This window comes from Pleurodeles waltl, chromosome 5, assembly GCF_031143425.1.
Source record: "Pleurodeles waltl isolate 20211129_DDA chromosome 5, aPleWal1.hap1.20221129, whole genome shotgun sequence".
NCBI lineage: Eukaryota > Metazoa > Chordata > Amphibia > Caudata > Salamandridae > Pleurodeles > Pleurodeles waltl.
Genome location: NC_090444.1, coordinates 707,684,734 through 708,838,166, shown reverse-complemented (window position 1 = coordinate 708,838,166; position 1,153,433 = coordinate 707,684,734). Strand labels below are relative to the sequence as shown.

Here is a 1,153,433-nt window from a genome sequence, read left to right as displayed (position 1 = left end):
AATCAAGACCAGATATATGGGCACCATATCTCAACCTTATCTGCAATGCTATTGCAGCAGGGGCCCCCGCTCCACCCACCTGGAAAGGGGCCGAAATAGTACCCATTTTTAAAAAAGGAAATCCGAACATCCCTGCCAATTATCGTCCGATTAGTCTCCTTGATAACTCCCAAAAAATCTATGCAAAGCATCTTTTGCTCCATCTTGAGGAATGGATTATGGAGTCCGTAGCTCTTTCTGACCTACAAGCAGGATTTAGACCTGCAGTGAGTACAGTTGACCAAGCCCTAAGATTCATGTCAATAAAATGGAAGAATGTTGACCTGGGGAGGGGTAATCTCTATGTGGTCTTCATAGACCTCAGAGCCGCATTTGATTTGATCCCCAGGAACCTGCTGTGGTCAACATTATCAAACATGGGAGTGCCATCTGGTCTCCTGAAACTCATTGCTCAACTGCATGAAAATACTTTAGCTCAAATTAGATGTGGCCAGGGGGGCGAGTTGACTGACCCCGTAGCTATTAAAAAAGGAGTTAGACAGGGATGTGTTCTGGCACCCACTCTTTTTTTGCTACATATCAATAATTGCATCCACTACTTAGAGAACTGTATAAATGATTCACCTAAATTGGTTGGGAAAAAAATCCTGTGTCTGCTATATGCAGATGACACAATTTTGATAACTAAATCGCCAATGGGAATCCAAAACCTGATCAACCAATTCTGTGTTTTTTGTAGTGACTATGGTCTGGACGTAAACATTAAGAAAACAAAACTCATGATATATAGTACCTCCAAGAAACGCTCGCGCGTTAGCATAGAAATGAACTCGATTCCATTGGAGAAAGTAGAAGAGTTCGACTACTTGGGTTTCAGACTATCGACCACAGGAAAATGGATGGCAGCCATTGACAAAGGGGCTCTCATTATAAGCCAGAGAGGTGGGGCCCTTGTCCGTAGATCGAGAAAGGCTCTGAGTCCCCCCCTTGAACATACTTGCAGAGATTTACAATGTCCAAATCAGAGCAGCGGCCCTCTATGGAGCGGAACTTTGGGGGTCCCACAAAAACCTTGATACTCTGCAAACCAAGGAAAACCATTTCCTTAGACAGATTGCCCGGCTAGGTATGGGCTCACCAATGACCCCTTTAAGGCTAGACCTAGGTCTAAACAGTATCAAAACCACAGCAGCCCTAAGGCCTCTCTCCTATTGGATTCGCTTATGGAAATCTGTTGAACTCGAACCATATAGGCTGGCTATAAGAGAGCTCATAGCCACCCACCAGGCACTGGAGAAAATCCCATGGCTGAAGGAAATGAAATCTGCCTGGGTCAAAATAGGTTTTCCTTCCTACTGGAAATATCCGGATCAAATCCCCGATAATGCAAAGAAACTTGTCACAAAAAGATATTGGGAGAAAGTTAATGAAGACTCCTTGCACCAAAAAGGGGCAGGCAGGCTAACAATGGAATTTCTCCAACTCAAGCACGAGCCCTGGCCTGAGAACTTCTTGAACCTTCCCATGCCTCCGTACGCCCGTGCTTTATATCTCCAACTAAGATATGGTACACTGCCTATAAATGGTTTTACGGCTCACTGGTCATCTAACACCGCTTCAAATGATAGATGTATCTCTTGCCAAAATTGTAAAGAAACAACAGAGCATATACTATTTTTCTGCCCTCTGTATAAAAGTCCCAGAGGGAGGTGGATCATTCCCCTCTGCAAAAATATGTCATTACATGATAGAGCAAACGCCACTAGAATCTGTACATACGACTCATCCTCCGTGGTAGCCATTACAGTTACCAAATTTTTAGCGGAGGCCTGGTACATCCGGCGTAGGCTTATTGTTTCAAAGGGCATGTGAGCCATCCTGACATTAGTCGACAGAAGGAGTCTCAACTGTTATTTTTTTGCCTCTATACGAGGATTGACGAGGGCCAGGTCTTACGGGAAAACAATTGCACACATTGGTATGTTAGACAGAATTTTATATCTTAGCTTTTATCTTTTTTATTCTTAACATTTTAGCCATGTCTTATTTATTGTACTTTTTATCTACAATCAAATACTTAGGCGGTCATTCTGACCGCGGCGGTCGGCGGTCGCCGCCCGCCAAGCGGTTCCCGCCGAAAGACCGCACCGCGGTCACAAGACCGCGGCGGTCATTCCGGCTTTCCCGCTGGGCCGGCGGGCGACCGCCAGAAGACCGCCGGCTGGCCCAGCGGGACGGCCCCTTCAACAATGAAGCCGGCTCGGAATGGAGCCGGCGGAGTTGAAGGGGTGCGACGGGTGCAGTGGCACCTGTCGCGATTTTCACTGTCTGCTAAGCAGACAGTGAAGATCTTTGTGGGGCCCTGTTAGGGGGCCCCTGCACTGCCCATGCCAGTAGCATGGGCAGTGCAGGGGCCCCCAGGGGCCCCACGGCACCCGTTCCCGCCATCCTGGTTCCGGCGGTGGACACCACCAGAAACAGGCTGGCGGTAAGGGGGTCGGAATCCCCATGGCGGTGCTGCAAGCAGCGCCGCCATGGCGGGTTCCCTGGGCCAGCGGGAAACCGGCGGGAAACCGCCGGCTCCCCTTTTCCGACCGCAGCTTTACCGCCGCAGTCAGAATCGCCAAGGAAGCACCGCCAGCCTGTTGGCGGTGCTTCCGCCGCACTCCGCCATGGCGGTCATGGACCTCCAAGGTCAGAATGACCCCCTATGTTTCTAGTGAAACAGAAGAAGGATTTCAAAGGAATGGCAATTGCTTTGAGTAAAAGCCCTTTGAAAGGAAATTCCATATTTGAAGACAAGGTCAGCTAATGGTTATTATTATATTGACCAAACAGTAATATCGTAAGGGAGTGGATAAGAACAATTTGGTATATAGAAAAAAGAGTTGTGATAGTAAACATTTAAAAAGGCTTGCTATGGGTTAATATGCATGTACTTAAAATTGGACATCTATTAAGAGCACATTATTGGAGTAAAATGCAAATCAAAGTGGCATTGATGGGCGTGTCACAGTTCATGGGGTGACACTGCTTGCTTTTGTGGTTGGTCAAGGTTGGCAAACACACGGTGTAGATAAGGGTAAACAGGGCTGTTCGCAGCCCTGGTGGTAATGATTGTCACATGATGTTGAGTAGTAGTAATATGTTGTAAATTCGTATATATAGACACTGGTTTTGATGTCCTGAGGAGGCCAGAAGTCGAAAGGCCGAAACGCGTCAACCACACTTTTGAGGAATGTTCTTGAAATTATGGAATAATGAAACAATGAAAATAAGATGGTATCGTGTATAAGTATTAGGAACAAAGAACCTCAGAAAAGACGATACTAAATACCATTACCTCAAGTTACAAGACTGTTTGCCGAAAAAAGGTTCAGCAGCTTATTCAAGGAAAGATTTCAGTGCTAAAAAATTATTTCTTCTTTTGAATATTGTTTTGGAATTTTGTTTGCTAATTGTTATATGTTTATTTGTGTAATGTTTGAAAAGTAGTCATGTGTATAGTGTTGTCAAGTTTAAATTGTATTTCATTTATAAGAGTAAGACAAAGAGAGACAAAAAACTAATAAATATTTAGAATGAGAAAGACAATGATTTTCCCCAGTGATCAATTGATTTTTTCACATAGGATATATATTTATATACATATATCTTTCCCCTCTGTATATTCATAAGTTGTATTGATATTTGGCCCAGATACAGCGGGGTTACAAGGGCCCCCCCTAAATGGTGTAGATATCCTTCACTTCCCTAGGCTGATGCTGCAAATACAATGAGAAATAGGATCATCACATGTCCATGATCACACTTGAACAACAGCTCTGATTAGCAAACATTACCATGATGTCAAGTAGGTCCCAGTTACAAACTTCACCTAAGTGGCCCATACATGTGCCATAACATATGCATGCATGCCATCTGAACTGTCAACAGTTGCTCACAGAAAAATCAGTATCAAAGACAACTTTAATTGCATGGCTGAAGTTGTGTAATCACAGAAACCATTGAACTAGTAGGAGACCTCATCACCCTCAATGCTTTGCCACATGGAGCATATCTCAGTTACCTGTTGTCATACAATAGTATGCCACTGCCCACTGCATTGAACAATGAAGCCGGCTCGGAATGGAGCCGGCGAAGTTGAAGGGGTGCGACGGGTGCAGTGGCACCTGTCGCGATTTTCACTGTCTGCTAAGCAGACAGTGAAGATCTTTGTGGGGCCCTGTTAGGGGGCCCCTGCACTGCCCATGCCAGTGCCCCACGGCACCCGTTCCCGCCATCCTGGTTCCGGCGGTGGACACCGCCAGAAACAGGCTGGCGGTAAGGGGGTCGGAATCCCCATGGCGGTGCTGCAAGCAGCGCCGCCATGGCGGGTTCCCTGGGCCAGCGGGAAACCGGCGGGAAACCGCCAGCTCCCCTTTTCCGACCGCGGCTTTACCGCCGCGGTCAGAATCGCCAAGGAAGCACCGCCAGCCTGTTGGCGGTGCTTCCGCCGCACTCCGCCATGGCGGTCATGGACCGCCAAGGTCAGAATGACCCCCTTAGTCTTGTTGATCTTATTGTTATACTGTCCTGATTATTACTGTTTTTATATTGTTATCTTGTCTTTTTTAACAAATACTATTTTATCATGTATGATTGTTATCTTTGTTACTCAAAATGGCCTAGATCTCTAGACCGAATGAACTCAAATAAATAAATAAATTAGGACGTAAGGACTTAAATGTAAGGGGTAAGAAGTAAACGGTAAGGCAGAAAGAATACATGTCCACTCATTCGCTCTAAAAAGACTAAGCCACCAAATGAAGCTGTACATACAGTGGAAGGTTGTTCCTGAGAGGAAAGGGGGAATGAGAAAAGAGAATACATAATTCACCTGGGTGGTCTAGATGGTTATATTACAACTCAATAAAACACTGTTAATGTGTCAGTCAAAATGCGCTAAGCCTTTTATCACGACAATGATATTGAGTTTTGTAAGCAGTTTTGTAATCTTGAAATGCTATCATGATTAGCTCCCTAAGAAAGAGGCAGATGTAACAATCTCTGTTGTCCTAGAAACTCTTGGTCCTAATTACATATGTCACATAAGTGTACCAGCCTAGCGTTATTGCTGTTTCTGAGTTTTTAGTGCTTACTTCCTTTCTTTTGAAATCTTGCTAAGTTAAATACTTTTGTCTTCTGTTTGATTTACCATTGTGTTTTTTTGTTTACTCCTGATTACTGATAATACTTTTACGTCACAGGTCACAGGTCATGGCAATTTACTTGTATTATATTTAGCTTTGAGTACCTTAACTCCTGTTGCATCACATATTATCATTCTTTACTCTTTCTTTTTAATGTCTTTAGATTCAAGCATGTTACTGCTGTTGCATCACAGGTTATTATTCTTTGTTCCTTACATACTACCACATTGATTTGGGTTATCTATAGCGATTTATCTGTTTCTAATCTTCCAAAATTACTTCAGTTCATCTAGCAACCTAACCGTGATTCAGTAGTGAGAGTCTACCTGCTATAATGACTCCTTCACTGAGATCACATTTATATTCAATGTCGCAGTTCACTGTTACTCACCATGTTTCCTTTAGTTTGTAGTTCAGTCAACAGCTCACTGCCAGCTATTGATGCCACCAGGTAAGTGTCCAAGCATTCATCAAAATATGATTTCTTCCAACTGCTTGTTTGCCTAGCAAGGGCAATTAAGGTTTAAATACGAAAACCATCCAAGATGGCCACTAAGACAAGCTCTTCCTGCAAAATCTTGGTACTTTAAGTCATGAGGGAACAAGAACTCTCAGCCTCAGTTCGTCAGTGCTGTTGAAGGTTTGCTGCCCATAGTTCTGTTTGAGGCCAGCAATGACACATGACAAACTCGAAACTCAATTGTCACACCCATATTTAAGCCTCCCACCGATACCTGTTCTGATTGAATCCCTGGGAGTGGTCTTACGCTGTATCATTGGGCTATACGGGATGGTTGTGACAGTTGCTTATAGAGGTGAGATAAAGTTGACCCGATAGGGGAGGGAGACTTCCACAAATATTCTCAACTTCCTAGGAGGGGCCAGTTACCCAGTTGGTGAAAAATACATATCTAGCCATCGAGAAGGATGTCACTAGGCCTTGCAATGCAGTGGGTGTTACCACCCATAGGGCCTGATTACAACTTTGGAGGAGGTGTTAATCCGTCCCAAATGTGACGGATATACCACCAGCCGTATTACGAGTTCCATAGGATATAATGGACTCGTAATACGGCTGGTGGTATATCCGTCACTTTACCATCACTTTTGGGACGGATTAACACCTCCTCCAAAGTTGTAATCAGGCCCATAGTGTTGTAAGAGCTCGGAGGACTTCCAACACTGTATTTAGATCAAGGCCCAGAACACAGTTGGAAGGCACACCCAGCCCCACACCAGGCAACTCCAGCTGAACCACTGCAGAGGAAGGTCTTGCCGACCACCTAGCTGGACCTCCATTGCCAGCCACGCTGCAGTCCATACCTGTTAAGCCCATGGCTTGTCGTCTATGTCAGGACTCTTCCTTGGAACACTAACGCACCCTTCTCCAGTCAAATGTTTTAGGAATTCTAGGCAGGTATATGTAGGCAGTAGGCCATCTTGCAGAGCACCAAGCAACATTGTCACTGCACTAAAGTTCCTGCAGAATGCCCAGGCAGTTCAGTTCACAAAATGACCTTCTTACTCTCCTCTTGGACTTCCGTCCTGTCTTCCCTGTCAAACCCACTCTTCCTCACTGTCTTTGCTAGCCCCTGTTATAGCCACTGCCCCTTCCACTCAGCCAGTGTGTCTCAAAACTCAGGGGGGTTTGGGTCCTGCCGCATCAACCACTATGCTAGCAGCCTTTGAGATGATAGAGCAGTGAACTTCTCTGACAGACAGGATGGCTAAGCGATCAAGCCTCAAACTCATGAAACAGATGACAAAACCCTGTTTAGGTTGGGGAATTTACTTTATATTTAATTTAAACATTTTTGGACTTTCGTGTTACAATGACTTCAAATACATTTTAGGAGGTTTTACTTGTACTTTTGTTTCCATACTATTCCTCTTTGGTCATTGAATATAGACTTTTACCCTACGTCTCAATGATTACCTTGTTTTTCCCACCCCTCCAAGTTTATTTGTATTACTTGGACTAAGGAACTTTTTTTGTCATTTATCCCTCTTTATGGACTGTTTTCTTCCAAATAATACCACCTGATCCTGGATCCCATGTCTTTAGATTAAATGTTTTTAAATTTCATATATGTCTTCTCCTAAAGCTAACTTGAGTCTGTTTTCCCTGTGTTCAAACTTTGAAAGTTACCTATTGAGGAATGTGAGTGTGATTACCTGAGGAAGCATACCAGTTGACCAAGATTGGTCCATACGTTACATTACAGATGTGATCTGCGCCCATCCTTAGACATAGGTTGAGGAGCAGGTATCACAGTACCTGGTAAAGAGAAAATTACTCGATATGGATGACTGTATTTGAGGCCTATTCACTGACATGTTCCCTGTGTGGTGAGGACATTGTCTCTGCTCTGCATATGCAGCCAAAATATATTTATGATAGCGTTAAACTATAGCAATATAAGTTGCACACTTTTTAGGTGTGTGGCTGTGACACTTACAGCAGTGAGGCATAGATAACCTGGGCAATAGGAGTGTTTGGTGATACCAGTTCGTTCTGGTTGGGGCCCTGTCACAGAATGATGTGGTCCTGCTGCTTGCAATGCAGCAGTGATGGGAATGATACAAATAAAGGTAGAAGGAGTCAAAATTAGTATATTCAATCTTCACCCTATGGGGTGTGGCAGGAAGCTTGTAAGAGACGTGTGTGGAATTGTGTCTTTGTGTGAAGAGGGAGATCTCTGCTGTTTGCACACAATGTGAACTAACTTTAGAGTGAGGAGCTTATTGAGACATAGAGGTGTGTGGGTCTTGCCTAGCCTGACATTGGGATTCCCTGGAATAAGCATGGCATATAGAAGGTCTCTGTGCATGGTAGAGATGATACTCTCATGGAAGGGATGAAGACGGTGAGGGGACCTGAGACTGCCACCAGGAAGAACCTTTGCTACCTCTATCCTGGCAGACATGTTGTTCTTCACCCACCTCATCTGATCCTCCCATTTCTATTTGAAGTTCCAACACAATGTGTACCTTCACTCTAGCCCCACTGATTCACACAGTTAGTGACCTCCTATGAAATGGTTGTGCTCGCTGCTTCACTGATGGTGCATGGGTTTAGGCCATGCAGTTCCCTGTTATGATTTACTATAAAATTCACTATAAGTTAATTTGTGTTTCCTCCTCAGAAAAGGTCTTCTTCCTACTGAGCAGGATGGTCAAGACCATGATGGCTACAGATGATGTCTGGCTCCACTTCTCCTATAAGCACAAAGGAAAGAGGGGAGAGACCAATGTGTGAGCAGCAGTTATGCATTTCCATTGTATTGTTTGTCAGGCGTATGATTTTTATCAAGGGATGGCTGGTTTCCTATTGTTTCAAATTCGTATTCTCAGCCTACCCGACAAAGAACTATGTTTAGGTCAAGTATGCTCACAAATATGCAAAGTTACTAGTAACAACTTTACAGTGATTATTTTGAGTCATACATGTACCCACTCCCTCACTAAAAGAGGTGGGGAAACTGACTCCTACTTCTGGGCATAAATGTACTCCAAGAGTTGCTGAACCTCATTTAGGTAGAGATTTACACTGATTCATGGAAATCTACATGCACATAAATCTCTCCATGTAGTTTTCTCTCTGTAAATTTCCAACTGAAGAACCACACAACAACCACTCTAATGGAAACAAAACATGTAATAATGGGAGCCAAAAACACCGTATTTGAATATTATAATGGCAAAGTCCCCGTTTGATGTCCATTTGTGATCCTCCAATGAGAGCATGTCTGAAACCTTTCAAATGGAGTCAACTATGTTAAGATGCAAACATTGAGAAAGGTTAGTAGCCGAAACGGGTTTGTTTGCTTTGATCTATTAAATGCAATGAATTCAGAACCCGGCAGTACTTTAGTGTTTGTGCCCCAGGGAGGTTGTGGCCCCCAGAGCTGCAAGTGGGGTGGGGGACGACCCTCTGCATTACTTTAGAGTTTGTGCCCTGGGGAGGTGGCGGTCCACAGGGCTGCGGGCAGGCCAGGTGCCCCTGCATTACTTTAGTGTTGGTGCCCCATGGGGGTGGTGGCCCCTGGGGCTGTGGGGTTCATCACTGCACCCCTGCATTACTTTAGTGTTTGTTCCCCCGGAGACGTGACGGTCCCCAGGGGTGCAGGGGCAGCCTCCTCTGCATTACTTTAGTGTTTGTTCCCAGGGGAAGGTGCAGTCCTCGGGACTGCGGGGGCAGCCCCCCCTGCATTACTTTAGTGTTTATGCTCCAGGGAGGTGGCAGTCTCCGGGGCTGCAGGGGGGCTGGGTGCCCCCCCCCACATTCAAATATTAAATGCCCCAGGACTTGTCCAACCCGGGGGCTTAAAAATTAATAAGGGCGGAAGCCCGTGCTTGTTTTTTTTAAATGTTTTCACTGGATCTGCGGTGAATCGAGGCAAAAAAAAATAAAAAATGCTTTTTAGCTTGGGTGGGGTCCCTCTGGGACCCCAGCACTAGAACGAAGGGGTCCCCTTTTCTTTTTTTCACATTTTCTTCTGGGAATCGCTGAAGCTGAGTCCCAAGAGGGCTACCAACACTTCCTGGTTTGAAGTGTTGACAGCCAATCAGAGCTGTGCATTTGCCATGCACGAGCTCTTAATCTTCGTGAAGTTGTCACGGCCAGAGCTATACAAATTTGTTTTCCCCTAAACATCTCAAAAATTACTGAACCCATTTAAACCAAAAAAGCAAAAGCACAATCTGTATACTGAAAGCTAGCCTTCTGCTAAACTTGGTGTAATTCCATCCAGTGATTCGAGCTGTAGTCGTGTTCGAAGGTCCAATAAGATATAACATGGGAAACACAACTTTTTTGACCACCACCCTCCACCCCCGTTTTTCATAGCCCTCACTTGACAGATCGCCCAGAAACTTTCTGTGCTCAACAAGAATCACCAGGGCTCCTTGTTTTGGAAAATTTCGTGAAGATTCGTCAAACAGTGCCAAATAAATAGGCAAGTCAAAAAATGACTACTTAGTGGCGACCACCACTAGGTAATAGATAGATAGATAGATAGATAGACAGATAGATAGATAGATAGATAGATAGATAGATAGATAGATAGATGAATGCTTTTTCACTGACAAACAAAGGATAAATCAAAGTTGAAAATTTAAGTGGCAATTTAATGTTTTAAACTTGGAAAACCCAGAAAACCACTGAAATTCAACAGCTATAGTTATCTCAAGTAACTATAAATCATGCGCTAAGGTAACTATAACTCACACCCCCTCCACCCACAGTCTTGTCATCAATGATGTTATCTCAGATGTTGCAGTCTTGTTTTTAATGATGTCGTATATAATGTCTGGAGTGATGTAATATGTGGGGTACTTAGCAGTGATGGCGAGAGCACAAGCTATAGTTACTTTAGGGCATAATTTCGAATTACTTTTTCAATACCTTTATTTGTCATTTTAGAAATGAAATAACCACATACATCTTTGGAGCACTGTTATCAAGAATGACAGTATAATAGAAGCGGCATCGGGCAAGAGTGACATCATGACGTGGATACCGTAACATAAGACAACAAGAGGGGGCCTGCATTATATGTTAGGAGAGGAAAATGAAAAACAACAATATCAAAACCTTGGCCAATACAGGACAACCTTCCATCCACTACCCATGGCATCATCCTCTATGTCATCTCCCCCTGTTTACAATAAGGTGCTTCACAGCCCAATCAACGTTGAAAACGGACCACAGAATATATATAAAGAACTGTGACGTTAAGATTCGGGTACATAAGGATTGCAGGTTCAGCTCCCTTTGCGGTAATATTTAGCCCACTAGGGCAAGAACTAAATGTGGAGGCATGCCATTTGAATTGTCATCTTTATTATGAAGTTGCCAAAATAGCCATTCAAAGATGGCCGCAATTGTTTTTGTCCCTGCTTCGATAACAATGTTCTGTGGTCTGTTTTCAACTATGCATTCTGATTTGCTGGCTGCAACCTGGATAGCCATCTTAGGACTCTGGGATTCGGTCCCCGTATCTTTAAAAAATAAAATAAAACTGGTTCACAGGGGCAGTGTAGAGGTATCCCCACTCCCTGGATGAGTTGGGGGGTCGCAGTGGGAGCTCCCTGAGGTTGAAATGGTTTAAGGACATTTTTGGGGGGCTTTCGTCAGATCCACATATCCATTGCTGTGCTCAGCGTAGCCCCTGAGGCTTGGCAATGGATTTGCAGATCCACACCAGTTTTTAACAAAATAATACACACACACACACACAGAAATACACACATAGTGAGTAACACACGCCACTTCTCACACACCAACACACACCACACCTAAACATACTTCACACACATGCCCTCCCTCACACTCAAGGTCTCACACACTGCACACACACACACATGCTTATCCACATCAATACATACACACACAACTACTCCCAGAAAAACACCCACATACACTCAGGGCCTCATTACGAATTTGGCGATCCGTGAACCACCATGGCAGCATTGGCTGTCCAACCAACGTTGAGTTGGTGGTCAGACAGTCATATTACGAGACATGCGGGCCTATGGAGCACAAACTTCAACGGTCCTGCCGGCACCGCAGTCATGAGGCTGCACAAACAGGTCGGCAGAGCCTGTGTTTCCACCAGACACATTATGAGGTTGCACACCACCAATGTGACTGTAGCGGTCCAACCACTTTGTCTCAGCAGGTGGAAACGGGGAATGTAAAAGGAGACTCTCACCTGCAGGCAGCCTTTCATGTCTGGTGCCACCATGAGTCCATGATGGGGACGTCCTGCCGCTGCTGGTGATTATCGAAGGTGCACAAAATCCACACTGACGTGGATACAACCAAACGTAAGAACACTTACGAACCTGTATCATTACGCTCAACAATAGATCATCCCGCCGTCAGCTACATTACATAGGGGTCATACTACGGGCACCAAGTACCCTTGTGATTGTGTCTTGGGTCAGAGTCAGACACAAATAAGGATACATTCCTAGTCACAATACGCCCCCTTTGGACAGGTCACTCAAACTGCACCGCAACACCACACAAAAACACACATCTATTCATCTCAGGCACGGGGACAGCAAAGTACACAACACTGTCTGACACAACACCAACAACACAGCAACATCACAGCTACAAATACAACTCACCCGCTCACAATGCACACATGCCATGGACTGTTGTCACATTCAACACACATATGTATGGATGTGGCATGGACACACAAACACCACTCCCATTAAACATTACTGCAATGGAGCCACACATCACCCACATTGCCACACAAATGAAGAACAACTGAATACACAATCGACAGAGAGACAAATATACAAAGCTCACTATGCAAACAATACTTACACAGTAGTGATGGGGGCATCAGGAACTCTCAGGGAAGGAGGCTGTACTGGGACTAATATCACTATAGCCTTTATCAATGCCCCTTAAACAATATTTGCACAGGAATGTGCCCTACATGTATCTCATGGACAAACAATCCTAGACTCAAATGGCATGCCTATCTGCACAATGTGGAAGTTGAAGTCAACAAAGCACATACAACTCCAACTGCATGGGACATACATCTACAGGAAGTAGCTGCAAGGTATACATAGCTAAATGGACACATGCACAGTCAAATGCAAACAAATGTAACACGATTGAACATACTCCATGTCTGCACAAACAAAACTCTAGCTGCTACAAATTATATGAATCCATATCAGAGGGCAAGTCTAACGCCATACATGCTCACATTGGACAACACAAGTTGAAATATGCACCATACCAAAAAGTACACAATGCTGTGACACCACCATTGCATTTTACACCCACATATCCATACAGTCAACATATAAATGCACAGTCAATATATCAACAACAGCAAATGGTTCAGCAAGCAGGCTGAAACACACACAACTCTAGGTAGACAACACAAATCACTCAGGAACAACATAAAGGTAGAAAAGGAATTGCAGGATAAATGTGTACCCAAAAAAACAACTGTTTGGGTTTATTGATATCCAAACTAGATAAGTCCAAGGCTGTTGGCCAGTCCGTTTTGAAATGTACTGGCACATAACTGTGCTGTGACCTGACTCCTAACTGCCAGGGAACCTCCACAAGAAAGGGCATTGAGTGGGCAGGCAAGCCCCTCAGGGATCATCTTTGGTGGAGCAGATTTGGGATGAGTGGGTTAGGAAGGGGTGGGCTTCTTCTTCGGGAGAGGGGTATGTGTGCTTGCGGGGTAGCAGGTGTGACTGGGTAGGACCTGGAGGTGGAAGGGATGGGTTGGGAGGTGGGATGGGACCTCTTGGGTTTGGGACGGGTTGGAGGGAACAGGGGAAAGGGCAAACTCAAACCAAAAATCAGACTTAGGAGCACAGGGACAGTCAGCAGAAAGGGGTGGGTTTCAGAGGTTGAGGTAGTGGTTGTCTGCTGAGTCAGTGTGGGTGTCTTGAGTGTGTGCCTGTGGGAGGTATGCTTGTGTTTGGGTGGTGTCTGTTGCATGGGTGAGTGTGGGCATTTGCGTGTCTTGGAGGACTGGAAGGTAGAGGTTCTGGGTGATGTGGGAGCAGTGGATGTGTGTGTCTATTGGTGTGGTATCTGCGGGTATGTTGGTAATGGTGAATGTCTGTGTGTCTATTGGGGTGGTGTCTGCGGGTATTCTGGATGTGGTAGATGTCTGTGTGTCTGTTTGGGTGGTGTCTGCGGGTATGGTGGTTGTGGTGGATGTCTCTGGGTCTGTTGTGGTGGTGTCAGTGGGTATGGTGGGTGAGGTGGGTGTGTCACTGACTGTTGTGGTGGTACATGTGGGTATGCTTGATGTTGTGTGTGATAATACGGTGGGGTTGGTGGGGGTGTCAGGGAAAGTGATGACTGATGTTGTATGTGTGGGTGTCTGTTGTTTTCTTGTGTGCAGGTGTATTTTGTGGTGCTTATGTCTATGTGTGCTGCTCTTGTTTGTTGAGGTGAGTGCTTGTGGATTGGACTATATGCTAAGGGTAGGTATGGGAATGGGGAATTTGGATTGGGAAGGGGAAGGTGGAGGGGGATGGAAGGTGGGGGGTGACTGGCTGCTGTCATTGTGGAGGCCAGAGCCTGAAAAGATCTCTGTAGGCCAGACATTGCACCATGAATGACTTCCATGAATGCATTGGTCTGCTGCAGTTGGGTTGCCAATCCCTGGATGGCATTCACAATGGCTGTTTGAACCACAGAGCAACTCCTCAGGAGGTCAATTTCCTCCTCACTGACGGCAGCAGGGGTAACAGGGGCTGAGGCAGAGGTGCCTGCAGCAAAGGACACACCCACCCTCTTGGGCGAGCAGGCACAGACAACTGTATGGGGAGCAAGAGAGAGGGTGGTGATAGAATGGGGGGAGGTGTACAAAGATGATACAGAGGTACGCCCCAATGGGTCCGGCACTACTATGGAGTGTCCACTGGAGGAAGGATCTGATGATGAAGATGATGTTGTTCTAGCCCCCCCCGTGGCACTTCCCTCATCCTTTGGGCCACTTCTGTGTCAGTGGTGTCTTGACCCAAGGTCCTGTGGCCAGATGCATCCCCTCTGCACTGTGCCCTGTCTCCTTCACTTCCCTAAAGGTGTAGCCATGGGCTGTGGCTTTGCTCCTGAAATTGCGAATTTGGTGATGGATTATTTTGAAAATAAGTGGATATACGGCAACAACAATCCCTTTCGAAGACAAGTAAAACGATGGTTACGATATATAGACGATTTCTTTATGATATGGGAAGGTAACTCAGAGTCTTTATTAGCCTTCCACGAATGGATTAACCATTTTACTCCTGATTTAAAATTCACAATGTCATCAATTCTAGACACATACATTTTTTGGACTTGTGGATCGAGTCACAAGAGGGCCAAATTGTAGTGAATTTGTGTAAAAAACCTACAGATAGAAACACCTTACTACATTTTTCTAGCAACCATCCACGTAATTTGAAGGAAAATTTGCTTTATGGTCAATTTCTGCGAATTGGCAGAAACTGTACCAACAAAGAAGTCTATTTTGAAAATGCAGAAAATCTGGTATCTAGATTGGTAGATAGAGGATACCCTAGAAAAATAGTGAAGAGGACATGTAAACGTGCTTGGTACACTCCTAGGGAGTACTTACTAACCCCAAGAGAAAAGAAAAAATAAGTTCCCTTGACATGTGTCTTAACCTATAATCCAAAAGCTAAGCGAATTAGGTCCATCATTGAAAAAAACTGGAAAATACGACATCCATTAGGGATAAAGAAGCCACTCTTCTCTTTTAAAAGGGGGTGTAATATACGCAATACACTAGTACATGCCTCATTTTCTGCACATAATAAGAAAAAGAAAGATTTGAGGGGAATGTTAGACTTACCCCCTCTAATTGGCCATTTTAAATGCAAGAATTGCATGGCATGCAAATATACAGAGAACACTAAGAGCATTGAAGTGAATTGTAAAAGTCATCAACAACTTTGTTTCTCAAATTGCAATACAAGAAATGTAGTTTATTGCATTAAATATCCGTGCATGCTGACATATATAGGACAGACTACACAATCAGTAAAATTGCGTATTCTGCAACATATGTCTAGGACTAGATGCGAAGTACGAAGTGCACCACTGGTTGACCATTATATAGAAAAGGGCCACAAGGATGAAGACATAAGATGGTCAGTTCTATATGTGGCAAAAAAACACAAACAGCTAATGATTGTACCTCCACCTTACATCGAATGGAGGCAAGATTAATTAACAAATACAGCACAGCTAGAAGAGGTTTGAATGTCCTTAATGAGATGTGGGCATTAATTAAGGATTAACAACAAAGGAAAGCTAGGAGATGCCCTTTTTCCAGTCTAGTCTCCCTCAATTAGGTCTTGTCTGCTTCTTTTTTGGTCGTTTGTATTATTCACATCTAGGAAACAGGCAATATGACCAAATTGAATAACTAACTAACCAATTTAGGAATAAATATAAGGAAGCACTGTGGCTTGTTTTCATTTTGGTTAATTTAAACTTATTTGGGTGTTTTCTGACTCATAAAGGTCCCCTTTTTATTATTTCCATTAGGTTTTGTATTTGCTTTCACCATTTTGCATACAGGGGTTAGAGGCAAAAAGATAAGATCAGAGCGCAGATGCGCTTAATCTTGGGAAACAACACGCTAAGATGGCTGCCACGGGGATGCAAATGTGGCTGGCTCATGACAGTAAGCGCTTTGTCCTTTCTCGCTCTCTTTCTTCCGCTTCGCGCCTGGATAGAATCAGCTCAGAGAGCATTGTTTTTAAACATACGCGCGGAGACGAAAGTAAGCGGCTCGTAAGGTCCTGAAAGCCCCAGCTAAAAGGCAGTGCTTTACACACACTTGATGCCCGTTTCCAAAGGAATACTGAGTACCACCTGTAAGTAGAGCAACAAGCTTTAAAGTTCGTACAACTATAGTAAGAATGGAGTTGTGAGAACAATTATTTAGAATATTGCAACTAAGGCGGTCATTCTGACCGCGGCGGTCGGCGGTCGCCGCCCGCCAAGCGGTTCCCGCCGAAAGACCGTACCGCGGTCACAAGACCGCGGCGGTCATTCCGGCTTTCCTGCTGGGCCGGCAGGCGACCGCCAGAAGACCAGCGGGACGGCCCCTTCAACAATGAAGCCGGCTCGGAATGGAGCCGGCGGAGTTGAAGGGGTGCGACGGGTGCAGTGGCACCCGTCGCGATTTTCACTGTCTGCTAAGCAGACAGTGAAGATCTTTGTGGGGCCCTGTTAGGGGGCCCCTGCACTGCCCATGCGAGTGGCATGGGCAGTGCAGGGGCCCCCAGGGGCCCCACGGCACCCGTTCCCGCCATCCTGGTTCCGGCGGTGGACACCACCAGAAACAGGCTGGCGGTAAGGGGGTCGGAATCCCCATGGCGGTCCTGCAAGCAGCGCCGCCATGGCGGGTTCCCTGGGCCAGCGGGAAACCGGCGGGAAACCGCCGGCTCCCCTTTTCCGACCGCGGCTTTACCGCCACGGTCAGAATCGCCAAGGAAGCACCGCCAGCCTGTTGGCGGTGCTTCCGCCGCACTCCGCCATGGCGGTCATGGTCCGCCAAGGTCAGAATGACCCCCTATGTTTCTAGTGAATCAGAAGAAGGATTTCAAAGGAATGGCAATTGCTTTGAGTAAAAGCCCTTTGAAAGGAAATTCCATATTTGAAGACAAGGGGGATTATTCTAACTTTGGAGGAGTGTTAATCCGTCCCAAAAGTGACGGTAAAGTGACGGATATACCACCAGCCGTATTACGAGTTCCATAGGATATAATGGACTCGTAATACGGCTGGTGGTAAATCAGTCACTTTTCCGTCACTTTTGGGACGGATTAACACCTCCTCCAAAGTTAGAATAACCCCCAAGGTCAGCTAATGGTTATTATTATATTGACCAAACAGTAATATCGTAAGGGAGTGGATAAGAACAATTTGGTATATAGAAAAAAGAGTTGTGATAGTAAACATTTAAAAAGGCTTGCTATGGGTTAATATGCATGTACTTAAAATTGGACATCTATTAAGAGCACATTATTGGAGTAAAATGCAAATCAAAGTGGCATTGATGGGCGTGTCACAGTTCATGGGGTGACACTGCTTGCTTTTGTGGTTGGTCAAGGTTGGCAAACACACGGTGTAGATAAGGGTGAACAGGGCTGTTCGCAGCCCTGGTGGTAATGATTGTCATATGATGTTGAGTAGTAGTAATATGTTGTAAATTCGTATATATAGACACTGGTTTTGATGTCCTGAGGAGGCCAGAAGTCGAAAGGCCGAAACGCGTCAACCACACTTTTGAGGAATGTTCTTGAAATTATGGAATAATGAAACAATGAAAATAAGATGGTATTGTGTATAAGTATTAGGAACAAAGAACCACAGAAAAGACAATGCTAAATACCATTACCTCAAGTTACAAGACTGTTTGCCGAAAAAAGGTTCAGCAGCTTATTCAAGGAAAGATTTCAGTGCTAAAAAATTATTTCTTCTTTTGAATATTGTTTTGGAATTTTGTTTGCTAATTGTTATATGTTTATTTGTGTAATGTTTGAAAAGTAGTCATGTGTATGGTGTTGTCAAGTTTAAATTGTATTTCATTTATAAGAGTAAGACAAAGAGAGACAAAAAACTAATAAATATTTAGAATGAGAAAGACAATGATTTTCCCCAGTGATCAATTGATTTTTTCACATAGGATATATATTTATATACATATATCTTTCCCCTCTGTATATTCATAAGTTGTATTGATATTTGGCCCAGATACAGCGGGGTTACAAGGGCCCCCCCTAAATGGTGTAGATATCCTTCACTTCCCTAGGCTGATGCTGCAAATACAATGAGAAATAGGATCATCACATGTCCATGATCACACTTGAACAACAGCTCTGATTAGCAAACATTACCATGATGTCAAGTAGGTCCCAGTTACAAACTTCACCTAAGTGGCCCATACATGTGCCATAACATATGCATGCATGCCATCTGAACTGTCAACAGTTGCTCACAGAAAAATCAGTATCAAAGACAACTTTAATTGCATGGCTGAAGTTGTGTAATCACAGAAACCATTGAACTAGTAGGAGACCTCATCACCCTCAATGCTTTGCCACATGGAGCATATCTCAGTTACCTGTTGTCATACAATAGTATGCCAATGCCCACTGCATTCCCACAGATCTCACACAAGGTCATGCACAAATCTATTTGTCACATAAATATTTACCCAACAATAAGAAATGATGCTCCCAAATTCCTGCCATGTTGCCGACAAAAGTACAATAGCCTTGAGAAGGTAACATGGAAATACTTATGTCACACTGGAAGCATTTCCACAATGCACACTTCACCAAGTCATATTTGTCCTAATGGGGTCATATAAGTAGTACTAATGTTGCTCAGATAGGGTACACGACATGGAAATGAACACTGTAGACATCATGTGCAAATTGACAGTAAGAAATGTCTCTAAACTTCACAGCACAATGAGTCAGCAAGCCACAGGGAAATCACCACTAATGTCTGACACCCTTTATAATGACATATTCTGAGGGTATCAGTAGACGCCATTAGTACCTTGGATGTTGGAGAAGCCCAGAGGTTTGTACTTTTTGAAGGCCCTCATCATGTTGCCCAATTGGAAGCTACATCAATGTCTCCATTATGCTCATGCAAACCCAGATGTCTGTGGATGTATACTTGTACCCAAACGCATGTGATTTCAAAATAACTGCAAATCTCTCCATGATACATGCCAACAGTTATGTTACAAACATGCTATGACACATAAAGGTATGTGTCAGCCAGTAAACAATCGTGACACCCACCAGTATGTGGCACAACATGAAATGTACCCCCATTGTAAATGTCTTATTCCATACACAGGTTACCATGCACATAGATGTGGGGGAATACATACATCATCCCATCAACACAGTTACACTATGCATGACACAGCAACTTACAAATGTTTTGCCAAAGAGAAAGGGACACATGCTGACATGTAGGCACAAGGAATGCTGGCAAGAGTGATGGCACATAAATCATGTCAATGGACATTCCCCACTTATCAAGGGAAAGTCTTGATCTGTAGCTGCACCCAAAGAACAATGTATGCTCTGTCACATGTATGATGGCCATCTTCACATTACGTACTGTAGTGATGCACCAGCACCCGCCGTACACTGAAGACAACTAGCCTCTGGATGGCAGATGCCAAAATACTAATTTAACTATACACATGGCTGAGGACAATGATCCATCACTTTCTTACCTTTGGACTGTAACACTGAGTAGTAGTGGTCTGCTGCAAAGAATTTCTACCCACTACAACAACAAACAGTACTTGATTGACCAATGTACACAGCCATATGTTGTCCCTGGAGAGCAAGTTGTTTGTGGATTGTACACAGTTGTGTCCCATGTCCCTTGGCCAATAGGCAAGGCACATCAGTATACAACATATGACACATCTACACAAACAATCACTCATCTACTGTGTTACACATGGCTCATCACTAATCGTCAGAAGAAGCTGTCAGAACCTTACACATTTACTTGGCAATGTGACAGGCAGGAATATGCCCTGTACTCACCCACTTGTGGCTGCTGTGCTGCCCACAAACACCCAACAGCATCTAGGTAGGTCACCGCCAAAATGCAGGCCATTAGGGGCGTCATGGTCCTATGAGTACCCCACCCACATTAGGAGGACATTCCTAGCTGGCCCTCCTGCAATCTTCCATGCCCAGCATCTTAGGTCCTCTCACCTCTTCCAACAGTGGGCGCTCCACCAGCTGTAGACCCCCACAGTCCGCACCTTCTTGGCGATGGCTCTCCATACTTCCTTTTTCTAATGTGTGTTGGCCTGCTTGGATCCAAAAGACAAATAAAGAAACTACAATCACCAGTTTTATCACAAATGGTTGAGTCACATACATGTCAGTAACACCGAGCTAGGACCTTTCTATTTGTTAATACTCCCCAAGTGTGAAATACACAAGCCAATAAGAACCGGGAACTGACTACAGACATATGATTTGCATCTGCAGACTAACCCACTACAGTGCTAATGGCCTACAATGGCTAAACAAGCTTACTGACATCAAGTAGCCCATGCTCTAGCAACCTGCACTGTCATGTGAGCCACAATGAAACATTACAAACCTATGTGGTTTCTGATGGATAAACTCCTTAGGCATGAATGGACTAACACAACCACACTCTGTGAGAATAACACACTGCATACAGTCCATACGGGCAACTGCCAGAGTATAAACGTCAACATTAAACATGAGTAACAATCAAGGGGCTGCCAATGTGGGTATGGAAAGTGTCTTCCTTGTCCATGTGTGGACATGTGGAGTACCAAATGCAGACTCATGCCACTTCAGGGGGTGGGGTTCTGGGGTATGCACCTGTACCACAGAACACTCCCTTGGCCATATGTATCTGCCGATGATCATTTTGGCAGTCAGGATATACAGTCACATTTTAAGGGGCAATTGTGTGGCTCATCTTTGAGTTCGGTCCATATCCATGTTGTGGACATGTGTTGAAAACCATGGGGAGCACATGTGACCCATGTGTTCTTTACAGCGGCGATGTGTAGTGGGTGCCATGTCTATCCAGTCAGAAATGCCTTGTCACATGATATCATTGACATGCATCATGTATGTTGCTGTGGACACACTGACTAATGTTAGAAATCTTGGCCCTCATCACGACTTTGGTGGTAACTGTACCGCTACGCTACCGGCGGCGGTCGTACCACCTCCAGTCTGGCGGGGCAGACTGCCAAATAATGACCCTGGCAGTGATGCCACCGCAACACAGCCAGTAGCCAATCAGTACCGCCAATACAATATGACTGCCAACGGCGGCAGTAGCCATCACCGGGCCAGCGGAAAGCACATTAGCACTAACCCTATAACAAGTCAGCAGACCGCCACGATTTCTAGGGCAGTACGAACTCCACAAAAAGCTGGCGGACATTAACTGAAAGAATGAGACACTCACCTCCAGGGATGCAGAGGAGTCAGCGGATGCCATGGAACATGTGCTGCAAGTCTTCCCAACGCTATTCTATGCCATCCTCCTACAGGACCAGCAATGCCGACAAAGAAGCAATCAGTAAGTACAACCACCTAGCACTCAATGGAGGGAAGGGGAGAGTCACGCACGCACACGCCACACACATGCCACACACACACCCGGCATGGACTGCAATGCTCACACATGAAAAACAACACCTGTACCGATATACACACACACACACATTCACAGAGGCACACATAGGCACAACTAACACACACACACCACGCCCAATACACACTTCACACACACAAACCCAGGTGAAAAATATCACAACGGAACCACACATACATCCACCCATAGCAATCCAACTCAATAGGCCACAAAACGTAACATAGGCATCCTAATCCTGTAACAGACAGGGCCAGCGAGCAAAACAAAATGTCAACACAACCTGCATGGAATGAAAAACATACAACACAACCAATTCTGAACGTACAGACATCCATGCAGAGGGAACATATGCACATCATGGACAATCAATCAATCAATCAAAACACTTGGTAAGCGCGCTACTCACCCGTTAGGGTCTCAAGGAGCTAGGGGGAGGGAGAGGAGGAGGGGAGGGTTGCTACTGCTCTAATAGCCAGGTTTTGAGTCGTTTCCTGAAGGTCAGGAGGTTCTGGGTCATTCGTAGGTTGACGGGGAGGGAGTTCCAGGTTTTGGCGGCAAGGTGAGCGAAAGATCTGCCGCCGGCTGTGGTACGATGGATGCGTGGGATGGTGGCAAGGGTGAGGTTGGTGGAGCGGAGCTGGCGGTGGGTGCTTGGAAGCTGAGACGCTCATTGAGGTAGGCAGGGCCTGTGTCGTGGAGAGCTTTGTGGGCGTGGGAGAGGAGTTTGAAGGTGATCCTCTTGTAACCAGTGTAAGTCTCTGAGGTGGGCTGAGATGTGTTCGTGGCGCAGGATGTGAGGATGAGGCGTGCGGAGCTGTTCTGAATACATTGAAGTTTTCTCTGGAGCTTGGCCGTTGTTCCCGCGTAGAGTGCGTTGCCGTAGTCTAGTCTGCTGCTGGCGAGGGCGTGGGTGACCGTTCTTCTGGTTTCAATGGGAAGCCATCTGAAGGTCTTGTGAAGCATGCGGAGGGTGTTGAAACAGGAAGATGAGACGGCGTTGACTTGCTGGGTCATAGTGAACGATGAGTCTAGGATGAAGCCAAGGTTGGGTGCGTGGGTGGTGGGAGTTGGTGCGGTTCCTAGGGTGGCTGGCCACCAGGAGTCGTCCAATGTGGAACGGTTGGAGCCGAGGATGAGGATCTCGGTCTTGTCCGAGTTCAGTTTGAGGCGGCTCATCTCCATCCAGTTGGAGTCCGTTGTGGAGATTGATCTTAGCAATGGCGGGGTCCTTGATGAGTGAGAGGATCAGCTGGGTATTGTCTGCGTAGAAGACGATGTTGAGGCCTTGAGATCGGATGATGTTGGTGAGCGGCCCCATGTAGATGTTAAAAAGGGTTGGGCTGAGAGAGGATCCTTGGGGGACGCCGCAGATGGTCTTGGTGGCTTTAGACAGGAATGGAGGGAGACGGACTCTCTGAGTTCTACAGGAGAGGAAGGATGTGATCCAGTCAAGGGCCTTTTGGTGGATCCCGACGTCGTAGAGGTGTGTGAGGAGGGTGTGGTGACAGATGGTGTCGAAGGCTGCCGAGAGGTCAAGAAGGATGAAGGTCACACAACACACTCACACCTCCACACACACATCAGAAAACAACTACACAAATACCACTACCAAGCATACACAAATATACCAATCCCTATCCATAACAATACTTACACTGCCCAAGTCATGTATCCAGCCAATGCCGCCATACAGACACAATGCACAGATATGATAACAAACCAGCATCCAAATACATTTATACATCAACCATGTACTGAGAAAGGCACGACAAATGTGTAAAATTGACACTAACGTGGTCAGTTGTAATTGGAAAGGACACTGCCTAAACTATTTACAAAAGGAGGCCATAGGCCAGTCCAAATTGTCCAGAGGCACACAGGGCCAGGCAATTGCCCCAACTTGGCTCCCGACAGCCTCATGGCCTCCACAGGCTAGGGACATCAATGGGACAGGCAGGCACCTTAGGGGTCAGTGGGGGGGGTTGGTGGCAGAGGCTTAGGTTTGGGATGGCGGTCCTTTGTAGAGGGAGCAATGGACAGTTACGAAGATGGGGACGAGGATGATGATGTCACAAGAAATCAGCTCATCCAGCAATACTTCAAGTGACATTCAGGTAGGTTTATTTCTCAGTATACCACATATCATTCTGAACTACAGTATGGGTGTTAATTGTAACCTATATGTGATGTGGGCAGTGTCATGTCTGAGTTAGATACAGCGGTACACTGTACCTGATAGGTAGGTATTAATGGGCTAAAGTACTATTGCCATTGCTATTGTCAGTCTGTGTGAACTGATATCACTGACTATCCAAATCCCATATGTGCTCAATGTTATATGAATAAGTTGGCTGTGATAATGGAATGTACCTTCTTCACAGCTGTCCTCAGAGATCACCTCATGGTACAGTTTAGCCAAATATTTATTCACAATTTTGTCATACTATCAGTGGAGGTTAGCACACTGATAACAGGTTTTCACATATGTATTGTATCTCCAAGACAGGAATAGTGTGATGTGAACTGTATTGTTAAAAAAAAATCTTCTTTGTGTTGTTGTACATTGGTATGTTAGTTGACAATTGCTAATGCAGGTGCATATTGTATTGCTTTGATATGGTGATCTATCATAATTGTTTGTTTGTTGACACCTTTACACAGGAGTACTGTCGTGGGATGCTGTGTTCTCTTTCTTCTCTGCTACCTGTGGACCCAGAGATATGTTAACATTCACACTGTGCATCTGGCAACGAGCTAAATCGAAAATGGCTTTTCAGATGTAACTTTTCACAAAACACTTGAACACTACACAACATCATTCTTTGTTCATTGTCACTTATTGAACACACTAAACCAATTGTTGTGTAAATGTATGTTTATTGTGATTACAATATGATGGGTTGGTGCTAATGAGTGGTGCAATGTTGTGAGTCTAAGCATTCGGTAGCACAGCTCCAGTTTCTATGAGTGATGGGTAATGGGGATAAGGCAGTAGTCAGACTCCAAGGTGTCTCTGTGTCACACAAGGGAGACAGTTCCGGAGGAGCTCATTTTCTGGCAGTGGGGTTGGTCTTGGTTCCAGTCCCTGCAGGATGTCTGGGTCTGTGTCCACGTTTGCATGGGATTTCCTCACCTACCGGGGGAGGGTCACCTGTGGCTTGTGAGTCCTCATGCAGGGCCACCATCCCAGTAGCTGCAGCAGATCTAGAGAGCTGCTCAGGACTGTGGGTACTGGTAGGAGCCTGGTGGTGGATGGAGGCCTCACACAGGACGGATATTAATTCTGGCATGAAGCCTTTGATGGAGGCCATAGTGGCATTGTGTTCCTGCTACTGCTGCAGGCATCCTGGTGGTACTAGGTTTGCAGCCTTTGGCCCCCCATTAGCCCTATCCTCCTGTGCCTGTGTCCCCACACAATGTGCCCACTTTCACTCATCATCTTGAGTGGTGGGTGCTGACTCAGGCCCCTGTACAGTTGGGCACACTATTGATTGATGTGACCTGGGGACACTGGTTTGGGGGCGTTGGGTGACTGCTATTGTGGCTACTACAGTAGTGTGGGGGGGCTCTATCGTTGCCTGGGTGAGGCTAGTAGAGGGAGACTGCCCAGAGGTGCCGGATGGGCCAGAAAGGTCATTTAGTCCCAGAAATCCTGTGTTGTTGACATCACTGGGGTCTTCCTCTGGTGGGGGACTGGGTGTTCGGGCACCTGCTGATGGGTGACATTTTCAGTGGTACCTGTGGATGACAGGGATTGTTATTGACATCTACCACATCTGTTTGACATAGTCTGCTAGGTGAGTGCTATTTGGCATGCTGCAGTCCTCAGGTTACCAAGGTGAGGGGGTGCATTGTCAGGTTTATAGTGTGTGATGCCGTGTGGGATTCATAGTGCTTCGTGCTGAACATACATTTGGTGCATTTGTGGGTGCAGATATTTGGATTAGGGTTGGTGGGGTTGGGTGGGCACGCAGGGGATGGGGATGCATGCGATACAGCTATACTGACTACAAGATAGTTGTAGGCGATTTACCAGTCTCCAGTCCTCTGGGGATTCCACTGAGACACTCAGGATGCAGGATTGCCAAGACCTTCTCCTCCCATGATGTCAGCTCAAGGGGAGGAGGTGGGGGCCCACCGCCAGGCTTCATAATCGCAACTTGGTGCCTGAATGCCAATGCTCTGACCTTCCTCCTCAGGTCGTTCCACCACTTCTGTATGTCATCCCTCGTGCGCGGATGTCTTCCCACTGAGCTCACCATGTGAATGATCCGCTGCCACATCTCCATTTTCCTGGCTACAGATGTCTGCTGGATCCGTACACCAAATAGCTGTGGCTCTACCCTGATGATGTTGTCCACCATTGTCCGCAACTCGTCTTCTGTGAAACGGGGGTGCCTTTGCGGGGACATGGTGATGGTGAGGTGTGTGTTTGTGTGTAAATGTGCAATGTGCAGTGTGATGCGTGAGGGTGTACAGATGGCTGTGTTGTGTGTGTGCTGTGCATACAACTCAGTGGCCGTCATATGTCTCTTAATTGTTTGTTGTAGCAAAAGGTTGTGGGTTGTGTGGGTGTGTGTTTTATGGTGGTGTCCTGGGGGGTGGTGTTTGTATGTGTATCAGGTGTGGGGTATTCGAATTGGCCAATGTGGTATGGTGTTGTTGTGGAGGTTCCTTTTTGACTGCGGCGGTCCGCACCGCCATTGGCTTACCGCCGCGCTTCGACCGCTGTGATGATTTGTGGATCATATTATGGTTGGTGGTCTGTTTTTGGCATGGCGGTGTGGCTGGTGCTACCGCCTGTCTCCCACCATCGTTCAGCCTGGAGGTGTGGAATTTGTGGCTGTATTCTGGCGATTTTGTTTTTGTGAGTTGTATTAGGGCAGGCGGATAACCGCCCCTGCTGCATTATTGTGGTGGCCGCCGGCATGGCTGTATTCGGAAAATACCACCAAAGTCGTGATGAGGGCCCTTGTCTTGTCATACATAGGTACCCAAGGAGAGGGAAGATGCAACAACTTTCTGTCTACCGTCCAATGCCAGACCTTCTGACCATTGAATAAAGGCAAATAATAACATTACCACCTGCATAGGCAAACAGTAGTGGACTTATGTCATCAGTTGGAACCAGATCTGATGCCAGCTATTAGTTATCCAACCAGCATACCACTCATTGTACAAGTCATGTCAGTATTGCACTTCCTAGTCACAGGGTCCTTCCAATATACAGTGGCCCTATCTGCTGGTATGTCCCGACCTATGGTCAGTTTAATGTCGAAGGTTGACTTTTATGATTTTGCATGCATCCCACATGTGGTGGGGGCCATTGATGGCATACATGTTGGGCTGGTCCCACCACAGATCATTGAAAAAGTTTATCGCAACAGAAAAAACTTCCATTCCATCAACCTGCAAGTGCTCGGTTTGGCACATCTTTACATTTCACATGTGTGTGCCCGTTATCTGGGTTCAGTCCATGTTTCCTTAATAATGCAGAACAGCACCATACCCCGGCTGATGTCATAACTGTACCCAGAGATGGCCTGGCTGGTTTGTAAGTCACATTGGTCCTATTCATGTGTGTGCAATCTCAGGTGCTACCATGATGAAGTGAGTGACTCAGTGACTCATATGCCCCATTCCTTAACAGAAGACTCTGGATATCCAAACTGTCCTTGGTTGTTGGTGCCACTAAATAATCCAGCTATGCTAGGGGAAGTCTGCTTCAATGAGGCCCATGGAAGAAAACGGCGGATAGTGGAGAGGGCTTTTGGGCTCCTGAAGGCAGATTTAGGTGCCTGGACAGGACTGGTGGAGCCCTCTACTCACCCGGAAAAGTGTGTCAGATCACTGTAGCATGCTGCATGCTTTACAACATTGCCCTGCAGAAGAACATCACGTATGCTCCAGACGAGGGGGAGCCTGCAGTGCCACCGGGATTAGAATCCTGAAATGCCAAGTGAGGATGACAGTGGTGAAGAGGAAGGAGCTGACTTGTGTAAAGATCCCATCAACAGCTACTTTTCATGAGTGTAAGTATGTCATGTGATGTAATGACTTTGACTGTACGATGAGCTGCAGTTGTGAGAATTTGTGGAGTTGAGTGTTTTAGCAACAACTAGGGAGCTGATACTCTGCAATACTCAGCCAAAAGCTGCTCAAAGAGTTGCCCTTTGACATATCTCCTCTTTGATGCTGCTGCTTTGTTTGTGTCAGTTTCCTTGCAATTTAATTACAGTTACAGTTGCTTGCTATGTGATTTGTGTAATAGGTATGTTTTCATGCCTATACTTCTTGTTTTGTCTTTCTACAGGTACCTTCACCATGACATCCTCATGTGGGCATTTCAGAGTTGTGACATTGGTAGGTATCTGATCATGTTCTGACATACAAAGTGGACATGGAGTGTTTCAGGTAATGTAGGTCACAGATTTGGGGTGTATAAGATCTGTGCCAAGGCAGTTTGCACAGTATTTGGGTGGAAGATCGGAAGTGCACAGTAGACTTGTTTTGTGTGCTGTGTTGGGTCAATGGCATCATGTGTGTCATCACGTGGGCATTAAATATGTAGTCACAGATTTTGACCAAGTCCTTCACCCTTCACATTGGCTAAACAGTCTTCTTGTAGCTGTAGATGTGTTTCATCATTGCACGCCACAGTGCCTGTGCCACAACACTGACATATGTTTATGTCAGACCACCAAATGCCTGGTCATTGGATTATGATGGGCCTGTGATCAGGGACTGCCATCTGTCTGTATCTTTGATTCTGTACTATTGGATTACTTTGGTGTGGTATGTGATAAGGATCAAGCTGCTGACATCATCCACTTTAATGTTTGCCTATTCTACAGGACAATGTCTGACAAATCTCCTCTTTCCATGCCTGGGGGATGTATCTTAGAATATGTACTTTGACTCAGTATGAGTCACACATTCTTGTGTCAAAAAGGGCCAGACATTTGGACAGTATATGTGCTGTCCACTGGAATACAATGTTTGGTGTGGCCAGACACATGCACATATGTGCTTGTGTGTAACAGTTGTAATCCTGAGAAGGGCAATGTGTACTTGTAACATATCCCTCCTTGCACAAGTAAGTTATGTCTTAATCGTATGGTTCACATGGTCTTACATTACTACATAGCAAAATGTTGAAATTCAGCAAACAGACAATGAGTTTGTGATGGGTGAATTTCTTACAATGCTGATGCAGTAAATAAAATTTGGACATAAAAAACTAAAAAAATAAAGTGAAGGTCTCAGTCATGGTGAATGAAATCATTGGAGTAGACACTACACCATTGGAAGTCCAAGCTCCAGACTACTCTTCCCATTGGAACTGGTAGGTGGTTCAGGATCAGTCAACAGAGTGAATGTGTGGCCACAAAGGAGGTCCTTTAGGAAGTGGTCACTTGCTGGCAGTGGTGGGTGTCTTGCCATCCGCACCTCCTGAATTCTTTGCTGGATATTCCCCCTTGCGTAGTGGGGGGATCTACTGCTACAGAGGTAGGGGTGTGTGGGGCAGGTTCTTCCACTGGCAGGGTCCCCATTCCACTGGATGGCACCGAAGTAGATGTGCCTGCTATTGAAGATCCAAAGAAAGGGAAACATTGGTTTTGATAAGCCCTACTCAGGGCTGTGTGAATGTCCCTCATCACCCCTGTTAGGGAGGCCATGTTGATAGTGTGGGCCTCCATCTGTTCTTGCGTTTTCTCATGCATGTCCCTCTGTAGCTGCTTGATTTCACAGAGTTCAGCCAAGACGGTGTCCTGGCCCAGAGCAGCCCCAGTGGCCTCACCTCGCTGGCCCACAGCATCCCTTCCACACACTCTACCCCCAAGGGTCTGTGTCCCTGCGACAGGGTGCCTCACCCACCGGTTCCTAGACCTTCAACGCTGCAACTCAAGATCCAGGACTGGGTACACAAGATGGTAGATACTGTGGTTGGTATACAGGTTGGGGGACAAATGGTTGCCTATGATGTTGAGGCAGCCAGACTGGGAGGTGTTGATGTGGCCCCAGTGAGAGTCACTGTTAGTGTCTGACCAGGTTACCCAGATGGGCCAGAATGGTCCTCCATGTCCAGACATCCAGGATTGTCTTCTTCACTGAGGACTTCATCCAGGGGGTAGTGGCAGTCTCCTATGTGGCCTCTGTGTACCCAGTGGCAGCTCAACCTGTTGATGTGAAATATAGAATGTTACAGGTTGTATTGTGACATAGACCTCCAACAATTTATTGTTACATTAAGCATAGACCTTGTGCAAAGGTAATTTGCAGTTAATCCTATTGTAGCAAGTATCCATGGTATTTGTGGTATGGACATGACATTTGTAAAGCTTGCCAATTCCATTAACGTCAAGCAGCTGCTGAAATGTGCAGATCATTGGCACTTGGGAGGATGACCTGAGAATGACATCTTGCCACTAGCGCAGGAAAAACAGTGGCTATGCAAGATATGTCTTTGACCATTTTGAGGCCTAGTTGATTGTGATTCAATCAAACCCGCGTTTGTTGTATATGTGACTGGAGTCATCATGTGGTCACATTGTGAATGTGTCTGCTGCCAATACCATTCTGGTTATGCATCTTGAGTCCTTGGGGATCATTGTTTTGCACAATGGGTAAGCTGCCCTTCCTGTCCTCAATAGTTTCATCTTGGGTTAGCAAGTCAAGATGGAGCTAGGTAGCCAGACACATCTCAGAGGTGATCATGAGCTGTATCTTGGTCTCTCCCAGGTGAGTAAACTTCAATTGAAAATTAGCAGGCAAGGGTATCTGAACAAGTGACCACTGGTGTTTGGAGTTACTGAAACAGTGCCTCCTGGGAGTTGCAGTCAAGTCACTCTCCATACTACACACACATGACAAATGTTATCTTCCCAGGTGAGTAAACTTCAATTGAGAATTCATAAATAGATGGATTTGTGCAAGTGTATATTGTTTTTGTGGTTGGAGTTAGAGACACATGGCCAATTGGTCTTTGCATTCCAGTCACCCCCTCTACTTCTCTCCACCATACAAATGGTACCTCCCAGATGAGTAAACTTCAGTTGAGAGTTAGGACACAGGGGTATTTCGGTATGAGAACACTGGGCTTGTGTTTGGAGCTAGAGAGACAGAGCCTCCTGGCCTTAGCAGTCATGTTACTCCCTCTACTTCATACACTTGATAAATGGCACCCCCACAGGTGAGTACACTTCATTTGCGAGTTTCCAAAGATAGGTATTTGGAGAACTGAACACTGGACTGGTGTTTGTAGTTAGTGAAACAATGCCCCTTGGGAACTGCAGTCATGTAACTCCCTGTACTACACACACTATTCATATGGTATCCTCCCAGCTGAGTACACTCCAATTGAGAGTTAAGACACAGGGGTCTTTAGGCAAGAGTACACTGGACTGGTGTTGGGAGGTACAGAAATAGGGCCTGCTGGGAGTTGTAGTCAGGTCACTCTTGCTAGTACACACACTATACACACGTCATCACCCCCAGGTGAGTATACCTCATTTGGGAGTTACCAAACAGGAGTCTTTGGAGTTGAGGACACAGAGCTAGTGAGTGAATTTACAGTGACGGACCCTCCTGGCCTCAACAGTCATGTCAGTCCCTCTACTACACACACTCTACAAATGGTATTCTCCCAGCTGAGTTAGCTTCCATTGAGAGTTGCCAAACAGGGGTCTTTCAACAAATTAACACCTTTCTGATGTTTAGAGTCATAGAAACATTGCCTCCTGTGAGTTGCAATTACTCTATTCCATCTAGTTCACACACTTTTCCAATGTTATCCCCCCAGGTGAGTATACTTCATTTGGGAGTTGACACAGAGGGATATACGGGCAAGTGATGACTGTGATGGTCTTTGGAGGTACAGAAACAGGACCTGTTGGGAGTAGCAGTCAGGTCACTCTCTCTAGTTCACACACTATACAAATATTATCCCCCCAGGTAAGTATACTTCAATTGAGAGTTACCAAACAATGGTATTTGGAGAAGAGAACACAGGGCTGTTGAGTAGAGTAACAGTAATAAAGCCTCCTGGCCTTAGCAGTCATGTCAGTCCCTGTGCTACACACACTATACACATGTTATCCTCCTAGGTGAGTACACTTCAATTAAGAGATAACAAACAGGAGTATTAGGTGTAGAGAACACAGGTCTGGTGTTTGGAGTTATGGTAACAGTGCCTCCTGAGAGTTGAAGTCTTATCAGTCTCTGTAGTGCACACACCATACAAATGTTATCTCCCCAGGTGAGTTCATTTCAATTGGGAGCTGCCAAACAGGGGACTTTGGACAAGTGAACACTGGGCTGGTGAGTGGAGTAACAGTAAAAGTGGCAACATGTGAGCTGTCAACATGCAAGTCATTGCATTTTGGTGACATTGTTAGTGTTCTGACTTAACAGACTCCAACACCCCAGTATTAATGTCAAGCCCTCAGGATACAGGCTCACTAGGAACTTATCCTCCCAGGGAAAGAGATGTAATGGGGCACGGGGAGGGCCACCACCAGTCTTCTTGGCCTGCAGCTGGTGCCCGGAGACCAAGGAAAGGACCTTGCCCCTGAGGCTGTTCCACCTCTTCCAAATGTCCTCCTTTGTGTGCTGGGTGGTACCTACAGCAGTCACTCTGTCGACTATCCTGTACCACATTTCCAATTTCCTAAAATAGATGACCATGGCTTACTTGATAGGAGAAGTGTAATAGGATGTGAATAGACAAAAGTGTGTGCAGGGTGTTCAATGAGATGTTGAAAAAATTGGTGCCTAATCTGTGTAATAGTCGATATGTGCTGGTCGTGTTACAACTCTGCCGTCCGATCTCTAGGGGGCGCTGTTAACAGACTCTCTGTAGCCTGGGAATCATCATTAGCACTCACCCAGGGTCCTTTTCTGACTTTTGTTTGCTTCCCTTTTCGACATGGCATGCTATAGAAGACCTACATCCCATGGACTTCAAGTCCCATAATGTACTGCCTGCTACTCGGTAAGACCTTTAATCTGCTGTCCATTGTTTCCTATGGGAAAAGTCCGGTTGCCCCTTTGTACTGGACTCTCTCTTCCAGGACTTGTGAGAGTCTGAAACTACACACACCTGTGACCTCTCTTGTGCAGCCTAGCCATGTGACTCCACCCTGGGTTTGCTGCTGCCTGGAACTGCTTAGAAGCAGCCATTTCCTGAAGCTCCTCATCATGCACTGGAGTTTGATTCCTTTGTGTACCAGACCCCTTGTTGGATTGTGTTCCAGTCCTGTTCCTGTTCTGCTTCAGCCTAAACCTGCTCTCTGTTTCTCAGCCCTGTTCCTTCTTGTTTCAGCCAGAGTCTGCTCCCTGTTTCCCAGCCCTTTTCCTGCTTGTTTCAGCCAGAACCTGCTCCCTGTTTTCCAGTCCTGTTCCTGCCTAGTTTCAGCCAGAACCTACTCTCTTTTCCCAGTCCTATTCCTGCTTGTTCCAGCTCCCTGTATTCCAGTCCTGTTCTTGCTTGTTCCAGCCAGTGCCTGCCCTCTGTTTCCCAGTCCTGTTCCTGCTTGTTCCAGCCAGTGCCTGTTCCCTGTTTTTCCAGTCCTGTTCCTGCCTTTGCTTCCGCCTGAGCCTGTTCGCTGTTCCTGCCTTTGCCTCCTAGTTTGATCCTTCTGTTTCTATTTCCTCTTGGGTTATCATGTCTGGTAAGTGTACTATCTGTCCTCACCTATGTATAAGTGTTTTCCTTTGTACTTTGATTGGCTCCTAGTTTCCAGCAGGCAATTCCAGCCCCCATCCTTTGTCTAGTGTTGTATGTAGTCTTTAGTGCCTAACAATGACGGTGTGCTATTGCTGTTTTCCAGGAATTGCCACTGTGTTTCCAGCTGGACCCACAAAGGCTAGTCTCATGTATATAAGTACAATCCTTGTTTGTGCCCTAAGGGTCCAGAGACATAATCACTTCTGCTGCCTCCTTTATATGGGGCTTGCAGGGTGACTATCTGTAAGAGTAATCTGCACAAAGGCATTGACGTTCCCTGTTGCTGTGGGAAGTTCTGAGCCCTACCATGTGTACAACCTTAGTGATAACCCCAGCGTGTTTGTCAATTACTGATCCGTTCTTTGTTTGTTCACACTAAGGTTGCTTTGCCTTCACTTTCCTGTTTTCTGTGCCTTACCATAGCTGTCCTTTCCCTGTGTATGCCTTTAGCTGCTCTTCTGCTTAGGTACACTACCTCCTTGGGAGATATTCTGTGAACTCAAGGGGTGCCCCTACCAGAGTCCTGACAAGACCCGCCCGAAAACCGTGACAGGTTGTGGTGCTTTGGCTCAGAGTGTAAATGCAAAGGATTGCGGTCTGTAAAGGGGTGTGTTTTATAGTGTTCTTTGCAGATGTGCCCAGTGTAGCAATGTGTGTCAGCTGTGTTGTTTTCAAATTCATCCCATCTGCTGTTGTGTATTACTGCTGACCGCAGACCACTGTGGTTCGGATTGCCATGGGGGTCCGCCATGGTGGCTGTGTGCTTGTAATAAGATCAGTGGTTGGTTGTAGTGCTGATGGCACTGGAGGTCGCACTGCCTATTTCTAGGCCTCTGCGCTGCTGGCGGTCTACCTTTTTTGGGTGGCGGTCAGCGGTCCTGCCAATGTAACTTGTAACAGGGTGGTCTGGAAGACCGCCAACATGCCATTCTCTTTTTGACCGCCAACATGGCAGTCTGGCAGTCAGACTGCCAAACTCATAATGAGGTCCTCAGTCAGTCACACACACACTCACTCACTCTCTCTCATTCTCTCTAAGAAATTGGATAATGTTTGGGGGGGGAGCCCCAGTGATGGCAAGAACCACAATCCTTGACAGTATAAAGCACAAAAGTTGTTTAATTAACCTGTGCTTAGTTTGACACAAAGCAGTCATATCAAACTAATTAAATCCAATCAGTAAACCCATAATAGAACAAAGCTGCAATCATGGCTATCTAGTCGTGCAAGATGGGGCAAAGTCAAAAGTTAAGGCCTACTGTGGTGGAGCGTGGGTAGGACACATGAGGTGGATTGGACCCAGTTTCTGCTTCCTTCAGACTTTCAAGAAATTTTAAATAAAAGTTCCTGAAAAAGTAAAGTTCAGTGGGGCAAGGCAACCGTGGGGTCCAAAGAGGAGGTGTCATTGGGGAGTCGCAGAACGGAGTCACTGTGAATATTTCCAGCTTCGGACTTTGTCCGTTTTTTGGAAGTCGAAAATATCCAACAGGTTACCACAGTATTGACTAAACTATGTACCCTCACAGAATAGACGTCTACACACCTGCCAACAGATACAGAATAGCTGAAAAAGTTAAAGTTTTTCTCTGGCCACAAGAGTGATTCATAATCTAAACCACCAGCTCTTTGCATTTACCCATATCTGAGGTCACTTTGTACTCAAAGATCCAAGTAACAGCTCCTAGATTCATGAATATCTCTATCTCACTGGGGTTCTCTTTGATACCACTACTAATTGATGCCACTAGTACCTATTACATTTACTACAGCCCTGTTACTGCCTTTGTTGCTGATCAAATTAGCACTTTTTTACCCTTTTGGGTATTAGCTGTCTCTGCTTCTTACCAATTTAACCACATTTGTCACTTATTGTCTAGCATGCCAGATCATGCCCCTTTGTACTGAGCTCCCCAGCCTTCCCACTCACAAACTCCCCTTTAGCCTCACCTCCACCTTTATCACTCATCCTCAACCCCCCTCCTCTGTGTCTAGCCCTGTTTTGCTTGTACCACATTTCTATGTCTGCATCTGATTTTCTGTCACATGTTTTTATTTAATTTGATAATAATTTAAACCTGGTCCTTGAGAAAACTGCTTTGTTGTCAAACTAATAAAATAAAACAATAGTTTTAAGGAAGAGGGGAATATGTACACATGGGCATAGTCTCCATACATGAGTATGAACAATGACAGTATAAGGTTTTACTTAAAGGGAAAAGTATGCCAGAATAAGGGGTATGTGGATTCAGTTCAAGCCTAGCCGCAAAATGGAAATACAATGTGGGTAATGTAAGATTATGATTAGGATTCAGAGTATTTTTATAATTGTTATTATTATAGTTATGTACATGGCTATTATTATTATTATTACTAACAATAATAATAATAATAAGAAGAATGAGAATAGTAATAATGCAGGTGCATTAACTACACACATAAAACACCAACCTAAATATCAATAAATATATATATAAAAATAAGTTAATGTTCAAAAATATCAATCTATATACTGTAAATCAAAAATTAAGCCTAAATTAGTGCTAACCATAGGAGGACTCAACACACACAAAAAATCAATCTATACTAAACCAACCAATAAAATAAAACTATGAACAATGTTAACCAATAAAATAAATCAAACTATTAAATCAACAATAAAAAACACACAATAGTTTAAACAACTAAATACTGCAAACATGACAGACACTGCAAGAAGTAGAAACTCTGCCAGATTCTCTCAACAAACCATTAAAGAATAAATATTTACATCCCAACACCTACAAAACTAAGTAAGTAATACTTATAGTTAAACTAAAATGTAACTGTCATTAAACTTAAAAATGTAAAATAGCAAATAAATAATAACAGAGTCACCAACGTTTATCTTTTTACATAGTCTTCCTAAAAGAAAAAAATCTACAACTTGAAAACCGATAAACTGCCAGAAAATAACAACCATCACAAACCAGCAAAAATAAATAAGAAAGTAAGTATACCTCAATAAATAACAAATCATGAACTCATCCAAGTAGCGAGTAAAAAGAAACCTAATGACACTTATCTTTTTCATTCAGTTAACAGAAAAAAAACATCAGCTCCACATTAGAACACCCCCAATGGAAAAGCTGCACAACCATGAGAAACATCTCAAAAGAACACACAAGTATACAAAATAGAAGTTCCTGTATTTTTCAACATGTTAATAACAAACATGCAAAAGTTAAAATATAATATATATTTATACTATTGCACTATTTTTATTTGAGTTCATTCGGTCTAGAGATCTAGGCCATTTTGAGTAACAAAGATAACAATCAAACATGATAAAATAGTATTTGTTAAAAAAACAAGATAATAAAAAAACAGTAATAATCAGGACAGTATAACAATAAGATCAACAGGACTAAGTATTTGATTATAGATAAAAAGTACAATAAATAAGACATGGCTAAAATATTAAGAATAAAAAAGATAAAAGATAAAATATAAAATTCTGTCTGACAAACCAATGTGTGCAATTGTTTCCCCGTAAGACCTGGCCCTCGTCAAAAATAAAATAACAGTTGAGACTCCTTCTGTCGACTAATGACAGGATGGCTCACATGCCCTTTGAAACAATAAGCCTACGCCGGATGTACCAGGCCTCCGCTAAAAATTTGGTAACTGTAATAGCTACCACGGTGGATGAGTCGTATGTACAGATTCTGGTGGCATTTGCTCTATCATGTAATGACATATTTTTGCAGAGGGGAATGATCCACCTCCCTCTGGGATTTTTATACAGAGGGCAGAAAAATAGTATATGCTCTATTGTTTCTTTGCAGTTTTGGCAAGAGATACATCTATCATTTGAAGCGATGTTAGATGACCAGTGAGCCGTAAAACCATTAATAGGCAGTGTACCATATCTTAGTTGGAGATATAAAGCACGGGCGTACGGAGGCATGGGAAGGTTCAAGAAGTTCTCAGGCCAGGGCTCGTGCTTGAATTGGAGAAATTCCATTGTTAGCCTGCCCGCCCCTTTTTGGTGCAAGGAGTCTTTGTTAACTTTCTCCCAATATCTTTTTGTGACAAGTTTCTTTGCATTATCGGGGATTTGATCTGGATAGTTCCAGTAGGAAGGAAAACCTATTTTGACCCAGGCAGATTTCATTTCCTTCAGCCATGGGATTTTCTCCAGTGCCTGGGGGGTGGCTATGAGCTCTCTTATAGCCAGCCTATATGGTTCGAGTTCAACAGATTTCCATAAGCGGATCCAATAGGAGAGAGGCCTTAGGGCTGCTGTGGTTTTGATACTGTTTAGACCTAGGTCTAGCCTTAGAGGGGTCATTGGTGAGCCCATACCTAGCCGGGCAATCTGTCTAAGGAAATGGTTTTCCTTGGTTTGCAGAGTATCAAGGTTTTTGTGGGACCCCCAAAGTTCTGCTCCATACAGGGCCGCTGCTCTGATTTGGACATTGTAGATCTCTGCAAGTATGTTCAAGGGGGGACTCGGAGCCTTTCTCGATCTACGGACAAGGGCCCCACCTCTCTGGCTTATAATGAGAGCCCCTTTGTCAATGGCTGCCATCCATTTGCCTGTGGTCGATAGTCTGAAACCCAAGTAGTCGAACTCTTCTACTTTCTCCAGTGGGATCGAGTTCATTTCTATGCTAACGTGCGAGCGTTTCTTGGAGGTACTATACATCATGAGTTTTGTTTTCTTAATGTTTACATCCAGACTATAGTCACTACAAAAAACACAGAATTGGTTGATCAGGTTTTGGATTCCCATTGGCGATTTAGATATCAAAATTGTGTCATCTGCATATAGCAGACACGGGATTTTTTTCCCAACCAATTTAGGTGAATCATTTATACAGTTCTCTAAGTAGTGGATGCAATTATTGATATATAGCAAAAAAAGAGTGGGTGCCAGAACACATCCCTGTCTAACTCCTTTTTTAATAGCTACGGGGTCAGTCAACTCACCCCCCTGGCCACATCTAATTTGAGCGAAAGTATTTTCATGCAGTTGAGCAATGAGTTTCAGGAGACCAGATGGCACTCCCATGTTTGATAATGTTGACCACAGCAGGTTCCGGGGGATCAAATCAAATGCGGCTCTGAGATCTATGAAGACCACATAGAGATTACCCCTCCCCAGGTCAACATTCTTCCATTTTATTGACATGAATCTTAGGGCTTGGTCAACTGTACACACTGCAGGTCTAAAGCCTGCTTGTAGGTCAGAAAGAGCTTCGGACTCCATAATCCATTCCTCAAGATGGAGCAAAAGATGCTTTGCATAGATTTTTTGGGAGTTATCAAGGAGACTAATCGGACGATAATTGGCAGGGATGTTCGGATTTCCTTTTTTAAAAATGGGTACTATTTCGTCCCCTTTCCAAGTGGGAGGAGCGGGGGCCCCTGCTGCAATAGCATTGCAGATAAGGTTGAGATATGGTGCCCATATATCTGGTCTTGATTTGTATAGATCGCCTGGGATCTTGTCTGGGCCAGGGGCTTTTCCCCATTTCAATGAGTCTATTGCTGCTCTTGTTTCGGATAGAGAGAATGTGATCGGGGTAGTCTCATGGTTTATTGGGGCATCAGGGGCCCACAAAGATGCTTCAGAAGGCCCTTCATATAGTTGCCCAAAGTGCTCTACCCATGATGCTGAGAGGATTGATGAGCCAGGTGCGGCAGGGGAGTTGCTACAGTCATCAGTTATTAGTTTCCAGAACCTAGATGTGTCATTAGATTTATCAGTCTCCAAAATAATAACCCATCTGGCCTCTTCCCAACTTCTGCGTGCCTTAGAACATTCCTTCTTATAAACTTTTCTGGCTGTTCTTAACAGCCCAACATGGCCATCTTTTATTGCTTCCAGGAGAGATAGTTGTGCTTCTCTGCAACAGTTGTCAAACCAAGGAGCGCAGTGCTTTTTGTTAGATTTATTGAGAAACTTTTTTGTGAAAAGATGCTTTAAAGATTGGAACAAGTCAGTGTGGGCTGCTAAGACTCTGTCACCCTCCCCGTTCTCATTTAGGCGGATCATACACTCCATCTGGTTGGCAAGCAGGTTGTAAATGGATGCCAGGTGTTTAGGGGAAGAATTAACAGATTCCCATTTTAGGTTGCGTCTGTTATTTGTTAGAGCCAGCTGGGAGGCATGGCTCTTGGAGTAGGGCACAGTAAACGAAGGAAAAAGTCCTCTGGTTGATAAAATCAACGGGTCATGATCACTCTCAATTTGCTTTTGAACCCTCATATCAAACATGTGGCTCCACAGTCGGATGTCAAGAAGTATATAATCAATACGACTGCTGAGCCCTCCGCGCCTAAAGGTAGCTTGTAGATTTACATCCGAGCGTGAGCGACCGTTGCAGGCTCGGAGGCCATGGGCTAGTGTGATGTCGGCCAGTAAGCGCGCGGATTTATTCAGCCTTGGTCTTTTGTTGGAGACTAGCTGAGGGATGCCCCAATGGGCATCCTCTTCTTTACATATTCCTTGGACTAGAGGATTAGGTTCAAAAGTGACATTAAAATCCCCTCCAATCAAAACAAAGAAGGAAGGATTGTTTTTAAGAAAACTGTCCAAAATGGACAGGACATCAGAATCGGTGTGGGAGCTCACATTCCTGTTATAGATATTAATTAAAAGTAACGGTCTCTCTTCAGAAATCATTATTAATAGGACTTGCAAGTCAGGGCAACCCGTATCTATTTCTTCTATCTTGCACCTAAGAGAAGTGTTGATCCACGCAAGCAGCCCTCCCGATGGTCTCCCAGAAGAGGACTTGCGTGCTGGAACCCAATAGCTTTTAAAGCCTAGTCTATATTTGGGTTCTAATGCCCACGTTTCTTGGAAGAGGCAGATCAGGTGATCATCAATAAGACTGCCCCATCCTGGACTTTGTAATTTGCTTTCCAACCCTGCTATGTTCCAGCTGAGTACCTTATCGAGATCCTCTGTTTTTATGGACCCTGCTTTATTCTGAGGATATTTCCTACAGGGGGAGGAACTGCTAGGAACCATACTAATTCCCTCGGGTATATTAGGACCAGTGGCTTTCTCGCTATGTGCCATGTGAACCTCGCTGGATGTGGCCCCAGCTATATATGAATTAGGTACTATTGCACTACTTACAGATACAACAAAGACTGCCAAGTTCATCACTTCACAGAGAAAAAAGCAGTTACTAAATCACATGACCTACACCTACACTTGGGTTGTCAGACTGCATCACTCTGGACACAGACGCCAACTCAAATTCCAAATATCATGGTGGAATGTTAATGACAGAACCTTTACACAGGAAGCCCAAACAAACAAGGCAGTGGAAGGATGGCACAATCCATACTAAGAGGAACTCAACCTACGCTATACAAATTTATGTTAGCATTACAAAAAGAACAAAGCTACCAAGACCTTTGAATGAAGAAATCTGATAGTCAAATTGGTCCTGAACTTAGCAAACAAACCAGAAGACTGTACGATATGCTACAATTCAAGCCAAACTCTTTATAAATAACACAGAAGCACATATCTTAGAACTCATAGCCAAAAGCATGTGATAACATAAATGTTAACCTACCAAAGTCCTCAAAAACGATGGCAAACTCCAAACCAACATAGCAATTTAAAAAAATAGATGTAATATTTAATTAAATAAGTCACATAATTATTTAAAAATTGCAAAGTTAATATGGATGGATATAATAAAAATATATATAAATTATCTTAAAAACATGTCACCATCACCAACCAAAACAGTCAAAAGCAAATTCAATCCATCACATAAAATAATTACAACACAAATACAACCAATCCCACTTAACAATCACATGAATTTGGCAAAAACAATATAATATCACATTTTCCACCCAAAATAAATGGAAGAAATAAAATTGACTGTCCTGCATCTGCAGATCTTTCTGTGTCTCCACATAATAAAAAATAGTAATCCACCAAAAATTATGTAAATGAGTCGGAAAATTCCCCCACAAATGCAAAGCTATAATGAATCCAATCGAAATCCTTTTAAGCAATCCAAAGTATCAAGGTTCCATTAAAAAAAACATAAAACGTGTTTTAAAAAAGAACCTCCCTTGGAAACCCAAGAAAAGGAAATCAAAGTAAAAACCATTGGTTTATTATGAACCAAAACTGATTTCCTTAAAACAAAAAAAACATAGGGGCCAATTACGGGTTTGGCGGATGGAACGACCTGTCTGCCAAACTTCCGATGGGAAGGTTGCGGCCTTAATGGCTACCCCCCCCTCGCAGGCCCCATTATGACTTTCCCACTGGGCTGATGGGCGGAAAACTTGTTTCAGCCCAGCGGTAAAGTGGCGGCAGCAGCAATGCTGCCACCTGTTGGGGGCACCAGCACCCTCATAATGCGCACTGTCTGCCATGCCATGGGCAGTTTACGGGCTCCCGATGTGGCACCCTGCACCTGTTCTCCACCAGCCTTTTCATGGTGAAATAGGCTGGCAGAGAACCAGATTGTAAACAGTAGGGTGGAGATGAGTTCAGCTGTGCCCTGGCTGATTCCAACCCGTACCTGCCGTCAGCCTGTCAGGAACATTGTTCCCGGTGGGGACGGTGGTCGTCTGGCAGTCTGACCTCCAAATTCTTAGTTTGGCGGTCAGACCGCCAAACCAGCGGCCTCTAAATGAAACAAAAAAAAGACTATCTCCAGATAGAAATGAATGGGAAATATTGTAAAAATGTTGAATAAATGTTAAAAAATATGTAAAAAATTATTAAACATGTAGACAATATCAAACAAAATGATAGAAATTATGAAAAAAATAAGTATAATTTAAATAATAATATAAAGTATATAACATTATTTAATATATACTAATAAAACATGTTAAAATGATGTTGAAAATATGTACATAAAAAGTGAAGAATTGTTACAAAACGGTTAACAATTAAAAATAAGAGTTGAAAATGTACAGCATACAAATGCATATGAATACTTTTTACCTGACGTTTTATGAAAAAATATTTAAAAAATGTTTTATTGACTTTTTTATATTTTTTATTTTTACTTGAAAAATACATGATTCAAAATGTAAAATTAGAAAATAATGTAGATTTTCCAAGTAATTTATGATGGAAAGTCTTAATTTTATTAAAGACACAGAGGCGAGTATTGTGCTTTCTTTTACTGCTTTATTTTCAGTAGCAGCTGCAGCCAAGAAAAAACACCAACCCCAAAAGGTTTGCAGAACAAGCAACCAATGGGAAAACAAAGAGGAATCTAACCAATCAGAACCCTATACACATTAAGATATACCAATCCTGACTGCAAGCAGCCCTCTTTTCAACTGCGAGATAGTCAAGAGAATGATTTAAACAAAGGTAAAATACAACAAATTATACATATGGCTAGAATAAACGCAAGCAAGTCCTGAATTCTGTTCAGAGTAGGAGAGGAGGAGAACTTGATGGGGTGGTTAGAACAGGTATCCGGTTTCAGTGATGAGTGGAACGAAAGAAGACTTTGAGCAGTAGCGGAATCCGGTCCTTCACCCCGAAGTAGACGCTGGAGCGTTGGTAGCAACTAAAAGGGTGGGTAAAATAGAAGAACGTTAGTAAAATAAGTGGTGGGATAATACTCGCCTCCGTGTCTTTAATAAAATTAAGACTTTCCATCATAAATTACTTGGAAAATCTACATTTTATGACAAGACCGGAGGCTCCTATTATGCTTGTTTAAAGCATATTAATTACTAAAAAAGTTGCAGTATTAACGGGTTTACAATAAAATGTACAAAAAATAAAATCATTTGAGCAATCTGCCGATCTAAGAATATCTTCCAAACGAGATCCAGCCCAGAAAGCTTTGGACGCCATAGCCCCTCTAGCAGAATGGGCTCCGAATTTTGAGGTGTCGATGCCTGCCAGCGACATTACCCATATAACCCAACGGGCCAAGGTAGGAGAAGAGACAGGTTTCTAGGATTTCCTGAAGGAAATTAACAGTTGGGAGACTGAAGATGTTCTAAGATCGGCAGTCTTTTGTTCATAAACCTTTAAACAGTTTCCCACACATAATTTTGAATAATTGGGAAAAAACGTATAGAAAACAGAAGTAATATTGGTTTTAGTACGACGAGAGACATTGAAAAGTACACCTGTAGGAGTAAAATTATGAGCCAAGATATCCAAGGCTTTGACATCAGAAAGACATTTGATAGAGACTAAACAGAGTAACATGGTTAGTTTAGTGGAAATCATGTTCAAAGACAAGAAGTTATTATCCTACCAGGATAAAAACATTTGTAAAACGAGGCTGACATCCCATAGAGCGGTATATTTGGGAAGGGGAGGGTTGGAGAATTTTACTCCTTTTAAAAGGCGACAGATGATAGAATGTTCCCCTACAGGTTTTCCATTTATGAAAGGATGGTGGAGGGAAATGGCTGACCTATATAAGTTGATGGTCCTGTAAGATTTGCCTGCGCTAGCTTGAGAAGCAAGGAAATTAGCTATCAGACTTAGATCTGCTGAAAAGGGATCACAAGCTTTTCCCAGACACCAGCTAGACCAGATAGACCAGGCTGATTTGTAAGCCTTGGATGTGCCTGGAGCCCAGGAGTTGTTGATGTAAGTTGAAGCTTCGAGTGAAATTCCTGGATAAGATGAGGAAGACCTGATACTTTCCAGGCAGATAGAAGAAGGGATTTGTTGAGTATGAGATCGTGAGGGAGACCTTGGGGATTGAGAAGGAGTGATGGGAAGGAGGGAAGAAGGACTGGGAAGTCGATCGATAATTCGAGAAGAGGAGGATACCACACTTGGGATTGCCAGAACGGGACGATTAGAACTACAGTGGCTTTCTGACATCGAAGATGAGCAAGAACTCTGTTTATCATGATGAAAGGAGGGAAGACGTAATTTATCGAATGGGACCACTGTTAAAGAAAAGCATCAGTCGCTAGAGCTTGAGGATCTGGTTCCCAGCTTAAGAAATGAGGAAGTTGAGAGTTGAGTCGGGATGCGAAGCGGTCTATTTGGAAGGGACCCCATTTGCGATGTAATAATTTGAAAACTGAAGCGTGAAGTTTCCAGTCGCTGGAGTCGGAATGATGACGTGAATACCAATCTGCCACTGAATTGAGCGAACCTGGCAAGTATTCTGCTCAAACTGAAATTTTTTGGTGGAGGCAGAATTCCCAGAAATTTTTGGCTAATTCGGCTAGAGGTTTGGATTTGGTACCGCCGAGATGATTGATGTATTTGACTGCAGATAGATTGTCCATACGTAGGAGTACTGAACAGTGGACAAGACAAGATCTGGGGCTGATGCAAAGATGGTCCTGCCTTTCCAGGATTCTAGATGGTCTAGCCACCATTGAAGTTCTGTACTGGATTCGAGATCGAGAGGGATGGTATCTGAATAGGCAAGACCCTTGAACAGATGCCGAATCTTTAATCTCTGAAGAGCCCGATAGTGGAGAGGACCTGGAAAGATTGCTTGAATCGAGGAAGAAAGAAGACCTACAATTCTTGCAAGAGACTTTAGGGAGAGAAAAGTCTGCTGTAAAGAGAGGGTTATCTCTGATTTGATGAATTTTATTTTTGATTCCGGGAGTTGGAGGAGACCTTGAGTAGAGTTGACTAGAAAACCTAGGAACTCCATGGTTTGTGACGGAATAAAGACCGATTTCTCGTTGTTGCTTATGAAACCTAGGGCAAAATGTACGAACACTTTTTCCCATAGACACAGAATGGGTAAAAACCTTTTCTACATCTGGCCCCTAGTTCTGAAAGGAGAGAGATAGTGTAGGACAGTTGAGAACGAAGAATAGAGACGTCTTGATGCATGAGGAGAATATCGTCTAGGTAAATTATCATTCTGAAACCGTGAGATCGGAGAAGAGCTACAATAGGTTTCATTAACTTGGTGAAGCACCAAGGGGCCGATGAACGACCGAAGGGCAGGCAAGTGAACTGATAGGTTTGATGTTGCCATTGAAACTGAAGAAACTTTCTGTGAGAGTAATGAATGGGAACTGTTAAATAGGCATCCTGAAGGTCCAGACGGACCATCCAGTCGTTCAGAAGAAGCGAGTCCCTGAGATGAAGTATTGTTTCCATCTTGAAATGATGATAAATTACGAATTGATTGAATTGCTTGAGCGCGCTGAATAGCATGTTTTCAAAGGAGATCTTGAATCTCGGATGAGATTAGATTTGACATTTCTTCTGAGATATTGAGAGGGGAAAGGGGAGACCTTTGAAAGGGTGTATCGTAAAACTCTATTAAGTAGCCTTTGACGGTGTTGAGGACCCAAGGATCTGAGGTAATCTCTTTCCACTTGCGAATAATTTTTTTTAGACGACCCCCTATAGAAAGATGGCCAGAAAATTGGCTTACCTGAGGTGTTGTAAGACTTGGGATTGCGTTGATTTCTGCCTCTGAACCCTCTGGAGCATTGGGGGTGGAATTGCGGCCGAAATTCTTGCTGTTGATAGTTATAGAAGCCTCTGAAGCCTTGGTTTCTGAAGGACCGGCCGGTAAAGCGGCCTCTTCCTCTACCGGCCCTGGCAAAAACCCGTGCGTTGAATACTTTCTTAAGGGACTGCTGCGCTTTGTCCAGTGAGGCAAAGGTGGTGACATATTTACTCAACTCTTTGATGAAAGAGTCCCCAAAGAGCAGACCATCAGCTTTTGATCCTGGATCCATAGCTGCCAGATTTGCCAGCTTCGGATCTAACTCAAGCAAAAGACCTTTGAGACGTTCATGCGTCATGGCAGAGTTTGCATTGCCAAGTAAGCAGAAGGCTCGTTGAATCCAGAGAGACAATTCCTCAGGATCTATAGGTTCATCATTGATCCTTGCGGATTCCGCTAAGTCAAAAATGCGGGCTAGGGGACCAACCATGTCAAGTACTTTGTCCTGGCAGAGGAACCAAGCTCTGTCCACCCATTTGCGGGGATCTTTCCCGAACTTAGAGAAAAAGGTAATCATTGACGGATCAATAGAAGGAGTGGCAGTAATGTGCAGGGGAAGAGAGGGCCTGGGACACTCAGAACGTAATTTGCCACGTACTTGCTTATCTAGAGGAATTCGTAATTTGGCCAAGATATAATTAGCCACGTGCTTGGAGGGTAAGCACTCAGTAGAGTTGGGGTGATGAATTAAACTAGGGTCAAACATGGGGTTGCCATCGGAGTCCAGAAGGGGTGAATGTGGTTGACCAGCTGACGCTGATTTTGTCTTTTTGGGTTAAGGCCCAAACCAAAAATCAGAGATGTTAATATAATCATTATCTGTATTGGACCCAATATCGTCCATATCGTCATCTGTGTCTCTAAGATTCTAAATCACAATCTTATGGGTCTTGGAAATATGTTTTGTTTTGGATTTACTTTTTGTACCCATAGAATTATTCCCCTCCGCAATAGGAGGCCTGTGAGGAGCTTCGCCCTCTATCCTGTATGAGTTTAACTCACTGTCCGTCAGCGCAGAAGAGGCGTTTGGTTTATTAGATATAGAAGCCTCCGAAGCTTTGCGCTTTCTGCTTTCCCGCGCAGAATGGGCCAAATGTGATTGGGAGAAACAGGAAGACACAGTATTCTGACTCTGCTTAGAAATTTTAACCATAGAAGCAGAAACTGCCTTATTCACTGAAGACTGAATAAAATTATTTAGGTTGTTAGAAAATGCCTCTTCAGAATCATCATTTGTGGAGAAAAAGTCTGAAAAATCCATTGTACTGTAGAGAAAAAGAGAAACTGGTAAATAAAGGGTTAAAAATCTGAGGGTAAGGGCCTTGGAGTAAAGGCTGTGACTCACCGATAGTCTGCCAACCAAGAGGCAGAAGCGATGAAGCCACGCCTAACAAGGAAGTGGCTGAATAAAGAAGATCCGTGTAGAATGCAGGAGGCTGCGAAGTGAAGCTTCTGGGGAAGATCAGAGACGCAGTAAGGCCACACGAGGGTTGAAATCTGCTGAAGAGCGTTGCAGAAGTGCTGGGCTCCGAAGGGGAAAGACTTGAAATGAAGGGCAGGCCGTTGACGTTGACGCGATGAATCCTACGCGTGTAAAGGAAAATGCTGAATCTCAGCGCGCGGGGAGAGGAAGCTTAAAACAAGCTCAGAATGGATCGAATGAAAGCGCAAACATTCGCTCTACCTTAATAAATGCTAAACATTAAATTAGTTAGTAAACACAGAATAAATAAACTAGCACCATGAAAGTATTTAGAACACCAAAGAGATATACTTATCTTGACTGCGAGCAGCAAGAAAAGAGGGCTGCTTGCAGTCAGGATTGGTATATCTTAATGTGTATAGGGTTCTGATTGGTTAGATTCCTCTTTGTTTTCCCATTGGTTGCTTGTTCTGCAAACCTTTTGGGATTGGTGTTTTTTCTTGGCTGCAGCTGCTATTGAAAATAAAGCAGGAAAAGAAAGCATAAAAGAAGCCTTCGGTCTTGTCATAAAATAAAAAATGTTAAACAAATAGAAATAGAAACATGTGTGACATGTCTTTTTTATTATACAACATTTGGGGAAGGTGTTGGACACTAAAGGGGTGACATTTGCGATACAAACTCCAATCTAACCATACTGGGGAAGGTGTTGGTGACTAAAGTGGTGAAATTTACTATTCCCAATCCAATCTAATCCAATTTGGGGAAGGTGTTGGACACTAAAAGGGTGACATTTCCAATCCAGTCTAAACCAATTTGAGAAAGGTTTTGGACACTAAAGAGTCACATTTACTATTCCAACTCCAATCTAGTCCAATTTGGGGAAAGGTGTTGGACCGTAAAGGGGTGACATTTACTATTCCCACTCCAATGTAACCATAGTGGGGGAAGGCATTGGACACTAAAAATGTGACAGTTAATGTTTTCACTCAAATCTAATCTTAATTGGGAAGGTGTTGGACCCTAAAAGGGGGACATCTATCATTCTCACTCAGAACTAAACAAATTTAGGGAAGGTGTTGGGCACTAAAGGGGTTACATTTACTATCTCCACTCTAAACCACTTTGGGCACAGTTTTGGACACTAAAGGGGTGGAATTTTCTATTCACGCTCCAGTCTAAACACATTTGGGGAAGGTGCAAGACACTAAAGGAGTGGATTTACTATTCCCACTCCAATCTGAACCAACCTGGGGGAAGGTGTTGCACACTAAAGGGGTGACATTTACTATTCCAACTCCATTCTAAACCAATTTGGGGGAAGGTGTTGGACACTAAAGGATGAGATTTACTATTCTCACTCCAATCCAAATCAATTTAGTGGAAAGTCTTGGACAGTAAAGAGGTGACATATACTATTCCCACTCCAATCTTACCATAATTGGGTAAGGTGTTGAACAATAAAAGGGTGACATTTACTATTCCCACTCAATTCTAAACCAATTTGGGCAAGGTGTTGGTCACTAAAGGGGTGACATTTACTATTCCTAATTTGAGGTAATAAATAAATTTGGGACGGTGTTGGACACTAAAGTGGTGACATTTACTGTTTCCACTCCAATTTAAACCAATTTGGGGAAGCTGTAGGACACTAAAAGGGTGACATTTACTATTCCCGCTCCAATCTAACCATATTGGGGGGAAGAGGTAGACACAAAAGAGTTTAAATTTACAATATCTACTTCCAAATAAAACATCTTACAAAACATATTGCAAAATAAAAATATGACATACACAATCAATACAAAATTGTTTTCTAAAAACACACTAAACTACAAACCTTCATAAACATATTTATATTTAATATTATAAAATTAATATTAAATTACTATTAAAAAATAATATATTGTTGAGAGTATTTACTACATTCATAAACTTAAAACAATAAGACAAAAATAAATCCATAAAATAAACTTTACGGTCATAAATTTGAAGAATATTTATATACATTTTATATTTTAAAAATGTTTAAAAATTAACTTAAAATTATGTCATTTTTTAGAATATAAATAACATTTTGTATACACTTGTAAATGTTTTAAAAACCTTATTGCCATTTTTTAATTTTAACATAAACTGTTCCTAAATACTCTAATTTATTAAAATGTATATATGCTTTTAATATTGTAAATTTATTTTTTCTTATTTAAAGAACTTATATAATACCATCAATGTACATCCTAATTAACATCAAATTAAATTATATTATAAATATGGAGATACTAAAATGCATTTAAAAATCTAAACTTATAAATTGCATATCTTTAAAGTTATTACCTCAACATTTAAATTTAAAACATGTTTTTTTTTTAAATCCCTCCACCCTTGTCCCCCAAAATCCTGTTCCTAAAAATAATTTTGGAAAATTCAACAAATAATTAGATACATTAATATAACTAAAAATAAAAATCTCATAAGTGAAAAAATGCTTACAAAAACACAAATAAAAATTATAAACACATACAAACAAGCACACTACAGTGAATTACATACTAATTAATACTTACAAATTAAATTACAAATAATAATATGTAATATATTGATGTTTATTGCAACAATATTAAATACAACACTAACAATGATATTTTCACCTTCAATATTCCTCTCCACAATATTTTTATTAATTTATCCCTTCTAGTCAAACATATAGTTTGACTCCTAAAATTTTGAAATTTTTTGCAAGACAAGATTGTATCTATCATTATTGCGACGCTGCCAAATAAAAGCCTCCCATCATCTGAAAAGGTCTAGTGGGGCATATCTGATAAAGTTACTAACTCAGTCACCATAAGTCTAATTTAATTTAAATTAAACCACTAGTATTTACACTCTACATTTGCACTCAAAGCCTCCAGATGAATCTTTAGAAAGTATTTTATGGCAATGTATGAGGATGCCTGTAATTTTCCTGTCATTGTTCACTTATGGTGTTGTTTTCTATACCCCAGCTTTTGGGAAGGTTAGATTTTTAACACTCACAGCAGTCAGTTTCTAGACAATGAGTGCGATATTCAGCTACACTTGTTTATAAGGTATGTGTTATATTAGCTAATCATTCTCTAACAAATGTCTGTATCTCCACAGGTGCCCTTTGGAACCCAATAATACAAACCGAGTTCAGGGAGTTTGTGGACTAATGTGCCAATAGACTCAAAGGGGATGCATATCGGGCTATTTTGGTATTTGCATACCTCCCTGGGGTTGGGATACTTTTGTCTCCGAAGACCCAGGGAATGGGGGCACTGGGAACCAACCTCATGTTCCTGGGGTGGTGTCTAACATGCATGGTGGCCATCTTGCATGCAGTGGTAGAATGCCTTGCCTATGACCACTCATAGGCAGCGGCCATCTTGGAGGACAGTTCATTATACTCAAAGGCTTATGTGCTACACAGACTATTAGTGTTTCCTGTCTTTATTCGCATTTCCAGGGGAATTAAAACATAATAGTTTTTAAGGCCATCAGGCTTACAGTCACTTGACCTGACAACACTGCAAATTGGTGGGTTCCATCCACTGTCACCCACGTTTGCATCCTGTCTCCCTCTTTCAGCAGTTTGTTTTCTCTTTCCTGCAGGTCCCACAGTAGTGTGGAATGCTCATTCTCCTTTACCCACCCTCTTTTTGTTTTCTTATACTGCAGCTATCCTGGAATAAGTATTGGAAGTTGAGAGCACCACTGAAGGTCCAGAATCCACTCTTTGGCTGTGAAGAGTGAATTAGTTTTACTCTTCTCTCATTTCAGCCTGTGAGATATAACATTGTCCACGCAACATCCTATACCATTGCAGCGTCTCAGGAAATGTGACTGGTGGTGATAGCAACAACCACCTCAATTTCTTCCCTTGTTCTATTTACTTGTTTTCCTGTTTCTCAGAGTTCAGCACTGAACCCTCATTGTTGAGCATTAAGGAATCTTGGAGGCTGCAGATCTTGCAGTGATCCCTTCCTAACATATATGCTTTCATTGACACTGTTCTAACAGTTTGCAGGGACTACCTGGGGTGCATGAATTGTTTTGTCTTCAGAACTTCTACCTGTATTAGCACAGCTAATGTTGGCTGTTAATAAAGGACTTTGGGAATCCTTTCAGAAAGAACCCCTCTATTTGACAGGGCTACTATCTACAAAGCAGGATTGCTCCACCTACTCATCTGTAACCTCTCCTGTAGGGCTCCTGCACACATCCTAAGATAGAGCTAAGATTTTTACTGTCACCTTCTCTTATACTTCCTCAGTGACAACATCTAGAGTTATGGCACCTCACAAAACACATTGCAGATCCCAAGTTGCTTCAACTTTTTTGGCACAATGCCAGTTGCATTTTAAGCAAGAACCCTAAGAGTTTGTTACAGACCTGTCTAAAGTCACATTCATGCTGTCTTTCGGACCAAAGATGCTCCAGCCTGGGCAGCACCTCTTAAATTAAAAAAAACCTTTACTCACTGTTTAAAATCAGTTTTTTTTAATAATGTTGCTATGGGTTTGATAGACATCATTCTGTTCAAGCAGCACATATAATTCTTCTCACCTTGTGACTTGGTTACTTGGATTGCCCATATCGAACAGTTATTGGTAAAATAATTGGACCGATAAAATAGTGGCTGATGCTTTGTAGGTCAAAGTCCATACGACAGTGCAGCTGTCTGGTTTGCTAAGGACATCTTTGGGACATTCTGAAAGCTTCCCTTGGAATGCATTCTGCCCATTGCTTACTATTGACTTTGTGGTGTGTAACTCACATTTGCTTTCTTTCTATTTGCTGGCTTTACTTTTTTTAGACTGTCCAGCTTGATTTCATTGCTCATCTTTCCCAAACATTATTTACTGTATTTTTCCACTGGCCTTTAAATCTTGTTCTTATTATGTCATATTTGATGTGCAGTCAAAGACAGAGGTCAACTGTCAGGCCCTGTCTTCTAGGGAGCTTGGTGTTTACTTGTCTTTCTGTGGCTTTAAAATGAGAGGGTTTATATGACAATCATGCTGGCTAATGAGGGTGTGCTGGTTGGAAGACGGTACGATGTCATTTGTTTTCTAGCACCCAACAAAGTTTAAATACCTGTAAATGAATAGTGCAGATAATTCAGAATATATTAGAATTAGGACTGCACAAATGAAGAACAATTTTGGGGAAAACTGAAGTGTAGTGGAAACAAATATTTTAATACAATCAAAACAAATCAATATACTAGGTGATTGCGTTTCTACACATTATTGTTTGTGCACTGTATACTTTCACCAGTAAAACTGTTTGGCTGTGCAAAGGTAATGGTCATTTCAATTGAAGATGTGTTGTCTGTAATGGTAGTATGTAACTGAACTATGCACACTTCACTTTACCCTACTCCAAATGCAACAGAACCATGCATACCCCACTTTACCATACTCCACTCTACGCTGCAGAGCTCCAAGCCACTGCACTATACTCTGTACCATTCCAAACTACACTGCTCCAAACAGTATCACAGCACTCTACTCTGCACGACTCCACTCTATGACTCTCTACTCTATATCACTCTACTCTCTGCCAATGCACTGTACTCTACACTACTCTACTATGTACCACTGCACTCTACACCACTCTAATCTACTCTGCACCACTGCTCTCTACTTTATGCCACTGTACTCTACCATGTACCACTCTGCTCTACTCAGAAACAATCTACTCTATACCACTGCACTTAGCACCACTGCCCTCAGTGCCATGGCACTCTACACCATGGCACCCTACTCTACATCACTCTACTCTATGCCACTCTACTCTACTCTGCAACACTCTACATCGTCGCTCTCTAAGCCAGCTGCACTCGACACCATTGTACTCTGTGCCACTGTTGTCTATGCCACTATACTCTGCACCTCTACTCTGCGTCACTGCACTCCATGCCAATGCACTATACGCCACTCTACTATACCCCACTACACTCTACAATAGTCGGTTCTGCAACACTGCACTCTGCCACCAAACTCCATGCCGCTGCACACTAGGCCACTGTACTCTATGCTACTGCACTCTACTCTGCCCCCACTCTATGCTACACCACTGTACACCAATGCATTCTATGCACTACACTCTAGGCCACTCTACTGTGCATCATTCTACTCTATACCACTGCACTCTACCCTGCACCATCCCAGTCTACTCCGCACCACTTCATTCTACACCACTCTACTGTACTCTGCAACGCTGAAGCTCTGTAACACTGAACTCTATGCCACTCTACTCTGCACCACTGCACTCTATGCCACTAGACTCTACTCTGCACCACTTTACTCCATACAACTCTACTGCACTTATGTCAATGCACTGTATGCCACTACATTCTACATGTCTCCACTCTGCACCACTGCACTCTACAACACTGCACTCTACAATACCCTACTCTATGCCACTGCACTCTAAGCCACTCTATTCCACTCTAATCTGCTCCACTGCAATCCACCCTGCACCACTCCACTCTACTCCATACAACAGCCCTCTATGCAAATGCACTTTACACCACTTTAGTCAAAACTAATGCACTCTGCTCCACTGCACTCTACACTAATCTAGCACTATACTCTATGCCACTGCATTCTACTCCAATGCACTATACACCACATTACCCTACACTACTGCACTCTACAACATTCTACACTGCAACACTGTACTCTCTGCCATTGAACTCTACACCAGTCTAATCTGCACCACTCCACTCTGCACCACTGCACTCTATGCCACCTCACTCTACTCTGCCCCATTCTACGTCACTCTCCTGCACTCTACACCAATGCACTCTACCACCAATGCCACAATGCAATGTCACTATAGCCACAAACTTCATGCCAATCCACTCTATGCCACTGTAATCTACTGTGCACCGCTGCATTTTATAACACTGAACTTTATGCTTCTCTGCTCTACTCTGCACCACTCTACTCAGTGCCAGCGCACTCTACCCAACTCTATTATGCACCACTGTCCTCTTCACCAGTTCACTCTACACCGCTCCAGTCTAGCTCACTCCACTCTACTCTGCACAACTCCACTCTACGCTACTCCACTCTACGCCACTCCACTCTATGTCACTATAACCTGCAAAACTGCACTCAGTGCCATTGTACTCTATGCCAATTGTCTGTAACCACTACTCTATGCCACTGCACTCTACCCTGCACCACTTCACTCTACCCTACTTCACTCTACTCTGAAACAATATATTGTATGCCACTGCACTCTACTCCACTCTGCGTCCCTTCAGTCTAGGCCACTGCACTCTGCGCTATTGCACTCTACACCACTTTACTCAAAACCAGTGCACTCTATGCCACTTCACTCAATGCCGATTACACTGCACCACTGCACTCTGCTCTACTATGCTTCACTCTCCATCACTCTATGTCACTGCACTCTCCACCACTGCACGCTACGCCACTGCATGCTGTGCCACCCTACACCATTGCATTCTATGTCACTGCACTTTACACCACTTTACTATGCACCAGTCTACTCTGCACCACTGCTCTCTACACTATTCTACTCTGCACCACTATACTCTGCACCACTTTACTCTGCACCACTCTATGCCAATGCACTTTAACACCAATTCACTGTAATCCAACACACTCTACAATACTCTATGCCACCACACTCTACACTGCCCTACTACATTCTGACACTCTACTTGACTCTAGACCACTCAACTCTACTCTGTGTTCCACTCTACGACATTCTACTCCCTCCAAAACACACCACAGCACTCTATACTACTCCATTCTATGCCACTACATGACACTCCACTTCACTCAACTCTACTCTTTGCAAACCATGCCACTCCGCGTCTCTCTATGTCACTCAATAACACTCCACTCTACTCTACACGCCACTCTCCTCTCCTTTACCCCACTAACGTTTAGCCGTGCTGACCAGCAGCCATGCTGTTGTGCAAAAAGGCTAAAACAAATTTGCAAAGCCAATTGCAAAGGCATTACCTTATCCTGTGACCACTGTGCCTCTTGTAGAACTTTTCCTGCAGATCGACCAGCTATAGTCAGGAAGCCAGAAAGAAAGACGTCAGGACAGGCTGCACTCATACACCTTATTGATTTTTGTAGCAGGAACAGCATCCTCTTCCATTGTACTTGAAAAATAAATTGAATTAGGCAGCATGAGAAAGAAGCAAACTTTTAAAGAGTGGGAACAACATTGTGGGACAATCATTATTTACTCTGTGTCTCTAGGGGGATATTCTAAAGCAATGTGCACCCTTTTGGGAAACTCTGAGCTTGATTCTGAACAACAGTCAGACACTACAGGTGTACAAAATTGAAAACTGGGAATTAGTAAATTGCAATTCTTGTTGTAAGAAACCTCAGAAAGTTTAATTGGAAATTCCTAGTGGGTCGCAAATTGACTTATCTCATAAAAATTAATGAGATGAGTCAAAGTTTTTGACTCATTAGGAATGATTACCACTACAGAGACGGTGGCCTGCTGGGGTCAGCAGACCACCATGACTGTGATTGATTTTTAATAAAGCATTTTTTTAATGCAGCTCGTTTTCCTTAAAGGAAAATAGAATGTGTTTCAAAAACAAAAAATTTAACGTTTAATTAAACGTAGGCAGAAAAGGGGACCCCCTTTCATTTGCGGCTCATTACCACTACCTTTCAGTAATCAGTAAAAGTGAATGTATTGTGACTGTAATTCTGTCACAAAACATTAATACATACCACCGCGATTCGATATTTGGAAGGAACGCCCTAAACACACCATTTCAAAACACTGAATTGAAAGATACTTGAATCCCAATTTGGGCTTTGCGTCCAGTAAGTGATACAGAGACCTGATAAGACTTTAGGCAGCACACCCAAATGGCTTGTTGCTCTCTACTGAAGAAGGAATGAATCCAGAAACATGTGCCTAAGGTTACACAGCACAGTGTCCAAGACACAATTACCACTACATCCAGCAGTCATGTTTCTCTTTTCTAAATTTGTTTTTCACTACTGTGAGTCCTACCTCTCCCATAATATTCCATTGGGTTGCCTTATTAAATTTAATAAGTGCTAACTTTTGATTGTGAACAGGTATAGATTCCGTGTTTGGTGTCTAAGTAAATGTAATTTAAAATCCTTTTAAATGGTAAAGTTGGATTTTAAGTTACAATTTTTAAAATGCCTTTTTTAAGAAAGTTGGCTTTTTCCTGCCTTTTTTATGGGCGAGTGCAAAGCGCTCTATCCCATGCTGTAATCTCTGGGCTTCTAACCATGCCCATGTCACATCAGTCACTTTCTTTGGTTCATGGGCTTGCCTTTTAAAATCCACTTGCTTTCATTTGTGAAAGGCATGGATACGTCATGCCTTTTTGGATCTTTAGCCCACCTACACAGCACCGGTAAACTACGGAAACCATTTGAGGCTCGATGTTTTCAGCACGGTTTCCGGACTACTTTATCTTTTGATTTTCCACAGTGCGATCGCGCTGGGGATTACAATGCGCAATTGTGCTAGTTTTTTCAGTTTTCAGTTTCAGTGCTATCGTGCTGCATTTTACATAGCACGATTTTGCTGTGTTTTTTTTCTTGTAATTTGTGTGGCAAGAAAAGTCTGGTTAGGAGTTTACAACACAAATAGCTCTAACTCAGGCAAATGCGAGACCCGGTGCATTGCAAATGCTTGTTGGTACATGCAGTCTGTCCCGTGTCACATGATTGGATGTAGTTGTCAGTTGGACTCCATTTATTCCTTCCAGGTAGCCACATGCTAGGTGTGCCTGGATGGGCCCTCACTGGCAGGATGAGGGGGAGGAGCCGGGGACAGACCCACCTGCAACTGAATAAGCTCTAACCTGCATTCACTCAAAGGACTTATCACCACTGCATTGTTCATGCAGCTAGCCTGGAGCCAGGGTAGGGGAGGCAGGAAACCTCAAACACTTCAAAGGAAATTCTTTAGGAATTTCTCCTACTTCAACTAGTGCACCACATATAAAAATAGGACCATCAGACCCACACTTCAGTTCACTTTCTGGACCTGTGGAAGGACTCTCAGGTGACTGCCTGCTGTTGTGGCCTGCTGTGTACTTCAGAGGGCTGCTTTGCTGCATCTGGAAGGACTGCCTTGAACCCTCAGAGGCCTGCTTTATATTTAAGTCGTGTTCCACTGCTGAACCTAGGACTACCAGAATGATTCTAAGGGCTCGTGGGATGGCCTTCTGATCAAAGCCTCAAGAACAGAAAAGTCTCCATTCATCTGGAAACCACACCTGGACTCAGCCTGAGTGAGTCCTAAACCCCCAAGTGGTGCCCCTTCAGTCCTGGATCCTAGGTGATGGTGTTAAATGTGCAGACAGTCAAAATCCAGAACTTGGGACTTAGACATCTCTGAGAACCAAGAGGCTACCAGGTCCAATCTGCTCGTCTATCCGGCATAGGTACACCACCAGTCAGCATGACCTTGGAGCAGCTCCTGCTACATTTTTCCCCACAGCAGCAAATTCTGTTCAGCGGTCCTTCATCCAGCCTTGTGAAACTCTTGTTGGCTACAGCCTCCAGCTTCATCCTGATGTAGACTTTCGAATTCGGAGAAAGAGTCTAAGTCCAAACATATAAATTTTCATTGCAACATCATCCAGTGGCTCCCCAACAGCAATGCCTACTCCTTGAACACTGCCTGCAGCCTTGCCACCTGAACTTTACCTTCTTAGACAACTTTTTGCTGAAATATCTTCTAAGTTCGAAGGTAATTGTCAATCAGGCTCTATCTACGCTTCGTATCCGACACATGCACAATTACGGTCGGCCCTAGATATTTACTTTGACCCAGTCTTGTACACGGTTGGCGGGTTGACGTTTTATGTGCTAGTTTTTACCTTAAGATTTAAAAATCAATAACTCTGGTTCTACTACATTTTGGTGTCAAATTATGTATTAAAAACAACTCTATTTTTCTAAATTGACTTGGGATTTTTCTTGTGGCGTGTTTTCAATTTAATACTGTTTGTGTGCTGCATAAATACTTTCCATATTTCCTCTAAATGAAGACTGATTAGTTCTATGCCAAGCTACCAGAGAGTTAATAAAGCATAGGTTAATTATGTGACTTTTGTGATTTACCCTGAAAGGGATTGTGGCTGTTGTTTGAGCACAGATAACATTCCCACTCAATCAATAAAGCAATTTCTCACAAAGTGGAAAAAGGCCTCCACAAACAGATGTGTGACTGCGAACACCTTAACAAAGGGTGATCACTCTTGATGAACAACACATCCTGATTCAACAAAAATGTGAGGACTTAGAGAACCGTTCAAGAAGAAATAATATCCAAGGATGAGGTACACCAACAGTGTTCCGTAACAAAGAACCAGCAAAATATTTCCAATACATATTTGGATGCCTCTTAGACCAGCGTGACTTGGGCCTGATCAAACTGGAGAGAACCTAGAGAATGGCTCCGCCGCTAAGCGCAAAGGCAAAACTGCTGGATGTTCTAACATTAATCTATTCATTCGAGGAGGAAGGAGCCATCATGAACTAAGCAAGTGAAGATGGCTCAATCTTCTTCAATGGCGGATCGATACAGCTGTTCCAAAACCTCCCATCCATCACATTTTGAAACAGTAGGCTATTTCAACCAGTCATAGAATTTTTGAGGTATCATTCCCAGATTATTTTTAGTCGGTGGAAATCCAAAATAGCCTGGCCGCAGTGGCCCAGACATGTATATTTCTGGGTATAAACCACTAACAAACATCCTCGGCTGCAATGGATGAAATAGAAATGAAGACTACATGAGAGATATGGGTAACGTTTGTGAGTAAATGGGCTGAGAGACTGAAACCGGACAAAGTCAAAATAGCGTCAAGTAGAGAATGTATACTCTTGCATCTGAAGCAGGTCTCCAGTGATTATCTGAACATCGAGAAGAACTCCCTGCTGATTCTGCTGTTGGCTGGCTGTACCTAGCGATGACCTGTAGAAGTAGCAAGTCGCTGGGGAGTGGGAGAATGGGCACAGGTACCTGTCTTAGGACACTCATAAACAGGGCTGCAATTTTCATTTTAGCGTACACATGGTAGGTAGGAAGGTAGTTGGAAGTCTCACTGGCTTTTCACCATGTAGGCTGCATTTGAGCCCACTTCAACACAGCAACATGCACCCTCACATGCTCAGACTGATTATGCTGTTACGTAGTTACATGTTTAATTCAGTTCCGTACCAAGGGGGCAGGTAACATAGTGACTCCACCAGAGTTCATCATAGGCTTAGCTGGATCAACATCTCACAACCAATGACTGCCATATCCTCTGTCACAAGCAGCTGTTTATAGCCGCTCAATACTTGTTCCACCCCAGTTGAAAATCTATACCACACGTTATGTGCATGGGTTATATAACCCCATAAAGAGCACGAGCATTGTGGGATAACTAAAGAAATTAGGTGCAGACATCTACCTCCCTCAGAAGACATCTCTTAAAGGTAGACTTACACAAATTGCGATCCAGATCTTTCCCCCGCACTGTTAATTACATCTGCCTCCACTAGGAAGGTGGCAGTGGTCATTCTTCTCCAAAACAAGCTTAAGTGTATAAGATGGAAAATTTAATCAGAAAAAGAGGGGGCTTATAGTAAGAGCCACCCCTCTAACGATTGCTACGGTACATGCTCCCAACACGGGGCAAGAAATGTTTTTAATTGTCAATATTCCCAGCACAGATGCCTGGCAATCCCATCATAATTGGTGGGGATATTAACTATATAACCCACTGCATGAAAGACAAGTCTCAGCAGCACATTGGCGGGTGGCACCAATGTTCTTGCAGTAGGTGAAACCCCACTCATGGAACTGGGTCTAATTGATGCGTGATGTCTTAGACACTCACCCCAACTAGACTATTCATACTTCTCAAATGCACATTAACACTGTATTGTTGGACCAAAGATTGGTGCAGCAGATATACAAATGCAGAGCAAGGACCCCAAACAATTTATTACTTTGGCTGAAACATCTCGTACTCGAGTGGCTGGAAAAAGGGGAACACAAGAAGGGTGGTAGCTGGAACCTGAATAATTCCTTTTTACAAAACTCTGTGCCACTTCATCAGATCAGCAAAGTAATACTGGAATACATCACTCTGAATTACACTGGAGAATTGTACTTGACGGAGTAGTGGGATGTCCGAAAAACAGTGGTGAGGGGTGCTCATCTAAAAGGTTTCCCAACTGCGTTGCATGAGGAGAGTGGAGCTCAAACACTTCTGTGAGGAGCTACAAACTTTAAAGCATGCAAATAAAGCACAACCTACCAAAAAGGTGGGGAACTAATTAACCGCTGTTAGGGGCCAGACCACACCACACAATTGAATACAACAAAGCTACATCCTTTGTAGGTTAGGGGTGTACTTTCACGAGGGAGGAAGCAAGGTGAGAGCCTTACTCATCGATAAATTCCAAGCTAGAAGAGCACAGGTCTTTATCCGGGAAGTTAAGAATTTATTTAGTTTTAGGGTGATACAAAGAGGCATAAGGCTGGGGTGTGTGCTCTCTCTAATGTTCTTTGCTCTGTACCTAGAACCCTTGCTACAAAAAACATAAGAGACCGCCTTCACATTCTTGGCCCTGGTTTCCATTAAGACACATTTAAGATTGCATCCTTTGCAGGTGATACATTGTTTTCCCTTACCATGCTCCGTCAGTTCTTTATACATTTATACAATTATTAGAGGAGTATCCAGTCCTTGGGTGAATGTTTGCATTGTTCAGCATTCCGTCCATCATCTGTTCTTTTTTCTTTTGGCTTTCAAGTCAACCTACATACATCAGTAGGGCTTGTATTAATAGGGGGAGGGAGTGCTGGCTACTTCACTTCAAGGTGAGACTCCCTTCAGATGGTCACTAAACGAAGTGACATAGCTAGGGATATATTTGGCTTCAAAATGTTATGACTGCCACTGCGCCGGACTCCACACTGGCACTGTATTATGGCTGTTTCATTGTCACACTCAAAATGTCAGTGCTGCCAAAAATCCTCCATAGCTTCCAAGCATTGAACAGAGGGGAACTCTGCTACAGGAGCTGTGCAGCAATTTCGTCTGGGTGGAGAAAATTCCACACATGCACAACTGCACAGGCATGTTACACACTACAAAGTTAGTCTTGAGGGTTCCTGTCTCGTCGCAATACTATGAGGTTGCCGAGGTGCTCTACATCATAGAATGGCGGAGCAGCGAAACAGACAAAACCTGTCTCTGTATAGATCAGAATTTCACAGCTTGTCCACTAGAGGAGGCGCTCTGGATCCTTGAAAAATATTTTTGTTCGAATCTTTATGCCTCACTTACAACTAGGGTTACAAAGGACACCAGTGATAGTCTAGTAAGGTTACAAAACTGATGACATGCCTATCTCTCTTGAAATCTGTCATCGGGAACGAGGACATCACACCAGGGTTGGAATGGGCCTAAAAAGGCATTGGAAGCCCCAGTGCTGTTTCTGGTTGCGAGCTTTCTTTCACTAGGGGGAACCGCACATTTGAAACATCAGGGCAATTTATGCCATCCCAAAGGGAAATAGATTTCACTGTCTCCAAACATGGCACTGGATTCTGCAGCCCCACGTTAGAGAAGGTGCAACAAGATCACTCAAACGCCTTGAGAAATTCCTCCAAACACTAACGGCCATATCTTTGACCATCTTGCCCAAGTGTGAGAAGCAGTGTATAAAATTGTGTATATGTGGCAGTTTACCTCAGCATACATACATGCGATGCATGGAACTCAATCGGCAGATTGTTGGAGGCAGTGTGGGAGGAGGGTACAATACTACATATATTATTGACATATTCAAAGCTCAAAGAATTCCGGGGTGCTGTATTGCACACTAAATCGCACGTTGAGGGAGAAGCAGTGGAAAATGACCCAGCATCGATAATCCATCCAGGCAGAGAAAGTTTGCCTAATACATTCCGTCAAAGGGAAGCACATTTCTCTCATTCTTCCTGCAGCTCAACAATCGATACTGGGTTTACGGGTAAACCCTGGCTCCATCACCTCAAGCACCTTCTCTCACATGGATGGGTGACATTCAAGCTAAAAGGAGAAGCACCTTCTTTAAATAAAATCTAAACGAGGATAACAGAGGCCTTTACTGCTCAACTAGATTATGAGCTTTGGGTTCATTAGGTGTTGAACATTAGGCGCCATTACCGAGGTTGCGACACCGGAGAAAGAGGATGGGGTGGAACATGGTCTGACATTGCTTATGTGTTAAATGACTGTCACTGGAGGGGGAGGGGTAAGAGGGCAGGTGGTTAGAGTGGGAGGGGGCTTGAAGGATATGAGTTAAGATGGGAAAGACTGACATTTCGTATTTACCTTTCAAAACGTAATATAAAGTACTGAATCCTAAAATACAGTGCTGTGACAATGCAGTAAATGTCATTTTGCTGATGTAATCTGTTTCTGAAGGATTATGCCATCTAAAAAAAACTGTCCTTTCTGCAAGTGGTTAATGAGACGGACACTCCTAAAGTGCACAAAAGCATTTTAGAAACTAATCATATGTAGCATAAGTATGTCTTGCCAGATTTTGATTTGCTGTATTATATGTGACATGGATTATTTCCCTGATCACAGCTTCCGCCTGCAATTTGTATAAGAGATCCCGGTACATACTAAGAGAATGAAGATATTACCATACAAAATGCTTCGGACCTTCATGTATAACAATTTATCTATTTCCGATTTTTTCATCATAGTCATAGAAGTGTAATATCAGATTTGGAGAGAAGTAAATGTTGGCCATGGTCTAGGAATATACAGAATTTGCATTAACTTGGTTTGAAAACAATTTAATAAGCAAAAAACAAACGATTTGCCTGAGAGACATTTTAGCAGATAGGATACTTCTGAGATAAGATGGAAAAACAGACATACAGCATTTTCAATCAGTCTAAAAATATTTGTACTTCGTGTTGTGCAAAAAATATAGGCCGGATTTATAATTTGGTGGTGGATTGGTTACTCCTTCATCAGTGTGGCAGATATTCCCTGTTCCTTATTAGAAATGCACTATATTTTATGCCACTGGCAATAAGGAAGGCAGGACATATGCCATGTTTGTCGTGGAGTAACCAGTCAGCCAGACTCAATATCAGTCCCAGGGACAAATTAGTCTCTGTTTTATAGTCTGACCTACATATTGCTCTGTACAAAATGTGGGGGATATCCTGTCCGCCTTAGGACAAGTGTTAGATAATATAATACACTTGGAATAAGACAGATAGAATATCCTTGACAAATGCAAATGAGAAAGTAGTAAATCCAAATCACAATCTGGCCATTTCTAGTTTCATTTTGTGTGCCCTTTTTGGAGATTAGTATAGTCAAATATGTTCTGTTTGGCCCTATTTGGTGTATGTACCTTTTGCTTTTGACATCTGTAGTATGTAACTGATGTGTGCATGTGTATGCTTTCAGCTTACTCTGGAGCTAGCAAGGGAGACATTGACCAGAGTTCATGGGAGTTGTAGGAAAGTCACTGTGGGTTGGAAGGTAGAACCACTGACAGAGAGGGAATCAGTCACTGGGGGTGATAGGGCTTGTCAAGAGACACAACTAAATCTTACTTAGAGGTCTCCAACTCAGGCCAGCCCGTGGTGACGGATGAACTTACACAGGATGTGCCATCAGTTACTGTGTCTGCAAACACCACTGCAACCAGAAGCACACTCACTCCTGAAACCCCGAAAAGAGCCAACACCCAGTCCAGAAACAGGCTAGGGTCCCCTTTACCAGATGCATCTCTCTCCATGACCCCATTCAGATAGCATTGGTGTTGGAGGAAGCCCTGAAAGTTCCAAAGAACCTCATTGTGGAGCAGACAGCATTGTTGCATGCTGACAGGGTGTGAGCCAACAACTCATTAAAGTAATAGACGTCCTGGATGGTGTGAGCCCTGCCTGTCTGCCTCATAGAGTGTTTCACTGTCTCCTGGTGCCTCAGCTGACACTATTTAACCTCCTGGCCCTATTTCCCCAGACCATTCACCCCCTATATCCAATGCCTTGGACCAGTTCCACTTCCCACCCCAATTTCATCTTCTGACACCATCTCCACCTGTTTTAAACACACCCGAAATCCATAAAATTACCTATGCTCACAAATATTCTCATACCCCGAAACCTCACCAGTATAGTCATTCTCCCTTCCCAGTACCATCCAATCTTGCCCCTCCTAAAAGAAAAACCAGAAAACCCACTGCCTCATGAGGAGCAGGTGCCTGAAGTGACCTCCGCTCCAAAAAGATGGCAAGCCTCTGGAGAAGGATATTGCTACACATGGTGGGACAGCAAGCCTCATGCCTGGAGGCATTTTTGAAAATATTGACTGTAACAGGACACTACTTGTTTCGATCCCAACCCCGAAATTTGAATTTCTTTCTTTTTTTGTAAATTTATGTTTCCTCCAGAGGTGGAAGATATTGGTAGCCTCTTTTTCATTCATTTATTATAAAAATATCATGTCCTAAAATTGTATCTGTTGTTTACTTGAGGATATATTCTGTTTTAAAATGTCAAAAATTGCTATATTTGATTGCTTCGATTACTTACTGCTAATTGCATTACTCCTAGTCTATCTCTCGCTTTGATCAATTGCATGCTGAGGCCCTCATGCCTCTCAGACACAAAGTAACCCCTCACACACACACACACACACACATCCTGCTCATTTCAACAAGCCCATGCCAATGTATTTGGAGAGGTTGAACAAATAATTAAGCAACATTTTATTGTATGTTTAATGAATGACTGTGTCTGCATTTTTGTGTATTTTGTGTGGTTTAAATCATCAAAATTGCTTAGGTTGAGGTTCCTGGGTTGCAGTAATGACTCAATGGGGGTCCCCAGATTCCAATACTGATTCAGTGGGGGTCCCCAGAAACCAGTAGTAATTAAGTGGGGGTCCACAGAAGTCAAAATGTGAAGAACCACTTCTCTAAAGAATGAGGGTTTGCAACCTAATAGGGGTTTGAGAACCTAACTCACACTCACTTCAGGCTGACGTGATAGTCACTAGCAAAAAAACCTTTAAAGTAAGGATCTTGGGCCAGATGTAGCAAAGGGTTTTTCCCATTCTGTGTCAATGGGAAAATGTGTTCGTACATATGGCCCCTTGTTGTCAATTGAGAAAAGAGGACGAAATGGTAGAAGTTGTAAAGCCTGCAAAACCAATGAGATATTCAAGACTGGACAAGACAGAGAAAGACCTGTATGATATTACCAAACCCCTTGAATATACTTTGCACTAACTAGTCCATGATCTTCTCCTAGATTACCCTGAGGTGATTTAAAGGCTTTGATTGTGACCCATTGGATTCTGAGGGTAGTTGAACTGAGACCCAAGGAACACCTACCCTGGAGAAAATCCAGAATCTGAGAAAGAGCATCAGAAAGAAGAAACTGTCTATCTGCATAGCATCTCCTAAAAGACATCCAATGCCCGAGATAGAAGATTGTGTTGATGGTCTTCTAGAGACCTGAATTTAAGGAGCGATAGAATCAGAAATGCCCCCACATCCTAACCCTACCCTTCCAACTTCCAGGTTGTCAATTTGATTTTATTAGAGTCGGTCTGGAGAATGGGAAAGACCAGAGGGAATGGCACTGTTGGTCTATCTTCATTGGTATCAGCAGATGAAACCAAGATGAGCGGGGCAAAGCTGGAACAATCAAAATGAGCCCCCTCCTTCCTCACCCTGATCATTAATTGCTGGATTAAAGGAAAAGGAAGAACAGTACAAAGAACTTCTTCGGACAAGGGCAGAACAGAGCATCTATACCCCTGGAGGTGATATCCCTCCCTCTTGAACAAAACTGAGAAAGCCTGGAACTGTGAGTGGTCGCAAACAAATCCACTGTTGAACACCCCAAACTCTGAATTTGAAGGAACAACTAGGAAAAAATACAGAAACCATGGGAGGAGGACATTTCCCTGCTTAGCCTGTCTACTTGAACATTGAAAGCCCCCAGCATGTATATCGTCTTCAGGAAACTGATGTTATTTTGTGCCCAGTATAAAATTTGGTCTGAAGTTGCTGAAAGCAAGGGAACCCTCATCTCCCCTAACAATTTATATAAGATTTGGACGTTATGTTGAGAGTTCTGACTATAACCACTTTGTGTAACAGCAGGTGAGAGAATGACAAAAAAGCCAGCCTCCGGTGCCCTCCAATTAGAGGACCTGCTCCCCTAAAGATGGGACCACATACCCTGGATCTGATGTGATCCAGTCCATGCCCCCTAGCCCTTTTTGCTTGCATCTGTAGTTATGACTATTGGATCCCAAGGGCAAAAGGAGACCTCCTTCAATAGATTTGCTGGATCCAACCATTGTGAAAGTTCCAATTCCATCTCCTTCGTTATCAGACTCATCAGTGACATATCCTGTGAGACATGAGACCAATGAAGAGAAATGTCCCACATTAGTTTGTTTAAGTGGAAAATTGACCAAGGAATTGAAAACGAAGTCACTGCCAAATTCCCCTGAACCCTCAACCACTCTGCAACCTTCGGACAAGCAGTTTTTATCAGGTCTGACACCTGGGCTGAATCTTTTGACCATCTAATCAGGAAGGGCTGCCACACTCCGGTCCACCAGGAACCTGGCCTCTATGAAGGTCTAATCTTTATCTGGTACCAGCTGGAACTTTTTTGTGGTTTATATGGAATCCCTGAGTGGTCAGCATGTCCAAAACCTTGTACACATGGGCAGTAGCTAACTGCAGAGATGAAAAGAGGACAATGTAATCTTCCAAATACAGTTGAAAACATATCCCCATTGATGAAGTAAAGCCATTAGAGGGCCAGCACTTTTGTAAACATGCGAGGGTCTGACTTCATTCTGAATGGGAGAACCCTGAAATGACAATGTGAGACTTCCACTGCCCAGTGTAGGTATTTGTAATGAGTTGGATGGACGGACACACGTAAGCAGCCATCATGTAAATCTATGGTGGTTAGTAAGTTCTTGTTTGAGATCAGAGCAATAACCTGTTGAAACATGACCAACTGAAAGTGAATAGATCCTACTCATGAGTTGGTCCTCTATATATCTAAAACAGGTCTCAACTTCCCCACAACCTTTGCAACAGAAAGAGGATAGAATAAGCCCCTCGAGCTCTCTCTTCCAGGGGTACAGGACGATTGCCTTTTCAACACAAATGCAGAAAAACCTGCCCAAAAGGTATCCTTTGTCAGTAGATTTCTGTGGATAGGGATAGGGATGCATCCTGAGCCGGGATTCATGGAGTCAAGCTCTATAATATAACTTTTCTTGATCAGATTCAAAACTCAGAGATCCGAAATTGTATTGAGCCATGCATTGGGAAAGTCCATGATTCTCCCTCTGACCTGATCTGATGCAGAAAGATGGGGAAGATATTCAGAAGTGATGCTGGGATGACCCCTCCCAGCCCTCTGAACCCTGGGCTTTGCCTGACTTCTTTGCTGAAACTTTTTTTACATGGCTTAGGAGGTTTTGCAGAAGAAGCCTTTTTATCCTTAAAGGGCTTCTTTATTATTTCATCAAGTTGATCCGTGAAGAGCTTCTTCCCCTCAAAGAGGATCTTTAGGAAAGAAATCTTCTTCAAAAGGTCAACTTTTCAGTCATTGAGTCACTGGATTCTTCTGGCTAGAATTGTTGACCCTAGAGCAACTGCAGCAGTTTTCATTATATCAGATGACACATCTGCAAGATGCTGGCTTGTTGTTCCATCCTAACCAGTATCTCATAAACATCTGTACTTTCCCCACTGGCCTCAGCCAAAGACTCAAAGTCTTTAACCAAACATTGTAAGGTGTATGCCGAGTAGGTAACTGCTCTTAACATACAGTAGATGATCCAAAACATTTCTTCAGTCTGTGGTCTACTTTACAATCCAATTCGTCAGTACGAGAACAGTCATCAAGATTCAGGCAGAATCTGCTGATTCATGGTGCCAAGATGAAATCCACCTTGATTGATTGTGGAAGAATTTTTTCATCTTTCACCAGAGTGTAGGATTTCTGCAGTGACCTGGAAACTTGAGCTTGATCCGGTTCTCTCCAATTCCTGAAGATCTGATCCTCATTCTTTGAGCGAATCGGGACAGGCAATGCTGAAAGCTCAGAGTATTGGGGCATTATCCCTTTAGTTTCTTCCTCATCTGAGGAGGACCAAACTCAGCGTTCTCTCTAATGTGAAGTAGAAGTTGAGAAACATCTTCTCTGGTGATGTAATTGCCCCCAGAAGTAGTAGGCTTCTCTGGAGCAGAATCTTCAAATGAGTCCGTGACCACAGATTTCTCCTTATGCTTTCCTGTCCTCTTCTCCTTCCTTGGCTTGGGCACCATAGCTTTAGCCCTGGCTTCATCAATGATAGCCTGTAATTGTGCTGCTAACACCCTGCCTAAACTAACAGGAGAACAGGATCTTTGTCACTTACATCTGGGCCCCACTAGATTGCCCCCTTCATCCCTGGCATCAGGAGAAGGAGAATCAGCCCTTTATTTCTATATTAATTTCAGAAATAAATGTAGGAATAACTTGGAATAATGTGGTTCACATATATGGCCCATGTCATAGATTATGTATACCTGCACCTAGGTTAAGCATATGAGTGCAATGCCTGATGTGATTGTGTCCAGCTTTTAATATAATGTGGTTGACTTTTACACAGAACATGACTGATATATGGTTGAATCATATGATTTTAGAGTATGTGGTTAGTGAGTAATGTAGGATGAAGACTAGGCTCCCAAAAGGTTTGTTTTCTGAAAACCCTTCAGATGTAAAATAGTATTAGCATGAACTTTTTGAAAAACACACAAGTTAGTTATAGAGAGTTAAAATTATATGTGAATATCAATGTGTACAATTGTAAACCAATGTGCAGTCACATACTAAATTGAGCTGTGGAGGGGTTGTAAAATCGTATTAGGTGAGTATTAAATCTTTGCATGTAGTGTGGACAGGCAGCCAGAGAGAAAAACTGGGTAACTTGCAGTTAGATATGGTTTGGTGTTCATAACGTTACATTTAATTGCACTGCTAGTTAAAAATGTGATTTCAAATTACTTTTAAAAAGTTGTATTTAGTTTCTATTTTGTTGTGGATTTTATTGTTGTTATCCAGTACTGCCAGATAGAGCCCAAGGCTTGCAGTAGCAGGTATATGTTGCTTGAGTAGGCTTTGGGGTTTTGTAAACAGGGCTAGGCTATTTATGCTCTGTTTCCTCCAACAAATGTGTGGAAGATGAACAAACATGTTTCCATCAACAGAAAACATATTCTAAATATAGTGGACAGAGTAGTGGGTTTCTGTTGTCATGTTTGGAGTCTTACTCCGTCGGCGTAGACAGGAAAATGCAGCAGAGGCAGTTGACAGACTTTTGCCTTTACTCACACCATACTCTAAATCAGAGAAATGGATGGACCTCCATGGCATCAGACCTGTAATCAGACATTTTTGATGGGCCGTAAGCATCTGCAAAATCTAAATCAGGACTAAGGTATATAATTCAAATATATTACTTAAGTACACTTCGGTTCAAGTGTTCATTCAATCCCTCTTTTGCTGCATGTTGGGAAAATGTTGTTCTTTCACCAGTAGTACATGTTCTTCAATTGTTCCTATGCTATTTGTGCAGCATTTCCCTGTGGTAGTTTGAGCATGGGCATGTGGAATGTGGAATGTTGGTGAGGAATGTGGATGAGAGAAAGTTGGACACATTGAATGTAGGGTTTTGAAAAGCAGTTGGAACCAGGCTGATCGGCTTTTGGTATGTGTAATCTGTTGATCTTGCTAGTAACCATCTCAAAACACCCCTACAATACATATGTGGATTTTGTTTATTTCATCATAGAATGGTGAGAAGTATGGGATTAAAAGTGTCATGGAGTGATTCCAGTTTTATTTTATGTGACAAAGGTCCGGAGAACGCAATAAGGAATATGCTGTGGACCTCATGTCACATTGTGAGTTTGCAAAGATCAACTGTGATCAGGTCTTGCGGGACCAAACCAGTGGCTGGTGAGATTTGAAAGTGGCGGGGCGTAAAAGTTCATCATTAGTGATGTGTTGCGAGCGAGCCCGACTGTCATAAAGAGGGTTCAGGGGGGTTTCCCCACCCAGAAAATTTTGAAAAAAGAGCGGGCAAGAGGTGCATTTTAAAGTAAATCTGAGAATGCAAGAAGGTTAAAAAGACAAATGTGAAATGTAGTTCTGTCATCAACAGAGAGATTTCATATGATCATGATGTAAGTAGCTGCTCATTCACTATAACCAAACCACAGAACTTCATAACAGAAGTTCAGATAACAATGCTGAGTGCCACACAGATTTCCTTATGTATTGTTATATCTTTTCTTTACAGCAAAATCTACTGAGGAAATACAAGTTACTGTGATTTGTCAGACTGGACAAAATGAGACAAGGAATAAACATTGATATTCAGTAGGGCACCTTACAAGGCCCTGTACATCTAATTTGGGGCGGGGGGTGAAGAAATATGATCACATCTCCCCTGTCCTGATGCTGGAACTACGTTAGCCCATCTTGCTTGTCTACCACATCATCAAAAACAGCTGCACCACTTACAAACATTGGAAATGATGCAGCTATTGTTCATGAAGTAGTGGTGGTGGCCCAGCAAAGCCATCATGACCTGCTGCAGTTGACAGGCAGAACAAAGTTATCAAAAATTAAGCTGTGCTTTATACGCAATAGCAATTGAAATGAAGGCTGTATGAACGAACACAACTTAATGAGCGTGGTGCAGCTAAAACATAAAATGTAAATGTTAGACAGATTGAAGTTGCTAACGCGTCCGTCTATGTTAATTTATACACATAGGACTCGTTTTAGGCCAATGAATCTTTGGGCCCAGTGGTGAGACACCGTAGGACGAGATAACTGATCAAAATATCAATCAATATGTCAATAACATTGTCAACATTTAACACCAAAATATATCTTGCTTTAGGCATTAATAAACATTCGGCGCAACCATGACCTTTCAGTCATGAATAACCACACCCTAATGAAGTTTTATGAGTTTTATTCCCTATTGATTACAATCTAATAGCAAATGCATCAATCTCAAAACCAAGAAGCATATAAGCATAGTCACAAGATGACAGCCATAATAATCTTTCAATAATGCAAAGATCAGTAACATAGACAATCAGATGGATATAAGCAAATCGTAATACATCAATCTTTCTAAAGATACTAGTTCAGCATAGCATCACGTCAGTCACGTCAGTTTGTCAGTCAAAATGAATACCTCGTCTAACCTCTAATTAGCATTAGCATGTTGGGCTTCATGCAAAACAATTTTGAACACCAATTTGGAAAACATCTAACTAAGGTCTCTAATCAAAAACATACAGCAGTTGGTACCTAGAAAGAAAAGCAAGTAAGTAGATTTCATTAGCAACATTTATCATTACCCTCCTCAAGATAGGTCAGCATACAGTCTTCGTCTTCAGGACATCAGTTAGATCACCGTCAGTCTATCTAAGTTTAAGGCAAGGGACACCCTCCTCATAAGGAGAAAAGTATAAAGGGGCAGTCTATGGGCAAGAATGGTTTTTGTCTAAGTCTCAAGTCACAAAATAAAGTGACAGAGTTTTGGGATGCAATCGATATCATTCCCTACCTAATGTCGTTTGTCTCCTATGTCATGGGTTTTTATTCCTTTTTCGTAATACATTCCCCCAAAATTCTATTGGTCAGTCAATACACCCCACCATTGGTAACCTATCAAATTATACATTAAGTAATGCATTTTGTCATTTCTTGATACTCTCCTAATTTCTAATTGGTCTTCATAATTGACGTATTTTCGTAGGTGGCTCATCCGGGATTACTTCATCGACTTTGCACGTATCAGGTCAAAAGTTCTCTTCTTCTCGCTTCCTTGTCCTTGGAAGTGTCCATTAATGTTTCAAAGTATATATCTGTTATGCTAGAAGCTACTAACATGCGGATGGGAGAATCGGGGGATGTTGCAAACTAGTGAAGAAAAGAACAATCGCTGGGTCATGGTCTTTTGCAAGTCAGTACACTGAAGAGACAGAAAAATACGCTTTAATATGAGAGCTACACAGCTTTGCTTAACTCACGCTAATTTAAGATATATGATTCTAACGAATGCAGTCTTTATGCTTTTTAATGTGCACAGCTTTGGCAATCTATGAACGATTACTTCTTACAGTTGACATTAGTTTACACACATGAAAATCCTTTACGTTAATGAATATGTTTCAATGAATATTTTATTTAATGCAGCATTGTTAATCATAAGCATTTCACGTCTATAATATGTAATATCAAAATACGCTCTCTCAGTCCCTCCTCTGATGACGCTCGTCATCACAAAATCTTTTGATCTTAATTTTTCACCTTGCGCATAATACGCATTTCAACATCCTGCCCTTTATGTGAGCTTTCCCATATTTCATTGAACATTTTTTCTCTTTCACTTTCTTAGTTTCTTTTGGTTCTTTTGGTCCAATTTCTTTTTACTTTATCATTAATTTTGCATATTCCCCATAATCCCAATAAACAAATCAGAACAATTAATAAACCCATCATAATTTTTGCAAGAACCCCATTCCAAATGTTGGTAAACCAGCTTCCCACTCGGGCAATTCCTTTCCCAAATTTCTCCCAAACACCAGGCTCTTTTAGATCCTTCAAATCTGTACTATCTCTAGTAAGGTTAGTAAGCATGCTTCTAATTTTCTTACTGTTATCAGGTATGAATGAATAGCAATGACGTTCATTAAGCATTTTGCACACACTTCCACTCTTTGCTAAAAGAATGTCTAAAGCAAGCCGGTTTTGAAGAGTCATAGCTCTTTCTGCAGCAAGTTCAGTATCCATCAGAAGTATAGCTCCTGTAAAATTTGTCAGCATGTTATCCACAATAGTAGACAACTTTTGAATTTTCATAGAATTTAGGATAACCCCTACTGAAGGGATTATAACTCCAAATATGTCACCAATGACAGCCGCCACTGATTCTCGTTTTTGTCTGGTATGTTGTAATTCAGACGCTTTAGGTATTTGTTTTAAGTCATCAATCTGGTAAATCTTTGGGAATACTATTCCCAAATAACATGTCCCATACCATCCCTGAGGGAGACGGTAATATGCATTCAACCCACAGATGTAATATATTCCAGGAATCGCTGGGTCTTGTCCATTTAACATAAAGGTCCATTTGCTCTGAAACAGAAACACATGTCTACATTCACTCGTTCCCACAAACAAATTATCTTGATCAGATTTCGGTCTATATACACAAAGTCTACCTACATGTAATGCATCTATAGCTAATTTGCCTTGTGTTTTAATTGCAGTATAAGCGTAATCATTTGCATAAGTGCGCTTTTCTAAACCTTTTTCTAATCTTTCTTTTAGTGCTTTGCGTCCATCATCTGTGTGATCTAAAAAACTTTTCTCTACAGGAGATAGTAAGCAGGTCAAATTATTGCGATGTGCATAAGCAGTTCCAAATGTGAGTGTTGGCTCAAAGAATCCTCTAACTATTTTAATATCATGCTCTTTAGCTAACTTATTTAAGAATTCAATAACAGGCACAAAAGAAAACACAACATCTAAATTTAAATAAAAGTATTGCACATGCTCTTGATCATAAAATCTTGTTAATAGCAAGCTACAGCTTATTCCATACGTAAGAGGGAGGCTATGATAAGTAACTCCCTCCTGCACAGATGAAGGAATTTTAGTACATACATAACAGTCTTTCGCATCCATAGTTTCCACATACTCATTTAGTAAGCGATAGAAAACATTTGTAGAAAGTTCCCCTTTTGCATTAGTTCCCTCATGCAGATGTCTTGCGTCTTGCTCGAATTTCTCCCATAGTGATAGTTTATTAGTTGTAGTAGTAGTCTCAGTTTTTGAAGTTGCATTAATAGTTTCACTCTCTCTCCATGGCATTCCTACAATCACTCCCACAATCATTATTGCACATACAACACCTATCATAAGTCCTAACCAACCACGCACTTTACTTCCTTTGCTACTATAAGCCATGTTTGTATAGAATCAGAATAGCAGATCAACAATCAACTCTGAGAAGCCAAACTCTTTCTGCGTATTTTACAGCGTCTTCACTCAGTCCAGGACCCTTTTTCGTCAATTCAGGTTAGCAGCTTGTCGTAATCAGGTTTCTATAAGTCAAATTCAGGTTTAATGTCACTTTCCGGTAGTTTTCTTAAGACTCTTTATTATTATTTTTTCAGCTTTCGCAATTCCAATTTTTATCTCAGTTTCCCTGTTGTATATTTTTCAGGTACCGTAGTATTGGCCTGGTATTTCTCGATCAAAACAGAATGCTAAGAATTCTTGTTGCCATTCAGAGGTTGTAGCATATGCCCATTCAGGACCTGTATATCTTCTGTTTGCTATTCTCTTTCTTTTTAATCTTCGTTCTCCTTGTTGTTCTCCTTCACTCAGATCGTCTGCTTGTGAGGTGTCGCTTTCCTCTATTATTGTCTCGTTTGCTATTTCTCTTATTCTAAGGTGTGATTTGTCTGGCCAATTGTCACCTCTGTGTGTCTTGCTTCGGCGTTTCCCTTCGGTACCTTAGACAGCACCCTCCTCTTGTGATATGGTGTTTTCTCCTGATAGGCTTGCAACTTGTTCAGGAGACTCTGATTCGTTTCGATTTGAATTTACCACTTCTCCGTCTCTGTCGTCTTCCGGTTCGATACTGTATTCAGGCTCTGAATTGTATTCGTCTGCTTCTGGGAGAACCTCTCCTTGCCTTTGTTCTCCTGCTGCCTCCACTGAGATTGGCACTCCGTCGCCTCTCTCGAACTCACTGATAGTTTGAGGGACAAGGCTGTTCTCAGCGGGCTCTCCTGTAGTCTCAGATCTTTCTTGACTGATCTCTGACTCTGAGACTTCTCCTCCTGAAGTTGCTGTACCAGAATTTTCAGGTTCCTCTTCAACAGGACACGTTACCCTTTTTGTATGGCTGGCATGTATCCAGTTGGGAACCCCGGCACACTTCACAGCAGTAGTGGTTGTTAATATCACTTGATATGGCCCCTTCCAACGCGGCTCAAGACACGATTTCCTCACATGCTTCTTGACAACCACCCAATCTCCAGCTTGCAGAGAGTGTCCTGGTTCGCCGATTGGTGGTAACGTGTTAGCTTCCACCTGGTGAGAGAAAGAGCGAATCACGTCAGCCAAACTTTTGCAGTAATCCAACACCATATCATCTGTAATATTCACTAGTGCATTTGCAGGTACCGCCGGTAACCTCATTGCTCTGCCCATGAGGATTTCATGGGGGGACAGTCCCATTTTCTTATCTGGCGTGTTTCTCATAGACACCAGCACTAGAGGTAATGCATCTGGCCATTTCATGTTTGTTGCTGCACACATTTTTGCTATTCTTGATTTTAAAGTACCATTCATCTGTTCGACTAGTCCTGATGCTTCAGGGCGATAGCTACAATGCAGCTTTTGTTCAATGTTGAGTGCGGCACACAGAAGTTTAATCACCTCATTGTCGAAGTGTCTTCCCCTATCTGATTCTATAGAAACCGGAAACCCGAACCTTGGTATTAATTCTCTGAGTAGTAGTTTTGCAACTGTAAGACTGTCATTCCTACGAGTAGGATATGCCTCAATCCAATGACTGAAAACACACACAATCACTAACACGTACTTCAAACCTCCACAAACAGGCGTTTCAATTAAATCCATTTGTATTTTATTAAATGGACCTCCAGCTCTCCCAATGTGGCTCAAAGTTACCACGGTTCCTTTTCCAGCGTTCATCTGTTGACAGATGACGCACCTGTGACAAGTAATTTCTGCGGCATGTCTGAATTTTGGATTAAACCAATCAATCTTAAAAGATCTAATCATGGCATCTCTTCCTAAATGTGCCTGCCCATGGTATAATCGGGCAAATTGTGACAGAAGACTGTTTGGCAAAACCAGTTTTCCCTCTTCTGAAACCCATATATCATCTGCTCTTTGTACACACTGCATTTTCTGCCAGGAACGTTTTTCTTCTTTACTAGCGTGGATTTGTAATGTCTTTAATTCATCTAAGGTATCAACCACTCGTAATGCTAGGCTTAAGGTTGTGTCATTCTCAGGTTGTGGTAACAGTTCCCACTGCTCTTTAAATGATATACAGTTTAATGCACAAAATCTGGCAACTTGGTCTGCATAACCATTCCCCATTGACACAAAGTCTTGTGATCTGGTGTGAGCATTGCACTTCACCACGGCAATTTCAAGAGGCAACTGAATCGCATGTAACAAATCTCTTATTTGTTCTCCATTTTTCACTGGTGAACCAGAGGATGTCATGAAACCCCTCTGTGACCAGAGTTGACCAAAATCATGTACAATTCCAAATCCGTATCTGCTGTCAGTATAGATTGTGACTTTCAAATTTACAGCAGCATGGCAGGCTTTTGTGAGAGCTATTAATTCTGCCACCTGTGCAGAAAACACTTTCTCGAGCCAGGAGGCCTCGACAATGTCAGATATGGTACATACTGCATAACCAGCTCTCAATGTTCCTGTTGAATCTCTTAGACAGGACCCATCAACGAACATAATGCAATCGTTTTCCTTTAACTGGGTATCCTGTATATCTGGACGAGGTTTGGTACAGAGCTCAGTCACCTCCAGACAATCATGCTCAAATTCTTCCCCATCTTTGATTTCTGTATTCTCATTGGGAAGTAGAGTTGCCGGGTTCAGCACAGTGCATCTTTTCAATATAACATTGGGTGACCCCAGAATAATCGTCTCATATTTGGTAAGTCGTGCATTTGTCATGTGTTGTGTCTTAGTTCGTGTCAACAGAATTTCAACAGAATGTGGAACCAATACTGTCAAAGGGTATCCCATGACTATGCCCTCACATTGTGAAAGGCTTTGACCAACTGCTGCAACTGCTCGCAAACAACCCGGTAAGGCTGCTGCGACAGGGTCCAAAGTAGCTGAAAAATATGCTACAGGGCGATTTGCATCTCCGTGGACCTGTGTTAAAACAGACAAAGAACAAGCATCACGTTCATGACAGAACAACAGAAACGGTTTCTCATAATCAGGCATTCCTAATGCTGGAGCCCTGCACATGCACTCTTTCAGCTCTAAAAATGACTCAAGCTCTTCTTTTGTCAAAGTGATTGTGTATGGTTCATCCTTAACTTCTTTTCCTGTCAGTTTTATTAAGGGCTTTGAAATGATCGAAAAGTTGGGTATCCACTGGCGACAGTAGCCCACCATTCCCAAGAACATCCTGACATCTCTCTTTGTTGTTGGGGGATTCATTTGTAAAACAGCTGTTATTCTCTCTTTTGATATTCTTCGGGACCCTTTCTCAATCAGATGCCCCAAATATTTCACTTCTTTTTGACAGTACTGCAGCTTTTTAGGTGACACCTTATGTCCGTTCTTCCCTAAATGATTCAACAATGCAATGGTATCATATTTACAACTGTCTCTGGTTTTGTATGCAATCAACAAATCATCAATGTACTGCACAAGAGTCGAATTGAAAGGCAGCACAAGAGGTTCCAAATCCTTCTTCAATATCTGATTGAAGATGGATGGTGACTCAGAAAACCCCTGAGGAATTCTGCACCAACTGTACACCTTATCCAGGAATTTGAAACTGAACAAAAACTGGCTGTCTTCGTGAAGTGGTATCGAGAAAAATGCTTGTGATAGGTCTACTACAGTAAACCATTCAGCATCACAAGGAACCTGGAACATTATTACCGCTGGGTTGGGAACCACAGGGCAGCATTTTATCACAATTTCGTTTATTTTTCTCAAGTCCTGCACAATTCGAACCTTTCCACAGGGCTTCCTCAAACCCATAATAGGAGAGTTACACGGACTGCTCAGGACTTCTTTCAAAACTCCCTGTCTGAGAAAATCTGCAATTATCTGTGTCACTTCAATAAGGACATCCTGAGTCATGTGGTATTGTGGCACTTGTGGGAACACTGCATTTGGCTTTATCTGCACCTTGACTGGACCTACTCCCTTGATTAATCCGACCTCTTTTCCAGTCAAATCCCACACCTTCTCTGTTACGGATCCTTGTAGGTCAGCAGGTAGATCGATCAAGGTAAACACTGGGAATAGAGTAATTAGAGGGTAATCTTCATTCATCTCTCCTCCTTCTTCTATGAGTTTACCCTCATCTCCCTCATCATCACTGTTTGTCTGTACCTCTATTCCACCATTGGAACAGGTAATCGAACATTTGGTTTTGCATAATAAGTCTCTTCCTAATAAAGATACTGGGCTTGAGTCGCATACAACAAATCTATGCAGGCCCTGAAAATTTCCGATTTCAACCTGCACTGGGTCAGTGATTGGATTAGTCAGGTACTGGTTAGCCACACCGACCACTCGTATGGTGCGCCCCGAGAGAGGTAATCTCGGTACTTCTGCACTGCGAACCGTAGAGCGTGTAGCTCCTGTGTCGACTAAAAATGAAACTTTGTAGCCCATTACCTTTCCCTCCACATATGGGCCTCTCTGGTCTACCTCTAGAGATGCTGCAAGTCTGCACTCTTCACTGTCTGAGCTGTCATCTGACCAATCGTCATTCATATAATTTTCACCTCTTAATGGGAATTGTTGTACAGTGTTGTTTTGGTTTGTTACCTGGCCTGTGACCTGCTGAGGAAGCGTCACCTGTTGCTGTCCCATCGGAGCTAGGGGTAACTGCATTTGCTGTCTAGGCACCATAGGGATCTGCTGTTGTATTGGTTGTACTGGCACTGTTTGGAAACGCAGCATTTGTATTTGCTGCATGGGTTGCACCCCTGACATTTGCACCAAATTATTTTGATAATTCTGATTCTGGTGTCTCATTCTTGGACCTCGTGAATTTTGTTGTGTACCGGCATTAATACTCTGCTGAACCGTACCATCCTGCATCATATTCGGACAATCCCGTTTCCAATGCCCCACGCCCCCGCACGCATGACATGGTGACATCTTTTTCACTCCTTGACCATCATTTTGAATAACGACATTATTCATGTCTGAACCACGGTTCACAAACCCTCGACCTCTACCTCTCGGCTGTGCCTGAAACACACCATTCAATTGCGGTTGTTGCTGTATCATTTGCTGAACACCATTTCCCTGTATTCCAGCCTGTGCAGCCCTTATCTGCATCACCATCACTTTCTCCTTCAACTTTTTCTGCTTCAACTCAATTTCGTCACTACAATATTTTGCATACTGTAATACTTCATCAATCGGTTTAGCTTGTTTGGCTGACCTCCGGTCTCAGCCCTTTGACGAATCTGAACACAATATGATTCATGTCCTTCGGTTCAATTGTTTCAGTACCACTGTAATGTTTGAATGCCTTCAACAACCTTTCATAATATGCATGTATTGACTCTTTAACCTCCTGAGAGGTCCGGTCGATTTTCTGCCAATCAGTCACCTTCGGCGACACCTTTTGTTTCAAGAACTCAATTACTTTATGATAATATTTCATCACCTCTTCAGAAGGTGCTCCAGTCACTTTATCCCTTGCCGGTTCCTTTGTGGGCCAATCTACCCCTCTCTTGCACTCGAGCCACAAATCTGGCGGAACAATAATCTCAAACAAGGTATTCAAGTCTTCCCAGAGACATTTCGCAAGCTTCACGAATCTATCTGTCTGTTGATACCACTCAATCGGTTTTTCTCTTAACCTGGGATAATCATTCGTAAAGGACAAAGGGGGTCATTCTGACCCCGGCGGTCAGAGACCGCCGGGGCCAGGGTCGTCGGGAGCACCGCCGACAGGCCGGCGGTGCCCCGCAGGGCATTCTGACCGCGGCGGTTCGGCCGCGGTCAGAAGCGGAAAACCGGCGGTCTCCCGCCGGTTTTCCGCTGCCCTTGTGAATCCTCCATGGCGGCGGAGCGCGCTCCGCCGCCATGGGGATTCTGACACCCCCTACCGCCATCCTGTTCCTGGCGGGTCTCCCGCCAGGAACAGGATGGCGGTAGGGGGTGCCGCGGGGCCCCCATAAGAGTGCCCCACTTTGTATTTCAGTGTCTGCTATGCAGACACTGAAATACGCGACGGATGCCACTGCACCCGTCGCACCTTCCCACTCCGCCGGCTCAATTCTGAGCCGGCGTCCTAGTGGGATGGCCGTTTTGCACTGGGCTGGCGGGCGGCCTTTTGGCGGTCACCCGCCAGCCCAGTGCAAAACCCAAAATACCCTCAGCGGTCTTGCGACCGCGGAGCGGTATTTTGGAGGGGGGAACTCTGGCGGGCGGCCTCCGCCGCCCGCCAGGGTGAGAATCACCCCCAAAATGTCTCCCCTGGACCAAGGCACATGCACCAAGACACCACCAGCTGTTTCTCTCATAGGTAGGATTTTCACCGTGTCTAAATTAGGTGTGACTGTTGTTTCATTAGATCCTGGGCTATCTCTTTTTCCCTTATCTCTTTTCTTTGCCCACCGGCCTTCCCATTTCTCTAGTGCTCCCCAAATTTGTGCGCTTTGCAGCAACTCTTTCAAGTGTGTCTTCATGCCTGCAGATCTCATGTGTTCAAAATCTTTCGTGTCAAAATCTAATCTGTAGCTCCGTTTCAAATGTTTCGTGTTTCCAATGTCGATATTGTATTTGTCTGCCAAATTCGTTAATTTCTGGTGTACTTTGCCTACCTCTTTGGTAATCTTAGGGCATAAGTACCTTAATTCTGCCTCAGTGTAAGATTCCAACCTATTTACTCCCATTGTTCCATCCACTAATTCAGCAGCTTCTGCTCCTAGTCGTACTAGATTCAGGTATTCATCTTGTTTTTCTTTTTCAGGTTCGACTGTAGTCACTGTAGTCTTTTGTGAAGTGCAAGTTTTCTCTAACCACTCATTCAACTGTTGTACTGTAAAACCCTGCAGTGAAATGTTCCCTGCATGTATCATTGGAGTGTATGAGGTATTTGTACTCATGGTTTGGGGAGTCAGGACTCCCAACCCTGCTTGTCGCATTGCCTCAAGAGGTGCCCCTATTGGACTGAGGTCCATTAAGGGTCTTGATTGTTCGCAAACCTGTCCTCCCTGGGCCATTATTTGTGGAGTTCTAATAGGCCCTCCTCTTATCGCTTCATGAGTCATAACCCCTTGTTCGCATGTCCCTGTTTTCTCCTGTGCATATAATGGTACTGGGGGACCAACAGTAATAGGTAGCGATATAGCGGCAGGTGTCTGGCCTGATCCCAAGCTTCTTGGAGCGGCGACACCATAGGTCTGCTCTAATGTCCCTGGTGCAGGTTCTTTCAAAGGACCCGCTACGGGGTTATACCCAGGTATCAGTTGTGGCGGTTGTGACACTAACTGTGGAGTTGACTCAATCTGTATTAACCTAGGCTTTGTATATATCGGGTCCGGTGGCACCACCAAGTTCGTAGTAGTCTCGAGTACTGGGACATCGGGGTAAATTCTTTTTATCTGCGGTGGAGGCTGCAACTGTATCGGCGAGTCTGGTGCAGTGGGTACACTGACACCATTCTGTATCAAAGCTGTATCGCTAGTCTGCACTGTATCAGTAACGCCCTTCTCCTTCGTCTGGTTCCCAGGATCCAAGCTAGTACTTGGAGCACTGTCGTTCACCGCATATGGTGGCGGACGATCATGTAACAATCTATCCATAAACGCCTCATCATCTGAATCATCCTCTTCTTCCCAGGGCCTTTTGTTCTCTTTGAATTTGCCTGGATCTTTGTCAGTTTTGCAAGAAGCTTTCTTTCCCTGTGTCTCCTCTCCCTGTGTTATTGCCGGAAACAGCTTTAACCCATCCACTATTCCTCGTCTCCACATTTTGTTCTCATTATCCCACCTAGCCTCTGCATAGGACTTTTCTGCCCTTGTCAATCTTCTGTGAAATCTTTCTTGTCTATGTTTAAGAGCCATCAGGTCCCAAATCGCCAAAGCCTCATATTGTGCCGGTCTTGGAGGTGGTTTCTGCGTACTTAACATCCACCTCAAATTTTCTAACACTTTTAGATTAAATGTTCCATGTTCCGGAAACGCTAGACACCCCTCTTTCTCTGTTAATTTGCGCCATTGTTTTATCCATAAACATGGTGCAACACCCTTTTCCTCCATAACCGTATAAGCTGGTGTACCCTCAGGTGGTGTAGGTTCCCCATCAGTTGCAACAATATACACATCTCCTTTCAAAGCGCTTTTGAATGCCTTAACAAAATTCATTTTATTTTGTATTTAATCAGGAAAACGGCTTAGTTCCCAGGACACTCTTCACCTACCCTTTGCTCAACCTATTGCCTCTCACGGACGGCAGCCAATCCGTGCGCAACCCCTCTCGGCATCTGACCTATCTCAGCGCGGCACCACTGATGTCACACACACTGCAGCTGACAAAGTCTTGCGGCTTGTCCACACCTCACTAACTCCTTACAACTCATACAAACTAATGCGAATTATTGCCAGCACTTAAATGACAACACAAATCTGCCGGTTTACTACAGGAAGGGTAACACATTCGCTTCAGAACTTTACAGAGATTTCACTTGAAGCCTCAGCCGCTACTCTCTCCTTCTCAGTTCTCTCATACGCAAGCAGAATTCGACCTGCAAATCCTACTCTCGACTTGTCAATGACTCCTTCTAGTGCACTTTAGAACTTGTCAAATCTCCATCGAAGGTTTCACACATGCATCATAACTCGAAACTTGACTTTCCTACCACGCCCGATTGACCTACTAAACCGCACAGATTACAACATAAACCATATTTAACATCATACTCCGGAGTCTTAGACCTCAATAGGCCCGTATCAACAACCAACCACGTGGATAATTTTGAGCAATAAACGCTGTATTCACATGAAGTACGCCGACTTCCCTACTCTCATACTGTGGAGTATGCCCACCCCTTCTAAACAACACTTAATTTGGCCTAATCGCACTCAAATATTCACAACCACCGGCAGAATGCATAAAGATTTAATAAGCGACCCTAACCACACATACTATGGCGCCGATAATATTCCCAACTCATTTAGGCAGGCTCCGAGATCCCGGGAAAGCCATGGCGAATCTAGCAACTCATCATCTCTCCAAATTGCATTATCACAGAAAAACAAATTAAACAATGAAACTCCGTCCTAGGGCCCCCAAGGGCCAAACTGTACTCTGCTACCAGAACTGCTAACGCGTCCGTCTATGTTAATTTATACACATCAGGACTCGTTTTAGGCCAATGAATCTTTGGGCCCAGTGGTGAGACACCGTAGGACGAGATAACTGATCAAAATATCAATCAATATGTCAATAACATTGTCAACATTTAACACCAAAATATATCTTGCTTTAAGCATTAATAAACATTCGGCGCAACCATGACCTTTCAGTCATGAATAACCACACCCTAATGAAGTTTTATGAGTTTTATTCCCTATTGATTACAATCTAATAGCAAATGCATCAATCTCAAAACCAAGAAGCATATAAGCATAGTCACAAGATGACAGCCATAATAAGCTTTCAATAAAGCAAAGATCAGTAACATAGACAATCAGATGGATATAAGCAAATCGTAATACATCAATCTTTCTAAAGATACTAGTTCAGCATAGCATCACGTCAGTCACGTCAGTTTGTCAGTCAAAATGAATACCTCGTCTAACCTCTAATTAGCATTAGCATGTTGGGCTTCATGCAAAACAATTTTGAACACCAATTTGGAAAACATCTAACTAAGGTCTCTAATCAAAAACATACAGCAGTTGGTACCTAGAAAGAAAAGCAAGTAAGTAGATTTCATTAGCAACATTTATCATTACCCTCCTCAAGATAGGTCAGCATACAGGATCAGTCTTCGTCTTCAGGACATCAGTTAGATCACCGTCAGTCTATCTAAGTTTAAGGCAAGGGACACCCTCCTCATAAGGAGAAAAGTGTAAGGGAGCAGTCTATGGGCAAGAATGGTTTTTGTCTAAGTCTCAAGTCACAAAATAAAGTGACAGAGTTTCGGGATGCAATCGATATCATTCCCTACCTAATGTCGTTTGTCTCCTGTGTCATGGGTTTTTATTCCTTTTTCGTAATACATTCCCCCAAAATTCTATTGGTCAGTCAATACACCCCACCATTGGTAACCTATCAAATTATACATTAAGTAATGCATTTTGTCATTTCTTGATACTCTCCTAATTTCTAATTGGTCTTCATAATTGACGTATTTTCGTAGGTGGCTCATCCGGGATTACTTCATCGGCTTTGCAAGTATCAGGTAAAAAGTTCTCTTCTTCTCGCTTCATTGTCCTTGGAAGTGTCCATTAATGTTTCAAAGTATATATCTTTTATGCTAGAAGCTACTAACATGCGGATGGGAGAATCGGGGGATGTTGCAAACTAGTGAAGAAAACAACAATCGCTGGGTCATGGTCTTTTGCAAGTCAGTACACTGAAGAGACAGAAAAATACGCTTTAATATGAGAGCTACACAGCTTTGCTTAACTCACGCTAATTTAAGATATATGATTCTAACGAATGCAGTCTTTATGCGTTTTAATGTGCACAGCTTTGGCAATCTATGAACGATTACTTCTTACAGTTGACATTAGTTTACAAACATGAAAATCCTTTACGTTAATGAATATGTTTCAATGAATATTTTATTTAATGCAGCATTGTTAATCATAAGCATTTCACGTCTATAATATGTAATATCAAACTACGCTCTCTCAAAGTCAAGCATAGACCAGTGATTACAACTTCCAATATGTTAATATTGGTTAGTCAGTTCCATGCCTCAAATTGATACTGATGTGACCTCACCCATCATATAGACCACTGCACATAGATGGCACTTATCTACCATGTACAAATAATATAGCATCAGTTTCCTTACGTTAAACTGTACGTTGTGTGGCAGCAAAGGTGGATGGGTTATGTACCCCCTTGTTCTTTGCCCACAAATTAGGTAAAAATTGTCAGGGTTTTACCAGATGCTGTAAAGACAAATATTAAATAATTAACACATACATTATATGCCAAAGCCAAGCACAGCCTGTGAAAATCATGTTAGATGAAAAGGGGTTCCTTGTGTCCTAGTGCTCACCTCAGTGGCAGTACTCAACTACGCTGAAGCCCAATGTCTCTACTCCCAACTGTTTGCATAGACGTCTAATGTCAGGGTTTACCCAGGCATTTTCCTCCTGCCTGAGGGACAGGAGAGTTGCCCACTGGCAGCTCCAGACGGGCCAGTCTCAGTTGACAGAGTTTGTGGGCCGGTTTTGTGGCTATGTGGGAGCTAGTGTTGTAAACCTCTTCAAAGACCAAACTGCAGAAGCCAAGAGCACTGTGCAGGCTGTGAATTCTGTGAGCTCCTCACATGCAGAGTGGATGGATGAACAAATCGCACTTTATTTCATCTCACCAGAAGGAGGTTGAATTACAAAAATACGGTACCTTCAATCAAGCGCACAGTGTGAAAATAGTGGAGCCAGCAGTACAAAGAGAGAAAGGAGCAACGAGAACACCACTTTCATATCCTACACAACAAACTATGAAAATCTGGGGATCGACAAAAGGTAGAATCTCAATTGGGATTCACTGCTGAGCTGTTCTTGGAGAAAACATATTTTGAAAACAATGTAAATGGTTGTTTTTAAAACAGCAAGGTGTGCATCATTCTCCTATAATATGGATCACGACATGTGCTGCGACTAGTAGGGTACATTGCCACCACTTACAAATGGTTTAAAATACAAATGAAATGCCTCTTTCCAGATTACTAATGACAATCACAAAAGTGTGTTGGCATGGCCACTTGTACCCACCCCATCGCTGTCACATTGAAATCACACAGCAGTTCCTCCAGCTGCGCTTCTGTGTAATTGTTCAGCTCACAATAATTTATCTCCAGGTTCCCCAGTGCTATGCAGACACATCTCCTTCCTGTATCTTCACTACAAATAAGTATTTATAGGGTCTGTTGCATAGATTTCTTAGAGCACTCGGGACATTCGAGATGCCCTTTTCATAGTGAAGCCTGAAAGATTTAATTGGCTCCCTAGGATGCAAGTCCAGGTCGTGCTCTGCCAAAAACAACAGCCAATGGATGTAAAGAACCACCAACCACAGTCTTATCCTCTCCACCCACCCTCAACATATACACAGCCCTTCATGCATCACTTTCATAGGGCCAGGCCTCTTAGTGCTTCAAAACTATAAAATTACTTATTGATGCCTTTGTCAGGTGTCTTCTTAAAATGCTTAAACTATGAACCCAAGGCACAGTTTGAGGTGCCCAGATCGGCCTTTGAAGTCAGCCCCCAGGTCAAGGGTCCGTGAACACAGGTAAGGAGTCGTTCTTGGATCTCCTGTGAGGGTTTGCAGACAAATTAATGAAAAAGAGGGTCTTGCCATAGTCAGCACTTTATGGATAGTATTTCTTCACTATTTTGGCTAGGTAAATAATTCACCTCATTAATACCAGCAACTAAATACAGAAATAAGCAACTGAAAGATGACGAGTTAACATTTGCAAAGGGCCTTCCACAGCGCGAAGAACATGTTGGCACTTTTTTATTAACTTTTGATCTGTCTGAGCTACAAACTTTTTTTAATTAAAAACTGCAGCAGATGATGGATTGGCAAATGCAGTACCACCATATGACTCATAGGTTTTTCCTAACCTGCATGAAATTTTGCGCAGGACGAGCATAAAATCAGGGAACAACATCCCAGGTCAGCACTAAGACCCAGCGCATGTGAGTGGAGAAAAAGGAAAACATACAGTAAGCAAATAAAGTACTTTAGTGTCAAGCCACGGCCAACATATGATCAAATGGGAAACCTCGCCAGTTGCCACCCCACACATCATCACATGTTCATTAATAATGAAGGAGACATAGGCCTGAAATATGCATTGTTATTTCAAGCGAAGTTTGCATATTTCAAGCCTATGTCTCATCATAGTGCATCAGACTACACACAGGCTTGAAATATGCATTGTTATTTCAAGCGAAGTTGCTGAAGGACAAACAAACAAACACAATTCTTTTCCGATCCAGCTGCGGCCTGGAAACATAATGAATGATGACCCACTCAGACAGTCACACACCCACTCACAGACCCACTGATACCCTCATGAACCCACTCACAGACCCGGACACACACTAACGGACCCACTAAAACACTAAAGTACGCACCCTTGCACCTAGACAGACACTCTCACCCCCAGATACACCCTCTGCCCTGGGCACCCAGAAAGGCCGTGGCCACCTCCCGCTGCGCACGGAAAAAGGGCCATGTGCAGCGTGGGGTTGGGTGGTTAGGGGGGTTGGCTGCAGGGTGTGGCTGCAGGCCAGGTCTTGCGGGGAACCTCTGATGCGCATGGGTGAAGGCTGTGTATGGTGCAAAGTTGGGTGCTTATAGGGGGATGGCGTCAGGGCCTAGCAACCGCCACCGCACAAATTATGGTAATGAAATTTACTATACGTTAAAAAACCATTGAAATTCACCAAAAAAACAAAGGTGACAGGGATGTTATAGTTAGGTTCCGGATTAACTCGTACAAAACCATAGACATTCAGCAGTTATAGTTAGAGTTCTTTTTCGTGCCCTAAGGTGACTATAACTCGTGCCCCAGCCATGCACAGTTTTTCTTCAATAATTTGACTGCTAATGTTTCCTTTGTATTTTTAATGGCATTATAGAAGTTGTCATGAATACTATAATATATGGGGTAATTAGCAGTGATTGGCAAGGGCGCTAGTTATAGTTACCTTAGGGCACGAGTTATAGTTACTTAAAAGAACTCTCACTATAAATGCTGAATTTCTATGGTTTTGTACAAGTAAATTCAGAAACTAACTATAACGTCCCTGTAACTTTTGTTTTTCCAGTAAATATATATATATATATATATATATATATATATATATATATATATATATATATAATTAGGGTAAGGGCTTTTTAAGGGTCATGCAGTGGTTAAGGGTATTCGGTTGTAAGGGTATCTTATGGGTGGGTAAGGGTATTGGGTGGCAAGGATATTTTTAGGGTTTAAGGGTAGGTAGAGGTATTTGGGTGGCAATGGTATTTTTAGGGTGGTAAGGGTATTTGACGGTAAGGGTAATTTTAGGCTATAGTATGGGTGAGGGTATCTGAGCACAAGGGTATTTTTAGGGTTTAGGGTGGGTGAGATTATTTGGGTGGCAAGGATATCTTTTTAATGGTTTTGGGTGGTTGAGGGTATTTATGTGACAAGGGTGTTCTTAGGGTATAGGATGGGTGAGGTTATTTGGGTAGCAAGGATATATTTAGGGTTTAGGAGTGGTTCAGTTTAGGGGTTGAGGTTGATAAAGTTATATATATATATATATATATATATATATATATATATATATATACACCTTTTTTACCCACCCCCACCCTTTTTCTCTGCCTCCCGCTTGATGGATCACCCTAAAACTTTCCAGACAGCAGCTGACATGACTGTCAAATTTTTTGGGAGAAACTTTTGTGATGATTCGTAAATATGGGCAAGTCAAAAAATGCTTTTGCTATAGAAACTAAGGCCCTCATTACGAGTTTGGCAGTCTTCGGGCAAGACGGCCATGCAAAATCCTGTAACCATCCCACCAGTATTGGCGGTACAGTGTCCACCGTATTACGAGTCACAAACACCAAGCCGACGAAACACAGCCAGAAATCCAACACCGCCAGTGCCATAGACAGCGAAAAAGCGACTGTCTGTCCGCCAGGCCCGCCACGCCGACACCATTCCAGCTGCCACATTATGAGTTACAAATCAGCACAGCGGAACATGCATGGCAGTAAACCATTGGCGGTGCTCACCGCGGTGGGCTAGAAAATCACCACCAATAGAAGGCAACACCAGATTGGACAGCCTGAATACTCCACACATGTAACATGTACACACAATACACACACCTGTTCACCACATTATAATACACACACCCTCATACCCCCTCAAACCCTTGTGAATATCACCACGAGCCAGAGATATATGACCCACAAACCACTGCACATAGAGCAATAATTCAAATGTTTCACGGACCCCCACAACAATTTTACGCCCACAATGCACCTCGCAGGCATAGCACGCACCCCCACAACATGTCACGCCACAAGCACCCACGCTTCACCGACAATGAGTTGCGGGTCATGGTGAACAAGATCGTCAGACTAGAGCCACAACTGATGGGAGCACAAGTCCAGCAAACATCAATCACCAGGAAAACCGAGCTATGGCAGAGGATCTTCGACAGGGTGAGCGCAGTCGGCAGCTACCCACGCACAACGGAGGACATCAGAAAGAGGTGGAACGACCTCCGGGGGAAGGTCCGTTCCATAGCGTCCAAGCACATCGCCCTCAACAAGACTGCCGGTGGAGCCCCACCTCCTCCCCTTGACCTGACAACCTGGGAGGAGAAGGTCTTGGACATCATGCATCCTGAGGGCCTGACATGAATCATTGGAGGGACTGATACTGGTAACAAACCTACAACCCCCCGAGCACTAACCACTCCAGTCCTGCATGCCTCCCAAGCACCTACCACTCCCCATCATATCACAAACCACAAGAATGCACCCCCCACTAACATCCCACCTTCCAATCTGCATGCCACATCTCCCCTCTCCCACCATCCACACACCCACTCCGCACAATGCACGCTAAACCTTCACTATCTCCTCAACTTCCACTCACACTATCCATCACCAGGCATGCCGGATCTGAGTCACACTCACACTTCACAATGGTGCACCTGCATGGAGAGTCATCCCACAGCCTCCCAGACTGCTAGCCAACACTACCTCATTACCAATGCCAATTACAGCAATGTCAAACAGCAAACCCACAACTACAATTGCTATTACAGGCATAGCCCTGAGGCCATTCACCATGCAGTGTCAGCAGTGCTGCAAATGTCATTGTCATCCCTGGGTAACGATTCTACCCAGTGCAAGTGGCACACCATGACATTACGACATTTCCACGTAATAACTCTCACCCTTTCCATTCATAGCGAACTCTGCTACTGCTATCCAGCCGCGGATGCCCGGGTCAGACAGCCCTCCTCAGGATGAAGGTCCCAGTGGATGTCTGGAGGACAACAAAATGCCTAGGCCATCTGGAGCGACTGGCCAGTGCAACTCCAGCAGCCCAACCCAGACACCCCGGACACACTGGCCCAGATCCTCACCACCCTGCAGGAGATTCAGAGGCTACAGAGGGAGAACCATCAGGAGGCCATGCAGGAGTGGCAGACCCACAATTCCACCATGGCCACCACAGCAAGGGCGCTGACGGAACTTGCCACCATCCAGCATCAGTCCACCTCACACCAGCAGGCCCCTACCATAATCCAGATCGCATCTGAGCCCTGCATGTCAGCCACAACCAGTGGAATGGAGGCCCTGCCACAGGACGCACAGGACACCAGCCCCCTTTCCCCTGTAGCTGAGGAGCCCCCATGCAAGTGAAGACGTCCAACCAGACATCCACCCTCCACTGATGCCAAGAACAAGACCACCGCCAGGAAGTGAGCCACTTCAGAACATACCCCCTTGTGTGCCACAGCGACACCCTGTTGACTGTCTACTGTCATAACACCTTTTTCACATGCAAGACGTGCTCCAAAGAATGGAGAGGGTCCAAGGCACTAACTTCCTGTATGACTGTCTAATTTATATAAACGAATAGTTCGAAGGGACTTAGCCGGAGGACATGGACCCTAGTCCTCCTAAGGTACAAATGTAGAACATTAAATTGTGGGAAAGTCCCTTTAAAATAAAGTCTTTACAGAGGAAGTCCAAATACTTGAAATTTGATGAAAAGTATAGTAAACACGATTACTTCATGATTGATCCACAAGTTCCTTATTTATTAATATAGGTAGAACAGATAGTTTCCAACGTAGATAACATCAGTAGTGAATCCTGAACAACAACATATGAAACTCAGCCAACACGTGTTTCGCCACAAGGGCACGTAAGCCAGGGCTTTCTCAAGGCATTCAGGTAAAGTAAAACAATACAAAACACTCTGTGATGTGTAATCATGCGGTCTGTTCTTAATCTGAAATTACAGACCAAATATATATTCACCCACACCCTTTCAGGAGGGGAACTCCACTGGAGGCATCTGCTAATACTGTGCCCTTGTGCTCATGACGCTCCTGGAATACAAAATCGAAGATGGAATGAAATGCAGCTCGAGGACACAGCAGATGAACTTGTTACCAAATGATAAGAAGAAATGTTTTCAAGACCTTGAATATTTTGTGCAACTTCAGTTCCAGCTCGCCACAAACATGTTTTCCCTTCAAAAAGCGTTCTTAAGACTGGTACAGTCCTTTGTGCTGCATATGTATTCTAAACTTCAAAAACAGGTTGCAACGAACGGCAACACGAGCTGCATTCCTGGACTACCCGCACAGGCCCTCACATGGCCATCATACTGGACAACGACTCCCCACAGGTAGGCTAAGTACTCTGTGTAGGAAAGTACCATCTTGCCTGGCATGTTACCCCCATATTTCACTGTATATATGTTGTTTTAGTGTATGTGTCACTGGGACCCTGCCAGCCAGGGCCCCAGTGCTCATAAGTGTGCCCTGTATGTGTTCCCTGTGTGATGACTAACTGTCTCACTGAGGCTCTGCTAACCAGAACCTCAGTGGTTATGCTCTCTCTGCTTTCCAAATTGTCACTAACAGGCTAGTGACCAATTTCACCAATTCACATTGGCATACTGGAACACCCTTATAATTCCCTAGTATATGGTACTGAGGTACCCAGGGTATTGGGGTTCCAGGAGATCCCTATGGGCTGCAGCATTTCTTTTGCCACCCATAGGGAGATCTGACAATTCTTACACAGGCCTGCCAGTGCAGCCTGAGTGAAACAACGTCTACGTTATTTCACAGCCATTTACCACTGCACTTAAGTAACTTATAAGTCACCTATATGTCTAACCTTCACCTGGTGAAGGTTGGGTGCAAAGTTACTTAGTGTGAGGGCACCCTGGCACTAGCCAAGGTGCCCCCACATCATTCAGGGCAAATTCCCCAGACTTTGTGAGTGCAGGGACACCATTACACGCGTGCACTGTACATAGGTCTCTACCCATGTAGAGCGTCACAATGGTAACGCCGAACATGGCCATGTAATATGTCTAGGATCATGGAATTGTCACCCCAATGCCATTCTGGCATTGGGGGGACAATCCCCCGGGTCTCTAGCACAGAACCCGGGTACTGCCAAACTGCCTTTCCCGGGGTTTCACTGCAGCTGCTGCTGCTGCCAACCCCTCAGACAGGTTTCTGCCCTCCTGGGGTCCAGCCAGGCCTGGCCCAGGAAGGCAGAACAAAGGACTTCCTCAGAGAGAGGGTGTTACACCCTCTCCCTTTGGAAATAGGTGTCAGGGCTGGGGAGGAGTAGCCTCCCCCAGCCTCTGGAAATGCTTTGATGGGCACAGATGGTGCCCATCTCTGCATAAGCCAGTCTACACCGGTTCAGGGATCCCCCAGCCCTGCTATGGTGCGTAACTGGACAAAGGAAAGGGGAGTGACCACTCCCCTGACCTGCACCTCCCAGGGGAGGTGCCCAGAGCTCCTCCAGCGTGCCCCAGACCTCTGCCATCTTGGATTCAGAGGTGTGCTGGCACACTGGACTGCTCTGTGTTGCCAGGGGCAGCAGGTGACGTCAAAGACTCCTTCTGATAGGCTCTTACCTTTCTTACTAGCCTATCCTCCTTCCTAGGTAGCCAAACCTCCTTTTCTAGCTATTTAGGGTCTCTGCTTTGGGGAATTCTTCAGATACCGAATGCAAGAGCTCATCAGAGTTCCTCTGCATCTCCCTCTTCACCTTCTTCCAAAGGATCGACCGCTGACTGCTCAGGACGCCTGCAAAACTGCAACAAATTAGCAAAGACGACTACTGCAACCTTGTATCGCTTCATCCTGCTGGCTTTCTCGACTGTTTCCTGGTGGTGCATGCTCTGGGGGTAGCCTGCCTCCTTTCTGCACCAGGAGCTCTGAAGAAATCTCCAGTGGGTCAACGGAATCTTCCCCCTGCAACCGCAGGCAACAAAAGACTGCATCACCGGTCCTCTGGGTCCCCTCTCAGCACAACGAGTGTGGTCCCTGGAACTCAGCAACTCTGTCCAAGTGACTCCCACAGTCCAGTGACTCTTCAGTCCAAGATTGGTGGAGGTAAGTCCTTGCCTCCCCACGCTAGACTGCATTGCTGGGTACTGCGTGATTTGCAGCTGCTCCAGCTCCTGTGCACTTTTCCAGGATTTCCTTCGTGCACAGCCAAGCCTGGGTCCCCGATACTCTAACCTGCAGTGCACAACCTTCTGAGTTGTCCTCCGGCATCGTGGGACTCCCTTTTCTGACTTCGGGTGGACTCCGGTTCACTCCTCTTCTAAGTGCCTGTTCTGGTACTTCTGCGGGTGCTGCCTGCTTCTGTGAGGGCTCCCTGACTTGCTGGGCGCCCTCTCTGTCTCCTCATCCAAGTGGCAACATCCTGGTCCCTCCTGGGCCACAGCAGTACCCAAAAACCCTAACTGCGACCTTTGCAGCTAGCAAGGCTTGTTGGTGGTCTTTCTGCATGGGAACACCTCTGCAAGCTTCTTCACGACGTGGGACATCCATCCTCCAAAGGGGAAGCTCCTAGTCCTCTTCGTTCTTGCAAAACACCAAGCTTCTTCCATCCAGTGGCAGCTCCTTTGCACCCTCAGCTGGCATTTCCTGGGCATCTGCCCACTCTCGACACTGTCGCGACTCTTGGACTTGGTCCCCTTGTCTTACAGGTACTCAGGTCCAGAAATCCACTGTTGTTGCTTTGCTGGTGTTGGTTTTCCTTGCAGAACCCCCCATCACGACTTCTGTGCTCTCTGGGGGTTGTAGGTGCACTTTACACCTACCTTACAGGGTCTTGGGGTGGGCTACTTTTCTAACCCTCACTGTTTTCTTACAGTCCCAGCGACCCTCTACAAGCTCACATAGGTTTGGGGTCCATTCGTGGTTCGCATTCCACTTTTGGAGTATATGGTTTGTGTTGCCCCTAAACCTATGTGCTCCTATTGCAATCTATTGTAACTTTACACTGCTTGCATTACTTCCTTTTGCTATTACTGCATATTTTTGGTATTGTGTACATATATCTTGTGTATATTTGTCATCCTCATACTGAGGGTACTCACTGAGATACTTTTGGCATATTGTCATAAAAATAAAGTACCTTTATTTTTAGTAAATCTGTGTATTGTGTTTTCTTATGATATTGTGAATATGACACCAGTGGTATAGTAGGAGCTTTGCATGTCTCCTAGTTCAGCCTAAGCTGCTCTGCTATAGCTACCTTCTATCAGCCTAAGCTGCTAGAAACACCTCTTCTACACTAATAAGGGATAACTGGACCTGGTACAGAGTGTAAGTACCCCTTGGTACCCACTACAAGCCAGGCCAGCCTCCTACACTCTGATGATCCCACTCGCCATGACCCCGCTCATCAGCCCTTGCACTTGTATTATAAAATAAACATCTTTGAGCACAGTTTCTGCCTACGTCTTTATCTACCATGAGTACATTATGTACAGCCATTGCATATGTAACATCAAGACCATTGACCTACCAATTTATGTGACAGTGCCAGAAGGGGGAGCAATCAACTGCAAGTTCTGTAATACACTTAACAGCACCACATCTAAAGTAATGTGTACCCACTACAACCACATTGAATTCACAACCCTGTAGCAACCCTGCACACAGCGGACATTGCAACTGGTTACATCGCATGACTCTGACACATACCTGTATGTCAGTGGAAGTATTGTTGTATCAGCTCTGCTCTGGAATCAGCTGCACCCTCCTCAGCATCCAGTAATGGGATCTGGCGTCTGATAGCCAAATTGTGTGACATGCAGCACACCACAATGATCTGGCACACCTTGCTGTTCTGTACAGTAGGGCCCCTCCATTGAGGTGCAGGCACCTGAATCTGGCTTCCAGCACTCCAGAGGTGCATTCGATTACCCATCGGGTCCTACCATGGGCCTCATTGAAATGGTTTTCTGCTGCTGTGTTCGAATGCCTAAGAGGTGTCAGTAGCCATGGCAGGCTGGGATAACCAGAGTCACCTGTGTGCACAGAGGTAATTGGCATATTGAAAACTGTAGGCAAATCTGGAAGGAGTGTGCAGAATACAGAGGCACACATATGACACAATACATGCCAATGAGCCAGGCACGATCCCTTTGCATTGGTGCCATCAGGTGTGGGATACTGCAGTTCCACAGTATGTAGGCATCATGCACTGACCCTGGGAACCGGGCAGTCACTTGAGTGATGTAGAGGTCTGCGAGACATAACACCTGAACATTGGTTAAGTCGAAGGTTTTTCGGTTCCTAAACACCTGTTCACTCCTGGGTGGCACCAGGGCACTGTGGGTACCATCAATAGCCCCAATCACATGTGGCACATGTGTCACAGATTAAAAGGCTGCTTTCACAGAGGGCAGATCATCACTTTGGGGTAACCTGATATAGCTGCCAATATGTTTGAGAGGAACACATAGGACATTCTTCAAGACGTTACTGAACATGGGCTGGGACATTCCGGCAGCCCAGCCCCCTGTTATTTGGAAGGACCCTGAGGCAAGGAAGTGGAGGCCTGCCAACACCTGTACTGTGGGTGTGATGACATTGGGATGACGAAGACTAGGCCGCAGATCCAGCTCCAACAGCCTCACGAGATCCATGATGGTCTGACGGTTGAGCTGATAGCACTGGATGACGTGCCTCTCTTCAAGGGTGGCAAGATCGACCAGGGGCCTGTAGACAGGAGCATTCCTCACCATCATTCTTCCACCGTACCTGGGAATAGGAGGGAGTGGCAATCATTATGTGCATAAAGGACTGTGTTGACGCAGCAGAGCTGTGCACAGATCACTATTAAACACCCATGACGCACATCATAAACCCCCTCTTTACACATTGTAAAAGTAAAATGGCAGCCGCCTGTCCTGCATGCATAGGACAGATGGAAGTGAGTGAATTCCGCTGGCTTAAGACGTCATGGCGGTAGGTGGTTGCAACCGCCGTGCAACTCCTCATTGGTTAACTTAGTTGCCTATGGGAGACATGAGCCAATGACGATCACCGACGGCGGTGATGGTGATATCCACGGCGGCCGTGACCGCCATTTCATGTGCTCATGTTCACTTGACTCCTGGCACTCGTGCTGAGAATACCTCCACTGCGTGTGCTGCTGTGTTCTGCCACTGGTAGCCAAGATCCCATGTGGATAGGGCCCCAGTCTTCTCACAGGAGGAACTTGAGAAGCTTGTGGAGGGTGTCCTACCCCTGTATGCCCAGTTGTAAGGGGCACCAGGGCAGCAGGTGAGTGCACTATAATTGTACTGTCTGTGAGTGGTACGAATGTTGATGGGGGCCTTGGGACGAGGATTAGTGACTTGTGGAAGGACCTGGCTGAGGGCTGTGAAGACAACTAGAAGGTTGAAATGTGCGTATGTTCAGGGGATGTGTTGTGTCCAATGCAGTCCCTAAGATGCCACGCCACATGACTGCCTCCTTTTCCCCGTGTTATACATGCAGCTGATGGCCCATCAAAATAAGGTGTATCTGGCGTGCTATCGCCAAGCAGGTGCGGACCCTGGGGGTCCATGCCCAGCGGAGCACCCACTGCAGGAAGCGGTGGGAGGACCTGCAATGTTGGGTGAGGAAGGCTGATGAGGCCCAGCTGGGGACGTCCTTCCAACGAGGAAGGGGTGCCCGTCAGACCCTGATCCCCCTTACGTCTCGCATTTTGGCGGAGGCGTACCCTGAGGTGGATGGGCGCTTGAGGGCAGCACAGCAGCCACAAGGGGTTGAGTTTACATTCATACTTAGGTCATGTGGTGAGTGATAGGTGCAACATGTGCAGTGTGTGAAGGCTGTGGAATGTGTGCTAGGTAGCTACTGTATGATTAGGCTTGGGACACATTGATGCCGATGTGCTACAAACATGTGGTCAAAATGTCATGCAGAATGTGAGTTGGGGTTGACTTTACTGCTAAGTTGCATCAATGACAGGGCAACTGTGTAGTCCATGAGCAGAGTATTAGATGTGGACAGGGTTCCTGCTTCTGGAGTTCACACATATTGTACTTCCAACTATCCAATCAGTGTTGCTGGGCCCACATCCCTATCTGCTGGCATGTGGTGTATGTGTAGTCTGCAAAGTCTGAGGTTTGACATCATGCAGCTATATGTGCTTGGGTTATGTGGCTGTGAAAGTATGCCTCCAAACGCCCGTAGAGTATAAAGTTTGGGTCTAGTGATTGTATAGAGCCATAAGCTCATGAGGTGGGTCAGACATGTGTTGAGGGTATGTGTGACCGGGTGTTCCCGGCACCGAGTGCTTCTAATGACGTATCGGAGGGCTCCGATACGTCATTTCCGCGTTTTCCCGTTGTCGGAGAAACGCAACACGAACGAGGCCGCCGCGCAGCCGTTGCCAGGGAAACCAGTGTGGTTTCCCGGCACAGGGAGGTTGAAAAGGAGGACGCGCTGCAACAGAGGAGGAGAGCGAGATCGGAGGAGGAGACGGAGAGGCCCAAGGACGAAGAGAACAGACCCGTGGAGAGAGAGGAGAGACGCCAGGAGGAGGAATACCTCAAGGAAGGACCACCGAGGACGACAGGACGAGGAGATCCAGGAGATAAAGAGGAATCCATACTGGACACCCCGGGAAGAGGTGATCGGCCGGAGGAACGCCATAACGCCAGCCACGGCCCTGGAGGGTCGTGGCTAAGCAAGGTACGGTCCTTTTGGACTCTAGAAAGGGGCACTAAGCTCAAAGGGGACTGGGAAGGGGATATAAAGGAGGGGAAAAAGGAGGGATAGGAAAGAGGTCACGGTGATCACTGCATGTGAGACACCTTTTCCCCTCACTAATTGTGGACTCTGGTCAAGTCGTTCCTCAACCTCTCACCGACACCCACCCCATCCTTTTGGTTTTTTCCCTTTTCCCCAGTCAGAGAGAGAGAGAGAGAGAGAGAGAGAGAGTGGAAACCGGTTATAAAAATCCATACTTACCCCAGTGTTTTCTATCCTTCTGTTGCCGGTACTGTTCTGGATCCCCCTGAGCGAACAACCAGGATTCCATCCGAAAGAGAAACAAAGAAACAGAGGACATTAACAAACCTGGACTAACCGACCAAGGACATAGTTTGAGAGAGAGAAAATCAACTGTACCTTAGTATAGACATTTTGTGTACTTCACCATTTCCTTTTAATAAACCACTTAAATAAGCACTATCACCACCTCTCCATTGTGTTTATACTGTTCGGCCTGTCACAGTGGTGCCAGAAGTGGGATCTATTGGTTTTGACCCCTCCCAGACACCCAAACAGTATACATAATGAGTGATACTCCCTCGTTGGAAGATATGATAAAACAACTGGCCGAGGGCCAGCAACATCTGCAGTTGGTATGGGAGGCACACCAAAGAGAAGCAAAGGAGGACAAGGAAGCATTACAGTCGGCTTTGAAAAGTCAGCCAACAATCCTCGCCAATAATCAACTGGTACACGAGACGGCCATGAAGAAACTAACCGAAACTATTGCTGTCAGTAAAGTTCACCCCAATGTACCCAGTTCTGTGTTACAGAAATATCAAGAAGGTGAAGACCCTGAATCCTTTTTTACTAACTTTGAGAGAGTGGCTTCGTCAGCTCAATGGCCTGAGGATAGATGGGGTCAGTATGTCGCACCACTTCTTACAGGGATATTACAAGCAGCATATCAAGCAGCAAACCCGGGAGGAACCACCCCATACCAAGAGATAAAGACTAGTATATTAGAACGTGTAGGACATGACACCGAATATTATAGGGTCAAATTCCGGAAAATCAAATGGGGACCAAATGAGGACCCCCGAACCTTTTATTATCGTGTAAAAGATTTAGCTTTGAAATGGTTGGGTCCTTCCGGGAATAGCAGAGAGGAAGTGATCCAGACGATCGTTCTTGAGCAATATTTAGATAACTTGCCCACAGCTACAAAACACTGGATTCGCCAACATCCCAAAGTAGATACTGACATGGCGATCGACTTAGCATGTGCCTATCATCGCTCAGTGGATATAAGGAGTGTGCCATCCCGACCCAGCATAAAACCGGGGCTATCTAACCCTAGAAGTACTCCCAGAGCCCCTCCTGACGAGCCTATTTCACGCAGACTAATCGACCATCCTCAGGTATCAGGGCCCCAATGTTACAACTTTGGGGAATGGGGACACATCGCCCGCATGTGTCCCAGAAAACAAGATCCTGGTGAGCCAATGGAGATAGGAGTAACTCGGAGAAGGGTACTGCGTACAGGACGAGGTAACCTGAAGTTTAAACAGATCCTAAACATCAATGGACAGTCAGTATGGGCTCTTATTGATTCAGGGTGTAGCCAGTCCGTAGTGAGGAAAGAGATAGTAAACCTGTCAGACGAGGAAGTAGACCGATGGGTAAATATTTGTTGTATTCATGGGGACAAAGAGCAATACCCCTTATATAAGCTAACAGTAGAGTGGGGAAATTACCGAGATGTCCTACCTATGGGAGTAATGACCGAGCTGATTGAGGAATGTATTATCGGGACTGATTATGAACATTTTCAAGAGATCTTAGATCATGTTAGAACCCCCAAGGGGACACAGGACTGGTGGAGAGAAGCTCCCTTTTCTAACAGTGTTATTGAATGCCCTGTAACCCGTCGAACATTATCACGTAGAGAAAAACGGGCAGCAAAAGCGAATCACCGGGGAGAAGAGATACAAGGACAAAAGCCTGGCCTTATAGCCGAAACCCATGAGGCGCCTGTCAGTTTCCCTCAGCAACAGAGAGAAGATCCTTCTCTCACACAAGCTTGGAAGTCCGCAAAATCGGAAGAGACCGAGGAGGTGGGTCCCTACTTCCTAATTAAGAAAAATCTCTTATACAGAATAACTACCACTCGTACAGGGGAACATAAACAACAACTATTGGTACCCGAACATTATAGAGATCACGTCCTGACTTTGGCTCATAGTCAACCAGGTGGGGGTCATTATGGGAGAGAAAAAACCGAAGAGTATCTCCTTAGGCGGTTTTATTGGGCAGGGGTTTTCGCCCACATACGCAAATATTGTGCCCAGTGTCCCAGGTGTCAACTTACTGAACCGGGTAGACCTAAGAAAGCCCCTCTAATGCCCTTACCCATCATAGACATCCCTTTTAGTAGGATGGGGATGGATCTGATTGGACCCCTAGTGCCCTCAACGAAAGGTCACATATATATCTTGGTTATGGTTGATTATGCCACCCGATACCCCGAGGCCGTTCCTCTCAAAAGCATGACAACCAAAACCGTTTCCCAAGCAATGATAAACGTTTTCTCTCGAGTGGGGTTTCCGCATGAAATACTCACAGACCAGGGAACCCCCTTTATGTCTACTCTTATGAAGCATGTGTGTAAGACATTGGGTATTTCCCAAATTCGAACTTCGGTGTACCATCCACAGACAGATGGATTGGTGGAACGGTACAACCGAACAATAAAAACCCTATTGAGGAAAGTGGTACAGGACTCAGGAAGAGACTGGGATCAGAAATTACTCTTAGTACTATACGCCATACGAACCCATGAACAGGCCTCAACAGGCCATAGCCCGTTTGAGCTCGTGTTTGGAAGACAACCTCGGTCTCTTTTAGATATGGCCATTGAGACATGGGAAGAAGAGGCAGAAGAGGGTGGAAGACGTTTATTAGAATATGCTCACAACTTACGATCCCAACTACAAAGTTTATGGGAAACAGTTAGAGTAAATATGGAACAAGCTCAACAAACCCAAAAACAGTATTATGACCGAGGAAGTAAGTTAAGGGTTCTACAACCAGGAGATCAGGTTCTAATAATGCGTCCCACATCTGAACACAAACTGATTGCAAAATGGCAGGGTCCATATAGGGTTATACGAGCCATTTCTCCTGTTACCTATCTGATTGAAATCACAAACAATCCTCAGAAAACCCAGATTTATCATATAAATCTCTTTAAAAAATGGGAAGAACCGGACCATCCCGATACTTCCGGAGAAATAGTCCGATTCCTCTGTCCTAGCAAAAACTTGCATATTGAGTTTTGTCCAACCGAAAACAATGTTGGGGAAGGGCTACCCGAAGTAAATGCATCATTAACAATACCAGAGAAGGAACAGGTGTATAGCCTACTAGAATACTTCCGAAAGTTTTTTTCAGTAGTGCCAGGTAAAACCCCCTTAATAACCCATAAAATAAGGACTACACCGGGTAAAATTGTTAGGTTACGGCCGTATCGGATTCCCGAGGCAAGAAAACAGATTATGGAGAATGAAGTACAAAAGATGTTAGAACTAGGAGTGGTAGAGCCTTCGACTAGTCCCTGGTGCTCCCCAGTCGTTCTGGTGCCGAAACCTGACGGTACGATCAGATTTTGTATTGATTTCCGGAAGCTTAATGAACATTCAATGTTTGACACCTATCCCATTCCTAGAGTGGATGACGTCTTGGAGAAACTGGGAAAAGCAAAATATATGTCCACCTTAGATTTGACCAAAGGGTATTGGCAGATTCCCTTAGCACCAGAGGATAAAGAGAAAATGGCTTTTGCTACTCAGTCCGGGCTTTATCATTTCACCGTGCTACCATTCGGACTGCATGGCGCACCCGCTACGTTCCAACGGTTAATGGATAGACTTTTAAAACCATTTCAATCTTTCGCAGCAGCTTACCTAGATGACGTAGTTATCTTTAGTGAAACCTGGGATGATCATCTCCTCTATCTACAACAGATATGCCATACTCTCGAAAACGCTGGTTTAACTGCCAACCCTAAAAAGTGCGTTATAGGAAATCCCAATATATCCTACTTAGGATACGAAATCGGTGAAGGGACTCTGCAACCACAAAATAAGAAAGTAGTCGCCATTCTAAATGCACCTAACCCTAAAACAAAAAAAGATTTACGCTCGTTCCTAGGATTAGTAGGCTACTATCGTAGATTCATTCCCGACTATTCCACACTTGCAGCCCCTCTCACAGATCTTTTGTCTAAATCCCATCCTAATCGATTAGCTCCATTTTCGGATCACCAGATGGCTAGCTTTGAGCAATTGAAGTCCTATCTGACTCGAGATCCCATTCTAAAATGCCCAGATTTCTCTAAACCCTTCCATCTATACACCGATGCCTCTGATGTAGGGTTGGGGGGAGTACTGGCACAACCCGACGGGGAAGGCAGGGATCATCCGATAGTATATATCAGTAGGAAGCTATTTCCCCGGGAACGTCACTATCCTACCATTGAAAGAGAATGTTTGGCTATTAAATGGGCCGTGGACACTTTACAATATTACCTGTTAGGTCGACCTTTTATTCTTTTTACGGATCATGCTCCCCTCACATGGTTGTCCGCTCATAAAGATACAAATTCCCGGATTTTGAGGTGGTTCCTTGAACTCCAACCGTTTTCCTTTCAGGTCCGTCACATACCAGGACCCCAACAGACCCCAGCTGATTATTTGTCACGGTTCCCAGACTCTACTACGGTCCTCGAACAGGACCGTTCATGGGGAGAGGTGTGTGACCGGGTGTTCCCGGCACCGAGTGCTTCTAATGACGTATCGGAGGGCTCCGATACGTCATTTCCGCGTTTCCCCATTGTCGGGGAAACGCAACACGAACGAGGCCGCCGCGCATCCGTTGCCAGGGAAACCAGTGTGGTTTCCCGGCACAGGGAGGTTGAAAAGGAGGACGCGCTGCAACGGAGGAGGAGAGCGAGATCGGAGGAGGAGACGGAGAAGCCCAAGGACGAAGAGAACAGACCCGTGCAGAGAGAGGAGAGACGCCAGGAGGAGGAATACCTCAAGGAAGGACCACCGAGGACGACAGGACGAGGAGATCCAGGAGATAAAGAGGAATCCATACTGGACACCCCGGGAAGAGGTGATCGACCGGAGGAACGCCATAACGCCAGCCACGGCCCTGGAGGGTCGTGGCTAAGCAAGGTACGGTCCTTTTGGACTCTAGAAAGGGGCACTAAGCTAAAAGGGGACTGGGAAGGGGATATAAAGGAGGGGGAAAAGGAGGGATAGGAAAGAGGTCACGGTGATCACTGCATGTGAGACACTTTTTCCCCTCACTAATTGTGGACTCTGGTCAAGTCGTTCCTCAACCTCTCACCGACACCCACCCCATCCTTTTGGTTTTTTCCCTTTTCCCCAGTCAGAGAGAGAGAGAGAGAGAGAGAGAGAGTGGAAACCGGTTATAAAAATCCATACTTACCCCAGTGTTTTCTATCCTTCTGTTGCCGGTACTGTTCTGGATCCCCCTGAGCGAACAACCAGGATTCCATCTGAAAGAGAAACAAAGAAACAGAGGACATTAACAAACCTGGACTAACCGACCAAGGACATAGTTTGAGAGAGAGAAAATCAACTGTACCTTAGTATAGACATTTTGTGTACTTCACCATTTCCTTTTAATAAACCACTTAAATAAGCACTATCACCACCTCTCCATTGTGTTTATACTGTTCGGCCTGTCACAGTATGGCTTTCATCCTGTACAGGATTGAATGTGTGTCAGCATGTGTGAAACTCATGTGTATGACTGAGGTGGCACTCATGGGCTCTCATTGGAGTGGCATGCAAGTGTGAAGGCATGGCATATAATGACATGGCACTGGAGTATGTTGTAGTGACTTTTATGTGGCTGTTGTTCTGGCATTGACCATTTGCTCCCTGTTTCTCTTTCTCCCACCCTGTCTCTCACTGTCCCACCCTCCTTTCCTCTGCTCCTCTTTCTTTGTATGCAACAGCATCATCTGGTGAAGGAGAAGGGACACCAGCAATTGGGGAAGCTGCATCCCGGTGGACCCAGGAGGCTGATACCAGCGGAGCCGAGGGGACCAGTGGGATGGAGGGCGAGTGGAGCACCATGGGGGAGACAGGAACATCTACAGCATCGTCTGATTCTTTCTCTGATGATGACTTTCTGGTGGTGAAACCTTTAGGCCCTCTGCCTGCACCATCCTTGTCCGCCAACCCCTTACCAGCACCACCCTCCCTGTAGCTCCCCACCCAGTTGCCCCTACCCGCTCACCCAGGAGGGTGGGCTTCTCCTTCATCGCGGGCACCTCTACTCCTGCCCCAGTCAGCCCTGCTGCCCTCAATGACCTCCTGAGGTCCATCTCTGTTGGGAAGACAACCATTGTGAATACATCCAGGGACTGGCATCCCAGATGCAACAGTCAAATGTGTTCCTGGAAGGCATTCACAGTGCCCTGTCTGCCCTTCAGAGATCGTTTCAAGCTCTGGCCTCCTCATTGACGGCAGCCAGTGTGCCTTCTTCTTCCGTCCCCCCTCCAACTACCTGTTCCCACTCCCAAATCCCTCTCCCATTTCCCATCCAAAGCCCACTTTCATACCAGCATGCATCCCCACCAACAGACCCAGAGCACAAGGCTGCCGCCGCCATGCACACACCCATAATTCAGGCACACACACACCAACATCCACTACCTACCCTGACTCCCCCACCTGCTCCCCTTCATAGTCACATCGCCACTCACACATGCAGACACCACATCATCAGTCCCCGGTCCAGACACGTGCCCTGTCACTGCCACAGTCACCACAACAGCTGACCTCCGTGCATGCACCCCAAACACTACATCCGAACGCACCACAACAGTCAACACAACCACATGCAGTGCATCCACCCTACCTGCACACACCACCCCAACATTCACTCACACATCCCCCCTGCCATCTCTCTGTGTCTCCTCCACTCCTCCTCCCAGTACACCTTTACGCCCACACTTATCCACCCAACACACACCCAGCACACACATTTCATACATCCACGAACCAGCACCCAAACCATATCCACGTACACACCTGTCAATCATCCCCTCTTTCTCCACTCCCAAACGCCTAGCACATGACCTACTTGCTGCCCTAAAAAGAGATTCCTGCATGAGTTTTCCCTGTTCCCGTCTCCTGGTCCAGGCCCTTTTCCCCCCAAACTCCCTGCTACCCTTCCCAGAGTCCTGCCTTCCACCTCCCTGTCCTCCTCTGGGCTGAGCCATGCCCGCAGTCAGCAGTCTGCAGTGCTGCCACAACAGGCACAACTGCCCCTCACACCTCCAGCCCTGGTAGCACTCCATCTGGGTCCCCTGCTGTGGTGGCCTCCACCACCGTCCCACCTAAGAAGGCAGGAAAGAGGGGCAAGGCTCTGCGTCCCCCGAAAGCAGGACAGTAAGGGGGGAAGCCTGCTAAGAAGAGGAAGGACCCCCATCCAAACCCTGATCACACCCCCTCCACTCCCCCCATCCCTGTGGTGCCTGCATGCCCCATTGATGCCTCTGCCCTGTGGAGGTCTGCACATTGCAGTCAGGGGTCAAGTTGGGCACTCCTCACATGCCCATTGTGCCCGGGACATTTGGACTGTGATGCACTGGCCCTTGTGGCATTTTGTAAATAGTTAATATCATGACATTTTTTACATTTCCAATAACATTGACCTACAACTGCACCGTTGGGGTCGATGCTACACAGCTTGTCCTGGCTTTCCTTGTGCATGTAAGCATGGTGACTGTGCGTTTGTGCGTGTGTGTGAGTACTAATGTCCTTCCCTTCAGTGTGTGCTAGGATGGGGAACTCACGGCTGGTGTCTATGTCGGCGTCGCTGGTCCTGAATGCCAATGGCCAGCAGGAGCATTAGAAGGACTTGCAATTCGCATGCCATGGCGCCTACGGACATGCCTGTGTTCCAGAAGGTGGGTGCTTCCTTTTATGTTGTTCGTTTCCACCATGGTTTTTGTGGTGGTTAGACCCTCCCAGAAGTCCTGGCAGTGTGCAACCATGTAATACGGTGCAGGCGGAAACTGTCTGCCCCCCCAGCCTGAAGAGGCTTTCCACCGGCAACAGCGGTCCGTCCACATTAGCGGTTCAGAGGGAAACTTCTGCAGGTGCCTTCCCAGTACTCGGAATATGGCACTCTATACCGCCATCTCCACCGCAGCGGTGCACTGACCGCCAAACTCTTATTGAGGGCTTAAGTCCTAACTATAACTACCTAGTGGTGACCGCCAGTAGGAAACATATATATACATGTATATATACACACACACACATATATACATACTCACCCGCGACCAAGTGGATGTGTGAGTGGCTTCGTGGGTCTGTGAGTGGGTGCATGAGTGTGTGAGTGGGTCTGTGAGTGGGTGCATGAGTGTCTGAGTGGGTTTGTGAGTGCGTGCATGACTGAGTGTTCAACCTTTTTTATTTTCTTCGCTGATATTTGTGAATTAGTCGTGATGTATTCATGAATATCACATGTGGTGAAAAAAATATTTTTCTTCATTTTAAACTCATAATATGACCCTTAACACCCCTATATCTCATCCATGGGGTCAGGGTAGCTCCACCATGACCCCTTATACCACTTTTCTTGCTTCTTTTCAGTGCCAGGGATTATGTCCCGTTACATAAAATGGCAGCTGCAACTTTTTGCTCAGGTTGCAGCTAGCCAATCATGCCATTCCTGTTGGTGCGTGCACTCACAGTTCATTACGAATTTGTTGTGAATTAGTCGCAACCCTAGAAATACAAACTTGGATTTTCTTTAATTTCTCTAAAACTACTAAACAGATTTACACCAAATAACAAATAGCAGCGTGCTTTCTGGACCAAACACTACCTTTCTGCCAAATTTGCTGTCATTTCATCCAGTGGTTCAGGTTGTAGTCATGTCTAAAATCTCTATGGGAATTAGCACACTTTTTTTGACCCCCCCCCTTTTCTAGCCCCACCTGATGGGTCAAATTAAAATGTCTGTATACAACAAGACCCTGGAGTGCTCTCTTTTGGAAAATTTTGGGAAGATTCGTCAAATGGTGCCAAAGATATAGGCAAGTCAAACAATGCTTTTTCTATGGAAATTAGGTCCTAACTATATCTACCTACTGGCAAGTGCTAGTAGGTTTTATATATATAAATATACACGCATATACATATAAAGATATATGTGCATGTGTGAGTGTGTGTGTATATATATATATCTCTCTCCCAGGTTTCTTTGTTGCACTAAAATAAATAAATGAAACTGAGGAATTCCACCTTAACGGAGAGCGCTGCTACTATACTTTGGTATATATATATATATAAATATATATATATGCCTACATATATATGAAAAACAAAGGGGTTTTCACTTACCTGCAATATATTTACATTTTTGTTGTAAAGGCATGCGTGGTAAAGGCATATGCGTGGTAATGGGCGTGTGGTAGAGTCATGCATGGAAATGGAATGCGAGATTCCATCATACAACTCAACCAGATACTCACAGTTAGAGGTTTCTGCTTCTTGGTGCTACTTTTATATACACCTTTAACATTGCATATCTCTGGATCTACTGACTGGATTTGTGTTGTTTTGGTCTCATTATATTCATTAATTGTACTCTGTTTCACTAAATTGGTATGGGATATTGCTTGAGTTGTGTTTTCACTTCATTACTATTTGTGTGCTGAATAACCTCCCCTAATCCAAAACCCAATTACTTACATTGGGATTCAGGGTGGCATTCAGTACTGTGTTTGTGCAGTGCCAATTAGTGATATTGTGTAACACTAAAATTCCATATAAATAACTTAGAACCAGGTTCAACCTTTTTTCAATTTTCCCTGACTGTCTTCTCTTGACCTTTCCAAATTCACTTACATTCTACATGTGGACCTGTGACTCTTCCTGCTGCACGCATTGAGTTTGAACTCAACAACCTGAAGAGCTACACTGTGGATGAGCTCAAAGGATTCTGCAGGGAGAGACGGCTTTCAGCAAACAGGAACTCCAAGAAGCTGGAGCATTAGAAGATGCTCACAGCCTGGTAGGGGCCTCCCAGTTACAGTTTCCAGCATAGGAGGATGAGGAGGTGGACTTGGAGGAGCAGCAGGGGGAGGAAATGGAAGGGGAGGAGGGCAATCACCTGATTGTGACCCCAGAGAAGAGAGGAGGAGCCACAGGACTGAGATCTGCTGCCAGATCAAGAGCAGGGAGCAGTATCTCCTCTTGCAACCTGTCCCCAGAGAAGCAGAGGGCAGCTGCAGTCACAAAAGGTAATTCAAGGAGTTATGCTGCTATCAACAAATACTTAAATAAGTGTATGAGGATTTCCAAAAAGAAAAAGGGAGCACACTGCCTTGCATTCTAGCAGAAAATAGCCCCAAGGCATCATGGTCAATGTAGTCATTTAAACATAAATAGCGAGAATTTTTCAAAAAATTATTCACCCTAAGTAGGTGCAGCAAGTGCCGTATCGATGTAGAAAGTCTTTCACCTAAGGTAGGTACAGCGAGTGCCGTATCTCTAGACACGTGTTTCTGGCTTTCGGCTGTCATCAGCAGAGAGCGTATGTAACGGAAGGGGTCGCTTGAAATGCCGCCAAACATCTTCACAGGTTTTTGTACCACTCAGTAGGCGCACAGGTGCATCGCCAGTGCTCGTCAGCAAGAGGCTCACAGGAGCCGTCATTTAGACATCCAAAAAGAAAAAGGGAGCACACTGCCTTGCATTCAAGTGGAAAATAGCCCGAAGGCATCATGGTAAATGCAGTCATTTAAATAGAAATAGCAAAAAAAAAATCAAAAAATTATTCACCCTAAGTAGGTGCAGCAAGTGCCATATCGCTGTAGAAAGTCTTTCACCTAAAGTAGGTGCAGTGAGTGCAGTATCTCTGGACACATGTTTCTGGCTTTTGGCTGTCATCAGCAGAGAGCGTATGATACTGAAGGGGTCGCTTGAAATGCAGCCAAATGTCTTCACAGGTTTTTGTACCACTCAGTAGGCGCACAGGTGCATCACCAGTTCTCGTCAGCAAGAGGCTCACGGGAGCCATCATTTAGACATCCAAAAAGAAAAAGGGAGCACACTGCCTTATATTCAAGCGGAAAATAGCCCCAAGGGATCAGGGGCTATTTTCCGCTTGAATGCAAGGCAGTGTGCTCCCTTTTTCTTTTTGGAAGTGTATGAGTCACTTTGAAAGAGTGTGCAAAGATGGGAAGTTCAGCATAGTTTCAGAGGGAACTTAAACAAAATATTGAATTGCAAATATTGTAATACATTAACACTATCCCAAGAATATTGTTAAACAATAATATAGCATACCTACGTGGTAGAAAATCACTGAGATGTGAAGTAAACTGCTATGAGCACACATGTAGGGTGGAAAGAGAGAATATATCTACACTGGAAACACCTATTAGCTGCAGGTCCTGTGGAATGAGTTAAACACATGTTTTGCAACAGAAATAACTCATTGTGGTCATCGACTGCTAAGTGTTCCTTGCTTTGTTCTTATTACAGTGATACAAAATCAATAAAGAAATATCCAAACACATATATACCTATTTATTTTTTATGTGACATTAGTAATTAATAATGTTGTAGTTGCTTGTTGGGTTTGTAGAGTAATAGGGTGGGAACTAAATAAAATGTTAATGAATTAAATTTTATTGTTAATTTTGTACATATTTTATGGCGTTTTTGAGGGCATCCACATGCTGCATACACTAGTTCCTCCATTTCTGAATATCAACCCATAGCATTCTGCCATGCGTGTAGGTCAGAACCCTCTTTGATATCCAGTTCCAGCCAATTTCACATTTTCCCAACAAGGTCCCCAACTCCCACCAAATATCTCTCAAATCGCCTGCCCTCAGCTCCTGCAGCAAACCCAGAACTGCAATCTGGGGAGAATACTCTATCGGCCTCCTCAAAACAGCCGATAAAACCCCCAGAAGGTGGGACCACTTTCGTTGTATGACAGATCACATAATAGAAATTAGCGGTAGAAGCATCACAGCAATGATATGTGGGCGATGGAAGTTTACCAGCTCCCCACAGCTGTTCTGGAATCAAAGAGGTCATATGAAGAAAATTAATTTGAATCAGACGAAGCTGGGAGGAGATGGCCAGTTCCTGAGGTGCCATAAGAGCTTCCCTCCAATCCCCATCTTCCATGGCCCCCAACCAAGCCTCCCACAGAGTATGGTGAGGCTGAAATAACTCTGGGGACTTAGTGACCAGGGACGATAAATTTGGGAGACCACCTTAAGGCTCAGGGGTGACACAAGGACCTTAACAACCATAGGGCTGTACTCGGGGACTACCCCCAAATCGATTTGTGATAAGAGAGGGCATGATCGATCTGCGAAAAAACTGAAAAACTGCATATGATGTAAATGAAAGCAAGCCTGCAATTTGAATAAAGGGCCCATAGTAGAGAATTTACATATATTACCAAGCTGGGCGATGCCAATAAGGTCCCAATGTCCAAACCCCGGCAGGCCTATATCATGATTGAGAGGAGTGCCCCTCTAAAGAGAGGTCTCTAGCATGACCCTCCCCACAACCAGTCCACTTCATAGCCTCCAACCAGATTTTTAAAACCACCCCTGTGAAATCTGGTAAAGCTGGGGGAGTTGGGGGACCCATTTAAACAATCTGTAATCATCTCCCAGGACATAAGTGAAAGTTTTTCATAATACGCTGGGTCTACGCGCCCCAGCGGAGCCAGTCATTCAGGACTACCAAGTGGGATGCCCAGTAATAAAGTGGCAGATCGGCCACAGCCAGAGCCCCATCAAGGGTGGATTGCATACATTTACAGAAGGCTGTGCACGGAATCCTGTGGTACCACAAAAAAGGACAATAAAGATTCACATATAAGAACCTGGACTGAGGAGAACCACGCCAATGGAATACTGTAGGAGAAGATCTGTAGAACGTACAAGAACTCAGATAAGACCATCATTTTTAAAAGCACAATTCTGCTCAAGCGGTTTAGGAATAAGAATGCCTATCATGAAAGATCTTTCCTCATACATGCCACCAAAGGTGTAATATTCAGCTACCACATCATGGAGGGGACCAATGAGATATATGTGCCAAGGTGAAGAAAGCTCGGCCGACAAAGGAATATGGAGCCGCATTAGCCATGATCTTGCAGTGGACCAGTCAAGGGAATCAGCATGGACTCAAAATGGTTACCCACGAGCCCAAACTCCTGGCCATAGAAGTTGAATATGTCTAAAATCTGAAGACCCGACAACAAGGGGTCGTGGAGGCAAAGTACCATGTCATTGGCATAGAGCATGATGCGGTCGTGCAGCACAGCATCTCCCCACCAGAATCCCTGCATCTGCGCATCACAGTGGACCCATGTCACCAAGGGCTCGATCCCAAGAGCAAACAGGAGAGAAGACAGGGGGAAACTCTCTCCAGTGCCCAGTGAAATCAGGGATGCCAGAGAGAGAAAGCACCATTTGGATGGATCAACACTGAAGCACCAGTATATAAGGTCTGCACGGGTCTGATGAATCAGGTACCAAAACCCGTTAGAGCCAATAGGTCCCATAGGAAATCCAAGACAACAGAGTCAAATGCCTTCTTGAAATTAAGAAGGAGGAAGGCGTTGGAGCTGGGCATGAGGTAGCAGTATGCCATGGCTGCTTGTACCCACTGGATGCAGTGGCAAGTCCCACGATGAGGCATGAAGCAGCATTGATCCAAATGGATCAATGTGGGGATTACACAAAGGAAGCAAATAGCAAGTATTGTTGCATAAAGTTTGAGTTCAGTATTGATGAGGGAAATTGGCCAATACAACTCACAGGGCTCAGCTGGGCACCCCAGCTTGTGAAGGACCACAATCATGGTCTCATTCAGGTCCACTGGAATCCAGCCATTGTAGATGGCCTTGTCGTATTGCGTAAGCAAATAGGGTAGCAACAGGGTCCAAAGCTGCTTGTAACATTCAGCAGGGAACCCATACGGGCCCGTTGTCTTGCCCGAATTGAAGTCAGAGAGGGAAGACTCAACCTCTGCAAGGTAAAGGGCTCATCCAGTGTGGCTGCCTCAATGGGTGCAAGTGAACAGAGAGATAGGTCCACAATCAGGGGAGAAGAAAACTCATGCTGGGGTTGGGTGCAGCAGGCATTCAGCTCACCACAGTGGTCTTCAAAGAAAGCCACTCTAGCACTAGTGGCTGTAAGCAAGTCACCCTCAGGGACCTGGATGAGGGGCATACCTGTTGGTAAGACAGCAAGAGGCCAACCAATATAAATGTTTGCTGGATTTATCACCTCACCCATACACGCTTCATGGGAGGCAATCCAGCATCGTCGACCCCCATCAAGGTTCAAATGATACAGCAAGAGCCAGTCCAGGGCAAATTGGAGAGGGTCAAGGGTATCTGCCACCAAAGCTTCCTCTTCTTGAGTAATACGGAGTTCTTGCCCTTCAGCCTGCAACAACCACTGCCACTCTATATCGCGAAAATTAGTGCACACCACACCTCTCACATATACATGCCTTACTGGAAGCCCAGAGAGTCCCAGGAGATTCCACAGACCCAACACTGAATCACAGGAAGATAAATAGCTTCTGGGACACATATTTGCCCACAGTTTTGTCCACAAGGGTGCCAAGCACTGAGGCACCAAATAGGACGATCGCCCTGGGCCTCATGACCCAGCTGGACAGTGACAGGTGCGTGATAAAAAGTGCTGTGCAACAGAATCTTTGCACCAACAATGAAGGGCACATATGCAGCTGGCATAAAGACACAATCAATGCATGAGGTAGATTTGTGTGCAGTGGAAAGTGTGTAGGTGCGAGAGTGAGGGTGCGAGGTGCGCCAAATATCACAGAGATTGAGGCAAGATCTCTAATCCATAATCTGAGTGAATAGGAGGTGTGGGGTCAATCGGGGCCTTAAAGCTATCCCAGACCAGAGACATTAGCATATTAAAATCACCACCAACAATAGTATTTCCCTAGGAGCTCCCAAACAACACCATCCATATAGCATAAAGCGTGGGGCCAAGAATTTAGGGGATACATAAACACTTAGCAGGTGGTAGGGCTGAGAATCAGTCATCCCTTCAACCGTGATAAATCAATCCTGGGGATCGGAGGTGTTATTTGATTGACATGGGCAAGCGCCTGTTAATGAGGATGGGCACACTCCGGGAGTCCCTTGTTTAGCCAGCGTGATACACAGTATCGTACCCATAGTGGGCCAAGAAAGGGCATCAAATGCCAAGGAGATGGGTCTCTTGCAAGAGGAGAATATCAGGTGTGTGGGGTTTCACAAACCCCAGGACAGCACTATGTTTAAAATGGTCATTAAGACCATTGACATTCCATTGCATTATCTTAAGAACCAGCATGGGAACGAACATTGGCAGATGCCTGGGCATGAGCTGAGCAAGTATCTACGAGGAACAGATTCAACAGGTCTGTGTTATTGCTAGGATGTCATAAGGCAACTCTAATGTGTGAGGACATGCTCAATAACCACAGCTTTAACCACTGTGGAGTGCAGACTTGATGATTCCCGCATCCCTCATCCTCCCAACACTGCCTGTGCTGCTTCTGGTTATAAGTTTAATTTACAGCCACATGGTGAAGCAGCGCTGAGCGGTTAAGCAGAGGAGCTCACAGCCTGCTATTCGCCATCTGCCCCCCAGCAGATCCCAGCATCTATACCACTCCTGGTCCCCCACCGTCAAGGAAGTCAGGAGAGGTCGCGAGGAGAGAAAAGGGAGAGGAGAGAGAGTTGAGGTGAACGGGGTGAGGGGTGGCCGCAAGGTGATTGCTAGGTGGTCACAGCAGTGTGGGATTGCAGTGTGCAGGGGGCTGGGCTGAGGCGGGCTATGTGGGTGGGTGGTGTGGCTGCGGTAGGCCTCCAGGGGACAGAAGACAGGGGACACAGGGCTGGCAGGGCAGGCAGGGGGCGCACTTGTGGGCTGAGGGCCCACTCTCACTCGTCTGGATTGCCCTCTCTGTTGCCACTGTTGCCACCTGCCTCCTCCCTTGCACCCCTGGCCCCTTCCTGCTCGGCTTCCTGCTTCCCTCTGTTCCCCTCGCTCCCCCTTGTCTCTGCGGCTGGTGGCCTTGCTCCTCCTTGCTTCGCACCTCGCGCCTCGCTCCTCCCACACTCGAGCTCCTGAGCCCCTGAGTTCCTAAGTCCCTGTGCCTCCCTGCCCCAGCCAAGTACCTCTTGGAGGGGACAAGCAGAGGGGACAAGCAGAGGGGAGGGGGTGGCGGAAGGAGACAGGGCTGGTGGAGGCAGGTGGTGGAGTGGGAGGTCTCTCTCCCGCCCTGCCCTGCACTTGATCACCCCCACTGCCTGCCTTCCCCCCTAGCGCTCCCGCATTTCAACAGGCCCATTGGTCCTTCGCATTCGGATGTCTTGGCACCACCTGATCTGGAAGCCATAATTCTGAGCAATTGCAACGTGTTCTTCAGCTCCAGGGGACAATCTGTGGAGCAATTAGACCCAAGCTTTAGTGCGCAGATGATAGGCGAGCGTGGTGACTGTACTCAGCCACCACCAAGGGTGTACCCCAGCATCTGTGGAAGAAGCCCACTTAGGGAGGGTGCCACTTGTGGAGGTCTGGTGAGCCTTACTTGCCAAGCCAGCAGCACTAGTAGCACCAGCATTGTACTAATGGTGCACTTTTCAATCCACATCTGCCTCTGATCCAGTGGAATCCAGCATGACCTTGTGTGACAGACACAACAGCCGACCATCAATTCCTCTGCGCCACTATTCCTACTATCCCCTACTATCTCCAACACCTCGTCAGCTCAAGCCTATAGGGCTCGCAGGAGGCAAAAGAAGGGAAGAAAGGGAAGAAAGGGGAACACATGACAAATGGTCAGGCAAAACAAAAATGTCCACCCCAAACAAAACAGCACTGCGAAAAAGGAAGAGGAGACCTCAAGCTCCGGACAGCCATCTCGCGGCACAGTATGTACCACCTCTCATTGAGATCGAGTCAGAGCCAGACCAGGAAGGGGAGCTACCCACTTCTAGACTTCACGCTGGGCACAGCCCGGAACCGATAAATAGCCTAGAACAACCTAAAAAATGTTGCACCATAGATTGCCAACCAAAAATGTACACCAAGTTCTCCTTTTTAAAAAACGGCGGGCCTGCCCTCCTGTCAAACAGCAATGACACACAGGGGCTACAGCCACCACTAATTCCTTCAATCCTCACAAAAACAGCAGAAAGTTGCCCACCTCTGCACGACACTGCCACAACGGGGGCTGCATGAAGTCTAAGCCCCACTCAGCCTCCCAAAACCAGTCTAACCTCGCCATCCACAGGGCAACACGCTCAATCTTTCAGGGCAGAGCTCCATGAGGAGCCCAGGCAGGCTCCAGATAATCCATAGTGGGCTTCCCTTAATCAGAGTGCGACCTGCCAAATCCACCTAGCGCTCCGTGGACTGAAAGCGGCTCAGCCTGCCTTCATCAAAAAGGAAGGCCAGCTGCCCATAGACATTCCGGCCACGACTCCGGCTCCAGACCCTGCTTGTCAGGGAACTGCAACGAACGAAGGCTCTCAGCCCCCTTGCCTATCATCTCATCCACCAACTATGAAAACAGAAGGTCTCAGTACAGGAGCGGAAAAAGAAACCCTATCATATTTAAACATGCAAGAGTGGGAGGACATGCTTGTTGCTTACTCCCAAGATTCCCCTTCAGCTACTCGATTTACTTTAGATTTCAGTCAGCAGTCTCCCAATGACGGTGTAAGGATCAATGCGACCATTGATATAAGCACTCCATTTCCCAGTCAGCTGTCTCCCAAGGATCAGAGCAAGTACAGATACAAGTGCTGCATCAACAACTGATCAGGATCGTGTCACAAACCTACGTAATCCACACACGGATGGCGCCTGGGCCTCCTTGCTCAAAACTATGCCACTTCTAGTCAAAGCACTCATTATCAATCAGACAAAATGGATGTTCAGCTAACTCTGCTCAACACCTTGGCAGTATTCACAGCTGGAATAGATGGGAAACTAGGTGATCTCAAATTCCTCCTCACACAGTCACAAGAACACCCCAAGAGCAGTTTCACAAGCTGCTCATGTGAGCCAATAATAGACAAACTATCTACACTACCCTCCATGCTCTCCAACCTCTGTGCATCTCTAAAAGTGGGAGCCTCCAGTATTGTCACACACTCCCACCACAAATCTGACACTTTAGCACACAACTTGGAAAAGATCCACTTGGATCCACGCAAGACTACAACCAACAGCTCGAGAACAAGAAGTGAGGACAGGAAAAATGGTTACAACCATGCATCTCCTGCAATAGCAACCCTACCCATCTTGACTCGAACAGTAACTACCCCCCAACTTCTAAGGAACCAGCAACCAACTGGCAGTTCTGTGGATGGCAACGTCATTGTGAAACCCAATGCCAAGCAGAGACGCACCCAGCGGAGGAAAGGTCGAAAGAAGGCACTTGCAGGGAACGGAGAAAACCTGGCAGCTGAGCCCAAACTAACAACATCCGCCATTTGGTCCCCAATGAAGACATGTCTCCCGGGTCACCTGCTCCGGTGACAATCTCAGAGGACCCATCCTCAAATTTGACTATCAATCAGAGGAACGCGGCCATAAATGATCCCCCTGGCCAGCTGAGGGGGTAGGCAATGCTGGGGCACTGCAATTCTAGCGGCTTTAACACTCAGAAGTTATAGTCAACCTATACAATCAACTTCCTCCATCCCTTCCTTTGCCCATATAATGGACCCTCTTCTACAGGAACAGGGAGCGATCATCACACCACCTAGCTCTACACATCACGTACAAGTGGGGAATTCTACAATCAACAGGTCCAACAACTGCTGGAATCAGGGAGGGGTCCCCAGCCAGGCCAACCTTTGGAGAAATTAGAAACCCTACCAGAGCCCACAACCACCAATACAGTAATTGTTCATCGTCACTACAAATCCAGGGGAACTGGCGACATACTGAACACGGGGAATATTCTCCGGCTTCTATCATACATTCCCTCCACATGCGGCCTGAGCACAACTGATCTCCTAGCAGTAGAATTTGTCCACCAAACCATTGCAACTGCCCTTGAAGCAACCAAGGCCACATGGAGGGCAAGATTAATTGCCCACACAATTCTAGGGGAAAGCGCAACTTTTGAACGCTGGGGCATCAGCATCACCAAGCACTGTGAGATTGGCTACCGACCCCTTTACTAACACCTGGTCCTGCCTCTAAATCAGACCCTTGGAACAGGAAAGCACGCTTCATACTTAGGAGCGCTCGGGCTGTTCTCCTGCGACCTCAAGTTCCTTCATTACTGCCATGGGTGAATACCAGCGCCAAAAGTTGCTTACTTCAACCGATTTCTCTCAAAATAACGACTTAAGGTGGTTTTCAAAAACGATTAACAACTGCAATAGGCCAGGGTGGCAAACTCCAGACAAAAAGCATGGCCCCATATCATCAAAGGAGGCGCTCTGCCTGTGTTCTGGCTATTTACGTCCCTTCAGCAGTATTAGTCAGAGACACACCTTTGGTCTCCACCTGCTCCTTTATCAACATTGTGACAATTGCCACCCTTACGAGCATGCCCACAGCAGAGATAGTCCTCATAAATACCTACCGCCACCCTAAACTTAAATTCAGTGACGCTAACAAACTAATGGTACAACTCGAGAACTAAATAAGCAACGGTGACATAGCCGATAAGGTCGATATCATCGTCTCAAGTGACTTTAATTTGCATTTACTAGGAACCTCCACAGATGAAACCACAATTGCTCTCTCTAGCACCTGGGATCTTCCTACACAGGGGGCCAACAAACACGGCCGTCCCACAAAGACCAGCAAGTCATTGCTCAATGCCTTAGAACAGTTACAGTTAAGAGCCCTAAATGGCAGATTTATAGAGGACTCGCCACCTGGGGCATCATATTTTTCAACCACAGCCTCTACCACAATCGACTACACATTTGTCACTCTCCCACTGTTCAAACAAGTAGCTATCTACCACCTAGGCAACAGGAGTGAGGGCGACCACTGCCCATAGGAACTAGCCATCAACCTGGGGATTACCAAAATGAAAAAAGCAAGTATCGCACACATTACCACCTTTGCTGCAAACAGGTCAAATGTGGGCAATCAATATAGATCTTGTCACCGAAGCAGCAATGGATCTGGCACTTGAATTAGAAACAGATGACAACAGTGAAGTGCTGAAATGGGAACAACTAACAACCAGGCTAAGTATAAATGTTGCTCAGTCAATCACCAACAGGCGACTGCCACCCCCCAAAGCATCAATTGACGCAGGACTACAGGTCAGCATTACGAGACGCAAAGAGGAAAGTTAACTTCAGCATAAGGCATTTCCATGGCAGTCCTGGGAATCCAGACTTGCTTGCTACTCTAAGGCACCATAAACAGTCACTGAAAAAGCTGAAATGGGCAATTAACAGGAATCACAGTGAAGACCTGTGGGCCAAGCTACACTCAGACGCAAGGAGCGACAACAGCGCATGCTTCTGGTGCACAATATGCAACCTCATACGCTCTTACCACGGCGACATCACATTGCATATATCAGAAGCTGTCCGGGCCCATCACCATGGTGTCCACTTCAATGGTCAGACGTCACTCAGCACACAAAGCACAACATCTCCATGATTCCATCTCCCACACAGGCCCCCGGAGAAGACCCCACTCACACTACTCACTGATTCTGTTACAATAAAAGACCAGATAGCCAAGGGCAGGAGAGAAGGTGCCCCAGGCCCCAACGGACTTCCGCCTGCAGATTTTAAGCACAACAGGCCCTTCTGGGAAAAGATTTCGAACCTCTCTACTTGGAAAAAGGCCTGACAGGAATAATCCCACAGTCCTGGAAGGGGTCCATAATCTCTCCTATTTTTAAAACCGGGAACAGGTTGCTCCCTAATAGCTATTGTCTGATTACCTTAATTGAAAATGATGCAAAGTACTTTGCAGGTCTGCTACTGGATCATCTGCTTGCATGGACTTCTGAAAAGGGAATAATCCCCACGATTCAAACAGGATTTTCTAAACAAACTGGCACTATCACGAACATCATGGCCATTGCCCTCTTAATCAACAAAGCTATAACATTGAAACATCAACTTTGTCTATGTTTTGTTGATTTCCAGGCCACATTTGATCACATGGATAGGAATCTGTTGTGGAAGAAGCTTGAAAACTGTGGACTTCCATACTCACTCTTACGCCTGATGATATCCCTGCATACGGACACATGGGTCCAGATAAAATTGGGTACAGGCACCCATCTCTCAAGGGATATACCCACTACCAAAGGCTTAAAACAGGGCTGTGTTTTGGCCCCCACACTGTTCAGTCTATACTTAGCAGACCAGGTGGGCTCACTCCCATCCCCACAAACTCATACCCCCCAAAAATCAGTGATCTGGAACTACCGTGCGTCATGTACGAGGATAACCTCATATTGATCAGTCATACGGAAATAGGCCTTCAGAGACTATCAAGCGCTACTCAACATTACTCAGCCACCAACACCTTGATGGCAAACTTTGGAAAAACATTCACATTGTCAATCAGAACTAAGGCACCTCCATGAGCGTGGTTTTGGGGCAAGACACGACTTGCCCAAACAATCAGGTATAGATATCTTGGAGTCTTCATTGATAAATAAGGGAACTTTGTGCATCAACGAAAGTGCATATTGGGAAAAAGCCTAGCTTTAGCACTATCCTTAAAAAGACTAAAAACTCACCTGAATGGTCCTTCATACACCCCTCCTAAAAGTACTAAAAGCCGAGCTCCTGCCCACAATAACATATGGAAGCGAAGTACAAATAGGCAGGGACAGAGATATCTTAAACCACACACTGAGCAAAGTTTACCGGATGATCTTCAACATCCCCAGATTTACCTCTCCCTCCCAACTGAGACTGGAGTTTGGCCTACTGGATCAATCTCTGGCACAATGCGGCACATATATAAAGGTCTGGAGCAAAGCCTGTGGTGCCACTCCGGACTCTCTCAATTACCATATGTGGCAAGAGCTCGAATGTAAAAACACCTCCCCATTCAGGATCACTTAAAATGACTGGGCTCACCGACCGCTGGAGGATCTCAATCCTGCACAACCCCTTCAAGGAAGCAGATGGGAAATCAATCAGGTTTCAGTCACTACTGGAGGGCAAAGCAGCCTTCTTATGGAGGTCTCACGCATGGATGACTCTGTACACCTACACGTCTCTGGCACCACAGTCATATCTAGGTCAGGGATTCTCAAGACGAACAAAAGAGCAATTCTTAAAGTATTGTCTTGGTCTCTTACCACTTGCTTTAAAGTCAGCCCCCTGGCTGAGGGTTGTAACCCACCCTACCTGCTGCCTATGTGGTGAGGACATAGAAGATCTTTTACATGTTCTCTGCTCATGCAACCACCTTGCACCAGAACGAAAAGCCTTACTAAAGAACAAATTCAATGGAAGAGGCATATGGACAAGGAGGCAAGCGGTGCTGGCGTGTTTTGCACCTGGGGATCTGCAGCTTAGTTGTGCCTTAGTGAAATTTCTATTGCTGGTGACCCAAAAGCAGCATTTAAGAAATCAGCCCGCCCTCCTTCAGACTCACAAAAGGACAATTCACAGCCTAACGCATGAGATTGGTTTCTAACGCTATCAAGAGACGCTCTATCCACAATGGAGCGAGCAAGGTTTTAAGTAGTAATTGACTCATTATGTTTTCAAATGTGTTTTACATGCTTAAACGGAGCACATATCCAAGTAACTAGAGAATGTGCAAATCTATTAGATGGTTAATGATGATTTAGTAATACCACGAATGTATCTTAAAGTTTTTTTTTCATTTTGTTATGGTTTTAAGTAACTAAAAAATAAACCCTTACCTACCTATTAGGAACAGAAGGACAGGGGACAGGAGCTTGCCTAAAACTAAAACCAAACTTATAGGGCCACATGGGTACAACTACCTGGAACAATCCCCTCAACCACCCTCCCCATTCCATACTTCCACTGAGAAGCATCTGTCACCTACCAAACAAAACTACAAAACACAAAACTCCACGCTAGTGTGCACACACATTCACACACACAATGTCCCACTTCCGGAGGAGACCAGATGAAGAGGGATACATTGCTGCTAGCTCAGGATATACACAAGGCTAAATGGACAGTAGATGGGTCCATAAAAGGGCCAAGCCTCAGCACTTCCTCGTGTGTCCTGGGAAGAAGGTACAGGGCCTCAGACGACACCAGCTTAGCCATTCTATTAGCAGCTGCCACCTCTACAAGGGGGTCTCAAAAAGGACTAGGAGTTTCTGGACTGGAGTAGATAGCGGACCACAGGGCCAGCTTGCCCCCTGGGCAGGCCCACCCCCACCCCCACCCCTCCTGATCCGGCCATGCTGTCGGGTCCTGGCAGCAGCACCTCCATCAGAAGAGTGATCCTCCCAGAGGGGCAGCGGGTTAGCGACTAAATGCCTAGTCTTGGTAGCCCATTCTCATACTTCGTTGGGTGTCTCAAAGAAGTAGGATTTGGAGGCATGGATAAGATTGATATGGACAGGGAACAGGAGCATATACCTGAGGTTTCATTTTTTTCTTCACTGCTTCAAAAAGCGGCGATGGCACTGAACAAGGCGAGTATAGTCTGTGAAAATTATAATCCAGGAAGACTGGAAGAACATGGGGGGCAGCTCACAGGCAAAGCACAGGATAACATCTCTGTCTTTGTAGTTCAGGACCTTCGCAATCACCGGCCATGGGGGGACCATGGTGTAGGCTTCCCCATCAGGAACCTATGGGTCCACTACAAAGTAGGATACAAAGTGTCCCTCAGGGACCCACAACAGGATCCATTTCTCCAAAAAGTCCACATGAGACTTCCCCTCACCCCCTTTAGGGAACCCCACAAACCAGAGGTTATTGTGCCGGGCTTGGTTTTCGGCATCTGGTTAGAGTTCCATGTTATGGGACGCCGTTGTGAGGCGAGTCCCCTCCGCCTGGAAAGTGGATACAGAGTCTTTGAGGCCTGAGATGCCCCCCTCAGCGCTGGCCATGCGGTTGGCCACATTACACAGATTCTGGCGTAGGAGTGCCACCTCAGCAGCAACCTCCCTGATCTTAGATTCCAGCATGGATCGTGAGGCTTGGATGGACAGGAGAATGTAATCTGCATTTGGTAAGCCTTCTGGCATAGAGGCAAGGGAGCCTTGGACACACTACACTGAGAGACCAGGGGCGGGACAGTTGTAAACGTATACATTTTAGATTGATTGGATGATGTGAGGGACCCTCCTTCTCCATGATGTCCAGAGAAGCAATGTAGCATGAGCAGTCAGAATCCCCACAGGCAATGACTGAGACTCCTCAGATACAAAAGGTTTGCAGGCAGTAGACCTCAGAGGAAAGGGGAAGGTTTGAGTTTTTCTGTTTTTTTAACCATAGTATAGCCAACTCCAGCAACATCAGGTCAAACACTGCCCACAGGTTTGTCCCAGAAGCAGGCAACCGCTACCAGTAGAAGGTGTGGATAGGGGGTGACCAGCCAGGTCTATGAAGGGCAAAAGAGGGGGTGTGTCCTCCTGTTCAGGGACCCCTAAGTACAAGAAATAAGCTGTCCAGGCAGCACAATCATGAACAAGAGAGGTGGCCCCCTGCCAGCACCAGTGCTAAAGTCATAATGCTTCGCATAGGCCGGAAAGCACTTTGGGTGTTGTAACATCAAGGACCCCGCAAGCACCAGGTGATCTGTGTCGGATGCCAATACCAACAACGGGCCTGGGTAGAGTCGAAGGAGCCGCTGCATACTACCGCAGTGCTCCATTCACCCAAATGCAGCCCGCTGCACAACACCCAGGCAGTCTGCAGGCAGTGCGGCGATCAGGGTAGGACACACCTGTCGCCAGGTCCATTGAACAGTCCAAAAAGAAACAATCTAGCCCGCTATGCCAGTGGACCACAGCTGGGGAGGTCTCATCAGGCCACCGACCCTCGCCAAGCTCAATTCCACCATGACTCGAGGCTAGCACCAAGGCCAGATAACCTCCCTGCCAACAGCAGCAGACGTGTAGGCCCGCTGCACCTTGTGGGCCAGCAAGCTCCTCTGGTGTCTAGGTGGCCTCAGGCTGCAAAGAAGGCTATCCACAGAGTCAGGGGAGAGTGAGTGGCCCCTCTGGAGTTAAGAGCAGCAGTGCCAGCAGGAAGACTGTCACGGAGTCACCTCTGGGGAGGCAGAGCTCATGGAGGGATGTCTTCCATCTTGGCCAGTCAGCATAAGTTCATTTTTCTAATGTATATTGAAATTTTTACATTTTTGGTAATTGTTTTGTTTTAGTAGCAGGTTGTTTGATTTGTAAGGAACAGAGTGGGTTGTTCATTTAAATGTAATATTTTTATATTAAAGTTGACTATTTTTTACTTGCTAATTAACTATGCAATTCGGAATGAATTATGTAATTTTTTACTTTTCTAACTGTTTTAATTATTTATTTTTAATAGTATATCTATAGTTTGATGTTTTTTAACTAATTGATATTTCAGTAGTTGCTTCTCTGTTTTATTTAGGGATATAGGCTGGGAAGTTTTACATTTTAAATATTCACTTCATTACTTGTTATTAATATTTAATTGAATTATTGTTAGTTTTATAAGTTTTTTTCATGTGGGAGATATTATGTTCCTAATTCTTGGTTTTTGAATTTTGCATTAATCTTCGATTAAGTGTATTTGAATTTGAAATGTATTTTAATACACATTATTAAAGAAATAATTTATTTTGTATTTATTTTCTAAAACATATTTGTACTTAGGTTCTAATGGTAGGTAAGATTTTCAGGTGTTTACTGTTTTTCTTTAGGTAGGGAGCTAAGCTATATTTCAGTTGTTTGTTTTTTATAAGTTGTGACTTTATTATTCATTTATTCAAAAATATATATATACTATCCAAGCAGGCAGAAATGGGACCAAGGCTCTTTCACATGTTAGACACTTAAGGAGAGGCCTCCACATCACAAGCTAAACACTTCGGGAGAGGCCTCCCGATTGCAGGTCAACTTGATTAAATCCCTATTAGTACTGTTGCAGGGAGACAGTCAGTATGAAAGTTGTCACCCCCAAGTATATTGGAATTTATATCCCCTGGAAACCTGGCCTCACCTGTAGCCTTAATATTGCTCCACTGATGCAGCAAATTAATGCAGCAATGACAAGATGGGATGAACTTCCCCTTAATCTTCTGAGTAGGATAGCCCTTTTTAAGGCGATGATCCTCCCGGGACTATTATATGTCCTCCAAGATTATCTGTGACATATCCAGGGACATAGTTTTCCACCTTGGTGACAATGGGGTCCAGATTTCCATGGGTCAATAAGTCCCTGATGGTAGCATTGGGTAAGTGCATCAGATCGGGTTATGGTGGAGGCCTCGCCATGGCAGATGTCCGCTTTGAGCATTGGGCAGCCCAGCTGGTGCCTCTCAATGAATGGATGCATGAGGGATGGAGGGACCCAGCATATCAGGGTGAATTGTAAAAAGTGACAGCGGTTCTTTATGGCGCCCCCATCTGAACCTCCCTGTGGGAGGCGACCCAAATGGTGCTCTATACGTGGGGAGCAGCTCTGCGCTGGACCGTCTGAGACTGCATGCTCACATGCAAGACACCCCCTCCCCCCATTTGAAAGGTAGATGGCTGATGCATGTAGTGAACCCACAAGGCTTGAGGGATTGGCACTCCCCTGTGATCTTGAAGCTGGGGGACATTTGGAAATGAGATTACATCCAAGCATTTCAGGATTTGTGAGCCAAGTTTCAGATGCCTGCCTCCCAGTTCTTTAGGTACCTCCAGCTCCATCATGCTCTTTATGAATATCATGGGGAACTGGATGGAGTACCTGATTATAGCCCACTTTAGGGGTGCCTACTTAATGGCCACGTTGGGAAGGGTGGGATCTTGCAGATCTACAGCACTCCTGTGGTAAACTCACCTGATTGGGTGAGCCCTCGGAAAGAGAGATGGGAGATGAGCGTGGGGGAGCTGGATGAGGCAGCTTTGCCCAATGCATATATGGCACTACGAGTTCTGCCAATTTTGGCAAGTCTCCGATTGGTGCAGTTGTACTATCTGCACAAAGTTACCTTACACCTCTATGGTTGTGGAAAGCTGGGATTTGGGATAGCCCAGAGTGCCCCAGGTGCTGTGACCTGAGGGGAGGTTGCTATGGTCTGGTCCTGTCCAGTCATACACACATTCTGGACTGTTGTAGGTAATGTTCTTTCCCAAGTGGTGAGGACCCATATTGTGGCAAACCCTAGAATTGCACTTTTTAGCATAATGGATGATGTGAGAGTGCCCAGAGGGGACAAGACATGGTGGAGTTGGGAACTGTGGTGGCTAAGTGAGATATTGCTAGAATGTGGACTTCTCCAACTGCTTCCACATTAACAACATGGATTAAGGGCATGGACTGGTGTGGCAAATTGGAAGAACCAAACTACATTGCAAGGGGCTGTCCTCAAACGTTTGAGACCAGATGGAGGAAATAGTGGACATACCATGGCCTACAGAGTTAGAGCTGGCCTTGACATTATCCACTCACTGATGTGCAAAGGGAGGTAGCTGGCTTAGTAATGAGAACAGATTGATGTTCTGTATGCAAATTATGTATGTGCATGAGCAACTGTTTTTCTTAGAAATGTTTATTCACAAAAGGAAAAAAAAAAAATTGTTTCAATAATAAAAAATATATACTATCCGATTTATAAAGTGGATTTCATTTTTATATAGCTATTGATACGTTATTTTGGAAAATGATTAGGCATAATAATTGTATTTGTAGTTCCTTCAGAGTTCAACATTTTCCCTACTGTTGTGTAGACTGGAGTCGGAACAGCAAATGCAACCGCTTTGGAGTCAAACTCTCTCCATTCTGTTGCTTAGATTAGAGTGGGAATAGTAAATCGAACCTCTCTGATCCCAATTCTGTTCCTAATGTTTTAAACGATTGAGTGAGCATAGTAAATTGAGATATTTCAAGGTCATACTTTGTCTAATGTTTGTAAACTATTATTAGGTCTCCCGGTTTTACGGTATTTACTTTTTCAAAGGTTTTTGCCTGTATTCATCCATATTTATTTTTTGGCCATCTAATTGGTATTAATGCATATTTTTTTGTTTTTTTGAGAATAAATGTAGTTGTAAAATTGAATATTTCCATATTCATTTAATTCTTAGAGGCACACTCATAAGTAGATCCCTGTTGCATTTTAGCAAATTAAGCAGTCACATATAGCAAAACACTACACCCCCAGATGCATATTAGCGTTGTACTACAAATGTATGTTAAAAAATGCCTTTATTTAAGGAATTCCCATCCTGGTTTTTAAGTTCCCATGCTGTCTATCTGTGGAGCTTTGGCAGGAATTCATGAAAGACAGCATCAGGAGTCTTGCTCAAGAAGCACAATTTTCAATATTTTTCCACTTTTAAAAATAAATACGGCTAGGAAACACATTGTTGTCTGCCTGTATTTATCTGTGAAAATCAGTAAAAACAGAAAACTGGGAGCCTTAATTATCATTTATATTAATTTGTGAAAGTACTGTTAGTTTTATTCTATGTTTTTATTTACTTACTTTTTCCATTATTTATTTTAAGAAGAATCATTTAAATTTAATTTATTTATAATTATTGTATTTATAATTGTTATATTGTTTTTAACATTGTGTTTGTGGTTGACAGTTTTCAGAATAGTTTTAAATTGTATATTTGTTGATGTTTTATATATATGTACGTTTGTGTGTTTAGATATATTAAAAAGTATTGTTTATTTTATATATTTTATGTGAACTGTGTAAAAGTATTTAATGTTTTAGATTTCATTTGTTTTTCACTCAACTGTTTTATATACATATACAACCACATGAACTGAACAAAATTCGAAAATCTTGGAGCAAGTGATCTTATGGGTGAGATACATGGACAACCTGTTTTTAATTTGGGAATGAAACAAGACTGATCTTGAGGATTTTATCAAATCATTGGATAAAAACCCACAGAAGCTGAAGTTGACTGATGAAATCAGTGCAACTGAAATTAATTATTTGGGCATAGGGATTCATAACCAGAATGAAACGTTATGCACTAGAATTCACAGAAAACCAACAAGCTGCAATAGCATATTACATGCAAACAGTGGGCCCCCTGGCACTCAAGTGGAGTGTGCTATATGGGGAGTTCCTCAGAGCAAGTTGTAATTGCTCTAACGCTATAGAATTTAAACAGAAGGCCAAGGATATGCATACAAGATGTATGAATAGAGGTTACCCAGGAACGGTGTTGGGTGATGCTTTAAAAAGAGCCAGAAAGAGAAAAAGAGAAGATTTGTTGATATCAAAAAAGACAACTTTGAGAAATGAAGAGGAGTCAAATGAAAAAAGACACATAATTGATTTTAATGTTACAAATCATGAATTGAAAGAACTTTTAAAAGAAAATTGATAACTGCTAAAAATGGATGACACTTTAAAAAGATGTTGCTCGATCATTTAAAAGTTACATATAAAAAGACAGCATCATTAGGTGATCGTGTAACAAAGAGTTTTATGACTAGTAACAAATCTGACATGTCAAATTGTCTTACAATAAGAAAGAAGGGTTTTTGTAGATGCCTTAAGTATAAAGTCTGCTGGTATGGTCAAAATACAAAAGCATTTGAACTTCAACATAGAAGAACCATAGAAATCAAAGAAAGGATTAGCTGAGAGACAACGCATGTTATTATGTGCTTGAGTGTGGAAGTGGAAAAAAATACATAGGGAGTACTGTGAACAAATTGAAACTATGCATTCTACAGCATCTGCTTGGCATCACGAACAAGAATTTCACATATGCAATGGCGTGATGCTTTGGCAGCGCTTCTTAGGAATTAGTTGCACACTAATTAGGGATTGCACTTTTCATATTTATTCTTATCAAGATATTTCAACATATACATCAGATGAAGATTAATGCTTGTTCTTTTTCATCTCCCTTCTAGGTTCCAAGGGGGAGGTCCATACGCCGTTACTTCGAGAGAAGCACAGTAAGTATTAATGAGTATTTGATTCTCCTTCTTAGTTTGATGCCATCACCGTAAACACCATGAATGTGCACTTAATCTCAAAGGGGTGGAATGGGTGAAAAGAAAGGTTTCTTTCCCTTTTTGTTATAAGAGGATAAAGAAGAATATAAAGAAATGTATATGTTGCCCCAATAAGGTGGTAGGGCTCATACTCCGCCCCTTTCCTGACATGCAAGACAGAGCACCCCTCCCGCCACCTCATGATTCCTTTTTGTTAGAACTACTGAGATGGTCAGATAGCCGCAAGAGTCTTTCCCAGTCTGCACACCCGGCCACACATCTGGTGGAGCCACACTCCTCCTGAAGCATGGTGGAAAGATGCAGCTCCACAGCAAATGGCCTCCAGAGTCGTCTCCTTGTCTGCTTCAGGTTTCTTCCTTTTCGTCGTCTCCTGCTCTGGGTCACAGCGAAGGGGGCAGTTTCCCACTGTCTTCTTCAACTCCAGTCGACCCGTGAAGATGTCCGAGCCTCTGTTCTTCTTCTGGTCGCTCTGCACTGTTCTCTCCTGGCTCCACCTCCAGTTGCCACTGCGAAGACACCATCTCCAAGTCTGGCCCCTCTTTTCTTCCTGACGCCAAGGTCAGTACCCAGAAGTTATCCTCTAGCTGCTCCTCCTCTTTGGAAGGTAAACATCGCTTAAAGGGATGGTATTCGTCCTGCAGGAGAGAAGAGGGATGTATTGAGATCTTGTTCTCCCAGTGATTGGGCAGTCACTGACAAATGGCTAATCACATTTGGGAAAATTACAATGGAAACAAGAAGGATCTATGTGTTTACAGTATACAACATGTGCCAAAAAAACAAGAGGTGGTGATTTAGAATTGTTCCTCAGGAGATCAGAATCAAGGTGGATAATCCTGATGAGAACTGAAACACCATGGGGACTCAATGCAGATGCCGAATTACATGTCCATCTTTAGATTTTGGGCCTGATTTAGAAGTTAGCGGTAACAATCCCGCTGTCGACTTTTTGTTGGGAAATCTGCCCGTCTCCATGGCGGTCTGACTGCAGTATTTAGATGTCAGTAGGAGCATATGCAAAGAATCTTCACCTGCGTTGACAGCGCCATAGGCAAAAATGACTGGTGGTGGGATCAAAGCTCCTTTTATCACCAAACCAATTACGATGAGCAGTCCCGCTGACACAACTGTGGCGGCAAAACCTCCACACATGAGTTGGCGGTTTTGGAGCAATATAAACACAAGACTCACCTTTTTAATGCTTACTGTGTATCCTGCCGCCATGAATCAGCTGCTTCCAGTCCCCTTGTTGCTGCTGGGCCAGGTCCAAGATGGAAATCAACCCCATCATCACCGGAACAGAAGGTAAGTCACAGGCCTTCCTGTTACCATCAGAGTTTGAGCTTCACAGTAATACTGGACATGTGCATGGCTGATTAATTTGTGTAAACACCACCTTAATGTTGTGCAATGCTGATGTGTGTAATGTTGTAGTCAGAAAATGTATCAGAACAGACTTTGAGATATAAGTAGCACCCACTAATCTGGTACTGACTGCCTTCATGTCAATGGACACCTACACAAACAGTCTCAACAATCACAAATAGAAATGTGTCTGAAAAGGTATGTGCAATAATGTTCCCAAAATATCAAAAGTATCAAATTAAACAGGATCCCCAATTTGAACGAAACAATCCCATGATAATGTAGCAATTACACTACAAGATGCTACAGGTAGGTGTACACAGAATGTAACACACTTTTTACTGGTGAACTACAAACATAGCAGAGATGCATGAAGGTCACATGTCCCCTTGGTGTGTGCAATATGTCACAAACATAAGATCCCATTCAACTGTACTGTGCCAGGTTATCGGTGTAATGCATAGTTGCATAATATTGACACATCATGTCAAAATAAACACACATGCATTCTCCATTCACAAAAAAACAGAAACACTTGTAATTTTGGTGTAAGTGTTAAGTAACAACATGCTTGTACCAAAACTAATATGCCCATCACTAATGTACAACACTGATGTATGCATTAAAAAAAACAACTAACATATACAACCTGTGTTTGCCACTATCACAAATGAGAGTTAGTGCATGGCGCACATATCAGCAGAAAGAACATCATCAGCAAACAATTAGTAACAATAAAAAAATAAGGCCAGGACTAAGGTATTCTCAAAATAAAATATCTTTATATAAGGACGAGATAAGTCTCTCAATGTGAAATAAGAAAAGCCCATCTGGACAAATGGAAAGATATATATATATATATATATATATATATATATATATATATATATATATATATATATATATATATATATATACAAAGCTGTTAGCCCATGTGGCTCATAATGGCTGTCAGACCCATCACTTACCTCCTAATTTCACTGCCAGAATAAACCTCCGCTGGAAGGGCCATCTATGGGGCAGAGAGAAGAAATCTCAGTGATCTTAGTGAGGTTGGGTGCCTGGGTTTGGAAAGGGAGGGGAGGGTTTGGTTTTAGACAGGGAGGGTTTGGGAGTGGTGGGTTTGGTTTCGGGTGCGGATAGTTTGGTAGGGGTAATTTGGGATTTGGAAGGGGAGGATTTATGTTTCGTGGGGTTGGGGTCAGAGAAAAAAGTAGGCTCTCCTTAGAAAAATGGAAAGGGTGTTCAGGAGGGAGTTGGGTGTGGGTGGTAGAGGGAGTGACTGTGTCTTTTGTGCATGTGTGTGTTGAAGGTGTGGGTGTTTGAGGGTCTGGTGTATGTGCTGCAATTTCAGATTTGTGTCTTTTAGAGATTGTCTATTGGACGGGTAAATGTGGGCGCTTGTGTCTAGTATGTTTTGTGTGTGTGTGTGTGCATGTGTGTGTAGTAGATGTGGTATGTGTTAGTGTGATATCTGTGGCTATGCTTGTGCATGCAGGTGTTGGTGGGTGTGGTGACTGGGTGTGTGCTTGTGGTGTGTGGGTGTAGCTATAGTGATGGGTGTTGTTGTAGTAGTGAGTGTTGTGTCTGTAGGTGTGGTGGTAGGGGGTGTGGATCTGTCATGGTGGGTGCACTGACTGGTGGTGTGCTTGTGGTGGTGTGTGTGGTGTCTACATGTGTATGTCTCTGCTTGTGTTTTTTACTGTGTTGGTATGTGCTGCTTGTGGGTATGTGTATATGTTTGCATGTGCTTTGGACAGTGCTGGGTTGATGGATTTGGGATTTGGGGTGGGGAATGGGTGGGAGTCTTGGCATGAGATTGGGGTGTGGTGGAGACTATGGCCAATGAGAAGGCCAGACCCTGGAATGACCACTGTAGGCCAGAAAGGGCACCATGTATGCCATCCAGGTAAGCCAGCATCTGGGTGTTCTGGCCAGCCAGCTCCTGGATGGGATTCAATAGTGAGGTCTAGCCTTAAGCGATTGTTCTTAAAAGATCAACAGTCTCCTCAGTTAGACAATCACTAAAAGACACAAATCTGAAATTACAGCACATACACCAGACCCTCAAGCACCCACACCTTCAACACACACATGGACAACAACACAGTCATTCCCTCTACCACCCACACCCAACTCCCTCCTGAACACCCTTTCCATTTTCCTAAGTGACTGCAGCCCGGGACACCGGGACAGGGGAAGAGGTGTCTGCAGCAGAGGTGACACTGTCCCTTTTAGGAAGCAAGAAGGAAGGAGGATTAAGACGCAGGTGTCACAGTTTCTCCAGGGTCCGCCCCCACTAGGGGCTGGTCTTTTTTGGAAGCCTCCGAGGAAGATGTAGAGTCACTGGTGACCTCTGTGCCAGTCCCCTCACCCTCTATGCCACTGGGTCCCTCAGTGTCGTGGTGTCCACACCCCATTCTCAATGGCTAACTTCATCCCTGCTGATGTGGCTACTGTCACCTTTGCCTTGCCTAGTTGATGTTGAAAACACAGATACAACAGTTATAGCATGTCTGTGAGAATACAATTGGACATCAATGTATATCACACAACATTCACAAGTTCTGTAATCCCCCAATTCAGCTCTCATATCATGTATGCCTTTAACACTTAAATACTTGTAGTTCACTTCATAACAAAGGGTTTCCACAGCAAGAGAAAACACATAGGCCTGGCTACATCTCTGAACCGCTGTAGTATAAATCAAAAATGTATTTATTCCTCCCAAAGGGTAAAATTTGTTTATGGAAATAGACTGCTCAGGATGGGACACCACAACATCTCTGTGATGTAACCTTCCATAAATAAATGGTCCTTTCAATATTGCAGTGCTCTCCATCATCAACTTCTCCTCTGGGCAGGACTAAGGACACCAAAATGTTGCCTGTGTGATGAGCAACTCAATATGGACACATTCCTGTCTGTTGCAAACAATACAGTTCGGCATAGAAATTCATGCTGGCAATCATAGACTGGCTTACATGCACATTTGTGAAGGGCTAAGGACTCAGACCCACCTGCTACTGTCCAAATTAACTTACTAGAGGTTTGCTGGACAAACAGCTTTCAAACATGTGTCAGTTAAGGAATGATGCCACTGTACACAGAATACCAATACCTTTGGTGGAGATGCACATTCTGTTATTGTCATAGCACCAACGTACCAATGTCAATTCTGATATATCAGCTGCATCATAATTGTGCAGTTTGCCACAGTTATCAGTAAAGAAGCCTACATTCACTACACACATATTTGATGTACCATCACACCTGACCCAACCATGACATACAGCATGTTTTGTGAAACTGTCCCTCATGTTGTTGTGAAAGGCTGGCTATCCCTTTGTTTGCTTGTAGCCATGTGTCTGCCCACAACAGTACTTGCCTTGTGAGGAGGAATCATTATCCAAGATTTGTGTCAGCAGTTAGAGCCTGATCTCCTGCCTCTCAATATGAATCCAATAGCAATAACGCCAATAGCAAAATGCATGGCAGTATTGTATTTTGTAGCCACTGGCACCTTTCAATACAATGTGGCAGTATCTGGGAGCATGTCCCAGCCAATTTTCAGTGGTGTGCTACAAGAAGTCCTGGATTCCTTGTTAAAAAGCATCAATAGCTACATCCAATTCCCCCACATCCACTGGATTTGGCTAACATGAAGGGAGTATTTTATGCTTTGGGTGAAATGCCACATGTGGTTGGAGCAATAGTTGGCATGCAAATTGCCTTGGTGCCACCACAGCATGGGAACAGGTCTACCTCAATCGGGAGAACTTCCATTCCATCAGTGTGCAAGTTGTCTGCTTACCAGACTTATACATCTCAAGCGAGTGTGCCCTTTTCCCTGGGTCAACACACGATTCATACATATGATGGAACCTCAATATGCCCATGCAGAACACAACTTAGATCAGAGAGGGCCAGGCTTGTTGGTAAGTGCAATATGACTTGTTGATCTTTTGTCTGAATCCTAGTTTAGAAAGGGACAATGGCTTGATATGTGAGTAATCTGTTGATGTGTTGCTTTGGTGTAGGAGACTCAGTGTATACTAACCTACAGTTGTTATTGGCACCTCTGAGGAATCCAACAAAACCAAGGGGATTCTGCTTCATTGAGGCCCATGGAAGAACACAGAGGCCAGTGGAGCAGGCTTTTGGGCACCTGAAGGCTAGGTTTAGGTGCTTGGACAAGACTAGTGGAGTCTTCCTCTACTCACCCAATAAGGTGTGCCATGTCACGGTTGCATGCTGCCTTGTCCATAACATTGCCCTCCGGAGAAACATCCCTATAATTGCAGAGGAGAGAGATCGTGATGAGCCCCCAGGAGAGGATGTTGAAATGCTCATTGAAGATGACAGTGGTGAAGAAGAAGGAGTTGACGTACGTCAAAATCTAATTGAACACTTCTTCGTCTGAGTGTAAGTTTACCTTTACAAATTTTAACCTCTAATGTCAGTACTACTTGAGACCTAGGGAACATATCTGCTACGGTAATTTGTTAGGAATGGTTAGTGCAGGAAAGTTCCAAGCCAAGATGTTATTGGATCAGAGTTTCCCTACATTGGGTAATGTGGTCATTGACATAGATGAAATGTGCTTTTGCTAAGCATGTGTGCCCTCATGGCTTGTCAGTTGAGTTCAATTTAATAAGTGCTAAATGTATTTTCCCTTGTTATTCTGTTTCAGGGTCCTTCACCATGTTATCTTCATTTGGACATTTCAAAGTTGTGACATTTGCAGTGACATGTTACTGTTTGGAAGTGCAAAGTGAACATGTGTTGATACTTGAAGAGACACCCACTTGGAATGGACAAATCTTTTCCAGAGACAACTTGCAGTCCGATAGCATGGAAATTCAGAAGATTGTATCTGACCTTTTTTCTGTGTGATGCTGCCATCAAGGCAATATGTGCCACTTGGGTTGCTCAGACCACATTTGTATGTAAAGCCAAAGCATACTGTTCTTCCTTCACATTGGCTAAACCTTCAGTTTATGGACAGTGGAGTTAACTGTCCATGTGTTTCATCATACATGATTGAACTTTTTGTTAGCACACCACTGAACGTTGAATGTGTCATTGCACCAGATACTGCAATAGTGTCATGTACTGATCATGTGGCTACAAATGTTGTTACTGCCCTCATGTAGACTACTGGTGTTATTGATCAAGGATTTCTATTGATAGTGCAGGATATATGGCTCCAACTGAGGTCATGCCTCAGTGATAGTTTGCCTATTTAATTTGTTCCCATTACATATTCCCTGTCTTCCATGGTTTCAAGGATGAAACCCATCATATAACCCAGAATGACTGAGAGTACGGGGGTTAGAACTGATTTTTGTAACCCGGATTCCATTCCTATAAGGACCTGTTGCCAACATCTGTATGTTCCAAATACATTCTGAGTTGAGTTTGTTTTCTTTGAATGAATGGATTCAAACTTTAACTCTTTAATTGTAACATTTTTTTCTCAACTGAATGTTCAAAGCATTTGGCAACATGATGGTGGAAGACAGACATGACAAAGGAAATGCCACAAATAATCAAACAAGAGTCTTATACTCTGCATCCATAACATTTTTACAAAAATATTTTTATTAGAAATACAACAAGTGTGTGCTGCAGTCTTAGCCATCATGTTGGTCAAAATACAATTAGTCACCACCACTGCCCATCCTCCCGACCTCCCAAAGCCCTCCCTCAAATTCTCTCCCTTCCCATACCCCCAAAAGTCTCCCCACCCAATATTTACTGTGTGCGGTATTCCTCGGGTTCCTCCGCTGACGCTACTGCAAACATCCCTCCTCTGTGGGAGTTCCATTTCCCCCAGACCTTGTGCCATTTTTTAGGGCAGCCCCTGCCTTCATAAATCACTTTCTCTGCCAACATACACCAGTCTACATCACCTTTCCAGTCCTCTACTTCAGGTGGGTTGGGGGCCCTACACGCTGTGCTATATTACGCTTTGCCACTATTAAGCCTAACTTCATCCATATGTGATCCATGCTGGCAAGGTCCACATCACCCTTAATATTTAGAACTCACCACTTGGACTGAGGCTCTATGGTGCTTCCATATACTACGTTTTGACAGGATACTAATGCGGACCAAAATCTCTGTATCAGTGGGCAGTCCCATAACATATGATAGATTGACCCTCGCTGGCCACAGTTTTGGGAACACAAAGGCGAGCCTCCCTTGCCCATTTTGGCCAGTGTTGTGCAGGCATAATAACTCCTTTGAAGTACTCTCAGCTGCACTAATCTGAACCTTGCTCGCATGTATCCATAACATTTATTATCTTTTTTTTTAATAAAGATCTTTATTTGGTTTTTACAAAACTAGTGAACACAGAATGCAAAACAGGTCACCTCCCGTACCCCCAAACAAGTTTCGGTATAGCGCCATACATCAAAGGTAGTTAACACAGACACATTTTCAATTACCAGTATCATCTGCCATAACTTGTCACTCCACAACAGGTCGTTCATGGCCCCTGCGCCGACCTCGCACCCCAGGTGGCTTCCCACCCTCCCCACAATCTCTTGTACTTGTTTGGGCAGCTTCTAGCTTTATATACGAGTTTCTCTCGCTGCGCACACAAGTCCACTCCATGGCGCCATTTGGCCAGCGTCAGCGCCACCTTCGCTTTCCAGTCAGCCACAATGTCTCTTTTGGCCACTAGAAATGCCACACCCAGGAAGATTTGATCAGCTCTTTTTGACCCCACCCCCTCCAGGACCCCCAATAAGAGCGGCAATGGGGCCTCGACCACCTCCTCCCGCAGGACCCCAGAAATCTCCGTCACCACCCTTCTCCAGTAAGAAACAATGATCGGACAGGACCACACCATATGATGGAAATCGGCATTTGGGCAGGAACAATGGGGACTGAAACCCGCCCTACGTAATCTAACAGGTGTGAGGTAGGCTGTGTGTAAATAGTATGTCTGCAACACCCGAAAGCGGGTGGCCATGGTCAGGGCCCTAGGGGCCATCAATCCCTCCCTCCAATCCTCGTCATCCATTGGGCCAGCCACTCCTCCCACCTCCAATGGAGTTTATCCAGAGGTTGAGTGGTGTTAATAACTAGGGAGCTGTAAATCCGTGACACTGCCCTCCCGACACAGGCCCCCCATCAGCACCTTCACCTCCATGGGACTGAACTCAGGAAGGCTCTCCCCCGCCCGAACGTGTACGTGTAGCGCATGTCGGAGTTGCAAGTATCTATGAAACTGAGTCTTATTAAGTGAAAAGTGTTGTTGAAGCTCCTCAAAGGAGCGCATGTGCAACCCCTCCCAGACATCACCCAGTAGGGAGATTCCTATAAGGTCCCATCTTTGAAAACCCTCCAAGGCTGAAACCTCTGCCAACCATCCCCCGTGCCACAGTGGGGTCTGCTGGGTGAGACGGCCCCACCACCCTGACCTCTTCTGGGCCTCACGCCAGCCCATTAAGACCACCCTTGTCACATCCGGAATTGCACAGGGGACGGGGTGGCCATAGAGCGCCTCAAGCACCTCAGTGTAACCCATCGTCTGGAGTTCCAGTTGATATGCCGGGTCTGACCAGCCCCCTCCCATCCAGTCATTTATCACCAACAGGTGCATTGCAAGATAATAGTAATAGATGTTAGACATCCCCAGTCCGCCCTCATAGACATCCCTCTGGCAGGTGCCAAGAGCCAGCCTGGGTTGAGTACCACACCACAAAAAATGACGCGCTACTGCTTCCATGTCTCTGAATCATTTCCGAGGTATTTGGTAGGGGAAGTTCTGCCGCAGATAAAGGAACCCTGGGAGGATCATCATTTTATAGAGTGCCATTCTACCCAGTAGGTTAAGGGGCAGGGTCTGCCAGGCTGGAGATCCTCCTTAACTCGCCGGGCAAGCGGGGAGACATTAAGCGCCCAGGCCAATTCTGGCAGCAAGGCCACCTGGACACCCAGATATTTGAAACTGTTGCGCCTGATAGGATGTCCCGCTGCCAGGCCACACAATCTCTGGATGGGTGCAGAGGCACCAGCAGGGACTTGCTGGGATTGAGAGTCAAACCGGAGGCCTCGGAGAACAGGCCCAGGATCTGCAGTGTCCGGGGACTGCTGCGTCCGGGGTTAGCCAGAAAAAGCAGCACGTCGTCCGCGGAGAGCGCCACCCGGTCCTCTCGCCCCGTGGGCCAAGTCCATCCCTCTATCAGGGGATCTTCTTGGAGTATCTTCGCCAAGGGCTCAATCGCCAATGCGAAGAGAAGCGGAGATAAAGGACACCCCTGGCGAGTGCCCCGACATATGGGGAATGGGTCTGAGGTTACTCCGTTCACCTGCACTCGCGCAGTTGGGTTGGAATAAAGAAGTTTCACAAGGCCGCAAAACCTGGGCCCGAGCCCATAACATTTATCATCTTAACATAAAAACAAGAGTGAGGTGTATTAACCTCTTCGCTGCCAGACTTTTTCCCCCTCAGGGGCCAAGTCTATTTTTGGCTGTTTGGGGCAGTTCTCGCTTAGGCCTTCATAACTTCTTGTCAAAATAAGCTACCCATGCCATATTTGCATCCTTTTTTTCCAACATACGAAGGATTCTAGAGGTACCCAGACTTTGTGGGTTCCTCTGAAGGAGACCAAGAAAGTAGCCAAAATACAATGAATTTTTTTTTTTTTTTAAACAAATGGGGAAAAAAGGGCTGCAGAAGAAGGCTTGTGTTTTTTTTCTCTGAAAATAGCATCAACAAAGGGTTTGTGGTGCTAAAATCACCATCTTGCCAGCTTTCAGGAACAGGCAGACTTAAATCAAAAAACTCAATTTTTCAAGACAATTTTGGCATTTTAGTGGGACATACCCCATTTTCACTTTTTTTTTGTGCTTTCAGCCTCCTTCCAATTAGTGACAGAAATGGGTGTGAACCCAATGCTGGATCCCAGAAAACTAAACATTTCTAAAAGGTAGACCAAATTCTGAATTCAGCAAGGGGTAATTTGCGTAGATCCTACAAGGGTTTCCTACAGAAAATAACAGCTGAAATAAAATAAAATTTAAATTGAGGTAAAAAACAGCCATTTTTCTCCAAGTTTTACTCTGTAACTTTTTCCTGCGATGTCAAATTTTTGAATGCAATATCTCGTTCCATCTGCCGGACTCTTTTGGTTGTGGGTATATATAGGGCCTGTAGGTTCATCTAGAACCCTAGGTACCAAGAGCCAATAAATGAGCTGCACCTTGCAGTGGGTTTTCATTCTATACCGGGTATACAGCAATTTCTTTGGTGAAATATAAAGAGTGAAAAATAAGTATCAAGAAAACCTTTGTATTTCCATAATGGGCACAAGATAAGGTGTTGAGAAGAAGTGGTTATTTGCACATCTCTGAATTCCAGGGTGCCCATACTAGCATGTGAATTACAGGGCCTTTCTCAAATAGACGTCTTTTTTACACACTGTCTTACATTTGGAAGGATAAAATGCAGAGAAAGACAAGGGGCAATAACACTTGTTTTGCTATTCTGTGTTCCCCCAAGCCTCCCGATAAAAATGGTACCTCACTTGCGTGGGTAGGTCTAATGCTCGCCACAGGAAATGCAACATGGACACATCACATTTTTACATTGAAAGTTTTTTGCAAAGTGCCTAGCTGTAGATTTTGGCCTCTAGCTCACCCGGCACCTTGGGAAACCTACCCTACCAAACCTGCACATTTTTTAAAACTAGACACCTAGGGGAATCCAAGATGGGGCGACTTGTGGGGCTCTCACCAGGTTCTGTTACCCAGAATCCTTTGCAAACCTCAGCATTTGGCCAAAAAAACACTTTTTCCTCACATTTCGGTGACAGAAAGTTCTGGAATCTGAGAGGAGCCACAAATTTCCTTTCACCCAATGGTAACCACTTGTGCAGGTGGGCCAAGTGACTGTGACAGGGAAGAGCCAAAAACATGTCGAAAGTAAGGGGGAACCAAAGCAGGTCCAAAAGGGCAGTTTGTAAAAAATAATTTTTAGGCTGACATGTGCAGCAGAATTTTTATCGGTATAGATGAGACAATGTTGAGTGGTATGAATTTTGTGGATTCCTGCAGATTCCGGAAGGTTCCATCACAAAAATGTGGGAATAATGTGTGATTTCCAACAAAGTTGGAGGTTTGCAGGGCATTGTGGGTAAGAAAATGGTGCGGGGTGCATGTGAAGAACACCACCCTGGAATCAACCATATGTTTAGTTTTCAGATGTGTCTAGGTCTTGTGGATTTTTCTACATGGCAGCATCCCAAAGTCCAAAAAGTGCAGCCCCCACCATTCCAAGTGGGACGATTTTGAGAGTTACCAATCTCTCATGGCCCAAATGTAAAACCAAAACCCAAAATAATCAAATGTCCTCTTGCTTGCTGTGGGATAAGATGTTTTAGTGTGCGGGGGGAGAGCTGAAAGACTGTTACCCCCTTCAGTTGGGGTGGGAACATAACCAGGCCCATACTGGTTGGTAGCCACCACCTCACTATTTTATGTTTTTATTTTATTCCCTGGCACCTAGTAGACTTTCTGCCCCCTCCCCCCTGGGTATGGATCAACTTTGGCCCCATTTATTAGGGGTAGGGGTATGGCCATACCCCCACCCTCTTATTTTGAAAAAATAATCTTCCCTGGTTTCTGATGGGCTTTCTGCCCCCCTTGGGGGCAGATAGGCCTTTCAAAAACAAAAACAGTAACAGTAATGTGCCCCCATGGGGAGTGACCCTTGCCCAAGGGGCCGCTTCCCTTATGTGTAAGTATAAAAAAAGAATAAAAATCCCTGCTCTCTAATGGTTTCTGACCCCCTGGGGGAAATAGCCTAAAAATAATTTGGCACTCTGCAGGGGTCGCTTCCCACACATAAAAGAAAACAACATTTTTTTTTATCCCTGGTGTCTAGGGGTTTTCTGCATCCCCCCTCCCCGGGAGCAGAAATGGCCTAAAAATAATTTGGCCCCCGCTCCCCTTATGTCCATTACACAAACAATAAAATTCCCTGGTGTCTAGTGGGCATTTCTGCTGCCCGATCGCATTGCGACCGGGCAGCAGAAATGTTTGCAGAGACATGAAAGGAAAGGAAAGGCCTTTCCTTTCCTTTCATGCCTCTGCCGGACAACTCCTCCCAAGCGGAAAAGAAATGCTTTTGCATTTCTCTTCCGCATTCCAGCGCGATGGGAGGTGACCTCTGATGAGGTCAGCACGCGATCACGTGCTGACGTCATCAGACATCACTGGGGGTCAGGGGGGTCGGGGTGGAAGTGGAAGCGATTCCCCTTCCAGCCCTGACCTGGGGAGGGGGTGGCCCTCGAGGGGAGCGCTCGCGCTTCCCCAAGCGCCCATACACAGACATAATGGTTACATCCGTGGCGCCTGAGAGGAACAGCCACGGACGTGGCCATAATGTCCGTGGCGAACAAGGGGTTAAAAAAATTAAATAAACAAAAAAGAGTCTATCTTAGTGGATGGAAATATGGTGGTACAGCCAAAAACAATTTGAAGTCAAATGTCCAAAGTACAACTGTACTCTGAAAAGGTAAATGTGTCCATGAAATAGTCCACAGACTGAATAGTAGACACACAAGGAGTGATTAGATTCTGCGTCTCTTGGAGGTGGTGGTGTTGGTCTTGCCACCCTCTCCTGTTGATCTGAGTGACCTTACCCTCCGGGGAGGAGGGGGCACAGGTGCAGGGACTAGGGTGGTGGGAGCAGACTTCTTATGTGGCAGGGCCTCCCTGTTTGTGGCTGGCAGTAGTATACTTTGCCCAGATTTTGAGGGATCACAGACAGGGGCAGATCATACAGGAAAAGCCCAGCACACATGTTGGTAAATGTCAAATAGCATCCCAGTCAGAAAGCTAATTTTGTATTGTGTTTCTGTAATCCCAAGATGTGCTCCCTCTGCACCTCCTTAATTTCCCCAATGTAGGCTCTGTATATACTATCTCATATAGTGTGCACGGAGTCCAAGGGTTCCCCTTAGAGGTTAGATAGTGGCAAAATTAGATAATACTAATGCTCTATTTTGTGATAGTGTGGTCGAGCAGTAGGCTTATCAGAGGGTAGTGTTAAGCATTTGTTGTACACACAAAGGCAATACATGAGGAACACACACTCAAAGACAGTTTCTGGGGGAGGTAAGTATTGGTTAGTTTTTCAGGTAAGTAAGACACTTACAAGTTCACTCTCCTGGGCATAGGCCGCCCGCCGTTGGGGGTTCAAGGCAACCCCAAAGTCACTGCACCAGCAACACAGGGTAGGTCAGGTGCAGAGGTCAAAGGAGGGCCCAAAACACATGGGCGCCTATGGAGAATAGGGGTGCTCCAGTACCAGTCTGCCAACAGGTACCCGCGTCTTCGGAGGTTTTTTTTTAGAGCACTGGGGGGACACAAGTAGGCACACAAAACACACCCGCAGCGGCACAGGGGCGGCTGGGTGCAGTGTGCTTAGCAGGCGTAGAGTTTTCAGTAGAAGTCAATGGAGGGTCCCGGGGGTCACTCTAGTGGTGCAGGCAGAGCACAGGCCGGCTTCTCGGACCAGCCACCAACTGGGCTAGGCAGAGGGTCACCTGATGGTCACTCCTGCACCGGAGTTTGGTTCCTTTTGGTCCTGGGGGCTGCAGGTGCAGTGCTTGGTCCAGGCGTTGGGTTCTTTGTTCCAGGCAGTCGCGGTCAGGGGGAGCCTCTGGATCCTCTCTGTATGCGTCAGTGTGGAGTGCAGGGGGGGTCGTCTCAGGTTACTCACATAGTTGCAGTCGCATGGGAGTCCTCTCTGAGATGTTGGTTCTCTGGAGCTCGAGCCGGGGGTGTCGGGTGCAGCGTGTGAAGTCTCACGCTTCGGGCGGGGAGAGTGAGTTCTTTGGAAGTTGCTAAAAAGATGCAAAGTTGTTGCTGTTTTTGAACAGTGCCACTGTTCTCTGGAGTTTCTTGGTCCTTATGTTTCAGGGCAGTCCTCTGAGGCTTCAGAGATCGCTGGTTCCTGTCAGATGCATCGCTGTGCAGGTTCTTTGAGTCTGGAGACAGGCCAGTAGGGCTGGGGCCAAAACAGTTGTCGTCTCCGTCGTCTCTGCAGGGCTTTCAGGTCAGCAGTCCTTCTTCTTGTTGTAGGTTGCAGGAATCTGATTTCCTGGGTTCTGGGACGCCCCTAAATACTGAATTGAGGGGTGTGTTTACGTCAGGTGGCAGTAGCTAATGGCTACTGTCCTGGAGGGTGGCTACACCCGCTTTGTGCCTCCTCCCTGAGTCGAGGGGGGCACATCCCTAATCCTATTGGGGGAATCCTCCAATCTCAAGATGGAGAATTTCTAAAGGCAGGGGTCACCTCAGCTGAGGACACCTTAGGGGCTGTCCTGACTGGTGGGTGACTCCTCCTTGTTTTCCTCATTATGTCCTCCAGCCTTGCTGCCAAAAGTGGGGGCAATGGCCAGAGAGGTGGGCATCTCCACTAGCTGAGATGCCCTGGGGTGCTGTAACAAAAGGCATGAGCCTTGGAGGCTCACTGCCAGGTGTTACCGTTCCTGCAGGGGGGGGTAAGAATCACTTCCACCTAGTACAGGCTTTTGTTTCTGTCCTCAGAGAGCACAAAGGCTCTCACCCCAGGGGGGCAGAAACTCATCTCAGGCAGGCTGGCACAGAACAGTCAGTCCTGCACTGAAGGTTTGGGTAAAATACAGGGGGCATCTTCTAAGATGCTCTCTGTGTGCATTTTGTAATAAATCCAACACTGGCATCAGTGTGGGTTTATTATTCTGAGAAGTTTGATACCAAACTTCCCAGTATTCAGTGTAGCCATTAAGGAGCTGTGGAGTTTGTTTTGACAAACTCCCAGACCATACAGTTAATATGGCCACACTGTACTTACAATGTCTAAGAATAGACTTAGACACTGCAGGGGCATATTGCTCATGCAGCTATGCCCTCACCTGTGGTATAGTGCACCCTGCCTTAGGGCTGTAAGGCCTGATAGAGGGGTGACTTACCTATGTCACAGGCAGCATTTTGTGTGCATGGCATCCTGTGGGGGATGCCATGTCGACTTTGCCTTTTTCTCCCCACCAACACACACAATCTACAATGGCAGTGTGAATGTGCTAGGTGAGGGGTTCCTTAAGGTGGCACAACATGTGCTGCAGCCCTTAGGGACCTTCCTTGGTCACAGGGCCCTTGGTACCACTGGTACCTTTTGCAAGGGAATTATCTGTGTGCCAGGGATGTGCCAATTGTGGAACAATGGTACATTTTTAAGTGAAAGAACACTGGTGCTGGGGCCTGGTAGCAGGGTCCCAGCACACTTCTCAGTCAAGTCATCATCAATATCAGGCAAAAAGCGGGGGGTAACTGCAACAGGGAGCCATTTTCCTACACCCGATCTCAGTTATAACCTGGCCCATCATGTCTTGGGACTGTTGAATGGTTCCCAAGACTTGGTCAATGGTGGTCTGGCTAACAAAACCCCCAGTGGCCTCCCTTGGCTGCCCCTCTAAGAGCCCTACCCCCACTATTCTGTGCTCTTGAGGAAGTGTGCCCCAACCCACTGGGTCCTGGCAGAGCTGGAAGCTGTGTTGTTGGTGTCTCAACAAGAGCCAGGACTGGAGGGCACAGGATTGGTGTTTAGGTCCTCGGTGCACAGGAAATGGTGATGTTCTCACGCTGAGATGTTGTTGCAACTGCAGCGGAAGGTGTAGGTGTGGACCGAGTTTGATTCACTAGTGGTGTCTTGCCAGACAGGCCAGATGGACCAGCTGGCTTGTGGTCCTCCTGACTTGCAGCATTGGAATCCTCACTGAAGGCTTGCTCCTGGGCTGAAGTGGAAGTGTTTTGGCAGGCAGACGGTGATGCACCGGGCTAGGTATTTGGACCTGTGATGGTTACAGAGGATATGAAATTAAAATATAGTTTGTGCATTCCTGTGTCTTTGTCTACCAAAGAGCCAATCTAAAGACTAGAAAGAGAGTGATAGACTAATTAGGCCTTTGCGTTATTTTTATTACTTTACACATGGAACCTGATTTACACAGATGAAAACTTCAGTATTGACCTTGTAGAGATGTCCTGAAATGCAAAAGTGTTATTTCAGTTATGTAGGTTACATGTGACAGAAATTCAACCCAACACAGTGGTGAGTAGATTGGAGTACTGGATCATTCCTAGGCCTAGCAGGCTGCAATACATTGGGTAAAAAATGGTTCATAATGCACATAAAACTGTAATTGATCATCATATTGACAGTGAAATTTGACTTGTGTGTGGCTAAAAATTCTATTCAGCATGCCACAACACATTTTTTGATATCCTAGTGTAGTGTGGTTAGTTTTACGTGTTTATTGCGCTTTAGCTTCAGGCTTTAGGCCTTTGTGCACTTTGCCCTGAATGTATTTTATTCCTTTGCTGACAGCTTGGAGCCTCTGTGCACTTTGCTCTACATGCTTTTTATTAGGCTTCGTACTGTTATTTTTCAAATAGCCAGTTCTACGGTGTTGTTTTTTTATTCATATCACACTGTTTTGCCTACTTCAGCACTAGAGTTCTCCATAACATATTTACTCTGTGCTTCAGTCAAGGATACAGTCTGGTACATTGCCGATAGACGTGGTAAGAGTTTAGACTTGGCATTCCTGCGTAGGGACATTTTGGGGGTCATTCTGACCCTGGCGGCCGGTGGCCGCCAGGGCCACCGACCACGGGAGCACCACCAACAGGCTGGCGGTGCTCCCACGAGCATTCTGACCGCGGCGGTTCAGCCGCGGTCAGAAGCGGCAAGTCGGCGGGCTCCCGCCGACTTACCGCTGCTCGGGGGAATCCTTCATGGCGGCGGAGCGCGCTCCGCCGCCATGAGGATTCTGACCCCCCCTACCGCCATCCTGTTCATGGCGGGAAAACCGCCATGAACAGGATGGCGGTAGGGGGGGTCGCGGGGCCCCTGGGGGCCCCTGCCGTGCCCATGCCAATGGCATGGGCACGGCAGGGGCCCCCGTAAGAGGGCCCCGCAAAGTATTTCAGTGTCTGCCTTGCAGACACTGAAATACGCGACGGGTGCCACTGTACCCGTCGCACCTTCCCACTCCGCCGGCTCGATTACGAGCCGGCATCCTCGTGGGAAGGGAGATTTTCCCTGGGCTGGCGGGCGGTCTTTTGGAGACCGCCCGCCAGCCCAGGGAAAAACTCATAATACCCTCCGCGGTCTTCTGACCGCGGAGCGGTATAATGGGGGCGGAATTCTGGCGGGCGGCCTCCGCCGCCCGCCAGAATCAGAATCCCCCCCTTTGTGATCACGATGACATGTTAGTTATAAAATCACTTCCTTGTCCCAATACACGCAAGAGGGAGATTCCGACCAGGGAACCACAACTTGACGCTGACTGCCTCGTTGCAGATGCTGACCGAAGATCACAGGTCTTTGCTCAGGTATGAGGGCTGATGTCTCCACAGTGATTCTAATAGGCAAGCTAGAACTTAACATGCTGTGCTCTAGATAGAACAAGCAGAAGGAGAGTAGAAACTGTTTGACAATATGATAGCTTTGTTTTTATGTTTTACTCTCCTGGTAACTATTACAATCCTACTGTGTTGTATCGTTCTGGTTATTGCGGCTCATGCCTTAATATCTAAAATACAGTCGTTTTATTAAAACATTATATAAAACTTATACTGTCTTTGTCATTTGTATATGAGATCATATTGGATATAAGAGAGTTGGTTTGGATCTGAGTAACCACGACTTCCCTGAGAAGTTCCAAAGATGTCATGCGCTCGGCTGCCAAATCATTCCTTCCACATGGGAGAAATGAGGCACTGCTAGTTAGCCGGAGCAAAAACCGGATTTAGGGTGACAGAGTTCTTTACACGTGGGTCAGACTCAGTCCCCCACACCGTTATAGATCCTGCTACCTAGAAATCCAGTAGTCTCATTTAGAATAATGAGAGTCCACGCGACATGGCGCCGCCAACGTTTGGTCTGGCTCTAATGATTAGGTCCGACTGACTCTCTTGGTCTCATATATATTTTGACTCCTCGGTTCCGTTTACGGAGACGTCCGTGGGGCTGAGGATTTCCGCCGCCACGGCATAGGTGCTTCCTGTTGCTTAGTGGTTGGTTGTTCAAGCTTGAACTTTGAAAGGAAAAAACCCCGATATTGGTGTGCCTTCTCTGACCTGAAGCAGTTTTTTATAAAATGGCGAATCCTAATGTAGTGAACGTAGCGATTAATATGCGACATCCGCTCACGGGACATCTATTGACACATGGACTGACAGTCCAGGGGGGTCCAGTCACTTTTGTGGTGGACGCCCATGCAGCCTATAGAACTGAACTTTTTTATTCTTGGGTCGCATTTCCAGCAGTGGATGGGGGAACAAATACTTTTCACGAATACACAGTTGCGAATGTCCCTGGACAATACAGGGCTTACGCTTATTTAGAAATACCTCTATCTTATCAAGAACACCATAATTGGCTTGATGGCGCCCTCCCACACTCAATAGCACAAGTAAGGTTAGGTCCACTGAGTAATGATGGTCCTACCTGGCCTTTATTGGCTACATATACACCACATCCTGCGGTTGCTCAATTGGCAGTGGTTGAAGTTCGTCGTTTGTATACAGAATTAACGGCTACATATAGACGATTAGTTCAGTTTGTCATGCAGACATTAAATACGAATGCAGCGCGTGCTGCTCCAGCGCACCCACAGGCTGTGGTTCCGGGTATTAATCCGGCCACTGTACACTCAGTTATGGGTAAAGTACCGGTTAAACGAGAGGAGACTCCGTTTTGGCTGACGCAAAAAATGAATACGCTGGAAGCAGTATTTCCCCATATGGGACCTCAGGATAAACATAGAATTTTGACGATGTGTTTGCCGTACGGGATGGTTCCTCCGGTGGACCTTTGTAATACCTGGGGCACAGTGTTTGCCGCGCTCTACACTACGGCACACGGTACACCGACATTAGCTAACTTACCGGACGTACTTAAACAGATTCAGGATGAATATGGGGCTGCCCCTGCCTTGGATTTGGGCATGCAGTTGCTGGGCAATTTTGCCACAGTTTCTTCTATTATTTTGAGTAATCTCAAGGGAGAGGCAGTAGCACTAGCAGTGCGAATGCGTCTTCGGGATGTTCCGCTGCTTAATCAGGAGCGAGAACTTCAGAGAATAATAGCGGAAACATATTCTAGTATTGGTCGTGATAGCCTGGGGGCTAGGCCACAAAAACCCCAGTTACAGGGTAAAAATAATAAAGATAATGCTAAACAGCAACAACCTGAGGGTTCAAAAAAGCGCTGGGAAAAGAAACAGCAAACACCTAAGAAAGATGGTGGACAGTCTCCGCAACCGGAGACACCACAGAATAAGTATAATCTCAGGAATAGGGATACTTTGAAGACGCCTGATAGATATCAATATACTGATACACGCCAATCTCGTTCCTTTCAGGACTCCTCGGAAAAGAGAAGTGAGAGAGGTGGGCGGTCAGAGCGGAGGACGGAGTACGTGAAACCGAGACAGGATTCACAACGCTCAGCGGAGGTTTCTATTAAACAAGAAGAGAAACCGCTGCAACAGAAACAGCAATTTAAAAAGAAGAAAGTGGCAGCAGTCTCGGTTAGACATGCCGCTCAAGAAGAGAGTTCTCTTGACGAACAAGACATGGGCGTTAGCTCTGTTAGACAGCGCGGCAGAGGTCACAATAGTTCGGAGTCTTCTAGAGCATCTGGAGGTGAAAGCAACTGATGACTTCATACAAGTCGAAACGGCGGATATGCGAGTCTCTGATCCAGATAGAGTATATGAAGTGACTCTGCGATTGGAAGGGGACATTGACCGTATTATAAACGCCATTTTTTGGGACCATGTGGTGAAATCATATGATGTTCTGCTGGCCGAACAAGATTGGCCACCTGACTTTGTTCGCGACTGTCCGGTTGGGGAGGAGGTTATTACACCTTCCTTCTCACCACTTGTTCCGAAAGAACTAGCGGAGTCCTATAGTAAATCATGGGCTCTAGCACAGGCTCCAGCCTTGTATAGAAATAACGTGGGGTGGGACAGACAATCACCTTATCATGTAATTCCGATAAAGGGCGAACCTCAGCCACAACCGCAGTATCCTATCAAATTTGAAGCAAGGGCATCGGTTAGGAAAATTCTTACACAATTGGAGTATCAGGGTGTAATTGAGCCCTGTGTCTCGCCGATGAATAATCCCTTGTTTCCAGTTGCTAAACCGGACCATTCATATAGGATAGTGGTGGATTACCGACATTTGAATAGTCATACACGCACATATGCAATACAGAATTCACATAGCGCAGCGCTTATGAATAATATAGTGCGTAAAAAATACAAAACAACATTGGATATCTCGAATGGATTTTTTTTGCCAGAATATAGCGCCCGAGAGTCGGGACTATACCTGTTTCAGTGCGTTTGGCTCTCAGAATTTTTTTTGTCATTTGCCTCAGGGGTATAAGAATAGCCCAGGACTGTTTTCGGCTCGTGTAACTGAAATGCTGCATGAGTTCGACCCTGAAGCATTATCATATGTTGATGACATATATCTGACAGATGATGAGATTCTGCAACATCTAAGGCGTGTATCGCGCATTGTTGTGGGGTTTGCTGACATTGGCTATAAGTTTAATTTTAAGAAATCAAAGATTGCCTTCCTCAGCGTCATTTTCCTGGGATATGAGTTGTCGAGTGAGGGCAAGAGCCTAGCGCCACATTTTTTGGAGAAATGTGCTTTATTGCAGCCTCCTAATACGGTTCGGAAGCTCCAGTCATTGTTGGGGTTTCTGAATTTTGGCAGAACTTACATTCCTGATTATGCAACGCGTATAAAACCTTTATACGAGTTGATTCGCCCTAATTTTTCGAGTACATTTTGGACGATTGAACATACACACATACTGCGAGAATTACAGAGTGATCTCTTAGCAGTTAAACACTTACACACACGGGACAATAAGACACATTTAGTGATCAGGGTGATACCTGGGGCTGTTGGGTTTACTTATGTCACCTTTAATGAAGGGGAGACAGTCCCGATTGCATACAAGTCTCACTTGTATTCTGCTGCAGAGCAACGTTTTGCACAAACTGAGAAAATTCTCACTGCAGTACAGATGGCTGTTATTAAAGAAAGACCGCTGGCCCAGGGTAAACGCATAGTTGTTGTTTCCCCGGTTCCGGCCTTAGAGGCTGTTACAAAAGCGAGTGTTCCTAATTCGAAGGCTTTACACCCGCGATGGATACAATGGGCTACGTCTTTAACAGCCACTGATGTAGATTATGTATTTGACCCTAAACTGCAGACTCAAGAATTTCTTCAATACGAAATAGAATACCCTGTTCCTACTGGTACGTTGCCTATTGACCAATATGAAGTGGTCATGTATACTGATGGCTCTGCGCAACCAGCGGTTGGGACTAAACAACAGTATTCTGCTGCATGTGCGGTGGTGAGCGGCACTATGGAGGGGGAAGTGTTCTGCCCCCGACATACTTATACTAAAACCTTGGGAGATTGCACGGCACAGCTGGCTGAGCTCAAAGCTCTATTGTTAGCGTTGGAGCACGCGGATCCGGCACTTTTAACCTTGCTGGTCTGTGACTCCTACTACTGTGTGCAGTCTTTCAATGAATATCTACACTATTGGAAGATGAATGGGTTTAGAGATTCTAAAGGCAACACCATTAAGCATAAAATGTTGTGGGGTAAGGTTGCGGATCTGAAGGAAACGCTTCCTAAGGTCCATGTTGTGCATACACTTGGACACCAGCGTGTTGGAATACACGTTGCTGGGAATACTTTGGCTGATGAAGCCGCGAAATCGGCAGTGGCTGTCGCCACTGTGGCCGCAGTGACTCGTTCGAGTTCCAAACCCGACACAGAAATTTCGGCTGCCATAAAGGCAACGGCTGATGGCACGCCCTTTCCTAAAGGATTTCCTTCAAAATATAGTTACTGCTTGAATGGTGCGCTAAATGCTACTGTTACAATTCCAGGCATTGGTGTACGTGAAATTCCCAATAAAATTGAGAGACCTCGATTGATTTCTGCAGCACATGAGGGGGTGGCTTCTGCACATGCTGGGGTGGCTGCCACAATTTCACTTTTACAGGCTCGTTACTGGTGGCCTGGTCTCTATAAAGAGACGAAGCAATATGTCCTTTGTTGTGACGTTTGTCAACAAATTAAAGCATCGTCGGCTAGACGCCCGCAGCAGACCCCCCTTCTGATTTCAAATAAACCATTACAGTGTGTGTACTTGGATCATTGTGGTCCGCTGACACCAGATAGTGCATACAAATATATATTGGTTGCTGTAGATTCGTGCTCCAGATTTGTATGGGTATGGCCACAACGCTCGGCTGACGCTCGAACTGTTATTAAAGATTTGCGCATCTTTGTCGATATATTTGCAGTTGCGGCTTTTCATTCGGACCAGGGCCCTGCTTTTGCCTCTAAGGCATTCAGGGACACCATGGCTTCATTGGGGGTCCAACTCCAATTCTCGTCTCCATTTCATCCCGAGGGAAATTCTGTCGTGGAGCGTTTAAATCGTGATTTAAAGCAGTCCTTAACGGCCAGAGTTATAGGTACGGGTCGTGGTTGGCTAGCCCACCTATATGGAGTACAGAGAGCACTTAATAACTTGCCTAGAAGGTCACTGGGGGGTCGTACTTCATATGACTGCCTGTTTGGAACACGAATGTATGTTCCTGATCTAGATGGTCCTGGTGTGGAGGCGGCAGATACGCCCTTTGACATAAATGATCGTGTCACTGTTTTGCAGGATTTACAACAATTCCGTGAAGATAACTCTTCTGCCAGTGCTGCCTCCTCAGGAATTAAGGATGAACCAGTATCACCTACTGGTTGGATACCCAGGATTGGGGATCTAGTGCGTGAAAAGGTCGCAGTTAAAAAATAATTTGGTCCTTCGTATCGAGAACCTGTCCCTGTGTTGGGGGTGAGCGGCACGAGAACTGTGATTTTACCGCCGCTGCGAGGGGCCAAAGGAAATCGCTTTGTTTCCATTGATAATGTCAAGTTACAACATGTGGCCGATTCTGCACAGCAGACCAAGAGGGACACCCAGTAGTTCCGGAATCCCTCTCACTACTGGGGAGGAAGTCCCGCTGCAGGTGATTTTCACCGACACTATTTCCTCTCTGAGCTTGGGGAGGGTGGATGATGATCTTGCGATTGTTCCACCGACGGCGATTAATATGGAATCTTGTGATCAAATTGCTGTACGTTCTACTGAAGTTTCTGAACATGTGGTTTATAGCGTGCCACGGCGAGAGCCTCCATCTGCTTCTTCGTTCACAGTTGCACCTTTTGCTAGAACTGCTTCTGGCTGCTTCAACGACGCTGATAATGATGGGTCCGGCTCCTCGTCCTCGATGTCTTCTGTCCACGGTCCACGACGGCTGCTGGGTTGGCTTAAACGCACATATTTTGTGTTTCCTTGGAACTATTTTTGGCTGTTTTTGGCCGTGATGACTATTTTATTATGGTTGGGATTTGTGGTTACTTTTTTTCTGATCATGCATGGTCATTTTCTTCCTGATCGATCTGACATTGAGCACGTGGAGACTGTGTTAAAACCGCATTTTTCGTCTCATATGGTTCGAAGAGACTTGTCCACAGTAAACATTTCTGCTATACCAGTTCCGGATGGAATTGTGTGGGATAAAGTAATGTTTGATATATATGGTCCCACTGAATTGATTCAAATACCGTATGTCCTCAAATTATCAATGAATGATATTGTTATACCTGGCATTGTTTCTGATGATTGGGATGTGAAGACAGTAGATTCTATGCTAACGGATTTGCAATATTATACTGTCTATGACGATGAAGATGCTTACCAGTTTAGAGATAATCATGGTGACATGTTTTGTTACAACTATTATGGACACCACTTTATTCATAAAGCTAGTAGCCCTAAGCCCATGTTTAACCTCTTAGGTGCGGGCGTCGGCCACTGGCCGACGCCCACACACCCTCCCTGGTGCGGGTCACGACCAGTGGCCGACACCAGGAAGGGCATTAATAAATCGAGGATTTTTTTTTATTTTTTTTTTACTCCCCCCGGGAGACACGGAAGCTACCGTGTCTCCCCCCGCCCCCCACCCGCCCCTTTGTGACGTCAGCGCGCCGCGAGGCGCGCCTTGCGGCCGCTTCCTGCTTTCATGGGGAAAACGGCCTTTTACACGTTCGGGAAGGCCTCGTAAGAAAGGGGAGAGTCTCCCCTTTCTTACAAGGCCTTCCTGAAAGTGTTTCCTGGCCCCCGATCGCAGCACAGCTGCGATCGGGGGCCAGGAAAAACTTTCAGGAAGGCCTCGTAAGAAAGGGGATACACTCCCCTTTCTTACGAGGCCTTCCTGAAAGTGTTTCCTGGCCCCCGGTCGCAGCTGTGCTGCGATCGGGGGCCAGGAAACACTTTCAGGTTTCCTGGCTCCCCCGATCGCAGCACAGCTGCGATCGGGGGGGCCAGGAAACATTTTGAAAAGGCCTCGTAAGAAAGGGGAGACTCTCCCCTTTCTTACGAGGCCTTCTGAAACTGTTTCTGGCCCCCGATCGGGGGCCAGGAAACCCCACTAGACACCAGGGATTTCACTTTTGGGGGGCGGCCCCCCCCGGAAAACGGGCCGCCCCCCGCATAATTTTTTTTAATAAAAAAAAAGGTAGGTGCCCCCTGGTGGGGGGGGGGGATTTGTTTTTTTCCCAAAAAAAAAAAAATAATGAAATGACAGGGGGTCGCCCCTGGGCAGGGTGACCCCCTGTGGGGGCAATTTTTTTTTTAGATGTTGTAGGGTTTCCCTGGGGGCCATTTTGGCCCCCAAGGAAACCATACAACAACTAAAAAAAAATATATGTATATATCTATATATATATATCGATGTAGATAGATATATCTAGGTACATGGATATATCTATAGATATATCTATGTAGATATATATATATATATATATATATATATATTTATATATATATATATATAGGTAGATCTGTATCAAAGAGATTTATAAAGCGCGCTACTCACCTGTGAGGGTCTCAAGGCGCTGGGGGGGGGGGGACGGGGGAAGGGAAAGGGGCTAGGAGGTTCACTGTTCAAAAAGCCAGGTTTTGAGGCCCTTCCTGAAAAGAAGTAGGTTTTGGGTCTTGCGAATGTGGGTTGTGAGTGCGTTCCAGGTTTTGGGTGCAATGTAGGAGAAGGATCTGCCCCCGGTGGTGGTGTGTTTGATGCGGGGGACAGAGGCGAGAGAGAGGTCAGCTGAGCGGACGTTTCGTGTGGGGGTGTGGAAGGTGACTCTCGTTGAGGTAGGCAGGGCCTGTGTTGTGGAGTGATTTGTGTGCGAGGATGAGGATCTTGAAGGTGATCCTTTTGTCAATGGGGAGCCAGTGGAGGGATTTGAGGTGTGGAGAGATGTGTTCGTGTCGGCGGAGGTCGAGGATGAGTCGTGCTGCTGAGTTCTGGATGCGTGTAGTTTGCACTTGAGTTTTAGAGTGGTGCCGGCGTAGAGGGCGTTTCTGTAATCAAGCCTGCTGCTGATGAGTGCGTGAGTGACAGTTTTTCTGGTCTCTGTGGGGATCCATTTGAATGTTTTTCAGTATACGGAGTTTGTTGAAGCATGAGGAGGTAAGAGCGTTGATTTGTTGGGTCATAGAGAGGGAGGAGTCTAGGATGATGCTGAGGTTGCGTGCGTAGTTGGCAGGGGTGGGTGCAGGGCCTAGCGTGGTGGGCCACCATGGGGGGCCCCAGGTGTTTTTGTGTGGGCCAAAGAGGATTATTTCGGTTTTGCTTGAGTTGAGTTTCAGGTGGTTGGCTGTCATATATACATCACTTTTGTCAATATGTGTGTGGTTTCCCTGGGGGGAAAAGGGTCCGACTTGTCTAGTGGCAGTTTTAGTGCCATAAAGAAGCGCAGAAGGTTTATATGCCTACAGCAAAGAGCACTTCTGTATTTTATGTAAATAGCTGAGTACATTAGTAAAGTCTATGGAGAGATGAAGGGCACTTTTGCTGGGTGGTAATGAGGGAATCCGAGGAGGAGGGAGTGGGAGCACCAATAATGATTGTTGGACTGGGCGCAGGAGGTGCTAAAGACTGTGACGAATGGTATGTGACAAGGTGTTTTTTGAGTGTCTTGAAAGTACGTGCTGATTGAGGGAAGAAGCGCAGGTAAGGTGGCCTCTACTGTTGCACGTATCTCACACACACCATCGATTTTGTGACTGTCTACGTAGGCTAGTGTTTTAGAGCAACAGTTTAGCCAATAGCAGAGATGGCATCTTGATGGATGACTGCTGCCTGCACTCGGGTTATAGAGGACCGCTCTGACATAGGATCAGAGACTGAGACATCAGATACTGAGACAGTATCTGAGGGATAGGACAATGGCGCAGACTCTGGGAGTGATTTTTCAGTCAGAGGAGTCCCATTCGAAAACTCCTCTTCCAGTACATTATGAGGGAGGTGATGAGGACAGTCCTGCTGTCCCTTCGCAAGCTGTTCGTGCAACTGGGTAATAGTGGGTTAGGCCAACCCAGAGAGCAGGTGAATGCGGCGGCAAGCAGAGAGAGAGTGCTCTCTTGGGAGCTCACCAATTTAGTTCAGCCCCAAATTCCACCACCCAAATCATATTGTGGAGACATCAAAATTGTCTATGGCAAAACAAACTGGTTTTGTAAGGCAGGCACCTGTGTTTTTGGTCCTGGATTCGGCGGCCATATAGAGAAACACACTAAACCCAAACATTTCTGGAAACTAGACATTCGGGGGAGTCCACAGAGGTGTGACTTGTGTGGATTCCCCAAAGTTTTCTTACCCAGAATACCCTGCAAAGCTGAAATGTTGAAAAAAAACTCTATTTTTCTCGCATTTCTGTCACACAAACTACAGGAATATGCTGGGATCCACAACATTCCTACCACCCAGTGACTCCTCACCTGTCCTGATAAAAACACTACCCCACTTGAGTGCCTACACCTAGTGCCTGTGTCAGGAATGGATCACCCCAGGGTCAACAGCTGCCTCACGTAAGGACCAACATTGACCGTTGTGTGATCTATTCCTGTCGCAGGCACCAGGCCTAACCACACAAGTGAGGTATCATATTTATCGGGAGACTTGGGGGAACACTGGGTGGAAGGAAATTTGTGGCTCTTCTCAGATTCCAGAACTTTCTGTCACCGAAATGTGAGGAAAACGTGGTATTTTAGCCACATTTTGAGGTTTGCAAAGGATTCTGGGTAACAGAACCTGGTCCGAGCCCCACAAGTCACCTCATCTTGGATTCCCTTGGGTTTCTAGTTTTCAAAAATGTGCTGGTTTGCTAGGTTTCCCCAGGTGCCGGCTGAGCTAGAGGCCAAAATCCACAGGTAGGCACTGTTTTCTATGAAAAAATGTGATGTGTTCACGTTCTGTTTTGGGGCATTTCCTGTCGCGGGCGCTAGGCCTACCCACACAAGTGAGGTATCATTTTTATCGGGAGACTTAGGGGAACGCCGGATGGAAGGAAATTTGTGACTCCTCTCAGATTCCAGAACTTTCTGTCACCGAAATGTGAGGAAAACTTGTTTTTTTAGCCACTTTTTGAGGTTTGCAAAGGATTCTGGGTAACAGAACCTGGTCCGAGCCCCGCAAGTCACCCCTACTTGGATTCCCCAAGGTCTTTAGTTTTCAGAAATGCACAGGTTTGGTAGGTTTCCCTAGGTGCCGGCTGAGCTAGAGGCCAAAATCTACAGGTAGGCACTTCTCAAAAAACACCTCTGTTTTCTTCCAAAAATGTGGATGTGTCCACGTTGCGCTTTGGGGCGTTTCCTGTCGCGGGCGCTAGGCCTACCCACACAAGTGAGGTATCATTTTTATCGGGAGACTTGGGGGAACACCGGGTGGAAGGAAATTTGTGGCTCCTCTCAGATTCCAGGGACTTTCTGTCACCGAAATGTGAGGAAAACTTGTTTTTTTAGCCACTTTTTGAGGTTTGCAAAGGATTCTGGGTAACAGAACCTGGTCCGAGCCCCGCAAGTCACCCCTCCTTGGATTCCCCTAGGTCTCTAGTTTTCAGAAATGCACAGGTTTGGTAGGTTTCCCTATGTGCCGGCTGAGCTAGAGGCCAAAATCTACAGGTAGGCACTTCTCAAAAAACACCTCTGTTTTCTTCCAAAAATTTGGATGTGTCCACGTTGCGCTTTGGGGCGTTTCCTGTCGCGGGCACTAGGCCTACCCACACAAGTGAGGTATCATTTTTATCGGGAGACTTAGGGGAACGCCGGGTGGAAGGAAATTTGTGGCTCCTCTCAGATTCCAGAACTTTCTGTCACCGAAATGTGAGGAAAACTTGTTTTTTTAGCCACTTTTTGAGGTTTGCAAAGGATTCTGGGTAACAGAACCTGGTCCGAGCCCCGCGAGTCACCCCTCCTTGGATTCCCCTAGGTCTCTAGTTTTCAGAAATGCACAGGTTTGGTAGGTTTCACTAGGTGCCGGCTGAGCTAGAGGCCAAAATCTACAGGTAGGCACTTCTCAAAAAACACCTCTGTTTTCTTCCAAAAATTTGGATGTGTCCACGTTGCGCTTTGGAGCGTTTCCTGTCGCGGGCGCTAGGCCTACCCACACAAGTGAGGTATCATTTTTATCGGGAGACTTGGGGGAACGCCGGGTGGAAGAAAATTTGTGGCTCCTCTCAGATTCCAGAACTTTCTGTCACCGAAATGTGAGGAAAACTTGTTTTTTTAGCCACTTTTTGAGGTTTGCAAAGGATTCTGGGTAACAGAACCTGGTCCGAGCCCCGCAAGTCACCCCTCCTTGGATTCCCCTAGGTCTCTAGTTTTCAGAAATGCACAGGTTTGGTAGGTTTCCCTAGGTGCCGGCTGAGCTAGAGGCCAAAATCTACAGGTAGGCACTTCTCAAAAAACACCTCTGTTTTCTTCCAAAAATTTGGATGTGTCCACGTTGCGCTTTGGGGCGTTTCCTGTCGCGGGTGCTAGGCCTACCCACACAAGTGAGGTATCATTTTTATCGGGAGACTTGGGGGAACGCCGGGTGGAAGGAAATTTGTGGCTCCTCTCAGATTCCAGAACTTTCTGTCACCGAAATGTGAGGAAAACTTGTTTTTTTAGCCACTTTTTGAGGTTTGCAAAGGATTCTGGGTAACAGAACCTGGTCCGAGCCCCGCAAGTCACCCCTCCTTGGATTCCCCTAGGTCTCTAGTTTTCAGAAATGCACAGGTTTGGTAGGTTTCCCTATGTGCCGGCTGAGCTAGAGGCCAAAATCTACAGGTAGGCACTTTGGAAAAAACAGCTGTGTTTTCTATAAAAAAAATAGGATGTGTCCATGTTGTGTTTTGGGGCATTTCCTGTCGCGGGCACTAGGCCTACCCACACAAGTGAGGTATAATTTTTATCGGGAGACTTGGGGGAACACAGAATAGCAAAACAAGTGTTATTGCCCCTTATCTTTCTCTACAGTTTTTCCTTCCAAATATAAGAGAGTGTGTAAAAAAGACGTCTATTTGAGAAATGCCCTGCAATTCACATGCTAGTATGGGCACCTCGGAATTCAGCGATGTGCAAATAACCACTGCTCCTCAAAACCTTATCTTGATCCCATTTTGGAAATGCAAAGGTTTTCTTGATACCTCTTTTTCACTCTTCATATTTCAGCAAATGAATTGCTGTATACCCAGTATAGAATGAAAACCAACTGCAGGGTGCAGCTCATTTATTGGCTCTGGGTACCTAGGGTTCTTGATGAACCTACAAGCCCTTTATATCCCCGCAACCAGAAGAGTCCAGCAGACAAAACGGTATATTGCTTTCAGAAATCTGACATCGCAGGAAAAAGTTACAGAGTAAAACATAAAGAAAAATGGCTGTTGTTTTCAGCTCAATTTCAATATTTTTTTATTTCAGCTGTTATTTTCTGTAGGAAAACCTTGTAGGATCTACACAAATGACCCCTTTCTGAATTCAGAATTTTGTCTAGTTTTCAGAAATGTTTAGCATTCCGGGATCCAGCATTGGTTTCACACCCATTCCTGTCACTAACTGGAAGGAGGCTGAAAGCACCAAATATAGTAGAAATGGGGTATGTCCCAGTAAAATGCCAAATTTGTGTTGAAAAATTTGGTTTTCTGATTCAAGTCTGCCCGTTCCTGAAAGGTGGGAAGATAGTGATTTCAGCACCAGAAACCCTTTGTTGATGGCATTTTCAGGGAAAAAACCACAAGCCTTCTTCGGCAGCCCTTTTTTTCCCATTTTTTTGGAAAAAACTAAATTTTCACTGTATTTTGGCTATTTTCTTGGTCTCCTCCAGGGGAAACCACCAACTCTGGGTACCATTAGAATCCCTAGGATGTTGGAAAAAAAGGACGCAAATTTGGCGTGGTTACCGTATGTGGACAAAAAGTTATGAAGCCCTAAGCGCGAACTACCCCAAATAGCCAAAAAAGGGCTCAGCACTGGGGGGGGAAAAGGCCCAGCAGCTAAGGGGTTAATTATGTGCAATGGGAACATTGCTCGACTCCTCCACAAGGGAGTTCGAAAACGTATTATAATAAATTTGCATATTTTTCTGGGCATGATCAACGAAATGCTAAGTCCTACTATTTTAAAGTTGCACCGTATTCTAATAAGCAAATGTTATTGACCGATACTAAATTACTGTATTCCAATTTGTTTGTATCTAAACTTTCGGTCGAGGGATATGAATACTGGTTTAAAACTGTTGACTTGAAAAGTGTTTGGGGTTCGAAAAATTGGCACATGCAAGGCAGGGACACGCTATTTAGAGCATGCATTATCCCTGTGCAGATGATTTTCCTCAATGACACAGTACAACAGACTAGCTGTTTGGGCTTAGCGACAATTAGGGAGATGACTTTGCCTGGTATACCTGTCCCTTCTAAATTAAGAAATTGGCAGCGCTATGTGAATGCTACTTTTAGTGACTTTACACATTGGGTCCAGAATGGTACGCTTAACACTTCATCGTTACATCCAGGCGGGTGGTTGTTATGGCCTGTGGACACTAATATGTGTCATCAACGTTTTGTCACCTCTTCAGGGGGGTTCAGGACTAGTAGGGCAGACCCTCGTTACGTTTCACCAGAACATGCTGATTTTATAACTACATACAGTGTGGGGAAGCTTTGTCAGCAATGGTTGAAGTCATCCACGCTGCATGCAGTTAAGTCACATCTCACGTTACTGTCTAATGATACTGATTTACAAGATTTTTTGTCAGGTCCCGAAGTACCACGAAAGAAAAGGTTCTTATACGAGGTTTATAATGAGATTTGGAAGCTTTCACAACAGGAGGATGCAGCCCGGTTGCGGCAGATTGATCAAGAAAATCTGATGCAGACTTTGTCTGTTGTTGATAATGGCATGCATACCCTTTCTGACCATGTTTACACGATTGACAGCATTGTTTCCTCTGCCATTGACATTATTAAATCGGACATGTCTTCTTTATATCATGGGCAGAGTCAGACGCAGTCCATCATGCAGCTGGGTTGGACTCTTCAGACCTTGAAGGCGGGTCGCGTTCCATGGCAGCACGTTCGTGCCAGAGAGATCTTTATCTCTTTTAATTTGACTCGTCAACAACAACTGATGGCTAAAAAGGAAGCGACATATGTTATGTTAAATATTGAGAAATTAGAGAAACTGCCTTTCACGGTAGCTGAGATTCCGTCAGCTGAATGGTTGATTCATGGGGTTATTAATTTGCCTATCTCTACTTTGCAATTTATTTCGTGTTTGAAACACATTCCGGTGGGAAGATATGAGCTATTGGGAGACAGTTACATACACGAGGTGTGGGACCTTCCCTTTCAGTACAGATGTGTTAATGGTTTGAAGGAGGTTTTTCTTAGCGGCAGCGAATGCAAAGCTTCTGTCAGCCATTCAATGGTTTGTAAACAGCTGTCCTTGCACGGGGCGTGTAACGCTTCGATTGCTAACTCAGCTTGTTATCTGAAGGGAGTTCCAGTCCCGGTTATTAAAAACACTTTCCAGGGGCTTTCTAACGGCAGTTACATTGTCCTTAACAGCGAACGCTGCTGTGGCATGCGTGCCGGAATAGTTTACATCGTCGTTGTCAACAAGGCCGTTACGTGCTGCGGGAATGTGTTGTTTCCCCCCAATCAAATTAGGGAGGTAGCGGACATCTGGCCTCATATTGCTACTTCCAAGGTTGATTTTGACAAATTGAGTCGGCTAAAAGCTTTATTGTTTCAAAAGCATGTCGCCCTTACATCTGCTAGCGAGACCTACGCACTTCAGGTGGCAAGGTCATCGGCGGAGATACAGTCCCTTTTGAATACTAACTTTCCGAATCACTTCGGTGAACTTGTGGAACGTATATTTAATGCATCCAGCACTGCTGGTATTGCACATTTTTTCAAAGTCGTTGGTGTTGGTTTCGCTCACACCTTCTCTTCCATATTCGGTTTGATACCTTCGGGTATACATTCTATTTTCGGAAGCATTTTTGGGGGTTTCCCGATTACTTTGGCTTTATTGGCTGGAGTCTTGCTGTTGTTGCTATTTTTTCGCAATGGCTGTCCCGTCACAACGAGATCCTGTATTGCTGCTCCCGTCAGCGCAGCTGTGTCGTGAACGCATGATGCAGCATTTTGGAGCGACACTCCTGGGACATTTGGAGTGTGACTGGTCTCTGTCATTCAGACCGGTTTTGGATTGTGTGCAACCCGTGTTTCGGTGCCTTTGGTGCTCGTTTGAACATGCACTGGCTCTCTGTCTCTCATTGCAGCGCCCTCCAATGGTCGATAATGATCTGTTGATGTTCCCGATTAGGGCTCATTCCCAGACTTGTGCACTACGGATGCGCTTGCTTCGTGAGGCAGTTTATGAGATTCCCTTCCTGGAGGAAGAAGGTATTGTCTCTTTCATAGGCCCTGCACGGGGTGCCGCCCTGAATGGTTTTGGGGCTTTGGATCACACCTGCTCCATGGTGCTTTGTGGCGTGGATCTTCCGATATTGACATATATCGAAGTGGAGGAACTCCTGCGTTCTATTGCTTCTATCTGACCATTGGATTTTTACGAAATTGACACTATATTGAATTTGGCTTTATGGTCACGTGTTACCTAAATTTATGACTTTGTTGTCTTCTCTCTTTGTCGAAATAATTGTTTTAGGTATTGTTTATATTTGGGGCATCCTTTTATATTATTGGAACCACTTGCTACCGACAAGGGGAGGGTGTAGTGTGGTTAGTTTTACGTATTCATTGCGCTTTAGCTTCAGGCTTTAGGCCTTTGTGCACTTTGCCCTGAATGTATTTTATTCCTTTGCTGACAGCTTGGAGCCTCTGTGCACTTTGCTCTACATGCTTTTTATTAGGCTTCGTACTGTTATTTTTCAAATAGCCAGTTCTACGGTGTTGTTTTTTTATTCATATCACACAGTTTTGCCTACTTCAGCACTAGAGTTCTCCATAACATATTTACTCTGTGCTTCAGTCAAGGATACAGTCTGGAACATTGCCGATAGACGTGGTAAGAGTTTAGACTTGGCATTCCTGCGTAGGGACATTTTGTGATCACGATGACATGTTAGTTATAAAATCACTTCCTTGTCCCAATACACGCAAGAGGGAGATTCCGACCAGGGAACCACAACTTGACGCTGACTGCCTCGTTGCAGATGCTGACCCAAGATCACAGGTCTTTGCTCAGGTATGAGGGCTGATGTCTCCACAGTGATTCTAATAGGCAAGCTAGAAGCTTAACATGCTGTGCTCTAGATAGAACAAGCAGAGGGAGAGTAGAAACTGTTTGACAATATGATAGCTTTGTTTTTATGTTTTACTCTCCTGGTAACTATTACAATCCTACTGTGTTGTATCGTTCTGGTTATTGCGGCTCATGCCTTAATATCTAAAATACAGTTGTTTTATTAAAACATTATATAAAACTTATACTGTCTTTGTCATTTGTATATGAGATCATATTGGATATAAGAGAGTTGGTTTGGATCTGAGTAACCACGACTTCCCTAAGAAGTTCCAAAGATGTCATGCGCTCGGCTGCCAAATCATTCCTTCCACATGGGAGAAATGAGGCACTGCTAGTTAGCCGGAGCAAAAAACGGATTTAGGGTGACAGAGTTCTTTACACGTGGGTCAGACTCAGTCCCCCACACCGTTATAGATCCTGCTACCTAGAAATCCAGTAGTCTCATTTAGAATAATGAGAGCCCACGCGACACTAGATTCAAAAGACAATAAATAATGTAAGCATTTTCATCAATACAATGTAACTGGACATATGGAAGTAAAGTACGGTGGAACAACATTATATTCCACTGCGGTTTTTCAGATCCAAAACAGAGCATCATGGCAGTTGAAGTCATTTGTTGACATCATAAACAATACTTGTTTGAAAAGTAAGTTACACATATCACTTTCAATTGCTGTGTTAGAGGTAAACACACATTTGTAACTTGTACACACACATGGGGATGATGTAACTAGAAGAATATACCACTTAGAAACACTATACTTTACTGTGAACATGAATGTAGTTTTGAACCTGTTTTTGGAAGCACAACAACATACATTGATGTAATGAGCAGAGCCCATGCAAGAGATAGTCCATTGTGAAGTACACACACTCTGACAATACGTATTGCATTATGTTAGAAGGAGAGCTACAACCATACTGCTAGTAATGTTTTGTATGAGACAACATATTTTGTTTAGTCAAAATTAGCTATATCTGTGTTGCTAAGGTTGTTGCAGCATTCTAAACATTTAACTTAAGGGCAGGACTCCATTAGTGATTACAGAATCATACATAGGTCTAACTTACCAGTCTGCACTCCACCGAGGACTCCAGTCAAGCCTTCAGGATGGAGGATTTGCAAGACCTTCTCCTCCCAGGGAAAGAGTTGCAATTGGGGGAGAGGAGGACCACCACCAGTCTTCTGGCCTCCAGGTGACGCTTGGAGGCCAGTGAACAAACTTTCCCTGCAGGTCATTCTACCTTTTCCTAATCTCCTCATGTGCGCACAGCTTGTTAGCTACAGCATTCACTCTGTCAACTATTATGGCCAACATTTGCCTTTCCTGGGAAATGGTAGTATTTTGGACTTGTGCTCCAAACAATTGTGGTTCTACTCTAACGATTTCCTCTACCATGACAGATAATTCTCCCTCTGTAAAACAGGGATTTCTCTTCCCTGCCATTGTGAATTTTTGCTAAACAAATCTAGTGCTCAAAAAATGAAGAGTACTGAAACAAGGTCAATTTAACAAGAAACACAGAGGGAGAGGAAAAAAAAAAAACTGCCTCCTGTTTTGAGAAATCTGATGCCTGTCTGCTGCAGTGTGATGGCAAAACATCATGGTCTGAAACGGAGTGCGTTTAATAGTTTGTTTTGCATGTGTTTACAATTGTCCAGGTGTGGGCTACTAGCAACCGAGCAATGGCCACAGCTATAGTATTATATTGAATGGGTCACGCGGGGGACTCCCATCGTCATAGGCCTGCAGCTGACACACCGACAGCACAACAGTGTGATCTAAAGAGGCTTGGTGGGTTGTCGCCATCAAGACAATGACAGAGTGCTAATCGTCGGTATTGGAGTCCACCGTTTCCGCAGCAGGATGAAGCTGACATGACAGAGTACACTCCCTGGTGGCGCTCTTTGGCTTAGCTTCAATACATCTAAATAGGACGGGCGGGAGACCGCAGACATGATGGTCTTTTCGGGCCCATCTCCATTGCGGCCTGGTGGTAATACCACAAAGATCTAAATCGGAGTCATTATCTGATGTACACAAAATAATAAGTGGGAGATGCCCAAGTCCTGTTTCATATATGTTGCATTGAAAAATTACTGGAGCAGACTGTATCTACGAGGAAAGAATTTATGCGATATTGGTTTACATCAGATGTAATTAGATCAGAAATAGTTACAATGAGTCCTACTGTGAATTATCAGTTTCATGTCCAAGCTAAAACAGAAAGGGAGGAGGCATGTTAGGAATACTCACAGAGTTATTAGATACCTTGGACAAGTCAGGCATGTTAGAAATATACATACTTGTTTAATCAGAATAATGCATATTAAAACAGTTGTAAGGATTGTATTTGATGTAAATTCATTGCTTGGGAATGATAACTCTCTAACACATATTTGCAAGTGGCTTTGTTGGACTGAAGGGAAAACTCAATAGACAATACACCTTAGATAACTTTGGAGGAAATATTTGAAGAACTTACCCTTACATGTGATGCATGTTGCACTTTATAGATATAGGGAATCCAGTAAAGAAAGGTATGATAAGTGGAAAGGGAAAAAGGGAGAGAAAGATGGCAGGGCAAGATGAGATCTTGTTTTAGAACAATTGCATATTTGCATTTTATGGAAAAATATTGTGAAGAACTGCCCATTATACATATGCACATGATGCTTTGGAGATACATCAATGATCCATTAACTAGGGTACTCTTGAGACTGTTGAAAGAGGAATCGTTAATTAACTTTCCATGCACATGATTATAAATCAAGGGGGCCTCCACGAAAGATAGAATAAGAAGAGTAAGAAATCTGTACTGGTGAAGAAGGAGTCAGATACATACACTTTAGGTATGTATTGAGAAAAGCGCATGACACTTTAGATATATATGGATGATCCATTAGATGGGGTCTATTGAGACTGTTGGATATTGGAATCATTAAACAACTTTGCCCTGCACATAATGCACATAGCACTTTATAAATCAAGTGGACCTCCAAGAAAGATAGAATACATAAGCACATGACACTTTAGAGATACATGGATGATCCATCAAGTAGGGTACTTCTGAAATGGTGTAAGGAGGAATCAATAAACAACTTCCCCCTGCACATGATGCACATTGCACTTCATAAATCAAGGGGGCCACCAAGAAAGATAGAATATAAATACACATGACACTTTGAAGACACATGGATGATCCATCAGATATGGTACTCTTTTTTGGTATACTTTTATTGGTTTGTGCATTTGAACAAATACAGCAACATATAAATCACCACAGTCACCCACCTTGTTTCGTCTCAAGATCTGTAAACCACACAGATATGGTACTCTTGAGACTGTTGGAAGAGGAATTGTTAAACAACTTTCTAGAAGAAGACACAGATTTGAATAATGTGTACTTTACAGAGATTTATTGAATGTGATAGATTACTATGCACACTGCACTTTATTGTGATAAATGGATAGACTTAGCATGAAAGGTAATAGTATGTTAATCTAGGCACTTTAAAGTTCTATATTGATGCTATTTTAACATTTGAGAGATGTGGCAATACGGAAAGCTAAGAGATCATGCAAAAGTTGAGTAAGAGAATGGTATCAATGAGATTATGTTAAGGTATATCATTTGAAATGAGTAGCAGTCCAAAGAGCATGTTGTAGCCAGTAAAATCAAGTATCAGTCATGCAGAGAGATAATAGCATTGAATTTTTTTGAATTATAATTGCAGGAACGAGATCATAGTTACATGGAAATTACATGAAACCGTAAGAAAGAAGGAAAAAAACATTGTCAGGACAAATGAGGTATAATCAAATGTGTTTGGTATAGATGGTCACCTTTGAAAGGTTAGGCACTTTACCAGTGAAAAGTTTATATTTTTTTAAAGTTTTTATGCAATTTACTCTTTTTTTGATTTCCGCCTTAAAGACAATACCAATATCGCGGAAGGGAAGGGAGTGCATACAGATAAATATTTAGCAGTCTAGTTATTAGAATTTTAACAGATGGTGGGAATCAGGTTTGTCCCTTTAAAAATGGCACTCTACAATGTGAAACTCTATAGTCAAGTGGAAGGCTCTGGCCGAAACGTGTCACCATGATGACACTATTACACTTTTCGGGTATAAAAGAAATTAAAAGATTCTGAGAACTTACTTTGCTGAGCTGCCTACTTCTTTGGCCAATTTGCGTGACACAAATGGCTGCCCATATGAGTGTTGGCGTGAAGTAGTGCTCGATGCATATAAAGAAATATATATATATATATGTATGTATATATATATATATATATATATATATATTTGTGGTGGCTCTCACCGCGCAGAAGGGGTGGGGCACTGCGTGGGGGGATAGGGAAATAAAAATGAAATTAATAAAAAAAAATAAACACTTACCTTCTCGCTGCCGCGCCGCTCCTCTCTTCTGCTGGCTGCAGGCAGGTACAGGCTCCCAGCCTGCCTTGCGGCCAATCCCGCGGCTGCTCAAAGCAGCATCAGGATTGGCTGGGAGTGCCCAGCTAGGGCGCTACCAGGCAGACTGGGAGCCTGTGCAGGCTCTCTCCAGCCTGACAACTGTGTTTCTGGGCTGGAGAGAGCCCTGTGCCCATATATGTTTGGCCGGCCCGAGAAGGCCGGCCAAACACACATGTGCTCTGACGGGGCCCCCTCACTGCTTGTCACCCCGGTGGCCCCATCCCTTTTACAAAAAAATGATGATAAACATAGTTCATTAATGTTTTTTAGCCAAATGTTTGCAGCTGCCGCTGCTGGAGGAGCCACCTCTGATATATATATATAAATATATTTTACACTGATAAAACAAAGGTTAAAGTAATGTTATAGTTAAGCGAATATATGTCAGATATCTTAGTGACAAAATTACCAACCAGGCTCTGAGTCCAACACCCCACAAGCAGCCACTCGGAGGCAGCCAACGCACCACCTTTGCTTGTGCGTTGCCTGGGGCCTGTGATGCAGCCACATGGCCCACCTTCCTAACCATGAAAGTGCCTGGGGACTCCATCCCTCAGGGCTGCATTTTTTTTTAAAAGGGAGGGGGGGGCACGTCGCCCTCCTGGCTCAGCCTCATTAAACACCATCACCCAGGTACGTATTTCTTTTAAAGAAGAGGGGGCCACTTGGCCCTCTCCATGAGCTTCATTAGGCTCTGGGAACCCAATCTCCCCAGAGCTGTATTTAATTTCATAGGGGGAGTTGAAACATTCACCCCTCCCCAACCCTCATTAGGCCTTTGAGACCCCATCCCCCAAGGCCTTGTGTATTTTGAACGGGAGAGGGCTGCGTGGTCACCCTTTCCAAGTCTCATTAGGACCTGGAGGACTTGTATATTTTTAAGGGAGAGCAGGCCACGTGGCCCCCCTCCCTGAGACTCATTAGGTCCTGGAGATCCCATCCCTAAGGCCTCATCTATTTTAAATGGGAGAGGGGCCACATCGCCCCCCTTCTCAAGTCTATTCCTATCCCTGGGGCCTGCTTTTTCAAATAAATGGATGCCCGGAGCCCACCAAGAGCACCCACCATGCACAAGTTGGAGGCCACAGGGCGAGCCCCAGGGCCCCCAAAGCCCCAGCCGGCTCCACGCATGTTGCAAGAACCGGCATTGTCCTCACCCGTGGGAAGCAACTTCTTATGCTGCTCCCTCCAGGCGGGAGCAATATCTTGATCTGTGCGAGGAGGGAAAGAGATCACAACTCTGCTCCCATTTTGCAGGAAATTCAATAATGTCCTGCCAGAAGGGAGCAAACACATATTTCCTTGCCTGCATCTGTGTTGTGCCCCAGAGGTGTACTCCCCGGGACATAGCACGGGAGCTGGTCCCAGGGGGATGACAGCCCTGGGGGATGTGGTTCCCAGGGCCTTTGAAAGGCTAGTGGAGAGGTGCTGCAGGCCCCCCTCCCCTTACAAAATACATTGGGCCCCAGGAGATGGGGTCGTGGGGACCGAACCAAGCTCAGTGGTGGCAGAGCGCTCCCTCCCCACATTAAAAACATTGGGGCCTGGGGGGTGGAGTTCCTGGGGCTGAATCCAGTTCAGGAATAGGTGCTATGTACCCCCCTCTCCTTAAGTAAACAAAGCAGCCCTGGGTCGCCATTTAGTTTTCTTAACTGCAGTCCTGTGGGAGTCCAGCAGGATTGCTGCAACAATTTCAGATTTCTTTCTTTTTATTTTGGCTCAGGGGAGGCCTCTCAGGATCCCTTTGAGGGGCAGTGTACCCCTACCCTGCACCCTTAAATATTCTGTTTAAAGTCCAGGACAGGGGACAAAATTCCCAAGGCCTGTAATGGCTATCAGCAAAAAAATTTCCTTGTTGCTGGCAGCCCATTAGAGAACTCGCTCCCATGGAAGCCAGACGTCTGTGGGAGCCAGATGGCGCAAGGGAACAAAAGCTCCCTGGGCCAATCAGAACACTCTATATTTTAAAATTGTCTTCCAGGGACTTTTCCAAGAGTCCCTCGAAACCAACCATCCAGATATACAAATATAGTTGAACCTTAATTTTTCAAAAACTATGGAACTAATTTACTCCAAATCACAAAAAGCACAACCTCAAGACAAAGATCTAGCTTTCTGAAAATTTGGTGTAATTTCATTCAGCAATATTTACTTTAGTGTTTCTGAAAGTAGTCTATGGAAAATGCATTGAGATTTTGTGTTTTGGGAAACTCCTTTTTCTTTGCCCCCCCCCCCTTGACGGATCGCCTCGAAACTTTCCATCCACAAACTAGTCAAAAACTAGAACCTTTTTACAAAGTTTTGTGGAGAGTCATTAAATGGGCCGTAAGTTATTAGCAACACAAAAAAAACACACTTCCTGTGTAAACACCAACCTAACTATAACTACCCAGTGGAAAGCGCCACAGTGTATTATACACACACTCATATATAAATATATGAAATATATATATATATATATATATATATGAAAAACAAACATTACAGGGACATAACTACTATAGAAAGTCACTAAGAAAACCAGTCACTAAGAAAACCAAAGGCCAAAGGTTACAGGAACATTATAGTTAGGTTGACATTTCACTCATAAAAAAACATAAAAAATTAGCAGTTATATTTATACTTATGGTAGAAACTATAACTTGTGGCCTAAAGTTATTGAATGGCAGTAGTTGTAGTTTCTTCAGTTTCTTTTGTAAAAATGCTGGTATTTTTATTGCTCCAAACTATTTCCCTTTTCAAGTATCTATTACATTGATCGCCAAGCACAGTTCTCCCTTAATATATTTCAAAATATTTTTGAGTCTTGGCCTCTCACCATATATGTGTTGGCGCGGGGTACCCCAAACTTTTACACCCCTAAAGACATCTCAACACCACACACACAGGTGGGCAGATTGGGACGGTTTTAAGAATCAATTTCATACGGCAATGTGTTGCAGAATAAGTTGCAAATCAGGACATCAAAATTATAATCAGTTAGGGAAAGATTAACCCAATAAGTGAGTCCTGGAGTAGAGTGAAGAATTCAAACCGATTTTTCACAAAACTTCAAAGGGTACAATATAGGATAATTAAAATGCAGGTTTATATAAAATGGTTGCCATAAAAGTTGTCAGCAATAAGACAATAAAGAATAATATGCAACATTTTTAAAAAATCCCTAAAAGTCCCAAGTGAGCAGCAAAATCACTACGAAATTGGCTAGCATCCTTAATAGCATGGGAAGTCTCTGGCTTATCCCGGGAGTTAAGGATTAATAGAGGAAATCTTCTCATAGACTACTATTGAAAATGCAAATTCATCATGGTGTGAGCAAAAAAATATCATTTTAGCAAATCATACCAAATAAATAATAAGCACTAATCAGGCTTACCACCTAAGAAATAACCCACTATATAACTATTAGCTCAGCCCCCTCTGACTTAATATCATCGGAGATTTCAGAACAAACTAGTTACAAAAACAATAGTGAACCATTATGAATGAATGCAGTACAATGTGCAAGTGGAAGAACCCTGAAGAAAGGTACAAAACTGAGCCTGTGCTATAGAGCTTTCTTTGAAAACAATCAAGAGGAAACAATTTTAGGCATCCATTTTTAACAAGATGGTGTCAAAGCCTAGCTGAGGACTAGTGAGCATAAGCTAAGAAATCCACTTTAACAGATAACATCAGAATTGATTTAAAGGTAATAGCATCATATCAATGTAAATGTGGATTTGTGTGTAAGTCCATGTTCTGCACGTTGTTCATAATTCGCAGATATAAAGTTCACAAAAACATCAACAAACCCTTCTCCTGATTATTTTATAACCATTAAACCCACAACTATTTACAATACAGTCTGCATTACTTTCTGCTTCTTCCATTTCGGTTCTTCCAACATCTTCAAATGAGTATAAACTCGATATCTGGCATGTTCCAGTTCAAGTTACTCCACATTTTATAAATATTATTTCAGAAACATTAAACAAGAGGAATAGAAAAATGGTATAAATTGATTAAAAAATCACATGTTAGCGTAGCTCTAAACATACCCCCTTCCACACTATCAAATCACTCATCGACCTTATTAAAATCCTTTCCAATTTCAGTTACCCAAGAACCTATGCCTTCCCACAAACCATATTCTTCAAAAGTTTTGACTTCACAAGAAATATTGGTTAAATTAGCAACATATGCCCCTATTTACTTACTGTTATTCAGTAAGGTTGAGTACTCTCTAACCTGTAAAACCTTGCAAATTCCACCTTCCTTCACAAGAAGGACTAGGGCTAAGTGGTTTAGTATAATCAACACGCACATAGCATTTCATTCATTTTTTGAGGGGCAATACACTAGCAGAATTAGAAGCAAACTGATCAACAAGCATAAATAATAGCCCCTAAAGCATCTAGCACAGTTTACCCATAGCCACGTTTTACTCTCTTCAAAACAACAACAGCACTCATGTCATTCACATGGTAAACCCTTGAGAATACCGAAGCGAGATACCAAGAACATACTCAATTACAGGGTGGTTTGAAATAAACAGTCTTAGCACACACATAATAAATTCCTCTAATTATTGGTTCCTTTCCAACCAGAAGCTCAACATTAACACCATAATTTCTTTCACACTCATTCTTACCCACAAACTTTATTCGCCTAACTCCTGTAGGTTCATGACACACCACATACAACTCACCCTTTCTCTCATGCTCCTTTCTCAATCTTAGATGCAAATTCGAAGTCCTAAATTCCTCCTCAGCCTTAATCTGTTCTCTAGTTTGTGTAACTGTGTTCAAATATTTACTATAAGTTACTAAAGTCCCAGTATGTTCGGAAACAGGAAGGTCTTCCAGTGAAGTGTTTAAGTCCAACAGATAAGGCAACTGAAACTCTTGCTTATTAAATAAACTAAAAAAAACATTACTTGAAGACTATATGAAATCAGCATTCCCACCTTCACCTGCAGAAGAAGACAGAAAAGTACACACCAAACAATTTCTAACTCCCATTAATGTCTACATATTGCTCTAATACTTTTAAAGAGATATTATCTTTAAAACTACTAATTAATCTTTTCATATGTGTCAGTGTGTTGGGTGGGGGGGTCCAACCGCAGAACATGGCAGACGTGTTTGTCTAGGGCTCTCACCGACTGGCCAGGAAGCCGGCATCATCCCTCATTTCTCCTGCTTCCCACACCCTCATGATTATACAGAGAGGCCCTGAATCCCTGATACTGCACCTGGAGCTCTCCGGTGGCGGCACTGCTGTGCTCGGTGCGTACCCGCATGCATGCTGCAAACTGCACTCCTGTTTTGCTTTTCACTAATGACCGAGCTGAAATACTCATACACTGACAAAAATCTCTGGAATGCTCTTCTTAGTCCAAAGAAGACATTTATTATTTTACTACGCAAGGATCCTAAAAGGAGATTAGTATGTTGAAAGCACACGTTTAAAAATAGTTGCGCCAATGAAATGAAAACATACATGACTGATTCTCCACTGCAATATGCACAGCAAATATATGTATCTATATTATCATGCAAAGCAAACAATTAATAAAAAATGATTCACGCTAGGACCTGTCAGGTGCTTCATCTTTCTCCTGCCAGCAAGCCGATGACCCTGTTCGACTGCGAAAGAGAAAGAGAGATCTCTACCCTCTCGGGAAATCTAACCAGGCATCTGATGTCTGAATCCTGATTGAGGTCTCTGAATCTTCTACTGTCGAACTGGGTCTGTTTTATATCTTAAAAAACCAAAGAAGAAGCTTTATGGAAAAAAAACTTAAGTTGTGCAAGAAGTATTCAAACATGCTGGCTAGTTTAGGTATGCTTTGAAAATAACACATTGGGATTTGGCCACAATCCCAAGATGTCAAGTCAGAACAAGGACTTTCCCTGCTGTCTGAGTACATTCTTATGAACCAAAGCCCTTGGTGAGAAAAAAGCACGAAAACAGACAGACAACGTGGAAAATCAGGCTTTATCTTGCCAGTTTCTAATGCTACGATAAAGTCAATAGGCAGAATGATGCTAAGGCTAAACTGAATACAAAATGGAGTCTGTAATTGGTGAACACTGGACAGCTAAGCCAGGTGCACATTTCACTACAACCCCGGATGGTGAAGCCTGATGGAGAGAGTGGAGGACTGCGTGGCTGGTGCTGATCTGGCCGAGCTCAGCCGAGCAGTGACAGCCTTGAGTGGAGCCATGGAGCCCTGCTGGGACATACAGAACAGCCACCTGCCTCCCGCTGCACGTTCCACAATGACTGGCACGAGAGAATATGGCCTGAGGAAACCCTGTCCGTGAATGATGAGACTTGCAGGTGGCCAAACAAGCAGCGCTGTGCTTGGCCGGAATGTGTTGGGTGCGGGATTGGCATTTTCAAACCATTTGAGGCCCCAACACGAACAGGGAAAATGGGGCAGAAGTAGAACATAGACCAGAGGCTGCATACTATCACAGACACACAGATAGTGAGCTCAATCCACCCACATCTAAGCTGAACTTAGTGGTGATACCCTGGGGACCATCGTGAAGCTGTGCATGGCCCTGGGAGAGCAGGCACAAAAGCAAGTTGGGGTACAGATGTTATGCTTAATGGCCCTGTTTGAGTAGGCTCACATTGTTGGCTGACACCTTAATTGATCCTAGGAACTATGGGGCATATTTATACTCTGGTTGCGCCGGAATTGCGTCGTTTTTTTTTACGCAAATCCGACGCAAAACTAACTCCATATTTATACTTTGGCGTTAGACCCGTCTAGCGCCAAAGATCTTGGAGTTTGCGTCATTTTTTAGCGTGGACACCTTCCTTGCGTTAATGATATGCAAGGTAGGCGTTCCCTTCTAAAAAATGACTCCGAGGCATGTGCGCCGTATTTATACTCCCGGGCAAAAATGACGCCCGGGAGTGGGCGGGTAAAAAAAAATGACGTCCAGCCGCTTTAGCGTCATTTTTTAGCGCCTGGTCAGGGCAGGCATTAAGGGACCTGTGGGCTCGGAAGGAGACCAGAGGTGCCCTCCCATGCCCCCAGGGACACCCCCTGCCACCCTTGCCCACCCCAGGAGGACACCCAAGGACGGAGGGACCCATCCCAGGGAACTTAAGGTAAGTTCAGGTAAGTATTTTTTTTTTTTTTTTTTTGTGGCATAGGGGGGCCTGATTTGTCCCCCCTACATGCCACTATGCCCAATGACCATGCCCAGGGGACAGAAGTCCCCTGGGCATGGTCATTGGGCAAGGGGGCATGACTCCTGTCTTTGCTAAGACAGGAGTCATGTCAATGGAGGGTGGGAGTCACAAAAAAATGGCGCAACTCGGGTTGAGGCAGATTTTTTGCCTCAGACCGACTTGCCCCATTTTTTGACGCCCAAGCTCCATTTTCCCCTACGCCGGCGCTGCCTGGTGTAAGTCATTTTTTTTTACGCACACCAGGCAGCTCCGCCGGCTAACGTCATTCCATAAATAAGGCGCCCGAATGGTGCTTTGGAATGGCGTTAGCCGGCGTTAAATTTTTTTACGCACAACTGCGTTGGCGCAGTTGTGCGCCAAAAAGTATAAATACGGCCCTATGTGCTTGATGCCACGTGCAACTTGAAGTAGGGTGACTAGAACACCTCTTGGAAACAGTGATGCGCTAGAACTGGTGCTTGCCGGTACATGTCTGGCACGTTACTAAAGGAGCGCTAATCCGATGAATTGTAATTGTGAATGTAGACTTTGCCACATCTTCATACATTCTTTACCAGGCCATGGTTGCACAAATTCACATTGGGTGGATGAGACAGGGGGTATGTGCTTGGCCTAGAGACCTCTGCGTAGGCAAGACAGAGCCGAGAGCTGGCACTGGCGACAGCACCCTCACCTCAGCAAGCTTTGGAGGGCAGACCTGCGGTAATTGTGACAGTGACATCCATGGGAGCATAGAAATACAGGTCCTCGTCAAGCTCCTCCAGAACAGCACATTCAGACTCAGACTGGAATGCCAGTATGACGCTCTTCCCTACTGTCAAGCGGCACATTGCAGATACATTGACCTGATCAACCCTAGTGCCACAGTTATAAGCACTTGCTGGAGCATACTGCTGTAGGCCCCCAGTGTTGCTGCCTGGCTTTGATGTTTTTCTTTTTCAAACTGCTGTTCTTTTTCCTTATCTTTGCCCTTTGCTCCTGTTTCTCTTCTGTGGAGCTGAGCTTTCATATAGTTCTTGGCTCAACAATCTTATGCCATGGGTTGATTTATGTCTATAGCCCTTGCTAGAAATGTGTACACTCTAAGGGGGCATACTCATGGGAGATGGGACTTTGGGCTCCCGGAAGCTTGGTGAACACTGTACTAGTCGAGTTGGTCCCAGACTCTGTAAGACTGACCCATGGACGGCAAATTAAATGGTACTATTGCTCCCCTCTTTTAGCGGTAGCTCACAGTTTTGCAAGTTGGTTGTTACTGTTTGGTAGACCAGAATTTTTCTGTTAGACCTAGAATTGGAAAACTGATTTTACTCACACCAAATATGTATTTGTGCTCATCAAGTAAATTGTTATGTGAACTATGCCTCCCTAGCTAGGATGTCCACCACAGCAATGATATGGCTTCCATGTTACAACGCTATACTTTACTGACATGGAACGTCAGGGGCTAGGGTTCTCCTCATAAAAGACATAGGGGGTCATTCCGACCCCGGCGGTCAAGGACCGCCGGGGCCGGGGATGCGGGAGCACCCCGCAGGGCATTCTGACCGCAGCGGTTTGGCCGCGGTCAGAACAGGAAAACCGGCGGTCTCCCGCCGGTTTTCCGATGCCCTGAGGAATCCTCCATGGCGGCGCAGCTTTCTGCGCCGCCATGGGGATTCCGACACCCCATACTGCCATCCTGTTCCTGGTGGTTCGCCCGCCAGGAACAGGATGGCGGTATGGGGTGTTGTGGGGCCCCTGTGGGCCCCTGCAGTGCCCATGCCAATGGCATGGGCACTGCAGAGGCCCCCGTAAGAGGGCCCCACAAAGAATTTCAGTGTCTGCTCAGCAGACACTGAAATTCGTGACGGGTGCAACTGCACCCGTCGCACCTTCCCACTCCGCCGGCTCCATTCGGAGCCGGCTTCCTCGTGGGGAGGGGTTTCCCGCTGGGCTGGCGGGCGGCCTTCTGGCGGTCGCCCGCCAGCCCAGCGGGAAAGCCAGAATGGCCTCCGCGGTCGGAAGACCGCGGAGCGGCCATATGGCGGCTCCCTCCAGGCGGGCGGCTCCCGCCGCCCGCCGGGGTCAGAATGACCCCCATAGGGTCTTGGCACAGCTACACCGCTGGAAGGCATCGATAATACACTTACAGGAGACCCACATCTCTACCCCCAAAGCACTTAAGCTGTGAGGGAAATGGAGGGGGCAGCTAATTGCCACAACATACTTGGATGTGCCCAGGGGGTGGCCATTTGGCTGAGGGCTGGGGTTCCCTTCAAGCCACAGGCCACCAAAATCAACACACATGACTGTTATGTGTTCTTCCAGGACCACTTAGATGGGATCGTAAAGGTACTAGGAATTGTGTATGCCCCTAATACTGAAAAAGATATATTCCTGCAACGGATATCTGGGGTCCTAGCTGAATGGTCACACATCCTCTGGTTTACAGTTGGGGACTTCAATGCAGTATTAGATGTCTAACTGGACAGGATCCACCCCCCATTGCCCACAATAATTGGGTTAGGCAGGCTCAGGCCCTTCCAAATTGGATAGCACACCGGTTCCTGGCGGATATTTGGAGAGTACACAGCGTAGGTTTATAAAAATATTCCTTTTTCTCCCCGCCTCATGGCCTACATTCCCGATTGGATTGTATACTATACCGAACACACCTAACAAAGCTCTTCTCTGATATGACATACCAAGGTAAGGAATTCTCTGACTATTACCCTTTGGAGATAGTTCTGGAGTTGGGCCAAGCCCCCTCACCTGTCCCAACATGGCAAATGCAGCCGTACCTGCTGGAGGACACAGCATTTTGAGAAGCACTAGGCAAAACCATAGACAATTACTTCACTATTAATGAGGGCATGTCCTTAACACCACTGATAGAGTGGGAGGCCTTCAAGGTGGTGATTAGAGGGGTGTCCCTGGTGGCAGCGGCAGGGACCTGACATAAAGTACTGGCAAATTTACTCCTCATCAAAAAGCACATCGAGGTCCTAGAACGGGAAAGGGCTGCAGATTCCACGCGCTCAACAGAACTGCAAGAAGCTGGAATACAATACGTGCAACACTAGAGCAGTTTAGGGTGCTTGAACACACAAATGACAATAACAGATGACACACAGAAGGTGATGGAGCCCGTAACTTATTGGTCTGCAAGATCGAGACCCCAAGATCCCCCACCCAATACTAAGTGTTATTTCACCCACAGGAACACACTTCACTACACAGTTAGAAACAATAATGCTTTTCAAGCATACTATACTAATCTATACCAGGCGGGCCCAGCGCCCTCTCCAACAGTGTAGAAAAGGAGATGGCAAGCAAGAAGACCCCATGAGTAGATGGGCTGCCCATACAATTTTATTCTACATTTGCCACACATTTAGTCCTGCGACTAGAGGACAGGTATCTGGCTGCACAGGATACAGGAAGGCTACCTTCCATGTTGAGCCAGGCCCTTGTCGCCTCCCTGTTGAAACCGGGCAGGAACCCTAAAGACTTATCTTCTTACAATCTGCTGTCCCTCTTAACCACAGATTATAAAATTCTCACCAAGGTGCTTCTGAGGCTAATAAATATTGATCAAGTGGATCCATCCCCTGCAGGAGTACCTCACTGAACATTAGGTGCCTTTATCAGATCATGAAGGTCGGCAACAATCCCTTCTCCAAGGCAGGCTGTATATATCGTTAGACTTACAACGGTGTTCCACTCCCTAGAGTGGCATTACCTCTTTCCACTGTTACAAAAATGTAATTTCCCACCGCCTTTATAAATTGGGTCAAGATTCTTCAAGCACACCCAATGGCCAGAGTTAGAACAAGGACATACATTCTTCTTAATATCAAATATCCTGGGGCACACAACAGGGTTGTCCATTGTCTCCACTGCTATCTGTCAGTTATGAAATGGCTACCTGCACTCACTGTTGTTACCAGGAAAGGTATGTCATCCCCAAATGTTACCATAGATACTGCATAAAGCCCTGGTGTACTGGTGTTCTGCACTTCGTCTAACACAAGCCACAACCCCGCCTGCCCCTAATATTCTGCTATGTGGTCTGCCAATAACTACAGGTGTTTTGTCGGTGGCAGGTCCTGGCAGCAGGAAGTGCAAGGTGTATTAACAGTGGGGACTTATTTGAGGAGGCACTGCTAATTACACATCCAGAATTCATACAAGCACATGCTTTACCTGGGACTCTCTCCCTCACGCTTGCTGTTATATTGGGATTTATGAGAACACACTGGACGCAGACGGGAACGAACCACAAACACACACATTAGTACGAGCAATTCATGAAATGGGTACAGGTAGGCACTTAGGGCCAGATGTAGCAACAAAGCAAATTGCGACTTGCAATTTGCGAGTCCGTGCGACTTGCGAATTGCAAGTCGCAATTTGCTATGCAGAAAGGTGTCTCAGACACCTTCTGCAACTCGCAATGGGGTCGCAAAGACCCACCTCATTAATATTAATGAGGTGGGTCGCAGTTTGCGACCCCATTGCGAGTATGGGCACTCACGGGGATGGTGGTCTGCTGGAGTCAGCAGACCACCATGTCCGTGACTGCTTTTTAATAAAGCAGTTTTTTTTTTCCATCTGCAGCCCGTTTTCCTTAAAGGAAAACGAGCTGCACTTGGAAAAAAAAAACGAAACCTTTAGTTTCGGTTTTATTCAGGGCAGGCAGTGGTCCATTTGACCACTGCCTGCTCTGAAAAAATATTTTTTTTTCCAGTCACAAATGGGTAGGGGTCCCATGGGGACCCCTTCCCGTTTGAGACTGGGTTACCATCCACTTCAAATGGATCGTAACTGCGATTTCATTAAAGCGGTCGCAAATGAAATTGAATAGCATTGCGAGTCGCAAATAGGAAGGGAACACCCCTTCCTATTTGCGAGTCGGAAGTGCATTTTGCGAGTCGGATCCGACTCGCAAAATGCATTTCTGCATAGCAGAGGGGCTTTTGCACCTCGCAAACGGCGTTTTTCGCCGTTTGCGACTCGCAAACCCTTTGCTTCATATGGCCCTAAGTCAGGTGGCTCTATAAAGGCCTACGCCCTCACATCCAGTTGTATCTGTCCCTATTACACGGCAAATGGGAAACAGAGATTGCTCGTCGGCTTCATGACAAGGAGTGGTGGTTCCTCTTAGAATGTGCCACCCACATACCCCGTAAAACATGGATAAAGGTTATTCTATTCATGATTTTTCATAGGGATTACCTGATGCCCTCAAAGGTCCTTGCGATCCTCCTCTCAGCCACATCCACTGGTCCCCGATGCCACATGGAGGATGCAAATTTGATACACATGATATGGGCATGTCGCCAACTGTCGCCCTACTGGAAAGGAGTTGGAGACTCACTTAGATCACTAATGGATCATTGCATACTTGGGCTACACCATAGATCAAACAGTGCCCGCACCGAGGCTTGCTTCTTAGACCTGGCATTATAACTGGCTAAGCGACAGATAACACGTTGGAAATCAATAGTCCCCCTCTTGGTGTTGCAGTAGAGGGAGGAGGTGTGCCAGTGGGGAGCTGCAGAAGGTACGGCACTGTGATGTTGGAACAGTTCTGACTGCAAACAACGCAAGTTGATTGATAAGTGCAGATCTCCTTGAGTACCAAGAAATGTAACTAGTGGACATTTCTAGTTCCTTCCCACCTGATGTTCCATAAGTGAATTTGAATTTCGAGCATACCCTGCCATGCACATGACTTACCTCTTTTTTATTGAGTAATGCACATTTACGGATCCTGACTGTCTTGATGTTTCAGTTCAGAGGGGGGTGGCAGGAGTTACTTGTTAAAGATGAAAGAAGGTGACATATTCTGAGCAGGGACTGTGAATACAGGAGATACAGACAATATCTGTTTTGATGTGTTCCAGATTTTGTAAATGTGAATAACGACCCTGCTGTCCGTGCATACCAAATGTCAACTATGTAAAAGTATGTCACTGCTGATGCCCTTCATTATGGTTTGCAAGAAAATCAATAAAATACGTTTTTTTTTAAGAGAAATGTGCCAGTGTGTTATGTTCAACTTCATTATGTACTGTAGTCAATTCAACCTGTGGGGAATTGTATACAACCAGAGAAAATAACCACAGTGGTAGGACAATTAAAGCTGTTAGTGTCACTATTAAGGAAATCATGCTAATATTTTTGCATCATATGCTGTACACCATTAGATCAAAAGGAAAAAAAATAAAAGAAATTAGAACTCAGATATAAGTATTCAGGAAAACTCTTTCCTTTTTATCAAACACTATTATCTACTTTTCTTTTTTAAACAATAATTTAAAAAAAATCAGATTTCAAAGTTTTTTAAAAAAATGTTGTTCAGTTCGTAATCTCAAGACTCTTTCTTCATCTGGATACTTAGCAAGGCTCAAAATTATATTTTCTAACATTTTGTGAAAAAATTAAAGGTGGTTCTTCTACTAGATCATTTTCAAAGTTGAATTGGCAACAGTTTATTGGACTGTAGACTTTTTTTATTTAGCTCTTAAGACATGGATGCCTGATAGGCCCATTTGTATACTTTCTGTTTGGGACTCTCTTTCTCATTAGTCTTTGGCATCAGGCAATTCGCTGTCACTTCTCTCTGAATCATTTTCAATTATTTCAGGGTCCTTTCTGATTGCCTCTGATATTTCAAGCACTCGGTGTCTTTTCTTGCAAGTTCTCTTTACTGCCTTAGGCCTCTTGTCTTCTTGATATGCTCTCTGTACTCTTATTGCTTCTCTTGTGACCACTGCTGTGCTTCCACACTCACAGTCAAAATTGTACTTTGATCAGCATCTCGATTCACTGTGTTTTGCTTGTCTCCCTTGGAGGTTCTCGAGGCTCAAATCATCAGCTGGAGCTTTTCATGAGCAAGATTAGACTACTTCTTGCTGCAGATCATGACAGTATTTCTTGACTCTGATTCTCAAATTGAAACTGGCTTCTGGTGCATTTACCACGCTATTCACCTTCACTTTCTCTGGCATCAATTTCAGTTTCACCAACGTCAACATATATCCTCTCTGGATCTACTGTGCGAACTTGAGCGTGACTCTGTAAATCAGTAGTTGTTGCCTTCACATATTTTTCTGCGGTCTCCACTCTTCTTGTGTGAGCTGCATGGATCTATGGCGGGATTTCAGCACACTTTAAATCAGTGTCAATCACAAGCACAGCTTGATGTGGCCCTTTCGCTGGTTTCAAGGCAACGTTTGCAGGCACGCTTCTTAACCAGAGTCTAGTCTCCTGGTTGTAGCGGATAGCACTGGGCTTCCTTTGTCAGCAATTTTGCCATATTTACCTGAGTAGAGACAGAGTTCACAACATCAGCCAGACCTTTGCAGTAATACAATACAATGACATCAGTTATTGACACAAATTTTGTGTAAGGGAAATAAGCATTCCTCATAACTCTGCCATCAAAACTTCTTAGTTGGGGAGACCTGTCTTTTCTCTGAAGTAATTTCTTTAGCAATCATGAGAAAGATAGGAACAGCATTAGGCCACTTGAGATTTGTGGAAGCACATACTTTGCAAGCTTACTTTTGATAGTACCATTTATTTTCTCTAGAATTCCAGATGATTGACTGTGATAATTACATTGAAACTTCTGCTTAATCTAAAGAGAAATATATAGTAGTTTCAGTAACTAATTTTTGAAATGGGTTACCAAATTTGTCTAAATAGAGGTCGCTAGGTCAAATTTCTGAACTAACTCTCTCAACAAGAATTTGGCAACTGTCACACTGTCACATTGACGGATTGCATAAGCTTTCATTCATTTTGTGATAAGCAGACAACTATGAGCATATTCTTGAGCCCATTACAAACTAACATTTCTCCAAAGTCAGCTTGACAAACTGTCTGATTGCCTATGAGACTCATGCCACACATGTGTTCTTTCACTGACTGTATCTTAGGCAAGTGGCACACCTCTGACACAGGTTTACTGTCTCACTTCTGAATTTTGTATTATACCAGTATTTTCTGAAAACACTGGTCATGCCATTTCTGCCCCCCAAGTATGCCCTTGCAAACGGTGGCCCATTGAATTCAATATAAAGTCTAGACGTACATACTGATGGTTAGGATTTTAAAGTGTTTCTTACAACCTGTCAACTTACATTTATTCTTCTTGTCCTCTGGTACTTCATCCTAGACTCAATGTGATCTGGATTTAACAATAAACAATTTGCTCTGGTTCCTGCACTATGATATGCACTGCACTGTGACCTGCTCATTCCATTGCACAGCTGCATTCTCAAGGGTACAGTTTTCCCGCCACTTGGAAAGTGTGCTTATTACCCTTCATGACTATGTCATCTCCAGCCTTATGGGCTATGCGTTTGACTACTGTTATCTCTCTAGGTTGTTGTATTGCTTCCAAGAGAGCAAGAATATAGGAAGCATTCCTGATGGAAGTACCAGAAAATGTCATAAAACCCCTTTAGGATTATAGCTGCTAAAATTGTGTACCATTCCAAATCCACATTGGCTGTCTGTGCAAGTTGTCATCTGAATTTATCTGCTAGGCAGCACGCTCTTGTTAGAGCAATGAACTTTGCCACTTGTGCTGAAGTTATGAAGTTAAGTCACACAAGTCTTATGCTTCAATAATTCTAGAAACAGGAGTAAGTGCATAAGCAGTTTTTAGTTCTCATTGATGGTCTCTTTGATATCTGTTTTTGTCACCTCTATACAATCTGTCACCTCTATACAATCTAAATCTGGTTCCTCGTTGGATCTTCATTGTTGTCTGAAACAGGTAGCAGTGTTGAAGGGTTGAGGGAATTGCACCTAATAATCAAGATGTATTCAGATGCCAATATTGTCAGTTCATATCTTATGAGTCAGTTGTTTGCCATATGCTGGGATCTACTGTGAGTCAACAACATTTCAAATGAATGAGAGACAAATGCAATAAGTATATCATCCATGATAATTCCTTCACTTTGCTCAACTGCAAGACAAACAGTTGCAGCCGCCTTCAGACAAACAGTAAGACCTACAGCTACTGAGTCAAACACAGCAAAAATATAAGCAAGAGGCCTCATCAGCCCTCTATGTTTTTGGGTGAGTACTGAAATTGAACACCCAGTCTTCTCATGAGAAAAAAATGAACTTTTTTCTTAATACTCATAAGGTCTTCATGCCCTCATCATTAAATGGTACCAGATCCTTGATATCACTGTGAGTTTGCCTTATTAAAGGATCCACAGTCAAACAAAAGTTTGGAATCCACTGACGAAAGTAGCCAACTATCCCCTGAAACATCCTCCCCTCACCCTGGGTGGATGGAGGATTCATCTTCAGGATTGCAGAAACACATTGTTTAAAGACTTCCTTGCCCTTTTTCTATGTGATGACCAAGCTAAATCACCTCTTTTTTACAGTACTGCATGTTTGTGGAAGAGCTTTTATAACCATTGGCAGTAAGATGATTCAGGAGTGCAATTGTATGATACCACTAACAGGTCATCAATGTATTAGACTAAGACTGAGTTACAAAGTAGCTGCAAATATTTCTTTAGGATCAGACTAAAAATTAAAGGACTTTCAGTAAAGCCCTGTAGGATTCAACACCAACAAGAATTGTATTTTGGAACCAAAATGTAAAAATATATTGACTATCCTCATGCAGAGAAATGGAAAATAATGCTTGGCATAGGTCAAAAACGGTATACTATTCGGCACAAGTCTGAAACAATACTACTGCAAGATTCGGTAGCACCGGATAACATTGGGTCACAATTTAGTTTATCTTCCAATGGTCCTGAACTATCCTGAACTTACCACTCTGTTTTAATGCCCAGCATAGCAGAATTGCAAGCTCTAGTAAAAACATCCCATAGAATACTTTCTTCTATCATTTTTGCTATGATGGGCATCATTCCTTCTCCTGCTTCTTTCAGAAGTTTATACTGCCTAAATCTGATAAACAGCATTGGGTTTGTCCTCAATTCTAACTGGTGTTGTACTTTTTATCAAACCCATTTCTTTACATGTAAAATCCTCTACCTCTTCTTTGACAGTAGATCTTAATCTTTAGCAAGACCTGGGAACCGCTGAACACCTGAGTCTTGTAATTGTATTATAAAAACTGAATCTTCATCTTGTGTTTTAATTGCAACTCCATTTGATGCGCAGTATATCACACAGTTCATCATACAAAGCAGGCCCTTGCTAAGTCAATTAATAGGACTCAGGTCACATAATATGAACTGGGGGCTATTTCCCATTGATCCTATTTTAACTGTGAGCCTTGTGTAACCTGGTTAACAGTCTGCTATTTGCTAATGCCTACAATTTGGTCCCCTTTTCTTGAGATGTTTGGGAGCTCTACAGAACAAACTGTAGAGTGGGTAGCACCAGTATCGATAAAGCACCATTAATGTAAATTTGTCTCTGATGACAACTGGGGAAAATCACTGCTCAGAATCACTGGATTCAGTTGATACCCTGGATTGTATGTCATTTTGTTTCTCAAGTTGCGCTGTAACACTGGAGCTGTGGGCATATTCCTAGGGCACTTACCTTGATTTTGCACATTTTGGGTAGGAGTTGGGTAGGCTGGGGCAACAAACTGTATTTGCACCCGACCTGCATTTTGTTGCATCTGGGAAACAAAAACGTTCTGGGCCGGATCTGGATTTTGTGCTTCCAGTGTCCAATTTTACCACAAAGGTGACAATTAGTGCTCCTTTTCAGCAAATTAATATTTGCATTCACTATAGAACTGTTCACATTTGCTCTGTCTTGACCTTAGTCTTGTTAAAGAGCAAACATTATTAATAAAAATGTGACACTAAAACATAGGGCCTGATTCTGGCCCTGGCGGTAAAAACCACCAGGGCCGTGGTCCGCGGGAGCACCGCCAACAGGCTGGCGGTGCTCCTTTGGGCATTCTGACCGCGGCGATACAGCCGCGGCCAGAAACGGAAAGTCGGCGGTGTACCGCCGACTTTCCGCTGCCCAGGGGAATCCTCCATGGCGGCGCAGCTTGCTGCGCCGCCATGGGGATTCCGACCCCCATACCGCCATCCTGTTCCTGGCGGTTTCGGCCGCCAGGAACAGGATGGCGGTATGGGGTGTCGTGGGGCCCCTGGGGGCCCCTGCAGTGCCCATGCCAATGGCATGGGCACTGCAGGGGCCCCCGTAAGAGGGCCCCACTTAGAATTTCAGTGTCTGCTTAGCAGACACTGAAATTCGCGACGGGTGCTACTGCATCCGTCGCACCCCTTCCACTCCGCTGGCTCCATTCGGAGCCGGCATCCTCGTGGAAGGATGTTTCCCGCTGGGCTGGCGGGCGGCCTTTTGGCCGCGGTACGGTCCCCCATAGTGTGATATAACGTATATTTAAAGGCCTAACTGAAAGCCCTGTGCTAGGGAAAATAAACATGTGGTAGAAATGTGATTGCCCTCCTGTCTACCACAATTAGGTTAATAAATCCCAATGAAAATGTATTTTGTTTAATCATAATTACATGTGCTGACAAAAGATGATTATGAATATGTACTAAACATTAATGGTTTCAAATGTTATGGAATGTTTTATTTTTCATGTTTAGCACTAGTGTAAAGGCCCATGTTTTAGTAATTTTCCAGAAACACGATATTTGAATGTTGTGCTAACTTTGCAAAATAATGTTTCTTCAAACATCTTGAGTGCCTTTCACAGTGGAAAAAAGTCTGTTGTGCTCATGTTTCAATTTTTAATAGTTGTTACATCTAACAATGGGCTTTAGTTTTTGGTAGGAAGCAACATGATATGTTTCTGGGTAGAGTAAAATGTATTTATTCACGGAAGCTACTCACCAGAGATGAGAGAGGAGTGACAGCGTAAACCAATCCGAGATATGCTGGGAGAAGAAGAGATACATCTGAAGCGCAAATGATGTTTTATTGGCTGCACACTAACCCACCTCGTAGTCCTGTCTAAAAATGGCTTAGCTAGTAACGTTCTGGGACTTTAATATAGCAAAGCTTTAGGTGATGTAAGTCAGATTCCATTTAGCATCAGTACTGTTTAGGTGTGTTTCTGTTTTTGCCTTTGATTCCATCAGTTCAGTTATACTATGCCCAAACTTTCCTGAACTGTTTCACTTTCATGTCCTGATGTTGATTAATGAAGACCTGATGTTCCTGCGCTCTACTGATGAAGGTGCTGCAGGCTGCTGAACCATTTAGGAGAGGTATAATCAATGTGCATTTGTTTATCATGCAGGTTTTTCTCACTTAGAAAATCCAACCACATGTTTTTGGTTAGCGCCATAGTTAGATGTTTTCCAAATTAATTTTTGTCTTACTTTTCTTTTTGCATCAAGTCCACATATGCTTTTCAAATTAGAGTAATAGTTAGTGATGTCTGACCCAATGTTTACATTTGACTGTTTATTAAATGATTGTAGTGAATTCAACTGCACAAACTAAAAGTATGCTGTTTTTATTTGATGTTGTTGTTATTCTGCATTGTTCTTTTGGAGTGTGTAATGATAAATGCGTTGGCTAGATTGGGATTCTTTAAACGCCTTGGGCAGCCTGTGATGTTTCTGTATTTCTATCATTTGGTTTTACATATGATTTAAGTGATTTTAGCATTATTAATTTGAGGGCATTGAATATTTAAACTTTACTAAGCTGGTGTGGTGATTCATGGCCACATAGGTTATGGTGTGTATAAATTACGTACTCTAAATGTAATAATTTTATTATTGATTATATATTTGATGTTTATTGGCTCAGATTGATTCATTGGATGTTCTCTCACTCCTGTTTGAGACTAAAGATGCGAGTTGACCTCTGAGGATAACAGATATTTTTATCCTTTACGGGTCACCTTATCATAATTATATAAAAAAGAATTAGACATGAAAATTAGAATGCTGTCTACTATTGTGGATAAAATGCAAACAGATTTCTCTGGAGAAATTATATGAATGGATACTGAAATGGTTGTGGTACGTTCAATGGTTCTTCAGAACCGTCATGCATTAGACATCCTTTTAGCAAAAGTGGGTGGAGTCTGCTGGATGCTTAAAGCGAAACATTGTTGCACTTTTATCTCTGATAACAGTAAAGAAATTAGGAGCTTCATTAAGAATGTGACGGATCTAAATTCTGACCAAAAAGATCTGACAGAGTCAGGTGTATGGAAAAATATAGGCAAAAGTTTTACTGAAGTGAAAAATTTGTTGGGAAACCTTGGTCAAGGTGTTGTGGGAATGATACTGCAACAATTATTAATAGTAGTTATATGGCTCATTTGCATAATCAGATTTTACAAATTGTATAGATTCATACAAACACAAAGAATGAAAAATTAACAGAGGAGGGGATAAATAAAAGTGGAAAAGACGAGAAGCAAATATTTTCATGATTTGAGAAATTCTGAAGGATGCAGAAAACTGAAAAAGTCTAATTAGATATACTAAACAAACAAACTAAGTTTTGAATCGTCTCACTAGTATTAAAATACATTATTTTGTGATAACACATATAGGGGGTCATTACAACCCTGGCGGACAGTGTTAAAGGTGCGGTAATACCGTAAACAGGCCGGCGGACAAAAAAAGGGAATCATGACCCTGGCGGAAACCGCCAACAAAGACAGCCACTTTAACACACCGCCCGCCACGGCGGTACAGACAAGCAGCGCGGCGGTCACCGCCAACAGACAGGTGGAACACAATGTACCGCCCATAGTGTCACAACCCGCCAATCCACCACCTTTTCCGAGGCGTTATCACTGTGGATAAAAACACGGTGGAAACAGTTTCTGCAATGGGAAAACGCTCACCTGAACACATCCCACGAGGAAGGAGGACTCCATGGATCCGGAATTACAAATCCTACCGGCCCTTGTATTCCTACTCATCTACGAAGAGCAACACCGGCGCCGGCGAAGACAACGGTGAGTACTGCACCTACGACATAGGGGAGGGGGGAGGCAAAAGTCAGGGGGACACACACGCAACACCCCCACCCCCACCCTCGCATATTACAACACACACACCAATGCATTCACAAACATCACAGTAACAACCCACAACCCCCCCGGAAGAATGCAAAGACAAAACGAAATCAGTTCAAACATTGTAATGTTTCAATATACATGTCTCAAATTATATACAGATATATTATAAAATCATTCAAAAGTATATACATTATGAGAAGTAGTGCAGATATGCACATATCAATGTCCGTGCACCACTAGTCCAAAAATGCATGGGCGAGGCCCACACAAGATACCTGTCCACAAACGGAGAGAACACTGCCGGGGCATCAGAGAGAAATACAACAGGCACCTCAGGGGGAAGGGAAGGGGGGCACCTGAGTGCAAAGCCAGATCCACGACGGGGCTCCATGCCCATTGATGTATCCTGGGGGGTGCAAAGCCACAGTCTCTCAAGTCTCTACAGTGGGTGGGTTGCCCACTGTACAATCCTGGGGAGTGCAAAGCCACAGTCTCTCAAGTCTCTACAGTGGGCGGGATGCCCACTGTACCATCCTGGGGAGTGCAAATCCACAGTCTCTCAAGTAGATAACAGCCACCACTGGTTCTGGAGGGGGACTGGTGCCCAGACTGGATTAGTCTCCCCGTGACAGTTCCTGTCCCGTCACTGTCCCAGCTGCACATGGGATAACGATGCTTGATGTGGCGGTATTTTACTTCTTCAGCGGTGCATGCCCTGTTCAGCGGTGCTTTGCCATGGCGGTGTCTGGACTGTTCAGCTGTGCTTTGCCATGGCGGTTCTGGACTGTTCAGCGGTGCTTTGCCATGGCGGTGTCTGGACTGTTCAGCGGTGCTTTGCCATGGCGGTTCTGGACTGTTCAGCGGTGCTTTGCCATGGCGGTGTCTGGACTGTTCAGCAGTGCTTTGCCATGGCGGTTCTGGACTGTTCAGCGGTGCTTTGCCATGGCGGTGTCTGGACTGTTCAGCGGTGCTTTGCTATAGCGGTGTCTGGACTGTTCAGCGGTGCTTTGCCATGGCGGTTCTGGACTGTTCAGTTGTGGTTTGCCATGGCGGTCTCTGGACTGTTCAGCGGTGCTTTGCCATGGCGGTCTCTGGACTGTTCAGCGGTGCTTTGCCATGGCGGTTCTGGACTGTTCAGCGGTGCTTTGCCATGGCGGTCTCTGGACTGTTCAGCAGTGCTTTGCCATGGCGGTCTCTGGACTGTTCACCGGTGCTTTGCCATGGCGGTTCTGGACTGTTCACCGGTGCTTTGCCATGGCGGTCTCTGGACTGTTCAGTGGTGCTTTGCCATGGCGGTCTCTGGACTGTTCAGCGGTGCTTTGCCATGGCGGTTCTGGACTGTTCAGCGGTGCTTTGCCATGGCGGTTCTGGACTGTTCCCCGGTGCTTTGCCATGGCGGTCTCTGGACTGTTCAGTGGTGCTTTGCCATGGCGGTCTCTGGACTGTTCAGCGGTGCTTTGCCATGGCGGTTCTGGACTGTTCAGCGGTGCTTTGCCATGGCAGTTCTGGACTGTTCAGCAGTGCTTTGCCATGGCGGTTCTGGACTGTTCAGCGGTGCTTTGCCATGGCGGTCTCTGGACTGTTCAGCAGTGCTTTGCCATGGCGGTCTCTGGACTGGGCATTGGTGTGTGGCATGACGTTCTCTGGACTGGGCATTGGTGTGTGGCATGACGTTCTCTGGACTGGGCATTGGTGTGTGGCATGACGGTCCCTCATTGCCCAGCGGGGCTGTGGCTGCCGGGGCCCTCCTGGGCAATGACTCTGGCGGTGGTCTCCTGACCAGTGACGATACTTGGGCCCTCCTGGGCACTGACTCTGGCGGTGGTCTCCTGACCAGTGACGATACTTGGGCCCTCCTGGGCACTGACTCCGGCGGTGGCGGTGGTCTCCTGACCAGTGACGATACTTGGGCCCTCCTGGGCACTGACTCCGGCGGTGGTCTCCTGACCAGTGACGATACTTGGGCCCTCCTGGGCACTGACTCCGGCGGTGGCGGTGGTCTCCTGACCAGTGACGATACTTCGGCCCTCCTGGGCACTGACTCTGGCGGTGGCGGTGGTCTCCTGACCAGTGACGATACTTGGGCCCTCCTGGGCAATGACTCTGGCGGTGGCGGTGGTCTCCTTACCAGTGACGATACTAGGGCCCTCCTGGGCAATGACTCCGGCGGTGGTCTCCTGAGCAGTGACGATACTTGGGCCCTCCTGGGCAATGACTTTGGCGGTGGTCTCCGGACCAGTGACGACAGTGCTGGCGGTGGCGTCCCGGCCGCCGGGAAGGATGCCACCCTTCTCCGCCGTGATGCTCACACCAGGCTGTGCAGACTTCTTCTGGCCCTTCCCCACCTTTTGAGGAGTCACAGCTGACTCTGCAATCCCCCTGGGACACCTGTGAGTTGTTTTGCCTCCAGGAGACTTCACACGGTCCCGTCGGCCACTTTCCAACTTCAGAGCCTTTACAGGGGGTGGACTGCCAGTGCCTTGGCACCGTGTCACACTGCCTGCCCTGGTGGCCGGTGCACTCCACACACCTTGAACACGCACCACTGGTACTGGAGGCTTTTTGGCTGAGGCGCTACGACGGGACTGATGAATTGGAGGGGGGGGTGGGGGCAAAAAGGTCAACTTTGCAGAGGGACAGTTTCTGACGAACACTGGGATGGGTAGTTGGAGGGGGTCTGGGAGTGGAGGAAGAGGAGGTGGCTGTAGGAGGTGTCACTTTAGGTGTTTTGGGTGCAGGTGCAGGTACTGGAGGCTGTCGTGAGGTGGATGGATGTTGGGTGTGTGGGTGCCGTGTTCGTGTACTTTGGGAGGGGGCGTCACAGACACACTGGGAGAGGACACAGTGGACGTGTAAATGGGAGTGGAGGTGGTGAGTGCAGGTGAGCAGGGTGTGGTGCTGGGTGTTCTGGTGCGAGTCCTGGTGCCTGTAGATGTAGTGCATGCAGGTGAGAGTGTAGACGAGACTGGGAGGGAGGAGGGAGACGACGAGGAGGGGGACACAGTGGAGGCAGTGGATGTTGCTGTGTCTGCATGTGGGTGATGCTTGTGTGTGTGCCTGTGGGTTCTGTGGTGCCTATGTTTGCCTGAGCTACTTTTGTGTGTTGAGGTGTGTGCATGCTGGTCTGATGGTGTGCTTGGGATAGGCTGGAGTACAGGGGATTGGGTCTGGGTGGAGGAGGTTGGAGGGGGGAGGCTAGACACAGGGACAATGGCTGCCATCAGTGCTGAAGCCAGAGATTGCAGGGTTCGCTGAAGGACAGTCTGACCAGAATGAATGCCCTCCAGGAATGCATTACCGTGTTGCAACTCCCTTTCTACACCCTGGATGGCATTCACAATGGTAGACTGCCCAACAGTGAGTGACCTGAGGAGGTCAAAGGCCTCCTCACTGAGGGCAGCAGGGGTGACTGGGGCAGGGCCTGAGGTGCCTGGGGTGAAGGTGATGCCCACCCTCCTGGGTGAGCGGGCACGGGCCGAACGCTGAGGGGCTGCTGGGAGGGCGGTGCTGGTAGGGGAGGTGGCGGCTGTACCTGTAGAAGTGGGGCGCACAGATGGTGCCGCCACCACAAGGGAGCTCCCATCTGCGGACGAGTCCGTGTCGCTGGTTGGTGATCCGGTGGCCGACGTGAAGCTCTCCTCGCCCTCCGTCCCACTGGTGCATTCTGAGTCCGTGGTGTGGCCCTCCATGGCCATGTGGGATGCAGATCCCTCGTGCTCCGGTGCCACTGTACCTCCGCCTGATGATGCTGATGCACAAAAGAACAGGGAGAGCACAAAAAGGGGGGGGAGACAGAAGAAAGACAGGTTGAGTGCATGGCATACCGCTACCGTTGGCGGACAATACAGACACAGCAGCCATTTGCACTACGCCGTGCTCCTGGCCTCTACAGATGCAATTTCTGGGATCTGGCCTACATGGCTATGGTGGACTTCTGCACACATGGATGCCACAGGGGCATGTATACCTGTACTTGGCACTCTACTGCGGTGGGGTAGAGTGCCACATGGGCTGCATTACGGAGGGGCCTAGCCTACGTATTTCTGCCTGGCCTAGGTACACCCACAGGCCTCCTCCCCCACCCAGACCCCTCCACTGTGCGCAAAGTCCGCAGAATGAGAGTGTACTCACCCCCTTGTGTCTGCTGTGATGCCCTCAAGCGCCCATCCAACTCAGGGTAGGCCACCACCAGGATCCGGAACATCAGGGGGGTCATGGTGCGACGTGCACCCCTCCCACGTTGGGAGGCCATCCCCAGCTTAGCCTCCGCCTTCTTCTTGCTCCAGCGGCGAATGTCCTCCCATCTTTTCCGGCAGTGGGTGCCCCGTCTCTGGTGGACCCCCAGGGTCCGGACGTCCTTGGCGATGGCACGCCAAATGTCCTTCTTCTGGTGGGCACTGACCTACATGAAATGCCAAGGGAAGAAGAGAAGTCATTACCAACTGCACTGTCGATGTGAGTGTCCCCCCTCCCTACCCTAGCCATGTGGCACATTCATTCACATGCATTAATGTTCCCTGAACTCTGCCCCCTTCCCTCTTACAACCAGCCCTTTCCACCCATGCCTAGCCCATACAACGTGCTACCTGTGTACTAACCTGTTGGTCTGGTGGACCGTAGATTAGCGTGTACTGGGGGAGGACCCTGTCTACTAGTTTCTCCAACTCCTGAGCAGTGAAGGCAGGGGCCCTTTCCCCAGACGCCGCAGCCATCGTCGCTTCCAGACCGAGGTCTCAGCTGCACTTGCAGTGTAGGTCCTCTCCTGTCAAAGATCAGGTATCTAGTGATTGAACAGATAGAAAATAGCGGTGACGTCCGCGGCGGTGACGTCCGCGGCGGTGCGTATCATCACCGGCGGCGCACTTGTTCATTGGCTCCTGGGACCCATGGGCTCCAATGTTAACCAATGCAGCATTGCGCCGCGGTCTACGACCGCCTACCGCGACGGTGTGCAACGGCAAAGCAGTTACCCCACAATCCCATTGTCCCAGTTTAGAGGTCAGGCAGCCGCCATTTCAAGGGCCCACATGGCTTCATTTACTTCTGCGTCACACATAGCTAGGCCTACACTCAACACACATACAGGAAGGGTTTTGTGTTTGGTGTCTTGTTGTGTGTAACTGTGGGTACATACCTGGAAAAAAGTTGACTCTGTGGTCGCTGTTGTCCTTCCTAGGCACCGTAATTTGGGACAATTGAGAAGATGGCGGAATCCTCCGGTGTACCGACCGCTGGTGGACCTGTTGACAATGGAGGAGCGACATTTAATCGTCACCTACAGGTTTGACCGTGCCACTATCCAGGAACTATGTACCCAGTTGGAGCCAGACATGATGTCACCAATCCGCCATCCCACTGGAATCCCCCCTGACGTGCAGGTGCTGTCAGTGCTCCATTTCCTTGCAAGTGGCTCTTTTCAGACAACAGTAGCCATGGCATCAGGGATGTCCAAGCCCATGTTTTCCAACGTGCTGTCCAGAGTGTTGTCTGCCCTGCTGAAACACGTAAGGAGATACATAATTTTCCCTGAGGTGGAAGATTTGGCTACAGTGAAAGGTGACTTCTCTGCCCTTGGACATATCCCCAACATCATAGGTGCTATTGATGGCACCCATGTAGCTCTGCCCCCCCCCACAGGAGTGAACAGGTGTACAGGAACCAGAAGAGTTATCATTCTATGAATGTACAGATGGTATGTTTGGCAGACCAGTACATCTCCTAGGTTAATGCTATGTTCCCTGACTCAGTGCAGGACGCCTACATCCTGTGGAATAGCAGCATCCCTGATATGATGGGTCACCTCCAGAGGCACCGTGTGTGGCTATTAGGAGACTCTGGTTACCCCAACCTGTCCTGGCTATTGACCCCAGTGAGCAATCCCAGGACCAGGGCAGAGGAACGCTACAATGAGGCCCATGGGTGGACTAGGAGGGTGATCGAACGCACCTTCGGCCTCCTGAAGGCCAGGTTCAGGTGCCTCCATATGACAGGTGGTTCCCTATTCTACTCACCGAAGAAGGTGTGCCAGATCATCATCGCCTGCTCGATGCTTCACAATCTTGCTTTGCGACGCCAGGTGCCTTTTCTGCAGGAGGATGGTCCAGATGACAGTGTTATGGTAGCTGTGGAGCCTGTGGACAGTGATGAGGAGGAAGCTGAGGAAGAAGACAACAACAACAGGGAGTCAGTCATACAGCAATATTTCCAGTGACACACAGGTGAGAACATTTTCATTTTTACCATTACATTCACTGTCACACATCTTCCTCTATCCTGTGTGTAATTTCATAGGATTATTTGGTAACTGAGTTGTTTCTTTACATTACGGTTTCACAGGTGTGCTTACCAACGTGTGTCATCTGCATGCATCCTTCAAGAACTTGTGATGTGTGACATAGGAATGTTGCCTTTACAACTAGAAACGCATTTTGACACTGTCATTGATAATACATTTTAGCAAATCATAGAGTGACTCAACATTGTTTTGTGGTTCAAGGGTGTTTATTTAAGTGCTCAAAAATGGAGGGGGGTTGTAAAATGGTGATGGGTGATGGTGGAGGAATGTCCATAGCAGAGTCCAGTCTATTAGTCTCACAGGTGCACTGCCCATATGGGCATAGGAAGTGGAGCTGGGGCAGTTTAAGTATGGACAGGGTAACAAAGTGGGACAGTGGGGTGACAATCAGGTTGGTCTCATTTTCTGGCGGGGGTCTTGCCATCTTGCTCTGTCCTGTTCCTGGATCTCAGGGACCGCTTGGGTGGTGGTTGTCCGTCTGCAGGGGGTGGGGTGCTGGTGTGGTGGTCCTGTGGCAGGGCGTCCTGTCCACTAGCGCCCGCGGAGGTGGTGGGCAGTTCATTGTCCATGCTAGTGTCAGGGGCCCCTTGGAGTGCCACGGTGTCCCTCATGGTCTGCTGTATGTCCTTCAGCACCCCTACGATGGTGCCCAAGGCGGAGCTGATGGTCCTGAGCTCCTCCCTGAACCCCAAATACTGGTCCTCCTGCAGGCGCTGGGTCTCCTGAAACTTGACCAGGACCGTCGCCATCGTCTCCTGGGAGTGGTGGTATGCTCCCATGATGGAGGAGAGGGCCTTGTGGAGAGTGGGTTCCCTTGGCCTGTCCGCCCCCTGTCGCACAGCAGCCCTCCCAGTTCCCCTGTGTTCCTGTGCCTCCGTCCCCTGGACCGTGTGCCCACTACCACTGCCCCCAGGTCCCTGTTGTTGTTGGGATGGTGGGTTATCCTGGGTTCCCTGTAGTGGTGGACACACAGCTGATTGACCTGTCCTGGGTACGGAGGTTTGGGCCCGCTGGGTGGGTGCTCTGCTGGTGTTACCAGAGGGTGGAAGGTCAGTGTTGGGCTGTGCCTGTGCAAGGGGAACCGACTGTCCCGAGGCCCACAATGGTCCGGGCTGGTCATCAGGATCCAGTAGGGCAGAGCTGCTATTGTCACTGTGGGCCTCTTCTGTGGGTGGAGTGGAGTTGTCTGGACCCTCCAGTGTGGTGACGGTCCTTCGTGATCCTGCAGGGGCATAAGAGCATGATTATTGCATGTGTGTGTGTCATGGTGTGCAATGGGTGGGTGTGCGTGTACCCCAGTGCAAGCATTCCTGTGTGGGGGCTTGTGTGATGATGGTTAGGGGTTGTTATGGGTATGTGCAGTGAGCATGCTTTCGTGATGGGTGTCCATGCTTAGTTGTGTCATGCAGGGCTTGTTGTTGGGATGTGTGGTTTGTGTTCTTAGTACATTAGTGAGGAGTTTGGGTGATAGGGGAGGGTGTGAGGGTGGCGGTGTGTGATAGCATGCAGGTAGGGTGGGGGATATGATAGTTAAGATTTGACTTACCAGTGTCCATTCCTCCACCGACTCCTCCGAGGCCCTCTGGATGCATGATGGTCAATACTTGCTCCTCCCATGTTGTAAGTTGTGGGGGAGGAGGTGTGGGTCCGCCGCCAGTCCGCTGAACCGCGATGTTGTGCCTGGAGACCGCTGAACGCACCTTCCCCCATAGGTCGTTCCACCTCTTCCTGATGTCCTCCCGATTTCTTGGATGCTGTCCCACAGCGTTGACCCTGTCGACTATTCTGCGCCATAGCTCCATCTTCCTGGCTATGGGTGTGTGCTGCACCTGTGAGCCAAATAGCTGTGGCTCTACCCGTAGGATTTCCTCCACAATGACCCGGAGCTCCTCCTCGGAAAAGCGGGGGTGTCTTTGGCTTGACATGGGGTGGTGTGTGTGATGTGTGGGGCGGTGTGAGTGTTGATGTGTGTGGTGATGTGTAGTGGTGTGTGGTGTTTTGTGCGTGGATGTTGTGTGGGTGATGGTGTTGTGTGCCTCTGTGTGGTGGGATTGTCTATTCTGTGCTATCTCTCTTTCACCTTTGTGACAAATTTTTGGTCGTGGGGGTTTGTGGGTGATGTGGGTGTGTGTTTTATATTGTGTTGGGTGTGTGGGAGTGGTGTGTGTATGTGTATCAGGTGTTTGTATTTGGAATTGTCCAATGTGTCGGTGTTTTGGAGATGTGTGTGTATTTTGAGTGCGGCGGTGTGTACCGCCAATGGAATACCGCGGTTGAAAGACCGCCGCGTGGATTCGTGGGTCGTAATAGCATGGGCGTGTTTCTGTTGGCGTGGAGGTGGAGGTTTTGTTTTCGCCAGTTTAACACTGACCTTTGGTGTGGCGGACTTGTGTGGGTGACTGAATTTCGGCAGATTCAGAGATGTGGGTCATAATAGCTGTGGCGGAATTCCGCGGCCGCGGCGGTGTATTGGCGGTCTTCTGCACGGCGGTAAGCGGCTTTTACCGCCAATGTTGTAATGACCCCCATAGTCATTAGAGGAGGGATTGTTAGAGAGCAAACATTATTAATAAAAATGTGACACTAAAACGTTGTATATTGTTTATTTAAATGCATATTTAAAAGCTTAACTGAAAACCATGTGCTAGAAAAATAAATGTGTGTTAGAAATGTGATTGCCCTGGTGTCTTCCACAATGAAGTTACTAAATGCTAATGAAAATCTATTTTGTTTAATCACAATTACATGTGCTGACAAAAGATGATTATTAATATGTACTAAAAGTTAATGGTTTAAAAATTATTAATTTTTTTATTCTCCATGTTTAGCACTAGTTTAAAGGCCCACATTTTAGTAATTTTCCAGAAACGTGATGTTTGAATGATGTGCTAACTTTGCAAAACAATATTTCTTCAAACATCCTGTGTGGAAAATTCTGTTGTGCTCATGTTTCATATTTTGTACTTTTCTGGAGTTAGTAGTTGTTACATCTAACAATGGGCTTTAGTTTTTGGTAGGAAGCAACATGTCATGCTTCTGTGTAGAGTGCAATGTATTTAATCACAAAAGCTGCTGACCGGAGACAAGAGAGGAGTGACAGCGTAAACCAATCTGACATATGCTGGGAGAAGAAGAGATACATCTGAAGCGCAGATGATGTTTTATTGACTGCACATTAAACCACCTCATAGCCTTGTCCAATAGAGGCTTAGCTAGTACCTTTTTGGGACTTTAATATAGCAAAGCTTTAGGTGATGTAAGTCAGATTCCATTTAGCTTCAGTTCTGTTTAGATATATTTCTGTCTTTCCCTATGATCCTGTCGCGTAGGCTCTCATTATTCTAATGAGACTACTGGATTTTGAGCAGCAAGATCAGTGTGGGGGACTGAGTCTGACCCACGGTGGGTGACACCTGTCGCTCCAAATCCGGGTTTTGCTCCGGCTAACTAGCAGTGCCTCATCTCTCGCAAATGGTAGGGATTATTGGGCAGCCGAGTGCATGGCATATTGTACTTCTCAGGGAAGTTGTGGTCCCTCAGGTCACATCCGGTTCTCTCATTCACAATTCGGTCTCATATATAAATGACAATAAAAGCAGTATACGTTTTAAAGATTGGTTTAACAAAACGACTGCATTTTGGATAGCAAAGCGTGAGCTTCAATAACCGGAACAACACAACACAACAATATTAAAATGGTGACGATGAGAGTGAAGCATAAGAATAATGCTATCATATTGCCACTAGAATCGATGGACTATTTCCTATCTAAATCATATTTTAAGCATGGCATGTTAAGCTCTAATCCTGCCTTTCAGGTTCCCTTGGGAGGACATCAACCCTCATACCTGAGCAAAGGCCTGTAACCTGCATCAGCATCTGCAGTGAAGCATTCAGCATCCTGTTGTGGTTCCCTGGCTGGAATCTCCCTCTTGATGTGTAATGGGACTAGAAAGTGTTTTTATAATCGCCACAGCAGATGTTCTAGGAAAATGTCCCTACGTAAGGATGTGTATTTTCTACGAATGTTGGAGACTAAACTTCTACCACGTTTACCGGCAATGTACCAGACTGTAGCCTTGACTGAAACACAGAGTGATCAAGAATCTGTTGTTTGAGAACACAATGCTGAACTAAGCAAAACAGTTAGATAGAAGAAATTAAAACAAGACCGCAAAACTGGTTATTGTAAAAATAACAATGCAGAGCCGAATAAAATATATAGGTGCACAGCGGCCTAGTGTATTAAACTAACGTGCATGGAGCTATAACTAAATGGCTACACAACACCCTCCCCTTGTCGGTAGAAAGTGGTTCAAGCCAAAACTAAAATATCTCAACCTAAGATATACCTAAAACCCTACTCAATTTTGACAAGTTAAAAGGACACACAAGCATACTACTTGGCAATTTAAAAAATGAGCATGTGGCTTAGAACCAAATTCAATGAAAATGCCAATTCAGAATAGTTCCAAATCAAGCACGAGTCATGGAAAGCAGGAGATTTTCCACTTCGGCAGATGACAAAACCGCAAAGTCCGCGCCAAAAATGATTGAGGAGCAGGTGTGTTCCATAGCCCCAGTATCAACCAAGGCGACATCCCGTGCAGTGCCCATTGATGAGTTGATGGCAACTTCCTTCAGGAAGGGTAACTCATAATTAGCTTCACGTAGCAAACGCAGCCTTAGTGCGCATGACTGGTGATGAACCCTCAACGAGAACATCAACAGATCAGCATCTATTGCTGGGGGGCGCTGCTGTGAAAGACAAACTTCCAGTGCATGTTCAAAAGAGCACCAAAGGCTCTGAAACACAGGCTGCACACAATACAAAACCGGTCGGAATGACAAAGACCAGTCACACTCCAAATGTTCCAGTGTCACTCCGAAATGCTGCATCATACGTTCACGACACAGCTGCGCTGATGAGAACGCTGTCATTTGTTCTTGTTGCGGCGGGACAGCCATTGCGCATAAACAACAGCAACAGCAGGATGCCGGCTAATAAAGCCAAAGTTATCGGAAATCCCCCAAAAATACTACTGAAAATTGAGTGGATAGCTGAAGGTATCAAACCGAATATGGAGGAGAAGGTGTGAACAAAACCAGAACCGACAGCTTTGAAAAAATGTGCTAATCCAGTCGTGCTGGACGCATTAAATATTTGCCCCACGAGTTCACCAAGGTGTCTCGGAAAGTTCGTATTTAACAGGGACTGGATTTCTGCTGATGACCTTGCCACTTGAAGTGCGTAGGTCTCGCGTGCAGATGTAAGGGCCACATGCTTTTGAAACAATAAAACCTTGAGTCTACTTAACTTGTCAAAATTCACGTTTGAAGTAGCAATGCGAGCCCAGATATCCGCTACCTCCTTCAGTTTAGTGGGGTGAAACAGTACGTTACCGCAGCATGTAACGACCTTAGAGACCGACACAACATAAACTATTCCGGCTCGCATGCCACAACACTATTGAGAAGGATGTAGCTGCCATTTGAATGCACCTGGAACGTAGGTCTAATCAAGGGGACTGGAACTCCCTTAAGATAAGAAGCCAAATTTGCAGCCGAGGCGTTACACGCCCCGTGCAAGGACAGCTGTTTACAAATCATCGAATGGCTGACAGAAGTCTTGCATTCACTACCGCTAAGAAAGACCTCTTTCATGCCATTGAAGCATTTGTACGAGAAGGGAAGCTCCCACACCTCATGGATGTAACTATCTCCCAGCTTTTCATATCTGCCTACTGGAATGTGTTTCAAACTGGAGGTGAATTGTAAAGTTGAAATAGGCAGATTAATAACCCCCTCTATTACCCACTCTGCCGATGGTATTTCGGCCACAGTGAAAGGCAACCTTTCTATTTTCTCGATGTTAAGCATGACATAAGTCACTTCTTTGTTAGCCATTAGCTGTTGTTGCCGCGTTAGATTGAAGGAAAAAAATATTTCCCTTGCACTGACGTGCTGCCACGGAACGCGACTCACCTTCAACGTTTGAAGCGTCCAACCCAACTGCATAATGGACCTGGTCTGACTCTGTCCATGGTATAAAGAAGACATATCAGATCGTATAATGTCTATAGCAGAAGATACAATGTTGTTTATTGTATATATCCTGTCGGACAAGGTGTTGAACCCATTATCTACAACAGCTAATGCCTTTTTCAGATTTTCCTTATCTATTTGCCTTAACCGGGCTGCAGCATCTTGTTGGGAAAGTTTCCATATTTCATTGTATACTGCATATAAGAAACGCTCGCTATGTGGTATTCTGGGGCCTGACAAGAAATCTTGTAAGTCAGTGGTGTTAGACAAGAGATTGAGGTGTGCTTTAACCACGTTTAGTGAGGATGATTTTAGCCACTGTTGGCACAATTTTCCTACACTATGGGGGGCATTCTGACCCTGGCGGTCGGCGGTGAAGCGGCGGTAAGACCGCCAACAGGCTGGCGGTCTTTTTTCATGTATTCTGACCATGGCGCTTACCGCCATGGTCAGCCGCCGCTTCACTGTTCCGACCGCCACGGCGGTAACGACCGATGGGCTGGAGACCTGGGTCTCCAGCCCGGCGGTCGTCACATACCGCCGGCGGTATTCCAACCCGCCTGACCCCGGCTTACCGCCATGGATTTCATGCGGTTGGGGACCGCCATTCAATCCATGGCGGTAAGCACTATCAGTGCCAGGGAATCCCTTCCCTGGCACTGATAGGGGTCTCCTTCACCCCCAACCCCCACCCCGACTCCCTCCCCTACCCCCCCCACCACCCCTGCCACCCCCAAAAGGTTGCAGGACCCCCGTCCCCCACCCCGATCCCCAACATATACACACACATACACACATACAGGCATGCATTCATGCACATACACACACACCCCCGCATTCATGCACGCATTCATGCACATACACACACACCCCCGCATTCATGCACGCATTCATCATGCACATACACACACACCCCCGCATTCATGCACACATTCATGCACATACACACACCCCCCGCATTCATGCACGCATTCACACGCCCCCTCAATATACACACACGCACACCCCCATGCACGCACACAACTCACAACACACCCCCACCCCCCTTCCCTAGCGGACGATCACCTTACCTGTTCCTGGTGATCCTCCGGGAGGGAACGGGCAGCTCCGCTGACACCGCGACGCCAACAGAACACCGCCACAGCGAATCACAGGTCGTGATTCGCTGGGCGGTGTTCTGTTGGCGTGGCGGTGGAGGTGGAGCTACCTCCACTTCCCCGCCTGCCGCCAGTATGGCTGTTGGCGGCTCTTCGTCCTGAAACGGGCGGAGCGCTGCCAACAGTCAGAATGGCCCATGCGGAAGACCGCCAGCACTGGCGGTCTTCCGTACGGCGGTCCCTCGGCGGTCTATTGAAAAGACCGCCGAGGTCGGAATGACCCCCTATATGTTGTAATGATATCTGCATGTTCTGGTAATATATAGCGTGGGTCTGGCCTACTCGTCCTAAAACCCCCTGAGGAGTTAATAAAACGTTGATGACACCCGTTGGTATCTATGGGCCACAATAACCATCCGCCTTGACGTGTCCGTGAAGCATTAAACGTACCATTCTGGACCCACTCATTGAGCTCATCTTTAGTTGCATTCGTGTACTTTTGCCATGTTTAATTCTCTGATTGTTGCTAAGCCTAAACAACTTGTTTGTTGCACTGTTTCATTTAAAAAGATCATTTGAACAGGGATGAGACATGCTCTAAACAATGTTTCCTTTCCCTTGATCTGCCAATTTATCGTTCCCCAAACACTTTTCAAATCAATGGATTTGGACCAATATTCATAACCTTCTATTGATAACCGGGAAACAAAATATTCAGAATATTTGAATTTCGTATTGGTCAATAACATGTGTATATCCTTAGTGGAAGTTACTTTAAAATAATTTGACTCAGCATTCTTTTGATTATGCCCAGAAAAATATGTAAACTTTTCAGTATAAGTTTTAGAACTCCCTTGCGGTGGGGTTGGACAATGCTCCCATTGCGTGTAATTAAATATTGTTTTGGGACTACTCTCTCTATGTATGAAGTGGTGCCCATAATAATTATAGCAAAACATATCACCGTAATTTTCTTTGAAATGGTAAACATCTTCATTTTCAAAGACAGTATAATATTGCAATTCTGTCATCATAGAATCAACTGTTTTCACATCCCAATCATCAGATACAATGCCTTGTATGACTATATCATTCATTGATAATTTGAACACATACGGTATTTGAATAATTTCCGTGGGACCATATATATTGAACATTACTTTGTCCCAAACAATCCCATCAGGAATTGGCACTGCGGAAATGTCCACAAAAGATAAGTCTCTTCAGACCTTATGTGATGAAAAATGTGGTTTTAAAACCTCCTCCACCTGTTCAACCGCTGATCTTTCGGGAAGAAAATGACCATGTATTAATAAGAAAAAGGTCATAACAAAACCAATCCAAAGTAGAAAGGCTAGGACAGTCAAAGAAAGCCATACATAGTTCCATGGAAAAATGAAGTATGCTTCTTTAAGCCAGTGTGTTAGCTTACGTGCACTTGACAAATCAGATGTCGAAGAGGCGAATGAGTCTGATAAACCGTTGTTGAAATCGTCAAAATAACCAGGGGAAGTTCGTGCAAATGGTGTAGCCGTTGTCAGTGGTGGAGTTGGTGTTTCCTGTGGTGGCACACTAGAGACAGCACCATCCGTTTGGCTTGTAGTCGAGTTGACTTGGTCAAATGTTTCTAAATTATTTGATGTTAGTGAAACTAATGCAAGATCATCATCCACCCTCCCCAAGCTCGGAGAGGTATCAGTGTTGGTATAAACAACTTGTAGTGGAACTTCTTCGCCAGTAGTGAGAGGGATTCGGGAACTACTGGATGTTCCTTTTGGTCGGCTGTGCAGGATCGGCCACATGGTGTAATTTGACATTGTCAATTGAAACAAAATGATTTTCTTTGGCACCTGCCAACGGTGGTAGAATAACAGTTCTGGTACCGTGTATCTCCAGTACAGGGACTGGTGCTCGATAAGAAGGGCCAAATTCCCTTTTCACTGTGACTTTTTCACGTACAAGAACCCCAACTCTGGGAATCCAGCCGGTAGATGTTACTGGCACATCCTTAATTCCTGTGGAGGCAGCACTTTTGGAAGAATTATCATCACAGAACTGTTGTAATTCCTGTAAAACAGTGACACGGTCATTTATGTCAAAAGGTGTTTCTGCTGCCTCCACGCCAGGACCATCAAGATCCGGAACAAACATATGAGTTCCGAACAGGCACTCATATGCAGTATGACCCCCCAGGGACCTTCTAGGCAGGTTATTTAGTGCTCTCTGGACTCCATGCAGGTGATTAAGCCAACTACGACCTGTACCTAAGACTCTGGCTGTTAAGGATTGCTTTAAATCACGCTTTAATCACTCCAAGGCACTATTTCCCTCGGGATGAGATGGAGACGAGTACTGCAGTTGGACCCCCAACGAAGCCACGGTGTCCCTGAATGCCCTTGAGGCGAAAGCAGGGCTCTGGTCGCAAATCTTTAATATCAGTCCGAGCGTCAGCTGAGCGTTGTGGCCACACCCATACAAATCTGGAGCATGAATCAACAGCGACTAATATGTATTTGTATGCACTGTCAGGTGTTAATGGACTTCAGTGGTCCAAGTACACACACTGTAACGGTTTGTTAGAAATTAAGAGGGGTGTCTGCGGTGGGCGCTTGGCCGTGGAAACTTTAATTTGCTGACAGATGTCACAACAAAGGACATACTGCTTAGTCTCTTTATAGAGACCTGGCCACCAATAACGGGCCTGTAAGATTGAAATTGTAGCCGCCACACCAGCATGTGCAGATGCCACCCCCTCATGCACTGCTTTGATCAACTGTGGTCTTATATCTTTGTTAGGGACGTCTCGTACGCCTACGCCTGGTATCTTAACTTCTGCGTTCAGTATACTTCCCATATGGTATTGATATTTGTTTGGAAATCCTTTAGGATGGGGCATACCATCAGCCGTAGCTTTTACAGCATCCCAAATGTCTGTGTCTGGTTTGGAACTCGAGCGAGTCACTGCAGCTACAGTGGCTACTGCCACTGCTGACTTTGCGGCTTCATCAGCCAATGTATTTCCAGCAACGTGTATTCCAACGCGCTGGTGTCCAAGTGTATGCACAGCATGGACATTCGGTAGCGTCTCTTTCAGATCCGCTACTTTCCCCCACCGTAGTCTGTGTTTAATGGTGTTGCCTTTGGAGTCTCTGAACCCATTCTGGCGCCAATAATGCAGGTATTCATTAAAGGACTGGACACAATAATATGAATCACAAACAATCAGCGTAGGCTATGCTGGATCCGTATGTTCTAGTGCCATCAGCAGAGCTTTTAGCTCCGCCAATTGTGCTGTACAATCCCCTAGGGTCTGTGTAAAGGTATGTAGAGGACAATATTTATCCCCTTCCATATAGCCACTTACGACTGCGCAAGCAGCAGAATATTGATGTTTAGTTCCAGTTGCAGGTTGTGCAGAGCCATCGGTGTACATGACTCTATGATACTGATCAATAGGCAAGGTATTTGCTGGAACTGGATATTCTACTTCATATTGCAGGAATTCCTGAGTTTGTAACTTTGGGTCAAAAATGTAGTCTACATCAGTGGCTGTTTAAGACGTAGCCCATTGTATCCAACGTGGATGTAGTGCTTTTGAGTCTGGAACGCTAGCTTTTGTAACAGCCTCTAGGGCTGGGATTGGAGAAACTACAATAATGCATTTCCCCTAGGCAAGAGGTCTTTCTTTAATAACAGCCATCTGCACAGCAGTGAGAATTTTCTCTGTGGGAGCAAAGCGTTTTTCAGCTGCTGAATACAAATGTGATTTGTATGCAATCGGGACTGTCTCACCTTCATTAAATGTCACATAGGTGAAACCGATGGCCCCAGCTATTACCCAAATGTGTTTTGTTGTCCCTTGTGTGTAAATGTTGTGCTGCAAGCATGTCTGTCTGCAATTCTCTAAGAAGTTCAGTTGTCCAGAATTTACTTGAAAAATCGGGACGTTTTAATTCATAGAAAGGTTTAATGCGTGTAGCATAATCTGGAATCTAAGTTCTGCCAAAGTTCAAAAAGCCCAATAATGATTGGAGTTTTTTAATCATATTCGGTGGTTGTAACTGTGTGCATTTTTCAAAAAATTGTGGCGCTAGGCTCTTCCCTTCACTTGACAGCTCATATCCTAGAAACAGGACGCTGAGGAAGGCAGTTTTTGTTTTTTGAAGTTAAATTTGTAGCCAAATTCGGCAAACCCTACAACAATGCGGGCTACCCGTTTTAAATGTTGTAGTAACTCATCATCCGTGAGATATATATCATCTACATAGGACAATGCTTCAGGGTCAATCTCGTGTAAAATGGCAGTAACACAAGCCGCGAACAGTCCTGGGCTGTTCTTATACTCTTGAGGTAAACAAACAGAATTTTTCCTGAGAGCCTAGTGTGCTAAAGCTTGTTAAGTCCCTGCTTTCAGGCGCTATATTCTGGCAGAAAAACCCATTCGAAATGTCTAATGTTGTTTTATATTTTTTACGCACTATGTTGCTCATTAGTGCAGTGCTATGTGAATTTTGTATAGCATAGGTGTGTGTATGACTGTTTAAATGTCTGTAGTCTAAGACTATTCTGTATGAATGGTCTGGTTTAGCTACAGGAAATAAAGGGTTATTGATCGGCGAGACACAGGGTTCAATTACACCCTGGTACTCTAATTGCATGAGTATTTCTCTCACTGGTGCTCTTGCTTCATGTTTTATAGGATACTGCGGTTGTGGCTGAGGTTCACTTTTAATGGGAGTTACATGGTAGGGGGAGTCTTTATCCCACTCTACGTGATTTCTATATAATGCAGGTGCTTGTGCTAGAGCCCATTCAATGGAATAGGATTCAGCAAGTTCCTCTGGAACAAAGGGCGAGAAAGAAGGCTTAATGACATCTTCTCCATATGGGCAGCTACGGACAAAGTCAGGCAGCCAATCTTGTTCGGCCAACAAAACATCATACACTTTTACTATGCAGTCCCAAAATATTGCGTTTATTGTGCGTTCAATGTCTCCTTCTAATTGCAGCTTTACTTTGTACACCATATCAGGCTTGGAGACACGCATGTCCGTTGTTTCTATTTGTATAAAGTCATCAGTTGCTTTCACCTCCAAATGCTCTAGAAGATTCTGGCGAACTATTGTGACCTCGGCCACGCTGTCTAGCAATGCTAGAGCCCAGTTCTTGTTCTTCAAGAGGACCCTCTTCCTGTGTGGCATGTCGAACTGCGACTGCTGCCACCTTTTTCTTTTGAAATTGTTGTTTTTGTTGGGCAGGTTTCTCTTCCTTTTTAACAGAAACCTCCGAAGAGCATTGTGATTCCTGTCTCAGTTTCACGTACTGTGTTCTTCGCTCTGATCGCCCACATCTCCCATTTCTCTTTTCCAATGAGTCCTGAAAGGAACGAGATTGGCGTGTATCAGTATATTGATATCTATCAGGCATTTTGATATTATCTCTATTTCCGAGATTATACCTATTCTGTGGGGTCTCCGTACATGGAGATTCTCCCCTTTCTTTTTTAGGCGTCTGTTGCTTTTTATCCCAGCATTTCTTATTACCCTCAGGTTGTTGTTTGGAGTTATCTTTATTTGATTTACCCTGAAATTTAGGTTTTTGTGGTCTGGCCCCTAGGCTATCTCGACCAATACTTGAATATGTTTCCGCTATTATTTTAGGCAGCTCTCGTTCTTGGTCTTGTTGCGTAACGTCACGGAGCCGCATGCGCACTGCAAGTGCGACTGCTTCCCCTTTGAGGATACTGTGGCAAAGTTGCCCATCAGTTGCATCCCCAAATCTAGGACTGGGGCAGCCCCATATTCATCTTGAATTTGTTTCAGCACTTCCGGTAAATTGGCTAGTGTCGGTGTACCGTGTGCGGTTGTATAGAGCGCGGCAAATACCGTACCCCAAGTATTACAGTTTTCTACTGTAGGGACCATCCCAAAGGGCAAGCACATCGTTAATTTTCTATGTTTATCCTGAGGTCCCGTATGGGGAAATACTGCCTCCAGCGTATTTATTTTTTGTGCTAACCAAAACGGAGTTTCTTCTCGTTTGGCGGGTACTTTACCCATAATCAAATGTACAGTCGCAGGATTTATACCTGGCGTTACTGCATGTGGGTGTGCTGGAGCAGCACGTGCTGGGTTTGTATTCAATGTTTGCATCACGAATTGTTCTAATCGTCTGTATATTGCTATTAATTCAATGTATAAGCGACGAACCTCAGCTACTGCTAAATTCCCAACCAAAGGATGTGGTGTATAAGTGGCTAATAAAGGCCAGGTAGGACCGTCATTACTTAGTGGACCTAACCTAACTGGTAATATTGTATGGGTAGGGTGCCATCAAGCCAATTATTATGTTCTTGATAAGATAGACGTATCTCTAAATATGCGTACGCTCTGTATTGTCCAGGCGCGTTCGCAACTGTATATTGGTGAAATGTATTTGTGTTCCCATCAACTGCTGGAAATGTGACCCAAGAGTAAAAAAGTTCTGCTTTATAAGCTGCATGGGCATCCACCACGAACGTGACTGGACCTCCATGGGCCGTTAGGCCATTTGCTAATAAGTGTGCTGTGAGAGGTTGTCTCATGTTAACAGCTATTTGTACATTTTGGGGATTCACCATGATAGTAACACTATGAGTTCAGAGAAGGAACACCAAAATGGGGTTTCCTTTTAAAGTTCAAGCTTGAACAACCGCCAGTTGTAGTAGGATCACCTACACAGCTGTGGTGGAAATCCTCAGTACCACAGACGTCTCCGCATACAGTATTGAGGTGTCATTATATATAATGAGACAGAGATACTCCGGACGACCCGAAAATTAGAGCCTGACCAAACGTTGGCAGCGCCATGTTGCGCAGGCACTCATTATTCTAATGAGACTACTGGATTTTGAGCAGCAAGATCATCCACGTGTGGGGGACTGAGTCTGACCCACACTGGGTAACACCTGTCAGTCCAAATCCGGGTTTTGCTCCTGCTAACTAGCAGTGCCTCATCTCTCCCGAATGGTAGGGATGATTGGGCATCCGAGCGCATGACATATCATACTTCTAAGGGAAGTCGTGGTCACTCAGGTCGCATCCGGTTCTCTCATTCACAATTCGGTCTCATATATCTCATATATAAATGACAATAAAAGCAGTATAAGTTTTAAAGATTGGTTTAATAAAACAACTGCATTTTGGATAGCAAAGCGTGAGCTGCAATAACCAGAATGTAACAACACAATATTAAAATGGTGACGATGAGAGTGAAGCATAAGAATAATGCTATCATATTGCCACTAGAATCGATGGACTATTTCCTATCTAAATCATATTATGAGCACGGCATGTTGAGCACTAATCATGCCTTTCAGGTTCCCTTGGGAGGACATCAACCCTCATACCTGAGCAAAGGCCTGTAATCTGCATCAGCATCTGCAGTGAAGCATTCAGCATACTGTTGTGGATCCCTGGCTGGAATCTCCCTCTTGATGTGTAATGGGACTAGAAAGTGTTTTTATAATTGACACAGCAGATGTTCAAAGAAAATGTCCCTATGTAAGGATGTGTATTTTCTACGAATGTTGGAGACTAAACTTCTACCACGTTTACCGGCAATGTACCAGACTGTAGCCTTGACTGAAGCACAGTGTGATCAAGAATCTGTTGTTTGAGAACACAATGCTGAACTAAGCAAAACAGTTAGATAGAAGAAATTAAAACAAGACCGTAAAACTGGTTATTGTAAAAATAACAATGCAAAGCTGAATAAAATATATCTAGGTCAAGGTGCACAGCGGCCTAGTGTATTAAACTAACGTGCATGGAGCTATAACTAAAATGGCTACACAACAATCCTGTCAGTTCAGTTGTACCAGGCCCAACTTTCACTGAACTGTTTCCCTTTCATGTCCTGATGCTGATTAATGAAGACCTGATGTTCCTGCACTTTGTTGATGAAGGTTCTACAGGCTGCTGACCAATTTAGGAGAGGTATAATAAATGTGTATTTGTTTTTCATGGAGGGTTTTCTCCCTTAGAAAATCCAACTGCGTGTCTTTGGTTAACTCCATAGTTAAATGTTTTCCAAATTATATTTTCTCTTATTTTTTTTGTTTGCATGAAGTCCAGACGTGTATTTCAAACTAGAGTAATGGTTAGGGATGCCTGACCAAATGTTTAAATTTGACTGATTATTAAATGATTGTAATTAATTCAACTGCACAAACTAAATGCATGCTGTTTCTAATTTTCATTTGATTCTGTTGTTATTCTGCATTGTTCTTTTTGGGTGTCTAATGACAAATGCTTTGGCTAGATTAAGATTCTTTAAATGCCTTGGACAGCCTTTGATGTGTCTGTATATCTATTGTTTGGTTTGGAGTATGATTTATGTGATTTTTAGCATTGTTAATTTGAGGGCAATAAATGTTTAAACTTTACTAAACTGGTGTGGTGATTCATGGCCACATGGGTCATGGTGTCTATAAATTACTGACTCTAAATTGAATAATTTGATTATTGATTACATATTTGATGTTTATTGGCTCATATTGTCTGACTGGATGTTCTCTCACTCCAGTCTGAGCCCAAAGATCCGAGACGAGCTCTGAGGGTTATAGATGTTTTTAACCTTTACGTGTCACCTTATCATAATACTATTAAATAACATAAGGTCTGACACACACACAGTCTTCACTATTTCATTTCCCATTCTGACACCTTGCATTCCTGTTTACTACTCATTCCAGGATTTCCAGGCTGTGCAAAATCTGAATCAGAACTCACCATTTGACTTCCGTTGTATCACTGAATCTGCTCAGTCACCAGCTTCTCTTTAATCTTTTTCTGTTTTGTGTCAAACCAGTCATTGCAATATTTGGCATATTTAAAAATATCATAAATTCTCTTAGCCTGAAAACATATCACGCTCTGCTAAATATGAGATCTAAGCTCTGGACATAAACCCAAAATGAAAGCATATATGAATCAACTGACACCTTCTTTCTAAAGCTCCTCAACTTCAATGTATCTGCTATAAATCTGCATAAGCCTTTCACAGTAAGCATGCACTGGCTCTTTCGGTTCTTGTGTAGCTCTCATTATCTCTCCTTAGTCCACTTCCTTCTCTGGGGTTTCTTTTTCAGATGTCCTATCACTGCTCTGTATTTCTTAGCAATGGCCTTAGCTAGGGCATTACTAGGTGGAACCCAAGATAGTTCATTGGTCGGCCAAGCAACAGCAGCTTTGCACTCCATCCACAAATCACTAGGGACATCAATTTCAAATAATGTGTACAAATCAATCCAAATGATCTTCAAAATTGTCAGTAATATATGAACCTCTTTGCACTGTCTGTCAGGTTCCTCTATCAGTTTTGAAAAATCACCATAAAGGTATAGGGATCACCCCTTGACCAAGAAACATGTCAATAATTTCCTTTGTGCACTTCCCATAAAGGAAACTCTGCCGCTGTTTCTGCTTTTGAATCAATCACAATCATCTTCATTTCTTTCCTGATTCAACATTTTTCTTTTTTAGTGGTAACTTCCTTTTATCCATTACTCTGTTTATTTCATAAATCTCTTCAATCTCTAGTATGTTCCACTAATTGTTTAGTGTGAGCTTATAATGCCACCAGACCGACTGCTTTTATTTCTGCTTCACTCAAATACATTTTGTAATTCCTGGATAATTTCTTGTCCTACTTATATCCACCTCATATTTCTCAGTTAGTTCCTCGAGTTTATTATATGCTTCATTCACACACCTTGTTTCTTCTCTAAACAGGTATATGATTTAATCTATGTTGTATGGCATTAGTCTATTTAAGCCAATTGTTCCATGTAATATTTCTCCAAATTCAATATTTAAGAGTACAATATTAACATCTCTCCCCTTTGGAAATGTGGTAGACACCTTAAAAGCATCAGTAGACACAACAGAAGACATAGACCCAGAGACAGCAGTAAGAGCAGTATCAAAGGCAACAGCAGAGATATCACTACTAGTACTAGGATAGCTTGGCCTAGTTATCAATGTACTCTCCCACAGAGCACTTGCACTCACAGTTGTGCCAGTTATATTTGTTTCTGTTACTGCAAGTGCCCTCAGTGCCTGTGCATTCATACTCGGTTCACCTGCCTCCCCCATGTAAGGTCTATGTGTTTGTCTCTAAATACTATTTGTGTATGGATGAGGTCTAGAATTCAAAAGGTCATTTGAAAAGTTATCTTCATCTGAATCATTTTCTTTGTCTTGCTTCTTTCTGCCACTCTCATTAGCTTTCTTTGTGTCTGCTGTCTCATTGACTACAGCAGTAAAAACTCTCACTCCTTCTAGAATATTGTCTATCCAACCTCTCTCCTGATTATACCACTTGGTTTTAACCACTGTCTAAATTAACTTTTTACCTGTTTCTTCATTTTCTCTTTCTCTGAGGCAACTGAACCTCATTTATTCAATGCTGTGATTTGTGTAGGTATAGGTAGTGGCTTCTGTTAACTTGTTATTTGCCACTAGAAAAACAGCTTCTTAATATTGAAGGTACACTCCAAAGGAAATTACAAGTACTTGTCACCATAGGTATACTCATGCCAAGCTCAAATCCAGGTACCTATATGAAGCCCAACATCTGCCATCATTTCATACACAAGCAGCCCTCTGGAGGAATCTTTTGACCCTCCTTCGCAAACATGTTAGACGTTTTAGACTTTTTAACACAGCGCCCATTATTCTCACTCAAAGTAATTTAAAAAACACACAAAATGAGTAAACGAACAGCAAATAATCCCAGGACAGCTATACCATGGGTCAAATAATGACTGCGACTACAGTAGTAAACAACAATTGACAAAGCGAGTCTGTAGGGGCATCGCACCAATCGCGGAGCGGCTCCTTGGCTTAGTAACCTATTGACTTTTATGTGAATGGAAAAACAATACAAAGCCATTTATTTGTCCATCTAACATACACAATTAAAGAAAATAAACATTGTCTGCTCAACCTAAATAGGAGAAAATCAGCAAGTTAAATGAAAAAATCCTACAAACAATAGAAACAAGGCTAGTACCTCCGCACCACTTGTTAAACAAAATTCACATTAAAACTGACTCCCGTCTAGCAACAATCCTCCTCTTGCTAGTATACTTACTCCTGGGCACCGAACAGCAAAAGACACCAACCTATTACTAATTTGGGCTAGCACACAACACCTGAAAGAAACCGGCTTATTAGGAAGAATACCTATCTGTGTGAATGCGTGACCTTTCAAATCACACTACCTTTGAAGACAAGTTCAATAACAATATCTCAAGATCTTGGATTATGACAGATCCTATTACCTAATTGTTGTGGATGGTAAGTGGGTAGAGTATTAGGATGATCCTTTGTCTCTTTGTGGATACCATAGTTTAGTCTGTATGGAAGTCTACAAAGCAGAGTCTGGGATATGACAGCTGGAATGGGTACCCCAAGGGTGGTGCTGTGTTGTGGGGCTGCAATAAATATGTTCTCTTCTACTTCAATTCCAGTGAGTCTATGCTGCTTTACAACATAAGATTTAGTGACAAGCAGCCCTGCAACCATCTCTGTGTCATGCCACAATACTTTTCCAGGTGATACTTTCATACAAAACAATTCCTGTTTTCCTGGAACTCAATATACAACTTCCCTATAGTGGTGAGCATTAAGATGTTTATTTCTCTTTAAGATGCTTTTTGCTTTTGGCTCGCTGTACTTTTACCTTTGTGAATTGGCATGCATGGCACCAACAACAGTATGCAACCTTGTGATCCATTTTAATCTGGGAAACTACCATTACAGAATACTGCATAGTTCTACGTTAGGCATGCACACCCATTATTGTAAGGGAAAGTCTTTAGCTTCAGTATTTTCATACAGCTGTGATACACATGCATTACCTTTGTATTATTTATGCCTACATATGCAACATTTCAGTAACTAGACCCTTATATCGCAGTTATTTCTTTGACATTCTACAGCTGTTATTTGTTTTTTAGTAGTGTATAAAAACCCACTTACTTAGAATTGCTTGATGGCACCTGACATTTCTACCACTACAATGATGTATGTGTTTTATCTGTATCATGACTACTGTCAATCTTTTACACTTGTCTCCTACTCATCCACTTCTTACTGCTGGTGTGGAACCTAGTAAGAAATGGGAAGAATGGAGGGAATATTTCAACAATTACATTTCTATATTTGAAGATGAAGACGTATCACCAGAACGGAAAAATAAACTTTTTCTACACTGTCTGGGTCCAGGTGACATAAAAATCTATGACAGCATAGACAAGAAATCTAGACAAGATAATGTTGGTAATGTGTATACTTACGATTTAGTGGATTATAGTAACACATTTGTTTCCTACGGTTTGTGTTGCTATTGATAGATTAACATTTTTTCATTGCTTACAAGAACCTAATGAAAAAATGAAAACTATGGGCCTGATTATGACATAGACGGTTTCACCACTGGACCGTCAATGCTGCTAGGAGGATGCCACCTTCATGCCTGTGGCATCCCCCCCAGTCATATTACAATGTTCCCGGCGGGCTGACCGGCGGGACAAGTGCTACGGTAGCCTCTTCTCCCTTAAGTGAGCCGAGGACAATATTGTAGGACCCACCCTCCCAAAGCAGACAGTGTGCATTCCGAGGGTGCTGAGCAAGGGGGGCCCCTGCACGGCCCATACCATGGGCCCCCCTATGGCCCCTGGCACTGGTTTTCCACCAGTTTTTCCATGGTGGGGAGACCCCCATGGAAAGGCTGGCGGAAAGCTGAGTTGTAATCAGCACAGTGGCACTGAGTTCAGTATAACTCAGATCCCCATCGGGAACCATGTTCCTGGTGGTGACGGCAGTCCCCTGGCTGGTTTGCTTGCCAGGGTTGTAATGTGTCGCCACGAGTTTCAGACCTCCACACTCATAATAAGGCCCTATGTTTCTTTTTTAAAGACATTAGCTTTATCATGCCATTTGGGCAATTTGCATAATAAGTAAATCAGGGACCAAATTATAAGACATTCCAACAATCCTAATGATCAAGACAGGCTATGGAACAATGGTGATCAAAATTAAAACAAGTTATTGCCATTCTAAAAAAAAACAGAATTAAGAAATTGTCAAAGAACACAAAGATGTTGTAGGCAACACTAAACAAGGGAAGTATACCATAGTGAACAAATCTACTTCGGAAGGAGACAATAAGGAAAACAAATGCATGATAAATACATTTGACTCAAGTGTTAAGTCACTTAGGGGGTGATTCTGAGCTTGCGGGCGGCGGTAGCCGCCCGCCAAGCGGGAACCGCCAGAAGACCGTACCGCGGTCAAAAGACCGCGGCGGTCATTCTGGGTTTCCCACTGGGCTGGCGGGCGACCGCCGAAAGTCCGCCCGCCAGCCCAGCGGGAAACACCCTTCCCACGAGGACGCCGGCTCAGAATTGAGCCGGCGGAGTGGGAAGGTGCAACGGGTGCAGTTGCACCCGTCGCGAATTTCAGTGCTATTACTTTTGCATCTGATGAAGATGAATGTTTGTCAGGTGAGAGAGATAAAGATGATTGTGTTTTGAGTGTGGATGTTTTGAATGTTGAAGGTTCAAAGAATGCTGAAGGTGCAAAGAGGAGGAAATCTGTTTGTGATCTAATTATAGGTGGTATTGATATCAGTATTGTGGCTGATTCAGGGTCACCTTACACATTTCTTAATAAAAAATGTATGGGAAAATTGTTGTGATACTGGGAAGAAGTCTGGAGAAGTCACGTATCAGGCCAAAAAGTTTAAATGGGGAGCCCATTGACATTTTGGGATTTCATGAGTTGGTGTTCCAATTCAAAGATAAAGAAGTGCTTTGCAAGATATACTATTCTATGAAAGGTCTTTAAGTTTTGGGGTGGGAGAATCAGGGTAATTTAGGAATTAAATTAGAACCCAAGAATCCAGAGTCTGAGATAGCTGTTAAGGAAGATGTGGGGGCAAAGATGTTAGGTTTGTTTACCGGAGTATTTTCAGGAAACATTGGGGAGTAGAAAGAATTCAAAAAGAGGATTTTCCTTACAAATAACACTATTCCTTATGTATACAAATTCAGACAGATTCCCATATCTATTAGAGGTGAAGTATTATTAGAATAGGAAAAACTTCAAGAGGCTGGTGTGGTTGAACCAATAGAAAGTTCTGAATGAGTGGCTCCTTTGTTTGTTGCTTACTGTGCCAATGGAAAGGTAAGGCTTTGTGTGCACTACAGCGACGTTAACAAGAGTGTTTTTATTAACCTATTTCCTCTATCTTGGATAAGTTAACTTCTGGATGTTACAAAGTATATTAAGGTGGTCATTACAACCCTGGCGGACGGTGTTAAAGCGGAGGTAAGACCGCCAACAGGCCGGCGGAAAACATTTTGGAATTACGACCGTGGCGGAAACCGCCAACAAAGACAGCCACTTTAACACTCCGACCGCCACGGCGGTACAAACAAACAGCTCGGCGGTCATCGGCAACAGACAGGCAGAAGACAATGTACCGCCCACACTATTATGACAGGCCAATCCGCCACATTTTCTGGGGCGGATTCACCGCGGATAAAAACACAACGGAAACAGGCATTTCGAAGGAAAAACGCTCACCTCTACACACTCCACGAGGAACGACGACACCATGGAGCCGGAACTCCATATTCTTCCTGCGCTAGTCTTCCTGCTCCTGTACCAGGAGCACCAACGCTGGCGGCGAAAACCACGGTGAGTACTGCACCTACGACATAGGGGAGGCAAAAAACAGGGACACACACACGCAACACAGTGCTTGACTTGGCGGTCCTTGCCCTGTTCAGCGGTGCTTGACTTGGCGGTCGTTGCCCTGTTCAGCGGTGCTTGACTTGGCGGTCCTTGCCCTGTTCAGAGGTGCTTGACTTGGCGGTTGTTACCCTGTTCAGCGGTGCTTGACTTGGCGGTCCTTGCCCTGTTCAGAGGTGCTTGACTTGGCGGTCGTTGCCCTGTTCAGTGGTGCTTGACTTGGCGGTCCTTGCCCTGTTCAGCGGTGCTTGCCCTGTTCAGCGGTGCTTGACTTGGCAGTCGTTGCCCTGTTCAGCGGTGCTTGACTTGGCGGTCCTTGCCCTGTTCAGCGGTGCTTGACTTGGCGGTCCTTGCCCTGTTCAGCGGTGCTTGACTTGGCGGTTGTTACCCTGTTCAGCGGTGCTTGACTTGGCGGTCCTTGCCCTGTTCAGAGGTGCTTGACTTGGCGGTCCTTGCCCTGATCAGTGGTGCTTGACTTGGCGGTCCTTGCCCTGTTCAGCGGTGCTTGCCCTGTTCAGCGGTGCTTGACTTGGCGGTCGTTGCCCTGTTCAGCAGTGCTTGACTTGGCGGTCCTTGCCCTGTTCAGCGGTGCTTGACTTGGCGGTCCTTGCCCTGTTCAGCGGTGCTTGACTTGGTGGTCCTTCATTGCCCAGCTGGGCTGGGGCTGGCGGTCCTTCATTGGTCAGCTGGGCTGTGGCTGTCGGGGCCCTCCTGGGCAGCGGGGCTGTGGCTGGCGGGCCCTCCTGGGCAGCTGGGCTGTGGCTGGCGGGGCCCTCCTGGACAGCGATGATGGGGCTGGCGGTGGCGTCCTGGGCAGCGACGATGGGGCTGGCGGTGGCCTCCTGGGCACCGAAGATGGGGCTGGCGGTGGCCTCCTGGCCAGCGGGGATGATGGCGGTCTTCTCCCCCATGCTGCTCCTCCCAGTGAGCAGCTTGGCTGGCTGGAGTCTTACCCCTCTCCCGCCGGGCACTGGCCAACTTCTGGTGCTTCACGGGGGGATTGGCTGTGCTCTGGCTCCGTGATACACTGGCTGGCCTGGTGGCCGGTGCACTCCACATACCTCTGACAACAGGCACCACTGGTCCCGGTGATTTTGTGGCTGAGGTGCTAGTACGGGCCCTATGAGTTGGACGGGGGTGGTGGGAAATAGGTTAAGGGTGGACAGGAAAAGTTGTTTGGAGACACTGGGACGGGTAGCTGGAGGGGGTTTGGGAATGGAGGAAGAGGTGGTGGCTGTAGGAGGTGTAACTTTTGTGGCTTTGGGTGCAGGTGCATGCGCTGGAGGCTGTCGTGAGGTGGATGTATGTTGGGTGGGTGTGTGCCTGCGTTTGTGTATCTTGGGAAGGGGCGTCACAGACACACTGGGAGAGGACACAGGGGACGTGTGAATGGTAGTGGGGTGGTCAGTGCACGTGAGCAGGGTGTGGTGGTGGGTGTGCTGGTGCGGGACGTAGTGGATATAGAGGTAGTGCATGCAGGTGAGAGTGTAGACGAGACTGGGAGGGAGGAAGGAGACGAGGAGGAGGGGGACACAGTGGAGGCAGTGGATGTTGGTATGTCTGTATGTGTGTGATGCTTGCGTGACTGCCTGTGGGATGTGTGGTGCTTATGTTTGCCTGAGCTTCCCTTGTGTGGTGAGGTGTGTGCAGGCTGGTCTGATGGTGTGCTTGGGATAGGCAGAGGTACAGGGGATTGGGTCTGGGTGGAGGAAGTTGGAGGGGGAGGCTAGAGACAGGGACAATGGCTGCCATCAGTGCTGAGGCCAGAGTTTGAATTGTTCGATGAAGGGCAGCCTGACCAGAATGAATGGCCTCCAGGAATGCATTAGTTTGTTGCAACTCCCTATCTAGACCCTGGATGGCATTCAAAATGGTAGACTGCCCAACAGTGAGGGACCGAAGAGGTCAATGGCCTCCTCACTGAGGGCAGCTGAGGTGACAGGGGCAGGGGCTGAGGTGCGTGGGGCGAAGGTGAGCCCACCCTCCTGGGTGAGCGGGCACCGGGCACACGCTGAGGGGCTGCTGGGAGGGCGGTGCTGGTAGGGGGGGTGGCGGCTGTACCTGTAGTAGTGGGGGGCACAGATGTTGCCGCCACCACAAGGGAGCTCCCATCGGAGGACGAGTCCGTGTCGCTGGTTTCAGCACCTGTCACTGCTGTGGTGCTCCCCTCGCCCTCCGTCCCACTGGTGTATTCAGAGTCCGTAGTGTGGCCCTCCATGGCCATGTGGGACGCAGCTCCCTCGTGCTCCGGTGCCACTGCTCCTCCGCCTGATGATGCTAATGCACACAAGAACAGGGAGACTGCAAAAAAGGGGGGGGGAAACAGAAGAAAGACAGGTTGAGTGCATGGCTTACCGCTACCACTGGCGGACAAGACAGACACAGCAGCCCCCTGCACTACGTCGCGCTGTTGGGCTCTACAGTGCAATTCCTGGGAAATGGCCTACAAGGCTATGGACGACATCTGCACACACAGATGACACAGGTGCATGAATACCTGTACGTGGCACTCTACAGAGGTGGGGTGGGGGGCCACAGGGCCATGCCTTACGAAGGGGCCTAGCCTACGGAACTCGCCCTGGCCTAGGGAAACCCAGAGCCCTCCTCCCCCACCCAGACCCCTCCACTGCACGCAAAGTCAGCTGAATGAGAGTGTACTCACCCCCTTGTGTCTGCTGTGATGCCCTCAAGCGCCCATCCAACTCCGGGTAGGACACCGCCAGGATCCGGAACATCAGGGGGGTCATGGTTCGATGGGCACCCCTCCCACGTTGGGAGGCCATCCCCAGCTGAGCCTCCACCGTCTTTTTGCTCCAGCGGCGAATGTCCTCCCATCTCTTCTGGCAGTGGGTGCTCCGTCTGTGGTGGACCCCCAGGGTCCGGACGTCCTTGGCGATGGCATGCCAAATATCCTTCTTCTGGTGGGCGCTGACCTACATGAAATGTACAGGGGAAGAAGAGAAGTCATTACCAACTGCGCCGTCAAAGTGAGTGGCCCCCATCCCTACCCTTGTCATGTGGCACATGCATTCATCGTCGTTTCATGCACGCCTCAATCTCCCCCCCGCCATCTTTCATCCACCCCACTCCACACAGGCATAGCCCATACAACATGCCCCCTGTGTACTTACCTGTTGGTCTGGAGGACCGTAGAGTAGCGTGTACTGGGGGAGGACCCCCTCGACGAGCTTCTCCAACTCCTCCGATGTGAAGGCAGGGGCCCTTTCCCCAGATGCACGAGCCATTGTCTCTTCCAGACCGAGGTCACAGCAGCACTTGCAGTGTAGGTCATCTCCTGTTGAAGATCAGGTATTGAGTGATTCAACAGCTAGAAAATGGCGGTCACGTCCGCGGCGGTGCGTACCATCACCGCCGGCATACATCGTCATTAGCTCCTGGGACCCATAGGGACCAATGTTAACCAATGCAGCATTGCGCCGTGGTCTTCGACCGCCTACCGCAACGGTGTACAACGCCAGCGCAGTTACCTCACATCCCATTGTCCCACTTTACAGGTCAGGTAGCCGCCATTTGAGGCACCCACATGGCCTAATTACCAACTGCGTCACACATACCTAGGCCTACTCTCAACACACATACAGGCCAGATTTTGTGTATGAATCGTGTTCTGTGTAGACTGAGGGTACATACCTCTGACTTGTTTGACTCTCTGGTCGCTGTTGTCTTTCATAGGCACCGTCCGCTGGGACATGTGAGGAGATGGCGGAATCCTCTGGTGTACCGACCGCTGGTGGACTTGTTGACAATGGAGGAAAGAAATCTGATAATCACTTACAGGTTTGACCATGCCACAATCCAGGAACTGTGTACCCAGTTGGAGCTAGACCTGATGTCAGCAATCCGCCATCCCACAGGAATCCCCCAAGTGCAGGTGCTATCAGTGCTCCATTTCCTTGCAAGTGGGGGGTCTTTTCAAACAACTGTGGCCATGGCATCAGGGATGTCCCAGCCTATGTTTTCCAACGTATTGTCCAGAGTGTTGTCTGCCCTGCTGAAACACATGCGGAGCTACATCGTTTCCCTCAGGTGGAGGACTTGCCTACAGTGAAAGCTGACTTCTATGCCCTTGGACATATCCCCAACATCATAGGTGCCATTGATGGGACCCATGTGGCTTTGGTCCCCCCCCCACAGGAGTGAACAGGTGTACAGGAACCGGAAGAGTTATCATTCCATGAATGTACAGATGGTATGTTTGGCAGACCAGTACATCTCCCATGTGAATGCCATGTTCCCTGGCTCAGTGCATGATGCCTACATCATGCAGAATAGCAGCACCCCTTATGTGATGGGTCAACTCCAGAGGCACCGTGTGTGGCTATTAGGTGACTCTGGTTACCCCAACCTGTCATGGCTACTGACCCCAGTGAGGAATCCCAGGACAAGGGCAGAGGAACGCTACAATGAAGCCCATGGGCGTACTAGGAGGGTGATCGAGCGGACATTCGGCGTCCTGAAGGCCAAGTTCCGGTGCCTCCATATGACAGGTGGATCCCTATTCTACTCACCAAAGAAGGTGTGCCAGATCATCGTGGCCAGCTGTATGCTTCATAACTTGGCTTTGTGACAACAGGTGCCTTTTCTGCAGGAGGATGGTCCAGATGGCGGTGTTGTGGCAGCTGTGGAGCCTGTGGACAGTGATGAGGAGGAAGCAGAGGAAGAAGACATTGACAACAGGGACTCAGTCATCCAGCAATATTTCCAGTGAAACACAGGTGAGAATACATTCCTGCCTACTACAAGTACTTTTACACTTCTACCTCTATCCTGTCTGTCGATTTCACCCAGTGTATGGTTACTGAGTTGTCACTTTCCCTTACGGTTTCACAGGTGTGGGTCCCAACGTGTGTCATCTGCTTAGATTCCTCATGGACTAGAGCTGTGTGACATAGGTATGTTGACATTACTATTTCAAGAGCATTTTGTCACTGTAATTGCAAATACACTATTTCAAAATCACAGACCGACTCCAGATCTTTTGGTGCTTTAGGTGTGTTTATTTACATACAAAATATTGGAGGGGGAAGTTAAATGGTGAGGGGTGATGGCAGAGGAGTGTCCATGGCAGAGTCCAGTCTATTAGTCTCATAGGTGCATTGCCCATATGGGCATAGGAAGTGGAGCTGGCGCAGTTTCAATATGGACAGGGTGACAAAGTGGGACAGTGGGTTGACAATCAGGGTGGTCTCATTTCTTGGTGGGGGTCTTGGCATCGTGCTCTGTCTTGTTCCTGGATCTCAGGGACCGTTTGTGGGGTGGTTCTCTGTCTGCAGGGGGTAGGGTGCTGGTGTGGTGGTCCTGTGGCGGTGCCTCCTGTCCACTAGCGCCGGCGGAGGTGGTGGGCAGTTCATCGTCCATGCTAGTGTCAGGGGCCCCTTGTAGTGCCACAGTGTCCCTCCTGGTGTTGAGTATTTCCTTCAGCACCCCTATGATGGTGCCCAGGGCGGAGCTGATGGTTCTGAGTTCCTCCCTGAAGCCCAAATACTGTTCCTCCTGCATGCGCTGGGTCTCCTGAAACTTGGCCAGACCGTTGCCATCGTCTCCTGGGAGTGGTGGTATGCTCCCATGATGTTGGAGAGGGCCTCGTGAAGAGTGGGTTCCCTTGGCCTGTCCGCCCCCTGTCGCACAGCAGCCCTCCCAGTTCCCCTGTGTTCCTGGGCCTCCGTCCCCTGGACCATGTGCCCACTACCACTGTCCCTGTTGTTGTTGGGGTGGTGGGTTATCCTGGGTTCCCTGTAGTGGTGGACACACAGCTGATTGGCGTGTCCTGGGGACGGAGGTATGGGCCCGCTGGGTGGGTGCTGTGCTGGTGTTACCAGAGGGGGGAAGGTCTGTGGTGTCCTGTGCCTGTGTGAGGGGAACCGACTGTCCCGAGGCCCACAATGGTCTGGGCTGGTCATCTAGATCCAGTTGGACAGAGCTGCTGTCATCACTGTGAGCCTCTTCTGTGGGTGGGGTGTCTGGACCCTCCTGTCTGGTGACGTTGGGTAGTGGTCCTGCAGGGGTGTAAAAGCATGATTATTGCATCTGTGTGTGTCATGTGTGCAATGGTGGGTGAGCGTGTACCCCAGTGCTGGCATTCCTGTGTGGGGGCTTGTGTGATGATGGTTTAGGGGGGTGTATGGGTATGTGCAGTGGGCATGCTTTAGTGATGGGTGTCCATGCGTTGTTGTTGCATGCAGGGCTTGGTGTTGGGGTGTGTGGTTTGTGATATTGGTACATTTGTGAGGAGTTGGAGTGATAGGGGTGGGGCGATGGTGGGGGTATGTGATAGCATGCAGGTAGGGTGGGGGATATGGTAGTTAAAGGTTTGACTTACTGGAGTCCATTCCTCCACCGACTCCTGCGAGGCCCTCAGGATGCAGAATCGCCAAGACCTGCTCCTCCCATGTTGTTAGTTGTGGGTGAGGAGGTGGGGGTCCGCCGCCAGTCCGCTGGACCGCCTGGTGGTGTCTTGAGACCACGGAACACACCTTCCCCCGTAGGTCGTTCCACCTCTTCCTGATGTCGTTCCGATTTCTTGGGTGTTGTCCCACTGCGTTGACCCTGTTGACTATTCTTCTCCATAGCTCCATCTTCCTTGCAATTGAGGTGTGCTGCACCTGTGCTCCAAATAGCTGTGGCTCTACCCGGACGATTTCCTCCACCATGACCCTGAGCTCATCCTCCGAGAACCTGGGGTGTCTTTGCCGTGCCACGGGGTGGGGTGGGTGATGAGTGGGGTGGTGTGTGGGGTGATATGTGTGCTGATATGTAGTGGTGTGTGGTGTTTTGTGCGTGGAAGTTGTGTGGGTAATGATGTTGTGTGTCTGTGGCTGCTAGTTTGTGGATGGTGGTGTCTCTCTCTGGCCTTCTTTCTGAATTTTTTGTCGTGGGGGTTTGTGGGTGATATGGGTGTGTGTTTTATATAGTATTGGGTGTGTGGGAGTGGTGTGGGTATGTTTATCAGGTGTGTGTATTTTGAATTGTCCAATGTGGCGGTTTGTAGAAGTGTGTGTATTTTGAGAGCGGCGGTGTGTACCGCCAATGGAATACCGCGGTTGAAAGACCGCTGCGTGGATTCGTGTGTCGTGATAGTGTGGGCGTATTTCTGTTGGCGTGACGGTGTCGGTTTTGTTTTCGCCAGTTTATCACTGACCTTTGGTGTGGCGGACTTGTGTGGGTGTCTGAATTTTGTCGGATTTCCAGATGTGGGTCATAATAGCTGTGGCGGAATTCTGCGGCCGCGGCACGGCGATAAGCGCCTTTTACCGCCAATGTTGTAATGACCCCCTAAGTGTCTTTCTACCATCAACTCAACTACAGCATACTATCAAGTGTCATTACAGCCAGAAAGTAGAATCTTAACCACTTTTGTTCCTCTTGTGGGGTGTTTTCATCTCAGGGGGTTCCTTTCAGGTTGGGGTCTGCTGCTGTTATGTTTCAGAGTATAAGGCACTAAGCCCCTCATTAAGAGTTTGGCAGGCGGAAAAGGCTGCCCGCCAAACTCCTGTGGTCAGGTCACCACCAGTGCAGTGACCTTCCCGCTGACCCTATTATGAGTTTCCCTCTGGGTCAGTGGGTGCTGGCCACCGGGGAACAGCCCACAACATTGATGCCGGCTCGTGATCGAGCCGGCAGCAATGTTGCGGTGCATAGTGTGCAACAGGGCTGTCCATGGGGTCCCCTGCACCTTTTTTCTGCCAGCTGTAACATGGTGGTTGGACTGCCATACAAAAGCTGACAGAGAGGGGACTCATAATGCATGCAGCGCTGCCCTGGCAGATAAGGAACGCCAGTACCGCCAGCCCGTCCTGTGGAGGAAAACTGGCGGTGCCGGCAGTCCGACTGTGGTGCTTTCGCCATGGTCACAATGTGCCAGTCTTACCGCCACCACAAGTCTGGCGCTCCTAGGACCACCAGACTTGTAATGAAGGCCTGAATCTTTAAAAGAATAGAGAATGTGTTTTTTTCCAGGACGATAGCCACATAAAGGGGAAAACAAAAAAGACCTTGATGACAAACTTAAATAATTTTTTGCCATTTTACAACAAAAAAAGCTGACAGCTAAATATAAGGACTGTATTAATAAGTTAGTTGCATATGGTGAGCCGCCTTGGAGTTTCTGGCTTGCTGGCTGGGGGGACCTCTGTATTGCGGTTGTTGAAGAGAGGAACGTGTTGGGGGGACTTCTCCTACTTTGATAACTGTTTTGACACCACTGTATTGGACATTGTGCGCTTACTGTTCTCTATAATGTTTACTCTGCCATCATGGTGCAGGATGCTCCAATTGTTTGTTTATTATATGTTGTTTATTCAGAAAATGCAAATAAAATATTTCTAATAGAATATTAGAAATGTAAATTTGCACAAGACAAAGTAACTTATTTGGGACATGAAATTAGTGTAAGAGATATACAGCCAAATGAAGAAGCTTTACCTGAAGCCTCCAACTGCAGAACAAGGATGATGTTAGATCGTTTTTGAGTCTTGAAGAATATTATGCAAAACTGAAGAGAAAAATTCTGTAAAAGAAAAGGAGGCTTTAGCTTGTATTTGGAGATTAGATTACTTTATGCAATTATTTTGATGTAAGAATATAATTGTGAGTTGAGATCACAAGCCCCTTGCTAAAGTGTTAACTTCCAAAGGTCTCAGCAATACTTGACCACGGTTTGGATACAATTCTTCAAGACTGATAGAATACAATTATGAACCGTTAAATGTTACTGAGGAGTTGAAGGATTATTGTGCGGCTACTTTGTTAGATAGGGAATATTCTGGAATTAGTCAGAAGGTATAGAGAGAAGTTAATGACATTGTACTATAAAACGTTTTTGATTATTTCAGAACTGGATGGCCACTCAAAAAGAATTTGGTCAAGGAGCCTACATGTTTTTTTGGAAATTTGAGATGAAAAATACATGGAGAAAAACATGCTGTTTAGAAATGGTAGGATTATTCTGCCTGCTACTGTTAGGAAATAAAAAAAATGATATTTGCCATGAGGGGCATACTGGAATTTTGAAAATGAAGAGTAGATTGTGAGAGATATATTGGTAGCCAGGGCTGAATTAATGTGTGAAGAATTGTGTTAAACATTGTATTGAATGTAGTAATTCAGACAAGTCACAGTCTACTTTCAAACCTTTGCATCCTATTGGAAGTCCTAATGTGAGTTGCTAAAGAATTGGCATTGATGTGATCACACCTAATTATATGACACAACACTACCTCTCTATATGATCCCAAAGGAAATGGTTGTGTAGAAGGATTTATTACAGTTCTAAATGGTATTGCTTTATTTTATGATAACAACAATCTTGACTGGAAGAAGGAAAGGAATAAAACGGCCTGGTGTAATAGACTGACTCCCAGTGAAATCACCAGGTTCATTCCTTTTGTGTTGAGAGGCAGGGTGCCTTTATCAAAAGACAATCTTCAGTGGTTGTCTAGTGCCAAAATCGTAGAGTGGTTTTCAGAATTTGTGAGAGAAAGGATAGTAGAAGCCCAATCTGTGTACATATCCTGATATGATGGTTATCACAATGTTAAGAATGCAGAACTTAAACCTTGAGATTGAGTTAAAGTCAAGAAGAATGGTTAAATTCCTAAAGCAGAGTTTAAATATACTGATCCTTTATGTGTCAAGGAGTTGAAATGCAATGCAATCTTATTGAGTAATGAAAGGTTCTGGCATTTCTCTAAGTTGTCCAAATGTAATGGTAATGCGTTGGAAAAAACATAAACACAAGTTTGATTTGTTAGACGTTAATAAACTTCCGTCTCATGATGTTATCAATGATAAGACACAGTAATATTGAAATTTGTCAAGAGTCTTCAAATGTGCTGAAATGTGACACAATTTTAAGAGAGACAGGTTAATTGATCTATTATCAAACACATGAAATTCCATGATTTTCTATTGTATGTCAATAAATAAATTTACTTTCTGTCCTTTTATCTTTAGGTATAAAATGTTTCTGTGTTAAATGTATTGATGTTTTGTGTTAAGATTCATTAAATATCTCTGTAATGAAAATGCTATATTTTATTATTAAAAACAAACCACACGCTCAACTATACGTCCCACAATGCATCACTAGCATACCAAACGCTCTCACTCTGAGTAATCATTCCACCCTAGTAATACTCAGAATCCTGTTTGCACAGGAACACCAACTGCAAAGCTGTCAGAAAGTCAGCAAATATTTAAAAGGAGTGGACTCAGGAATGTAGACAGAAAACCAATCTAGGGATAGGGCAAACGTGAATTATCTGAATGCACTCCTATCTCAAAACCATCCTCTGCTCCAAAGTTTTGTGGGTGCAGGGCACCCCTAAAATCCTACACACCTTAAGACAGTTTAACAGCATGGTTGGATGGGGTGGTGTTAAACCTCAATTTAATGAGGCAACCAAGTCCCAAGATAAGGTGCAAACCAGCATATTAAAAATACAAACAGTTACGAAAAGACTGACCAAATAGTGAGTTCTAGGCAAAAGGATGTATTAAAAAAAATAATCAAAGGGTACAATAAGGTTAATTAGAATGCATGTGTTTACAATCATGGCCATAAAGGCTCTCAGAAATAAGACAATACAGAATAATATGCTAAATCAAAAATATTTTAAGTTCCAAATGAGCAGCAAAATCAGTAAGAAATCAGACTGCATCCCAACTAGCGTGGGAAAGTCTCTGACTCACCCCCAAATTAGATCTCTTATCTACGAAATCTTCTCATAGACTAGTATTGATAGTACAACTTCATTATGGTGCGAGCAAAAGAATACAATTTCAGTAAATCAAAACACGTGAATGAGAAACATCATATAGGCTTACCACCTAAGTGCTAATCCACTACATGAATATTAGTTCATCCACCTCTGACGTGATGTCATCCGGAGAGGTCAGAACAAACTGGTTACAAACACAACATGATGGCATTGAGGCCTAGCTCATGCCTAGTTAGATTGGCACTTTAAAAAGTCACATCAAAATTATTTTAAGGGTAATAGCATCCTATCAGTGTACATGTGAATGAGTGTAGATGTATATTCTGCCCGTTGTTAATAATGCACAAATAATATAAAATGCACTAATACTTCTACACATGCAACCAGTGCTTTAAATGGACAAGTACTCTATGGTACTTAGTACCTTCACTTCTTTAATTTGAAAAAGAGAGTACCTGCACTTTTCAGCAGGGTAACAATACATTTAATGGAACAGTACCCGGCACTTGCAACCACTAGTGCAATGCGGTCATGAATAACTCCACTTTTATGCAACACCTTCTAAATAAGCAGACGTCTGTTTCCCAACAATATTGATACTGTTTCTCCCTGCTTAACTTTCTCTCTCCTAACATATCACTCTCTTCAGTGCAAGTGAAAAGACATATTGAAATTTCCCTCTTGCTATTTGGAATCCTGTTGAGTGTATCAAAGTGCTGGCATGCATGTTATCCTCTAATCCTCGGCTAACTGTTGCTTCGCCTCCTCAATCTCATCCTCTTTCTCTTTGCGCCCATTTGCCCTCCTCCAGACTTCTTTGTTTCTGTGCCCCATTGTCTGTAAAAGCCATGTCCTTCCTGCCTGGGCTTCCATGTCTGGGAGCCTCTCTGTCTGTCAGACTTTAGCCTCTGCATGTCTCCTTGTCTGGACGCCTCCATGTGTGCGTGGCTGAAAGGGTCAACGATGGCTTATTGACTGTGTGATGTTATGACGCTTTTAGATCTCCTCTTCAGACAGCTCCTGATTGGAGGCAGCCTTCCTATGAGGCACAATGAAATGATTGCACGTTTGGCAGCAAGGCTTTAGAAGTACTAGCAACACATAATCAATGTAGGTGCCTAAAGATCGTTTACTTAGTCGTAATAATAAATTACTGTAACACAGTCTGCTAATTTTAAAAACGGGGATGCTAGTTCTGTTTTTTGTTGACTTCTTTTTCCCTGTCAATTGCAATTTGCAAAAGTTTGTTGTGAAAAAAACAGGCTTCATCCAACACAAGAGAAACTGCTCTGTCTCTGTTTCAAAAGAGAAATTATTTTCTTACGAAACAGTGTTCTGTTGTATGCTTGTTGTTGACGGGAAAGCGCTCTGCAAAAAGGGGAGCCTGCATCAGCAAGCATAGCGTGATTGCCGAGCTTCATTAGCAGAAGTGCCCTGTGATCAGATTTGCAAGGCGCGCCCCATGCAGTAATCCTCCTACAGAGCTTGCGTGCGTGTCTCGATGAGTGTGCACGGCTAGCCTGCGCTCGCTCGCCCTCTTCCTCTCGCTCGCTGCTCGCACAGCTCGTGCGAGCTGCCTGGCTGGCTCGGGAAGGAGGGACTAAAGGAGAAGGAGGAGGAGTGTGGTGGTGGGGGTAGGGAACGAATCCAGTCCGGATTTTCCAGCCGACCGAGTCCTCAGAAAGAAGTGGATAATAGTTGCTGGAAGCTCGTCTCTTGTGCCATGCTGGGCCAGATAGGCTTCGCCAGACGCGTATCTTGCCCATATCCGGGTTAGAGAGGGGAAGGAGAAGAAGGAGGAAAGCGTTTCATTGAAACCCGAACAAAAACTTCTGAGCATGAGACCAGAAAGGAGCGGCGGAGACAGGCACCGGCAGTAAGGGCACATTACCATTGTCTTGTCACAGACCGGGAGGCTTAGCTTCCTCCTCTCTGGCCCCTGTTGTGATGAGCAGGGCAGGGGTTCTTGGGGAATAAGCGTGTCCGGTGTGCTCTCCCACTGGCCTGGTCCCCCGCTGTCGGCTCCGGGGCTCTGGGCTGTGTTTTCGTTTTTCTGCTGACTGGGTTTGACTTTGCAATGTTGGAGTGATCATGGCCGCGCAAGTGGTAACGGCGGCGGCGGTGGCTGCGGCGGCAGCCCAGACGAACAATAAGGGGAAGAACCCTGGTCTGTCACCCAGCATAAGCCCGGAGCGGGGCCCTGGGAAGGCAGGCATCACAATGCCCGCAGGAGAGCATGGAACTAGCGGCAGCGGCGGAGTTAGCGGCAGCATTAATAACAACAACAATAATGGGGAACACCACCATCACCTCCAGCTCCACCATCACCACCTCCAACATCACCACGAGCAGCTCAGCATGGCCAATGCGAGATCTGCTTCCCCTTCCAGGGACCCCAGCTCCACTAGCAACAGTAGCAGCATTGGCTCATCGGATGCCATGGAAGGAGGTAGTTCTGCTTTGTCTTCTCCTAGTGCTGGCTTGGAGACTAGTGTCCTACCCAACCACAAGCTGAAGAGTGGTCGAGGAGGAAACGATGATGGAGACCAGCACCCTGCCCACCACCAGCTTCACCACCACCCAGTCCAGCACCTTCACCACCACAGTCACCTTCACCATCCACATCCCCAACAACTCCACCAGCAACACCACCACCATTTGCAGTCCCTCCACCGACAGCAGCAACACCCCTACCAACAAGGTGGTGGGCAGCAGGCACCTGACATGGACCCCCATCCTCATGGAGCAGGCCGCACTAAAGAGTGTGCCACAACGGGTCATCTGGAGCAGCGTACCAAGCCACCGACTGTTATCCGGGGCCCTTTGGTTAAGGAGGAAGAGGAGGACCCACTGGGGGAGCTGGGTAGTGGTGGCGGCCCCTACTCTGAACAGCAGCAGCCGGTCTTGACACCTGTGTCTGGAACAGGTGGGCCGCACAGCAACAACAATGGTACTGGCCACCAGCACCACCAAGGTGGCAGTGGCCGCGCTTCCTCGCACAGCTCTGGCTCCTCTTCATCATCCTCCTCGGACTACAATAACCACTACTATGGTGGTGGCGGCTGCAGTCCTGCCCCTGTTACTGGAAGTAGAGCTGTTGGGCCTTCCTTTGATCAACATGTTGGACAACAAAGCCCTGGAGTAGGGCTGATGCAGCACCCAGAGTCTGGGTCACACAACTCTACCAATAACACCAACTCTCATGAGGCCTACTCTAACCACAGTGGCCCGGCTTACAACCACTACCCAGGAAGCTACCCAGTGCGGCCCAGCCGTGGAGGAGGTGGGGCTGCTCCCATGGAAAGTAGGGCAGGAAGTTATGGTGGCTATGGGGTGGTGGGATCCCCTCGACATCAGCAAGGCAGCAGCACTTCTGGTGGGACTCCCAGCAGCCTAAATAAGGCTGGAGGCTTCCAAAGGTTTGCAGGGCAGCAGAGCCAGCACCCATCCGGGGCCACTCCTACTTTGAACCAGCTGTTGACCTCCCCTAGTCCCATGATGAGGAGTTGTGGCAGTGGCTACCCTGACTACAGCAGCAGCAGTCCTCATGCCCCCCAGCAGCAGCCGCCAGCAGGCATGGGGAAGGACATGGGCTCACCACAATATGGCAACACCGGCAACCAAGTCTGGGGAGGACCACAGAGGAGCCACCCTGCCATGAGCCCAGGAAGCTCAGTACACAGTCATGGCAGAGCACAGGTAAATTACCAGCTTTGACCCTTGCATATCCCTCGGGCCCTACCTCACCATTTTCATTTATTTTATGCAATTATCGGCGAACTGTTGAGTGTTACATTATGCCAGTCGGCTTCCTCAGAGTGCCAAAGGCCATCCGGCCATCAGGCATGCATAACATAAGATAGGGACTGACAATACAATAGTAAGAGCTGTGTAAAATAGCACTCCAAATATTGTAACTAACAGTCCCTATGTCATAGCCTTTCTTTATGTGGAAGGGTGGTCATAGTTCTTGAACGGATCCTATAAATAATTAATCAAACAGCTCTCTGAACACCACATTGCGTTTTCATGGGTGGGGCATTAACTAATATTGAATAAAATAAAAAAAACTATTTTTAGGTATTTCTGCATGCTTGGCCTTACGTTCCCTGTAGAGAACACAACCTGGAAGCAGGCGTTGTCCTGAGCATTCCCGATGCTACAGTTACCCAGTTATGTGTTGAGGTGGAGTTACGGGCTTACCATTATGTGGGGACCTGACACTGCAGTTAGAGGTAAATGTCACTGTAAAAAAACATTCGTAGGCAGAGAACACATATCTTCTTTCCTCTTTGCCACATTCACCATTTCACCTCAAGTAATGTAAAAAGTATTGTGGTATTTTTCCTTGCCTGTAAAGGATATCTGTAGTTTCCGCACGCATTTGTGTAGAGCAAACGTTCATAAATATTCAGTAAAACAAGTCCGAGCCTAAATAACATTCAAGTTGTGTTTTTAAAACCCAAGTTTTAGTGGTTGTATGATGACCACGACGAGTGGTAGGACTGTCGGTTCTTTTATGTGGTTGTACTATGGCAATAACAGCCTAGTCCTTGGTGTGAGCCTCGATGGAAAGAACAACATCCAGAAAAGGCAGGATATATAGTACTTGTAGTGCAGCTAATCTAAGTATTTCTGAACTCACGAAAAGCCAATTAATGTGTTATTAATCTATTAGATCACGTTATTTTACTGATCGAATCCATGTATATTGCTTTATTCCGGCCCGTCGTCAAGGCAGTCGAGTAGAAGGCCTCGCGCTATGTCTAATGCTTTTTGCCTCGTAGCCTGAGCCGAAACAGTGACTTGATCTCCTTTGCAAGGTTTGGAATTTGAATTGTGGAGGTAAAGTGGCTGTAATAGTCTCCAGACAGCTGCCTCGGAGTTGACATCTAATCTGCCATCTGATTGGCTCGACTCTCACCATTGGGCATTTAGCACTGCTGATGTAAATAGAAGTGCTGAGCAGCACACAGAGAAGACAGCCATCCTGCCTACACATAATAACAAAGCAATCGCTCCCCTCAGCAGGTGAAAGATCCCCCAGGAAAGGAAGATTTAAAACAAAAGTACATCTGCAGATTACACTACAAATACGCCGGTCACCTAGAAATGCATTCCATTATTGATGAAGGAAACACTCGGGATGCTGATTTGCATGCATGTTTATATTATTTCATCTGTTTGAACAGGGTGACAGGCAGAGCTATGGTAAATGTTAATTTTTTTAAAGCAGTGCCCTCTATCAAAATATGTTTAGCTGTCGGTGAGAATATGCCTAAGCCTCAATAAGTTATATTTTACATTGTGTGTATGTTTTTCGTGCCGAACACAAAAATGTTTTTGTGTCGAACCTTTTTATTTTCCATTTTTTTGTTTTTATTGCAGTGGGTGTTCTGTGCACGACTATTAATTCTCGTCCTAAACGCAGAGCTAAAATCCAACATTTTTCCGCATTTTAGCCTTCCTCCCCTTCTGTTCTAGCAGAATGGGCTGCCATGATTCTTTGGAAATGTACTACCGATTTGTCCAGTTTGCTAATTTATCTGATTGCTGTTTTTAACATTTGGCAAGTGTTGTATCTCATATCCTATTTTCAAAATATTTATTTTTTACAAATATTTGTATGCACCAATGTTCATATTTTGTGCACTAATTGCCTGCATGTTTTGTGTTGGAAGGTTAGTTCTAAAAAAATTTAGGGGACGTTGGGGAAATATATTGTTGGGCATTGCCACTTTCCTTATGCAGGAATTAAACGTTAGGGATTAAACGTTTAACACATGTATCCACATTTTAGCTACAAAAATGTACTTCGTGCTCGATATACGACTGTAAGTCTTTAAACATTTATCCTTTGTGCTTTCTTTTATTTATTGTATTTCAATAGCAGGAATCTAACTGTAATGATTACAGCAAATATTTTATCGAATGTGCGAATATTTATTTTGAAGGCTGAAAATGTTTCCAAGGTTAGTTTTCTTTCTTTTTAAGTCTGGTTTTGTCCACTGCTATGAATAGTATATTTTGAGGAAAGGCAAAACAGCATTTCTTTTTAAACGGGGTTTAAACAGCAGACACAGTATCAAATAAAATGTAAATTGAAACGGTTCGTAATACGATCGCTTTTTTTTGTATTGTTTTGGGATATTTCTCAGATTGTTCATAAAGACATTCTTCGTTAATTACTCAGCTATTAGTTGAATATCCCCTACCTTGGCTTGAACATAGAAACAAACGTGATGAATGAATACACTGTAACTTGATGCTTCCTTTCATAAATTGCGTGAAGTATATTTTATGGGGGTGTACCTTAACCATGGATTTAGCATGTATGCCACTGGGAATGCTAATATGTTGGATCTGCTCTTTCTTATAGCCACGCATTTCCATTTGATTGTAGAGTGTATGAATTCTTTTATTTGGTATTCTATGGGTAACGTAGACTGTCTTTTGCATCTGTCTCTACACGGTGTGTTTCAGGGTGCTGAGAAAAATATTATTGGGCATTGAGATGATGATGCTCATATTATTTTGTTAGCTTCTTGGGGTTGATCTATTTTTGTTGGGAAAATGTTCACTACACTTTATCTGAACATGAAAAATATTTACTGTGTCTAGCGTGCATCCATCTAGCTAGTTCTAAGTATGTCCAGTGTACTCTCCATTTCAACTCGTCAGAAAGACCTTAGGTTTGTTTCTCTTAAGTTACTGGTTGTCGTTAATATACCATAAGTAAAATACGCGTTTGCAAGTGTGATGGCTATAACTTTGATACCTCTCATTGATTGGCCCTTTAGATTGAGCTGACGTGACTGGCTAGGTGTTCATTACTCCTCCACCCCTTTGGCATCCACCTTTGAAGATATACTCATGAAATTGCTATGTTTAAACGGGTGTTACATAGTCTTTAGCATGCCAAAGGTGCCCCATTAGTCCACCGAGAGAAAAAGCCCCCCTCCCCCCCCCCAAAAAAAAACATATATCGAACGTGCATGAGACTGGTGAGTATTTTATTTGAATCACGGTGTGAATTGTAGTTTGTTGGTTGCTGCGAACGATGGCTATTAAACATGTATATTATCCTCCCTGTGCTCCGTCAACCTCGGCATAGTAGAAGAGTGAACTTGAGACTTTGGAGCTTTATTACACATCTGTTACGTTATTAAGAAGGTGTTTTGGCAGATAGACTTAGAAGGCCCACGGTTTGAGGTTTCACTCTGATTTTCTTAGTTGTCAGAGAGACCATTTTTCTGTAAGAACATAAAAAACGTTGAATCACTCTGATGATTTCCAATTTAAAAAAACAACTTGAGGGGGGTAAATACCCCTTATTGGTGTTATTCAGAGAGTAGTTCCTTGTCTCCCGCAGTCACTATATTGTGATAGGAAAAAGTCCAGCATGTTGGAAGACGCTCAGCTCTTCCTTGGGTCAAAGAAATAAAAAGTGGACTAGCGTTTAAGAACAAAGTGACACTGGTGACGGCGTTAAGGAAATACGGTGGCCATTTTGGAATGTATAATTTTAAGTTTGCAAACAGTTGAAAACATTATATGCGTTACATCTATTGTGCTCCTCTGATAATTTTTTTATCGTCTCATGAGTGCAGTGGATTAAACGGCTAACCTCCTAAATGACGTTTCATTTTCCGTAACCGTGTTCTCTTATTTATAAAATCATGAAACAGCAGTGCGTACTACTCTGGAAGGCATCGTGCGGTGCAGTGGAATACCGCAATTGCGGTGTTTTACATTCCTACTCTGTTTGTAGCTATTGAAATCTAGCGATTACCGCAAGAATACCTTATTTCCTTATATTTTAGCGGAGGTTCGCATTTCACATTGCGCAAGCTCGTTATTTCGCTCGAACCCAGCTACATTAGTAGGAATGGGAGTTGAAATGATTTTGTTTGATCATTAGGCAGGAGGAGTATCGGGGGGTCAGGCAGCAAAGACTATTGCTTCTTCCGTCTACACCAAGGCGAGTAACAGTGCTGAGAAAAAGGCCTTTGGTAGAGTGGGGTTAATGTTCCGTGTGTTCAGGCAGCTGCCATTGGGGAAGCTACTTCTCAGTTGAATTAATTTCCACTCGGGTCATGCAAGGGCATGTGTACCGTGTAAGTTCTCTTAAACGTGAAACCGCCAATCCGTTTGAAATGCGACATTTTCCCCTAAAGTGTAGTTGCTGTAACGTGAAGGCAGCGTAGTTGTTGGAGATGAGGAGCGCTTAGAAATACGCCCCAAACATGGCAAGTATTTGTAAACACTTTGGCATTTGACTTTTGAAAAGTTGTCTTCTGGGTCACTGACTGTCAGTACATTGCACTACACCATTTTGTGAGACCAAAGGCAGGCTGCCCAGATTCCCCTTACAAGGAAGGCGAGAAGAGCCTAATAATGATACATATCACGAATTAAATCTAATCTCCAAACATGCACGCTTTCTCCAGAGACGCCTCGCATAAAATAAACTGTGAAATGTGATACGGATAATAAGTAAGGTACTAAACATCCTAAGCAGTGATCTTCCAGACTTGGGCTCTGTAATCAAACTTCTAGGGTTAGAGTGTTGTTTGTTCGTGTGACCCAGTGAGTTTATGCAACAGTCTGGCATAAGCTGCTTACTGGTACTGTTACAGGAAATAAATATTGGACAACGATCAATTTTACTATTCTATCAGTGGATGTGTATGGTAAAAATGATGGTCATTGACTAGGGTTGCATGCAAGATAATGAATCGTTGTGCAAACCCAAAGTGATGGTCAGTGTGGATCAACCATTGTATGTATCAGCCAGCACTGTGAGTGAAAGCTTGTTATGTATCTATGAAAATGTAATTGTTTTATCAAGTTTGAATGTCAGCCGATTAGGCTATTACTAGATTTAGTTAGCGTATTCCATTGTGTTTATATTATGTTTTTGCTGCACCAAAACAAGTTAAAACATCACTCACCTAGAAGAAACTGTTTATGAAAACCATCAGTATAATTATTGAGAAGAGACAGGTGAAAGGAGATCATCTTTTAGAAGGGAGTAGAAAGTGTGGCATGTGCTATTAACATGAACAGAAGTAGAAGAGCATCCTAGCGTTTGAAGGGTAGAGGAGAGGGTAAGTAGTGAAAATAGAGTGAGTACGGGGAGAATGAGGAGATGCTATAAAAAATTCAGAAGCTGAAGGTTGCTTGAGGGAGTATTTAAAAAAAAAAAAAAGACTGCGAGTAAAACGGACACCAGCATGGAGAAATTGGTGTGGAAGGTGGCACAGTAGCTGGAGAACATAGACTAAATAAAAGTCCGATTGAATGGTTTTAAATTGAGCCGCAAGTGTCAAAGAAGTAGGCAGGAAGAGCAGTAATCAAAAGTAAAAAGAGAAGAGATCAGAATTTTGATAGCCTAGAAAGTAAGAAAGGGATGGATTTGCCTCACATTATAGACTTGAAAACAGCAGAAGGAGTCCGTGATGGAGATGCTACCAAACAAGTAGGGAGTGAGAATCAAAGTAAGATAAGGAAAGGTTTCAGAATCCCTAGCCTAGAAGTGTAAGAAAAAGCTGAAAGAACAGCTCAAGGAAACAAGATTGGTAATGTAGATATAGAAAAGGAAGGGAATAAATATGGAGCCCTCTGTAAAACCATACCACTGAGAATAGGAACCTGTTATGCCTTGTGTCAGACAGAAGATATGAGAAAAGAAGCAAACCATTGAAGTGTTGCACTTGAGAGGCACATTATAGAAAGAAGGGATTTGGAAACTATGGTCAGCAATAGGAAGAGGCGCAAAGATCAAGAGAGAGATGTGAAGATATTGTTGTGTGCCAGGTCGAGGTCAAGGTATTGGCAACATAAAGAGGAGACGTTTTTGGTAGAGTGAGTAGAACAAAACACTGTTTGAAGGAAGAGAGTTGAGATTTACCTAAAAGTATACATTACATTTTAGCAATCGGGACAGTTAAAAATAAAGTTTGTGAAACTAGTTTATTGGGACAAATGAGGTCTCTTCACTTTTGTTTGCATAATGGCAGCCTTATACCAGTGAACAGTACAGTACTGCATTATTGTTGTATGATAAATGTAGGTAGTCATAGGCAGCCTCGGATGAGGCATCACGCCCTTCTCCCAACTTTGACTATAAATTACATGTTCCACCTTAAATGGTGTGTACTCGGTGCCGACTGTGTACATTAACATGGCACAGAGCATATATATATTTATGAACACGTTACACATCCTTACATGCCATACATCATATTTCAGAATCTGTCAAAAATGTGAGAATCTTCTGATCTTTAAGTGTATTGACTAAATCCCTTCTGAATAACGTCAATTTATCACAACGTGTAATGGTATTTCTATTATAGACCTAAGCACAACAGTGTGCTTAATTGTAAGATTCTCTGAAACATTTTGTTATTTTTTAGGGCTAGAAGAAACGTTTGTTTAAAAAAAAAAATGATTAGTGATTTTAGAATGAAACGGACATGGCACTTAGTCACATGACAGGAAGTTATGGCACCATTTGACCAATCCGAAAGTCCACTGAGAACGTACATATTAACACATGCACTTAACAAATTATGTAAATAGTAATAATAAAAAAGGTATGAAGATCAGCCCGGTTCATTAACTAAGTTAATGTTAGTTCTTAAATTAATTGTGTCCCTAGCTTAGGAATGTTTCTTTCTGGTCTGTGAGGATTATGTGTGGTCACTGGTAATGTCACCTTATATACATAACTTTGTATATTCAAGCTGTGAAACCACAAAATGAGACTAATCCTGGTATTGTCGGTTAATGCAATTACAATACTTACAGAGTTGCACGACTTCTGTGTTCTTACTGCATAGGTCATGGTATATAGAGAGGCCAAATTATGTAAACAAAAAAAAAATTACAGTTGATGGACCACTAAAGCCTTTGGTTTACGTTTAGTGTTCATATTTATTCTGAGTTTTGAAAGCATTGCTGTCATTTTATTTACTAGTAAAAAAAAAAAGCATAATGGTAGTTTTATTTTTGAACTCATTTGTGTCCTGCGGCTAGATGTATATTCATAACTATCCTCCCAATACTTTGGAAATTTCACATTTCATCACAGAATTCAAAATCAAGCAAGCCCTCCGCTTTTCAGAATTTCGTACTTTGTGGTGGTCATGTATTCTGTGCTAGGACTCATTCCTCATTTTAATATACCAATGATGTAGTGAGGAATCTTGGTACGGGTAACTTGTACACAGTAATAAAATGTGGGGGTAAGAGAGCTCAATTGGTTAATGTATCTGCTGCTACCTTAGAGGTTACAGGTTTCTTTTTTTATCTAATGGCAAATAAGAACTGATCTATTATTCCTTATTAATAATAAAACATAGCTCCCAACATTTTGATTCTCCAAGGAGGTTGAGATTTAGATTTTCCAGAGTGTTTTCAACTTTAAATCAAGGGAGGTGACACTTTTTTTGAGGGGGGAGAAGGTTTTCTATGATGGTGATCCCATTGCAGTTTAGGAGAAGCATTTTGTTTGGTAAATGGGTGAAGATGAGTTCAAAGAGTGTGATGCCCTCTTTCAGGAGCACAAATTGCCACCTACGTTTATATCTGTTAATACATCACTTTGCATTTTGGGTGATAGGCCATGGTGTTAGACATTTGTTTTTATCATAATAGTTGATTTCAATATTTAAATTGGTTTTGGCATATCTGGCGAGGTACATTTTGGATGGTGTATCACTGTGTGGCTTTGTTGTCTGCGTTGACTTATTGACGGGTACGCCATGAGCATCTTCAGGGAAACTGGAGCTTGCTGAAGGAATGTATTTGAGCCCCCTGAGCAGTATGGATGACCTCCTTTATTCTGTCATTGTGAATCGACAGCTAGACACGTGGTTCTGAAGGAGAGAGTTAGGATGAAGCAAGGAACAGCTTACTTGCTAAAACCGTCCTATGTCCATGTTAATACTGGAAGATGTGGAGATTAGTGTCCATTGGGAGGAGAGTGTAAGATGAAGTTCTTCGTTTCCTTTCCCTCCTCCATAATTTATATTTCGATCATTTCATTAGGATTTTGAAAATCTACCAATTAATAAAACAAATTAAGGGATAGTGAAAACAACACAAAAAACAGAGTACCATTCATTACAAGGAGTTAAGAAATGACCTTAAGGCATACGCACTAGTAAAATAATGGTATATGAACAGAAAGAGATACTGAGTTCTTAAGTATAATAGAGTGCATTGGGAACATGGGTGGGAGGGGTGCATTTTACATGCTGGGCAGCCCCCATGATACAAAAAAAAAAAAAAAAGTAATTCTTTATGTCCAGTTGGCTGTTACCCCTCCCCTCTCCACTGAAACCTCTTGAGTCTGCCTGTGTGCTTGGGGGCTGAGGTAGCCCCCTGAGCACCTAGCCAATGAAAGTGAAATAAGTACTTTCTCAAAAATGATAAATAGTAATATGCCTAAAGAGAAGTAACACAAGGAAAATATCTTATGATTTTTGAATAGCACTAGCTAGGTACCCCTTACTTTGAGACAATTGCATGGGAGCAATAGGCAGTGAACATTGATGTAAGACGTTTAGTTGAGGAGTTTGTATTTTCTGAAGGTAGTGATCGATCTCGTCTCACATAGGACAAGTGATGCATTGGTATGTTATCAGCACACCTACTCTAACACAACTATGCTCCCAAGTTTGCACTGCAAGCTTGTTTTCAGGTTTCCAATTGCACTAGAGTGTGTTAATGCCTACCATTAGCTTGTAATCAAGTAAGTGAGGTTGATACATCAGATGCATTCTCAATAAAAGTGCCTTGTGGGCCGATTGTTAGAAAACTGAGAGAGTTTTATTTGAAAAATATTATCACGGTAGGAAGCAATATCGCTCCAAAATTCTTAAGGACAGATTTATACAACATTTGCCCACCTCGTCATGACACATTCAACAGGTATCAAAGGGGGATAAGGTAAAGTTTGTGTAATCAATGGGGCGCCCTGTACCCCGGAAATAGCTTACAGTTTATGCCAAATCTAGATTGGCCTTGACCTTAAAGAGTAACTTCCAAATCAAAAGCCAGCTCTCTCCAGCGCACGAAATTTACCTCTGTAATTTAATGGAGATGGACAGTTTGCTTGTATTCTTAAATGTAGATGAATACCATTTTATAGAGACTAATTTGGTTATGGCATGTCAGAAAAGGTAAATGTTGCACTCAGTGCTTGAAATGGAAAAAATAGAAGTGCAGGTACTTTGGATCAGATTACCTGCTTGCTTCTGAGAAGTGCCAGTCGTCTCCAATGAAAAGTATTACATTTTTCTTGAGTAGTGCAGGTACTCTCCCTCTCAGAAAAAAAAAAAGAAGTGCCAGTTCTCCGTCCTGGACAGTACCGACCAATTTCAAGCACTTGTTGCACTCAAAATTAGGGAAACCTGTTCTGTTTACACCAGTGACTCACTGGGACACAAACAATGGCCTTTGTAAAGACGGTCGTTTGAAGTTCACTTTTCACCACTATGGGGGCAGTTGCAGTCTGACCAGCTCTTCCACACAAGCATTTCTGCTTATCATTAATAAGGAGAAAACTGACATTCTTAGACAAAGATTTAATTGTTCTGAAAATGTGAGGGATCCAAAGAGTGAGGAATTCTTTGTAAACCTGTATGTCACTCATAAACACAAATTTACTATGTTAACTCATTTGGTGCTGAGGACGGAACGGTTCCGTCCTCATGACACGCGCTCCAAATTCCTCTGCAATTTGCAACAGAGGTATTTGGTTTTTCTAAAAAAAATAAAAAAAAAGAGCATTCCCAGCTCCAAAGGCTGTTTTTGGTTTTCAGTGGAATGACTAGCAGCACACATGGCGCGCTGATGTCATTTCACTGAAAATGAGACAATTGGCTTATTTCACTTTCACTGCCTCGTGCTCAGGAGGCTACCTCAGCCCCTGAGCACATAGGTAGACTGGAGAGGTGTCAGTGGAAAGGGAAGGGGTAAAAGCCCACTGGGCACCTACAATTATTTTTCGTAGAGGCTGCCCAGCATGTTCATGCATGCCCCTCCCCTCCTCTGACCCTCTACCCACCCACTCATAAACGGAAAAGGTCTTTCTGCCTCCCTGGGGACAGATGGAGCAATTACCGAGGATTACTTTTATTTGTAGGGGTAAGGGCTGCCCCTACCCCTTCAAAAATGGGTTAACAGTCTTTCTGCTCCTCTGTGGACTAAAACATTTCTCCCTAATGGCAAGTAAGACAATGTTTGATTTTGTTGGGAGTTGTTTTTACAGATTAGGTCAGGAGAGTTTGGCTAATTCCCAGTATCATCCCCCTTGCAATGGTGAGCAGCTTCACTTTTTGGGCTTTGGGTAGGCTGCCACCTGAAAAAACATACCAGACCCATACAGTTTTGAAAACTAGACATCCGTGGGAGTCCAGGGTAGTGAGCTTCACATCCATGCCACACCATTTTCTTACCAACAATGCCCTGCAAACTTCAAATGTTGACTAAAAAATATAAAAAAATGTTCCTCATATTTCTGTGATGGAAACTTACGGAATCTGCAGGAATCCACAAAATACCTACCACCCAGCATTGTCTTACTCCGATAAAAATGCTGTGACACTTGTGTGATTGAGCCTAGTGCCAGTGACGTGAACGGATTCAACCAATGTCAGCAGGAGTCCCCACGGCAAGGGCTCCCATTGCGCTTGGTTTGATAAATGCCTGCCACTGGCACTAGGCCCAGCACACAAGTGGTGTAGCATTTTTATCGGCAAAAGTGGGCCACTGCTGGGTTGTAGGAATTTTGTCGGGCCCAAAAACCACAGCTTCATACTTTGCAAAAATCGGGTCAGTGTGGAAATATTTGATGCATCTATGGTGTGTTTTGGGCCATTTCCTGTTGCGAGCACCAGGCCTACTCTGACAAGTGAGGTACAGTTTTTTCTTGGGAGCCTTAAGGGAACACAGAATGGTAGAACAAGTGTTATTGCCAGTTGTATTTCTCTGTATTTGCACTTTCCAAATGTAAGACAATGTGTAAGAAAGTAGCACATTTTGAGAAATAGCCTCTAATTCATATGCTAATATGGATGCCCACAAATTCAGAGATGTGCAATTTAACCCCTGTTTCTAAACTCCATATCTTGTGCCCATTTTGGAAATTCATTGGTTTCCTTGATACCTACTTTTCACTATTTATATTTTACCATAAGAATTGTTGTATACCAGGTGCACAATAAAAATAAAAATAAAAGAAACATTGCAAGGTGCTGCTCAATTATTGGCTCTGGGTACCTCGGGTTCTTGGTAAACCTACAAACCCTATATATCTCTGCAACTAGAAGGGTCCAGCGAACGTAATGGTATATTGCTTTTGAAAATATGCCACAGAAAAAGTTACAGACAATGCCATTTGCAGGGGGGTGGGGGGGTAGTAGACACTTTCTTCTGCAGCACTTTTTTTCCCAAAAAACTTAAAATGTACCTATATTTTGTCCATTTTCTTGGTCCCCTGCAGGGGAATCCACAACTCCTGGGTACCTTTAGAATCTCCAAGATGTTGAGGGGAAAAAGGACACACATTTGTGGACAAAAAGTTATGGGGGCCTAGGAGTGAACCACCCCAAATAGCCCCCAAAAACAGGCTTAGTATGGTGGGGGCAGGGCCTAGCAGCGAAGGGGTTAAACTAGGTGCCGCTGCTGGCGATATGCTGCCTTACATTTATTTCAAGGACAGAATAAAGCAGAAGACGCTATTCACAGTCTCTTGCTTCTTCACAACTGAATCTCCATTCTACAGATGAGCAGACGGGCCCACACAAATTTAATGTTTTGACAACATTTGGATACTTCGGTTTATCTGCTATTTGTGTACCCCTTTTTTGCCTATTTGAATTAGCAATAAGATTAGCTTTTACTGATTTACATTTTACTGGTAACACTCTGCAGTCACTTGTGCCCGTCCATATATGAGATTCCTTTTTTCGTAGTTCTTTTGTGTGTTGTGGACAGGCCATTCAACTTGGCTCTGAACCCCATTGCAAGGAGTAAGCTTCTGGCCTGATCTGGGGATATGTTTCCCTAAGTTGGTCAGAAATGTTTGTTGCTACCTGTATTTCACTACAATGTTTTGTGACGAAGTTGTATAATGGATAGTAAATTGCTACATCAACTTGAGAGCAATGCAAGTAATCTGATATCCGTGCAATATTGTTACTTTTTATATAGTGGCTCTTGGTGCCAATGGATACTGTGTTAAGGTAAAGCGTGGCCACGCTGCATCATTGTAGAACAACATTGTGGGAACATGGGAAGTTGTCTTATTTAATTCTCTGTATGACCTGAAGGTCACAGGCTCCAATCAAGTTTTGTGGAGTATTGTTGGTGAAGTCCCTGTGTTTTATGATCAGTCCCTTGTAGTTGGTAATTTTAAATACTTGAGTATCTCTTAACTTTCTAATTAAATGTTAACTTTGGGCTGCTTTTAATTGTGTAATTCAGTTTTTAAACCTATAATGCCCTTTTTTCACCATTTCATGATAAATAGCTCACTTTTCAAGTGAGTGATTCTCTATTCTCTCCCAAAATGAGCATCATAAATGTTGTCTGAAGCTGGACGCTTATTATCACGCTTGGCATGTGTCAGAGTGCACTACATGTTGCATTCAATTAATCCAGCATTGAGTAAATAATATAGCATATCGTTTAAAATAATCAACGTTTAGAGAAAGCAAATTGTCTCCTCTGTCTTATCCACTGCTTTTGAAAACAACCTGTACATCTTATTGGGGAGAATCACTGTATTATTTGTCTTGTCGCTTATGATGAACATGCCTTCATATGCACAGGCTAGTTCATCCCCCCACATGTGTGTTTTCTAATTATGAGCGCTTTTCCCCCTTTTCTGCTTTCTTATTTCTTGTACATTTTAGGAATACTGCTCTGCTCAACAAAAGGTGTCAGTAGTAGACACCCAAGATGGGTGCACAGTTGTTAAGTGTCCAAATGTTTTGTTTTTGATGTTTATTTTTATTTAGTATTTGAGTGAGTGCGATCTGCGTGCCGAAATGCACCTGAAGACTAATTTTTACACGATACAGAGCAAAAGTGTAATAAAATCATGTTCTTTTCGAACAACAGACGAACCGAGCACTGACAACAAGGAACTCGGTTGGAGGCTTATCAGGGCTTCCTCGCCTCCTTCTTCGGCTACTGGATGAACATACTTTCAACTTGCCAGATCCAGCACATTCCTTCAACCTACCTACATACCATTTTACGGTCGTACTTTCCTTGGCCGGACTGGCCCAGCCTTGATAAAGTCACTTGTGTGACGAAACACGTGTTGGCTGTTTCTCTGCAAAAACGAAAACTCACCTATGACAAACGCTGTCTAAGAATTAAAGACTTTGATCAACACCAACTTGGAATCAGTGCTTTCTTCTCCGCTTCTGGACCTACGTTACCAGGGATACATTTTCCCATTGATCTTACTGGACTGTACTCCTCTGAGTGCCTGGTCAATTTGTAGTAATAAAATCATGTATTTGGTGGAAACTCCGGTTACAGCATACAACCAGGGTTTATGTAATTTACTAAATGCTTAATAGGAAGTGGTGGTAAATCTCAATATGAAGGGGAACTGGTTGTATGAAAACAAAGCACATCCTGAGAGTTTTCGACTTTTACTTTGCTACATTGTAAAACTTATATTCATTGTAGGCGCTATTCTTTGCGGGGCTCTGGACGCACCCGATTTCTCGGCACTGGTGTGACCATGTATATTTTTAGCTGATGTGAAGCACGGCTGCAGTAATCGCTGCCTCCCTGGTCAGCAAGAATAGCAGTTGGGATAGCAGACCACCATGAACCTCACTGGTTTGCTGATGTTTTCATGAAGATCTGTGGTTTGCTTGCAAGCCGATCTAAAATCTAGTTGTTTAGCAGAGCTGGTGAGCATGACAGTCCCACCATTCAATGCTGACCAGTTTTCCCAATTTTGGACAGCTTTAGGTTGCACCCCTCCTGTGTTCCCTACCTACCGCTCTGTCACAGTTGGTTGTCCCCCATTCCATGCAGTATAGCTGTGAAGCACTGTCATGACATGCAAATGCGTACCTTCAATGAGTGGCCAATAGAATTTGTTTATCGGTGTTGTGCAGAATGGAGACCACAGGAATAAACATGGAGGAATGCGTAGTGTCTGTTCATTTCATTGCCCGGAGCTTATTGAAACTGAAAGTCTTTGGCTGAAAACAATCTCATTGGCACATTGCTTTCCCACTTGATGTTGACATTGTTCAGCTAGTGAAAAACTGATTAGCTCTGTAGCATTCGTGTGGACATTTGGTTAATTCTTCAATGCCAAACCTGACTTGAGTCTTTTTTTTTTTTTTTTTTTTTCATTGAAGCACAGAAAGTGAAATTAACTTCTCAGCCCCGAGTCCAAGATTCTAGACTGACTGCCTTCATTCTTTGTAAGGGATTGGGAACCATACTTGCTTCTGGCAGAATCCCAAAACTGTCTCCTTTAAATGCTTCCTGCTGCTCTAATCATTGCCCTGTGTTCTCTATGGCTGGTCCAAGAATGCCTAGAAGTCTACCACTCCTTGTTGTATACCTTCATTTAGCCTGCATTGACCCTGCCATGGGACAGATACATTTGTGTGCAATCTACAGTTTTAGTTAAGTCACCATAAGCACATTCATGAAGTAAACGGAAACCCTCTCATGGACGTGTGAAATGGTAGGGTATTGCTTCCCTATTCCACAGCCTATGGAGCAAAACCCTAGGTGCATTGTTGTATATTTCTATAGAATTCGGCGCAAGAAGACTTGTTTTTTCAAATTAGTGTTTAAAAAGCACATCTATGTATTTCTTGAATTGAATTGATGGCAGTCACAGTAAACGAAAGGATGCAATTGATCTCGCTGAATATTGATGTGATACATCTGCTCTCGAATCCGACCAGAAATCCTGCAATTTGACTAAGCGCCTTGATATTCCACAAATATTTTTCAGAAATTTGATTTAAAACGAGCAGTGCAGAAGGTGCTATCGCCTGAAGCCCTGCTGCAAACTTAAAACAGCTGCTGCCTTGAAGGGGTGTGTTTGTAGTTGAAGTTCAATTCTCTTCTGTTGGGTGTGTGAATGAAATCTAAAAATAGCCCTTGGTGTCTGAGGTATATTTATAGACCTCTGCCAACTGAAGAAACGAGTAAAGCCGCTGAAATGAATGCAGCCTGATGTTTAGGTAACAGTTGCGCGGCGTGTTAGTTTGGCAGTCGAGTGCTTGCCGAGTTCCGGAGATGTTTCCGGTTAAAATTTGTACAAATAAATACATGAACATTGAGTGACTTAAAGGAATTAATTCGTGGCGGTGTTTCTTTTCTAACATGTAATACACGGTGAGGTCGTTAATGGAAAATAATTCAACGTAGCACCCGACTGTCTTACAGTTCGGTAGCATGGTCATCTTGGAGCAAATTGGGTGTCACTTTTTGAAGACCCCCGAGTATTGCCCCCTCCTTTAAAGCTGCGAGTAGCAATATTTCTCTAGGGAATGTACAGGTCCCACATTATTTGCATTTATTTCAAGAGGATATTAGCTCCTTCCGCGCAAAACAACGCAGCGTTTTAATGTACTTAGGCCCATATTTATACTTTTTTTGCGCCACATTTGCGTCCTTTTTTTGACGCAAATGCGGCGCCAAAAAGTATAAATATGTGCCATAGTATTTTCTTTCACCTTCACTTGCATCGAAGAAAAACACGTTGATCGTAACATTTCTCACCAAAAGTTGGTAGTGTGCTGAAAGTCTGCTAAATTGGGATAGAATGGCTTCATGCAAGCCCTACACAAACTCTTTTTTGCTATGGCCCAGACTTGTGACTGCTTGGCACTATCCAGGGGTTGTCCGGCGTTAGATTCAGGGCTGTGGCTGTGGTTGGTTGGGGTGGGACACGTCTGTAGTGTTCATGTATTCATGGGACCCAGTTTGTGGTATACTTGATTCCAAGGAAAATGTGAAGGTGCTACTGTTTGGCTTGTGATCAGTGGGTTTGTGTTGTTTACTCTCATAGGACCATAGTTCATCCAGTAAAGGCTACTCTTATCCACTATTTTTTTTTTTTTTTGAAGTGGCTGAAATTGTATTGATTAGGAAGTGTGAATATGGATAGGCGAAGACTAAAGGCCTCACTGTGGTTAGAACTTAAGCTCATTTGTTCAGGAAAGTTATTTGCAGTTGCACTTGCATTATTCCTGATTCTCCAAGTCTACTAGCAGATTGTTAGGAAGCTGGGTTGCCAGTTATCATGGTGGATTTTACATTGTACATAGTCTGCAGTTAGTGTGGGAAAGGAAGGTGGAGGTTGACCATGGAAAATGAATCAACTAGACACTAACTCCTAGGTGTTTAGGTTTTCAAAAACTGTTGGGCTGCGCTTTGCTCCTTGAACACTCACTTATCCCTACTGCTAATAAAAAAAGCAGGAGTTAGTTCCACAGTGAACATTTCCTCTGTGGAGAGGAAAAAACGTGTTCTTTTTAAAATTCTAGAATCTGCTACACTTACTCATGCGGATTGCCTGCTGTGTGAACAACTATCCTCCAAAGAAAGTTCAGTTAAGCTGGAGTATGCGTTATAATGTACGATTTGTATAGATGTCTGTGCTTAGTCCTCACATTTTTGTGAATATCTACAAAGTCAAAAATGCTCACGAACAATAGGCATGAAGCTATGATTCCTATATTTTTCAGCTTTCAACTTTTTATAAATTCAGCATTATAAGGGGGATGCACTAGAGCAGGGGTCTTAACCTGTGGTTCGAGGCCCCCTGGTGGTCTTCAAAGCCTACTTAAGGGGTCCAAGACTGCTTAGAAAATTAAATCATGTCAACAGATTAATAAAGTATATATGAATAAAGAAGCAAGATGTAAAGAAGAAAATGTGAAAACGTTCTGTAAACATAAATTTGAAATTGGAGGCAAAATTTTAATTTAGCATCCTATAACAGTTACTCATTCTACCATAGGCAACAAGTGGCCTAAACTGAATTTAGAAAACCGCCAACCTTCAGATTAGAACTAAAATTGTGATTTCTTTTTTTATTTTTTTTATTTGTGCATTAAATAAAATGTTTAGTTATTTATGTATTTGACAAATGCTTTTTTCAGTAATTTTGTGTATTGTTTTGCGGTTCAAATCATTGCATATGCTTAGGCCGGGGTCACTGGCTCCCAGTAATAACTTGGTGGGGATCCCAATATTGATTAATTTGGGGTCCACAGATTTGAAACGCTCAAACACTAAAGAATTTGCTGATCTATTTACAGCAGTTTTGTTGGCTACCCTGGGAGTGCAATTCATGATCCGAATGGCCTTTTGGAAAGATGTAGTTTGTAGCATATACCCTACGGTCCAGAAAGAATAAGTAGCAAAAACTCTAGTGTGCCTTTTTTACTTGGATCATAGATTGTTTCTTCTGATAATTTAGGTTGGGAATCTTTGCTTACTCCGAACTCGCTAATACTGATGCACAATACTGTTTGTTTACTGTACTCCTCAGAAAGGCATCTTTGGAAATTATGTCTAACCCTGTAAGGCTGCTTTGAGTTGTGAGCTAATGACAACTCTGCAGCCAGTCTATAATATCTGTAAATAAAATATTGCAAGAGGGCTGGTCTTGAGCACCTAGAATAACTGGGATTCCAAGGCATATTGCTCTCTTCTGCTGTGACTTAGGCTGAGAATTCCTACAGAAATTCTGTTTCACAACACTGCCTGACCTCGCGCATGTATGGTAAAGTGCCTTGAACATTCTTGGAGTGACCAAGAAACTACCAGAGGAGATCCAGGCTTCTAGATCCCTCTGCTAGCTAAAGCAGAGGTGTTGATAAAGGAGTTAAGCACCCAATTATAAAAGTGCCACTTTGGATTCTGGCCCTTGCAGGTGTCTGCACGAGATGTATAGTATGGTGGATCTTTCTCATGTTTATGCTTCAAAAAAGTGCCATATTTCAGCACTGCTTATTATCTCACTCACATGTTAACCACGTTTCTAAGTGTAAACTCATCACAGATGATCGACACAGGATGCTGAAGCACTTTGCTCAGAATAGGTGTAGTGGGTGAACCAGATTGCAGGTCTAATATGTTAAATATGTGTAAGCTCTACTTTCAGTAAGGTTACTGGAAGCCCTCCATGCTCTTACTACCACATTCGATTTTAGAGCAACACACTAACTAACACTGGGTAAAGATTATCCTTTGTGGATTCCGATCGTCTGCGCTTGTTGCAGGCCTTATGATTATATGCCCTTAGTCTTCCTAGCTTCTCTGCTTCATCCATCGATGTTTATTTAATTGCACTGAAGCATTGAGGGCAAAATGGCTACTTTCCTATGCTGCATCTTGGTGTGCACCATTTGGCTTGTCTTTTGTGTTTGTGTCGATTGCATTTCAGTCACTAACAGCAAAGTAGGATAACGTGAGACGTGGATGCTTGTATACTAGGGATATACTTAAAAAACAAACAGATCTAATAGACCTGAAGGTTTGGGTTTTAACTAAATGATTGGCACTCTCCCAAACACCTCTCAGTAGTATTTTTCGCACGATTCCTGTGTTTTTTTTTTTTTTTTTTTTCCTGTGCCCTCATGGTATGTTGTTTCTTCGGAAATCGATCCTGACGCAATCAACTGAATCCTTTATTACCTAGATGACTTGCTCATTACCTTTTCAGGCCTGTGCCATGGTTAGAATGTTGAATGGTAAAAGTTTATATAATAATCTTTTTTTCTTGCCACCACCACCCGACACACTTTATGGTAGTTTACCCGTGCTCCGTAGACAAATTATCTGTCATTGTTGTGAGCCTTAATTGTCGGTGGATGAAGCCGAGCAGATTTGCACCAGACCTCAAAACCTATGAGCCAGATGAGAATTGGAAGTGAGCAAGCAACGTGCAGCCTCAACGCTGCGGCGTTGGTCTCTCTTGAACTGGCAGACTAGCTTCCACTGTTGTGCTCGCCCACACACTGCCTGCAGCCTGGGGCCACGTGTTCACAGACTCAACTGACGAGCCAGTAAGTTGGTGGTGTGGTGAGTGTTGAGAGAGGTTGTTGCTCTGTTTGCAGCGACGCACCGCAGTTGGCAGGTTTTATCTTACTTGCAAGTTTCTCAGGACATATTTAAACTGGTATCACCTCATGTTGGTATTGGTAACTTGTTTACACATAAACTGAGAATTCAGACGTGTGACGTATACCTCCAGTCCTATTCACCAGAAATGTAAAGATTAAAAAGTGCTTCTAAAAGCTTGCATAGATGTGTGTGTGTACACACACACACACACTTAACAGTTTCACTCTGTTTGCCAGGTACCCACAATGGTATTAGCAGCTAACTTGTTTTCTGGAGGCGGACGTCTTCTTTGGAACACTTTTAAAATTCCAAAGACCTACATAATTCAGAGCTTAGAGTGTCGGTGCCCTCTTTGCAGTGGCCATAAATCTCAAATATTTAAAAAAAATATCAGCCCATCATGTTGAACTTTGCTCTGAAATATATTCAACTTGCTGAAGGTTTGCGAATGTCATTGCATGGAAGTGGCCAGTGTTGTGACAAAAATGAGTTACTTTTGAGTAGCACTCCCTCAAATGATGGCCGCTAACAAGCTACCAGGTCACAGGCAATAAGCACTGTCCTCCCCATAGAGACAACGCGCTGCATGATTTCAGTAGTTGTGTCTTTTGTCACTTCAGGAGACGTTTCACGCTTCCAGCATGTTTATTTAGTGCGTTTGTGTGCGACCGCACGCTCAAATTATTTTCCCCGCCGCTGCAGTCACCAGCTATATTTTGCTTTTCAGCAATCATTCTGTCTGCGTGGGCACCGTGCCAAGATGCCGGGAACTGCCCCTTCCCTCCTGTGAGCTGCTCCCGCCTTCACCCCTCTGACTGGAGGGCCGCGACCTTCACATATGTACATTAGCCATGTGCGCTGTGAATTGAAACTTGCTGCCTCAGGAAGAAAGGCTGTTTTTTTCTTTTTTTTTTTTTTTTTCTTTTTATTCCTCCGGGAATCTGACAGCCATTCATCCCTGACCTGGGCAGAGGTAATGCAAGGAAATTGGATTCAAATGGAATGCGCAGTCATAGATAAAGCACACAGGCAGCAGCAGCGTGCAGACAAGCCTCGCTCCCTGCTATGCGAGAAGGCGAGAGCTCTCAGGCAAAGTGGCGTTGTTGTAAGCAATGAGTTTCTTTTTTTTTTTTTCTTCAGTGGGGCGAATATTCTATGGTCTAGACCTCATTTGCTTTTTTTCCCATTGTTTTAATCGGCTACAAATCTGATGAGTCGCAAAACGTACTGCATTGGATATCATTTAATTTGTTTTTATAGGACCAACACTTAGTTTTTGTGTTTTTAGGCACTGTAAGTAACCAGAATGTAACATCGTGTTGTTGTATATGGAACTTTTTGTTTAAAACATGTTATGAACTGTAATATTTAGTTTCCGTCACTTGGAAGAGTTTCTTGTTCCAAAAATCTATCCCCATTAGTTTAAATTTGGGACTCCGAAGTTTAGGACACAAAGTTATTTAGCTGTGTTTTCATTTTATCCTCTGTTTCAGTTACCCGATCTCATTCGGGGATATCCCTGGTTTACTTGTTCAATTTTAGTTTTATTGTTTTTCAGTATGATGATTGTAAATTGCCATTTACTTGGAAGAGGCACATTTTCTGGTTAGAAAAACTTGACTCTGTGTGGCATTTGATAAGTTTAGGTTCTGTGCTCATCTTGCCGTCCGTTTGATTCTGATCTGATTTCAATAATGTACAGGTTTTTTGTTTAGGGCCTCAGCTCCGCTGGCTGGTGGCTGTCACAATATTGCGAAGATTATGGTGGTCCACAGACGGGTGTCTTGAAATTCGTCCTGCATTATTGCTTGGTTTTATACGTCCTGGAGCACAGACTGATTTGTCTGTTGGTTTGTACTTACCTAATGGAGACTTTAGGCAGCTGCTCGCAGGCTGCTTCAAACCCACAAGAGAGGAGAGGGGGTGGACCACTGAACACGAACGCAGAACGCACTTGGAAGTATAACGCTTAGCATTGCGACATACGTGTATTTCCTCTGCTCAAGAGGGGCCACTTCTCACTTAGTGTTTCAAACGCGCGAAGAGGAGTTTGTAGACTTTTTCTGACCATTACATTCCCTTGTTGAAGTCAAGTTCTGTTGACACTGCAATGAAAGTTATTGTTAACCAACTCAACGGCAGATGGGAAGCAGTGTTAGATCTATAAGTGAGGCACTATATAAAGTTCTGTGTCTGGTTTCATGCTCTTTCTGTCAGTTAAGTTAGAACACACTTTTTTTGTTCAGTCTTCCATGAACAACCATTAAAGGTGGTGGAAATAACCTGCATCAGCTATACCGTTTCACAGTGCATCGTAGCACTGTTTAAAAAAAGGTTTTCAAGTAAAAATAGTGCCATAGTGGGAGATGATCATTCCCACATCTCAGTGGATATGCTCTCTTAGTAATTATTAATCAAGAAGTGTAATTATTACCAAGAATTACAAATGAATTCACTGTATTTATCAACAGTGTAGCCGATTGGTTCGCATGTCTGGTAACCCGATCAATGGGGATCTTCACTGCTTCGAATCCTGAGAGAACCACTCTTCTAAACCTGAAGTTTTTCATTTTTGATTTTTGTTGACTGTAACTCAAGTGACCGCTGCAAAGGCTTTTTTGTTTTATTTTAATGTTACATGTATGTTATTGGTCTGCCAAACCAAACATAACTTTCAGCACTAGCAAGTCCCACAGCAGCCTGCATCTTTAAGCCAGGTTGAAGGCTCCATGTCTAACATTCCAGCTCCTCGTCTTTTCTACTTATTATTCCACTGGTCACACTTCTGGCTGTAAGCCAGAACATATTACACACATGATTTTACCACCTGGAGATGTAGTAATTGTACAACAAGATAAACCTATAGAACTGTAAATTGACTGATTGGCAGCCCTTTGCTTTGAGGCATTCACAGTTGTGGATAATTGTGAAGCCATAAAAAATGTGTTTTAGTAATCTCTCCTGACACTTCGAACTACAAAAAATAATGATTTCCAATAGTAACATAATTCAAGATAAGCGCATTGCTTCTTTTGCTTTGAATATATTTGCCTATCATTGCCTGACCCATTTACTTCGTGAAGAGTACATATTTAAAAGCGAAGACAAGTGGTGGTAGAGTTAAAAGTTGGTTGGTTTTGAAATAAGGGGACTTAACATCAGTTATTTATTGAATCGTGAGATTTCTTGGAAACCAATGCACTAGAGATTGTCAGGTAGGGACACTGCGATTCAGGAATGTAAAACGTCCCTGTATTAAAAAAAAAAAAAAATCTTTCAACTGAGCCTTCAGTGTAGTCGTGTGCTTTCTTTTTGTTCAGAGTAGCCTTGTGTTAGTATTGAAGACGTCAGAAATTTGCTGCCCATGCAGTGGCATTTGGTGCAAAGGCTCTTCCAATCCAATACCGGTATTATGATTACATTTTTAGAGTTATTTCTCAATGACATTATTTCTACTACTGTAATGCTTCAGATTTATAATGCTGTATCTTGGTTGCAGTTACTGGCAAATGTGGTTCAACAGTAGTAACTAGACCTCTGTAACGTGAAGGATGGGGGAGGAGGGACGCAAGGATCTCAATTCTAAAGATAAAACCTAGGGGTCAAGGGGATAGGCGATGTATGCACAGATATCAAAGTAGGGGCGGTCGCAGTTCAGTGCGAGACATCTCCTATGTGTGGGCAGCCTTCAGCAATTTCGGCAAAAAGGGTGATGGGAGGGTAAAAGGGTGAACAAATGGGGGGGTGGGCTCCATGATAAGATACTGTTCATTCACTGGCTAGGGGTGCCAATCAGCAAAAGTTCCTTATCTGCAGAGGGCGCCAAGTGTTCAGGGCAGGTGTATGTCAACCCTAACTAGTTTCTGAAAGGTCGTAAGTGGTGCGTCCCACCCTTTTGCAAAGGAATATTTTCACAGACCTCTGGTCTCCTGCAACAGTGCGGTGTACTCGGCTCTAACCCAGACTACCAATCGATGTCAGGCGGTGATCAGGGGCAGTGCTAACGACTTCCAGTGTTTCGTCACTAGCGCTTCACTAAAATAAAAGCAAGGCCTAAGGATCTGGACTTGAGTCTGTGTTTCTGGGGTTGACGGAAGACCCCTAACACGCAGGCCTCACAGCTGTGTAGTGCAGTAGTACCTATGAGGTGGCTAAGGAGAGATGTGACCACATGGCAATAAGGCGCAAGAAAGGTACAGGACCAATTGATGTGGGGCATGTCAACCCCATGTATGTGGCACAAGGGCTGCAAAATTGTGCATCTGGGAAGTAGTTGTTTAGTTTAGAAGAGGTAAGGTAGGGGCTATGGAGGAAAATTGAATAAGTTTGAATCAAGCGTTTCTAGTTACTTTAGCAGGGTATGCCAAGATCCATTGACATTCTTTGCATGTGACCCCCCCCTGCAAAAATCCATCTCAAACCAATTTTTTGAGTCCGTGAGGGATATCCAGGTGTTTTTCTGAGGCCTCTGGCGAGCCACTGGACTTGATGTCTACCCTGCCCTAGCACATGGAGATATTAAATGACAATGTGTTCCTCCACAGCGATTTCCCCAGTTTCATCGAAGTACACATGTTAGAGCAGGACCAGTTGGGTTATCACAATGTTCTATGAGTTCAGAAAATGGTAGAGAGTCCCGTCATGGAAGAGATCCCAGAGGGACGCAGGCCTGCAGCAGTCCTTTGACACAGAAGGGGTGCCTCTATTTCAGTGCTTTTACACGACAGAGCAAGAAGAAGAATGGCTGATGCATAAGCAGCTTTCGAGGCTGTACGTGTGAGGCTCCTTCTAAAGTGTGCATGTGCTACACAGAGTAGTCGGGATCGAGGCGGGCAAGCCTTTTCGTGGGGTGATAAAACGCCCTGCTTCGCTACCATGTATAATGAGGGAGTTGTGGTTGACTTTGCCAAAGAGCTCGGTGAGCCAATGGAAACTCCATTGCAGCTGAGATGCTAGTAATAATGTTCAAATGTTGGGGCTCCTAGAACTCCCTGATGTGGTTGCCCCATAGCTTTGCTAAGGCCCCTTGGTGGCAGCCTTTGCAACAAAAAGGTAGCTCTGCAACCCATGCAGAGTGCAAAAAATGAACAAGGGAGGAGCAGGGGCAAGTTAGTGAAGATACATTTGAGTCGCAGCAGCATGACCATTTTTTAAAGTGTTTTTCTGCCAGTGACTTGTTCTGAAGAGTCTTCCAGAGGGTCACCAGGCCTTTAAACCCAGTGACTGCTATAATGATGTTTCTGTCTTGTAGGTCACGCGCTATTTGATAGATCTTTACCCCCAAGTAGTGAAGCATAACATCCTACCAGGGGAGGGGCCTCATAGGCAATTCAGCATGGATTCAGATTGTTGCAGTCAAAGTAGGAACACACAGTACTTTTGTCAGTTGATTTTCAGTCTGGAGGTTAAAGGAAGCTCCCTGAGGGACAGGGATATGCCTGCATGGACAGTGAGGGCATCCTGAATATAAAGCAGCATGTTGTCTACATAGAGAGAAACTGCATGCATGCTGTGTCTGCCAGGGAGATACTCCAGGCTTCTCTGCCATGGTGCAGTCAAATGGCCATTGGCTCCATTGCTAAGGAAAAAAGGGGGAGCATAAGGGCCAACCCTGTCTTGTACTTCATTGGATACCTATAAGGGTAGATATGAGGTGTCCTGTCCAGTCTCTTGCTAGGTAGTTAGTATAAAGGGCCCAGATTAAACACAGCATGCAGTCTCCCAAGAAAAACATTTCAGAGCACTGTGAACATGTACGACCAGTCAGTAGAGTGAAAGGCTTTTTCAAGGTCTAAGACCAGCCAGGCCGCTTGTGGATATAGTTGGAGTGCAAACTCCAACACCCGATAGTCTGTGAAGGTTAAGGGAAGTGCTCCTGTCTGTCACAAACCCATTCTGGTCTGGATGGATTATTCACCTTGTTACATATTAATGATCCAATTGAATGTTGAAATTGGTTGCATTCATACATGTGCATTCCTGCTAGTGATGTAGATCTTGTTTTCTTCCTAGACCTACCCATAGTGGATAGGAGGTTAGTCACTGCATCTGTAATTGTGTCCCGGATGCTTGTGCACTTACAAGGGGAACAATGAGTCTTGCAGGATGCATTACTATTCAGAGTCAAGGATTATGTTACGCATAGTCTATGTGCTATCTCTAAAAAACAATAAAGTTAATTTAAAATTCACGGATGCTCAGCATCCTCTCTGCACATGATCAGTCCTAGTACGTTTCAGATGTTGAAGGCTGGAAACATGTTGGCAGAAAGTAGAGATGCTCTGCTCCAATTTTCAAAGACCAAAATCAAGTTGCATTTGGAAACGAATCTCGTTTTTAAGACTTCCAGTTCCATATTCATGAAATTATTTTACTTCCAGTCTTGAAGTATGTAAACGTATGTCATGTATATTCAAGTTTAATTTTACAAAACACCTGACATGTTTGTGACATTGAAAACCAAAGTTGGACATCGTGTTGCAGACGGCCAATGTTTCATCATGAGTTGAATCATTTTAATGTCAAGTGTTGGGTAACACCAGCCAAAAGTGGACATATACTTTCGGCCCGCTTATTCTGTTCAAACTATGAACTATAATAATTCTTTTGTAAGTTGAAGGTGGAGCCAGAAGATGATTTGCTTTAAAAAGTACAAACAAAATGACAGCAGACGAGGCATCATCCCAACATATGGCACCTTACACAGGACCAGGTCAAGTAAGGGCAACCATCACCACTACTACCCTCCCCACTCAGTTCTTACCCCCTCGGGCCATATGATGCAGCTACTGATTAGGGGGTAGTCCTCCACGATGTCAGGGGTCGCAGTATTCAGCATTGATGCCATGTCTTGCTAGGGAGATATTCTGTGATTTCTTCCCACTGTCCTGTATCTATCAATAGTGTTGTCTCCAGCTTCCCATACTCGGTCAAGCTTTTGGGATCAGTCTCTTGCTGCATATACCACTCTCTTGGCGTCCATGCAGTGGGTCATCCAGGTGTCCCACATTTCTTTGGTGCAGGTCCACACTTGTGAATGGTGTACTGGCCGGTGCCCGGCATCTCAAACAATTAAGGGATGGGGCTTTACTCATTTTGTGGAACCTTGTTCTTTTATAGTACAGCCTGTGAATTATTTTCAACTGAATAAGCTTAGACTCGCAGTGATTCCCTGCTCCCAAGGGTACACTAATGCTGTCTCCCAGTCTGCATCCTCCATGTCTCATATCCTGTTCCTATTTTTAGGGGCGAACGCAAAGCGCTCCGTCCCTCTTTTAATCTCTCTTTAGGGGGATTTTAACCACGCCTATGCTACGTCAGTCACTTCCATCGGTTTGTGAGCTTGCCTTTTTAAAATCCGCTTGTTTTAATTCGTGAAAGGCATGCATACATCATGCCTTTTCCGGTGTTTAGCCCTCCTCGAGAGCACCGGTAAACTACTGGAAACATACAAGGCTCCATGTTTTCCGTATGGACCATCTTTATTTTGCAGCGAAATCGTGCTGTGTTTTACATAGCACAATCGCACTCATTTTTTTTTTTTTTTCCATTTAATGTGGCAAGAAAAGTCAGGTTAGGAGTTTACAACGCTAATAGCTCTACTCAACGTAATGCAAGACCCCTTGCTTTGCAAATGCTTGTTTTCCCCAGGGATTGTAAGGTGTCAGGTCTGATATTTATAAGCGGCCCGTACATTAAAGAGATCACCTTTGCAGTCATTTCGTCCCCCAGTATCCTGTTCTCTAAGGGGTTTATTCCACACACATCCTTGGAAACTATTGATTCTGCCTGTAGGGCATGTTATCATAGTTGGTGTTAGTGGAACCCTTGGGAGGGGTCAAGGCAGTATTCCTCCTGTAGCCTCCTGAAGGGATATAGTCCTTCTGCTCCCTCCACATCAGCAAGAGTGTTTTTAAGAGATACCTCAATCTATGCTGTCCTGATTGCCAGCCCAGGGCCGGCCCCTTTCACCTGGCAAAAAGTGTTGAAAACTGTGCTCCTTGTGCCTTTGTTTTGCTTATAGTACACTACTGTGCCATTTCTGATTCCATGAATAAATACTTAAATGCTCCACATTTGTTTGGGGGAGAGGGTTATTATTTGATAGCCTACTTTGTGTATTTTAAATGCAGCAGTGTTTGGAAGTAAAGACTTATAACCAGGACCACTGGAATTATGTGATTGTGTGGCGATGTTTGCATAATTATGGATTTTCCCCATTTGCCACATCCATCATCTTCAGCATAATCTGCAGATTTGAACAAAAAAAACAAAAAAAAAAGGTTTCTAGCTCGAAAGGTTCAAAAGTTACAAAAAAATGCAGCCCTAAGGTTTTGCAGTGGGATCGAAGGCCCTTTTCGAAACGGGACTGGTCACCTTTCTGATGCTTATTACTATATTTGGGTGTTCATCTGTCCAGACAGTGTTACCAAGTTTGAAAATTTAGAAATAATGAAGGAATATTATTATAAAATGTGCTGCATTCCTCCCTCATACTTTTCTCAACCCTACCGCATAATTTGGCCCTCTTCTGCTGCATAATTCCAGTAGCCCTGAATCCTGACGCTTGGCTGAATAGTAACCCGGTGTCCTTGAGAACAATGTCCAAAGGTCTCAGTGTGTTTTCCCCTCATAAGCGCAGTATGCACTTACTTGTTCTGTTTCATCGTAGAAAGAGTGGGGTTTGTTTGAGCTTTCTTGCCGAGTCTGAATGTTTTGGTCTTCATTATTTCTAATCTGGCATGGGTACCGTTTCCCGACATTGAAAGGGTTACTAAGAAGCCACGTTCGGGGGAGCTCTTGGTAGCTTGTGCTTGGCTCTCTTTTGAGTTAAATTTGAAAAAAACATCAGTGTGTCTCGCTCTTCCAGATGCTATTCAAGTTTGTGTTTCCGTGGGCTTCGGGAGCTGAAAGTGCTTTGCAGTGTTACCTGGGTAATGGTGAAGAGTCCATGGTGTAGGTATTGGCTTCATTTGTATCCTGTCTTCAGTATGTCACCACCACACTATTTGGAAATCTTTGGTCCCTGGTGTCTTTTGACTCTCGGAACGTGTCCTACTGAGTGGAGAGAAGGCAGAGCGTGAAAGGGTCATGCCACCTCCGTCCAATTGTATACCCCATGCCGTGTCTCACAGGTGTGACTATTTTCTTGCTTCCTATTGGGTTATACCCGTTGACTAAACTGGTTTGTGGTTTTGCACATAAGTTGCCTTTACATATGGATAATGTTACATTTTTTTACCTGTAGTTTCCTCGAAACCTTTCAGGACCGGATGAAATTGAGTGAGTAACTGGGGTTAAAAAAGAGAAATATTTACCAAAGTGTCCTTGTGGTTGAAGCCTCTTATTTGCCGTGCACCTTACTTATTTTTCTGCAGAACGATCATACTACATTGATCATATTAGGTCTTTTTAACCCCTTTCAGTTCAATCTTCAGAAAAGCCCGGGTGAAATGTATAAACTACTCTGTCAGACCAAAGGTGACCAAGGTTGTCTCCGGTTTGCCCGTGCATTAATGTAACTATAACCATTGCTCACCTGAAATCTAGTGAAGTGCCTTCAATGTATTCTCACCAAGGCATAAACTTTTTAATCCTAAAATTTGTGAATTGGTCAATGGCACATATATACAAAGTGGCAAAGAAAGCAATACCTAGCAGCTGTCTAGACTCATGAGCCACAGAGCAGTGCCTGACCTGCAAGTGTGTAATGCAGACTGGTAAAGCATCTAGAGCATGCTGGAACGAGGACACCTCAGCGGCATAACACATTACCCTACGGACTTGTCTTACCTGAACAGAATGTTCCCATAAAACATAACAGGATTAGACTCTTTAGGACTCTAGGGCCATTTTGCATGAAGCCCGCATATTATTAACGTGAAGCCAGAACAATGCTGTCAGATCGGACAGGAAACACTAGGCCTGAAATTCAGGTGCTGAAATCCAGTTTGCCGCTACAATTGACAACACCCTTGGAAATATAACATTTCTTAACAAACTTGAATGGCATCTGTAAATATACCTAGCTCGCCATTTGAAACTGATAGCGCTGACCAAATAGGTGAAGCTTTCTACTTTGACTAAAAACACAATGACAAACTAGGAGTTTGATACTTTTCCTTCAAACTTGTGATTCACTGTACAAAAGATCTACAAAAAAGCCATTGAGACATTCTGAAATGCAATGTGTCCCACTAACATATACACCCGATCCAACTTGACCTGTTACTGTAATCTGTTGTCTGGCCGAGGTTTTGTGATTTACCTCTCTCCCTCTGTTATTCTATTGGCCTCACAAAGTTCTGCAATGGCATCTCTTTCTAATCTTAAGAAAACATGATTGCTAGATTTATTGTGCTCTCCCGTGACCAGGGAACACTCGTATATTTCAACATAACAAAATCACTCAAAGCATCTTTACACTCCATCTTCATAATCCTGCCAAGTCTACTCCAGGACCAAAACATGACCAAAATAGTGAATAGCTTGTCAAAACCAGGATATCTGGGCCTTGTTAGCATTCTGAAATCACCCTGTCGGATCTGCAGTAAATTAAACACCAAGGCTGTTGGATTTTGATAAATAGCGCACTGCAACGTGACGTTGGTTTCTCTGTCTCCCAGTCAAGGGAGGTATAATTCAGTAACTTGGATCAGTAGTATCAGTCACCAATGACCAGTTCTGTCAAGACAAATTGTGAATAACATGACTGTTCTAATCAAACAAAAGTTGTCTAGTTTGGGAAAGGTGGCTGCTTAGGTGGACCCGCAACCATTCCAAATGCTGTTTTTCAGTCTTTTTCTTGTCTCCCTCTGGATTGTATATTCAGGATGATTCATTTTTGAACCGTAATCTCTACTTAATATGTATTGAATGGTGAATCTGACGGCCATCCTTGATCCCCAAATGTAGCCTATGCATTGCCCTTGCACGTGGAAAAAGTGCCATTGCAACAAAAATAATTAAAGGTGGGGCGGGGGGGCACCTCAAATGATGCCCAGATCGACTCCATATATTTGGGAATTCTTAACACTTTTAAATTCTTGAAAAGGGGAAGATTGCACTTATGCTTTATTGTACACACAGTCGCTATGTGAGTACTTTTTCAACAAAATGTGTGTTTAGAAAGTGTACATTCACCCAAATAGTATTTGCGTGTTGAATAAGAGCTGTTTACTGTTGTTTAACTCATTAGAACGTATTTTACTTATTTCCGAAGGATTGAAGTCCAAAGGAACTACTGGGATCAAGCGGAGATCCTGGAAGTGAATGCTTTAGTTCACTGAGCGATCATGAATATTATTCAGTTCAGAGCCCTACCTGTACTCGTTTTCTGCTTTGGAATCCTTATAATTACTGATATTTGCTAAAACTTTAGCGGCTTAAAAAATAAAATAAAAAAAAAGGTGCACAGCCTCGAACTGGGTCCTAACCTGCAAACTGGGATTCATGTGACCCAGTGATCAAAAGACAGTCTCATGTACAGCATTTGACACAGTTGCCGATTGCTTAGAAGCGTGCGTGGCATACAGTCCTGGAGAAGTGGATGTCGGCTCCCTATACTTTGGACAGGCATCCTAAAAGGCACAAAAGAAGGCAACATTGAAGGTCTATAGAGGGTGTTGCTGTGGCAGACTGAAAATCCTTTATTTAGGCCTTCAGTCCCCTGGGGTGCTGTCATTATCTCCACAGGGGCCACACCATCACCCATGCATTTGGATGGTATCCAGGCACATATTATATGCCAGCGCAGGACCTGACCATCTCTAGGACTAAGTTTCTCATGAAAGGGAACCAAGTTTAAGGCTGGGAGTGGGAGGGGGTTGCTAAATGTCGAATGGTTCATGAGTGGTGCACATTTCATTCCCCCACGTGGGGGCTTTTTTGGCCAGGCGCATATTTCATTATTGTGAAGTCTGTCCCCAGGCAGTGGGACTCCCCTCATTTGCAAGGGGCTGTGTCGTCCTACAAATGCGTGAAGGACCTCTTCTGCAAATAAGAGAGCATGCTTTATGTATTCAGACGCCTTCTGTAATACCAGGTTGCTCTCCCTGTATCGCAATTGTTCAAGAGGGCAGTGTTTAAAGAAATAGTCTGGGCCTTACTGTCTGCCGTCCCAGTGTTTTCATGGCAGGCAAAGGCATAGTTGGACAATGTGTCTGGCATCACTAAACACAGGGGACCCTGGACTTTCAGTTCCAGGCCCCTCTCTTGTATGTGGCACACTTATAGGCCCCAAAAAGAACTACAATTCCCTCTTTTGCATTTCTCCAAATTTAGATTATCAAACGTTAGCAGCCCTATTTTCATTGATTGCTCCAGACCAATCGGTGAAGTAAGTAGAAAGGCCTGAGACCAACTTGTGGGTTCAGAACATAAATAGTTTGACTGTTTGATAACCAGCTGTGTTATTCTCCAAAGAAGGGATGCTTCACCTTAGCTAAATTTGTAGGGGGTGAAAATCAGAGTTGCATGAAAGCTCTGCAAGATTATGCAGAATTCCTCGAACGGGCAGAATTCGGCATGTTGCGCTGCCTGTGCTAATTTTTAGCACCAGGACCTCATTCCTCACTGCAAAATCAGCGCAAATGGCACCACACGCCGTGCCAGAGGGCACGGCCTCTCGAGTTAATTTTGCTGCCGCTGGAGTAGATTTCCTCATTGCTAACGGTCGTGACCACCTGCATTGGTGAAATCTCACCAAGTGCCCCTCTAGCGACTGAAAATCCTGCTAGGGGATGCCAAATCTTGCTTTTACTTAATGCATTAGAATAAACTTTACCACACAGCGCTTGGTGGGATTTGGCCAGAATTCTGCATTACAAGAGTAATGTGGAGTGGCCAGCGTTCGACAGTGGAACCAAATTTATCTCGCACACCTACTATTTTGTAGGATAAAAAACCAATGTCATGCGCTTTCTTGGCTTTCACCCTGGTAAACGTAGTCTAAGCCTCTACAGGTCCCACTAATTGGTTTTTGTGAGGGCTCTGAAGGAAATGTGCAGTATTGCAACATTTGACCTGGCTAGCTTACCAAAGTGAGCAGTGTCAATCAATCAATCAATCACTGCATTTGTAGAGCGCGCTACATACCCGCGAGGGTCTCAAGGCGCTGGGGAGGGGGGGTGCTACTGGTCGAAGAGCCAGGTCTTGAGGAGTCTTCTGAAGGCCAGCAGGTCCTGGGTCTGTCGTAGGATGGTGGGGAGAGTGTTCCAGGTCTTGGCGGCGAGGTAGGAGAAGGATCTGCCGCCGGCGGTGGTTTTTCGGATGCGGGGGACTGTGGCGAGGGCGAGGTTGGCTTAGCGGAGGCTTCGGGTTGGGGTGTGGAAGCTGAGTTGGTTGTTGAGGTAGGTGGGTCCGGTGTTGTGCAGTGGTTTGTGTGCGTGGATCAGGAGCTTGAAGGTGATCCTTTTGTTGACGGGGAGCCAGTGCAGGCCTCTCAGGTGGAGTGTGATGTGGCTGCGGCGGGGGACATCGAGGATGAGTCGGCCCGAGGCGTTCTGGATGCGTTGGAGTCGTCTCAGGAGCTTGTTTGTAATTCCTGAGTAGAGGGCGTTCCCGTAGTCGAGTCTGTTGGTGATGAGGGCCTGGGTAACAGTTTTTCTCGTGTCGAGGGGGATCCATTTGAAGATCCTATGTAGCATACAGAGGGTGTTGAAGCAGGACGCGGAGACGGCGTTGACTTGCCTGGTCATGCAGAGAGTGGAGTTGAGGATGACCCCCAGGTTGCGTGCGTGGTCCGTGGGTTCCGGGGCTGTGCCTAGTGACGTGGGCCACCAAGAGTCGTCCCAGGCTGATGGGGGTGGGTCCGAGAATGAGGACCTCCGTCTTGTCTGAGTTCAGCTTCAGTCTGCTGTCCTTCATCCAGTCCGCTACGGCCTTCATTCCTCGGTGGAGGTTAGCTTTGGCGGTGTGGGGATCTTCGGTGAGGGATATGATCAGCTGGGTGTCGTCGGCGTAGGAGATGATGTTGAGGTTGTGTTGTCGTGCGACGTGGGCGAGGGGGGGCGGCCATGTAGATATTGAACAGTGTCGGGCTGAGGGAGGATCCCTGTGGGACGCCGCAGATGATCTCGGTGGTTTGAGAGCGGAAGGGTGGGAGGCGGACGCTCTGGGTTCTGCCGGAGAGGAAGGATGTGGTCCAGGCCAGGGCCTTCTCTTGGATACCGGCGTCATGGAGGCGTGGTGATAGGGTGCGGTGGCAGACCGTGTCAAAGGCTGCTGATAGGTCCAGGAGGATGAGGGCGGCTGTTTCTCCTTTGTCCATCAGGGTCCGGATGTCATCAGTCGCGGCGATGAGGGCGGTCTCGGTGCTGTGGTTACTGCGAAAACCGGATTGGGAAGGGTCCAGGATGTTGTTGACTTCGAGGTAGCGGGTCAGCTGTTTGTTGACAATCTTCTCGGTCACTTTTGCCGGGAAAGGGAGCAGGGAGATGGGCCGGAAGTTCTTGGGGTCCGCCTTAGGCTTCTTCAGAAGGGCGTTGATCTCGGCGTGCTTCCAGCTTTCTGGGAAGGTTGCTGTCTCGAAGGAACAGTTGATTGTTTTCCGGAGGTGGGGCGCGATGGCTGCGCTGGCTTTGTTGAAGACGTGGTGAGGGCAGGGGTCCGATGGGGATCCGGAGTGGATGGAGTTCATGGTTTTTCTGGTGTCTTTGTCGCTGACGCTGGACCAGACGGTCAGGCGACTGGTGCGAGTGGTAGTAGCAGGGGTGGTGGACTCGGTGGTGGGTGCGGGGGGTCGGGTTGAAGCTGTCATGGATGTCGGTGATCTTGCGGTGGAAGAAGGTGGCCAGGGAGTCGCACAGGTCTTGAGATGGCGGGATGTCGTTGGTGATGGAGCTGGGGTTGGAGAGTTCTTTCACGATGCTGAAGAGCTCTTTGGTGTTGTGTGCATTGTTGTCTAGGCGGTCTTCTTGGCAGTCCTGATGAGTTGGTGATGTCTGCGGATGGCGCTCTTGAGGGCTGTGTGGTTGTCTGGTGTTCGGTCGTGGAGCCATTTCTTCTCCAGCTTCTGACAGGTGTGCTTGGAGATCCGGAGGTCCTCGGTGAACCAAGCGGCTTTCTTGTTGCTGTGGTTGGTTGTAAAGGTCTTGAGAGGGGCGAGGGTGTTGGCGCAGTCGTTGATCCACTGTGTGAGGTTGATCGCAGCGGTGTCTGGGTCGGTGGGTGGTCTCAGGGCGAGGGCGGTAGTCAGCTGGTCCTCGGTGACCTTGCCCCAGCAGCGGCGTGGTAGCTGTTGGGTGCAGTGGTGTGTTTTCTGAAGGTGAAGTGGACGCATCTGTGGTCGGTCCAGTGTGGTTCGGTGGTGTGGTTGAAGGAGACGTGGGGGCTTGCGGAGAAGATTGGGTCGAGCGTGTGTTCAGCGGCGTGAGTGGGTGTCGTTACGAGCTGTTTGAGTCCGAGGTTGGCAAGGTTGTCGATCAGGGCGGTGGAGTTGGCCTCGTTGTTGTTCTCGAGGTGGAAGTTCAGGTCCCCGAGGAGGATGTAGTCCGTGAAAGCGAGGGCGTGGGTGCTGATGAGGTCGGCGATGGTGTCTCTGAACTGTGGGCGGGGTCCGGGAGGTCTGTAGATGAGAGTTCCTCTGAGGGTGGTGTTTGGGTCGGTGTGGATCTGGAAGTGCATGTGCTCGGCGGTGGTGAGGGTGTCATCGGTGTTCATTGAGATTTTGATGGAGTCTTTGTGGATGATGGCGATTCCTCCTCCCACTCCGTTGGTGCGGTCTCTGCGGGAGATCTTGTAGCCCTGTGGGATGGCTATGGCGATGTCTGGTGCTGAGGTGGCGTTCAGCCAGGTCTCCGTCAAGAAGGGACGTCGGGGTGGTGGAGTCTAGGAGGTCCCAAAGTTCGATGGCGTGCTTGCGAGCGGAGCGGATGTTGAGGAGGATGCAGCGGAGGTGGTTGGGTTCTCTGGCTGGTGGTGTCTGGGTTGGATGCTGGTGAATCTGCAGTTCCGGCTTGCCTTAGGCACGCAAGCGGCGCGCCCGCTTCGCGGCCTCCATATGAGGGCAGAGGGAGGGAGGAGCAGCTGGGAGGTGGGAGCGGGGCGGCCAATGGGAGTGAAGGGGGCGGGGCAGCAGGGGATCAGCAGCAAGGAAAAACTCTGGGGGGGGGGGGGGAAACCCGGGGAAAAACGGTGGGAAAAGTCGGCGGGAGAGGGACAACCGAGCACAGGGGTACAGAAAGCAAAACACAGGGGCACAGAATGAAAAAACGAAGTGGCACAGAAGCCAAGCGCAGGGGTACAGAAAAAAGGGAGCGAGTAGTCAGGCGACAAAAGCGGCAACGGAGATTCAACCCACAGGGGGCTGCGTGGCAGATGGGGGGAGCGACCTGCCTGGTGACCGGGTCAAAGGTCACTCTCTACCACCGCTTCACGGCCTCCATATGAGGGCAGAGGGAGGGAGGAGCAGCTGGGAGGTGGGAGCGGGGCGGCCAATGGGAGTGAAGGGGGCGGGGCAGCAGGGGCTCAGCAGCAAGGGAAAAACCCAGGGGAAAATCCGGGGGAAAAACGGCGGGAAAAGACGGCGGGAGAGGGACAACAGAGCACAGGGGTACAGAAACCAAAACACAGGGGCACAGAATGAAAAAATGAAGTGGCACAGAAGCCAAGCGCAGGGGTACAGAAAAAAGGGAGCGAGTAGTCAGGCGGCAAAAGCGGCAACGGAGGTTCAACCCACAGGGGGCTGCGTGGCAGATGGGGGGAGCGACCTGCCTGGTGACAGGGTCAAAGGTCGCTCTTTGACCCTGTGCATCCAAGATTGCTTAAGCTTTGCAGAATCACAAAATATACACAGTTCTGCTGGATTTGGGTCTAAATGTGGCTCTTTGTGATAACTGTGAATGCATCATAGCCATAATTAGAAAAGAGTAATGGCATCATGGTAGCTTTTGGTGTTTACAGTGTATAGCAACAGCAGCAGAACAGTGGGAAAATATATTTGAAAAATTCATAAATGTTATTAAAATCAAGTGAATTTTGGATGGATGCTCTAGCTACCTGAAAACCTACATGTTAGAAGGGAGATATGGGACAGTAACATCCTTGAGATATATATATATATATATATATATATATATATATATATATATATATACATACATATATTATTTTTTTTATAGATTTATTTTTGCCTCTGTGAGAGATGCAAATTCAAATTTGTACAATAAGTGACCAAGGGGGGCATAATATATATAGGCCCATGTTTATGGACTGTTAGCATCACCTTAGCGTCATTTATTTTACGCTAAAATGGCACCGACTTAAATCCATATTTATATTTTTACGCTAGACCCGTCTAGCGTCAAATTATTAAAGTTAGTGCCATTTCTAGGAAGCGACAACCCACCTTGCGTCAATGAACTGCAAGGTAGGCGTTCCCTTCCTAAAAATTATGCTAGCCCTCCAGCTCTATATTTAACACCAGACTCAGAAACGACTTGCAACTAGTAGGCAGGCCTAAATAATGGTGTTAAGCCCAATTAGCATCCTTATTTAACGCCTGGTCAGACCAGGCGTTTAAGTGCTGGTAGGCCCATTTCCATGGGGTAACACCATGGAATAGGCACAAAGATGTTAACCCCCTAGCATCACCACCACCTGCACTAAAAGGACACTACAGGAGGAGGGAGCCCATCCCAGGTAAGGTGCAGATAAGTGTATGTGTGTGGTGTGCCACTGGGGTCCCCTTACATGGGCCCCCTGGCTGGCACTGAGTATGTTGGGCTTGTCCTGAAGACACTGGTCCCCTGTGATGGGCACTGGGGTAGCGGTAATGACTCCTATCTATTCCTAGACAGGAGTCATTTTGTGGCTGCTTGTGTGTCAAAAAATGACAGTAGGCTGACTAGCAGCAGATATTTTGCCGCTAATCAGCCTACTGTCATTTTTTGTCCCATTAGCACCATTTCCCCTAACACCATCTGTCACTGGCTAGCGTCTTTTTTTGAGACACTAACCCTTCTTTAGCGCCATCATGCGTCATTTTATAAATATGCCTCACGGATGGCGTTAGAGAATAGTGTTAGCTCGTGTTAAAATGATGCAAAACTGTAGTAGCGCAGTTGTGCACCATTTTTCATAAATGTGGGCCGTAGTTCTATACCTTCAAAGTATTTGTTTCTCCTTTGGAGATTTTTTAAGAATTCGTTAGACACGTTTTACTTATGATCATTTTTACGATTGAAGTAGATGGCTCTTCTGCCATTCATGGTGAACATATTGTATACTACACTTATTTTTTTATGGCCTTTGGGTCAGCCTCCACAGCTTTTGGACCTTGGCTTTAGACATTGTAGTAGCCTACAGCAGTAGATTAGCCACACCATTTTTAGATTTCGTCTGAGACAGGGAGCATGCACCTTTGACGTAATCTTTTATTTAAAAAAAAGAAAAAGCATAACACGGGCTTTTAAGGGGATGCATTAGTTTTTGTTGGTTGGCTTCCACATCACTCTAGTTTCCGTGCTTCTTATTGGTCACGCTTCCTCCTTCCTTGCCTCTTCCTGCTTTCCCCAGGGCTTCTGTCTCTGCTGTGGAGCATGAGCCAAGCACTGCTTCCTGTTTGCAGCTTGTGTCCTTCCACGTGCCTTGTACTCCTCCCTTTATTTTATTATTATTTTTTTTACTTTCTGTCACACACTGTAGATGAGTGCATGGCACTGTATGGTCTCCCCACCGGCCCTCCTCCCACTGTCTGTTGTTGCTTCTTTCTTCCCTGTACCCATGACTCCTAGTGTTGCCCCCCACATGCTCTCCTCCTGCTATCTTTTGCTTCTCCTGTATACCTCCCTGGTGGTTCCCATGTCTTGTTTGTTGCTTTTATTCCCTCCCTCCTTCCTGTTGAGTTGGATTTAGTACTGAAATTAGTTGAGGGACCCAGCAATACTAGAGAGTGAGATCTGACAAAAACAACCGGAAAATGGATGCTACAGAAAGTAAAGTTACCCTTTTTAAGTCGTAGCCTACCAGACAGTGCAGCTGTCCGGTTTGCCAAGGATGTCTTCGGCACATTCAGAAAGCTGACCTAGGAATGAATTCTGCCCATTGCTTGCCATTGGTTTTGTGGTTTGTAACTCATTTTCTTACTTTCCATTTGCTTACCTTATTTGTTTTAGGCTGTCCAGCTTGAGTTCGTACATTCTCTTGCCCACACCTTATTCACAGTCTCCTTCCGAGTGCTCCCTTTCTGTAAATAGGCCTGTATATCTTGTTCTTTTGTTGTCACATTTGCAGTGCACTGAAAGCAGGAGTCAAATGTCTTCCAAGGGCACCTGTTTACTTTTTCTTTCTCTGACTTCAAAGACTTAGAATTTATTTGACAATCTTGCTGGATACTGGGAGTAGGAAAGAGCTTTTTTCTAGCACACAGCAACATTTAAATGAACTTTGTAAGTATTTGAGAAAACACCAGAATTAGGAAAACAAATGAAGCACAATTTATTTTATTTCTGAAGTGTTGGAAACAAATACTTTATGATCAAAACAAATCATTTATTAGGTGATGCAATTTCCACACATTTTCGTCTGTGCACTTTATATTTTTATTAGTAAAAGTGTATGTCTGTTCAAATGTATTAGTCATTCAATTAAAAATATGATCTCTGTAATGGCAGTGAGCTATCACACCATGAATGCTCCACTCTACTCTGCACCACTCCACTCTATGCCACTGCACTCTACTCCTTACTACTCTACCCTATACCACTCTACTCTATGCTAATGCACATTTCGCCACTCTACTCCATTTGCCCTCTTCGCCACTGCACTGTACACCGCTCCAATCTAGGCCACACCAGTCTACTCTGCACAGCTCCACTCTACGCCACTGTACTGTATGCTTTCTGCAACACTGCACTCTACTCCACTGAACTCTAGGCCAGTATTCTCTACGCCAATGCTTTTTACTCTGTAATACTCAGTTCTATGCCCCTCCACTTTACGTCAGTCCACTGTACACCACTCTAATCTACTCTCTGCCACTGCACTCTTCACCCCCCTACTTTATGCCATCACACTATATGCCACTCAATGCAACTGAACTCTGCCCTGCACCACTCCACTGTGCACTCTGCCACTCAACTCTACTCTGAGCTACTGGTCTGTGCATCACTCCCCTCTGCGCTGCTCCACTTTGCACCACTGCACTCTGCTCTCTGCCACTGCATTCTGAACCACTGCACTTTATGATGCACCACTGTAATCTACGCCATTGCATTCTACGATGCTCCATTGTACATCGCTGAAAATGTCACAGTACTCAATGCCAATGGACTCAACACCACTATACTCTGCAACACTCTACGCTAATGAACTCTACACCAGTCCACTCTACTCTATGCCACTCCAATGTATGTCACTCTATGGGACTCCACACTATGCAACTCCAATACACTCCATCTCTGCAGCTCTACTCTACAACACTCTATTCCACTCTTTGCCATTCCACTCTACAACACTCCATGCCACTCTTCTCTATGCCACTAACTTGTATCCATGCTGAACAGCAGCCACGCTAGTGAACAACATGGCTAAAGCACATTTACAAAGGCAATAGCTCTTGCATCAGTGAAACATTTTGGCTTTGCCAGTGCTTGTTTTCATTAGGATCCATTTTCAAAATGTTTTTGTGTGTGCGTTAGTACAATAGATCTATCATTTGTATGGCGTGCGCATGCTCAATCCTCTCACCATACAAATTTCAAAGATATTGGCTGTGCCATTGCTGTTATATTTATGTACCCAACTCTAAGGCTTATTAGATGAAGCAATGGCCTGCTTGACTTCTGGTTTTTAGAACCCTCTACTTTCAGTGCTTGAAAATTGCATTGTTTAAGCTCATTAAAAACACTGTACATGAATAAAGCCTTGAAATGTCTTGACTTCCCTGCATCTTTAGGGTTGAAACCTATGTTCTATGTGGGTTGCACTGCTGGAAGGCTTTTGATGTGCCATTTCACACAGTTGAAAGATTACGAGAGGAAAAGCTTTTGCTTTTGGAAAACTCAAACGCCTTGTAACTGAGACTTTATTTAAAAAAGCAGAAACAAAAAAAATACGTTGGGGAGGCGTGTAAAGGATGAGCAAATCTTTAGCAACTGTGCAGGCTCTGCATCTTATATCCTTTTAAAGTCTTACGCTGATTCCACTGGTATTTGTATTTAATTGCTTGCCCAACTTTTGTTTTCTCCCGCTCGTCATCGATTTTTAAGGTATCTTTTGCTCTGTTGCTCTAGTGTATATGAGGCGCTCTGTTGTTCTTGTGGCTTCATTGGCTTTACTCAAATATTGTTAATAAATATATTAATTGGGTATTATTTTTGACATTGTCAGCAGAGAGCAACAGTGACCTACATGGAACACGTAATATTGTAAATTCTGACCATCATTCTGCAGATCGCTGAAGAGTGGCTACGCAGTGTAGTTTACTTTCCATGCTTCACCAGGTGTTCTGTGTGGCGACACTCCTTGAGAGATCTTGGTCTGTGAAGTGCTTTATTTAAATACCGCCCTTGATGTCTCAACCTGTGACACTGAATTAAAAAAACGATCTGCTTTTACTTTTGCTTCCTCTGATACGATTAGTCAAATTAAGGGGGAGCTTAAAATACTGTTTACATAAACATGCACGGCAAACTAACAGCAAACACTGAAAAGGTGATGGGAGTATTCCTTGACATAAGTCTAACCACTGGCCATTGCCCCGGGTAGCAAACCATTCCATTGTTCTTTAGCCTACCATGCCACCTCAGATTTTACCCAGCCATATGCAATCCTCTCTCAATAGGAACACAAGCACCCCAAGTCCTGCTTTGCCCTGGTAGGGATGCTCCAGTGGGGAGTAGCTTGATTCCTGTGTTGCAGTGAGCAAGGAGCCCACGTCTGAGTATACACTTGCCACTTAGGGCATTACATCAAACACTCATAAGGTGATGGGAAGGATTCTTGAAATAAGTCTAACCACTGGCAATCCTCAGGTAGTATGCCAATCCATTTTTCTTTTTCCTACAATGCCTCCTCAGATTAGACCCAGCCATATGCAAATTAGTCTTGGTTCTGCTCCATTAAGAACAGTCCAACCGAAACTGCCAAGCCAGGTCCTCTCTGAATAGGAACACAAGCAATCCAAGACTGTTTTGCTTTACGTTGGGCACTTCAATCTGGTGTAGCTTACTTCCAGAGGCACAGTGAGCAAGGGGCCCACGTCTGAGAACAATCTTGCCACTTGGGGCTTTACATCAAAAACACAATAGGTGATGGGAGGAATGCTTGCAATAAATCTAACCACTGGCAACTGTTTGAGGTTGCATGCCCAGCTTCTGTTTTAGTTATGAGGAAAACATTTTAAAAAGCCTGCTCCAGTGGACATACAAAACAAAATAGATTACTTTCTGTATACAATGCATCTGTGGAATAATTAATTTAATGTAGGGTGATTTAGAGTACTTTTTGAATGTTAAAATGGTTACTCATGTATTGCAGTCCAAGTGTGACACAGGAAGTGGAAACGAAACACCTAATGGGCAGTTGCATGTGATAAGAGACAAATGCTCCTCTGTGCGTAGCCAAAGAACACTATTTGTATTGTGAAGAATTGGTACCCATAGGTCAGGAGCTACTGCTCTGTTAGCCAGACCCAAAAAGAGATACTCTCAGAGAAGTAGAGTTGTGGGGCTCCTGAACTACCTTCCTGTATTTTTTCATTTAAATAAACAGATCTCAGATTAAAAATGTCACTGCTTTAACTTTCTTAAGAATAGCAGCAGCTCTGCTCATACTGAGGCGAAAAGCATAGTTTGAGTCAGTAATTCGACATTTGGTATGGGGTAATGCTTAAAGTCGAATGACATTTCCGCTTGGTGGCTGTGCAGGTTAGTGCTGTGCTAAGTTGGTAGAGAGAGATTTAAGTGAAGTGAGAAGAATTTGAGATAAAATTGGAACTGAAGGATCAAAACTTTGCACACCATACTACTGACGTTCACTGCAACTTTGAGAACAAATTGTGGTTTAGTGGAAAGAGAAAATAAATTCATTGGCACTCTTGTATTTTGGGCTTACCTACAGATTGCTTTTAGCTGTGCACTGTTGAAGACCTGTTGTAGACAATGTCAATACTTACAGTGGGGTTTGGAATAGTCCATTGCTAAAAATTGGTTGGCTTTCTAGTCACTTTGATTTGCTTCCTACTTACCCAATGGCGTTCCTTCCTCTTCTTATGTTTGTGTCTCCCTGGAGCAAAGCTTCTTAACCACCTTCGTGATAGGATATACTTGTACTTGTCTGCTGTTTTCAGAGAACTGATTGTTAGGTCTCACCTGAGACAACGTAAGATCTACTGTTCTTCAACAAACAAACAAAATCTAAAAAGGGCTTAGAGCCCACTCATCACTTACCTTTGGTCGTCTTCCTTGTCACGCTCATTTCTTTATTTTAATTCTACATGCTTTGGGAAGATTTTGGCTTCACCTTTTTAGATTTAATTTATACATGCAGGGACAGCAGTGGAAAGCCTACACATATGCTTGTGCACTCTTTTCTAGACTTCAAAGCCAGTAGTTCAGTAAAGAGCCAATTAAATTGGTTGGTGTACCGCTGTTTCATTGGCAAATCTTGATCTGTTCTTTTCTTGTGCCTGCCCCTAACCTTAAAATCACCCTTACCTCTCTTCACCTATACCAACCCCAAACCCTAAAGTCCAATTAATGTCCCTTTATCTCTACCCACCCCTGAACCCCCAAGTTACCTCAATTTACCTCTACCCACCCCTGAGCTCTCAAGTCTCCCTCCCCTCCCTTTTTCTCTATCCACCCCTGAGCCCTCAGTCACCCTCACTCCCCTTTACCTCTTTGCACCGCTGAACCCTCAAGTCACCCTCACCTCTTTTTACCTACTGCTGATCACTCACATCACCCGCCCTTAACCATCCCTAAACCCTGAAATCGTTCATTTTATATAAAATAATAAAATGTTATTTGCCTTTATATTTACCCATTCCTAAACTCTGAAATCACTTTTTGAAAACCATAAAATGTTTTGTTTTTAAAAACAAAACATGCCTGTGTGATAAATTACTGTGTGATAAAGGTGAAAATACTTACTTGTGTAATACTTACCTACATGGGGGATTCTGGGTGGAAAGGTCATTCCTGGTAAAGGCTGATTTCCCTCAAGCAGGTCACATCACCGCCCCTTCCTTAAACATTCCCCTGCTTTTTACCTTGCCTCCCCTATATGTTTGGGGGGTATTGTCATGTGTCTCATATTTTATGCCCGTCAGTATGTTTGGTGGGTACTTTCACCTCTTTTAAAGTTTTTCCTCTCCGGCGCACTCCCTATACTTTAGGGCTCTCTTGAGACAGCGCATGCATTGTTGCTTGAAAGACATTTGTTTACTTACAGGGGTCTTTCCACCTCCCCATTGGCTGGCTGCATCATCGCTCATTTCCTTGCTTTATTTTGATCCACGAGTGCTGGCTTCACTTCTTTTTCATGTAGTAGTCCATACCCTGAAGCATGGGCCAAGTACTGCTTCCCTTGCCCAGTGTCCTTACAGTTCTCTCTGTTTTCAGAAGTATTTTGTTTCCTTTTACTTGCACCCCTTCCTCTCTTCCTCCTCCAGCATTGTTGCTTACTTTCCCCCTCCTGCATTGTTGCTTATCTAGTCCACCTCCGCCCTCCTCATTTTGCTTGCCCCTTCCATCACCCACTCCTTCCTCCTTTGTTTCTTGCCCTATCCTTGCTGCCGAAAAAACACCCAAAACAATAATTCACAGGTTTCTAGAAACTACACAGATGCAAATGGTGCTGCGCTCCTTGCTCTGCATGACCTTTCTGGTGCTGCCTTAATATGGGGCCAACACTGCGAACTTACAATCCAGTGTAAGATAATTAACCAGTTTTTAACTAGATCATTGGCCCTTGCTGATGGGGCTGGTCACGGCAAGTCTTTTTTTCCCTTTAACTTTCAGCTGCACAGCTGTACAAAATAGGTTAAAAAAAATGGCAAAGCCGGTGTTGACCTCCTTCCCCTTTCTTTTGCCTTGATGATGATGATGATGATGATGTTGGTGTGTTTGTTTTTTTAAATTTAATTTCGTTTTCTTTTTTTGGAGAGCCAGGCAACTGCAATTTTCTACAAGGGGTGTGTGTGTGTGTGTGTGTGTGTGTGTGTGTATATATATATATATATATATATAAAATAATATGTGACACTGGCCCACATATGTTATCAGGTTGCAGCAGCCTCTCTTGTTTTTGTCGTTGTTGTGCATTGAGTAAGAGACGATTTTTAAAATATTTTTCTTTCGGATGCAGGACAGCATTGGCAAAAAGCATTAGCTACGCCATTAGATTGGGTAATGTCTTTGAATGGCAAGACCGAATGGTTTTGCCAGTGCTTCTGTTTTGGTTTCGGGGGGTTGGATGATGCTGTTCATTTGAGGCATGCCTTTTGCTGAATGTTCCCATGACTTGTATGCATTTCTGTATATTTATCTTTATTATACCTGATCAGTGACACCCCTCGTTATACAATGTTCTGGCTGCATGAGGTTTGAGCGTTGAGTTTATTCTGGTTCTTGGAGGTTCAGTCTCTTGAAAGATGTGAAAGGACTGTTTTCTTGTTCTTTAAAGCCTTAGGCACAAGTGTATTTTCGCAGATTCATATTTTGTAAGGCAGATGGCAGAGCTGCCCAGAAACCCCAAGTCTACCATGCAGCTGCCTAAGGCAGAACACGCATACAAAGGATCTTGAGACAGAGTTCCTGAGACACTCGGAGAGCGAGACACTGTTGCTTTGTTTGTTCTCGAGTGCATACAATTATCTGCGTGATGGAGCACAGATTACCCTGCTGGGAGAGAGGCTGAGGACAGACGAGCTCTACTGAGGGGGTCACCCCCACACTGGAGCCTTGTGAACACTACAGTCGCGTTCCCCCGTTTTCAAAACCGTGATCTCTTTACCATCTATGCAATGGCTCCCTGGCAGCGCCTTTATGTAAAGGGTTGAGGTTATGTGTCCTGGTCAGCATCAAAATGTCTATGAAAAATATTTTTGTGGCGACGGTCCGTTCTAAGAAATAGTGATTTGGTGGAGGGGATGAGGAGCACAGGTTTTACCATTTTTAGGTCGAGCATAGCAGCGCGCAAGCGCTGCTTTTCAGACGTGTTAACACCTATGTGGGCTTTTTAACCACACCTAGCTCACTCCTATCACTTTAACTCTTTTGTGGGCTTGCCTTTCAAAAATCGTTTGATTTAATTGGTAATGCTTTACGTTTGACCGGCCATTTGGCGGTTTTGTTATCGCCTTGGGGATCGACCCTGTTACATGGATAATTGCACTTTGGGCGATATGTTTGACTGCGAGCAAACTTGTTTTTTCTTTTTGTGTCTCTCTTTCTCACGCTCATGCTCATGGCGACTGTGGTTCTTTAAATTGATTTGCTTATGTCAACTGTTTTACTTTTCATTTTCAGTTTATGTGGCAAGAAAAGTCCAATTGGGAATTTACAACACTGATAGCTCTAACTCGAGCAAACACGAGACGCATTCCATTGCAAATGCTTATTTGTAGGTCTGGCAATCTCTCCAAAATCAAATAATGAAACCAATTCAGAAATAAATAAAATACATAGTGTCATCGAGTCAGCCGTTGCCAGCATTCAAATTCCACCCTACTCTTCCCCCCCCCCCCCCCCCCCCCTCCCGCAATAGGGAACACATTTCAACCGCTTCCAATCTTCACTGAGTGACTGCTTTTCACATGACCATCCTTCTAAAACGAACTGCATTTCAGCGCCAGGGCTAATAGGTGAATATTTTACGTCACCAATGCTTTTTTTCTTTCCACCCTTCGTTGTTTTATTATTTTTTTAAAGTTATCTTTGTGCGTTTAAACTATGTTTTCAAGTGACAGTAACTCAATCCAGTGGTTTGTTTTCTTTATGCCAATAAGACACCTATTTTCCTATAACTAAGAAGGGTTTCAACACCTGTTTGAAGCGCACCTGTATGCTCCCTTTAAAACTATGCAATGGTTAATTTATATTATCTTCCATTTTTTTATTGCAAGCATATGGCAACCATGCTTTGGTGGTGGTATCTTATTTTTTTTTTATTATGATTTTTGGGACGTATGCTTGTGCAAAAAAAAAAAAAAAGAAATCCCCATTTCGCCAGCTTGCCAAAGGCTGATATTTGGCTTTGCCAAGGATTACTTTAGTAGGGTGGTATACCTTACTCCTTCAGCCCAAATGACAGCGGTAGCACACGGTCTATGTAAGTCTCTGCTCTTCAGCATGCATGAGAATATCAAGCACTGTCAAGTTGAATGACTGGAGCCAATTGAGACCCTGAGGCAAAACTAAGGATCTTTATTTTGCAAAAAAAACATGCAGCAAACATTAATATTGCTTTTCTAGGGCCCCGGTTGTTATGTTTCATTTCTTAGTGATGATACTTCTTTCTTGCACTTCCTTACGTCCCTGATTTCAGCTACATCCTCTCAAGGTGTATCTCCTTCCTGGGTAGCTGTCCCTGGGCTCTTGCCGTATCTCTGTGGTTGATTTGCCTTCCTCCAATTTTTTTGCAGTTGGTGAAAGTCACTCCTAATGGCGTGCTTCCTAAACCACTCGCACTCATCCCGTTTGAGCATTCCAGTTGTAGTTCAGACAGATTAGGTGTGAAAGAGGGGGCAGAGTGCAAGAAGGAACAACCTAAAGTGAAAATGAAACTTAAAGACAGAATCTGATTGGAGATGGAGATTGCTGCCAAGTTCATCCCACCCATTTTCTGCCTGCTCTTTCCTCCAACCCCCGTTCTCCGGCTACTTCTCCGGCGACTGCATGTAATTTAAGGTGAAACATGGCAGGTTCAAAGGGTCGCTCGTGTGAGTCACGGGGTGTGGTTATTTCTTCATGCCCCACAATCCTCTTACTGTCTCGTCATACATTCCTGAAACTACACATTTCACAACATTGTGTTACCCTACTCAATCTGTTTATCCTCTGTACAGTCCGGTCACTTTCGTGGCACGCAGCTTATAGCCAGGGTCCCTGGAATTCTGCAGTTGTGCCGCAGTGGCGATTTTTGCATAGTTAGAAATTTGCCACATAATTCACCACCTGCCGCATAATATGTAGATATAAACAAAAAAAATGTTTCCAGCTCTAATGATTCAAAAGTTACTAAAAATGCAGTGTCACTTGTTGTTGCTTGGTGAAAGGCCGTTCACAAAGCTAGACTGGTCACCTTTCTGTTTCTTCTTGTTATATTTGGGCATTAAATTGGTACTAATGTAGTGCAACCAAGGACCAGACAGTGTTACTAATGTTTAAAATGATCAAATAATGAAGTAATACTATATCAAAATATGCTGCATAATTTGCCTTTTCTTGCCGCATAATTTAACAAGCCTGCTTCATAATTTGGCCCTCTTCTGCAGCATAATTCCACTGACACTGCTTATAACTGGTCCTGTCCTGTCCTGTCCTCGCACCTTAAATAGCCTATTCTGGCAGAATGACGGGACGAAGTAGTGGGTCTAAGCTTACTCGGCCAGTTGTAATTACCTTTGCCATAATGACTGCTTTCAAGTTGCCCCCAAATATTAATCTTCTGCAGGCACACTGATATATATTGACGTATTGCAGTGAATCAGCTGATTTTTAAATCATTCCTTCAATCAAGAGCAGGCAAGTGGGACAGAAGCTACTTTAATTTGGTGATTGTTATTTTACCTTTTATTATATACAAACTATGTTCTGAATTTGTATAAAATGCATCCAATTGTAAGGTCATGTTAGTTTGTGCTTTTAACACCAATGACAGTTTGTATAAGCATAGGGAAATGTGGCATAGTTCTATAATCCTAGAATTGCCCCTGGATGGAAAAACATATTTTGCCACTTTCGTGGAGCATTTTTTGTGTTGTATAACTTCCCAAACCAGTTGATGCATCAATAATTTGGTTAAGAGTCTTTTCTGTTTACTTTCCATAGAGCCCCATCACTTTTAACCTGTTATTTGCCATGTGTCAGCTATTTCCCATATGAGACATTTGAAACCTTGAGTAACTGCTACATGTGTGCCTTGCATGGTTTGTGAGGGCGGTGAAGTGGCACGTCTCTGGGTCGGGGATAAGAAACAAGCCATTCTCTGGAATGACCGCGCATCACAATTTAAATTATGCTGGTATGGTCAGTGCTTATTTAAAAAAAAAAAAAAAAAAAAGCATTTGCACTGCAATAGGTCTAGCTTTTACTTGAGTAGGAGCTACTGGCATTGTAAATGCATTACTGGACTTTTTTTGACACACAAGTTGATCATCCCTGCCATCCCTGCACATATTTTGGTCCTTTCTGCCACATAACCAGAGGTCCTGCATATAACTAAAGGGCTAGCAGGCCTACTGGAATATTTTTTTTTTCAAACAAGGCCCTTAAAATACAACCTATTTCCAGCTGCAAAACAAAAGTTTCAGACATAAGAGCTTAAAAATACACTGATTGGTGGGATGGGTTATTATTTTGGGGTCCCCACTGACCTAGTGTGGGGGTCCAGAGATGATATAGACAGAGCACGTTGTGGTGAACATTATGAAGGTGGTCCCATTGCCCTAGAACCACAACAGGCTGAGTTATGAGGAAAAAGTGTTTTGTAAAAAGAATACCCTGCAAAGCATCCATGGGGCAAGTCCAGAGTGCCTTGAAAATTGTAGTATGTTAACTGTAATGCACAGAACAGAACCTGGAGGCCACCACAATAAAAATAGCATTTGTAAGAAACATGGTCATCTAACCATCTAGTTCGCCTTTAGAGGGCATAACACACGAAAACAGAATGGCAGAAAATAATGCAGTGCAACCATATATTTAGCCCCTAGAGGGCATAGTGCATTACACATTTTCACGGCTAGAAGGCTTACTGCTTATAATTACAAACAAGACCCTTAAACACAAACTACACTTAGCTGCAAAACAAATGTTCCAGTGCATTACACATTTTCAGGGCTAGAAGGCCTACTGCAGTGATATTACAAACAAGACCCTTAAACCACAAACTATTCTCAGCTGTAAAACAGTAGTTCCAGCCAGGAGAAAGCTTAAAAAAAACAGAATGCTGAGAGAGGTTATTATTTTGGGTCCCCACTAACCTAGTGTAGAGACCCAGAGATGATCAAACCAGTGGTTCCCAGCCTTTTGACTCCTGAGGACCCCCACTGAATCATTACTGGAAGCTGGGGATCCCCAAGCAATTTGTACAATATAAATTTCAAACATTAAAACAGAAATTCACAAAAAATACACGAGTCCACTCTAAGCAAATACTCAGATTAGTAAAGATATAAATATTTTATATTGAAAAGGTATGCAAAAAATTTAAAAATGTTAATGGGAAGGTTGATGCTGCATCTTGGTGACTGAGTTTATAACGTTTTGTTTTATTTAGGAAATTTGAATCCTCAGGTCAGATTCTACATTTTCCAAGCAATTTCTGTTTTTGTTTTTTTAGGTACATAAGATCTGAGAAAGATTTCTGACATAAATATGTGGTGGGGAAAGGAAGTAAAACCATAAGGGCCTCTCATTTCTCCCTAGCCTCTCTGTAATATGCAATTAATTTGTTTTATAGCACCTCTCATACCAATGTAGTGTGTCTGAGCACTTTACAGTGTTCTACAAGGTGTAGGATTCACATGTTCTCCACACTGGTAGGCTTGGTGTGGAGAAGCACAAACTCAGGATTCAGAACACAACACAATGGTTAGCATTGACTTTAATAATAAGAAAGTATTTCTACGCAAGCAAACGTTTTAAGCAGCATAAGGAAAATGAAAGACTGGGGAAAAATTACTTTCTAATTTCGCCGTGCAGTTTGCATGCAGCTCTTTAATGGCAGTTCATAGCTCACTGTGCTAAATTACGATTGTAACTTATGAACTGAACAGTAACAAAAGAAACTCTGTGACAAGAGCAGTAACCCACTGTGCTATGTACATTAAATACTGTTCTTTGCATGATACACTTTCATTGCAGCAGGCATTTTAACCATCTGCGCTACCTGTGAGTCAAAACTGCCACTGCACAAAACTCCTATCTCTCTCCAGCAGCTTCTTTAATCAGTAGAGTTATCTTCACGGTTTTAGTTATGTCCTAAAGCTGCTCAATGTACAAGGAATGTTGCAGTGCTTTTAAAACTGCAGAACAAAGGAAGTAATAAATATAAAAAACACACGTTTGTCAAAGGCCCCAGCTGGAGAAGTGCCTTCCTGCCGGCCCAGGCCTGTGGACCCCTGGGAATGTATCACGGAACCCTGGGGGTCCGCGGACATCAGATGGGGAAAAACGGATCTAGACAGAGCATGTTGTGGTGAACATTTTGAAGGTGGTCCCATTGTCCTAGGACCACCACAAACTGAATTATGAGCAAACATATTTTGAAAAAGGAATGCCCTGCCAAGCATTATGGGGTGAGTTTCTGAGTGCTGCGAATATTGTAGTATGTTGACTGTAATGCTCAGACACCCCCTAGAGGACACCACAATAAAAATAGCATTTGTAAGAAACATGGTCATGTAACCATGCAGTTAGCCCCTAAGGGGGCATAACCACATGGAAGCAGAATGGCAGAAGGTAATGTAGTGTAACCACAAATATAGCCCCTTGAGAGTGTAATGCATTGCACATTCTGAGAGCTAGCAGGTTTACAACAATGATATTGCAAATAAGGCCCTTAAAGTACAACCTACTATCAGCTGCAAAACAAAAGCTCCTGCATTGAAAGAGCTTAAAAAGACACTGAACGGTGATAGGGGTTATTATTTTGGGGTCCACACTAACCTAATCTGGAGACCCAAAGATGCCCCAGACCAGAGCATGTTGTGGTGAACCTTTTGGAGGTGGTCTCGTTGTGCTAGGACCACCACCAGCTGAGTTATGACCAAAAATATTTTGTTACATGAATGCCCTGCAAAGCATTATGGGGTGAGTTTCCTAGTGCTGCAAATATTGTAGTATGTGACTGCAATACTCTGAACAGCCCCGTGAGGACACCACAATAAAAAAAGCATTCATAACAAACATGGTCATATAACCATATAGGTAGCCCCTGGAGGGCATAACCACATAAAAACAAAATGGCAGAAAGTAATGCAGTGCAGCCACATATTTAACCCCTAGAGGGCGCAGTGCATTACATATTTTCAGGGCTAGGAGGCCCTGATAATACAATCAAGGCCCTTAAAACACTAACTACTCAGCTGTAAAACAAAAGTTCCAGCCATGAGAGATCTTAAAAAGACCTTGAATTGTGGGAGTGGGTATTATTTTACGGTCCCCACTAATCTACACGGAAAGAGTGTATTGTGGTGAACGTTTTGGTGGTGATCCATTGTCCTGGGACCACCACAGGCTGAGTTATGAGCAAAAATGTTTTTAAAAAGAAATGCCTGCAAAGCACTATGGGGCGTAGTGAATATTGTAGTATCGGCTCTCCGGCTCTGCAGGGAAAGCCACTTTCCCTGCAGAGCTGGACATGATTAATGTGTTTTTATTCAGGCAAAGCATTTAACAATTACAAGGGTTTTTTAAAAGCCATTGAGCACAAAGGGGAGAGACAAAAGCAAAATTGTGAACAATGTGTGGAGCGCTCAAGTGTGCACCATTCAGCCTTAAAGCAGCATGGCTGCCATGGAGCGTGAAGGGGAGAGACAAAATGAAAAAAAAGTTGTTTGCCCACCCAAAAGTATATCGGCAATCGTGCAGTAATCCATGTAATAATAAGGTCAGTCTGCAAGGTGTAACAAAAGAACCTCATGGTAGGACAAACGTAAAGCATTTGCCAGTGACATCAAGGGATTGTTGAAAGGCAAGCCCAGGAACGACTGAAATTGAGGGATGTGAGATGGGCATGGTTAAAGCCAACACAATAGATTATAACAGGTCAAAAAGCAGTGCATGCGTTCAGCTATGCTCGATGTAAAAAAAAATATATATATATATAAACTGCGCAGGTCCATCATTTTTCTTTGGAACTTGCTACCAGTACTTCCGAACATCGAATTTGCCAAATACCAGGGATTCTGAGTTTTGATTCCACCTCATGGCTCTTTCTTCCACCGCCCGACACGTTCCATCTCTCTGTCTTCCTGTAGTATGTTCTTTTTAGTCCCTGATTTTTCATTTTGTTACTTTTTCTTCTCTTTATCTAACTTCGTTCATTCCTGACTTTCTCTTGCTTACTGTGGGTCAAAGCCTGATGATGAACAGTAAGTCTTGGTTCCTGAGAATGAGTGCCAGTGTCCACCACCTGCCCAAATTAAGCAGCTGGGGTGGTGTTCCACATTTGGGAGAGCAAAGGAGGAACCTGCTCTCAGTGTGCATTCACAATCCTTCCAATTGTATACAGTATATCTTTTGTATACATTAAAGTCCTAACTGTGGTTTGAGCTGAATTTTGAATCTACTTTAAAAAACACACACGTTTAATTTCGGTAGAAGGTTATGTACATTTTTTTTAGCCACTTAACGCCCTCGCCCCGTTGTGTTTGCATTTATTCCTACCCCAAGTTAACTCCTAAAGTGTTTGTAGTTTCACTTCAACTCGTGACATGCAGCCTGTGTAGTTCTGCTAATGCTACAGTGGGTAGATTGACTAAGACCTTCCTATAAGAATTTGATGTAGCGCTCACTGCTGCCCACCAAGAACTGCAAGTGTAGCGCACTGAAAACTCAATATCGGAACTTCGGAAGTGCACAAAAGAAAAACAAGCATACGGTGGACTCTCAAGGGTGTATGGGTAGGGAGGGCTGTTAGGTCAGGGTAATGCATCGCTCTGCATAATCACGGCTTTCTATGAGATGCCGTACAGTTTAGACTGTTTAACATTTTGGACATAGATGACCGTATGTACCTTTACTTATTGCATTTTGCTCAAATGGAGATATGAGGTTAAGGTAGAAAGTCTCTTATAAGCTGTAAGATGCATTGGAAAATAAGGGTGCACAATTTTCCAAAGGGAAAAATTTTTAATAGTTTAACTTTACATTTACAAAAGAAGCATGCTACTATTAGTTAAGGTTTCCTAAGACAGTAACACAATAAGTTAAATGCAACTATTTAAGTTAACCACGCAGCCTTACCTCCGCCGTTTTATTGCTGATGGCGTTAAATGTGACTTGAAAACACAACAAGCAGGTTCCGGGAAGATTTTGAGACCAGCGACTATTCACGCCCAAATCATAAATACGAGACACAACAAAATAACCTGGTGTGTAGCCCAGTAGAAAACTAAAAACCTAAAATGTCCAAGACGTATTCCCTTAATAGGACTAAATCTCTCACCCACCAAAGGTGGCATGCTTCATCATGGGGATTCTCCTCACACTGTGATAGCAAGTCAAGATGCGGGCTACGACTCCCTTTCTAATCGGGAGGAGGTTTTCAGATGTTTTTACTGTATTGTAGTAATCCTTATTGAGTCAATTGGGTGGTGGCGCTAGAAGAGTGTCAAAACATGCTGTGGTGTAAACAAAAGAGTAACGTGGTTAAAACTAACTTAAAATCAGATGGTAAGTTTTATTGTTGTCTGTCTGGGTCAGGATTAAAATAAGTGAATAAGCGAGGCAGCGTTTAGTTAACTCTGCCTGTTGATCTCATGGTCCTCAGAGGGTGTGTGGTCATTCCTCAGGACCTTGATGAAAATGCACTTCTGCTTACGAAAAGAAAAAACTAAGTAGTGCATAATTTGAATAAGAAAAATACAAAACCTAAAAAGTGGTCATCGGTAGCTCGTCATGGGTTTCCATTTTCAATAACCCGCAAAAGTCGGGTGTTGCTTCCCAGCTTGAAGTGCCCCTGCGATAGGCTCAGGGTGCCTTCTTATAATGGCACCTTAGAGTCCTCAACCCTAGCATATTTTAAGAAACTCACAACAGGCATAGGAATGGCACCTAAAGAATGCCTAAGATTTGATGAGTAAATCAGATCCTTTCACCTACAGGATTCCATCAAAGTGGGGCAAAGCCTCCATGTTTCAGTTAGTTGCAGATCTACCAGCACAATTAGCTTAGCAAGCTCTAATCCGCATAGGGTAGGAAGCTCTGAATTTCCAATGCTTGTTAGTTGGTATAGTGGTATGTTGTGTAGTAGACAGCCTATTTATCACATTATTTATGCAGAAACGCTGAATCTTTGGTTTCTGCTCAGAGTAAAAAGCACAGGAATTCTCCAGAATGAAGACCTCAATTAAAAAACTCAAATAGATCTATGAATGTGTTCTGAGTCCTAATAAGAATTTCATCTTAGCTAGGCTTTACCCACAGGGTTGAAACTACAGCCGCTCTCGTACCTTGTCGCCTGAATTAGTGGCACAAATTGACCTTAAAAAACAAACTCCATTTAAAGCAGTGGCATCATTTCCAAAACTGCTGGGATACTCCAACATATTAAACTCTGGAACTACAGGCCAGATATACGAAGCCTGTTTGCATTTCTTAATGGTCCAAATCGCTATTTCGGGCTGTTAAGAAATGTAAACTGGGCTTTACCTATCTACAAAGCCCTTTCAGGATTCGCTAATTGCGATTTCTACCCTTCAGAAATCACCATTTGCGATTCCCAGAATGGGAAATCGCAAATAGGGATTTCCTGCTTGTGATTCATATTCTGATGTACCATGCATTTTCTAAATGCGACTTGGGCATTTAGGAGAAGCAATTACCACTGATTGTAGCCAACTGCATTTTAAAAAAAAAGCACCCGAAAGTGCTTTTTAGGGTCGAGCGCTCAAAGTTCTCTGTCCCTGTTCTAATCTCTCTATAGGCTTTAAACCACACCCATCAGTTTGGTTGGTTCTTGGGCTTGCCGTTTAAAGTTTGCTTGATTTCATTAGTAATAGGCATGTACAAGTCCTGCCTTTTCCGGTGTTCAGCCCTCCTCAAAAGTACCGGTAAACTACTGAAAACATACGAGGCTCTGTGTTTTCTGAATGGTTTCTGGACTACTTTTTCTCTTTATTTTCTACACAGAGCGATCTTGCTGGGCAGTAATCGAGCGCTTTGCAGGACATCGACCCCCTTACATGGATAATTGCACTTTTTCAGATATGTTTCACTGCAAGTGAACTTCTGTTTCCTTTTGTGTGTCTGCTTTGCGCTCATGGCGGCCATCCACTCGCTTATGTGAAACTCTTTTACTTTTCAGTTTATGTGACAAGAAAAGTCTGGTTAGGAGTTTAAAACGCAAATAGCTCTAACTCGAGCAAACGCAAGACCCGTTGCATTGCAAAGGCTTGTTTTTAATTGAAATAGAACACATACAAGCTCCTTGGGCATATGTGTGCTCTACAGGTGCAACCCTAATTTTGGGGTGCACCACGGAGGTCCTTTTGCCCACTGCCATCCTTTGTTTTGCAGTTCCTAAATAGCAATTTTTCTAGTAAGAAATCGCTATTTTAGAAATGCATAACCAGTTCATTTACTCAAATGCAATGACATTTCTTAATAGTGATTTCCTAATAGCGATTCCTACTTTGTAGGAATCGCATTTTCGTACATCTGGTCCCACATTACCTATCTGTCTTGACCCTGCACAAGCTTTTACTTTCTCACAAAACTGTATATAAGGCACTGTACTCAACATACTGAGCACTCTGAGTAAGCAGGCCAATTTTCCTCCATCTAAAGTGTCAAACCTACCACCCTGCACAATGCTGTGTTTTTTTAGCACCTGATTTGGGGTCAATTGCTTCTTAGTTCAAGAAAAACATACTCTAGAGCTCCCCCTCCACATAATGAAAATACCATAAAACATGACTTCAAGCATCATACCCTCTTTAAGTGGTCCTTTATCACTGTGTAAGACAACACCAAAAGTATCAACCCATAAACACAACAACTTTATGCACAAAAAATCCTCTTGATGTCCACAGCTGATTACAGAGAAGAAGCTCCAACGGAGTCTCATAGGAGAAGCTATCCTTACCTCCAATAGAAACAGCATAATATACCCAACATGCACTGCTTCATCCATCACATTTCTTAAGTGCTGCATGACGTGCCTCTCTACTTTCTTACATACCTTATGAACATGGGAATGAAAAACTGCAGCGATAAGTTTGCCGCATCAAGACCAGACACCATATCAGAACCTCAAAGTCTAGTAGTAGGGTTAACATCTTCTTAGTGATGTATTCACATATTTTTAGATTTGAGGAACCAGGAAATGACGCTCCCAGTCATTCTGATATTGTTGGCACTTTAGGATTAGCTAATTAGGTTGTGCTGTCACTGTACATACATGGTTACAAGCGAGCTCTTGGCTTTAAGACCCCCGCTCTTGGTCTATTCTTAGGAAAAGTTTTCAGTGTTATGACTACCAGGCAGGGTCAATTCACCTGGCTAGTGCTCAATCAATAGGCACATTAATTTACACTAACAGGGACTGTTTTTACTGCTTTTTTGTAAATGTATGTTTTAATCACTAACTGGAGAGCATGCGAGCGTTTATTAGCCCGACAATGTGATGAGTTTTAAAATTGGCGTTGGTTTTAATTTACTATGCTAGTAACATTTACTTACTTACATATATCAGGACCTCGCAGCACAACACTGAACTCCTCCTACATAGGGCATACAATCGCTGTTGATTGTCCAACCAAACTTAGAGATATGTCTGTTTCGCACAGAGTGATGTAATGCCACACTAATTGCATGTGCTTCATTCAAATCCTAGATAAATAGTCCAGGAAAGGATCTCAAAGACAGACCAGTGTGGGTAGATAGCAATCTAGATACAGTTGCATTCTCTCTTACCAAACAGGAAGGCCTAATATGAACAGTAGGATAATAGAGCTCTGTCTTTCCGCAGAAGGATTGTGCAGACAGATTTTTCTGGGTATCTTTGTAAGAGAGCATCACCACAGTTGGTTGTCCTACACTTGTACTGCATTCGGTTCAGATGATGTAGTCTTGACTGATACAGGCATGTTTTGAGGGAGTTGACTAAAAAGTTGTCTTTCCCTTTTATCTCTTCCTCTTTTTGTAATTAGCTACAAGCTAGATCATCTTCCCACCGCCTCAGACGCACTTTTTTTAGAGCAATACATTTCATGCTGTCAGAATTCTATGTTGTGACACCCTTACTCAGAAATTATGACAGCCACAGCCTCTGGAGAATCAATCAAGCAATTAATTTTGTAAATGAAATGCTGATTATACAACGCTTCACTTGAGAAGCCCAGTGACAAAAAATCAATTTAACAAATTGTTTCAGGTGGGACTTGATTAATAATTTGCCGTAGGAGACTATATGACCAGCATATGTATGTATTTTGAACAACTTGTGTGTGCATCGTGATGTTTCTTCCCATTAGTTATATTAGTCAAATCTGCTGGAAGGGGAAATGCTTTTTCAAGCACAATTGCACTCTGCTGAGATTGCCTGTTATTCCGACAATCAACATCAATTCTGTGTTTTATGACTTTGGTTGATCTCTCTTCGGGAGTGGGAGTATTTGGCACCTAAAGCCGTCTTCTCTCGTTAATAATGAGCTGACTCTGGACTAGTAGTACCTTTCCTAACTTTATAACCAAATACTGTGGTGCATTTGGTCTGTGTCCAAGAAGGAATGGAAGATGAGATTCATTTTCACAGTTCTGCTGTGAGACTTTCATCCGTATTATTCAGATTATCAGGCAGGGGAAGTAGTGAAGCCTCGAGCGGGGCTTTCTGCCACTCAGCTGCATATCAATCCAAGGGTCGTGAGTTTAGCGCTAGAAAAGTGTTTGTGACTGTTAATTTCCTTCACATTTGAAATTAGTGTGAATACAAATGCAGAGCTGGTGTTTAGTGCGTGCTCCGTTATGTTGTTGGTAATGGAGAGCTTTTCTTCTCATGAATCTTGCGGCCATTGTCCTGCGACACAGCACTCCATCATTTTGGAGTTGGCATGAAGTTCGTCCGCCTGCTCATGGTGTGTTTTGAACGTATTCTTGGGTCAGTTGTACTTTAGTAAAATGTCCCTCTCTGGTTGTTTCCTTGCTCTTCTGTGAGGTTCAGGGACGTTAGGCTGTTTCATATGTTCTGTAAGGATTGTTTCGCTTAAGGTCTGAAGAAAACCCAGGACGTATTTGGGGACTTGTCCTGCCCGAACTATTTGTCCATTCATGAGTTTGTGAAATAATCTGCACTTGGGTTTGATTTCTTTAGGAAATGTGCCGCTTTGTTTCATTCCTAACCTTTGTACTTTAACCCATTACCACATAAAGGATCCAGCTCCAGCTTCCACTCTCGATGTTAAACCAACAGCTTGTCAGCCTTGGACTTGCAAACAGTATTGTTAACGCTTCTGTTCCTGGTCTCTCGGTTAAACATTTTTGGCTTCTCGCTATGCCGAGTGCACAACTATTCTTAGTAGTTTTGTTTTTCCCTCGTTTGACTGCAGCACCAGTAGCATAGCAGTAGCAGGCTATTTAAGATACTGGTGGACAGTGCAGCCCATCGGGTTTCTCTGAATTGATGTGTCGCTGGTGAAGCAGGCTTTAGAGAATCTGCCAGAAAGTAATCCATAATTGGGACAGCAATCGCACGACAACTAGATATACCATTTCCTTCTCTATAGGTCATTTAACTCTTGTCTTGCGTGTGTGTATTTGTTTTGACTGCTCACTGTACCAAATTAATTTCAAATTTAAACTCTCAAGTGCCCGTTTTATTTACTGCCTAAGTTGAAAATAGAAGTCTTAAACGCTTTCCGGTTTCCATTTCAGGCTCACTCAGTTCGTATGTTGGCAGTATTCTTTTCTTTCATATGGAAATAGTTTACCTTATACACAATTCTGCGCCCCCCACACACAACTCCTACATCTTGACTTGTATTGCCCGAGGTGAAACCTGTTTATGGTAGGTTTGTGTTTCTTGCAGATGGCTTGCCCAATACGTTTATGTGGATTAATCTTAGAAATGCAAGATTGTGATGCAAGTGGGGTTTGTAATGTCAGTTGGGTTGGTGAAGTCTTTGTTTTTTAACATGTGTATGTACGAGGAGTTAGAGAAGTATTCATCATAAGGGAGCCTACTAGGAAAAACAAATTAAATAGGGATGCTGTACATGATTGTGTGGACTACACTATTTTGTTGGTTGGGTTTAATTTGCCTTCAGGTGATGTCGAACCATACAGGGTTGGGTAAATGGTTTCAGACTGTGTGGGGATAGATGAATCACTCCTTTGTTGGAATTAATGAATGAATGAATGAGTGAATGACTGGCATGGCCGTGCCAGTTGACATTTTGTTATTGTTCTTTTGTAAGAAGAAATTGAATTCTCCTCTTCCCCTTCATAATGATGGCTTGTTTGGGATGTGCAATTTGATGATTTAGTGCTAACAGGGAATGGTTTATTTTGGCATTTGCCAGATCGGTGAATTAAGTCTTGAGATAACACTTTTAGTTTTAACAGTGGTTAGGCGTACGTTTGACTGCTAGGGAATTAGGCTTATCATGTGACTCTTCCAAAACCTTTCCAAAACGGGGAGTCTGCATTTATGAACGTTCCAGACCTATTTGATGGTTTTGTAGAGGGGGCGTCTAAACGATGAAGTGTGAAAAGCACAAGGAAGTGATAAGAATATTTTGCAGTATACTGGGTTAAGCAGTGAGTGTTAAATTGTGCAGCTCAGTTTTAGTATCACTGTGGTGTGGACTATTGTTTTTGGCCAGGCGACACCAAAGCTTTCTCCCGACCTTACGTAATCTTCCTTTAAAAAAAGAAAGAAAAAAAAACTTTTTGGAATTGATAGATAGGAGTACGTGCTTTGATTGGACGTAAGTTGTGTGCTTCCCCTCCACAGAGCTGTGATTATTTTGTTAATAAAGCTGCCTGAGCCAGCAGCAATATGGCTTCCTTGACCTTTACAAGGCACACACAGCACTTTAATGTTGTTTAAGTGTCTCATGTAAGAATATAATTTACATTGTTTGTGTTTCTCTGGCAGCAGTATAGGTGGGAAGAGTGACAACATGAAGGAGGTATTGCTGTGCTCCATTGCCAGCGCACCCCTTCCATCTTTATCTTTAGACTTCAGAGTGCACTTGTGTGTTAGAGTGCAGTATGGGATTTCCAGAACTACACTAAGCTATGGGAAGCGTAGCTGTCACCTGACCTTATGTGATCAACAAAAAAGAGCTTTCAAAGTACTTCTGAGGAAAGGGCTCAGGCTCCATTCGCATGTTTGTTTACCTGAGAACATGAAGGCAGGATTTGAATGGGACGACTGTGTATGCTTATATTAAAAGAGTGCCTATATTGATTTTTTTTTCTTTTTTGGGCAAAGCTTATACTCAACACAGCAAGACTGAGTTGGTTAAAGTGGCATGCCAAAGCTCATGATGTGTTTATTTGAAAATGCTATCTTGAAGGCAGTAGGGCTGTCATGTTTATTGTGAAAAGCAGATGTTAAATTCAGTAAGCGTTTAAGGATGGATTGGTATTACTCTTTATTAAAGCCTACGTATAGATATTTTAGTACACAAAATCTCATAGATGACCACAGTGGCCACAGGCTTAAATGGTTGTTACCCCCTTAAAAACTGTGGTTATAGAAAATTTACTCTGTGAGAATTCTCGTGAGGCCACCTTAGGAGAGAGAATATTTTGTTTAGTCAACTAATTTTGCATACCTGAGTCTAATTGTATGACTGTTTGCTTGATGATTGCCTTGTGGAAAAGCTTATAGTTGGAGCAGTAGGCCTGAGTTGGTTATGATGACAAGCTACAGGCCTGATTGCTGCACTGGTAAATGCTATGTCCGATGTCATAGGTCTGGCCTGCTTGTTATGAACAAGACAAATGCAGTTGGTATAGCTTGCTTATTGCAAGAAAAGCTTTTAGTAGTTGTTTGTCATCACATTGTGTTACAGGCTATAAGGAGGCATTTATTTGCATGTAATCTCACAGATAACCTTAATAGGCAAGGGTTCTTTCATTGGCCACCCACTCTGAAAAAAACTAAAGTTTTCCACTGTGATTATTCCTGTTAGGCTTCTTTGATTGTGACTGTATATTGTTTTCCAAACTGTAGTTTTTCTGCATATTTCGAATTTTTCTATCTGTGTGCATGATGGGTACCAGCTAAAAGAGATGCACTGCGATAATCCTATTAGGCTGATTTAGGAGAGAGTGTTCTGCTTTTCCAAATGTAATTTTGGATATATGTAATTTTATAAATGTACAGCTGATGGGTTCCCTTTGGGAAAGATTACGCTTCTCACAGTAGGCCCTGAGTTGGCTGTGGTCACAGGCCAAATGATAGCTGCAGGCCTGATTTAGTGCACAGGGAAAAGTTATGTCAGAAGCCATAGGTCTGGTGTGTTTATTATTAAAAGATATTAAAAAGGCAGTAAGCCTGGCTTTGATTGTAAACACGTTTATAGGCCCCCTAACTGTGCATTGTTATCCCACTATGTTACAGGCTGTGGGAGAGGTATGTTGTTACATGTAATCTCACATATTACTGCAGTAGGCAAGTATGTTAGTGATGGTCAGCCACTCTTGCCAACCCTAGAGTAGAAGATTTTCATTGTGATGATTCTTGTTAGGCCTTATTGAGAGGAGTTGTATTTGGTTTTCCGAACTGTCATTTGTGCACAGCCCCTACCTGCATATTCTGGGACTTCAGAGAAGTCATCTCTGCCCGTTCAGGTCAGCCTTTTGTTTGCTCCTTGGAGGCATTCCACAACTATTCAAGGCTAATTGCTGGCTGAGCAAAGCTGGAAACCCAAATGCAACTGACTCCCAGAAAATTCAGGTACATTTCTAAAAGTTACTTTCCCTTATTATTTGTTGAAAATCTGACATTGAATTCGATTTTTAATAACTATAAAAAAATAGTTGTTTAGAAATGCAGCTTCTTCATGTAGACACAGCCTGACTTCCCCAAATTTCGATTGCTCAGAGTGACCTTTTGGGCACCCCAATCACAAAGGATGAAGTTAAAGCAGCAATCAAAACTGTACAGCTCGGTAAGACTCCTGGACAAATGAGTTAACAGGGGACTTTTATAAAACGTTTGCCTACCTCCAGGTTCCCTACCTTAAAAAGCTTTCAAATGCATTCACACATATTTACTGGAGTCGCTCCATCAGTGTCAGGGTGTATTGTCACGGTGGTCCCTAAAACCGGAAAGGATCCCAAGCTGTTCACCTTATATTGCCCTATAGCCCTGCTCATCATAGATGTTAAGCTCTATGCTAAAATTCTATTGATGTAACTTGAGCCTGCCCTAGCAGGCCTCATTCATTCAATTAATCCAACTTCAAGGATAACTTTAAATGGCACATTCTCCCTTTATTTTCGATTGAGCTGGGGAAAAGAGGTGTCCATTGTTTCCTCTTTAATTTGCTTTGACCATGGAACTGTTGACCCTGCAAATTAGAGGGGATAGCGATGTAAGGGGCCGAGGTTTGGCCATGATATTCATAAGATCCTGCTTTTGCAGACGGTGTTTTATTTTCTTGAACTTACCTTGAAACCTCTCTCCCCAAATTGCAACACTTTTTGAAAAAATCTGAATTTACCTTGGCCTTCAAAGATAATGTCTAAAGGTGCAGTCCTCAATCTAAAGTCCACCCTGAACTGCCAAGAAATTCCTCAGTTTAAAGAGATTTTGTGTTTTTCTTGGGCCCAGATTCAATAAGATACTTTGGAGTCACCATTGGCCCGGAAGTCGAAGACCTTTATAAAGCTAATGTTCCTCTACTCCTTGCTTCATTGAAAAGTGACCTCCACAGAAGGCAAACTAAACAGCTCTCTTGGTTAGGCAGAATTAATGCTAATAAAATTACCTTGCTCCCTAAAAGGCTTTATTTATTCCAATCCCTGCCTATCAGTGTCCTGGATTCATGTTTTGCTGAGACCAAAAAGGCAGTTCTTAAATTCTTCTGGGCATCTGTTTGACCGCAAGTCTTGTATGCTTTCAAGTGCCAACCAGGAGTGAAAGGAGGACTGTGTCCCCCAGACCTTAAACTTTATCACAGAGCAGCAGAGCTCAGGGTGCTGGCTAAATGGAGTACTAGGGAGTCTCACGGGCATTGGTTGCATATGAACAGGAGCATTGCACACACAACACCATCAGATTTGATTTGGAAGCCCAAGGCAGATTGTCCACTGAACACATACCTCAGTTCACAGACAGCAGCTCTTGTCTGAGATTTAATAAATAAGTAAACACACTTAACTACTTAAGTATCCCGCATAAACTGATCCATTTCAACCTCCCATTTACAACGGGTCTCTTCGTAGGACCCTTCACAGCATTGTGCACTGGAGATTGCATCATTATCTCTGATCTATTTCATAACAGCACTATTACATCTTTTAATGAATGCAAAGCTAGTTTCCGCATTGATGAGATTGAGAGATTTCATTGCTTACATTTGAAACACTGGGTTGTGCAGCCAGGCTTTTTAAAGAGGCAGCAACTAGAGACCTGGCTCACCTTTTAAACATGGATTTGACGGGCTACAGGGCCCAAAGGCATATTTAACAACCATGCATACTCTTCATGAATGTTTCCCCTTTTGACCGTACTTAACTGTGGCGAAGGCGGCAGGAACTTGCTAGTATTCACTGTCGGCCTCAGTGTCCAAAGGTTTGGAGGGCACTCCACCACTCTCTACACAGTAAAGCTGGCAGGGGGGCTCACTATAAAATCATTCTACATTGGTACTCTTATCCAGCTACACTTAACGTGTTGTTGGAGAAGATGCACTGCCATTACAAAATATATTTGGTGAAACTGCCCCCAGGTTTCCCAATTCTGGATTTAAATCATTGAAGCGCTCAGGAACATTATGGGATGCTGAGTACCCTATAATATACCCCTAGTCTTAGTGGCATTCAGACTTGCAACTTTACAATACCAAACCAAAGCTGACAGGGTAACCTTGTGGAGCTGCCTGGGGACTGCCAAAACTAGAATTGCTTCCTATTAGAAACAACTCCAGCCTCCATCCTTAACATACTGGTAGGCATGTTTATGGTCTATCCTAACGATGGTGAAATTAATTGATGATAAACTTATTAGACAGAAAGGTTGACTTTGAAGCGGTCTGGGTTCCAATTCTGACATCTCTCTAAGTATGTCCCTTCCTTATATTTGTCATCCGACTAAATGCCTTGAATCTGCTAACATTATAGGAGGCGACTAGAGGCCGTGAAAGCAGCACTGTACTGGGGCTATTACATCAAGGGACTGCTTATAATGGATTATCAAGGAATGCATGTGGAGAATACAAGTTAGAATTTCTGTGAATTGAAAACACGGGTAGGAGGATGGGGTCGTTGTTCTAGATGGATATTATTGATACACTGGTTATTTTCCTTTTCTTTCATTGTCCAGACCCCATTGTTTTATGAATATGAAAAAATGCACACTTATTGTAAATCTATGATAGTGCATATGGTTGTAATAATCTGACATAGGTGCATAGATTATTGAATAGCTTTAGTGTCAGTTGTTATAATTATAATTATATATTTTGTTTATAAAATGATAATTGTTTATGCAAAAAATAGCTGTTTAGTTACTTTTCTAGGTATTCCCATTCTCAAGATACAGAATTATTATTTTAATTTGAACTCTGGTTTACTACACAACCTCTAGGCCTGCAGCAGTGAGAAAATCATTTGGGTGCAATTCACCGTAAGGACATGTTAACATAACATTTCTGCATGCCCTGCTTTTAAATATCATGCACCCTTCCTTGTGGGCTACAAGGCCTAGATAGGGGTGAATTATTCATATTTAAAAGGGAGGTTCTTGCCTGTCAACAGGGTTTAGTCCGACAGGCCAATATACAATATTTACTCTGCTACAGTCAGTCTCCAGTGTTTGACTTGACAACATTTTTGCACTGCCACTGTACTGGATGGCACAGGAAGTGCTGCAGCCCGCTAATAGCATTTAATTTCAATGCCCTGGGCTCATTTTTTCTACTAGTTAGGAGTAAACTAATTCAACCATGTTTAAAGGTTGAGCACATGTAATTTACTACTGGTTAGAAAGGGAAAAGTGCACAGGGTTCTAAAGGTAGCAGACCTAAAGGGTCCAACAAAATGTGAAAAGCATATAGTGGCCATGCAGGAAAGACTGATTTCCTACAGTATTGCTTTGCAACTGTAGTTTTGTACATACTTGAATTAATAATATTGTAAAGCTGATGGTTGTCTTGTGAGAAAGCTTGTGCCCAACGCAGAAGGTCCGTGTTGGTTATGATGTCAAGTCAATGATAAATGAAACCGGACCGATTTGTTTACTATGAAAAGGTGCGATGAAGGCAGTAGACCTGACCTATTGATTGTGGAAATCATATGTTAAAGTCAAAAGGTGTTTAAGGCAGGATTTGTATTACTCAGAATTTTAGCCTACTGATAGGTTTTTGTGATACATGGAATCTCAGAGATTACTGTAGTAGTCAAGAGTTTGGTGTTTGTTCGCCCCTCTAACAAACCATGGGTATAGATGTTTTGCAGTCTGAGTATCCTTATTAAGCCTTCTTAGGGGACTTAGTACTTTGCTTTGCCAACTTGAATTTTGTATACATCTCTAATTATTTGGCTGTATGTCTGATGAATGGCTTGTGGAAAAGCTTCCAGTCAGTACAGTAGACTTAGGCTGGTTATGGTGACAGGCTTGATTGGTGTGCAGGGAAATGTTATGCCAGGTGTGCAGGTCTGGTCTGTATACTATTAAAAGTCACAATAAAGGCAGTAGACCGGGCATACTGATTGTGAAAAGCATATGTTAAAGTCAATAGACATTTAAGGATGTACTGTTATTTCTTGTGTTTTAGTCTGCACATAGGTGTTTTGTTTCATGAAATGTCCTAGATTACCTGCTGACAAACCCAAACCCTAGGGTCAAAAGATTTGCAAAGTAATTATTCTTTCTAGAATGTCATCTGGAGGCCTGACATGCTTAGTTGTCTCTCAGGATCTTGTAAAAAAGAAAAATAATGAAATCATATACATCCATATACATAATTACATATTTATTTAGATATATAAAGAGACTGTGAGCTCTCTTCTGCTCTTGGTCTGTAATTTACATTCTGATCTCATCCATGAAAGAGTGCTGCAATGACTAATGGTTCAGTCCACATCAGTCACTGATTCTTTGGCCCTGTCAATGATTGCATTTTTTTCACATTTGCACAGCCACCTGAAAACAAGCGTGTTTCAGTGTTGGAGGTTGGCTAGTCCTTTACTTTTCAATATCTTGTTTTTATAGTTCCTCCTTTATTTCTTTGCTTCTCTTCGTACTGTTTTATTTTTGCTTAAGAGGATAATAGCAGTGCTAATGGATCACTTGCTTGCCACCTGTTTCATCTGCAGTGAGCTCTAGTCCATGCGACCATTTCCGCTATATCAGGAGACGCTATGGAATGTTGTTGTTCATAGTGTACCATTGTTTACCATTCTGTGGTGGACAACTTGGAACTAAATGTTTAAAGCAGTGCTAACTTAATGCAGTACCTCTCCCAAACTGACCCCTGCTGCTGTATTTAGTGTTCTTGCCAGCATCTGCCCGCAGTGTTTAAACGTTTTTCCTGCTAGTATTCTTTAAATGTATCTATTCGATGTTGTTGAGTTTGCGTTCTGTTGGGGTTGCATTAAAGGGTGAATGCAAGAATGAGTCAGTAGATGGATGAATGGATGTATGTGTTCAAAGATTAGACAGGGTGCATCTATGATGACATATTGAGTAACTAAGCATATCCGTCACAGAAAAGGCACTATAATTCATAAGCCAAACCTGTTGCCAATTCTTGTTGGCAACATGGAATCCTCTTGCCTCAGTATCACCTGATATTTCAAAAGGACATTTTTGTGAAAGGTAGGCTGGGTGTTTTGCTGGACGTTCTATTATTTTCACAGTGGATTTTGACAGTTAACTCATGCAAAGAAGCCACTGTTAAAACAATGCCCCACGTCATGTTGTTTCCTCCGTACATCTCTTGTTTAATCATTCACGACAAGCTGTTCAATAAGCTATAAATGGTTAGTATGATATGCTTTGTAGAGATTTTGTGATGTAAGCCGAGCGTTTCTAATTCCTTATGACGTTTATGCATAAATATGATCAAAAGTGAAACACTTTTGTGGCATGTATTAATGTCATGGCCACATACCTCAAAGGTTAGGAGAAGGGACCTAGACATGTTTGCCCAAAGTCTTTCCAAAGTTGAGAATAACCTCGGTTGCTTAGAGCTGTTGAGTCACTGCATTACATCAGCTATTGTTCTGGCTTTCCACATATTTTCATGTCAATGTATTTTCTAAACTGTAAAAATCCCAGAAATCTCCTGGGGCTCACTGGGGGAGATGATTTAATTCCACATTTTTTGGGAAGCATAATGCGGGCACCCTAACCCCGATTAAGTAGTAAATGCTCCTTTGAGGGGAAAACGTATTCTAGGTCGTAAATAGTACAAATATGAGCCTTCAAGGACCATTTAGTGCTGGATTTTACTCCACAATAAAAAAATCATACAGAGGATGACCATCTTCGTCCGAAGAAGGTCCGCTTTTTTCTCTTCAAGGATGACAAGCGAACATACTAATCCCTCGATGTCAAGGTGGTCGTTTATTCGGAATGGAATGCTGTAAAGCCTATTACATACATCTGTCAAAGACGATTATTAGTCGCAGACGCCTTTCGCCTGTTCTGGGTTTTTCACTGCGCTCGACCTGACCAGCGTTGATGGTCACCAGCACGTTGCCTTCCAGTGTTTAAAGTAACTGCTAAGAACCATCTACGCAGCGCACGCTCCCTTATCGTTGTATTTCACCTCAGAAATGGGGTCACGGTGTAGTAAGGCAGCCGAGTCGAGCGCTGAAGAAGCCTTGTTGATAATAAAACATTCTGCCTGAAACCCAACACCAATACATGCACAGAATGCAAACATCCCCCCTGCGCAGTGACATTTCACAGTGCAGAAGCGCTTTTTGCCTCATCACGATTTACCTCCTCCCAGTTTTCTTTGGCCATAAGAACCAGCACACTGGCATCTCTGACAAAGCCCAACATTTTTAAAGATCGAGTTACGTTTTCAGGCCTGTGTGTGTTTGGTTATAACCCCTCCCCAGCACAGCACTCGGAATGCACATAAAGGTCTGTTTTCTTGTTAGAATCGGGAAGAAATACCAGGACGGTGACTCACGCAAAGTCGGTCTCTCTTCATCGTAGTAATCCGTGCTTTCGGTCCGAGTAGTTTTTACAAACAAAGACATAGATGAAGGACTGGTATAGTGGACCCGTCTCGCTCATCGACTATATAGAGTAATGTGACTGTGCCCCAAAACGTGCATGCGTAGAATGGGTGAGGCGAGGGAAATGGGCAGTATGAACCTAACAGTCATGATATACCGTCGCAAAAAACACATACCTCCCGATTATAAGTTGAGTAGGTTTAGGTATGCAGACCATGATTCTTGCCTAATCAACACAAACGCATTCGTTTTCGTGTTTATATCTTTGACAACTTGTTAAGTTGATGTAACTTGTGTATACTAATCCATCACTAATTCTTGTTGAGTTCCGGAGTAGCGTGCTACTCGCCGAAAAGCGCTTCAACGCCTCATCAGGGGTAGTAAGCGCTATATAAATACTACTACAATACAGTACAATACAATATTAATGTTCCAGGCCACTTTAAAATCCCCATCTGTTTTTTCCCCAATTGAACCTTGTGTTGTGTCTTTTCCAAAGCAGACTTGTTATTGTCCTCATATGCTTAATATGCCTTACCTTTATAAATAAATAACTTCCATGCTGATAAGCTTAACAGACAAGATTTTGGAACTGTGCGACTTTGGAAATTGTTCTAGAGAGTGCATCTTCAAAGGGGCTTACAGAGCGAGTGAAGGTTGGGGGTAGAGGGGTTTGTTAAAGGAAAAGATGAAGGAGTGAATTGGCATATAAACAGGTGAAGTAGCTTATCCTTCAGAAAGGAATTACTTGGAAAATGTTGGTGCACCAACAAAATTCATTGTTTCACACTCCTCCTGCAGCAAAGTTGATTGCTGTTAGAAATTGGGTCTGTAGTTGCAGAGGTTTGCACCCTGTCCAAGTAGGGATCACAATCCTAGTCAGGGTAAATCAGACACACATCCCAAATTAGCCTTTACTCACCCTCTGGTAGCTTGGCACAGAGCAGTCAGGCCTACCTCAAGAGGCAATGTGTAAAGTGTTTGTGCAACACTTAATTACAACAAAGAGAAAGGCACCACAAGACCAAAACAACAAAAATCCAATAAGTAGAAGTCGAGATATGATTTTTAAAGATTAAAGTCGCAGTGGTCAAAAGGTTACTTGAGTTCACTAGGGTCTGATGCAAATACAAAGTTCAGGCTGACTGTAATGAGAGCAGGCTGGCTACAGAACCCACACAGGGTCTGCTGAACCAGTACCTTTGATGGAGCAAAGCGTCACTGGCAAGATGCCTTGGTTCCTATCAGCGCAGTACGCGTAGATACGTCGCCGTCAAGCCTTGCAGTCAAACTTCTTTGAAGTGAACGCAATGCATCTTTGTCGAGCTGTGCAGAGCATTGTCGTCGGGCCGTGCAGGCTGTAAATCCAATGTCATCGAACAGCTGCTGCTTCGAAGGAGCGATGCACCGATTTTTCACCTAAAGTCTGGTCAGTGCATCGTTTTTTGCAGAAAACAGTTGCAGAACCCAATTCTGAGGCCCAGGACTGGAGGGGGCAGCTCAGGCAAGGGTATGACACCTAGATGGCAGAGTCCAGCAGCACCAGGAGAGTTGCATGCAGTCTTTGATGTCTCTGAGACTGCAGGCGAACAGAGGGAAAGCCACCAAGCCCTTGGAGAATTTTGGGTTCAAGGATGTAGAGTACGGGTCGAGTCCTTCTCACTCCAGGCAAGAAGCAGCAGGCAGCACGCAAACACAGCAAAGCAAGTAGCAAAGTGGCAGTCTCTCCTACAGCAAGCAGTAGGCAAAAACAGCAGTGCAGTTGCAGAGTGGCAGTCCTTTCTGGCAGCACAGCAAACCTTCTTCCTGGCAGAATGTCCTTGGATCCAGTAGAGTTTTGATTTGGTAGGGTTTGGATTCCAGTACGTATACCCAAATGTAAAAATAATAAGCAGAGGTCCCTTAACACAAAAATATGAGAGCAGCCAACCAGGGTAAATAATACAGGGAGAAACCAAGCACAGAAGCTGCCTCACCAAGATACAAAATCAGGATAATTCCCTGCCTAATTTTTCATAATATGAACTGTGGTGCTATAACAATATACAAGGCAGTGAAATATACAAAAATATTTTATTACTTGTAAATCCTTTCATTTACTTAATCTTCACATTTCTTCTCCACAGAAAATATACAAACAAGAATCAAAATATAAGAGTCACACCATATATTTCGGGTCACATCACATATTCTTTCAACATTCTTAAAAACACCATCCGTGCCAATTATACCGCCATACTAATCATACACCAGCACATAAAAATACATTCAGAATTCCTATAAACATGAAAAAAAACAAAGAAACTTAATGGGGTCAGTGCTACATGACAGGAGATTATAAACATTGCTTCCTCTGAAGAGACCCCTATATATACATTTCAATAAGCTTCATGATCATACAATTTACTATTGGATCCAATTAGCTCTTGCTGGTACATTAAAAAAATGTCCTAATAGTGGGGCAATCCTTGTTAATAAATGTTGAAAGGTCTCTAACATATGTATACTCCAGATAGAAAATGATCCTCCTAGTGTCCAACAAAGTGCCGTCTCTCGTTTCGGTGGAACTGCGGAGTGGGAGCCACCTTCTTCAGGGCGCAGAAATACAGCATAAAAGCCTAGAGGAGAGCGCTGCAACCCAGGAGTGATCTCTATATCACATTCTAATATATAAAGGCTTTCAAGATTCCATAGTTCATAGTCAAAGGTCTCTGGGTTGAGTATGCCTGACAAGTCGCACAAAGCAAAAGGAAAATAGTGCCTACATAAACTAGTGATTTCGGCCTGAACTACGATGATCCAAAACTTTTGTCGGGACAAGCGCATGGTTCTAGCAAGTCCAAAATTCTGTGTTTGTCGAAGAAGCCCACATGTTAAACACCAGCATAAACGCTGCCCCTGGAATGAAACAGACTCAGTCTTGTCAGACTTGACAGTCGTACTCAACCCGGTGACCTTTGACTTGTATTCAGAGACAGGCAGAGGCACAGAATGGTTCAAGTAAGAAAATATCAACTTTCTAAAAGTGGTATTTTTAGACTTTCAGTTTAAAATCCAACTTCACCATGAGTTGTGATTTTAAATTGTGAGTCCAGAGACACCAAACTCCACAGTTCTATCTTTTCCCAAGTAGAAGTTGCACTTCAAGGTTGCTTCAAGGTAACTCCAATGTTAACCTATGAGAGAGATAGGCCTTGAAATAGTGAAACAAATATTTTAATAGTTTTTAACTACCTGGAATTGTTAAACTTTAAAGTACATGTCTAACATTTTAAATACACTGTACCCTGCTCTTGCAACTGATCAGGACCCATCTTAAAGGGTGACTTGTGTGTAACAAAAAGGAAGGTTTGGGCCTAGCGAGTGGGTGGTCTTGTCATGTTGAACTGTCATTTTGAAACTGCGCACACAGGCTCTGCAGTGGCAAGCCTGAGACATGTTTAAAGGGCTACTGAAGTGGGTGGCGCAGCCAGTGCTGCAGGCCCACTAGTAGCATTTAATTTACAGTCCCTGAGCAAATATAGCGCATTTTACGAGGAACTTACAAGTAAATTAAATATGCCAGTTATAGATAAGCCAGTGTTACCATGTTTAGAGTACAGAACAACTGCATTTTAGCACTGTTCAGCAGTGGTTATGTGCCCAAAATCCTAAAGCCAGCAAAAATGAAGTCTGAAAAACGGGAGGTCAGAAGGCAAAAAGTCAGGGAAAACCACAGCAAGGATGCCAGGTCTAACAATTGCTGATGAAAGCACCCACTCTTTTAACCTGCCTGACAACTCTTAAAACTATTCTGTTGTTTATGTCTATGTTGAAAGTGCAGTTTAAGAACAGATTGCATGTGGCCTGGACCTGATACACCATGGACACTATCTAACTGTGCCAGTCGGCCTCCCAGGAATAGGCTTTGAAAACACTGCCTTTGTCATTAGTTGTGCAAGGTTCAGAGCACATTGGTTAAATGTATGTGCTTGTATGCAAACACCTGGTATTCAGTTGTTGAATGTGTGTAACACAGAAAAGCACACAAGGTGTTTTGAGTGATCTTGTACAAGCACTTAACCTCACTTTTCAGTCTAATTATACCAACAGTGCAAAGCTAACCTTTAAAAGAAGGGTGAAAGAGGAGATTAGATCTCTGCCAAGTAACTTGAAAATAATTAATTTAGATGGTGGAATTGTTTTGATAGTCCCCATTGTTTCCTGGCCGTTACTATGAATTTTTCTTTAATTTCATTATATGCTACCTTTTGTTATAACTTGTTTGTGTTGCTGCACTATATGCATCTTTAAAGGGCTGCTTGAGAGCATGGGTGAATTGATTAGAACATTGTTTTATCAGATTATTTTATTTGCTAGCCAAAAGCCTTTTTCCTCCACATATAGCAACTTTATGTCTCCCAGAGTGTCAATAGATTGTTGCACCACACTGTCCCTTGAGCAGGGAATGTTACTCAGCATGATCTTTTTGTTAAGTTATGTTATGTTATGTTATACACATTAGTTGAGCACACCATCACCCCAGAAGATATCCTGGCACTGAGCAGGGGCGAGCCTAACAAATACCTAGGGCCTAGTGAGGCTATTCGAAAAGCCAGGTATTGAACTTCTTGCAGAATTCAGGAAGTGAGAAGGAGTCTGTTAGGTTAGCAGCAGGTTATTCATCATCTTAAGAGCAATGTCGGAGAAGGTTCGACCGCTGGATCTGGTTTTCTGTGTGTTTTGGATGTGTGCAAGTAAGAGATTTGATGAGCAGAGATGTCTAGAAGGCTTGTGAAAGTAGATACAATTCTTGAGCTATGCCGGGCCAGTATTATGTAATCCCTTGAAAATACGGGTGAGGAATTAAAATTGTGCTCATTTGTGTATGGGGAGCCAGTGAAACTCCTTTAGGTGTAGTGTGAAGTGAGTGTAGCGTAGGAGGATGAGTGATTCTGGTCACCATGTTCTAATGGTCTGCAGCCTTCTGCTGACTTTTTTGTTGATCCTGGCATAGAGGGTGTTCCAGTTGTAGATTGGGAGCCATTTGAAAATCTTCCTTTGCATATTGACGGTATGGCAGCATGACATGGTGATGGCCTTGAGCTAGTCATCATATCAAGTTTGCTGTCAATGACTATCATTCTTGGTGGTGGGGTGGATGTTGGTCACCAGATAGAGTCCCACAGTGCAGCGATGTGACTGATGATTACAATTTCAGTTTTTTTGTCAGTGTTCAGCTTCAGACGGTTGTCCAGTGGTTATTTTAGTCATGCAGGCGTTGATCTTGATCATGGCACTGGGCATCTTGTCTGTTTCTGTCTGGTGAGGGAGAGAATGAGTTGTGTGTTGTCTGCGTAGGAGAGAACGTTATTGTTGTGAGAGTGGATGATGCTGGCTAGAGCGATGGTGTAAGCGTTGGAGATGTAGGTGCTTCATAAATTTACTTGGCCTGTATAAAAATCCACTTGTCCAATTTGATGTCAAGGAGTGAGGTGACAAATTATGCCAGCATTTTCATATCTGAGTTCTGTTAGTATCTTTTCAGATTACGCCGGGCTCGTGTTATGTCTAGCATCGCTTTGATTGTGCTGTATTTCTGATTATTCAGAAGTCTGAACATACCAGGGTTCCAGATCTGTCAACTGTTTGAATATGCACAGGCTCAGTAGAGATTTGAATATTCTAGAGTTTTTGTTATTTGAAGTTCTTGCAGAGTTTAGCTTTCATAATTGTTCTAACTCTACAGTTGCCTTCTTTTTTTAGTTCAGTTTCTGAGGAAATGTCTTGTGAAATGCTTTGGCTAGTTTACTTTTAAGCATTCACTCGATTTCATAAATGTTACTTTAAGTCAACCGAGATTACATTTGTGGTCCAGAACCTAGGTCGTTAATTTAGGAGCAGCGAGACCATTCAGTCTGATCTTCTGCACTTCAGCACAACGTGTAATTCTTAGGCAAATCATTTCATCTCACTTGGCCTCAGTCCTTCTGTTTGCCATAATAATGAGCATGTCCCAAGCACTAGATTAATTGCTGGTTTATATTCTAAACTGATGGGATTGGAAGGTATGAAATTTAACTGTACACTAAGATTAGGATCTTAAGTCATGAGATGATGGCATATGCTAGTACAGTGAAAAATCAGAGTGTGGTAAGTATGAGTTTCTGCACTCTGCTGAGATGCTTTTTGTGTACCGAGGGAAGGCAGCTGCATTGCTAACTGCCATAGTTCCCTTAAAATGCTATCCTCTGCTCTTCGCCCACCTTTTGTGTTGTAGCCAATTTCCTGCTTGGAGGTGGGATGGAGTTAGGTGGGGTTCTCCATCCTTGGAGGAAGGGTGTGGAGAGAGTTATATGGGAGCAAGATTGAGTTAGTAGAATATGTATGACATGATGAGTCAGCGAGACTGACAGACCAAGATTAGGGAGGGAAGAGAGTGAGAGTCTAAACTACTAATCGGCGAGAATGAAAGCTAGGGTCGAGGAGCAGTAAGAGTGAAATTAAAGGAACAAGAGAAGACGGCTTTCCAAACAAGGTCAGGGTCGAAAGAAGGGTCTGACACTGTAACCAGAGAGGAATTAAAGTGTGGGTGACATAGTGATTACCCTAGAAAGAAAGTTTGGGAGGTGGGATGGTTAAGCCAGGCCTGTTTAGCCTGCAGGACTGAAGACCAATAGCTCAATTTCCTGAACTGTTATTACTCAGTCCTTTTTTTGGACTTGTAAAAGAGCATTGTGCCACCTCCCTGGTTAGTGCTATTTATTAGTACTGGATTACCAAAGATAAGGTGTGTAGTTTTTGGGGTTTCTTTGTTACTTATTTCAGTCCTGTCAACCTGTTCGCATAAGTATTCTTGGTATGATTACCTGCTAATTAATGCCTTTTAAATTTTTCAATGTTCTTTATTTCAGGGCAGTCCAATGGATCCAATGGTTATGAAGAGGCCGCATTATGGGATGGGCACCAACCCGTATTCCCCGGCACCGACACAGCAGAATAATCCGTACTCTGGCCAGGCATATGCACCTTCAGTTCCACAGAGATATCCTGTTGTAATGCCAGGAAGACCAGGTGCAATAGGAGGAATGCAGTATCCCCCGCAACAGGTATGTTTTTACAAAAACATTAATTCAGCTTTATACTACCGTAAAATATAATTTTATTTTTCGTTTCAATTGTATTGCGTATTCTTTTTTTGAAGTAAAGAAATGACCCTCGTTTGTGTTGAGTAGTGCGGTAGATTATTTAGTTTACTCATGCTTTCACACACTTCCCCCTCTCGCACTCAGTCTCACTCTCACACTAGCACGCACCCCACACCACACCCCCACATCAAACACACACGCATTGATTAAAGCGCTCTAAAGAAATGCTTTTACAGTACATTTGTGAAGACCATCTTCATTTTATTTATTCGTGATTTGGTAATTTATGTGAAAGAACGTCTTTCAATTTGTCCGGTGCATATAACACAAGATTACATCAGTAGCTGACTGCGCACGACTTGTTTTTATGTGCAGTATGTGAATAAATTCATAAGTATTAGGAAAAATAGCACCAGTATCTCTTAGGCATCAGTGGCACTTCAGCAACGTGTTTCATGGGGTGGAACCTCGGGCTATCCTGTGGCCACAGAATACAGAGAATGTTCAGAGGTGAATATATGTATTAAAGTAAAAATAAAACACGCCTAAAATTAGACACCTTTTGAGAAATAAACAGAGATTATAAATTGAAACAAAGGCAAAATAAAAAAGTACGACATGAAAGTGCTCCGGTGGTAGTTAGTGTAAAAATTATTTTGTGTAGTAAACATCTTTCTTGTGGGACAGTTTGAGAACCTCTGTACCATATGCCTTTCTGGAGGTTTGCACATCCCTATTGCAGAAACTCTATTGGAAGCTTACCTTAAAATATGTGCCCATTGGCTGTTACGGAGATACATATACACACTTACCTCATTATGCCATAGAAGAAATGGACTTTGAGAAAAAAACTGTAAAATTAAAAGCACTACTAAACATAGTGAAGTGATGTAAATGTAATACCAGGGTGAAAGAAGTCTGAGTGAGATGGGTGTGATGGGCTAGGTGGGCATGGTGATAACACGTGGTCTGTTGGTTTAGTGAAAGATTAGTTGTTACCTTCTTGCCAGTGCTGTTGGAGTGCCTCCTCTGGGATCACTAATGTGCTTACAGATGTGGATTCTCACCTCAGGTTATCAGTGTACTGAATCACTTCTCCCCGCCTCCCCCACTACAAACCCATTTCTGCCAGTTTCACTAGTTTTCATTGAAAGTGGTGTGTTTACCAAAAATATGATGTGATCTTTCCCCTTGGCCTTTGTGGCACTTGAGTATTATGTGCATGTGTCAAGACCAACTGCATACTCCTTTTTATGATGTACATATATTAATTAGGCTAAGAGGAACCTGAAGAATGAACAGTACTAAACACAGTGAAGTGATGCAAGTGCCACACCACTGCAGAGGCAGTCCAAATGAGTGACAAGATGCCTCTTTTTGGTGTTTTGGCCTCTTTAGGATGTGTACTGTCTGACTGGGTGTGATGACATCACAAGGTGTGGTGTGTTGGTTTAGTAAAGCAATAGTTGCTAACCTTTTGCAGGTGCTGTTTTTGTGCCCTTCACAGGAGCACTTCTCCCTGCACCCCACCACCACAAGCCCATTTCTGCTTTTTTTAAGCATTTTGCATTGAAAGTGGTGTGTTTCCCAAAAAGGTACTATGTTTATGGGAAGCGGGGTCAGAGGAAAAGTACTTTGGAAGATTGATCTTGGAGCTTGAGGCTCGTGCCCCGTTTGAGGATGCTTAACCAGGCCATGGCCATAATACTGTACGAATGTATATATGTTCTGATATTTTACTAACACAGGTTGATATTTCCTAAATGTGCCAAGCAGCCCTTCGAATGTCTTTTTTTTATCTAGTTCTTCAGTTTCGCTCAAGCATTGCTTTTCTTGAATAATGATGTTGGTCTTCTCTTACGTTAACGCATATTGCGATCACCAGTACTCCATCCTGTGCAGGCTGATCTGTGATGTAAGCTAGTTCACCCAAGTCTGGCATCCACCACAGCTGGATCCACGAAGTGCTGGATGCCTTTAAGAACAGTCATCCTCGCAATTTACGCTGCTATCTCCCAGTTGACATTTTAATCTGGAGTTGCCACCGCGATCTGTTGTTTCGTGATCTCTTGTTTCCTTGCCATCTTAAATAAGTATACCTGCCAGAAGTTCTTTTGCAATATTCTTAATCTCTACCCCTTCTCCTTCCATAAAGAGTAGTACATCCGCAGGGACTTATAGGAATTAGCAGAACTAGCCACAAGATAAGGACCCAATGTTTGATATTGCTGGCTATTTCGTCTTAAATATTTTAATATTTGTTTAATTTGTTCCCATTCACCCCAAATAAATAAGTGTCTATTGAGTAGCCTGTTATTTATTGTGAATATAACCAAATGCTGACATATTGTACAGAACCGTTGGTTGTAATAAGGTGTTGTACTGCATCTCTAGCAAAAACAGTGACTTACAAAGGACCTACATGAAAGTGATCACTGCGCGTCAGGAATAGGCTGGTGCTTTTTGGCCACTGTCCTACTCTGTATTAGCCTGTGAGTTTCTTCCCTTTATTTGGAATAGTATGCTCTTTGGACTGCTGTGTAATGCGCCAAAATTATTAAATCATTTCTGTTTTTTTAGGGTGAGAAGGAGGGGACAGTGCTCTAGTATGATGACTGTGTCGGATTGATCACTCCATTTGCTAATTGATGGATAATTGAAAACTGGCAATGGCCTGGTGCAGTGATTGTCTGACGGCCCTATCTGTGTTTCTTTGAGACATTAATATAATTGGCACAGCACTGTAGTTATGACTACTAATACTTGTCAGGGGAAAAGTGAATAGCTAAATGTGACACTGAAGGTCTTTATTGAACAGGCGTGCTGCGTAGGCTTGATTTGTCTTTGGACAAGCTCCAAGGCTGTGTACGTTGGTTCGTGAAGCAGCGCACTGACCCCTTTTTAGCTGCTTCTACATCTTTAGCTTTCAAGATGGAGGTTGGTGTAAGTTCACCAAGAGTTCACATGGGGGTTGTCCACTTCACCAGTGAGATGGTAGCCCGACTTGCCTCCACCTTTGTGTGGAGCACCTTTCTTTTTTTTTTTTTAAACCCTTTGGCTTTGGATTGGGATTTTGTGTACTTTTTTCATGTATATCAGTTTTAAGTCGTGTTCCACGTTGTATCATTATATTCTGCTCTACATTTGGTAGGTGTTAGAAATGGGATCTCTAGTTGGCAGAGGTTTAGACCTTTGTCCAAATAGGGAGCACAATCCTAGTCAGGGTGAGTCACATCCAATCCAAATTATCCTGTGCCCACCCTCTGGTAGCTTGGCACTCTGCAGTCAGGCTTAGTTTACAAGGCAATGTGTAAAGTATTTTTGCAATAAATCATACAGTAACACAGTGAAAACACCACAAGAATACACCACACTGGTCCAGAAAAATATAGGATATTTATCTGGTTAAATTAATGTAAAAACGATAAAGATTCAAGAAACACAAGTTGAGATATCACTTTTGCAATATTAAAAAAGTGTCTTAAATCTTAGAAATCAACAGTTGTCTCTTGTTTGCACAAAGTACCTGGTTTGCGTCAAAATTACCACGCATGGAAACTGCAGAGGAGGAGATGCGTGGAAAAATAAGGTGTGAGTCGGACTTTCCACTTGGTACAGATGATGGTTTGTTTCTTTCCACACTGTAAGGGGCTTAGCGTCGAATTCTGGCACACATTCTTGGTTCCTCACTGCAGTGCGAGGATCTTTGGTTGCCCAGCGACAATGTGGGAAAAATGCTGGCCGTGCGGGAAGAAGTCGGAGGCGTTGCTTCAATCTGGTAGGCGCTGTGTAGAATTTTCTGTTGCACGGCAGACACTGCATCAATTCTTCACTAAGGAAGTCTGGCTGCGGTGAACCGGTAGGGCTGTGCATCAAATTTCCGGTCGCAATGCAGGCGCTGTCGATCTTCGCTCTGGAAGGCTGTGCAGTGATTTTCGGCACACAAGGAGTTCCCTCGACAAGATGAAGTCTTTTTAGCACTGAGACAGCAGAAAACAGGAGGCAAGCTCAATCCAAGCCCTTGGAGTGCACTTCTCAGCAAAGTCAGAGGGCAACAGGTCAACAGAAGGGCAGCAGACCTTCACAGCAAAGCAGTCTAGATGAGTCCTTTGGGCCACCAGGTGGTTCCTTTTGACAGGTTGCAGGTTCAGAAGTGTCTGAGTTGGTGGGGTCAGAGACCCAGTTGATATACTCCAAAATGCCTTTGAAGTGCTGGAGACTTCAAAGAGTGGTTTTGAAGTGTACAAGTTCCCCTTTCAGTACAGGTTTGTCTGCCAGGTCCCAGTTAGGGGGTTTGGCAGTCCATTGTGTGGGGCCATGCCGCTAGCCTTTGAAATATGTCAGGCCCTCCACCCTTCCAGCCCAGGAAGCCCCAATTAGTATGCAGATGAGTGCAGGAGTGACTGAGTGTCCTGTGTTTGTAGTTGCTGGATGAAATGCACAAGGGAGCCGTTAACCAGCCCAGCCAGATGTGGACTGGAGACAGTCTGTAAGGCACAGATTGATTGTAAGTGCAGAGAAATGCTCACTTTCTAAAAGTGGCATTTCTAGAATAGTAATATAAAATCCAACCTCACCAATAAGTAGGATTTTTCCATTACCATTCTGGCTATACTAAATATGACCTGGTTACTCCTTTCTGATCATAATCTACCACTCCAATAGCCCCAGTACTTAATTTTTAAATAAAAACGTGCTGGTGCCGAAAGCTCTCCTCTTGAACACCCAGCTGCTGCAATTAAATGTGCGAGCGCGGAGTCAGCGTAATCCTGAATTCACTTCGGGCCTCTTTAATCCATTTACAGTAACACCCTGCCCCTTCAGCTCACTCTTGCAGCTTCCTGCTTTCTCCCATTGCGATGCTTTCTCGGTTTTTCCCTTCCTCCGCCTTTCCCATATATGTATTTTGCTCTCAGTAAACGCTTGAGACAGAAAAATAAGCGCCAGCCCTGAAAAGAAGGGGCCGGTGCTCTGCACCGGAATCAACAAGCACAAATTAAGCACGACAGGAGCATGCCTCACAGTAGTGGAAACCGAATTAAGGGGTTTTCTGCTACCAGGACATAGAAAACACACAGGTACATGTCCTGCCTTTTACCTACATAGCACCCTGCCCCATGGGATACCTAAGGCCCACCTTAAGGGTGACTTAAATGTAGAAAAAGGTGAGTTTAAGGCTTGGCAAGTACTTTTAAATGCCAAGTCGAAGTGGCAGTGAAACTGCACACACAGGACTTGCAATGGCAAGCCTAACACATGGTTAAGGGGCTACATATGTGGATGGCACAGACAGTGCTGCAGGCCCACTAGTACCATTCAATTTGCAGGCCCTGGGCACATGTAGTACACTTTATTAGGGACTTACAAGTAAACTAAATATGCCAATTGGGTATGAACCAATGTTACCATGTTCAAGGTAGAGAGCATATGCAGAGTCCTAAAACCAGCCAAAACAGTGTCAGAATAGTGTAGGGAGGCATGCACAAAGTTGGGGGATGACCACCCTAAGGCTGCCAGGTCTAACAGTAGGCTTCTCACGGCTTTTTCTTTTCCTGATTTGGAATTCGGAAAATGCACAGCTAAGCCAATCTCACGAAATAGGCAAATTCCGGTTCCATGCAACTTTCGAAGCTTGTAAGCAAAGGACAGTACTCCCTCCAAACACATATAGAGGTTTCTGAGCATATCACAGCGCTCTGTTTTCTTGAGACCACTTTGTGAGGCACAGTATCTTTACCATGTACAAATTGTCTTGAAGTTCTGTCACAGCACTTTTATGAATATAAAGCTTTGTAAGTTTGACACAGGACCCTGTCCATTCATGAAGGTTTGTGAGCGTGGCACATTGTATTCCAGGGGGGAAGAGGGGTTATAAGTATAGTACAGTACCCTCTTTGTGTAAATGGGGGTGTTTGTGTGCTTTCTTTAGTCATGGAATTGCTTGCAGTTATGTGACAACACTCTGTGCACCTCAAAGCTTCATAAGGTGATTGGAGGACATATACATTCATGGAGATTTAGAAGCATTGCATAGTATATTTTAGGTCCACACAAAGATTGTAAGCTTTTCATCATAACATCGCTGTGTACGTGGAGGTGCTTGAGCTTGGAACAGTACTCTGTGCACTGAATGCACTGTACTCATGGCACTAACATCTGCACTGTGGAGGCTTGTAACAGTATTCTCTTAAGATGTGATAAGTACGTTTTCAGAGTTCATGAGGAAGGTTGTAAACAACATATATTAACCTCTGAGTACACCAGAGAAGTTTAGAAGCATTGCACAGTACTCTATTAATATACAATATCCTCTGAATAGAGAGGACTGTTATCAGCAGATCACATCATGCATCTCTTAAACCGGAAATGGACCAAGGAGTATTTGAAATATAGACATTTACACATAACATTTCTCAATGTTCCCTGATGAGTATTAGGACCCTGCAGTCCTGAATACTTTAGCATTACGGCGACTAGTGATCGTCAGTTTTCTGCTGCTGACTGAGCCAGTTCTAGGTTTTCCTGGCTGACTTGATTTAGCGAAAAAAGGGTAAGACAACTTTTGTGTCCTTATCCAAGTTGTGTAATTAATAGTGACAGAACAAGAAATATGTAGAATTTTGTCATTAGCAACATCACTCGTAGAAGGTTTCTGCATCAAAATGTTGTTGATTGAAGGATATACCTTGATCAAGAGGAAGCAATAACTGCTACTGTGTGGCTAGAAAAAAAATATTTCAATGAGAAATGTTGTATTCTAATAGTCAACCTCTGTGACTATTTTGACCATCACAATGTTACCACAGCTAGTCTCTTTATTAACTTTTAGATAACATTTCCTGTAATGCACAGTGTTACTTGTATCAATTACACCTGGTGATTGTTCATATTTTCTCAGATTGTATTGGATAGTTATTTCCTAACCTCATTCACCACAAACACCAAACAAGACCCTAGTCTAATCAGTTTTCACTACACCTTTCCAGGTAGCCATATCCATCTCAAGTCCCAAAAATTGTTTCTTTGGTTTGACAAAATGCTGTTGCCATTTTGGTGTATACACTTCCTGTTATCGAAATACTCAAACATACCAGGGAAGAGTACTTCCTATTTAAACCCATACTACATCTTTCTGCCTCAGGATATTGACATAGTTAATTCATTGCCCATCAAATACCCCCTTTTAAGAGTGTACGTTTAACTCCCATCTTCATAAAAATCTTTATCAATTTTCCAAGATCTGTTGTGGTTTTGTGGACATCCACAGTCTTCATAGACCGCTTCTTGATTTCTGTATCAAGACCAGCTTTCCTCTTTACTGTACAGGGTGTGTTTAAAGCTGCCCAAGTCTGTGCTGTATCTCTTATGGCAACTGTCAGGCTTACAACATTGGAAAATGTAGTGCACCTGTTTGTATGTCAATCGTTTAGTATATTCAACTGCACCAGTCATGGAGAAATTGCAGTTTTGTATTGTGAGACCACCACTAAATTGTATATCTATACCACTATCAGTGCAACTCACAATATCCCCACATTGAGGGGCTGATTATGACCTTGGCATATTCAAATGTTGGCACACGCATTGCAGGCCTCTAAAAATCATGAAAATGTTACTAGACCTCAGAGGTCTAGTAACATGTATAATGTACTTGACCTAACTGTAATTTACTTGACCAGTAAACTGGTATCAAATTGTTTGATCCCAGGCAAATATTTTTGCTTTATGGAGCTGCCTTTTCCATCATTATCTGATACGAGAGCACCTTCAAATATGCAAGCTCACCGTTTCTGCGCTATAAGAAAACTTTAAATTTTTGTTTTACTATACTAAACACTTTCTTTATGTATAATAAGATCGAGCCCACATATATGGTAGACATGACCCCTGGCTTGCCTCTTAGTTCACTAATAGCATTGTCATCAGGGTAGAGGCAGGATATTTCCTAGTTCATGCTTAAAACCTCACTATTAATAAATATATATAGCTAAAGCTTGATGTGGTAGTGCACTTTCATTTACAAACAGCACATTTTTTATTTAAATGGCTACAAAGGTTTCCATTACCATGCTGTTTTACAGATAAAACTATATAGCGCATAAACAATGTTTGGAAATTGTGTTTCAGCAAACATATTTAACATTTGCACATCACCTAGTAAAGTGTTCTGATTTGTTTTGACCCTATAAAGATATTTCTTTTTCACCACACAGAATTACAAAAAGGTGCCTTCTTAACTACTGAAATATGTTTAGTAATGTTTATACAGTTAACTTATCAATTTCAATGTTGTGGTGTTAGGAAAAAAGCATGAAATCGTACAACCTTTTATTCCACACACTGCACAGCACGATTGCCACACAGTTCACTTTACAAAATCCTCTAACTTCACAGTCGGAGAAACAAATGTACATGTATGAAGACAAACAGACTTTGACCGCTTTCTTAAAATACCCCCATTCGCTTTCTGAGTGAATAGAACACCTGGTATTTGTCAACTCGCCCGAACAGGCGAGAAGGCCCTAAAAAAGCTCATACTAAGTAAATCTGACTCCCCATAGTGAATGGGCGAATACATTTCCCGAGGACTGCATTGGGTCTGTAGTCTTTGTAATCAATGTTAAACTGGTTGCCCCATAAAATATTTAGATCAGGCTTCGAAAAATCCACTTGCCCATTCACTATGGCGAGTCATATTTTATTAGGTGGAGCTATTTTTCCCACTGACTGCAGAGTTCCAGGATTTTATAAGGTGAATTATGTGACCTGCTGTACAAAGTATGTGAAATGAAAGGCTGTAGGGTGTCTGGTTTTTCATAACACACAACATTTAATAATTCGGTCAATGTACAAGCATTTCAGAATATCTCAGCTGCGAAAGCCATTTTTTTTTTTTTTTTGTATTTCCATGTGATGAAAAACATATTATAATAGAACGAAAACAAATCAGAACACTTTATTTGGTGAAGTGAAATGATAAATATGTTTTCTGAAACCTAATGTTCACAGATTGTTGTTAATACACAATATAGTTTAATCAGTAAAGCTGCAAGTTAGTAGGAAGGCCCAGCACCGTTTTCCTGTTGGTATTTATAAAAATAGGTATAAAAAAAATATATGCAGCAGATCCTTTGAATGTTGCTTTATGTTGTCAGTCACGAGTGCTGGATCAAAAGTTGTGCATATTAAACATTTTAAGATCGGAAAAAAATGGATGAGATTTACCAGTGTAACTTAATTAGTGGCCATTTGCTCATGTGCTAGTCCTGGAATGCTAATCTTTCGAGACAGTTATATTGTGTATGGCTACTTAGCGCTTTACAACTCATTGCGTGAGTGTGCATTATGGTTAAATAAATGTGGAAATAAATGATGTGGAAATTCATTTTTTCGAAAATAAAAATAAATGTGGATCAGTTCCAGTAATATTAGAACATAATAAAAAGAGATAAATACCAATATTATGTGGAAAAATATGGATAAATACAGATGAAAAGGTAAAAAAAGAGTGAGCCCTATTTAAAATATTTGTAGCATAGTAGACCTAGCTCTTATTTTTTTTTAAAACAATTTGGATGTATTGGACAAATCTCAAGAGATAACTGAGTGCTTGAGCATAGCCTTCCTCTCCTTTCTGTCACGTTTTCTCTCTCTCTCTCTCTCTCTCTCTTTTTTTTTTAAAGGAATGTCACTGTTTTTTGTTCAAACTTAAGATTGTAGTTTGATTCCATCTTCTGTAATAGAGAACAGAAGGGGACTCCCAACTGCCTTCTAGTTAAGAACTAGCCTGTTTGCTGTGTGAAATTGTTAAGATCAAAATGAACTTGGTCAGACAGCTCCTTAGAGGAGACATAGCTTAATTAAAAAGAAAAAAAGACAAATTGATTTTTCGGAGTGATTCTTTCATTTGTTTTATAGCTAGCGGTTCTCAGAGTTATAGCCTTGTACTTCAGTGGGTTTACTTCCTGTAACGTGCCATTCGTCGGAAATCATTTTAAATTGCAGCAAATGGTTTATGGGTCTCATTTCAAAAAAGTATTGGCTGAATTTTTTGTTTATAGATCTGTGTGTATATGCGTGAGATTTTTTTGAAGGCATTTATATTTAAGCAGCTGAATGTTCATTAGTCTTAAGCACCTACTTCTTTGTGCATCCCTTGTTTAATCTAGATCCATTTGCATGTGCCTAAATCCTACTTTTATTTGAAAATATCTAGACCTTGTTTTGCACCTTAAGTTTGGGGTCTTTCCTTCCAAACAGACGTTCTGGGAAATATCTTTTTTTTAAACTTTATTTATGCAAATTTTCGGTACAAAACATAGCACCACATTTAACAATTAACATCTGAAGCCAGCTGATCGAGGCATTCCAGGTCAAACATAGCAATATCACAGTACCCACAGTTGCCGCTCCCACACGTTGGGTCCCTTCATCTTCTTTGGCCTAATTTTTTGATGGTAGATGCTGCTCAGAGTGCGAAAATGTTTATAAACTTAAAGGCACCTATGACTTCGGATACTTTAATATGAATGTAAACATCAAAGTCCTATATTAAAATACTGAAGCACATAAAAATTGCAGACATTAATTAGTCTTCATCTGTAAGTATACAAGAAGCAGTGACTCATTTATTGGAAAACGCACAAAGCCCCTTAAATCCTGGCTTAAAGTTCACGTTTGTTTCTGTAAGTAATCCCATGTATCTTGTTAAAAAGCCCAATTCTTGAATTGCTGTGACAGCCAACACATGTTTAGTCTATATCCAACTCTTTTTAAGGATGCAAAGTCCATGAGGTTAATATACATAAACATTCTAGGTATACACATTAGTGTATTTATATTGCTGAAATTAAGTCCACAGTGGCAGTGTACATACACTGAAGAAAAGCGAAAGATACACCGATGTGTTCATGTAAAAATACATTTTGTGTGTATCGGCAGGATTTGCAAACAGTTGCACCAAAAAAAGATTAACGTAAGCGTATGTAAGATAGAAAAATGATTACAGAAACATCACTCCTATATCTGTACCTAGAAATATTATGAGTGATTGTAATAGTGAAAAACATATAAAATATTACTGATCCAATCCCACAGTCACAGATGCTGTATAAACAAACAGCAAAGAAAGTATAAAGCATAATCCTTGCACTAAACTATTTAAAAGGTGAGTAACTCTAGAATGTTCCAATTTTAGATGTAAATGAGGGGGGAAATCCCACCTGCGGTAGATCAAGCACCTTAGTTCGTCTGTAGGGCTAGTGTAGTGTTACGAATTATGAGTTTCTGAAGAAACCATGGAAATCATAATATATACTAACATAGAAAATAAGGGAGCCACCAAATGTAAGGAACACTACCATAACACCCCTCAAATGAGCAAAATCACTCAAGTCCTGTTAGATGTAGCTGGTCAAAGTGAATGCAATACCTACAGTGGAGCTCACCACCTGCTCCTCAGTGGAAATGTTGTATATTCCAAAGTTAACATGAGGCCATGATACGCCTCACAAAGTACTTTAAAAATATGTGACAAGAAATGCCAGATATGAAGAGTAATAAACACAGCGGTCGGTTATCTTGAATATTAAAGGATGAAGCCACGGTAGTCTAACCTGGTTGTTTTGGATGCTGATTATCCACAAGGGTGCATTCTATATCGGAGTGCAGTAAAAACAATGCACATATGTCTGCCTAGGTTTGTTAGGTTTGATCCTACTGAAGACAATTTTGTGAAAGCATTTTGTTTTTTATTAAAGGGTACTCTGCTCACATTGAAATGTACACCATGCCTCAGTGATAATTGCCATAGTTCCACAAAACATCCTTCGCACTGTTCCCAGATCTTGCCCTTGTTCAGTGAAGATGGCACTGGGAAGTCTGATAAAGCAGCTGAAGGGTTTGCAACCAATGGATCAAAGCAGGTCAATATTTGATGTTGTGTGCTAGGAGCCAATGGTCCCATACAAAGACATACAAAAAGATAGCTAAACCACATATTTTGTGATCTTGCAGACCCAGAATCCTTTACTCAAAATGTTTTCATATATGCAGATTGACAGCAATATAATGGCCTCTTTTTTTAAAAATGTTTTTTTAAGCTTACTAAAAAGAAGAAAAAAAACCAAGAAAGATGTGCTAGGCATTTAAGGTCATTTAATGAAGGTGAAATACCTGGTTTCTTTAATTGCACGTTCTCTGTAAACCTATGACTGATGCAGGTCTTTCAGGGTGAAGTAACTCAGAAATATACACAGAACATTGCCAGACTCTTTAGAGAATCAGTAAATGCACTCTTCAGCTTCCTCTACCATCTTATGTTTGATTTTCGACTTGAGGCCAAGAAGGCTAATGTATAGCCTTTCATAGACCACGACGTGGTTCGATGTGAAGGGATGGGTTAAAGTGTACTCTGCCAGTTTTGTCACTTTGCAAATTCTCAATCATACTTGATGGACACAAAGTAATGTTTTGTATAATGCATGAGTGCTCACAAACATTTCCTCAGAAGCCGAAACGCACGGTCTGAGGTATCACGGTGGGCTGCACAGATGACCGATGTTTTGGGCAAGGTGGGATTGGGGCTTGGCGAAGTTGGGCAGGCAAGACCTGACATGGTGGGGAGTTTGGTGGATGAATACTAATACAATGTGTAAAACCTTGCACAGCATTGACAAACTACAAAAATAGGTTTGGATTACTTAGTTCTTTAAAAAACTTCTATAATATTGAGAAAATGCTGCATTTGGAAAAAAACATGTGGCTGGTTTGAAATGTAATCCTACCAAAGGAAATGTTCAGCTCATTAATAAAGAATGGTGCATCTTGTGGTGTAAATCACACACATTGATATAAGCTCAGTCAATTAAAAGTTCAACCAAGTATGTTTTATAATGTCTTTTATTCTGATAAAAGTAGCCTTTTGTTTAGATACTCAATGCATCTTCATTAATAGGCCCCACTTGCAATGTTGAAAAAATATCCATTAATTTAATATTCAAAGACCAAGATGGAAAGTAGCTGGGGTATAAGTAGTTCCTTCATGTCACACGTCAATAGATTCTGTGAAGGGTACATGCAAAGTGTTATCCAGTGTGGAAGAGTTACAGTGCAAGTCTCCCAATCTTGATGCTGCTCAAGAAGTGTTCCTATGATTTGAAGGTTCCTTAGTGAATGTAGAACACAAAGTGCAAAGGCACATAAGACACAGCGTAAGTCTTTTTCAAGGCACAGAGTTTACAAGCTAATTTTACACTTCATATCTGCAGTTAATTTCCTGTAATCTGAAACTTTTTCAGAGAGTGCAATCCTCAAAAGGTTATCCAGCTGTACATCAGTCAGTTTGTTTGTTTTTCTTATTTATTTTATTTTTTCAAACACCCTTTGTGGAAAAGGAATGCTCAAGTACATAGGTTGATCCAAACCTAGAAAGTAATTTCTGTGCTAATGTAAAAAGGAGCAGGAATTTTTCAGAGGGCACAATCTGCCAGAAATCTTCTGGTTCCTTCCCCAAGAAAGAGGACACAAGCACGGAGCTGTGTTACATGTCAGATAGTTTCATCTCAGCTTGTGTCCTTTTTAAAGGAAGATGTTCGACAGTTTAAAGATTTCTTGCTCTAACCATCCATTGATTCTCTTTAACCCTGAACAGTGGGGTGAGCACTCTAAACAGAGAAAATCACATCCTTAAGTCCATTGACATTTCCCCCAGATACGCACACAGGTTGAGACTCAGCAATATTTTTTAAAATGTTTTTTTACTCTCAAGGTTGTGTAAGATCAACCTCTTCCAGCAGCTCTCTGAACAGATCAAACAGATCAAATTTCCTTTGGAAAAAATAGATGGCTCTCCTCATTTAGGGCACAAGTTTCTGTCTACCTTGGTGCACCAGATTGAGTGCGTTGAAATATGAGAAAATGAAACACAGAAAGTACAGCAAGTGAGCTTATGTAGCCACACTTTTCTGGGAAGGACTGCTCGCAAATGACTAAAAATTGTTCTATTCTTGAAGCAAAGCAACAATCCTTTCCAGAATTCCACCTTTGCTCAACCATCTTACTTCAATAGCTGCAACAGATCTACATCTTAAGTATCTGCCTGCTGCAAAAATAATTGGAAAAGTCTGTGGTTGAGTGTTTTTGCTCGAATAAAATTTAAATTTTTGCTACTCGATTCATAACATAATTTAGATGTCCTTGTTTTATTTTTTAGCACAGTGATTCTTGAAAGATTATGCAGTGATAATCAATGAAAGTGGATGATGGAAGCTTTTTCTTGGCAGTGATGCATATTCTCTTTCATGTCCAACCATGGAGTTTGCCCGGCTGTAGTAATACATACAAGATTCTAAAATTTCAGGTGATGAGATTGGTAGAAATTACACGTGCTATTCAATACACCCTCTCGTGTGACTGTGCAGTGGTAAAAGGCTGAGGAGCTCTTCCTTTGGAAGGATTGCTTGTTCAAATACCTCACCCAAATGATTAATTGCGCTGCATCACCTACATCTGTTCACTCATCAACAGCAATGCTAAAGAAAGGGAACAGTTTGACTAAGTGGATGACTTGTTCTAGAACATTGTCACCCACCCACTCAATCCTGCATGCACATGTGGAATCAGACGGTTGTAATGCGTCTATTTCCTTCATAATGTCACATTTATTTTTAATTGTTGGAAAATAAAATGTCTACTGCCGAAAGGAAATATTTCTTAACCAGCCCTGCTTCTGTAAATATATTTCTTTTAATGTTTTACAAGCGAGTAGCATATCTTGAACAGTGCCTCAGTTACAGCCTCAGATTCTTCCATCTGACGCAGAAAGGCCCTTTTTTGGTACAAAAGGCCTTGCTTCAGTGATGCCCCTTTTGTAGAATGCAGTTTTGATGACATTGGGAGTTTTTTTGTGAATACAGAATGCTGGGCTTTATAGTCCCGCTCCAGGTTAGATCTTTTAAGGACATATACCTTTTCTTTTCCTCCTTTGGACATTCCACAAAAGCATATTCCTCTTCCCACAAAGCCCTGAAAACACACTGTGTTCACTCTTTGTGGGTCTGGATTTTTTGGAAGACTTTGTGGCCAAGCTGTATGGTATTTCTTTTGGGTTTCTTATGAAAAACGGGATTTGTGTTCATGTCTGATGGCACGACCCCTGTCTCAAAACCGATGGCATAAGTCTATCATGACTGATGACACAACCCCGTCCTACAACAAAGGGCACAACCCTAGCTGAGTTTCAGAGCTCTGCCCACAACCAGTGTGCTGCTATTTGGGGGGCATGCTTAAAAATAAAATCTGATGTTAAAGAAATTGAGATGTGTACCTTGAGTATTCATTTGGCAATGTGTGTTTTCACAAAGCCCAATTTGCACATGTTTAGATGTATTCATGTATGTAATGTTATAGCTAGATATTACTGATTTACAAATGGTACATGTTTGTATCACATTTCTCACATACAGCCATCCTTACCTGAGAGTAATAGTAGCATGAAGAAAGAATGACGAGGCCACACTTTCTTAATAAAATAGGTTCACATTTGTACAGTGCATCTACTCCCTTAAATCCCTTCTGCCACCCCCCACACAGCTGAAATAGTGGCACTTCAGAATAGCCTGCCACTTCCATTTAGTAAATTGAAGTTTAGAAGCCCATGCAGGCCACATATGACCTATGACTGCCATTTAACACATATTAGAACATTGGAATGTTGGGTGCTCCATTGAAAATAATGGAGTGCTTCTGGCCTCTAATGGCTGGTAGAAGCCTGGAGCTCCAACATGCCAATGTTTTCATTCACTGCTGCTTGCTGTGAAGAGGCTTCGTGGAGCCCGAAGGGTTTTCAGTCCCCTCAGCTCGGTGAGGCCTTTATTTATTTATTTATTTATTAGAACATTATGTCCTCTAGTGGCGGAATGTTCTAATAGCCCTATAGCCTGCCATAGCTGGGCTATACTGGCATTAAAGTCCCACTACCTTGTTTAATGCTGGAGCGGGTTTTAAAGGCCAGTATAGCCCGATATGACTGGCTATAAGGATAAAGTGATATATGAGCTCACTGCCACCTTCTCCGATATCACAAAATACTTTAGATAGGGTGAAATAGACAGCTTCCACTGGCTCATGACTGTGACTCGCCATTCCCTCTCCTCTTAGCAAGCCAAAACTGCACACAAGAGCATAGTATATACTTCTTTCCATTACACGACTGCTCCACCACTAAGAGCTAAAAAGAAAACACAAAGTTAACAATATATGAAAGCCCAGTAATTAAATGTACAAAGCCATGCAAATCAAAGTTTGTGTGGCTATGCAGATGATTTTACCCCAAAAGCATCACAAGGCAGCACATAACCTGCCTTACATTACCTTGCTTCAAGAAGGCGTTACATGGGTGGAGCATGGGCATTCCTGTGCATCCACCTATGTATTTTGACGCAAACCTGTATTTACTAAAGTCAGTAAACTTGGGTTTGTGCCAGAATAGTGCACCTGCCGGAAGCTTGCGTAATGATGAAAAATAGCCTTATTTCTCCTTGTTACTTCCTCTTTGCATGTGTGCTCTCTTCTGCAGCACACTTACAAACAGGAATACGCATCTAAGAATAGTTTTTGTGCAGTAAGTTATACTTTCCTGCACAAAATCTATTCTGACCACAACACAGAGACTGCTTTGTAACTTGGTGCAAGTGTGTCTCCATTGGTGCTAGGCAGCCAAAAGTGTGCCAGTGCTACTATAGAGCAGAAATTAGTAGATATGGCACCTTTCTGCTAGCTCCTTTTGATGCAAGGCATCAAATTCCCTTGCTGTGTTGCATTAACGTTTATAGCTATCAGGTCATTACCAAGTTTAGTGGAACTTTGGTAAATTTATTCATAAACTGCGAGCCCACACCTCACGTTTGCCACTGCCAGATAGTTTTATTTTGTTGCAGTAAATGCTTACATTAGAATCCTGTTTATAAAGGAAATAGGTCACAATGTATCACAAGCAGGATTGCCACTTTTCCCAGAGAAAAATACCAGCCATTTCTTTTAAGGTTCTTGAAAAGTCCTATGTCACTTAACTAGAATTAATCCGAAATCGTCAATATTAACTTTAACATGGCTGTTCTACCTTTGTCTAACTATCAGGCATGGACCGGATAGGCAGCTTTACAACACATTTTTAAGCTCTTTCTACCTATGTTTGCTATTTTAAGTATATTCTGATAACAGGAACAATTACTGGCATGGGGTGATCTTCTTCTTTTTTGTACTGGCCAGGAGAATAAAATACTGGTCAAGCCAATACAACTGGCCACCCTCACCACAAGCACTCTAGGAAGTTTGCAGGTGTATTGACATTTATATTTTATGTAGATTTTTAAAACGGTGTAAATCAAGATTTACCTTATTTATGGCCCTCTAAGTTTGTGGGAATTGAGAGAAACTGACTAGGAAAAATCTCTGGGCTTCTGCGCAGCAGGGATGGATGTAATACAGTTTTGTGTTGTGGAAGAGCCCTTTTCCTAAGACAAGCTCAACTGCCTTCAGAAAAAAGCCCAAGCAAAGAAAAATACTGTTGGGTGGACACAAAAACTAACAATAAAGGGCCAATTAAATATAGTTAATCTCTAACTAATCTTAAAAATATCAAATTTTAATCTCACTCAGATTGCAAATATTGCATGTGGCTCCTTAAAACCACTGTCTTTGCACCATTGGAACTTCTACTCTTGTTTCAAAAAACCCTTTATGCCCCTGCCTCATTGTTCTCCGGGTGCCTTCTATCTCCTGGCAATCAGACTTACTTTCCAAAATGTAAATCACACTGCAAATCCCTGATGAGGTATGTGGGCTGCATTTTTTCTTATAAATGCCCTTCTGCAGGCAGCTTGGCTTCTTTGGAGCTCAGAGTCGATGCTGATGAAGTGTGGCAAGGCTGTCTGGGACACACTGTCTGAGGGGAGCACAGGCTTGATTTAGATGGGAAGTTGGGGCACTGCAGGCAGTGATGCACAACAGGTGGAACCAAATGCACGGAGGTAAGGTTGAGAGCAGGTAAGAGACAGCGTTGATGCTGAGCTGGAAAGGAAAGCCAGCAACCTGTGTGCCCTTTTTTCAAAAGCCTCTTTCTCTGCCACGTTGCAGGTGACGTGACATTACTGAGCCGTACAAGGTGAGCTGTAGCCGCTGACTGGGCGAGACATTAATTTAGTGTGCTTGCTCAATATTTTATTTTTAAAAGTCTGTACTGCTTTAACTCCCAAGTCATTTTAAGTGACCGTTGTAACAAACTTATGTTGAGTTGGGCTGAACATATATGTTGCTGCTCTTCTTTAGAAGGGAGATGGCAACTAAAGCATTTTGCCTTCATTTCTGTATAGGCTCTGAGAAAGAGACTTAGGCTCAGGTGGTTTCTTCATAAGGTAAGCCAAAGAAGGGTTAAGTTAAAGTTTTAATTTTGGTAGTAGATCTGGTAGATGACATCTGGTGCAGTGGTCCTTGTTTGGATGCAGTGAAGGGTTGTTTTATTGCAGATGAACCCTATATGATGTTTATAGTCAATGCAGTTTTGGAGTGGGGTGGGAGAAGAGGAAAAGTTAGTGGGCAGTAGATTTATTTTCATGGTGAAGTATTGTATATCCTGACAAAATTGTATTCAGGAACCGAGATCTATGCTTGGTGGTTTTGGGTGTACAGTCTCTCAACTCTCTCAATAATGCTCTTGAGGGAACTTTACAACAAATGATATGCTAATTTAGAGGGTCTATTTTTCGGTAGGGGTTGGCTTTTAAACCTTGTTGGCTGTAGTAGACATCAATGGGTAAAAGGAAAAAGGATGAGTTATTTCTACAAGCTCTCGCAGGTACTCTTGTCATATCTGCTTGTTTAACCCCTGTCCTCGAATGCTCTTTTAACTTGTTCACAAAAGCTGTGAGGTTCTCTCAACATTCCTCATTGACCTTTTTCAAAAGTACAACCAAGCTATTGATTTGAGAGCTGGAATAAATAAAAGCTGGCCTAATAATAAAGTAGGATGAAACACGTGAATATGGCACATTCGTGCCCCTTCATTTTAGGTAGAATGTCTACACATCTTTCCACTCAGTTTTGAGTGCTGTGGTCACCATTAATAATGAGATAGAAAATGTCCTCCTGTTGATGAAAGTTGAGCCTTGATGTGATATGCCTCGGCACGGACATAAATAACTGCTCTTTTAGGATCATCCCAACAAATTGATTTGTGAGTTACATGAGCTACTTTCTTTGAAGATAAGCTGCTTGCTTATGTATTGCTTCACATATGCTCCAGAGAAGTGACCTCCGGTCCAAGCGCTATTTGTGACCATACTCTTTAAACAGGATTTGTGGAATTGAGGCAGAATCAAATAAGCATGAAGCAGAAGACTGCATCATTTAGCACTACTCTTCCTTCCTAGTGTTTGAAATAGAAATTAAAGAATGACAAGAAATGTTGAATTTTATGGGCTCCTTATTTAAGCTACATTTACAAATGATATGTGCTGGAATGTGCAACATAAAGAAATCATATTCTGCTGTCCTCTGTAAACAACACATCCCACCAGTCCTTTAGCAGGAGCTATCACAGAATCAAGCACTAAGCTGGCACGTTGTAACTGATTAATGCCCTTTTTTACCATGAGTGGCAGTTTCAAACTTGGACTGTTTTAACAGATTTGTCTTAAACGGTAAGCAATTTATCATATAGTCTGATGTAAAACAAATGCATGTGTGTACTCTCCGGCTAGCTTAGTTATCACTTGAAACCATTAACTAAGGACTCCAAAATGGACCAGATAAGACATCTCAGCAACTGCTCTATTCTGTCCTCTGATGTGATGAGTAGCGAGGAAAATTGTTTAGGATCCGTTTCATAAATAATTTGTTTCACTAAATGTCCACAAAAACTGTGTTTGTTTTGCTCATACCAGTTCTTGATTTTTGATTCGGGTTTGGGCTAGTGGAACTTAATAAACAGAAACTGCACTGAAGATGAAAAAAATGTAGCAACACTCCGGCTCTTTGGCCATAACAGTCAAGGGAGTCGAAAAAGGATGAAAAGCCAGTTCAGTGGATAGCCACGCCAGACCGACATTTTTATAAACCTCTGGGGGCTTAGGCTGAGGTTACTAAATCGTTTGCCTGCAGCTTGATGTTCTATTAGTATTAAACTTGCAAAATCACCAGTACAGGATGAAAAATCCTGTATGACCATTTTGAATATAAGTAACATTATATTTCATATTTAAGAAGAATATGCATTGAATTTAGCAATTAATAATAGACCTGACAAATAAGGTAATCAAAATGATAACTTATTAGTAGCTAGAAAGTGCATGGATTTTTCTTGGGTGCTGGAGTGGAAGTGGTTATTCAGAAATATTAGTAAGGTAATATTTTCAATGGTGAGTTTTTTCTTTGTTTTATATTTAATAAAAAATGTTTACTAATTTTCCTACAAATGTCTGTTTGGATTTGGAACGTGTTTTTCTGACTTCTCACTGCAGATTCCTCACTTTGGAGTATTCTCCAGATATCGGACTAAATAGACCTGGAAAATCTTTATCAATACTGCTGCACGCCATTAGGTGGTTGTGGTGGACAGCTCTGTGTTGATGTCGTCCGCATCAGAAGTGATGTGTGTGGTGCCCTTATAGGTGCCACCTCAGTACACTGACATCAGTTGTTATCTTTGTGCACCAACAGTGTGGATCCGGAGAGGTCCATCAGTCGTTTTTGTTACCACTTTGTGCAACCTTTTTGTCAATTCTTCTTTAGATTTGCTCACAGTGTGAGGGATATATCCCCCAACAAGCCCACAAGATTTAAACCATGTGATAAATGTCACAGACAGATGTCTGTATTTGATTACCACTTGATTGGCCTATGGTGCCTGGGGTCGGGTCACAGCTCCAAGACATGCACTGACTGTAAGTTGATGCATCTCAAGGCAATTTGTGAGATGGCGATGAAGCTCCAGGCTATTTGGCAGAAAATGGCTGAGTGCCATTTTTGGTCCCCATCTCGAGGGAGATCTTTTGCCCATTTGCAGAGCCTATCCGGGAGGCGATTTTGATCCCACTTCAAGTCAATGTTGTTGAAGTTGGGTCCGTAAAAGAGACACAAAAGTCAAAGCATTCTTTGGCTTCTTATAACCGACACTGTGCTTCTAGGCCCCACTCCTGCACCCCGTCCACAAAGCTGGTGATTGAGTCTGTTCCACACTTCCCTAAGTTCCCTTGAGATGGGGTGACCCTTACCTAACTCAGGTAGGCTTTATTGATTTTCATCACCAGTCGCCATCAAACAATCCAGGTTAGGAGAATAATCTCCCCAGTGTACAAAGTCTCAATTATATAGTCACATCCGTAACAACATGTGAAACCCACCCTTCATTGTCTGCCCCCTCCCCTTATCATGCCCAACAGTCAGTTCGGCGGATGCTCATGTCCCAGTAGGAATCATCATAAGGTATTCGCTACTAGGCAGACAGGTGTCTAAATTCTAGGCCATGTGGCATCTTAAAAGAGTGTAATCCCCGGCAGGTGATGTCTTAAATCGGGTAGCACTACTCAGATGAACTCAGGTTGTCTTAGGACACCATGCACTCCATCTGTGGACCAAAGGCTCACTCTGGCACACCTCTAGGCCTCATGGAGCCACGACGTACCCTTGCTGGGTTACTGCCTGCGGGTCCTGCCCTGAAGCCAGCCAGGCCATAAGGATCCGCTTCCACATCTGGACTGATGCCAGCTCAGGCACCTATGCTGGTTCCAGTCTCCTCTGTGCTGTTTCTGGCACCATCAAGAGGAACCCATCTTCCTCTCCTAGACAATGATGCTCGATGTCAACACCAGCTCCGTCTGGACTGCGTCAACTTTTTGACAAACCAACCCTCCCAGAGAGGGTTATGATGAGGAAGGCTGTGGTCTTCTGGAGGATGAATCCTACCAGGAGGAGAACTGGTATGAAGAGCTGGGCAACACTAGTATCCTGGACACATCTCCTGGCTTGGTTTCTCCTCCAGGCCCTGCCATGGAGGAGGGAATATCATTCGCTATGGTGGTGCTAAGGACAGCAGAGGTCCTTGATCTGTTGCTCCCCTCTGTCGGAGTCAAGACTAACATCTAGACAGAGGTGCCTCAATCAGGGTAGAGCTCAGCGGAGCCCACACCTCTCTTTAATGAATCCCTCACTGCTGTTCTCCTGGAGGCCTAGACCAAACCCTGCATGGTGTCTCCCATGCTCTGGATGGTAGTCCACAGCCACCGTCCCGCCCCGGACATTCGTCCTTCTTCTCCCAAGAGCTTGGTGGTACAGGCCACAATGGGCAAACTTAACCTAAGCGCATTCCTTAGCACCCCTGAGATGGGAAATCAGATTTGGGAAGAAGATCTCTTCATTCACCAGCCTGGCATTGCACTTGTAGAGCATCTTATTCCTCTTGACCCAATACACTGACAACCCCCTGTGGGACACGGTTGCGCAGCTGCTGCTCATGCTCCCAAAAGAGGGCTGGGCCACCTTGAACCAGGCATTGCAAGATTATCAGCACACTGCAAAGTTCACCATTTGGTGTGGACTAGGCACCAGTGACTCGCTAGGCAGGGTGCTGGCCTCAATGGTGGTACTCTGTCCCCACACATGGATGAGATTGATAGGTTTTCAGGGGGTGGCCAATAATCCCTGATAGAAATGCCTTTTAACAGCTCCTGCCTTTTCGTTGATAAGGCTAACATGGCGCTCTAGTGCTTTGAGGGGAGTCGGGTCACCACTGGATCCCTAAGCCGGCTCACACCAACCACTTTCCTCCTTTTGCCCTTTCCAAGCATGCCGGCAATTCCAACCTTATACCCCCCTCCTCAGGCCAATGGGATTCCCAGTGTTTTCACTGCTGAAGACACAGACCCCACAGAGGACATGTATCCTACACCCAGCGCATTGTCCACTCCCAGGCCCTCTGGATGCCACAGCCCCCAAACCTCTTTAACAAACCCTCAAGACAGCACACCCATCCTGTTAGCTGCAGGATCAGGCACCTCCTGCCCTAATGGCAAGCAATAAACGTCAAGAAGTGGGTACTCACCAACCTATAGGGAGATTATGCTCTTCCATTCCAGGAAACCCTGCTGCCCTTACCACCATCCTGACGAAGGACCTTTTCTCCTTGCTACTTCAGAAACTGCAGGTGCTTTTTTCCAGGGTACCCATCAAGAGAGTGCCAGCATCAAAATTAGGGAGTGGTTGTTATTCTCACTATTTTCTGGTGCCACAAAAGGATAAAAAACGTAGGAGGCCTCTGTTTGATCCTAGATCTTCACCCTTTCAACTCCTTTGTACAGAGAGAGAAATTCAAGATGCGCACGTTGGCTCATGTCCTGTCTGCCTTGCATCCTAGAGTGAACTTTCAAGACGTGTATTTTCCCACTTTCCATCCTGCAGGCCCACAGGAGTTACCTGCGGCTCAGGGTGGACCAGGAACATTTCCAGTTTGCTGAGCTCTCCTTTTGCCTCACCAGTGCCCCCTCAGGTGTTCACGAAAGTGATGGCAGTGGTTGCTGCACATCTGTCGAGGTCAGTGGTTCCAGTCTTCCCCTAGCTTGATTACTAACTGTTGAAGATGGACTGGCCTCAGGCATTCCTCATCCACCTTCAGACCTAGGTAAACCTTCTGCACTCGTTTGGGTTCCCTATCAACATGCTGAAGTCACACCTGACTTCTCAGGCGCTCCTTTTAATCAGAGACATTCTGGACATGGTGCACTTGTGCGCTTACCTTTATGAGCGGAGTGCCCAGGATATTAAGGGTTTGATCCTGGTGTTTCCGCCCCAGTCTTGGATTTCAGTGAGTCAGCAGGTGGCACATGCAGTCTCTGCAGTAGTACCTGAATTCCCAGTGGACAAAGCAGCAGGGAAATCTCTCAGACCTGGTCCAGATCTTGAAGGAGACGGCAAAAGATCTGCAGTGGTGGTTGACTAACTGTGATTGGATCAGCGGCAGACCTCTCTCCCTTCCACACACAGAACTGACAGTGGTGACCATAGCATCACTTCTGGTTTTCAGCGGCCACCTGGGAGAGGGGAAATCTCTGGTGGAATCTCAGCTTCATATCAACCTTCTGAAGCTGAGGACTGTCCACTTGGCATTGGAAGCCATCCTCCCATTCATCGGGGAAGAATATTTCAGGTGTTCATGGACAGCTATACCCCTATGTGATATTGGGCAGAGCGGAGCCATGGAAGTCCCTATGACTCCTGACATGGCTGGAATGTCAGGGCACCTTCCTGGTCGTTCAACACCTGATGGGATCTTTGAATGCCAGGGCAGGCAAGCTCAGCCATTGATTTCTCAGAGGCCACGAATGATGTCTGCATCCGGAGGTGGCATGATGTTTCTTCCAAGAATAGGGAAAATCTTAGCTCGATCTGTTTGCCACTTCCAAAAATATGGAGTGTCAGCAGTTTTGTATGTTTGAGTTTTCAAAGCAGCTCTCACAAGGAGATGTGTTCTGTTTAAATTGGAACTCTGGACTACTGCACGCATTGCCATCTATACCACTTCTGCTCCAAGTTCTCAAGAAGATCAGGACTGACCGGGAGACCAAGAGCGTAAGCCCGCTTCAAGCTCTTTTTATTAACCCTTGTCACACCAGCTTCTACCCAGACAAACAGGCTCTTTGGACCCAGTCCTATTTCCTGCTGAAAGTGATGACCCCATTCCATGTCTACCAGAACATCACGCTGACATTTTTCGCTCCACCTCACCCCTCCAAGAAGAAGGAGTGGCTGTATTGTCCGGACCCTAAAAGAGCCCTCTCCTTTTATATCGATCATACCAAAGAACACCAAGTAGACGATCAGCTCTCCGTTGGGTTAGTTAGATGGAAAATGGTAGGGCAGTGCAGAAACAGAGCATCTCCAATTGGATTGTGCTCTGCATAAAAATCTGCTACTCACTGGATAAGAAGCAGAAGGCGTGTGGGAAATTTCTACTAGAGACAAAGTGGCCACTACTGCGTTGGTGTGTGGAGTGCCTGTCCTTGACATCTGTCAAGCTTCTACAAGAGGGTCACTCCATTTGTTCATGAAACTTTACTGCCTGGACTGTCGAATCCGTCAAGACGAGCACTTTGCCATAGTTTTGGTGACTGCAATGGTCAGAACAGCCCCTAGAGGACACCACAATAAAAAAAGCATTTGGAAGAAACATTGTCATGTAACTATATAGTTAGCCCTCGAAGGGATAACCACACAAAAAATACAGAAAGAAATGCAGTGTAACCGTTTATTTAGCCTGTAAAGGACATAGTACATTACACATATTCAAGACTAACAGGCCTACTGTAATGAAATTACAAACAAGGCCCTTAAAACACAAGCTATTCCTAGCCATAAAGGGAAAGTTCCAGCCATGAGTGCTTAAAAAGACATTACATGGTGGGATGGGTTAATATTTTGGGGTCTCAACTACCCTAGTGTGGGGACCCAGAAATTACCTAAACAGAAAGAGCACTGCATGCTGGTCCCATTGTGGTAGGACCACCACAGCCTGAGTTAAGAGCAAAAATGTTATGAAAAAGAATGCTTGTAAAGCATGATGGGTCGACTTTTCCAGAGTGCAATGAATATTGTAGATTTTAGTATCGGCTCTCCCTCTATGCCGGGAGAGCCACTTTGGCTCTGAGGATTTCTGTTTTAGTAAAACATTCACCAATTTCAAGTGTTTTAAAGGGGGGAGCCACAAGAAACGACTCTGTTTAGGTTAAATGCAAACAACGTGACCAGCGGTCCAATACCGCTGATCGAGTTCAAACTGTTGTACCTGTTTGCGATGTGAGCGCCATGGCCGCCAGGCAGCACGAAAAGGAGAGACAAAAGAAATACTTCACCCATGCTGAAGTATATCGGCAATTGTGCAGTAATTCCTGTAACAGGAACAGTCTGCAAGGTGGGCCAAAAACAGCCTCAAGGTGGGACAAACGTAAAGCAGTTACCAATGACATGAAAGGAGTTTTGAAAGGCAAACCCAAAAGCAATTAGTGATAGGCTTGAGGTGGCCATGGTTAAAAGCCCACAATACTTAGAACAAGTCAAAGCGCTTGCTCGCTCGCTCGACCTAAAAATTCCAGTGCCTGGCCTTTCCTTTTACAAACCAGTGTAGTCTTGTGGCTAAGTGTAATTGGTTTCATTGGTGAGGAATGAAGGCTTCATCTTGAAGGCTACCCAGATTGCATTAAGTTCATAAACATCCAGACTGCAGTATTGTGACCTTGGTGACGTTAAATTGTCAAGTAGTCTTTGCTAAGCTAAATAGTATCACTTGGTCTCCTGTTTTACCCTGTTTAACTCAGTTTCTTCCAGTCTCCTGTTATACCTCCTTCCAAAATTGCCTCCTTTGTAGCTTTAATTATAGATTCAGACCTGTTGTTGATGGTGCGAGTTGTTCCATCCTGCTCGGAACTCTGCTATTATCAAATCAGAGCCTTGCGTCTGCAGTCATATTTGTACTCTCAACTTTGTAGGTATAGACCTGTTGTCTCGGACTGTGGTTTTCAGTGTCTGTTTCAGAGATTATTTCACCTCAAGATTGGAAGGTCAAATCACAGTTTCTAAATCCAGATGATGCTGATGTTGTTCCACACTGATAACTGGCTTCTTTCAGTGTAATGAAATGGTTGGTACATGACCCAGGTTTCCTTGGTGCTCGAGTAACTGAGAGAGTTGAGGATTAGAGCGGCAAGAACCCAGGATTGGATAATCTGTGTTGTTGATATCCTTTTTTCATTATATCCAAATTCCCTTGTCCTGCATGGCTGCCTCTGCAAAATATGTGATCTGTAGATGAAAGCTGGACTGTGCCCTCATGTATAACATTGTGTGTGTAGCCAGTGCTTGAAATGGAAAAATTCAAGTGCAGGTACTCTGTGCCAGAGTACCTGCTTGTTTCCCAGAAGTGCTGGTACTCTCCAATTAAAAGTATTACGTTTTTCTTGAGATGTGCTGGTACGCTCCCTCTCAAAATAAAAAAGTGCCAGTACTCAATACCGGACAGTACCGGCCCATTTAAAGCACTGTGTGTAGCAATACAAAACCTACATAAGTCGTGTCAGCGTCTTTTACCAGAAGACTCTTTTCGGTGTAATTGACGGTGTTGCTCAGACCAGTTTCTGAGACCAGGACGCAAGGTAATACCCCTCAACAGGGAAATACCTAGCCCTAAAGCATGCGTATAGGCAATGTCCCTTTATATAAAAACAATAAATGAATTGGATTCCCATGTCTCTGGACTTGAGAATGTTTCTTTATTATGACTTTTGATTCATCTTTCTAGACAGTACAGCTCTGTTCCCCAGGCTCAAACTCTTTTGAAAAGGGGGTGAGGGCGGAATTGGGCGAAGTCCAGATCAGCAACAACAAGGTATTTAAACAAGCATTGACAAAACCAGTTGGCCTAACCTTGGCAAACCTGTGATGTTTTAAGTTTCCAAAAAAAAAAAATAGACTTGAAATTTAAATTTTAAAAGTAAAAAAAAATTAAATGCCTGTGGGAAGGTGCCAATCCACGCAAGTAAATAAAAAAAAAATAACCATTTAAAGAGCACTCCCTTAGTGGTTTATATCTCAAATGCAAAAAGGCTGATCAGTCTTCATAAACTTTTGACTTATGTGGACCCCCTCATGAATCCCTGCTGGAATGCTGTAGACTCCGGCCTAAGCAATTTCTATGATTCAACCCTCAAATCAATTCTCAAAAATACAGAAACAAGTATGCATCAAACAAATATACAAATTATGAATACATATAAAAAGTCCGAATTTCAGTTTTAAGGGAAAGGTTGGAACATTTCAAAATGTTATTTTTATTTCTAAAAGACAAGCAGTATGCTAAACTTAGGGTTGCGACCTTTGCTAGAGAAAAATTGTCCATTTGCTCACATTTTAAGATTTTGTAAAAGGTCGGACGTGATACTTAAGGTGGATGTCACATAAAATCGTCTGTATGCATTTTAGTTCTTAACATGGCTTTGCTGTCTTTGTTAACTTTAACTTTGTCATTGATAATTAAACCAGCTCGGAAAGACGTTTTAAAGTATTTTCTGCATATAAGTGTTATTTTAAAGTATGTATCTATTAGGGGGGAAAACAGGTTTAGGTGATTTCTGTACTTTTCCTGGGCATTAAAATACTGATCATGCCGGTAAAAAATGACGAGGTAGTACCTCAGCTAGACTCTATCACCTCACTTATTTATTTGCTCCCAATTTCAGCTGTTTTTTTGTCATCCATAATGATGCTTCACTTGAGGCCATCAGTCTTTCATACTAGATTCTGTTAGCTGTACTTTTGCAGTCCGCAAGGTTACCAACTTATTTTAACATCCAATACTAATTATTCACATTTAAATTTTGCACATTTCTTTTTTTTATGTAGGTATTCTTTAATATTGTGTTAACGTTATTTGTCTAAACAGTCACTGTTTGGTGGACTCAAGTTTAAGAACTGCTGCTGTGATGCCTGAATATTTACTCTCTAAAGATTAAAGGCCCTATCTTCGCAGATTGACTCTCAAAGGAAATTCTTCGGCTCCCTGCGGGTTATCCAAAAAATATCCTGCAAAAAATGATTGGGAAGGATGAGAGAAACAATATGCAAACAGGCGTCTTGGAAAAACCGCCGGCGCAAGCCCTGACAACCGTCACATAAGGAATGATCGTTTGGTTCGCGAGTGACAATAAAAATGCAGGAAAGCACCCTTCTTGACACGAGAGTTGCTCGAACATCGCTGCTGCCTTTTGCAATACTCCTGTGGATGTTTTGCACAAAGTGTTATCTGTCATAGCTTGAAATCGTGTGGCTCAGCCCTCTTTGAACAGGTATTGCAGGACAAGTTCTAGCACATAGCAGCTTGACATGGGGCCGCCTACCGCTGGCGAAGAATGTCTTGCTTACATGTGTCTGAGCTGATGTGCTAAGAAGTTTCCCGGTCGTTTCACACTTTACACACAGGGCTGTAAATAATTGCTGAGCGTTTCCATTTTGAACCTTCCCCTGGATTTTCCCTAGGAGGAAGGGGGCGGGGAGGGGGGAGTAGTGTAAAATATTTAGAGCCCTTGGCCCCTTTTTCTCGGGCTTTTAACAGTCTGTTTGAATGCCAAGCACGGAAATGCTTTGGTTTTTCGTTACTTATGAATTCGATTTTTTTCTAAAGCAATTTAGCTTGTATTAAAGTAAAGTTAGCTATTATTTTCCCTTAAAAAATAGTGCTTGACCGTTTGTGGGTGTGTTCTCACCCGCTGACTGTTTTGCTTCAAGGAAGTGGGTGTTTTACTTTAAGGAAGTGAGTATTTATTTACATTGCCGGTGCTTGGTACACATGCAAGTTGGATACAGTTATCCATTAAGCTATGCTTGCATTCAGAAATGATACGTGTGTTGTCTTAATTTGCCTCGGGGTCGTGCAGATTAGGCTGACAGTACATGGGAAATCTGTACATTGAAATAACTGAGCCAGAGGTTGAGTAACCTATATCTTTGACCGCCCCTCATTTAGACGAACTAAGGCGCTTGCTTTATGCACCTTCTGACCCTGTTGTTCCGGATGCCTATCATCAGCCCGAGCTCAGACAGAGACCCTATCTGAGTTATTTTAGGCCTCCTCTTTGTTTCACTGCAAATAAGTGATTGGAACAGTAAATTCTTACCTTGCCAACCACTTGTTATGGGTAGAAACTTAAACGAGTGTTCTAGAGAATGGTCTCTCAAGAGCTATCCTCGGACATGGACTTCTTACATCCATCTGAGAGAAGGAAACAAGGGCCTGCTGACATCAGTAGGCCCTCGACCTACACCCACTTGGGTATAGTGAACCAGTGACTGACGCAAAGGAGTGCGTCATTGAGAGCGAGGCCACCACACCACGCCACACTCGCGCTGTACTGCGCCTCTATACCTGCGCATCTATGGACTTGGAATGCTAACATGCGTACGAATGCCTGTTCCAGTGGCAAGCTTTAGGATGCACGGAGGCTTAGGGATCTGCTGGAGTGTGAAGTGTGGGTCTAGTAGTGCACTGTTTGCAGTCAGTAATAGAATACAGTTGGCTATTGTAGCACAAATTGTGAATACAGAAACCTGCACGTGCAGGGCACTTTGTTCTAGGTCTACTGTACAGTGAGCCTAGTTTTCATTTTTCTCCATAATGAAATGTGGGGCTTATCCGGGTAGTTGGGGCACATGTGACTGTCCAAACGGACTTCATTTTTTCCTGTAATTTCTTATTGCATAGACAGTTATGTTCACTGTAACAAAGCTAGATACATATTTGGTGGCCTGTGCAACTACAATACCGATACTTGGATGTCCATAGTTATGTCCTTTTTATTATGCTTAGATTATGTTTTGTTTTATGCTATGCTATCTGACAGTTGTATTGGCCTGTATTGCTTTTCAGAGCTGTCAGGTTTAGTAGCCCTCACACACAGGAGGATTCCCTCAAAAAACGGTCAATGCTTTGTGTTTGAGTGGATCATCAATAGTGTGGATGCGATCAATATAACTGCTCTGACTAACTAGTTGCACACAATAGGTGGTTTCACTTCCTCGTCAGGTCCCTGTTCCGAAAATCTATTGGGTATCAATAGAAGGGAGCTGAGGAATACTTGAGGTCAAACAAATTACTTAACCGTTAGTAAATTATCCATTAACTGTTTTGAGTATGTATTAAATTATTACCTTTTCCTATACTAAATATTTATGGTTTCGTTTCATAAACCTAGAACATTCCACTCCCAACTTCTCATCCCCTTCCCTGAAACTCTCCCTTCATGTTTAGGGATTTCCACAATGTGTACAGAAAAATTAACAAAGCAATCACTTAAGTGTTACAATACACAGGCTAGCTACAGCAGTGTCTATTGGGATTTGCCAAAATGCATATACGTTTTAGTGCACGCCTTGCCCTCCTTCTCCCTTAGCCTCACATAACATAGCATCCTTAACCGTCTTGTAGTCTTTCATTACTCAGTCAGGTCCGGTTTCCACTAGACGGACGTGGACAATTGTACTCTGGGCCCCATATACACAATCTTAAATTTGCTCGGAACCAGTCACAGTTGTACAAGTTTAATGTCACAAGATTTTGTTTTTCCATCAGCAACCTTGGTTGTATTACAAGCCCTGCGTTATATTTGGCCTTCTGGGACGAGCTGTGGAGGAAGAGAACACATAAGATATTTGAGCTGTGCTCCTGTAAAGGCCTGTCTGTCAACGCGTGTTGTTGTCCGGGACTGAGAGTGAGTGTGTGTGGACAGAATGGTGGTATGGGACAAAGAGTTAGTGACTCGATGGTCAACCCTGAAATTGAAGTAAGGGGGATGGTAAAAAGCCCACATATGAAGTGTTGGGAGAAATCTGAAACTGTGGGGATAGGAAAAGTGAAGAATTTGTCAAAGATGTTATCGCAAAAAATCATCAGTGATTTGTCCCTCTCTAACTTTAGCAGAATGGATACCTTCGGACATCTCCCAGTCTAGTGTTTTGATGCAGTGTTTACTTTCTGCTGTTCACTGATTTCTTTCTTTATTAAGTTCCGTTTTTTTATTGCACTCTTCTTTCTTCGGACTTCCTACTATCCCTTCGCCCCTTTGCTTTTCTTCTTTGGTCTTCACCAAGTAAACAGTGGCGAATGATCATATCAGAAGAGCTAGAGCATGAAAGTTCTTTGTCCATACTTCTGGCCTACCATTTCAAAGGTGACATTTTAATAATGGAAGCAGGCCCTCGTTTAACTGCCACCGATTCTCTGGGAAGCAGGAGCGAATAGATAAAGAGATTACGTTTAAATAATCCTCTCACACACGCACACTCACTTTTCCTCTCTCTCTGTCTCTCTCGATCTCTCGAATCTTCTTCTCATGCAATTGAATTAATTGGGAGAAATACATTCTCCTGATTGATTTCTTTTTATTATTTTTTAATCCCCCCTTTCCTCTTCTAAAATATCGGCATGTATGCTATCGACAAAGTTGAGCCAGTCTGTTCTCATCCCAGCTGAGCTTATGATGTCTGGGTTTATGCAGGAGACCAGTAGTCTTAGAGCCCTTTATAAATGCCAAGCCTTTATCGATATTCAGCCTTGCCCATCTGTCCAGAACCTACCTCTGTGCAGCAATTCAGCCAGGTAGTAATAAATGTCCATGTTGTTTACGTATATGCATTAGTAATTATTTAGTGAATTTACTTATATGGGAAGAGAGAATTGTACATGGTGTACAAGTTTAATAATCGGGTACAGTTTTTTAAATTTACTATTCTCTAAGTATACATTTGCTTCTATCCCTTGCAAGTTAGACGTTCATAGAAGAGTTTATTGGATTGTTAATTTTTTTCTGAAACACTGACCCACGAGCAAGCCTTATTGTGAAATATTACTCTAAATTCATAGTGCGCACTTTGCGGATTCTTGTTTTTGGGTATTCTTTATCTGTACCTTATGGTTTTATTGACTTGTGTCAAATCAAGACTGTGTATATTGACCACCAGGGATGCTTATTTCTTTTCCCCTTGATGAAGTGACGTGCTGGAGGTTAAGGTCTTGTGGGTGATGCAACAGGTGTGGTAGGTGACGTGGGCCAGTAAGAGTGAATATAGTTCTCTCAAGGTAAGGTTGATATAGACACACTTTTTCAAGCTGGTGATGAATCTGTCTGCTCTGTGTACGAGGCACTTCAGTGGGGTTAGGCTGGAGTCTGGGATGACGGTAACCAGAGCGTTGCCCCATCAATCTGTGAGAACCAGGGTTTGAAATGTTGCGTGGAAGACTGTTTTTGGAATGTATGGTTTGATTTTGTAGGGGGAGCTATGGTTGTGCAAAGTGTGTGTTCTTGACTACGTAAGTTCTTAAGTAGAATTTGCTACTGATGACTGAATCTGGGCCATTTTGCATCATCTAAATGTTGCTGTGCGAACATTTCAAGATTCAAGAGCCTGTTCTGAATTCAGGCTTGTTTGGTGGTGCTGTTAATGAGAATAATTATGTTGTAGTGGGGTTCATTTCCTAAAGTTTGCTATATGCAGTCTACATCCAGGCTTACCTGAGTCTTTGACATGACCGATTTCCTCTGGAGGTTAATGCCAGCACCCCAGGGTAAACTGAAGGCAAGCTTGAAAAGTGCTGAAGTTTTCTCTGTGTCAAAGTAAGAAGACATTTCTTTCAGGAGGATGATGTTGGTAATGGTTTAAGTAGGCCACAGCATAACCCTGACTTATGCCAAAAGATTGAGTGTCACTTCATAAAGAATTAGAAAAGGAAATCAATCTAAAGGCCACCATGTATTCTACAGGGATGGACTTAGGCTGTGAAAGGTTTTTAGTAGGGATGTGCCGAATTTGCACGATTTGCTTTCGCATGTTTATGCACAATTCTGGAAAAAATATGTAAAATTACACAAAATGTAAATCGGTAACATTGTTTTACATTTTGACGTGAAGTGCATTCTCGCGTTAATTTTTCGGCTCAAGGATGCATTAAATAAAAGCACCACCTCCAACAGCCACTCGTTTTCGTTTGTTCATATTTGTTTACAGTAAACAGTACATATTTGCAGCGAATTGCATCATTTGCTGTAAATTGTTACCACAAATTGTGCATAATTAGGCAAAGCAACATAATTTCACGAGTTCTGCCTAAACTGCGCTATGCGATATTCGCGAAATTCGCACCGTGCTTAGTTACACACAGAGCGAATAAACATAACCTTTGGTGAACGTCACATTGAGAACTTGCAGTGTGTGCTGCAGTTTGGATTTAAATCTGACTTGTCTCTCCCAGGTTGGTCTAAATATGCATGAAAAGCACCATCTGCTCCCCTGCTCTCCTAGCAGCACACAGCGCCATTGAGGTGTGGAGCTGTCACAATGGATGTTTTCACCACACACGTTTTCATATTTCTGTTATCAAGTTACGTAATACATAAGAGCTACAAAAAAGACGCTCCGGCATTTGACAATTTATTTATGAAAAGGCTGCTCCGCGGGCTGCCTCATTTTCCAAATTTGCATCAGTCGCTTCCTCTGTGAAGGTTTGCATGTCGGCGTAGCCGTGGCAGCTCGAAAGGTTCGCTTCTGCAGAAGGAACGCTGCGCTGAAATTGCCACATGAAAGGCCTACGGTGTGAAAAAGAAAAGCAGAGCAATTGTGCTGAGCGTCACCTGCTGGCCTGAGCGCGCGGAGGAAGCTGGACAGGCTCCTGCACATGAGCAGTTCACTACGGTGGCTACTTGGCTATTACCTCGGCCTGAAATTCTTTTGCAAAAAAAAATATTTTTTAAACTTTGGAAAGGGCACAGATTTAGACTTTAATCGCCACCCACTGCAGAAATTTACAAAATTAATATTGAATCATGAATGGCGCCTGGAAGAACAGTCATTACATGTTTGGTCCGTCAACCAATAAATTTATACTTTTTTTCCTGAAATGAGTGCTGTGTTAGGGGCTTGAAGGACAGCGCACGCACACAGCCACCCTCAAAAGTATAGAAAAGTGAAATAGATTTGCACTCAAACATTTAAGTTCTTTTTCAAAGTGCCACTGCTGAGAGAGACATTCCGTAGTTGCTACCATGTACTAACCTCGGACGTTGCAGCTACTAACTAAAAATGTTATTACATGTGCTAGCGATAACATTTTTTAAGAAGTGAGAGCAGCAAATGTGTTTTTTGTCCTTTTATCCTAAGTAACAACATGTACGTGTTTTTTTTTTTTTTGTCGCAGAGGTACCATTTCACGTCTGAAACATGAAAAAAAGGGTTCTTCCACTGCTCACTTCTCTCAGCTCTGTGTACAGACCTCAGCTCATATGATGGGTAGGTTCTCTGTTTAACCCCTTCGCTGCCGGACCTTTTCCCACTCAGGTGCCAGGCCTTTTTTGGCTATTTGGGGCAGTTCGTGCTTAGGCCTTCATAACTTTTTGTCCACAAAAACTACCCATGCCGAATTTGCATCCTTTTTTCCCCAACATCCTAGGGATTCTAGAGGAACCCAGAGTTTGTGGGTTCTGCCGAAGGAGACCAAGAAATTAGCCAAAATACAGTGAAGATTTAGTTTTAAAAAAATGGGAAAAAAGGGATGCAATAGAAAGCTTGTGTTTTTTCCCTGAAAATGGCATAAACAGAGGTTTGTGGTGCTAAAATTGCCATCTCCCCAGCTTTCAGGAACAGGCACACTTGAATCAGAAAACCACATTTTCCAACACAACTTTGGCATTTTACTGGGACATACCCCATTTTTACAATGTTTTGTGCTGTTAGCCTCCTTCCAGTTAGTGACAGAAATGGGTGTGAAACCAATGCTGGATCCCAGACAGCTAAACATTTCTGAAAATTAGACAACATTCTGAATTCAGCAAGGGGTCATTTGTGTAGATCCTACAAGGTTTTCCTACAGAAAATAACAGCTGAAACAAAAATAAATATTGAAATTAAGGTGAAATAAAACAGCCATTTTTCTCCACGTTTTACTCTCTAACTTTTTCCTGTGATGTCATATTTTCTAAAGTTATATACCGTTACGTCTGCCGGACTTTTCTGGTTGCGGGGACATATAGGATTTGTAGGATTATCAAGAACCCTAGGTACCAAGAGCCACTAAAGGGGCTGCACCTTGCAATGGGTTTTCATTGTATACCAGGTATACAGCAATTCATTTGGTGAAATATAAAGAGTGAAAAATAGGTATCAAGAAAACCTTCGTATTTCCAAAATGGGCACAAGATAAGGTGTAGAAAAGCAGCGGTTAATTGCACATCTCTGAAGTCCGGGGTGCTTATACTAGCATGTGAATTACAGGGCATTTCTCAAATATATGTATTTTTTTCACACTGTCTTACATTTGGAAGGAGACAATGTAGAGAAACACAAGGGGCACTAACACTTGTTCTTCTACTTTGTGTTCTCCCAAGTCTCCCGATAAAAATGGTACCTCACTTGCATGGGTCGGCCTAATGCTCGCGACAGGAAACGCAACATGGACACATCACATTTTTACATTGAAATCTGACGTGTTTTTTGCAAAGTGCCTAGCTGTAGATTTTGGTCTCTAGTTCAGCCGGCACCTAGGGTAACCTACCAAACTGTACATTTTTGAAAACTAGACACCAAGGGGAAACCAGAATGGGGTGACTTGTTGGGCTCTCACCAGGTTCTGTTACCCAGAAACCTTTGCAAACCTCAAAATTTGGCCAAAAAAAAACACTTTTTCCTCACATTTCTGTAATAGAAAGTTCTGGAATCTGAGAAGACCCACAAATATTTATTCCCCCAAAGCTCCCAATAAAAATAGTACCTCTCTTGTGTGGGTAGGCCTAGTTCCCGTGACAGGAAATGCCCCAAAACTTAATGTGGACACATCACATTTTCCCAAAGAAAACTGACCTGTTTTTTTAAAAGAGCCTTCCTTTGGATTTTGGCCTCTAGCTCAGCTGGCACCTATCAAAACCTAGCAAACCTGGACATTTCTGAAAACTAGACACCTAGGGGAACCCAGGATAGGGTAACTTGTGGTGCTCTCACCAGGTTCTGCTACCCAAAATCCTAAGCAAACCTCAAAATGTTGCATTGGGGGAGGGGGGTAAGGAGGGAGGGGGGCACCTGCGTTTTTGGTCCTGGGCTCAGCAGCCATTTAGGGAAACCTACCAACCCAAACATTTCTGAAAACTAGGCACCCGAGGGAGACCAGGGAGATGTGACTTGCGTGGATCCCCCCCAGACTCCTCAGCAAACCTCAAATTTAACAAAAAAAAAAAATCAAATTTCCCCCCCATTTCTGTGTGGGATCACTGCACCAGCACAAATTTCCTACCACCCAGCGTTCCCCCCCAGTCTCCTGGTAAAAATTATACCTCACTTGTGTAGGTGGGCCAAGTGCCTGTGACAGGGAACAGCCAAAAACATGTTGAAAATGAGGGGGAACCAAAGTGGGTCCAAAAGGGCAGTCTGAAAAAAAAACTTTTTTAGGTTGACAAGTGGGGCTGAATTTTTATCGGTATAGATGCGCCAATGGTGGGTGGTAGGAATTTTGTGGATTCCTGCAGATTCTGGAAAGTTCCATCACTATATCCTTAAAAATCTATTAGTTATTCAGACGCAGCTTGGATCCAGTTCAATAGATCATACATTTGATATAGTCATAAAATGTTGCGCCCTCAGGCAAATACATTCAAGACAATAAGAATTTAATTTGCTACACTACAGTATAAAAATATCCCGCCTGAGTTCATGCTAAACTAACCACCAAAATAAGAGAAAATATTAATTAAGAAACTACAAAACAAAATGCTGATGAAATAGAAAATCTATGTATGATAACTCTTCCTTTAGCTAAACTAATCATCCATACGCCTTTCACATCCAACTCTTTCTGATTCCCTTCTTTCACCTTTCTGTTGCAAACCTAACTCTTGAATTGTTTTAAAAGGCATTCTTCACTTCTTGCCGGTGAGCCCAGTCAGCCTAAACTCATCTAAACTGAAACCCTATACTGTTTGGTATTTAGTGAACGCTATTATTTAAAAAACAAAACCCATTTACGTTAGTCAATATTTCTGATTCACAGAAGAGGCAAATTGCCTTTAGAGAGTCATACTTTCTTCTTGGAACACCACAGTTGCCTCGGTGGAACACGAGTGCTTAATTCGCGACAGTGTTTGCTGGTGCTCGTCACTGGTACTTATTTGTAAACAGTGGCATGTTTTAGAAATCACCATCTTGGTTCTTTCTTTGTATTTTTAATCAGTATTTGTTATTGAAACATGTAGTTATTTATTGTATTTCTAATACTTACAGTTTAAGGCAGAGTTATGCCACTTGCAGATGATGCTTATGAAATACATTGGGCATTGGCACTTATGTTTTTTTAATAAATTGAGCACTGCCGTGCTAGAGAAAATCCGTTTCGACAAATGTTTACTACACAACCCATGGAGCTGTCTTCCATAGTATCCAGAGGCGCATGCGAGGGGCCACACTACATGGCGAGTAACTGACAAGGCAAACACTCCTCTGGCCATGCCTTATTGACTTGTAACACAACTGTTGTGTTATTCGGCATGCGAATATAGGATCTTTGTTCCCAAGAGGCTGATCTTTGGGCATGGAGAAGTTTGTGCAGGACAGATCTTATGTGGGCATCAGTCTACTGAAAGTCATGCTCCTCTTCCTAGGGTCCAGCGAGTGCTTCGAAGTGTTCTGGAGTCCTCTGAAGTTGTTTCAGTTTTCGAGCAAATATGTTTTTTTTCTGCTTAGTACTTCCAGAAGGCGTGTTTTGTCTTCTTAACAGTACGCAATATCGTAAGGGGGAGAATGGATAAATGAATACATTGCTTAAGACGCCAGTGAAGGGTGGCTTTATGGCTGTATCAATGTAGAAACAAAAATGTAAACGAAAGTGTTTTTTTATTTTTTATATTCGCTTGCCTTGTGCACTGCAAACCCATTATTCTTGCTGGCCTGAAAGTTGTAAGAGCCGACTGTACTGGCAATAGACACTGCCTGCCTAGAGTTGTATTACTACTGCTCATAGATGCAACAGTGAAAAGGGGGATATTTGGATAAAACGAGGCACGTGCAGGCATCTTGACTTTATGGCATTGGCCGAGCAGGCTTTACATCACAGAGTGAGAACAATAAATCTGCCCCCGGTTGCCTTTTGCGAATCTCAGTTTCTCCTCACCCTATGATATCTGGTAATTCAACAACTGAAATTCCCCGACTGTCTTGCGTAAGGTATGAGGAACGGCAAAACATTTATCGTGCAGCCCCACGGTTTTCTTCCCGCGAGTAGCCCACTCCAGCTCTTAACGAGCTTCTGCACACCTGTGGTGAGTGAGTATGCCGAAGATTACACTGGGAATAGGAGCCTTTTCAATTCTAGTTGGCCTTCTAAAGATTAATAATCTTTCAAGCCTCGGAGGGAAAGGCGCAAAGCATGCTCTCTGACAAGTTGTGATCTCTTCTCCTTTTAGAAGTGTGCTTAGAGCACTGAACATGCCCTCAATGTGTCCCTGGGGCCTTCCCCGGGATTCAGAGGAATGGTAATAGGTGCCGCATCACTTTTATGCTTGCAGTAATACATTTACTTCAAGAAAGATATTCATTTTGTTTTGTTTCAAAGACATAAATCGTTTAGCTGTAAATAGATGTTTGCCGCAGCTCTCCTTTCCTTGTTTGATTCCTCCTCCCGCGGCAGCGCACGCGCGCATGTGCTAACCACCGCTGGTAACTTTGGAAGACTACAAGTAACACACATTCACACGCTCTGTGCATTTCTCATATCAAAGTGTTTATCCGAAGCAATACGTCACTGTGGCAGTATCCTTTCCAGGGTTCAGTTAATGGAGATGAGAAGAGGGAACACGGCGGAGCTCTTAATTGTTTTGTATCCATTTCACAGATGCATCATCATGTTCTAATGCGTGATTTTAATAAGCAGATCTATTGTCCTGATCAGGTATCAATCATTAACATTATTTTGGCAAGGCCTTTCACAAACCCTACATATGAACAACAAAGGTTCCAGGGAATTGACTTTGTAGCATTTGAAATAACAAACAATGAATACAAAGAGGCTTTTTTTTGTTGTTGCAAAAAATGCTAAAATCAAAAAAAGAATAAAGTAAGACATAGTGCACATATTTAGTTTTTGAAGGATTGTTTGAAGTATTATTAGAGAATGAAACATTTCAAATATAAAGCAATTTAATGTACAAACTGTCCTTGCTGAACATATTACACAAACCGATACATTCGGACATTACATAGTCTTAACAACAGACAGAATGGCAAAGGGTCTACAGTTCAATCGAATAGTCCATACAAGATGGAGACAATTATGGATAACAATCCCTTCCCAGTTTGCCAGTGAAGCATCAATGGTGTTTCGACTCTTACAATTAATGGGTCATCATCAGTACAAGAAATAGTTTTTGAGTATAAATACCAAGAAATCTGAAAGAATATTATCAAGGGCACCTTAAGTAAATAAACATGGTGAATAAGAGCTTAAATAAAATATAGTTATGTAACCATGGCCATGTTGCGTCTAGACCAATGAATACCACCAGAAGATTATATCTCAAAGACATCCTATGGAAAAGAACCAAAACACCTGTGTAAAATACATAATGGCAGCCTTTATGTTTGACCACATACCAACTACCCAAAATAATTCACCCATGGAAAAACTGTTAAAAAGTGATAACATCACCAAACTGCAATGACAAGTTAATTTGTCCAAATCACGTTTAACTAAAGGCACTACTACTTAAAACACCCTAGTGCAGTGGAATACCTTAAAAAACATAAAAACATCCACTCTGGAGGTTTAGGGCAAATTCTTTATAATCATAAGCGTCCCCTAAGTAGCTGGAAAACAATAAATCTAATGCACCTTATTATATTGAGCACAGCATGGACCTCACAATACTCAGAGGTGAGATATTAGTTAATCCAAAACGGTTATCCTCCTAAAATGAGGGAAAAAGGAGAACAAGGAAAAAGCTCATTTGTTTTAGTTCCTAAATCTACAGCCAAAAGTCAGTCTCTTATTCACTATCTTCAGGGCTCGAAAAATCCACTCTACCATTGGCATTGGCAGTCTTATTTGATCAGGTCGAGCTATTTTTAATACTCACTCTCACTCCCCAGTCCCTTCTGGGAGTTGACACTGAACAGGTGTTCTGTTCAATAGAAAAGTGGAGGGATAATAAAAGATGCCTTTTAGTTTTGTTCTTATGTCACATTTGCTCTGTGTTCACAGACAGAGGTCAAAAGGCATTTTTTCTTACAATTAATCTTCCTTCTGAATGCAGAGTTCCAGGACTTTGTTAGGTGAACTGTGTGACCTGCTGCTTAGAATGTAAAATAAAAGGATATATGGTGTCAGGTTTTTCTGAACATAACATTTTAATGACTATGCCAACTGTGCAACCATTTCAAAATGTATTTTAGTAGATGTGAAAGACCCTTTTTATATTTCTTGGGATGAAAAAATATATTATTAGGATGAAAACAAATAGAATACTTTACACGTTGACATGCAAAGGATATGTTTTTTGAAACCCAATGTTCACAGATTGTTAATCCACTATATAGTTTTATCAGTAAAGCTGCAAGTTAGTGGAGAGGTTTTTGGACATTTTTGGAAAGTTACTGTGTGTAGTTGACAATATGTTACTGCATCAAGGTTTAGTAATATATTTATTAACATTGAGTGTTTAAACAAACTGAGAAACACTCCTGCTCTGATGGCAATATTGTTAGTAAACTAAAAAGTCCTAGGTTATGTGGGCTAGACCTCATGAGTACGTGGGCTAGATTCTTGTGATGCATGCAGCAAACTTTAGTCTACCTAATCAAACAAATAATTTTTTGTGTACTTCGGAAATGCTGAGCTCACATATTTGAAGGTGCAATCATATGTGAGAATTAAGAAAAAGGCGACTTTGTAAACTATTTGCCTAGGATCACACAATTTGAGACCCGTTTACGGGTCAAGTACATTACAGTTAGGTCGAGTAGATTAGTTAAATTACTGGACCTGCAGGTCTTGTAACATTTGTATGATTTTTTCGAGCCCCGATCTTTATTTACTTAGGGTGCCCGCTATCATTTGTTTTCAGATTTCTTGCCTTTTCTGCTCAAACACTATTTCTGTCCTGATGAAGACCCTTTAATTGTTAGGATCAAAATGCCATTGACGATTAATTGGCAAACTGGGAAAGGATTGTTATCCAAATATTGTCTCCATCTTGTGTCGACTGTTGTATTGAATTGTAGACCCTTCACCATTCTTTATCTTTTGTTAACAGTGTCCAAATGGATTTGTTTGTGTAATATGTTGAGCACAAACTGTGTATTGGATTGCATTATGTTATTTTTCTTTGAAAACTTTGATTCTCTAATAATAATTCAAATCCTTTAAAAAACTGTATGTGGGCACTCACTCCTTTTTTTACATTTTTGATTTTTTGCAGTTTGTGCCAAAAAAGCCTCTTTGTATTCATGAATTGTGTTTTTACAAATGCTAAAAGGTCATTTTCTGAGTAATGAAAAACTTTAACTCTGTTAAAAAAAAAACTCAGTTCCATGGGGGAGGAGAATCTCTCTCAACTGTAAGAGCACTTTGAGTTTTTTTCTAGGTACAGTTTGTTGAAGCATAAGGTATGCATAAGGAACTAAGGAACAGATGTAGCAAGCAGTTTTGCCCATCCTGTGTCTATGGGAAAATGTGTCCGTACATATGGCCCTAGGTGATTAGAAATAGCAACCATGTCATTGCTTCTTTTTTCTTTTTTTGTGCACAGCACAATAGACCTACAAGGCGAGACCTGTTGGCTTTGTCAGTACTTGTTTATTATTTTCAGTTTATGTAGTGCGAATTAGACACACCAGTGTAGCACAGCGCCTTACAAGTAACAAGACTCAGAACAAATCCAGTGAAATGCGGAATAGATGTGCATTATGAAGCTTAATGGAGGTTAAACAACATAACAAAAAAGTTGCGCTGGAGGAAAGAGAGTATATAGAAGGGGAATTTATCTTTAACTTGGCAATTAATTCTTTTGTGGATATTGAATGGGAACAGTGGCCTGAACAACCAGAGTAGGTCTTGACAATCACAAAATAAAACAACTGGAGGATGTTTAAAATTTTTTTTTGTGGATATTGAATGGGAACAGTGGCCTGACCAACCAGAATAGGTCTTGACAATCACAAAATAAAACAACTGGAGGATGTTTCTAAAATTACTGTAATACACAGATCCCCAGAACCTCTAGAATTAGATTGCTTGAGGCAAGGAGACAAAAGTCATATCTGAAAGTGATGTTGGGAAAAAAATCTTTAAGGGCTTTCTTGAAATATTCATAGGAGGAGTTCCAAACGTTGGGAGCAGAACCTGAGTTATCTTGATGAAATGTTCTTATATTTTTTATTTTTGAATGGAAGGATTTATAGATGATGAAATTCTGTAGTTTTGAGAGCACAGGCGTCTCCTGAAGTGGTTAATTTATGGGTTACCTAGTTTACAGAACCCCCGTGCAAAGCTCTATGCACTAGGCTAAGCTACTGGCCTTAATTCAGAGCCATTTTCGAAAGGCGAGGATTGGGGTTTATTTAATCTGATATTCTTGTTTTAAAGTAGTGTTTGCCCACACTGAATGTTAGTCAGGGAAGTTGAGAGGAGTTACATGTGTCTGTTGGATATAGCCAGTACACAGAGTGTCCTGCAGGTGCTTAAAGGGTCTTAATCTCTTCTTATAGCACCCAGGAACTCCTGGGTTTCAGTTACAGATCCCAGGGAGGTGGACCAGGAGTGTGCAGGGTTCTTTTTTTTAGGACAGTAGTTTCATTTTCAGATTTATTTTAAAAAAAAGTTCATAATGATACAAGGATGAACAGATTAGAACCCTCATGCTCTCTTCAAGTGACTAAAACAACTTAAATAATTATTTTTGCCACTGATAACTAAAGGATAATACCAGATTGATCTTGTAGTGAAGCTGATTTGTTTGCCCGTTATGTTGTATGATTGCTGCTTAGGAAGTAATGGCCTACCCATAAACAAAGTCAGAAATTTAGGAAAAGATTGTGATTCTTCATGTCTTACATTTCTTACTTTTTTGGTATTAACAAATCATTTTTGCCACACACATAAATCCAGGATATATATGCCAGGCATACATATTCAGTAATAGTCATGGAAGCCCTAATCCCAAAAAAGGGAGATTTTCTGTTCCACATCATCTGTTATTTTGGAGTTGAATTTGATTTCTCCTATATTGTTTTCCTGTTTTTTCTTCTACAGGGAAAACATTTTTCCTTTTGCAAAAATGCCTTCTAGTACACCACAATGTAATGTGGGCTAAGTGTGACATTGGAGATTTAAGACCTAGCTTCTAATTACAGCTTTGTACTTGACCAAATCTGTGATTCTAATCAAGCCGCTTTACCCTTAATTACCCCATATTTTTAAATATATATTGCTTATCTTTTCTGATGTAATGTCCTACATTGTCATGCTGGCGATGTAGTGGGTGAATACCCACCCACCCACATTGGTCTCTGTACAGCACTATATATTTGAGGTGCTTCTGCTATAAAATGCTCTGTAAAGTGCTATCCTACTCCTTGGAACACGGTCCACATTAAATGAAATGCATACAGTGCTATAAAAACAAATAAAGCTAATACTGTGGTAAAAGCTCTGCATCCTGACTGAGCAATAGCCATTTTTTTAAGTTTTAGTGATTGATTCCATAGTGTTTAACTTACCATTAGCTCGGGTTTCCAGGCCAGAGTGTATTAGCTGTCAATGATTGTCAGAAATAGTAGACGTGGTCAGAACACATCTGTTGTTGAGATGTATGTTTTACTTTATTTCTATTAGGAACGAAACAGACACAGCCATAATCTAGATGATATGGGACCAAAACACTGTGCCTAAAAGTCAAGACACCCCAGAATTTACCTTAGTGAGATCTCAAATTTATCTTGATTGGAGACCGTGTTAAACCCTCAGTTTCATGAGGTAATCTATACCCACTTTAAAGCACCTCCAAAAGTACCAGAATCAATAAAATACAATTTCATTAATTCATTTCAGTGAAAGAATAATTTGGGACACTTAACTGAGTTCTAGATCAATGAAAAATTTGTTTTATTGCAAACTTTAAAAATAAGCGGTACAGAGTCAGTGGCATGAATGCTCACAAAGGTAAAGTTATGCGGTGTATAAAACAAAACAGAAAATATTCTAAGTCCTAATGAGTAGTTGCATCAGAAAAGAAACAGACAGCATCCCTAGTAGAACAGAAAAGTCTTATATCTTAACTCCAAAATCAAGCAGTTTTTACACACAATTCTTGCATAGAAAATACATTTTGCAGAACCATTGTGTGAGCAAATGTATTATTTCTTCAGCAAATCAGAGCACATGGACAATAAACACCATTATGTTAACATCTAAGCACTATCCCAATTTCAGGAATAATTATTCAGTACCTTCTATGCTAATATCATCCATAGGTGTTTGAACAAACAAGTTAGTCACTCTATTTGAATGAATAGGTTTCATTGAAACAGCAGAATACATATTAATATGTTGCCAGTTACATCTGAAAAAAAATGTCACCATGAGCAGAATAGTAACAATGATGGAAAATATTCTAATACATGGCAGTTTAACTGTTGTGCGGCGTAGGGGGAATGCACTGATGAGTGACAGAGGCAGCTTCCATATTAATTAAAATGGCGCTTTGCACAGAACTGTGGCCTAAAACACCTCAAAATGTACACATTATAGGAAATGTGTTTCAAAAGCGATTATGTTAAATCAATCTGCATATGTGAAATTGTGTGTATAAATTGTTACTGATGCACAAAAATATAAATCCACAATAACATTTTAACAGTACCAACTCAGGACATAATAGGAGCGGTTCTTGAGAATTAGAAAAACAGCTAAGCTCTTAATGGTTCTTTAAAGAAAAACAGGAATTCATCCTTCCTGACGTGCAGAGCTAGTCATTCTGTACTTTAGGTCTTACTGCAGAGGACACCCTCTCTCTCCATGATGATTCACATTTAGCTTGGGTCACTGTACACAGCAGCAGATAAGTCAACAACAAAGATCTAGCGGACGCATATTTTTCGATTTTTTTTTTCCACTCAAAGATCAGGGAGTAGTGACCAGGAGACGTTGGTTAAAAAAAAATAAAAAACAATTAAGACCATAAAATTGACTATATCTTTTACAGGCAGCTAATTAATAGATTTTAGGAAAATAAATACATTCCATTTTGTGCATTTCAGAAATACGGCGCTCGACCATGTTTTGAAGCCCTGGTATGTGACAGCCTGGAAGCCCAACTTTAATAAAAAAAATTCTGCTGTGCACTTTGGAATCTGCAAGAAGATAACAAAGTATCCATCACTTGAAGCACCAGTCTTTTTATAGTTTACCGATTTGCTTAGAGAGTTAAGAGTTCCAAATGAATCGAGTGTTTCTAACCTGGCTTGCACATTTAACAGGGACACCCAGCAAGGTGGGAGATGGAGGACAAGCCACAAGCAGCAAAGAAAATGCTTATGTCCTAACATTAACTTGTCTTACAAGTGTTCACTGGTGAATAGCTCTCACTGCCTCCTGCCATGACAAAGAGGAGCAGAGTATGCCGTTTCTCCCTCCTGCCACAATATTTTGTGGCTAGTGTAAGTAGCAACATTAGTGCTAGTGGTGGAGAACAGGCACAATCCCACTTTGTGCCAGAAATATGATTAGGTGAGAATGTAGTGTGGCTGATCTTTGGTGCGAGTTGTCATACCACTATTTCGAGAATGAGCTTCACGGTTGCATACTTTTCTTATGCAGTTGTAGGATGGCATTCATCATGCAAGGTACAACAAAAGTTTAATACACTGAGGAAACGCCCACTATATGGAGTGATTGACAGAGATGTTCTCTGCTGATCTCTCAAATACTTCTTATCTCTTTTTGCCACAGATATCTAGAGTGTGACGGAAGTGATGCTGTGGTGAGAGTAAAGTTAACCTGCGGTCTGTCCTACTTCTATCCAAATACAATTTAGTTTTTGAGAAAATCATTAAATATGATGCCTACCTTATAGCACTTAGCAATGGAAGATGAGCACATTTTTGGGTCGAGTGCAAGCGCTTTGACCTGTTGTAAGTATTGTGGGCTTTTAACCATGCACACCACATGCCCGTCACTTTCACTCGTTGCCGGGCTTCCCTTCAAAAATCCTTTGTTATCATTGGTAAATGCTTTACGTTTGTCCCTCCTTGGGGCGGTTTTGTTGCGCCCCCGTTACATGGATAATTGCACGATTGCCAATACCTTATGACTGCAAGCGAACTTCTTTTTCTTTTTGTGTCAACTGTTTTACTTTTCAAGAAAAGTCCAGTTAGGAATTTACAACGCTAATAGCTGTAACTCGAGCAAATGCAAGACCCATTGTTATTTTTTGGTGCTTTTTCTGTTGGCCCATAGGTTCAAAAATTGCAGCAAAGGTACAATTTTTCATCTATTAAAGTTAGCTTATTTAAAATATATATTAATGGGAATGATATAAAAAAAAAATAGATTGTAAAATAGCTTGGAATACCAAGTAAAAGTTGAAAATATTTTTGGGACCGATAATAACATATTTTACAAAATGATTCATGTTGTCCCTTTTCTTTTCTTGAATAAAGGATATTTTCTTCCAGATTGTAGCCCGTCGTGGAAATATGCAAGCAATTTTTAACGACGTATTTTTGTCAGAAAATGACTCATCTGCAAAACAATTGAAAATTAATTTCTGCAGACAGATGGAGAAAGAAATGTTTTGTTTTTTTTCTAAGGAGTGTCCATAACTAGTCAATGCAATATAAATAGACTTCTTTTAATTGGAATCTGGTGTTCTTTTAACATGCCTCTCCTACATGTCTTTTCGCAGGATGTTTCACACCTCAGTTTTATTGTTCAGATGGCAGGTGACAGTTTTGAAGGCTGTTCGGTTCAATGTTTTTCCCATGTATGCATCAAATTCAATTTGTGTTTGGAAAAAGGAGCAACTCCAGTACTAGTCCAACTCTCACTGACTCCTCTACATGCAAACCCTTCTCGCAGGAGCCTCTCTCCATGTATATCCATCTCTCACCGACCCCTTCCCCTCACCTTTCTTCTGTATAGAACTGCTTTTCAAGCGACTGCTGGGTGCTTCCCTTTTATGATAATTGCTGGCCTCCTTCTTGCCACTTTCCTTTATAATGCATTGTGTTTTGCTGGGTAGTTTGTACAGCACAGTCCTACTATTTGTTTAGTATCAAAGTGAATTCCTGTTCTCAGGGGAAAGGTAATACTGTGATTTTATAATAAATGGGAACCTGCAATCACTTTATAAAAAACCTCTCTAATTTCTTTATAATAGTCTAATTGTAACATCACTGGTCGCCTGTAATAAGAAAATGATGTAGCTCTAAAACTGTAGTAAATTATTACACTTGAGTTGTGACATCACAGTGCCTGCTGCCAGCAGACAGCTTGGAAGGCAGGTCACAGGGAGGAATTACAGCTGCTATCTAAAGGTTGAAAATAAGGCCTAGCTCTATAGCTCTTCTGAAATGTTTTCCAGAAATGAACTGACCTTAGCAGAATATTGACAATTTATGGCAGCATTCTATTTTGAAGAACAAGAGACAAAGGATTTAAGATGTTTGAGTGAGTGAATACTAATGGTGCGACCAAGTATTATAAGGAATAAAATACTCTCAGCCGTTTAATAAAAATATATTCCAAGTCACCTCAGGGTTCCTTGGGTTTCATTAGTTTTATATGGTACGTGTAAAAGAATTTGCTGACACCCCTCTTGGAAAACCTGTAACTCAAGTGAGGAAAGACATAACTTTGAATTACTGGTGTTGTAAGAACTGCTGCATGTGATCTAAAAACAACCCAAAGCATGCATAATGTTACGCACGCAAGGTGGTTAAGCTACAGTAAGTTTTAAGTCACTATTTCATCTGTCCTGCCGTTGCGTTTTTTAAGTTGGGCTTTGACACGTTGCTTTTTCTTCTTTTTTGAAAGGCTGTTTTTCCCGTGATTGTGAACCGTTCGAACACCGACCCCACTAATGACTGTTTTCCTTGGTTCCTGTGATGGGATTGTCAAACAGTGTTTAGTATTTTTTTATGCCTGATTCAAAGTTGCGTAGTTATGGTGAGCAAAACGTGAAAGTGAACACCACAGTGGACAACTTTTTCTCATTCTTCTACTCAACGGTTACTTAACATATAATGCGGATTGATATAACTGATGCCCTTTCACCCCGAAAAAGAACAAAGTTTGCCAGTGACAGACATCTCTTGTTGATAAAGCTGTGTTTGCTTCACTGCTGCAGCTTACAACCAATTCTGCTTTGGTGAGGAATAAATAGATTGATTGAGGGGTATGCGTGTGAGTCTGTCTCTATCTGTGGTGGTCAATACTTTGATCATTTGAAAGAACTCTTCAAGAGATGTATGTGTGTTTATACATTACTTTCTCAGCACAGACGACTTTGATGAAGTTCAATACATGCAAAAGTGTTTGATCGGTGCCACTTCTCCTGGTGTATTGTCACAATCAGTGGTTCTATAACCAATATATAATGCAGGGGGGACAAAGGACATCCCTGCTGTGTACCACTTTGTAAGTGTAAAATTTCAGAAAAAGACTCCTTAGTTAACACCTTAGCCCTTGGTGCTTGATATATATATATATATGCCGCCATTATCATGTGTATGAATGCCTCATGAAGCTTCAGTCCACCCTGTTGAATGCTTTCTTCACGTCAGTTGCCAATAAGGCACCATTTAGTGCTTTGCGCTTAGTTTTTTCAACCAGATGGGATATACGACAGGTATTCTCAAGAGTTTCTCTTCCTTCGAATATGGAATTTTCTTCTGTTCCACCACCGTCACTTTATCCAAAGAGATTCTTTGCTTAGCATCTCGTGACCTTTTCGGCACTTCCCTAATCTTCTGTTCAGTCTTGCGCAGCCTTTCTTGTAGTTGCTCTATCTCCTGGGCCTGCTGCTGTCTTAACTCATGGATCTCAAAAACAATAGTTTCAAACAACACTTGTACAGATTCTACTTGTAGTCCAGAGTGCAAATTAGAACTTCCATTGTTTTCCACCAACACCACCTGATGTAAATATACCTGACCTTCAGAAGCCAAAAATGTTCCCCCTCTGTTGCATTGATCAGTCCCATTTCACCTCCGCCAGCCACCGTTTGCGGGACATCATCAACAACAAAATTGAGGAAATGAAAAATCATGCAAGATGGTCGCTTCTCCGATTTACAGGGATCCCAAAAGGGCTAAAGTTGCAGAGCTCGAACCAGAACATGATTCAGCTGGTAGATACTCCTATCAGGAAACATATTTTAGTGGATTCACCAGCAGATCTCACATTCATGAGGGCGCATAAAGGGTTCCATCTCAAAGGCCAGTAAATTGGAGATACCCGAGAACCATCTTGGTTAACTTTTTTGATTTATTGTATTATGCAGAAGATTTTGAGGGCAGCAATCAGTAATAAGTCATTTGTCCTATTAGATAATAATCATCTAAGGGTATTCTCTTATTAATCTATTACAGCAGCCTGATGGTGAAGAGCTTTTCTGGGTTTGGTTGAGGAATTTAATCTTTCAGGGGCACAAGCCACAATATTTTAACAATCTAAGCTGAATGTGTTATTTAGCGGGCAGCTGCGTTTGTTTTCGACTGTTGAGGAAGCACAAGCTCTTCTATCTAAAATCTCCAAGTCCTTAACATTGTGAAATTCGTGTAATGATTTATAATCAGTACCTGGTGATGTTAAGGTGTTTTTTTTTGGGGGGGGGGGGTTCAATGAACTAACTCTGGGTGCAGTATCGGGCACCAATCATTGCTAGGGATCTTGGAGGGGGAAGGTGGGGAATCCCCAGACCTAAGGATGAGGTGGGGTGGGGCAAGAGAAGTGATGGGAGAGCAGTAGAGAAGAGCAGGGAAACAAGGTGTTTTGATATGTTAAAGCTTAAAAAGACAATGGTATTTGTGATTGTTGGGGTCTGGGGCAAAGGATAATTGCACAGGTTCGAATTATGTACAGCAAGAGTGTGGTGGGATGAAAACGAAGAAAACGGCATCATGCAACCTGTAAAGATTGTTACATGTAATGTTAATGACCTAGGAAACAGGCATAAATGTGGGGCTCTGATGAAATGGCTTCTCTCATTTAGCCCAGATGTCATATATTTACAAGAGACACATCTTAAAGGTGACACTCCAACTTTACAGTTTCCAGGTAGATGTAACCAAGCTTACTACACCTCAGTGGGGGCAGCAGTGAGGGGTGTTGCAATAGTTTTTAGGGGCTCTGTAGAATGGCTAATTAAAGAGGCAGTGAGAGATAAAAACAGTAGATGGATCTGGGTCATGGCCTTTGCGAAGGGTCGGATGGTCAGCTTTCTTAATTAATGTGAGCCGGTGATGAATGACCTGCAGCCACTGAAGCAAATATATGACAAAGCCATCGAAGCAGAGGGTTTATTAGTCATGGGGGTGGATTTTAATTTCATTCAAGATATTGCAAAATATACATTGAATTTGGCAAAGAAAACTGTTAAAACCCAAAACCTCTAGGGTAGGGAAAATAATTAAACAGGACTTGTCTTTAGTGGATCCCCGATGGGTCAATTACCCAAAGGATTAGCAATATACATGCTATTCAGGTAGATTTAATTCTGCTTCTTGTATTGATTTTTTTCTTGTCTCACGTTCATTGAAGAGGTTGAAGTTCGTGCAAATTAATTTGCTGATCATTCAGTAGTTCTTTTGCATTTACAGCTGAGTAACGCATTCAAAAACATGACCAAGATGGCCCTTTGATAGGTCGCTTTTTGCAGATCTTGGCTGGGTGGAAAAGATGCGGGGTTTCATAAAGGAATTCTTTGAGCTTAATTGTATTACTGCATCCGACTTCATTGTCTGGGAGGCGATCAAAGCTGCATTCAGGGGCGAAGTAATTGCATATAAAGTAAGGTAAAGAAGCTTTGGGACATGAAAATTCAGAAACTTCAAGAACAAGTAGCTGTCACGTTGAAAGACTTTATTGCAAATAAGGGTAATTCAATTACCATGGCTGAAAATTAGGAAAAAGGGATGTACTCAATAAAGCTAAATAAGATTTGAAGGATCTGTTTTTATTGGTGGAAATTTCAGGGGAGAAGGCCTATCTGCAAAAGTTATATGAGGAACATCAACAGATTGGGAAATTTTTGCCATGGTCTACCAGGGTGAAGAAAAATAGTCAAACAATTGGCAAACTAAAAATAAAAACAATACTGCTGGGTGGGATGTTGAGGAGGCAGCAAATATGAGGGAGTTCCTACAACATTATAAGTCCATAAGTGAGAAGGTGGAGGATGTCTGCTGAGATAAGGTGGAACGGTATTTTGAGATAATTGGGTTGTCCCAGTTATCTGGTTCACGATTTGCAGCTTTGAATGAAAAGATTCAGTTGGCGAAGGTAGTTAATGCTCTTAAGAAGATGGCAAATGCGAAAGCTACGGGGCCAGAAAGGATACTTGTAGAAGTATGTATGATATTTTTAAATGAATTCTTCCCTTTCACTTTTTTAACTAGATTGTTTAATCAAATTAGTGCAGGAACTCTGATACCAAACTAGTTCAATGAATCTATTATATTCATCTTCCTCTAAAAAATAAAAAAAACGTAACAAATCCTAACTCGTATCGCACAATTAGTCTACTAAATGCAAACTACAAGCTTTTCATGTAAATCTGGGCTGATGGAGTTGCATTAGGTGCCCAAGAGGTAATTAATAGAGATCAGAGTGGTTTCTTACCCCATAGATCAATGGCAGGAAATACACACTTCTTACTGCAGGCAATAGCTCTCAATGATCAGAAAGTGGCAAATTTAATGATTGATGCAGAAAAAGCATTTGACCTAGTGAATTGGCAGGCATTGTTTTTTTATAATGGAAAAGTTTGGGATTTCAGCTCAGGTAGTGGAGATGAACCTATATGAGGGAGCGGCAGCTAAGGTTATTGTTAATGGTAAAGAAGCAGGGAGAGTTCAGATCAACGGTGGCCCTCGACAGGAGTGCCCTCGATCTCCAATTCTATTTACACGTTTTATTGAACCATTGGCAATTAAGATTAGGAATAATGATAGGATTCTCCCCCTGTTAGATGGAATGTTCAAAATAAAATTGTTTGCCAATGACATAACTTTATCCGAAGGCAGAAAGTGGGAACATACAGAGGCTGATAGAGACTAAGGGTTTTACCAGCATAGATGGGTACAAGATAAATGAGGCCAAAACTGATTTTTTTATTTAATGCATTAAGAATGGATCTCCCTGGTATCCTACGTGTTCAACGTCCGCACCCTATATGCTATATAGGAATTTTTGTTACTAATAATTTTACTAATATTTTTCAACTAAACTACAGGGCAACTTTTAATAAGATTAAACTGTTATTAGAAAGGTAGACCTTGCTACCCCTTCTATTGAGTGAGAGGGTTGCTTTAATCAAAATGTCAATATTGCCACTATTAGTTTTTCTTTTTATAAATCTCCTGTTCTGGGTTCCTACTGTGTTTGTAACTATCTTGATTGCATCTTTCAGAAATTTATTTGGAACAACAAAAATTCCAGGGTGAAGAAAGCAGTTTTGGAATTGGAGGTTGAGCTGACTGGGCTGGCATTACCACATTTAAGGACTTATTATTATGCAGCCCTTTTAGATAATTTGATTCGGTTGGCTGTGGCAGCCGATTGAGGGAAGCGGGTGGTTGCTTTTTGTTGAACCAAATGATTTTTGAAAGTGTGATTAAGTTGCCAGTATTTTTGAATACAGCTAAATTACCGAAATAAAACTAGGTATAATTAATGAGTCCTGGAACGTCGTCTCCATCTCTTTAAAAAAAAAAAAGAAATTAGGGAAGTGCCAGTCTGCCATGGATATCCTCAGCCGCAGGATAGCCATATTTGGAGATTGACAGAATCAAATTTAAGGAAACGGCAATGGGAAGCCAAAGGGTTCAGTAAGTCGGGTGATTTGTATGCGGGTCCAAATTTAAAAACATGGGCTCAAGCGAGACAGCGACTAGAGTGGACGGTCTGGGTCTCCAATTTAGATTTAGACAAATAAGAAGTTTTTGGACAGCGAATTATCAGCTGATGAAGGCGAAAACTATCTTGCTTGAGAAATTGTTTAGCGAAAATAAACTCTCTGGAGTAGGAAACCGGTATAGGCAATTGCAGAAAAAACTCTAGTCATATAGTGGTACCAAACATTTTCTCAGATTATTTAGAGAGACCGGAAGTAAGGTTTCAATAGGTGAATGGCAGGATATCTGCGAGTTATGCTGCCAATTATAGGAGGATGGCTTTTCTTTCTAGGTGGTTTGCTTATTATACACCATTTTGACTACATAAAATTTATCAAAACCATCAGAATCGGTGCTTTAATTGTGATGCAATAGGAAGAGGCGATTGGGGACACATTGTCCATACATGCAAAGGTTCTGGGTTAAATTCTTCCAAGAAATTGCTAAAAGCATACTGGTGGCCCCTACACCCATTATGGCTTTATTTTGCTATTCCCTTGCTTTGAGGGGTATTGGTAAGAATTCCCAAAGATATGTTTCAATAACTATATTAGCTGCATGTTCTTTAATATTACATAACTGGAGATAATGTTCCTTCTTTTGAGACATGGCAAGAGAAAATGGTGAGGACTAAAATTTTGGAGGAAGCCTATGCTAGAGGAGTAGGGGCTCTTCGGAGGTTTCTGGCAACTGGAGGATTACTTATTAGATATTATTGTAGTGTCTTTAGCAGGTTATTTAATACACTTCAATATGTGCATGTTGAATTGTGTTTATATCATAGATTGAGATATAAAGGGAATTTTGTTTAAAGCCCTTTATCAGCACTTTATTTGCACCAGAACTTTGAACTGTGTAATGTTTTGATTAGATAGAATTATTCTCCTTTGCTGTAAGCTTACTTGTGTGAAATGAATTCCCCCAACATCGGTCTGGATCCAGGGTCTTGTTTGGCTTAACTGTTTTAATTGCTGCTTTAATTTCCCCTTGGTCAGTGAGAGTCTTCAGGTCTTGGAGCTGGGTGTCTGCTATGCGGAGGAGGTATTAATCCTTAAGGTATTGGTACATTGCCTGATGCGTAACCTTTTCTTGTAAAGAGGTTGGCTTTTTATTTTGGCTCATAAGCAGAATGGCCCTGTGGCATGCAAAGACTCACCATACATTTCTTGTTTTGTCTGGCTTTGAGCTTGTTTGCTAAAAGGCAAAGTGCCTTATACCTATGTCATACACCCTGCTTTTAAGTGTGAGCAGCATTCATTCTACTTGATTAGTCTGAATAGATCAAAATTGACCTCTTATCCTCAAGTCAGTGTCCTCAGGTCGGCTCTGGACCCAGTTTGCTTGTGTTTTTTTCTCAGCTTGCTTCTGTTCTGTTTCTAACCTATCATGTATTAAAGTGTTTTCCATTTGGTGAACTAGGCCATAGCGAGTAGTTCCTTTTAAGAACAGGCTGAAGGACATCCCAGGAGGTACTTTGTGAGATATCTGCCATAAATCATCTAATGGCCACTATCTCTGGACTGTTAACAGCATCTTGTGAAAGGTATTTCCCAAGTTTCTAGCTTCTTTCTGGATGCTGATGGTGCTGTGGTTACGTATGCATCCAAAAGTAGCAGTGGTTGGAGACCCGCTCGGATTCCAGTCCCCATATCTGTCTCTGAAGACATTGCCATGCCTGAGACAAAGATCATACCGACCCTTGAGTATGACTGATGTGTCCTGCAGATGCATTGCCCTCCGGGCGTCAACAAGCCCCAAATCGACAAGGTTATCTTGTGTGCCCTTCGCCATTTCTCTTGCAGCAGCGTATTTAGTTGTTGGTCTTGCTAAAATGGCTTATTGGAAAGTATTGAAGTCTCTTCAAACCTATCCTGGGCTTGATTAGGGATGTTTATTGAGTTAATCTTAATCTTTTCTCAATGATAGGTTCCATCACATACCTATCATTTTTATTCATGAAAACTTCTATGACCACCATGTTGAAATGTTTTTGTCAACAAGTATGAGGGTGTCCCTAGTTTTATTGTGGGCAGTAGTGTGGTATTGACTTGTATAGTACTTGAACTTAAATCAGGATGAGTCACCTGATTTTTGGGTATGTTTCTTGTATTGGGACAATGCCTGCTTTGTGAATGCAAGACGATCAAGGAATGGACCTGTAATTTGACATAAGTAATTGAGTAGGTGTCCCAAGGAGGAGAGCAAGACCTATTGTACATATTGTGTATGACTGCTTGTCAATTATGTAAATGTTGGGTTTCCCATCAACATGCTAAACAGTAAAGCTGAAGAAAAACAATCAAGTAACAGTAAAGAAAAAATATCAACCCCTAATATGTTCATTACCCCTGGTACTTACAGTAACAGCAATTGACCCCTTTGGAGATAGTATCACACTTATCCTGTAATATATGAGACAGGATATAACAATATCTAATGTCAGCCACCAGCTGTATGGCCTGGAGACTTTCTCTTAGGGTTTTAGAGGGGTGCTGTCTTAGATTACAAACTGGTCAAAGTTTCCATCAATCACCTAGAGTCTGGCCTTTGGTGATTCTGTGCTGGTGGGAGAGTTTATAGGTCCTTCTGGGGTCCTGACTTATGAATATTAGGATCAAGACCTAAAAAGTTAAATCCATCTTCCACTTTTTGAGCCTGACTAGGCTTATCCTCTAGAGTAAAATCCAAGCTGCAAGGGAAGGTCCAACACATTCTGATCCTGTAGTCATTGAGAGCATCTGTCAGAAGTCTCTGCTTCTCTTGTTTTTCAGGTGGTATGCGACAGGTCCTGAAGAAGTATAGGTGTATCTGCTATGTAGTGAATGGGGGCCAATTTCCTCACCTCCTGAAGAATTGCTGCTTTTTTTGTCAGTATGACGAGAGTTTAACCACTATGGTGGTCATTATGAATATGGCGGTCTGGAGCGCCACGCCGGTGGTCATTACCACCAACGGCATGGCAGTCCAGACCGCCATATTCTGAACACAGTAGTGAACTGGCTGCAAAGCAGTCACTTCACTACCACCCACCGCCAGGCCAGATTCGACCACCGGGCTGACTGTGAGCACATTCGGACCGGCGGTGGAGGCCGGGCAGGCGGTGGGATTATGATCCCATTTCACCAGGGATTCCCTGGCGAGTTACCCTGCCAGTTCATCCCTGGTGGAAAGCATACAGGTGACAGGATTAATCATTCCTGTCACCTGTATCTGACACGCCAGGCCCCTCTCCCCTTTGCACTACACCTACCCATGCCCACAAGCCCCTAGAACAGCCGTTACCCCCAACACCCCAACCCCTGAAAACCAACCCCCCCCCCAGCCCTCTACCCCCAAAACCCCATGTAGGTCACCCCACCCCTCACCATCCTCCAGCCATACATACAGGTCCCCCCAAAACCCAACCCCCACATCCACATGCACCCATTCACTTACATGCACACACGCACTCACACATCTCCCAACATACACTCACGCACACCCTGGTGCATTCACATCCCTCCCCCCCTTCCCTCTCAGACAGCAATTACCTCTTCCATCGTGCTGCTTCAGGAGGGAACGGGCTCCCTGGATGCTGCTCCATCGCCTCCTCTCCATACACCGCCACGTCTATAACTGCTTCATTATAGGCGTGGAGGTGTATGGTATGACGTGGTGGTGAGGGTGGAGCAGCATCCACCCCCGCCACCGACCGCGGGCGGTGAGGCTCCATGCGTCATTATTTGGCGGGATACCGGCCGTCAACACTGGTGGTCTTTCATTGACTGCCTGCACCGTTGGCAGCAGGGCATCCCGCCAAAAACGTAATGACCACCTATGTCTGGGACTAACTCTGTGGGCTTTTCAATCCCAGCTGTCTCTCCTTCTTTCAGCTACAGTACCTGAGCAAACAGGGCTTGAACAAAGGTTGTGATATCAGTTCCTTCTACTTCTTTTGAGATATTCTAGACCTGTAAGTTGTCCTTACTGGCTCTATTCTTTAGGTCTTCACACTTCAATAGCAAGGACTTGTCCTGGTTTTCCATGGTTTGGATTTTTATCTTTGTGAGCAGATGCCTCCTGTGATAGTTCTTGGATGTCACGCTCAACGACCACAGGTGGATTGCTAATTTAATCAGTATCTTTGAGGACGGTTGAAATAGCCTCCCAGAGATTTCTTTTTCACCAGATGCAACTCACTTTTCAAGTCTGCCTTCCACTCACCGCCCAGGTCCTTCATAATGGCATCTGGACAATTTTTGTGAGGACTCTATCTTCCTGTTTGGAAATCATCATTTCCGCTGTGGGAGGTTTGTGAGTTTGTGTCTCTGCTTCCTTCTGGTAGTTGGTATTTCTGTGAAAGGAGTCTAGCTTTTTGTCACCTGAACTGTTTTAAGCTTACGCAGTATTCAAATCATTGTTATCTCAGGGAATTAGGGGCACGTTTAGGTGCTGTGGCTTATCCAGTCACTGCGTAGTCCCCGAGAGTTTGCATGGGTGACACCTGCAAGATTCGGGATAGATGAAGAATATCGCCTCTAATGTTATTCACGAAGGAGATGACTACGTCGTCCTAACAGAGTTGTGTAGTGCACCCTTACCGGCCTTCTAATCTGTTTCAAGCACACCTCCTTCGCAGATGCGTCCAATGAAAAAATTAGCTTTCCTTATGACTTTGTTCATCACAGGCTCTGGGTTCAGCTCGCATCCCTCAACCTGTTTCTAGGGCAAGGGCGGGCTATGTGTACTCCTCTCTAATGTGCCATGATAGCCGGTGTCGAAGAAACAGATCCCCCAGTGGGACCAGTCAGTGTTCCTGTGGTAGCATGTTGGGTGTGGACTGAGGGCTTCTCATTTACATAGTTAGGTGGTTAGACAGCTTCATATAGCTCCGGAGGTTAAAGGGTCCACATGGTGTCAGCAAGATTTTGAAACCACTCCCCGTACCTCCTCATCCTGGCCGCTTCCATGTGGAGTGTCCGCACAGAGGGGACCCAGCAAGCAGTCTCCCAGTGGTTCTGGATGGCTACTCATCTACTTTTTGATGGGGTCTTCAGGAGCAATCCAGTTTGAGGGCAACACTCCCCACATGTCTCACATCGCAGTGGTGTTAACGTGTCTCCACAGCTCTTGGAGCGATCTGGTCACCTTGCTGTTTTCCAGGTTTCAAATGTTGTGCTGCTGTCTTGGATTGGATGGCGCCTTGCCTGTGCTCCGAAAATCTTCTCTCGCTGAAACTGCCAACGCCGCCTGCCAGTATGATGGAAAACCAGCGTCTTATATGGTGAAAGCAATATATCAGGCCTCATTGTTGTGCCTCATAACCCTCTTTACCTGCGTGGGAGGGGGAGGAGCTCAGAGGCTCGCATCTGCCGTCTTCACCTGTTAAATATGCCACCTAGTTTTGTGCTTTGTATTTACATTTTTATGTGTGTCGTGAAATAATACTGTATATTAGCATTCTTGGGTGCCCTTGATAGATTGTGCTCATGTCAAAATACACCAGGTGAGAGAGATGCTAGAGTTTTGAAAATATCACTAGAACTTCAACATGACATTGTTGAACCACAAAACACTAGGTTCGAGAGTAGCTTACTACTCATTCAACAAAGTGCTTTATCAACGCTAGTAAGTGCTTCATAAATTCAATTTCAAATACATTTGCTATTGTTTCCTTTCTTATAGTTGCTTTAAATCTTGCCCAGGTTTTACACGTTCACGTTCCATTCTCATTATGATCAAATATGAAATGTTTGGTACAGCTGAAAAATATTGCTGCAAATAAATAGGCAGATATAGTGCTACACCTAACTCCTATTAATTTAATCTACAGGAAAGAAACAGAAGGAAGTTAACTAATGGAATGATTTCTTAAAAGTTCAAGATTAAGCCCAGTACCCATCAATCACTGAAGTACCCGCTAATCTTGGCTTCTGGAATAGCGTGATACTCACGATAAAGCACTTCAATGCCTTTTCCAGGGTAGTAGATATAATAGAAATGCAATTACAGTTATGAATTATTACATATTTAAATGTTTATTGAAACAAATACTGCCACCAACTGCAGTGTACTCAAGCCATTTCTAGGTTTCTAAATGGTTTCTGTGGCTGCACAAATAGCAGTTGTTACAAAACCCATCACTTGCTTGAATTAAATCTGTAGTTTGAACTTCTGCCAGACTTGATGATTCCTCCCATTGTGGTAGCATGAATATTTTGCTGCAAGCTGGTAGTAGTGTACTTGTCCACCTTTGATAAATTTAGAGCAAACATGTGAATCTCCATTATTAGGAAGATGCACTAAGCAACGTGTATTTCCATCTCTTCAGGAGTTCTGGCGACCACAGACTGAAATGACAAAGGAGCCCCAGTTTGTATGGCTTAGAGAAAACTACTGCTAACCTTCCACAGCCTTACTTATATCCGCTGCTCACCTGCGGCAATGCACACTTACTCTTGTGTCTAGAGTCTTGGAAGAGTGTAAAGGATGCATTGTCAATGACTGAAAGCAGTAGAGTCAAAGGCATGCAGTCAGCATATCCCTCGGGTCATAAAGAGAGTCAAAACTAGAAATCAACCTGACAGTGTCTGATGCAGTTGCAGTCAACATCTGCTTGCAAGGTGATAAACTGTAGTGATAAACTAATTTCACTAAAGTTTGTTGAAAAGGCATCTGAGTACTTTCATGATAAAAATCCTACTCCGGTTTCACGTGGAAACCTAGCTAATGGCAAAAAACGTCTTTACATACTGGCTGTAGAACTTACTTGCGTACCATTGGGGTTTCCCCAGATTTCCCAGATGCAGCACTCGTGCATGAGAAGTGTCTTGGAAAAAGTGAGCCTGTAAATGTGAGCATGCTGTGTTTGGAAGGCAAGCAAAATCAAAAAACAAGAGCACCCCAGAATGTTCACGTGAACCTGGGTCAACATATAATGAAGCACACATTCACATGAAACTAACTTTAGAACAATTTCCTGTTAAAGCAAAAAGTATTTTTGCTACTGACTTAATCAACCACACTGTGTGAATATTACAGTCAGAAATCTGTAGTAAGTATCATGGATAAATCCCTTACAACCAGTACCAAACTTTGTAAAGACACATGCTTTTTTATTATTATAACTCATCATCATGGCATAAGATATCTCTTTTGAGACAAAAAATGGCAAAACACAATAACGAACAAAGTGTGCGCCCCAAGGGACAAAGGGACACCACATAGGAGAGATAAACAATAAAAAACATTGCTAGTTTTTTTCCCCAATCTTTGGTGTTACTTGTAAAGCCAGCCTCTTTAAACATCACAAAACTTTTGTACATCCCATGACTTTTCTTCATTTAAATCATGAAGTTTGGTGTCTGTTATTGTGAATTGTCAATGACGTTTCGACTCTAAAAGAGGATACCAGGGTCTCATCAGGACATCAGTGATTTGGGGAATGGTGTTTTTTTGAGTTCCGGTTTGAAAAAGGATAAAGGCCCACACATTACCTCTGTGCATAAATATCTAATACTTGTCATCAAATCGCTTTCTTATGTTTCAAAGCCCATTCAACAGCTTTTTGTAACACCAATATCTCAAAAACGAATGAACAGATTTGCAAGAAACCATAAAAGGCACTGCTGAGTAAAGTTTGATTTCCATGGTATTTGGTGTAACGGCATGTAGTGGATATCACTTTAGAATAGATGGAGAACATAGTTTCCTGTGTTTAGTTCGAATGGAAATTGCAAAATGCTAAATTTTGGCCCCCATCCTTTTATTTTTCCCTCCCTCTGTGAATGTTGGGGAAAATTGACATACTTAAATGCATCCACTTATGCTGTTTGCTTGGAAAGCTGTGCGGTTCATCAAACAGTGAAAGAAGCTACAAACAACTCCAAAAAACATCGATGCAGTGGAAACTTGAACTTAAGCTCACAATCATATCACGATCTCTATAATGTATATACTTTTGCATTGCCATTGAAAATACACGTGACCTGATAACACGTTATTTAGAGCAATTCCCCTTATAAATGCACATTAACTAGTGCAGTGCAAATGGCAAATTCTAGTTTATTAAAGGGAAATTGATGTAAGAAAAACCGTTTGCTGGCTAATAGATGCATTTCATGGCAGGTTACACAAGGAAACAACTTTGCTAATAGCCATTCAGCCTCTTCAGTGTGATTTTATTTAATTGCATGAATTTAACCTTTTGTATTCAGCGTTTCCACAGAAATGCAGTTTTGTTTCTTACTAACTTTGGCGCAGTTAGACGAATCTGCACAAAACTGTCCAAAAAAAGAAGTTAATCCAATTTGGGTTTGGCATGGCTAGTCTCCGTCACAGCCAGCAGGGTGGAGAAGGTGGGTTAAAAAAGTGGCGTAAGGCTGTGCACACGGGGGAGGTGGTGATTTGGGCACAGAAAGAACCTGGTTGTGGCCTTGGATCCAACGTCTGCTGCTCTCAGCCAGTATACATGCGCAGACAAGAAGGGAATCATTTAAAAAAAATTAGGAGTATTCAGCTAAAAGCGTAAAATTCACTTAAAAATGACAGTTACATTTAAGTTATGATTGGGATTTGGTTATACCACATTGATACGTGACTAAAAAAATCTCCACAATTCGCTTAAATAAGCACAATTAAATTGAAGGTAGGATTGCAAAACAAAACCTAAAAGCATTGAAATGAATCAGCCATGGTTAGCTCCACAATCGCACTCCCATATTTAAACCAGTAAGTAGCAAACACTGATTATTAAATTAAAATAAAAAGCAGTACATGTACGAATAAATATTACTGCATTCATAGTTGTCTCCTTCATAGTGTTAGTGGTAACGTGATGTGTAACCTCATCTGTAAGATTATGAAGTTTGTAATTTGCTTTTATGTTCTGTAACCATAACTAAACTTTGACTGTTTTTTTAATGAATATTTTTGTGCTGAAGTGAGTTATTGTGGTTTCAACTTTGACTTAACAATAGACTAGTTTTCTGGAATTTTCATCGTAGTTATGAGGTGTTGTACTGAGTGCTTAACATACAAATGTATAATGTAATTGGGCCGGTTTATTATTTTTGATGAGTTTAAGACACAGCGTCTTACTCTGAGGCTGCTTCAGGGTACATCCACCATACCCCCAATATGTGATGGAGCTGTGAAAATAAACGTAGTGAATATAATCTTAATTGTTTTCATATTTTGAACAGTTGGAGGAATTTTTATCTCAAAATCTTTTTAAAGCACAAACAAATAACAAGAAAAGGGCAACTTTGGTGGTGTTGTCACGTACTGCCCGTAGGTGGAGACTCCGAAGGCGTTTTGATTTGTTGAACCCACAAGGATTGCACATTAAGTGAAATCTGCAAGTTTCACTGCATGTACACATTTTGGCCCATATTTATACTTTTTGACGCAAAACTGCGCTAACGCAGTTTTGCGGCGAAAACATTTGCGCCGGCTAACGCCATTCTAAAGCACCATGCGGGCGCCGTATTTATTGAATGGCGTTAGCCGGCGTTAGCCAACCGGCGCTGCCTGGTGTGCGTGAAAAAAAAACACGTACACCAGGCAGCGCCGGCGTAGGGAAAAATGGCGTTTGGGCGTCTAAAAATGGGGCAAGTCAGGCTGAGGCAAAAAAAACGTCTTAACCCGATTTGCGCCATTTTTTTACGACGCCCATCCCCCATTGAAATGACTCCTGTCTTAGCAAAGACAGGAGTCATGCCCCCTTGCCCAATGGCCATGCCCAGGGGACTTATGTCCTCTGGGCATGGTCATTGGGCATAGTGGCATGTAGGGGGGCACAAATCAGGCCCCCCTATGCCACAAAAAAAAATAAAAAAAAATACTTACCTGGACTTACCTTAATGTCCCTGGGGTGGGTCCCTCCATCCTTGGGTGTCCTCCTGGGGTGGGCAAGGGTGGCAGGGGGTGTCCCTGGGGGCAGGGGAGGGCACCTCTGGGCTCATTCTGAGCCCACAGGTCCCTTAACGCCTGCCCTGACCCAGGCGCTAAAATCCGGCGCAAATGCGGGTTTTTTAGACCTGCCCACTCCCGGGCGTCATTTTTGCCCGGGAGTATAAATACGACGCAATAGCATCGGAGTCATTTTTTAAGACGGGAACGCCTACCTTGCATATCATTAACGCAAGGAAGGTGTTCACGCAAAAAAATGACGCTAATTCCAGGAACTTTGGCGCTAGACGCGTCTAACGCCAAAGTATAAATATGGAGTTAGTTTTGCGTCGAAAAAAACGACGCAAATTCAGCGCAAACGGAGTATAAATATGCCCCTTTGTGTATCGTGAGTGCAACGAATGGCTAAATAATAGGCACGTCCCAAATAAAAGTACCTGATTTGGAGATGCAGATGGGAGCATCTCAAATTAGTGATCAAGGATAGGCAGTGCATATAACCACTCACACTGTTGTACATCCCAGGAAGATGTTTGGTGAGCTACAGAGCGAGAGCAGATGAGCTGCTTTTCTAACCCAGTGTAATTCATGTGTTCCTTAGAGGTGATTGCGTATAAACTTTTATTTTACTTTTCATTACTTTTGTTATAGATGAGCATGTTTTCATTGCTTTAGTGCACCTGTGGCAGCAGGGCTGTCGTGTTTTTTCTCGCACTGCTTGTCAGTGAAAAAGTTCTGTGGTCAGGAAATGTGACTATTGGTGGCAAACTGGCCCTGTGTTGTGCAATTCTCTAACAATTGGATGCACATCTAACTAGAGGTGCAAAATAACAGCTTTGAGAATCGCAAGAAATTGTTGCACGATGTGCACTTTTAATATTTGTTCCTGCATGGGTGCTGGTTTATGAATCTGTTCCAATATATTAAATCACGTCTTTGATTACACTGCCCAGCACAAAGGCACATGACACTTCACAACTTGAAACAGCAAAATACGTTGTTATGCAACTCGCACTGAAGGTTAATACTTTATTGCAGAATTAATAAAAATCATTGCAATCAGCAACAAACATAATAGCAAAGTCATCTTAAAACACCTTAAAACATCCTACTAGAATTCATTATTCTTATAGATTTAAAAAAACACTAACACCTTGATGGCATACTGGTCCCCTATTTAAAATTATGTGTTACATATCATAATGGGGGAAATAAATAGAAACTGTCCCCTCCAGCTCCATGCTATCCATAAGGTTCTGCATCTTGTAAACAGAGCTGACAGTATTTAATCTAGTCATAAACTAATTGCTCAATCAACCTTCACAGTTTTTTGGTACATGCTTTAAGAGGTGTTCTGCTTTTTAAATGAATTTCACCATGCAGGCCATGTATTGAGGTGGCAACCCTTTGAGACAAAACAAGATATCTTGTTGGCATGAACTGATGCCATTGGAGTTGAAAATGTCTGAGGTACAGTTTCCGCCAGTGTAGCATGGCGGGGCATATTCATAGAAGGTGTAAGAAGTCTTCTCTGTGGTTTACAAATAGCCTGCATCGCCCGTTGGTTGAGGATTTGAGCCATGTTGGAACTGGCATCCAATGAGGGGAGTAGACCGAATCTGGCATGCAGCACCTTTGTTTTTTGAGACTTAAAATATTTCTGCCAGGTATGGCTGTGCTTTCGGAGCCTTGTACGTGTTAATATTCATCCATGATTGGGATTATAGTCTGAAATTGTCTTTGTCCTTGCTTCACGATAGCCACTTGATTTGTTTATTTAATAGTTGATTGAATAGTTTGTGTGGTAAGGTCTTTTGCCATAGCTCTTCCACCTGCAAATGCTTAATTGCCAAGACAATTTTATCTGACCATGAATTTGAGACTTCCGGCAGGTTCAGGCCTGTCTAATCCCAAATTTGCCCTTTAAGTGTGTTCGGTTGCACCTGTCTTAACAGAGAGGCATTTTTTAGAAGAGCCCCGTCTCCTACAAATGCTTGGTCTTGTAGTCCGAATTCCAATCTAATTTGTGCTGGTGAAGAACTGTGGGGCTGACGGAAAACAAGGTGAAAGACATTGTTCTGGGCAATATTTATGAAAATGTTGAGCTTGCTGGGATACATTTTCAGACCATATGCCTGGGAAGGCAGAAACTTTGCCTTAATCACCATGATGAGTGGGCTCCAGTTTCGGCTTTGCAAATTCGTAAACAGGGTTTGAAGAGATGCAAGTTAGGATGTCATTCTAGCTTTCAAGGTGTTTAGGTGCAGGTGGTGAGACCACCGCTCCTGTAACCAGACGCCCAGGTATTTATAGCTACCACTTCTGCTCAAAGGCTGGTTCCCACAAAACCACAGCGTTTTCTTGATTACACGCTTGCTAAAAATGACTACCTTGGTTTACTCCAGGTTTACCATCAGCATGTTTGTCTTACAGTACTGATCACTATATATTGGAGATGAATATTTTGTAATGATGAAAGACCCCTATGGCAGGCACATAATTAAGGTTGCAGTTCATAGGTTTCACTTGAGAATCCAATTAGGTCTGTAGTTTGAAGGATGTGTAACCATTTTTTATATGCACATTCCATCCTCGAGGAACATTAACTAACTAAACAGTGGTGGTTCTGAATATCCTTACGCATGTGATTTAAAAGTGCTTAACCACGTGTGAAAAGAGAGGATTAATAATAAATGAACGATTATATGTTAACCCCCTCACTAAATAGACCATGTAAATCCTAATTGTCCCCTTTCCCCCATTTAGATGTGCTGCTTTTAAGCGAGGTTGTGCTGTGTTGAAAATGGCCGTAAAGAGGTGATAATTATAAACTTGTTTAGTGGTGATGTGGAGATTTTTATTAGAACTCCTGTGCTAAGAAGACTGAAAACTATTTCGGATGTTATAACCCTGTATATCTGTACAGATAGCATATTCCTGCCAGTAAATGTTCTCTAGGCATTCTTCAGGATAAGACACACCACCCTCTGTAATGACTCCTGGTGGACAAAACAGCTTTGACCGACCCTTACGCCAAAGGAACACACCCGCAACCTTGCTATCATCCTGGACAGCAAACTCTCCATGAAACGACAGGTCAACACTGTTTCCACTGACTACTTTCACACGCTCCCCATGGTCTGTAAAATCTCCATCAACACCAGGAATACTGTATTGCAGGCCCTCATCACTAGCTGACTTGACTACAACGAAGCTCTCTATACCAGCATCACCCCCTAACTCATGCAAAGACTCCAGAACACAGCAGACAGACTGATCCTCAACTTTCCCAGGAGAACACACATCGCCCAACACCTAAGAGGCCTCCACTGACTCCCTATCCAGAAAAGATGCCATTTCAAGCTTCTTACCCACGCCTACAATGCCCTCCACGACCATTGCTCAGCCTACCTGAACCACCGCCTCAACTTTCACCTACATATCAGAAACATCCACTCCACACACAGCACCCTCGCTCCGACACCCCGCATCTGCCTCTTTTGGAGGACGCTCTTTTGCTTACCTCACCTCCAAAGCCTGGAACAACCTGTCCCTCCACCTTCGCACAGCATCCTCGCTGAACCAGTTCAGGAAGGGACTCGAGACATAGCCCTTAGAGTGAACCCGACAGCACAGCGCCTGGATACCCCTCGGGGTGATTACCTGCGCTATCTAAATATGTCTGATTTGATTTGATAATAGCCCTACAACTTATCTTTCTATCTTAAGATTTGGTCAACACCTGCATTACCTGTGCTTCTGGAACGTTGTCCCACATTGACTTGGTAATTGTGTGCTTCTCAAGCGAAGGGACCATATCAGCTGCAGTTTAGCAAGTGGTCACCTAAATTAAGCCTGATCTGGTGGGATTACCTAATCACCTGTCACTGCCCCAATTCGAGTCTTTGGTATGAATCCTTGATGAGGAAAAGCCCTATGATGAAGCTTGTCAGTTTGAGTGTATGAGGGTTTGCGGCCTGCTTATGCATAACTGACTAGCAGTATGAAGGAATATGCACCATTTTTCACCCTCTTACAGTTTTGTATAGGTTCATTCTACTTAGTGTACTCTGATCTAATAGTGAGCCATTTAAGGCCCACCTGTCCCAATATATGTCCAGAGTGTGAACCATGCAAAGGCCACAATATCTGATGTTCAACCTCACATTGTGGATTTAGAGCCATCGGTGAAGCCTGTGTGTCCGATTATACTAGTGTTTAATACACGTTGGTATCTCAGATGACCGTGGCATCTTGAATTCTGAAATCCATTTGTCAGAAGCTGGTATTAATATTGCTGTTCGCTGCATATTGAGGCCTTTGAGAACACTTAAGCTTGAGCTCCCTCTGCCTGTTTGTCTTTGGTTCGGCAGTTTGCACACCGCTTAATTCCGGTGCTGTGCTTAATAATCTGTTTTAAAGTATTCACTGCGTTTTGAATATTGTACCTAAAATTTCAAGATCCTATGACCGCAGACTATAGAGTGGATTATGCAGCATCGGTCAGTGCAGGTGAAGTGGTAGATATTTTTCCCAAAAATACTGATTATTTAAATAAACAATTTTATAGGGTATGAAAGAATGTGCTCCAGGCAGAGGAACAGAAATGCTGTCGTTACCAGTTCAGCACTGGATTTATGCGTGTTTCTTCTTTTAGATATTTTTTTAATTGTTTATCGGGGTCGGCCTACCACGTTTTAGGGAAATCTCACGTTAAGTTATTTTAATGCACTTTGAAGATGAAATCCTGACATTTGTGTACTTTCAAACAACTGGGCTATTACGTTTAAGATGTTGTTATTTGCGTAATCTTGGTGCAATATCTTTTAACAGACGTCTTACTTAGAGATATTCTATTTCACCTTTTTACTACCTGAATCTCTTACAGATACCAACTAGGCGATTTTTTTCGGCCAAAAGTTATTTGAGAGCCCCCCCTGGAATAGGTCATATTCATCCACCGCCTCTCCCCCGTCCTTAGCCACAAGATTTCATAGGCCATCACTTTTGAAGAAAGTGCTCTTGGTTTGACAGTGTTTTATAGAACCATACGAAATTGAATACGCCACATTGTGAGACCTAGACAAGTGTATACGGTTGTCTGAGCACTAATATGGCACTTTGTATTCTCATCTTGTCTGTTTGTGATATTTAACGTTCTAACATCTCTCTGGTTGGTTAGATCCATATGTCATTCAAATGGGAGTCTGTGCTTTGGCACTGGCCTGACAGGCATTCAGCCATAGAGAGCAATGATAAAATTATGAAAACTGCTTCAGTTCATTGGACCAGGCGAATTCACTCGTTTTCACAGATGAGCCTAAACATACATTGCCTCGCCGTGAATGCAAGTATTGATTGAACTACTTGCTGCTTTTTTCGAATGTGAAATGCCCCTTCATTCCATGCTGTGAAAAAATGTAGGTTCTTTGTTATTGCATTAAAAGTGTTTATATGGGTAAACCCGCTGTTCCGCACCTCAGTGACAATCGTGATGGAAAATAAGTGGAACCGGTGGCCATCCTTTTTCATTTTATCTTGGAGTTCAGAAGCTGTCCTGCACTTAGATTATTATGGATTAGTTAATAGTTTTTTCCTTGTTATTCCTGAGTGCTTGGCATGAAACTGGAGTGTTATGCCATAGGTAACTGGCTCCAGGAAGAGTACCTTTGGATCCTGCTTCAGTGCGAAATAAAAGTTTTTAATCCTCAGGTTTTAATACTATTTGGCCATTTACAGTACTTGCAAGTAGGGTGCCATTTTTAGGTCTCGCCTCAAGTAGATGTGCTGTGCTGCGAGACGCATTGTTTAAAATTCAGTGGGCTTAGAACCCACCCACAGCATACTATCCGTTGTTTTCGTTGTCACTCTCATTAGCAGTTTCTCGATTACTTAGCTATTGTAAGCTTACTTTCATTTCTTGGGTTAGCTCCTCCCTGGGGTATGGAGCAGGTCACGTGTTCTTCCTCGTCTTTTTTGCAACACTCTATTTTTTTTCATTTTATAAGCATTATTGGACATGCAATTTGATTTCCTACTTTTAACATTAGCAAGCAGCTTCTTGGTTATTTTGCTTTCACCCTATCTGCTGTCTCTATTGACTGTTTAGTTACTTATATCCACAGCTGTACTACTCCAAGCCACTCCACCCTGCGCCACCCCACCCCACTCTACACCACTCTACTCAATGGTACTCTATGCCACTCCGCTGTACACCACTCCATGCTACTGCATGTCACTCTATGCCACACCACTCTACTCCACTGCAACCCACACTATGCCAGTCCACGCCACTCTCCTCTACTCCACTCCGTGCTGGCCACTCATTTCACTCTGCCCTACGCTACTCTCTGCCACTCTATGCCACTCTGTTCTGCGCCGCTCTATGCCATGCCAATAACCTTTTCCATGCTGTATAGCACCCATGCTGCTTTACAGTATATCAAAAAGATATTGGCAAGCCAATAGTTCTCACATAGCCTGTTAGACCTGCAATGTGACACCACTGCTGGCAAGCAGACTGTTCAGTAAATATTGGGTGTGCTTTGCGGCTGCGCCTTTAAACCTTTGGCTGCTTTCTTCGATTAGCCTCTTTTAGCCATTGGCTTGAGACTAGCTGTTCAAATTTTGTCTCAGCCCTGTGGAGAACACATCACTCACCTAATGATATTGATTGAGTGTCTCCGCCCCTTTACACTCAACTGCTTGCATTGTAATGCATACAAGTGAGTGATTTATCGTTATAACCCTCTCTGTCCACTCCTACCAACATGCTCCCATGTGTCACACTTTAATGTGCTAACACAGATTGCGTTGTCACATTTAAGCAGACCTATTGGATTTGCCAGTGTTTGTTGTTTTACATTTGTGGTGCTGAAAGCAGCACTAGTTTGGAAATGCAGTTTGTTGCCACTTAGGCTCTGGAGGAAACATTAAATGATACTGAGAGAGTGAATAGTAAAGATTCCTCTACACACAGTTATCGTCTGTAAGCTTTTGCGTAGAGTTGAATGATTCTCAGAGAATTGATGTTTTGAAAGGAGTCTTTTTATTGGTGGCAGATTCACTGACTGTTTGGAGGTAATGCTTGTTGTCAGATCACCTCAAATAATTAGTTGCACAGACATACTGGAAATCTCTGATGAATGTTTGTCAGACAATTCCCAAAGGAAACTTGCCCTAAAATAACTAACTTACATGCTCAGTGTTGTTATCATAGTCATTTCAGAAGTTGCAGTGTTATTATCAATTATGTCATAGATCATGTCATGAGTGAAGTAATATGTGAGGTAATTAGCAGTGCATGGCTAGCGTGCATGTTAGTTATTTTAGGGCATTAGTAATAGTTATGTACGCTAGCTATACTCTACATCCATATATCCTGTTCTTTTCAGTGAATTTCTAAGACTTTTTAGTGTAAAACAAAATGATATTAAAATTCCTAATTAAAGTGTTACTTTAACCTTTGTTTTTTCAGCAAATTTCTCTGTGTATTTAATGTAAATTGAGAAATCCATCACTGATTGTGTTATGGGGTTGGGTGTAGGGCCTGGCTGCACCTTTGCTGTTGACTATTTGTATCATCACATTTCACACCATATCACTCATGAAAAGTCTGGTGATTACATTGATGACATCCTAAATGACATTATTGATAAATGCACTGTGCATTGCCGAGGAATTACTAATAGTAACTTTAGGACACAAGTTAAAGTAATGTAAGAGAACTATAATTTGTACATTTCTGTGTTTTTTTTTGTTGGTTGTATTGTTATATATATCTGTATGTATATATGTATATATATATATATATATATATATATATATATATAAAACCTCCTGGCGGTCGCCAATAGGTAGTTATAGTTAGAACCTTGTTTCCATAGGAAAAGCGTTTTTTTTGTTTTGCCAATAACTTTGGCTGCAGTTTGACGAATCTTCATGAAATGTCCAAAATTAATACGACAGTCAATTAAGTTGCTCTCTTGAATGTTTTGGGATGATCCGACATGCGGGGCCTAGAAGAAAAAAAAAGGCACCACACCACCTCCCGGGGGCTGGCGCTGTGCTAAAAAAATATGGGGGCTGGCCCTGGCGACCAACTGGGGACCACCACACCCCAGTGCCGGCTCCTGCCAGTGCTCGCCTTCGGGATGTAGCTGTTTGCCTTTGCTTGAAGGGAGCTGTGACAGCTCCCGCCAAGCAAAAGCAAACACTCTTCTTTCAGCAAGCAGGCACTTTAAAAGTGATCCTGCCTAGTGGAAGCGGAGATTTAATCTCTGCCCCTGCCCATAGACATGAAAGTATTGCACTCTGACTGGGGGAGCTGCATTTACAGCAGCTCCCTGCGTGCTGCTACAATGCTGGCTCTAGCAGGAGGTAGTGGGCCAGCTGGGACCGCAGGGTAATTGAGGCTCCCCCCGCAGTCCTCAGTGCGCTTTACTGAGTGCCCTGGATGAATCGGTCACGGGCGGGGGTGTTGCCTTCCCTAACGCTATTTATTATGTTGCCCTGGGGAGGTTGTGGTCTCAGAGGACCCAGCCCTCTTTTCTTTTTTTTGCTAGTTTTGCAAAGGATGTGTGTGGTTACAGGGATGTTATACTTAGGAAGTAGAATTTTAAAAAATCATAACTATAACTTGTGCCCTTGCCGTGCACTGGTAATTACCCCTCGTTACATCACTTATGTCATCTTTGATAACATCATTCTTAATAGCAAGGCAACATTACCAGTAAAATTATTAATGATATAACTGTGCTTGGCGGGGGAGCAAGTTATAGTTACTTAAGGGCACGAGTTATAGGTGCTTCATCCAACCATAACAGTAACTGCTAAATTTCTTTGGTTTTGTGTGAGTAAATCCACAACCTAACTATAACATCCCTTTAACCTTTGGTTTAAGTAAATTTCAAGGGCTAATTTCACTGGAAGTTATAGTATTTAGCTTTTTCACTAGGAGCACATTGCACATAATCTAGTTCATGTCAGTGCCAAGGACTACAATGGCATTGTGTGCTTTTTGAGACCAAAACAATTTGCTTTCAGCAGTGTTTTATATTTATATAGACAAGGGCTTGGAATGCTCCCCGAAAACAGATTTTAAAAAATGCCGGAACAAGCATTTACAAAACCAAAAGGTTAGCAGCCAATGCCAGATCTGTTGGCTTTGTCAAAACGTATCTGTTGATTGGAAGTGGAGAGAGACAAATCTAAGTGCAACAGCTTTCATGTAGTGGCTCTGATTCAGCCGCATGAATATAGCATTTTCGGGGGGTGCTGGCAGAGGAATACCTAAGTTTGAAAGAAACATTTTATTTCCCAGGACCTGCTTTGACCGAAATTTCAATTGTATTTGAGAAGTTTATCATTGTGATTGATATTAATATATCATTATAGAATTACTCTAATGGCTGGGAGCAAAGTTTTTTTTTTTTTGAATAAAGGAGTGTGTTAATGAAACCTATCTAAAAGTAGTTATTCTGTTATGTAGTTAGCAATTATGTCGTTTCTCCTTATTTTTAAAATTCCTACGGATTTTAATATCAGTAGGTCTTTAATTAGCCCTCGACCTCTTGCTGTCCAGTTTTTGGAAATGATTGCTCAATTCCTGATCCCGGACAGTTTGTTCCAGGAGAGCTTCAACATGGATTCTCTGGAGCATGAGGCCCTTGGTGCGCCGCTCAATCAGGAGCCATCACTAAGATTCACACTAGGCTAAAGGCGCCTCTTTTTCATGGTCACTCTAAAGGACGGGTTCAAGTGCAGGTCTGGGGCTCGGATCCCTGCAAGATTTTCAAGAAAAGCCTTCAGAATGTAAATGAGTGCAATGTAGAATAACTGGATCCTTTGCGGATATCTAGAAAGTCTGTCTTGAATGCAGCACTGCTTGGATCTACGTTGGTCGCCCCGAATAAATGTTTTCCGTTCTCGTAATTGTAGATGGCATGAGCCTCGGAGTGGATTCGTGAGGCGCATGAAAGACTGCGCAAGGCATCCAGATATCCCCATTAGCATAGGGTTCTGAAGCTGCTTGTTTAAAACAATTCCATTTCTTCCTACTTATTCTCATTTTTTTAGCAGTACTTTTACAAATTATACATATTCCACTTGTCCAAGAAAAAGAAAAACTGAAACAGAGCTGCTTAAAAAAGCCAAACCAAGTAGATGTATTACCTTATTTAGAACATAAAAACTTCATTCCCCGAGGACGGAATTAGGGTTTAAAATGTACTTTGTGAATATAGTATAGTGTTGAAGTGCGAATCTTGCGGTCTTCTAAGCTGTTCTGTCTGAAAGCAATGATGGTTTCTATAATGGCAGTATATTAAACTATATTAGGTGATCATGTGTATTTAGTTTCAAATCTAGTCTGTGAGTAAAAGTGTGGATGAACATTCTTATGGAAAATAAAATATTTGCCAGTCGTCCCAGTTGTAAGATAGCTGCTGTTCTGTTAAAATGATCAGCCTGGGTGACCTAATCAGTGAAACGGATGTTGTCTGCAGTTATTTCAACATGAAACATTCCCTGTGCTGTGGTGCAGCAGCGATCTGACCCTGTCAGTACATAGAGGGAACAGGATGCATTGGCTTCATTGAGGTAAATCGGCAAGCTGCTTACACTGGCTAAAAATCCTATGCATGAATTAGGAAGTCCTAAACTTTCACGGATACCTCCTTTTGCATTGTTCCGTTGCTTCGCCGTCCTTCTCTTATTATTTTTTATTTGAACAATAGATCCCCAAAGTCATTCTAAACTCCGGAGTATTGTGTAGCAAAAATGAAACTGATTACGTGCTTCACTTATCAGACGTAAGGTTAACTTTGCTTTATTACTCAGTGCCTTCAAGGACATATCCCAGGATGCTCGTTTTATGTGCACCTTTATACCTGAATTGGTTGAGCTGATTCTCATTCAGCAGAGTAAATGTGGACATTGTCTCCGACAGGTCGAGGTCAGATAGTGGTGTGCTGTCCAGGAAGAACCTCAAATGGACCAAAGAGAACAATAAAGAAAGAGCAAGCAGCGCATCTCGTTGTAGTACTTGGTCATGTTGTTCCTCCTGGGTCTTCCCGGTGCGATAAAGCCATCTTCTCCTACAGTTTAGGATGTCACTTGTTTCTGCACAGTCATAGGTTCAGCAATCTTTTTAGAGAACTGGTCATAAAAAGTCATGCCCAGAATTTTAGCACTCCATTTTTTAAAAATCTTAATATCCACGAAATTGAAAGGAAGGGGCTTATATAAAACAAAATTAAAAATGGTTGCCTGAAAACCGGTAATATATCTCTGACGTAGGAAATAGATGGCACATTCATTCTTATTGCTGGGTGAGGTGCCTGAGTTACTCTGCACGCCTCCTAAACAACAGTGGTGGATGGACCAATTCCAGTAGCATCATACTAGCAGTTATGTTTGCCTGATGATCCTTTGCAGGAAAAGCCTGTTCTTTAGAAGAAACCACAATGTTACAGTTGTGCCCTGTGGTAAGTGTCAAAGACGAGCAACTGATCCAACCTAAGCAGATTTATACCTAACACGGATTCATATGTATAAGGGAGGTCAGCCCATAAAGAATGATGGGGAGAACCAGAATTCAGACACTGTGGAACCAAAAAGGGAACTTGGATCTACCTTGTCTGCATCTGCCCTTCCCTATTAACCGCTATAAGAGTATAGACCCATGTTCATCAAGTAGCAAGCCTTTGCCTGCACAAAATAAATAAAATGAGTTTAAACCATGGGACAATCCACAGTTGTTACTTAGACTTATGAAGTATTTGTGGCAGGTAAAACAGCTATTTAAGCAGGTTGCCATATAGGGCTGATTTTTATGTATGTATACACTTAGAGTTAGGCTTTCTGTGGGGATTCGTCATGGATGTTTTGATTGTGTAAAAATGAACATTTTGTCTGCTGTCTTCTGTGGTGGTCATGGGCATGGGTTTAGATTTTTGTATAATGGCCAGTGGTATATTAGTTTTTTATACTGTTATGTTGGTTTTTGTCTTGTTTTCTTTGATTTTTTTATAATGCTCTTCAATAACCAAATATATAAATGTGTACCTAATACAAAAATGTTTATACGATCATAATACAGGGTCCTAAATCCAAGGTTCCATGGTCAGAAAATTGCAACGTAAAATCAAACAATTTATAATAAAATGTTTGGTAATCCCAAATGGCAAGCAGTTCAGTACTTAGGATGTGCCAGGTGGGCTGACTGACTGGTTTGTAAAAGGCATCAGTAAGTAGCTTGCTGTTGGCAATGAATTTCTGTATGCAGATGGATGCCTTATGTCTTTTGGCCAGTGACACTGTCATGTCCATTATTGGGCGAGCGTCTTCCTGGGAACAGAAAAGACCTAACCAACATTCTCCAAATTTCCATGATGCTCCTGGGACAATAGTAGAGTTAGGGCCTTTACGATCTATGGGTTGCATGACGTACAGCGGGAAAGGCAAGATTGGATATGGAGCTATGGTAAAAACCCCTACTCAGTGCTCTTCATAAGAAACATATTGTTACACTGCAAGCACTGGTAAGTTTATCCTACAGAGTCATCTGTAAACTTGCGACTAGTGAAAAGACTAGATTTAAGAGACTGGTAGAGGGCAAGGACGTCTGTCATTTCAAATAGTTTAGAAGTCATAAGTAGGAAGAATTGAATGCCAGATCACTATACAACAGGATCACAGCCGTATAAAAGGAAAGTCTGAATACTTTGCCCCAAAATGCATGCAGATTCCGGTTGCAAAACGTAGAAAATTTAAGAGGAAACTAAAGCTGTTCAGGTACAATTGTTAGTTGAGTGACATGGATGTCTTGAGTATTCTGCTTTTATAACCAAGAAATTGGCATACCTACTCTCCACTCGTGCATCGAGCTGTAAAACAATAAAATTGCTTATGATGTCTGCCCATCTGTGTTTCCACGACTAACCCTCAGGCGTTGTATGCTACAAACAAGTGCTGATTTCAAGAGATTCAGCATCTTGCACAAGCACTGAAAGATGCTTGTACACCAAACAGGTCTGTCTCCTGGAGTTTGTGGTGCAACAACTTGCCTCAGGGAAAATGGCTGTAGGAGGGGTCCTTCATAGTGTAGCGGCTCCAACATCCATCTCCAAGATATGCATCACATCCTCTGCCTCTCTGAGATTGAGTCTCATTTGGATGCACGTTGGTACATTCCGCCCCACCCAAATGTGATACCGGGCAGGTCCTCTCAGGCATAAGCCTAACCGTTCCTTTAGATTTTACTTTTCTGATAAGTGCTTGTGATGGTAATAGTGAATCACTTTGTGAAAGCTGGTTACTTGAGTGAGAGTCACTGAGGTTGGTAAGATGTTGTTGACGCTCCTGGTGCCAGTGAGGAGCATAAAGAGGCATATATATATATATTTATAGTTTTTCTGTGAAACATTAATTTTGGTATTATTAAAAAAAGCTTAGATCGTGAGAGTTGTTTGACAACGATTCTTTAGGGAGTGGACTTCAGGGGACCAGTTAAAAGGTTTGGCTCCTCTAACTATATCAAGTCTGTATCTGACAGAGAATCTTTTTAATATATGGTGTTGCTTCTTAGTTGTTACATCATTTAGACCGTAAAAAATCTATGTTGTTTTAAGGTTGCAATGACTGAATGTTAATATGAACAACAAATAAAAGAGCAGTTAAACTGAAAAAGAGCAAATAGTGTTCATACAAATGTAGGTAGTATTGTTACTGGCAATATATCATTTCTTTCTGAAGAGGGGAATATTCTTGAGTAGACTTGAAGTGAACGCTCTCATGGAGTGAGTGAAGGTGGAGGTACATAAGGTGCAGATATTCATGCGGTAGGCTGTTTTATGGGATGGATTAAAACCCTGTGGGCTGCCCTTGAGTGTCCGACGAGCAGACTTTTGTCTGACTGGAGTTCAGTTTGCTCAGGAAAGAGCTGAAGGGGATGGTTGCCGCACACCAGCTTCGGAGTGGCTCTTGGGGGGGCCATCTGTGCATTTTACGTATGGAGGTGGCTGCGCTTTTAGCCAAAGGCTGCAGAAGTAGGACCTGGACGTTATGCCTGGGACTTCCTTGTGCCAAAGGAGGGCCGTTATCCTTCGCCTTCTGGACGCCTTCCACCACCGAACAAATCCAAGTGCCTGCGGATATTCACAAAGTGAGGGATGTGCAGTTACAGTATCCACAGCAAAGGCCGTTAAGTAACGTGTTCGAGGTGGGACACATCGCACTGAGCAGCAGGGCACGGCCTAGGCAGTAGCCGAGAGGCGCAGAGGCTGCTGCCGAGGTTGGCTTCGGAGCGCGCAGGCCTCTGCAGTCTCACTGTAAGTGCCCAGAGCAGCCAAAGGAAGGGAGATACCCCGGTGGAGGTTTGTCATCGTAGGTCGGAGCCCCTCTTCAGATACCTTCCGCCCACTTCTTACCCCATGCCATGCTCAGCTGTGGCGAAGGCCGCCGAGGCATCGGGCATGGTTAGGAATACGTTTACGCCTGCATTTCTAACTGGGATTTACGATCTGTCAGATTACCTCACAGTAATTCGTCAGGATGGCACCAGACGAGGAGCAGCCCACATGTCCCATTTGGCATCGCTGGGAGAACTGTAAACTTTTAGGCGAGGATTAAGATAATATGTTTCACACTTTCAAGGAATTTGGCACTTCAGTCTACTGTTTTAGCGTTCCTTCTTCAACTGTCATTGAAAGTGCCATCTTTAACCGAGTATTATTGTAAAATTCAGTCACTATGTAGTAGTTAATCATAGCATGAAACCAGAATATGCGTTTTACAACGCGGAGGGAGAGGTTTCGCTCCTCATGCAGACCTAAATCAAAAATTCATAGCTTTGCCACCTGTAAGTAATAGCCATAACTCAGAAATAAAAGCATGTGTAATAAATCTCCGCTGTGTTCCATACTTACAATATTATTGCACATTTTACCTTAGAACGTATTTATTTTAAATTGTAGCGGCGGTTATTCTACTATGTGGCTCATTGGAAGCTTCTGCTCTATATTTATAACATTTGCGAATAAAGAAAGCCTGTTAAAATTGTATGATTTGTGTGTGCGAAAAGATTTCCTGTTATTTGATCGTATAAAAGGCACCTTCCAGTAACAGAAATTAGCACTTTTCTTTTTGACGCTTCAAAACTCGCCCCCTCTGCGCGGCAGTAATTTTTTGATCACACAGTACGGCGCCCGGTGCGAGCTGTTCATGCATTTCCCGCGCTCTCCTCCCCCTCCGCGGCACGGCTGGTTCGCTCCCGCGCTCAGCGCTCGCGTTGAGTCATGAGGCTCGGGAGCCGGCGTGCGCGCTCGGCAGAGGTCAGCGCGGCTGAAGGCCGCCTCGGTGTTCACAGACCGTCATCCCCGGGGTCTCTGGACCGCATACGTGCATGCCAAGATAGCGGTGTGTATGCGGAGGCTACCCTTGCAGTGTGACATTATGATGCATGTTCTGAACATGTTCTTCAAATGGAGCCCAAACATTGCCTGTAACTGTACTGGATAAATGTCAGCCTTAAACCATATCCATGTGAAGTTTCTCCCACAAATACATATTACGGGAATAGAATCACCCAAAATTCGGCACGCAACCGCAACACAGCTCCTGTTTCAGACACCAACAAAACGCCACCCAGAGAAGGAAGTCACGATCATGTTGTGGATTCGGGAAGGCCCATTTTGGTACTGAATGGGCTTGTGTCTTTTAAACTTAATTTATTATTGTACAGAGGGGGTGTAAAACCGAAAATCCTGTTGCAGCCTCATCTGTTTTGTTTTCATGAATCACTTCTCATACTTACTCTCCTGAGTGAAGTTCGGTGTGTGCTTATTTTTCAGCCACATATATAAATCGGGGGATTTAGCCTTCAGTCTTCACACAAAAGCCTGATGCCTGTACTGGGTCACATCTGGCAGAGGACCCCTCAGATCATCTTTAGGCCTAATCAGAACTGGTTTTCATGGATAATGGAGTTGCTCAATTCATATTTCCCCAAAAAGATTGTAATAAGTTGGCTGTAGGTGATTTGTCTGGACTTCCTCATGGTTCACCCTAGTTGTGACACACTGAATGTTTTTTTAAATTAATATTTTATGCACAGGTTTATCAAGAGATAGCCCTGTGTTTCGTTTTTATAATGGTAGGTGGCAAGCACACGATCATCATTCCCTAATGTGCATGAAAATCGTACCATTTTGGTGATTTATTCCCTTTGGGAATCAGTGGCTGGAATAAGACTGCCTCTTACTTGGTTGCGGAGATGAACTGTTGATACCATTCATGGAAACTGGCTGCCAAGCATACAAAGCACTTTTCAGGAAACCTGGGGGCATCAAAAAATTGTAAATTTTGCTTCCTGATTTTGCAGTGACCGAAGACTATGAATAGTATCCAAGTCCTTACTTATCTGATTTTGTGGGCCTTGTCAGAATTCAGGGGACAGTTTGAGACTCCCACCCTACTTGGTCAAGCTCAGATAAACCTTTATCGAGGTAGATGCACGGCAGTTCATGGACCAACAACCTGAAGAACTTCTAAAGAAGGGCAAGGGTACGAGTTGCTATGTGTGAGGTAGTTGTCACAATCTTGCCAAACCTTAGTCTTCAGATTCTCACAATAGCAGTTCCAGAGACGCTGTCTGCCTTCAACAAATGCTATTTCACCCATCTCAAATGGACTTGTAGGTCACATGGCAAAGGACCTTCAAGGTGTGTGTTTTCATTTACTTCACCTTGATTTAAAACCCGTTTTTGACATCGTTCGAGCAGGCGTTTGTTCAGTTGACCTTGGAGTGTGTCCCACCTTTATGAAATGGATTAAAACACTGCGGGCTGTCCCGTGAGTAACAGATGAGTTTGACTGGTATACCACTGGAGTCCAATTTACTTCGGTATTTTCTCTTATTGGATCTTGAGCAGTGGTTGTGGAGATGTGCATGCAATAAGGCTGGAGAGAAACGAGGAGGAAAGTGTTATTTTATTTCGGGATTAATTAACTGTCTTAACTACAGACCTAGAACTTGCACTGTGAGTATTAACTGAGAAGTATTTCTGCTCCTACAAGCTGGTGTGCAGTTTCTGCAGCACCAGCATCAGGTAGGATAGAATAAAGCACTGGACGGAAGGTCCACCAACAAACTTAGAGGAATGGGTGATAGTCCTTCAAAAAAGAAGCAGTCAGAGAAGGCTGATAAGGTGAAGTAAGACCGATTGAAGGTATAAGCCACCGATAGGAAATACAGTTTTGTGTCTCGGGTGGCTTTAGAAGCCTTCCTTACACATATAGTTTTCCTCTGCACAAGAAAAGTTCTATTAAACCTCTAAGCCTCTTATTTTTCGAAGTGCAATCCTTACTTGAGTAATTCTAATTTGAACAGAAATAGGTTTGCACTGCCTGCTGTAATGGTGTAAGCCAAGTGCAGCAGTGCTGTAAACTGCCTGTACTGGTGATGTTGGTGTCAGGAGTGACAAAGCTGTAAAGGGTTGCAAGAAGTCGTCTGTAATAATATGTAAACTACATACAAGAGAAGTGAAAATTAACTTCCTGCTGCAATTATGCCTAAGGTGGGTGTGGTAACGTGCTGCGAACTGCCTCCTGTAGCAGTGCTTAAGGTAAGTGTAAATGGATGTGAAGTGCCTGCTGTAATTTTATCTAACCTGAGTGTAATGGAGCATTTGAGGGGTGCAGACTGCCCGCTCTAACTTTATCGGAGTTGGGTGAAATGGAGTAGGGAAGGGGTGTGGACTGCCTGCTGTAATGATATCTAAGGTGGGTGTAATGGAGCAGAAGATGTATGCTAACGGCCTGTTGTACTGAGGTCTAAGTTAAACGCAACTGTGAGGTGAAGGGTCGCCAACGGGATGCCTTAATGGTATATAAGCTGGGTGTAATAAAGTTGTAAAGAGTACAGTCTGTCTGCTTTGAAGATATTTAAGCTGGGTGGGACGGACCTGAAAAGAAGTGTGGTCTCCCAGCTAGAAGTCTATCTGAGCCGGTTGCAACAGCAGTAAAGGGGTGTAGACTACCTGCCGTAGTGAGGTCTAAACTCCGGCGACTAAGCAGTAATGATTTGTGGACTGTCTTCTGCAGGGATGTGTAGGAAAGACGTAACAGGAGGTAGAGGGGTGTGGACTGCCTGCTATAAGTGTGTTTAAGCTAAGTGTGCAGAGGCCGGTATGTGGACTGCCTTCTGTAATGCTGTCTATGCTAAGTGTGATGAAGAACTAAATGGGTGTGGACGGCCTGCTTTCATGATATCTGAGCTTGGTGTGATGGAGCAGTAAAGGGGTGCGCATTATCTGCTGTAATGATATCTAAGCTCGTTGTGATGGAGCAGGAAAGGGGTGCGCATTATCTGCTGTTATGCTATCTAAGCTCGGTGTGATGGAGCAGGAAAGGGGTGCGTATTATCTGCTGTTATGCTATCTAAGCTCGGTGTGATGGAGCAGGAAAGGGGTGCGTATTATCTGCTGTTATGCTATCTAAGCTTGGTGTGATGGAGCAGGAAAGGGGTGCGCATTATCTGCTGTAATGCTATCTAAGCTTGGTGTGATGGAGCAGGAAAGGGGTGCGCATTATCTGCTGTAATGATATTTAAGCTCGGTGTGATGGAGCAGTAAAGGGGTGCGCATTATTTGCTCTTATGCTATCTAAGCTAGGCTAGGTTTGAATGTGCTGTAAACAGCTGTGGCCTGCCTTCTTTAAAGAGGTTTCAGCTAGACATAACTGAGTGGTAAAAGAATGAGAGCAGCTTGTTTTCATTTTATGATGTCTAAGCTAGGTGTGAGGGAGCGGGAAAAGATGTTGATCTGCTTGTAACTCAGAGGTTAAGGTTTGTTGCCTGCCTCTGCTTTAATGATCTTTAAGATATGACTTAACATGTCCTTAACGACTCCCATCTCATTGTGGACCTTGCTTCCAAGCACCTGCCGCAAGCTGAGATCTAGGATGGAGGCCACTATTGGGAGCCGTCAAAAACGTGGAAACTAAGAAGCGTGGTTTTAACAATTTTTAATTTTTTAGTCCCACCATTTGAAGTAATGTTGATTGTAAGACGCTTTCAGTTAGTTTTAGTTGTACTTTTTGTCTTAAAGCTGACCATCTGGCGCATTGGATATCCTGTAGTGGTGAGTGATGAAAAGTGATTTTCCTTAAGCACTTCATGTTCCACGGAGTGGGGTTTAGCAGCCCAGAGTTTCATGACGCCTCTCTGGTAGGTAGGTCACAGATGCCAAGTATTGTTTACTTCGCTGGCGCACCCAAAGCCCAATTTGCCATGTGTGGTTATTCTTTGTAGTGAATGGTAATCACCTTGGCATTTCTACCATTCGTGAGTCACCATGCTCCCAGTCTTCTAGATGCGACCTGTGTGTGATGGCATACAAAATAGCGTCTTTATTCCAGAAATGTCGCTTTGAGGATGGTCACTATACTGTGTTACTTGTGTCAAAGACACGATTTGTGTAGTGCCACCATGGGTTTTCAAATTACCCCAACTGCTACGTTGTATTGTTAACCACGTGTTGATTTACACTATAGAGTTACAATCCAGTCTTCCTTTGTTTCCAGTCTGCCACTAATTGTCAAACACCTGCTGTTTAAGTGTTGTTGCCAGTAGGTTCCAAGTAGATATTTTCCCTTCCCAACCTCAACATAGTTTTTAATCCCTAGGGATCTTCCATAAGGCTGGACTGATATCCCCAAAGGCCAGTTTTCAAGACCTCTTTTGATGTGCCTTTGGAAGCGTTTACAACCATTTTTTTCCTCGATGTACAGAAGTAAGTTCGGGTTTTACAGTATAATGATCATTTAGCAGCGGCCCATTCCTTGATTTACAAATAATTCAATAAAATACGCTAAAAATTAATCACACCGTTCTAAAGAATAGGCTTTCAATAGTGTGACTCAACCAGCTACATGTCTGTAACTCCTCTCAGCGCTTTTCAGAGAGGCTATACAACTGCAGAGGTGACTTGTAAGCCCCCCAAAACAAATTAATATCTGCTGCCTTTCTGCACTTCTTTGCAAACTCTCCTTGTTGCCTGAGGAGTTCTGGAGTGCGTGAAAAAGGAGAGCTTTATTGCGACCTACTTTGCACCTCAAATTGTCTCGGCTTTTACATCAGCTTCAAAACCGACATTCTAAACTGATGGTTAATACCTGACTTCTTTCGAATGGCAAACCTTTTGGTGTTGACATTACGAATTATGCTTCTTCGTGGTCCCCATTTCAATAATAAGCTGTATTTTTATGGCGCTTGTGACTGAAGGTGAGGTTTGAGAAGGGCCTTGATGAAAGACTGGTGCACTAGTTCAGGTTGCAGTGTGGAATGTCTAGAATCAGGAATTCCTCCCAAACAAAGCAACAGTATATCATTTTCACAATGTTTTCACTAACTGCACGTGATAGCATCTTTAAAGTGCTTACCCTACATCGTTCTATTATGTTGTGAACCTTCATCTTGTAGTACCACCATGGCCAACACCCTTTACGTGCAACCTGTTGTTGGGGAATTGGCATTTCTCCATGCTAGCTTATAGCCTGCTCTTGACAGAGGAAGAGATTATTGCAGTTTTTCCAAAAATATTTCCCTTTAGTAATCGGGTATAACTGAAATGGAAAGTTTGCATCTAATGAACGGAGAGGCCACCTTGCTGAGTGACCTCCACAGGTGGGTGGTGTAACAAGCCTCTTGTGAATGTGGCAAGATCCCCCATTCTGGTTATAGTCCTTTGCATCTTCCTGGGTGATGCACTCATCAAGGTTGGGACTTGTGCCAGTGGAGATAAAGATGTCATGTGTCGACAGTAGGTCTCACCTCCAAGCGATGTAGTAGTTTTCTAAATGTGAACTCCAAAGTGTTGGTCTGCCACGGGACATACTTGAGTTCTGAAGGAGTCTAACGCTCAAGGATGGATGCACAAACTCACCCTGTGGGGTTAGTTTGTATTTTGTTAGTTTGTACTACCACTATAAAGACCTGATTCCATAGGCCACAGAAGAGATCAAGACTGACCAGGAGCCTAAATGCCATACTGTATGATGCAAGCCATCTCCGGAAACCAGTACTACCTTCACTAATAAAGAAATTAAAAATACCGACATTTTAAAGGTAGTTGCTGGAAAGGTGCCATGTTTCTACTAGAGTTTGTATTAAAAGCATGTTGTTGTATGCAAAGCACAGCAAAGAACTACATGAAAAAGTGGATCATGTCCTAAGTTTTACCGGGGCTTATAAAAACCTCTCAAAACAAATAGATCTTCCGCTACTTGAACACTTGACTGTGTGAAGAAACTTAACTATCCGCAACAAGGTGGAATATTTTTCATGGTAACTTTTTGGGAAGTTTCTGTGGGGCATGGCCTGAAGCTTTTCACAGTATGAAGTGAAGAGCCCCTAAATGTTGGACAGGAATTGCTTTTCAGTTCCGTTCCCCAGATGGACTCTCGCTTCCCAGGCCTCCTCTTAAGGACAGTAATCACAGCACACTTTAAGAATTTCTTCCAAACAACCAACTGAAAAAACTGATCTGATCGGCGCGTCTTACTTAGCTAGTTTTGTCGACCTTTGAACTGTGAGTATAAAGTGGCGGCTTTAATGCTGTACTTTATAGTGAAATACAACTGAGTGACCTGCCTTCTTGCAGGCGTTGCTGCAGGAGGACCTGGAAATGCCTTAATATGGTGCAGGTCATGACAATAAACCACCTACGAGATCCTTTCATGAGCTAGAGACGCTTGGAATTAGATCATTCTCATAGTTTTGAACACGCTTCCTGTGCATTGCTGCCTGCCAGAAATGTTCTCTCTGTATGTAAATTGTTTGCGTGTGACGTGTTCGACACCCTCACCGGATCCCTGGAAAGAAAGTGTTCTAAAGTGCATAATTGGGGCCCTTGACTGCAAGCTACAATTATACCCTCACGAGTTAATTCCATGTACGGCAAGCCTAGAGTTCAGCATCAGTGGTAAATGAGCGGAAACCTTTTATTGCAGCGTAGGAGTGTATTTATGAATGCTTGACAAAATTAGCTTTAATGGAATGACCTGCAATAGAAAGGTAAAGCAGTGGTAAGGTGGGAGGGAGGTAAAGAGAGGTGTGCTTCACTGGCGACGGCACCCCTTTAGTGGGGCTCCTATCTGGCTTTTATTCTACAGCGGACAGGTAGTGTCGTTCAACATTTGGTTGATTAAATATTGCTACATTGCAGTATTCAGATACCAACAATAAAGTTGAATGAAATAAACACGAAGTGATGAATGGTGTTAGCCACGGGTTAGTGTGCCTAGCCACTGTGTTCGCATGGATTTATTCACGTGTTTTTGCAGTGGAAACTGTGAAAGGATGGCATAGTGGCTGGTGCACAAATGTAGCGCTGGAGCCTCTCACCTAACATTCAGATGATCTGTGCTGGTGTAAATGCACGGAACTGCCTTCCTCCTTTGAAAGAAAATAAAAAAAATCTAAGCGTGAGGAAATAATAAGGGACAGGGACTGACTGTGGAATGGGTGGAGCCTCAAGTCCATTACTTCCCAAAATGTGAAAATGCTTCTAAGGGGGTGGGGGTGGACATCGAGGGCTTCTTGGGCATCTTCCAGTGTGGTGATTGTCATTGCTGTTCTTTCATCCGCACCTTTTACGTTATATTTGTGTGCTGTAGCGATTGTTGCTATTCAGAAAGCTTTTGTATGTTTTGACTAAAAGGTGCATTAATAACAGTTTGCTCTGCCTTTGAACGTATGTGTTTGTATTGACAAAGAGCTTTTGCATTTGAAACGAAATCATTGTAATGTGTTTTCTGGCTTAGACTAGGCCTCAATTAGCCCTCCGTGGCACGTTTATTCAAAATGGATGGCATATCATAATGTTTATTCTCTGTTTATTTTACTCATTTCACATCACCTGCAGTTGGATGTGCCCTGTTTCTTGTGTGTGACATCTTTTTCTCAAAGAGCTAGTTGAAGGAAGCCTTTTGGTTCATTACAAGGTTCTGCCTGCTTGAACACTGTATTGCATTCGTTCACAGTTGTTTTCTGTTGTTTATGTATCTAGTTTGTTCTAACGCCTTTGGATGACATATGGTCAGAATAGTAGAATCAGTATTCAGTACTTGGTGAGTGCTAAGATGGTAGTGTATGTTACCTTTGCAAAACATGAATTATGATTTGTTCGTAGGATGTTCACACTATGCTGACTTTGCAGTTTCTTTGATTTCCTTCGCTGAAAATAGATATATAACCCTTTGGATTTTGCGGTGAGACATGTTCTTTTTGGTCTCTACTAGGCATGCTGCCCGATTTACAATTGATTTGCTGCACACTTGAGACTTGGCCTTTCTCTGGTGTTTGCTCATTACTGGATTATTCAGTATTTGAAGGCCTCCATGTCGAATAACTTTAATGCATTCTAGTGACATTACTACTGCATCTGTGTTTACTAAATTCTGAATTGTACGTTTGAATTATGTAATAAGCGTTCATGCTTTTCCTACATTTCCGATCCATAGCTTCCGTTTGAGCCAGTCCTTTGTTAGTGCCAGTATTTTTGAAATGCTGATTTGAATATTTCTGGGACACGTTGCCACAAAGACTTTAGGTTAACACCGTCTGATCCCCACTGATATTTTTAGGCGAATGCGCGCCCAGAGTATCTTGCAGAATTAACACACTTTTGATCTGTGTTCTGTTTTTTGGGATTGGCCTCCGGAATGAGAAGACTGTGAACGCATTCCACTGAAAGGTTAATGTTGCACTGTGTAATTTACTGCTTTCTCTGACCTTCTGTTCTCTGCAAACCATCTGTACATTTTAACCATTTAAAAAAAATACGAATTTTTAGAAGTGAGCTGATGGTGTTGCCCAGGATCGTAAGGGCTTGTTGTTCAGAGTGAAAATAAAACCCAGAGCCATTCGGTTTATACTAATATTCCTTCCGATTTTTACAAGGTACACTTTTAAGGTCTGGTAGTGTTTTGTAAGAAACTTCGTAGGACATTTGCTGTGAAGCCCATGCTTTCACAGCACGGGCTTCCTCTCTGTTGAGGTGTTAGAAACGCCTATGGAGGTTGTCCAAGAGTTCTCCCTGCATCCTTCCATCTTGTGTTAGGCTCTTGAGATAGCAAGTAGGAGAAAAAAAGTAATGTCTTAAAGTTTATTTTCATTAAATGGGATTTAGTGCTCAGTGGTTTGCAACAGGGCATATACTATTTGGATGTTGTACAATGCACATTTTTTTCGATCTCGCTAAATAAATAGACCGTTCAGGCCACTCACATGCATGCACCATCAACAGTGCTTAATTTGTAAATAAAAACATGCCGGCGCCCAGAGCCCTCTTCTTAAACAGGAGGCTGCTGCATTTAAAAGTGCTACCACCGGATACTGAGGCAGCATTATCCTGAAGGCATATCGGGCCTCTTTAATCCATTTGCAGCCACTCCCTGCCCCTTCAGCTCACTCTTGCAGCTTTCTACTTTCTCCCTTTGTGATGCTTTTTCGTTTTTCTCTTCCTCCATCTTTCCCATATGTGTCTTTTGCTCGCAGAAAATGCTTGAGGCAGAAGACTAAGCGCCGGCCGTCAAAAATATGTGCCGGTGCTCAGCACCGGAAACAGCAAGCACAAATTAAGCACTGATCCTCGCTCACTCCAAGAAGACAGTCTCTGTAGCCTGAGTTCTTTATGCTCATTCACCCTTATTCACTAGTGTGTTCTTCTGGCATGGGTACAGATAGGTTTTTGGTTCTTATGCTTTTTAAGTTTATCTGCCTGTTCCTTCAGATATTTCCATGCATTTAAAAGGCACAATATACCTGTTTTCTTTAGAATTACCAATGTTTAATTTGTTGACTGTGAGGGCTACCAGCACTCATTTTTGGGAATTTGCACTTATTTTTCCTCATCTGACATTTCCAGAGAGCAAGAGAGGGAAAACACACAAAGGGGAAATACGGAGGGAGGAAAAGATGAAAAAATCTTAAAAGGAGAAAGCAGGAACCTGCAAGAGTGAGTTAAAAAGGCAGCGGGTGTCAGGAAGTGGATTGGAGCAGCATGAGATGGATTGAGCACTGTGCAGCCTTGGTGATCGGCACTCTGACATTCAATTGCTCTGGTGGCAGCTTTGAGCACCGGCACTCATTCTTTTACAAATTAAGCACTGAGATTACTGACTGTAACAGTTGTACTGTAAAGAATTCTTATGCAGACCTCTTGAATTACTAAATAAGTAATAATAAAAAGTAATTTGGACGTTTTGCTTGTTTAGCATTTTAAAAATGTATGTAGGGATAGAGAAAATGAATAGCTTGAAGAGAACTGCCTCAGCTGATTAGTATTGCAGTGTAGCAATTCTGTAGTGCTTTAGTTCCTCCCACTGAAGCCCCACATAGTCTTGTCCGTAGTTACTTCTTCTCTAGTGCATGGGTGGGAGAAGCTTGTTGATTGACTGGTGATGAATAGATTTTTTTGGCTCTTTGCTTAACGTGCTACTACAGCTATTCTGTCATCTCTGTAGAGAATACATTAATTGTTACAATATATTTGTTTCCCTATAAAATGGGCAATAGGTAAGCCTAGTATTCTTTTAGAAAAGTGGTACACAGATAGGGTCCAGGAAGACTGGATCAATGCCAGATTTTGAGGCTAGCAAGTACAATAAATCTGTGTGCAGTTAATCTAAATGTATCTCAGTTTCACTAATGGAGGCTTCACTGAAAAGCTGGCATGGACACATACTTACCAAACCTTTGTTTCAGACGGCTGTTGTAGAATGTAAAGAAACTCTGCATAAAAGCATTCCATTTACTTTTAGGACAAAACTGACTTGTAAGGAAGTATATCTAACTTTGGGCAAGGCCAGGTGCAAGATGAGAACATGAATATTTTACTTTACAGGAACCTATAACACATACATTGGCAAATTCAGTCGAGTAGAAATTGTAAACGCTCAATAGATTTTCGCTTGAGCAAATCTACACGTGCATATTTGCTCGTACTAAAATACAGTTCACAAATATGTTCTAGGATTATGATTTCTTGGTCTACTTCTGTAACATCTTCTGAAACTTCTTCTGAATTTATGAAAACCACCAATTCAAAGACTTAGACCATGGGGCACTTTTGTGACTTTCTTTAAGAATTTGGCCCCTAATTAGGTCTGGCGTTAACCAAGACATTTCGTTTTTATTACAATCCCATCTCTCTATTAGCCTGCTTTACTGTGACTGATAGTACTCTACTTTTCCACAAGGAGCACATTTGCACAGTGCTCTATGTCAAGGAGCACACTGGCACACAGATTAGTTTTGTTCACTGCCAAGAACCTCTGTGGCAATGTGTTTTTTGAGACCCCAAAACTTTTTTTTGCTTTTTGCCAATGTTTGTTACACTGATGAGGGACTGGCGGCTCACACAACAATACAAATGACCAGCATGGACAAAACCAAAGACTGACAACCATTGTTAGATCAGTTGGCTTTACCAGTGCTTGTTTTTTTCCCATATTTCCCTTAATCTTGTTGAAAATGGTTACACTGATTTTCCATCATGAATATTTTTTGGAAATACTAGCACGCATCAACACATTTTACTAAATGATGCTTCAAAGAAATAGTGCCTAAAATTTCTCAGTAATTTAGCAAAAAGGTTTTTTTCTACTCACATTTTTTTTTTACATTTTATTTTAAAAGCCAAAAATCATCAATCTTGCTTACAAGTTTATGCAAGCATTTGCATCTAATCGGAGAGCTTTCTGGGAGCATTATACGTAGCCTCATATTATTCAACTTTTCAAATGTGTATACTTTTTATTTTTTATTTTTATTTACTGGAACCACTGTCAGTAGTACAGTGTAACCTTACAACGTTTATTTAAAGTAATCACCCTAATAATAGAAGCTGTGCATTAATGAACCATAAATACAAGTTTGAACAGCCTTAACATGTTGACACAAATATTACCTCAGCTGCAGACAGTTCCTTTCCCTGTAAATTGGCAGCCAAAGTGTTTGTGCTCCAGGGTGTTGGGCCAGCTTGTCCCAAGGACAAAATAAACATGAAAACTTGTTGTCCTTGACCCCAAACAATATGTCTTGGGCGTTGGGTTATAGGAATTCCACACCCCTGTATACTATACATATAACAGTTCTAAAGTTAAAAGGTCTTGGCTAACGCCAGAATTAAATAGTATACCAAGCTCAAAAAACTGCAGAACATATATTAGTTAACCTGTAGTGCATCTTCAAAAATTAAATAACAAATATTTAACGTATCAATAGTAATGTGAAATGCTTTGTTCCACCAGGGTTAGACTTTTGCTAACTATACCTTTGATAAAATAAATACATACAATAGTAAATATTTTGTGTGATAACAGACGCGAATATCCAGTGCGTTTGGGGGCAACATTGTGTTGCTTTCCTTTTGCACTGGAATAAAGATTGATGTTTTTGACAAAAGTATATTTAGAGACTTTTTAAAAGAACAGCAAATAATCCTAACCTATTTAGAGCCCTGATTCAGGACAAGATACATACAAAATTACATCTGCAAAGAAACCTAGCTGCCTTTGTAGTTGCAGACGTCCTTAGTACCAATGTACGAGTTGACCATAGCAATTTTCAGTCAGTAATGAGAATCTGAAATCCCACATTTCAGTCCTTTACAATTTGCAAGAGAACGAGGATGTGCCTCCCTTTCTGACTTGAATGGAAATTAATCGATTCTCTATGTCTGCTTATGCGCTCACAAAGCATTGAAAATCTACCTATCTGCCTGCCCATGCCATGGCTACGTTGACCATTCATAAAGGAGAAGCGGCCAATGGCAGACTGTGACAAAGAGTAACACTTAGTAAGCAATTGTAGGTGTGTGTGGGGCAGTGGGGCTTCCAAGACAGCTATCCCCAAAGCCCGCCTCGCAATGCACTCTTGTCAGTAGCATTGTGTAATCCCTGTACGTTACAATAAAGGTGTTGCCGCTACAAGATGAAAGGCTGGACTTGATTTTCTGCCCCATGCAGTTGTGTACATTAAAGCACTCACGCGATACATGCCTCATTCAGATTGATACAACAGGCTTTCTGTGAATCACTTCCTAGAATCCCATTGCACAGGGACAATTTTCTGTTACCTGGTACTGATATAATTAACAGGTAGGGATGGCCTTTGCACAGTTAACGCCTCAGACGAAACCAAGTTTGGTGCCCCCATAACTTTTAAGGAAAAATATTTCTCTAGCATTCGTTAGCTTAATAAATATGTGTTTTAATCATTTGCTTCCTGCAAGTACCAAACTCTAAAAAGAAAACACAGAACTTAATAAATACCCACGATGAGGATAGTGTAACTTTTGAGCTGAGACCTGATCCTGAGCTTAGGCCCCAACCCCCACTGACCCCGTTTCTGCCTTTTATCCAGGAGAAAAAGCAAAGAAAAGTTGCTTGGGTGGTACAGAAAGTTCGCTGCTGCCCAGGATCTTACTTACCTCCCTGCAGATTTCTCCTGCCTGCCCCCCGCTGCTGCTGGTTTTCGTAGGTGACTTTAGTATGCACAGGTCAGTCACTGGCTATTTCACTCAGAGCAGCGGCAGTCCTGCACATCTCTCTGCCTTTTGATCACCGTCCATGAACTGGTCTGACACCAGCGCCAAATAGTAGGTGAGGGGCTTGGTAAGGCAGCAGGATAAGAAAAGGGGAGGGTATTGAGGAGATTGGGTTTTACAAGCAGGAAGCGAGCAGCTGGAAAAATGAAGTAAAGACAGTTCAGAGAGTGACTGCTACGTAGCCTGTACACCGACAAGCCTGTGCCGCCGCCCTGGGCCATCACCGACCTGGGCACATCTCACCCATGCTAAAGGGCGGCCCTGCTAACAAGGCTCTGTACAGGGGAAAATCTATAATGTATCAGTTACACAGAAGTGGCAACAATGTACCAATCTTCTCGAAGTCCATGTTCCAAGTGTGGGTTGTCTGTGAATGGCTCCTTGCCTCGCCGCTGAATTGCATATCATCTTCTCACTTAGAACTGAATGTTATCTTTGTCTCACTCACTAAGCTAATGTTGTGTCTGTGTCTTAAGTGATGTTTGTGTTCACAACCATCAGAAACCTGGTAAACAGAAATGAAATTTTACCATCCGCCCAGTAAAAATAGGGAAAATAATAAAAACACTCACTATTTCACAATTTCAGTCCCAAAAAATCCATAGGTTTGCCGTTGCCTAGATTTGATTTGTTACTGTATTCCTCCATTATAATAATAAAAGTACCCCATTCTCAAGTTTTTTGCAGTGCCCTTGTCCTGTGTCACAGCTTATACATGCAGTCAATTCTTGCAGCAGAACGAGTCTCCTTACCCCTGTGACTGCCAGAAAAAGTCCCACCTCTTCTAATGACTGGAGCAGATATCTGCTTCTAGTCTTGCCACTTCCACCCCACAGCCAATTGAAGCAGAAAGAGATGGGATCCCACCTGTGATGACTATGCACCACAGCAAAAAGAGTTATTGATGTAGGAGGCCAGTGCCACTATACCACCATAAAGACAACTCTCCTCACAAATGGTCATGTGATTTGTGATGGTCATCTTATGTTTTTTAACCAACCTCTTTAGAAAGGCCTTGATTCGGTCCAGCGCCATATAGCACCTGGTTTTGGGTAGAGATGAGTTTTATACTGCAACCAAAAGACCCCCTCGCCTTTCTTCTGTTCCCTTGTCACCTGCTGTTTTCAAACACCAAACATGTCCTCTTCTCCGTTGCAGGGCCATATAGCCAAAGATATCCTATTAGGGCTTAATGAAAATCAGCATGCGTTGAAATGCTCTTGTTTAGATATTACAGTCTTTCTAACACTGGTTGGAAGTGTTATCATAACAGCTTAAAAATCATGCCGCGAAGATGCTCATGAAATATTTGATGAGAATGCCACAGCAAAACATATGGGTGCTTGGAAATGAAAGCTATGTGTTGCACTGATTATGCCGCAGCATATGGGGTTCATGCGTATAAATACCCAGAGCAAGGCTGCAAATTAAAATCTGCATTTGTTAAGTGTCAAAACAAAAAAGTTTCCTAGGTAGAAGAAGCTTTTTTCTTGTTTAGCTTTCAATTTTTGGGTGAAACGTTTCGGGTGAATTTACACACCAGGTTCTCTTCTGTTGCATGTGCTGGGAATAATGGGAAACTATTTGCAATCAATGTTAATACCCCGGAGCAGAATGTTTTACCATTTTTTTCTACCTCGACTACACCATCTCAAAAGGCTTCAACCGTGTGCTCTTCGGTCCAGTTATGCCCCCAAAAGAGAATTGGATTGTTGTGTCCTTTAGGTACCCCTAAGGGGTCCACAAAGCCTCCTCAGGTGGTCTGCAACTGCTTGGAAAATTAAATAATATTAACAGATTAGGCCCTTAGCTTTCGGTAATGACTCGGTGGGGGCTGGGGGGTCCCTGGATTTTAATAATGATTCAGTGGGGGTGCCCAGGTTCCAGTAATGATAAAGTGGGGGTCCACAGAAGTCAAAAGGTTGGGAGTCACTGCTTTACAGGACAGCAAACTCTCTCAAGCATTGGCAGAACGCAAAATGCTGGGTCCCCGTGGGGAATATAAAATGTTGCCTCCAGGTCTCCCACATCTCAGAGATATTCATTGACCGTGACCTGGGTGGTGGTTTGGTTTACGCCCCTGCTCCCAGGCACATTTCTGTCTCCCAGTTTTTGTCAGTGCTCCATTGCTTGATTTCCTAGTTGAAGCCAGCAGGGCTGCTTGATCAAGATAAGGCCACAGCACTTAGGAACACTCTACAAAGAAAAAGAATTCACCTAAATGTTGGCACAAGTGTTCTTAAACCATTGGCAATCTTTGGGGCATCTTTCAGGAGCCGGACCCATAGTATGTGCATTCTCAGACAGTGTCTGTGTTCTGCTTTTCTTTGTAAATAGCGGATTGCATTTAAGTGAAAATGTTGTGACATAGCTGTGCAATAGGACTCGAGTTTGTTGTGTGTGTCTTTTGCAATTTTCAGTTTTGTGTTTGCAGCTGTGACATGTTTATTAGATTTTGAGCATAGCCATAGTACCTATGTCTTGGTTGGGAAGGCCGAACTCAATCAGCGTGCATAGTCATACTGTATGGAACAAACATACTTTTAGTGGCTCTAAATAGTAACAAACTATGCAACTTCCTTCATGGTCTATGGAGAACATTCATAAATGCACTAGCAAAATGGCCCGTCTCCTTTCCTCTTGTTTTGTTTTACTCTTTCTTTAGTAGCGTTTCTGAATAAGATGTATTAGAAGATCTATATGGAGTTTCCAGTGTACACTGAAAATGTGTGCCTGAATTTACAGGTTGCCTACTTTTGTGATTCCTGTCATCCATTGTAATAAAGCAGTGTAAATTACAACGAAGGTGACCTCCAAGAAAAAGCACCAGAGGGCTGGGCTGGACCACTGGTTTAAGTGATGAGACGGTGGCTGGCGTGATGTCATGCGTGATGTCATGCGTGATGTTGCAGAGGCTTTTTGCAGGATCACCCTCTGTGTGGTTGTTGCATAAACCCTGCATGCGGGCTCTCTTTCGCTATGACACCAGTATACAGTACACTACGGTTACATACACCATCCTGGTCTCATTATTTTTGCAGGGGAAGGAGTGCCAGTGCCTGACTTCTATAGCAATATTAATCTTACTTATGCATACACGGTCAGTTCTGAATGCATTTAGAATGTGTGAATTGTTTAGTAAATGTTCCTAAGTTGGACAGGTGATTTAGCACACCTGTACGGCCCTCTTGGGCCCTTTCTTTTCCATTCATCAGTAATACAAATGACGTCTACGCGTGTCGGGGCTTAATCAGTTTGCCAAATAGAGATTTTTGCATTGACTTTGTAGGGATGTCATACATTTAGTGCCCCTCGTGCAAAATGCTGTGATTTTCAATGTTGTCCTATAAATCATGGATCCAGCTGAGCAAAAGCTGAAGTGACTGCTGTTCTGGATAAATTTTTGGCTTGGGTGTTGGGTGTGGTTTCATTTAGTGGTGAGGAGCTGTAAGCTTACGCCGCTCCTTGTGTCTGCACTACGCCGGGATTGATTTGCTTCTTTCAATATTGCGGCTCCACTTGATATTACCAGTATTACACGATTCTGTTACAGATTCTGCCCATCATTGGACACATTGTTGCAGTATTAAGTTGTAACTGCTTGGTGAGCTGATTAAGAAGGTGAGATGGAACTTTCAATGCAGTAGTTATATCTGCAGGACTGCGCCTGCCTTGATGAGAGCAAGCTGTCATTTACGTCAGTGCTGTATGAGTTGTTCAGAGTCTTTTGCTGTCATCCTAAGTTGATGTTATTGTGTGAAAACTTTATAGGTTGCTTTGAGAACCATTTGAAGAGCTGGTGCCATGCCAGTTGGAGGGAACTGCAGGGTGCTTGCATGAGCATGAGTTTTTCAGTGCAGTCCAGTATTTATGCAATTGTTTCTTGCTACCAGAAAGAAACAGGGAAAAAACAAGCATTGGCAAAGCCAATATGGCAAATGCTGGCTGCTAGCCATTTGTCTTCATCAATATTTATTTCGATTTGTCATGGTTTTTGAAAATTATTTATTATTGGGGTGATGCCGGGCTTTTGACAATATAAAAGAAATGGCTAAACAAACAATATCCTGTTGGTCTCAAAAAGCACATATTGCATTCGACTCAAGCACTGGAGGGAACTACTGTGTATAGGAGTGAGCTTCTTGTGTAAGAGCAGAATGTCCGCAGTTGCAGTGAAGGTTGCGGATAAATGAAGTTGGGTGACTCATTGGCCCATTCTGTACGCTGTAGTGGACATAAGAAAACTGAATGACCCAGCAGACCAATGGATGAAGACAGCTGGCTGAACGCCCCTATAAGTATGTATAGAATTTATTAAAATGAAAAGGTCCTTGGTTAATACCACACCTAAAAAGCAATACACGTAAGACTCTTCTGTGAATGTCCATGTTTATTTACTGTTCTAACCCGGAATTAGTTGTGTTTACATCTGGGTGAAGTCTGTGTCCTCTATGCAGATTGGGTTTACATTTTTCCTTTGAAGAGATGTTGTCACATGAATTCTGCAGAATCCTAAATCGATGAGACCAGGGGAGGCTGCTGCTTTATATCAGCCGATGTCTAAAAGGGTGGTTTCATTTTGGTGCGTTAAGACCGAACTTTAATCTTTTGAAAGTGGCCCTGAATATAGACTGACAAAACGTAGTCTCCTCTGTCTATATGGTAGCCAGCCTCCCTATCCCTGTGCCCCTAAGCAGTCGTTGTTGGGCAAACTTGGGGAAAAGATTTACCAGCTTCAAGGTTGACTTTGGTCGTGTCAATGGTTTTATGAATAACCTCTGGGCTGTTCCCGCGGTTTAAGATGTGGCTTGCCATAGAGGGCCATAACTCCCACTTGCGTTGCCAGTTGACTTTTTGTTGGTGCAGAGCTACCTGTCTCCAGCTTTTGTTCACTTTACATGGTAAACATGTGCCTCTTGGTGGTGGTGTCATGGAATGAGTTCTGAGCGGGATGATGCTCCAGTATTAGTCGCCTTTTATTTCAGCACAGTATTACCGTGCTCTGTTCCTGCTCACCTCCCAGTTAATTCTAGTTTGCAGCATGCGTGCCACAGTCAGGCCTTTAGTAAGCCCTGAGAGCCTCTGGTCTGAATTAATAAACCCTGTGACTACTAGGGGTAGCGAACCGTAGAAGACATCTTAAGGACACAGAAAGATTCACTGAGAAGAGAACCCACTTTAATTTGCCCCGCCCAAGCAAATACCACCAAATACCAAACTCGAACCACTTGTTTGCGAGTTTCCCTTTTCACTTAATTATGGCGTGAAGGAAATGTAGTTTGCATTTGAATCGGACGGTCAGCTGGTGTTATTTTGGTCGTTCAGTTAGATTGCAGTGTCTCAGCCTCTCACGTCTCCACTGTAAACGCAGATGCGTGTGTGGTTCGGTCTTGTGACGTGTTCATCTGGGTGCTGCGGGCCGTCTCTGCGGATCCCTGCCAAGATGGTGGCTTGTGGGCTGACTTGCTTTCAAATGCTTTTTACCACTTCTGTTCAGTGTGTTCTGCGTTAGGACCGTGCACTCTTGTGAGCCAGCCACACCTGGCGTTGTTCGTAAGTGGGCAGCGCAGATTGAGTTTTATTTTATCGGAGGCACGGAATATAACAAGAATGAAAACAAAGGTATATGATACTTCGTATTTCCCACCGGGATTCGCTTATGTTGTTAGGCCATTATCATACGCGGTTTTTGAATTACTTTTTTATTTCTTTGTGTCCCTTTTGTATAATAGAGATAATAAAAATAGACAATTATGCCTGAATGTCCTTGCTACACAGATAAAGTGTAAATCCATAATGCTCGGTTAGGTGTGTATTTCGAGAATTGTGTAATCAGAGAAGTACCACTAGCTCCTCTGCTTACGTGATTTAGACAGTGCTGCTGCCGTGGAATGTTGATTTTAGTGCAGTGTTAAAACCACTTCAGGCTGACTCAAAGTGTGCTGGAGGAACAGGAGCGGGACTACCGCGAGAAGTCCGGAACAGGAAAGAGGAAAGAAAGCGGAATGATGCAATTTTTTGATTGTTAGGAGCTTGCTGTGAACAAGCTGTTAACGGAGACGTTTTGAGGCGTGGCCTCAAGTGAAAACCCTTTAAGCAGACAGAGGGAGAAAGAGGTGAGGATTGGTTCAGCCGCAGATGAGAAAACGAGTATAATGTAAGGATAGTTTCAGAAGAGGGTGCAGAGAAGTCTGATTTAAGAAAAATGAGGCAAAGAGGTCCGAAGAGATTACGGTCAGGCTCCATGACTTTATAGGGCTTTTTCACAAACTACATTTTATAGTATGCAAAATAGTACCACATTAATACTCATGGACCCTAAAATGCTATTGACAAACCTATGAATGGCGATCCCTGCCTCTCCCATCTTCTCCTCGCATAGGTATACCTTTTAGTAGTAAACATGGGCAGGACAAGAGGGGGTTGCTGGCAAATGGGGAATGCTTACTACTAAAGCTGATGGGGATAGGGAAATTTAAAGAGGAGTTTAGAAAGGGGCATGCTAATACAAACACACGCCCACAGAAGAGTAATGCCATTTCTGTTCACAAACCACACTTCTAAAGTTGCTAGAGCATTAAAGGTGTACTCCTATAGAAAAGTAGAAAATAAGGCAGGGAAATAAAATAACACCTTCCATAGGACCTAATGTTAAATTAATTATTTTACTTTGGTATATGTATGTGTATGTGTGTATATGTATATATATATATATATATATATATATATATATATATATATATATATATTTACCTTAATTACAAATTAAGATATAAAATATTAATAAAAGTTAAAATAATTTAAATCGATTAAAAACATAATTACATTTTTTAACAACACTTACTATTTATCAAACAAAAATGAAATATTAGTGAGGGTGTTTTTTACTATTATTGGACTTATGTATAATTTAAATTGATACCTAATTTAATTGATTATTTAACACATTTATTTTTGTGTTAATGTACTGTAACATTTCATTGCATTATAGGTTAAAAATAAATATTTGACATTAACTTACAATTCTATTTTACGTTAAAATATTTTGAATAATTTATGTTAAATAATAATACATTTAAATAATTTTCCCTTAACCTACTGCTAGGGATAGCTCTGCCATGGTGGCAGATATCTTCACCTGTATGTGCAAAGTTACTAGTAAGTAACTCTACATCAATAAATCCTGCTCTAGTAGGCTGTACACCATGGTTTGAAGGGGGAAGACATGTAAATCATCAACAAGTGGTCTATCTGCTGTGAGAAATACTGATTAGTAAAACAAATTGTAGATTTACACCTAGGTGTAGTAGTAAATTCAAATGTGAGCAAATATACACATGTATATTTACATTTGTGAATAGGCTCTCACTTGATTGATTAAAAATAAAGATACCCCTTTTTGTGATTATCCTATGGAAATGCAATGGAAAATATATTTTCAAAATAATTTGGTGGTTTAAAGAATTGACAACTATAAGATGGAGTTAAGTCAAGCTACATACCTAGAATGTTGACATGGCTGACCCCTGACTAGTCAGTAGAAAACCTCTAGTCTGGCTTGAAGTTGTAGCATCTGATTAAATGGATGCGTGACTGTGAACCTTCTATAGTTTCCTTCAGCTTCCTGACTCATGTGTCTGCTTTGCTTGGCTCTTCTAACAGATGCCGCCTCAGTATGGTCAGCAAGGTGTAAGTGGCTACTGCCAACAGTCATATTACAGCCAACAGCCGCAGCCACAGTACCTGTCGCAGGCCCAGCAGCGTTACCAAGCTCAGCAGGTAAGCACTGCCGCCCACTCATTGCAGCTTCCGTGTCACGCTGATTTCACCATGCTGGAGTCTATTCGGAAAATAAATTAACAGAGACACTTGGCCAAAGGGGGGCGTTTAATGTGCAGTAATTTGCTCATTATGTCAACCAGGTTGCCTTTCAGTAATTTGGGTGGTAAGTTGTATTTTCAGACTTAAGGCTAGTGTGGAGAACAACATTTTCAGGTAGGGACAGACTGACCATTAACACAGTCTAGCGTTCTCCTGGCTGGCTAGCCTGCAGTAATCTTTGGAGCTGTGTCCTCTGTGGTTTACGATCACTTCCATGCAGGTGTTCACATTCTCTTTGTTAGCATCACTAAAGGTAATACAAACATGTTTCTTTAAAGTTGCTTTCAGTAGGACACCTTCTTGTGTTGGGTCTCCCTTCTCACCTTCAACTCTTTAACAAGTTCTAGCCCCCCACAAGCCTCTCTGCAGAGCTCACTGTTCATTTTCCAAATTTATTAGGCACGTTTTCCCAATTATTCCCAGTTTCACTACATGAGTACTAAATGTGTTGCTCCTATTGCTCTTCTCCTCAGCAAAAGGTAGAGATGCTCTCTGCCCTTTGTCAGGCACCCTTATGATGCTGCTTGAGGAGCCACTAAATGGTGCTCTTCTATGTCTATAAAGCACCATGCAGCTTCAAAAGTAAGAATAAAAGTGTATAGCCTGATAAAGGTAAAATATTTCTCCTAATTTAAACAGTTGTGCATAGGAAAAGGAAACTGAGCCTTCTGTACCATTCAGTGGCATCCAGTAATCTTAGCAGAGAGATGGGGCGGATGGGCCACACACGCATACATACACACTTACACCTATGCATTCACATATTTGCACACACAAACACACACACCATTTCATAACACAAATTGATACATTCATACACACATGCATGCACCAAACAATCGGAAACATAAAACTTGCCTGTGCTGAAGCTCAAGAGGGTTGAGACTGCTGCCTTCCCTCATTGTGTGACTTCAGGTCAGCCAGTGAGGGAAGGCAGCCATTCCTCACTCGTCACGTAGCGGGATGGGGGGGGTGGGGGCAGTGAGGCTGCTGACCCCAACCCACTCTGTGACAAGGTGTCAATGATTGGCACTCTGCCCTAGGCACTTCGGGGCTTAAAACTGAAGTGCCTGGGCCCGAGGCAATCAGTATTACTTCCCTTCCTCACAAAGAGGAGGGACTTGAGACACTTTTGCCAGGCTAAGGAGATTATGCCCACAGGGCTGTGAAATCCTCAGCCTGGCAAAGTTCAGCTTGGGCAGCCAGGCGGCTGATGATGTTTCCAGTGCTGGTGGGCGTGGTTCAATATAAAACGTTGCTCTTTCTGTCTAGTTCTTCGGAGACGCTCTAGACATCCATATGCTTGAGAGGCTGCTTGCTAATAAAAACGTTTTGTCAAACCTCTTTAGCTCTTTTGAAACGAAAAAAGTTCTTGCATGTTAATTTACTTTTCATATTGTTTTGTTACCATGTTTAATAACTATATTTTACCTTTCGGAGGGAATGGTAATTTCTGAATTGTTTATATCTGCAATAATGGAGATATTGATCTAAAGACTAGGATGTAATTTTCTCATGAAAACTAGCATGTTTCAAAGTGTTTTCGCAGAAGAAAAATCTTCAGTGCCAGTAATTTCAACATTTGCTTATTGGTGTTTTGTTATTAAAATTAGAAATTGAAAATTTTAAATTAGAAATTAGACTAATAACTTCCAGATGAAAAACGGGAATGCTCTACTACCTGCAAATATCAAATAAGCATAGGTCTTTGACAGTCAAGGGATATCAGAGTTAGACATGGGCACAGTTCCATTTCATGGTCTGACTTGACAACAGAGCTCTTGCCAAACAATTGTGAGCATCACTAGAGAGGGTATTTGGCTCTGCTCACAAGTTTTGAGTTAGGAGCACGTGTTTTGATTTGGTAGAAGTACCTGCACTGTGCTACTGTGCTCCGAACCACACAGTGCCATTCCATTCCATGCCACACAGTGCCATGCCACTTTATGCTACTCCTCTCCACCCTACTCCAACAAAAGCTGTAGATCTCACATAGGTGAGACCTATTGGCTTATTGTACATGGGATATGAAGAGAAGAGTATAGTATAGTTGCGTTAATGACGTTTTTATTGTTTATTTTATGGGGTACATTTATAAAGTGCAAGTGGGAGCATGGCACGGTATGTAGCAACAGGATATGTATCCAACATTTAAAAATAGAGACATGGAGGTATGTTTGCCAAGAGAACTGACTATATTATGTGTATAGAAGTACAGAATGGATTACGCTACAGGGGCGAGTGGTACAGAGAGGGGCCCCGTACACCGAGGTCTGCCTAGTGACATGACCATGTGACTCATTTGGAATTTTTTTTTTGTATAAAGTGCTGAGTGATCGCACAAAGGTGCTTTGAAAGCGTTCAACATCCTTTATGTCATGCTGCAGGGCGATCTGGGGGAGAGGAGGGGGGCCCTGGGCCTCGGTGCTAGAGTTCAAGACTGGTGAGTCAAACAGGGTCGAAGAGAGTGGGTGAATGGTTTCATTAAGGAGGCCACGAGGCTTCTCACCGGTGGTTGATGAATCTAGTACTGAATTATTTAACAGTGCTGTAGAGTTCACTGAACCGGGGGTGGGGAGGGCGACGTTAGTGTACGCTGCGAGGGGTAGGTGCAGTGCCAGTCAACCTTCGAGCAGCTAGACACTTCGTTGTTGCTTCCCTTTAGTAACCCTACCCCATCTAACACGCCAGACTCCATTTCCGTCGTTTTTCACAATCTTAGAATACAGTGTACCTTTTTACTTTTTTGAGGCTTCGAGCCCTGCATGCAAATTATTCTTGCTTCCCAAATGGGAACGATGCGCCGCCCCAAATAGGTGGAAGGAACATTAGCGCCCTCTCCTCCTCGCTCCACCGTTGTATTTCCTTCATCCTCGCCTCCGCCCTCACCACCCCCATTCCGTTTACCCCCCTCCCTTCTTCATATTGCCAAATGCAAGAATGTAGACCCCCTTTTAGTCCTCCCAACAGATTCCACCACCTATGGGTGCTGGCCTCACCTCTCTTCTCCTGCCCCCCTGGCTCCTCCACATCCTCTCACGCCACCTCTGCATCCCACCTCACATCTTCACCTCTGGGTGCCGGCCTCCCCTCTCTTCTCCTGCCCCCCCCCCTGGCTCCTCCACATCCTCTCACGCCACCTCTGAATCCCACCTCACATCTTCACCTCTGGGTGCTGGCCTCCCCTCTCTTCTCCTGCCCCCCTGGCTCCTCCACATCCTCTCAAGCCACCTCTGCATCCCACCTCACATCTTCACCTCTGGGTGCCGGCCTCCCCTCTCTTCTCCAGCCCCCCTGGCTCCTCCACATCCTCTCACGCCACCTCTGCATCCCACCTTACATCTTCACTTCTGGGTGCCGGCCTCCCCTCTCTTCTCCTGCCCCCCTGGCTCCTCCACATCCTCTCACGCCACCTCTGCATCCCACCTCACATCTTCACCTCTGGGTGCCGGCCTCCCCTCTCTTCTCCTGCCCCCCTGGCTCCTCCACATCCTCTCACGCCACCTCTGCATCCCACCTCACATCTTCACCTCTGGGTGCCGGCCTCCTCTCACTTCTCCTGCCCCCCTGGCTCCTCCACATCCTCTCACGTCGCCTCTGTATCCCACCTTCCATCTTCCTTTTATCTCCTTTTGCTTCATAGACTCCCTACAACCTTCTTCAACAGCCCCTATATCTTGTCTCTCCTTTTACCCACACCCCGTTGTTCCCCCGTGGGTCAGTGATAAATGTGTATGTAATACGTGCGGTGCATATGAGAGTCTTGCATCATTTACATATGTGTTGGTGGTACAGATGTGCCCAGTATCTATACACACTACTATTGAGAAAAGACACTCCTCAACAAAGTGTGTCCTTAAATCTCGCCACTGCTGTTTACTTCTCATAAAATCATGCAAGTGATGCATGCACTAGTGACCATGTAACATCACTTTTATTTTGCTGCTTGTTGAGGTATCCCCAGAACACTGAGACATAGGATGTTACCCTGCCTGCTTCAGCACATATCTAAGGGAAGTTCGACTATCTGGCATCATTGTCTTACCCCTCTCATCCACGCACATCAGTATTTCACTTGTGCTCTACCTGATGGCCTCAGATGCTTACGTAATTCAGGAAAAATGGACAATAAAACATGCCGATTTGAAAAGCCATATAATACCAGTGAAATAAACTTAAGATCTGATGTCACTTTAAGCTGTCATCATTTACTTAACTGTTGACTTAGCTGGAAGTAACCCAATAATGGGTTGTGGCATCCCTGCACGATTTGCCTGATTCAAATTTCGTCTAAGAATTGAAAACATTGTATGATTACATTTCATATGCTCGGAAAATTCTAGTTGCATTTAAGCGGGATCTTTTATACATGTCCCTACATCTTCCTTCACTGGCCAGAGCAGGAAGCTACTTGTCTCCCGCTGTTAGATTATTGTCTCTTCATATTGGGTTAAAATATAAACATTGCACAAATGACATCTTGCAGATTGAAAATAAATACATTTATTTGCTTCATTCCCATCGATAAACGTTTCTTTATGAAAGGTACATGCTGCAGAACTGGTTAAGGTTGGTTTTCATTCCAGATGTCCTTGCCACACTGCACTTCACACTCGGCCTTTGTGCAATGATGCCCCTCAAAGGAGGACAGTCTCTGGCCGGCCTGCAACACCCACAACAGAGGCCCAGGAGTGGTGAGGTTTCAGTCCTGTCAACAGTCAATCTGAAATCTTGGACAAATAAGCATTGACAAAGCCAGCAGGTCTCACCTATGCAAGAACTATTGGCTTGGCCAATGTGTTTTAGCCATGTTGTTCACCAGCGAGGCAGCTGTTTAGTATAGCTAAAAGCTAGCGGCATGGAGTGGAGTGTCATAGAGTGGAACGGAGAAGAGTGGAGTAGAGTGTTGTAGAGTGAAATGAAAAAAGAGTGCCAATCCATTGTTTTGTTGCTTGCCATGCTATTCCAGTTTCGACCCAGCCATATGCAAATCAGTATTGACCCTGCTCCCCATGGGGGCAGTCCAGCTGAACTGCCAGGCCAGGTCCTCCCTGGGCCGGAAAACAAGCATCCTGGGACTGGTTTTGGGGTATCGCCCATCATCAGCCAGGCTTTCTTGAATCTGGTGGAATAGCAAACCCATGACCCACATCTGGGTATACCCTTCCCTCTTAGGGCGACAAATGCACAAAGAACAGATGATGAACGGAATGCTGAACAATGTCAAACACTCACCCCCAGACAAAGATCTGGGCCTAAATCCATCGTTTTTTGCTTGCCACGCCATTCCAGTTTGGACCTACCCATATACAAATCAGTCTTGACCTTGCGCTCTATGGGAACAGTCCAGCCCAAACTGCCAGGCCCAGATCTGTGACTGGTCATAAATAGTTAACATTATTCAGCATTCCGGCCATCATTTGTTCTTCTTGCGTTTGTCGCCCTAAGGGGGTAGTGTGGAGTTGCAGAGAGTGTTGTGTATTCTAGTGGCATAGTGTAGAGTTGCATAGAGTGGCATACACTGGAGTGGCGTAGAGTAGACTAGTGTAGAGTGCGTTGGCATAGAGTATTGCAGAGTACAGTGGTGTATAGTGCAATAGCAATGAATTCAGTTGTGTACAATTCAGTGTCGTAGAATGCTGTGGCATAGATGAAAGTGGTACATAGTAGATTGCAGTGGCACATAGTTCAGTGCATGGAGTGATGCAGAGTAGAGTGCAGTGACGTAGAGTGCAGTGGGTAGGATTGAGTGATGCAGAGGGCAGTGGCATAGAGTGAAGTGGTGTAGAGTGCAGCGTAGAGTTGAGTGCCATAGAGTGCAGTGATGTAGAGTGGAGCAGGGCAGAGTGACATAGAGTTCAGTGGCAGAGAGTGCAGTATTGCAGAGGACAGTGTCCAAGTGCAGTGGATTAGAGTGGCGTACAGTGCAGTGGTCTAGAGTGCATTGGCATAGAGTGCAGGGGCATAGTGGAGTAGAGTGGCTTAGCATAGATTGTTTGAGAACAGTGAAGTTGAGTGGAGTGGCACAGTGTATAATGGCATAATGTACGGTGATGTAGAGTGCAGTGGCCATAGAGTACAGTGGTGCAAAGTAGTGTGGCGAAGGGTGCATTGGCATAGAGTAGAGTGGTACAGGGTAGAGTAGAGAAGTGTAGAGTGCAGTGGCATGGAGTGGTGTAAAGAGTGGTCTAGAGTAGAGTGCAGAGGTTTGGAGAGGTGTAGAGTGGAGTGGCGTAGAGTGTAGTATTCATGATATGGTAGCACACTGCCGTTACAGACAGCCCATTTTCAATTGAAATGACCATTGCATTTGCACAGGCGTACAGTTTTACTAATAAAACCGTACAGTGCATAAATGAAAATGTGTGGGAATTACATCAACTAGTTTAATGATTTGTTTTGATCATATTAAAGTATTTGTTTCCAACACAATTCAGAAATATCAAAAAATGTGCTTCGTTTGTGCTTTCATAATTCTGATATATTCTGAAATACTTACGCAGTTCATTTAAATGTTATGTGCTAGAAAAACCTCTTCCCTACCCCCAGTATCCAGCACTATTGTCAGATAAATCCTCTCCACTTGAAGTCAATGAAAGAAAAGTAAACATGTGCCCCTGGAAGACAGCTTGTGACATTGGACCTCGGTCTTTGAATGCACAGTGGATGTGACAAGAACAAGATTTAAAGACCTGGTAACAGAAAGCGGGTACATGAAAGGATACAGAAAACATGGTTTTGATGACGGGAGGGATAAACTGAACCTGGAGAACCTAAAGCAAATAAAGCCAGCAAATGGAAAACCATAAAGTGTGAGTTACAAACCACAAAGCCAATGGTAATCAATGAGCAGATGGCAATCCTAGGTCAAATTTCTGAAAGTCTCCACAATGTCTTTTGCAAATCAGACAACTGTGCTGTCTGGTAGGCTGTAACCTAAAAAGACCGATGGCTAGGCCTCACCTTAAAGGTCCCCTTCACCTTGCATGACAGAATCTGCAGTCCAGTCACTATCCTCTACCATTTGTGAAAGGGCAGCACTTCAGAAAATCCAGTCAACAGGCCTTTACTGTCAAAGTGTGCGTTTACTTTTTCATAGGGATTCTACCCCTCTCACATCAGTGTCTGAATCTCCACCTGGGTGAGGTTGTAGCTTTTCTAAATTGAATTGAGGCTGCACTTCCTCCATACTATGTTTTGTTTGATGCACTTGCACTGCTTCCATAAATTAATGAGTGCCAACTTAATTTTTAGCCTACATTTTCAAATTCCTTCTCATTTACAGAAAGTTTCTTTTAAAATTCAGGTTTACTTCTTGCTACTTTATTTGCATACTCCTATTAATCTGTTATATTATTTAAACCCCAGGGAGTTCCCGGACCACAGGTTAAGAGCATTGATCTAAGGTATACCTCTTTTGCCTGTAAGATCCAACATTTGGGAAAGCTCCACTGTCTAATGCCCAAGAATGTGAGAATTGTGTAGCTACTGATTTACCCTGAATAGCGCCTAAATTACGTTTCATTAATTGTGTTCTTGGAAGGAGCAGAAGAAGAGACTAAAGTTCGAAAGCTATATAAATTGTGAAAAATATACGGCACCATGTCCTATAGTATGCCCAGATTTTTTGAACTGCCGATAAAACCTACATCTTTTGAGCAAAATTATAAGGGATTTACGTAGAAAAAAGACAAACCCCTTGCAAGGTTGCCTACTTTGGAGTTCCATTAAAGTTTTAGTATAGTTTATACATGCCACCTTCGAATTGCCGGTCAAATATGTTTATTTAAAAATATTGCTGTAAAATGAACCATTCCTCTTTTTTAACTAACATGTTTTAATTCATGGAGGCATTGTGGGCTTGCTTCGTCCGCTCGGTGTAATTCTGGGCAACCATTTACTGCATTATTTCCATCCTTCATGTGCCCTTTCTGCCGCCGCGCGTCTCCAGTGGGGATGCGTGGCACGGTGGCGCCGGCTCGTTTAGGCTGCGACAGAGGCCGAGCTTTTTCTGTCATCTGCCCCAGCGAGTTGCTTTAGCCGCTCTACGTCTGTTTGTATGTGTGTTGGTTGCTTTCTAAACTCCGTTTCTCAGTATTTAAATCACACAAGGTTAATTAAACCGGCGCCACCGTTAGAACTGCTTGGGAATATTAACCTTGCAACGCCAGTGTTAAATCACTCAAGTGATGGAATTGCATTTGCTCTGTAAGTTTTTGCTGCGAGTGCAAAGCCCGGGACATTTATAGTGCTGTGCCATTAATTGCTTCGCATTTGGATATTAGCGCAGGAGTCCATTAATTAACTTGATAATAAACCTATTGGAATGTGGGCTGATAAAACTCTTCTGTTTTAATGGAGATTACCGATCAAACCTTCCAGCGAGAGGAAAATCCCACTTTCTCACGTGAATAACAGTTAATCGTTTTTTTTATTTTCGAAAGGGAACTATTAATATCTAAGAAGTACTATTAAGTTAACCATTGGTGGGATTTGAAGAGGGGGAGTGTGCTGCTGAGGACCAAGAAGCTTCTCGACTGTGTGCGGCAGGCATGTCTTCCATCACTGCCATTCGCCGATTACATGGCTGAGAGTACTTGCTGTGCATACTAGAGCACACGTGTTCAGAGCAGTCATGTCCTAGCATTGCATACTAGAGCACACGGTTCAGAGCAGTCATGTCCTAGCATTGCATACTAAAGCACACGGTTCAGAGCAGTCATGTCCTAGCATTGCATACTAGAGCACACGTGTTCAGAGCAGTCATGTCCTAGCATTGCATACTAGAGCACACGGTTCAGAGCAGTCATGTCCTAGCATTGCATACTAAAGCACACGGTTCAGAGCAGTCATGTCCTAGCATTGCATACTAGAGCACACGTGTTCAGAGCAGTCATGTCCTAGCATTGCATACTAGAGCACACGGTTCAGAGCAGTCATGTCCTAGCATTGCATACTAGAGCACACGTGTTCAGAGCAGTCCTGTCCTAGCACTGCATACTAGAGCACACGGTTCAGAGCAGTCATGTCCTAGCATTGCATACTAGAGCACACGGTTCAGAGCAGTCATGTCCTAGCATTGCTTACTAGAGCATACATGTTCAGAGCAGTAACTGCATTGCATACTAAAGCACACGTTCAGAGGAGTCATAACATTGCATACCAGCAGTCCTAGCATTGCATGCTACAGCAGGCATGTTCAGAGCAATCCTAGCATTGCATACTAGAACACACATGTTCAGAGCAGTCCTAGCATTGCATACTAGAGCACACATGTTCAGAGCAGCCATAGCATTGCATAGTACAACACACATGTTCAAAGCAGTCATAGCATTGCATACTAGAGCACACGGTTCAGAGCAGTCATGTCCTAGCATTGCATACTAGAGCATACGGTTCAGAGCAGTAACAGCATTGCATACTAAAGCACACGTTCAGAGGAGTCATAGCATTGCATACTAGAGCACACATGTTCAGAGCGGCCATAGCATTGCATAGTACAACACACATGTTCAGAGCAGTCCTAGCATTGCATACTAGAACACACATGTTCAGAGCAGTCCTAGCATTGCATACTAGAACACACATGTTCAGAGCAGTCCTATCATTGCATACTAAAGCAGACATGTTCAGAGCAGTCCTAGCATTGCATACTAGAGCAGACATATTCAGAGCAGCCATAGCATTGCATAGTACAACACACATGTTCAAAGCAGTCATAGCATTGCATACTAGAGCACACGGTTCAGAGCAGTCATGTCCTAGCATTGCTTACTAGAGCATACATGTTCAGAGCAGTAACAGCATTGCATACTAAAGCACACGTTCAGAGGAGACATAGCATTGCATACTAGCAGTAGTAGCATTGCATGCTACAGCAGACATGTTCAGAGCAGTCCTAGCATTGCATGCTACAGCAGACATGTTCAGAGCGATCCTAGCATTGCATACTAGAGCACACATATTCAGAGCAGCCATAGCATTGCATAGTACAACACACATGTTCAGAGCAGTCATAGCATTGTATACTAGAGCACATATTCAGAGCAGTCATAGCATTGCATAGTACAACACACATGTTCAGAGCAGTCCTAGCATTGCATACTAGAGCACACATATTCAGAGCAGCCATAGCATTGCATAGTACAACACACATGTTCAGAGCAGTCATGACATTGTATACTAGCAGTCCTTGCATTGCATACTAGAGCACACATGTTCAGAGCAGTCATGACATTGTATACTAGCAGTCCTTGCATTGCATACTAGAGCACACGTGTTCAGAGCAGTCATCACATTGCATACTAGAGCACACATGTTCAGAGCAGTCATAACATTGCATACAAGCAGTCCTAGCATTGCATACTAGAGCGCGCATGTTCAGAACAGCAAAGGCATTGCATACTAGAGTACACGTTCATAGCAGTTTACCATTGCATCCTAGAGCACAAGTGTTCTGAGCAGTCCTAGCATTGCATACTAGAACACACATGTTCAGAGCAGTCCTAGCATTGCATACTAGAGCATACATGTTCAGAGCAGTCATAGCATTGCATACTAAAGCACATGTTTATAGAAGTCATAGCATTGCATATTAGAACATTCATAGTCAGAGCAGTCCTAGCATTGCATACTAGAGCACACGTGTTCAGAGCAGTCATAGCATTGCATACTAGAATGCACAGGTTGAGAGACGTTATAGCATTGCATTCCAGAATGCAAAAGTTAAGAGCAGTCATAGCATTGCATACTAGAGCGAACAAGTTAAGAGGAGTCATGGCATGGGTTGAGTGGAGTGGATTAGATGTGGGTGGAATGGACTCAAGTGGGGTGAATTGGAGTGGGGTGCACTGGATTGGAGGGGAATGAATTGAAGGGGGGTGGTTTGGAGGGGGTGGACTTGAGTGGAGTGGATTATGATGAATTGGATAGGAGTGGGGTGGATTGTGATGGATTGGAGTGGGGTGGACTGAACTAGATTGGAGTGTGGCTGATTGTTTTGGATTGGATTGGGGCAGATTTTGTGGATTGGAGTGGGTGGATTGTTTTTGAGTGGGGCTGATTGTGTGGATGGGGTCAGATTGTTTTGGATTGGAGTGGGGCAAATTGGAGTGGGACAGATTGCTTTTGCTTGGATTGGGGCAAATTGAGTAGGGCAGATTGTTTTAGATTGGAGTGGGGCAGATTGTTTTAGATTGGAGTGGGGCAGATTGTTTTAGATTGGAGTGGGGCAGATTGTTTTAGATTGGAGTGGGGCAGATTGTTTTAGATTGGAGTGGGGCAGATTGTTTTAGATTGGAGTGGGGCAGATTGTTTTAGATTGGAGTGGGGCAGATTGTTTTAGATTGGAGTGGGGCAGATTGTTTTAGATTGGAGTGGGGCAGATTGTTTTTGATTGTAGTCGGGCTGATTGGAGTGGAGCAGAATGTTTTGGATTAGAGTGCTGCAGATTTTTCGGGATTGGAGTGGGGCAGATTTTTCGGGATTGGAGTGGGGCAGATTTTTTGGGATTGGAGCGTGACTGATTGTTTTGGATTGGTGCGGGCAGGCTGTTTTGAACTGGAGGGGGCCAGGCTGTTTTGGACTGGAGCGTGGCAGACTGTTTTGGATTGGAGCGGGGCAGGTTGTTCATATTGTTTTCGATTGGCGTGGGGCAGATTGGAGTGGAGTGAGTTGGTAGGATTGGAGTGGATTGGGGTGAGTGGTTTGGAATGGGGTGGGTTGGTCCGGTGTGGACTGCATTGGTCTCAAGTGGATTGGAGTGAGTGGGTGGATTCGCATGGAGTGGAGTGGGGCACATTGGATTGGAGTGGATGGATTGGGCTGTACTTCATGATTATATGTTGAAGCATATTTTCGGAAATTTCACATAAGAAAGAAACAATGTCGCTTTTCAAAATTTAGAACAAGATAATGGTCATCTTTTGAGAGCACATCCCATGAGCAAAAACAAAACATGACCGCAAAGTGAAAAAAGAAGACTTGTCAAAATAAAAGAAGCAAGTTAACTATAGAAAATAAAACTTTGCAATTTTGTTTGGTCTGTAGGGCACGTTTCTGCCAGTCTTCTGTTTGCAGGGCCCTAGAAGGTAAAAAGAAGTACCTCAATCACATCTGGAGCAGCAGACAGGCACTGATTACGCTGAATCAATCAGTCCTTGGTACCTGCCTCAAAGACAGGAGTGAAAATGATGCTAGGCCTGCAGTGACTAATTATGAGACCGTAAAGACAAGTGCCACGCAAGCCAACAAATGGTAAGCAACAGGCAGGGTCTAAGCTGACTGTAAGATTACAGTAGTCTTGAAGAGACAGCACAAGCTCTATGTAGCCGAGACCTAAAAAGGAAGGAAAACAGGAAATAAATGGTGCTCTGAGGTGTTTTGGGGATTTTTTATAAAATTAAAAAGGTGCATTAAGTGATTTCACCCATAAAATAAAATGGCAAAAGACATGGAAAAGATCCCTGAAAAATATTTATATTTTTATACTTCTTTTTGTCAAATTAACTCACATCCCCCTGCTCCAAGATAGTGCTTGCATTGAGGAATAGTTTAGCATTCAATGTGGAATGTGCAACATGCAGAATACAAATAGCACAAAACGCACATTACTGAATTAACAGCCCTAGACAAAAGGGTGACTTAAGTGTTAAAATGAAAGTATCACCCAGGCCCCTCTTTGAGCAACTTCATAGATTTAACAAACCGAAATCTCGTCAAATAAGAATTGTCATTTTGTGCAAATGCCTCAAGCATTCAGTAACCTTGAGTTGGCTGTACAAGTTAAACTCTTACAAGCTCATTCATGCTTCTGCTTTAATCGTGTTTACCTTCCTGTTCCTCCAGCATTTTATGAGGTTTTCCGGTGTAGGAGAGTATAATAGTTGTAATATTTTTTTAATTTGTCAGTAAACCTCATGATAACTCTCTCTCTTGTTTGCCATAGCCCTTATATTAAGAAGGAGCGTCTTACTTGAATGCAGCCAGACGTGCTAACCATTAACATTTAACCCCACACGGAAGTCGGAAATACTTAATCCCTCACCCTTTATAATACTCAAATGGTACTACAAAAGTCCAAGATGGGAATTGTATGGTATAGGTGTAGGGAACCCAGGACTGCTGAGAGAGTAGGACACACTCTGATTGCCTTTCATCCAAGCATTGCCACTTCTTTCCTCGTTGTCACAGTCCTTACACTATGAGGCGGGCCAAGACTTGTCAAGTCTTTGGTCAACATCACATGTTGTTGCCACCGAGTGATGGATCACTGCCGGACACTTTCAGGAGTATTGGTTGTGAAACACCACTCTCGAAAGATGTCACTGGATTACATATTATACCAAATGAGAACAAGTTTAATCAAAAAGTAAGAAGATAAAAGAACCAGGAACACAAAGAATCTACAAGTCATTAGCGCATCATAACAAAAAATACTACAGAACAGGAGTAAAAAAGCAAACGTATACGGGTTATCAGGATGTGTGATATCCCTGACCTTAGCAGAGTTATTCATGTTAACCAAGCACGTCAGTAGGGATGCCTTTGTCCAGAATACCAACCAGGGAAAGTGTTAAACAGGGACAATAGTCCACACACGCTTTTAGGATCATGAACTCCCCAAGCGAACCTGCTGGGCAACCTGTTGTTTTCTCAAACAACCAGACGGAATTGCTGGAAGGGTACTGAATAGCACTCGCAACAAGGAATATGTGAACATGTAATCGACTTGTGAAACAGTTTAATGCCATGAGCCAGTGGACAGTCCGCCACCAGGATCAGTGGAAGAGAGGAGGCACTGTAAATCCCAACACCGCTGAAATGCAAGTTCAGGAAATGGCAGCTGTCCTAAAAGTACTGTGTCCAAATGAAGGCCCAAAAAACCAGAGGAGAGCAAGCAACAGTAGAAGAACAGGCCTGAAATGAACAGTTTCATAATGTGTAAGTACTAAGTCATGGCACGCACATCTGTAAAGGAAAGGATTTTTGTAATGGTCAGTTTACAGCACCAAAATTAATAAAAGTGCAGAAATGCAAGACACAGACACGCTTGCAACATGCCATGGTACACTCTAGCGAACTGCTTACACCACGCTGCCATAATACCAGCGTGCCTGCCATGTGCTTCGCTTGGGTAGAAGATTCCAGAGGTAAAATGCCTATCTGAAGTATGGAGAAAGGTGAGTAATCTCTCATCCCGTGCCAATATCTGCATATTCCGACACTACTACTGTGACACAATGGGCAACACTTCACTGAACATCTGAAACTGCCAGTTTGTAATGAGAAATGAAACGATTAGATATTCGTAGACTGTATTTGACCTATCGTACATCTGACAAAAGCAGGACTGGAGCCGTCTGTACTTTAAGCCGGTGTCTCAACCACCTTCACAACTACTACTAACCTACCTGCTCATCCAGGTGAACATAGGTTTTCCTGTTACGTTTAATAGTAATTTCATTTGTATGATCACTTTAAGAGGGAAAAGAAGACATCTTTTAGCAGTACAGGAAGTGGTTGTGTAATGGATGTGGTGAGGCTGAGAGTACCGTAGAGGTTGTCAGCAACAATTGTTCAGAATGGTTTTGTGCCAAACCATGGACTACAGAAATGTCCTCCTGCATATATATATAGACAATAAAATAGTGGTTACCACTGAATTGTTTAGGTAAGCATAAAAAGGAAAGGGCAGATTTACCTAACTAACTTCACATCGGCTTACTATGATGATGTGATTCAAGTTCATTATTTTGAGCACAGTGGCCCATGTGTATTATTATGTAAGCGAGCGCTGCGACACCTTTTTGTTTTCTTAAATCACTTTCCTAAGATATCAATGTGCGGCGCCAGGAAGTTTGTTCATTGAAGATGGCGGGTCACATGGAGAATAACAAACATGGCAAACCGCCATAACTGTTCCGTTTCTTTGGTCTTTGTCTGAATGTACACTATGTGGCTGTGTGCTAGAACAGCATCACTTGCTTCGGTAAATGGTTAACTTTATGTATAATTGATGTGTTGAGCAGGTGCTATCCTCGCTAAACCTGCTTCTGACTTGAAGCTGGTGACCAACACTGCGCTCCCACAAAGAGCTGGAAAATATTTCCCATCCGCCACTTCCCTTTTAACATTAACATTTTAACAGTAACATTTTTTTTACATTAATTGTTCAGAAATCGTCAATATTTTTACCAGTTAAGTTATGGACATGGATCAAGGGCCGAACAGGGACTAGTTAGGAAATCTAGTTATCTAAAACACTGTGATAACATTCAGATGGCATGTGTGCGCCCCCCAAAAGTTTAAGTTCAGTCTGCTGGATAAATAAACAAAATGATCACAGCTTTGTGGAGGGCGAGGACTTTTTTTGTGGAAGCCCACAGCTTGCACATGTATGTACTCCATGCTCCAGAGATGTGGGCAGAGCCAAAAAGCCGCTCTACACACACAGAATTGTCTGGTGACAGCTATGCTTTCAAGCCAGACCACAACATGTTTTATTTGAACGCTGATAGTGAGAGAAAGCAGCCCTGTTTAAATGTTGTTGTAAATAAGACATGGTTGATTTTAACTGCCTTGTGCGCAATTCCGTTTCTTTTGCAGTTTTTGTTTACTATTATGTGTGTTTTTTTGGGAGTTGCTTGCTGTCTTTAACTAAAAATAGCTGATTGCGCCTGGATTGTGATGTAACTCGTGATCGCTTCACGCCCTTTCAGCCTTTTCACAGCTTCTTCCTCTTTTTGAGAAAGCTGTGCTAGTGAATTTGCTAATTGTTGCCCTGTTACAATCGAGAAAATTGTAGTCCTCGAGAACTCCGGGCTTCGAGTCGTTTGTCTGCCAAATCAGTCTTTAGTTCTGGTGGCTTCTCTTCTGCTGGGCGCATGGGGCACTGTTCCGGCCTCCTTCCTATGGTTGAGCCCCATGGCACCGAGATGCCATTATTCTGCAGCGGGTCATCCCTGAGGATGTGTTTTCTCTTTAAATCATCACAAGCTGCAAAATTAGCTTTACTTGTGCCTGCCAGCTAACACCTCAATGTGTTGATCCCGTTGCACTTACTGGCTGTAAGTGTGGCCGTGATGTGTAGGGTAGCATGAACATGATGTCTCTCGTGTAAGCATCCAATTGTAGAGGCATGAAGGGCCTGGACAAGACAAGAGGGCGACCCTGCAATGTATCAGCAAACTGCCTCTCTTCTTATACTGTGAGGTCTGCGCACCTCCTGTCCAGCATTGCACAGGGTTTGCTCCTATACTATGAGCACAGATCAAACCTTGCAAATAGTTTGTGTGGTCCACAATTTTACTCTGCACTCGGTGCTAGTTTGTTTCAAACCACTGAAAGTTTTCCACTTTTAATAACAATATGCCTCTACCTGTTGTCCCCTGTGAACCGAGGGATCAAATAGAGCACCAGATGTTAGTTCTTTTTGTCTTCCAGCACTCACATTAGTTAGTCGTTCAGCGTAGTAAATTTGGATCTGTTATGAGCAATTTGGACCCGTTATAACCCGATAACTCTGTGCCTTTTATGGGTCCAATTGCCATGTAAAATTAAAATAGTTTATTTTCCAACATGGTTTATTCTGGAAATATGCTGGTCAATGCTTCCCCAGAAATAACTTGTTCCACGTTTGCAGACAATGGTACTTGATCCCATACGAAAAACTTTCTTACCAAATGGGCAGTTAACTAGTGGTCAGCAGACATAAAGGGCAAATATGATCTTAAACAAAATACTAGAGATGCAATTAAAAATCATAGACTCTTTACAAAGTTCAATATTTGTTTGCACCTTTTCTAACAATCATATTGTCATTTCGAAATTCTCATGTAGCCTTGTTTTTCTATCAGCTACGCGCTTTCCAGGGTAGGTTTCAGTTGCAGTTTTTTGTTTGAATGTTCACAAAGAGTAGTGGGTTGCTTCCCATTTTTTCGGCAGGATTGATATCATGAGGCTCAGCAAAGCCTTTCTGCCTCAAAGGTATGCCCTCACATTGTCCCTGATCCTATAAAAATAATTTTGCCTTGCAAAAGTAAGATTATCCTGCAGTCACCAATCCTCCAAACGTTTCTATACATATTATTTTTTTTTTTTTTGGGGGGGGGGGGGGCAGATATTCCTTTTTTAAGTTGAGCATAGCAGCACAGAAGCGCTGCTTTTCCGACGTATTGGTATCTGTTTGGGCTTTTAGCAACGACCACCTCCCTCCCATCACTTTCACTCTTTTGTGGGCTTGCCTTTCAAAAATATTTTGATGACATTGGTAAATGCTTTACGTTTGTCACTCATTTGGGGCGCTTTTATTACTGCCGTGGGGACTGACCCTATAACATGTATAATTGCACTTTTGCATATAAGTTTTGACTTCGACCGAACTTCTTTTTCCTATTGTGTCTCTCCTTCAATGTCACGCCCAGGAGGCCTTGGAGCTTTGAACTGACTTACTTATGTACACTGTTTACTTTTAATTTTCAATTATGTGGCAAGAAAAGTCCAGTTAGGAATTTACAACGCTAATAGCTCTAACTCGAGCTAAAGCGAGACCCATTGCATTGCAAATGCTTGTTTAACCTGCGAAAGTTTTTCTCTCATTATTGCCTCTCACAAGGTATTCACGATTGTAGGCGACCTGTTAGACCTTAATCCGATTGAAATATCACGTAAATTATTCCAGCTGCTAGTTTCCATTGTTATCCACTTTAGTGGGTGAGCATTAACCTATTTTTATGAAACATAGGTCTAGGAGAGTTGTGAGGAGACCGAGAAGGAAACGCAGCGCATTGTGTTTTCAAAACTCCTGCTAGTGTAGCCCTTTAAAAGCTTAATTGTTGTACCAGTCGCGGACAGAAGGGGAATGAATTCGAAAAGCTCTGCTTCCTCCGCTCAGCACACTCCGCTCCGGTAGGGAGGCAGACCTTTGCCCCACTGCCATTTTCAAAACAAGCATTACAACTTTTTTTGGGTAATATGTTGCTTTACTGTTAAAATGTGACTTTGATCTTAGGAAAGCAAGGACGGTATGATAAAATGACAAACGTGAGTTTGCCACATAAACCTTAGCAGACTTGTGTTGTACATCAAGTAGCGGGTATTGGATTATCATCAAACTACTCTGCGAAAGAATATCCCTCCCTTGCGTGGGTGACTCATCGTCTTTTACTGAGGAAATTGCAGATCCTCGCATGAACTTTCATTTCTGTTTTGAATAGAAATTTGGTATCCATGCCGGCAGTTCTCTGCTGGGAGGAACACATTCTTCCCTTTGTTGTGACTTAGTTTATGTATATGTTGTCGGCATATTGTAGAGTTCTCATGACATGCATGCAGATTTTCTCACCTCGATATGTAATGTGCTGTTGCCTATTTCTGATTGATATGAGGCAGGAGAGAACTCACTTCTGGTCATGATTCCTAGTTTACAATGCCTTCCTACAGTGATAATGAAATCCGTGGCCTTTGGCTCCCTTCCCAGTTACTTTGTGACGCTTCTCCAGATAAACTAGAGGTTTCCAAAGTTGGCCCTCGAAGGCTAGTCCGTGCCTAGGTGTCCCCATTTTAAGATAATGAATCAGAATGCAGTATTTATCTAGTATTTTTTTTAAAATCGTGAAAATCTGGCATGGTCTGACTCTAGTGAACTAATTTGAAACCCCTTCGAAATAAGAGATTTCGCCATTCTTGCACTTCAGTTTTGCCAGTGCTCAAAGTGGCCAGGGCCCTTTGGGCTTCATTCTTTCTGTCCACTCTCAGCCAACGAACAAGCATTGGCTAAGTGCTCAAAGTGGGCCAGAGCCCTTTGGGCTTCATTCTTTCTGTCCACTATCAGCCAAAGAACAAGCATTGGCAAAGTGCTCAAAGTGGTTCAGGGCCCATTGGCCTTCATACTTTCTGTTCACTATCAGCCAAAGAACAAGCATTGGCAAAGCAGTAGGGTCTCGCCTTGGAGACTATCGGGTTTGCCATTGTCTTTTTGTTCCTGCTGTACAGCACGGGCATTGCCGACTTAGGCAGTGATTTGTAGTCATTCTGTGTAGCAGCACAGCAGAAAATATTACTAAGAAAAAGGGCTATGATGCATCCAACGCTGCACTTTTTAAATAAAAAAGCGCATTAGCCCTGGCTGCGTCATAACACTTTCCAAAATTAGTTTTAGCCACACTGCAAATGCAAAGCATCTGCGCTGCTGTACAGCATGGCTACAGATCATTGCTAAAACCAATAGCTGTCATAGTTGAGACCTATTGGCTTTGCCAATGCTTCTTATTTATAGAGTGGGGCAGGACTGAGAGTTTCACAATAATTGCATGTTTCAATGTCCACGCCCAAACTGAATTCCCCTCCCACCAAACAGGTCGATTTGCATCTTTTCTCCATCCATGAATTGATAGTGATGCTAACACCCTGGTAATCTAATGGAATTCCGGATTTCAGAGTCTGCAACACATAGTTAGAGCTTGTGTACATTGTACATCTATTAAAACAAATATTTGCATGCTGAAAATATCTTGCTTTCAAGAGATACGAGGAGGAGCTGTAAAGTGCCTCTCACAAAGACATCTTTTCCCTATGGTTGCACATGTCTGGGAAGCTCAGAAGTCATTTGGGGTAGATGCCCTAGTGTTGTTTTTGCACCGACACTGGTGTCGCAGACAGCACCAGCTCTTGTGTATGTATCCAATTTAAGCACAATACATTGTGCACACTAAGCTGTTCTTCAGCATTTATTGTATGTTACAATTGCTGAGCAAACTGCATAACAACCTTGTTTAAAGAAATTATACTGGCTAAATAAAACATTCATCTCAAGATGTCTGGTGTGCCTAGGTAAATGTGTTTATGTGCACAATTTGTGCACGTACAAGAAAGTAGGGAATCTTTGTATACCGTGAGTTGCATAATTCTTAAATAAATCTAAAATATAGAACAAAACAGCAATGGCAAGACAATCAGTGTGTGTGAAAAGGGGGAGATATAGCACGCAATGAGATTGTCTGATACACCCAGTGTTTGCAGGGGTGTTTGGAGGAACCTGAAACTGAGAAGACAGAAGAGACCAAACAAGAAAAAAAAGTGCAAGCACTATGGTGGGACAACAGGGAGTGTGGGAGGGGGGAAGAAATAGTACCCTAATCTTGTTGGACCAGCAAACGTGCACGGATTCAATTTAATTAATCTGTGCATGGTCCCTGCTCCATAGAAACGCTCAGAAGAGATGGTCGGCCAGCATTGTCCAATTAAGGAGACTGCAAATAAGATAGACGCTTTAGCACCCAAATGGTAAGCAATGGGTGTGCTCCAAGCCCTTCCTGTGTATAATAGTGTCTCGCAAGTGAGACGCATGCGCTAGCACAGGCTCACAGGCTCAACCCTTGAAACAACCGGATCTGCTTATCTTCCACATGCCGGAGCCGCACATCCTTAATGGAGGTCCCCTTTGTGACATTGGGAAGAAGAAACATTCACAGTGTATACGGTCATCCCTTATTGACATCCCAGGGCCTAAGACACTATTTCTTTCTAACTGAATAACCACATTATCCCTACTTATGTTTAAAATTATCTGCTTATGTGTGGTAATGCATATTGCCCAGGATAATTGGGCTATAAAAAATGTGTGATTGACTTGTTACCTGCCAGTCTTGTGTGTTCTTTGTCCAGAAAGTCTTTATCTATGTATTTGTCAAACACCGGATTCTGTTTCCCTTGTGAAAGATTCTTAAATACCCTTCATAGTGCACACACCTTTTAGAGCCTCCTTCAACTTATTTAATCCTACTTGAAGCACTAAGTGGGACTGATAGCATGCTCCTTCAGGCTGCCTTGTTTTTACCCCCTGTATGAGCCAGATAAATATTTTCATGAGATGGGCCTCTCAATTAAGATTTCTCTGGTAAAGGATGGAACATCCACAGTGGCATAACTCAAAAGGTTGGTAACTCCCACCTTCAGAATGTGATGCAAGGCCACTGACTCTCACATATATTCCTTGGTGTTAGGCAGAAAAGAGACTCCTTGATGGGTTTGGTCCTCCCGCTGCACTCCAGCATCCATCTGTCTTAGCCTGCTTCTCTTCTCATAGGGCTTTGGTAGGATGACCATGTCTGAAGCCACCTCGGTTTTTGTGGCCCTGAGTTTTGCCTAAATTAGGAGAACTCATGTGCTTCCATATTATCCTGTCTCCTGACCGTTGCAGAGAAGCCACCTGCAACCCAAGCACAAAGCCTTTCCTGCCCAGCCTACCACAGTAGCGGTATAGGTAAATTTGCCTAATTGAGTGCCTAACATAGAAAGGCATGGTTAAAAAAAAAAGTTGGAAAGAAAGTAAAAATATTAGATAATTCACTGCTTATTTTGTCGCCATCCTGCCTGTTGAAAATATTAAAAGGTGCTTGCCTTATGACAGGAAACAAAGTGCTCTAATTATTACTATGTGGATTATGGCCGCCTGGTAGGCCTCTGCAAGTGCTACATAAACACTACTATAGAATATCAGCACCTGGCCAGTTTCCTCTAATTTTCTACGAGTGCGTCATACTTGGACTTTTTTTTTTTTCCCAACTGTGATAACCCTATGATTTAATTTGTCCACTCAAGTTCTTTTTTTTATAAACATTTCAAAATTGTAACGTTAGTTTATTTTTTTTAATTGTGTCTTTTCGAGACATGTTGTATATACTTTGTGGACTTCAGCCTGCCCATATGCTTCCCATTTGATGGCTCCATTGTCACCCTCCTATTCTTTCTACCAATTTGTCCATTGCATGCTTGTGTTAAGCCTCTTCCTGTGTTTTTCCCTCCCTGAGAGCATGGAACAATTACTATATCAATTCACTGGTCTCATTTTAGCATCTTTTTTAGGAACAACTTTAAAAAAAATATATATATATTTTTATTGAAAAGCAATTCACATGATCGGTCCTGTTTTCACTTGCTCCAAACTCGGCTCCATTTCTGTAAACAAGCCTGTAAATCTTGTTCTTATCTTGTCACAGTTGTTGAGCATTCAAAGACTGATATCAAATGTAAGAAGCTTTCAGAGGGTGCCTGTTCCGTGCCCCCACCCCTCCCTCATCCCTGCTTGTTTTTTTAGAAAGGGCTGCGCATGTCTGCTTTCGGTGATGAGACTTCCCGCAAAAACATTTAAATCCAAGTACTCAGTCTGCCTGTTTTCATCCCTGTCGCATTTGGCTTAAAAAAACAAAACAAAACAATATGCGCGGTCTGTGCTCTCTGTGTGAAATGAGAAAACCTACATTTAAGGAACTGTTTCCATTTTAATGTGCCATTTTTATGGTACTAATTTTAGTTTCATCTCACGTTTACTTGTTCTTAAAACGCCGTATTGTGGTAGTTGGGAGTTTGTTTCCATTGAATGCTGACCTGTACTGTAAATTAATTGAGTTAAATTGTCCATTCTCCATACTAGTAAACTTAAGATATCACGGAGCCCTCATATGTTTTGCAAGTGTGTGAGATTCACACACACACCTACCATCAAAACTGTAATTGGAACATCCAAAGCAGAGAAAGCGGACATTGAAGCTTCATGTAGCCTCTAAACTGCCTTGTAACCCATCGCAACCGATCGTAAGGAAAGCTTGCATTGCCTTGCTGCCAGGGAACCAGTGTAGAGGCAGGGGTACTGACACAATTGTCAGTGTGTGGGTGATGCCATAAATGTTATGTTATGGAAGTCATATGACCTGTGAATAATCCTGGTGTCACACAAAGTCCAATTTATAGTAAATAAGCCACTGTCATTCAGCCAGAGATTTCCTGTTTCTTTTCTGGCGCATGGACCAAGCACAGATTGATGCTTTTTTATATCTTGTCTCTTTCTGTTCAACTTCCAAGTATCTATGTATTGCTTTCCACACCCGTCTATCTTTCACTCAGTCTTTCTCGTACATGAAGAATAATCACTAAGTAGAGCAAATTTTGTTAATAAACTTAAATGCTCTTTATAAAAGTGAGGACAGTGGGGATGGGGAGAGGGTAAGCGTATGCAAAGCAGCTTAAAGGTTTACAGTTCTGCTTGCAGCATGGCCTGTCATGCGCTACGATAGAATAAACATCCAAAACAAACGTATGATGTGTTGACGCAAGGATTAATACATGTATAGTGAACTTTTTTTTTTTAAAGAAGTTTTTTATGATGCTGTTCTGTTCAAAAGGATTACTTTGCACATGGGCTTAGAGGATTTTAGGTCTATGTCAATATGGTGTAAATGGTTGTTTAATTATATTGATACACATTCCTTGCAATTGCCCCATTGCACTCTTTCTAAGATTCTGCACCAGGCTTTTCTGCACAGCCGAGCAGCAGCCCTACAACGTGGTTGATGACACGCCCGATCAGGATTGCCCATCTCGATTCATATAATGTTCTCAGGTGATGCAGATATATTATTTCTTACCTACACCTCAGCAAACGGCCTCCCTCCGCTTCATCAATAAAATATCTGCATCGCAGCAAAACTGCAGACAAGCAGTGACATAAGAGATTTAAATACACTCATCAGAAACGCCCATTGGCCTGAATCCCACTGATGCCTAGAGCATACACATGAGGCCTGATTTCTAAATTTTGGTATAACTTGCTCCTGATCTGTTAATTTTCCACAACTTTTAGGCAGGCGTGCTGCTATTCCACATGGCTAAAAGACATTGACAACACCAATAGCTCTTGCATTGCAGAGACCTGTTGGCTTTGCTAATGTTTGTCTTTTTGTTTTTAGAAGTTTACCAAAAAACGTGGATGATCTGCACGGCTTGTGTTGTAGAGAGCCTTTTGTTAGATCTGGTGCAAATATGCCTTGCAGTATTTCATTCATTCCAGCTTAATATTGTGCCAGACATCCTTAGAGTTCACAGACAGTAGGGTCTCGCCCCCTTTCCACACACAGCCATTTTCTGAGAAAGAGGAGCTCATATAAAAAAAAACCAGGAAAACCATTCAAGACGTGAGTGATTTTACATTGTTTGTTTTATATTAAAACCACCTCCTATTTATGCCAGCATCACACTTGGTTTCAAACCACTTTGAAAGACAAAATGAAAAGTGATGCATCTTAAAACACATTTTAAAATCTGTGACCATGCATACATAAATAAAAATAAAAGTCTTTGCATGGTCCTCACCCCTCAAGTTCTAAGGATTTCTCCCAGTTGTAAGGAGGAGTGTGGTGTTTCACTTTTATTCTCTTTTAGATTACATAGAATTGTATTCTTTTTTTATTGCATAACACTACTAGGGCATGGGATATGTCATCGCAGGAAAGTGAAAAGTATGTTGTGTAACATTAATACATTTTTTTTTTTAAATGGTCTCCGGTAGTTAAGAAAATAAACGTATGAAAAGTTAGGCCTGTAAAAGGCTATTCTCAGTTTCTAATCGGCAAAGTAAATATCTATGTGACTCTTCCATTTCTGTGATTGGACAAGGGTATAATCCATTCACTGCTTTTTAAAGTGTAACACAAATGTTAATATTCTACTAAGAGCATTTAAAGAAATGTAAGCTGCTGTTAGATAGACTTTCTTTAAAATATTTCCACCAGCCTCCGAGGCAGAAGTCGCCAAAGCTCAATTCAGATTCTAAATACTGTAGCACTTACATTTGTTATTTTGCATTGTCAATATAAAGAGTTTTCATTATTATTATTTTTTTTATCTCAAAGGTGAACCAAAACTAAGTGTTAATTTCAAGTACCCTAACAATTCTAAATGAAAGCCATCTTAGAAGGAGAGTTAAAGAGAGGTCTTAGATGGTTTCCAGAGTGCTTGTGCTGGCAGGCATCACTGTATTACCCCCTTCCCCTGTGCGCCCCCAGTTTTATTGTTACGCTTTGGTTGTACCTAATCTTATGTTTGCTTTAACATTATCAGTTTTTTATTGTCTTCATGATCGAATAACACCTGACCTCTTTATGATATTATCTTTTCTCCATTCCTTTCTTTACAATACATTGATATTCTTAGTGATGTAAATGATCTAATAAGAAATTGTGGACCCAATTCTCAGAGGTGCCACCTGTATTTGTGTTCTCACCATTCCCTATGCTGTGACTGTATGCATTAAGCTGGAAGGGCCAAAAACTAAAGGGTCACAGATGTTCCTTTCTTTAATCACTTGAACTGCAGACGCCAGAATCTATGCTTTTCTAGTAACATTGATAACTCTACACTGAACCTGAAAGCCAACTCGTATGTTCTGATTGGGGCATTTACAGACCCCCTAGGCTATTACAGCATGGATTAGGAAATCATACGGACAAAAATGACAAGTGCCACAATAATGTGTTTTTGAGGCATTTTTGTGGCACCTTATAAGGTGACATTTAAAAGTTATGCCCTTAGAAGAAGGGAATCTGAGGGAAAAAAGGCATGGTACACGTTCCCCTAATTACAACAGCACTCATCTTGTCACCCATGCTCTCATCTCATCCTCCATTATTAAAGAACAAAGCATTAAGCTTTAATTTCAGAATAAAAGATACCTATGCAGTTGCAGAGTGTAAAACTAAAAAAAAAATACCTGGGGATCAATCCCATCTTTCTGCTTGACTAATTTGTGTGATCTTAGGCAAATACTTTATTTCACAAGCTTTTCATTTGGAATGAACTCTGCTATGTTTTAACTTTATTTTTTATTTTTTACTGCTCCTCCAGCTGACAAAGGGATGCCTGCCTCTCTCAAAGGAAGGTGTTGAGAGGAATGGGGAAGCACCCTGAAGTAATTTAGCACAGAACGTGCACTACACCAAAGCCCGTCTTTTATAAGGTTTGATGGACTATAATGTTGCCAAATCTATAACAGTATAGGCAACGTGTAATGGGCACATGACAACTGACTAGTACCTGGGTTCACTGATGTATCATCATTAGAGCGAAGGGTTCATGAATATTTCTTAAACTACTACGGTTAATGTTATTCAATGCAGTCAGATAATTTAATGTAATGAAAAACATCAAAATACACTTGGATTTCTTAGAAACTTTATCACAAGGCCATACCAGAACCTTTATTGGACTCTACCCTTTAATTCTCTGGGTTCCCCATCTATAAGCTGTACAGCTACAGGGCAATTGGTTGATATTGTAGGCACCGTGCACCTTGCTTAATTTTGAGGTTAATGTGCGATTCGCAAAATCTTGAAAAGCTAGGGGACGGGTGTGTGTCTGCATATTTGTAGGTTAGCAAGTGGCTCCATATCACTCGAACACAAAGTATCCAGTCATAGGCTTTTCTTTAATAATTTGTTATCAGATATACTAGTTCAGGTAGTTGTGGTTTCACGACTCAAGATTTTGACTAACAAAATGGATTGTTTGGTTTGTTAAAAGCAGAGGAATGGTAAGGTGGTGTTCCCGGTGTCATGATTTTAAGCGGTAGATCCAGCCATTATACTATATCTTTCCAATCACCCCGCATCTTCTCCTCCATGTTTGAGTCATTGATTTTCAGCAGACAATGAAACCTCAGAGTAGTCAAACTAGCCTTGCTTGGCATTGTTCTGATTGACACCCAACACCATCGGCTATACGCTCAAGTTCCTGAGCTTCATGTTCTTTAGAACCCGTGCTATTTCTGCTCCTTCACCACAAACGTTCCCGTAGCTGATTGTCCCTTTCTTTGTAGCGGGAGTCATGGTGGCCGGCCTTTAGATATTGTGTAGCAACAGTGTATGTTAAGAGGCAGAGGGATAGAACAGTAACAATGAAGCAGAGAAAGTAAATCAGGCCGTGTAAATATTAGCAATCCACTCTAAACTGAAAGTGGCTACGTGCACAGTATGCCAGAATGTTGCTCTAAGTGTCCACAAATTCCACTATTGACTAGTTCTAGCCCCAGGCAAGGAATACTTTTGTTGGCTTCACAAAAGAATAGCATATATCATTGTAGTGGCCTCTTGGTAGTAAATGTTTGTTCACGTAATTCTGATGTTGTTACTCATCCCTTCCTTAGGAAAAAACATTTTTTAAATGTATCTTTTGGTTGTCCTCTGCTTAGTTTTTATGTCTAGTGTTAGCCAAGACCTTTTGATTTTTCTAGAAATTACATGTACAATATATATTCTTAGAGTGGCTTCCAGCCAGCCCTCTTCATCTATTGGTCTGTCATTGGGTCACTCACATTATCCTTAGGGCTATTACAAAATACAGCATGGAGCAGTAGCTCAGCTGCCCTCAGCCACTATCTAACTTTGCTATGAGTGACAGCTTCCTGCTCTTTCACAAGGAGCACATCTACACGCAAAGTAGTCCCCTTAGTGCCAGTTGACTACTATGCAGTATGTGCTTTAAAATAGTCTTGCTTTTAGCAAATATGTGACAAGGGCCCAACAGATTCCGAACAATAACTTTAAAAAAAAAATCATGGCAAAACAAAACACTGACAAAGCAAAAAGGCTGGAGAACATCGCCAGACCTATTGGCCTTGCCAATGCTTATTTGATCTTGTTGGCAGATCTATTGGAAATGAGTGGTTTCCGTTTTAGCAGCATTAGCTTTCAGAGCAGCGAATATAGTAAATTGCATACATATTTAAAATGGGAAATTAAGAGGATTGGAAAAAGTGATGGTAGAGATAAAGGTGTCCCATTAAGTTTGCGTTTGAACTTAAAAGGCTCTGCTATCTTTTTGTGCCATTTGGTAACTTAAGATGGCCACACCATTAAAAGATGATAGCAGGCTACAAGCTGAGCTAAACTGCTTGAACCTCGCCTTGGTAAAAGTTAGATCTTGACTATGGATCGCCCGATGTTCAATGTTGAAAGATTTAAACTGGATTCTGTGCCTGTGAATATCTGCTGAAGGTTGACTTAGTTCGAAAGTTCGTCTGCAGCGTCGTGAATCCTTTGCAACCTTAGACAGTAATCAAGTAGACTGATATATAAAATATTGGATGATACACCCGGGGGTACTTTATAGCATTTAATCATGACACCTTAAAGGTAAATGGGCATGATATTTTTTAAACCTTTTATTGTAAAAATATGATCTTTACAATATTTCCTTGTGAGACACAAGTACAGAATTTTCCAGGAAATCGCTATTCCTTCAAATTGATTGTGGAAGAACGAGCACCCTGAGCTTAAGGACATAGCTCTCAGACCTAGTTAAGAGAGAGATGCAGTGTGTGAATATAAGAGGTAAAAGATGGAGTCAGAGATGAATACGGTAGAACCAGATTTGTTTTCTTGATGAAAGACATCACCTACTTTAGTGAATATCCCCCCTAGTAGTCCACCGAATTGCCCACTGTCCAATTTGAACAGCCTATTTATAACTGTTTTATGACAGACCATGCCAACAGCAACACAGAACTCTATTAAATGTTTATGCTGACACTGTTGCCATCTTAGCACTATGATTGGTAATTGAGGAAAGAAGCAGCTCCGCTGCTATGTCTGCTTGTGATGAAAAGTAGAGGTTTTGATTGTCTGTAAATTTTAGATACAGCTTTTAGAATGTGTTTTGTAGTATACTTTCGAGCAGTCTGCATATGCATGTTTGGAAATGACCTGTATTTGGTGAATTCAAGTGCCTACATTTGGCTTCTTTGTAATGACATTGTTATGCTTTGTGGCATTGTCCTGGAGAACTGATTGTCCATTACTGTGGAATTAATAATGAGGCAATACATACAGAGCAGTGACTGCCTAACCCAGGATTTTAGAGGGGGCTCTGGTCTTCTTAAAAATGTTTTTGAATCAAGTGTGTAGAGAGCGGAGAACAGGAGAATATGGTGCTAACCAGTCCAGCGCCAGGAGACCCCATCACTCTTAACTTATTAAAGAGGATAGCGAACAAGGTTAGCTGCTGGAGGAGGAGGTGTGAAGGTGGTGTGATTGCAGGTTTAGGATGGATTAGTTGGAAGAGAGCACTCTAAAAATCTTATGATCAGCAGGCTAAATGGCAGGAAGAAGGCATTGGATGAATTGATTGGTATGTCACAATTACACATCGGCTTTCAGACCACTATCTGGTAAAACCATAAGGTACCCAATTCTCAATTCCTGTTGCACAATGGGGCAGATTGGTGTCGTTTTGGCCATGTAGGGTGTTGGTTACGGTGGCAAGTTAGGGGTGACTGGAAGGCATTTAAAAAGTAAAGGAACTAGACTTTTGAGAAGTTGGCAGAAGTAAGTGGAATGATGTAAAGCCTGGAGGAGACAGGCAGGCTTGTATGGGAAAAGAAATAAAAACATGCTGTTGGATGTGTGAGTGAAGAAGACAAGAAGACTTTGGCTGAATGTCGATAAAGAATGTGAACATCAGTTTCATGGCATGATGTGGTGAAGGTGGTCCTCCAGTGGAATGGATGGGGGTAGGCTCTGTCATGGTTAAGGCAGGTGAAAGAGGCATCTGGGACTGGTGTCTCACTGAGAGTAGATACCGAAAACAGGTGAATAAAAGAAAGAAGTGGGTGTGGGGACAGTTAAATCATAGGGTGAATAGGGTGAATGGGGCAGACCGATAGTTGACATATTGCCAGCACATGTGGTATTCTGGTGAGTCCAAGCCAAGAGGACTGGCAGTGTAAATGGCTGAGGCGGGCTATTTTTTGCATCAGTATTGTCAGCAGCACGTAAAATATGGAAACTTGGAGCTTAACCACCTCCCAGGTGGGCAACTTAACGTGACCCCTTTTAGTTTTCAAGTGTAGTGAGAGAAAAGGGCTCTTATGTGGGCGAAGTGTGCCTTGGGTGCTGGTGCTCTGCTAGGTAAGAAAGGTGAGGCTTGTGATACTTCTTGTGTACATGGCATGTAATTCTCAAGTGAGAAAGTTGATTGAAGCCTTGGGGTGTTTCCAGTTCATGTAGAGGTGGGCGAGCCACTGAAAGCTTGAGCCCGATGCCTGGCTGTAGCTCTTCTTTAGGTCCTCTTGAACCACTGAGCCCAGGCAGGCTGGGCCTTCATTTTGTCTTTACCTGCCGCCCTTGCTCTAACCTCATACACCAAGAATGAAAGATAAAGTATTGACCTTTGAAGTAAAACAGACAGGTAAAAGACACATCTACTTGCTGTATAGCAGTGTGAAACCAGAAACTCTGGGATCAGTCCAGGCTTTCCCACATGACCAAATCTTGTGTTTATAGGCAAATATTTTATTTCACGGAGTCTTCTTTTTCTCCATTGGTTATACGAGAGCACCTTCAAATATGTTAGTTCAGAAAGTATGATATACTATGTTAAAATAAAACACAGAACTTCAGGAGCCAAAACGTTTATCATGCATTTAATGGAAAAATAAACATCAAAAAATCATGAGCCAATGGTCCTTTCAACCGACCAGAGCACCCTCTCAAAACTGACAGTTAAAGTATGTTATGATAATGTACATGCAGAATTTAACAGCTTATATACATGTATCTATCTAAAAGTCTACAGAGCACAAACATGATAACACATTTTATTTTCTGTGAAATTTGTCTTTTGAGCAGGTAACAGAAGCTTCTTATGGAAGAAATGTGAGATGTCCTTGAAGCAAAAGATGCAATACATGAACACACTGCTGGCTTAAATAATTTTGAAAAATTGCCTATTTTTTGTTAAAATTACACCTCTGGTTGCCAGTATTGAACTCAAGACTGTGCTTTACTTAGGGATGCTTGAACTGTACAAATGTACTCCCATGAATAAAATGGCTTCTAGGCCTAGTAGAGCCATGCACCTTTGCTGGTGTAGCAATACTAAAGGTTTTAGATTAATAAGAAAATGATATTCATGTTTGATAATAAAATATATCAGTGCATTTTATGCTAAGATACTTTTATATTAAAGCAACATAAACGCAAGATTATATTTTCACAGCCTCCCACCCCCTCATATCTTTATAATCGGTGTCCTCACCATCCTCAAAAGTAGCCAGTAAAAAAAAGTATTGGCGTTGCCTTTTTTTTTTTTTGCACAAGTCCATGGGATGAGGCACATTATTAATTTTATTTATATATGCGGAACAACCACAATTAAAATGATTGAAATTATTATTTTTAATATTTTAATTCCTGAAGGTGCCACTCAGTCATGTCTAGATGCCGCTCAGATGAAAAACTAGCCCATAAGGTAGAAGTTGGAAATGAAGGTCACACTTACTATTTCCAACAAAAACACTGGAGATGTCTGTTTTACGGTGCTCACAGATAAATCCTGACTCTGCACAGGGTGAGTTTTATTTGCCATGTTCCAGCTGAAAGCATTGTTAAACTTTTCAAGGCCCTGATAAAAAGGGATATGGTGGCGTACTCTGGCAGTCGGTGCCCATGTAAGAAGTGATCTTGGCATGTGTCATTATAAATTAATGGTCACACTGATCAAATGGGATACTACTCCCTACATCCACTGGCAAGTATGTGCCAATTCAGCAAGAAAAGATTAGTTTGTACTTTTCCAGGAACAGCATGTGAGTTGTTTCCATTGGCGGAGTGGTGGTTCTATGTGATAGCAGGGTCAGCACAGTTAGGCCTTATAACAATACCCTACTCTGCACCAAGGATGTACTCCACCACCAACCAGATAATCAAGGCAGTGACTAAGATAGCAGGCCAGACCCATAGAGGGTGCGCTGACCTCAGACTGCAGTGGTAATGAAGAGAAGCTGCAGGGGCCACATGGTGGTGGTGATGAAGGGAGAGGAGATGGCCACGGAGGACTTGTCCTACCAACAGGCAAAACAATAGCAGGAGTAACAGCTTGGCAGTAGGTCCGGATAGGGGGTCAGGTACTGGTCCAGCAACAAAAACTGGAACTCATTTGTCTCTATTAGGAGCAGCTTGTTTGCAGTGAGATGAGTAACTCCATGTTGCCAGACCATGGTATTTGATGTGTATGTTGGTCACAAGCAGGACCTGATGAGTGCCACACCAGCGAGATTGGAATTTGGTTTTCCTCTTGTGTATGCATATATACACCCAGTGATTAGGCTGGAGGGGGTGGCAGGCATCAGTCGGACACTAAGGTGAAGTTGCTTGAATCTGAGAATAGTGACTGTAGAGACATTGTATAAGCTTTCTGCAGCATTGTAAAACTGCATCATCGTTTAACTGTAAATCCAGCTTAGCAACTGAGACGGGAATTTGACAACAGCATCATGGGTCAACCCATGACTATTTTATTTGGGCCCAATTTGGTTTAATAGGAGCAAATGTCTGTGAGGAACCATGGAGCTAGGGGCAGGATATTCTGCCATATTAGTTGAATCTTTGAGCATATCTTAGCTGTCTTATTCCTAAGGTTACCATTGCCCCTCACCACCTTAACCGCCGTCTCTGGGTGAAATGCATATTGAAAATGCTGATTAATGTCCCTTGCTAACTGCCTGTACTAGTGCTTACCCTAAGTGTATTCTGCGGTCATTTTGATCCAGTGCAGTACTCTGAACCAAGGGAACACCTACCTGCTGTAACGGCATCTGCACGCCCACAGGGTACGCCTCAACCTATCCTGGAAACATGCAAACAATAATGAAGGCATACAAGTAGTAAGCACACTTTGGCATCTGGATGAAGTGCAACTACACTTAGACAAAAAGACCCCAGCGTGAGCGGGTGAGCAGTGGTGGAGGTCTTAATACTCTTTACAGCATTGTATGATGACAAACGACACAAGACTGGCAGTAATTTTGGACTGTTGAATTAAGGGGTGTATACAGTGGGTTTCTGCAGGACAGATCATGCTGCCCATACCAATATGGACTGCTCCATAATACAACTGGCGATGCTGGCTGTAGAAATTTGGTGGAGACCACATACCCAATACTTTCTCTCCACATCCCCTCGGGATATTTTTAATTTTCGACTTTATCTAGGACTTTTTGTCACTTTTGAAGGCTTCCTCCTGCAACTGAGACAAGTCTTTTAGCGTTGGTACAGGAAATAGGTCAGTCTGCATAACATGCATAGCAACATCACCGGTTTTCGACAAAGCAGCATTTTAATGGCTAGATCAGCTAGAGTGTTACCCCTTGAGACATCTTTATGGGGATGCTCATGTGCAACACATTTTACCACCCCACCTTCTTAGGCAACTGTAATGTGTTCAAGAAGTTTTGAGCATACAGTCCATTTTTAGTAGGGGTCCCAGTTAACGTTGAAAAAAACCTTTTAATTCATAGGTGCCCAAAGTCATGCATCACCCAAAAGCATACTTTGAGTCCAAGTACAATATTAGTCTTTTTCTTGGCTAAAATGCTCTAGTGAGAGCTATTACTCTGCAGACTGAGCAGTCTCCGTTTCTGGCAAGGGACAACTTTCTTGAATCTGATACAGTTGTTGTACAGCATAACTAGCAATAGACATCATCATTATTTCTTAAACACAATCCATTAACAAAAAATGTTAATTCCATCAAGAATAAGCACATCAGTTAAGTCCTCATGGCATTTCGTTACACGGGCAATGACAAGGATCCAGTCACAGAGTTCTCCCTCTTCATCAGTGTGGATTAAAGAGGCAGGGTTCAGGGCTGGACACCGGGCCAGAATAATATGAGAAATGGACAACAATAAAAAATCATAGTTGGATAATTGGGCCATAAAGAGGTTCTGGTTTTTGTAGTGAACATGAGAACAGCCACAGAATAAGAAACAGCTACAATTAGAGGCGAACTCAGCACAATATTTTCAGATACTTCAACAAGATTTGAGACATCCAGCACACACCATAAACATATTGGAAACCCAGCCGTGACTGGGTCCAAAACTAGAGATTAAGGGCCTTATAATGACTTTGGCGGATGGAAAAGCCCGCCTGCCGAAGTCCCGGCGGGTAGGTTGCTGCCAGTGTGGCAGCCTCCCTGGTGGGCCCATTACGAGTTTTCCCGCTGGATTAGTGTGTTTCCGCCTGCTGGCCCACCGGGAAATGGCTTATAGCATTGTCTCCGGCTCATAAGAGCCAGCGGCAATGCTGTAATGCATAGGGTGCACCAGCACCCACCGCACTGTTCACTGTCTGCAAAGCAGACAGTGAACATTGCAACAGTGCTGGCCAGGGGGCCCCCTGCACTGCCCATGCCAAGTTCATGGGCAGTGCAGGGGTCCCCCTGGGGCACAATGCATCCCATCTCTGCCAGTATTTTTGTGGTGGGGTTACTACCATGAAACCGCTGATAGAGAGAGGGGTTGTAATCCCCAGGGCATCGCTGCTTGCAGCACTGCCCTGGCGGATTAGGACTGCCAGCACCCCCAGACCATCTTGGAGACGAAAACTGGCAGTGCTGGTGGTCCGACTGTGGCGCTACTGCTGTGGTCGTAATGTGGTGGTCCGACCGCCACGTTGGGAGCGGTCCAGCCACCACCTCGACCCATGCGGTCATTAGACTGCTAGGATCTGTAATGAGGCCCTAAGTTATGTGCTTCTTCTGATGACTATAACTGTACTAAAATCAACATCAAAAGAGGGACAGGGAGGATTAAAGGTCCAGTGTACAGTCTCCCAAGATATCAATCACACAATAAAGAGTACACTGTTCCAAACAGAAAAAGAGAACCTACAGGTTTAGTAGCAAGAGCCCTCACACATCCTATTGGATGTCATGCTTCATCATCAGGGTGCTCCTCGTCAGACCGGCACTGCAATGTCGGACGGGCTCCCTGTGCGGGGGCTCTTTGCCGGAGATCTTTTGTGGTGACTGCCGTGGTGAAAAATATTTAGGGTGATACCTACAGGCAGGCACTTACTCAAGACAGGAGGTAATTAAAATTGTTTCTAAACCCCATCAAACATCACTGTTTAATAATCAAAAAGGGTTAAGACCAAGATTAAAAGCAACACGAAAGTGATATAATGAGAGATAATGCTCAAACACTTTCTATAGCAATTGGGGCCCGGGCAATTCTCGCATAACTCCTAGATACAGGTCAAAACTTTGCTATTTTAGTGTAGCCTGGAGATCCACTGTCTGCAGTACTCAGCCATGCCCAGAAAGGGATGTACTGGGAAACATTTACAAGGCAGGCAACTTACGAATGGCTTTAATTCAGAGCACAGGTAAAGTTTGCAGAGATTTCATGAACAATTTATCACACTTGGGAAAGGCAGACCTGTCATTTCTCCTTTGAAGCCTTATGTTTTTTATTAACCATGTTAGCCAATTCAGTTAGGCGATAGATGACTCCTTCATGTAATGATCTAGAATAACAGATGCCAAAAACCGATTGTCAACCTATTGGACTACACTAGAACCCTAGGAGAAAACATACATATCTAGATCCTCCTTCACGGCCTGGATAAAGATTGATTAGGACTCTGTAAATCCTTGAGGAAGTCTGGTCCACAGAAATTGAGAGTCCTCGCAATGTGAACTAGAAGAAATACTGCCTTTCTTCTTGTGTTGTGACGAGGCAGAAAATCCACAGTGGACTCTTGGAGGTTTGTTGGGATCCAAGAAAGGATGATGGTGGGTTTGGTAACCAGAGCGAAGAATATGCATTAAGTGGCAAAGCAGTTGGAACACAAGCCTTCAAGCCGTAATTCTATACCTAAGGAGAGCAGGTGGGTACCTCGAACCTGGGATTTGTGCTTATGGTTGTGTGCTTCCTCAGGACTTTGTATGAAGAAAGGCTATTGCTCAGTATCTAATTTATTTTTAGGCTCCTTCAGTTTCTTTTGTAAGTTTGCCACTACTTCTACACCAAGGATACCATTCTCTTCAAAGGACTTCTTCCCGACCCCCTTAGTGAGTCCCATCCACACTTGTAAGTACTTGCACGTGCCTTTACTGTATTGTTGGTACATAATATAGGCAAGAGTCTTTCAGTGGGTGCTCACTACGTTACCTCATCTCTAATCAGCATTGCTTACTCGCACCTGGGAAACAAGGAAGTGATCTGCTGTCCACAGCTTATCCAGTGGAAGGGAAGAGGAAAGGAGATGGGAAAACGGCATAGGGTTTCCTCAGATATATTTATTCTAATTGATCTTGTGGAGAGGAAGAAGTGAAGATATGCCGTAGATCCCCCAGGATTCAACAGACCTTTAGTTAACACCCGGAGGGGCTCATAAAGGGGTTCATCAGCTAGATCCAAGAAACCTCTTTCCCTCATCCGTCAAGGGCCTGCACTTCGGGTCCTGGCGCTCCTGCCCATCTTCTGCTATCTTCTGCTGCCTGTGCACCATCTGTTAAAATAAAACCCAACACCTCAGGAAGCTAGACATCTTAACATGATTTTAATGCAGAATAGGGACTAGCATAGCAAATAATCAATTAACAATTGTCATTTCAACCAACCTGGCCAGTTAAAGCGTGTAATATTAAATTCCATGCAATATTGAATGGTTTATATACATTTATCTCGTTCTGAAAGTTCAGGGGGCGCAAACGTGTGACCGAAATGTTACTTCAGTGAAACTTATCTAACAAACAGGTTGCAGGATTTTCTCAGGACTCCCTTGAAGTAAAAAAAGATACAATACATAAATTCACTGCTGACTTCATTATTTTTTTTAATAGTGCTTCTGGTGGTCAATATAGAAAGCGAGGAACAACAGCTTACTACAGCATAAAAGAAATGTGCAAATATACTACTGTAATTAAAAATGCTTCTAGGCCTACTAGAGCCATGAAAGTGTAGTGAGGCTGAAGGGTGTTTCAGATTAATAAGAAAATTATTCTCATATTTGATTGTAAAATATATCAGTGCACATTGTGATGTGCAGGTGCCGAGAGGTTGGCATTAAAGCAATAGAAATGCATGATTAGTTTTTCACAACAAAAAACTCGTGTTTGATTTATTAGACTGTAATGTTGCTCCATCCATAATAGGAATATATTCCACATACACATACAGGGTACATGATAACTGACTTTTCCTCTTAATTCACTAGGACTATTGCCTTGCGCCGGGCAACAGGAAAGGTTTTAAGTAGATGTTTAAAAATGTTCATTTAAAAAAAAAATGCTTCACCATCTAGTGGTAGTATCTAATGCATTAAGGTGAAACATTCCACATGTTAGAGGAGTACACTTTTTCGAATTTTAAAGAGACTTAATCTCATTTTATACGATGTCTATTGCATGATTTTGATACCAAATATTGTCATGGTTTGACTCGTGCAGAAGCTCTTTAAGTCCAGCCAGACCCATAGCTCTGCTCCACCTCGCAAAAGGTAAAAAGGGTACAAGGGTGGGCTAAGGTCCGGGAAGCATGTGGCAATGATTTGCAGCCCCCTGCCCCCTCTCCCCCACCTAAAGTGAAGCTGTTGCATCCAGCCCTCCCTTGTTACACCTTACAGCTGCGAGGACTCACTCTGCCCTATCCTTGGCGCTCTCAAACCTTCCCCGTGCCCCGCCTTTTCAGTGCCCTGGGGGGCCTCGGCATTCTCGGCCCAACCGCTATGTTTTGCCTTGTTGGTGTTTGATGTCTGCACGTGGACATGAAAGCTTATGTGTATTTTAAGTAGAAAGGGGAGCTGCGGACTGCTCATTTGTTTGCCTTTTGTGAAGCTGTCTCGCTCCATTCGGTCCCTTTGTGGAAGGGTGAAAGCCTCTGAATGCAGGCATTTCGCTGTTTGGTGGTTTTAAACTTCGCAGTTAATCCTTGGCAGCCTGCTGCTGCACACTGTGGGGAATGGGGAACAGGAGGGAAGACACTTGTTGGCGGTGGGGGGGCTCGCGCCATAGGCTACAATGGCCATGCGCCCTTTGTCCGTCAGGCCTAATTGCTGCCTGTCACTGAGACCTCTCCGTGCCCTTTAACATTTACGACTTGTGTGCATAGGTAGCATCACTCATCTTTAAAACAAAACATTGTTACTGCAGTCGTTTCTTCTTGTTTTAGTTAGTTTTGATGGTTCCCCCCTTAGTTTCATTCCTGTTCACTTATTCGCAATGTGTTTAGTTGGCAAATGTTTATGCACAAATAACAGCTTACATGTGTAAAAATGATTTTAGCACCTAGAGACATGCCAGGCTTCTGACTGGCAGGCGTAGGTTCTGCGCACATTTGCACCCACATCTATAACTCAGTGCAGCGGCCAGGCGGCATCAGAGGGGATGATCTGAATGCTCATTTTAGGGTTAAGGGCGTTTGTTCGGAGGGGAATATGAGGCGCAGCGACCACCCACAGACTCGCTCACAGTGTGTGTGGGTATTCCCTCCTTGACATGCACAGGGGAAAGTGTTTCCATGGTTTTGGAGAGCAGCGAGGACCCTCGTACTCATTTACAGGTGGGATTCGGAAAGGACTTTCTAATGAGGGGCAGGTTTTATCCTGGGCGGGGCGTGGAAGGGTCTTCAGTATATAAATTCGCACAAATGACTATCACGAATGATCCTCCCTACCAAGAGTCCACGGGATTAAGCTGCGTGAAGGAAGGCTGTACTGACTGTATCTAGAAATCTGTGGTTCTAGATTGGGGAGGGACTGAAGAGGGCAGGGAAGTAGTTTTGTCATAATAAGGTAACTGAAGAACACCTCGCAGTGGAGTTCGCTGCTTTAGCTCTATTTGTAAATACCACGACAGCAACACTGCATGAAAACCCAAGGGCCTTTTAACATGCGGGATAGGGATCCTGCAATAACCTTTGATTAAAGTAGGCCACTTGCTGGTTAAAATGTATGCAAATTCCTATAAAAATTGGTGAATTATCCTGATCTGGCTAGATTTCTCTTGTGATGAAATTGGTGCTTGTCAGTCAGTTGCTGATTCTGTTGTATGTACAGTTCTTTTCTTTGAGTGCCAGGGTTAGTACTTTGCAGTTGGGTTGTGTTTGTTCCGGATGCTACCCTGCAGTGTTGCTTTGTGTGTGCCTCCTACTGTGGAAGGTGATGCTGCTCATGTTATACAGCTAGTAACTGGGTAGCCAATGCAACATCTCAAAGCACGCAGCACAATCCATTTACATACCCACAGTCTCACCTCCGTTTAATTACAATTAAGCCACGTTCTTACTAGATCCGTGAAAGACTTATGAGTTTTTGAACCACTTGAGTAGAGTGAGTATTCCCAGGTTTTGTAAATCTATTCCCTGTATTTATGGAATAATCAAAAGAGAAGACATACTTAAAGAAGAATTCCATAGATTATGAAAAATGTCCGGTTTAATTGCTAACCTCTGACAACATATTGATATACTCCTGGGACTGAATGAATGAAACGTCATTTGTAGAATGGGGAGATGGCAGAAATGAGGCATTGGTGTACAGCTGAGCCCCCTCCCTTTAGCTCCAACCAGACCTTTAAAACCTGCACCTGTGGACAGTTCCAGTCGTTTTTGGGTTGCTTTAAATTTGTACCTGAGGTGTAAGTCACATGGACCACATACTTCTTGGCTAGATATCCAGTAGGGAGTCTTACCACGTGTATTGTCCCAACCTAGCTGCACCCTTTCCCGGGTGGTGGAGTAAGTAGCCTCCTTTTAGATTTCCATGCTGTGTGGAACGTTTTCTAGGGTCAAGTGGAGTCCCACAAGGAGTTGTTTTAAAACCCCCCACAAAACTGGCTCTTTGTTAAGTAGGGAATCCTCAGCTTTGTACCCCTCCAAGACTTCACCTCTTACTCATTAGCGTTTGACGTTGGGAAGATCAGACTTGTATATTTCCTTAATCCTACTGCCCATTTATTAGTATTTTGCTGTTCCAAATCGTATTCATTATTGAATGTACATTAGCAGAAGGCATGCATGAACTCTGTGTGAGAGGAAAAGCAGCTTTATTCAGTTGCCAAAGACGCTTACCCATCAATGTAATGTGCGCTGCAGATACCTTAGCTGATCTACATATGTTCTACAACTACTTTTCACTAAACGCTACCTTCAGTTTGGTCACCGGTCCTTGGCAATATGTCTGTAGCCTACACTAGCCATCACTGCTGTCATTCTACGATTTGTATTAATCAAACAGAATCCCAGCCATAACCTACAGGTTTAACGCTGCCAAAAAAAGTTGGAAAACCTCTTGGTTTCCTTTAAGAACCGTCATGCTCCTGGGTGACCCCTTGGTGGCATGCTTCATCATTAGTTCCATCCCTTTCCGCTGTGGAAAGAGGCGTGCTGCGACCGGCGAATTACGTGGGAGCACTTTTTTTTACAATCTGCTGTAGTGACACGGGACAGTAGTTTGGTTGGAGGTGGGGGGGGTCTTAAAGAAGAATTAAAAATACCTGCTGCTCAGGGAAAACTATGTTTTAATACCTACCTTAGTGGTGATATGGTTAAAAGCGGGGTCAGTGGAAAGGATGGGTATATTATGTACCTGCCTTTCTAATATATGTGGGCTACTTGTTTCAGGCTTACCCTAGGCTTTTTGTCCTGGCCAAAAGTGACTACCTGGTGCCACTCCTTGCAAGAAGAACGTGCCAATACGCACCTCTTTCGTGTTAATAATGAGGTGCATTGCACCTAATTATTGTGCCACAGTACATTGCCTGTAAATACATAAATGGAGGGTTAAGCCTGCCCTTTTTTCTGGCAGTATCTTGAATGCATGCTCAAAAGTACTGAACATTCAGTTTGCATAAAGCACCCCAAATGTGGAAGTCATTCATGATAAATGCATTCAAAATTTAACATGGGGTGATAGCAATCAGTGATGCCTGAGCAATGAGGAACACAAGACAACATGTAGCACACATGTAAAGTGAACACACAACATACATGTTGAATAATTAGTTTGAGTATCATGGATTCTCCAGTGGAGGAGTGAACTTTTAGTAACACTCGGTAATGAGGAGAAAGTAAAGTTATGGCATACCACTTCCTCTAATGCAGAGGTCTTCAAACTGGGGGGCGGGCCCCTCTAGGGGGGCCTGAAGTGATCCCAGGGGGGGCCCCAGAGTCTGGCCAAAATAAATATTATACAGATAACCGGCTTTTGTTTTAAGCAGAAGCATGTTATTGCAGTTTTAAAAAGGTAACAGTACTTAACCTGTAATATTCCTTCCTGGAGTCCGAAAATTACCCCTTTCACCGTTCGTAGTTTATTTATAGTTTGAAACGTGTGCTGCGAGACAGGCCAGTTCGGCGCCCTCTCGTCACTGTGTGAGAACTAGATGGCTACCTGATTCAAGTTGGCAGTGCCCGATGGAACACACTGTGTGTTCCTCCAAGGACCCACGGAAAAATAGGCGGCTAACACAATGCCTTATTTGGAAAACAAAGCTACCTCACTTAGCTGGATGGCTAGTGGATCGCCCAGGGGTTGTCCTTCAGATAAAAAAATAAACCAGCTAATCACAAGGAAAAAAATGATTATAATAACAGGAGATATTGGTGTTCGTATCTACAGTGTCGCCCTCTGTACGCGATGCACCAATTCTTCCATTTGTGCCTTGCTTTGCCATCTTGTCACATGATAAAAAGAGATTAAGATGAATACTGGAGTAAGAATAGGCTGCTCACCTTAGAAGTGGGCAAGCCACTTTTTAAAAATGTTTGTACAGACTATCATATTTTGCGCAGTATTTGCTGTATGATTTACACTGCAATGTTTTCAAGGCTTGGCTCGTGCACGGGCTCTGTGATCCGAGCCAGTCCCTTGGCTTGGCTCTGCTCTCCCTGCTAATTTGTTGGCTCGCCCACCTGTAGCTCACCTCTTGTAACTTATGTGGTTTCCCTTCACCAAGACCCACATTTCAATTTCTGCAGCATTGGCCCGGTATGGTATCCTGGTCTGCGCTTGTTAAGAATGGGTGCACGATCCATGCAGATGTTGCATGAAGGGTGTGCAGAGGGTTCCTGGTAGAAACCGAGAAGGCATGCATCTTTGGCCATGTTATATGTAGGTTTCCCGTGTTCTCAGTACTGTCCACAAGTAAAGCTATTGCCACACACTGTGAATGTATCAGGGTAGGGCAAATAATACTGAATTTGTTGTACTCGGCCCCTTTTCAGTTATGTTGAGTTATTGCATTGGTTATTAAAATACCATGAGGTTGACTAGGGCTCTGAATGCTCCAAAGTTAACATTACGTGAACTAAAGAACAGTTGGGATAAGTTGACAGGGCCTGTTGTCTTACTTTGTGACATGGTGCAACCTCGATTTTGATTTCCTGGCCTTGGCTGCTGCACCTTTTATCCACCGATGTTTTTTTTTTTTAATACATGTTTCTTCTCCCTAAATTAATTCAAAATATATTATAACCCTAGGCATGAACATGTAAGAGCAAACTATGCATAAATGATATACAAGTGCTAGAGAGGATTTCTGTAAACACACACGCGGTTTTTTCAAACCAAATATTTCGTTTTTCCATCCTGATTATATGAAGTGGTAGAGATACGCCTTTATCGACCTGTGCTCCAAGCAGCCAACCCTGACGCTTTAAAGTGACTGCATTTCCCATGTCCATGCTTCTGAGAGAACAGTGATGCCACCACCTCTGCAATAGCGTTTCCAAAAATGGAAAATATATTTTGTAAGGCACTTCTAGTTTGTTTTGTTTTAGGTGAAGAACCGGCTATGTGACAAACCAGGTGCGAGTCTTGTGCAAGAGCCACAGATGTCCTTCTTTACACAGTAAATGGGTAACAAAACAGTGCCTTTCGCCGATGTTAGCCATTTAGTCTTTAAAGGAAACACATTTTCCGGGAATAGAAATGATTTCACTGAAGAAATCAAACTTCGAGTATGCACGTCGCAAAAAAATGATTTTTTTGTACTCCGATGAATTAGCTGTCCTGTAATATTTCTTAGACTGAGAGTGAAGTTTATTTGTAAAACGTGCAGAAGTCCAAAGGATGTATGGACTAACTTCTTTGAAATAGTGTTGTTTAGCAAACTACCAGAACCATCATTCTAGGAGTCAATGACCAGTGATCAAGCCATTTTCACCTGAAATTATAGCGGGTTCTGGAATGTGGAGTTGTGAAATTACAGTTTATAATGGAATAAGGATTGTTGGAAAATCGCTGTTACTGCACCGATTTCTGCAGCCAGTTATCACATTCCTTGCAGTTTTCCGAGCTGAGATTGCTCCTGGGTTGGCTAGTGAAAGGTGTCTTTGAAAGACTGCGCACGCTGACATTACATGTGGTACTGTCAGGATTCTTATAATTCCGATTCGTGTGGAAGTTCCCCTTTTCACCCGCATGGGTACTGGAACAAACAGTATGGCACACCTCCTATTTCCCATGCAGCCCAACCTAATCATGAACTTCTCAATCGCTACCCTAAAACTTGCACCCTCCTGACCTTTGACCTTTTCCTCCAACCGTAAAATTTAACGTTCAGTCTTTATTATATGATTTGAAATGATGTGCTATGTTTAGGATAATTACAAGTAAACATCGACTACTTGTGCTCCACCACTAAACCTTTGTCTTTTGAACCCTAGTTCTTTTGCTAGAATTCTCAGAGAAAGTGAAGTTTTTAAGAAATAAGTTGGTATTATGATATTTTGCAGGAACTGCCTCAGGAAGCCTATGGAAACAGGTCGCAACCTCCTATGATCTCAGGAAAGCCAAACCACGAGGATTTGAACCTGCTGCAGCAGGAAAGGCCGTCAAGCCTACCGGTAAGAGGTTTTGTCATTTGTATTATGATGGTGCAGTATTAGCACGTGCTGAATTGTAATGATGTTGCATGCTCAACGGCATCGCTAAGGGGTGCATGGATTGTATTGTTTTATATGTGAAGGGAGAGAGTTTGAACAATCTTGGTTCATGGGGAACGTTCTAGTGGATACTCTACAGTAGTAAAGTTACCTTACTGAAACCAGAACAAGTAATATTTATCTGTTACAGACTTTTTTTTTATGATTCCTGTCCTCCTAGGACCCTTCCTCAGATACAAATTAACTTAGTTTTAAAAAATGAGTTTTCCAGGCCTGGTGGTGTGCATTCGGCGTCGCTGCTGCTGGGGTTGGCAGGACTAGCGACTTGCTCAGGTAGATGGTTCAAGTCCTCAAAGCTAATGATGGTGTCACAATAGAAAATTGAGGCGTTTGCATTACTAAGAGATAGGAAAGTCCTCACGGTTGCTTCCCAGCAGCCAGTTTGTTTCTGCACAAACATTGCTTTGCCAAGTCTAGCTGATGTGTCTGAATCTGCTTGGGACCTGTAATCCACATTACTGAAACCTTTCCTTCCTGCAGAACACACAATCCCGGCTTGCAAGAACAGGTTGTGCCTATACTGCCTTCAGCTAGCAGCAGCACAGTGACTCATGTGTCTACGCAATTTTTTTTAATTAAAACATGAACAATACCATGTGACAAAGATGTAACCCAGAAAAGATTAGAATTATTTCTTAATGTGAGCATTTGGGTCATAAAAAGGAATAGGGACTAGCTCAACGGCCTCCACTGCTCGCAAGAGTTGGGGGGGGGGGGGAGGGGAGACTTCAGTAACTGCCCTTCACGATTGCAACATGATTACCTTTCTGGAGGCGTAGCCATGATAGAAGGAAGCGTTGCCGTTTCTTCCTGTATATTGAAGAATCTTCTACATGTCACTGCTGCTGAAACTTAAGTGTTACTGAGTCCCCATGAATGGACATCTGAGGTCCAACCCTATTTCACTGAAAGACACCTGCGCTGTAACCCACGCTTAATGGTTATTTAAGTGTTTTTTGGTTAGTAAGTACATAGCAACTGAGGATATAGGAACAGTAACTTTGGAAGGTGAGGAAATGATAGACGATTGGTGGTGAGAAGTGTTTTGTTGGGTTACAGAAAAAATAAACTGCCGAAAATATGGATGGCAACACAGAGTTTTATAGCTCTGGGGGGGGGGGAAACAAATAATGATTAACTTTCCTAGTGTTGGCTTACTGGACATTGCACGGAAAGCTCACAAATGTGTCCAAGTGGTGGTTGTAGAGGACAGTAGAGCACTGTCAGTGAGATCACTAGCTGCGAGAACTAAATAAGTGGCCTTGAGATGCTTCTGAGCTTCAGCATGTTAGGTTGTAATTGAAGTTGAAGAGGCTGTGTGTTCCAGGCAGATGCGCTGATCAAAGAGAGTATGCAGCCTCCCCTATGGGAGTGCTTGAATCCTGGAATGATGAGCCCAGAGGAACTGGCTGAGTGCAAGAATGCTGATGAATACGGTATGCAACACTATGATAAATAATACTGCGTCCACAAGATCAGCACTTTGACTCTTTTTTTTGGAGCTTACTGCCATTTTTACACAATTTTTCTTCATTAATGCCCCAAAGTATAGAATCCAAAGCATTCAATAACAAAGCACATGCGTTAACAGTTTGGAGTGATGGCAGAGCAATCGTTAAGAATGAGAGTCCGCAACCACATTGATTTGTCAGTTTTGCGCATGAGTGATTTGTGCTATTGAGTTGGTTGGTGCTAGACAGTGAAGCTGGAGCCGCAAGCCTGCCAAAAACAGTGGAACACCGCAGAGAAGCGCATACAGCACCCACCATCGGTTTGTAGCTTCCTCTGAAGTAGAAAGGTAACACCTTGTTCATACAGACGTTTGTGCAACCAATCTTCTAAAGCCATGTGAGGCGCTTGTATATAAAACCCGGAAACAATCTTATCCCTGGCTATTGGATAAAAATACACAGGGAACTGCCATAAATCTCATTTAAGGACATTCTCACATATTCCATTCCCATACCATTTTTCTCATCTTCTGAAAACTGGAAAATGTTGCTGAACATGGTGTGTATGTGTACCTGTATGGCAATATTTCAGGGCGACCACAAATGGGGAGCAACGTTGCTTAAACTCTGTGCTGCATATGCAGCGCTGAGACCACACAGCCGGAGCTCGCTCCCGTACGCAACAAGTTGCCTCCCACCTTGAGAGCTTGTTGCGCTTCACAGTAGTGTGCGGCGCAACAGTTCTCTCTGCCTCTAACACTGCATGTGAGGGCAGCAGAGTTTACTGTACCCATTTGCAGTAACTTTGATTTTTATGAGATCTGACTAAGGATAGAGTGAAATCAGGTTTCATGATGCAACCATTGTGGCAAGTGTATGTTCTGGCAAACCCGTATTGAGAGAGGGGTATATAGATTGAGTGCCCACTTTAAAAGTTGTTAAATTACATTTTTGTTTCTTCTCCTATCATACCTGTCACTCCTCTTAAAGATAAACCTATCTCACTTGTATGCCCCCAGACGGACACACCTTTGCATGCATGTTTGTTCTATGTTTTCCAACAAAATGCACTACCCAGCCCCTAGTCCCTGAATTCTGATTACTTGCGAACACCCATCCTTTACACCGGCAATGTTCGTTGCTGTTATACTATCGGGAATATTTTTTATATGCATTAAGTTGTCCGTGGCTGTCACAAAGCATAAAGTGTGGGCATAATATTTAACTCTGGTACATTCTCCAGTTAGTGTAGTGTGTTGAGCAGTAGCACTACAGACATTGTTTTTAGGTGGGTCGTGAGATGGCGTTTCTGCTATTTGTTTGTGAACATATTATATTCTGTGCATATTCTAAGCAGCACTGATCCAATCTTCTTCAGCCTTGAGTTTCGTTGGCTCATTGTCCTCTAACCATTGGTTTAAAACCTTGTTGATCACTACTTGAATTAGCCCATCAGAGTAATCTTGTATCACCTTTCTATTGTCCGCTTGGATGTATCTTTTCACCTACATTAAAATGCTTGAGGGACTGTACTACATCAGAATAGTACACATCCCTTATTAATGCCTTGTATACAAAAGGCAACAGTTTTTTTTTTAGTTTTTGTTTGCACTGCAGCAGGCATTTTTGTTGTTGTTTTCGTTAGGTCTTAAATGTGACCTTAAAACCTGTTAACTTTACCAGTGCTTGTTAACTAATGACGTTGGGTATGTGTCCAAATCAGTGTACTTTAAGGTGCTAAAAAGACCTTTAGCCCTTTTCTGTGATGCAGTCTGCTACCGTATTGTTCTACAGCTCCAGATGATGAGCTTCAGAGCTACAAACAACCAGCACACGTCTACATTTTAAGCTCCATAAGGAAGCTCTAGGATAGGGTTCCAAAGACTAGTTCTTCCATTTTATTTTCCAAAATGTAATTTGTGTAGATTAGAAAATCTTATTTCAAAAATAGACCCAGCTAAGAGCATCAAGATGGAAGTTCATCAATTCATTTAGCTCCAGTTGCAGGAATTAGTTCAACTTCATTTGGGATCCGTTGGTGTTGAGTAACTACATTCCCATTTCGCTCCTCCCTCCCTGTGATCATTTTGGAGCGATATGTGAGTAGGATTTTGTCCCGATACGTAGTTGCATTCTTTTCTGGAGGATTAATAATTTGGCTTCCAGCCAGGACATGGCACGGAGTCTGCCTTACTTGTTGCTTTAGACGAGTTATAAATGTAAGTGGATAGGGGGCAGTCAGCCGTTTTGATTATGCTTGACCTGTCGACTTCCTCTGATACAGTGGACCATAAAATGTTCCTGTCAAGACTACAGTCAATTGGTTCAGGGGCACAGCTTTAAATAGGATGAATTCCTACCTCTCGGATAGGTATCAGGCTGTTTCTTTACCTCATTATCGATCTAAATTCAAACTTCTACGACAGGGAGTACTGCAGGGTTCTGCGCTCATTACCTTCAAGTTTACTATTTACTTGAGGCCAATCATTACCCTGATAAAGGAGCATGAATTTAAGGTGATCGGTTTTGCTGGTGACACCCAACTAATTTTGTCCTTTAATAAAGATCTAGATGAGGTAATGGCAGCCTACCAGAATGGTATGCTGGATATTTTCCAGATGGATGAATGCAAACTCATTCAAAATAAATGGGGACAAAAGTTAATTTCTATGCTACTAGGCAAGTAAGATCCTATGATTCTTCCTCATAGCTTTTGGCCCCTCCAATCTGGAGATGGGTAGACACAGTTAGAATCAGTCCGTAATCTGGGTCTTATCCTTGACAATAAGTTTCCTCTGGAGAACCATACTACAAAAACAGCTGGCACATGTTTCCCACGTTTGCGTAGTCTTAGGAAGGTATTACCGCTACTGAGTCAAGTCAAACCGCTTACAGTGCACAATGTTATAATTAGCCAATTAGACCACTGCAATTCTTTGTTTCTGGGTGCATCTGAATATCTGCTTAATAGATTGCTTAGAGCCCAGGTGGCAGCTGCCAAGCATGCATTGAACAGACCTTGTGGATCAGCAGCATCCAATGCCTTGAGGGAACTGCATTGATTGCTGTTGAGACAGAGGGTCCTGTTTAAAGCCATGCACATTGTGTTCAAGGCATCATATGGCTCTGGTCCTTTGCCCCTAAGACTGAAACTGAAAAGATATAACCCTGGACAACACTTGCATTCCAGCACAGCAGACCTTGTCTTTGTTAGCAAGGTCCAGATGGTAAAACAGGGAAGTCGGACATTCTCAGTCAAAGCAGCACAAATTTGGAATAAGCTCCACCCATCACTCTGATCCATAAAAGAACTGAAGCTTTTGGCTGTTCCCAAAATACGTTTCTGTGCACCATGAGTAGAGAATAGGGCTGGTAGCTATACATACCTATTTACATGCTAGTGCCAGGATACAAGTTTATAAATGTTATAAAGAAATGTTATAAATAAATAAATGTTTATTTTCCATGTGATCAGGACACGTGGAGGAAGCAGGTTCTGATTATTTGGGTCACAAGACGAGGCACGTTTGACGGTCTAGCAATCATTTTAATCCAGACAGTGAAACCCTAAAGGTGAATGGTACGGATACGGCCATGCTTGGTATTGTATTGCAGCACCCTCACACACATTACTTCTGAGGGATGTGCACACTTTGGTATTACAGCCCACAGATAACTTTTAGTAAATTCATTTTTTTGGTATCAGTTATCATATGGCACACGCTGCAGATTTTTTTAAAATCAGAGATCCAACTAAGGCCCTTCATTGTTTTTTTTTCTTTTCATTTTGCTCGTGTGCCCTAATGGATTCCATTTTCTTGATTTCCCAGGTGGGATCATATTTCTAGAATTCGTGTTTTTTGTATTAAACCGTGGTGCGTTGTTTAGTACATTTGTCTCGGATTCACAAACGCGATTACCAGCTTGTGTATGCTCTGAAGTAAGAAAAAAAATGAAAAATGAGTGGGCTTGTTAGGTTTTGTGTTAACATCCTGATTTTGAGAAATGATTAAGGTATCGTTTCTGTGTTCATAAACATTGTTGGAATCCATTGTAATAGACCTGTGGCAGGTCTCTCAGAGGTTTGCTAACCATGTTCAGGTATCTACTTAATCAGAGGGCCATTATATTTTTGTTTCAACGATGAGCAAAGAAAGCAGAAGGAACCAATAAGTCTTTTCCATTTTGTGAGCTAATTTCTAGTCTCCAAAGACATTTGTTTCTTTTCTATGCACATGCGGTGTGCCCTGCTATCCATTTTTAGGGCCCGGTACTTAATTTACATCAGCAGAATTTAACCCAGATCCACAGAGAGAATGTCAGAAAGGGTAGGAGAAAGAAAGAGAAAGGAAATCAGTCACCGCAGGGAAACAAGGATGAAAAAAACCTGCAAAAGCGAGATCAAGACGTAGGAAGTCTAGAGTGGTGAAAAGAAAAGATGTTAGAAGGCATCACAACTAGGCCACCTTGGTATTTGGCAACCCCACTGTTCAGTAATACCGACAGCGGGCTCCCAAAACAAAAAACTTTTGGCCTCTGCACGTATTCATTTTCAAATTCCGTCCCTATTCATTGAATTAGGCCTTTAATGCAGAAATCCCTTACTCGTGCAGAAAGTCAATTTAATTGGTGGAAATGTCTGATAGAGGAAGTTAGGGTTGGAAGGAAAGGAGATTCAGGGCATTTGAAGAGACCGTCCATGAAGAATCATGTGAGCACCTAAAAAAAAAAAACAAGACTTTGCTTCCGTTCACAAAACAGTTGCATGGTACCATAAAAACACAGAGAGACGTATGCAGATAAATTGCAGGCGTTAAAGTCTGACTGTAGAACAGGAAGGCTAAACCTGCGTGTATTCTGTGGAGGGGAAGTGTGTTTTCCATGGTGTAAAATGTATCCCTGAGCAGAGAGAATAGATGCAATCGAAAAAATGTGTAGAATATTTGTGACACCCCTCACCAAACTGTGGGATTGTCTTATTATTATTTTTTTTAAATCATACACCTGGCAGGAGGCCAGTGCTTTGGTAGTCCTTGGTTTATATGCGAATTCTGTTGGATTTTTTAAAATTCCCCATTAACAATACATTTAATAGAAATGTAAATTTGCTTCTGTCCTCTTATATTTACCTTTTGTGACTTAAGCACAGACCTGGAAATCTTGAGCGCTTTCCCTTTAAGCAGATGGTTCCAGTGGGGACCATCCTGCTCTCATTTTTGGGAACATGTGCTCGTGTTTCCTCATCAGACTTTGACTCAGAGCAAGAAAGAGAAAAACACTCAACTGGAAAGAATTAGGAAGAGAAGAAACGGGGGCAAAGGGAGAAAGCAAGAGAACAAAAGAGGCTGCAAGAATTGAGATAAAATGGGCAGGGATTGTCTTCTGGCGGATAAAAGGGGCACGATCCCCCAGGACGTTGCCCCTGGTAGTTGGCAGGCAGTATTCAGTGGTGCCAACAGCAGACGTCTGAGCAAAACTTCTGGCCCTGGCACTTATTATTATTTTTCTAATCTGTTATTATTTTTGTACAAATTAAGCTCGGCCCTTAGCTGAAATATACAAACACATTGATGTTTTACGAGGTACTGAACGAAGCGGGGTTTCTCTACTTTTTTTGATAAACATTAGTAAATTCAATGAAAGCACTCATATTTGCATACCCATAGTTCATGTAGTAGTCTCATTTTTATGAGCACAAAGTGGTAATTAAAACATTACACTCGGATAGCAAATTATCAGCAAGGAAGTTAGATTACATTTTGTAAAATGCAAATTGCTGAAATGTTTATTTTTATATTTGACTCCGTAATTAAGAAACGCGGATTTTTTTTTTTTTTTTACTTTTTATCTCCCGATATAAAGCGAAGGCATTTACCTGAATATGTGAGCTGTATAGGAAGTTCGTCCCGATGCTTCCTCGTAGCTGAACTAGGTACAGTCACCTTAGTTTAGTAAATACCATGATTTTTGGAATTGAATGCTAACTACTGGCATCTGTTCTGACAGCCAGGTCAGTACATTGAGAATTGTTAAATTATGTAATAGTACCACTTGTTATTCGCAGCACTTAAAACTGCAAAAATGCAATAAGAAGCTCTGTTGAAAAAAATATTGATATGTTAATGTTATGATGGAATATGTGAGTAGCTTGCCTTTACTGACTCTTTACTAAACATGTTATCGTCTGTGGCCACTTGTTGCCGTGTGGCACAAGCTTACTTGTCACACAAAGCACCTAATCTCCCCTTTTTTGAAGATTCTCTTTGAAGCGCGCACATTTGCTTATGCCCAATCAATAACCACTCCTTTTAGGTATGTCACAGGATCATGAGCCCTTTGGGGGGGTGCCCTGTACAACGATTTGGTATCCAATAGAACTGTTGTACGGGTGGGGGCTTGTGTCTGGTTTTAAGAGTACACAGTGGGATACAAAGGGCACCCTCTGTGTCTGTGCTCCATGTAAGTGGAAGTCCTCCATGGCAGTTGTTGTCCATTAGAAGGAAAGGATAGTCTATGAGACACCAGCGAGAGGTTCCATTCAGAACAGACATTAGGAGCAGATTGCGTTTGTGGAATTTGGGATTAGCCACACAGGACGCAAAGTCCTGTGATCACTGAAAAGTTGAAAGGGCTGCACCGTTTTCTGGGCTGACAGGCAAATCTCCTTCCTGATGTGCCAGTCAGACAAGTCAGAACTGGCAGTAAAGTGGCTTAGCTAACTGAGGCGCGATCAATGCAACCCTAGTGTCTGCGGGTAGCTTCAGAGCGTAAAGTAGACGGTGTATGTTTGGTAACACTTCTTTCTCTCTTCCTGTTTTGGATCACTTCTAAGATACAGACCACATTACCGAAGGATCTGGGGTAAATATAGGGAGGACAAGGCAGGTTGCGAGACACAAGAAATCCCTTTATATTGGTCTGTCTAGTCCCCATACCATAGCATCCTACCCTTCATGATTCAAAATGAGAGGACATGCTGTGCTTTAAATGGGCAGGCACCGTCCAGCACTGAGTACCTGCACTTCTTCAGTTTGAAATGGAGAGTACCTGCCCTTCTCAGCACTCCCACATTCCATTTAATGGAAGAGTACCCGCACTTCTCAGGAGCAAACAGGTACTCTAAGTAGTGAGTACCTGTACTTCTCCATTTCCATTTAAAGCATTGAGTATAGCGGCTTGGAATGTCCACCTCAGATGGCGTTTGTATCAGAGTTATTAGTCTCTTACATTCGGTCTTTGGAACAAGGACTGACATCAGTGACTCAGACATAAGAACATTCTCTCTTTTAAGCACTCATCGTATCACACAGACGAATCTCCAAAGAGGCCGACCACGGCATCTATGCACAATTAGAAGACACACTATCTCAGACACAGAAACTTACACAGGACTGCTTTGATTTTAGTTTGCTATCATCTGTAAAATATTATTTCGTTGGAAAAAAAATATATCTCTTCACCTATAAACTCCATATGCAGCCATATCCTGCTTAAGCAAACGTATCCATCACTGTTATTTTTGCTTTGATTTGTGATATTTTCTTGTTATTCTTGTTATTGCAGTAGCACTAGTAGAGTTAGTGGAAATAATGTATACACCACGTAAATTTAAATTTATATTTCAAAATGAAATCAGTTGCATTTAGAAGCGAGATATCTTTTTTCAATAGTCTTTTATAGTGGGGCAATGTATGTTCCTGAGAAAGCCTGTCAGACACCAATATCCAAGTTTACAAGCATTTCCAATGCAATGGGTCTCGTGTTTGCTCGAGTTGGAGCGATTAGCGTTGCAAATTCCTAACTGGACTTTTCTTGCCACATAAATTGAAAATGAAAAGCAAAACAGTTGACATAAGCGAACCGATTTAAAGCGCCCCAGCCGCCATGAGGATGAGCTCGAAAGAGAGACACAAAAGGAAATAGAAGTTCGCTCGCAGTCAAAGGTATCAGCAGTCGTGCAATTATCCATGTAAGAGGGTTGATGACCAAGGCGGTGACAAAACTGCCCCAAGGTGGGACAAGCGTAAAGCATTTACCAATGCTAACAGAGGATTTTTGAAAGGCAAGTCCATGAACAAGTTACGTGATGGGCTTGCAGTGGGCGTGGTTAAAAGCCCACAGATAGATTGCAACAGGCCACAGCGCTTGCAGCTCGACCTAAAAACTAAAAAGCACTAAAGTTCTGTCATCCTTTATTGTTTTGTATCCGGGCATTAGTAAATGACAACTCATTCGATCTCCATGAGTGAATCTAATATGAGACTAAGAGTGTGTTAGTTCATTTCAAGAGTTCCAGGAAATGCAGAATGGTTACAGTTGATTTGTAAATCTACAATTCATCTACAGATTTGTAGGCACCTGGTTTTATTTTGTCATCCATGAGTCACCCTGATGGTCAGATAGTCCATAATCAATTAATTCTAGAACTGTTAACCACATATGATGTGTTGATTTGATAACGAGTAAAAGTGGTGCTAACTTCAGTGGACCATAAACAATAGAACCAAGGTTTCTGCCCCTCGAAGGGGGTGTGGGGTATTGAGAGATGTGTCTAGCCTTTGATGCCAACGGAAAGACCTCAATTTCTCCTCAGTTTCTCTCAGGAAAGGCAAAGACCAGCAGTTTATCTGTATACGACTGAATCGGAGTCAGTTGTCCTGCGTCCAGTGTACTGGAAAGTGAAAAAAGAGTAAATTGAGACAGGAAAAGAGCTTCTGTAGGAGGGATGGGATTAGGCAGCAAAAGTGTCAAATGGAGGGCTTGGGTTGGCTCCGCCCGCTCAAACATTAAAAGCAAACGTGGGCATTGCTTTCAAAATAATTTTGTTTTACACCCGAAGTAATTAATGCCACCAGAATTAATGCTTTGGATTATAACGGTCGGTTAAAATATAAAGGTTTTTAGCACATAAAAACTACACTGCATGTCTGCTTGGCAGCATGGCAAGTCACTGCACGGCCGTTACAGACATCACATTATCTAAGCTCCTTCTGTCCCAGCTCAGAGGCACATTGTCCACGCTCAACCTTTCATTCCCTCTCGGGTGCGGAATATATTGTGTTTATTGAAAAAAGAAAGGCGCACACCTTTTATTGATGTCCCCCCCCTTAAATCTTCACAGATAGATATTTGGTCAGTCAACACTAACAACATCTTCCAAATAGACACTTTGCTCAAAACGGCCATTGGTAAAGCTGATTGGTCTGGGTTAACAAAGGCGGTGTTATCACATTGATGACGTGGGTTGGAGGCAGCCAGAAGAAATATAAATGGCTATTGTTCTAAAGCAGTTCCATCAGCATTCATTGCAGGCACTTAAGTAGAGGCAGAAGGATACACCTAAACAGCCATTAGCATTAGGTGAGATATGAATACTGCACTGGGATGAGCCAAGATATGATAGACAATGTCTCACGCCAGTAGTTGAAAAAGGATAGTCAAAGAAAGCCAGTGGTTGAAAGGCAGGACTGAAAGACCATGGTATCTATATTGTTAGCCACAGGTCTACTTGGAAGCTGTTGTGTCAAAACCCAGACTTAAAACTGAGCATAAACTGAGCCATATGCATCAGCAGAGATCTCCCTATCAGACCGCTCTAATTTAGAATGTACTGTAAAGAAATACCTCAAAATTGCGTTTTTTGATGATTTTAGTAATTAGAGATACCAGTGTGTTACAGAAGGTTTAATAAAATTGAGTATTACCTCTCTATGCCGGCTCTTCATCTAACCAGTTCCTTCTTTGGAAGTTAGCATCAGTAGACAGATGAACTGCTTGCCCTTAAAGCGCTGAACAAAGAATTATCTTTCCGTGCCCCCTGATAAAAAATACTTTTGTCTTAACTTCCGCTTTTAGGTTGCGCTTTCTTTTGAAGGACTGTCTATCAAGCGCGTAAAATACCTGGTTTTATTGTCCTATATTGTGTTTGAATATGTATAGGTGACTTGGTAATTAACTTGAGTTATTTTGTATTAATTCAGAATACTTTAAATTGTATCTGCAAGAGGAACACATGCCTCGCGGTGGCAGCTGGAGGTATTGCAAGAGAAGCGCAACTTCTGCAAGCCCAAGTACATAGTTTCTAGTATACAATATTACAGGTGGCAGTAGGTTAATCTCCAAACAGTGATATTTAAGCAGGGAGACCATTCTTCTAGCTCATCGTTCACTGGTTGTGTGTGCACTTGTGCATCGCTGAACTATGTAACAGCCTTTTGGGGATGTATGAGGGCTACTGGCGTCAGCCTTCAAGCACTCTGGAGTTACGTGCTTACTGAAGTTGGTCAGTGATAGTCTGTGTAATACTTCCCTGTGTGTGTTGTGCCAGCAGGCACAGCTTTCTGTGATTAAAAATGATGGGAGTGGCCAGATTGTTGCTGAGCAGCACCATGCTGTACTTTGGAAAATGTGCATGTACAGGGGAAGGTTAGGGCCTTGCGCCTCATGCTGTTTTAAGATACCAACTATAGCTGGACAGAATACACGTTTGAAGTTTGACTTTTCTATTGCCTTGCTGAACAGCGCAGTAATCCTTAGTGTGACATACACGGGTACTTAGCTATACTAAAACAAGTTGAATTATAAGAAGTTTATTTTAAAAAAAAAAACATAATTTGGAATCATAATGTCTTCAGTATAGAAAAGGGGATTGGGTGCCGTGGGGATGTTGTTTTCATTGGGAATTATCCTGGTGTAACTTACTAGATATAACAGATCTACACATCTGCCTTACTATTTTACCGCGCATCCACTGCAAAGCTGGGTTGAGTCGGAGTCTGTGCTCCTGATACTCTGCTGTGTAATGTTTTATACCCCTCAAGGAGGACCCTAACCCGTAGTCTTTACAGCATCAACCTCTTTTCAAATCCGGAAGGTTTGCTTAAATATGACATTGGAGAAAATAGTGGATGGAAAGCTCAAGTTCATGTTCTTTCAAACAACTGGATATTCCTCTAACTAGCCTTCCAACCCATTGTTTTTTGGTCAGTCTTTGGAATTGCAGAAGGGACCAACTGTCTACACAGCAGTCTTGATTCTTTTTATTCCCAAATCATTAACGCCCTGCGTATGCAGAAGTTCGAACACCTCAGGTGTGTTTTAGTCATTTTGGGCCTCCTCCATGTGGTGACTTTGAAAGCATGGGTACTGAGAAGTAACAGCTACTTCTGGGCATACCAGACCCATACAGGGAGATTCACTGAGAGAGCAACAACAGTGTGTCGTTGACGTAGTGAGTCGCCCTCAGTAACCAATACTCCTGCTTGTTATTCAAGTAAAAGGATTTTAATAGGACTGGTCTCTGTTCTACAGTGAATTTTCAGCTCTGAGCTGGAAAAAAACGGTCTGGTGTAGGGTTCTCTGCTAGAGAGGGTGGCGCTTATGCTAAGAGAGATCTGTGAAGTGCTGTGGGTTCGGGTACTTTCTTGCCCTGCTCTTGAGGATTCATCACAGACCGGAGTCTGTTTTCTGTTGAAGAGAAGACTACAACCTGTTTAATTTGTGTTTACAAGGGCTCTGTCACCCTGCAGTGGCAGGGCAGTATTTTCTATATCCATGGAAAAGAATGCGTAGATAGCCTTTTAGTGTTGTGCTGGAGAGCTAGGTCGTGGAAGCAAGTGCAAGGCCTAACAAGCATTCGCAAAGCTAATCAGCCTGGTATTGGCTGTCAGCCTTTTAGGTTTGTCAATGCTCATTTTGTTTAGTCGTAGTTTTAACAAACCTTTATTGTTGGGGAAACTACTGGGCTCTTGTCAATCTAAAGAATATCAACGTTGGCTAAAAGCAAAAAAATGTTGTTAATCTCCAACACGCACTTTGCCATAGTTGTCCTTAACAATACTGGGAACTACATTGTATGTGTTTAAATGCTCCTTCTGAAAGGAAAGGATGTTGTCCCTCAGAATGAAGTTAGCTAATGACTGAAGTGCCCCATACTGTATGCTGTAGCAGGTGATAGAAAAATGAGAATGATGAAATAACAGACCAGTGGATGAAGAGGGCTGACTCAAAACACCTATGAATAAGTGTATTGCACATATATAATTTATGAAGTAAATACATCAGGGGTGGCTCGTCTGTTAGAGCGGAGGAGCGTCCCCCCCCCACCCCCGACTGGCCCCCCTCCGTGGGCAGCAGAAGCTGCAAAACCTTTACCAAATGAAACGCTAATATTCTCCTTTTGTTTGTTAAAGGGCCGGGGCCACAGGGTGACGAGCAGTGAGGGGGAGAGCACAGCAACTGCGCATGTATGTTTGGACCGGCCAAACATGCACGCATAGTTGGCTCTGTCCAGCCCAGCAACACAGCCAATCTTGATGCTGCTCTGAGCAGTGTCAGGATTGGCTGCAGGGAAGGCTGGGAGCCTGTGCCTGCGGAGAGGAGACGGAGGAGCAGAGCAGCGCGCGGGCGGTAAGTTAAGTGTTTATTTAAAAAAATATATATTTTTAAATAAATCTTACCCCTTCCTGCCCCTCTCCCCCCTCACCCCCGTGCGCCGCACCCGCCCCATATGCCGCTACTGAAATACATATACTAGAACCCTAGAACTGAAAATGGCTTTGGAGCACAAATTATTTAGGCTCATAGATGCGGGACATTTTAGGAAAACAGAAGATATGGTATTGCATTAAAAAGCTGCCCAGTCCCTTGGTCTTGCCCAGGGCAGAGGGTTTTGCTGGTAAGTGAAAATAATTGTTACTTGGCAGCAATTATAGCATCATGCCGTTCGCATGTGTTTGGGTATGGAACAGCAACTTGAAAAAGTGAGATCTAGGAAGGCAATGCAACTCAAACAATACTAAAGCTCAGATGGAGATTTTCTCTTTTCCATAATATAACATGTGGCGCTCTCTCCGCTACTCTCTTTTGCTTTCGTTTTCTCCTGTGATGTTGTGAAAAAAACCGAAATGATCTTGTTTTCTTTTGTTTGGGTCAAGAAATGTTGGTTTAAAACGGTTACTGTGTGAAAGAAGATTATTGACTCGGCAAGCCTTCAATTTTCCGTGAATAACGCTGCCACCCTCTGGCTCCAGGAACATGTTGTGCATGCATTCTATTTTAAAGCGCAAGCTGTAATTTAAAACGGAGGCAGTTTGATGCCCCACTGAACTTTGTTTAAGCCTGGAATAAAGGAAACCAGCTTAGAGTCACAAAGAAGTGACTAATCTTTGCTCTGTGCTTCTCGCAGCCATTGTGCAATACATGAGAACGGTTTCTCAGAGGATGCTTTTATTTGAACACCTATCTTTGAGTGTGTTTAATAAAGTTTTGTGTATGTGCACGCTCTCAGAATAGAACATATAAACTTTGGTTGTTGTACCAAGACTGGTTAGCTAAGGACAGAGCCTCTGAAATTATACTGCACGGAAGGACAATATTACGCGGCTGGATTGACTAAATAATGTAGCATGAAAAGGTACATTTTACGATATAATTCGGCACCAAGTTTTTGACTTAATTTGTAATTTTGCATTTGCTAACACTGTCTGTGCAAAGGTTTCACCGTGTTAGTCCCAGTTTAATGTCCAATACAGAAATAAGCAACTGAAGGTTGACCAATCAAGCTTTGCAAATGCCCTTCTATTGCATGGCAACCAGGGCACAAGTCCTGAAAAAGGAAAGGACTGGGTGAACTAACTAATTTAGCGAGTAAGCAAATGACATAATGGCCCATAATGTCACAGCACGTGACATCACACGTGGCATCAGAGGAAGTGACATCACAGGAAGTGACATCAAATTTTAACACCTCAGATATATGTTTAGCAGTTCTATCAAAAGTGCATTTGAGAGCATTACAAGATTTAACAGGTGAGATTTTGTGTTGATGCAACCCCAACTGACAATCTGTGCCTCAGCCTGTACATTTTTAAAAAAAAACTCTGCCACAAAGAAATTGGCAACTATGAGAATTCTAAGTCTGTTCTACTTAATTGGTTGCAAGGTCTGCATTTTAAAATATCTTATGGGGTTAAGGCACCTGTTACAGATGTTTTTGTGTGTCCAGTAATTCTCAGGGAATGTTAATAATGGTAAGATAACTCTGGAGGTTAACACATTTGCTGGAGAGATCTGTGGTCTGTCTAGCCCAAGTTCTGGATCAAAGTAGCATAGAAGGTTAATGAGTCTCCTGCAAAATACATCATGTAACATGCAGATGACAGATTTTTATTTTATGTAGCTTGGGGAGTGGGCTATTACTTTTAACACAAAGATCCTTTTGATACTTGCAATTCACAAATTGTAATCCTTGTAATATTGCATAGTGACCTACGAAGGGCATGTGACTCCTACACCTTGTAACCCTTACTGCCTTATGTAACACATCCTGTACATTGGTCTGCCCAAGTATGATTTACTGTTGGTGTATAATGCTTACGTGTGATGTAAAGCGCTCTGACACCTTGCATTGGGATGATTAGTGCTATAAAAGAAATAAAACAAAAAAGTGGTATTTTAATTATTTATGTAAATACTCCAACAGACCAACACATTTGACATTCTTACAGTGCATGCATATCTCTTATATAGAGGGACTGAGCGATGTCAAAAACATGCCTGCCTTAAGTACGTGTAAAGTGATGAGCTACGTGCCTTTGTTTCCCCTCCATTGCATAGGTGTGGGGCTTCAGATTGCTGCCAGCCAGGATACTCGAACAAAAGGAGGCCTGATGGCCGCTTAACTTCGACCTTTGTTTTGGGCCAGCTGGAATTTAAAGTAACAAAGCTCCCATATCTAACTGCATGTTGCTGCTCTGAAGGAAAATAGACAACGTGCAGGTTCTGCGGAAAGGGTCCCGGAGCCTAAAACCTACACCAGAACGAATTCAGCATATTTCAGTGGGGCCTAACTTTTTGTCAGTGTGGACAGCAACCAGCCTGTGAAAATAGTGGGTGGATGCCATCTACCTGCGTGTACCCCCAACCTGTGCCCAGATGGCAACATGCATCACATGTTTTTAGTAACTTCACCTGTTCCAAAAAATTCAAATTTCCTCTGCTTAAATCTGCAGCAGATAATGAATTATATGGCAGATCGCTAATTATTCGGAAAACACCACAGCTCTAGTCGCATAATTCCAGTGTTCCTGACTAATGAACTTCACAGTGAGTTGTGTCCAGTCATGTGTATCGTTAGTGCACCAAGTGAAGTAGCACTGGAGGCCCTGGGATGTGAGGGGCCTTCTCCACGCCACTGATTGCTGTGTTTCAGTACCTAACGGGTAGACAAGGTGTTCCATATTCTTTACTTGCTTTCATGGCGCATAGCACCCTTGTCATTCCACTGCAGTGATTCAATTTGTTGTTTGCTTTACATTTCTTGCCCCTAAGTTTACAGTGACGATTAACACCTATGTGGTGCTGAGGTTGGCTCAGCCAATCACAAGGTGCAGAATGCAGGGATTAGCTACTGTTGTTTACCTGAATTCCAAACCTTCCTCAGTTATGTGATAGTGCCTAGCAGGGACACAAACCAAGCCAGTTCAGGGTGGTGCCGTTCTGAGTAGTGGTTTGGTTGAGGGTTGCTAAAATTCAAATTTCTCACATGCTGACAGGCGTTACTGTTTAAATTGCCCTTTTGTGTTTGAATTCTCAGCCCCATTGGTTAGCAATTAACATCCGTAATGCACAGCAGAGGGAAAAAATCAGTAAAGAAACACTTTTCAGTTTGGCAGTTTTCCAGGAATCGGGATCATTCAGGAGGATCAAATTTGAAACACCATTGTCCTGTGTGGTTGTGCCTGGTGATGATCAGTGTACCTAGGCTTACAGACCCCTTTCTGACCAACGGATAGGGAGAAAGAGAGTGACTCATGAGAAGGTAGGCAAGACGAGAGAAAACAGCTGACCCTTGATCTTAGCACAAGGTGAACTAAATATTGCAGGGCGAAATAACAATAATGGTACTTAAAGACTTTTAGTAGGGATGGAGTGACACATGCACCATTCATTACTCTTCCTACTGCATTCACGACTTAGTTAAGTATAAACAATGTAAAGTGTGACATTGTGCAGTAGGATACCTTTGAGGAGTCCACTTTCCAAGAAATATTTCCTGTTATGTAACACATCCTTCCCACTCAGGGCAGTCCCCCAGTCGCTGGTGTCATGCATTGATGCCGGGATCCAGAGGAGGTCCTCTTGTGTTTGGTGCTGCACTCTGGCTTTATGTATGGGATAGAAGATACTGGAAAGTGATGAGTAATGAACAGGAATGCTTCACGAAAAAGTATTACTTTAAGGCAGAGCTACACTGTCAGCGGTGTCACTTAGGTAGCTGGCACTGTGGTGACCTATGAAAATAGGTCCAACGCCCTGAGCTGCAGGCTGGAAGGAAATAGACGACAGACTGGCCAATAGTAAACTGCAGCTCTTTTTTAAATGGTATTTCTGAGAAAGGTAGAAATTAAACACTGAAACAAACCTCCTGAATGTTTGGAGATACACTATATACATATCATCTTACAACTCAATCACAGGGCTTGAAAGTGCATAGGTGGGTATTTGGGTAAGCATAAGCAGTTCTGGCTCCTTTAACAAAGTTTTGCTAGTGATCAGATAAATCTGGAAATAATCCTTTTCCGGTTTGCTTTGGGCTGTTTTTCTGTCTCCAAGCTTCATCTGAACCCACTGATTCTCCCTGCTGAGGGTATAATGTGTCAAAATATATATACTGTTCTTACCTGCACTAGCAATCTGGAGTGGAAACTTACTTTAGAGCATGGGTACTCACAAACATTTCCTCAGGGACCAAAAGTAAAATCTGGGGTGTGACCGGGGTTGCACTAGTGTCTGGCGCACAGTGAGGAGCTAACGGAGGAGGCACAAAGTCTTCATGAGGGGGAGCTGTATATGGGATTCAGAAACTACATATTTCCAGAACCTTTAGAAAATCCTACATTTTGTAAAGTGTTCTTTGAATAGGCCTGACGGACCTACATACACGGGTGACAGAAGACTTGCAGAGCAAAAGTAGAAGCCACCTAATACAGCATGGCCCCAGCAGAAGTGCCAGTGCAAAGGGTGTCCTTCCCTCAAAATGATTTATTATGCAGCACTTAACTAGATTGCAGCTTTAAAACACAACCTCACTAGAGGGAGTCACCCTGCATAGACTTCTCCAATCAAAATTCATGTTGAGAGTCTTGCTCAGCCTCCAAAATAAGTCACACTTGATTAATTTCAATGGTCTCACCCTTCAAAAAACACCCAATCTTTCTCTCCGTGAAGGGCCTCAAGGTTGAGAGCTTTGCGAAAATAAAGTATGTAAAATATAGCAAATGGGATCTTGTCAATTGTACTAAATTGAAAACAAGACTCATAATGTTTCATTTTTGCTGTCCCCCGTATAACAACCATTTGTTTCACACACATTAGTAGGGTACGTAACACCAACAGCACACAAATTACCACGATGGACAATGCAACACAGCTAAGTACAAGGGGCCTTTTACATCACTTTACAATGTGGGATTTATCAATGCAGGTAAGTCTTCTGAATTATTATGTATTAAGGAATATAAGGCGAAGTAAGAGGTATATGTATTGTTAAAGGATGCTTTAAGGGTATGGGGTTGGTAAGGTTTTTTTTTTTTTTTTTTTTAAGAGTTCAGGAATGGGTAAGGGTAAGGGAAAGTAACGGTTATGAGGGGGTGTTTGGGGTTCAGGGATAGTTAAGCCTATGGGGTATTGAGGTTTTCAAAGGGTTTTTAAAGGTTCAGTGGTTAGTAATGGTTTTCATAAGTGTATGTGGTAGTAATCCATTTCTAGGGTTTGGGTGTGAGTAGGCATATGTGGGTGTAAGAGTTTTAAGATGTTTTATATGGTTCAAGGATGGTAAAGTAATAACCGAGTGTTTTGGAGTTCAGGGATGGGCAAGGGTACGGGATAGTAAGTGTTTTAAGTGATTTTAGGGTTCAGGGATGGGTACGGGCTAGTAATGCATTTTTAGGGTTCAGGGTTGGGTATGGGTGCAAGGTAGTAAGCGGTGTCTAGGATTTAGGAATGGGTGATGGTGCAGGGTAGAAAGGATTATAAGAAATTTTTAGGGTTTATGGATGAGTATGGGTAGGCGATAGTAGGTTTTTTGAATTCCTATTTGGTATAGGGTAGTAAGATGTTCCTAGGGTCTTTGGGTGGGTAAGGCTTTAGGGTGGTAAATGTTTAAAGGGATTTTATGGTTCAGGGATAGGTGAGGTTAGTAACAGGTTTGTGTGGTTCACGGTTGGGGAAAGGGTAAAGAGTAGTTCAGGTTTTAAGAGTTTAAAGAAGGGTAAGAGTTTTAGCGGGTAAGGATACAGTGGGAAGCACTTTTTTGATTGTTATTATATATATATATATATACATACACACACATATGTGCAAACATATATACATACATAAATACTTACATACACCCAGTGGCGCTCTCCGCAACCAGGACAGCAGTTTTGCTGTGCTCACATGTATACACACACACCCACCCAGTGGTTACCACCAGGACAGCAATTTCACCACTTTGGTGCTGTTTGAGTCATCCTCACAGAACTTTCCAAAAACGTCTCACCCACCTCCACATCTTCCTAAAAAGTTCTAGGTGATCCATTATGGGGGGGTAGATTGGGGGGTATAGAAATGGGGGAGCCTTAACTGCATTTTCTCCTTGCAGTTTCGGTATGGAAATTGAAGGGTGATACTGCAAAAGAGGTGGATCTGAATTACACCAAATTTGGTGGAAAGCTAGATCTTGAGCTAGAAAGCCTGCATTTTATTATTTGTTATAAATCTGTTCAGTAGTTTTTTGAGAGATTAAGGTTCAAAATCTAAAGCTAAAATCTAATTAGCTGACAGCACATCAATAAGGATGGAGGAGCAGCTATTTTAGTACTCGGGGACTCAGCCCCCTGTTCTGTATATATTATATATATAATGGGGGACAGGGATGGAGGGTTTGTTTTTATAATTAAGGGGATGGGATGTGCGGCCCCCTGCCCCATTACCAGGTCCCGGGGTCTGCATCATCGGGGACTGCATTACATTTTTATGGGAAAGGGTGCATATGGCATCCCTCCCCTGGAGGCCCTTATGTGGCCCAGGAAGGGGAGCCCCACACCCCGTCCCCCCAAAAACAATTTGCAATGAGTACCTGGGGGCCTTGCAAGCCTCTGGAAGGCGTGCCCCCATACTCCCTCACCATAACAAAAAAGTTATTGGTCACAGAGGATGAGGTCCTCGTGAGCCCTACTATGGCTCCGGTAGGGGGCAGCACATCCCCCTCACCAAATAAGAAAAAGATGACTGTGAAAAAGTTATTGGCCCCAGAGGGATGGGGTCACAGGGCCCTACTATGGCTGCAGGAAGGGGCAGCATGCCCCCTCCCCAAAAAAGAAACTGAATCTGAAATGAGTGGAGTAGCCACTTGTTTCACATTCGCTGCTTCAGCTTGGGAGCACCCCATACTGTCCTGCAAGTTTCATTTTTAAAGAATAGGTTTTGAAGCTAGTGGTGCTCCTAGAAGCAGTAGTAACATCACCAAGCATTTCTTAATGTTGTTGAGGGCTGCAGGGAGCACAGCAGCCCCCAGCAACATTAATAGAAACACATTAAGGGGGTCATTATGACCCTGGCGGAATGGCGGAGAAGGGGCGGTAAGACCGCCAACAAGCTGGCGGTCTTGGTAATCTGCCGGTTTTCCGTTCCGCCCGCCGGGCTGGAGACCTGGGTCTCCAGCCCGGCGGCCGTCACTATACCGCCGGCCGTATTTTGACCCGGCTTACCGCTGTGGATTTCCTGCGGTTTGAATCGCCATGAAATCCATGGCGGTAAGCACTATCAGTGCCAGGGAATTCCTTCCCTGGCACTGATAGGGGTCTCCCCCACCCCCACCCTACTCCCTCCCCTACCCCCACTCCCCCTGCCACCCTCCAAAGGTGGCAGGACCCCCCTCCCCACCCCGACTCCCAACATCACACACACATACTCACCGACACGCACGCAGGCACCACCAACACACATACACGCACACACACCGACATACATGCCAACATCCACACACAGTCAGACACGCACACCCACATTCAAACATACACTCACACATCCATACAACCATACCTACAGACATACACGCACTCATTCCCATACACACAACACCCCTGCAAGCATACACGCACTCACACACCCCCTCTACATACACACACGCACACCCCCATGCACGCACACAACACACAACACCCCCCGCCCCCTTCCCTCACGGACGATCGACTTACCTGGTCCGACGATCCTCCGGGAGGGCACGGGAGCCATGGGGGCTGCTCCGCCGACACCACACCGCCAACAGAACACCGCCACAGCGAATCACAGGACGTGATTCGCTGGGCGGTGTTCTGTTGGCGTGGAGGTGGAGCAACCTCCACTTCCCCGCCGCCCGCCAGTATGGCTGTTGGCGACTCTCCGTCCGTAAAAGGACGGAGTGCTGCCAACGGTCATAATAGGCTGAGTGGCAAACCGGCACCAATGGCGGTCTTCCGCACGGCGGTCCCTCGGCGGTCTGGAAAAAAGACAGCCGAGGTCAAAATGACCCCCTAACTCTCCTGGGGCAACCCCCAGCAGAACTTAAATTGTTTTTTAAAAGAGTCTGAAGTGGAGCTGTTTGCTCTTCAACTCGAGTGTAGGGGACCCCTTGTTGTTGGTTCTATGCCTGTACGCTGTGGCCTAAAGTAACTGTAACTCTTGCCCCCACCATGCACAGTATTGTCATTAATCATGTTATTTCAAATGTTGCAGTGATGTTAACAGTGATGAAATAGTTCATGTCATGGGCCATGCAGTAGGTGGAGTAACTAGCTGTGCATGATGAGGAGACGAGTTATAGTTCCTTACAATAACTATAACTGGTGATTTTCTGTGGTTTTGTTAGTTTGAAACAACATTTTTAACTGACATTTTCACTCACTATAACGTCCCTTTAAACTTTGCTCTTTTCAGTGAATTTCTAAGGTTTTTTTAAATGTAAAATAGGATATAATTACAATTCCCTACTATATCATCACTTTAAACTTTGATTTTTTTCCATGAATTTTTAAGGTTTTTTAAATGTAAAATAATATTTTATTATCATACCGAAAGCCAACTCCCTGCTGCACATGGCTTCGGCCATACGCACTTGGAGGCTGGACATAAAGCCTTGCCTGACATCAGGCCCTACAACCAATCTCTGCAGGCTGCTAACACCACGCTGTGCACAGCCTTTGCCCGTGCATGGTGGGCCGCAAGGACTGGCCTGTAGACACGCCCTGCATCCAGCCAAACCCTGCTGCACACAAACTTTGGTTGTACATGGCATAGGGTTGGCCTTTGGTTCCTGGGAAACCCATCCCCGGGGCATTTTTGTTTTGTAAAGGGGAGAGGGCATGCAGCCGCCCTGCCTTAGCCGCTCCAGGCCCTGGGCACTGCATCCCCGAGGGCATACAATATTTATTGAGTGGAAGGGGCATATGGCCCCACATCCTCGCACCAGATGGCACCCTGGGGAGCCCATCCCATGGGACCTTTTAAAGAGAGGGGGTGCAGAAGCACGAGCAGGGTAGCAGAAGTCTTCTCCCACCCACTGAGAACCATTTTTAAAGCAGGGAAGGCATGTCTGCTCCCACCTGGTAGAAGATTTTAAAATGTTCTCGCCGGGTGGGAGCAATCATATGTTTCCCTGCCCCCGCTGATTCATGCAGGGAAACGTCTGTGTACCTGAGATTTACCAGGACACAGTGATTGAGCCGGCACCGGAGGTCCCCTGGGCTTAATAAGGCATGAGTGGGTGGCCACATTCCCCCTTTCCCAATGAAAAATATTTTGCACCACCCCCTGGGACCTAGCCCACCCAGGGAGGGGGTTAAGAGGGATTTCCAAAGTAGCACAGGAGCCCACGCTTTTGTTTGTATTTTTGTCAGTGTTTTTTTTAGGACCTTATATTCAGTCCAGAGTCCTAAGATGTCTGCTGCCTCATATTTGTTGATGTGGTGGCAGCTGGTCAGATCTCTTCATGAGATCTGTTGGCCCTGCAGATCCTCCTCGGTGTGAAATATACAATTTTATTTGGATCAATTGCTCAAAAACTACTGAATAGATTTACATCATATCACAAAAAAAACACTCTTTCTGGGCCAAGATTTATCTTTCTGCCAAATTTGCTGTAGCTGTGTCTAAAGTTCTTATGGGGCAATAAATGGAGGAAAGGAGTTTTGGGACCCCCACTTTTTCTCAGCCCCTGCTTTAGGGGTCATCCTGAAATGTTCTAGGAAGGAGCTGAGGTTATTTATTTATTTTTTGGGCGAGTTTCGTGAAGATTCTTCATACAGCGTCAAAGATGTAAGTAAGCAAAAAAAATGCATTTTCTATGGAAACACGATCCTAACTATAACTACCCAGTGGAAACCGCCACTAGGAGATAGATTTATATATATATATAAATATATATATCTGACAACACCTTGTATTTCTTACGGGTGAATGCATGCGTTCATTATCAGTCCCAGATTGAATGCCAAACTCACATCCCAGGTAAGGCTACCACCATGCTTGTTTTTTACAAGCAGAGCTGACATATTTATGTCACGGTTGGTAAAAGGAACTGGGGGATAATCTACAAAATACAATAATATTTCCCATTTAGAATGTAAATAAGCAAAGAAGGCAATTTAAAGGCATTTGAGAAAGGTCTATATTACTCCTAAACAATTACCATAGTGAACAAAGATAGTGTCACAATGCTAAAAAGTATTGAACAGTTTATCCAGGTTGACAGTTGTGCAATTTACGTCATCAAAATACAGGGCTTTCCTTCGCACAGCCTCTTTTGGCAATTTTGTTTTTCTCCCTTTTTTCCATTGCCCTGCACCTGTATCTTTTATAGTAACTGAATACAGGTACACTGTTCCAAAAAATATATATATAGAAAATGAAGACAGGAGAGACCCGCAATCTCAGGAGCGAGAACCCTCAAGCATCCTTGTGGATGACTAGCATCATCATCGGGAATAGCTCCTCACTAGGCTGGCACTGCAATGTCTAGTGGGCACCCCGAAGTGGGGGCTCTCAGCCAACTTTTTGAGACAGTGACTAGAAAAGTTCAACTATGATAAACAAGGGTGCTGTAAGTCACCATCAAAAAATGCAAAAAGAGGTTTAAAATTGGTTATTCATCCGTTAAACTCCATCATTTAATCAGTCTAATCTACAAGGATGAAGACCAAGGTTAAAAACATAATTTGAAAGTGCAATAGAGGATTATGCTCAAAAAACCTTTCAAAAAGTGATTGAATATAGTAGAGTGTTCTAAATATTAAAAAGAACCTCTATGATATGGTCGACATGTTTCGCGTCTATTGGTCCGTCCGGATCCATTGACGCTTCATCAGGACCTACGTAACTAGATAGCAAACCTCTTTGAAGTATGTATCATCGATAACGATACAATAAGACCGGTCACTTACTTAAGATGACTGGTAATACAGGTACCCTGAAAAACAAGAAAAAAGAAGAAAGAAGAGGCAAAACCAAGTTGGCATGGAACAAATCTCATGATTGTGATATATCTCAAATGTAAATGGTATTTAACGCAACCAAATTCAGGTGTAAAAACAATGAACGGGACAACACACAAACATAAATGCTTACCACCCCCTATTCGAGAACAGGTTCCATGGGTAAAGCGTCTCTGGGACTCAAGTTGACACTAATTGTAAATAATAGTAGGACAAGGTCAATACTATACAGTGAGAGTTAAAAGTATAGGCATCAGGTAACTTGTCCACAAAGTAGAACACTCAGAGGTTGTTCTGAGTAATAAATGATTAAATATGTGGTCTTATGGTGCCACATAGACGAGGTTGGCGATTAGCATAAATTGTAATCAGGTTGAGTTAGATAAGACCTCAACATTATGTCAAGCGAATGCAAATCTCTTCAATTATTGAAAGTGTAGCATCATATGTCGTTTATCAGAGCCCCAAGCATGCAAACACTAGTATTCATTGTTGATTACACATATGTTGTGTTACTTGTTGTGAACGAAACTCTCGATACGCTCACGTTGAAGAAACGGCGTTTACCGAACATAGGCACGGGCGCCTTGTCAGCAGATTAATAAAGCAAATGTCACAAGTCTACAAAGAAAGCAAAAATATGTTCTCAATAGAACGTCAGTTGGATACTTACAAACTCCATCACTGGTCCTGGTATGGGACCTACCCTTGGAGACCGCCACCCGGAAACAACCGGGTCGGATGGTCTCCAAGCTAGAAATAGACGCTGCTGCTCGTCGCGCCTCTAGTAATGGAAATGGAGGAAGGACTCAAGCGAGTCCTATGGGACCAAGATACCGGAGAAGAACTACAAATGGTATCTGTCGCGCGTCTTCTGTAAAATAAAAATAAAGAAAGGACTCTTGTAAGTCCAGACAGAGACTAGTTATCCAGGAAGGACTACAAAATGCTGATCGCGTTAGAATTATCTAATCCTCGAAGTCCGAATCTCGGACAAAATCTAGACCGGGAGATCGGGGAAGGGCTGATATCTTAACTATAGTTAAAAACATAAGAAACCAGAACAAATGGAATGCTAGAAGTACTCCAAGGTGTGATGTCACCAGGATATATTGTATTACTGTGGTGTCTATGAGCAAATACAAGGAAATTATAATAGAAAAGAAAAGAAAAGAAATGTTCACAATTAGTGTGCAAAAATACAAAAATACAAAATGTGATGACCAGGATCTACGGTGAGAGGGAGGACCAAGGGATATCATCATTTAGTCCCCGTAGATGTGTCCCCAATTTGAACACCCATTTTTGTTCAATCCTGAAGAGGGCTTTAGAACCGTCAGGACGAATAGAAGGTGCTTCAACTACCACCCATCATAAATCGTTCGGGGAGTGGTGAACCTCCAAAAAGTGAACACTCAGTTTGGTAGTGAGTTTTTTGCACCTAATATTGCTTCTGTGTTCGTTGATACGAGTCTTAACAGGTCTGGATGTCATCCCGATGTAATGCAAGTCACACGGGCACGTTATCATATAAATACAGTTCTTGGTATTACAATTAGTATGTTTTTTGAGATACCAAGGTCCAATGGAGTCAAAATCGAGTTTCTTTAGATGTCTGGTGAGGCTACATACATTGCAATTCCCACAGGGGTGATGGCCCACAACTGGTGGGAGATCCCATAGTGTCTTTTGGTTAGTAGGGTTATGTAGAGTTCGCGGGCGTGTATGCACCACTAGATCCTTTATGTTAGCAGTCCGTTTAAATGCAAACAGAGGTTTTTGTAAGTTATAACCTCCGCTTGTGAGAATGGACCACCTCTTATTAATCAATTTTTTAATCGAGTTAGACAGTGGAGTGTAGGTTGAAACACATGTCAGCTTAGCTTGAGATTGATATTCTCTGGGCGCTAGTAGTGCCTCTCTGTTGTTATTCCTGGCTCTCTTGCGTGCTTGAGTGACAATCTTTGCTGGATAGTTCCGATCGCAGAGTTTATCTTGAAGAATATCTACTTAAAGAATTTGATCAACAAGCAAACTGCAATTGCGACGCAGACGTAAGAATTGACCAAAGGGTAGATTGTCCCGCAGAGCCTTAGAGTGGTGGCTTTGATAGAGTAAGAGCGAGTTGCGATCCGTAGGTTTGTGGTACAAACTGGTCTGCAATTTGCCATTGTTAATAGTAATCATCAGATCTAAGAAGGGTAGTTGATGAACAGACACAGTGGCTGTAAATTTCAAAAAAGGATCAAAGGTATTGATCCAAGTAACAAACTCCTCTGCCTGAATCATGGGTCCTTGCCAAATGATGAGAATATCTTCTATATAGCGGCGCCATAGCCTGACAAAATTGAAGAACGGATTAGTTGGTCGTAGAATGTGTTTCTTCTCAAAATCATACATGTAAAGCTAGGCTAGGAGCAAAAGTGCTCCCCATTGAGGTACCTTGAATTTGATGGTAGAATTGATCCTCGAAGAGGAAAAAAAATTCAGTCAAGGCTAATCTGGCACACTGTAAGATGAAATCGACTGGAGAAGACAGGGTTGATGACACTTCATGTAAGGCAGACTCTATAACCTGTAAGGTTGCTTCTTGAGGAATGTTGGTATATAATGCCTCTGCGTCTAGTGTAATGATCGCTTGTATGATATCGCCCTCATTGATAATTTCTATCAAATTGAGCACCTCCTTTGTGTCTTTCAAGTAAGTCGAAGAATTTCTTACTAGTGGTTGTAAAAAATGATCACAGAAGATCGAGAGTGGTTCTAAAATTGAACCCAAACCTGACACTATGGGGCGTCCAGGAGGGGGGGGTTTGTTTATGAATTTTCGGCAAACAATAAAAATACGGTATCCGTGGATGTGATGTGTCCGAAAATTCTGCTTCCCTAGGGGAGATCCACAGGTTATTCTTGGCTTCCTCAATCATAGTTCTAATCTGTGTCTGTAGTCTCACTGTAGGGTCGTGATTAATTTCCGCATAGTAGGTACAATCACTCAGAAGACGTAAACATTCCCTTTTATAGTAACACCATGCAGAGGGCTAAACTACTAACCAGCTGAAATACAAATCACAAGCTGTGCTCATTGCCTTCTCCACCCTAGAAACAAAAATGAGCTGGTAAAAAGAAACAGAAAGCACTCTACAACAGTAGCAAAGGAACGCCTCAGGGTTGTGTGAGTTGTCTCGTGTGACTAATCGCATATGCAAAATATGTTCTTCACTGTTTATGTGTGTATTCTTTTTTCAGCTATTTATTTTAGCACCATCATTTTTCTAGTGATATGCATTTTTTTCCAGTCAGTTCAGCTTGCTGAGACAGAACATTTGTTGCTATATAAGGCACAATCTTATTTCTTGCAATGTGTTTTTAAGGGGAGTTCAGCTTGTCATATGGGCAGACTGTTCTGCACATAAAACAAGCATTACTGCCTTTAGAAAACAAGCTCATGGCTAAAAAAAAAAAAAAAAAACGATGGGACTTGAAAACTGTATTACCAAATAAATGTTAATGAAAAACAGATGATGGACGGAATGCGGAACAAATCTAGCATTCACCCTCAGTTGCAGATCTGGGTTTAATCTATCAGTTTTTTTGCTTGCCATGCCACCCCAGCTTGGACCCAGCCATATGCAAATCAGTCTTCACCCTGCTCCCCTTGGGAACAGTCCAGCCTGAACTGCCAGGCCAGGTAATCCCTGGAACAGAAACAAGCATCCTGGGACTGTTTTCAGTGTATCATCCCTCATCAGCCAGGCTAGCTTGAATCTGGTGGCAAAGCAAGCATGGGATCCACTTCTGGACATATCCTTCCTACTTAGTGCGACAAATACAAAAACAAAAGATAATGGATGGAATGCGGAACAAATCAAACATTCACCCCCCAGTGACAGATCTGGGTTTAATCCATCTGTTTTTTGGCTTGCTATGCCACTTCTGTTTGGACCCAGCCATATGCAAATTAGTCTTAACCCTGCTCCCTATGGCAACAGTTCAGCCCAAACTACCAGGGCCAGGTCCTTCCTTGACCAGAAACAAGCATCCTGGGACCGGTTCCGTGGTATCACCCCTCATCAGCCAGGCTAGCTTGAATCTGGTGGCAAAGCAGGCACAGAACCCACGTGAGCAGCTCCCTCTCTGTGACAGCAGTGCTGGGTCCTGCAGGAGGTGGGGAGCCAGCTGCGAGCGTGGGGGCCTCCAGGCTCCCCCCATGGTCACCAACACATTGGGGGGCACCCAGGTCACATGACCAGGCTCCAGGGGATGGGGCCCCGGGGTCGATATCAGCCAGGGAAGGAGGGGGCGTGCGGCCCCCCTCCCCCAAAAGAAATTTAAATATTTAGGTTGGGCCTCAGGGGATGGGGTCTCTTGGGCTGAGATCAGCGTGGGGAGGAGCGGGGTGTCGGGAGGGGGTGTTATAGGGATCGGCTGCAGGCCCTGCGGACAACCCCTGCTGCATAGGGCCAAAGGCTGTGCGCAGTGCAGAGTTTGGTGGTTTTAGGTGTTGGCCTTAGGTCCTGGCTGTGAGTAGGCTTGGGTTGGTATCGGTGTTGCCCGCAGGACCTAGACATGCGCAGTGGTGGTTGGATTACCGTATATTAATACAATTACTTTACATTAAACAAAAACATAGAAATTCACTGAAAAAAGATAGTTAGTTTACTTGAAAAAAACATAGAATTTCAGCAGTTAGAGTCAGAATACTTTGAAGTAACTATAAGTCGTTCCCTAAGGTAACTATAACTTGCCCCTTGCCATACACTGCTGATTACCCCAGATATTACAGCAGTCATGAGAATATCTATAACGTCCTTAAAAGTATGAATGAAACATTAGCAGTCAAATTTTTTAAGAAAACCTGTGAATGGCGGGGCGTGAGATATAGTTACCTTTGGTCACTAGTTATAGTTACTTGAAAGAACTCTAACTATAAATGCTGAAATTCTATGGTTTTGTAGGAGTACATTCAGAACCTAACTATAACGTCCCTGTAACTTTTTTTTTTTTTTCTTTTTTCAGTGAATGAAAAATATATCTATATATAATATATATATATATATGATATACACACAATACAGTGCAATACATAAATACATATACTGGTTAGGTATGTGCTGTGGAACATGGCTGAGGAATACAAACTGCATGCTTCCCTGTGGGCATCTGGAGGATGAAAATGGGGCGGCCTGCCTGCCTTTTCGGTTGACCTTCTGGGGAAGGGAATCTAATTACCCGGCAAGGCAAATTATGGCTGATGACCAGGTGCTGCTCATGAGTAGTTGTGCTATACAAATTAGACTGTGTAGTGCTCAACGGCTTAATTTTAAAGTGAATTCTTTTCTCATGCTATTGTCATGAAAGCGAGTGTAGCCAGGTGCGCTGGAATTGGGCATGCTCAAAACTTTCTGTAGTGAGGTTGATCATTACATCTTATTTTGAACTACAACTTCATTGGGAGCTCAGCTACATGAAAAGCAGCAGCATCATTTAATGACTGAGCAGAGTGCTGTGTTTCTTTAATGAGCACAGATCCCGGTCTTTTGAAATGTTTAGGAAAAGTGGGTTCTTGAACAAATCTGTATCATTGGTGCGTTGGATGCTTCATTAGTCATAGAGGTTGCATTTTTACGCAGGTTTTCATTGCATTCAGGCATTTCAGGCAATTCTCTGGAGTTGTTGATAAATTCTCATTGGTAGTACTGTCGCAAAACAAGGTTATGGAAGTTGACTAACTCCTTTCAAAATAAGAAGGTTTTAGACCAGTGGTGGCCCCTATTGGATCCTGCTAATCTACTGTCATTACATTTTGCAATAACTACCTGTGTGGTATCTCCCTATTTCTCACTTTGTTTCACAGTCTTAGCTGCAGTGTCAGTGGCTAGCCATGATCCTAGATTCTCTGCATCTGCCTTTGTCTAAACAGATAAACGTGGCCCGCCCAATGTTGGGGAGGCAGCCATCCTGGAACTGTGTCTTGACCTCCATTCATTAGTTGGTGTACAGGCCTAGGAAACACTGTTCACGACATATGATGATCGCTCATAAATGGGAACAATGAAGCAGCTATGATAGGAGTGAGGATCGGCTGGAATCACTGTTCTAAACGACTTAATGTTAATGAGCACATCACATATTGCTGGATCCTGAAAGCAGAAATGCGGCCTTGGAAAGAATGTGAAGTTTGCAGTGAACACGGTATGAGAAGTAAAACACTGAATCTAAGTATTTTCCATGGCAACCTCTTTCGTTAGTGCTGCCTGTATACAAGAAGCTAAGTAATATTAAAGAAACAACTTTTCTTCAAATGATTTGTTCCTTCGTTATATGATCGTTCCTTTCTACCAAGAAACAAAGAGCTGCTACTGGCAATGTGCTTTTTTCCCGGTTGAGAGTGCTGCACTTATGTATAGCTGGAGTCCAGGCACTAATGATACTTAGTAACCATGCAGTTAAGGGCAGTACTCATTCCTCGTGATCTGGAACTATGAGTGCATTTTGCGAATAACTTTGTAACATAGTGGACTGTTATATCAAAGCGCAGTTTGAGCGTTATATGTGTTATGTTACTTGAATGGTTACATTTGTCCTAGGTGTTACTTTTTACACTATTGTAAAGTTCCATATCACAGATGCAGAATGTTTTAGTGGTTCCCATCCTTTCCACTTCTGTGGACCCCTACTTTATCATTACTGGCTCCCAGGGTTCCCCAGTGAATAATTATTGGAATCTGGGGACCCCCGACTGAGTCATTACTTAAAGCTCGGGACCTAATCTGTTAATATTACATAATTTTCTAAGCAGAGGAGGACCCCCTGAGGAGGCGTTGCAGAGCCCCAGGGGGGTCCCTGAACCACAGGTTGGGAACCACTGCTTTAATGAAAGGAACATTTAAAAAATATAGATCAAACTGACAAAATACCCACCCTAAATTGTAGTAAGAGTACTTTATATGCTTATTCGTGTAATTATTTTTTCTGTTTAATTATCCTCTCCACACTGCAGATCGGCTCGTGCCAACTGAAATCCCTAGTATCCTCACTTTTGTAAATTTTATTTTGGAGAAATCCATTTGGAAAGGTTGTGTATTTGGAGTTTATGGGCAGAACTATGGATTCCTTGTTCACAATTTATTACCCTTTCAGACCGATATGTAAAAGATGTTTTGCGTCTTAATATGGAATAACATACCTGTGACGTGCTTTGTATGTTGTGCAGATTTTAGGTGGCTTGACAGTTTAGCAATCTCTTCACCTGTTGTTGCCAGTTCTTTTAAAAATTTGTTTTTGCTCCATCCAGTAAGGTACTCCGCTCTCATTTTCTTGAGTAGTGCTTAAAAATAAAAGCTGTTCAGATAAGCTCACCCTGCAACTCAGACCAATTGCCGGAGCTTTGTTGTTTAGCTTTTTATTCAGACTTTTTTGGCATGTTCTCTAAATTACTGTATTTTCCGAAGGACTCGTCTGCATGAAAAAAACAAGCATGTGCAATGCAATGGGTCTCGCGTTTGCTCGAGTTACAGCTGTTAGCCTTGTAAATTCCTAACAGAACTTTCCTTGCCACATAAATTGAAAATTAAAAGTAAAACAGTTGACATAAGCAAGCTGATTCAAAACGCCACAGCCGCCATGAACATGAGCGCAAAAGGAAAAAGAAGTTCGCTCGTAGTCAAACATATCGGTAAAAGTGCAATTATCCATGTAACATTGTCGGTCCCCAAAGAGGTAACAAAACCGCCCAAAGGAGGGACAAGCGTAAAGTATTTACAAATGTCATCAAAGGATTTTTGAAAGGCAAGCCCACAAATGAGTGAAAGTGATGGGCGTGAGGTGGGCGTGGTTAAAAGCCCAAATAGATACCAACACGTCGGAAAGGCAGCGCTTGCGTGCTGCTATTCTCAACCTAATGAATTTTATGCTAACCCATGTGAGGCACTGTTGCCAAATTTCCAATGAAAATAAAAGTTATTTACAGTGATGGAGTAGAGAAGAGCACGCTTTTGGATGTGCTCTTTGTTAGCACTACCATAAACGCCCCTGATTGGGGGGAGCGGGGGCCCTGACAGATCACTGCTTAGGTCTTTTACTTTTTTTTGTTGCCTACTTGTGGGCCTATGGTCGGATTTTTACTGTTGTTTTTTCTGGTATTACCACACACCTTGACCTTGCCTGCAGCAACCATAAAATACAGTCTCCGATACCTTGGTAAAATACCTATATAGTGTCTTTAAAATTCAAAACTGCCCGATTTGCAAAAGTGGGGTACTTTTTTTTAGCTGTGATTTGCTAATCGGGGCCACTTTTGTGTTGGTACCGGGAGTATTTTCCGATCCTTTCTGCACATCGTAAGAGGTATGTTGAATTATATAAAGGCGCTATATGACTGCAACTACAATATAATACAAAGCAGCATCTTACAGAAGACTAACAGTTTAGTTTAGAATATGCATCAATTTAAAATTCCAGTAACAAGTGCTATAACCAATAATGTATTTGTGTTATTTTTTTCAATTATAGAGCCTTTGCCATGACCTGCCTTCCCTAAAAGAATACGTTTGTGGGAAATTAGCAAATCGCAAGGAGGGAACTGTGAGTATTAAAACTTGCAATGGTTTAATTTTGTATTTGTCTTTAAGAGTTGCAAATGATAATATTTGGAAGTGAGGGAGTTGAGAGGGTTTTTTTTTTCAGTGCAATTATTTGAAATGTAGTATATCTCTAATATAGGTGCTAAATTGAATTAATTGTCATTGTTATCTGAAGCTTGGTGAAAAAAAGAGCTTTAAGTATTAAACACTCACCCTGTTTGGATAAAAATATCTCTGCTTCATCTTGGACCTAACCTGTGCGTTTTGATCACCTTGTCTGCTAAGGGTTTCTGATCGTGTAACAAACATCCTTTATTTAGCACTGTAGGATTCTAATGTGAATATATTGGAACGGTAGATTATAGATATTGCGTAAAAATGGCTTTATTTAGTTTCTTGTGTCTTTTTGTTTCTTTTTAAGCGTCAGAGTAATCACGTTTTGTGTTTGTTCAAGGAACCTTCAGTGGTAAAACATTTCCCCTTCACCATAAGTGACCAGCTATTTGAATTGTTAAATTTTCATAGCTCATTACCTGCCACTGAGGAACGCTGGAGCGCGTTTTCGGACTGGTGTCATTCTGCACCATCTGGGTGTGTATAGTTGGGAGATTGTTGTATTTGTTGTGAGACTAAGCGGAAGACGTTTTGGTGGGGTGTGAGAGTGACTAGGGAGGTACTTTTGTCCTGTGGCACATCGCCACCTGTTTGATGGGAAGGACCGTGTAAGAGATTGAAGTGCAAATCATTATGGTAGTTGTCTCAGTTTGCTTTGCAGGAGCCTTACCAGGACGGTGTTTTAGTAGACTCTTCAGGTATTTTCTCATACTTGGAAAAGCAGCTGCAGCGACCACTCTGTCGAGTCTTGCGAGTCAAGGGGGGGAGGGACAAGTGGAAGGAGAAAGAGGGGGCAAAATATTTTTTTTAAATGACCAGAGAAGGAGATACTGCAGAACTACCTTTCCAGAGTGCCATTCCATTCCTTTCCTTCTTTTGCTGGGTCTGTAGTCCCCATTTCTTTTTCACGGCTACTTGATGAGTCTTGAGTACTCTTCTAACAGATTACAGCCTTTCTTTCATTTCAATGGCTGCTTTCTAAGGACTTTTCATTGTTTGTTTATATTCTCTTGGCATGGTTGCTCCAATCACCGTTACAAGAACTCCCTGTACTATTTTATTTATTTAACTTATTTTAAAATGTTTAGATACAACATTAAGACTCTACGTTCAATTGCTTGCTTGCTATGGTTACATTTTCTAACATTATAATATGCGTAAACCATAATCATAATGTCTTTTGCTGGGGCAAGGCTGGAGCAGACAGCAGGAAATTGGTCTGATCAAAATAATATCACTTTACGCTTACTCTTGAGAAGGGTGAGTTCTCAATTTCGATGTACAAGTCTAAATACGTTTACTGAATCTTGGGGAATCATTTTTAGTTGTTTGTTTCCGTATCACACTCTCCAGGTAAGGTTATCCAGAACTTTAATTTAGGTTAGCCTTTCGATTTCCATTGTCTAATAGCAGTATGTTTGCCACCAGTAGGGCTTCTCACCTAGCTCTTGCAAAATGTGTTTTAACATTCAAAGTAGATGTATACTATGCCAATATCTGTTTATCTTGTGGAATGCATAGATAACTTGTAATCAGTTGTTGCCCATATCGTGCATATTGTCACCTAGTGATTACCCTATTAAATCACCACCTGCCCTCTTTTATTTTGATCAATAAATATTTTTTTAGTGTCCTGATTTAGTCTTTTTACTAATAATTTAATCTAGAACTCTGAAGATAGGCATTTTACCCTCCACAAAATATCTGATGCTAAGTTCGAAATGGCTGATTTGAAGGTTCATTTTTGTAGTTTTCTAGATTGTGATCCAGATTAATTCAGATGAGAATTGTGTACATATACGTGAAGCGAAATCACATAAAAGGTACATGCTGTTGCAGTCTTAAAGGTAAAGAAACAGTCCGAAATCATGTGCCATGTTGTTAAGTTTGAAAAGCAAAACACCGAACAGCAACACATAGGGCCCCATTACGACCCTGGCGGTCGCCACAGTGGTGGTCCGATCACCACATTATGACCTTGGCAGTAATGCAACGGTCAGACCACGAGCACCTCCAGGTTTCCTCCATAGGAGAGACTGGCCTTCTAATCTAGCGGAGATGGGGTGCAGTGTGCCCCAGAGCAGTGCAGGGGCCCCCATGGCCCGCCCTGTCGTGCGACAGGTGATGGTGCACCCTACGCACTGCAGGAGACACTGTTTCCGCCCACTGTCCCAGCAGGAAACTCCTAATGGGGCCTGCAGGAAGGCTGCCACAGTGGCGGCGGCAACCTGACCGCAGGAGATTGCCAGACGGCTTTTTTCGTCCACCAAACTCATAATGACCCCATAGTCTAAAAGGTTACCTTCTCCCTCGCAACTTATTGAGTGATCTGTTTTTTTCCAACTATAGAGAGAATGCTCATAGTAAAATGCTTTCCTTAAGTGGCGTTATGATTGACACATCAGTGTCTTGGTGTTCTGACTTCCAGGCGATATTATGAGTGTGTTGGAATTCATTACACCTTCAATTTAAAACATTAAGAGTGGAAAGGGATTCTGAGTTTCTGTGAAAGGAGGGAGTGCCTCTGTATAAATGACATACACAAACAGTGGGGACCGCTTGTGCTTTACACCTGACTGGTATACCATTACAATTGTTATGAATTTGGTAAGAAGCATCAGTTCTAGGGGAGATATTAGAATCATTTGTTTCTTGTGAGAACAAATTGTGTATCCTATACGATTCAATGCTGGTAATAGGCCATGCTGAGATATAGGCCATCATTATGATCCGCGCTGCCGGTCAATAGATGACCACCAGCGCAACTACCCTTTCCCCCCCCCCCCCCCCCCACCAGCCGTATAATGTTTTCCCCGCTGGGCTGGCGGGTGGAAAAATTGTTTCCGCCCGCCGGGCCAGCAGGGAAAAGGGCTGTAACATTGACAGCGGCTCCAAATGGAGCCGCCGCCAATGTTTGTGTGTGGCGGGTGCAGCTGCGCCTGTCGCGCAGATCACTGCCCGTAAATCGGGCAGTGACCTGCACGATGGGGCACTGCACAGGGGCCCAATATACCATACCAATGCTGCCAGCCTTTCCCTGGCGGTGTGAACCGCTGGGAAAAGGCTGGCGGAATGGGTATCATTATCCGGAGGGCAGCGCTGCTCGGATTGGAATACACCACCCCTGCCAGCGTTTCCACTGGTGGTGGCGATGTACTCCGCCGTGGGGTTTAGGGCGGATCATAATATGGTGGTCTATTTACCACCACCGCCGGCATGATCATAATGAGGGCCATAGTCTTTTTCACTATTGACAAAAAAAAACTTCTCTTTCTTTCTACTCTGCTTTATTGGTGACAGAATGATCATAAATAAATCAATGGCTGTCATTTCTGTGTTCTACTAGCTTCAAACCTGTTTATTGGGATTGAAATCGGTCTTTGGTGCTTCCACTGAAAATCCCACTACCCTAGGATCTCCTTTATCTACAGTGGCACATTATGGTGTCCTTCAGGATTTGCTGTCTGAAGATTTATTGTTTAGAAAGGCTTAAAGTATGTAAGCTGTCCACACAGTGGTGTAACAAAGGCCCCCTGCAGCCCCTGTGGTGTGGCGGTGGGGGGGGGGGCTGAGCTCCATGGGGCCCCCTCAGCACAGTACCCTGGCCTGAGAGCTCCTGAGCGAATCCAGAGTGGGCCCCTCAATGTACTGTGCAGGGGGACACCCACATGTTTTGTTGAACCACTGTGTCCACATTGCCTCCAGTGAACCACATTGCCTATTTGGTGTTTGAGAAATAACTGTATACCCTTCCATGAAGGTTTTGTTTTTAAACATGTTTATTTATTGATATTTCATTTGGTACATCAAGTTAGTCACAGGAACAAAACATCTGGTATAGCCATACAAGCCACCTTTTCATAGGAATTATTAAACAGCTAACCAGCACTACTATCCTTTTATATGCCTCCCACACTGCAGATTATTCCTCGTCATGTTCTGCCTATAGGTAAAGTAATTGCAGTGTGGGCCGTCAGTGGTTCTCTGGTCGGTGCGTTGTATCGAGAAATACGGATGATTGTGCACCGCCTCGTCCAGCTCTAGGTTCTCAGGTACCTGTCCACTCTAACTGCATAAGTTAACTAACAAAACATACAATACAACTTGCCTACTTATGTAAACCAAACCGCTTTGCCTGTAGGTGTGTCTTCAAGTTTTCGTGGTCCGGCCGAGGGAGGGAGGCGGGGGGCCGTATATGAATGTTCATGGGGGCATCAGGGGTCTATTATGATCCTAACTCCTCTAATTTAGTGGCACATTTGCAGTCTGTTCTATGGTTGCCTCGACAGTATCCCATGTTCCCACCACCTCCGCCCATAAAGGGGCTATCGGACTGTTCCTCATTCCTCTCATTTCTTCCCTTCGGAGGGCCCGCTCTTCTGCCCTGGCCCAGCAGGTAACGTCTGCCACCCATTTACTCAATTTAGGTCCAGAACTGTTCTTCCAGGCCATCACCACCCTCCTACATGCCAGTCCCAGTGCCAGTTTAATAAATCTGTTCCCCACCTTTTTTGAGGGAGTCTATCATAAAGTCCAAATAAGCAGACAGTTGGGCTATCAAAATGCCTGTCCATGGTGCTGTTCAGTCTGGCAATAACCTCCCTCCAAAATTGCTGCAACCCCGGGCATCCCCAAGTCCTATGACAAAAGTCGGCCTTGCACAACCAACACCGTGGGCATGCCCTGTACGTTATAACATATATCCGGTTAATTCTATGCGAGATAAGGTAGGTCCTATGGACATAGTTATACTGGGTATACTTCAAATGTGTGTTTCAAGAGATTTTGTGATCCCCTTCCATGAAGGTTTAGGTGTATCCTCCATTTCTGCCTGCAGATGGCTAGTCTTGAATTTCTTCAGTTAAATATATTTTATTTGGTTTAGTAAGAAATTTGGCCAAATGACAAACCATTGTTTTTTTCCTTTAAGGATTTTTACTGTGCCATGTTCATTTTTCATGGAATTTAGTGAGAATTTGTATTGTAAAATGACTTGCATTTATTTAGCGCTTATGACCACTTACGAAGTGCTGAAGCGTTTTGCTACTCAGGCAGTCAAGGCTATTGGTTAATCCAGAAGTTATTGGTCATTGTTTGTTATTGAGATTAATCTTGTGTTCTCAATGAAACCATTCCATGTGTTTACTACAGTTTCTTTGTGATAAATGAAATGAATAGAGTTAAATGTGATTGTAGGTTTATATGAGATCATGTGACTTCCTGCACATGGTTGGTGGAATGAATTACACATTAATTTTCTTAAAAGCAAACTTCCCTATGTTATGTATGATTAAGTTGCTGCTTCAATCATATGTTCTTTTTTAATTACCCAGTGGAACTATAGAATGCTTAATGTTTAAAAGAAATAGCATTTTAAAATGACTGAGAAAAATTTCCTTTAAATAGGTTCATCACAGTTTCCTTATCTTTAATATCATAAAGGAATGTAACTTAGTGAAGTTGTGTGCACTCAAACCTTAATTTAAGAAATGTTGTTAGGGGTAAAGGTTTATAATAAGTAATGTCCTTGAGTTTTTGAATTTGTTGTAAATGTACAGTGTTTAGAATAATAGTGTCTGGTGCCCTAGTTTAATAGGAAGATGGTTAACATAACAAAATACATGTGACTTTTTTACTTGACTTCTAGTTTTTTTTTTTTTTTTTTTTTTTTTTTGCATAACTAAGGGTACAGGAAATTCTGGCTTACATTAAACTTTCAGTGTAAAAATGCACAAGTTCCTGTCCTTATACCTTTTTATAAATCTGAGGATGTCTTCCTTCCGGTGATGGTTGGTCATTAAACAGACAGGGTTCTGCACCCTGCTTTTGAATAAAATGGATTCCAGACACGATTGTGTCATTACTGGGCCAGAAACACACATGCCTCACTGGTGAAAGCAGCTGGGCATGTTTTAGGTTGAGTCACCTAGTAGGCACCAAGAAGTGGAATTGTTTTGCCTCTCTGTGGAAGAGTATCCAGGTTTAGTACAATTTTAGATGAGCACAGAATAACGCTGTTTGGGCAATGAGTAGCTTAAACAGCATTCATTTATTATCTGAGACGAGCATATATCTTTGCTTCACACTGGGGTTCAGCACTAGTTCGCTCTCTTGCTTTGAGTTGAAAGGACGTCATCCCGTTCCTTCAGGTAGAAATGTGGCCAGTACACAACACATCTTAGAAGTAGCTTAAAACACAAATCACCAGACTATGTATTGGAGGTTGACATTTTTAATTTTAAACATTAATTGATTACTTTCTTATAGTTTTTTTAAGACTCTTTCAGTTTACCAATAATAGTATCACTCATAATCTGAAAAAGCATCATAGAAATTATTAAATGGAGCAAAAATACATTGACACTATTGTTGATACTTTGTTGCGCCCCTATCCCCATCAGAAAGACATTCATTTGTATGCCACTGACAAATAATTATTGATTGTATTCTGTTAATAAGAATGAGTATCACAGTTGTTCATTTAATGTGTTTACTCATTTAGGAAACTTGAGATACGATAATATTTGTATGGTGTCTTTTCTTCAAAGAGTTGAATGAATAACTTCTAATAAAATGTATGCTATACAGTTCCCAGTGAGGCACACACACTGTTTCTGGGATATGGGTCTTATGTTCTGAATCATATTTGCATTGCCTCTGTCATTTTGCGGGTACTTGTTCAAGAAAGTCCATTCTTGAATTTTACTTACACTTGAGGCATTTTCCATATTTTAACAGGAGCTCTTAAATATCGAAATTTCAAGTAACCACTGGCAATTTGTCTTTTCTTTGGATTCTGACGTTTCATTTTATTTTATTTTCCCCATGATTAATACAAGTGGTATTATACAAGAAAAAACAAACGCCTTGTTATAAATGTTCCCACCTGCCAAGGGGCATCCTGAGGTCATAGTAAAATGTTCTTTACTTCTAGAACCGTGTAGCTGTACTGGTAACGGAGGTGGATAGCTAAGTATTTAGTATTCAAACTCATGATCAGTCAATGCCTCCACGGGCGTGGTAAAAAGAAGGCAGTTTCTCAGCCTTCCATGTAGATTCTGAAGGCAGAATTTGAATGAAACGAGATAGTTTGGCGGCTATTTTTACTTTTCTTTGAAGGGAGAGAGAGGAAGGAAGGCAAGGCAGGAACCTCGTCCTATATTAAATATTATCTGGCACGATGGCTGTGTTCCACTTTTCATCTGTCCATTTTTTGCTGCCTTTTGCGTATTTTTTGCTGGTGGAACAAAATGCCAAGCAGAGAATAGGGAAAAATCCCCCCAAAGGATTACACATAGTGTGGTACGGTCCACCTCCTAACCTTCCTGGATATTTTTATAATTTATCATCAGCTGACGCCGCCTGAGTAGAATATTCTTACCACTCCCTCTGGCTGCTGGGAGTCTGAAATTACATCTTTGTCTTTGAAGTCAGGCACACTGTTAGCGTCGCCATGGCGACGGGGCGGGTAATGGCCTCCACAGACAGGAGATTGGTATTTAGTGCTTGAGCGCTGCTGTACACAAGGCCTTGGTCTCCGAGAGTGATTACTGAACTATCTCCCCTTTAGTAAATGTTTAAAAATTACATTTCACATGGTTCTGCCTGATTAATAGTACTGGTTTATTTTAGTTAACTGCAAGGTTAAGAGCTGTATTTCGGAGAAAGCTGTTTCAGCTCTTCTTGTTTCCTGCTTTTTGCATTATTAACTCAAGCGTTTGTGTTTGCTTGTCCCGTTTTACGGGCTTTTTGCAGGCAGGCGTCTCCAGTATCCAGAAGCCATTGTGAAAGGTAATAAAAAAAATACCGTAAAACTGGAGACCTTGCTTATTGTTTTTAACACGTTTACATCTTTTTTTCCTTCACATTTTCAGCCTCTTTTAAACCCTTCCCTGCCCCGCCTTTTCCCCCTCAGTTGCCAGGTCTTTTTTATTTGGCTGTTTAAGGCAGTTCGCGCTTAGGACCTCATAACTTTTTGTACACATAAGCTACCCAGTGTGTCCTTTTCCCCCCAACATCCTAGGGTTTCCAAAGGTACCCAGAGTTTGTGGGTTCCCGTGGAGGAGACCAAGAAATTAGCCAAAATACAGGGAAAATTTTGTTTAAAAAAAAAAAAAAAAAATAGGGCTGCAGAAGAAAGCTTGTGTTGTTTTCCTGAAAATGGCATCAACAAAGGGTTAGCGGTGCTAAAATCACCATCTTCCCAGCTTTCAGGAACAGGCAGACTTGAATCAGAAAACCACATTGTTCAACACAATTTTGGCTTTTTACTGGTACATTCCCCATTTTTTTTATTACTATTTTTTGTGCTTTCAGCCTCTTTCTAGTTACAGAAATGGGTGTGAAACCAATGCTGGATCCTGGACAGCTAAACATTTCTGAAAAGTAGACAAAATTCTGAATTCAGCAAGGGGTCATTGTGCAGATCCTTCAAAGGTTTTTCTACAGAACGTAACAGCGAAAATAAAAAAATAATGAAATTGAGGTGGAAAATGGAGCCATTTTTGTCCACATTTTCTTCTATAGCTTTTTCTAGGTATGGCAGATTTTTTAAAGCAATATACCGTCTGCTAGACTCTTCTGGTTGTGGGGATATATAGGGCTTGTAGGTTCATCAAGAACCCTAGGTTCCCAGTCAATAAAGGAGCTGCACTCTCCAATGGGTTTTCATTGTATACCGGGTATCCAGCAATTCATTTGGTGCAATATAAAGAGTGAAAAATAGGTATCAAGGAAACCTTTGTATTTCCAAAATGGGCACAAGATAAGGTGTTGAGAAGCAGTGATTCTTTGCACATCTGTGAATTCCGGGGTCCCCATACCAGTATGCGAATTACAAGGCATTTCTCACAGTCGTATTTTTTACACACTGTCTTACAGTTGGAAGGAAAAAATATAGAGATAGACAAGGGGCAATAACACTTTTTCTTCTATTCTCCCAAGTCTCCCGATAAAAATGGTACCTCACTTGCGTGGGTAGGCCTAAGACAGGAAATAAAAACATGGACACATCACATTTTTCCTTTGAAATCTGATGTGTTTTTTTGGAAAGTGTCTAGCTATTGATTTTGGCCTCTAGCTCAGTTGGCACCTAGTGAAACCTACCAAACCTGTGCATTTTTCAAAACTAGACTCCGAGGGGAATCTAGGATGGGGTGACTTGTGGGGTTCTCACCAGGTTCTGTTACCCAGAACTTTTTGCAAACATCAACATTTAGGAAAAAAACACTTTTTCCTCATATTTCGGTGATAGAAAGTTCTATAATCTGAGAGGAGCCACAAATTTCTTTCCACCCAGCATCCCTCTAAGTCTCCTGATAAAAATGGGACCTCAGTTGTGTCTGTAGGCTTAGTGCCCGCAAAAGGAAATGCCCCAAAGTACAACAGGGATACATCACATTTTCCCAAAGAAAACTGACCTGTTTTTTGCACATTGCCTACCTGTGGATTTTTACCTCTAGTTCATCCAGCACCTAGGAAAACCCAGCAAACCTGGACATTTCTGAAAACTAGATTCCTAGGGTAACCCAGGGTGGGGTACCTTGTGGCGCTCTCACCAGTTCTGTAACCTGAATCCTTAGAAAACCTCAACATTTGGAAAAAAAACACTTTTTCCTCACATTTCGATGCTGCAACGTTCTGGAATCTGAGGGGAGCCACAAACTTCCTTCCACCCAGCATTCCCCCAGGTCTCCAGATAAAAATGGTACCTCACTTGTGTGGATAGGCCTAGTGCTTGCAACAGGAAGTGCCCCTAAACACTACTTGGACACATCAAAATTATCAAACACAAAAAAAACGACTTGTTTTTGCAGGGGTGGGGGGACACCTGCGTTTTTAGTCCTGGGCTCAGCAGCCATCTATGGAAACCTAGGTTCCCCTATGGGGAGCGTCCCTTTACTAAGGGGTCGCTCCCCATCTGTAAAAAAAAATAAAAAATCCCTGGTGCCTAGAGGTTCTTGCCCCCCTTGGGGGCAGATCGGCTTAATTAAAATAGGCTCATCTGCCCTAAGGGAGGGCAGAAATGGTCTTAAAGAAATTTACCCCCCTCCCCAGGGGAGTGACCCTTGCCTAAGGGGTTGCTCCCCTTCTGTGAAATTGGGGCAAAAGAAAAATCCCTGGTAACTAGTGGTTTCTGCCCCTCTGTTGGGCAGATTGACCTAAGAATAATAGGCCAGCCTGCTCCCAAAGGGGTCATAAATGGCCTAAAATAAAATTGCCTCCCAGGGGACCGTCCCTTGCCTGAGGGGTCGTTCCCCATCTGTAAAAAACAAAACAAAAAAAAACAATAATAAATAAATACATAAATATTAAAAATATAAATTCCTGGTGCCTAGCGGTTTCTGCCCCACAGGGGTCGCTCCCCAGGTGTAAACAATTAAAAAAAACAAAAAAATTATCCCTAGTGTCTAGAGGTTTCTTCCCGCCCTGGTGGGAGATCGGCCTAGTTACTTTATGTAAATACAAATCCCTGGTGTCTAGTGGCCATTTCTGCAGCCTGATTGCTTCACGATCTGGTTGCAGAAATGCTCAGAGAGACATGAAATGTAAGAAAAGGCCTTTCCTTTCCTTTGATGCCTCTCTGCCTTCTTCCACCCCCTGCTCGGAAGAGAAATGCAAGCATTTATTTTCCGATCACGCTGGAAGCTGAGCTTCCAGCGTGATGGGGTGGCCTCTGATGAGGTCAGCGAGCGATTGCGTGCTGACGTCATCAGACGTCACTGGGGGTGGGAGGGGATGGAAGGAGGAAGTGATTCCCCTGCCATCCCAGCCCTGGAGGGGGGGTGGGTGGGAGGCTTATGGGGGGTAGTGCTAGTACTCCTCCCCATAAGCCGGGTGTAGGACGAGGTGGTTATGTCCCTGGCACCGAGCGCCACGGCCAAGGACGTAACCACCTCGTCCCAGGCACCTGAGGGGTTAAATTTTAGGAAAAATGCAACTCTCGGATCTTTGCAGTGATCTATGTATTATTACCCATGATGTTGATAATCATAATTCAGTGGCTCATTTATTGATGTGAAACCCTTGAGCATCTTAGCACTGAAAATGTCAGGTGTAAAGAAAACATTCAAATGGCACGGTATAGTCCTCTCGACCCCAGTCATGAATGAATTAATAAAAATACAGTTGGCCTTTCTCTTGGCATCTTCGATTTACTAAATGCATGCATAGTTGGGACAGGAATGTGCCCTGCATGGTACAATGGCACAGTCCTTGGCCTGTGTGCATGACTGCATAGCTGCTATCCTGGCTTTTAGTGTTGGTCCTGACGATACTAATTCAGCATAAAGACAGTGGCCTGGCCCGTCCTTGCCTATGTTAGGTCCAGGATTAGTTATGTGACCTGGAGGGGTGCACCAAGAGTACCCTCATAGTGGGGTGAGGACCATTATCCCAGTCCTTGGTGTAGTTTGCTGGTTGTGGCAACATACTGAGTTAGTTATCCCTTTAAAACATGTAGTCAAATATATGATTGTTGCCATACAAACAGCCTGGTTTCCCTAAAAGTGTAAAAGTATTCACAGTGTAATCATTTATTTGAACTGATAAGATGGATGTTGAGGGTTGTTTGGAGTTGTCCCAACTTGGACATCTACTCCCATCCAGAACATAACTGACAAAAATGACAAAAGACATTACTGATGGCCCATTACAGAGTGGCTCACTGACACAGTCTTCTTTTACTGGAAACACAATATTGTGTTAAACATGATGTTTCTGTGTTATCAAGGGCAGAATATAAATGCACCTGTAGGTTAGCGCCTGTCCCCCCCAGATTAAATTAGTTTGTCATGGGAGCTTCCCCGCCCAGTTTGAAAACCTGCTTGTGCCTAAGACCCTGCTGCTTAGACAGGGAAGCAGTCTGTAATGCCTTGCAGGAGGAGAAGGCTCACTTTGTTCCTGGTCTGAGGCTGTCCCAGAGAAAGCAGACTACTTGAAAGTAAAGCCAGGGCCCATCCTTGCTGTGGAGTGTCTTTGCAGTTATCAGTGAGAACTGCAAAACTCTACATGTTTACATGTCTTATGCCACCTTGGAGCCGAGCAGCAGGGTTTGTGGAAGAGTGTGGGGATAGAAGAAACAGGTCGACTGAGGCTGGCTGAGGTAATTCCACAGAGCCTTTGAATTTCATTGGCTTGAGAACAGTCTTGGATGAAGAATAGTCCAGTTGTTTGGGTCTAAAACCCATTCAACCAATAGGTACCAATGACATAGTCAGTGGCAACTCTAGGATGCCATATTTAAAGACCAGGGCATAGCTGTCTATTGTACAGCAGGTACAGTGGCACTGGGGCCCTGTTTACTGATTTGCTAACACAAGAATTCTACTGTAGACGAGACACAAAATACTTCCAAGTAGGGGATAAAGAGTCTGTCAAATGATACGATTTATTTATAATCGTGCAGTCTGCTGATGAACACTGACAAAAGACTCCAGGACACCATGCCAATGGGGGTCTCTTAAAGACACATATAAGAGGTACAATAAAGAAAAACAATGCTTTAACGTGTGCCCTGCCCGCAGCACCACATAAGATTGTTTTTGTGGTCCATTCCATCCAAATTTACTTTTAATTTAGGTCATATCCGACTATGATGCTGCTAATGGCTCATTGATGAAGGGACACACAATTCTTATTATCAAAGATTTTTGTGCACCCAACTATGATTTTGGTGCTCAAAAGTTTTATTAGTGCTTGAAAATCCTAAAGGCTGATTAACAAAATCACGATTTGTAAGTTTTCAGTATACAAATTCTATGTTCTGCAACTGCGGATGCTTTCTCACAGCAGTAAGTGGAGGGACAGGGTTGATAACATGGGGGATAGCTTGACAAATGTAGGACGTTGTAGCTATTAGAAAGGTAATGAATTTACACAATATATTAGCAGTATTAGGAATTCTTGGCTTGGCAAGTTAACAATGCATTACATATGATAATTAATCAACTTCCATCATTGCTGCCTGTTTTGGCTACTTCTGCATTGTTTATTTGCATCCCTTGTTTTATTTGTTAACAAGAAACGCAAGCACTGACACAGCCAGTAGGTGGCGGCTTGTTGAAATGTTGGCATTGTCAATGCTTTTAGCTGATGCTGAACAGCCCACTCCTCCATTGCTCCTCTCCCCTTCATACTAATAGTAAATGCCTTTTTTGTGTGCCCAGTCAGCTGCCAAGCTGCCATTTTTCCTCAAGATCCACCCAGCAATCCATAAAGTGCTCTTGCATGCCTCTGTTTCTCCCTTGTCCGTTCCCTGTAGCGTAATCCCATCTTCTCCTCACTTGCTCCTCTGTTGCTCGGTCACACCCACGTTCCATTTCATATTTTTTCTTCTTTTTTTTTTTATGGTCTCGCTAGCTGCCATTTACTGGCAGGCACTCTGAGTGCTCTTGCGCTAAAAACATTTACATTTTTTATTTTTTATTTACCAGTCCAGTGGCGTCCACCATCTTGAATCAGTCAACAAAACAAAAAAAGAAAGGAAATCATGCATGAATGGCTCGTGCTTGCATGGTGTCACATGCAAATGCTTACATCATGCAGGCGCAAGCCAGTGAAATGACAGGGTGCAAAGAAACGGTGAGCTCTATGCCCACTGTAAGTTTTTGGTATGGTCCACAGTAGGCTTTGCCTACAGGTAGATAAAACCTAAATGGCATATATCTAGTGACATGCCTTGGTCGCTTTGGCGGTGCGCCCCCACAGTTTTAGCAGTTCTTGCAATTTCATTGTTCACTTCAGTGCTTTAGACCTAAAGCATTTTATTGTAGTGCAGCACCCAAGATAAGCAGCAAAACATAATGCACCATCAGATGACACTTTTGCGCCATTGTATTTTGGGATGAAAAAAGTTTTTTCTTACCTACCTGTAGGATCTTGTAATGCTTATATTGCATCATTTATATATGCTTTTGTGACATAAAAGGGTTAGGTCAAAAGTGTCTTATTATAAACGTAATTAAATGAACCGGTTTAGTATTTAGGGTATCTTCACTTACCTTACATGAGTTTACTTTGAGAAAGCACTAAAGAGGAAAACAAGGAGGGAAAATAGCAAGAAAGTGTAAGCTTCGCATAACACAAGGCCACTAACGACACTCCTTGCTTTGGGACTAATCTATTAATAAGGACACACACAGTTGGTGTCGGAATCAAGTGAGGGTCCTGCTGTCACAGGGCAGAAAGTTCTCACCCACTCTTAGGTGTCAAGCTTCTCCCTTGGGCTCCTCCTGGCACCCGTATGGGGACAAAGCCAAAGAGCAGGTTGGGTACTTCCTGAAGAGCAATTGTGGGTGTTGCCATTAAGAAAGTGAAAGTGTATCGGATAAAGCTACCTATTGGTGGAAGATGAAAGTTTTATTGTGTCCACAACGGTAGATTCAAAAGGGACCTTCCAAGTCCCTCATACGACACCCAGACTACTCTTCAGGAAGCACCCGATCTGCTCTCTGTCTTGAAAACACCTCATGCTGTCCTCTTCATAGGCGTACCAACTTGCATCAGGGTTCCCTATACTGGTGGTAGGAGGGCCCCATTGATGAGGCATGTCACTGAAGTATGGTTGAGGGATTTTCATCCTATGAAAGAAGGATCACAACTGATTTTGACAGTAACTGTGGGCATCACATTGGTCTGTCAATCCCAGAGCAAGATGATTTTACTTTTGGCCTTTGTGCAATTAGCTTCTCCTAATTTAATTTTGGAATGTTTTTCAATTTTTGCAAAATCCTATGCTAATATTGTCTAAAATAATATTCTTTTTTTTTTTTTAGACAATATGGTATTAATAGTAAATGTTGTTTAGAATGATTTTATCAGAATATTTGATTAAATGTAGCATTAATTATGTTAGGGTGCTTTGGTCGCATCTAATTAAACATTTAAAAGTGATAATAGTACGTTAATATAATTGGTATTGCATATCATAAAGTATATTATAAACTACACATCAAAAAGTGTAAATATTAATCATGCGTATATCATCATGCCATACATTCTGTGCGTCCAAGCATCTGCACATTCCTGCTAGTGCAGCATATGATTAGGTGTAGGCACATCAGAGTCTGATCAATTCTAAATGTTCCAGAATTTGATCCATTCTGCATGCCTCATCATTTGATTAATTCTTAATGCTGAAGGAACCGATTAGTTCTATGTATTGTGGCATGCAGTCAGGCATGTACCCGAAGCACTTTCTTAATTCTCTTCCAGAATCAAAGGATTATTCCAGTTTACCACAACATATGATCCATTGCTTCATACCTAGCATGCGATCAATTGTACTTCATACTGCAGATCATGATCAGTTGTTTATATTGTGACATGTTCTGTTCTGCACTTCTGGCCACACAATCCATTTCCACACTTCAGCTTTTATTTAATTCTGTATGCCCCAGCATGTGATTAACTGTGCTTTCCCCAACAACATGTGATCATTTATACTTAGGGCTGCATGTAATCCCTGCCACCTCATATCAATTCGGCATAATGTAGCTTCTGAGGAGTTCTGCACACCCTAGCACAGGGATGGTCTAAGGTGGTCCTGGGTGCGACTTGAGGCCTCCTAGGCTGCTATTACTTTGACTTAGCACTGATACACAGAAAAAAGTAAAATAATCAAGTATTTATTGACACATTAACTTAAGTAAAAGGAAAAGCAAGGAAGGTGTTTAGCATCACTTATCTGTAGGAACACTTTTATTTTTACAGGCATCGTGTAACCAGTGTACAAAATATGATTACAACTCTTCAAAATTCAGAAAAGACTATTTCATCAACATGCAGAAGCATATCACCTTAGTACATCAGATTATATTGTTGCATACAAAGGCTTCAAATGATAGTTCTCAAACAGGAACTTAAAAAACCTTCATGCCGTCCCTGCCCTGATAATGAATGAATAAATGAAAATGTTTGTGCAGCTCAACAGCTACTCTGATGAGTATCCTGATGCAATAACAATACCATTAATGAACCAAGAGGAATGTCACTTGTCATGTGCACCATTTTTCTTTATAACTATAAATGGAACATTATAGTTCATTCAAACAAACACAAGGTTTTCTACAGCGATCTACTGAACTTATGTATTTTAAAGTGCTTTTGTGCTAATCAATCAATCAAACATATATAGAGCGCAGCAAATCACCTGTGAGGGTCCCAGGGCACTGGAGATATAACCTGCTGTGCTGTAGTGAAGAAGAAACAAGAGGCAAATTGAGATAAAACAATTGCTTAGCATCACACAATTTAGTCAAGTGGGAAAGCTGCGATTTATCCCAGGTTTTGTGGTTTCACATTGTGCAATTCAGCAACTAGATGAGTATCGCTTTTCTTCTCTCATTTTGCATCAAAAGTTGATACTTTGAATGTCATTCTTACCGCATGAGGTTAGATCAGTTGGTGGCAGACAGGAGGCTTGGCTTGTTTTGGGCCTGAAATCCAAGAGAACCTCGAGTTAAGCCACAACAAGGTATCTGGCTTGAGAGTGGCTCAGCCTTCCAGTGACTCGTCACCTCTATTGCATAATGGCAATCAAGGAGACAAATGCATAGAAAGGATATGATTTGGCTATGCTCAAACAATTTGGTAAAGCATGAGCACCAACTCCACAGTGCCGGGCTCCTTGTTTCAAGATTAATAACTTTCTTATTGCACCATATTTCAGTGCATGGATTACAAGACTGGTATTCTCTCCCCATGGGAAAAATTAAATGATTGTTGGGTTACTGCGTGTTTGTTTTCTTATTATGTACTATCACTGTTTAGTTTAATTAAAAATGTTCCCTCTCTTTAAAAAAAAATGGATCAGAGAAATATGTTCAGAAAGTGATTACCCAAGAGCATTCAGTTAGTCACACAGGAGGCTGAGATGTATAAAAATCATGCCTTCTGGTTCCATAGTTTCTAACATGCTTATTACACAACAGCTGGCATGTGAGTGGTTCCAATGTTGAGACTCGGGGATTACTCTCACCAAACATATGTCACTGTGCACTGGAGTCTGCCCAGAATTTAAATACAGATTTCGCAATCTGGATATTTTGGTAAAGTGTTAAAGTCAGGATTAAATGTCAGCTGTCATAGTGACATATCTAAAACTTCCCACTGCCGTATGTCTAACAGTGGAAGTTGGTGTTTTTTGTTTTTCCCCACTTCAGTGAATTGCACATATATTTGGGGAATCTTAGTCATGGATTTTTATAGCCCTAGCAGAGCCTGTTTCCAAGCACTCCTAATGTTTACAGATGAGAGACTAAAGGCATGAACTTGTAAAGCCTAAAGGTGCTATTTCATTCCAATTGAATAATCAATTTACTTCCTTTATGCTCTTAACTCACCAAAGGTAGTGATAGCAAGCATAGAAGCGTGCCCCTTTGGGCAGTAGAGGGATAGTGCCTTAGATACAGCCTAACAGAGCATTGTCCAATCTATAACTCTTCTAGAGACTAGGAGCCTAATGTTAGAGGGAAGTGTGGAATGAAATCGTCAAAATAATTCCATGACTCTCTGTGCATTCCATGCACATATTCGCTTTCTCTAAGACAGTTTTCCCACACCATCGTCCCCTCTTCCACCAACCCCCACCCTGCTGGCTTCAATGCAGCCGTCAGCCACACCACAGAGCATACTTTTTGACCCTGGGAAAATGTGTGCGAGTGCCCTGGCATTGTGTGAGTTCTTCATACTGCAGCATACGTTTAATTATAAGCATGCCCCAGCATTTGATGAATTCTGCATACTGTAATGTGATTCATGGTGCATACCCCAGGATGTGATGAGTTCTGCTTTCTCGGCCGACTGTGAACAGTTTTTCACGTTAGCCTGCAATCATTGCTCCATACATCAGCATGTGATCAGTTCTGTACTCCCAGGAATGTGATGAAGTCATTGGTCTGTAGCACATGATCGGTTCTGCACACTCCAAGACTTGTTCATTCCCCCAAACAGCAGCATGTGGAAGTTCTGCCACTCAACGTTTCCTGCTGTTCTTCTGTAGCTGGTGAGGGCAGGTCGATGGTTGCTCTGAAACCCATCTTCTCGCACTCGGCTTCCAGGCTCGCCTCTGTCCTCTGCTGGATGCTCAAACTACTAGAATAAAAAAGTGTGCTCTTTGTGACTGCATTTGCTAACCCTAACTTACTTAGCTTCTTCGAGGCTTGTTTTTTTGTATTTTATGTAAATTACCCCTGCTCCATGTTTGAGTGCAAGACCTACTCTTCAGAATAGGTGATCATTGGTTAAGGTTCTGAAGGAGGAGCATGCTTTCCAGCAGTAGTGTCCCGCTTGCACGTTTTCCACGTTTGTCCCTCTTCGTCATGCATCGCACGCGACACAGTAGGTGGTTCCAAAGGATTAGCCTTCAGATTTTATATTGTGGTGGACGGTATTTGCAGGGTTTTTTTTTACCGTTACCCACCTTTGGGACCCCAGGATTATTTAATTCCGATTTGAGCATCTCTTGCGCCAGCTATGCAGTCACCTCCATGCACCTCCAGTCAAAAGAGATCCAGTGTTTCCTCCCTCTGTCCCAAAAACACTATAGTACCACAGTTTGCTTCCCTCATGGATTAGATGACTACAGAAGGACAACGGAATCTGGGTGGGGGTGGATCTTGGGACCCTATGACATAAAGTGCTAATTTAAGGCAGGTGTCAGCCACAGTTTTGGGCTGACATGTCTCAGTTGGTTGAGAAGCATGAATCGGTGTTTCACCAACAGTGGTGATTGCTTGTTACTGGGACCTTGAAGGCAGTTGCTGCTTTTGGCTCAAATGTAGTGCATTTTTTGCATCTCTAGAGTAATAGTAGAGCACAATGGAACACAACAGATTAACACAACCCGAAATATCAGAACTGAAGCATAACTGGGCACAATAAATAAAGCATTCAAAACAGAAGCAAGCAACAGCTCCACAGTACCCTGCAACTCAACAATATAGTGCAGTAATGCAGCCAAAAAACTCAACAGCTTGAAAAAACCTAACGGTACTGCCACCACAAAATGCGACGCATCAGATCGACACAAACGTTCTTGTCATATATTACCACCTTCACAAAGACGCCTGCATAGTACAGTGGTAAAAGGTGTTTACGCCAAGCATTGCCTTACTTACCGCCGAGGACGTATATTAGCGCCAGTTTTGCCATCTGGCCGTGATGTCGTCGGTTCTGGAAACACCGAACAGAGCCAAGAGCATGAAATCGTTTGATTCATGCATTTCCAAATCCGAAGGGCTTTTGGCCTTCAGAGTTTTAGTCGCGGGTGCGATTTAGCAAAGGTCGGGCTCGCGCAGCGAGAGGAGAGGCTAGCAGTGAGTAATACATGCGGCCTCTGATAGCTTTTTGTTGATCTAAGCGAGAGCACTTAAAGAGAGCCGGGCCATTTATGTGATTATGAAGAGCACTTGGTTCTTTTCTGTTCAAGATGGAAAAATAATAGTTTCTGAACAAGAGTTCACTGTCAAGATAACATTGCGTAATGTTTTTTTTCCCTTTCTTTTTTTCCTCCTGATAGTCTGAAGAGGGCGAAATATATTAGGCAGAAATGAGGCAAAGGTCTCTGCCGCCGCCCTCCCCTTGTGCTCCTTCTTCCCCCTCTTTAGACCCAGCTGTTCGGGATCGTGGTTCATTGTAAAGTTTGTCTGTATTCCGAGTTAAGCGCCTAGCAGTGTTTGAAGTCCTTTCTCTGTCAGAATGGTTATTGTAAGTCCCGACACGCTTGGAAAAACATGTAGAGAGCTTTGCTCTTGTTTTCTCAATTAAGCTGTACTGGTGGGCTTATGGTATGGAATCCGGTTGGGTTGACCGATGCCAATTCATGAAAGGCAATCTCTATTCTTTAGATGCTTGCTTATGAAATGCCGCCCTCAAAGAGGCTCTGTGGCCTTCCAGACCATTTTTCCTTGATTTAAGTGCACTCATAGACGTCATCTGCCAAATGTGACTTAGGTCCTTTTTTTCTGTCATGCAGGCCATGTACTTTAACAAAATAGGTATCTACGACCTGTCACCCTTTTGGGTAAGTTCAGGAGTCTCTGTATGTGCAAGTATTGATTCCTTTGATTCCTTACCCCTGGCAATATGAGCTCAATGTGTTTCAGTCTTTATTTTTAAGTTAGAAGCAGCCTGGCCATCATTGGTCTTCTAGTTTGTGAGGATGTGGTATGTTGTATCATTTTAGGACAAACTACTGCTTATGAAAGAAAAACAAACCAGGTGCTTTAAAACAAGGGTTAAAATAAGCTCGATTTTCCTTGGGAGGGCAGATCACTGAGGGTATGGCATTTGAAATACATACCCACAAGAACTGTGCCTAAGCTGTTGTTTTATGAGATACAGGGGCTCTGGCAGCAGTTGAATAATCCCTTTGATTAAACAGTATCTGAGAGATACTTGTCCCGAGTTTCTGCAGCATTTTGGCACACTGGAGGAGAGATAGCATGGCTGCTGATCCGCAGATGACCCTGTTAGGCAATGTCCAAAGTCCAGTGCCATCAGCATCTCACAAGCCTATGTAGATTCAGGGCGAGGGGGGTAATCGCGTCTCTTTCGATGCTGCTGTTCTAGGGAATACTGGATTGAGCCACAGCCATTGGTCATATGAGGGCATTGGTAGACACACTGGAGAATCCACTTTTTATACATGCCCTGTGCGTGCTATAAATATAAGGCTGTGTATTGAGGATTTTCGAATCTGGGGCTTTATTGTGGCATTTTTCCACTAAAATTAAGACAGACTACCAAGAATTAAAGTAAGGTGTGAAACCAAGCTATTCACTGAAGGGCGCACCGTAAGGTGGCATCTGGTGCCCTTCACTCTCAGAACCGTCATTTGTTGGGACAAATGGCGTTTCCTGTCAGTGAATAAGATGTCATTGGGCACAGGCAACTTTCTGCTTTGTCATTTTCTTCTTGGTTCCTTTGAAACTTAAAATAAAGATGTGAACGAAATGTGGGAGTGGGGAAGGTGGTGGGAAGAGAAGTTTGAGTGGTTTTCCTTTAACCGTTCCCTCCTTCGCACTACCAGATAGATTAATTTACCCATAGTGTGACGTGTGAATCAAGGTTTCTCTTTTCAGAGCTCTCTTTTTCCACAGATGACATGGACTTTCCTTAGGAATCTATTGTTACGTTTTGACTACGACAGATATATATGCTTGGAGTTCCACGCACATTTTTCTACAATCATACAGTGCGCTGAAGCCTCATAGCACATGGTTACTGCTATCAAAGAAAGTGAACATTTTTGCCACTCAACAGTTGTTCTTGCCGCACTAGTATTTTAGCCACCCTTGTAGAGTGGCTGTACCTAATTTCACTCTCACCATTTTCTAGGGTTTCTTGATCAGGACTTGTTGCCACAAAATGTGTTCAAGCATGTATTTAAAGGAATCCCTTGGAGTGTGAATGCATGCAGGGTCTCCCGCAATTCACTTCACCTTACATCCACTTGGATTTTCTGCAGTTGTCTGATATATATTAATTAGTAAATCACTTAAGAATAGTGCATTGTTCAAGGAGGAGTTCTCTTCTGGGTGCTTGAGTTTCTAATGATCATTCTAATGCAAGCACGTGCATTCTTATTTGTGAGCCTGACATCAACAAGACCTTGAAAGTTCCATATTATAGGTAACTTTTACTCAGAAAGTTGAACGGCATGTTCTAAAAGACAATCCTACACTGAGATTGATGCCCAGTGACATTCTACATTGGAGTACTCACGTCTTGCTGCTCTGATCAGCTCTGATGTAACAATGTAGGTAAATAAGAAAAGGGTATTAACATATGGCCATTTTTTCAAGCAAAAAAAACAGAAATTCACTCTTTCCATCGCCAAAACAGCATCAAGCTGTTACTTCTAACTTCTGAAAAGAAAATTGGTAAATGAGTAGAACTTTAAAGTTGCTAGGACTAGAAAGGCCCAAGCAAGTGGGGTGAGCCACAAGCATGTGGATAGTTTATGAATTTGTTTCTAAATGTTCATTAAATCTGGCCTGAAGGCTGGTCATGCATTGTACGTGATTTGTGACTGAATAAAACATGTTTGAACAATTATTGTTACAGATAACAAACTTTTGCTAATATCTCCAAGTTGGTTTATTTATTTTAGTACTGTCTTTTCTAGATTTTTTTGCCTCATTCTTTTTCTGGGTTCTGGAAATCAGGAGTGGGTCCCACGCCAACAGTGTATTTGTTTTTTTGTGTGCTATATTGATACACTCACTGGATGGCTTAACGTATCTTGTATGATGATGTAGGATTACATTTTAACTTCTATGTCATCAGTTTTTTTTTTGTTTGTTTTTTACAAATGTTATTAGTTTTTGCTGAATCACATGATAAAAATACATACAAAGGGAAAATAGTAATGAAAATAGACAGAAAGGTACTCCTGCAGATTAAGCCCCCCCACCCACATACCAGCAAAAAGGTCATAGGACAATGTAAGAAAAGCAAAACACAAGATTCACTCATTCCTGCCCCCACCCAATCCCATAAACTTACAGATTTCTTCATGTACTTTTTGTTGCATGAAGCATACAGGTTTTAACTCAATTCCTCTGTAGTCCGCCCATGGCTGTCAGATCTTGGAGTGCTTGTGTGGACAGCCTTGAGCCCTCTACACCCCACCTCCAGGCCCAAGCACTGAACTGTCCCACTCTTCCATACCACCAAAGATGGAGCTGGAGCTGGGAGTGGGGACACCGTCTTCCACTCTCTCGCTATGTCTCGCTTCACCAAAGTCAATCCCAGAAATAACAAAGACAGTCTATACCTATTGCCTCCCAGTGTGTCAGTGACGTGGAGAAGAGCGGGTTTCGCATCCAATGGGATCAACAAGGATAGGGCCTACTCTAGGCAGGAGGTAACCCACGCCACATCCGGTCAAGTGACAGGCAATCCCACACCGTATGTAAGGCTGTTCACTCAGCCGAGACATGTTGGGGAGGCAGACGCCTCCATTCGCCATAGATGACGTGTGAAGTGCACCATGTGAAAGTAGCTGAACTAGATGAACCTCTGTGGCTGCTTTCCGAAGCACAGGCCCCCACCCCACCCCACGACCCGCAGCCTGAGTCCAGTCCTCATTATCTAAGTCCCCAATATCTGCCTCTCATGCCCTCAAAGAGTGGATATGGGGTCAGGACGCTTAATGAAAAGGACTGGTAGATTCTAGTAATCTTATGGTCTCCTAGATCACCCATAAATAGTTTATCCTCTAAGGGTTTAAACTCTGAGAGATTCAGCAGGGCCGTGATATAGGTGTCAGTGCATGGCAGAGTTGGAGGTATCAAAGAAACTGACTGTGGTGGAGCTGGTATTCTTCCAGCAGAGACTGAAAGAATTTGAGGACTGTCCCGCACATAAGGTCGCCGAGAGTGGAGATCCCAATCAGATCTAGGTCATTAGATTGATACTGACTTTGATTACGATTGATCAGAAGTGTTTATTTAATTTTAGCGAATGGTGTGTAGAGTAGATGTTACGACCAGTATGTCTGGTGTCTTTGTCCAGTTACTGATGTATGAATTCTCATACCATCACAGAAACATCACCTCCCAATTGAGGTTTAATTTGAACAAGGTAATTGGATATCCCACATTTCAGGCTAAGGTCTATTAATGTGGCATCTGAATTGTAACCCATTGCATATGGTCAATGCATATTGGCGAGCAGCATGTTGGAATGCTACTGTCCACCCGGTCCTTAGTCTCTGCAGATCAAATGTATGTTTACATGCATTTTTTGTGTATGCAAATAACGCAACAGTTTGGAGAATTTCATATTCTCGTGGTTTCGTGGTTACCACTTTATCAGTCTTCTGCTGTTGGGCGTACATCATTATCAGTAATGTCACAATGGAAAAAATGCACAACTTTTTGTTTCAGTTTTTCATATTTAAATCAAAAGCCGGGCGAACAAAAAGGTAAGACAGAACCGTTTTTTCACGTCTTCGAATGGTATAGGCTTGCCAATGTCTGGCTTGCAGAACTGACCATTGACTGGCCCAGCCAGTTCTGTTGGTCCATGTGTATGCCAGCAGTGTGGAGGCTAAGCTTGTGTGGTTTGTGCACACTTCCATCCCCTCTGTAACATTTGGGCTGTGTCTTTTTTCTGAGATTATGTTAGGTTGAACTTCGATGTAAATTATCTAATCCAATTGGGGGAATATGTTGTTGAAGCAAACACAATATGCCATATATATATATGTGTGTGTGTGTGTGTGTATATATATATACACACACACACACACACACACTGGTCATAAACGATTTTAAGACAAATACCATACTGGTTACTTAATGCATACAATAAAATACAGATGATCTAACCAAGGTCAGTCTATTCTGAAGCAATGCTGTTCCGTTGCCTCTTATGAAGCGCTTCCTTGAAGGGCAATCGCTTGGAGACAGAGGTACCTGCTACTGCTAACCCTGCTCTGCCACTGCATCCTTCCATCTAATTGCCAGTTCTTGTGAACTGAGGGTTAGGAGCAGTGTCGTTCTCGTTAGGTTCTGCAAACCTTCAGTGAAAGAGAAGAACACCATGCCCTTGTTTTCACATCGGACGTTGTGAGTGCCCCAGCCTTCTGTCCCTTAGTTCTGTGATAGGGGTCACATCGACGTGTTTTGATTTGGAATTTCTTGTGTTTTCAGGTTATACACCATTTTTATTAAAATCATCAGAGAGGTGGTTTGGGAATTTGTGAGCATATTTAAGCGGAAGGAGTTAGTTTGAGTTAATCTAGTTGCCTCGAAGCTAACGAGGTCCTTTAATTCAAAATATGTATTTAAAATGTTTAGCCTTTAGCTTACTGATCATACGAATTAATGATTCTGGTTCAAGAAAGCAATCCACACCATTGTCCAGCCAATATTCTTTGCATAAGAGCGAGAGCATGGCTGCAGTCCTAGGGGTGTGCAAAATTTGTGTCATTTGCTTTTGCGTAATAACGCGATATGTAGATCTGTCAGTTAGCGCTATATTTTTAGTACAAAATGTCTACTTAAATCAATTTTTGACTTGGGGGTGCATTTTACTGTAAAAATATAGTACCAAAAACACAAGTGGCACAAGAAAATCTGCTCCTATTCTGGACGTTCGTGGTATTCCAGAGTGCAAAATTTGCCGCCAATGGCATGTAATTATGTAACGTGGTGTAATTTGGGGAATTCCACATAACTAGCCTAATGCAGATTTCCTGCATTTACGTGAATTACGGAGCCTTCATTTAAATTTCGCCTGGCCTTAGTCCTTCAGTGTGTGTGCTAGAATATGAGGGCAGCTCCATACTGCTATACTACAAACCAGCAGGCATGTTGCCAGCTGGATTCACAGCGAGCTTGTGTTTCACTTGACTACTTAAGCGGTACCAGTGGGGGAAAAAAAAGCAAATGTATAGCACCTACAAAAAAGCATTTAAGAAACTTCCTTAACTTGAACATACCTTCGACTATGTAGTAGTGTGTGCAGTCACTCTCTTCCACAGCAGGGGAATCCAACATTATGATGACCTTTTTTCTGGGGTGACCTATTTGTTGGAGCGATATTTTCCTGTCACTTGCTGGACTAGTGCATCTTGAAGCATGACTGTTTCAAGGAAATGTGGGACGGATGCATTTCAGCATAAGCGAGTTACCATCTTTCCTTTTGAACCTTCATTTGCAGGAGAGCAGCATCTTTAGAGCAACGTTTCTAAGCTTAGTTTCGGTAACATTCGACTTTTAAGTGACTGTGTTTGTGTTGTACATTTGCACATATGACCCTTAAAATGGAAAGAGGCGCAGAATGTATTGATAGAAGGTGGACGGTGGATTATAAACAATAAAATGATTATTTTGCTTGAAGTTTTGGTGCTTTTGATTAAAGTAGATTCTATATTGTGATTTTCTTCTGCTAGTAAAGACAAAGTGAGCCTGTCGTTTAAGTCCAAGTAGTTCGTAGGCTATGATAAGCTGGTAACATCCACACTGAAGCTGTAGCACAAAGAACATTGTACATAAGATATTATGGACCCTTCATACCATTGTCATAAACTATATGTACATATGCAGTATTTGGTGTCATTGTAGGATTATCGTTCCAGTAGTCTTGCCCCAGGGACTTTGCATGGTTCTTCGCTTTGCTGTTCCTTTGTTAATACTATTGCAATATTGTTTTTTTCTGCAGTCATAGATAACGTTTACATGCTTTTTCTGCTGCATCCATTTTTTATTGTTACGTATTTGCCATCTGATTTGCCCGGTCCTTGTTTTATATGAATATGGCTATGTATGCCATGTTGCGCCTTGGAAATGCTTTTTTTTTTTTTTTTTTGACGGACCCACTTAGTTTGACAGACTTTCTTTCAAGTATGTAGCTTCTGTTTTTCAAGAGAAGATGAAGCACAGGTTACATTTTGCAGCTTGGATCACATCAGTCTATCGATTACTATAGCATACCCTTAAAAGATGCTAACTGTATTATTTTTGGGCGTCACGTATGTGGAAGGATTATTGTAGCAGAAACAGCATTGCAGAGAAGTCTGTTTTTATAACAGGTTTTTAGTTCTTTATGGCTTTAGGTACTACACAAAGAGGCTGCTGCTACTATTTCACAGGACAAGGACATGCTCGTTACCAATCACACATTCATGACTGCATTAATTAACGTGTCAAGGAGATAGAAACGCCTCTGTGCTAGGTTACATTTTCCACGGCAGCCATTGAGAGAAGTCAGCCGACAGGGAGAAGAAAGCACTTTCCACTTAAACTTGGGTGTCATGATTGTGTGTGTGCTGTGACTTGGATATATTCTATTTGGAACAATTCTTTGGCTCTACTTTGTCACTTTTTCTCATTTTCTCGTTTTTATGGTTGTGGCCTGTCCTTCTGTTTCACAGTGAGCTCATTTTTAACAGTATTGTCAATACTTGACACTTACTTGGACATTTAACTCCATTAAGGGTTTGTCAGGTATTTATACAATAAGAACAAATATACTCTTTGTTTGATATTGTAAAAGGTTCTATGTCGTTTGAAGCAGAGGCAATGAAGAAATGTACTTAATATCATAATAAAAATTGTGTGAGATGTTACAGAATTTGGGAATGGGGGCAAATGTTCTTTTTAGGTCTCGCTAACTAGAGAACACATTCGCCGTCTGTTGCAAGACATTGTTCGCTTACCTAGATCATACAGGGACTTGGAGCCTCCCATTGTTTACCATTGGTTGGATTTCCTGTCACTCATTTGCCTGCTTCTTATTTGTTAACCAGCTTTTGTCAGTCTTGTTTTTGTCAATCCCAATGAGGATTGCCTCTCTACCATCCCGTTTGATTGGCTGGCTTCTGTGCTTCAACTGTTTTATTTTCAAGTACTAATTTTCTTTTCGGTTAGGCACTTCTTTAAAGTGCTTGTTTTTTTCCCAGCTGTCTCCCTCATGTACTTCTCTCCCCCTTCACTCTGTGTTGCGCTCCTTTGTCCGTGTGCTTCTTCGAGCCCCCTTTCATGTTGCGCTCACCGTTGTGTTCTTCCCCTGGTTCGTTCTCGCCTGTGTCATTCTCCCCACTTTTCCATGTTGCTCTCTCACCTATTGCTTCTCCCCTCTACCCGCACCATACCCTCTTGCCCATTGTTTATCTTATTGGCTTTGTCAGTGCTTGTTTATCATTGGATAGCGTATGCAGGAGTTTATAGGCAGACTGACGTGCAGGAGGGCATCAACAAGAAGCCATAAAAGACAAAACTCCTTGAAGCAGGAAGTCTTCTCAGGTAGCACTCAGTTATGTAAGCGTGGGAGTCTTCCTCCCCTAAGTAGGATACAAGTAGGACAGAGTTTTCAATATCCGTGTCTGCTTCAAGTTGTATATACTTGCTTTTTAAGGTGTATAAAGGCATAATCACCCTTATTTGCTTTGCAGTTTTTTGTTTTAATTTGTATTTTGTAGATTGTATTGGCCAGACCAGTGTGTGCATGTTCTTTGCTGTTGGACAAGTACACCCGCCACCTTTCCAAACAAACTTCTAAGGATTAGTTCGGATGAAACCCCATCAGACAGAGGGACTGGCAAACCGTTCCGCATCCATTCTCGCAGACATATCGGATATTGTTGGGCGCCTAAATGAGTGTTGCCAAGGCCTCGGCCTTGCTGCTTATTAACCCAGACGGTGCCCTTTGACTCCTGGCCCAGCCTGACGTCAGCTCTGTGACCCGCAGGGGTTGTCGTTGTCGCCTGCTGAATCAGCTCTTTTCTTTCCCAGAAGATTAGAAAAGCCGGCGTCCTGCCTCACTTCGAGAGCGGATTGGCATCTATTTGTGACACTCGGGCGGAGGAGGCCCCAGCCCCAGTCAGCTTCGACTGATATTCCGTTCTGGCCAGTGAAGCCTGTAGCCCTGCTAATTCCTTCGTCTAATGAGTAATCCCTGCGCCCTGCATGTGCCTGGACTGCTGACGGGGTAATCATGAGGCAGACGCAGTAAGGAAGGCTCGAGGGCAGCGTGCTGTACCGCGCGCCACCGCCGAAGGATGCGCCGAACTTCACATCTTTGCCATTCTGGTTTCCTATCTCAGCCAGTATCATCGTGGCAGTGATTTTTCAGCAGGTGACTCGCGGTAGACCACTGTTAGATGGCATTTAAGACACAAGCAGTGCATATGCTAATTTACGACGCAGGCGATGTACTGAACGTAGTCGTGTTACAGAACCTACAGGATTGCTGTTTCTCCCACAATGCGTTGTATGGACACTGGACAAAGTACTTGCTGAACCCCCACCCCCCGTCACTGGAATTAGGTTGATGATCATAGAAGTTCGCATACGAAATACATAAGATACATTTTGGGATTTTCTTTTAAACCCAGTGCATGTACACGGGAGCAGTTAGGATTTTGAATAGTATATTGAATTCGATTTTTGTTTATTTTTTTGATCCATGGCACAACATTTTTATTTTGCCTCAGTTTTGTATAGGAGGTGGATTGTCCGAGCCGCATGTTACTGCTAAATAAAACCAGTTTTGTTTGCTGTCCTTCCCCCTTACTTGCTTCTTTCTCCTTAATACTCACCTGATCCCGCCGACCACATGACCACCAACAAGGGTGCCCTGCGTTCGTGTTCTTCGGCACTGAGGCCGAATATTAAAACACTAGAAAGACACCATGACAATGCGGTTTGTGGAAATACCACAAAATTGTTGCTGGGGTACCCCTTTTTAAAACCCATATAGAATTATGTTCCAGGTCTCCTACGATGGTGGGCGCGCTTTATGTGTTAGTTATCTGAAGATACCCTAAGACTAAATGGCTTGTCACCAAACACCTCATCATATTTCTGGTATTAATGAATGATAAACTGGCTGCGGGACATAGGTACTTGATAATTACCACCCAGGATCACAGTCTGCCTGGACAGAACATACTCTTAAACCATCAGCTGCTGGTTGCAAGTGGCATGCCTTAAGCACTCGTGCTCTCATGAACAGCTGACTAATTCTGATAACCACTCTCCACACTAAAAACCTTCAAACACCCACACTCCCTTTGAATACAATGCTGTATTAGAGAAAGACTGCAGGCCGGATTATGTTCTTGCTTCGCACAGATTTATTTTCCCTGCACTTTGCTGTGCTCTCTTGGGTGAAATTGCTTTTCATCAACTTTGAGGCACTCTGGTACCTAAAGACAGAGAACGAAAGCAGCAAGCAACCACTGGAAATTGATGACAAAATATGAGTTAACTCGGTGCACTCACAGTTCTTCTCCATCAGTCCCCACTGCGGTGCCACATCTTGGTGATGTCACATGTGCATTGTGAGATCATCTGTTTGTATCTCTAGGGAGTTGTAGTCCTCCATTAAGATGGTGTTGCCATCGTGCTTTCCAGTAAGGCAAGTCATGTATGTGTACCCTTTCCTTACACTGATCATACCTGGAGGTTGTATCACCGTTGAACAAGTTGTTTTTAAAATGCTTCATGGAAATAGCTTTTCATTCTCTTGTTCGTTGGAAGAAGTGATAGGTATTCTCTGGCACAGTTCATCCCTTTAAAGAGATTGAAAACAGTTGACATTACTATGTTTGCTTTTCCTTGTCATACCAGAAAACAAGCTTGCGTGGGAACCTTCCCTCTGCTTACGTTGCGACTGCTAAGGTACAACAGAAATTCATGTGTGAGTGGGACCTGCTGCAAAGGTGCACTTCCAGGTTGTGGGCACCATCTTAATGCAGGCATCTATGTTGGTATCATGCATTCAGTGTGCTAGCCATGGCTGTGCTACTGTCCTTGGCTGTAACCAGTACAGGTTTTCATTCTTTGAAGGTTCTTTCTGCTGATCTTCAAGCACTGACATTTCATCCCTTAGCAGTCATCCCCAGGAGCACCAACCTCAAAGATCTGCTGACTACAGGTAACCTAGCTAAGACTGGACTTGTGTGCAGTTTAATGCAACCACCCTCCTGCTTGGACATAATAATAGTTCTCAAATCAAATCCATAAAACCAGACTACTTTATAGGTTGCAGCCTTCTCGACAGGGCAGACATCTTGGGGACATTCAAAAAGTTGACCTAGAAATGTATTCTGTTTGTTGATTATTTTTACCATTGGCTTCGTGGTTTGTAACTCAGACTTTCTGGCTTTCTATTTTCTGGCTTTATTTTCTATAGGCTTTCCAGGTTCAATTCGTCCCTCCTTTTGCCTAAACCGTGTTTTCTGTATTCTTCCAAGAACTCATTTTCTGTTACAGGCCTTTAAATCTTGTCCTTATTTTGTCACATTTGATGTGCATTCGAAGACCGAGGTCAAACGTCAGGCGTTGGTTTCCATGGGCGATTATTTACTTTTCTTTCTCTTACTTCAAAGTGAAAGGATTTATATGGAAATCTTGCTGGATACTGGGGGGGTAGGAAATAGTTTTTTTCTAGCGCATGCCAACATTTAAATGAACTGTGTAAGTACTTCAGAATATATCAGAATTATGAATGCACAAATAAAACACATTTTTGTTATTTCTGAAGTGTGTTCGAAAAAATACTTTCATGTGATCAAAACAAATAATTAAACTAGATGATGCAATTTCTACACTTTCGTCTGTGCACTGTATAGTCATTATTAAAACTGTATGTCTGTGCAAATGTAATGGTCGTTTCAATTGAAAATGTGTTGTCTGTAATGGCAGTGTGCTACCACACTAAGAATACTTCTCTATATGCCACTCCACTCTACTCTGCACCCTCCACACCACCCCACTGCGTTGTACTCGGCACCACTCCACTTTACATGACTCCACGCCACTGAACTCTGCACCACTCCACTGTATGCCACTGCGCTATATGCCATTTCACACTTCTTTCTACCATACCCTGTACCACTGTACTCTATGCCAAAGCAATTTTTGCCACTCTACTCTACACCACTGCACTCTTCTCCCCTGCACTCTACACCACTCTTGTCTAGGCCACACCAATCTACTCTGCACAACTCCACGACACGCCAGTATGATCTACACCACTCTGTGCCATTGCACTCCATGCCAATAGACTCCATGCCAATACACTCTACGCCAATGTACTTTATTCTGTAACACTCATCTCTGTGCCCCTGCACTCTACGCCAGTACTCTGTGCGCCACTGTAACTTATTCTGCACCACTACACTGCCGCTATACCCTACACCGCCTATGCCATATTTCACTATATGCCATTCTATGCAACTGCACTCTACCCTGCACCACTCCATTCTACGCCACTTCACTCTACTCTGCAACAGTCTACTCTATACCACTGCACTCTATGCCACTCTTCTCTGCTCTGTTCCACTCCACTCTATGCCACTGCACTCTTACCAAGATCAATCAATTTTTTTAAAGCAAATCTCCAGCCATTTTTGTGGTTATTCAAATTTATTAACGTCATCCTTTTCGGTGGCTTGTTCAAAGCCTCATACTGCAGTGTTAGTTGCATTAATTTCTGCCAGTATTATCTGCAGTGAATGCATTAGTGTACTTGGTGGCTGATGAGCAAAAACGTTTTTTGCAATGCAAAGTAATTAATAGGGGCAAACAATGCATCCATGTCAATAGTATGCTACATTGTCTATTTTTGGTTGTCAAATTTCCAACCAGGATACGTGTAGTTGCTAGCAATATTATCTGGACTACAATAACCAAAATACAGTGGTTTGCAAAGTAAGAGTGTATTCCTGGAAGCATGTGGTGACATGCAGCCATATGGTCACACTGTGTATTCATCAAACCTCCTCTGGCGAGCAGTCCTTGCATGTCCATGGGTGCTAGGTGTTGTGTAGTAAACTGAATAAATCACTGAGAATTAGATTGTTTTCCTCTTTATTTAGCCAGCACCTCTAATAATCCGCCTCCCTCCCCCCTCTCACAGTTCCTTGAGGCAGCCTCAGGTCTGCATAAAGAGCTTTACTAGCAACCGGAGTAGCCTCCTACTCTGCCTAAAATGTGGAAACAGATAAACATTATGTGCAGCTGGATGCCTAATATTTAACATTGCAAGAGGCGCATTAAATTAACCGTCCAGCTATCTAAACATGCCTTTAATACAACAATTTAAAAATATAAAAGCACTAAAACTTCACATAATAATCACTAGAAAGAAATGTTTTTTTTTTTTTTTTTTTTTACCACTGACATCTGCCTAGTGAACTAGAGTTTGCATCTTACTGCTTTTGATATACACCGCATGTTTGATAACTCATCAACCTAATGCCACAGAAAATCAAGCTAGCCACTTGATATAAGCCACATGTTTTCTGGGGCCATTAACAAACCTCGTTTGGTATTTGAACATTTTAACCAATGGGAAGAAAATATTTTTCCATGTTGTGTTATGGTGCTACAAAGCCAACAAGGATTTAGTTGATGTACAGACTACTCCTCCTTGGGGCTCATAATGTATTATCCTGTCACAGCAATCCTTCACTGTCTTTAAAGAAAGATAAACCCCCTTACATTTTACACCTTTTCCGTTATGTTGCATGTGCACAGTGCTTAATTTGAGCTGGTGGTTGCCGTAGGTGGAGTAGGCTCCACCTACTCAAATTTGAGTAGGTCGAGTCTGCCGTCACTCATTGTTTGGGGACCGGCACTTATTTTTCCTCATCTTGTATTGACCACAAAGGAGCAAGAGACAGAAAAACACACAAACTGGAAAAAAGAAGGAAGAGAAAGACTGGAAAAACAGGCACCAAAGGAGAAATCAGGAACCAGTAGCAGTGAAATAAAGGGGCAGGGAGTGTCTGGTAGGGGATTAAAGAGGCCTGAGATGAATTCTACACCATGTAGCCTTGGCATTTGGCGCACTGATTTTTATTTTGGCACTGGCGCTCACCCTTTCACATATTAAGCGCTGCATGTGCCACAGTTTTCTAAGACTTTTTTTTTCTTTTTCAATATGTGTTACAGTTTCTTTGTTTTCGTGGAACATACGAATTTCTATAACTCTTTGTTGTGTACTGAGGTACGTGTCGGTGTCTGGGTGAGTTCCATGGAGGGGACATAAATGAGAGGTCTTGAGTTGAATTTGAAAGCAATGCGCGTCTTTGACAGTGCCTGTCATTGTGTCATAAATGTGACTACATTGAGGCGACATGCAAATCAAAACCTTGGTCTTTTTCAGGCGTACTGAGCAGAGGTCTCATACGCACCAAGTGTAATTACGAATATATGGGAAAGTGTGTTAATTTGATGGACAAGGTTAAAGGAAAATTAAAGTGTATGAGATAAAGGGAGACCATTGGGAGTTGCGTGGTGTATCTTATCATACCTGTGTGTGTGTGTGTGTGTGTGTGTGTGTGAGAGAGAGAGAGAGAGAGAGAGAGAGAGAGGATGAGGAAGTTAAGGAGGCAAAAAGAAGTACCTGGTGAAGGAAGGAAGTAAAAAAATCTATGGATGGAAAGCTAGTGATGTGCAAGCCATGCAGACATAGGAACTTCATAAATATGTATGTGAAGGAAAAAGCATAAGTGACTAATGCCTAGAAAGAGATAGTTAAGTAGTCACTCAGCAAGGCTAAGAAGCATTTAGAAATCCAGAAGCCTGACTGTTTTTTTGGTGTTTGTGTTCATTGATGTGTGATGTATTTAGATGCAGCAACAGAAAACGCGGGTACCGGTCAGGTGGCATGCTGAGTCAGGCATAGGATTCTGGTTGCCTTGTTTTTGCCACACACATAATTACATACACACCGCTTCTCGGGAAGAACACCTAGTTGTGCTTCTTTCGGCACAGCCCTTTCAGAGACCGCCCAAACGTTTTCCGCCCATCTAAAGCACTGACCAATACCTATTATATTTTTCTTCTAATATCATATGCAAAAAAGTAGAAGGCGTTAGTGACATTGTTGCCATTGCTCTGAATTAGAGGAAATAATTAACTTGTACGGCAGAATAAGGAAACCTGGGCTTTGTAAGGACTGCCCACACAATAACAATAGCTTTTGATAGGGACGTCATAGTTATAGCTCCTGCTGAGATGCACGTTTAACATGTGACTAGTTCCACACATAGATGCGTGTGCACACATGTCATCATGCATGCATGTGCCTACTGAAATAAGCAGTGCTTGTATCCTCATGACACACATGCGCACTTCGTGCCATGGTGCTTTTTTTTTTTTTTTTAGAACCTCTTGACATTATCAGTGCTTATTATTAATATTATTATTATTATTTTTTTTGCTACTAGCTCATTGTGAAGGAGAACAATGCATGACAAACATAGATGCTCACCTACTTCTAATTGCTGTCCAGGGCCACAAAGTAATTGTGTTTATTGTTTATCTAGTAGTGATAGACACATCAATTTAAAGCATGATCAGATATATATAATCTAGTGACTTGTTTTGTGCGTCAGTGGATGGGGGAGTCTGGTAATCCCAAATGACCATATGTTTTAGTGGGGAGTAGAAAAACGAACCATGGGCTGCCTATGCAGAGGAGGAAAGCTATATTCCTCAGAGTGAACCATACATCCCTATGGCTGCCCTTTACTGGGAGACATCACGCGACCAACTGTGAAAAAGCCAAACCTGCATGTAGGAAAATTCACGCGCGTGCGTGGACTACGCTGTTGTGGATGGGGTTGTGGTACCCATTCAACATCAAATTCCGTCCATTTCGGGCATCTTTGCTCACTCGAAAAATATGCCAGGCGAGCCCTACGTGAGCAATTTGTGATCTATGGCGCTATGGTATGAAAAAGTCATGCGTGGGAGCCATTTGTTCACCTGGAACTTGGCGTCCGACATCTCTGAAAATGGGGTCAGGTGATAAAGCTAGTGCTTGGGACGCACAATTGCATTTTCTTGCCTCGGGGTAAGGGATATAATAATGTTCTCATCAGCCCAGAAGGGAGCTAGAGCCCATCACTCTCTCTGGGTGACGCTTGCCTCCGGGCCGAGCTCCCCAAGCCACAGTTAGGCCTAGTTTTTGCAGCCTATTTACTAATCCTGCCCTTAAACCCACTCCCCTGCTTCAAATGGTACATCCTCGCCCTACCCAGTGGCGTAACAAAGGACCCCGCCCCCTCCCCGCGGTGGGGGGGTGGGGGGGGCGCTGGGCTCCGAGCTCCAGGGGGACCCTGACTGTGTCCAGGGACTTCACACTGGCCCTACCCATACCAGCCTGGACCGATATAACTCTTTGTTTTTGAGAAAATGTGAGGATAGGGGTGTGCCTGCCGTCAATGATTTCCGTGCCCCTGGCCTTCAGATGCCCAGTTTTGTTTTATTTTTCAGCTGTCTCACCCAGCATATTTTCTGCTTCTCTTTCCTCTCCATCTAATATATATTGTCTTTTTTATTATTATTTCTGCGTATAGCAGAGTCAGCGGTGCTCCCTTTTCAACTGTTTTTTTTCACTGTGTCACACGAAGACGCCACATTTTCTTTCTGCAAATAAAGTTAGAAGAGAAGTGGTCTTTTTGCTAAGAGAAGAATGCATTTTCCTATACTGATTAGCAGCAGCGTGACCCGAACAAAGCGTCAAATGAATCTGAACGGAATTACTTTACAGAGCATTTTCTTACTAGGTTCTGCAGGGCTAATTTAAACGTGATTTCCCTCGGGGCACCTGTCTCGCAGAATTACTTTCTTTCTGGGCTTGATTATTTATTTCCTTATTTTGGGTTAAAGGAATGAAGGGTATGTAATGTTAAACGTGCTACACCGGTTTAGCGCCCGTAAGGACCGGTGGGGTGAAATGTGCGTCCCACGCACGATTTACACTTTAATTTGCTATATATATATTTACACATTTCGTCAAGATAGCTATTCTTGGCCCAAAAAATACTATATTGGCAATTTTTTTTTTTTTTTTTTAAATCTTCTACTGGGAACTTTACTTAGACAGCCGTGTAATATCACAGTAGTGCAAGCTCCTAAAGGACAGTTAGGACTCCTGGGAGCCTCACAGGGGAGTTCCTTCCGACTACTACATACCGTAACACACACAGGGAGGTCAGCGAGAGCGTTTCAAAATGATCAACTCCAGCTCGATGTCTCCTGGAAAAAGGTTAGTGTTTAGTTTTTACCGTTCTTAATGTGTCTTGTCAAGCAACTGAACGCTCTCTTTTTAGGACAGGCTCCTATAAAACGTGCTGCTTGTTCAACAGCCTCATGTAATTAAGATAAATAAATAACCATTGGCAAATCCACTAGGTCCAGTGTTAGCTGTTCATCTTTTGGTTTGGTATACACAATAGCGGATTACAGCTTCTAGCATACTCAGTGCCCCCGCCCTATAACATTAACCTACAAATAGAGAAGGCAGAATATTAGGTGAGGAAAACCCACTCCTGCTAGCACACAAGGATATTGCCAAAGTCATTATCTCACAAGAAACTTTTTAAGAGAAAAAACGCCATACAATTATTGCCTCGTACTACAATTTAGGCTCATATATTTTAAAATGAAAACAATAAAAACGACTAGAGAAATATACCAGCTCCTGACCAAACTGTAATAGGCCCCTCAGATGTCCTTGGTGGGAATATTTGAGAAGGACCAAACACTGCCCACAGATATTCTCATGGGGGCAGCATTTCATAATGGTATGTTTCCCACTACAAAGTCTCACAAGTTGTTCTACAAGTAACACGGTTATTTTGAAATGTAACAACAGCAATACAGCCAACATATGATTCTCCCCAATAAGGTCGTAAAAGCTAGATAACATCTGATACAGCTTCACTGGCGGCCAAAGTTTAATTTGGAGAATCCGGGTAAGACATTATTCTTGAACCATTGGCACTAAAGGAGTAGTTGTTGCTCATGCAAAACAGCCAGAACAGCTCTGTGGGTCTTTTCTGGAATTGAATCCCACCATAAAGAGTTGTAGGATTCTGGTATTGCGTAAATTATCAATTGCAGAGAATTGTTTCTGCCTTTTTTTTCAGTTTTAAAATGCTGAATGGTAGAAGGGCTTCTTCTTCAAGTAGCAACCCCACAAATGTTGTTTCTCACATTTCTCGGTGTATCGGAGGTCAGTAGAGCTGTTACCTAAATGGCCACATTTTGTTTGCCATAGTTTCAATAACATTTCATCAAGATGCATCTCAGCTTGGGCATGCAGTCTTAGAGCACCTTTGCGTTAGTGGATATTGTCCTAAATTATTTCATTGGTTGTTTGCATTTCATTTAGAGTGTGGGTAGAGGATTAGTTTATTTGATTAATTCGCAATACAGTTGTGTTCTGACTGCATGCTCATCACTGTAAATCAGACCTCTACCTGGAGACATGGTTCTATTCGTTCATTATTTGAAGTGTAATGACATGTTCTCTAAAGTTTTGCCATCTAATTGAAACCTTGCACTAGTTCTATTTTCTTTGCCTAGAGTATTGTATATATCCTTGAGATCTTGACAGTGACCTCAACAGGTGTGGCTTTATAACTACCCAGAATGTAAATGCAGTATATGCCTTTTCACATGGTATTTCAGTTTTAGCATTTATGTCTAATATAATCACACATAGTTTATAGTCTCCATCTTTGTTATTTTGAAAAGTTACTTCAAGTGCAGATTAATTTGAGTAAAGCCCAGTTTTGAGATCACAGATCAGATAGGTAGGCACCTCTAACTTGTTTCATGGAGCTGCAGATGAGCAACAGAGAATTTCACTTTGATGTTTCCTCAATGAATACCGTGGACATCTCTCAGTATAAATTCAGTGTTGGCAGTGAAATCCAAAATGCGGCATAATCGCTCTTTGAAAGAAAACTGTCACTGGTCGCCCTGAATTGGTGGTCCAAAACAAATACATTTGTTTCTTACTTTTCTCAAGATGTGTTAGAACCCCACGTTCAAAAAAGTAAAATTGGTCTTATCCTACCCGACGTTATAAAGTCCCCTGTCCCTCTATTACTTTGAGGTCCATTCTTGTTGAGCAAGATTTAGTACTTCCTTATTTACTGGTGTGAGCGCTATTTAAAAGTGTATATAAATGGAGTTGAGTGGCTCAGTAGTGCCAGCAGCCTTTGTATGCAGTACTTGTGATATGCAAAAATAACTTTCTCCATGTGCAGTAGACTTGCCACCACTGAATTCTTCAATATATTTGTTTTGGTTATTGTAAGTGTAGGACTTTTGAAAATACATTTTAAAGAGTTCCACACTTACAATAACCAAAACAAATATATTGAAGAATGAAGGCATTCTGTATGCACCCAGTGGGACAATTTACCCTTTCAGATGATGGGATTATGGCAGGTGTGATAAAAGGCTTCACCAAGGCCCATGACCACCTCAATATATGTGTAATACCTTTACTTTCAAACTGAGAAAAACTGATTTTTGTAGCAAGCAAAATTCTCAACAGTTGGTTTATGTGGTCTAGGAGTTAAGATTTGCATTGGTAGTTTGAAATGTCTTGCTTTTTCAATACTTCGATCATTGCTATCTCAGTAGGCAGACACAACTTCTCTGTATGATTGTGCGACCTGTGCTGTTTATACCGCCTCGCAGAGCACCTGTAAAAGCAAGTGGTTAGGCTTCTGGTTCAGATTCACTTATAGAATGGTCTATACCAGAGATTTCCAAGAGAACAACACTTACCTGGAAATTTATGAGCTGAATGCATGTGCAGTTAGTCACTGTAAATATTGCTCCAGTTGCTAAGATGATCTTTGTGTTTCTTTAAAGGGTCACAGTTGTAAGATAGAGTTAGTTTTTTTCAGCTTAATTTGAGATAAACTTTATAACTTGAAGTAAACTTTATAACTATTTCAAGGTAAATGGAATTTGACTGACTGGGCTACCAGGTTTTTCAGTTCAGAAATACAGATAAGGCAATTGTGGCATTCATGACTTTATAAAATTGAGTTTGAAATCTGTCATGATTTGTTGTGGTAAAATGGAGTTTGCAATATGTTATTTGTTGTAGTATCCTATTTTTATTTATTAATTACGTTTGGTTCAATTGATAAATCCACCAAGCTTTTCTTCAGATATATAAAATATCACAACATTTGCAGTCCAGGATCTTACATGGTTGTTCTAAAAATCATAGTCATTATTTACTTTCAATGCAAAACTTAATTTAACATTTTAGTAGTAGTGTTTTAAAGGGAATGCTGCAGATATTTATACATTTTTTCCTTAGCCAGGTAGAGTCAGCTACTTTACCACATTTGTCCACAGACGGACTCTCAGATTTGTTGGCTTGAGGAAAAGAGCTGCTTTAACTTGCTTGTGTGGAGTAATGGAAATTGTAGCAAATTCATCTTTTCTGCATGGTCACCCCCAGATTTTATTTCTTTTTCAGGACCCTTTTTTTGCTGCTACAGGACTCTGTCCTGTGACATTGCTAATCCGTGCCACAGTGTGTGCGCTGTGACCCTAAAATTGGAGTTCATAAAATAGTTTTCAAACAATAGGTCTACTTAACTTTCCTTTAAAGCCACAGTAGATGGTGCAGCCAGTGCACGAATGGCATGCCAGTTTAATGTAAAATGTGGTCCGTAGAGTACATTTACACCACCCACATATATGAAAAAATATATGGGTGCCAGGAGCACACTGTTCTCTGGCTGAGCTGCAGTTTAAAGATATTGGCAGTAACACCTGGCAAGGACAATGTGTTTTCTATGTAAAAAATGCTCATGCGAGTGTGAAGAAACTGGTTCGCTGAGGGAGCAAAACCTATGGAAACTAAGGGCCTAACGAATTAAGATTCCATTAGCAAAAAATGATTGCAAATGTGGCACTGACTTTTTTACGACTGGACTCCTTTTGCAAACTGAAGTATGTACTATTAGGTCAGGTTGCAAAAACACCACTCAGAGAGAGGGAGTCGTCACAGAATGAACTACGTAAATATAATTCATTAGGCAGGCTGCAGTTTGAGACTCCCTGTGATTGGCTGCAAACACAGATATGGTGGTCTGCGAGAAACAGCCAAAGACTTTTCCTGTGTTAGGGTTCCCAAATGGGAAACCTTTTTTTCCCCCTTAAAGGAGCAGCGTTCATTAAAGGAACTCACACTGCTTTTAATAAAGAAAGTCTCTTATTTAAGAAAACCTCTGGAGGCAATAGTCTTCTGGATCAGTGTCTACTTCCTCTGAGGCTGCCCCACTTACTTCCCGAAGTGGAAGTCATCCCGCAGGGGACCCCCCTGCCCTTCTGTGAATCAGTTACAACACTTTTGAGTAGTTTGCAACCGGAATTGCAATCTGACTCTCAATTTGAAACTAATCCCCTTTGACACTGTGATTCAGTATGTGTGCTAAACCCATTTTATTAGTCAGAAAAACTTTTCCAACTCATAGTATGGGCTTTGTACATAACAAATTAGGATTGTGAAGTCACAAACCCAGCGATTTTGCAAATCACAGGGGTTACATTACATATGGCCCTAAATGTGCAGTGGTTTGCTGAATTGCAGGTCACACTCATCTGTTTTTCTTCGTTCTTCTGTTATTCTAATAAAAAAGATTACAGAAGAAGAGACTTGGTTAAACTAATTTATAAATGCGTTGTTTCAATACTGTTAAAAAAAAAGCTATCTACTACATTTGTCCAAGAGTATCCTGCATTGTGTACACAATGTTAGCAAATGCAAAAAGAATAGACGATGGACAGAATACAGAGCAAATCAAACATTCACCCCCCCACTCACAAAGATCTGGGTTTAATCCATCGTTTTTTTTTGCTCACCATGCCACCCCAGGTTGGACCCAGCCTTATGCAAATCAGTCTTGACCCTGTTCCTCATGGGAACAGTCCAGCCCGAACTGCCAAGCCAGGTTCTCCCTGGACCGGAAACAAGCATCCTAGGACCGGATTCAGGGTATCATCCTTCATCTGCTAGGCTAGCTTGAATACAGTGGGGCAGTGAACACGGGACCCACGTCTGGGCATACCCTTCCCACTTGGGGTGACAAATGCAAAATGAACAGATGTTAGCAAGGCAGGCTTCTGAATGTGCAGTGCCACTGAAACATGCTTGTCAGTTATTTAACCTGCAGTTGGAACAAATGGAAAACAAGCATTGCTTATGCAAGATCCATTGGCTTTGTCAATGATTTTTAAGAGATGGTGCAAAGCAGTGCAAACTGCTGTGCAACATGGCTTAAATTAAAGGAAAAAAGTGCTATGCTGCTGCCAGCGTTGTCCGTGTCCTAGTACTTTTTTTTTTTTTAAGCCATGTTGTACAGCCGTCCACACTGGTGCAGGGAGGAAGCCATAACAGTCGGGGGGAAGAGAAGGAGGGAGCTGCGGGGAAGGAAGGAGACAGTATCAGATGGAGGAAGAGGGAGTGGGAGGGGGAAGAAGAAATAGTATCTCAATAACAGTGCAAGCAGCAGACGGGCACTAATTAAGCTGGATCAATCTGTACTTGGTCCATGCTCCACAGCAAGGTACAGAAGTCACAGTTTACCTGAACTGGCCAATTACGAGGCTGCAAAGAAAGTGACACAGAAGCCAACAAATGGTAAGTAATGGGTGAGATCCAAGCCCTCTTATGGTAAATGGCTGTGTCTTGCAAGCAAGAGCGCATGCAGTCCATGCGTTGTCACAGGCTCAGACTAAAAATTTCCAGATCCCCTTTTGCATTTCTTATTATTACTTTTTTCTTTCTGAATTGTAGTGTTAGAGGTTTTGACAGTTCCTACTACCTGATATTGCTCACCTTGCAAACAAACAAAAAATATTGTGCTGCTAGTTTCGCTTCTCTTACAACCTCAGCCGGTTCCTGCCTAATCAATATGAGGTCTTCAGTTGTTGTTACTAGATGCTGAGAACGGAGATAACTGTTTCATTGAGTTACTAGCTTAGTGTAGTCCACTGTACAAAAAAGGTAAGAAGTTAGAGAATCTTGAATGAAGTGTGTATGATTCAGCAGATTCATTTGGAAGTGTGTAGATCTGCGCTGCAAATGTGTGTTGTAGTCCTCTTCGTACATTGGGTCTTTCGCCCTTGTAGAACTTTACTGGTGGAGTTTTATAATGGCTAGAGAAATGCCCCTTGTACACTAAAACTCATTTGCTGACTAGTAACACTACCTAGACCAGAACTACCAAGGGTAGAGAGCCTCCACCAGCCCCTGACCACAAAAGGAAGTTCTGTGTCCCTCCAAATTTAGGAGTTAGTAATGTTAGCTGAAACATGATGACCAGTATCCTGACCATACACTGTGGATTCCATGATGTAATTTATCAATTAAAGCAAACCCAGACCAAGGACATGGGACGTTAGTGAGTTTTGAAATGTGGCCTGGTAGCAGTAAATGATTTCAGGCATTACAGTAAAGTGAGCAGTGTAGTATTATTGACCAAAAGTATGGTCAATATTGCTAGGTTTTTGCCCTCACTTGATTAGGGGCCAGAGCAGTAGGCACTGGTGCCTTCATAATATTACTGACTCCCAACATCAGAAACACTGTTCGCACCTAAATTTGTCAGTGCTGTCACACCTGATCTCTCTCGTCCCACCTTCAGTCATTTAATGGCCTATACTGGTCTTCCTTTTAAGGGCCAAAATGGGAATCCAATTCTATGCATTACAACCAATACACAAAACGACAATTGAGTAGAGATAATCTGTGTTCAAATGCTTTGCCTCAAGCACACTGACTTTACTCAAGTATTCGAGTAGTACAACTTGCTATGGTGAATATAGCATTTCAGATACAAAGCATTCACACCAGTGTGCAGTTAACATTTGCACTTGTGCAACTAAAGATCTTCCTGAATTACAATTAAGTGTTTGAGTGGCTTCTTGGAACCTACAGTTTAAGTGGTATGTAACTACACCAGTTCTGCCCTAACTTTACAGAGGATTTGTTTAGAATCTCCCATCAGCACTGGAGGTTCATACCATGCAACAGCAGAAGGGCTATGTCATTCTTAATGCCATTGGCATGGACAGGATATTCAGTCTTCACAAACTCATAAGAGTAACTTGCCCAGTCTGGGCAAAACATCTCTGATGCTATGAAAGTACCCTGTTGAAGGTCGAAAACTGGTCAAAAATCAGAAGGGCTGAAACATAGTCAGTGAATAGGCTGAAAGAGATTATTTCTTTGAGGATGTGGCTTGTCTCAACCCCTGTTGGTGGTTGGGGCCTATTCATACACTGGCTCACAATGATGAAAAAGTATGACTATTATTTTCCACAATAATGAGAGTCATGATGATGGTTGAAAAATAGGTCTGCCTTTAATCCAGATTCATTACAAAGTTTTCAGATGTGCTTTCTGTAGGCAACCTATAATTACAATGATCCACTGAAAGAACTACGCAGAACAGACACTAACTCAGGCCACAGACCTGCGTTACACTAATGAAACTGGAAAAACAAGGCCCAAGTTCTGGGTAGTCCAGATCATGCTACCATTGAGACCCAGCAGATTAATACATAAAAAGATTCAAACGCCAGGCTCACCCCCTGCCTCAGTACTGACCAGAGATACAGATGGAGAGCAGTATGTTCAACAAAGAAAGCATGAACATCACACTCCACAGAAAGAACCTGCTAGCAGAGGCCCACATGGGTTGGATCAGGTCCGCTTGCATGCAGCAGGAAGGGGCTTCCGGGTTGCAACATACTTCCTGTTTTAACTTAAGAGATTTAAGGTTCACAAAACATCAAGGGGGTTATTCCAACTTTGGAGGAGGTGGTAATCCGTCCCAAATGTGACGGATTTACCACCAGCCGTATTACGAGTTCCATAGGATATAATGGACTTGTAATACGGCTGGTGGTATATCCGTCACTTTACCGTCACTTTAGGGACGGATTACCACTTCCTCCAAAGTTGGAATAACCCCCCAAATGCCCAGAGAGGAGCAGTAATGGATTAGATCTTGGTTTGATGCTGACTGGGATCTGTTTCAGTTATGCCAGTGTGAGCAGTGCTTTAAATGGAAAAATAGAAGTGCAGGTACTCTGTAATAGAGTACCTGCTTGTTTCTGAGAAGTGCCGGAACTCTCCAATTAATAGTATTATGTTTTTGTTGAGATATGCCGGTACTCTCCCTCTCAAAATAAAAAAGTGCCGGTACTCAGTACCGGAGAGTACCGGCCCATTTAAAGCACTGAGTGTGAGTATATGAAGGTGGCTTTTATAATGAGGAAAACTGCCACATTTTTGGTAGACCTAATTCTCCAATCAGCATAAAGTCATACTGTGATCAACCACTGCTGCCCTCTAAGCATTTTCTGTTATGGAGAACCTGAAACCTCTTAAAGGTACGTCTCCCGTTTCCATGTGTACCCTATAAACCCCAGAACTTGCCAATTCTATGCATCTACACAATCCTGCATCAGTCATTGGGACGGTTTCGTTCATAAGACTGAAAGACAGTTGTTGACTTGTTCAGCCATGTTTGGACGATATATCATTGATTTTCTTCAACATATGAAGTTTCCATTTCGTCCCTTGACAGTGGTCTAAATTGAATTGTATGGCTCCAGTTATGTTCACAGCTACATGATTTTCCGTTTCAGTGTATGTCTCATCCATCTGAAGGAATGATGAAACCAGGAATGGTTAGATGGTACTAGTTTGTTTTGAATGTAGGTTTTGTTGGCTTCGGATGTGCTGGATAGTGTTGGTAGTTGTTGGTTGAATTTTTTTTCATTCCCGTCTAAAGCTTCTAATTTGCTGGTTTTGCTACACATTTTAAGCTTGCAGCTTTTATGCCGACAAAGGCCTTCCTAATTGGGGTTGTTTGACATCAAACATGGGAGAGATGTTATATGCCCTCCACCAAAACCTGGGCTCTGCTCTGAATAAAAGAATCTCATTACTATCAAGAGTGTAAAAAAAGAAGTTTGGGGAGACAAAAAAGTGGTAGCAGCATTCGGAAATAAAAGGATGGAAGGGAGCCAAGAAAACCTGCAAGTAGATATTTTGAGCTAATTAAGTTGTGCTGCCTCTGTGAATAGCCTTTGTGCGTGAGCCAGGGCGCTTTAATGTTTGCTGCTTTACAAATGTATCCAACTCAAGATTGATATCCACTGATCCTGTTAACAACTGCCATCCACCGTGGAACAACACCACTTTAACAATTATTAACAGGATTAGCGGCCAGCCCTTGGGAAACAGTTTATTTGTATGGTAGGGTGAAGAGGCAGGCCCACTTTGAACACTGACTTCCCGCATTACCGCATGAGGTAGTAAACTCTAGGTGCAGGATGCTAGCCATTTTTTTCCACAGGTTATGGGAAGCTCAACCCTGGTCCTAATGTGGTACCATGTGCCCATTGAGCCTCAGATATTTTACTCACCTTTAACGAAGTATCCTGAAACATTTGTATTTCACCTATCATTGTACAAGACCAACCAGCTGAAGTATTTTATACTGGGCTGCACTTCTCAGAAATGGACCAGTTCACTTTTAATGTTCCTGAATCCTACTCATGCCTCCTTTTCTGGTGAGAAAGAAGGGCCCTCTCTATTCAGAATTAAAATTCCAATGGGTTCATTGATACTATGGTTGGGAAAGTTTCTCTGTTGTCTTATAGCTAACATAGGTGTCTGCCTGAACTAAGCATGTGGTATAAATAATGCTTCATGCAGTGAAAATTACGTTCACCTACAAATTGCACAAATAGCGCATTGCTTCTAGCCTTTGTATGGGAGCTGACATTATTTTACTACTCTCTCATCATTTGCTGTTAAATCACCCCACGCCCGCCCCTGCCTCAGTTTGCTCTTACTTGTAAGGGCCATCCTTGTTTTTCTGATCCCCCACTTCTGATGTCCGGCGCAGTTTTCCTTTTAGTGAGTCATCCTGGAGATCGATCCTTTCTAACCTGTCACTGCTCGCAGGACCAATGTATCCAACGGACAGAAAAGCAAATGCGGACTACGGCCCTTAAGTGTGGGGAGTGCACATGCGGCTACTATAAGCGCTGGTACTTTTTATAGCTGAGAGCAGAGATGCTGGCCTTTGCTCAGCTCGCACCCTAGGCAGAAACACAGGATGGTGCTTCTCACTAAAGCAAGAAGCAACAGGGGACCCTTTTTCTATTCACACGTCAGTTGCTCCTTATGCAGTGACTGCCTTTGAACGCTAACAGTTTTGCATCTCCCCAGCCCATCTTAATTGCCCACATCTTACCTCCTTCACACTGGTGACAAGATGTTAGTGGTGATGGGGAATGGGGTGTGAACTTGTGGAATGGCAGGAGTGGATTTGGGAGGGGAATTGCAGGAGTAAATACGTGCTAAACACGTTGCCTGCAGCATACTAAAAGAAACAAGCTTTTTCAATGCAACGAGTCTTGCAATTGCTTGAGTTAGAGCTATTGACGTTGCAAATTCCTAACTGGACTTGTCTTGCCACATAAAATGAAAAGTAAAACAGTTGACATAAGCAACCCTATTCAAAGCACCATGACCGCCATGAGCATGAGTGCGAAGGAGAGACACAAAAGGAAAAAGAAGTTCCCTCAAAGTCAAACATCGGCAACCGTGCAATTCTCCATGTAACAGGGTCAGTCTGCAAGGCGGTAACACCACCTCCCCAGGGAGTGACAAATGTAAAGCATTTACAAATGATAGCAAAAGATTTTTGAAAGGCGCAAGCCCACGAACGAGTGAATGCGCTGGGTGTGAGTTGGGCGTGTTTAAAGGCCCACAATCGTTACAACAGGTCAAAGCGCTTGCACGCTCGACCTAAAAAGATTAAAAGCAGTTTAGATAGAATAACTGGAGCATGGTCAGAATGAGACTGCTGCATGCAGAATCTTCATGAAGACAGGTCAGTGGGGCCCACTAAAGGTTGGTGCCACAGCTCGCCCTTGCCAAAAGCCGGCCTTGATTGAGAGATGTATCCCTAGACTTGGGTCTGCTACTGTAGTGCAGGCTATTTATTTCCTTCAGCACTGGGTGGCTGGATTAGACAGAAAGACCACTTTCTAAATGGCATGTGTCACTGAATGTTCTACCAGCAACAAGCAACTGTGTGTTACCCAGTTCCCCGCTCAGTATCCTTACGCTGTCTTGCAGAGCTATTAATATTTGTTCCCACGTAAGTTCAAAAAAGGCATATAATAAATTCAGATACATTATATGTAAATACAACTCTGATATGTTGTTGAAAACCTGCCTGTCACCCTGGATTGAGATCTTTAGGATCATCCCATGTATACTCCATGATGCCTGGCAATGCAGACACTACCACCACCCGTTTAATTTATTCAACAACATATCAAGGTTCCTTCCTATAGCCCACAATTGTACTTTCCAAAGAACTCATAGGATGTAAAATTACATTGCTGCATTCATCCCTCCTATCCCCCCTCATTGAAATACCGAAAATATTATCCATCAGTTTCTTTAATTTTCCACCTTACACAAAGTATAGAAAATCATTACCACTTCGGCACCATCCACATCCCCTCGCAACATTTGCCCTATTGATGTCTTCAAGAATCTTACTTCCACCCTTTTTCTGAAAGCTGAGTCATCATAATTCATTCTCATATGGTGTTTTTTTCCCTTTGGCCTTAAAACGTAATATCATCATCACTATTTTCCTAAAATAAAAAAGACTGTCGTCAGCCTTCAGGACCTGACAGTATTTTTTATTGATATTTGATCTCCTTCGGTAGTGTGCTACATGCCCAAAAGTGTGTCCCTAAGTAACGCCTTGATCGCTACAGCTGAGCAAGTTTCTTGGCTGGAGACAATTGGCTCTGAAACATGTCCTCTCGACATCAGAGAGCACCTCCTTGTGTTCGTAAGAATACACTTCTTATTTTATTCTATTTATCAGACATTTTGGGCACATCAGATCACCAGATGTTCGTGGGGCAATATGAAACCATACTAGGTGTCTCCAATCTAGTTCTTGCATCACATAGGTCCTGTCATCCCTTTTGAATGACAAGTCTACAAGTAAAGATCCAGTCTTGACCCTTGTCTATTAAGTTACCTCAATTAATATGTCCCATGGCTTAGACTTATCTCCACTTCTTTCCATTGTTCCCTTATCTCCTCAACTGACGGTATTCATCTTTTCATAGGAACCTTCTAAGTGTGTACCAGTGACTCAACGTCACTGAAGTATGCAGAATATCTTGTAGGGCAGACTTTCTCATTTACCATAAATGTAATCTTGATTCACTCTGCGCTGTGGAAACTGATTGCGCTCATCTCACACACAGAAGCACCCCCCCTATCAATGCCCGACTCCACTGAACCATTGCACAAATGTGTCTGCATAGTTCCCAGCCTTGATATTTTGTTAAATCGCAAAGTGACCTTTTATTCATGTGTCACTATATTTATAGAATGGTAACCAACCCAGGCGTTCAAAAATAATTACGCCTTTCAGTTTGACCAACAGCACTTTTTTGTGATATGTGCCATTGTATTTTCTGAGAGTGATTATGCCAGTGATCTTGACGCTGGCCTCTCCTCTGGCCTAGTAAAGAAGCAGCTGGTTCAGAATACAGGAGCTGCATCCATCATCTTCCACCTCTAAGTCAAAGACCACTTCCGGCCTGCAAAATGTAATGGCTGCCATTTGCTTATAGAGTTGAAATCTGTGTGTCACCCCAAGACCTCTCTCGGACTCGTCATAAAATCTAGTCTTAAACAATGAATCGGCTGACCCTCACAGCCTGAATACCAACCAACGCTCCTATCTGGCCCACTAGTCCGGTATTCTCCTGTCTAAATCCCACCACTAAGAATTCTGTGACACAGTCCTATTTTTATGGAACAAACCTTATGACAGTTTTTCTTCTGCACCGTCTCTGATACTTTATCAAACACTCTGATAGAAACGCTCTTAAATTTCAATAAAATCAAATACTTCTGCCACAGGCATGCGCTTTTACGTTGCTTAGGTCCCCAGCTCCAGTCTTGTACTAAGAGATTCGATTTTCATTAATTGTACCCTTGCTGTAGGACTCCCTTCCACATAACCTCAAGGCTGTGGTTTTTCTCCTGTGTGCAGAACAAATGAAAACTCTCCACTTGGAAATGTTCAACTTTCTGAATACCTTTCTTTTCATGTTCTGGCCACTGCTTTTGGATCTTTCTTCCTCTGATGCACAGATATTTTGCTATTTCCCCCTATGGTGTGTAGCTACAAAACCCTCAATGTGGTACTTTCTGCCACCTCTTTAGTAGGAAGGCTCAAAGGGAAAGGCAGTAGCTGTGTTTGGTTAATACAAGAGAGAGGATAAGGGTGTAATATTGTGTTGGAGTTAGACGGGTAGGGGAGTATATTGTTCTGCTAAGAGAAGCATAACTTTGCTATTGCCCTTGCCTGGGGACACATGAGGACAGAATCAAGAAAAAAAAAGTTTTTTCGTCCTTGTGTAACTCATTGGGTGTGGGGCAATATCACAGGCACTGAAGCCAAAATAAATCAAAAGTCTGATTGATCAGGATGCGACCAGGGTGGCTTCGAATGATTGGTTGTCATTACCTGCAGGAGTAGCACTTATGACGGCAGACCTAAGCCCTGGAAGACTAGTTGTGGCACCAGTGGGGGGGGGGGGGTTTGTGGAGCCTTCAATTTCTCTATCTCTGCAGTGAATAATGGAGCAGCTGGACTGTTAGGAGGAAACATGCTTTTGGGTGTCACTGCAGAAACTCAACATTGAGACACAGATGCGAAAAGCCAGTGCTGTCTAGCAGGGCCACAAATGTGTCCTCTGAAAACTAACCAACCAATGCACGCTGATCGATAAGAGAAAGATGGTAAAGGTAATGGTGAAATGTTTAAATCTATTTGTTTTTAATAGGAGAGAGCTTTTCCCTTTAATTTGTCACAGCAGAATCCCAGGAGCTATATTTTTTAAATAATAAACAGCAGGTTTAAATATTGATTGACATATTGTCTTTAGTTATTATAAGGTTTAGTAACTTGCTTTCACCACTTTTCACTTATTTCATTTCGAAAGCACAAGTAACGTTTTTGAGGTTATTTTAAACCTTGGTGTTAGAGTGAAATAAATCCAGTTTGCATGGTGAAAATTGTAAAAGAATCCTAGCAGCTCCGAAATAGCGGCGAGTTGGAGTTTCAGTGAGTGCACCAATAATACATGTGACCCAAACACAGTGGGTTTTGTCTTCTGCGTGCCCGTTCGTGCATTCATGTTGTCCGGCTCCCCGTCGGTGAACAGAAGGCTGGCTCCGCGGCCTGTCCTGCTGGCGAAGGTGGCTTTCAGAGAGGGGTCCCATCTGTCGGCCGTGCGGCCCGAGAGGCTGCCGGCAGCTGGCTGGGCTCTCTAATCCGTTCATGCCATCCCCTGATCAGGAGGTGGCCGGGTCTGCCCACAGGCCCGTGGCCCTGGGAAGCGTGCAGTAGCCCTCAGCATTCCAACTAGTCGAACGAGTGCGGATGAGGCGCAGCCCGAAAAGTCCACTTTTACCACTTCTTTCTAAATTAACAATCTGATTGATCCCCTGGTTGCAACATGTAAAACACCGATTTTAAGAACATGCACATCTTTTTGTTCGTGACATTTATGAAAATTCTTTTGGGGGTGTAAGTAAATGTTACTAGGTGAACCCTTATTTCACATCTGAATAGCTTGAAAAGCTATCATTCACCCATATACGTTCAGTACAGCGAATTATCTTATTCCAAATGTTTCAAAATGTATACAGTATTTTGCATCTCGTAATAAAAATACAAAATCGGCAACTTATAAGTATTTTATGATGCGTTTGGTGTGAAGCCTGTCTAAACAATGAAGTCTTCCTTCTTACCCTTTCACAACACCTTTCAGTGCCATTATCGAACCAGTCTTAACACCGGCCTCCATAGTGCTGCGGAGCCATGCTAAAAGCTTAATGCGTACAATATAAATGTGTGTAACCTAATAAAAAGATATGCCGTCCTATTCCACCGACTGTATCAGCCATCCTTAAATAATATATGGGATAGACTTATTTTAGTTGCCCTAGCTGAGTAAAATTGGGCCCAGGTGTGGAGCCTTTTCTCTATCTCTGCAGTGAATAATAGAGCAGCTGGACTGTTAGGAGGAAACATGCTTTTGGGTGTCACTGCAGAAACTCAACCTTAAGACACAGATGAGAAAAGCCGGTGCTGTCTAGCAGGGCCACGAATGTGTCCTCTGAAAACTAACCAACCAATGCACGCTGATCGATAAGAGTAAGACGATAAACTAAATATCCCAGAATTGTTTGGCAGTATGGCCGGACTCTGAAAGTACTATGAGGGTACACAAATGCGCTCCACAACACGATGTGTGGCATTCTGATTTTGTGCAGTTGTTACTAGTATGGCATCGTGGCCCTCTTTTCCAGCCTTTAAATTATGTTGGAGTGAGGTGCGTGAAACCCAAACATCATTCAAAGTTACCAGTTATATGTCTTTTTTTCAAATGGAGGAGTGAAGAAGCAAGCCTGCTAGTTCATGAGGCCTTGTTCCTGATCCTACGTGCACGCCTTGAGAAGGTTTCTTCCTTCCTTTTTACAGTAGTCCTTTTGCACTTTTCAACAGGTAGCTCCTGTATAGGTATCAGTGACATGACTGAGCCTGTTTATTTAGTATGCTTAGTAAAGCGTTTTACACCCTTCTCCTATGACATCATGAGTCAGAACTTTTCCAAGATATTTAGTTTGTGAAGCTGACTCCCATGTTACTTTTCTTTGTCAACCGGACTTGGTCAGATTGGATTGGAACAGTGGCCCTTAAATTTGTGTTATTCCGGTGCCTGTACATCCCCCAATAAATGAATCTTGTATGCGTGAACCGCCAGTCCTAGGGGTGCACTGTGGAGCAGGTAGCCCCTCCTATTGGAAAAAAAATATTATCATAATTGTGTTCCCACATTTTGACATTTCTGAAGCCCGAGCCAGTAGGGCATGCATATGTTTTGTACCTCTTTGGTGCCTCATACTGTTTTTAAAAATGTGGTATCCACTTATTGTTTTTCCTTGCATTGAAAAACAGTAGATTCTAGATTCTGGGCGCACAAGGAGCGAAGGTGCATTTGTAGATCTAACTTTTATTGATGATGTTCAATTTTTTGTGGAAATAGCAGTCCTGGTGAGAGGTATTGCTTTTGTCTCTAGAACAGTGGTTCCCAGACTGTGGTCCAAGAACCCTTAGGGGTTCGCAAAGCTTCCTCAGTGGTTCCGTGACTGCTTAGAAAATGTAATATTTTAACATATTAGGTCCCCAGCTTTCAAGAATGACTCATGGGGGAGGGGTCCATGGATTCCAATAATGATTCAGTGGGGGTCGCTGGGTTCCAGTACTGATAAAGTGGAGGTCCAGAGAAGTCAAAAGGTTGGGAACCACTGCCCTATAACAAAAGACACTAGACAGTTCTGAAAGACCACTGAATTTCTAAGAATCTTCTTTTAGCCTTTGATTATCTGTGTGTGTGTGTGTGTGTGTGTGTGTGTGTGTGTGTGTATGCGCGCGTGCGTACACTCACACACACTCACACACACACACACACACACACACACACACACACACACTCTCTCTCTCTCTCTCTCTCTCTCTCTCTCTCTGTTGTTTCACTATTCTGTGATCTTGGTTCAGGTCTGGCAGCAGTTGCATATCTCTGTTCTTGGCAGTACTTCACAGGTCAAAGTTCCTCATGAAAGCAAATTGAAGGGGTCTACATAAAACTTCATGCTGAATTAAGGCAGCTTCCCTAGATGGCAGGCAGTCCTCTCTCTTTTCATGTCCTGCCTCGGGTTTCGATCTTTCTCTTCACAAGCCATTCTAAGCTACGTCAAAGTCAAAAGATTAACTCTGAACTGGTTCATAGGGTCTGCTTAAATTAGACTCTCTGATTGAAAATACCCAAACATTTGGGCAGAACCATTCTTTCGAAAGTGCATCTTGCTGTAGGTGTTGTACATTTCCTTATCTTGGATGCAACCAGTTACCAAAGGTTCCCTGTAAGCCCGTTGTCTTTGGGAATTGTAAGCATTTAATAATGTCCACTTTGGTTTGTATATAAGTGCCAGGCAGCCCTTCAACTTATCAACGCCATGGCTGGGCTCTTGCTTCTTGTGGAGATCAGGCTGTAAGGCATGGCTTTGCTTTGCACAAATGTGTAGCCCGGCCATAGTCCTTTGTTCCGATGTTTAATTTCCCAGGCTTACCATCAACTGGTTTCAACTAGGGGAGATGGAACACAAAGAAGCTTTCTGTACAAGTGAAATGTTTGTGAATCCACATCAAGACTCCTACTCCTGCCTTTACAGTGACCGCAGCAAGGGACGGGAGCCGCACAGGGGCCGGGGAATTAGATACTTTGTACTTCGGGCTACAGCAAAATCTGTAGAGCTCCCTACAAGCTTAGGGCAGCCAACATTAGGGATGACCTCCAACTAGAGATGCACAAAATCTCATGGATCCAGTTAGTATGACTCACACCTCTTTTACTCAGGAGTAATTGGGGAGGGCTCTATGAAGATAGACTAGTATCCACACTGATGTGCAGGAGAAAGGCCTTCACCCTCTCACCTGTAGATAGGCTCCCCCAGTCATTGGTCACCTCATGGGGGCAGCAGTCCACCGAGCATAAAATAAGTATTACTTAAGGTGGAGCCCTGTAACCAAAACCTAGAACGTGCTGGTTAGCAACATCCAAAATCATATAATACACCTGTCGGGGAACTTGTGAGCCTAGTCTTCTACGCAGAAAAACATACGCAGTCATAACTATAAATGAGGAACGGGTGGCATATGGCTTCTATGCTGTGGATTCCAACCCTACAACTGTGTACATACTAGTAGCAGTACACTGAAATGCAAGTCTCCTAACACCGCCCGTTCCTCTGCTCCTTAGTGCTCCTCACGCGTTGCCTTTGGGAGTCATCACTGCCTCCTAGAACTTCCTCATCTACGCCTGTCCTGACCTATGAGGGTGGGGACACTAGCTTGCCTTTAGTCTGTGTATATTTGATGCATGCTGCATCCATAATTGAATTTACCCCACACTCTTGCAGCTGTCAAGTCTGTGCCACCAGGACGTTGTTTTTACGTTAAATCTGCTTTTCCTTTCGTTGCTTGTGTTTGGAATTCCAATTCAGGGGAACCTCTTTGATGGGCAGTCCGACCATTATTGAACGGAGCAGCTCCCCCCTTAGCTGTCTCCCCTTCTCTTTAACAGGCCTGGCATATGATTTCGGCTTTGTTCGCTCTTCCTCTAAATGAAAATGTCACACTTCCTTTTAAGAGTGAACTCGCGAAACCGGTCAGACCAGCCTGCTGCAGCAAGGTTAGATTACACTCCCCCTTCAGCTTTGTAGACAAAACTCGGCCCTAACGATGCCGGTATCTGGTTCAGGGTAGATTAAAGCATGTGCTTCCTTGTGGGATAAACGATGTGGAAATCTAATTCACCTTGATGTGTCCTTTCTGTCTTTCTTTTTTTTTTCTCACTCCCTCTCACCCTTTCCGTGTCGCGATTTTTTTCTTCCCCTTCCTTTGAAAGCATTGAAGATAAGTTCAAAGAGCCGGCTCTCCATTCTAGCGCAGGAAGTGAATTAAAATGACAGCCAACTACAGGAAGAGTGAGGAAAAAAGGCAACTTATAACGTTAATGTTGTGTTTCGCATGAGAAATATGCGTGTCTATGTCCTTCACAGCGCTTCCACCGGCAGAAAAGGCATTTCGATACTGTCTTCTGTGAAATTCATCTTTCGCTTTGCTTGGCCATTTTATGTTGTGCTTTGTAACAATCTTGCATATGCTTTTCAACATCCCACTTGATCTTCTAGACGCAGTTATTCACCTCCATTATCCGAGAAGACACAGTCTCGAGGGCGATATTATGCAGTTTATTTTACCACCTGGATGGGCTGGCGGGCTTTTCTTGCAGACAAGGACCTGTTTTCTCAAGGTCACATGTGCCTTGCACAGTGGTTCACTCTTGGAGAAACCCCCGATGGTATTTTGCTTCGAAGGTGATGCGTTTCTCAAACCATTGGATATTGGGGGAGAACATTATTTATGCTGCTCTTCCAATGGTATTTAACATTCTAGTCACAAATCAAAATTAGTTGACTGCAAACGTTTCAGTGGGTGGAGAGAGGGAATTGCGAACTGATCCGTGTCCCCAATCCATCCTCTTTAAAAGGTGCATTATTAGCTTTTTCTGTCATTCAGTGACGTCTCCTCAGGCAGTAACAGAAACTGGGAGTGGTAGGTCTCTTGCCCACATGCGCCTGAACCCAAATGAGGATTTTAGCTTTAACTGCTTTAAAGCCAGATGGTATTTTGGATTTCTTTATCCACTTGCATTTTGTGTGTTGGTCTACAGACTGCTTTAACTGTTTTGCCAGGCACATACTTTCCAGAAAAAATAATAATAAATATACATACATATATTCACATACAGGGGCTTTGGTCCAGCCCTTTTCATCCTTTGGTCTTTACAAGTGTAATTCACAATTCACTTCTGCCTAAAACAGTATACAGCATAAGGTAATAGGTCAGCCCACCTCAACCTTTGCCTTTTTTTATTATGAGTGAAGGCATTTTCCTTGTGCATATTGGCCGAAAAAGTAGTCCATCTTAGTGGCAATATTGGTGGGTCAATCTGCTTTCATTTCATGTTTTAAATTTATTTTTGTGATTAGACATTTTTTCAATTTTTTTGCGAACAGATGCATGCCAGCTTCAGGTGATGGCAATTTTACCTTTAAACACGTAGTCCCTATCACATATGCATGTATTGATAAATAAATCAACACAATTGCAAGCTTGCCGAAGTGAGACCTATTGGCTTTGCCAGTGCTTGTTTGTAGTGGTGTTTGTTTACATCGAGTATCTTGTTCTCTAGAACCTTTCTTTTTTTTTCTGCACGTGTTACTTTTAATCTTCATTTTGTGGCAGTGAGGTTTTATTGTAACAAAACTAGACCTTTGTTTCTTCCTGATGGTGGGGGGTAGGTTTGGATTTTTTTCAAGAACTTGAGATTGTTTTTTTGCCCTGCTGGTATTGGCCAGCTATACTACAGCTTTCTATTGATTACTATTCCGTACGTGCGGGGCTTGCTCCTTCCTTATCCATAGCTAGTAAGGTGTTATTGCTCTTTCTTCGATTCCACCAAAAAGACAGAGAGTGTTGTGTACCAGGCCCTCAGTTCATTTTAGGGGTTTTCTGCTCTGCATTTGATGCCATGTCTCCTGACCTTTTTATTACACAAAATAGTCAGCCCTATTGTGTAGTTTTCTGTGCATCTTATGTCACAGAATAATTCAGATGAGAAAAAATCGCATCTAGCTGAAAAGTCCTTGCATAATTTGAGCGATAGTCCGACTTTTCTTGTAGTGCAGTCGATCAAGTTGTAGTACATAAATATCACATACATAATTAAACGTGGGTGCGTTGTTTTGTACTCAAAGGTGCTTATTATATGGAATAGATTGATTCAGATATGACTAATTTTGGATGAGATCTTAAAGTGCTTTTGGGTTTCTTTTTATTACGCAGTAGAGCCATACACATGTATTCATTGTTTAGTTTGACACTTATTTGGTAGAATACCCAACTTCACAATATAAATTCCGCAAAAGTGTAAGTGGTCATCTTGGACGGTAGCTGCAGACTCTGCCAGCGTTCACTGATTTGCAGATTAAAAACTAATTAGCTAGGGATTGCAGGATCATGAAAACCACATAATGAATTTCCTCCTTAAATGTCTCATACACTGGCAATTTGTACAAGCTACCGAAATCCCTGCCTTTCCTACCTACAGTGCTTGGGTACTAGTATTGGTGGGGCAGAGGAGGGGTGTGGGGTGTGTGTGGGGTGTGTTTGCTGAAGAAATATGCTGTACTCTGCCACCACACATTTAAATTCTGCTTAACAGGTTTTGAGGGTTCTACAGCAGTTTTGTGCACCCGTACATTCTTTCTTACAAGATATCCCATTTTCTTATAGTCTTTAAATGTAGAGGTATGCAGCGATATCTGAAGAAAACCTCAAGATATGACGTTTTTGTGTACTATACTAAACCACATCTCTGCAACTCAACCGTTATTGTGCGTCACCGTTTTAAAATTACGTTACATTTATTAAAGCAACGGTCGTCGAAACTGTCATGTTTAGTATTTTGCCAGGAAAGAATTGTGATGAAAAAAGTAAAGGTGTTATTCTTGGGATCAGACACAGGCAAGGGTAGTGGCCTGCCGTTAAGCACCTACCTTTCTAGCAGGGAAATTGGACTTCGATTCTGCTGTCACAAGTTAACTAACAAGGTTTCCTTTAATTAAACAACGTATACGGGGAACAACAATACAAGAAACACGTTCTTATTTGTAGTTTCGTTATTTTCTGCAACGGCACACTACCCCGTAAAAATGCAGTTTGAAATCAATTTTTAAGGTAACATGACTAATAAATAAAAGAACATTGTTTACCAGATATGAGTAGGTGCTCTTAGTAGTTTCAAACCCATAGGGTAGTTGGATGTAATGGTTGAGCCACTGTTGTGCAACGCAGATGAAGAGGGCGACGCATCCTGTCTTTGACATTTTATTCTTTTTCATTTAGAGAAAATGACATTTTAAAGGTATTTTTGAGAAAGTATATGTACTTTGCACGCGTCCCTCCTGTGTTTAATTAGTTGGGACTCATGTTTTTTGGTGTTTATCATTTTCTCTGCCCTCTCTAATGTGCCCCAGCGCCATATGCTTTGTTATCACAGTTTCTTTTTACTGTGTCAGAACAGCTCATGTGACTGCAGGTCTGCTCCAACAATTCGGAACTCTAGGTAATAGTTTAAAATTGGTATACCGGGCAACCATAGTCCACGCCGGTTTACACACTTCCAGTCACTGTGTACACTGCACTGAAAAGCAGATTCTACCCTATATCCTACTTGTGCGCAGCGGACCTTTTTTATGACAATGTCTGCAGGTGAGTGAGTTTTACTTGTCGCATCCCTAATACGTTTTAACTGTGATTAAATAGTCAGTATTGGTTCTAGAAATGCTCACTGGGTGCTAAGCTGTCCTCCCCCTTCATTTTGTCTCAACTTCTCCCTCTGCCACCCCGGGACCGCTTTTAGTGGCCTTGGCAGCAGAGTAAGCTCATTTTACTTCGCTTTCTCCTTATTCTGTTATCCCCTTTGCCTTACCTGTATTTTTTTTCCCGCTCCCTGATTACATCTGGGGCATTTTGGCTAGCTTTCGCAGAGCCAGCGAAAACCATTTTAATCCTTCCTGTTGCACATTTTTAAGCCGCCACCTTTAAAGGTCAGCGGTCTAGCCGCCGTCCTTTTTTCTGCATTTCGTCCCCATATAAGTAAAGCCTGTCTGCTTTGTACCAAGCTGCCAGAGGGTTAAGCAAAGGTTTACTAGTGACTTGTGGTTCACCCTGACAAGGGTAGTGATTAGTATTTAAGGTGGGGTCTAACTCCCCTAAACCAATACTCCAGTTTCCTAAACTGTTCTTTTTATTTTTAAGTAGTTTGCCTTCTAAAACTTTGTCATCTTCAGTAAGCTAGGCTTAGACCAGTAAGTATTTACTCCATAAACTTTAATTGTGCTGTTACAAATAACTGTTTGGGCTGGACTGTTCCTATGGGGAGCTGGGTCAAGATTGATTTGCATATGTGTAGTGCTTTTCTCTTATCTAGTTTCTAAGCACTAACATAACACACCAGAAATGCACTTCTGAGTTCAAAGAAGACTTTTATTGTTGTTAATTCTTCCCCAACCACAATTTTTATGAATGACGAATTAGTAGCTTTCAAGCCCGCATTAATCAAACAAAATATATCAGTTTGCAATATACACAGCAGGTTATATTTATAAGATATTGAATGCAAAGCAAAACAAATACTTCACTGTGTGGGAAACTCTTTACAGCTTCATCTTTCTAAGGTCTGCAAGCTGATGACTCCCTGTCAGCCACGAGAAAGAGATTCATCTACCCACACGGGATACTGGCAACGGGCGCCTCGTTCCAGCACGAAGTCAGGCAGATTCGAATCTGAATCTCTGCAGCCTGTAACATTTGTTACAAAGGTGTGCCCCCTCCTCTCAGACTCGGGAAAACTACGCAAGCCTTTGGAGACTGGCCATGTCTCCGAGACTGCTCCTCTTACCAAACTCAAGCGGAGAGAAAAACAACCAGTGTACCCTCTCTTATCAGGTCTAGTCTACTGTGAGAAAAACATCTTGGTTCATCTTGTGCAAAAACACAGCTTGGAAAAATACAGCTTGGATTCTCAACTGCAATGTCTAACTCCACGTTAAAGGCAATAGGCAGCTAACCTAAATATCAAATGCAATGTCTAATGTCATGTCAAAGCCAATAGGCAGCTGAGCTGAATACAAAATGTAATATATAATATCATGTCAAAGTCAATAGGCAGCTAAACTGAATACATCATGTCAAAGCCAATAGGAATGCAATGTCAAAGCCAATAGGCGGCTAGACTGGATACAGCATGTCAAAGCCAATAGGCAGAATACAGAATGTAATGGCTAATGCAATGTCAAAGCCGATAGGCGGCTAAACTGAATACAGAAAGTAATGGCTAATGCCATGTCAAAGCCAATAGGCGGCTCAACTGAACAAAACATACAATGTGCTACTGGTGAACATTGAGCAACTAATATGCGCAGTGGTGAAACACAAAGTCATTGGTCAAAACAAAATTTATCAAATGGCAGTACATTATGGCAGGGTCCAAACTGGGGTGGCATGGTGGGCAAAAAAACCAATGGATTAAACCCAGATCTCTGTGACTGGGGGTGAATGTTTGCATTGTTCAGCATTCAGTCCATTATCTGTTCTTTTTTGTCGCCCTAAGTGGGAAGGGCATGCCCAGACATGGGTCCCGTGCTCACTGCGCCACTGGATCCAAGCTAGCCTGGCTGATATGGGGTGCTACCCTGAAACCGGTCCCAGGATGCTTGGTTCTGGTCCAGGGAGGGCTGGATTGTTCCCATGGGGAGTAGGGGCAAGACTGATTTACAGATGGCTGGGTTCACACTGAGGTGACATGGCAGGCAAAATCAACAGATTAAACTCAGATCTTTGTGACTGCGAGTGAATATTTGCATTGTTCAGCACTCCATCCATCATCTGTTCTTTTTGTTATAAATAACACAGAACAACATCTTGTGTTCTTTATGCAGATTGCATTCTCCTCATGGCTATCTACTAAAAACAAACCAAGTAACACCTATTGATGCTCCTTAAGCTCAGTGAGTAGAATTATGGGACATAGCGCAATAGGCCAGTTTTCAGAGTAATATTTGTAACACATTAGCAGTTACCTTTGTTTGTAAACCATCGTACAGCATACTATTTTGATAGCTTTGTTTATTGCAGAATTCTGGTAGGTAAATATTGAAACCATTGAAAAAAAACATTTTGAAATCTATTAAATAAGCTGGAGGTTCACATAAAAGATTTAAAATGTTTAATAAAATGCATAAGCGGAGTTGCGAGATATACTAGTGTGAAGTATAATGAGATATTTACAATGCACTAAACGGCGTAGAATTAACAAGCACTGGCAAAACCAGGAGGTCTGGTCTTTTGGCATTGTCATTGATTTTTGCTGATGCTACAAAAAGCAACACTGCAGTTGTTACTGTTTTATTTAATGTACCATTCCAAGATGGCGGATACCTGTCTTGAAGTGGTAAATTAAAAAATATGAAAAGTGATTATTATTGAGAAATGTGTGGCACTAATACAGTTGTTGGGACCTTAAAACATCACAAGTGAACTGTGGGGATGGGGTGAAATGGATAACCATTTCTAAAAATAAAAAAAAACACAAAAAAAGACAAGACTGAGAGGGACAGGAGAAGAAAAGAGCAAGTTTGTGGGAGACATGGTGCAACATTACACTGGTGAAGGAGAAAAAACAGTAGTTTCCTGAAGTGGAGATGTGGAAGCAATGGAAGGAGAACAAATTATCCAATCAAAAGGACGGTAAAGAAGGTTTGTTCAACGGGAGAGAGTTGCATAAGAAGAGGGAGGAAAGCTAATGTATAAGAAGCAGGTAAAAAATATTGACAAGAAAGCTTAACTTTTTATTATTTTTTTACTAACCGCTCTTGAGGGAATCCTTTGGAGTTGATATGACTTGTCCAACACATCCCAGTGCCAGCAATGTTATACAGTCCACTGAAAAAATTGTTTTCCTGGGTATGAATTGTCAACATAAGGGTTATATATAACTTTGATGAAAGAGAGAAAGATTCCATAAATCGTTCTGGCTAGTTCCTAATGTAGACGTGCATCCAGCAGGATGTATACTTGAGTGCTTGGGCTGTATGCCTAGCTAGTTGAACTCTGTAGACGTCTTGATGCCTTACCAAGCTTTTATTAGGCATATAGTGCCTGCTGCCATTTGTACTAGATCAGAGACTTGTCCACTTCTATTTTCTGAGCTGGAGTACAAACCTCAAAAAACTTTGCTGAGAAGTGTTGAAGGCAACGGAGGCTTCTCCACACCCCACTATGACGACTCAAACTCACCTTCTCTGCAGTGGAGCGGTCGTATGGAGGGACAAGAATATCAGGCTTCTGCAGTAAATGGTGTAACCCAGCCATGTGGCTTTGGTGGTGCTTTTTTGAGAGGGCAACTGAGGTGGTCTTTGAGGAGCAGTTTTGTTGAACTGCTAGGCAGGGAACAACTGGTTATCAGATTTGATGCGTCCTCTTGTTATGGGAAGGCTTCTTAGTAAAATCTATCTATAGATTAGCATTTGATTGCTTCACAAGAAGGCTGCTTTGCATTGAGATATCAGAGGCTGATGAAATTTCTGTGTGTGCAGGAGAGCAAGATCTCTGACCAATTCCTCTCAGTAAGTGATATGTTTGCTGAGTGTTTTGCAAGTGTAATGGCTCTACGGACCCTGAAAATGTGAAATGAGGTCACCTTGTGCTTTTTGAGGGGAAACATTTTCTTTCTGAAATGGGGTCACGCGGAAGACGACACGCGTTGCTGTGCCTAATTGATCTTGGGTGGACTAAATGAGCAGTGAACTAGCATAGTAGTTTGACTGAAGCTTGCCATTGTAGTCAGGGTGTGTATGAAAACCAAAATGAAAGACACTGAGCTTGTTTATCAATTGGTAAATGTAAAGCCATCGTCATAACTGGCTATTGTATTTTTAACCTCACACAGTGGGAACATTGTGGTACTGTAAACCTTCACTTGGGATTTGAAAACTAATTTTAACCAGAGATTGTGCATGTACAAGGCCCTTCCAAACAGGTATTCCTAATTTAAAACGGACTTGAAAATTTTGAAATAATATTTGTAACAGTAGTCCGATGGGAAGACCAAATCTGCCATGGCAAAAATGTTCTAACCTCCACCACACTGCGGCAAGACTAAAATAAGGTTATGGGGACATTGTTTGGTCATGGCAAAGATATGGTAGAGTGGCCGGCTGGCCAATGCTGGCTCTTTTTGAGGCATGACGTAGCTAAATGCAATGCGTTTGTCACAGACTTAGTCTAGAACTGTAGTTGAGCACTGTAACAATGAGCGTGTCATATCATATACGCCTAATGTGCAGATTATCCATCTCTCGCTCTTGGCATATTGTCTCTCTGGTCATTACTGAATATACATCATCTGCCTGGTCCTTTGCCAAAACGCTGCTTAAACCACAAAAAGCATCAGTCTATGCAGCCACTCTTTATCTGTGTGAAGGAATCTCATGCCATCACTCCAACCCTGAAGATACTTCATTGTTTACTCATAAACCAACACTCCAATTTAAAGGGTTTATGCGTTGTCCATGACGGTTAACTACTCAAATATCGCACCAGACAGGTTTACCCTCTGCAGTCTCCTAGTAAGTGTGATCAGCCTCCTTAGCCTGTGGTTATCCTATTGCACAAAACTGGAAAGCAGACTATCGAGAGGCGAGCTTCAAAGCTGCTAAAGTCCATGCCACAGCTCTAAACATACTTCTTGAAATGATGCAAAGGGTAAACTCTCCTAACAAACACTGCAAGAAGAGCTGGCAAGATCTAAGTTGGGTCTGTTTTGAGGTAAGACCTTTAGAATCAGGTAAAGTAGCCAGGCCCAGCAGAATTTAAAACTAAGAAATTGCTTCCAAGAAAGTCAAATTCTGTATCTGATATAAAACCAGTGGTGTAATGCTAAATTATTCCATGCTCCCCCCCTCTCCTTAGGAAGGAGGCCCCTAAATCTCCCATCTCTCATAAACATTAATCGGCCTTGATCTTAATGGGAACCCCCCGTGAAGGGTAGCAGGCTCCTGAAGAATTGGGGGTCCCCTTGCACTGAATTACCGCCCCTTACAAAACCAGGGCAGCATGCACCCTGAGAATTGCCACATCTTTAAAATAGCCTATGTGGCTTAACTAAAATAGTAAAGTCCAGCGCCAGTCTATGGAAACAGGATCCGTGACAGTTTTTACGATGAAGATTAATAATTATGTAAAGAAGTCACCTCAAAAGTAATCAGCTAAAGTGACTTACGGCGCTCTTGAAAAGCTGGTCCTCCTGAATCTACTTTGGGCCGGCTTTGCTAATGCAATTCCAATCCAGCGAGAGGCTCCAGTCATTCCCACCAAAGGCCCTGCCCTTTCACTCCTGCGTCATAGTTGAAACAAGATAGAAATGGCGTCCTTGGTCATGCCCCATCCCCAATTAGGCCACTTAGTAGCCTGCTGCATCACCACCTCGCGGTCGTGTTGACTCGAATCATAAATAGGGAAATGTACTGGAAAACATTGTCACAGTTGGCCGCCGGCATAGAAACAAACGAGTGTTTAAAAACGAGGAAAAAATAGATTCCCTATGGAATGCTTTACTCAAACTTCATGCTGCCTCGACAGTTCCTGTGGCTGCAAAAACTTCAGATTTTTTTTTTCTCGCTCGCTTCCAATGTATGATTATTAATTTATCAACGCTTGTCCGAATGCTTGTAGAAGAGGTGCTTCTTGTCTATAAAATGCGCAGCCAGTATCTTTTTATTTTGAATGCTCCTCCTGTTTTTCATGCAACGCAGACAGGCCTTATAACCAGGGACCACCAGCAAGGATAGCTGTGACCTCTTTTCCTCCGCACTAACATTTGAAGAAAGTGTGCCAGATGTACAATCATTTTTCTTGTCAGCCTCAGGCGGTATCTTTTTCCCGATTACCGTTTATAAAACTTTCTTACTAACTGTAGGAGTCCTACATTATGAAAGAATTAAGTAAGACCACACAGTTGTGCGTGATATTGGGATTGGGCCCCCAAAAAAATATTGCGACTGAACTCCGAGCAATTAACAAATAGAGGGTGCAGGGTACCGGTGGAACTTGACCCTAAATAACTATTGTCCTAATAGAAAGCCTTTATATAATGCAAAAGCGTTATTTTGAGGTTTGTGGTAGTGGTGCTTAGCAGCATTCACTGTTGTTTGCGCGGACTAGATAAGAAAGGAGTGTGGTGTAGTTTACATGGTTGTAAATTTTAGATTGGCGCTTGATGAGGAATGCAAGTGTGATGCATGATGTGCAATTTAGTTTTGGCACCACAATGATGTTGTCAAGGGTGACATGAGTGCAGTAATTTGTGGGGTAATTATCAGTGCATGGCTAGGGCCATATTATAGTTACCTTAGGGCATGGGTTATAGTTACTTGAGATACCTCTAACTATAACAGGGGAATTTCTGTGGTTTTGTACATTTAAAATGTGAGCCTAAATATAACGTCCCTGTAACCTTTTGTTTCAGTTAATTTGTATGTTTTTTTAAAGTAAAGTCATTTTTATTACCATACATTAATCCAGCCATCGCTGCAAGGGTTGGCTGCAAGGCATGGCCCGTGGCATGGCCCTGCAGCCAACCCAGCAGCCACCCCCACCCCTCCCCACACCTTCACCCCCCCACACCTTCACCCCCCAACCACCCAACCTCATGCTGCTGTGGCCTTTGGCCGTGCATTATGGGAGTTGGCTGCGGCCTGTCTCTCTGGGTGTGAGGATAGGTGTGAGAGGGAGTATCTAGTTGTGAGGGTGCCTGTGAGAGTGTCTGTCTGGGTGTGAGAGTGGGTGCATCAGTGTTTAAGTAGGTCTGAGTAGGTGTGTCAGTGTTTGTGAGTGGGTGTGTGAGGGCTTTAGTGGTCTTTGAGTGGGTGTGTGAGGTTCTGAGTAGGTGCATGAGGCTCTGAGTGGGTCTGCGAGTGGGTGCATGAGGGTATGAGTGGGTGTTTGAGTGGGAGAAAGATTGAAAAAGAGAAATTGAGAGAGAGAAAGGGGGTGGGAGGAAGAGAGAGAGAGAGTTTTTTTTAGTCTTCTATGACTGATATACTTATAATGAGATATTTCTGGACAAATTAGAAAAGAAAAATGTATTTGTCAATTAAAGAGTGAAATCACCTTTCAGTATGAACCTTAAGCTTTAGAAATTTAAAAGGAATTAGAGAAGTAAAATGACCACAGACACACCTGGAGTGGAACCCTCAACTTTCTGTGTGAGGGTCTGTGACCTTAACCTTTAGGTCATAGGTGACTTGCTACTGTGATGCTTCAAGACCTACCTATTACAGTAATCCCATGCATGTGACTGGAAAGAAACATGAATATTCCATCATTAGGAAGGTTTAACAGTCAAACACTAGACTTAGTAAATAAACAAACACACTGCCAGAGATACTAGGATTTGAATTTTCAGCCTCCTCAGTGACTGCACAAGACCTTGACCATTAGGCCAGAAGTGACTCTGTTCAGCTCTGCATCCAAACATAATTATAACATTTGTACCATACATCTTGCTACTTTTACTCTTTGAAGTCATTGTACGGAGAGACCATTGCAATGACAATCTCTCTCCCTCTCTTCGATCCTGTTATTGGAGGAATTAAAAGCCTGACATCAAAACAAAAACATATGATTGGCAAGTTTTTCTACCAGAAGCGAACAGCCAGATTCCTATTCTTTCAGCGAGCAATCCCAAATACAGAATGCTGTGCAAATGGTGTCTAGGGTTGAGACTGACGCAGCGCCGCCAGCCCGAGTTGATGTGCTTCCTTATTGGCCCCACTGCTTGCCCTGGTTAGATTGATGGCAAACCAGGGAGGACTCCATAATGAGAGCTCTTTTGGGACACTTGCAGGTGTAAAATAGTAGCGCTCTGTAGGTCTGTAGCTTTTGCCTGTGAATTTCTGCACTAGCCTTGTATTTTCTCAATTAGTAAGAAAGAGAATGTTATATTTACTAAAATGACCTCTTAGATAGACAACAATATTTTATTTAGGTCTTCTTGATGGTTAGATTAAACAACAATAGCCCCCCATGTTCCGGCTGCTCTTGCCCTTGAGGTGCCAAAGGCTTTCGTCAGGACAAGGGTTCCTATTGTACACTAACCTGTGACTATGTGAAATGTAGCGATATATGAGTATTTAAAGAAATTAATCTTCCATACATAGAGCAAGCCAATAGTCGATTTGGTAGAGAAGAACCAGCAGTGGAGCAAACACGACACCCAGTTAGTTTGTAAGCGCTCGAATCTGGGCAGAGGGGAGAGAAGTGTAGACTCCGAGAGGCAGTCAGGGGAAAACACAGGCCATTCTGTGGGCCTGTGAAGAAAGGTCTCCACAGCTGGAAGTGATGTCTAGCACTGCAAAGCCCACATGCATTTGTAGTCCTGTTTCCTGCCCTGAAAGGTCCAGACAGAGCTTAACTAAAGCATTGCTAAGCAGTTTCTTTTATCTGGTTTTGAAACAAATGCTCTGTAGGTACATGTCCTCTCGCTATGACAGTTTGAGGTCTGAGCAGAGACCTGAATTCCTTGCTGGTATGTTCCGCGCACAGTTTGTCCTAGTAACCTTTGGCAGCAGCGCGGCGGGAACGGAATGCCGTGCCCAGCCTAAAACATTTCCCGTCCAGCGTCATTTCATGCAGCTAATAAAACAGAGGCATTCAAAGCAAACTTCAGTTGGCAAGCAGAACCATAACATTGAGACTCAGCCTTCCTTCAACCTTGAAGTGTAAGCAGTGTAGGCCCTACCCCTGCACTCCCCCCACTTTGGTAATAATTCATGGGCATCTTCTCAAGAGAGGTCACAGTAAAAACCGAGTTGTTCAGGTTTTGCCAGCTCCCCGCTCCCTCCTTTCTCTGTCTCCCAAACAAACCAAAGGCAGATTTCTGTAGAGCCCAGAGTGACAAATAGCACATGGGTGATGCGTTTGTCATTAAACCTCTCGTGCCTGTTTTGAGATGTATTTACATTGAATAAAATATTGAAAGCAAGCGAAAGAATTAGGAATGAAAACACTCCCGATTTCCTCTCCCTTTCAGTTGCTTCCTCTGTCTTTGTTCGCACCTGTTACCTTTCCTCCCTCTCCTATCCTCCTCCACCCTCCCATTAGCCGCCCCGGGAATGGCAACTGAGTAATGGAAACGTTGTGCTTTCCCGTCTGTCAAATTTGAAAACTTGGAGGCCTTCTCTTACGTCTGACGCTGAATGACGCGCTTGACTCCCGCCTGCCTGCTTATGGGAGTGACTGTCTTCTACTTGGGTTACTAGTCTGTCTGGCTTTAAGGTGGCTTTTGCCTAGCGTGGGCCAGGAATATATTCTGTGGAGTTCTTGGCAGCAGGGTACACTTGAGATTGCTTATCAGGGAAAGAAAGGGGGTGGCAAGTTAAATTCAGAGGTTAGCTTGAGCCATTTCGCTCTGTGTCCATTGGTTGTTGAGTAGCATCTTTGTGCATTATGCTGTTGTTTTGAGGTTGGCTCTCAATGGTAGGATTTCATCAGTTAAGTATTGTGTTAAGTACTCCAATATACAGTAATTTCAGCAGAATATTGCTATTTAAATAATGGGAACAGATTACTATTGTAGTGGGCTGAATGTGGGAGTTGGAGGGATAAAGACCTCAGATTGACCAATGGGCGCGAGATGGAGATGGCACACACTGGATGGATAAGATAGTGGTGGGGGTGGCATAGTGATAGTGGTGAATGGCCACACTTTGACCTGACCAGATCTTTGAAGCAACCTCGTACCCACTTAGTTGTAATGTACTTTTCTCATGTTTTCCGGTCAACAGGGAAGAAGTGGCTTGTCCTTTTACCCAGTGTGTGGTAATAAAACAAAAACTATGTGGGTAGATCCTAAATGGGACAATCCTACAATGACCTCGGGGGGAGTTAGTTTAAAAGAAGGGTAAGTTCCATATTTACACTGTGTCCTTTATCTGATAACGCACCCTTCATCAGCAGTTTAATTTCCGCAACATTTGGGGTTTCTTTGTACATTTTCAGGGAGATGCAGTATTTCAGGCTTATTTGGGACAAGTATTTATCTGCCTCTGAAACCACTCTAACTTCTTTGGATTACTTTCCAAAATAAGCATGGGAATTAGATATCTTACAATAAAGCAAGCAGAACTTCATTAAGTTGCTTTTGTTTTCTTCTGTTGTCCCTCATATTCACCTTCCTTCCAATATACCTAATATTAAGGGTGAAGGGTACAGATGATATATTTTGAAGGATTCCAACACTGTTTATCCTTTGCTGTGCAAATCAACGCCTTGGGGGAGCTATGGTTGTAGGCATTGCCGGGTGAGCCTCCTCTCAGTAGAATAATTAGGACTAATCCCCCACCATATCTGGTAACATGGCTGGCAAGGTGGGTGCTCAAAAAGCTGCCAAGAACCTGGTTTGGTCTTCACGTGGCCCTTAAATAGGGACAGATTTGCACATCTGCCACTCTCTTGGAGAGTCAGTTGAATCATCCTACATTTTATATACTAAAGCATGGTTTCCACCGATGCATGACTGGATCAGTCCAGGCGATAGCCGTGCCTATCACTTTGCCATCACTCAGTGTAGGTTTGTTTTGCCATGTCACATGTCTACTGTTCACATCTGAAAACTGTTTAGTTGGTTAGACAGTGCATTGATCACAGACGAAATCTACTGACTCTGAGGTCTCACGTTTGCCCTAAACATAGTTAATTTTCCTGCACTGCTGGCATTGTAATTTTACTCAAGTAGTCTTGATAGACGTTGCACCCCATCACATGAGGCCCAAATAATTTCCTGTTGATGAAGTTTACCAAACGGGTCCAAGGGCACTACCATGGGCTAGCGTTCATGATCAAGGCTTTTTCTATGTAGTTACTTTTTACTCCAGATCCTTGGAAAAATATTCAGTTTGCCAATGTAGAGGGTTCAGACCTGGTTAATTTTCTACTCCCTTTTGCTCAGGCTAAGGCAATTCTCAGATGTGATTTGACGGTTTCTGTCTTTGCTCGGCCTTTGTGGAGGGTACTTTGTGTATATAATTTTGATGCGGATGTGTTAAACTATTCCTCCTTTTGTGGCCCCGGAGTGGCTGTTAAGTAGGTGCCTGTAGATCTTTGTTCAGGTATTTTTTTATGAATGTTGAAGATGCACACTAAAGGATAGCAAATTGTTTCCAGACCGTTTTAGTTTTTGTGTTGATGTCTTCTGAGGATTACTGTCTTCCCACACTGGATTTTGACATGAAAATTACATAAATTCACGTATTTCTGTGCATTATATCATAAGCAACTGCTTTTGATGGTGCATTGCTGTGTCGTCCATAAAGTATGGTCTCTGTGCTCAAAGGTGAGATATAAGGATATAATGATCCCTAACACCAAATAAGTCGTGTTCAGTTGATTGTGCGTTATCCACACATAAATTTGCAAAACCAGGCTTCACATCAGCTATATGATTGTTGTATAATTAACTAGAAATGTCAGCAGTCATTATATTTCCCCCATGCTGAGCTATAGAAATGCCCGCAATAAAGTAAAACTGTTGCATTGCATGTTTCATAACTACTCCATGAGCAAATAAGGCATCTACTCTTGTCATGACATTTTTATGAGCAAGGCTTTTGGAACTTCACAGTTCTACAGAGTTTTCTGTGTAACAATAACTTTACCACATATACCATCATCTACTGCATTGTTTGCAAATTTCAATAGAAGAAATTGCTTGTAGATGAAATGGCTCAATCGTCAGTGAAACAATACCTCGTTAAGTATAATGCTGTTAACAGCACATTGCAGATTTTAATCCATCACCTTTCACCTGTTAATTGCTGTGAGCAGGCATTAAAGAGGAGAGAAATCTAGCCCAGAAAAAGGTAATACCACTCACTGACAGACAGGGAAGGACTTATCTGCCACATGAAGCACAATTCCTACACACTTAAGTGGAATTCCAACATAGGAATATGCATAGTTTCATCTTTGTAATGGTAATGTTTTGTGTTGCTGTTCATATGCTAATTCATGTTTACTTTACAGTGTACTTAAAACAGAAGTTGGTTTTCGAAGGAGCATTCTGGTTTGGAAAAATCCATAACTTTTAAAATCTTTGAAAGGTGTGATGTCTTGGTCTTGAAGTACTTTGTTGTGACACGTCGCAAACGGGATTGTTATTTGTAGGAAAGAGGCACATCCAGGCGTCCTTTCGTGTGAGCAGAGAATAGACGAAAAACTGAAGACACATTTTAACAGCACAGACTGCAAAACACTTAATACAAGAAATGATGTGCACAAACAGGCTTGTTTTCTGACGAGTGCAACATTATATACTACACAGTGAGTTTTATTCTGGGATGCTAGCAAGTGGATGTTCCTGTGCTAACAAGCAAGATGTCCCCAATTGTTTTTGGAATAACCTTTTGAGTAGGACTATCGAATTTGTTTGTTTTTTCTTCACAGTATGGCGCTAGCATCCCTTATGTATTAATTTCTATTAAAATATCTAGATAATTTAACACATTGTGCAGCATTATTTGTATTTAGTATCATAATAAGAAGCATAATTTGGTTTTCTTTGTTGTGTAATTTGCCTTTCCTTTTGACAACATTTTTGGCCTTACCATATAATTTGGTCTTTTGTTGCCACATATTTCTACTTAACCTACACGTGAGGCAGGATATTGCCACCAGAAGACATTACAATTTGCTAGCACGTGTAATAAATCTGCTCTGGCACAATCCAAGAAATTGCCCCTTTGAAAGTCATTGAGTACCAACCATTGTCTCTGAAATACATCCCTGATGATCTCTGAACTCACCCTAACATGAGCCATTGAATTGTGTGTCCTTGTTGTGGTAAGCTTCCACATCAAATTCTAGCCAAATAAAGCAACAAGCTCCTTCCGGAAATTGTTCCATACGATCCTTGACATTGCTCCAGCGTGAGCCGTGGCATTACCCAAAGTGAGCATTGAAGTCACGCCACGTGAGTCAGTAAATTGCACCCATGTTAGCCAAAAAGAGAACCAGTGGGGCGCTTAAGTTGCCATTGCATGAGCCATCCAAAAAGGAACTTTTATATGTGAGTCAGTGGTATCATCTACATGTGGACCTTGACGTCACATTCATAGAAGTCATGAAATCGTCCAAAAATAATCTAATTTCCATGATGTTTGCCTGTGAGGCAGAAGTGTCACATTTGACAGTAATGTGCAACTGAACTAGAGGCTAATTTAGTTCTTCACCACATCAAAGAAAATATAATCGCATGGCTGTTTGGACACCTTTATCAAACACAGCTGATCCTCATGACTAGAGAGGTGGGGGAAGAAGTACTAGTGTTTGAAAATTACACACTTAAATGAATGGAGTGACCTGAGATTGTAATTGGCACGTAGGTTTGTGTCTTGGATTCATTAGGAGGAGGACCAACTTTTGCAGGGATCCTGCATCATAGGGAGGGGAAACCAAAAATGCATTAATGGGATGGTAGAACATCAGAGCATTACAGATGAAATGGTGATGACAAGGGTTCACTTGGCAACATTAATGGCAGAGAAGCAAGACTGGAATTCATTCGTTAGGTGGCGAAGGTGATGACAGCCTATCTTGTAATTCTAGCTTGTCTTCTAATTGTAGAGTGATCATAGTCAAAGGGTTAAAGACCAGAAATAAACTACTGCTTTAGAGAAAGATATCCGTTCAATAGCGGGCCAACATTTTGGTAGAAATAGTAGAATAATTATGACTTGAGTGGGCATCCAGTGCATGATACTTACAATAAGTTTAGAGGCATAGCCAAACCGCATGCTTCGAAGATACATTTGATAGAAAATGTGTTCTTAAAATTTGACCTATGCTGCCTTTGAATTCATGCTTATCCAGTTAGGGCAAACAGGACCTTCGGTGCTCCTAGACAGAAAACCAAGCTGTGACTTCAATCGGGAAGATATATAAGCTTGCTCTGTGGCCATAAATTAACCGTGTACTTGAAAGCATAACACGTTTATGGGCTTCAAATATAACCTAAGAGCTCACATTGTTACCAGTTAATTGCATGTACTTTGCCTTTAAAGAAAATAAAACAATAACCTTCGAACTATCTCCCATACTTCTGATCGTAATTTTGCCAAATATTCGGAAAAGTATTAAGTCTAGAGAAAAAAATAATATTGTGGGGTCAGTCAGTTGTGTGTGGCACCACAACAGGAAAGAGCAACTAGACCCGAACTTTGAGGGAGGGTGCTTATAGGTCAACCAATGGAGGCAAATAATGGTATGGAGCTATCTATAGAGCCAGCACAAGAAAAGAACAATAAATTGTGCATTTTATACATATTGGTCAAACGCGATACAATGACAACGAATATGTTTTAGTGGATTTGACAAAGTTTATGGGCTAATGGAATGTTTTACTGAATTTGACAATGTTTAATGGGCTGCTGACAGATCTTTAAAAAAGTCAAATGAGTGATCCAACAACTAAAAAACAGATTCTATAGATTTCACTGCAAAGTACTTTAGAACCAGTGTTCTCAGTTGTTTCAAACAATGACCCTTTTTTCCAATGCTCTAGAAAAAAAAAATGCTTCTGTTAAATGACCATGAGTTCATGAAATATTTTTAATTCCATCTTTAGAAAGGCACTGCTGCCTGACTGTTAGACAGAGGTACATTTTCAGTATGCTCATCAGGACATTGCAGCATGTGCTTTTTCGAGGCTACACACATGTTCAGGTCTCAGAATATTAAGCTGAATGGGGTAACACACCAGCTTTCAAGTTGCGTGGCTCGCAAGTCAAAGGCTTGATTGCCAATGCAATTGATGAATATTCAGTTCCCCATGGTAATTGAATAAGTGAGTGCTAATCAATTGGCAATATTGCCACATTAATAGCCCTGCCAGGAATCTACACTTTCCTAAACCAAACTAAATTAGTAAAATAGCACCCCACATTGAGCGGTTCTTATAATACACGAATGAGCTTCATCCCTGCTGGATGCCACCAGGAATAAAAAACTGGCAAAGGAGTAGTTGTGTGAAATTACATTGCAATGAATGGTGCTCTTGTTTGCAAAGAATACAAGTATTCCTTCAATCTCCAAAACCCACAGAATGTATAGCTGATGGGCAATGTCCTGCAAAGAGGTCACCGCCAATAGAAATCATACCTCTTAATAGCATTTGGTATAATAATAAAAATACATGTTTTCAATTCGGTTCCAAAGCCCCAAGCACATAAAGGCCAAATTCACTAAAAAAATCAATGCTGTTATTAAATCCTTCGGTGGCAAATGTGCATTATAAAAATGCAACATTTTATTTTTTTTACAAATTTCTTCAAAGTTCCTCTGGGAAGAATGGGAATGACCATACTCTATATAATGGTGGTTCCCAAATGCATCTACTGATTATACCAGTCAGCCTGGTCTGAGTAGTGAAAAGGACACCCTTGACTGTGTCCTGTTCAAGGGTGTCTAAACATGTTTCTTGTGAATCATGCACAAAGTAATGTTTACATTGTACAGTTTGTTTATATTGGTAGTCTATCATACACAGTATCAGAGTTATGCTGCTTTTGACAGACCCAGGCCAAAGTCACGTCAAACTACAGCTTAACAGCTGCTCCCCTTCATTGGAGGCAACCAGGATACTGTACCCTTTCAAACCTTTCCTCCTGACCAGTGAGTCCAGGACATTGGGACTATGATCCTGATATTTCATCCTCTCTCCTGCGTCTCGGTGAGGATGGCTCTGAGGCTTTTGGGCTTTCTAGCCTCCTGCATCGGCCAGGTGACACATGCAAAGCTTTGTGGGCTGAAATCTCAGTGGGCCTAGCACCAAAGAAATCAGTCAGATTCCATCCAGGTGTCAGAGGAGACCTCCTAAGATCTGCAATGTTGGCTCCTCCACTACAGTTGGACGAGTGGCAGACCCTCTTCCTGGCCTACCCAGAGTTGGTGGTAACAAATGCATTGTTACTGGGTTGGAGAGATCATCTGGGAAAGGTGGAGATCAGAGAACTCTTGTTGATGGCGGAGACCCGCTGCCATGTCGGTTTGCTGGAGTTGCAGACAGTTCACTTGCCATAAAAGGCTTTCTTCCTCTCCATCAGGGGATAGCTGATGCAGGTTCTCATGGACAACTCCACCATCATGTGGTGTTGTAACATGCAGGGCAGGTTGGGATTTTGGGTCCTGGGCCAAGTGTCTCTCTTCCTCTGGAGCTGGCTGATCATCAGTGGATCTTTTTGGTGGTATACCATCTAATGGGTTTTTTAAATGCCAGGGTGGATGTACTAACCTGGTGGCACCGAGCGCATCATAAATGACCCTTACACCCAGAGGTGGCAAATAGTATCTTCCAGCAATGGGAAGAACCCTGACTCGATGTCTGCTTATACCAACAACTCACAATGTTACCACTTTTGCACAGAGGCAGTCCCAAGACTTTCTTTCTGAGATGCATTCCATCTAGGGTGGAAACCAGGACTCCTGTGTGCCTCCTGCTGCTACCTCTTCTGCCCCAAGTTTTGAAGATCATCAGGGATAACTTTCCAAGTCATTCTTCTGGGTTTTGCGCCTCCAACCTCTGATCATGATACCATTTTTGAGGATCTCCTGTTGCAACAGCAGGGCATGGTCCTACACCTGAGCCTGTGCAACCTTTACCTCTGTGCATGTAGAGTGAATTATCCTCTTTGACCTTCCTCCCAGGGTAGATCATGTCATCTTGGCTGCAAGGTGCCCTTCAACAAAGTCTGTGGTTGCTGGACAATGGGACAAGTTATGGCTTGGTGTGGTGCCCATCAGTTTGCATCAATGCAGTCAAGCGCTCTGATGCCTAGCCACCCTTTCTGCCACTCCATTTGCCGGACCAACAGGCCTTGTTCACACAACCAGTTGTGATGTGCTATGTAAAAGGTTTAAACATTTTCATGTAACCCCTTCATGATGCCAGAGGGCGATTTAAATCTGGTTCTCATGTTTCTAATCTGTACCCCTTTTGAACCAAAGCACTATTGTCCTTTGCACCTATTTACCCTTAAAATTGTATTTGTTTTGATAACATTTGCACAACAGGTGAGTGAACTGCTGGCCCTTTCAGTTCAGCCACCTTATACCACCTTTTTTGTGGACAAACTGGTGTTAAGGACTCGATCTGCCTTCTTGCCAGATGTGGAAATGCCTTTTCATGTTAAACAAGCCATCACGTTTCCAACCTCTTTTGTTCTACCTCATATCTCAAAAGATGAAGAGACATCCCATTGTTTGGACCCCAAAAGAGCAATCAGTTTTTATATCACTTGTTCCCGAGAATTTGAGTAGACAGTCAGGTCTTTGTGGGGGAGTGTCTGGGGCAAGAAGGGTAAAGCGATGAAGAAACTGGGCATCTCTCAATGGACAGCCCTCTGTATTAAAATCCACTACACATTGACTAAAAAGCGGCATCCAGGAGGCCTAATGATCCACTCCACCAGTTAGAAGACTACTACTAATGCATTTGCATGCGGAGTGCAATTCTTGGATATTTGTCAGGCTGCTACTGGCATTGATGTACGCATTCACGAAGCACTAATACCTCGACCTCCAGGGGCATTGAAAGGGATGGGCACTTATCTACTCGGTCTTGCAGGACTTTTTAGTTCGAGCCTTCCCACAAAGCCGCCGCTTGGGAGGTACCTCTTTGATATCTATTCACAAGACGAGGATCTTGCATTTAGAAGTATCCATCAGAAAAACAAGGTACTTATCTTTGGTAATGTTTTTTTTTGTGGGCACTCTTATCAAGCTGTAGATTCCTCACTCCATTCCCTCCCTATTCTGTGGTACTGCCTCTTCCATCTGAAAAGGTACAAATCTAGGAATCTGCACACAGGCTTGTTCAGTTTGCCAATGGGCTCACAGCCTGAGAGTGTAGAAGAGTTCCTGATGGAAGCTGGCATCTGTGTGCATGGGTGACATTTATATGTGGCTCCATTTGTCACTTCCGGGGTGGAAAAGTATTGATGCAGTGTCGCAATGCACCACTTATTGGTGCACAGGAACACACAAAAAAATACAATGTGGTTTCATAGTGTAATGCACATTCCAAATGCAGTTACACAGCAGAGGCAGCGACAGACAAGCATTATGCAGTATTCCCAGGCAGAAACATCTACAATCCCCACCAGAATCAAAGCACTTTGTGTATTCAACCAAGGCATCGTAGCAAACACCATGTAAAAAATCAGCATCACTCACTTGGTTACCAAAAAGTGAACATGAGTATGTGCTTCACACATAGTAAGCCGGCATCTCAGATCCACTCTCACTGTCATCTTGGAACATTCCAAGTAATTGGGCCCACATAATGGCCTTTGCTGCCCTTTCATTGGTACAAGACACTCTTGTATGGTGCTCTTCTGCCACTCCCCATTCAATGAGATCTTGCAACCAATGGTCCAGCAGGGGCATCCAGTAGCTACCACTCTCTTTACCAATAATAGGGTCAACTGGGTGAGTTTATGAGGAATTTTATGCCTTTTAGGGCACACCACCACAACCAGTAAGTAGGCCAGCTGGGTCAATAGTATTTCAATTCTGTTTGCGGTCTCAATGTGTGGCACCACTCCCACCCCACCCCCCACAAATCCATGACTTTTTCACCGTTCCACGCTAGATGAAGGAAAGTGGCTCCAATCATACCACATCGCGTACACCTAGCTTCCTTAGCGGGGTTTATCTCATTCACACTGTAAGGAGTTATATAGGTGCAATGTAGAAAATTTAAGTGCAGCAGCTTAAGTCTGTTGTTGCAAGACACAGTATGCACCAGGCCCATTTCACTCTCTGAATCCGAGATGGCAGTCCCAAACTTCTCTCCCAGGCCCCACATGCTGGGAACCGCCGAGGTTGCATGTAACCTCGAAGAGCCATGTAAATGGGTAATTAGGTGGCGTCACACGACACCCTCAATCAGAACACTTAAACACTCAGACAAATCAGATTGTCAGTAGTGTCTAGTTGCATAATTCCCATCTCTCAGCTAGTCAAATGATCCTATTCATTGTCCTGGTGCTTTTTTAGTGTCACTTGTGAAAATTGTCTCTAGAACTCCTTCTCTGTGCTTCCTTCAGTCTTCAGCTCTCTTAATTGTCCAACGTCTACTCCACGTTCTTTCCTAAAATGACAGACGTGCAATGATTATCCTTCTTTACTTCCTTAACCTCGAAAAACATACTGACAAAACGTAGTAATCTTATATCTTACAACTACTTTGAAATATTACACGTCATGTGTTCTTTGGTGCAAGCCGCTGTTGTTTCAACTCTTTAGTAAATAGCATTCCTGGCTGCCTCCTGTTTTCTTTTAAGTGTGACCTCAACTCCTGTTCCTGCTTAATTGCTGGTCTAATAAATTTGACCACATTTCCTAAACCTAATGGGCCGTCCCCGTTTGTCTATTAAAACACACATTATCAATTATAAGCACCTGCAATACTTCCAAAGCATTCAGTCTCCCAAACCAGACTGAGTAAGCCTCCCCACTTAGGCTCTCACGGTTTGTTTCAGTTTGAAGCAAAAATGGCACAGGACTTGCTGCTACTCTGTAGAAAAGAACACCGTTTTCTGCATTTGTATTACTGCTTGCAGTGTCTAAAACATAGACATTCTACCATAACAGATCTGGTTCACCCTGGGCTTATGTTTGTGCAGACCTAAACTGTTTGATTCTGTCTCACCTCAGAATTTCCTTTACAGCTGCACGACCAAACAATGCTGTAAAATGTCGAACTTCATGGCTTTTCCTGGCTATTCCGACCTCACCAGACTTCTCTCTACTTTAATGTCCTTCTCATGCCTATGAATTAAATATTAACCATTCAACTGGAAACCCCAGAATCATCAAAAGTTTGGAAGGAAGAACAAACTAAATATGGCTATCCTCAAAAGGGCCAAAGAATATCCAGTGGGATGTTATTAATCTGTGTGCCAACACTTTCCCCACTTACTAACGAGGTGGAAAGTCATCTTCCTTGTGTCTTGCACACAGCTAAGGTCATCTCGGACTTGGGAGAAATCAAGATAATATATGGTTCTCAGACTGGGAGAATTCTGACAAAAATCCCTTTCAGCAGAAGACAAACTCCTCTTAACAGAGCAATCAGGAGAATGTTCCTCACATCAGGTAAGAAAACAGAGCAATGTGATGCACTGAGTGCCTGAGTTAACCATAATCCCTGGCACTCCTTCTAGTAAGAATATATCACTGTTTTTCACTGTACAGTAATGGGGACCAACCATATCCATATCCAAATCAGTCTGACTGTGACCATAAAGGAAGCAGTCAGCCTGAAATGCTCAGCCAAATTTCTCCGATTCGGAACATAACCAATCACAGACTGCATTTACATTTGTTGGCACTCATCAGTTAGGAACAGCTTGAGTTTGCATGACACAACTTGAGTCCGTATGGCACGGTGAGCAAGAGAATCACCATCTGGGCATATCCATACCCTTGTCACTTAATCTGGCTTATTTTATTCACATTTACAGAGGATGTGACCAAAGTATTTTGGCTGTTGGCCATATTGGGGCATGCACTAGACTGGTTTGTTTATGATGGGGCCTTGTCTGGAATGGCTAACACAGAGTATCATCACCATGAGTTAATGAAATGCAACTCAGAGTAGTAATTACCAGTAGGTTTACTTGGCTATTTATCCCTTTCTACTGCACAACACTGGGAAAAAGCATTGCTAAACCCAAAAGGTTGAAAAAGTGAGTGACACCTTTTGACTTTATCAATGCTTGTTCCTTAACCCAGGTTACTTACTTTGTCTCATCTCTCTGTACCGCAGACAAAAACATGAACAGAACTAGAAGAGCCAAAGGGCAATATTTAGTTTTTTAGGGTCGAGCCTGCGAGAGCATACGCTAGCGCATGCATCTAGCATTTGAGACTCTGTTGTTAACTAAAAAGGGCTTGGAGCTCAACCGTTACTTACCATTTGTTGGCTTGCATGGCACTTTTCTTTAAAGCCTCATAATTTGTCACTGCCGGCCAAGCATATTTTCCGTTCCTGTCTGTGGGGCAGGGACTAAGCATGGGTTGATTCAATTTAAGTGCCCATCCGCTGCTCATGACGTGATTGAGGTACTGCTTTTTAACTTCTAGGACCCTGCAAAGAGAAGATGTGTGTCTGGCAAAAACGCACCCAGCAGAACAAACAAAATTGCAAAGTTTTACATATATAGTTAACTCCTTCCTTTTATTTTGCCAAGCCCACTTTTCTCACTTTACACTCCTGTTTTGTGTTTGCTTGTGAGCGGTTCTCAAAAGATGATGATTCTTATTCTAAATATTGCAAAGTGCCATTGTTTCTTTTTTATGCTTTACCACAATCGTGCAGTACACCCCAATCCACCCCACTCCAGTCCAATCCACCCCACACCAATCCACCCCACACCAATCCACCTCATTCAGTTCAGTCCAGCCTACTCAATCCAATTGACCCCAGACCAAGCCAATCCATTCCAATCCATGCCAAACCAGACCACTCATTCCAGTCCACCACACTCCTGTCCTCCCAACTCACCCCACTATGCCCATTTGCCCCACTTCAGTCCAAAACAATCCGCCCCTCTTAAGTCTGCCCCACTCCAATCCAAAACAATCTGCCCCCTCCAATCTGACCCACTCCAATCCAAAACAATTTGTCCCACTCCACTCTGACCCACTTTAATCCAAAGCAATCTGGCTCACTCCAATAAGACAATCTGCCCCACTCCAATAAGACAATATTCCACTCTCCAATCTGCACCACTTCAGTCCAAAACAATTTGACCCACAACAATCCAAAACAATCTACCTCACTCCAAGTCAAAACAATATGCCTCACTCTGTTCTGCCCCACTTCAATCCAAAACAATGTTCCCCACTTGAATCTGCCCCACTGCAATCCAAAACAATCTGTCCGACTCCAGTCCCAATCATCCCCGCTCCAATGTGCCTCACTCCAATCTGCTCCACTCCAATCAAAACAATCTGCTCCAATCCAAAACAATCTGCCCCACTCCAAAACCAGTTTGCCCCACTCCAGTCTGTCCCACTCCTATCCAAAACAGTCTTCCCCGCCCCAATCCAAAACAGTGTGCCCCACGCCAATCCCCCTACCAGAATACCAAAGAATTTGCCCCACTCCAATCTGTCCGTACCAATCAAAAACTATCTGCTCCACTTCTATCTAAAACAATCTGCCCCTCTCAGTCTAAAAGAATCTGGTGTACTCTAATCTGCTGCACTCCAAAATAATCTACCCCACTCCAATCCAAAACAATCTGCTGCACTCCAATCTGCCCCACTCCAGTCCAAAACAATCTGCCCCTCCAATCCACTGACTCCAATCTGCCTAATGCTCCCGCCTCTGATCCGCCCCAATCTGCTCACTGCAGTCTGCCCCACTCCAATCCAAAACAATCTGTCCCGCTTCAGTCTGCTCCACTCCAGCCTGCCACCCTTCAATCTCCCCACTCCAATCTTAAACAATCTGCCCCACTCCAGTCTGCCCCACTTCAAACTGCCTCACTCCAATCCAGAACAATCTGCCCTACTCCAATCCAAAGCAATCTGCCCCCTCGATCTGACCCACTCTAATCCAGAACACTCTGTCCCACTCCAGTCTGCCCCACTGCAATCCAAAGCAATATGCCCCACTCCTATAAAAACAAATAAAAAATTGCCCCACTCCAATCCAAAACAATTTGCCCTGCTGGAATCTGACCCACTCCAATCCAAAACAATCTGTCCCACTGCAATCTACCCCACTCCAATTCAAAACTTTGTTCCCCACTCTAGTCTGCCCCACTCCAATCCAAAACAGTCTGTCCCACTCCAATCCAAAACAGTCTGCCCCACTCCAATCCAATGCCCCACTCCAATCCAAAACAGTCTGCCCCACTCCAATCCAAAACAGTCTGCCCCACTCCAATCCAAAACAGTCTGCCCCACTCCAATCCAAAACAGTCTACCCCAGTCCAAGACAATCTTCCCCACTCCAATTCATAAGAGTCTGTCCCACTCCAGCCTACCCTACTCCCATCTGTCCCACTCCAGTCCAAAACAATCTTCTCCACTCCACCCAAAACAACCTGCCCCCCTCCAATCCAAAGCAATCTGCCCAATTCCAATCTGACCAACTCCTATCCAAAACAATCTGTCCCACTCTAATCCAAAACCATGCCCCCCACTCCATTCTGTCCTGTTACCAATCTGCCTCACTCATATCCCAATTTGCCCCACTACAATATAAAGCAGTCTGCCTGACTCCAATCCAAAACAGACTACCCCTCTCCAATTCAAAACCGTATCCTCACTCCAATCCATATGAATCTGTTCCACTCAAATCTAAAACAATCTGCCCCACTCTAATATACCAGACTCCAATCCAAAACAATATGTCACACTGCAATATAAATCAATGTTCCCTACTCCAGTCAGCTCCACTGCAATCCAAAACAATCTGCCTCACTCCAATCAAAAACAATCTGCCCCACTCCAATCTGTCCCATTATCAGTCTGCCTCACTCCAATCACATTTTGCCCAACTACAATCTAAAGCAGTCTGCCTGACTCAAATCCAAAAGAGTATGCCCCTCTCAAATCCAAAACAATCTGCCCCACTCTAATCTGCCCCACTCAGTCCAAAACAATGTGCCCCACTCCAATCCAAGACAATGTTCCCTACTCCAGTCAGCTCCACTGCAATCCAAAACAATCTGTCCCACTTTAGTCCGCTCCACTTCACTCTGCCACCCTTCAGTCCCCCCCACTCCAATCCTAAACAATCTGCCCCCTCCAGTCTGCCCCACTTCAATCTGCCTCACCCCAATCCAGCGCAATCTGCCCTACTCCAATCCAAACCAATCTGCCCCACTCCAATCTTCCCCCTCAATCTGACGCACTCCAATCCAAACCAATCTGCCCCCCTTACATCTGGCCCACTCCAGTCCAACCACTGAGTCACATCCCACTCTAATCTGCCAATCAAAAACAATCTGCCCCTCTCCAATATGCCCAGTCCAGTCCAAAACAGTCTGCCCCACTTCAATCCAAAACAATCTGCCCCAATCCAATACAAAGCAATATGCCCCACTCCTATTAAAAACAATTTGTCCCTCTCTAATCTGCACCACTCCAATCTGAAACAATCTGCCCTGCTCAAATCTGAGCCACTCCAATCCAAAACAATCTGTGCCACTCCAATCCAAAACAATCTGTCATGCTCTAATCTGCCCCACTCCAATCCAAAACAGTGTTCCACACTCCAGTCAGCTCCACTGCAATCCAAAACAAGCTTCCTCACTCCAATCAAAAACAATCTGCCCCACTCCAATCTTTCCCATTACCAATCTGCCTCACTGAAATCCCAATTTGCCCAACTTCAATCTGCCCCACTCCAATACAAAACAGTCTGCCCCATTCCAATCCAAAACAAAACAATCTACTCCACTCCAAACTAAAGCAATCTGCCCTGCTCCAATCCAAAAAGTCTACCCCAGTCCAAAACAATCTACCTCACTCCAATTCATAAGTCTGTCCCACTCCAGCCTACCCGACTCCCGTCTGCCCCCACTAAAGTCCAAAACAATCTGCTCCACTCCAGTCTGCTTCACTCCAATACAAAGCAATACGCCCTACTCTTATAAAAAAAAAATTGCCTCTCACCAATCTGCACCACTCCAATCCAAAACAATCTGCTCTGCTCGAATCTGACCCACTCCAATCCAAAACAATCTGTGCCACTCCAATCCAAAACAATGTGTCCCACTCTAATCTGCCCCACTCCAATCCAAAACAATGTTCTACACTCCAGTCCGTTTCACTGCAATCAAAAACAATCTGCCCCCTCCAATCAAATAAAATCTGCCCCAATCCAATCTTTCCCGTTGTCAATCTGCCTCACTGCAATCCCAGTTTGCCCCACTCCAATCCAAAACAATCTCTCCCACTCCAATCTAAAGCAGTCTGCCCTGCTCCAATTTAAAACACTCTGCCTTTCTCCAATCCAAAAAGTCTACCCCAGTCCAAAACAATCTGCCCCATTCCAATTAATTAGTCTGTTCCACTCCAGCCTACCCCACTCCCATCTGCACCACTCCAGTCCAAAACAATCTGCTCCACTCCAATGTGCCCCACTCCAACCCAAAACAATCTGTTCGACTCCACCCAAAAAAATCTACCCCACTCCAATCTGCCCAACCCCAAACCAAAGCAATCTGCCCCACTCCAATCCAAAACGGTATGCCCCACTCTAATCCAAAACGGTATGCCCCACTCTAATCCAAAACATCCTTTCCCACTCCAATACAAAACAATGTTCCCCACACCATTCTGTCCAATTAACAATGTGCCTCACTCCTATCCCAATTTGCCCCACTACAATCTAAAGCAGTCGGCCTGACTCCAGTCTAAAACAGCGTGCCCCTCTCCAGTTCAAAACAATATGCCCCACTCCAATCCAAAACAATCTGCCCTATTACCAATCTGCCTCACTCCAATCCAAATTTCCCCAACTAAAATCCAAAACAATCTGCTCCACTCCAATCCAAAACAATCTGCCTCACTCCAATCAAGAATAATCTGCCCCACTCCTATATGTCCAATTACGAATCTGCCTCACTCCAATCCAAAACAGTCTGTCCCACTCCAGTCCAAAACAATCTAGTCCACTCCAATCTAAAGCAATATACCTTGCTCAAATCCAAAAGTCTACCCCAGTCCAAAACAATCTGCCCCACTCCAATCCAAACAAATGTGCCCCATTCCAGTGTGCCCTACTCATATCCAACACAGTATGTCCCACTGCAGTCTACCCCACTCCAACCTTCCCAACTCCAACCCAAAACAATCTGCCTCACGCCACCCAAAACAATCTGCCCGACTTGAGTCCACAGCAATTTGCCCCATTCCAGTCAGCCCCTCCTCAATCCAAAACAGTATGCCCCACTCCAATCCAAAACAATGTGTCCCATTCCAATCTGCCCCTCTCCACTCCAAAACAGTATGCCCCACTCCAATCCAAAACAATCTGTCCCACTCCAGTCAGCTCCACTGCAATCCAAAACAATCTGCTTCACTCCAATCAAAAACAATCCACCCACTCCAATCTGTCCCATTACTAATCTGCATCACCCCAATCTGCCTCGCTCCAATCAAAAACAATCTGCCCACTTTAGTCTGCTCCATTACCAATCTGCCTCACTCTAATCTCAGTTTGCCCAACTACATTCTAAAGCAGTCTGCCTTACTCCAATCCAAAACAGTCTACTCCACTCCACTCTGCCCCACTCCAATCTAAAACAATCTGCCCTGCCCCAATCCAAAGCAGTCTTCCCCAGTCCAATTAAAAACAATCTGCCCCATTCCAGTGTGCCCTACTCCAATTCAAAAGTCTACCCCACCCCACCCCAATCCAAAACAATCTGCCCCTCTCCAGTCCAAAACAGTCTGTTCCACTCCGATGTGCCCCACTCCACCCCACAACAATCTGCCCCACTCTTATGTGCCCTACTCCAATACAAAGCAATTTGTCCCATCCAATCTGCCCCAGTCCAATCCAAAACAACATGCCCCATTCCAATCTGCCTCACAGTGTCAAATATTCGTTTTTTTTCCTCATAACTGTGCCTTTATGTTTTATATGGCTTTTGCCACAACCCTTGATAAATTGTACTGTTCAGATAGTACATGTGCATAATTAAAACTCAAACGAGAAAGAGTTGGGGAAATGACAAATTGTATTTGCCCGTTGAACTGGAGCCTCCCTGGGAGGGCCCCTTCTGACTGTGCTTTGCAGCTCCCCGCCTCCTGCTCCTTTTTCAGGCTGAGCCTGCATGACGGCCCCAGAGTTAATCATTCAGCAGCCTGGCTATGTATTCATCTTTATTGGTTGCCAGGGCTGTGTTTGGCGGAACCGGGGTGCGCCGAGGGCAAACAATGTAAACAGTAAATGCACACGGCTAGGGCCGCTGTCATGCCTTTGCTATTTTATAAGTTTTTGTTCAACCCAATGCACTGGACGTACATTACAGATAGCATCCAATGGAAATCGGTGCTCCTTTTATGGGAATGTTTTTTTTGCGTCTCGTTTTGAGAAAAACATATTATAAAAAAAAAAAAAAAAAACGTAACGCACACTTAAGATAGATAGATAGATCAATCACAGCCAGCGGGGTGTTTTTATTGATCTGAATGGTCCTTTCTCTCGCCCTATATTTAATCGTAAGACATGCAGAAAATGTATAAATAAACCGGTTCCACAATGTTTTTTTTTTTTTGTTAGAGATTGCAACACATAGCGAGAAGCGTTGAGAAAGAAAAGCGAGAGGCAAATTCCCAGCAGGCTGCTCCCGTTCTCTTTCCGCCATCCCCTTTCTGAGAAGCCGTGGTTTTTTTTTATTTTTTTTTATTGCAGCTCTTTCTAGCTCTCTCCCTTTACTTCGCTCCCCTCCCCCGCACGTAGGCTCTTGGAAAAAGGAGAAAAAAAGCTTCCAGCCTGACTAGAAATTCAGCCTCGTTTCCTCAGAAACCGCAGCTGCTGCTAGAGCAGAAAACACGTCAGGCTGGCCCTCCAACACACACAGATGTGCCTTTGTAAATCCACATAAATGCTGGGAAAGGATTGCGCAGTTGGAGCAAAAAAAAAAAACTCCCATGCAGGAAGGGGGGGAATGTTTCGTGCTGGCCGTGTTTCTACCCTAAGGACGCCTCCCCTCGCCCCGCCTCTTGGCCTTCTTTATCGTTGTTACTTTGGAGCTTTAAAGTTGTATTTACTGAAGGGGACAAACAAAGACCTAGACTTGAACAAGAAAACGCATTCCGAATTCCGGTGTGTTAAAATCAGCTTTCACGTTTTTTTAAATCTTGTTTTTTTCATATGTGTACCATCTTCTCGTGCTTTATTAAAAATAAATCTGAAATTGAAACCGACATTCCGAAATAAATAAAAGCAAATGTTTTGCTGAGGCCCTCGGTGTTTATCAAGCCAGGCTCCACACACATGTCCTATACAGTTTTTTTTTTTATTTGGGTTATTTTTCACTCTCCCTGTTTATCCACCGCGCCCCTCTCTTTTAAACATAATTTCTAAAGGGGGCAGATGAGTCGCAACTCGTTCTGTGTAATTAAAATGAGTGGATGATGGCTTGAAAGGAGGTGGAAAATAGAAGCGGAGAGGGAGGGGCGGAGCTCGGAGCGCACTATAGCTGAAGCAGACAAAAACAGGTCTGCCGCGCGGGCGGTGGGGGCTGGGCGCGCGCCCGGGGATTAAACGGGCCGGGGAGCAGCTGTGGGAGCTGGGCTCAGGCAGTTGCTGCTCGGGCACTTTGGTTCCATTTGTGTAATAGCTGCTCCAGTCAGAGCCAAATGCAGCCTCATCAACCTTGACTGGCGGGGAAACCGACTCAGGGCAATTTTGTGACATCGTGTGTATTTTTTTTCTCTCCGCTGAGGCAGGAAGAGACGAACTTGTAAAGTTTGTAATTTTTTTCCCAGTCTCCTTGAGTTACTGGCCTTGAACAAGGTTGCCGAAAACAAGGCCAGTGTTTCCTTGTTGTTTTGTTTGTTGCGTATCTTGCCAGTGAAGGCTCACTTTCTCTAAATAAAATGCAGACTTTGGTGAATCAACCTAAGTGTTTTCAACTAAAGTCTACGTAGCATTTTTTTTATTATGAATATGATGTTTTCCATATGCTCACATTGCCCAAAATATCTACGTTTTTACTTGTTATTGGTTTTTATTTTCTTAAGAAATGGCAAATCGCCGTTTTGTCTTTTAATGCTATGTTTTGTCATTTGTTTTGCACAGATGTAGTTGTAAGAGCAAGAGCATAGCGAGTTACTGGCAGCGAGGAGACGTTTCGTGATGTAAACCAAGAAGGGTTTTTATGTACTTAAAGAGATACATTAAAATTTACTAGTGTAAGTGATTGGATCTGAAAAGCAACCTTTTTTGTAAAGCACTGTATCTGGGAGTAGAACGCAGTTTCCCCAAAGATTGTAGTCACTGGACCACCGGTTCATCTGACTACAGAGTACGATTTGTCCCATTTTCTATGTCAGATGTTTACACAGTTTAGCCTTTTTAGATCAGACCACATTGCATTACGGGGCTTGTACTATTTTCACATTTGGAGTAGAAGCACTTGTAGTATTTATGAACATGTTTGATGGTATCAGGAATTACTTCAGAATCTGTTATGTATTTCTTTAACCTGTAAAGATATTTTATAGCTAGTTCTTTTAGCTCCATCTTCATTTACTCACACAGACATACTCTGGACCTCATTAATAGCTTGGCCGATGGAAATCACTGTCCGCCAAACTCCAGACAGGGTGGCCTCCACCTATGCGGCAACTCCCCCTGGAGTCATTAAAAGTTTCCCACTAGATCGGTGGGCAGAAACCGAAGTTTCCGCCCACTGGCCTGGCAGGAAATCGGTTACAGCATTGTCTCCGGCTCAAAATGGAGCCGACGGCGATGCTGTAGCCAGCATGGTGCACTAAAACTTTTGCAGTGATCACTATTTGCAAAGCAGACGGTGAACTTCGCAGCGGTGCTGGGGGGCCCCTGCGCTGCCCATGCCAAGTGCATGGGCTGTGACGGGATCCCCTGCAGCTGTTCTCCGTCAGCCTTTTCATGGCGGTGTTACTGCCATGGAAAGGCTGGTGGAGAACGAGGTCGTAAACCTTAGCAGTGCTGCCCTGGCAGATTAGTATCTCCAGCACTGCCAGACGGCGGAGCTGGTGGTCGGACCGCCAGGGTTGTTTTGTGGCCGTCATAAAACTGCCACAGTCGCAATGAGGGCCTCAGTCTGTCTGTCTCTCTCTCTCTCTCTCTCTCTCTCTCTCTCTCTCTCTCTCAATAGTTAAAGAGTTAGATAACCTCAGCATGAGTTTTGATAGTCTTACATCATGATTGAGCTAAGAACCCATGACTGGCTGAATATGCCTTACTTTTTGTGTCTTGTTTGCACTGCTGTTTGATGTGTAGAAAGCAGATGCTTATGTCTGGCGTTAACCAAGACCTTTTGATTTTACTAAAATTATACGTCTACTATGGTGTATTGTATGGGAGTTTTCAGCCAGCCCTCTACTTCCATTGGTCTGTTATTGCATTATTCACATTTTCCACCTACTGCAGTATACACCAATGGTTGAGTCAGTCCACTTGAGCCATTGGATAACTTTACTATTGGTGATGGCATTCTCCTCTTAAATAAGGAGCATGAGTATAGACAAAGTAGTTCTCTTGGATGCCAGGGACTATCATGGCAATGCATGATTTTTGAGACCAAACAGTTGTTTTGCTGCAAGATATTTTTAGGCCTTATGTACCAGGCGGCCATACTATCTTGGCGAAATACCTATTGTCGGCTTACAGTGGGTTTAGAGCTTGCCTTTTGCTTACTATTTTGCTTGACTTTACTGTCACTCTCATTTGCTTGCTTTTCATTTGTTAGGTAGTGTGGCTTTTCTTCCTTTTCTAGTGTTTGCCCCTCCCCTAGAGCATGGGTGCATTATTTGTGTCCTTCCATTGCTTGTTTTTCTAGCACTATTACTTTCTTTTTTGTTAAGCACTCAGTAAGATTGCATGTGTTTTTCAGCTATCTCCCTCACGTTCCTCTTTCCCCCTGGCCGCACTCTGTTGCCTGTATGCTTCTTTCCCAACCCCTCCTTGTTGCGTTCATCTTAGTGTACTTCTTCTCTGGATTGCTTTCTCGTTAGTGTGCTTCTCCCTGAGTGCTTCATGCTGCTTTCTCTCGTGCGTTGCTTCTCCTCATCCCCTGCCCTCTGTGTTGCTTCTCCCATGCCCTCCATGTTGCTTCCCCTCATCCATGCCCGTGCTTTCTGTGTTTACCTCACCCAAGCCTTTAATTTTGTTTACCACAGCTGGGTCCTTTGTGATATTTCCCTCCCACCCTCTCTGTGTTGGTTCTCCACACCTGTGCTTCAATAAAAAATAAAACTCTTTTCCACCACATTTTTTTTATCCGATCTAACTCAGTAAATTAAAAAAAATGCTGGAGTCATTTTGTAGGTGCTTGTATGGTGTGCTGGCCTACTAAATGACACTTCTACCACATGATAGACCCTTTTTTTAGCGTTGCTTCACAGCAGCTGAGATGGTGTACAGCACAGCTAAACTCCATTGTCAAAACAAGAAGGTCCCAAAGGCAAGGCCTATTGACTATGCCAGTCTTTGTGTTTTTTTTTTTTTTTGGGTGAGAGCTTGGCAGATGCCCCAACAAAACAGTTTCACAAAAAACATGCAAAGAAAAACAAGCATTGATGTAGCCAAAAGGGCAACGACCAAAAGCAGACTGATTGAATGTGCTAGTGCTTTTTTAAAGCATAGTCCTTCTCTCAATTAAGACCAGAGCTCTCATACTTTAATGTCAATAGAGAATAACTGCAAAAAACATTAACAAAAATTGAAGTGAAGAAGACTGATTTCGGCAGCAGAATTTGTATTTACAGTTAACAGATTACTGGCCCTCTCTGGGGCAGCAAGTATAGCATTCTGGATTTGACCATTATACCAACAAGTTGAGGAACTTAGCGTGCCTGAAAACTATGAATTTATGCATTCCAGGCTTCTCTTCTATCTTCAAATGTCTTCAAGTTATATGTTTTTGATATAGACTAAGCTGGTCCAGCTGGAGCTTGTCCTTAAATCATGAAATTGAGGTTCACAAAATGGCATTCCATTTTACTGATTAAAGATTAAACACTGGAAAGGGTTCTGCCTAATTTACCCCAGCGAGCCACTTATGATAAATATCAAAAGAGCTCCTGATTTCTGCCTTCTTTCCTAAACCTAGCTCGGTCTCCCAACCCAGAAACTTGTATCCCTTTCCTGCCCAGTTTTTTCACCCTGTTGCAACTAATGGAAGAGGTGTGTTATTTGCCCTACTCAAAATTGGTGGTTCTTTGTAGGTAGCAGTACATCTCTAACCTGGTTTTATAAGGTGTTCTTTGCTACACAGAGCTCTGAGAGTGATAAATGCTGGGAGAAGGTGCATAAGTTAAGTACTAGTGGCCTGTAAAGAGAAGTGATTGAGTGGTGTATCAACGAAGGAAAGACACAATACTTCTGACAGAAGTAGATATTTAGCTGTTCCTTCCTCGAGTAATTCTTGGTTGAATGCCTCTTTCAAAGGAACTAAAAGTGTTTCTGTGTGGATGTAGTTTTGAGATTGTTGTGGATGGTGAACTAGCATACGTCTCTTCTAATTGTCAAGTTTGAAAAGTGTGACGGCTTGAACTATAGACGTTTCAGGATTTTTGACTAGACATGAGCAGATTCCTGGCCAGATGTATATGCATCACTTAATCACTGAAGGATACATTATTGTTGTTTATGATTGCCAAGTGTTTGATAGTCCAGACTAGTGGAGGTGCAACTCTCTTATATTGGGGCCTTTCCAACAGATTTGAGTAGGTGATATGTCTAGCTTTGTCCTTTCTTGTTAGACTTTCATATTGTTGCACAAAACTACTACAGATCATCCCCCTCGTTTATCCCTGCACCATATATAAAGTGTTCCTACCAGCTGGCTTTTATCAGCATACGTTTCGCAGCAAGTGTAAGTTAAAAAAGAGCAGCGGAAGCTGATCATCGTGAGATGCCCAAGACAAGGAGGACACTGATTATAGGTAATCCGATATCTTTCACCTGTTGAGCGGAGCAGTACACAAAATCCCTTACCCAGGACTTGTTCACTTCTCTAGGCACCACTGGAGCACCCTATGAGCATTATCTTTTAGATAGCCGACTGATCAAAAAGAATTAGGACTCATGGCATTGACCTAACTTATTGTTGGTGCTGCAGAAACAGGCTGCCCAAGGAGAGAACAATGGGGTATAGTCTTGACTTTGGGAGGTGGTCCTCCTTCAGACTCTTAATTAACAGGCTTCCTAGATGCCACTTTAACTTGTAAACTGTTCTTATAGTAAGCGTTTGAAATGCCAGTATTAAATATGGACATTTTAACTTAAATACAGATTTTTATCTTCATAGCCAAAAAAAAAAAAACACATTTTTTATGTTGCATTTCACATTTTAAATGTTAGCATCATGTTAAAAGTCCACATTCCGAGGTTTTGCTTGGTTGTACTAGTTTGGGAGAGAACTGCAAAAAAGGTTTTGGAGCGCTCCTAATCCCACATTCCCACCATCATTTGCACACTAAATCCGCCTTCTGTGACCAAATCATGCATTAAGGTCACTGCCAAAATAGATGAAAATTATGCATGTTTTAGATCAGTGGGAGAGAGAATGCTTACAGCCAGGCACTGATTAGCTTCTACAATTGGCACACTTTGTAATATATTTTTAGAATGTTTCACATCCCTCCCCTTAGCTGAATCTTAGTTTATTTGCCAGGGATTGACTAATGTGAGTCTGTAGTGCTGGTTAACTCTTGACCTCAAGAAATATGATTTAGATTCTTGGCAGTTTTTAATGGAAAGCTGCCAGGCAGAAAATATTTTCTGTGAACCGAAATACACCACCCATACTCCTACACACCGTTCTTATACGTAGTCACCATGCTACATTTCTTGGGACGTTAGGTGAGAAACAGTGGAATTGTATGTGTTTCAGCCACCCCCTCAGTTTATTAACGTGCGAGTTTGAGGGTCAGAAAACCAGGATGGCATCCATTTTCAAAGTCTTGGGCTGCACCACACAGAGTGTCTCTTTCGTTTTTATGGGCTTATCAAGGTCACAAGATGGTGGTCTAAACGCATTTTACAGGACCCTAAAGCACGATCCGGACCTTTTCACTAGCAAAAATAATCCCAGAACTAGTAATAAATTGGTGAGTAAAGTTCCTTGAGAAGGAGGGTGGTTAACACGGGAGTCAGAAAGTATCACTCATTCATAAAGTTGGTAAGATTTTATCGGACTGGAATGCCTCTCCCCAATTCATCATTTACACCAGAGGGCAGGGGTGGGGAGGCCCGGTTGGGGCACATTTTATTACAATTATACTAACCAGCAGATCTAAACGACCATGCCAGCCTGAGAGCCAATCTCAGCTGCCTAGGCCCTCTTTGTTGTTGAGATGCTCTTGTGATGGCTCAACATTTAGCCTTTTTTGATTCGTTATTGACATCATGTAAAATAACCTCTTCCGTGTTGATTCAGAACGCACCACCGATTTATCTTATCAAATGGAAATAAATGCTCTATGTGAGAATTGTTTTTCTCATTAGAATTATTTCTTTAAATTTAAACACTCTTGTGATAAGGTGGAGGTAGACCTTGGGGTGTGGGTGGGACTCCTGGGCAGATTTATGTAACCGGAGGGTACTGGTTCATCCTCTTCCACAGATGACGAGGGATCGCTTGTTACCGATGAGAACTTCCTCCTCTATTGTTATGATCCGAGTGGAAGGTTGTTGGAGGGGATGTACAATTATTGTTTAGGATGGTTAAGTAAATGTGCATGTTGAGCATGTCATTATTGTGATGGTGCAGTGATCCTACTGTACTGTCATCACTTACTTGTGACATAGTGGAAGATGGCAACTGGGTATGTAACAGTTTTTGTTTGTACAATTGAAATTAATAAAATATCTTTAAAATATTAAATAATCTAATGACTTCACAAAAAGAACAGTACTGACCTCAACTCAGTCTGTTCATTGTTTTTCTGTTAACCACTTCGCTGCCAGGCCTTTTCCCCCTCCTGTGCCAGGCCTTTTTTGCCTATTTGGGGCAGTTCGCGCTTAGGCCCGCATAACTTTTTGTCCACATAAGCTAACCAAGCCAAATTTGCGTCCTTTTTTTCCAACATCCTAGGGATTCTGGAGGTACCCAGACTTTGTGGGTTCCCCTGAAAGAGGCCAAGAAATTGGCCAAAATACAGGGAATTTTTTTTTTTTTTCAAAACAATTGGAAAAAGTGGCTGCAGAAGAAGGCTTGTGGTTTTTCCCCTGAAAATTGCATCAACAAAGGGTTTGCGGTGCTAAACTCAGCAGCTTCCCAGCTTTCAGGAACAGGCAGACTTGAATCCGAAAACCCAATTTTTCAACACAATTTTGGCATTTTACTGGGGCATACCCCATTTGTGCAATTTTTTGTGCTTTCAGCCTCCTTCCAGTCAGTGACAGGAATGGTCATGAAACCAATGCTGGATCCCAGAAACCTAAACATTTCTGAAAAGTAGACAAAATTCTGAATTCAGCAAGGGGTCATTTGTGTACATCCTACAAGGGTTTCCTACAGAAAATAACAGCTGAAAAAGAAAAATATTGAAATTGAGGTGAAAAAAACATCAATTTTTCTCTACTTTTTACTCTGTAACTTTTCCCTGCAATGTCAGATTATCGAAAGCAATATACCGTTACGTCTGCTGGACTCCTCTGGTTGCGGGGATATATAGGGTTTGTAGGTTCATCAAGAACCCGAGGAACCCAGAGCCAATAAATGAGCTGCACCCTGCAGTGCGTTTTCATTCTATACCGGGTATACAGTAATTCATTTGCTGAAATATAAGGAGTAAAAAATAGCTATCAAGAAAACCTTTGCATTTCCAAAAAGGGCACAAGATAAGGTGTTGAGGAGCAGTGGTTATTTGCACATCTCTGAATTCCGGGGTGACCATAGTAGCATGTGAATTACATGGAATTTCTCAAATAGATGTCTTTTTTACACACACCCCTATATTTGGAAGGAATAAATGTAGAGAAAGACAAGGGGCAATAACACTTGTTTTGCTATTCTATGTTCCCCCAAGTCTCCCGATAAAAATGATACCTCACTTGTTTGGGTAGGCCTAGCGCCCGCGACAGGATATGCCCCAAAACACAACGTGGACACATCACAGAAAACAGAGCTGTTTTTAGCAAAGTGACTACCTGTAGATTTTGGCCTCTAGCTCAGCCGCCACCTAGGGAAACCTACCAAACCTGTGCATTTCTGAAAACTAGAGACCTAGGGGAATCCAAGGAGGGGTGACTTGTGTGGCTCGGACCAGGTTCTGTTACCCAGAATCCTTTGCAAACCTCAAAATTTGGCTAAAAAAACACATGTTCCTCACATTTCTGTGGCAGAAAGTTCTGGAATCTGAGAGGAGCCACAAATTTCCTTCCACCCAGCGTTCCCCCACGTCTCCCGATAAAAATGATACCTCACTTGTGTGGGTAGGCCTAGCGCCCGCGACAGGATATGCCCCAAAACACAACGTGGACATATCACAGAAAACAGAGCTGTTTTTAGCAAAGTGACTACCTGTAGATTTTGGCCTCTAGCTCAGCCGCCACCTAGGGAAACCTACCAAACCTATGCATTTCTGAAAACTAGAGACCTAGGGGAATCCAAGGAGGGGTGACTTGTGTGGCTCGGACCAGGTTCTGTTACCCAGAATCCTTTGCAAACCTCAAAATTTGGCTAAAAAAACATATGTCCCTCACATTTCTGTGGCAGAAAGTTCTGGAATCTGAGAGGAGCTACAAATTTCCTTCCACCCAGCGTTCCCCCCAAGTCTCCCGATAAAAATGATACCTCACTTGCGTGGGTAGGCCTAGCGCCGGCGACAGGAAACACCCCAAAGCACAACGTGGACACATCCTAAATTTTGGAAAAAAACAGAGGTGTTTTTTGCGAAGTGCCTACCTGTAGATTTTGGCCTCTAGCTCAGCCGGCACCTAGGGAAACCTACCAAACCTGTGCATTTCTGAAAACTAGAGACCTAGGGGAATCCAAGGAGGGGTGACTTGCGGGGCTCGGACCAGGTTCTGTTACCCAGAATCCTTTGCAAACCTCAAAATTTGGCTAAAAATACACATGTTACTCACATTCCTGTGGCAGAAAGTTCTGGAATCTGAGAGGAGCCACAAATTTCCTTCTACCCAGCGTTCCCCCAAGTCTCCCGATAAAAATGATACATCACTTGTGTGGGTAGGACTAGCGCCCACGAAAGGAAAGGGCCCAAAACACAACGTGGACACATCACATTTTTTTATAAAAAGCAGTGCCTACCTGTGGATTTTGGCCTGTAGCTCAGCCGACACCTGAGGAAACCTAGCAAACCAGTGCATTTTTGAAAACTAGAAACCCAGGGGAATCCAAGATGGGGTGACTTGCGGGGCTCTGACCAGGTTATGTTACCCGGAATCCTTTGCAAACATCAAAATTTGGCCCAAAAAACACTTTTTCCTCTCATTTCGGTGACAGAAAGGTCTGGAATCTGAGAGGAGCCACAAATTTCCTTCCACCCAGCGTTCCCCTAAGTCTCTCGATAAAAATGGTATATCACTTCTGTGGGTAGGCCTAGCGCCCACAAAAGGAAATGGCCCAAAACACAACGTGGACACAACATATTTTTTCACAGAAAACAGAGGTGTTTTTTGCAAGGTGCCTACCTGTGGTGTTTGGCCTGTAGCTCAGCCGGCCCCAGGGGGGAGGGGGTGGCAGAAATGCCCTAAAATAAATTTGCCCCCCCAACCCCCACCCTCCCCCGCCGGGAGCGACCCTTGCCTACGGGGTCGCTCCCCCTGCGTGACATTGGCACCAAAAAACAAATCCCCGGTGCCTAGTGGTTTCTGCCCCCTTGGGGGCAGGTTGACCTAAACTCAGCCAATCTGCCCCCAAGGGGGGCAGAAATGGCCTAAATACAATTTGTCCCCCAGGGGAGCGACTTTTGCCTGATGGGTCGCTCCCCATCTCTAAAAAAAAAAAAAAAAAAAAAAAGAAAAAAAAGAAAAATTCCCCTGGCGCCTAGAGGTTTCTGTCCCCGTCCCCCCCCGGGGGCAGATCGGTCTAATAATAGGCCGATCTGCCCCCCGGGGGGGCAGAAATGTGCTAAAATAAATTTGCCCCCCCAACACCCACCCCCCCCCCCCGGGAGCGACCCTTGCCTACGGGGTCGCTCCCCCTGCGTGACATTGGCGCCAAAAAACAAATCCCCGGTGCCTAGTGGTTTCTGCCCCCTTGGGGGCAGATTGACCTAAAATTGGCCAATCTGCCCCCAGGGGGGCAGAAATGGTCTAAATACAATTTGCCCCCCCAGGGGAGCGACCCTTGCCTGATGGGTCGCTCCCCATCTCTAAAAAAAGAAACAACAAAAAAAAAGACACAAAAAAAAAATTGCCCTGGCGCCTAGAGTGTTCTGCCCCCCCCCCCCGGGGGGGCAGTTCGGCCTAATAATAGGACGATCTGTCCCCCGGGGGGGGCAGAAATGGCCTAAAATAAATTTGCCCCCCCAACCCCCCCCCCCCCCCGGAGCGACCCTTGCCTACGGGGTCGCTCCCCCTGCGTGACATTGGCGCCAAAAAACAAATCCCCGGTGCCTAGTGGTTTCTGCCCCCTTGGGGGCAGATTGACCTAAAATTGGCCAATCTGCCCCCAGGGGGGCAGAAATGGTCTAAATACAATTTGCCCCCCCAGGGGAGCGACCCTTGCCTGATGGGTCGCTCCCCATCTCTAAAAAAAGAAACAACAAAAAAAAAAAACACAAAAAAAAAATTGCCCTTGCGCCTAGAGTGTTCTGCCCCCCCCCCCCCCGGGGCAGTTTGGCCTAATAATAGGCCGATCTGTCCCCCGGGGGGGCAGAAATGGCCTAAAATAAATTTGCCCCCCCAACCCCCACCCCCCCGCCCCCCGGGAGCGACCCTTGCCTACGGGGTCGCTCCCCCTGCGTGACATTGGCGCCAAAAAACAAATCCCCGGTGCCTAGTGGTTTCTGCCCCCTTGGGGGCAGATTGACCTAAAATCGGCCAATCTGCCCCCAGGGGGGCAGAAATGGTCTAAATACAATTTGCCCCCCAGGGGAGCGACCCTTGCCTGATGGGTCGCTCCCCATCTCTAAAAAAAAGAAAGAACAAAAAAAAAAAAACACAAAAAAAAAATTTGCCCTTGCGCCTAGAGGTTTCTTCCCCCTCTGGGGGCAGATCGGCCTAATAATAGGCCGATCTGCCCCCAGGGGGGGCAGAAATGGCCTAAAATAAATTGCCCTCCCCCCCAGGGAGCGACCCTTGCCTAAGGGGTCGCTCCCTTTGCGTGAAATTCACGCAAAGAAAAAACTCCCTGGTGTCTAGTGGTTTCTACCCCCCTTGGGGGCAGATTGGCCTCATCAAAATAGGCCAATCTGCCCCCAAGGGAGGCAGAAATGGCCAAAATATAATTTTCCCCCAAGGGGAGCGACCCTTGCATCGACGTCGATTACACCAGTATTAACACCCTTAAAAAAAAAAAAAAAAAAAAAATAACGTTCAGCGCCCTTACAGGTTCATTAGAAGAGCCCTTCCTTCTCTGATCAATGCTGTAACATGTATAGTGTTTGGCATCAAGGATCGTGTCTGTGTGCCAGAATTTGCAGTGTTGCCCAGTGACTGTTCACCTCGATGACTTGCCTCACATGGTCACCATGAACCATGAGCATTTTTACCTAGGTCACTAAACACCTGCTAAAGCAGATTGTTTTCTAGACAGGAACATTGGTCAGCCTGCTATATAATTTGAAGTATGTCTGTTAGCCCTGGCATCCTTAGGGTGGTCTTACCCCAGACTTTTTACCTTTACCTCCTGTTTTTTTGCTGTATCTTTTTGTTGGCCTTAGGACTCTGAGCACTTTACCACTGCTAACTAGTGCTAAAGGGCATGTGCTTCTCATGATAACATCGATGTATTCACAGTTGACATATTTAATTCACATATAAGTCCCTTGTAAAGTGGTACCAAAATACCCAAAGCTTGTAAATTAAATGCTACTAGTGGGCCTGCATCACTGGTTGTGCCACCCATGTAGAGAGCCCTGTAAGCATATTTCAGGCCTGCCACGGCAGAGCCTGTGTATGCAGTCTCACTAGCACCGTGACGTTGCATTTACAACCTCTTGCCAAGCCTTAAGCTCATTTTATTCTTGCATATAAGTCACCCCTGAGGTAGGCCTAGGTAGCTCATAGGTCAGGGTGCCATGTAAGTAAAAGGTAGGACATGTACTTTTAAGTCTTTCATGTCATGGTAGTGAAAAACTCCCACAGTTGTTTTTCATTACTGTGAGGCCTGCCTCTCTAATAGACCAGCATTGGGAATTCCTGATCAGAGAGGAGTAGCTGCATCATATTTAGTGTCATTGGACTGGCCATGATAAATCCTCTTTAATAATAGTGTCAGATTTATCATTACTATTTTTTAAATGCCACCTTTAGAGAGTGGGCATTTCTCTGCTCTCACTGCCCTGAATGTATTGGCACTCAATTTTTCCTGCTTCTTTTTCATGTCAGAGAATGGCAATCTTTTATCTGTCCCTCCCATGTAGCAATGCCTCTTTGCAATCTGTTTTATTGACTGGCATTACTGCTTTCACTGCTTGCTTTTCAAGCATTACTTTTTTCATTTCTGTGAAGCTCTCCATTTGAATGCATGTGTTTTCGAGTTGTCTCTGTTGTATACTTTCTCCCACTGCACTCCGATTTGCTCTGTTTTCCCCACCCCTCTTGTGCCTCGCCCATGTACTTCTCATTGCTTCTTCCCACCTGTGACATGTGTTGCTTTCCTTCAACTGCAGTATTGCTTTTGCTCTTGCCGCCTCACCCTGTTGCCTTTGCATCTCATCCAGACCCAACTGTAGCTTGCACGCTGCTGCAGTATCCTTCCCTCCCTCTACCTGCTTGTTGCTTTGGTGATTGGCCCCCACCCTCTTTGTTCCCCCCCACCATTCCCTGTCTTTCCCTCCGCCCGCTTAAAAATCACTTTTCTGCATTACATTTTCTTTTTATCTACTGATCCAACCTGGATCGGTAACAAAAAAAAGGAACAAGGGCATTGCATCACTTTGTAGACGTGCATATGCATTGTGTGTAACTACAAAATGGCTCTAGTGGCCACTTCCTAGACCTTTTTTTTTTAGGTTTAGCCATGCTGCGCAGCCACCATGGTTGCTGTGCACCATGGCTAAAAAAAAACATTGACAAAGCCACAAGGTCACAAAGGGGAGGCCTATTACTTTTGCCAATACTTGTTTGTATGGTTCCTTAATTTGATAGTTAAGTACTATGAGAAATGTCTTGATGATAGTAGTATGTTGAAATGATGTTAACAGGCTAAGCAGAGTCTATAGGGAATTAGCGGACGAGTGTTGCAGTGACAGAGCTTTTTTAATTTTGACAAAATATGCATGATTTAGACTTTGTATGAACTTGAGGGGATGGGTTGTGTTTGTTTGATACAGACTATAGAAGGAATTAATTTGAAATCTACATTTGTTAAAAAACAAAAACAAAAAAAACTTGGATTTTAATGCATTTTGAGTCATCGAATACTTTGAAAGGGCGAATGTGAAATATTTTGTACTCTTGTTCTTTTTATAGATACACACAGTACAATCTATATACCTGCTATATGTTACTTAAATAGAGGCATTAATTCACTTTAAGAAGGAAAAAGGTACTTTGTCTTAGGTGGGAAATTATAAGAAACAGACTTCTCCTATGTAGAATGTAGAGGTGGGGAAGTAGAAGAAACAAAGATTTATAACCGTGTACATTACATTAGTGGAGTTTCCGTTTACTAAGTTATCTAAATTAATAGGTGGCATCCCACTGGGAAAGATTATGTCCTTCTTTAGAGCAGAGTTAAATTTTAGTCATGCAGTAGCCAATCCAATTATTTTGTGGGTAGGCTTTAACTTGCATTTGACGCACACCTTCTTGGAATTCCACCTTAAGCTGTTTCTGCTCCAAGTCAACTTGTGTCTCATTTTGCAGTGGATGTCTTACTAGTATTCTTTGGCGGGGGAAGGAGTATTTCAAGATAGCACTGCAGAAAATTGGAGCAGGCTTTACCCTGAAATAATTGGCATAATCCTGTTTTTTGCCTGTGCCTACAGTAAGTACCCTTGCTCAACAGCTGTCAATTTATACAGCAGCATTGAGTATGGCAGTGCTATTAGAAGTAACAATAAAACAGTACTTTGGTGACGGAGCCACAATATCATGTACATTTCTTATGAACAATGGTTTTGAAAGGTCCTTGGACTAGCATATTTGATAAAGTAAGGCTTCACATAACGGAAGTCTACTTTGTGACTACAGACACTTAATCATGGAGGTTGTTGTACAGTTCAATGTTGATACACCTTCTGTGACTCAGTTGCATGCCAAGGGTAACTTCAGTGGTCAGGAACTGATCTTGAGGAGAAACAGGCAAGCTCTAGTTCTGCTCTGCGGACATGGCAGTATTCCCTCTTCCCAAGTCCTGCTCTGATGCTAGAATGTATGTCATTGGAAAAGATAATCTTATTTGCACATGCATTCCAGTTTTAGCCCTTATGACGTATGACTGGCTATACAAGCACTGCTCTGTTAATTTATGTGTGCCTACCTTATGCATGTGATGTACTGGGTAATCTTGGGAAACATTAGAGACGAAGTTTACTTAGATAGAAACCATGTTTTACTTGCATAGAGTGCTATGCGTATCTGATATTTATCTTTTCCAGCTTAAGTTTAAATGTCTGTCTTTTTGATAAAGCAAGATACGGTTCTATATTAGCTGACGAGGCGAGGAAGGAGCGCAAAGGCAGTCATATCAGCTAAAGCCTAGATAATTTTTTATAATGGCTTTGTGTTGCCTTTTTATAGTGGCAATGAAGGGCTTATATATATGTGTGAGCTACTTGTATAGCACAAACCTGGCTAGAGAGCTTCAGAACACTGAACAAGGTCTTGAGCCCAAAAATGTGATTCCAGATTGCTTAAATTGTTGCAGAATGTTTGTGAATCCTCTCATTTAGCAATGAGATGTTCTCTAAAGAGAGGTGTCTTCAGACTGTTTCTGATTCCTAGATGGGATTGCACTACTGAGATGTTGTACCAGTTCTTGGTAGCATAGATTGGGAAAGCTTGTCTTATGGTTTTCCACTTATTGCAATATTTGGTCTCCAGACTGTTTATTTCCTTGTGTTCTACCCTGTGTCTGAGGTGGTTCTTTTCTTGTCTAGGACGTGCAGTTTCTAGTGACCTTGTGTGTGAGGCATATGGGTTTGAAAGTAATATGGACTTAGAGTGGGAGTCAGTGTAGTTCTTTCAGGGTCTCAGAGAGATAGTCATCTTTTTCAGGCCTTCCATGAAACTTGGAAATCCAGGTGAAAGCCTGTTGATATGTAGTGGTTTCGCTGAGAAAAGTTTTCACTTTCTTAAGGGATGAGAGCAGAAAGCATGCTGACTTGAATTCCTTGGCCATGTATTGTTTGAACTAGGTTGGTGCCAAAGATGAATCCATTTCACTTTGTATTGCTGGTTGGTTGGATAGTTGGTAAAGCAGTGCAGGTCAATTTTAAAGAGTCTGATCTAAAGTTTACTTAGTTTATTGCTGTTGGTGAATTAGAGGAATTCCGTCTTTCTTGACTTTTGAGTGAGGAAGATACTGAACATCTAATTCTGAATGAGATAGAGTTAGGTTTTGAGTGTTGAATGTCGTGAGCGGTGGATATTTTCAGTTGCTGTTGGCATATTAATGGTTCTTTATGCTGATGTCAGATGGAGCCCTGTGGTTCTCCACAGGATATTGGGAAAGGCTGAATATACCCAAGTAAATTTGTTGAGGTCTTGCTATGTTTGTAAGAGCTTGTGAGTTAGTGGTACCCCTGTAGCCCACGCAGTGCGAACAAGCTAAAGACTTAAGATAATGGCAGCATATAAGAAACCACTGACCTAAAACTGATGGCCTGTTTGACCAACTAGTCAGAATGCTTAAGTCATTGTTTTTTCGGTCTGTAGTGCCTTGAAGACTCTCTCGGTGCCATTGTTTTGCTAGATATCTAAACATTTTAAAGAGTAATTTCTCTCAAACGGCTGAACAGATTTTCACCAAATCACAAAAAAACACATTCAGAATGAAGTTCCAGCCTTTTACCGAATTTGATATATTTCTGTTCAGCCAATTTGGCTGTAGCACTGTCTGAAGTTCCAATGGCAAATTGCATGGGGAAAACAAGTTTTGTGACCCTTTCTTTTTTTGGTCCCTTGTTGATAGATCACCAAGAACCTTTTGAGGAAGGAGTTAAAGTGGATGGACTTTCTGGAAAAGTTTTATGAATATTTGTTAAACAGCACTAAAGTTATTAGCAAAACAAGCAAATCATTTCTTATTGAAATTCAATTGTAACTATAACTCCACTGTATAATATAAGGTGTGCAGCAAATTAATTTCAGAAACCCTGCTATTTCACATAAGTAAAGTGTAGGACAGCCAAATTAAAACAGTCACTATATATACACCAGTTATAGAAGGCACAGCACTGCATCTAAATCTTCAACTAAGACAACCAATACATTTCACTACATCCTGCTGCAACAGTCCTGCTTTCACTTTTCTGTGGATGTTATTGCGCAGCCTGGCCTCCTGAGGGAGTCCTGTAGTCTGTTGAAGCTGCATTCAGAATCTGAAGCAGACCTCCTCTCAAAGCGCCTTCTTCCCTTTTAGGAGTCCTTTTCACATAAATAATTGATTGGAAATATCCCTGTTTTATTTCGTCCTTAAAGCAGATTGGATTTCCTCAATTTGGATATAACATTTGTTCTGCGCTGAGATGACTGCCACTCATTAGGGATTACAAGCGCCCACACTAGGAGCCAGGCAGTATTCCTTCTAATTTTAGGTTCACATTTAACTCTTAGATGCAATTTTCGAAACAATCAAATCTTGCATGTCGCTTTAGAGGAAGATTATTGTTTCGTTTTTTTCATTTAGCTTTACTCTTAAATACTCATCCCTGTTATGTCCCACTGTAGATACTATGACACTCGGGGCAGAGGTGCAGTGAAGTTAGTCTCCTTGTCACTAACCAACACTTTGTCGCGGCCAAGTGATCACATATCTTGTGTGACCAGTCAGGCAATTCTGACTTTGTAGCCAACAATGTGTTGCATTGTGGGAATTATGGTAGATATAACTTTGTACCATGAGCAAATACCCCAGCATGCAAAATGTTCTTTGCAAAATATCCAGAACTTGCTAAACAATTATGATATGATATGGGGTGCTTTTGCAGCTGTGCCACTGTTTTGGGAAGTTAAACTTGTAAAATAGCAAGTGACAGTGTTTTCTATTGAAGTATACCTTTACATGGCACAGTAATATGACTAGGTTATTTAAAAATCTACATCTACTTTGATCTCAAGTATTTGGGTTCAACCCTCAAGTTTGAATTCACTATTTGGTGAGCATTGTATAAACAGACACCATTCTATTTTTAATTGTTTCGGGCTTTTCATGCACAGCTCACTTCACTCGCGCCCAGCGGTGGAGCAGCACGAATCGAGCTTGCTGAGAAACGCTATAAACAGCTTTGCTCGTTTCGATAGTACATTTTTTATAGGATCGGCGGAGTACATGCAGCAGTGTAAGAATTATACTGATGCACGGAACAGAGATCAGTTTGAACGGAACAGTGAAAGTATTTACACACACTCAAAAGCCAAAAGTAAAGACGTGCTAATTTGTTCCTCTATAACCAGGAGCAATCTGACACAGTTCGGGCATGTTATTTATATTTAAACGATGTTCAGCTCTATACTAATCAAGGGTTCCCATTTGGTTTTTAAAGAGGTGCCTATGTTGATATATAGTCTGTGCAGTTACAAAAGGGGCATGAATATATACATTCCAAATAGGAATTTCATTTGCAAAGGCACTGCTCCGCTCTTGCTTGCCAGATATTTTGTATGGGTTGGTGCAAACATACTGACACCTCTCACCCATGTAATATCTAGTGGCAGTGTGTCAGCGTGGGCAATGCCCCCCAGCTGTCTTTGACTAATGATCTGGATTTGTACAGCACGAGGTGGTGCCACCTGCACTGCTCAGGCCCTTTGTACAAAGGGTATGCAGCACTAGAACTGCATGTGCAATAGGCTAACGCCCATTTTGTAAGCCCAGTTTGTGCTTTTTAGGGGTGATAAACTTGGGGCATTTTTGGAGAGTTGGTACTTGAAATTCAGACCTAGTACTCTCTAGAAGAAGAGAACTGTATCATTCTAAACCCACTTAGGGGAGAGTAGGTCTCTGTTCTGGCACTCGAACAGTGTGATTGACAATGCACTGCCTGCTCCCAGACGTGTCACGGTGTGGCCATTGCTGCCTAGTAATTTGTGCCTGGAAGAAACACGTGAATAACACTGAGTGTAAGCTTGATGTTATGGAGGACTTGACCAAAACAAGGTAGGGTTGCCGGATCCAGCATGCATTAGGAAAGGCTAGAAGACAGCTAAGGAAAATAGTGTCTTTTGCTACCTGGGTGAGAAAATGAATTTTGTCCACGTCTATATGTGCGAGAGTGCTTCGTGTGGTGCCCCTCCTCACCCTGTAAGGTGTACTCAGTGGCATCTCTGGTTGCCCATCCCTCCAAGCCACCAGACCCTGGCATCTGTGGGACAGTCTCTGACTCTCTGGTGCTCAAATCTTGAATAATGATTCTTCTTCTTAACATATGTTGGGAAATAATGGAATGCGAATTCCCTTCCCTGCCACAATGATAGCCATTTTTACAATATTGTTTGGCATTTGTGGCATGATGGCATCTGCTAGTCGCATAGTAGTAGTCACCTTCTATGGCACGCTATGCTCTATTGTGGCATGATTGGGCCCACATCTGGCATGATGGTGGCTGTTTTGGACATAATGTTTTCAACCTTTGAATTTTGGTGCCTACCCTTGGCATAATGCTGACCCTACCATGTTGGAGTCCAACACTGCCATTTCTAGCTTTTATAAACTATTTCCAGTGTGAGGGTGGTTTTCGGGTAATGTATCCATCCATGATATATTAAGTAAGCTTTTCTTTTGCAGAATTTAGCTTATCAATTTGATATGTTTGTATTGGATAGCAAAATATGTGCATGTTGAGAAACTAACAAGCAGGACATCAAATTATTACTTGTCAAGGTCCCATATTTAAAGTTGGTGGTATATGAGTAACAGTTGATGCTGAGTTGGAAGGATGTATTGTGGTGATTGTTTCATTGGTGCCAGAGAGCACTTGTTCTGAGTGATACTTTATGATTTGTGTCAAGTCATTTACTTATCTGTATTGGTAACTCTCTTTACTACTTCCACTTTCTGTGACTTGAGACTGTGTAATTATTGTGACCCACCTTATCTGGGCACGAGCATCTCTGAAGCTTGGGCAGTAGCATTGCAGTATAATTCTGTAAGATCTGTATAGCTTTGCTGTATAAGACCCAGGATGGTTAAATTTGTTTATATTTTGATTTTGTACTGTTCCCTCCATATTGTTCCTCTGCCATAATTTATGAACACACTGAACTCCATAGATGGAAGTAGTCCTGCTCGATAAGTGTAATTTGCTCCTAGTATGTACGCTTAACCACTTCTAATATTCACCTGCTGCCCCAATGTATATTCACCTCTCACTTCCATGCCACCAAGTTCTTCCTTTTAACTCTGCTGATCCTGGTTTATCTCAGCTCTGCCATGTCCATTTTCGCAAACAAGAGGCGTCATAGTTCTTCATTCTCCTTGTTGATCTAAAAAGATCTGATTTCAGAAATATATTTGTTAGTCAGTGTGTTATTTGATAAACTGATCCTTAGATTTTTTTTGCACAAAAAGAAACAGTTCAGAAGTTAAACATGCATGGTCCTGTATTATTTAAAATAGTGTAGATTGTGCTGTTTTAGAAGGAATTAGCGTTGTTGAATTGGTGCAGTTTGAATCCAGATCCAGTATTTATGCTAAACCACTTTAAATATTCATCTGCTCACCAGTTTGTATCATACCCCTCCCTGCCACCAACTCCTTCCTTCTAGCTCTATATTTAAAATAAGAGACTCTTCTTAATTGCGAATCTTCATTTCTATTTATTTAAAATATTTGATTTTAGAGATGCATTTTTAGTGGGTATGGCATTTGATAAACTAGTCCACAGGGTTCTTTTTGCAAAAAAAGGAGACAGTGCAGTAGTTAAGCACACATGGTCCAATATTGCAAAAACAGTGCAGATTGTACTGCCCATTGTGATGTGAAGGGTTTGAGCCTTTAAACTTTCCATCCAGTAATGTTTCCAGAAGGTTGGCAACCAAAATAATTTCCTTCTATTTGGACCCCACCATTCTGTGCTTACATTACAATTATAGACCCCAAGTAAGTTGCACAGATTTGTTAAGTCCAGTCAATGGTAAATAACCTTTATTTAATTGTCTAACCTGATCTCGTGTCCAAGACCTGCAGGTCAATAAAGGGTTTGGGACTTTTGAATTGCTATTTTAAGGTAGGAAATAGTGAGCTTTTCTGGGCTATTGCTTCTCCTGGGCAAATACCTTGCATTTTAGAGATAGTGGGCCAAAGTTAGGGTGGGTGGGAGTATGTTCTGCCTAAAATAAGTTTCTTCCCAATTGAGAAATTTAGTTTGTACCACCATTCAGGGTGAAGAGGGAGATGGGATAGAAGAAAATACTTTGTGAAATGGGGCTGGTTGCTCCTCCTCCTCCTGTAAGGCTGCATGTTGTAAATCTGCAGTCAGAGTTTCACCATCTCATCAGCTCTCTGTTGGGCAGTGCTGTTTGGGACGAGGGGCGGGTGTGTTTTTGTATTTTGTGTGCAATTCTACTAGTAGCTTACAGAGTTGTTGGAAAAGTTTGGTTCAGATGGCTACATCTACCTGTAGATTGCTCACTTTTTGACTATCCCAATGCACCAGCATTTCATGGAAAGATTTCTTCATAGCTCTCCCTTGTCAACAAGAACGTCGCAATGCCGTGGCTCTGCATGACATAATTGGAGAGATAAGAAGCTCTTGTTGGTGTGGTGATGTCAGTTCCCTTTTTTCCACGCCTTTGATTTATAATGGTTTTCTTGTAGCTCTTAGATTTCCTTCGATAGATTTTCTCCAGGGTTGCAACTTTGTTGCTGGAAGAAAAATAATTTCTCCTTCAAGGAAGTTGGGATTTAAGCCGTGTAGGAAATGCAAAGGCCAGATGTTAATTACTGATCCTCACAACGATTGCCTTTGGTGTTTGAGTTCATACATTGAGGTGGAGACCTGTTTGTTGTGTCAGAAAATGAACCACATGGCATTAAAAGAGAGGGAGGTGGAGCTATTTATGGCCAGGGCAAAGCAGGAAAATAGAGGTAATAGCAATCTCGACCTTGGTTGAAGTCGCCTGCACCCTATTTTTCAAAGTCGTGAAAAAGAAAACACAAGAACCGATGTCACAGCTCTTGGCGCTGTTCTTCAAGGGATGACTCTCCGAAGTCAGGGTCTCTGAAACAAATGAGAGAGGACAGATGTGAGATGTCTCCGACTCCATCTCTGATGCCGACATCACCTTCAAGCCTGCTTCCACCTCAAAATTCGCCTGAACATCCTGATCCAGAGCTTGCAGTACAACCTGTGCCTGCTTCGGTACCTACTCCTACGAGTCAGGAGCAGGATTATCCGGCATTTCTGGCTCAGGAACAGAGCCCTTGAATTTTCTTAATGCTATGTATGACATTTTTGCGAGGGTGTTGACTCCATCTGGTGCGCCTGCGGGCCCCATTGATCCACTGTCCTATTTGCTGGGTGTATTACTGGCGTCCTATCAGCAAGGCCCATTCTTGCCATTTGTACCTATGCCTCAGGTGTCCTAGCCTCATCCAGTGCCAAGGCAGCCAACTTCACCGGTCAAACGAGAGACACCAGGGCGGATTATGCTGAATCTGCTGTGGTGTCACGTCGCTCGACTCCTGCACCCTCCGTTCTTTTGGGCCAAGGTTCAAAGTCCACAGTGCCGTTGTTGGATTTAAGGTTGTCATCGCCAATGATGAAGTCAATGCAGAAATGTCTAGAAGAGAGGCCAAGAGGCTTATGGAAGAGAAGTAATTTGCCTTGGAAAGAGGTGATCTCGTGAGGGGTAAATAAATCAACTGAACCCTGATATTGAGGGCTTAGAGGTAGCCGGTGGATTGGACAGTTCCCCAGAGTGGGAGCTGTTATCTTCAAAGAGTATCCCTCCACCTGAGGTCATGTCGTATCATTCTGTGATAAGTAAGGCAGCTGAGATGTTGGATCTGCCTTTGCCATCAACTGACCTTAAATGGAATTTGTTGACAAAAGTGTTTGTTCTTTTTCGACTGAACCATTGTTACCCTTTAATGACGTATTGATGGAGCCAATTTTGGAGATTTGGTAGAAGCTCATGACTTCCGCTGCAGTGTCTCGACCAGTTGCAAGGAGGTACAAGCCAGGTCCAGGAGACCCTTTTTTTTTGTCATACCATCCTACTCCTGAAAATTTAGTTGTATAGGCTTCGTGTTCTCCTGGGTCTTTCTCTACTTTCCCAGCAAATAGCGAGTCAAAAGGAATGGAGCAGTCAGCAAAGAAAGTGTTCTCTTCATGTAGCATGGCTTGAAAATCAACCAATGCAACATGTTTATTGGGTCATTACATACATGCTCTAATAGACTTGGCTAAAGCTGTGGTACCAAAATTGCCTGATGATGTCCCATGCCATTTTGCTGAACTCCTAAATGATGGCCAAGCTGCTGTTCACCAAGTCATCCAGTCAGGTCTGGACACAGCTGAATCTGTGGCAAGAGCAATGGGAATCCCAGTTACTTCCAGAAGGCATGTTTGGTTAAGAGGGGTTTCTTCTGACATACCAACAACCTTTTTAGATCTTCCATTCGTTGGGTCGAAATTGTTTGGTTCTAAAGCTGACTCAGCTTTGAAGAAGTTTAAGGAGAGTAAAGCAACACAAGATATTTGGGCCTTCAAACGCAACCCAAGGACTATAGGCATATTTTGGAGGTTCTGAAGATTTGGGAGGTCCTGTTCCTTTTGAGGAAGACAACAATATCAGCAGCAGCAGTCCAATCCCCTCTAAAGGATTTACAGAGGGCGGGCCGTGGGAAATAGTGTGGAGCTGCTCATTAGCATTCCTCCTCCTCTTCCTCTTCTTCCCCAGCCAACATCACAGGAAAGCAGCCCTATTTTGGCCATCTTGGAGCATGCTTTACTAGTTGGAGGAAGGTTGTTCTATTTTTTTTTTATCACAGTGGGGGTCCATAACATCGACCTTTTGGGTGTTGAGTGCTGTAGGAAATGAATACGGCCTACCCTTCCAGGACTTTCCACCACCCTTCCCTCCCCTGCAAAGTTTTTGTTCCGTAGAACATCTTCTGATACTTCAGCAGGAGGTCCAAACCCTACTTCTAAAGGGGTCAGGGAATTGGTTCTAGAGGTGGATCGGGGTCAGGGATGTTATTCTCTGTATTTTCTGATTCCCAAAAAGGATAGTCCTTTGCGTCCGTTCCTAAACCTCAGGTTTTTAAATTGGTTCCTCAAGCAGGAAAAATTCAAAATGCTGAGACTGGCACAGATGCTTCTTACGCTGAACACGGAAGACTGGATCGTTTCAATCGATTTTCAGGATGCATATTTTCACCTCTTCATACTGCAATTGCACAGGAAGTATCTCCGCTTCACGGTGGGGTCTCAACATTACCAGTTCGCTGTCCTTCCGTTTGATCGTACTTCCGCACCTTCAGTCTTTACAAAGGTGATGGCAGTGGTCGCAGCACATTTCTGGAGGTGGGGAATACCGTTATTTCCTTACCTGGATGATTGGCTGCTCAAAGCTAAATCTCCAGAGTTGGTGTTGCATCATTTGCAGTTGACGACTCAGTTGTTGTACAACATTCCATTAATGTGCCCAAGTTCTACCTAGAGCCCTCTTTGCTCAACCTGTGCATAGGGGCAGTACTGGACACTACAGTGGATCGTGCCTACCCTCCTCCTCAGAGGATTTGACAAATTCAGGCTATGATTCCATTGTTTTAGAGTGTAGCAATGGTTCCAGTCCTGAAGGTCTTGCGTCTGCTCGGTCTGATAGCCTCCTGCATTCAGTTGCTCACCGATGCACACTGGCAAATGAGGGCCTTCCAGTGGTGCCTCCGCAGGCAGTGGTTTCAACACAACAGATATTTGAGAGAGCCAGTCAAAATCTCTTGAGAGACCACAAGGTATCTTTGATGGTGGAGTGTTGACGGCAATCTGTCTCAAGGGAAGCTGTTTTGTCCTCCTTTTCCAGTGGCCAAGTAATCACAGATGTCTCCACTCTAGGGTGGGGAGCACATCTGGTGGATCGAGAGAACAAAGGTCTCCAGAGGAACAGTTGTTGCACATCAACCTGTTGGAATTGTGGGCGATAGATCTGGCTCTCAAAGCCTCCCTCCATCCATTTGCGGTCAGTCAGTGCAGGTCTTAACAGACAACAATACTGCGTCAACAAATAGGGATGTGTATGGTCATATTTCTCTGCAGAGAGGCTCTACAACTCTGGTCCTGTGCTTAGACCTTTTGGATTTGCATAGTGTAGTGGCAGATCAGTGTGCGGACAATCTCAGTCAGCATAATTCAGCCAATCACAAGTGGAGTCTCCATCCGGAGGTGGTGCTTCACGTCTTCTGGCTATGGGGGATCTCTCAGATAGATCTGTTTGCTACTCACGAGAGCATGCACTGCCTGTTGTTTTGCAGCCTTCAGTATCAAATGCAGGGGGCATTAGGGGACGTGTTTCAATTGGCTTAAGGCTCCCAGCTACTTTACACTTTTACCCCATACCCTTGATTCCTCGAGTTCTGAGGAAGATTATCAAAGTCTGGGCCCACGTCATATTGATAGCCCCGGATTGGCCACAAAGTGTGTGGTATACCGACCTTCTTCAAAGCTCACTGAGCCCTTCCTCCTGTCTCCTCCTTCATAGGGCAGACCTCCTCTCGCAGTCACAGGGGCAGATTCTACACCCTTACCTCCAGAGTCTGCACCTTCATGCCTGGAATTTGAACGGGGCAACCTGAGTTATTTTTCTCTCCCAACCCTATATCCCTCCCACCCCAACCCCCCCAGGTCAACCAGGTGGTGGATGTTATTTTATTGGCCACGCAGCACTCCACCAAGTTGTTTTAGGCAGGCAGATTGGCTAGGTATGTTAAGTGGTGTCACTTTGGCATTTCTTTGTTTACCAGACCAATGACCAATTTTCCTTGTTTAAGGTAACGTTCATTAAAGGACTTACTAATATATTCTCTCCCACTCAGTTTATTATGCTTCAGTGTGTCCTTAATTTGGTACTCACTTACCTTGTGGGCACGCCATTTGAACCCTTGCGTGGTTGTCCTTTAAGGTTACTTAAAATGAGTAACCGCTTTTCGTTACGAGGCTAGAGCATGAGGACTGTTTTTGCCAGCCTTGTGGAATCAAGTTTCTCTTTATTTGCCTTTGAAGTAAACGCTGTGATATAGGCCATTACCACGCTGTCTTGCGTACATCTTGATATCAGCTTAGAAAATATTTTTGGATGGTCTCACTCTTGCTCACGATCGGATTAATTTCCGTAACTGATATAAAGGTACCACTACCTTTGTCCTGATGAGGCCTATAGACGAATGGGCCGAAACGCATCGACCAACAATCTGAGGACTGCTACAGATTTAAGAACTGAAAAGAATTAGATAAACTATTATACTGCACATACCCAGTATGAACAATGTGTTACCAGTGACGGTATAAAATCATCACTACCTCGTATAAGAGGACTGCCTCTAAAAAAGTGTTGGGCAGCCCATCTCGCTGAATTACATTGGAAGTGTTGAGTACTTATGCACTTGGTGCTTTTGGTCTTGTTTTGGCTTGGGATTTGAGTTGTGGGTGGGTGTGTGTGTGTATATATATATATATATATATTTTTTTTTTCGTGTCAACACTTTATATGTCTTTATGTAGGAAGAGGAGTGAGACAAAGTGAATCTAAAATATGGATTTATAATCCCCAAGTGTGATTTTAATAAATAATACATTTCCCAGTAATCATCTATTGTTTTCACTGATAAGGTAAATATGTTGTTGTATTTTTCCCTACTCTATCCCATTGTTATATCAGTTTATTGGGTAGTGGGCAAAATGAAAGGAAAGGCTGTGCCCCATGGCTAACACTGAGCCGCTCAAAGGTCTTAGAGCTCACTCTACTAGAGCTGAGTCTTCGACTTATGATTCAGCTAGCGGTGTATCAGTTGTTGACATCTGTAAAGCAGCAACTTGGGCCTCACTCCACACCTTTGTGAAGCACCATTGCTTAAACTCCAAGGGAAGGAGAGACGATCACTTTGCCTGTTCTGTCTTGCAAGATTATTTGGTATAGGCAGACTGGCATCCGCCGCCGAGTACGGGACTGCTTGGGGATTCTATTCAAAAGGTGAGGAATCTACAGGTAGATGTATCCATCAGGAGAACAAGTTACTTACCTTTGGTTATGCTTCTTTCTGCTGGATACAGTATCTACCTGTGGATTCCTCACTGTCCAACCTGCCTCCCTATTGCTTGTCTGCATATGCCAAAAAGATATCTGCTATATATTATTTATGTAATGGTTGTTTCATATAAATATTTGTGTCTGGTTTGTGATATGTTGTTGCAATTGTGATGTTGGTTTCACTTGATCACCTCGAAGACATGAAAAAAGTGGGTGGGAGCTGACATCACTGCGCTGACGAGGGCTTCCTATGGCTCCGATTGTGTCATGCGGAGTCACTTGCGGAGCTGTGACATTGTGATGTCCTCGTCGACGTGGGAGGGCTATGAAGAAATTTCTCTGTGGAATACTGGTGCAGTGGGATATTCTAAAGGTGAGGAATCCAATGATAGATAATGTATCCACCAGAAAAAGTGTTATCGAGGGTAAGTCACTCATTCTTCATTTAAAAAGTGACACATCTATAGGCAGCAGCACATCAGCATAGCAGCAGGACCTTGCCTGCATTCATTATTTTTGTGAGTTGGTCAGTCCTGAAGTATCCCATGAGCAGCAGTTGTCACAGTGTCCTTTCCTCGGGATCGGCACCCTGCTGAACAAAAGGCCCACCTTCTGGCGTCACCAACTCAGAAAGCTATTGTAGCACAGAGTTATGGTGAAGCCAGTCGGGGGGGAAGGGAATTAGGGTAGGGAACAGCAGGGAGAGAGATCGGAAAAGAAAAAGGTTAAAACAAATATGCATTTACTCATTCATAGAAATGCAAATTATCAATAGACTCTTGACTAAATGCGTCTCAGAGATATCAAATGGAGCCCCCTTCTGAAATGAGGGCGAAGCCCCTTCTTTGAAACATGGAACAAGAATAAACTACGACCTCAGAAACAAGAGAGGACTATGATTACACTCAGAATATCAATCCTGTAACATCTCTGAATTCATAACATAAACCGTTGATCATGACCTAGAAAATCTCAAAGAATTAAAAATGCTTTTCACATCTTAAGCTTTTCGAAGAACAATGAAAAATACTTTCAAATTCACAACTATAAAGACCGATAGGTTTTACTCATTAAACTTAAAGCGCTTTACTTATAATACCAGGAAGCACTTTTACTCAAGAGGCCTAAAATCACTTTGATTGTTGTGCCAAGAACCTTTTACTCCTGTGAATTGAAGCGCTTTGATTGTCTTGCCAAGAGCGCTTTGCACCTGTGAACTGAAGCGCTTGAATTGTTGTGCCATGAGCGATTTACATCTGCAAACTGAAGCGCTGGAATTGCCGTGCCAAGAACGCTTTTCATCTATGAACTGAAGCGCTTGTATTGTCACGCCAAGAGCGCTTTACATCTGTGAACTGAAGCGCCTGAATTGTCGTGCCAAAAGCGCTTTACATCTGTGAACGAAACGCTTTGAATTGTTGTGCAAAAGAGCGTTTTACATCTGTGGACGGAAACGCTTTGAATTGCTGTGCAAAAGAGCACTTTACATCTGTGCTCTGAATGTCTTTGATGTTTGCGCCAAGGCCTCTGTACTCTAGAAACTGGAAACGCTTTACTCGTTATGCTAAGGGGCGCTTTACCTTTTGGAAGTAATGACTTCCTCCAAACTTGGATTCAGCAAGGCCTTACCGCTACGAGTTCGACCTACTCGTTTTTTAATGCACCATGGAAACAAGGATACTTTCGTTGGACGACACTCTGCCATTCAGGAACTCTGCTCTTCTCCAGAGAAACCCCCACCAGGTCTAGCTGCATTGAAGTCTTCAAAATAGTGAGCAACGTGCTTGGGTGAGGCTGGGCTTTATAGGCCTGTCACACCCCAAGATGGCTGCTGCCTCTAAAAACATGGAAATTGTAGTCCCTTCACAGAATAGCACTGATAAGTGCATCTTGTCCACCAATGTCCTGAACCTGCAGCTCTATGAGCTTTGCCACAGGGCAGATGACGCTGATGGTCACCTTTAGAACAAGAGGGGATGACAAGTGGTGCGCATAAAACGCAGCAGAGTCACACAGCAGAGTTTCGGGCGAGACCTGGACCGCGCAAGGCCTTATTCCTGACAGCAGTACTGCGCAGAAACAGAATTCAGCCCAAAATACCTCAGTGACTTCCAACTATGACTTTCAGTATGAAATTAACCAAGGATGAGAAAGTAATGTTTGTCACGTATATGCTAGGAATACTTTCTCACAATCTTCTAATTAAATATATAGTTTTGAAAATAAATGCATAGGTAAAACTGGAACAATGTGTTGGTATTGTCTTTAATTTCAGTGAAAATCTGGTTGATTCCATCAACAGGAATCCACTGAATTCTGTACTTTCTTCCTGGTGCCTTAATGGAGGTTTTTCACCTGAAAACTCTATACTGATTGTGTAAGTGCATCAGTGTGTTTCATTTGATTAAATAGAGGCTCTCCATCATGTGTGTATGCAAGTGATATATAGTCTTAAACCTAGTTACAAAGCAAAGAAGTACTGTACAAGAAGAATAATCTAATGGAGCATAAATAAGCGGTAATATGGTACTGGGGAGACTAGCTGCTGATTTGGCAGAGATAAAGCATGCAAGAAAGATTGTACTAGTGAGATAATGGTGGGATTAGTTTGCAGGGCAGAGTCAGGAATGCTTGCTGCTAAATTAGTGGGGAGTGGTTAGATGAAGGGTGATGGGATGTAAGTTCATAACACAATGGTCGAGGCTATTAAAGCTCTAACAATGAGGGCCAGAGAGACCATGGTGATTTCACAGAATTCATCATGAACACACAGCATTAAGGTCAAGTTAGGTGAAATTCTTGTCGACCATAGCAAACACTTTACAGTAGGCTTAGAGTTCACCCATTGATTACCACTGGTTGGTTTTATAATCACTCTTATTTGCTTGCTTGTTATTTGATGGCTTGCCTTCGTCTTCTTGTGGTGTTCTTCTCCTGGAGTATATCCCCTTTGCCATGCTATTGTTTGGCTGACTTGTATCCTTCTAATGCTTACATTTTGGAAAAAACTTTTTTCTTTTTAATCAAGCACTCCATGAGAGGACATACACTGTATTTCTCAATCGCCTCTCTTCAAATACCTGCACCCACCGGAGTGTTGAAACTTTTCAAACACTCACCCTGAGCCACAGATCTGGGTTGAATCCATTGTTATTTTACTCACCACATCACCCCAGTTTGGACCCAGCCATATGCAAATCAGTCCTGACCCTGCTCCCCATGGGAACAGTCCATCCCGAACTGCCAAGCCAGGTCCTTCCTAGACCGGAAACAAGCATCCTGGGACCGATTTTTGTGGTATCACTCCTCATCAGCCAAGCTAGCTTGATTCCGAGTGGTGCAGCTAGGAAGGGACCAACTTATGGGCATACCCTAGCCACTTAGGGCGCACATATCAACACCACAAAATAAAATGATGGACAGTGTGTTAAAACTTCTCAAACACTTATCCCAAGTCACAGATCAGAGTTTAATCCATTGTTCATTTGCTTGCCACGTCACCCCAGTGGGGACCCAGCCATATGCAAATCAGTCTTGATCCTGCTCCCCATGGGAACAATCCAGACTGAAATGCCATGCAAGGTCCTCCCTATTATATGTCCCTTTGCTGCTAACTGTTTTTGTTTATGGGGGTGCAGCTGGTAGTGGTATTTGCTGTTGGGCCACCTCATGATTCAGAATGCACTTCCATGCACCCATTGTCCCCTGCTCACTCCTTCTCGCTTTCTCTCTCCCCCCCCCCCCCACCCATTCCTTAGTTTCTTCTCTCCGCCCGCTCTTCCGTTAATACCTCATCCTTGTGGGACATTAAATAAATGCATTTATTTATTTTATTTTTGGGGGGACCTGGCAACTGATATTGCCTGGCAAGCTGTTCTGCATTCCAAAAAGCACTTTTGGTTGAAAAAAAATATATTCACTGATCAAAAGTGGCCGCTGCCACGTTGGATCTGCAAATGAAGTACAACAAAATGATGGCCATGTAATTACACATGTGCTTTTTGCCAAAACATTGGCAAATACAATATGTCAACAAGGTAAGACCTTTTGGCTTTGCCTATGCTGTCTCAAAGTTGTATCTTCTACCAAAGCATTTTTAACATCATTGTGCTTGCTGTTGGAGCACACATTCATATGCATGGACCTCACAAATGTGCCCTGTAAACTCCAGCGGATGGTTGTAAGACAATCAAGTATCCTCCACTTAGTTTTCTTGGTTTCCCGTTCACAGCTTGTATCAGAACCATTTCCCCTGCCGAGCAGCATGACAGGGGCCAAGGAGGATAAAATGCGACTGTTACAAGAGGATTTGATTGCAGTCCTAGACACAGTTGTCTTTTGCAATTGCGACCAGTCTTCTTTCAGCTGTTCATCAGTTACTATCTTTAGGCACTTTAGTTGAATTTTGAATAGTACGTTTTTCACACTCTGTGACTGGAAATTGCAACAAAATGTTTCTTGAGCTATAATGATAATGTATTATATTCCTTTGTATCATTCAGGAAATAGTCACCTCCCTGAACTTTTCCACCACCTTTTTTTTAGGTCTGGCTTCACATTGCAACTGTTGCCTGACGTAATTCGATAAACGTAAAAAACAACTTTCAGAAGTACTACAGAGGGGATCTTTGGCTTCTCTCACATGTTGATAGCCAGGAACACATGTTTTGATTTGAGCAGAAGGCGTGTTCCTCCACAGAAAATGTGCTTCCCACAGCTGTGATTATTTTTGTATATTCAGCTACCTGTGCCAGCTGCAATATGGCTGCTTGAGCTTGAACTTTCAGGGACACACATGTAGTATTGTTATGCTGTTAAAGTGTTTTAAGTAAATGGATAATTTATAGTGTTTGTTGTTCTCTAGTAGCAACACAGATGAGTGGAGAGCAGTCAGGTGGACTTTATTGCTGTCCCAGAACACTCCCCTTTCAACATTGATTTTAGACTTCAGAGTGCAGTTTCTTGTATTTGAGCCTAGTATGGGATGCCCAGGGATACATTAATTTACATGAATTAAGTCTGACTTGACAATGCATTGTATTGTGACCTTATGTGATCAACAAAAAAGAGATTTGAGACTGCTACTGCAAGGGGTGCTTAGACTCCACCTACATGTTGGTTTCCCTGATTACAGGATCTGATTGGGCCAAATGTGTCTGCTTCAACTGAAACGACTGCTTGTATTGCACTTTTTGCTTGTGGCAAAGTTTATATTCAATACAGCAGGACTGAGTTGATTCTGGCAACAAGCCAATGATCATAGCGATATGCCTGATCTGTTTATTATTAAATACTTTGTTAAAGGCACTAGGCTTGACATGTCTATTGGGAAAAACATATTTTAATGCCAATAGACATTTAATTGTGGATTGTTATCACTCCATAATAAAGCCTACAGATAATTATTTTGTTGTGTAAAATCTCATAGATTACTGTAGTAGGCAAGGACTTTTGGAGTTGGTTATCGTGTGTCAAACCTTAGATATAGAAGTTTTGCTCTGTGAGAATCTTTGTGTGGCCCTTATAGGAGACATAGTGATTTGTTATTCAACTGTAATTTTGTATAGCTTTCTAATTTTATGGCTGTGTGCTGGATGGATGCCTTGCGGAAAACCTGAGCTCACAATTGTAGGCCTGAGTTGGCTATGGTGACAAACCTATAGACCTGACTGGTGCACTGCAAAACATTATATCTGATGCCTTAGGTCAGGTTCGCTTATTATGAATTGTTATGACAAAGGCAGTTGGTCTAGCTTATTTATTGAGAAAATGATTAGTTAAAGCCAGTATGCCTTTAAAAATTGATTGGTTTCATATTGTGTTACTGGCTATAGACAGGTATTTTGTTACATGTAATCTCACAGTTTACTGTAGTACTATATGACAAAGCAAATCTGACCTACTTTTTGTGAAAATCATGTGTTAAAAACAATAGGCTTTTACGGATGGATTGTGATTACACCATGCTGAAGCCTGTGGGGATGTATTTTGTTACGTCAAATGTCACAGATTACCAGAGTAGAGGAAGGTTTTTGCTTTGGTTATTTGTTTGAACAAAAATTGGGGATAGAACATATGACCTACCGTAATGCTTGTTAGACTGCCTTAGGTGAGATAGTATTTTGCTTTGCCAACAGTAATTTGTATACATGTTCACTTTTACTAATGTACGCCTCATGGTTTCCTTATACAAAGCTTATGCTCAGTAACGTAGGCTTGAGTTGATTTTGGTGGCAAGCCAGTGATAACAGTAATAGGCCTTATCGTTTATTATAAAAAGTTATGATAAAGATAGTAGGCCTGACATACTGATTGTGAAAAGCATATTTAGTGAATAGGCATTTAAGGGTGGATTATAATTACTCTAAAAGAAAACATATAGATGGGTTTTGTGTTACATGGAATGTTAAAGATTACCCTATGAGGCAAGGATTTCAGTGTTGGTTACACCCTCGGACAAGCCAGTGGTATAGATAGTATTTTGCATTGCCAACTGTAGTCTTGTATATGTCTGCACGGTTTAAGACTATATGCTTGATAGTTGTCCTGTTGGGAAACTTATTCTCAGTACATGATTCCTGAATTGATTATGTTTACAATACAATGATAACTATAGGCTTAAGTGGTGTGCAGGAAAATGCTATGCCAGATGCCATAGATCAGGTCTGTTTATTATGAAGAGTTATGACAAAGGCAGTAAGCCTCATTTATTGTGTAAAGCATACGGCAAAGTAAATTAGTTTCTAACAGCAGATTATCACATTGTGCTACTAAGTCTGTGGAAAGATATATGGTTACATGTAATCTCAGATTACCATAGGCAAGAGAGTTGGTGTTGGTCACACACTGTGGGGGTGGATTTTTACTGTGATGGTTCTTGTTAATTTGTGTTTAGAGTGGTTTTATATTGTCTAGCCAACTGTAATTTTGCACATATTTGTAATTTTATAAATGTATGCCAGTGTATGTGCACATCTGTAGGCCTGGGTTGTATACCATGCCTAAGCCATTGGTAAATGCTAGAGGCCTTATTGGTTCACTGGGGAAAGTTATGTGAGATTCCTTAGATGTGAGCTGTTTTTAATGAAAGTATGACAAAGCAAGTAGGCCTCACGTATTGGGAAAAACATGTGTTAAAGGCAATAGGCTTTTAATGGTGTATTGTTCTTATCCCGTGCTAAAGCCTTATTAAATTCAACTAGTAGGGGTTTGTATTGGTTTGGCAACTGTATTTTGTACATATTTGTAATTTTATTTTGGTATACCTTATGGATGCCTTGTGGGAAGGCTTATGCCCAGATCACTGGGTCGGAGTTGGTTATGGTGACAAGCCAGTGATAAAGGTTATATGTCTGAATGTTTATAGTAAAGTGTTATGCTAAAGGCAGAATGCCTGTCATATTGATTGTGAAAGGCATATAGTAAAGACAATAGCCATTTAATTGTAGTTTATTACAACTGTGTGTTAAAGCCTAAAGATATGTATTTTGCAATATGGAATTTTACCGATTACCATAGTAGGCAAGGGTTTTGGTGCTGGTTACCCCCTCTGACATTCCATGGGTAGAGAAGATTTGCATTGGCTCTGCGCTCTTTGGCAGATAGTATTTTACTTTGCCATCTGCAATTTTGTATACCATGTAATTTTATGACTATATGCCTGACGCTTGCCTTACGGGAAAGCTTTCCCTCTGTATAAGACGCTTCTTTTGCTTTGATGGCAAGCCAAAAGTAACATTTAGAGGACTGATTGATTTAGTAGGAAATAATATTTCTGATGCCATAGGTCTTCTCTGTTCATTATAAAAGCTATGATAAATGCAGTAGGCCCGATCTGTTGTTTCTGAAAAGCATTTGTATAGTAGGATTTTTAGGGGAGGCTTTTATTTCTCAGTGCTAAAGCCTACAGATAGGAATTTTGTTACATGAAATGTTACAGATTACCTTAATAGGCAAAGATGTTGGTGTTGGTTAATGCCTCTGAAAAAATCTAGGAGTAAAGGATTTGTAATAATTCTTGCTAGGATCTCGCTATCTGACGGGTAATAAGAAAATAATTAACAAATATGTACATCTCTTATATATATATATCCATATTGATACATAGGGGGCTTTGGGTCTGCTCTCTCTGTCCTGCCCATTTGTCATTTTCACTCTTTCTGTCCATTAAAGTGTCCTGCATTTGGTACTGGTTCAGTCCATATCAGTAATTTGCTGTCTTGTCATGTGACTGAATGATTGGATGTGTACATTCTTCTGAAAATTACTGTACTTCTGAATCGTGGCTGGTTGGCCAGTACTTAAGTTTTCAGTGTTCTCCTTTTATACTTCCCCTTTCATTTCTTTGCTTCTCTTTTTATTTTATTCTTCTTAAGCGGATAGTACAGGCTCGTGTAGTTCTGATGCGTTCATTGCTTGCTGCTCATTCCCTCTGCAGTGTGCTGCATCCCACATGGGCAATTCCTCTAAGCCAGGAGACTATTATGGAATGCTGTTGTCCATAGTGTATCATTGTTTTACCATTCCAAAATGTACAAGACATTTTTTCAAAATGTGATGGCCATACTGGACCTTTAAAATAACGATAGACTATTTACAGCATCTCAGCAAAGGCAAACACCTGCTGCTATGCTAAGTGTCATTGTTGCAAGCTATGCCAACCATGTTTAGATGGCAGCATGTTTAATTCTATTGTGCATATGTTGTCAAGTTTGAGTTTTATAGTGGTTTTATCAGAGAGTGAATGCAAGAAAGAGTCAGTAGATGCATGAGTGGATGCATGCGTGCAGAAATGAGTACAGAGTGAATATATGATGAATTATTGAGAACCTAAGCTCATCAATGACACAAAAGGTAATTTCATTCATAAATCAGATCTATTGGGATTTCCGGTGCTTGTTATGTTTAGAAATGTAATGTGAATTCATGTCATGGAGCCGCAAATTTTCTGATGTTCCTAAAGTTACATTATCTAAATTAATTGAGTATATCCCTTTAAAGCAGATCCCGTGTGTACAGTGTATTTTTACCAAGTGTGATGTCTTAGGCTAGACTTGTTTTCTTTTAGCAAAGCATTAGCTCACTGGTTCCCAAACTTTTTACCTTCCGTTAACGGCTTGCAGTACTGTATCTTTTTGAAACAATCTTCAAGCACCTGTGCCTGACTCAGGAGGGACCATTAGTAATAATTGCATTGGACGGCAGACATTGGCAAAGCCAGCAGGTCTGGCTTTAATTTGTTAATGGAGTGGTTCTTAACCTGTGGTCCGAGGACCCCTTGGGGTCTGTGAAGGCTGCTCAAGGTGTCTTGGAGTGCTTTACAAAATTAAATAATATTAAAATTAATCAATTAAAATTAACAAAGTATACACAAATAAAAAGGCAAATTTAAAATTTGGAAACTTTTTCTATATTTTGTGAATTAAAAAGATATTTCAATATTCGAGCATTTATTTGGAGTATACTTGTATTTTTGTGGAGGTTCAAACCACAGAAATCGTTAGGCCGGGGGTCCCCGGCTTCTAATAATGATTCAGTGGGGGTCCACACATGTCAAAGGTTAATAACCACTGTGCCTAATGCATGCAAACATGGCATGTACAGCATGCAAACAAATTATGGTGTAAATGTTGTTTGCCTTGGCTAGCACATTAAAGCCAGACCGATTGACTTTTCCAATGCTTGTTTGCTTCTGGTGTCAGTTTTTACTTGTCTCTGTCATCTGTGTTCCCAGTGTTTGCTCTTTATAAGGAGTCAGCAGACATAGCTCCCCAACTATTAGAGATTGTGAATCGTTTAAAAACTCCAGCATCAAGTCATAGAGCACAATCCTGTGAAAGTTAATTTAGATTTTAAAACATTAGGTTTTAATCCTCATATCTGAAGATAAATCGATCAACATTTTTTGAGTATCCTAAAATGATGACATTTAGTATTTTTGCAGGGTAATACCATTGAAATAAAAATGAAGACATTTTCAGGGTGGGGATGAAGCATGTGAGGCCACTGAAGTATATGAGATGTACTTTGCTTTCCTAGAAGGTATAGAAAAGTCCAAACAAACTCAAAGTGAAGGTGAATTGAGATGTATGCAAGTTTCCAGTTGAACCCCTTCCCGAAAGAAGTTCCCTTCCTCTTCTCAGTGCAGATCCTTCTTCGTCTCCCTCAGGGTTTTGGCACAACACCTTCGCCTTTATCCTGCTAATCAGAAGGTGTGAGCAGCTGTGGGCATTACTGTATATGCAACGTGCGTCAGGAAGGGTCAGGGTACAGACACTGCTCTGACCCGATAAACACAGACACACCAGTCTATGGAGAAGTCGACCATCTAGAACGGAAACAAGTTTAACCTCATTAGTGTGAACGTCGGCCACTGGCTGATGCCCACACTAACTCCCTGGTGTGGGTCACGACCAGTGGCTGACACCAGGGAGGGGGTTAAAACAACCCCGGGAGACACAGAAGATCCTCCGTGTCGCGTCCCCATCCCCGCACCTGCACCTTTGTGATGTAACTATCTTTTTTCCCGATCAGAGCAGGAAGCGGCCGTAATGCTGCTTCCTGCTCTGATGGGGGAAATGGGCCCAAGCAGGCCTCCCCAATGTTCGGGAAGGCCTTGTGTGAAAGGGCCGATTCTCCCCTTTAAAACAAGGCCTTCCTGATTAGGTTTCCGGGCCCCTAGATTGCAGCACAGCTGTGATCGAGGGTCAGCAAACACTACTAGACACCAGGGATTTAGCTTTGGGGGGTGGAGGGGTCGCCCCCCTCGGCACCCACCCAGTGTTTTCCCACCTGTCCTGATAAAAACCGTACCCCACTTGAGTGCCTGTACTTAGTGCCTGCGTCAGGAATGGCTCACCCCAAGGTAAACAGTTGCCCTTATGTAAAGACCAACATTGACCGTTGTGTGATCTAGTACTGTCGCGGGCACTAGGCCTACCCACACAGATGAGGTACCATTTTTATCGGAAGACTTGGGGGAATGCTGGGTGGAAGGAAATTTGTGGCTCCTCTCAGATTCCAGAATTTTCCATCACCGAAATGTGAGGAAAAAGTGTTTTTTTTGGTCAAATTTTGAGGTTTGCAAAGGATTCTGGGTAACAGAACCTGTTGAGAGCCCCAGAAGTCAACCCATTCTGAATTCCTATAGGTGTCTAGTTTTCAAACATGCACAGGTTTGGTAGGTTTCCCTAGGTGCCGGCTGAGCTAGAGGCCAAAATCCACAGCTAGGCACTTTCCAAAAATCACGTCAGATTTCAATGTAAGAATGTGATGTGTCCATGTTGCATTTCCTGTTGCGGGCATTAGGCCTACCCACGCAAGTGAGGTACCATTTGTATCGGGAGACTTGGGGGAACACAGAATAGCAGGACAAGTGTTATTGCCCCTTGTCTTTCTCTACATTTTTTCCTTCCAAATGTAAGACAGTGTGTAAAAAAAGGCATCTATTTGAGAAATGCCTTGAGGTATGGGCACCCCGGAATTCAGAGATGTGCAAACAATCACTGCTTCTCAACACCTTATCTTGTGCCCATCTTGGAAATACAAAGGTTTTGTTTCCATGATACCTATTTTTCACTCTTTTTATTTTACCAAATGAATTGCTGCACACCTGGTATACAATGATAACCCATTGCAAGGTGCAGCAGCTAAGGGGTTAATGATTGGTGGACCCACTGAAGGATATTTTGCTCTGCACCTAAGTTTTTCGGTTTATCATTCTTCAGAAACTTCCATGAGAGACATGTAAGTATTGGATTTCAAAATAGCATAAATGTAAACAGAAAATAAATCATTATATCACGAAACGTTAACATTATTTACTTTTACTGCCTAGTTTCTGGTGCAAGTGTCATCAGTTCAGTTTCTAAGAATATGTGACAGACTTTGCACAAAAAACAACCTCTTCATTTGCAGGTTACTGTTAAGTCTGCTCTCCAGAGCATGGTTTACTGATGGGGATACCTCGGTTTACAGTGGACTAGCACTGATTCTACAGGGGATGCAACAGGGGCTACCATAGAGCGGAAATGGCGGCTCTAAACACCAATGGGGATGGCACACTTGTCAACGTATTTGTTTGTAATTTTCCCATATAGATACGGATATTTTTTATTATTCATTTTTTTTTATCAATAAAGGGAAAGCAGTCTTTAAAGTTATGCCCGCTCCTTGCGTGGTGTTTATTTGGGTACATCTTGTTGTGGATATTCGCGCTATTTAACATCCCTGAACAGGAACAGTTTCCGTGTCTAAATTGGTTTGACTACATCACGTTGTCCATCTTCTGTCTCCCTGGAGGTTAGAGTGCTAAAGAGCACAACTTTCAGCTGACTAATGCAACATGTGAGCTGCATTTGTGTGCACTAGGCGAGGCAGCAACGCACCACCTACCGAGCGCCAGACACAGCACACCCGGTCTGCTGTCCAGAGGCTGCTGTAATTCATAATGGACTCCCCTCACCAGCTGCGACCGCGGCGCCCCTGGCTGGTTTTAGCGGCACACAGGGGTGCTGCGGTGCGCAGTTTGGAAACTATTGTCTTTGCCTTTTGCTTTTCAGTGGTACCAGATAGTTGTACAAATACACATAGAGCGATTCTCCAAAACATATTTCTGATTCTCATGTGCATAAAATACGTCTGTTTTCAAAGAAAAAAGTGACAGCAAAGAAAAACAAGCATTGACAAAGACAATAGGTCTAGCGCCGTCTGCCAGCTTTTTGGCAATTCTTTTTTTGTTTTGTCACCGCTTTTGCAAAACGTTTTTGTTTGGGAAATTGCCGGAAGTTTGTCAATTTATAAATAACATTGACTAAATGTAAAAATGTTTTTTTTTAAAAAGCACACACTATTATAGTACTTCCTTGAACTGAAGGGAACTACTTTGTGTGTGGATGCTCTCCTTGTGAAAGGGTAGCAGGCTGTACCTCATAGTGAAGTCAGCAGATAGTTGAAGTGGGGTGATGCTTTGCCCCTTGATCCATGCTTGAAATGTTTTTGGGAAAATGTGAATGACACAACCACAGACAATTGGATGAAATGTTGCTGAAAACCACTTTAAGTGTCTGTCATACCGATAATTTTACCAAAATCAAAATCCCTTGACTGATACAGACCTAAAAAAACAATTGTTTTGCCATTGGCTGCCAGACACATCCTTTGAGAAAGAAGAAAAGAAAAGTGGCAGGAAAGAATGAAAAGGGAAGGAATGGACTAAGGAAAGAAAGAACACAAGAACGAAGGAAAGGAAGGAAAACAACGGAAGGAAAGAAAGGAAAAATAAGGCAATAAATACGGAATGGAAGAAAAAAGAAAAGATGGCAAGAAGGAAAGCAAGAAGGAAGACTAAAAAAACAAGGTAGAAAAGGTGGAAAGAAAGAAGACAAAGAATAAAGGATAGAAATAAATAAGGAAAGAAAGAAAGGATAGATAGAAAGCAAGAAAGAGGAAAACAATGAAAGCAATAAAGAAAGAATAAAAGCTGGAGAAAAAGAAATAAATGAAGACAAAGAAGAAAAAAAGGAGAAAGAAAGCAAGGAAGATGGAAAGAAGGTTAGGGGAAAAGACTGAATTAAAGAAGGGACGAAAGCAGGAAAGAAAGAATTAAAGCAAGAAAGAAGGAAAAAAGGGATGAAAGTAAGGATAGAGGGTACGAAGGAAGGCAAGAGAAAGAAAGCTAGGGAGGGAAGAGTGAAAGTAAAAAGGAAACCAAGTAAGGAATCAAAAAGGGAAATCACAGAAAAAAGAATCGATAAACAAATGAAAGAAAAAGGGAATGAAGATGAATAAAAAAGGAAAGCTAAAAGGAATGAAAAAGTGAAAGGGAGAAAAAAGAAAGAAAGGAAGAAAGAAGGAATGAAAGAATGAGCAAAAAAGTAAAGGAGGAATTAAAGAATGAAAGGAGAGAAGAGAAGAAAAGTGAAGGAAGAAGGAAAAAAAGAAGAAAAAAAAGAATTACAAGTTCTGCAAATTAAACACAGTAAAGGCTAGTTTTCTTCCTGGCAAAGTTTATTTAAGAACCATTGGTGAAATTGAGCCCAGAATAAATGTGTTCTGTAGAATTGGCTGAATATGAATTCACATTTGTAATATTGAAGGTTTTGACAGCTTTATACAGAACAATTTCAAATGGATGTCATTTAGGGGTGCAGTGCTTTTACGCTCGCAGTGCAGTGTCACGTTTTGTGCCACTTTTGCAAGCACCTTTATGAATGTGCAATGCATGTACATGGCACTCAGTAGTGTGTACAACTGACACAGAATATTTCACATTTTCTGATTCTCTGGATTTCTATCAAATGCTGTGAGGAGGTAGGAAATTCGCTGTCCACATGTGTGGGCTTACAGGATTGTTTTAGGAGCAGGGATTCCTTGGTGCAATGACTAATGCCCTTGTCCAATTTTTTTTTGTCAGTAGTATTGTCAGAAACATTTTGGCTAGTTCTGGATGTCTGGGCCATTGTACCCACAAATATGCAACATTTATTATAACATAGTTGAGATACCTACTACTAAAAGAAAATCCTTAAGGTTTACCGCAAGATATTGTTATATTTATCTGGATCCCGGCTTCAGAACTCCCTCTTAGAGAGGTTGAGTGTCACCTTGTACTACTATATTACCAGGATGGGGCGAGGAAGCTTGTGAAGCATGACACAAAATATAAGTGAGACTTCCTCATTAAATATAATGAGCATTTCAGTGGGTCCTAGAGTCTGGGTAACTGTCCAAGTGAGACACTACCTTCACCACCACTCTTTTAATGAGTTACATGTTTCTGAAATATGCCTCCTTTTCCAGGGGGTGGAACGTAGGCCAATTTATGTCACCATTACCTTTCCCCCGAAAAGGCCGTAAAAGACACTGAGAGTGTTTGATTATAGGAACCCGATTTAAAAAAAAAAAAAATGTTTTGGCTGTATCTTTGTTCATACAAAGTCCACAAAATTACCATTTTGTGGTCTTTCATAGTTATGCTTTGGCACTGCTTGCAGCTCTCACCTTAGACCAGTTGTTCCCAACCTGTGGTCTGGGGACCCCTGGGGGTCTGCAAAGCCTTTTAAGGGGGTCCGCGACTGCTTAGAACATCAAGAAATATTGACAAATTAGGTCCCCAGCTGCCAGTAATGACTCAGGCAGGGGGTCCCTGGATTCCAGTGATGATTCAGTGGGGGTCCCTGGGTTCTATTAATGTTAAAGTGGGGGTCCGCAGAAATCAAAAGGTTGGGAACCATTGCCTTAGACTGTTTCCTTGTAATGTTGCTTCTACTCTCCTGTCGGCTCCAGTGTAAACCAAAGGCTGCCTTGTCCCCGCAGATTTATCATTCTTACTTTGTAGCCACCAGGGGTCTCGTGTTTTCCCATTTCAGGGATTGGCCTTGTTCCCAGCATTTCACTAAATTTTTGCAATGGGAAGCTAAAACAGTTGGGGATTCTAAACCACGTCTAAACACACACATTAGACACCACATTAGGAAGATGAGACGCCGATGCTTGTGAATCAGCCTCCCACGTTACAATTGTTGTGCTTTATTCAGACATCTGTATGGGGCCCATTTATTCTCCTAATAACCGTTAACAATATGAAGCTTCCTCCTGCTTTCTCACTTCTGCAGCGCTAGCTAAGCAAGCAGTGTCCTTGAGCTATGCCGTTGCATGCACATGCTAATCAGAAGGATGAGGTGCATTGATAAGAAATGTGTTTTTGCTGGTATGGTATGCATGGGTTCAAGTGCTTTCTTCTTGCAGCAAAAAAAAAGAAACACCTCTTGGTGCCATGACACAAGAATAGTATGACGGATCCTTTTTCAGGAGAGGCGGTGGGTTACCCATTATTTTTTTTAAATGTTCTGCATCATGGTAAATTATTTTGATTTCCATATTAGTACAGAGTCCCCCTCATCAATGATGCAAAAAATAGCTTCCTTACCTTCAACTCACCCTCTAAGAGGAGCACCATTTTTGCATGTAAACGTACCCAAGGGCCTGATATCAAGTTTTATACCTTTCCAAATGAGTAGTTTGTAGGTAAGAAAATGCTCAAACAACTATTAACAAAATCAACACCCCCCCCTTGTCCTTAAAGTAACAGTGTGAAGCCCAGCAACACAGCACTCTGCCTGCTGACCAGCGAAGTGAAAGATGGGACTGGAGAATGAATTAGAAATTGGACCGCCACAGTGCATCTGGGAAAGACCATGTGCAATCTGGTCAATAGTGGTCCAACGTGGAATGTTCCAGACAATGAAAAAAAACTATTTAGAGTCTTGGTCTTAAAAATGTACCCATCGCCATCCCCTGCACCGTCTCCCTGCTCCCCAGTCACTCCTATTTGGGTTCACAAACGTCTGAGTGGGTAAAAAAAAGCATTAGGAGGAATGAAAATACTTGCCATTTCAAATATTGATTAAAACAACTTCGCAATGCCATCAAACATATTTTTTACGGCATGGACAAATCTCAAACAAGCCCTAAAGACAATGTAGATTTTCCTAGTAATTTATGACGGAAAGTCTTAATTTTATTAAAGACACGGAGGCGAGTATTATGCTTCTCTAACATGCTTTATTTTAAATAGCAGCAGTCAAGAAAACTACAACTCCCATGAGGCTTAACAAGACCAAAGCCAATGGGAGAAGAAACAGGAATAACAGATGCACCAATCACCATACACAGTGCTACGTAACCACTAAGCTTAACTGCGACCAGCCCTCTTTCTTGATGCGAGTGTTTAGTCTATGCGTGAAAACAACGGAAAAATAGTCAAAATGATTGCAATTGCCAGAACCAAAGAACAAAGTTCCTGAAGTAAGTGCAGGCAAAAGAAGAGACGAGGAGAAAGTCGGGAGATGTCCGGTGAGTTCCGCTGAAATGAATCCTGGAGATCAAAAGGAACGGTCGAGTTCGACATAACCAGATCTTGATCAGGTAGCTGGTTGCGCTGTTGTAGATGTTGCTGTAAGGGAGGGAAAGGACAAAAATTAGGAAAGTTTGTCCCACTTGAGGCGGGATAATACTCGCCTCCGTGTCTTTAATAAAATTAAGACTTTCCGTCATAAATTACTAGGAAAATCTACATTTTATGTCAAGAACGGAGGCTCCTATTATGCTTTTTTAAAGCATATTAATCACTACAGAAGTTGCAGTATGTACCAGTTTACAATAAAATGTTCTAAAAACATTATCGTTAGACCAATCGGCTGACCTCAGAATGTCTTCGAGACTAGAACCAACCCAAAAGGCCTTGGAGGCCATCGCACCCCTGGTGGAATGAGCCCCAAAAACAGAGGTATCAATACCTGCTAGAGACATAACCCAGCGAACCCATCTGGCAAGCGTAGCTGAAGCAACAGGTTTGTGGGGTTTGCAAAAGGAAATGAGCAACTGGGAAGAGGAAGACGTCCTGAAGTCAGCCGTGCGTTCTTCCTAACATTTAAGACATTGACCAACGCATAACTTAAGTTGATTGGGAAAGTATGGGTAGAATACTGTATGTAAATTAGATTTTGTGCGTCTATGAACTGAAAATAATACACCTGAAGGGGCAAATTGTCTAGAAGAAATATCCAACGCTCGAACATCAGATAAATGTTTGATAGAAACTAGGCAGAGTAACATGGTTAGTTTGGCAGAAAGTGATTTTAAAGACAAATCATAATTATCTTGCCAAGATAAAAACAGATTCAGTACTACATTCACATCCCACAACTTTGAGTACTTGGGTAACGGAGGAAAAGAAAATTTTACTCCCTTTAACAGGCGACAAAGGAGAGGATGTTCTTCGACGGGTTTACCATTGACCTGATCATGGTGCATGGAAATTGCTGATCGGTATAGATTAATCGTCCTGTATGACATACCTAAACCAGCTTGCGCCGCTAAGAAATTAATGACATAATTTATATCTGCTGAAACTGGATCAAGGTCCCTTCCCACACACCAGCTAGACCAAAGCGACCAAGCAGAGCTATATGCCTTTCTGGTGCCTGGGGCCCAGGCTTTGCTAATGAGGTCCGCAGCTTCAATCGAAATCGGGACGGAAGGTCGGGAAGTCCCGACACCTTCCATGCCGAGAGCTGAAGCGTGTCGTTGATGACAAGGGGATGAGGATTTCCGTGAGGATCTTGAAGAAGAGAAGGGAATGACGGGAGAAGAAGAGGGGAATCGATTGCTAACTCCAAAAGGGGTGGGAACCACATTTGTGACTGCCAGAAAGGTACTACCAGTACTGATGTGGCATTCTGGCGTCTGATCTGGGCCAATACCCTGGTGATCATTAAGAAAGGAGGAAATGCATAATTGATTGCTTGGGACCAGTCCTGTAGGAAAGCGTTGGAGGCCAAAGCTACAGGATCCGGGCGCCAACTGAAAAAGAGGGGTAACTGGGAGTTGAGATGGGAAGCGAAAAGGTCTATGGCAAAAGGGCCCCATTTGCGACACATAGAACGAAAAACTGAGGGATGAAGTTTCCAATCGCTGTAATCCCTGAGAAAGCGAGAGTGCCAGTCCGCCGTCTGGTTGAGGGAACCTGGGAGATATTCTGCTGAGAGGGAAATCTCGTTGAGGAGGCAATACTCCCAAAGACTTTTTGCGAGGTCTGCAAGGGGTTTCGATCTGGTCCCTCCGAGATGGTTTATGTAACAGATAGCCGAAACATTGTCCATGCGGAGGAGGATGGTACACTGCATCCTGTCTTTTGCCAGGCTTTTGATTGCAAAGGAGCCCGCAAGCATCTCTAAATAATTGATGTGCAATCTGGACTCCTCGAGTGACCATGTACCCCCAGTCGAGATTGAGCCACAGCGGGCGCCCCAACCCGTCAGGCTTGCATCGGATTCTAATACAAGATCGGGGGCTGATGGAAAAATAGCCCTGCCGTTCCAGGCATCTAAATGGTCTATCCACCATTGGAGTTCTAAACGAGACTCGTGATCCAGAGCTATCATTTCTGAATACGCAAGACCTCTTCAGAGATGACAAATTTTTAATCTCTGGAGAGCACGGTAATGGAGAGGGCCTGGAAAAATGGCCTGAATGGAAGCCGACAGAAGGCCCACAATCCTGGCCAGAGTTCTGAGGGATATCAATGAGCTGCTGAGAGTTTTCCGAATTACCGATTTTATGGTATATACTTTTTGTGATGGGAGATGGAGAGTAGCGGACGAAGAGTCTATCTCGAACCCTAAGAAGTCTATTCTTTGAGAAGGGAGAATATTGGACTTTGCTTCGTTGAGAAGAAAACCGAGTTGGGAGAGAAGGGAACAAGTTATTTGTAACTGAGATAAGAGAGTAGCACGATTCTGATGTAGTATAAGGATATCGTCCAGATAAATTAGAAGTCTGATGCCTAATGACCTGAGGTGAGCCGTGACCGGCTTCATTAACTTGGTGAAACACCAAGGTGCGGAAGAAAGGCCGAATGGAAGTGAGGAAAATTGATACGTCTGGCCTAGCCATTGAAACTTAAGGTATTTGGTGTGATTTGGATGGATGGGAACTGAAAGGTATGCGTCCTGAAGGTCTAAACGTACCATGAAATCGCAAGGAAGAAGAATGTCCCTGAGAGGGATAATGGTCTCCATCTTGAAGTGTCGATAAACGACAAACTGATTGAAATCCCTGAGATTTATCACAGGCCTGAACTTTTTGTTTTTCTTTTGCACCAGAAAGAGAGAGCTGAGGAAACCAGAGGAATCTAGAGGGGCTTTTTGGATGGCTCGCTTTGAGAGCAACAAAGCTATTTCTTCTGAAATCAGGGAAGACATCTCTGTGGAAAAACAAGGGGGAGGGGGAAAGTACCTTTGGACGGGAGTGGCATAGAACTCTATTTGGTAACCCATAATGGTATTGAGAGCCCAAGGATCTGAAGTCAACGAGCGCCATTTTTGGGTGAAATGACGAAGTCGTCCCCCTATTGGAGTAAGGCCAGAAACAGGGCTTACCTTGGTTGTTGTGGGAACGGAATCCACGCTGCCCACGACCTCTGTAGCCTCTGCCACGCTGAGGGTAGAACTGGGGCTTGTAGGCTTGAGATGGATAGGTGGACTGAGAGGAGTAATAGGAGCCTCTGTTTCCTTGGAAGGGCCGGCCGGTAGAGCGGCTCCTGCCTGTACCGGCCCTGGCAAAAACCCGATGATTGAATACTTTTTTGATATTTTGTTGAGCTTTATCAATTGAGGAAAAAGTAGAAATGAATTTTCCCAAGTCTTTAACAAAGGTATTCCCAAAAAGAGGACCATCAGCTTTAACGCCGGGATCCATGTTGGCCAGATTTGACAACTTGGGGTCCAATTTTAGGAGTAAACCTTTCTTCCTCTCGTGAATTATGGAGGCGTTAGCGTTGCCAAGGAGGCAAAAGGCTCTCTGTGTCCATAAGGATAGCTCAGCCGGATCAATGTCCGCTTCATCCATTCTTGCTGATTCAGCGAGATCTATAATACGAGCCAAAGGACCCACCACATCGAGCAGTTTGTCCTGGCAACTTGACCAGGCTTTTTCTACCCCCTTACGGGGGTCCTTTCCGAATTTGGAGAAAAAGGTAAGAATAGAATCGTCAATTGTAGGGGTCGGTGTAATCTGGGAAAAAAGTGATGGTCTGGGGCATTCAGATCTCAATTTAGACCTTGTCTGCTTATCAAGAGGAACTCTCAACCTGGAAGCAATGTATTTACCCACGTGAGAAGACGGAGACCACTCTGTGGAGTTAGGGTGATGTAGAAGTGATGGATCGAACATGGGGTTACCATCCGCGTCTAAAATGGTTTTGACAAAAAACGGGTCCGAAACATTTAGTTTAGACTTTTTAGCAGGGGAAGCCTGAGACTGTGAACCCCATATGTCAGAGGCGTCATCTGCGTCATTTGCATCACCGACGTCGTCATCAGTATCTGAGATGTGGGAGACAACAATTTGTTTTGGCGCTGTATCAGAATGTTTACCCTTAGATTTGCATTTAATAAAAACATTACTATTCCCCTCCTGAGAAGGAGGCCTGGGAGGAAACTCGTCCTCATCTATGGGTGAAGAAGCTTCACCAGTCAAAACAGCGCTAGCGGATGGTTTTTGGTTAGACAAATCCTTGTAATTTCTTTTTCTGCTATCCCCCGCAGAATGGGCCAAGAAGGATTTGTGGACCATGTTTTGAACAGTGGTCTCAAAATTCTTTGACATTTTTAACATTGAAGCTGAAACAGCTTTTACCACAGCCTCATTAATGAGGGATCCAAAATCTTCCATATTGGCTGAAGAAGAATCTTGAGGATCCATTAAAAAGGGAATGGTACAGGCAAAACCAATACAATTGTATCAGGGAGGAAGAAAAAAGAGCCCCTGTAGAAAGGGTTAAAATCAACCAGGAAGTAATGGGAGGATACAGGAAAACACACGCCCCTAAGGCGTGTCCAGGTCAGGAAAAGGACAATGCGAGAGCTGAGAAGAGGAGGCGAGGCTCCTGGACTCTGAACGGCGTGTGGGAAGAAAAAACCGGCACACGGCGTTAAGGAGCGTTCGTTTTAGAACGTTTGTGTAATGGAGGCAAATGCCTCAAGACGCGCGCGAGCGCAGCTCACGAAGCCTCAGGGCTGATAGAAACGCTGCGAGGAGCGGAAACGCATGCCGCGAAGACTGTTTAAGCGCGGAGCTTAGTAAGCGCTTGTGTATAACCAATAATTAAAATATAACAACAATAAACACTGAAAGAACGTAGGAGAGAATAAAAACACCACTTATCTTGACTGCGAGCAGCAAGAAAGAGGGCTGGTCGCAGTCAAGCTTAGTGGTTACGTAGCACCGTGTATGGTGATTGGTGCATCTGTTATTCCTGTTTCTTCTCCCATTGGCTTTGGTCTTGTTAAGCCTCATGGGAGTTGTAGTTTTCTTGACTGATGCTATTTAAAATAAAGCAAGTTAGAGAAGCATAATAGGAGCCTCTGTTCTTGACATAAAATTTAAAAGCTCATATCCCTTTTATGAGCAGCTGATGGAGACTGAAGGGACCAGAGCAAATATTAATAAATCAGAAGACCCAACCTTAGACACTTAGGGGGTTATTCTAACTTTGGAGGAGTGTTAATCCGTCCCAAAAGTGACGGTAAAGTGACGGATATACCACCAGCCGTATTACGAGTTCCATAGGATATAATGGACTCGTAATACGGCTGGTGGTAAATCCGCCACTTTTCCGTCACTTTTGGGACGGATTAACACCTCCTCCAAAGTTAGAATAACCCCCTTAGTTTCTTGCCAGTTTTTTGTCCTCACAACGTATTTGCTGGTTTGTTATGCGCTTTAAAAGGCTGTCAAAAACAATGATCACACACACCCAACCACTAAATTCTGTACTCCAAAGTGTTTTTAAATGCTTCTCGAAAAGTCTTCATTGGTCGAGGCATGGCTTCTGCTACCATACTTACGTTTTGTCATTGTCTCTCTTAATTCAAGCATGAATCGACATTCTTAGTCATCAGAGGATGCTAGCACTAATCATGGTTCAGGAGCTGCGCTGCATAATTCGGGAAATGGCACTAAGTCTGTTTTTATAGATCACAAACTCAATTATATTTAACTCTGTGCCCCTTGCTCTTTTGTTACCTGGGTTATGGGGCGCAGCTGCTAAGTTTAATATTTTTTCTGTTCAGAGGAAACTTGTCAGGACCATAGTTTTTATTAGCTCCACCTGAATTTTCCATTTCTTTTGGCATTTCAGTGGTACACATCTGTGCTGCCTACTGCTCCTACCACTCCCTTTTCCTGTCACGACTGATGGACAAAAATAGTACCCCGCACTACTCTTTGCATTTGAAGAGTGCCTTTTCCTTATCTTCTATAAATTATTTGGGGATCGGGATGGAGCTGTGGAGATACCATACAGGTACTTCTCTATTGTTAAGTAGCACTAATGACTAAAGGCAACAATTTAGTTAGTAGTTAAGCTGTGTTTAAGATTCTCTCTCTACATTGTGAAACGAGTAGAGGAGCTCCTTTGAGCTATCTCTCAATGGTCTTCTTCCTAGAGAAGGGTAAAGTGTACTGAACTGGAATAAAAGTGGTGCCTTCCTTCAGAAGTAAAGTTGGTAAGAGAAGTCAAAGAAGGAGACTGATTGCATTGTGTGGTATTCTTTTCCTTTCCCCTTCGGTGGGATGTCTCAAATGCACTATAAGATGCACCTCATTCTGGCATGTCACAGTGATAAGCTTAACGTTTGTTCTGTGGAAAACAGACTTGTGCAAGCAGTAACTAAGATCAGCAACAATGTAATTTTGAGCTCCTACAATGGTGTACTCGTCCCTTTTCACATGATAGACCAAGTCCATGGGTGGTGTAGTAGACTGCGTAGACTCCAGGTTCCACCCCTTTGGACTTCCGCAAATGTAGAATGCATGTTGTGGAAAAGGAGTACCATTGACTCAGCACTAATTGCCTCACTCACAATCACAGATATAGTAGATATTTTACATAGATGCCAGTGAAGGCAAATGATTGGATTGTAGTTATTTTGACCGGGATCGAATCAAGTGTTCAACATTTTCTTAGCAAGAAGAAACTGGGGTGCACTATGTATGTGCATGGACACATTTTGGGAGGAGTAGTGAATCTTAAGATGCTGTTTAAAATAAAATACATCACATGTAATATTCAGTGGTGCAAAATGTTCACTCTCACCCTAGTCTCCCAGACAACACTGATACCTGCAACACAATGTGTACATTAATTATTAATCAACTTTGGGCTGGATTTCCTTCTAAAGGCCTGGTTCAGAGTGGGTGGAGTGATATGTACAGTGATATGATACTACCCAGCCTGAGTTGGAGTTCACCGAATGCAGACTCACACCTGGTGTCTATGCCCGGTGTTTCCAAGCCCAGATTCCACCTGTTAGATGCTGGAGGAATGCATGTATGGAAACATTGCTGAAATCAGGGTAAACATGCAGGAATAAGCCCACTAATTCTGGATTGTTCATCCAGCTACTTTCCAGCTGTCTGACCAGGGAATTTCACTGAATGGGGTTCCCCTCCTTTTCTACATCTCTGAATCTCAGCCTAAAGGGTGTAAGCACGGACAGAGGAGGTTCTTTGATTTGGACGTCTTGTGCTCTGTTCACGATTACAGTAATGCAAAAATTTGTGAGGAGCAATGTCTGCATTCCTTTCTTCTTGCACTGGAGTCCCCATTTTAATGATGGCATCGTATAGTAACCCATGAAATATACAAATAACTTGTAAGGCATACAGGTCTGTTGCTTAGAGGTGATTTTTACTATTTTATCATCTGTTTTGGTTTATAAGGGATACATTTGCTGCCTTTTACAGCTGTTCAAGAAGGTCACTGCATATTTACTGCTAACTACTTTTACACGCAGTGAGGAGCTGGCTAAATTAAATCCAAAGTCATTCTCTCACCCAAAACTGTTATGAAGAATGCATGCCTATTTCACAAATCCACTTACAACTGCAAACATGGTTATTGTGCAGGATATGCAATAAGATCATTTTTCCAATTAGACTGGAGTTGGATTATCACTGTAGTTGCTCAGTTAACAAGGTTGCTTAGCAGACAGCCTTCATTTGTTTCACTGAAGCTCCATCAAAAAGGGATGCGAAGATCAATAAATAAATACACTTTGTGCTACATACCCTGGGATAGTAACAGCTTTTTAGGTCGAGTCCTACCAGACAGTGCAGCTGTCTGGTTTGTTAAAGACATCTTGGGGCCTTTCAGAAATTGTCCTAGGAATGCATTCCACCCGTTGATTACCATTGGCTTTGTGGTTTGTAAATTCCATTTTCTGGCTTTATTTGCTTTAGGTTTTCCAGGTTCAGTTTGTCCTTCCCGTTTCCTAAACTGTGTTTACTGTTTTCTTCCAAGAACTCCCTTTCTGTAAACAGTCTTTAAATCTTGTTCTTTTCTTGTCACACTTGCTGTAGATTTAAAGGCCAAGGTCAAATGTAAGGTACTGTCTTTCGAGAGTGCTTGTTTACTTTTCTTTCTCTGACTTCAAAGGGAGAGGATTTATCTGACAATCTTGTTGGTTACTGGGGGTAGGAAAGAGGTTTTTTTCAGCACACAACATTTAAATGAACTTTGTAAGTATTTCAGAACATTAGGAACACAAGTGAAGCACATTTTTTGTTATTTCTGAAGTGTGTTGGAAACAAATATGTAAACTGTAATATGATCAAAACAAATCATTACACTAGGTGATGCTATTTCCACACTTTTTAGTTCGTGCCCTGTATAGTTGTGTTAGTAAAACTGTGTGTCTGCAAAAGTAATGGCCATTTCAATTGAAAATGTGTTGCCTGTAATGGCCGTGTGCTGCTATTTCATGCATACTGTGCACTACGCCCCGCCACACCACTGCACTTTACTCTGCATTACTCCACTGTACACCACTCCATGTCATTGCACTCTGCACCACTCCACTCTACACCACTGCTATGCCACTTCAAGCTGTGCCTCTCTACTTTGCCCTGTACCACTCTACTCCGTGCCAATGCACTCTTTGCCACTCTGCACCACTGCACTTTACACCACTTTAGTCTAGACCATACCATCTACTCTGCAGAACTCCACTCTACGCCACTCTGCAACACTACACTATGCCACTGCAAACTACGCCAGTGCACTTCACTCTGGAACACTCAACTCAGTGCCCCTGCACTCTACGCCAAACCACTGTCTGCCACTCTGATCTACTCTGCACCACTGTGCGCTATGCCACTGAACTTAACACCACTTTACTCTATGCCATTACACTCTATGCTACTCCACGCAACTGCACTCAGCCCTGCATCACCCCACTCTACACCACTTCACTGTACTCTGAAATAATCTACTCTACTCCCTGCACTCTATGCCACTTCACAACATGCCACAGCACTCTATGCCACTCTACTGTATCACAGTGCTCTTTACACAATTGCATTGTTGCTTTACTCTGCCATTGCACTCTACTCTGCGTCACTCCTCTGTATGTCACTCAGCTCAACTGCACCCTGACACTACTCTGCAACACTGCACTCTCTGCTACAGAACTCTACGCTACTCCACTCTGGCACTGCATTCTGTTCCACTGAACTCTACAGCACTATACTCTGTAACACTCTGATACTGTGCGACACTACACTTTGTGCCACTCAACTTTACTCTGTACTTTATGCCACTGCATTCTATGCCACTCGATTCTACTCTGCGCCACTGCACTCTGCATCACTCTAACTCAGTACCGCTGCACTCTGTACTGCTCCACTCTGTACCGCTTCACTCTGCACCGCTCCACTGTACCACTGCACTCTACTATGCACCACTGCTTTCTACGATGCTGCATTATATGCCACTGAATTCAATGCCCCTGAATTAATTGTCACTGCACTTTACACCACTATACTTTGCTGCACTCTACACCAGTCCACTCTATTCTGTGCTGCTCCATTGGATGCACGTCTGCCACTCCACACTACGGTACTCCACTACATGACAAACTACAACACTGAACTCCACACTTCGCCATTCCACTCTACGACACTTCACATGACTCTTCTCTATGCCACTAACTTTTAGCAATGCTGAACAGTAGCCACTCTGGTGTACAACATGGCTAAAACACATTGGTAAAGCCAATAGCTCTTGAATAGGCAAGACCTAATGTCTTTGCCTATACTTGTTATGTTTAGACATCATTCTTACATCCGAAGAGCACTTTCTTTGCCAGCAATACTACGGATCTAACTTGCAGTGTTGTCTTCAGAAATTGTTTTTTCAGACTACTTTGAACCATGTCATCTTAAAGGGAGAAAATGTGGGCAAAACGTTCAGTTATATCCAGGTAATCACAAACAGCAAACCCCACCTGTGGTTTTATTACTTGATTATACTTAAAGGCTAATTCTAAAAGAGAGGCTTTCTTTTGTATACTCTTCCTTGATGGGGTTCACCCCTTGCCCTGTGTGATAGCTCGGGATACTAAGGTAGTTTGTTACAGCTCCCTCAAGGCTACTTTTATTTTAAATTCCTTTCAACCTTTAGAATATTACTACTTTCATAAACCTAAAACGATAGTAATTTGAATTTTCACTTGCAGCTGTAACTCATGTGGAATGTATGAAGTGACAGGCACCTGCCTCTCTAATAACAAGATGGTGTTTTGAATCCATGATAGTCTCACAGTGGTGAGTCGATCAGAAGAACAAGAGGTGAGAACACACTGTGGGCATTGTAGTTGTGTGTCCCCAGGAGACTGTGCTGTTCAGTGCTATATTTATGGCCCAGTTAATTATCTTACCCCCAGTTCCCATTCATCTATTGGTGATGAGGCCATATATGCCAACAGACTTGATTCAGGCTAGAGACTCCCGTTTTTTTAAGCCAGAAATTGCTTTTATTTTAGGGGTCTCCCTCCTAATGTTTTTTTCTGCTTCAGTGTAAGTCAGTGTGAAAACTGCATTCCCATGATTTTGTTTTAAAAATCTCTCACTTTTCCCTTTTGGAATGATGACATGCATGCAAGGCCAAAACCACATGTTGTGCTTTGAAGACCCTAGGCGTGGTTACCTGTGTGGCTGAAACTCGTTAGCCAGAATAGACCCTTTTCGATAAGAACACAAAAAGGGGTATTCTTAGAAATTAGGTTTCTGGTTGGTTAGGGTATACATCTAAGCCAGGCAGAAACCACCCACTCTAGTCAGTGTGAGGTAGTTACACACCCAAGATAACCCCTGCTCACCCCCTTGGTAGCTTGGCACGAGCAGACAGGCTTAACCCAGAGGCAATGTATAAAGCAATTGCACAACACACACAACACATGTGATGCAATAAGTACACCACAAACGAAACACAACACCAAGTTATATAAAAATAAACTATTTTGTACACTACATCATTAGACCATACACAACATGTCAGTAATACGCTGCTACACAAGTAGTTGTCAGAACATTACTCAGTTACTGCTACTCCACAAAAGTCAGCAGTAGTCACATGAAACACATAGGTTACTGGTTATTCTGCAATATAAGCAGTAGTCAGGAAAACATCACTAGGAATGCACATATCATGGAAAACATGGCATCAGAACGGTCAAACAGCATCATGAATGTACAGTAGAAATTATATTGCGCAAATGTCATTACAACATCTAGAATGCTCACAAAAATGAAGCATTCCCTGTCTGTTTACAGGCCAAGTCCCTGGGGCTACATAAAGGGACTCCAGTGTTCCTTCTGCACTAACTGGGGCCCAAACCGGTTCTGTGGGGACAGGGCCTCTGTCAAAGGTCCCCTTCTGCCCGGTGAGCCATCTCGCAGAATGTGAGAGAGGGGGAAGCACCCATCCCCTCTTTTCCAATGGGAAGATCTCTCCCCGTTAACCCCCAGTAGCCCCAATCGTCCTCAGAGGCCACGACCGGCTCTTGCAGGGGGCAGGAAAAGGTCTCCGAGACCTACGAGTGCACGGAGCTCACATGCTCCTCATGCAGCAACCTGGGAAGAGGAACTCGCCCGCAACTCCCCGAGTCCCGCACGTGGGATGCCCCCTCCTCGGATGGGGGTCACCTTGCAACTCAGCCTCCGCCAGGCAGGGCCTCTGCTGAGGCTTCCTCGCCGCCCAGTGAGAGAAACAGGCTCACGCAGCCTCTCGTGCAGCCTCTCGCGCCTCGGGGGACCAAGCGTCTTCTCCCCGAGCACAATGCTGCCATACTGCAGGCCCTGGGGCTGCTCAGCGAGTGGGAGGAACCTCAGATGAGGTTTACGTCTCTCCTGGCTGCCGCACCCGATCTGGTGCATGAGCTTCTACAAGTTGTTGTCCCTGGTTTCAGCTCTGATTTTACAACAAATGGTTCCTGTCTGTGCCCTAGGGGGCAGCGATGAGGGACGCTTCACGCTCCTTTGGATTTCATTGACCCACCTGGGTCATGGCAGTGATTTTTCTCAGGCGGCAAAACGGAAGCGCTCAGAGCGCACTTCTCCACAAAAAGTGAAGCACTCAGAACGAGCTTTGGTTTTTCAAAATAAAGCGCTCAGAACTCGCTTCTGCTCACAAAAGTGCTCTTATCAGACACAACGAAGCGCTCTTCCTGCGCTTCCAGGATTCTTCAGGCAGAACACTCTTCCTGCACCACGGCAGCACAGGTAAGAGCTGCAGGAGAACATGGGGCACACCACCCAGCCCCTGGAGACAGTGAGAGGAAATGCAGGGCCCAAGCAAACAGGCCAGCACAAAGAGTTGCAGGTAGTGCTGGTTCCTCCTAGTGACCCAGCAGATCACAGGTCAGCACAACAGCAGCAGTCCAAGGCAGTTCCTGGCAAGGCCCTCCAGCAGCATCCTGGGTCCAGTTTAGTGGTCCAAGAATGTCTCTCTTTACGTGGGGAAAACACCCTGTACTTATACTCAGTTTTGATCAAGCTTTCACAAAAAGGGGAGAAGAGGTTCCAACCAGTTCCAAGTGGTTCTAGGAGTGTTCTCTCTCTCCTCCACCATACGATCTAGACATCTGTTGGGGGTAAACGAGTCCTTTGTGTCAGGCCAGGGCGCACCCTTTACAAATGCAGGTGGGCCCCCCCTCTCCTTCTCTCAGCCCAGGAAGACCATTCAAAATGCAGATGCACCTCTGTGACACATCCACCCTCCCTGTGTACAGGGTGTCTGAAAAGTATGCACAAAGCACAGCTGTCACTCTGCCACAGACGTGGATTAGAGTCAAGCTGCAAAGCACCAGCGTCATAAGCACAGAGAAATGGCCACTTTCTAAAAGTGGAATTTCCATAACGGTAATAATATAAATCCACCTACTCCAGTAAGCAGCATTTCTCATTACCATTACAACCATACCAAAAATGCCTACGCTACCTCTCATCAATCAGACAATACCACTTAGACATATGTTTGGGTATTTCCAATGCAATCCTATGAGAGAAGCAGCACTCACAGTAGTGTGACACTAGATAGGCTGTTTGTCAATACCAGGACATGTAGTACATAAACATATGTGTCCTACCTTCTACATACACAGCACCCTGCTCATAGGGCTAGCTAGGGCATACCCTAGTAGTGACTTATATGTAGTAAAAGGGGAGATCCAGGCCTGGTGAGTAAAGTTAGATGCCAGGTCCCTGTGGCAGTAAACTGAGCACGCAGGCTCTCCGGTTGCAGGCCTGAGACAGGTTTCAAAGGCTTCTCCTGTGGGTGGCGAAAGCTGCGCAGCAGGCTCACTAGTTGCATTTAATTTATAGGCCCTGGGTTTAGGGATACCACTGTACAAGGGACTTACAGGTAAATTAAATGTGCCAATCAGGTGTAAGCCAATCATACTAATATTAGAAGGGATAGAACATGCACTTTAGCATTGATCCGCAGTGGTGAAGTGCCCATAGTCCTAACGTCAACAAAAAGGGTCAGAGAAAATAGGAGGCGGAAGGCAAAAAGTTTGGGGATGATCCTGCAAAAAGAGACAGTTCCAGCAGTTGTTAAACTGTTTTATTACCCGATGGTGCTATACCAACGATAAAAACGACACAAAAGAGAATGAGAGGGGACAACTACCTGCTAACCTCCCATAACATAACCAAAACCAACAAAAGCCGGAGTTCAAAAAGCTGATTTTTATATCCGTGTCAGAATCCTATGTTCTTTTAAAAAGACCCCTCACCCACCAACCTAGCTGGGGCATGCTTCATCATCAGGGTCCCACCCCGGTGCCTAGTGCCTCCCGGGTGTGCTTCTATGCCTGATTACAGCAGAGCGGGTTCAGGGTGTCAGTGTACCTAGATTCTGAAATGTCTTAAAACCAAGAAGAATAAGCCGTATTAAAATTGTCTAGAGGGCACCCTTAGATCAGTCCCTTTACTTTAGTTATTTGTGCTCCCTGACAAGATTAAAAACAATGTGATGTGTTTGGACTAATTATGTACCACTACATCTAAAATGCGGTTGACCTGTTTCAGCTATCAATCACTGCAACCCAAAGGGGTTGAAATTGGCTTTCTTCAGGACCTAAGACCACACCAGCTCACAAAAAAATGTATCTACATCTTATCGGTATTACTCACGGATCCCTCCTTTGTGTACTTTTAGAATATCCCTTAGCTGATGTTGACTAAGATTTTGAGACCTAGCATGACATAATACGTGACATGGCCCCTTTAAGAATATCTCCCTCAAAATGATAGACAATTTAAGAAAAGGGGGAGGTATTTCATTTATTATTGACACTCAACAGGAGTTCTGAAGAGCCATCTTCAGCATCAGATTTCATATTGTGATCTGAACACATTGTTTCCTGAAGTGAAGTGCTAGAATTCAGATTTTTGTGACTCTGCATTACCTATCACTTCCACAAAATCTACTTGGAAAAAAATACAGTCTTTCCCCCCAAAAAACTTAGTAGAAATAATATATATGAGGGAAATATGTATCTATTTATAGGGTATTTATATATCACACACCTGGCTGAAAGACAGTGAAGCGCTCTACAGGGTCAATGGTAATTACTCTGGTTTCCAAGAGCCAAAGTAGACTGCTGCTGTAGCGTGATGTAGTGTTCTGTAAAGATGTGTTTCTTCAGCTCCTTTCCAAGTTAGAGCAGGACGGGGGCAGTCCTGATGGATATGGAGGTAGTCCTGATGGATATGGAGGTGTGGTTCCAGATTATTGGTACGTAGATGGAGAAACCTGTTTCCAAATGGATATGCTGGTTGTGATGGCATTTGTAGATTGTATAGCTGGTTTTGAAAAAGGTGTGGATAAAAAAAGAGACTCTGGATTTCCAGCAAGTTTGGGGGTTTGTGGTCATACTTCTTCAACTTCTTCAGACCCTTGATAAGGCATGCTATGACATTTAGGGTGCCTTTCAGGGAGGCCAGTGTGGAGTCTGAGATGCCACAGAGCTCAGCATTAGATGAAAGTTGGGGTTCAGATCCAGGTTAGGATGTAGGAATTGCTGGTCTGTGCTGCATACCTGAAGATATTCTCTTCTGAAAATGGACTATTCATTTGCTATGATTTCTGTGATCTCAACACTCTGGTAACACATTTTTAGGTCTTTCCTGCAGGCAGCTTTTGTCGAAATACCTATTGCATGCAATAGTAATATGGGCTTTGAGTCAGCCCATTACTCATGATTGTTTGTCTTTCTTATCTGTTGCGTTTTCTTCTTATTCATGGCTTTCCTCCCTCTTCTGGTGTTTGTTCCTTCCCTGGAGCCTAGCTGTTTTTTACAGTATTTTTAGATTTGATGAGTTTCATCCTTCCATGGCTTACATTCAGGTAACTATATTTTCCCTTTTTCTTTCAGCATTCCATGGGAGAGCATGCATTTTCATGCTATCTCCCCTCTGTCCTTTTCACCATCATATCACCACCTCCATGCACAGGCTGTGGTGCTTCTTCCCCTGTCCTCCGCTGTACCCCCTCAATCCTCTGTTTCTCCCCAGTCCCTCCACGCTTTGTGTTTTGTTGCTGTGTACCTTCTAAAGTTCACTGTTGCACCACACGTCTTGCTGCTATTGAGTTGCTCGCCCCCACTCCACCTTTGCTGCCCACCCCCTTCATTTATTATTTTTCTTTGTTAATTTGTATTTTTTTTCCTGAGGTCGCAGCAGCTTCAGTTTGCTACTAGGCCGCTCCTTTCTCTGTAATGTTGTCGTGCTCTTTTTATTTTTTATTTACCTCTCCAAATGGATGACTGCCAAGTTAGTGCTAAATTCAAATATGGTCGCTGTTTAGTCATGATGCATACATGCGAGTGTTTTTACGCCAGGGATGACAGTTGTGCTTTTTTTTTGTTGCTGTTGTTCTGTATATGAAAAAAACATTTATTCCTTTTTTGCCAGTGCATTCAGCATTGACAACAAACATTGACGAAGCCAAGTGATTGGCTAACTTCATTCAATGATAAGAACTTTTGGCTTTACCAACGCTTGTTGTAGACTTTGCACCAGAGGATCTTTGCACCAGAGGATCTTTGCAAAGTACATAGGTTTTGACACAGTAGTTAATATGAAAAGAATAGTGGTTAGAAGTGATGTTGCAGTTTATCTACAGAGGTATGCATCAAAACTGAACATTATCATTTTTAAACAACCTAAACTCAGTAAATCAACCCAAGAGTTTCAGTATTTTTCTGTAGTAGGTTTGAAAAGTAAGAAAAATAATATATACTCCGGAGAAGCAGGACGACAGTGCCCTGGATTGAAAGCAGTTCTCCAACGTAGTTGTTGCCTTGTCACCTAACCCGGGCCCCTCCTTCCCGAAGCATTGATACAACGCGCTTGTAATCCCCCTACCAGCATTATAATATAGCAGCACAAAATACATTCAGAGAAAAAGAAAGAAAATTAACACTTTATACGGTCCAAGCTTTTAAATATTTATGATTGAATGGCTCCAAGTTATGCCCCTTAATGTAAGTTCTTCATGTTGAGATAGCTTATGATAAGATTTAAAATAAATTATTAAGAAATAAATAGAGCTACTCCAGTATTGTTTCAAGCCTTTAAAATATTGTAGACTGCTGCATTTTCTATTTTTTATTTAATACTCAACATGCCTGTAGCATGATAGCTGAATATTTAATAGAGCGGGGGGCAGCCCTGGTGAACTTATCTCCATAATCCTCTTTTCCTCTTTGCCAGCTCGCAATGGAAGAGCCTGCCTGAATATTACTGTAGCCCATGGTGTTCAGATCTGACCCCATCGGAAACAGACCATTATTCCCTACTGCTATTTTGTGACTAGACTGCCACCCTTCATCTTTGACTTGCTGGGTGCCTTGTCTGTTTTTTTACCGTGGCAGAGTAAAATCATTGTGTTCATTATTTTCTTTTGAAAACTTGTTTTGCAGCCGCCATTCTCCATTTTGGAATTCGCAATTATGGAGGTAATACCCTTTTTTTTTTTTTAGGAAGCGTGACATTCTATACTTAATGTAACATGGTGCTACAAGGGATCGTCACTCATGACTGTGAGCATCCACTCGAGGGCAGAGAAGATAGCATTTTCTGTTTAGTTTGTTGCTATTTACTGTTGGTTTAGTGCCTGCAAATCTACAAAACTGATAAAATACACTTTGAGGCTTAATAGTGTGCTGGTGTACTCTCAAAGTTGTGCCAGACAGGTAGATTTGAGTTGGTTCTTAGCTATAAGAGAAAAATAAAATCCAAGCTCTGCAAGAAAAGTGATAAAAGGCACACCGCAAAAATAGATTGGAAATGAACTTAAAAGAGAAATAAGTAAAAGGTTCTGTCAAAATGGCAGCAAAAGCAACAAACGTGTAAAATGCTTTTTTCTCATGATGTGGGTAGCAAGACAGTACTCATGATTGTTTTTTGGCATTGTTCAGGAATTTGAGCCATAGATGGAAGACTGAATTGGTACATGTTGACTGAATTTTGGAGGTGGGGGTGTAAGGGACGTGAAGTTTGATCAGTATATATGTCACTTTTCCTCTAGCAGTTATTTATAGAAATCAGAGGCATGAACAAAAATACACTTTTGTTCCTTTACCTTTCTTGCTAAAAGGGGGGTTGGGTGTGATGCACAGGGCACGTGATGATGCATGTTACCCATATATTTCCTTAATCGGTTGTCAGAACATCGCTCTACGGTCTTTGGAGAGTGTAGTACGCGTGTATATAGTAATAAACTGAAGTGAGCCAAGAAAGTATAAAATAGCTCAAGTTTATTCCATATCAAGAACCCACGATCTTATAAGGTCATCTCTGCCTCCCAACGGACACATACCAACCCTAAATTCCAAAACACTAAAACAATGGCACAAGTAATGTCTCTGATCAGAACTTTACAGTAATGCCCTTTCAACTTTATGTGCAAAGTACCATACATATGTAGCACATCTTTTTTTATAACAAAAATAAAAGAAGCTTCTACGTCTAATGGGTAATGTCCTTGTTCTGGACCTACCATTGGTAACAATTACACAGTGGCCGCCACCATTGTTTTTCAAGAGATGTTCTGGGTTCTTGCAGCTCATTTTCATGTGTAACAGTATGCTGCTCATTATGTGGGCCGCTGAAAGAGCTCCATAATTGAACCAATCACCACCATGCATATCAGGATAACACAAGCAATGTCCGTTTCTGTCAAACATAAGGCTTGCTTGCTCTCTACTTAATCTGATAATGGATCTTTTGTTCCACCATCCCTGGTTTTCAATGTTAAACCTCAGGTTTGGATACTTTCTAATCCTTAACCAGACTAGAAAATGTGAACTCGCCTATCACTAGAATTCTGTTCACTTTTCACATGTTTCCTAAAGTCTTCCATTCTCAGTTTGTTATTTCTTTTTAAAATCCAACTTTATCATCTAACAATGCAGGATGAATTGAGGAAAAAGCATTGCTTCCCCTCAAAAGAACAAATGGAGAAACCCTTGTCGTACTACGGGGTGTAATATTATAGCTCCACACCTTCTCCTGAATAGTTCACATCAGTTTGTTGGATACAACGGTCTGTACACCCTCTTCCAACATTCTGTGTACCATTTCAACAAGACCATTTGAAGAGGGATTTTCAAGGGCCACCTTAACATGACACACCGTGTGTTTTTGCAAAAAGGAGACCATGGATGGTGACACAAAATGAGTGCCATTATCCAAAACTATTTCTTATGGAATACTTTCAATCTAAAGCACCCGTTCCAAAAACCTAACAGCACTAATGGTATCAGCTATTCTGCAAAATGCATAACTCACCCATTTAGACCAGTAACCAATGCCAACAATAAGATACCTATTTTCACCAGATAAAATTTGGATTTGTCCCACAAAATCAACCTCTATTTTTTCCCATGCACCATTTGGCAAATTGAGAAAATTTACTCTGCAATGCATGTCTGAGCACAGACACTCCTTGCATCTGTAAACAAAACGTCTAACTTAATTGGCTGTCCCTGACGACCAACAATACTGTTTAATTTTATGAACAGTTGCAGAGACACATGAATGTCCCATATGTACGAGAGTTACGTTTGGTTCACACATTCCAAAAGGAGACACCACCAAATCTTGCCAGACAACCATATCATTAACAACAGACAGTTCCACTGCTACTTGTACAGAAGTCCTCAGATCTTCACACATATTTCTATCACAAGGCCAGCAATTAACAATTTACTTTTTTACCTGCAAATGATTCATCCGACTCACTACAGTAATTCCACTGATCCTCCATAATATTGAGATACTATGATTGTTGCATCTGCAGTTGCCATTACACATTCATCCTCATCCATTCGGTGACCAGGAACATCATCTTCTAGAATTAGAAGACGAGACACAGGCAGTCTACCCTTGTATTTTTTTTCCTCCTGGCAAGTACTTTATGTCAAAATTGAGTTCATGCAAACATGAAAGCAATCAAATCAATCTTGAAGATACTTTGTTGGAACAACTATATCCCAGCATATAGACAAAAGGCTTATGGTCTGTATATAGAATGAACCTAGTACCTCAAAAATATGTTATCATTTTTCTGCTGTCAATGAGGAAAGCAGTGCTTCTTTTTCTATGGTGCTGTAATTTCTTTCCGCAGGCAGTGATATGCTCCTGACCATTTACAATCTGTCTCATAATTGCACCCAACCTACAGAACTTGCATCAACAGTTATCAAACTTTTCTCACTAAGCAAAAAAGGTTTGATAGCTGATGCCGTAACAATGAGCTCCTTAATGGACTCTATAGCTTCCTCATCATCTTGAGACCATTTAAATCTTACACCCTTTTTCAACAAATTTCTTAAGGGCTGCGCGGCCAAAGTGTATCATTAGACAAATTTGGATAATTTTCGTTGAGTTCCAAAAAGGACCAAAGTGAATTGTTCTCGTTTAGCACAAGTGCTTCTTTGATTGCTTTGACTAATGACAATTTAGGTTTATTGTCTTCAGAAGTTATATTATGACCTAATTAATCAACTCGATCTGTCATAGAGGTTAATTTTTGTTTGTTAACTATGATATCATGTCTCAAAAGTTTTTCTAGGACTACTTTCAATTTGGTCAACTACTGTTCCATGGACTCAGTAGGTATCAGGATGTCATCCTGGAATGGCAGAATTTCAAACCTCATGACCAAACATGGTATCCATTATGGGCTGGAATACACTAGCCACATAAGCCAATTGGAATGGCATCCATAAATACATATAAGCCTCAAAAGGAGTAACAAATGCTGTCAATGGTTGTGATTCCTTTGCCAAGGCAATCTGAAGGTATGCTGACCGTAGGTCTGTGGTAGAAAAGTATTTACTTCCACTCAGATTAGCTAACATCATGAATTCTGGGCAGTGGATGACTGTCTACCGTAATACTCCGATGAAACACCGTAAAGTCAGTACATACATGTATTCACAGGGTTTTTTCTTTGCGATAACAGCCGCAGAACCCCACACTGAAGACTCCACCAGTGTAATTATGTTATCCTTGAACATTTTATCTACTATATCATTCAAATCCTTTTTAACAGTCAAGGGAAGCTGCCTTACCTTTTGAATTACTGGCACAGCATTAGGCTTCCGCCTACGTTTGTGTACAAATTCCTTCCCAAGCTCCACTTCATTACTGAAAACGTTGTCAAACCTTTTGAGCAATGAATTTAGCTGCACATCACACTTCAAATGTAATGATTCTATAGACATCACAGGTATATCTCCTAAAACGACAAGTTAATCATGCACAGGTCTCAATAAGATACAGAATCCGGCCTGGTCTTACCAACCCGTGATGTTTCTGCCATTCTCTGCTGCGTATATTTTGGTGACCATGTCTCTTTCTTTAAATTTAAGTAGGTCTATAAAATATCCTTTCATTATAACACTGTATTCAACAAAGGATTTGAGGTTAACATCTGTAGGTTTCAAAAATTTGTTTGACCACAATTTACCAAATATGAGATCTGACAGATCGTTTATAGGGGATCCAGAAGCGGACATAATTCCTAGTTCTATTTTACCAATATCTGCTAGGCATATAGAAAATTTACTTTTTTTCTGGAGAATGCCTTCATTTAAATCCACTATTAAGGAAACATTGTTACATTCCTTGCAAATATCTATGTCAGCTGTACTTAGTTGATTAGTTCTAGCATTAGACTTCACAGATTTGCTAACAACACTTTGAAAATGCTCAATATTCTTACAGCCATTACACTTTTTTCCCTTGAGGTGGCCATGACATGTTGTTACCCACACAGAATTTGGAACCACACTGAAAATGTAAAATAGAACTCCTTTTCAACATGCCTCTTAAATTTGTTCTTCTTTGAAATAGCACGTCTGTAGTATTGGTTTCACTGACCAATGCCACCTGAGCATTGCTTTTGCCATCATCCATGTGAATTTTTGATAATACCACTGAGCGCTTGGTACTTTCAGCAAAATCTATGACCTCATCCAATGACAGATTTTTACAAGCTAGAATTCTTTACTGAATTTCTTATTCAAACAATTAAAAACAAATTGGTCCCTTTAATATACATAAAGACAGGTGCCACATTTCAATTTTGTAGCTAAAATTCTCTAAAATGGCTAAAGAATCCTCAACAGATTCATCCCCCAGGTGCTTTCTTTTAAAGAAATTGTGTCTTTCTAGCTTCACGGATGGCTCATCAGAATAATGCTTATCCATGCGATCAAAAGCCTTTTTTAAAAGTGCCCCATCAGGAGATACCACAACAGGTACATTGTCAAAAAGTTGCTGACCAGCCTCACCAAGATGATTGAATAGTAATGTAGTACGTCGAGCAGCACTGTAGTGAGTAGCATCATTAGCTACCAAATAATTTTCAAATGTATTCAGCCACTGAATACTGCAAAAATGTTGGTGACTGAACAACATTACTAGCAGTAGCCGTGCTTTCAACCAATTTAGTAATTGACGATAAAACTTGTAAAGAGTGCCTTTCACTGCAATACCAGGCAACTAAAAAATAATGAGGAAAATATATATTTTGCATTAGTTAGAAATAAATTACCTTTAACAGTCAGGCAGGGTGTGCCTATCACTGTGAAATGATAAGCAGGGGTTCAGCTGAAAAAATGAATGCCAAAGGAGTAGAAATGTGTAGTCCAAATCTGGTGTACCAATCACCTTAAGAACCAATAGGCACAAGTATACTAACGCTGCAATAGCCGAATGCCGTAAATCCAGGTAAACCAACGAGTGATCCCAAGTAGTTAAAATGGCTGCCACAATGTGGTTGTGTGTCAGTTTATGAGGCGTATTGGGCTTGCAGCAATATCAAAAGGAGGTTAGCATTGACACGAAGGGGGGTTCAGCAAGGAGACGATGCACACGCGCAGAGAAGGAGATCGAGGATCCCAAAAAGCCAGTAACTGAAATGGTTTAAGAAATAGTTTATGCGACCCGCTTCTCATGTTATCTGAAGATAGCAGTGCTCTGCACTGAATCCAGGCGTCAGCCAGTAGAGTACAAAACTTTCATCTGGAAATATTGAGGCTCCTGTGCAGGATAGAGCATGGTCGGTGAGTTCAAGAGTTCGTCATCAAAAATTAAAGTACCCATGTATACAGACATAAACTGACGTGAGCCAAGAAAATATAAAAAAAAACCTTAAGTTTATTCCATATTAAAAACCCACTACTTCACAGGATAACCTCTGCCTCTCAACTGACACAAACCAACCCTACATTCCGGAACACTAAAAAAAGACATAAGTAATGATATACATATGTTGATAATAAGAACATTACAAACATGACATACTGATACAGTGGTCGCACTCCCTATCATATAGCACCACCTTGTTGGTCCTTTGTGTTTACTCGGTTTTCTTCTTCGGTTTCGGTGATGCTTTGCTAATTTACACAACGTTTGGTTTTTATTGGCACATATTGTACAAGAACCTCATACCATTACTGTAATCACGTGTTCACCTTTTAGATTGTTTGTGAGCTAGACAGCGGGAACCCCAACACTTGATTTGGCTCTATTAAATAGTGCTTTAATTATGTATTAATTTTTTATGTATTTTTATATGATCTTTAGTTCTCTTTCACGCTAAAACCCTTTTCAAAATGTTCCCTTTTATTCAGCATCTACCTTTTGCTCATGATTGTATCTAATCTTCTCAAACTAATGAAGATTTTTATTGATATTATTAATACAGACATGCAACTCTGTTCAGCCTTCCTTGGCAAATCCTGCGTTTACTTTTCCTTTGGGGTTGGAGGCAAGCTCGCTCCTTGCACATTAAAAAAGAGTGCCAAGCTGCAAACCATGTAAGTCAAGCCATTTACCAATTGCAGAACAGGATCGTCCTTTTCTCAACTATATCCACTTGGCACTATGAGGATTTCTCAGGGGATGCTATGAACAACTCATTTGATCATCTCCGATGTCACACACACCCCATTGATTTTTTTCTTATAGCCGTTTGTGATCTCCACAGGTGGGAAAGTGCAAGCATGACTACAGGAAACATCTCCTATAGATAGAAACTATAACAAAGGGAATCAGAATATATTTCTATCCCTCTAAGAATGCCAATCGAAATTGTGTAGAATTGGGACCCAGCGTTGGATATGCTAGAACTAAGAGTATGGGACCTCTTTTATCAGCCTTTTATGCACATGATAAAAAAATGCACACACATATCATTTCTACACGGAAGATTAAAGGAGGCATAGTCATTGTGTTTTTTTTTCTGACTGTGAGGGGTTACCCTTATTTTGAGATGGAAACATCATAAAAGGACTTGAATGTCTGACCACAATTAGACACCTTTGGGGCTTTTGGTAAGAAAATGTGTTTACTTTTGACATTTCAAGCCTGCCCCATCCATTTCCAGTCATACTATGCCATTACTTCAGTCTTGTTGATTGCGTTCCATAGGACATTTACTGAAACTGGTAGGTCTAAGTGTAAAACAGCTTAGCCCAGAGATTCTCAAAGTACAGCCCGCGGGCTGCTGGTGGCCCGGCAACCACCTCTTGTGGTCCTGAGATCTTCCTTAAACTCCCCTGGTAAGCCAAAAGTTGCAGCAGATAAAGCTGCTAGAGTGCCATTTTCTTTGCTGATCATTTTGTAGTTCTGGGCTTGCTTTCTTTAGTTAGTGAAACTTGTTTTATTAGCAGGGCTGACCTGCTCATTCATAAAACAAGCTGATATGACTGTTGAAACAAAACCTAGAAACACAAAACTATGTTGTAGGGTATGTTTTGTGCTGTTTTGATAATGGGGTTTGTTTCTACAACCAATCCAGGTTGTACTTTCTGCAAGATATCCCTGCGCATACCTGAAAAGTGCATAAGAAACTATGAGGACTTTGACAATCAGTACGACAGGCCAGGGTCAGTGAGACTGGGTTGGAAGTCAGTCAGGTAACTAAAAAGAAAATAATCTATAGCTAAAATGGGGTCTTTAACCTACATGTAACTGTATTTAAAATGTAATACAGGCACCTTAAGTGAAGAAGCATTGACAAAGACAATAGGTCTAATTTATGGCATTGACAATGATTTTTAGCCATGGTGTATATGCAACATGGCTGAAAATAATGTACAAAAATTTACCAAGACATGGCAGGCGCATCATTTTGTAGGCACATGCTAAAATGGATGCTTGCACCTACAAAATTAGTTAAGTATTTTTTTCTTTTTATTTACCAGTCCAAACCGGATTATTAAATACAAATTGCATGAAATGCACTTTTTTGATATTGTGCTAATAAGCTTTTTTAAACGGGGCTAATGTGCCTATTTAAAAAAAAAATTCCAAGCAGACGAGGCAGTGCGTTTGAGGTAGGAGTGCTACTGCACAGATGCAGCCCCCAGCCACAACCCAAACTGTACTTTTTGGCTCCCTAGAAAATGTTTGTGAGTACCCATGACTTAGCCTATTTGAGTTGGCATGCACCTTCACCTGTGGGCCTCAAATGGTGTGGCCAAGTGTGATTGATTTATTTCTCATTTATGAGGTGAGGACTGTGAAGAGATTTGATTGGTTAGCACTGTGTACTCTACATTTTTCCGCCTCGCCCTGCTAATTATAGGCAGAATTTAGATTTTCTAGTGGCTTCCCGTGAGTTCTTTTTTAATTTGACTGAATTGTATACCACTCTCTCGGTCCTCTGAACATAGTAACTATTTACAAATCCTCTTGCTTTTGCCGAGCAGCCCACACCACGCTGCAGGACGGCCCACCACACACTAAGAGAATATGGCTGGAAACAACATTGTAATGTGCTTGCGTTTTTCCTGCTGCAGTTTAGTTCCATCTCTGACTATGCTGCGCCTGTCTTGAGTTCCCTAAAACCATCTCTACCATAGACCTAGAATTTTTCTGCAAATGGAGCCCGAAAGAGAGAGTGTTTGAGATTTTTATTGTATATTTATTTCTGTACATTTTGTATGAAGTAAAATAAGTAGCTACCTTGTGAGGAGGCTTCCTCGCCACAAGGGCCTTCAATTCAGTATGAGGGCACGTATCTAGATCTGAAATTGAAATATGTGGCATGATGCCTGTGATCCACCACTAGCCTGCTGTTCAACTACGGGACTAAAGCCTAGATCTTTCTGTCACTGAGTAATGCCAATAATGAGCACATTGAAGGGAATGATTTGTATTAGGATAATTTGTTGGGACAGATCTGTTTTTATAGTTCAGGCCTAAAAAAATTAAACATTTTACTAGACCTGCAGGTCTAGTAACTTAAATAATTTACTCGACCTAACTGTAATGTACTTGACTCGTAAATGGTTCTCAAATTGTGTGATCCTAGGCACACAGTTTGCAGAGTCCCTTTTACTTAATTCTCACATATGATTGCACCTTTAAATATGTGAGCCCAGCATTTTCTGCAGTATAAAAAAACTCTTTTGTTTGATTAAGTAGACTGAAGTTTGCTACATGACCCATGACTTGCTTTTGGTTTTCTTACAGCATTGCCATCAGGGCAGGAGTGTTTCCAGTTTATGTTTAAGCACTCACTTTTAGTAAATATATTACTTAACCATGATGTGATAGCATAATGTCATCTACACACAGTACATTTCCAAGAAATGGCCAAAGATGTTTCCACTAACTTGCAGCTTTACTGATACACTAGTTTTATTGCCACTCTGTCGAAATTAGGTTTCAGAAAACACATCCTTTGCACATCAACACCTAAAGTATTCGGATTTGTTTCATCCTATTAAAATATTTTTTCATCACACAGAAATCCAAAAAAATAGGCTTTCACAACTACTGAAATATATTTTTTAATGTTTGTACAGTTGACTCAGTCATTTAAATGTTGTATTTTAGGAAAAAACCATCCTATATCATTTTATTTTACATTCTAATCAGCATGTCACACAGTTAATGTTACAAAGTCCTGGAATTCTGCATTCAGAAGGAAAATTAATTGTAGGACAAACTGAATTTTGACCTCTGTGAACACAGAGCAAATGTGACATACAGGGAGTGCAGAATTATTAGGCAAGTTGTATTTTTGAGGATTAATTTTATTATTGAACAACAACCATGTTCTCAATGAACCCAAAAAACTCATTAATATCAAAGCTGAATATTTTTGGAAGTAGTTTTTAGTTTGTTTTTAGTTTTAGCTATGTTAGGGGGATATCTGTGTGTGCAGGTGACTATTACTGTGCATAATTATTAGGCAACTTAACAAAAAAAAATATATACCCATTTCAATTATTTATTATTACCAGTGAAACCAATATAACATCTCAACATTCACAAATATACATTTCTGACATTCAAAAACAAAACAAAAACAAATCAGTGACCAATATAGCCACCTTTCTTTGCAAGGACACTCAAAAGCCTGCCATCCATGGATTCTGTCAGTGTTTTGATCTGTTCACCATCAACATTGCGTGCAGCAGCAACCACAGCCTCCCAGACACTGTTCAGAGAGGTGTACTGTTTTCCCTCCTTGTAAATCTCACATTTGATGATGGACCACAGGTTCTCAATGGGGTTCAGATCAGGTGAACAAGGAGGCCATGTCATTAGATTTCCTTCTTTTATACCCTTTCTTGCCAGCCACGCTGTGGAGTACTTGGACGCGTGTGATGGAGCATTGTCCTGCATGAAAATCATGTTTTTCTTGAAGGATGCAGACTTCTTCCTGTACCACTGCTTGAAGAAGGTGTCTTCCAGGAACTGGCAGTAGGACTGGGAGTTGAGCTTGACTCCATCCTCAACCCGAAAAGGCCCCACAAGCTCATCTTTGATGATACCAGCCCAAACCAGTACTCCACCTCCACCTTGCTGGCGTCTGAGTCGGACTGGAGCTCTCTGCCCTTTACCAATCCAGCCACGGGCCCATCCATCTGGCCCATCAAGACTCACTCTCATTTCATCAGTCCATAAAACCTTAGAAAAATCAGTCTTGAGATATTTCTTGGCCCAGTCTTGACGTTTCAGCTTGTGTGGCTTGTTCAGTGGTGGTCGTCTTTCAGCCTTTCTTACCTTGGCCATGTCTCGGAGTATTGCACACCTTGTGCTTTTGGGCACTCCAGTGATGTTGCAGCTCTGAAATATGGCCAAACTGGTGGCAAGTGGCATCGTGGCAGCTGCACGCTTGACTTTTCTCAGTTCATGGGCAGTTATTTTGCGCCTTGGTTTTTCCACACGCTTCTTGCGACCCTGTTGACTATTTTGAATGAAACGCTTGATTGTTCGATGATCACGCTTCAGAAGCTTTGCAATTTTAAGAGTGCTGCATCCCTCTGCAAGATATCTCACTATTTTTGACTTTTCTGAGCCTGTCAAGTCCTTCTTTTGACCCATTTTGCCAAAGGAAAGGAAGTTGCCTAATAATTATGCACACCTGATATAGGGTGTTGATGTCATTAGACCACACCCCTTCTCATTACAGAGATGCACATCACCTAATATGCTTAATTGGTAGTAGGCTTTCGAGCCTATACAGCTTGGAGTCAGACAACATGCATAAAGAGGATGATGTGGTCAAAATACTAATTTGCCTAATAATTCTGCACTCCCTGTAAGAACAAAATTTAAAAGCATCTTTTATTACCCCTCCACTTTATGACTGAACAGAACACCTGTTCTTTGTCAACTGGCCAGGAGGGGCTGGTAAGTCCTAAAAATAGCTCCACCCATCAGTTATGACTTGCCATAGCAAGTGGTCTGATTTTTCGAGCCCTGTCAATGCATGGGGGTTCTGCAAGTAGAAACAATACATTTTGATGAGCAGGGTAAAAGCGTTTCATACCACATAGGTTTGTATTTTGAATATTCCAGTCCTTAGTTTAATGATGTTTTGTTCAAATATTTTTGAGTCATCTGAAACTGAAAATGTCTTGCCTTGGCAGTATTTGCGGTGTGTCAGGGGCCTGTGCCCTATTCCTCTGAGTGGATTTTCTGCCTTAGGTGAACTTAAATAGTACTGGACCATTGAATGTAATTGCACATTGCAACCTGTTTCACACAGACCCACCACATTGACATAATTTTACTGTGGCCACAATAACTCTAGCACCTATCATCACACTAACTCCTATGGCTTTGTGAAGATACCAAAACACCCATATTAATTTCCGGCTTTGAAGCCATTTCAAATTGTCTTCCTAGAATTCCTATAATAATGAGTAGGGTGCATTTAAATATATTTTGGCAAAGAAAAGGACACAATTTCTCATAGAGAAAGCAGCTTCAATCTGCAGAACATGCTCTTCCATACATATGACAACAGTCAAAAAGTCTAAGGCCTGAAAGGGTAAGAGGGAGCTGCTGCATTGAAGAGAGAACACAAATAGAACATGTTAATTTTAGAAACAGTACTTGACTGTTCTGAGCTAACATAATGTAAAAGAAAATGTAGAAGAAGAGGGAAGGCTGCTAGTTTATTTTTCTTAATTCACAAAGAAAAGAGTTGAGGATGGCTGTTTAGAAGGTCAGAGGTTTATCACTGAAGCGAAAATAAGAGTGATAAGCAACTGGAGGAAGGATTAGTTAAACAAAGAATGGATACATAGAGAGGATAGTAAAAGGGCAGAGAAAAAACAAGCATTAGCAAAGCCAGTGCTGTGCGTCTTGCTGATCAGCGAGCTGTAGTGGCTTTGCCAGTCGGATATGGGTGTACAACCGAAGGGCGGATGGGAGTCAACAGATCAGTTCAAAAAAAGCAAAATGAAACTGTCAGCGTTGTGCACATCACAGCACTTGTTTCCCATTTTTCCCCTGCGGTAAGGGGGGCAATTAGCAACAAGTACAACAGAGGGGAGGGAGGGGAAAAATCAACACGGATGGGGTGGGAGTGAAAGAAGCAATGTGGTGGGTGGTAGTGAAAGAAGCAACCTGGGGCCCACCCCAGAACATAGAGGGGGGCTGGAAAGGAAAGAAGCAACATAGGGGGTGTTGGAAGGGGAAAGAGCAACACAGATGGATAAGGGAGATGAAGAAAGCAGCAACACAGGCAGGGAGGTGGGACGTAAAGAAGCAACATGGGCAGAGGGTGGGAGGGGGAAGAAGCAATAACATTAAAAAAAAATAATAATAATAATAACTCAATCACATCGCCAGCAGCAGAAGGAGTCTATTCCAGAATTCCAGATGAAGCAATCAGTACGCAGCAGTGTGTGGTTAGTTGCATGTGGAGGGTTTGCTACATGAGGGGCTAGGCCCTGCAGCAAGCCCCCCCACCACTCATGGCTTTTGCCATGACATGTCACTGACCAGGTCATGAGTGATGTAATATGTGAGGTCATAAGCAGTGTATTGCGGGGGACGTAAGTTATAGTTAGCTCAAATAACTAGAACTGCTGAATTTCTTTGGCTTTGTATGTGTAAAATCTAAACCTAACTGTACCGTCCCTGTAACCTTTGTTTTTTTCCAGTGAATATATATATATATATATATATGTGTGTGTGTGTGTGTGTATATATATATATATATATATATATATGTATATATATGTGAATATTCCTTCTGCACTACTTTACATGGTTATTTCATGAGTGCAGTACCATGCAGCATTAAAACTAAGGTGTAATGTCAAATATCAGTTCTCAACAAAAGGCTGACTACTTCAAATCCCAAGTTTGATTTTGTTGGCAACAATTGTAATGCTTGGTGTTGCTTTATGAATAACTGTCTTGCTACTTCTAAATAACACTGCAGATTTTGTTAATTATTTTTTATATGTCGTTTGTACGTACTCAGATTTTTTCACTGTGGAAAAAGGTGCACCCAGTATGTTTCACAAATATTTAACAAATAAATATACTTAAACTTTAGTACCTCTAGGATCTTAGCACTGTATTCAGGTTTAATGGAATTATGTGATTGTCGGCTGTGGCGATTTTCGTTTAATTACAGATTTGCCTCATTTGCCACATAATCCATCATCTGCCGCATAATCTGCAGATTTTATCAAAAAGAAAATTTGTTTCTAGCTCAAACTATACAAAAGTTACTAAAAGTGCAGCGACACGTGTTGCTGTGCAGTTAAAGGCCCTTTGCAAAACTGGATTTGTCACCTGTTTGTTGCTCACTGCTACGTTTGAGTATTAACCTGGTACTAACGAGGCGAGGTGCAATCAATGCCCAGTTTTATGACGTTTAAAAATGTTTTAATAATGAAGTAGTATTATTATAAAATGTGCCACATTATGCTGCATGATTTGCCTTTTCCTGCCGCGTAATTTGGCCCTCTCATGCCACATAATTCCAGTTGCCCTGGCTATATTGAACAATCTACAAGACAACAGTATAGTAATCTGCAATATTATCCTTATAAGTACAATCATCTATACAAAACTCTAGATTTTGACTCCTTATTAAGAATGCTGGCTCGTTTTATTAACTCTCAGCGCTTCAGCCTTCATTGAGAGTCGCTTCACAATTTCCACCGGTTTCTATTTCTTAAAATAGACAGGGGGACGTTGTTTTCCATCTGTACTTGTGTTAAATGATGTAAAATGGAAATTTTGGAGCTCTACTTGTAGTGACCCTGCCCTTACTGCTGTTGTGCACTTGAAAAGTCGTACTTATTTTTATGTTTGCATGATTTATATAGCGGTAGACCTTGCTACAAGGGAATTTGAGCGCTATGATGAAAATGGAGCAATATAGAAAAAGACGTGTAGAGTGCGGTTGGGGGAGACGGGGGCACGATTGTTTGAGGTTTAAGGGACCAGATGTGTTTAACTCTTCCCAAAGGATAACTAATTAGTGTTTAGTTTTAGCTCATCTGGAAGACTATTCCAATGTCTTGGTGCTTAGTTCATCATCTTGCTTTTTTTGTTGTTGTTTTTTTATTTTATTTTTTATTTTTTTATTTGCAAAATCGGGATTGATTTATTTCCCATATTAACTCTTCCAAACAGATTTGAGTAATTTACATGTTGGGAGTGGCCATACAAAGGTATAGATTTTTAAGGCAAGTTAATGTTGGTGAATGTAGCAATAAGTAATAATGCTACTAAGTATATCTGGATTACAGAGATTGATGTAACCATCAAGTTGCTGAAGATTGGGCTGCCTGGCATTCTAAGCTGGTAGAGGGTCAGGTTATGGCTACAGCGCTTCTCCCACAAGAGATGTGGAGGCCACTCCATGCATGCTTGCAAGGTGTGCTGTGGAATGCAGCTGGCAAGACTGGCTGGGATGGCTTAGTCGTCACATTCACAATATTTGGATGAGAAAGGAGGAGACAAGTTTGCTATTGCCAGCTCCAGAGCTCCCTGTTAGAGACATACTCAAAACTGTGCTGCTGGAGAGAAAAAGAAGCATATACCTCTGTCCGGGTGGATGGACTTAATAACTGGTGCTCTTGCTGAGTTGAAAGTAAGCTCTAACCCAGCCATTCTACACCCTTCTGAACTGCAATGTGATGTAATTGCTTTAATCATTACTATTGTGTTACTTTGCTTGAAGTTAAGTTTTGATGTGATCTTGCCATTCAAAAAAATGGCAAACGTATTAGAAATTTGTAAAGGTCATTCAGAAAGAAAGGAAAATCTTTGATTTGTGTTTGGGGTGTTTGCACTCTTTTAATGCTTTGCAGCACGATAACGCGTGCTCCAGCGGAGGCTAGCTTTAAAAGTGACATGGGGTGTTGGGGTAAATAGTAGTTGGTTATTTGAGACTGGAGTTTATTTTCTGTCCTCCCTGGAGTCTTAAAATGTGGAATGATGTGTCACGTTACAGCCCAGTCATCTGTTTTTTGTGTCCAATTGGAATATATTTTCTGAACAAATTGTTTTCAGACTCAGGATGGTCTCTGCATGTCTCTCTTCCTAAAATCACTGTTCATATGCATGGTAGCGTTGTATCAGATGTGTGAAAGTTCCAGTTTACCTTTAAATTTACCCTGATAGGTTGCAAACGTTTGTAAATTTTCAACAGATTGATTCTTCCAAAATGAAAAAAAAATGCAGTGAAAATATTTTGCTGTAATTTATTTGGTATATGCTATTTTTGTATTCACTTTTTCTGAAATTCTTTTTTTGCTACTACTTGTATTGGCATATTCCCCCATTCTTCAAATCGTATTCTAATGCTACTATTTTGGGTCTTACAGTGAGTCCGCTTTATCAAAGCTTAGCTGCACTTGAAAGCACAATTTGCACTTCTCTGCTCAAAAAACTCTTTTCCATGAGTGTGTCTTACTCCTGGAAATTCAGGAATAAGTCACCGCTGTGGAAGGCATAAGACACAACTACTTGCAGAAAGTGCTTTGTGAATCAGACCTAGTGCGTTGAACAGCTTTTCACTAGTGGTGATAACGGGTACTGCGATTTTGATAGTTGTTCAGGGGTGTGGAATTTATTAAAATATCTACTTGTCCAGGGGACAGGTTGCTTCTCAAATCTACTTGTCCTGTAAAAAGATCTACTTGTCCCTTTGGTGCCATGTAGTGTGGCGACAAATTATGGCAGCGATCTCATTATGTAAGAGCTCTGATAATAGCCTCTCTGATTATGCCAGGGCTACTACCATGGTAGGGCTTGCAGTTTCAATCCCTACTGTAGCAATTTCCTTATTTTGCCACCTTTCTGCAGATCTGCATACTGGGGCTGGAGGAAGCAGTAAGCAATAGTTCCAGGGCTGGAATGCCTTTGAGTCTGCAAACCTACTAACCTGCATGTTTTAAAGATTTTCACCAGCTTCTCTCTAATATTTCCCCATAATAAGAAAGGTTGGACATTTACTCCTGACAATGGCAGAATTAGAACTTCTTCCAGGGTTGGGAAGAAAGTGGCTGGAGGGAAAATGAACTTGCAAATGCTCAATAGATTTTCACATGAGCAAATCTACACATTGTATTTACCCATGCTAAAATACAGTTCACAAATATTTTATAGGGGTACGACATATACCATGGGTGCACTTTTGTGACTTTCTTTAAGAATTTGGGGCCACATGTAGGTATGTTCAGATTTGCGACCGGCAAATTGCGAGTCAGAGCGACTCGCAATTTGCGAGTCGCAAATTCGAATGTAGGATGGTGTCCCTGACACCATCTGTGATTCGCAAGGGCTTCGCAAATGCCCACCTCATGAATAATCATGAGGTGGGTCGCAATTTGCGACCCCCTTGCGAATGGCGGCCCTCACAGGGATGGTGTCCTGCTGGAGACAGCAGACCACCATGTCTGTGACTGCTTTTCAATAAAGCATTTTTTTTTTTTTTTGTAATGCAGCCCGTTTTCCTTAAAGGAAAACGAGATCGGACCACTGCCTGCTCTGAAAAAATGTTTACAGTGACCTTCACAATGGTTTTGCGAAAGTGTTAGCACCCATTTGAAATGGGTGCAAACTGCGATTGGTTTGCGCCCGCGTTCATGGTCACAAAACAATCCTACATTGCACTGCGAGTCGCAGTTAGGAAGGGAACACCCCTTCCTAATTGCGAGTCGCAAACCCGTTTTGCGATTCAGTAACCAGGTTACCGAATCGCAAAACTGGGTTTGTGCATCGCAATGTGCTTTTTGCACGTCGCAAACAGCTAAAGTCGCAGTTGCGACATGCAAAAAGCTACCTACATGTGGGTCTTGGTCCCTAATTAGGTCTAGTGTTAACAAAGACATTTTGTTTTTATTAAACTTTTATTTCTCTCTCTTTCGGCTGGCTTTACGGTGAGTGATCGCATTCTGCTCTTCCACACGGAGCATATTGGCACACAAAGTAGTTTTGTTCAGTGTCGGGAACTACAGTGGCAATCAGTGACGTAACGAAACTGGAGGGTGCCCCTTTGCAAAGAACATGGAGGAGCCCCCTCTCCAGACTCACTCAGGGCAGGTGCTGTGCTGAAGGGGCCCCCTGGAGGGCGGCTGCAGGGCCTTTGTTATGCCACTGGTGGCAACGTGTGCTTTTAGAGTTCAAAAACTTTTTGGTTTTTTTTTTGCCAGTGTTTGTTACAATGTTGAGGGCCTGGTAGCTCCCACAACAATAAAGTGTTACAAAAGCCATGTCAAAATAAGACACGCATTGATGAAACTAAAAGACTTATAAAAATATGTCAGATCAGTTGGCTTTGTCAGTGTTTGTTTATTTTCATGCTTCCCATAATCGTGTTGAAAATGGTTACACTGATTTTCCATTAGAAATATTTTTGGGAAATACTAGCATGCATCAACACATTTTACTAAATGACACTTCATTTGCATCTAATCAGAGAGCATTCTGGGAGCATTATACTTAGCCTCATAGCCTAAACTTTTCAAAAATGTGTATACATGTTTTTTTTTTTTGTATTGGAACCAACGTCAGTAGTGAAGTGTGACCTTAAAACATTTATTTACAGCACTTACCCTAATAATGAAGGCTTTCAAATAATGAACCATAAATACAAGTTCGAACAGCATTGTCTTTTGGAAACACATTACCTCAACTGCAGAGAGTTTCACTCTCTGTAAACAGGCAGCCAAAGGGTTTGTGCTGCAGAGGGTTGGGCCTACTTGTCCCAAGGACAAAGTAAACATAAAAACTTGTTGCCCTTGACCCCAAACAGGATGTCCCGGGCGTCGGGCGGTTGTTAAACTAAAACTGTACGCAGCTGGTATCCCATCTCCCTTGTATACACCTGGGCGTGCCCACCCTACTTATCCATTTTCTGTTAGAACGATCAGCCACCAGAATGTCAGTGCTCTCACCTCTCATGCGCATGCCATACAAACCCAGGTGTCCTGTGGCAGTACTATTTTCCTGTGTACAATTAATTCATCATCACTGCCCTATAAATTTGAGTGCTCTGGGCAGCTCCTCGCAGTATCAGTCATTCTTTGTGAACAAGTGGCGCTCACGATGCTCTCTTCCCTTTATTCCAGATGTCCTTCATGCAGCCTTTCATATGAGGGAGTAAATCTACGTTCCTGTAGCCTGCTAACCTTAATTTTACCTCATCTGAGGAGATTGTACGCAATTTGGAACAGCATTAATGTTCTCTCCACAGACGGACCTTTCTGAACTTGTATATTCCTACCACCTTTCTCCTACTTAAAGTAAAAACAATAACTACATACAGCTCATGCTACCATTACAAGCTGGTGTATTATCTTTATTTCACATGATTGCAAGCATATTTCTTCCTTTCTGCCACTCTTTACTGAAAATAAGTGGTATTTGTTCTTCTCTGGCTGCTCCTGTACTGCAGTAATGTAGGGATTAAAACATCTTCTGCCTTGAAGCTCCCACCTTCAAGAAACAACATTCTCAGTCATTCTGTGCCTCCGCACCTAAGCACGGGAGCTTGCTACATGTCCAACTAGGCCAAGTCAAGTCTTACCTCACCTTCATAAAGAACCCCTAGATCTGCGGCTATTCACCATTGCTAATTCTGCCCTACGAGGTATTTATTCGTGCTCTACTTCCCTGAGCGAGAAATTATCCCCTAAAGGGGCAAGCCCGGGCGCCTGGTAAAATAGGCTTATTGTGACTCCTGTAATCCTAGTGCTATACTCCTTTCAGACAACACCTCTACTGAAGCCCCACTCTACCACGGTGAGGCTAGTCTACCTGGCCTCTGAAAGAAGAACGGACCTAGGGGTGCAGTTGCATAGAGGAAGGAGCAAAGTTACAAATGCTTTTGGTGCATGTGTTCATGTTACCAGCTGTTTCAAGTTTAGTGTTAACTGCTGCGCGCTTGCTATAGTCCGTGAATGTCTCCACTCTTTTAAAAAAAAATAAAAAAAAATTACTGCAGTTTTTCGACATCAATAAAAAAATAATACGAGTAATATTGCAGAATATTTTCATGCTATCTATAATGTCAAAACTGACCATTAAGGGGACAGTGGCCTGAAACCCAGCCACATCTCAATTTTTATGAATTGGAAGAAAAAGCTGGCATGCGTGTTGACGACCATATTGCACTTTGCTTTCATCATCCTTTGTCTAAAATGACATCTATGTGCATGTGAAACCTACTCATAATGTTCAAGTCAGTTTGCTGTTACAACTACAGTTGTGCTGCTTCTGTTCTCTCTGAACTAAATGAAGGCTTATCCTACCGGGATGGGGTGCAAATTACCCAAACCACCATCTTTCAAGGGGCCCGAATTTGGAGCTCTCTCGTCTCCCCGTACATTACAGTACTGTGCTTCTCATAAAGACTCCTCTCCTCCCGTTTATGCTTCAATTAACAGGTGTAAAATCACCGGTGATTCAAGATTAACACAACTGATATAAAATACTGCATGAAGAATACCACGACGGTGACCAAACATTGTGAGCAAAATACATTTGGGTGGCTTTTCATAAAAAATTACAGCACTTTTTTAATATAGAGAGGGCATTGCAAACATTTGCCAAATACACTACACATTTTAGGTGAGCATCGTGTGTAAGGCAGAAGTTGGTTCAAGGACGCTTTTCTCCCGTCATAATATACGGGCAGCTTATGCCTCGTCTCCTGCCACCTGGTGGACACATGCAACAATGGCAGCCAAGCGGCTCATTATTATGTTTTAAAATCCGGAGCATTTTTACTGGACGTGTTATGCCAAGGATATCTCTGGTACCTTAGCCATTAAGCCAGTCGAGTAGTTTTATTTTCACTTGAAACACGAAACCCTTTAGCTGGATAAAAATGTTTCTTTTTTTCACCTCTCTCTAGTCGTGTTGTCTTCTCGCTGTGTCTTCAGCAATACTTGCCACACTCTTGGTGATTTTTCACAGTGTGTATGTGAACAGCAAGCTTCAGAAACGTTTTGACACCAGACAGAACAGGGTCACAGGCGCTACGCTTTTATCGCTGCCATTTACCTCCGTTGTGCGACAGTTTTTAAGACCCGGCCTCGCCGCAGCATTTTAATTTGGTTTCTGAAGAGTGGCTTCTCTGAAAGGCAGGGGGTGACAACCGAGCTCCCGTTCCTGGAAGCACATAAATACCGCTCATGTTCCTTCTGGGGGTCATTGCCGACTCTCTCTGGCCCTTTTCATTTACATTGGATTTATATTGATTTTTTTTCCCTTTTCCCTGGTCTCGCCATCAGACTTCTTGTACTTTGTGTCTTGTTTTCAGGCGGCAATCCATCTTCAAGCGCCACTGCTGCCATCAGGCTTTTTTCAACAACCACTGCCGTTTCAACCCTTTTTAAGTCGTTCTAGTATATCCCTCATGAAAACTTTACGTGTCTGCTTTCTGACGCCTCCAGCCGCTGGTATGCAACAAACAAGCATTGGCAAAGCAAGTACGTCTCACCTTTGTAGACCTGCTATTGACTTTGCCAAAGCTTTTTTTAATGATGCCGTTCAGCATCTGCAAAAATAAAATTAAAAAAGCACAAAAATGAATATGTGCGCTTGCATCGTCACGCATGTGCACATATGCCTCACGATGCTTGGTTGTGGCAGTGTCGCCACACAAGGGCGTGCAGGTGTTGCAGCCTTATTATTTTTTTTGTATTCATCATTCCAAGATCACAGACCTCCATCTTGGAACAGTAAATATATCAAAAATACAAAATACACTAAAGAATACCGCACGCACGTCAAACGCCACATACTTGGATATTATTGAGTTTAGAGTAGAACTCACTTATTCACAAAGCAGTATATCACTACATGACAACATTTATCAGATTAAACCTGTACTTCCCAACACCCCACAGCTTGTCTTGCTTTAAAGAGATACTGTGGATCCCATCACTACTCCATACTGTCCGTTATTTCAGACACACACTTGAAGCCGGCAGTCCTGGGTGTACCTAAATCCATAAAGATAGCCTGCTTCACACGCGAAACATAACTGAATATATCACACAGATACATAAAAACAAAAAAGCCCTGCACATAAGAGCACCACAATATCGATGATCTACCTGAAACATTCGAAAAGCAGACTGCCTGTGGTGGAATCATTGCGAGGCGATGGAACGGGAGAAGGGGGGACGGGAATGGTCAAGGAAGACAGTGCTTAGTGAGATACTGGTGAGAGAGAAGAGATGCTGACATGGGAAAGAGTGATACTTGAGAGGGGAAAGGGGAGAACAAGATTAATGAGAGCGAGAGATAGGGCATGGGAGACATGGCAAAAGGGACAGAACACGGGACTGCTGAGAGGCAGGGCAAGAGAAACAAGTCAGGGGAGAGAGAGAAATTTGCAGGCCACAAGTCTCCTGCCACTTATGTGTGTAAAGATGTATCAAAGGGTTTTACCCATTCTGTGTCAATGGGAAAATGTGTTTGTATATATGGCCCATAGTCCTCTCTGTTTCGCTGCATTTTAACTATTCCACAGTCCACTTTTGCTGCGCCAGATACTAATTCCATTGCGCAGTGCAGTGTTTATACTAGTGGGAAGCCAATACTTCACTGTATGGAATACAGTGTGTAATGTTGGTATTTCTGTTTTTTCCGCTAAAATCTGTCAGGCTTTGTCCGTGTTTTGTTCTCAAATGCATGGCCTTGAGAATACGGCATTCTCTGTATGCAAATACTCGACGCAGAATTGCATAAAACCAGAGGGGAGTCTGCCCAAAAGCTGTCAAAAACATATACATAATAAAAGCCAAAGCACTCGACTTTTGTTAGCTGGCATTTTCAGTGTACTCTTTGAACAGCTGAATTAACTCCTAGTTGCTGAAGTGAAGACAAGGTCAGTGTGTACCCATAGACTCTGAAATTCGTACCCTAGAAATGTTTAAAGTTAATCATAACATCAACGCCTGAATAGGATTTTTATCTTAAATAAAGAAGAAATTGTGTATTGTTAAATTCTAGAACAGAGGTGTATTGTAGCTGCAACATTGCTTATGTTACACTACGGATACCTTTGTTCTAATTTTCACAAAGGCACATGATCAGAATTGTGTCAATATGAGTACATTAGTTTATTTCCCTTTTCCCTAAATTTAAGATTTGGGATGTTTGTGTTAAAAAAAATAAAATAAAAAAAAAGTACTTGCAGTGGGTAGTTGAATGCTGATCCAATTATGTGTTTCATGTGCACCACCTCTTCGAATCTGGAGTTAAATATTCTGTTTTAATTGATCACAGGACCTTGTCACCAAAAGTCCATATTCATTGAAAATCATTAAAAAGTTTGAAAAACACTGACCTAAAGTAGCACCTTACTGGTCACGTTAAGACACTTCTCCTCATTTTCCCTTTTTACTGCAACTGGGAATTTTACAAAAGCCAAGCCACTTTCGCTATTCAGTTCATATACATTGTTAAAGGAAAGCTCCCCATACACATCTTTGGGCATTCAGTTGTCCCATTGCTTAATTTGAGCCAGTGGTTTCCAGTGCTCGGCACTGTCACTTTATTCACAACACCCACAATTAACTAATGAATTGCCCACTGTACAACATCAAAGAATCATTCCTTTTTTTCAATTAAGCTTGGTCCACTTTTTACCAAATTTAAAAGCTGAAAGTTAGCAAAGCTGCAATCTCACCTGTAAAAGAAGCAAATCTTATGTTGTTAATTTGTGTGTTTTGTGATGGAGTGTCCTCATAAAGTAACATGTTTCCCTTTATCCTGACCGTAGTAATTCAGTCAAAATAATCACGATAGAAAGAGATTCCAGCTCTGTGAGCACCTGCTGGAGTAGCCAAAGACGTGTTTTTCATTGTCAGATATTTTTAAAATGATAGTGAGAACATCCTATAATGTATTCGTGTTACACAGAGGGACTAAAACTGCGATCAGGCTAATCCATAAAATGCTGGGGGGAGATTTAAACTTTGTGGGAGCCAAATGGCTGGCTAGGGCCAGGCCTTCGGTGCTTAACAACAAATGTAGACCGACTTCTCACAGCACACCCGTCAGGCCTTGAGAAGACTCGCCCCGCCCGCAGCAAGTTTTTCAAGATTCCTTCGGAGGGTTCTCGACTTCAGCTGTAAATAAAATCCAGTCACCAAGACAGCAGTAGCAGCAAATATCACTGCACCCTGTCAACACGCCTCATCTCGAGTTTGATCATTACTTGGAATGTTCACGGTTCCAAATAGTATTGTAGTCTTGCATTGAACATCTGTGACTTAAAAGACGCATGTTTAAATCGTCTCACACTGTGATTAGCGCCTTTCCTGCATCGGTCTCTACCTGTGCCTGTTCCATCTAGATGGGAGGGACTTGGAGAGGTCTGTAGACGGGTTAGCCCTTTGAATGTTTTTTTTATTATTTTTTTTATTAGGATTCGTGTAGCATAAATTATATTTGTTGACAATCGGAGTGTCCAGTATGCTAGCACAAACAACATGCCTTTTGGAAGCCTGAATCTTTCTGTTTCCAAACAATGCCACCTTTACCACACAAGATTGGTTTAGTTTGTCATTATAAATATCGCACCAACGAATCTTTGTAAAGTCCGTGAGAAATCATTCTGTGCGGTCTCCGAGGAGTTGCATCAGCATGCCGAAAATGACTTTTTTTCAGGTGACTTGTCGGTTAATCAAAGAACTTCTTTCTCAGTTGGTATTGGTTGATCCGACATAATTACAAGTTAGTGTGTTTCTTTACTTCCGGTGCTGATGCGCTTTCTGGATATGTATTTGTGAGGCAACTTTATTGTGTTTTGATGTGTGAAGCGCGCACAAAGGAATGAGGTGCAAGGCTGGCGCAGAGCTCCGTGGGTAAAACAAATCTAACGATTACACGTTTATTTACGACTCTAAGAAATAACCAATCGTCAGTTATGGGCTATCACGATTAGCTTCTCACCAGTAAGGGTCTTCACGTTTTATTGAAAAGTATCCGTTGCTATTTTGACTACACTATTGTCTTTTTTTTTTTTTTTTCTGTTTGCCCACGCTCTGAAATTTGCATTTTGCTGATTATTTTTATTTGTTGTCTTTTTTGGTAGCTTTTTGCTATTCTTTTAGAAGGAAGTTTGAGGCGAACCGGTTTTTGTCTCGCACTGGCCCACCCGAGCCTTTGTTTTCCAGCATTCTGTTGTCCTGTGATACTCTAAAGTAGCCACACTGTATCTGTTCAAATGTATTTTCCCAACCACTCCGTCCCATATGCTGTATTTTGGTGATTTTTTTTTTTTTTAACCTTTCAAAGTCAATATATACCGTTGATTAGCTCACTTGCCAATACCACCTTGTTTCAACCTAAATGTAAAACAAAAAAATATGAGAAAACTGAGGTTGTTTTATCATACACTATGCTGCAAATCAATGCAATTGTGTTCTTTTCGGAAAAAATATTCTATAATACAGGGTCTTGGCAGTTTCTTGCACGAAAAGCAGTGCATAAGCATTGGAAGCCATCCTTCTTTTCACAGGGAAACAGTGTTAGTCTTCTTATCCTTGTGTAATGTGCTTTCTTGATGGTATTTTCAGCAGTAGTTCGAGGGCCGTTCTATGGACAATGCAAAACAAGTGCCCAAAATACTTAAGAGCTTGAGGTGCAATGACTTCTTGGTATCAAGTCTTGACACGATCACAACGTTTACTCTAGTTCAGTGGTTCCCAACCTTTTGACTTATGTGGACCCCTAATTTATCCTTACTCGAACCTGGGGGCCCCCCACTGAATCATCATTGGAATCCGGGGACCACCCACTGAGTCATTACTGAAAGCTTGGGGCCTAATCTGTGAATATTATTGAACTTCTAAGCAGTCACAGACCCCTGAGGCGACTTCGTGGACCCCCAGGGGTCCCTGGACCACAGGTTGGGAACCACTGCTCTAGTTCATGCGTGTAGGGCTAGTTAAAAAGAGTTTTTTCATCATTATCACGAGTGTCAAAAATCATGTTACAGTGCTCATGCTTATTTGGACAGCGTGGGTAAGACTACTTTTAAACTTGAAACTAATACTTCTTACTGTGCAGATATGAGAGGCAGAGCTGCCCTGTACTGCTCAGCCAGTAGGAGCAAATCCACAAATCATCTGAGCTTTTTAGGATCAGTATTTCGTTTTTGCGTATATTGCGTTTAAGACAGTTTCTTGCCTGACACATTGTCATGCACATCAAACAGTCGTTAGTGTGCGATGCAGTGATTGGCTGACTAATGTGTGCCCTCGGCGTATGTATTAAATGTGACACCCCAGGGATGTTTTGCAGACCACTTGTATCAGCGCCGGGCTAGAGGAGCAGGGCAACCTCGCTGGGAACCGATTCCAGAAGCACAATGCAGTGATTGAGAAGAGGTGTGCGACAAAACACCGGACACCCTTGATGCAAGTATGTTTTTAGTTGCTCATTTACAGGTCACATACAAAGTAAAGGGTTGCATTTCTTAATTGTTTCGGTCGTCTAATGTTCAATAATACTAATTTTACAACTTCTGAAAAGTTTTTCATTTTGGGTGGGAATTACTTTTTTGGGGGTGAAGCCATATTTAGATAATGTAATTATTTGTCCATAGAGAGACCAAGAGGTAAAAACGTCCCATTCGTGCAATTTAAGTAAGACTTTGGAAATATAAATTAAACTTCATTGAAATCTGTATAGCCCTTTGAGTTCTGTAACTTACTTGCAGTCCATGGAAATTGTTTAAATCACAATGTGTACCACGTGGCTACATAGTTCGTTTTTGTCATAGAGGCATTCAAGCATTCATTGACGTCATTGAAGATGACGTGTTCAAAGTCATGACTGAAAAACCTACTAGCCACTTTTGGTTCACAAAGCAGCGCACCAAGACTCGATTTTGTAAAAATAAGTGGCCTAGAGCTTTGCCACTTCAGATTCACTTTTCTTGACATGAAAAATAAACATTTTTAAATGAGTTCCGAAAAAGTGCAACAGACTGGTGATTATAGGCAACGGCATCGGGAGTGCAAAATGCCAATTGTTTGTGAATCATCACAACTCATCATTGCTCTCTGCTAGAAATACGACGATGAGCAGCAGACTGCGATGTGCCCCTCTTCCCTTCCCGATTTCACGAAATGGCATAGCTTAAATAATGCTTCCGCCGTCCGGAAGAACTAGGGTATTTCAAATCTGTGCCACCCTCAGATGCTTGGTCGAATGTGATAAATGGTCACTCGGAAGTAAAAAGTCTTCTTGCTGAAGCAGCCAGCAGTTACATTGCATTGTTTGCAGCACACAGAGTAGAAATTGAATCTCTTCTTGATACAGATCTTAAGGAGACACCCAAAACGTAGAAAGGAAGGCCACAAATGAAATAACTGGGTTACATTGAATGAATATGGCCCTAACCGTGAGTTGGAACTGCAACTGGACATGCAGTGACAGCGCTCATAGGCTCGAACTGAAAGCGCATAGAAGTAGAAAAAGATTTCTCCTTGCCAGGAGTTGCAGACTTTGGGAATACAGATGAATGGGGGTTCTAGAACCTTGGGAGCTTAGCCTTGGCACTTAACCAGGTGTGTAACAAAGGCCCCCGCATGCCCCACAGGTGGGGGTCCTCAGCACAGCACCTGGCCTGAGCGAGTCCGGAGAGGTTCCCCACCTCTATGTTATGTGCAGGCCCCCCCCATTTCATTACAGTACTGCACCAAACATTATACATTTCAGCCTAGGCTGCAGTGGGACCTGCTCCATTGGTTCTAACCCACCGTTGGCTTCAGGGAACATGAAGTCCTCAAGTTGTAGGTTTATTATGCCTGTTTTACAGTGAAGTTTTTGTCACAAGTATATGAGGCAGTATCAGGATGCCACTGGAAGTAGGAGATTGACACCGCTGAGAAGGGAGTGAGTAACATTGTTATCTACTGCTGCAGTAGTTCTTTTGATAGTGTAGCTGGTAGGTTCTTAATATCAACAACTGAGTTACTTGTGTTCTTGTCTTGAACCACTTAGTTGCATAGTCTTCTTTTTTTTGTTTGAATCTTTTTATGATTATTATTATTATTTTTTTTTAACCATTCCAGAGCACGGATATAATAATAATTGTAAAATTATCCTATCAGTTAACTCCTGCAGTTGCATTGGCTTCTGTTGTTGCTAGCTGAAATCAAAAGAGAAACCATGGAAGAAAATATTCAAGACGCTTTCTCCACAACTTTTGTGTTTGTCAGTACCTCGGCAGGCCCAATTGCTTGCTGGTAAGCTTCTGCTTGCATCTCCTCGATCAAGTCAAGTTAGTTTTATGCTGTTCCCATTCACTCGAATGGAAAATGATTAAGTACCAATTGCCCTGCTTATGAAGCTACATAGTATTGCTTAGTAAAATAGTTGTTGGTTCTTATTGGGTACTTGAAAATCAATCGAAGTTTTAAACTTTAAAGGGGCACTTCTGCCTATATTTTAGGGTAGAGAACAGAGCTCTCTGTCCCTGGTATACTCTGTCTTTGGGCTTTTAACCATGCCCTCCGCACGCCCATCAGTTTGGTTGGTTCGTGGGCTTGCCTTCTAAAATTTGCTTCATTTAATCAGTGAAAGGCATGCATATGTCATGCCTTTTCTGGTGTTTAGCCCACCTCGAGCGCACTGGCCAACTACTGAAAACATATGAGGCTCCATCTTTTCGGTATGGTTTCTGGACTACTTTTTCTTCTTAATTCTCAGGCAGGGTGATCTCGCTGGGCAGTAGTCAAGCGCTTTGCTTGACATCGACCCTGTTACATGGATATTTGAACTTTTGCTGGTTATGTTAGCGTGTCTGACCTTAATAAGTAAACTTACAAGGGAACGCGCATAGGTCGATGAACCTTTTGACTTGCATTTAAGATGTTCCCACCATAGATCCAGTACAGGCAGATCAATAATCTATCACTAACAATAATAACCAGTGACAAGTATCAGTGACAACAGCACTAGTAATCAATTGGAGTCAATAATTGTCACACTTCATGACCTTTCAGTCATGAATAACCACACTTTTTAGTAAAATTTAGAATATTAATTTCCCTATCTTTGCAATGCTAATGTCACGTAAGATAATCTTAATATTAGATGATAAACATACAAAAACATCACTGGCTGTCCAAAGTGACGAAAGAAACGTAATCTAATCAAAGCTGGAACCACTATACTCTCTAGAGTTACAGTGCAAATTAATAACAAGACCAATTGTGCAAATGATATCACATACATTTAGATTCAGCAAAGAAAAGACATCAAATGTTATTCCCTATAGCAGACTTCCATTAGTAAGGAATCCTTAACTAACACCAGATTATCATCAGCATGTTGGGCTTCAAGCAAAACAATTTAGTAACACAAATTTGGAAAATATCTAACTATGGCTCTACCAGATAGTGCGGTTGGTACCTAGAAAGAAAAAGCAAACAGTCTTAAGTAACACTTCAGTAATAATATACCTCTCCTCAAATGGATCGGCAAGCTAAGATAGTCTTCGACATCAGTTAGGTCAGCAAGGCATCAGGATTCAGCATCAAAGTTCAGAAAACGCAAAGTCTTTAAGCAGTAAAGTTAAGCACGTCCCTTGTCAAGATGCTCAGCAAAGTAATGGCCTTTCGGTGAGAAAGAAAATGGGCAAATGACTTGTCTTCCATCAGTGCAGTCCGCCTAAGTTAGATTCCCTAAAACTAATTCCCAACTAATTCCCAAGTCCCTATTGGTCAAGGGTTCACACTTTGTCAAATAAAACTAAAACATCAAATCTATACTTTCTACTAGTGCTCGGTTCACATGTCGCTGATTGGCTTCCCTTGTAATGTCCTAATCATCCGGCTCGTCGGGTAACAATATTGTTGCAGCTTATACTCCAGTCAGTATCTCCATTGTTCTCCTCCTGAAAAAGTCAGTCTTACACATTACATTCATATTGTTATATTTAACAAGAACAGCATCTTATAGCAATCGGTTCTCATGAGAAAATACTTTTCTCATGACCACATTTAGTCAGTACTGTGGAAAATCACAGTTTAATTCTCTGAACAGCCATTTTATTAAACGTTTGAGAAATACAGCTTGACATGATGCTGTGCAACTAGGCCAGGACCTATGCCAAGTTAAGGCTTACAGTTAATATAGCTAATACATAATGCATAACCCTCAACATGATGTATTACTACTTTAATCAAACAAAGCTCCATATTTCATATTAATAAGCTATTAATAAGCACACTTCAGGAACATTGGCGGCCACCCACATGGACACATTTTCAAATGTGTGCATTATTTTTCTCTATATTATTATTACATTTTCTACGCAAATCCATTACTCAGAATACATGAATACTTATTAATATTTTTTATTAAAACACCTGCTTTAGCCTATACGTTTTACTGCGGGCGAACTTCCGTTTCCTTTTGTGTGTGTGGGCTTTGCGCTCATGGCGGCTGTCTTCTCGCTTATGTGAAACTGTTTTACTTTTCATTTTCAGTTTATGTGGCAAGAAAAGTCTGGTTAGGAGTTTGCAACTCTAAACTCCAGGAAATGTGAGACCCATTGCATTGCCAATGCTTGTTCATACATTGCTGTAACATTACCCCTTGGCTGTCAAAGGCAAGATTCTGGTTTTGTAAGACTATGAAGCTTCCCAAAGTACATTGGGGACTGCTTTGTTACTAAACGTCAGTAAAATGATGTGATGGTGTATCTTGACATCAAATCAGGGGGTACGCCTCTGAAAAGAGAATCACACTTTCATAGGGTTGTTGCTAGCCTACGTGCTAACATAAATTTTCTTTTGAATTGTGTGACACTGATTTAACGTTGATTGACCCTTTTAAAAGGGATCGAAGTGCAAAGTTGCACAACCCTTGGCCATCAACCATCAGTGGTGTGGTCCTTCTATCAAAGTTGCTGTGTTTGCAAAGAACTAGCGTTAGTGAATAGCAAATAGACCATCCACATTGGTACCCCCTCTTCCTTACTAATACCTGTTCTTTTGCCTTATCTCACAGCTACACGTGATATATTTCTGCTGTTATGTTTTTTAACTTTAGTTTGTAGTTTAGAATATCAGGGAAATGTAAAATGTCACATATCCATCCACTTGGTTCGTTTTCCAAAATGTGACAATTTAAATTATTTAGAGACCTTTAGGACAAATATTTGTTTCCAAGCCAGATGGCAACAAATAAAATCTCTGGAAAAAACTAGGTCTTGGGATGGAGTGGTATTCTTTAGCCACGTACAGTTCTGCATGTGACATTTTTGTGAATACACTTTGCTTACAGTTTCTTTATGTTAAGTTTAAGTCTGTCTCTCCAAAGATAATTAAGAATAGTATAGAATTGAAGGCAATCAGTAGGATTAGCCACAACAGGAAGGCTTGCTGATCACACTGGCGCAGGCTCTGATTAATTTTCTAAAGGGTTGCAATCTCTTTCTGGGCATGAGGTCACTCCTGTATTGTCGGGGAGAAATAGTGAAATGTGGGTTAAGCCATGACACGCCAATGATTGTACTAGCTGAAAAACCTTTTACATGCCTCGCCTCTTTTTGCTATCTGACTGCTAGGTCCTAGTAGTGGACAAAGATTTTAATTTCAACGGCGTACATTCCAGTCGTGGGAGGGTGGTGGGGGATAGTAATACAATTTAAAAAAAGAAATAAACTTACCTTGGCTCCCGCGCCACTCCTCTGCTGGCTGGAGGCAGGCACAGGCTCCCAGCCTGCCCTGCGGCCAATCCTGACGCTGCTCAAAGCAGTGTCTGGATTGGCTGGAAGCGCCTAGCCAGGGAGCTCCCATGCAGACTGGGAGCCTGTGCAGGCTCTCTCCAGCCCAGTAACAGTGTTGCTGGGCTGGAGGGATCCCTGTGCGCATGTGTGTTTGCCGGCCGGAGATCGCCGGCCAAACCCTCATGCTTTCTGGGGGGGGAGGAGGGAGGGAGTGCTTGGGGAGTGAAGCACTCCCCACTCAGAGCACGTCACCCCCGTGGCCCCACCCCTTAACAAGGAAACTATAAAAAAAAACACTGTTATCGTTATCTTGTAAAGGTTTTGCAGCTGTCGCTGCTGTGGTGGGTGGTGGGGGACTCCGCCCTGATGGAGGAGCCGCCCCTGATACATTCATAGAAGCTGACAAAGATGGCAGTCTTAGGGGAGGTTGAAAAAAGATGCCACTAAAAACAAACCTGCTGAAATCATGTTAAGTTTAAAACACGGCAAAATCTACTTTTTGTGGGAGAATTTTTCTGCACAATTTATTTTTGCAGAGACTTATGACAGTAATCAAACTTTTGCAGCCTCAAAAAGTTGTGAGCAAAGCACAGTTCCCCCTAGTTTAAATTTTACGGAGCCCTACCCTCAGGATGTTGCTTAGGGAGCATTGTGCTTAACTGAGAAGTTTAACTGTACTCCAGAGGCGTCTCATAAGCTAATGCAGTTTATCAGGCTCTAAAGCCTACATTTCCTTTGCCAGAGAGACTATCTCAAGTGGTTACCTTAAAAACGTAATTACTTAGTAGTCCTGCAGGGTGTTCCTTCGTTGGGCAGGGCTGCCCATGTCCCCACGTGACATTATCCTATGTCGCACTTCTCAGGTGAGTGAATTGGTGCTAAACAGTGGATGTATAATTAAAGCCGATAGAATATTTTCACTATATTTACACCAGCAGATTACACAATTCATCAATAAACAGATGCAAACAAAACTAGAACAAAAATCTAGAATACCTTCTCTTCCTCTAAAATTTCCATTTTGGGGTGCTGATTGAGACCGAGAGTGGATGAAACGCACAAAAGTTAAATTACATATAAGAAGGCAATATAGTACTGTTAGTCATACTCAGTATATACATTCCCTTGAGTTTTTGCATAACAGCTACAAACAAAAAAAATTCTGACAGTAATCGATTAGGCTAGTTTTCCCCAAGATGCTTTATCTAGTCCTCGTGGAGTCTTACTCTTGACTCTAGTGCCCTCTAGTGTCAGTGGCCCGGAACCCCTAAAAGTAGAAAGCTGTAACCTCAATACTCAACCAGCTTCAGCTGCCATGTTTTGTCGTAGGGGTACATATTGGGTTACCCTCAGTGCAGGAAATGGAAAAATAGAAGCGTTAGGTACCCAAAAGCACAGTACCCGCGTCTTCCTTGTGTAGCGCCACAGCACACAATTCCACTCTACGTGCCAGAGAATTTTATACATCATTTTCATAAACAAATAGCTTTGCAGTTCTAAAGCTGTCTTCTCTGCTCCTTCCGTACGTGTGAGTTGGTATGGCACAGGCTTTTGTCACGCACCTGTGATGTTTGATTCCTTCCTGCAGCGACTCATTGTGGATCCCGTTCACAAGGCTAAGTGATTGTTCCTTGTGATCAGAGGAAAACGCTGCGCACCTTCAGATTTCTGCTTCTTAAATTCCAGCTGCAGACGGCTGGCAAGGGTGCGCAGATATTTTCGAATAAAAATGATATATTTCGAGCACAGTGGAGTGCCTGAAGCGAGAATCAAAATAAAAGGAGAAGAAAAGCACTCGACTGTTCCACGGGCCTGAGTTTCATACATCGACTCCTGCACCTCCATCTTTTTCCTCTGATTCCTCCATAGCTTTTATCATTTTTAAGTGCGCTCCCTTGTGCATCACCACATCGAGGAGCTGCTGTGACTGTGCAGGCTTCCCACAAACACAGGGACTGGTCCACTTTGCAAAAAGCACAATGCCGAGCCACGTCCATAGTTTTTCCCTTACCGCTTCTCTTCTCCGTGCTGTTTGAATACCTTAAAGTTGCTCCTCTCCTCTGTCCTGATGCTATTGGAGCAAAGCTGTACCCCCAAAAATATGGATGCCCCAAGATTTACCTCAGTCGATTGGGCCACAGTTTACTGGATTGGAGACGTGTAAAACCTCAATTTCATGAGGCAATGTTCAACACGTCAAGGTACCTTCCCAGACATCAACTTGCAGAGTAAAAACAGTTAATTGAATAAAAGGGTCCACTCAATAGTTCAAGATCAATGACAAATCAAAGGCTGTTATTGAACAAATTCAAAATAAGTTGTACAGAGTCAATTCCATGAAAGCTCTCAGATGCAAAGTTACACTTAGTGTGTAAAAATCAGAAAAGTCAATAGGCAGCAAAATCATAAGAAAATGGGTAGCATCCCTAGAAGCATAGGAAGGCTCAGGTAAGCCTCTGGTTCAACCCCAAAATCAAGGGGTTCTTTTACACAATTCTTGCATTGTAAATTAGGAAAGCTGTAGAATCCTCATGGTGAGAGCAAAAGTGTAATTTAGCAAATCAGAACACAAGAGTAATACACGTCATTAATTACCTTAACACATAAGCACCATCCCATTTCTAAAAAACGTATTCAGCACTCTGTGCTAATGTCATCCGGAGATGTTAAAAAAAAAAATGAAATATTTACACGGTTAGACTTTCTCGCGATGAAGAAGCGAATAAGCTAGATGCTTGTTGCAATGTTACATCTGCATCATAGCAAGTTCAACACAAACGAGGCAACCACTTTGTAACTAAACCATTATGACTTCAGCCTGCTGTGTTTTGAAATGCCTGTGGGGGGAGGGTGTGTGCAGGGGGAAAACAGCATAGAGTGAGTGACAGAGATGCCATCCATTTTGTTCAAGATAAAGATTTCTACAGACATCTGGCCTAACTAAAACACGTTAATAACTTCAGTTTTGTACATCTTATGACATTTTTTTCATTTGTTATTATATTAATTCAGTTTATTGATGCAGGACCATGTGTACTAAAATGTAACCTTGAAAACAATTTCATCCTTGGCCCAATGGAAATATGTTAAAAACAAGAAACTTTGTCACATACAAGTTGGGTAACAGGCACGCTGTTAGATGACTCACCAGGCAGAATCTAGCTTCAGTATTTCAGTTTCTAGAGTGCCCCTATATTTTTGCTTTGCAAAGTTGAGGTATATGGAGATGAAGGGGCATGAAGGAAACACTGTTGATAGCCATACTATTGTGCCACACTCGATTCCTATTCGTCCGCTTAATATTAGGCTAATGGCTTTAACATGCAAAACGAATCCTAATTTGAAGCAACCTGATTTTACTTGCAACCATAAAGCGTCATTGAGTTATTGTTGTATCAGAGACTGGCAAAAATCTGTAAAAACAAAGTAGTGCAACCTACACCTGCCCAACCTTATTCACAATGTTGTGGCAGTGTTTTCCACTTTTGGAGGCATCACTGAGTCAGAGACAAAAAGTCTGGTTCCAAATGTTATGCGGTGATGCATATGTGTGGGTGCTTAATACTCATGCACAGAGGGTGTGCAGATTCTCGGTAGAAATCCAGAGTGGCCGCAATTGTGGAGATTAAAAATACTGATTTGCTGCAATTGTATGCTAATATCCATGTGCCGGATCTGTGAGCAGTGGATTTGTATAATCATAGCAAGCAGGGTTGCTAAAAATATAAAGGGGGGAATTGTGCAGATGAGCAGCATCCATGCACAAATTGTGGAGCTCACATTGCCTCAGCATGCTGGAGAATACAATTATTGGTGTTTATTTAGCGGTTACACTGAATTTGTGCACCCTTGCTCTATAGGTGTTCTGGGACATGGAAATATGGAAGGAAGGTTTCATCTTAATGATTGCTGTGTTTCTCTTTTATCTTAATCTATATATGTTACCACTGTCAAAAATATATACATTCTTTTGATGCAGAAACCGTGTCGAAAACTGCATTTGGTTCACAATGTGTGAAGCAAAACATGTACGGGTGTGTTCCTTCATGCAGAAGTTCCCCACCTTAGCTGAGTTATCTAGGCCTATGTGGAGACCATTAAGTCCCCACTGAAGAACGAGGAAGCCATCTTCTCTAAGACCTCAATACTTGCTGTTGACATTTAAGGATTCTAGCAGTAGGGTCTGCTACTCTTACAACTGTTGTAAAAATGTTGGGACTTTGTCTCAATGTCTATTTTGTTAGAGAATAGGATTTACTTGTGCTCATACTGTTTATTACAAAGTAAGACAGAGAAATAGCAGGTTGCTTCTGACTTCCCTATCTCCTCTCTGCTGCAAGCTGCCTTTCAGTGTGTGCCCTGCCTGTCTAATAAAATCTGTGTTTCAGCCTTGTTTAAGGTAATAGAATTTTGACAAATGAGATTTGCATTGGGATGGGAGCTGCAGATTGCTGTTGACAGGTATTGACTTTTATGCAAAAAACAGCGTGTGTGGAGTTGTAGGCAACTCATGGGTACATATTTCGCTTGCATATATGTACATATAGTTCAGATATCTCTATGTAGCACGCTATATCATATGAAACTTAAAAATAACTGGTAGCCATCAATGTTTTTCTATATCTTGGGGTTCTAGTGACATTTAAAAAACACTCTACCTTTGGTCTTATTGTTAGTATTGACTTTATCAGTCCACAATGTATTGGGTACCTGATAGATATTAATATAGATTCATAAACATATATTTCTGTCTTGGCATGGAGTGAATTTTATTCTTAACCACGATGAGTGTTCCAGTGGATCGGAAATCGTTTACCTTCAGTGAGCAGATCCTGCAATTCTTTGCAAACGCTCCTAAATCTGAGTCCTGCTAGTCTTCACATTCCAGCATGGCCTCTAAGTTATGTCACAGTGCATCCCTTGAGAAATTCCCATCTCTTTAACAAGTATGTGGACAAGCAGTGGCATATTTAAGACTACTGCACCACCTAACTGAAGAAGATGAGAAAGTGTAAGTTACAGTAGCATCACTACTACATCTCAGTGCCTCGCCTCTATCGGCAAGAAGGTTGTGGTAACTTAAGCTTTTCATCATAGTAACTAGATTTCAAACCATCCAACTCTTTGCTTATATTGGAATGTGGTCACAGAGGTCCGCAATGAACAGGGGCGTAGCTTGGTCAATAAGATTGCAGGGGTGAGCTTCAGCTTTCCCAAACATTTTTGAGAAGCAGGACATGAAGGGGGCCTAATCGGTAGTGGAAAGATAGAGTGTGCAGATTGTTAGGGACACTTAAAACACCACTTATTTCAAAATAATCCACATTTATTAAGGCCTTTAAAACAGAGACGGGAGGGAAAGAGAGAGAGAGTGTGTGTTTGTGATTGTGGGCATATAACAATCCCAGATGAAATCTAACAGACACTTCATCATACGTACCCTTGTACCCAACTGCATACTACTTAAGACTTTTTTAGGGGGGGGGGGGTTACACCCCAATCCTCCCCCCCCCCCCCCCCCCCCAAGCTATGCCCTTGTTGAGGAACAGATAAGGCATAGACTCCAGTAATAAACCACAGGATACACTACACTGAGTGTGGGTGATCCTTATGTCCAGGGTCATAAGTTGTTTTTAGTCCCAAAAGTAGTAATGTCTATATCCTTCCCTTTTGATCCTCAGCAAGAAACTGTCAGCCAGGCTTCTATATGTCTTTGGAGGTGTAGCAGGTTATAAAATTGAGCACAGTGTTGCTGCAGCATGAGAAAACATCAGCACAAACTATTGCACACATTGGCCAATAGCAGGATCACATGCATTCTGACAAGGCATATTGATGGGGGAAGTCCTCAAGAATCCTATAGTTAAACTAGGTACAACTGACAATAAGGAACACACCGTTGTAAATGGGTTTGGAAAAAATTATTGAACCGTAGTAACACATCCTCCTCCTCTCCTGCCACTTTTCTGTGGCCTTTGGAGGGAGAACTGGCTGTTTTCGGTGCCATAGAAGGAAACTCGGCACCACTGACAAAGCAACAATTCTAAAGTCCTTTTTGTGGCTGCTATTATCTGTTCTGTCAAGCAGTGTGTGGTATCTTTCTTATGAATTGGGTGAAACCTTAAATCCTGAAAGTGATGAGCCCAGCAAACAAGAATGATTATTTTGACAGCATGTTTTCTAATATTTTGCTTAGCGGAGAAGGCCTGCGAAGCCCATTTGTTGGTTACGCTTTTCTCTTTTTGCTTTTTCCTTACCCATCAATAATTTCAAAGCACTTCAATGCAGACTACGCCAATTCAGGAATGAAATAAAGCTGTGTAACAATCCTCTGTGTTGTCAGTATACGTCGGCAATGCTGCATCTCCTTATCCAGTCAGACAGTCTAATCTGCAATGTTTCATTTAATTCCTGAATTGGTTTATTCTGATTTGATCTGAATTCCTTGATTTTTGGATCATTGTGATGCTCATTGCTATACTGCTTTACAAGGGTCTGCATATCTGTATAAAACCCGACATTTTGTCCTGAGGATGGTCTCATGCACTTGTTCGACAATTGAGTTAAAACGTTAAAATAGCGATGACCACGACGATCAAGCCTGAAGGATTCACAAGTCTTTTCCTCAAGGAAATTCTTTCTAAATGCGAGGGCGATATAATTGGGTGGTCCTTGGCCTGCCTCGGATCACCATTGAGACTTTAAAACTTTACTTTGATGATCTTATTCTGGCAGCAGGAAAATGTGAGTTGTTTATGGTTCTTCTTTCATTTATCTCCTTTAAATCCGTCACCATCCAACCTTGTAATGAACTGTTCCTTAATTTAATGATTCTGTAAATCCATAACCAAGTGATTGCAGCATTAATTCCTAACTGCATTACTGCAAATCCTTGTTTTGACATTTCTCAGCAGAATGGATATCTTAACTTCACAGAGCTCAGAATGCTGTCATTCTTCTAGTGCTTTATCTGAGACTTTGCAAGTATGTTATGAAGTAATAGTGGTTCTGCAAATTATGCTGAGACCTTTGTCATTTATATAAACATGCATAAATGTGTCTTAGAAGTGGTCCAATTATCACTGGCAAAGCATTAGGCTTTTATAAATCCAAAATGAATTGCTCAACCTGCAAGTAGTTCAAATTTGCCTTCAGAAGTGCAAGTTGTTCCAATTTTCCTGCAAAGCATTTTTGGTTCCAAGTCTACATCTTAATTTAAATACTTAATTTAAAATACTACTGTGAAAACTCAAAGTTTTGAACAGTGCTCAAGGCTAGTTTGTTGGTGTCTCCTAGCAGGCACCTTTCAGTAGGAGTAAGCCACTTATGGACTATACCAAAAACTTACAGTGATCTTAGAGCTTGCCCTGGCTATCACTGGCTGGCTTTATTGTCCCTCTCATTGCTTGCTTATTCAAAGACGTGCCTTTTTATTGTGTTTGGCCCGCCTATGGAACATCTCTTTGCCCTCCCTTTGATTGGCTGACTAGTATTCTTCCACTGCTCCCATTTTGGAAACTACTTTTTTCCTTGTCTTTAAGATCTCCATGAGAGTGTAGGTTTTTTAGCTGTCTCCCCCATGTGCTGCTACTCACCCCCCCCAAAATATACACATTCCCTGTGCTCTGTGTTACTCTCCCTACCTCATCTTCCTCTTTCCCATACCTGCTGCTTTTTCTTTTGATGTCCATCCCCCACCTTTCCATGTTGCACCCTTCTCCACCATCCCAGCTTTCATTTTTTGGGTCAAGTCTGTAAGAGCATGCACTAGCACTTGTGTCTCGCTAGCAAGACACTGTTATCAGAAAAAGGGCTTGGATCCTGCCCATTGCTTACCATTTGTTGGTTTGTGTGGCATTCTTCTTTACAGCATCGCAATTTGTCAGGGCATGCCTAGCATCATTTCCGTTCCTCTCTGTTGAGCAATGACTAAGCACTGATTGATTCAATTTAATCAGTGCCCATCCGCTGCTCCCTACGTGATTGAGGTACTATTTTGTTCTTTTTATCTTTTATTTTCAGGGAGACAGAAGGCATATAACTGGCAAAAACGTGCCCTGCAGGAAACAATTGAAAAGATGCATTTTCTAATGTCAACGTAATTTTATTTTGCCAGGTCTTCTTTTCTCACTTTGCACACGTTTAATTTTGTTTTTGCTCGTGGACGCTGTTCTCAAAAGATGAGAATTATCTTATTGTAGAGTGACATTTTCTTTCTTATGTGTCATTTCTGAAATGATGCTTCAATGCATAATCGTGCAGTACACCCCAATCCACCCGCTCCGATCTGCCCCACTCCAGTTCACACCAGTCTGCCCCACTCAACCTACAACAATCCACCCTAGGTCAATCAGCCCACCCGAATCCACTCCAATCCACCATACTCCAATCCTCCATACTCCAATCCTCCCAATCCACCCTACTCCAATATGCCCCACTCAAGTCTTCACACTACAATCTGCCACACTCCAATCCAAAACAATCTGCCCCACTCCAATACAATCTATCTGCCCCACTCCAATACCATTTCCCCCACTGCAATATGATCTGCCCCACACTAATACAAAGCAATCTCTCTCACTCCTAAACCAAAATTATCTGCCCCAATCCAGTCTAAACAAATCTGCCCCACTGCTACCAGAAACAGCCCGCCCCACTCCAACCTCCCCTACTCAATCCAAAACAATCTGGCCCTCTCTAAACCAAAATAATCTGCCCTACTCAAACCCACCCGCTCGGATCCAAAACAGTCTGCTCAACTCCATTGCCCCCCACTCCAATCCATCCCACTCCAATCTTCTGCACTGAAAACAGTTTGCCCCACTCCAATCCAAAGCAATCTGCTTCTCTCCAATCTGCCCTACTCCAATCCAACTCACCCCAATCCGCCCCACTCCATCCCAATTCACCCCATTCCAATCCACCACAGTCCACCCCACTCCAATGCACTCCAATTCAGTCCACCTCACCCCAGTCCAATCCACCCCTCTCCAGTCCAGTTCACCCCACTCCCTTCCTAATCCACCCCACGCCAATCCTAGTCCCCCTCACCCAATCCACCACAGGCCAATCCAGTCCACCGCACCCCAATCCACCCACTCCATCTCAGTGTACCCCAGTCCAAATCACCACAATCCGCCCCACTCCAGTTGAATCCAGCCAAACCCAATCTGCCCGACTCCCATCCTATTCTACCCCACTCCACTCAAATCCACTACAATCCAATCTGCCAGCCTTCCCCACTCCAATCTGCCCGCCTACAATCCAAAACATTCTGCCCCACTTCAAAACAATCTGCCCCATGCCAGTCGAGAAAAAGCCACCCACTCCAGCCTGCCCCACTCCAATCCAAAGCAATCTGCACCACTCCAATCCAAAGCAATCTGCCCCACTCCAATCAGCTCAACTCCCACCCAAATCAATCTGCCCCACTCCAATCTGGTCCTCTCCAGTCCAGAACAATCTGCCCCACTCCAGACCAGAATTATCTGCCCCACTCCAGTCTGCCCCACTCCAGTCTACCCCAATCCACCCCACTATAATCCACCCACTCTAATTCAATCCACCTCAACCTGATTCAGTTCACCCCAATCCAGTCCACCCAAATCTAATCTACACCACTCCTGTCCACCCATTCCAATCCACCCCACCCCAATCTACCTCAATCCAATTTGCCCCACCCCAGTCCAGTTCACCCCATCCCAGTCCAATCCACCCCACTCTATTCCAACCCACTAAATCCAGTCCTTCTCACTCCAGTCCAGTCCACCCTTCTGTAATTCAATCCACCTACTACAATCCAATCCACCCCACTGAAATCCACCCCACCCAGCCCACTCCAGTCCATCCCACTCATCCCACCCTACTCCAGTCCATCCCACTCAGCCTACTCCACTCCAGTCCATCCCACTCAGCCCACCCCACTCCAGTCCATCCCACTCCAGTCCATCCCACTCCACCCTACCCCACCCAATCCATTTCACCCCACTCCAAACCACCTTAATGCAATCCACTCCACTCCAGTTCATCCTACCCAACCCCAATACAATGTATCCCACTCCAGTCCACCCCTAATCTAATCCTCCTCACCCATTTTATCCACCCACCTCCAATCTAATCCACCCCATTCAGTCTCCACCCCACGTGCGTCTTTTCCACCCCAGTCCAATCCGCCCCACTCTACTCCTGTCCACACCTCCCCAGTTCAGTCCACCCCACTCAGTCCAGTGAATCCAGTGCCCCAGGCGAGACCTATTGGCTTTGCCAGTGCGCTACACCCACACACACTGTCACTTCTCCCACTTGCTTGTTTGTTGCTTCCCTCACCCTTGCAATAATTAAAATGCTTGGAGTGCCGCTCAGACATAAGCCTGGGGTCTGTGCTGTTTCTCCAGCCCAACTGTGTATACAGCCGAGTTAGAGAAACCTAAGTGTGCATGGGTGTTTGGCCAGCCTGAAACAGCCAGCCAAACACACATGCACACTTAGTATACTCTCCCCTCATCCCCCCTCCCACAGCCCAGTCCCTCCCCACCCTGAACACACTGCTGGCTGAGCCAGCAGATGAAAGATAAAATTATAACTAAATATTGTTTTATATATCATCTCCTGGCTTAGCCCGGGGGGGGGGGGGGGGGGGCGATGTTCCTTCACCATTGTGAAGGAGCTGCCCCTGCTCTTGAGTGTGTCATAACAAAATGCAAAAAAATCACTAAACAAATCATTTGTTAAAGGAAGTTCAGGGTGTGTACTAATGTTAGTTACTAAACAGTGTTAATAGAAGAATATACAAAGTTCCCTCTAAAAACCAAGGAACAACTAAACTATTTAGTTTGGCCACAGAACCAACTCATGCCTAGGTACAGCTTGTGATCGCACACATGATGTTACAGACAGGAGCAGTTTCTCTTTTAGGGCTGAGGGTCTTCACCCCTCTGAAATTCCTACACATTCACATAAAAAATATTAAATAGATTGATCTGTTTAGATATACAATCTAACCTCTAAACAGATCGATGCATTTAAGTCTGGGCTGTCTGTCCCAGGCTGCCTGCCTCGTCTCACTTTGAAACACTAGGCGGAAGCCAGGCAATAAATCAGCTTTTTACAGTGTGACACATGATGCAGGGCTGACTGCACTAAAGCCCTTCATTTCCGTTGTGGTCTATGGCAGTATCCACTATAGACCAGTGACGCTTTTAGTATCATGATTGTGAGTGTTGGAGTCTTCATCCCTTCGTGAGGGCAGCCATCTGCAATTAACAGGTATAGATCCCAACCTTTCCCCATTCGTCATGCATTAGGAGTAGATGCAAGCATGTGTGATTTAGTGCCTTGGCTTCTGTAATGGTAAGTGTTATAGTGCTAATCTTGTGTTATTTTTATTGTACTGAGACCCCTTGTCACACTACCCACCCCCATGTGACACCCCATGCCCTGGCTGCAGGTTGCTAGCTCCTCTAGAAGTGGAGTTGCTGTATTTGTTCCTTGTGAAACTGTTCCAAATGACAAGCAGGGTTATTGCTCCATTGCGAAATGGATCTAAATATCCGAGTCAAGCGTAAGGGGAGAATTACGTGCTTACAGTAAAGGCAGTTATCTGCTGTATGGCGTTAAGGCTGTCCCTATCTTCATGCCCCTAGCATTAATGCCACAAACATGGATTGATATGCGAACAGTGAATGTTGAAATGTGTGTAAGGTGTCAGCCATTTAGTTCCTCTTATTTCACATGTTTTACTTAATGTTTCATTCCTCAAGAGAGTTAGCTGTTTCATCATGCTGTGTTTCCATGCTTTGTATTACTCTTGCATAGTGCATACTTCGAGTCATGATGTGTGTTTGAGGGGCTTCGATTGAGAGAGCTGGTGTTGAGGCTGAAGGCAAAGGGACAGACAGTCCAGACTTAACTGAATTTCAGAGGGGCATAGCCCATCAGCCCTGAAAGAGGAACCGCCCCTGGAGCAATGGTCATGTATTCCAGTTGCAAATGAATTTCAGTGTAAATGTGTGTGAAGGGGTGCGTAGAGATCAAAATGTTTAGAAGGCAAAAGCAAAATGAAATAAAGTGCTACATGTGAATGAGTGCAGTGTATGATTTGGTTTGTAAAATGAGGGAAATGGGAGGGCGCACATTCAGGGGAGAGTGAAAAGTGGGTGCTGAAGAGGAAAGAGAAGAGGTTGAATATATGCAGATGGATGAGATGAGAAGAGAAAAAGGGCATACATATCTAACGTGAAGCACACATAACTGAAGGCCATACTCCTTCCATAGACCTCAATAATATTTAATTCACAGCCTCACAATTTCAGAATTGAAATATTTCCAATGTTAATTATTTATAACTAATCGTTGTTACTCTTCTATCCTAAACAGCTAACAACCATTGACAAAGCCAATAGTACTGACCGGTTTAGGGGTGTGTCAGTTTTTATGTTCTGTTTCTGGAAGCAATAACATCTCAGAGAGAAACCAAAATACAGGCCGAGTGGCACACTATGGGAATCACAGCAATGTATTTTACATGTTCCCTTTTGGAGAGCCCACACTTTTTCATCCACGTAAAGACCTATCTGCAAATATTTCTGTGTGACTGATTGCAGGCAGCATTTGTGGATGCTTACTGATTCCTGGTCAGAACATTTTCTTCCAAAGTTGGGGCTACGTGTAGTGCAAGACACTGGGCAAGCTCACACTTTAAAGGGCACTGTACAATTTGCACATTAAAGTAACTGTTGAACGTATTAATGCAGTAAGATCTGCAGCAGTTTTTAATGTGTTTAGTATTTCAAGACTGCTTTATAAACCTTGCTTTCTCCCTAAATTCATTTTCCTTCAAATGCACCACTTAATCTTTTTTTTCAAATGTTTCTTGAGAGGACTCACTGTGGACCCCATGTTTGTCCATTTAGCTTACTCACTTCACTCGCTACATAAGTCATACCCAAAATTTATGCCCCACCACTTTCAAATGTCACCAGCTACCCCTGGTTACAGATGACGGCACTCCCGACTTCACAAGCAGCATCACATTGTTTTTGGCATCATCAGTGACTGGCATCACTATATGTACCAAATGATTGCTCATTTAATTTGTTTGCTCACGGTGGAAATGTTTTTTTTTTTTCATATCTCCATTACTACGACGTCTGCTTTCAGACAAAGGTGATGAAGTTTTTAGCTACAAATTAACACCTCAACATTCCTTAGCGGTCCTTCGGAAAAATGTTAACTGCGCAATCACAACAAATCTGGGATCTCCGAATATATTAAAGATTATCAAATGAAAGTGTACCTTCAACTATGAAATGCAACCAGCTGTTATTTATTCAAGGCCCTCTGTCAACAGAATTGTTTTTCTATTTCACTACTTGCTTAGTCATGTAATTTATAATGTACTATTAGTATGTATATTTTACAAGTCGTTATTTTACTGTGAGCTAATTGTCATTATTGCCTTAATGTCTCAAAAATCCATTCACTTTATAATCAGTCAATTCAGTGTCAGATATTGAGAGTTATAACATGTGTCTACCCTCCCACAATCGAAAGAGCAGTCTTTCTTCAGTTTATATTGTCTTTTCTTAATTTTTATGTGGCACCTCCAACCTTTCTTCCCTCGTTTGGCAGACTTCTGAGGAACAGAATGTAATTTATTTTTGAATAGTGAGCATGATATGGAGACATGCATACTAGTAGAACTTGATGAATTGCATGACGTAAGGAAGTCATGAAACTGAGAGCTTTCTATTGAAGAATACCTGTTAATTGAATTGATGTCTAAATGGAGTCCATGTCTGAAGATAAACTTCTCTTTGACAAATGCTATCTACTGTGAAATTGGAGACTTGTTTCAATTGTGCTAATAATGTTCCTGATGAAGGCTTATGAATGCCTTATTAGCCTATACCTTGATTTAAAGGATGATGTGGCCAAATTCAGTCGGACGAGATTCTGCCCGCTGAGGTCTCGGAACAAAATTGAGTGGGGCCCTAGTTTAAAGAAGAAAATAATAGTATGGTATTAATATTCCAAGTGCACAGTGCTTCCTTTTCAATGGGGGAATAATGATTGTATGTTTCTAATCGTGAGTAGGGGCAGTTAAATAATAAGTGCTTTTACATAGTGGAGTTGTGATGTTTTAGAATGTAAAGAAGAGGCGGGCATATCTATTATTCATTGTATAATACCCAGTAGCATGCCTTGTTGGTAAATCACAATTTTTGGTCTGTTGTGATGTAGACCAGTTTTCCAAAAATATCAGAGACTCACCCCTCTAAATATTTTTGGTGATTTGTCATTTCATTAGTAAGCTCATTGTTGGTTCATTTGTGACATCACACATCAAACCATGAGCAGTGAATTTGGTATGGGATGTTGTAGTTTTGAAGCTCACAGTTACTGGGGAACAATATTTGTCTTTTTTCTTTTGGGCTCTAACCATGCCATCAGCTGCAATTCTTTACTGTAATTGTTATGTATGTTTTGTTACTCATTCACCATGCTTAGTCACTGACCTTATTATGCAGCAACAAATGTCCTTACCAATTTATTTTGTTTGTGATAAATAAAAATGACTGCATCATAGATACAATTCCATTGTCATGAAGTAGGAATATTTAGCTGTTGGAACAACCATCAAAAATCACGTCATGCATTGACAAGTATGTGTAATGTTTGACTTTGTATTATATTCCTATACAAAATTCTCCTAAAGTGTTGTGATAGTCACAGACCTTTTAGCCTTTGGCCCGTTGTTTATCTGGTCACTACAATATTCCTTGATGGGTTTATCACACCACAACTCATGATTGCTTTATATCTAGTCTATATTATATGGCATTCTGGTTCCCCAGAGTGTTAGTTGTGTCCTTTAACGTCTGCTCGGGTTTCCGGTGACATTTACACACCTCTTGCATCTTCGGCCTCATGGGCTTCTCCACATCTTCCTCGGGCCATATTGCAACAGTTCCACAGTATCAGTCCCCTATTAACGTCATAGCTTGCAGTTCGAGTTGTATTTCCCGTAGAGCAACTTTGACCCATGCTATGGCCTAAAGCAAAAAATTAAAAAAAGTAGTCTATTCCCCCGTGGAAATATATTACGGCATGTTCTTTCCAGGAAACAGCTACCAGTATTTCCGAACATATGGTACGTTCTCCTTGTAGGGCTCGTTTTAAAAGACACCTACGGATGGAGAGGTGCCAGGCGTGTTGGCTAAAGTCATGGACAAGAGCAGGGCCTGTCTGAACTGCCACTCCGTGTCTATTCTGCGCGTTTGCAGGGTTGGTGATTAGAGTGGCTTTCGCCCAATTATGCCGTGATTATTCCGCTGCACTGTAATTGACTGGGGAGATATGCTAATACCTGTCATTTGGGATGATAAAAGATGAGCGGAGGACGCAATGCATTATTTAGCTGGCTGTGTGATAGATGAGGGATGCGCAGAGTGCTTTAATTGCCGAGAAGAGAGGTTAAGCTGAACGAAAGGATGAATTAGAAATGAGTTTTTTTATGGGCTGTGGAGAAGGGAAGAAAAGGAGAACGCTCTTTGAGGCTGAAGGAGCTGACGAAAGCAAACACGCGTGTCTAGATCTACCGGCTGGCCACTTATTCCATTGAAATATGTGTGTATTCTGTAAACGACGTTCACTGCTCGGTGAATGCAAAAAACATAAATAAACAAAGTGCATGCAGCGTTACGCCGGTTGTCAGAACAATAGTGAAGGGAACTGTGCTTGATGGCAGAAGAAATGGATGCGCGTTTAAAATCCGCTTTCGAAAACCGTGCTCAATTTTGATTCTGACTGCAGTTGTCTATTTTTTGTTTTTGTTTCAGCTGGTCTTGTTATCTATATATTTTTTTAACTTCCTCAGAGCGTTTCTTTGTCATTCCTCAATTTGCGGCGCTCTTCGATGTATCCAAGCTCCGTTTACAGGTTGTGCTTCACAATAAGTAAATACATTAATAAATGTGGGCTTTTGCCGAGAGAAAGCGAGGAATCCATGCATATTCATAACGAGAAGCGCATGTAGCTGTGCATGCCCCGTGTTAGGACCGCGCCTCCCGAAGGGACGCTTTTGTGTGGCGGAACCGTGGTGCGTCGCGTGTAACCTTCCCCGTTCTCTTAATTTCAGTAAAGAAAAGAAGGCCCCGTTAATTTCTGCCATGCTCTCCTTTGCACGATTCCCACGCAGTAAAGAGAGTTTTTGTCTTAGATTTTAAATTACATTTTGAAAAAAAAAATAGAACTGGTTTTGATATGGGAGGCTTTTGGCTCCGCCAGAGCGCGGCGTGGGTGTGTGTATACAACGTTGCGTGTTTGTGTGGTTAGCGGCCTCCCTTTAATAGATAGTTCTTTATTTCGTTTAAAATGAAAGCAAGCCACCCACCAGCCCCCACCTTTGCAAACCTTCCGATTATAAAGCGCGCAGGTTGCAGCCCCCGCCCCTGAAAACCTGTTTGGCTTCGCAGCATCTTAAAGTTTTCCGAAAGCAGGAAATTTGCTGAACCCTTGTACTGTTATTATTAAGAAAAAGAGATTTCGGAAAACAGGAGTGGGAAGGCAGGCTCCGTAGTGTTGATTTTGTGAGAAAAGGGGATTAATGAGCCTCGTCTGTTATTGATTTTTTTCAGCAAGTTGCCTTTGGTGTCGGTGTCACTTTTTACGGCATATCCCGCCTTCACGCAATTTTGCCATTAGGTTGTTAAACTGATTTCGTGAAAGCTAAATGTTAGCTTCACCTCTCATATGTGAACGAGTAATGAATACGATGCACTGAGCGTCTGTCAGAGGATCCGGTTGAATTCCATTCGTTATGACCAATGGGCTTTTCGTGCCCATAGCCCTCCTCCCCATCCCAAGTAACTCTCGCTGGACCAGCTTGTGTTGCGCTCTAGCTTGCTGATTTGGGTACCCCATTGCAAGCAGAGCACCTGCGGCAGAAGGCCAGCATTGGCCATGATGCCCTCATTCATGAACAAGTCGCCTATTGATATTCAGCAGAGTACCAATCACAAATCCTTTTGTGTAACGTTAAAGACTATTTGTTCTGTTAGTCCTTCTCGTTGGCTATCTGTCCCCTTTCATTTCCTGCATGGTAGCCCTAAAACCAAGATACCTGTCGGTCTATTTTGCACTGTACAGATGCCATCACTCACTCAAAAATCAAACTGTACTGAAGTATTAGAAAAGTTATGCATGCCCCATTTTTCATTACGGATTTTTCCAGTTTTCTTGGTCCTTGAAAGTCTTTGGGCAGTCTAAAGTGGTGCTTCCCTGCATCAGTCTTCTATTTTGTTACACGTCATTATGCAAAGGTCCACTAATTTTTTTTTTTTTGGACCATTTTTTTTTTTTTTAATACAAACGGCCATTGATCATAGTTCCCAAATACGTTGCTTTAAGGTCTCGAAACTTCCATTTAGCAGTAAGGTTGAGAATGGAAAGGTCTTGAATGCTGGTGTGTGATGTTTTGTTTCTTTATATTGTTTTCAACTTATTTTTCAAACTCGCATTGGTTTGTAAGACCTTGCAACCACGTTTTTCAGGTTTCTGTTAGTTTATGTACATTTTTGTGAAATTATTTAAACCAGACGTTTAAACTTTGACATTAATCATGAAACCATTGGACATCTTTTTTTCAAAAACATCACGCTAGTAAGTCAGCTAACAGTGTCCATGTTCAGCCCTATGCAGCTGACCCCCAAATATATACTAAAATTACTCTGGAAATACCAAATAACTTCAACAAGGTGACCTCCAAGTTATGAGTGGCCCAAAGTGTTATAAAAAGAAATGTGTTTTATTACCAACAAAACATTTCTAGTTCCAAACCAAACCCAATAAAGATACCTTACTTAGTTTGTCAAAGCACCATTTAGTACAACATTTCCAACTGCCCATGAAACAAAAAGTCAGGGGAATCTTTTTTGTTTAAATTCCTAATTTGACTTACAAATTGATAGTGTGAGGGCATACACTTTTTAGATAAGCCTCCTTAAGAATATTTTGCTCATTCAGCCAGAAAGATGGTAGTAGGTACAATTATGAATCCCTGACTAGATTACCCTAACTCACCCTACGCAGCTCTTCTTACAGAGTCACCATCTGATAGCTTGCTCAGTAGCGCATGTGGAATCTTGGGAACACGGTCGAATATTCACTATCTACAGGTACTGGCCATTTCTACATAGGAATGAAGTTTTATAAATGCTCAGTGACATGCTAGTGGAAGTGTACATGTTAAAAGACCCATTGATTGGTCTGATTCAATTCTGTATGTGTTATGTATTTTATTTAACGATTATGTTGTATCAAATTTGAATTTCTGTAGTATGTATTATCCTTTTATGGGATTTTTTTTTTTTCTGGTACTCTGGTGTTCATATTTGTTACATTTTGGATAAAAGTTTTTTCAAACAGTTGTGTGGGTGGTGGTTATTGAACATAAGTGTATTTGAGATTTAGTTTTGATTGTACTTTGAGAGGAGTTGACTGTTTGAGTAAAGTAAACTTTTACAACCCATGCCCTCATTTTTTTTTGCAAACACCTTCATAGAGTATCCCTTTCCAGGAGTTGCTGAAAAAGCCTAACGTAAGGGATGTTAGGCAGCTGTATTAAACCGTTAGGAGGACCAGACGGTTTACTTTCTGATTCAGAAGTGCCAGAGAATTGTCAGAGAAACCATGTAAGGAAATAGATACCTGGCCTCAGTGTAGCAGTGGCAAAGTTCAGGGTGAAATTAGGGCTGGTGCTCTGAGGACCTGTATGGGAGTATTTTGTACCTGCAGACCCTCATTAACTACTGGCAAACGGGTCGAGGAACATTTCAAAGAAGCTAGAACAGGACTGCAAGACAGAAAAAAACATGACAGAAGAAAATCTATTTCCTTTGTTTTTACTTACCTTCTTTTCCAGCACTACTTATTTTCTGTGCGAGGATTCATCCCTGAACAGCAGGAAGTGATTTCTCCTTCCTTTTCTTGCGGACACTTACCATGTGGGCTCTAAGCTACCGTTGCCGTATTTCGCCTCCTGTTTCATCCTGAGGACCAGCCCCTTTAGACTGTAGTTGTGAATTAGATTTAGACATCAGGATCAATGCATTTGTTGGCTGGAGGTTGTGCATTATTAATTGCCATAGAGTGTTACGTTTCCACTATATTAATGTAGGTTGGCTGCGGCTATGGCCCTTCTGCGCTTGTCACATGCGCTTGTGCTTTTCCCAAAATCTAGGGCTAGTAAGGAGTGGGCAGACAGTGCCAGCGGCATCATCCCTTATTTCAGAGTTTGCCCTAGTATTCGCTGTGTGGTTGGTTTGAAAGATCATTGCTTTGCTCATGAGATATTAAAATTGCAGTGCTTCGTGGTGGAAACTCTGCATCAATAGCACCAGCGTGTTTTGACTTAGGAAAACGGTTATTATGGCTGACTGATTCAGGCATCCACTGGTTTTGTAATTGTCAAAAGTGCATGAACATTTGGCTCTCCCTCTTACTCTTGTTCCAAAACTAATGGGGTCCCATTATCCAAACATTACAGGGGAAACGTCGTAAATGTTTTGTTTGCCAGTAATGAGTCTACTAGAAGAAAACGTGAAAGAAAATGCAAATACATCTTTGCAATGTTGTCGCAACAATATGTTGAGATGTTTTCTATTTATTACTTTTGATGAATTTTTTAGGGGTAAAAAGTTGTTTGAATTTGTCAATGTTTTTGGAGTGAGTAGTAGACCGCTTTTTTTTGTACTTGCCTAGTGCTTTGCGAGAGACACCGCAGGATATCCATGTCCACCTTAGTCCAATGCAACCTTTTATATTTTGACCCTAGCTGCTTTCCCTATTGGCTTTGGCAACCATTTTGAATTATTCGTTTGTTGTACTGTTGACGTGAGAGTTGGCAAGGTTTCAGTCTCCCAAATCCCTCAGTGTGCCAGAGCTCACACCAGGTTTTGATCTGAAAATAATTTTGATGGCTTCCACAGAGGTGCCTTGACGTTGTTAGCAATGTTTAGCGATATGTCCTACACTTTCTGGTATTGCAGCCTTTTATAGAAGCCTGTTTGAGCCCTAATGCCCGGATTGGGCAATAAGCTCTGGAAGGATTTGACCGACAGTGTTAAGAATCAGTGCTAAGCATCTTTTAACGCAGCTATCAATCATAACAGCACTTTTATTTCTTCTGTTATTAGCTCCCGAGGCTTTTTCTACCGTGTCTGAGAGGTAATTTCATGCTGCAGGCTTCTCTAGCTGTGCTTTTGATGTACTTGTGGCGAGTGGTGGAGCTGTGCCTTTTCCTGTGTCACCTGGAGGACCCACAGCTGTGGTTACAAGATAGTTATGATCCTCGTCCTCCGTGTAGTTGACACAGTATCTGTTCTGCAAATCTCCTGAACCTGTTGAGCTATTTGATATTTTATGGGGCCTACAACACCTTTTATTGAGTTAACTAAAGAACTGTGCCCCATTGACTTGAAAACCTGTGCACTGCCAGCAGCACTTTGAAAGGGGTGTAAAAACGAGCATACAATTTACATTTAAAAGAAGACCTGTCAGTGGGTGAGGTGCAAACAGTGGTAAGCTTCGCTTTACTTTAACATAGAGTGTGAAAATCAAAGCATAAGCAGGGATTTCAAAAAAAGATTATTTGGCAATATAAAAATACTGCAGTTTGTGACCACTACTTGGTGGAATGCCTACTGGAATTTCATCCCCTACCTGAATATCTTCCATGCCATTGGTCTTTGACAGGGTTGTATTGGTAAGGCGAGCACTCGGGCAATGAGGGTTGGGGCAATGAGGGTTGGCCCGGTGTCTGAGGTGCAGCTGTGAGCCGGTTTTCTAAGCAGTGTGGAGGACGATTTAGTCTGTGTCTGTGCTGTTAAGATGCCTCCAGCAGCCCAGTAGGGGCCTGTGCGGCCTTACCGGAGGCAGATGGGCCTCTATTACCTCCCTCTTACCAAGAGGGCGGAGGGGGAGGGTGTCATGCCCAGTCTTTGAGTGGGCCGGCCCACTAATGCAGGCAGGGGTCTGGCTCAAGTGGCCTCACTTACATTCATGTGTGGTTCACCAGTGTGAACTAATCCGTGCACAGGGTCTCCTGGCAGCATTTGCATATTTTAAATCTCAGTGAAGTTAGCAAAACATACCTCTTTTAGACACTCCTTTGCCTTCTTTTCGTAATACTTAAAAAATGTTTTTCAAAAAGCGCAATCCACAGATGTGGGCCACTTTTTTTTTTACGGTGGCTGGGCCTATTTTGCATCCCAATCCAACCGTGGTCTTTGATAACTCAAGCATGACCTTCTGGCCCTTCTCTTAGGTTTGTAGCCGTGGCCTTTTGACCCTATTTGTCTGTTAAGGCAAATGTCAAAGGACTGCGTGCCCTCTCCACTTATTTTGTGGTCCCTACTTGAAGCATTTTCTTTTTCCTTGCAAGCAGGTCTTTTGCATTTGAACTACCAGTTCCCTTTATACACTAAAACAATGCTTCTCAAACTTTTTGGAGCCACAACCCAGTTTTTAGAATGACACTTTTGTGACCTACTGATCTCTAAAGGTCATCATGCGGGGTGATTTGTTAATGTAATTTTTTTTTTAATGTAATAGCAGCAATTGTTTGTAAAGGCCACAAACTTGACCACACCCTTCAATATGGGACTGAGGGCAGGCTATTGATGTACCCATAAAAGTGGCAGGTGGTGAATTGCATTGGAGTCTGGAGGTTAAAATCTTTTCAGAATGGAGTGCTGGCATGCAGCATCCATTCACTAAAATTCTAAGGATTCTAACAAATCTTGGTGAAAATACCAGTGATTTCAAGAAATCCGAGAAACCCTTTCTACAGCAGATTATGAGATAAGGCCTCATCCATTTTTGTGTTAAACCAAGTTCCTGTTATGCCTTTTGAAATCTATCTAACTATCTCAGTTTTATATAGCACAAACCTGCCCCAAGAGCACTTTACATTAGCAGCGCACCCGATTACGTTGTGAATCAAAGGATAATGAGCCAACACTGGGACCAAAACCTGGTTCCAAAGATCCAAAGTCTGCAGCTCTGGCCATTAGGTCGCATCAGTATTTCTTAATTTATATGTGAAAGTCATACAAGTGACATGGTTGTGTATAGTCACATGTAGTGAGCACATTCTCATTTGAAATGTTTTTGTAAAGTAAAAAGACAACAACAACAAATATTGGAAGGTTCATCCAGAGTTGTGCTTTGGAATCCTTGCAAGTTGTGTTTTAAAACTGGATTTAGGGGCATTGTTCAGCACCTTGGCAATGATGTACAAACAGGGATAATCATTTTAAATATTACATCTAGTCTAGGACGTTTGCGACCCACCAAAGATCGGCTCCTGGTCCATCAATGGGTTGAGACTGGCAGTTTGGGAAACGCAGTACTAATATAGTCCAGTTTATTGCGTTGATATTAGTGGCACTAAATGTGGTGTAGTGAAATGCAACTTACCTAGTTTATTTTTCTGAAAAATCTATCAGACATCACTACCTAGTGTAAAACTATTTATGACGTTTGTAAAAGTGTTTTCAGTGTGTAGCAGCGTGTGAAATGTCTTGCTGCAGATATTTGTGCATTTGTGTTTTTTTAACCTTCTGTAGTTCGGATCATGCTGATGGTTAGGTGTTCAATTTATTTTTGTAGAACATTTTGATAGTAAAGTTTGATATCTTCTTCCAGTGCAAATCTTTACATGGTTGCTTTTAAGTGAGGCATGCACTATCACTTTAGAATGATTTGCATTAGCATTTAGCTTTACAGATTTGAGGCCATCTGTGCTTTTCAACTAGGGGTAGGCCTGTTTAACATTAGGGATTGGGAAAAAGCATTGCCTTGATTGAAAGGGAAATGACTAGTCATTCCTTATTCATTATTAATTTGTGGTACCTTTTTTAAAACCATAATTTGTAAGGATTTCCTCTCCAAGTGATTCTTTTGAACATTTACTTTTATTTTGCCATAAGTTTATAGGTTGCTTGAAGCGACAGTACTCTGCATGTGGACATTTAAAGACACAGTAACTTGCAAGGCACAGCAAGTTATATTTTTGTACCTTTTGAGCTTCTACTGGTTGGCATCTCTTTCTGCACTGTCTCCTCTTTTTGTCGCCAACTAGACAGCGCAAGGTATCGATTTGTGAAAAGACATATTTTCAGACTACTGTGAGATTAGAGCCCACCTATTGCTTACCATTGGTTGGCTTTGTCGCTGTCACTCTCATTTGTTGCCTATTTATTCATTAGCTTGTGTGGGCTTTCTTTCCTCTTTCTGTACTAGTCCCTCACCTGGAGAATGGCCTCATTGTTTGTGTCATTCTACTGTGTAAAATTCTTGGGTCATACTGTTTGTTTTTGGTTAAACACTCCATGAAATTGACTGTGTTTTCCACCTGTCTCCTTTATGTATTTTCTCCACCCTTCTACCGCAATCCATGTTGCTCTCACTCACCGGTGTCCTCCTTTCCCACCCACTCTGTTGTGCTGCCCGTGTGCTTCTCCGCTGTGTTGCTTTCTCACCCATATGCTTTCCCCCAGTTCCGAGTTTCTCTCTGTAGCCAGTGTTTTTCTCCCACCATGTTCCTCTCTCGTCCATGTCCCTTCTCCGTACCTGAAATAAGGAAATACACACTTTTGCTTTCCTCTTTTTTAATTATTTTTTTATTACTCGTTCAACGCGAAATAGTAAATAAAAATAAAAAAAACTCGCCCATATCATTTTGTGGGCACACATGTTGTATGCCTACAAAATGACGTAGCTGCATTATTGCATCTTTCTTTGTTTCCTCTTTAGCCATGCTGCACTACTTTGGGTATGATGTACCGCATGGCTAAAAACCGTTGTAGGTCTTAAAGGAACAACCTTTTAGTTTTCCCTGTGCTGCTTGTTCTATTCAATTTAATAAAGTAAAACCCTGTTTTCTGATCACTCCTCTCGCATAAACATTCCGAACAGTGGTAACCAAACAGTTATTCCTCTTCAGCGTGAGATTGTGGCCTCTTCTTAAAGAAGCTATTTTTTGCACAGACACGGGCAGTTTGTAGACTTTGCACAAGCCTCTGTCACACATTCGTTGTTGCTAGCTATGGAACTGCGTAGTACTTTCTTTTAAGGCAGCCAGTGCACCGGCTTCACTTATTTCCTTGCATTAAAATAATCGGACGTTAAACTGCATACGTTTCTGGCTAGCCTCATTCATTTGGATATTTTGCAGAGTCGCTCAAGAAGGGGCTACTTTCCAGAAGCTGTGAAGAAACACGCCATGCATTTCTGCTGTTGGACAGGCGAGAACAAAAAACTTTGTTTGGGTGGCTGTTTTATCATCAACATTTTCACTGCCACTTCACATCAGCGTCTCTGCTTTTCAAGGGAATTAGTTCTTGTGGGCAGCACGTCAAGAGGAAATGTATTGCTTTTGGCAGGGCGCTTGAATTTCTAATTACCAGATTCCTGTCGTAATTGCAATTACCTGGACAGTCGGGTAGGCTGTTTTTTTTCCTGGAAGGGGGAGGGGCGGGGGGCATAGAAGAAAAATGTAATTAGCGGAGTGGAAAACTGGTCGTCAGCTGCCTGGATTGACGGCCCCCTGCCATAGTGTCGTCGACACTGCTGTTTCGTTTCAGTAGGCGGATAGCACAGCAGCCTTGAAAATGCCGCACGCTGTGCATCTCCTGGACCCCCCTCACATTGTAAATTACTTGCATCTTAAAGAAGGGGCGGGTCTTAATGGGAAGTTCTAAATCGAGAACCATTCCCAGCAGCATGCAGGTCTACTGGGCTTCCAGTTTCTCCGTAAGGCTGGGTATGGAAGGGCTCAGATTTGAATGTATATTCGGTGTTGTCCATATGTCCAAACGACACACTCAGTTCTTGACCTCCTTGCGTTCTGCAGAACCCGTCGGAAATGCTATGATGACAATTTGAATTTGGGAAATGTTAGCAAAAAGTTTTTATTTTTTTTAAAACTGCCCCTAAGGAGGCCTATGGACGCCTATGGAAAGTGCTTCAAACCTCAGTGTTGATGAGCAAGGTGCTACAAGACACCGATTGTTGGGGAGCTTTGTGGAATCACCAAACAGTAAAAAAACGCTCAGCCACCAGCTTCTCAGGAGAGCGAAGGCTTCAGGGAAAAAAGATGATCTGTTAGTGTCAAAGAGAAAGAATCCAATTCTGATAGAGCACATGTGACTTGCAACAAAGTGTATTCACTAGATACCAAGCACAGTCTCCTACCACAGCTTCTCGCTGGACTAAATGTTCTCTTATCCTTTTGAACCCACGTGTAACCTGACAAGGGGATACTTGCTAAACCAGTGCTAATTGTGTGCATGTGCTGTGGGGTGGACTCATCTCATTGCTTTTGTGCACTTGGTCGGCTGGGTTCAGCCAATGGCATTTCGGTAAAAACTTTTTAAATATTGTTCAGTGGAGCACATAATTATTAATTCTACAAAAGATTATATTCAATAATAAGACACTGGAATTTTCCATTAATTAAAGTGCAACCTTGATTCCTTCTGTCCTCCTAGAACGGCTTTGGTACAGCACAGGATGCGTCACACTAAGGAGTTCTTTGACTTGGGTTACTTTTCACGGGGTCTTCCCACCTCCAATAAGAAAACAGACACATACAGGTGATTCCAGCTAACCTAAAACATGCCCCCGTTGCAACCCTGTCTTCTTTCGAAGTGTACAAAGCTTTGATTGCTCCAGACAGATAAAGGTTCTCACACCGAGGGCTTCAGATGCACTGAAGTATCTCCCTACTTAGATTTACCCAGTGATCAGGGCAGAGGGAAGAGAACTTATGCATAATACAGTTAGGATCTTGCAGAATAAAGTATTTGCTTGCGTGGCTTCCGAAACTGTTACAGCTGTGCAAGTGAAGGAATGAAGCTTAACTCAGGAAGCATGTTAGCTTTGTTTCTGGCTTAACTCGTTTATTTTCGTAACTAAACTGTTTCCAGATGACCCTGTTTTGAAACGCTTTTCTAGTCTTGGGGTTTCTTTTTTCAAATTATGAATTTCATGTATAGTAGTTAAACGGGTATAATTGACTTGAACAAATACTTCAACTCCTAGTTAAAGTCTTCATGAGTCTAGTTTGGAAGCATTGAATCATTAGTGCAGGCCCTCAGTAGGTTGGGCAGCAGCAAAGCTTTCAGCTGGTGGCTGTACACCGGCAGATCAGTCACTGGCTGATATCAGGCAGATTAGGAGTCCTATGTATATACTCTGCATTCCCATTCCTTCTCCTTAGTCTGTTCATCCGAAGAGCCTCCAGTTAGCAGATCTTTGAGAAATATAGTGCAAATGGGGAGAGGGGGACCTGTCGGAGTCTGCATTGCCACTCCATGGAGTGAAGAATGCCCTGGGTCCAAAAACAAAATGGCTTGCATGTGCAGGAGGCAGCGCTTTGTCCGCTGCTCAGTAGGCCACTGTTTTATCTCCCTCATTTTGGAGTCCCATAGTGTTCCTTGCATTCTCCTTTCATCCATGTTTATACCCATTCAGATTTTCTTAATGCATTTGTAGCTGCAGCAGGGTCTTTAACTCCTCATGGCATTGCGACGCATGCACAATGTGTGAGAATGGATTAGCAAGTGGGTGTGGCACCACAATCATCACTGGCAGCATCAAGACTTATTTGCCCAGAAGTACTGACACGTTAATCTGCTTTTGCATGTTTCAGCGGCACTACAGATTTGTGAAGGAGTATCACTGGAAAATTGAGCGCACTGCTGGGACACTCATTCACCCTGGTGTATTTAGACACCAACACTGGATCATTGATCCACCATGGTGTTTGTAGCTTCATACCTTTTCATTTATCAACCCTTGTAAATATAGATAAACTTCACTATCACTTTGGGTAATCCTGCCTTATATTTAAGACCAGCACAGTGACCACGAGCAACTCGGGTACCAACCAAGGAGCAGCATCTCTGGAAGGCAGGTACATTGAGAAGTACCCCCCTTCCACAATTTCAGTTCAAAATCATCCTCTTCTCGTTAGTCTCCGGGCTTGGCATTGCGAAGCACAAAGGCACGGCTAGTAGTGCGAATATTCTTGCCCTTGTGCTACTCGACACGGTCCCGTTGTAAAGCAGTTTTCTAGCCCTGGAGATAGTCTTCTAAACTCGCGGCCAACATGCCGTAAAGTTCGCCTAGTCGCTTGTTTCTGGTATTAGCTCGTGCCAGGACCAGGTAAGCACCAGTGCCTAATTTCCGGCATGCATGGACTGCTTTTGGCGGGAAAGGTTTAGAGGGAAATTAGGCTGTTGGTTTTCTTTTCTCCATTTTTATTTTGTCTGACGGCTGATCGAGGCTGTTGCGTTTCGGCCACATGTTGGCATCGTCGGATGCTGGCCTGGTGCTCGCTTGCATATTTAGGGCAGCCCTGAATATTTTACTCACTAGTCAAGTAATTCTTTCCTTTTTTTCCTGCAAGCGGGTACATCGGGAGCGTGTGTGTGTTTTTTATGGGCCTCTCAAATATGTTGAATGAGGAGTTATTACAGTTAAATGAACCTGTGAGAAGCCCAGAGAAATGCGAGTGCCCGCAGCACTAATAATGAAAACTGACAAGGCAATCCTGCTGTGTTTATTTATGACCTTCTGCCTTTGTTAGCTCTTGTGAGAAACTCCTTTCTAACCATAACAATATTGCTGCGGTTGGCGCTGCCTGGAGGAATCCTACGGAGCCAAGAGGCCCACTGGCTGGCATTGGCTTCGCACGGAGCAGATTGGCACGCGGGTTACACGTTTTTACAATTCTGCTTTATTTCTGTCTATTAACAAACCGTGACAAACACATGCTTTTACCTTTTCATATATGGGTCAGTGTCTTTTTTTTTTACACTCCAGTTAGCTTAGATCGCCAGAGGCTGTAGCTGACTTGGGGGAAAAACTGGGCCAATACAGGACTTTTACGGATACTAATGGACTTATCTGTAGCTATATCCCCGAGATTGTTAAATTATCAACGGGGGCCTATAGTAGACGTTTCAAACCCCTCATTGGGTCTTGGTGTACGGGCACTGCTACAACCATTTTTAACTGAAAAGCGAGTCTCCACCTATCGCAGAATTTAGAAAAGGGTTGCCTTTTTTCTTTTGCCACCATCATGGCCCTGGTACCTTGGTGTTGCTGCATGTTTAGTACCACACGTTGTTGGATAGATTGTTGTTTTTATATTGTTTAATCTGATATTTCAACCTTTGTAGCACATACTTTGCACAGTGATAAAGGGAACAAGGAAAATCCAATATACCTTTAGTGTTTCACTATGGGATTATTTGAAGCAATAGTTCTTCAGGCACTTTTAAGCAAACAGATAGCTCACCACAATCAACGTCGTTGTAGAGAAAAGAGAGAGACTATCCTACAAGTTCAAATACTTTAATAGAGTCAACAAGAGTAAATCAAAACAGTGACTACGGTACTCATTGTCCCATGTGATCGCACAACGAAAAAGATAACTGTGTATATGAATGAGTATGTGCAGAAACAGGTGACCAGAGTCATGGTAGCTCAGCTGGGTTTATAATTTGTAATTTTACACAGCTACGTCCTTCAGCAGATGAACTGGGACCCAGTCTGTTATACGATCAACAACGTTTCCAACCAAAAACGGGTTGTTGCATGATCTCGCACTCCGCATTCACTGTTGACTACTGAGCTCATGTCAAAGAAATTGGGAGAAGAGTAGGGATTTAGACCTTTGGATCACTTATACTAATGTGGCCTTGTTTGTGTGCCCAGGCTTCACAGTGAGATGCCTTTCCATCAACATGACAGGTGGGGGACCGCAGCGAGACCGGTCATATTTTAGCCAGACATACAATTACTCAACCTTCATATACAAAAATTATACAACAAAAACCCAATGCAAGCTGGTTTCTTGCGTTAGAGAATATAACATTCTCCGGCCATATTTATTACAATTCAGACACACGACAAATGTTTTGTTTTCCGTATAAATACGACAATAAGTATAATACAGCATAGTGGTAGCATGGTCATATCTAATACATAGAATCTTCTATCAAATATTCCATAACTAATACATGAATACATTAAATTTCATATCAAATTAAGGAGTCATGGTTGACCACCCTCAGGCCCTTGTGGTGCTGACTGATTCAATTGACTTGACTTAATTGACTTGGACCCAGAGCAAGACTCTGCCAGTCTCTCCATAAGTTGTCTTTACCAAGGCGAACTCACTTGTCCCCTCAAGACAGAGGGAGCTTGGGCCAGCATAACAGCTGTACCCCCAAACAACCATGCAGAGCTACCCAATACAGGGATTCCCCCTGGCACTCATTGGGAGGTGGGCCTTGGCCAACTGAGCCATACCTTGGTCCCTATACCAGGCCACCATCCCCCGTATCCCCAGGGCCGTGTGATTGAGTACCCCAGCTGGCTATGGACAAATCGTGGTAGCCGGCATCCCCAGCCTTCCAGTAGTGACCGCAGTACCCCTGCCCCGGATTGAGCTAAATGCTTAAACAATCCAATTAATCCTGAATTCGCCTGCACATATTCTTGATGCCAAGGTTGTCTACCTGCTCTTAGTGGCGAACATGACTCCTCCTCTGCCACAGACCTGGATGGTTTCCCAATCAACCAGGCCTCCCCCATATTCTGTTACTGATGACTGCAGCTGAAGCCATCACAGGCTTCACAACTCTTTTGCCGCCAGGCTAATGAAATTAACCTTATCCCTGTTGAAGGACAACTGTTCCACCGTCAAAAGTGGCCTGACTATCTTATTCGAGCCTGCCGAAGGTGGCCCCATCTAGAAACCACTCTGTGGAACGACCGGAGACCATGCAAATGGTGGAGTGCTGTAGCACCCTGTCTGTCATCTCCTGGGCAAGCCGATGTAACCCATTCTGAAAAAGACCTCCCTTCACATTCCAGTAGAAGAGAAGGTCTGCTTTTTGGCCTGTCTGTTAACCTTGTTCTGGGCAGAAGGTGACTTTGCCTGCTACTGGCAGTGTGACCGAGGATCTATGCACAGGCGGTAGCCATGTGACCTAAAGATCAGATTTCAAAGGAGATAAAATAAATATCAGTAGACAAAATAAAACAGTGCAAGTCAATTGTAGTTACATCATTTTAGGTCTCATGAGGCCCTTTTTCACTCAGGCCTTCCGGGAGAAGCTCCGTTTTCCCAAGCATGAGGGGATGACCCCCCTCCCACACTTAACAGGGGGTGAGCTTAGTGAGCGTTAATAATGATTGTAGACCAGGTGTCTCTAGGCACTGGCTCGTGGGGAAATAGCAACCCTCGAGCCACCCATAAGTAGCTCTCCTGTGTGTTGGCCAGCCTATCAAAAACTAGTGCATATTTAAAATGATTCATGTGCACTTGTACCCATGTGGTCAATACCAATATTCCTACAATATTCCACAGCTCCGGATGATTGTCAGCAACATAAGTAGTCTTTAGTACAAGTGTGGCAATGCTTTAGTTGATAATGTCAGGAGGTGTGAGGATGACCCTACTTAACACAAGCCAGGCCAAGCATGTGCAATGAGAGTAGACCTTTCAGTATCCCAGGGCACATGTGGATGAGATGATGTCTGAAACACCATTATAACACACTGACAAGCCTAGTGAGAAATTCACCCAGCATCTGACTCATCTCCAGAGCGCTCATTCACATCTCCTCATGAATAGTCGTCCACGGCCAGAATTCACCCAGACGTCCAGAAGTTGTATGCTGCACGTCAAAAGTACAGAGACACAACATGTGCAAAAAATGATACTCTTAGAGCAAGCAAGACCAAGTTAAAATGTAAGCAAGGACTGTATCACAGCTATGGATTACTTCAAGGATTTCTGGAGTGTGTGTAGCTCCGATCTTGAAAGGAAGTGAAACAAACATGTCTTCCACAGGTGTGCTCAGGGCGAGTGGGGGCCCTACCGAAAAAACAGGCGAACGTGCCTGCTAGTTGATCTACAAGAAAAGAGATGTCATCAAACTTAAATTAAAAACACCCCAGCATACTCAATGGGAGGGTATGCACCAGAAGCTCACACTCATTGAGTGCAAGCATAGCCCAGAGCGCACAAAACCACCCCAAGCGTGCTCTCCAGACACAACTAATACCGTTTGAAATTTCCAAAACACATCAATACTTCCTAGTGGCAGCAAGTGCTCCCCACCTAGTACCCGCAACAAACAGGTAACACCCAGGACCAATCAGCCTCCATTGCTCGAACAGGCCAAAGGGGCCAAAAGGGCGGTGGCAGCAATCGTCAGGGGTTGCCCAGGCAGAAATATGTAACTGGGCGACCTCTGCTTGCTACTTACATGCCCTGCTGCCCCTGACTACCGCTTGGGCGACCCCGCCACTGATGGGAGCAACCAGTGGTTGCTCACTGCGGGAAATTCAAAAGGTGGCCAACCTTGGCCACTGCCTGTGACCGGTCAGATCCGGCCCACATCTGTCTTCGGTGCCCATGACCTGGCGGCTTGGCCCCTTGTCCAGAAGCCTCGGAGCCCGGATGAGTGCTTGGAGCGCCATATAGGCACAAGTAATTCAACCCAGCCTGGGAACAAATATCCTGCATTATTTAGGAGGAATTTCAGTAATCTAGTGCCACCACCAAGGCAGCATCCTGATGGAGACAAAACAAAAAACACAACTTGGCTATAATAACTTTAGCATTTACCCACATTGATGGAAATTGCTTTGAGTTATGTGCTCTATGAACCAAGCAGTATTTACCAAAGTAGGTAAGCTGTAAATATTTATAATGAGTACAGTGTGTTAAAAGACGTGAAGCAGCAATGCCCCTTTTTACATAATTTAGACACTGCTGCGTTTGTTGAAGCAGGTATCTTTTTTCATGTAATTCTCATACTAGCGAAGTCGGCGGCATAAGAGGTAGAAATGCAGAAAGTGTGGATAATTAAAGGCAGTTGGCCAGACAGATTTATCGACCACATGTTTTTTATTACAGGGAGCTGCATTCAACATGTGGTGGTAGTATGTTATTGTGGTCTTGTTCAATTTGTTGTAAGTAAAACGTGAAATATCCCACTCTGGTCTCACTACAAAGGCTTGCATATTAGGTCAAGTAATTCAAAATACAATCTCTAGAAAATGGCTTGTGCAACGAGTTTGTTAGTCCCCCACATTTCTTTTCAAGCACGTCTTCCTGAAAGTCCTTTGTGAATATTCCTTCTTCCTTAACCTCTTTCAAGCCCTCCGACCATTCAAAGGCTTCTCCTGGTTAGAGACTGTTGAAAGAAGGACATATAACTTCGTTTTGTGAATTTATGCACTAGAAATAGAAGACATTCTTAGCGAGAGAAAGAAGGGAGCGCCTGAGGGTGAAAAAAAATGCCAGGCTGTAAAAGAGAGAACCTAGTTAAGCTTACCATCAAACTCTTTTAGTTCCTGCATCCAAAGCTGCAGTGCTATGCAGATGACCCACTGCATTCGGTGGTTAGTGACTATAGTATGGGAGACTGCAAAACAGAATAATACATGTTGACTTAGGGATGTCTTATGAATGTCTTCCAGAGGTTTGTTTAACTTGGGAAGATCACTGATTCGAATCACAGCAGAATTCTACCTTCCAGGGTTGCTCTACTTTTGTCTTCCAGTGTCACCATCTAAAGAAATAGGTAGTAACTGATACGTGCAATATTGAGGCTCAGACAACAAAGTAATACACATGCACATGATAAGTGCTAAAGTGTAACACTGGCAAACGTTAAAGCCCAAAGCACAGTGTTACTGCAAAATGAATGTCTGGTTATTTAATGATCCATCCTAGTGTTAGAATGAATTGTGCGCAGCAGTCCTGTTGCGAAAGATACTACCCAGGTGAGAGCGCTGAAGGATAAACCCAAGTTAGAAGATATAAAGCGGATTAATTCTGCATGGGATTTCTATTTGTCAGTGGTCATGATAGAATAGAACTTGTATTATTGCAGTATTTCATAACAGTCAATCCTTGGTTTAGAGACCTGTGTTGAGGGCAGAAATACGAGATCATTGTTTCTCACGCATTTCTGGCATATCTGAATTTTGCAACACTTGATATTAGTAATTGTGGGACTGAAAATCACCAGCAGCAAGCTGGTGGCGCGTACAGAAAAGTGGCAAAATGTATGTGGTTCAAATGTACCTGCATTTTTGCTGTGAGGTGATGTTATGACTGCATCTGGGCTTTACTACCCCCAAGCCTCCAACCCAATTTTAGCACCAGACTCCAAAGGTGATACTTAAACAGATTTTTGCGCTCTCAAGTTGAATTTAAGTGTTCAAAAACTGCATTTTGCCAATGCACTTTTAACTTTTCTTTTTTAACATCCTGATTGACATTAGGCCTAGGCGGAGTTCTGCTACGCAGAATTCTGTGAAGTGGCAAAAAAACTCAACCTCACTACGCGGAGTTCCGCGAGCAGCAGAGTTTGGGTAAGGTGTGCTGTTTGCACTGATTTTCAGCACAGGAGTTTCTCCGCGCTGTAAAATCAGCTCAAACAGCATCATGTGGAGCACCAGTGGGCACTAAGTTCTTTTTTCCGCTCAAGTAGATTTTCTACTTGAGCGGCATCTTCCTCAACGTGAGCGGCAGCTTTCTCATTCCAAGCGATCGCAGCCTACCATGGCCGCTCATGTTCAGAAATCTCACTCATGCTCGCCAATTTAGCGGTTTCTCTCACTCGCGCTCAACAATTTAACATTGGCGAGCAGGAGAAAAAACTCTGCTCTGTGCCACTTTACGAAGTTTTTCAGAACTCCACACTATATGTGGAGTGGGTAAAACTCGGCGAGTCCCGCTGGTGGAGCAGAATTCTTCACCTACTCCTAATTCACATGTTTAAGATTATCTTAGTCATTACGTTTCTAAAACCTACATTACCAATGGAACAACAATGCCAATTTTGCAAATTTCCGCATTTTCAAATTTAAATTCAGGGGCAGTATTCTTATAACTTGAGTTGGTAGATGTAGCCACGAAGGCTAGGATCATGACATGTTTTTGAAGGTTGGATAGTTAGTTGGTAACGTTAGTGAGGGCTGGATCAGTGATAAGCTGTTGCTACTTTAAAGCGAAAGCTCGATCTCATGTCTGCTTGCAGTTTATACTGTAGAGGGTAGCGGCGAGGAGATAAAAGCCGGTATCAGTCCGTGTGTTTGTGTACCATGGTTTAAGAGAGCTGTGACATGGAGAGACCTGGCTGCCAATGGAGAAAAAAGGGTTATTCACATCTTTGTAACTCAGATGTGACATGTGCATGAAAGGGGTGGGAAATAGAAAGATTTACAGAGTTTTTTTTTTTTTTTTTTAGATTTTACAAGATTATTCCATAAAGTTTTTGTGTTCATCCCAGTTACATTTTATATTCCCGATGCACGGTCTTATTATTTATTAATCGAAGGAGTTTAGCAGGCAGTTGATTTCGTTAATTCTGATGTACATGAGACAAGGTTGCTTAGGTATTGTATATTTTTTTCCTACACATATCTGGAAGTGTTTTTGGCACTCGTTGATAAGCTGCTTTCTAGGCAGTCGTTCTGCTGCTGTGTGATTTCACATAGCATCTGTGAATCCTAAAAAAGAAAACAAAGTTTACCCCGAAGGTGAAGACACGTGCGTTACTTGAAGGTGGCAATCTAGGATGAGATCCTGGTTTGTTGCTGTGGTGCCTGGGCGTGCGAGCCCACAGTAGTGTTGCAGCTGCCATCTTTCCAACTCTTACACACACACACACACACACACACACACACACACACACACTTCTTTTCAGAAGAGACACAAGAAATGGCGACCTGTGGTTATTACTGTTTAGCCACCGTTATGCTGAAAATTACATCCTCGGGCACCATTGATTACAGGCGCTACATGGATTACAATCCACTTTTACCATGTTATCTAGTTCTCAGTTTCTGTTCCCATCAGTGCTTAATTTTTACCAGTGGTTGCATGTGGTGGGAACCGGCACTCATTTTTGGAATATGAGACTTATTTTTCATCATCAGACTTTGGCCTAATACAAGAGATAGAGGCAGAAAATAGAGGAGGATGAAAAAGGTAGGGAAAAAATGACAACAGGGGAAAGCAGGGATTAAAAAGATCCTGCAGTAGTTAGATAACGAAACCCAAGTGTAAGGTGGGCGAAGAAAAGGGCATAAGGTGGAATTAAAATAAAATCTGGGCAACCTTGGTATTCAGAGGTCAAGTAAAGGAGGGAGTTGGAATGTTTTCTGACCGGTATGGCTTGTCACACTTCAGACTTGGGTGTTAAATAGTGTATCCTAAGGTGTGAGTTTTTATTAAATGTTACTTTACTGCGTTCTTCATACTACCAATGACTGCATTGCAAAGTGCTTCAATTTCGATTAGGATCCCAGTCATCCTTTTTTGGAGTGAAGGTTGAATAGGGTGTTGGTTGTTGACAAACTTGCCTCAGAAGGGGGAACAAAAGTGTCAACATGCAGGTTGCTGGAAATGCCCCTTTTTGCAGGGTTACCCCCACACATTTAGCCTCTGAACTCCTGTTTTTGAGTGTGTGCTGCATTTTATTTTTGCTGGCTTTAGGACTATGGGCACTTTACCACTACTGACCAGTGCTAAAGTGCAAGTGCTCCCTATCTAAATTGGGTAGGCGATTGGCTTATCCATGATTGGCAGATTTGATTTAATAATAAATCCCTAGGAAAATGCACTAGGTGAACCCAGGGCATGTAAATCAAATGACTACTAGTGGGCCTGCAGCACTGATTGTGCCACCCAAATGAGTACCCCTGTAAACATGCCTCTGACCTGTCACTGTAGTGTTTGTGTGTGCAGTTTTAAACTGCCATTCGACCTGGCAAGTGCACCAATTGCCAGGCCCAAACCTTTCCTTTTACTATGTGTAAGTCACCCCTAAAGTAGGCCAGGGCAGCCCATAGGCAGGGTGCAGTGTATTTAAAAGGTAGGACATATACTGACGTGTTTCACATGTCCTGATAGTGAAATACTGCTAAATGTGTTTTTCACTATTGCAAGGCCTATCTCTCCCATAGGATAACATGGGGATTGTCTTGAAATATCTTTTAAGTGTAGTTTCCTGTTGGGAGCAGATGGAGTTATGGAGTTTGGGGTTTCTGAACTCATAATTTAAAAATACATCTTTTTGGTGAAGTTGTTTTTTAAACTGTGAGTTTGAAAATGCCACTTTTAGAAAGTGGGTATTTTTCTTGCTTAACCATTTTATGCCCGCTGCCTATCTGCGGAATACACGTCTGGGTCAGGATGACAGTTGGGCTGTTTGTGCATTTACTCTAGACAGTCACACAAAGTGAGCTGAGGTGTGCCCTGCATATCCTGATGGGTCTTCCTGAGCTAAAGTGATGGGAAGAGCTAACACTTACACCTGAATGGGGCTGTGCCTGTCCTCACACACAGCAGTCTCCAACCTTCTCCAGTGTGTCTGGGGCCAGGACAGGGAAAGGCAGGGTCTTGTATGGTACAGAGACTTCTATTTGAATGTTGCCTACTTCAAAGACAGAAATGGGTTTAAGCACTGGAACTCTGACACCACATAGAACACTTCTCGATTCAGGACATTCTGCCATGAAGAAGAGCTGGATGATGTAGGAGGGACCTCCACTCTGCCTATTACTTTGCTGTGCTGGCCAGCTACTTCTGTCTAGGGAGTGAAAGGACTGGGCTTTGATTTCTACATCCTGCTTTCCAAGGTTTTCCAAGGACTTGAATGATCTTGCCTCCTGTTAAGAAGTCTCAGGACCATCAAAGACTTTATTTGCCAGCACTTGGCCTCTCTTGCTGAGAGTCCTGACTTGTCAGGTGGTGCCAAATCCAGTTCCTGAGCCCTTGGGAGGGAGTTCTGGTGCAACCAGGAGGAAACTGGTTGGTCAACTTCTAGAGCGATTTCAGAACTGTCACCGCTTCCGGACCCAGCACCACTGCCTGCACCGTAGCCCCCCGCTGAGTGCGACAACCACGACCTATAACACAGGCCCGACCCTGCCACAGCACCTCCAAGGTCCCACCACAGCGCAAGTCCAGAGTGCCATGTCACCGACATCTGTGACACCGATGTTCGCGACACCTGACTCCGCAGCAGCACCTGTAGCCCTGTGGTGTAATCGTGACACCGTGAAGTCGGTGCCTCGCGTCTTGACCTGCTGGATTCTTTGACCATGCCTTTTCGTAGGAAACCAACGCATCGCCTCCCCTGCAACCTTAAGGAACCGACGTCTCACCTCCCATGCCTAGCAGTAAGGAACCGACACCTCACCTCCCCAGTGGCAGTACAGAACCAATGCCACACCTGCTCTAGCGACACCTCACCATCAGCATGCAAAGTCTTTGTTTCCCGATCATTTTCCAAGGCACTGTAACCAGGGTCTAAATGACTTGGTAGCCGGCCCGTACTACCTTGCGGTTGGTGCCAGACTGTTGGAAGTGACTCCGTCAAGCCGCCCCAGTTGAAGCTTTGTGTTTCTAAGCGCTATAGTACATTTAATGTTTGAAAATGTGTATCTTTACCTGTGTATGTTGGATTTCTGTTGTTGTGGTCTTGTTTTACTCAGATAAATATTGGCTATTATTCTAAACTGGCGTGGAGTACTTTTGTGGTGTTTTCACTGTCTAACTGTGTATGTGTGTGTGCAGATACTTTATTCACTGTTCTGAGATAAGCCTATCTGCTTGAGACAAGTTACCAAAGGGTTGAGCAAGGGTTATTTTAGGTGTTTGATTCCCTTACCCTTACTACAGTGATGGTCCCTACTTGGACAGAGTGCAAACCACTCCCATTTCTAAGTAATTCAGGCGTATGATACACTGGAATACCCCACTAAAATATAAATATACTGTGGGCTTTTTTTACGTGTATGAGGTGCCAGTGCTTACATAGCTTTATGATCTACTTTATATTATTAAATACAATCATCAGTGTTTATTATCATTGTTAATTTTTGCGTATTATTTTACTTGATGCTTTTTTTATACCAATTATTGTATATATTATTATTGTACAATTTATATTCATTTTCTCTTCTTTCTTTGCTCCTTGTAAACCTCTGATGCCCTCAGGCCTGGTATATGTACTATATAAACATTCTAAATAAAATAGTAATACCATTAAAAATAGCTTGCAGATGCTGGTGTCGATTTGTCACTATTCCTTAAAAATTAGATTCTAAACCTTCGTAATGAGACCCCTAGAGCAACGGATGGCAGGTGTGGACCCCTTCCTAAGCCACTCACTGGCGGTCTGTCTTACTAAAGACCGCTAAGCAGCACATTGTATTGCAGGATTGTTGAGTCTGTACCAATCTTGATGCAGCTTTGCAAAAACATGTGGCCGCTGTTGTCTCCTTCTGAGGACTACACAGTCAGCATATAGCATCATTTTGTGAGGTGTGTGGTCGGACACTGGGACAGGAAACTAAAACATTTGACCCGGTTTTTCAAAACAAAATTATTTACGGGGAGCACTGCACAGATGGGGAGCAGGAGGTCATCTGGAAAACCACAAACAGTATTATGACTTTAGAGAGAGCCCAGATATTCGTAGCTGGTGATACATATGGCGCTATATTAATGTTTTATATATTTGTACAGTGCTTTAGTTCCAATTGTATGGTCTAAAGGTTCTTTATAGTAGATGAAAGTATGAGTACATGTCCGAAGTCTTTCACAGCCACCGTTGTTGAGGTGGCTGAGGCGACCTCACTTGGATTTTACACATAATAATGCTATTCCACCCAGGGTTTATTCGCCAGGATTGGTAGAACAAATGTGAAGTTTTAAAAACACCGTAGAGAAATAGATTCAGCACCCCAGCATGGTTTGAATGGAGTTCTATACCACACCTGTCAAATTGTCTTTTGATGCTCTGAAGCCAGCTGCTGTGGCCTTGTGCTGATGATCATCTGTGCAAATGACTACCGTAGAATGAGGTGTCAGAGGACTATGTAATGTGTTGAGGGAGGTTGCATCAGAAGGTAACTTAAGACCGTGCATCATTCGCGTTTCGCAGGATGTTATCTGTTCTGCCTTTGTAACGACTGGGAAGTGTGGGTGGTACGTCACTGGTTTCACTCAAGAGTGGCAAGATGTGAAACGAGTTTTGAATGTTTGTTTGATTGCAGGGCAGCAGGCCTGCCAATAAACATGGAGCCGTTGTGCATCATACTTTGTCTTCACTCACATGATCTCCCAGTGAAGAGGACAGAGAGGGTTTCCAGGTGCGTATACTCTCTACTTCTAGCACTCATCAGGGGGTTTGCATGCTCCCTGGCAGTCAGGCATCAGAAGTCTTTGTAGTGTCTATTCCGGAGGATATCGGGCTCTGCCCAGGTAAGAGTTTGGTGCTAAGACCTGCCCCATGAACGTCGCTCCTTGTCTGGTAAGATTGTTTGGTTGAAAGCGCTGTCTGCTCTCTCCAAGTCCCTCCTTGCCCCTCTTCCTCTCATGGAGGAAATATTTTTAAAACGTGGTGGGTCTGGGGCAGGGATGTCCTCAACACCTTGGAACTTGATGTTTCTGACTGTGTTTTTCACTGTGGGCAAGTGATCTGGGTGAAGTAACTTCTTTCCAAAGTTGTGGCAATGCCAAGTACACAAAGGAGACGGCCCCTACTTTGCCGAATATTCCTTCCATGTAAAACCGTCTGCCTCATGCCTCGTAGTCTAAAAACAGTGTTTGTAAAGATACATTGGCCTTTAATGCTGTAATAATAAGTCTCTGGCTGAGCAAGAAGGGTATTTTCTGTGCCTCATTTACAAGCTGATCGGGCCAGTGGTGTATTAGGTTTGTGACTTGTTGGTTAAGAAATCCCATATTTCTAAAAGCATCTTGTGCTGTAAAAAGAGTAGCACTCCAGTGTAGTTGTGTAACATGTTGATAGTATTGGCTTGCTCCTCTTTTATTTTTAAGAGTGAGAAACTCTAGGGAAATTGAACGATAGACCTGCAACAAGTTATATTACACTTGAAAATGTATGTTTTTTGAGGCGGGTGGCAAACACCCAAACCTGAAGTCAGGCAGGCCAAGGCCCCAGGCTCCAGAGCCGGACAGCATTTAGGGCAGTCAGTCTTTCAGGTAGGCGAGCATGGTCATAATAGTGTGTTGAAAGTTTCGGCAGTAAGCAGCCTCCGTAAAGGCGAATATTGCAACTTCCGCTTCATTTTGGGGAAGCTTTATGCTTTTCTAATCCCTCCTGATGGAAAGGAACTCCCGAATATCTATAATAGAGCAGTTCCAGGTGTCTGTAGAGCGTGGTCAGTTAGGAATGTTATCGGGAGCGCCATATGATGTAGCCTGCAAAAAGTAAACTTGCTCGGGGGGCTTGGGTAAGTGCATGAAAAGCGTGCTCCTGCTGACCCCTGTAATTCCCGAGCATGTGTTTTTCAGTTCCACAGGAAGTACGGCTGTTAGCTCATTTGCTGTCTAGACGGTATGACCATGAGGGCTTTGGACGGCCGCTTAAAGCACTCCAGTGCAGACAGCTCGGTACTAAAAGAAAGCCTGAATACAACCTGGAATATAAGAATAGCCAGCGAGCCTTTCTTAGTGTGCGCGCGTCTAGCTCTGAAGGAAACCACGTTCTCCAGGTTAACCACAATTACAAGCCTTGGTTGTGCACGTTGCCTTCTCGCCTGTGCTCCCACATCTCTTAGCTACATACCTATACATTGACTGGTAAATTCTGGTTCATGTGGATGCAATAAAACAAAAACGCTAGAAGTAGTTAAGCTCACCTACATTTCGGGCCCCACATTAGGGAGGAACGTTACTGCAGGCATGAAGGAAATCGAGCAAGAAATGTATTTGTCCGTCACAATCAACACCTTCCTCAGTGTTTCTTGGAAGCCCCGACCTTTTTTGCTGCCTTGGGTGAGATAATTCTCCTAGGTGGCAGCCAGTTCTGCAATTTGTGATTAATTTATTTTTGTCTGCCAAGAATAATGGAAGAGAATTATATCCTGGGCTTTGTTGCGTTGAGTTTGTATTACAATACCTGCACCCAACCACCTAGTGCCATCACCTTCAGAGCTGTACGCCATATAGCGTGAAACACTACAATTCACTTGGCAGAGGGGCGGCAAGTGAAACTAGGACATGGCGTACATTAGTTAAACATGTATGTGCTCATGACCCTATAATAATAATTGTGTTGTCTTATACCGCTTGTAAGAATATGATATATAAGATCGTTTATTACCAGCACCCTGTTTGGCTACTTATTTATTAATTTTTTACATTGTTTTGTAATGTGAAAATCAGACCCTAAAACCACTGGAGCGTTGTACTACAGGAGAAATACATTACATATCGAGATAATAAAAAAGGGAGTAGGAGTACAGTAATGAACCAAAGTACAATTTAGCAATATGATTCTGTACATATCTACTAAGAAACATAGCAGGATGGTTACATCCTGGGAATTAACCAAAAGGTGCCGGGAACAGGACGTTTTATTGTGAAATATCAAGTCATGAGAATTAATGGAAATTTTGCTTTCAGAACAAAATTTGGTTACTGGTATCATGCATCTTTTTTTCACACAAGGGCTTGCATTTTGTAAAAGAGTGATGCTATGTGCTAGTAAGAGACTGTTCAAAAAGAAGATGCCTCTTGACTTTCTATTGCTTGGGGGAAACCTGCCTTCAGGTAAAAGAGAACATGAATAAAATTGCACAAAGTAAAATTACAAGAAGATTTGGAAATTTTGCAATCACGATTTAATTTTTCCACTGTTCTACTGTCTGTATGCCAGCAAAACAAAGGAGCGGCATGTCTCATTTGTTTTCTGATAAGTTTTATAGTGAACTTGAAAACATGACCCAAATTTGAAGATTAATTGAGCCAGCCACTGGGAGATCCCTCCCTTACTGGGAGGTTTGGGGAAGTGGAGCAGTCCGTGACTGCCATGGGCTATTTAAACGGACATTTTAGGTTACCTCCCACCATTTTATTGGTTACACGGTGGCTGGAGTCAGCGTTGAGACCTTTTTCCCCACCCGCCCATCTCTGTAGGGAGATCGGTTTTGGAGGGGATGTTTTCTGAAGTGAACATGGTTATACAGGTTAGTTTGTTGGCAAGAGGTGCACAGGGAATGTAATATGTTCAGGGTTGTCGCTTTGGAGCAGGTGCAGTGAGTTGGGGGGCATGGCAAGTTGCCATGGTATATTAACATTTACGGTTGTTCAGACTGGCAGTCCAGGTTAATAGGGAGCGGGTGTACAACAGTTTGCGTGGACAAGCCTGAAAGTTAAATGCTGGTTAAGAATTTGTATTAGTTACAGTTTCAGTGTTATGATAAACTAGAAGGCAGTTTAAAGATATGAAGTAGTCTAAACAACTAAGGAAATACAGGATTACATGTCAAGGATGAAGGAGGAGGGGGCAGTGTAGGCAAGGGGGGTGAGTTGTATTGTTAAATTGTTGTATAGTGAGGCCTGTAGTTTTGTATGGCAAAGGCTGAGGTTTTTACTGCAAGTGCACCTGTTTCCAATAAAGCGGCCTTTTTCACACACATATGCCTGGTGTATGTAGTTGGTAATGCTCCCCTCTTCCCTAAAAATACATCGTGTATCTTTTGGTACTTGCTACAGAACAATTGTGTGTACCCTGATGGCTAAATTGCCCTCCTGAGATCTATTAGAGAACTCGTTAACTAGGCGGCATCCACGGAGCAAGCCTTTTAGATGCATCAACCTTTGTTTCCTTTGAAATGGTTGTGCATTTGGATGCATGAGAGGGGATAGTATTTGAGCACAACTTTGGTGCTTTAAATCACTCTGCGAAGGGGGGGACAGCGGGGTCACAGACAAATTACATCTTTGAGGCTGTATGAATTCTCATTCTGTAGTGTGCTTCGGGCTGTGTTGGGGCTCCTACTTTTATGAAATCTTTTCTAAGGTGACTATGCTTTCTCTCGCTGCTGTCAACACAGAGCTTCTCTCCGGTCCATGAGGTATTTTGGGGGGCTTTTTTTCCTTAGGAAAAAACACTCATGGTTTTCCCCAGCCATATCCTGGTGTGTGGACTTGCAATTCATGTGTGCCCATGAACATCCTTTGTTTAGGTCTTGCTTACAACAACGCATCTGCTTTTGCTGAGACTTTTTAAGGCATGAGCAAAGTGGGCTCTGGCCCAGGGGCTGAGCCTCTAATGGGGACCCCTCCATAAAGGTAGCTCTGTCCTGCAGAGAGTCTTGCCCTTATGACCTCGAATAATTCCTAAACACATGGTTTTAAATACCATTTTCCTTTCATTTAATTTTTGATGTGTGAGATTCTATTAGAGACATTTTGATGAGAAACATTTGTTTCATGGAACATCCATTAATAAATTATTTTAGATCACAAATATATAATATATGAGAAATGGGAAGATGTTACTGAGATCATTTGCAGTAATATTAGGGAGCTGCTGCTGTTTTACAATATTGAAAATGTGTCACTAATCCTGAATAGTAGATGCATGTACATTTAGAGTTAAGATGAGTGTGCTTGTGCACTGTCAGTGACCTGGCCAACAAGGGGATAAAAGAGCTGAGATGGAATCATAAATTCAAAAGTTGTTCCGAACAGGGGCTCCCAAAATTAAAATGTCCATGCACTCTTGATTGCGAGGGATATTGTATACAAAAAGGGACTTGCAGCCCACCCGTTGCTTTACATTTGTTGCCTTCATTGCCACTCTTATGTGCTTCCTTCTAATTCGCCAGCTCTTGCTGGCTTCACTTCCTCTTCTTTCGGCTTTAGCATGGACCAAGTATTGATTGCTTTAGCTTGACTGCTGTCCTACTGATTGTGTTGCGATTGAGGTACTACTTTTATTTTTAATTATTCCTGTTAAACCTTTTACCCTTTGGTGCTGTGTTTTGCTATGCAGCACACACTTCAAAGAAGCCCTTTTCTCGTTTGAAATAGATGTTTGTCAAAATAGATGTTATCTGCTTTTATTGTGACAACAGATGTTTCCTGCTTCCTAATGTATTTTCACTATACATTAGGAAGCAGGAAACATCTGTGGGCAGAATTGCTTTTTCATATAATAGTACTTTTTGGCAGATGTAACTTTTTTTTTCTTTTTTTCACGGATGGTGAGATTAACTGATTTGCTCAGAATCACAGGGGTGTTGAGCCGAGACTTGACTAGCATTAGCAAGGCCAATAGGTCTCACCTTTTGAAACTTTTGGCTCTGCCATTCCTTTTGTTCTATTGTACATCATGGGTATTGCCATCTTTGGCATTGATGTGTAGCCATGCTGTATAGCAACATGGCTAAAAATAATAATGAAATGCAGGGGTGTGGAATTTATAAAAATATCTACTTCAACGTGGGATAGGTTGCTTTGTAGATCTGCTTGTCCAGTAAAAAAAAAATCTACTTGTCCATTTGATGCAATGTAGTGCAGTGCCACATTTTGGCAGCAATATCATTATATGAGCTCAGATAATAGCCTCTGGTATTATGGCAAGGCTCATAATATAGTAGGGGTTCAATACTAGCAATTCCCTTAGGGCCATATTTGTTAAGAAAACACACAGCAGAGTAAGTTACCCTGCTGCGCTGCATGATAGGGAAAGGGCAGGAATGTGTTGGATTTAAAATTGTACAGCGCAGTCCTGTTCTTTTCCTTCCCTGGCGCACAATGTGCTGTCTAGCTCCAATGCAGACACCCTTGCACAACGGTGCGAGGGTGCCTGCGTTGTAAGTAGGATTGTTTTTGTGCAGGAAGGAGCACCTTTCTACACAAGCACATCCTGAGAGACATTTTCTTCTTTCTGTGTTTGCTGCAGAATGCAGTACACGTGTTTGCTGCAGAATGCAGTACATGTAGAAAGAGTAAGTAAAGAGGATAAATTAATATATTTCTTCTTGTTACACCTTACCTGGAGAAGGGCAGAATTTTACCCATTTCCAGGTCTATCAGTGATGGTAAATCTGGGAGTGCACCAAAATCCATGGGTGAATGCATGGGAACACCTACACTCCACCCATGGAAATCTTTCCCAGTGCAGTGCAGCGATTTGCGCTGGGTTGCATTAGTCTAAATTTATCAAGCCAGTCAAGGCTGTGCAAGGTCGCCTTGCCTGGCTTGATAAATCTAACTTAAGAGTTGCGTCTCTTATGCCCCATTGCGTGGCTCGGGCGACACAGCTCTTTCATGAATATGCCCCTCTGTCAAACCTACTAACTTGGAATGGATTAGAGATTCTCAATGAGTCTTCTCTAATCTTTTCTCATACCTAGAAAGGTTGGAAATGTATTCCTGAAAAGGGCAGAAGTAAAATTTCTTCCAGGGTTGAGAGGATAAAGTGGTTGGAGGGAAAGTGAACTTGTAAAGTCTCAACAGATTTCACATGAGGAAATCTATACAAGTATATTTGCATGTGCTAAAATGCAGTTCACAAATATTTTTTAGGAGTTCTTTTTCTGGCCTACTTCTATAAATTCTTGTGAATCTACGAAAGCATTAAGTCTGCACTAATACAGGGACATATACTATATGTGTACGTTAAAGACTTTCTTTACGAAATGGGTCCCAAATTAGGTCTGGTGTTCACAAAGACCTTTTGTTTTTATTAAATTATGTCTCCCTTTCTCTGCAGCAGTTTCTACTTTAAGGCAAAGGAGCGTTGCTCCTTTGCCTAAAATGCCCCCAGGGATATAAAATCAAATGGTAATAAAGTTCATTTATTATCATTTTATTTTCCATCCTCCGTCCTGAACCAAGTTTCAGGACAGGGTGGGGCTACAGCTGCTGAGTGGCCGAAGTGAGCTGTGCACTTAAGTTTAAAGTGTGCATGTCTTTTTTTTGGATGGCTGTCTTGCGACGACCAGCCAGATATGCGCACTTTTAAGTTCGGCTAGAGAAAGCACAGGGCTCCAGTGCTCTTGTAAGTGCTGAGAGAGGCCTCTCTCCCAATCCTGACACTTCCTTCATGTTGGTTACCAGCATGAAATCAGCTCCAGGATTGCTTCAGGAAAGTTGCTGTAGCCAGAGAGGAGGACATCAGACGTTGTGCAGCAAGCAAAGTAAGTGATATTTCCTTTTTATTTACAGCACGCAATTTGCACGCATGCACCCCCAATTTGCCCGTCCCCCCACTCTGCTTACATGCCAGCCGCTGCTGCTTTCTCTGTCTGTCGGCTGGCTTCACTGAGTGGCAGCATTCTGCTGTTTCACAAGGAGCATATCAGCACACACAATCTAAGTAGTTTTGTTCATTGCCAGGGACTACTGTGGCAATGTGTGCATTTTGAGACCCAAAAATATTTTTTCTTTTGCCAATGTTTGTTATTGGGGTGAGGGCTCAACAGCTCCTACAACAATAAAGTTTAACAAAAATCATGTCAAAACAAGACACACAGTGACCAAACCAAACACCTACCAACAAAAGTAGACCTAGTGGCTTTACCAGTGCTTGTTTTCTTGTTTCCCATAATATTGTTAAAACTGGTTACGCTGATTTTCCATTATGAATATTCTTGGGAAATTCTAATAAGCATCAACATATTTTACTCAAAACGTTATCTAAAGTTTTACAGGAGTTGCATTAGGAATTTTTTTTTTCTAGATGCATTTTTTTGTGAACATTTTATTTTGAAACCAAAGAATAATCAATCTTGCTTTCAAGCTTCTGCAGATATTTCCATCTTATCAGAGAGAATTCTGGGACCATTATACACAGCCTCATAGTGGTAAACTTTGCAAATGTGCATATTCATTTTTACGCCGGAACCTCTGTCCGTAGTGCAGTCTGTGCTTACAACATTGCTTTAGTGATCTCACCCTAATAACAAATGCTTTGTGTTCATTAATCATAACTACCAGTTCGAACAGCATTAACATACGAGTACAAATATTACCTAAACTGCAGATAATGCCCTTCCCGACCCATAATGTGGTACTGTGAACTGGCAACCAATGGGTTTGTGCTGCAGGGGCTGGATCCACTTGTCCCAAGGATAAAATAAACATGAAAACTTGTTGTCCTTGACCTCAAACACTATTACCTGGGCGTAGGGCTATAAGAATTCCACACCTCTGAAAAGGACTTTGATGCATCCAGCGCTAATGCTCTTTAAAAAATAAAGTGCTCTGGTGGTGTCATAGTGCTTTTAAAATTTAGTTTTAGCCACACTACAAAGCGTCGGCTCTACTGTACAGCTTGGCTACAGAACATAATCAAAGTCAAAGCTCTTATGGGTGAGAGCTTCTGGCTTTGCCAGTGCTTGTTCTGATCTTCTGTTTGTCACCCCATTTAACCTTATGTAGCTTGAGAACATGTTTAAGTGACCACACTTGTATATATACCAGGGTCCTGGGTGCAGCTTCAGCAATATTTTGGCCAGTTTGCGATGAGTACTTCTGTACAGTGATAGCAGCAAGCATGTTTCTGTTATTTGGGTTGAGTTGACTTTGTAATGCTTGTAAAGGGTCAACTTATGTGTGTGTGATTGGTTTAGGGTCCTATAAATCTTGTAATGAGCTGCAATTTGTCCTATGAATACTTCATGCGCAAGTACGTAAAAATAGAAGTTTGTCGCTTTTATTAATCCATTGTTAATACGCACATACTTAAAGACTTATTATTTTGAAAAAATTACGTTAGTTCAATACAAGGTATCACAGCCTGGGGTATTTGTGTTAGTGAATAACCAAAATATAGTGGATATAACTATGCCAGATCACAAGGTGCCGAAACACCAGATCCGATTTTACTGGCTTGAAAATCCAGCTGGTAAAATCGCATGCAGATTGGGCCCATGCCTGACACCTTCTTACAGCCCAGCGAGGCACTCCCACCTGCTAGCCCCCTGGCACCATCACATCACTCTGTCTCATTTACCTCCATCTAAGAGGGTTTGTGTGGCTGTTAGGAAGTCAGTGGGCATCAACCCGTAATTGCACATACTGGGGGGTGTTTCCGCGTGGTATCAGTGGCCTACAGGTGTATACTTTTCTCTCAGCCAGTATTATGCAGCTTGCAATCGAGGCCTCAGTTTTCAGGTCAGGCGGGCCACTCTTTCAGACAGCGTCAATGTGTGCACGTTTGGGTTTGAAGCACATAGGTATTAAGATTTGAAGAATGTTTATCTCTAGACTTTAAAATGCAGTATGCCGTGCATCTCTAGAGACGCGACGCCCGCTCCGTGATAGTATCTGCACCACTTCCTGCCGTCAAGGGCACATCTTGTGTCTGTGACTTTGGCCCGTGCTGGTGTGCAGGGAATCTTTGTTTACAGTCGGTGTTGTGACGTGCTGAATGGAGGGCAGCCAGGTCAGCCGGCTGCTGCATTTCTGCTGTGTAATTCCAGCTGCCTGCCACCTTCGTTTTTTTTTCCCTATTCCATAGTTGAGCTCTTTGCAGAGTGGCATCACGTGGGACGCTTTTGCTTTTTATGAATGAATTACATCAGTCCTGTGAGGAAATCCCTTGAAGGCATGTATAGTACTTGAGGAAATGCCTGGGACCTGTCAGTCACCGCCGCCCCCGCGGGGGATTAGCAAAATGAGAACTGGTAATATGACCTGATGGAAACATGAACTTCAATCCCTGCCCACCCGCATCTACAGCACCCCCTCCTCACACAAATATACTCGCCAGCAAACAACCGAGAGATGTTTTTCTTCCAGTCACCTTCCGTGCTCGCTTTGATCGTAGCGCCACACGTCAATTCATCATTCGCAGTGTATTACCTGTGTAATAAAATGCCCTCGCCACACACTGCCGGGTAAGAGGGCTGTCTGATAGCGGGCCGCCTCACGCAGCGCCGCTTCTGGGAGTAAAAGAGGGTAAGCCTTTGACCGGCTTTGTGCATCTGTGTCCATATAAATGCGGTGAGCGCCTGTGGCAGGAGGCGCTAGAGCCCTGCGTAATCAAGAAGCACTCTGTGCACACCTGTATCTAAGGAATGTGTATCTCTGTGTACCCCTCCGCATATGGAACATTCTGTGGCGCCCCCCTGTATTTGTGAAACGATCTGCACATCTGTATCTGTGGCCCCCTGTGCACACATCTGTATATTTGGACTGCTGCCCGCGGCTCACTCCGTATATATGAAACAACATCTGCACCTCTGTCAGTGATACGCACACGGCACCTTTGTATCTATGAAACCCTGTGTGCTTTGTCATCGATGCAACACTGTGTACACCTCTGTATTTATGCGCTCGGGACACCCTGTGCACCTTTATGGAAGTCCGCATGCATCTTTATGTAGTGTTTGTCTAAATTATGTTTGCAACTCTGCGGAGTGCTGTGTGCACTTGTGTATTTATGGAGGGCTGTGTGCCTCTGAATAGCAGTGAAACGCCGTGTGCTCCCTTCTATTTCAGCTGCCTTGCACTCCGGCATATATGAAGTAATCTGTGCCTCAGTGCACGTCTCGTCTGTGGAATTGTTTTGATATCTGTATTTATTTATATAATCATTACAGCCATTGGTGTGGGTCTGCAGCCGTTGTCATATTTGGGGTTTAGCAGAATGTTTTTTCTTTGCTGCCTTGTCTGATTAGGTGTAAAGCTTAGCCTTCATCCCAGGCTGCTCAGTCCAGTTTCTTGCTAGCCGGAAATTACGTGTGTGGTCGCTTTTATCACTTTTGTGTTCAAGCTCGAGTTTGAGTAAAGTTGGACGTACATAGTTGTAATTATGTGCCCATAGTAAGTGCCATTTTGTGCACTGGGTTCTGAGAAGTGCTCCAAATATAACAACGCAAATTGAGTCAGTCTATGCGCGAGTTTGTGTTGTGGAGAGGAATGCAGTGGACAGAGTAACACTGTTTAAAATTAAATAGGTACAAATTCTGCATTGCTTCTATCTTTGGTTATGAATGATAGAGCACTGTTCTTGTCAGAATTGATGTGAGCCAGAGCTTGTCAAATCAAATGCCATTTCGGATTTGGTGCAAGCTAGAGCTTGTGGACATGGGTGCCTTGTCCACTATAATAACAGGACTTGCATGTATGTTGACTGTCTGATTTGGTGCAAGCTGGATGATGTGTGCAACTCTTCATTTATGAAACACCTTGTGCTCTGTATGTGTCGAATGATGCGTGCACCTATGAGGCTGTGAAATGTCCGCTCTACTGTATATATGGATGGTTTGTGTGCAACTCTGCATTGTTGTAGTGCTTTGTACACCTCTCTATAAATGCAATTATGTATGCATCTCTATTTATGAAATGTGTATACCCGATATTTGCACCTCTGAATAGGACATGCTGTGTGCTTCTTGGTGAAACACTGCATGCACTTATACCTATGGCATTCTCTTTGCATTTATGGATCTGTGGAGTTCTGTGTGCTCACTGTAGCTCGAAAATGTTGTGTACATTTCCATGGAATGTTGTGTGCATTATCATGCCTATGAAATGTTTGCATCTTTGCAGCTCTGGATATATGCGTGCACCTCTTTTGATGTGAATTGTATTGTTAGTTGCATAATGAATTGCTGCTAATGGTGTGGCTCTGTAGCACCCAGTTGATTGCGTCAGATATAGTGGAAGCCAGTGCTTATGTGCTTGATCTCTTAGTCTGGTTGTCTGCATGGTTCCCATGACCACTTCTCTGCAAGCTAGATCTTCTGTGCATGTTTGGACGGGTGGTTGTTTGATAGCGTGGCTTATCTTGGAAGTGCTTTGTGCTTAAGGTTCTGAGAGGTATTCCAAACCTGTTTCTGCAACTTCGTGTTGTGCGTATGCGAACTTGTGTCTTGAACAGTAGTTGAGCGGAAAAAATATTTCATTATTTGAGGACGTTGGTACATATCCACACTGATTCAATCTGTAAGAATGGTATAGCTGAGTGGGTTTTAGTGCGAGACAAAACCTGGATGTGCATTTGCTGTATCTGCTCTTATGCAAGCCAAAGCTTGCTTGCATGTTTGTCTTGTTTGATTTTGTATAAGCCATGGATTGTGTGTACAGTTGACTTAAGTTGTTATGCTACTTGAGGTTTTTATTGCAGTGTTACCATTAGTGAGTCTCACAGTGGTGTGGGGTTCCAGGACCTTCATACCTCTCTGGTTTGGTCCATGCTAGATGTTATTTGCAACTTCACATCGGTGTGCATTCAGTGTCAGTGGACCGATATGTGCTACTCCATATCTATAACACTTGATAGTTCCAGGATGATATGACTCATGTGACTACTGCTGCCGGTCTAGTCATAAACCTTGCTCACAGAGCTAAGTTGGCAACGTGTGCATTGAAGGATGAAATGAAGTCGTAATTAAAAGGACAGTACTGGTGCGGTATGGTGAGCTCAGCCATTTTCTGATAACTGCAAACCTTACCCTTTCTGGTGGCAAGCACCTTTGTTATAGGATCCGGAGACCGCCAGCAAGCCCTCACCCCAACACCAGCCATACGCTGACCGACAAATTGTCTTGTTGGAAGAAGTTTTATTATAAATTTTTATGATAATTTTTCACATATGTACAACATACATCACTTTAATTAAAACATCAGTCATATTTACAGAAACCATAAATCACATTTTTGAGATATACTTCAGTAACCATAAATCCTTTACTTATGACAGGATCCCTTCCTGTCCTGAACCACCATTGGACTTATATCTGCTTAGTAGCTGTGATATCATGGTGCAAAGTCTGGTCTGCAGCTCACAGTTGTGATATTGTTTCACAGTAAGGTCCCCAAAGCATGATGTTAACAAACGCATCTAATTAGAATATCAATTAACGCATCTTAATGTTTTCTCGTAAGTATTTTTTAGTTCTAACTGGAAACTGTCTAGCTCTTTACTGCGAATCGTTATCAAGTCTTAAGTGTTTAATTAGCTAACAAGGCTTACAAGCTCTAATATAAAAGAATGTTATTCCAAATGGATGGTAGAGAGGACAGATAAACTGAGCCATTCTTCTTCTTGAAGAAGGTCTTTTTCAGTTCAATCTTTTGGTCATAATATGTTGACAACCTACATTTAGACTTTTATTCTGCTTTTCAAACTGAGTCCACCACCCTTGTTTCAAGAGTAGTGATGTTTAGTTGTAGGCAGCCTGTCCTATTCAGATGAAGCTAAAAGCTGAAAGTCACATCTATCTGGAAACAGCTCAGTGGCAATGTAAAACAATTTTGCTGGCTTGATTCAGCCCCATGAAAAGAAAAATTTCCTTCTTTTGACAACCCTATTACATTTGATACTTAAAAACTCCTCTAGGCAATCTAGCACGGTGACCAGTGACTGAATTGGAACACCACTCAGACTACTACCCCATAGCCCTGCAGGCATGCCTTTCAGATCAGACTTGAGGAACATTGATAGGTCGGTGTGGTGGAGTATACAATAAATCTGCCATTGGTCTTGGTGAATTATGTGAGGGTGGTGTATTTATGATGCGCTCTGGTTACCGCTGAAAGGCAACGATTGCTACACGCTTTACAGTCATCATCAAGTTATAGATCCATTGCGGTGCCCGGGGCTTGCTTTATTTTTTTTAAAGGTGATGATCTTGAAAAATAACATAGTTGTAAATATGAATTGAATGAAAGATGCTGGATTCTGTCTCGTGTTCCTTCTGGACTAACTTGAGTGACCTCTATTCAGATTAATTTGTGATTATACAGGAACATTAAATGCTATTTCAATTACTTAGTTAAATCTTGTTCTTGGTGTATTTTTGATCTGTCTGTACAGGGAATATTTTTATTGGGCATGGAGGGACATGTGCTTGCACAATTTCCTAATAGGCATGGTTTTGCGCTTATTCATAAAGTTCATGACATTTTAATCCTCCCATAAATTAAATTTCCTCTGATTCCAAATCTGGGCTCTTTCAATTTTAAAGACTCTGTTGTTGCCTCAAGGTCTGGAGTAGATGGACCAATTTTATGCTTTCGTGTCTGTCCTGAATAGAATTTAAAAGATTATGCGTTCACTTAAGAGCAGCTTGTAGCGCCAACACTCAATGGTAAAGCCTTCTCCAGCACGTTATTTCACTCCACCTGAAGGAATACTTATGTCTGCAGCTAACAATGAGTTTTTGTATAGATCCACATGTAAAGAGATGTAATAATCTATTAGACCGCACAGCTCCTACGTATAGTTAAAGCAGAGGGGCTCATAACAGTAAGCATTTCTTCTGATTTAAACAGAACTTTCTTTTAACGTCACACTAAGACTATGTCTAGAAGACCTCATGCCAGCAAATCTTCAAAAATTAAAATAAAATGATGTAGAGAGAGTGAGCATTGAAGCGTTGTTCTTAAGCCATTCTCTTTCATGGTTTTATATTGTTTAGGTGAAATTTCCTTCAAGACATGAGCATTTTGTGGGTGATTACTTAGCCTCATTTATGTTGCCATTAGGATTTGGTGACTCCATATTAAGTAGTTAATTTGTTAGACCATAGATGTTGCATGATGATTAGCTTGTAAATAAGACCCAATGATTGTCCTTTCATACATCTGCTTAGTTGGTGCAACACCATTTTAATTGTTGATTTATCACGTTGTTTGTTAAGGAAGTGTTTGCGTGCTAGATTTCTAAAACTGTCATAAAGAGGCAATGCCATTCACTAATTGCTCTACCACATTCAATTATTTTAGTTTGCTAGCAATAGGTTTTCTACATAGGAAAAATACATATAATCTGTTTTCTCAAATTTGTCTTCTATGATATTTTGCCACGTTTGACCTTTAAGTTTATCACTTGCAGTGCAAGCTTTATCTTCAGAGTCTTTTTCATAAAACTGTTCTTTGAAGGTACAGCTTAACTCACTTAATGCAATCCAGTCTTCAAAGAACACATTCACGTCATCTACAATTTGGTTCATTATGGGATTTTCAGTTTAGGAGTATTAATAGCAACATGCGCAGTCACCTTAATTATTACCAACCACTACCTTATACAAACGCCAGACCTATTGACTTTGACAATATGTATTTCCATCGATTTTGCCTGTGTCTCGATGATAAGAGTTTGGATGATGCTATACTTATTTAATAATCAGATTTTGGCATTATTTTGTATTATAGACTCAGATACATTTATCATATATTGAGCGAATAGATAAACAATCGGGTAATGGTCTTGCATTATCTGAAATGTTGTGTTACTGTTACACAGTGTCTGATGAATGTATAGGATCCAAGTGATATTTGGGATATTCAGTTCACTGGTCTCGATTTTATCCGGGTATAATAGTATGACTGGCGCACATTCTGCAGTGATTTGTTTTGTCGGGTATTGCCTGGTGTCAAGTTCCTGACAATATTTCACAGATGGCTTTAGAGCCTAATGTGTTTTAGTACTTACACATTTTTCCCTAATCATAATATTTTTAAGGCCCATGGAAAATGTTTCTGCCTTGGGGATAAAAAAAACCCACTGACGGTCCCGTATCTATTTTTGTTTTCCACTTATGTATCTTTTACTTAGCCTTTAATGGCTAGTTTTCTCATGCTACTCTGTTATCCCATGAGGAAACAAATTAACCGACTAATGTATCCAGGTTATAGGGCTGCGCATTGGGAGGTGTGGTATTTAGCTACACTGCCTCGTGTCTTGTTTTTTTCTTTTACCACTTATTTCTGAAATGCAGTTTGTAAGGGCTGAGGTGTCAATCTAAATATTGTCATGTGTATGTAATGCAGATATCCTGAACTTCTGTCCTAAAAATGGATCTTCCTTCAGTGTTTTTAGCACATACTCTTAGTGCCCACTTATGTTAAAACATGTCTCTCCTTTCCTTTTTTTTCACCCTCAGGACTTGTCGGGCTCCATTGATGATTTACCTACAGGGACTGAAGCAACGCACAGTTCAGCTGTTAGTGCATCGGGGTCTACAAGCAGTCAAGGGGAGCAAAGCAACCCGGCGCAGTCTCCTTTCTCTCCCCACGCATCTCCACACCTCTCCAGCATCCCTGGTGGTCCTTCACCCTCTCCTGTGGGCTCGCCTGTTGGAAGTAACCAGTCTCGCTCTGGGCCTATCTCGCCTGCAAGTATTCCTGGTAAGTTGGGACCAAACGATCTGCACCATTGTCTTTATGTTTGTGTCCACGCATGATTAATAAGGGTAGATTGCAAGGAGGTTCTAAGCAGATTCGGCAGTAACTAATTATTGGTTATTGTGCCAAAGAATTTACATTTTAAAATATATATATATCTATATATATATTTTTTTTTTGCCTTAGTTCCTTGACCAGGGAGTTGACCGTCGTATAGTTTGACTTGAGTTATTTAGTGAATGGGTTTGGCAAGTCAAACTATAAGTTAATCCATCGCCTACACTTGCTAATTGCTCTGGAGAAATCTTGGTACAGGTAAACAATAAGATTGTGCTTTCTTCCTAACAGATTAAACTGCCTGGCATTGAGGCATGTGATATTTTTATTTCCTGCCCAATATCTGCTACAGTAAGATGGTTGTGGCAGTGAGGTGACCATGTGTGCAATTTATTCAGTTATATTCCTTACCTAAACATAAACAAGCCAGTAGTCCTACATACGTTTGATCCTCCTATATCTCAGCTGTGGTTTCAGCGAGCATCTGTGCCCGATGACCAGACTGACCAAGTCGAGTGCAAGGCTTTTTGGACTCATCACTCAGACCGGTGTGGGGCTAAACTATCCAAAACTGCACTGAAATCCACGACTCACGCTCTTTACTTTGCGAGATGGGCAGTCAATGCATTGCTACCATTTACAGCATCATGTTTAATTAACTCAACATTGACAATTTGACTGGCAGTAGTTTGAAATCCTGCAGACAGCCAAGTGGTATCCAGTCACATTTGCGATGGCTCCGCGTATGTTGATGTGATTGTTGATGAGAATCACATAAAACCAGAATCTGTTGTGTCCAGTTAGCGTAGAGTTGATGAAACTTTGCCCTGCATACTGTCGACTAAATAAGCCCTGAAAGCGGTTATTTGGATATGAGCCTAAATGTTGTTAGAGCGTTATGTTTTGCTGCTGAGTGGGCACTGGTCCATAGTCCCTTATAAGTAAAGGGAATCTACAAGTTCTTTCCCTTCTACTTTTCAGTTCCCTCAGGTCATTCACATACCCTTCCTTGTGCAGCTAGCATCTTTGTAGAAATGGACAATCCAATAAATTAATGGGGAGAGCAAACCAAGGCACTGGCTTAGCGCTAAGAGTTAAATCCCAGTCACAACATCTAAGTATTTTTCAAGTAAATTGCGCATAAATGCTACATAAAATATTATAAAGACTCTTTAAAATTCAAAGAAAATACAGTTCTTTAACATTTGTGTTCCAGTTAATTACACTAGATTATAATACCGCACATTAGTAAACCAGCAATGCCACTTCATTGAACGATATTGGATTAACAAAACAAAGAGGTTTTGGAGATTTTACAGCATTTGCTATTGGATTACAAGCCACATAGGTAGACCACCTCAGCTGCAGACGCTTTCATGTACATGTTTTGCATTTGAAGTAAACTCTGGAAAAAAAATTCCAAGCAGAACGGTGACCTCACCTGCCATTTGTTTGGCTGTTTTAATCTTCAAAAACTGCACTGGGGAAGGGGAAAAGGACAGAACCAGTTTGCTTGTCCCACGGCATTGTTCTGGTTCGCCACTTCCCATGGCACAAGGGTTCGAGCCAGAAATTCAGCCGGGGGCAGGCTCGAGCCTTGCTTGGCTCGCCAACCAATTTCTGATTGCTCACAATGAGCAGTTCCCCTGGCAGACAAAACATAGCACTAAAGTGGTTTTAACCCTAGTAGCATAACGTTGATTTCCACTTGCGGATGTGTGCATACCAGTCACTGTATGTGCCTCTTTAACCCCATTCAAAGGGTTCTGTTGTTTTACTGCAAGAGCAAGTTTTTCTCTGTTGGCTCAAGGAACCAGATACGTGCCAGTAATACATAATCGCCTCAGGCCTACTGCCAACTATCAACCATTAAGCTTTGAAGTCTGTTTTGGAACTTTAAGTGTGGGGGGGCAGAGGAGAAGTAAACATATGTCCAATTCAGGAGAAGGAATTGAATCCTTCAGCCCTTCTCAAACTTTGTCTCCAAAGCCTCCTGTCATAGAAACTGTATTTCCCTGTTCTCCCTGGGAGCTCAATGATCCTGTTGTGGTTGCCCCCAGTGATGAGATTTCTCTGATCTTGCTCCTCTTGTGACACACGCTTTTGATCTGCTCACGACATTGGTCCAATCTTTTGCAACTCTTGCCAAGTATTCAACCATCAGGGATATGTACTGGTCACCCAGTTCCATAGCAGGTGGGATTCATCCGATAAGATCATTGACATCATATATCCTTATTTGTTCATGTACAACATCAAAGTCGTCATTTCAATCCTTCTGAATGCAAATGATCCCTGAGCTTAGCAGGAACACCTACAGATGTCTCCTGAGGGCTTGCACTGCCAGGACGTTGATATGAGGTTGTATTTCCTGTTGCGCCAGCTGTGCCTCATGGCGAATTATTGAGGCAGGCAACTTATCTACAGATGATTCTGGTGTCATGATAACCCGAGTGTTCAGTATTGGAGGCACGGCGACACAGGAGGTCCCTGGCTTCCCAACTTAGCTCCTCTTTCATTTGAGGGGTTATCTGAAATGTGTCCTCAAAGGACCCTTAGATTATTTTTTTGCAACCTTCATGTTGGTCTTTGCATAACTTTGAGGGTTGCATATTTTCCACTGCCAGCTGTGCGTAGTAAAAACTTTGCAGAATTACTCTGTGCAAGTTTGTTTTGCCATTCTGCAACGAAAAGATATGCAAAGGTAAACTTAATATGTTTTCCAGTTTGGTGTGTTCATTTAGAGGAGAAATAATATTGCAAATCGGTGAAAATGATCTTGCAATCGGAAAAAAAATACTAAGGCAGTGAAAGGTAACCTAGAGAACCCGTGCAACCTTTGTGAAGAGCAACAGTCAAAAATGTTGCTAACTCTACTGGCAGAAAAACATTCTGCTCACCTCTTCCTGCCATGAAGTCTGCCTTACAGCACATATTCTTTCCCGGTATAAAACTAGAGGATATTATCTTTGTAGGTGGCGGCAGAAAGTCGTTCCCACACCAGATATAGTACTTGAGATCGCACCATGTAGTGGCTTCTGTTGAGTAAGTGCCCATTTCAGTTTCTGTTTTCTGATGATGAGAGTCCCAGCAAACTTTTTGATGGTGCGGTCTGAAAGCGAGAATCTGTAATTTAGGCAAACCGAAAAGACTTTGTGAGTTTCTATCAAGGCTGAGTTTGACGTGAGGTTTGGATTATTATGGTTGTATCGAATAAGCTTCTTAAATCCTTTGTATGCAAGTAAACTTTGTCAACCTCTGTTTGTTGAAGGTGACCATACATTATTGCAGGGTGGAACATTTAATTTTTTTCTTAAAGTCACCTGAGCCTCAACACTTGGTGGAAACTGCAGATATATCACTTCTTTTAAACTACTTTTTTTTATATAAAAAAAGATTGTGCTCAGTCGCCTCAAAGTCTGTGGTCTGGAACCAGTCAATACTGTTTTAGATCTAGCTGAGAAATCATTCTCTAAATAGCTAGGATAACGATGAGGGGGAGGAGCCAACTGTTTTTTTCCCTACTGAGACCTTTACATGGCAGCAAATCAGTCTGTGTTCAGTAACTGAAGTATTCGGTCTTGTTTTGAAATGTCACCCTCTTGCAATGTAAGAACTATTTCAAAAGGTAGAACTGAGATATTTACTGTCACAGCTTCTTTAACTCGTTTCCAAATATCCCTGGCTTCTCCGTTATTCATAATCATCATGTTATTACTCTTGATTGTTTTGCACCTATCTTAAAAAAAACAAAAAAACTTTTCTTTATTGGTTTTCATTTTGCATACAATATTATTGTCAAGACATAAGCTTGATACATCATTTACAGTCGAGCAGAAATGAAATTGTGTGGCATGCATTGCATCCATACCCCTCTGGCTATGTTGGTCAGTGTACTGCTTGTAAATCGTCAGTGTTAGCATGTTCAATGTTTTGTAGCCATTCAAGACTGCCTTTGCTCATGGCTGTCACCGGAGCCTTTGAAAGATTCGGTGTGACACCTACCTGCCTTTTAGCCATAGAGGCTGAGGTTAACTCCATTGCCTTTCTCAGTATGAATGCAGTGTCCCTCTACGGCAAGACATCTTTGAAACAGGGTCAGACTGGCCTGTAGGGTCATTAGGCAGCGCCGGATGGGCTGGTCTGACAGATTAGTGTGTGAGTATTTTTTTTTTTTTATAGCAGTTTGTCAGTCTGTTTATGGCTAGGGTGGGCCGGGCTTTACTATTGATTTCCCTGATGTTGCCACAAGTATTGCATGCAACAAACACAAATGCATAAATCTCCCATACCTTGCAAAAAACTCATACAGTGTGCCTTTACAACTTCAAACCTGGCCTGATTTACAAATGTGAGACACTTTTTTTTTTAGCTATCTGGTTCTCTAAGAGGAACTAATTTCACTTTGGTGCCAGAGTCTGTTTTTTTGTCCTAGTCCAACCCTGCTTCAAACGGGGGGGGGGAATCTGAATTGGTCTCCAGGGTGGCTCCAGGCACAGGGAAAAATGACTGCGATGCTGAAAACCATGCTGATTTTAGTGAAAAAAAACAAAGCGAAACTGAGATTTGTCCATCAGTAACATCATTTGATAATTTGTCACTGATGTCCTGGATTGGAGAAGGTGGGAAGAATGGGGGGTTTGTTATCAGATAACCCTCAAAGACCACCCCATTCACATTTCGGATGAAAGATTTTATTGTTGATACATTTACACTTCAAGGAGATTAGGCTGTGACAATAGCATGTTAACAATCGTGTGCCTGCATTTTAAAGGGGGAAACTGACCAAAACCGGAGTTTCTGAATTGATAAATATATTAAGAGCTACCACTTTTATGAAATAATTGTAAAAACATTTGGTATTCGAGGGGGCCCAATTATATATATATATATATATATATATATACTTTTTTTTTTTTTACACTAGCAGGTTATGGGATTAAATTGTTTGAAGACAGACCCCTGCTCTTCGACAATATAAGCATAACATAACAAACATTTTGTAAAGTGCTCGTTCACCCGTTGCTGAATAACAGATCTTTATTGTCCATAATTCTCTTGTTAAGCCCTTTGAAACTAACATCCAGATACAAACAAATTAGTGCAGTTTGGGTCCAGCATTTGATGAGGCAAAAGCTCTCGAATCACCCATATCTAATAGACTCATTGTCGTGGGGGCATGAGAGATTCTAATCTTAAACAGAGGTCATTGTGTCATTGCGCTTGATTTTACTTGTGTGTGAGGAGTGTGTTCTGTGGCGGGCTGTACACAAGGCAGTCAGATGCTTTCCCCTGGTATTTCCGTGCTTCTAGCTTGATTTAGAAGTGATTTTGTTTCATGTCAAAATGCGGTGCCCTCGCCAGCTCAGTCCTTGCTTTGGCTCATAGAGTCAAATCTCCCACACAGTGGAGTCTTATCTTTTTTTGGATCTCCAAACAATACCTGTCCACAACTGGTAAAGCTTGCGTCTTGTGCCTCCACTGTGTGTTTGACTACTGGCGAGTGAACGGCTTTACGCGCATTCATGGATGCAGAGTCTGTCAGTATTGCAACATGTTTGGTCATGTGTCTAGCCATTGCCGAGATAGATACCTGGGTACAAAGTGTAAAGGTCACACAGCAGATCGTTTGCTTTTATAAAGACGCTCCTGTTCGTAGTTTTGTTATGGGGAACGCATCCAGCACAGGCTAGTGTAATTTCCGCAGCAGCCGAGGTGAAAGATCAATGTTTTCTTTTTTCTCAGCACCTATTTCTGCAGGGCAATTTATCGTCGACCCCCAACCCTCAGCCGCTTCGTCCTGACCTCCCCTGCTTTCACTTGCGTCTGTCTCGCAGTGTGGCTGCAGGGTCACCTCACTCCCCCTCTCCCTGGTAATTTGTTGTAAAATGAGCATCTGCTCGGTCCACATAGCAAGGGCACGTTCAACCATGGGATGCAGTAGGAGGCTGGTGCGCAAAAACATGACGTTGAAATGCCATACTGGTGTTCTTTCAACGAGTGTTTTAAATGCTTTATTTTTTTTGGTGCATTTTGTGAAATGTTCCTCCTCTGTGCGCCGAGTTCCCTCCCAGGCGATTTCACTAAGTGAACATTTTTGTTGTCCATCACACTACGTCACTCTTCCTTCTGTTACAGCGTGTGATGTCCTCTCCTCCGGTTTTGGTTTGCCTTTCATTCCAGCCCGATCCTTTCCAGAAATTCACGCAGGGAGCCAATAACTCTCCCGCTCATGCACATGGCGACCGCGGTGCTTTGAATTGACTTGCTCTTGGCAACTGTTTTACTTTTCATTTTCAATTTATGTGGAAAGAGAAGTCCAGTTAGGAATTTACAACACTAATAGCTCTAACTCGTGCAAACGTGAGACCCATTGCATTGCAAATGCTTGCTTTTCGATTTGAGCGTTTTTCTTGTATATCTCATTCGGGCCTCAAGATGTAAGCCAGGCCTATTAGCTTTACCAATGCTTTTTTTGAAAGGAATTGATGCTGCCTTCACCGTGAGGGGGAATATCTTTGCCTATTTATATATTGGAAGATAACAGATACAATTTAAGGGCAGGATCTGAACCTGGAAGCTTGTTAAGTACCTTTACTCTATTGGCCCAGGGATGCCGCTTAACGCCTTGGTATCATTAATGGAAACCGTCATATGCACTTTGTATAGGGGGTCAGTCAGCCACAGAGATTTGTGGCCTACTATAGAAGTGAAATATTGCCTGTGAAGTACAGGATACCATAAGGTGTTCTTGCAGGATAGAGTAGTGCACAATCTGAAGAGCAAGGGTCTGGATTTCAGTGGCTCCAGTGGCAGGGGTGATGGCAGCCACAGACACCATCTTCCATGTCAAAATATTTCACAGGGAGCCAGAAACACAAAGGTTCCGACAATATGGCCATGGCACCACACACCAGTTATCAATAATTATTCAATAATCTTGTTAACACAGATGTTCAGGATGGAAAATGATATATGCACATATCAATTAATAAAAAGGGAGAGGTTGGCACCAGTGTTCAGCACCAAAAGTGCATAATGGAAACAAACATTTCATTCTTACAGCATCCATACATGGGGGTTGTACGTGAAAATGTGCCTTGAAAATTCCCCTTTGGCATAAAATGTTTTGGCCACGGTCTATATATTTGTTTCCGATAGTTTTGAATATATTTTCCCACAGTGGAGATTTGAGTCATCGAGATACATCGGTGATTGTTGGCTTGTTAATGGAGGGTTGACAACAGTTGTCTTCTGAATTTGACGGGCTTGTCACACTATCATGAAACATCTTTTCAGAAACGTAACAGAGCAACTGAGGTTAATATCGTTTCCATAGTTCATCGTTTCAGTGAAAGTGGGTATCACAACACCCACTGGGTTTGGGTTTGCAGGAACAATTGAAAGTGTATTGGGAAAAAAATGGTATAGGTGGAAAGAGCGTTCTTTTTTTTCTTACAAGGAAATGGTCAACTAAAAAGTGGCACCAGCACCAGGGCTTTTTGTGTGTAAACTCCAGCAGTAATCCGGAGCTCACTAGAATCCCAGAGTAAAGCGTTAACAATAAAACATGGACATTAGAGGGGATTTGTCTTCTTCAGGGTCCCCTGGTAAAAGCGGAGACGCATAGTTCTGCATTTTGATGTGCTGGAGCTCGAACACGCAATGTGTGCAAGTACATTTAGCGAGTGTGGTGTAATACTTTTGCAGTGATGGTCGAAATGAATGGAGGATAGACCCAGCACTCTGAATCTGATGACCTTTCTCTTACAGGAACTTGAAGTCCCTTTTATTATGCACTTTGTACTTTGGCATTATTGACTATGTAATGGAATGGAGTTGTTCAACTGCTTCATCAAATATCCTAATAATTGTTTTTTTTAAAAAAAGGCCTTTTGCTTGCCTTGTAAAGGAGTCAACCGCCAAAGAGAAACCTCAACTGGTGTGAAACAGTATCTCCCGCTTGCTTTTTTTTTTCTTTTTTTTAAAGGACTGAGGTAAAACTTGTGTATTCTGTGAATCAATAAAGTAAAGGCCGTAGCACGGGCTCCCTTTCTAGTTGGTTAGTTGAAAAAAGCAAACTGAGGGGAGTCAGGCGGGTCGCTGCAAACAGGAGGGATCCGGGAAGCTCCCCCCTGCATCACAGGATAATCCGCCAATGAATGCCCTGCGTCCTGCCCCGCTCCCTCCTGACAAGAGTTAGGAATAGATGAGAGCCTGCTGATGGGAACGGACTATCCCTCCTCTGTGCTCACCGAGCAGTGGTGCTTTGCTTGTAATGTACAGCGGTAGTGTATTCGATGCACATGTTTTCTCCTTTGTACTGCTATTTATATAGGTGAACGCAGTGTGATAATGAGACATCCCATTTATCTAATAAGCATCTAGTGACCTCTCATAGCTATTTGTTCACACAACTTGCATCTACTGGGGTTTCTTGCTAATATAAAGAGTGAGAACCGAATTTTTATAGCTATCAGCAATACTATACCTCACACCTTTCACTAAAAAACATCTCCCTGAAATCGTATTTTATAACTCGAGTTAAACAATGTCTAAAAGAAATAAAATACACCATCGTATATATTTTTCTGGCTTGTTTTACAAACAGCTACTGAGCATGTAGATATTTGTATGTGTATTTCTGGAGGCCCTTCGCAGTACATAAAGTATGCCTAATTCCTCCTAAAACAGCTGTGGTCGCTGACTCAGCAAGACATCAGAATGCACTGCTGTTACCAGAAAATGTAGTGCATGTTAATTTTACTCGTCCTGCCTCCCGCACCAGCCGTTCCAGCTTACTAACAAAGCAAAAATGTAAATAAGGCAGTGCTTTTTTTCGACAGTTTTATTGGGCCGAGGCTTTTGTCAGCTCTTTCCTTCCTGCGTGCAAGCAGCAGCAGCAATGTTTAAATATTAAGATGGGCTGCAATGCCCCAGTGTGTTGCTGAAGGTGGCAGTCCCGTTTAACCCTTGTCTGGTGGGGTTTTTGTAAGGTTGTAGGCTGTGGTGTTACCTGTTTTTGTTATTCCTGCCTTTGTAGGAGTAATTACACCATGCCTTCCTTGAGATGTTGGACACCCTATTTGAATAGACTGACAGACTATGTGGGTAGTGGCCCACAGCTTCAGAACTTCAATATGATTTTTCACAAATTGCCCCAGGCAAGTAAAATGGGCACCGGGATCATTGGTTTTGGCTTAGATTAGGCTTATCGGTTTATATTTGCCTTGGATTTCTTTGTTGATGTTAAGGAGCGTCCCTGTCCCTCAGTTGACTTTATAGCCACATTAGAGCGAAGGCTCTATACCTTAGTCTTTCCCTTTTAAACATGCTTCACCCCAAGTTAGAGATTTTTTTCTTCAAACGGAGAAATGTTTTTGCATTGTGCCTGACACTTGCAAATGTCTGCTCCTTGCTGCTTTATTGCTGTAATGAAATTACAGCCTTCGCAGTGCATCTGAAGAGAATACTATGGGGTTTGCATTTCAGGTGGTATCTCTTTCACTGACTCCCTTTCAGTGTCTTAGAGGAGGTATGTTCTTATACCTCTCTGCATAAACTGTGGCATAGCACTAAGCGTGTAATACTCAGGGGCTGGAAGCCTCACCCTCTTGGTTTCCTTAGGGTTATTCAAACTGTAGTCTGTAGTGCCCAGTGACCTGTAGTGGGGAGTGGTGTCTGCACAGTCCATCAAAGGCACAGCTTCAATAAATACCTCAATGCATCCTCTAGGAGTGCCTCCATTCTGCTCGCACCCTAGGCACTGTGTGGAATTAGCAGAGCGACAGTGGCATGGGTGGTACAACCTTAGAAAGCATTCTATAACTTTTAACTAAGTATACATTTATCCAACTATGTTCCTAACAAAACCTACTACTAGTTTCTGAACTCTGCTCACTTCTTGCCACCTAAGAGTAACTCAACATAGGTCCTCAGCTCAGCGGGAATAGAAATATTGTGCGTCAGTCTTACCTGAAACCTTAACGTTCTCCTCACCTGAGAAGAAAAGCCTCCTTTTGAAGAACGCAGCCCTTCTCATCAGCACCTCCTCTGCCCAACAAGCTCCTCTTCTCTTTCCTCAGAGTTCCCCTGAAAATGTCATGGGAATACAACCCCGCCTATTTCATGTGGAATACTTAATTAAAAAAAAAAACATTATGACCTTGTCATTGGGAGCCTATTTAATATCACCGACGGAGACCACACCCTTGAAAGCCTGTGAAAAAATAATGTTTTAATTCAATTATCTCACAAGCTGCTACATTGTGGTGTATAATTATCCTTTTGTACAACATGGCAAACACATTCTATAAATACTTTTAGAACAGTTCAGTAGACAATTTACCAGGTCACATGTTTCCAAATGCATGAAATGTGCCAGGAGCCATGTGCCATTTGGAATCCTGTAGCAAAAACGTAAACACACATGTAAACAGTTGCATTACTACAGTTTTTTTTTTTTTTTTTTAAGAAGTACCTATGATACACAGGAAAATCCCTTTCTGAAGGCCGCATAGTGCTGCCTACTCCTTTCACAAGTTACTTGGGTAAAGCGCCCCCGCCAAAGTGGGGGGGCGCGGCCCGTTAGGAGTCGGGGGCTACGTGGCCCCGGCACTCCCCTCTGTTGCGCACCTAGGGTGCGCAGTTTGCCGGGCGGACTTCCGCCCCCGGGCCTCGCGAGGCCCGGGGGCGGAAATCTTCCCCCTAGACGAACGTTGGATCCACGTTGGGCCCCGACCGGTTCTGGCCGCCGCGAACTGGTGGGGGGGCTATTTAACAGCCCCCCCAAGAAGGCAAGTCCTTCTTCTGGATTTCGCGGCGGCCGGACGGGAGCGGGGTCCCGCGTTTGACCCACCCACCCTCTCCTTGTTATTAGGCAGTAGGCATGCGGAGATTGAGATGTGACTAGAAGCAACAGGGGGGGTCCCCAAGGTGGGGCCCCCGGGAGGACACCTGGGATGGGATCCTGAAGTTCTGAGCCAACCAACAGATGTACACACCAGATCAAGGGGTAAGGGAGCTCAGATCGCTGGGGGGAACATGGGGCTCCAGCCCTTGGCCGCCCCATTACACCCCGAGTCTGATTGGTGTTTGGAGGAGGGGGCGGAACCCGAAGCATGAGGACAAGGTACAGTGTTATAGGCAGGGTAACCGCCCCTCCTAGGGATACAGGTGATAGATGGGTCACCTGTGTGGTCCAATGGTGGTTCAGGACAGGAAGGGATCCTGTCAGAATTTGATTTATGGTCACAATAATGCTCATGACGTATAGATGTCAAATTTGATATGCTTGAAAAGTTATGAGATGCTTGATGTCTGAATAAAAATCTTCCAACGTTTATTAGTTGTCGAATTGTGTATTTCGGAGGGGGTAGTGGGGGTCACATGGAGGCCTCCGGGTCCTAAAAGGTTTAAAAAGTGGGCATGGTTTATTTCTGGTTTAGAACACACCGTGACACAGTTGGACTGACTTGTAATTAGGTACTTATAGATATATGTTTGTAGGTAAATATGTACAACGTGGTGCAACACTATAGGCACCATCAAACCCACTGGCCTCACGCTCACATACTAAGTGATACGTCACATGAATGTGCCTACTTAATGTTTTATAAGGTTTCACGGCTTGGACAGCTTTATCATGGGTATTCTGAAGTGACCTGTGAAACTGAAAGCAGCTTCTCCAAATAATGGGCTACCATCAGTTGCAAACTTTATTTTGAAGAGTCAGGTCTTGGCTCTCTTTCGAGTATTGTTACATGCATTATCCAAATTTGTCAACTGTTACATTAACAGGGCTAACACTCATGTCTTACCTGTGTTTGCGAATCTTTGGGGTATCCTAATCACAAAGCACAACACAAATGTGCTGGCTGATTTTTAAAAGTGCGTTTATTTCATCAAAGATTATGAATGTAATTGTGTTTAAACCACTCACAAAGCTACATTAGGAAACACTGTGGTTAGGTTTAGGATTTAAAATTAAAATCATCCGAAATTGAACAGTTGTATTTGTTACGGTCACCTGCGTGGTTATTTCTGTTTGTTCCAGAGGACACTACCCTTTGGGTGGTGAACATAACAAAATAATTTCAAAGCTTTAAGTGGTGTTTGGAAGTACTGCTGCCCCTTTTGCTCATTATGTACATAGTGGGCTTTGGATCTTCCTCTTTGAACCATTGGCTTTCTTCCACCACCCTCTTTCAGTCATTGGCTTCCATTCAACTATAGTGAAAAACGTTCTTGTGGTCATGAATACCGATTTATAAGTGGTGCACAAGGCAGTAGTAAAATCGTTTTTCAGTTGAAATTTGGTTCTAGCAAGAACTGAGAAACATTAGCTCATTTTTTGTAATATATAGTGCCTTTTCTAAATACAGTGGCAATTGGTGGCTAACAATGATATGTCCCTGAGGATCTCCTTTTAGCTCAAATGTTTGATTGTTTAAACCTGTGTAACAGACACTTATGCCTCCTGAAGTGTAATTGTGGGCACCATGGTTGGCATGCAGCAGGCATATCCTGCCGCCATCTCCTGCTGTGTGGGGTGGCTGGAGTGCTGCCATTTTGTTTCAGTTTGCACAACAATAGTCATTGTCAATTACTGACTAGCATTTTGGGTATACGTTTTGGAGTTTGCTTGGAAACCCAATTTCTCCATTTGGATTTCTCTCAGAATGATGCTAATCACTTCCACAGGGGTCTTCTGATTATTGGTGATTTGTCTTTAGCTTTAACACACTTAGTGTTCTTAGTCTAATACATTTCACTTCCTAAAAAACGATGTACGAACCACAGGGCTTTTATCACTGCCCAGTTCTGCAGCTGCATATATCACGAGAGCTAAATTGGGATACAGAAGGTTTGATTGAGCTCTTGTTTTTAGAGAATCTAAATAGAGTACATGCTCAGATGTTTGTCATTTAACTTTGAGCCAAGAAGCTTTGAATAAGACAAGGTGCACTGCTTTGCCATAAAATTATAAAGTAACTTATTCCTCCAGCACATATAGCATGTGATGTCCCAAATATATATATATATATTTTTTAAAAGCTCTACCTAGATCTATGCACTATTTTCCAAATGATGTAGCTGTCAGCTTGCAGCGTCCTATAAGTCTTATTAAAATCCATTGTTGGATCTTATGTCCTCTATGTTTTCACCCAACTCACTCAGTTGTCACTCGTGTACTAGTGGTTAAGGTCTCCGACACTCGGTGTGAAGGTTTAAGGGTCTTATGCTGCTCTTTGAATAATCATATGCCCACTTAAAAGACACATCTGCTCAGTCACAAGTTGTTTCAAGGATCTCTCTAAGGAGTGAAAAATCAATAGCTTTCATATCACAAAAATACAACCTCGTTTTTTGCTGCTGAGTGCAAAGTGGGATTGCAGTCACCTATGGAGCCTCATTGAATTTATTTTTCAGATCGTATGTCATAATTGTGTGTTCACCTAGCTTAATAGTGCACTTAAGTGACATAAGTATATTGGAAGGTCACTGTCTCAACCACTTGTCCTAATGTGAAATTACTCTCTGCACACTTCAAACAAATTACTAATAGAAAGGGGGTGCTTTGCATAAACAGTTTCACAGTGAAGGGTGGGTCATTCACCCCTGCAATTGATTTGTAACAGGCATTTTCATCCCTGGTATCTTATCATTTGCTCATTACCTTCCCTGCACTGCATGAATCCAGAATAGAGTTATTTAATGTGCTATGATAAATATTCAAACGTGTTGGTCGATTAAGCAATCTGTACACTTTTCAGCAGGTTCATCAGTAAAAAAAAGCTTTAAGAATAATGACTGAGCAAGCTTACACTGCACTATTTTGAAAAAATAAAACGGGTTAATTTTATTAAGAAAACTTATATAAATCAGTTTACAGCATTCTCTAATTTAAGTGCACGTTAATGGGTTTGAGGTTATTTCCATAAGAGAAAAGTATCACTTTGAATAAACATTCAAATTTGACACGCAAGAGTTAAATATTAACAAGGAGTAACGGAGGAGGAACAGCTGAAGTTGTCAAAAAGAAAAGACCACAGATGTTGACTAAGCCTACGGGTTGGGCTTTGTTTTTATGTTTCATAACAGCATTATTCCTATTCTGGGTTAGGGCCGCCCCTCTGCAACTACTTTAATCTTTGTCACGCTGGGGGTAGGCAGGCATGCGTCCATGTCACGCGTACAGACAGGAAGAGCGATACATCCGAGAACTGTTGCATCCAGGCCTTTCTGTGGAATCTGAGGACTTTGATTCATAAAAATGTTATTTTACTGGGAGTTTCCCTCTTGTCACCTCGCCATTGCAAAGGCCCCCTCTGTTTTGCTGATTGAAGGCAGACATTTAGACAACAAATGCCTGTTTCCCGGACGCTCGCCTTATTTGCGTAGCACCAGCGAATGTATCTACCCGGCTGTGAATGCACAGCAGCTGTGCTCAGTGCAGGAACAGGTCAGCGCAGGTGTGTTTCTAACACTAGTCTTTTCTTTAGTACATCCCACGGGGTCTTTTTTTGCTTTTAATACTTATGAATTACATTAAGTAGCCTTCAAAACATTATTTTCCTTTTAAACCCAGGTTGCCGGCAAACCGCACTTTTCCTATAAAAGCAAATGTTAATGTTTTTACTGAGGTTTCTAGAATCCTTTAAAAATTATGTATAAATGCAGAAAGCGTTTCTAAAACATTATCCATTTGAAAGGATTCAATGACTTGAAACAATTTCTTCGAAAGCTTTCTCTCGCTGTGAGCAGGTGAAGGACAAGTGGATTCAGTTGTTGCAATGGAAGTGAAGGATAAGCATGGCATTATATAAAAAAGAAAAAACAAATGTATTTTATCACGGGAGACAGATGAGCCCCCCAAAAGCCGGTGGTAAATCAACGTCGAGCCTGCTGAATGAATATATAGGCCCACATTCCTTTAGATTTCACAGTTTGCGTTAGTGTGGTCATCTCGCACCATTCCTGCCTTATGTTCCACATGTTGTTTATACCTATAATACTTTGGTCAAGTGGGTCTTACGCATAGCTGTGTGAGAATTTGGGCAATGACTTTAGTGTCCAATGAGTTGGATATTGCACCTGGTTTCCTGGGTCACTGTGCCGTTGTGTGTGTTAACTAGTGCAGCAACCAGGGTCGGACTGAGACAGAAAATTGGCACCAATTTAAAATTTGCCAAATTACAGAAACAGATAGCTAAAAACAAAAGGCCACATTTGCAAATCGTGGCAAATTTGAGCTGGAAAAGCCAAGCTGTATTCCTGTTTTGCAAGGTATGGGAGACTGCCTGCATTTCTGCTTGCTGCAGTAAAAACAGACCACCTGATCAAACAAGTGTTTGCAATGCAATGGGTCTCACGTTTGCTCCAGTTACAGCTATTGGTGTGGGAAATTCCTAACTGGACATTTATTGTGTTAGCGTGTCAGACCTTAATAAGTAAACTTACAAGGGGACGCGTATAGGTCGATGAACCTTTTGACTCATTTAAGATGTTTTTATCATAGTTCCAGAGCAGAAACAGTAATCAATACACAATATTCATTAGTCAAATCGATAGTAAATTACACACACCATGATTTTTCAGCCATGAATAACCACACCTTTAGTTAAAGTTTAGTAAGTTTATTTCCCTATTATTAACAGTGCTAAAGTCATGCAGATTCATCTCCAACTCAAATCAAACGCAATTAATAATAATTGGTAACCAAAAAGACGTAAGAAACATGATCTAATCAAAGCTTGAATCACAATGCATTCTAAGGCATCAGCAAAAATCATTTGTAAAACCAATTTCAATAATACTGCAAGATCCATAGAGTTCAGCAAAATAGTTTGTCAACCATTTTGTCCCTGCAAATTGTCAGTCGTCATGTGAATAGCCTCAACTAACCCAAATTAGCATCAGCATGTGGGGCTTCGTGCAGAACAATTTAGAACACAAATTTGGAAAAACATCTACCTAAAGAAAACTATTAAGACAGCGCAGTTGGTACCTAGAAAGAAAAGGCATAAAAATGTACTTCAGTCACATTTTCATATCTACCTATCCACGGTATGGTCAGCAAGCAGAATCAGTCTTCGTCCTCAGGTCATCAATCGATCAGCAAAGCATCAGGCTCTCAGTCAGAGAGTATGAGCCCAAAGACAGAATCTCAAATCTCTTCTTCTCCCAAAGTCACTCTAGAACTCTGGTCTCATTGTTTCTCTAAGTTCCCTTTGTCGCGTTGTTATATCAAGGTCACCCAAACTATCCCCTAATTTCAGATTGGTCAATTAATTGTACGTTATTACTCTGTCCCTAATTTTCTTATACCAAATCTATTAATTCTTATATTTCACACTTCACACGTCGTTGATTGGTCTGCCTTACGATGTTCTCATCACCCGGCTTGTCAGGTATCAAATTTGTTGTATCTTCTTCTCCAGTCAGTGTCTTCATTGTTCGCGTCCTGGGAAAGAACCTCTAGCACACATTACACACGTATTGATACATCTTAAGGACACTGTCTCCTGTTAGTTGGTTCTCATGAAAAGCATCTGCTAAGCATTTTACAAGACAATGGGCATTTCACAGTTAGTTCACTCTGTCAGCAGTTTTCATTAAACGCTAAGAAATACAGCTTCTACATGAGGCCTGGCAAACTAGGCCAAGACACTCGCTAAGTTAAGGCCTACAATGAATAGGCTGAAACATACTTCATAACCCTTAATATGACATATTACTACATTAACCTAATACATTTTCATTATTTCATAAGTATTAATAATTATTTAGTACATTTCGTGAACACTGGTGGCCATTCTTCAAAGTCACAATTTCAAACGTGCACATTATTTTTCTACGGTATAAGTCATTATTCACAATACGTAAACATTCATTAATAATTTCTAAATAAGACATCTGCTTCAGCACTTGCCACATAAACTGAAAATGAAAAGTAAAACAGTTGACATAAGTGAGCGGATTAAAAGCGTCACTGCCGCCATGAGAGTGTGCACGAAGGAGAGAGACAAAAGGAAAAAGAGGTTTGCTCGCAGTCAAACGTATTGGCAAACGTGCAGTTATCCATGTAACAGGATCGATGGCCAAGCAGTAACAAAATCGTCCAAAGGAGGGTCAAACGTAAATGATAACAAATAATTTTTGAAAGGCAAGCCCACGAACGAGTGATAGTGATGGGCTTGGAGTGGGCGTGGTTAAAAGCCCTCAGATAGATTACAACAGGCCAGAGCGCTTGCACGCTCAACCTAAAAACAGGCCAACAGACAGCCAGACATCTAGCTTACACACTGCCCTCTAAGACCAAAACTTTGGGCACTGCCAGATTGCCCAACAGACCAGTCTGACCCTTGCAACAACTCGGATGTCACAGTGACTTACTTTAACAAGAATCAGTTGTAATTTGACCAACTAGAGTCTGAGACTGTTGTTTGCCCAGCGTGAGACATAGGAATGAGGTGCTCTGTAATGGGCCTTGGAAAATTGACCCTTTCGCATGCTAAGTGGAGAATAGACATTTGTGACTATAATTTTGGCATCTTATTGAAATCTCTCCAATTATAACTTCAATTTCAGCATAGTTGATTCGATTTATTTTCCCACCACTTACTTGTAAAGGTGACTAGTTCTTCATAAAAGTAGCCTGTTGAGTGTGCCTGCTGCGCCTTCTCGGGCTCTGTGAGTGTCCGGTACGGTTCCCCTCATTGTGGACTTTTTATATAGTGCGGACTCAACCCAAAGAACTAGAATACTCAAGACATGGAAGTAAATAATATTGTTGATGTGGAGGTCCTTACAAGAACCATAAGTCCATCTGGAGGGTGTAATAAATTAGCGTGAATAAAACTCTATATTGAGACTGTTCTAAAATGTTTCTTTGCCAGCAGTAGTTAATGTCTTCACCCAACTGAAAGTTCTAGTGGCACATAGTGCCTGGCATACTTGGTCCCCTAAAATGGAGTTGAACTCTTTTGATGGAGGCCTGCTTCCTCCACACAAGCATCTTCTCCAGTGAAGTAGGCTTCGAAGAAACTTAGTGCTAATGTATCCCCTCTCAACCAGTGGGAGTTTTTTGTGACTGTTTGTGGAGTCTTGCAATTGACTTGTGACAGGGAAAGTAACTAAGGAGTTACTGGTGATGGCTGCTCATGGTGGGCTTCAGATGCTGAAAGTCTTTAACAACTATTTTGACTTTGTTTCTGTTGGAAATATCAAATTTAGGGAACTGAGTTTTTTTGGGGGGTTTGTGCACTTAAACTGAAGGCTACGTTTCAAACTTAATGCGCAGGTTGCAACCATTTATCTAGACTACTGCATGTGCAATGGGTAAGGAGTGATGTAAATTGATGAGGTCACCACTCTTTGCAATTACTCTAAAGCCGCTTGCAAGCAGCAAAATGTTATTTTGCTTCTGAGTTTTCTGTATAACCTGATGTGTATTTAGCCTACTGGTGATGGATGAACTAATGCGTCCAAGACTTGCCTTTATATGGCCTTGCGATTACCAGAACAGTGCATTTTATATGATGCAGAAAGGCTCATTCGTCTAGCCCACAACTTTGGTTGCATCTTTGGCTAATACGTTTTTTTTTTAGAAATTAGAAAATATTTGCGTGTGACAGTCAATGAACGTTGTAATTTTGCCGTTGAATGGTTCTACTTGGAAGTGACCCACACTTCCTCAGACGTGTATCGTTTCATGGACAGATGAATGGCTGATCCCCTTGCTGACTCTGGCTATTCCATCAGGAGTTCATTAGAAGTAGGTTCTGTATTATGGAGTGTACTCATATGAAAGGGGATGCCTTCCCAATTAAAAGCATATTTAAGGAGATTTGGAGAATAGAGATTAATCACCCTTTTTACTTATTTTTGTGTTTTTATATCGCACCGATAGTCCCCAAAACAACCTTGGAACACTTCACATAGCACTGATTTGCACTAATTAATTAAAACATTTGAGCAGCGTTTACAGATTAGGCTGGCAAAACAATAGTGATGAGTTAGCAGGATGTTAGAAAAACATACATAGGAGAAATCAGTTGAAAAAAAAAAAGTAAAACATCAGGAATTAATAACAGTATACAAACATGTTTATCCGTCAGGTGACAAACCCTACTGTTATGATATACTATGGTACAATTTTTGCAGTAAGCAATGCATGAATTAGAATATTAGATAACCGCTGCGATTAAGTAATGCAATATAATACAAACATTCCAGGGGTGGCCATAGCTATAGATGGTTAGCTGCAAATGGGAAGAGAAGTAGAGCTCGTCTGCCAGAGGCCAATCAGGTATGATTCTGTCAGTTGACTGTGGAACCTTGGCAGCTGGGCAAAGGTTTTTTTCTAAAGTGTTCCCTCTAGCCTTGAGCTTTCCACCAACCCTCCCTTGGTTAGTGGAACTGTCAGAAATGCCAAGGCAGCAGACGATGAGGGACTGACTTTAGTGGCTTTCTAGTTACAAGGAAACATCTCAAGAATCCTGTCCATGAAATTAAAATATAACTATTTATAATATTTGACGCCACCCCTACCTGTGACCTTGCAAGTTTCTGGAAAAAATATTAATCTAAAGGTAACTGACCTAGGTCCTCATTGGCCTAGTGGATAAAGGTGCACACGTAAAATTTGCAGGCTTCAAAATATAAAACTTTCTAGGAAGGGCAGTGACAGCTTGATTTTTAAGAACACGCTGGAGTCTCTGTGCAAAGGTTACTTGTTTCAGAGCTGGCTTACTCTACAGTAGTGATAAAGACTTCTTTACCTTAGCAACAGTCTGAAGAACACATTTATTTTATGTGTGGTGATACTAGCTCTACACGTGTGGCCATAACCTCAATATATGTACCTCCTGGAACTGAAAAGCAACATTAGCCCAAACTAAGGTGAACAATGATAGTACATGTGTGGGACTGTATTTACATTTATATTTTTGTACATTAATAATAATGTATAACAGACACTTTTACACATGATCTTGCCTATATAGACTGAATTTATATAGTCTCAGTTTAAACAAATGTCATATGATGTATAGAAGGGAAGTTAGTAGTGTGTTTTTTGTAGTTTGCCCTGTATAAATCTCCACATTGAACAAGATGAATGCCATCTCGGTCACTAATTCCTGTCCCTTTTCTCACCCTACACACATCTTCTCACCACGTGTTCCGCAGACCACAGTCAAGCTGACATGTAGTAGTTTATTTTCACTGTTATGATTACATTGCTTTCGGGGAACTTTTCCCTCTTTTCTATTCCTTTTGATGTTTTCAGTGTAATTTTCGCTGCCTTCCGCTGTGATGAGTATCCTATTAATTTGCTGAAAGTTTTTGGTTAATATGTCATATTTGTTGGAACATCTCCGGATGACATTAGCATAGCCTGTGTTAAATAGGTTTATTAGAAATGGGCTGGTGTCTAATTGTACATATAATAATGCTGTGTATTGTTACGTTGTGATTTGCTAAAGAAAATATACTTTTGCTCACTCCTTTTTGATTGTGCAGTTTCTTTAATTTGTTATGCAAGAATTGCCTATAGGAACCCCTTGATTTTGGGAGTAAGCCAGACATTTTCCTGGGCTTTCCTATGGTGCTAGGAATGCTGCCCGATTTTCTTGTGATTGTGTTGCCTATTGAGACTTCAAATATGTGTTTGATCTTTATATATGCTGTATATCCTTGCATGTGAGAGACTCAGTGGCATTGACTCTGTATTGTTTATTTTTAATTTTTTGTAATAAAATCCTTTTTTTACTTTTCATTGATCTAGAACTCAATTATTGAGTGGAACTCATTATTTCACAAACTGTTTTTAGTCTGCTAATTGATGTTTGGAGAGGTGCCTTAATGTAGAGACACATGAAATTGAGGTTTGACACTATCGCCAAGCCAGTAAACCTTGGGAGAACCGGTTCTATTGAGGTTCATTATGGGGTGTCTAAATTTTGGGACACTCTTTGCTGCCACACGTTTCTTCAATAGCCTGGTACTTTGACAGAGATGCTCCAGTTAACAGTAACTCGTTGGAAACTTGCTGGTGACAGCTTCGGTGGTAATGGATTTGACATTTGGGCGCCATTCTCAAATATCTTAGGTCTTGCATTCCAGCCCTCTTTTTTGCAGCACCGGCCATTCCGTGCAATCCCAGGCACGTCACTTGTCTCGCTGTGCTTCATCTCCAAGCAGGCTGGATAATATTAACAGAGTGCTTGCTCTTTGGGGCAGAGCATGTTGTTTTGTTTTTTCCTTCGTACATAATTTAGTACATTGTAATTGCGCTGTGGATGCACAGTATAATTATTGTTGTTATTAAGTGGGACTGCCTGTAGGCTCCCTCCGCTGTTCAGTGATCAGCAGTGCAGAGAAACAGATCGAGTGACACAGGCCACGAGGCCATGTGGTCTGACCGCGCGCACATCACTTAACCACGGCGCGCTGATGGACTGTTAACTAGAGGAGTGTCGGGAACAGAGTCACGGGCTATTTCTGCAAGGTCATCAATAACGCGTGCCGGTAATGCATCTCCGGTCCGCTCGGGTAATATCCGGATAGTGCCACAGCGCCTTCAATATTCATATAACCTGCGAAATGCGCGCGCACCTCCTGGCAGAATTAGCCCCGAATATTAATTCTTGATATTTGAAATAGCTTTTGCGGGCGGGCGTATTGTCCCTCTTGGCCTGGTTAGTTTTGCGCGCGTTTGCATTGGTGCATTTCAGGCGTGGACATGATGGCAAATGCTGCCCCCGCTGCGGGCTTAATTAGGCCGATGTGCTGATTGATTCCCGGCCGTTGCATCGCGCCCGGCCGTTGCATCGCGCGGTAATCCGTCTCATCACTTATTCTCCCTCCGCACTCGCACTTTGATTTCTTCCTCCGCGGCGGCGTGATGCGGCTTGTCGTTGACTAATGAAGAGCAGAATTGGTTGCGGCGCGAGACAAACGGAGCGCCGGCACCGATCCCGAAAAGCATTAGTCCTTAATAACCCACATCTGCATGTTTAGAAACGATGGAGCCAGGAGTTGTTAATGTTGACCGCCCCCCTTGAAACGGAAAGTGACACCGGGGTTTGGACGCGCAAACTACGTTAAGGGCACACAGATAAATGTGCCGAGAATGACCTTGCTGCGGGGAGTACATTGCTGAGAGATTTCAGTTTATCAAAAGCAGCAGAGGTGCACAGTGAGCCGGTGAGCGTCGCTACACGTGACTTCAGCGGAAGCAATGTGGTTATTTTAGGATTAACAGGAGCGTAGCTTCTAGTGGGTGTTTGCGGTGGTACACCCCCTAATACATGTGTTCCCCAATGAATAGTTGGCTACAGGTGGTTTAAATCGGCGACAGTGAGGTGTTAGTCGGTTTTCACATGGTATTCTTAGGTACACACTGAATCTCTCTCAGGTCTTAAAAACAGGTTGTTTACAAAATATTTAGCTTTAGGCACCCCTAACAATTCACACTTTCCTCTCCACTGCGCCTTAAGGTCACCTTCAGGCCCTGCTTCTCATATAATGTATTTTTATCAAGCTGTGCCAGCGTGATTGATGGAAAATCCGAATCTACCCAGTTTTAGTGGCCAAGCTACGCCCCTAAATATTACCAAATTGGTTTTAAAACGTTAGTTCATGCACTAGAACAGTACATGCCTTAAAGACAGTGAAAAGATTCTTGCTTTAATCCAGTCCTAATCCCGCAGGCATGACTGTCTACAGTAGTTTTGTTAGGAGTCTTAAGTAAACAGCAAGGCTTTGCTTGTCGAATTTCTGGAGTATTTTCATTTTATTCTTTTTCCTGATATTAACCTTCATTTGTTAAGGAATTTTGTTAATGCAACTAAATCAGTGACTTCAGCCAGCAAAGAGGACTGGCAAAATTTAGAGTATTTTTTTCTTAATTTAATTTAATTTGTTTAGCCAGTAACAAATTAATTTGTCCTGATCTCTTCAGTCTTCCATAAAATCATTCAGGCTATTTAGCATTTTTAGGCTGTGTGGCTACAAGCACAATGTGACTTTTTGTGGATAAGTGATACTAGAAATGATTAAATTACTTTTGCAGTTGTAATTATAACTATTTATATAGCACTTCCTACCCCTGCCAAGGCGCTGAAGCGCTTTTTGGTGAGTAGTAAGCTATTCCGCAACAGGAAGGTGGATTAATGTTTGATTAGTATAGAGAAATATAAATTGTGATTGGGAGTGGTGGGAATGGTAGACGTGCACATCTGTTAGTTGGATGAATAGGATAAATGATGGCTGGAGGAGGGAAGAGTTTGGAAAGGATTATTTGGGAGTTCATAGTAGTAAAATAAATTTGGGAGGAGTCAAAGCGCCTGTTAGTTGAATGAATAGGATAAGGAATGGGTAGAGGAAGGAAGAGTTTGGAAAGGGTTGTTTGGGAGCTCACAGTAGCAAAAGGTTTGGGCTGAATCCAAAAGTGGAGATAAGCGACATTTTGGAAGAGGAATATGAGTCATAGAGCGGTGGTTTGGGGAAATTAAACTTTTTTTTTTCTCTGAAGTGGGAGCAAAATATTTAAATATGTAGATACATAACCACACATAGGTAGGTATACATGCATACATAGACATTTTAACTAGATACGCATAGGAAAAAATCAGGAGATATAAAATTGTACTAGATAAAATCCCATATATATATGCATGGATAAATATTTACAAACTCAGACTTTCTATTTTTGCTGTAAATCACGTTTTTAATTTTATTTATTCTGTTTTTAATAACTTTATTTTTTTATTTGTCCCCCGATCCACAAGAATCATTGCAAACCAACCTACAAAATAAAAGGGTCAAATCTGAAATCTGGGAACACTTACTCCCCGTACGTTTATTACTCAGCAGTCCTTTAGTGTGATTCTCAGTTACAAGCCACACTTCGTAGAGCACGTTTTTGCTAACCATATGCTATTGTTGGCCAGAGGGATAAACAATACACCTGAGAAGGGTAGAATCATTTCTGTTTCACAGTCATTTGCCTTGCATTTCCAGAACTGCATTATTTGGTGTAGGCCATTGAATCTAATGCTATTTTCTATTCCAAATTTTTCAGAATGTCCCACTGAAATTCTCAGATTTCACACTGAAAATTTCAAACACCAGGTAAACCAAAGAGACTCGTGTTTTGCCCACTCAAGGTTGCAGTTGAATTTCAAGACCTTACCTTTGGCCACTAAATAGCTTCTCCAACGTAAGGGTATTCGTGGGAGAATAGCTACAGGTCATTTACCTCCCTCCTCCCATGTACCCGGATTCTCTTCGCACCTTGCATAGTGTTTTTAAACACGTTCTTCGTGAGCATCTCCTTGACACGCCTTTCAGCATGTGGCACTTTGGACTCTTGTGCCACTCTAAATAATATATTAATTTTGTCCCTTTGAATGCACCAAAGACGACTTTTCCAGTAATGCCATTGGAAGTGTAGATGTACACATGGCTTTGTTTGTAAGTGTATGGTTGATGGTATAGCAGGAAGATGAAATACATGAGTAAGCATTGTGATTGTGAGTTCCTGGGGATGAGGAACTCTGTGCTTCTCTTCTTAGTCCCACTATAGGTTATCCCTCCGTCTGTCCAACTTGTATGTGTGATGCGAAGAGGATCACTACATGGATCAGCTTTTTTTATGAAGTGGTGTAATTCTGGTTTATGAGTGATCCATGCAAAAAGGGGGAATCCGTATACTGGGTTAACAGTGATTAGCAGCAGTGACCACCTAAGCTGCTTTCCCTGCATACCCAACCATTGCCTGCATACACTGAATTATATATACCAAAGGTAGTCTTGATTTAGACAAATAGTACAATAGTGAATCTTAAGCCAGTGAAAAGGGAGCTCAATCATAAAACGAATTTGCAAATATGTATGCAATTGTTTTGAGTATATTAACAATGATCCAGAGGTGCCACAAAAGGACACAATCTTACCAAGGTCTGAAAAGTACCCTAATTTAGGAACTCCTTTTGTTAGTGTTTTCTGTGTAGACTGATGCTGAACTCCAAAGACTACTGAGTTGAAGCAGAACCTGTGAATGGGTACCAGGTTGCATGAATATTGGGTACCTTCCGATATTTTCGTCAGAAGCAGCCTATCAGTGAACCGAAAAGCTGATACTGATGTTATAAGTGTATCAACTAACCAACGCCGCAGGTGATTTCTTAACTAACACAATTAGTAGCAGTAGTTCTCAGCTGATAGTTGAACATGCATTGAAATCTGTTCAATTGTTGTTTCCGTTCTTTACTTCTCTTCTCACCCAAATAACTACCAATGAAGTCCATGTTGTCTTTTTTCGGGTTTAGCATTAGCAGAGAAAGGGCCTTCAAAATGTCTTGTGCGGGGAACACTACTAAATGAAATGCCAACATAAGAACATCACTGCTTTTCAAGAGATTTAGCATGAGTATTCACAAACATTTTCGTAGGGGCCACAAGTTTGGTCTGTGATGTGAACGAGGACCGCATTGATGTAGCAGGGTGGCAGTTAGGAGCTTAGGGTAGACTGTAGGGTGGGTGTAAGGGAAGCGAAGCATACATCTAGTGTCTGAACTGCACAAAGTGAAACCAAAAACTTGGGACAAATCCCGCTTCTCTACTTAACCAAATTGTGTGATCCTAGACATTGTTTTATTTTGCTTTCCCTCCTTTTTCTCACATATAAGAGGATCTTGAAATATATAACTCAAGTATATATGCTGTACAAAACCTCCTCCTGTGTTTGATTTAATAAACTATAATTTTCTTTTTGTATAATAAAAACCCAGGACACCCAAGGAGTGCACATAACATCTGACGTGCCTCTTAATTCACTTTTGGAATCACTGTCGTGGGAAGGGGGTGGAATTAATATTTTTACATTCATGTTTGAAAACTTACTTTTCAAAAAATACTTCTCAATTCTCTAATATAATCTGACATCCTACAGTGAAACGGTTCTGCGTTTTAATGAAATAAACAATTTTTTTTAGATTTTGAACAAACATTCATACTTTTACACTGTTGCTGCAAGATGTCTTTAAAAATTAAGATGTTTCTAATGTCAAGCAGTGCAGGACACCCTAGTTACTTCCTTTCTTGAACTTCAATTAACCTTTCAATAAATACTTCCTTGTTTATTTAACATATGTTTATTATTGGTAATGAGTCACGTAAACAGTGGCCCAGTGCTGCTGTTCATCGGGGGCTGCATGTAGAGGTCCTGCGAACCCCGGGCCAGACTTTATCACTGTCCCATAATTTGCAGCCCATCCTTCTTCCTAAAACTGGAAACTAGCTATTCACATGTTTGTGTTTTAGTATTAAAATAATAAGGAGAAAAGAAACGAAGGGCCGCAGACTTACTACTTCTCTTGCTTCTTGTTCATTATGGAAGGTGACTTGTGCTGTGTTAGGTGTTGGCGAGTTTCATTCCCCCCATGTTTTCCACTTCAATGGCAGGAATTTAACAAACCGGTGTTGATTACCTAAACATCTATTGAGGCTAGAGAGGAACACAGGTCTTGGACAAGGAGATAATATGACAAAACAGAGGAAGGGAAGGGTCCCTCAGCCCAAGGGGGCTGATTGTAATACAGCTGATCGAAGTGGTTTTACTAGTGTTATTTGTTACCCCATTTAGGTAGGAGTCATGATCAGGTGGTACTGTCAGGCCATGGTCCAGGTATTAACAACACAGGTTGGCTTCCACCTGCTGCAAGTGTAGTATCCTCTTTCTCCATGGTCACACTTAATAAGAAGAGCCTTTACAAAGAAAAAGCCCTTGGAGAACATTGCATCAAAGGAGCAGACCGCACAAAGAAATGCAACTTGCACTGTCCTGTCCGAGACCACTTTTGACTAGGGTCAGAGTTGTGTTTTTTTTGTTGACATTGATACCTTTGGCAGGGGTGATGGTTATAAACGACTAAAGAGGGCAACCTGCTCTACACTTCATATATCAGTGCGTAGCTGTAGCACGTGAGGTCTTAAGTACTATACCTTACATAAGGAGGACGCGGTATACCACAACACGCATTTGCAGTTTGTGATCTCGAGACTGATTCAAGAATGTTGTCATGGCAACCTTGGGCTGTGCATCTGCTAAGGCTTTCCGAGGAAGCAGTCACATCGAAGGATTTTCCCCTTGTGCCTGTAGGGTTTGTGATTTAAAGTATGGGCGGTACTGCAAAACTAGTTTTCGGCTTGCTGGAGCAATTTGTGTTGCTGCAATCTGCTTTGGGGAACGCATTTGTTAGTTGCAAGTGGTTGCCCGGCCAGAACTGAAAAATGTAACACAGTTTTTAAAGGGTTTCTCTTTGGCAAGAGCAGTATCCAGTGTTATCTCCCCCTGGTATAAAAGAGATTATTTCATCCTCTCCTGGTTGGAATCCCCACTGCCTTTCATGCTATCAAGGGCGCTGCAAAAGAACCACATTTGGTCCTCCGTAAACTCTGGAAAGCTGATGTTGAGTTTGAGGACACAAGTACATTAATGTTATGCGGATCTGTAAACTGGGTGGTGCCAATGAATCTACTGCATGGGCAGAACCAAACTGTCCAAGATTTATAAACATTTTCAAATCACACTTGTTAATAGGTCTTGATCGAAGGTTGAAGGTTAGTATGATTGCACACTGTTATTCCCGGTTACTGATACAAGCACCCTAGATATACATGTACCCAATAATTGAATAGTCAGAAAAAGCCTTGAACCGAGTGGCATTGAATGTGGGAATAAGACAGACTCACTCTTCCTCTCAGACACACAATCTTATATGCACATTGCTTTGCCATTTGTAATGGAAAACGTAAATGTAAGGAAAACATCACAGTTAAGGAACAATTCCTACTACAGTTCCTAGTTGTACATCAATGCATGGCCTTTTTAAAGACCAAGAAAGACGCCAGCGTAAATGTCTGCAATTTATCTGTTCGAAGATGGTACTTTGTAGCTAATGCTTGGAGACTATAGGATGGCTTGCAGTAATTTCAGGGCAGTGCAGGTATCTGCCAGCATTGTCTGGGAGGTCGTCTCTTACAAAACACAATAAAACGAGAAGTAAATTACATTGCACTTCAAGTGCAAATGCATGTTCATGCTCAGTGATTTCTTTGCATTACTCTTTTTAATCTTTTTATTAATTTTTCCTGTAAACATTGTTCAATAAAAATATCAACATCGCAGTCCAAGAAAGTACTGTATCGTAACTTAATATAGCCTTGTAGCCCACAGTAGCGGGCTATACTGGCCATTAAAGGCCCACTTCAGCATTAAAGGCCAGAGCCAATGTCAAGGCCTCTAACAAGGGAGCGGGCCTTTAATGTCCATCGTAGCCCTGCTGTGGAGGGCTATAAGGTTATTAGAACATTCTGCCACTAGAGGGCAGAATGTTCTAATAAATAAAACAAAGGCCTCATGGTGCCCTAGGTGATTAAAATCCACTCGGGCTCTGTAAGGCCTTTGTGAGGGAAACATAAGAATGTTGGAGCGCCTGGCTTTTACCTACCATTAGGAGGCTGGAGCAGTGGAGCTCCCAACATTCCAATGTTCTAATATATATTAAATGGACAATTCAGAAACCTTATTTTCATGCCGAAAATGCAAATTCAAAACCAGGGACTTACAATACCTCCGCCTTCTTATTTTCACCATTATCATGACAAACTTCTATGTTCAAGGTGGTCTATTACCTGGGGATTCAGACAACTTAACTGGCATCGCTGCGCAATCAGCAAGGATGTCCATTGCCTTTTCTTCTGAGTTTTTTTATATGCGTTTCATCAGTCAGACCCCCCCCTCCCATACCCCCGCCCAGGTGTTTTTTCTTCAGTGTGCCACCCCAGCAACTCCTGGGGGCAAGGTCATTTTATCAAGATCATTCCCAATGCCTACATCCGTAGTCTTATTTTACTGTGTTTCCGCTTGGTCCATATCCCAAACAGACAGGTCTTAATAGATTTATCCATGTTCCAACCAATATGACATGCTCATAGTATTCACCGCCTCCTTCCAGAAAGCATCCACTCTGGGACAATTCCATGTCTGATGTTACAAAACTTGTCACATGCAGATGACCTGGCTGAGTAAATCAAGGATAATTAATAGTCGTCAGATATGTCTTGTGAAGAAAGTGAAATTGTACTAATTTAAAGCGAGCATTGAGGGATATCAGTTTAACTTGTTTACATGTTATTCTCCATTGAGGCAGCACCCACTCATCCAGACAGCCAACTGCCCAGCACTCTCGGGCTATTTCTGTATTCCCACGATCCTGCACTAGAGCTGCATATATTACTGTAATCAGTCTCCTGCACCCCGCCAGCAATATCAGCACGACCGCCTGTTCTGAAGGGCCTTTCGGTAACATGTATCAGATCATCTGCATCATGTGTGCTAATGTAGCTTAATGGCAGAACTGTCCCTCCCAAACCTTAAATGCTTCCTAGCTTGTTTGACTGTCAGAAATCTGTTACTGAGGAGCAAGTATCCCACAGTGACGCATCCTCCCTCCAACCAATTAGTGAAAGATGCATGTCACGCAATGTCCTGGAAGGGCATGAGAGACAACAGAGGCATTTCCATTACAAACGGTGGTCTCTTTAGAACCTTTATTACCACCTTCTGCAACAATTCTGCAGCCTGTTGGATCTAGTGAGGTGCTCTTCCTGTGACCACCCTTCCCATCATAAGTACTCATGTGAGTGTATACTGGTCATACATGCCTGCTAAAAGTGTTTTTTCCCAAATGGGTCTCTCCTCAAACCAGTGTACTGTATGTTATAGCTGTGCAAGCGAGTAGTATAAGAAAAGGTCCGGGAGGCCCAAGCCCCCCCTCCACCCATGAGAACTAGAGTGTATCCATTTTTTCTCAGTTCCACTTTCCTGCCCACACCAGTGTACAAAGCAGTCAAACTGTTGAAACATATCAGTTGGGTGGGACAAAGCTTATTCTGGAGCACTTTCAGGCATTGGTGCAGAAAACCCTCTTTGCCACAGCAATCCTACTCGCAATCGAGATGGGCAGTATTTTCCAGAACCCGGCCGATAAGTTAAACCCTCCATCAATCTACCTATGTTAAGTGTATACTGGATTTGTGGGCCTCTGCCCACCCATATCCCCAAATATCTAAAACTGTTCTTTTCCCCTTCCAAGTCCTTGCCATTGGGTAGCTCCTGTTCCCTTTGCCTCCAGTGACCCAGGGGAAACAGCCAGAATTTTCTCCAGTTTGTACGCAACCCTGACATCTCTCTGGACTTATCTAGCACATCCAGTAATTGTAGCACTGACCTAAACTGGTCTTTTAGATAATATCAGTGCGTAGTCCGCATACAGTGAGACTTGCCCCCAATTCTTATGGTCCTTTGGCAGAGCTCCAACCTTAGTGTACTGGCCAGGGGTTCAGTTGCTACTGCAAACAGTAGCAGCAACAGTAGGCATCCTTGCCAGGTCCTTCTTTCCATACTCCAGGAGTCTGAGACTATTCCTCTTGTGTGGACTCTGGCCCGAGGTGCTCCTTTCAACAGCCTAACCCAGCTTATGTAAGTGTAGCCAAAGCCCATACGTTTTTAATAGTCCTCAAAAAATGCCAGTTTATGGTGTCAACAGCACATTCCAGGTCTGGTGTTGTCAAGGCATGGAGCTCCTCAGAGGTCATCAGTCGTCTAATCTTAAAAGCCAGTGTTCCAGCATAAAATAAATCCTGTTTCATCTGTCACAATCATGGAACCAATTTTGTTAAAAAGTCTGTTTGTTAGGATTTTGATTACTTAACATCTGTATTAAGCCAACCGGACATGGTCTTTCCCTTCTTTGGGGATCATTATTAGCAATTTGTTTATCTTTGGCAGTGGAAGTCTTCCCAGCCCCTGTGTCTTCATGAATACCTCCAAAAACATTTAGAATAAATGTCAGCATCATTTGATAGACCTCTGCCAGGATACCACCTACTCCCTGCATCTTCTGTTTTTCATACTGTCCAGAGCGTCCTTCAGCACCTCTAGTACAAGAGGAGCTCCAGAAGCTCTCTTTTTTCAGCTTCAGACATGGCAGTTCCTTACAGTGGAAATATTCCTCAGTATGGTCCAAGGATCAGGGCAAAACCTTCTCTCAAGTACTCCTTGCATTAATACAGTCCCTTGCAGTTATATCCTGGCCTTCACTCTGCAGCCTCAATTTAAGCGTTTGTAGTATTTTCGTCATTAACAACCAGGCAAGCACTTGGCCAGCCCTATCCCCCTTCTTTATACAATTTCTGCCTATGTTGTGCATGCATTTACTTATCTAATCTCACTCGGGTGCCCTCTTTTTGTTGCTGTACATTTACCCACAAATGGGTAGCCTCAGGGTCTACTGTGACATAGCTCGGGTACTTCTAAAGATCATTTTCCACATGGAACATTACATTGCAAAGCTTTATTAAGTGTCATTGGCTCTACCTGCCTATAATATCGAAGTGCATAACCTGTGGTTATCTTAAGTAAACAGAAGTCTTTATATGTCATAGCTAAAACCATAGACCACAGTACAATGAACAACAACTTGCTGTACAAGTCATCATTATTATCCGCGTCAATTCTGGTGTGGTATTTTCTCCACACCCCCAGGTGTCCTCCAATTGTACTTTTATAACAAATGGCAACTTTGTATGCTTCCCACTGCATGGCTGTATGGTCCGTGGATGCATGATTATGGTGAAAAAACGCAGATGTATTCCTTCATATGGCCCACAAAGGCCTCCACATCAGGCCGCTGTATGCATTGGCCACAATGGAACACACGTTCTCAGGCAACCAGACGTCAGGATTAGAATCAAAGATGTCTAGTCTAATGCAAACCTGTTCACATAGGTCAGCTTTCCCATACATTGCAACATATTCTCTATGCTCCAATTCTCTCTCCAACCTGCTATAGACCCTTTGCACACTAGAATAATATTAATATCTCTTCACTGTTGGGTTATGTATACGCCATGCATCTACCAAAGTGAATTCAGAGAGAAGATGTCATATTCTGATTCAAACCCTGCTGGGTGATAGTTTATCTAAATGCCAGTTTAAAACAGAATTAAAATAGCCCACCCACATCATTCTGTTGTTCATAAGGGGGGCTATTAGTTTTGCTATTTCAGAAAAGAGCATTGTGTCAACATTAGAGGCATACATGGTAACTAGGCATGTCTCAAAGCTCACAAAGAAGCCAACCACCACTATATATCATCCCACTGGGTCCTCTATTTTTTAGTATAAGTAAAAGGGGGTCCCGGAACCTGTCCAAATCAAGCATCATTTGAATAAGTGGCAGCAAACATGAGGCTCTTCCACCTTAATTCTAGCTTAACTACTTCTAACAATAGCAAATGTGTCTCCTGCAACATTGATATCCCCACTTTATACTTCCAAAGGATGGAGTGCACGCTATAGCTCTTAGGGCAGCTGTTAAGACCACTGGCATTCCATGACACGAACACCTTTTGCATACCTGAAATTCAAACATCTGTCCAGGCTTCCTTTCTTCAGCCTCCATCTTACCATCATTCCCTCTCTTTCTGTATTACTGTTACTCACATTCCGTTCCTTCTCATGTGTCCTGTCTGACCATATAGACTGTAAGCCAAACATCATGCTCTATCCATCCAAGAAAGAACATCCTACACATCCCCGCAAATTAAGATATCTCCTGCTGCTGCTCCAGCCAGGTGTGTAACCAAGTCCCATTTCACAGACGTTTTTAACTCTAACAATATAGGTTAGGTGTGGACTTCTTGTCCCATTCAGATGACACAGATGGGTTGGAGGTATTCTTTCACTCCAGACAGGTTCAGGAGCTAAAAGTTGCTTTATTGACAGCCCCCTCAGGCAGAGCTCCGGGTCCAGGTCCGGATGGGCCCCGTGTTAACAAATGTGGGAAGCTGTTGAAGTTTTCCTCTCATTCTGGTCAGATGCAAATATAGTTTCTATTTTTTAAAACGGGGACACGAGTCTCCCTTCATGTTATCACCCAATCTCTTTGCTCGACTCTACAGTAAAGATTTTGGGTGGAATTCTTCTTACCAGGTTGGAGAATAGGGCAGAAGAAAAAGGAGTTATCTCTGTAATTCAACATGGCTTCGTCCCTGGTCTGGGAACCACAGAAAAGTGTCTTAATTTCTCGCTGATTTTGAGACAATATACCAAGCCCAAAAATGGTTCCATCAAAATGGGTTTTATGGACTTGATGGCAGCATTTGATTCCGTGAATCTGCCTGAATTATGGCAGTTGATGGAGGTAGCGGGGTGGAAAAAACATTGATTATTATTTTAGGAAGATTGCAGCAAGACACGTTGATTAGGGTGCGCTATGCTCCTGCGGGGGCATGTACAGAGACATTAGCCCTGGGGAAAGGGGTAAGACAGGCGTGTGTTCTGGTGCTGTTTCATTTTATTTTAATGGTATGGAACATTGTTAATATATAGGGGGAACATTTTCCCAAAGGAAGGGAGTCAGACAGTTCCGGTATTTGTTATATGCAGACGATGCCCTGTTAACAAGAACAGCAAATGGCCTTCAATCTTTGATTGTCTCTTTTAATCATTTTATGAAAAGTTTAGAGTTGAATATTTATCACACAAAAGCTTATGTTAATGATGAGTAGGCCTAGGGGCACAAAAACGACAAGACAAATCACTTGATAGATCGCTTAAAACGTAATAGTCCCTCACTTTACGTACTTGGGCTTGCCATCTGCGGCCTCGGTCGAATGGAAATATTTTCTCACCATCAGATCTCAGTAAATGCTGATATCATCTGAAGCATTGAAGAGATTTTCTGCTACGATTGGGGGAAACCTGTGAGACCCATGTTGGAAATCTACAGGGCAAAATGTTTTACAGTGAGAAGGTATGGGACAGGGATATGGGGGTATATCAACCAGAACCCCTACAGAATATCGAAAATAAATTTTTGCATTGGCTTCTGGCAGTCCCGAAACCTACCTCTAATTTTTTCTGTTGCGAGGAGACCTGGCTGCCTTATATCTCTGATTTTATTACAAGTTGCCCTATAACGTTATGCTTTCCATTTGGTCTAAAAAAGAACCCGCCTCTCAAAAGCCTTGTTAGGTTTGCTTATAGTTAGATGATGTTCTAAGTATCCCTTAGCTTAAATATGTGAAACAAACAATTATGGATTTGGGAGTGTCAGAACTGTTTGATAATCCAGATGGTACGGATGGTGCAGTGAAATGTAAAATAGCGGACAAGCAGTACGAGAAAGCGTGGTTGGCTAAGGTGATAAGCTCTCCAGTGGAAGGGTATTACTCGCCCCTGGTTTTAGAAAAGGCAATTGAACCCTAAATGCTAAGTGTCAGAACCCCCCAGGTTATATTTTATATAACCCGATTGAGGCTGAACCTTTTGCACTTTCTTTTTGCATTACATGTTTCTGGTTCACGGATGAAAACATTGCCTCCCTGTCCTTGTGATAATGTGTCAGTGCAAAGCACTTTACACATTTTGTTATTTCTGTACGTTATATACATCTCCATAGAAACGTTTTTTATTTATAGTTTTTAACAATTTTAATTTCCATTCCCATAAGGAGGCATTGCTCATAATCCAACAGCTTCCATCTGAATTTATATTTGTCAGGTTTAAATTTTATTAGAGTCTTTTTGGAGATTAGAAAAAGTTATGGGCATACACAATGATCAGGTAATTGTGACATTATTGAGTACTATTCCTGCACAAATCTTTTTTTGTTTTTACTATAATGCTGTATTTTATGTAATGTTTTCTTTTCTTTTATAGCTCATTTGTAGCCGACAGAATGATTGACAGTATCTCATCCCATCGGGTCTACAAATATTCCATATAGGTTGAAGGGGGCCCCGGCTTGTATCCCAATCAACACTTCTCAAGCATAGTTTTAATCAGTGACAGCAAAAATGTGGCCCTTTCACTTTTTAGCTGTCTTCTCCTAACAATAGTAAATGCATCTCCTGCAACATTGCTATCTCCACTTCATACTGCCGAAGGACAGAGTGCACTCTTTATCTCTTGGGGCAGCTATTAAGACTCTCAACATTCCATGACATTAGCATCCTTTGCATACCTGAGACCCAAACATCTGCCCTGGTTTCCTTTCTTCATCCTTCAACTTACCATCATTTTCTATCTCTCTGTACTACTGTGACTCACATCCATCCCTGCTCATGTGTCCTGTCCGATCATGTAGATTGTAAACCAAAAATCATACTCCATCTAACCAAGAAACATACCACCCATCTCCTCCCCAAGGCAAATTCAGAAATCCCCAGCTGCTGCTCCAACCAGGTATGTCACCAAGTCCCTCAAACATGTCAGCTGACGGTGCACCAACTGTCCCCACCCTGTACCTAATTGGCATTCAATATAACCATCTAAACTAATTGCGAACAGCTTCTGTCTGGCTTAGGGTGATCCTTTGTAAAAGGTGCCCCTCCCCAGAGCTATCCTGCCAGCCTAAAATCCTACTTAAGGTCTTGGGCACATACTTTGGTCTGCCCCACTTGGCATGACCAGAGAACCAAGTACCACCGCTCTTTCCAATCAAGTCCAGCCACTCAAACTCCTACAGTCAGCCCTAGTATCTTCAAGACAGCCTACATTATGTTCTGTATATCAAGTTGCAGCAAGAAGACGTTACATAGATACTGCCTCTGTTCATAGCCCATTCAAGGGTTCACAGAACACCATAAAAAGAGTGTAGTCTGCCTGAGCAAGTGCACTCCCCACACAGCCCACCACTAGCTCAAATCATCCATCGGACTAGGTTCTGTTCCATTCCACTTCTTGGCTGGATTCCATTACCCAGAAATCTCTCAGAGGGACTTCTGGTGTTTCGGCAGGCTCCCACGTCTGTTGCTGTTGAGGCGGTCTCTGGTCCTGCTTAGCCACTCACTTGAATCCAGATCGCCGCCGGGACCAGGTCTCACTGCTGCTTGCCGATAGCACCTTGTCTCACATTTCTAACCAATTACACACTTCCTTCCAATGGTTGATCGAAGAAGTGGCTTTTCCAGTGCAGTGACTCTCAGCTGCGCTGGGGAAAGCAACAAATACTTTAGGTCCAGTGATAGTTGCTTTTGCTTAGCTGCCAAATAAAAGTTTCTTTACAACTGCACTTTCTTAGTATAATCCAGGTAAACTGTTACATTACTATTTTCAAATGTCAGTTTTTTCCACTTCCCTGGTAGCTTTAACGATACAGTTCCTATCTTTATATTTCAGGGTCCAAACTATCAGAGCTCTGGGAGGGGGGTCTCCTTACCAGGGCCCTATGCACCCTTCCCATTGCAAACAGCCCTGACAAGCCCTGCGCCCTCCTGTCCTGCCAGACCCAGTCCTCCTTGAAATTCTCCGTTGCAGATCCCTCTTGTTTGCTCCAGGAATTCAGTGAAGCGGAAGTTGTTTCGTAAATCAGTTTTCCTCATCATCTGCTCTATTTTCCAGTTTAGTGGTCAGGAGTGCCATCGTACTTATCTGCTACCTAAGGGTGGCTATCTCCATCCGCACCTCAGTAACGGCCCCTCCACATGTGCATCCTGTCAGCAATTGTGCTCAGATCTGTCTGCAGCAGACCCACCTCCACCATGACAGATTCAATCTTGTCCACCAGAGCATCTCAAGATCCCTGTATGGTCCCCCAAATTTCTGCTCTGGAAGGCTTCTCCATACCTGTCTCCCAGACGGTTGATCTCAGTCTGCCGGGTTACACTTTATAGAAGGGCTCGTGGGGTTGTTTGTCGGTAATCATCTTGATCTGCTGCAGTTTTGTCATTTTATCCATTTCTAAAGCTATGTATGGTTGTCTTGTAGGTTGTGACTCCACCCAACATACTTGCATGCCCCCACTGCAGTCCACAGGCTGTGTCACAAGGCAGATATCCGCTCAGCGCTATCTTTACATCATTATCATAACATCAAGGGAGTCGAACCATCTTTTTGGATTGGAAGGTTTCCCAAGGGACAGTAGTCAGTCCAGGGAGGATCCGGGTGAAACCAGGGCATCTTTTCTAATGTCTGCCATAGCATGTCCGGTCACAGGCTGCAGCTTTGTTCCATACTGCTTATAATGTGCAGCTAGATGTTGTCATCTGTTCCTCTAACACTTATTAGGTGGACCCCAACACGGAGAGTGCAGCACAGGAGTCCCCCATGGTCTCAATCACGTTGATATTGTCCTGCTGATCTCAGACACAGAAAATGCTCCTGACTGATGGCACCTCCTCACCTACATAGCAATCTGGACTTTACGCAGGGGGGACCCAGCACAAAGTCGGAGCCACTTGTTCTACCCAATGTCCCCCACAGTCTCGGACCCATTCTCGTACCCACCCCCAGAACAGCAATGTGGGCCCTCTCTCCCGGTATCGTTCACCCAACAAACTTCATACTGCACCTTGAACGTCCCTCACCACTCCCATATGCTGTTGTGTTTTAAAGACAATGATGAAAGGGGGCGTATATTGTTTCAGCCCCTGCCGTCTGTCCCTGGCCTCAGAAAGCAACCGTGGAGAAGCTTTCTTACATGAGGGCCCTCCAGTCTGTCAGACGTACTCATCTCATCTGCGCATCCCACATATCCTAGGCTGCTCTTGCACTCGCCGAAGGAGACTGCTGCTGGGCTGGCTTCAGTGCCTCCTAACGCCGGACTCTCAGTCCTCCTCCAGATATGTTAGTTTGGGGGGGGGGGGGGGGGGCGCACATATCCTAGGCTGCTCTTGCACTCGCCGAACGAGACTGCTGCTGGGCTGGCTTCAGTGCCTCCTAACGCCGGACTCTCAGTCCTCCTCCAGATATGTTAGTTGGGGGGGGGAGGGGGCGCACTGTATGCTCGCTGAGACATCTGGAACCTCTAGACATGTTCTTGTTTTTTTGTCCAACTTGATGGGGTGGAAAGAGTTTCACTAAGAAGTACTTTTCAAATAGAACTCCCAGGACCAGAAACGCGCATTTCCTAAGCAACCATTTTTATGACCTAGGCAAGCTGCTCTTAATTATCTGTCCTTCCACAAGTTATTTCTAGGGAACCACATCCTGGCAGTGTTCTCATACTAGTTGGATCTAGTTAGGGGATCGTGTGCAACGCCGGAAATGACGTTGATAACACTGACGGCTTGTATAGCAAGTTGGTCTTGTATTGTTGTCCTTGGTTTTACCTACTGCGTATAAAGCACCCCTGTTTACCAACTGCATCCACAAGTGATACACTACGATGGTATAGGCAGGGAAAGCCAAAGGCAAGTCATTGCATACTGTGTTTAATGGCGGGCACTGTAGTGTGCACGCAGACGTCTATAGCGATCTTCAGCTGTTGTATTTGTACCGTCACCACACAAGCATGGAACAGCTTTAGGAGCTGTGAAACGTTGAATCCTCCCTTCCTCGTTGACCTGCACACACCTTGGCACAGCGTAATCTGCACAGTTTGTGTGTCGTTATTTTGAAGTATTAAGTCACTAGCAGACTGTAAAGCCCCAGATGAATAACTTTTATTTGTGGCAGCAAGATGTTAACATCGCACTAAACCTTTATACAACGCCCGTTTGTGCGTTTTTATGTGATGTCCTTTGGGATAAGAGCGATGCTGGTTGGCTTTTCGATAGAACTTTCAGTAGACTGCACCGTTTTCGATATTCTCCTAAGTGCACCGTTAGAATTGACTAAAGTTGAGTTCATAGCAAAATGCTGTTCTAAAACAACTGTTGGCGTTTATGGCGAAAGAGCTGTGCTCTGCCTGCTTTCTTCAGTAGAATTTAGTAACAGTGTGGAAACAGGCCAGCGCGAGAACTGGTGACAAATCTTCCGGTTTCTAGTCCGGAGCACAGTGCTTTTTTTTTTACGTACCTCTGTGTTGCAGAGCGTTTGCCATTTGTTGAAGAGTTCTGAGGATGACCTTGTGTTGTAAAGTCTGGTCTTCCAGTAGAACTTTTATGACCTACTGGAATTTCATTGCCTGATTCACTACAAACCATTTTTGTTGATGTTGGGATTTTTCTAGTTATTTTGTACTGTTGTTCTTGGCCCTAAGGTGTCACAGGGTTGAGGCTAAAAAAAAAAAAACTTTCTCACCACTAGCAGAAGAGCCTCCAAACTAATTATTGTTCTTGACTTTTTTTTTCCCCCCAGTGGATAGTTGCTGAGATAGAAGTGTCTCATGAGTAGTCCGGTGGGACAGCCTGCTTCAATTTAATGTGCTCACTACTTTCCTGTTGTCTTGATTGTTGAGACAACTGAGGGTTGCTCCACTATACGATTTACATGCAGTAGAGGGTGCGTCCTGTCCCCCCACATCATGATATTTTTAAACATTAGGTTGGTGATAGCTGATAGTAGCTCAGGCCTCTTTATCTGTGATGGCCAGAGATTTAAGTGGACTGGGTGCCTCTGAGTCTCACCCCAGTAGTTTTTGAAAATCGACATTGAAAGCTATTCCTATTGGTCCCTTTCTTTACAAACAGAAAGACTGATTTCTGAACAAAGAATGCTAAAAGCGTAAAGTAGTCCATGTGATTTCTGTTTATATTGCACATGCTTTACTTAATCTTGCATTCCCTAAAAAGTGTTTATTTTTTCCAGGATGTTGTCTTACAGTATTTTTACACCATATTACTTTTGTACAGTGCAGACTTCCGACTGAGTTGGCTCTGGGTCTGGGTCTGTATTGGGCCATGAATTGAGAGCTCTGCAGTGGGGCCCGAAGGCAGTGCAAGTTTCTCATAGTGCCAGTCAGTAGGTCAACATATTTTCAATATTATCTCTAACAAAATCATTGTTGGAACTGATGTAGCATTTTCATCCTTTGCAGGAATTGGTGCTCATCGTAGTGGATGGATCTTTTGACCCTGCTACAGGGTGTGATAGAACAATTTAAAAAAATTAAGTACAACCCAATTTTAATTACACACCGTGACCAATGTGGCCACGGAAGGAAAACTCTACTCAGGAATAAAGTTAAGTGATTTATTACAAACTCAAGCTCAAAGTCATGTAGACGATACCCAAAACCAAGTTATAAAGATACATTATCACTAAGGGTTGCCCATTGCGACAAAATAAATTCAGGCAAATTTACATCAAAAGGACTAAGCATTCAAGAAGAACATTACATGCCATTAATAAAGATATCTGCGATACAGGAAATGGGCGATGCTCAGAATTAACAATCATGAGTCAAATCAATTTAAGAGTCATAAATTTAGCTGGGCATAGGAAAAATCCTACATCTAACCAAATGAGGAAAATATATGTGTGAGGTGAAACACATGCAGGCAAAAAACAAAAAGTGAAAAGAACAGAAATAATTTGGAAAAGGAAATCTCAAACAAAAGGAAACTTACTAAGGTGGGCAGAAGATAGATAAAAAAGGAAAAGCGTCAGCATATCAGAAGCTCGATCAAGAGTCTTCTGAATGGGGTTAGGGCTCAACATACAAGATTCTTCATCAGCATATGTTCAAGAATGCAGGAAATCCGACCATAGTCCAACAATCCACTGCTAAATAAAAGTTTAGGCTACAATTTGATTCGCTCCAAAAAGCAGTCCAGACTACATTGCAGGGGGATCATCCAATAGAAATCGGTCACACGACTCCAGGTTGAAACATTAAATTCCATTCCCAGGTCTATTCATGGCAACATCTTCCATCTGTGCGCCTCCACCCAAGTTTGAGAACATTGTATTAAGTGGCAGTCCATGTTCCCACTGTGTTCCGTTCTCAAGGACAATATGGTACATCCTCTCTTGTCTAAACAATATGGCCTATTACCAAAATCTAGTCTTCTCATAGAATGAAGTCTGAAAGAATACTCATGTTATGAAATTAAATCCACATTTCCTCCTCAATCATGAATTACAAACTACAGGCCTTGCTTCAGATAACACAAATGAATTAAAACAATACATTGATGAATATGTTTTAATAAACAACCTTTAATATGAAATCTTATGAATTCAATGTTAATAATGCTTCAGTAATATGCATGTTATATTTACATGAAACAGAACTTTGTCAATGCACTTCATTAAGAATAACAGATGTACATTTCTTTATTTTTGCCTGCATTTTTAATTAAACATTAGAAATTCAGTATTGTTTCAATATATTCTGTTAGTCTAGAGTCTAAAATACATTATAATATCAATTTAATCATGTTAACAAGTGATTTAATTTAAATACCACAGAGTCAAATGCTAGACGAGTGCACATTTGCATTGCTTGTCAATGCAGCGTCTACATTTAAATCAATAATGTTCTGATTATAAGGCATAGACTGTCACATTTTGATATCTTTTCTGTCATGAGGGATGGTACTAAAATTTAGACTGCATTACTACTATTTATCTTGAACAGCTAATAACTATTGACAAAGCCAATAGGCCCGGCTTATTTGTATGACAGTTGTTGTGTTATATATCTAGGTGCAATAACAGAAAGCTCAGAGAGGTACCGGAATTCTGGTTTGTGGCACACCATTAAAACCACAGAAATGTAGTATGTGTTAAGCCCCTACTTTAGATACATAGGCAATTTACCTTTTAGACACCCCCACGATTTTCGTGCAGTCCAATCTAAAGCCCTGCTGCTGACGATATCTGCAATATCCAATAGCTGTAACCTCCACCTTTTCCCAAACTATTTATCTGTTTTAGGTGCTACATCATATTGTCTCCAGCACATAGCGAAGAACATTCCTTCTTGGAAGAGACTCCGTAGCAATTTCACCTTTGTCTTTTCTGGATATAGTCTTTTTCCAGGCCGGAACTATCCCTGTGTTGACGGGTGGCTGGCGAGTGAGGGTCCCATTCCTTGTCTCAATGGCCTTCCCTGGCCGCCCTCTGTGTGTTGAATTGAGTTTGTTATAACAATTCATGCCTACTGGAAGAATGCGGGTTAAATGTCGCTCTTGGTGCCCCTCGTGACTCCGCCCCCTACTGCAGGCTTCATCCCTCCCTCCCGTGATTGTGGCTTACCAGACCCAGCACAGGCGATTCACTACTGCCCATGTGCTTGTGGGGAAAAATACGGGCGACCTCGACCAAATAAAAGCGTCTTTGGTGTGTGGGCGTGGAGCAGAATTGTTTGTAACCTGAGGGGATGAATACGTGACATTTGGGAATAAATAAGATGATTTTTGGATGTTGCAGGAGTTGTTCAGTTGTCTCAGTATCACCTGTTTTATAATTTTCTCCGGGGCCTCTTGAGAATCCTGTATGTGGGACCAGTCGTCGGTTCTGCTTTCCAGCAAACATGTTCTTTAGTTCTAGAATTAGTTTTCTAGTAATTAAAGTCCGACAGCGAGACCCGAGGCAGACACTAACGTTAAATAGCGGTTTGTTTACAGTCTTGAGTCACTGGGGTGTATTCTCTCGTGCTGGCTTGCTCATTGCCTTAGGTCCACATAACTGTGCGAAGGGGTTACCCTCCGCATCGCGAATTATGAGCTCCCTCGTCATGCTTATTGACTGATAGGAAGAAGCCGTCCTCCACGCTGACCAGATTATATCTGTAGTGGACATAGGTATTAGGATAACCGCATCACCCATGTCGTTACTCACGGTTCTGAACCTCAGTGTTAGAGCCTGATGCATTCTGGGTGCCGAAGTCTTGTTTTGCTTCTATTTAAACTAACCCCTGAAATTAAAGCACAGTTCACGAATGGCAGTGTTCATAATGACTGGAGGGATGTTTGCTACTTTAGTAAGCACGCCTCGGTATTGGGACGTGTGGTGCTCCAATAAGGCCGCCGAATTCACCAATTGCGGTGTCGGTACAAATCAAACTCTAGGCATGCAAGCCTAACATTTTTTGGGAAATCATTCTGTAAAGCCCTACGGTTTCGTGCTACAAAAGGCATCGATGATTCCTAAAAGAGACGACCTGTCTTGAGAATGCAACGGCGTTGCTGATTGCACCCGAACCACGGCGCCCAGTGCATTACTGATCACACGAATGCGCCCATGATATGTTGGAATGGAGACAGGTCCCCCACGGTGTGCTATGGTTAGGAAGCCAGGGAGCATAGAGTTTTCTCCGAGCGGTTTCAGCAAGGCAGGCTCGTGACTGATCCTACAGCACCCCCTGCCTGCTGCCAACGAAATAATCACCTGTGGCTTTTGTGCGGAACACTGGACTTGAGCTTTCCACCTGTGTCATCAAACATACTCAATCGACCTTGTCCTGTTAGAGTGATACTGGGCCTTGCATCGAATTACCTTTATCACAGGAGGTTGAGCCGGGCGTCTCTTCATGGCAATGATTTTTAAATATATAAATTTTAAAAGGAAACAGCACACGACTGTTTGCGTTCTTCAAATATCCTTGATTAATCGAGATTTTTCTTAGTGCTAAAATGTAAGATACCTGACTAACCTCTTCGTGACAGCCAGGAAGACAATGGCATACACTTGTGCCATGGTGGCTAGCAGATGTTTAAGCATTGCATTTTCTTTCGGCTAATGCCGTAATTTTTGAAGACTGACTTGTTGCGCATATTTCTAATTCAGACTTTTCCTTAACTTCCAAAATGGGTCTGGAACCTACTCAAGGCCTCCTGGTCATGTATGGTTAGTGGTGTTGGTCGTGGCAGCAACTGGCTCTAGGATACTCTGGGTCAAGGAGATCTTGTACGAGCTGAGCACTGGACATTTTTGACAAGTAAATCATGTAACAAATATGAGGTTGAAATATGAAAAGGCGTCATCAAAATTCACAAAAGTGTGTTCCTCTAAAAAGTGTAGCATTTCCCTGTAGTACGTCAGATCATATCTCTGCATTGACAATGAGAAACATTCATGTCACTGGCCTGATGACAATACTATGTTAATTAAGAGGCACGTTAGTTTTCTTGCACCTTGTAGTGTAGTGAATAAAAAGGAGACTTTGTCAAATAAACTATTTGCCTAGGATTGAACATTTTTGTCAAGTAGGGAAGACAGTATAGATCCCAGGTTTTGAAATTTCACACTGCTCAATTCAGCTCTTAGCTATTTCTTTTGATATCAAAGGTTAATGCCTGGTCCTTAGTTCCTGGTGGATAAGATTATAATGTGGATGACCGGCAGAATTTACATTTTATTTTTGACAATTTTATGTAGCACAAACATTGCTCAAGGGTATAGGAGTGCGTTTTCCCGTCGGCATACTGAGATTTGCCTGGGTTCCAGGATGCTCGGCCAAGGCCAGGATTTCCAAACTGGTTCCTCTTGTTGAGTGGTCCGTAGCCACCATGCCACATCGCCTCCCCGAAAGCTGGCATCTTTTTGGTGGCTAATGATTTCAAGAGAACCTCAAGCAGAGCCTGGTTTGTGGTTCTTACTTTCAGTGGCTTGTCCACCTCTGCTCAGTAGCTTAGAATAGCACATGGCATTTTCAGCTGAGCTGCTCACATTGTTGTTGTAATATATATTACACAGTGGCAATCACCGTTGTGTAGTTATAGTTAGGACAGAATTTCCATAGAAAGAGAGTTTTTTGTTTTGCTAATAACTCTAGTCTTTTTTGACAAATCTTCACAAAATACCCCAAAACAAAGTTCCTCCATCTTGGTGTCTTCCTGGAAAGCTTTGGTTAGATTGATCAAGCGGGGGTTTGAAAAAAACAGGAGGTGAAGGGGTCCCGAAACATATTACCCCATGCAGTTACCCATACATATTTTAAGAAGTGTTTTTAAAAAACGGCTCAAGAGAATTACCATAGATTTGGCAGAATGGTAGACCTTTACTCAGAAAGTGTGCATTTTTTGATTCAGTGTAAATCCATTTTGCCATTTTTGAGAAATTAGGATTCAAAAGTTAGTGATATCTGGACAGTTGGTCCTGTGGTACTCTCCCGGACTGTTAATTAAAAGAAAAAGTGATCTGATTGGCCGAGAAGGCGTCTTTCCCAGTCAGCCATCTTGGTTCTGTGGTACTGAGTGATCTGATTGGCTGGCCTCAGCACAACCAGAGATGCCTAGGTTGCTATTATGGTGCTATTATCTGCCCTTGTGGTATGAAACTGAAAGAAACAAGATATTAGTGGGCAGGGTAGTCATAACCTTACCCTCTTACAGTTATAGCAGTTCCTACAAGTCTTCCATACACCCAAGCCTCCTTAAGTAGCCAAGCTCCTGATACACATTGCCTTCTCCCTGTACTCATTTCTTCACTCTGCCAAGACACCCAAGCCTGTTTAAGTGGCCAAGCTGCTACTTTGCTCCTACTTCACCCTACAGACAACTGTTCACCCAGAACCCACTCCTCTTTACACTCAAAACCTCTTAGGTGTCTATGCCCCTTCCTTGAACAGGCTTTGTCTAGCACAGAACTATTCTTGAGAAACACACTCCTTCAAGACAGCCAAACACCATTAAATGACCAAGTCTTTTTATGCTTAGGTTTTGTCTTGTACAGAAGCCTTTGCTGATAGCCGACCTCTTATGGGGGACCAACAAGCACAATGGTGGGCAAGCACCTGTTTCCCAAGATCTTTACATGTACACAACTCTTACGAGAGCCAACTCCTGCTAGACATCGAAGCCCCCTTAGGTCACCAAGACTCTATTACACACAGCTATCACCCTGTACTGAACCCTTTGTGGATAGCTTATGTCTCACAGGAACCAACCACATACGGGTGGGCAAGTGTCTGTTGCACTTGGTGTTCACCTCTGTACAACCCCTTCACGAAGTGTACACTCCCTAGCCCTCCTAACCCCTTCTATGACAAGCTGATACTTGTTCACAACACCTTCGTAATGTCATTAATGATGTCCTGTTATAAGTTATGTTATATGTGAGGTCATAAGCAGGGCAATGGGAGCAAGTTATCGTTAGGTCATGAAACTATAACTGGCAAATTTCAGTATTTTTTTAAGGTTGAACATGTTGTAATAGACATTGTCACCTAACTCCAGGGCCCCTTAACCTTTGTTTTTTTAGTGACTAAACACACACATACTCATCAGGGGAAGCTCCTCTATACGGGCGGAGGAGGGTTGTCCCCCACCCCTCAACGCCCCCGCCAGCAGCAGCAGCTGCAAACCTTTTCCCAAAACACGTTCATAAACACAGTTTATGATTGTGTTTTGGGAAAAGTTGCGGGGTCACGGGGTTGACGTGCCCTGAAGGGGAGTGCACAGCACTCCCTCCTCATAGCGCATGTGTGTTTGGCCGGCCGCCTCCTGCCGGCCAATCACACATGCGCACAGGGTTCTCTCCAGCTCAGCAGCACTGTTGCTGGGCTGGAGAGAGCCTGCACATGCTCCCAGTCTGCCTGGGAGCGCCCTGGCTGTGCGCTCCTAGCCAATCCTGACACTGCTCAGAGCAGCGTCAGGATTGGATGCAGGGCAGGCTGAGAGCCTGTGCTTGCAACCATGAGGAGACTGAGTGGAGGAGGTAAGTGTTTTTATTATTATTATTTTGTATTTAATTTGTCCCCCTTTCCAAATCCCCCCCCCCCCCCCCCCCCCCTGTGCTGGTGCCGCCCCGCCCATTAAGTGCAAGCCGCGACTGATACTCACACACTGTCTCTTTCATTGGTTTTTGGTTCAATTGTCAGCTGACTGTGGATATGGATAAATGAAAACAGATTGAATTCCACAAATTTGAATTTTTACAATAGCACGTCTATAAGTGGTTGCCAAAGTTTGCTATCATACAGGGCTCTCTTTGGTTTTCTGTAGACAGGTGCTATTTCTTGACATACAAATGTGCGGTTGCCCATTATATCAAGACATCCATCCTTTAAGCACAACTCTTTTTAAACAGTTCTGTACTGATGACATTTTTCACTTGCAATGTTTTTGAAAGTCGCACAGTCTGCGGGTAGGGTAGTGTAAAGAGAGTGCATCTATCACAGGTACTATTAAAAACCTGTACTTTGGAGATTGGGTCAGCAGGAGGAGCTAAAATCATGCTGACATTTAATATGAGCTATTTGTTGTAGATTATTGGTTCGTGCTGGGCAGATTAAGCACTCCACAAAACATTTTGCTCTCTTCTATTATACTGACACAATTTTATAGTGCATACTGAACGGGTTAAGATAGCCTTTTACTTTAATCTCTTGATTTTGAGGGCATTTTAGTAAGTGAAAAATAAGTTTGTTTCGTTATTGAATACCACTAATTCAGTTTTTCTGTCTTATTTCTGTGCCTTCCAGGAAGCCAAATGCCACCTCAGACGCCTAACGTGCAGTCTGAATCCAACTCCCATCCTGCTCTGAGCCAGTCGCCAATGCCGCAAGAAAGAGGTATGTAAAATATTTAGTTAACAGTTGCTAGACATTTTTATACATATATATATATATATATATATATATATATATATATATATATATATATTTTTTTACATGTTTGTGCCTCGGATTGTTATAGCCCACACTGAAGGTGAAATGTTTGCTGTACATCAGTATGTTTTTGCAGTCAATTTACATTTGTGTCCCTTATCTCTCAGTTCTAGATTTACATCCAGAAATATGCCCCCCCCAGTAAAACTAAATCTCCAAATCCCTGCCCACAACAAATACTCCATTTCCCTTTTATGATTATAAAGTTATTTGTTTAATCTGCTTTTTTCCAGGCCTTTTAGGTCTGTCATAGTCAGTTTTATTTATCTTTCCTGTTGCATGTTATACAAAAAATCATACTAAAACATATTCATATGTACACAGGGAGGCTTTGTCAGCCCGTTTCATCCTTTTATCCGTGGAAGTGTTATTTATCATTTGCTTCCACTCACCACAGCCTACACTCTTAGAGGGTCAGGCCACTTCAACCATCAACTCTCGTTACTGTAGTTAATGGCATTTTGCTCTTGTGCATGTTATATCATTACTATTTTTAGAGCACGCACATCACACTCACGAGGGTATCCATGCGCTGGATATGGATAAAGAGGTCACTGTGCTAACCGAGTCTGTGATCTAAGAGAAGAGCCAAGTCTTCAGTTTCTTGTGGAACACAAGGATTAAGGAGGTTGCTCTGATATGTGGAGGAAGGTTGTTCAATGCTTTGGGTACAAGAAAGTGTGACTGTCAGCTGTGCAGATGCGGGTGTGTGTGCAGTTAGCAAGTCAGCAGAGCGTAGATTTCTGGTGTAGAAATGGATCAGACTGTTGCGGTAAGTTGGACCTATATTATGGTGGGCTTTGTTCATGTGTGTGTCTCAGGAGCATGAAGATTGCATGTTTGTGGACTGAGAAACAGTGGAGCTCTTTGATGAGTGAGGTGGTGTGTGTAATGGGGAGGGAGTCAAGCCTTTGCATTTTATATCACCAGAAGTCTCCTGGTCAGTTGGGCTGCATTGCCATAGTCTAGTTTGCTGGTAGTAATGTCCTGAGTTTCAATTCTCCATGTATTGATTGGGGGGCCATTTGATGATTTTATGAGTATTTTTATGGTGTAGAGTCAGGAAGATGTGACCATGTTGTCTTGGTTGTTCAACAAGCATGGTTGTTAACACTATACCTATGGTTTTGGCTTGGTTGACTGGGCAGGGTGTGGGGATGAGGTGTTGGCCACCAGGTAGAGTTCCATAGAAAGTTGTTCTTGCTGAGCAGTATCACTTCTGTTTTTTTGACTGTATTGAGTTTCAGTGTTGGTTGGTCTGCATCCAGCTGATGACTTCTGACATGTGGGATGTGACGCTGGTCCAAGTTTTATCAGAAAGGAAAACGGTTAGTTGAATGTCATCAACATAAGAGATGATGTTGATTATGTGAGATTGGAAGATGTTGGCTAGTGGTGCCATGTAGGTGTTGAACAATGTGGAGCTGAAAGATGATCTTTGAAATACTACACAAATGAGGTTGGCAGTGGTCAAGGTGGATGGAACCAGTCTTTCTGAATGGGTGTGTCCAGTGATCCATTGGAGAGCAAGCCCTTATATGCCGGCTTCATGGAGTCGTTGAATGAGGATAGAGTCAGAGACTGTGTCAAAAGCTGCAGATAAGTAGAGTAGCATGAAAGCTGCGGTGTCTCCTCTGTCCATGGTCAGTCGGATGTTGTGTCTGGCAGCAGTGTACATGGTATTGATTCTGTAGTTGTGCCTGAATCCAGAGTGGGTGGGGTCAGGAGGTGATTGTTAAGTTGAACGACCTGTCGTTTGTAAGTTACTTTCTCCAGGACTTTGACATGGTAGGACAGCAAGGAGATCAGTCAGTAGTTTGCCAGCATCTTTGGGTCCGCTGAGGGTGTCTTCAGAAGGAGGAAAATTGTGGCACAATTTCATGCATCTGGGAAAGTGGCTGTGCTGATGGAGTTGTGTAGTATCGGGGCGGGGGTCCAGGGCTTTGGTGAAGTGTGGACAGAGATTTAATAGAACTCCTAAGTGGATGGATCACCTGATTGTTGCAATTTCCACTGTGGTGATGATGAGCTGATGAGGTAATGGTGGAAGGTTAGTCTTGTTGGGTAGGAGGACTTTGATGTTGGGTGGTTGCAGCTGGGGGGCAAGGTAGTGCACATCTGCCTGAAAAGCAATCTAATGTAGTGCCAGGAGTTGTAGGCCAATGTCTTCTTTCATTTTATATTTTTAAATAATTTTTGAAATATATACATTTGTTACTTATTTTTTTAGACATATGCACACCACCTTAGCTGGTGACAGTTTTGTGGTTTTTTTACTTATAGGGTTTTTAATGCCTTTTGCATATGTTTGCAGGGTCTTGCCAAGGCCAGACATTTCGGCTTTCCAAATGCATGTTTAAATGTTACAGGCTAGTTTAAAATATGCTTAAAACTGCAATGGATTTTAAACATGTATACTTTAAAAATAATGGTAGCCCGTGTTGCTGCAGGGGCATTTAGTACTGCATGCTCTTCGACGGTGGCTATCTCGTGGTGAATTCACTATTCACACATTTCCCTTTCTTCTCACTTTTACATTTTTCGTGCTGTTCTCTTTCAATCTGTATGGTTTTGGAGGAGAGTGACAGATTTGTTTTGCGGTCATGCTGCAACCAGAAAGCTTTTTTGCATTTATTTTTGGGCCCCTGTTACCCTGCTTTTTCTTTATTTCATTTTTACGGGTGGGAGAGTGCCAAAACCCCCACGCCCCCATTTCTCACGTTTCTCTCTTTTTAATCCTCACGTAGCGCAGTTCTTATCCTGCAATGTGGCATAGAGAGTGAAATGGCCAACGCAGAAATGTGCCTGCATTCTTTTAAAACTATTAATGGAATACCAGCCCAGGTCAAAGCTGCTTCATTAACAGACCTGGACATCCTTGGGGAAGGAGTAATTTGGCGTCATCAGATGTTAGCTGAATAAAGGGTAGTGAAAGAGAGCTAAAAAAAAGGGAATTTACATGGTAATTTGGGGTTTAGCAGAAATCACTGTAAACCAGCGGATATCCGAGTTTCCCAAACCCTTGGTCCCACTAGCTCGTCTGCAGATGTGGAAATGTTTCAGACGGCGGAGCCTCAGGTAGGTCCCTCTTTGCCAGCAGCCTTTCTCCCACAGCGCCACTGGCATCTGAACGTCTGAAGATCTGCCCTATTCTGTGTGGGTCTTCCCACATTCACGTTTCCTGCCTGGGGGGTAAAAAGGAGCCATGGCTTCCACTCACTTGGAGAAAACTCAGTGCATGAGGGCGATTCAACTTTTTCTTCAGAAACTCCTGCTTTGGGAGTGGTTTCTGTAAAGCAAAAAAATGCAGGTAAGACCCCTGTGGCAATGTGTCCTACCCAATATTACATTTTTGCAGAAAGTGCTGCTGCCGTGTCCGTGGGATGCTTTTCATCAAAAATTCCCTGCCACTGTCCCCCCGAGTGGTTTGACATGTGTCTCCAGGGATTTACGTGGGATAAAATAAGGTGTGAGGGTCGCTAAAAGCGGCGTGGCCTATGTAATTAATAGTGCCAACAAAATTTCTGTGATTTTCGTAGTGTGCACACAACCGGTGTTTTGGTCCCTCTCTAAGGTTTCTGTTGTTGCCTCCAGATATATATATAAAACACACCAACTGCCATACGCCTAAAACCAGCCAAGACTATTGGCTTTGTTAGCTCTTTAAGATGAATGAGTAAGAACAATTATTTTGAAATAATTGATATTGAAATTGTTTTACTTATGAGACTGAATTAAACGTTACTGAGGCCGGTGAAAGGGTAGTGGCCTTAAGAGTATCAGTCACACTTGTTGTGTTCATGTATGCCCCTTTACTCTCCACATCTCCTCCATCTATATCCTACACCTCATCTCTGTTTATCAGCACACATTTTTCATTCTCTCCTGAATGCACTTCCTTGCATGGCCTTTTTTTCACCTTTGCCAAACATGCAATGCACCCACTCACCTCTAAGCCTCTGTTTTCTTTTACTTTCTCCCCGTCACTATTTTGATAGCTGCTTACCATCTTTACACACTTTTGCACAGAATCACAATTGCAACTGGAATAAATGACCCTTACCCGGTGCAGTCTGCAGAGTGGCCAAGGATTGGATAGCCATCCAATTCATAACATTTTTTTGACCCACTGACTGGCACTGTAAGAATGAGTTGCTGCCTTCAGCCTGAAGCCCAGAGCTCTCAATCGTAACCCAGATGACTCAGTTCAGAGTATGCACTATACAAGAGTACTATGCTACTCGAAAAATATAGAAACACTTTATCCTGGAAATATAAAGCACTCGTAGGCAGTGCAAGATTAAGTAAAACATGTGAAACATTTTGCTGACCTTAACGTTTGCCACCTTCATTTTTCAGAACTCTATCACTCTTTTTCTCTGTAAAGTTCTAAGGCCTTATAGAGGACCGTTTCAATGTCCATTTTAATTACTACGGAGTCTGAGGACTGAAAGGGCCTGCCCACATAAAGCCCTGGGCTCCTCACTAATCTTGAAATGGATTCAGTGGTGAATGTATTCAACAAAAAAGAAGCAGACTAAGTTCTTCAGACCCCGGCCGGGCATCTTTCTCATCAGGTGGATATAACCGCACACGCGCTTCATTATTGGGCCACAAGGAGCCCTTAACTACGCTTCTTCTACATACAGCTGGGTATTTGCGGAATCATTTAGATGGAGGATACTCACTGCCCAGGACAATGTCATGTCTGTTCGCCCTATTGACTGATGTATGGTGCTAGGTACGACTGCAGTTTAGTCCTAGGCTGGAAAGCGTTAGCCATAGTTTCTTCTTTTTAATCTTTCATGCCTTTTGAAAGCTTTACATGCAATGGTGAAATTTAATTGCTCTAAAATATCGGCTGCAAAATAAATACTAAAATCCAAGTGTTTGAGGTTTTTGACTTAGACTTTGGTCTCTGTGTTTTAAAGAAGTTCAGAGTACTATACCAGTCCTCGTCTTAAGTCCACTGTGGTTTCTGTCGCACTTTCAAGCGCCTGGCACAATTTCGGGTTTCAGAGAAGTCTTTATTCGTAAACCAAATACTTGGATGCCGTTCGTACCATACGTTCTTTCATTTTTTTTGTTTTGTTTTTGTTTCTGCCTATTCAAAAGCAAAACACGAAAGCACGACTTGGGGATTTTCACAGGAGTTAATGTGCCAGGCAAGCAGCATGCAAGAATATGAAATTATATCACAGCCTTGAATACCTAATCCGATCACGAGACTTGAGCTTACATTTAAATGCATACAGTGTATTACATAGCACAATCCTGCATTTTTCTGTTGTGTAAGCGAGCATTTGTCTTTTTATGCTCTAAAGCGCATACACAGCAAACATAAAACATTTTTTTAACCATAAGTTAAGAATGTTTACTAATATGAGCAACACATCTACTTTGAAACAGAAACAAGTCATATGACCACAGAAGACCAATATTACGCTACCGAGTGACCTCATCTGTGCCATTTCAGCAATTGAACGTTTACAATTATCAACGCCCAGACGCCAAATATACATTATTTAATATATATAATATTGGCTTGGACAGCTAGATGTTGCCTGTGTTGTAGACTTGGAACTTCATGTAGTGTGTTTAATGATGTCTGAAGGTCGTGAGCGTAGCTATAGAAGCCTCTATTATGAAAACATTTTCTGTAGGGACATTTAGTGATACTGCAGTCTAATACGCTTTCCTGTCTGTTAAGATATCTGTAAATTGCAAGTGTAAGTGAAGCAGACTTTTTTTCTCTTTATATGTCCATGCATATCATATACACGCAGATGTGCAGAGTGAAATATGATATTTATTGCTGTTGTTGAGTGTGGTCCATGAGGGGACATGACTCTGCAGAGGCAAGCCATCTCATGACATCAACATCAGGATGACAGGGGCTACATTTGTATGGCATGGAGAACTCATATTGAAGAAATCATACGACTATTCAAGTTTTTTTCCCTGTGTAAAGTATCTGTCACATGTAATCTGTGAGGCAGTAGAATCTGTTTTGCTCATGTCAATTTTGCGGTACTGAACTAAAACTTGACCTTTGCACTTTGGAGATAAATGTGTGAATTTGTGTGTGTTAGAACAGATGCTCTAAATAATATGTTGGGCCACATTTATTTTGCGTGTCGCTACATGAATATATTTAATATTACTCAGTGATGTTGTCACCACTGTGTAGTTATGTTTCAGGCGCTCTTTCCAGTGAGAACGCATGTTTTAATTTGCCTAACACCTTTGCCCACCTTCATGGATTTGCACCAAAATTGCCTTTTACATGGTATAGTCATTTAAGGTATGGCATGCCAATTGTGCTGTGGAGAAAAAATAGTTAATAAGAAATGGAAACGTTATGTTTTCCCATTGTCCCAAAGGAAATGTTCCCGCAACTGCAGCAAAATGTATGTCAAACCAGGCTAGAAAGTAGGACTTGACTTAGAAAGCATGCTGTTACTTGTTTGGTGTAAATCCATTCGGTACTTTCGGAAATTCAACCCTACAAAAGTTTTAACCCTTTGAAGCTCACTGAACATGTGTGGCATTTAAAATAATGAGACAAAAACATGAGCACCTTTCTATTGCATTTGAGTTTTTTTTTAGCAAACGTGATTGGCAGGGGAAGGGCTGAAAAAAATGTTTTTTATGAGCCTTTTTGAAACTCTGAAATAAAAAAATATTAATTTTGTGTATTGGAAAAATAAATTCCCCGTGGCATAAGTGGCCACCATAGGAGGTGTCTGACCCCCGATCCAAGGTGAGCACTTGGGGAGTGCGCAAAGGTGTGGAAAAATATGCCGACCCACCCTCCCCTCCAAGACAAAGGTTTTAGAGGTGTGGAAATTGTGATTCAGCAGTTGCCATTTCATGAAGAGCAAAAACATACTATTTTGTGTTATGTTATGCTGATTTTCAGAGATGGTATCCAGGGACATAGGCAAGGTACGTAGGTGTGTGGTCTCAAGGTGCTTATGTGAAGAGCCAAGTCTTCAGCTTCTTGTTGAACTCAAAAACCGAGAAGGCTCTGATGTGTTGAGGGAGGTCGTTCAATTTCTAGGGTGCAATCCAGTTTTGCTCTTGTAGATGCAGGGAGTGTGTGAGTGATGCAGAGCGTAAGTGTCTGGTGATTTGGTGAATGTGTATGTGGCTATTTAGGTATTTTGGTCCTGTGTTGTGTAGGGCTTTGTATGTGTGTGATTGAGGAGTTTAATTGGCCGTGCTTGTGAATGGTGAGCCAGTGAAGCTTTCTGATGTGCAGTGTGATGTGGCTGCGGCATGGGAGGTTGTGTATGAGTCTTGCAGCTGCATTCTGGATAGTCTGGAGTCTGTGTAGGAGTTATTTGGAGATTCCGCCGTAGGGAATGTTGGTGTAGCTCAGCTGGCTGGTGATGAGTGCTTGCATGATGGTCCATCTGGTGTTCCGAGGCAACTATTTGAAGATCTTTCACAGCATGCTTAAGATGTGTAAGCATGAGGTGCGCACACTATTGACTTGGGCCATCATGTTGAGATTGTCATGTAGGATGATTCTTAGATTTCTTGTGTAGTCTGTGGGTGTTGGCCCTAGCTCTGACTGCCACCAGGTGGAATCCAATGGGGAAGTATTGTTGCCAAAGAAAAGTATTTTTGTCTTATCATAGTCTTGAGCTTCAGTTGGTTCACACCCAGTCTGCTACCATAGTTGTGCAGTTGGTGAAATTGGTTCTGCTGCTGTTTGTCTTGTCCACCAGGGAGAGGATGACTTGGGTGTCATCGGAGTAGGAGATGATGGTGATGTCTTGTAATCAGATGATATTGGTAAGCAGTGTCATGTATATGTTGAAAAGAGTGGCCTGAGGAACGATCCCTGTGGCACACCATACATCAGTGTCTATGGTCTCTGATGTGAAGGGTGGCAGCCTGACACTTAGGGTTCTTCCATTGAGGAAGGAACAGTTCTATTTGAGAATGGATCCTCGTATGTCAATCTTGTGGAGTCCTCTGAATGATGGTGTTGTGGGAAACACTGGTGAAGGCCTTGGAGAGGATGAGCAGGATTAGGGCCTCTGTTTCTCCTTGGTCCAGGATGTATCAAATGTTGTCTGTGGCCGCAATGAGTACAGTTTCAGTGCTATGGTTCTTTCTGAACCCTGATAGTGTGTTGTCTAGAAGATGGTGAAATTTGAGGTGGCTTGTTAATTGCTTGTTGATGGCCTTCTATATCACTGGCTGGATAAGGGAGGAGGAAAATGGGTCGAAAGTTGCTCAGCTGATTTGGGTCAGCTGTGGGCTTCTTGAGAAGTGTGTTAATTTTTCAAGTTTCCATTCATCCTTTTGTGCTGAAACTCGTGCTTTTCCTTAATTTTACAAGCTGTCACCAAAAATTAAAAAGGGATTTTTTATTTCCTGTTTAAGAATACAAAAACAAAAAAGAAACTAGTAATGCGCAGCCAACAAGGAATGTGCATAATGGGGTTGCCCGCCTGCGGCTTGTGACCCAAAGGCCATACGTAGCAGAAGTTGACTGCCCTCAGTGGGTTGAGCAGAGTTTATCTACATGTGACAAGCTGGGTACACTGCCTAGCCAGGCCCTACAGTCATTCCTGCTCTATACATAGCTGAGTACTGTGCACAGTTGGGCACCCTGAGGCCAGCAACCACAGTGCACAGCCAAAGAATGTGTGTAGCTGGTGATGGCCAACCCATATGTTTAGTTGGTCATAGGGGCTATGGCAGGGCCTTGTTGTCAATCTCCGCTATGTGTGGCCATGTGGAGTGAAGCTGAAATTCACTAAAAATACAAGCCAAGGTAGGGCTACGGCTCACTCCCTGGGCCTCTTCACCCCATTTCACCAACCGCAGTAGTTCCGCCAGCCTGTCCAGCCATGTTAGGGAACCAAGCAGTTTTGTGGTTGTGGCTGAAGTGCCCACTACCCCCACAGCCAAGGTCAACAGGCCACCCAGTATAACACACCCTCTGCAGCACCACCTGTCAAGCCTCTTTACAGTATCTTTCCATGAGCACATCCACCTGGTGGAAGGCAGAATCCCTTGATTCTACCCTGGTTGACAGGCCATCACTTCGGAGACCAGGGTGCTGCAGATTGTCTGCAAAGAATATACCCTTCCCTACATCTCTTTCCAGCTGCACATTCTGCCATCCTCCCCTCCCCCCAAGCAACTGATGGATGACGATCTCTCCATTTTGTGGCTGGAAGATCAAGCCCTTTTGGTGAAAGGAGCTATCTAAAGGGTGCCAGTACCAGAAGTAGGACATGGTTGTTACTCCTGCTACTTTCTGGTACCTAAGAAGAAAGGAGTCCTTTTTTCAATTTCAGACCTGCACCCTCCCAATGCCTTCCTCTGGAAGGAGAAATTCAAAATGATCACCCTAGCTCAGGTTGTGTCTGCCCTGGAGACTGGGTTGTGGCCTTTTACCTGCGGACACCTATTTCCATATTTCCATCCTGCCAGCCCATCAGTGCTACCTTGGGTTTGTGGTAGGACATTAGCATGTTCATTTCACTGTCCTCCCCTTTGGTCTCACCAGTGACCTTTGGTTGTTTTCTGAAGTAATGGCGGCGATGGCAGTGCATCTTCGAATGTCAGAGGTACTAGTCTTATCGACCAGCTGTTGAAGGCAGGCTCGTTCCTGGCAGTTGGCAACCACTTCCAGACTACAGCAAACCTCCTTTCTCTTTCAGGTTCTCTATCAACTAGACAAAGTCACATCTGACTCTACATCTCATGCTACCCTTCATCAGAGCCATTCTGGACACTGTTCGGCTTCAAGCCTTTCTCCCAGGAAAGAGTGTTCAGTACATTCAGACTCTGATCCTGCTCTTTCAGCCTTGCTCCATGATTTCAGTGAGGTCCACTTTGAGGATGCAGGAACTCATGGCCTCCGGCATCCTGCCGGTTGAGCACACCAGGTGCCAAATGTAGAGTCTGCAGCGGGATCTGACGTTTCCGTGGACCCAACATCAAGTGGGACCTCTCCGACCACATTCTGATTTTGGAGAAGTCAGCAAAAGCTCTGCAGTGGAGTTTGCTGGATCCCAATTGGATCAGCGGCAGACCCGTCTCCCTTCCCCACTCAAAGCTGACAGTGGTCACCGATTCATCACTTCTGGGATGGGACAGCCATCTGGGAGAGGTGGAGATCAGAGCAATTTGGTCTCCCCGGTGGAATCCTGACCCCACAACAACCTTGTGGAGTGGAGGTCCATCTTCTGGCATTTAAAGCCTTCCTTCCATACATCAAAAGGGAGGCTGGCACAGATGCTCATGAACAGCAGCACTGCTATGTGGTACTGAAACAAACAGGGTGAGGTGGAGGTCACAGAATCAGTGCTAGGAAGTCTTGCGCCTCTGGAACTGGCTGGGACCACCAAGGAGTTTTCCTTGTGGTGAATCACCTTGCAGGATTGTTGAAAACTCCTGTTATAATAGAAGACCCATTCTGGGGTTCGGCCTGAACACAAACAGCCTAATAAATGCGAGCTCGAAGAAGAGCTTGCACGTTTACTTGACCCTTCCTCTCTCCCGTCAAACGTATTTTGTATTAAGTGTTTCTTGTTTAAAGTCACTTTGCCTTTGTCCAGTTTTCTTAGCAACAACTTTTATTAAAGAATGTTATTACTGCCTTCACCAGTTCAAAGAGTACAGGCAAATAGTAAAGCACAAACATTGAACAATTCTATAAGATATTATCACAGTTCTATGATCATTGCATACCATCAATAATCCCTTATGTATGTGTCCCCTTACCCTCCCTCCTGATAGTATTCTTAGCAACAACTTTGGCAGGGCAGTGGACAAGCGAGGTTGCTTCCACAATCCTCACTTGAGGACTGCCCATACTCTCCGCTCCCCAATAATCACTTTTGTTTCTGGAAAAAGCATGTTTGGTGCACAGTTTTAAAATAGAGAAATTGTATACACCTTGTGAAAAAAAAGTTCATATGGTACCCAATATCGTAAGTGTTGGCAAGTAGACTAAGCAAAACGGCAGAGCAGTTTCTGAGGTACAACAAAAAAGGAGCCTCAAGAAATTCCATCTTTGCATATCATGACATGCATATTTGCCCTGGGAGTGGGAATCCGATGTCCTGCTTTTTAGCATAATTTATATTTGTTTTGGCATTTGACGTCATTTGCGGATAGCACATTTAAGTACAAATCAAAAGTTACTAGTGGGTTTATATTTATTTGAGTCTGTGCTGCCACCCATGAGGGTCTATAAACACTTCTGCGTTTTCCAAAGTCGCAGGTACCATTTAGCGAGAGGGTAGGTGGGGTGGTTTGTCCCACCTTTGCAATTTAGTGGAGGAGGGAAGCCTGGATTATAATTTCAGCTTCTTGGTTGCCGCCAGTTAAATTGCCCACTAGATCACAACCCTTTTTACGCACTTTTACTTTACTCCTCTACCTGCTTGTTTAAAAATCTGTCCCCTTTGTATTCTTTACCCCACTAGCGTTGAAGACTTCCTACCCCCAGATGCAGTGCCAATTTTCTCTCCCGGCTAACCCATCTTCTTATATTCACATTTTCTTTGGGTATATACAAGGTACCATATGCAAAGCATGTGTGCCTTAAAAAAAGCAAAATTTATAATAATACACTATAAAAAAGCAACTTTGTAAACTAGAAGGTGCTGAAGCCGCACTGAGGGCAAAGCACAGTTGCAGGTGGTCCAAAAGAGTCCAGCAAAACCCAAACATATCGCGATTATGTTTGCAGAAAAGCATGGCCCTCTAAGTCGAAGATTTTGCTGGACTTCTTGACATAGAACAAGCTGCCCCATCCAAATGTAGCGCTATAGAAGAGGACGAATATTTACTATTACGTTAATAACAAAGCGGTATATCTGAATTATAATCTTCCTTCAAAGTAGTACAAACAAAATGTTACACAGTTGTGAAACTGCTAAAACTGAAGCATAGCCGGCAGAACCTGAAATCATAGACCCTCACACGCTACTGCTCCAGCGTACAAGCAATACCATCTGGGATCATGGTAATTTATACATATATATAAACCGATTTGTCTCAATCTGAAAAATCATAATATTCCAGCATTGAATGGAGAATGAGACGAGTGAAGGTGAGGATGTGAGTGTAACATTACAGGAACCGAATTCCACACTTTTAGACGAAATGCGCCTCACCCTCCAACAACAATCAAAAGACCAACAAACCAGCAGACGAGGAAGGGGACGAGAACGGGGCGCAAGAAGAAGAACAAACGAACTAGAAGGGGACAGAGGGGGAATTCAAAGAAATACCACAGGGAAAACTGCAACGCTATTCAATAATTGAATGTGATAAACCTCTTGAATAGAGAATTGTCAATACAAGAAGAGTCTCTACTTAAAAAAGGCCTACATTTTTGTCCAGCTACAAATATTGATTTAGTACAGACATGCATTGATTTATATAAATTTATACGTGAAATGAAACTTGTAAAGTTTTATAAAGATGCAAAACAAACTGGCAAAATTAGTACCACATTACCAACACATGAATTGATGGTACAAAATAAAGACACTTTAATGACTTTAATAAATCTGAATTGCCCACAGGATGGAGAGCCCGTCAATGATTCAGAGGTAATAACACCTTTAGGAGCAGGCTTAACTAAAAAATAGACCAAAATCCAGGTTTTGTCCGGCATTACCAGCAGGCAATAAATTTGATTTATTTGCCGAAATAGTTGTTGATGATCTATACAAAACAAAATGGAATCGATGTAAAGACAATTTAACATCGATAGAAGTACAAACCCTTCATAATTTGCAAATGGATGAAACTTTGGTAATTAAACCTGCAGATAAAGGCGGGAATGTTGTAATCTAAAACAAACATAATTATGTAAAGGAAGCAATGGGTAAACTGGCAGACACCACCTACTATGTGCCTATAAAAAATAATCCTACGAAACAATTGATGGCTTGAACACAATCATATTTACAGATTTGGAAATATCAGGGCCTTTTTGATCAAGATTAAGTAAAATATTTAACAGTAGAACATCCTGTTACTCCCACGATTTACTTTCTCCCTAAAATTCATAAAAATTCTAAAAATCCACCAGGGAGGCTAATAGTGTCAGCTAATGAATCTTTATTGGAACCCATATCCAATTATATTGATTTCTTTTTAGCGCCAGCAGCACGTAATCTAAACTCATACTTGAAGGACACAGGGGATCTATTGATATATCTAGAAGGTATCCCTTGGCAGGATTCTTATAAACTGATAATAATGGATGTGATTTCATTATATACCAACATTGAACATCAAATAGATATTCAGGCATGCAGACACTTTTTAAGTCAAAGAAACATTCAATTTACCCAACATCATGAAATGCTCCTAGAGGTGATCAATCTTTGCCTCACCAATAGCTTCTTCTGGTTTGATCAACAGCTATTCTTACAAACAAAAGGAACAGCCATGGGCTTTTCCTTTTCCCCAAATTTTGCGAATCTAACAATGGGTCAGTTTGAACAAAGAATAGCGTGGGCAGAAAAAAATGAAGCATTTCAGCAGAAGGTGATAAGTTGGCTAAGATTTATTGATGACCTATTCCTGATTTGGGATGGCACAGAAATTGAGTTTAAAGAGTATTTCAATATTTTGAACGACACCGGGGCAAAATTGCAATTCACTTATGAAATAAGCACCACGAGAGTGACTTTTCTAGATACAGAAATTTACATAAAAGAAGGGGCAATACATACTACATTGCATAGAAAGATCACTGCGACAAATTCAGAGCTACATGCCAATAGCTTTCACCCACTGAATACGAAATGGAATATACCATATGGTGAATTTCTACGAATTAAGAAAATTTGCTCAGAAACGGGAGAGTTTGATAAACATCGCAAAGCCTCAGAAGAAAGGTTTATTGCCAGACAATATACCAGGAAATGTATCAACAAGGCAAAACAGCGAGTTGAAAGTCTCAAGAATGGAATTAGTTCAGAAAACTTCCTGTTTGCCTAAAAGTAAATCGGATGAGCAAATACGATTCATCACGACATATTCCAGTAATGCTTCTCAGATACGCAAGATTCTAATGAAACATTGGTCTCTCCTTCAATTGGATCCAACAGTAAACGAGATCATGGGTGATTATCCTAAAATAACTTTCAGAAGGGCACCAAATTTACGTGACAGAATAATAAAAAGTCACTTTAGCTCCCAGAAAAAGGTCAACTGGCTTCAAAAACCTGGCTTCTGGAAATTTGGCAACTGTAAAGCGTGCAAAATTGCGAGAAATACTAAAGAATATACTATTGGTAATGGAAGTACAAAGCGCATTAAACAACATATAACTTGCAAGAGTCATTTTACAGATTGTCATCGAATGTCCTTGTGGTTTGAAATATGTTGGGAGCACAATATGTGAAACCAAAAAAAGAATATTAGAACATATTCGAGCCACCATAAATAAAGACAGAATCTATGCCACGGCCAAACATATGGAGCAAGTACATGACAGCCAATGGGAAACAATTATTTTTTTATGTACTTGACCATGTTCCCGTAAATGAACGGGGAGGGGACAGAGAAAGGAAACTGCGACAATTAGAGTCCAGACATATTTTAGAGATTCGCACCCTGACCCCTCTGGGATTGAATCAGGATGAGGAATTATTTGTACATTTATAATTGTTCAATGTCTAAATTAGAGAAATGCTGTATATTTTATACATGATTTTTAGCAGACAATATTCTGTTTCATTGATGATGTTAGGGGTTTGTTTAGTTTTGTTGATTCAGACTTTTATTTTGGGTTGTAAAATACATATAACTTCACAGATATACATAATTTAGAGAGTACTGATGAGATGAACTAATGAGAGCAAGAATAATATATTCATAAATTGCGGTTGTCTGGTGACAGCTACAATTCCCAGAATGCTGCAGTAAGAGCACAATGTGTTCATGATTACATTGAAGTCTATTTAGAGATTATGTAGAAGTATCACACGGTTATATACAATTTATTTTGTTTAATTTTGAATTGGAGAAGTTTAAAGGAGCAATTAGGCACGCTTGATGTTAAAATGTGGTCTTCTGTGGCACATAAATACGGAAACTAGAGCCCTTGTCCGGAAATGCCCGTGATCAAGGTCGTTGTGACCGAAATGTGTAGGGCGGGAGATTTTATGGTGTAGACAAATTGAATGGAGCACAAATAAAGGAGTTTGAAATTCGAGTTTTCGGAGTGCAGTGGTTCCTGCAGAAATTGAAGGAATATGATGGTGTATATATATATACATAATATGCACAATTTTGCTGCGACCAATTACCTCAAGTCATTAAATGTTATAATGTTATTTTTGCATGTGTCGGTCACTGCAAATGAGGATATTACCTGTATTTTGGACAGTCTAGTTATTATAACCCATTCTTTAAAAGTGTTTAATACTGCAATTCAGACATTTCAAAGTGCTGTAAGTTATTACTATTCAATTTAACGATACTCACTTTACCGACATAGAAAGTATAAAGGCTAAATGTGTAGTTGCACTCCCTCTCAGTAAAAGAAAAAGTCTGTCATGCATGTGAATAAAGGTTTAATGCTGTACCTGCACTTTCATGCCTTGGGGCCAAGTTCAAAACTTTGAATAGTGGAGAATGTCTTGTATGTACTAACATATACCAACAGCAGTGTACTGCTGTAAAGAGTTATACGTCTCATCAGTACAGCTTCTTTACAATACACTAGATCAGCAGTTCCTAACCTGTTTGTCTGAGGACCAGAGGGGACCGCACAGCCTACGGGGGTGGGGGGGGGGTCCACGACTGCTTAGAAAATTAAGTAATATTAATAGATGAAAGTGTATATAAACTAAGTAGCAAAATTTAAAGTTGAACATTTTCAAGTGTTCTGTAAATGTGAAGGAAATGGAAATTGGAGGCAAAAAATTAAGTTAGTATCCTCAGTTAGATTTGTGGGGAGCAGTGCATGTGCATTAAACAGAATATAGTATGGGTGATGAGTGGTTTAAATTGAATCTAGAAAAGCTTCAAACTTCCCATTGAAATTAAAATTCTTATTTTTATTTTTATATATGTTCGTGAATTAAATGAAATATTTCATCATGCTATGTATTTGTTTGATGAATGCTTGTTTCAGTATTTTTTATGCAATGTTTTGCGTTTTTATATCATTAAAAATATTTATGCCGTGGTCCCCGGCTTCCAGTAATGACTCTGAAGGGGGGCCTCAGATTCTAGTAATATTCAGTGTGGGTCCCTGGGTTCAGTAATGGTTTAGTGAGGATCCACAGAAGTCCAAAGGCTAAGAATACTGGGCTAGATTAGCAGGTTGCACTGCAGGCAGAATGCCAACAAAGTATACTAGAGCATCGGGAAGCTCCCGAACACTGTGTCAAAGATAAGACCTCAGCTTTACACCTTTACTGCCTCCTACATTACATATGTAAATAGACAGCGCCTACAGCAGAAGTTTCCAACCTTTGCTACTTAGGTTTAAGGAAAATGCCTCTGAGCTACTAATACTATTAGAGATGTAATATTAACCACATAAGGCATGATTAGAATTGTCGCTCCCTTGTGTAAGATTACCAACAGTGATTATTTCAGTGTTTCAGTCACAGTTGCCAGCAGTAATGTAAAAATTTGCTATGTCAAAGTGAAATACCTCTACATAAGTAATACACAACAGCTTTATCTAAAATGCCACTAGCACCAAGTTAATAATACTAGTAATAGGTCTCCCCAAAACCATTGATATTTTGTACTCAAATACCAGCTTTAAATGTTATTTTGGAACTTCAACCATTTTATTACAAACATACACATTTTCCCCTCAAATACACGCTTTAGAGTTTTGGTGCACACATATTAATTCCACAACGAAAGGCTTCTATTTTAGTTAACTGGGCTGCACACCGGAGAGCCACTTACAGATAGCTGGAGAGCTATCAGTAGCTCACAAGCTATTTGTTGGAGAGTCCTTCTGTTCTACAGAGTACATCCCTTGAGAAGAAATAGCTGATATGTAGACATGTGTGGGTTGCTTACCTCAGTCTTGCTCTGAGGGACAATACTTATTGCAAATAGTAAGCAAAATACTGCATTAAACTATTTGGTTATTTGCATTAAAATAGTGAATGCTTGATTATATAGGCAACAATGATGAATTTAGGAAAACAAACATTTTGCCTTGCTCAAAAACACCTTCAGTCTGTAAAAAGGAGAAGTTACTGAAGCTGTTCTCTTTAGAGTTCCACTAATAATGGGACTGGTTAGAATTATAATGGTTTGGTTTTGTTAACATTTCTTGAATAGATTATTAATAAAACAATGATCCGGGCCAGACGAAGTATGTAATTAACTAGCTGCAACATTTAGTGCATAATTATGCTAGTGGCCATGACAATGGTTAAGCACAGCTCTGTTTGGGGGCTGTAACTATGGTAATAAAAACCATATTTCCCATGGACTTGTGAAATATTTTCCATATTTCACTGGTCCCAGTGAAATATGAGATTTTACACTACTGCATTTTTTGGCAAAGCAAGCATCCCTATGTACACATATATGTGTGTTTGTACGTTCCTCCAAGAGAAATGACTTTGTGCACTCTTGTGCGATTCAGTGATACATCTTTATTGGCAGCAGCAGTAACAACGTGTTTCAGCTATTACAATTTTGATCACAGTGCCTGTAACTAGTCCTTTCAATATTTTCTGCTAGAAGAAATAATCATTTATGAATAAAAGTATTTCGTCAATGTGGGTAACATAACCAGCCAAAATAAACTTGCTTCCCTTTCTTTGCACTTTTCAAGACTTTTTTTAGTCTGTTGTTGGTGTTTACGCATCAGAGTGAATACAGATAGTGAAAGGACCCCTTATATGAACATTGATCAAGGCTGTAATGGCTGAAAAGCATTGGTGTTGCTGCTGCCAATAAAGATATTGCATTGCACTGGAGCGTACAGTGTAATTCTTTTGGTGGGATACTATAACGCAATATAAATTGAGGGTACTTGTGCCCTCTTCAGTGCACCAAGTCCGAAAGGTCGTCATGGCACATCTGTCACTATTTCTAATTGTAAATATGTTGTATATATATATATATATCACTCAACAAAAGCTACAGGGACGTTCTAGTTAGGATCAGAATTTACACGCAAAATTCAGCTGGTATAGTTAGAATATTTCACGTAACTCGCACCCCACAGTTTTCAGATCAATAATTTTACTACAAATGTTGCAATGATATTATCAATGATGTCATAGATGCAATTGCTAATGTAATATGTGGTGTGATTAGCAGTGCATGGTGAGGGGGCGAGTTATAGTTACCTTAGGCCACGAGTTATAGTTACTTGAAATAACTCTAATTAGAACAGCTGAATATTCAAATCCTAGCTGTAACATCCCTGTAACCTTTTTTTATTTTTATTTTTTAGTACATTTCTAAGGTTTCTTGAATGCTAATTCCAGGCTTTGTGGCCAACCCCACGCATGCCTCCAACCCCCCTGCCACGAGGAAATAGCAAGGAGAAGGCACTCAAAAAAAATGTAAAAAAGCAAGGAGAAAGTAGTGAAAACTAGGGAAAAGCCAGGAGAAGGGCACACAGAAATGAGGGAAAAAGCAAGGAGAAAGCAGTGAGAAAGAGGGAAAAGAAGAAGGCACACACATGGGTAAAAAAGCAAGGAGAAAGCAGTACAAATGAGAGGAAAGCAAGGCTAAGGCACACAAAAATGGATAAAAAAGCAAGGAGAAAGCAGTAAAAACAAGGGAAAAGCAAGGAGAATGAACAGAAAAAACGGGTGAAAAAGCAAGGGAAAAGTGAGAACGAGGCAAAAGAAGGCAGCACATAATAAACTAGGTAAAAAGTAAGGTGAAAGTGGTGAAAAGGAGAAAAAAGCAAGGAGCAGGCACACAAAAAATGGTAGAAAAAGCAAGGAGAAAGCAATGGAAACGAAACAAAAGCAAGGAGGGTGCATACTAAAAACAGGTGTAAAGGCAATATGAAAGCTGTGAGAATGAGGGAAAAGCAAGGAGTAGGCACCCAAAAAATGGGGAAGAAAGCAGGGAGAAGACAGGAGCAAAAGCGGTGTAGCAGTACAAGGAGAGCTGGATCTTTTTTTATTGTTTTTTGCCCTGGATTCAGACTACTGAATACATTTACTCCAAATTACAAAACGGCTCTTTCTGGACCAAGAGCTAGCTTTCTGCCAAATCTGGTGTAATTCTGTCCAGCGTTTCGGGCTGTAGTCGTGTCTAAAATCCCTAAGGAAAATTGCTTGGGGAAAAAGCATTCTGGGACCCCACCTTTTTCTCTGCCCCTGCTTGATGAACACCCTAAAACTTCCAAGGCAGCAGCTGACGTGAGTAACGCACTAGTTTTGAAAATTTTGCAAAGGTTTGTCGAAATGGCACCAAAGTTATTGGCAAATCAAAAAAATATTTTCCTGTGGAAACTAGGTCCTTACTATTACTATCTACTGGCAACCACCAGTAGGTAATAGTCCCTCTCTGAAGATATTAAACAAAAACATTTAACAAAGTCCCTGAGGATGGCCCTTTATGTTTAGCTGAGCATAGCTTGTGGTTCGTGCCTCTGTGAGACAAACCAGAACTTGCACCGCAAATGCAGTGCTCATGACCGTGCCTCGGTTGTGACAGGACATTTAAAATTCCATTACTTCTGACATTTCATTTAACCTTAACACTGGCATTATTCATGAGAGCACTATGGTTACAGCCTCATTTATTTAGTTAAGTGTTACTTAATGATGTTTATTGTTAACTACTAATACTTATTGGTATGAATATTGTGTAGGAGGTAGTATTGCATTTCCGTGTGTTATCGTTTACTCAGGTAACCGTAATTGCCCAACTTTAGGGGCTGTTTGGTTTTGCTTAGTAACCATAGAGTTACTTCAAAAGTGTTTGTAAGTGACTTTCTGAATGTTTTAACATATGTTAATATCTTATGTGCTGAAGAAACCATAACATGCTAATAACTTTCTTCACTGAACTTTTGCATCTTTTTAGAAATAGATTCACATGGTTTCATTGCCTGCATCCCCCATTGTGGCCTGCCTCTGCACACTCAATCAAATCTTAGAACTCAAACCCTGTGGCATGCTAAATGGTAATCGCTTGCAGTCAGGCCATGCACCCAGTCAGCTGCATATCCAACTGCTACAGCACATGGCCTTTGACCATGTGCATCAGGGATTGGATGCAGGATCTGGGCTTCAACCAGGCCATGCACCCCAACAGGATGTATATTTTTAGGTCTCATCCGAGACAGCCAAGGCGCTGTTGCTGCCGTGACATTTGTTTGTTAAATGGGGTTTGGAGCCTACCTGTTGCTTACCATTAATTGGCTTCATTGTCACTTTTGTATGCCGCCTAACTGGCCAGTGTATGTTGGTTTCACTGCCTCTTCTTTCATTTGGAGCATGGACCAAGTACTGGTTGCATCATTTTGACTAGTGTGCTGCTCAGTGCTGTGATTGAGATACTATTTTTTTTTCTTCTTCCTAAGTTGTTTTTGTCTTGATTTTTACCTTGCACCCGCCCTCCTATTGTCTCTGTTGCAAAGTGTAAACTGGCACTATTTGGTAGTTTACAATTTGCGTAGGCAATCTGTAGACATATTGAGTAGCAAACAACAGTTCCATGGATATTTTTAAGATTTCCCCTTCACACCTACAAAATGACAACGATGGCATCAAAGACTTTCTAGTCGCACAGCAAGCATCCTTTTTTTCATTTGTATCCTTGCACCAAATGGATCACCCCGACCACATGGCTCCTAGAGTCATGGTAGCTTTCTCTGCCCCCTTACGCTAGGTTGTAGGATCTTATGGGGACCAGAACACAGAAACCAGAGTGTGATGAATCATGGATAGGGATAATGTGCACTTGCATTTTAATGAGCCTTTTTTTCCATTGCGCGAATAACCCATATTAACATTGTATTACTCATTGGTACTATGTTTTCAGTTTGCAGCTGATAGTCGCCTCTGTTTTGAAGTTGTTACATACATGAATAATGCAATACCTAGAAGTTAAAACCACCCTAAAAACTCATACCCTCAAGAAGAGCTCTAGAACATCGTTCACTACTACAGCTTGTTAGCTGAAAAATTGCTTTATTTATTACCATGAGGGCAGACAGGCCTTCTATTCCACGAGGAATTTCCCAGATCGGTTGACGTCCCTGGAGGCTGTTATTTTTAGGTGGGGAAGGGTGCTCTTAGTGCCTCTGTCACTTTCCCCAGCTCCACAAGGTTAATTGTAGCAGAAACAGGGAGGCTTCAATAGATAGAAAGAGAAGGAGGCAGTGGGAAGGTAGACAGAAAGTGATCAGAGAGGGAGAAGGAGAGAACGGATGGATAGAAAGAAATATTGTTCTGGGACAGGAAGGGAACAGGGCTGCTTTGATCATTTTAGCCAGGGCTGCTTTGGTTCCTCAGTTCAGCTCTGATTACAATCTATCTAGTTCAATCAACTATGAAAGCATCAAGACAAGACTTTCTCAGATGGGGGAAGGACGCTAAAGATTAATTTATTAGTTGCGCTCCTCTTATGTCAGTCTGTAGTAGTGAGAGGGAATGTTTATTTTATTAATTAATTAAAACCATAAAAGTAATCAACATAAAATTTGACAGAACCATGTTAGTACACTGAAACATATAAATTACATGTATAAAACTGAGAAGAGCTAAGTACATTCTACAAATTTGAATTACTCCTACTTGACTCCGGACACTGGTGCAAAACTTCATAGCGGTCTAGATGTGTGACCAGCGATGTTACCAAATTACCTTTATTTCTTTGATGTGTTTACTCAGAGTAGATGGATTTTGTTTCTATTTGTGCCCTCCCTATCACACGCTTGTTTCAGCAGATGTTATTTTACCGGAATAGATTTCCAAAAATTGATCCAATCTAATATTCAATATGGTGTTTTGTGGATTGAATGATTCAATTAGTGCTTGTCTACAGGATCTAATCCCTAAGCCATTTAGTTCTTTTTTTCAGTAGGCGTTTTCTTTCTACAGCCAGGGCTGGGCAAATGCAGACATGAACCAAGTTTTCTACCGCCAGATGACAAAGGCGGCACTCCTGCGTGCCCGCTCATGGCCCCTTCTTCCAATTTGGCATGAGGTCTGGCGTTGGAACTTCACCCAGCCTGAGCCTTAGAAAGCGTTGCTTAATTTTCCGTGAATATGGGGCAGACATAAGTGATGATTCTTTAAGAGTTTTATACGATTTCAGAGTCAACCAGCAATGTGGCCTTTTGGTCAGAGCCTCCCTGTATTTTAACCAGCTATGTAGTTTACTTGACTTATTGACTGCCTTGTTAAAAGCCAGCGTAGGAAGTGACTGATCCCATACCCCACCTAGGTTCAAGAGGCTTATACTTTTTCCAGATCCCTTTTATAGTTTCCATTCCCTCTTTATAGGGTGATTTCCTGCCAGACTAGGTTGGCTAAAGAACCTTTTTGGGCGCGACTCAGTTTGTAACAACATTTGATGAATGCTGCCGGGCGAGCCAGTGACTGCTTACCCAACATGAATTCTAGTCTGACCTGGGCTGCGGAGGCACGCTTGTACGTCTTTATCAAAAGCTTCTCCAAAAGAACTACCTCCATACCCCTCATTATTTCTGCCCCATATGAGAGGGTTGGCAACACCTTTGCTCTCATTATGGCTGTCAAGGGGTTCAAGGCATGGCCACAGATTGAATTAGAGAGCTTGCAAAAGGCATAAGCATGTGTCTGCACCTTGTTTTTTATTGCTTCTTTTTGTGGTGCGAAGTTGCACCTGGCATCAACCACGACTCCTAGGTATCTATAGGTGCTTACTTCCTCCAAAGTCTTTTCATTTAGGTACCATTTACGCTGGCTGGTGGGTCTGCGATTTATGGTAATAATTTTAGATTTGTTGTGGTTGATTTCTAATTCATTTATCCTTGCAAACTCTTCTAGTTTGTGTAGCAGTTTCTGCATGCCTATTCTGGTGTTGCTAATTAGTAATAGGTCACCTGCATATAACATATTAGATAGTTGCTGGCCCCCCAGAGAGGGGGAATGAGCTGATACCACATTTAACTTTGCAGATAGATCTGCTATACACAGGTTAAAGAGTGTTGGGGCCAATACACAGCCTTGTTTAACACCAACTGTTGTTTTAACCGCCCTGGATAGATGTGAGCCGCCCTCTAGTTTTACCTTCCCCCATGTATCAGAATAAATCATTTCAATAGCTTTTAAAATAGTAACTGGTAGCCCCCAAAGCTGTAGTTTAGCCCACAGTTTACTACGGGGGACACAATCAAAGGCAGCTTTAAAGTCAACAAAACACAGATAGGTGGGAGTCCTGGTTGCTTTTGCTCTGTTAGTAATGAGTCCCAGTGCCATTAGGTTTGTTAGTGTTTCTTGATGTTTGGTAAAACCGCTTTGGTTGAACGGCAGAATGTTGTCTGTAATCCAAGTCTCTAGGTGGTTTACCACACAAAATGAAAAATACTTTAGGTCGACATCTAGGAGAGCTGTGAGTCTGTAATTATTTGGAGAAGCCGCCTTCCCTCCTTTTTAGATGGGGTGAATTATTGAGCCTCTTCAGGTTGCCGGGACAATTCCCGTTGTGAGCACACAGTTGAACATCGCTGCCAGGAACTTGGCCCATCTTTCTGTTTCCTGTTTAAACAGTGCCTGTGGTAAACCGTTAGGTCCTGAGCGCAATCAGTTCGCGACTTCCCAATGATGTCTATTAATTCTGATGCTGAGATCTTGAGGCTTTTTACAACCTCGGTTTCCTGGATTTTCGAGGACCCCTGGGTTTGCGGCACAGTCTGTGGTAGTGCATTCTGCTCTTTGGTGGACATGTTCATTAGGGTGTAGTGGCACGGATTCCATAGGCAAAGAACAAACATGGCACTGTGTTAAATAATTTATTTGCTCACTGAATAGTTTTCTGATATCGCCCTCTTTACTGGTTTCACATGCCAGTCTATGTAAGACTGAGGACATCTAATGAGGTTCTGGTCTAAGGGAGGTTACTTGTCCTTTGGTAAGTCATATGTTTACATTCACCCTGTCTTACATGAAAATTGGCTTTGCTGAATTTAACACATCTTTCTAATATAGAAACCTTAAAAACTACCTGAACATGTCACATGTATTAAACCCTTTATTTAAGATTTTGTTGTTGAGATGAGAATCAGACTTCTGAGCTGTACTGTAAATAACATTTCCTTTCACTTTCACTTTAGCCACAACTAATTCAGACTTCCATATCACTTAATTTCAGGAGGACTACATATTTATGTCCCAGCCAAGACCATCACAGAAGGTTGAGTGGTCACAGCAGGGGCTAGTGGATCTGTACCCTGCTCTAAGCAGGGTGCACAATTTCAGCTAATTACATACTAGATGATTAATTGTAGCAGTAAAGTTATGAAGGCGTTATCTAATCACAGGTTGATGAATCTGAGACAGCTATAAACCTCAGTTTCATGCAGCAATAAGTCCCGGAGTATGGCACCTCCAACACATATGCATACAATCAATTTAATAAACGCTCACTCAGTAATTGAGTTCTAAATCAACTGAATAATTTTAAAGGTTTATTACAAAAATTTAAAAGATGCAGTGCAGAAATATAGCCATAAAGCTTGCAGCAACAGAGCCTGACACAGTGCAAATTCAGAATATTCTAAGCCCCAAGTGGGCAGCAAAGTGAAAAGAGAAACGAACAGCAGCATCTGAGTCTTAGGAAAAGTCCTCTGGCTCACCCCCAAAATCAAGGATTTATATGCACTATTTTTGCATATTAAATTACTAAAACTACTATATCATTTTAGCTTGGTCAACATTTCTAGCAAATTAGAGCACAGTTGTATTAAACGTCATATTTCCTTAGCACCCAAGCTCTATCCCACTTAATGAATATTGATTTGTCTCACTCTATTCACTCTATGCTAAATTCATCCAGAAATGGAGGACAAGCTAGCTACCTGAGCAACAGCAAACTGTTATGAATAAGTAGGGTACATTGGGCTAGCGGAAGGTCCTTGAGAAAAATACAATGTTGTGCCCACGCTAGGAGGTTTGTCATCAAGAACAACATAAATGGAAATAAACAACTATGTCTCTACTTACCTATATACAGCAGAAATAACTGAACAGTGAAAATGAGGGTTGAAGACGTCCATTTTGAAAGATGATGATGACCGGGCACACATTAGCCCCTATTGACATGAACTATAAAACACACTTCTACATGTCATAGGAAATTTGTTTCAAATACGCTAAATCATTGTGTACCTGTATAATCAAGAGTAAAACCACAATCTGCGCGTTGTTAATGATGCAAAAATATAAATGCACAAAAACTCTGACACTTCAGCGCACATCATTTGCAATTCACAAATTACTCTTGACAAAGAATCTCCTTGAAATGAGAAGTGCGTGTGTGTGTATATATGTGTGTGTGTGTGTGTGTATATATATATATATATTTATATATATATATATATTCTCTCATTCATATTCCACCTATTTCTAAGCATAATTGTGTTAATGGGTGCTCTTGGTCTACTTAGTTGGTTAATGAGCTTAGTGAAGACATCTGTGTTGAACCTTTAAACCACAGATTTGAATAGTGGGAGATCCATACATCATTACATCCTTACAAGGTCGATAACATTCCAGGGTTAGGGGGCCCTAACCAGAAAGGCTTCACCCTGAGCCCTGTCAAAGCCTATGTCAGTACTGGACTTCTGCTTTAATTTAATTAAAATCAATGCATTTTAAGACTTGTACTTCTAGTCTACTTTTATAAAACCCATCTAGGTTAACAAACTTGAGAATTGTTTTGGAAAAGAATATCCTAGAACCGCCTACCTGACGTAGTTATCTAGCGACCTTGCATTGATGGGCATTGCTTAGTTGAGTTCTGCCTCACAGATATATTTCAATAGATTTCGACATGTTGTCCTGTCAAGGAGATATGTGTTTGGTGTCCTTATTGATCTGTAAAGCCTGCTGTTGAGCTTTTAACATCATGTAGTTTTATTCTGCTTTCTTGCCAAATGCTATGACAAGAAATTAAAGTATCCTTAGCAGATTGGTCTTCTATGTTCTTCCAGCCTTTGGTTGTGAAATATTTTTTTCTTGAAAACCCTTCCTCGTATCCAGCTGGAGAGGTATTCAGAAATCTAGATGTTTCTTCATTGGCCTCTGGTGAACCAAACTTGCTAAAATGAAGCTTCTGGACCTTCCTGGTCAGGTGGAGAACGAGCTCTGCGGAAAGCCAAGGTAACTCTTGTTTGTGGTTGTCTTTGGGCATACATCTGCCAGTCAGTCACCTGCCCTAGCCCCATTCTATGGGTATTCATTCATCTAGTCATGCTTTAGAGTTGGATTGGGGTTTTCCTCCACGTATGTTGCTCACATGAAGCCAGCATTAGCTTTTATTGTCACCATCTCCCGTAGTTGTATGCATATTTCACTCCAGTTAGTCGGAAATGTGAAAACATATGATGGGAACATTCTCAACTTCATACAAAATATGTATTGAAGTCCTAGCCCTCTTCACGTTTCTAGCTCAGTTCCTCATCCTGAACTCTTGTGCAGATCCAGTGCTTTTGCACTGAGTGGCCTGACTGTGAGAAATGCTAACCTTGGCTACTTCATTGAGTGTGAAATGTGTTAATTTCGTTTAGTTTCAAAGTTGTCGGACTGTTAATCCCTGTTCCCTACCTTTGCATTCACCACACTGGGCACCAACCTTGACAGTCACATGGCGGTGCGCACTCTGTATTGGGCAGGCCACGGCCTTCCAACCTACCTGGGCAGTTTTACGACATAACGAGGCTCATTATGCCAGACGTTATTTATTAGGTCAAGTATGCACAGGTCAAAGTTAATTTAAACAAACTCCTCCCGTAATTGTTTTCGCTTTTTAATTTTCGCAGCAGCACATACTTAAATATTCATGATGCAGCTGATAGGCTTCTAAAGGCCTGAAAGTGATCCGGAGTTTCAAAACCAACCCAGGTTATTTAACCCTTTTCATCTAATGCACCATCAGGGAATCGTGCCATGAAAGCCCCAGCGTACCGGAATAATTAGAAGATCGTAATGAGGATTTAATTAGACCTTGAGATATGCTGAAATGAGGCCGCCGAGAACTTTTCCTGTTTGGACATGGATCGCGAGGAGAATTGATGGCAGCGCGGCCGCTGTGATGTTGCGGGAAATATATTCCGTTGCTGGAGGCAGTTTCCTGGCACCATTCTGTGCCTGTCAGATCTGCGTGGAAGGCAGGCGCAGGGAGAGCTTCTGATAAGCTGGTGAGCAGCGCATCTTTCCTATCCCCTGCCACATCCTCCTCCTACATGTGACACAGAAAGACAACCACAATTCTAAGCTGCAAAACGGGTTTGGCCTCTGCTAGTGGCTTGCCATCTGATCGAATGTTGCTGTTAAAAGGGGCAGGGAGTAGGAAAGGAACTCTCTGATGAAAGGTCGATAGAGCTAACTCTTGAATTATCAGCCCATCCTCAGTTGCAGAAGAAAGATCTTTATTGCCACATTCCGCCAGCACACCATCTCCTGGCACCATGCGGATCCAACTGCCTCCCACCAGCAACCAGTGCTGGATTCCAAAGCTCCACTCTTATGTACATTAAGGTGAACACAACTCGTACATATAAAATACCTCCCCACTTTAACTTTGCTTTTAACAAGGGGTATGGGAAAGAGGAGTGAAGAAATCAGAACAAAAGGCAAACAGAAGAATGCTCTCCATCGTGTTCAGGAACCAGCCAAGTTCGATGAATACGTTTCAACTCAAGGCATGCAAAACCCAAGGACAATGCACAAAAGTCGAACCAGTCTTTTGAACTGTCCGATTCCAGTGGCTTATGCAGTGTATAACTAAAAAAATCTGAAGACATCAAGAAAAAAGTGAAGTGCCGCTTTTGAGGTGGTCTCAAATACTTCTACTTCCTGGGGAATACGGTGAGTAGGTTAGATGTGGAAACATTGGCTAACCCAGGACAGAAAAAGGACAATCCCTCTCATGTGACTCCTTGCCCTCTTTAATTGTGCCGGAAGCCTGTTCACCCGAGAGGAACCCAACCTGTCACCCCAACACTTGCTGGAGAGCTGGCCTGGGCATTTCGGCCGTCTTCAGTCTCTGGCTCAAACTGCTTCGAAACTTCGATTTGCAAAGGACTCTTATCTCAAGAAAGTGCAACAAACTTGCTGAGCCATCCGTCCAGCATTGCAGAAAAAATAAACCTGCAGCGCCGCCGACTTTCTTTCAGCTAGAAACAACGAAAGGTAAATGTGCTTGCTTTGTAATAGAATCTCTCAATACAACACTCAAAGAACTGTGCACAATAATGGACAAATGTTCGTGCAAAATAGCAGAGATTCGCATTAAAGCAGCAAATAAAATGTTGACAGGCCTACATCCACAATCCCCCAGTCTGTGTAATGCCTCCAGAAAAACTTTTAAAAAAACCTGTTAATGGTTATTTTTAGTTACACTAGGAAGCTTCTATTTAGAAACATTGATCTATTTCAGTTCATCTCAAATTGAGACCTGTTTACAAGTATAAAATGCCACCCCTGAGGCTTTTAAACAGTTCCAGATGCACACCCCCCAGTACCGAAATGCACTGCAGTAAGAATCCTGGCATAAAGAGTGTCCAAAGTAAAGTGTGGCCCTAGGAACCCTCCACACTGGCCAAAAAATCAGAATCCTACGAGTAGACCCATTTTGCTCAGGAATTCCCCACTTGCATCAGCAAGCAGCAGTGGTATGTATGACCTGCATTTGAAGAACCAGTCTCCACCCAGCATGGAATCACAGACCCCCTCTGATGGACACCACCTCCCTCACTTGCTGCTGTCCATCACTATCAAGCCAGTTGGATGCCGTGCAGCTCTGTTCAGAGCCACCTCCTGGATCAGACAGTTGCCACCTCTGGCCAGCAAGCCACCCCTTGGGCCCTGTCCAGCACACTCCAAGCTGAACACCCCCAGGCCTGTGAACCGGCGCCACACACATCTCTGATTGAGCAGAGAGATGAGGCGCCTCTCAACTTTCATCTCCGCTTTTTATGGATCCAAAAAAGATCCCCAGCCCGCAATGGCCTGTGTTTGCTGCAGGCATTTAGGCAGCTGTAGACAGTGGTCTTGGCAAAGAGGGCAGGAACAAAGATTCTGAGCCCTACTTCATTGCATCTTTTAATCAAGTTGGTCTGGGGCCACCCCCCTACCATCTCCACCTCCATGTGATTTCTTAAAAACGCAAGAAAAGTTGGCGAGCCAGGCTCAACCTGAGGCCATCATCTGCACGCCCACCATCTTGTCCTGCCAACTGGCTCTGCTGCATCCTTCATAATATTGGTTTTCCCCATTCCTGGAGAGAGCCATTTGACATATTCCATTTTGCACTTCTCTTTTCTAGAGTGTAAGCACTCACGCACAATATTTAAGCATTTACATTTTTGTGACGAGTGTTTTATGAACCTTCTTCAACAGAAGACCATGGTGTTGAGCTTAGTATTTATCATTTAACTCTTGAATTGTTGTTCACTCAGTTGCACTGTTTTGCACTGCCCTTAGGTAGATGCCTGAAAGGTCTTGCAGGATGCAAACATTGCAGAAAAGTGTCTGCATTCCTTGTTTAGGTTGTTTGTTGGGCCTTTTTTTGTGCTGTTTTATATAGTGTGAACTCGACCTGTATGAATTGGATGGATTTACATGAGCATCAGTTACATTACACAAGGTCACAATCACTGTTTTTTAGTCACTCGAATATTAAGTGATTTTCCTGGATTCACAGGATGTTGAGCCAAAGCAGGACTCTTAACTTTGTTTCCCAATTTCAAAGTCTGATGCTCTTACACCACATCTTCTCCTATACACGATCTGATACATTTGTCCCATGTGGAAGTGTGCAAAAGTCAGTCTGTGAAAGAGTAAAATATCTTGACATATTTGTGGTTGTGTGAGTAATTCAGTAGTACATTCCCTCTACAATTGAATCACTCCTTAGGTTCTGTACTCCGATATATCTAACAACAACATTCCAATAATTTAATATGAATACACCCCTCCAAGATAATTCAGAAATAAGGACTTTCTGAATAGGAGGGCAGTAGTCAACCAACCGTACGTTGGTGGGTATAGAATCTAATGGGTGGTCCTGTGAATTACACTGGCCATTTAAGCAAGCATTTGCAATGCAGTGGTTGTCGCATTTGCTCGAGTTAGGGCTATTAGCGTTGTTAATTCCAAACTGGACTTTTTGTTGCCACTTAAATTGAAAATAAAAAGTAAAACAGTTTACATAAATGAGCCGATTCCAAGCGCCATAGCTGCCATGAGCATGGGCGCGAAGGAGAAACACAAAAGGAAAAAAGTTTGCTCACAGTCAAACGTATCTGTAATCATGCAATTATCCATGTAATAGGGGCAGTCTGCAAGGTGGTAACAAAACCGTCCCAAGGAGGAACAAACATAAAGCATTTACCAATGATGATAAAGGATTTTTGAAAGGCAAGCCAAAGAACAAGTGAAAGTGATGGGCGTTTGGTGGCGTGGTTGAAAGCCCACCATACTTACAACAGGTCAGAGAGCTTGCAGGTTCGACCGAAAAATGGGGGTAGCGGAATCTATCAAGATACCGTAAAGGTATTTAGGTGCTACGTTTGAAATCTTTAAAGTATTTTGGTCCATGTACTGTTAGATGTGGTCAAGTTGGGTTGAAGAGGTGGATAGAAATAAAATGTATTAAACTTGGACCAGGTTAAGTCTTATAGACTGCACCAGGTCTTGCTCACAATCCTTACGGTTAAAGGTTCAAAGCCTATACACAAAGCCATTACCTGGTCCATTAAGGCAGGGTTTGCATGCCTTACTATGCGGAGATGTTGCTACGGCAGAATTTTTGCAAGAAATTCTTTTGCAACGCATTCTTACACTTTCCAAACTCATGTCCTAATACTTTTGGCACAGGGGGTGCAGAAACTGCAAGAAGGAGCATTGAACACATGCATGTTTCCAATATACATAAGGGTGGAGGGGCATTGACATGGAAAAATGTTTCCTTGTGAACTATTTGAACATTTTTAGTCCTACTCATGCAGATTTCTGCAATGTGGTGAATCCACACACTGGGATTAGGAGATCTAGGCATACTGCAGAACTTTGCTCATGTCTTACTTTTCCTGTTTTCCTGGTGTACACCTTATGTTTTTTCTGTTTTTTAAATCAGGCTTGCCCGGGTCTCTCTTTTTGGGCAGCAGTTCTCACCTAACTGTATGCTGAGTGTAAAATAAATTAAGATGTCCTAGATTCGTGGCAGGGCTCTCTCCTCCACCCGATTTTCATGAAGGGGGACTACTCCGACCCCAAAACTACAGGTTGATTGCATTAGTAGACATTGAGGGGTGAAGCCTATGCTAGCACCCTGTTAGAGGAGTTAGTCAACTGGGACGCAGGAGAGGGCCTGCTTCCATTCTATCAGACCGGCTTGCGTGAGGGAGGATCAGCAGTAGACAATGCTGTTGTCCTCTCCTAAATAACCCAACAAGCAGCCACCCACCACAGCCTGTCTGTCTTTGCTTGATTCATGTACTGCTTTGCCACCTTGATGGAGTGGTATACACCAAACTCTAACAGAAACTTGAGGATTGGAACATCGCCAACAAATTGCTGAGAGCCATTATGTTATGTTGCTTTACACTAAGACATGGGTTCGAGTAAGGCTTTCTGGTGACACAGACACTTCAAAAATCATAAATGATCGAGGGCTGAAACAAGGCTATGTACTCACCCCCATTTTATAGCAATATAAGAGTTATTTCCCTACTAGGGGAACCACTCTTACCTTGCGTAATGCCCATTTCCCCTCGATTGCTAACCGAAGGCACAGTGGAGGATCCAACGCCTCGATGTGCCTGTATAGTTCTTACTACATAAAGGCCGCGTATAACTAGTTAATGAATTTGTAATCCATGGATGAACCTGGACATGTTCTCCGAATCAGGCCTTTCATCTCGCTATCTAGTCCTCTCTGGTTTAAAGTGTAAAGAGAGAGGGTAAGGAACAAACAAAATAAATGCTTCATAAAGGCAAGGAGCGCGCGGGCGCTTCCAGATAGGGAGTGTAGAGCAGCCAGGGACAGCTTTTCTAATCGCATAGCCGGCTGCCAAATAGGGGTTATGACTTTGAGCCGCACTCTGCTGTGGGTCATCGACTTGACGCTCTTCCTATACCAAAAGCTATCAGGCTGTAATGAGAAACCAGCAGACGGACTTGGGAGGAAAGGGTTGCCTAGCTGCTTAAATGGAGTGCAGAACTTTCCATCTTGCACAAAGTGCTGGAGCGCTAGCGACGGTGCGTCCTCTGGCTCTGCTGTCGGCGGCACGCGGGTTAAGGTTGCGCAGCGCGCGAGCCGCGTCCTTGGAGTCAGGAATAGCGTGCCTTGTTTTCGTGGCGCGAAGAAACAAGGAAGTAGATCTGTGAATAATAGCAGATGCCGGTATGAAATACACTGGCAGGGCGCCGAGGGGGGTGGGGTCGTATGGTCCTTTTGCTCGAAGCGAGCCAAATATTTCAGCTGAGCCACGACACTATATTGTAAGCTACACGTTCTGCGTGCTAATTAAATAGCTTGGTGTAAAAACCTTAGCTTTGCAGAATTATCGTTGCAGAATGGAGGCGCCTTTTCCCGCAGCTCCAGGAATGAATTGCAGTGACTCGAATGTTGATGACTTAGGGTATTACTTTAACCCATACTTTGGAGACAGATGAACACTTCTGCACTCCATGTGAATATAGGTAACGTTAGTGTTACAGCATAAATCCCTTTGACTGTTTTACAATACATTTTAAAATGATTTTCTGAAAATTGTCGGTTGTGTTCCAGATTTCAGAATTTCCACAAATTCGTTCATACAAAACTAAGTTTCCATTCGTAATGGTGCAGTTGTTTTGTGGGTGCTCTCTGAATCGTCATTTTTTCAGATGTTCTACATCCAGATTAGTTCGTTTTTTCACTGCAGAGCCAAAACTACATCCATGGTGCCAGTAACAGGCTTGTGCTTCGCAATGAAGACTTCTTTGGCAAGCAAAATAATCATGGACGAAATGGGGTCTTCCAGCTAGATGGCGGGCTGGCGTTAGGAAACCAGTTTCTCAATGCAGATTGCTGCATTTAGCCAGAAACGCGTCGTCCAACAGGCACGTTATTTTATCTCCCTTTGCTGTGTACCTCAAAGCAGCCAGGTCTGGAAATTCCAAAATGTAAGTGTTACCCATAGACAAAAACAGTTCCAGTGCTCCAAATGGAATACATGCTAAAGTGCAAGAACCAGTCAGAATTTAGCCTGTATTTTTTGCTTGTTTCTTTCTTTAGTACAGTTGATATGGCCTTCTTTAGTGCTAGAGACACAAGCATAAACCCACAGGATCTTATCACCGTGTTCCATTTTACCTCCTCTTCACCCATGCATATGGCAAAATCTTCTCACATTGTTGAATTCTAAAATGTGATGTATTGAAAAACAATGCATGATATCCTCACATGGAATGAATGAGAACAGAAAGCGACTGTAAAGGTGGAAATAGGTTCAGAAATGAATGGCTCACGTTTGCATCAAACCAGGTATGCCCATCAAGGTGATCTTCACCCACTGCAGTTTTGCTGGGGACCAGTGGCAATCGTGTAGGACCTTAAAGAGGCAAAACTTTAAACGTGCCTCTCGGGTACCTCTGTCCAGAGCCTCTAGAATGTCTTTCCAGTCCTCCGGGTATAGTGTCTGTTGTAGTCGGGTTTGCCATTTTAAGCTGGACCCCCGAGCAGGCGGTGGACCCTGTGCCAGACTGCTCGCATCGCCTTCAAGATGGGGTTCACCGAACTGGTGGATGGGAGGTCGTCGCAATAAGGCCCTCTGAGTCCCTCCTTCGCGGACAGCAATAGCTTCTCCACGGCAATCCACTGGGGCGGATCCGGCACTTTGGACAAAGTGTGGGACATCTGTGACAGTTGTAGTGCGAGTGAATAATGCTCTACCGACGGAAGCCCCGTGCCCCCGTGGGAGCGGCAGGCTAGGAGTTTAGCGGACGATAAGCGTGGTCGCATTGCGCCCCATACAAATGATCTGATGAGTGCATCTGTAGAGGGAGGAGTCCTAGAATACAGGTGAAACGGGGCACCGTGACCATCCTTACCTCTTGTACTCTACCCTACAAAGACAGGCCCAATTGGCTCCATTTTGCGAAATCAAGCTTCGTCCGTGCAATGAGGGGGTCAATGTTGTCCGCCACCATTTGCACTAGGCCCGGATTGACTAGCACTCCCAAGTATTTGAGACATTTCGGTGTCCAGCGAAATGGGAAGCCTAGTAGTGCTGCTCTTGTAGTCATCCGCAAAAGGGGGAGCACCTCGCTCTTATCCCAGTTGATGCTGTAGCCGGAGATGATTGCAAATCCATCAATGATCTCCAGCAGGGCTGGTATGGATCTTTCTAGATCCGTGAGGGTTAATAGGACATCTCGGCATATAGATAGATTTTAGAAATACCTACTGGTAATGTGAGACCTGTAATGGAGGGGGAAGAGCGGATAGCCGCAGCGAGGGGCTCCATTGCTAGCAGGAACAGAAGTAGTGAGAGGGGGCACCCCTGTTGTGTACCTCTACGGATAGGGAAGGGGTCTGAGAGGAAGCCTCCACAATTGACTCTTGCCGCGGGTTGGTCGTAGAGTAGCCGCTCCATTGAGATAAATCTGTCTCCCAGACCAAATCTCTCCAGCGTTGTAAACAGGTAAGGCCACTCTATGCGATCGAATGCCTTTTCCGTGTCCAAGGACAGGGCCAGCGCCTCCTCCTGTAGGTCCCTAGAGGCCCATAGGGTATGGCATAGGGTGTGCAAGTGGTTCCTTGAGGTGCGACCTGGTACAAACCTCACTTGTGTGTGGTGGATCAGAGACGGTATGACTTAGCGTAGCCTGTTGGCCAGGATACTTGCTAGGATTTTGATGTCACAGTTTAAGAGAGATATGGGTCGATAACTGCCACACAGCAGGGGGTCTCTCCCGGGTTTTGGTATGATGGCTATTATGGCATTATTGGATATGGCCCCCAGGGTCTGTGTTGAGCAGGCTTCATTCTGAGCCGCATGCAGTTTGTCAGTTGCCTCCCTCCCTATCCATTTATAGAATTCTGCCAGGAATCCATCATCCCCTGGTGATTTGTGGTAGGGGAGGTCTGAGATGACGCTTTCTATTTCCTGCCTGCTTATTTCCCCTTCTAGAAGGTTGCGTCCCTCCTCTGACAGGAAGGGTAGATCAAGGCCCGCCAGGAAAGCTGTACACTGTGCTGGGCTGGATATAGTCTCTGATGTGTAAAGGTGTCTGTAGAAGGACGCAAATTTGTTAGCGATGGCTTGCGGGTGTGTTAGTGTTTCTCCGGAGGAGGCGCGGATTGCTGGGAAGGCTAGGGCAGCTGTCCTCTGTCGGAGCTGGGCTGCCAACAGGCGCCCTGCCTTCTCTCCCTGTTTGTAATGTCTTCCTTGTAGCCTCTGTAGAGCATACTCTGCCTGGGAGGTATATAACTCATTGAGGGCCATTTGGGCGCGCTCTAAGTTTCGACGCCCCGGGAGAGAGGGGTGGCGGTATATTGTCTAGTGAACCAGCGGATGTCAAGTTCCAGTGCCGTCTGTTTCTCTTTTCTGTCTCTATTTGCCAGTGCCGCGTCCCAAGGCCCAAGTGGATGTCTATGCTAATCGGAGAGTGGTCCGAGAGGCCGCCCTCCAACATGCGATTATCATGGGTGCGGGCCACAAGGTTGTGGGACAGAAGAAAGTAGTCAAGTCGGGATTGGGTGCCATGTACCGGTGAGAGAAAAGTGAATTCTCGTTCTTTTGGATGGGTCAGCCTCCAATGGTCCACTATGCCGTTGTCCGACAATATGTTGGTCTGTAGGGCTCTGTCTGCATTGTTACTGACGTCCAAGGGGCCCGTCCTGTCAAGTATTGCGTCTCTGACTATGTTCCAGTCCCTTCCTATTACATAGCGAGATGCCCCTATCTCGGTCAGGAGTCGGTTGATTTGTAAGAAAAAGAGGCGTTTTGGGCCAGTTGGTGCGTAGACCAAGCCCACACACAGTGAGGAGTCACCCTTCTTTAATTTAGTGAATACGTAATGACCCTCGGGATCAGTCCATGATTTAAGAATGGTATGGGGGAGGGTTTTACGCAGTAATAACGCCACGCTGCATTTTCTTGGGGTAGTCTCTGTGCTGGGGGAGGGAGGAGTACAACTAAACAGGGCGGTGCCCACCGAGTCACGTCGCAGTTTATTGGATTCCGGACCACCTAGATGTGTCTCCTTTAAAAGGGCAATGTCAGCCTGTTTGGAATTGAGATAGGATAGAACTTTTTTCTGCTTTATGAAGTGGGTAAGGCCATTTACATTCCAAGATATGATCCGCAGAGGTACTGCTGGTACTCTGTTTGGATCGGACATCCCTGTGCCTTATTGAGGTCTACCCGAATATGGGGGCACTTGGAACAGGACAGAGAGGAGATGCTGGGGGGGGGGGGGGTCAGGTGGAGAAGGGATAGAGACTTAACAAAACCTATAAAGATGGGGAGGATGAATAATAGGGGGGGAGGAGAGGGTGGAGGGCAGGTGGGGGGAAGAGGGAGGAGGAGAGAGGATAACTACTAAGGGATAAAACAGGTGAATGAAGCTGAAGAAGAAAAGGAGAATTAAGAAAGATTAAGGAATGGAAGAGAAAAACAGGACAAAAGTCCAGACGTTCTAGGACTGTAACCTGCGGGTCTAAAATCCAGGCCTATTGAGCCCCGTTGCCCGACCAGCGGGCCCCGGACCGAGGGAGGCGGCGTACGCTCGGCGCCTCGGCCCCCACAATCTGGTTCTCCCATCCACCTGCAAGTCTGAGTGACATAAAGCGGAGGGGGAGGGAGGCGGGGAACATAGGGGGGGGCTGTGTATAGGGTCTGTGTGGCTCATGCAATGTTTTATGTCCGGGGGAGGGGAGCGGGGGACAGGGAGACAGTGCTGCATGGGTCTGTGGCGATTTTGGGAGGTAGTATCTGTACCTTGTTAGCATCCAGGGACGGAGAGAGCCGCTGGGATGGCGTGTATCAATTTTATCGAAACCGGGGGGGGGGCGTGGGCGAGGAAGTGCGGATGGATTGCTGTTAGGAAGAAGGGAGTACCACACTACTATTGTAAATCATTCAGATGCAATAATACGTTGTCGATCGTAGTAGACATTTATCAACCATCATTGAAGGCATTCAAAAATTCAAACAAATTATTAATGGATAGAAACAGTGTAACAGTTCTAAGGAGATGCTCAATATCTATTTAGAAGACAAACGGGGGTCACGCTATTGAGAGAGGAAGTATTACTAGGTCTCTAAGAAGAGGGAGAACAAAGGAGAATATACTAAAACACGTGATAATAAGCAAGAATATTCAAACACTTATCAAGAACAATCAGAGGCAATGGTCCCCTGTCATAATATGTCTGAGTTCACAAAAACAGGTACTCATCTCTCCGTTTCGTCTTCTCCGCAGCAAGGTCCCTTCAGTGCCGTCGTGTCAGCCAGTGGTCGATAGTAGGGAGAGTCCTGAGGGGCATAGTGTTTTCTTGTCCTCAGGTGGGGTCCATCGTGGGTTTCAGGGGGAGCAGGATTTGTCTCTTTCTGATAGCTGAGTGTGCATCACCACCGCTTGAAGTACTTGGCACCTGTCATCGTAGCTTTTTGCGAGTCTCTCAAAATCTCTTCCCCTGATTTGGGGGTCTGTGGTAGAGCACACTTCAGGTGCTGGTGCTGGTGCCGGGTGGCCGGTTCCCGGCGGTGGGCCCTGTGTGGCCTAGGGGGGCTGGGCAGTCATTTCCCTGGACTGGGTTTGATCTTGTAGTCCTTCTAAGAATGTTCTCAGGTCCTCCGGGTTGTAGAAGTTCCTTGATTCCCCATGTTTGGTGATCCACATCCTGGCCGGCTCGAATAGACCAAATTTCACATCTAAGCGACAGAGTTTGGTGCGGAAAGACAGGAAGGCTTTTCTCCGATCTGCAGTCTCCTTGGAAAAGTCAGCTGATATCCGGATCTCCAGATTACCCGATCGGTGAGACCCTTGTTTCGAGCCGTCTGTAGTAGTTGGCGGGCCTGCAGATGTCGTAGCATGCAGACTATAATTGGACGAGGGCGGTCATTTCCATCCTGTCTCTTGGGGCCCAGCCTGTGCGCCCTTTGGAATTCCAAAGGGGGGTCCACTGTTATGTCTGTTAGCTTGGGTAGTATGTCCCGCAAGTAGGAGAATATGTCTACGCCATCAACGCCCTCCGGGAACCCAAGAAGGCGAACATTATTCCTGCGGCTCCTGTCCTCCAAATCCGTCAGCTTGCTGCTAAGTTGCGAGAGTTCTAGGTCTCTATCGGTCCAGGAGGCTATTTGAGTTTCCACCGTTGCCACTCGTTGATCGAGCCCGGATATCTGTGATTGGAAACCGGCTATGTCCAGGCGCATAGATCTTGTCTCTGCCGTTAGCGCCACCATGGCGTTGTCCATGCCCTCCAGCTTACGGCTCACTGCCGATATCTCCTGCAATATACGGTCCATTGTTGCACCTTGCGTGTTGTCTGTCATGTTGGTGCAAGGGAGGGGTGGAGAGTCCTCTGCTGAGGAATGTTTCTGCTGGTGAAGGGCTTCAGAGAATAGTAGTTGGCGGGCTGGTTTACCCGTTGCTTTGCCTGTCGTCTTGCCCCTGTGCATTGCGGGTTCCCCCATTCAGGTAGGGAGCCAAAAAGTATCTGACTGTGTCGCAACTGATGCTTGCGGCAAAATCTCAAGGATCAGGCCTCTGGGCAGAGCGATGATCCGGGCAGAGGTACAGACCCAGGCACTCCCACACCTGTCCGAGGAAGGGAGGGGGTCGATACGGTGGCAAGTCCGGCTGGGCGTTAATTGGAGATGTGGGGGTCGTAGGTGTTCTCAGCATATGCACCGGCGGCTTCCCCACGCACCTGGAAGCCCTGGCACATCCGGGGTCCCGGGGGGGGGGAAGTTCTGTGGTTCTCTGTTGCCAGCCAAGAAGGGGAAAGAGGGGAGGTGGAGATCCTGTGCGCTGCCTCCGTTCCCACTGCGCCGTCCAGGCGCCAGCATTGTGGCCGCCGAGAGAGGAATCCACTAGGCGCCAAGCGAGGGGGCACGCAAGACCTCACCGCCCCCGCAGTCCATAAAGAAAGAAATGAGGCGCACCTCCTGCATCCGCGCTCCTGGGTGCCTAAAGCCGTGGCTGACCCTCTCGCCGCTGGTCCCAGTGGTAGTTGGAGGCATAGACGGAAGAACAAATGCCCCAGTAGGAGGGCAACCGTGGTGCGTCATACCGCTGTAGTGCCCGTGCAATGTACCTTTCCCCTCCCCCCTTGCCCGTCCGAGAGGGTTTGTGCCACCTGCCCCCTGTCAGTCCAGGGGTCCCACAGGTGTTTAACGTGGGTAGGGTTGCAGTTCTTTTTCCTTGTTTTCTTTCCTTTTTACTTTTTACTGCTACTTCTATCCTTGTATTCCTTTTTTTTTTTTTTTTTTTCCTTCCTTGCCCCCTTTCCACCCTGCACCTGTAGGGGCTTCTGGCTCTGCACAGTTAGTGTGGGGGGGGAGCAAGCGGGGGGCCACCAGCGATGCCCCCACTTCCCCAGAGGCAGCAGCAGTCCTGGGGTTTCTGACGTTGCTGAAGAAGGGACTCCACGGGTCCCGGTTTCTGCAATGGGAGGGTCCACAGCGTCGCCACCACTCTCCGCGGGCCACACCGGTCTCTGGCCCTCCCGTGGGGGGCCTCTAAACTTTGGGAGAGGAGGGGGAGGAAAGGAGCGAGGCGAGCGGTGAAAGCCTCCAGGCTCCCACTCCCACTTCCCTCAGGAGCCAGTGGAGGGAGGCTCGGCCCCCGGTCCGGGTCTGCTGACTACTTGAGGCCGCAGCTCAGCTTCCTGCCGCAGGCCTCAGCACCATCTTCCTCGCTCCCCGTTTGCTCGGGGGAGCGTGCCCCCTCCACGGGTGGTGCGCCGTCTGCTCACCGCCGATCCTCGTGCTCGGTTTTGTTGTTTGGGGGGCTCTCGGCACACCCCCGGCATCGCCACCCCTGGTCCACGGCCCGCCGCCTAGCAGAGCTCGGCTCCTAGGCGGCCATCTCCATACGTGGCCAGACCACGCCCCCTCTGTTATGTGCTTTTAACAGTACTACAATGCCTAATCTAGTCCAGTGCACTCTGCTTGCATACCCAGTGCACTTATGTGCAGCCTGTTATCCCTGAACCTTATTTGATCACGACTAGCTTGTGTACAGTTGAGTATTCCCTTTGTTAGTACTTAGAGACTGCATAATTGAAGTTGGGATACTTGTGATATTTAGCCAAGCCATTGGTACTTACCTTTTTGACTTCTGTGGGCCTCACTTAATCCTGACTGAAATCTGGGGACCCCTAACTGAATCATGATTGGAATCTGGGGATCCCAACTGAGTCATCCCTGCTTTAAGCAATTTCAGTGATTTGAACTGAAAAACAACTCTCAGAATTACAGAAACAAGCATTCACCAAATATCCAAATGACATATTTTATTTAATTAAAAAACAAACTAAAAAATCAAAGTTTTCATTTCAATGGGACGTTTGAGGCTTTACTAAATTCACTTGAGGTCACCCATCATGCATACTATATTCTATTTGATCAATTTGCACTGCTCCTACAAATCAATGTGAAGGCACCAACTTAATTTTTATCCTTCAATTTCAGATTCCTTCACATTTACAGAACATCTTAAAGTTTTCAATTTTCAGTGTTGCTTCTCTATTCATATACACTTTATTAATCTGTTAATATTATATCATTTTTAGGCGTTTGCGGTCCCTCTTAATAGGCGTTGCGGACCCCAGGGTCGCCAGACTACAGGTTGAGGACCACTGGTTTAGCCATTTAACTGCCTTTTTACTGCATATTCCCCTCTCTTCTGTCCACTTAGTGACTTTCAGATCATTTGCATGAAACCTCAAAACTGGAGCCTGCCTTACCAAAAAAGCCCATTTTATTTTTTTTAAACAAAAGTTTACTGTAAAAACAAAACTCAGTTTTGGAAAATTAGCTGGATATCATATTTTGCATACCCGAAAGTTGAAGCAACCTAAAGGGGAACCCATTTTCCATTCAGTTTAATCTATTTTTTAATGTGTTTGATTTGCAGTAATATGTTGCATCAGGAGTGGTAGTTTTAGAAATGGGGTCTCCAGTTGGCAGTCGGTTTGCATCCTGTCCAAGTAGGGACCGTCACTCTAGTCAGCATAAGGAAGATACCCAGTCAGATAACCAGAGCTCACTCCCTTAGTAGCTTGGCACGAGCAGTCAGGCTTATCTCAGAAGAAATGTTTAAAGCATTTCACATAACACACAGTAATACAGTGAAAACCCTACAAAAGGACACCACACCAGTTTCAGAAACGTAGGCAATATTTATCTATATAAAACAAGACCAAATATGATAAATATCCAACATACAATAAATAAGGTACACATATTGCAAGATTTACTTAAAAAGAAAGTTCCTTGAAGTCAGTTCCTTCATCTTGGGCTACCACGGTGTCATGAACAACAAATCTAACAGTTCAGGCCGGCCGTGGCGTCACGGGCCAGCTGTGGTGTTGGGGAGACCTGCAAACATTACCTTGGAAATGCAGAGCATCTTGATCCTCGTGAAGATGTCTGGAGAGCGTTGTTGCTGGCGTCATGGTGTCTGTTCCAGAGGTCGGTGTGGGGGTCATCGGGCACTTGAAGTCACGCGTTGTGGCTCAAACTCTGGGATGATGAAGTCAGGAGCGCTGGCATGGATGGCTTTGGGGCTGCGGTGCGAAGCGGGACAGTGCGACGTGCGGTGCCCACAGGTCACGGTGCAGGCAGTGGCTCGGTGACGGTGTCCATCGAGACCAGGGCTGCGGTGTGAAGTGAGGCGGAGCGACATGTGAGGTAACGGGGCAGGCAGCGGCATCTTCATTGCTGAAGCGCTGTCGTCAGTTGTCCCAAGTCATCGGTGTGGGACGGGCTCCGTGCAACATCCATGGGTTACGGTGCAGACAGGGATGCCTGCTGATGACACTGGAGTCGATGGTGCTGGCATTGGTAGGCCGGGGCTTCGGTGCGGGATGGTGCATCGTCTACCTCACGAACGGTGTCCACAGGCCACCGTGCAGGCAGCGACACCATTGTCAGCTGGAGTGGCATCATCCGTGATGCCAAGGCTGCGGTGTGAGCAAGGCAATGCCGGAGTGCGGGCCCACAGGTCACGGTGCAAGCAGCGGCCCTGTAGCGGTGTTTGTGAAACCAGGGGTGGGGTGGGGTGGTGCTGCGCAGCTCCGGATGGCGTCGACAGGTCACAGTGCAGACCAGCAACGTTGGTGGCATTGCAGTGGTTTTTCGTCTTGAACAGCACAAAATGCACAGTTCCTAGTGCTGTAGGCAGATGAACCTGAAGTCTTTGGTGTCCCTGAGACTTCAAACAGACAGCAAGCTCTATTCCATGACCTTGGAGCTCTCTCTCGAGCAGGATACACAGCAGAGTTAACCCTTTGCTCTCTTTTAACCTAGAAACAGCAACTGCAGGCCAACCCAGCAAAGCAACACAGCAAAGGGGCAGTACTCCTCCTCCAGCTCTTCAGCTGTTCTCCTTGGCAGAGGTTCCTCTAAAAGTCTTGGGTTTTGGGCCCACTATTTATACCCAGTTCTGCCTGTTGTTGACAAGATTCTGCCTTGCCCAGGCCTAGCCGAAGACACACACCAGCAGGTCTGAGACTGCATTTTGTGAGGGCAGGCACATCCCTTTTAGGTATAAGTGACCACTCCTCCCTCCACTCTAGCCCAGATGGTCCATCATGATATGCAGGTTGTACCCCAGCTCCCTTTGTGTCACTGTCTAGAGGGAATTCGCAAGAGCTCAACTGCCGGTCTGACCAAGACGTGGAATACAAAAGCAGGCAGAGGCACAAAATGGTTTAAACAAGAAAATGCCCACTTTCTAAAAGTGGCATTTTCAAACAGACAATTTAAGAAAACGTTACCAAAAGATGTATTTTTGAATTGAGAGTTCAGAGACTCCAAACTCCAAATTTCTATCTGCTCTCAAAGGGAAACTGCACTTTAAGGGAAACTTAGGATAGAGATAGGCCTTGCAACATTGAAAAACGAATTTGGCAGTATTTCACTGTAAAACACATTCGTACATGTCCCACTTTTAACGTACACTGCACCCTGTCCTTGTGGGTGCCTTACATGTAGTGAAAGGGACGGTTTGGGCCTGGCAAGTGGGTACACCTGCCAGGTCGAATTGACAGTGCAAGACTGCGCACACAGACCCTGCAGTGGCAGGTCTGAGACATGTTTACAGTGCTACTTATGTGGGTGGCACAATCAGTGCTGCAGGCCCACTAGTAGCATTTTATGGACAGGCCCTGGGCACCTCTAGTGCACTTTACAAGGTACTTACCAATAAATCAAATATTCCAACAATGGATAAACCAATCAACAGTACAATTTATATAGGGAGCACTTGCACTTTAGCACTCTTTAGCAGTAATAAAGTGCACAGAGACAGAGAGTCCAGTATACAATGAAAATAGGAGGTCAGAAGGCAAAAAGACAGGGGAGACACGCCAAAAAGCTGACAGGTCTAACAGGTGGACTAAGAAGTGGGCTGTCATATTCCTTATGGCACTGTTGTGTGATCATGTGCTTGACAAAGCACTCTGCGTGTATTTGCTTTTTTGAAGAAATGAACAAAGCCTGCACTGAACGTGCTGTCAGTGCTCTAATTACCTGATTAAAAGTGTCACTGCTCAAGATAGGGACTGTCTAAGCCTTTGCAGTGGCGGCTGGCTCGTATTTACAATGGGGGGTGGGTGTCAATAATAGTACAATTTTAAAAAAAAGGCACTTACATTAGGACGCTCTTTTCTCTTGTCGTCTCTCCTGACTTCAACCTGCGACGGGACCCAGGAAACTGCACTAGCCAATCCTGGTGCTGCTTTCATGCTGGTAATCAGCATGAAAGCAGCGTCCGGATTGGTGTAGCGGCCTCACTCAGCGCTCACAAGAGTGCTTGCAGGCCTGTGCTTTCTCGAACCCTGCTGAGCTAGAGAAGTTTAAAGTGCGCATGTCAGGCTGGTTGTCGCAAGATGACCGGCCAAAGGGACGTGCACTTCAAACAAGTGCACAGCTACCTGCTGCCACTCGGCAGCAATTGCCCTACCCCGTCCTGACACACTGTTCAGGTCAAGGTGCTGAAAAATAAAATGGCAATAAAGAAAATGTATTACCATTTTATTTTTCCGTTCTTGGGTCTTTTTTTGTGGGGTGGCAATCCTCTGCTCTCGTGGAGGGGCCCGCCCCTGGGCCTTTGTATGACCATGCAGGTCTTCATAAGACTTCGTCCAGGGCTAATGAAGATAAACCTGTGCGAGACAGGATTCTTTTTTAAAACTTCATAGATTTATTTAAAAATATGATAATTACAGAAGCCAAAAAACAATTAGTGAATTTATTAAAATGAGCTCAATCAAAATAGTCATAGTAATTCTCTACAAGAAAACTAACATAAGTTGTGCCTCTGAATAAACCCCAAGGAAAGAATCAAGTATAAAACACAGCCAGGCTGACAGTCTGCTCCAAAAGACGTTAGCCAGAAAAACGGGCTTGTCTCAAAATTGCAGCACTTTTTATAAGGAGAAGCCACACTCATGTATGGACTGATTATTATATGACAAAATTTAACTTGCATTATTGTGAAACCTAAACCAATCAATACTCTGGTAAATAAGATACTACTAGCTACACCTACTTCCTGTCTCATTGGTTAAACTATGCATAACTAAGCAAATGAATTATCATTTTTATGTAACAAAGCAATTACATGATTGGTTCAGCTTATGAATGACATACAGGGAGCATCAGCAGGAAAAATTGAAAAGTTACAAGCTAATGAAACATCCTCAACACTTTTTCCTCAACAGAACACAAAATATTAACGTTACAGACACCACAGATGAGGCCTCGATTTCTGAAATGGAAACCCACACAAGAATACAGAGAGGGAACGGCTTGCTTACATAAAATAAACATGCACTTTAATTCTGCAAATTTGAATAGCTGTCAGTGCAAGCTAACTGAGATCTAGTTATGCAAACTGAACCATATTTAAATGGGTATCATATCTGTATAAGAACTCACCTACAGTGTTATGCCAAGGCTCTTCTGTACACTTTGTTCCTTCTTTTGTCGGAATTGGCATGGTACGGATGCCTCTCTGTCATAGGCAATCTCATTTTCAAATTCTATGTTTTGCAGCTCATGTTGCAGATCACGTGTTGCCAGACATATTAGGCTTTTAGCTAAACAGTGTGGAATTGTTCCTGTTGTTAACATTTTCCAGGATCTCTCTCTTCCTCATGAATGGCTACATCACATTCCTGAATGGTCCTTTGCTTGTTCTAGGTCTGACTGAAACTGCATATTGAGTAAAGGCTAATATAGCCTTACAATCATCCATAGTAGTTGTCATGATTGCCTTTCTCTTTTTTCACATTCCCTTGCATCCTTATTTGTGTGTTTTGCTGTGGTTAGACAATTTAAAATTTACAGAAATCTCAGAGACAAGGGTAAGGTAGGCACAACTTTTTAATATGCAACCTAGAGTTTAGAAAGGTCTGTTTCTGTTATTTCTTTCCTGCCGTACTCTATGTTTATAAGTTTAGAAAGTCACACCCTAGGTCTTGTAATCACCTTTTACATACCCTACCAAAAGATTCCCCTGGAGTTTTTTTTTTTTTATAACTTTTTATTGATTTTACAACAGTTTGTAGAAGGCCAGCATACCGAGCACAGTACCTATGCATAATCAAAAGATAAATCACATTACAAGAAGAAGACAGGGAAGATATCACAGTAAATCGCACAACTATATTACTGACCAACAAGAAGTCATGATCCAACCCTCCTGTTTGTGCACCTATATTGCCCTTCCCCCACGTCCCATTGCCCCGCCCTCCACCCATGGCCTCTTTGGGCGTGGCTCTAGCTGTATCCCCCTTTATTCTGCCCGGTCCTTCCAAATTTTAAAACGTTTCTGGGGTAGCCCCACGGCAAATAGATTAGACGCTCCATTCCCATACAATGATCCATGTCCAGAGGCCCCAGGATCATCCGGGAGCAAAAGAACGTCAACAGCATATAGCGAAATTATGTCTCCTACCCCCTCAGACCACTGAAAACCTTTGATAAGCATGTCAACCCTCACCTATGCAGCCAGAGGTTCGATTCCCAATGCAAAAAGTAAAGGTGACAAGGGACAACCTTGACAGTTGTCCCTCACCACCGGAAACCTCTCCAATCCGACCCTCACCCTTGCTACCAATTTAGTATAAAGAAGGCGCACATAGGAATTCCCTTGGGTTTGACTGCAAGTTCTGGACATTTGTAAAACATGTTTCATGTTCGCCATTACCTTTGGCATTCCATGCGCACACAGGTCGCATTTGTACAGCACACAGCTTTTTTTACTTTAACGGAAGTGATTGACACTGTTGCGGAGGATGTGTTTTTCCGGTGTCTCTTTGGACGGCAGGGTTGAGAATGGTGTATGGATGGACTACGAGCTTCCTCTGTGTGAGCTGATGTAGTGAGGAGAAAACTGCTGCAGCGGTGGTACCGGCTGGCCATTTGTTGTAGCATTGAGTTTAGCATGTTGACATCCGTCTTCGGATGTGCTGCCATTGTGTACCATGCATGTTTTTTTTTCAAGATTTGAGTGTTCTACATGCTACCATTTTAAATATGTTAAATGGCGATTAGTTGTTACTCCGTCACATTCCTCAGCCTGGTTTAGTAGAGCGCCAGGCTATTTCCAGGCAGAGTGACATCAGTTTACAAGGCGTCTTCACAGTTGTGTTTATTTCCTATGAATTTTTTTTACTAAACGCCAACTGTTCCTTTATGCTGTTTCTGCTAGGCTTTTTCTAAATTAGGATTGAATGCATCAGCAAATATTCTGCCTTATTACATTGGTTACTTAACGAGCTGTTCTGAGTGGGTTTTTCTTATTTAATTTATTTCAACTACGATGTAGGTTGCATAATATATGTTCTCTGAAAAAGGACTGTCCTGAAATGCATTTTGGACTTTGGCATAGTAAACTTGTAAAAGAGGATATAACGGAAAATGGAATATATGTGAATTAAAACATTTAGGAAACTTTATTTAAATGTGTCTGTGCAATTACTCATATGTAATTCACAGATTCGAATTTGATCTATTTAGAACCCCCAGGCCAGGACCCCCAGACACAGGGTTCAACACAGGAGCAGTGCGTGAGACAACTTGGTAATATGTGATTTCTGCGTTCAGTAGAGTGAACACCAAAGACCGCCTCTGCAGTACAGGATGTCTTGTCACATAAACATAACATAACGCATCCTTTTGTTGCATGATATTGCACAAAGAAGTGCTTCACATGTGCGAATAACCATCCTTGAAACTAGTGGTATATATATGTAACGATTCTTTTTTCTTGTTTAATGCATTTTTCAGGATTTCTGTCCAGCATTCAGAGGTCTAGTCAGATGCCACAGTATGGACCTCAGCCGACAGGGCCTTCGATGTCACCTCACCCATCCCCTGGGGCTCCCATGCACCCTGGAGCTGCAAGTTTTCAGCAGAGTAATTCCAGTGGCACATATGGACCCCAGATGAACCAGTACGCACCGCAAGGTAAGCATTCTCCTGTTCATTATTTTCACAAAATATTGCCATCTGAAAAATAATGTGTTAAGTATGTCGTTTGTGATATCCCAAGTGTGTTGAACAGTGCATGTGTCTGAGTGCTCTGTAACAGCCCAAGTGAGTGTTCTGTCTTGTTATAGAATCCATATTTTAGCATACATGGGAGTTTGAAGAAGCTGTTGATATTTTGCTTTTACCAGTGTCATTTTAATGATCTGCACCCAAAATGCCACTAGCAACATTGCTAAATGCTAGTGTTCGAGGTCTGTTGACAGCTCTGGTTTCCACTAGGGGACAGTGACTAGGTTTGGTAAGTCTGTGTACCATGCAGAGACACACTGGAGTTCATGAAAAGGAGTGCACTTGTCATTTGGCTGCTTAAATGTGGACCAGTTTTGCTGCGGCCGAAAAATATTGCCCTTGGGTACTGTGATTCATCTTGAGTTAAAAGGAATGGTGGTCCACGGTTTGGTTGTTTTCAACATTTGAATGTGGAGGGAAGACCACCGATCCTCAGACATCCCTGCAAAGAGTGTCTAACTCGCTACACTTTCTTGGCCCAGGTTGGCAGCCCTGTTACTAACGTTTCCAATGGCGGCTTTTTACAGTCTGGCCGTGCTAGCTAGTATAGTATAGCAACAGCTTTCTCAGAAGAAATGTGTCAAACGTATCAAAATATGAGTGCATTTATAAACAGATGCAGTTGAAAAAAGCCCTTGCTTACGTTTAGAAAAGTTGTACCTATAGCTGGGCGAGCCATTAGATTAACTCGGAGAGCCAAGCCAAGGGTCGGCCCACCTCTCAGAGCCCTTGCACTAGCCAAGCCCGAAACATATCTGACTTGGAAATCATGCAACTAACATCCCAGTAGTGTGTGGTAAGGTGGGTTCAAATTTTTTTTTTAAGTGTATTCCTTTATCACGCAGAAGCGTTTCACCTTCGTACAATAGATTTGAAAGTTTTTATTAAAAGTAAGTTTTTAAATATGAACTGAGAACCATTCCTACTCTCCCCCCTTACCCTCTGACAGTGTTGTTAGTGAACTAGGAGACACATCATATGTTACGTATACTCTATATGTGGATCAAGGTTCTTATTCTATATCAAATACAAGAGAGGTGTTTTGTTCAGCCACAGCCTGAACTCATTGTATTTGAAGGTACTCCCATTCTGGATTATGAACAAAAATAGGGCTCGGTCAACTAAATTATTTGCCTTGGATCGCACAATTTGGCCAAGATGAGAAATTGGGATTAATCCCAGATTTTAAAAGTCCACATTGTGCAAATCAGCCCCTAAATGGCTTTCTCTTTCTGACATCAAAAGTTAATGACTTGTCCTAATTTCTTGAAGGATTAGATTAGAGCATGGTTGACAGGCAGAGTACACATTTTATTTTGGGCAGCATGAACCTTTCCCCAGAACATAAGAGCACTTCTCAACAGACTAATGTATACATTTTTTTCAGCACCAAGAGATTTGCCTATATTCACAAGATACTAAGTAGAGGCCCAGTTTCTAACCTAGTTCCCATAATGCATGTTTGGCAGTTGCAGCCACTAGGCCACATCGTTTCCTGTGAAAGCTTGACGGGTTTTGGGCTCGAGGTTTAAAAAGACCCTGGATCGGAGTCACAGCCTGGCATCTGACTCGAGCTTTCAATTGCCCTCCGACCTCTAATTTAGCATTTCAGTGAGCGCCGCTCTAGTGGTCTCATCTGGTATTATGGGAGCAATTTCATTTTTTATTACGTCTAATTCATTGTTTTTCTTACTTAGTAGGTAACAAACAGAAGAGATTAGAAGGTTGTTAGATCTTCCTGAAATTAAGAAATTTGCTGTACTCACTGCAGATCAGACATATGCCAAACAGTAAGGCTCTTTTTTTGTAAGCAGTGACAGAGTACAACATGATAAATTTTAGTGAATGCTTCCAAAGCTATGCGACTCTTGCTAATAATATAGCACTTGCCGCTATGATCTCTGAGCTGCTTGCACACCACAGACGTCAGTCCAGGATGGTCCACTCAGCTGGTTGCCCTTGCGTAGTTGGTGAAATAGGGTTTGTTGAGCTGGATAGCGTTAACATCTATTATGTGTGTTTTGAGACCACTAATATTGCACGATAATTTATACCAAATAACACCTGTTAATTCTGATATAGGTTTTAGCATATTGCCCAAATGATGGTAGTTTTTCTCTTAATGTCCCATCTACTTGCTCCCGTGGTTAGGCAAGCTTGTCTAGTGACCTTATTAGTCAGTGAATTTCTCCCTGAGCCGACTTGGTGCAGGCAAAAAGACAACACAGTGCTACATATAATATTCTGAGTTCTGTTACTGACTCCACACCGTAGACCTGGGTTTATGCTGTCACCTCCGTCCACACTGTTTCATAGCTATATGTTTGTTTTATTTCATATGATGGAGGAAGCAGTTCATTTCATCAGAGCTTTTCAGTAAAGACCATATTCCAATTTTCATGCTTCTCAGCAGACTGTCCTCTAAGTTTCCCAAACGTTAATAGGAGAATATAGATAGCAATGTCAAGCTCAGTTAGAATTGACCTAGTTCTGTCCCATAAGGACATAATGTGCTTTTTCGTGTTCTGCTCTTGCTCAATAGTTTTCATTGAGCCCAGTGTGCCTAAATAAAGCATAGAGTAAGCCCTGCTTCACTTTGAAGTTGTATAGCGTCCAGTTTGTTAAACAAATGTGTAGGAGCCTAGTATTTTTCTTAGGAGTCCCTGGCTGATTTATTTGGTTTGCTGAATAGGAAGGGGCCCCTTGTGATTCCACTTCATACCTCTTTCTTCCCCTCTCCAACCCCCTTCCTGTGACCCTACCTCACTCCTGCAGCTCCTTGTTCATCCCTTTCTTCCCTCCCATTGTCATTGCTTTCCGGTCTTTCTCTTCCCCTCTCTCGCTCTTGGTCAAATTTTGATGATGAAAAAAACGTCCTGGTCCCCCAAAGTAAGTGCCCATGTCCTTTGCGTGGAACTCCTGGCACAAATTGGGCACTGTTTGCAGTGTTTTTTTGTAATAGTTGATTATGGCATGCAAGGGCTTCTGAAGTGTTCAGCGCTCATTTTAGATAGTTTCAGGAACACCGTCACGTCGCAGGGTAACGACGCCGATGACAAACATTAGCTGAAGAGTTACCCTTGGCAGCCCTTACCATTCCACTGCGTCACACAACACAAAGTGATGGGCTATCCCTGCAGAATGTTAAGAGGGGGCCCTGAGTCTCCAACATCACACAGATGGTCTGTTTCCGTGAACTGATTGGAGGTCACCAAAAGCTTTTGGGGGGCCCTGATGGTTTGAGCGCCCACTGCACTGCACCACAAGGGCCTGCGTTGTGCCCCTGTTCCACCCTCTGTCCCACTTATGGTTCTACCACTCTCCTCACTGAGCGATCCTCACTCATGCGTGTACATTGCCTCCCGTGATGCAGTGTCCCTCTGCCGTTTCCCCTTCTTCTGCACTGCCGCTTGTACCTCCCCCGGTGCATAGCTCTTCGATGCCTTCTAGGTAGGAGCACACGTTCGTACCCCAGCAGTATATGACTTATTTCTAAGTTAAATGTGATATCAGTTCAGGTGTTAACACGTCACAGAACAGCAAAGAACTGATCAAGGTAGTAGCTACTTTAAAGTGAAAAAGAAGTACAGGATTACTAGGTTTCGTTGGACAAGTTGCATTTCGTTTTGCGTTTTTATTTTGGAATTCTGCTTTGCTTACGTGAGTATGGTATGCAGACAGGCATTGGCATCCCATACGGGGAACCCTCTCCCTATTCTAGTGCAGATGATCATCAGAGGGGCCCCGCTTGGCACATCCAGCAGATCTGGGTTGGCCCGGCATCTGCTGGACGCATTGTCTTTAATGCTGGAGCCATCTGTGTTCTGTCAGTGACAGTCAGTTACTTATCTATTAGAGGGACATAACGCTGCGGTTGATTTCGCGCTCCCTGGTATTGCCTTTCGAAGGTGTGCAGACTGCGGAGGGAAAATACACGATACCTACTGAATCTGCAGATCTTCCGTGTGAAGTGCTTGGACGCCCTTAGAGGCCAGGCTCTTTCACTGGCTGTGTGCGCGCTCGGCACATACTGAAACGAATTCGAAAAATAGAAACAGCAACTTTGAAAACTATTACAGTAAAGAGCACCACATAACTCTGTAAAAAAATTGCAAGCAAAATTATCAACTGTGGAAGATGTATTTTAAGTGAAAGGCATGGCTGCGAATTTTCTCATACTAGCTCGGTTGGCTGAGCATTCACTGTAGGTAACTTCTTCACCCGCTGGTCAAAAAATCGCATTCCAAGAGTGAACTCAGCCTCTAATTTGTGGCAGGTTAAAAAAGGTATGCATAATTGAATAGAGTATGTAAGTGACAAGACTATATTTTTGTTGTAAATTGTGGAACAGGTCCTCATTATTTATGTGCTTGAAGGCTGGTGAGTAGCAGTGGTATTGTTACAATTGACCATTTTGTAGCACACAAAGAAAACTGAGTTTTAAATTGACGCTGTTTGCTGTAACTGTATCAATTGTTCACTTATGTGCATTTTGGAAGTGGTTTGGGGAACTTTTTGCATTGTGCTATGTTACCGGGGGCTTGGTCTGTTTCTCAGCATCTTGCAGAAGATGCTGTGTGATGCAGTTTAAAGGGTTTGGAAGGCCGCTTTGCGCACTAGCTGTTGTCGTCATTCTGAGCTCGCAACAAGTCCATGCTTGAGTGTGCTATGATCTGTGCTGGCGGGAATGCTGTCGTTCTTGCGGCGTTTGCCATTTGAAGAGATTTACTGCAACCTATCCCAAGCTTTCTGCAGACAGTTCCACCAGAGCACCAGCGATGTGTGAAGTCTGGGTCCGCCAGACGGTTTCAGAACCTGTTTCCCAGTTAACTCTTAAGGCCATATCTTACTTCTTCAGTTAGTTACGTTTTAGGATTCCATGCACGCGTGTTTATCTCAAGTATTTTCGCGGGTAAGAAGGGTAAAGTCCTCCCCTGGAATCCACACAATTCCAAAGTGTTCCCATGCCATGCGGGGTGACAACCAGGGTGCGGCTGAACGAATCAGATGTGTGTAATGGCATCTGCTAGTCATACAATCGCTTTAATTTTGATCTCTTTTTCCCTCTAAAACAAGTTGGAGAATATTAATAGATGTTCTATTAAAGAAGCCCTTTGTGGGGAGAATTCTAGTTAGAAATGCACGCAGACGTTGGCCTATCTTTCTGGGCATTTAAAAAAAAAAACAACAACAAAAATGTACGGAGGGAGCAATTTGCATTGGAAGTGGAAATAATTGAACGTGTTTAGCGCCCGACAGGGCCGTTGTTCACGTCATTGCTCAATGTGGGCTTTGTCTTGAAACTCTATTGCAAAACACCGAATCTCGAACAGTCTCCACGCATGCATGTGGAGTTCCTAAATTAGAAAAAAAACACAACGCCACAGTGTGTTTTTTTTTTTAACCTTGGCAAGCTTAGGCTGCGCATGCCTGTAGAGAACGAGACTCCAGCGCAGTGAGTCAGCTCTAAAAGGGAAAATATTTTCCTCCTGCTGGGGCCACGTGAACTGAACTGAATGTCAGTGTGGGTCGCAAACGTTCTCCAGTTGTCTTTGAACTTGAATGGACGAAGAGGGGCGCCACAAACCCACTCGAGAACAACGAGAATGCGGCTGGCACGGCGAAGACGGGGATAGGCCGTACAGCTAAATTACAGTGATTAGGCTGTCTGAACCGCCGTGGGAACAACGGGCCATAGTGACGTGAAACTTTTCATAACTAAAGTGTTTTTGCGATTTTTTCCACAAGCGGGTGGACTGTGAACGGACTGCAAGCCTTATTAAATGGAGACAACATTGCTAAACAAGCATTTGTAATACAATAGGTCTCGCATTTGCTTGAGTTAAAGCTATTGGCGTTGTAAATACATAACTGAACTTTCCTAGCCACATAAATTGGTCAACCCTGCTACATAATTTGGTCCTCTCTGCCACATAATTCCAGTGGCCCTGCATATAACTAAAGCACTTCCATTTACCTTCTTCCTCTATCTGCAGCAAAAAATGAAAATACTGCTATTATTTATTATATTTTTTTATATTATTATTACCCCACCAACAAACCTAGTGTGGGCCTCCAGAAATGACCTAGACAAAAAGAGCACTTAGTGTGGTGAGTTATGGGCAAGCATTTTTTGCAAATGGAATGCCCTGCAAAGCATTATGGGGCGAGGTTCCTAGTGCAGCAAATATTGTACTATCTTGACTGTAATGCTCAGAATAGCCCCTAAAGTGCACCACTATAAAAATAACATTTGTAAGAAACATGGTCATCTAACCATATAGTCAGCCCTTAGAGAGCATAACCACATGAAAACAGAAAGGCAGAATGTAATGCAGTGTACACATATATTTAACCCCTAGAAGACGTAGTGCCTTACACATTTTCAGGCCTTGCAGGCCTACTGCAATGCTATTACAAACAAGGCCTTTAAATCACAAACTACTCTCAGCTGTAAAACAAAAGGTTTATCCATGAGAGAGCTTAAAAAGTCATTGGATGGTGGGGGGGGGGGTATTATTTTGGGGTCTCCCCAACGTAGTGTGGAGACCCAGAGATGATTTACACAGATCACGTTGTGCTGAACATTTTGATGGTGGTCTCATTGTCCTAGGACCACCACACAGTGAGTTATGGACAAATGTTTTGTGAAAGGAATGCCCGCAAAGCATTCTGGGGCAAGTTTCTGAGTGCAGTGAATATTGTAGTATCTTGAGTATAATGCATAGAAACAGCCCCTAGAGGACATCATAGTAAAAATAGCATTTGTAAGAATTATGGTCATGTAACCATATAGTCAGCCCCTAGAGGGCATAGCAACATGAAAACAGAATGACAGAAATTAATGCAGTGTAACCAGATATGTAACCCCTAGAAGTCGTAGTGCCTTACACATGTTTAGGTCTAGCAGACCTGTACAAAACTATTGCAAACAATCCCATTGAATAACAAACTACTCCTATCTGTAAAACAAAAGTTCCAGCCATGAGAGCACTTAAAAAGACTTTAAATGGTGGTAGTGGTTACTATTTTGTGGTCCTGGCCAACCTAGTGTTGGGACCCAGAGATGGCCTAGACAGAAAGAACCCGTCCTGGGGAACGGTTAGGAGGTGATCCCATTGTTGTAGGACCACCACAGGCTGAGTTATGGGGAAAAATGTTTTGAAAAAGAAATGGCCCGCAAAGCATTATGTGGCGAGTTTCACGAGTGCAGTGAATATTGTAGTATCAGCTGTACTGCTGTGCCGGGAGAGCTGCTGTGAGGATTTCTGTGGTTTTGTCTGTCTTAAATGCTCCAGTCAACTGCTAAACTTGTAGGCAAGTGGTACTCGTGTAAAGCACTCCTCAGATCGAGGTTGCGCTATATGAAACTTCATGTAGTCATGTAAAGCGCTCATCCAATCAAGTTTGCACTATCTGTAACTTCACGTCCTCATGTAAAGCACTATTCCGATCGATTTTGTGCTATATCGACCTTTAAAAATAAATAGAAAAGAACCTCATCCAGCTTGCAGCCTTTGTGCGCAGACATCACAAAGAAACAGTTGCATGCCCAAAACAAGGAAGAAACAACATACGGCCACGCCACGCGAAGCTGCGAGGCAAACGAAAAAAGTAGTGAGCCACACTAAGGTGTATATATGGCTGGTCGTGCAATAATCCATGTAACTGGGCCAGTTTCCAAGGCGGTAACAAAGCAGCTTCAAAGCGGGAGAAACGTAAAGCATTTACCTATGAAATCAAGGGAGTTTTGAAAGGCAGGCCGAGGAACAAATGAAAGTGATGGGCACAGTGGAAGCCAACAGATGTAGATTACAACATGTCAAGACACAGCGCTTGCATACTGCCTATGCTCGACCTAAAAAGTATTAATGCTCTACAGAAACCGGTGCACCAGCCACTAAATGCCCTTTAAATCTTGAAACATATTTGCCTGTATCTTTTGTGGGTTGCACCCATTGGACTTGCCCAGATACACGTTTGTGTCCCTAATTCTCTCTAACACTCGTGCTGTTTTCCCAATATATTTTTTTTACAAACTTGAAGAAACATTATGAAATGCAAGGGATGTATAATCCATAGCCAGGTTTTAGAGCATTGATCATCCAGTGCGCATTTTAACTAGCAAGTGAAAACAAAGCTAGTGAATGAATGCTTATTTTCTTGGCTCAGCGCTTCTGCAATACAGATCTTTTTAGTTTTTTGTTGCCACGAGTCTTAAGTCTGGACACTCGTTCATGGAATGCAGTGCAACATGCTAGTTCTTTGCTAGCACATAATTCAGAATGAATCCACAAGTATAGAGGTATCTAGATTGTTATTCTCCATAGTTTCTAGGAACAGAAAAGAAATGAAACGTATTTGTTTTTTAATTATTATTTATTGTATTATTCTTGCTTGTTTGAGGTTTTATGGATAGCGATCCGGAATAAACACTATGATGAGGGTGAAACATTCATTTGTTTATCATTGTTCCAAAACCAAGATACTGTATTATTTCAGCAGGTGGTGGTTGATGTTACTAGTGCTTTACAAGTACTAATCTAGATAAGAGCATCATAAACCATGAATGTGACCAGTATACATAAAAAGGGGGACAAAAACTAAAAAGTCGGTGCTTGGCTATTAATACAATATTGCATAGTAACATGTAACCCAAATTGTATTTGATAGTGGGGTTTGAGATCATAGTTAGCCACATATCACAATGTAGGCCAAGCAACTCAGAATTATGATGTTTCAATCTCAGTTGTACTTAAAGCATTGGGTCTTTTTCAAGATGGTGGACTGTCAAGAATTGGCAGTCAAGCTGAATAGGACAATTTATTAATAACTTTAAGTTCTAAAAGATATCAAAAGGATTAGCTGCATATTATTATGGATACTTAAGCAAGGAAAGCTAAAGGATGTCTTAATGGGTGCTGCATTCCAAAATTGTACATTCTCCCTCGTTTAGCAATAGCAATTCTTCTTGACAGGATCATATCTCAATAAGTTATATCTTCACCAAATGTTGTGCTAAGTAGCAACTGGAAACACAAAGCGTCCACTGGCAAATTGTATCCAAAAGCAACTTGAATTAGAAGGATTGGTGAAAAACCAAATAAACTTTCCACCATTTTGATGATGATCCACAGTATTAGGTACAGGTGGCCTTCTCCCTTTGCATTTGCTTGTAGCGCTTTGTTTCAATGATCATGTGTGAAACACTCATAACACCATGTAGCTTGCTTAAATGATATGATGCCTCTTGTTCAGGCACACTTATAAATAAATGGATATTTAATTTCTTTTGATTACTGTCCCATTAATTATGTATAATATGAACTAGTTATGGTTTATGCCTCTGGATTCATCCTTGTTGCTGAGGTAGCAAAGCTAGCTTAAATATTTTGAAGGCGATTTCTGTGGGAATCATTGTAGCCATGCATTCACAAACATGTAGGATCTTCGGGGATAATGGGCTAGCTCTATTTCTGATACTGAGGACATAATTTAATCACTAGATTAAAATAAGAGTCCAGTCATGAAGTTGTGGTTATGTTCAGTTGTTGATTCAGCGATGCCTATGGGCTAATTTTATTTTGAAAGGCCACGTCTGCTTTATTAATGGGAAATGCTGTAGGGTAACAATTAAACATATGAAGTAGGTAAAACAGCATTTACTTTCAACAAGAAATTAAACATAGTAGATATGTGGTGTCAGAAGTCATCACATAACACAGTGTAAGTCTCATTTATATTTGCATCTGAGTGTACCAAAAATAACAATCAGAATTCAGATTTTAAAACTGATCTCTTCCAAACATTATTGACCGTATTGTATGATTGGGTAAGTCTTTATGGTCCATGCCTCCAAAAGATTCAGGGTAAGGCGTTCACAATAAATACAACAAAATACTTAATTATGCAAGATAAATTGCACCATCTATACATAATCGGGATATTACAATTCACTGATGAATTCCTTATAAAGAACGCTGTGTCCTACAAGCCAAGTAACTTCCCTAGACATGGTGTGTGGAGCAGTAACACTTTACTGTTATGAAACCTCATGTATTGTCCTCTCATTCAAAAGCAAATGTATTACTCATCCGCGCCTTTGTTTGCCAAATTCAAATAATGACTTCAGACTGGTCTCCTTCCGTCAGGAGATGATTTGACATGTCATCAAACTCTTCTCAGTCTAAAATGCATTAATTGTCTTTGCCTCTATTCAAAACGGTATTCTCCATCTCACATCAAATTACATAGCAGATGTACCCCTTGCTCAGTTTTAAGTAGCATGGGTCCAGCCTTCCCCTATTCAGTTCATTGTTGATTTATTTTGCTGTCAGTTCAAAACATAACAGATGTCCTAGCTCTTTCAGACTTCTTTGAAACGTGTGCTTTTTCCCCCCAAACCTTGCCAGAGCCTTCTCTACCCTTCTTCCCCTGATATGTAGATTGTAGGGATCGGAAGGTGGAAGCGTACGCCTGAGTTGCATATTTGGTTTATTTGTTTGTTTAAATGAATCACACCCTTGGACACCAGACCACTTTACATTGCACAAGGTGAGATTACAAGTAATACAGTATTCTAGAAACGAGAATTTATTACAATAATTCTGTCTTGCAGTGCACTTAAATAGTCTGAGGTGAGAAACATTTTATAAAGGTGCTTTTTTGCATCTTTTTCAGTGCTAGAATGGCCGCAGTCAATCCTAGATTCTCAGGTAGTTTGTTCCAGATCAAGGCAAGCTGGTAGGTAAATGCGTGATTCAGTGACTAGTATTTTTGTTTTTGTGCTCGCCAGTAAAGCTTGCTCTTTGCCTTTTGTTGGTACCACATATGAATATTAGCACGCCTTTGAGACAGGCGGAATGATGGAGATGTGAGTCCTTGTGTACAGCTCAGTAAGTTGGGATATTGATTTTTGCTTCTAATTGACGCCATTGAAGATCAACCAGAAATTATGCTCTTATAATCTCTCCTCTTAAGTAACCATCCTACATCTTCATGTAAGACTGTTTACTGGGTCTGTGGGGATTTTGTGAAGACCCACCATGACGGTCACCATCCAATCCATACATATCAAAGCTAGAACTATATGGTTGAAGTCTTTATCCGAGAAAACACTTGTCTATCCTGAGTTGTCCTGAAATATTTGATTTCAGCCCTTTTTCAGGTTTATTTCTTCGTTTCAGGTAAGTTTCTCTGCTGTTACGAAATCATCCAAAGGGATTCATGATACTACAGTAATCCTCAAGTTATTATTGTTGAACAAAATGCCTATCACTTTCATATGCCCACTGTATAGTGGTCCTAATATCCTAAAAAAAACATTCTCGTGGCACATGGAAGGCAGGGTTGCCAAAGGGACTTGCACAAAGACCTAAGACACTTGCACAAACAAGGCCTTGCAGAACATTGTGTTTAAATGTTATTGCCATCCTTTTATTTTGCCTCTAATAAACATCTGTGAACTAGTTTCTAATCCACAAATTTACTCTGGACAAAATTTTGGCAGTGCTTGCCACGAACTAAAATGTAATGAACTAATAGCAAAATACTATTTTAATCTTGCGTGTTTGTTTATAAAAACCGGGCAGTGGTTCCGTATCTTGAATGGATGCTGTGAAAAAAAAAATTAATGTACAGTATATGAATTAAGTGCAAGCCTAAATGTAAAAACGTATTCTGTGTTTCGTTTTGTGCTCTAGGCAACTACTCAAGGCCATCTACATACAGCGGTATGCCCAACACCAACTACAGCGGCCCAGGGCCTGGCATGGGGATGAATGTGAACAGCCAGATGCATGGCCAGGGGCCAAGCCAGGCCTGTGGCACTATACCAGTAGGACGCATTCCATCCGCCGGTATGCAGAACCGACCTTTTCCTGGACACATGAGTGGCATGACCCCTAATTCTCCCAGCATGACATCGCAGGGAGGCCCTGGCATGGGGCCACCTATGCCATCTGTGAATCGCAAGGCACAGGAGGCAGCTGCTGCAGTAATGCAAGCAGCAGCAAATTCTACGCACGGCAGGTACGTATACAGGTTTCATGCTGTAACTCAAAGAAAATGCTGTAGAGATAAAAAAAAAAAACTCAAAAATGAGTTCACTTTAAGTTAATTGTATGAATCAACAAATTATTCAGAAATAGGCAATTGTCTTTTATTGATCATGGCTGCATGTGTCGAAAGTATTGACTATAGAAAACACACGAAACAAAGGTATGGGTTTTACATTAAGTTACAAAATGGCCTCCTTGGGTTCACTGCACATCGATTGCAAATGATATCTTTGTTTGCAAAATTGGCTTCTTTCACCAGCACATCGCCACTTTAAGCAGCCTGCAAAGAAATGTGTTATTAATTAGGGCATGTGTGACCTGCTCCCTTTTGGGGCAGTGATACGAGATGATTTACAGTTAATACCTGGTGTAGCCTTAAAGCTTCTATGATGATCACTTCTAAACCCAAGATTACTAGATGGCTCCATGGAGAACATCTTGAGGAGCTGCCATGCCCTCATCAAAATACCAGTCTCCTCTCTTTTATTTTTACCTTTAGCTCCTTGTTGGTCCCAGTTGGAGGAAAATACGCTTGTCTGAAATATTCACAGAACTGAGAGTAGTTTTTTCCACAGTATATGCTATCTCAATATGGTTGACAAAGGAAAAGAAAGAAGCGTTAACATGAGGGGTTAAAGACATTTAGATCTTAAATATTGATATTGGCAGATATTATTTGTGGGTGGTATAGAAAATGTTGATGGCCAGCTAAAGATGTTTTTTCCTATTTAATGAAGAATTGCTGGGAAATAGAACGTCGACACATGATCCTTCTACCACTCCTTTCCAGTAGAAGCTTATTTCATTTTTTTGTCTCTGTTTGCAACTAGTTTACATTTTACACCATTTCAAGGATCCTTGTCAGTCCATTTACATTTTGGAGGATTCTGGCTGCAAAATGGCCCCTTGTTGAGCCAGACTTGTGCTACACATTGTCATTCTAGTATATAGTTGGGTATAGATCTGTTGCACTAAAAAATTGCTTGATTTTCCAGCATTCGTTCCAGTCCTCCTAGTTTTGCCCCAGAACAGCTCCAATGGCATTCAAATGTATTCTGTGAGGTTTCCCTGCTGATGTGAACAGAATGAAGCTGTCAGGTGTGTTCGTTCTTGTTATAACAGAACCAATTCAAAGAAGCTGTTCTTTTGTCCTGCTCTAGGCCACCATACTCTAGGTCGCCTGCTTATCCCAGCCAGTCTGGGGCTGGCGGACGGGCCATGTTCTCTTCACAGCACCCCTACTATGTCAGCGCTCAGTCTCTCATGGTGCTCCAGCCAGACCAGTACGGGTAGGTAGCAATACAAGCTGGACTTGCTGTGGGGCCTTGGTAAATTTTTTATTTATTTTGGGAGAGGGGTGCAACCGGGCCTTTGTTTGCCAACATTCCATGTGGCTGATGAACGATTTCCAGTATTGTTTGGGGGTGAGAAAGTGTACACAATCATTTCCAAGTCTTTTTTTATTTTTTTTAAATACCAACTACCATTTTCTTTTACTTCTATCAACACTGGAAATGCAGTGGCTTCACTGAAACATTAAGACACTCTGCATGGCTTCCAGCATGGCTTCTTCATGTTTGGAGGGGAGTAGAGAATTCCCATGACTTAAAAACTAGTCATTCAGCTCCATCCGTTGTTGTATTGTGTAGTGGCTTTGTTATGAATATATTTAGAGTAGAGTTAACTTTTATATGTCAGATGCCTTTTTCAATTGCTGTGCATCACATGTCATATGCTGGTGTTCACTTAGCTGTTTCCTATTAATATCCACTTCACTGACGTAAGTTTGGAAAGCAAGTGAAGAACATTGTCTCCGTGTGGCTGTATACAAAAGGATCAATCCAGTGTGGTCCTTTAATCTCCGAGTCTCAATTAAAAGAATGGCTGGATGAATCAGTGCAATTTTTTTGTATTTTATCCGGATATCTACTCCTAAATGAACATGCAGGTAATATGGAGAGGTAAGGCAAACACATCCCAGGCCTCCAGGGAGGAAGCTCTACCGTAATTTTAGAAGAGACAGTGCTACATGACAACACGTTTTAACACTGATAGAGGATGGTGATCCAAGTCAGAAAGGAAAAGCAGTTCCAGTGCTTTTGCGCGCAATGGAAATAGCCATCAGTCCTTGTGGCCTCAACTGTGCCTCACTTTTAGAATAACTAAGAACATTGTAAATGGTTTCCATTTAGATTACCTAAATGTTAGTTTACTTGATCTGGATAACCTGAGAGTCTGACTTGAACCCAAGAGGGCAAATACGGGACACCCTTGTGCTAGGATAACAAGTGACATTTATAGCTTTGCTCGGCAGTAGGAATCTAATCATTACACTGGACTGACATGGACCTCAAATAACATGACACAAGGAGAACCTCAAAGACTTTGTCAAGGGTCTTTGTAGTAAATACTGTACTTGCAAGTAAGCAAAGAAGATATTCTACTGCCAGAAAATGTACTAAAGCATTCTTGAATTTCCCAGTGGTGAGGATCTGCTACCTTCTCAATTACTAAAGTCACACCTGGGTATTTCAGTGCAACCATGCCTGAGGTGCCGAACGTTTTTAAGCCAGATAAAAATACTAAGGACACAGTGCTCAAAACTTTGGTGTTAGTTACATTTTTTTTTTATGAAATAGGTTGTGACAGTAAAGTATGTTTTGCTCCTTCTTCTTCCAGTATTCTGCTCTTTGTTGGAACATGTGTGCTCCTTAACAGGTTGCATTGAGGGGAAAAAAGTGATAGGTTTATTGTTTGAACTAACCTCTGCCATTGGTAATTACTCTGAGCCACATGCCAGCCTATCTTATTTTTTGCCCGCCCTGCCATTTCAGGAAGGAACTGACCATATGTAAATCATCTTTGGATTTGCTGTACTAGGAACAGTGTATGTAGCTTGAGCTGCCTGGCCAGGTCCACTGGGATCTCAAGCAATCCCAGAGTGGCTTTGCCCTTCTTGGGCTACCTCAGATGAGAGCACAGAGGTCGGAGGACCCACATCTGCTCATGCATGTCACACTTGGGGTGTTGCACTGAGGAAAACAAAAGTGATGGCCAGATTTCGTGAATTAATGTTAGCCACTTCTAATTATTCTGGCCTGTAGTCCAGTCCTTTTACCCACCATTCCTTTTCAGTTCGGATTTGGCCACCTGGAAATCACCTTGGTCCTGCTCCGAGAGGAACAGTTCACCCTGAACTGCCAGGACCCATCTGAATGGGAACATAAGCAAACTTAAAATAATTTTGTCCTATTTGTGCCTCAACAGTAAAGTGCACCTTGACTCCTGTGACACAGTGAGCAAAATGTTGTGTTCTTTCACAGGTTGTTGACATGGGAGTGTGCCCACATCTAGAATGGGAAAATTATCATCGTTTTCCAACTTTATCTCACATCACCAATAGACATGAGCTTTGCTGCATTGTTTTAATTGTAGTCCTACCACTGTTTAAATAGTTGTTGAAACATGCATACTTTGCAGAGTTCTATTTTGTACATTATTAAAAGGAAGAAGAGGTTGTGTGGAAGTTGTTCTAAATGTTTGTCATTATGACAATCTGCTAAAATCATTGAGTCTGTTATAGACCGTGGTACGTTTTATGTCAGAAAATGAGTAGTAAGATGGGCAGTGTCAGTCCGCAGAGGTCCCATTTTCAGATGTAATAGTTTGTAGTAATTTATAAACGAAAAGTTCAAATGAATCCAGATATGTATACTTAAATATTTAAGGTACTGACGTTGAAGCACATTCTTAAGCAAAGCAATTCAAAGATAACCACAGTTTCCTAAAGGAAGGCAAATGTATTTTGTGAGTGAGTGAGGACAGTTAATTGTCAGTGTGATTTCAGCAAAATAACGTTAGCAGGGCATTGCAATTAACATTATTATTTCCGCGGTGAAAACAAAGGGTTTCTGGTACAAGATGTTAAATAAAATTGAGTGAATGGAAGTTAAGGTTAAATGAGATGCTAAAACGGGGATTTCTAGTTCTGGGGAGCTGCACAGCCATACCCCCCCTCCCAGCTCTCCACCCCGTCTTGGACTGCACATGCTCTCACACATCAGAGATGACCTCCCCATTGACATAATCAAGAATATCCCACATTTAATGCATTTGTAGGGTGTTAAACATATTCTGCAAAGGGGTATGTTGAGTTCAACCATAATATTTTTCAGCGTGTTTAGGTGTCTTGTGGTTGCATTTTTTTTTTAAAGGCTTTAAAATCTACGGCCTCGTAGTGATGATGATCAATAGTGCAATGAACTACAAACATAAGGTCCATGGAATGCTTTTCTGAACTTTGCATTAACAGCATGGATCTTATGTGCCGTCCATCTGCTTATGCCCCCCTGAGTCTGTGGACACTGAGTATATGATCTCTGGATCAGGCAGGAATCTTTTACAAGGAATGATGGCATTTTGCATCCTCTGAAGAGTTCATGTTCTTTATCCCAGAGTTCAGATGCGTATTACATTGCTCAGCTGAGTCCCACCCATAATCTTTTCTCAGTCGCATCAAGGTACCTTTTGCAAAGACCTGAAATCCTGTGACTGGAAGGACTGTGAATCTCGAGTTTTATTGTCCCTCCCCAACCTCAACAGGGTAAATAAAGAGCACTTTACATACAAGCAAATAAATGATACAGGGTTGTTCATAGAAAAAAGTTACAGTAATATTTCAAAATTCCCAGGTCTGACTTTTGAAGCTCATGTGATTCAGCCCCATGTCCTGAGAGTTTAGTAACCTAAAGAGCTAAATTGGCACTTAGCATTTATTTTCTAGAGTGTGTGTGTGTCTCAGACCCACTGTTTGTCCCCAGTATTGACTAAAGGTACGGCATGCCCAAGTTGTGCAAAAGTACCTTCCAATCTAGGTCATGTTTCTGCTTAGTTTCTAGAGCTCTCTGATGTGGTGAAAAAGCTAGTAAGTGTGATGCAATTTTTGCTTCTCTCCCGTCCCCCTCTATTAAGTTTTCCAAGTCTGTTCTAAACATCTGGGATTTTTTGTATAACTTTTCCCGTAGTCCCAAAGCTTATCATTGTGTAATGTCTGGAAGAGATGAGCATCAGAGGGATCCTTGAAATATATAGGATTTCCTCAATGGCATAATGTAAAATGGTGCGCCCTGCAGAATATGAAAATGGGGCTTGCCAGGTCTCTCACATCTCACAAATATTCATTGGCCTAGGGCTTACTCGGCCCCTGTGAAGGGTGTGGAGCCCCCCCCCTGTGCTACAGGGCCCAGTGTTAAGATCCCGGATTTTCTGGGTGGGAGCTCAGAACCAGCTGTAGTTTTCTTCATGTGTTGGACCACTATCGTTTACTTCAAGTGCTCATGAACTTTCACCTTGGCAAGGGTGCATTGATGAGGTCTGTAACAGTTATGGGCCGTGTTCGGTCAAACCCTGTGGTACATGGTGGTGAGCATATTCGAGGGTTTGAAAGTGAAAAAGCAGCCTGTTTTAAGATGGCAATTATATCGGGTGCTCTGGTGAATTACGATTTGTTTTTGTAATTTTGGATTAAAAGAATAGTACTCTTTTACAGTGATGAGGGCTGGAGGGTCTCAGAAGGACGTTTCTTTGTAGCTCTTGCTATCTTTCTGTTATCTTTCTGTTACATGAATGTTAAATGGTTATCTTAATTAATAAGCTGATATATTTGGGCCACGCCCCGTCCACCCTCGAGGTAGGTGGGGGAGTTCCCGCCTTTTTACCAGGATGATGGATGGACGACTAAGTATTTTTTACCCATGTTTCTAATTATGTATTGTATGTGCAGATGTGTGTGTATAGTCATGTGTGTGTGTGTGTATAAATATATATATATATGTGTATATGTTGTTTCTGTGCCTGGCATGTTTCTATGAATTTCTGCTCTCTTTTTATCACACTTATCTACTCATCGCTCTTATGTCATGTCTCTATCAAACTATCCTCCATTCTCACTCGGACTCATCCCAAATCCCTTCGACCACTTCCATCTCCTAAATATCTCTGCCTAAGCTCATCCCTCCACCCCCACATCTAACTCACCAAACCTCACTCTACCTCTGTGACCTCCCACACAACCCTTCTAAATTCTCCTGCATTCATCTCACCCTGCTACTATGCTCTCCCTAACCCTTCCACATCCTCTTTCCCCTCCGCCCCCCTTTTATTCATCTCAAGCCTTTGGATTGAGCAAATGAAGGATAAACTCCCAATTAACACTTCTGGATTTCTTTCCTCCTCCACCCCTCCATTACTCCAGTCAATCTAACTAACAAACTCTCATATCCGCAACTCAAATTAACTCATAATAATACTAAAACTGTACTCCTTATTAAATTATACTAATCCATCACTAATTCTTGTTGGGTACCGGAGTAGCGTGCTACTCATCGAAAAGCGCTTCGACGCCTCGTCAGGGGTAGTAAGCGCTATATAAATACGATTACAATTACAATTACAATATTTATATGATTGTTGTCCCAAGCTCATTGTCAGTTCACTCCTTGTATGTGAACCTTATGTGAGAGCGTGCTGCAGATAAATTGTGCATACTTAGGCACGAACTTTATGGTTCATGGATTAATGATGTTCAAAATTAATTCTGTGTAGCTGTGTAAGAATTTTCGCATATATATTTCTTGGCAACTGGACTATGTTCTCCACAGTCTTTGTAGATTATTTTTCGCAGTTGCATGGCACGCTGAATCTGATAGATCTTGCAGTGCCTTCGGATACTTACAATTTTCTTCTTTGCAACTTAAATTCAAGAGGGCTGGGACTTTAGTCTTCTACTATAATATTTCTAACTTCCGTCTTTACCTTCTCTTCGTGGTTTTGTTTTAATGTCATTTGAGAACTCCTGCCCCTGTGCCCAGGCCTTAATTCCCAACTCCCCATTTTGGCGCCGACTACCTAACTTCGCTGTGCCAAGCCACATTAAGCAACCGTGTAAAATGAATTTAAATGGCATGCAGCACGATTCGATGACCTCTAGTGGGAGAGAAAAACAGTGTTGCCTAACTGGAGCAGGGTGATGATTACAGTCCTAACACCCTGCCAGCTCGACCAGATACGGACCCCGAAAACCTCACCCCGTCCGTAAAAAAGTCACACATTGCGCTTTCGTGCACGCTGGTTCACCTACACACCCGATCAACGTTTTCCTCGAATTATTCTCTTTTTTTCTTTTAGTTTGACCGCCCAAGTATGCTGTTTCTTTTCCTCCCTCTAACCGCATGAGAATTATTTTCTTTTGAAAAGGCAGGGTGTCTTTTCCTCTGTAGCGGGGATTTCCTTTAAACCCTAAGTTCTGCACTTCCATTGTCTACATTCTCAGCAGCTGAGCTGCAACATTTCAATCGCTGTAAAGCATCCCTCAGTAGTCTCTTCATAACCTTCATCTGGCCCGACGCATTGAGTTTACCTTGTTGATATTTTTTATGTTTTCTTAATTATTTTGAGTGAGCAGCCTGGCGAGTAATGCCGCGTGCCTGTACAATAAACACCACGTGTGTTTGTAATATTTCTTGAATGGTCTCGGCATATATCATTACAAGAAATTGCGTTTGTAAATGAATGTGTACACTGGCCTTATTGAAGGTAATGGCGTCCCAGTTCGAGCACGCGCTGCCCCAACTGTTTTCATATGTTTCCCGTCACTCCTCTCAGCCCACACACATATACAACAGCCTTGTGTCTCCGAGGAGTACTCCTTATTGAAACGATGTCAGTAGATAATATGCCACTTGTAAATACAATTGTTACTAAACTTTTGCACAGAGACCCCATAATAGTAATAGAATCGTGCCAGTCAGATTATAATTTATGTCTGCCTGACCCTTAAAAATCCAACTAATTTCAATCCAAAGCAAACAAATGCTCTTGCTTCCACCTGTGACACTTAATGTTGATGATGCTGATTGGTGAGAAATCCACGCTGCAGATCTTTGTTACTTCAGAGACAAGTATTGGAAAGCATCCTAAGAATGAATGGCTAAAATCCATAAATACTGATTTTTGAAGATCCTTACTTACATAGTGCAACAGGTGCGCTAGCATTGCACACATAGGGGGTTATTCTAACTTTGGAGGAGTGTTAATCCGTCCCAAAAGTGACGGTAAAGTGACTGATATACCACCAGCCGTATTACGAGTTCCATAGGATATAATGGACTCGTAATACGGCTGGTGGTAAATCCGTCACTTATCCGTCACTTTTGGGACGGATTAACACCTCCTCCAAAGTTAGAATAACCCCCATAGACCTTACATCGCGGCTCCAGCCGGAGTGTAGGTGCGCTAGCATTGCACACATAGACCTTACATCGCGGCTCCAGCCGGAGTGTAGGTGCGCTAGCATTGCACACATAGACCTTACATCGCGGCTCCAGCCGGAGTGTGTGTTTATAATCCACATCCGCGGCTGCCGGTGCCAGCAGAGCACTTTTCCCATATTGTTCTCCACAGCGCTTGGGTAATGCAGTAGCACTGATTGACTAGAAGCCACTGGGGAAGAAATATATTACAGGAGATATTGCAATAAAGCATAAAGGCAAACGCTCTCCACAGCCTTCCAGTCCCTAGTTACGTCGATTTTTTTCTGCTGTGTGTCAAAGTGCTGGAGAGTGAGAAACCCGTCTGTTTAAGGATCCTTTTCATTTTAGACACCACATGAAAAAAGCTTAAATCTTTCACCCACTCTGTGGAAATGAAAGCAACCTTTGCTTTTTGATTCTCAAAAAGCTCACTACGTCTTCAAATGCATCTTTCCAGTCCATTTGTGTTCTTATTTTTCTTGCATACTGCGTGTCCTCACTACCATTTCTTTTTATTGGTTTCATTTTGTGGCCTTCACTGACTTGTGCACTTACAGGTGTAAATATATTACTTTTCGTATTGCTTTCTTTTTCTGCCTTTTCTTACATGGTGCTTTCTTTGGTGTTTCGTTTTTATTTATTTATTTTTTCTCAGATTTATTGTTCTTAATTTTATTTATATGTTTATATGCATATGTATGACTTTCACATTTGTGACATGAGCTCACCATACTATGTAGTGTTAACTGTGGAACCAATCATCACTGAATGTTTAGCAATCATTAGAACAAGAGGTGACGTTGGTTTCATAAGCATTCTAAGTGCTACTGTGTGGCGGCAATTTTGTGTCTTTATTTGGTGGTAGATGACTTTTAAGACTGCACTCAGGTTAAATATGAGTTGTCTATTTCTAAAAAGTGGTACGATAGATTCTTTGATTTAGTGAGAAACATTTCTCATTTTGTGTCAGATCTGCCATAATTGTGTCTCCCTGCTGTTATTTTGGTGCCAGAATCCTGACTACAAAAATGTGCTGCTTTCTTACTATGCGGCCAGCCTTTCTACATCACATTATGTAGCATATTGTAACTCTCTGTGGCAATCACTGGGAAAAGAACACACTTACGTTGTAAACCAGCATAGTTCAACATGTGTAACCCTGTGGCAATCAAAGGGAAAGTAGCACATCTTTGTAGTTTTATACCAATATAGTTTAATGTTTGCAAGTTAAATAGTGAAGGATTTGAGTAGTAAAAAGAGTGATTTGAGGTGTGTAGTAGACTGTTTTTAATAATTTGTGATCACTTTGTTGCAGGCAACATAATTATAAAGAAAATAATCTGTTTAGAATAGGTGCTTGTGTCCAAAGATACCCGTGGCTGATTTCATGGCTTCGTTCAGTAAATAATGGACTGCAAATTTTGCACCTCAAAGCACTAATTGACATTTTTGTGACAATATGCATTTTCCTGAAGGTTAAAAAAAAAAAAACCTGCTCTGATCTCCACTTCACTACTTTGCTAGTGCAGGACAGCCACCCTTCATTAGGCACAGCTAGAAAATCTGTTTTTGGATCCATAATCACAAAACTCAATCCCTTTGCTGAATATCGGTATAGTTTTATATGTATGCCAACAAAAAGAGAACCCATGTAATTTATATATAAATGTGACATTTATTGAACATTTTTCTTTTGGTTTTTGTCTACTGAACCCGAGTAAGAACCTGTGGGATGTCATCCGGTTATTTAGAAGAATTGACAAAATGGGTGTCTAGCCCCCGCAATGGATCGACTGAGGATCCAAGATAACGTATTGTCATTGTTTTTTTTGTTTTGTCTCTTCATCTTACATTTTCTTCTCCAGAGTTTGTTGAATCCTAAGATTGTAGTCACGTTACAGCGGGTGTTTAACCTGGGGGAAGGAACTGCTAATATATTTTCTTCTTCTGTACTTCGCAAGTAAAATCTGCCCTTGACATCTGAGGCAACAACTGGCAACAGTTTTCTTCATGTGCCTGGTCTTTTAGCCAGAGAAATGAGGCTGCGCTTTGTTCAGTTTTTTGTCGTAGGATGAGGAAAAGCGAGAAGGAATCACCAACATTTTATACATTTGTTTACAAATCTTTAGGATGGAAATAGCAGTGTAACTGGTTAGGGATAGACATTCTTTTCTATTTCTTTCCAAACAGTTTTCTAGAGTGAGCAACAAATCTAATGATGAGGCTCTTGCTAGCATGTTATTTTTATGGTTCTTCCATTAACTAAATGAAATAAAATGTTGTTTAGGGTTTTTTGCCTTGTAGTGTAGGTCCGGAGTCAACTTCTTTTATGGCATGTCTTTCTATATATTTTTTTAATTTGAAATGAGACCTGCTCTAATTACGATTTGAAATGGCTGCATGTTTTTGAATTGTTCAAACTAGCATTGTAAATCACAATGCTGAAGATAACATGTGGTCCCTAGAACTTTGATTTTTCAGCTTTTGGACATAGTTCCCTCCGTTTCAGGGGCACATCATGACATTAAGAGTACCTATCAGTCTTTGAGCTCTCTAACAGGGCTTTCAAATTATCCTCTCTGTCAAGCTCATGGGCCTTAACGCACTAACTAACTCTAACTATCTGTGTGGCATTCATATGACTTAGAAAGGCTATAGGAGCCCCCATTTCCAGTGCGGGAGGGCCATAGGAAAGACCAGCGGGTATGCTTGATGGACCTGTTTCATCCTATTACATTTGATGTTAAAGAGTGGGCGACCCTGTGCTTCAAAGCAGCAGCGAGATCAGAAGAGCTTCCTATGCAACAATATATTTATTGTGTAGATGCAGTGAGATCAAGGACTTTCGGTTTGCTTGTGGGCAAGAAGTTTCTGCTCTTTCACGTAGCCTTTGGGGTGAGGTAGGACAGCAGACCCCCTCCTCATGTCAAGCAGTACTCAACTTAAAGAAATACACAACCACTGAACAGTATAGCCTGGCATCTCACAGTGCCTCTCCAGGATGTATTCCTCATTAGCAGCATTGTGTCCTTTGTAGATTACAGTCATTCACAGATTAACACAGGGGCGCAACTAGATCCAAACTTTTGGAGGTGCGGGGATGCTAAGGTTTTTGGAACAGCGGGCGGAAGCCCTCTTCAAAGCCCATGTCCGCAATGACTCCTTGGGCCCCTGTCAAGTTTAAATGTTGCATTTTAATACTTATTGGGCCTGTCGGGTTGGTAGGATGTGGAATGCCATGCTTGAGTTTGAGCTACACAATGCAAATACTGTCTTTTAAAAGTGGTTGTTTGTCACTATATTGTGTGACAAAATGTCATCCTCTATGATAGCAAGTGCGGGAAATAGACTACCTCTCTATTGTGAAGCTAAGTATTTACAGTTAAGTAAAAAAAAATCAGTTTTTTTCCACGATCATCAAGATGCATCGGTGTGAAGGGATGAATGGTGAATATTTAATATATATATATATATATATATATATATACACAACTTCACTTCCTTCATAATATCATTGTCGATATCCTGCATACAATATTAAATACTCAGTAATGTAGTAAATCAACTCTAAAACACATAGGGTTAAGTTGATGAGGGCTTAAAAAATATTTTACAATATAATATCTGATAGAGACTTCTTGTGGCAGATTCCTTACCTTAGCATTTTCCCCCAGGCGTCAGACTGGAACTGGAGATGTTTCTTCGAGCAATACCCTTGCGCGTCGGTAGGTGGCGTCAGTCGACTCCGTAGGCATTGTGGTCACCGTGATGACGTCGGGAGTCGTACATAGATGCCACCCTCGCGCAGTGACGTCAGTTCTTTTCTTTCCGCACCATGCACTGATCCGGAGAGAGCTACCCCGGCTATTTTTTGGCCTAATTCGACTGTTTTGTAGAAGTTTTTGTGTATGACTTTTGTGCGTCGAGATGTCCCCGAAGACCAGGTTCAAGCCTTGTGAGGGCTGCCATCGGACGATGTCAGCGACAGATCCTCAAGCGCAACCACAACACGAAGTCGTGCTCCGAGTGTTGGGCCATGCACCCGAAGGCTTTGAGGGAGCGGTCTCTAAAGCTAATGGCGGCCCGCACTCGACTCCGCGTAGGTCCCGGTCCCACTCAAGAGGAAGGTCTTGAGATCAGTCGCAGAGTAATCACCACTCGTCTTCGCGAAATCATTGGGTCAAGGTAAGAAGAAGTTGAAGTCCCATCGCTCTCTGACTTCACCCGGACGCGGGGCGACTGTCCACGCACTAGGACTCTGTCCTCGGAGCCTGTGTCTGGGTCGACTCCGCGCTTCCCCGAGTTTCTTGGAGCTGGAGCGACCCCCGCCCAACTGAAAGAGTTTTACAAGGCCCTGCGCCGACCCCGATACAGCACCTTTGGGCCCAGGGGGTTCGGCTGAGGGACCTTCGGGTTCCGTGCCGGCAGCTTCAGCTCCGGCGACCGAGGTCAGCTCCGGATCTGTGCGTGGATCCAAACCGGCGCCGGTTGCACCTTCGAGACCTTTCCCAGTGCCGGGTCAATTATCGACGTTACCGACGTCGGTAGTGCCCACTGTCAACATCGACCCAATTCTTATCCCCGATGGCTTGGAGCGGCTTCAGCAGACAGCGCCTTCGGTGGGGTCTATTCGCCCAATGTCGGATTCAGACCCTTTTTCCTATGGGTACGAATACAAGGAGGAATTGGAGGGGTCCCTGGACCCTTATGAATACCAGGATGACCCTGCTATGGACTGGGCATAGGATTTGGGCAAAGCCAGCGGTCTGGATACCTCTCCTGATGCTGGCATGCTTTCTCCTCCTACCGTGGTTACGGTGGAGGGAGCGACTTATAGTATGGTGGTCAGTAGGGCAGCTGAGGTCCTCTGCCTTGAGCTACCTACTGTAGAAGTCAGGTCTAATCTCCTGATGGAGGTGCTTCAGCCTGGGGCTTCGACTTCAGAACCCCTTTTACCATTCAATGAAGCCCTCACCGATGTCCTTTTGGGTACATGGTCCAAACCCAACACAGGGGCTCCTTTGAACAGGACTATTGCTCACCGCCATCGGCCCGCACCGAACGACCCAAAATTCCTGTCCCAACACCCCACACCTGAGAGTCTTAATATCCAGACTTCATCTTCTTCCCGCGCGTTCCCTTCCGCACCCCCTGATAGGGAATCCAAAAGGCTGGAACAGTTTGGCAAGAAGTTGTTTTCTTCCTCCAGTCTAGTGTTGCAGTCTGTGAACACCGCATGCCTTTTGGGCCGTTATACCCACTCCCTGTGGGATACGGTTGCGCAAGTCCTGCCGCAGATACCGGAGGAGGCCCGTGCTATCGTCTCCCAAGCAGTGAACAATGGGACAGACGCGGCGAAGTTCACAATCCGTTGTGGGCTGGATACGACCGACTCTCTGGGCAGATCGGTTGCAACGACAGTGGCCACACTGCGCCACGCCTGGTTACTCACTTCTGGTTTCTTGGGGGATGTCCAACAGTCACTCATGGACATGCCCTTTGATGGCACCCGTCTCTTCGGAGACAAAGCAGACTCGGCCCTGGAGAGATTCAAGGATTCCCGGGCTACTGCTCGGTCCCTCGGTCTTTCCTCAGCCACTCGCCCACCGCAGTCCGCTTTTTGTCCCTTTCGGTGACACGGAAGGGGTGCCCTGTCACGTCCTCTACCCAGCCCCCGTGCCACGCATGCTGGCCAGCCTATGCTTGGCAGAGGACGCGGAATCCCACATGGCTGTGGGACAGGGAACCAGAGGTCTCTCCAGTCCACCTCTGCCACCGCTGCAGCCTCCAAACCCTCCTAGTCCGTCCCCTCACTCCCACCCAGTTGGTGGCAGGATCCGCCATCACCTGCCCCACTGGGAACATATCACCGCGTACGGGTGGGTTTTGCAGATCATTCAGAAGGGCTACTCCCTCCCTTTCGAATCTGCACCACCACACATGCCACCATCCTTCCATCATCTTCCGGAGGATCATTTGGCACTTCTCTGCCAGGATGTCGTGTCTCTCTTGGCCAAGGGAGCTATAGAAAGGGTCCCTGTGCCAGAAGTAGGTCGTGGTTGTTATTCCCGCTACTTTCTGATACCAAAGAAGGACAAGGGCTTACGTCCTATCCTAGACCTTCGGGACCTGAACTACTTCCTCAAGAAGGAGAAATTAAAAAATCTCACCCTGACTCAGGTTCTGTCTGCCTTAGACCCAGGAGACTGGATGGCAGCGTTGGATTTGCAGGATGCTTATTTCCACAACCCCATCCTGCCTGCCCACAGACGTTACCTACGATTCGTGGTAGGTCACAAGCACTTTCAGTTTACTGTGCTCCCCTTTGGACTTACCAGCGCCCCTCGGGTGTTCACGAAAGTGATGGCGGTGGTTGCAGCGCATCTGTGCAGGTTAGGGGTCTCAGTCTTCCCCTACCTCAAAGACTGGCTGTTGAAGGCGCCCTTGCCCCAGACAGTCGTCTCCCACCGTCAGACTACGGCGAACCTCCTGCACACGCTGGGGTTCACTATAAACGTGCCGAAGTCACACCTGAATCCCTCTCAGACCCTCCCTTTCATTGGAGCTGTTCTGGATACAGTGCAATTTCGGGCTTATCCTCCCGGCAAGCGAGTCCAAGACGTTCAGGCTATGATTCTGATCTTTCAGCTTCGGTCTTGGGTTTCGGTGAGACTGACTCTGAGGCTGCTGGGCCTCATGGCCTCCTGCATCCTGGTAGTAACACATGCAAGTTGGCATATGCGGGCTCTGCAGTGGGACCTGAAGTTCCAGTGGACGCAGCATCAGGGAAATCTCTCAGGCATGGTCCAGATCTCGGAGGGGACTGTGAAAGACCTGCAGTGGTGGCTTTCGAATCCCAGTTGGGTCAACGGCAGATCCCTCTACCCTTTCGCCACCAGATTTATAGTGATAGATGCGTCACTTCTGGGTTGGGGCAGCCACATGGGAGAGGCAGAGATCAGAGGCCTCTGGTCTCTGGCGGAGTCTGGGCTCCACACAAATCTGCTGGAGCTCCGGGTGATCAGGCTTGCGTTGAAAGCATTCCTTCTCTCTCTCAAAGGGGAAGTGGTGCAGGTGTTCACAGACAACACTATTGTCATGTGGTACTCCAACAAACAGGGCGGGGTAGGGGCCTGGACCCTTTGTCAGGAGGCACTACACCTCTGGACATGGCTGGAACATCAGGGCATTACCCTGATGGTTCAACATCTGGTGGGCTCTCTCAACGCCCGAGCAGGCGAACTCAGCCGCCGATGCACAGTCGATCACGAATGGCGTCTCCATCCGGAGGTGGCGCAAGTTCTCTTTTACAAGTGGGGGGAGAGCCTTGGTTAGATCTGTTCGTCTCCGCAGAGAACACGCAATGTCAGCTGTTTTGCGCGTTGGAGTTTCCAAGGCGGCACTCGCTCAGAGATGCTTTTCGTCTCGAGTGGAGCTCCGGCCTCCTTTATGCCTTCCTGCCTATCCCTCTTCTGCCCAGAGTTCTCATGAAAATCAGGAACGACTGGGCCCAAGTCATCTTGGTGGCTCCGGACTGGGCTCAAGGTGTGTGGTATCCAGAGCTATTGTGCATGTACATCGATCCTCCACTCAGACTGCCTCTTCGGGCGGATCTTCTGTCGCAGCAACAGGGAACGGTTCTGCACCCAAACCTGTCCAACCTCTTCCTTCATGCGTGGAGATTGAACGGCAACAGTTGACAGCTTTTACCCTTCCACACGAAGTCTGCAATGTTATCTTGGCAGCCAGGCGTCCATCGACTAAAACTGTATACGCCTGTCATTGGAATAAATTTGTGGCATGGTGTGCGGACAAATCTATTGATCCCCTTTCTGCCCCTCTGTCAGAGGTTCTTCTGTTCATTCTTTCTTTAGCCCAGCAGGGCTCTGCTTTGGGCACCCTTAAAGGGTATTTATCTGCCATTTCCGCCTTTCTTAGGCTACCTGATCAGCCCTCACTCTTCAAATCTCCTATTGTGAGTAGGTTCCTAAAAGGGCTCACCCACTTATTACCTCCCACTCCATTTATCATGCCTCAGTGGGATCTTAGTCTTGTGCTTACTTATTTGATATGTACCCCCTTTGAGCCAATGCATAATTGTCCCTTGCGGCTCCTCACCTTCAAAACTGTCTTTCTGGTTGCTATCACCTCTGTTCGAAGGGTGAGTGAGCTTCAGGCCCTTTCTTCAAAACCTCCATACTTGTCTGTGCACCCTGACAAAGTAGTGTTATGCACTAGAGCTTCCTTCCTCGCTAAGGTGGTTACACCATTTCATGTAGGCCAGTCCATCACTTTGCCTACCTTCTACGCACCCCCACAACATTCCCATGAGGGGGAGAGACTCCACCATCTGGACCCAAAAAGAGCATTGGCGTTCTACCTCAATCGTACTAAAGATTTCCGGGTGGACGATCAACTCTTCGTTGGTTATGTGGGTGCAAAAAAAGGGAAGGCGGTGCAAAAGTGTACCATTTCTCGATGGGTGCTTCTTTGCATCAAATTGTGCTATGCTTTGGCTAAGAAGCAACCTCCTGAAGGCTTGCATGCTCATTCCACCAGAGCAACTGCTGCTTCCACTGCATTAGCATGTGGAGTTTCTGTCCCGGATATCTGTCAGGCAGCTATGTGGGGATCCCTGCACACATTTGCTGAGCATTACTGCCTGGATAGTCAGGTCCATCGAGACGGCTACTTTGGTAATTTGGTCCTGCAGGACTTTCTAGTATGATCTTGATTCTCAGCCCACCACCGAGGATGGCATTGCTTGGGTATCTATTCGAAGGTAAGGAATCTTCAACTAGAAGTCTCTATCAGATGTACAAGTTACTTACCTTTGGTAACGAAATATCTGGTAGAGACATATTCTAGTTGCGGATTCCTTACTGCCCACCCATCCTCCCCGCTTGCGAACTGATTTCTAGGGACAGGGATTCCCCCTTTCAGGTCCGTAGCTCTGGCGCACCAATCTCAGTGTTCTTAGAGGCTCTGCGCTCTGGCGTGGAAAGTCGTTAAAAGAAACCGACGTCAATGCGCGAGGGCGGCGTCTATGTACTACTCTCGGCGTCATCACGGCGACCACGATGCCTACGACGCCTGCGCAGTTGACCGACGCGCAAGGTTATTGTTTGAAGAAAAATCTCCGGATCCAGTCTGACGCCTGAGGGAAAATTCTAAGGTAAGGTATCTGCAACTAGAATATGTCTCTACCAGATATTTCGTTACCGAAGGTAAGTAACTTGTACTTCAGGTAACACCACCCACACATGCAGATATGTTAGAAAATTGTTACCCGCACATTTCTTAAATCATTAATAATTAGGCCCAGCAAACTTAATCCCAACCCCATTTGCTTTTTTGAGGAAGATTACTTTCTTTTCTCATCTGAAGTAGGTGCTCCAATACAGTAAATACCTTCACTTAGTATGTTCTCTTTCAAGCACTGCCCTTCTGCCAACATTGTCTTCCATCTCTAACACCTAAAAAGCATTGGTAAATTCATTTTAACAGCACAGGATTGTGGGTGCCCCTTCCTACAATTTGCCTTCAGCTGTGGTCTCACAGCAACATGCAAGTCTCCCAACTCCTAGGGGGGCATCTCATGCCGGCCTTAGCTTGTCTTGAACAGTATACCATTTCCTAACTCTATTATCCCAATTCATCAACCTATTTCCCTTTCTGGTTTCATTCTATCATCTCCTGTCCTCCCAATATTTCTCAATTTCTCAAACACATCCTCTTCTCCATCAGCCCTTTGACGGCCCTCGTCCATCTCTCTTCAGCCCTTCCATTCCATTATTCCCTCACACTTCTCCTGCAGCTCTACTTCTCAACTTCCTATTCCATTCAGCCTTTCTCCAGCCTTTTGTTACGGCACCTGACTACCTAAAATTACTGTCCCGCCACGCCACTTTCCTTCTTCAGAGAACCAGATCACAGTAACCTCATAGATCTAATTAATTTGCAGTTTAGTTATTCGAATGTTCCGGCAAGACCAGATCTTTCAAGTGAACTGCAAGTAGTTTTTGCTTCCAACACAACCCAAAAAGTCAGAGCCTTGACTTAATCAGCTGAAGGTACAGATCGCTAAAAGTTGCCATGTCTGTTACCATTAGTTAGCTCAACTAAGTGGCTGAAGACTCTGGGCCTAAGATTTCCCCTGACATCAGTCTGTTAATAGTTTAATAAACTTATGGTTGGGGTATTATTGTCCTCTGGTGCCAGTGGTCAGCTGAAAGTTGCATGGTGTACAGTATGGCTGGGCACCTAGGCCCGTGCTACCAGCTGGCAGCAGTCAGTTCAGATTTGCATGACTCGATCACTGGGGGCTAAGTACCTGTGGCGTGCCCTGCCAAAAGTGAGCTCAAAGATGCATGTGTCTGACCGGGAGCTCAGGGCCCAGCGTGGCTACTGTCAGCCGTCAGTTTAGAGTTGCACTGCTCTGTGCCTGGGTGTTGAAGGGCCGTGGTGCCCTTTGCAAGCATTAAGCTCAGAGAAAAATAGCTTTATGATTGGGGGCCGGTGGTGCTTCCCAAAAGACTGGCTACCTCTTGTACAATGCTGTTTTAAATGCTACTGCCTAGAAAGGGTTTAAAGTGCCCAAGAGGACTAATATTAAGGTGATATATCCAAGGCGACCTCACCTGACTTTTTTGTAATGCAGTGCACACCTTAAACCAACAGTCTGTTGTCCTGGACTTTGGTTTGTTTTTTCAGTGTTAGTACTGCATAAAGTGTCTTTTCTGCATCTGCAGATGAGCATAGCAGAGAAGCTGCTGGATGTGGTGGAAGTTTGTTTCATTTTTTGTACTCTTTATTTTTTTTATTTTTTATGCATTAACATAGACATGATAGGCATATTTGATGAGTACATGTTCACCACGAATATGTCTCTTGGTGCTATTCACTGTCGCTCGTTTTACTGACTTAAGAAGAATGAAAGATCTGCCATAATTTGAGCTAGTAAACAAAAACAATAGAGTGGTAGCTGTTAATAAGAAATCCTACACCCAAAACAGAAACATCAATTAGGGGTTAAGTGTTAATAGGCCATCTGTTGTGGGAACTATGTGCTCACGTGGTATATACAGCTACCTTAGGGTGTATAAAGACCCGAGGCCGTCCGTCCTTGATCCTAAAATTCATCAATGATAACGAAGCACACGTTATCATAAGTAGTCCAAAGTATAACCAGTCCAAGGCATTACGTGTCAGACGTTCCAAGTGTTTATTTATGCATTCTTTTCGTTCATCAATTTCCACAAAGCTTCATTGAGAATTTATTACAGATTACAGGCAGCCGACGTGTATTACGTCATGAATTACTTTTTCAGGGCTTAAAATATATTCTCTCACACGAATAACAACCCAAGCTCCTGTTTAGATTATATGATGCACGTGACACGACAAAAGTATGTTCTAGGAGCATGAGTGATGTCCTTGTATATAGTAAATATCCTTAAACTGTAGTATTATCGAAGGTTTGTCTGAGGCCGTGATAAGCCTTCAACTGGCAAGGCAGCAAGCGACTGTGTAAGTGCAGTCCACTTGTGACCACGCTACCAAACTCTGACCCCAGGGACTGCATCACGATGCACACACGTGACTAGCGCGTCCTTTTGGAGTCTTTTGCATACAAATGACCTTGAAATAGCTCCTCTTTAGTGTATGTGTTGTCGACAAAAAAGCTGTGAAACACAGGACAGTGCCTGCCTCGTTGTTTCCCAAGGTCTGCTGTGAACAGAACGTGCACTAACCGAGTGGTATTTTGAGGTAATATTTGGCTAAAGACACCAACAAGAAATGCACGGAGCACTTGTGCGCCGCCACAGAGCAAATTACAGCATCACGGTACTCCTCTTGGACTGGATTCATTAGTTTGCAAACCACCCCATTCCCAAACTCCCCTCTGCCTTCTTTCCACTTGAAAAAGTTTGGACATTTACTCCAGTACCGAACTAAAACAACTCACTTTCCAAGATGCAAAGGGGAACGTACCACCCGACTTAATGAGAGTCTAAATGAAGGGTTTTCTCCCATGCAATATTGTATAGCACTCATTAAGTGTTTATTGCTGCAACTTGGTGGTGAATTATGCTAGCGGTGTAAATGCTGTTAGATCTCGGGCGCGAGCTGCTGGAAAGATTTGTGTACTTGGAAAAATAACTCTACACCCTGGTACCTGGTATAATTGTATTGGATCTGATGACTGACAGGCATCTACCTCCTAGCATTTATTTGCAATATCTCAGGTCAGCATGTAGGAGCACTGCATGGCCCCATTCCAGTAGACATTGTAAAAGGCAAGGCAAATGTGCTTCTTGAGATCACGGAGTGTGTTTTTTCATTGTACTCTTCCTCACCCCTGAGTTCTGCTCTAAGCTGGATCCCGACCTTTTCTTAAGTCAGCAGTATTGGCAGTGCTCCCCAGCTCAGCATTCATGTCTGACATTGGCAAAGGCCCAGTTTCTTCTCTGTTCAGCTCACTGTAGCGGTGTTGTTTGCCAGAATAATAAAAGCTCGCAAAAAATAAGTGTTTACAAAATAAAAGGACTACAGTAATGCATGAAATTACGGGTTTGCCCCCAACCCTCAGTTTTCACTAATATAATACACCACTATTCAATCATGCTTCAAGGGCAGCCTTCTATAATGTTTCTCAGTCTAAAAAAATAAAGCCAATCTGGAAGCGAATGTTGCCTCTCTGCACGAATCACTTTAGGGTCATGAGAGCGCAAGAAAACCCAACAATGCGAGTATCTGAAAAAAGCTTGACAGCCAGACAGTGCTCCATGCTTTTTTACAGTGACCAAATCTTAACAAAATAGCACACCAATAGAATTTCATTTGTCTGGAATCCTTTATTATGTTTTAGGGTTGCTTTGTAAAGCAGGCTTACACTCTCCCATAATCTTAGAGGAAGGATAAGACCATGAGAAAGGAAAGGTAGAGCGGAGATGGGGAAGGGGGAGCGTAATGAGGGATGAGATGTGGGAGTAGAATATTGTTCCTGAACAGTTTAGAAGCTAGTGAACTGAGAGTACATTATAGCTGCTTTATGAGGTAGTAAGGAAATGTATATATTTGAGTATTTGTGGTTGGAGGAATCCAGCCTTAAGGTGATAAGGCATGATGGTGGTCTGTTCAAGAGATATTTAGCCTTGGTGAGCCAGGCAAGTGACTGATGATCTTCTCCTTCTCTGACAGTTGTCTGACCAAAGAGCTTTCTTGTAGCCTTTCCCCCGACTGATACTGTAGTGTTGTGTATGTTGTGAATGATGGAATAATAATGGTTTCCATTAGACTCCATAGATTAGTGACTTAAGAATTTAGAACGTAGTGAAGTGAATGCTGGTTTAAAATGTTGAGTTAGTGGTGACACAGAGAAGAATAAAGATGTGTTTTACTACAGCTCCTTGTGTGGCGTATTAATTGGTGGGTACCCAGGCTGGGGAGGAAGCTACATCTGGTGACGAGATAAGGGATGAATAACCTAAAGATCGACTGCACTCTCTCAAAGAGTTTGTGGTGGTCCCAGCAAACTGCTGATGCATGCCACACGTGCCTTGCTCGAAGGGTGGAAACAACGTGATATATGTGGAGTGAAATTGTAACCCCAGCCAGTCTGAATCATTTGAAGATAGTGGAAGCTTTGTTAAAAGATTATACATTATTTCACTAGAACCTGCTGACGAGGCCATACAGAGGCACTGTGCTGCTTTGCAACAAAATTATACGTTTGACAGAGCAAAACGGCTAAAGGCAGATACAACCAGGTTTTGAATGCGCAGCAAACAGTTATTGCAATGAGCAAGACAGTGCTGTGTGGCAGAGATCAACCTGCTATCAGCAAGCAGAAAAGAACGCTTGAAGGCGCAGTGCCCAGTGTTATGCTTACAGAGCCATTCCTACCTGAAGCAACCATCCTACCAAAGTTGTAGAGTGTAGTTCAGAACAACTACACAGGTCTTCGAAAGTTAGAACGCCAAGAGCGGTGAGTGAAAGAAAGACTGTGTGAGCCATGGAGACAAACAAACAAAAAAAAAAATATGCTTCCCGCAATTATCAAGGATGACCCAGAAGCCAGAATGTCACAGTGGCTTAGAGATGGTATTAATGGGATAGATTTTAGAGGACAACAACAATCTGGAAACAGACCTTAGGCTCAACATCATCAAGTTCCACCACTGGTTATATTGCCTTACTGACACCGCCACCACCCTTTAACACTGCCAGAAAGCAAAACATTGGAGATAGATGACCTACTTGGATAGAGACATTTGAAGATTTCATTGATGCACTGGAAGAAACACATAGCAAGAAGATTATCAAATACCTTAGGAATCTGGCTAGTGAGGGTGTAAAAGAAGTCATAAAGATAATACAGTTATAATCATAGTTTGCAGGGCAAAGAAAAAGTAAGTTTGTCACTACCTGAAGACAAAATATTGGATGCTCGATGCACGCCCACAAGGGCAAGCGGCGACATCAGTTGAGACAAATCAACACCCAAAGAAGTTGATTGTTATCTAAACCATTGTCAAAAAGTTTGTCAGTATCTGCTTCAGTGAAAGTGAAGAATATGATTGGGCGAAGTCTGTGTATACCCCCGTAATCATGCACATGTTGGACTGGCTGCCTGTAAAGAAAAATACTAATCACTGAACATTCGATATGACAAAGCATCAAAGTCATTCAAACATTGTCCGAAGATTACACTAAAAGTAAATGGTTGTTCTATACTTTTCATTTTAGATAGTGGTGCATCGTTGAACATTATGCCTGAAGAAAAAAATAATGCACTGTGCCATTGAAAACAAAAGTGTATGTATGGGTTGCATCAAAACCCTTGAAAAGCCAAGGTTCATTTGTAGCGACAATGAAGCATAAGAAGACTAAAGTGCATGTGCCCATTTCATCAAATGCCTTTTTACTCAGTTGCAGCACAGCTGCTGACATATGACTGGTTTCAGTGAATTACAACATGGATGCTCATCACAAAAGAGTAAGTCAGTTTCCTTTGTTGTTTCATAGGTTTGGAAAATTGAAGACTATCAATGAGGACATTTGTCCTGTAGTTCAAAGACACCAAAGAATTGCATGTCATTTACAAGAAACTGTTGAAAAGGAATTTGAATCATTACTGAAACTTGATATCATTGAGCGTTGAACTTGTCCAAGACCATGGGTTTCTCCCATAGTGGTAGTGCCCAAAAAGGATAGCAAAGGAGCTGTGTGCATCTGCGTGGATATGCGTCAGGCAAACAAGGCAGTTGAAAGAGAATGATATCCCAGTCCGCACATTGCTGACATGATCACTCAATTGAATGGTGCAAAAGTCTTCTCTGTCCTTTATTTAAAGAAGGGATATCATCAGTTGAAACTCGAGGAAAATCGCAGGTATATTACAAACTTTTCTACACACATTGGTCTATTTCGACACAAAATATTGAGTTTTGGTATGTCATCGACTGCAGCGTTATATCAAGAGGTAATCTGGTGTATCAAACATCCTGTTGTGAATGCTTTCAACTATAGTGATGACATATTAGTCTTTGGAGCTACATAGAGCATGACAAAATTCTGAAGCAAGTTTGTTGTTTGCTTGCTGATGCAGGTTTTACTTTGAATCCTGAAAAGTGTGAATTGCACAAAACAAAGCTAAAATTATTTGGCCATATGTTTTCAGAGGGGGTATAACACCGGATACTTCTAAAGTACAAGCGTTGTCATCTGCCAGTCTCTCACAAGATGTTTCGATGCTATGCTAATTTCTTGGCATGGCCAGTTACTGTTCCAGATATAAACGAAACATTGCCAGTGTGAGTGCTCCATTGAGAGCGTTGACAATAAAAGAATCTTTCATTTCATTGATCACATGATTGTGAAAACAGATTTTAAAAAATCAAGCAAGCAGTCGAGAATGTGACTGAAATGGCAATTTCACTCCAAAGCCTCATGCCAAAGTTGTTGATGCTAGTCCCATCTGCTTAGATGCAGTTCTTCCACAGGATAGCAGACGTCCAAATGCTTGAAGACATATTGTGGCATAGAAGTTTGTCACTAACAGAACATGCTTTTTCTTAGCCTGAGAAAAAGTCTAGCAGCGGTGTGGGCTTGTGAACATTTTCATGTGTTCTTCTAGGGAAAGCCTTTTATGCTAGTGACAGATCACCAAGCTTTGCTAGCCATCTTTGGCAATCCAAGGGCCAAGATGGCTCCTTGCATTGAACGTTGAGGTCTATGACTGCAAGAGTACAATTACACAATTGTGCACCATCCAGGAAAAGATAAAAATCCTGCTGACTATTTTTCCAGAGTGGCTATGCCGTGTTTTGTTACCCTTTATAAAACGACTGATGCTTACATAAACTTAATTGTAAAATCCAGTACACCAGCTGCCTTTTCATTGGAGCAAATTGTTGCTGCTACGAGTCAAGACATTATAACACATTATTCGTGGAGCCAGCACAGTCAACCTCTTGCCCGTGACAGTGAGCATCAGAAATTCAAGAATGTCAAAGATAAATTGTCTGTAACTCAAGAAGGCACAATACTGAGAGGGTTGGGAATTGTAATTCTGGAAAATTTACGACAACAGATAGTTGAAGTGGCTCATGAAGGACATCGATGAATTGTTGCCTCCAAACGAGCTCTCCGAGACCGAGTTTGGTTCCCTCATCTTGATGAAAGAGTTGAAAAGGAGTCAAAGGCCTGTCATCTGTGCAACTGTCTGTTGTTAAACACCACTCAAAACCCATTAAACATGTCAGAGCTACCAAAGCATAAGTGGGAGAGAATTACTGTTGACGTTTTTAGTCCTCTTGAGACCTAATGGTAGTAGTTGATGAATACACCCATTTTCTCTTGGTTGAAGATCTCTCATCCATTACAAAAAAAAGTTATCAAGAGATTAGACACTCTCTTTGTGACATGGGATGTTCCAGCAATCTTGAAGTCTGACAACAGCCCACCTTTCAACAGTCAAGAGTTCAGAGATTTTATCAGTCACTTAAATGTGAAGCATCAGAAAAGCACATCTCTCTGGCCCCAGGCCAATGGCCTGGTTGAACGACTCATGAGCACATTAAAGAGTGCTGCTTTAGAAAAGCTCGACCTTGAAACTGTTCTGAATTCTACCCTGTGAGCTTATCGTACGACCCCCCATTTGACCACAGGCAAAAGGACTGCATTGATTATATTCGGGAGAGCTATGACAACCAAGTTACCTCAGTGGACCAACCAGGTCTCATGCTCTGAAAAAGAAGTACAGATAAAAAACTTTTGAATCGTAAGAAACAAATGAAGGCTTAGGCAGATCAACAGTGGCATGCTAAAGACATTGTGTTCACTCCATGAGATCGAATGATTGTCCGTCGATCACACAAGCGTATATCTGATGCTCCACTTAACAGTGAGTTTTCTTTAGGTTACTAATACGAAAGGACTCATGGTGACTACCCAGCACCCTTGGAAGTCCATTAAGCAAGACTCTCTGCACTTTATACATGCAGTTCAGAGCTAGTCAGACGTCTCTGCAGGAAAGGAAGCTGATGTTAATGAACCCAGTGAGGAAACCATGACTGAAGTTGCTCCCACTTTAACAACACATGTCACGGACACTACTAGTGATCATTCACCGATCCTAAACACGCGCTCGGGATGAGCCATAAAGGACTCAGAAGGCTCATTGAAGAACTATAATTGTGTATATGTATATTTTAACTTTTATTTTTTATTTAACAGAGGGGGAGATGCAGTGTTTGTGTGTTTGTGAATGACAGAACTCTAATTGTTCCCTATGGACTCTGTAGATTGGTGATATAAGCGCTTGGAACGTAGTAAATGGAATACTGGTTTAGAATGTTGAGTTCACAGTTACACGCCGGAAGAATTAAGACATGTTTTACTATAGCTCCGTGTGTGGTGTATTTAGCGGAAGGGACCCACGCTGTGGAGGATGCTACAGATAGATTCACTGTTTGACACACAATGGGAAGAGGTACACTCTCCTCTTTTTTTTACCTAGGTTCTCAAGCTTGTTCGAAGGCTGAGCCATCGATTGAGGAGGAGGCCACCAAACGTACTGAATGCCAGACCTTGTCTCTGCAGCTACCTTGGCTAGGCTTTCAGCGATTAACACCTCCGCTATTATTGACTTGATTTTGGCTCTAATGAAGCATCTGTGCTCTTGACGTAACAAGGTTCTGAGCTAGCATTTGGACATGTTTTGAACATTTCAAAGGGTCCATGGTACAGACCCTTATCCATTCCACATAAGTTACTCTGATTAATCAGGGTGCAAGAATGCTAGCCGTTTAGGATGGTGTATGAGTCTAGGGTCTGTGACAAGATTTAAATGCATGCATTGTGAGAGGGTTTGAGAGTGCTGATGTTTAGGAATGCTCATCTAGTGACAGTTATTAGACCGAATGGCAAGAGTTCTAGTTCTAGTGTACTTTACAGTGAACTGCTGACATTTCTGTGTTTCTAGGTTATCAGGTTGTGGAAGTGTACCCGTTGTGTAGGTTTATGGCATACATCCAGTCCTTTTGTTGAAGTTGAGGCAAAATCAGGTTAAGTTCTACATCCTAATTATTTTTCCTTTTTCGCCTACTTTTTGCTGTTTATATGTTTAGAACTGTCCATCCTTCTCTGCTAGGGTCCTTGTTGCATACTAGAAAGTACTATGCATCAGTGCCTTTATACACATGAACACTGTGTAGCCATCCAGTTAGCTTCTGCTGCACCAAACAACATTTTTAAATTACCTGTTCGAGATGGAATTGTTTGGAGGAGGTGATTTGCGCCTCAAATGGCTGCTAGACATTACGGTAGCCAGTACCCGCTTTGTTTTTTGTTATGTCCACGTCTGGCAAATGGCAAGTGGTTCCTCACTTGGGGAAGTGGGTACAATGGAAGGCACAATAGGCAAGTCTAACTAATCTATTTTCACTCTCAGGTGCACTCCTTTGTCTCCAGTGTTCTTCTAATTTGAATAACTAGTTATGGTTATAGTTACCGTTTTGTCTAGTAGATGTAATACTATTTGTGTTCTGCTCTGTTATCCGAATTAGCTACTCACCTTGGTTTTTACTTTACTTTATGTACTGAGGCTCTGTTGGTTTGTAGAGCATTTCTTATTGAAATGATAAGTTCTTCCACAGTAATTAAGTAAGTAGGAGACAGTTTGTCGACAGTTTGACAGATGATCAATTTTTGTCTTTTACCAACTTAAGTAATTCCTACATTTGTGCATTGTATAAAATTGTCAATCAGTGCGGCATTGCATACGTACAAATATGTACTAACCCATGGAAATGATTGTGACAAATAAGAAGGCTAATCTACTTTTGTGCCTGCTGTTTGAAAAGGCCAGTGGACAGTGATGACGGTTCACAGACTCCAACAATATCCTCTGTTTGTCAGAGTTTGGTACCTGAAGCCAAGTTCAGAACTCACGTCTTTCCCTGTCCACACTTCTAAAATTGACAAACTGCCTAATAGCACATTCTTCCATGCATTTCTTCACAATACAAGTTTTTTCCCTGGAAATGTGATAAGGAAAGGACAATTTGTGCTTTATCCCTCAACATCCAAATCAGTTAAGTGGGCTCAACCTTGGGGCCTTGCCAAATAGCTCTAGTCAACTTTAATGCAGCTTCAAAACATCAAGTAATGCACCTGTTATTGAGACATTTCATTTATAAACCTGAGATGACAACATGCTGAGCCTGTTCCCATGTTGACCACCCATGCCTAACAATATCACCTGAACAGAAAATCAACAGAATAGGGAGTTATACCGGTCTAGGGAGAAGGATTGACCACGCCAGGAGCCAGACCTTGATACGGAGGTTTCATGTCCAATAACCATCCCTGATGTGGTAGATTGTACCTTACAATGATAAAACTTCACATGGTGATATTATTAGAAAGTCATTTGTATTCCCTGATGAAGCCATTGTCAAAAGGCATGACGCATTGGCTGGATATTCAATATGTGAAGAATAAAGTGTTTGAATTTGAAGACTCGCCTCTACTTCTAGTCATGTGTTTATGAACTAAATTGAAGAATCTCTGTTCTCATCTGAATGGACTTTCATATGAGTAAGCTCTCTTTCTGGCCTTAATATGGACACTATTCCAATGCTGCATTGATTATTTGGTGGGTGCTCCCTATTCTGGTTTTTATTGTATTTTGCAAGGTCTGAGAGTGGTGAGACCTTTTTTTGAGGTACAGCGCTACATGGTAAAATCAGAACACTAGCACTTGTGCAATCACAAACGGGAGAGAAATAGCTCTTTTTGGTTTGCGAATATCATCTGCGTCTCAGTTGTCGATTGCATGAAAACATTTTACAAAAAATATTTTGTAAAAACCAAAAGACTTCAAATCATAAGTTGCCAAAATCTCAAGTTTGCACAAATACCTCTGTAGATTTTTCTTTTACCAGTGATTCATTCCTAAAGCCAGACACACTCACCTCTGACATATTTGAGGATAGAATTAATTAAGTAATGTATTGTTCTAATGCCAGGCTTAGCAGATTCGATGCAAAATCTTTGAGAATGGGATTGGGTGCAATTCGATGATTTGTAAGAAGATAGACTTGTAGATCTAAAGGGTGAGTCTCTCAAGCACAGCTAATTTTAAGCTTTCTCAAGTATCAATCAATCAATAGTTTATTCGGTCCAAATTTGGGCCATTTAAAAGGTTTAAAAATATATACATACGTAGAGAAAGATAAAAACCATAAACCAGTACACAATAAAAGGAACAATAGTAAAAAAAAGTAGGGGTCCAGTAGCTGCCTGAGAAAGATTTCATAAATAGGTGGGGTGAAAGAAGTGCTCGGAATAGTCTCTGGATCTTACCCTGTACATAACCCTGAACAATAAAATAATAATAACGTAAAAGCTGTTGTGTGGCACATCTCTATATAAAATCAGGCATTGAAACTCCAGACAGTAAAACTGATTAAAAATTTAAGAAGTCAGACAGAGGTAGATGATGCTCTAGGTTAATTAGTTCTTTTGGGTTAATTAATCCAATAAATTGCATCTTGACAATTATAAAATTAAATATAATTTTAAATTTATAAAACACTTTAGTTAAAATAACTCGATGTAGCACTTATTTAGAAATACGGTCTTTTGTGCTCAATAAGTCGCGGTTTACAATTAGAGCCCAAGGCTGATATAACAGGATGCTGATTTACTGTTTTCTAGACAGCTCTTCAAACAGTGAGTTAAAATCTAGAATAGTCCTATTACGAATTTTCCATGCTGCTGCCAGATATTTAGAAACAGCGCTGATTATCAGTATGGAAGTGTCGTATTTACATATTCTGAATAGACTGTTGCGGGATAGTGGATGGAGTGTTCTGCACAGGGGAATAATCCACTTCCCTCGGGGACCTTTGTACAGAGGGCAAAAAAATAGGATGTGTTCAGCTGTTTCCTTGCATAAATGACAATTTATGCATTTGTCCGATGGGGAACTGTTAGTCGACCAACCAGCCGTGTAGCTATTGACCGCCAATGTCCCGTACCTGAGCTGGAGTAGTAGAGAGCGAGCACGGGCTGGTATGGGTAGATCCAGGGAGCTTTCAGGGAAGGGAACGTGTTTGACCAGCAGGAATTCTGCTGTCAGCCGACCTGACCCATTTGAACCGAGAGATTCCTCGTTGATTTTTGCCCAATAATGTTCTTTGATCAGGCGTTTAGCACTGCCAGGAATCATCTCGGGGTTCTCCCAGTACTGGGATAGACTCAGTTTGGTCCATGCCGCTTTCATCTCCCTGAGCCACCGTACCTTTTCCCATCCGTGATGAGGTGGTAATAGTTCTTTAACTGCTGCCCTGTAGGGTTCAAGTTCGTCTGTTTTCCATAGTCTGACCCAATACAGGAGTGGTCTTAGATATGCTATGTCTTTGATACTATTTAAGCCCAGGTCCAGTCTGAGGGGGAGCATTGGCGTGCCCCTCCCCAGTCTAGATATGTGTCTGAGGAAGTTATTTTCTTTGGTTTGGAGAGTATCCATCTGTCTGTGTAATCCCCAAAGTTCTGCTCCATATAGGGCCGCAGCACGGATTTGTGCTTTATATATTTCAGAGATAAGGATCAGAGGGGGGCTTGTGGCAGTGCTAGCTTTGCGTCCTATTACTCCACATCTTTGGCTAATTGTTAGTGCCCCTTTCCTTATGACTGGCTCCCAGCTGCCCTTGTCAGATAGTCTAATGCCCAAGTAGTCATATTCCATTACTCTCTCCAGGGGAGTTAAATCCATCTTCATGTTTGCGCTGAGCTTCTTGTTCGGGGCGCTGTATATCATAAGTTTAGTTTTCTTATGGTTTATGTCTAATCCATAGTTTCTGCAGTATACACCAAACTGATTTACCAAGTTTTGAATTCCCATGGGTGATTTAGACAAAAGAATAGTGTCATCTGCGTAGAGTAGGCAGGGGACTTTGGTTCCAGCCTGCTTGGGAGAATCATTTGTGCAGTTTGCTAAGTACTTGATACAGTTGTTTATGTATAATAGGAAAAGAGTTGGGGCCAGAACGCACCCCTGTCTAACTCCCCTCTCAATAGCCACTGGTTCTGTGAGATCACCCTTCTTGCCGTTCCTGATTTGGGCATAGGTATTTTCATGTAGGCGGGTAATAAGTTTCAGAAGGCCATGCGGGACACCCATATTGGCTAGCGTCAGCCATAACTGGTTTCTGGGGACCAGGTCGAACGCGGCTCTGAGATCAATAAAAACTACGTAAAGGTTACCCCTTCCTATTTCTACAGTTTTCCATTTTATTGTTAAAAATCTTAGCACCTGATCTATAGTACTGACTGCTGGTCTGAACCCTGCTTGTAGATCAGAGATGGCGTTTGTTTCTAAAATCCAGTCTTCTAGACAGGACAAAATTTGCTTTGCAAAGATTTTTTGGAAGTTGTTGAGTAAGGAGATTGGGCGATAGTTGGCAGGGTTAGAGGGGTCGCCTTTCTTAAAAATGGGGACTATCTCTGCTCCCAACCAGGAGCTCGGAACAGGTGCTCCAGCAGCTATCTCATTGGAAATGAGGTTTAAGTATGGGGCCCATACATCTGGATTCGTCTTGTAAAGGTCTCCTGGTATTTTATCAAGGCCGGGGGCCTTTCCCCATTTCATTGAGGCAATCGCAGCCTTGGTATCTGCCAAAGTGAATTCAATTTTGGGGGTCTCGGAGGTCATGATATGGATCAGATCCCGGGAAGCAGCATCGGTGGTCCCCAGGTATAATTGGGAAAAATGGTCGGACCATTCTGCAGGGAGTATTGAGGCACCAGGCGAACGGTGTGGTTCATTGCTGGCATCAGCTACCAATTTCCAAAATTTTGTGGTGTCGTTTGTTTTAGCAGATTCCAGGAGGAGGACCCATCTTGATTCATCCCATTTCCTACGGGCTCTACCTTGTTCCTTTTTGTAGTCTTTTCTAGCTTCCCTTATATAATCCATCTGGCCACCTCTTAGGGCTCTCAGCAACTTATGCTGTGCTTCTCTGCATGCAGTGTTGAACCATCTTGCGTTAGAGTTCTGTTTAGGCTCTGTTGCCGACTCTTTAGTAAGTAGAGTTTTTAAAGAGTTAAAAAACAGTGTGTGGGCTGCTATAAGCCCACCACTATCTTTCGTGGGTTGAAGTATATATTCCATATGATCCGCCAGCTGCCTGTACACTTTTGCCAAAGTGGTTATGTCAGTGTTCAGGGATTTCCATCTAACATTTCGCCTGTTGTTGGTCAGTGCGAGCTGCTGTCTATAGGACTTGGGGCAGGAGACTTCAAGTAGGGGTAGTAGGTTCCTGAGTGATAAAATCAGTGGTTCATGGTCGCTTTCCTCATGTTCTGTGATGTTCATATCGACCATGTGACCCCAAAGGCGGATGTCGAGCAAGATGTAATCAATCTGGCTCTTCTGCAACCCACGTTTAAATGTGGGGTGAAGGTTAAGATCCGAGCGGGAACGGCCATTGCAAGCCCGGAGGCCGTGTGCCAGTGTAATGTCCATGAGCTGGTATGATAGTCTGTTGATTTTAGGTCTTTTGCTTGACACCAGCTGGGGGATGCCCCAATGAGCATCTTCATCTTTATATAGTTCCTGGGCCAGGTAGGGTTCAAAAGTGGTGTTAAAATCTCCGGCAATGAGAATAAAATGAGAGGGTGATTTATCGGTGAGAAAATTGTCTAAAATAGTCACTGCGTTGGACTCATATTTATTGCCCAGGCTCCTATTATAGATGTTAATTATTAAAAGTGGTTTCTCTCTAAGAGATGGTATTGATAGACCCATTAGATCAGGGCAGCCCAAATCAATTGGTTCAATTTGGCATTTGAGGGAACAGCTGAGCCATATTAGCAGGCCACCTGAGGGTCTCCCTGAATTCACCTTATTTGCTGGAACCCAGTAGCTTTTGTAACCGATTCTGTATTTAGGCTCCAGCGCCCATGTTTCTTGGAAGAGACATATTTTATGTTTGTCTATAAATTTTCCCCATTCAGGGTTGTTCATTTTACTCTCCAACCCGGCAATGTTCCAACTGAGGATGGTATCTAAGCCATCTGGTTTGTTATGGGGAGCTTCAGCCACGCTTTCTCAAGTAATAACAGATGGGAGTTAAGATTTCAGTGGGGTTGGGGATTGAGGTAAAGAACCACCCTAACTCAAGAATTTCATGTCTTGCGTTTTTATGCTGTGGTCACTGTTAACATATCAACCTTCACTTTCTTAACTTTAGTTGTGTTTAGGGATTATGAGTACCTGACATGTTTTTTAGTCTATGTAATTTTTGTCTTTACAAAAAATAATTTTGACGTCTGTTTTCACAGTCCCTCCATTGTCATCCGTGGAAGAATGCACTGCCAGTCACCTATTTGGATGGAACGAGGCTTAAGGAAAGTGTGTGTAGGTGTAGGAAACATCCATGAATAACGTACTGTTTGGTGTCAACAGCTGACAGACTATAAATGCTAAACGCTAATCTGTGTCAAGGCAGGTCTAAATTACTCACTTCTGGTTATTTGGCAGGTCAGCGTGTTAAAATAATAAAAACCCAACTCCAGCTTTGTTATTCCAAAAAGAGAAAAGGAATATTGTTATGCCGGAGGTTAGGCAATTTGGTCAGCAGTTATGATTTGTGATTGTATCTGGATGTAGTAATTTTCACAGTTTGTAGTCATGCTGTTACCTTGGCAGTTACAGCCCTTATAAAAGGCATACACTAGCAGAAACCTGATATATTGTGGGATATCTTTGGTCCAACCCATTTAGGAAAAAAGTGGTGCTTTAAACATAGAAGCATCTGATAAATTTCAGCCCCCAGTTGTAGTAAAAAGGCAAAAATAATTTCCAGTTACACAGATTATGCAACTATACAGTCATGTAGCTACAGCAAAACAAAAAAGAAATAGGACAAAAACATCAACTATAAAAAATGAACAATGTGTGACACAATGCATACCAGCTTAACCCGTTGTAGACTTTTACCGGATGGGTGTAGGTTTCATGGGGAACTTGGCAGCTTTTCTGTTCTAGGTAAATATGTAAAATGCAGGTCTACCCTCAAGCATGTGTGCAAGCGAAAAAAAATCCAGAGCAAGGATATGTTCAGATTATGACTGCTAGCAGTGAAAAGTAATGCCTGAGCATTAGTACATACGGAAAGATGTATACATTTGTGGGAAATAAAAGAGGGAAAAGGCGGAGAAGTCAGGCACGAAGGAGTAGACGAAAGGGAAGAGGATTTTGTTTTGTGGGAGCACCCCACCCTAACAGTTGAGTGCCATACAAACATTTAATTTATCTCAGATTCATTAACCAAAGTAAGCAAATTAAAAGGTTACATAATAATCATGTTTACTCAGCAACAGTGGTGACCTGGTATTATATGGATAAACAGTACCACTTCAGACATTACATGGGTTGAACATAGGAAAGAAGGTGCGTCTATAAACCCAAAAAGGGGATGACGGAGGTGGCTTGAAAATTGATAAAAGATGGACACAATTGTCCTATAAGTGTAATACATTCTGAAAATGTCAAAATCAAAAGTCAGACCTAGCCACTTTAGGGTGGTCAATGTGTTTCAGTCTTAATCGGAAGATCAGGCATTCATGAGGATAAATCTATTATATACCAGGTTAATGCGTGTAGAAGCAAGATCAGTGCCAACCAGCTAAGATGCACTCAAAGGACAATAATTTTAGATTTTTCAGTTTATATAGCAATACTCGTGGTTCAGACACAGAGCGATTCTTGTTTTAATCATATTCTGGTGTGTCTGTACACACCTTTAAAATGAATGGAGCAACCAGTCAAAGCGTGGCATTGCTACTAAATGGTAACTTGCTTAAAGAACTGTTAAAAATGTAAGTGGTTGGGAATCCATTCTGCTACCTTACGTTGATCTGCGTGCCAGAAGTCCCCTGAAAAACTGTTCCTAAAATAGTTCCCAAATACAGGTTCAGAAATTCTCAGTATCGCTCAAACTCTTGGTCTAGCCACTGACTTTGTGATCGTTTATGGCACTTACTGTTGCTTCGTGACTTATACTTTATTTGAAAGAGATCCTGTCGATATCTGGCATCATTTTAATCATTTTGGCAATGGACTTTATTGGTTTCCAGCTGAATTTGGTCTGTGGCATTTTATGTTAGCATTGATACTTCAAGTGGCTGCTTGCAAGAACAATCCAAGCGAGAACTGTATTTGATTTCGCAAAATCTGTTTTTTCCTTTTGACTTTGAGTTTCCAGAGTTTCGTTTGGTGCACACTGTTGCACGCTGTAAAAATACAAGAAAGTTGTGTTATATTAGGTATACAAATTTGAACCTCAACCCACACTTGAAGTAGCTTCAGTTCTACTGTAACGCTGACATATTTGTGAACCCACACGTATGATTGAGTTTTTACAATGCAAAGCGTGGGTCTGTTGTATTGTATGGCATTCCCTGTTTCTGCTTAATAACCATGCAGTTTTTGAGGTGCTTCTTATTTCCAAATGTGTATATGAGAATCTATTGTTTCTGAAATTGTCCTTCAATTTCATGCATTCCCGGTATACACAGTTTTTCGAAGACAGACCAAGTGCCTTTAATTTCTCAATCTTGTATACTTTTCAGAGACCTTTTTTCTCTCTGCATCAGTGTTTAGAAAACTTTTCTCCAGCTGTTAATCTCTTCTCTAGAATGAACTGCTTTCACCTAAAATTTACCGGATTACTTTCCAAACTGTATACCAGAGCAATTTACATTTAAAGGTGTGTGTGTTGAAAAGAACCCTTCAGAATCTGTATTTTCCCTTTCTTTATATCTTTGTACAATCTTTCCTTGGAGAATACTCCTTGTGCTTTGGAAATGCCGTGCTACTCAGAGTAATGACACCTTAGCATGACTGATAGCAAGGCCTGACTGTGATCGCTTAGCTCAAGTGATGGACATTTGCTTCCTGAAGATCTCGGCACCAAGTTCCTTGCACAAGACCGCTTTTTCAGAAATACATATTTCTCCTATTTGAGAGGGCTCAAACAGAGAATGGTATTCAATTAACACCACTTATAAAGTCCTTACAGTAGATCTAAAATTATCTTCTGTTGAGTTCTTTAAAATTATGTAACCAGGTGTGCAAAACCGTTTTCTACACGTTTAACTTACATACTAACCTGTAGGCTCACACAGTCAAATATTATATGGATGGTGTTAAAGGGACACGATTGTTGCCCTTAAAATAATGTAAGCTATCGAAATGCAGAGGTCATTGCCATGCATCCATAATTTAGCACTCCCGCATTTATTGTTAATAGGCACCTTCATCTGCTGGCGGTGTATGGGTCACGTTGAGTATAGGACTTTGCTGACCCTGGGATATGCTGCAGGGAATGTTTTGTGTGTTAGTCTTAAACTTGGCAACCGTATTTGTAAACGGAGAAATCAGTAGTAGGTCAATATGGTGTCAAGATTACAAAAATCACTGACTTCGTTTTATACAAAATTAATGGCATATTCAAAATAAATAGTATGTTGCTGTTATGTTTACTAATGGATTCACAAATGATTATATAGGTCTACCTAGAATATGCAGAAGTAATATGAATAGATCTGTAGTTCTTACTCGTCTGACTTGATGCCCTTGTTCATTTGTCATTGATATTTTGCAATCTCCCATTTTCTGGCACTGTTTTCTGATGCTATTACCAAATCCATCACTAATTCCGTGCCTCTGTCTTTGTCTTAGGCACCAGCAGATATGTATTCATTCAATTGGGTGCCCATAACTGCTAGTGGCTGATGAGACTGATTTCTAATTTTTTATTTATTTATACATGTTTATTTAGTTTATAGCAAAGATCATAAACATACAATTAAAAAAGAAAAAAAGATATATATATATATATATATATATATATATATATATATATATATATATATATATATATATATATATATATATTGTTTAACATCATAGCATTTCAAACGGAGGAGGCCAGAACTGCGTGCTGTTCTTGAAATTACTAGTGCCTGATTATGTTTCGAGAGGGAACAATCTGTTCTTGGAAAGTGACGTCTGTAACACATGACTAGATCCACTTCAGGCTTGTGTATTGCACAATTCAAGTGAACCATTCTAATTCATGGTTTATCCCTGCTATGGGTTTGTTCCTGCTATTCAACAGTTTTCACCCTTTGTATTCTAAGACATGCCTAACGATGACAGGTCACATTGTATTTCTACTGTTCATGGAAAGTGGAAGAGGTTTGCCTGTATTTGTTGTCGACCTAATCTTGGAGATGGGCCAGCTATAAATATTTAGGTATTGTTTTAAAACTGATAGGTAAGGTGATGTTTTACTGAGAGTGGCATCACTCAAGGTTTGAAAGAACTGAGAGAGTACTGGGCAAGCCCAGGCGGGGTTACTCAAGGGCAATATGTGGCCTCACAATAAGCATTCATGTAGTAAATTCTCATGGCATTGCACCTGCTGTGCTTGTGTTTTACTATCAAAGCGAGAAACTAGAAAGTGAAGAGCATTGCTGTGGATTCCCATTAAAAGAGAGGTGTCCATGAAGATGTAATATTATTTTTATGAGAACTGTAAGCAAAATGACAGGAGGTTAGAGAAAGGTAGTGGGCCATGCAAGGGTAGAGAGAGAATCTTATAGACTGATGTTAGAGTCGGTAGGAAAAATTAACTGGAAGACTGAGAGAACCGTATTCAGGACTGCTGAATGGATTTAGAGGAGGATATAGCCCAAAGATTGGACATTTGAGTTCTACTAGTCCTCTTTGGAATAGTAGATTTCCTGACTTCAGTAAAATGAAGTCCAGAGTGTGATCACATCCTAGTGGAAATACCAGTGGTTATTATTTAGTTTCGGTAAATAAAACACGGCTTGATAGTTAGTGTTGAGATGAAGAAAAATATGGAATCTTTGTGCTTGTGGTTGAAGAGATTGTTGTATTTTACATGATGTTTGTTGTATGATTTAGAAAGCAAACATTTTCAGGGCTCGGCTCGTACAAGGGCTCCAAGATCCGAGTCGGACCCTTGGCTCGGCGCTCCCTAATAATCCTATAGGCTTGCCTACCTCGAGTATTTTAAAGTAGGTACAGCCCGATCTATCAAAATGAGTCTTCATCCACCTTGGTATTCTTAAAGGTATCTGACTATTTGAGCCTGCTTAGCCTGAGACTTTAGCTCTGCAATATTAGTCTCATATACACATGCACATCTCGTACTTTATAGGAAAGTGCTCGTTGTTTTTTTTTTTTTTTTTTTTTTTAAATGGTCAGCTTTCCGGGGTACTATAAGAATCGTGAGCATCCATAGAAAGGGGTTCCTATGGTTTGATCCGTGATAGATTATCAGGATAACTATTGATTAGGTCAAATAGTTAAATTTTTTTTTTAATTGTCCACAGATTTATTATGTATAGATAACATGCAAAGATGATATGGGTCCAGCCTTTCTGGACTTGCTTTGATCTATAGTATTTTTTAGTTCTATTCTTATTGGAATTAAAATGAAACTACATAGTCTAAGAATTTGTTTGCTCGGTACACCTTGCTTGCAGTAGACGGTGGACGACGTGATAAATGAGTAAGATGGAATGTAGTGCTTTACACAAATCACAAAGAAAATAGATATCTTAAATGTTAAGTGGCACAGTTATTAGATTTGGTACTAGAACTTACTGACGTTGAACTCGCTTGTAAAATTGCTTCCACGCCAGCTTGCATTATTACTCTGAAAAATACTGCACACACCTTTTGTTCTGGCATGATTTCAGCTGTCATTTCCAACATACACTTTTACATTAGATGCAGCTTTTTTCAGTTGTATTGTCGAGTACTGTCAAGGCTAAAATAGTTATTTATTCGGATATGGAAACTGGTGGTAAGAACGCATGTGTGTGTAACTGGCTGCTAATCCTGTCCATGACAGCCTCTTCCCTGGAAAAGGCCCTAGGCCGAGAGCAAATCTGTATAACACAAATGCGTGCGCTTTCTGTTTCCGCAGGCAGAGCAATTTTCCTGGCACCAGTCACAGTGGCATGATGGGCTCCAGCTCTCCGTACAGCCAGTCCATGAATAACAACTCTAACATAATGAACCCGCAAGGCTCCCCGTACAGCATGGCCGCGACCATGGTGAACAACTCTGCAGGTAATATTTTTTGCACCAGGAATTAATGTTGCTGGGACGGTATCAGCCACTTGATCGTGAGAAGAGATTACCAAAAATCTAGAGTTAAATTAAAAGCGGTTCCTGCTTTTGGGGTGTACTTTGTAATGTATTACTGTATAGTTATTTGCTATGTTAGAAAACTTGGAAACGTGCTGCCTATAGTGCATATATTACTATAAGTTGTGGCCAAGAAGCCTATTATACTTTGTACTTCTGGTTTTATGCTCGGTATTTGTATTTTTTTAAATACTTTTCCGTGTATTTGACAATATGTTTTTTCACATTTTATTAATATTTATCTACTTGTGTTAGTGATGAATAAATACAAACATTTAAAAAAAAATCTTTTCACGTTTATGTAACAGATTTTGAGTACACTCACACTTCGATGTCGCTGTTGTTTTAGAGTTGTGACAAGCATTTGTGCACATTAGTATTGCAGTACTGACCCAGGCACCTCTGCAGTTGTGTAAGCTCCTTTCAGAAATTATATTTCTTTTTGGTTTTACCTCCCTGTGCCAGCAATAAGTAGATAATACCACATTCTAGCTTGGAGATGGACTGAGGAAGGGACGACACTGCATCTGGTGAGGCGGGTACCACAAATAACCGAAACCTCTGCACTCAATCATTGAACCTGTTTTAATATGCCTTTTAAACACATGGACAATTGACTCGTTGTTGGCGATGAGGATGGTGTGAAAATGGATCAGAATGGTACATCCGCTCATTGCTATTGGCAATAGCTTTCTGTTTAAAAAATGAATATAGACAATAAATACAGACATGGAAAACGTTTCTATATGTTTATGTGGAAAAAATTGTAAGAATAGAAAACTGGAACCATGATTTAAGCACACAGTACAATAAGAGCACCACCTGTCAGTGTCCATATAACAGGGTCCCTTGACATGTCAAGCATATCATCAGTCTCATGGGTTTCCCAGTTTTGTAGCCCCTCCTCCTGCCTCGAACAGCGTATCCGTAGAAATACCCAACATGAATCCCCCTTCATTCTCCACAGGTCTTTCTGGATCAAGTGTGCTCTAGGGAAAGCAGGCTTTTGCCATACTTGTCACCATGAACAGGAGAGACTGTACATGAGCAGCACTGATTTTCAGTTTGTAAAAAACTGTAAAAATACAAAATCATAAAAAACGTAGCGGCCGATTTCCAAGTGATACGTATAAAATTCAAGTCTATATTTACATAACAAAGGAATTAATGAAGATCACAATAATGAACATTATAACATAGCCAAGATCTAGTTGGAAGGGCTAACATTCAAGTTTCAGCAATTTTTATTTTTATTTTCCCATCTGCCATCAAAAATCTACCCTCTGCATAACAAATAAGAGGAGATGACAATGTTAAAAGATAAAGAAAGGCAGTTTGACAATCCCGAGTGTGACGATACTTTTAAAATGGCTACAATGTCCCTCTTATGAGTTCTGGAAGATAATTTGCAGAAAAACAAAAAAAGGCATTGATGATCGATTAGACGAATTGGCACAAGTAAAAAAAAATCATGCAATGCTTTGAAAAGTGACCTCAGAGAGGCACTGATGAAACAGAAGCTGTTTTAAAGCTGCCGTTCATAATTATTGCCAATAAAGGTCAGAAGTGTCTCCAATCCACTAAAATTTGTAAGAGAAGAAAACAATCCTACAGGGCTTTCCTGTAACTCAGTTCCGTCTCCTAGATAGAAACACCTGGACTAACCATTTCTTATCACCCTTCACAAGTTTGCAAAGAGAGAAGGGAAGTCAGTTGCTAAACTGGAATTTCTAATATAGACCAGGGGATTCTGCACTACTAGGTCAATAGTAAGCAATTAATACATTTTTTCCTATTAAAAGACAATGCTGATTTACACAATAGATATACCAATAACCTCACAGGGCCCAGCTTTGATTCTCTCTTCAATATATCCTAGACCCAGCTCCTTTTTTCTTTGGATGCTACCAATAACAGAGTTACCCCGGTTTCCAATTCCATAGGCCGCAGAGGGTATTTGGTTTTATCTATAGTAATCATCTGTGCTAAAGGATTCTGATCAAGTCTGTAATACACAAAGTCTGATTTGTCAAATTAATGAATGAACCTGCTTTAATGAGCCTGTCAACATGTAGACAGTGGACTCCATTCTGGCGATGATAATACTGTGAAAGTGAGCCTGAATAGTACACTGTCAGAAGGAAAAATACACAGCCCCAGGGCATTTGTACCATCAGGCAGTCCTGTAAGTGAAGCAGCTCCCATAGCAGAGATAAAGAAGCAGCTTTGAGTGTACAGGCAGTGAAAAGGTCAGGGTAGAGCTACCGTATTTAAGGGTGGTTACTACTACAGCAGAGGGGGCGGTGTTATAGGACAGTGTTCCATGCCCACTGTGGATCTTACTGCAAGAGGCAAGAGTTGTCTGTTGTCCTTTGGTGCTGTTGATCTGACCCGTGAATCTGTCAGAAAGCATCAGCAGTCCATTGCTGACCTGTCAACCAGGTTGGAGGTAGGGGATGTTAGAGCTCTTGCGTCCCAGGGTTTATTTGTACATTCTGTTTTAATACGGCGCAGCTCTATCAGGAAATGGGTGTCAGTGCACTTCACATAGAACAACTGTTGGGAAACAAGCTTCTCTCTGCACAGAAAATTAAACAATAATAAGTGATCAGGTCGAATCTGGAACAGGGACTAGTTAACTAAAAATATCACAAATTTTGAGTTGGATTAGAATATTTAAAAAAGAAATCAAGAAGCTAGGAAACTGACAGTAAGATGCTGGGGTAGTCATCAAAAAAGTGATCTGTATTTGACGCTGAGACTGCGAAGGGGGAGTTTACAAAGTGAGGCTAGTGGTGACATAAGCTGCTCTTCATACAAGTCAGTTTTCCTTGGAGCCTGATTTTGTCTGTTTGTTTTCAATGTGTGAGAGTTGGGACATTGCATGTTCACTTGCCCTAGAGAATGCCCTGAACACCATCCTTTCATGTGCATACAGATTGAGAATATCCAATTGTTGCAACCAGTAATTGCTTTGATGTATACAAATGACTTGTGATAGTCTCACTGGAGCACACATTGCCACATCCAGATAGGTCAGCTCATTTCAAAGAATGTCATATCTGAAAGTATGTTGCAGGTGAACGTAGTGATGTGTGTGTATGCCAAGCCTCATTCCAGTGAGTCTGTAAAAGAATAGTCTATACCAGTAGTTCCCAACTGTGGTCCGGGGACCCCTCGGGGTCGACAAAGCCTCCTCAGGGGGTCCGTGACCGCTTAGAAAATTTAATAATATTAACTGATTAATAAAGTGTATATAAAGTGGCTAACTTTCCAATTGAAAATTGTAAAACATATTGTAAATTTCAAGGACTTTGAAATTGGAGGCTAAAAATTAAACTAGTATCCTCAGATTGGTTCGTGGGAGCAGTGCACGTGCATCAAACAGAATACAGTATGAGCGATGTGCGACTTCAATTGAATTTAGAAAAGCTCCAACCTTATTAATTAAAAAAAAAAATTATATCGGTTTGCAAATTACATAAAGTGTGTTATCATTTGTGTATGTGTTTTATGGAGTGCTTGTTTCTGAATTTGTTTAGTTTGTTTTGCGGTTCAAATCATCAACAATGTTTAGGCTAGGCTCCATCCCTGGCTTCCAGTAATTACTCAGCAGTGGGGGTCCCAGAATTCCAATATTGATTCAGTGGGGGTCCCGGGTTCCAATAATGATGAAGTAGAGTTCCACAGATGTCAAAAGGTTAAGAACCACTGGTCTACACTGCTCATCGTGAATGATGGACGAGGATAGGAGCAGGGATCATCCAAATCCAAATAGACCAATCTTTCTCAGAGACTCTTCTGTCAAGATAACTGGGAGAGTTTTATGATTACTTCTTCAGTCCTGGACAGGCAAAAGAAGTATTCTTATGGACGTAACATGGCCTTAGACCTCCATTAGGCATTGTAGAGTAACGTATTTGTCAACATCTTATATTCATGAAACAGCTGAAGAAACAAAAAGGGACCTTACAGTTGGTCCTCATTGATCTCAGTGCTGCTTTTGATAGTAAATGCACTATGCCCTCTATGGGCTAAATATATGGTTACACTGCATTATTTATTGCCATTTCATTGTGCGTGGTTATGCCCTATAGGGGCTAACTTTGTAGTGTCCTCTAGGGGCAATTCTGAGCATTACAGTCATATCAACATACCAAAATATTTGTGGCACGGAAACGTGCCCCATAATGCTTTGCAGGGCATTACTTTTACAAAACATTTTTGCTCATAATTCAGCTTGTGGTGGTCTTAGGACAATGGGACCACCTCCAAAACTTTGACCACAATGTTCTCTTTCTGTCTACACCATCTCTGGGTCCCCACACTATATTAGTGGGTACTCCAAAATAATAATCCCTCCCACCATTCAGTGTCCTTTTAAGCTCTCTTGTGACTGACTTGTTTTGTTTTACAGCTGGGAGAAGTTATGTCTTATGGGCCTTATTTGTAATATCATTGCAATGGGCCTGCTAGTCTTCAGAAATGTGTTATGCACTTATGCCCTCTTGGGGCAAAATATATAGTTACACTGCATTACTTTCTGCCATTCTTTTTTTCATGTGGTTATGCTCTCTAAGGACTGACTGTATGGTTACATGACCATGTTTCTTCCAAATGCTATTTTTATTGTGGTGTCCTTGAAGGGGCTGTTCTGAGGTTTGCATTCAACATACTATAATATTTGTGGCACAAAAACTCCCCCGGAATGCTCTGCAGGGCAGTACTTTTACAAAACATTGTTGCTCATAACTCTCAGCCTGTGCTGGTCCTAGGACAATGGGACCACTTTCAAAACACTCTTTCTGTCTACATCATCTCTGAGTCCCCACACTAAGTTAGTGGGGACCCCAAAATAAAAAAAAAACACCCACCATTTAGTGTCTTTTAAGCTTTCTAATGGCTAGAACTTTTGTTTGTCAGCTGGGAGAAGTTTTGTTTCAAAGGTGTTGTTTGTAATATCATTTCAGTAGTCCTGCTAGCCCTAAAAACATCCTCAAGAGGTTTAGTATATAGATACGCTGCATAACTTTCTCCTGTTTTTTCATGGGATTATGCTCTGTAGGGATTAACAATATGTTTACATGACCATGTTTCTTACACATTTTTATGGTACCCTCCAGGGGCTGTTTTGAGCATTTACGTCTAATGCCAAACATGTTTTTCCAATAAAGGTTTTATATGATAATTGTATATGTTTTAATAATCTTTCCTTATTACAAATATCACCATGATTCAGGATAACTTAACATCCTTATTACACTATGACCGTTTGAACACTCTCTTGATACGTTTGGGTGACCCTTCTAGTTTATTTCTCCTCTGTGGCTGTCTTGTTTCTTTTTTTGGGAATTGTGTTAGCCAGCCAGCAACTCTGATGGTCGGGTGGTGAAAGTGGTATTCTATTGGAATTAGCTGGGCAGATTTTAATTTGGATGCTAAATGGCAACACTTTCATTTTCTTGCTGCATATAGAGGAAGAAGGTAAATGGAAGTGCTTTAGTTATATGCAGGGCCACTGGAATTATGTGGCTGGAAAAGACGAAATTATGAGGCAGGGATGACCAATTTATGTGGCAAGAAAAGTCCAGTTATGAACCTACAATGCCAATAGCTCAAGCAAATGTGAGACCTATTGCATTGCAAATGCTTGTTTTTCTTTTATTTAAGCCATGTTCCACAACAGCCCACTCTGCTGTGCGACATGGCTAAAAACAATTGACAAAGCCAATAGAGATTGCATATTCAAAGCATATTGGCATTGCCAGGTCTGGTTAGTTTTGTTTTGCGGACTCTTTCTCAGTCCACCTCCAGATTAAATCTTAGCATTATTTACTTATTTATTTTACATAATGCGTTTTGATTCAGTATTGGAAAAATTCTTATATGCAAGGTGGTATCTCCTAATGGCAATCTCTTCTACTCTGCCCAATATGCCAATTCCAGTAAACTTTTACCCACGCTCATTTTCATCTAACTGCATTTTTCCTGGAAGCCAGGGAAAAGGTCAGACCATTCAGGACCAATGACTGCTGTACATCCAGATAAGGCTTGTAAGCAAATTAAGCACTTGTGGAGGAAGTTGATGGCCTACCTTATTTCGTAATATAAATGGCAAACGCCGGACCAAGAAGCTATTTCAGTGGTATCTGCACTCTCTTGCTAAATAATAAATAGTAAATCTAATAAAGTAAAGGAAATTCAAATACAGTAGAAAACAGCTTTGAGTTTCTACCTGTAGGCAAGTTAGTTATTGTACTGTCTGCTCTAAAAGTAGTTGCCTTGCAGCCAGTCAAGCCACTGGGGCTGTCATTGATGGTGAAGAATTTAAGTGACTTCAAGAATGACTGTAGGAATACACTTACGACTGAAAGTCGTTTGATGTCCATACACTCTTTGCAAAACAAGTTGATGAGGATAGAGGAAAACGTGACTCCGAAAATGGGCATTGAAAGGTCCGTGGTTTTATTTTGACAAATTATTATTTCCACTACCCAGACAAGCATTGCTTTTTTAGGACCATGTATTATGACAATATCATTTTATCTGCCAAATGCACCCTTGGAGATCATACCACCGCACAAAGCAGCACTCCGATGGAAGAACACCACACATGAGAATGCAGAATTGGATGCTATTCTCATGAGTCCTCAACCCTCAATTGTGCAGCCATAGTTCCTGGTTAGAAGGGATGCTTGCACATGTTTTCCCCAATTGGCAAAATTTACCATGTTGAGTTTGTTTTCCTAGAACATTTCAAGTTCAGGCTGTCGTTTTATTTCACCAACTCTCCCACTTTACATTCCACCATCCTCTTTTCTTTCTCCGTTCATAAACCCCAGTAAAACCACGTTCTTCAAAACATTCAGAACTCATACAAAAACAATTTGTAGAGTACATTGCAATAGAGACATTGGGGGGCTGTAGGAGGCTAACTTGGAGACTTCTGAGCCATGAGACTGGTTGTATTCCTTTTCCTTATTTGAATAATTAATGATCCTGGGAAAATTATTTTTTTCAGTTTGTTCGTCTGTCCTCGAATCTGCTAAAATAAGGCACTCATTGAAAATGACCAGACCACCAGTATATAACACAATTGTCCTTTCTTCAGTCTTGTACTGTCAAAATGCAGTTTGTTGTATTTGCTTAATACTGATTTAGACTCCAATTTGATAAAGGTTTTGTTATAGAAAAGAAAACCAAAAGCTGCATGTCTATCACAGATTTGCAAATATCAAACGAATTAATGAGGTTGCCTGATACAGATGGATGCTTTGCAGATGTTAGTCCTCAAATCAAGGTGCATTCTTTGTCACACCTCCAAAATGACTAGTTTGTAGGAAGCTCGTAAGGTACCCGAGTTCCATTGTTGGAAGAGAGCAATATTATTTTAGGTTACTTTGTTGTTGGTTTGAAATATGCACAATAGATATTTGACAACGACTTATCATTAGTAGAAACTCTCCTGAAGTGCCCTGGCATTCACACGCATTCTCAAATGAAAGATTGGCTGCTGAAAACTAAATGAGCTCGGGTGGTGCTGCACGCTGCCCCCATCCATTTAGAAAGCCTCAAGATTTACTATCAGCTCCAAAAACTCAATGTAAATACACTGGTGCATTATTCAGCACCAAGACAGTACGTGTTAATCCATAATCACACCGGATCAGACTAGTGATGGTTTATAAGGTTCAATGCCACCCAACCTGGAAAGTGATGTTTTTAAGTCAGTTAGCTTTAACTTCTTCTTTTTTTGTACTAATGACTTGCAACAAGATCCCTCCAAAAATGTCTTGATAATCATTAAGGGCTACATGTACGAGGATTCGAAATAGGGATTTCCTAATCACAATTTCCTGTGAATCGCAGTTAGGAAATCGCTATTTCAAATGAACAAAACTCTTTTGAGTTTCATTTGCGATTCCTAGTGGGTTGCAAATAGACATACCTCATGAATATTAATGATATAGATTACAATTTGCAACCCATTAGGAATTGCAGCCATCACAGGGATGATGACCTGTTGGGGTCAGCAGACCCCCATGATTGTAATTGCTTTTAAATAAAGCAGTCTTTTTTTTTAACCCATCCCAATTTACTTAAAGGAAAACGGAATGCTTTTAAAAAGGAAGAAAATTAAACTTTTGAAGTTTCATTTTTTATGAGTAGGCAATGGCTCCACTGCCTGATCTTACAAAACATTTGTATCCCATTCTCAAAGGAGAAGGGGTCCTTTGAGGACCCCTTCCCATTTGTGAATGGGTTACCACCTCTTTAAAGGAGTTGTCAAAATATGAATGTTTTGCAACTGTAATTCGGGCGCAAAACATTCATACATCCATTTCAGATTTGGTATTTGGAAGGGACGCTGTAAACACGCCTCTTCCAAATACCAAATCGCAAACACAATTTGCTGTCCAGGAACCTCTTACCGAATTGCATTTTGTGTTTCATACATATTTAAAAGCATTTTGCGGTTTGAAACTGCCCAATCGGGCTGTTTCTGACTGAAAACATGCTTTGTACAAATAGCCTTAAGTCCTTGGAAATTGAATATTTCACTAGTTTGAAAACTCTACACCCTATGTGTGATTCGCAGTGTGATCACTGAGAGGATTCTCAATAACAGCCATTAGGGAAGGATTTGTCAATTTATGTTTGAAGAGCTGGTGCAGGGTTCTCATCAGTGAATAGATTATTGAAACAAGATTTAAGGGTGCACACCAATGATTTCTAGTGATGCAAAAAAGAAAGTACACCTTCTTAAAATTATTATAATTAGTGTATATGTGATGATGTTCTAATCCTCGACAGGTCCAACTTGTAGATATATATCCTGACAAATAACAGAGCCAGATTTCACTTTTAATATTTTTATTAAACCAGTAGCCAATATTCAGAAGCCTTATATGATGCGGTGTGTCTTAAAAATGTTTTATAAATAATGGCACTGAAGTTTGTGGGTCATATTTATCTTCTGTTAGGCCTTGATGAGGATTGTCAGACATTTCTTATGTAAAATCAAATAATCTTAAGAGGCCGTACGTTCTCTTTCACATCACTGTAGAAATCAGTTGTTTGGCTGGGCCTTAACTCATTTCTGGTACTTACCTTTTGGGAGTAACTGGGCATATACACATTTTCAAAAACAACACCCCAACCACGTTTCATATCTTTAGAAGAGACAAGAGATAATATAATTTGAAGCATAGCAATACCAATTTTAGATCTGAAACGTTTATCATCACTCAGCACCAATCATTGTGCTACGATAGAAAACAATTCAGGTAATGACCTTGATTGAGAAATTCAAGTATCTCACAAATGGCAACTGGGTACTGGAATACAGTACAACACATTCTCACTACCAAATTTTCTGTCCTAGGATTGCCTAAAGAAAATGCAAAATGCTAAAGCAGTGTGTCCAGGTTCGTAGCACAATGATCAATAGCTGAACCTTGCTATGAACTTGTCAAAACAGTTTTGTCTATTTTCTTGCTTCACTTTTCTCGGAAACCACGAAATCTGTAGCTTTATATTCTAAACTGATTTATTATTCTGACATAATTTACGTCTCAGGTAGCTCTCCTGAAGCTAAACAAAAACTTACGTGAGGCACTAAAACCAAATGTATCATTTGACAAAATAGGACAAAATAGAACATGTAATCACTTCAATAAGAAATTTCATAGTCCAAATGATAGATTTGAGTGCCTCACGTAAGTAAACATATTGGGGGATTGGGTGTTGTCCCCTTTGAGGGCACCTTTTGTATACCCCATGCCCTGTATATATCCTTGAGCGCCTTTTGCTCTCTCCCTCACAGTCACACCCCATTCTTGTTATCATAGCTCTCCCGAAGCTGTTGATTATGGTCTACCTTCTTTGTCAGGGCAATGGAAATGTGCTGCCTTAGTATCCAGCAACCATGAACTTAGCTGTCAGTCAGTCAGTCAGTCAGTCAAAATAACTTTATTCGGCGATAAGCCACAAAAGTAAACATGCATACATAAAGATCATCATAAAATGCAGTACTTATAACGTTCATTAAAATGAGTCTATTAAATCTAAATTTGCCACCCAAACTTACTAAAACAGTAAAAAATAAGTGCTTATAAAAACATATATAACAATAAGACAGTATAGTAAAAAGGACAATGCCTAATTTCTCTTAATAAATGATCACGTTACCAATACATATCAATTTCTAATAGTAATAGCGGATTTGATAAAACTAAGAATAGAAATACAAATTTGTTTGGTTAAGAGGCTTTGGATGCCAATCAGTCCTTCTTTATAGGAAGAAGTGTGCAAATTACGCAAAATGGGTAATAAAAAGGATTTCCTAGGAGCCGAGTAAAGTTTACAAAATAAAATAAAGTGGCAAGTACTTTGTTTTGAAAAGTTATCACAAGGGCATGGAGGTAGTGTTTTTTCCCACACACATTTTATCGGAAACGCCACTCTAAAATGGATCAGATTAAATCTAAAAGATACAAGTAAAGAATATGAAGAAGGGGTCGGGAACCAAACAAAATAAGGTTCTAACGAGTCTGATGATAAAATTTGTGTATATGAATTAAAAGAGCTCAATTTCTCTGCCATTTGGTATCTAAGATTCATGGCATACTCTTTATGTCGAACTTTAACAATTTATTTCGCATTAACTGGCATAAGCTCTGGTTTAAAATACACGAACTCCAAATCCAAGTTTCGGAAGCCTTTGTGAACAAAGTTTAGCCATGGAATTTTGTTACAGTTTGATAATGAGAGACAATCTTTTACACAATCATGTGTTAAGGTAGCCACCGGATTTGACCATACTTTTATCCATAGCAAGAGTGGGGCAATATCTATCAGATCTGTAATATAGCGGATTCCTAATTCCTCATGGCATAAAATGTTCGCTATGTTCTTAGGTACCATAAGTAGCCGATGAAGGAATTTATTATCTGCAAGCTGCAGAATATTTGGACTAGTATATCCCCAAAGGCCACCCCCATAGATCGCCGCAGGAACACATTTAAAATTGTAGAGCATGAGGATCTGGTGAACCGGTCTATGCCCTAATCTATGGGCAAAGCGAAAGATTGCCTCAACATTTCTTATCAATTGTTGAAGCTTAAAATTCAGATGGAATTTCCAAGACAGAGTGGAACTTAAATACAGACCTAGATAACAAAAGTCTTTTACCTTTGTCAGGGTATTCCCCCCCATTCTAAAACATCTGGTACGAGTATTTTTAGGGCCACAAATCATGACATGTGATTTTTTAAAATTAACTTCCAAATCCAGCTCTCGTGTGTGTGTTAAAAAAAGATCCAAGAGAGTCTGTAGACCATTGGCTGTGCGGGCGATTAAAACAGCATCATCTGCATATAATAAAATTGGCAATTGTCTAGAACTCATCCTTGGGAAATCCTTACCATTTTTAACCAAACAATTGTGCAAGCCATTTATGTACAATAAAAACAGGAAAGGTGCCAGTGTACATCCCTGTCTGACACCTCGAGTAGAAGCAAGAGGATGCGACCTTTCACCATGTTGACCAAACTGGATTAAAATATGGAGGTCGGAGTATAAGCGTTTGATCAAAATTAGCAAATCTTGCTCAATCCCCATTTTATCCATTATAACCCACAATTTTGCTCTGTTTACCATATCAAATGCACTAGACAGGTCTATGAATGCTAAATGGATAGATTCCCTTTTGGCAATTACATATTTACTGAGGATGAGATGTAAATTTAGGGCCTGGTCCACAGTACCTAATCCAGGCCTAAACCCATATTGAGTTGGCGATAAAATGTTTGACCTTACAACCCAATCCTCAAGCCGGGTCAGGATGACACTCCCCAGAATCTTTGCAGTAGAATCTATTAAAGAAATGGGTCTATAACAAAAGGGGTCAAGCCTGTTACCCTTTTTGAAAATTGGAACAATAATTGCCGTTAACCATGAAGAGGGAATAGCGCTTTGAATAGCACTGTTCAGAACATTTGTGATTAGTGGAACCCACAGATCAGGTAGAGATTTAAATAGATCAACCGGTATCCCATCAGGGCCAGGGGCTTTCCTTAGTTTCATTTTAGTTATTGCTGCACTAGTTTCGTGTGCCTCAAGTAAAATGGCGCTCTTAACTGGATTTGGAGTAGCCAATCGTGGGAGGCCACATCCCTCCTCTCCATCATTGGGATTATCTGCAGATTGAAATACGGATGAAAAGTGGTCTACCCAAACCCCCTCTGGTATCAAACAGTCATCTTCCCTGTTTTCCTTTCCTAAGAAATATGGGTGATTAACCACCTTCCAAAATTGAGAGGGATCCCGTAGTTCTGTCGCTGCCATAAGATCTTCCCAAGCACTAGTGCGTACTTCATTCTTTCTTTCTTCTACGACTGATTTATATCGGCCCCTGGCCTGCTTAATTAAATCCTGATTACGTGGAATGGTTTTGATCGCTAACTTTAGGTCTCTATGGGCAGCCGTACAAGCAGAATTAAACCACCGTTGAGGTTTTGCGCCTTTAGGATGTTGGGCACACAACAATGCCTGGGAAATAGCACAACTTAAAGATTCAAAGGCATTCATAAGGTGGAGTGGGATGCAGGGACAAGCAAGTGTTTATGTCAGCCTTATTTTGAGTGATAAGTTTCGTATGAAAAGTGTTAGAGTTTACTCTCTCCCACCTTATACGAGGGCCGGAATTTCTTTTAAACACCTCTTTCCCTTTATATGCAATCCTAGGTAATGTTACTCTAGTTTTAAAGGATAGTTTTATGCTCAAGGGGTTATGATCACTAGCACAATGAGAATTAATTTTAAAATCTACTATTGAACATGAAAGTGAAGAGTTAATCAAGATAAAATCAATAACGCTACCGTTAATACTTCCAGTATAAGTGGGTGTTTTTCTTGTCTGACTGTTTGCAATATCCCTTGCAAAGACAAGATCAAATTTATAAATAAGAGTGTTCAAGGCATTTCCTAAATTAGAATGAATAAAATGAGTGAGTGACTCTCTGCCTTCTATTGCGGTGCCACATAAATGAGGTAATTCATACTTACATAACTGAACATTAAAATCACCAACCCAAATCGTGTCAAATTCCCTATCCTGAAGTTTCCCGGCTGAATCTAATTGGTCTATAAGCTCTTCAAGAATTCCTGACAAAGCCGCACTTGGAATGTTATTATAAAAGTTTAAAAGTACAATGTCTTTCCGTCCGGATATTGATAATAAAACTACCAGAAAAAAAGCAGAAGACCAAATCAATGAAACCTCAATTTTTGGGAGTAATAATGACACAAGTATCAAAAGTCCACCACTTGCTCTGCCTGCTCTAGATGGAGTAGCTGGCTGAGATACAGAGTAGTATCCGTCTAAAAAGAAGGGTGTCGTAAGCCAAGTTTCTTGAAGACAAATAATGTCAAATGTGGATATAAATTCCAGCCATTCCAAATTGTCAACTTTAGAACGCAACCCAGCAATGTTCCAACTAATTAAAGAGAACAGTGTGTTACTCTGCTGGGGCTTTTTCCCATACTCCTCAATTATGGCCGTATCTGTTGTAAGACTTAGCTGTCTATATCCTACCTTTCTACAATTCGGTCTTCCTTAGGAATGTATGGAAGTTTTAAAAGAGGCCAAGAAATCTTCCAAAATGCTTCTTCATATGAAAGTGCTTCTCTGCTTTGGAGACCCCGTGGTGCCCTAATTCTTTGGGGGTTTTATTACATCCTTAATGTCTGCTAGAATGGCTTTCTGCATTGAAGAGTCTTAACTCGTTTTCATAACTATAGGTATTTTGTGTTTTATTCAAGTTTAGCTATTACTATATGCTGTTAGAAAAGGCATTTTACGCTTTCCCTTGTCCTATACATCCCATGTAACATCAGGTCCACTCCATGTGTCTAGTTTGTTGTGGGACGTAGTATGTTCCATTCATCAACAGAGCATATTCCATGTTGCATGGATCATGGAACACACTTCCATTGTTATGCAGTGTTAATGAAGTATGTTAAATGCCCATCTATAAAGGGACATTCCATGTCCTACAGCACAAATCATCTCTTGAATAATTGGGGCCACTGTATGTCATGCCCACCAAAGAGTGCATCACTTGTCCTTTATTGGCAGTATTCAGTTTTTCACTAGTCATTGCGAGATGCGCCATCTTATGTGTATCGTAGAACATTTTTTGTCCTTATCATTGGATCTTACCCTGTGTCCCATACATCGTATTTCAACATCATAACTTTTTATGGACTATGTTACATGTCCCTTTGTAGAGGTGCCTTCTAGTCCTTGAATAATTGAGTCTAATGTGCATCCTGTCCTTCATGGGCACATTCCATATCCCATGTTTCAGTGCGGACAGACCATGGCATTTTCTTGTCTGTTGCCATCCAACGTTTATAGAGAGAAGTACACTTCTCCATGAAGCTTTTGCCAATTAGTGGTAGGCTTTTTAGGTTTGGCGTTGGGAAGGTTTAGATGTCTCAAAAAATGATTGTTTTGCCAAAAATGCACACACAATATAGATACCTGGACTTTTGTTCAGTGGACTTCCTCCATTGGTCTGTTTAATTTTCATTCACAATTTGCTTCCTCCCACCACAGCCGACAGTGTGAAGCAATTGGGCAGCCTGCTCAACCCATTGGCTACTTTCACTTTGAGTGACTGCACAAAACCTGTAAACATTGTTCACATCCACTAAAAAATAGTTTCTCCCTTCACTGCTCAGCCTGTTTAAAATGTGTTTTTTATTTGATTTATTTATATCACCCTTAAAAGCTGATATGTATTCTGCCTACAGGTTGACCAGTAAAATGGTGATTTATTTTTCATCACTTGTTTTTAATGGTTGGTGCTTTATAAGGGAGCGTCCTTCGATTTCAGTGCATGTTTTTGGTGATTTATTATTCTTTCCTTCAAAAATACCCATATCAGTGAATGTTTTTACATTTACGTTTTTTTGTAGTGAGTATATAGCAACGACTTCTAGGAGCCATGTGCTTGCAATAAAAAGGAAAAAAGTTTACCATCGCACCAGCCTGCCCAGGCCCCTTCCACTAGCAATGTCAAAGCTTGTTCCTTGTATAGGCTTCCTTTGTAATCATTTACTTAAGTTGTTTTTCTGTTAAAAAAAAAAAGGATCTTTTAGCATTCAAGAAGTCCTACATCCCGGATTCCATTTTATAATCTCCTGTGTTTTTTCTTGGCCCCTAGAGCCGAGAATCTAACCAACAGCAAACAGATGGCAGAACGCCCTGTCTGAAAAGATTTATTTATTCTTAAGAAATAACTAGTTTACAGGAAGATTCACGCTCAGAGGGGTTGGAGTGTTTTTTTCTCCACATAATTCAACCATTTGTTATTCCTTGGAGTAAAGATCTGCTCGGTGAAAGGCCATTTATCCTCGCAGTGTTTTGTACGGCAAAGTCAGGCTCTTATTACGTTATGCATATTGAGATATTGGATTTTTAATAATGCAAACATTTATCAACCTCTGCTTGAGCATTTTTCAGAGTGTCTTTTTTGTCCCGCATTTATTCATTTAGAAGGTAACAGATGAAGAGCTGTGTACACATTGGAAGAGTGCAAGGATTGTTCAGGATCTGCCTTTGCCCCCGTCCCCACACACCTTTATGTAAACCGTAACTGCTTCAAGCTGTTTTGCACGATTCGCTGTATAAAAAATGGAACAAATCTCGCCCATCATTCAGATATGAGCTGGTTCCAATAGAACTTCCAAAGCTATGTAGGATGCATTTTTGAGGTTGCTTTCAAGGCCTGACTGGTCTATAGGGCACTCTGGAAGTGCCTAAAGGGCTGGTCTGACAGGTCAGTATGTGGGACGGTGTTTTGGCTTCCTGTGGCCTCCTTTCTTGTCGGGTCAGGTTTTACGGTTGACTTCCCTGGTATTATAAAGGACATTACATCCAGGAAGCTCAAAGGCATGCAGTCTCCTATACCTTGCAAAACACCTATACAGCGGTTCTGTACAAGTTGAGAGCTGCTTCGATTTGCAAATGTGGGACACTTTGTTTACTATGTCATTGTTTTTTCAGGATGTCATTTTTTGTAACACGCAACAAAATGTAAATAACTGTAAATAAACTGCACACGTTCAGTAGTTAGGAAAGCAGAAAGGAACACATTGTTCTGAAGTGTGATGGAAACAAGACTTGGTGAGGCACAAATGTTAAATCATCACTGACACTCGATTTTCTCACAATTTGTGTGCGATATAGTTTTATCAGTAAAATTCTGTGCAAATGTACTTGCCATTTCAATGGAAAATGTGCTGCTGTAAATAAAAATGCATTACTGCATGATACTTTAGTTACATTAAAAAATCGTCCCCCTCACGTCCGTTGAAGCTAGGCATGTTGCAAAAGTTTGTCGTTCTAAAAAAATTGGGCCGTGATTCAAAAAACTTTTGAGAAGACACTGGTTGCTTTTGCGTCAAAATCATTTTTTTGCAACTTCTGTAAAACCACCTTTATGCAAAAACACATTCACAAGCTGTTCTTGTACTAGGTACAAATTTTTTAACTGCGTATGCCTTCAAAATCTGATAGTTTTGTCCAGCAAATGTTGCATGCTCCAAAATACTGTTATTTGTCAAGGATATGTGGGCAAGTAATGTACATATGTGGCATGGCTGTCGCTTACGCGAATTGCTTTTGTTTAGGCCATTTGCTTCAAGGATAACTTGCACTTGCTAAAAAAATAATTCAAAGGGGCCTGCTACTGTCAGTTATATTGTACCCGCTCTTGAAATATTTTGAACAACGGGCCGAAATGTCGAGCTCGTGTGAAGTTTAAAAATGTTTTTCAAAGTTCTTTAATATGAGCTGTTTGCCTGTGAGTTTCTTTCCCGTGTTTTGCATGACGCTCTTCAACCTTGCAACATTTCATCCCTGTTTGTAGAAAATGTAATTAATGGCAAAGCAGTGGGGCGCTTCAGTTAAATTGTCATATTACAGGCAGATGATAAACGGTTACATTTAAAATTAAGGCCTTGCGTCTCTCGTGCCAATGGTACCTGTATTTGTTTGCCCTGCAGTGTGTGTATTTTGTATTACTTAGGTACTAAAAGTATTGGCTCACTTAAACAGAACAGCATTTGAATTTGGTCGTTCCCTCAGTCCAGTTATGGATGGCCCCATGCAAATGTTGGACTCCCGTTGTCCATCCACAGCCTGCTTGTTACTGAGGTATGTGCATGGGCAAGGTCATGTGGGAGAGGGCGCACAAATGTGCCCCCAGAAGTAGGCAGCACAGACCTGGGGCACTCACAAAGAGCCACCTTTTTTGAGAAATGCAGTGTGTATCATGAACCCTCTGGAATCCTTTCGATTATCTAGCTACAGTCCTAAACGGTTATATCAAGTAGAAATCTCACTAAGAATATATGCCTCCCTAAGATGACTGACCTTCTTTGTAGGCTTTGGTTAACAAAAATGGATTAGGTTTGGGTAGGATGCAACTCTTAAAGGATGGTGCATTTTTTATTTATCTCTAAAACATACATAATTTGTCATCACAGCACACTTAGTTACTCTTACAGTCCTTGCAGCACAGCAGGCCCACTAGTCCTCCAGGAGGTCTGAAGTGCTTCAGGGATCTTCCCATTCGGCCCAAGGCCAACCAATATCTGTGTGACATGGAAGAGTCAGGGACCCCCATGGCATTCTGTCAGGGGGGAGGAGGAGGCATTTTGAGCTCACGTTTAATTCTCTCCCCTTACTTAACAAGGAGGTGTGTGTTGCTGTCATGGGGTGCAGAGTGAACTCCAGATAAGTACAGAAGCTGCCTATTCTGAGCACTGCTGGAAGAGGATTTCAGAAGTTTTAGTTTTATATGAAAGTTCTACTTGTTCTGTTCACCTGCTCCATAGAGGACCAGTGCTTTTGTCAAAATGGTTTGGTTTCCCCTCCTATTGCCAAAAATGCCCAGTATACTAATCTTTGCCACAGACTCTTTATTCCAGTGTACTGTTACTATGGGGGCTAGAATTCTTTTGGCCTAGTACTTGGATTTTAAATGCTGCAACCGCTGATGAGCATGGTAATGCATTTCAATACATGGCCTTCCTATTATGGTGGTAGCAAAATACCCTACTCTCTGTTAACCCACTTAAACAACTGTTTTTCTAATGTTTTCAGGCTTATGGCACCTGCCTCTTGTCAAGTTCGAAAAAAAATGCCTTAAAGCTTTTATAGTCTACCAAAATCTTCCTGTGCGCGATCTCAAATTATTGTCTTTGTCCATAGCGAGCAAAAAAATTGCACTCCTATTAATTATAGAAAAAATCAAATTCAGTCTTGTCAACAACTTAGACGCATTATCAGTCTAGAATACAGTACATAGGCTACAAACTGGTCAGAAAGCTGGCAGTGGTCTGCTTAGCAATGAACGTGGATAGGTCCGATTCCCATACCTATTGTAACAGCACAGATCTCTATTCATCTACTGGTCAGTGCCAGTAAGTTTAAAAGAAAATCTGCTGTTTTTGATTGTTCTCACGTGAGCTGCCCAAGTGTTTTTTTTTCTGGACTCTTGGAATGCCAGTCCTCGTTTGCTAAGCATTTTTTTTTTTGGTGAGAGTATCTTTACAGCTGTATCACCTCTTATAATTGTTTCACCTTTGTTAGCTTACGGCACAGACCACTTGGTGACACTGCGCATTGCATACCATGACACTGGTGGATTTGAGACTGCTTAATGGAATGTTTATTATGAATTAAAGGGAATTAGAATTGTGGGTGAGTTTTTTTTTTTGTCTCCATTGGTTACAGTTCTACTCTTCGTCTTTGAGGTGTGACAATACCAGGGTAGCCGTTTTAGCTTTCTTGTTTTCTTTCCCAGGGACACAGATTCAGGTTTCCCTCTTGATTTGTAAATAGGTTTGTGTAAGATGATGATTGACTACTTCAGAATGAGGGGACCTGTTAGTACCACTGTGTTTCTATGAATGCCCATGGTTCATGCCTAATGAGTTTTGTAAAGTTATTAGTGATTTTTTTGTATTTATTTCCATAGCCATTATATCTGTATATTAAATGCTTTCTATATTACTAGCGTGGGCCAAGAGAAGGCCACATGTCCTCCCACGGAACTGAAATGGGTGAGCTTTTATATTTTCCTCAAGTATCAGAAGGCCATACATGATTTGAAGTGGCCAACTTTTAGAGATTTAGTTGTGTGGGTTGGTATTGGTTTAAGAAGAAAATCATAATTGAATGTAAGAACAGACCAGTGCACTAAAGTTCCTTTAAAAGCCAACCTCAGGGCCCCACACTCTGTACCTTCCAGAATTAGTAGACTGTATGGTCTCAAAACGGGACTAATATGTTATTTTCCTCTCCAGTCAATCATAATTAAAGCAACATTTTTACTGTGTACGCAAGGTATAGTTTGTGAAGAATAGGCAGACATTTGAGGGATTTTTTTATTGGGAAAATCGTTGTCATGGTGACCTTGATCAGATTGTATATGCGGGCAAAAGGCTGGATGAAATGTAACCCCCTTGGGGGGCTAAACAAGCTTCATGCCTATTGCTTGCTTGCATATGGTCAGTACCAGATGCTAATGTATTATAATTAGAACCTTTCTGTATCTGCAAGGTAAAGATCCTCAGGATCGCTGGAGAGCTCCTTTTAGCATGACCTTAATCATTTTAGGTTTTAATAGTAATTTATCAGTGGTGCATTCATGTACTCACTTTGAGGAATTAGGAATAAGTCAAACATTGCATCTGTATGCTACTAATAACACCATCTACCTACATTTGTTATAAAGACATAGGTGCTGTTTCGTTTAGAGCATTCCAGCCAGAAATAAAGGTGTTAAATGCCCACATTAAAGAAGTGTTTACAGTAGAGAGCTACTTAGAGCTCAGCTTGTTCATTAGTCAGCCGCTGTAAACTGATTTTGTAATGTGATGTTATTGTCTTTGGAGTCGCATTGAAATTCCCTATACTGAAAGGTTTTTGTGTTATGTGACATTATAATACACTAGCGATTCTTTCATTAAAAGATGTTGTTTTTATATGTGCAGTCTTATAACATCATAACTGTTATGCAAAGGCATCCATTAAAACATCCCCATCATACTGAAAGACTTCCATCAGAGTCCTGTCCTTTATTTGGGCGATCCTAAGGTTCACATTGAATTTGTTATTGAAAATTCCAACTTTAAAGGCCACTTGCCTACCTGACACTTGGAATTCATCTTATTGTTGCGATACAACCAAGAAACATATGTTGTATATACAAGAGTGTTGTCTTTGTTATTGAATATTTTGGATGCCACATTAAGATCGAATAAATTAACAGAATCTCTATAGATGTTGTTCTATAGGTTACAGCTAAAAATGAAGTCTCTTTTTGAGTTCCCAATCTTCTGAAGATTGGACCTACTTTGCAGACACTGTTGAGGTTATGGTACTAAATATGTTTCTAAGTAGGAAGGGTTTGATTTTCTTTAGCACTAAGCCTTATGAAATATAATGGAACATGACTCAATGAGTCTGATAGTAAAACCATTGACAAAGTTTCCTTTGCCCTTGGAACCTTTAATCGAGCCTTCTGTTTGTCACTGGACCTCCTTACAAGCTGTGTCACGAGATTTCTTACTTTCTTTTTGCTTCTCATTACCAAAAAAATAGCTGACCAGTTTTGAAAATGTTTGTAGTGCCAGAATGCATATGACCATGCTGTTACTACATTTGTCATTACGTACGTCATTGAGATTGGTTAAATGGTGCTGTTATACAAAGTATTTAATCTTTGAGGACATTATCACTTCATATTGAAATTATCGTCGTGTAGTTTTACAAACATTGTTCTGGTATCCACAGTGTATTGCACTTCTTCACACATTCTTAAGTCCACACTGTGGTCCGTCTCCTTCATTTTAATTTGCTATGTTTTAAGGTTTGTGGGGTTCACATCTCCTAGCCTCAAAAAGACGACTGGCTAAAATCTCAATGTCTTTGAGGGATGCAATTAAATGTCAAACAGTCTTTCAACTTATCACGTTTTTCAAGCAGAAACTTTACATGCTCATTGAAGTTTATCTCACAGCGTAGGACCTCTCTGCCACAGAAATGCCAGCCAGTGAAGAGCACCAAGAGTGTTTAGTCTACCAGGCCAAAATTGAATAATTTCTTTTCGTGGGTACTCTGAGAAAAGATGAACACGAATCGCAGTCATGTGAAACATACCACCATCAAATTGAGAGCGTGCTCAAACGTTTTATAAATGTGCCGGATATGCTCCAAAGCTTATCTTGCGTTGAGTAGAGGTCATTTGAAAGACTTCCAACAGTAGTGCATCCAGGGGGCAGGTTGCCTAACTTTGGTTGTCTGTACTCTAAGCTGATAGCCCGTCAAGGTACATGGTTCTTCTTTGGTAAGGTACATCTACTGACAAAGATTATGTAAAAAAAATAGTGCTTTGAAACTTGCTTTGGAAAACAATAAACTCTAAAAGCTTAGAATGTAAAGGGCAGTAATTACTCTTTCGTTATATTGGTCTTGAAAATATCCATGTTATGTCTGGCCACATCCCAAAAAATATTTATCCGTTTTTATCTGCTTACTGAACTCAAGACGCCTGTCAGTGATTAGTATTTGGAATTCTGCTCATAATAGTAATAGTTCAGTTCATTCACAACAGGGAACTGAGAGTTTCTTAAAACGCGCAATTTCTGTTGTTGGCCAGTCTTGTAAAGTGGTGGTAAAGATATTTCAGCAGAGCCCTTGAAAATATGTCTTCTGCCCTTTTTCCTACATTTTGCTATTGCAGGATTGCCAGGGCAGAAGATTGTGTTGATGCGATCCAAAAGGGCAAGAATATTTTGTGAATGACACCCTCTGCAAATTGTTAGCTCAAAGCGGAGTTGTGTGTGTCAAGTTGCAATTGTACATGGCACGTTGCTGGGTGGATTTTTTGGCAGACCTGTCAGTTATGCAAAAGATATTAGCAAATTAGCACTGCTGCGCTTGCCAGTCTCCTCACCAGGGTCCTGCCTGCTCTGTTGCTGCTGTAATTAAAGCTAATTATTTCCTAAAACACAATAATACTTGAATATGTGCAATAATTGTTCTGTAGTGGGCAATCTGCATAGTCATTTAAAAAAAAGCTTTTTGGCTTATTGTGAGGCCTGCTGCTTGTTGCTTTTTACTGAAATTAAATGTACTGGCTGCGCTTGGATAGTAACTTCTTTCTCCTCACTAAAAGCCTTATTTGCAAGAATCTTTCTTTCTGTAGTGTCACGCACTGTGCTCATACATGTTGTCCGACAGTGCTTAGTTATAACCCGGGCAACAGTGTGAGCCAGCGTGCACAATTTAAGTTGTTGGCTATGGAGGGGTAGAAGAGAGCAGGGTTAAAAGTTTACTTGACGTCGCTGGGTCGAAGGCTGTTCATTTGGCCTGGTACGCTGGGTCCTCCCCCACCCCACAGCTAGCCTCTCCTACATCCCGTTTCACAGTAGGCAATAATGCACACATCTTTTTGGGTTAGGGTCGTAAACCCTGGCCGTATTTTCTTTTGGCAAACAAAACGTTTTACCATAAGTCGCTCATAATTCCAATACTGTACGCAGTAATGCTTAATATTTAGGGCTTTATTTACATGCGTAGATATCTAGCCTTAACAGAGACGCTAATATATGCAGTTTCCTAACACTGTCTAGAACCTGTTCCTGTGTATCACAATTCAGTGGCTGCGAATGAGATCATGATTGGCCCCAGTGGTGTCTCCTAATCCCTTATGGGAGGACCCTGCAACCCATCATGGGGGCACACAGCTGCAGGGGGGCCCGCCTGCCTGCCAGGATACCTACCCCAGGCTCCTCCTCCACCCATCAGTTCACCCCCAAGGGCCATTGGTAGCCCTGCGCCCACTGTGCATGTGTGGGTGGTTGGCCCTAAGGACCAGATGCCAGCAATCGCTTGCACCCCCGGCTCCCCAGGATGTTCACTTTGATTCTCTGCCAGCACCCATTGGAGTGCCCCATGGCATCCCTGTCATGCTTAAGTAAGGAAAGGTAAGCTGAATTGCCCTAGCAATTATGATCTCACCCCACCACAGGCCAGCATAGTTACCCTACTGCCTGCCCCCTCTGCCCCCCCATTCGCTCTCCTATTGAGGGTGGTGCAGTAACAAAACCAACAAGTTAATTAAAAACGTCTCATTGCCAATCCTCGACAGGTGCATCCCATCTGCAAAAAGAAATGCTCACCCTTTCTGTATCCGTGGGGTTTGGCTGCCAGCCTAGGAGGTCTGAACAGCTTGGCAATCTTATTGTTTATTCTTCTCACTAACTTGTTCAATGCTCTGACTGATACGCCACCTCTCCATTGCAGCTGGGGGATGATACTCGACCAAGCCAGCACTAACTGAGGAAATCTCTTGGCTAGCCAACTGATCTTCGAGACCCCCAGTTCAAATAAAATCCGCCAGCCAATGTGAATCAAGTCATTACCATCTAGATTTTTGAATGATGACACCAGGGGGTGTGCACCCATTAGGCAGCTTTGTCTCCAGTACTGTGTGAACCAAAGCGTTTAGGACTTCCAACCGATCATTCCGCTCTCTGCACATAACGCCTGCATTCAGAGACAGAGAACAGTAGGAGAAGTCAAAACAGGAGATCAGGCAGATTACTTATAACATATGAAATCTCACATAACTTTTGTAACAGCCAGAGGACCACCTGCTGATCTTTCGCACAACTGTGCCTGAACCCTCCCCCCCCCCCCCCCTTTGCCACGGCTGCAGTGGCTGCCCCATTTCTAAAGCAGTGGGTTCCAAACTCTGAAGAATCAAACCTTGCCGTCTGCAGCTCACCATTCAGTATTCAGGAAAACTGGTTAATGGTCAGAGGGATGCCATCCATGTGGACTAGTACGGGGCCACCCAAATCCTGAGTCTGATGAGTCATGAATACCTCCTAGTTATGGACATGGCATCACTCATTACTAGGTACCCTATGCAATAGGACGTGGTCACCCCTACTGACCTGATCAGCCTTATAACGAGGGATGTTAATCGCCATGGACTGAGCCCCATCCAGCCACTGAATGTCTGCCAGTTGTAGCCGCCCCATCCCCCCATGAGTGTCTTTCTTGCTGTTGGCCACCAACTCACTCAGCCTGAGAGCTCCATAAAAGGCAAGGGTAAATGCTGCCCTGAATAGGCTGACCTACCCCGGGGAGCACATATGCCTCTAAAAGACTTGAGAATTGCAGCTAACTTGACTGTATCGAAGGGCACATCGAGTCCAGTCTAGTACCGTCAGGTTACTGCCAACCCGCCAAGGCCCGCCTCACCAAGAAAGACCTAGTTCCATCAGTGTGCCCAAGCATTTGCTCGAAGAAGGATATCGTTGCTGCATGGCGTCTGGCACAAGCAACTGATCCTCCCAAAGTGCCCTAGGAAGCCATGACTGAGTGTGGATCAAATCAATCCATGATCCCTGTGCACCCCCAGAATTCTGAGTAAGTGCTAAACGCCCCTCGTAGCCCCATCTGGTCCTAGGCGCTAAACTGGCTGCCACGAGGTGCGGTAATCTTGGGCACTAATCCGCCACAGACGCTCCGGGAAAGGCGTGGAGAATTGCTCTGCTCCTGGATGGTGGAACCTGAAAATCTGCATCTTAAAACGAGACAAAGCACCAGCGGGGTTGTTCAACACACCAGGTACATGTTTGGCTCTGAAGAGCACGTTCAATTGCAGACACAGGAGTACAATTTCTTTCAGAACCCTCAGATTCATCTTGCATTTTGCAGCTTGCTGGTTGATGTACTCCACCACTGTCGTATTATCAGCCCATAACAGCACTGACTGATTGCGAAGTTGCTCAGGCCAGACTGACTATGCCACAAGGCTTTGAAACAGCTCTAGAAAACCAGTGTTAGCAACCAACCCTGACTGCACCTATTCCTTGAGCCACTGTTGCCAAACCCCTTGCTGCCTGCCGTTTCTGTAAATAGACCCAGTTCTTCATTGGTCCTAGGCTGCCCAGGCGACACGATGATGCCATTAAAGTTGAACAGGAATGACTCCCAAATTCTCATGACCTGTTTGACCTCACTGGAGAGCCTGGTGTGGTGATGTTTCACCTTCAGCCCAGACGTGGCGTGGGCAGTGGATCGGGAGAAGGGATGCCCCATGGGAATGATCCGCAGTGTGAAATTGAGCTGCCCAACCAGAACCTTCAACTGGTGCTATGTGACCTCCTTAGCTGCCAGGCATGCCTGCAAGGCTTGGGAAAAGGCGTTGACCTTCTCCAGCAGAAGCCTGGACTCCCCTGACATATAATCCAATTCGATTCCCAAAAACTTGAACGTTGTAGCGGGCCCTAGCGTCTTGCCCTGTGCGAGTGGAACCCCAAACTCCCTCATCATTTGCTGAAAAATCCCCAAAGCCTCAGCGGATTGCTCAGAGCCAAGTGGACCCAGGACGATAAAGTCCTTGAGGTACTGGAGCACACACTGGTGTCTCGAATTCTACCTAAAACCCCATTTGAGAAATGAGCTAAACTTCTCAAAATTGGAACAGAACACGGAGCAGCCTATAGGCATACACTTATTGAAGGAAAAGCCTCCTTCATATTGGAAACCTAGGAGATGGAAATCCCCAGATGGATAGAGCGCAGCCAGACTCAATATCAAACTTCACCATCAAAGCTCCAGATCCCAGTTCCCGTAGCACCTGGATTGTTTGATCAAGGGAAGCGCACTTGATGAAGCATAAAACTTTGTCCATGGCCTCATTCACTGAGTGACCCTTGTGAGCAGACAAGTTATGTATCAATCTGAACTCCCCTGGTCTTTTTAGGGTCCACCGCAGGGAGGAACAAACAAAGCCATCAAGTGGGACTAGGACGAAGGGGTCTGCCACCCGACCAAGACTCAGGTATTTTTGAATCTTCCACCTAGCCACCCCTGGGCTGGTTCTGAGAGATTGCTGATTTTTAAAGTAAGGGGAGCCCACATGACCTTCAGATGAAATCCTGTACCCTTCCTTTACACCCTCATACAATGTCTGTCCCACTGCATTGTTAGTGTGAGTACTGAGCCAAGGAACCATTGCCATCAAGCTAACAGGAGGGAGCTTTGCAGAATTCATAGTAGTCATTCTTGCTTTTTGGTTCCCTTCTCACTGGTCTGTTTATACCCTTAGATTCCGGATGGAGCACCTGACCACAGAACGAACAGCAATGTTTGAATGTGCAGGTTCCGGGGGGTTGGGTGCAGGTGTGCCAGTTGAAATCTGAACAAGCCCTCTTCAGTGCGCACCCACCCCCTCCCCAACCTCCTCGATGGGCCACTAGTGGACCCAGCTGCTGCCTGAAAGTGCTGGTTACTGGTACCATCTGGCCGCTTCATATAATGCTTCCAAGTGATGTCAGTCTGCTCCCAACCCAGGGTCGGCCTATTGGCTTTAATCCTCCTGAACTCCTTATCATGGTCTTTCCAGGCTGTCCCACCTTACTCATCATGGGCACACATAATCCTATTCTGATAGCAAGCCAACTGTGCCCAAGATCATAGAAACGTTCTGCCATAATGGCCCGATAGGTTGAGAAATCCTGCTGCACCTCACAAGAGTCTTGTCAATTGTTTTCTTGTATGTCCCATAACCACAGTCCCTGGGGTGTGAACATTCCTTACAACGCTTGGCATCCTCCTTCCCAGACTTATCAACCAGCAAGTCGAAAATATCCACATATTCACCCTTTTCTATCTTCTCCTTCACCTCCATTGACACATGCAACCCAAGCTGCTCATGCTCAGAACGAATATCTCCCAATCCCATAGGTGGTAAAGAGGGCCCAGTACCTGAAGGTGCTGCTCCCTGAGCGGGAGGAGACGTCACCATAGCTGCATTTTTCCCAAGGAGTGCTGACACTCAACGAGGCACCCAACACAATAGGCATTTGGCTTGTTGGTTGCTTGGGAACCCCCTCAGCATATTGCGGCTGACTCCCTGTTGAGCCCACAGTGGTAGCAGGGGAGGCCCATCAACCCTCCCTTCCGCTCCCCCTCCTCCTTGTCACCCTTGACTGCCCTTTGCATTACCTAGATGGGCCACTAGACGTCCACCCTCTCCAAAACATCACCTTCGCCAGTTCTGCTGCGAAGGTCACTCCTATAGCAATACCTGCTCCAACGATCTGCACAATGCCTCCAGCTGCCCCCAACCCTCTTACTGCTGTGGCATTACCCTGTACCGCAGCTTGGTCACCATTACCCGCTGCCGAGGCCAGGTCCACTAGCGCGACCTCCAAGGGCGGGACTGTTCCGTCGCATCATTGGACTGAACTGTCACCTGCACAGAGGTATCCTGGGCTGGAGTCAGACCCACCAGCATTGCTACAAAAGGGATACTGCCCTGATTCCCTTGCGTACCCAGGCCATCTGCTGCCCGCCCCTGCATTTCCTTCTTATGCCTACCCTGTCCACAGGCCATCTTCAGGACAGGGGAAATGCTTCCTTGGGAGTCACTCCTGTTCTCCGAGGCCTGTCAGCTTGCTCTGCACGCACCCCAGGTGACTGCAACTTCAATGATGCAATGGCCTGGTCCATGGCATCCATCCTGAGCATTAACAACACCAGCAATGCCCCAGTCCACAATCACTTAACACTATGCTGCGCATTCACAGCCGTGGTGGTCTAAGCCCCTACTGTCCTCACTAATACAGACCCTGCAAAGAGACAGTAAGTAGTAATGCAATGTGGGCTACCTACAACTGCTAAAATAACTGCCAACACCCACCAAATGCTGAACACATGCTGCACAAGCACAAACCACCTTTATTCTACATTTTTTTTAAAGAGAAACCGCCACTGGGCAACAACGCTACCCATGAGCAACCTGTCTCACAGACCCCTTAAAACGCTGCTTTATTACACAATTCCACAAAGCAAAACAAAGGTACTCCAAATACAACCCTGCCTTGTGGGGTAAACCACAGAAAAACTGCTAGTGCCAAAATCAGTAGAGCTATTGACTCTGAAAGATGACCCTCCAGCGGCTGTCCACCAGTGGTGGGATAAGAATCCTTGTATTAGAAGGGGCTCTGATCCCAAATACATGTGACCTTCCCTCAAGAGCTACAGCCCCTGCACCATTTTTCTGCTGCCCCCTACAACCACTGCCCTTTCACCTGCAGGGCAAGGGCCCCCGCTGAATCCACTATCAAGTAAATTCAGGTCAGGTAGGCAGAAATACTCCAACCGGTGTGTCTCCCAGGCAGGGGAGGACTGGGCTGCTGAAATGCTGCCCCGAAGTGCAGAGCATGAAGTGGAATATTCTGGGAAGCATGCCTGCTACCTGGAAGAGAAAAGACAAAAGAAAAGCCAAACAAAAATCGACTTTGCACGATGCGGACTTGCAGTGTCCTCTGCGAGTCAGTGAGTGGGAGTAAAAGACCCGCCTCAGCCCCTTTTAAGGGCGAGGCTGTCATGTGCAAAACATTCGGGCACTTCCGGCATCGCACCTGTGCACCCACCCACCAGTCACCAACTTCCTTATTGTGGGGTTGGAGGACCATTGCGCCTTTGCCCCCACCTAGGTACTCGTACCGGCGCAACCCGCCATAGATGTGACTCCCCTGAGATGGGGGAGCCCGATGCAAATGGTAGTTTGAGCTGTGGGTTGAAAACAAGTCATGAGTCGCATTCTCAGTGCTTGGCTGGTGCCTAGTTAACTTAGGTTACCCATAAATAGGATAAAGAGGTTGCTTGCATATACACAAATATTTTCATTAAATGTAATGAAATAGAATGGCGTCATTGGATAATTGAATTTATTTTAGTGTGTGCATGCATAGTAATACGTATTTATGCAATATCAGTGAACATAAATGCAGTCAAAACTTTTTTTGAAATGAGTGTAGTAATAAATGCCGATTCAAACATTTATTATTAGAATGTGAAGGTCTAGACCCATTTTGTCGCCTTTGCAGACCTGCATTGTCTTGGTCTTCTAGATCTAAATCATATCCTAGATGGTCACTGCTTCACTTTAGAGACCTATGCAATGAGGTTGTGCTCAGAGTCTGTTGAAGTAACTTTGATTTTTAACTAATGCGCTTGAAAGAACAGCATGGCTTCATGATGCACTTGAGGCTTCTCCTTTCAGGAGCCATGGCCTCTTCCAACATTCAACAATGTTAATAGCACACCGAACTCTGCATTGTGTTACTATACTAAATTTATATGTACTTTAGAGAGTATATGTGCAGATGATCCGAATGTCATATTTGCAGACGAGTTTCCAACTTAGCCCAACCACGTGGGAGCTAATTTTAGCACAAGGTGTTATTTTTTATTGAGTATGTCTAAATCAGACCTCCTTCTTCCACCACGTTTCTTGCATTTATTTTAGTTGGAAAAAACTTCAATTTCAAAATTTCAAATATTATTATTAATTATATGCATGCTTGCAGTTATATTCTCTTTCATTTATCTATGTAATATCAACCCTGGTCTTGAATTACATTGCTAAATCTATTTAGATAAATTCAGCCTTTTCATATTTGTGGTGCAGATATTTGCATGCATTTTAAATGTTTTAGTTAAAACAATATATCACCCAGCATTACTGAAAGCCATGCTACAAAAACTCTCCTTTATTTTAGTTTCACTTTTGTTTGTTTTCTCCTTTTTTCCCTTTTTGAACGTTATTGTTTTTTCTGGTTATTAGTTATTTAGCTTTAAATATGTAGTCAGCAGATTGTCATCTATTAATGATCCCTGACATACCTCAAAGCACAGACTGTCATGTGTTTGGATTATTCATGGATAGTTTTACATCATACATTGCAAATATCTTTTCATAGTTGATGGTGTATTCCGTAGATTATCGTAATCAAACAATTTACAAATTTATGATAACATGATCTGTTACTCTGTGTCATGCAAGGGTCGTTACCCGTTGTTATTCCCTTTTCCACATAGACCGGGTGGTTCAATTTTGTGAAGAGTGGTGTGTCTATATTTATAATCCAAGTGAAGAGCATTTGAAAATGAATCTAATTGTACAGTTAGTTTGCATAGGAGCTTCGAGGTTACCAATGGAGAGGGATGAGAAACAAACCTAGTCTACAGTACTTTAAAGCTATAAGCTGCACTCCTCCATGTGGAAAAATCCTGTGAGATTCACACTTGGAGGACATTGTGTGCCAAGGTTAGGACCAGACTGAGGATCTTCTCTTCTTATTTCCCTCTGTTTGTTTTTCAGGGCCTATGGGTCTGCCTGACATGATGTCTCCTGGCGACTCAAAACACTCCTCTTCACTCAAAATGGATGGCAAGGAAGACCTACCCCTGCGCCCTCAACCTAAGCCAAAGGTATTTCCGTCTGAAGGTGGTGTCAGCTTGACCGCGCAATGTTATGTGCTGAGCTGCAGTCCATTGTCTGGTTTTGGCTGGCCCTTGCTTCTTTTTGTCTCCCTGCATGTCTCCATCTGTACGAGTTCAATGTTTCACTCAGAATTTGATTTGAAAGTTATTTTGTCTTAACATATTACACTTTTAGGTTTGTCACATTTGGGAGGGAAGATGGGACCTGAGAAGGAGGTTCAGCAAGTGGACAGCAATGGGACTTATTGCCTGAATTCCAAACTACAGCCATTTCCCCCTCCCTGCACTCGGTTTTGGCTTCTTGGTTTGGCCGCCTAAGTAACACCAGCAACATTCAACATAATTTTTTTCTGCTTCTGTGCCTTATTTGATAAATAAGGCGAAAAGCTTGTTTTGATATTTTTTTTCTTGTCATTACAAGAGATCGATGCTTAGCGATCCATGTTGGCCTGAAATAAGCATGGTGGCTTTAACGACACAAGCCAAGCATCCAGCAAACATTGCAAAAGTGTACTAATGAGCAAGATGGTTTTATGCCCATCTCATTTGTTTGTCTGTTGCTCTTGATATATTTGAGATGCCCTTGTCTAAAGCAGCAGTACTACCCAAATTCATAAAAATATTGTTTGCTTTTCTGTTAAATTTTAATTTAGCTTGAATCTGGGTTCCTCTCGCTTAACTGAGAACTGTTCTTGGTCACATGTAAATGTGCCTTCTTTTGATTTTACACTTTAATTTTAATTAATGTTCTCTCCTGTGGTCACCCTTCACATGATCGGGTGAGGCCTAGTGTCTTCCATAAAACAGTTGGCACACAGAATAATGGAACGCCACCTTGCTCTATCAACTTAACTATTGGTAAAGAGCATATTTCTAGTGCTGCTGTTTTAAGCTGGGAGTATTTTTTGAAAAAAAGTTTTCCTTGCCTCTGTTATATGTTTGTATTCTTTTGTCGCAGGATAGCTACAGCTCACATGGTATTTCTCAGCCCCTAACCCCAGGCCTCCTGCCAGTCCCTCCCCCAATGTCCCCCAGCTCTGCTAGCATCTCCTCCATTCATGGAGATGAGAGTGATAGCATTAGCAGCCCAGGCTGGCCAAAGGCTCCATCAAGCCCTGTAAGTGGCTCTGTTCTTTTTTTCTTTTTTTTTCTTTTTTACATATAATTAATGAGTTATATATTAATGCTTGCTGTCTTTGTCTTTTAATTTTGATAATCTTTCCCCCTTATGACTAATTGACTGAGCTCATATATTTATTAAAAAAAACATTGAGTTCCTTCTCTGTAGCAGCCTCGGTTCTGTGCTGCTACAGCTGTGAGTTAGACATTGCATTATGTGTCTGCTGTTGACAAACATTCTGATGATATTGAGAATTTTTTTTTTTTCCATAAGTTGAATCTCGCTCCCATCGATGTCTGTTCTCTGGTTCGTTTTCAGTCCACATTCCCTTTCTACAGACATATCATTGGAAGTGTGGGTAACATGCTATGAGTCCCTTTAATTGTACTTACTAAGAAGTGTTTACTAAACGTTTTAGTGGAGCCAGCTTACCTAAAAGGCAACACACTGGTTCAGTGGTGCCAGTAAATAGAAATAGACATGCAACAATATTGAAGGGTGACATTACAGACTTGAGAATTGACAGAAAACATGGACAATCAATTTCAGATAGAAGTTTCTTCATGATGAGCTTTCTTTGCTTTATCCCAGTTTGCGATCCTCATAACGGAGCATTAACTCACACCAGGCGCAAAAGATAATAGCGATGCCAAAAACCACATTCACCTAACGCTTGCATACTAACAACTTCCACACCAGTGTCAACCATCCCACCACACAGAATAGGGTAAAACAAACCAGACTTGTTCATTACTGGCTTTAATGCTGCTCGACCTGTACAGCAATATCCTGTGCATCTAGATTTGGGTATCACTATACAACGTGCTAACCAAAGCACCGAAGGTTCAGAAAGTACTTCTTTGGGTTTATGCCATAAATTGGCCACAAGTATGTGGTGAGCACATCCTTCTCCGTGCACTTTGTGCAACGAATGGTTTCTGCCATTGGTCACTGGTACCAATACCTTTCAACCTTAGTATTTAATCAAGTGCGCAGACTGTAGGAAGTTTGTACCTTTTTTTTTCAAGAAGAACCCAGAACACCAGAGCAGATTTCCATGATGCCTCAAAACATTCAAAGTCTTCCTCTCTGTTGTAGAAGGCAACCAGGGCGCACCACTCTGCTAGCTAACGAGATTTGCAGGCTTCGATGTCAGTCTAGAAGCAGGTTTTACAGCTTAGCATTCGGACCTGTTTTTTTTGTCCACACCCTTTTAATGCGCGCGTGTGATCTTTGTTGTGCTGAGTCAGACGGAGGTAATGCTTGAGTTGCGCTTTAGTTCAGCAAGGAGAATAAATGAGCTAAAAATTGCGGTTGTATTGGTGAAACTATTTGAATGATGGGAGAGATACTACACAGCCCCTGCAAAAGTGTATTCTCATTGCTGTGAGTCGTGCCTCAGCTCATATTGAGGTAGGCCTGGCACACTCTTCCTGTTTAGTGCAAATCTATGCTGAACCAAAAAGCTTTCCTCCTGCATTCTTGTATAAAAACTTATCTTTTAGTAAAAAGATCTGACTGCATATACTATTTTTCTTCCCAAGCAAATAAAACTTTTCAGACTGCACACGAGAATGTAAAGTTAAAAACATGCAAACAAAATGAATCTCAAGCTTCCACTGAAATTATTACGATTTATAGAGAAAGCTTCTGCTTTCTGAATTTTTATTTGAAACTAGTAGGTGTGTTGTCTGTCACAGGGTAAACTATGTTTCCAAGCTTTCCTGTGTTTTTTGCATTGTTTGCAGGCTTGTGCTCTTTTTTTCTTTTTGAGTGCATCCGTTGTTTTCTTATAATAATAATGGGTGTATGGTTTATTACGTTGAAGTGATCACATTCTAAAGAAAATGTTTTTTTTTTAATTGAAGACGAATATTCCATGTTCTGTACTGAAATCAATACAATACAAACATTGTAATGTATGCTTTCTGATATTGTCGCTTTCCTCTAAAATTAGAGCTCAGCTCTTAATAACCAAACTACAGAAACCTTTAAAATCTTACAAAAATTAACTAAAGGAAAAGATAAAAATGTTCCCGAGAGTGATCAGTTGTGTGAAAATCGTACAGACGTCTATTCCCCTCTGGAGCATTCTGGGTGTTCATTAGCAAGTATGTGCAGTGAAATATTAAGTTTCCTCTGTACCTCTGTCCCTATTTCTCTTGTTGAATCTCACCCTTTTTCATCTCTTTGACTCTTTCACCTCTCTCATTGCTCTGTTTTCTGTTTCCTCTGGCTTTGTGTCCTTTTTTATCTTGTTTTCCCTTCATCCACTAATCCCTTAGATTTATCCTTCCTTACTTCTGCACCTTTAGACTTTCCCACATCCCTAGTTTCTTGATGTCCACCTCATTCTAATTTCTCTAACATTAACCTTATCACTCCTCTCCAGCTCACTCAGTCCTTTCTCTTCCTTTTTCATATAACATCGCCACTCCACTTAAAACAAAAGCTGCTGCCTCACAAAATGTTGATCCAGTTTAATCGTTATATTTTTTAGGACGATTCAAGTTCAGCCAGCTTTTAATATTCTGGTTACTTCTATAATCTATTGATTGAGTGCGGCTCAAATTAACTCTTAATAATACTAAAACTATACTCATATTTCCCTATACTAATCCACCACTAATTCGTTTTGGGTTCTGGAGTAGCGTGCTGCTCGCCGAAAAGCGCTTCGAAGCCTCATCAGGGGTAGTAAGTTATATAAATACTATTACAATACAATACAATACTAGTTGTAAAGTGTCTATGAAGTCCAAACATTGTTAATGCTAGCACAGTAACAGTTTACTGTACACAATCTAGGACTTTCAGATTAGTCAATATTTGTTTAAGATATACTGTACTCAAGAGCTGTTGTCACAAAGCCAACCTGACCAATTTACAATTTTCTAAGTAGACCTTTTCCGCCTCCTACAATATTGCTTAGAACAGCATTAAAATGCAAGCTATCGCAAAACAAATGTACAGTTAATAATAATGCAAAAAGAAAAAAAATACAATTAATATAGTGGGGTAGAAGTGCCCAAAGTAGTGCATGTTCTTTAGGAGCCAATCAATTTAAAAAAAAAATATTTTGATATGAAAGTATGAAATAATAGAGTAGACGGTAATGTTATAAGAACTTTTAAAGGCCTATAATAGTCCCTCTCTTCACTGCATCTTTGAGTTTGAGATTCCTCACCCAAAAATTGTTCACAAAAAAAAAGTAAATCTGTGACGTATCAAAGCTCTTTTTGTCCAGGTTTCTAGTCAATAACCTTTTATTGGAGTAGGGATTTGGATTGAGCCATGAGTAATTTCTCCACAAACCTATAGATCAGAAAGGGGAGGTTGCCGAGGTGTAATTATTGTTAGGTCTGAATTTCCACAAGGAAAAGGATTTTTTGTTTCATAAATAATTTGACCATATGACGAATCTCTATGACAATTTTGAAAAAAGAAAGTTCATCCACTTTGGCTCCTTCATGGAAATTTGGCACCCATTTGTCAAGTGGGGGCCAAGAAAAAGGTGAAAGTTTGAATTCCCATAGGAAAGTTAGATCTTCGAAATAGAAAAAAAAAAAAAAAACAGTTGACCAGAATTACATACAATTTTGGCACAAAATTAAAACTTTACTCAGAAAGCATGCTGTTTGTTACTTAACCCGTTTGCTGCTAAGCCTTCCCCCCCTGCTAAGCCTTTTTTTGGCTATTAGGTGTAGTTCTTGCTTAGACCCCATAACTTATTGTCCACATAAGCTATTCACGCAGTCCTTTTTCCAACATTGTGGGGTTTTCTAAAGGTACTCGGGGTTTGTGGATTCTCCTGGAAGGGTCGAGAAGTTAGCTACAATATAGCTAAGGTTTGTTTTTTTGGGGAAAAATTGGCTAAAAGTGCTGCAGAAGAAAGCATCTGTTTTTTTTACCCCCTGCAAATGGCATCAACGAAGGGTTTGTGGTGCTAAAATCACCATCTTCCCAGCTTTCAAGAACAAGCAGACTAGAATCAGAAAACCAAATTGTTCAACACAGTTTTGGTATTTTATTGTGACATTCCCCATTTTTCCTATTTTTTTGTGCTTTCAAACTCCTTCCAGTTAGTGTCAGAAATGGGTATGAAACCAATGGTGTATCCTGGAAAACTATACATTTCTGAAAAGCAGACAATATTCTGAATTCAACAAGCAGTCATTTGTGTAGATCCTTCAAAGCTTTCCTACACAAAGTAACACTTAAAATGAGATTGAATTGAAAAACAAACAGCCATTTGTGTCTAAGTTTTTTTCGGTTACTTTTTCTAATTATGACAGATTTATTTTCGAAAGCAAATTCAGTTAAATCCGTGGAAACCTTCTGGTTGCAGGGATATATAGGGGCTTGTAGTTCCTTCAAGTACCCAAGCTACCCAGAGCCCAATAACTGAGCTGCACCTTGCAGTATTTTTTTCATTGTGTACCGGATATATAGCAAATAATTTGGAAAAATATCAAGAGTGAAACAAAGGTATTAAGGAAACCCATGCATTTCCGCAATGGGCACAAGATATGGAGTTTAGAAGCAGGGGTTATTTGCACATTTCTTCATTTGGGCGTACCCATACTAGCATGTGAATTAGATTACATTTCTCAAAATGACTTCTTTCTTACACACTATCTTACATTTGGAAGCCGCAAATGCCGAGAAAGACAATCAGTAATTACACCTGCTGTTCTGAGATCCCCCAAGTCTCCCAATTAAAATGGTACCTCACTTGTGTGGGTAGGCCTAGTACCCGCGACAGGAAACGCCCAAAAACACAAGGTGAACACATCACAGTTTTCCACTGAAAACTGACTTTTGCAATGTGCTTAGCTATGGATTTTGGGCACACTTAGGAAAACCTAGCAAACCTGTACATTTTTTAAAACTAGACACCCAGGGGAATCAAGGATGGGATGACTAGTGTTGCTCTCACCTGGTTCTGTTAACCAGAATCCCTGGCAAAACTCAAAATTTGTCTTTAAAAACACATTTTCCTCACATTTCTGTGATGCAAAGTTCTGGAATCTGAGGGGACCCTCGGCCTGATAAAAATGATACCTCATTTGTGTGTGTGTGGGGGGGGGGGGTAAGTGCCTGCGACATGGAAGGGCTAAAAACATGTAAAGATTGAGGGGATACCAAAGCATGTTCATAAATACAGTTTTAAAAAAAATGTGTTTAGGCTTACTCTGCTCACAACATTGCTAGACTGAATACAGCACACTAATGCCAACCGTGAAACTGAAGAAAAAATAAAACGAAACAGACCATGCAGTTCACTTTTACGCTCACGGTTGCTACTAAAACTCTTTTGCCTATGGTACAATCTAAAGCAAGCGGTCACGCACAGCCCAGGTTTAGAAGGACACTGAGGAAAGTGCATACTATGCTACTTCTGCATGCCTCTTCGCATATAGACTCTTCATCTCTTAGAGGGATTGGTTTTTGTGGGCGTGGGAGCAATGTGATCAGCAATGTGACGATCTTTCAATCAAGCCACATCCTCCACCACTCCACCTCTAGGAACACTTTCTTGTTCCACTACAACAAGGCTGCCTATCACGGTCTCCTGAACCTGAACAAATGTCATCTTTAGACTCTGGAAACAGTCCTTGAAGACAACAAAAGCATTGAAGGTTGCTAAATTAAACAAATGGACAGCCAACTTCTTATACCAATTGTAAGCTTTACGACAGCACTGTAAGGTTCCAACATTTGATCTACTCTATCTACACCTCCCATGTGCTTATTTCTGAAAATCGATCTACAAAGTGATCAAGGATGTGCCCCATCTTAAAAAGACGATCACAAGCAGGGTGATAGAGTGGCAACACTGAAGCATTATCAACAAAATGCAGCATCCGAAGCAGAGGCAAGTACCGATCACGACTCATGATTGCAGGAAATATGGCAGTTGCCATGAAGGGACTGGCAGACCAATATGAAGACATTGATGGCTTCCTTAATAAGTCATTAAAAAAGTTAAACCCAACAACTTCTTCCATCCTACCAAATTTGTGGAAGTCCACTGGGGAGCTCTAGAGTGGGCCTAAGTCTGGAATTGTTGTCCCTCAAATACTGTTCAGCATACGGATTAGTCTGCTCAACAAACTCATCCAAAATACATCGTCCATAAACAACTGAAAGAAAATTATAGCCAAAAAGTTTTCAGTATTCACTCTACACCCTGCAGCACCAGTAAAGGCACGCAATGCCAGCTGCAACGTGTTTGGCGCAACCCAGAGATCAGCACTTCTAATGGGAAGTCTTGCAACCCCAAGCTGCAATCCAGATGCCTCTTTCTGCACTATCTGCACCCCAGTGTCCGCCTCTAAAACAGGCACTTCCTCCACATTGAGAGTGGCTTATCATCAAATGATTCCTCTTGGACAGAAAATTCACTGCCAGAATGTTGCACTTCCTCCTCTGCCTCAGATGCAGTGCCAGTCTCATTATCATGGTCAAAGTAAAATTCGTAATCCTTACTAATAACAGTAACTTCACAAATAAGTCAACATCAACCAACACTTCGTAAAACAAGCAATAAACAAAGTGTGGCTTTATCTCAGAGCTTCATACGCAAAAACAATGCCACTCACTTGCCAGAGACAGCAAGACTCACCAGCACCTACTCTGCACAGATCCAGCAAGCACCAACAATATCCCACTAAAAAGGGAAAACAAAATAAAATTACACATGGTGCACAAATCCAAGAAGAACTTCACGCACAAAACATAAGCTAAATATGCTGCTATTAAAACAACATTCAGAAAAAACTCATTCATGCATGGCAACGATACTCGTTTGGAGTAAACAGAACAAAAAAAGTGTTTCTTACCAAACACATGCATTTTCGCAAACTGCAGGTCTACCACTATCAAAACTGCAAGCAGGAGTCATAGCTAAGGAATCAAAAGTGTTGAACTAGAATAAAAAGGAGAAATAAAACATTATGATAACAAATGCAAATGATGCGCCACAAACACCCCACTGCCAAACATTCAGAAACTTTCACTGGTGTCTAGTAGATATCTGCACCGCTTGGAGGCAGATGAGCCTAATAAAAAGCCACTGTGCCCCCAAGGGGTCAGAAACGGCCAAAATATACTTGCTCCCCAACATCGCCAAAAAACATCCCTGGTGGCTTAGGGGTTTCTGCCCCCCTTGCGGGCAGATGGGCCTAAATAAAAATAAAAAAGGCTAGTCTGCCCCAAAGGGGGGCAGAAACAGCTAAAATAATTGCCCCCTAAAGTGGAGCGCCCCTTGCCCAAAGTGCTGCTCCCTAAAATCGACAAAAACATCCCTAGTGGCCTAGTGGTTTCTGATTCCCTTGGGGGCAAACAGGCCTAAAAAAAGGCTGTTCTGCCCCCAAGGAGGACAGAAATGGCCAAAATATTTTCTCAAGGGGCCGCTCCCCAACAATGCCCAATAAATCACAACACACAAAACAAACAAAATCCCAGGTGTCTAGTGGGCATTCCTGCTGCACGATCGCGACTCCATGCGTGATCGTGCAGCAGGAATGCTCCAAAGAGACATCGGAGGAAAGGAAAAGCTTTTCCTTTTCCCACCGATGCCTCTTTTTTTCCCATGACCCCCTACCCGGGGAAAAACTCACCTGTTTCCCCTCCAGAACGCTGGAAGCAAATGGCTTCCCGCACGTCCCCGGCAGCTTTCATGACGTCGGCATGCAGTACGCATTGATGCCATCAGATGCTGCAGGGTGGGGTGGGGGGGGGGCGGTGGTGGCAGTGAAGGGGGCAGCCCATGATGGGAGCACCAGCACTTCCCCCTTGAGTGGGTGCTAGGACTGCTGGGAGCCACCCAACGAACATGCCAGCCGCATCTTCAAACGGCTCCCAGCCATCCGACGCATGCAAGGGGTTAATGTAAATCTGTTAACCTGTTTTCAAGAAATCGGTGTGGTGTTTGAAGAGGGGCTGATCGGGGTTAATGCTGGTAAAAAGTTGGAGCTAGCTTGACAGTTGTTATCCGGATATGGTCTTATTGGCTCATTTGAAGTGGATGAGCCAATCCTGATTCTGGCCACAACACGGAGAGTGTGTTGTTGCACCCATTATAGAACACCTGAACAAGAAAATTAAAGGCCTCACCCTGACGTCCAAGGCCATATGGAGGAGGCCAGAAAGCCTGAATTCCTCTCCCCCCACCCCGCCCCTGAGTTGGCCTCTTGGAGGGTACATTGCATTGCAGACTCCCCTAGAGAGTGGCCAAGGGCACTGGGATTCAGTGCAAGTAATTTTAATGGAAGCATCCCTGGGACCAATGCAAATATAAGCACAAAAGTATTGAGCACTGCTACCCTTGGTTACCCAGAAGTCCCTAGGGGCCTCATCTCTTTGAGGACAGAGCGATGCAGAGTTGTTTCCAAGCTCTCCACTGTCTTTTAACATGCCTGAGTCTGGGGAGGGTGGGCACATCTGACACTGAGCCTCCTACCTGTGTTGACCACAGATGGGCAGGAAGAGCAAAGATTCCTGCTCTTTAAAATGTGTTATTGACAATCACAAGTTTAAATATGAGTTATAATAGGCCTTAATGAATGTCATTGCAAGATGGTACCATCCTTATAGATTTTACTGATGTTGCATTGGGTTATTATGACTCATTTCTGCTTTTATTATTGTGCTGAGACCCTGACAAAGCCATTAGGCTTGCAGTATTATAACTAGGCACTCTAATATTGCCTTTATTATATATGAGCAGTGTGCCTGCTAGTTGTGTGAACTATTATGAAGGTGTCACTATAGGTATTTCCGCCTGCCGTTGTATATACTTTTGTAAATTAGTGCGTAGAAATTCACTGAAATTCACCAGTTATAATTAGTGATGAACTATAACTTTTACCCCATCATGCGCTGCTCATGTCACAAATGCCATTGTTCATGACATGCTAAATGACATCATTGATGACATCACTGATGGCATTTCAAATCTCATCCATTAAACTGCTAATCACATTACTGTATGAACCCTTACATCATTTAAAAAAAGAAAGTTGTTAGTAAAGGGCCTATAGTCATATCCAGCATAGAGTCACTGTATGTACACCTGTGGATACCGAAAATAGAAACAGTGCAAGCCCTGGAGGCAAATGTAGTTGGCCTTGCTAAATGTTACGTTTGGGGTACAAGTGGTACACCATACACCGTATTAGCAGACTGCACCTGATGTAGGCTGCGGAGACGTGTTTCAAAGCCGGTTGTGGCTTAAAGCTAAAGCATGTTGCAAAGAATATGTGACAAGCCAGACCTTCTGCTGACAATAGAGTATCCACCAATGAAAGCCTGGGCACATGCCCATGTTAAATAGTTGTAATACAGTACTATTGGCAAAGCCTATGTAACAATGATGTTTATAAGGCGTTGATATTTATTTCCAGAACTTAGCTGAAGATTTAAAGGCATTGCAGATTGTTCAATAAAGAAGAATGTAGGTGTGACTAGCTTAAAGGTGGTTTAACTCCCACTGGGGTTGTAAGCATTGGCTATATGGACGTGAGGCATTATTCTCAAGTTCACAATTGATGGTTACACTTAAGGCCTAGCAGAAGGTAATTTATCAATGGCAAATGCTTAGCTGTCAACCTCTTGACTTAAAATTTCAGCCCAAGTGAAGAATATAACAAGGTGATCCCGTTAAGGTGAATAGGGTACAAACTTATATTTTGCAGGGTGTTCAGTGTTTGAAAAGGGGTTGACCCCTATTAATCTGTCTGAAGGGATTTTGTTTGCTTTGAATACCAGTGAAAAGAGGGTACCGACCACCAAATGTGGGTGACTTGACAGATATGCTGTGCACCCAGCATGTGGTCAAATGTTTTGTCCATTATCACTTAATCAATGCTAAAACATTGGGCACCTATGGTACGCTTTTACAATGATTCAATAATGTTATTAATAATGTCATCGAAGATGTCTCTTGAGATGTCATGATTGATACATGGTCGTAAGCAGTGCATAAAGGGGTTGCAAGTTACAGTTACTTCACTAAACTGTAACTCAGTGATTCTTCAATGTTTAAGCGCTAGTTCTTACCTCATTTCAATACCTAACTATAACATCAATGGAAATAAACGTAGAATTGCTATAAGGCAAAAATTGTAGCAGCATTTTTGTGAACACCATTTTAACTGTGCCTTCAGATGCCAGCGTGTAATAAACATAATTAACACCATTGTTTTGTTATTGTAAAGAGATGTGAAAACTGTGTATCTGAGGAAAAGCTCCTGGAGGGGAAACAAAAGTGTAACAATGCCAATAATGCTAAAAAAATAAATTAAAAAAATCTGAAACCAGGAAAGACGTTGAGGCAATGTGGTTATGTCATTAGCAGGTTCCCCAGTACTTTGAAAACATATTGTAAAAGACAAAATATAAAATGTGTGTTCTGGAATTCTCTCAAAGTTTGGGATAAATCCTTCTTCTGTTATCCGCTTAAATGAATGGCTTACAACATTCTAAAAATCTTTTGCATCCCACCACACCACAAATACAACAGATACACCCATTTAAAGGATGTCGCACACCCTGGGATGGAGACATTGAATCAGAGAACATTGATTCACTGGAACAAAGAGACATTCTCGTTTGTGCGGTGAATACAGTAAAACTGAGATATAAAGAATGCCTTGAGAAGGAGATAAAATGTATTAATATTGTGACTAGGAATGCAGTAACAGCACAACAGCAGTCCTAATGACAGTCAGGAAAAGAACACACTTAGCTGTCAATATATGGATAAAAATACACTGAGAGCCATTGGATAATAAGAACGGTAATACAAAGCTTTAACTTTGGATTTGTACTCACATTATCAAAGGGAAGTCATTTTTTACCCTTGAAATAATAATAGTAATGGCAGATCTGCTGTATCATTTTAAGTTACCCCTTTTTTCCTTCATTTTTTTGGTATGCTCTTTAGAACTTTGAAACTCAATAAAACTCAACAATGTTCATGACCAAGCTTAAGGGTGTTTCATCAAATGTAAGGATTTCCTCAATCAAATTGTATTTTGAATTCAAAAGCAATTAATTGGACAACCACTATGCAGATCAGCTGAACTTGTGTTTCTAGTAGTGGGAAGGTCTCCTAGGAGAATAGTATTAGTTAACACAACCTTCTCTCTTGAACTTAATATTTAATTAATATTCCTTACCTGGTGTTATCGCCCATTTGTGCTTCTGCGTTGCAACGAAAGTGTACCTAGACATAGGCCCTCATTCCGACCCTGGCGGTTTCAAACCGCCAGGGTGGAGGACCGCGGGAGCACCGCCGACAGGCCGGCGGTGCTCCAATGGGCATTCCGACCGCGGCGGTAAAGCCGCGGTCGGACCGGCAACACTGGCGGTCTCCCGCCAGTGTACCGCCGCCCATTGGAATCCTCCAAGGCGGCGCAGCTAGCTGCGCCGCCGAGGGGATTCCGACCCCCCCTACCGCCATCCAGTTCCCGGCGGTTCTCCCGCCGGGAACCGGATGGCGGTAGGGGGGGTCGCGGGGCCCCTGGGGGCCCCTGCAGTGCCCATGCAACTGGCATGGGCACTGCAAGGGCCCCCGTAAGAGGGCCCCTAAATGTATTTCACTGTCTGCTTCGCAGACAGTGAAATATGCGACGGGTACAACTGCACCCGTCACACAGCTTCCACTCCGCCGGCTCGATTCCGAGCCAGCTTCATCGTGGAAGCCTCTTTCCCGCTGGGCTGGCGGGCGGCCTGAAGGCGGCCGCCCGCCAGCCCAGCGGGAAAGTCAGAATCACCGCCGCGGTCTTTCGACCGCGGAACGGTATTCTGGCGGCCCCCGACAGGCCGGCGGCGACCGCCGCCGGCCAATGTCGGAATGAGGGCCATAGTCTCTCATCTAATATCTCACTAACTTAACTGTTTCTGTGTGTCCAAAGACTACAAACCCAACCTAAGTGTAGAGCTCAGGAGTCCTGGCTACACTTCCCTGATATGAGAAGTTTTTACGTGCCATAATTGACCCTTATTGCTTCTGATTACCCATCCTAATCTTCTTAAACAGAGATAGTTATTTTAGGGAGACAGAGCAATTGCATCTAGTTGCACTTCCAAGCCAACTTGGATGAAACACTTGATGTCCAAACATGTCTAATTTTGTGGGATTCAAGTAACAGGAAAGGGAATAATCCTTGTGTCAAAGGTACAGCCAATAACATTAGGGGAAAGGCTTGAGGCAATACCATCAGTTCCATTTGTTTATTCAAATGCAAACATGTTAATCATTCAATGGAATTTGCATAATCACATCATACCCAAAAGCCTAAGCTTGCACTCTCTAAGTGTCAAGCAGACTGACATAAGGTCTGTCATTCAAAGTCTAAATAAAACTCAATGCATCTAAGCTCCAACTATCACTACTTTGTAGCTGAAGGTAAAATAAATGAGAGCCCCTCTGTTAGTCATATAATAGTAAATGGGCCGTAAGTGCAGAAAATACTACTAGCATCTCACCCTTTGTAAGCAGCAAGGGGAGAGTGTCTCTAAATTTTGGCTGTTTCCCAAAAGGCATGTCTTTTATGATGTTTTAGACAAAGAAAGCACACAATTTTTCATAGCCTGAAATTACGTAAATTGGCCATTTTGAATGTTATTTGCACAGTACTTAGCATGTTATTTTAAAATAGAACTTCTTGCATTGCCTTCCAGTGCACCAAATTTGTTAACGCAAAACACGAGAGAAAAACAATGAACTGTGTTTCACATAAATAATTTTGACACGTTAACTGAGGCTCAGCTGAGTGGTCTTGCAAAGTTACAATATTAGAACATCCTCTCCTGGTGACGCTTATGAAACATTATTTGTTACATGCAAGTGGAGAGAGACTATGGTTTGCAGTTGAATTAACATGAATAAACAAGCAAAGCAAACTTAAAGTAGGTACTGTATTTTTAATATGGAAATCATCTTTCACATACTGAAATATACAAAGTCAATGAACTTTGAATAATGAGTTCAGAAGGTACAGCTTTTGAACCTGTACTAAAGGAGACCTATCATGACTTCATGCTACAGCCTGCGGCATGATAAACATGTTTTCAGATGGGACATGTGTTGGTTGGGTTTTGAACATTGTTACTTCAAAAAGTTTAAATTAGATACTTAAAACAAATGAAGACATACAATGAAGCATCAAAGTGACTGTTGCAACATTGTTAATGCAATAACATCTGAGGATGCGTTTGTTTGGCACCATTGTACTTAATATCTGTGAAGGATACAACTTAGTTGTGCATTGTACACATTCTACCCCTACTCAGTTGTTCTGTAAAACAAAACATTGGGCCTGGGAGGTAAGTAACCCTGAGTTATGTGAACAGGCTGACTGTCAGGATAGGAAACACACTGATGATAGATTATTAATTATAGTGATACCAGGTTAGGAAACACAAAAACACGAACAAGGGATTTCACTGGCACATGTTCAGGCGAGCTATTACCAGTGGGAAAGTAAACATTTACTTTGGGACCGGAATACACTTGTATCGTAATTGGGGGAAAATGCAGATATGCACACCGCAATACCTCCAACAAATCAGTATAGTGAATCAAACACCAAAGTCTTAATAACCAAACATGGAGATATAAAGGCTGTGGTTTCAAGAAATATACACTAAAGCTGTGAGATTCAGCACTGGGACAGGATTGCACAACCAGTAAGACTGGGAAAATCCTGCACTGGGACAGGAAAATCATTTGCTGGATCACTGAGTATTTCAATACTAGAATTCAATGCAAGGAAAGGGACATACGTCATCTCACAAACCAGATTATTATTTTCTCTGAATGATGTTCTTGTAAAATGACCCAGAACGGACATCAGGATAGCCAGTGCTTTAAATGGAAAAATAGAAGTGCAGGTACTCTCTATCAGAGTACCTGCTTGTTTCTGAGAAGTGCCGGTACTCTCCAATTAAAAGTATTACGTTTTTCTTGAGATATGCCGGTACTCTCCCTCTCAAAATAAAAAAGTGCCGGTACTCAGTACCGGCCCATTTAAAGCACTGAGGATAGCAACAAAAATGTTTCTTTAGGTGTCTGAGTAGCGTCAAAGGGAATTCCAGACTGCTTGTTAGGTGTCTGCTGTTAACGTGTAGAGTCCTCTTCTTCTGGTCTATAGAGCAACATGGTATTGTGTGGCTTTTAGGCACTATATGAAGTTCTCATTTTCCCAAAATAGCCTGATGCTATGTTTTGAGAAACGTAGCATTCTAGCTGACAGAATTACCTTTATAAAAAATCATGTGACATTACGGATTCCTGGTTGCTGTTCTTCCAAGGAACCATATGACCTCCTTAATGAAATTGCAACAGTTGCTACCCTTTTATGTTATTAATTTGTGGTTCTGTATAGCACGGACAAGATCTTAGGGTGGCTGAGCGCCCTACATGAGATTGTGAGGTCAGTTATAACTGGCAATTTGTGAACAGTTGGGGTCAGAAATGTGCGCTATTTTTCCATTTTAAATATGAACACCATATCAAGTAAAAATACTGTTGATAAAAGACCACTGTACAACATGTACACATGAGGTAGCTAGGCAGGGACCCTCATGCTGAAGGGAGACACCACGTGGATTGTCCGACAGTGAAGTTTGTTACAACTGGATCCTTTCTCGTAGTAGAGCATGATGGGGAACATTGATGGAATATAATCGAAAAAAATTGCCAAATGTTTTACCGAAATGGGATTCATTTTGCTTAAGGGATGTAGGAGAGACCTGACAAATTAATGGATTATTTATAGGCTGTCATTTTTCACAAAGGTTTACAGGCGCAGAGATTTTTTTTCCACGGAGTGACTTTTAACAAGATGGGCAGGCATATTTAAACGTACATAAATGGAACTGTTTCTGTTGTAAACACGTATTTGTTAAGCATCACTTCACAATTTACTGTGCATTTGCAACAGTGTGGCACATGCTTTCTTTTAAGGTGATCCCATGAAATGTTTATGAAGACATATTTTGGTACATGCTATTTTACCTTTAGACTGTAGGTATCACAGTTTGACTTGTATTGTTGAATATCCTAAGTTAAAATAGTTTTGCAGCAAGGCCATATCAGAGTGCCTATTGGGTATATCAAAACATACCAAAAATTTGAAGATTTGTAAATGCTAATCAACTTATAGATAAAAAGATACAACATGTGTACTGTAAATTATACACTTATCGCCTACATATATTTCAAAAGGCTACCACCACCAGCAGTGCATCTAACTTTGTGCTTCCATATTTCGGAACCCTTGCCCAATCATGCTTCTCTTCAACAACCCTTTCAATTTTAGAAAGCCAACTCGTCTACCACCACTGGAGAGAAGATCACAAAGCTATATGAGATGGGCAATGAGCTGGAACGCAAGATATGGGTGGACCGCTACTTATCCTTCATGGAGGAGAGGGGGACGCCTGTTGCCATGCTGCCTGCTGTGGGAAAAAAGCCACTGGACTTGGTCAGGCTCTACTTCTGTGTGAAGGAAATCGGAGGTCTAGCTCAGGTAAGCTTCAGTAGAAGTTGTATGTGACATATAAGGTCTCTTCTCGTATCCCAGAACCTCTGAACCTGTTGCATTTGCAGCCTCAATTCCCAGGACTAACAATAACTTTTGTTACAAAACAGAATACGTTCATTTTAATATCTCAATTGTTATTGTTGGTGCTTATCAGTTTATTTATGCTACATTTTAAAGAATGTTGTGCTTAAAGTTTTTCAACTATATGACCAGACTACCTAATTTAATCCACCTGGTTTCTACAGTCTCCTGAGAACATCAAATATTTTGTTAAGCTTGGTTGAACCATTTCATATTTATAAAGTCCCAAAGTGTGATCCTTGAATAGCAAGGTATCACAGCTTTGCTCACCTGAATCTTAAAATTGGCTTGACCAAACACTACCACAGGCAGTACCATCATAGTGGGAGCTTCTACTGGTAGAAGTTGGTCCTGTTTTACAGAAATGTGATGATACGTCACCATGGGCTGTATTGTTCATTATAATGCTGAACTGTGCAGTTTAAATGTAGCGTGTCTTCTGAAAGTGCTGGGATACAACTGAAGTATTGTAAAGCTACTTGTTAAGGAAAATGCTGCATCAGATAAGATATCCCTACAATTTAAGTTTTATGTTCCTGTAGATTGCCCAGAGAATATCTTGCTCCTTAAGTGTTCTAACTCTAGAATTTCCAGCCATTAAACATTCCTTGCAGGAGTGCAGAAAAAATATTTCACAGAAATGCTCCAGTCAGGAAAGAAATATTTGTAGAGTCTAACTGAGGCGAATTAGAAAAAAACAACTTTCTTACACATATTTTCAAAATAATTTGTATTGTAGACTCCACTGTCAAGATGTTTTCCTTTAAATCATGTTAAGAAGGGCATCTTTTCGCAGTTTACTTCCCAATCATACAAACTGCTTAAAAGAATGCAAACAAAAAGATAATTTCCTTAACCTGGGCCAAACAATTAGTAACAATGTTGTAGTGTGTGCAAGCTTTTTATGTTGTTTGCATTTTTTGAGTGACTAGCTGAGCTTACAAGAGAAGTGCAAAGGATCTTCAGCTCCCTTAACCTGCTGGAGAGCTGTACAGTGAAAAGCACCCTCTTCCTGTTGTTTTGTAGACATTTGGTACTGCCAATGGATGGTGCATCATCAGCTTTATTAAGAGGCCTTGTCTTGCCAAATGGATGCACCCGGCCCTCTGGTTGCGAGTTGTAAATTGCAGTTACTAAAAGTTAACCACCTTTTGTGAGTATTTAAACTGAGGAGACAATTGCTGTGCTTCAGTGATAGTTATTTTGTATCGTGCCCTAAGCATGGGTTTTAAATCTATAATTGTACGGATGTACTTAAAAGAAACAAAAATGAATTGAAAGAAATTCGTAAACGTTGGTTATGGGAGCAAGGTAAAAAATATGGTTGATGTTTCTCTTCCTCTGTGTAGCAGAGATTGTTTTTTTTAGATTACCTCAAAAGCACGTCTGTTGAAGTGGCCAAAAAAAACATGAACATATAGTATAGAGGAAGCCCAGAGTACAGTACAAGTTAAGTCATTGGCACACAACTTGCTACTTGCAGAGTACAGTCACGCTAAGTGTCAGTGGTATTGGCCTGCTTTCCACTGTGTGCTACATTAAAGCTGAAAACATGCAGTGATAGGTTACTTATTACTTTTAGCCACATTAGACACTATAACAACTGTTGACTAAACAGTTTTCTCAACTAGTAGGTATCTTTCTCAAGATTGGGGATGTTGAAACACACAAAAAATGCATGCTTGTATTGATGTACAGTTTTTATGTATGGTAAAGACATCCCCTTCCCAGTAGCCCCAACCACGAATAAATATTTATATTACCTCCCCTAATGAATTGTCTGAGGAACTGCAACCAAAGCAGTCTGTGGACAGAATTCGCTATCCATGTACGTCACCTCAGATGGAAGTGGTAATTGGTGCTTGAGTAGGAGGCCTCATTTTCAGTAGCTTTTCAGACAGAGATCAGTTGAGGAGAAGAGGGTGTGATTTATCAGAAAGACTATGGGCCTGATTACAACCTTGGCGGAGGGGATTTACTCCGTCACAAACATGATGGATACCCTGACTGCTGTATTACAAGTTCCATAGGTTATAATGGAACTTGTAATACGGCAGCGCATCATATTTGTGATGGAGTAATTCCCTCCGCCAAGGTCATAATCAGGCCCTAAATCTGATATAAATGTATTCAACTTTGAGTAGGTATTGGTTTCTCGTGGACATGTCCTGTAAAGCCAGTATCATAAGGCACCCGCTGTAGAAACTATTGTACATATTAGCTCAACAGTTGAGATCTCTGGTAATCGAAGCTGTTCTATATTCTAACCACCTCTAATCTGGCCCTGGAAAACGGTACCACTGTAAAGCATGCGCAGAGAGCGAGCCCTGAAACTAGGGCTGGGGGACTAAATTGCCTGGCAAGCACCAGATACTTTGGAAGTGGGAAAACATGTTTTTTTCTCCCTCTTTTCTGCCCTACAACCATTACAGCGAGCTGCAAAATAACACAGTTGTTATTATTGTTATTGCTTTTTAAATGAGATTCTAGAAGAGAGGGTTTTAATTAGAACAGGGGTGTGTGAATGGCTGCGTTATTTGCTGGTGATGAATTGCTGCTGTAAGTGTCGAGCAACCCAAGCCCCTGGAAGGGATGCGAGGTGCTGGAAGATGCAGTGTGCCGAAGACTTAAGCAGTCGAGCCTTTTTATGTTGTGATCAGCAGGTTCTGTAATGGTTTTGTAACTGTAAATGCTGTCTCTGCATTTGCTGTGTGAGAGTAATAAGTGTTAGTTGAAAGAGGCAAATAAAATGAATTAAAGTGCACCAGGTCTGTAAGTGTTTTTTCTTCTTTCTTCGCTTATTGGTTGAGCTATCGGCTTCTCTGCACACCGCTGATGGTGCCATTTGCATTACTAGGTCAATAAAAGCAAGAAGTGGCGCGAGCTGTCGACCAACCTGAATGTTGGCACCTCAAGCAGCGCTGCCAGTTCCCTGAAGAAGCAGTACATCCAGTACCTGTTCGCTTTTGAGTGCAAGATTGAGCGTGGAGAGGAGCCTCCACCAGAAGTTTTCGCTACTGCAGAGTCCAAGAAACAGGCCAAAATCCAGCCTCCCTCACCTGGTAAGTGAAACAACGATATTGCACATTGTAAGAATGTAATGAAGGAACAACTTATTAGAAACAGATACCAACCAAAAAAACTACCACTTACCCTTGATAGTTTTCACCAACAAAGGGCCTTAGCTCTTGCAAGGCACAAACAGAGAATAATCAGCAAATATTTGGATCCGTTCAACTGAAAGTTAATTTTTAATAATTAGTTGAGCATTAATAGGAGCGGAACGTCGGCTAGTCTATGCTCTCAAATCCTTTTATACCGTATTGATCACACTTTAACTTTAGTCACACATTATAAAATCATGAATTTGACAGAATTAGAGTATCCGTAATTAATGATTGTTAGTCACTCAATAACAATCCTGGTAGCTCGTTACCAACAACCTTCACTTACTTCTAATACATTTTTATATTTCTCTTTTCCTGAACTCCAGAGAATTGCCATCATACTTATTGATATGGCCAACAATTAGCTTTTTTTCAAGTACATGTCGTTTGTCAAAGGTTTGTTCCTCCAAATGTCTGTGAGGGAATAAGCAAGTGCAAAACTATCTCACCATTGTCCTTTTTCAAGTCAGAGTTCACCCAGTTTCATTTTGAACCCAATGCGCTTGTCAGCTTGTGTTAACATGTGAATTTTCAAAATAATTCATGCAAGTGTGCTGTTGAAAGTTTTTGGAATTGAGCAGAAAACAATCTGTCACAGGCAAAGATTGCCAAAAGAAGAACCAGAGGAAGATTACAGACCTGGTTTATATTATGTCATATTGCACACATATATGCAGAACAACAATATTGCAATATTAATGTGGAAATGCAGTGCAGCAGTCATTGATGTGTTTAAGGAAGTTTCTGCTGATAGAGTAGAAATAGTGGCTTGCCAGGTCTGTAGCAATTAATTTTAGTGTGGCAGAAGGGAACATTTTGATTAGTATTCATATTTCTTGAATGACACTATGCCGTTTTCCTTTGCTTGCCCTCCCACTTTTTTCTTTTTTAATCTCTTAGGAATTTTTTAAAACACAGTGTCTGAGATTAAAAGAAAAGCCCTGAAAACAGAAATCCACATGACATAATTAAAGGTTGTTGAGTGAGAGACTGATGACAAAGTAGTGATGAACTTCAAGTACACAATAAATTGTAGCGGAGAACACGACCACGTTAGATAGCAGCCAAACATATATCGGAATAGAGGACACAGGTAAGTTTAGGGTGAGCTCTTTAGTTCATCAGCTTTTGGAGTAAGGGGAAGTGTAGACTAGGACCTCTTCACCTGCAGGAGTGTAGCTTCTGGGTCCTGGTTTTCAAAGATGCTGCTGGACATTAGGTCGCTAAGTGTGGAGCATTCTAGTAAAGTGATGTGACGGTGTGGCACACATGTTGATGATTAGAAGTATTAATACAGAGGAGGACTTCAGAGTACTGTGAATGTGAAAGTGAGCATTTGGCGGTATGTTAGGGGGCTACCTGTATACTTGAAGACTAAAGACAGGAAGCTGTTGGCTTTGGGTGTCTGTAATGATGTGATGTCATTCATGTTACATAGGTGCATTCCATGCTGGGATACAAAGGGAAATTGGAATGTGCATCTGACAGTCGCTCGGGTTTAGGACATGAGGGCAAGCAGCAGTATCCTGGGCTATCAATAAATATCTGAAGAGGCCTTGTTGAGTCCTATTTTTGGGATGTTACACCGGTAACAGTGCAAAGCGTTTCACCTGAGGCATAGTGCAGTAATCAGCAGCATCTGAGGCATTGGTGTGCCTGAAATTCGGAGTGCAAGGTGGATCTTGATAAAAGATGCTGATCACATTGCTCTTTTAAGGATTTTTGCAAAAAGACTCCAATTGCAACGTGTGTATGTGCATTAGTAAAACACAAGGATGTAGGCATGCAGATTGTGTTGTGCACACATGCGTGCAAAGAATGGTAAAATCACCATTTTGGAGTCAGGCATGGCTATACAAATAAAAGGTGGCATTGAAGTTGTCATTTTGAAGTCAGGCAAATTTGGAAACACCTGAGGGTGAATACTCAGAAGGTGTATCTGGCTCAATTTAACAACAAACAAATAACTCCAGAACAAAGCACAACAACAATACTAAAATAAAACAACATTGCACAGGAAACATGAATAAATAGTAGATCACAGCATAATGCAAGATCATCACAGCTCGGCTACCATCTTGAAAAAAAAGGAAAGTTGGAACAAACAAAACAAAAGGGAATACTAAGTATTTAAGGCAAATGGAAAGTGTTGAATAGGACTATGATGAGGAGCCTGAACAATCTGAATACATTTCTGAAGAAAATGACATTAAACAAATCAACACGATAAGAAGAGAAAACATTAAAAACACAACATCTGTGGATATAATAGTTGCCTCTCAGAAAGTTCACTTTGTCCTTGATAGTGTGGCAACATGTAATACTATCTGTGTCCCTGAGCACCAGAATACGAAGGAACAACCACCCCTAAGTCGGTCAAATGTTATTGTTTTTCACTGGGGAGTCCTGTTGCCTGTCTAGTACAATTTGAAGAGAATTTACAGTATGAAGAAATCCCCAGCTACTGGTAATGACTTGCAATGTCATGACAGATTATGCTGTGTTGAAGAAATATCCAGAATTATTTAAAGGACTAAGAAGACTGAAAGTCAGGACAATTACGTTACATATTAATGAAGTAGTGAAACCTGTAGTGTAAATACACAGAAGAGTTCCAAAATACTTGCAGACAAAAGTGGAAAAAGAAATACATTTGCTAGTTCAACAAGACATAATTGAACCAGGCACTGGTCCAACTCCATGGGTGTCTCCTATTGTAGTGGTTCCGAAAAAGAATACTGAAGAAATCAGAATATGTGTGGACATGCAAGAGCCCAACACAGTAACTGAAAAACAGAGACATCCAGGGCCACATTTGAATGACATGATCATTATTATTAATGGAGCTACTGTTGAAGTTGGATTTATGCAAAGGATATCACCCACTGGAAATTGATACTCAAGATATATGGCAGTGTTTTCTATGCATCTTTGATTATTTAGGTATGAAAAATTACATTTTGGCATATGTTCAGCTGCTGCTATTTTTCAGAGCACAAAAAAGAACAAAATAAGACCAGTGAAGAATGCTTTGAGCGACAATGATGATATTTTACTTTATGGGACAACTGAAGAGGAACATGATCAAGCATTGAATGAAGTATGTCAACAACTTGGGAAAGCTGATCTAACTCTCATTCTAGGAAAATGTGAAATAAATGAATCTGAACTAGAATTTTACTGCCACATATTTTCTCGAGAAGGAATGAGACTAGACCCAGTGAAAGTGTTATCCTTAAATTCAATAATCTGTCCTAAAGATGTATATAAACTATGTTCTTTTTTAGGAATGGATAGCTACTGTTCACGAAATATTAAAGACTATGCCACCATGAGTACATCACTTAGGGAACTAACCAAAAAAGGGTGAGCGTTTACTTGGAATACTGACTGTGAACACGCATTCAGAAAAATATCATCTGCAGCTTAATTGAAGTACTTTGATACATAACTATGCACTGAACTAGTGGTGGATGCTAATCCTTTGGAACTTGGTGCAGTTCTAGTGCAGCACAAGCCAGAGAGAGGGACTGTGCAGCATGTGAGCTCACATATCAAGTAAAAGTCTGTCTGGCATACAAAGAAAGTACTCTCAACCAGAAAAATAAAGTTTAGCTGTGGTATAGGCTTGTGAACATCACCATGATTTTCTTTATGGCAAGCTATTTGTCACAATTATGGATAATCAGGCATTGACTTATATTTTTGGAAATCAAAAATAAAAATGCCCTCACGTATTGAGAGATGGGGAATGAGATTAATGGACTAGAACTTGAAAATTGTTTATAAACCAGGAAAAGAATATAATATAGCAGATCACTTATCTAGACACTGTATACAAATGAGACAAAACAACAGTCTGAAGGTGAAGTTAACATATGCTTTATAGTCGGATCAGCAGTGCCAGGAACTGTTTCTGAGAAAGAACTAATAGATGCTTCACCAAAAGATTAAATAATTCAAGAGATAAGTAAAATAGTAACTCAAAAATAACTTGAGGTTGATAAATAGTGCAACTCAATTTCAGGCGAACATAAGGAAAAATGACTTTCTGGCCTTCAAGAACATACAATCTGAATTATCTGTGACCTCATCTGTTATACTTTTGAGAGGAAATAGATTAACCATTCCTTTGAAGAGGTGACTCCACAACTAAAATGTTTTTGCAAGAAAAAATGTGCTTTCCCAGATTAGACAGTCAAGTAGAGGAAATTGTCCAAACATCTCCCAACAAGTTCACCAAAAGACCATGCTGAAATTGTCAAAAGAGATAAAGAAGTTAAAGGAAAAATTGAATAGTATGCTGATTGCAAAAAAACTCCAGACCAAGATTACCAAGTAGGAGATTTGGTGTTAGTGAGACAGCAGCAAATGAAGTCAAAAGTAGATTTCAAAGTGTCAAAAGTTCACGGAACAGCAGTTTGAGCAAGAGACCAAGCAGCGTAGTAACAAGGAATACATCTTTCTTCAAAAGATTTACAATGAGTTATTGAGCAAGAAAACATACAACTAGATAATCAAAATGCAGGACATGATATCTTACTCAGAAAATCTGTGACCGTTTCAAGAAAACCACATTGGTTGATTGACCATTGCTGAATAGTTAAATGTGATGTTATTCAGAATTGTGTTTTCTGTTTTCCTTTCTTTCAACCTTATTGTTTTTTGTTTTTCTTTTGTTCGCTTTCTTTCATTTTTTTTTTTTTTTTCAATGGGGGCTGGTGGCAGGGGGAAGAAATATAATGATGTGATAATGTGATGTCATTCACGTTACCTAGATGCATTCCATGCTGGAATACAAAGGGAAATTAAAATGTGCTTCTGACAGTTGCTGGATGTTAGGACATGAGGCAAGCAGCAGTATTCTGTGCTGCCAATAAATATCCGAAGAGGCCGTGCTGAGTCTGAATACTATTTTGAGTAGGTTACTACAGACTTGAAGTGAGAAGCTGTTGGCTTGGGTATCAAATCAACAATTTATTATAATCCTCATCAACCTATCATATGCCAGTTCTTTACAGGATCCCTTTTTAATGTTATAGGCATATAATGCATGATGGTACCAGTGGAACCTTGCTGATATCTGGGAGACAAAGATGCAGGCTATACCAGCAGACTTAAATAAGCACCCAGTACTAACCAGACAGTCCTGCTTAGACCAAAGAGATCTGCCACAAATTGCTGCTCAAAGGAGATCTCACAGTCCACCATGCAGGTTCCTGATAGTCACATACTCTGTGCATTGTAATCCTGTAATGACAAAAAATGACAATACAGTCCATCTTGGCAAGTCTCTTCCGTTGATGTATCATAATAACAGTATTATCAAGCAGGACAGTAACCCAGTGTGTCCAGACAGACATCTTATCCTTATCACCCTCCCACGCATCCTCCCGCGCTCTTTATTGTTGCATGTTACCTCATGGTTATCTGTCAGATCACAGAGTGGGTGACCTCCTGCCACAGCCAGCATAGGAAATTGGATTGAGAACATAAAACATAAACTACTAACATTAAAGGGACATGCAGTGCTTACCAGATATGCAAATATAACTTGTATTTAAAAAAAGATAAATCTGAGTCACACTTCCTCATGCATTACACCACTAAGCGCCTCATGCATTACACCACTAAGCGTTGTGTCCCATAACATAACTGCACTTTGATGGTAATCACACACAACAGGGAAATATTTCCCACATAGGCCCAAAAGCAAAAACACTCATCCAACCACACACCCATACGGTGTAGAGTACTACCCTTGTTGACAAGTGCTTCAGCACCACACGGAGGGTGCACTATGAACTATTAAATTCTATAATAATACATTACAGTGCCAGAGTAATTTATTTGATACAATACATCAGTAGGTTCCTAGTTCTTGGGACAGTCTGCAAATAGTCGTTTTTATGCATGGTTTGTTGCTTTCGGATGTGAACCCTGTTGTACGTCTGCAGTGACAGATTATTAGTGGTGTTTTGCCAGTATACCTGCTCACCTCTATCGGGGCACTACTGCCATGTTTTAAAGTATTTTATCAATTCACTAGTCTCTAATGTGATGTGTACTAACCTTGTTCTCTGACCGTGAGAAGCCAGCCGGCTTCCTCAAACTTCCCCTTCTCGCACCCTTGTTATGTTTACGTGGCACCACAAATATATGGTGGGTAGGCGAGGAGCGATGTCTAGAGGGAGGAAGAAAAGACCAGTCATTCAACTGAGTCTGCAACTAGAAGCCCATCTATCTTCGCTGGCAGGTGGCTGACTGCATTTCTATTATTAGCTGACAAGTGATGTCACTGAACTTGTCAGGCAGCCAGAAGGGGAATCCCCATTAGAAGCTGTAAAAAAGTGAAGTGGAATGAGAGTGTCTGGGCTGTAAACAAATGCACCCTCTGTTTGACCTCCCTTTACTAGAATGGTGACGTATGTGGGCGCACGTTCCCTCTCTCTCTAAATCAGCCTCCCTCGCGCACCCACCCAGCAAGCACCAGGGCACTGAGTTCATGCTGTGTAAATTATCTTCTCAGTGTGGCGGCTGGCTGTTCACACTGAAGTATGTGAATGTACTTAACCTTCCACGACCTTTTCTTTGTTTGCTTTAGAGCATACATTTGTAGCTTCTGGCAAAAGCTTGGCATATCTTAGAGAGCGTGTCAACCATTATATTAAAGGAGCTTCAATAAGTTGCATTACTTTTTTTTCCTTACAAGAAATGCTGGCAGGGAAAGTCTTTATTAGCTGAGTTTTTAAAGTATTGTAAATAGACGTGGGCTGTGCATCACAAGCCAATTCTGGCGAATATTTTAATACTGAGGAACACTGCGCTGATTATGCTTGTGCAGTGCTCCTACATAAAAACGGTACCAATGCTCATAGCAGTTGATACCTCAGCCCCCAGCTGTTCATATTTCAGAAAATAATATGGTGCATGCGAGGCAGCGTCTGCGTTTTGATCAGGTCCAAAAAATAAATTCATGATTACTCAGTCTTCTAATTGACATTTCCTCCCCCAGTGTATTCCATTATTCTGCTGGTACTCCACCAGCATCAGTCATAGGAAATATACAAACAAATCAAACTTTTGCAACAAAACATTACAGGTAAAGAGTGTAGAACATCTGTCTTGCATTTATAAACAGGTCTTTTCTTCAGGACTGCATCCTATTTATCCTCTTTCGGTTCTAATCTGGATCTTCCGATAAATTCGCTCGTCCAAATGCAATGTGCGGTCCCACTGCCGACTTAAACCATAAAGTACTCGTAACCCATGCAACCTTAATCCGAAATCTTTCTTCCGTTGAACGGTCCAAAAATCCCCATGATACAGTATGCCCTTTCTCTCAGTGTTTCCCCCTCCTCCAGCCGATCAATAACTTATTGTTTTCTTGTGAAAGTTGGATTTGATGGTAACAAATCACTCAAGATATTATTGCCTGTGATAGTCCACAAGACATATCTAATAATAAAGGATGGGCATTTTTGTTGAAATGGACAATTGATTTGAGCTCTCTTTTCACACCACAGATGAATCATAATATATAAATGACTTGGAGTATCCATTTAACCTATAGCAAAGGTTTCTTCATCTTATACTACCTGAATTCATCATTATCTTTCCCCCCAAAGCGTTGATCAAGTATACAGCTAGTAATCTATGACAAAAGCATTATTATTCAGGTTGACTGTCTTTTGGGATGGAAAAGTCCCTTTCATGATGATGGATGTACACCCATGCCCTGTGTGCCCCAACTATATTGATTTCTGGAACCTTAACGCTACTTTTTGCGGTCATGGGCGAACACAGGTCATGCCTGTGCTCATTCATTGGCCGTCTCACAGACTGCAGGTTTTTGTGACCGGGAAGGGTGGACAAAGTGCTACCCTCATAGTAGTTAAAGGCTACTGGTTTTACCAGGAGTTAAGCAGCATGAGTGAACATGGTGGTGACTGCATACAGGGTGATGATCAATAGGACGGAACAGATCCTTTTTACCTGTGTCACTAGAGTGAGGCCTGCAGGCACACTTATTTGAAGTTCTGCTTCTGTGTGCTTAACTCACCTTTGAGCTACATCGGTTTGGTGTTGTGTGCTGTGCAGTGCGTGTATTGTACATGTGCTGGATGTATGTGTGCCTGTGGATAGTACACTGCATGAAAGATGAAGTGCTGTGCACTGCATGTATGCTATATACATGTGATGGGTGTATGTGTGCCTGTGACAGGCACAATGAATGGAAAGCTCCGGGTTGCATTTTGGGAGATCCACGGCTGACTGGAGGACCATGAGGAGAGGAGGTAGAGAAGTCCTCCCCATGCAGATTTGTGTATTGCTGCATTTCTGTAAGCTGCGCGGGGCATATGGAGAAAGAGAGAGCCAGCTCTTCAGTTCACTTCCAAGGGTGCTTTTTGATTCAGAGAGAGGTCACTGGGAAGGGGCCTGGGCACATCTCGGGAAGGAGATGGGGCTGCTAAAAGAATCATATAGCAGGGCTTAAAGCCCTGGGGTAATCTTTTGATATACATATCACTATGGCTGACATTCAGGTGTGAACTTCTAGTCACTCCCATGGTCTGTGTTATGGAGCAGTCAGATTTAGAGTCGCTCCTGCTGTGACCGACAGCTTTCTGGAGGAAGGGCAGAGCAGAAGAGGGGGCACTTATAAAGGAAGCAGGCCCCCCAACATAAACTTCAAATACAGAGATTCTAAATCACATTTGCTGCCTCAAAATGGTCTATAATAGAGGAGGATCTCAAGACCCCTCAACTGTCAAGCTGCCGTTCGGGCTGTGCAAGGAGACACTCTGCTAGACTTCTGCCTGTGAACCAGGACTGGGGGCCATGGTCAAGGTCAGCCTAGATGTACTGGCCATCATGTGTTTCCCTGGGGGGCTGGAAGGGTGGGGGGCTTCATTTGTTCCTGTGGTGCGGTTTTGTAGCAGTGCAGCAGTTTTAAAAGCATTGCAAAGTTCCTTGCATATCCAGCAGTTTTCAGGAAACAATAAAAGTGCTAAGATATCTCTGGTGATTAGTATACCTGCCCGAGAGAGATTGGAATTTTGATTCATCTAAGGTAGTGCAGAGGTTTAATGTACCTGCTGCACATTACAGGTATTATTGAAATCACAGAATAGTATTTTAGGTGCATAGCTCAGTGGGATACTGCTTTTGTCACAGAGATCATTTTGCTACTGTGCATTTCTAAGGGTATAATCATAATCTATCATAGTGAGCTATGAACTGCCATTAAATAGCTGCTTGCAAACTACATGATACAGGTTAGTAGGCTATGTTTTCTTTCAACTCTTTGATTGTCCTAATTTTGCTATAAAGTGTTTGGATAGAAATAAATTGTTGCTAGTAAGTCAACCCCAACTACTGTGTTATATTCTGACTCCTGAGCTTGCTTCCTCAGACCAAGCACTCTTACAAATGCCTCCCCATATGGATGGCATGTGAATCCTACACCTTGTAGTCCCCTTTTTCTTGCGTAACGTTTTCTATATGCTGATTTACACTAGTATGATTCATTGTCTCTGTATGTGTGTGTGATATAAAGTGCTCCAACACCTTACGCTGGTAAGAGAGGTGTTATAAAACAAATGAAAAATATGTGAGAGAGGGGCTCTGGAGAGATGAGAGTCACTATTAGAAGATGATCATGAGGGAATCATTGAAGAGCCCTACTAAAGATTGTGGTATTCTGGTGCACAGTAAGGTCACCATTTACAATGCTTCAAAGGCTAATACAATTGAATATATAATTACAAAATATGTTTTAGAATGCACCATGTCTGCCATTTTTGCCCATTTTTGGGGATGGCGAGTACCCCCAAACCCCATTGTAGTGGTCCGGCTCACTCACTATGAACCCTATGGGGGCTGGTCTGAAAATATGCCAGAGCTGCTTTGGGTTTGCAGTCCTGCCCCAGCTGTGGTTTGTTAGCTTTCTTGCTCGGTGAAGTGGCATTACACAGGGAATCTAAAAGCACCTGCCCTTGCCAAGACCAGTGTGCTCTGTGAGAGAGAGGAAAAACCTTGGACTGCTCAACCCATGCTGCTTCTGAGAGTTGAGTGCTGAAGGAGTACTTGGCCCAGTTGCTTAGGTTCCATAGTAGGCCGAAGCCCGGGACATGAGGAGTAAAAGGCCTCAACCCCAACAGTTGGGCCCAGTCGCTCCTGCTTGCCCTGTAGCTCTCTGAATGGGGTTCTGACAACGTCATGTTCAAAATAGTAATACTTCATGATATATAGTAACATAGAGAGATTCCTGCTTTCCTGTAATGAATTCTAGCCATGGAAGAAAAAAAATGCTGCTAATTACATCATTCTGATAGAAACTGCATTTGTGGGAAACAGATCAGAAGGGCTGAAAAGCTCATTTTTATTTTTAATTTTTAAACAGCACCAATTCTGCCCGTATTTTTAAACATTTTCTCCATCTAGCAGCAGGAAGTGTTTCTGTCACTACAAAAGGTATTACTATTGAGCCTCTACCTCACTTTCTTATAACAGATGACTAGTGATGGCCTAGCTAGACATAAGAAAATTAGATATGGATTTTTATACAAGGGTTACTGATTCCCATGCATCATAAAGCAGCCTTGATCAGCAGTGATCACGGCTACTATTAGCCGAAATGCAACAAAGAGGTGCCAGGGTGCTTTCCACAGTGTAATAAACACAATGTTTTCAGCACTCTGCCAGAATGGTAGCTCTTTTTGAATCTTTAGAAACGTTTATTTGCGTTAACCAACCCAAAAAGGCTAGACCCTGTGTACAAATCACTTTTGTCTGGTGCTTTTTCACAAAATGGAGCAGCATACCAAAATATATTTCACTGGGATCAGTGAAATATGATAAATATTTCAATGGTTTTCTGTGATATATTGGTGTTATCATGACTGTGTCAAACCACTCTGCACAGTTTTACTGTTCTCCACTGTTCTGTTAACATTCCATTCATGAAAGGTAAACAAAACCTAAACTTTCTAATTACAGTCACTGCTCATGGTTTGCAGAGAACATCCTCAACATTCTCTTCTTTCTGCACATGTTCAGCAGGTGGCTTTTTGCAAAAAACTAAAAACTTTTTCTACAAAATAAATATGCAATATGAAAAATACATAACCTGGAACATGGGTGTTCTATGTATATCTTGCCAACGAAAATATATATGGTTAAAAAAACAACATACACAGCTTCTTCATGTTAACATAGAGTTCTTTGCTAGGTTTTCTTCGGGTAGTATTGCATAAGTATTTTCACACCATTTCTGAATCACCAGAAAAGCTGTTCAAGTGTAGTCTCACAAGGTCGATAGATTCCTTCTGGCAACTGCCATTCATACATCGCAAAATTGTTAAAATAGGAGAATTGATCTGCAATCATAAACCTGCTTAGTTTTCTCCAGGACTGTGCTGCATCCTTGAACCTGGAATGTATCAACGTAGGTCCCCCTTATAGTTCCTCTGTGAGGCTAATCGGGAATTAGTCACACCTGGTGAGGTTCATCCCCTACAATCCATGTATCATTTATGTATCATGCAGTCAATGGCAGAATCTTTTCATGTTTTCACAATGACACTCTCGCCTCTTATCTTCAGGGAAACTCTTAAAAACCGCGCAAATCTCCGAGTGGGTTTATCAACAAATATGACCTATGTGATTGTGCCCAACTTTGCTGAAGCATTTTCCCACTCAGGAGTATGCTTTACAACAAGGTCAATAAATCTTTTCACCCAGCATAAGGGTGTGGAGACACAAGGCAGACAAAAATTCTGGCGGACAAATATTCACAACAAATCAATCTAGAATGACAGTATGGCCAATTTGGCCACACAAGGAAAACTCCATTCTGAAATAAGCTTAAGAGGTTTTATTACAAGCTTAGACTCAGTCATGTAGACATTTCTCAAAACAAATTTATAAAGATGCAGAACCACCAAGGTTTTGACCAAGGCAACCGAACAGATTCAAACTAACAGCAGAAGAACTAAGCATTCAACAAAGGCAATGCAAAACATCTGCAGGATAATCTGATGTACAGAGAACAAAATCTGTTCATTTCTTTTAAACATTAATGCAATTTAAAAGTCATGTAAGCTTAGTTAGCTAGGGCATTGGAAAATCATAGAGATTTGCAAATCACAAGTTAACATTTGCTGGGCTGATCACATGTGGACAGAAGGGCAAAAAGAAAAAGGACAAATAGAATTTGGAAAAAATGACATCTGGGACAAAAGGTCACTAACTAAAATTGTCAAAAAGTAGGTAAAGAGGGAAGGCGTCAGCATGTCAGAAGCTCAGTCAAGAGTCCTCTTCACTGGGTCTGGCAAAATTCTAAGTCCCAGCACAGCACTGGAAGGGTAAGAGTAGAGAGGTCTGTACCTCTCAGAGTTCAAAGGGATCCAGCCAGGAGCGTGAAAAAAAGCAGACTGTTGCTAGTCCATCTGAGGAACTGTATATTGTTACAGTCTTTAGTGCAAGATGATTCACTCATCCATCACTCCACATTACTCGGAAGGCGTAATTGTCCAATCCCAATCCTTCATGTGACATGGAACTGCAACATCGGTGAAAATTCCTATTACCAACATGTAGAAGGCATCCATCTTAGCTCATCCAGGCAGTTTGAAACAATTGTTTACAATTTACTTCTACTGTCCCTGAATTACTGGGCTCAAGGTTAGTTTCTCAGGCTGACTGTGTAAAACAATAGGGCATATCTACTACCAAGCTTACATTTCATGAGAACGAAGTTTGAAAAGAATGGCATGTTAGCAAGAATGACTAAACATTTTTCTACACAGTCAGAAAACATGGCCTTGCAGGCCTTACTTAGCCTAAGCAAAAAGTGAATGAAAATGGCACATTCAATTATTCTAAATAAGTACATATAACTTTCAAAATTATAAATTCAACATTGATAAGTTTTGTCAGTGTTCATTTAAAACAAAGTATCTCTGTTAATGCATTGCCTTAAGTATGATGCAGAGCTGCAATCTTCAACTTCTGCATGTAATTTTTTTTAAACATAACTCTCTTGAAATCTTTTATTGTTTTAGTGCACACTATTCACATCAGATAACAGAACATAGGAACAAATTAATTGATGAAACATGATTTTAAGGGTTATACCACAACAGTATAGTCTAGTAACCTACAGTGAATGCACATTAATATGGCTTTCAGTGCACCACATTACAACAAATATATTAGTACTTCAGTTACCAAAATGCATGTATTATCACATATAGATAATCAATATGACATCAGGGGTGGAAATAACATTAGAAAATTGGGAGGGGGGTACTGCAAAGATGGCGTCCGTGTGAGAGGTCTGGTCTTGGCTCGCTCCTCCCGAGCCATTTCAGTAGGTTTTGAGAAGGGAATGGGCAGCAAATGTTTCTAGCACTGCTACTTTCTTTTAACCCTCTGGCAACTACAAACGCGGACTTACCCTGTTGTTGATGTCAGAGAAGTTTCAAACGAGGGTGCAACAGTAGCCAGTTCAGCCAGGCGAGGAAATCTAGGCTTCTCTGCAACCCTGCAATCTCGAAGCGCATGCCGACGTCGTCTGTGTTTGTGTGGGGCTGACGTGGTGAAGGGGGTGCAGGAAGTAATGCCGCCTGTGAAGTACAAGGCTCATCCAGCAACAAGAAGGGAAGCCAGGCAATGAACAGGGCCGGAGCGGCATCTAGATTCTCTGCTTCTCTGATGACCAAGGATGGCAAACAGGACCTGTGTGTGCATAGGGCAACGACAAGAAAGCTAGTGCAAATGGTAAAGGCAGCGGCAGTCGACGCTCAGCGCGTGACAGCAGCTCTGGATAAGCACGATGTACTGGCTAGCTCGCCCTCTCGTGGCCCACAGCCTCAAATCATAGAGTTTTTTTCCTGTTGTTCCGCTGGACCCTGTAAATGTGGATGCTTCCCTTCTCCCAGTAACTCAGTCAGTGGGACTAAGGGATCCAGCAGGCAGTCTTGGGTTAAAGGGATTAAGGAGCCCTAGGGATCTTGTACCTGATTCAGCTGTACTTTCTATGTCAGGTCTCACTCTGAATGAGGTAGGTCCCTGTGGTGTGCCTTGTTATGATTCCAGTTACCGTGTGTTAACTAAGACTGAAGACTTGGGGCTGGCAGTAGCCCCTTCACAGGATACTATAGGAAGGAATACCCCCTGTGGAGGGGTTATCCTCTCAGGCAGATGTTGCAGATTTGGAGTCTCGGACGCTGGGTCTGGGAAGGTCAGTCTTTCTTTGGCTGAAAAGGCCATGGAATTAGGGCCTGGGATAACATCGAGCTCTCTGGGGATAGACACTTGCAGTGATAATGTTAAACCCTGGTCCGTACTACAGCAAGATACCAGATGAACCCTTGCTCAAGGCTTTTCGATGACTTATGCAGCTGCCACAGAAGCGGAGCCTAGGAAAGCTCAACAAATGCCCCCTGGTCCAGAATCTTTGTTTGCAAGTGGAATTACGGATTCAGCAGGGGATCGTTTCTTTTCTCTTACCGATGGCTGCAGTGTGTCCAGCTCAATGGGATCAAGGAGGAAGGCTGTTCGCTGCCTCAGATCGTAGCTCCAGTGGCTTACCAGAAGGTCATGACAGGGTGGTTAAGCATCCATCACAGCCCAGGAACATGAAAGAAGTCTTCGGCCTCAAACCTGGCTAGAGCAAGGAGAAGGCGACTCTCTACCCCAGTCTTAAAATGGGATTACTCTGCAACCCGTCAGGTGTGTGCAGAGCCAGGTGGCCCACTGGATCAATAAGAGCAAGATCTGCCTTATCTCTGATGTAAGTATCTTAATGCTGGGCAAGCCAGTGCAGAGGAGCCATCATTAAAACTGATTTATGAATCCGTAAAACAGCATCAAGAAGAAATCTGATTAGATGGCCATAAGGCAAGAGTGGCAATGTAAAAGCTCCATGAGTCTTTGAGGAAACGTTCTAAGGCATGTGCAGAGATCGGAGAGTAATTAACCTCTGTAGAAAGTCGGACTGAGGTATTGGTTACAGAGATTGAGACTTAAAAATCACAATCAGTGGGATTCAACTCCCGGGTTTGGCTATGCAGTGGAAGCGTGAAGACTTTGAAAATAGACACATACGCAACAACTTGCTATTTTTCTGCTTTAGGAGGAGGTTGAAGACAATGATGCTAGAATGCTTATGGTGAAGCTGCTCAAAGGGGCTTTCTCAGAGTTGGTAAACTGTAACTGGGACCTAAAAATTCAGAGGGCTCATCTCTTCCCCCTTATGCTGAAGAAAGTGAGCTCTTACACTGAGGATAATCCACAGCAGCCTAGATCATTTATTGTATATTTCGGGAACTTCTTGCTTCGACAGTTGGTGTTCTCAAAAGCTACACTAGACTCTAAACATAATTTTGGTAGTCATTCCTTTTTTTGTTTTCCAGATTTTTGTCATGTAACAGTTTAAAGAAGACGGCGGCTAGGACAGTTGTTTAAGCCTTTCAGGAAATGGTGCAGAGGCTGACCTGTTAAACCTGGCTCGACTAAAGACTGTTTACAAAGAAAGCAACTGAGTTTTTTCATCGGAGGTTAAGGCCAAGGAGTACCTGACGGACCTGTCAGAAAGGCTGTGATTCCTTTTGAAATATCTTTCTTGGTGCCTTTTGTGCATCCTTGAAGTTAGGGATGTAGGGTATTTTTGGCTGCGATGGGCTTCCCATATGTTTGGGTTCATGTAGTTCGCTCTGGGATTGATTTTGGTTGCTGTGACATAGCTTTATTTTTACTTGTATTCTAACTCTCTTCTGTAATGTAATGTTTTCTTTTGGCTGGGGAGGGGATCGAGCACTCAGATAACCAGGTTAGTAGGTGGTGGTCTGGCTGTCCTAGGTAATGGGATTGAGGGTTGGAGGGCTTGGGAGGGGGGGAATAGTCAAGGGGGTTTCAGATCCGGTGGAGGATGGGCAATGCACAAGAGTTGAGGAATCATAAAAGATCTCATGGGGTTTCGGTATGCTGCTGGAAGTTGTGGCTGGTGTACTCGGAAATTGGATTACAATGGTGTCATTGAGGCTGTCTGGCTGGTGTACCCTTCTTTATGCCCTTTTTCATAGCCTTTACGTCTAGGACACCTATTGGCTCTATTAATATTGGCGGGCTGAATGATGGGGCTAAGAGATACAATACAGTGGCCGTAAGTCTCAAGGTTCTCTATGTAGCTATTCTGTGTCTGCAAGAGACACATATTGAAGGCTCATGGAGGGTGGTTCTCGAATCACATTGTTTAAGCTGGGGGTTCTGCACTACTCATGACACAACTACCCAGCGGGTGGCTATATTTTTCTGGGGTAACTCTATGGGAGTAAGACGATCATCCGCCGATAAATTTGGCAGATGGGCGATTTCTGAATGTCTAAGTGCAGGACAAGTAATGACTCTCTGGTCAGTCCACAGCCCTAATCTGGGTGACCCCACTGTGTATAATTAGCTAAATATTGAATTAGCCTTATGGCAAACTCCACTCATACGATGTGAGGATATGAATCTAAACCTATTAAGGGGGCTTCTAGAGACTAAAGATGGTAACAGTAATTTAATTGTTAGGTGTTATGATGGCCGGAAGCCTCTTGTCTTAATGGCCCTTCACCACTTTATGCATAATCATGGGCTAGTAGATCTCTGGTATAAATGCAAACCCTCCAATCCTGGTTATGCTTTTTTCTTGACCCCACGTAAAAAAAATGCCCATCTGGATTATTTGTTTGGATCCCGCAGTTTAAGACAAGAGACTTGTATAAGGAATTTTCAAGGATAATGTCAGATCATAATCCTCTAGTTATGGCGATTATTGGTATGGAAGGAGCGGGGTCTCGGCCCACCTGGTCTTTTGACAGAGGTTTACTATCGGTTCAGAGTTATAGTAACCATATGACTGAGTGGATCTCTGAATTCTTGTAGTACAACGAGGGTAGTGCCTCATCCTGGGTAGTCTGGGACGCCCTTAAGGCTAGAATTCGAGGGGAAACTATTAGTTTTAGCTTGAGGCATCAGAAGAAAGAGAGACAACTTCTGGGAAAGCTTTATAGTGGGAATTTGGAGAAGGCAGAAGTCCTACTTATTGAATGCATTGCTTGGGGGACAACCTAGGCCCTGTTCAGCATAGGATGGTGATTGCCAAAGCTGCTGTTAATAATGTGGCAGTCAATAGGGCAACAGAAAAATTATTGGCCCCCAGGAAAGAATGCTATGAATATAGCAAGAGAGTGGGACATTTGCTCGCCCTTCATACTCAGCAGAAGAAACACAGGGAGAGATAATGAAAATTGTAGGTGGGGCTGGACAGTTGGTGACGGACCATGATGCTATCCAAGAGGCCTTTTTGGAATATCATTAGGGATTATACTCCGCGGACAATAGTAGTGCGGATAGTTTAGATCTGGAGGTTGGGAAATACCTACACTCCACTCCCTGTGTCAAGTTTGGGCCCAAGGATAAGCAGCTTCTCGATGCTCCCATAAGTCGTTATAAGGTTTATGTGTCACTCAGAGCGTTATCTCCAGGCATGGCCAGGGCCAGACAAGATCTAGCTGGAGTTTTATATAGTATTCCTTGAGATCTTGGTCAATGTGATGACAGATCTATTCCTTCAGGTGCAAACAGGGAATAACATTCCCGAATCTTAGGCCTTGACAAATATTGTGGTTTTTCTTAAGGGCAAGCCTGCACAAAATCTGGGCTCGTATTGCCCCTTCACTTCTATTAATAGTGATTAAAAAACTGTATGCCAAGGTTTTAGCAGCTATGCAGGGTGGTATAATTGACAAACTGGTCTCTCCGTGGCAACACAAATTTATCCCAACAAGGGGTACTATGGACCATGTCTGTCGAGTAATTACGCTGTTTGACGCGGCCGAGGTCTTAGAAGAACCTATGGCCTTGGTCTTGTTAGATGCCGAAAAAGCTTTTAATTGGGTGGCCTGAAGTGAATTATTGACTCTAATGTAGTGGTTTGGATTTGGGCACTGTTTATTTTTTCAAATCAAGCCTAACAGAACCCTACAGCTCGGCTTCAACTAATGAGGGGAGAAACAGAGCTCATTAAGATTTTGAGAGGAACTTGGCAGGGTTGTCTGTGCTTCCCTTTATTGTTTGTTCTCTATATCGACCTGCTGGTTAGGTGACTGGAAACTAATCCTCTCAATTAGCCCCATGTTTTCTGGCATAAGTACTAAAGTCTTGGCATATCCCGACGATTTGGCAATAGTCACCATGGGTGCAGCTTCTGTCATACAGCAGTTGTAAACAAGGCAGCCACCTTTGGTAGACTCTTCGGTTATTCTCTGAATTCTGGCAAAACGCAGATAGTGTCCAATAGTTTGTTCAGGATGGGCAGGGATTAACAGTGGGAGAAGCAGTTTATCTTCGTATTAATATCACAGCAGCTCTTGATCATTTCATTGAGAGTAATCTCGTCCAGGTAGCAGATTTGAGGAGGATGGATAATCTGCATTTTTCTAATATTGAATGTTGTAATGTTATAAAGATTCTGCTTCTTCCCAAGCTCCTGTACGTGTTCCGGGTGAGCCCTCTTGAGTTTGGGAACCGGTGGTTTAAACCGATGGATTTAGCCTCCAGCTTTATTTGGTCATATACAAAAGCTAGGAGATCTCGGATATCAAGATTCTTCCTAGAGAAAGCGAGGGGGGTGGGCTGTTCCAGCCCCAACTTTAAATGCTATCAATAGGCTATAGCCCTACAATACATAATATCTCTTACTGGCAGATCGAAAGAGCGCCGTCAAAGGGTAGACTTAATCCTCCCCCACTTCCCCAACCCCAATCTACGAACTGCTCATTGGAGAGGATGCCAGGAATGGTTTTTGAACATTTTTGAGCCAAACTGTTTTTAAAAAGGTCAAATCTAAGACTCTGATGACAACATTTAAGGTGTGACGGATCATAAGGAGGAAAATTGGGCTTAGGAAAATCAACTACTATACACCTGTGTGGGGTTACAAAGCTCTTTCTTTTTTAGGTAGAGATCCTTGCTGCCTGGGCTGGTTTTCTCGAGGTTTATGGAAGCTGGGGTACTTTTATGATGGGCTTACTATTCAAACATATGAAGAATTGCACCAGGAGCTTGGCTAACTGTGATTTCTATTGATATTTGCAGACTTCCTTTTAAAAAAGTAAAAAGGGTGGGTGAGTTTTTAAACCAACATTTAATGGAAATTGTAGCTAGGACATCCAGCTGTACAATTAGTGCTATCTGTGAGTGTTTAATTGGTGATCTAAATAGATATGATGTTACATGGCGAAGAAAGCTAGGTGCCTCTGACAGTGACTTTTTTTTGTCCCTTGAATTGAGGTGTACAATACTTCTGTCGGCCGGTCTTCAGGCGCAGCATTTTAAAACTCTCTTCGACTTGCATTATACCCCTGCTAAGATCACCAAGTGGGGAGGGCATGCTGGTAAGGGGTGCCCCAGATGTCAGTCTGGCAGAAGATTTAGTACATATGTTCAGAACTTGCCTCGCTTTAGACCAACTTAAGCGAGAGATTAGAGGTTTTATGAACACAGCTCTCTCTTTAGACATCACATTGACCCCTTAGTTAATGCAGCTTGGGGTGCATGAAGGGGGATGTGCCGGTAGATGGGCAGCTCTTTCTATTTGTTGCTATGGTAGTGGTTCTTATATGCATAGTGACAGCCTTTTAAGCAATGGTTGGATCGTAGTTTGCCCATGTATAATCTCGAGCACAGTCTATAAGCTCAGAAAGGGAATCTGGAAAGGAGGCAGGAGAAATAGATTTGGGGTCCATTGCAAAATTGGATGGAAGCGGAGTCTGTTATTTATATGGTATGAATTGGGTCGATGCTCAATTTTCCCCGACTGTCGTCAATTTAAGATGAAATATGAAATTTGCGTTTAGGAACAGTGATCTCGATTTCTAAGGGGGAAGGGTCTGCTGAGCTCTGAATGGGCATATCTTCAATCTGGGGGGCTGGCCCGGGCCTGATTATTTGGAATGTAATATTAGTCATATAACCAGAGCTATGTTAATTATTTTCTTTGTATCAATTTGTGGCTGTGGTCATTGATTTTTTTCTAGTGTATTTGCTTCTATTTTCTGGCTTAAAAAACCTATGGATTTATATTATATGGGTGATTTCTCCTTATTGTGCAATTAATTATATGAGTAAATTAAATATATATATATATAATAAAAAGGGATGGCAATAACATTCCTGCTACACCAAGCTGAAGCTTTATGGTGTCCATAAGTTAAGCTTCAGCTGGCATTTGTCGACGTTCCCTTACGGAGCTACAACCTCCGCTCTCACCAGTCTCTACGGTTGAGGCATTCCTCTAACCTGGGGGAGTGGGTCACGTTCTTCCGCCTCCATTAAGAGGCACAGCTACTTTGGAATCTTCTCCAGATCTGGTATGGGCAAAGTACTGTGATAACCGGGCCCAACATTTAGCAGATCCGTCTCCCCCTTACCCACCTTAGACCCACACATTTGTGAATTGCAGACTAGCTACTCTGCCCTGCAAGCTCCAGAATGTCAGTAGTCAGGCAAGCATTGGTTTGTGATTGAGTGCACCATATTTATCATCTATTTGTTTGTTTTTATCTCAGCAAAAAAATATTTCTAACAGAAATGCCATACATGAATAGCGGCGACACACAGCCCGACGATATCATAAATCCGAGTGGGCGATTGAATTGTTGTGCATTGAATAAATACATTGATCACTTTTGCCATGGCTAGGTAGCGAATAAGAAAACAGTTGGTAGCGGTATATGATACGTTGTACTTTCTGGTTTTCTGCATGTAGTGTTCATCCAGCAATAGGGTGACCAGATTTTGAGGAGCAAAAACCGGGACAGGTCAGACATAAAAGAAGGACTAAAGCCTTTACTCTTACTTTTATATCTGGCTTGTCCTGTTTTGCGTAGCTTTGTGAATGTGTGCCTATAAATGTGTGTTTTTTTTATATATATATATATATATATATATACACACACACACACACACACACACACACACACACACACACACACTTAAACTTACCAGACTAAATATATAAAATTAGCTATGGCTTGACATCCCACCCTGCACCCCCAACCTGCCCCCACCAACCTCTCTCTGCTCCCCACTCCCTTTCTCTGCTGGGAGCAGACAGTGGACTGTGCTGCCTGACAGTAACAGATAAATTAACTAATTCATACCTTGTATGCCTCTTTAATTTATGCTTCCCTAGATGATTTGGCCTTTGTCCCCAAAACCGGGACATTTATTTAATAAACTGACCTTTGTCCAAAAAATCGAGACATTTATTTAAAATGAAGAGAAGCGTCTGAACACCGGGACAGTCCTCTAATAACCGGGACTGTCCGGCGAAATCTGGGACGTCTGGTCACCCTATTGACCAGCAAGTGTGAAAGCCCTTTCCCCTTGAATATCTTTTGACCTTACTCAAAACACACGTAAACACCCTCAGACATCGGACGAACCGAACGGGGCTGCCACCCAGTGGCCATTTATACTCTATCAAGAAGAAAGCAAACCTTCCCCCTTCCCCCCCCCCATAAAATATTACCTTGGTTTCTAACAGTTTACACGTGAAATAAGATATTGTTTTATAGCCTGGGCTTGTATGTCTTTAGGGAATGTTATTTGGTAGTTAGTATTACGTCAGGCCGCTGGTTTGTTTGTATATTATAAGTAATATACATTTAGATGTTGCACCTAACAGGATGCAATAGACATCCTTAATGTACCGGATTATAGGCGCTTATTATTTTCTTAATGCCATTATTAACTCCAGTCATGAGAAAGTGCACCCTCCGCTGACTTAAGATTCCTGCAGGTTTCAGTCTCTAGTTGGAGCATCACTTTGCAAGAATAACCTGATCCAGCTTATCGGCCCTCTTAGAATAATACAATTTCCTTCCCATGTACCGCCTTCAGTTAAGTACACTTCGAAAACCATCCGACCGCCATTTTTCAAGAGCCTGCCATCTTTGTCCAGTGAGCGACTAACATTCAGTAGTACACATTTCCCGTCAATGTATAGAAAAAGTATTTCATGTTCAAGTAATTTGTGTGACGTCAATCTTCGAAGAAAGAATATTCTGCGTTCCAAAGGTACTTGCGTTATGGGTAACAGAATTCCCAGTAAATGGAAGCCCCAGGCCTTAACGCAACCATGTTAGCCCCTGGAAAGCCACCATTGCCCCACCGCTTCAGTTCTCGCTTCTTAGTTCATCATCCTTGCATAGAATCAGAGGGCTGCACTCATCTTCAGTCGTCAGTGATGCGCACAAAGAAATACATTTTTCTATTTCATATGGTGTGAAAGAGTACTTGGCTACTGTTTGGCGTTTCTTCCTAACCCATATTTCGTGTGTTATTTTTTCTTTTAACAATTCAGCAAATTCTGGCTCACTGCAAGGCCCCCATACTCCCCAGTCCACAGGCAGTAATTCCATGGCCGAAATGCCCGGTGACCTGAAGCCCCCAACCCCAGCGTCCACTCCTCATGGGCACATGCAACCAATGCCAAGCGGAAGGTACGTATTCATTCAGGAATAGGTACATTGCATAAACGCATTACTTGGCACACCAGTGCATTTCTTCAGATAGATCAGTAGCTTGAAAAATCTAGTTTTATTTAATTGTATTTATTGTTGAACATCTGTAAAGATTACTCTGCTGCATGCTTTCCCTGCCCACTGATCACCTCCCAGGGTTACTTCTGTGCTCGTTGGTTGTGAAAACGGAAATGCCTACAAGAGTGTACACACACACTGTATTATGAGGCTTAAGTTTCTACTGCGACAATATCCGCACTGTGCCACAGGCTTACCACTGGAATACAGTTCTATTTTTATTTGAAAGGTTATTGGTTCCCTTGAAAAATTGCAGTCAAGTGAATGGGTTATTCGGTATCTGCTTCAGAAGTTTAGTTTCTGTATTATGAACAGTACAGTTTGAATTGTGTGAATTTCACAGGAGCATATTCAGAGGTACTTCTTTTACTAGGTAAATCTGTAAATTGTGAGTTCGTTTAAATCTAGCAGTTTCATATGATAAAGCATATTACAGTGTACTGAAGTAATTGCCGGCCCAGTCTACTAGACGGATACTAGCTGTCTCTGAAATAGCAAAAGCTGTAGATTTAGAGCCCGTCCACAGTTTCTCATTGGTTAACGTGTTTGTCGCTTTCATTTGCTTGCTTCATAGTAAGCAGCTTGCTTTTCTAAGCAACTCTCTTTTTGCGTTTGTGACTGCCCTGTACTGTGGCCTTTTTAGCACGCTTTTGTTTGCCTTCCTTTGCTAACATTTAAGGGTATGATTTTTCATTAAGCACTCCATGGCAGCGCATGTGTTTTCTTATTCTGTTTTGTATGCTGCTTTCCCTGTCCTCAGCTACTCGCCCTCTCTGCCTTTCCTTAATCTGCCCCCACCCGTTCCATGAGTATGGTTATAACTTGAATGTGTATGGGGATCAAATCCTCTGTGGGCGGGTGGGATGCAACCCCTTTTTTTGGGATTCGGAAGAATCTTCTTTATATTCGATAGGTTTGCAGGGGAAAGTGAAAATCTTGGAACTAAATGTGCACTATAACCTACTAGACTTGGCGTGGGTATCAATATTGATTCTGGTATTGTCTTTTGTGGAACAAAATATATCAGGGGGAGTTTAGGAAAGATCCACAGGCTGAAAGATGTGACTGCTGCAAAAATGTTGAACAATTTGAAAACAAACATTATTTCTTTGAGCTATTTTAGGTTATTAACCCCCCTAAATGTTTTTTTCTGCCCTCTCTGCTCAGAGAACTGTATATAAACCCCTGTAATGGTTTTGAGAATACCACCTGCTTGTGCATGGATCCTGAAAGTGTCTGTGGCGTTGTTATGTTTGCTCCTTATTCCTGAGTTTGGCGCGCAGTTGTAACTACCCGTTCCTTTGTAGGGCCCAAAATTGCGCGAATGTAGGGAAACAAAGTTATTAATGTTTTTCTGTATTTTTCCTTGTTTTGCTGTACACAAATGCAGAACAACTTAGCTTACGTCGTAGACGCTCCAAAAAATGAAAGGTTTAAATTATGTTGTTAGATACGTCTTGCAGTAAATATGAATATAACTGACGTATGTATAAGGTACATTTTTTGGTCGAAGTATGTAGCTTATTTTTCTGATTCACAGCTTTGCCACACTCTATTTTGTCTGTTAGAAACAGTGCGGTCAGTGTTCAAGATCCCTTTTCTGATGCGGGTGACGCGCCATACCAAAAACGGAACTCTATGACCCCAAACACACCCTACCACCAGGGAATGAACATGCCAGACATGATGGGAAGGATGCCCTACGAACCGAATAAGGACCCATTTGCTGGCATGAGAAAAGGTACTTCAGCATGGTCCCTGCCTCTTACCACCACTTTCAAGCCTTCGCCGCCCTACACCAACTCCACAAACCTGAGGTCCCATTACGAAACACTGATGTATGAAGTTTGCTTTGTGAGGTGTAGCCGCCAGAGCAATATCCAAGAGAAGTGCAGATAACATAGCCAGTGCTTTAAAAAGTACAGAAATAAACACAACAAAATAACCCTATAAAAATATACTTGAGTGTTGTGAAAGTGTGATTCCTCTGATTTCTTTTTTTTCTTGACATAGCTTCTTTGCAACACCACCACCTATAACACCTTTGTGCATTCTCGACTTAACAGAACTAGAGGATGCTTCTGCCTCTTAAATATCAGTGTCCATTTTTTCCAGGATGTCATACTTAATTATCCTTTTTTTATTCCTTATTTTTCAGTCTCTGGAAATAGTGAGCCATACATGCCCTCTGGCCAAATGCCCAACAGTGGAATGCAAGATATGTACAACCAGGCTCCACCCACAGCCATGCCAAACATGGCCATGGGTCAGCGGCAACAGTACCCGTACGGCCCTGGCTATGACAGACGGTGAGTAGGTCCCGAGTAGATGTTGGTCAAGTACTGAGGAAAGTCCTCCATAGATCACCCAGAACCCCTCCGCTCCACGCTGTGGACATGTATAGTGTAGTTGAAGTTATAGTTCTGTAAAAAAAAGGCATAAACGTTTATTTTTAGAGATGCATCTTACTATTAAGGGAGCTGCTATACAGAGTATTCAGAATTTTGCAGTTTCACAATTTGTCATGACATTGGTGTTTTTTTTAAATCTTATGATTTTCAACAAAAGCGCCTCCACTATCTTTCAATAAAAACATTGTCTCCTTTTATTGACCCTGTGCTGCCGCTCGGCCAATAAAAGTAGGTTGGGCAATAGCGGTATCTTTTTTTCCTCTCTGCAAGTCTTGTATTGGTTCGCTGGCTGCCCATCTGGGCCACTGTACCTTTGTGACAAGCGCATTGTATGTGCCTGTTGCAGTGTTTTTGGTCTGATCCCACGGAATTTGGCATACCAGACAACCGGCCTGTTTGTGAGACCAAAGATGTTGCTTCCTGAATTTGCAATAGACAAACATGCTTTGCATTATCCTGCCATCTACTGGATGAATCCAGAATAATTTTACATATTTTTTTAAATTAAATTGTCATCTGTTCAGAGGCATAACAAGAACCTCTTATGTTGCACGGATGTTGATTCACCAATAAACCAGAGGTAGCGGAAGTTTCATTAACCCACTTTGACCTTTATAACATCGCATGACTTGAAATAGTCACATAACCTTAACTGGTATGACATTAATTGACATAGTTAAAGTTTACCTATAATTGCATGATTAATGTCACAACACACACAAATGTGTTTTTTATATACCACCTATGTTAGGGTACTGATTTGATCTTTGAATGTGGTGGGCAGAATACTTGCCCAGAATGGTGGCTAGCAGAAGTGAGGGGGGCAAATCTCTTCAGGAAAGGGGATGGGAGAAGGCTGCCCCTCCCCAGTCCCCAGTGGGGTCATACAGTGCTCTGTAAAGCACAACGTGTGCTCTGAAGGGGCGCTCTATTAATTTCATGGTGTTTCAAGCCAATGAAACTTGAAGCTTCTCAGAAGCTGACCTCATTTGTTGAGAGTGTGCTATCAGTGCCACCATATGTCAAAAAACTACCCCCATTGTTCCAGGGACAGTATTTAGTCATGGCTGCCCCCTTATCTCAAAAAGGACATACAGTATGACAGGTTCAGATTTTTGCCATTCATGCTTTGCATATCCCATGGATGATCCTTATGTAAAACAACTGTCTCTCTTGCGTCATAGCGAGAATTTTGCAATGTCATTCTTACTCTGACTCACTCATACTTTCCATTCATTCATACTGTCACTCTATCTTTCTCACTCTCACACACTGACTCAGTCATTCTCACCCATTCGCACTTACTCTCAATCACGTTCACTCTTGCACGCATGTATACCTTCTCCGTCACACTCACTTGCATTGAACCTTACTCTGACTCATTCTCATTTAATCTCATGCACTCTGGCTCCGTCATTCTCACTCACAGTTACACTCACTGTCACGCTCTACCTCTCACTCATACATTTTCATTCTCACCCACTGTTACTCACTTGCAGTCAGTCTTACTCGCACTCACTTATTCTCCCTCACTCATACTCTGACACTTAAGCTAACTCATTCTCACTCACTGCCTCTCACTTGCTCACTACAGACATCACATTGACACATGCTCACAGATACGGATGCTTGCTCACACAAACACACTTTCACCAGCAGTCTCAGCATACATTTACAACTGAAATTAATTCAAGCATTCAATCCATAACTTTGTTTCTATACATCTTAAATACCGCTGAGGGAAGGGGTCATAAAGAAAGCAACAGTGTTGCAAAGAGCAAAACAAGGGTTGCAGGTGTGACCCCCTAAGTGGTGTCTATGTTATGTTGTCAACTGGAAACACACACTATCCCACAACGTACAAGTTGAAGGGAAAACCATAGAGTTTAGGAATTTGGACACCTGTTTAGAAGGTGTATCATTGCATGAGTAATGTATTCAGTCAGTCGATGGCTTTGTTCATAATATAAAATATAAATTCAGACAATAATATTCCTATAAACCACAGCTTTTGTAACCCCTTTCATATTTGTTTGGGGTGTATGCTGCACCTGTGATTCGAGTGCCTCCCTATTAACACCTTAAGAAATTACTAACTCCTGAAGAAGTTGGCCCTAATTAAAAAATAAAATGTCCTTGTGATTAATTGCCATTTGATTTAAGCAGTAATCCCCGTGTTTTGAAATGTTTTTCTAATTTGCTCACGCTGGGGAAAATAACTTTTATTTAAGCCTTAGTCACATCTGATCCAGAGGGGAAAAACTAAGACATGTTCAATATCCAATATTGATCTAATCCACTGGTAAAATGCAGTGCCTCTAAACCGGTTTGTAAAATCGTATATATCCCTTAATACTGCTACTGTGCCCTTTTCTTTATTTATTGTGCACAGTTTTGTATATATTGGTGCTGTTTGTTTGTAGACAGTCAGTGCAGCCAGATACTAGCTGCATGTGGGCCTGAAGAGAAATTTCTCCAGGCTCAGATACTTTGAACTCCTTTGTTATAGATGATTAAGCATTACATCTCTCTGCTCCGGGCATTACCAGCTGTTAATTGCATGTCTGCAGTTGTGTCAGATGAGGGGGAAAGGGAAAGAACCAGCTAGTCACGCTGAGAGTCCGTGTGGGCCCACCCTCTTATGCCACACAGCATAGGCAGACACACGTACACTGCCACTGTCTTCCTCCTATTCCACCTCGCACTGTTACTGACCTTAGCAAAGCAGACACACGGCAGCAATTAGAAGCATTTTAAGCACTGTGACTGGCAGAACAAATCGGTGCCAGAAGCAAACCACTTCAAGCAGACTTTTGCAGCTATTTTTGTTACTGCCATTTATTTAACTTCTGAATAGAATGTTTTCTATCAAAATCTATCATTTTCACACATTTCACACATGCTCCTCTTTATATAAAAGCATAATCTTAAATGACTGCCATGTAACTTTCGACATGTCTTTATTGCCTAATTCATACACCCTTGATTCAAGCAATTTATTATAGGTTACTGTACCAATATTAGCAATAATCTTTGTAAGTGATTATTGTCCTGTCTAAGGCCCTTCAGTTGACACCTGCTGTCTCAATGTGTTATATTATGGTAATTTTAAATCTAAACCCTCTTGGTTTGTCTGAAGACTGGAAATCTTAACTATGATTCAAACTTGGAAACACTTATGTAATCGACCGATGGATCTCCTATCTATGCTCAAATAAGTTATTTGAAAACCATGGAATAAGTTACCGTGACCAAGTGAAACATTCAGACATGACCAGCTTTTTTATGGGTTTGCAGAACGTGATTTGAAATATTTTCTGTGTAGTGGAGCTCAATAAAAGAGTCAATTGTGCTTATACAATGTCTGATTATAATTCTTCCAAAGTGTGTATATAAATAATTGTTTTAATTAAAATTGTGTACTTCTTTTAAAAGTACACCTTGTCAATCAATGGAAAAGGCTTTGCCTTTTGCTTATATAATATTTTCTGTGAAAAACACAACCAAGTCTAGAGTATCTTAATTTCAGCTTTTAGTACGGAAATAAATGTTATATACATACTTGCCATCTTTTTACTGGCATGTGAGTAGGTTACTCAAGTAAGGATCCAGAAATTGCGAAAATAAAAAACAATATTGCAGAGTATGCACATAAGTAACAATGGAGTTTCTATGATAGTATGAAATGTTACTGATGACGTGTGTGATATGTGTAATATATAACAGTTTTCTGATGGCTACTTCTAAGCCCAGATTGTTCGCCTTGTTGAATACACCTAGATTTTTCTCAGTATTGAATCAGCGCACCAGCAGGTGGCATCATGCTGCTCTACATCAACTTTATACTGGCCTGGAAGTGATGCCTGAGACACATATATGGGGCACCGCTCCGCGCTGAAGTCTGTTCCTTTCTTTCTGTGCCTTTGGAGGCAGATCCAGAGCTCGTTCTCTCAACTTTTCTTGTCTTTTCAACAAATGTATTATATTCAAAACTGGTCCTACATAGCCCAAGGAAACATTTCTCCCAAAAAAGACTACAGGATTTTAACTTCCTAGGGCCTGTCACCAGGGAATGTTTGTGACAGATCCCCACCATGGATCTTCGCTTGACTCAAAATACTGCATGAACAGTGCCCTCATGAATCCCAAGTGATTGGAGACCTCTAAGCCAAGCTGTACATCATCTAACACTGTTGAAAGCCTTTTAATGGCTGGTCTCAGTCATAGTCGCATTCTCGTAGCCTTTTCCTCAAAAGGTCCCCAGTCATCAGATAAGTCCAACTCAAAAAAGAAACACAAGGCAAACAATGACTGTTCCTTGTTCTGACATTCTCCTCCAGAGAATTTATAAGAACGTCAAGGTTCCAGTCTCGGTCCTGATCTCCTACAGAGGAACCTGTTCCACAGCTCATGCCAATGTAACCTTAATTCCAGTGTCCATCAGCTACACAGCAACAAGTAGAGGCTTTTTAAGAGGCCATGTTGTGCATCTTCTGCACCTTTCCGGTTCCGTCTGGTGTGCATTGGAGCCCAAGGATCTGAGGAGGCCTTCAGGCAGACTACCATCTTTGGATTTGTCCTTGACACTGTCTGCATCTCCTGATTCAGATGTGGGGGTCGACCACGGCTCAGGGGCCAATGCCCAACCTGACTTCGAATCCAAAGCCTTGAACAGAGGATCATCTGGGTTGAACACTCCCCCTGGCCTTCCTACAAAGGAATAAGCTTCTTTTGCTGTGGTGATCAAATGGGCTGCAGACGTTTTAGACCTGCAACTGCCATTTGTTAAAGTTAAGACTAAAGTCCTGATTGAGATCCTCCAACATGGACAGACTTCTAAAGAACCACTTCTCCCTTTAAGTGAAGTCCTTATGGACACACTAATGGGCCAAACCTTGCTCTTGCCCACCAGTAAATCAACAAGTTGCCAGTAGGCATAGACCTGTCCCTAGTAACCCTCCTTTTCTCATGCAGCTTTCTATGCTTGAAAGCTTGGTGGTCTAGGCATCCATTAGTAGACTGAGCCCTGCTCATTCCTCACTTTGCCTCCAGATAGCAAATCAAAGAGCATGGAGACATTTGAGAAGAGAATGGTGTCCTCAGCCAGCCTTGCTCTTCGCTTGGTAAATGCCAGTGGACTTGAGTAATGACTTAAGCACTATGGGATATGGCCATTGAGTTCTTACTGACAGTCCCAGATAAATAATATGCCAACCATGCACAGATCATCAATTATGGTCAGGACAGTGAAGTACATAATTTGCTTTGGCTGGATGCTACTGACAGCTTGGGCAGGGCAATTGTACCAGTGTGGTGCTTTGACACATCATGTGGATGAGATCCAACAGCTTCTCGGATGACATTCAGGTGTCACTAGCGGACATTTTGTTTGATTGTCTTCATAGATAAGACATCCTCTGCCCTTGAACACTTCAAGAAAAGTAAGGCCTCAGTGCGCTTTCTTGACCTTTCTGCTCCTGAACGGCAACATCCCCATCAGTTTTGCTCCTTTCTAGGCTTAGACAGGGTCTTGGTGCAAAGACAGGGGCAAGGTCCACCTCCACAGCAACAGACCCCTGTCCTTTCAATGCCAGGATCGGAGATTCGGAGGTCACGTCTAGGCCCTCAGCAGTAATGCACTGCTAAGTTGCCCACCCCTCCGGCTCCACCACCAAGCCGCTTTAGCCCCCCCCCCTCATTGGCATATGGCCACCCTGTTGGAGTCTGGATAAGGTATTACCTCCACAGGTGGCAGCGCCTTACATCTGAGAGATAGGTGCTGCAAATAGTCCAGCAAGGATATACCCTACCATTCCTTTAAGATGTGCTGCATACGGGAGCGGTTCGTGGGGCATGGAAGGGGTGGTGCAGGGGGGTGGGGGAAATAAACATTCAAATGAACTAAATAAAAATAAAAAAAACTTACATTGCTTCTCAACGTGCCTGCGGCGCCGCTCCTCTCCTTCGTCTTGCTGCAGGCACAGGTTCCCAGCCTGCCCTGTGGCCAATCCTGACGCTGCTCAAAGCAACATCAGGATTGGCTGGTAGCGCTCAGCCAGGGCACTCCCAGGCAGACAGGGACCCTGTGCAGGCTCTCTCCAGCCCGGCAGCTGTGTTGCCAGGCTGGAGAGAGCCCACTGCGCATGTATGTTTGGCCGGCCCGAGACTGCAGGGCAAACATGCATGCACTCTGAGGGGGATGGCTGAGCACTCCCCCTCGCTGCTCGTCACCTGTGTGGCCCGCCCCTTTAAAAGAAAAGGATAATAAACAGCGTTTATTATCCTTTTCTTTCAAAGGTTTTGCAGCTGCGGCTGCTGGCAGGGGGTGACACTCCTCCGCCCTAATGGAGGAGCCAACCCTGACTGCATATTCTATCCAGTTTGGAGGGCCATTTGTCCATTTTGTGGCAGACGGTCAGAGGTCAGGGCTCTTTTGGACAAAGGAGCCACACAAAGCATTCCAGCAACAAAAATAGGGACTGAGTGTTACTCAATTTTTTTTTTCCTGGGGAAGGACAGAGACCTTTGTCCTACTTTAGATCTTCACCCTCTCAATTTCTGCATGAAAAAGGACAAATTCAGGATGCTCACAGTAGCCAACGTTCTATCTGCCCTGGATCCAGAAGACTGGATGGTAGCGCTGGACCTGCAGGATGCTTGTTTTCACATTCACATCCCTTAGTCCTACAGGTTTTACCTGCGGTCCAAGGTGAGCCAAGAGCATTTTTAGTTCTCCATACTCCCCTTCAGATCCATCAGTGCCCCTCTGGTGTTTACAAAAGTGATGACAGTGGTTACATCACACCTTTTGAGGTTGGTAACACCACTGTTCTCCTACATCAATAAATGACTATTGAAGGCGGGCTTGCCGCAGTCAGCCATGGGCCACCTCCAGATGATGGCAGGCTTCTTAACATCTGCGGGGTTCTCAATCAGCGTGCTAAAGTCACACCTGACACCTTCACATATGCCTCACACTCCTTGGAGCCTACCTGAAAATGATACATTTCAAGCCTTCCCTCCGGTTCAGTGAGTCAAGGACATTCTGGCTATAATGTTTCAACCTGGGTCCTAGGTCTCAGTGAGAGTGGCTCGAGACTTCCTGAATCCTGCTTTTCGACTGTGCTTGGTGGCACATGCAGGCTCCTCAATGGGATCTGGAGTCTCACTGGCCTCAATTTCAAAGGAACCTGTTATATTCCCTCAGGTTTCGGAGCAGACTGCAGTAGACCTGCACTGGTGGCTTTTCGACCCCTCTTTCTACCCCATACAGAGCTGATGGTGGTAACAGATGTGTCACTTTTGGGGAGGTTATCTGGGAAAGGGGGAAATCAGAGAACTCTTGTCTCTGGCAGAGACTTGCCTCCACATCAACCTGCTCAGTTTGCCATTCACTGTGTGTTGAAGGCCTTCATACTGTCCCTTAAAGGAAGGCTGGTCGAAGTTCTCATGGACAACACCACTGCCATGTGGAACTGCAACAAACAAGGTGGAATAGGGTTCTGTACCAGGAGGGCTGTGCACCTCTTGAAATGGCTGAGATGATAGAGTATCTCTCGCTGTGAATCACCTGGGAGGATCTTTGAATGCCAGGGCGGGCAAACAGCCAGCAACACCTAGCAGATCACAAATAGTAGCTACACCTAAAGACTGTACATGGCATTTTCCAGCAATGGGAAGAATCCTGGCTCAGTCGGGTTTCCACTGCCGAGAACATGCTGGCCAGCTCCTGAGGGTTTAGATGTGTGGCAATATAAGGCCTTGGTTAGGTTCTGGTGGATAGGATAATTCTTCGCAAATGTTGCAGTTATCCCGTCCACCACATGTGCTGAAGCTTGTAATAAAGGCAGATGAAATGGCCGACATGTTTTGATGTAGTAATCCATCCACCAAACTCTAAATAAGACCAATAGTATGAAAGAGTTGTTGAATTGTAAGACCACAGTCGTGAAGGGTTTTTGATCTGATGTCACTTACTCATGATTACTATTGTTAGGCGTGTGTTGGGCCGTCCTGGAAAAAGTTTCATCCTTGGATGTTATCTTGCTGTCCCCTTTCCTTAAATTAGCCAATCTGAGACTCTTGTGCCGGCTGTTTGGTTTACCAGCAAGCTCTGCAACAACCATCAGTTCGAGTCTTAGTTTCCTCCAAGATTCTCCATTTAGTACAGCAGTCCTACTTTGTCCAGATCACTAGCCTCTTGCTGTGCTCAACCTGGCTATCTGTGAAGACTCTGTTGCTCGCATCCTGCGTTTCTACAGCATTAGATGCAATGGTAAGAATGGATAATGTATGGATGAGACTGATTTAAAAAAAAAAAAAAAAAAATCGCAGCCTTTCCTTCTTATTTTTTGCAGTGTAAATGTAAATTATGGCCTTGAAAACGTATCTGTGTTGTGGTTCCGGTATTACTGTCATCAACATTATTGAAATGACAGCTACTTCCGCTTTGAAAAATCTAGTGTTTTTTTGCAATTCTGATCTGTTAAATAGAAAAATTAAATAATGAACAGTAGCACAACAGAGCACATATGTTGAAGTAGATACGTAGAACCATTTTCTGCTTAATCGTATAGCCACTCTAAGACTCCGTAAACCGTGATTTCATTGGAATGCAAAGTATGCACTGTGAACTCACTACCCCAGGACATGTTTGAAGGCACACTCGTTCTGCTACTATCTTTATTTGCTGAGTTCCCAGGTTGTATTTTTTCACGTGATGGCTTGTTAAAACAGCGAAATTAAATATATCTTGGCTTCGATTCCTTGCCCTTTGGCCCTCATCCTGCACATCTTTACTGCCACGATTCATTCTTCTACTGCCGCCTCTTCTGTCTTAATCCTTTTTTGTTCCTTTTCCACTTTTTATTGCCTTTTTTCTACCCCTGGCTAGAGCCTATCCCTCCCACTCTTTCCAAGGTGTCGGGGCGCTCTGGTGTTGCTTGAAGATCACAAGGTGTTGTCACACATAGTACTGGCAGTCATGAAATAATAAATATCTAAATGTACAGCTCCCTCAAAAGGATGGGCCAAGAGGGCGTAGGTACAGCATTGCCTACACCTATATATGTAGTTTGCATTCTTCAGTTGGCCCGTATTTTGCAATAAATAACGTGCACAATTACCAGGTATGGCAAATGTAATTTCAAAAGACTAGCTAACAATGTTCGGTTCACTACCCAGCTTCCCCTTGTTATCAGTTTAATCATGATGGAATTCAGGGCGGCTGTCTTTAGGCATCAGTTGGTCTGTGTAGTAATTACTAGTTGTACTTCTAAAGCACACATTACGAGTATAGTGATTGTTTCGACGCAAATGCATTTTATTTCGCAAGCTGTATATATACTTTTTCTGCACTGCCACCTACCAATAATATGCATGAGACATAGGTGTGAAAAATGTGATATGCGCATATCCAAAAATATTGGAACCCTTTGTGCCATATTTGCACCAGTGTAAAAAAAAAAAAATCTCTGTGTATCACGCTTGTTGCTTATGTAATGTGAATTAGTACAGATTTTGCTTCATATCTTACTCAGATTTTTTCATGAGAAGAAACATGCAGGAAATGGATTGCGAAACCATATATAAAACGTGTTGCCGTTACATCATTTGCGTGTAATGTAGATTATACAGAGAAACTGTAGACCACGCATATCTTCCTCCTCCTCCTTGTGTTCCAGTTTATGTATAAAATATAGCATGAGATCTCATGTCGAGTCACATGCTGCAGGTTATCCCGCCATCTCATGGTTGCTTCTGAAATTACCCCAAGATGCCGTCGACATGGCTCATAGTAACGTTGGTGTAAGTCCACAGTGCCTCCGAACTTGACCTCTATTTTAGGTGTTTTTTATTTTATTTTTGGTAGTTTCATTGAGAGTCTTTCAGAGAAGTCGCCAAATGGAGGCAAAACGTCTCTGTAAGATTGCCGAAAACTTGTTGCGAGAGTAATAGTAATCAACACGGAACAGTGAATGAAGAAAATCATGTTTTCCCGTGACTACTTTGTTTGAAATTGGAGACCTTTAAGAAGGTTGCCGACAAATCCCACTCTACAGCGTCCAAAGAGAAGGCTACGTTGAAGGATTTGCCGAAGGTGTCTGTCTCGGGACATGATCGAGTCAGAAAACGAAAAGATAGATATCTGGCCTAGAAAGCAAGAAGCAAACAGACTTTTCAATTTTGTTGATTTTGAAAAGAGAAAGAGGGGACTATAGGTCGAAATAGAAAATGTTAGGAAATATAATAATAAAAAAACATTTTGAAGAACCCTCGGTCAATTTTAACCTTGTATTGGAATCTAGAATCTTTATTTGCACAGTTAATAAAAACTACTACAATTATAGGACACAAGCAACAGGCAGTGGGTATTCATCAGAACTTTCAGACATTTGTATAACCATAGTACCGATTAAAATGACAGATGTTATTATCCAAAAGTCTATTTTGTGCAACTGAAGATTAAAGTTCAACTTGGCAACAGTTTTCAAAGCACCAAAGCTTGCACTGGTTATATGAAACTGTGTGACATTCCCAATTAAAAGTAAGTTTCAGCAATCCAAGCTAATAAAACATAGGCATTGGCTATAAAAGCATTTCTCCCTTGAGTTGCATCGACTAAGACTATACTAATAATGTAAAAGAGAAAAAATTGCTAATCAGCACGTCTCTTACCATTAGGTCAACTTGCGCCGGTTGGCCGATTTGTGCAAATATGGAAAGAGTTTGTTTGGGAGTCCTATTCACTAATTCCACTCCTTAGACTCCCCCTGGATAAAACAAAAGTGCTACGTTGTTGGGCTGTTTCAGAGCAGGAGAATTCCACTGCGGCCAGATGTTCTTAAGAAGGAATTATTCTTGAGCCCCAGACAATTAGATTGACTCAAGTTCAAAGTTGTTTTGTTTTAACAGCTAGTCCACTTGGCGTGGGCCCTTTTATGTAAAACAAAACTGCTTGTCCCCAGTTTCTAACGTCAATTGAGTTAAAATGGTTTCAGAGGAGCATTCTGGCCACTGCAGCAAGACTTCACAAATGCATAGTACATGCAAGAAGCCTTCTCCTGGTTTATGACATAATTTCCAGGCTGTGCTCTCCCTTGGTGGGTGGTATTTTGGTAAATCATCAATTGATGGCAAAATTCCAAATCTAGCTTGGAGGACTCAAATTTTCAAGGGATTTCTCAAGATGGTATTCATATAGGATTGCGTATTTCGAGTCCTGTATGTGTTCTTGATCATCCATGGGTGTTTGCACAGTCTAAATTTAGCTTTATCTTCCCACCAGGAGATCTGACTTAATTGATTGTTCAAGGCTTGCTTACACAGCTGATGTGGCAGATTAGTATTCCAGGCCTCTTCTGCTTTCAAATGTTTTATTGAAGCCAATATTCTTGCTGACCAGCTGTTTTTATTCTGAGAGGAGTTGAAAGCAATTTCTTGCCATATTAGTCTTCCGCGGTAAAATAGATGACTTAAGAAATCTCTGTGTACAAATAATCTAACATCAAAATAAATTTATGACATCATATATATCTTTTAACACGTTATTCCAGAAATCTGCATGTAGATTTCTTTTAAACATGTCATTCTGTATATCCAAATTGCATTCATCTAGAAAGGTGCTCCTATTAAAAACAGTGAAGGTGATGAGGTGCAGGTGAGTGAAGGTGATATATACAGTATGTGCAAGAAGTGGTCAGACGAAAATTATGGCATTGCAGTGGCTCCTGCGGTCCAGGAAGCCCTGAAGTCTCACAAAGAATTTTTCGTATGACATAACCTAAAGAGTAGATTATAGGAATACAAAAAAATTCTTTGCACTTGTGTCCTTTAAGAGCGTTTCCCTCAGAGGATATGTCCACGTACAAAGGAGTAGCTAAAAGAGCAGCAGATGCTGCTGGTTTGCAAGTAGTGAGAACAGGAAGAGACATATTTTCTACTGGGACCCTTAGAGGCTCTACATAGAAGGAACCAGGACGTAACTACACTTCTAAGCATTTTGCAGCAGAGAAGAGATGTGTTTGGTGAACCCCCTACCTCAAAGGCAGTCATTCCATGGACAGAGGAAAAAAAGCGTCACCTCCGGATCCTAAATTTATTGAAATAGGTGGATTCCCTCAGTGTCTACAGCTATGAAGAGTACAGTCCCCAGCTGTCTTATGACAACAGATAACAACCAAAATGTATAGAGGACAGCACCCAGGCAGGGGCGCACAGCTAACTTGAATGCACTGTTAAATGTGTATGCATACCAGCAGTGGTACGACCTAGATGATCTTACTAAACACCTCCCAGAGGATTTCCAAATGAGGGCAACATCGTTTGTAGAAGAGTTATTTCTACTGTGGGGCACTTCTCACGCAGGTCTGTTCACAACTGCATACAACAAAAAAAGCCAAAGCTTTGCATCCAGGCATTACCATCCTCGGTCAAATATGATGCACTGCTGATAAACTGATTTGGAACATTTGCATACTCTTTTCCACAAACACTGAATTCCATTTATTATAGATAAGTTAAGTCTCCAACGTGACATTGATCCTTAGAACTAAAAAATTGCCATGCCAACATCTGTACTCGCAGATAGTCAACTGCATCACAGTAAAGATTCCAGTGCACAAACGTACTAGCAATATAGTAACAGCACAAGGGGGTTCCAATACATACAGGTATACTAACAATGCAGAGGGGAAGGTATTTCACCCAGGTTCATAGGAAAGCTTAGCTCACAGCTTCGGTCTTTAGCTCAATTCTGTCAATTAGACCTTCTGGAGAAGATTTTAAATTTCATAAGGGGAGGCACCTAGGTCTTGCACTAGGAAGTGTTGTGCTGCAAACTGCATGGACAGATTGGGTGGTAGAGTGGCAGCAGCTCCCAGTAGAATATAACAGATGAAGCTGCAGTGAGACATTTAACACACATCATCGACTGGAAGCTTGGCTATGCCTCTTTGGGATTGCACATGTTGGCTGTTGTGGTTTAGAGTAGAGGCATAAACAAGCAGTACTTTTTTTTTCTTTCCTGGTATTCAAAAGATTATATCGTCCACATGCAGGGCCGCCTCTACAATTTGGTCCTTGCATGAGGATTCTTTGAAGTGTATCACTCTAAAACCTGCATTTCTTATTACTGTTAGCTCTTAACAAGGGGTGAGTTACAAGTACCTTTGCTGCAGGAATCAAACTTGAGCGTTTTAAAAGACAAGGAGATTATGGGAACACATGCCAAATTCCTACCTAGGGAAGTCTCACTATTTCATATTAGTTAGACAATAAAGGTGCCACCGTTTATTTAAACTCCAACAAATGCAGCAGAAAGAGCTTAGCATACATTAGATGTATGAAAGGCAAAAATGTATTATTTACAAGACACTAAAAATATTAGGAAACCAAAACAATTCTTCGTAGCACATGGCACCACAAGCATTAGATACAGCTGCTACTAAAGACATTGTTGCCAGATAGATAGTAGAAACTATCAAATGGTTTACTTTGGCAAGCAAAACCCTTTACGTCAAACCAAGAGCTCGTTCAACTAGAGAGAAGGGAGCAACACTAGCCATCATGCCCATTGAATCTTTGTAAGACGTGCATGGTTCCAATGTGACCATCTAGGACACACGTTCACTAAATGTTACTGTGTAAATATGGAAACATGCAAAGAAATAGGTGCGAGACAGACAGCGCTAAGACATTCGTTTAGTATTGGCCTATCTTGAAAGCTCCCCTCCTCGCAGATTTATTGCCGCTTAACATGTAAATTAAGCAGAGGTTTAACACTGTGAAAGAAAACAGTTACTCACCTGGCAGAATGCTTTTTGAGCTTGAAGAACTTCTAGAAATTACAATGTTTTCAGAAAAAGAATCTAAAATTGAGGTTGTTTTGCAGTACTGTGTTTTCTTATGGTCAATGTCGCAGTGAGTTATACGTCCACCATGTCCGTGCCCTGTTTGGTAATACATTTGTAAATAAATACTTCTGCACCCAACTACAAGGTGGTGGGAAAATGAACAGCATGTGATTCTAGAAGAGTTTCAAGCTGCAAAACCTTTCTTGCAGGTAAGTAACTGCTTTCTTCCTCTTCATATCCTATAACACAGTAAAAATGGCCTGTGTGGTGCAAATGCCATTTGCTTAATTAATGAATCTTCAAAATAGTGCTGATGATTTTGCTCTGCTTTTGTTCTGCTCCACTGGAAAGTTTCCTTAATATGTCCACTTATCTATAAATGCATACCTTCATATTGTTGGAAAAAGTGAATAGATACATTTTCACTACTTTGTTTATTCAATATACAAATATTGTACTTTTTCACTTTAAGATCTTAAAAATATGCAGGTTGAGCCCAATGTAGCTTTTATCCAAACGTATTAATTTGAGCCTTTAGTCCTATTTAACTGTTTATCTTGTTTCTCTCACGTCCCTTTGTGTTCAGAAACACAAATCAGTTTGCTTACTAATTATGTTGTTGAGAGTTGCTAGAAGTAAATGTGATTTTTATAAATCTCTTTTATCATGAACTGTGAGCTTCTGAAACTGTCCAAACCAAGAAATTGTGCTTTGTAACATAATGTGCTGTTGTATTGTTCCAGATCGGAGCACAGTATGGGCCCGGAGAGCAGCATGGGGCCTCCTGGTCAGAGTAACATGCCGCCTTCCAATAATGATCCGAGCATGTATTCCCCCACCCGTTACCCAGGACAGCAAAGGTGAACAGACTGAAACTGATGGATGACGCACTGCTTGTGACACAATACTTGATTCGATATTAGATTTATTTATCCCAAAATCGCTTTTGTGTTTCGATCCAATGGGTCCTATATTGCATAAGATATGAGTGACCTTTACACACACCTAAATAATAAATACGTTTCTATAGGGCTACAGCAACAAAATGCAATGTACTTTGAAAATCCAGCGCAACAATAGCAATCCTCATGCAACAACAATAACTGGTTGTTGCATTTTGAGAAGGACCCACAGAGCCAGAGGGTCCCTGACTGGCTTCATCCATGAACTTTCCACGACAAATTACTTCTCAGAGTAGAACCTGCAGATGATCATTAAGGGTTACTACTTAGTCCAAGGAGCAAAAACATTTTTCTCAACATTTTGTGTTTTTCTAACCTCCAGTAGCAGATTCCAGTAGTAATGTATTACAAAAAATTAGGTGGGAGGTTTACCAATTTTAAGAGCAGAGATGTCAGTGATACACATCCATTCTAGTGAGTTGTTTGTTACCTAGCAAGATAAGGTGGCAGTATTATCTTGCCTTTTAAAGAAACCAATTCTGCCCCTAGACCTTTGTTAGCATTACAGTTTTCATATTTATTAAAAGTTTGTGTACATGGTGCTGCTGTGGGCAAAGCATTCTACATATGTTTTGGAATGCAGAACAAAGTAGTAAATAATAAGAGATTATGTGAAATCAAGCACCGTAGCTTACTTAGTTCAAGAAAATACAGAAAGGGTGAGTGTTTAATTATTTCCTGAATAAGAGAACCAGTTGATTTCTTAAATCGTCTTTTAGATATTTCTGTAGTGACATTGCCGAACCTGTGAAGGTTTGATTTTATGCCCGGGAAGTTCTGAACATCAGCACTTCCAGATACAGTTTCCTCTGTGCCAGAGATGGTGAGCAGGTTTGTTAGATAGGATACACTCTTTAATTGAAGCTCCCTACCAACCTGCGACAGACCCAAGACCTACTCACCTTCAGAAGACTCCTCAAGAACTGGCTCTTCGATCAGAAACAACAGCACCCCCACCCCCCCTCCCCCCCAGCACCTTGAAACCCTCACGGGTACGTAGAGCGCTTTATAAATTCAATGATTGATTGAATTTAATTTTGTAGCCAGGCAATAGAACTTAATTCTTGTCTTGCCTTCATTTGATAGTCAAATGTAAATTTGTTGCAACATTTTCAGAATATTAAGCACAATTCTGTGATTATGATGAAGTGTATTTCTGGGTCTCTTAGAAAGTTACCCAGAAGTGTAGAAACAGTCATTTGAGACAGTAGCAAGGGCTGTTGCTTGAGAAGAAAATGTGTCCTTGAGGCATTTACTTGACGCAACACCCTTTCTTAGAGAAAATGCCTGAAATTATGCTCCTACTAAATTACTGAAAATTCCGGAAGGAATTCCTGAAATTTCTCAAGATTAAATGACAGTTTCTGCGTGGCCCAATTATTTTTGTAGAGAACAGGAATTAGTTTAGGACGGATTTCTCTGAGAGTTAAGGAATGTCACTTAATATGCTGTGTCTAAAGTCTAGATAAAAAGGGGCGTGAGCTGCTTGGGGGTAAAGGGAAGAGTAACACACACATGGATTATACAACAAGGTTCAGTGCTGTCCTCTCAACACCGCAAATCCCGACCTCAACGAAGGAACTCAAAATGTGTGGGGTGTTAAGTAAATTATGCCCTTGTTTCGTTCATAAAGGTAGTTTTTTTTTGTGTGTGTGGGGGGGGTTGTTTTTATTGACATACAACATCAACAAACAGTGCCGTTGGAAATTACATAAATTGTATTCATCATCAACATTAGATCCGAGAATTCGTAGTTGCATAAAGGCCGTGTTGGTCTATGACTATTCCGAGAAGGCTATATCTGGGTCGTCATTTCATTGTTATTCTTTGCTTGCGTTTATATTACTGCAATGGATGCTTAGTAATGAAGTTGCTCTTTAATTGCTATAATTTTAGAAAAGTCTGGTAGCAAATCCGTATGTTTTTACTATGTATGTTCGAAGGTCGGCATTGCTGTGTTCAAAGCAAAATAATTCTTTTAAAAGCTGTTAGCAACTACATTTGGGTATTACACTCTGAAATCTAAATTACTGCGCTCAGCCAAGGAGACGGGTTCACTTAGCTTTCGAAATGAATACTGCTGATAACCAAAACTCTGGATTTCAGGTTTTGACGTTTTGTGGATTTGCCATTTCTTTTCTAATGTTACTTATTTATGTGACACACAAACATCACCAGAGTGTAGCCGAGCCTTTAGGCACTTCAATATAATTACACTTATAGCAAAATAAAGGAGATTTACTGTGGCACACCCCCGTAGGAGACCTGATCTACATCCACGGTTCCTAGACTTTAATGTGCAACAAGAACAAGCTAAGACGCCTATATGTGTATTCCTTGTAGGCATGAGCCGTATGGGCAGCAGTATCCAGGTCCAGGAGCAGCTTCGGGACAGCCTCCATATGGAGTACATCAGCCAGGGATGTACCCGCAGCAACAAGTAAGGAATAAACTAAAGCAGATTTCTGAATTTATGAAATGGAGTATATATCACAAATCAAAAATGTAAAATTGATCACTGGAGTAGAAATCCAAAGGATGTAAGGAACCAAGTGGGAAATTTCTGGGTAAACAGCATGTGGGCAGTGAATGGGAGATCTGGTGCTGCCGCTTAGAAGTAACAGGAGTGCGTGACAAGGAGATCAGGCACAGATTGCGTTGAACAGAATGGTTAATGAAATGCAAGTGCTGGGTGAGAGGGAAAGGGTTAGAGAGGAAATGATGGAAAATGCATTGTAATGGAAATATTCAGTGGAAGCAGAAGTAAAATTTGGTGGGACCATGAAGTCAACAAGGATATTTGAGTAGAAAAAATCGAATGAACAGTCGAAGTAGATGGTCAGCAAAAGTGTTAATGGACTGAAAATATAGTGTCAACTTTGCACTGGGATTTGGACTCCTCATTCTATACAATTCAAGAATCTAATGTTTGTGAATCCTCCGACAATGATGTGGAGGATAGACATTCGATTGTAGCCTTTGTTGATGGCAGCAGTGTCTAGTTCAAGAGGGAGTTTAGCTCAGCTGTATACTTAAAGGAAGTGGGGGGAAGCTAAAGTGAGGATCCAGCCACTAAACCATTTTGAGGCAAGTCAAAACAGTTGTGGTTTTGTGAGTGCGTGTGTAACTTGTGCATATGCATTTATAGTTTGCTCTGCGGTCCAGTGGATCATTAATGAAGTAAATTGAAGCCCACAGCTTGCACACCAGAGGACTGAGTAACAGGTTTTAAAGCCCCTACTAGATTGGAGTATGCAAACTTGAGGGTGCTAATGTGGGAGCCTTCAGTACTTCAAAATAAATCCAAAATAGATTTCCACTTGATTAAATGGCATTCACTTCATGATTTCCCATGATGCTATGTTCAGTCCCTATTTCTGCTCGAGCCGTACAAAGAGTAGCTGTTTTACAGTAGATGAAATAGTAGCCACTCTACTCGGAGAAGCCAAATATCCCACCAACTGCGCACTTTTTTAAACCGTAAGTGATTATATAAAGTGTTCCTGTCCTTTCAACATAATGCAGGATTTCAAGTTTATGCATTCTGATCATGTCGAATTTGTGTGAAATTATATGCTCTTCAAAAGATGATTTTACTTAATAGTTCTCTGCAAATACCAACTCATGAAGGTGTTGTCTTTAATTTAATTTAAGATCATGCCATTGCATATTCATTAGTGACCAATTGCAGTCCTTTTTAGCCTTACCCTCGGTAGATATTGGACAGGCATGCTTGTCCTGATTTGATGTCACTTTTCCTGTTTTAGCATTTCATTCTTTGAAACAATACAGTAATGGTGATGTTACTGTCCTTTCAATTCCAGAACTTCAAACGTCACATGGATGGTATGTATGGCCCTCCTGCAAAACGTCATGAAGGCGACATGTACAACATGCAGTATGGCAATCAACAGCAAGAAATGTATAACCAGTATGGCAACACCTACACTGGACCTGATCGAAGGCCGATGCAAGGACAATATCTCTATCCTTACAACAGGGAGAGGATGCCAGGTTCGGGACAGATGCCACAACATCCAACGCCCCCCCAAATGATGTCTGGACACATTCAACCCAACAGCAGTGAAAGCCCTCAACCCAGTATGTGGCCTACACGGAATGATATGCCTTATCCGTATCCTAGCAGACAAGGTCCTGGTGTCCCTCCACAATCTCCAGCCTATCCATCAATGAACCGCACAGATGAAACATTAACACCAGACCAGCGGATCAACCATGAAGGCCAGTGGCCTGCTCATGTCAGCCCACGCCAACCTTCGTACATGTCTCCGTCGACAAATATGCCACCTACCCGGCCACCTCCATCTTCGTACCAGACACCTCCGGCAATGGCAAACCACATCTCTAGGGCTTCAAGTCCTGCCTCTTTCCAGCGCTCCTTAGAGAACCGAATGTCTCCAAGCAAGCCTTCCTTTTTGCCAGCTGGAAAGATGCAAAAGGCCCTACCAACTGCTCCGCTCTCCCAAGTCGCTGCTCCGCCACCACAGCCTCCACCAGTCAGGCGAGAAATTACTTTTCCTCCTGGGTCAGTGGAAGCAACGCAACCGGTCTTGAAAACAAGGCGAAAAATTACCTCAAAAGATATTGGTAGGCAGCAAAAGCAAGCACTTTTTTAAAGGAATTAGCCCATGTTATCTATTTCACTTTGTATTGTTACATTTTCCATTGTAAACTAAATTCACTGACACATTACTGTTTATTTATTTAGGACTGTTTTCTTATGCTGCCTTCTGTTACAAGATCTTAATCACCGAAAAGGCTATTTTTCACATAATTTTGCTATTTTTTTGCTATCCTTTTAAAAACCCTGTTTTCTCACTTCATTTCAGTTTCCATGTGCTTCATGGCAGTACATATTGTACATATGCCCCCTTGCCGTGTAGAAAAAAGTTGCAAGGGATCAGCTAGTACTAGAGTACATCTGAATTAGTCAAGCAATCAGTGATTACGTATCTGCACTGTTAGAGAGATGAGACAGGTACTTGAAGTTTAAGTTAGATATATTTTATGGCTCGGTTTTCAGCTTGAAATCATAGCCAAGATACAGGGTTCAGAATGCAAACTTTATAAAGTGTTGCAAATACTGCAAGAATTAAGAACTCTGAGTAAACCCATACCTTCAAATGATTGTAACATCCTATCATCTGTCGTATTTCCCTTTTCTCTATTAAATAATGTATTTGTGGGGACGTAAACTGTTAAAAGAGCTGCCGAACAAACAGTCATTCTCAAGAGTTTCTCCAGAGAAGCAATTAGGGTCTTTCTGACAAAGGGGAGAAAGCCCTTTTTGTTTATTATTGTCAAGGAGACTCAACTTACTGCATTCAGAAATCCTTACACATTGTGGATCCTATACGTCCTTGAAGCCAACTGACTGCCACTGCAGGTTTACATTTCTTTGTGCAGAAGGTAGAATTGCTGATGACCAGCAATCTCTTTGTATACATTTTTTCATTACTCTTATTTCAGTAATCTTATATTTTCTCCATAAGAGGTCACAACTACTTCATGAACTAATATGAGAAGTAATTAAAAAACATTCCATGATGGGAATATTAATGTATGCCTCAAGAGACTGTTCAAGAGGATATCTTGAGATTAAAAAAAACTTTGTGAAATTTATGTATTCTCCCTTTCTCTCTCACTCACACTTACTTTTACTCCCTGACCCTCCTGTGCACCCCACCCATTCTCGTGAGGTAGGTATTCATTTATGATGCTCCTGACATCTTTTTTGGAGAGCACCCGAACAAGCTGGAATTTGATACCTAGGTACATTGCCTGTAAAATGTTAGCCATATCCTTGGAAAATTGAGTAGCCAAGTAAAGACTAAATGCGCTTCAAAGACTACTTTTGAGTGGGTGGATTTGAAAAAATTGAGTTTGCATTTGATTTTCACTCAGCTTGCTTTGCAACTATTAACTCAATGGTGACACACAATAATTTTTTATACTGCTGGAGAGGAGGATATGTGTGGAGCCAAAAGTTGGCAAAGCCAGTAGGTCTCACAGTTGCTCACACCACAGTGTTCAAATTGCAAAAGGAAATACTGGTGATAGTCCCATGCAAAGTTTCATCAAACTTTATTACAGACATTTAAAATGTTAAGTTAGCAAGTTGCACAAAATGCATTTGCATTGCCCCAAGAGACCCTGAGAAGGGCTACCCCAGAGCCCGAAAGCTTATCAGGTGGAGAAGGTGACTGTAGGAGATTTGGCTTGATGTACTTGTTGCAGGATGCTATTTTGACATTTCATACATGAGATAAAGTACCTACTGCCGTACAAAATAAGGATCTTGCAAATCACTGAGGAGTTCCACGACCATATAAAACAAGGAGGCAAAAGGCTGAGTTTCTTTATAAGGTTATGGATCTCTGAGGTGACTTGCAGAATCCTTACAGCAGAGGGTACTTCATTACTTAAAATACGAGGGAGCCTGTTTCCAAACATGAAGAATACAAATAGAATCTTTAGTGTAAAAATAAACACATCAAACAAGGTGGTAGATTTTTGTTGTAAAAAGATATTAGGAATAGTTTAATAAAAACCATTTTTTGAAAGGCACAGTATATTGGAATGTTATAAAACCTGCAGAAAGGTTTTAATTTTGCTTTAATTACCTGCAGAGTGCAAAAAGTAACTGTTACCATAAATATCTCTTTTCTGCTTGTCACTGTATATAAAAAAAAAAAAAAAACAGCAGATGAAGAAAAGCAGTATTTTGTTTTTGTTGTTTAAACAGCTGCTTTAATTATGCTCCGAGACCTGACTTTTCTCCTCGGCTGAGGGCTCTTGCAGTAGGCATTGTGACTTCAGAACTCAACTGTAATGCGTTATTACAGTTGAGCTGCTATGTCATTTATTTATAATAGGGGACTAGGTGCGTCACAAATCTGTTCTAAAGAAATTAAAGAGAACTTTTTAAAAAAGAGATTGCAAATGGCATGTATTCTACATTTTTAATTAAATGAAACATTTTATGCATCTATCTTGACAAGTTGTTTTATCTTCTTTTTGTGATACTTGAATCAATTTGTAATGGTTTTTAAATAACTGTATTATAAATATTACTTACTTGACAAAAGTTAATCGACAATGCTCCAGGGGAGAGGCAGACACAAGATGGACAAACTAAGCAATGAATAAGAAGCAGGCTAATGAGAGTGACATTAAAGTAAAAACATGGGTAACAGTGGGTGGGGTGCAAGCCCCCTCTATATTCTTAGTAAGCTCACAATATATCCTGTCTGGTAGACGTGACCTAAATAAACTGTTAAGCTATAGTTGTAAAGCAAGGTACTTTCACTGTATATTAGCTTGGCACAAAATAAATGCATGTTTCATACTAGAAATTAAGAGTTTCACGAAACTAAGTTTCGTTTCTTAAATTTCCTTTCATTTTTCTAGTGTCCCCTGAAGCCTGGAGAGTGATGATGTCCCTTAAGTCTGGTCTTTTGGCTGAAAGCACGTGGGCCTTGGACACCATTAATATTCTTCTGTATGATGACAGCACTGTTGCTACTTTCAACCTCTCCCAGGTAAGTGCACATCATAAACCACTGAAAGTATTGGCTATGTAAATGGATAAGATCAGGATGAATCTCCTCCAACTCACTGCTTTTTCATCATATTTCAAAATTTGGGGTAAGTGGAGCTTTGAACAACCTACTCTATGTCCACTGATTGAAAATGTAGTGTTCGATGGCATCTGTCGCTGTAGATACGCATGTTTTGCATAGCTCGCCATCTGGTGTTGGGCCGGAGTGTTACAAGTTGTTTTTCTTCGAAGAAGTCTTTCGAGTCACGGGACCGAGTGACTCCTCCTTTTGTCTCCATTGCGCATGGGCGTCGACTCCATCTTCGATTGTTTTTTTTCCGCCATCGGGTTCGGATGTGTTCCTGTCGCTCCGAGTTTCGGAACGGAAAGATAGCTAATTTCGGAAGATTTTCGTCGGTATTGTTGCGTTCGGGATCGGCGTAGTTAGATTCAACACCGCGTCTAAGATCGAAGAGCTCCGGTGCCCTTCGGGGTAATTTTTTCGATCCCCCGTCGGGGCCTGGTCGGCCCGACCGCGTGCAGAAGAACGCCGATGGAACGGACCCCGTTCCGTTTCTGTCCCAAATGCCACAATAAATACCCCTATACAGACCAACACTTGGCCTGCAACCTGTGCCTGTCACCTGAGCACAGTGAAGACACCTGCGAGGCCTGTCGTGCGTTCCGGTCCCGAAAAACACTCCGAGACCGTTGAGCCAGAAGACTTCAGATGGCGTCCACGCCGACAGCCCACCGGGAGTTCGAGGAACAAGAAGAGGAGGGAACCTTTTCGATCCAAGAATCGGACTCCGAAGGATTCGACGATACACAAACCGTGAGTAAGACGTCGAAAACCACTCAGAAGAAGATTTACAAGGCCCAGGGGACGCCACTGCCACCAGGCCATGGCTCGACCCATAAATTCGGTGACCGACCGTCGGCACCGAAAAAGGCCCAAACAGTGCCGAGATCGTCCGACTCCGGTCGAGACACCGGCATGCAGCCTTCTCGGGACCGAGAAAGTGCTGGAGACAAGCATCGACACCGAGATACCGGTGTAGACACGGTTCGACGCCGAGACAGCGGCACCGAAGAAGATCGACGCCGAGAGGTTTCGGCCCCGAAAAAGAAAAAAGTCACCTCGGAGCCGAAAAAAGATGCAGACAGGGTTTCGGTGCCAAAACAAACTGCAACCGACCCAGTTTCAGGCTCTTATACAGAAGAGCACTCGCTAACCTCCCAAATGCAAAAGCATAGGTTTGAGGAAGAGCTACACTCAACTGATGTAGACCATACGCAAAAGCGTATTTTCATACAGCAGGGGACAGGAAAAATAAGCACCCTTCCCCCTATTAGAAGAAATAGAAGATTGGAGTTCCAAACTGAACAAACACCACAAACAAAAGTGGTGAAAAAAGTTACCCCACCACCCTCTCCTCCACCTGTGATTAACGTCTCACCAGCACAAACTCCATCACATTCCCCAGCTCACACCACCATGAGCCAGGGTGACCAAGATCAAGACGCATGGGACTTATACGACGCCCCAGTGTCAGATAACAGTCCGGAGGCATACCCTACGAAGCCATCTCCACCAGAGGACAGCACTGCGTATTCTCAAGTGGTGGCTAGAGCAGCACAATCTCACAATGTAAGCCTCCACTCAGAACAGGTCGAGGATGACTTTTTATTCAACACACTCTCCTCCACCCACAGCTCCTACCAAAGCCTGCCTATGCTCCCTGGTATGCTCCGGCACGCAAAAGAAATCTTTAAGGAGCCGGTCAAAAGTAGGGCAATCACACCAAGAGTGGAAAAAAAGTATTAGGCGCCTCCTACAGACCCGGCTTTCATCACTACACAGCTGCCACCAGACTCTGTCGTTGTAGGAGCAGCTAGGAAAAGGGCCAACTCCCACACATCTGGAGATGCACCACCCCCAGATAAAGAAAGCCGCAAGTTCGATGCAGCTGGTAAGAGAGTCGCAGCACAAGCTGCAAACCAGTGGCGCATCGCTAACTCCCAGGCACTACTTGCGCGCTATGACAGAGCCCATTGGGATGAGATGCAACATCTCATTGACCATCTGCCCAAGGACCTACAAAATAGGGCAAAACAAGTGGTTGAGGAGGGACAGACCATTTCCTACAACCAAATCCGCTCCTCCATGGACGCTGCAGATACAGCTGCACGGACAATTAATACATCTGTAACTATCAGAAGGCATGCATGGCTCCGAACGTCTGGATTTAAACCAGAGATTCAGCAAGCAGTTCTCAATATGCCTTTTAACGAAAAAGAACTGTTCGGTCCAGAAGTGGACACAGCGATTGAGAAACTCAAAAAAGACACGGACACTGCTAAAGCCATGGGCGCACTCTACTCCCCGCAGAGCAGAGGGAATTACAGCACATTCCGTAAAACACCCTTTAGAGGGGGGTTTCGGGGTCAGAGCACACAAGCCAGCACCTCACAGGCAACACCGTCCAGTTACCAGGGACAGTACAGAGGAGGTTTTCGGGGACAATATAGAGGAGGGCAATTCCATAGGAATAGAGGAAAATTTCAAAGCCCCAAAACCCCTACTACTAAGCAGTGACTCACATGTCACTCACCCCCTCCACACAACACCAGTGGGGGGAAGAATAAGTCATTATTACAAAGCATGGGAGGAAATCACTACAGACACTTGGGTTCTAGCAATTATCCAACATGGTTATTGCATAGAATTTCTACAATTCCCTCCAAACATACCACCAAAAGCACAAAATTTGACAAAACATCATTCCAATCTCCTGGAGATAGAAGTGCAGGCACTATTGCAAAAGAATGCAATCGAATTAGTGCCAAACACACAAATAAACACAGGAGTTTACTCACTGTACTTTCTGATACCAAAGAAGGACAAAACGCTGAGACCAATCCTAGACCTCAGAATAGTGAACACATTCATCAAATCAGACCACTTTCACATGGTCACACTACAAGAAGTATTACCATTGCTAAAACTACACGACTACATGACAACTTTAGACCTCAAGGACGCGTATCTCCATATACCAATACACCCATCGCACAGGAAATACCTAAGGTTTGTATTCAAAGGAATACATTACCAATTCAAGGTACTGCCTTTCGGATTAACAACCGCACCAAGAGTCTTTACCAAATGTCTAGCGGTAGTCGCTGCACACATCAGAAGGCAGCAAATACATGTGTTCCCATATCTAGACGACTGGCTAATCAAGGCCCATTCGTTAATAGAGTGCTCAAATCACACAAATCAGATCATACAAACCCTCTTCAAACTAGGGTTCACCGTCAACTTCACGAAATCCAACATTCTGCCGTGCAAGGTACAACAATACCTAGGAGCCATAATAGACACAACAAAAGGAGTAGCCACTCCAAGTCCCCAAAGAATTCAAAATTTCAACACCATCATACAACGCATGTATCCAACACAAAAGATACAAGCAAAGATGATATTACAACTCCTAGGCATGATGTCTTCATGCATAGCCATTGTCCCAAACGCAAGACTGCACATGAGGCCCTTACAACAGTGCCTAGCATCACAGTGGTCTCAAGCACAGGGTCATCTTCTAGATCTGGTGTTAATAGACCGCCAAACTTACCTCTCGCTTCTGTGGTGGAACAACATAAATTTAAACAAAGGGCGCCTTTCCAAGACCCAGTGCCACAATACGTAATAACAACAGATGCTTCCATGACAGGGTGGGGAGCACACCTCGATCAACACAGCATACAAGGACAATGGAACGTACATCAAACAAAACTGCATATAAATCACCTAGAACTTCTAGCAGTTTTTCAAGCACTAAAAGCTTTCCAACCAATAATAGTTCACAAATACATTCTCGTCAAGACAGACAACATGACAACAATGTATTATCTAAACAAGCAAGGGGGGACGCACTCCACGCAGTTAAGCCTGCTAGCACAAAAAATTTGGCGTTGGGCAATTCACAACCAAATTCGCCTAATAGCACAATTTATACCAGGGATCCAAAATTAACTCGCAGACAATCTCTCTCGAGATCACCAACAGGTCCACGAATGGGAAATTCACCCCCAAATTCTGAACACCTATTTCAAACTCTGGGGAACACCTCAAATAGACTTGTTTGCGACGAAGGAGAACGCAAAATGCCAAAACTTCGCATCCAGATACCCACACAAACAGTCCCAAGGCAATGCCCTATGGATGAACTGGTCAGGGATATTTGCTTACGCTTTTCCTCCTCTCCCTCTCCTTCCTTACCTGGTAAACAAACTCAGTCAAAACAAACTCAAACTCATATTAATAGCACCAACTTGGGCAAGGCAACCCTGGTACACAACGCTGCTAGACCTATCAGTAGTACCCTACATCAAATTGCCCAATAGGCCAGATCTGTTGACACAACACAACCAAAAGATCAGACACCCAGATCCAGCATCGCTGAATCTAGCAATCTGGCTCCTGAAATCCTAGAATTCGGGCACTTACAACTTACCCAAGAATGTATGGAAGTCATAAAGCAAGCCAGAAGGCCATCCACCAGGCACTGCTATGCAAGTAAATGGAAGAGGTTTGTTTGCTACTGCCATATTAATCAAATACAACCATTACACACAACTCCAGAACATGTAGTGGGTTACTTGCTTCACTTACAAAAATCTAACCTGGCTTTCTCTTCCATTAAAATACACCTTGCAGCAATATCTGCATACCTGCAGGCTACCTATTCAACTTCCCTATATAAGATACCAGTCATTAAAGCATTCATGGAGGGCCTTAGGAGAATTATACCACCAAGAACACCACCTGTTCCTTCATGGAACCTAAATGTTGTCCTAACTAGACTTATGGGTCCACCTTTTGAACCCATGCACTCCTGCGAAATACAGTTCCTAACCTGGAAGGTTGCATTTCTCATCGCCATTACTTCCCTAAGAAGAGTAAGCGAGATTCAGGCATTTACAATACAAGAACCTTTTATACAACTACACAAGAATAAGGTCGTCCTAAGGACTAATCCTTAATTTTTGCCAATGGTTATTTCACCGTTCCATCTAAATCAAACAGTGGAACTTCCAGTGTTCTTTCCACAGCCAGATACCGTAGCTGAAAGGGCACTACATACATTAGATGTCAAAAGAGCATTAATGTATTACATTGACAGAACAAAGAACATCAGAAAGACTAAACAACTATGTTCGATGGCATCTGTCGCTGTAGATACACATGGTATGCATGAGCTCGCCATCTGGTGTTGGGTCGGAGTGTTACAAGTTGTTTTTCTTCGAAGAAGTGTTTTCGAGTCACGGGGCCGAGTGACTCCACCTTCTGTGCTCATTGCGCATGGGCGTCGACTCCATCTTCGATTGTTTTCTTTCCGCCATCGGGTTCGGACGTGTTCCTGTCGCTCCGAGTTTCGGAACGGAAAGATAGCTGAAGACGGAAGATTTTCGACGGTATCGTTGCGATCCGGTTAGAGATAGACACATACGACGACGCGTTGAACATCGAAGCGCTTCGGTGCCCTTCGGGGTAGATTTCGGCACCCCGTCGGGGCCTAGTCGGCCCGACCGCGTGGAGGACAACGCCGATGGAACGGACCCCGTTTCGATTCTGCCCCGAATGCCACAACAAATATCCTTATACGGACCTACACTCGGTCTGTAATCTGTGCCTGTCACCCGAGCACAGCGAAGAATCCTGTGAGGCCTGTCGGGCGTTCCGGTCCCGAAAAACTCTGCGCGACCGTCGAGCGAGAAGACTGCAGATGGCGTCCACGCCAAAAGAGCGTCGACAGTTCGAGACAGAAGAGGAACAGGAGGAATCCTTTTCCATCCAGGATTCAGACTCCGACGAGCTACACTCTACAAGAACTGTGAGTAAGACGTCGAGATCAAACCTTAAAAAAGGAAAGAAGGCCCAGGGGACGCCACTGCCAACCGGCCATGGCTCCACCCAAATTCTCGGTGACCAACAATCGGCACCGAAAAAGGCCCATTCAGTGTCGAGATCGTCCGACTCCGGTCGAGACACCGGCACGCAGCCTCCTCGAGACCGAGAGAGTGCTAAACAGAAGCATCGACACCGAGAGTTCGGTGTCGACACGGATCGACGCCGAGACAGTGGCGCCGAAGACCATAGAGGCCCAGAATTTTCGGCACAGAAAAAGAGGAAGGTTACCTCGGAGCCGAAAAAACAATCGACAGGGTTTTCGGAGCCGAAAAAAGCGACATCAGACCCTGTTTCTGGCTCCTACACTGAAGAGCATTCTATGTCTTCTCATATGAAGAAACATAGATTTGAACAAGAACTGCAATCCACTGACGTGGATCACACGCAAAAGCGTATCTTTATTCAGCAGGGGACTGGGAAGATCAGTACCCTTCCACCTGTCAAACGAAAGAGAACGCTTCAGTTTACTCCTCAGCAACAAACAGCACAAAAGGTAACACCTCCTCCCTCGCCTCCACCTGTAACTCCGGCTTCGCCAACTTACACCCCGTCACATTCGCCAGCTCACACCGCCATGAGCCACGATGACCAAGATCAGGATGCGTGGGACTTGTACGACGCACCAGTGTCTGATAACAGCCCATACACATACCCAACTAGGCCATCACCACCGGAAGACAGCACAGCCTACTCACAAGTGGTGGCTAGAGCAGCACTATTCCATAATGTGGAACTACACTCGGAACAAGTAGAGGATGATTTTTTATTTAACACCCTCTCCTCAACCCACAGCTCCTACCAAAGCCTGCCGATGCTCCCAGGCATGCTACGCCATGCAAAGGACATTTTCAAGGAGCCAGTTAAAAGTAGGGCAGTGACGCCTAGGGTGGACAAAAAGTATAAGGCGCCTCCTACGGACCCCGTATTCATCACCTCTCAGCTGCCACCAGACTCTGTGGTGGTAGGGGCTGCCAGAAAACGGGCAAACTCACACACTTCTGGGGATGCACCTCCCCCAGATAAAGAAAGTAGGAAGTTCGATGCAGCCGGGAAGAGGGTTGCTGTCCAAGCAGCAAACCAGTGGCGCATCGCAAATTCACAAGCGCTGCTAGCGCGATACGACAGAGCCCACTGGGATGAGATGCAGCATCTCATTGAACATCTCCCAAAAGATCTGCAAAAAAGAGCAAAACAGGTTGTTGAGGAGGGTCAAAACATTTCCAACAATCAAATACGCTCCTCCATGGATGCAGCAGACACGGCCGCAAGAACCATTAATACGTCGGTTACCATCCGTAGGCACGCATGGCTCAGAACGTCTGGATTCAAGCCAGAAATTCAGCAGGCAGTGCTTAACATGCCAGTAAACGAGAAACTTCTGTTCGGTCCGGAGGTCGACACAGCCATAGAAAAGCTCAAGAAGGACACTGACACTGCCAAGGCCATGGGCGCACTCTACTCCCCGCAGAGCAGAGGATCTTATAACACATTCCGCAAAACACCTTTTAGAGGAGGGTTTCGGGGTCAGGCCACACAAGCTAGCACCTCACAGTCCGCACCGCCCACCTACCAGGGACAGTACAGGGGAGGTTTTCGGGGCCAGTATAGAGGGGGGCAATTTCCTAGGAATAGAGGAAGATTTCAAAGCCCCAAAACCACTACCAACAAGCAGTGACTCACACGTCACTCACCCCTCCCACACAACACCAGTGGGGGGGAGGATACATCAATATTACGAAGCATGGGACAAAATAACTACAGACACATGGGTCCTAGCAATTATCCAACATGGTTATTGCATAGAATTCATGCAATTCCCTCCAGACATACCACCAAAATCACAAAATTTATCAAAATACCATTCACAGCTTCTAGAGATAGAAGTTCAAGCACTACTGCAAAAAAATGCAATAGAATTAGTACCAAGCACACAAATAAACACAGGAGTTTATTCACTGTACTTCTTGATACCAAAAAAGGACGAAACACTGAGACCAATTCTAGACCTCAGGGTAGTAAACACATTCATCAAATCAGACCACTTTCACATGGTCACACTACAAGAAGTGTTACCATTGCTCAGAAAACACGACTACATGACAACCCTAGACCTCAAGGACGCATATTTCCATATACCAATACATCAATCACACAGGAAATATCTAAGGTTTGTATTCAAAGGAATACATTACCAATTCAAAGTATTGCCTTTTGGTTTAACAACCGCTCCAAGAGTATTCACAAAATGCCTAGCAGTAGTCGCTGCACACATCAGAAGGCAGCAAATACATGTGTTCCCGTATCTAGACGACTGGCTAATCAAAACCAGTTCGCTCACACAATGCTCAAACCACACAAATCAAGTCATACAAACCCTCTACAATCTAGGGTTCACCGTCAACTTTGCAAAATCAAACATTCTGCCAAGCAAAGTACAGCAATATCTAGGAGCCATAATAGACACGACAAAAGGAGTAGCAACGCCAACTCCACAAAGGATCCACAATTTCAACAGGGTCATTCAACACATGTCTCCAAACCAAACAATACAAGCAAGAACAATACTACAGCTCCTAGGCATGATGTCCTCATGCATAGCCATTGTCCCAAACGCAAGACTGCACATGAGGCCCTTACAACAGTGCCTAGCCTCACAGTGGTCTCAAGCACAGGGTCACCTTCTAGATCTGGTGTTGCTAGACCGCCAAACTTACCTATCGCTTCTATGGTGGAACAGTATAAATTTAAACATAGGGCGGCCTTTCCAAGACCCAGTGCCACAGTACGTAATAACAACAGATGCTTCCATGACAGGGTGGGGAGCACATCTCAATCAACACAACATAAGAGGACAATGGAACATACATCAAACAAAACTGCATATAAATCATCTAGAATTATTAGCAGTTTTTCAAGCACTAAAAGCTTTCCAACCAATCATAACCCACAAATACATCCTTGTCAAAACAGACAACATGACAACGATGTATTATCTAAACAAACAAGGAGGAACACATTCAACGCAGTTAAGCTTGTTAGCTCAACAAATATGGAAGTGGGCAATCCACCATCAAATTGGTCTAATAGCACAGTTTATTCCGGGGATCCAGAATCAGCTGGCAGACAATCTCTCTCGAGATCACCAGCAAGTCCACGAATGGGAAATCCACCCACAAATTCTGAACACCTACTTCACACTCTGGGGAACACCACAAATAGACTTATTTGCAACAAAAGAGAACGCAAAATGCCAAAACTTCGCGTCCAGATACCCACACAAGCAATCCCAAGGCAATGCCCTATGGATGAACTGGTCAGGAATATTTGCTTACGCTTTTCCTCCTCTCCCTCTCCTTCCTTACCTAGTAAACAAATTGAGTCAAAACAAACTCAAACTCATTTTAATAGCACCAACGTGGGCAAGACAACCCTGGTACACAACACTGCTAGATCTGTCTGTAGTACCACACATCAAACTGCCCAACAAACCAGATCTGTTAACGCAACACAACCAACAGATCAGACACCCGGACCCAGCATCGCTGAATCTAGCAATCTGGCTCCTGAAATCCTAGAATTCGGACACTTACAACTTAGCCAAGAGTGTATGGAAGTCATAAAGCAGGCCAGAAGGCCATCCACTAGACACTGCTACGCAAGTAAGTGGAAAAGATTTGTTTGGTACTGCCATCATAATCAGATACAACCACTAGAGGCAACTCCAAAACATATAGTAAATTACTTGCTCCATTTACAAAAAGCAAAGCTAGCCTTCTCTTCTATTAAAATACATCTTGCAGCAATATCTGCATACCTGCAAACTACATATTCAACTTCCTTGTATAGGATACCAGTTATCAAAGCATTCATAGAAGGGCTTAAAAGAATTATACCACCAAGAACACCACCTGTTCCTTCATGGAACCTAAACGTGGTTCTAACAAGACTCATGGGCCCACCTTTCGAACCCATGCACTCTTGCGGAATACAATTCCTCACCTGGAAAGTTGCCTTTCTCATCGCCATTACATCTCTAAGAAGAGTAAGTGAAATTCAAGCGTTCACAACACAAGAGCCTTTTATACAAATACATAAAAATAAGGTCGTCCTACGACCTAATCCAAAATTTTTACCAAAAGTTATTTCTCCATTCCATCTAAATCAAACGGTAGAACTACCAGTATTCTTCCCACAGCCAGATTCTGTGGCTGAAAGAGCACTACATACATTAGATGTCAAAAGAGCATTAATGTACTACATTGACAGAACGAAGAACATCAGAAAAACTAAACAGCTATTTATTGCATTCCAAAAACCTCATGCAGGTAACCCAATATCAAAACAAGGTATAGCCAGATGGATAGTTAAATGCATCCAAATCTGCTACCTTAAAGCAAAAAGACAACTGCCCATTACTCCCAGGGCACATTCAACAAGGAAAAAAGGTGCTTCAATGGCCTTTTTAGGAAACATCCCAATGCAAGAAATATGTAAGGCAGCCACTTGGTCTACGCCTCACACATTCACCAAACACTACTGTATAGATGTGCTATCCGCACAACAAGCTACAGTAGGTCAAGCTGTATTAAGAACTCTATTTCAGACAACTTCTACTCCTACAGGCTAAACCACCGCTTATGGGGAACTAACTGCTTACTAGTCTATGCATACCATGTGTATCTACAGCGACAGATGCCATCGAACTGAAAATGTCACTTACCCAGTGTACATCTGTTCGTGGCATCAGTCGCTGAGATTCACATGGACCCACCCACCTCCCCGGAAGCCTGTAGCAGTTCAGAAGTTACCTTCAATTTTGTACATTTGTATATATATTACTTAATCCTTTAATAGGTACATACTTACATTTTTCATTGCGCGGGCACTATTACTATAGTACAACTCCTACCTCACCCTCTGCGGGGAAAACAATCGAAGATGGAGTCGACGCCCATGCGCAATGAGCACAGAAGGTGGAGTCACTCGGCCCCGTGACTCGAAAACACTTCTTCGAAGAAAAACAACTTGTAACACTCCGACCCAACACCAGATGGCGAGCTCATGCATACCATGTGAATCTCAGCGACTGATGCCACGAACAGATGTACACTGGGTAAGTGACATTTTCATTATTGCATTTCAAAAACCTCATGCAGGAAACCCAATATCAAAACAAGGTATAGCCAGATGGATAGTTAAATGCATCCAAATCTGCTACCTTAAAGCTAAACGACAGCTGCCCATTACACCAAGGGCACACTCAACCAGAAAGAAAGGTGCTACCATGGCCTTTCTAGGAAACATCCCAATGCAAGAAATATGTAAGGCAGCCACATGGTCTACGCCTCACACATTCACCAAGCACTACTGTGTAGACGTGTTATCCGCACAACAAGCCACAGTAGGTCAATCCGTATTAAGAACATTATTTCAAACTACTTCCACTCCTACAGGCTGAGCCACCGCTTTTGGGGAGATAACTGCTTACTAGTCTATGCAAAACATGCGTATCTACAGCGACAGATGCCATCGAACTGAAAATGTCACTTACCCAGTGTACATCTGTTCGTGGCATCAGTCGCTGTAGATTCGCATGTGCCCACCCGCCTCCCCGGGAGCCTGTAGCAGTTTGGAAGTTACCTTCAACTATTTGTATATGTATCATCTCAACCTTAAATAGGTACATACTTAGTCACTCCATTGCATGGGCACTATTACTACAATTCAACTCCTACCTCACCCTCTGCGGGGAAAAACAATCGAAGATGGAGTCGACGCCCATGCGCAATGGAGACAAAAGGAGGAGTCACTCAGTCCCGTGACTCGAAAGACTTCTTCGAAGAAAAACAACTTGTAGCACTCCGGCCCAACACCAGATGGCGAGCTATGCAAAACATGCAAATCTACAGCGACTGATGCCACGAACAGATGTACACTGGGTAAGTGACATTTTCATTATTTTCCGTGCTAGGACAATTTTTTACATATGTCTACACTATCCATCTGAAATTGATGCTTCCTCATTACTGAAAATCACAGAGCAGGGACATTCTCACCATAGATGTTAGAAATGGGGTCTCTAGTTGGCAGTGGTTTGCACCCTGTCCAAGTAGGGACCCTCACTCGAGTCAGGGAGTCACACAGCTAAGATAACCCCTGCTCTCACCCCCATGATAGCTTGGCTCAAGCAATTATACTTATCTCAGAGGCAATGCGTAAAGTATTTGTACACACACAGTAACACAGTGAGGACTTCACAAAAGTACTCCACACTAGTTTAGAAAAATAGACAATATTTATCTGAATGAAACAAGACCTAAGTGACAAAACTCCAACATGTACACGTAAAGAAACACATTTTTAAAGATTTAAAGCTTGGCTGAGTCACTTTCAACAGTCTGGAGCCAGCTGCCAAGGAGCACGGCCAGCTCAGAGTCATGTAAATCCCTATTACAGTACCTTGGAAAACACTTCGGAAACAAAGACATTGCAAGGAGTCAGGGGGGTGAGGTGACACTGGAGGTGGTACTGCCGCTGGGGAGGTGAAGCTTCGGTTCCTTATTGCTAGGCAGGGGAGGTGAGGTGTCGGTTCCTTACAGGTGCCGAGGAGTTGAGGTGGCATTGCTGGCGAGGTGTCAGTTCCTTATGACGAGGCTGGGTCAAGGGATCCGGCAGGTAAACACATGATAAGTCAATTTAAAAGGCAGTGCGGACAAAGAAGTACTTTGACGTGCATAATTGGAAAGCACAATTAATTGCATCATCTGCTAATCCAATGCGTTAAGGTGCTAAAGTGCATTATGATGTGGCCCTGGTTACTTAGAATAAAAAAAAAAAAAGAAAATAAAACATATGTTAAGTTAAAAATGGAAGGTGGCAGTAAGATGACATTGGACCTATAATGCCCTCCAGTGGCCTGCGTTCGCTTAGGTGCAGGGTGCAGTTGGTCTGTTCGGAGACCTGTGCTTTAAACAATAGCCCTGCAGGCTCAGATAACATAAGAAAAGAAGCTTTTTCACTATCTTGAAAACATTTTGTAGCCCTGCAGGTGAGTTGAATGTTATGCCTGTTAAAAAGGGCCACAACTGCGCTCTGACATATGTTGATCTGGAGCGACCCTAAGGCGGTACGTATCAGCTGCTGTCGCATGCAGGAAACCTTCGGACAAATACACAGGAAGTGAAGTATACTTTCCTCCAGTAGACCGCATAGATGGCAATTAGGGTCTGGCCAGGTGTGAGTCCAGTTCGGGGCTTGGTCCTTCGAGGGGAAGGCACCCATATGAAATACGAGAAGAGAGTGTTGAACAGGTGCAGCTATGTGGGAAACAAGATACAGTTGCGGGCTCCAGGATGTGTAAGACTGAGAACAGTCCAGTGGTGCCTCTTTCTGGCCAGAAGTCCCTTGTCTCATACCCAGAAGTGCAGTTTAGAGGCCTTATTGGTAATTTTTGGAATGTAGTGAACTCAATTTGAGAGCCTCAAGCGCTAGTCAACTTTAGGATGGCTAGTGCTCCTTGAATAACCTGTGGCCATGAGTTTTTATGTTTGTGCATGGACTCCATCTCTGACAACACTGGGTGGCCAATGAATCTGGAAGTGCTGATCTAAGCTGCATGCAGAATTTCAGTGTGGCTCCCAACCTGATGGGGGTTTGGTCAGAAAGACCAGTCTAGCCTGGGCTTGTGAAGTAAAAGAGGGAAGACAAAAATACATTTAAACAAAGATGATTGGAGCTGATTTAGAGAGGATGCATCTTTCCCTTTCAGTAACTCTGATCTGTAAGTAAGGGATGGAAGGAATTTGGCCCTGATGACCTGAAGCAAATAATCCTGGGAGGTTCTTCTAAGCTACTGGAGTAGACCGAATGTGAACCGAAGTTTCTGGGCCATTGCTCTCCTTTGGAGTATATGGGCCACGTAGGAAAGTTTTGCATCTAGAGTCACTCCCAAATATTTATAGGATTGCACCCACTCCAGCTTATTTCCAGCCACTTCCACCTAAATTTATGATTAAGGGTACACAGGCTTGAAGAAAAACGGATGACCTTCGTTTTCTTATAATTCAGTTCCAGGCCCAAAGATTCAGTGTACACGGCCAACTTCGTTATTAAGCACTGTAGGCCGATCGTAGTCTGACTTAACTGCTTACAATATGCAGATCATATGTACTTTTAACTGGTTCCCTGCCTAACTTAGGTAGATGGCACGCAACATTGCGCAAAAAAGCGACTAGATCTGCCATATAGATGTTAAATAAAAATGGCGCAAGGACACAGCCTTGGTTGAGGCTGATAGACGTTGCAATCTTTTTAGTCAGCCTTTGGCCTTTGCCAATTTTAGCCTGCACCGAAGTATTAGAATGCAGATTCACGACAACATCCAATCACTTGGGTGAAACTCCTTGCCTGTCCATCTTTGTCCACAGTAATTGTCTTGGGACCCTGTCAAATGCTGCTTTCAGGTCCACAAAGCAGGCATAAAGGTTGGCTTTTTTGTTGATGGCCTTTTTGGTAAGTAAAGTAACTGCTAGGAGAATAATAAAGGTGTTTGATCCTGCCCAAAACACTGGCTGAGTTTTTGGAATGAGGTTTTAAGCTGATTCCCAAGCTTCCAAGTCTCTCAATAGGTTGGAGGCAATGATTGTGGCCTCCACATTGATGAGAGCAATGAATCTATACTTCGCAGGATCTGACCTAGAGCCAGATTTAAAAATGGTATGCAGGACACTTCCTCTCCAAAATGACAGTATGGAGTAAGTAAGGAATACTGAGTTAAACAAAGGTGTAAAGTGACTGGCCGAAAATGTCTGATCATATTTTAAACAAGGCGTTCGGGATGCCGTTTGTTCCAGGAGCCCCATCTGATCTCAGTTTCCAAAGTGTCTGCTGTACTAAAAAACAGCCAGCACCTTCTGTGATGTCGAAGGGGAGGCTGCTGCAGTGGCTCCTTTGGCATTTGTGTCAACTGCTGATATGTTGAAAGCTAGAGGCGCAAAATACATAGCAGTGACATGTTTTATCCAGTCTGCTTTATAGATGCCCGCTGTGTGGTGGATGAACCAGCCATTTGCCAATATGTTTATGTGGGCCCAAAAAGTCTTACTATTTTTTTATCTGGATGATTGGAGAAACTTTAAGCATTCACTGCCAAGGTGTGACTTTTACAGACCAGCCAGTGTTCCTAAAGGAGAATCTTAGAGATGCAGTTTTCATTTTGGCTGCTTGACTGTTTAACAACTCTGTTTTCTTTAGCTTCCTGATCTCTCTATTTAACTCTCTTTTTTGCCACAAGAGATGCTTTAAAAACAGACAGATCCTTTTCTTTCTTTATGAGAACAAGGAACTATATTTACTGAAAAGTGCCCTATAAGAGCAAAGATCAGAGTTTCCCATAACAGAAGCGGTGACAACCCGCGAATGGGAGGCTGTTGGGAGATGAAAGCTAAAAGAAAGGACATGATGGCAGCCACACCTTCTCCTTACCAAACAAGGCACCACAAATTGTAAGAGCACGATGTTGTAGACAGGTCGCTTGCATGGGAAGGCTCTGGGACGGCAGAGTGAACGCTCCACATGCTCCGGGAAGTTCCACTCTAGCCCTTATGCAATTATAAGCTTCACCCTTGGGAACAGCTGAATGTCCACTAGTGTGTAATCTAAGATAGAACTGGACTTAGAAGAGATCCTTGTGAAGGCTGCTGGACAGTCTTGTGGGATGCACCCATTAAGCGTATAAAGACCTAAGTTTGCCTGGGCACATGCTTTCTCGTGATGGTCAACTCTAATAGTAGGCATGAGGGCTGGTGGAATTTTACACATGAGGCTCATTGGAGAGAGTGTGCTTGTCAGAGGATCTTTTTTAAATAAATGCATATTGAAGTCTCCTGAGAGCACAGAGAGGTTTGAGGGTAGGTATGCTGTAATGAGTTAAGTAGCGCTGTCTGGGCATCTAACTTTTCCACTTTACTCTTCTTGGTTAGATGGATATATACATTACATATTAACAGGCTGTAATCACTATCTGCCCTTACGGGTGATGAATCTGTGAGCTTGATGCATTGAGCCCATGTAATGCCTAAGTCAATTTGTTCTTGCTGCCACTGAAGGTAGGATCCAATGTAGATGGACAAGCCACAAAAGGCTCTGCCAACCTTTGCAGACTTTTTTGCCTCGAGGTGATATTCCTTGAAGCCGGTGATTGGAGTCGGCTTGTCTGTCCAAGTTTCCGCCTGCTTTGTTGATCAGTTTCAAAGTTTGTTCGGAGAGAAGATGCACTAGTTTCCTCCTTGTTGCACTGGAACTCTTTCCCAAAGGCCCAGGAGCTGGATTTGGGAGAACTTGGCAAGTCAGGACTGTCAGCAAAAGAGCCCAGGCGCTGGCAGGTGAAGTCTTTGATGTTCCTGAGACTTCTTAACAGGAGGCTTAGTCCAAGCCCTTGGAGAACCTTTGGAAGCAGGATGTAAAAAGCCAAGGTCCAGTCCCTTCACTCCCAGGACAGAAGCAGCAAGCAGCAGGCCAACACAACAAAGCAACAAGCAGAGTGGCAGTCCCTCCTACCACATCCTGCTCTTCTTCCTGGCAGAAGTTCCTCAGTCCAGAAGGATTCTAATTATGTGGTGTCAGAGATCCAGTTCTTGTACACATTTCTGTCTTTGAAGTAGGCAAACTTTAAAGAAAAGCCTTTGTGGTGCACAAGACACTGCCTTTCCCTGCCCTGTCCCCAGACACACTTCAGGGTGCTGGAGACTGCTTTGTCTGAGGACAGGCACAGCACTATTTAGGTGCGAGTATCAGCTCCTCCCGCCACTCTAATTCAGGAAGACCAATCATCCTGGTGATGGACCATCAGGATATGGAGGGCACACCTCAGCTCCCTTTGTGTGACTGTCTAGAGTGACTTACATGTAGTAAAAGGGAAGGTTTGGGCCTGGCAAGTGAGCGCACTTGACAGGTCGAAATGGCAGTTTTAAAACTGCAGACACAGACACTGCAAGGGCAGGTCTGAGACATGCTTACAGGGCTGCTCATTTGGGTGGCACAATCAGTGCTGCAGGCCTACTAGTAGCATTTCAGTTACAGGCCCTGGGCAGAAATAGTACACTTTACTAGGGACTTACTATGATATGTCAATCATGGATGCACCAGTCACCAATACAATTTAGACAGGGAGCACTTGCACTTCAGCACTGGTAAAGTGCCCAAAGTCCTAAAGCCAGCAAAAACTAAGTTCAGGCACAGGATCAAAAACAGGAGGTTAGAAGCAAAATAATAAGGGAAACTACACCAAGAGCTGACAGGTCTTACAATAGAAATGTTTCAGTTGCCAAAGATTGTGAGGTGTTCTGGTAAACTATGGTTGTATTATTGTAAAATAGCACTCTGTTGGTTTACACCTAGTGCGAGTCAATTGCACTTGGTAGTCATGGCTATGGCAAAGAGCTGTTCAGAAAGCAGTAGAACCAGAGTGAGCCTTCTTTGACCACATCTTATTGGGCCGTCTCTCACCTAAAACGACATGGCAGGACTATTGGTATCTCTATTCACAGGCTAATGCAAGAGACAAAGCCATTTTTCAACATAATATTTTTTTAAATTTGGAGATGTCACTAGAGTGTGCCCTAAGCGCCCCTACATTAAAATACCAGTCCTGGGTGTCTAACACATCCTTCTTCTGACTTAGCCAATGCTGACTGTCTCCAGTTTACACAGTGTACCGTGTAGCTCCAGCCTCTGATAGGAGTACATTTTGTCTTTTGTGCTCACTTCAATTTAGCATTATGAATATGGCTGAAACCTTCCTGCATTGAGTTTTATGGTAAGTTCCTACAGTGGAATGGTCTAATAGGTGAGAGTTGTTAGTCAAGAGAGTACACTATCTCAGACCCTCACAATTTTGTATCTAAACTTACCATACAAACAGATGATTGCCAAAAAGGCTTCATGTCTCATACACCTAGTAGATCCCATTAGCAGGTAGGTTGCCATTTTTTAGGGTCGACCCTGCAAGTACATGTGCTTCCGCATGCATCTTGTATGCAAGACACTGTTGTGTTCAGTAAAGGGTTTGGAACCCGCCTGTTGCTCACCATTTGCTGGTTTACATAGCACACTTCTTTACAGCTTTGTAATTTGTCAAGGCACGCCTGGCATCACCTCCGTCTCTCTGTGAGGAGCAGGTAGCAAGCACTAATTGATTCAACTTAATTAGTGCACGTCCGCTTCTCCTGATGTGATTGAGGAACTATTTGTTCTTTTTAACTTCTAGTGCCCTGCAAACAGAAGGCTTGTGACTGGCAAAAATGTGCCCAGCAGGCACAAAATTGCATTGTTTTGTTTTTTAAATCTAACTTTATTTTATTTTGCCAAGTCATCTTTTCTCAGTTTCTTCTCATGGTTTCTTTTGTTTTTTTCTCGTGGATGCTGTTGTCAAAGATGACAGTTAACTTGTTTGAAATTTGCAACACCTATTGCATTGCAAATGTTTGTCTGTAGCTGCAGCCCCAAGAGATTGTTTAGAAAAAAAATTCTCTCTCTCTTCTGCCTTTGGTTTTCCTAGCTTATATCGATGTACATCATCATGACTGACAAAGAGGGGATCATTATCACCATGCCTCCTTTGTTAACCTATCTGTTCCTTACTTTAATAAACTTTTCTCACAAACCAGTTCAGTTGCAACTCCGTTGAATAATCATTTCCGGGTGTTGCTTTCTTACTTGGATGAAAGTCACACATTGTCATGATCTCTCCCTTAAGAGCTGCCTCCTCTTTCTGTTCAGGTTTTCGGTGCTTGCTAAAGTCGATGTTTGCTTTAAAATTGTGGGGAAGTTTAATCTCATGTAAACACAATGCCCTTGGAATATTATATCATTTTTTCTGGTTACCCAGCACGTTTTGATAGCATCCCGCCGGAGCTGGCCTATAACATGGGCGAACAGGGACCCACGTCCAGAGGGCCGACCTTCTGGGGATGCAGGAGCAGCCTCCAACCAGGCTGTAAAGAAAAGCATTGTAAAAAGTGTTCTGAAGTGTATTTTCTCCTTGCTCTTTTTCCCTATCCATCCCATTTTCCTAACGCACTGTCAATTAACAAATGACAAGTCGGTGGCAAATTTTGTTTCACCTCAGGGCGCTAGCATCGACAAAGGCTAGTTCTGCATCCTGCAATTGTTTGGAGCTCCAATACACCATTTTTGAACAGAGGTTTGCGAAAGAGGCTTAGGGATGTGTTCATGACCCCTTTTATTAAAATGTGTCTATTAGGCTTTGAGCCGGAGAGGAACTTTGACACCAACTGTTGCTGAAAGTTTCTTTGCTACTTTTCACAGGGCCGTCTTCAAATAAAATAAAAAATGGCGTTTATTTCACTCCACAATTCCATCTTTTTTTCAGTGTTCCTTTTTGGGGAAAATATAAACATTCACGTTATAGTAGAAAATGTAGTAGCTCATGAGTGAGAGTTAAACGTTTTCAAGTTGAAACTAGTTTGCTACCTGGTATTTGTAATTGCATGGTGCATGAATGAGTAAATAGACCATTTTGGATACACAGATGGGCAGGGGCAGCGCTCTCACGTGCTGCATAGATCTCAGTCTCTTCCACTAAATACCTAGGAGCAACAAGCATTTGTAATGCACTGAGTCTCGGGTTTGCTCGAGTTAGAACTATTGGTTTTGTAAATTCCTAACCGGACATTTCTTGCCACATAAATTGACAATGAAAAGTAAAACAGTTGACATAAGCGAGCCGATTCAAAGCGACACGGCCGCCATGAGCTTGAAGGAGAAACACAAAAAGAAAAAGAAGTTTGCTCGCTTTCAAACGTATTGGCAGTTGTGCAGCTATCCATGTAAGAGGGTCGGCGTCCAAGACGGTAACAAAACGGCCCCAATGAGAGACAAATGTAAAGCATGTTCGATGGCATCTGTCGCTGTAGATACGCATGTTCTGCAATAGCTCGCCATCTGGTGTTGGGCCGGAGTGTTACAAGTTGTTTTTCTTCGAAGAAGTCTTTCGAGTCACGGGACCGAGTGACTCCTCCTTTTGTCTCCATTGCGCATGGGCGTCGACTCCATCTTCGATTGTTTTTTTTCCGCCATCGGGTTCGGACGTGTTCCTGTCGCTCCGAGTTTCGGAACGGAAAAAATAGTTAATTTCGGAAGATTTTCGTCGGTATTGTTGCGTTCGGGATCGGCGTACTTAGATTCAACACCGCATCGAAGATCGAAGAGCTCCGGTGCCCTTCGGGGTAGTTTTTCGATCCTCCGTCGGGGCCTGGTCGGCCCGACCGCGTGCTGAGGAACGCCGATGGAACGGACCCCGTTCCGTTTCTGCCCCAAATGCCACAATAAATACCCCTACACAGACCAACACTTGGTCTGCAACCTGTGCCTGTCACCTGAGCACAGCGAAGACACCTGCGAGGCCTGTCGTGCGTTCCGGTCCCGAAAAACACTCCGAGACCGTCGAGCCAGAAGACTTCAAATGGCGTCCGCACCGACAGCCCAACGGGAGTTCGAGGAAGAGGAAGGTACCTTCTCGATCCAAGACTCAGACTCCGAAGGATTCGACGATACACAAAACGTGAGTAAGACGTCGAAAACCACACAAAGAAACATTTACAAGGCCCAGGGGACGCCACTGCCACCAGGCCATGGCTCGACCCATAAATTCGGTGACCGACCGTCGGCACCGAAAAAGGCCCAAACAGTGCCGAGATCGTCCGACTCCGGTCGAGACACCGGCACGCAGCCTTCTCGGGACCGAGAAAGTGCTGGAGACAAGCCTCGACACCGAGATGCCGGTGTGGACACGGCTCGACGCCGAGACAGCGGCACCGAAACAGATCGACGCCGAGAGGTTTCGGCCCCGAAAAGGAAAAAAGTCACCTCGGAGCCGAAAAAACACGCAGACAAAGTTTCGATGCCGAAACAAACTGCAAGCGACCCAGCTTCGGGCTCTTATACAGAAGAGCACTCGCTAACCTCCCAAATGCAAAAGCATAGGTTTGAGGAAGAGCTACAAGCAACTGATGTGGACCATACGCAAAAGCGTATCTTCATTCAGCAGGGGACAGGAAAAATAAGCACCCTTCCCCCCATTAGGAGAAAGAGAAGGTTGGAGTTCCAGACGGAACAAGCACCACAACCAAAAGTGGTGAAAAGAGTTACACCACCACCCTCTCCTCCGCCCGTGATTAACGTTTCACCAGCACAAACGCCATCACACTCCCCAGCTCACACCACCATGAGCCAGGGTGACCAAGACCAGGACGCATGGGACCTATACGACGCCCCAGTGTCAGATAACAGCCCAGAGGCATACCCTACAAAACCATCTCCACCAGAAGACAGCACCGCGTACTCTCAGGTGGTGGCTAGAGCAGCACAATTTCACAACGTAAGCCTCCACTCAGAACAGGTCGAGGATGATTTCTTGTTCAACACACTCTCCTCCACCCACAGCTCCTACCAAAGCCTGCCTATGCTCCCTGGTATGCTCCGGCACGCAAAAGACATATTTAAGGACCCGGTCAAAAGTAGGGCAATCACACCAAGGGTGGAAAAAAAGTATAAGCCGCCTCCTACGGACCCGGTTTTCATCACAACACAGCTGCCACCAGACTCTGTTGTTGTAGGAGCAGCTAGGAAAAGGGCCAACTCTCACACATCTGGAGATGCACCACCCCCAGATAAAGAAAGCCGCAAGTTCGATGCAGCTGGTAAGAGAGTCGCAGCACAAGCTGCAAACCAGTGGCGCATCGCGAACTCCCAGGCACTACTTGCGCGCTATGACAGAGCCCACTGGGACGAGATGCAACATCTCATTGAACATCTGCCCAAAGACTTCCAAAATAGGGCAAAACAAGTGGTTGAGGAGGGACAGACCATCTCCAACAACCAGATACGTTCCTCCATGGACGCTGCAGATACAGCTGCACGGACAATTAATACATCTGTAACTATCAGAAGGCATGCATGGCTCCGAACGTCTGGATTTAAACCAGAGATTCAACAAGCAGTTCTCAATATGCCTTTTAATGAAAAAGAACTGTTCGGTCCAGAAGTGGACACAGCGATTGAGAAACTCAAAAAAGATACAGACACTGCCAAAGCCATGGGCGCACTCTACTCCCCGCAGAGCAGAGGGAATTACAGCACATTCCGTAAAACGCCCTTTCGAGGGGGGTTTCGGGGTCAAAGCACACAAGCCAGCACCTCACAAGCAACACCGTCCACTTACCAGGGACAGTATAGAGGAGGTTTTCGGGGACAATATAGAGGAGGGCAATTCCCTAGAAATAGAGGGAGATTTCAAAGCCCCAAAACCCCTACTACTAAACAATGACTCACATGTCACTCACCCCCTCCACACAACACCAGTGGGGGGAAGAATAGGTCATCATTACAAAGCATGGGAGGAAATCACTACAGACACTTAGGTTCTAGCAATTATCCAACATGGTTATTGCATAGAATTTCTACAATTCCCTCCAAACATACCACCAAAAGCACAAAATTTAACAACTCACCATTCCAATCTCCTGGAGATAGAAGTGCAGGCACTATTGCAAAAGAATGCAATCGAACTAGTGCCAAACACACAAATAAACACAGGAGTTTACTCACTGTACTTTCTGATACCAAAGAAGGACAAAACGCTGAGACCAATCCTAGACCTCAGAGTAGTGAACACTTTCATCAAATCAGACCACTTCCACATGGTCACACTACAAGAAGTATTGCCATTGCTAAAACTGCACGACTACATGGCAACTTTAGACCTCAAGGATGCTTATTTCCATATACCAATACACCCATCGCACAGGAAATACCTAAGGTTTGTATTCAAAGGAATACATTACCAATTCAAGGTACTGCCTTTCGGATTAACAACCGCACCAAGAGTCTTTACCAAATGTCTAGCAGTGGTCGCAGCACACATAAGAAGGCAGCAAATACATGTGTTCCCATATCTAGACGACTGGCTAATCAAAGCCCATTCGTTAATAGAGTGCTCAAATCACACAAATCATATCATACAAACCCTCTTCAAACTAGGGTTCACCGTCAATTTCACAAAATCCAAAATTCTGCCACGCAAGGTACAACAATACCTGGGAGCCATAATAGACACATCAAAAGGAGTAGCCACTCCAAGTCCACAAAGAATTCAAAATTTCAACACCATCATACAACGCATGTATCCAACACAAAAGATACAGGCAAAGATGGTATTACAACTCCTAGGCATGATGTCATCATGCATAGCCATTGTCCCAAACGCAAGACTGCACATGAGGCCCTTACAACAATGCCTAGCATCACAGTGGTCTCAAGCACAGGGTCACCTTCTAGATCTGGTGTTAATAGACCGCCAAACTTACCTCTCGCTTCTGTGGTGGAACAACATAAATTTAAACAAGGGGCGGCCTTTCCAAGACCCAGTGCCACAATACGTAATAACAACAGATGCTTCCATGACAGGGTGGGGAGCACACCTCAATCAACACAGCATACAAGGACAATGGAACGTACATCAAACAAAACTGCATATCAATCACCTAGAACTTCTAGCAGTTTTTCAAGCACTAAAAGCTTTCCAACCAATAATAGTTCACAAATACATTCTCGTCAAAACAGACAACATGACAACAATGTATTATCTAAACAAGCAGGGAGGGACGCACTCCACGCAGTTAAGCCTGCTAGCACAAAAAATTTGGCATTGGGCAATTCACAACCAAATTCGCCTAATTGCACAGTTTATACCAGGGATACAAAATCAACTCGCAGACAATCTCTCTTGAGATCACCAACAGGTCCACGAATGGGAAATTCACCCCCAAATACTGAACACTTATTTCAAACTCTGGGGAACACCTCAGATAGACTTGTTTGCGACAAGGGAGAACGCAAAATGCCAAAACTTCGCATCCAGATACCCACACAAACAATCCCAAGGCAATGCCCTATGGATGAACTGGTCAGGGATATTTGCTTACGCTTTTCCTCCTCTCCCTCTCCTTCCTTACCTGGTAAACAAACTCAGTCAAAGCAAACTCAAACTCATATTGATAGCACCAACTTGGGCAAGGCAACCCTGGTACACAACGCTGCTAGACCTATCAGTGGTACCCTGCATCAAATTGCCCAACAGGCCAGATCTGTTGACACAGCACAACCAAAAGATCAGACACCCAGATCCAGCATCGCTGAATCTAGCAATCTGGCTCCTGAAATCCTAGAATTCGGGCACTTACAACTTACCCAAGAATGTATGGAAGTCATAAAACAAGCAAGAAGGCCATCCACCAGGCACTGCTATGCAAGTAAATGGAAGAGGTTTGTTTGCTACTGCCATATTAATCAAATACAACCATTACACACAACTCCAGAACATGTAGTGGGTTACTTGCTTCACTTACAAAAATCTAACCTAGCTTTCTCTTCCATTAAGATTCACCTTGCAGCAATATCTGCATACCTGCAGACTACCTATTCAACTTCCCTATATAAAATACCAGTCATTAAAGCATTCATAGAGGGCCTTAGGAGAATTATACCACCAAGAACACTACCTGTTCCTTCATGGAACCTAAATGTTGTCCTAACTAGACTTATGGGTCCACCTTTTGAACCCATGCACTCCTGCGACATACAGTTCCTAACCTGGAAGGTGGCATTTCTCATCGCCATTACTTCCCTGAGAAGAGTAAGCGAGATTCAGGCGTTTACTATACAGGAACCTTTTATACAACTACACAAAAATAAAGTCGTCCTAAGGACCAATCCTAAATTTTTGCCAAAGGTTATTTCACCGTTCCATCTAAATCAAACAGTGGAACTTCCAGTGTTCTTTCCACAGCCAGATACCGTAGCTGAAAGGGCACTACATACATTAGATGTCAAAAGAGCATTAATGTATTACATTGACAGAACAAAGAACATCAGAAAGACTAAACAACTCTTTATTGCATTTCAAAAACCTCATGCAGGAAACCCAATTTCAAAACAAGGTATAGCCAGATGGATAGTTAAATGCATCCAAATCTGCTACCTTAAAGCTAAACGACAGCTGCCCATTACACCAAGGGCACACTCAACCAGAAAGAAAGGTGCTACCATGGCCTTTCTAGGAAACATCCCAATGCAAGAAATATGTAAGGCAGCCACATGGTCTACGCCTCACACATTCACCAAGCACTACTGTGTAGACGTGTTATCCGCACAACAAGCCACAGTAGGTCAAGCTGTATTAAGGACATTATTTCAGACTACTTCCACTCCTACAGGCTGATCCACCGCTTTTGGGGAAATAACTGCTTACTAGTCTATTGCAGAACATGCGTATCTACAGCGACAGATGCCATCGAACTGAAAATGTCACTTACCCAGTGTACATCTGTTCGTGGCATCAGTCGCAGTAGATTCGCATGTGCCCACCCGCCTCCCCGGGAGCCTGTAGCAGTTTGGAAGTTACCTTCAATTATTTATATATGTATCATCTCAACCTTAAATAGGTGCATACTTAGTCACTCCATTGCATGGGCACTATTACTACAATTCAACTCCTACCTCACCCTCTGCGGGGAAAAACAATCGAAGATGGAGTCGACGCCCATGCGCAATGGAGACAAAAGGAGGAGTCACTCGGTCCCGTGACTCGAAAGACTTCTTCGAAGAAAAACAACTTGTAACACTCCGGCCCAACACCAGATGGCGAGCTATTGCAGAACATGCGAATCTACTGCGACTGATGCCACGAACAGATGTACACTGGGTAAGTGACATTTTCATTACCAATGATAACAAAGAATTTTTGAAAGGCAAGCCCATGAACGAGTGAAAATGATGGGCGTGCGGTGGGCGTGGTAAAAAGCCCAGAATACTTGCAACAGTCCAAAGCGCTTGGGTGCTTGATCTTAAAAAAAGCACCAGTATCATTTTGTGGGTGTCAAAATATTTTTTGGGGGGAAAAAATTACAAAAAAATAGCCATTCTGCACAGCATTGTGGATGCTGTGCTTTGCGGGTAAAAACTACTGCCAAAGTCAATAGGCCACAAAGGCACGCCCTGTTGTCCTTGACAATGCTTGTTTATTTTTCTTTCAGCACTCCATGGAAGTACATGTTTTTTCGTGCTCTCTCCCTTGTGTACTGTTTCCCCACTGTAATACCTGTCCCGTCTGGAGCACTCCGTGAGTGCATACAGAGCTGTGCCTGTGTGAGTGCAGCAAGCTTTGTCTGTGAGCCTGGTGAGTGTCAATAGAGATGTGCCTGCCTGGATGCCGGGTGTTATCCCTTTGAGAGTGCAGAATTAGCTGTGCCTGTCTTCATGTGTGAATAAAATGAGTGTGGTGCCTGTGTCAGTGCAGCATGAGCTGTGCCTGTCTGAGTGAATGGTGAGCTGAGCTAATGGGTATGCAGGGTAAGCGGTACATCTGTGTGAGTGCAGGGTAAGCAGTGCCTTACGTTAAGAGTAGAGGGTGAGGGGTGATTGCGCAAGTGAACAATAAGCTGTGCATGTTTGAGCGTAATGTGAGTTGTGTGAGTACAAAGCGAGTGACATACCTGAGGGAGTACAGGATTAGGAGTGTGCCTGTAGGAGTGCGAATTGAGATGAATAGTGTGCCTGTGTGAGTGCGGGGTGAGTGTAAGTGGAGTTTTAGCAGTGTGCCTTTGTAAATGCAGGGTTATCATTGTTCCCGAGTACGTGGTTTCAGTGTGTACTGTTAGGGGTGTGCCTTAGTGAAAGGCTAGTGTGCAGGGTGAGAGGTATGCCTTGTGAGTGGTGTGCCAGTGAGCACAGAGGCCGCATGTTAAACCCACCCCTGTTGGCATTACCAATGCTTTTGTTGTTTTCACAAATGAGGCATGAGCAACAGCTGGCCTTGGCGCCTTGAGTGTGAATGAGTCCGCTGTTTTACAATAACTTCCGCTGTGACCAAAGCTTAATGCGTAGTTGACAAGTCTGCTGCGTATGAGGAAAGCTTTGTTACTGCTCAACATTGGAGCTGACAAAGTTGGTAGTGGGTGTTGCATTTCGTCGAAAACATAGGTAAATTTGTTACTGAAAAGCCAGGGCTGCATCAAAAGGACTGCCAAATGAAGGAGTTAACTAGTCCGAGAAAACAAATTGTTGTAATAAGAGCTGAGGAGGAAAGAGTGGACGGTAGTAACAATGCACGGCGTATCATGTTACAATATTCCAGAAAAGACTTTGTAAAATGAAAAAAAAAAATCTCCCCTACGCTTTCTCCCAATCCTATAATTTTGACTGCAAATGTATCTAAGAATCAGTGTGCAAACAATATTTACTAACATATTTTAAACAAGCCGATTCAAAGCATCACTGCCACCACGAGCTTGAGTGCAAAGGAGAGACACAAAAGGAAAAAGAAGTTTGCTTGCAGTCAAACGTATCTGGAAAAGGACAATTATCCATGTAACAGGGTCGATGGCCAAGGCAGTAACAGAACTGGCCCAAGGAGAGACAAGCCTGAAGCATTAACCAATAATAACAAAGGATTTTTCAAAGGCAAGCCCACGAACGAGTTATAGTGATGGGCATGGTTAAAAGCTCATAGAGAGATTACAACAGGCTAGAGAGCTTTGCGCACTCGACTTAAAAACACAGACTTCCTGCCTGTAAAATCGGTTTTAAATGTTCGGTGTCACTGCACCATTGAAGCTTTGCTTACCTTGCTTATTGGAAATATAATATGTCTGCCTCCCCTCTCATGCTCCCCAACACAAAGCAGTGCTAAGATTAGAAACAACTATGCATTTTCTAGTTTTATGACCTTAGATAACACTTGTTGGAGTGGAAAAAACATCAGTGCAGCTGATCCTCTGTTAGTGGATTACAGACTGGTATCAGCTTCCATCACCAAAATCACTTCTTCTAAAAAATTAAATAACCTCAGACTAGAGCAAGTGCACACAGGGTTATTTTTTGTATTTTAAAATTTGAATGTTTAAGCTTGTTTAATGCACTATATACTGTCATTGACAATGCATAGATATGGTGGTTTTCTTTTCACCATCGTAAAAATGATCCATTCCCTCTACTGTATTGCTAAAACAAACCTAAATATCTACCCTATTATTATTCCTTCTTCTTTGATGGATTCTGAGTTACTATAATTCTGAATTATAATATGCTATAATTCTGAATTAGTATAATTCTTCCTCCTTTATTGATCCAAGATTTCAATTTCTGTTGTTTTCTGATGTTTAGATTGATAGACTTGCATAACGAAAGGCAATTTTTCTTAAATTAAATACTGAGGTCAAGAGTTTAGTTTGTCATTTGCTCTGCTAGTTCTTAAAAATGGCTTGCTAATAATGCAGTGTTTCTGATAGCACCATTCCCCTGCTCCCTTTTATGTCCTCAAACAAAGGTAAGGGATCCTTCTTACCCCACCAAAGAAAGACATTTTCAGTAAATTGGTAAATGCACATTTACCATGTTTAATGTTAAGAATTCGAAAATTGCCATTTTGCAGATACATGGCAAAATTATGTGGATTGTGTTTCTAGCAGTTTCGGTCTTTTCCTGGTGGGCATGTTTATTGCATACTTTGTGATGTCCGATCATAGGAATGTGTGTTGTTTCCTCAATATGGCTAGTGTTTACTTTGAGGTATCCAATCTGTTTTGGATAACCGGAACCATAGAGTATGCATAGACTCTTTATGATTAGAACCACCCTGCAAATCATTAATACATACCTAGCTAGCATGATATCTGTGTGCGGTGCAATCTTGAACAGTCAACTTGTCATGCTGTATTGTTGCTGCAGGCTAACAGTCTTTGATAAACGATTATGCATCTGGAAATTTTGTAATAGTGGGTCCTCAATTCAAAAACGTTCCCCTTCTTGGATTTCCCTTAAAAGTACACTTTACAAAGAGCAAAGTGTCAGTGGTGGTGAGTAATCATGTGCTGCTTGAGCCTGATTGAAAAATACCACCACTTCGCTCTCAGGTTTGGGAGTTGCACATTTATTCATACTCTTCCAGCATTAATTCACATACAGTTATGGCAGGCATGTGGGATGTGCTTCCTTACCTATAGGACTACATTTGGGTATTGATAGGACTCCAGTGTTTTCCAACTGTATAGCTCTACATAAGTGTTTTTTTTCTTGAAGTAATTGTAATACATAGTTCAAATGTTATTTACCATTCTAATTTTGCTTTTTTCTATTCCCTCAGTTATCTGGATTTCTTGAACTTCTGGTGGAATATTTTAGAAAATGCCTTATGGACATTTTTGGAATTTTGAAGGAGTATGAAGTAGGAGACCCAAGTCAAAAAGCACTTGGCCATAACAGGGAGAAGTTGAAAGACAGTCTTTCCTTGGCAGAGGAGTATGAAGAAATTGATTATGGAGAATACGAGGAGGATGAGGATGAAGAGGACGAGGCAGGGGAGAATAAGGAAGAAGAAATGACTGAACAGGATGGTGAAGATGAGAAAAGTATAACAACATCCAGTATTTGTGATACAGTTGAAAAGCCAAGACAAGCCAGTAAATATGACAAGTTTCCCATAAAGATTGTTAAAAAGAATAGCCTGTATGTCATTGACCATTCTGACAGACTTGGACGTGTACAGGAGTTTGATAGCGGACTCCTCCATTGGCAATTGGGTGGGGGTGACACAACTGAACACATCCAAACTCATTTTGAGAGCAAAATGGATATACCATTCCACAAGAGGGCAGCTCCTACCTTGAACTCCCCAAGCAAAAAGAGGAAAGATGTAGATGACGAAAGGGTGAGGGAATCAGATGAGCAGACGGAAAAAAGAATAATTGCAACTATTGATGATGTCCTCTCAGCTCGACCCGGGGCACTGCCTGAAGACTCTCACAGCCCCTGTTCACAGGCAGACAATACCAAATTTCTCTTTGGAATTCATCAAGCCCAAAGTCACAGAAATTTTAAACTACTGGAGGATGAACCTAGAAGTCGAGATGAGACTCCTCTGTGCAAAATTGCTCATTGGCAGGACTCGTTATCTAAGCGCTGCATTTGTGTGTCAAATATTGTCCGTAGTTTGTCCTTTGTGCCTGGCAATGATGCTGAGATGTCCAAGCATCCTGGTTTGGTGCTGATACTGGGGAAGCTTATCCTTCTTCATCATGAGCATCCTGAGAGAAAACGAGCACCACAAACATATGAGAAGGATGAAGAGGAGGACAAGGGGGTTTCCTGCAGCAAGGATGAGTGGTGGTGGGACTGCCTCGAAGTCTTGAGGGAGAATTCTTTGGTCACATTAGCCAACATTTCTGGGCAGCTAGACTTGTCTGCTTATACAGAAAGCATCTGTTTGCCAATTTTGGATGGCTTGCTACATTTTATGGTATGCCCGTCTTCTGAGGCACAGGATCCGTTTCCAACTGTGGGGCCCAACTCAGTTCTGTCACCTCAAAGACTGGTGCTGGAAACTCTGTGCAAACTCAGTATCCAAGATAGCAATGTGGACCTTATCTTGGCTACTCCTCCATTCAGCCGGCAAGAAAAACTCTATGCTACTTTAGTTAGGTACATTGGGGACCGTAAGAACACCGTATGCAGAGAAATGTCTGTGGCATTCTTATCAAACCTTGCTCAAGGGGACACATTAGTGGCAAGGGCAGTAGCTGTGCAGAAAGGAAGCATTGGCAACTTGATTAGTTTCCTGGAGGACGGGGTCACCATTGCCCAGTACCAACAAAGCCAGCATAACCTCATACACATGCAACCTCCACCTCTGGAGCCTCCTAGTGTAGACATGATGTGCAGGGCTGCCAAGGCCTTGCTCGCCATGGCTAGAGTTGAAGAAAATCGTTCTGAGTTCCTTTTGCATGAAGGCCGCTTACTGGATATCTCAATATCAACTGTCCTGAACTCTCTAGTTGCCTCTGTGATCTGTGATGTACTTTTTCAAATTGGACAGTTATGACATAAGTGGGAAGCCAAGCATGTGTGAGTGGAGACTAGTGGTCACATATAACTGGCTGTTTCAATTCCTTTTGATCCATTTTAGGAAAAAGAAGGAATTATTAAAAAAGTATCTTTGCTCCTCTGCCCCATTTGCTATTTACCAATTGGGAATTAAAGAAATTATTAATTTAAACACGTATAAAATTTAATATTTGCTGTCTATGTGTATAAGTACATTTTTTTAAATTTTTTTTTAACCAAAGTTGCTGTCTAGTACATTCAAAGGTCACGTTTTTTCCATAGATTTTAATTTTCAATGTTATTTTCCATGTTTGTATAGCATTTTTGGGAAGCGAACTAGTGACTTCAAAATTGAAATGTTACAGCAAAAATTCTCTCAGAAAAATGTTGACACTTTGAAGATTTACGGTGCATACCATGCCAGTTACTGTATTTTGGTTGTTTCTGGATTTTCTTTTCCAAAAAGAGTAGAACCTGTATCCTATCACCTAAAAATCTGTGCAATAGAACTTCTAGTAATGTAGGTGTAGGGGATCAAGGAGGTGTGTCAGTAGTCGAATATGATATTGGTTTCTCCACAGGACAATGGAGTAGGCTAGGAGCAAAATAAACATACAAAAAAGAAAAGTAAAAAAAATCAACAAAAACATTGCAGAGTGACAATAAAAAATAAAAACTGACAATGGACAAAAATCGCTTCCTCATCAGTACTGTTGTATCCACTCTGATGTTTGACCTTCCACAAGATGACAGTTATCCACAATTTCTTTAATCATTTTAAAAGTATGTTTTTCTACTGCCATGGGGTTGTGATGTGTATAGCAATTGTACATTGAAGCGGCCGTTTTTTGTTGCCATCCCTTTTTTCATGCAGCATTCAAATTTGTTTCTCATAACGTGGTAAGTATAAGGTGTCAGTATAATTAAGCCTGGTATTTTATTTTATTATTCTCATAATTTGAGCCATATCTCCAAATGAGAGTGATGTGGACGTTTCTGGTTGTATAAAGTCATTCTCTCTTCCAGAGCGTATCTGATCACAAATTGCTTCATAATCAAGGTGTGGAAATGGTTACTTGCAGATTGATGACATAACGGTTACAGTATACAGATAACATTTACAAAACACAAGAATGAAGAAACACAACGTCAAAGATTTTTTCATTGACGGGAATCAGCATATTTGTATTTGAAAATAATGTAGTAAAAAGCAAAAAATTGATGTAAATTCCTCCTTTTCCTCTGGCTTAATGAATATCATTTATTCAGTATAAAACCTTTATACTATATGTTCCACATGTTAAGAATAAATGTACATTAAATCTTGTTAAGCACTGTGATGAGTGTTCTTGAATAATGGTCTTATTTGTTGTTTAGTTCACAGCGAGCTAAGTGGCTAGCAATGAGCCTTTGAGCACATTTGTTACAATAGATTTGGTTAAATATCATGGTGATTTTTTTTGGGATGCTATTGATAATGCAACGGTCTTTGATGGGTTGAGGTATATGTGTTATTTTTGTATCTTTGTCTGTGTATTCCCTTTAACTCTCCTTGGCATTTTCTCTCACTTTGTCTCCCATTCTTCCTGCTTTAATTCCAAATTCACCATGCTTCAGCCTAATGAAGGAATGGAGTTATGAGGTCAGTTAGATGCTTTACAAGATTACAACAACTCACAGAATACTGGCATCCAAAATAACTGTTTTAGGGAGACCTGATTCTTTGTCCAAAGTTACAATGTTTTGTGTTTTTTAAGAAAGTTTACTCATCTCTAATTCACCAACTGTAAAAAGAATTATTTTGAAAGTATGAATATTTCAAATTTGTTATATAGTGACCTGCTCCGGCTGCCCTTTCTTTATACACACTCTTTCAGTAGTCAGGTAGATCTTGTGAAGTGAACCATAAACCTGCAAGAATGACTAGAGAACATACCAGTTGGTCAGAAAAAGTTTGCATCACTTATCTGAAAAAATGCTTGCCTGATTTCAGTACAAATATGTATTTTGCAAAGGTTGTCTCTTTATGATATACTGTAATCCCTATTTGACAGATAGGTTTGAAAAACAAAGATGATAGTCCAAGGAGAAAATTGGGCCCGGTCAGCAACGTATTCGTATTAAAAGGCTTTCCCATCCTAATACTCTCACAAGCAAAAGGAGAGGTTGATCAAATGATATAAGCCTCAAGCTGAAGCGTTATAGAGCCTGTAGCATACACATATTAAAGACATGTTGTACTATATACCTGTCCATGTTTTACTCATCTTTAGAAATAGCCATAACAATCAAACCAATTCCACAGAAGTTTCAGTGCTCTAAAATAAGTAGTGTCAGGTGGCCCTAGACCACTTCATTCACGCAGCCACATATGCATTACTACCAGAAATTACAAATTTGTTCCGTAATCAACACAGGTGGTGCTTTACATCTATGACCTTAATTCCTTATTTTCTTGCACCACAGATGCTATGGTTAGGACCACAAAACATACCTCACACAACAGACATGCACTCATGATTCTCACACCAAACGCATTGTGCATGACTTAAAATTTATATAAATATAATAAGAAAATCTAAAACAACATTGAGAGTAATAAACATAACTCGTTCAAACCAACAAAACAGCTATAATATTAGTTGCCTGTTTCACAGTGGTAATATGATGTTTATTCTCACCTGTAATATTATTTAGAACCAAAAAAAGATTGGGCAATTTTTTTGCTCCTGGGGTCCCTAAGGGATACCTGTATCATGACCCCTTATGTGTTTTTTTACTCTTCTTTTCCCACACTCAGCCAGTGAGACAAAATGGAGGCCACAGACTTTCTGTCAGTTTACGGGCAGCCAATCCGGCCTTGCTTTTCCCCCAGATTTGGGGATCCAGGTCTGCAGGTCCTCCCATCCCTCTATATCTATATTTTTTAATGTTCCATAACTTCTAATCTACTGAACGGATTTAAACCAAATCACAAAAAGCACAATCTTGGCACCAAAATCTAGCTTCCTGCCAAATTTGGTGTAATTCCGTTCAGCACTTTAGCCTGTAAGCGTGTCTAAAGACCCTATGAGAATTAACATGGGAAACACACTTTTTTGACTCATTTTTTCCTCAACCCCTTCTTGATGGATCACCACAAAACTTCCATGCGCAACAAGATCCTATAGGACCCTTTTTAAAAAAAAAATATTTTGTCAAGATTTGTCAAACAGTGCCAAAGACATAGGCAAGTCAAGAAACACTTTTCTATGGAAACTGGGGCCTAACTATTGTCCGAACAATGTATACACACAGTTCCAAACACTAAAAATAGGAGGGGGTGTGGGTGTGGGGTTTGGTTCTCTAGACCAAAGGATTCCAAAAAGGGGGAAAGCAATATGCTTGAAGCAAGAGCCCTCACTCACCTTTCTTTGACATGCTTCATCATAGGGCCATGCTCCTCGTCAGGCCGGCACTGCAATGCCTGACGGGCCCCACAGGGGGGCTCTTTGCCGGAGATCTTTTAACAAATGATGTGAAACCAGTCAAGTCGTGAAAAAGGATTGGTATAGAAAAAGTTTAAAAATGACTAGAGGTAAAAATTTACCTTTTATTCTGATATTTATACCCCTGACATGATTAAAAACACTGCATAGGGATATGGTAAATTAATGTCTACACTCCCTAAACAAAAATATAAACAGTTTACTAAGACTCGTAGTAAAGATGGTACAGGAGGAGAGCACACAGAGTCACTGTGTTACTCAATCAAAGGTTCAACATGTTTCTCGCTATATTGAGTCAAAAAAGATCTCATGCGATTCTTCAGGACCTTAGTACGTACCTAATCCTTATGAAAAAATGATTGTGAAAAGATTAATTCAAGTCCCCTGCTGAGTAACACAGTGACTCTGTGTGCTCTCCTCCTGTACCATCTTTACTACGAGTACGTTTTTTATATATATATATATATATATATATATATATATATATATATATATTATTTTTTTAACAAAAAAGGTTACAGGGACGTGATAGTGAGGCTCATATTTAAAATTTCAAATGTACTAAACCATAGAAATTCAGCTGTTCTAGTTAATTATGTCAAGTAACTATAACTTGTGCCCTGAGATAACTATAACTCACCCCCCCCCAAGCCCCCACCTCTCTACCATGCACAGTTTTCTCCTCAATAGCTTTACTGGAAATATTACATTAATATTATCAATGATGTTATCAAAGATGTCATGACTGTTGCAGTATGTGGAGTAATTAACAGTGCATGGTGAGGGCACGTCTTATAGTTACTTGCAGTAACTCTAACAGCTGAATTTCTGTGGTTTTCTACATTTAAAATGTGACCTACCTATAACGTCCCTGTAACCTATGGTTTTCCCAGTGAATTCCTATGGTTTAACAAAGTAATTTTAATTACTATACGTTAATTCACCCACTGCCGCACATGCCCAAAGGCCCTGCAGCCAACTGCATGTAACCACCAAACCCCTCACAATTTGGAATGAGAAATATTATGATAAATTGAAAAAAAAAATTGACAAGTAAAAAGAGTGGGGTCACCTTTCTGTATGTACCTTAAATATTTGAAGTTGAAAATAATTTAAAGCTGAGAAATGACAACTGACACACCTAGACTGGAACCCTCAACTTTCTGTGTGAGGGTCTGAGACCTTAACCACTAGACTGCAGGTGATTCCTTACTATACATTATCCAGACATATCTATAGCATTCAAACCAAAGATTATTCTTGGGAAAAGACATAAATGTTCCTTCTCTAGCAATGTTTAACATTACAAACACAAGTAAATAAAAAGACACTCTGCCAGGAGATTCTAGGAGTTGAACCTTCAAACTTCTGAATGTCAGTCAAAGAGCGTTACCAATAGGTCATAAGAGACTCTTTTCTGCTGTACATCAGGATGTAACTATAACATTCCAAACAGCATGTTAGTATGATGCTTTTGATTCACTTTATGGAGAGACCATTGCTAAAACAATCTCTCTACATTATGGGTATGAAGAGGCAGAGCAAGAGACAGGGAGAAAGTGACAGGACCAAAGGGGAAGCATTAAGGCCCTCACGATCCTAGCTGGCTCCCCGCCTCCTGCAGGAGCCAGCATTGCTTCCTCACACCGGGAGTTGCTTGAAATGCAGACTACTGCCTCCCAGTGATGGGCACCTCAGGGGTAGCAAGTGGCGGCCCCCATAATTTTCTATTATAGCACCGGGAGATGGTAGTCCGTGGTGTCTGGGGATGGGGGACTTGCGTGCCCCTGCATCGTTTTATTAATGTAGCCGGGGGGGGGCTCGGGAGCGGTCGGTGGGGGGTCCGTGTGGTCCATCGCATCACTTACACTGTTGTTGCTCAGGGAGGTGGGGGGTGACTGGGGCCCAGAGGGGCCTTGTCCCCCCCACACTTTTTTTTGTTCTTGTCCTGGGAAGGTGGCATGGCCAATGAGGGGCGGTGGTTCCTCACACACATACTTTTTTGTTATTACATCTCCTCGGGGTCACCGGTTCTTTTGAAAGTCCTAGGAGGGGGCCCCAGGCACCCCCTCCTAATAATTTAAATAAGCATGCCCCCAGGACCTGGCCCACCCGGGGCAAAATTAAAAGCAAGCGTAGGAGACCGCACTTGCTTCTTTTTTTTTAATTCATTGTGAAATTTGTGACTGTTCATTAATTGTCTCGTGAATTATTTTAAAAAAAGCTTTTTTGGCCAGAGGGGATCCCAGGGGTGGGCCCTGGACCAAGGCTAGGGTTCAGGGTACTCCTACCCTGCCTCTTTATCTTTTATTTTAATTTTCTTTTTTTTATTGCGACTCTGCTGAATCAGAGCCCCAAAAAAGGCTGCAAACACTTCTTGGTTTAAGTGTTGGCAGCCGTGCAGATCTCTGCACGAGATCGGGAATATTTGCGTCTCTGGGTGTATATATACAAATGTGGTTAGCTTTTAATATTTCCAAAATGTCTGAACGGATTTACACCAAATTAAACTAGATTTTGCAATGCAATAGGTCTTGCATTTGCTCGAGTTAGGGCCATTGGCATTGTAGCTTTATAACTGGACTTTTCTTGCCACATAAATAGATCAACCCTGCCCCAAATTTCATCTTTTCAAGCCATATAATTCCAGTGGCCCTGCATGTAACTAAAGCACTTCCATTCACCTTCCTCCTCTATCTGTGGCAAAACATGAAAATGTTGACATTTAACACCCTCATTTAAATCTGCCATGCTAATTCCAATAGATTACCACTTTTACCAACCCACCGTCAGATTTGCTTGCTGGCTAACACAATTCCCCCAAAAAATACGTAAGACAGCCACAGAGGAGAAATAAACTAGAAGGGTCACTCAAACATATCAAGAGTGTTCGAACAGTCATAGTGTAATAAGGATGTTAAATTGGCCAGAATTATGGTCATAATTGTAATAAGGAGAGATTGTTAAATCATATGCAATTATCATATAAACCTTTATCAGAAATAAACTTTTGGCATTAGACTGTAATGCTCAAAACAGCCCCTCGACGGCACCATAACAAAAATATAATTTGTAAGAAGCATGGTCATTTAACCATATTGTTAGCCCCCTAGAGGGCATAACCCCATGAAAAAAACAGGGGAAGTAATGGAGTGTAACCATATACTTAGCCCCATAGGGCGTTTTAGGGCTAGCAGGCCCATTGCAAGGATATTACAAACAAGGCCTTTAAAACAAAAGTTCTAGCCATGAGAAAGCTTAAAAGACACTGAATGGTGGGAGGGGTTATTATTTTGGGGTCCCCACTAACCTAGAGTGGAGACTCAGATGATGTAGACAGAAAAAGTGTTTTGAATGTGGTCCCATTGTCCTAGGCCCACCACAGGCTGTTATGAGCAAAAGTGGTTTGTAAAAGTAATGCCCTGCAAAGCATTATGGGATGGATATTATAGTATATTGACTGCAATGCTCGGAACAGCCTCTGGAGGACAGCACAATAAAAATAGCATTTGGAAGAAACATGGTCATGTAACCAAACTGTCAGCCCTTGGAGCACACAAGCACATGAAAAAAGAATTGGAGAAAGTAATGCAGTGTGTCCTTATAGTTAGCCCTAGAGGGCGTTGCGCATTACACATTTTGAACGCTAGCAGGCCCATTGCAATGATATTACAAACAAGACCCATAAAACATAACTTCTCCCAGCTGTAAAACAAAAGTTCCAGCCATGAGTTCGCTTAGAAAGACAGTGAAAGGTGGGAGGAGTTATTATTTTGGGTTCCCCACTAACCTATTGTGGGGACTCAGAGATGACCTAGACAGAAAGAGGTGAATGTTTTGTTGGTAGTCCCATTGTCCTAGGACCACCACAGGCTGAGTTATGAGCCCTGCAAAGCATTATGGGGTGCGTTTCCCGAGGTCAGTGAATATTGTAGTATCAGCTCTTCTGCTGTGCCGGGAGAGCCGCTTTTGCTTTGAGGATTTCTGTTTTAAGTAAAGCATTTACCAATTTCAAGTGTTTTACGGGGAGAGCCACAAGAAATGACTCTCATTAGGTAACTGTGAAGAATGTGACCAGCACTCCAGTACCGCCAATCGGGTTCACGCTGCTGTGCCTGTTCGCGCTGTGAGTGCCATGGCCACCATGTAGCTCGAAGGGGAGAAATAAAAGGAAAAAAAAACAGTTGGCCCACACTACGTATATTGGCAGTTGTGCAAAAATCAATGTAATGGGGGCAGTCTGCAAGGCATGACAAAAACAGCCTCAAGGCAGCACAAATGTAAAGCATTTACCAATTACATTTTTGGAAGGCAAGCAAGGAATGAATGAAAGTGATGGGCATGGTTAAAAGCCCCCGCAATACTTGCAACAGGTCAAAGTGCTTGTATGCTTGACCTAAAATGGTGCTTTCTGGACCAAGAGTTACCTTTATTTTGCCAAATTTGGTTTAATTCAGACCAGTGGTTTGGGCTGCAGTCGTGTCTGACATCCCTATTGGAATTAACATAGGAAAATCACTTTCTTTAACTCCCCCTTTTCTCAACCCCCACTTGACGGATCACCCCGAAACGCTCGATGCACATGACCCAACTTGGCACTTTTTTTTGGAACGATTCGGCAAACGGTACCAAAGGATATATATATGTTCAAAGCATTGTTGCGTAGGTTCTCATTATCCAAATGAGACTACTGGATTCAGGCAGCAAAATCCCCTGTACTTCGGGAGACTGAGTATGATGCACCATGTGACATCTGTCGGCCTCATCCGGGTTTGTTCCGGCTAACTAGCAATGCCTCATCTCCACCCAAGAGCTGCGATGATTGGGCCAACCGGGCGCATGACATAAATGACTCCTCAGGGGAATTGTAGTCACTCAGATCTCATCCATTTTCTCAGTTGCATTAGTCTCACATATGCAAGGAGAATCAGAGGCAGAGTAAGGTTCAATAAGGTTTTATTGAAGTAACAGCATCTTAGATAATAAAGCATGTATCGCAATTACTAGGACGATGAAACACAATAAGAAGTTCCTACCTAGGCTGTGTTACAGCACAGCATGTTAAGCTCCAATTCTGCCCTTCATGCTCCCCTGGGAAGACCTCATCCCTCATACCTGAGCAAGAGGCCTGTAGCAATCAGCATACAGTCGTGGTCATCCGGCTGGAATCTCCCTCTAACGTACATGGGTCAAAGTAGTGTTTTTATAATAAAACAGCTGATGTTCCACGAAAGGGTTCCCACATAAGAATGTGTATGTTTCTGTGAGCATTGGAGACAGCATACCACTTTGGCCGGCAACCTATCTTACTGCAGCCTTGAGAAAAGCACAGAGTGAAAGAAATGTCTTGTTTAGGAACGCAGTGCTGACCTAGGCGAAGAACAGCTAGATGGAGAAAATAAAACAACCGCAAATGTGGCTAATGTTAAAATTTTAAAATGAAGCCAAGTAAAATATATCAAGGGTAAAGTGCATAAAACTGTAGCTAAAATGGTTTCACAACACCCTCCTCTTGCCGGTTCAAAGGTGATTCATAGCCTAATTATAATGTATGAAAGCTACTTAAATTCATCCTAAAGCATATATATGGGAATGTCAATAATGACAAGTTACAAAGACACTTGAGCATGTATTAAGAGGACAATTTAAAATGTTAATTGTGGCGTCAAGAAAAGCTGAATTTGAAAGGTCATTTTTTAAATCACCAATTGAATCCGGGATAATTGAAGACAGGAAATCTTCCACTTCGGCAGACAGTAAAGTAGGAAGTTCATCACTAAGGAAACCCAAGGAGCATTCGTACTCCAAAGCCTGAGCTCCAGCCAAGGCAACAGCATTCCGTGGTGTGCCCAGCAGTGAGTCTAGAGTTTCTTGATCCACAAAGGGCAACTCATAAACACCTTCCCGTAGCAAACGTACCCTCAACCCACATGTCTGGTAATGAGTCCTCTGCGAGAACAACAACAGATCAGTGTCCAATAAAAGCCAGCGCTGCGTACAAAGACAAACTTTCAGTGCACATTCAAAAGGGCACCAGAGGCACCGTAACACAGGCTGCACACAATGCAAAACAGGTCTGAATGACAGATACCAGTTGCACTCCAATTGCTCCAGGAGTAGTGCTCCAAAGTACTGCATCATGCGTCCGCTGCGCTGGTGAAATCGCTTTCAGTCCTCCTTGTTGTAACAGGACAGCCATTGCGCATAAAAAGTAGCAATAGCAAGATGCCACCTATTATAACCAAAGTTAGTGGAAATCCCCCGAAAATACTATTAAATTGGATGGCTGAAGGTATTAAGCCAAATATAGAGGAGACGGTGTGAACGAAATCAAAACCAACAGCCTTAAAGAAATTTGCGATTCCAGTACTACTGGACACGTTAAATATCCTTCCCACAAGCTCACCAAAGTGTCTCGGAAAGTTAATACTTAAAAAGGACTGTATCTCTGCGGATGACCCCGCAACCTGAAGCGCATAGGTCTCGCATGGAGATGTAAGCGCCACATGTTTTTGAAACAATAAAGCCTTGAGTCTGCTCAACTTGTCAAAATTCACATTTGAAGTAGCGAAATGGGACCAAATCTCAGCTACTTCCCTCTGTCGTGTAGGAGGAAAAAGTACACTCCCGCAGCATGTAACAATTTTGGAGACCGGAATGACATAAACTATTCCAGCTTGCATCCCACAACAGCTCTTAAGGAGCACATAGCTGCCATTCGAGAGCACCTAGAATGCAGGTCTAATCAAAGGGACTGGGGCTCCCTTCAGATAACAAGCCAAGTTCACTGCCGAAGCATTGCACGCTCCGTGGAAGGACAGCTGTTTACAAACCATCGAATGGCTGACAGAAGTTTCGCATTCACTACCGCTAAGAAAGACCTCTTTCATGCCACTGAGACATTTGTACAAGAAGGGTAGCTCCCACACCTCGTGTATGTAACTATCACCTAGCTTCTCATATCTACCCACTGGAATGTGTTTTAAACAGGATGTGAATTGAAGTGTTGAAATAGGCAGATAGATGACCCCGTGTATTAACCATTCAGCAGATGTTATTTCAGCCACAGTAAAAGGCAACTTTTCTAATTTCTCAATATTTAACATGAAATAAGTCGCTTCTTTTTTTAGCCATTAGTTGTTGTTGTCACAATAAATTAAACGTGGCATATATGTCCCTCACACTAACATGTTGCCAGGGAACGTAACCTGCCTTCAGTGTTTATAGTGTCCAACCTAACTCCATGATGGATCTTAGCTGATTCTGTCCATGGTGTAAGGAGGACATGTCTCGCTGTACTATGTCTATGCCAGAGGAAACAATGTTGTTTAAGGTGAATATTCGGTCAGGCAGGGTATTAATCCCATTATCTACAACAGCTAATGCCTTCTGTAAATTTTCCCGGTCTATTTGCCTTAACAGAGCAGCAGCTTCTTGTTGAGAAAGCTTCCAAATTTCATTATAAACTGCATATAAGAAGCACTTTCTGTGTTGTTTTCTGGGGCCTAACAGGAAATCCTGTAAGTCAGTGTTATTAGACAAGCCTGAGGTATTCTCTAACAGCATCTAGTGAGGAACTCTTCAACCATTGCTGGCATAGTTTCTCTATACTATATGTCGTCGCTCTACCCACGTTTTCAGATGACACATAGCGAGGGTCAGGCCCTCTTGTTCTATAACCCCTGTGGAGTTTACAAAATGTTTGACACTGTAGGAAAGTACCATCTTGCCTGGCATGTTACCCCCATTCTCACTGTATGTATGTTTGTTTTTGCCCATGTGTCACTGGGATCCAGCCAGGCAGGACCCCAGTGCTCATAATGTATGCCCTGTATGTGTTCCCTGTGTGGTGCCTAACTGTATCACTGAGGCGCTGCTAATCAGAACCTCAGTGTTTATGCTCTCTCTGCTTTTCACAATTGTCACTGCAGGCTAGTGACTATCTTCACCAATTCTCATTGGCACACTGGAACACCCTTATAATTCCCTTGTATATGGTACCTAGGTACCCAGGGTATTGGGGTTCCAGGAGATCCCTATGGGCTGCAGCATTTCTTTTGCCACCCATAGGGAGCTCAGACAATTCTTACACAGAACTGCCACTGCAGCCTGAGTGAAATAACGTCCAAGTTATTTCACAGCCATTTTTCACTGCACATAAGTCACCTATATGTCTAACCCTCACTTGGTGAAGGTTAGGTGCCAAGTTACTTAGTGTGTGGGCACCCTGGCACTAGCCAAGGTGCCCCCACATTGTTCAGGGCAAATTACCCGGACTTTGTGAGTGCACTACATATAGGTCACTACCTATATGTAGCTTCACAATGGTAACTCCGAACATGGCCATGTAACATGTCTAGGATCATGGAATTGTCACCCCAATACCATTCCGGTATTGGGGGGGGGACAATTCCATGCATCCCCGGGTCTCTAGCACAGAACCCAGGTACTGCCAAACTGCCTTTCTGGGGTCTCCGCTGCTGCTGCTGCCAACCCCTCAGACAGGTTTCTGCTCCCCTGGGGTCTGGGCAGCCCAGTCCCAGGAAGGCAGAACAAAGGATTTCCTCTGAGAGAGGGTGTTACACCCTCTCCCTTTGTACATAGGTGTGAAGGGCTGGGGGGGAGTAGCCTCCCCCAGCCTCTGGAAATGCTTTGATGGGCACAGATGGTGCCCATCTCTGCATAAGCCTGTCTACACCGGTTCAGGGATCCCCCAGCCCTGCTCTGGTGCGAAACTGGACAAAGGAAAGGGGAGTGACCACTCCCCTGACCTGCACCTCCCAGGGGAGGTGCCCAGAGCTCCTCCAGTGTGTCCCAGACCTCTGCCATCTTGGATTCAGAGGTGTTGGGGCACAATGGACAGCTCTGAGTGGCCAGTGCCAGCAGGTGACGTCAGAGACCCCTCCTGATAGGTGCTTACCTCTTTCAGTAGCCAAGCCTCCTTTCTCAGTAGCCAAACCTCCTTTTCTGGCTATTTGGGGTCTCTCCTCTGGTCTATTCCTCAGATAACGAATGCAAGAGCTCACCAGAGTTCCTCTTTTCGACTTCTGCCAAGGATCGACTGCTGACTGCTCCAGGACGCCTGCAAAAACGCAACAAAGTAGCAAGACAACTACCAGCAACATTGTAGCGCCTCATCCTGCCTGCTTTCTCGACTGTGTCCTGGTGGTGCATGCTCTGAGGGCTGTCTGCCTTCACCCTGCACTGGAAGCCAAGAAGAAATCGCCTGTGGGACGACGGAATTTTTTCCCCTGCCAACGCAGGCACCATACTTCTGCATCACTGGTCCTCTGGGTCCCCTCTCATCCTGATGAGCGTGGTCCCTGGAACATAGGAGCTGGGTCCAAGTGTCTCCCACAGTCCAGTGGCCCTTCTGTCCAAATTTGGTGGAGGTACGTCCTTGCCTCCCCACGCCAGACAGCAAACCTGTGTACTGCGTGATTTGCAGCTGCTCTGGCTTCTGTGCACTTTTCCAGGACTTCCTTTGTGCACAGTCTAGCCTGGGTCCCTAGCACTCCGTCCTGCATTGCCCAACTCGCTGAGTTGGACTCCAACGTCGTGGGACCCTCCTTTGTGACTCTGAGTTGACCGCCATCCTCAGATCTTCTAAGTGCCTGTTCCGGTACTTCTGCGTGGGCTCTCTCTGTTGCTGAGCACCCCCCTCTGTCTCCTCCTCCAAGGGGCGACATCCTGGTCCTTCCTGGTCCCCAGCAGCACCCAAAATCCTCAACTGCGACTCTTGCAGCTAGCAAGGCCTGTTTGCGGTATTTCTGCGTGGAAACACTTCTGCAACCTTCAGCACACCGTGGGACATCTTCCACCCAAAGGAGCAGTTCCTGGCCCCTTCTGTTGTTGTAGAATCTTGGCTTCTTCCACCCGGAGGCAGTCCTTTTGCACTTTGATCTGGGGTTTTGTGGGCTCCGGCCCCCCGGACACTTGCGTGACTCTTGGACTTGGTCCCCTTCCTTTACAGGTCCTCAGGTCCAGGAATCCATCTTCAGTGTTTTGCTGGTGCATGTGGTTCTTGCAGAAGATGCTTGTTTCCGGTCCAGGGAGAACCTGGCCTGGCAGTTCGGGCTGGACTGTTCCCATGAGGAACAGGGTCAAGACTGATTTGCATATGGCTGGGTTCAAACTGGGGTGGCATGGTGAGCAAAATAATGGATGGATTAAACCCAGATCTGTGACTGGGGGTGAATGTTTGATTGGTTCCGCATTCCGTCCATCCAGTTACGCTATCCCACAGCGTTTATATTTTGCTTTGCTTTTGCCGCCCTAAGTGCGCCGGGTATGCCTAGACGTGAGTCCCGGGCTCACTGTGCCACTGGATTCAAGCTAGCCTGGCTGATGAGGGGTGAAACCCCGAAACCGATCCCAGGATGCTTGTTTCCGGTCCAGGGAGAACCTGGGCTGGCAGTTCGGGCTGGACTGTTCCCATGAGGAACAGGGTCAAGACTGATTTGCATATGGCTGGGTTCAAACTGGGGTGGCATGGTGAGCAAAATAATGGATGGATTAAACCCAGATCTGTGACTGGGGGTGAATGTTTGATTGGTTCCGCATTCTGTCCATCCAGTTACGCTATCCCACAGCGTTTATATTTTGCTTTGCTTTTGCCGCCCTAAGTGCGCCGGGTATGCCCAGACGTGGGTCCCGGGCTCACTGTGCCACTGGATTCAAGCTAGCATGGCTGATGAGGGGTGAAACCCCGAAACCGGTCCCAGGATGCTTGTTTCCGGTCCAGGGAGAACCTGGCCTGGCAGTTCGGGCTGGACTGTTCCCATGAGGAACAGGGTCAAGACTGATTTGCATATGGCTGGGTTCAAACTGGGGTGGCATGGTGAGCAAAATAATGGATGGATTAAACCCAGATCTGTGACTGGGGGTGAATGTTTGATTGGTTCCGCATTCCGTCCATCCAGTTACGCTATCCCACAGCGTTTATATTTTGCTTTGCTTTTGCCGCCCTAAGTGCGCCGGGTATGCCCAGATGTGGGTCCCGGGCTCACAGTGCGCCACTGGATTCAAGCTAGCCTGGCTGATGAGGGGTGAAACCCCGAAACCGGTCCCAGGATGCTAGTTTCCGGTCCAGGGAGAACCTGGCCTGGCAGTTCGGGCTGGACTGTTCCCATGAGGAACAAGGTCAAGACTGATTTGCATATGGCTGGGTTCAAACTGGGGTGGCATGGTGAGCAAAATAATGGATAGATTAAACCCAGATCTGTGACTGGGGGTGAATGTTTGATTGGTTCCGCATTCCTTCCATCCAGTTACGCTATCCCACAGCGTTTATATTTTGCTTTGCTTTTGCCGCCCTAAGTGCGCCGGGTATGCCCAGACGTGGGTCCCGGGCTCACTGTGCCACTGGATTCAAGCTAGCCTGGCTGATGAGGGGTGAAACCCCAAAACCGGTCCCAGGATGCTTGTTTCCGGTCCAGGGAGAACCTGGCCTGGCAGTTCGGGCTGGACTGTTCCCATGAGGAACAGGGTCAAGACTGATTTGCATATGGCTGGGTTCAAACTGGGGTGGCATGGTGAGCAAATTAATGGATGGATTAAACCCAGATCTGTGACTGGGGGTGAATGTTTGATTGGTTCCGCATTCCGTCCATCCAGTTACGCTATCCCACAGCGTTTATATTTTGCTTTGCTTTTGCCGCCCTAAGTGCGCCGGGTATGCCCAGACGTGGGTCCCGGGCTCACTGTGCCACTGGATTCAAGCTAGCCTGGCTGATGAGGGGTGAAACCCCAAAACCGGTCCCAGAATGCTTGTTTCCGGTCCAGGGAGAACCTGGCCTGGCAGTTCGGGCTGGACTGTTCCCATGAGGAACAGGGTCAAGACTGATTTGCATATGGCTGGGTTCAAACTGGGGTGGCATGGTGAGCAAAATAATGGATGGATTAAACCCAGATCTGTGACTGGGGGTGAATGTTTGATTGGCTCCGCATTCCGTCCATCCAGTTACGCTATCCCACAGCGTTTATATTTTGCTTTGCTTTTGCCGCCCTAAGTGTGCCGGGTATGCCCAGACGTGGGTCCCGGGCTCACTGTGCCACTGGATTCAAGCTAGCCTGGCTGATGAGGGGTGAAACCCCGAAACCGGTCCCAGGATGCTTGTTTCCGGTCCAGGGGGAACCTGGCCTGGCAGTTCGGGCTGGACTGTTCCCATGAGGAACAGGGTCAAGACTGATTTGCATATGGCTGGGTTCAAACTGGGGTGGCATGGTGAGCAAAATAATGGATGGATTAAACCCAGATCTGTGACTGGGGGTGAATGTTTGATTGGTTCCGCTTTCCGTCCATCCAGTTACGCTATCCCACAGCGTTTATATTTTGCTTTGCTTTTGCCGCCCTAAGTGCGCCGGGTATGCCCAGACGTGGGTCCCGGGCTCACTGTGCCACTGGATTCAAGCTAGCCTGGCTGATGAGGGGTGAAACCCCAAAACCGGTCCCAGGATGCTTGTTTCCGGTCCAGGGAGAACCTGGCCTGGCAGTTCGGGCTGGACTGTTCCCATGAGGAACAGGGTCAAGACTGATTTGCATATGGCTGGGTTCAAACTGGGGTGGCATGGTGAGCAAAATAATGGATGGATTAAACCCAGATCTGTGACTGGGGGTGAATGTTTGATTGGCTCCACATTCCGTCCATCCAGTTACGCTATCCCACAGCGTTTATATTTTGCTTTGCTTTTGCCGCCCTAAGTGTGCCGGGTATGCCCAGACGTGGGTCCCGGGCTCACTGTGCCACTGGATTCAAGCTAGCCTGGCTGATGAGGGGTGAAACCCCGAAACCGGTCCCAGGATGCTTGTTGCATGTCCAGGGAGAACCTGGCCTGGCAGTTCGGGCTGGACTGTTCCCATGAGGAACAGGGTCAAGACTGATTTGCATATGGCTGGGTTCAAACTGGGGTGGCATGGTGAGCAAAATAATGGATGGATTAAACCCAGATCTGTGACTGGGGGTGAATGTTTGATTGGTTCCGCATTCCGTCCATCCAGTTACGCTATCCCACAGTGTTTATATTTTGCTTTGCAGAATCCCCTATCTCGACTATACTGTCTTTCTGGGGTAGTAGGGTAACTTTACTCCTACTTTTCAGGGTCTTGGGGTGGGGTATTTTGGACACCCTTACTGTTTTCTCACAGTCCCAGCGACCCTCTAAACCTTCCATAGGCCTGTGGTCCATTCGTGATTCGCATTCCACTTTTGGAGTATATGGTTTGTGTTGCCCCTAGGCCTATGTCTACCTATTGCATCCTATTGTGATTCTACATTGTTTGCACTACTTTTCTTACTGTTACTTACCTGTTTTGGGTTGGTGTACATATAATTTGTGTATATTACTTACCTCCTAAGTGAGGGTATCCTCTGAGATACTTTTGGCATATTGTCACTAAAATAAAGTACCTTTATTTTTAGTTACTCTGAGTATTGTGTTTTCTTGTGATATAGTGCTATATGATATAAGTGGTATAGTAGGAGCTTTGCATGTCTCCTAGTTCAGCCTAAGCTGCTTTGCCATAGCTACCTCTAACAGCCTAAGCTGCTAGAAACACCTCTATTCTACTAATAAGGGATAACTGGACCTGGCACAAGGTGTAAGTACCACAAAGTACCCACTATAAGCAGGCCAGCCTCCTACAGACACCCATTGGTATCTATTGGCCACAATAACTGCCCACCAGGACGTGAAAGTGAAGCATTAAACATGCCATTCAGGACCCATTCATCGAGTTGATCTTCTGTAGCATTGATAAACCTTTGCCATTTGTGAACTTTTGCAGGGGCAGGAATACTGGGCGCATTCAAAGTCTTAATTCTTGGTACGCCTAAACAACTTGTCTGGTGTACAGTTTCATTCAAAAATATCATTTGAACAGGTATCAGGCATGCTCTAAACAAAGCTTCCTTTCCCCTTTTTGCCAATTTTTTGTTCCCCACACACTTTGTAAGTCAATCGACTTAAACCAATATTCGTAGCCTTCTATAACCAACCGGTAAACAAAGGAATCCAAATAAATGTATTTTGTATCTGTCAATAATATATGTACCTTTTACATAAATAGTAATTTATAATCATAAGACTCAGCATTTTTAAGATTGTGCCCAGAAAAATATGTACGTTTTCCAGAATATATTTTAGAGCTTCCTTGTGGAGGAGTTGGACAGTGTTCCCATTGTGTGCAATTAAAATAGTTTTCGGAGTACTTGCTGTAAGAAAGTCCCATCTTTCTTGGCATGTTACCCCCAATTTCTGCCTGTTCATCAGTATGTTTTGCCTGTCTCACTGGGATCCTGCTAGCCAGGACCCCAGTGCACATAGTTTGGGGCCTATATGTGTTGTCAGTATGCTTGACTGTGCCACTAAAGTTCTGCTAACCAGAACTCCAGGTCTTATGCTCACTCTACTTACCAAATTTGTCACTATAAATTTTGTGACTCCATATTCCAATTCTGTTTGGCACACTGGACCCCCCTTATAAGTCCCACGTATATGGTCTGTATATGGCTGTTCTGCTACAGCTACCCCTAGACAGCCTAAGCTGCTAGAACACTGCCTACATTTCTCTATTTAGGGATAATTGGACCTGGTATAAGGTGCAAGTACCTTAGAAACCCACCACAAACCAGGCCAGCCTCCTATATTGGTGGTGCAGCGGTGGGATAAATACTTGCAATTGCTTTACCTCTTTGTTACTGGAGCTTTTCACAAGAAAAAGTTTACTACAATGCTTAGAGCTATATACAATTATACCTAGCAGTCATTGTTTCACTTTCAAAAAGTTATTTCAAACTTTCTAAAATGTTTACAAAGTTCTGAAAAGATTTTCTTTTCCTCTAAAAAGTTAGGTGAAATACTTTGCTAACTTCTCACCCTTCTCTCTAACTTTTTCTATCACTATGTCTTCTGTAGGGGCTACTCCCAGGGTTGTTAAGACCACTTATGAAAGTCTGAATTTCAAAAGTCTGAGGGGTCTCTGCTTAGAAAGAAGCTTAGAAATTGGGAAGAACCCTAACAAGGAATTCCTCTTGAATCTCCTCTTACAAAATGACCGGGAGCATCCTAATGGGTCAGGTACAACCAGAAGAGGAGGTAGAGGGAGATTCTACCCAGGTGGATTCAGGAGAGAGTCCTGAGGATCCAGGGGAGGGTCCTTCCACAGATCTCTCCCTTAACAAACCTCTTAGTTTAGCTGGTAGTGGGAAGGGGTCACACACAGGTAGGGCACCCTTCACACCTAGAGGCCAGACCATTAAAGTAACACAAGGACAACCTCTGCTCATTCCCATGTCACTTCTGTGTCAGAGGTGTCCCACACATCCATCCCTGAGTCCCTCAGAAAGCTGAGGTTGGATGAGGCCAGACTGAGGCTACAGCAGCAAATAGTTGGCCTTAGATAGGGAATCCCTAGCTGTGGAAAGCGAAAGACAGGGGTTGGAGTTAGTTCCCCATTGTGACAGCAGCAGCAGTAGTTTCAGAAGTTCCAGTGTTAGAGGAAACATATTTGATTCTAGAAACCTGCACAAGATTGTCCCCCCTTAAACTGAGGGGGATGACATTTACAAGTGGTTTGCTGCACTTGAGAGGGCCTGTAAAGTTCAGAGGGTCCAGTGGGCTGCTATACTGTGGTTGTCTTTCTCCGGCAGGGGGGGAGATAGACTCATAACTGTTAGAGAAGATGACTCAGACAACTACACTGTTCTGAAGACTGCACTCCTGGATGAATTTGGCTTAACCACTGAACAGTATAGGATTAAGTTCAGAGAAACCAGATAAAAGTCTTCACAAGATTGGATAGACTATGTGGACTGTTCATTGAAGGCCATAGAAGGTTGGTTGCATGGCAGTAAGGTGCCCGATTAAAAAAGCTTATACAATCTCATCTTGAGAGAGCATATTCTTAACAATTGTGTGACTGATTTGTGGCACCAATATCTTGTGGTCCCAGATCTGACCTCTCGCCAAGAATTGGGAAAGAAGGCAGACAAATGGGTCAGAACAAGGGTGAGCAGAAAAGCTCATACAGGGGATGGCAAGGACAGCAAGAAGAAGGATGGTAAGTCACATGACAAGGGTGGGTACAAAGATAAAATGTCATCAGAGTCTTCATCAGGCCCACACAAATCCTCTGGGGGTGATGGGTCCAAATCCTCTTCTAACAAGCAGAAAAAGCCTTGATGTTATTTATGTAAGCACAAAAGCCATTGAGCAAGTGACCCCACTTGTCCCAAGAGAAACACCAAGCCTCCCACCACCACAACCCCCACTGCTTCCACTAGGGCTCCTAGTACTAGCAGTGGTGGTGGGAAAACTCTACAAATAGCCAAACAAAGGGTATAGCTGGGCTCACTTTTGGTAATGTAGTCAGGGTTGGTCTAGTTAGGGAGACGACTGAGGCTGTTTTAGTCTCGGATGGTGGCACTGACCTTGCCACCTTAGTTGCTTCTCCCCTTAATATGGATAAGTACAAGCAAATACCCCTAATAAATAGTGTTCAGGTTGAGGCTTTCAGGGACACAGGTGCCAGTGTCACTATGATGATGGAGAAACTGGTTGCCCCTTAGCAACACTACTTGGTCATCAGAACCAAGTTACTGACACCCATACAAACACTGTAAGCCACCCCATGGCTGTTGTGAATTTCTACTGGGGTAAGGGAGGGGGGTACTGATCCTAAAAAGATTGTGGCATCCACTGACTTACCTGTAGAGTGTCTATTGGGCAATGATGTGGAAACTTCAGCTTGGGCTGAAGTGGAGTTTGAGGCCCATACAGCCATCCTGGGCAGTCCAGGGTACATCTTTGCTCTTACCACGGCTCAGGCTGAGAAGTAAAGAGGACAGGGAAACTTGGATCCTGGAACAATGGACCAAGTGCTCCCAAAAACCAGGGGTAGCAAGGGCAAACCCTTGTCCACTATTGCTCCCTCTCTAGAAGATTCCCCTTTTGATGAGGAGTCAACTCCTTGTGCATAACCTACACCAGAGGAGCTCCAAGCTGACACAGCTGAGCTCTTGGGTGCACGGGGGCCTGCCAGGGAGGAACTGAGTGTGGCACATCAGACCTTTCCCACACTAGAAGGTCTAAGACAGCAAGCTGTCAAACAGCAAAATTGGGATATCAGTGACTCACACAGAGTTTATTGGGAGAACAATTTTTATACTGCGGCAAGGGACCCTAAACCTGGTGCTACCAGGAGACTTGTCATTCCCTTGTAGTATAGGAAATTCCTCCTATCTCTGGCACATGATATTCTCTTGGCTGGGCATCTGGGGCAAAGTAAAACTTAAGACAGACTTGTCCCTCACTTTCACTGGCCTCATTTTGTAGTGAATCCTAGTTTGTTTTAATGGGATAACAGGAGTTAGCTTAGCCTCTGGCTTGCAGACTCGTACCCCTGTCACCTAGTGACTTTTAACCTACTTAGCTTGCTCTGTCTTAGCCCATTTAATTATTTAATTCCTCTAAGATGGCTGCCTTGTTTATAGTTAGGCCACTTGTTATGATTTACATTATCAGTGTCACCGCGCTAAGGCATCAAGATCAAGCAATAAAGACAAACAAACAGTAGGTGTTCACACTTAGGGATTTTCCCTCTCTATACTTTCGAGGGATTGTTTATATTAATTGCCGTCCCAAGCATGTCTGTTATCTATTGTTTGGGAACACACCTACGTCAGGGGTCCTTGTAGATCTGTATAAATACTTCGCACTTTAGACAGATAATCAGAGGGATTCCGACCAGAGGGCATTGCCACCATCGCTGATATCGATGCTGCACATCGTCTTGACGCTGATCCAGTCTTCGTGTCCCTGCGGAGTCTGAGATAGAGACCTCATTCCAAGGTAAAGAGGGTTGGGACCACCTCTCATGGCATTGGCAGATTAGGTTTAGCAAACCCAGCTCTCCTTTTGGTAGGAGGTTAGGCCTCTCACATTAGGGTATTAGGACATATGACATCTCGTTTGTCTTTCTTATGCATTGCAAGATGGTGGGGGTCTTTGTAATAATGACTCAGCCCATGCAGCTTATCGCAAATTGCAGTTATGTTAAATAAAAACCATTGAAACTTTACTGCATCTTTGTCATTGTCTGTGTTTGTATGAGACATGATATGTCTGTGAGAAAGGGGTGATCTCCGTTTAACCATGACATTCCCTGAGATGTCTTATTCTCGAGTCCATGCGTAAAGGCTGCCACAAATCACCTTTTACTATTGTGTTTCTGGTGAGGTGCTGCTAGTGAGCCAGTAAGGTTGGGACAACAGTTGCGATTTGTTGTAGGATAGGCATAGTCGCCTACAGACAAAAGTACTGTCATCCTTTAACCAGCAGTCTTGCCCAGAGCAAGAGTCCAAACTACAACAATATGTCAGAGGACACAAAAGAGTTTTGTCGCTCTTGTGGGACTTGCCAAGCCAGTCGCAAGACTGGTGGCACCCCAAAGACCCCCTTAATCCCACTGCCAGTGGTTGGGGTGCCCCTTGAAAATGTAGGGGTTGACATTGTTGGCCCCCTTGACCCTCCAACTGCTTCTGGTAATAGGTTCATCTTAGTGGTAGTGGACCATGCTACAAGATACCCAGAAGCCATCCCCTTAAGGACCACTACAGCTGCTGCAGTGGCAACGGTCCTCCTGGGAATATTTTCCAGGGTGAGCTTTCCAAAAGAGGTATTATCAGACAGGGGTAGTAACTTCATGTCTTCATACTTAAAAGCTATGAGGAAGGAGTATGGTGTAACCTATAGTTTCACCACACCCTATCACCCACAAACAAGTGGATTGGTTGAGAGATTTAACAAAACTCTGAAAGGCATGATCATGGGAGACTCTCAAAAACTCAGGAGGAGATGGGATGTCCTCCTGCCATGCCTCCTTTTTGCCTACAGGGAGGTGCCCCAGAAAGAAGTGGGCTACAGCCCCTTTGAACTCCTCTTTGGACACCCTGTTTGGGGTCCCCTTGCTCGTGTGAAAGAGGGGTGGTAGCAACCATTGAAGGCCCCTAAGCAAGACATTGTGGACTATGTTCTTGGCTTAGATCAAGGATGGCTGAGTATATGAAAAAGGCCACTAAAAACCTTCAGGCATGCCAAAAGCTTCAGAAGCAATGGCATGACCAGAAGGCTGTCCTGACTGACTACCACCCAGGACAGAAGGTGTGGGCTTTGGAGCCTATGGCACCAAGAGCACTCCAGGACAAATGGATTGGACCACATCTTATTGTGGAGAAAAAGGGTGAGGTCACCTATTTGGTGGACCTTGGCACTGCCAGAAGCCCCATTAGGGTACTTCATGTCAACCGCCTTAAACCCTACTAGGAAAGGGCAGATTTGACCCTACTCATGGCCACAGATGAGGGGGCAGAAGGAAGAGAGTGACACTCTCCCTGACCTCTTCTCCAACACTTAAGCTGATGGCTTAGTAGAAGGAATTGTACTTGCAGCCTGCCTCACAGCATAGCAGAGGGAGGACTTTAAGAATTTCCTAGGCCAATTGTCTGAACTCTTTTCACTCACTCCTGGTCAAACTACTTGGTGTGAGCATACCATTGCTACTGGAGACAGTTAGCCTATCCAAAGTACGATTTATAGGCAGTCTCATCATGTCAGACTTTATTAAATCTGAGGTTCAGAAAATGTTGGACCTAGGTGTTATTGAGCACTCACATAGCCATTGGGCCAGCCCAGTGGTGCTTGTCCCCAAACCTCAGAGCAAAGAAAGAATGAGAGAAATGCGGTTTTGTGTGGACAATAGAGGGCTCAATACTATAACAAAAACAGATGCTCACCCTATACCCAGGGCAGATGAGCTCATAAATACACTGGCCTTGGCCAAGTATCTAAGCACCTTTGATTTGGCTGCAGGGTATTGGCAGATCAAATTATCAGAGGATGCAAAGCCAAAAACTGCAATTTCAACCATTGGAGGGCATTATCAGTTTACAGTTATGCCCTTTGGTCTGCAAAATGCACCTGCCACTTTCCAGAGGTTGGTAAACACAGTCCTCCAAGGTCTGGACCTTTCAGTGCAGCATACTTAGATTATATTGCTGTATTTAGCTCCACCTGGGATGAACACCTGGTCCACCTGTGGAAAGTTTTGGAGGCCCTGCAGAAGACAAGTCTCATTATCAAAGCCTCAAAATGCCAGATAGGGCAAGGGAAAGAGGTTTATCTGGGCTACCTGGTAGGTGGAGAACAGAATGAACCACTACAGGGGAAGATCAGATTATTTTAGGCTGGGCTCCCCCTACCACTCAGACCCAGGTTAGAGCCTTTCTTGGTCTCACTGGGTATTACAGGAGGTTCATTAAAAACTTTAGCTCAATTGTTGCCCCTCTTATTGATTGCACCTCTAAAAAGATGGCTAAAAAGGTATTATGGACAGACAGCTGTCAAAGAGCTTTTGGACCTTAAGCAGGCTATGTGTACTGCACCTATCCTAAAAGCCCTAATTACTCTAAAATACAATCACTGTCCAGACAGATGCATCTGAACTAGGGGTTGGGGCAGTGCTATCACAACTGAGCTCAGAGGGCCAGGATCAACCTGTTGCTTTTATCAGTAGGAGGTTGCCCCTAGAGAAAAGCGTTGGTCAGCCATAGAGAGGGAGGCCTTTGCTGTGGTCTGGGCCCTGAAGAAGTTGAAACTATACTTATTCGGGACTCACTTTATTGTTCAGACAGACCACAAACCTCTCTTATCGTTAAAACAGATGAAAGGAGAAAACTCTAAATTGTTGAGGTGGTCAATTTCCCAACGGGGTATGGACTTTACAGTGGAACATAGACCTGGGAGTAACCACTCCAATGCAAATGGACTCTCCAGATATTTCTACTTAGACAATGAAGACTGATCTGGGCAAGGTTAGCCTTATTGTCCCACATTTGGGGGGGGGTTTGTATAGGAAAGTACCATCTTACTTGTCATGTTACTCCCAGTTTCTGCCTGTTTGTCAGTATGTTTTACCTGTCTCACTGGTATCCTGCCGGCCAACACCTCAGTGCTCATAGGTTGTGGCCAATATGTGTTGTCAGTATGCTTGACTTTGTCACTGAAGTTCTGCTAACCAGAACTCCAGTGCCTATGCTCTCTCTACTTACCTAATTTGTCACTATAAGTTTAGTGACTCCATATTCCAATTCTGATTGGCACTCTGGACCGCCCTTATAAGTCCCTAGTATGTGGTACCTAGGTACCCAGGGCATTGGGGTTCCAGGAGATCCTTATGGGTTGCAGCATTTCTTTTGCAACCCATAAAGAGCTCATACAAACCTTTCTTCAGGACTGCCACTGCAGCCTGAGTGAAATAGTGCACACACTATTTCACAGCCATTTTTCACTGCACTATGTAACTTATAAGTCACCTATATGTCTAATCTTCATTTACTGAAGGCTAGGTGCAAAGTTACTGTGTGTGAGGGCACCCTTGCACTAGCAAAGATGCCCCCACGTCGTCCAGGGCCAATTCCCCAGACATCGTGAGTGCGGGGATACCATTATAAGCGTGCACTACATATATGCCAATACATATATGTAGCTTCACAATGGTAACTCTGAATATGGCCATGTGAGGTGTCTAAGATCATGGAAGTGACCCCCCAATCCAAATCTGGTATTGGGGGGGGCAATCTCATGCTCCCTGGGGGCTCCACCATGGACCCACAGTACTGCCAAACCAGCTCTCTGAGGTTTCTGCTGCAGCCCCAGCTACTGCCACCTCACAGACAGGTTTCTGCCCTCCTGGGGATTTAGCAGCTCAATCCCAGGAAGGTAGAACAATGCATTTCCTTTAGGAGAGGGGTGTTACACCCTCTCCCATTGGAAATAGGTGTTACAGGCATGGGAGGGGTGTCCTCCCAGAGCCTCTGGAAAAGCTTAGAAGGGTACAAACAGTGCCCTCCTTGCATAATCCAGTCTACACCGGTTCAGGGACCCCCTAGTCCGTGCTCTGGTGTGAAACTGGACAAAGGAAAGGGGACTGGCCACTCCTCTGTCCATCACCACCCCAGGGGTGGTGCCCAGAGCTCCTCCAAAGTGTCCCTGGCATTAGCCATCTTGAATTCAAACGTGTGGGGACCCTCTGGAGACCTCTGAGTGGCCACTGCCAGAAGGTGAAGTCCGAGACCCCTCTTAATAGGTGCATACAAGGGTAGGTAGCCATTCCCCCTCTCAGGGCTATTTAGGGTTTCTCCTCTGGGTGTTTCCTCAGATCCGGTTTGCAAGATTACTCTAGGACTTCTCTGCTTCAGCTTCTGACCGTCGGATCACCCGCAGACTGCTCCAGGAACCGCTGTAACTGCAACAAAGTATCCAGGACGACTCCTGTGACCTGCAACTTCAGCTCCAGCCAGCATATGCAACAGTTTCCAAGGTGTGCACGCTCTGACGGCTGCCTGTCTTCATCCTGCACCAGAAGAACCGAAGGAATCTCCAGTGGAGTGACAGTCACTTCCCTGCTTCAGCAGGCACCTCTCCGACAACCGGTACTCTGGGACTCCTCTCCTGTCGACGAGCTTGATCCCTGGAACACAGGTGGTGGACCGAAGAGACCCAGACTGTCCAAAGGTCCCACTGTCCAAATTTGGTGGGGGTAAGAGCTTGCCTCCCCGTGCTGTGACAGTACCCCTGACCACTGCGTCTTCTGCAGCTCCTTGGGCTCCTGTGCACTTCTTACAAAAGTTCTTCATGCACAGCATAGCCCAGGTCCCCAGCACTCCATCCTGCGATGCACAGCTCTCAGAGTTAATCTCCAGCAGCTTGGGATCCTCCAGTGTAGTGCTGCAATGACCGCACTTTGCAACTCCTTTATCCCTGTGTTCTTGGACTCCCGTGGTTACTGTCTGGTCTTCTGAGGGCTCTCTGAAGTACTGAGAGCCCCCTCTGTCTCCTCAGTCCGAGTTGAGACCCCCAATGCCCTCCTGGGTCCGGGCAGCTCCCCTTTGGTGCAAACCGCGTATTTGCTTGAACCAAGGCTTGTTGGCAGAATCCAGCAACTCAAACAGCCTGCATCCAACAACTCGACAAGGGACATCTCTTGCACCAAGCAGGAACCCACAGCTATCTTCTTTGGTGGATTTCTGTACTTTTCTTCTAACCGGAGAATCCACTTTTGCACCTTCTTCCAGGTTGGAATCTATCAGTTGTTGCTTGCAGTCTTGCTTGGTTCTTGCATAATTCTTCATCATGACTTGTAGTGTGTTCTGAGGAAACTTGTTGTACTTTACTCCTGCTTTCCTGGGCTGTGAGTTGGGGTACTTTACTTACCTCTGGTGTTTTCATACACCCCCAGCGCCCCTCTACACACTACACTTGCCTAGAGGGGAATTTGACATTCGCATTCCACTATTTTACTATATGGTTTGTGTTGCTCCTAGGCCCATTGCAATCTATTGTATTTTCTACTGTTTGCACTATTCTATGACTGTTTACTTACCTGATTTTGGTTACTAGTGTATATATTGTGTATAATACTTACCTCTAGAAGGAGTATTGCCTCTAAGATATTTTTGGCCTAGTGTCACTAAAATAAAGTACCTTTATTTTTGGTAACACTAAGTATTGTTTTTTTATTGTGTGTAAGTACTGTGTAACTATAGTGGTATTGCAGGAGCTTTGCAGGTTTCCTAGTTAAGCCTTGGCTGCTCTGCTACAGCTATCCCTAGACAGCCTAACCTTCTAGAACACTGCCTACATTTCTCTAATAAGGGATATCTGGACCTGGCATAAGGTGTAAGTACCTTAGGAACCCACCACAAACCAGGCCAGCCTCCAACACCTGCTATGTGAATGAAATGGTGTCCATAATAATTATAGCAGAACATATCACCATAATTCTTTTTGGATTGATAAACATCAGCACTTTCAAATACAGTGAAATACTGCTACTCAGTCATCATAGAATCAACTGTTTTCACATCCCAGTCATCAGAAACAAATCCGGTTGTTATTATTATATAATTCATAGAAAGTTTAAACTCATATGGTATTTGAATGACCTCTGTCGGGCCATATATATCAAATGAGACTTTATTCCAAACAATATCATCAGGAATTGGTATAACAGAAATGTTCATGAGAGCAAGTCTCTGCGGACCTTGTGAGAACAAAAATGGGGTTGTATGACTTCATCCACCAGTTCAACTGTTGATCATTGAGGAAGGTAATGACCATGTATTAGTAGAAAGAAAGTAATAACAAAGCCATTCCAAAGGAGGAAAGCTAATATAGTCAAGAAAAGCCACAGATAGTTACATGGAAGAACAAATTTGTTTTGAGCCAAATTATCAGCTTATGTGTTTTTGACAGTTAAGTGGCAGGCGAGTCCAAGAAAGTATTAGTGATGTCGGCACATTATCCAGAAGCAGTTCCTGCAAAAACTGGAGCCGTATTTTCAAGAGGAGAACCATCAGGTGTCTCCTGCGGTGGTTCGTAATAGACTATGCCCTCCGCCTGTGCAGAATTTGAGAGTGATTGGTCAACATTTTCTGTGTTGCTTGTTGTAAGAGATGCTAATGGAACTAATGGAAGATCATTTTCCACCCTCCCCAAGCTCGGGGAGGTGTAAGCATTGCTGCAGAAAACTTGTAGAGGGACATCTTGACCAGTAGTATGAGGGATTTGGGCGCTACTGTTTGTTCCTCTTGGTCTGCTGTGCAGAATCGGCCACAGAATGTAACCTGACATTGTCGACAAGGCGGTTTTCTTTAGAGCTAGGCAGCAGTGGGAGAATAACAGTTCTGGTATCATGTATTCCCAGGACTGGAACCGGTGCACGATAGGAAGGACAGAACTCCTTTTTCACACCATATTTTTCACGTACTAGGTCCCCAACCTTTGGAATCCAGCCGGTAGATGTTATTGGTACATCCTTAATTCCTAAGGAGGCAGCACTGGCAGAAGCGTTGGCATCACGGAACTGTTGTAATTCCTGCAAGACAGTGATACGTTCATTTATGTCAAAAAGGTGTTTCTGCCGTCTCCACGCCAGGACCATCAAGATCTGGAACATACTTTTGAGTTCTAAACAGGCACTCGTATGAAGTACGACCTCCCCCCATGGACCTTCTAGTCAGATTATTAAATGCTCTCTGGACTCCATTCAGGTGATTAAGCCAACTACAACCCATACCTAATACTCTTGCTGTTAAGGTCTTAAATTTCGGTTTCGTCGCTCCACAACACCATTTCCCTCAGGATGAAATGGAGACGAGTAATGGAGTTGGACCCTAACTAAGCCATGGTGTCCCTGAATGCCCTTGAGTCCCTGGTCCGAGTGGAAAGTTGCAACTGCATATGTGCCGATAAAGAGTTGAAAATCTTTAATAACAGTCTGAGCGTCAGCTGAGCATTGTGGCCACACCCATAGAAATCTGGAGCAGGAGTCAACAGCGACTAAAATGTATTTGTATGCATTGTCAGGTGTTAGCAGACAGCAATGGTCCAAATACACACATTGTAATGGTTTGTTAGAAATTAGTAGGGGTGTCTGCGGTGGGCGTTTGACGTTTGACCCCTTCATTTGTTGGCATATATCACAACCATGGACATACTGCTTGGGATGTTTGTAAATACCTGGCCACCAATAACGAGCCTGCAATAATGATATTGTAGCCGCCACACCTGCATGGCCAGAGGCTACTCCCTCATGTGCTGCTTTGATCAACTCAGGTCTTTATTGGGAATTACTCACACTCCCACGCCTGCTATTTTTACTTCTGCATCAAGCATGCCTCCCATCCAGTAGGAATATTTAATGGGATATCCTTTAGGTAAAGGTGTGCCGTCAGCCGAGGCTTTCACGGCAGCCAGTATTTCATCATCCGGTTTTGTTCCAGAATGAGTTACTGCAGCAACAGAAGCCGTAGCTACTGCTGATTAGGCTGCTTCATCAGACAATATATTTCCAGGAACGTGTATTCCAACACGCTGGTGTCCAAGTGTATGTACAACATTGACAGTTTGTTGCGTTTCTTTCAGATCCGCTACTTTCCCCCACAGAAGTCTGTGTTTGATGGTGTTACCTTTGGAATCTCTGAACCCATTCTGGCGCCAATAATGCAGATATTCATTGAAGGACTGGACACAATATTACGAATCACATACAATCAGTGTTAGCTGGTCAGGATCCGTATGTTTCAGTGCCATCACCATCGCCTTTAGTTCTGCTAGTTGTGCAGTGCAATCCCTAGAGTTCGCGTAAAGGTATGTTGTGGATAGAATTTACTACCTTCTATATAGCCGCTTACGACTGCGCAAGCAGCGGAGTATTGATGCTTTGTGCCTATTACAGGTTGTGCTCAGCCATCGGTGTACATGACTCTTTGATATTGATCAATTGGCAATGTATTTGCCAGAACTGGGTATTCTAGTTCATATTGCAAAAATTCTTGAGTTTGTAATTTTGGGTAAAAAATATAGTCAACATCAGTGGCTGTCAGAGACGTTGACCATTGGATCCAACGTGGATGTAATGCTTTAGCGTTTTGAACTCTGGCTTTGGTAACAGCCTCAAGGGCTGGGACTGGAGATACAACAATAATGCTTTTCCCCTGGGCTAATGCTCTTTCTTTAATGACAGCCATCTGAACAGCAGTGAGAATTTTCTCACTGGGAGCAAAATGTTGTTCTGCTGAGTACAAATGTGATTTGTATGCAATCTGGACTATCGCACCCTCATTGAATGTTACATAGGTAAAACAAATGGCACCAGCAATTACTCGATGGGCAGATTTTTTTTATTGTCCCTTGTATGTAAATGTGCTGCAAGCATGTCTTGTTGCAATGCTTTGAGGATGCGTGTGTGTTCGACTGTCCAGAATTTACTGGAGAAGTCAGGACGTATCAAGTCTTATAAGGGTTTGCATTTTTCTACGAATTGTGGTGCTAGGCTCTTTCTTTAGCTAGATAATTCGTATCCCAGAAAGAGGACACTAAGGAAGGCTATTTTTGTTTTTTTTTTAAGTTAAATTTATAGCCGAATTCGGCAAATCCTCCAACAATGCGGGCTACCCCTCTTAGATGTTGCAGTAATTCATCATCTGTAAGGTAGATATCATCTGCATAGGACAGTGCTTCAAGGTCAGTGTCATGCAATATTGAAGCTACACGAGCCACGAACAGTCCTGGACTGTTCTTATACCCCTGTGGTAAATGACATAATTCTTTCTGGGAGCCTAGTGCACTGAATCTTGTTAGGCCTTTACTTTCAGGCGCTATATTTTGGCAGAAGAAGCCACTGTAAATATCCAATGTCGTTTTGTATTTTTTGCACACTGTTATTCATAAGTGCCGTGCTATGTGAGTTTTATATAGCATATGTGCGTGTGTGACTATTTAAGTGTCTGTAGTCTAAGACTATTCTATATGAATGGTCCGGTTTAGCTACAGGGAATAAAGGATTATTCATTGGTGAGACAGGTTTCTATTATACCCTGGTACTCTAATTGTGTGAGGATTTCCCTCACAGGTGCTTTAGCATCATGTTTTATTGGGTATTGGGGCTGAGGTTGCGGTTGATTTTTAATTAGAATTACATGATAGGGGGAATCTTTATCCCACCCTACATGGTAGCGATATAAAGCGGGTGCCTACGCCAATGCCTAATCAATGGCATAAGTTTCTGTGAGCTCATTGGGAACAAGAGGCGAGAAAGAAGGTTTGGTAACTTCTTCCCCATATGGGCAAGTATGGACAGATCAGGTGGTCAATCCTTTTTGGCCAGTAAAATATCATAAATGTTAACGGCGTGGTCCCAAAAGATTGCGTTAGTTGTGCGTTCAATGTCTCCGTCTAACTGTATTGTTACTTTGTTCACCCTGTAGGGTGTGGAGACACGCATGTCCGCAGTTTCAATTTGTAAGAAGTCAACAGTTGCTTTCACCTCCAGATGCTCTTGAAGATTCCGGTGAACTATTGTGACCTCTCCTACACTGTCTAGCAGAGCTAGCGCCCATGTCTTGTTCTTCAATAGGGCCCTCTTCTTGAGTGGCATGACGAATCACAACTGCTGCCACTTTTTTCTTTTTACATTGGGGTTTGTGTTGGGGAAGTTTCTTTTCTTTTTTAACCGAAACTTCTGTAGAGTGTTGTGATTCCTGTCTTGGTTTCACCTACTCAGTTCTTCGCTCTGACTGCCCACCTCTCTCACTACATTTTTCCGGTGAGTGCTGGAAGGAACGAGTTTGGTGTGTATCAGTGCATTGATATCTGTCAGGCGTTTTTATATTATTTCTGTTTCTGAGATTATATCTATTCTGAGGGGTCTCTGAGTGCGGAGATTCTCCCCTTTCTTTTTTAGGTGTTTGTTGTTTTTTATCCTAGCGTCTTTTAGAACCCTCAGAGGCTTGCTTGGTACAATCTTTATTAGATTTACCCTGAAACTATGGTTTTGTGGGTTTGGCCCCAGGACTATCTCAACCAATACTAGAGTAGGTCTCCGCGATAATCTTTGGCAGCTCACGTTCTTGATACTGTGGAGGAACGTCCCGGAGCCGCATACGCACTGCTAGTGCATCTGCTTCCCCATTAAGGTTACTTAATATAATTGAAGATACAGTGGCAAAATTGCCCAGAAGTTGCATCCCCAAGTCTAGGGCCGGGGCAGCACCGTATTCATCTTGAATTTGTTTTAACACTTCCGGAAGATTGGCAAGTGTTGGTGTACCGTGTGCAGTAGTATAGAACGTTGCAAATACCGTGCACCAAGTATTGCAGTTATCTACTGTGGGAACCACATAGTTAATATTCTATGCTTATCCTAAGGTCCTATAAGGGGAAATACTGCTTCCAGTGCATTTATTTTTTGAGCTAACCAAAATGGAATCTCTTCCCGTTTGGCGGGTACCTTACCCATAATTGAATGTACAGTCACAGGATTAATACTTGGCGTTGCTGCATGTGGTTGCGCCGGGGTGGCACATGTTGGGTTTGTATTTAATGTTTGCATTACAAACTGTACTAATAGCCAGTATATTGCCGTAAGTTCAGCATATGAGCGGCAAACCTCAGCTACCTTCAAGGTTGCTGCATCAGGGTGCGGTGTATATGTGTCCAATAAAGGCCAGGTAGGAGCATCATTACTTAGAGGACCTAACCTAACGTGTAGGACTGTATGTGGTAGGGTGCCATCAAGCCAATTATAATGGTCTTGATAAGATAGAGGTATTTCTAAATATGCATAAGTTATATTTTGTGTAGGTATGTTTGCAGGTGTATAATGGTGAAATGTATTTGTTTTCCCATCAACTGCTGGAAATGTGACCCAAGAGTAGAACATTTCTGTTCTGTATGCTGCATGAGCTTCAACAACAAATGTGACTGGTCCCCCCTGAGCCGTTAGGCCATGCGCAAATAAAGGTGCAGTAACGGGTGGTCGCATATTGACTGCAATTGCTACCTGTTGCAGGTTCACCATGGTGAATGGTAAATTTAGTTCAGAGATAAACGCACCAAATAGAGAATATCCTTTTTAGAGTTCAAGTTTGAACAGCCTACAGCGTTAGTTAGATACTCCCTACTTAGCTGAGGAGGAAAAGTCCTCAATACCACAGACATCTCCGTAAATAGTACTGAGGTGTCTTTGCATGTAGTGCGACAGAGATACTCAGGAGGACCTCAAAATTAGTGCCTGACCAAACGTTGGTGGGCGCCATGTCACGTAGGTTCTCATTATCCTAATGAGACTACTGGATTCAGGCAGAAAAATCACCTGTACTGCCGGGACTGAGTCTGATCCCGCACCATGTGACACCTGTCGGACTAATCCGGGTTTGTTCTGGCTAACTAGCAGTGCCTTATCGCCACCCAAGAGCAGGGATGAATGGGGCAACTGGGTGCATGACCTAAATGACTCCTCAGGGGAATCGTGGTCATTCATGACCTCATCCGTTTCTCTCAGTTACATTAGTCTCACATATGCAAGGACAATCAGAGGCAGAGTATGGTTCAATAAGGTTTTATTGAAGTAACTGCTTCTTAGATAATAAAGCATGTATTGCAATAACTAGGACGATGAAACACAATAAGATTAAGATTGTGACAAGAAGAGTAAAACACAAGAATAACAATACCATATTGTCACTAGAGTTTATAAGGATAGTTCCTACCTAGGCTATGTTACAGCACTGCATGTTAAGCTCTAATTCTGCCCTTCAGATTCCCCCTGGGAAGACTTCATCCCTCATACCTGAGCAAGGATCAAAGTAGTGTTTTTATAATAAAACAGCTGATGTTCCAAGAAAGGATCCCCACGCAAGTGTGTACGTTTCTGTGAACACTGGAGACAAAGCGTACAACTTTTGCCAGCAGCCTGTCTTGCTGCAGCCTTGAGAAAAGCACAGAGTGAAAGAAATGTCTTGTTTAAGATCGTAGTGCTGACCTAGGTGAAGAACAGCTAGATAGAGAAAATAAAACAAGACCGCTAATGTTATAATAATAAAACAATGCCGAATAAAATATATCTAGGCTAAAGTGCATAGTGGCAGGCCTAGTTTGCTAAAATAACATGTATAAAACTATAGCTAAAATGGCTACACAACAGCATGTGTAGCTGCAGATACACATGCTCTGCATAGTCCGCCAGATAGTGCTGGGCTCAGAGTGTTACAAGTTGTTTTTCTTCGAATAAGCTCTTTCGAGTCATGAGATCGGGTGACTCCTCCCCTCGGTGATATATAGCGCATGGGCATTGAGTCCTTTGTTAGATTGTTTTCTTTCTGCAGTTGGGTTCGGACGTGTTCCCTCTCGCTCCGGTAGATCTCGGTTCGGTACTATCTGAACTTCGTTTTCTTTTCCTTCAAGGTCGGTATCGTTTTCGCGTTTTCTCACTACACACGATCTGATTGTAGCGGGATCGACTAAATGCCCTTTTTGGCACCCGTGACCTTCTCGAGCCTACTGCATTACAAGCTCATGGATCGGACTCCATTTCGATTCTGCCCTCGGTGCCACGTCAAGTTCCCCTACACCGACCAACACTTGGTGTGTAACCTCTGCCTCACTCCAGATCATAAAGAAGAAACCTGTGAGGCATGTCAATCCTTCTGATCCAAGAAGACTTTACGGGATTGAAGAGCAAGATGGCTGGAGATGGAATCGAAGTCGACAGAACAAACACACAACATCTTCAGTGAGGAACAGGCGCAAACTGCAGTCTCCATCGCACACTCAGACTCCGACTGTGACTCAGATGGGGACATTCAAGTTATTCATGCGGTGCAGTACAGTTTAAAAAGTCATGGAAGGCCTTGGGTCCACCACTGCTTGCCGGCCATGGTCGGTCCCGAAAACTACACCTTGTCGACCGACCCTCGGGTTCGATGTCGAAAAAGGCCAAAACTCACTCCACTGAACAGACTGCCACGCCTGTTTCGGGATCGAGTCGTAAGATGGAAGCTTCCACGTTAGAACCGAAATGGCTACATACCACCTTGGAGCCGAAACATCACAGCTCCTCTTCGGAGATGAAAAAACATCTCCAGAGGAGTCAACAGACATTAGATCTATTCTTGAGGTCATAGACCATAAGCAGAAGAAAATACAGATCCAAAAGGATAAGGGGATAATTATCGCCTCTCCTCCTCCTATAACTAAAAGGAAACTGTCATTCCAAGAAAGTTTGGAGCCTGGCCCTTCACTGACGAAAATATCTAAACACAAGGAGAAGCCAAAGACAGTGCATCAGCCTTCTCCACCACATTCGCCTTTCCTTTCCACTTTTCCACCACCTCCCACTCCACCACCACCACCTTCACCCACGCAGTTTTCTGCACAATCTCCTGTCTATTCACATGGGGATTATATGGGTGAAAATCCTTATAATATGGATTCATGGGGTATGTACGATTGTAATCCAATCCCATCTAACGACCCTGATCTGTATCCCACAAGGCCATCTCCACCTGAAGCACCATGGGATATAATCAGGTCGTTGACAGAGCAGCCACATACCATAATGTGCAGATGCACTCTGAGCCCATAGAGGATTATTTCCTATTCAACACCCTTTGGTCTACACATAAGCAGTACCAATGTTTGCCAATGTTACCTGGCATGTTAAAGCATGCTGATGACATTTTTAAAGTGCCGCCAAAGGCTAGAGTACTAACACCTAGGATGGATAAAAAATATAAAGCTGTACCATCAGATCCTATTTTTATAGCACAACAATTGCCACCTGATTTCATCGTGGTCAGTGAAGCTAGGAAAAGGGCAAACAGTCAGTCCACAGGGGATACTCCTCCCCCTGATAAAGAAAGCCGCAAATTCAATGCAGCAGGGAGAGTGGCAACTCAAGCTGCAAATCTGTGGAGGATTGCCAACTCCCAAGGTCTTTTATCCAGGTATGACAGGGCCCATTGGGAGGAAATGCAAGAATTCCTTGAATATCTCCCTACAGAACATCAAAAAAGGGCACAGCAAGTAGTGGCAGAAGAACAAGCTATTGCCAATAATCAGATTAGATCCGTACTAGACGCAGCTGACACCGCAGCTAGGGGAATTAATACTTGTGTGATGATCAGAAGGCACGCTTGGTTGAGGTCCTCAGGTTTCAAACCTGAAATACAGCAAGCGGTCCTTAATATGCCTTTTAATAAAAAGCAACTATTTGGACCTACGGTGGATACCACTATTGAAATTTTTTAAAAGGGCTCCGATACAGCAAAGGCCATGGGTTCCCTTTACACAACACCTTCTCGGGGCACTTTTCATTAGCCTCAATTCAGAGGAGGTTTTAAACCCCAAACATCAGAGGTCTCTACGTCCCAACAAAAACAGGGACAACAATATTATTCCAGGGGATCTTTCAGGGGTTCCTTCAGTGGTCACAATTTCAGAAGTAGGGGCAAATCCACTGCCGCAAGAGGTGCCTCCACTTAATCAAAGCAGTGACTTTCTATCCATCTCCACACCTTACACATCTCCTGCGGAAGGAAGATTGCAATATCTCCACCATCACTGGCAACAAATTACATCAGATCAATGGGTACTGTCAATTATCCACAACTGTTATTGCCTAGAACTCATCTCAACTCCTCATTCCCCCTCATTCACAAAGGCTTTCTCCCGAACACCTTGTTCTGTTAAAACAAGAAATAGAATCTCTTCTACCTCAAAGGTTCAATAGAGGTAGTACCCATCAATAAACAAGGAGCAGGGGTATATTCTCTATACTTTCTCATACCAAAAAAGTATGTCACTCTCAGACCAATCCTCGATCTCAGACCTCTTAATCAATATATTCTCTCATTTCCACATGGTCACTCTTCAGGACTTCATCCCTTTGTTACAATAACACGACTACGTGACAGCATTAGATCGAAAAGATGCTTACTTCCATATTTCTATACTTCAGCACACCGCAGGTACCTGTGGTTTGTAATAGCAGGCAAGCACTACCAGTTCAAAGTGCTACCCTTTGGAGTAACAACAGCACCAAGAGTATTTACCAAATGCCTAGCGGTGGTTGCAGCATATCTCAGAAGACAGTGCATACACGTTTTTCCCTATCTAGACGACTGGCTAATAAAAGCCAGTACCATTCAAACTTGTCAATGACACACAAAATACACGATCAATACCCTGCACAGTCTAGGGTTCACAATCAATTACCTTAAGTCTCACCTTCAGCCATCCCAAATACAAGCATTCCACAATCTCATATTGCAACTCCAATACAATCACACTTGCAGGGTAAGATTTATCATGAAACTCTTGGAAATGATGGCATCATGCATATCAATAGTATCCAATGCACGTCTAAACATGAGACCCTTGCAACAGTGTCTCTCACAGCAATGGCCTCAGGCACAGGGTCAACTTCACGGTCTAGTGTTGTTGGACCATCAAACTTACAACTCTCTGCAATGGTGGAATCACACCAACATATCAAAGGCGCGGCCATTTCAAGACCATGTGTCACAGACCATGATGACCCCCAGATGCATCAGTGACAGGTTGGGGAGCCCATCTCGACAATCTTACAATACATGGAGAATGGGTCTCAATCCAGCAGGCTTACCACACAAACCACTTGGAATTGCTGGCAGTGTTCTTAGCAATCAAAGCATTCTAATCACAGATGACACACAAGACAGTCTAAATATCGACAGACAACATGACAGCAATGTATTATCTGCACAAAACAGGGGACACACACTCATCCCAATTGTCCCTTCTAGCACAAACAATTTGGAAGTGGACAATTCATACACAACCAACTAGCAGACCTCTTAAGCAGGATGCAGCAACCAATACATGAATGGGAGATTCATCCCCAAGTAATCCAACATTACTTTCACATGTGGGGCAACACCAAACATAGATCTTTTCGCAACAAACGAAAACTCAAAATGCCCAAACTTCGCATCCAGGTACCCATACCCTCGATCCAAGGGCAATGCTCTATGGACCAATTGGTCAGGGATATTTGCTTAAGCTTTTCCCCTTCTCCCTCTGATTCCATTTCTGGTCAACAAGATCCGGCACGCTTCCCTCACTATGATACTCATAGATCCCACGTGGACACGTCAACACTGGTATACAACACTATTGGATCCATCTGTAGAACCACATCACAAGGCCCCAAACAAACCAGACCTCTTGACTCAAAACAAAGGTCAAATCAGACATACCTACAGCTTCCATCAGAATGTATGGACATTTTCAGGGAAGCACGTAAACCTACAACTAGGCAGTGCTATGCAGCTAAATGGAAACAATTTGTGTATTACTGTCAATCCAAAAACATTGATCCAATTAAGGCATTCGTACGGGATATTGTATGCTATTTGCTTTACTTACAAAAAGCAAATCTAGCATATTCATCTATTAAAACTAATTTAACAGCAATGTCAGCCTACCTTCAAAACAGACAGCATATCTATCTGTTTAGAATTCCTGTCATAAAAGCTTTTATGGAAGGCATTAAAAGAGTTATTCCACCTAGAGCTCCACCAGCTCCAGCCTGGAATCTTAACATTGTGCTCACAAGGCTTATAGGTCCACCTTTTGAACCCATGCATTCTTGCGCACTTCAATTTCTCTCATGGAAAGTTGCTTTACTAGTAGCAATTACTTCCTTAAGGAAGGAAAGTGAAATTCAAGCATTCACTTTAGAAGAGACCTTCTTCCAAATTCACAAACACAAAATAGTACTTAGGACAAATCCAAAATTCCTACCCAAAGTGGTCTCACCATTTCACATCAATCAGTCAGTGGAATTGCCAGTCTTCTTTCCACAGCCAGATTCAGTAACTAAAGTGCTCTCCACACTCTTGATCTCAAAAGAGCTCTTTTGTATCATATAGACAGAAAAAAGATTTTAGAAAATCTAAACAACTGTTTGTAGCTTTTTAACAGCCTCAAAAAAGTAATCGAGGGTTAACCAGATGGATAGTAAAGTGTATTTAACCTTGTTATCTTAAAGCTAAAAGACAACTATTAGTAACTCCTAAAGCACATTCTACTAGGAAGAAAGGAGCTTCAATGGCATTCTTAAGAAATATACCAATGGCAAACATATGCAAAGCAGTCACATGGTCTACACCACACACATTTACAAAACACTTTTGTGTGGACGTGTTGTCTCATCAACAAGCAAATGCTGGTCAAGCAGTGCTTAAAACACTATTTCAAACTACTTCAACTCCTACAGGCTAGCCACCACTTATTCTAGGAGGGGACTGTTTTTCAGTCTATGCACAGCATGTGTATCTACAGCTACACATGCTATTGAACGGAAAATGTCACTTACCTAGTGTACATCTGTTTGTGGCATCTAGTACTGCAGATTCACTTGTGCCCTCCTTCCTACCCGGATGCCTGTAGCCATTGTGGTACTCCATATGTAAATATGTATATACATTGCATGGACTTCTTCTTTACTTACTATATATAGGTACATATACAACCCTTCACTCCTTACTTCACCCTCCTGCAGGGACACAATCTAACAAAGGACTTGATGCCCATGTGCACTATCACCGAGAGGAGTCGTCACTCGATCTTGTGACTTGAAAAAGCTTTTCTGAAGAAAAACTATTTGTAACACTCCGAGCCCAACACTAGAAGGTGAACTATGCATAGCATGTGAATCTGCAGCAGTAGATGCCACAAACAGATATACATTAGGTAAGTGACATTTTCCACACACACACACACATATATATATATACAGGGAGTGCAGAATTATTAGGCAAGTTGTATTTTTGAGGATTAATTTTATTTTTGAACAACAACCATGTTCTCAATGAACCCAAAAAACTCATTAATATCAAAGCTGAATATTTTTGGAAGTAGTTTTTAGTTTGTTTTTAGTTTTATTTATGTTAGGGGGATATCTGTGTGTGCAGGTGACTATTACTGTGCATAATTATTAGGCAACTTAACAAAAAAAAATATATACCCATTTCAATTATTTATTATTACCAGTGAAACCAATATAACATCTCAACATTCACAAATATACATTTCTGACATTCAAAAACAAAACAAAAACAAATCAGTGACCAATATAGCCACCTTTCTTTGCAAGGACACTCAAAAGCCTGCCATCCATGGATTCTGTCAGTGTTTTGATCTGTTCACCATCAACATTGCGTGCAGCAGCAACCACAGCCTCCCAGACACTGTTCAGAGAGGTGTACTGTTTTCCCTCCTTGTAAATCTCACATTTGATGATGGACCACAGGTTCTCAATGGGGTTCAGATCAGGTGAACAAGGAGGCCATGTCATTAGATTTCCTTCTTTTATACCCTTTCTTGCCAGCCACGCTGTGGAGTACTTGGACGCGTGTGATGGAGCATTGTCCTGCATGAAAATCATGTTTTTCTTGAAGGATGCAGACTTCTTCCTGTACCACTGCTTGAAGAAGGTGTCTTCCAGGAACTGGCAGTAGGACTGGGAGTTGAGCTTGACTCCATCCTCAACCCGAAAAGGCCCCACAAGCTCATCTTTGATGATACCAGCCCAAACCAGTACTCCACCTCCACCTTGCTGGCGTCTGAGTCGGACTGGAGCTCTCTGCCCTTTACCAATCCAGCCACGGGCCCATCCATCTGGCCCATCAAGACTCACTCTCATTTCATCAGTCCATAAAACCTTATAAAAATCAGTCTTGAGATATTTCTTGGCCCAGTCTTGACGTTTCAGCTTGTGTGTCTTGTTCAGTGGTGGTCGTCTTTCAGCCTTTCTTACCTTGGCCATGTCTCTGAGTATTGCACACCTTGTGCTTTTGGGCACTCCAGTGATGTTGCAGCTCTGAAATATGGCCAAACTGGTGGCAAGTGGCATCGTGGCAGCTGCACGCTTGACTTTTCTCAGTTCATGGGCAGTTATTTTGCGCCTTGGTTTTTCCACATGCTTCTTGCGACCCTGTTGACTATTTTGAATGAAACGCTTGATTGTTCGATGATCACGCTTCAGAAGCTTTGCAATTTTAAGAGTGCTGCATCCCTCTGCAAGATATCTCACTATTTTTGACTTTTCTGAGCCTGTCAAGTCCTTCTTTTGACCCATTTTGCCAAAGGAAAGGAAGTTGCCTAATAATTATGCACACCTGATATAGGGTGTTGATGTCATTAGACCACACCCCTTCTCATTACAGAGATGCACATCACCTAATATGCTTAATTGGTAGTAGGCTTTCGAGCCTATACAGCTTGGAGTAAGACATCATGCATAAAGAGGATGATGTGGTCAAAATACTCATTTGCCTAATAATTCTGCACTCCCTGTATATATATATATATATATATATATATGTATATATATATATATATATATATATATATATATATATATTCACACACACATAAAACTCTGAACAAAGATAGAGCAGCACTACCCCCAGCATAGATCTAAAATGTATGTATCTATTTACAATTATTCAAAAGAACTATCTCCCAGAGATCTGCTGAAGCACATTTTCCTGTCCTGAACATGACAGTTCGGGTAAAAGCACTCTGCATCTGGTGTAAAGGAGCAATGACTGAGGAAGCACCAACCTGTTCCAAATGAACCTGCATTCATGAGAGCTCGCTTGACGCCCTACAGCCTGGTTATGTAAGCATCCTATTCTAAGCCCTGCCAAAACAGTTTTTCTCCACCCCCAGACAGAAAATCAAAGAAACTTTAGGATAAAATGTATTTGCTGTGAACAGCTCACCATGTGTTTAAAAAAAATACTTTTTATTTCTTGACACCGATTCAGAATCGGAGCTCAGCATCTATCTTAGCACAAGCTAGATTTTATGGCCAAATTTGAAGCATTGGCATGGCTACATTAGATCACCTATTTAAAATTAGATGTGATCTTATAATGCTATTGCTTTCTTTACTAATTGAAAACTGACGCCCTTCCTCACCACTATACATCAAAGAACACAAAAGATTTCTCTGGAGCTGTTCAAGTCACGTGAGAGTTTGAGGTAAAGCAGGAGGACTGGCATATTCTTGGGATTGACTTCTCACTTGCATTGTTCACCATTAGTTCTGCAGTGGTAGGTACTATTGTCTCCTCTCATTCTTATCAAAAAGATTCTCCTATTGGCTTTTATATCAACAGCAATGTGTCAAACATGAGCAAAGTGGCAGAGGAACCCCTAAATGTTATCAGTCACCTGTGGCTTTATATCAACTCTAAGGTGGTTAGCATGCTGTCTCACAATTCCCTAGTTGAAGGGCAGTTGTCTTTGGAGGGGAGATAGATCACTTCAGACCAGTTAGTTTTAAAATGTCAATCCGGTGAATGATGTGACAGTACATATCCGATTCCAGCTCATGTTGTCGCGTGGGCTCTCATTATCCTAAATGAGACTACTGGATTTCTAGGCAGCAGGATCGATAACGGTGTGGGGGACTGAGTCTGACCCACGTGTAAGGAACTCTGTCACCCTAAATCCGGTTTTTGCTCCGGCTAACTAGCAGTGCCTCATTTCTCCCACGGGGAAAAAATGATTAGGCAGCCGAGCGCATGACATCTTTGGAACTTCTCAGGGAAGTCGTGGTCACTCAGATCCGAACCAACTCTCTCATTTACAATATGACCTCATATACAAATGACAAAGACAGTATAAGTTTTATATAATGTTTTAATAAAACGACTGTATTTTAGATAATAAGGCGTGAGCCGCAATAACCAGAACAATACAACACAGTAGGATTGATATAGTCACCAGGAGAGTAAAACATAAGAATAAAGCTATCATATTTCCTAACAGTTTCTACTCTCCCTCTGCTTGTTCTATTTAGAGCACAGCATGTTAAGCTTCTAGCTTGCCTTTCCGAATCACCAGGGAGACATACGCCCTCATACCTGAGCAAAGGTCTGTGATCTGGTTCAGCATCTGCAACGAGGCAGTCAGCGTCTAGCTGTGGGTCTCTGGTCGGAATCTCCCTCTTGCATGTATTGGGACAAGGAAGTGATTTTATAACTAACGTGTCATTGTGATCACAAAATGTCCCTATGCAGGAATGCCAAATCTAAACTCCTACCACGTCTATCGGCAAAGTACTAGACTGTATCCTTGACTGAAGCACAGAGTGAATATGTTATGAAGAACTCCGGTGCTGAAGTAGGCAAAACAGTGTGATATGAATAAAAAACAACACCGTAGAACTGGCTATTTGAAAAATAACAGTACGAAGCCTAATAAAAAGCATTTAGAGCAAAGTGCACAGAGGCTCTAAGCTGTCAGCAAATGAATAAAATACATTCAGGGCAAAGTGCACAAAGGCCTAAAGCCTGAAGCTAATGCGCAAAGTATACGTAAAACTAACCACACTACACCCTCCCCTTGTCGATAGCAAGTGGTTCCAATAACATAAAAACATGCCCCAAACATAAACAATATATTTCGACAAGGTAAGAAGACAACAAAGTCATAAATTTAGGGAACATGTGACGATAAAGCCAAATTCAATATAGTGTCAATTTTGCCGAAGGGGAAAAAAAAAATCCAATTGTCAGACAGAAGCAATAGAACGTAGGAGCTCCTCCACTTCGATATATCTTAATATCGGAAGATCCACGCCAAAAAGTGCCATGGAGCAGGTGTGTTCCAAAGCCCCAAAACCATTCAGGGCGTCACCCCGTGCAGCGCCAATGAAAGAGACAATACCATCTTCCTCCAGGAAGGGAATCTCATAAACCGCCTCACGAAGCAAACGCAACCGTAGTGCACAAGTCTGGGAATGAGCCCTAATTGGGAACATCAACAGATCAGGATCGACCACTGGAGGGCGCTGCAGTGAGAGACAGAAAGCCAGTGCATGTTCAAACGAGCACCAAAGGCACCGAAACACGGGTTACACACAATCCAAAACCGGTCTGAATGACAGAGACCAGTCACACTCCAAATGTCCCAGGAGTATAGCTCCAAAATGCTGCATCATGCGTTCACGACACTGCTGCGCTGACGGGAGCAGCAATATAGGATTTCGTCGTGGCGGGACAGCCATTGCGAAAAAATAGCAACAATAGCAAGACTCCAGCCAACAAAGCCAAAGTAATCGGGAAACCCCCAAAAATGCTTCCGAAAATAGAGTGTATAGCCGAAGGTATCAAACCGAATATGGAAGAGAAGGTGTGAGCGAAACCAACACCAACGGCTTTGAAAAAATGAGCAATACCAGCAGTGCTGGATGCATTAAATATACGTCCCACAAGTTCACCGAAGTGACTTGGAAAGTTAGTACTCAAAAGGGACTATATCTCCGCTGATGACCTTGCCACCTGAAGTGCGTAGGTCTCGCTAGCAGATGTAAGGGCCACATGCTTTTGAAACAATAAAGCTTTTAGCCTACTCAACTTGTCGAAATCAACCTTGGAAGTAGCAATATGAGGCCAGATGTCCGCTACCTCCCTAATTTGAGTGGGGGGAAACAACACATTCCCGCAGCACGTAACGGCCTTGTTGACAACGACAACGTAAACTATTCCGGCACGCATGCCACAGCAGCGTTCGCTGTTAAGAACAACGTAACTGCCGTTAGAAAGCACCTGGAAAGTGTTTTTAATAACTGGGACTGGAACACCCTTCAGAAAACAAGCTAAGTTAGCAATCGAAGCGTTACACGCTCCGTGCAAGGACAGCTGTTTACAAACCATGGAATGGCTGACAGAAGCTTCGCATTCGCTAAGAAAAACCTCCCTCAAACCATTAACACATCTGTATTGAAAGGGAAGCTCCCACACCTCGTGTATGTAACTGTCTCCCAATAGTTCATATCTACCCACCGGAATGTGCTTCAAACAAGAAGTAAATTGCAGAGTGGAAATAGGCAAATTAATAACCCCATGAATCAACCACTCAGCTGACGGAATCTCAGCAACCGTGAAAGGCAGTTTCTCCAATTTCTCAATATTCAACATAACATATGTTGCTTCCTTTTTAGCCATCAACTGTTGTTGACGAGTCAAATTAAAGGAGATAAAGATCTCTCTGGCACGAATGTGCTGCCATGGAACGCGACCCGCATTCAAAGTCTGAAGAGTCCAACCCAGCTGCATGATGGACCGTGTCTGACTCTGCCCATGATATAAAGAAGACATGTCTGATTTAATAATGTCAATAGCAGAGGAAACAATGCTGTCAATCGTGTAAACACGGTCAGAAAAGGTATGCATGCCATTATCAACAACAGACAAAGTCTGCAGTAGATTTTCTTGATCAATCTGCCTCAACCGGGCTGCAGCCTCCTGTTGTGAAAGTTTCCAAATCTCATTATAAACTTCAAATAAAAACCTTTTCTTCCGTGGTACCTTGGGACCTGACAAAAAATCTTGTAAATCAGTACCATTAGACAGTAACTTGAGATGTGACTTAACTGCATCCAGCGTGGATGACTTCAACCATTGTTGACAAAGCTTCCCCACGCTGTACGTAGTTATAATATCAGCATGTTCTGGTGAAATGTAACGAGGGTCTGCCCTACTAGTCCTGAACCCCCCTGAAGAGGTGACAAAACGTTGATGACACTGATTAGTGTCTACAGGCCATAATAACCACCCGCCCGGATGTAACGATGAAGTGTTAAGCGTACCATTCTGGACCCAATGCGTAAATTCACTAAAAGTAGCATTCACATAGTGCTGCCAGTTGTTTAATTTGGAAGGGACAGGTATACTAGGCAAAGTCAACTCTCTAATGGTCGCTAAGCCCAAACAGCTAGTCTGTTGTACTGTGTCATTGAGGAAAATCATCTATACAGGGATAAAACATGCTCTAAATAATGTATTCCTGCCTTGCATCTGCCAATTTTTCGTACCCCAAACACTTTTCAAGTCAACAGTCTTAAACCAGTATTCATACCCCTTGACCGAAAGTTTAGATACAAACAAATTTGAACACAATTGTAAAGAAATGGCTCCCTGTTGCAGTTACCCCCCACTTTTTGCCTGATACTGATGCTGACTTGACTGAGAAGTGTGCTGGGACCCTGCTAACCAGGCCCCAGCACCAGTGTTCCTTCACCTAAAATGTACCATTGTATCCACAATTGGCACACCCTGGCATTCAGATAAGTCCCTTGTAACTGGTACTTCTAGTACCAAGGGCCCTGATGCCAAGAAAGGTCTCTAAGGGCTGCAGCATGTCTTATGCCACCCTGGAGACCCCTCACTCAGCACAGACACACTGCTTACAAGCCTGTGTGTGCTAGTGAGAACAAAATGAGTAAGTCGACATGGCACTCCCCTCATGGTGCCATGCCAGCCTCTCACTGCCTATGCAGTATAGGTAAGACACCCCTCTAGCAGGCCTTACAGCCCTAAGGCAGGGTGCACTATACCATAGGTGAGGGTACCAGTGCATGAGCACTGTGCCCCTACAGTGTCTAAACAAAACCTTAGACATTGTAAGTGCAGGGTAGCCATAAGAGTATATGGTCTGGGAGTCTGTTTTACACGAACTCCACAGCACCATAATGGCTACACTGAAAACTGGGAAGTTTGGTATCAAACTTCTCAGCACAATAAATGCACACTGATGCCAGTGTACATTTTATTGTAAAATACACCACAGAGGGCACCTTAGAGGTGCCCCCTGAAACTTAACCAACTATCTGTGTAGGCTGACTGGTTCCAGCAGCCTGCCACACTAGAGACATGTTGCTGGCCCCATGGGGAGAGGGCCTTTGTCACTCTGAGGCCAGTAACAAAGCCTGCACTGGGTGAAGATGCTAACACCTCCCCCAGGCAGGAGCTGTAACACCTGGCGGTGAGCCTCAAAGGCTCACCCCTTTGTCACAGCCCAGCAGGGCACTCCAGCTTAGTGGAGTTGCCCGCCCCCTCCGGCCACGGCCCCCACTTTTGGCGGCAAGGCTGGAGGGAACAAAGAAAGCAACAAGGAGGAGTCACTGGCCAGTCAGGACAGCCCCTAAGGTGTCCTGAGCTGAGGTGACTCTAACTTTTAGAAATCCTCCATCTTGCAGATGGAGGATTCCCCCAATAGGGTTAGGATTGTGACCCCCTCCCCTTGGGAGGAGGCACAAAGAGGGTGTACCCACCCTCAGGGCTAGTAGCCATTGGCTACTAACCCCCCAGACCTAAACACGCCCTTAAATTTAGTATTTAAGGGCTACCCTGAACCCTAGAAAATTAGATTCCTGCAACTACAAGAAGAAGGACTGCCTAGCTGAAAACCCCTGCAGCGGAAGACCAGAAGACGACAACTGCCTTGGCTCCAGAAACTCACCGGCCTGTCTCCTGCCTTCCAAAGATCCTGCTCCAGCGACGCCTTCCAAAGGGACCAGCGACCTCGACATCCTCTGAGGACTGCCCCTGCTTCGAAAAGACAAGAAACTCCCGAGGACAGCGGACCTGCTCCAAGAAAAGCTGCAACTTTGTTTCCAGCAGCTTTAAAGAACCCTGCAAGCTCCCCGCAAGAAGCGTGAGACTTGCAACACTGCACCCGGCGACCCCGACTCGGCTGGTGGAGATCCGACACCTCAGGAGGGACCCCAGGACTACTCTGATACTGTGAGTACCAAAACCTGTCCCCCCTGAGCCCCCACAGCGCCGCCTGCAGAGGGAATCCCGAGGCTTCCCCTGACCGCGACTCTTTGAACCTAAAGTCCCGACGCCTGGGAGAGACCCTGCACCCGCAGCCCCCAGGACCTGAAGGACCGGACTTTCACTGGAGAAGTGACCCCCAGGAGTCCCTCTCCCTTACCCAAGTGGAGGTTTCCCCGAGGAATCCCCCCCTTGCCTGCCTGCAGCGCTGAAGAGATCCCGAGATCTCTCATAGACTAACATTGCGAACCCGACGCCTGTTTCTACACTGCACCCGGCCGCCCCCGCGCTGCTGAGGGTGAAATTTCTGTGTGGGCTTGTGTCCCCCCCGGTTCCCTACAAAACCCCCCTGGTCTGCCCTCCGAAGACGCGGGTACTTACCTGCAAGCAGACCGGAACCGGGGCACCCCCTTCTCTCCATTCTAGCCTATGTGTTTTGGGCACCACTTTGAACTCTGCACCTGACCGGCCCTGAGCTGCTGGTGTGGTGACTTTGGGGTTGCTCTGAACCCCCAACGGTGGGCTACCTTGGACCAAGAACTGAACCCTGTAAGTGTCTTACTTACCTGGTAAAACTAACCAAAACTTACCTCCCCTAGGAACTGTGAAAATTGCACTAAGTGTCCACTTTTAAAACAGCTATTTGTCAACAACTTGAAAAGTATACATGCAATTTTGATGATTTGAAGTTCCTAAAGTACTTACCTGCAATACCTTTCGAATGAGATATTACATGTAGAATTTGAACCTGTGGTTCTTAAAATAAACTAAGAAAAGATATTTTTCTATACAAAAACCTATTGGCTGGATTTGTCTCTGAGTGTGTGTACCTCATTTATTGTCTATGTGTACGTACAACAAGTGCTTAACACTACTCCTTGGATAAGCCTACTGCTCGACCACACTACCACAAAATAGAGCATTAGTATTATCTATTTTTACCACTATTTTACCTCTAAGGGGAACCCTTGGACTCTGTGCATGCTATTCCTTACTTTGAAATAGCACATACAGAGCCAACTTCCTACAACAATAATTTAGTATCAGTCAGTAACATTTGCTTATTGGAATACGGAGTAACTTTAAAATAGTAAGACCTAGCATTACGTTGATCATGCCCAGAAAAATATGCAAATTTATCATAATACGTTTTCGAACTCCCTTGTGGAGGAGTCGAGCAATGTTCCCATTGCACATAATTAAATATGGACTTAGGGCTACTAGCTTTATGAATAAAGTGGTGTCCATAATAGTTGTAGCAAAACATGTCACCATGATTATCTCTAAATTGGTAAGCATCTTCATCGTCATAGACAGTATAATATTGCAAATCTGTTAGCATAGAATCTCCTGTCTTCACATCCCAATCATCAGAAACAATGCCTGGTATAACAATATCATTCATCGATAACTTGAGGACAAACGGTATTTGAATCAATTCAGTGGGACCATATATATCAAACATTACTTTATCCCATACAATCCCATCCGGAATCGGTATTGCAGAAATGTTCACATTGGACAAGTCTCTTCGAACCATATGAGACGAAAAATGTGGTCTCAACACAGTCTCCACGTGCTCAATGTCAGATCGATCAGAAAGAAAATGACCATGTATTACTAGAAAAAAAGTAACCACAAATCCCAACCATAAAAAAAGAGTCATTACAGCCATAAAAAGCCATAAATAGTTCCAAGGAAAAACAAAATATGTGCGTTTAAGCCAATTCAGTAGCTTACGTGGACCTCGGACAGAAGACATCGAGGACGAGGAGCTGGACACTGCTTCATCAGCGTCGTTGAAGCAGCCAGAGGAAGTTCTTGCAAAAGGTGCAATTGTGAACAAAGAAGTAGATGGAGGCTCTCTCCTAGGCACGCTATAAACCACATGTTCAGAAACATCAGTAGAACGTACAGCAACTTGATCAAAAGATTCCATATTAATCGTTGTCTTTGGAACAATCGCAAGATCATCTTCCACCCTCCCCAAGCTCGGAGAGGAAACAGCGTCGGTGTAAATCACCTGCAGCGGGACTTCTTCCCCAGTAGTGAGAGGGATGCCGGAACTACTGGGTGTCCCTCTTGGTCTGCTATGCAGAATCGGCCAAATGTTGTAACTTGACATTATCAATAGAAACAAAGCGATTTCCTTTGGCCCCTTGCAGCGGCGGTAAAATCACAGTTCTCGTGCCGCTCACCCCTAACACAGGGAAAGGTGCTCGATAAGATGGACCAAATTCTTTCTTTACTGCGACCTTTTCACGCACTAGATCCCCAATCCTGGGTATCCAACCAGTAGGTGTTACTGGCTCATCCTTAATTCCTGAGGAGGCAGCACTTGCAGAAGAGTTATCTTCATGGAATTGTTGTAAATCCTGCAAAACAGTGACACGATCATTTATGTCAAAGGGCGTAACTGCCGCCTCCACACCAGGACCATCTAGATCAGGAACATACATTAGTGTTCCAAACAGGCACTCATATGAAATACGACCCCCCAGTGACCGTCTAGGCAAGTTATTCAGTGCTCTCTGTACTCCATATAGGTGGGCTAGCCAACTACGACCCGTACCTATAACCCTGGCCGTTAAGGATTGCTTTAAATCACGATTTAAACGCTCCACAACAGAATTTCCCTCGGGATGAAATGGAGACGAGAATTGGAGTTGTACCCCCAACGAAGCCATGGTGTTCCTGAATGCCTTAGAGGCGAAAGCAGGGCCCTGGTCCGATTGAAAAGCTGCAACTGCAAATGTATCGACAAAGATGCGCAAATCTTTAATAACAGTCCGAGCGTCAGCCGAGCGTTGAGGCCACACCCACACAAATCTGGAGCACGAATCTACAGCAACCAATATATATTTGTATGCACTATCTGGTGTCAGCGGACCACAATGATCCAAGTACACACACTGTAACGGTTTGTTTGAAATCAGAAGGGGTGTCTGCTGCGGAAGTCTAGCCGACGATGCTTTAATTTGTTTACAGACGTCACAACAAAGGACATACTGCTTCGTCTCTTTATAGAGACCAGGCCACCAGTAACGAGCCTGTAAAAGTGAAATCGTGGCAGCCACACCAGCATGTGCAGATGCCACCCCCTCATGTGCTGCAGAAATTAATCGAGGTCTCTCAATTCTATTGGGAAGTTCACGTACACCAATGCCTGGAATATTAACAACAGCATTTAGCGCACCACTCAAGCAGTAACTATATTTAGAAGGAAATCCTTTAGGAAACGGTGTGCCATCAGCCGTAGCTTTTATGGCAGCCGAAATCTCTGTGTCTGGTTTGGAACTCGAACGAGTCACTGCGGCCACAGTGGCAATAGCCACTGCCGACTTTGCGGCTTCATCAGCCAAAGTATTCCCAGCAACGTGTATTCCAACGCGCTGGTGTCCAAGTGTATGCACAACATGGACCTTAGGAAGCGTTTCTTTCAGATCCGCAACCTTACCCCACAACAATTTATGTTTAATGGTGTTGCCCTTAGAATCTCTGAACCCATTCAACTTCCAATAGTGCAGATATTCATTGAAAGACTGAACACAGTAGTAGGAGTCACAGACCAGCAAGGTCAAAATCGCCGGATCCGCGTGCTCCAACGCTAACAATAGAGCTTTGAGCTCAGCCAGCTGCGCCGTGCAATCTCCCAAGGTTTTAGTATAAGTATGTCGGGGGCAGAACACTTCCCCCTCCATAGTGCCGCTCACCACCGCACATGCAGCAGAATACTGTTGTTTAGTCCCAACCGCTGGTTGCGCAGAGCCATCGGTATACATGACCACCTGATATTGGTCAATAGGCAATGTGCCAGCAGGAACTGGGTACTCTATTTCATATTGAAGAAATTCTTGAGTCTGCAGTTTAGGGTCAAATATGTAATCTACATCAGTGGCTGTCAAAGACGTAGCCCATTGTATCCATCGCGGGTGTAAAGCTTTTGAATTAGGAACACTCGCTTTTGTAACAGCCTCTAAGGCCGGAATCGGGGAAACGACAATGATGCGTTGGCCCTGGGCAAGCGGTCTTTCTTTGATCACAGCCATCTGTACTGCAGTGAGTATTTTCTCAGTCTGTGCAAATCGTTGTTCTGCAGCAGAATACAAGTGGGACTTGTAGGCAATCGGGACTGTCTCACCCTCATTAAAGGTGACATACGTAAACCCAACAGCCCCAGGTATCACCCTGATGACTAAATGTGTCTTATTGTCCCGTGTATGTAAATGTTTAACTGCTAAGAGATCAGTCTGTAACTCTCGCAGTATGTTTGTATGCTCAATCGTCCAAAATCTACTCGAAAAATTTGGGCGAATCAGTTCGTATAATGGTTTTATACGCGTAGCATAATCAGGAATGTAAGTTCTGCCAAAATTCAGAAACCCCAACAATGACTGGAGCTTCCGAACCGTATTAGGAGGCTGCAATAAAGCACATTTCTCCCAAAAATGTGGCGCTAGGCTCTTGCCTTCACTCGACAACTCATATCCCAGGAAAATGACACTGAGGAAGGCAATCTTTGATTTCTTAAAATTAAACTTACAGCCAATATCAGCAAACCCCACAACAATGCGCGATACGCGCCTTAGATGTTGCAGAATCTCATCGTCTGTCAGATATATGTCATCAACATATGATAACGCTTTAGGGTCCAACTCGTGCAGCATTTCAGTCACACGAGCCGAAAACAGTCCTGGGCTATTCTTATACCCCTGAGGCAAACGACAATTCTTTTTTCTGAGAGCCAAACGCACTGAAACTGGTATAGTCCCGACTTTCGGGCGCTATATTTTGGCAAAAAAATCCATTTGAGATATCCAACGTTGTTTTGTATTTCTTACGCACTAGATTGTTCATAAGCGCTGCGCTATGTGAATTCTGTATTGCATATGTGCGTGTGTGACTATTCAAATGTCTGTAATCCACCACTATCCTATATGAATGGTCCGGTTTAGCAACCGGAAATAAGGGATTATTCATTGGCGAGACACAGGGCTCAATTACACCCTGGTACTCCAATTGTGTAAGAATTTTCCGAACCGATGCCCTTGCCTCAAATTTAATAGGATACTGTGGCTGTGGCTGAGGTGTGCCCTTTATTGGAATTACATGATAAGGTGATTGTCTATCCCACCCCACATTATTTCTATATAGGGCGGGAGCCTGTGCTAGAGCCCATGTTTTACCATAGGACTCCGCTAGCTCTCTCGGAACAAGTGGTGAGAAGGAAGGTACAATAACATCCCCCCCAACCGGACAGTCGCGAACAAAGTCAGGTGGCCAATCCTGGTCGGCCAACAGAACATCATATGATTTTACCACATGGTCCCAAAAGATGGCGTGTACAATGCGGTCAATGTCCCCTTCTAATCGTAGAGTCACTTGATATACTCTATCAGGATCAGAGACACGCATGTCCGCTGTTTCGACTTGTATGAAGTCATCAGTTGCTTTCACCTCCAGATGCTCTAGAAGACTCCGGCGAACTATTGTGACCTCTGCCGCGCTGTCTAACAGTGCTAACGCCCATGTCTTGTTCGTCAAGAGAACTCTCTTCTTGAGCGGCATGTCTAACTGAGACTGCTGCCACTTTTTTCTTTTTAAATTGCTGTTTTTGTTGCAGCGGTTTCTCTTCTTGTTTAACAGAAACCTCCGCTGAGCGTTGTGAATCCTGTCTCGGTTTCACGTACTCCGTCCTACGCTCTGACCGCCCACCTCTCTCACTTCTCTTCTCTGAGGAGTCCTGAAAGGAACGAGATTGGCGTGTATCAGTATATTGATATCTATCAGGCGTCTTCAAATTATCCCTATTTCTGAGATTATACCTATTCTGCGGGGTCTCCGGTTGCGGAGACTGTCCCCCATCTTTCTTAGGTGTTTGCTGTTTCTTTTCCCAGCGCTTTTTTGTTCCCTCAGTTTGCTGTTGCTTAGCATTATCTTTATTATTTTTACCCTGCAATTGGGGTTTCTGCGGTCTAGCCCCTAGGCTATCGCGACCAATACTTGAATAAGTCTCAGCTATTATTCTCGGAAGTTCCCGCTCTTGATCAATCTGCGGAACATCCCGAAGACGCATTTGCACTGCTAGTGCTACTGCCTCTCCCTTGAGATTACTCAAAATAATAGAAGAAACTGCTGCAAAATTGCCCATTAACTGCATGACCAAATCTAAGGCAGGGGCAGCCCCATATTCATCTTGAATTTGTTTAAGCACGTCCGGTAAATTAGCTAAAGTCGGCGTACCGTGTTCTGTAGTGTAGAGCGTGGCAAACACCGTGCCCCAGGTATTACAAAGGTCCACCGGAGGAACCATCCCATACGGCAAACACATCGTCAAAATTCTATGTTTATCCTGAGGTGCCGTATGGGGAACTACTGCTTCCAGCGTATTAATTTTTTGCGCCAGCCAAAATGGAGTCTCCTCACGTTTAGCCGGTACCTTGCCCATAACTGAGTGTACAGTGGCCTGATTGATTCCCGGAACCACTGCTTGTGGGTGCGCCGGAGCAGCAAGCGCTGCATTAGTATTTAATGTCTGCATCACAAACTGGACCAGTCTTCTGTATGTTGTAGCTAAGTCTATATATAAACGACGCACATCAGCCACTGCCAAATTTGCAACTGCAGGATATGGTGTGTAAGTAGCCAATAAAGGCCAGGTCGGACCATCATTACTCAACGGACCTAACCTCACTTGTGCTACTGTATGTGGGAGGGCACCATCAAGCCAATTATGGTGTTCTTGATAAGATAGAGGTATCTCTAAATAAGCGTAAGCCCTGTATTGTACAGGGGTATTCGCAACAGTGTATTAGTGAAAAGTATGTGTACCCCCATCAACTGCTGGAAATGCGACCCAAGAATAAAAAAGTTCTGTCCTATAGGCTGCATGGGCATCCACCACAAAAGTGACTGGACCCCCCTGGACTGTTAGTCCATGTGCTATCAGATGTCCTGTGAGCGGGTGACACATATTGATTGCTATATTCACTACATTAGGATTCGCCATTTGCAAAAAATAGCTGTAGGTCAGAGAAGGCACACCAATATCGGGGTTTTTCCTTTCAAAGTTCAAGCTTGAACAACCAACCACTAAGTAATAGGACATACCTATCCCGTGGTGGCGGAAACCCTCAGCCCCACGGACGTCTCCGCGTACGGAACCGAGGAGTCAAAATATATACGAGACCGAGAGAGTCAGTCGGACCTAAACATTAGAGCCAGACCAATCGTTGGCGGCGCCATGTCACGTGGGCTCTCATTATCCTAAATGAGACTACTGGATATCTAGGCAGCAGGATCGATAACGGTGTGGGGGACTGAGTCTGACCCACGTGTAAGGAACTCTGTCACCCTAAATCCGTTTTTTGCTCCGGCTAACTAGCAGTGCCTCATTTCTCCCACGGGGAAGAAATGATTAGGCAGCCGAGCGCATGACATCTTTGGAACTTCTCAGGGAAGTCGTGGTCACTCAGATCCGAACCAACTCTCTCATTTACAATATGACCTCATATACAAATGACAAAGACAGTATAAGTTTTATATAATGTTTTAATAAAACGACTGTATTTTAGATAATAAGGCGTGAGCCGCAATAACCAGAACAATACAACATAGTAGGATTGATATAGTCACCAGGAGAGTAAAACATAAGAATAAAGCTATCATATTTCCTAACAGTTTCTACTCTCCCTCTGCTTGTTCTATTTAGAGCACAGCATGTTAAGCTTCTAGCTTGCCTTTCCGAATCACCGGGGAGACATACGCCCTCATACCTGAGCAAAGGCCTGTGATCTGGTTCAGCATCTGCAACGAGGCAGTGAGCGTCTAGCTGTGAGTCTCTGGTTGGAATCTCCCTCTTGCATGTATTGGGACAAGGAAGTGATTTTATAACTAACATGTCATCGTGATCACAAAATGTCCCTATGCAGGAATGCCAAATCTAAACTCCTACCACGTCTATCGGCAATGTACCAGACTGTATCCTTGACTGAAGCACAGAGTGAATATGTTATGAAGAACTCCAGTGCTGAAGTAGGCAAAACAGTGTGATATGAATAAAAAACAACACCGTAGAACTGGCTATTTGAAAAATAACAGTACGAAGCCTAATAAAAAGCATTTAGAGCAAAGTGCACAGAGGCTCTAAGCTGTCAGCAAATGAATAAAATACATTCAGGGCAAAGTGCACAAAGGCCTAAAGCCTGAAGCTAATGCGCAAAGTATACGTAAAACTAACCACACTACAATGTAATCAAACAGACCAACATTCAAGAATTACTATTGCTTGGGATTGTTAAAGGTACAGGACTAGGTATAAAAATAACTGTTTTGTTCTCTACACTGAATGACCTCTTTAATGATACCCCACTTTGATTAATTCCCAGTCATCAAGAAGTCCCCAACTGCAATGCTTGTTTTTGAGAAATTGTTTCCCTCTTCTTTCTATTCAAGCTTTGTTAAAGGGTCCCAAGATTCTTTCCCATCCAGTCCAGCCTACAAATCCCTGCTATATTAGGTAACCCTTTTAGACACAACTAATTTCACCCAAAACTCTCCCCTTTGTTACTGGTTTATGGACCCACATCTCATGTGTTCTTGGTCTTTCCACTCCCTTAGAAGAAGTATGTTCATATGTCTAATCTTTTGCTGGTGCCCTCCTCCCCTTTCGTTATTCTCAAACGGAGAGCTCAGACTACACTTAGGGTGTCATTACAACATTGGCGGTAAAAGCCGCTTACTGCCGTGCAGAAGACCGCCAACACACCGCCGTGGCCACGGAATTCCGCCACAGCTATTATGACCCACATCCCGAAATCCGACAAAATTCAGACACCCACACAAGTCCGCCACACCAAAGGTCAGTGATAAACTGGCAATAACAAAACCTTCACCGTCACGCCAACAGAAATACGCCCATGCTATCACGAGCCACGCGCTCAAATACACACACATCTCCAAAACACCACCACATTGGACAATTCGAAAGACACACACCTGATACACATACACACACCACTCCCACACACTCAATACAATATAAAACACACACCCACATCACCCACAAACCCCTACGACCAAAAATTCAGAAAGAAGGCCAGAGAGAGACACCACCATCCACAAACTAGCAGCCACAGGCACTCAACACCATCACCCACACTACTTCCATGCACAAAACACCACACACCACTACATATCACCACACTTATCACCACATACACCACCCCACACATCACCTACACCACCCCATGGCATGGCAAAGACACCCCAGGTTCTCGGAGGAGGAGCTCAGGGTCATGGTGGAGGAAATCGTCCGGGTAGAGCCACAGCTATTTGGATCACAGGTGCAGCACACCTCCATAGCTAGGAAGATGGAGCTATGGCGAAGAATAGTCGACAGGGTCAACGCAGTGGGACAACACCCAAGAAATAGGGACAACATCAGGAAGAGGTGGAACGACCTACGGGGGAAGGTGCGTTCTGTGGTCTCCAGACACAACATCGCGGTACAGCGGACTGGCGGCGGACCCCCACCTCCTCCCCCACAACTAACAACATGGGAGGAGCAGGTCTTGACTATTCTGCATCCTGAGGTCCTCGCAGGAGTCGGTGGAGGAATGGACTCTGGTAAGTCAAATCTTAACTATCATATCCCCCACCCTACCTGCATGCTATCACATCGAACCCTGCAAACTCTGGCCTCAGCACTGATGGCAGCCATTGTCCCTGTGTCTAGCCTCCCCCCTCCAACTTCCTCCACCCAGACCCAATCCCCTGTACCCCAGCCTATCCCAAGCACACCATCAGAACAGCATGCACACACCTCACCACACAAGGGAAGCTCAGGCAAACATAAGCACCACACATCCCACAGGCACGCAAGCATCACACACATACAGACACAGCAACATCCACTGCCTCCACTGTGTCCCCCTCCTCGTCGTCTCCCTCCTCCCTCCCAGTCTCGTCTGCACTCTCACCTGCATGCACTACCACTACAGCCACTACGTCCCGCACCAGCACACCCACCACCATACCCCGCTCACGTGCACTCACCACCCCCACTACCATTTACACGTCCCCGGTGTCCTCTCCCAGTGTGTCTGTGACGCCCCCTCCCAAAGTACACAAACGCAGGCACACACCCACCCAACAGCCATCCACCTCACAACAGCCTCCAGCGCATGCACCTTCACCCAAAGTCACCAAACGTACACCTCCTACAACCACAACCTCTTCCTCCACTCCAAACCCCCTCCAGCTACCCATCCCAGTGTCTCCAAAAAACATTTCCTGTCCAACCTTGACCTCTTTCCCACCCCCCCCTCCAATTCATAGGTCCCGTACTAGCACCTCAGCCAAAAAATCTCTGGGACCAGTGGTGCCTGTTGTTACAGGTATGTGGAGTGCACCGGGCACCAGGGCAGCCAGTGTGACACGGAGCCACAGCACAGCCAGCCCCCCCCCCCCTGTGAAGCACCAGAAGTTGGACAGTGCCCGGCGGGAGAGGGTGACGACTCCAGCCAGCAAAGCCGCTCACAAGGGTCCCGGGGGGGTTGACCCTCACCCACTACAACACACACACCAATGCAGATCTATACATCACAGTAACACCCCCCCCTAACCACCCCGGAAGAATGCAAAGACAAAAGGAAATGAGTGGAACCATTGTAATATATCAAAATACAGTAAGCAAATATATACATATATATATACACAATAAACAAAATATACACCACGATTAGTAGTGCAGGTATTGCACCATTCATAGTCCGTGGACCACTGGGCCCAAAATGCATGGGCGAGGCCCACACAAGATACCCGATCCAAACGGAGAGAACACTGCAGGGGCATCAGATAGAAATACAACAGGCACCTCAGGGGGAAGGGAAGGGGGGCACCTCAGCCAGATGAGTGCACCACTCCAGATCCACGAGGGGGCTCCATGCCCATTGATGTATCCTGGGGAGTGCAAAGCCACAGTCTCTCAAGTCTCTACTGTGGGTGGGTTTCCCACTGCACCATCCTGGGGAGTGCAAAGCCACAGTCTCTCAAGTCTCTACAGTGGGTGGGTTGCCCACTGTTCAATCCTGGGGTGTGCAAAGCCACAGTCTCACAAGTCTCTACAGTGGGTGGGTTGCCCACTGGTCAATCTTGGGGAGTGCAAAGCCACAGTCTCTCAAGTGGATGCAGGTCTCCACTGGTTCTGGAGGGGGACTGGTCCCCAGAGTGCTTCATCCTGTGCAGGACAGACGGAGTGGATGCTGTTCTCCACTGGTTCTGGAGGGGGACTGGTGCCCAGAGTGCTTCATCCTGTGCAGGACAGACAGAGTGGATGCTGTTCTCCACGGGTTCTGGAGGGGGACTGGTGCCCAGAGTGCAGCACACACCCCGTGACGGTCCCAGTTGCGTCACTGGCCCTGCCGCAAATGGTCTAGCGGTGCTTTCCATGGCAGTCTTTGACCTGTTCAGCAGTCCTTGGCCTGTTCAGTGGTGCTTGAGTTGCCAGTGTCAGACCTGTTCAGCGGTGCTTTCCATGGCAGTCTTTGCCCTGTTCAGCGGTCCTTGGCCTGTTCAGCGGTGCTTTCCATGGCGGTCTTTGCCCTGTTCAACGGTCCTTGCCAAGGCGGTCCTTCATTGCGCAGCAGGGCTGTGGCTGGCGGTCCTTCATGGGTCAGCTGGGTTGTGGCTTGCGGGGCCCTCCTGGCCAGCTGGGCTGTGGCTGGCGGTGGCCTCCTGGGCAGTGACTGTGGCGGTGGCCTCCTGGGCAGTGACGATGGGGCTGGCGGAGGCCTCCTGGGCAGTGACGATGGGGCTGGCGGTGGCCTCCTGGGCAGTGACGATGGGGCTGGCGGAGGCCTCCTGGGTAGCGACGATGGGGCTGGCGGTGGCCTCCTGGGCAGTGACGATGGGGCTGGTGGAGGCCTCCTGGGCAGTGACGATGGGGCTGGCGGAGGCCTCCTGGGCAGTGACTCTGGCGGTGGCCTCCTGGCCAGTGACGATGAGGCTGGCGGTGGCCTCCTGGGCAGCGACGATGGGGCTGGCGGTGGCCTCCTGGGCAGCGGGGATGATGGCGGTCTTCTCCGCCGTGCTGCTCCTCCCCAACTTTGGAGATTTCTTCTGCCCTTTCCCCACCTTGGGAGGAGTCACAGCTGAGTCGACACTCCCCCCGGGACCCCTGTGAACGGCTGGGAGAGGACACAGGGGACATGGAAATGGTAGTGGGGTGGTGAGTGCACGTGAGCGGGGTGTGGTGGTGGGTGTGCTGGTGCGGGACGTAGTGGCTGTAGTGGTAGTGCATGCAGGTGTGAGTGTAGACGAGACTGGGAGGGAGGAGGGAGACGAGGAGGAGGGGGACACAGTGGAGGCAGTGGATGTTGGTGTGTCTGTATGTGTGTGATGCTTGCATGAGTGCCTGTGGGATGTGTGGTGCTTATGTTTGCCTGAGCTTCCCTTGTGTGGTGAGGTGTGTGCAGGCTGGTCTGATGGTGTGCTTGGGATAGGCAGAAGTACAGGGGATTGGGTCTGGGTGGAGGAAGTTGGAGGGGGGAGGCTAGAGACAGGGACAATGGCTGCCGTCAGTGCTGAGGCCAGAGTTTGAAGGGTTCGATGAAGGGCAGCCTGACCAGAATGAATGCCCTCCAGGAATGCATTTGTCTGTTGCAACTCCCTTTCTACACCCTGGATGGCATTCAAAATGGTAGACTGCCCAACAGTGAGGGACCTGAGGAGGTCAATGGCCTCCTCACTGAGGGCAGCAGAGGTGACAGGGGCAGGGGCTGAGGTGCCTGGGGCGAAGGGATGCCCACCCTCCTGGGTGAGCGGGCACAGGGCGAAGGCTGAGGGGCTGCTGGGCGGGCGGTGCTGGTAGGGGGGGTGGCGGCTGTACCTGTAGAAGTGGGGGTCACAGATGTTGCCGCCATCACAAGGGAGCTCCCATCGGAGGATAAGTCCGTGTCGCTGGTTGCAGATCCTGTGACCGCCGTGGTGCTCCCCTCGCCCTCCGTCCCACTGGTGTATTCTGAGTCCATAGTGTGGCCCTCCATGGCCATGTGGGATGCAGCTCCCTCGTGCTCCGGTGCCACTGTACCTCCGCCTGATGATGCTAATGCACACAAGAACAGGGAGACCACAAAAAGGGGGGGGGGGCGACAGGAGAAAGTCAGGTTGAGTGCATGGCTTACCACTACAGTTGGCAGACAATACAGACACAGCAGCCCCCTGCACTACGTCACGCTGTTGGGCTCTACAGATGCAATTCCTGGGAAATGGCCTACAAGGCTATGGATGACATCTGCACACATAGATGACACAGGGGCATGAATACCTGTACTTGGCACTCTACAGAGGTGAGGTGGGGTGCCACATGGCCTGCCTTACGGAGGGGCCTAGCCTAAGGAACTCGCCCTGGCCTAGGGAAACCCACAGCCCTCCTCCCCCACCCAGACACCTTCACTGCACGCAAAGTCCGCTGAATGATAGTGTACTCACCCCCTTGTGTCTGCTGTGATGCCCTCAAGCGCCCATCCAACTCCAGGTAGGCCACCGCCAGGATCCGGAACATCGGGGGGTCATGGTTTGACGGGCACCCCTCCCACGTTGGGAGGCCATCCCCAGCTGAGCCTCCGCCGTCTTCTTGCTCCAGCGGCGAATGTCCTCCCATCTTTTACGGCAGTGGGTGCTCCGTCTGTGGTGGAACCCTAGGGTCCGGACGTCCTTGGCGATGGCACGCCAAATATCCTTCTTCTGGTGGGCGCTGACCTACATGACATGTACAGGGGAAGAAGAGAAGTCATTACCAACTGCACCGTCAAAGTGAGTGGCCCACATCCCTACCCTTGCCATGTGGCACATGCATTCACAGTCCTTCATGCACGCAGAACTGTGCCCCCTTCCTTCTTACAACCAGCTCTCTCCACACAGGCATAGCCCATACAACATGCTCCCTGTGTACTTACCTGTTGGTCTGGAGGACCGTAGAGTAGCGTGTACTGGGGGAGGACGCCGTCGACGAGCTTCTCCAACTCCTCTGCAGTGAAGGCAGGGGCCCTTTCCCCAGATGCACGAGCCATTGTCTCATCCAGACCGAGGTCACAGCAGCACTTGCAGTGTAGGTCCTCTCCTGTCGAAGATCAGGCAAGCTAGAAAATGGCGGTCACGTCCGCGGCGGTGCGTACCATCACCGCCGGCGTACATCGTCATTGGCTCTGGGGACCCATAGGGTCCAATGTTAACCAATGCAGCATTGCGCCGCGGTCTTCGACCGCCTACCGCAACGGTGTACAACGCCAGCGCAGTTACCTCACATCCCATTGTCCCACTTTAGAGGTCAGGCAGCCGCCATTTCAGAAGCCCACATGGCCTAATTACCAACTGCGTCACACATACCTAGGCCTTGTCTCACAACACAAATACAGGCCACATTTTGTGTATGAATGGTGTTCTGTGTAGACTGTGGGTACATACCTCTGAGTTGTTTGACTCTGTGGTCACTGTTGTCCTTCATAGGCACCGTCCCCTGGGACATGTGAGGATATGGCGGCATCCTCCGGTGTACCGACCGCTGGTGGACCTGTTGACAATGGAGGAAAGAAGTTTGATCATCACCTACAGGTTTGACCGTGACACAATACAGGAACTGTGTACACAGTTGGAGCCTGACCTGATGTCAGCAATCCACCATCCCACAGGAATCCCCCCTCAAGTGCAGGTGCTATCAGTGCTCCATTTCCTTGCAAGTGCGTCATTTCAAACAACAGTGGCCATGGCATCAGGGATGTCCCAGCCTATGTTTTCCAACGTGTTGTCCAGAGTGTTGTCTGCCCTTCTGAAACACATGCGGAGCTATATCGTTTTCCCTCAGGTGGAGGACTTGCCTACAGTGAAAGGTGACTTCTATGCCCTTGGACATATCCCCAACATCATAGGTGCCATTGATGGGACCCATGTAGCTTTGCCCCCCCCACCCCACAGGAGTGAACAGGTGTACAGGAACCGGAAGAGTTATCATTCCATGAATGTACAGATGGTATGTTTGGCAGACCAGTACATCTCCCAGGTAAATGCTATGTTCCCTGGCTCTGTGCATGACGCCTACATCCTGCGGAATAGCAGCATCCCTTATGTGATGGGTCAACTCCAGAGGCACCGGGTGTGGCTATTAGGGGACTCTGGTTGCCCCAACCTGTCATGGCTACTGACCCCAGTGAGGAATCCCAGGACCAGGGCAGAGGAACACTACAATGAGGCCCATGGGCGGACTAGGAGGGTGATCGAACGCACCTTCGGCCTCCTGAAGGCCAGGTTCAGGTGCCTCCATATGACAGGTGGTTCCCTATTCTACTCACCAAAGAAGGTGTGCCATATCATCGTGGCCTGCTGTATGCTTCACAACTTGGCTTTGCAACGACAGGTGCCTTTTCTGCAGGAGGATGGTCCAGATATCGGTGTTGTGGCAGCTGTGGAGCCTGTGGACACTGATGAGGAGGAAGCAGAGGAAGAAGACATTGACAACAGGGACTCAGTCATCCAGCAATATTTCCAGTGAGACACAGGTGAGAAAACATTCCTGCCTACTACAAGTACTCTGTCCTGTCTGTCGATTTCAACCAGTGTATGGTCACTGAGTTGTCATTTTCCCTTACGGTTTCACAGGTGTGGTTTCCAACGTGTGTCATCTGCTTAGATTCCTCATGGACTTGAGATGTGTGACATAGGTATGTTGACATTACATTTGAAAAAGCATTTTGTCACTGTCATTGCTAATACACAATTTCGAAATCACAGACTGACTCCAGATTGTTTTGTGCTTCAAGGGTGTTTATTGAAGTTCTCAATATTGGAGGGGGTAGTAAAATGGTGAGGGGGGATGGTGGAGGAATGTCCATGGCAGAGTCCAGTCTATTAGTCGCACAGGTGCATTGCCCATATGGGCATAGGAAGTGGAGCTGGGGCAGTTACAATATAGACAGGGTTACAAAGTGAGACAGTGGTTTGAAAATCAGGGTGGTCAAATTTCTTGGCGGGGGTCTTGGCATCGTGCTCTGTCTTGTTCCTGGATCTCAGGGACCGCTTGTGGGGTGGTTCTCCGTCTGCAGGGGTTGGGGTGGTCCTGTGGTGGTGCCTCCTGTCCACTAGCGCCGGCGAAGGTGGTGGGCAGTTCATTGTCCATGCTAGTGTCAGGGGCCCCTTGTAGTGCCACAGTGTCCCTCCTGGTGTTAAGTATTTCCTTCAGCGCCCCTACGATGGTGCCCAGGGCGGAGCTGATGGTTCTGAGTTCCTCCCTGAACCCCAAATACTGTTCCTCCTGCATGCGCTGGGTCTCCTGAAACTTGGCCAGGACCGTTGCCATCGTCTCCTGGGAGTGGTGGTATGCTCCCATGATGGAGGAGAGGGCCTCGTGGAGAGTGGGTTCCCTTGGCCTGTCCGCCCCCTGTCGCAAAGCAGCCCTCCCAGTTCCCCTGTGTTCCTGTGCCTCCGTCCCCTGGACCGTGTGCCCACTGCCACTGCCCCCAGGTCCCTTTTGTTGTTGGGGTGGTGGGCTATCCTGGGTTCCCTGTAGTGGTGGACACACAGCTGATTGACGTGTCCTGGAGACGGAGGTATGGGCCCGCTGGGTGGGTGCTGTGCTGGTGTTACCAGAGGGTGGAAGGTCTGTGGTGGGCTGTGCCTGTGTGAGGGGAACCGACTGTCCCGAGGCCCACGATGGTCCGGGCTGGTCATTTAGATCCAGTTGGACAGAGCTGCTGTCATCACTGTGGGCCTCTTCTGTGGGTGGGGTGGAGACGTCTGGACCCTCCTGTCTGGTGACATTGGGTAGTGGTCCTGCAGGGGTGTAAAAGCATGATTATTGCATCTGTGTGTGTCATGGTGTGCAATGGGTGGGTGACCGTGTACCCCAGTGCTAGCATTCCTGTGTGGGGGCTTGTGTGATAATGGTTGAGGGGGGTGTTATGGGTATGTGCAGTGGGCATGCTTTAGTGATGGGTGTCCATGCTTTGTTGTGTCATGCAGGGCTTGGTGTTGGGATGTGTGGTTGGTGTTATTAGTACATTTGTGAGGATTTGGAGTGATAGGGGAGGGGGCGAGGGTGGGGGTCTGTGATAGCATGCAGGTAGGGTGGGGGATATGATAGTTAAAGGTTTGACTTACCAGAGTCCATTCCTCCACCGACTCCTGCAAGGCCCTCAGGATGCAGAATCGCCAAGACCTGCTCCTCCCATGTAGTTAGTTGTGGGGGAGGAGGTGGGGGTCCGCCGCCAGTCCGCTGTACCTCGATGTGGTGTCTTGAGACCACGGAACGCACCTTCCCCCGTAGGTCGTTCCATTTCTTCCTGATGTCGTCCCGATTTCTTGGGTGCTGTTCCACTGCGTTGACCCTGTCGACTATTCTTCGCCATAGCTCCATCTTCCTTGCTATGGAGGTGTGCTGCACCTGTGCTCCAAATAGCTGTGGCTCTACCCGGACGATTTCCTCCACCATGACCCTGAGCTCCACCTCCGAGAACCTGGGGTGTCTTTGCCGTGCCATGGGGTGGTGTGGGTGATGTGTGGGGTGGTAAGTGTGGTGATATGTAGTGGTGTGTGGTGTTTTGTGCGTGGAAGTTGTGTGGGTGATGGTGTTGAGTGCCTGCTAGTTTGTGGATGGTGGTGTCTCTCTCTGGCCTTCTTTCAGAATTTTTGGTAGTAGGGGTTTGTGGGTGTGTGGGTGTGGTGTGTGTATGTGTATCAGGTGTGTGTATTTCGAATTGTCCAATGTGGCGGTGTTTTGTATTTTGAGCGCGGCGGTGTGTAACGCCAATAGAATACCGCGGTTGAAAGACTGCCGTGTGGATTCGTGGGTCGTGATAGCGTGGGCGTATTTCTGTTGGCGTGACGGTGGAGGTTTTGTTTTCGGCAGTTTATCACTGACCTTCGGTGTGGCGGACTTGTGTGGGTGTATGAATTTTGTCGGATTTCGAGATGTGGGTCATAATAGCTGTGGCGGAATGCCGCGGCCGCGGCGGTGTGTTGGCGGTCTTCTGCACGGTGGTAAGTGGCTTTTACCGCCAATGTTGTAATGACCCCCCTAGTTTTTTTATATTCTCTGACTAAACAACCCTCTGTGAATTTTATAACTGGAAAAGAAACTTTCTTCATGTTAGTACTTTCTGCATTGTCACTGAGAAACTTTATAGCAACTGGTGCAAACTCAATGTAACTAAGATGTACTTTAACAGGCAACTCATCTATTGGAAAAATTACTTTCTGTATTAACCTCCTCTAAGAGACTGTGATGCATTATTATTGTGTAATATATTTAACTGTAAAGTGTGTTGGACAAAAGTAATTGCATATAAGTCACACATTCAGAAACAAAAGTAGCAAGATGTGTACAAATACAGTAATATTCTCGATCTCTATAATTAAGAATACCATGTTCATATTTTTTAAAATAATTTTTCTCATAACTATTATTTCTAACCTCTAATTTATCATGTTTAGTGCTATTCTCATTGTTTGAGAGATGCACCACAAGAGGAGATTCGTACACTAGCAGTCCAAAAACAGCCAAGATTAAAACTATAAAAATAGAACAACTCTTTTATTTTTGATAGTTTCTCTTTTAATTTGTCTTTGAAAAAGAGCCTTGAATAAAGTTAATGTATTCTTCTGGTTCAATTGTTCCCAAGTACGCCTACTCAAGAGTTGTGAACTTCTTATTTGATTTTCTTGGTCACATTGATTTACATGTTGCACCTGCCTCTGAAAATTCTTCAAGTTCTCCTGTAGCACTTTCTCTGGTTTGTTCAGCTAAGTTTCAATAACCAAGTGCATAACTACTTTGTGCAACACTTGTTTGTGAACTCTCATTTTCAGTTTGAACTTGTTTTCTTGATTTGTATTTTTGTGCAACTGAGCTTCCGTTCAAACATCTGTGTTCTCTGTTTGCTTCTGATATTTAATTTTCAATTTGGCTTTCAATGTTTTGGCTTGCCTCTTCTGTCACCCCTCTCTCTATATCCAGGTTATGTCTGGCTCCCTGACTCAACCACTCAAGATAGCAATCTTTTGGAACCCACTCTCTGAGTGTCTGAAGCATAAATCTATGAAGGCAGTCTTTTATATTTTATAACAGAATTTGCTACCGAGATAACTTGATAAGACACATTCCATCTTGGTTGCAAGATAACTGACAAGGCATTTTCCATCTTGCCCATGCATTTTTAACAAAACTCCACGCTCCTAGTTGTAGATCGTGACATGCAGATGAGGGCACAGATTGGATAGCACACTGCACCTGGTGAGAGAGCGTGCTGTATCAGCCTCACGCTGCAATGATCCAAGAACAAGTCCTCAACAATACTGAGCAGGGATTCAGACAGTATACCACATACCTGCATGGGTCTACCCATCAAAACCTTATGTGGTCTTACACCAGTCTTTTTATTCAGAGTACATCTTATGCTCAACACCAGAGGGAGCACATCTGAGCATTTGAGAGAAGTGGATGCATACACTTTAGCCAGCTTATCATTGATCACGCCATTCAGTCTCTCAATAGCATTCCATGATTGTGGGTAGTAACTTCAGTGACACCGCTGATGTCAAATGTATCCCAGATCACCTTAATGATGTTTTCTTTAAGTGTCCACTTCTGTCCAATTCGATTGTTATTGGCATTCCATACCTAGGGATCAACTCCCTAAGCAATAATTTTGCAATTGCCAGTGTATCACACTTCCTTGTCTGGTATACTTCAACCCACTTTAAAAACGTACACACCAGTACTAAGATGCACCTTCCATTATTACGTGGTGGCATTTCCATAAAATCATCCTGCAGTCTAGTGAAAGGACCATGTGCTTTTCCAAGATGACTCATGACTACATGAGGTTTTTTTTTCAACATTATCCTGCTGACACAATGTGCACATCTGACAATGACTTTCTGCACTATTCCTAAAGTGAGGGCTGAACCAGTAGCAGTTAAATGTATTAATCTGGTCATATGTTCCAACATGTGTAGGCCTGTGAAACAATCTCAAAATTTGTGGTAACAGTGAATTTGGCAAGAAAAACCTTCCATCATTGCTTTTCCAGAAGCCATGCTGTCTTTGTTTACATCCTACATTTTCCTACCCCTTCTGTTCCTCATCTGACGTTGCATCTTGTACTTCCCTCAATTCACCCAATGTTTGTATTGACACACAAGTAAAAAACAACAGGTTCCTGGTGATTATCAACCCTCATTTTCAATGCAGTAATGTATAGTAATGTGCAACTGCATCTGTGTAATTATTTCCTTTAGTGACATCATCACTCCCACGTCCAATGATGCACATTTAATAACTACAATTTTAAATGGTAATCTCAAAGAACATTGCAGATCAAGATTCCACTGTCTATTTCGAACTAGTGTCAAAGCAGAAATCGTAAAACCATGCCGTTAAAAATAGGGTCTTTAGTTGGCAGTGGTTTGCATTATTTCCAAGTAGGGACCCTTACTCTAGTCAGGACAAGTGTGCCACACAGGTAAGATAACTTGACAGAGTCGTTCCCAATAGTCCGACTCCATTCACGAGGGAGTGCAGGCCAGTCACCGACTACAGGTACAGTACTTTGGAAAATGATGAAGAAACAAAGATGTTGCATGGAGTCGGGAGGTGAGGCTTCGCTGGAGGTGGTGTGGCGTTGGTGCCTTACTGCTACTTGGAAGGCAAGGCATCAGTTCCTTACTCCTAGGCATGGGAGGTGAGTTGTTGGTTCCTTACAGTTGCAGGCGAGGTGATGCTGCGTTGGTTGCAAGGCATAGGTTCCTTACGACAAGGCGGGGCCAATGAATCTAGTACAGGCGGTGGTGCGGTGTCAGAGTGGTGCTGGCTCCGAGGTCGCTCTGGAGTTGATGTGCTTAGCTTCTTCTTAGTTGCAACAGAGCTCACTTCCAAGGGCCCAGGAAGTAGCTTTGGCACCACATGGCAAGTCAGGATTCTCAGCAAGAGAGCCCAGGCGCTGGCAGGTGAAGTCTTTGATGGCCCTGAGACTTCTTAACAAGAGGCAAGCTCAGTTGAAGCCCTTGGAGAACCTTGAAAATCAGGATGTAGAATGCAAAGTCCAGTCCTTTCACTCCAAGAACAGAAGCAGCAAGCACCAGGCCAGCACCACAAAGCAACAGAGTGGCAGTCCCTCCTACAGCATACAGCTCTTCTTCCTGTCCTCAGTCCAGAAGTGTTCTAACAATGTGGTGTCGGAGGTCCAATACTTATACCCATGTCTGTCTTTGGAGTAGATGCACTCCAGGGGGCTGAATACTGCTTTGTTTGAGAACAGGCACAGCACTATTCAGGTGCAGGTCAGCTCTTCTGACCACTTTAGCTCAGGAAGACCCATCAGCCAGGTCATAAGCCATCAGGATATGCAGAGCATTCCTCAGCTCCTTTTGTGTGACCATCAAAAGTGAATGCACAAACAGCCCAACTGTAATTCTGCCCCAGATGTATATTCAGCAGACAGGCATAGGCACAGAATGGTTAAGGAAGAAAATGCCCACTTTCTAAAAGTGCCATTTTCAAACTCTCAGTTCAAAAACCAACTTCATCAAAAGATGTGTTTTTTAATTGTGAGTTCAGAGACCCCAGATTCCATATCTCTATCTGCTTCTAATGGGGAATTACACTTAAAAGATATTTCACAGCAATCCCCATGTTACCCTATGGGGGAGATATGCCTTATAATAGTTAAAAACAAATTTAGCAGTATTTCCCAATCAGGACATGTAAAACACACCAGTACACGTCCAACCTTGTAAATACACTGCACCCTGCCCATGGGCTGCCTTGGGCCTACTTCAAAGGTGACTTAAATGTAAGAAAATGGAAGGGTTGGGCCTGGAACGTGGGTGCAAGACACTGGCAGGTCTGAGGCATGTTTACAGGGCTACCCATGTGGGTGACACAATCAGTGCTGCAGGCCCAATAGTAGCATTTGATTGACAGGCCCTGAGCACACTTAGTGCACTTTACTAGGGACTTACTAGTAAATCACATATGCCAATCATGGATAACCCTGTCACCAATACATTTCAGACAGACAGCATATGCACTTTAGCAGTGGTAAAGTGCCCAGAGTCCTAAAGCCAACAAACACAGGTCAGACAAAATAAAAGGAAAAAGTTTGGGGACAACCCTGCAAAAAAGGCCAGGTCCAACACACGCTATGAACACAAGTATCAAAAATTGTGCACAACTCCAAAAGCAAACTGAGTATTAGTGTAAATTGTAACAGTCTGTGTGCAAGCTATACAAAAGGCTCCTGTAAAAGCAGTCAGCTTGACAACCTGGATAGAAAACACATTGCACAAATATGATACTTCAACAATGTACTTTAATGAGCAAACAGCATATGCAACACATAAATTGGACTCAAGAAGAGACATCTGCAAATAGGACCCAATCAGCTTGATTCAATGATACATCTTTTATGACAGGTAATCAGTTTTGTGTATAATTCTCTGACTTCCAAACAATCATGTTCCATCATCATCATTTTTAATATCATTTTCAATGTTCAGAAGTGGCAAAAGGGTACCAGGATGTAAATTTCTTCTGATTGACACATTTGCCACTTCTGATTGACACATTTGGTGCTGCAAGAATCATTAGCTCATACTTGGTTGATCTTCCCTTAGTTGGATGTTGGGTTGTGCTTTGGGTTAAATGTGTCTACACTGAGTGTGGCACAAATATAATTAATGTACAAGCCAGGAACACTGAGTCACTTTGGGTGATGGTTACAACAGAAGCTGCAACCGATTGTAGACATCCAGGAAGAGTACTGGTCACTGGACCTAGGGTTCCACAAAAATATGTAACTTGTCTTTTTCACTCCCTTCTGAACCTGTTTTCCTGAATAAGTTTCTTCTGTCTGACAGTAATGTAAGTTTGTTTGTGAAACCCTATCTCCCTCATCAGTCAAATGATTTACCAGTGCAGTGGTGTTTAAATTGCAAGCCTTGTTTTTGTGGCGATCATAAGATTGTCAATATATTGGACCAGGTCTGACGCATGGTAATCTCAGTGTCTCTAGATCTTTCTGGGGACTTGTGAGAAGACTGAGGGTGGCTCAGAACACCCTTTAGGTAATCTTTGCCACACAAGTACCTTATTTTTTAATTTAAAGACAAAAGGTTAGTAGGGAGCCTCATGAAGAGAAATGCAAAAGAATGCTGAACATAAATCAATCAATGATCCACCCTGCTTCTTCTGGAATTTGAAACAATATCGCTGCCAGATTTGGGATCTCTGGACAACAAGGGATCACTAAATCGTTAATCATTCTTAAACCTTGTACTATCCACTTTCCACTGGCTTTGTGAATTGGTGTTATTGGGTCGTTACATGGGCTCCCCAAAATTTCCCTTGGGATTCTCTGTAGGACCATGTTCTCTGTCACTGGGGTATTCCTATCCTCAGCTTCATAAGAGAGGCTATACTGTGGCAGAGGATATGAATAAACTGCTCACAGTTTTAATATAACATGCACTGGCTTAGCACTTTTAATAACCCAATATCTTAATTGTCCTATCCCAAACCTCCATTTTGTCACACTATCCTAAATATAGAGGTATCTCCCCTTCTGTGAGAAATGGAAAACCCTTGACTGTTGCTGACTCAGTATTTCAATTTAAACTCAACATCTGTGTCATTTGTCGGAATTTTTTCACCATTTGAGGTAGAATAAATTGCACAATTCAAATTCCAAAGCAAGTATCAACCCAAGAATTGTTTAGCTAATCATAAATCTTTGCCTATTTGCAAATAAACCTATCTCCACAGGAACAAAAGCTGAAATTTGATGAGACATTTATTTGAAATGCCTACAGCTCAACTTCTTTTACTTAGAGGGGAGGACAGGACTGCCCAGTGGTGCATGTAGCACCAGAACCAACTAGGAAGGACACATGATGACCATTAACTTTATCTTCCAGGTATGGCTTACTTTGGGCTGTCCCAAGTCTGCACCAAGCATGCAATCCCATTCCCTTCTCATGCACAGTCCTTGTTTCTAAGTAGGTCCTTGCTGTGCTGCTAGGGTTGCTGCATATGTTGGACATTAATCCCTGATTGTCTCACAATCTACTGTGCTGAACTTGCTTGCACCTGTAAATTATGTGGAAATTGTACTTCACCATTCTATACCTGGTGATAAGGATGGCGCTGAAGACATATTGCTGCCTTGTGTTTTGCACATTTTGGTTTGGGATCAGTGACACAATATTTGTCCCATTCTAAAACACCAGAGTAATTAGAGGTACCATCTGCAACTCATTGGCAGGTTGCTACACCCTCATATTCAGCCTACACTTTTTTCCCATTGGCTCACCTTTCCATCTGTGGCACATTACAGGCTTCATTGTCCCCTTGTTACTATTATTGTTAAAGCCTCCACCTCTGCATTGACCCCTGCTTCCAACTCTCAGAGAGCCAGTAAAGTAAACACCATTAGGTAATATCCCATTTTTTAGGACACTAATGCTTGCCTTCCTTGCTGAAAAACATCCTGTCTGTGTCACCATCAATTCCTCCTCTATCAATTTACTTTTTGACTCACAATAATTACTCCAGTATTTTGTGTAAGACAAAAACCTCAGCAATCGACTTCGCTTGCCAGCACATAATACTCCGTAGAAACTGTGTGCTCATCTCTGATTTCAACCCCAACACAGAACCCAATGCATCTTCTTTATTGGGATCTTCCATCTCACTGTATTGTCAATACACCTGCACCAATATCTCATAATATTCACAAACTGACTCATCTGCGTTCTTGGTCATGCTCATGATTGTAGACCAGTTCACCTGCTTCATTGGAACCACCTTCTTCAAATAATCAATAACCTCATTATATTTCTCCATACCATCTAGAGAAGTCTTAAAACTGAGCATAGTCATTTCAGGCTTCTTTTCTGGCATTCAAACAGCAAATCACAATTGAAAACAACACATCAAAATCTGCCCAAAATACCATTGGGAACACTCACAATGCAGTCCACCTCTGAATACCATTCCTTGGGTTCTTCTCTTAATTTGGTAAATTGTCTCCTCCATGGCACACAAATGTATGTCATACCACACAACCCAGGCAACCCTCTTAGGGGAAACAACCCTTAAACAAATACAACACAAATCATTTACACGCCTGCTACCTGCACTTTCCAAAGGCTTTGAAACCCATTTCTTTTAACATTTTCCCAGGCTCCAGTTTTCTCAAGACATTTTTCAATATAATGTCTCTGCTGCATTATTGTTTCCTTTCCTATGTTCATTGCATAAAAGTTGCAAATTATACTCTTATCTAAATTCACATTCATTCTTTCCACTAGTTTCTCTAATTTGTCACCCAGATGTTAATTTTTGAAACGTATTATTTACTTTACATGAAGCCACAAAACGATCCACATTCAACTTACATGCAGTATCTCTACTTTCATTAGCTCTCACTTCAGGTTCTAGTATCATCACAACAGATAAAGAGGCATCTTTTTCTGTTTTCTGCATTCTGTCCTAATTTTAGAATACAGGTCCTGTAGTCAACAACTCATCTACCACTTCATCTTCTTCATCTGAATCAGTGTGTTTTGCACTTTCAGATTTTTCCTTCAAAGGGTCTGTGGCCATTGAACCAGTTAGAGAAGGAAAAACCCCTACAATGTCTAACACTTCTCAATCCCACAATTGTTTTTTCTATTTCAATCTAAAACCTACCCAATTCTGAATAGCTTTGTTAACATACCCCCTTCATGCATCTCTGACTCACTTTTTATATTTGTTGGTCTGTCCCACTTGTTTAACACTTCGAACTGCCCAGGCCTTGGTTAATGTTTCATATGAAACAATGTCTCAGAAAAGCAATGTTTTCAAATTGAATGTACCTCTCTCATGAAACTGTAATTATTTATCACTCTCTATAAGTGTATTCAATTGTTTCAATCACAAACATGTAAGCATTTCAACCTTAATAAGCATTACATGAGCTGGGCTTCCCAGCGAGAAGACGGTTATTCCTCATCAAGCGACTTCTCAGACTTACCAGACTTTGCACCCATTCTTAAAATCACAAATTCAAAAATGCAAAGCAAATGCTAACGAATATAAAACAATGTGTTGCAAAACTATTTACCCCCAAAAAACAATTAACCATTTCTGTGATCACCAGGAAACAGGAAGGGAATTTAACTCGCCACAAATACGCAAACTCTTAGAAGTGCTATACAAACACACTAAGAGCTAGGCCTTGACCTGACTCCTTACTCAAGACCTGATATAGTTTGCCTTTTGCACAAATAAACTACTACCGTTCCATTCCAAATGAGTACACTTCCTCTCCTTCACCATTAAAGAAACCATAAAACCTAGAAACCTTACGTGCCACACCTTATAAACGTCATAGAAACAATACCAGACATGCTAATCCACCAAAGCCAAGATCAACACAGACAATACAGAAAGGTCAACACATATTCTCTAGCAAAAATGAGTACCAATCATCAGTAAAATAGTATGCTCATGGCACAAACATTTCCTATAGAAAAACACATTTCCATTGCTTTCCAATACATACTTGTATCTTTCTTTAATACAAATACACTACTCTGATTTTCTGTGTGGACAATTACTATATTCACGTAACTTTCCACAAGATGTAAAATAACAGCTTAGATATATTTAATTAATTATTATCTTTGCACAACGTTTCACTGCAAATACTTCAAGCTGAAAGGGAACCACAACATAAAATATAACAATAGGAGTATGTTTGCACATCTGCATAAACATGCTGCAGACATTTTCTTTTTAATTTTGCATCTTTTGGCCAGAAAACGACACAACAGACCAGCAAACCAGGCAGTTTCAACTAATTCACTATATTTTTCTATTTTGCAGAGCTCAAGGTTATTTTGACTAGGGACACCGCCAGCGTTTTTCTGGCGGTCTCACTGCCATGAAAATGCTGACAGAAAGGTATCTCAACAGAACTTGTTTTCTTGTTGCTGGGATTCCCCCAAACACCTCTGCACACATGCACGCACGAATGCACCCACCCACACAGACACACCCCCACTCCCATCATTCACCCCATAGGCATGCATACATACCCACACACACACACTCTCCATCCGCCACCCCCTCCCTTCAACTACATATATACATACACAACCCCCAGCCCCCTCACTCATCTTCACACAACCACACCCCCACCTCCCCAATCGTACCTCACTGCACACACACCATATACACATACAAACTTACACACACCTGCATGCACTCACCCCCCTTACCCCTTACTCATTTACCCATGCACACCCCGTACATCGGTCCACATGCATTCACACACGCATCGCCATCACCACATTTACACACATGCACGCACAAACATTCCCCCTCCCACTCACATTCCTGTCACTCATATACACACTCACACACACCAATTCTCGTCCCCCCACCCCCTCTCCCATGAGGGGACGGGACCCGGCGCTCCCACCACCAGCAGCGTCCACCCACCTGAAGACCGCCACACAGAATTACTGGTCGTAGTTTTGTGGGCAGTCTTTTTCTGGCAGCAGTGGAACCACCTAAATGCCACCATTGTGAATGCTGCCGGATATCCGACCGCTGACGGTGCAGATATCTGGTGGCAGTCATATTACAGCAGCCAGAAGACTGCCATCATTGGCGGTCTTCTTGCAGCCATGGTGGTCTTTGAAAAATACTGCTGCAGTCGTAATGAGGTCCATAATGTTTAAGCGCATACAGTACGTTCAAAAGTTATATTTTTAGTAATGAGTAATCAGAGTGCCTAGCCTTTGTATAAGCTACCAATAAGAGAATGCATTCCAGAATTGGAAACACCCTTGCACTTCCTCTCAAAAAGAATAAACCTTGACGCCATGGAGTTTCAAAAGATACTCACTTAATGCCTAAACTTTTTCCTCAGTGGTGTTTAGATTTGTTGATTAACCAATTTCACACATTTACATTTCTTTCTGATAGACACCCTGGGGTAGAATCTTTTTTCATCATTAGTTGGTTGTCAGTCCTCTTTGCTTCACAGTAAATGAGAAACCACCTTTCTCTTTCAGCCTGAGGCAACGAAAGGTTGGCATTGAGCTTTTTGAAAGGGTGTTTATTTTTTTTTATTTTTTACAAAAAAGCATGAGGACTGTTTTGGTAAAACTTAAAGCTTGGTAATGGCACTACCAGATGATCACACCCACAATGAGCTCTGATCACAGGTAACTATCATGTTTATCCTGGGGCAGATGCTGTCTTTGATAACACATTCAACAGTGTCCACCAGTCCTAGTTGAGAATATTGCCTCATTTATATGGCCCTCACTTACCTGTTTACTAGGTTTATGTATGTGTGATCATGCATTTACAAGTACGTCTCAAAGAGAAATCACAGAGAGGTGCTTGTGCTAAAGTATAAACGTGAAAGCTCAGAACATCAGGGAACTGTTCAGGCTTCTTTCAAGTTCCCTTAAAAATTTAGTAGAGCACTAGATCTTTCCAAAATCCCAGTACTAGGAAATTGATACCATTGTTTCCTTAACCACCACTACATCTTAAAGACCAAACTATTCCCCCGCTATCCCAAGGAGGTGACTCACAGAATGAAGTAATGGCTTCCTCAAATTCTTCTGTGCCCAAATCACAGCTTTGCTCAAATCCTTCTTTTCCCTTTCATGTCCATAAAAGCATTATGAAAAAGAAGAAAGAGAAAAAAAATAATTTTATACTAATAAGTTCCTTCAACCTCATCACCCTAGCAGCTAAATATTGCTTCTCTGCATTTGCTACTTCAGATTCAAATTCTGATGATGATCTGAGCTTTAACCGCTGTGATAATTTTTTGTTGCTTAGATTTGTTTGCCTCCACTAGGGAAACAGAATTTTGTGTATGTTTTCTCCTTGTGACTTACAGTCTCCACCAATTGCAAGGTTTCAGGTCTCAAAATGTTCCATCTGTGTACCTTGCTAACTTCCAGATGCCAATGCCAGTGATTTTTTTTGTTACTCATTAGGAAAATGTCTTCTTTGACTCTTTTAACAAAACTAAAAAATCTGCTACTGCCCTCATATCCTTCAGAAATCCACCATTCCTGATTCTTCTGGGATGACTTTTGATATAGAAAAACACATGTCTAATATATTCATGAGAACCATCATGTCTGAAACTGCTTTGGGCATGGTTTGTTGTCTAACTAAGAATTAAGGGAGGTTATCTTTTTCTCAAGAACCTTGCTGTCTAGTGTCTTTGATTGTATAGGATGTTTTAATCCAATTCCATATAAACTAGGTCTTGATAACAATTATGGTCCACAGGAGTCAGACATTTAGGACAATGAACCCTATCATTTTAGGTATTTACAAGAAAATTGAAATATCTGTGGTTTGCCAAATTTTTAATGCAACATCACAAATAGAATTAGCTTGCCTTTAGCCTGAGCTCAGGTCTGAGGACATTCCCAAAACTCTCTTCCACACTATCTCCTCACTCAAGTTGGCTTGAGTTCCAACTTGGTCACATAACTTTTGAGTTCTTCAACAGGAGAAGAACACACTCCAGTCTGGTTTCTCCATGAATTGGCAAGACTTATCAGGAAGAAGAAAATGTTATTTAGAGACATGTAATATCATTCCTTTGAAATAAAATTATTTTTCCAGGAAACAGTTTCATATTGTATTGTGCCCTAGCACAATGAGTACTGGCTCTCATTGCTTTCTGATGGATACTTCTAATTACAGTTTCCTCACCTTTTGACTCTTCTCAAGCACCACACTAGATCTGGAAAACTTGTCTGCAATAGCACCCAAGCATCAATAGGTGGCCCTATCAGGCTACTGCACGCTGACCCGACCTCCTCTTTTTTCACATCAATGCAGATCCAGAGCACCGCTCCCAACTTTTTTGGTGTTTCTCATTTTGCAGAACTCTTTACTTGACCGGATGCAGGGATGGCTTCCATAAAACTAAAGAGTTTCAACCGTGCCACACTTTTAATGAACTGATGTCGGTCAAGGACCATTTAGTGCTTTGGGTCCATGTCCAACTCAAAGGCCTGAAACAAATGTTCTCTGATGATCCAAAAGTCACCAAGGAGCAAAAAGCCAAGCTTTAAAATACTGGCTTTAAAAAATGGGGCCTCTCCCTTTCAAGGGAGTGCCCATTCCCAATCCTGGTCCCCGTCCTTGGGTGAGACCAATGCAAAGTCGATACGTAAGTCTTGCTGAAGCATAAGAAATCCAAGGTACACTCAAGTTCCTTCTCTCATTTTGCACTCTAGGGAGAAGATGCACAGTCGGCTCTCAAATCTCAACTTCAGCGGTGTTGATTGACTTTGACCAGATTCCGAGAGTAGAGCTGATGCACTCTCAATCTCCCAACCAACTGTCAACTCAGCAGGAGATTAAGGCATCTAGAGGGCAGTGCTGCAGTTTTTCTGGACAGTTCTAGGCCCTTGATCCATCGGGCCTCCAGCTGAACTTCAGATGGTCTGTCCATCCCCAATTACTGCTGACCTGATCAGTCTCAGCCAGTGACATGCCGGGCTTTTTCCACCGGCCTGGCAGTGGCCACTTTGGCACTGGCCTTGGCTCCAGAGGCTTAGTTTCGGATGTCCGATCTGGACCTGTCTTCTGACAGATCTTCACCTATGTGGCACTATGAGAAAACTAAAGTGCAGCCTGTAACTTTGGATGATTCCTCACTGTCCATTTCCCCAAGCCAGTACTAGACTTCGTCACGGATAGCCTGTCCACCTTAGAGCGAGGGCCACAGGATGTAATACACTTGTAAAAATTGTGGACTGGATATCTGTCAGCTGTCATAGATGCCTATGCCCTTTGGTGGAGCTAGGCTCTTTGGAGTGAAGGGTGTGCTCGAGCTCTTTAGGGATAGCCAGATTTTAGTCCACAATTTGCAGATATTTTACAGTGAGCCATAAACTAACACATTCTAAGCAACAGGTATTTGTCCTACATTTATACCACAGTTTTTTTTTTTATCCCCCTCCCCTCTTTTCCCATGTACTTTTTCCCCCTGTGCAAATGTGGGATTCTATGGTCGGCCTTGTTTGTTACCTAGGTGTCCCCTGTTCCCTTGCTTATTTTTTCTTTACAGACATGTCCCTGTATCCATGCTCCCTTCAACCACCAAGTCATGACATTTTAGTTTGTGCATCTGCTGTGATGTTTATTTACTTGATACACAGCAGATGGTGAAATGTCAGCTGGCATGAAGGCCCCATACCTGCCCCACTCCCTGTCTTACTCCTACCAACAGAGGAAGCCCACACACCATGTCCAGGAGTCTGTTGAGCCTTTTCATGGCTCCAGAAGGAGAGCTGGTTGCAGAGGCCAGGATCACCAGCAGATGAAGCATTCCTTATCCTTTGCCTCAACTGGAGCAGCCACAGCCCAGCCTCTTTAGTTCTCCAGCCACAAATCATATGACAGTGGCAGGGGGCAGGATCTGAATTTGCATTGCAGGTTGCTGCACTCTTAATTAGGATCATTGGTTTCTTCTAATTACACAGTTTGGTTATACTCTTGTCCTTTTCTCGATCTCCCTGCATGTTCCTAGAGTTTGTGTTCAGACATTGGCAGGTCATGCTGCCATCGAAGCCTGAGAAGTTTAGACATTTGCCAACGGTTTGATTGAAATGGTGACTGAGGCTGAAAGAAAGCAGAGGATGCCACTTCTGGTACTTCTTGGTACTCCAAATGGATGAGGGATTGAGGCCGATATTACAACTCTGGCTTCTGAACGCCTTCCTCAGGAAGGGCAAGTTCAAAATACTGATGTTAGCTCAGGTTTGGCAGCTTTGGATCCCAGAGACAGGATGCTGTCTTTGGATTTGCGGGACGTGTCCTTTCCTGGACCAATCCTGCAGTTACACAGGCCATTCCTTCAGTTTGTCATGGGGTCAGAACAGTTCTGGTTCACTACCCTACTCTTCGTTCTTACCTTGCCGCTATGCAGTCGCAAAAGTGATATCAGTGGTCATGGCTCGTCTCCGCAGGACTGGAATACATATTTGCCAATACATCAACGATGGGCTGCTAAGTGCAGGGTTGCCTTAGTTGATCTTGGACCACTTGGAAACCACAATTTCATTGCTGTTCATGGCTTTGAAGAATTTTCCACCTCCACATCATCTGGCTATTATCCTGATGTGTCGGCCTTATGCTTCAGTTCTAGCCCAGCTGTTCCTGAGGCTTCCTGGTCTCATGCATGATAGTTGGGCCTCATGCCTACTGGCATATGTAAGCTATGGGTTGTACAATGGAACCACACATACAATCACCACACGTCTTTACAGTGTGTTTATTACAATGTGGATGCCTTACCATGCAAAATTTTACCACTTTACCATTTTATCACGCATGCCTTTACAATGAAGATGTAAGTTTTTTGCAGGTAACTAAAAAGTATATACACACACACACATATATATGTATATATATGTTTACCTATTCACATATTCACAAAGGTTACAGGGATGTAATAGTTAGGTTCTGAATTTACTTACACAAAACCACAGAAATTCAGCAGTCATTTCAAGTAACTATAACTTGCACCCTAAGGTAATTATAACTTGCACTGTTTTTTTTTTTTTACAATAATAACTTGACTGCTAATGTTTCATTCATATTTTTAATTAGCAGCGCTGGGTGAGGGCGCAAATTATAGATGTCCTTATGGTGCAAGTTATAGTTACTTGAAATAACTCTAACTATAACTGCTAGATTTCTATGGTTTTGTGCGAGTAAATTAAGAACCCAACTGCAATGTACCTGTAATCTCTGCTTTTTTAAGTGAGTTTCTATGTTTTCTTTAATGTAAAGTAATTTTAATTACTATATGGTAATCCAACTACTGCCATGCGTAGCCTTTGGCCTTGCGCGGCAGGGGTTGACCCCAGGGCCTGGGCCAAAGCCAAGCCCTTATAACCACCAAACCCTGTGCCTTTGGCCTTGTGCAGCAGCGTTTGGTCACAGGGCCTTTCTCTGTCAGTAGATCTATGAGTGGCTGTGGGAATCTGAGTGGGTACAGGAGTCTCTGAGTGCATGTATGAGTGAATGAATTAGTTTATGAATTAGTGAATTTAAAAAAAGGTTTTTTTTTTTTTGCATATTCTCGAGTAATCTTGATAATTCACAAATATCGCGCATGGTGAACAAAAGACAGTTTAAACCCATAACTTGACCCTCAAACACCCCCATATCATAGTCCTGGGGTCAGGGTACCTCCACCCTGACCCCTTATGATGCCTTTCATTTTGTGTTTTGGCCCAGTGCTTTTAAGGCTTTAATAAAGGTTTTGCCTTGGTGCCCACACAGAGTGCCTATCTTCTCTAGGTTTAAGAGGAGAAAGTGAGGATAGAAGACGCTGTGGCGCGGTGTCATACAGGCACCACCGACACTTTGGAGTGGACCAGCAACGCCAAAAACAAAGAAGTGGTTATATATATATATATATATATATATATATATATATATATATTACACTTAGCTGCAAAATTTTGTGTGGTAAATGTACATGCGTTGTAATGGATGCATGGTAATGGTATTGCATGGTAGCAGCTGTGCTGTAAATGCTGTTTCCTGAGCTATGCAGTAGAACCTTTACTTTTAAGGGGCCTAACAGTGGGGTTGCATCTTAGACAACATCTGCATATCAGAAGTAGAAGCCTGAGATTTTCAATTGTGGATGACGAATGCCAATATGATGTGCAGAAGACCCCTATCTCTGCCCCTTCTAGAACTCACAGTAGTGACAGATGCACCTTCTCTGGGCTGAGTAGATTGTCTGGAAGATGTGGAGATCAAATGCCTCTGATCTCTAGAGTAGTAGCGTCACCATATTAAGCTTCTTAAGCTGGGGGTGTGGCCAACAAGACGGCCGACCAGCAGCACTGAGCTAGTGGTCCTGGCCCAAATACGAACTCCTGCATAATCCTGTTGTCCCAAGGCCCTGCAGACCCAGCAAAATGCATGCAGAGGACAGGGGAGATGAAGTGGGGCAACGCGGTGGGCAGCTGTGCCTGAAGCCTGCACTGCGGCTCCGATATGACTGAAGGTAGCTGACCTTCCTTCCAAGATGGCCGGCGCAGCAGATGGAGCACGCTAGCCCCTGAGTGTGTGGGCTTGGAGTGGGGCAGCGGCCTTGCTGACGGGTGCCGGCAGTCTTTTGGACGTGGAGGTGGCCCTGCACTGGGGGTCGTGGAGCTGCTGTGGGCGGCCAGTGCTAGCTACCCATGACTGCTGGTGAGGTTGCATGGCTGGTGCTGGCTACTCGCGACTGCTGGTGAGGTTGCATGGCTGGCCCCCCACCTGCTGACAATAGTGGCTGCTGCCTGCCTGCTCTCTGCAGGGAGCTGGGACTGCTGTAGAGGGAGGCTTGGCACTGCGCCAGAGGGAATTGGATTGTGCTGTGCATGCCTGGAGAACCGAGGTGGAGGAGATTGCGGTGAGGTGACTGGCCCCCCTGGGGTGGCCAGTGACTTCCCCTCCTACCTTGTGTGGAGGGGGAAATCATGTATGAGCTGTGCCCTGGGCCACACAGATACACCTGAGCTGGAGGCTGTCCGGCAGGAGATGTGGCCTGTGGGATAGTGGCTTAGACCAGGCTGCATGGAGTGATTCTGGAGACAGTCACCTGATGGCAGTCTGGGGTGCCATCCGTGGATGATTTGAGGCTGCAAGGCTGTTACTGGGAGCCCTGCACTACTCAACAGGTCAATTTTAGACAGTGTCAAACAGTGAGGTATTGAGGAGACATGACAAAGGATGGATAGCTAATACTGTCTGAGCTTACTTGTTCTCCTTTCTGCGCTTATTGTGTGCATGGTAGACGATTGTAATTGGAGACAGACCTGGCAGTGACTGCTGAAATTGCACTTGCACGGTGAGTGTATTGCACGATATGCATGTGGAGTGAGGTTCACACCTGCTGCCCACTTCCTCTCCTTCGACTCAGTTAATTGGTGTGCCCGGCTATTATTGATACCTTGTGCCCTATGCACCATGGGCAAGGACAGAGCAGAAAAGAGTGCGCAGCAAACTAAGATGGACCAATTCACGGCTCAGCATGATGGAAGAGGGTCGCAGCGGGAATCTGTCGCGCTGCCATGGGATGTGTGCAAGCCCTCTAGAGCCCAGATCTTGGCAGCCATTGAGGCTTCTGGGCAGGCACAGATCACAGCCATGTCTGTGGATGTCAATTTGTTGAGAATGGATCTGCGAGCGGTGGCGCAAAGGTCAGTAGCCACTGATAAGCAGGTGAGCACCATGCATATGGACCTAGTTGCCCTGAAGGACACTCTTTCTTCCCTTGAGGCCAAGATGCGTAAACTGGAGATGAGGTTGGAGGATGCGGAAAGACAGTCCTGTAGGTGCAATCTGAGAGTTGTGGGATTCCCAGAGCGAGAGGAGGGCAGGACCCTGGAAGTATTCTTAGAAGACTGGATTAAGAAGGTGTAGCTCGTAGCCCACTTGTCGCCTGTGTTTGTGGTAGAGAAGGCACATAGGGCCCTGACCCCTCCACCACCACCTGGAGCCCCTATCAGTATGATCATTGATCCTCAAATACAAAGAACCGGACACTAGACTACAGGAAGTACGCAAACATGGTGACCCAACATATGAAAATCATACCATATGTTTTTCCCCGACTACACGAGGGCTGTTCAGCTACAAAGACAATCCTTCAGTGGACTTAAACAAAAGTTGAAAGCACTGGGGTACACATACATGCTCCTGTATCCCAACAAGAAAGTTCTACATGCTGGCTGTCCTAATTTTTTCCAAACACCGGAAGCAGCACAGGATTGGCTGGGACTACGAAGGGGTGAACGACCCTCACCAACCCCCTCAGGAGGGGGACGCTTGGGTGGGGGGTCGGGATCACACTGGTCACTACACTGAGGAAAAGCAGGCTACGATATTGTACCAGCTCAGATGCCAGAGTGATAATGCGCCCGGATGTCTCCTTGAGTCTGGAACAGCATCAGCAGGAGCGGTAGGGGGCCAGGGTGCTGATGGAGTCTATCACCTCTGCAATGTCCTCACACGCTGGGTCACTGCAAGGAGATGAGAGCCCAGGAATAGACTTTGACAATACCCCCACTTTAAGTGAGATGTAATTATGGAATGTTGTAGGGATAGCTGGGTCATACCTCTGGAGAACATAGGCGTTTGTCAGCTAACCGTGAACAATGCTTAAAAGGATTATATATGATGGATTGTTTTTTCTATGCTCTGACACTCCATCCTTGGAGGACAATTGTTGCTCTCTTGATCTCTTAATTAAGCCTGGGTGCCTCGCTCTTCTCCCTCCTTCTCACCCCTCCTGGCTCCTCTCTTTTTAGCCTTGGGGGATGTTGAGTTTGGGATAGCAATAACGAACGGGGATATGGCACTGTAAGGTGCCTTACTTCCCCCCGGCTATCATATCGATCTTCTTGTTCTGTTTTCTTATTGCTTCTTCATACTCTGTTTCTGTTTTTCCTCCTTTCTCTATCCTTTTTTACAGTATTGCTATTGTTGTGCTAAATGGGGATAGTGTGCATGCAAATTGGTTGACAGTGGGAGTGTGCTAGCATGCTCGATTGCACGCTATCCTGCGATACCTTGGGTTGTCTCCTGCTGTAAGGTGGGAGTAAATAGCATGCTGCTTCACCTTCTGGGTGTCCACTTGGGGGGGATAGTAGGATGCACACACAGCTTGGGGAGACACTAGTTGTTCGTGGTGTTTACCCATGGAGGAATGGTACAGATTGGGTGTTGTTCTTTGCTGCAGTGGGGTTATGCTTTACAAAAATGGTGGGTTGTGTACATTGCAGTTGCAGTTACTGTAGTGGAGGATGGAGAGAGAACTGAGTCCACGCATGCTTATTTGACCAACAGGTTGGTGTTTAAAGACTTTGTGTGGGGAGCTAGGGTGGGAGAGAGAAGAGGAGAACTGCTACTATTGTGGATTGGAATAGATCAAGATGGGTGATTCGGTATGCTTTCTTACATGGAATGTGAGGGGTCTGAACTCCTTTGTAAAATGCTATAGAGTACACACATACCTCAAGCGAGTTGGTGTACACATTGTCCTCCTACAGGCCTGAGACGATTAGAGATACCAAGTATAAGGTAGATGTACTTTCAGCGCTTAACGGATATATCAGGGAGAACTGGAACATGGCTCAAATGCCCGGAGTGGAATGGGAAGCCCTAAAGGTAGTTATGCGGGGAGTGAGCCTTGGCAAAGCGTATGGTATTAGAAAGAAACTGGAGCAAGAGCTCATGCATCAGGAGGAGGCCCTTACTATGTTGCAGAATCAAGGAGGGGAAGGGGCCAACGACGAAGTGGGCCTCCTAGAGGTGCATAGGTGGATAGAGATCATTAGGAAAAGACTAGATAGCTATGTACGCAAGGACTACAGACAGCAGCTACACCGAGAGGGTGACCGCCCGGGACGCAAGTTGGCTTGGCTGCTCAAGTGCGAGAGACCTTTGCCATCTTTCCTATCACTTTGTGGGCTGACTGGGGGAATGATACTGGGACAGACATGGGTCAATTTATTGTTACAAGACCACTTAAGGGGCGTATATGCCTCACCAGTGCGCGCAGACTGCTCCCTGGTGGATAAGTACCTGGCTAGATTCCAGCTCACAAAATTGACAGAGGCGCAGACTGATGATTTTGAGGGGGATATACGGTTGAAAGAGCTGCAGGAGGCACTGCGAGCAAGGCCCCCAGAAAATCTACGGGACCAGACTGTCTTCCGGCTGAGTTTTTTCAGGTGCACTCAGCTTCTCTCCTCTGTAGCCTATTGGAGATGCTCAGTGAGGCGCATAGAGATGGTGCGTTGCTGGTACATATGAGGGTGGCTTTGATCGTCCTGATACTGCTGCCTCAGCTCTTACTTGCTAAAGTACTGGCAATGTGATTGAGCCGAGTGATTTCGCACCTGGGGCATGAAGACCAGCGTGGGTTTGTGCCTGGGAGGAGTATGCATATGAACCTGCGGAGACTCTCTCATGTGATGCATGAAACCCGAGATTATACAATGTTGACCTCACTGGTTGCCTTGGACATCGAAAAGGCATTTGATACCCTGTCATGTGACTACTTATGGGAAGTGATGCACCGAATGGGGACTGGACCAAGCTTTCTGTCATGGGTGTGCCTGTTGTACATGGAGCAGAGAGCAAGGGTGCGTGGATGCGCTCTGAGGCAGTGGTGTCCGACCCCTTTGATATCAAACACGGCCCAAGGCAGGGTTGCCCATTGTGGCTGCTCCTATTTGCGCTTGCCATGGAGCCATTGGCGGTGCAGCTCAGGGCGGGACTCTGAATGCGGGGTATTAGGGTGGGGACTGGAGAACATACTGCATCTTTATAAGCGGATGATGCCCTGATATATGTAACCAACGCGGACTGCTCAGTTCCTATCCCACTGAGCCTTATGGAAGACTTTGGAATGGTCTCTGGCCTTTGTGTCTACTGGCAGAAGACAATACTTTATCCCATGGCATCCCATGTTAAACTAGCAGTACCAGAACTCCCACGTGTAGACCTGACATGAGAGACTGAGGCATTTCAATATTTGGGTATGCGGGTGACTCACTACCCTCAGTTGCAATATGATTTGAATATGGGCAGAGTGATGGATGGACTCCGGTCCTCTGTCCAATTCTGGACCACGCTCCCATTGCTAGTCAGGGGCAGGGTTGCACTAAGTAAAATGGTGCTGCTCCCTCCCTGACTGTAAGTTATGCAGAACTCGTTCTGTGAGCTGCCACTGACATTATTTCGCCAGATAGATAAGCTGTTGTTGTCCCTGATCTGGGTGGGTAAGAGGTGCAGAGTCCATCTCGAGGTATTGAAGGTGGATTTGGCAGATGGTGGGCTGGGGTACCAGATCTCCATCTATACTATACGGCAGGCTTGTTACAATATGCAGCACTATGGTGATGTTGTGTAGCCATTCTAGCTATAGTTTTATACACGTTATTTTAGCAAACTATGCCTGCCACTTTAACCTAGATGTGTTTTATTCATATTATTTTAACAATAGCCACCTTTGGAGTCCTGTTTTATTTTCTCTATCTAGCTGTTCTTCGCCTAGGTCAGCACTGCGTTCTTAAACAAGACATTTCTTTCACTCTGTGCTTTTCTCAAGGTTGCAGTAAGATATGTTGCCGCCAAAAGTGGTACGCTTTGTCTCTAATGTTCACAGAAACATAAACACTCTTACATGGGGATCCTTTCTTGGAACATCATCTGTTTTATTATAAAAACAATACTTTGAACCATGTACGTTAGAGGGAGATTCCAGCCAGGTGATCACAACTGCATGCTGATTGCTGAGTGCTTTGCTGCAGCTGCTTATGTAGACTACAGGCCTATTGCTCAGGTATGAGGGATGATGTCTTCCCAGGGGAACCTGAAGGGCAGAATTAGAGCTTACCATGCTGTGCTCTAACATAGTCTAGGTAGGAAATATTCTTAAAAACCGTAGTGACAACATGGTAGCATTATATTTGTGTTTTACTCTCCTTGTCACAATTTTAATCCTGTCATGCTTTATCATCCTAGTTATTGCAATACATTCTTTATTATCTAAGATGCAGCTACTTCAATAAAATATTATTGAACTATACTCTGCCTCTGATTGTCCTTGCATATGTGAGACTATCTGAGTGACCACGATTTCCCTGAGGAGTCATTTGTGTCATGTGCTTGGTTGCCCAATCATCCCGGCTCTTGGGTGGAGATGAGGCACTGCTAGTAAGCCGGGACAAAACCTGGATTGGGCCCCACAGGTGTCACCTGGTGTCGGATCAGACTCAGCCCCCCGCAATACAAGTGATTCTGCCACCTGAATTCAGTAGTCTCATTAGGATATTGAGAACCTATGCGACATGGCACCGCCAACGATTGGTCAGGCACTCATTTTTGGGTCCTCCTGAGTATGTCTGACTCACTACACTCAAAGACACCTCAGTACTACATACAGGATTTTCCTCCTCAGCTAAGTAGGGAGTACCTAACTAACACTGTAGGTTGTTCAAGCTTGAACCCTAAAAATATAATCCCCATTTTGTGTGCTTATTTCTGAACAAAATATACCATTCGTCATGGCGAACCCGCAACGGGTAGCAATTGCAAACAATATGTCACCATCCCTTACTGCACATTTATTGGCACATGGCCTAATGTCCCGGGGGGTCCTGTTACATTTGTTGTTGATGCTCATCCAGCCTATAGAACAGAAATGTTCTATTCTTGGGTCACATTTACAGCAGCTGATGGGAACACAAATCCATTTCACCACTACACACCTGCAAACATACCTGCACAATAAAGAGCATGTGCATATCTAGAAATACCTCTATCCTATCAAGAACATAATAATTGGCTTGATGGCGCCCTACCACATACAATTCAACACATTAGGTTAGGTCCTCTAAGTAAAGATGGTCCTCCCTGGCCTTTATAGGCCACATATACACTGCACCCTGATGCAGCAACCTTGATGGTAGCTGAAGTCCGTCGCTTATGTGCTGAGTTTACGGATATATATAGACGGTTAGTACAGTTTGTAATGCAAACCTTAAATACAAACCCAGCATGTGCTGCCCAGACGCAACCACATGCAGTAACGCCAGACATTAATCCTGCGACTATACATTCGATCATGGGTAAAGTTCTCGCAAAACAAGAAGAGATTCCGTTTTGGTTAGATCAAAAAATAAATGCACTGGAAGCAGAATAAACACAGAATATTAACTATGTGCCTGGCATTTGGGTTTGTTCCCACAGTAAATAACTGCAATACTTGGGGCACGGTATTTGCCACGCTCTATACTACCACACACAGTACACCAACACTTGCCAATCTCCCGGAAGTGTTAAAACAAATACAAGATGAATACGGTGCTGCCCCGGCCCTGGACTGAGGGATACAACTTATGGGCAATTTTGCCACTGTACCTTCAATCATATTAGGTAACCTTAAAGGGGAAGCAGTTGCACTAGCAGTGCTTCCCCTTTAAGGTTACTTAATATGATTGAAGATACAGGGACGTTCCTCCACAGGATACAGAACGTGAGCTGCCAAAGATTATGGCGGAGACGTACTCTAGTACTGGTCGAGATAGTCTGGGGGCCAGACCCACAAAACCACAGTTTCAGGGTAAATCTAACAAAGATTCTACCAAGCAAGCTCCTGAGGGTTCTAAACGACGCTGGGGTGAAAAAAACAACAAACACCTCAAAATAAGGGGAGAGTCTCCCCGTACGGAGACCCCACAGAATAGATATAATCTCAGAAATAGAGATAATATAAAAACGCCTGACAGATATCTATACACTGATACACGCCAATCTCGTTCCTATCAGGACTCACCGGAAAAACACAGTGAGAGAGGTGGGCGGTCAGAGTGAAGAACTGAGTACGTGAAGCCGAGACAGCAATCACAACGCTCTACAGAAGTTTCTGTTAAAAAAGAAGAGAAACTTCCCCAACAAAAACCCCAATTTAAAAAGACGAAAGTGGCAGCAGTTCAGATTCGTCATGCCACTCAAGAAGAGGGTTCTACTGAAGAACAAGACGTGGTCACTAGCTCTGCTAGACAGCGCAGCAGAGGTCACAATAGTTTGCCGGAACCTTCAAGAGCATCTGGAGGTGAAAGCAACTGATGACTTTTTACAAGTTGAAACTGCAGACATGCGCGTCTCCACACCTGATAGGGTGTTCAAAGTCACGTTACAGTTAGAAGGAGACATTGAACGCATAACCTACGCCATCTTTTGAGACCTCATTGTAAACATATGATATTCTACAGGCCGAAAGGAATTGGCCACCTGAATTTGTCCGTACTTGCCCATACAGGGAAGAGGTTATCAAACCATCTTTCTCGCACCTTGTTCCAGATGAGCTTGCAGAATCCTACGTCATTGATTGGGCACTAGCGCAGGCACCTGCGTTATATAGCAACCACGTAGGGTGGGATAAAGATTTCCCCTATCATTTAATTCCAATTAGAAATCAGCCCCAATAAAACATGATGCTAAAGCACCCGTGAGGGAAATCCTCACACAACTAGAGTACCAGGGCATAATTGAACCCTGTGTCTCACCAATAAATAATCGTTTATTCCCAATAGTTAAACCAGACCATTTGTACCGAATAGTCTTAGACTATAGACACTTAAACAGTCATACACGCACATACGCTATACAAAACTCGCACAGCACTTATGAACCACATAGTTCGCAATAAATACAAAACAACACTGGACATTACCAATGTTTTTTTCTGCCAAAATTTAGAGCCTAAGAGTAGAGTCTTAACAAGTTTTAGTGCACTAGGCTCCCAGAAAAAATTATGTTGTTTACCACAGGGGTATAAGAACAGTCCAGGACTGTTTGCGGCTTGTGTAACTTCAATATTGCACGACATTGACCCTGAGGCATTGTCCTATGTAGATGACATCTACCTTAAAGATGATGAATTACTGTAACATCTAAGACAGGTAGCCTGCATTGTTGTGGGATTTGCCGAATTCAGTTTTAAATTAAATTTAAAAAAAACAAAAATAGCCTTTCTTAGCGTCCTGTTTCTGGGATACGAATTATCAAGTGAAGGAAAGAGCGTAGCGCCACATTTCTTGGAAAAGTGTGCACAGTTACAACCTCCAAATACCATTAAAAAACTCCAATCGCTATTGGGTTTCCTACATTTTGGCAGAACTTACATTCCAGATTACGCATCACGCATAAAACCTTTATATGACTTAATACATCCTGACTTTTCAAGTAAATTCTGGACAGTTGAACACACACACATTCTCAGAGCATTGCAACAAGACATGCTTGCAGCACAACATTTGCACACAAGGGAAAATAACAAACATCTGGTCATCAGAGTAATTGCCGGTGCCATTGGTTTCACCAATGTAACATTCAATGAGGGTGAGACAGTCACGATTGCATACATATCACATCTATATTCAACAGCAGAACAACGTTTTTCTCCCACTGAGAAAATTCTCACTGCTGTTCGGGTGGCTGTCATTAAAGAAAGACTACTTGCCCACGGGATTGTCGTATCTCCAATCCCAGCCCTTGAGGCTGTTACCAAAGCCAGCATTCCAAACGCTAAAGCATTACATCCATGTTGGATCCAATGAGCAACGTCTCTGACAGCCACTGATGTTGACTACATCTTCGATCCAAAGTTACAAACTCAAGAATTCTTACAATATGAACTAGAATACCCAGTTCCAGCAAATACATTGTCTATTGATCTATTTCAAAGAGTCATGTACACCGATGGCTCTGCACAACCTGCAATTGGCACAAAGCATCAATACTATGCTTCTTGCGCAGTCGTAAGTGGCTACATGGAGGGTAATACGTTTCATCCACAACATACCTTCACGCAAACCCTAGGGGATTGCACTGCACAACTAGCAGAGCTAAAGGCTCTGGTGATGGCACTGGAACATACGGATCCCGCGCAGCTAACACTGATTGTCTGTGATTTGTATTATTGTGTTCAGTCCTTCAATGAATATCTGCATTACTGGTGCCAGAATGGGTTCAGAGATTCCAAAGGTAACGCCATCAAACACAGACTTCTGTGGGAGAAAGTAGCGGCTCTGAAGGAAACGCTACCAAATGTCCATGTTGTGCATAACACTTGGACACCAGCGCGTTGGAATACACGTTGCTGGAAATACACTGACTGATGAAGCAGCCAAATCAGCAGTAGCCACGGCTTCTTTTGCTGCAGTAACTCGTTCTAGAACGAAATCGGACGACGACATATGGGCTGCCATGAAAGTCACGGCTAAAGGCACGCCCTTACCAAAAGCATTTCCTTCTACATATTCCTACCACATGGTGGGTTTCTTGACGCAGAAGTAAAAATACCAGGCGTGGGAGTTCAAGTAATTCCCAATAAAGACCTAAGACCAGAGTTGATCAAAGCAGTGCATGAGGGGGTTGCCTCTGCCCATGCTGGTGTGGCAGCTACAATATAATTGTTGCAAGCACGTTATTGGTGGCCAGGTCTATACAAACAGACCCAGCAGTATGTACTTTGTTGTGACATCTGCCAACAAATTAAGGGGTCCACCGTCAAATGCCCACTGCAGACACCCCTACTAATTTCAAACAAACCATTGCAATGTGTGTACTTGGACCATTGCGGTCCCCTAACACCGGTCAGTGCACACAAATACATCTTAGTCGTTGTTGACTCCTGCTCCAGATTTCTTTGGCTGTGGCCACAACGCTCGGCTGACGCTCTGACTGTTATGAAAGATTTGCAAGTCTTTATCAGCACATATGCAGTTGTGGCTTTCCACTCTGACCAGGGACTAGGGCCCTGCTTTCACTTCAAGGGCATTCAGGGACGCCATGGCTTTGTTAGGTGTCCTACTCCATTACTCCTCTCCATTTCATCCCAAGGGAAATAGTGTTGTGGATTGGCGAAACTGAGATTTAAAGCAATCCTTAACAGCCAGAGTATTAGGTATAGTTCGTTATTGGCTTAATCACCTGTATGGAGTCGGGAGGGCACTCAATAACCTGCCTAGAGTGTCCCTGGGGGGTAGTACTTCATACGAGTGCCTGTTTGGAACTCAAATGTATGTTCCAGATCTTGATAATCCTGGCGTGGAGGTGGCAGAAACACCATTTGACATAAATGAATGTGTCACTGTCTTGCAGGAATTACAACAGTTCCATGACGACAATGCTTCTGCCAGTGCTGCCTCTGTAGGAATTAAGGATGTACCAATAAAATCTACCGGCTGGATTCCAAAGGTTGGGGATCTAGTACGTGAAAAAGGAGTTTGTTCCTTCCTATCGTGCACCCGTCCAGGTCCTCGTAATATACGGTACCAGAACTGTCATTCTAACTCCGCTGCCTGGTTCTAAAGAAAACCGCTTTGTCTCCATCCATAATGTCAGGTTAGATCATGTGGCCGATCCTGCACAGCAGACCACGAGGAACGACCAGTAGTACCCGAATCCCTCTCACAAATGGTCAAGATGTCCCTCTACAAGTCTTAAGCAGCAACGTTGTCAGCTCTCCGAGCTAGGGGACGGTAGAAAATAATCTTGCAATAGTTCCATTAACATCTATTACAACAAGCAAAACGGAAATTGCTGATCGATTTGATTCAACTTCTACACAAACAGATGGCATCTTTTTTAGTGACCCACTGTGGGAGACCCCTACCAGTTCTCCTCCTTCAAATACGGCTCCAGTTTTTGCAGAAACTGCTTCTGGATACTTTGCTGACATCAATGACATCTTTTCGGACTCATTTGCCTCTTCAACACCTGAACTGCCAAAAACATGTAAGCTGATAAATTGGCTTAAAACAAATTACTTTACTTTCCCATGGAACTTTCTGTGACTTTCCTTGACTATATTAGCTTTCCTCCTTTGGATTGGCTTTGTTATTACTTTCTTTCTATTAATACATGGTCATTACCTTCCTGAAAGATCAACAGTTGAACTGGTGGATGAGGTCCTAAAACCCCATTTTTCTTTTTACAAGGTCAGCAGAGACTTATCTTTCGTTAACATTTCCACTATACCAATTCCTGATGGTATTGTTTGGGATAAAGTCACATTTGATATATATGGCCCGACGTAGGTCATTGAAATACCATATGTGTTTAAACTTTCTGTGAATTATGTAATTATGCCCGGAATTGTTTCTGATGATTGGGATGTGAAAACAGTTGATTCTATGATGACTGATTTGCAGTATTTTACTGTATTTGAAAGTGAGGATGTTTATCAATCCAAAGAGAATTATAGTGAGATGTTTTAGTATAATTATTATGAACACCATTTCATTCACAGAGCAAGTACCCCAAATACTATCTTTAATTACACACAATGGGAACATTGTCCAACTATATAAATGCAACTGAAGATCAACTCGATGAATGGGTCCAAAATGGCATGTTTCGTGCTTCACTTTCACGTCCTGGTGGGTGGTTATTGTGGCCAATAAATACCAATGGGTGTCATAAACACCACAGGGGGTTTTAGAACAAATAGGCCTGACCCTCGCTATGTGTCATCTGAACATTCAGGTATAGTAACAAGACACAGTGTAGGGAAACTATGCCAGCAATGGTTGAAGGGCTCCTCACTAGATGCTGTTAGAGAACAGCTCGGCCTCCTGTCTAATAATACTGACTTACAGGATTTCCTGTTAGGCCCCAGAAAACAACGCAGAAAGTGCTTCTTATATGCAGTCTATAATGAAATTCGGAAGCTGTCTCAACAAGAAGTTGCTGCCCGGAGAACATGGCGGCTGACTTCCGCGCAGCGCACTGAAGCACTTACTGGCTCCTCGGCTCTGGGCACATCGGACGACGTCTCTGGCATTTTTGGGGGAGGCAATTCCTGGGAAACGACTCCGCTGGCTCCCGCGCTCATGAATGGGAGTGCCGCAACGGCATAGCGAGGGCCTCGTTGGGGGTCCCGGTGCTTCTCCTGGGCTGTGCTGGCTTAGGGCAAGGCTAGAGCTGGGACGCTCTAGGCGTGTAGCAGCCCGACTCCCCTTCCGGGTTAGGGCAGGCAGAGTCAGCACTGATGCTGACAGGCTGCAGACCAAAGACAGGACAGCTTCAAGCTCGAAGCAAGTGGCAAGACGGTGCAGTAACAGTTCCAGTATTCATCTCTCTTCTGGTAAAACAGCACTCCATGAGAAGGTAGGAGGCGGTGGGAGTGAGGAGAGGGAGGAGAGCCAGCCGAGCATGGTATATTGTAAGTTGGACTCTATGAGGCGTCATACCCCTCTTGACAGGCAGGAAAAGTTTGCCACAAGCTAAATTGGACATTGGGGAAGGAAATGGAAATGGTGGTTTTAAGCCCCTAAAAAATATAAAAACTAGGAAGAAAACAGTAAGCTCCAAATTGACTCCATCGGCAAAAACCTTCTTTAAAGTTAAGTCCACTGATAAATTGGTGATTTTTGAAGGTGAGATGAACGGGAGTGTTTCAAGGGGTTTGGAGATGGAGGCAGAAGGGGAAGATGGTTGCCAAGGTGGGAGACACTCTACTGATAGCCAACAGCAACCCTTGACGTTCCAAGGGACTCTAGTTGGTCAGCAGAAGGCTGGAGAAGTTATAGTTAATGAGGAGATAGTCCCTCAATCTGTATCATCGTTGGTTGATATTTCGCAGGGAAGTGGGTTTCCTGTTCCCGCCCGACCTCCAGCCTTGGCTCAGTAGTCCTTGATAGTAACTCTGGCTCCACTATTGAGGCAGTGCTCTCAACCTTATCGAAGGACATTAAAAAAGGTTTTGCCATTTCTGAAATTAATCAAGGGAAAATAAAAAAGGCTTGTGGAGCTTTGGAAACAAAATTGGATCTTTTGGTATTAAGAACACAAGCTCTGGAAGAGGCGGTGGGAGAAATGAAAGTGGAAATTAGAGACCACAAAAAAGAAATCGATATGCTAAAGGGAAATGAGAAGGCCCTTCAGAGCAAGCTGGAACAATTGGAGAACAACTTTAGGAGAAACAATCTGAGAATGCTGAATGTCCTGGAGGGCATGGAAGGTGGAAACTTAAAAACGTTTCTGAGCTCTCTTCTTAAAAGTTTGCTCTCATTGGAAGAGTCTCCAGAGGAAATAGCAGGGGATATTCAGCGAATTCATAGAGACCCCTTTAAGAAGAGGCCAGATAGTCTCAAACCTCAGAAGATTCTGATAAATTTTCAAACTTATTCTTTGAAAGAGAAAATCCTGGCCCTGGCTCTTAGACAGAAAACTTTAAAGGGAGATCACTTTACGTTTGAGGTCAGGTCTGACTTGTCTGGTACGACTATAAGCAGGCAGTGGGAGCTAGGGAGGCGGATGGAAGATTTTAGGAAACATGGCGCCTCGGTTCAGATGAAGTTCCTGCTACCCTCAAGATTGTGCACAATAACAGAATGTATAATGTAAGAGAGGGGAAAGCAGCGGATGAGCTGCTGGAGACTATCAAAGATGGAGACATTGAGAAGTAATCTGTGCCCGCCGAGGGATGGCCAAATGGTACTTCAAAATTGGGTCATGGACCTGAACAAAGGGGAGGTTCTACTGGGAGGGGAAGGAGGGGCACGAGAGGGGGGGGTGAGGGGAGCACAGGGTGGGGAAGGGGGGGGTCCTGGGAGGGGAAGGAGGGGCACGAGAGGGGGGAAAGTGGAGCAGATGGGGGGAATATTGGCAAAAATAAAAAAGTCCTGTACACCTCAGCTTATTAGTCAGTCCGTAAGATATGTGTAAGGAAGGGGCAGCCCATGGCGTTTGCTCTCAGGGGAAACTTCAAATACTTTCTTGGAATGTGAATGGTTTGAGGGTGAGGGGCAGGAGAGACAGGATTTTACAGTATCTGAGGGATTCTTCTGCTCAGGTTTTTATACTGCAAGAAACGCATTCAACTGGTGAAAAATGTAAAGCCTTGTTTAGAAAACAGAAGTGGGTCCACTGTTGTGTATGTACTGAACAGGACTCTCATGTTAGGGGGGTGGCAATAGTGTTTAAACATCAGTGCGATCCAGTAATATTAAAGGCTAGTGTAGATACCGCAGGGAGATGGGTAATAATCAAAGTTAAGTTACTTGGTAGACCTGCTACTCTGGTTGGGTTTTATGGTCCCAATAGTGACGATACAGAGCCTCTTAAGAAGCTGTTTTGTCAGTTGTTGGATTTCTCAGATCCAGTGTTAATGGCAGGAGATTTTAACATAATATTAGACAATCAGTTAGATAGATCAACTAAAAGTAGATCAATAGTTAATTCAAATTCTCAGCAGTTTTTGAAAAGGATGATGAAGGAAAGGAAATTGGAGGAGTGGTGGAGAGATAGAGTGGGACCTCAACAGGCTTTTTCATATAACAATAAGAAGTATAACCACTCTTCGCGTATTGATTATTTCTTGGTGGATCAGTTATGGCGCGGTGCAATAGTTAATATTGTGTATCTCCCCCCTCATTTGTCGGCTCATGTAGCAGTCGTATTAAAAATGAATTTATTAAAAGAGAGGGAGGTGATTCGGTGGATGTCGGACCGCTCCTTAATATTAGATGAAGAAGTCGGAATCAGGCTGCATGTAGAAACAGAGGAGTTTTTTATGGTGAATTTGGGTTCAGCCCCATTTTATGTGGTTTGGGACACCTACAAGGCGGTGATACGAGGGATTCTCATTAACATTGCCAGTTATAAGAATAAGCTGTATAGGGAGAAGTTGGAGCATTTGGAGGGAGAAATGAGGATTTGTAGAGAACAGTTATTGATGAGTACAGACGAAGACGAGAAGCTGGTGAGGCAGCAAAGATTGGACGTTTTGAAACATCAAGTGGAAGCTCTTTTGCAAGTAAGACTTACGAAATGATGGGAGGCGAGTAAGTTGGCACATTTTGAATACGGGGAAAACCCAGGGAAACTACTGGCTTGGAAAACAAAAAGGGATCAAGTAAGAAATTCCATTAAGGAAATTGAGGTAGAGCAAGCACAGAGGTCCAGAGAGAGTGGGGAAATAAATAGGGCCTTTGTTCAATTTTTTTCTCAACTTTATACAAAAGAGGTCGAGGTCACTGAACGGGCTGTTCAAACTTGGCTGGGGGAAGATATTCTCCCCTGCCTATCCTCGGAGCAGCAGCTTTGGTTGAATAGGCCTATTACCCCAGATGAAATCATAGCCGCTTTGAGGGGAAGTCCAGGTCTAGATGGTCTCCAGGGGGAATTGTATAAGGTCTTGGAGCAGGTATTAATGCCCTTTCTGTTAAAATTGTTCTCCGAGGTATTTACAAATGACTCCCCCATTCCGGCATCTTGGAATGAGGCAGTCATTTCGTTGATTCTGAAACCAGGAAAAAACCCGACTAGGTGTGAGTCATATAGACCCATTTCGTTGTTGAATTCAGATTACAAGTTGTTTGCAAAGGTTCTTTCAGGTAGGTTAAATCTGGTGGTAAAGGATCTAATTAACACGAATCAGAAGGGGTTTGTTAAGGGCAGGTATTTACATGAGTTGACGCACACCTTAATTGGTGTAATAGATCTGGCAACTACTTATAGGATCCCCTTGGGGGTTATAGCCTTGGACGATACAAAGGCTTTTGATAGGGTCAACTGGAAATATTTAGCTTACATTTTGAATAGTTGTAATTTGGGGAATCATTTTTGTAAAGCTACAAAACGGATTTACTATGACCCCTCTGCTAGAATCTTAATTAATGGGAAACTAACAAACTCTATTAGGATATTGAGGGGAACTAGGTAGGGGTGCCCGCTGTCTCCACTCTTGTTTGATCTGTATATCGAACCCTTTGCCAGGAGAATAAGACAGCGTTCTGAAATAGCTCCTTTTAAATGGGAGCAGTGGATGAGGAAAGTTGCACTTTATGCAGATGATTTAATGGTATTCACCGCTGACTTATCGACCGCTCTCCCAGCCCTACGAAGATTAGCTGAGGATTTTAGTTCTGTCTCTGGCTACCAGGTTAACTCGGAGAAGTCTGAAATTATTGGCAAGGGAAGGCTGAAATACATTATTTAGGGTTATTAATTACACCCGATATTGAGAAGTTAGTGGTGAAAAACCAAGAAGCACTGTTTGTAGAGTGCATTAATTTAATGAAGGGCTGGGCTTACCTGCCGCTGACAGTATTGGGAAGGGTAAACCTGGTTAAAATGTTTCTTCTTCCAAAAATTAACTTAATTCAGAATGCCATTCCGCTACAAATGGATGGGAGATATCTTAATAAACTTCAACAGGCTATCACTTCTTTTATTTGGGCATGTTAGGGTCCCAGGATTGTGTGGAAAAAGCTGCGGAGGAGGAGAGAGAATGGAGGTTTATCATTGCCGGACCTACAGTTATACGCTTGGGCCTTTCTGCTGAGAATTTCAAGACTGTTATTTACCTCCCTGGATGATTCAGCCGTAGGCGCAATGTTTAAAGCAATGACATGTAATATTCAGGGGGCGGCAAAACAGTTTCTTTTTAAGTTTGGAGACCCAAAATATTTTAAGAAAATAAGATTAAAAGTTCTGAGGGAGGCAGCAATGTGTTGGTATCAGGTGAAATCCACTATAAAGACTGATTATTATAATCAGCTAGCCCATATTTGGAATTCTTCAGGTGCTCCAGAATGTTTGAAAGATGCTTTGGCCAAACCGTTAAGAGATGCCGGTCTAGAATAGTGGGGTGATATTATACAGGATGCGACGTTACTTTCCTGGGAAGAACTGAGGGGTATGACAGGAGGCACTTTGTCTAGATTTAAATATTTCCAACTGGCTGCCTGGGTACAGTCTACTCGACAAAGCCGTTTGGGGGAGAATCCTCTTTCAAAAGACCTTTTTAATGGCTCCCCCAATGGCTGTAAGATTGCAAGGTGGTATTGGGAGATTTTGGAGCTGATGGACGGAGATTTTAAGTTGCCGGAGCAGCTGTGGCAATGCACTATGACAAAAGAAATGGCGCAGTCGAGGTGGCAAGAATCCATGAGAATGTGTTTTGAGGTAGTTAAGGCCGGCCCGTTTAGGAAGAACCATCTATATGTGATACATAGAGCCTATATCACCCCAGCAAAACTTACAAAGATAAAGAAAGGGGAAGTGGCGAAGTGCCTCAAATGTGGAGCTCCAAAGGCCGCGGATGTTCATATGTTCATGTGGTGCCCGGGGGTTATCTTCTTTTGGTCGGAAGTGGTGGGTGCGCTATCACAGATTGTAGGAAAGGAACTGACTGTAAGTCTCCCCCTAATTATTTTTGGCAAGCCTGGCGATTCAGTACGGTGGTCGAGAAATAATAGTAATTTCTTGTTTTTTGCTATTTTGCTAGCTAGAAGGGAGATATGTTTAAAGTGCATGATGGCTGCCCCTCCACTGTATAGTAGCTGGCTGGAAATGTTTGTGAAAACAGCTAAATTAGATCTTAAGGTGGGCTGTCCTGATCTGAGGAGGAAAAAAAAGGAAACTATGAGCTCTGCTTTTTGGAAAGCCCCCCCCCCCTTCTGTATGGGCACATTGTCCGATGATTTAAATCCTCCCCCCTTCTTACATCTGGGCCAGCCACTGGGGATACCCCAGGTGGGCTGAGCAGGTGATACAGGGTCCTCCTTGGGTGGTATGTCCATCTACGGTTTCGGATACAAGTAAGAACTTGCTGGAAATAAGGTGTGACTTATCAGTGAGGTGTATGAGGACAAAAAATATATATATTTTTAGGGCCGGTAACCTCCCCCATTGCCAAGTGGAGATTCACAATAGCCATGGGATGGCTAAAAGTGTTGTATGGGCGTCAGTAACTTGGTATTGATGACCAGGTAAGTGTTGCTCAGGGGCAACCAGTTTCTCCATCACCATAGTGACACTGGCACCTGTGTCCCTGTAGGCCTCAACCTGAACACTATTTATTAGGGGTATTTGCTTGTACTTATCCATATTAAGGGGACAAGCAACTAAGGTGGCAAGATCAATACCACCATCAGAGACTAAAACAGCCTCAGTGGTCTCCCTAACTAGACCAACCCCCACTCCATTACCAAAAGAGAGCCCAGCTACCCCCGTTGTTTGGCTATTTGTAGAGTTTTTCCTACCACCACTGCTATTACTAGGGGCACTAGTGGAAGCAGTGGGGGTTGTGGTGGTGGGAGGTTTGGTGTTTCTCTTGGAACAAGTGGGATCACTTGCCCAATGGCCTTTGATTTTACATTAATAACATCATTACTTTTTCTGATGGTTAAAAGAGGATTTGGGCCCACCACCCCCAGAGGATTTTTGTGGGCCTGATGAACACTCTGACTCTTTATCTTTGTCCCCACCCTTGTCATGTGACTTACCATCCTTCTTCTTATTGTCCTTGTCACGCCCTGTATGAGCTTTTCTGCTTACCCTTGTTCTGACCCATTAGTCTCCCTTCTTTCCCAATTCTTGGGGAGAGGTCAGATCTGAGTCTACAAGATACTGGTGTAACAAATCAGACACACAATTGTTAAGAATATGCTTTCTCAAGATTAGATTATTTAAGCTTTCATAATCAGACACCTTGCAAGCAACCTTCTAAGGCCTTCCCTGAACAGTCCACAAAGTCTATCCAATCTTGTAAAGTCTTTTTTCTGGTGTCTCTGAACTTAATCCTATATTGTTCAGTGGTTAAGCCAAATCCATCCAAGAGTGCGGTCTTCGGAACATTGTAATTATCTGAGTCATCTTCTCTGACAGTAAGGAGTCTATCTCTCCCCTTGCCAGAGAAGGACAACCACAGAATAGCAGCCCACCGTACCTGAGGGACCCTCTGAACTTTACAGGCCCTCTCAAGTGCAGCAAACCACTTGCAGATGTCATTACTCTCCTTGTAAGAGGGAACAATCTTATGCAGGTTTCTAGAATCAAATATATGTTCCTTGACATTATAACTTCTAAAACTGCTGTTGCTGCTGCCACCATGTGGAACTAACCCCAACCCCTGACTTTCTTTTTCCACAGGTAGGGATTTCCTATCCAAGGCCAACTTTTGCTGCTGTAGCCTCAGTCTGTCCTCTTCCAACCTCAGCTTTCTGAGTTCCCTATCTAGGGACTAGTCCTCAGGGCTGGATGTGTGGGACACTTCTGACACAGAAGTGACATGGGTATGGGCAGAGGTTGTTCTTTTTCCTAACTTGTATAACCCTAGTGACCTGGCCTCTAGGTGCGAAGGGTGCTCTACTTGTGTGTGACCCCTTCCCACTACCAGCTACACTAGATGGTTTGTTAAGAGAAGGATCTGTGGAAGGACCCTCCCCTGCATCTTGAGGACCTTCTCCTGAATCTACCTGGTCAGGTTCTCTCTCTATCTCCCCCTCTGGTTGTACATGACCTTCAGGATGCTCCTGGCCATCTTGCAAGAGGATATTCAAGAGAAAATCCTTATTGGGTTTCTTCCCAGTCCCTAAGCTTCTTTCTAAGCAGAGCCCCTTCAGACTTTTGAAATTAAGATTCTCAATGGTTGTCTTGACAACCCTGGGGGTAGCCCCAATATAAGACATAGTGATATAAAAGTTAGGAAAATGAGTAAGACGTAAGCACACATATTTCACCTAACCTCCTTTTAGAGAGAAAGAAAACTTTTTGGAAACTATTTCTTTAGAGTGAGATTGAGGCTGCTAGGTACAATTGTATATAGCTCTCAGTATTAGAGTATACTTTTCTTGTGAAAGGCACCAGTGACAAAGTGATAAGGCAATTGCGAGCACTTATCCCACCGCTGCACCACCAATGTGAGAAGCTGGCCTGGTTTGCAGTGGGTACCAGAGGTACTTACACCTTATACCAGGTCCAGTTATCCACCTTAGTGAAATGTAGGCAGTGTCTAGCAGCTTAAGCTGTCTAGGGGTAGCTGCAGCGGAGCAGCCAATGCTGAACTAGGAGATATACAAAGCTCTTGCAATACCACTCTAGTCACACAGTACTGATACACAAGAAAGACAATACTCAGTGTTACCAAAAATAAAGGTACTTTATTTTAGGGACCCGAGACCAAAAATATCCTACTGGGGGTAAGTATTATACACAATGTACACACTAGTAACCAAAATCAGGTAAGTACATAGTCAGAAAACAGTGCAAACAGTGAAAAACACAATAGATTGCAATGGGCCTAGTGTAGGAGGCTGGCCTGGTTTGTAGTGGATACCTTGGGTACTTACACCTTATACCAGGTACAGTTATCCCTTATTAGTGAAGTAGTAGTGTTCTGGCAGCTTAGGCTGATAGAGGTAGGTATAGCAGAGCAGCTTAGGCTGAACTAGGAGACATGCAAAGCTCATGCAATACCACTTATAGTTACACATTACTTATACACAAGTAAAGACAATGCTCAGTGTACCAAAAATAAAGTTAGTTTATTTGGGTGACACAGTACCAAAACTATCTTAGAGGCAATACTCCTTCCGGAGGTAAGTATTATACACAATATATACACTAGACACAAAATAAGGTAAGTAATTAGACATAGGATAGTGCAAACAATAGGAAATGCTACAGAATGCAGTGGGAGAAAATAGGTCTAGGGGCAACTTAAACCATATACTAAGAAAGTGGAATGTGAATCACAAATTCCCCCCTAGACAAGTGTAGTGTGTGCAGAATCACTGGGAGAGTAAGAATACAATAAAGTTAAGTAAATTACCCCATCCCAGAGCCCAGAAAAGTAGGAGTAAAGCACTTCAAGTTTCCTTAGGACACACTACACCTCGTGATTGTAAGATTGCAGTAACCAACCAGGTCTGCAAACAACAACTGCTGGATTCCTGGACCTGAAGACCTACAAAAGAAGGGGACCAAGTCCAGGAGTCGAAAAAAGTTCCAGGAAGGGCAGGAACCCTTGCCAACCCAGAAGAGGGTGCAAAAGAAGAGTCCCCGGTTCGACGAAGACTGCAGTATTGCACCCTAGGAAGATGCCAGTGGGTTCCTGCATGATGTAGAAGATGTCCCACGATGTGAAGATGGATGCAGACATGATTTCGTGTTGGAAGTCGCATTTTGTATCAAAGTGGTGCGGGCTGGACCCAGGAGGGACCTGGGGGCCTCAACTCTGTGTGAGGAGGAAGAAGGGGCTCTCAGCACTTTAGAGAGCCCTCAGGATACCAGACAGCACCCATGGGTGTCCCAAGACACAGAGACAAAGGAGGTGCAAAATACAGTTGGTGCAGCACATAAAAGGAAGGTCCCACGCCACGGGAGAACAACTCAGCGAGTTGAGTGTCTCAGGATGGAGTGCTGGGGACCTGGGCCAGGCTGTGCATGAAGGAATTTAGCAAAGAGTGCACAGAGGCCTCAGGAGGTGAAGAAGAGGCAGTACACAGGGGTACCGTCGCTCTCAGGGAAGGCAAGGTCTTACCTCCTTCAAATTGCGTCGACAGGACCTCAGGTCAGTCTATGTCAGTGGGGTCCACCGTCTGTGTCCTAAGGAGCATGCTCGTCATTGTGAGAGGAGTCCAAGGGTACAGGTCGTCGTCTTGGAAGGTGCCTGCGTGAGCAGGAGAGTGAGTCTGTCACCCCATGGGAGATTTCCTCGGTCCTTCTAGTGCAGGATGAAGACAGAGAGTCCTCAGAGCGTGCACACCGTGGAAACTGTTGCAGTTGCAAGCTGGAGCTGAAGTTGCAGAGGAAAAGTATCCCTTGTATATACTTTGTTGCTGTTACAGTGTTTCCTGGAGCAAGCTGCGGTTGACCTGAGGTTAGCAGATGAAGTGGTAGTTGCAGAGGATTCCTGAAGGAAACTTGCAAGCAGAATCTGAAGAGAACCCACAGGAGGGTACCTAAATAGCCCTGAGAGGGGGATTGGCTACTTTATCAGGTAAAAACCTATCAGGAGGGGTCTCTGACTTCACCTGCTGGCACTGGCCAGTCAGAGCCCTCCAGAGTGCCCCCACACCTTACAAAGCAGGATGGCTGAAGTCTAGGACACACTGGAGGAGCTGTGGGCACCACCCCTAGGGTGGTGATGGACGAGGGAGTGGTCACTCCCCTTTCCTTTGTCCAGTTTCGTGCCAGAGCAGGGGACAAGGGGTCCCTGAACCGGTGTAGACTGGCTTATGCAAGGAGAGCACCATCTATGCCCTTTAGAGCATTTCCAGAGGCTGGTGAAGGCTACCCCTCCCCAGCCTGTAACATCTATTTCCAAAGGTTGAGGGTGTAACACCCTGTTCTCAGAGGAAATGATTTGCTCTGCCTTCCTGGGACTGAGCTGCTCAGACCCCAGCAGGGCAGTACCCTGTCTGTGAGGTGGCATCAGCTGTAGCTGCAGTGCAAGCCTCAGAGAGCTGGTTTGGCAGTACTGGGGTCCATAGTGGAGCCCCGGGGATGCATGGAATTGGCTCCCCAATACCAGATTTGGAATGGGGGGACAATTCCATGATCTTAAACATGTTACATGGCCATATTCGGAGTTAACATTGTGAAGCTACATATAGGTATTGACCTATTTGTAGGGCACACGTCTAATGGCGTCCCCGCACTCACAAAGTTCCAGGAAATGGCCCTGAACTATGTGGGAGCACATTTGCTAGTGCAGGGGTGCCCTCACACCTAGTAACTTTGCACCTAACCTTCAGCAAGTGAAGGTTAGACATATAGGTGACTTATAACTTAAGTGCAGTGAAAATGGCTGTGATATAACGTGCGTTATTTCACGCAGGCTGCAATGGCAGGCCTGTGCAAGGGTTTGTCTGAGCTCCCTATGGGTGGCAAAGGACATGCTACAACCCATATGGATCTCCTGGAACCCCAATGCCATCGCTTCCTAGGTACCATATACTAGGGACTTATAAGCGGGGTCCAGTGTGGCAATTGAAATTGGTAAATGAAGTCACTAGCCTACAGTGACAAATTTAAAAGCAGAGAGAGAATTAGCAATGAGGTTCGGATTAGCAGAGCCTCAGTGACACAGTCAAGTACAGACACACACATTAGGCCATAAACTATAAGCACTGGGGTCCTGACCAGCAGGATCCCAGTGAGACAGGCAAAAACATACTGACATTCAGGTAAAAATGGGGGTAGCATGCCAAGGAGGATGGTAGTTTCCTACACCTAGGGGCAACACAAACCATATACTAAAATAGTGGAATGTGAACATCAGTTCCCCCCTAGGCAAGTGTAGTGTGTAGAGGGGCACTGGGAGTGTAAGAAAACACCAAAGGTAAATACATTACCTCACCCCAGACCCCAGGAAAACAGGTGTAAAGTACAGCAAGTTTTGTCAGAACACACTAGGAGTCGTGAGAAAGGATTATGCAAAAACCAAGCAAGACTGCAAGACACCAACAATGGATTCCTGGACCTGAAGACCTGTGGAGAGAGGAGACCAAGTCTACAAGTCGATGAAGAGTCCAGGAAGAACAGGAGCCCCTGCTAACCCGGATGAAGGTACAAAAGTGGATTGTCCGGTTAGAAGAAAAGAGCAGAAATGCACCAAAGAAGGCAGCTGCGGGTTGATGCTTGGTGCAAAACATGTCCCATGTTGAGTCGTTGGATGCAGGCTGATTTTTGTCATTGGATTCCATCAACAAGCTTTGGCTCATGCAAATGTCGCCATTGGTGGGAAAAGGTGCTACCTGAGCCCAGGAATGACCTGGTTACCTCAACTCAGACCGAGGAGACAGAGGGGGCTCTCAGCACTTTAGAGAGCCCTCAGAAGACCAGGAAGCACCCACAGGAGTCCCAGAACACAGGGAAAAAGGAGTTGCAAAATGCAGTCATCGCAGCTCTACATAAAGGGATCCCATGCCGCCGGAGAACAACTCAGGGAGCTGAGCCTTTCAGGATAGAGTGTTGGGGACTCGGGCTAAGCTGTGCATGAAGAACTTTTGGAAGAAGTGCATAGAACTCCAAGGAGCTGCAGAACACGTGGTGCACAGGGGTACTGTCTGGCACGGGAAGGCAAGCCCTTACCTCTTCCAAATTTGGACAGCTGGACCTTTGGACAGCCAGGATCACTACGGTCCACCACCTGTGTTCCAGGGATCATGCTCGTTGACAGGAGAGGAGTCCCAGAGTACCAGTTGTCATTGCACGGAGGTGCCTGCTGAAGCAGGGAAGTGACTCCGTCACTCCACAGGAGATTCCTTTGGTCCTTCTGGTGCAGAATGAAGATAGGCAGTCCTCAGAGCTTGCACAACCTGGAAACTGTTGCAGTCACTGGCTGGAGCTGAAGTTGCACGGTCACAGTAGCCTTCCTGGATACTTTGTTGCAGTTACAGCGGTCCTGGAGCAGTCTGCGGTTGACCCGATGGTCAGAAGCTGAAGCAGGGGATGCAGAGGAGTCCTGGTGGAGTCTTGCAAATTGAATCTGAGAAAACACCCAGAGGAGAGACCATAAATAGGCCTGAGAGGAGGATTGGCTATCTAACAACGTATGCACCTTTCAGGAGGGCTCTCTGACATCACCTGCTGGCAGTGGCCACTCAGATGGTCGCAGACGGTCCCCACACCTTGGAAGCCAAGATGGCTAATGCCAGGGACACTCTGGAGGAGCTCTGGGCACCACCCCTGGGGTGGTGATGGACTGGGGAGTGGTCACTCCCCTTTCCTTTGTCTAGTTTCATACCAGAGCAGGGACTGGGGGTACCGTTTGTGCCCTTCAAAGCATTTACAGAGGCTCTGGGAGGATACCGCTCCCATCCATGTAACACCACTCTCCTAAAGGAAATGCATTGTTCTGTCTTCCTGGGATTGAGCTGCTCAATCCCCAGGAGGGCAGAAACCTGTCTGTGAGGTGGCAGCAGCTGGGGCTGCAGTGGAAACCTCAGAGTGCTGGATTGGCAGTACTGGAGGTTCATGGTGTAGCCCCCAGGGTGCACAGAATTGGCCCCGCAATACCAGAATTGGGTTAGGGTTTAATTTCTCAATCTTAAACACCTCACATGGCCATATTCGGAGTTACTATTGTGAAGCTACATGTATGTATTGACATATGTAGTGCACGCTTCTAATGGTGTCCCCGCACTCACGAAGTCCTGGAAATTGGTCTTGAACAACGTGGGGGCACCTTTGCTAGTGCAAGGGTGCCCTCACACACAGTAACTTTGCACCTAGCCTTCAGTAACGGAAGGTTAGACATATAAGTGACTTATAAGTTACCTGGTGCAGTGAAAATGGCTGTGAAATAGTGTGTGCACTATTTCACTCAGGCTGCAGTGGCAGTACTGAAGGAATATTAGTATGAGTTCCTTATGGGTGGCAACAGAAATGCTGCAGCCCATAAGGATCTCCTGGGACCCCAATGCCCTGGGTACCTAGGTACCATATACTAGGGACTTATAAGGTGGTTCTGGTATGCCAATCTGAATTGGGATATGGAGTCACTAGACTATAGTGAGAAATTTGGTAAACAGAGAGGGCATAAGCACTGGAGTTCTGGTTAGCAGAACTCCATTGACACAGTCAAGCACACCGACAACACATATAGGCCACAAAATATGAGCTCTGGGGTCCTGACTACCAGGATCCCTGTGAGACAGTAGAAACACACTGACAAACAGGTAGAAATTGGGGGTAACATGCCAAGAAGGATGGTACTTTCCTAAATGTCTTTTTTGTAGTGTTGTCACTGTATCACTGTGTGTGTTGGTACACATACTTTACACATTGCTTCTGAGATAAGCCTGACTGCTAGTGCAAAGCTACCAAGGGGGTAGGCAGGGGTTATCTAAGTGTGTTTCTCAATTGCCCTGACTAGAGTGAGGGTCCCTGCTTGGACAGAGTGCAAACTGACTGCCAACCAGAGACCCCATTTCTAACACCTTCTCAGTCAAGGCGATCTGCCAGTACCCTGATGCAAGATCGTAGGTACGGAGGAATTTGGCAGCACATATCCTGTCTACGAGCTCATCAGCTTGAGGGATGAGGTGAGCGTCAGTTCTAGTGATGGAATTGAGACCCCGGTAGTCCACACTGAACCTAAGTTCTGGCTTGGTACCGGGTGTAGCAGACTTGGGTATCAGCTCCCCAGGGCTGGACCAGGGACTGCTGGATTTCTGAATAACCCCAAAAGCCAGTATTTTGACAACTTCCTCCGTGATGCTGACCTTCACTCTGTCTGACAACCTGTAAATTGTATTCTTTACAGTGGGACTGTCTCCCGTGTCAATATCATGGACACACAAGTGTGTGAGTCCTGGGGTGAGAGAAAACAGAGAGGAGTACTGCTCCAGTAGTTGGTAGCAGTCCCCTCGCTGGTCTAGGGTCAGGGAGTCAGAGACTGACACCCTCCACTGACCCATCACCTTCTTGGGCAGAGAGGAGGTCGGGGAGAGGTTCACTCTCCTCTTCCACCCCCTTGTCTATCACTAGAAGCATGTTGACTTCAGTCCTCTAAAAAGGAGGCCTCAGTCTATTCACATGGGACTGGAGGTATACTAAGTAAACGGCCTCCCCTTTATGCTCCTTGATCTCAAATGGGTCAGTCCAGCGGTCCTAGAGAGCTCTAGGCTCTACCTGCTCCATCACCCAAACTTTGTCTCTAGGCTGAAACTCAGCCAGGGTGGTCTTCTGGTCGTATCAGCATTTCAGTACCTCTTGACTGGCCTCAAGGTTGCTCTTGGCCTTTTTCCAGACACGTTGCATCTGGTTGCGGAGGGCCAACATGTAGCTAACCACATCCTGGGGGGTGTTTCTTGGGAGCTTTCTCCCACCCCTGCTTGACAATGCTTAGGGGTTCCCTGACAGGGTACCCATAGAGAAACTCAAAGGGAGGGACTGAACCCTACCCTCTTCTAGGGTGCCCCTCTATAAGCAAAGAGAAGGCATGAAAAGAGGACGTCCCACTTGCGCCTCAGGGAGGCCTGTCATCATGCCTTTGAGGATCTTGTTGAATCTCTCCTCAAGACCATTAGATTGAGGATAGTAAGGGGTGGTGAACCGGTATGTCACCCCACATGCATCCCACATGGACTTCATGTATACAGACATGAAGTTTGTGACTCTGTCAGACACAGGTGGTCATTATGAACATGGCGGGAAACACCGCACCGCTGGTGGTGGTGGTAACTACCGCCAACAGGCTGGCGGTCCGGTTTGCCAAATTATGAATCACATGAAAAAAACAAGCAGTGGGCCATCCACCCACCCACCCCCGTTTTGGTAGTCCCGCCGATGACTGGGAAGGCCACCCTCAGGCCAGTGGAAAGGCCCTACCCACCCACCAAACTATGAAACACCACACCACCATCAGTTCCAGGGCGGGAACCACCGCCAGGCAAAGCGTGGCGGAAACAACCCATAGAAAGGGAAAAACTCACTGGAGGCACACAGAACACACTGACGCAGACATGGAGCGAGAGTTAGAAAAAATCTTAGTGCTTCTCTTTGCCATATTTCACCAGGACCATGACTGAAGACGACAATGGTAAGTACCGCAGCCTAGTACACAGGAAGAAAGGGCACAGTTGCACACCCACCCACACTGCAGCGCACTCCCAACCCCTCCCACCATCGCCAAGCCATACATACCATAACAAGATGTACTTATCAGACACAAGCCAACAAATACCTGCACCAATGCACACACCTGGGCACACCACACCCCCACAGTGAAAAGCTGCACAACGGCTCAATATTGTACCAGCAGCTCTGCTGGGCACTAACATTTAATTTTAACAAAGAAATATGAATGTTCAAACAAGGCCAGTGGCCAGTCCATTTCAAAGTCCCGGCAGGGCAAATATAGCCCACACTTGACCCCTACGATGGTAAACGAAACTCCACTGAAAAGGGGCATCAATGGGGTAGCCAGGCATCTCAGGGAACTGGGGCAGGGGGTGGCGGGGTGGTGTAGTATTGCAGTGTTGTTTTTACATTCTGTATTTTTATTATTATTGTGTTTTTCACTGTTTCTTCTTGTTTTGCACCTCTTGGTATGTTCCATCTCGCCCCCTGGCTTGCTCTCTGTTCTTCTGTCTGGAATGCTCCCAGTGTTCTTCTTTGAGAGTTGGACAAGAGCATCCTGGGCTTTGGAGTGGTTGGAGTTCTTCTTATTCATATTACTTTTATCTGGATTAAACTTCCTGGAAGAAACCACATTGGAGTGTGGACTCATCATTCACAATTTTCTCTGTGTGGTTCTCACTTCATTTGGCAACGAGTGGCTTCACTACCTACACTGTGCTGTGCTTAAAAGGAGAACTTCAACACTCGTAATTGTTATAAAGACTTCAGTTCTTTGAGAGGTACGGTGTGGCTCATGCAGAGTTTTCTTGTCCGCTTCTCTGATATTCAAGTTCTGTTTTTTTTTTTTCTAGCGTCGCTATCTTTTTCTAGCGACCATGTAATTTTGTTGCCTAGTAACCGACACACGTGACGCTTTCATTTCGGCAATTGTGTTTCCTCGCCCGTTGCTAAGCAACGATCTGCTTGACAATGCTCTATCTCTCCCGCAGAGCTGCAGAGTGCTTTTTACTCGCACGCCATCCTGTTCGCGCCTGCTCTCGTCCTCACTTGCCGATTTTATAACACAGCTCCTGCGTGCATTGCTGCACACATCGTCAAACTGGAAGGTGGCAGTACTGTGATGTTTGTCATCTTTGGTCACTGTCCTCTTTATGGATATATAAGCAGCATTGAAGAATATAATCTAGGTTAGCAGGTCCTAGGGACCTGGAAATTACAAGTACAAAACAAAGTGCACTTGGCTAATTGAAGGCCGACCGAACACAGTTCTGTGGTTACGCTTCAATCATTTTGCTACAGAGTCTTACTCAATTTCTATGGTCCTGTAACAGTATATATTTGCTACAAACACTTTATTTCTTTTTATATATAGTGCAACCGTGATTCCTCTCTTTTTGCTTCAGAGGTTACTTCGCTGTGTGGAGCAATATTGAATTCAACTTTTAAAAATGAGTTCTGTGTGTTAACTACAGTTATGCAGACATTTCTCCACCGCCTTTCTTTTTAATTGTTGCTGTTGAACCTCCCATTCCTTGGCCTAAATGGAAAAACTTTTTTTTAACCTATTTAAAGGTTTGCGGTAGCAACTTCTCTGCTGAAAGGAAAACATCGGTTCTCCAACATTGTTTAGGAACAGAAGGGCAAGAGATTTTAGAGACTTTACCTGCAATCTCTACTTCTGATGGAGCGGAAGGGGACGCTCCTTTGAATGAATTTGAAGAAACATTACTCAAGCTTGACAGACACTATTTCCCCAAAATATCTATTATTCTTCAAAGATTTTATTTTGGGAAGTGTAAGAAAAGTGATGAGGAGTCAATTGAGGACTTCGTAACGAACCTTCGGAAACTAGCTGCACTTTACAATTTTGTGGACAGTGTTGATGAGCGCATTTGCAACCAATTTATGCTTGAGTGCAAGAGTGACAAGATTAGGGAAGTGCTTCATCGAGCATTCCGAATCTTGCATTGAAAGTTTAAAGAAGTCTATGTGTTCATCCTCCATTCAAAAGGTGGATTCAAAACCTAAAATTAATTCTAATTCAAAAGTGAAAACTAAAGTGTTATGTTTCAGGTGTGGTTCTCCTGCACATTTAGCTAACTGTAAGGAGTGTCCTGCATTTTCTGTAATTTGCAACAAGTGTGGTAAAAAGGGGTACTTTGCAAAGTACTGTAAGTCTTCTAACAAGAGTAATGTGAAACTAAATGAAATGGTATGTGATAATGATGACCAAGATTTTATTTTACAGTTTGTCAATGATGTTAACTGTGTCTCTGCAGTTCGTTATGACTATCCCACACATCTATTTGAAGTCAATGGAAGTTTAATTTCTAAGATGATGGACTCTGGTGCAAAATTATCTCTTGTTTCAGAAGGGGATTATAAGAGGTATTTTGATGGAATGGTCACACTTCAAGACCCCGATGTAACACCCTACTCCTATTGTGGTAAACCAATACAATTGAAGGGTTACTTTGATATCCAATTTAAAGGTAATAAGATTTTTGGCAAAGTTTATGTTGTAGGGGACACCATTTTGAGTTGGCCTCCCCAAAAGCAGTTGGGTATTATTTTGAATCCCAATGCGGTTCCTCAAGCGCAAGTCCAGAAAGTATCAGATCTTGAACATGACTTGTGGGTTGAATTTCCTAATGTCTTCAGCTCCAGTGTGGGGTACATCAAAGGGTATAAGCATCGCATTGTGTTGAAGAGTGAGGCTCAACCCGTTGCTTGCAAATTAAGAAATGTTCTTATTAACCTACGAGACAAAGTGAGGTTGGAACTTCAGAGAGTAAAAGAGGATGGTATCATTGAGGAAGTGGAGGCAGCACAATGGATTGCTCCCATTGTGGTTGCCACCAAATGTTCTGGTGATGTAAGACTTTGTGTTGATCTTCGCAACCTTAATAAGGAAGTTATCGAGGATACATTTCCATTACCTAACATTACTGAAATGATTAGTTTGTTTGGTAATGCGAAGTTCTTTTCAACTCTTGACCTAACTTCTGCGAACCATCAAGTACAATTAACAGAAGATTCTAAGTTGCTGACTTCATTCATCACACCCTTTGGTGTTTACAAGCTCAACAGGATGCCTTTTGGTCTTTGTTCAGCAGCTGCAGTATTTCAAAGGTTAATGAATGAGACATTGGGTGGCATTGATGGAGTCTGTTTTTTTCAGGATGATATCCTCATTTTCACAGAGACACGAGATCAGCATGCAAAGAAAATTAGGGATGTACTTCATATTTTTAGATCAAAAGGTATAACTTTGAAAAAGGAAAAATGCAAATTTTTAAAGTCAGTAATTGTCTATTTAGGTCATGTTATTTTGAGTAGTGGGGTTAAACCAAAAGATGATTTGGTGCAATCCATTGTAAATTTGTCCACCCCAGAAAAGAAAAGTGACATTCACGTCTTCTTAGGAATGGCTGAGTTCTATGCCAGGTATAGCCCCAATTTTGCCAAAAGGTCCAGTTCCATCAGCAATTTACTAAAAAATAAATCTGATTTTTTTATGAACAAATGAGTGTGAGATGGAATTTTGAGATTTGAAGAATGCACTGTCATCTGCCCAATCTCTTAGTAGTTTTCAACCTGGATTGCCCTGTTGTCTCATAACTGATGTTTCGGATAAGGGTTTGGGTTCTGTTTTGAAACAGTTGAAGGCTGTTCAGACTATTACTATAGCGTTTGACTCACACACTTTGCGAGGCGCTGAGTTCAGATATTCTACAATGGAGAAAGAAGCTTTTGCTATACATTGGCTGTTAAAAAATTCAAGCAATTTCTTTGGGTGTACGTTTTGAAGTGCATTCAGACCACAAACCTTTACGAGAAATTTTTGATAAAAAGGTCTTGACAAGGTTTCGTCTCGCATTTGTAAGTGGGTCGTAGCTCTACAGGATTTTCAGTTTATTGTTAAGTATGTTCCAGGATGTGACAATAAAACTGCAGATTGTTTGTCTAGAATGAGTTCTGAGAGTGTGACTGATGATACTAATAGTACTTCGTGGTGGGTTGATGATGAGGTAAAAGTTTGTGTTGTGACTGATGGATGTATTTCGGAGCAGGAGTGATTAGAAGAGATGACTAAGGATGAGGAATTATTGAAGATTACTGATTGGCTTCTGTATGGAAATCTGGGACGCTGCAGTGATAGGGCAGTGATGCCTTTTAAAAAGATATTGACAGAGCTATTGGTATACAATGGATTATTGTTGAGAGGATGTAGGTTAGTATCTCCCTCTTGTCTATGCGAGCGCCTCCTCAATCTTGCTCATTCAGGTCATCATGGGATTAGTAAAACCAAAGAAAGGATGAGGAGTACATATTGGTGGCCTGGTATGGACTTGGCTTTGGAAAGAAGAGTTGGGGAGTGTGTTGAATATAGGCTGGCTGATAAAACTTTGAAAATCAGGACTCGACCTTTGGTGCTTAAGGACATTCCGAAAGAGGTTTTGGAGGAAGTTTCCATTGACATTATGGGGCCAATATTGTGTGGGTCTATTTCCAAGTATATTATTGTGCTTATGGATATGTTGTCTCACTGGCCTGATGTGTTAATCACATCTGAGGTTACTTCGAGGACAGTTGTGGACTTTCTTACCAAGGTGTTCAGCAGGGAAGGTAATCATAGGTTCATTCTATCAGACAATGGAGTTCAATTTACCACAAAGCTTATGTGTGATTTCCTTTCTTCTAGGGGAATAGTCCATAAGAAATGTACATTGTATCATTCAGAGACGAATGGAATGGTGGAACGCTTTAACAGAACTATAAAGGAGACTATTCAGTTAGCCAAACTGGTTGGAGTTGGTTAGGAAGAATTGGTTAAGTCCAAGGTGGAAGATTACAGATTTACCCCACATTGAAGTACGTGCCAGTCTCCTTTTGTGTTATTCAGGAAGCGTGTTCCTCACACTAAAGTAAGCCCACCGTGGGTAAAAAGGTATCTTAAGATTGATTTTGATCAGGAAGCCATTAAGAGAGAGAGAGAGACCATTGAGGAGGACAAGTATTATCAGAGTAAGAGAAAAGATATTTATGATGTTCGCAAATAGGTAAAAGAAAAAAATGTGCAAGTAGGTGATAGGGTCAAGGTCAAATTGCCTGAGAAAAACAAATCTGGAGTTTCCCATTTTAGTAGAATGCACCGAGTTGTATAAGTGTTCAAGGGAGCAGTTAAGCTTGATGTTGGCCATATTTGGAATCTTAATAGAGTTGTAAGTCTGTAATTTATGGTACCTTTTCTTTCAGGGAGGGATAGTGTAGTATTGTAGTGTTGTTTTTACATTCTGTATTTTTATTATTATTGTGTTTTTCACTGTTCCTTCTTGTTTTGCACCACTTTGTATGTTCAATCTCTCCCCCTGGCTTGCTCTCTGTTCTGTCTGGAATGCTCCCAGTGTTCTTCTTTGACAGTTGGACAGGAGCATCGTGGGCTTTGGAGTGGTTGGAGTTCTTCTTATTCATATTACTTTTATCTGAATTAAACTTCCTGGAAGAAATCACATTGGAGTGTGGACTCATCAGTCACAATTTTCTACGTGGATCTTCATTTCAGGTGGTGAGTCAGGTCTTGAATGGGGGGTCTTGGGCTTAGGTTTAGGAGGTGGGGTGGAGAGGGTTTGGGCTTGCCTTTGGAAGGAGTGGGAGTGGGCCTGGACCGGGGGTGGGAGAGGGACCTGGGGCAACACAGAGCTTCTTCCTCCCTGGGGAAGGTGCACGTGAATGGGAAGGGTGGACTGGGGCGGACTTAGATGAGGAAGGAGTAGACTGGGCTACAGTATGGGAATGTTTAGGGACAAGACAGGTGGGCCAGTGGGTTCAAACAGGTCAGCACGGGAGATGAAAAGCTTCTTAGGTGCAGTTGGAGGGGATTTGGAGCCAGGTCTGGGAGGGGAGATTGAGGGAGTGGTGGAACGAGGTGTAGGTGTGCTGGACGTGGATGCAGGTGCCTGTTTAGTCTGCTTATGTACAGTCGCTGTGTGTGGTGTGGATGAGTGTGAGCTTTTGAGTGTTTTGGGAGGAGTGGGGTGGACACAGTGGGAGAAGACAGGCTGCCAGTGTAGATGGAAGTTGTGTGGGTGTCTGCAGGTCTGGCGAGTGTGCTGCAAGTGTCTGTGAATGTAGTCGTGGTGAGTGCAGGTGTGGTGTCTGGGGTGCATGACTGGATCTCAGCTGTTGTGGTGACTGCAAGAATGGGGGCAGCAGCAGTGACTGAGGGTGCAGTGCATGTGGGTGTGCATGGTGAGGTAAGGGAGGAGGGGAGGCTGACACAGTGGGGGAGGTGGATGTTGTGTGTTTTGGTATTTTCGGTGTGTGCCTGCCTGTGGTGGGAAGTGTGGTGCTTGGGTTTGTCAGTGTTCTTCTTGTGTGTTGATCTGTGTGCATGGTTGTCTGTATGTGTGCTTGGGATGGGTGAAGGGAGTGGGGTGCTGGAAAGGGTAGAGGTGGTGGGAGGGGGGGCGGAAAGACCAGGGACACTGGCTCCTGTCAAAGAGTAGGTCAGAGCCTGAAAAGATCTCTGTAGGCCAGACATGGCACCATGAATGCCTTCCAGGAATGCATTGCATTGCTGCATCTGGGATACTAGCCATGGATGGCATTCACGATGTTTGTCTGTCCTACAGAGATGGTTCTCAGGAGGTCCACAGCCTCCTTTGTGAGGGCAGCAGGGCTGACTGGGGCAGGGGGAGGAGGTGCCTGGGACGAAGGAGACGCCCACCCTCCTGGGTGAGCGGGCACGGGCAACTCGGTGGGGAGCAACTGGGAGGGCAGTGATGGTATGGGGGTGGCGGAAGATGACAAAGAATGGGTGGGCCCAGTAGGGTCCGCCCCCATCAGGGTTCTGCCTCCGGAGGAGGTATCAGAGTCATTAACTCCAGTAGTAGTTGCCTCCCCAGTGGTACTCCCCTTGCCCTCCAATCCACTGGTCCCCTTGGTGTTGGTCAACTGTGCCTCCTGGGAACCGTGGGCTGCAGCATCCCCACTCGCCAGTGCCTCAGCTCCCGCGCCAGATGATACCAATGTACACAGGGACACAAGAGCACAGGGGTGGGAAAACAAAACAAGAAAGACGTATGTCAATTCCAGGAAATATGTACATGTTGGGAGACATACCCTCCCACCCAGCTCAGACACAAACCCTCAGCAGACACAACACATGTTATGAATGTGCCCCTGACTGGTAGGCATGACCCCACAATACACTACATTCCCATCCTGAACCATTACTCTGATACACTTTGTGAAGTGAACCAATAAGTGAACCAATGAGAGACAATGGCAAGCCAACACATCTACAAGTTCATGAGGCTACATTGAATACAATGGTCCAAACAGGGAACCCCTCACAGGCCTGCAGACCCTGCCAAAACTAGCGACACTATCCCGTGGACGTGGAGGGCGACAAGAATGCAGGGACACAACTGTCTATGTGCCTGGCACTACTATGCATGCACCCCTTAGCACCTAACTACACTCATCATAGTGGCATCACAACAGTGTTGGCACTCACCCCCTTGTGACTGCTGTGCTGCCTTCAAGCGCCCATCCAAATACAGATAGGCCACCGCCAGAATGCGGGCGATCAGAGGGGTCAGGGTCCGACAGGCACCCCTCCTCGATGGGAGGCCTTCCCCAGCTGGGCCTCTCTAGTTTTCCAGGCCCAGTACCTTAGGTCCTCCCACCGCTTCCTGCAGTGGATGCTCTGACGGTTGTAGGCCCCCAGGTTCCGCACTTCCTGGCGATGACTTGCCAAAGTCCTCTCTTCTGATGGTCTGTGACCTGCACGGGACACACAGAGTGAAGAAGCAGACGTCAGTGTAGACGCCCGGTACACAAATGCCATGCCCGTTCACACTGACCTGGCCCATGGAGACATGCATATGAACAAATTCCAAGCCGAAACTGCAGACACACTATGGGTGAGCAGTCACACAGTGAACAAAAACGCATACAAGCATCCGCCACATTAACACACATCTAAGGAGGACAGATAACAACTCAACTACTCCTCTGGTCACCCATGCAACGTAGCATACAGGGATAGGACCCTGTCCACCAGATTCTCAAGCTCCTCCACGGTGAATGCTGGGGCCTGTTCCCCTGTCACACGCGCCATCTCAGAGACTAGAGTCAGAACACAGCAGCACACGCAATGGAGGTCTTCCCTTCTCGTAATGCAGGAGTCAAGTGTCTGTGAAAATGGCGGGAGATACCGTGGGCATGTGCACCGTCACTGCCGGTGGCGATCATGATCGGCTGAGGTTTCCCTTTGACAACCATGCAATCCAATGATCAGGTGCACAGCGGTGAACACCGCCTACCACCATGACGACTAACGCCAGCGAAATGAGGTCACTTCCACACTATAATACTTGGATGGCAGGAGGCTGCCATTTTGCTTCCACTACGGCTCCATAAACTGGCTGGGGGCCTCATCTATGGCCCCATTCTCTCTCCCCTTCATCGAGTATTGACATGAGTACTGGTCCCCCACATGTAATCATGGTTGGAAGTGTGTCTACACTGTGATGCGATTATGACTGAGACACCTCACCATACATTAGCCTGACGGACTACCTCATTCTTTGTGTGTGTGTGCGTTACATATGTGTCACATTGTAAAAATGAATTGTGTAACCATGTCATGCAAGTGTATGTCCAAACTCAAAATGTGTTTCTTCATCCCACATAGGTACAGACCCATGTGGCAAGGGAGAGCCCCATCTATTTTCAGACCCCTAGTAGATCTGGAGCTACAATCCTTGACCTCTGTGCAGTTACGGATCCCGTTCTGAAGCTGGGCAATTGGAATCACTATGCTATACCTACAACTGTGCAGGTGCTATATGTGCTCCATTTTCTGTCCACGGGCTCATTTTAAGTGACAGTGGGCATGGCTGCAGGGGTATCTCAGCCAATGTTCAGCCACATCCTGTCCAATTTCCTGGATGCATTCGTTCAACACTTGAAAAGGTATGTCCAGTTTCCCCAAAGGGCTAATTTTACCCCATCATATCAGGATTCTATGCCTTTGCAAATATCCCCCATGTGATAGGTGCCATTGATGGAACCCACATAGCTCTTAAACCCCTAAGAGTAAATGAACAAGTGTATCGGAATCGTAACAACTATCACTCTATGAATGTCCTATTGGTGTGTACTGCTGGTCAATGCAAGGTTCCCAGGATCAGTCCATGATTCATTTGTCCTGAGAAACAGCAGTGTGCCACATATTGTGGGACAACTACAGGGGGACAGAGCTTTGCTCATAGGAGAGTGTGTATGACACTGGATCAGTTACATAGCTGACAGCCAGGCTGTATGCAAATAAGATGTTGTGTGTTTCAAACCTCTTTCACCAACTTTTGCAGGGGATTCTGGCTAACCCGACATGGATTGGCTCCTGACATCTGTCAGGAATACAAGGACAGATGCAGAGAAGAATTATAATGAGGCACATGGTCGTACTAGGAGGGTGATTGAGCGCACCATAGGACTCCTAAAAGCAATATTTTGTTGCCTCCATCTCTCTGGAGGATCCCTGTGCTATGTCCCTGGCAAGGTGTGTAAGATAGCGGTGGCCTGCTGCATGCTGCACAACTTGGTTGTGAGAAAAGCTATCCCACTGCTGGAAGAGGAGGATGCTGTCCAACAAGCCCTGCCACCTCAGAGGAGGGATGAGAGTGATGGTGAAGAAGAGGGGGAAGATATCAACTCCAGGACCCAGCTAATGTGTCTATACTTCCAGTGACTCCCAGGTAATGTTCTAGGATGCTGATGGCTTCACTGCATTGTTTCAGTCTAACTCATGTAGTAAGTACTGTGGTGTCCTTTACCACCGAAAATGCGAAATCACGACTGAAGTGGCAGATGCCAGTGCACGCAATAAAATGTACAGTGTGACATACTTAAGACACTACAGTCTGTTGGATACCCTCCTGCAATAAAAGTGGCATTATGATGGTAACTGGCTAATACATTCACATTCACAATTAATAGCTCATATCGATTAAGGACAGATATTTTGATTGCACAGGTGTATTTATTCAAAGTGAAAACATCCATGAGTGTTGGGACAGTGGAAGGGAGTGGGCACATGGTGAACAACATACTCAGGTACAAATGCTCAGCTGTTGGTTGCAGAAGGGTATCGTCCATGGGGCCAATGGAAGATGGTGAAATGGCAGTGGCATGTCAACTAGGTAGCTCAGTGGCACACAAGTGAGACAGTTCAGGGCAGAGTCACTTCCTGGCTCTGGGCTTGGCTGGTGTTTCAGTGGGATGTCTGGGTCTGAGGGCATGTTTGCAAAGGTGCAGCTGGGCTGTAGGGGTAGGGGTGCTGGTGTCCTCTGAGTCCTCTGGCAGTGCCACCAGTCTAGTGGATACTGCAGATGTAGATGGCTCAGCAGTGCCCTAGCTAGCAGAAGGGGCCCCTCCAGGTGGGTGGAAGACTGAGGCTGGATGTTTGTCTGGTGCTACACCACCCCTGCAATGCAGGCCATGGTGGCACTGAGCTGTTTCAATTGCTCCATGGCTTCCTTGTGGTGTGCTACCTGCAGCCCCTGATTCTGCTCCAAGGTAGCCAGGATCTCACCCATCCTGTCCTGGGAATGGTGGTATGCTCCCAGGACCCCAGAAATAATCTCCTGGGCTGCTGCATCCATCCTTGAGCCACCCCCCTGGGCCACTGATGCCCTTCCACTGGCCCTAGCCCCCATGCCTGTGTCTCCTGCACAGGTCCGGCAGTTCCACTTGAAGTTGGCCCTTCATCATCCTGCCTGGTGGTGGGTGGAGACTCGGGCCTCTGTACATGTGGCCAGCCGGTCCTTGGTCTGGTGACACTGGTGTGGCCTCGTTTGGCCAGAGCTCATGGTGGTGGCTGAGTTGTAGGGGTGTCAGTGGTGCCCTGGGTAAGGCTTCTGGATGGTGACGGTCCAGGGCTGTGGGATGGGCCAGGGATTTCCTCTGTGTCCAGACATCCCTCTGCACTATCATCAGTGGGGCTTCCATCTTCAGGTGGAGGACTGACACTCCTTGACGTCTCCGTCCGGGTAGCATGGGTGGTGGTGCCTGTGTGTGAGAGAATAGAGATGTGGGTGTCCTGCACTTTCTTGTCAATTACAGCACTGGTCAGCAGTAATTGGTGGTTGGATTACCATGTAGTGGCATGCAAGGTCCCTTCGTGTACATTTAGATGCATTTATTGAGTGTGCTGGTGGTGCATTGTGGGTGTTGTAGTGCCACTGGGATTCCATGCATGGGTTGGTGACTGTGCACAGGGGGCTGGATGGTGATTTGTATGGGGATTGTGGGCATGCAGTTGACTTGGATGTGAGTGTGTGGGTGTTGTGGACTGGGTAGGGGATGGGGTCCTGGTGGTAGTGAGAGGGATGGGGTGATTCATGCATTGTGGGTTTGGTGACTGGTAAGGTATTGTAGTTGACTTACCCGAGTCCAGTCCTCCAGTGAGTCCAGTAAGGCCCTCTGGGTGCAGGATAGCCAGGACTCTCTCCTCCCAGTCGGTGTATTAGGGGGCAGGAGGTGGGGGACCACCATCAGTCTTCTGTACGGCGATATTGTGCCTGAATGCCATGGAATGCACCTTCCCGCGCAGGTTGTTCCATCTCTTCCTGATGACCTCCCTTGTGCGTGGATGGTTTCCCACTGCATTGACCTTGTTGACTATCATAGCTCCATCTTCCTGGTCATGGGTGTCTGCTGCATCTGTGCCCCGAATAGGTGTGGCTCGACCCCGAGTATTTCATCCACCATGGTCCTTAGCTCCCTGTCTGTGAAGCGGGGGTGCTTACGGGGGGCCATGGTGTGAGTTGTGGGTGGTGTGTTGTAGGTGTATTGGTGAGGGTGCTGTTGTGTGGTTGGGTGTCTGGCTTGTGATGGTGGTTGTGCTATGTATGTCAAATCTCTTTATTCGGTCAAAATTTCGGCCATTAGAGCACAAACATACATCATTACTTACATAAAAACTCACAATAAATATTAGAAAAACTAAAAACCTTGGCAGAAAATATTCATGCTTACTTAAAAAACATTCAGTAGCGTTTACGGTCACGCTCCAATTATAGGCTGTTCAAATTCCAAACATATCTGTTTAAAGTGCAGTGTGCTTTTAGCCATCAGTGCAAAAAGGGTGAAAACACATTATAGGACCAATTCCACTTGTATAAATAAAATTCGACCGCCAACAGTCTAAAGTGCAACGATGGTAATATACAGAGAGTAGCTGGATTAATAGTTAATTACCATGTCTCAACCAATAACCCAATAATCTTAATTCTTAAAAAACAAATACATTTGTTGCCATTAAATTAGCACTAAATATTATTATAAAATTCAATAAAAGAAATTAATCTCTAGAACCTTCGGCTAAAACGTAAGGGGATTAGCTATTCAAGCTCATGGCCGACTGGAGTTTCCCAATATTCTAGATACATAGTTCAACATTTAAAAATTTCGAGAGCTATCAATATGATAACACTATCTGGCCGAAAGCCTACACTAAAGTCAATGTAAGGTTCAGATTTAGGTTAATACATGGATTTGGCAAATACGAAAAATACAAAGCATTACGCAGCTTATCAGTTGTCCTTCTTAGTATTAGTTCTATACCCAGGTCAAACTCTAGGATCTAACAATAAAATAGCCCTACGACGAATAGCCCATGCTGCTGTCAAATATTTAGTTACAGCACTTACTACCAAAGTGGACGAATCGTACTTACAAATTCTGTAGGCATTGGCACGTTCATATAGTAACAGGGCTTTACACAGTGGGATAATCCATCTGTCCCTAGGGCTCTTATCAAGAGGACAGAAAAACAAAACAAGTTCAATTGACTCCACACTTGAGTTGCAGGATATGCACTTATTGGCCTCAGGGCTATTCTTTGACCATCGGGCAGTAAAACTATTAACTGGTTGAGTTCCATATCTAAACTGAAGTAGTAGGACGTGAGCTTGTGCAGGTATTGGGAGGTCAAGGAATAGCTCAGGCCTTGGTTCTTGCTTGACAAGCAGAAACTCAGATGTCAGTCGACCCACGCCATTACTATAGAGGATCTCCTCATTAGCCTTTACCCAGTATCTCTGTTTAATCAATGTAATGGCATTTGTTGGGATCAGCTCGGGTCTCTCCCAAAAGAGGGGGAGACCCAGTTTGTCCCAGGCCAATTTCATCTCCCTCAACCAACCGACCCTTTTCCAACTCCCCTGGATCTTTAAAAGATCTTTAATTGGCTCTCGGAAGGGTTCCAGTTCTTCCGTTTTCCATAAACGGATCCAGTACAGAAGTGGTCTCAAACCAGCTGCATCTATGATACTATTCATTCCAAGGTCAAGTCTGAGGGGAATCATCGGTGTGCCCTTGCCCATCCTGGTTATGTATCTAAAAAAATTATTTTCTTTAGTCTGAAGAACTTCCAGCTGTCTTTGTGAGACCCATAGTTCTGCCCCATATAATGCAGCACTTCGAATTTGGATTTTGTATATTTCAGAGATGGGTTTTCAGAGGGGGGCTAGTTACAATTCTCGCTTTGCGTCCTAAAGCCCCACCTCTTTGGCATATAATATGTGCACCCCTTCTGACAGCTGCATCCCAACTGCCCGAATCCATTAACCTAACCCCCAGATAGTCATACTCAGTGACTCTTTCTAAAGGAATAGAATTCATTAGAATATTTGTTTTTGTTTTGGTTTTCCTTGAATTACAAATCATAAACTTAGTTTTTTTGACATTGACTTCCAACCCAAAATCTCTGCAAAACAGGCTAAATTGGTCTACCAGGTTTTGCAGTCCCATAGATGTTTTAGATAATAAGATGGTGTCATCTGCATAAAGCAGCCCTGGTATTTATTTACCTGCTATCTTAGGCGCATCGTTCTGACAATTGAATAAATAGTCGATGCAATTGTTAATATATAGAAGAAACAGAGTAGTGGCCAGAACGCAACCTTGCCTTACACCTCTTTCTATAGCTACTGGATCAGTTAATTCGCCGTCCTTCCCACTCCTGATTTGGGCAAAGGTGTTTTCATGGAGTCGGACAATAAGGCTTAGAAGACCTTTGGGAACACCCATGTTAGCTAATGACGACCAAAGTTTGTTCCTAGGTACCAAGTCGAAGGCTGCTCTAAGGTCGACAAAAGCCACATATAAGTTCCCACCTCCAACATCCTTAGTCTTCCATTTGGTTACTAGGAACCTCAGGACCTGATCTATCGTGCAGACTGTTGGTCTAAACCCTGCCTGTAGATCAGAGATGGCCCCATTCTCTGCAATCCATTCATCTAGATGGAATAAAATCTGTTTGGCAAAAAGTTTTTGGATGTTATCAAGCAGACTTTTTGGACGGTAGATAGAGGGGTCGCAGGGACTGCCTTTTTTTAAAAGGGGGACTATCTCGGCTCCCTTCCATGTCCGAGGTATCGATGCTCCTGCAGCAACTGCATTGCAGACTATATACAAATAAGGGGCCCAAATATCTGGATTCGATTTGTAAAGATCGCTGGGGATTTTGTCAAAACCAGGGGCCTTCCCCCACTTCAGAGAAAGAATGGCTGCCCTAGTTTCAGCTAGAGTAAATGTAATTGGCGGTGCACCAGGAATCCTATTACCCACCAATTCCCAGGGATGTGTTACGTCATCCCCTTTATAAAGTGATCCGAAGTGTTTTACCCATATTGCAGGGAGGATCGAAGTGCCATGCAAAGGTTGGGAATCACCATTGCCATTGGAAATCAATTTCCAGAACTCAGAGGTTGAATTTGCCCTTGCAGTTTCCAGGAGAGCGGCCCACCTTGTTTCTTCCCAGCTTCTGCGGGCCTTGATTAGTTCCTGCTATAGCCCTCTCTTGAGAGCCTTATAGGCTCTCTAATCACCCTTCTCAGATCCCTTAATAGCTTAGACTTGGCTTCCCTACATGAACGATTATACCACCTCTCAGTGTGCCTATTTCTTAATTTGCCAACTGGCTCTTTAGTAAAGTATTTTTTTAAAGAGTCAAATAATGCCAGATGTGCTGTCAGAAGACTGTCGGTGTCATCAGATAAATGGAGCATATGCTACATTTGGTCTGCTAATAAGCTGTATATAGAAGTGAGTGAATCCAAGGAAGAATTAACAGCATCCCACTTAATGTTACGTTTATTATTAGTTATAACAAGCTGTTGTGCTTTGTCCTTAGAATCGGGTGCCTCCAAAGTCGGTAACAGATCCCTGACACACAGAATAAGTGGATCATGGTCACTTTCTTCATGTTCTGTTACCGCCATATCAACCATATGTCCCCAAAGGCGGATGTCCAAAAGAAAGTAATCAATGTGACTCCTGTAGGTTCCACGCCTAAAAGTGGGGCGGGGTTTACCATCAGAACAGGAGCGGCCATTACAGGCACGAAGACCGTGTGTAAGTGTGTATGTGTTTTGGTGGTATATTTGTGTGTGTGACTTGTGTGATGGTGAGTTCAGTGTATGCCTGTTGTGTTGCCAATATCTGTTGTGCTATTGGTGTTGCAAAGGATTGTGGTGTGTGTGTGTTTTAAAGTGTTGTGGATGTGCATCAGGCGTTTGCTTTTCAAACTTGCCAATGTGTGCTTTTGTTGTTGGCAGGTCCCTTTGCTGGCCGTGGTGGTCCGTACCGCCAATGGTTATTCGACATTCACTGTCCGCCGAGCTGATTTCTGCATCATTATTTGTCTGCATGGCGGGGTGAGGTGTACTGCCTTTCTGCCATCATTGGCACTGGTGGGGGGTGGAGGTTGCTAGATTTTTGGAGGTTTGTCTTTTTGGCACCATTATACGGCGGTATGCAGTTCACCGCCACTGGCAATCTTGTTCACCTTCAGCACGGCGGTCAGCGGTGATTGCCACCAAGTTCATAATGAGGGCCACAATCTCCTTTGGAAATCCCACCCGGGTAAAGATCCCTATCAGAGCTCTGGTCACCACCAATGCAGTCTCTGTCCACAGAGGGATTGCCTCTGGGTAGCGGGTGGCATGGTCCACCAAAACCAGGATAAACCTGTTGCCTAGGGCAGTTTAGGGGTCTAATGAACCAACAACATTGATGCCCACCCTTTCAAATGGGGTGCTAACAACGGGTAATGGGATCAGGGGGGCCTTGAGCCTTTTCCTTGTCTTCCCAATAGCCTGGCAGGTAGGACAGGACCTACAGAATGCATCTGAGGTCATCCACATTCGAGGCCAATAAAAGTGGTGACAAGCCTGGCAAAGGTCTTGTCTTGCCCTAAATGTCCTGTCAGGGGAATGTCGTGAGCCAGGATCAGTAGGAAAGTCCAGTAACACTGGGGGACCACCAGCACATGTGCTGCCCCATCCTCCGGTACTTTAGGCTCACTGTAAAGGAGATTTTTCTCCCAATAGATAAGGTGATCACCAGAGGCTTCACCTGCTGCTTGGGCTGAGGCCTGTTGCCTCAAGCCCTCAAGAGTGGGACACTCTTTCTGCACCTTGCAGAATTCTTCCCTGGTTGGCCCACCCTTAGCGTGCCAGCCAGCAAGTGCAGGTAGGTCGCCCAGGGCAACAATGTCCTCCCCGGTGGGCTGAGGGGCCTCCTCTTCAGGGACCCGTCAACCACTGCGGGAACTTCTGGGAAAGGTTTCCCACACTCCTTGTCCATATCCTGGGCAGCTGTCTGGGCCATTCTTCCAGGCTCCAGATGCCCTTGACTCCTCTCCTAGGCAGCCATGGACCTTGTGGTCATGCAAGCCCACTCAGGCAATCCCAGCATCTCCAAGTGAGACCTTAGCTGTACCTCCCTCCAGGAAGTGTACTCAAGGTCATTGCCTAACAGACAATCTACAGGCATGGCAGGATTACAGCTAGTCTCAGAGTATCAGAGACCCCCCCGACTCAAAGGGAACCGGAGCTACCAGTATGTGGCTCTCACGATTGTCAGCAACTGTGACTTGGTGGAATGTTTTTGGTAGGACCTGCACTGCTGACACCAGCTGACCCCTGACAGTAGTCATGCTGGCTCCTGTGTCATGCAGAGTCTCCACCTGTTGCCCATTAATGGTGACCCATTGCCTATACTTGGAAGTATTACAGGCATGTGAGCTTTTGGCACCATTAATGCATCCCCCAGGGACACTAGGGTTAGCCCTGTCTGTTCCCCAAAACTAACTGGGACTACCTCCTCCCTGACCGCTACACTAGCCAACCCAGGTGTCTACCCTCCAGTGGGGGGCTGTGCCCTCTTTGGACATTTGGAGTCACCCTTTGAGTGACCATACTTAGTGCACACTCTGCATTGGGGTACAAACCTCCCTGTCTTACTGTCAAAGAGCCCTTTCCTTTTAGACTAAGATGGAGATTGGTAGCCACTATTCCATTGGGAATTATTTTTGGGGGCCCTTTGAGAACTCCTTATTTTTAAGTTTTTCTCCCCGCTCTTTCTTCTGTTGAGGACCCTGACCACCTTTGTGGGTGTCCCCCCCAACCCTGATACCTTTTTGGACACTCTGGTGCTAGTCCAGAGGTCCGTTTCCTCAGCAAGCTTCCTGGGATCAATCAGATTACTGTCAATTAGGTGCTGGCGCAACTCTTGAAAGCAAATACTGACCATATGCTCTCTCTGGATCAAATTGTACAAACTCATGTAATCATTTACTTTGCTGCCCCGCACCCAACCATTCAGTGCCTAACTAGAAAAGTCAAAAGGTCTACCCAGGTTTGGTTGGGGAGCTTGGTACTATCCCTGAATCTTTGGCGATACTTTTCAGGGGTCAGTCCAAATCTGGCAGTCAAAATGGCTTTTATAGGGGCATACCTTTTCAGATCCCCAATCTCTAGTGTAAGAAGTGTGTCCCTCCCAAGTATTGGCACGTGTTTCCACAAGCCCACCCCATATTGTTCTTCAGAAACCCCATGAGCGCTTAGTGCAACTTCATGTACAGTAAACCATTTATCATTGTCATGTCCCACCACATAACTTGGCACCACATCGTTGGGTATACAAACCTTGTTGCCTCCAGTGGGTCCTGTATGTAGGCTGCTACCATCACTGCTGGTCTCAGACTGCCTAGACTTGAGCTCCAGCTCTTTGAGGCTCAGTTTGTGAGGCAAGATATCTTTCTTCTCTGCCTAGGCTCTCTCAGCCTCATCTCTCCTCTCCTCTGCCTCTATTTTTAACCTTGCCAACTATAGTTGAAATTCTGTTTCCTCCCTCCTGTCCTCTGTGGTTGGGCCATGATGGAAGACACTGCTATCCTCTTGCTCTCCCAACCCAACATGCTCTTGTGAACGGGCTTCTGCCCCATGCCTTTGCAGTAACCTTTCAGCTGATTGACAGTACATGTCTCCAGCTTGGCTAGGTCAAAATCTCCAGCTCCACTTGCCGACCCAGTCAGAGACATGTTGTATAGGATTTAGATTAGAAAATGTCAAGCAATGAAATTTGTAGCAAGAAGAAACAAATAAAAAAAATGGTCTTTGACTGCGAGTGGGTAGTGTACACATAGCTATTGTAGAGCACTGCACAAACACAAGTCCTATCCTCACCACTGATGACCAATGTTAGAAATAGGGTCTCTAGTTGACAGAGGAATACACCCTTGTCCAAGTAGGGACCACAATCCTAGTCAGGGTAAGTCACACACAATCCAAATTATCCTGTGCCCACCCTCTGGTAGCTTGGCACTGAGCAGTCAGGCTTCCCTTAGAAGGCAATGTGTAAAGTATTTGTGCAATACATCATACAGTAAAACAGTGAAAACACCACAAAAACACACCACACAGGTTTAGAAAAATAGATAATATTTATCTGAATAAAATAAGGTCAAAACAACAAAGATTCAATAAGCACAAGTTCAAATACCACTTTTGAAAAAGAGTCTTAATCCTTGGAAATAAACAATTGTCTCTTTGTTACACACAGTACCTGGTATGCGTCCAAAATAACGATGCACAGAGACCGCAGAGGAGATGAGTGGAAAATTAAGGTGTGCGTCTCATTTGCTGGTGCAACACAGATGATGTGTCGTTTCTTTCCACGCTGCAAGGGGCTTGTGGCATTTCTTGGCACGCAGTCTTGGTTCCTCACTGCGATTCTGGGATATTTTGACACTCAGGACGATGTGGGGAAATTCTTGATGTGTTGGAAGAAGGCACAGGCGCTGTGTCGATGCGGTAGGCGATGCTTCAAATTTTCCATCACAAGGTAGGCGCAGTGTTGAGTTTCCACTCGGGAAGTCGGGCTGCATCATTCCGGTCGGCTATGCAATGATTTGTCGGTCACAATGCAGGCTTCGCGTCAATTTCGGCAGGCGGTGCATTGATTTTCTATGCACAAGGAGTTTCCTGAAGAGATTCAGGCCCTCATTCTGACATTGGCGATAAATCACACTTACCGCCATGCTGACTGCCACCAACATACCGCCGCCGTGGTGGATATCCGTTCACCATATTATGACACACACACACCAACCCGTCACTATTCAGCCACAGACACAAGTCCGCCACACCAAAGGTCAGTGATAAACTGGGGGTATCCAAACCCATACTGTTACGCCAACAGAACTACTCCCATCACATTATGACCCACGAATCCCCACAGCGGATATTCAATGGCGGTAAACCATTGGCGGTACATACCGCAGCGCTCAAAATACACACACACTAACAAAACAACACCACATTGGTCAATTCAAACTACACAAACCTGACATACATACACACACCACACCCACACCACTATAAAACACACATACACATTACCCACAACCCTTTACGAATACAAACAATTGCCACGAGACAGACACCATGACCACAGACAAGACCAGAAACACACACCACCTATACCTATACACCACCCAAGCACCCAACATCACACACCCCAACACATCACCCTACACACCCTCACCCACAATACTCACACAACACCCATGGCACCACAACGACACCCCAGATTCTCAGAGGAGGAGCTAAGGGTCATGGTGGAGGAAATCATCCGGGTAGAGCCACAGCTATTTGGAGCACAGGTGCAGCAGATATCCATTGCACGGGAAGATGGAGCTATGGCGGAGGATCGTGGACAGGGTCAACGCCATTGGACAGCACCCCAGAACAAGGGATGACATCAGGAAGAGGTAGAACGACCTATGGGGAGGTACATTCCATTGCAGCAAGACACCAGCTCGCAGTACAGAGGACTGGCGGTGGACCCCTACCTCCTCCCCCACAACTAACAACATGGGAGGAGCAAGTCTTGGCAATCATGCATTCTGAGGGCCTGGCAGAAGTAGCAGGAGGACTGGACTCTGGAAAGTCAGCTATTTACTACTTTCACCCCCCCTACCTGCATGCCATCACATACCCCCACCCTCACCATCACTCCCATCACTCCACCACTTCCCACACAGCCCATCATCACATCTCACTCATCCCAACGCAAAGCCCTGCATGCACCACCAATGCATGGATACCCCTCACAGACCTGCATGGACACCTATCACTAAAGCATGCACACTAGAGAGAACTAATCATCACACCATACACCAACGTACACAAGTGAAGGCTGCCAAGGCAATAACATCCATAGAGACCAACCCACCCATGCACAATATGTCACACACAGAAACAATAACACTGCATTTACATCCCCACACTTATCCCAGCCAATGCCACCGGGGAAGAGGTGCCAGCAATATCCATTCCCCCCACAGAAGAGGCCCACAGTGATGACAGCAACTCTGCTCGCCAGGATCTGGATGTCCAACCAAGCCCATCAGGGACCTATGGACAGTCGGTTACCCAGGCACAGTCACACACCATCACAGAGCAACCCCCCCCCCCCAGGAAACACCACATCAGCACCCACCCGTGTGCCCATATCTCTGTCCCCAGGACACATCAATCAGCAGTGTGTCCACCAATACAGGGACACCATGGCACACCACAAACCCAAGACAATCAGGGACCTGGGGTCAGTGGGCATACAGTTCGGGGGACAGAGGCACAGGACAACAGGGAAGCTGGGAGGGCTGCTGTGTGCCAGGGTGAGGACAGGCCCAGGGAACCGACTCTCCAGGAGTTACTCTATAAGATCCTGGGAGCATACCAACATTCCCAGGATACAATGGGGCAGATCCTGGACAACGTGCAGGAGAACAGGCAGCTGCAGGAGGGACAGTACCAGGGGATCAGGGAGGACTTGAAGGCCATTAACACCACCCTGGTCTCCATTGCGGGGTTGCTGGCAGACATGGCCAACATTATGATGGAGGCAGTGTCACACCAGCGGGCCCCTGCCACTAGCCAGACTCCTGAACAGCCCTCCACCTCTGCTGCCACTAGTGGATAGGAGGCCCCGCCACAGGACCAACAGGCCGCCAGCACCCCTCCCCCTCCAGAAGGAGACCCACCCCGCAAACGTTCCCTGTGATCCAGGCAGAAGCCAGAGACTATTGCCAAGACCCCCACCAGGAAATGAGACTCTCCTGATTGTCCCCCTTGTGTCCTACTCAGTCACTGTGTCCACCTTGAACTGCCATTGCTCCCCTTCCTATGTCCCCATGGACACTGCACCTGTGCTACAAATAGACTGAAACTATATCCTGGACTTTCCTCCATTATCACCCCAGCCCATTGCACTTCTCCCTTTTCTTCATAGCACAGCAATAAACACACTTTGAAATAAAGTATGGAGTATGTCAAATAATTTCATTATGTATTAGTTTTACAAAGTTTAAACATTGCAATTCAACTGTACAGTAATATTTACATAGGAAAGACCTGTAGTTGGCTGCAGTGAATCACACCAGGAGTGATAGTGGGGCACCAACATCTGCAAAAAGAGTTGCCAAAGGGTGCAGTGAGTGGCCATAGAAGTGGGAAATCACAGCATGCCAGGTACAATGTGAAACAAAAAAACTGACAATGAAATGTGAAGTTACACTGTCTTACCTGTGTGTCATTGGTAGTATTGTCTAATCACTGCAGTTCTGTTGTCATCATCCTCATCCTCATCCTCTGCCTCCTCATGTTCACTGTCCACAGGGTTCACTGCTGCCACACGGTCATCTCCAGCCTCCTCCTCCTGCAGAAAAGGCACATGGCATCTCAAGGCAAGGTTATGCAACATGCAGCATTCCACGATTATCTGTCAGACCTTCTTGGGTGAGTAGCACAGGGATCCACCAGTCAGATGGGGGCACCAAAACCTGGCCTCCAGGAGTCCAAATATACGTTCAATGATCCTTCTTGGTCGCCCATGTGCCTCATTGTAACGTTCCTCAGCCCTGGGATTCCTCACAGGGGTCAGTAGCCATGATAGGTTGGGGTAACCTGAGTCCCCTGCAAATATCATTGGACAACTGTTAGCCACACACTATCCCTTATGGCCCACACCATACACCAACATCCCCTGGGTGGGAACTAGGGCTCACCTATTAGCCACACCCTGTGCCTCTGTAGTTGGCCCATCACATTTGGGATGCTGCTATTCCTCATTATAAAGGCATCATGCACCGACCCAGGATACTTAGTATTGACATGGGAGATGTACTGGTCCACCAAACACACCATCTGCACATTCATTGAGTGAAAACTTTTTGGATTTCTGAAGACCTGTTCATTTTGCCGGCGGAAGGGACAAATGCAATATGAGTTCCATCAATCGCACCAATTGTGTTGGGGATATGTCCTATTGCATAGAAGTCAGCCTTCACCGTGGGCAAATCCTCCACCTGGGGGAAAACAATGTAGCTGCACATGTGTTTAATCAGGGCAGACAATACTCTTGCGAACATTGGCTGTGACGTTCCTGCTGCCAAGCCCACTGTCACTTGGAAAGAACTAGTTGCCAAGAAATGGAGCACAAATAGGACCTGCACAAGAGGGGGGATCCCAGTGGAATGACTGATAGCAGATATCAGGTCAGGCTCCAATTGGGTACACAGCTCAGTGATTGTGGCCCTGTCAAGTCTGTAGTTGAGGATAATATGCCTGTCCTCCATTGTTGCCAAGTCCTCCAGGGGTCTGTACACGGGGGATGTCTCCATCTCCTATTTATCCTCAGCGGTTGCAATCTATGGGGCAAAAGAGTGAGAAGCCTGTCATAAACTGTAAATTGTTGCCACTACAGTTCAATGTATGATGTCTATTTTAAATGTACTAGTGGCATATATCGTGTATGTACAATTGTGATCTGTGACGCAGTTATGATCCATGCACTGTCTCCCCACTTGAAATGGTGTCCTCCTGTCCTGCATGGAGGGACAGGTGGAAGTGGGGTAATTACGCTGCCGTTGTGCGCCGTTGTGGGAGGCGGTCAAGATCCGCCGTGCATCGCCTCATTAGATAATATTGGGCCCTATGGGGTACAGTGGCCAATAGTCATGTATGCCGGCGGTGATGGTATGCACCACCGCGGATGCCACCTCCATTTTCTATCTGTTCACTCACTTACTACCTGACCTTCAACAGGAGAGGACCTACACTGCATGTGCTGCTGTGACTTGTGTCTTTAACCTAACCGTTTGACTGGGGAAAGTACCCCTGCCTTCAACTCGGTGGAGTTGGAAAGACTAGTAGATGGGGTCCTACCCCAGTACGGACTGCTGCATGGTGCTCCAGACCAACAGGTGAGTACATTGTGAGCACAATGTATGGGGCATGAATGCATGGAATACTGTGTCTGAAGGCCTCGTATGGGGGGGTTGGTGTATGGGCCCTGGGCAGTGGGCAGCATGTATGCTGGGCCATGTCTGTGTGAAAGCGGATGGGAAGGGCTATGGTGGGCCATGAGTGTAACAGCCAGGATGGTCTAACTGATACCTTTCCCTGTGTATATTTCCTTTGCAGATCAGCGCCCATCAAAAGAAGGGTATATGGTGTGCCATCGCCAAGGACGTGCGGACCTTGGGGGTCTACGGCAGATGGAGCACCCACTGTCAGAAATGATGTGAGGACTTGAGACACTGGGCACGGAAGATGGCGGAGGCCCAGCTGGGGATGGCATCCCAACGAGGAAGGGGTGCCCGTTGAACCCTGACCCCCCTGATGGCCCGCATACTGGCGGTGGCCTATCCGGAGCTGGATGGGCACTTGAGGGCATCACAGCAGCCACAAGGGGGTGAGTACAGTGCCCATCATTACTGCTTACGCATGGTGGGGTGGTACCCGGGTCGGGGATGTGTGTCTGTGGGTGCCCCTAGGCCAGATCTGACATTGCAGAGTAGGTTTCATGTTGGGCAGGGATCTGATGTAAAATTCCTCCAACCTAGCTAGTAGGCATCCACTACTGGGCAGGGCTTTGTGGGTTCCAGGTATGCTGCAGTTGGCCTTATGTGTCCTTCCCCATGCCCTGGTGACTAGCATTGTTACTGGTAGTGCATTGCATAGTGCGTAGGGCTGTTCCCTGTGTGTGAGGGTGCTGTGTATGCCAACGGTGGTGTTGGTGCAGCCACTGACCCAGTGTATCCTTTGTATCCCCCCCCCTTTTTGTTTTGTCATCCTGTCCTTATGTGCATCATCTGGTGGAGAAGCAGAGGCACCGGCGGTGGAGGAAGCTGCATCCCACAGGACCCAGGAGGCAGAGTCCACTGATGGTGAGGGCACCATTGGGGCGGAGGGTGAGGGGAGCACCACAGCAGAGACTGGAGGGGACAGTTCGGACATGGATACCTCCTCTTATGGAAGCTCCCTGGTGGTGGCAGACACCTCTGTGACCACCCCAGCTACAGGTACAGCCGCCACCCCCATACCAGCACCATCCTCCCAGCAGCCCCTCATCGAGTTGCCCCTGCCCGCTCACCCAGGAGGGTGGGCATCTCCTTCGCCCCAGGCACCTCAGGCCCTGCCCCAGTTAGCCCTTCTGCCCAGAGTGAGGAAGCTATTGACCTCCTGAGATCCATCTCTGTTTGGCAGTCAACCATTGTGAATGCCATCCAGGGGCTGGCAGCCCAAATGTAACAGACCAATGCATTTCTGGAGGGCATTCACACTGGCTTGGCAGCCCAACAGAGTTCAATCCAGGCTCTGTCCTCCTCTCTGATGGCAGCCATTGTCCCTGTTTCCACCCTCCCCCGCTAACTTCCTCTACCCAATCCCATTCCCCTCAACCCCAACCTATCCCAAGCACACAGGCAGACCAGCATGCACAATGGACAACACACAAGAGTGGCACAGGTAAACACAGGCACCACACTTCATCCCACAGGCAATCACACAAACACCATCCAGATGCAGACATGCCAACATCCACTGCCTCCACTGTGGCCCCCTCCTCCATGTCCTTCACCTCCCTCCCATTTGCATCTACACTCACACCAGCATGCACAACATCCTCATCCACTACCTCTATCAACAGCATACCTATCAAAACACACATCGCATTGGCAGTCATCACCCCAACATCCATGGACACGTCCCCTGTGTCCTCTCCCATTGTGTCTGTCCCCCCTCCCAAGGTACACAAATGCAAGCACTCAGACACCCAAGAGCCATCCACCTCACAACAGCATCTAGCTCATGCACCTGAACCCAAACACAACAGACACCTCCTACAACCACTCCCTCTTCCTCCACTCCCAGACCTTCTCCCTCTTCCCGCCTGATGTCCTTAAGAAGCTTTTCCTCTCCACCCTTGACCTCTTTCCGACCCATGCCCCCGTCCTTCACATCTGGCCAGGGTGGCTAACACCCAGGCAAGCACCTCAGCCACCCAGTCCACGGGCCCAGTAGTGTCCACAGCAACTCGTGGTGGGAAAGGATCCTGGGCACCAGGCAGCCACACGGAAAGGGTGCCTGTACCTAGTGCTGCCAGGAAGGGCAAGGAGCCACCCCCAGCTGCTGCAAGGAAGGGCAAGGAGCCACCCCCAGCTGCTGCAAGGAAGGGCAAGGAGCAATCCACAGCTGCTGCCAGGAAGGGCAAGGGGCCTGCACCAGCAGGCATAAAAGACAGGGGACCTAGTGCTGGGACTCAGTCGGAGCCCCCACCACCAACCATGGTGGTGTAGCAGTCCGAGGCTGCAGGGAATGGGCAGGAGCCTCCCCCCACCACCAGCAGCAGCAGCAGTGGGCACCCATCAGAGGCTGCAGGGGATGGGCAGGAGCCTCCCCCCACCAGCACCACCAACACCACCAGCAGCAGTGGGCAGTTGTCTGAGGCTGCAGGGGATGGACAGGAGCCTCCCCCCACCACCACCAGCAGCATCAGCAACACCACCACTGAGCAGCCGTCACCGCCGGCGGACAGTCTGTAGTCCTGCGTCCATGGGCTGTTGTGCGGCCTGCCCCCTGCAAATCCTGTGGGTATGACTCCCACCTGAGAGACTGTGATCTTGCACTCCCCAAGATCTGCATCACGGGGCTCGATGCCCCCTCCAGAGCCATTGGGTATGGCACCCACTCACCCCGTCCTCTCCAGGATGAAGATCACAGGGCACAATGCCCCCCCCAGAACCAGTGAGCATGGCACCCACTCACCCCATCCTCTCCAGGGTGAAGGTCACAGGGCACGATGCCCCCTCCAGAACCAGTGATAAAGACACCTACTCAACCCATCCTCTCTAGGATGAAGATCACAGAGCACGATGCCCCCTCCAGAACCAGTGGTAAAGACACCCATTTGAGAGACTGTGGCTTTGCATTCCCCAGAACCAAGCACAGGGCATGTTGCTCCCTGCAGAGCATGGTTGTAAGTCACCCACTTGAGAGACTGTGGCCTTGCACTCCCCAGGACCAAGCACACAGCATGTTGCCCCCTCCAGGACCAGTGGTGTTGTTCCATCTGCCGGCTGAGGTGCCACCCTGTTCCCTGTCCCCCTGAGGTGCCTGCCTATTTTCAAACTGATGCCCCTAGAGTGTTCTCTCCAAGTTGTTGCAGGAATCAAGTGGGGCCTTGGACTTTGTAATGTGGCCCTGTTGCCCACGCACATTGAGGACTGGGCAGTGTCCCTTGTTTGTACATATGTATATACTTTTAGATGGAATTTTCATATTTCTACCATATTTATATTATTACACTCACTTTCATCTATTCCTGTGGTCCTTGCATTATTCCTGAGGGGTACTGGATAAATATGTTATGTTACTGAATCTGCTTGTGTGTATGGTGTTGGGGGTGGGATGTTGCATGTGTGTGTCACTCTCTTCCTCCCCCCTCCCCTGTGTGCTAGGCGGCTGTACTCACCGTAGTCATCTTCACCATCGTTGGTGTTCTTGGTGGAGCAGGACGTAAAAAATCATGGGGAAGATCTGCAGTTTGAGCTCCATGGCTGCGTGGTTCTTCGTTGACCCTCCAAGGGTGAGTCATTTCCCTTCTGTGCAGTGTTTCCGCCAACCTTTTGATGTCGTTGGTTCTGCCCCGGAGAAGGTGGCGGATTGGCCTGTCATAATACAGTGGGCAGAACATTGGCGTCCGCCTGGCTGTTGGTGACTACCGCTGTGGTGCCTATTGATTCTGCCCTGGCGGTTGGTGTGGTAAAGTGGCTGTCTGTCTGAGCTCTTTCCACCATGGTCATAATTTGGCGGTATTTACCGCCAGCCTGTTAGCGGTATTATGTCCGCTTTATCACCGACCGTCAGGGTTGTAATGAGGGCTTATATGTTTTTTGGCACTGAGACCTCAGAAAGCAGGAAGCAAGCTCAATCCAAGCCCTTTTGGGGAAGGCTGAGTCCTTCTATGCAAAGTCAGAAGACAGCAAGGCAGCAGGGCAACAGCAGGGCCAGCAGTCCTTCTCAGTAAAGCAATCCAGATGAGTCCTTTGGACAGCCAGGCAGTTCCTCTTGACAGGGTGCAGATGTAGGTCCAGAAGTGTCTGAGTTGGTGGGGTCAGAGACCCAGTGTATATACCCAAAAATGCCTTTGAAGTGGGGGAGACTTCAAAGAGTGTTTTTTAAGTGCACAAGTTCCCCTTTCAGGCCAGTCCTGTCTGCCATGATCCCAGTAGGGCATTTGCCTAGCCTTTGAAATGTAAGTGTGAGCACCCCCACCCTTCCTGCCCAGGAAGACCCATTCAGTATGCAGAATTGACTGAGTGTCCTGTGTTCGTGGTTGCCTGGATGGAATGCACAACGGGAGCTGTGAACCAGCCCAGACGTTGATGGGAGACAGGCTACAAGGCACAGATAGTTTTTAAGTGCAGAGAAATTCTCACTTTTTAAAAGTGGCATTTCTAAAATTGAAATATAAAATCCAACCTCACAAATAAGCAGGATTTTCTATTACCATTCTGGCCATGACCTGATTGCCCATTTAAGATCAGAATCTACCACTCAGAAGGTATATGAGGGCAATCCTAATGCTAGCCTATGAAAGGAGCAGGCCTCACAGTAGTGAAAAATGAATTTAGGAGTTTTTCACTACCAGGACATCTAAAACACATATGTACATGTCCTGCCTTTTACCTACACAGCACCCTGCCCTATGGGTTACCTAGGGGCTACCTTAGGGGTGACATATGTAGACAAAGGGGAGTTTAACACTTGGCAAGTACTGATAAATGGCAAGTCAAGGTGGCAGTGAAACTGCACACACAAATCTTGCAATGGCAGGCCTAAGACATGGGTAAGGGGCTACTTATGTGGGTGGCACAATCAGTGCTGCAGGCCCACTAGTAGCTTTTAATTTACAGGCCCTGGGCACATGTAGTGCACTTTACTAGGGACGTATAAGTAAATCAGATATGCTAATTGGGAGTGAACCAATGTTACCATGTTTAAGGGAGAGAGCATATGCACTGGTTAGCAGTGGTAAAGTGCGCAGAGTCCTAAAACCAGCAATATGAGTGTCAGAAAAGTGGAGGGAGTCAGGCAGAACGTTGGGGGATGACCACCCTAAGGCTGTCAGGTCTAACAATGCACTACCTACCTGCTATTTTATTGTTGTTTTACTGCTTAATGTATTATGCAATGTTGTTGTGCTCTACTGTTCAAAATGTGAATAAATAAATGTATTAAAAGAAAGCTTCTTCAGCTAAGCCCCATCCACCTAGGCCTCCAAGCCCTTAGTCCTTCCATTAAGGGCAAGTCAGTCCAGGTCTTGACAGACCATTTGTCTGCCATTTGTTACTGCAACAAGTAGGGTGGAGTATGTTCCTGAGCCTCCTGTTATGAGGGTCTGAGGCTATAGGAGTGTATGGGCCCACACAGGATATCCCTGAATGCTAGTAATCTGATAAGTTCTCTAGAAATTGCCCTGAAGATGTCACTGTGCTGAGCACGAGTGATACCTACTCCCATAGGTGGCTCAGGGCATTTTTGTAGCAGAGTTTTGCCATCAATAGATCTGTTTGCTACAGACGATAAAGCTCAATATCCATCCTTCCATGCCCTGGGGTTCCCTCCTCGAGGTTTTGTAATAGCTGTGTTTTGACTTTGGTAAGACTCTGGTCTTTATTCGTTTATTCCTCTGTTGCTGATCTCACTGGCACTGTAGAAGGTCAGGTTGGACTGGGCCCAGCTCATCTTGATAGCCATGGATTGGGCTCAGATGGTTAGGTCCCTGAACTACTGCATTTGAGCTTCTATCATCTACTGAATCTATTCTGGCTACTAGTCTAAATAAGTCACCTGGTGCCGGAATATATGGATTTCCCCTCTTCAAGAAAAAGTCTAATGTTCATTAGTTGTTTTGCCTCTAAATCTGGGCAGAGTTAAGGTTACTTATTGGCTTTTTTGGCCCTTTTCATTCAAGTACTTCTTGTGATGCATTTTGTAAAAGGGCTATAATATATGTTTCCCCTCTTTCTTAATTATGTCACAATGGGACTGTAATTTATTCATCATCTTTTTTGATGTGTGTATTTAAGGCTGTGCACAGTTGCAATTTGAAGTTTTTGATGCTCAATGCAATCTTTCTCTTCATTATCACTTTGTACACATTGTCAGTGAATTGCATGTTTTAGGTACTGCATATCACATTTTCCTAGACAAGTTGGTGCTTTGTACTTGGGCATCCCCTATGTCAAAGCTGGTGTCACCATTTCATGTGGGTTGGTCTACCACACTCCCTGCATCCCTCCAAGGAAGAGAAGAGGCTATACTGGATTAATCTAAGCCACTACTTAGTTTCTACATATACAGGAATATGCTTCACCAGGTGGATGATAAACCTGGTCATGTTTGTCATGTTTGCCCAGAAATGGACCTTATCAAGCTGGATTGCCCTTTATACTATGCTGTGTTATGCTCGCCAAAAAGGGTCCTCCTGAGAGCCTTTGTGCCCATTTCACCAGGGGAAAGCAGCAACTCCTTTCTTGGCTCAGGGGTTCTGGTGATGAACATCTGCCAAGCTACATGGGCTACAGTCCACACATTTATCAGACATTGACGTTCAGGATCAAAGAGAGGTAATGTTGTCTGCTTTGTCTTGCAGAATTTCTTGCTGTAAAGTGCACTCCTCAGATCCACTGCCTTTGGGATTGTACTGCTTTCATATTGATTTAAAAAGGTGAGAAAGTCGCCAACAGAAGAGTTAGTTAATTTCCTTTGGTAATGCTCTTCCTGGTGGATATTCTATCTAACTGCTGATTCCTCACCACCAACCCATCTCCTCATTCTGTGGAGTGGATTTCAGGTAGACCATATGGTTTCAAGCTAGAGATTCCACACTGTTGACATTCCAATTTGTAAGTCACTCCATGTCTTGAAGTTGTGGAAATAATTCTCTAATAAACATCAGCATGCAAGGGTGGTGTCTATATGGGGTTCTTTGTTGTCTTTGTTGTCCGATCAGACCGCCAGGGCAGAGACGACCGCTGGGCTGGAGACTTTGGTCTCCAGCCCGGCGGCCGTCACACTACTGCCGGCGGTATCATGACCCGGCTCACCGCCATGGATTTCATGGGGTTGGGAACTGCCATGAAATCCATGGCTGTGAGCACTATCAGTGCCGGGGAATTCCTTCCCTGGCACTGATAGGGGTCTCCCCCACCCCGAGTCCTTCCCCAACACCCCCCACCTTCCCCACCCCCAACATCACATTACTGATTCACACCCGACACGCACGCAGGCACCACCAACACACATACCCGCACACACACCAACAAACATGCCAAAAGCCACACACACACTCACATTCAGACATACACGCACACATCCATACAGACATACATACAGACAGCCACGCACACATTTCCAAACACACAACACCCCCGCATGCATACACGCACTCACAGACCCCCTCTACATACTCACACGCACACCCCCATGCACACACACAACACACAACACCAACCCACCCCCCCTAACGGACGATCAACTTACCTGGTCCGTTGATCCTCCGGGAGGGGACGGGATCCATGGGGGCTGCTCCACCGCCAGCACCTCATCAACAGAAAAACCGCCACGCAGAATCACAGAACATGATTCGGTGGGCGTTGTTCTGTTGATGTGGCGGTGGAGGTGGAGCAACCTCCACTTCCCCGCTGACCACCAGTGTGGCTGCTGGCGGCTCTCCGTCCGGAAAAGGACAGAGGGCTGCCAGCAGTCATAATGCGCCGAGCGGAAAACCGCCTGCACTGGCGGTCTTCAGCACGGCGGTCCCTCGGAGGTCTTGTAAAAAGACTGCCGAGGTTGTAATGACCCCCAAAGTATTTTGCCATTTGTACAGCATAATCTTTAAGCATAGAATTGACACAGTGTCATCCTCACCGAGTTGTAAAATGACAAAAGCCATTTACCACTCCAGGCACAGTATTACAGCTTTGAACTGGTCAAATACCATCCAAGCCAACTTGGAATGAGTAAAGCAACCACTGACATGTGTTTCGCTCTCATTAGAGCTCTTCAGAGGGGTTTAGCTTTGTCCAGACACAAGGGAGCGCCCAGTATAAGTCAAAACAAGTCCCTTTCATGGTTAGAGTGATGCATAAATTATAAACAACACAAAAGAGAACTCTGGGTAGTTCCCAAATTTAGGTGGGAAGCACCTCCAGTAAGGAGCACTCTACAACACCAGGACACTCTAGATTTGCTCACCTCAAATGTCTGTTTATCTAGCAAAGTTTTTAAGCATAGGATCAGGCCAGTGCTTTCCACGTCGAACTAGATAGAGACAAAGGCCCTCATTACAACCCTGGCGGTAAATGCTGCCTACCGCCATGCTGATGGCTACCAACATACCATGACCGCGGCAGTATTCCGCTACAGGAATTATGACCCACACAGAGAAATCCGCAACTATACAGACACCCACACAAGTACGCCAGACCAAAGGTCAGTGATAAACTGGTGGTACCAAAACCCACACCGTTACGGCAACAGGAATACGCCCACAGTATCACGACCAACGAATCACTGCGGCGGTCTTTCAACCGCAGTAAACCATTGGCGGTACACACCGCTGTGCTCAAAATACACACACATTTACAAAACACCACCACATTGGACAATTCAAACTACACACACCTGGCACACATACACACACCATACCCACACACTCACACCACTGTAAAACACCCCCCCACATTACCCACAACCCCTTACAGTGAAAAAAATGATAGCAAACAGAGAGAGCAAAGCTAGGAGCACTCACTCAATCAGAGGCACAGAACACCATCACTCCTACACCATCCATGCACATTACAGCATACACCACAACACGTCACCCAACACATCACCCCTCACAACCTCACGCATATCACTCGCACCAAATCCATGGCACCCCAAAGACACCCCAGGTTTTCTGAGGAGGAGCTAAGGGTAATGGTGGAAGAAATCATCTGGGTAGAGCCACAGCTTTTTGGATCACAGGTGCAGCAGACGTCCATTTCTAGGGAGATGGAGCTATGGCGGAGAATAGTGGACAGGGTCAATGCCGTGGGACAGCACCCGAGAACAAGGGATAACATCAGGAAGAGGTGGAGTGACCTACGGGGGAAGGTGCGTTCCGTGGTAGCAAGACACCAGGTAGCTGTACAGAGGACTGGCGGTGGACCCCCACCTCCTCCCCCACAACTAACAACATGGGAGGAGCATGTCTTGGTGATCATGTATACTGAAGGCTTTGCAGGAGTAGCAGGAGGACTGGACTCTGGTAAGTCAAATATTTACTACTAAATCCCCCACCCTACCTGCATGCCATCACAAACTCCTAACCTCACCCCATCACTCCACCACCTCACATATACCCCACTATCACAACCCACCCATCCCATACCAAGCCCTGCATGCAACACCAATGCATGGACACTGATCACAGACCTGCATGGACACCCATCACCACAGCATGCCCAGTAAATAACCACTCACACAAGGCCAAGCTGACAGGGAAATCACAATTATAGAGGGAAACACACCCATGCACAATATGGCCCACGCAGATACAATAACACTGCATTTCCATCCCCACAGGACCCATACTCAACGTCACCAGAGAGGAGGTGCCAGCTACATCTAGTTCCCCCACAGAAGAGGCCCACAGTGATGACAGCAGCTCTGCACGCCTGGATCTGGATGACCAACCTGGCCCATCAGGGACCTCGGGAAAGTCAGGTACCCAGGCACAGTCCTAACCCACCACAGAGGCCCCCTACCTCAGGAAGTACCACCGCAGCACCCACCTTGCATGCTCATGTCACTGTCCTCAGGACACGTCAATCAGCAGTGTGTCCACCGCTACAGGGACCCCAGGCAACCCCACAAACCCAGGACAACCAGAGACCTGGGGTCAGTGGCAGTTGGCATATGGTTCAGGGGACAGAGGCACAGGCAACAGGGAAGCTGGGAGGACTGCAGTGCGACAGGGGGGAGGACAGGCCCAGGGAACCAACTCTTCACAAGGTACTCTCCAACATCCTGGGAGCATACCACCATTCACAGGAGACGATGGGCCAGATACTGGCCGAGCTGCAGGAGACCCAGCGGCTGCAGGAGGGACAGTACCTGGGGATCAGGGAGGACCTAACAAAAATATACACCATCCTGGTCACCATTGCAGGGCTGCTGGCAGACATGGGCAAGACCATGAGGGAGGCAGTGACACAACAACGGGTGCCTGACACTAGCCAAACTGAGGAATAGCCTTCCACCTCTGCCGGTGCTAGTGGACAGGGGGCACCACCACAGGACCAACAGGCCACCAGCACCCCACCTCCTGCAGAAGGAGAACCACCCCGCAAATGGTCCCTGCGATCCAGGCAGAAGCCAGAGACCATTGCCAAGACCCCCACCAGGAAATAAGACTCTCCTGATTGTCACCCTTTTGTCCCACTCTATCACCCTGAAAACCTTGAACTGCCATTACTCATCTTCCTATGCCTGATTGGACAATGCACCTGTGATACCAAGAGACTGGACTGTACCCTGAACTTCCTTCCACCATCAGCCCAGCCCCTTGCACCACCCCCTCTACTTATGAGCACCTAAATAAACACCCTTGGAACAAATAACAATCTGGAGTCTGTCAAATGATTTAAATATGTATTAGTACAACATTATCAAAGCATTGCAACTCAAATGTAAGGTGAAATATACTTTAGGATGACCTCTGGTAGGCAGCAGTACACATAGCAGGAGCCAGAATGGGGCACAGAGATCTGAAAATGGAGATGCCAAAGGGTACAGTCAGTGGCCATAGACATAGGGGATCAGGTTGCCTTGTACAATGTCCAACAGATAACTGAAATGTTAAGTGAAGTTACAGTGTCTTACCTGTATGTCACTGGAAGTGCTGCCGAATAATATTGGTTCTGTTGTCAACATCTTCTTCCTCTGCCTCCTCTTCCTCACTGTCCACAGGCTCCACCGCTGCCACAAGACCATCTCCAGGCACATCCTCCTGCAGAAAAGGCACCTGGTGTCTCAAGGTCAGGTTGTGCAACATGCAACGATGATCTGGCACACCTTCTTGGGTGAGTAGTACAGAGATCCACCTGTCAGATGTAGGCACCGGAACCTGGCCTTCAGGAGGCCGAAGGTTCTTACTATAATCCTCCTTGCACGCCCATGTACCTCATTGTAACGTTCTTCTGCCCTTGTCCTGGCATTCCTCACTGGGGTCAGTAGCCATGAGAGGTTGGGGTAACCAGAGTCACCTGAAAATATCGAGGGACAACTGTTAGACACACACTAACCCTTAGGGACAACCCCATACCCAGACACCTACTCATACTGTGTGGGGACCTTTGGTTCACCTATTAGCCACATCCGGTGCCTCTGGAGTTGGCCCATCACATATGGGATGCTGCTATTCCTCAAGATAAAGGCGTCATGCACAGAGCCAGGAAATTTGACATGCACATGGGAGATGTACTGGTCCGCCAAACACACCATCTGGACATTCATTGACTGATAGCTTTTCCTATTTCTGTAAAGTTGTTCATTTCTCTGGGGGAGACAAATGTCACATGTGTACCATCAATGCCACCAATGATGTTGGGGATATGTACTAGGGCATAAAAGTCAGCTTTCACTGTGGCCAAATCCTCCACCTGGGGGAACACGATGTAGCTGCGCATGTGTTTCAGTAGGGCAGACAACACTCTGGTTAACACGTTAGAGAACATTAGCTGAGACATCCCTGATGCCATGGCCACTGTTGTTTGGAAGGAACCACTTGCCAGGAAATGGAGCACTGACAGGACCTGCACTAGAGGGGGGATACCTATGGGTTGGCGGATGGCAGACATCAGGTCTGGCTCCAATTGGGCACACAGGGGGTCATTCCGACCCCCGCGGGCGGCGGGCGCCACCGCCGGGCGGAAACCGCCCAAACACCGCCCGCGGTCAGATGACCGCGGGGGGCATTCCGACTTTCCCGCTGGGCTGCCGGGCAATCTGCAAAAGATCGCCCGCCGGCCCAGCGGGAAAGCCCCAGCAAAGATGAAGCCGGCTCCGAATGGAGCCGGCGGATTTGCTGAGGTGCGACGGGTGCAGTGGCACCCGTCGCGATTTTCAGTGTCTGCCAAGCAGACACTGAAAATCTTGCTGGAGCCCTGTTAGGGGGCCCCTGCACTGCCCATGCCAGTGCCAGTGCCAGTGGCATGGGCAGCGCAGGGGCCCCCAGGGGCCCCACAACACCCGTTCCCGCCAGCCTCTTCCTGGCGGTGTAAACCGCCAGGAACAGGCTGGCGGAAAGGGCCATGGAGGATTCCTTTGGCCAGGGGAAAACCGGCGGGAAACCGCTAGTTTCCCTTTTCTGACCGCGGCTTTACCGCCGCGGTCAGAATTGGCCAGGAAGCACAGAGGTGGGAGGACCTGCGCCGCTGGGCAAAGAAGATGGCGGAGGCCAAGCTGAGGCTGCCCTCCCAACGAGGAAGGGGTGCCTGTCGCACCATGACCCCCCTGATGTTCCGCATCCTGGCAGTGGCCTATCCAGAGTTGAATGGGCATTTGAAGGCATCACAGCTGCCACGAGGGGGTGAGTACAGAATCTGAAACCTGACTTTGCGCACGTTAGGAGGTACCTGGGTGGGGGATGTGGGCTGGGGGTGCCCCTAGGCCAGGGCGAACATGCCAGGGTAGGTCCCTTGTTGGGCAGGCCCAGAATCACTCCTACCCCAATAGTGTTGGCAGCCATCTACTCCTGGGCAGGGTCCTGTGGGTTTCAGGTGTGCAGCCAATGGCATTAGGCATTCAGCCCATGGGCTGGTGACTGTCTTAGTAAATGGTTGGGCATGGCCTAGTGCATATGGCTGCTCCCTGTGTGTTGTGTATGCCAACGATAGTGGTGTTGCTGGAATTTACCAAGTGTATCCTCTGTCTCTCCCCACCCTTATTGTTTTGTCACCCTGTACTTGTGTGCATTCGCATCATCTGGCAGAGGAGCAGAGGCACCAGCGACGGAGGGAGCTGTGTCCCACATGGCCCATGAGGCTGTATCCACTGAGGGTGAGGGCACCAGGAGGGCGAGGGGAGCACCTCGACGGGGACAGGAGGGGAGACCACAGACAATGACTCCTCCTCTGATGGAAGCTCCCTGGCGGACACCTCTGTGCCCACCTCAACAACAGGTACAGCTGCCACCCCCCTACCATCACCACCCTCCCAGCAGCCCCTCAGTGCGTTTCCCGTGCCCGCTCACCCATGAGGGTGGGCATCTCTTTCACCCCAGGCACCTCAGGCCCTGCCCCAGTCAGCCCTGCTGCCCTCAGTGAGGAGGCTATTGACCTCCTGAGATCCCTCTCTGTTGGGCAGTCAACCATACTGAATGCCATCCAGGGTGTAGCAGGGCATTTGCAACAAACAATTCATACCTGGAGGGCATTCACTCTGGTGTGGCGGCCTAACAGAGAGCATTTCAGGCTCTGGCCTCAGGACTTCTGGCAGCCCTTGTCCCTGTGTCTAGCCTCCCCCCTCCAACTTCCTCTACCAAGACCCAATCCCCTCAACCCCAGCCTATCCCAGGCACACCTTCAGACCAGCATTCACCCGAATCAACACACAAAGGTGGCTCAAACAAACATAAGCACCACACTTCATCTCACAGGCACTCACACAAACACCATACCCGTGCAGACACACCAACATCCACTGCCTCCACTGTGTCCCCCTCCTCCTCCTCATCCACCTCCCTCCCAGTAGCGTCTCCACTCACACCTGCATGCACTACATCCTCAACCACTACCTCCATCACCAGCATGCCAATCACAACACACTCCTCACGAGCAGTCACCACCCCCATAACCATGCACACATCCCCTGTGTCCTCTCCCAGTGTGTCTGTGACCGCTCCTCCCAAAGTACACAAATGCAAGCACCCACCCAACAGCCATCCAGCTCACAACAGCATCCAGCCCATGCACCTTCACCCAAATTCAGCAGAAAGTCACCTCCTACAACCTCTCCCTCTTCCTCCACTGCCAAACCCTCTTCATCTTCCCGCCCCAGTGTGTATAAAAACTTTCCTGGCAAACATTGGCCTGTTCCCTACCCCTCCCCCTGCCCTTCCCCTCGGACAAGGGTGTCCAGAACCCAGGCCAGAACCTCAGCCACCACGTCAGCGTCCACTGTGGTACCTGCAACTCCCAGTGGCTTCAAGGGGGCACCCCTTAGGCCAGCCAGTGTGCCATGTCCCCTGCAAAGGACCATACCATTCTGCCACCTGCCAAGGTAAAGAAGGGGACAGCATGCACCAAGGACAAGGAGCACGACCCACCTAGCAAGGCCTCCTCCAAAACTGCAGCTGCCAGAGCCAAGGCACCAACAGCAGCTGCCAAGGTGAAGAAGGGGCAGAAAAGCCAAGGCAAGGCACCTCAGGTGTTGGAGCCTGCAGGTGAGGGCCTGGTGGCCACCATCAGAATTGACATCCCCGCCACCTGCACTGCGGGCAGCACCGCCAGCATCCCCGCCGCAAGCACTGCCACCTGCACCGCCACCTGTACCGCTGACAGTAGGACCACTAAAAGCAGCAGCAGCCCCATTGTGCATCCATCCGGGGCTGCAGGAGATGGGCTGGAGCCACCCACCACCACTGGCAGCACCCCCACCAGCCCCGCAACAACCACCAGTTTGCAGCCTTAGTCGCCGCAGAAAGGAGTCTGGCCCTGCCTCCATGGACTTACCTGCTACCTGTCCCCTGAAAATCTCGTGCCTCGGACACCCAGGTGAGGGACTGTGACCTTGCACCCCCCAAGTGCTGCATCACTGGGCCCAAAGCCCCCTCCAGAACCAGTGGAGAAAGGCATCCATTCACCCCCTCCTTGGCAGGATGAAGCACACTGGGCACAAGGCCCACTCCAGAGACTGTGGCCTTGCACTCCCCAGGACCAAGCAGTGGGCAAAGCTCCCACTTGAGAGACTGTGGCTTTGCACTCCCCAGGACCAAGCAGTGGGCAAACCACCCACTTGAGAGACTGTGGCTTTGCACTCCCCAGGACCAAGCAGTGGGCAAACCACTCACTTGAGAGACTGTGGCCTTGCACTCCCCAGGACCAAGCAGTGGGCAAACCACCCACTTGAAAAAAAATGTGGCTTTTCACTCCCCAGGACCAAGCAGTGGGCAAACCACCCACTTGAGAAACTGTGGCTTTTCACTCCCCAGGACCAAGCAGTGGGCAAACCACCCACTTGAGAGACTGTGGCTTTGCACTCCCCAGGACCAAGCAGTGGTCATGGAGCCTCCTCAACGAGCAGTGGCGTAGTACCATCTTCCGACAGAGGTGCCCACCCCTTCCCCAACCCCCTGAGGTGCCTGTGTGTTTTTGACCCGATGCCCCTGCAGTGTTCTCTCCGTATTGAGGCAGGAGTCAAGTGTGGGCTTGGCCCATGATTTTTGGCCCAGTGGCCCACAGACATTTGCAAAGGACAATGTACGGCCTTCTGTACATATTGTTTATTTTTGTAAATACTGTTTTTTAAATCATTACGTATTTCCAACTATTTCTAAAATATCACTGTTTCACTCAATTCCTTTGGTCCTTGCCTTCTTCCAGGGGGTTACAGGGTGTATATGTAATGTTGCTGCATGTGTGTATAGTGTTGTGGGTGAGGGTGGGTGTGTTGCGTGTGTGTATCACTCTCTTTTTCCTCCCCCATCCCATGTGTTGTTAGGTGCAGTACTCACCATGGTCGTCGCTGCCGCCTTTGATATTCCTGGTGTATGAGGAGGTACACCAGCATGGGGAGGACCTGTAACTCAGGTTCCATGGCATCCTGGGTCTTCGTTGAGTGTCGAGAGGTGAATGATTTCCCTTCCCAAGACTGTTTCTGGTGTGCTTTTGATGGCGTTGGTACCGCCCCGGAAAAGCTGGCGGATTGGCGGGTTGTAATGGGGTGGGCGGTTCATTGTCTTCCGCCTGTCTGTTGGCGGTGACCGCCGCGATGTTGGTTGCTACTGCCGTGGCGGTCTGTGTGTTAAAGTGGCTGTCTATGATGGCGGTTTCTGCCGTGGTCGTGATCCCATTTTTTTTTTTTTTTACCCCCGGCCTGTCGGCGGTATTACCGCCGCTTTAATACCGACCACCAGTGTTATAATGAGGGCCAAAGTCTTTTGCCATTTGTCCGTCTGATAAGGGGGGCAACATAGTACTCATGGAGAGACAGAGATACATTGATGAGGTTATGTGATAACTCAATAATACACAATTTTATATACCTGTGACTAAGGATACATATATGAATAGTATCACAGGAATATGGCAACTTTTAACTGAGTGGAAAGATAAGGGTGTTCTAATATGGGAAGAATATTGTTTTCTGAAAAAGGATTTCCCAAAGTTACCTATATTATATATTCTTCCTAAGATTCACAAGAACAGGGACAATCCTCCAGGGAGACCGATAGTTTCCTCTTGTGGCAGTGCACTGGAAAATGTTTCAAAATACGTTGATTTCTTTTTGAGGGAATTTGTTATGAATTTACCATCTTATGTTCGGGATACTAAAGACTTTTTGGGTAAACTGGAAGGTATTTTCTGAGAAGATGATTTCTTACTAATAACTTTAGATGTTAATCCCTATACACCATTATTGACCATGAGAAAGGTATATGAGCGTGCAGACATTTTCTGCACACTAGATCATTACGATATCTGGCACATACTGACATGATTGTTGAGATGATAAGATACTGTCTCACCAATAACATTTTTGTAGAGTTATGTTCACTTGTAGAGTAGAATCTTGGGGGGAGAAGAATGTTGTGAGTGGGGAGGTTCTGGATTGTGGGAGAAGGAAAAGGACTGGAAGAGAGGAGGCTGTGTTTGATGTAGCTGGGAGTTATTATAGCAATACCTGTTACTATTGGCAAAGAAATAAAGAACCAAGTCTACAACTTTCCTGTGTGGGTTGCTACAAAACTGGTGACGAGAGTCCTCTGCGCAGGGGGCAGAGTATTATGCGATAACTCCCAACCCTGGTGATGAAGAAATGAAGAAATTGAGCTGAAGGCCTACGAGTCAAGTCTCAACTGTGAACGACCCAAAGAATCCGAACTCTCACTCTGTAAGTGAAAGGGACAAGCGGCAAGTAAATTTTCATTTATTTTACTGCAAGGAAGTAACGGGCGGAGGTGGCGTGTGCGTGGAGGATTTTAAAACCAATCAACCTCCACGCGCTACTGGTGCTGTCAACGTGCGAGTGAAGATGCTCAGGAGAAACTGGCGGCCGCACGCCATTGTTACAAGTTGTTAACGCGCGTGCAGACACTTTAAAAGTAATCTTCCCACGTGCCACAGTTCCGCATGTGTGCGCGCTGTACGCTCTGAGGCGCGTGTAGAATGCTCCACGCACTGTCGCTTTCTTTAAACGCATACCGCGCATCCTTCAATTTAAAACATAAAACATACGTGTGTCATGCATACTGAGCCGATGGTACAAAGAAGATTGAGAGACTAAAGAATAAAATTCTGACGGGTACTTACCGAGACCCATCCAGAACCAAGGAAGAGTCTGACTAACGATCGTGTCGATGTGTGGAACTGAACTTCCTATGCTAGTGCTTGACTTCCTGTGCCTGACTACCTGTTGCTGGATACATAAAAAGAGTAGTAGGACTACAGCAATAAGAGGAAAAGATATAGAAAAAAAAGACAAATTGGAAAAGCTGTTGAGCGAATAAGATTCTGGTTGAAGAGAGAAACCATACTGCAATCACTATTGAAGCACTTCAATAGAGTGTTTGGTATTTTAATTAGTTGTTTTAAATTATTATTTTAATTTTTTAATTTAGATTGTTGTTTTAGTAAATTTTTGTTTGTTGTTTTCCATTTCCTTCCTACATGATGGCTGAACAGAACATGTCCTCACTGCCTTGTTTTTTACCAGTACCTGGTGAACCATCTATAGCATGGAAAAGATGGAAGAGTATATTCTCTACTTATTTACTAGCCATAGCAGGTGATAGGTATACTCCTATAAGGAAACAAGCAATATTACTTCATCATCTAGGAGCAGAGGGGAGGAGAATTTATGATGACTTACCTGAAATACCTATGGGAACTGGAGATGGTCAACCTTCAAATGCTTATGAAATGTCGTTACAAATGTTAGAGAAACATTTTACTCCTAAATTAAATATTGTGTTTGAATGTCATAAATTATTTTCCCGTGTTCAAGGTCAGGATGAGGATATTATGTCATATGTGGCAACCTTGAGAGGCTTGGCTGTTACATGTGATTTCCATGATCTATGTGATTCTTTAATTCGTGATCAAATAGTACGCTATACAAACAATAAGAAAGTAAAGGAAAAGCTATTATCCATGGATCCGATGCTGGAAGAATGCATACAAATAGTCAGGAGCATGGAACATACGGCTACTTGGATGAAGGAGATTGAAAAAACTAACACTTGCATAAAAGATACCAATGCTGAATCAACTGTAGAGGTAAAGGAAGCTAAGACGAAAAAACAAGGGTGGGTATCAGAAAACATGGGAAAAAAATTGGAGAGAAAAGAAGTATGAATATTGTATGCTTCAGGTGTGGGTGTCCAGGACATATTGCTTCTAGTACTATGTGTACAGCTTGAACTCTAGTATGTAGGATATGCTGGAAAAAGGGTCATGTGGCCAAAGTGTGTAGATCTAAAGGGAAAGTAATGAGCAGTAGTGTAAAATCTGTGGATAATATGGAAGAGGATCATCATGAAATTGTGTTAGCCATCGAAGGAGATGCTCGGTCCAACCAATTAATTGCAGAACTTACGTGCAGGAAAAAGTGGAAAAAAGAGAGTTCAAATAAGTTGGAAAAACCTAATTGTCTTGTGTCAATAGATTCCGTAGATGTAAAGGTGTTGGTAGATTCTGGAAGCTTATTTACATTGATATCGAGAGAAACCTTTGAAGAGACATTAGGAAAAAAAAATTAAGACCTACTGAAAACTGATGTGAGGGCAGTTGGGTATGGGGGTAGGAGAAAAGAGATAGTAGGTATACAATGGATGGACATTTCGTTGAATGGGAATGGTGTCCATGGGAAAGTTTACGTTACAAATGAAGGATCAAACCTCCCACGATGGAGGCATCAGAAGGACTTGAATATAACCCTTGACCCAAATGCTACAAATCCGGTGATGATAACGGAACAAGCAGCTGATATAGACAACTCGGTCTCAGGGGGACAGTGGTGTGAAGAACTAATGACAAAGGGCCAGATGTAGCAAAAATAAAAATTGCGACTCGCATTTTGCGAGTTGATGCGACTCGCAAAATGCGAGTCGCAAATTGGAATGCCAGAAAAAAAAGCGATCCGATTTTGCGACTCGCAGCCGGACTCGCAACGCTGTGTGCGAGTCCGCAGTTTGCGAGGTCGCTGTTTGCGAGTGTGCAAAAACGAACTCGCAATTAGCGAGTGGGTGTCGCAAATTGCGAATACCTTCAAAATTGCTTGCAGATGCAGCAGAACACTCCAGAAAGCATACCAGAACACCCTGGAAACACTTCCTGGCACATGATGATGACATCACAGCCAGGAAGTTAACAAATACACCTGGGAGGAGGGCTCAACAGTGAGCCGTGTCTCTGCCACTCACAGTAGGGTGCTGAGGAGTGGTAGGCACAGCACCATGGACGCAGCAGGGACCAGCCAGGCTGGCAGGAGGGGCAGGAGATCATAGATAACAGCCAGGACAGATTCATGTGGCACATGGCGTTAATGTGCCACATGACTGGTTGGCATTTTCCTGCCCATGGACAATTTCAACTTGTATATAGTTTCTTCATGACATTAATAAAACAGTTATTTTTGTTCCACTTAACAAATGGTTAATAGGTGAGTATGGTGGGAGTTGACACGTACCGTCCAGAATATTGCGTTGCAATGTGGTCCCGTCTCAGTCTGCCTTGATTAGCTAGACTCCTATCCCCATGATGGTGATGTGGTTGTTCTTGCTCTTCATCATCAGGATCTGGGTCTGCAGGGGTGAGAGGTAGCCCACGTCGGGTGGCTATGTTGTGGAGGATGGCGCATGCGACCACAATTTCGAAAGCGGTAATGGGGGTGTATTGGAGGGCGCCTCCACTGCGGTGGAGGCATCTGAATCTTGCCTTCAGCAGTCCGAAGGTGCGCTCGATCAGGTTCCTGGTCCTCTTATGCGCACTGTTGTATTGCCTCTCTGAATCATTGCTGGGTGTTAAAAATGGAGTCATGATCCATGGCCTTAGAGCATATGCACTGTCACCTGTTGGGCACAAAAGTACACTGTTAGTAAGTCCAGATAGTCGTGCACAGTGACCTGTGTGTATGTCTGCAAGGTGTATGCAGCTCTACCTAGGAGGTATCCATCTCCAAACTCCCCACGTTCCAGGCGTTGATGTATCCCACTATGTCTAAAAATGTATGAGTCATGGGTACTGCCTGGAAACTTAGCTACGATGTCCGTGATGACGTAATGGGCATCACAAACAACCTGTATGTTGAGTGAGTGGGTACACTTTCTGTTGCGGACAATATGTTCCAGATTAGCGGGTCGCAAAATGGGGTCGCAACGGATGCGACTCGCAAACGGGTCCCATCGCTTTTTGCGAGTCGGAAATGGGCTTTTTGCATCCCATTTCCGATTTTTCACTGTCGCAAATTGCGAATCGGCCCGTTTGCGAGTCGCAAACGTTTGCTACATCTGGCCCAAAATTCTCAAAAGTATTCACAGATAAACTGGGAAAATTAAATGGATTCACACATCGTATAATTTTGAAGAACAATGCAGTACCGGTAGTGCACAAAGTAAGACAGGTGCCATTTATGATGAGGGAGCCATTACAACGAGAACTTGACAAGTTTCTTCAACAGAAAATAATTGAACCCATTGAATCGTCTGAATGGTTGGCACCAGTAGTTATTGCACCCAAAGAAGGGAACAAAGTCCGTTAATGCATAGATTTGAGAGATCTTAACAAAAATATTTGGGTAGGCATGCAACCTTTACCGAAAATTACAGAAATGTTGAGTATGATGAGAGGTGGAAAAGTGTTTAATGTATTAGATATGTCTGCAGCCTATCATCAGGTCAATTTACATCTGGAATCACGACATTTAACTTCTTTTGTGAAGCCTCTCGGGGCATATCGGTATTGTGGGATGCCTTTTGGATTAGCATCGGCTTCAGCTGTATTCCAGCAAATAATGCAGAACATTTTCAAAGACTTGAGTAATGTCCTATGTTTTCAGGATGATATAATTGTAATAGGGAATTCATTTGAAGATCACGATAAGTTATTACAGAAAGTATTGAAGAAAATTGAAGACCATGGGTTAGCTGTGAAAAAAGAAAAGTGTCAGTTAAGAAAAGATTGTGTGAGTTATTTAGGGCATGAGATATCAGCTGAAGGAATTAAGCCAAAGAAAAGTATCAAAAGTATCATAAGAGCAATTAATGAAGCGCCGAATCCCACCAACAAAGATCAGTTGAGGTCATTCCTAGGGCTAGCTGAGTACTGTTCGAAATTTGTGTGCAATTTTGCTGAACTCGTGGAGCCTATGAGGGTATTATTGAAGAAAGGAGCAATATTTGAATGGAATGCCGAATGTGAGAGGGCATTCAAACAAATTAAGAAATCTATTGCAAGTGCACCAACTCTTGGGCATTTTGAAGTTACTAGGAAAACCATTGTACTCACCGATGCCAGTAATGTAGGACTAGGGGCGGTACTCATCCAGGTGGTCGATGGTGATGATAGAATTATTGGTTTTGCCTCGCATCGATTTCAGGGGGCAGAACGATCTTATTCTGCCATAGAGAAGGAAGCATTAGCTTGCTGTTGGGGCGTAAACCATTTCAGGTATTACTTGTGGGGTTTGCCTTTCGTCTTGAGAACTGATCATAAGCCTTTATTGCAGATCTTCAAATGCGGACGAGGGTTAGAAGGAGGTCTAACTCTTCGCATTTCTAGATGGTTGGTGTCTGTCATAGATTTCAATTTTGTGGTGGAATATGTGAAGGGAAGGAAGAATATAATTGCAGATTGCCTATCACGATTGCCTGAGGAAGAAAGTGTCGATGAAATGTGCAATATGCAACAAGAAACATTCCAAATTGATGGCGAACTGGCTCTGGGGCAAGATGAATGGGACAAGGCCATAAGAAATGACCAAGAATATGACGAATTGAAAAGGTTCGTAGTGGGAGAGAGTTCTGATTTGGAGAAGGATAGTTTGAAACAAATTTTGATGGTAAGAGATGAATTGAGTGTGAAGCGTGGAAGAATTCTAAGAAGGAATAGAATTGTTCCTCCGGTAAAGTTGAGAGGAAGATTGGTAAGGATCGTTCATGAAGGACATTTGGGGAAAAGTCTAACAAAGAGGAGGTTACGACAATCATATTGGTGGCCTGGAATGGACAGGGATGGTGAAAAAGCAGTGGGAGAGTGCCAAGCTTGCAGGAATAGTCACAAAACTAAAACGGTTAGAGAGCCACCCTTGGGTCATGTACAGTTTCCTAAGGCGGCATGGGAAAAATTTGCTTTTGATTTGTTGTGGCCAGTTGAGAGGTTAGGAAGGGGTAATCGTTTCCTCATGGTGTTAGTGGACTATTATAGCAAGTAGTTTGTGATCAAGAGCGTCGAACAGGTAACTACCAATAAAGTCATTGAATTTTTGATAGAATCATTTTTAGAGGATTCCAAAAGTTTTAGTCACAGATAATGGTGTGCAATTAGTTTCTGCAGCTATGACAGAATTTCTCAATTGATTGAAGGTGAAACATGAGAGAGTAGCATTGTTTCAGCCCCAAGCAAATGGATTAGTGGAGAGAGTAAATAGAATTATCATGGAGAACATTCAGTTGTCACTAGCGAATGGTTTGAATTGGAAACAAGAATTGTACAAAATGATGTGGGCGCATAGGATAACTCCTCATTCAGTAATGGGTGTGTCACCTTTCATTGCTCTTAAAGGCAGAGAACCTGGAACTAAGGAATCTCCTTGGTGATTAAATGAAAAAAAACAAGTAGGAGTTGACCAGGCAAAATTACAGGCAGGAGTTATAGATTTCCAAAGGAAGAATAAAATGAACTATGACAGAAGGAAAAAAGTGAAGTTTACCGATGTGAAATGTGGAGATTTGGTTATTGTTAAGAAAGTAGGAATTCTAAGGAAAGGGGAGAGCAAATTTCATACGTCACAGAAGGTAGTAGCAGTGAGGAATTCAGTGGTGAAACTAGAAGATGGTAGGGAATGGAGTGTAGGAAACCTGTGCATAGTTAAACGAGATTCTCGTGCTTATATATTCATGCCCATTGAACATCACTGTATATATTTCATCAATAACTCTTCTGTACATAGTCCGTATAGTCATTATATGGTTAAGAATGTTTTGTTATAACTATAAATGTATATAGACAACTTGTGGTAATTTATAAGGGGGGAGATGTGTAGAGTTATGTTCACTTGTGGAGTAGAATCTTGGGGGGAGAAGAATGTTGTGAGTGGGGAGGTTCTGGATTGTGGGAGAAGGAAAAGGACTGGAAGAGAGGAGGCTGTGTTTGATGTAGCTGGGAGTTATTATAGCAATACCTGTTACTATTGGCAAAGAAATAAAGAACCAAGGCCCATATTTATACTTTTTGACGCAAAACTGCGCTAACGCAGCTTTGCGTCAAAAAAATTTGCGCCGGCTAACGCCATTCTGAAGCGCCATGCGGGCACCGTATTTAATCAATGACGTTAGCCGCCGTTAGCCGCCGGCGCTGCCTGGTGTGCGTGGAAAAAAACGACGTACACCAGGCAGCGCCGGCGTAGGGGGATATGGGGCTTGGGCGTCAAGAAATGGGGCAAGTCAGGTTGAGGCAATTTTTTCGCCTCAACCCGATTTGCGCCATTTTTTTTCACTCCCAACCCCCATAGAAATGACTCCTGTCTTAGCAAAGACAGGAGTCATGCCCCCTTGCCCAATGGCCATGCCCAGGGGACTTCTGTTCCCTGGGCATGGTCATTGGGCATAGTGGCATGTAGGGGGGCACAAATCAGGCCCCCCTATGCCACAAAAAAAAAAAAAAAAACACTTACCTGAACTTACCTTAATGTCCCTGGGATGGGTCCCTCCAGCCTTGGGTGTCCTCCTGGGGTGGGCAAGGGTGACAGGGGGTGTCCCTGGGGGCATGGGAGGGCACCTCTGGGCTCCTTCAGAGCCCACAGGTCCCTTAACGCCTGCCTTTTGCAGGCGCTAAAAAACGGCGCAAAAGCGGCCGTACGTCATTTTTTTGGACCCGCCCACTCCCGGGCGTGAATTTTGCCCGGGAGTATAAATCCGACGCACATGCCTCGGAGTCGATTTTTTAGACGTGAACGCCTACCTTGCATCTCATTAACGCAAAGTAGGTGTCCACGCTAAAAAAAGACGCAAACTCCATGGACTTTGGCGCTAGACGCGTCTAACGCCAAAGTATAAATATGGAGTTAGTTTTGCGTCGGAATTGCGTAAAAAAAAACGACGCAATTCCGGCGCAAACAGAGTATAAATATGCCCCCAAGTCTACAACTTTCCTGTGTGGGTTGCTACAATTTTCCTATTTAATGGAGTGTTTTATAAACAAATTCTCAGGACTGCCATGGGAACTTGCTTTGCTCCCAGTTTTGCCTGCTTATTTCTGGGTTGGTGGGAAGAAGAGATCTTCAAAAATGAGGAAAGATATCCGGAAATAAAACAGGCCACTTTGTGGCTCAGATATATTGATGATCTATTTATAATCTGGAAAGGAACTGAGGATGAGGCTAAATGGTTCATTGTTAAACTTAATGACAATGACCTTAATATTAGGCTAACATACAATATGAGCCAATCCTCTATTGAATTCCTGGACATTAAAATCAATATCAATGATAAGATGATCAATACAGAACTTTTTCGCAAAACTACGGCGGGCAATAGCTTATTGCATGCTACTAGTGGACACCCTGAGAATCTTAAATGGAGCATTCCATATGGAGAACTACTGAGGGCTAAAAGAATCAGTAATATTGATGAGGCATTTGAGAGAGAACAGAGAGATGATTAAAAGATTTAAACAAAGGGGTTACCTGGATTGGGGGATTTAGAAGGCTACAGAAAAAATCAAGAGAGTAGAAAGAACACAGACTCTGTTTGATAACACTATCAAAACAAAAAATGACGATAATGAGCCCATCAGATTGATTTTAACTTACAATGAAGATACAGCACAGATTAAGAAAATTATCTCAAAAAATTTGAATATTTTAAAATGTGATCCCACTATTGGTAATTTAATTTTTAAAAGACCACAGATTACCTATAGAAGGGGATGAAATCTTTATGATATTTTGAGATCAAATGATGTCATTTCTATCCCCCAAATTAAGGAACATAATCTGCAGGGATTTTTTCCCATATGGACATTTTAATGTATGGCGTAACAGCGTGATACGAAAAGAGTACCCTACTTGCAAACCAGTGGTTATTAGACAGATTAAGCAATTTTTGCCATCTATATATTGGAATGTCCCTGTCATCGATGGTAAATAGGCAGTACCAAACACAATGTTAAGAAATGCATTATTGAACACATGCGTGCTATTACACTGAAAGACTCTCATTATCCTGTAGCTAGACATTTTCAGGATAATCATAATGCTGACAATTCTCTGTTGACATATTTTGGTATTGAACATGTGCCATTGCATCATAGAGGTGGCAATAGAGAATTGATTTTACGTAAAAAAGAATCCAGATATAGTCTGGATCTGGAAAAAAAGATACTGAAGGGTTTAAATACTGGTGAGGAACTTAATACTCATTTATTTGAGAACTAATGCTTAGATGCTATGGTATGTTTAGTTGTTGTTGATGTGGTCTGTAGCAACAGAGAGTTCTTTTAATGGATAGAATCTCTGACTCATTAGTTTTGAATAAATTTATTCTGATTATGTCTTTACAGAAAGAAAGGGGCTGGATGGATTATAGATGGACTTCCATAACCTGTCTCTCTCTACACGTGGTTAAGGGCGTTGGATATCGAGATAAGAAACTTTTTTGCACATATTTTGTTATTTTATTTTGGAAATTTTTCTCCTAAATTAAAACGCTTATTTTAAGTGTATTACAGCTGCATGGACCAGTACAGATATTGGTTTATTACATACATAATTCCCCCATTGACTCATGTAAGGTTTGACAACATGGGTGGGGGAGAGACTGATTAATATTCTGGACACTCAGGTATTGGCTTGTGAAAGAACAATAATTTTATCAAAATATACACAGAAGCCATATCTGTTATGTTATGTTTTCTCTCCCTCTCTCTCAGTAGGTTCTTTACAGTGTTGCACACTGAATATAAGAAAAAATATATAGTTATATAGTTAGGATATGTTGTCAATTTACTAGTATTTTCTAGCACTGTAGGAATGTTAGCATGTAAGATGAGTTTGTAATATCAGGTCTGCTACTCTGGGTTCAAGCAGTTTATTTACTTTTGTATGTATGCTCGTATAGTTGTCCTGTTTCTATGCCTTTGATCAGATGTTATTTAAGTAATGTGGATTGGACTTACAATGCACGTGATCAAGGCTGCTAGACAGCCGAAATGCGTTGTGTTAATAAATACTTTTGCTTTTTGAAGTCCTGAGTGTGCGTTATCTACTTGGATTCTTGGACTTGGTTTATTTCTGTAAGCGGCTTGCTCTGCCGGTGTTATGCACCACCCCTCATGGGCCGCCTGGAGCCCGTTTTTGAGCATTGCTGTTGTGTATATATCTATATATATATATATATATATATATATATATATATTTTTTTTTTTTTTTTCACCGGCAGGTAGTCATGATTAGGACCTAGTTTCCATAGGAAAAGCGGTTTTTGTTTGCCGATAACTTTGGGGCCGTTAACAAAATTTTAGAAACTAGTTTGTCAGCCATTTCAGCTGCTGTCTGGAACATTTCAGGGTGATCCTAGGAAGTGGGGGCTGAGAAAAAGGGGGTCCCAAAATGCGTTTTCCAAATGCAATTTCCCATAGGAGTTTTAGACATGACTACAGTTCGAACCACTGAACGGAATTACACCAAATTAGGCAGAAAGCTAGATCTTGGGACAGAAAGGTCTCTTTTTTTGATTTGGTGTAAATCTGTTCAGTAGTTTTGGAGTTATTAAGAAAAAAGATTTATGTTTATCTAGAGACGCGGATCTGCAGTTCATACGTGCTGGATCTGGGTGGATTCAAAGATCCATGTACCACCAACAATGCTGTGATTGGCTGGCCTCAACCTGAGAGGAAAGGTGCGACTTCCATTTTGTTCATTGAGACTCGGTTCCCATTGGGGAAACTAACATTTAAATGTGATAGAATGGGTCAGAGTAGAGGTCGCTTGACCCCAGGGGACAAGGTAGGAGTCTAGTGAGGGACCCCTCATTGGTAAGACATAGGGCCTCATTATGAACATGGTGGTCAAGACCGCCATGCCGGTGGTGGCGGAAATTACCTCCACCAGTATGGCGGTCTGGACTGCCATATAATGAACAAG

At 43.3% G+C, this 1,153,433-nt stretch overlaps 1 protein-coding gene across 4 annotated transcripts; it reads left to right on the top strand.

Moving 5' to 3' along the window:
- Nucleotides 1-229,261: 229,261 nt before the first annotated feature.
- ARID1B (AT-rich interaction domain 1B) lies at nt 229,262-993,911 on the top strand. 4 transcript variants are annotated; one of them, XM_069234669.1, is made up of 22 exons: nt 229,659-231,281; nt 306,889-307,083; nt 407,016-407,132; nt 450,586-450,696; nt 484,274-484,345; nt 717,127-717,370; nt 764,602-764,691; nt 812,477-812,656; nt 824,452-824,779; nt 863,663-863,808; nt 894,162-894,271; nt 895,242-895,400; nt 910,736-910,945; nt 913,899-914,103; nt 936,629-936,767; nt 938,435-938,607; nt 939,025-939,175; nt 953,874-953,990; nt 956,436-956,532; nt 957,917-958,700; nt 961,524-961,654; nt 990,849-993,911. In XM_069234669.1, exons 1-22 carry the CDS (start codon nt 229,674-229,676, stop codon nt 992,580-992,582), a joined length of 7,101 nt encoding a protein of 2,366 aa, XP_069090770.1. In that variant the 5' UTR covers nt 229,659-229,673; the 3' UTR covers nt 992,583-993,911. The 4 variants fall into 4 exon arrangements, with proteins under 4 accessions (XP_069090767.1, XP_069090768.1, XP_069090770.1 ...); XM_069234666.1 differs by lacking the exon at nt 895,242-895,400 and having other exon boundaries at nt 229,262-231,281; XM_069234667.1 differs by lacking the exons at nt 407,016-407,132; nt 895,242-895,400 and having other exon boundaries at nt 229,262-231,281.
- The last annotated feature ends 159,522 nt before the right edge of the window (nt 993,912-1,153,433 follow it).

What these genes read in the sequence shown, in the direction of transcription:
- ARID1B (XM_069234669.1), top strand. Translation starts at nt 229,674, where the DNA reads ATGGCCGCGCAAGTGGTAACGGCGGCGGCGGTGGCTGCGGCGGCAGCC. An exon ending in TGCAGTATCCCCCGCAACAG is followed by an intron (nt 307,084 to 407,015) that starts GTATGTTTTTAC and finishes CTCTTCTAACAG; the next exon opens with ATGCCGCCTCAGTATGGTCA. An exon ending in GAACCAGTACGCACCGCAAG is followed by an intron (nt 812,657 to 824,451) that starts GTAAGCATTCTC and finishes TTTGTGCTCTAG; the next exon opens with GCAACTACTCAAGGCCATCT.